The sequence below is a fragment of the Schistocerca americana genome, chromosome 6 (assembly GCF_021461395.2).
Source record: "Schistocerca americana isolate TAMUIC-IGC-003095 chromosome 6, iqSchAmer2.1, whole genome shotgun sequence".
NCBI classification, from domain to species: Eukaryota; Metazoa; Arthropoda; class Insecta; order Orthoptera; family Acrididae; genus Schistocerca; species Schistocerca americana.
The window spans coordinates 253633564-254786996 of NC_060124.1; the positions used below are offsets into that span (position 1 = coordinate 253633564).

Below are 1153433 nucleotides of genomic sequence, written 5' to 3' on the forward strand. Positions count from 1 at the left end.
TCCACATATAATACGGTTTCTCTTCATATTCTTTCTCAATAAGCTATAAATTTTTATCAGAAACGATGTTAATATTGCCACATGGTGATTTGTACACACAAAACACTCTAAAATCCTCTGTCACTATACCAGTAACTTCAAAGTCTTTTTCTCTAGCTATGGGCAAAGTAGCAGCTTCACTGTTTACATTCTTTAGGAGAGTACCTGTTTTAATATATATACAAACACCACTACCCTTATATTTAGATTTGCAGAAGTAACTAGCTAGTTTGTAGTCCTTTATTGCAACATTACCTATTTTGCTTTCAGTTAGTCCATGTTCACTGATGCATAATATGTCTGGTCTTACTTCCTCAGGAGTACTTCTGCTTCTAATCTTTTATTACCAAAGTATTGAATATTTTGATGAAGTGCTTTTATGTAATTATTCTTCTGTTAGTTTAAATGTTGTGAGCTGTATTCTGAGGCAAATTCTTTAGCATCATCTTTTTATGCATGGCACTTATATTTTTCTTTTCCAGCTAGAGTGTATGATTTTTAACCTCCTTCAGGCCACATTAGTTTCCCTTGCTTCTAATGATTTTGCAGACATCTGCAAACATTCTGCTGAATGTTACAGACCTCAGTCTATTTAAATGCAAGCCATCCTTCACTAGTGAGTTTTCACATAGGAATTTGTTTGGATCTATAAAAACTGCCCCAAGACGATCACATTGTCCTTTAAAAGCAATACATTTTTCACTCACTGACCTTCTGTTTATGATTCCACTAAGTATCAGCTGAGATCCTGCATACATATTTCTTGCAGAACGGATCATGTTCTTACATCCTTTTAATCTGTAACTTCAATGTTTGTGTATTTGTATTTCTTTGTGCATATGCAGACGTGTTTTCATGTAGTCTGATTCTTGGGTCTTCTTATATGAAGATAAGTTGTAGGTTATTGGAAACTACAGAAACTAGGGAGGACTTCTGCTATAGAAGTAGATGAATATGGAATGAGGAGAAAAATAGATAGGTCCTCAAATGAGAAGTAAGAAAGTAAGAAAGGAAAAATGTAGATGTGGTTGCTAAGATCAAAGAAGAGAAAGAAGACAGCCCCAAAGACAGGAAACCCTTCCCAACCCCCTTCCCCAGGATCCCTACCTCGCCAGTACTTGAGTGAGAATCATCTCCTACAGAATGGACATTCCCACCTTCACCCTTGAGGTCCACCAAAGAAAATCTTAGCAACCCTATGGAAACGGCAAATGATGAAAAATCAGGCACAATTGTTTGTGAGGGTTGTTTGAAAGGTGTAATGTGTGTTTTGTGTTAGTCATGATTTATCTGTTAGTGTAAATCATGCTTTTACCTACACTATCCACCCCTTTTGACATCGATACAAACCCTCCCGTCTACGTCACATCTCACAAAAGGTATAAAATATTCTGCACCAAGTATAAAATTATATATTCCATTATCACAGTCATTTAATTAGTCACACAAATTAGTCCACAAATATAATGGGTGAGAATGGCTGGCTAGGCAGATTTACTCTATCTTATTTCAGGGATAATATGCGAACCAATTCCCACCTCATGTAGCCATCTAGTAAAGTCAGGATAAGTTGGGATAAGCCGGGACGAGTCATGATGACAGGTACGGGCACCCCTGGAACAGCCAAGGAATACGCAATCAAGATTCATAGTTGTCACAACCATCTAACAACTGAGGATGAACAAAACTCATAGTGGGCACAACCCTCTAACAACCGAGGATGACGCAGTCAAAATTCCTAGTGGGCACAACCCTAAAACAACCGAGGACGATGCAGTCACATACCAGAAGCAATTTTGGGCGATGTAATAATGAATTCTCACAGGTATGGATAAGTGTGGGATGATATAATAGTTTAAGAGTTTGGGGGAATTTGGTGCAGGAAAATTATTACAGAAGAAACACCGAAAACAACTCGGGATCCGATGGTCGTCTCTCCGCCCGTTAACATGAACGTTAATGTCTCTGGAAGATATGTGACTCCACCTGGATTCCATGGATCTGATATTAACTTCACTTGAGCAAGTGCAGAGCAGTACTTCTCATTAAATTTCCTCTAGAAGTCTTCCAAAGAAGGAAAATTCCCAGTATTTACAGTACCCCATTCTGAGGCTTCCCCTAAAAGGTACCCCACAGCATATTCAATTTTCTTAGAATCTTCCCAGTTCCTTGGCAAAGCTTGATTGAATCTTTTCAAAAAATGAGTTGGATATACATCCCTGTCTGTCTTAAACTTAGGGAATTGCCTGAATAATCCTGCATTGGCCCCCCCATTGTAGATCAGTCATCACTTCACTAGTCAATACCACAATGAGAGAAGTCATCTTGTTGTCTACTTTATCCTGGATAAGTTTGAATTCTCTCCATAGGTCATCCATACCTCTCTTGGTATCACTAAGTTCAGAAGATAAAATTGGAGATACATTCCCAGATGTTACTTTCTCAGAAACTTTTCGATTTTTAAGTTCTCCCACCTATTCCTCCAAACTATTTATATTTATAATATTGGAGTTCGCTAGTTTCTCTCTGAAATTTCTTTCCACGGAATCTACTCATGTATTCATGCCTGTATTTTGCGATTGGATAATTGGTATTAACCTCTCTTGCTTATCAATGCTCTCTCTAATAGTGTGTAATCTCTGCTTTACAGCATCGAACTTAACATTACATACATTTTCAAATGATCCTAATTTTTCATCAATCCAGTTTCTACCTTACTACATATTCCTTAATATTAAAGTCTAACCTTGTTGCTAAATCTTGGATTTGATCATTCTGTTTCAGACTAAAATCAGTGAATAGTTGATTTACATGAAGGTTTAAAAAACTCATTAATTCTTTCTTTAAATCTAATTTCAAATTTTCAACTTTACTATTTAGAGTGTCAAATTCAGTCTTTAGTAAACCTATATTTGTTGCTTCACTATTCAAGGTTTCACTCTGGTCATTTAGAACTTCACTTTGAGCATTTAAACTAGAATGTACCAAACCTATTTCTTTCCTTAGAGTTTCATTCTGAGTATTTAATCTAGAATTTAAAGTTTCATTTAATTTCCTTCTTAAAACCGCTGAATCTGCCCTCTGGGCATCTAGTTCTTAACTTAAAGTCGCAATTTGAGCATTTGAAGCTGCACTTTGTGCTTTAATTAAATTTTCTAGCTCAGTCCAGTCTGGCATTTCTCTACTGATTCTCATAGCCATGGCTGGTTCTGAAGTTGCTCCAACTAACTGTATGTTTTCCATGGTTTTACCATTTTTAGATCTAGTAAGCATTTTTAAAAAATCATTCTAAGTATAATAAATACACAAATACAGTCTATTGAACAGTTTCTTCAACTTTATACTCAAACAATTATTGTTTTACACTCACCCAGCGTAGAGTTTTAGGCTGCATCAGTGATCGAGAGTGAAATCAGCACTGGTGAACAGCAACTGGTGCCGGTGTCGTCGGTTGCTGGTTCCCACATTGGCGTCGACATGATGTAGAATCAGCACTGGTGAACAGAAACTGGTGCGGGTGTCATCGGTTGTTGGTTTCCACGTCAGCTTCGCTATGATGTGTGTGAGAGCTGTATACTCCCCACACTGGATCATCTTAGTTGAATTATTCTCATCGTATCTCTTCTTAGTCTAATACGTTGAGGTCTTCTTTCTTTTCTTTTAATGTTATTACTTCCTTGCATCTTTCCCTTTGCTCTATTGACAAATTTTCTGGGCTAAATCAAGTTTCTCATAACGGTTTTCTTGTCTTGTTATACTCGGTTGCTATGGCAACATGCAACATCCACTTTTCTTGTTTTTGTCTCTAATTCCCGTTTTTTTGGGTCCTTCTTCACCGGTCACCACGTTCTAATGCTTTAAATGATAGAACATGTGGAGTAAGTATACAAACTTTATGTTTTCATCAATTAACTATTTATTGGATTATGCAGAACAACATTCCCGCATTTTGCATATAAATATCTCCATCTTCTCATATTTCCCTCATATTTCGAGCTTTAGAAATGCATTAAATTAACATTCATAAGTGAGTTGGTTTAAGAACCACTCATAATTTATGAACATATCTTTCTTAAAAGTCTAATCTCATTTCTTCATTTGCCCTTAACAATCATCACAGTCACTAAACCAGCAAAGAATAGGACAGGCTCTTCTCTACACATACACGAAAACTCTATGGTTCATACAGCAGGTACTTGTCAGCCACCATTTGGCCACTGCGTACACATTTTCCTCATGACTGTCTTTAGACCTGCACACACAAACATGCAATGCACAGTAGGTTGGATTCATCTCTCTCACCCTTCTATTTAAAATATTGTGGATTCAAGATGAAGGAAGGCCAAGTGGTTCTAAATGTACACAGAAATTCTCGAAGCACTACAGTGCGTAAACCTGATACTTGTTATTTATTTGCATAGAATGTGGCAAAGACTGAATTCTATGAGCATTTATATAATATTTACAAGACTGTCATATTACCCCTAATGGTCTCGGTCCTCGGGGTTAATTCCTCCATTTCCTATTCACTGTTTCAGGAAAAATGCAATAACTAAGGTCACTTATGACATTTCTGAGTGGATTTATTTTCACATGCAACAGGACATCTAGTGGCGGCGCGGTTCTTTCAGTCCCTTTATGATGGACCTGCAGCTACCTGTGAACATTGTCTCAGCAGATCATCAGTAGGAAAGCCGAGTGAAACCTACTGTACTTCAACGTGAACCAGGCTCCAATTTAAGTCACTGTTCTACATTTCAGGAGAAACCCGAAATGAAAGTTTGGAAATTTTGTCCTCAATTAATATATTCTGAAACTTAGGTGAACAAGTATCACTGCCAAGCCTGTGCTAGTCTTAACACAGTCACTCACAATCCCTTTCACTCACGTTAGCAAGTTTATGGTGTTGCATTTCCCAAAAACGTAATAGCTACAAAAATACTGATTGTTTTTGATTGATAATGCTCGCCAAATATTAAGTCTGTCAGTACCAAATGCAGTCACAGTTTTTAGCCACCGACCTGCTCAATACGCCACGTGGAATATATGTCTTTTCTCAACATAAAATTCACTTGAAAATTCCGAAATTCCTACATGCCAATCGGAATAATTAAGCCGCCACTTTACCACACTTTTGATGTATGAAACACTGCTAGATCCGGCAGCTTATCATTTCCATCGGAACTACTACTACACACGTCCAAACTGTTTCATGGCTAGTCTCACACTCTTCTTCCCTAGAATACTCTAAGTCTTCTTTACCAGCAGAGAAAGGCGTGCGAAGAATATTGCTTTACCATTGGTCAGTTTACTCAACAGCCAATAGCAAAACAACATTCTCCCACATCAATCCGCGCTTTTCATTAATAACCAATCGCAAAATAGTAAACCTAATGACTGCACTTTTTACCGATGTAATTTTCTAATATTCTGAAGTTTTGCTTATGCTAAAGTTATTTACTATTGTTATTTATACCTGAATTAACATCATTCATACTGCTAAAATACATTTATAACATTTTACATACACAAAAAGAAATAATAAAACTTTATGAAAGTACTAGAACAGTTTATGAAAAACATTCTATTACTTTAGTGCACTCTAGTGGGCACAATCAAACCTAAAATCACAGTCCCCCTATCCAATATTGTCCTCTATTGGCTGATACATAAACTACGTGCGCGTCAAGTCTCGCGTCACCATGTGTCACTATCCAGCTCTGAGACACATCTCCCACTTAACCAACTCCAAGGCAGGATCGTTGTACGGCGCTACACATCACTCCCCCTATGATTATAAAATTTGATTCCAAAAATTTTAAAATTATACTAATATCGATCCTGACTTAAAATTACAAATTATTTCACAAAAATATTCTCATTCTTATAAACAAAAATCACAAACCCCTTACTTCAGACTTTGCAGTCTATAACTTACCTAGTCTAAAATTTAAATGATTAATGGAAAATCTCATATAAAGATGTGAAACAAATACTAACAAAGAGATAGAGGGGCTGGCCAGTACTTACCTCAGCTCAGTACAAACGTATCTGCTCCAGTGATGAATCCCTCAACAATTACACCAATAACCTAACCAGTGCTTTCCTCTCCCGCAACTATCCTGCAGACCTTGTCCACAAACAGATCTCCCGAGCAATACATTCCTCCCCGTCCAACAACAATGTTCCTATCCCCAGACCAAACAGAAGCATCCCCCTTGTCACCCAATATTATCCTGGCCTCAAAAACATCAACAAATTACTCCGCCAGGGATATGACTTTCTCAAGTCAACCCCTGAAATGAGATCATCCCTTGACAAAATTCTCCCCACACCACCCAGAGTTGCATTTCATCGCCCCCCTAACCTCCGCAACATCCTTGTTAAATCCCACAATATTCCCAGACTACCTTCTCTACCCAGCGGTTCCTACCCCTGTAACCGACCCCGCTGCAAAACCTGCCCAATGCATCCCCCAACAACCACCTACTTCAGCCCCGCTACTGGTAAAACATACACAATTCACGGCAGGGCCACATGTGAAACTACACATGTCATTTATCAACTGACATGCCTGCACTGCACAGCCTTTTACATCGGTATGACAACAACTAAACTGGCTGAGCGCATGAACCGACACAGACGAACTGTCTGCCTCGGAGATGTCCAATACCCAGTAGCAGAGCATGCCCTCCAGCATAATTCTAGGGACCTAGGAACCTGCTACACTGTATGTGCCACTTGGCTTCTCCCACCCCACACCAGTCCCTCTGAACTGCGGAGATGGAAACTTGCACTTCAATACATCCTTTCATCCCGCCATCCCCCTGGACTGAACCTACGTTAAACAACCCCACTCCCATTTACTCTTCAGTCTTCTCCTCTTTTCCTTTCCTCTTTAGCCATTCACGCATCTTTTCATCCTACATAGTTGTGTTTATCTTTATACTATATACCTCTTTACTTCTGTATGCATCTTTGGTTTGAAGCTGGCACAGTACTTACAGCAGAATATCTTTGGCTTCCCTCTGACAATCATGCCTCCATCCTTGCTACCCTCCCTGTTTTCCTTTCCCTGTTGCTTCATAACCTGGGTTGTGAGTAACTGAATCTACTTTCCCTTCTTCCCTTTCTTTCCCCTCTCTCCTTCCTGATGAAGGAACATTTGTTCCGAAAGCTAGCAATGTAAATTTTCGGTTCTGTTTTTTGTGTATCTATCGGCTGCACTGAGCTGAGGTAAGTACTGGCCAGTCCCTCTATCTCTTTGTTAGTACTAGTCTAAAGTTTTTAATTTCTTTGATAATAATCCTTTCTTACTTGAAAACATTTTTTGCAAATCTCTCAAAAACATTCCTAACTTTTTTAATAACTTTTTACATTTACTTTTTGAATTTTTTTTTTCAGTCACTGTGGTTGGTGTCATACTATTTAGTAATAGATTTTGTCCTACCTTAAAAAAACTGTACATAACTATCGCCTCTCTATCACCACACATTTTTCCATGAGTCTTGAGTATGGCACCTTGGATTGTAGTGTCCATAACACACCTCCATTCTCCACTTACTGGTCCCTCCATGGTTTACATGCATTGCTGTCCCTGAAACCATACTTCTGTCTAAGCCTACTTCCTTTATATACATCCTAATATACAATTACTTATAGTATAGGAGATTATTTACATTTTTTACTATTTAGTTTAACTTTAATTCAAATGAAAGTAAATTAACACAGTATTGCTTACTCAAATCAGCAAGATCACATCTATTCGAAAATCTTTTCTAAAATGTACTTCCTTGCCAAAAACTTAATGAATTTAAAAGAACTAGTTGCTATTGCAAGCAAAGGTTATATTAATTTTTTTCTGTTTAACTTTCACTCAACTTGAAAATATTTATTTAATGGTAAAAAAACACATTTCCTATAAAGCAATTATTTAAAAACATTTTTATAGAACATAGTTACCACTTTCAAGAATTCTATTTACAAAATATATATATATTCTCCACATTCATTCATACTCCATTCGTAAAAAATTTTCTTCACCTAGATCTCCTTTGCTAACTGCCCTTGTCATGTCTGGTTATTCTCATATTTTTACATGTCACTCAGCCTTCAATCACAAACTGACCCCCATCTCTTTCACCACGAAACTTACTTCATCTTAATCCCATGACTCCATCTTACACCTACAAAGCCGCCTTCCCTGGTAGGGAAAAATATGACAGAAGATAGATTCAGCTCAGAATGATTAGAAGAGGAAGACTGGCAATACGAAAAGAAAATGAAATAGCACTGCCAGTAACTTGAGCACCTGGTGTTTGTCAAACACCTAGCATTGCATAAGCTGCAATGCCCTCTGAGGCCTAATCCCCCATCTTTCTCCATACTCATTGTAGTCCCCCAAATCTTCTGTCCTTCTACAATACCTAACTGGTATACTGGCTACTTCTTCATCGATCACATAGTCTTTTCGGAAAAATGGCACAACCACATCTTTCCCATTTATTTCAAAAATTATTACACTTTATTAAAAATTTAATCTCCCTTTATAATGGTTAAAGAGATCTACACCAATGAACATTTTTATACACAGATCAGGAATTATAAGGAAGTTATGGAATACTTCCACCCCATTTATTTTTACTGACTACAGAACTTCATGTCTAACAGGTTTTTTCACTTTTCCAGTAGCTACAATAATCTGTACCCCCATTACTGGCATAATTACAAGATCATTCTCTTTTTGCAATGATTCTAACCAACCTTTACTCACAGCACATAAATCACTACCGGTATCTGCTTAACACTGTACCTCTTCATCACACACCTGCAGACTAATTATTGGTTGACTCAATACTTTCCTTTCCTTGCTAGTATCAGCACCCTCCTCCAACAAGTCGTTCACAACTTCTCTTCTATCATAACCTTGCCTGTTTCCGGAAATTTCACAGATTTTTGCAGAATCACCTACACCACTTTTCTCCCCCATACTAAGTATTCTGTCCACTAGTGACAACTCAAAACTCCCTTCTGGCGCTTTGCTATTCTCCATTATAGTCTCTCTCCCTTCCCTTTCTCCACTATTAATTAGTCGACCCCCACTTTGGCCACCATCCTCCTGCTTCTCCCTAGTAGCCTCACAAATGTCATCATTTATAGACGCTAATATTTCCTCCACACTGGCATCACTAATTTCCTATAATTCTGCAGCCTCTGTACTTTCTCCTACCTCAGAACATGCCTCGACTTCAGCTTGGTTGCTGACCACTTTCTTGCAGTCGGATTCAGTCACATATTCCACTAATACACCATCCCTCTCATCTGCAATACAGTGCTTATCTTGTTTATGTCTATCCAAAAAATCCTCTAAACCTCCATTAAACATTCAGATTTTTACATAGCTCATTTCGTCTGTTGCTACTACTTTCTCCTGTACCTCCCTTACAGTCCCTGTCTGGTTACTATTAACACATACAAAAGGTTTTGCTAGCAGGCTCAAACTACTACTTCCCGTCTGGTAAATGCTAGCCCTTTCACAGACGGCATTTAGTTTGATGGATTCTGTAGTTCGGTATCCTTTCTTACGTTTACCCCCCTCTGCTGCTGCCTTTGCACAGCATCATTCTCTCACTCTGGAGAATACGATTGATAATTGTGCACCTGTTCCCCATTACTTCGCCTATCATTTGCAGGATAGCGCCACCTCCCGGACCTCTGCCCCTGCCATTTGCTCGGAACACGCCAATTCTGTTAATGTTTACATTATGTCGCGGTCCTGCATCATTTGTTGGTCTGACATTACGATTTGCATATTCCTCCTCATGCAATAACTTCTCAACCCACTCCAAATGACTAATGAACTTACGCACATCATCCCTCGGCGCTGAAGTAAGTTTGTTCCGCCAGTGCATAGGCAGTTTACCTTCGAAACCCATAACAATTTGCTCTGGCTCGATTTTGTTGTTTAAGTATGACAAATTTGTCATCCACTTTAACGCGAACTTTTTTACACTTTCCCTTCTGGGATTAAACTATTCACCCACCCAGAAGCTATTTAATAACTCCATCTGTTTTTGCTTACCCCAATATTCTTTCAAAAATGCCTCTTTAAATTTATCCAAAGTATCGTACTCTTCAGTAGCAATAACCCCCCAAGTTCTGGCCTCTCCTAAGAATTCTGATGTAATAAAACCTATTTTTTGTTTGTCTGGCCAGAAACTAGGTAACACCCCTTCAAAATTATTCCAAAATTCTTTTGGATGCACATTTCCTGTTGGATCAAAATGTAAAAACTGTCTGTTAGTGACATATGAAATTTCAGAAGATTCTACCACAAAATTACACCCACTACTGTTAATTCCATGTTTGAGGTTAGCTTCAACTTGACATTGTCTACTGTCATGCTCATCCAACCTACTTTCCACCTCTTCTACTTGGTTAGTTAGCTGAAGAACATTTTTTTTTTTTCAGACTCATCCACTCGTTCTGACACAGTTTTTACTTCATTCATACATTTATCAGATTAAGAACTGATTTTGCTGGCTAACACTTTGTGATCAGTTTCACATACAGATTCTACAGCTGCTATTTTAACCTGTACTTTTTGTATACCTTCTTTAATTTCATCTACTCTTTGTTTGTTTCCAATAGCAACTCTGTTCAAAGCCTCTGTTAATTCACCTTTTACAATGCTAACAGATCTTTTGCAATTATTCTCAACTCGAGAAATTTTGTCATCTACTTTATTTTCTAATGACTTCAATTCATTTTCCCACATTTCTTTTAAAACAGTAGTCTGCTTTTCAAGTTTTTCATTAAACCTGCTATTAAGTTTACTAATTGTTTCATTAAAATCACTGTCAAGTTTACTAAATTTTTCATTAAAACCACTGTCAAGTTTTTTGAGTTAACTATTAATTTTTTCAGCCAAATTAGTTTGTCCTTGTATAGAGCCCATTAAAGCAGCAAACATTTCTGCATACTTCCTAGTTCCATTTTTGGCATCCCTGTTCTTGTTTATCTTGTTCCACTGGCACTATACCAAATTTGGTATCCACATTTGATACATTTGATTCAGTAATATTCCCAACACTATCACCACACACCTGATCATTACTGAGTTCAAGCTTAATGTCACTTTTTGAGTTAATATTATCCCCACTAGTTACTTTAACAGACATACTTGAATCAGACTCAATTCCACTGTCCATAAATAACATAGAAATATCATCAAAAACATCCCCTTTTATTTTAACATCTACTCCTTCCCTCTGTTCAGGTGTGCTAGTGTGTGAAGCACTCACACTGAATGAACGTTCTTCCTCCTTCACCCTATTCACCAAATCTTTATCACTTGCCATGTTTCTCAGTCTGTCAGCACACACGCACAACAGATGTAACAAAGTTGACTTATCTTTCTTCGAATGCTGCAGCCTTGGCGTGTTGAAACTGTGAGTCCAACCCCCTATGGCTGCCATAGCAGTTTCCGGGCCCCTGTTTGTCGTGTAGGCTGGCCGCGCTGCCCCGTTGTACTGCTCGATGCCACCACTAACGTGCCATCTGCTGTTTCGCTGTGCTCCCGTGGCTACTGCAGCCGTTGTGTATCATCTTCTTTCTTGCAACTCCAGCAACTCGAAACGGATTCCGTTCAAACTTGTGCTAGTACTGGTTCACTAAATTCTTTCACTAATGTTCACTGTTCAGTCCATCAAACTCTTTCTCTCGACCGCGGATGCAAAATGTTACGACTTTAGTGTTTCCTGGCACCGATGCAACGCGTGTGGCGGCGCGGTTCTTTCCGTCCCTTTACGACGGACCTGCACCTACCTGTGAACATTGTCTCAGCAGATGATAAGTAGGAAAGCCGAGTGAAACCTACTGTACTTCGACGTGAACCAGGCTGCAATTTAAGTCACTATTCTATGTTTCGGGAGAAACACGAAATGAAAATTTGGAAATTTTGTCCTCAATTAATATATTCTGAAACTTAGGTGAACAAATATCACTGCCAAGCCCGTGCTAGCCTTAACACAGTCATTCACAATCCCTTTTGCTCATGTTAGCAAGTTTATGGTGTTGCATTTCCCAAAAACGTAATAGCTAAAAAAATACTGATTGTTTTTGATTGATAATGCTCGCCAAATATTAAATCTGTCAGTACCAAATGCAGTCATAGTTTTTAGCCACTGACCTACTCAATATGCCACGTGGAATATATGTCTTTTCTCGTCATAAAATTCACTTAAAAATTCCAAAATTCCTACACACCAATTGGAATAATTATGTCGTCACTTTACCACACTTTTGATGTATGAAACACTTCTAGATCCAGCAACTTATCATTTCCATCGGAACTACTACTAGACATGTCCAAACTGTTTCATGGCTAGTCTCACACTCTTCTTCCCTAGAATACTCTAAGTCTTCTTTACCAGCAGAGAAAGGCGTGCGAAGAATATTGCTTTACCATTGGTCAGTTTACTCAACAGCCAATAGCAAAACAACATTCTCCCACATCAATCCGCGCTTTTCATCAATAACCAATCGCAAAATAGTAAACCTAATGACTGCACTTTTTACCGATGTAATTTTCTAATATTCTGAAGTTTTGCTTATGCTAAAGTTATTTACTATTGTTATTTATACCTGAATTAACATCATTCATACTGCTAAAATACATTTATAACATTTTACATACACAAAAAGAAATAATAAAACTTTATGAAAGTACTAGAACAGTTTATGAAAAACATTTTATTACTTTAGTGCACTCTAGTGGGCACAATCAAAACTAAAATCACAGTCCCCCTATCCAATATTGTCCTCTATCGGCTGATACATAAACTACGTGTGCGTCCAGTCTCGCGTCACCATGTGTCACTATCCAGCTCTGAGACACATCTCCCACTTAACCGCCTCCAAGGCAGGATCATTATATGGCACTACGCCTCAATCTCACTGTGATCTCAAATTACTGATAAGTTTCCTACTTCTTGGTACTTCACACCTTAATGCACAGCATTCCCTTGTTCCTGGATTTAGAAACCATGCCATAGAATGATCTATGCCAGAAAATAGGCCAATTTTTCAGAAATATTTGAGTTGCTGTGCCATTTTTTCACTAAAATTTTATTCTGCAATAGTTGCCTCCTACTGGAACCGACGAAGTTTCACTGTCACAGCAGCTCTCAACACAAAGATGCACTGAACAGTTGGGTCTGGATCAAGCACTTACTAGATCTGCCATATGAGGTTCTGCATTCCTTTACTTTTGTACTTAAGTTGCAGTCAGTGTGGCACTCACTTCATTGAATTTCGACAACAACAGACATCAGTCAAAGGTGGCAGAACATTTCAAACCAGTATGCCATTACGTGGAGGTCACAATGCAGCCAATCTCATCATCTGAACATACCGACTTCAGATGACAACCTGAAATTCATATCAGTTTGTCTTCTTCAGTAGAACTGGCTGACATTCTCATACACAAAACACAGACTGTGAGGGACCGATAAGTTTAGTTTGAGAAAGAAGAAGTTTGTGAAATCCTGAGGATGAAAAAAATGATAATCAGTATATAACTCACAATCTATGGACTGTAATCATAGCTTTAATGGAAAGCACAAATAAGCACAAATCTTTATTGGAAATTTTAGGCTTAAAGTACACCCTCAAAAAACAATTTGTACAAGTGAGAAAGGTAGTGTATCCTTCACTTAAAGTTACTGTAGTGGATCTTTTTTGGTTTGTGGTAGATGATTCAGTGTTACATCCCCAGGTTCTGAAGTATAAGCACAGCAGAAGTTCAATTTATCAGCCTTCCACTAAGCTAAGTATTTGATTTAATCATTCTTGACTGTGTTCAGATTTCTGTCATCCAGTGTTAAGCCACAACTAAATCTTTGAAGTTTTCCAATAAGCAATTAGCAAATTCAAACATTTAGAGACTATCTTAAGTGAGATCACTTTCAATTGTCCTGATAAAAATGTTAACTTCATTGAAAATTGTCAATGATAAAGCCTATGCCTGGAAAATGCAATGCCATAAATAATCTATAGCTGAACTGTCAGATTTTCTTGAATCATCAATCTCAAACAATTTTTAGGTATCCAGACATTAATTAGGACAGGAAAATGATTTTCAGTAAGTTCTTGCAAAACAAATAGGTATTGTATGCTTCTCAAATGCGAAGTCCAACAAAATAATCTTCACTTCTTGCTGACAAGTTCTGATAGACATCAAGCAGCATATTGAAATATAGTCTGATTACATGTTAGTGAATGAACACTGTCATATTTCTTTATTTTTCAATTACAACATTTCTCATAAATCGTTCCTTTGACAGCATAGAACTGCAAGAGTTGTCAGTGGGTTCTTTTCTGCACTGGCTGTCAGTTGGTGTGTGGCAGTGGTTGGCTTTTTATCTCTGGCAGCAATGACAAAGATGATGCCATCGGAAAGTTGCAGCACCCACTTCTGCCTGACATGAAATAAACATTTATGTACAAAAATTATCAGAACAATGTATCTAAACAAGAGAATAAATTCAGAATCCAATAACTTAATAGCTATCATATCTTCTCATGTGCACACACTGGGTAACTGATGTAGCTGCCACCAATTTCTGTTACATTGCAGTGGGGATTAGCTGTCTACAAATAATTAGTACTGCTTACTTGCATTTTTGTGCCAGCAGGTTGGTGATTTTCACTTTTCAGTGCTTTGAGTATTAATAGTAGCTCATTCTAAAATTTATATTGGTTCTTGAAATGTATGCTGAAAGACAGTCACTGAATAAAGAAGCAATTACAAAATATAAAATAAGTTCTATGAAAATATTCCAACTGCACTTGGAAATACAAACAAATCATAGCTCTGATACATATTCTCTGAACCTACCAGTACTTGGTCACCGCATTAATGAATCAACTTATTATATCATTTTCTTCGTACATTAATTATTACTTTCACCAGATGATTCCTTGGTGAAAGTGAAAGAGTTGAGGTGCTATACATCTGTCAGTGTAATTGACAATTTTTTAACAGATCAAGTCAGAAAAAGAGGCCACGAGAGATTTGTCATTTACATTACAAGCTCTATCTCCATGACTATGATATTTATTGTTCTGATGCTACAGTTACCAAACCTGAGGATGCCTCACCTAGCATTGTTTCTATGCATAATGATAGAAAATGTGCCACATCAGTTTTACCTTCCAAGGCCAGATGTTGGACATTACATGCATCTATCTGATATAGATGATTTCACTAACACTGTGCTGCTAGAGGGACACTGAAGACCTTCTGATTATGAGTTCCATTAATGTTTTGTTACCAAAAAAATAGAAAGTCAAAACATATGCTCCAATATCACATTTGGAAAAATTACACTGGCTCATACTGTTAGATGAAGATCAAGGGCTTGTGCTCTTTTCACCATAGGCTCTGGTGGTGACTTTCAGATGAATACTCCTCTAGGCTTTCAGACAAATTCTCCTCTAAAGCCACTGGTCAGAGAACATTTGAAGACCTTTGATAATTTGCCTGAGAAAAAGTAACTCTTTTGACTCATCAGCAGAACACAAATATTACAAAAGGATTGGGAAGATCTTTGCCCTTGATTATTGTCATTCTCAGCTTGATGTGACTAAAGAGGTTTGTTCACAAAGGGTGCTAAAGTTAAAGAGATCCAATAAAGATTGCACCCAATTATCAGCAGCATAATCTTCTGTGACTGTCAAAATATTTCTTTGCATGGCCACAGAGATGATGGGTACTTGTACCAAAGAAGCACTAACACAAAAACTGATGCTCCTGATAATGAGAGAGAAAATGTTGTGATTAGAATGGAGGTCTAAATGCAAAACACCCCAACTGGAACTCACAAATATGTACCTCCAATGGCAAAGAAGCCACGCAAACATGCACTAGGCTGAAACTACATTATACTTGGGCCGGACGTCCCCACATTTGTGCCTACACAGGCCCGACACAGGCCAGATGTGCTAGACATAGTCCTCATCAAGGGCATCATGTGCACACACAACCTTATGGTTGAAAACAATCTGGACTCAGACCACATGCCTGTAATACTGCACATGAACGAAACACTGCATGACACAGAACCACGCAGGATACTGAACTACAAGTGCACGAATTGGACACTGTTCAAAGAAACACTTGATAGTCATATTCCTGACACCCATGAAATTAACAACATGCAACAAATTGGTGAGGCTGTGGGGGCTCTTACTACTGCCATCCAAGATGCAATGACTGACGCCATTCCATGTACAACACCAAAACAACACTCGACCGCCCTGCCCCAGGTGATCCTGGGCCTTATCTCAGTGAGGAACTGCCTCAGGAGATACTGGCAGCATACCAGGCACCTATTCTATAAACTGCACATCAGCAGACTCCAGGGTATAATATGGGACAAAATACAAACATTTAGAAATGAACAATGGGGACAGAAACCCACTGGGCTAGATACCACACATCCTGGTGTGTGGAGCTAGCCAGACACTTCACCGGGGAGAAACATTACAATCCCACTCTACAAGGACCAGACAGCCCGGCTTACTCTGTGATGGAGAAGGCAGAGCTTATGGCCACAACACTTGCAGCGTCTTTCATTTCAAATCTGGCTCCTTCAATTCATACTTGAAATGGACCAGGAGGTTACATGACTTGTAGCCCAGTCCACATGCAATGAAATTATATGCACTAGCACAAATGAAATTACATGGGCTATCAAGCATACCAACGATAGGAAAGTCCCTGGGCCTGGTGGCATTCAAAACCATGTCACGGATAGAACCATAGAATACCTTACACACATAATGAATGCCATCCTAAAACACCAACACTTCCCTGATTTTTGGAAGGCAGCCAGGGTGCTGATATTCAGGAAGCCAGGGAAAGACCACTCCCTCCCACAAAATTATCACCCCATAAGTCTGCTGTGCTCACTCAGCAAGATTGTTGAGAAGGTAATATTAAAATGCATCACTAGGCACTGCATCGCCAATGACACCCTAAGACCAGAGCAATTTGGCTTTAGGAATCACCACTCAACAACACAACAACTCCTCTTCGTAGTCAAACATATAACTCATGGGTACAACGTGAATAAAGCCACAGGGGCTGTGTTCCTGGACATCAAAAAAGCTTTTGATCGTCTTTGGCACAACAGCCTTATATGCAAACTAAGTGAAGCTGGTTTCCTGGACTGACTCGTACATCTCATACACTCATATCTCATGAACAGATGTCTCAACACTGATATGCAGGGTAAACAATCAACACAACATGGTATCCAAGCTGGAGTACCCCAGGGAAGCATTCTAGGACCCATCTTGTTCAACCTGTACAATAATGACTTCCCAGCAACACAAAACATGATGTTAGCCTTTTCCTTTGATGATGCAGCCATCCTTGCACAAGACTGGAAACTGTCGAACATTAATTCATGAATACAGATGGCACTCAGAACTTCTGAGCCTTGGTTGGAGTGATGGTATATTAAAGTAAACGTCTACAAGTGTGAAGCAGTTCTGTTTACGTGCAGACTGAAACTACTGCACAAACATCAACATAGCAGACAGATAACACTACATACATGATCAATTCATTTCCGAGAGAAAGTCAGATATCTTGGTGTCTGGCTGGACCGGAAACTTACATGGGGGACCACTGGGGATATGCAGCGCCTAGACAACTTCGCCGCCTGCAGAACATACAAAACAAAGTGCTGTGAATCATTAGCAACACTCCATGCTACACACGCACTGTGGATCTTCAGAATGAATACCGCCTTGCAACTCTCAATGAAGTATTCAAAAAACACGCCACACGACTACACAGGAACTTGAGACACTCGAAATCCTTTCATCCTTACTCTGGGAAACTGTGATCACAACCATAGGTAGAAGCATAAGCGGCTGAAGACACTGCTAGCTAGGGCAAGATAACACACACCAACAAGCAAAAAAGTCAGCAGGCCCCTGCATATCAGCAACGTTGACTGGAAATACCAGCTGCTACTAAAGCCAACCAACAGGCTACAGCAGGGAAACCAACAAGCTCGCCCAAACAAATCACCCTACACTGTGTATCTGATATATGAGTAACAGCACCACACAATGTCAAAGGTACTGACATGCATGATACCCACTACTAACAAAGCCTACCCTTGCATGACCTGTCGCAGGCAGCAAGACATCTGCTACTGCTCTTACCACCTGACCTAACTATTGCAGGGGTTTTATTCCCTTGGCTCTTGCCTTGGTACTTTTTTTCCCTCTGCCCTTCAAACCACTACCCTTTGTTCGACTTTTGGCCCAATCTGTCTCCAGATGAGCCCGTATTAATTGTTAACCTTAACCAGACATACACAAACATCACAGTACCCACATCCTGTGACACCTCACTTTAGTGAAAACTATCCATTAAGCAGAGACAGCAGTAGACCTTTTGAGTTGGCCATCATGCTGGTATGGGCATGGAGAGGCTCCACCTCATGTGGAAAAAAAAGTGACTAGAAATGAGGGGAATTTCAAAGCTGCTTTTGTTTCAGAGTTTACTTGGGTGATTAAAATCTACATTACCATTTAGAAAATGACTCTTTGAATGCCAGGTCTATAACGAAAACCATCAAAATCAACTCATTGACATACACAAAGAAGAAATTCAAAACAAGATTCTAGCTGCAGTCAGAAAGCCAAGTTTTTTTCAGTATGTTTGATGAAACTACCAATATTTCTCACATTGGACAGCTCAGTTAATCTCTAAGTTCCCTTCACAAAGGAATATGTAGAGGAGATTTTATTACACCTTGTAATGCTTATGAGAAAATCCATACAGAAGATGCAAATGAAGAGCATGATCTAACTGGACTCACTCTTTCTCACACAGTTAACCATTTTTGTAAGAAATTTAATATTGATCTGAAGATGTGTGCTGGAATTGGCAGTGACAGCTACTCAGTTATGGTTTCTGCATCAAAGCATGCCATTCAGGAACTTACGAAGACATTATTTACACAAATCATTGCCCCTCTAGCAATGATTTATTGAACAATTCTCTTGCAAATTCTCTTGCAAAATATGGAAACATAAAAAACACAAGACTTTATATGTCTAATGTGATGGAAACCAACTCTTATTCAAAACTGCTTTCAGTATTCTCAGAATGGGTAAACACCGGTCATGTGTGGTTTGGAGAGGAATCTTATAACATTATTCCTGTAAAGTAGTGTCAAGTTCATGTAACAGTGATAGAGGCAGAGAGAGATCATGAAGCTTCTCTCCAAAGTAAATCACAAAGGCTAAAAAATATTAAGATCTATTGACTGTGGTAGTCAAGGCAAATGTGACAATTCATTCTCATGCTCACAAAACCAGTCCTGGATGATATGAGCTGTGTTAATAGTGGCCCTGTCATCTTGTAACGCAGCATCAGCACTGGGGAACAAACATTTACCATGGGATGGACTTGATCAGTTAAATGGGCACATAATTCTTGGCAGTAATACACTCCTGCAGGGTAACCATGGGACCCAGGGAATACCATGATATGGCTGCCCTAAATCACTGAACACCATAAGTGAGAAACAGCATGAAACGGGACTCATCCAACCTAGTGACTTTCTTCCATTGCTTCATAGTCAAGGTTTTATGGCTTTGGCATCATGTTTTCCTGTTAAAGGCACTGGCATTACTGATGAGCAGTTTTGAAATTCCAGCTCACCCTGCAATTCTCTGCTTATGGAACTCTCTTCCTATTGTTTTGGTGCTGACGGGATTTGTCAGTGCAACATTCAGTTCTACAGTGAGTTTCAGCTGTCATCTTCTTATTTTGTGTCACTATCCTCTTCAGTGAACATCTGTCATGATCACACAACACATACTTTTGTAAGTGTGATGACTTAGTGGATGATCTTCAATAGGGTGTCCCTCGACACATTGAACACTTCAGCTCCCTTGGTTATGTAAGCACCCACCATACGAGCACCAACAATTTGCCTATGATTTACGATACTGTACAACAGTGCAACATCCAGGCTTGACTAGCATCTGCATTTATGCTCAAGCATGCATTTCTCATGGTATTTCCATATTTTTGTCCAACCCAGTGTTGTGCCACGGAGAGGGGAATGGGGGCAGTTGGGCAAATTGTAAGATGTGAGCTTTATCACAAAACAAAATATGATATGTTAGTTCTTGCATATAGTCCACATCATAATGTCCTATGTTAATGTTTTTTCAACAAGTATTATTTTAAGTGTTTGCCTATGGAAGTGGTGGTTGTCCCCACCCTCAAAACAGTGTGTCATGAGATCTCTGACTGGTTGGAGCAGCCTGCTTTTGCTTGTGGTCCAAGTGCAAAACAAATGCTCTCAGTTGCATCACAACCATACTGATGTGTTTCTGTTCAGAAATGTTCACCCCTATGGCTTACATCAGTATTGCAAAGATATCAGAAAAAGATAACTTTTAGATACAATGTACAGGTAAATAATATTTCTGTATTATATGGTTGTGCTTAAGAAAGTTTACTCATAAATTTATTTTTGAATTGTGGGAACAGCAGCTTGTTTATTTTGAACACTAACTTACAATAAAAAGTCTGCTGTTCCCAAAATAGTTTTTAGCAAGATTCAAATATGAATCAGTAGCTACTGAAGTTGATCTTAATCATTGCATATCTGAGAAGGTATCTGAGTTACCCCAAGCAAGCTTTTTTGTTCACAATTCATTGGTTTTTGGAAATGATGGACTACAATTTTTTATATTTGTCCATTGAGATTTCTCAAAGAGACGAAAAAAATTGTAATTTAAAGTAGACTAGGAACAGAAATCTATAGAAATGAGCTATGACAGAAGGAATACCCCAATTTGTCCCCTTAACAATGTTTTCTGGCCACTTACAGGAATTTTTATGCACACCCTGTCCTATTTGCTGTTCCCACCCTCACTTGTACACATGTAATGCCACCTATTGTACCCTTGGTTGCCTTCTTGCCTTCAGTAGCATCACTTTGTCAACCACACTAGTTACCTATCATGTTCACTTATTTGTTGTTTATATCAATTTTTATAAATATTTAATATTTTTTTCATAATTTATCTACTCTACAATGTTTTAAAGAAATGAATCTGGTGCCTGATGCAGGAAAAGATGAGAAACAAAACAGGAACATCTTGCTAAACTAGCTGGAAGTCTTGACTGATTTGTGAAAATTGCCCATAGCACCAGCTCCGCAATTATATAATCCAAGGTTGGTAAGCTGTTCACTCTCCACAGAGGAAACAGAGACAATTGCCCAAAGATGCTTCGATGTCCACACAGAATGTCACTTTCTCACAGCAGATTGATTTGGAGGTTTTCACTGATATTAGTTACTGGTCAGAAAATGTAATGGAGACTTTGAAAAATGATGTTTTTAAGATAAGAACTTGTGAACCATAGATTAAAGACACAGTTAACATTGGTGGTTCATTTTCTAAGGGTTAGTTTTATATGAAGCTAGGAAATTGTGAGAGAGGTTTAAGATCAAAGTTTATAATTCAATCTCCCATCTATTGTCCACATTAAACAACACCCAGTCCAAGTAATTAATATGCAAAGTCTTTTATGAAGATTTGAGAGGAGCAAAGATTAAAATAAACTTTCAAGTTTAGTTAGCTTGTCATGCTGAAATGGCTCCATTTCTTCTTGTCTAGGGGTCTGCTTGAAGCTGAAAATCTAACATCAGGTTCTCATGGTTGGTTTGAACTAAATAAATTGTAAGATTGTTGTTGCAGAATTTTTTACATAAATATATTTTCCACTGATTTTCTCACATTTTATTATATCATATAGTATTTTGATTTTTCACATTAACAAAGCCAAAATTACATTGTTCACACTTCTTATACAAAAATATGCCCCATCACATGAGAGGCAAGCTTACCACTCTCACACTCTGCAGAAATAACAATATTCCAAAGGGTTTACATTTTTTCTTAACAAGTGAATTCCTACAAGTGTTCATTACATTACTAATTTCAATTAATATTTCATGAATGAATCCAGAAATAAAAATAGTAAACAGCACAGGATTGCTCAATTAATCACAGAAATTTTAAGTGTGCAAATAATTTGTAATTTCAAATGTTTCTAAAAAAAATAATTTTAGCTGTACATTCAGTACTAGTACTTATTGATTGTAACGTTGAAACTACAATATTTTATATATCCTCACAGTAATACACACTGCAATTATACGAGGTATGTCCACAAAGTAAGTTCCATTTGGTTATATAAAACAAACATGTACTGATACATAAAAAATATTTATTGTACAAAAATCTACAACTGTTAAACTACTTTTCTACAAAGCTTCCGAAATTTTGTAGGCACTTGTCATAGTGTGGCTCAAGTTTTTGTATGCCTTCTTCATAGAAGGTTGCCGCCTGTGTATTCAACCACGTGGTTACATGTTCTTTCAGCTCATCATCATTGTTGAAGTGTTGACCACCAAGAACAGATTTTAGGTGTAAGAAGAGATGAAAGTCGCTAGGAGTGAGGTCTGGGCTGTACGGAGAATGATCAAACGCATCCCAGTGAAATTCCTGTAAGAGTTGTTTGGTCACATTCACCTTGTGAGGTCGGGCATTATTGTGGAAAAAAACAACACCTTTTGACAGTAATCCTGTTCTGTATTGTGCAGCACAGTTTCTTAATGGTCTCGCAGTAACCATGTGCATTGATTGTTTGACCTCGTGGTACGAAGTCCATCAGCAAAATGCCTTTCCTATCCCAAAAAACGGTGCACATGACTTTTCGATGTGTCAGCATTTGCTTAGGCTTAACCTTTGTTATGAATTATGTGTGCCTCCATTCCTCTGATTGCCGTTTTGTTTTAGGGGTGTCGTACGATACCCAAGTTTCATCCCCCGTGACTATCTGAGAATGAAAACCATCGCCTACTTCATTGTAACGTGTCAAAAACTGAAGTGCACTGCCCATCCATTGTTTTTTATGTTGTTCAGTAAGAATTTTGGGCGCAGAATGTGAACAAAGTTTTCGAAATTTCAGTTTTTCAGTAACAATTTCATGAATTAGTGGTCGTGAGATTTTCAGAACTTCCATAGCAAGGCCACGAAGAGTAAACTTACGGTTGCGCTTAATCTTCTCTTCAATTGTGTGAACCAGTTCATCAGTAACCACAGATGGGCATCTGCTTCATTCTTCATTGAACAGTCTGACCCATCTTCTAACCATCGAATCACTCATAGCACTTTGTCCGTAAGCCTCACAAATTTGACAGTGAATTTCCTTTGGCTTATCTTTCTTTACATTTAGAAAATGAATCACAGATCTGATTTCACATGTGGCAGCGTTTTCAATTGTGGTTGACGTTGTAAAGAAGCACTAAAAAGCACATGTTGGCAGCAGCGATCTGAAAATGGCGTACATGTCTTCTCCTTGAGTCAGAGTAACTGCCGTGCATGCTCGGAACTCTGACTGTAGTGCTGCTGTGGATGGAAATAGAAACGGAACTTACTTTGTGGATGGCCCTCATACATTGTTTGATGTTTAAGTTACAGAAATTACAATTAAAACATAATGCATTCAATTAACTGAATACATTAACAAATTCTGTCTTTTTAACAATTTCTTCTACCACAAAGGTTAGGCCGAATTATTTGTTTAAATAATGAAATTAACAGACATAGCTATATAAACGATACTGTTGACAAACTTAGTAACTATTTTGGGAATAATTAAGGACTGGCTTTACTAATATGTTTTTCGAATAGAGCCAAATAAATACTTTAAGAATCCTAGCAGTTCCTCTTCCAAATGTTGATAATTAGTACACAATTTATATTTGTTCATAAGTCAACAATAGAATCTAAGTCATGAAACAATTACTGATTTCACCTTATAACAAAGGTATTAACTAGGAATGGTCAAAATAAATTAGGAAATTAATTACATACACACTAAGCACAAAATCAGACCTGGTGCTATATTCCTTAAGACGGAGGGCCAACCTTTATCTTTTATGGAAATGCTGATTATACTCATGCATGTTAGTGGTAATTAGGCAAAAATGAAAATAAAATGAATTTAAGGAGACAGATGGCAAAATAAGAGAGGAAGTAAAAAGATCCCAGCTTGCTTCATCACACATTGTCTATTTTCCCCAGCATTGCAATAAGTTCTTGAATGTCTCACCAGAGTGCACTATAGTATGATAATGTAACTATCACCATCTAGTGAGAGTTTCACAAACACAAGGAGAAAAAAGTGTGCAAAATATCTCCCATGCGTGAAATATGTCCCATTACTTTAGTTTGTTTGTTTACTGACAGCAGGTAACATGAGTTATTAACAAGTTTCTTTTTGTGAGTTTTACTATGTTGCAAATAACAGCAGCATACCAATGAGTTCAAAAGCAACACAATACAAATTCAGTGTGCAATTTATCATGTTAAATTTTGGAACAAGCAGTTACGATGAAAGTGAAGGGACTTGTTGCAGCCAGACCTGATGTAAACATGAATCAAGAACAAAACAGTGTAAATCCAGGGAAAGATATAAACACAACTTTAACAGAGCAGTGTACAATACAGCTGAGTGTTGTGCATGCCTTATCGCTTGAAATTCATGTTTTTGTAATACACAAGTATAATTATGACAAATACGGTGTGTAATTACCACGGATGTTGCTTGGGTTGTTCATTTCAGCCAATCACAGTGTAAGATCTGTGACGTCATGGATACATCACTATTTCATCCACAAACTCATAAGTGCCACAGTTTTAGCACAAAAAACACTAAAATTTTGAAGTTTAGAAATGAAAATACCAAAAACATTAAGCACACAGTGAAAATAACATACACTGCATTAATGAGCTCACCAAAATGCGCCTTTTAGTACAATTTGTTGTGGTAAACTGTCGGGAACTGTGACACTGGGGATAAATTATTTTAGATTTTACGTTGGAGTTAGCTTTTAATGTTATTTAGTAGTCGATTATGAGACAGAAAGAAGGTACAGCATGTAAACTTTTGACTAGAGTGTGACATCACTCCCCCCCCCCCCCCTGCCCCCCACCATCCTGAATCCTGAAATCTTATTTGTGGTGACACACTGAACTGTAGTGTAGCCCGAGACCTAGGTTAGTTCCGATTGATAGATGTTGCAGCCTTCCCCAGTATGGAAACCATGAGTCACGCCTGGTGCTATGTACTGCTTTCTTTGCAAGATTTTTTTAACAAATGTTGTTGTTGTTGTGGTCTTCAGTCCAGAGACGTTTGATGCAGCTCTCCATGCTACTCTATCCCATGCAAGCTTCTTCATCTCCCAGTACCTACTGCAACCTACATCCTTCTGAATCTACTTAGTGAATTCATCTCTTGGTCTCCCTCTATGCTGTTTACTCTCCACACTGCCCTCCAATACTAAATTGGTGACCCCTTGGTGCCTCAGAACATGTCCTACCAACCAATCCCTTCTTCTAGTCAAGGTGTGCCTCAAATTCCTCTTCTCCCTAATTCTATTGAATAACTCCTCATTAGTTATGTAATCTACCCATTTAATCTTCAGCATTCTTCTGTAGCATCACATTTCAAAACTTCAATTCTCTTCTTGTCCAAACTACTTATCATCTACGTTTCACTTTCATACATAGCCACACTTCATACAAATGCTTTTAGAAACGACTTCCTGACACTTAAATCTATACTCAATGTTAACAAATTTCTCTTCTTCAGAAACGCTTTCCTTGCCATTGCCAGTCTACATTTTATATCCTCTCTACTTCGACCATCATCAGTTATTTTGCTCCCCAAATAGGAAACTCATTTACTACTTTAAGCATTTCATTTCCTGATGTAATGCCCTCAGCATCACCCAATTTAATTCAACTACATTCCATTATACTCGTTTTGCTTTTGTTGATGTTCATCCTCCTTTCAAGACACATGTTCCATTCAGTTCAAATGGTTCGAATGGCTCTGAGCACTATGGGACTTAACATCTGTGGTCATCAGTCCCCTAGAACTTAGAACTACTTAAACCTAACTAACCTAAGGACATCACACACATCCATGCCTGAGGCAGGATTCGAACCTGCGACCGTAGCAAGTTCCATTCGGCTGCTCTTCCAGGTCCTTTGCTGTCTCTGACAGAATTACAATGTCATTGGCGAACCTCAAAGTTTTTATTTCTTCTCCATGGATTTTAATTCCTATTCCGAATTTTTCTTTTGTTTTCTTTATTGCTTGCTCAATATACAGACTGAATAACATTGGGGACAGGCTATAACCCAGTCTCACTCCCTTCCCAACCACTACTTCCCTTTCATGCCCCTCAATTCTTATAACTGCCATCTGGTTTCTGCACAAATTGTAAATAGTCTTTCGCTCCCTGTATTTTACCCCTGCCACCTTCAGAATTTGAAAGAGAGTATTCCAGTCAACATTGTCAAAAGATTTCTGTAAGTCTACAAATGCTAGAAATGTAGGTTTGCCTTTCCTTAATCTTTCTTGTAAGATAAGTCGTAAGGTTAGTATTGCCTCATGTGTTCCAACATTACTACGGAATCCAGACTGATCTTCTCCGAGGTCGGCTTCTACTAGTTTTTCCATTCGTCTGTAAAGAATTCGTAGTATTTTGCAGCTGTGACTTATTAAACTGATCGTTCGGTAATTTTCACTTCTGTCAACACTTGCTTTCTTTGGGATTGGAATTATTATATTCTTCTTGAAGTCTGAGGGTATTTCGGATCTTTCATACATCTTGCTCACCAGATGGTAGAGTTTTGTCAAGACTGGCTCTCCCAACGCTGTCATTAGTTCTAATGGAATGTTGTCCACTCCCGGGGCCTTGTTTCGGCTTAGGTCTTTCAGTGCTCTGTCAAACTCTTCATGCAGTATCATATCTCCCATTTCATCTTCATCTACATCCTCTTCCATTTCCATAATATTGTCCTCAAGTACATCACCCCTGTATAAGCCCTCTATATAATCCTTCCACCTATCTGCTTTCCCTTCCTTGCTTAGAACTGGTTTTCCATCTGAGCTCTTGATATTCATACAAGTGGTTCTCTTTTCTTCAAAGATCTCTTTAATTTTCCTGTTGGCAGCATCTATATTACCCTTAGTGAGATATGCCTCTACATCCTTACATTTTTCCTCTAGCCATTCCTGCTTAGCCATTTGCACTTCCTGTCGATCTCATTTTTGAGACATTTGTATTCCTTTTTGCCTGCTTCATTTACTGCATTTTTATATTTTCTCCTTTCATCAATTAAATTCAATATTTCTTCTGTTACCCAAGGATTTCTACTAGCCCTCATCTTTTTACCTACTTGGTCCTCTGCTCCCTTCACTATTTCATGCCTCAAAGCTACCCATTCTTCTTGTACTGTATTTCTTTCCCCCATTCCTCTCAATCATTTCCTAATGCTCTCCCTGAATCACTCTACAATCTCTGATTCTGTCAGTTTATCCAGATCCCACCTTTTTGCAGTTTCTTCAGTTTTAATCTACAGTTCATAACCAATTAGTTGTGGTCAGAGTCCATGTCTGCCCCTTACAATTTAAAACCTGGTTCCTAAATCTCTGTCTTACCATTATATAATCTATCTGAAACCTTCGAGTATCTCCAGGCCTCTTCCAAGTATATAACCTTCTTTTATGATTCTTGAACCAAGTGTTAGCTGTAATTAAATTATACTGTGTGCAAAATTCTACCAGACGGCTTCCTCTTTCATTTCTTACCCCCATTCCATATTCACCTACTACGTTTCCTTTTCTTCCTTTACCTATTACTGAATTCCAGACACCAATGACTATTAAATTTTTGTCTCCCTTCACTATCTGAATAATTTCTTTTATCTCATCATACATTTCATCAATCTCTTTGTCATCTGTGGAGCTAGTTGGCATATAAACTTGTACTACTGTGGTGTGCCTGGGCTTCGTGCCTATCTTGGCCACAATAATGTGTTCACTATGCTGTTTGTAGTAGCTTACCCACACTCCTATTTTTTATTCATTATTATACCTATGCCTGCATTACTCTTATTTGATTTTGTATTTATAACCCTGTATTCACCTGACCATAAGTCTTGTTCCTCCTGCCACCGAACTTCACTAATTCCCACTATATCTAATTTAAAAAAATAAAGGGAGAATATCTTTTGTACAGTCACATAGTTTTAAAACATGGGAAAAGCTTAATGCCAGAGTATAGATCATGAAAAAGCTAATATGTTGAAGCTTTTGATAATTGATAAGAGCTTGAACTATGACTGAAGAAATTCGAACAAGAGATGATGCAGTTCAATTAGAACATGATTGATTTCAGCTGTATTAACCCTTTCAATACTGTTGTTTCTGCCTCAGACCACCATTATATTAATTTTTTAAAAGTACCAATGCCTTTTGCATTAAACCACCAATACTGTTTCAAGACAGATATCTTGTGGTACACTGAGGTGCTTTTACGAATGTGTAGCAGTCATTTATAGTGTTAAAAGCAACTGTCAGCATAGTAGTCAGAGCAGAGTTAGTGGTACATGATTGTTGGAGATTGTGATATGTATACTGGCAGTAAGAATTATTGTAACATAAATTCGAGTTTGTGTGCACTTTTAAGAGTTTGTGGGGACACAAGCGCTATTGACTTCTGTCCCCAAGAATATTGCTGCAGAAACAGTATCTTTGGACCTGGGGCAGTGTGTTCTGAGGCACAAAGAGTTTAAGTTGTATCTGTCTGTATAATGCATATAAATAAATATTGTGTATGTGTGGTGTCACCGCCAGACACCACACTTGCTAGGTGGTAGCCTTTAAATCGGCCGCGGTCCGGTAGTATACGTCGGACCCGCGTGTCGCCACTGTCAGTGATTGCAGACCGAGCACCGCCACACGGCAGGTCTAGAGAGACGTCCTAGCACTCACCCCAGTTGTACAGCCAACTTTGCTAGCGATGGTTCACTGACAAATTATGCTCTCATTTGCCGAGACTATAGTTAGCATAGCCTTCAGCTACGTCATTTGCTACGACCTAGCAAGGCGCCTTTATCATTTGCTATTTATCTTGTGATGCATGTACCGTCAAGAGCGATGTTCACCAATTATGGATTAAAGTTAAGTATTCCAGAAGCTACGTACCTTTTTTGCTAGTCTCAAGACATTTTCCTGTTCCAGACCTCACGCCAGTCTGCATGAGCTTAACGCGTGCCTTTCAGCTATCTCATAGTGGCTTGGCTGTCTTGCCAAGTCACAACAGTACGTCAATCAGTAATGTTGACAGTCATTATACATCATGAACATTGTGTTCATTACCCATATCCTACATTGGTGACCCTGAGTTTTTTGACAACCGCGCCACGTTGCTCCACCTCTACCTGACAAGAGAATCCAACACCTTGCCAACGTGGATCCTACACACACCAACAGTCAGTCAGTCACAGTCAATGATAGCAAGCATTGTGAGTGTTTATCTAATGACGTTTCACCACTACAAGATGGAAATTGCAATACTTCTGTGTTTAATACCCACACAACAATGCAACCATTGTCACATCAGTGCACACATCAGGACTACAATATTGAACGTCTATCAACCACAGTGCCTTTAAGGAACACTAAAAATAGTGCTACGAGTGCTTATGTGGACACTAACCTTGTCAGACTACATAACAAAATGACAACAACAATCGACGGTAATGAACAATGGCACTACCCTGTCACTCCCAGCATTCTTGAGTGCAATATTCCAATTTATATACATTCAGCTAGAACTAATGCTATTCACAAGTCTCCCTATCAACTGAGTGACTCTACCATCATTGAGATGACAGGCACTGACAGCCTGATTACGGACACCAGCCACAGTGTCGTAACAAACGACGAAAAATCAGTGACAACAAACAAAAATGCAGGTCATTGTATTTGGTGGTCTCAGGGACAGATAGTGTCAGTCCTTGAACACAATGGCATATTCCCGCAAACCTTTTTCACTCTCACACGTCACAAAGGTGATGTCACGGCAGCCGTGCCACGTACCGTGGTACATTCCAGTGTGACATCATGACTCTGCCAGCCACACCACCCCTTGCCACACCCCATCTCACACCGAGATGTGCTGATGTCCATTGCATGCTGATATGGACACATGACACGACCGTTTTACCGTGACCACACATCAACAGCTACCAGGATGCCACAACAGACACATCAACAGCACTAAGACCAAAAGATGGATATAAGAATTACAACCTGACTGCTACACCAATCGCACTGATGACAAAAGACATCACATTCAAGCCAGACATCACCATCATGCCTACAGTGAACCCCATACCATGTGGGACGACGATCTGCCACAAATTTATCCAGCCGACAATGATTACACAACATGCCGCCAATTGTATGGGCTCATTGCATGGACCTCCCACACCGTGATGGCCTCAGACCAACCGTAACTTTGGCCCACCTACCACAATGAGGGTTACAACTGAGGGGTGCAACACCATTAACACGGACTTACATGCTACACAACCTGTGCCGCATGCTATGTTTCATTACACCGATACCAACACAGCACCCGCGATGGCCACAGTGCTACTAATGGAACTGTGTGCACAGTGGATACATGTACAAATACCCCAAAAATACTGTGATATTCAACAGAACTATATTTCTCCTCAGTCTGCCAATGCCTCTATACTCACACGGGCGATGGCACAGAGATATTAGCTGCGCTGCAACACTCACCACCCCATGGGTATGACATCACCACCTAGCCAGCCACACTGCACACCAGACCACAGCTCCAACCAGAATATCACACTGCACCACGCTGACAGGTACAACAAACAGTGGACATACTTCATCAGTCCATTACAGTCGATCCAAGCAATGCCAGGCAACTATTGCACAGTGACAACCCAGTGGGGCAAACAAAAAACAACCACTACGGGAACCACCCACCATCTATCAAACTCCACCTGCCACCCATTCACACAGACTCACTAGAAGTGTGGTTTGCTTTATGTGAATGTATGATGAGGACAGCAGGGATCGAGGATGACCAGAGCAAGCTGTTAATACCTCTCAACCATCTCAATGAACAAATGGATCTCGTCAGCAATCTACTGCTAAATCCTCCAACTGTGCACAAGTATGAGATGGTGAAGTCACTAATATTGCACACTGGAGCAGCAACTACACCTCACCATAAATGAAATGACACTGGGCAATGACACACCATTGGCATTATGGCACAAACTGCGCCTGAAAATTGATAACAGCCAACTACCAGACCAGGCCCTATCATCATCATGGTCACTCAAGCTTCCAGAGAAAATACATACACCACTATAAGTACATGCGGACACACCACTGGAAATGTGCCTACAACTGGCCAATAGGATGCTGGCACTCTGCTGCCACCAGACACTGATCAGTGCCAGGACACCTATCTAAGACCGCCATGCCAGCGATGGATACGGTGCACAACAGACAAGAACAACAGCAGTGGCAGACACAGCACTAAACACTCCGCGCAGACCCCGGGCAACCTCCTGCCCCCATACCTAGATTCCAGCCACCTTGTAGGCTGTGACCGCTGATGCACAACAACAATCATGGTGCATGGACTCAGCTCCTGCAGGAAATAAACAAACAAGGGAGATGGCCGACGCCCGGGCCGCCACAACACAGCCCAGCCAAAACAAAATGACAAGTGGCTAGTGCTGGTTTCACAAGTGATTCAGTGTTGATGCATGCCACTGCTGACAGCCATGTAGCTACTCAAACTGCACCAGTGGACTGGCTTATGCACACCAGCCCATTTCCCTACAACAAGCCGCCTTTCTACTGGAGATATCAAAGCACATAACATGCCATACACAAGGGATGGGCAGATGGCATGCAACTGTTTGTTTATGACCGCCAGCTACACCAGCACCTGCTGGTCAATATGGGTGCGTGCTATCCCTACATATCACCACATGATGTTACAAGCCCTCAACCATACAACTCCGAATGGCAAATGATTCAGTAATACCAGTAATGGGGAAACCTCCATGACGCTCTGGCTAGATGACCATACACCACATCCATGGACTTTTTCTGTGGCCAGAACAGTGGAATCAGTACTCAGAGCAGACTTCCTCCATCATTACTACCTCATCCCAGATCTCAGCAACGCTCTGTTGTTACAGGCAACAGACTACACCCTATAGGGGACGTCTGCACTGACAGTCTGCCGTCCACCACAGACTCTCCCCCACCACCGATAGACATGGACACCACTGCGGATCTTGCATTACAATATTCAACACTGTGTGACAAACTTCACAAAAAGATTGTGGCCTACAAGAACATCTGCAAAAAGAATGACAAAAAATGTACAGAGAATGAGCAGCTATGCAGCCTCCATCACAAACTGGGCAGCCAACTGCAATGAATCTGTTAGCAACTACAGATGGCCTGGTGCACCCAAGAGCCACAGGATAACTGTAGAGCCACTAGAACAGACATGTAGGTTAGTACAGTGCCTATTATACTTGGTGATGCAGCTCTCACAAGCAGGTTGAACAGGGACAGTGTTTGCGCTCTCGCGAGCAGGTTGAATAGTGACAAAGTTTCTGTCCTCACTAGTGGGTTACCCACCGAATAGGCTACCACCCCTGCAGACAGACCAGACAACAGAATTCTGCCCCCTGGACCACCCTTACCAAACAGAACAGTATAGTTATGGATGGTGCCATCCACAGTATAAATACGATTCTGGGACTGCCCGTATGCCACTGCCCCCACCACCTAGCCGCCCACAAACTCAAGGCGGCCAAGGCACCCATTGAAGAATTTCTCCAGGATGATATAATCAGACCTATGGCCAGTTCATTGGCATCACCTATCACTATGTGGCCAAAGAAAGATGATACATGGTGCCTCAGTGGCTACTATCTGTACCTCAATGCCAGAACGATTACCCGGTCCCAAATATACAAGATTTCATACACGAGTTGGCAGGGGTGACCATCTTTAGTGTACTGGACTGTAAAATCACGTGCTCCCAAATACCTAAGGCCCTGGAGAATGTTCACCAAATGGCCGTTATCACTCCACTGGGTTTATGTGAATTCTTATTTATGCCGTTTGGGTTGAAAAATGCCACACAGACGTGGCAAAAATACATTGATGGGTTGTTTTTCAATGTGCCACACTGTGACTACTATTTAGATGATTTAATTATATTCTCAGAATCCACAGAGGAACATGAATGGCAACTGCATGGAGTATACAACGAGCTGTCACAACTCGGGTTGGAAATTAATACGGACAAATGCCAACTGTGACAGCCTTGAGTCACGTTCGTCGGACACCTAGTCAACACAACAGCTATACACCCACATGGGACAAAATTGAGCACATTACTAAATGGTTCCCTCCCATAAATTACCAAGAACTATGTAAATTTCTTGGCATTGTCAGTTACTACCAACACCAACCCCATGCAGCTGAATCTCTACTTCCCATCACAGAAGCTCTATGGAGGAAAAATACATCAGGGAAGAGGAAGCTAACATGGACAGCTGAGATCCAAACTGCATTTGACAACACTAAAGCTCAACCAGCCCACATCATCATACTCGCACTAGCTACACCAGATGCTCATCTTATCATTACATCAGATGTGAGCGATTGAGCGATAGGTGCTGTATTACAGTAGGAAGTGCCAGGGTTGACACAACCTCTTTGTTTTGTCTCAAGGAAGCTGACAGACTCTCAAAGGAAGTGGTTGACCTTTGGCTGCAAACTACTGGTCATGTATGAAGTGGTGCACTACTTCCGTGGCAATATTGAAGGTCAACCACTTACTATCTATATAGACCATTGACCATTAGCTTAGGCAGTAAAGAATCTGTCTGCAAAGGCCACACCATGGAGGTTTAGGCACTTGGACCACATCTCACAGTTCACAACAGACGTTCGCCACATGCGTGGAGCAGACATTATGGTTGCAGACTACCTGTCCTGCATAGCAGTCGTGACCACTCAACTGGATTTCAATAATCTCATAGATGCACAGGCAACAGATATGGACCTGGAATGATTCTTGTCAGGTGGCAACATGGGACTACAACTACGACAATGTCCAGTGCCTGAAACTGACAAACTAGTTTGGTGCAACATTTCAACAGGGCGGCAATGACTTTCGTTCCTGCCAACTATTGCTGAACAATATTCGACTTGCTCCATAACTTAGCTCAACCCAGAATGCACCCCATGATGAAACTAGTTTTGGAGCATTATGTGTGACCGAATATGAAGAGGTATTGTGCCACTTGGACATGAGTTTGCATTCCATGCCAGAGGACAAAGACAGGACGGCACAATCAGTGGCCATTAGGAAGCTTACCTGTCATAAAGGACCATTTTTGCCATGCACATGTAGATTCATTGGGGCCACTACCTGAATCTAATGGATTTCATTATATCCTATCGTTCATCGACTGAACAACTCGGTGGGTGGACATTTCTCCGCTCAGTGACATATCATAGGAGACAGTGGTGAGATCATTCATTGACCTATGAATAGCAAGATTTGGCTGTCCTGAGTCACTAGCAACTGATCAGGGCAGACAATTCGAATCAACCCTGATTATGGAATTGTGCTGCCTTTGTGGATGCTGCCGATTCTATACCACAGCCTACTGGCCACAGTCAAATGGCCTAATGGAATGGTGGCACCACATGCTGAAAACAGCACTGGTGTGCTGTGATAATGAACGGTCAGAGGCCCTACCCTGGGTGCTGCTGGGTATCAGAACAGCCCAGAAAGATTACCTCGATGTGTCGCTAGTGGAGCGTTTAACATCGCGACAGAAATTTTGTCACACAGACAATAGATGAAGGCAACAGGGACCTCCCAGACCTTGTATGACGAGTCAGAGAATGGATATGCAGCATTAGAGCCTGACCGCTGTCACATCGCACAACACCCACTGGATTTGTGCACAAAAACCTACAGACTTGTGCTCATGTAATGCTACACAATGATGCCATTAAAGCAGCGCTGCACCCAGTGTTCAGTGGACCATATAAAATACTAAGATGAGGACCCGCCACATTCAAAATCATGCTAGCCAGCAAACCCACTACTGTGTCTGTCAAGAGACTGAAGCCTGCGTGGACTTTGGCAGAGACACCAGGGAACAATACTGCCCCTTTTACCTCGTGCCACGACACAACCCCCTTTTCTGTCGCAGTCGAAGTCAAGCACTACCTGCTGGAAGATATCACAGTGTCTCTACATGACAAGACAATCATGGTATCTGCCACATATGAAAACTGACAGGTCAGCAACAGCACCGTGTCACAGTCATTGACCACTCCACACCAATACCATATTACTCGATACAGCTGCTCTGTTATCTATGCTATCCAGGGACAGCATCCGACATGTGTCAGCCACAGACCACAACACAGAAAACCGGACACAGGATCAGCCTACACCCTCACCACAGGATCATGAACAACCACTGACAGATGACCTAACAATGGCAGATGACCTAACAATGGCATCTACTAGGGCAGTACCGATGTCACGAACAGGCAGACTGCTGTGATGAGCAAGATATCTAGACGAGTACAAGCTAGACAGCATCTCCAGAGATGACCTACACACACCACAACACAACTTCAACACTCCATGCCTTTGGGGGATGTGGGGTGGGGGGAGCCCTGTGGGGACACAAGCTCTATGGACCTGGGGCTGTGTGTTCTGAGACACTAAGTGTTTAAGTTGTATTTGTCCGTATAATGTGTATGAATAAATATTCTATATGTGAATTGGTAACATTGGCAGTCATTAAACATCATGAACATCATGTTCATTATCCAAATCCAACAAGTGGTTTCGAAATGAAACCACTGGAGCTGTATGTACTTTTGATATAAATTTCTCAAACAATGGAAACTCCAGGTAGGATATCAACAATGTAGGAAAAGATAGATTGCTACTTACCGTAAAGAAGACACATCAAGTTGCAGCCAGGTATGATTAAAAGACACTCACATGTAGATTTCGGGCACAGCCTTCATCAGTAAAGTCTATGGTAAGTAGCAATCTACCTTTTCCTCCATTATCGATATAAATTTATTAACTTTTAGCACCATTTTTGCTTGATATTTTGGATAATAATTTGTTTTAGGCATTATGAGCTCATGGGAGTTTTGAGATGTGTGACTGTGTCTAGAAAAAACACATATTGCTTTTAAATATATCACATGAAATGATGGGTGGTTGAAAACTGAATGTCCCAGTGGTTCCAAAGAGAAATCACCTCCTTAAAACAAATTATTGTTACCTTTGCCAATTTATTCTTGTATTCGTTGTTTACTGTGATAATAAAAATTAATTTTGTGAACAATTTCAAAACAAGGTTTTTTTCATATTTTAGTGCTCACAGAGTTAACAAGAATTATTGATTATATATTGAATTTGGTAGACAATCCTAACTGCTGTTTGATCACTCAGAAGATATTTATAGAATTGTTAACTGTGGAAATTTCCTTGGCACTTTCGATCTATTTGCCAAATATGATATAGTTACGAATCACCATCAAAAGTACAGCAAACAGACAGCTATGTTGGGTCTTATCTTTCTCCACAAAGCAAAAATGAATTCATCAAACTACTTGGTGATCGTGTCAGAATATAGATATTTAAGAAAATTTCTAAGGCTAATTATTTTTCCATCATATTTGATACTACACCAGATATATTGCATGCTGACAACATCTCAAGTAATTCATTATGTATGTACTGAAGGTTCAGAAATCATAGCAGAAGAATCCTTTATTGATGTCATTACATTACATGGGAAATCAGCAATGAAATTACAGAAAAAATTTGTGACCAGTTCTAAGGAGATGGTCTGAAACTGGAATACTGCTATGGACAAGGATATGATAATGCTGCGACCATGGTTGGAGACTTTAGTGGTGTTCAGAGACACCAACTTAGATAACTGCAGAGTTGACATACTAAACCTTCACCTCTCTGGCCATCTTTTCCAGACAATGGAAATACTGAATATGTACGATTCACAAAGTACATATGAGATGATGGAAATAAGATGTACAAATGAAAAATGTTTAGAAAAGTTGGAGTCTGCACTGCAGTCTGAGACATGGAATGACATATATTGTGCAGAAAATGTTGCAGACAAATGGAATAACTTTTATAACACTTTCTTTGCCGATTTCAATGTAACATATCCAGTTACTTTCAAAAAGAAATATACTCAAACCCGTATAAGACTTCCTTCAGAAGTAAAACAGCTGAAGGAGAAAATGTTTATTATGTGGAAAATATATATAGAGTTCCTGGACACATCAACTAGAAACAACTACCAAACATGTCAAAAAGCCTATAAACAAGCACTGAATTATACACAAAGGAAATTATACAGCAAAAAATTGCTACCTCAAATAACATAAGCAAATCAGTATGGAACCGTGTAAATGAGAGAATCAGCAGAAAACCAAAGCCTAGTGTCAACAATATCCAACTAATGACTGATAAAGTAAATATTTCAGATCCATATATGATCAGCAATGTTTTTAATACCCACTTTATAAATTCAGGTAACGTGTGTGACCTCTGACACTGATGACTGCAGAACTCCTTACCAGGTACAAAAGTCAGTGTGTGAAACAGATACAACTGAAGTAGAGGGAATCATAAATCAAATGCAAAACAAATTCTCTAGGTGATGGGATGAAATCTCCTCCATTACATTAAAATGATGCAAACATTCACTCATACCTGTTCTGATCCACCTCTTTAATGAAAGTTTGAACAAAGGTGTGTTTCCATCTGAATTAAAATATACAATAGTCAAGCCACTGCACAAAAAAGATAATACCAACACAGTCGAAAACTACCAACCCATTACCTTAATTCCAATCCTAACCAAAATACTAGAAAAGATTATTTAACTATGGTTAGAAAACTTTCTTGTCAAAGAAAAAGTGTTACGAGAAACCCAACATGGTTTTAGGAAAGGCTATTCAACATCATCTGCCATATGTGAAGTATTACATACAATACTTATGAAATTAGATAAAAAGAAAGGGTGGCATTTTTGCTCCTAGATTTATCACATGCATTCGACACAGTATCTCATGAGCTGCTACTTGAGGAACTGGAAACTTATGGTATCAGAGGATTTGCCAAAAGTCTCATACAGTCATACCTACAAGACTGATATTAAGTCACACACAAAGTGCGCAACATTGTTAAGAAGTACAGCTCCAGTCCAGCTATAGCAAAGTATGGTGTGCCCTAAGGGTCAGTTCTGGGTCCTTTATTGTTTATACTATATGTTAGTGATTTGCCCACAGAACACAACAGCAAGATACTTAACTATGCATATGACACAACCATTGTTAACTGGGGAACCAACGAGAATGATTTGGCCCAAAACTGTTCTGGTGTCTTATTTGGATTGAGGAATTACTTTCAAAACAACCACTTAAGCTTAAACATCAATAAAACAAATCTAATGGAATTTCAAATACACCACAAACAAGATGAAATGCAATGGTGTGTTGTGTCTGATGATGGTTCAGAAATAAAATTGAAAGATAAAACTTCCTTCCTTGGTGTAATGTTAGACCAGTGCATTTCTTGGGAGCATCATATCAATTTCTTATCCAAGCAAATCAATTTATGCAATGTGGACAATGTCACAATTTCTTAAATATGAGAAAATGAGTATAATCTGCTATGCTTTAGTGTATCCATACCTCACATATGGAATTGAAGTATGGGGATATGCTGCTGCCAAGCATGTAAATAGGGTAGTCATCCTACAAAAAAAGGCAGTTAGGATCATGTGTAAGCTTAGATATAATTAGTCTTGCAAAGCAATTTTCAAAATTAAGAAACTACTAACACTCCCATACTATATATTTATAAAATGGTTCAGCTGATGCTAAAATACAAGCAGTACAATCATCTAAATAGAGTAGTGCACATGTACAATACTAGGAGGGATGGTGATTAGCACCTGGAAAAAAATAATACAAAACGTGGAGACAAGAGTCCCTATTACATGGGGATCAAATTTTATAACAAAGTTCCAAAAAAAAAAAAAAAATTAGAAAGCTTAAGTGGAAGCTGCCTTGAATTGCCTTGAAGGAGTTCCTCAGCAATAAGTGTTTTTATAGTATTAAGGAATTCCTCTCAGAGGAGTAGAATTCTTTCATTTGTATAAATAGTATTTACATGTACCAAAAAAAAGGAACATAATCTATCTGTAGGCCTATTGTATGTAATTGGTTCCCACAATGTTATAAGGGGAAATGATCAACATGTAAACTATCCAAAACAAATCCTTGTATTTGTCCATGGAGAATAAATAAATAAATATTTTGGATAGAAACCCCATAGCGATGTTTGTGTCATGTAACAGTCATTCAGTGTTGCTGGAGAACATTCAGCTACTGTTGGAACAAAATCTGTTACTTTTTTGGCACTGTACAAAGTACGTACACATTTTTCTCATGTTCTATAGATAGTGAGATGTTCTTAAACAACATTAATGTGAAGTGATTGTTTGACCAAATTGAGTTCAGTGCATGAATCTGTACATGTGCTTCCCGAGTACATTGGAAGCATAATAGAAATTTTGGAATTCTTGAGATACGGATCAGAATAAAACATAGAAACCAAAGGAAAGGTAGGCAGTTTGTTGTTTTGCACTATGACCTGTCCTTTCTTAGTATTTCTTTAGTTTTGGAGCCCATTGCTTATTGAAGTTAATAATGCTCAGATGTACCTACAAGAAAGAGGGCTTGAACTTTCACATTGTGTTCAAAAATAAGGACAATATTATGGAAATGGGAGAGGATGTAGATGAAGATCAAATGGGAGATAAGATACAGCGTGAAGAGTTTGACAGAGCACTGAAAGACCTGAGTCGAAACAAGGCCCTGGGAGTAGACAACATTCCATTAGAACTACTGATGGCCTTGGGAGAGCCAGTCATGACAAAACTCTACCATCTGGTCAGCAAGATGTATGAGACAGGCGAAATACCCACAGACTTCAAGAAGAATATAATAATTCCAATCCCAAAGAAAGCAGGTGTTGACAGATGTGAAAATTACCGAACTATCAGTTTAATAAGTCACAGCTGCAAAATACTAACGTGAATTCTTTACAGACGAATGGAAAAACTGGTAGAAGTGGACCTCAGGGAAGATCAGTTTGGATCCCGTAGAAATGTTGGAACACGTGAGGCAATACTAACCTTACGACTTATCTTAGAAGAAAGATTAAGGAAAGGCAAACCTACGTTTCTAGCATTTGTAGACTTAGAGAAAGCTTTTGACAATGTTAACTGGAATACTCTCTTTCAAATTCTGAAGGTGGCAGGGGTAAAATACAGGGAGCGAAAGGCTATTTACAATTTGTACAGAAACAAGATGGCAGTTATAAGAGTTGAGGGACATGAAAGGGAAGCAATGGTTGGGAATGGAGTGTGACAGAGTTGTAGCCTCTCCCTGATGTTGTTCAATCTGTATATTGAGCAAGCAGTAAAGGAAACAAAAGAAAAATTCGGAGTAGGTATTAAAATCCATGGAGAAGAAATAAAAACTTTAAGGTTCGCTGATGACATTGTAATTCTGTCAGAGACATCAAAGGACTTGGAAGAGCAGTTGAACAGAATGGATAGTGTCTTGAAAGGGGGATATAAGATGAACATGAACAAAATCAAAACAAGGATAATGGAATGTAGTCGAATTAAGTTGGGTGATGCTGAGGGAATTAGATTAGGGAATGAGACACTTAAAGTAGTAAAGGTATTTTGCTATTTGGGGAGCAAAATAACTGATGATGGTCGAAGCAGAGAGGATATAAAATGTAGACTGGCAATGGCAAGGAAAGCGTTTCTGAAGAAGAGAAATTTGTTAACATTGAGTATAGATTTAAGTGTCAGGAAGTCATTTCTGAAAGTATTGGTATGGAGTGTAGGCATGTATGGAAGTGAAACATCTACAATAAATAGTTTGGACAAGAAGAGATTAGAAGCTTTTCAAATGTGGTGCTACAGAAGAATGCTGAAGATCAGATGGGTAGATCACATAACTAATGAGGAGGTACTGAATAGGATTGGGGAGAAGAGAAGTTTGTGGCACAACTTGACTAGAAGAAGGGATCGGTTGGTAGGACATGTTTTGAGGCATCAAGGGATCACAAATTTAGCATTGGAGGGCAGCGTGGAGGGTAAAAATCGTAGAGGGAGACCAAGAGATCAATACACTAAGCAGATTCAGAAGGATGTAGGTTGCAGTAGGTACTGGGAGATGAAGAAGCTTGCACAGGATAGAGTAGCATGGAGAGCTGCATCAAACCAGTCTCAGGACTGAAGACCACAACAACAACAGCAACAACAACCTATAAACTATTAAAGTTTCAAAGTAAACTTTAATGACTGTAGAGAATTAACTTGATTTTATAATTATAACTGTTGGTTAAGAAAACAAATAGTTTTAAAACTTGGATTTGTAACACCTTATGTGGGGGCACAATATTTTAAACTGCCCCAAATGTGCAAACTCCATGATACACCACTGGTCCAGCTCACATACATGATAATGTAGTAAAATATTTGATATATCCTATTGCTATTTTATTAATGTTGCTGCAGAATAAGCTGAGTAACGCCATAGTGTGGTGGTTATGATACTAAAGTGTTGCATGGAGGGTCGTGAATTCAAAACTCACCTGGACTGCACAATTTTAATTTCTGTATTTGGTTCAAGTATATTCTAGAAGTATCCACAAATATCAAGAATCATTGTACTGGACACAGGCAGTTCACTCCGTGCTCTTGTATATGCAAGTGCTGAATAAACCTTTGTTAGGTGAAGTTAGTGGTCATCATTCATCTAATAACATCTTCTTCTACGTGACATTATTCTGGTGGAGATGGTGGGTATTGGAACTTGTAATAGCGCACATTATCGACAACACAGTGGCTCCCATCAGGCCATGACAGAGCCGCCGTTTACATGGCGAGAAACCCGAGTTCGAGCCATAGTCAACAGATCACAATTTATTGGAGACAGAAGAAGAAGAGGCCATTATGATGACAGCAACTGTGTGCCACCACATGAGACATCCTTCCGGGTTCTCTGGTGATGATGGCCAACATCCAAACAAATGGCTGAAGGTATATGAGCGTATGGCCAAATTTAACAAATGGGATGATACCGTATGTTTGGCTAACGTATTTTTCTACTTGGAGGGCACTGCCAAGCTATGGTATGAGAATAACAAGGAGAAGTTCACAAACTGGAAGATATTCCAGGCAGAACTGCGCAAGTATTTCGGTGGCACACAATGACAGAAGTGCAAGGCTGAAGATAAATTAAAGTGCAGGCCACAGCATCCAGCAGAAACTACAGCATCCTACATTCAAGATGTCTTGGAGTGTGTAAAATAGTGGATACTAGAATGAAGGAAGAAGATAGGGTTGCACATTTCATGAAGGGTGTTGCTGAGGACATGTAACAAGCCCTACTCCTGAAGGAGGTTTCGACAGCAGATGACTTCATAAAATGGTGCCAGTATTTTGAGACAATGCATCAAAAACGAATTACATGCAAGGGGTTTGAATGGCTTCTAAATCTCGTATCAATTTCTGTGATGGAAAAGCAACTGATTTCACAAGTGTTCTTTGTAAGATAGTGAGAGAGGAAGTTCAGAAGGTACTTGGATTGCATGGCGAGAAAAAAACTGAGACACTTCAAGAGGTCATAAAGGAGGAAGTGGAACAGACATTGAACCCAATCTCTCATCTATTTCCCTTTAAAACAGTGAAAAGTTGAGACCCACACAGACTTACATTCCTACAAAGGCGCATGAGGAACCTATCTGGGCACCAAGGAAGACTGACGTCTGGAGGACCCAGGATAACCAACCACTATGTTTCTACTGTGGATGACCGGGACATGTGGTGTGCTATTGTCAAGAAAGGCAGCTGATATTTGATGACACCCTTGTCAGAAGATAGCAGACCAATCTTAGCCAATGCCAACTCTGGGACGATGAAGAAAGAAAGACCTAAGTCGAAACAAGGCCCCGAGAGTAGACAACATTACATTAGAACTACTGACAGCCTTGGGAGAGCCAGGCCTAATAAAACTCTACCATCTGGTGAGCAAGATGTATGAGACAGTGAAATATCCTTGGACTTCAAGAAGAATACATTACATTGGACAGACAGGTAGACGTATTAAAGTAAGGTATAAAGAACACATGCTAGGTAAAAATGGGGAAAACGTATATAATTCCACGTTTGCTGAACATCTATGGCTCTTACTGCATACACCACGTAAACTGGATGATGTAGAATTGCTTCACAAAGTGAGTAAGGGTTACAAACTGGACCGGCTCAAAGAATTAGAGATTTTCAAGCATCTGTCTCAAAAAGATGGTTTTATTCTTAATGAACAGGTGCAGCTTAGAAGCAAAAAATTTTTATACAGTTTCAAACCCCTCCTTGCTCTAATGTAATATAGTCTGGCTGACTAGAAGTTAATTTTCTTGCCTGTTGATGCTGGTGAGATGCACTTTTCCTGTCTTGTTGGGATTTTACATATTTTAGATGTTTGCTGTTTGTGGCTTTTGATGTGTATGTGTGGTTAAATGACTCTGTTATGTTTTTTATTCACAACGACAGATGGTTTCAGTTTACTTTAACAATTTGGTTGTTTTCACTAGTATGTATTTTACCTTTTAAGTTATGTGAGATTCTCGCGCATAATACTAGTGCCCTCCCTCATTAGATGTTTTCCGTAATGCAAGCTTCATCTGCTTGACACTAGGACACAAGAAAAATTGGTTTCATATTTTCTATTCTACATAGATGTTTTTAAATGGTTCTGATATGTTTTATTTATTAAGACAGAAGGTTTGAATTAGCACAACTTTTAATAATTTTGATGTGTATGTGTATGCATCCATGGGTTTTAACGTGCGCGAGCATCACACGCATACCACAAGTGCCCTCTCTCGGTGAAACTGCCTGTCCTAGAGATTTCATATCCTCTTCACGCTAGTTCAGAGGTGAGATAAAGATGCTATGCTGTGTTCGCATCAACCCTCTGTCCATAATTATGTTGTATAAATGGAGATGATGTTTTACCTACTGACAACGCCTTTGGCACAATTGTTTTATGTATGCCCAGTGCAGGATGGGATTTTAGTAAGTGACTACAAGTTTTTGTGCTTATAATACTCTGGTAATTTTACAGTTACTTAAGCTATAGTGTTTTTTCTTTCTCAGTTCCAATGTAAAGTTTTTCCCAGTGAAGGTGTCTTCCTGTTCAGGTGTATTTTACTTCTGATGAAGGTATATTTAGATATACCAAAACTGTGGTCAAGAATTTTAATAAATCTTTATCCTTCAACTGTTTGGCTGTTATCATTTACTGTGAATGGATTTAAATGTCAGGAAGTCGTTTCTGAAAGTATTTGTATGGAGTGTGGCCGTGTATGGAAGTGAAATGTGGACGATAAATAGTTTAGACAAGAAGAGAATAGAAGCTTTCAAAATGTGGTGCTACAGAAAAATGCTGAAGATTAGATGAGTAGATCACATAACTAATGAGGAGGTATTGAATAGAATTGGGGAGAAGAGCAATTTGTGGCACAACTTGGCTACAAGAAGGGATCTGTTGGTAGGACACATTCTGAGGCATCCAGTGATCACCAATTTAGTGCTGGAGAGAAGCGTGGATGGTAAAAATCGTAGAGGGAGGCCAAGTGATGAATACACTAAGCAGATTCAGAAGGATGTAGGTTGCAGTAGTTACTCGGAGATGAAGAAACTTGCACAGGATAGAGTAGCATGAATAGCTGCATCAAACCAGTCTCTGGACTGAAGACCACAACAACAACAACAACAACATGGAGGGACCACCCATAAGAGACAATGCCCGCTGCCTCAGTTCCAGAAAACTGTGCTACACTAAAACAGCTGACAATGAGCTATTTGACATGGGCATTCTAGCCCATTGGATAGCAGTTGGTCTTCGCCCATGCACCTCATTCAGAAGAAAGACAGTTCACTTTGTCTGTGTGGGGAATACAGGGCAATTATCTGACCCTACATGTTTAGGATTTTGCCTAAATTCTCAGTGGTGCGCAAGTGTTCAGTGTACTTGGTTGCCACAAAGTTTACCAGGAAATTCCCACATTCAAGGACGACATCACCAAAACTACACCTTTTGGACTTTTTAAGTACTGTTTTGTGCCATATAGCTTCAAACTATGCAGCCTAGACTTGACAGTGGTTTATTAATTCTTTACTGTTCAATCTCCTATTTGCTTTATGTAGGTTCTTTAAATGGCCTACACATATAAATAAATATTTGTAATGATTCTGATTCGCACCATCCCCACGTGGCAGAAATATTGTAGGGATGTATGATTATATCAGAGTAAGCTGACAGAAAACTGAAAGCTGTATATCAGTTTTTTTGTGTGTACCTCAGCTGTTTCTTTCACTGATCTCAGTCACTGTTGGTCTTCTGAGCTGGTGTGATAAAGTCATATGTACTTGCACTCTCCCAATATTGTGTTAATTAAAAGTTATAGTATGCAGAAGTTGCAAGTTTCCATACTCCTTCCGAGCTACAACCTAATCTCCACATCCGAGTGCAATGAGGACTTGAATTTTTAAATGGACCTTGTAAAGGGACACCCTCCTCTAACATTACCTTTATTCAACAGAAGTAATCGATACCAAAAATATTTTCAAATCTTGTGTAGGTTAATATTATCTCAGCTGTTTAACTAAAAGTATTTCATATGATTTTGTATACAATGTATTGTATTTCAGGCTAAAATCTAGAAAAAGAAATTATTTTATTACTTTACTACAAATGATATATATTTGCTTTGCATGTACAGTTAAAACTACTTTTCTTTTAGAAACATTTGAAATTATGAAACATCTGGCATACTTAATATTTCTATTATTAATTGCACAATTTAATGCTATTTATTGAATTTGTTTCTGGATTAATTTACAAAATAATGATATGACTTGGAGAAGATTCTTCTTTTATCAAGAAAGTTTGTAAACTCTTTGAAATATTGTTAGTATCGCAGAATGAGTTAGTAGTGGGCATGCCTCTGGTGGAATCAGACGTGTTTTTAATTTTGGCAATAACAATGTAATTTTTGGTTTTATGGAAGTGGAAATTGTAAAAACAGTCTGATATAGAAGAATGTGACATAATAAAAAAAATGCAAAAACAGACATTACGCAGCAGGTTTGCTTCATCGTTACCATGTCATTTGGAACCTACAATGTCAAAAATTTCAGCCTCAAGAATCAACCCTTAACTGTAGCCAACAATGAGAAAAGAAGGTAAGTAAAAAAGTTTATTTGTAAACCTTATTCCCCCCTAAGCTTATGAAATGAGTAATTATAAAGAGAGTGAAAATCAACTGGTGATGTGAGGGAGGGTAAGATTAAAATTGGTGGCATCGTCCAGGATCAATTGACTGATAATGAAGTTTCGTCTATTGCAGAAGATGGGACAGTGATTTGTGTCATTTTCAGTTTATATACAAACAGTTTTCTGACAACTCAAAGAAAGAAGACTGATGACCGCCCAACAAAGTCGAGATACTACCAATAATGAGGGACCGGATTAATCGAAAGGACTTTATGACTATGATGAGGGACATCAGAAAAAGAAAGATAAGGACAAATTATTTGTGAAATTAATTTATTTGTTGACTCATGTGATTGTTAACAAAATGAAGAGAGACAAGGGTAATAGTGACGTAGAAGTGAAAGCTGTAGGACCCAGGCAGGACATGTTTGAACTGAGTGGAACCATAGTCAGCAAAGAAACAGTAAAAACTGATATTTTTCAGTTCATTTTGGAAAAACTAGATGAAATAAAGACAGATAACAATAGCAAATTTAGTGCAGTCAATGATCAGTTAACAGAAATAAGAACTGAAAGCAAATGTAAAATGGACAGGGTATAACAACAAATAGACCAACTTAGTAATCAGGCTTCAGAGCTAACAAATCTACATCTACATCTACATCTACATTTATACTCTGCAAGTCACCCAACAGCGTGTGGTGGAGGGCACTTTACGTGCCACTGTCATTACCTCCCTTTTCTGTTCCAGTCGCGTATGGTTCGCGGGAAGAACGACTGCCGGAAAGCCTCTGTGCACGCTGAAATGTCTCTAATTTTACATTCATGATCTCTTCGGGAGGTATAAGTAGGGGGAAGCAATATATTTGATACCTCATTCAGAAATGCACCCTCTCAAAACCTGGACAGCAAGCTACATTGCGATGCAGAGTGCCTCTCTTGCAGAGTCTGCCACTTGAGTTTGCTAAACATCTCCGTAATACTATCATGCTTGCCAAATAACCCTGTGATGAAACACGCCACTCTTCTTTGGATCTTCTCCATCTCCTTTGTCAACCCGACCTGGTACAGATCCCACACTGATAAGCAATATTGAAGCATAGGTAGAACGAGTGTTTTGTAAGCCACCTCCTTTGTTGATTGACTACATTTTCTAAGGACTCTCCCAATGAACCTCAACCTGACACCTGCCTTACCAACAATTAATTTTATATGATCATTCCATTTCAATTCATTCCATATGCATACTCTCAGATATTTTACAAAAGTAACTGCTACCAGTGTTTGTTCCACTATCATATAAGCATACAATAAAGGATCCCTCTTTCTATGTATTTGCAATAAATTACATTTGTTTATGTTAAGGATCAGTTGCCACTCCCTGCACCAAGTGCCTATCTGCTGCAGATCTTCCTGCATTTTGCTGCAATTTCCTAATGCTGGAACTTCTCTGTATACTACAGCATCATCCACGAAAAGCCACATGGAACTTCCGACACTATCTACTAGGTCATTTATATATATTGTGAAAAGCAATGCTCCCATAATACTCCCATGTGGCACGCCAGAGGTTACTTTAACGTCTGTAGACGTCTCTCCATTGAGAACAACATGCTGTGTTCTGTTTGCTAAAAACTCTTCAATACAGCCACACAGCTGGTCTGTTATTCCGTACGCTCTTACTTTGTTTATCAGGCAACAGTGTGGAACTGTATCGAACACCTTCTGGAAGTCAAGGAAAATGGCATCTACCTGGGAGCCTGTACCTAGTATTTTCTGTGTCTCATGAACAAATAAAGTGACTTGGGTCTCACACGATCGCTGTTTCTGGTATCCATATTGGTTCCTACAGTGTAGATTCTGGGTTTCTAGAAATGGCATGATACGCGAGCAAAAAACATGTTCTAAAATTCTACAACAGATCGATGTCACAGATATAGGCCTGTAGTTTTGCGCATCTGCTCAATGACCCTTCTTGAAAACTGGAACTACCTGTGCTCTTTTCCAATCGTTTGGAACCTTCCGTTCCTCTAGAGACTTGCGGTACGCAGCTGTTAGAAGGGGGACAAGCTATTTTGCATACTCTGTGTAGAATCGAATTGGTATCCCGTCAGGTCCAGTGGACTTTCCTCTGTTGAGTGATTTCAGTTGCTTTTCTATTCCTTGGACACTTATTTTGATGTCAGCCATTTTTTCATTAGAGAAGGAACTGCAGTGCGGTCTTCCTCTGTGAAACAGCTTTGGAAAAAGGTGTTTAGTATTTCAGCTTTATGCGTTTCATTCTCTGTTTCAATGCCATTATCATCTCGGAGTGTGTGGATATGCTGTTTTGATCCACTTATTGATTTAACATAAGACCAGAACTTCCTAGGATTTTCTGTCAAGTCAGTACATAGAATTTTACTTTCAAATTCACTCAACGCTTCATGCATACCCCTCCTTACACTAACTTTGACATCGTTTAGCTTCTGTTTGTCTGAGAGGTTATGGCTGCATTTAAATTTGCAGTGAAGCTCTCTTTGCTTTTGCAGTAGTTTCCTAACTTTGTTGTTGAACCATGGTGGGTTTTTATAGTCCCTCACAATTTTACTCAGCACGTACCTGTCTAAAACACATTTTATGATTGCCTTGAACTTTTTCCATAAACACTCAACATTGTCAGTGTCGGAACAGAAATTTTCATTTTGATCTGTTAGGTAGTCTGAAATCTGCCTCCTATTACTCTTGCTAAACAGATAAACCTTCCTCCCTTTTTTTATATTCCTATTTACTTCCATATTCAGGGATGATGCAATGGCCTTATGATCACTGATTCCCTGTTCTGCACTTACAGAGTCAAAAAGTTCAGGTCTGTTTGTTATCAGTAGGTCCAAGATGTTATCTCCATGAGTCGGTTCTCTGTTTAATTGCTCAAGGCAATTTTAGGATAGTGCACTCAGTATAATGTCACTCGATGCTCTATCCCTACCACCCGTCCTAAACATCTGAGTGTCCCAGTCTACATCCGGTAAATTGAAATCTCCACCTAGAACTATAACATGCTGCGGAAATTTATGTGAAATGTATTCCAGATTTTCTCTCAGTTGTTCTGCCACTAATGCTGCTGAGTCAGGAGGTCGGTAAAAGGAGCCAATTATTAAGCTAGCTCGGTTGTTGTGTACAACCTCCACCCATAATAATTCACAGGAACTATCCACTTCTACTTCACTACAGGATAAACTACTACTAACAGCGACAAACACGCCACCACCAGTTGCATGCCATCTATTCTTTCTAAACACCGTCTGTGCCTTTGTAAAAATTTCGGCAGAATTTATCTGTGGCTTCAGCCAGCTTTCCGTACCTATAATGATTTCAGCTTCAGTGCTTTCCATCAGTGCTTGAAATTCCAGTACTTTACCAATGCTTCGACAGTTTACAGTTACACTACTGGACATTAAAATTGCAACACCATGAAGATGAGGTGATACAGACGTGAAATTTAACTGACAGGAAGAAGTTGCTGTGATAAGCAAATGATCAGCTTTTCAGAGCATTCACACAAGGTTGGTACCAGTGGCGACAACTACAACGTGCTGACATGAGGAAAGTTTCCAACTGATTTCTTACACACAAACAGCAGTTGACCAGTGTTGCCTGGTGAAACATTGTTGTGATGCCTCATGTAAGGAGGAGAAATGCATACCATCACGTTTCCAACTTCGATAAAGGTTGGATTGTAGCCTATCACGATAGCGGTTTATCGTATTGCAATATTGCCGCTTGCGTTGGTCGAGATCCAATGACTGTTAGTGACTGTTAGCAGAATATGGTATCGGTGGGTTCAGCAGGGTAATACGGAACACCGTGCTGGATCCCAACGGCTTTGTATCACTAGCAGTCAAGATGACAGGCACCTTATCCGCATGGCTGTAACGGATCATGCAGCCACGTCTCGATCACTGAGTCAACAGATGGGGACATTTGCAAGGCAACAACCACTTGCATGAACAGTTCGATGATGTTTGCAGCAGCATGGACTATCAGCTCGGAGACCATGGCTGTGGTTACCCTTGATGCTGCATCACAAACAGGAGCGCCTGTGATGGTGTACTCAACGACGAACCTGGGTGCACAAATGGCTAAACGTCATTTTTTCGGATGAATCCAGGTTCTGTTTATAGCATCATGATGGTTGCATCCGTGTTTGGTGACGTTGCGGTGAACGCACATTGGAAGCATGTATTCATCATCGCCATACTGGCACATCACCCGGAGTGATGGTATGGGGTGCCATTGGTTACACGTCTCGGTCACCTCTTGTTCGCACTGACGGCACTTTGAACAGTGGACGTTACATTTCAGATGTTATGACCCATGGCTCTACCCTTCATTCAATCCCTGTGAAACCCTACATTTCAGTAGGATAATGCACGACCGCATGTTGCAGGTCCTGTATGGGCCTTTCTGGATACAGAAAAAGTTCGACTGCTGCCCTGGCCAGCACATTCTCCAGATCTCTCACCAATTGAAAACGTCTGGTCAATGGTGGCTGAGCAACTGGCTCGTCACAATGCGCCAGTCACTACTCTTGATGAACTGTGGTATCATGTTGAAGCTGCATGGGCAGCTGTACTTGTACACGCCATCCAAACTCTGTTTGACTCCATGCCCAGGCGTATCAAGGCCATTATTACGGCCAGAGGTGGTTGTTCTGGGTACTGATTTCTGAGGATCTATGCCCCCAAATTGCGTGAAAATGTAATCACATGTCGGTTCTAGTGTAATATATTAATGAATACCCATTTATCACCTGTATTTCTTCTTGGTGTAGCAATTTTAATGGCTAGTAGTGTACAATACTGATTGCTGCTTGGTCCCCGCACATTGTGACTTTGCCCCATACCCTTTGAGGCTGTTTGCCCTTTCTGTACTTGACCGAGGCCATCTAACCTAAAAAACCGCCCAGTCCACGCCACACAACCCCTGCTACCCGTGTAGCCGCCTGTGTGTGTAGTGGACACCTGACCTATCCAGTGGAACCCAAAACCCCACCACCCTACAGCACAAGTTGAGGAATCAGAGACTCTGTTGTCAGAGGAATTAAAAGGTGTGAATGAAAAACCTGATGTCTTAGAAAATAAATTTATTGTTTTGGAAAATTAGTTAATTGACATATCTGCTAGACAGATGAAGAATCTTAATGACAGCAGAGTTGAACATAAGGCCATAGTGGGAAAAATGGAACAGAACTTTAGTAGTTTAGATCAAAAAATTTTAAATGTTGAAAATAATATGCAAACTAATGTAAATGTTTTAGATCAAAAGATTTCAGCAGTTCAGGAAAATTGTGTGGTCCAACATTCCAATCAAAAGTTTTCCATCAGACAATTTACATCCAGTGGATTTTATGCACCACTGTAGAGACAGTTCTGTGTCAGGCATGAGTGACAGTCAAAAAATCAAAATTTGTTAAAAGATGTCTTGAAGACAAAGCTCTGTCATGGGTAACTTTAAATTCAAGTCAGTGGGAAACATATCAGAATTTCAAGAAAAGTTTTTTAAATAAATTTTCATCGAAAGCTGCACAAGAGATAATCAAAAGTGAATTTTTATATGGTTCTAATTGTAGGAATAGGGACAGTCCTCTGAAAGAATTTTGTGAGAATCAACTTAAGAAATTAACACACCTTCACAAATCATTTGATGAAATGACATTGACTGATGCACTAAAAAGGAGATTACCAGAAAGGTTGCAGTGGGATTTAGTACACGGACATGACAGTTGCTTTGAGCAGTTTTTACAATATGTTGATAGGCTGGATAGGGCAGCAGAAAGAAGTATGTACCTTAATAACTGAAATTCTAGGTATCATAATAGTAATAACTACAGGAACAGAGATAGTGGTAACTTCTATCAGAGTCAAAATGGTAATAGAGACAGAACCATGAGCAATTTAATAGAAGAAACAATCATAGAGGTAACTACTTGGGAAATGGCAGTTCGCCACAATGAAGGTCCACAGTTTTGGGACACGGAAATACAACAAGCACAGAACCCCCAATTTACACTTGTAATTAGACAATAGTAACAGTGTTAATGATATGGCACAGGTATCTGAAGTTGAATAGAAGGAATATCAGATTTCTCATTTATGTTTTGTTCAAAAGTTTTGGGATACTATGTTTAATTATAGTGATGTAGGTGCTAATCACAAACCAGAATGTGAGAGTAATGAGAATTTTGATGTGGTTTGTACTAACGATTTCTTCTATTGGTTAAAAAAACAGTGTTATTGATGTATGTACGAGGGCGGTTCAGAAAGTAACCTCCGATTGGTCACAGTGCGGGTTGTGGGGGGAGTAGCGATGCCATCTGTGCGTTCACGCACTCAACAGGTCAGTCGGCATCAAGCCGTGGTTGAGTGAATGTCGTACCTGCGCTAGTTTAGTTTTTGTGGCAGTTTGAAATGTGTGCTGCAATAGAAAACCCCGCCAAATGTGAAGTGCGTGCTGTCATAAGGTTTTTTACAGCCAAAGGATATTCTGCAGCAGCTATTCATCGTGAGCTTTGTGCCGTGTATGGACCAAGAGTTATGAGTGAAGGAGTTGTCCGTGAATGGGTACGTTTATTTAAAAGTGGATGAGAAAACGTTCATGATGAAGAGTGGAGTGGTAGACCATCATTGGTGACTGACGAACTCGTTCAGACAGTTGATGCAAAAGTTCGTGAAAATCGACGTTTCTCAATGTCGAAGTTGTCTACTGGTTTTCCACAGATTTCTAAGACTCTCTTGTACGAGATAGTGACAGCAAGATTGGGTTACCGTAAGTTCTGTGCACGATGGGTGCCCAAAATTCTTACCGACCACCACAAAACTCAAAGAATGGCCTCTGCATTAGACTTTCTGTCACGTTATGAGGGCGAAGGAGAACCATTGTTAAACAGAATCATGACCGGTGATGAAACCTGGATTAAGTATGTGAACCCTGAGACAAAAGAACAATCAAAGATGTGGGCACATTCAAATTCGCCTACCAAACCAAGAGAAGCCTCGCAAGATTTTTCTGCCAGAAAACTGATGGCAACGGTGTTTTGGGATGCCAAAGGGGTGTTGTTGGTAGAATTCATGGAACGTGGTACGACCATTAATCAAGACGTCTACTGTGAAACAATAAAAAAGTTACGACGGGCTATACAGAACAAACACCGTGGTATGCTGACTTCCGGTATCGTTTTTTTGCACGATAACGCCCGTCCTCACTCTGCTCGCAGAACAACGGCCCTTCTTGAGTCCTTCAAGTGGGACGTTATCAACCGTCCACCTTACAGCCGAGACCTGGCGCCAAGTGATTATCACCTCTTCATGCATTTGAAGAAATGGCTCGGGTCACAGCGGTTTGGTGACGACGAAGAGCTCAAAGATGCGGTCACAGGCTGGCTCCAGGCACAAGCGGGTGATTTTTATGCAGAAGGAATTTCAAAGCTTGTGAAGAGATACTATAAGTGCCTCAATCGCTATGGAGACTATGTAGAAAAATAGTGCAAAGATGTAATTGTAAGATGTATATATTAAAATATTTTTATTTAACTTGGTGTATTTTTTTAAATCAACCGAAGGTTACTTTCTGAACGGCCCTCGTAAAACAGATGATGACTGTATTGGGTCTGAACTAGGTGTTATTTTTGAAGTAGATGTGAATGTGAGCTGTGAAATAACTAAGGTTGGTAAGTCTGAGACTGGCAGCTCATTTCAAGTGAATGGAATTGTTTATGGAGATGAGGCTTGTGTTGTTAATGATGTTGTTGATGAAGTAATTTTGGAAGAATATGATGGTGATGATAGTGATGATGAGTATCAGTTATTTTCGGTGTTTAAGAATAATGAAGTTTCAGGGTTATTTGTGAATACAAGCAAGATAAGGGACATATGTGATGATGTAAATGTGAGTCATGGAATACCAGTCCAGTCAAAGCAGTTTCTCATTAAAGTCTTGCAGAGTAATGATCCAAACAGTAAAGGTGAATTATATGTAAGCCTAGGGAATAAATGTGAAAACTTTTTGAAGTTTATTTGGGACCAGATTGATGATAACATAGATAAATGTGCATTCTGGAATAAGTTAGCTATGGTTAGCCAAAATTTGTATCCAAATTGGTGGAATTAAGTGAAAGAAGATCTAAGTATGAAGTGTAATTTTGACAGCAATATATTTTGTGTTCCTACTGTAATAAGTGATGTTAGCTGTGCTATGGAATCCATTCATTGTGTTCAAGCTATACCTGACAACTTGAGTAATCAAAGTAGTGCTATGATACCAGTAAAGTTGATAAAACCCTGTAAAGACAGTGTGAATGTAGCATTTCATGAAATAGAAAATGATCTTTTGAATGAAGTGTCTAATAGCAGAGACGATGATTCAGATTTTGGGTGTCCTTACATTAGGATTGATCAGTGGGAGGGGAACTGTTTGATCGATACAGGTAGCCCAATTTGTGGTATATATGAACAATTTAGAGACAAGATTAAGTATAGTAAGAATTTTGTGGAAATGCCTGTTGTAGGTGTAAAGATAAGAGGAATTACTGGTAAGCAAAGCAAGTATCTAAAATGTCGAGAAATGTTAACTTTTAATATAGCGGGCAAGACCTATGAACATAGATGCTTAATGATCCCTAATCTAGAAGAAAATATTCACTATGTTTGTAGATTTATAAGACTACATAATTGTGCTTTGTTTGTCATGAATGTAGTATGTAAGATCATGTAATTTCTAAAATTCTATCTTATCCATTGACTGAGTTTAAATCTATTTGCAGATTCACAAGACTATATAATTGTGTTTTGTTTTTCATGAATTTGGTATGAGAGATGATGTGATTTCTCAAGTTCTGTCTTATATGTTAACTGTGTTAAAATCTATGATACACTTTATAATTATGTTTTGTAATGGATTTGTTCTTTAGAGTTTGATACATATATGCCATGAGACTAAATAAGTAGATCCTTTTGCAGTTCTGAAAAGGGACAATGTTCATAATTTATACTGTAAAATTAGGAATAGTATCTTTGTATATCTGGGTGTATCTCCTTGTTAGTTCATTTTTTCCATTGTATTTAACTCTGTTTATTAATGTTTCATATGTGAACACTTTTTAATCTTATCTAGTGAAAATCCTACATAATTGGTTTTGGAATAAATATAGGGAGAGTGTATGCCGTGTGATATGAAGAAGGCATTGAACAGCATATTTAGTACACAAAACAATGTTTCAGGATTAGATGTAAATGCTAGATGGGAAGTTACTTATTCAAAAAAATTAAGTGTCATGTAATATTTTGTGTAATGTAATATCTTGTGTAGTCACCTTTTATTAACCTGACACGTTCCACATCATTATGAAGTGTAATACTTATGATCTATGGAACAAGTACTAATCTAATCTAATATAACCTAATCAGAGTGTGTTATGAGAACTCTAGAGAGGAAACTGGAAGATGTGGGCAGATCCACTCCCAAAACTGCTCTCTGGCTGTACCAGTTGACTTGCAAGAGATCATAGATGCTGGGTAATGTACTCAAGCATCTGTCACCTTCATCAGTGTTGTGACTGAGATTTGTAAATTGTTAGCCAAGACTGCCACAGACAGTGTTATTTCACATAAATGTATGTTTTTTCAAGATGGGGGATTAACTTCCCAATACATTATGTAACTTGAAATCAGTATTTTTTTTCAGTTATAAATGAGTCTTCTAGGGCTTTATGTGTGTAGGTTAGGTTAAGATAAGATAAGATACTTTATTGTGACATAACATGTTTTTAAACAATCATTTGATTGAGAACATTGGTGACTCGTCAGTCTTTAACCCAAGTTGTTTCAGTATTTTATATACTACAGGAAATACGTAATACATACATTGCTTATTATAATAAAAATATAACATTATATTTTAAATCTTTTCGTAACTCATCGAATCATTACCATAGCCTTCACATGCCTATATGAAGTATGTATGTACTGAACGGGATACAAACCGCCATTCAAACTATAATGCTATATATAAACATGAATATACAGTGAACATGTATACTTCGTATCTATATGGCTTCGAAAGTATACCATTTGTACTTGCATCGTTACTCCCTATTCCTATTTATAAATTCTTCTAAACTATAACATTGCTTTTTATTCATTTAGAAATTCTTCTAGACTATAATAACATTTGCTTTTTAGGTATGTGCCAATGGTCTCCAATGTGGATTCCCCAAATATTGACCTTATCTTATTTCTTATCTTCAGAGTCATGTAATATGGAGTATTTTCATATACTGTGAGTCGGTGACAATTTAGCATGTATTTCAATTTATGTCTAGTTTCATAGGCATGTGTGAATGTATTTCCTTCAAACAGATGTGAGTTTTTCTGTTCAAAGAGAAGTATTTCATATATGTTGTTGCTTTTTTTTTTTTTTTTTTTTTTTTTTTTTTGGGAAGATTCGAAGGAGGTGTTATGAAATATGCGTGGTATACAGTTTTCTTCACCATTAAAACTGTTACTTCATGTAGTACCCTCATTGCATAAACTAAACTATTTAATCTCTTCAGTAAACTGTCCACATGGTCGGTCCATTGCAAGTTTTTATTTAAAGTTATCCCAAGAAATTTTACAGAATCAACTGTGGTCAGTTCTTTACCTGAATATTCTATTTGTGATATACATTCAGTAGTTTTTTTGGTCCTGAAGTGTAAGGTTTGGGTTTTTCAAGATTTAATTTCATAGCATTATCTTTTATCCATTTTTCACGTTCTTCTAGAGTTTGTTTCATGGTCCTTACTAATTCATCAGTGTTTTTGCAGCAGACTACAGCAGTGGAGTCACCTGCATGTCATTTATGTAATATAAGAACAGGAGTGGTCCTAATATCGAGCCCTGGGGCACGCCTGCTAGAATTTCTTTCCAGCTAGAGCAAGTTTTCTCTCCCTTTTGATGTATCACCACCCTTTGGTATCTGTTTTTGAGATAAGATGAAAACCATCTTATAGATTTTCCATGGAAGCCATAGGTACCCAATTTTTGGAGCAGTAGCTTATGGTTTACTGTGTCAAACGCCTTTGAGAGGTCACAGAAAATACCAGATACACTTTGTTTGTTGTCAAGGCATTTACTTACTTTAGAGATTAGTTCATTTACAGCTTGTAAAGTGTTTTGTCCCTTCCTAAACCCATATTGGTTATTGAGAATAATAGTAAGAAAAACATCAGAACTTCTTAAGCAATCTTCAGTGGAAGACAGTGTGGTTAAGAATCTTCTCCCACAGGTGCCTAGACCACCTACTGCTTATGGTTTACTGAAGATACACAAGGACGGGACGCCATTTCATCTTATTGTGTCCACAATAGGTTCTCCAACATACAAGCTTGCGAAGTACTTGGCCGAGCTCCTCGCTCCACATGTGGGACACTGCGAACATCATATAAAAAACTCAGCAGAATTATCAGCAGAATCAACCGTCTACACCTTAGTGAGGACGATATTATGGTCAGTTTTGATGTAGTGGCGCTGTTTTCGAATGTGCCTATCATAGATTCTCTGGATCTAATTTCCTAGTACTTTGTAAGTGACATGGTCGAGCTATTTAAGCACACTCTTACGTCATCCTACTTTGTGTACAACGGCCAGTATTACGATCAGACAGACGGCGTAGCAATGGGTAGCCCATTGGCTCCAGCTGTTGCAAACCTCTTCATGGACAATTTTGAGGATATTGCCATAGATACTGCGCCATTGAAGCCTAAGTGTTTCTTTCGATATGTTGATGACACGTTCGTCATTTGGCCACCCGGACGCGAGAAATTCGACGAGTTTTTGGAATACCTCAATGGCATCAACACACCATGGAGGTGGAAAAAGATAATGCATTGAACTTCCTCGATGTCCTTGTCCACCGTAAACGAAATGGGTGCCTTGGCCACAGCGTCTACAGAAAACCCACCCACACAGACCTGTACCTGCATGCTACCAGCCAGCATCATCCAGCACAGAAGCGCACAGTATTGCAAACATTGGTGCATCATGCAAGAATAATATCAGACGATGACAACCAGCCCCACGAACTGAGCCACCTACGCAAGGTTTTCAGGAATAATGGCTACAGCACCCATCAAGTGAAAGAAGTGATTTCTGGGAAATATCAGAATAAGACCAGCGACGAAGAGCAGGAAAAGAAACTTGCTTTGCTGCCATTCTGTGGCTCTGTGTCAGGCAAGATAAGCCACCTGTTGAAAAGACACAAGATCAAATCGATCTTCAGGTCTCCAACAAAAATCCGTCAATTACTGAGACCAGTTAAAGACGCTGTAGGACTCAGAACACCTGGAGTTTACGAAATACCTTGTGAGTGTGGCCAGAAGTACATCGGAAAAACAGTGCACACCATGGAACAATGCAGGAAAGAACATGAGAGGTATTATCGCCTACGCTATCCAGAGAAATCTGCGTTAGCTGAGCATGCGTTAGAAAACGGTCACCACATAAAATTTGACGATACCGCTGTCGTGGCTCGCACTAACAGCTTCTGGGACAGTTTAATACAGGAAGCTATTAAAATAAAAATCACCACAAACACCCTGAATAGAGACAGTGGCTTACAGCTCAGCGCTGCAAGGGATCCAGCGATCGCGCGGTTGAAGAGGGCACATCGAACGCCGGCTCAAAACATGCCCATATATGGCAATGTCACGGGCACCAGTGACACCACAGCCAGCAGCTAACGTATATAAGGGCGCACCAACAGCCCACTGGCAGTCATAACACTTGACAATGGCCAAGGAGTGCTTGGCCGAAAGCTCATGTAGTTTTAACCAATTGACGCGGTTGGAAACCCGAGAACATTTTATTCATAATATTACCTTCCTTATTGTACTTTTCTAATTGGTTACATACTATTTGTCCAACTATTTTAGAGAAAACTGGGAGTATAGACACTAGGTGGAAATTTACTAAATCACCTTGTTTTCCCTTTTTGTAGATTGGACAGACTTCTGTATATTTCAGTCTTTCTGGAAAGCAGCCCTCATCAAATGATTGATTTATTATTTTACAGAGTTGAGGTGCAAGGCTGTCACTTCTTACCTTTATGATATTGGTTGGAATTTCATCCTAGCCCACAGATTTAAGATTTTTTAGGGATTGTGTGATGTTAGCTATTTCATGACATGATACTGCAGTAAATATAAACTCTCTTGATTCCTGCAGTACTGCATCAGGTCTTATTTGTGGAAGTAAGAAGTTATGAATTTTGTTTGTGGCTATGAAGTACTTATTAAATTCTTCACAGATGTGTCGAGTGTTAGTTACAGTATTCCCACCAATTTCTAGTTTGTAATTAAAATGTTTTGTTTCTTCAGTACCTGTTTCTTTTTTGACAACCTGCCATACTGCTTTTGATTTATTTGAGGCATTAGCTATGTATTTACTGTTTGCCAATTATTTTGCTTGTTTAACTACCTGATCAAATATTTTTTGTATTTGATTTTGTATCTAATAAATTCAGCATCACGGTTGGCTTTCGCTTCCTTATGCATTTCCCTCTTTCTAATACTAGAGATCCTGATACCTTCCATAATCAATGTCTTACTTTTATTGTATTTATCACGTGTTGATACATGGGGAAAGCATTCATTGAAAATGTTCTTGAATCCAGATATGAAAGTGTTGTAATTATTGTTTACTGAACACTAGTTGCTGAAGGTCCAGTGGGTTTCCTTTAATTTCAAGATAAATGTGTTTATACTTGGCTGGCTGAAATTTCTGACCAATTTCACAGTGGACCTATATGTTTTGTCCATGTATGGCAATGACATAAAAAGTGCTGAGTTATCAGATATTCCTAAGTCTAATACATGATTTTCTGTATTCCCATAACTTTTGCTCCTCACTATATTATCAATGCTTGTGTCAGAAGTGGCTGTTCCCTGGTGTACTCAGTAAAATTTAGTGTTAAGCCATTTGTAGCCAACAAATCCTTCAGGGTGGTAACAAATCTGTTTTCGTCTCTTATATCTATATTAAAATCAGAACAAATTACAATCTTTTTATATGGTTTCCCTACCTGCAACCTACTTAGCAGAGTTTCAAATTTCTCTAGAAATGCCCTAGTAGCCCAATATTCCAGGACATGATATATGCTTATGATTAGTAAACCATATTCAGACAGCTTTTTTTGATTGATTGATTTCTTTATTAGTCCACATAACAATTTACATTGTGTGGATTTCGTCAGCAAAATCATATACAATACAATATACCTACAATTTATACACATAAAATTAATATTTACACACATTTTTAAGGTATCTTACATTAGTTTTATATCCTTATGTAACTTTCTTATAGTACTGAACAGTTCTGGATGTCATATTATAATTTTTTCCTTGTATGTTACAATGCAGGCTACTTTAATTACACTATGTGTTTTAATTCAGATAGTCCATTACTGTGTAATAACTTTTATTTAATAAAAATTTTTTTAGTTTTGTTTTGAACTTTCCAATTGTGTCAATATCTTTTATATTTTGGGGTGATTTATTATATAATTTAACGGCATTGTACAACAAGCTCTGCTGAGTTTCAACTTTATTTTTCCTCTCTAGATGCAGATTGTATTGGTTTCTAGTTTCATAGCTGTGTACTAAAGAATTTTTAACATAGCAGGCAATAATTTTTTTTTTTTTACATACATAATACTTTGAAAAATGTATTCACATGGGACATTTAGGATTTCCAGCTTTTGGAAATGTTCAAGGCAGTGAGCCCTACTGCCACTCTTGGTTATTATACGAATTGCTCTTTTCTGTAATTTGAAAACTATTTGAATATTTTTACAGTTGAGTCCCCAAAATATTATTCCATAGGTAATAACAGAGTGGATATAAGAAAAATATACATATCTGACACATGTAGTATCACACACTGCAGTCAGAATTCTAAGAGCATAGCATGCATTAGCAATTCTGTTACTAAGTATTTTAATATGTTCTTCCCACTTTAACTGACTGTCAACATGCATACCAAGAAATTTTGTGTCATCTACACATTCTATAGTTTCATCGTTTAACTTAAAGTTGTTATAGTGTGGTTTTTTGCAGACATAGAAGTTAACAGCATTTGTATTTTTAAATTTAGTGTTAGTTTATTATTGGATGCCCACTCACGTACACTGTTTAGTGGTTGTTCAGCTTTTTCTTTCAGTGCATCTGGTGATCTGTCACTGATTAGAACATTAGAGTCGTCTGCAAACAATATTGTTTGTCCATGCTTGATGCTCTGTGGGAACTCATTTATGTAAATGAGAAATAGTATTGGGCCAAGGACACTACCCTGTGGGACACCTATATTTACATAATTTGGGTCTGAAGTATACTTTACAATATAGTTTGAGCAACTTGAAATATGTGAGATTTCAGTTATCTGTCTTCTATTTTTTTAGATATGACTGGAACCACTTTTTCACAAGTCCCCTTGTTCCCAGTTCATCTAACTTATTTAACAATATGTTGTGGTCTACTGTATCAAACGCTTTAGTTAGATCAAGAAATATACCTGTTGTGTAGTTCCCTTTATCTAATGCTTCTAGAATGTGTTTTGTGAGGTGTGCTGTTGCTGATTCTGTGCTTTTCCCTGATCTAAATCCAAACTCTATCTTGGGCCCCTTCTTGTTTATTTGCTGCATGAATGATTTCCCAAAAGTATTAGACACCAGTCATCATATTACTATGTATGCTGATGACACCTCTGAGATTTGCTGGGCACGTAGTAATGATGACCTAAATTCAGTGGTACAGAATTTAATTGAAAAAGCCCAAACACATTTTGAAAAAGAAAACCTGAAGGTCAATATTAACAAAACTAATTTAATTTATTTTAAGACAAGTGGCTCAAATAAAAATACTGTTGCAAATGAGGACATTCAGGAAAATACCTGTTCAGAATGTAAATTTCTGGGGACACATATAGATGACAGACTTTCGTGGAACCAGCAAATAGACTATGTCTGTTTAAATAACATCTAGTCTGTATTTACTAAGGAGATTAGTTCAATATTTAGATATCGAAGCAATAAAAATAGCATATTTTGGGTTGGTGTATCCCCATCTATCTTATGGAATTGTATTGTGGGGTGGGTGTAGCTAATACAATATAAAAAGGGTATTTGTACTGCAGAAAAGAGTAATAAGAACTATGGCAAAAGTAAGACCCAGAACTTCATGTAAAAACCTGTTTATTAAGTTTAATATTATGACTATCTATGCATTATATATGTTTCAATCAATACTATTAGTGAAAAAAGACAAAAAAGTGACAAACAGGAATATGGAAATCCATGATTACAATAAAAGACACAAATCAGACTTTCATATGGTGAGCAGACGATTGAATCTAACAACAAATACCCCATTCATTAAGGGAGCAATATTTTATAATTCTCTGCCAAACAACCTGAAACAGCTTTCTGGTAGAATTTTTAAAAATGAGTTAAAAAATGGCTTATTTTTAAGTGGCCATATAGTATGGTGCTGACATGATCTGACCTCAGGAATGCTATGTTAAATATACTTAAGTCATCTTTTACTTAATAGCATGTAATCTATTTATATTGTGTATCAATAATCTAAATGTAATCATTATAATATTGCCCATGCATGTTAAATACATGTTTCGAGCTGTAAGATAAATAAAAACTGGTCAACAGACAGTAAGTTGTATTTATTTAAATAATTCATTAGCCTATCTTCCATAATAGCTTCTAATATTTTTTCAATGCATGAGAGTAGAGAAATTGGCCTATAATTTTCAATTTTTCCTGCATCACCTTTTTTGAAGATAGGTATAGTAATTTAGCATATTTTAAATAGTCTGGAAAGGAGCCTTGCTTGAAAGATTGATTTATAATATCAACTAAAAGTGGAAGTAGGCTCTTGATACAGTCCTTAATTATGAAAATGGGGACTTCATCCAGACCAGCTGAGTTTTTGTTTTTCAGTTTGCTGACTGCTTTGTAGACTTCTTCTTGTGTTGGGGGAATAACACCATTGAGTGTGATACACCATTATTTGGCTTTTTGACCTGAGGGGCTGTTAGAAAACTTTCCTGTAATTTTATACCTATGCTACTAAAATAATCATTTATATAATTTGCCAAACATATCGGGTCTTTTATTAGAGTCCCTTCCTCTTTGATTTTCAAGTTTGATAGATTCATTTTCCTGGTACCAGTTTCTTGCTTTACAATCTTCCATACCGCCTTATTTTTGTTTTCAGCAGAGAGCACCAGTTTGGAGTTATGGGCTCTTTTTACTACAAGCAATATTTTCCTACATGTTTTCCTATATCTTTTACAAAAGAGTGAGAAAGCAGCATTAGTTTGACTGTGTTTAATGGAGCTCAGGTACTTTAGTGTTTCAGACGATTTTTTGATGCCTTTTGTGGCCCACATGTTTTTTCCTGCTGTTGATAATGGACATAACACTCTAGAAAATGTTTCTTCAAAATTTAATTTAAACAATGTCATGAAATTTTCGAATTTTTCATTTGCATCTACCTCTGAGTATACTGAGTCCCATGTTTGTTCTGCTATCTGTTTGGCAAACTCATATCTACTTTGAAACTTCCTGGCAGATTAAAACTGTGTGCCCGACCGAGACTCGAACTCGGGACCTTTGCCTTTCGCGGGTAAGTGCTCTACCATCTGAGCTACCGAAGCATGACTCACGCCCGGTACTCACAGCTTTACTTCTGCCAGTATCTCGTCTTCTACCTTCCAAACCTTACAGAAGCTCTCCTGTGAACCATGCAGAACTAGCACTCCTGAAAGAAAGGATATTGCGGAGACATGGCATAGCCACGGCCTGGGAGATGTTTCCAGAATGAGATTTTCACTCTGCAGTGGAGTGTGCACTGATATGAAACTTCCTGGCAGATTAAAACTGTGTGCCTGACCAAGACTTGAACTCAGGACCTTTGCCTTTCGCGGGCAAGTGCTCTACCATCTGAGCTACCGAAGCACGACTCACGCCCGGTACTCACAGCTTTACTTCTGCCAGTATCTCGTCTCCTACCTGCCAAACCTTACAGAAGCTCTGTTTACCTGTATTTATGACTCTGTTTACCTGTATTTATCCTGAGTGCTGCAATATTGTAACTGATTGGAACTTGAGTTGTGGGCAAACTCATGCTTAACTCTGTTTTGAGTACCCTAGGCCATCCTGATTATGTGTGTGTATACTCAAGGAGAGCACACAACTATTGATTGAGGGTAGATGCTTCTTACAATTACTCTTTGCATTTGATTGAACTTATTGATGTGATAATGAACTTTATTCATTTTGTTGTGTTGAAACATTTTTTGGTGGTTTGCACCTGGTGTGGTTTTGATTCATGGGTCGGTCTCCACATCGTAAGCTTAGGCCCTAATATTTTTCCATTGTTTTGTCCTTTCATGAATCAACATATCCTCAAATACTCTGGTTTATGTGGGTGATTGATTTTATAGCATATTCCTACTCATGAGTGAATATATCCTCCTGGTCTGTACCCGTCGTCGTGAGTTTTTCGAGTTGGCTCACTCGTCACACACGTAGGCACAAAATTTTTTTTCTAGTCTCTTTTGAAGATTTTGAACGTGTGATTTTATGGATGTAAACTTACAATTTGTAATTGTAGTAATTTACATTGTCTCTTTAATTATTTCTGTAGTTTAGTGTTGCAGTTTTGCAGTTTTGACGTTGTATCAATTGTCTTGTGACAGAATGTTACACAGATCTGAAAATCTGAATGCCACGTCCTGATGTATGTATACATTATGACTTGTATAGTAGATATTTTTCTCATGTTTTCTGTAATATGTTATGTACCAGATACTTCTATACATGTGTATTCTATCTTTTGGCATCGTTTTGTACACCGTTTGGTAAATCTTACAGTCTGTGACAAAATATTGTAAACACAATGTTTCCAAATTTTGTGAGGGGGATATTGACAAGGGACACCCTTCTCTAGCATTACCTTTTTTCAATACAAGTAATCAATACCAAAAATATTTTCGAATCTGTATAGGCTAATATTATCTCAGCTGTTTAACTAAAAGAATTTCATATCATTTTGTATATGATGTATTATATTTCAGGCAAAAATCTAGAAAAAGAAATTATTTTATTACTTTATTGCAAATACATGTATTAACTCTGCATGTACAGATTACTTTTCTTTTAGAAACATTTGAAATTGTGAAATATCTGGCATACTTAAAATTCCTATTAATTGCACAATCTAATAATATTTCTTAAATTTATTTTTGGATTCATTTACAAAATAATGGTATGACTTGATGAAGATTCTTTTTTTGTCAAGAAAGTTTGTAAACTCTTTGGAATATTGTTAGTACTGCGGAATGAATTGGTAGTGGGCATGCCTCTGATGGAATCAAATAAGTTTTTAATTTTGGCAATAACAATGTAATTTTTGGTATTATGGAAGCAGAAATTGTACAGACAATATGATATAGAAGAATGTGATACAATAAAAAATGGTACAAAAACACACATTACGTAGCAGCCTTACTTCATCGTTATCATGGCATTTGGAACCAACGATGTCAAAAATTTTAGCCTCAAGAATCAACCCCTAGATGTGATGAACTGGAGCCAACTGCAAGAAAAGAAGATAAGTAAAAAAGTTTATTTGTAAATCTTACTCCTCTTGAAGCTTATGAAATGAGTCAATTGTAAGGAGAGTGAAAATCACCCAGTGATGTGAGGGAGGGTAAGATTACAACCTTTTCAGAGAAGAAGTCAACATGAAGCACTTACCACTTAGCACAGCTCTGATCAGAAAAATTACCTCTGGCATGAGGGAAGTTGCATGGACAGATGATAAGAGCCAAGCATTCAAGGCTCTCAAGTCTGCCTCACCCATGCCATCACACTGGTACATGCAGTACTTGACACCTGCATCTGTCACTGCTGATGCGAGTGAAACATCAATAGGTGCCGTTCCACAACGACACATTGGCGATACCACCACGTCTCTGAGATTTTTCTCCAAAAAACTTTCGTCTGCACAGCACAAGTGGTCAATGTTCAACCGTGAACTCCTTGTGGTCTATGAATTGGTCAGACACTTCCACAATGATTTCGAAGGGTGTGAGTTTACTATCTTTACTGACCAATGGCCACTTGCAGATTCCTTCCACAAACCTGGAAAAAGTGTTCTTCCCCAATTCCTGTGGCATATGGACATAATAGCCAGTATTCTATGGATGTACACTATATTTACAGTTCTGACAATGTTGTCATTGACTACATATCCTGGGTGAACATTATCTCTGACCAGTTGTGCATCCCCTCTCCGACAAGTTGTATTTACATCTCTGCATATCTCACTCACCCAGCCATCAAGACCACTACAAAACTGATTACCGAACAGTTTATCTGGCTGGGAATTAAGAATGATTGCCACGATTGGGTGGGTGCCTGTATCGCTTACCCCCTCTAGGCCAATTTAGCATCCCCAAAGGATGCCCATGTCGTGTACATATTGACATCACCAGCCCACTCCCTTCCTCCAAGGACTTTCCTTATTTGCTCTCAATCATCGATTGAGTCATGAGGCGGGTCAAAGGTATCCCTCTATTTGATATTATGGCTGGTTCAGTCGCCCATGCTCTTATCATCTCCCAGATTTCTCTTTTTGGTTGCCACTCGTCCGTAACCAGGGATCACGGCTGCTAATTCAAATCCTCTCTATTTGCAAAACTATGCGAGCTGTGTGGTGTTGACAAGGACCACAGCACTGCCTACCACCTGCATAGCAACAGCCTCATGGAGCACTGACATTGCACACTTAAGGTAGTACTCACATGCCGTGGTGGTTCCTGGTTGGAAGCGCTACCATGGATATGCAGCTGCGAATATATGTTGCACATAAAGAGGACCTAGAAGCATCACTTGCTTACCTTCTCTATGGTCAACTGCTCATCCTTCCTGTCAAGTCCGTCAAACACTCTCACTTCCCAAATGATGACAAGCTTCCCACTCTAGTTGATCAATAAGTGAACATATTTCATACATCATTACTTCTCCACCAAAGTTGCATGTGTTACCACAAGTCTTTATTCACAAAGAATTCTCCCTTTGCAGTTATGATCTGCTTTGTGATGACTCTGCTGATGCATCTTGCTAGTCCCCATCCTCATCCCCTCACAAGGACCATGGACAGGAGACATTAGACATACTATTAAACACGAAATGCAAAACAGTCTCAGTGAATAGGGTAAATCCAGTGTGGTCATTAGCAAACAACCTACATCCACCTGCTTCTACAGTTTCACCAGCCACTGTCAACGGCATCTCTCCCCAACTAATGTGTGAAGTGTATTATGGTTTTGTCCCTCCATGTAACACCACCATCTCTTCCCTCTCAACCCCCACCCCCCTCCCCCAAATACAGTGTTTACGAGTCATTAACCCTGATGACCTCTCCTGTGAGATTCAATGTGGCACTGTCTTCATCTTTGTTGTCTTTTTGCCAACACAACATGACACCTCAACAACTGAAATACAAACGCCAAGCAGGACCACATAGCGGCCAAAATGCTGAGTGACAGCATCCTCTCTATTGCCATCCCTCTCCTCCTGTAGCTCATGGATCTCACTTCAGTCAACGAACCTCCCCGCTCCCACCTAAGATGTCACCTTCGTCCACCAATGTGGCTTCCAAATTTCATCGTGGACAGCATCTCCCATTCAGAGTTCCTAGAGTTCCTCCTCTGAGCTCTGCATTATCTCGGGGAAGGGCCATGGGAGGGGGGGAAGGGGGGGTGGCAGACTCTGTGTCAACTATTGACCAGAGTTTTGATTAGCAGACATTTAGCATTTAGCTCTACGTTCTTTGCCAACTTCACACTGCAGAGTGAATAAAGTGTTCTACAGCATATCTCATGTTGGTTATTCCTGTTCCTTCATCACATGACAGAGGGATGGAAAATACCACACAGGGTTATCATACTTCCAAATGAAAATATCAGAGGAAGGGGGAGGCGAGATATTACAAACAGTCTTATGTGAATCACAATGTCTTACTGTTATACAAAAGCATACTTCTCATTTCCTGAAACTTTCTTAATTAACTTATTCTTGGATTTGAAGTTACCATAGTATTGAGAACAACTGAGATCTATATAGTTATAACTGATGATCAACATGTTCTTTACACATTAAACAGGAAATCTATTTCTTCATCAGTACTATTTAAATTTAATACAGCAAAATATTCTTTCCACATCTGCACTGTGGGCTGGGACTGCAAAAAGTGATTGCACAATTTTCCAAAATTCTGAATATTCACTTCCAAAATGATTCTGTATGAAATCACGCAATCTATGATATACTGTTTCCTCTTCTTGTTGTTGTGGTCTTCAGTCCTGAGACTGGTTTGATGCAGCTCTCCATGCTACTCTATCCTGTGCAAGCTTCTTCATCTCCCAGTACCTAATGCAACCTACATCCTTCTGAATCTGCTTAGTGTATTCATCTCTTGGTCTCCCTTTACGATTTTTACCCTCCACACTGCCCTCCAATACTAAATTGGTGATCCCTTGATGCCTCAGAACATGTCCTACCAACCGATCCCTTCTTCTGGTCAAGTTGTGCCACAAACTTCTCTTCTCCCCAATCCTATTCAATACTTCCTCATTAGTTATGTGATCTACCCATCTAATCTTCAGCATTCTTCTGTAGCACCACATTTCAAAAGCTTCTATTTTCTTCTTGTCCAAACTATTTACCATCCATGTTTCACTTCCATACATGGCTACACTCCATACTCATACTTTCAGAAACGACTTCCTGACACTTAAATCTATACTCAATGTCAACAAATTTCTCTTCTTCAGAAACGCTTTCCTTGCCATTGCCAGTCTACATTTTATATCCTTTCTACTTTGACCATCATCAGTTATTTTGCTCCCCAAATAGCAAAACTTCTTTACTACTTTAAGTGTCTCATTTCCTAATCTAATACCCTCAACATCACCCGACTTAATTCGACTACATTCCATTATCCTCATTTTGCTTTTGTTGATGTTCATCTTATATCCTCCCTTCAAGGCACCATCCATTCCGTTCAACTGCTCTTCCAAGTCCTTTGCTGTCTCTGACAGAATTACAATGTCATCAGCGAACCTCAAGGTTTTTATTTCTTCTCCATGAATTTTAGTACCTACTCCAAATTTTTCTTTTGTTTCCTTTACTGCTTGCTCAATATACAGATTGAATAACATCGGGGACAGGCTACAACCCTGTCTTACTCCCTACCCAACCACTGCTTCCCTTTCATGTCCCCCGACTCTTATAACTGCCATCTGGTTTCTGTACAAATTGTAAATAGCCTTTCGCTCCCTGTATTTTACCCCTGCCACCTTTAGAATTTGAAAGAGAGTATTCCAGTCAACATTGTCAAAAGCTTTCTCTAAGTCTACAAATGCTAGAAACGTAGGTTTGCCTTTCCTTAATCTAGCTTCTAAGATAAGTCGTAATGTCAGTATTGCCTCACGTGTTCCAGTATTTCTATGGAATCCAAACTGATCTTCCCTGAGGTCAGCTTCTACAAGTTTTTCCATTCATCTGTAAAGAATTCGTGTTAGTATTTTGCAGCTGTAGCTTATTAAACTGATTGTTCGGTAATTTTCACATCTGTCAACACCTGCTTTCTTTGGGATTGGAATTATTATATTCTTCTTGAAGTCTGAGGGTATTTCGCCTGTTTCATACATCCTGCTCACCAGATGGTAGAGTTTTGTCAGGACTGGCTCTCCCAAGACCGTCAGTAGTTCCAATGGAATGTTGTCTACTCCGGGGGCCTTGTTTCGACCTAGGTCTTTCAGTGCTCTGTCAAACTCTTCACGCAGTATCGTATCTCCCATTTCATCTTCATCTACATCCTCTTCCATTTCCATAATATTGTCCTCAAGTACATCGCCCTTGTATAGACCCTCTATATACTCCTTCCACCTTTCTGCTTTTCCTTCTTTGCTTAGAACTGGGTTTCCATCTGAGCTCTTGATATTCATACAAGTGGTTCTCTTATCTCCAAAGGTCTCTTTAATTTTCCTGTAGGCAGTATCTATCTTACCCCTAGTGAGATAAGCTTCTACATCCTTACATTTGTCCTCTAGCCATCCCTGCTTAGCCATTTTGCACTTCCTGTTGATCTCATTTTTGAGACGTTTGTATTCCTTTTTGCCTGCTTCATTTACTACATTTTTATATTTTCTCCTTTCATCAATTAAATTCAATATTTCTTCTGTTACCCAAGGATTTCTACTAGCCCTCGTCTTTTTACCTACTTGATCCTCTGCTGCCTTCACTACTTCATCCCTCAAAGCTACCCATTCTTCTTCTACTGTATTTCTTTCCCTCATTCCTGTCAATTGTTCCCTTATGCTCTCCCTGAAACTCTGTACAACCTCTGGTTCTTTCAGTTTATCCAGGTCCCATCTCCTTAAATTCCCACCTTTTTGCAGTTTCTTCAGTTTTAATCTACAGGTCATAACCAATAGATTATGGTCAGAGTCCACATCTGCCCCTGGAAATCTCTTACAATTTAAAACCTGGTTCCTAAATCTCTGTCTTGCCATTATATAATCTATCTGATACCTTTTAGTAACTCCAGGGTTCTTCCATGTATACAACCTTCTATCATGATTCTTAAACCAAGTGTTAGCTATGATTAAGTTGTGCTCTGTGCAAAATTCTACCAGGCAGCTTCCTCTTTCATTTCTTAGCCCCAATCCATATTCACCTACTACGTTTCCTTCTCTCCCTTTTCCTACACTCGAATTCCAGTCACCCATGACTATTAAATTTTTGTCACCCTTCACTATCTAAATAATTTCTTTTATTTCATCATACATTTCTTCAATTTCTTTGTCATCTGCAGAGCTAGTTGGCATATAAACTTGTACTACTGTAGCAGGTGTGGGCTTCGTATCTATCTTGGCCACAATAATGCGTTCACTATGCTGTTTGTAGTAGCTTACCCGCATTCCTATTTTCCTATTCATTATTAAACCTGTTTCCTCTAAGAATGTTGATATTGTAGCAGGTTGAGGTATTGTGATACTAGATATTGTGCATCAGTGACAGAGGGGAGCAAAGGTCATTATTTTGTCAGGGATGGTGGGAGGGAAAGCGGCAATTTGTGGGCAGTGGAACGGGTTCTTCCCTCTTCTCAGTGGGTGAGGTGTGAGTGAAACATTGGTGGTTCCAATATCAGTTATTTATTTACACGTAAGACCCTGTAAACAAACAGAGTAATACATTGAATTTTAACTTGCTCAATCCCTTGTGGTAGCACGGCAGCAATGCAGCGTCGTAGCACGCAGATTCTAGTGACCACTGATGCGGTGACAGCTCATGTTGCAGCAAAGTGCCAGGCAGCATATTCTTCCATTCAGTGCTATCCCCATGACCCACTGCAATGGCAGCACTGTCTCCTCTTATGAATTTGCTTGTTTCATTATTAACAAGCGGTTACAGGATGACGTAGTGCACTGTACGAACTCTAATCAGTGTCCCTCATGTTTGTCACCTTAAGGAGGAGTTCACCAAACATTCACAAGTGACCCATTTGGTGAGGCCACAGTCCCTTCATCCTCACCAGCTACTTAGGTAAGTACCACATGAACTACTTTCTGGTAACATCTGGGTTGGCATCTTCTAAGCTGACATATTGGCGCAGTACCGACATCTTCTACTATTGAGCAGCACAGCGATTAAGTCATTGCACCAAATAATGACATCTGCTGACTAACCATCAGTGTGTCTACCCAGGCAACATTTCTTCATCTCTTCTTTCTCCCTTCAAAGGACCACCTGATGCCCTTTTGCCGGAGGTATTTATTTGGTGTTTTCACCACTGTCACAAAAATTCTAGGATGGTGACTGACTCTTTGGTCATTGATCAATGCTTCTCACCTTGGCCAGAAACGTGACCAATGTTGACACACATGCCAGATTTTCTTGTTTTTCCTCTATGATGGCATGGTCGGGCATTTCCCTGTCATCCTTCTCCTCCACATTGGCAGATATGTTACGCACGTGAATGCAGTATGATGACAGTTCCTGGAGCATTGACCACTAATGTGCAGACTGTGCTGGTCATTTGTAGCAGATCCACCTGCTTTATTTATTCATTTGTAGTCCTTGGTGTTGATGTACTGCATTGCTACAGTGGCTGCAAAATGGGGTTTGTAACTTGGACACTGACTACGGTAAATAATGTAGCCAACAGATGCTCAGTTGCATTTCACTGTCTTTTATTTTCATTTTGCACAACTCTCCAATAATACACAGTTACATATGTATGGCCAGTGCACTACTGTTTAAACTTTCCATACCATATGCCTCATTAATAGTTTGCAGGCGAACTTCCACATACTGCTACAATAGTTTCCTGTTGAACATCTATGAGCAGTAAAACCTAACCACAAAGTTCACAGTTCTTGAAGAATAATCAGGTACATATGGAGCAGACACTGTCACTGTTTTTACACATGGCCTAATTGTTTAACACTTATTCCACCGTTAACTCAAAGCATTGTTGTTGTTCTAACCAGCACAGGCTACTTGTCTGAAACTCAGCCATGGACTGACTGTCTCGTGACCAAAAACCGGGCCCTTATATATCATCACAATAATAGGTACTGAAACTTTACATTGTTCAAAGTTAAATTTACAGAAATAAAAATTAGAACTTAACTCATTAAATTAACTGAATACGTCAAAAAATCTGTCTTTTTAACAGTTTCTTCTACTACTAGGGTTAGGCCGAATTATTTGTTTAAATCATGAAATTAACAAATATAGTTACACAAACAATACTTTTGACAAAACTGATAATTATTTTGGAATTGATGAAGGGCTGGTTTTGCTAACTTATTTTCAAATAGAGCCAAATAGTTACTTTAAGAATGCTATTGTTTCATCTCCGAAATGTTTATAATTAGTGCAGGATTTATATTTGTTTATAAGTCAACAACAGAATTTAAGCTACAAAACAATTACTGATTTCACCCTATAATGAAATATACTAACTAAGAATAGTCAAAATAAATTAGAAAATCAATTACATACCTAAAACTAAGCACAAAATTAGATCTGGTGTTATATTCTTTAAAACTAAGAGCCAATCTTTCTCTTTTATGAAAATGCTGATTATATTCACGCGTGTTACATGAAAAAATGAATTTAAGGAGGCAGATGGCAAAACAAGAGGGGAATTAAAATTATCCCGGCTTTCTTCATCAAACATTGTTCACCTTGGAAGCATTGCTCCTCTGCTTGGTTATTGATCTATCGAAGTGCTGACTGCTCTCCACACACTCCACTGGTCATCAGCCTCCTTGTACAACTGCTGCCACTTCTGAATATTGTGGCTTAATGTGTCAAAGTCTCTAAAATGCTTACTTAATCTGTAATAAGTCTTTACATGTTTTTCTGCCAGATCTCTGCTTTGAAAACCTTGAATAACACATAATTATTATACACAACCATAAATAATATATAATTATTATACATGATTATTATACAAGGAGAAGAAGAAGAAGGAAGACTTATTGAGGATTGGGACTTGGAATGTTTTAACCCTTCTCCAAGAAGGGAAATTAGAAAACGCCAAACATGAAATCACAAGAAACAAATTGGATGTACTCGGAATGTGTGAGGGGGATGGGGTGGTTGTGGAGAACAAGAAAGTGACAACGTCTGATTGTACTATTCGGGTGAAGATGAAATGGAATGTATGGGGTTGGAATTTTGATAGGTAAAAAACTGAAGGACAAGGTTATCAAGGTTGAATTGTTAGTGGAAGAATAATGATGGTTAGACTGAAAGGGAGTAAGAAAGACTTAGTTATCATCCAGGTCTGTATGCCAACAAGTAATCATTCAGATGAAGAGGTAGAAGAATGTTATGAGCCGATAGAAAACTTAGCAGAGAGAGAGAGAGAAAAGAAATGCATGTATTGTTATAATGGGTGATTGGAATGTGGTAGTTGGCGAAGGACCAGAAGGAAAAGCTCTGGAAAAATTTCGACTGGGAGAAAGAAATGAGAGAGGTCAAAGATTATTGGAATACTGCAATAAAAATTTCATCATAGTTGGAAATACTCTATTTGATAACCACAAAGGATGACACCATACTTGGATATCTCGAATTGATAACAAAAGATATAAAATTGATTACATAATGATACAACAAAGATACTGTGGCAGAACTGCCAGAAAATATTAATAGCTATGCTTTTTTGTACTTCGTTTTACTTACTTTGGTTGTTGACTAGTTGGTGTGAGACATTCGTCATGACTGTCACCGTGATTGTCGAAAACTATTTCTTTGTGCTTTGATTTATCTTGTGCCAATAAAAATATTACATAGTGAAAGTAAATGGTGTTTTCTGTGTTATAAATATAACACACGCCATACTGGTGACCTCCGATGCGCAACATACGTCTGATTCGACAATGTGGCCGTTTACTTCGACATCTCCACATCGCTCACCTTCCGCTCCTTTCGGACTACAACATGATACTAATGGTGCCTCTACACTGCCTTTCCATGGTTTCCTACGCACAACACCACCAACAACTGGGATAAAATTGGAAGATAAGTACAACGCCGTGGAGATTTCTCGTTCATCAACAATGCCATTGTGGACTTTTTCAACATCGTCAGTGATGTCACCTGCTATGAAATCTTTTTCTACATTTGTCTATAACAAACCAATCATGAGTGCTGTGCCTAAATTTGTGATTCACAGTGCGTCGTATGTACAACCTCCTGTGACATGTAGTGCGCAACAGTGCCCCAACACTATGAACCTCACAGACTTTTCGAGCCCACAGATCACTTGGAGCTCCCCATATATTGCTGATAAATCAGTTTTGGACACATTCTCTCCCCACCCACTACAAGACTCACTACAAAAACAGATGGGTACAAATTTCAGTGACAACAATTACTGGTTGGACAGTCATCCCGCCCCGATAGGTTCCGCAGCCTCGGCTGCACCTGCCGCATCTCCCGTGCCAGCCGTGAACGCCGCGAGTGACAGATTCATAAACACTCTGCCACTCCCGTCCGCTGTGCTATCAAATCTGTTACATCCATAACACAAGAGTGAGAAAATTCTTAAATTACCAAGGTTCACGATGGACAATCCGCATATGTGGTTTATTTTGGCAGAGACTATATTAACCGCCCTAAACATTGCCTTAGACAGTGCTAAATTTATTGCGCTTATTAATGCCCTAGAGGACCACGCTGAGTGGGTACAGGACTTAGTGCTGTCGGCGGCTCCCGCAAATCATTACACACTGACAAAACAACAGATCTGTGAACGTCTAGCTAAGACTACGCATGAGTCTGTTTTATACATACTGCAAGATGTACATCTCAAAGACTCGACTCCCTCACAGCTGTGGTGACGTTAAGAGCAGTCTTTGATAGCAAAACTATGCCAGACGAAACTTTACTTTCTTTCTGGGTTGCAAAGCTGCCGCAAACTATCCAACTGCAGCTCCTATCACACGATCGGGAACCTCTACAAGTGAAATTATTGCTGGCCGACGCTGCATATAAGATAATCAACAGAAGAAAGTTATCTACATGTGCCCCCCTCGATATTACACCTCCCCCGCGTGGCAGAGGCCGACCTTTCCAAAACAACAGACAGAGTACACTGGCTGAGCACCAGATTCCACACCGTCCTTCACCATCACATACCACAGCTTCAAGTGATGTCCTTCACTTCGTAACAACACAGGATCAGCAAGTCTATCCTCTCTGCTGGTATCACTCTGTTTACCGTAATACAGCCAGGAATTGCCACTCACCCTGTGCAATGTGCCCAAACGCGCACGGTGGGCCGCTATAGGCGCACCGGTCCGCACTGTGACATCAAGTCGCCTAACAGATCACAGGCTAGTACTTCCGAATTACTCTCTCGGACGTTTGTATAACCAGCATATAGCTACTCAGAAATGGTTTTTAGTGGACACTGATGCCGATGTGAGCGTCATTCCACGTTCAATGGTCACTTCTGCAATCACGCATTTGCCTCACCAAATCAGAGCAGCCAACAATTCCTCATTAAAGGTTTATGGTGTAACGCAACTTTGCATTTACTTCGATGATACACATAATTATGAATGGACATTTTCGGTAGTAGAAATCGATGAGTCAGTATTAGGATTGGACTTCTTAACTGCTCATAACTTTTCTTTCGACTTAATTACACCTGCCCTCTGCTCAGTGAATTTTAAACAAAAATTTTCGGCAAGATTTTCCCCATCCACGCTGACAGAATGCAGCTTGAATACGTCCTGTCAACAACACAAAGAGACAGTTTCTATTCTATCTGAGGAGGTCAAAGCTGCCATAGTGAACTTAGTTACGCAATGCCTTGAAATCGACCAACTGTCCAAAGACAATGCAAAGCTACTTCAACGTTGTGATGTCCTGACTGATGAATTGCGCAGGTTTAGAGAGGAGATCAAGATTAAAAGTAATAACACACACGAAACTACACGGGACCTGCATACTGCACCGCTGTTTATACGCAGCCACAGCAGTGCCTGCCACAACCTTGACAGCGAAGACGGCAACCTGCCCAGTAATCCCCCACCCTGCGCTTCACCATCCGCCTTTCATCAAAACACAGAGGCGACATCTGTTACAGGTGACACTGCGCATGTGCACGCAATGATTCATTCATGCAGTAACACCATAGTCAATGGAACCCCGCCGGCTGTCGCACAGCGCAGCTCCACGGACAACACTGCAGCTTTTACTAAACTACCGTTCAATGATAACATATTTCAGGTTAGTTCCCTTTCATACTTACCGTGCACCGACGATAACGTCACTCCTTCCTGCGTCCCTCCACGTATTTCGGCCACACCTATTCACAATATCAAGGCCATTACTACGGGTGTCTGTCACAGGCTTAACACAACTGAGGGACCGCCTGTCCGTTCTCGCCCCCAACGCCTCAATGCAAAAAAACTTACCGCTGCCAAAGAATGTATTTATGAACTTTTAAGCTTGGGTATAGTCCACCCCTTGGACAGTGCGTGGTCTTCCCCAATACATGTCGTTTGCGAGTCACTGGGAGTGAAATATGAATTTGTGATTTTATGTCATCTGTGTCCACTGTTACCTTAGCTAAGTGGTAGTATTGCGGTAAGTGTTCCTTGTCTGGGGGGAAGATTAATTGTAGTGACTCTGGTAACCATTTATGGATCTGACTCAATACGATTTTAAAGTTTATTGGTGATAGTAAAATTGGTGATAAATATCCCTGTACTGCACGGTGGATGGCTTCCTTGAGATCCTCTGCTGTTAGCCATGCATCCACTAACTGATCTGTAAGTAACCTCACTACTGAAATCTTCTTATCCGCTATATCTAGTCCGTTATGGTGGTAGGTTGGAGATACTTGTTCAATTTTTGCCGAACATTCCTAATGGCCTTCGTGTTCTTGAGTACTGCTTGTTCTAAGTCATTTAACCTGCTCTAAGTCATTTAACCTTGAGGCATGCCAGGCAATAGGGGCCTTGTTGGCACCTGCTGTAACTGTAATGTCCTGTAATGTATTATTTAACTGTGCGATATCGTTGTCCTCTGCCATGCTGAAAATGGTTTTTAATAATTTACTTTCTGTGTTCATCCACTCTCATTTAAATTGTTTGACTGTATGTGGTACTAATCCTTCTATTTGATGTAAATGGCCTCATAACTGGTCATATGAGTACTGCAGAGTTTTATATTCACTTGCTACCTCCTCAAATATCTCTGCTTTTCTTGCTGTCGAGTTTCTAGCTCTAACTTCCTTAGTTCATTACATATCTGCCATAGATTATATTCCAGTACTATTGTCCACTGCTGATCAGTTACTACCACCATGTCCTGTCTAACAAATATGATGCCACTCCTCAACTGGTGCACTTGTAATCCATATCTCATGTTATTCATAACTGAAAACATGAAAAGTAGTGCTGCAAAGATGTAGGACCCCACTGTGGTAGAAGGCGATAGGTGTAATATGGAAAGCAGTACTGCTAAGTGCATCTTACAGAATTTTGATTTTATGGCAAAAGAAAAATTATTGTGCACTTTGTATGACATAGATAACCTTATCAGTACATTCTACTGAATGACTTATATACCTATTTAAGCACATGGTGTCTAATCATATGTCAGTACTTCCTATTATTTAAAACCCAGAATTCCCCTTCATGTATTTTGCCAATTCCCTTTTCTGTACCTGATTCCATGTTAGTACATTATCGCTAGACTGTAGTATACAAAGCTTATTTATTTTTTCATTAGAGTGTTAGATTTTGTATTGTGGATGCATAATCGACTGTGCGTGGCCGAAGGTTATATTGGGCTGATTGCATGTTCTGTGTTGATGGATCAGCAGTCTTCCATTTCAGAGGTCCTGCACACTTCAGAACAGTATTTACTACCATTGGTGGCATTACATCTGTTACTCCCTTAAAAGGTTTCAACTGATTCACATGAACAATAGTTGTTTTTGTGGGTAACTCTAACTTGATGTTCACTGGTGATGTGATTTCAACAACCTGGTAAGGACTCTGGTAATTTGTCACAATTTTTTTTTCGTCTTTCCTTTAGCAACGTAGGGAATAGAAAAACCCACTGTCCAATTTTGAAATCTGGATACTTAGCATGTACATTACCTAATTTCTCTTGCTATTCTAATGCTGTGGTATATGCTTTCTGTACTTTTTTTCACACATCCTTAATTATTCAAGCAACTTTCTTAACTGCTTCTCCATTCTTTCCTTCTTTGGGCTTAACAACATCAAATGGTGATGGCATCTTCCTCCCATAAATAACTTCATAAGGCAACATGCTCGTTCCTTCATGTGTTTTGGTGTTATACAGTATTGAGTGACAATATTCCAATTGTTGTGTTGGTCATTGATAAAATAACTAAGCATCTTCCCTATAGTGCGGTGGACACTTTCTGTGTATCAGTTTGCCTGTGGGTGTAGTGGGGTGGTGTGTAATTTACATACTTTCAGCAAACAGCAAACTTGTTTCCTGAGGTTGGACATGAAGTTACTACTTTGGTTGGTTATAAGTGCTACTGGTTTGCTGAATTTTAAAATCCAGTTATTGACCATAGCCTGTGCAATGGTGTTTGTCTGTTGATCAGGGAGACTTACCACAGTTAGACATCTTCCAAAATGATCTCTAATCATTAGTATATACAGATTCCCAGCTGGTGGTTTATTAAAGGGACCATAAATATCCATTCTTACTATCTGAAATGGATGTGATGCTTTCGACAGTCTTTTTAATGGTATACATTGAAGGTAATAGTCTGCTCACTGGGCACACAATATGCAATTGCACATGCATTGTGCCGCATCACACTTTCTTGTCTCCCACCATAAACGTTTAGCAACGTGTCTTTCAGTAGTTCTCGGGCTACTGTGACCTGAAATAATGTGATCATGGACCTCTTGAAAGACTTCCTATCAGAAGTGTTTGGGAACTACAATTCTCGGTCTGAATCTAGTTGTTTGACACAGGCCCCCATCCTATAGACAGAACTGTTGTTGTGCCACATATCTTTAGCGAACTGCATCTGAAGTCTGTGATTTTTACCATTCTTCTGCATCACGATCTACTGCTTCCAGTACCGTTACCTTTCTGGTAAGAAAGTCTGCATTGGAATGTCTCTTCCCTGGCTTACAAATGACTTCAAAGTCCATTTCGGAGAGGTGTAGGGAGCAATGTGTCAAATGACATGATGGGTCTTTTAACCCAAGTAATCGCTTGAGAGCACCATGGTCCATGATTATCTTGAGTTTATTTCCATACAGATAGCACCTGAAATATTTTATACCACAGATGACACTCAGTAACTCCTTTTCTGTTGTTCAGTAATTCTTTTCTGCCATATTTAATTGCCTATATGCCAACTACTGGATGTTCTGCACCATTAATGTATTGAGCCAAACCTGTTCTGATAGCATGTCCAAATGCATTGCAGGATATGATGAATCCTTTGCCGAAATCTGGATAGATTTATGTAGGACTATGTGTTAATTTGTATTTCAGTGTGTCAAATGCTGTGGCGCATTCTGTTGTCCAGTGAAATTTTGTATCTTTTTTCAATAACTGCACGATAAGCCATGCTATTTCTACATAGTCTTTTTACAAATTTTTTTATAATAATTTGAGAGGCCTAGAAATTGCTGTACTTCTTTGGTAGATGGTGGTGTTGGAAAATCTTTAACTGTGGTTATTAGCCATCAATTGGTTTTGATTCCATGTTCACTGTTAGCATGTCCTAAATATGTTACTTTCTTTAATGCAAAGTGATACTTTTCCAAATTTAATGTTAATTTAGCATCCCTGAGACGTTGAAAAACTTCTTGTAAGCATATTGCATATGCACCTTGATGTCTTTTGAAAATACAAGTATGTCATCGAGGCATATCATGTATTGTCAAGGTTCAACCCACGTAACACACCATCTAGCAATCTTTGGAATGTTGCGGGGGCATTTTTTAATCTGAAAGGCATCCTTAAGAATTGTCAGTGACCTGAAGGGGTGTTAAAAGCAGTTTTATGTCTGTCCTCTGATGCAACTTCTATTTGATGGTACCCACTCCTTAAGTCAATTGTGGAGAAATATTTACTATTGCCAAGATGGTCCCTGGTATCTATGATATTTGGTAACAGATACACATTGTGAGGGTACTGGTGTGTAGCATCTGTAAGTGGTTGTTCTTTGGAGGGCGACAATGCCCAGTGGCGCAGAGAGTCACAAGCAGAGGCAGTTGTTGAGAGGCTGTGGAAGGTGCAGGCTGCGTGAGCCAAACGCGGTTGCATAGCGAAGGATTGATTTCTATGTTTAATAGTAGTGGCACACAGTTTGAATATAGTGTGTTTATGTTTGTGCAGTGTGATAAAGGAAATAAATTAAATCTTACCAGTTCTTAATGTGTCTCCATCAGTTAGTTAGTACCACACATTGCATTTAACAATGAATGAAGTCTCGATATACACGGTCAACTACAACAAGAGGAATGTAACATAATAATCATTAATTAACCCATATAATCTCAAAGACGCTGGGAGATTATATTTGGCGACGCATGTGTCAGACGTCAATTCCTTCGCAATCTTCGGAGAAGATGGCACAACAAACGGTGAGTGAAGCAGCTAATTGCGACCGCAGCACTTTGTTTCTAATTGTTTTCCATGTTGCACAGGAGAAATTAGGAAAGGACCTCTGACCTATGTTAGAGACTGTGATACTTATAATATGATATTTTAAATTAAGTGTTGGAACTAATTATTAACGGACAGTGATTTTTGTGAACATTGTTAACATGGCGGACACAACGCAAAACAACAGTAAAGTTATTAATGAGGAGGGACAAGTTAATGCTTTATTCAATGTAGAATGCGAGTTTGGACTTGAGAATACCACACTTAGCGTGATGGAAGGTAGCGGTGTAGTTAGTTTCAATCCAACGGAGCCTAGTTCAACACCAGTGAGTAGTCAACTAAGGGGAACAAGTGTTAGCACTAACGATTTGATAGTGCAGATGTTGAAAGAACTCAAACAGGAAAGTAGGAACTCCAATGAAGAAATAAAGAATTTATCACACGCAATGGTTAACTTGCGAACTGAGCTCACTAATTCACTTAATCAGAAACATAAGGAGCTCCAAAAGGAATGTGATACCAAACATGAAGAACTTGAAAACAAAATGCAAGATCTTAACACAAAAGTTAATGAACGAGGAAAACAATCGAGCACGTTAGTTAACAAAGTTCAAGAAACAGTTAAGGCTCAAAACAATGAAATTTTTAAAATTAAGAGTACATGTAAAGGCAACAAAGAAACAATTGTTAAGTTAGTTCAAGGTGTACAGATGCAGTGTACTGAACTGAGTACAGAAGTAGGTGAAATTCGCCAAAAGGTAATGTCATCCGAAAATGGTATGAACAACGTCAATAAAGACCTTATATGTCAGGAAATCAATGCAGTGTTATGCGAAGTTGATAACATGGTTAACGTACCTCAAGTTATTGTAGATAATGGATTGAGCATACACAACTCTCAAGATTACAATCTGAAACAAAGTATCCATGCAGTTGCCTTTATTAAGCAGTTTAAACACACGTTTCCAAGACATTATATGGAATGTGCGAAAATTGATACGTGCATTAGCCACATGAAAGTCAAAGCACATATCTGGGGCATCAGTGTTTCAGAAAATTATTCACAGTACAAAGAATTTGAATCTGGATTCTTGAGTTAATTTTTGGTCACGAGAAAAACTGTGGGATGTAAAATCAAAGATTCTTACACCGCCAAACTACTCAAGATGACAAGGAACAATGCATGAATATATGCAGAAATTTTGGAATGACAATGCCTATCTTGATGATCCGGTCAAGGAAGAGGGACTGATGTTAATTTTGATACAGAAGCTACCTTTTGCAGTACGTGAAAAGTTAGCACTCACTCCAAACTCAACATGGAGCAGACCTGCCTAATGATCAATAGAACTGATGCACTTAACCATGAACGCGAGCAGCGTGAGAGAAATAATGATGATCGTCATTCGCGTAGTAATGGCCCACCGTGACAAGAATTTATGACTAATGGAAGACCAAGCAGATTTGATAGAAGAGGGGACGGAAAACAAAGAAGAAATGATAATGACGCACCGAACAGATTTAATTACAATCAGCACTCAGATCGATCACAGTATGAAGAAACAGAAGACAACAACGATCACCAGAACAAGAAAGGAGCCCAGAGTGTAATCCACAGGAACATGAACCGGTAAACTAAGTCAAGTTTCGAAGACGACCTGTTCCGAAACTCAAGTTACAAGAAATGGGTCGGATGTAGCGATTAATGCAATCAAGTGTGAATGAGTAGATGATATTAAAGACGATTTGTATCGAGAGGATGAAAATAATGATCAAGAAATCTTAATGCCTTTTGTAGAGGTGGAGGTATGTGGAATTATTGTGGACGCATTACTGGACTCAGCGAGCGAAGCGAGTGCAATTTCAGAAAATCTGTTTTCACAATTAAATAATCTGGTGGCATTTCCGACATTCCCCATGAATGGCATATGTATTGTCAGTGCTGTAGGTAATAGAAGCAAACCCATTAAAGGTCAAGCTCTATTGAAGTTTAGAATCAATGAAGATGAGTATGAGCAGAGCGTATTAATTGTCGTATCTCTTAATGTCGTATTAGTTCTTGGAATCGATTGCTTGACTTAAATGAGGTGCAGTATTGAATTTGAAAAGGGTTGTCTGCAGACGAGAATAAATAATGTTGAGAAGAGGATAATGTTTAAAGGATTTATTAATGAAGAAAATAAGGGCGCTGCATGCGTGAAGATGAGGCTAATGCGTTTCCGAGGAGAAGAGGAACTGGCGACTTATGATGATTCTGACGAAGATCCTGCTCTGTGAGAGAAGAATAATGATGAAGATGCTCTGACTGGTATTCGAATCAAGATTCAGACGTCAGTGAAGTTGACGGAAGAAAAAAGAGAGGAATTAATGGAAGTGCTGAGATGCGAAGTTGACCTGTTTGCAAAATTACCTGGATTAATTAAAGGATGTGTTTGCAAAATTAAAGTCAAGGAACATGAACCATTTCACAGCAAATTGTATGCAATACCTTTAGCGAAGAGAGTAGCAGTGAACAAGGAAATCAAAAGGATGTTGGCTAATCAGATAATTGAAAGATCAGACAGTGAATATTTTAACCCAATACACACTGTAGGAAAAAGGGATGGTACAGTACGCATTGATCTTTATGCTCGCGCAATGAACTGCATTATTCTACTGCAACGTGATCAACCTGAAAGTTTAGAATATCTTTTGCAGAAGTTCAAAGGAGTGAAATATTTGAGTAGTCTTGATCTCACTAGTAGTTACTGGCAATTATTGTCAAATGAAGACACTCGAAAGTATACAGCTTTTCTACAGAATGGAAGATCATACCAATTTCAAAGATTGCCTTTCAGTTTGTCGATATCATCGGCAGCTTTTATGCGTGCATTGGATGATGTACTCAGAGAAGAACTGTTGAAGCATGTCACGCTATATGTAGATGATATTCTGATTAGCACTGAATCTTGGGAAGAGCATTTAGAAATTCTACAGCAAGTACTCGAAGCATTTCAACGACCTGGTGTAACAATAAATTCGGATAAATCAGAATTTGCCAAACAACAAATCAAATTTCTTGGCCATATTACTTCTTCTCATGGAATAGAACCCGATCTGTCAAAAATCGAAGCAATAAGGAATTTTCCAGTACCGAGATGCAGAAAACAACCGAAATCTTTATAGGATTTTGCAACTTCTACCGTCTGTTTCTTGCAGGAAGCAGTCTTTCTTCACCTGCACTTACAGATCTGCTAAAGAAAGATACAATATGGAAATCGGGTAAGGCACAACAAGAAGCCTTTGAGTTAATTAAACGGCAGCTGACCTGAGTGAGAAATTTTACCTTGGCACTGATTCAAGTGATTATGCACTTGGTGCAGAATTGTATCAGTTAGTAGAAGTCAACGGAGTCATTGAACATCGTACTGTCGCCTTCACAAGTCATGCTCTCAATAGCTGGGAAAGAAAATATACAGTGACCAAAAAGGAAGCACTTGCAATTGTATAGAGTTTTGAAAAGTTTCGCTTTTACGTGTTCGGAAGACGTACTGTCTCATTACCGATCACAAGGTTCTTTCATTTTTATTAAATTGTAAACTGATGCACAACCGACTAACTCATTGGGCATTAGCTCTTCAAGAATATAGTTTTGAAATTCAGTATGTACCTGGACAGCAGAATATTGTGCCAGACATTCTGTCAAGATTGTCAGAGGGACATGAATCTGTCAATGTTGCTCATCCGAAACAAAAGGATGTTTGAATTCATTTTATGAAAGGTGTGGAAGGTGAACGTTATATCAGAAAAGTGCTGCGTAATATTAGAAGCAAACAGGACGCCGATGAGATCCTCGCAATGATTAAAGAAAAATACGATGACCCGAAGGCAGAAGGTGACAAGATATGGCAGTATTATTTAAAACAGGACAATGTGTTGTACAGAAGGACAAATGTTAACTCAGATAAATGGCGGTTGTGCATTCCTAGACACATAGTGGATGAACTTATTAAGTATATACACATTAGTTATGCTCATGGACCTCGAAAATGTGTGCTGAAGTTGTAAGAAAGTGTAATTTTTGATAACATGGCTCGCAAAGTTCGATCAATTTTGCAATCCTGCGATCTTTGCCAGAAGACGAAAGTGCCTACTGTTCAACATAAAGGATTTATGCGCAGCATTATACCCAAGAAACTCGAAGAAATAACAGCTCTTGATTTATACAGATCTCTGTCTCTTCAAAAGGAAATTTTATGCAAATTCTGGTTGTAATGGATGTCTTTTCAAAATTCGTGCAGTTCTTCCCACTTCAAAAAGCGAACAGCAAAATTATAATAAAGAAACTGAAAGAAGATTACTCTGTCAACACAGTAAAGCCAGAATGCACTTTGTCAGACAACGGCCCACAATTTCGTGCAAACCATTGGAAAGATTTTCAACAGAAAGAAGGAATACGTCATACAGCAATATCATCATACCGACCTGCGTCAAACCCTTCTGAATGCTTCATGTGTGAATTAGGATGATTATTCTGTGCACATTGTGGGAAAGCGCATGAGAAATGGATCGAACGATTAGCAGACTTTGAAACAGTCATTAATAGTTTGAGTCATGATTTGACAGGATTACCACCATGCACTGTTCTGTTGGGTAAAAAACCTAACAGCATTTTCGATGCATATATCAAATTTCCACAGCAGGATGAGCTAACACCAGAAGATATCATCAAATTGGCGCTCGAAACAATGGCAAAGAAAGCAGAAAAAAGGAAGCAAGCCCACGATAAAATAGTGAAACCTATCACGTACAAGGTTGGAGATCTGATCCTAATTTGGACACGCACAAAGTAATCTAGTGTGAATGAGGAGATAAAAAAGTTCAGTCATTATTACAAAGGACCATTCAAGATTAGAAAGCTGGTTCACCCGAATTCGGTGGAGGTAGAAGTGATTAAATCTGGCAAATATCATAGCCTACAACATGTTGAGAACATTAAGTTGTATAAGTGTCCTGAACTATCACAAGGAAGTGTCAATTAGTGAACCCTGTTTAGTTATAAATATGCTACGCTACTGGTGGACAAACGTTTGGACAATAGTCGGTACCTATTTTGAGATGTTGAAGACTGTAGTCGGTAGCTGCAATGAGTGCATTTTATTCTCTGTGTTTGATATCGTGTGACTTTCTCTTATGTCCTGTGACAGACGCAGCAGTGGACAATGGAGCGACGCTTGTAGCATGTGTTTTGGTTTTCAGGAAGCAGGCAACAGTGCACAGCTAAGCACGCAGCGTGTTAACTTTTGTTACCTCACGCTGCCGTAATGTTATTTTATTGTTTTCATGCCTGCCTGCCAATGACCTCCGACACCCGGCGCGCTACAGTTTGGGGGAGGAGGAGGTGGCTGACGTCACGAACAGCTGACTGGTATCCGGCACTTGTCAACATAACTGGAATGTGCTGCTGACGAACCGTACAGCAGAATGCGGTGATTCTTCGTGGGCGTAACAACAGCTCTTAGATCTTCCTATCTCCGGTGGCATCGATGTCACTCTTCCCTTGTATCAAACGTTGTAACTGCGTGTGACGACCAGCTCAACACACAGGACAGTGTAATAAAATGAGAGTAACAAATACTGTGTTACGTAGTGTTGGTGAGTCCTCAGTGGCGATGATGTCACTCCCCCTAGTGAAATTGTGTGAAGTTCTGCTCAGCTTATAGGTAGGGCCCCAAAGCAGAATACCTAATATTTCCTTATGGTGTGGAAAGTGCTCAAGTCAACAAAATGTCTTTTGTTTATAAATGATTCAATCAATGTAACTTGGTTGTAAATGGAAAATATTTCTTTAAAGGTATGTACTGATTTTTGTATAAGTAGTCCATGTGCTGTGTGCCAATTTACAAATTTCAATAGTTAATTGATAAAATGTTTTATGCCTTAGGTTATTTAAAATTAGACTCATTTATTCAGATTCCATTCCTTAGTGTCAATTATGTTCTTTATTGTGATTCATGTGTGTAATTAAGAGTAACCTTTACTACTATGCTTGATATCTCCAACAAAAGGGAAACTGTGTCAGTCACATTATCTTATCTTTTCACACTTTTCTTGCTGATTAACAGACTGTTAGTAAATTATGTGTAAAGTTCTTGCTGTCATTAAATAATTTTCAAATTGCTATATTCATTGATCATGTTTTATGTGCGTGGAGATAAGGTTAATTAACATTAGTTACATTTTGAAAGTCATTTGTTCTCAGGGTCAGATACTTATTGCAACTACTTTGACATGAAGTACGAATTAGTGTAATTTTCAAATTTTGATTTTTTATTGTATAACTTTCGCTAGGACTTCTGAGTCTCCTTAAAAGGTAACCTAACTTTAGTTTTGTTTTGGTGGGGATGTGAGGGTACTGGTGTGTAGTATCTGTAAGTGGTTGTTCTTTGGAGGGCGACAACGTGTTCGAGGTTAGGGACTATGCCCAGGCTACATTTTGTGACCTGAGCAGAGCCTTTGACTGTGTAGAGCATGACACTGTGCTGAAAAAGCTAGTTTACTATGGTTTTGATGACAACAGTATAAATATGTTCAGGTCTTTTCTAGAGAACCGTCAACAAGTTGTTTGCATTGGTAGGGAGAAATCAAATTTGGTTAATTTTAGGTACGGGGTGCCTGAAGCATCCGTGCTTGGACCTTTACTGTTTATACTAATGATTAATGACCTGCCCTTATTCATGAATTCTCATACAATATTGTATGCTGATGACACAACTTTTCTACATAAAAGCTCTGATCTAGGTACACTAACACTGACCAAAAATACCCTTGCTCAGTCCTCATTATGGTTCAAAGCTAATGGCTTCTTGCTAAATGAAAACAAAACCCAGACACTTTACTTTAGCCTCAAAGAGATTCCTAATTACCAGGAATTAGAAACTGTTAAATTTTTAGGTGTCACTATTGACAATAAATTGACATAGGAACCACACATTAAAAATATATTGGCTAGGCTTTCAAGAGTTATTTATCTAATTAGAAATTTAAAAAGACATGTTCCCAATGACTATGTGAGATCAGCATATTTTGCCTTCTTCCAAAGCATCATCCCTTATGGAATTTTACAGTGGGGTAGTAGCTGTCATGTAAATGACATTTTACTTCTACAGAAGAAAGTAATAAGAATAATAACGGATTCTGATAAAACAGAACATTGTAAACCTCTGTTTATTAAATTGCAGTGTCTTACAGTAGTAAACTTATTCATCTACAATGTTTTAAAGTACATTAGAAACAATGTGTCTAATTGTGTGTTGAGATGTGATATTCATAGCCATAATACTAGAAACAGAACATCTGTTGACGTACCATATCATAGATTATCAAAATCGCATAACTCTTACCTAGTTCTTGGACTAAGGATGTTTAGTAGACTAAGTGCTGACTTTAAAGAACTGCCTGTAAATACCTTTAAAGCTAAATTATACAAGCTACTAGTGAACAATCGGTTTTACATCATTGATGAATTCTTTGAAGAAGAAAATACTGTATTCTAACGTGTACCTATTTCTATGTAAACCAATTTACATCGATATAGTAGTTTATGTAGAAATATATGCTCTTGACTTTGTCTATTGCTGTAATCAGCTGAACGACAATAAAATTATTATTATTATTATTAATGCCCAGTGGCGCAGAGAGTAACAAGCGGAGGCAGTTGTTGAGAGGCTGTGGAAGGTGTAGGCTGCGTGAGCCAAAGGCGGTTGCGTAGCGAAGCATTTGTCTCTATGTTTAATAGTAATGGCATACAGTTTGAATAATAGTGTGTTTATGTTTGTGCAGTGTGATAAAGGAAATAAATTAAATCTTAACAGTTCTTAATGTGTCTCCATCAGTTAGTACCACACCATTGCATTTAACAATGAATGAAGTCTCGATATACACGGTCAACTACAACAAGAGGAATGTAACATAATAATCATTAATTAACCCATATAATCTCAAAGACGCTGGGAGATTATAACATCCAGAATTGTTTTGCTATTTAAATGCCTGTAATTGCAACAGAATCTATATTTTTTTGGAATGACAGCAGATTTCTTTGGGACAATTACGACATTTGCTCTGCATGACGAACCCAAATACCCTATTATTCCATCCTTTAATTGCTGATCTATGAATTCAGAAAGTAACAGTTGTAAATGGTGAGGAACTCTGTACGGTCTCCTATGAACTGGAATGTTCGTTCTGGAATCTTGTGTTTCACGACGTCCATTGCTGGTGGCGGTCCCCGTGAACTAAACAGAACCTGAAATTTGTCCAACACTGCTTCTATCATATCCAGTTCATTTCCTTTTAAGTGTGATATCTTCTGACACAATGCAGTTTTGCAGATGGCCGGTTTGTCATTATTGTCTACATCTGACCAATCCAAATCATCTTCCTTTAAGGCATTTACGTTAGCTATTAACATTCCCTTTCGTAACTGCTTGTCTTCTGTCCCAAAATTATCTGTATGCACTGTTACCTTCCGTACTCCATCAATTGTTGTGGAACGAAAAATACTCCTGTGCACAACAATGTTCTGTGTGTAATTCATCATTTTCCTTTAATGGTTTATCACGGTATAAGTATATATGTGTGTGTGTGTGTGTGGGTCAACTTATCAAGGGATAATTCTATATTTTTATTTTTATAATTATATATTTTATGGTTTTGGTTGGGGTGTCTTTAAATATTGTGGGTTAGCATGAGACTTAATTACCTTATATCACGATAGCACTTGTACGGACATCGGCTGCCACGAAGTACATACGATATAATATTTTTTAAACACAATGCATGACTCACCACCTTTTAATAAATAGTTTGCGTGAGCGCTGCTATTTAGAAAAGAAAATGTGCGTATTCTTATGCAAACTGTAATTATTAATATGGATCTCAGGGGCTACTGGTTATTTATGTACCAAACTACATAAAGATTAACTGAGATATTGCTGAGTTTATTGAATGGAATGATTTTCAATATTTCTTGTTCAATATTTGCAAGGCAAAACTGGAGAGAATCTCATCTGCCGTTAGGCGGCCAAAAAGAAAACAAACTGAACTCATTCAGTGCTGTGAATTTTGGTACATGAAATCTGTCACTACTCTTTCTAACTTTGAAATTAATTAAAAATCAAAAATTGAGAAGTCTCTCGCATATACATTTAATAACATGAATCGTCAGCGTAATGGCTGACCAAATGCTGCTAGGGAAGAAGAGCTCCCTGCAACTCGAACTTCTGAAAAAAAAAAAAAACTTGGTTAATGATAATTAATGGTTGCGACCATGAGAGGTGACACCTAAATCAATACACACACTTTCTAATAACAATTTCTATTATATTTTTCAAAAATACGGAGAAAACTTACATTAATTATCATCCAGCACTACAATGGCAGCCTACCTCTAGATGAAACAAAAACAGGAGAGAGTGTTCAATCAAAGCACTGTGTCTGATCTTCATGGCCTATGTTACACAGAGATTATACAAAAACTGTTCTTTAATTACATCGATATTTGTGTTTGTGTAATAACAACTTATGTTCTTTACTATTTGTTATACACTGCACAGATGTACTTAGTCTTTATGTAATTTATGGTTCACATGTCTCATAACAAAAATTTCTTTTCCCTTTCACCAAATATCCATTTATGTGACATACCATCACATGTTCCACTATGTATAGTGTTCTGCATGTAAAGCAGCATTAATTTCCACCCAAAGTAGCTTTCCTGTACCAAACGGTATTTTATCCGCTCATCTATCTTCAAGGACACCGCTCACAGTTTAGTTGTTTCTTCTTTATGGGGAGAGGGATATTGCAGCAGAGCTTCCTTGGCAGCTGCTTCACCAAATCTAAACCTAGGTTAACATCTTATTCATCACTTACCCTTGATATGACTTCCACAACCTCCTGGAATCTTACACCCTCAATGTGAAAGGTTAGTGACATACAGCCTACTGAACGTACATCACCTCCTCCTATACCACTTAACTTATATCTTGTAGTGTCATATCTCCTGATCTCAGTGCACTGTTTACTTATGACTGGCACGTAAGCCCCAGTGTTGACTAATAGTCTGTGTGTTTTACCCTTAATAGTGTCTGGTGTGGGTCTGCTTATCAAGGGATAATTCTATATTTTTATTTTTATAATTATATATTTTATGGTTTTGGTTGGGGTGTCTTTAAATATTGTGGGCTAGCGTGAGACTTTTAATTACCTTATACTGTGATAAGTTCGCATGCACTCTAATACCACAGAATTTTAATGGGAATGCCTGGCAGCAATTCCTGTTCCTGTTTAATGGACCCCTGTTTGCAAAGTTCCCTGTACTGCTATACTCATGGTATGTACAGTTTACCTTTGACAATTTGTGCGCTGTGGCTGGCGACAGTTTTTCATGATGTGTACCTGCCAATTGCATCTGAAACAATGAACCGCTATGGAAAATACATTTGTTCTTTCCTCGTACCTTGTCACGCATCTATTTCCTCTAATGTTGTAGCAATGCTGACTGCATCAGTTAAATTCCTTGGAAATTCTACCCTAACATAACGCAATGTTACGGGTATCAATCCTCGCAAAATAGTATCTAAGGCCCTATTCTTTGCTTCTTGTTGAATGTACTTATTGGCTTCATTACTAGCTGACAATTGGCGAGTATCACTACTAACTTTTCATGTTCTATCCACAAAGCTTTCTGTTGCTTTGTTGTGTCTTTGGAAAATGGTGTTCAACTGCTCTCTATAAAAACAGCAACTGTTCTGCTTTTTAAACCTTTTGAGCAAACCTTGTTTCAATCCTTCGAAAGTTAATGCATTTCGTAGCTCCTTGTGATATAGTATGTGCACCTTAGCTTCCCTGGTTAAGCGTAACTTTGTCATTTGCAACATCCATTCATCTGACCAGGAAGGAAGTTTAGTGACTGCTAACAAATCGGCAAAAAATGTTTCTATATCCAAGCTTGGCTTGCCGGAGAAGGGAGTCACAAAGGTGGCTGCTGATGAATCTATTATGGAAGGGGTTGCACTAGATGTCAGCCTATACTCGGATAATCAATTCAACAATTCATTATTGTCAGACCTAAATTGGGCTATCTGATTAAGTAGGTCCTAAATAGCCACGAGTGGAAACTCCTTGTGTCTTACTGTCTGTCATTATAATGCTTTCCTGTTAAACAAGTGGTTATTCCCACAAATATACTTCCTACATCCATAAGAACATAGACTCAGCTATATAACAAGTAACATTAGAAATGTGTTTACAATTCCAATCGAAACAACAAGAGCATCCAACATCATCCAAAAAGAAATTTTCTAGTGTCATGTTTCTTTGAAAGATTGAGAGTATTACATCGTTTGTTTTTTTACTCCGCAAAAGCGTTACTTGAAAAGCAAAAACATCTGGGACCAATTTGCACTCATCAAAGTTCTGAAATTGGCTGCAGGTTGTCGTCTGCTGTCTGTGGCCCATCACTGGCCATGGTGTCATGAATTCCTTGTAGCACAAATTCCCTACCATGTACACATCAAAACAGAGCCAAGGTTATCTGACCACCAAATGTAGCAGGTCAAGGTTATGTGACACAAGATATTGAGTGTTAGTGACAGAGGGGAGCTAAGGTCATTAATTTGTCAAGGATGGTGGGAGGGAAAGCAACATTTTGTGGGTGGTGGAATGGGTTCTTTTCTTGGCTCAGTGTGTGAGTGAAACACTGATGGTTCCAATGCCAGTTATTTATTGATACACAACAATCTTTAAACAAACAGAGTAACACATTGCGTTTTAACTTGCTCAAGTCCTCATGGCAGCGGTGTGATGCGAAGTCATAGTGTGCAGATTCCAGTGAGTGGAGATGCAAGGACGGCTCTTGTTGCAGCGGAATGCCAGGCTGCATATTCTTCCATTCAGTACTGTACCTGTGACCCACTGCGGTGGCAACACAGTCTTCTCCTTATGAATTGACTTGTTGCATTATTAACAAGAGGTTGTCACATGGCGTGGTGTGCTCCATGAACCAGTGACCCTCAGGTTCAGCAGCTTCTGGTGGAGTTCATCAACCTCTAGGTTCACTGGTGACCCACTTGGTAAGGCCACAGTCCCTTCGTCCTCACCAGCCACCTGGGTAAGTGCTAAATGAACTTTTTTTTGGTAACATCCAAGATGGCATCTTCTGCACTGAATTATTGCCGCGGTACTGACATCCTCATCTGTCGAACAGGATAGCGGCTAAGTCATCGTAGCAAAGTATGACGTCCATCCACGCAATGTTTCTTCATCTCTTCTTTCTCCCCTCAAAGGACCACCATATGCCCATTTGCTGGAGGTATTTATTTGGTGTTTTCACCAATGTTGCGAAGTTTCTAGGGCAGTGACTGACTCTTCGGTCATTGGTCTATGCTTCTCACTTTGGGCACAAATGTGACCAACGTTGACATACATGCCAACTTTCCTTTGTTTTACCTCCATTCTGGCATGGTTGGGCATTGCCCTGTCATCCTCCTCCACATTGCCAGATACATCACACACATGAGTTCAGTATGATGACAATTCCTGGAGCATTGACCACTGATGTGCAAATTCTGCTGGCCATTGTTCTCCTTGGAAGCATTGCGCCTGTGCTCGGTCATTGATCTGTCGAAGTGCTGACTGCTCTGTGCAAACTCCACTGGTCATCGACCTCATTGTTTGGCTGCTGCCGCTGCTTCTGAATATTGGGGCTTACGTCAAAGTCTCTAAAATGTTCACTAAACCTATAATAAGTCTTTACGTATTTTTCTGCCAGATCTCTGCTTTGAACAACCATAAACAACACATAATTATTATACACCTACAATACGGTTTCAGATTTGAACTGTTCACTTGGAAACATTTTTAAGCTATTTAGTTCATCAAATAATTAACTGTCATCAACAAGAAAATTTCTATTTCCCAAGCAGTTTCAATGTTTTCCCATTCAAGTTCTCTGCTAAGAGTTAATCAAACGAACAAAGTTAATTCACCATACTACGTTATCCATTTGCTAATGTTATCAGTACAAGCAGAATAAAAAGCATTCATATCTTTTCTGAACAAATTAATGAGCTATATATTGTCACATTTAGAGATGATACCTCTTACTTTTACTCATACACAATCCTTCCTTCTCATAGAAATCAAAATTTGTAAAGATAACTTTCCCTAAGTCTGCATTTGCAGTTATCTTTAGGCAAATTTGAAATGTTCTCTGCAGTCACAGCAGCTAATATAAGTGACAACATCTTCGGAATAAAATCAAAGTCATAAGAACTTAAGTTGTATTATTGTTCATTTTTGCAGCATCACCTGCAACTAGCTTTGCGAAAGTAGCAGCGGCACTTTCTGCGTAACCCACCCATCATTTTGCACGACAATGCACAGGCGCATACAGTGCAAGCTGTGGCTGCTCTGTTCGGTCGATGAGTCAGGGAAGTACTGTACGATACACCATACTCCCCAGACTTATGTCCTTGTGACTTTTATTTGATTCCAAAGATGAAGGAACCACTTTGTGGCATTCACTTCAGAACTGTTCCAGAGATTCGACAGGCAGTAGACCACTCCATTTGCACCATCAACAGAACAGGGTCTGTTAATGGTATACTACACCTTCCACATCGCTGGTAACACATTCTTCACAACACTGGTGACTACTCTGAAGTACAGTAACAGGAGCAAATATGTAACGCTTTTGTATTTGTTGTGAATAAATAGTTGCCACTGTTTAAGTTCCAACCCTTGTAGTAGTAAGCATGCTTCTGATGTGATCGGATGTATTTTTGTATTTTGGACAAATAACGTAATTTTGGCTTTGTTAATGTGAAAATTAAAAGACAGTGTGATATAGTAAAATGTGAGACAATAAATTATCGCAAAAACAAAAAAATTTGCAAAGACATTCTTCAAAATTATTTAGATCAATTGAACCATGAGAACTGTAAGAATTTCAGCTTCAAGAATCAGACACCTAGACATGAAGAACTGGAGCCAACTGCACAAGAAAAAATAAGTAAAAAGTTTATTATAATCGTGCTCCTCTCGAATCCTCTGAAAAGACTTCACTATCCTGGATAGTAGCAATAACAAGGAGGGAGGGATAGATTACAAGATGCAAACAAAGTTGCAAAATATGTTTAAAGCTCAGTGTAGACGTGACTTTTCCAAACTGAGACCAGGAGATATCTGAATTCTTCTAAGCCAAATAGCAAGTCTTAATCCCACAAAGACTTATGAGATACTAGTAGCTTTTCCTCACACTTCTGCATTTCCATACAGTGTTGCAGAAGAAGATAACATTCTTAAGCAAGCTACAGCACTATGGCCTACAGATGGAATATTAAAAAGGAAAAACAGAAAAAACGACATTATTGGTTTATGATTCACTGACTTTTGTCATATGAAATGAATGTGAGAAGACTAGACTCTCATATATGTAGAATTTATTTCTATGATTGGTAAGTAATCTGTCTGTAGCCGAATAAATTCTGGAGCAAAGGACTCTGATGTCACTAATGTTGGCAACAATTGGAATTCACAGTGGAAATTGAGAGGACTGGGTACCATTGTACTAGCAGCAGTCCAATAGTATTTCAGTGGAATGTAAACCATGGGAACAAATTTTATTACTTCAATTTTTAAAGAATATTCTATAATTTATGTAATATGTATTAAGCACAAACAAGGGAAGCCCACAATGCAATTGATTGATTAGTTAGTTAGTTAGTTTCATGTGCCATGGATCATTTGTATGATTAATTGTACTGATGTGGAATAGCTCATCCATTACATATTAATATGTAATCAAACATTGTTGAGATTAATATGTAAGTATGGCTACATGCTGACCATTTACAAAAATATATATTTTCCATTGTAAAATATATAGCAGAGTTAATAATACAAAATATTCATTATCTCACAGTTGGAGTGTTTGGTACATTGAAGGAGAAGATATTGGTATGTCACTTTAATTCATGAACTAATTGTTTGAAAAACTGTCATTTATAATGTGTCAAAAAGAGAGTTAGGGATTTAAATGTTGGCTGTCACCTGAATTTAATTTTAAACGAAATGTGGACCAGAAATGTCCTAGCTGGAACAACACAGGAACAGCCAAGTTATCACTTTCTTTTGTAGAAACAAACAGAGAACAATAGAAATTGTTAAGTTCCTGATAATTACAAAGTTCAGAAGTAGTAAATGTTGTAACTTTATATTTATTTTATTTTTCAACATGAAAGAAAGACTCCCACAATTACTACAATGGTGAAACAGGGCCTTGAAGGGATGAATTTCTTAAAATTTCATAAAGGCCTACATCCCACAGCTAGCAGCAGGTGTTCGTGAAGTATTTCAATTCTTCCTCAAATTGCCAATTAAGTTTCTCATTGTCACCGTGATTACTTCCAAACACTTTGCCCCCAAATCCGTACCTGATGCTGGTCAATTTGATACACCATATTATCTATGTGACTAGAAAATTCCGACAATAATTTCATTACCCTGATTACGTTCAAAGAATTAAACCCTTAAAGAAAAGTTTGATAGCCCATTTGTCCATTTTGTACTCTTTGTTTTGCTTTTTACAGGACCATCTGGGACTTGTTCACTGTACTACCCCAGTTCCTGGAGATCCATCCACGAATACACATGATACCTTATTCAAGTTTATAGCTGAAGACGATACAAAACTCTAAGAGGAGTAATGTTCATTGATCTTACTGAAGGGACTGAATTACCAGCTTTCATAGCAACAAAGAATTAACTGTTACTTGGATGCAGTTGTAATAAAGTTATTCTAGAAGGATTTGAGATAGACCACACTGTGATATCCACAAAGAACACCACTAGGCATCATGAATGTAAAAATAAGGAGAAGATTTTTCTAATCCAATCATTGCCAGCTCCAAATCACAGCAGAGTTTATACCCAACAGGCGAGTCAAGAGAACCAATAGAACTTTCGGAACAGACCCAGAGAACCAAATACAAGAGAAAAAATTAAGAAAATCGACAGTAAAAGCTGGACAACACTGTCAGAAAAAATTAAGGAACCGATGAAATTGGGACAACCACTGAGAATAATGAAACACAGATGGTGGAACATAAGATGTGACAGAGCCACAGAAGACAGAATACAAGCCTGGAAAAAAGATGAACAGTCACACAACATCCAAAAACTGGGAAGGATTCAACAGGACAGAGAAAACTGCTTTGAAAACAATCTATAGAGACAAAAGGAGTCACAGAAACAACAGACTGAAAGAGACAGTACAGGACTTCAACAAAAACAGCACACAAAATTTTTACAGATCATTCAGAGAAAATACTACAGGATACCGAGTAACGAGCATATGCTTCAAAAGACAAGACAAAACACTGGAGACAAAGCCCCAAAAGAGCTGTGAAATATTAGTGCAATACTTCAACACTCTACTAAACTGTGACAAACGGATGCAGGGTCTACAATTCTAGAAGCCAGAACCTTTTGTATTTTATTTGTCTCATAACATACATTTTATACTGATAATATTGTACAGGAAACTCAATATACATAGTTATATAATTTTCTAGGCCAAATTTTACCAGCACAGCTTTATGTTGAACACAATATTATCATTAATTTTTTTCTCATGCTGGACAAGTACTTAGTATCTATATTTTCCAGACATTATTTTATACATACAATATTATTCAGAACATTTTGATGTTAAATAGTCACACTGTTCAAATGATCATCTCGTCATTCATAAATTCCTCAATTGAGTAGTAGCATTTTTCCACCAGGAGATCATGTATTTTCTGCTTCAGCGAACCTATCTTCATGCTAAGTACATCTCTACCCTTGTGTTTATTGTAGACTTTCATTTCTATTTATCTGGGTGTCTGTTGGTAGAATGCAAACCTCCAACACATGAGGAACTTGTGAAAATACACAATAAAATCATTAAAAAATGTCAGAGCACCTGGAGACGATGGACTGAGTGCAGAAATCTGGAAATAAGACCATGAAACATTACATCCAAAATGCACAGAATCCTCAGAAACAACTGGGAAACAGAAAAGGTACCAGAGGAATGGAAGTCAGCACTAATATATCCCTTCTCACGAAAGGAGACAAAACAGATCCTAATAACTACAGAGAAATTTTACTACTGCCTGTGACATACAAAATTCTGTCCAAAGCCTCAGATAGAGCCACCAATAGGAGAATACCAAGTAGCATACAGAAAGGGAAGATCATGCAGTGAACAGACCTGGTGTCTCAATACAATATTGGCAAGATAGTCCAGGAGCACCACAATAACATTCATCAACTTCAAGAAGGCCTAAGCACACCGATGATGAGGACAATGCAACACCCAGTCCCCGAGCAGACAAAACCTCCAACCCAGCTGGGAATCAAACCCGGGCCCACTTGCATGGGAGGCGAGCACATTACCCCCAGCTCAGCAGGCAGACTCCATAGATAAACACTCTTAAACACACTGGAAGAAAAGACCAGAAAGCTGTCCAGACAACATTAACAAATACAACATCCAAAGTGAAGTTCATGGGAGGTATCTTGGAACAATTTGAAACCGAGACAGGAGAGAGATAGGGATATGGCCTGTCATCCACTCTATTTAACTTCATTTTAGAGAAAATAATCACGACATGGGACAAAGGAGTCAATGGGGTAAAGGTGAGGACACACAAAGATAGAACAGTCAACTTAAAATGTCTGCCCTTTGCTGATGATATAGCCCTCATAACAAGTAACAGAAAAGAAGCCAAAGTAGCTCTAAACACTACACAAAGTCTCAACCAAAACAGGACTACAAAACTCATATGAGAAAATGCAGTACATGGTCACAAAATCCACAGATAGATACCCAATGGTAAAGTAGTATGGAAAGTTAGCACAAGTAGAAGTTTCAAATAATTTGGAGAGTTTATGCAGGAAACAGGGCTTAACTTGACATCCAGTGACGAAAGTATCACAAAACTACAAAAAGCATCCAGACTTGAATGGAACCACTACAACAAAAGAAATATTTCCCTCAATGCCAAATTAAGACACTACAGTACAATAGCCTTGGAAACAACAATAAACAAAGAAAAAATAGAAATTCAGGAGATGGAAAAACAAGAACAGATAAACTTAGAAAGACCTACGGGCCAGTTCAGAAAGAGGCAATCAGCAAAAAGACACAATAAAAGAACTGTACAAACAGACAGAAACGATTACAAAGGACATTAGGAAAAGAAGAGCAAAGTTCTACAGACTAAATACTGTGATGAAAAAAAAAATTAAAATAAACAGATCAAGAAGGTCTTCAACACAGTGTCAACTAATACATTGAAAACCAACTGAGTACAGGAAACCACGTAACACATTAAGAAACTGAACATCTCCACAGAAGACATGACAGGCAGGGAAAAATACAGAGAAAAAAATCAGAACAGAAATTTCAGCAAACACCCAAAGAAAAGAAGACAGCAAAGAAGTGGTCAGAAGTGAAGAAGAAGATACACAGTAAGTATATGGGAGATTTTTGGGAAGGAAAAGGAAAGAGACAGAAAAAAAAGCTGTGAAAATGGTTTTTTTTTTTTTAGCTCTCTCCTTAGCGTGGATAATAATGTTATTATACATGAACAATTATGTGTAAATACATTTTTCCATGACTAGTTTTCTTTGGATTGACATATTTCATTTGAATTGGCAAACAAATAAAAGGATTATCAAGCTACTTTTTACAGGATGATTGAACAAAATGGAGAATTTTGAAAATTAAATAATTTCATGAAAATAATTTTTGTAATCTTTGTTTATGTCATTTAATAGCAAACATAATGCCATTTTACAATACATACAGTACAATTTATTTTTTGAAGCTGACATTTTGCAATGAGCTCCTTCTCTACTTAAACTTTCATGCAGTCTCTTCTACATCTACATCTACATTTATACTCTGCAAGCCACCCAATGGTGTGTGGCGGAGGGCACTTTACGCGCCACTGTCATTACCTCCCTTTCCTGTTCCAGTCGCGTATGGTTCACAGGAAGAACGACTGTCTGAAAGCCTCCGTGCGCGCTCTAATCTCTCTAATTTTACATTCGTGATCTCCTTGGGAGGTATAAGTAGGGGGAAGCAATATATTCGATACCTCATCCAAAAACGCACCCTCTCGAAACCTGGCGAGCAAGCTACACCGCGATGCAGAGTGCCTCTCTTGCAGAGTCTGCCACTTGAGTTTATTAAACATCTCAGTAACGCTATCACGGTTACCAAATAACTCTGTGACGAAACGCGCCGCTCTTCTTTGGATCTTCTCTATCTCCTCCGTCAAACCGATCTGGTACGGATCCCACACTGATGAGCAATACTCAAGTATCGGTCGAACGAGTGTTTTGTAAGCCACCTCCTTTGTTGATGGATTACATTTTCAAAGCACTCTCCCAATGAATCTCAACCTGGTACCCGCCTTACCCACAATTAATTTTATATGATCATTCCACTTCAAATCGTTCCGCACGCATACTCCCAGATATTTTACAGAAGTAACTGCTACCAGTGTTTGTTCCGCTATCATATAATCGTACAATAAAGGATCCTTCTTTCTATGTATTCGCAATACATTACATTTGTCTATGTTAAGGGACAGTTGTCACTCCCTGCACCAAGTGCCTATCCGCTGCAGATCTTCCTGCATTTCGCTACAATTTTCTAATGCTGCAACTTCTCTGTATACTACAGCATCATCCGCGAAAAGCCGCATGGAACTTCCGACACTATGTACTAGGTCATTTATATATATTGTGAAAAGCAATGGTCCCATAACACTCCCCTGTGGCACGCCAGAGGTTACTTTAACGTCTGTAGACGTCTCTCCATTGATAACAACATGCTGTGTTCTATTTGCTAAAAACTCTTCAATCCAGCCATACAGCTGGTCTGATATTCCGTAGGCTCTTACTTTGTTTATCAGGTGACAGTGCGGAACTGTATCGAACTCCTTCCGGAAGTCAAGAAAAATAGCATCTACCTGGGAGCCTGAATCTAATATTTTCTGGGTCTCATGAACAAATAAAGCGAGTTGGGTCTCACACGATCGCTGTTTCCGGAATCCATGTTGATTCCTACATAGTAGATTCTGGGTTTCCAAAAACGACATGATACTCGAGCAAAAAACATGTTCTAAAATTCTACAATAGATCGACGTCAGAGATATAGGTCTATAGTTTTGCGCATCTGCTCGACGACCCTTCTTGAAGACTGGGACTACCTGTGCTCTTTTCCAATCATTTGGAACCCTCTGTTCCTCTAGAGACTTGCGGTACACGGCTGTTAGAAGGGGGGCAAGTTCTTTCGCGTACTCAGTGTAGAATCGAATTGGTATCCCGTCAGGTCCAGTGGACTTTCCTCTATTGAGTGATTCCAGTTGCTTTTCTATTCCTTGGACACTTATTTCGATGTCAGCCATTTTTTTGTTTGTGCGAGGATTTAGAGAAGGAACTGCAGTGCGGTCTTCCTCTGTGAAACAGCTTTGGAAAAAGGTGTTTAGTATTTCAGCTTTACGCGTGTCATCCTCTGTTTCAATGCCATCATCATCCCGGAGTGTCTGGATATGCTGTTTCGAGCCAGTTACTGATTTAACGTAAGACCAGAACTTCCTAGGATTTTCTGTCAAGTCGGTACATAGAATTTTACTTTCGAATTCACTGAACGCTTCACGCATAGCCCTCCTTACGCTAACTTTGACATCGTTTAGCTTCTGTTTGTCTGAGAGGTTTTGGCTGCGTTTAAACTTTGAGTGAAGCTCTCTTTGCTTTCACAGTAGTTTCCTAACTTTGTTGTTGTACCACGGTGGGTTTTTCCCATCCCTCACAGTTTTACTCGGCACGTACCTGTCTAAAACGCATTTTACGATTGCCTTGAACTTTTTCCATAAACACTCAACATTGTCATTTTCATTTTGATCTGTTAGGTAGTCTGAAATCTGCCTTCTATTACTCTTGCTAAACAGATAAACCTTCCTCCCTTTTTTTATATTCCTATTAACTTCCATATTCAGGGATGCTGCAACGGCCTTATGATCACTGATTCCCTGTTCTGTACATACAGAGTCGAAAAGTTCGGGTCTGTTTGTTATCAGTAGGTCCAAGATGTTATCTCCACGAGTCGGTTCTCTGTTTAATTGCTCGAGGTAATTTTCGGATAGTGCACTCAGTATAATGTCACTCGATGCTCTGTCCCTACCACCCGTCCTAAACATCTGAGTGTCCCAGTCTATATCTGGTAAATTGAAATCTCCACCTAAGACTATAACATGCTGAGAAAATTTATGTGAAATGTATTCCAAATTTTCTCTCAGTTGTTCTGCCACTAATGCTGCTGAGTCGGGAGGTCGGTAAAAGGAGCCAATTATTAACCTAGCTCGGTTGTTGAGTGTAACCTCCACCCATAATAATTCACAGGAACTATCCACTTCTACTTCACTACAGGATAAACTACTACTAACAGCGATGAACACTCCACCACCGGTTGCATGCGATCTATCCTTTCTAAACACCCTCTGTACCTTTGTAAAAATTTCGGCAGAATTTATCTCTGGCTTAAGCCAGCTTTCTGTACCTATAACGATTTCAGCTTCAGTGCTTTCTATCAGCGCTTGAAGTTCTGGTACTTTACCAACGCAGCTTCGACAGTTGACAATTACAATACCTATTGCTGCTTGCTCCCCGCATGTCCTGACTTTGCCCCGCACCCGTTGAGGCTGTTGTCCTTTCTGTACTTGCCCAAGGCCATCTAACCTAAAAAACCGCCCAGCCCACGCCACACAACCCCTGCTACCCGTGTAGCCGCTTGTTGCGTGTAGTGGACTCCTGACCTATCCAGCGGAACCCGAAACCCCACCACCCTATGGCGCAAGTCGAGGAATCTGCAGCCCACACGGTCGCAGAACCGTCTCAGCCTCTGATTCAGACCCTCCACTCGGCTCTGTACCAAAGGTCCGCAGTCAGTCCTGTCGACGATGCTGCAGATGGTGAGCTCTGCTTTCATCCCGCTAGCGAGACTGGCAGTCTTCACCAAATCGTATAGCCGCCGGAAGCCAGAGAGGATTTCCTCCGATCCATAGCGACACACATCATTGGTGCAGACATGAGCGACCACCTGCAGATGGGTGCACCCTGTACCTCTTCATTACATTGTTCATGGTTTGACAGGTCGACAGAGAAACACTTTGTTTTTAAGGTGTCCCCACAAAAAGAAATCACAAGCTGACAGATTGAGAGTCTGGGAGGCCACTGAATGTCACCATTTCCCAAAATTACATGTTCCCCGAATGACAGGCATACAGATATTTGGCTGTTATTTGGAAATATATCACGATTTCCGAGGTGGTGGTTAAGAAGGGACACGAGAGGGAACTGCTGAAGATGAAACAAATTACCCACTAACTTCATTTGGGAAGTGCAAGAAATTACAAGCTTGCCATGTGATTAGCTGTTTTTACAAATGTTTAGCTGGTTTTCTGCAAATTGTGACAATTTTCAAGGTGGTGGTTAGGGTGAGACCCAATAGCTCAGCTTAAAATGCCATGTATTTTATTTACAAAGCATACGAAATGATGACCAAACAATGCGAATTACTACGCGCATCCGAAAAATGATTCTTCATGGTCACTTCTTGTTACCAATAGTAGCCGACAACAGAAAAGCCATGGACACCAAAAGTGCACTTTTACCCATATCTACAGTAAAGGATGGCATTTAAGCCAGTTTAATTTTTTTTAAACTGTTGTATATTTTTGTAAACAATTCTTCTTTGTGTTTCTGGTCAAGACCACAAGTGAGAACACACACAAAGATTTATTAATGCCAAATTGGCGTATTGTAGAGAAAAATTTCAAATCATTGCAGATGGTTTGGCAATATTGTCAAAATTGGTTATAATGGTAAATGAAATAAAAAAGCATTTACTCCTAGATGATAGTTGCTGATGATAAAAACAATTGCAGTTCTCATATGACCTTGTCCCCTTGTCTAGAGTTCATAGTGAAGTTATGTACTCTTCTACAAATGTCTGTGACAAGCCTACATAATTCATATATTGTCAAGTTTAGATTATTTGCAAATTCTAAAGAAAATTAAAAACATCCCTTTTAGCCAGTTGTTTTCTGATTATCTAGATTCAAGAACTGATAATTCCTGTTATTTGCCCAACAAGTAGGAGTGACACTTGTGAAGCTACAGGGCAACTAGTAATGTAGCGTTCTTTGAAATATAACTATTTATTTATGCACCTTACAACATTTTACATGTTACTGTTGTAAATACTTACATATCAAACTAAGACAAGGAGTACAAGAAGTTTCATGGTATATACATTAATGATGTAATGTTACATATAATCTCAGAATTACATATGCTGAGACCTTTTAACAGACTATCTGACAGATTATAGTATTTACAAGTATTATTTAGTGTTACAGCTTAATGGACAGTAATTAGACAATTTTCACTTAAACTTGATTCCTCATACACTCTTACTGAATAGTATGTTCTCTTCATAAACCACACTCCTAAAACTACAGAATGGACAGTTTCTGGAAATCTGTGGAAAATTTGAGGCTGAGCTATTTGTGATTTTATGAACCTTAGCTAGCATACTGTAGGACAAATCAATGCTGTCCAATTATTGTGTTGTGTTCTTGTACTGACAATGTAAGATTAAAATTATTAAAATTCTCCTTAATATTCAGGAAGCAGCTATGCATATAGAGGCTAGGGACCATCATGATGTTAAGCTCTTTGAGATGATCTTTTGACAATTCTCTGGCAGTAAGTGTTCCTATAATTTGAAACTTTTTTCTCCCTCTCTAAAAGAGAGCTTTTGAGCCAGGGCAGTTACCCCACAGAAGAATTCCACACATAAGGTGCAAGTGGAAACTGCAAAATATGCATACACTAACAGAGCATTGCATACATTATTCCTCAATTTGTGCAGCAAATAAACTTCTTGACATAGCGTCGAACACAATTTTTCTTTATAACTCAACCAGCTGAGTTTCTTATCTATGTAGAAACCTAATAGCTTAATTATTTTGAAATCATCACTGGTGACAAACTGAAAACAATGCCTCCAGTTTCATTTTCATTAATCTGTAAACAGTTTGGCTGGAACAAAATAGTACATCAGTCCATTGGTGTATTTACATTGTGTCACAGCTCCTCAAGATCATCTACTTGTGTAATTAAAGTTCCATCAACTGCCTACAGTACTGCTTCACATGCCCAGAATGATGGTAGAGTATAAAAAGTGAAAAGGAAATGACCAAGTACCTAACCTTCTGTGACAGGTAAACAGTCTGATCTTTGTTTATAGATACTATGTTCTTTGCTTACGTATGACTGAATAAGGAGAAAAGCATTCTCTATGAACTCTGTATTACTATTACAGCTTTTTGGTAAGGTTACTATGGGAGAGAGTATCAAAAGCTTTTTTTCAAATTTAGAATATGTGCACAGATTGTTTTCTTATTTTCAAAAGACTCAACTGCTATGATTATGGAAGGGTGAAGCCTGCAATCATATTATGATGAGCTTTGTCGGTTATTTTGCTCGAAATGCTGGTTTATCTGTCTGTTCATACAATATTCTTTTATTTTTTATATTCTTGGTATAAGTGAAATCATATGATAGCTATCAAGGGATGCCTTATCACCTTTCTTATGGATAAAAGTAATAAAGAAATTTTAGGCAACCTGGAAAGATTTCTTCATGTGGTATTCAGTTGATTTCCATTAGTGGCAGTAAAATTTCTTTCTTTATATGTTTCGTTATACTTAATTTGAGAGTCCATAGAAATCTTCTGCTATTGAGTTGCTAAGTTTGCAATTGCTTCACTAACTTGTCTGTAAGATACAGAAGATCAGCAGATGATGTCAGGTGGTTTATCATCTAGAGCTCAAAGCATAACTTCAGCTTTGTTTACATCTCCAGTGAGATTTTTGTTTGAGCCAGAACTGGTAAAATGTGCATTTAAGGTGTTTGATTGGACTGGAGTGGTGTTGTGTTCATTCTCAGAGCTTACTTCTGTCTTGATACCTTTCCATACTGCTTCATATTTGTTTGTCATGTTGAGTCAAGTCAGTTAAAGCTGCTTTAATCTGACATGTACATCCTTTTCATTGCTGTGTAACTGACTTGATTCTGATGCATTCCGTCATATTACACCACTCACTTCCTCCCTAAATTTTCTCTGGACTTGAGTGTACCCGTACCTCAGCTTTTGAGGTTGATTACACCAGTTCCACTTTTTATATTTTTTGTAATATTTGGGATAACATGAGTCAAGGTTTTCTATTAATAATTTTAAAAATTTCTATGTTGATTCATTGGTATAAATGTCACTAATGCGTACTATATCCCAATTTATGTAGTTTAAATTCGTTTCTAACTTATTCATTTTATGTTCATCAATTGACCTGATTAACTTTCTTAGTTTAGTTGAAGAACTGTTTTGTTGTTTAGATGGTGTTGATGCCACAGCCCAGCATGTTCTGAAATTCCAAGGTTTACAGTAGCAAATTCAGTTTTATTTAGCTGAAAGGAGCAGATTATATTACCCACAAATGCTCTGAGCCTGGTGGGTTTGTCATTTAGACAGAAAAAGTTTAATGATCTTCATGTATTGTATTGTATTGTTTTATGTAATCAATCATCATCTTCATTTTTGTACATAGATACAAACCTCTGACATCTCCGTTTTCAGTACAGTTCCTTTTTTGGACTCTGTCACTCATCAGCAGTAAGTTCATGACTGATATAACAGCTTTTTTTTCCATCATGTCCTTTCCTCAGCCTACTTTTTATTTAACAGTGAATTATTTGAGCAAACTGACAGTTACCATGGGCAGTCCTCTCTCCCCTCTGGTACCAAACTTCTTTATGGAAGACATTGAGAACAGGGCACTCGATTCACCAGAACTTACACTGAAAGTCTTCTGGTGATATGCAGGTGACACTTTGGCATTGTGGTCCCATGGTGATGAAGAACTGTCATGTTTCTTGGAACATCTGAATTCAATCCACAAGAACATCCAACCTACAATGGAAATAGAGAAGGATGGTTGCTTATCGGTTTTGGATGTTTTGGTTAGTAGGAAAGTGAATGGGTCATTAGGGCCTTCCATCTTCCGTAAACCCACTCATACGGACCTCTATCTGCTAGCATCGAGTGCCGCACCTTCAGAAACTACCAGTGTCCTTAGCACCTTTTATTTTCATCATTTTATAACTTGCTTGTGAAACAGAAACATTACCTATCAATATGTTTATGATGTGTAGTGGATGAGCTCGAAGAATGGTTGCAATGTACAAAACATATTCAGAAATGGATGATTCATGAAGTAAGTACTCCTACAATCAGTAATTACTGATAAATAGTAATAGAGCAAAACTCATATATAGACTTTTTATTTATTTCATACGGTGAGAGTTGTAATATTAGTCTTATGCTATTTTTGTATTTTTCTGCATGTCCAGGTCCAAGTCAAAGTCCTGCCCGTCAATCTCAGATGCCATTCATCTGTTGTTGACTGATTTTGAGAAAGCGCATGTTCCAGAAGCCGAAATTCAATCATCTGGTTCAGACAGCCAGTTACGTAATCAAATTGTAAGACAGCTGCATGTATTAGAAATCAAAGAAATATGATTAAATATTTCTTATCTGTTACAAATCAGTGACAAAGTAGTCAATCATTATTTCAAATGTTTTGTTTTCCAGGGTCCAATGCTAATCTGCAAAACTTTCATATCATAGAGACAGCAGAGGATACACCTGAGACTGAGCAATGTAATGGAAATGTAATATGTTTTTGAACTCATAAGAAAGAGTTTAAAAGGTGGAGTATGAGCCATAAGGTTGTAGAAGAAGGTAACAGGAACCATGCAAAGGAGTATGTTTCAAAGAGAAGCAAACTTGTCAAAGGAAGATCGTGTAAGAAACTAGATGTGTGTAGAATGAAGTGCAGGGACTGTATTCTGATAAACAGCATGAAAATGTCTTGAAAGAATATTAGAATCTGGGAGACTATAACAGAAGCGTTGCCTACATCACCAGTCTTATTACAGGTACTGAGATGGCAAGTGTGAGAAAATCGGTTGCTGATCCTAACAAACAGAAGATACGGTTCTTTAACCCACAAATATCATTTATGAATATCAGATGAATCGGTCTCAGTTGAAAAGCACATTTTTGAAAAACTAATAAGTTTATTACTCTAATCGTCTGTGAATCTCAAATTTCGATTTCAGGCATAACAAGTGAAGATAACAGAGGTCAGCATGAACCAACAAACAGAATACAGCTGTAGCATTAGGACACAGCAAGGCAACCTAAAATGGAATGACTACATAAAACAAATTTCACCAGTAAATATACGCCACTGGGGGATTCATTAGTAAAAACCTAAAGGAATGTGATTCATCCACAAATGAAGTGGCTAACAGAATCTAGTTTGAGCAATTCTTCAGTATTGCTCATCAGTCCAGGTCCCTTACCACACAAATTAACAGAAGGGAAAGAGAAGATCCAATGAAGAGCAGCACGTTTCGTCAAGAACTTGTTTATCTGGGACTAGAACATTATTGAGATGCTCAACAAACTACGGTGGCAGATGCTAAAAAAAAAAAAAATTCCATGTATATGTCTTGTACAATGACAAAGAGAAATCACAGAAATAAAGCTAAAGAACTATTCTCCACCACACCCCGTAAGGTGGACTGCATATTATTGACGTAGACGTTCCAAATGCTGTTTCAGACTGTCCATTAGAGGATGGTAGTATAGGCTTCTGGTGAGGCATTGGCCTATGTTTGCAGTTCAGTCTGTCACAACTTCCATTTAAAAAACAGCAATGGTGACACCACTGGTCAAAGTAGAGGGCAGTCTTCAATACACTAAGGATTTCCACTAGCAGTCTTCAATCACTTAACGTCTACTCTAGACCTGTACATGAGTAGGTCTAGTGAACAACACAATCCAAGCCACCACTCACAAGAATTAAATGACATGTTAACAAACACATAAAGAACATCTATGACTGAAACATACAAACAAAAACATTGTAGATGCAGTCTATATTACATATAACATCACACTTCAAAAAATATTTCAACAGTTCAGGTTGTTCATAAGATTCAAATTCAAAATACTCTGTTCAATATAATTTTTATCCATAATAAAAGTATTATGACGTAGTTCCCCCCACTCTATGGTTTTTTTGTGTGTGTGTGTGTGTGTGGGGGGGGGGGGGGGGGGGGGACAATAAAAGAAGAACTACAGTGATTTCAGAAGTAATAGTTCTAACTAGTGAACTGAGAAAATATTCTAATATGATTTGGCCCATGTGTGTAAATAAACAGATCAGTCATCTTCACAATCATCCACTGGCCATCCTCGCACTGAAATGGAGGACTAACACGGAGAAGACTGAAATAATAAATTCTGCCTTCTGAAACAGTTTCAATGTCCTGTAAATGAAGGAGACAAGGTTTCCCCACACAACCACCTTTCAGGCTAGAAAATTTATAATAATGTCAAGGACTAGGGATTGTTAATGAAACAGACTATCCAACTTAAACCTGGGGAGTCATCTGCTGCTATTATTATTATTATTATTATTATTATTATTATTATTATTATTATCATACCCTCTAATGGATTAACATAACCTTTCGATACCACTTTGCCCATTTACAATCAAAATGTCGCCCTCCAATCTAATTTAGAGCTCAGCCTATGCTACAGCCTTGTCTGTCACCACAACCCTCATTCAAAAAAAGTAATACAAACACATGAGAAATATTTTCAGCAGTCTGTTCTCTGTCTGCACAAATACCACGTCACACCCCACATCATCATACAAGGTGTACAACTTTGCTTCCGCCGTTTGCCGATAGGTGGTGACAACGGTAAGTAGCGGTCAAAAGAAACAGATCGCAGACGTCAGGCAGTTAGCTTGGACCTCAGTCAACATAACCTCATTCAAACATTAGTCAATTTGTCTCTGCATCATAAGTTGTTCTTGATTGAAAATGTCAGTTTACGAGCCTAATTCTCGTCATTTGCGGCAGGTGTTACTTTTGTTTCAATATGAAGAAAACAGCGGCTGAGTCTCAGTGAATGCTTTCAAGTCCATAAGGTAAGGACACTATTAGTAAAAGAATGTGTCGTGAGTGGTTTCAACGCTTCAAGAACGGTGATTTAAACTTCATAGACCGGCTTAGTGGTAGAAGAGAGAATATTTTCGAAGGTGCAGAATTGGAGACATTGCTGAGTGAAGACTCGCATCAAATTCAAGAAGAAATGGCACGATTAATGGGAGTGACACAGCAAGCCATTTCAAAATGTCTCAATGCTATGGGCATGATTCAGAAAGAAGGAACTTTGGTCCCGTGTGAGTTGAAACCAAGAGATGTTGAATGGCATTTGTGTGTTTGTGAACAGTTGCTTCAGAGGCAAAAACGGAAGGGATTTCTGCATTGCATTGTGACCGGGGACGAAAAATGGGTTCATTACAATAACCCTAAACGCAAAAACTCATTGGGATATATCAGCCATGCTTCCACATCGACGGCGAAACCGATTATACACAGCTCCAAGATCATGCTCTGCATTTGGTGGGACCAGCTCGGCGTCGTGTACTATGAGGTGTTAAAACCAAGTGAAGCACTCACAGGTGCTCGTTATCGAACGCAATTAATGCATTTGAGAAGAGCATTAAAAGACAAATGTCCACAATACAGCGAGAGGCGCGATAAAGTGATTTTGCAGCATGACAAGGCTCGACCCCACGTTGCAAAAGAGGTCTAAATGTACTTGGAAACGTTAAAATAGGAAGTCCTACCCCACCTGCCATATTCTCCAGACATTGCTCCCTCTGACTATCGCCTGTTTAGATCAATGACGCATGGCCTGGCTGACCACACTTCCGATCTCATGAAGAAGTCACAAATTGGATCGATTCATGGACTGCTTCAAAAGATGAACAATTTTTCAACAGCTCAGGTTGTTCTTAAGATTCAAATTCAAAATACTCTGTCCCATATAATTTCTATCCATATTAAAAGTATTTTGTCATAGTTCCCCCCACTCTATGGCTTTATGTGTGTGTGTGTGTGTGTGTGTGTGTGTGTGTGTGTGTGTGTGTGTGTGTGTGTGTGTGTGGATGGGGGGGGGGGGGGGGGGGGGGGACACGGGATTTGTACACTGCCCGAAAGGCAGGAAAAGGAGTGGCCAGCGGTGGAAAATACTTTATATGATACATGTGTAACCAATTTGTTTCATTTTCTCATTAAAGCCTCAAATGTTGGGGAAAAAACGGCGGAAGCAAAGTTGTACACCTTGTATTATGGAACAGAGTTGACACTGAGTATCAGCATGTACAGTTGTACAGTTGATGTCTCCGAATCATCATTTAGCTTGGAATCAGGTACTTTGAAAGTATCTTCTGCTGTCTGAGTTATATTACCCTGTTTATCTATTGCTATTTACTTACCATGTACATGACTCCACTTAAAAACTGTGAAAGAATGTCAGTTGTTGCAAGGATATAGGTCTGCTTATAGTGAGCATTGCTATTCCCCAGTCTGCACACAGGAGCCTTAAATCCTCAAATCTACATAATCTTATTTTACGTCTGCTTGTATCTTGTTAAGGCCTCCTTTGCATTAAAATATACTGTTCCGCTCTAAATCCTACACAAAACGAGAAAAGGCTGCTTGCAAATTGTTTTTGTTATCTAGTACGTTATCTACTGACATTGTAATTCTGTCAGAGACAGCAAAGGACTTGGAAGAGTAGTTGAACGGAATGGATAGTGTCTTGAAAGGAGGATATAAGATGAACATCAACAAAAACAAAACGAGGATAATGGATGTCGTCGAATTAAGTCGGGTGATGCTGAGGGAATTAGATTAGGAAATGAGACACTTAACGTAGTAAAGGAGTTTTGCTATTTGGGGAGCAAAATAACTGACGATGGTCGAAGTAGAGAGGATATAAAATGTAGACTGGCAATGGCAAGGAAAGCGTTTCTGAAGAAGAGAAATTTGTTAACATCGAGTATTGGTTTAAGTGCCAGGAAGTCGTTTCTGAAAGTATTTGTATGGAGTGTAGCCATGTATGGAAGTGAAACATGGACAATAAATAGTTTAGACAAGAAGAGAATAGAAGCTTTTGAAATGTGGTGCTACAGAAGAATGCTGAAGATTAGATGGGTAGATCACATAACTAATGAGGAAGTATTGAATAGGATTGAGGAGAAGTTTGTGGCACAACTTGACTAGAAGAAGGGATCGGTTGGTAATGTTCTGAGGCATCAAGGGATCACCAATTTAGTATTGGAGGGCAGCGTGGAGGGTAAAAATCGTAGAGGGAGACCAAGAGATGAATACACCAAGCAGATTCAGAAGGATGTAGGTTGCAGTAGGTACTGGGAGATGAAGAAGCTTACACAGGATAGAGTAGCATGGAGAGCTGCATCAAACCAGTCTCAGGGCTGAAGACCACAACAACAACATCTAGTACTACACTGGTACACATCACAGTTACTCTGAAATTTACTTTCATACCATTTAAGAGCAATTGCAATAGAAGAGTAAGGATAAGGTGATAGGGAGGAGGGATTTTTAAGCAAAGAAATGTATGGTAACTGTACTTCACTTATTTATCTACAGTACTGTTAAGTTTGTTAGCTAGCTCGACATCACGAGAATTTACATGTTGTTTCAAGTAGTGTGTGTCTTTCAAGTACCAGCAGGTAATTTTAGCTGTTCGGCATTGCTTAATGCGAGTCTTCACGATATCAAGACTTAACACTGTTGGTCAATTTAAATTGTCAACCGTGAAATAGCTGTACATTTCTTCAGATGCGTTCACATTGTTTAGCAAAGTGAAGTTTGCGTCCTTGACCAATGTTGTGCCATTGACGAAAATGATCGTTTTTGGACAGTCATGTAAATTCATTGATAGGTCACTTCTGTAGACAAGGAACAAGAATTGAACAAAATCCAAAGCTTGTGGAACACCACATTTTATGTCCCCTATTCCAAGGCTTTTTTTTTTTTTTCACTGTGACACTCTGCTGTTGATTATGATGGTAAGATGTCATACATGCAAGAAAAAAGCCACTACTGTTGTATAACATAATTATGGTCCATGAAATCAAAAGCTCCGGTGAACTACAAAAAAACTCCAACAGATTATTTTTTTCATGTTTATCTCTGCCAGGACTGCAATTTATGGCCTACGATGTCAATGTGTAATTATTTCTGTTACAAATATTGTTTGGAAGCTCAACCTCATTTATCAAATTTTGTTTGTTTCTTGCCACATCATTTCTGCATTATTCATGGTATTAGATCTAATGCTGTACGAGTGAAAATGGAAATCTATTTTCTGGTAGAGAGATAAGAAACATGACAGTAGTTATCGACAAGGCAAACAAATCGAGTGTTAACTCTGTGCAATTAACTGAATCACACAGATAGAAAATAAGTACAATAGTGAAGATGATCTTGGCTACACTCTCAGAACAATGGAACTACCACAGATATTTGAGAATTTTTGGAAGTTACCATTGTCCTCTGCATAATATATGAGTAACTTCTAGTAAATAAGTGTTTATGGTTTAGTTGCTGTAGCAGATATTCTGACAAACATATTGTGTTACATCTGGTTTTCCCTTACACATTAGCAGCCCTATATATTATGAACATTTATCACAAATTAACTCTGTCTTCAAGTTTGCTAACAACTATGATTAACCCCTCCTGTGGATCCTGTCACCTCTGCAGAAAGTAAAGTATCTGTCACTACTTGTCCACTTGACTACAAATGGCATGTCAATGCTAGGTGTAGGTGTCTGTAAAGGGTAGACTGCAACCAAGGAGCACTCACAGTGTTTTAACGATCCCCATAACCAACAAGTCTGAGGTGCTGTCTTTCGCTCAAACTAAACCAGTGGGACTCACTTCACCTGTTTTAGGGAAACCAGTTTCCTTCACTGTCAAGAGGAGGCAAATGCACAAGGGTAGGGGTCTACTAATCATCGGCATTTCTAACGTACAACGAATGATGGTACCCCTTGGAGAAACAGCAACAAGGGACAGGACTGGACAGCAGTGGCACTCAGTGTGTATACCTATGGGCCTCATTCAACATGTTTGAAAGGTTATTCCACCAGCCATTGATGGAACAGGGACAACCAATTGCACATTGTGGTACATGCTGGAGTAAATGATGCTTGTCGTCTGTGCTCTGAGCCCATACTTGCATCATTCTAGCAACCAGATGAGAAGGTTGGAGCTTTGTACATGGAGTTTCAATGAAGTTCACAATTTGCAGCATTGTCCCCAGAACTGATTGTGGCCCTTGATTCCGAGTTGAGTGGAAGATCTGAACCAGAGAGTTTGAAGGCTCCATGACAGGTAGGTTGCGATTTCCTGGACTTTTGCCATTGTGGGAGAACTGTATGGTCCCCCTAAATGAGTTAGGTCTGCACTACACATTAGATGCTGTTCCTAAGGTAGCAGACTGTGTGTGGAGTGCATACTAGGGTTTTTCAGATTAGGCCACTCTTCATCCAATTCAGATAATGATAGCTGTAGGAAACCTAGAAGTAGTTGTGTAAGATTGAAAGAAACTTCTCCTACAGGTGAAGGTATTAAAATCCAAATGCTTATCTGCCAAAGCATTCACAACGAAGTGCCAGAGTTTGAAGCACTCTCGAAAAGCAGCAAAGCTCAAATAATACTAGGTACAGAAAGCTGGTTGAAACCTGAAATTTATAGCAGTGAGATTCTTGGAGAAAATTTATGCTTATATCAAAAGGATAGGCAAATGGGACATAGAGGTGGTGTATTTATTGCAACAGACAAGACACTCAGATTCACTGAGATAGAAGTTGAAGCAGGTGCATGTGAGACTGTTTACTAACAACTAAGTATTATGAGTAGATACAAAATGATAATTTGGTCCTTCTATCGCCCACCAGACTCATCTCTTGATATACCCGAAAACTTTATATGAAAAACCTCTGTTCACTTGTATGTAAGTTCCCCAATCATACTATAACAATTAGTGAAGACTTTAAATCATCCAACAATCAACTGGTAAAATTACAGTTTTGTTAGTGTTGTGTGTGATAAGACATCTGGTGAAACTTTACTAAAAGTGTTCTGTGGAAACTACCTAGAACAGATAGTAAGGAATCCCACTCATGATGTAAATATATTGGATCTAATGGCAACAAATAAACCTGACCTCTTTGAGGATGTCCACATTGAAACTGGTATCAGTGACCACAACACAGTTGTTGGTTGGTTGATTTGGGGGAGGGGACCATACCATAAGGTCATCGGTTCCACTGGATTAGGGATGGATGGGGAAGGAAGTCGGCCATGCCCTTTCAAAGGAACCATCCCAGCATTATTCTGAAGTGATTTAGGGAACTCACGGAAAACCTAAATCAGGATAGCGGGATGTGTGTTTGGACCCCCTGTCCTCTTGAATCCAAGTCCAGTGTGCTAACCAATGCACCACCTTTCTTAGTGACATGGTAGTGCCAACAGTGATTACCAAAGTACGAAGGACAACTGAAACAAGCAAAAAAAAAAAAAAAAAAAAAAAATATATATATATATATATATACACACACACGTGTGTGTGTGTGTGTGTGTGTGTGTGTGTGTGTGCCCAGTAAACTAGACAAAGAAGCAGTAGTGCCATATTTCAGTGGAGAACTAGAACTTTTTAGCTCAGTACAGGAGCGTGTAGAGGAATTATGGTTCACGTTTAAAAGAATAATCTGCCATTCACAGGATAGATATGTACCCTGTAGAACAATTCACAATGGGAAGGACCCTCCATGGAATATAGTCTGAAAAGAAACTTCTAAAGAAACAGAGATCGCTGTGTAATATGTGTAAAACTCAGCATACGGCAATAGATAGATAGATGCTAAATGAAACGCATTTGGCTGTCATGGGAGTAATGCAAGAAACCTTCTATGACTACCATAGTAGAATATTGTCAAATGATCTTTCACAAAACCCAAAGAAATTCTGGTCATATTTAAAGGTTGTTAGTGGCCCCAAAGTTAGTGTCCATTAGTGAATGAGACAGGAACTGAAAGCTGAAATTCTTAACTCCATTTTCAAACGTACCTTTACAAAGGAAAAGCAAGGAGAATTGCCTCAATTTAATCCTTGTACCATTGAAAAGATACATATTAGTATCAGTGGTGTTGAAAAATGACTGAAAACATTACAACTGAAAACAGCTCCAGGGGCCAATGGAACCCCTTAAAGGTTCTATCCCAAATTTAGAACTGAGCTAGCCCCCCTTCTAACAGCCGTGTACCGCAAGTCTCTAGAGGAACGGAAGGTCCCAAATGATTGGAAAAGAGCACAGGTAGTCCCAGTCTTCAAAAAGGGTCGTCAAGCAGATGCGCAAAACTATAGACCTATATCTCTGACGTCGATCTGTTGTAGAATTTTAGAACATGTTTTTTGCTCGAGTATCATGTCGTTTTTGGAAACCCAGAATCTACTATGTAGGAATCAACATGGATTCCGGAAACAGCGATCGTGTGAGACCCAACTCGCTTTATTTGTTCATGAGACCCAGAAAATATTAGATACAGGCTCCCAGGTAGATGCTATTTTTCTTGACTTCCGGAAGGCGTTCGATACAGTTCCGCACTGTCGCCTGATAAACAAAGTAAGAGCCTACGGAATATCAGACCAGCTGTGTGGCTGGATTGAAGAGTTTTTAGCAAACAGAACACAGCATGTTGTTATCAATGGAGAGACGTCTACAGACGTTAAAGTAACCTCTGGCGTGCCACAGGGGAGTGTTATGGGACCATAGCTTTTCACAATATATATAAACGACCTAGTAGATAGTGTCGGAAGTCCCATGCGGCTTTTCGCGGATGATGCTGTAGTATACAGAGAAGTTGCAGCATTAGAAAATTGTAGCGAAATGCAGGAAGATCTGCAACGGATAGGCACTTGGTGCAGCGAGTAGCAACTGACCCTTAACATAGACAAATGTAATGTATTGCGAATACATAGAAAGAAGGATCCTTTATTGTATGATTATATGATAGCGGAACAAACACTGGTAGCAGTTACTTCTGTAAACTATCTGGGAGTATGCGTGCGGAACGATTTGAAGTGGAATGATCATATAAAATTAATTGTTGGTAAGGCGGGTACCAGGTTGAGATTCATTGGGAGAGTGCTTAGAAAATGTAATCCATCAACAAAGGAGGTGGCTTACAAAACACTCGTTCGACCTATACTTGAGTATTGCTCATCAGTGTGGGATCCGTACCAGATCGGTTTGACGGAGGAGATAGAGAAGATCCAAAGAAGAGCGGCGCGTTTCGTCACAGGGTTATTTGGTAACCGTGATAGCATTACGGAGATGTTTAACAAACTCAAGTGGCAGACTCTGCAAGAGAGGCGCTCTGCATCGCGGTGTAGCTTGCTCGCCAGGTTTCGAGAGGGTGCGTTTCTGGATGAGGTATCGAATATATTGCTTCCCCCTACTTATACCTCCCGAGGAGATCACGAATGTAAAATTAGAGAGATTAGAGTGCGCACGGAGGCTTTCAGGCAGTCGTTCTTCCCGCGAACCATACGCGACTGGAACAGGAAAGGGAGGTAATGACAGTGGCACGTAAAGTGCCCTCCGCCTTGGGTGGCTTGCGGAGTATAAATGTAGATGTAGATGTACCATAGATCCCTCGAACAAAAAAACTATACCTAGTTCACGGGGGGGTTACAAAACAAAAAAAACCACACACACACACACACACACACACACACACACACACACACAGGTTACAACCTGGTAGTAGATGGAATCCACAAAACTACCATCAATATCCTTAACACTGATTTGTCATAGAATCTTAATCTTAGAACATACTCTGAGCTCGAACATAATGATGCATCTCGAACAGAGTGACCACCTCAGTGCCAACCAGCATGAATTCCGAAAACATCGTCGATGTGAAACCCAACTTGGACTTTTCCCACATGACGTACTGAAAGCTTTGTCCCCAGGCAGTCAGGCAGATGCAATATTTCCTGATCTCTGAAAAGCATCTGACTCAGTACAACACCTGCACTTCTTGTTAAAATTTCGATCACATGGGATATCAAGTGAAATTTGTGACTAGTTTGAGGACTTTTTAATAGGGAGGATGTTACGAGGATGAATCAAATGAAAACCTTAAATTTGTAATAACAAATCAAAATTTCACGCCATTATCCTGTAAGTTGGAAAGCGTGCTACAAACAGCGTGCAGAATGGCCTGTAGGTGGCAGCATACTGCAGATGCACACATACCGTCACAGTATCAGCATAAAGACGACCGCCCCACTTGCGACTTGCACCAGGGAAGAACAGCGTTCTGTTATTCGGTTTTTGCATAGTGAAGGTGTGAAACCTATTGAAATTCATCGATGAATGAAGGTTCAGTACGGTGACGCACGTTTGTCACAGCAGCAATTGCGCCATTCCTCATCACCAAAACCAAAGAAGTTTCAAACACAACCATCAGCAGGGAAGGTTATGCTGACTCTTTTGGGATGAAAAAGGCATCATTTTGGAGCATTACATGCCTAGAGGGACCACTGTCACCAATGCATCATATGCAGATCTCCTAAAAAAATCATCTGCGGCCTGAAATCAAATGTGGATTGCTGAAGCAGGTGTCGTCCTGCAACATGACAATGCAAGGACCCACACTGCCTGTACAACAGTTGCAACAATCACAGACCTGCATTTTAAGTGTCTTCCTCATCCACCATACTCACCAAACCTTGCCCCAAGTGATATCCATATGTTTGGACCACTCACTCAAAGACGCAATGGGAGGAAAGAAGTTCCGTTCTGATGAAGAGGTACGCCACTCGGTGCATAAGTGGTTGCGCGGACTACCAAAAGAATTTTTTCTAAAGGAATTTATGCACTTTGTAAGCAACGGAGGACTTGCATTGAGTGTGGGGGAGATTATGTTGAAAAGTGATACAGCTTTGTACCATTTCTGCACAATAAATAATATTTAAAAAAATATTTAAGGTTTTCATTTGACTCACCCTCGTATATACTATCTTGGATGGAGAATCATCATCAGATGTAGAAGTAACTTCAGGTGTGCCCCAGGGAAGTGTTTTGGGACACTCACTGTTCATATTGTAGATTAATCACCTGGCAGACAATATTAATAGTAACCTCAGACATTTTGCAGATGAAGCAATTATCTACAATGAAGTACTGTCTGAAAGAAGCCGCATATATATTCAGTCAGGTCTTGATAAGATATCAATGTGGTGCAGAGATTGGCAACATGGTTTAAATGTTCAGAAATGTAAAATTGTGCACTTCATAAAATGAAAAAGACCGCTCGGCTACTCCGCGCGGCTTCAAATATCTTGAAGTAACACTTTGTAGAGATATGAAATAGAATGATCACATAGGCTCAGTTGTCGGTAGATCAGGTGGTAGACTCTGGTTTAAAGGCACAATATTGGGGAAGTGCAATCAGTCTACAAAGGAGATTGCTTACAAAGCACTCATGTGACCGATTCTAGACTATTACTCAAGTATGTGGGACCCTTACCAAATAGGAGTAACAGGGGATATTGAATCTATACAGAAAGGGCAGCATGAATGGTCACAGGTCTGTTTCATCCATGGGAGAATGTCACAAGATACTGAAGGAACTGACCTGGCAGACTCTTAAGGACAGACTTAAACTATACCAAGAAAGTCTTTTAATAAAATTTCAAGAATCAGCTTCAACTTATGACTCTAGGAATATACAACAACCTACTACATATCGCACACATAGAGATCTTGAGGATAAGATTAGAGTAATTACAGTACGTGCAGAGGCATCCAAACAACCATTCTTCCCACGCTCCATACGTGAATGAAATGAGAAGAAACAATAATAACTAGTACAATGGGACGTACCCTCTGCCATGTACTTCACAATGGTTTGCATATTACAGGTAGGAGAGAAATAAAATCAATATACTACAGGCATTTGTAAATGAGTACTTGCCACATTTATTAATACCAACTCAACCTGGTCTAAAATGCAATGAAATTTGGTACTATAAACTAGATGGTTATGGATTGGTAAACAGTTACCGTAGAAAGCAGCATAAGGGTGGTGCTGTGGCCATCTTTATCAGTGAATATATTTAGTTTAAGAAACTTGCACTTTTTGAGCAATATATTGAAAAAAGGAACATTAGAAGTGAGTGGTATTTCAATTCAGTTAAAAGAACATGAAGTTAATGTAGTAAAAGTAATAGGAATATATAGACCACACAGTGCAGATGTAATCCAGTTTCCAACAGTTCACATATCATAATTAGGCAGACTGGTCTCAATGATCTTACTATAGAATAAGCCCTTAACATTGACGCAAATTTCTAAAACATAGCCAACATGAAGGTTCGTTGCTGTTGTCGTCTTTGGTCTGAAGACTGATGCAGCTCTCCATGCTACTCTATTCTGTGCAAGCCTCTTTTTCTCTGAGTAACTACTGCTATATATAAGGGGCATTCAAAAAGAAATGAGGAGGCGGCATAATTATGGAAACCAGTGCCTGTACATACATTAGCAGTATTGACCCTAGCTGTTGAGACACTTGTCCCACTGTGACACAAGGCAGTGACAGGCTGTCCATAAAATTCCAGGGACTGTGATGTTAACCAGTTCCGCACGTACAGCTGGACATTGTCGTCCAAGGTTAACCATTTGCCACTCAGAGTCTTTTTAAGGGGACCAAAAATGGCGTAATCATATGGAGAGAGGTCCAGACTGTATGGAGGGTGGCTGAGAACCTCCCATTTGAATTTCTGCAGGAGTGCTGTGACTTTGTTGGCCATATGAGGCTTCGCATTGTCGTGGAGCAGAATGACCCCCATGGGCGAGATTGCCTTGTCGTTTTGATTTGATCGCTTGGGGAAGGGTGGTCATGGTTTGCGACTAACGCTGGGAATTCACTGTTGTCCCGTGCTGTCACTGTTGTCCCGTGCTGCAGTAAATGAATCACAAAGGGGCATCTTGGCCAAAGAAGAACATCAGCATAACCTTTCCTGCACTCATGTGGACGGCAACATCCAGCTGTACATGCAGAACTGGTTATCATCGCAGCCCTGGGAATTTTATGAGACAGCCATTCACTGCCTTACGTCACAGTGGGACAAGTGTCTTAACAGCCAGGGTCAGTACTTCTAACATACAGGTACTGGTTTCTGTAACTATGCCTCCGGTTCATTTCTTTTTGAATGCCCCTTATACATCCCTCTGAATCTGCTTACTTTATTCATTATTTTTACCTCCCATACTTCTCTCTGGTACTGAAATGGTGACCCCTTGATGTTGCAGAATGTGTCCTACCAATGACTCCATTGTTCTAGTCAGGTTGTGCCACAAATTTCTCTTCTCCCTAATTCTATTCAGTACCTCCTCATTTGTTACATGATCTACCCATCTCGTCTTTAACATTCTTCAATAGCACCATGTTTTGAAAGTGTCTTTTTGTCTAAAATGTTTATCCATACATTGCTACACTCCATACAAGTACTTCCAGGAAAGACTTTCTGACACTTAAATCTATATTCAGTGTCAACAAATTTCTCTTGTTCAGAAACACTTTTCTTGCCATTGCCATTCTACATTTTGTATCTCCTCTACTTCTAGCATCATCAGTTATTTTGCTGCCCAAATAGCAGGACTCATCTACAACTGTAAGTGTCTCATATCCTAACCTAATTCCCTAAGCATCACCTGATTTAATTTGACCACATTCCACTATCCTCATTTTGCTTTTGTTGATGCCTCCATTCAAGACACTGTCCATTCCATTCAACTGTTCTTCCAAGTCCTTTGCTGTCTCCGACAGAATTACAATGTCATTGGAAAACCTCTAAGTTTTTATTCCTTCTCCCTGGACTTTAACTCCTACTCCAAATTTTTCTTTTGTTTCCTTTACTGCTTGCTCAATATACAGACTGAATAACATTTTGGGCTAGGCTACAACCCTGTCTCACTCCCTTCTCAACTGCTGCTTCCCTATCACGCCTCTCGACTTACAACTGCCATATGGTTTCTGTACAACTTGTAAATAGTCTTTCCCTCCCTATATTTACCCCTGCCACCTTTAAAATTTGAAAGAGTGTTTCCCTTTCAACACTCAAAAGCTTTCTGTAAGTCAGGTTTGCCTTTCCTTAACCTATCTTCAATGAGAAGTCGTGGAGTCGGTATTGCATCATGTGTTCCTACATTCCTCCGGAGTCCAAACTGATCTTCCCCGAGGTAGTCATCTACCAGTTTTTCCATTCTTCTATATGAAATTCGTGTTAGTATCTTGCAAATTATGTAACGGTAAAAAAGGGAAATGTACGTGTACAGATGCAAAAAAAGACTGTTGCTAAGCAACATATCCGAACTATATGTAGAATTCGAGGAGAAGTATCATCTTTTTTCAATCTTCGGCCAAAATAGGTCGTGCCTGTAAGTGCAAGGGGCACACACAGTGTTTGTGTATGTGAGACCCATCAAAATGCTAAGCTGATGTCTGCTGCTATAAAGGATTCTGGTCTGGATCACAAAGGTGCAATGAAGCTGCTAGTGTGTGACATAAGTTCCTACCAGTGCATGATACACAGATGTGAAAAGTGTCCTGATAAGGCAAATCTTGCAGAACACATGAATAACAAACTGTATGGCGAACTCCTTATGGATGACGATGAACTTGTTTCTTATAAACAATGGACACACATGGATCGCACAATTCTTGAAACAAAGCAAAGTACAGTGGAAGATTTTGTTGAAATGTGTTGTCAAAAAATGGACAAACTGACCCCACACAGCTTCACAGCAACAGCACAATCGGCTTATCTACAGCTTTGTAGGGATAATTTGAAACTAGATGAAATTATAGTAATACTAGACTTTTCTGAAAATTATGCTTTTATACTTCAAGATGCTATCCAAGGATATCATTGGGACAACAGTCAAGCAACTCTCCACCCATTTGCGATTTACTATAGAGGTGAATCAGGTTATGTGTCTGTCATGAACCTGTGCGTTTTTATTGACTGTTTAATTCATGATGCCATTGCAGTTCATGCCCACATTCGCACTGTCATGGCATATGTGAAAAACAAGCTGCCTCACATACATTTTGCAAAATACTTCAGTGATGGGGCAGCTAGTCAGTACAAAAACTGTAAATACCTAAAAAAATTATGCATGGATTACCATGATTTTCAGATTCATGCAGAATGGAATTTTTTTGCAACAAGTCATGGTAAAAATGTATGTAATGATATTGGTGCTACCATTAAGCGCATGGCATCACAAGCTAGTCTGTAGCATCCTACAGAAGGTCACATTCTAGCACCTCTTCAATTATTTACCAGGGTACAGAAAAATATCTCTGGCAAACAATTATTCGAAGAGTTGCTAAAAAGCAGACTAGAACACGTTAAAATTGTTGCAGGCACAAGGAGCCATCACCACTTCTCTCCAGTGGACTCTGACAGTGTGTGTGTCTCAGGATTCAGAAGCAAAAGCAGTAACATACAACCAGGTTGCTATGTTATTGCTGTTTATGATGACAAATGGTGTTTAGGATGTGTTGCAGAGTGCAGTGAGGCAGAAGGTGATGTATTTATGGACGTCATGGTACCAGCAAGATAATTGCTTTGGCCACGTTTGGCAGATAGGTGTTGGATTCCTTTTTAACATATTCTTATGACAGTTCCAGTTCCTACCACAGTGTCAGGAAGACAGTACAATTTGCCACTCAATGTACAGAGTACAGTAGCTAAATTGGGGGAGAACTTCAGTTCGAAGTACAATCGACTGGTTTTTAGCAGTTAAGGTGCAGTAAACATTAATGATAGGTTGTGTTAATCTGTCTATATGTTGTTGCTTGGTGATTAAACAGTTGTGAGAGAGGATAAGAAGAGGCAGAACAGTTTACGATATGTTTTTACAAAACTGTGTTGTGGAACAATGGCCACATCACCAAATACATCTGTCAACTTCCATTGTACACAAATGTCTTGCAATAACCTGCTGAAATTTTGAGATATATATCATTATGGTCTACTTATGCAGAGTGTGAAATTTGGCTTGGATACCACTTGTCCCTCTTGTGCTACCATACTTCGAAAATCCATGTTCTTCAAGTAATTTTTCAATTTTTTTTATTTTCGTGTGCATGTAACTCAGTTTTTGTGACTGATATGGGCATGATGAGTTCTGTGTGTGTTTAGGCCACATTAAGCTTACCACAAAAAAATTTATACCCTTTTTGAGTGAATTATATTTGGCATAAAAGGCACCTACAATATGTACCTTCTAACGTATTACATTTTTTTAATCACATTTTGGAATTTTTTATTTTCCCTCAGAAATATGTTGTTGGTGTTTTGATTCATGGAGTGTGTTCTCTAAATGAATGTCATTGGGTTGTAAAAATTTCACTGGACTGTGGAATAGTTCAAACGTTATTAAGACCTGAAGTTGGGTCTGTAACTAGATTGCCAGATGCGGGTTGCAATTTCCGGGTCACGCCATCTCCTTTCCCAAGTCATAATTCTGGAACTAATTGGCAGGGAAACTAATACTTTGTACACGAGTGTTCCACACAAGGTAGAATTAGTGTACTGAATTTCTGTCAAATCTGAGAGTATGAGCTGGAGCCCCTGGTTGAACAGACATGGAATGAACCAATAGAAACACAGCATGGCTTTAAGAAAGACTGCAGTGCAACTACTACAGTTATCAAATTTCTCCATTAATGTATACCCTACTAGAGGTAGCCATAAGTACAACAGGTATATTCTTAGATCTTTCTAATGCTTTTGACACACACAGACTACTTATTAAGAAACTGAAGATAAACACTCAAAGATTCATCCATACAATTACTGTCCACATACTTCAAAAATCTCAAGCAGTGCAAATAATGAGGTCACAGAATTCTGGTATTCTACAGATACAGTAATTTATGGGGTGGCACAGGGGTCAATTCTTGATTTTGTGCCCATGGCATGACATCCCTTCGACTCACATTTAGTATTTGAGGCATTATAGTCAGTAGCAACTAACGGTTTAGTCAAACTTACCACATATTTTTTACATAAAGGCCTAAACACCAACAGCAATACACCCCAGCTACTGACATTTAATAAAGTCCATTCCCATCAGTTTATAATGAAGTATATATGTGATATTACACCACTGAACTAATTCTGATTGCGAGAAAATCAGCAGTGGCCTGTATCCGATACGCCGGCTGACAAAAGTAGTTCCAAACCGAAGCTTAGAAATTGTGTACTGTCTAACAATTTATCCACTTTGTTGTTATGGTATTGAGCTGTGGGATTGTGAGGCACACCTACAACTGAATTAAATACTGATTTAACAGGAAAGGGCAATGCGATTAACGCATTGCTAACAGAAACACTAGTCATGTTGTGAATCCTTTATCCAACATAAATACCGATAATATATTCCTTTTAGTTGTATAAACTTCTTGTATTTTAATGCATAATCAAAACAAAGTAAGCAAATCAGTGATACATATGACGGCATAAGGTGAGGTACAGCACAAAATTAAAAATAACCGACAATGGTCCTTATATTAATGTTCAGACACGGTTCAACAAGCTGCCTCATATTTTGAAAACTTGGGAGGCAAAGCTGTTCCACAAGAATTTCAAAACTTTATTAGTGTCTTTGTTCACACAGTGAATTCTATGCTACTGCTGTAACACACTAAAACTATCAACACGAATACATGCACCACTAACATAAGTATAGTTTGTACTTATTAATCAACCAAAGTATGATATTGGCAAATGACATCAGCTTGATGCCTACCGTACAAGAAAAATGTAAATAAACTGCATTCTAAACCCACTTTAATTTCGGTTTTCAGTCGCTGTGATGCTGGTTTCAAACTAGACAATTCAGAGTAACGCAAGGAGGAATTTTAAAAAGGAGAAATTTACTTAACCTATGGCCATTTTTTTATTTCCGTTACGAAAACTGCTGCCTGTTTAATGTACTATTATTAATGAGTACGTAAAGTACCGTTAAAACATCACATCATATGAAAACAATATGTCGTACGACTAAACTATAACTGCTGTCTACACACGACTGTAATCGAGCAAACTGTAGTACTAGATAGACATGAGACTTCTTTTATCACCAAAACACTCCATTTCGATGGCGATATCACAAGTTTCAAAACGACTGTCCACATTTCATTTACTCGAGGTATTATTCTAATTCAATACTGCAGCAGCACTACGTATTTTCTTACGTGAAATATCTTCCGAAACTGCTGTTAAAGGTATACATTTTCAGTATTAGCTATTTACCAAATGCATGCAAATTTCAACTTCACACAACGCCCCAGGTCTATTTGTTGCTAAAATTCTGCCGGTCTAACCCAAAACTACTACGTACAGCCTAGGTTTCAGATGTCTATATTGTCTTGTTTAACTGTGTCGCATCGGAAAATCATTTCCTTTCGCACGCATTAAACAGATCCGCTAGTAAGCTAACTTTAAGAAACTATAGCACCGTACGTTGTATATACACATACTATCTTGCCTAATGACCTCCGAGCTTAACAGCCACTCTACAGCGCCGTAGATGGCCCCACTTATAAGCAAACGAAACAATCGATGCTCCGTACCAATCTGGCATACACTTGCAAAATCTCCTTCAATAAAGTGGGAGCCTGTGACGCGTTATTTACGAACAAACTCTTGCTTTCCTACCTTTCCAAAGAGCTTTCTAATGTTTGTTAGATGCTTTATTTTAAACTGTATTATTCTTTCAGTGAATTTGAGTGACCATTTGTCGTTAGATGTTCACTTAAAAGAGGTGGTGAAGATTGGATACCCGCGAGGAACTTTCCATCGCATATTATATACATTTTTTTTAAAGAATGTCTGCTTTCTGTTAACATTCACCGTTTCTCACCGCCATACCCTACAACCACAATCCACATACAAAAGCAACAGCGGGCCGTCATATTTGGCAACGTTGTCTACTCGGCTGATGAGATGACAACCTGGGAGACTGCGGTATTTACAACTCTCCCGCGGCCGTGAGAGGAGCTGCATCATATGTAAAATACAGTCTATTAGAAAGCTCCGAAACAAGAAAAACAAGCGTTCTGTAGTTCTACGATATCTGTTGGTGTGACGATGAACTTGTCACTTCACAATGAATGAATAGCTTTAATGCATACAAGCAACCTTCGTTTGCAATTTGCAAATTCTTTAAAAACGACCGTTCTTTTCGTCTGCTTAATTTTTGGTCATTAAGCTCTGAAACTCCTAACAGAGGTGTGTAAAGAGTCTACTGGCTATTGTATCCACTATATACAGGAAATTTTAATATAATAAATTATAACAAAATTGCCTTATGGTACCTGTCAGTTTGAAAGAGGTGAACTACACTGAGAATTAATGAATAGTCGTGGAGCATAAAATCTTATACTCTTTATTAAGGTAAATTTAATGAGTAAGATTACTCTGTCAAAAGTTTATTTGCTAATGTAAGAGCCAAGCTACTATCAGGCATGATAAACAGAAAATCCATGCGGTGTTTATCTAGGTGAAACGAATCATTCCTTAAGTACTATGAGCGTTTTGTGTCCTGCGTACGCAGATTTTAAGCAAGTTAACTGTGACGATGTTTCAGGTATCTTTAATGCAAATAATGTCGCTATGTTCATTAAAGGAAGAAGATTACTTCTTCAAGATTCGTGTTATACAGGAAGCCGGTAGCGTCTCTTAGCAGTCCGAAGATGCGTGGGCTGTACGTTTAGCCTGAGGTTAAATGGCATTAACACCTGCTCGTCTTAACATTCGATTACAAACAACGCAGCCGGCTATCGCCCTTAGACAGTCTGCCTCTCTTTAAGATGTGAGAATCTTCTGTCTGCTACACAAGAAAAGTACCGTCAATTATATAAAAAAAAAGTAAAGTTGGCTGCCCGCTACAAGTCGTCGTTTGCTGCTATTTCCAAAAGCGTCCTCTTCAATTGCATTGTGCCTAGTAATGATAGTCGTGTAGTGTTGCGGAATAGGGGGAGGCGGGAAGGGCCAGGGGGGAGAACTTTATTGATTTTTAGGGTGACACTGTCAACCGCCGGTGACTGTGAGTTCACGATGGAAGACATGCGAACGAAAAAATTTGTCAGGTGGATGTAAAGAAAGCTCAACAAAAACGCAAAGTAACAGCTGTCAAGTCACAGAAATTAAGTTTCATTTGGTGACGCCGGTCATCGTCTGCAGAGTGGCTGACTATCGCCGAGGATGTGTGGCACGACAACATGCCCACCGCTGCCTCCCTCAGCCGGTCGCGTCGCGCTGTAAAAATGGCAGCATTCAGTGGCTTCTCGCAGGATAATTTTTGCAGACGGCCCAAGAAGAAAATTAGTTGACACCGCTGCCACGACTTCCCCAACACAAACGGCCCTCGGAAGAGGCAAGAAAGGTGGGCGTTTGCTTAATATTTGAAATGTTACGCTATCTATTTATGTGAGTTTGGAAAAGAAAAATGGTGAATTATATCGGAAGTACTGCCATGCGTTTTAGCGGAGTGTAATTATCTCGCGCCAGTTTTCGGCTTGAAAACCTTCGTAATTTCATATGCTGTGATCTGTATTTAAATCTATAGGTAGAAATAGTGCAACAGTACCGTGGAAGTGACGTCTGACATGCGTTTGTCCATTATTTCGTGTATTAATGTATACTCTATGTTGATTAAAAATCTGTGTTCACAGTGGTCAGTTTATACGTAAATACGCACAAGATTGTGAATAAGGACTGAAATAAAATGCTTAAATATATTACAGTTATTTCGAAGTATACGTATGTGAATAAATAAGTGATATTTTCTACGAGTGGCATAAGAAGATAAACATAAGCTTGACCTTGATGGTGTTTACTTGCTGCGTTTCTTGAGAAGTTATTAGAAAAGACGAAAATCTGACAGACAGAACTGATGTTTGGCAAAATGAAGGAGAAATTTAGACTAAACATGGAAATGCTCCCGTGCGTCGAGTTTGGTCGATTCGTGATATGTAGTACACGATATTTTCTGAAGGTGTGCGTTCGCAGAAGTATGAACTTCGAGTGGTCTTGGTGCTATGCGTCTACTAAGGCAGAGCATAAAAACATACAAAGTTTGTTAATTTCGACACTGACAGAATGAGACAAGGGCGCGGAGGACAGCGGAACAAGAAATGTAAATTAATATTTAATTTTTACTGGTCTGTAGCCCAAGGCTTAACAGAATTATTCTTTATTTATATTAGGAGTTGAAGTAAACATAAAGCTGCCAACTCAGAAAGTTCTTCAGATAAACATTATTTTGTCTTCGTATACATATTCTTTACTTAATATCGAAAATAAAAGTGGCAAAATATTTATAGTGAACCTAGATTTTGTTTATTGTTTTCATTTTGTATGTGTGTGACAGAAAATGTTACTGAAACCTTATAGGAATGGCTACGCGGAATTGATTATTCTATTAGAAACGAAATGCGTATTTGTGCGTAGTTACAGCCAGTGAAACGCTTTTTTTTTTATAATTATTATTCGTTCCCCTACAAGCATACTGACAGTGAAGTGAATGAAATATAAACAGAAAGTAAACCATTTTTTTGTAGAAGTATTTTCTCTTCATTAAATGTTGTATGTACACACAGAAGATGTAAGATAACCTTAATCTATCAAAGTTACATGTTTCTTTCTTGAGTATTGAGGAAAGGGTAAAATTAACTTTTAGCTTAGAGCCAAAACCATATAATAGCAAACTGCCTGTGCTGAAGAGCTAAAGGTTACTGCATTCTTTCAGGCTGTAGAGGTCGTGGTGCACCACCAATCACGCTGCCAGCAACACTGGAGGACCCTGCTGCCACCTGGAAGGGACCGCCACCCGGTTCGGAGCCCCAGAACTTTTCTCAGAACTCTAATCAGAACTTCTCCGGACCGCCGGCGGGCTTCCAGGGGCCATCGCCCTTCCAGGGCCCGCCGGCCGGTGCCGGCTCACCTGCGGGTGCTCCCCCTTACTCAGGAGGACCACCACCTGGTTCAGGAACACCTCAGTACACTGCTTCACCTGCTCCATCTGGTTCATCTACGCCAGGACCGGGACCACCTCAGTCGGCCGGATTCCCTCCACCTCCGAATAATGGTCCACCTTACAACGGACCTGGTCCCGGCCCCGGGCCATTCGGATCGCCGTCTGCCGGTGCTCCTGGTCCCGGACCTGGACCTCAGTTTGTTGGACGGCCTGGATCCTCAGGACCACCGTTTGTGGGCGGACCTCCGGGTGCAGGGAACCCTCACTTTGCCTCACCGGGACAGCCATTTGGAGGCCCTCAGTTTGGTATTCCTCCTGGTTCACCATTTGGACACGGCCCCGGACACCCAATTCCAGGACCTATTCCAGCACACGGCATGATGCCGGGGCAGATACCAGGACCCAATCCCGTCGACAGGATAGACCAGGGGTAAGTGTTAAATCTGTGTATAACACTCCTTCAAACATGTTCACTCACAACGAACTATTTTGAAAAAAAAAAATGTATGATTTCCTTAATCTTTTTCTTGGTTTAAAGTGATGTAAACATGTTTGCTGGTGTGCACCATTTTAACTTATTTGATACATTTAAATTCATTGTTCTTGATATTGGTTGTTTTTCATGAATAGGCTCCTTAATTGAAAGCTGTTTGATATTACATATTCGGATAAGAGGATAATAAACTTGACTGTGTGATTTAAGGCTGTGCATACTTGCTTTGAAGGATAACTTGGTAAACAAGCATTTTCTTACACTACTTCAATCAAACATAGCAGCTTGATTTGTGCAGTCCAATGCTTATGGGCACTGTAGTTTTGTCTGTTAAGCAGTCAACGGAAGAAGCAAAAGGATTTTTCATATCACTTAGTGATGTCTTGACACGCGTTACCTTCTGTGAAATAATATAGTTGTGCATTTGAGTTTATAAACAAAATATTTTGTTATGTGACTTTGATGTTTGTAGTTAGACATGTTATTGTCCATTAATCAATAAAAATTCTGTCTCGAATTCATGGAAGTATAGTCAACTGCTGGTTATTGCTGAATTTCTCCTGCTGATACAGTTTGTTATATGCAATAGAGCTACTCCTTTCACTTGTTTTGTCTTGTCCTGTTCCTAGCTTTTTATTTGATGTGAAAACTCAGTGTGCCTTAGCATACATGAAATACTTACAGATATGCTGTTTGATATAAACTCTTCCAAATTGTGAGAGAATGGTGCCTCATATTTTGCTGTTTCCATCGTATTACTGTGAAGATGAGATGAGCCTTTGCTGGTGTACTTCTCTGTTCATGTGCAAGAGGCATAGTAGGGCTGTTTGTTACGGAATTTCGTGTCTTTTAATGAAATTTGTTAATAAAAAAATTTTCAATTCAGGGCGGACTTCTTTATCACTTGTGATGTGAGGGAAGTTTCAATATATTTTCATTAAGATAGTTGTATGATTGGGAATATGCATGAAGTATTGGACTTTGATCAACATTCTGTTTGTGAGATTTTTTCTTCAGTTTATAATATGTTTTTTTATAACTTTTATGTTCTTTATACTTTTGTGTTGTTCTGTGTGACTTCTTGCTGTGAGAAATATTTTGTTGACATTTTGTTATTTTTGACATTATTAAATGCATGAAAGTTATTTCATCTAAATGGTTTACTGAAATTAAAAGATTATTAAGTTTTTGATGCCTTTCATTTTTTATGTAGGTCCTGTGTAGTATTTATTTCTGTCTTGATTGTTTCATAACACAGTAAGGTATCATTACTACCATTGACATCCTGGATAGTAAAAGTTTGTTTCTTCTTGTTTTCTCTGGCGAATACCTACAAGAGTTTTTATATAGTGTCACATATTTCTGTCAAACAACCATACATATGTAGGTTCGGAATATGTATTTTTAACTACCAGTGATTACTTCTGCCAGCTCTTCACCTACCTCCACCCCTCCCCCCACGGTCCCTACACCTACTGCACTCTCTCTCTCTCTCTCTCTCTCTCTTCCTCAGTGAATGAATAAGCATTAGTTTTTCCCAAGTATCTCAAAAACGTATGTACTGTATGAGAAATCTGGTGGAATGCCATTTATAAGCTATAGTAAGTCAATTTCAATCTTCATCGACGGTGTTTAATGCTAACAAGTACTAAGTACCACATGGGCAAACTATACTATACAACGTTGCTAAGTTTGCTTATGAATCACGCATTGAAATTTTCTGATGTACCTTAAGACTTTAATGGTCACTAGGAATTCATAAATACGGTTATCAAAGCGTGTTTATAGTTATATACAAGACAAATCAATACACATGTTATGGTTTTAATTCTCTTTATTTATATATATATATGTATATGCCTGTTCATAACACTACTTCGCCACTGGGATAAATGGAAAGTGTCTATTTTGATTAACACAATTTCTTTTTTACACGTGTTGAAGTCAATCAAAGATCCTGATATGATGGCTCTGATAAGAACCAGCAGGTTTTTATTGAGTAGCAGAGTAAGCTGTTTCAGAAGTTAATGAAATGAAAGGGTATAAAAACTTCATGGCATATTAAAACTGTTGCCAGGCCTTTTGCGGGCAACTTCTCTATGAGGACAGGTTGTGAGACATGCTCGGGTGTCTCAGTCAGTAGTGCAGTTGCCTGTGAAAGGCAAAGTTCCCGAGTTTGAGTCTTCAGTCTGGCACACAGTTTTAATTTGCCAGGAAATTCCATATCAGCACACACTCTGCTGCAGAGTGAAAGATTCATTCTGAATAAAGGCGTGTCATTTTCAAACCAGCCTTCATGTTGTAGTTTACTTTAATGGCAAAATTTGATTATTATCATATGCTTAATTGTTGCATAGTAACAGTATTATGAAAAGGAAAGTTGCCACTAACCATATAGCGGAGATGCTGAGTCGCAGATAGGCACGACAAAAAGAATGTCACAAAACACACACACACACACACACACGCCTTTGTGTGCAAACGCAACTCACACACACAACTGCAGTCTCAGTTTTTTGTGTGTGTGTGTGTGTGTGTGTGTGTGTGTGTGTGTGTGTGTGTGTGTGTGTGTGTGTTCACGAAGGCCTTACTGGCCGAAAGCTTTATTTGTGAGATTCTTTTTGTTGTTCCTATCTGCGACTCAGCATCTCTGCTCTATGGTGAGTGACAACTTTCCTTTTCATAATATTGTTACAGTCCGTCCTGGATTTTCCATTGTTTAATTTTTGTATAGAGGAGTTGGGAGAACTGCTTAGTTGTTTACTATAAATAGGTTGACAAAAAAAGTTCAGTAGAATAAGACTGCTAATAATGAAAAAGTATTAAAGTGGAAAATTTATTCTAGAATCGAAAGTGAAACACAGCTTGTTTATCTTGAAGGCATTGTTCAAACATATGAAGTGAAATGAGCCCTTACTCTGACCTGAAGAAAAATAAATGTACAGTTTAGCTATGATATTGTGAGGAAGAAACAAAGAAGGTGTTCTGCTGCAAAGTGCTCAGTGCTCATCGTAACACACAATACTTTACTGATTCTGATTAAAAGACAATTTCACGTGCCCATTTGCGTAGTATTCTAAAGCCGATAACTAAGCAAATATGTATTTCATAATATTTTCCATGGATTCTGTAAATTGTGTTAGGTGAATGTCAGAATGTTCGGTTTGTAAAGGATACAGCTGATTTTCTTTCCCAATTTGAGCTTGTGCTCCAAGTCTAATAACCTCTTCAGCAGCAGGACATTAAACTAAATTTTTACTTGCTTCTTTCCTTTTGGCCAAATGCAAAATGACTGTCTCTTGGTAAAATTAGTGTTTTACGATGATGGAAATCCTGTCAAAGAAATGACAAACAAGTATTGAAAACAAACAGCACCCACCCACTCACTTGCAGATGAACAGTGAATAGTGCTTAGGAATACTTAAAATGTTTCAAAATCAGACTGATATTTGTTTCAGGGACAAGTAATAGAGAATATCAAATAGAATAGGTTGCCTGTACCTGCTCGACTATAGTCTGTAAGGGAATCCAACATACCCCTGCACGGGTGAACATACTTATACTTGCCAGGATGATTTGTGTGATCTGAAAAATATAAGTTTGGACAGATAAACTAGGCTTTGTGCTGTGTAGACTTACACAATTTGATAAGTCCAAACATTTAATGTTTGGTGTAAAGGCCAAATCGGGCTTGAACGTGTAAATCACAAGCAGTGAGGTGCTAGTCGTGCAAGAGTTTCTAATGTATTTTCACAGGAATGCTACTAATTCATTTGAGAGTACATAAAAATATTTGTTTTAGACACTTAACGTACAGCGGAAAGCATTTCAGTGTTACCAAAAAAAGAGCACTAGCTGTTTTCCAAGTGACCGAGTATCATCACTCGATTCACGAAGATGTCAAGTGGATACTACTTCATGAAGAATTATACATGTATTTATGTTGTCCATTCTAGGCACTGAACACTGTGATTGTGCTTAAATAATGAATTATTTGTGTGGTGACTGTGGTGCATATCTCTTCGGTGTTTTTAAACTTTTTATTGTGGTGTTAACCAGCTCTAGACCCATTGCTGACCTCTCATGGGTTGGTACATATTTGTAACTACGTGTTATGTACCATGTGTAGCTGGCTGTGAGATTATGGTGCTGTCGTGTTATCCCGGAACTTGTGAATATTGCTCTTTAAAACGTGTTATGTACCATGTGTAGCTGGCTGTGAGATTATGGTGCTGTCGTGTTATCCCGGAACTTGTGAATATTGCTCTTTAAAATGCTGTATTACACTCTAGTGTGAAAAACACAGCACTTAGATGTACATTGTTTAATATACAAACATATGAAAAGGAATAGATTGCTATCATCATATAGAAGTGGCACTGAGTGGCAAACGGGCACATTTTTAATACTATTTAGCTATCTGATCAAGTCCTTCATCCGACATAGAACAAACACACACGCGCACACACACACACACACACACACACACACACACACACACACACACACACACACACTCTCTCTCTCTCTCTCTCTCTCTCTCTCTCTCTCTCTCTCTCTCTCTCTTTCTCTCTAGTCTTTGGTCATACAAACCATGCTATCTCTATGTCAAACCATGTGCATTTCACTGTTGAGTTTTCCATACTGAATATAAGATATCCTTATATTCAAAACTTCTAGACTTTAATGACTTCTCCACAATCTCGGCAACTATAGGTGAGTCATTGTAAGTTGATCCCTGACAATTGCAGTGGGCTGGGTGCAGCAGCTTTGCAGGTCTATCTCATCCAGTAATGTTACACAATTTTGTAAACTTTTCTGTGGAAATGTCTCAGTGTTGTCACAGCTCTGTAGACGGCTGCTGTTTTCACCAGCAGCTGTTAGCGCTTTGCAATTGAAAGCTGGCAACAGCACTATGAACTGGTAGAGTTCTCCTTAAGCTGTTCTGACTGTAGCTGGATATGGTACACAGCACAAAATTGATGTAAATATAAACATTCTGATGTAGGCCTGTGCTGGCTTGGAAGCTGTCTATAAAATATTTAAAGGCTCTATAAAGTGATTGGCCACAGTTCACACTCAAAATATACCCTAATCATCAGTTAGTTGTCAACGGTGCATGTCACAGAAAAATATTGATTATGAGGCAAAATTTCACTATACAGACTTCATTAGTTTTACCGGTTTTCTTGTTACTGAAACTGCTAGAAGCACTAGAACATAGTTTGACAACCATGTAGTGGAGTTCAAGGACTCTATATTGTTAAGCACTAGCTGTTTGGGTTTCTTTAAACCTCAGCTGCGCCATGCCCAACAAAACCAAGAAAAGAGGTATGGCATGACAGGCGTGTCTGGTATGGACGTCAAACAATGCTGCTCCCCACAACAACAAATAAGCTCCATGTAATGTTGGTACATCAAAGGAAATGGTTCATTTGTGCCCAGCATTGTTTGGGATGCGTTTTTTGTTTTCCATTGTTATTGAAACTCATGTACACACTGGAACTTTGCTGCACACCTATGAACACTCTGTGATTTACTGCACTGCTTTACATAGCGAGTACTGAGTGAGGTGATGCAGTGGGTAGCACATTGGGCTCGCATTCGGGAGGACAACAGTTCAAATCCTCGTCCAGCCGTCCTGATTTAGGTTTTCCGTGATTTCCCTAAATTGCTTCAGGAAAATGGTTCCTTTGAAAGAAAACGGCCGATTTCCTTCTCCATACTTCCCTAATGCGAGCTTGTGCTCCACCTCTAATGACCACCTTGTTCACGGGACGTTAAACACTAATCTCCTCCTCCTCCTCCTCCTCCATTGTGAGGCTGTGCATGTCGCATACAATGTGGATGCAGCTTGAGGTAATGTCAGAGTTCAAGAATGTTAACACGTTTTGAAAAATTGTTGCAGTGTCCTGTGTAAAGCAATCATATGCAAGTACACAGTTCTCATTTACCTCTCAGTTTACACAGAGAGTTAAGAAGAAGTTTGAATCTTGTCATGTAAGTATATCATCATGGAACCTGACAAATACCCTTTTTTTTTTTTTTTTCCTCCGTATATTGTTCTGATTTACAGGAAATGTGCAAAACAACTCTTCAGTGCATGTAGGTCACACACTTATTGTCAGTTCAGCAACTAAGTAGTGTTCCATATTTCACTATCACAACCTTAGCATCACAAATTCTTCACCGAAATTATGAGTCAGTGTGTCAAAGGACAGCTCTTACAAAAAACTGAAGCTACATTAAGGTTACAAAAATCACTTAAAGTGTGATACACATTGATGAATGTAGCTATCTCAGTTCGATACTGCACTTTCCCTTGTTTAGTGGCTTAGTGTTATACAGAAAATATTAAAGAGTCTATCGTTTGACCTTTCATGACTTACTAGTCTTAACATCTGCGTTACAGAGAAAATAAACACACAGTTACATGTTTGTAGGTGCCGCCAATTCCTACAGCAAGTACATAAATGTGTTATAACTTCAGGAACTTTTTTGTTTTTACAAGGCATTTCAATGTATAAAATGAATATTTACATATTTCTTTGGTTTGTTGTCATCTACTCCATTAAAGTATCTTACGGGATTTAAATTTTGTAATCAGCTGTGAAGTCTCTTCTTTTTCTCAGTTTGAGCCCAAGAGAACAGGGGGGTTCAAAAACTGCTTGGCAAATCATACTTAAAGCATAGGAATATAATAACTCAGTTACAATGGTAATATCTATGCATTATGTTATTACTATTTTTTTAAAAAAAGAGGGAGATCATCAGTACGTCTCTCTCTCTCTCTCTCTCTCTCTCTCTCTCTCTCTCTCCATCACTGTTTAAAATCTTGTTAGAGAATGAGGCATATAATTCTTTGTGATATCTCTTCTGCCTGAGCTGAGAGTGCCGTTTATGAACTGCATTACTATGCAGAAAGAATTGCTATAACTATGTACCAACAATTCTACCACATTAGTCTGGCACACGAAAGTACTGTGCCTGTATTTGCTGCTAGTTTCAGATGTCGCATGGTGTGTTCAGTCCTCTCACATAAAATTGAATTTGACTTTCTGGTAGATACTTTGTAGGCAATGGGCACCATTCATATGTGAGGCTGAAATTGTTTAATGGGTTTTTAAGAGCAGAAACAATGATAAGTGATCGAATGCCGATATTTGCTTGCTTTTGAAGAAGAGAATTAGTCTTGATCTTTGTTATAGTTCGTTGTACTGATGACGCTGCTGGTGCAGCAACTGCTACAGTTACAACTGTCAAATCCAAATCCTCATTGTAGCGTTCATCAGTAATTTAGCTTGCATGTGACTGATGTATGAAGAAGCAGTTCAGATAGTCCAAACGTAACTGAATTTCTTAACAAACATAACTGAATTTCTTACTTCACAATCTGTAGTAGGTAGACTGTTCCATGATAGCACTTTTTTATTTTTATTATTATTATTACATGGAAGGACCTTTTGTAGACCTTCATGGAAAATTTAAATTCTACCAATTTGAGCCCAGATAATTGTGTTTCTGGACAATACTCATACTAACTAGACAATCAAGGCATTCCTAACAGGCCAGTCCCAATGTTTCAGACTATTGTTATGTCTCTCAGACTTTCAAATTATACAGAGGCCCTTCTGCACACATTTCTGCACTGGGGTCCTGTGGATGAGGATGTATTGAAAAATGGTTTAGGTGTAGCCTAGGTATCCTTTCCGTAACTACTCTTTCACTCTGTTCCAGTGGGTTAGCTACAGTTTAGTTTTGTTAAAACATTATCAATGCTATTCACAGGTAACAAAAATACAGGCATACAGGCTGCAAAAGGCAAATGTAAATAACCAGAAGAAAATGCAAGAATTGGAAACCGAAGGTGTCTTCATCGGCCAATAGAGCAAGAAGGAGTAGAGGAAATGAGAATAAACAGGGATTACATAAGATGAGTCATCCTGGGCTCCCAGTAAGTGTAGGAAATTAACTGTGAAATGCTACCAAAGGGATATGGGAAACTGAGACATTTGAAGTGCTAGGAAAGAACAGTGGAAAAGTCAAGAGATCAGTAGGGGATTTGTTGAAATGGGACCAGATAGACAATAGAAAATACTAACATCAAGGAAACCACACAAGACAAAGTTGTAATGGCTTAATGATCCATAAGGAAGATTATTTGCAAAGCACCATCTCGGTGAAATACAGACGTAGCTGCAAAATAGGGGATGTATTGCAGATTGTAAATTCCTTCATGCTGAAACAGAATTTGATACAAAGGATGTGTAAGAGAGACTAGCAAAAGGCAACTGACATAAGTAATTTGTTTGTTTGACAACTATTTGCTAAATGGAAATTTTTCTGTATAAGTTCGGTTAAATTTTCCATTTTTGTGAACTATTTTTTAATATATCATTAAACATAGCCGTAGGGAGATGCTGTCTACTTAAAAAGAAATAAATTGTGTACCTTGGCTACTGGCTTTCAAAATATGTTATACAGAACAAATGAAGGGCAGATTACCAAAATTTCAGACAATCAAAATTATTGGATTGAACTAAATTGTAGGTAAACATCGTGATGTATCCAGTATTGGGTGAGGAGCATACCGTGGAACTCCAGCAACTATACAACACAATTAAATGAGATATGCTGTAGATTTGGAGTAATCTCCAGAAGTGTAATGTAGTCAAAAGATCTCTTTCAAGAGACCCATGATGAAAAGTTTTGAGAAGTCTGATGCTCCTTTCAATCCATCCCCTGGTTTCACCGTAGCCACTGAAGTGAAAAATTTAATGTAGGTTTCTGTTTGATAATATTCTCAGAATATAATTTTTCATCAGGAGATTTGGAGGATATAGGCAGTAACACGTTGACTGTAACATGCTTACTGGTGGATGTTTTACACCACGCATGTGATGTTAGACATGAGGCTCTGCTGTGACTGCTGATGGCTACACGATGTCAGGCACGCAGTTCTGCTGTGGCCGTTGCTGATCGTAGGTCAGTCAGCATGTTCACAATATTTTCAAAAGAAACATTTATATCCATTAGAGATCGATGATTAGTCATGAGTCCATTCTATGTTTTTCATTTTTTATAGAAATAGGTCTTTGTGGGGTAATTTCTCTGGTGCAAAATTTTGGTGTTTGGTACTCTCAAAGGACAAGAAAGATATTTACCTTCGTAGGGCGCAGATATGTAAACAATAACTAAATTTTGTCATATTGTGCTGTAAAATGTTCCTGTATTTTGATAAACTTGTGTTCATCATTATCAGTTCTGTCTTCTTTAGGTGTGGACAGAACTTTTTGCAAATATTCCTAACACTCCTGATGATGGTAATGATTTGCTGAAATCAACCATGTGAACATTTTTATAATAATTACAGATCATGTCTAAATGAAGAGAGAAATACTGAACAGTATGTGTGTGGTGTTTTCTACTCATCATAGACTGATGGTAAGGTAAAGGACTCCACAACCTGAAGATTGGTTTAAATGCTTTAGAACATTATTAGGCGTGGCCTATTGGATGTTTGATTCTCCAATCTTTGAGCCATCTTACACAGCCAGTTGTAGGGGGGAACTACAGTTTAACATTGACTCCGAACCACAATGCAACTTGGAATTTTTACATTCACAAGTTACTACTAGAGGTAAAAGAATCAATGAACAACAGACAAAGATCCTAGGAGCAAATGTGGATTTGTGGTCTGGCAATTGTCCTCTTAGTCGCCAAATAGGGGTCGTAAATGTTCACATGTAATGGCACAAAATAAAAATTGTATGCAATTTTGTACCTGTATACATTTATACAGGATTCATACTGCATATAACGCACTACAGTGTTTCAGCTCCTTATGGCACATTTATAGAAGTAATTGTTGTATCTCTACATGAAGTAGCAGGAATCTGAGTAGTATTGGCTAGGTGTGAGGAAGAGAAAAATTGTGGGGACTCAGAGAGAAAATAATGTGTTTCGTGCTTCTATGCAGAAAATAATTTATAGAAACTTATTTATTTCTTAATGAGACAACTAAAGGTCAGAGTTATGTGTACTTAATATGCATCAATATTCTCATCAGCGATATCACTTTTATGTAACAAAGGAGTTCTTAATTTACCTTGAAGTTTTAATTAGAGAAGTGTGTTAAATATGGAACGAAAGTTAGCTACAATGGCTTCATACCGCAAAATTAGAAATGGCTGAATCAATCACAAATCAGTGTTCATATGTCACCACAATGACTTGCCTATACATGGAGTAAATGTTGCTAATGGTGAACGTAGACCAAAGGCTACACTACAGATCAGTCCGTTACCCATCATTTACTTGATTTTCACATTCATTTGCTTCACCAAGTCACAACCAGATTGTCCTCATCCAACCTAAATTAGATTTCAGGATACTCTACATGTCTCTCTGTCCCCACCACCGAGATTTGAGATGAGGGGGCAGGGGGAGGAATATTGTACACAAACCACACTGCATTCGTTTTGTGGCAGATGAGTTGCTCCAAATGGTTTGTTGCTCAGTGTGAGTCTGTCTTCAACATACGGTTTTTTGAAGAATACGATCCACATACATTACATATTAAAAGGTCAATAATGATCACTGTGACAATTCCACTGGTTGAAGGTTGCCTCATACTGGATGTGAAAGGAACAGAAGACAAACACACTGTGAAATGAAGGTGTGTTCACTGTCGACTGAATATCAGCACAGTAGGACTTCACTTAACCTGGTACCAAATGATAAAAGTGACTTTATGAGGTATCATCAGTAAAATAGAAAGTTGGAAAATAGTGTAAGAATTAAAGAACTGGGAATGACACGATATATCAACAGCTGATGCAACATTCGTGATTAATTTTCTTGACAAAGTTTGTGTGATAAATTGCTGATAAATCAACTGAATATTTCAATTTGTAGATATTTATTTGCTGGAGAAAATATTTACGTACAAACACTTAGCAAAAAAAAAAAAGATGACAATACATAGAACATTTTCAGTATATCCATTGTGTTTTGTTCAGTTCCTAACTAGCAGATAACATCAAAAACTACTGTATTTTGCTCTGGCAATAGAGTTTATTTTTTCACTTTTAAAGAAGCTTGTTTAATGAAAATTCTTTCATCAGTCTATGTTCTTGATTTGTCAAATAGTAGGCTTTTTTGTTTTCTCAGGTATTTTAAAACCCAAATTAGTTTTCACATTGAGTTAGGGAAAGAACGCTCATAGAAAAACTATCCGGGTTCTCGTGGAACCTTTGCAATATGTCTCGAAAAATTAACGCTAAGACGACACACTATTATCAATGCCACCACCCTGCCCTCCCTCACCACCACTGCCGCCAGTGTCAAAACTTTATTCCCGAGAAACGTAGACATTGACGTCTCGTTTCGTGCCGGCCGTATGAACGCCCCTATTTGAAATTCATTGAGGAATGTTTTGACATTCCGTTCCCTCAAATGTGAATCGACCGTAAGAAACTTAAGACGCAGGAGGTAAAGCCACGCGCTGCCTAATAGCTGAAGTGTAAGCAAGGTTGAGTATCCTGTCTCCTCGGGGTGACTGGTCGGCACGTGTCGGTAGGTAAGGAGGGGTGAGGTGGGAGAGGGTGTTTGCTGCGCAGGCGCTGCAGCAGCTGCACCCAACATCCCCCAGCTGCAGCAGCTGCTACAGACCCGCTGCCTTTGTTAAGTGCTGGGGCCACGTACACGCTCTAATGTCTTCTCTTGGGCCTACATACTTAGTGTTCAAAAACTCTTACTTCATATAAGCCCTTATAGTAATGAAAACTCAAAAACACTGATTGCGTAACGGAAATAAACAATCCTGAACATCATAGTACGAGTGTGCTTATTACGGTAGTTTGCCGGCACAATTCTCTAAACACGAGAGATATTAATATCAACAGAACGGGAGAAGACAGCTTAGTTAAATAAGTAAACATTGTAAACCACTTGGATAGACAGATGTAAACAATGGCTTCTGTGAAGAATAAACAGGGGTGTAAGAGGAAATGAATGCCAAGATTTTAAACACGGCTGAAACAGCGACTGTTGAAATTCTTCGCGGTAAATGAATGCCACCATTTCGTAATAGGTACAATAAGTGACTTGGTGTTACAGTGGCTCGTCTAAGAATCCAAAGGTGCCGGGTTAAACCCCAAGTGAGACCTAGGATTTTTGTCTGTCACTTCTGGCTATGTTTGCTAGTGAAAAAAGTGCCGAGTTTCATGGTTCGGAATTCACATTAAACTGTAGATCTCCTTGTATGAGGACGTGCTGAGGAGTGATTCCTCCGAATATTTATGTGAAAACTCTCATAACTTTTTAAATAAACATTTTTAACGCTCTACATTTTATTCTTCATGGTTACACATTTGCAGTCCTCTGCCGCCAAAGGGCCCCGAATTGTTGCGTGTAACGTGGCGGTGTGTACTGTAAGTACGTCGGTGCGTGAGAAACAGCCTGCTGTAATAAAGTTTCTAACAGCAGGAAACTTCGTCCACACATGGAGAGCACCCTCTTCCTCAGCGTGGCAATTACATGCCACACAGGAGCGCCGCGTCTCTGCAGCAATCCGGCGCCTTGGATTCAATGTCATCGACCATCCTCCGTGCAATCCCAACATGCCACCATCCGATTTTAATCTGTTCCAAAACTTAAGGAACATCTTCGAGGACTTTTTGATAGTGATGAGGCGGTGCAAGTAGAGGCGAGGCTGTGGCTCCGTCTACAACGTGAAACGTTCTACAGTGACGTTATCAACAAACTGGTCTCTCGTTGGGAGGAATGTGCCCGTTGTCAGTGTGTGACTATATTGAGAAATAAATATGTAGACATGAAGAATAAAAATCTAGAATGTTAATAAGGTTTGCTTTATTTAAAGAGTTGTAAGAGCTTTCACATAAAAAAATCGGAGATATTAGCTTTCAGAACGACCTCGTAACTGGCTAACTAAGCCAGTTTAAAGACCAACAGAAGGCGAAATCACATCACTTCCAATAGGACCATACCTAACAAAGCACTGTTGTGTTCAAACCAATCTTCGGGTTGCGGATAGCTCTATCTTTACCTGAAATGTTCGTATCTGAAATATAGTAGTGCGTATCAGATTTGTGCATATTATTTTGCTGTGATGCGGGTAACTTTCAAATACATGCGAATACCGTCTGTACTCACTTTGTAGAAGATTTTTACGTGATTGCCAACAGGAAAGAAATCTGGGTAATTGAAGGTACAATCTCACTATCCAGGGACATCTCGCTCTTTCTTTTGCAAGAAGAAGAGCGAAAACATTTTGAAGTTTCACGACGAATGGCTCTGCGTTCACTTCCTACTTCTCAACACCCATTATACATCCCATGCGAGCCGCCCCGTTAGTCGCGCGTGTTAACGCAACCTTCCCGGGGCGAAAAGGTGTGCTGGTGTGCCAGCCTGGAAGTGCTTTTTAGGCAGTTTCTCACATCTCACAAGTGAATACGTGGCTGGTTCCCATTTTACGCTTTGGATACACGCTACGCAAAAAATTAGAACACTTTCTCACACTTGAACCAGAATTTACTCTATACGCAGATAGATTGTGTACAGTGCTTCCGCCCTCGGGGGTGTGTTGTAGACGGATGACCTTAGCTGTTTGGCCTCCTTAAACATTCAGAATCTGAAAATTCCATCCGAGATAGACTGCAGCGTGGACTGTCTGGGATAGTCCGTTAACACGACGTGTGAGGCATGCTGCTTTTGCTTCTGCGTTCTAATCGAAGCTGTGCTCAGTGCTACAGAAGAGAAAACGTTCCCTGGGTATGTTTTCGTACGGAGTACGCAGTCTTCGTAGGACTTCTTTCTTGAGTTACTTCATAAGAAAACGAAATCTCGTTGTGTCGTGGTTTGCTATAGCCCAGTATTTCGGCTGTCGTTTTGTCGTTGTGGTAACACATCCCGGGATTGTCACCGTAACAGCGCGTGTCCCTCCCCTCCTTCCCCCCCCCCCTCTCTCTCTCTCTCTCTCTCTCTCTCTCTCTCTCTCTCTCTCTCTCGTGTGTGTGTGTGTGTGTGTGTGTGTGTGTGTGTGTGTGTGTGTTAAAATGGTCGGCATGCCTTGAAATAAAAACGTCTTTGATTTGAAGGTATTTACCGTATCATATACGTTTTCATTTCAAGCTATATGGTGACCTATTTGAATTTAATGTACCGCATGTTCTGGTAAGGTAACTAAGTCCTCATTTAGGTTGGACTTTTTTTTCGTCCTAGTTACAGAATCCTACTCGTGTGATGGTACGATATAACGCCTTTCGCCAGGAACATCGGACGACATTACGTGTTGATATATTCCACGCTGCTGGATGGATTATGTTTACAAATTGAAACACGTGACGTAATTCTTTGTGCGATGCTTCTTGTTAATGTGCAAGGGGGCGAAGTTAACTAATCACCCATAAAATAAAGTAAGAGTATTCATATCAAATAAAAAAAACAGCCTCACGTAGGAAAACTATTTATTTCAAGAAATATAATCCTACCCTGGCGCAAAGATCCGCCTGCGATGTTTATCCGATGTCCACGCGTGATGTCATAGACTTGTTTGTTCGTCTGCCCTCCCCACTTTTCTCCATTTTAAGTACCTGAACAATTCTCTTTATCATCCATCCTTACGTTATCGCTTATGACGTAACTGTTCGCGGTTCGAACTAATAATGTTGATTTTTATTCTGTACAACACGTAGACGTAACTTCGTGGTATTATCATGTAATAGTTACAGCTATCCGATTCAGATGCAACTGAGGGAACACTTATGGACGCTATACTAAGTTTTATACAAGGACACCAACTTACAATGTTTTTTTCTTCATTAACTACAGGTAATTCATGCTTTATTGTTAGTAATTTTATGAATCCTACTCACATGCCTTTGATTATCACTTCTTTGTGCACTGTCTCGTAATATTTTTCCTCAATTTTTTCTGTGCCTTGTCGAGCAACTTAATTTATTCTTCAGAATAAAAATAAGTTTCTCATTCCGCAACGCTGCGATGAAAAATCGTTAGAGTTGAAATGTACCATAGTGTTTAAGGGCGATGGTCGTAACCACTGAATTATCCAGACACAAATCGTAATCTATAGGAGATCTTCATTCTGCCAGTGCCTCTCTGCTACTTTCCGAAGAACAGTCTTTCTTGAGTAAAGGCCCGGGTCCAACACACAGCTTTGATCTATCGCAGAAGCTCATTTATCTTCTTTTCCAGGGAAATAGGGAGTTCTGGACGTTGAGAGTTGCGAATGTGACTAACCATCTGTTAATCGTTCAATAACATTTTTGGACATAATTATTAAATTGTATTATTAATAATATTGCTAAACTTACTGGACAAAATATTACCCCGTTACAGAGAGTACGCTTGTTGGTGTATAGACCTGGATTGTCGAACGCGTCTACAGGAAATGGTAGCACACGCGCAGCCCTGTGACACGGCGTAAGAACAGTGGTCGTAAAAATAGCGAAACCTACAGTGAACGGAAACTATTGTCTCACCTTGTCAATAACAATCAGTTTCATTGTTGTCAGCTAAGTACGGTGTGTCTGAACCAGCTTCTGACGGAACATGGCAAGGGATCTTCGTGCAACGAACATTAATTGTAGTAAACTACCTCGCAAAAGACCATTTTCACAGCGGGTCATAAAACTTGCGCGTCTTCAGTGGGCCAAACAATGTTTTGGGGGTGTTAACCCGGGTTCACTCATTCCAGGGTACTGTGAATGTGAGCCAGGATGTTTTATTTCAGCATTCTCGATGACCAAGTTTTGCTCGTTCTTCATTTTCATGGTGAATGTGCTATCTAAAAAAGTTCCGGTTTCCAGGATGACAGCCATTTTTACAGGCCTGTGCGCATACGTTCCGTTCCTGGTTTGACGAACGCTCAGGCACTTTATCGCCCTTTGACTGATGCACGAAATCGCCTGCTCTTTATCCCACAGAAATTGCCTGGGACTAATCTGAAACAGCGTGTGAAATGTAGTAATCAACAACCCCTCATGTTGTCATATCTACGGGATTTAATCGTCAATGAATGGCTTCAGTTGGACATAGCGTACCTGAGGAAACTAGTAGACTCTTTTCCTCGCTGAATTTAGGCTATGGGCGTGATATATCCGGAGGAGGGGGATGGGGTGACTAATTTTACTGTCCGGCTTGCTTATTTGTGTCAGTTTTGATCGCATAATATGGTCAGCGTACTTAAAAGGAGAAAAGGAGGGGTTTAACTTCCCGACGACGGTAGTGACATTTCAGATGGAACACAAGCTCGGATTGTAGTGGGAAGTGGGAGAAAATCAGCGAGAATTTCAGTCGGACAGGGATTCGAAACCTCCTCCCGATGGGCGGGACCAGTTTCATGTCCACAAAGCCACTTCGTTTGCAGACAGAAGCAGTGGATATTACACAAGTAAAATAACACGCCTGCCGTTACGTCACAGGGGATGCATGGCGTCTATCTACGTCTATGCGCGACAAGTCTCCTTTCGGCCAGTGGGGCATAAGAAGAAAGACTTCATAAACCTCCGTATGCCGTATGAGCTCAAACTTCTGATTTTCTCGTCGTGGTCATTTCGCAAGGCATGGAAGTAATATGTTTCCTTCTTCGAATGTACATGTTCGAAATTTCAACCATATACCTCTCAATGATAAGCATCGCATCTCTTGTAGCGTTCGAAACTGTAATTTTGTTGATCTTACTTAGCGATCCCGTGACAGATCACCCCCTTCTCTTCTATTAATATTATCTGGTAAAGACACCAGGCTGACGGCAATACTTAAGAATCTGTCCAACGAGAATTTTGTAAGACACATCTTTCGTAAATGAATTAAATTTCCTTAACGTTCTTGGAATGAAAAGATACGGTATTATGAGAAGCATTTCTGCAAAGCAGTCTTCGCCAGGTAGTGGCGTGCGGAGTAAGCATGCCGATGTAGAAACAAAAATTGTGTTTTTGGAAGTAAAGGCAAGTGAGTGGTAGACTAATTCTGCAGGAGCGGCGTGTAGAGTTTGCATGTGCTGGGAAAGTGTCTAGCGGCACACAGCAAGTGCCGGCTGCGCCCGCCTCGCACGTGTCGCGCAGCGCGCTCTGCTCCGCCCCCTGGCGCCAGTCGGCCAATGGGAGGAGGCCGTTGTCGCGTGGCAGCGGCGTGTGGCGCCCCACATCGATACTCGAAATGCGCCGGCCGCCATCCGGCGCCGGCTCGCACGCTGCTCTCGCTCGTCTGTCGATTCTGCGTGTCGATGTCTCGCACTTCAGCGTCTGCCGCGCCACGCCGTAAAACTTCTCTCGTGTCACATTCTCGAGCCAGTAGGCATGATAATCATTAAGTATTCACATTCACTGTGTAGTACACGGCACACCGTTGAATCTTGTCGAATATTTACATCATTTTCGTTTATAAATTTGCAATCACAGCTTCGAGGTGTTACAATCCTACTCGGAGCAGTTTTCTGCCTGGAGCTGACATGTTTCTGCTGGGAAGTGCACTGAGGTGACGAAAGTCATGGGATAACGATATGGACATATAGAGATGGCGGTAGTATAGCGTACACAACGTATAAAAGGGGAGTGCATCGGTGGCGCTGTCATTTGTTTTCAGGTGATTAATGTGAAAAGGTATCTGACATGATTATATCCGCACGACGGGAATTAACACACTTTGAACCCGGAATGGTAGATGGAACAAAACGCATGGGCTGTTCCATTTCGGAAATCGTTAGGGAATTCAATATTCCGACATCCACAGTGTTAAGAATACCAAATTTCAGGCATTATCTCTCATCATGGACAAAGCAGTGGCCGATGGTCTTGACGGCCGAGAGCAGCAGTCTTTGCGCAGAGTTGTCAGTGTTAACAGACGAGCAACACTGCGTGAAATAACCACACGTATCAATGTGGGACGCACGAAAAACGTATTCATTGGGACAGAGCGCCGAAATCTGTCGTTAATGGGCTATGACAGGAGACGACCTATGCGAGTGCCTTTGCTAACAGCACGACATCGCCTGCAGTGCCACTCCTGGGCTCGTGACCATATCGGTTGAGCTCTAGACGAGTGGTAAACCGTGGCCGGGTCAGATGATTTCGTATTTCAGTTGGTAAGAACAAATGGTAGGGTTCGAGTATGGCGCATACCCCACGAAGCCATGGACCCGAGTTGTCATAAGGTATTGTGCAAGCTGGTGGTGGCTCCATAACAGTGTGGGCTGTGTTTACATGGAATGGACTGGCCCAACTGAACCGATTATTGACTGGAAATGGTTATGTTCGGCTACTTGGAGACCATTCATGAAGTTCGTGTACCCAAAAAAAGTTATGTCACGGAGCTACAGCTGTTCCTCATTGGTTTGAAAAACATTCTGGGCAGTTCGAACGAATGATTTGGCCGCCCAGATTTCCCGACATGAATCCCGTCGAACATTTATGTTGCAATTATGAACGGCTGTATATGCAGCACGGCTCAGTATTTCTGCAGCAGACTTCCAACGACCTGTTGAGCCCCTGCCACGTCGAGATGCTCTAGTACACCCGGCAAGATGAGGTCTGACACGGTATTAGGAACTATCCCAGGAAATTTGTCACCTCAGTGTATCTCGCATCCTTTAGGAAGGAACTAGGCTACGGAGGGTATTGTATTGTATTGTATTGTATGTTAACCGGGGACCTTGAAACGACGGAGAGGCTCCGTCGTCGCCGCAACCGCAGTGGTCCACAACCCCACGACGACTACCGCAGTCCACTTCACCCCTCCGTCGCTCCACACCGAACCCAGGGTGGTTGTGCGGTTCGGCCTCCGGTGAACACCCCCCCCCCCCCCCCCCCCCCCAGGCAACGACTCACACCAGACGAGAGTAACCCCAATGTTTGCGTGGTAGAGCAATGGTGGTGTACACGTACGTGGAGAACTTGTTTGCGCAGCAATCGCCGACATAGTGTAACTGAGGCGCAATAAGGGGAACCAGCCCGCATTCGCCTAAAATCTATCCACAGACTGGGCGGTTCACCGGACCTCGACACAAATCCGCCGGGCGGATTCGTGCCGGGGACCAGGCGATCCTTCCCGTCCGGAAAGCCGTGCGTTGGACCGCACGGCCAACCGGGCGGGCAGGCTACGGAGGGTACTTTGTATACCATTGGTACTTCCCCACTTTTCCGTTCCAGTCGCGAATGGTACGCGGAGAGAACGATTGTTGCTAAGCGTTGGTTTGAGCTTGAATCTAATTTTGCCGTCTAGCCTTTCTGAGAAATGGGCAGGGATAACCAAAACTCCACCGACAAACTTTTAGTGGTTGTTCAGGGATGTGGTCTGAGTAGTTTGAGAAACCCACGGGGCCTGGCGGCTCTTCACAGAGTTACTGCATTTCGTTCCGTTTAATGCCTCAGTTAGCTTTGTATTGCACTGAAAACAGAGCACTATAGTGCAAATATCGACGGTGTACGCTGTGTGCCTTCTTTTTGTTCGCTCGCGGTATCTGTTGATCTTAATACACTACTGGCCATTAAAATTGCTACACCAAGAAGAAATGCAGATGATAAGCGGGTATTCATTGGACAAATATATTATACTAGAACTGACATGTGATTACATTTTCACGCAGTTTGGGCGCATAGACCCTGAGAAATCAGTACCCAGAATAACCACCTTCGGCCGTAATAACGGCCTTGATACGCTTGGGCATTGAGTCAAACAGAGCTTGGATGGCGTGTACAGGTACAGCTGCCCATGCAGCTTCAACACGATACCGCAGTTCATCAAGAGTAGTGACTGGCGTATTGTGACGAGCCAGTTGCTCGGCCACCATTGGCCAGACGTTTTCAGTTGGCGAGAGATGTGGAGAATGTGCGGGCCAGGGCAGCAGTCGAACATTTTCTGTATCCAGAAAGGCCCGTACAGGACCTGCAACATGCGGTCGTGCATTATCCTGCTGAAATATATATAAATGACCTAGTAGATAGTGTCGGAAGTTGCATGCGGCTTTTCGCGGATGATGCTGTAGTATACATAGATGTTGCAGCATTAGAAAATTGTAGCGAAATGCAGGAAGAACTGCAGCGAATAGGCACTTGATGCAGGGAGTGGCAACTGACCCTCAACATAGACAAATGTAATGTGTTTCGAATACATAGAAAGAAGGATCCTTTATTGTATGATTATATGATAGCGGAACAAACACTGGTAGCAGTTACTTCTGTAAAATATCTGGGAGTATGCGTGCGGAACGATTTGAAGTGGAATGATCATATAAAATTAATTGTAGGTAAGGCGGGTACCAGGTGGAGATTCATTCGGAGAGTTCTTAGAAAATGTAGTCCATCAACAAAGGAGGTGGCTTACAAAACACTCGTTCGACCTATACTTAAGTATTGCTCATCAGTGTGGGATCCGTACCAGGTCGGGTTGACGGAGGAGATAGAGAAGATCCAAAGAATAGCGGCGCGTTTCGCCACAAGGTTATTTGGTAAGCGTGATAGCGTTACGGAGATGTTTAGCAACTCAAGTGGCAGGCTCTGCAAGAGAGGCGCTCTGCATCGCGGTGTAGCTTGCTGTCCAGGTTTCGAGAGGGTGCGTTTCTGGATGAGGTATCGAATATATTGCTTCCCCCCTACTTATACCTCGCGAGGCGATCACGAATGTAAAATTAGAGAGATTCGAGCACGCACGGAGGGTTTCCGGCAGTCGTTCTTCCCGCGAACCATACGCGAATGAAACAGGAAAGGGAGGTAATGACAGTGGCACGTAAAGTGCCCTCCGCCACACACCGTTGGGTGGCTTGCGGAGTATAAATGTAGATGTAGACGTAGATGTAGAAATGTTGGATTTCGCAAGGATCGAATGAAAGATGGAGCCACGGGTCGTAACACATCTGAAATGTAACGCCCACTGTTCAAAGTGCCGTCAATGCGAACAAGAGGCGACCGAGACGTGTAACCAATGGCACCCCGTACCATAACGCCGGGTGATACGCCAGTATGGCGATGACGAATAGACGCTTCCAATGTGCGTTCAGCGCGATGTCGCCAAACACGGATGCGACTATCATGATGCTGTAAACAGAACCTGGATTCACCCGAAAAAATGACGTTTTGGCATTCGTGCACCCAGGTTCGTCGTTGAGTACACCATCGCATGCGCTCCTGTCTGTGATGCAGCGTCAAGGGTAAGCGCAGCCGTGGTCTCCGAGCTGATAGTCCATGCTGCTGCAAACGTCGTCGAACTGTTCGAGTAGATGGTTGTTGTCTTGCAAACGTCCCCATCTGTTGACTCAGGGATGGAGACGTGGCTGCACGATCCGTTACGGCCATGCGGATAAGATGCCTGTCATCTCGACTGCTAGTGATACGAGGCCATTAGGATCCAGCACGGCGTTCCATATTACTCTCCTGGACCCACCGATTCCATATTTTGCTAACAGTCATCTGATCTCGACCAACGCAAACACCAATGTCGCGACACGATAAGCCGCAATCGCGATAGGCCACAATCCGACCTTTAAGTCGGAAACGTGATGGTACGCATTTCTCCTACTTACAAGAGGCATCACAACAACGTTTCACCAGGCAACGCCGGTCAACTGCTGTTTGTGTATGAGAAATCGGTTGGAAACTTTCCTCATGTCAGCACGTTGTAGGTGTCGCCACCGGCGCCAACCTTGTGTGAATGCTCTGAAAACCTAATCATTTGTATATCACAGTATCTTCTTCCTATCGGTTAAATTTCGCGTCTGTAGCACGTCATCTTCGTGGTGTAGCAATTTTAATGTCCAGTAGTGTCGTAATGTCCTCCTTACCTAGTTGTCCTCAAGTTTGCATTTAATGCTGCTTGGTTCTGAGTAGGGTTTTGTTTTCCGGCAGTGTCAGTGTGCGTTAACAGTGATACGCAGCAGTACTGCGGTCATACGCACCTCTTCCATGCAATGGAAGAGCGGCACAAGGACTCTGTGCCGAGCGGTTCCCTCACCGACGGTAACCACGTCACAGTACTTTTGCCTCTGTACATAGACGCCTACGAGAAACTGCATTCCTCTTGTTAGAATGGAAAATACGAGCTGACCGATATGGAGGAGAATGCGTTACACGCGATAAGTGAAATTCCTGCCGCTAGTAGTGGGCACATTCTCTAAATACAAGCCAATAAATAGATTTGAGACTCTTTCATGAAGAACAATTGCACCACATATAATCCACTGAAGGCGCAGTGATTGCACCCAGCGGACTTCCCCTTTTCGAGTGGCTTTCGCATACTGGATCCTACAGCACTGCATAGAAAACACCAGTTTTCCTGCGTTCGTATTGTTTTCATAGGGGCCATGTTTACAAGAGAGGGCAACATTAGGAATACCCATGTATGAGATGATGAAAATCCGCACTCACTGGTGTGTCGATCCTATAAACGGAAGTTTGCTGTGAATGTATGGACTCGTACTGACCACGATTTTGTGACTGGATCTTAACTACTTCCTGATAACTGACTGGAGTCGTGTTCGAAACGTTCCTGCAGCGTCTCCTCCCACAGTTCCTAGGATTCGTCACTTTATGTGTTTGCAACACGACGGGGCGCCGGCAAACATTGCACTTGATGTTAGGAACCACGCTGAAGTACAGTTTGGACGACAATGGATTGGTCGCGGTGGTGCTATTCCGTGGCCAGGCCAGTCACCATACGTGACTCCACGTGACTTCTTCCCCTGGGGGCATGTGAAGAGCCTAGTTCACGAGACTCCGGCCGATACTCACATGAACGTGGTTACAAAGATTATCGCAGCCGCGGAAGTAGTCCGACAAACTCCTGGAATTCTGGAGCGTATAACACAGTTGATATTGCATCACTGTACACTGCCGTATTCATGATGGTCGACGTTTTAAACAGCACCTGTAAGGGAACGGTTTTGCGTGTGTTTCACTCTGTACTGAACGCTAACGGGACAGAGTTCAAATGGTTCTGAGCACAATGGGACTTAACTTCTGAGGTCATCAGTCCCCTAGAACTTAGAACTACTTAAACCTAACTAACCTAAGGACATCACACACACCCATGCCCGAGGCAGGATTCGAACCTGCGACCGTAGCGGTCGCGCGGCTCCAGACTGTATCGTCTAGAACCGCTCGGCCACTCCGGCCGGCTCGGAACAGAGTGAACACACCGAGAGAAAAGTGTGCGTGTTTCGTCTGAGGGCTGTTGCATTACGCTTTGTTGTGTCTTGTACGTTTTGGTCATTGCATGTTACAGGCTTCGGCTCTGTTCTGAAGTTATTTCCACAGAATCAAGGTTGACTGCAGTAACAAACCGAGTAAATAATACTTACATTATTACTCCGTTACGAACGACCGGAGACCATGGTCCTTTATACCAAAATACCCACAAGGTATCCCTGAACAATCTCTGAAATTTTGTCGGTGAAGTTCTGGTTCACCATGTGTACAGGACGAAGCAACCCGTTGACTGACTCTTGTGGCTACGTACACTCGCACAATTTTAACATAAAAACCACATCGTCATGCACAACACTTTTCTTGTAGCTTTAGCCGCTGTTTTAGGTGAATGTCTACGTAACGTTTATGTGTTTACTACACGAACCTGTGACGAAAAGTGCTGCCCGTCTATGAATCTTCTTTACTTCCTCTGTCAATCCAATCTGCCAAGAGCCCAAGACTGAATGAAAATGCTGCCCGCTTCATGGGTAGACTACATTTACTAAATATTCTTCCTATTTAAAGAAAGTCATATGTCGTAATTGGCGAGGAGTTCGTCAAAGCGGACGTTCAGCCATCTGGTGCAGGTCTTTTTTAATTGGTAGCCACTCCGGCGACTTGCGAAGTGAATGGATAATCGACTGTTTTCAACAATCGATTGGTCAGTCGATTGTTTTTTCGTTCAGTCGGTTTTTTTCAGCCGAATAAAACAACCGAAGAAACTAATATCTGCGGCCATGTCGGTTATATTAATGTCAGCCTTTTCGGTTATACATGAACCACGACTAGGGTGGACAACGTTTGTTGAGACCAAGTATCCTATTTCAAGGCGAATTGAATGAAAAGTCTATTTGTAAACAAAAGGACATTCAAACGTATGTATTTACTTACTGAAATACGAATTTTCGTACTTGCTGCTTTAAATATCAATTTTTTGTTGCTTTTACAAGTTTAGTATTTGGTGCTGCTCTGTAGATTTATGTATATATAAATGAACAATCACTTTTTTACACGTTTTTATTAGGTCGGTTTCTTGCCCTTTTTTCGGTACAAATTTTGCAATTGATCTTAAACTAGCTTCCTGATAAGCTATAGACTTGAAAATTTCAGCTTAGCTCAAAACTGGATGACAATGCAATATTGACTCGCCTTCTCTTCTGGTGTATGGCGAAGAGTAGCTGCTTGGTGTACCGCTGCTGTTTCCCTGTTTTCTTGCTCCAGTCGTGAATGTTTCGCACTTATGAACGATTGCTGCTCAGCTTCCCTGTGAACTCGATTCTCTGTTATTTGTATATTCGGCGTCTTTTCGCCAGATATGCCTATGAGGAAGCGATATATTGGCTGACTCAGTTGAAGAGGAACTGAAATAAACCTGAAGTTTACAACATGCCTCTGTAATCACATGAAAGTGTTTTAAATCAGTTGAAAAATTTCACACACACAAGACTAAAACGCAGAAAATAACTATTTAAATAGAGAAACTTTTTAATATAAAAAAAGCTTTTAAAACGGACTAATAAATATTAAATAATATCTTCCAGCCCCATACAGAGTCCTGACGTCATAACAGATAGTTCTGAAAATTTGTACCTATGAATTTTTAATGGCTATGACACTACCTGTAAAACTGAAAACATCGGTGCCACGTATGTAGCTGGTGACGTAATTTTCTGTACAAAATATATACCTTGCAAATAAATAAGTTTGCTTTTGTGGACATCATCACGACATCATTACACATTGCGTACAAAACGGAATGCAGACTGTCGCCGAAACGAGGCAAGAGTCCTTTCTTCTACACATATCATTAAGAAAGCCATTGCGCTCATCTTTGCATCCACAATTAAGGCTGCAATACGTCCGGATTTCCCCGGATTGCCGGCCGCGGTGGCCGTGCGGTTCTGGCGCTGCGGTCCGGAACCGCGGGACTGCTACGGTCGCAGGTTCGAATCCTGCCTCGGGCATGGGTGTGTGTGATGTCCTTAGGTTAGTTAGGTTTAAGTAGTTCTAAGTTCTAGGGGACTTATGACCTAAGATGTTGAGTCCCATAGTGCTCAGAGTCATTTTTTTCCCCCGGATTGGTTCAAATGGTTCAAATGGCTCTGAGCACTATGGGACTTAACATCTATGGTCATCAGTCCCCTAGAACTTAGAACTAATTAAACCTAACTAACCTAAGGACAGCACACAATACCCAGCCATCACGAGGCAGAGAAAATCCCTGACCCCGCCGGGAATCGAACCCGGGAACCCGAGCGTGGGAAGCGAGAATGCTACCGCACGACCATGAGATGCGGGCCCCCGGATTGGTCCAAATTTTGAGGGCGTCTAGAGGCCTGCTGAAGGGATTTTTATACAACTGTCCAGGGTGAACCTGGACCTTTTTGGTGTTTTGGAAAATCGGTTGATTGGGAATACATCGTAATAAACCTTAGCTAAAATTCATTAAAGTAGGGCCGAACCGAAGACAGTTTTTTTCCGTTTTAGTCTTTCAAAAATGCAGCGCAAGCACGTTTAGACGCTCTTCTATTCGCATACAGTATGTTCTTAAATGATCTTTACAACTTTGATCATGTATATTTCAGAAATGGGAATGGGTAGAAACCCGCGGTTTACGGCATAATGTTCACGCTCACCAAATGCTGATTTTTCCCATGTTAGTTACTGACTGGCCACACTCCAGCAATTAGCATAATGTGTGGAATGGTTGATACAGACCAGATCTAATACCAAGGTTCTGCGCAACCACATTACATTTTGCTCTTGGGTGGGACTTGCACGATCTGTAAGCTCGCATCAGAGCAGCAATAGCACACTTTAATGAGGACGTCCTAGGCCGGAGATGGATGTGGAATATCGCTTAGATAACCTGTGTGGTACAGAAGGCGCACACATTTGTGTTGACTATCCGTCCCCCCATTTTGCGTGACAGTCACGATTTCCCTAGCTCTGTCACAAATTTTTTCGAAGGTAATTCGGGACACATATTTGTCCTGGATTTAACAATTATGAAACGATTTAACCCCAATTATATGTTAATTTGACCTGTATCGTTCTGCTATTACTGAAAGGATATTTTCGCAAATGAGTTATTTGTGGAACAGTGACAATTTGTCGTAGAAACTACGAAAGCAGAGCTAGTGATTATAGTGAGTTATGATGAAACTTGAGTTGAATGTTTCCATAATGTTGTTGAAGAATGTAACATGCTGAAGAAAGTTTAAAGCACTGATGAATACTGTGTGTCTGCTCGCACTACTTCATCTTAAGAGGGCCTAATAAAATATAAATTACTGTACTTTTTGTAACAAATTAAAGTGGCACTTTACATTTATTACATTCAGTTAGGACCTTTTTTGAAATATCAGATATTTTTAATGTGTCCCGAATTTGGCTCTAGAAAATGTGGGCACCTTGACTCACTGAACTCTGTTAAGCGGCTGTTAGAACCTTAGGTATGTATGAACATTATGAAGCAAACTGCTCTTTTCGATCCACCCGCATTTCTGAAAAATGTGTGATCAAAGTTTGTAAAGACAGTTTTGGAACACCCTGTATTTTCCACACTTCTTTATTGACACAATGAATGCCGCCGGCAATGGGCGATCGCAAACATCGCAACGCCGCCCTGCCCGCCAGAGAACTGAATATCTTAAATGTCATTTGTCCTCTACTCATTGAGCTGTATAAAACTGATTTCATTTACATTTATATTCCTTACTGCAAATTAGTATTACGTCTGAACGTGAACGTCTCTACAATGGGGTTTCACAAATCCTTGTCACTCTCGTGTGTAATTTATATCTGCTGGTCGGGTGGAGGCTTGTGTCCGCTGATATTGTTGTCACTGAAACGCTAGCTAGAAAACACTCCTCGCTCCCCGCGCCATCGACCAACTTATTTGTATCGTCTACAGACTGTCCGTGTCCGCGAAAATAATCCGATTTGACCCAGATGTCCGGGGTTTCCGAAGTTTCTGTCTGGGGTTAGCAATTAAAATGATGACAGGCCTATCCCTGCTGTACGTTAGGTTAATTAGTTACCCGTTAATGGCACCTGGAACAATTTAATCCACAACAATATATCAATCAGTTTTAAATGATGAAAAGAAAAATTACTCCATTCACTACATAATTAAATGAACATTTATACTGCTTGTTTTAACTTTGGCATACCTCTGAGATAAATCTTCACTGAGAGGACCATCCCCGCTCAGTATAATGTAGCACTGCTTTAGTTGAACTAATCAAATCATTGCAGACTGGTTTCACTCAGTAAGCTGAATGGATAGCTCCGTCAGTTTCAGTTAAAAGAATGAACACGTGGTTCAACCGAAAGAAAAATTACTGATTGTTTTCGCTTGAAAAGAAAGAATGAATAATTCAGTCAATATGCAAAGCTACAATGGCGTCGAATCTTTTCATTCGATTGCTATCACTGACTGCTGTCACTCGAAATAATTAATGAATAATAATCCAACCGGCAGGTAAAACTACAGTCGACTGACACGACTGTTTTCATTTGGTTGTTCCCACAGACTTGTTTCATTCAAAAGAATGAATGAGTAGTCGAACCGCCTGAATTGATTGCATTCATTCAGTTGCTCCAGCAGACTAGTTCCACTCAAAAGAATGAATGGATAATTCAACCGATACATGTAATTACAACCGAATGAGTCGACTATTTTCCAGCAATCGATTGTTTTCATTCAATTGTTCCCATTACTAGACTTGTGTGCTTCCAAAACCTGTAATCCTGCTGGGGAACGGGGACGAACAGTTCAACGTGGAATCCGAACCCTTCGTGGAGTATCTTCACATCATTGAGAGATGAATGCTAGGTTAAAGACAGAATGGAAAATTTCAAAGTCTGTTTGGGATTCGACCCCATGACCTTTCACTTTCGCTTCGTGTTCTCTACCACTGAACCACCAAGTCGAAAGACTATCAGTGTGGCATCTGCCTTTCCAAAATGTTTCATATATGGTCGTTCCACTTTAAACTGCTCCCAGATGTTTAATGGATGTGACACATAGCTGCTTTGAGTGACTGATTACATTCGAACCTTACGTCCCCTATATGTACTGTTGTATATTGCGTATTAGAATTGGGAATCAGTACTCCCATAGAATTCATTGTTACCAGCTGAGTGTGAAGCTACGTCACAAGTACATGATCCAGTTACATTAAAGTGGCCACCACCTACGTTCGGTGTCATCGTGCAATAATCACTCATAGATGGTAGGTGGCAGCACAAGCAGTGGAAGCTTTATAAAGGGTGTCGGAGGGTGCGGAAATACTGCAGTCGTTCTTGTGATGTGGAAACGGCGCGATTTGTGTGTTTTCCAAAAGGGCATGGTCATTGGCTTTTGGGCCATGGTTGGAATCAGTTCCGAAACGGCTAATTTTGCGAACTGTTTGTGTCGTTAAAGTAAACCCAGCGTGGCAAAATGGTGCTATCCCCAATAGGTGCCGAGGAGACTAGTGCACCACAGGCCATGGATGACAGAGGTGAATGATGGTTGCGGAGATATGTACGGGCGAATAGACGTGGAACTGGTGAGTAACTGACCGCTCAGATGAACCAAGGGGCTACCAGCAGTGTCTCCTCAACGACCGTTCGGCGAACGCTGTTGCGTATGTGCCTGCACAGCACCCACACTGACTGCTGTTCGTCGGCGACGAAGACTGGAACTTCGACGACAATACCGCAACTTGACATCCACTGTCAACGTAGGTTTGCCATAGCGTTAACGTAGTTAAAGTGCGAGCACAGGCTTCACCAGTGTGTTGCATGAAATCGGCCGAGGCCGTTTATCTAACCTAATGGATACCTAAATCGGTATCATTGGGTGAGAATTTGAAACAGCGTCTCTCGAATTTTATTGCTGCCCGTTCACCATTGCGACACTGAGCATTAAGTAAGGAGCCGGCAATATATTGCCGTACCAATTTGTTCGCTAGCATTAGTTGAACACTTTAGCATTATGTTTGTTACCTTGCTCGTTCCGGAAGTCAAGAAGTACGACTAAAATAATTACGGTCATAACAGAGGCCAGTAATTGTTAAGCAACGTGTTATACTTGTGTTCACGTTAACTTCGATGCCCAAAGCAGAATTAATTACCGTAACCTGCAGTGAATTATTTGGAGACATTCCTTAGAACATGTTCAGTTAAGCTGCGCATTCATTTGTGTTTTGGCAACTGTCCGAAGCTTTCCACTCTCAAATGTACTATCTCCAAAATTGTTCTACATTACGTGTCTCACATCCTCGTAATGTATCTACAGCCTCCCTCGCTTGGTCTTCTACATTACGGTTTATATAACATTTCTCCTTAAACGCCGAACGAAAAGTACGTGCATCGGTGTATCTGCTGTTGCAACATCTCTGTTCTTGATCATAGTACTGACTAAAGTGATGAGTTATTAATGGGCCGAAATCGTCAAATGTACAAGTAATTTAGGGCGTACCACAAGGATGTGTTGCAGGGCCGTTACTGTTTTCAATATCTACAAATAACTTCCTGGATAACATGTATGACGCCATTGTATGTAGGACTGGAAAAGCCGTACAATTGTCCCGAAATGCTGGACAGCTTGCTGAAGATCAAAGTTTGGTCCAGGGACTGGCCGTCGACTCTCAACACAAAAAACAACGTATTTCGCGTAAATAGGCGTTAAGACCGATTAGTGTTCTTGATAACACGATTGGCAGTTAGCAACTGAAAACAAACATCCAGTAAGTATATAGGAATAGGCGACCGAAACAATCAAATAAACGTTGGCCCTTGCATCCTTGACAGCTACCATCCACCCCAAGGTACTACCGCCTTCCAGGTCAGACTTAACGTAATAATTCTACCCCAATAAAAATGTGTATCAAATAATTACTATTACAAACACTCGTTCCTACCCACACGAAGAAGCAGTGTTACAGCGTGAGTTACTGGGTGGTAATGCACTGTTGGTTCGCAACATGGAAATTTTCACTTTCTCTGAAAAAGCAGACATGCGTACCGTGTTTGGTTGGGCAGGGGCACCGCAAGATCTATATGAACAGACGTTTTCAAACGAAGTCCGTCCAGGTCACCGGATCTTCTCGTCTGTGGATGCACGAGATCGGAGCATTCACAGCGAGGGATTAATCCACCGGCGTGCAGTTCAACGGCGGGATAGCACTGGTTTTGGGGAACGCTTCGCTGCGTAACAACTGTGCAAAACATGTGGACTCGCTCGTACAATGAACACGAATCGCCAAAGTTTGTTGAGGCTTCTGCAAGTCATGCAATCGGCCAATTTGCAGCCACGAGTGGATTTTGCGCGCTGGTAGTTACATCGCAACGCAAACTACCCTGGATTTCTCATTGAATTCTGTGCTCAATGAGGCTGTTTTCGCGCATGAAGATAGGTCACCTTTCGTTGAATACCGCACTCAAATAACATTTAAAGGTAACATGCCTGTACTAGACTATACTTTTCAGAGCCCCTTCATTGTCCCACCGTTAATTTTGCGCAAATGCTAATTACATGCCACGTGTTCTGACGTCACCCTATATGGAAGAAATGTACTACCCAAGAACGATATTATTACACTTGACCTACCGTGGTCGTTATCGGAAATACGCGGTACAGTAAATAAATACAGTGGTAACATTGTGAATAACATCAACTCCGTTGTGCATGTACTATCAAGTGTTTCAGCGTGCCCTCGTGAAATATCACTATAAAAACTAACGATAAGCCGACCGAAACACTCTCACTCCCAGATGCAATAACAGTGTGGTCGACTAAATTAAAAGGCAAGGCGGCCAGAATCTATAAGCACGGCCACGCGGGCGTCCCAAGCCAGGCTTCGTCGTTATAACCCGTTACTGGTTGGCCCTGTTCGATTTACTTCGTACTCCTCGGTTTTGTAGCTCAATGCCCGGGCGTTAGTGTCTCACATTTGAAAATTTCAAGATTTCCAAGTGCTGTTAAGATTAAAACATTTGTAACCCATTAATGTAGTTGCTGGTAGCTGAGAGCGTAACGTAATGTCGCTGTTCCTTATCCCGCTGTAAGCATGTCATATTTATTTAAAATCTTTTTCTTATCAGATGGAAATATAGAATTATAATGATTGAATAAGAATAATATCTTTAACTTTTAATTATTGATCGTGTGAAAATGCGGGTATTCACAGTAGCTTAAAATTTGGTTAAAAAATACGAAGCATTAAATAGACAATAACGTACTTCTTCATATCTAGAGATTGAACAGTATTACTGATGTATATATGTTTTTCAGTTAACCATTAGACATTTCACAAGTGTACGTGAAATTTTATTTTTGTACAATTAGAAATTAAAAGTGAAAGATTAACTTTTATAAAAAATTACGATTCTGTATTTGTTATCGACTGTGCAGTTACAAGATTTCTGCGCTATGCACTCAGCTGACAGCGACTGCATTAACGACCTACAAATGTACTGTACATAGCAACGCTTGTAAATTCTTTCATTTTCAAATTGTTTTGAGAATTGCGTCATAATGCTTTAGGAAATAAATGTCAAGCCACTAACCCTCAGATCGTGTAAACATGAAGCAAATCAAAGAAGGCCTGTAGGTTAAGTCCTCTTGGCCATACTATATACGACATAGACACAGGCACAGCTTTAATTATTGTGAATGGAACTGTGTGCGAACTTCCATCAAAAGGACTTAGGAAAACTAGAAATTAACAACAATGGAAGTTGACACTGTGTGTACTTGTCCCGTGTAACGTAGCACACAGAGGAAATTCGTTTTCTCTCAGTATTGAAAGCCTACCTCCTTACTAAGTGTAACAAAGGAGAATGTTACGATGGCCTCGCTCGGCTTTGTTTACACCGCTACAGCCGCAGTAGTGGTCGCTATATGCGAGTATAAACGGCGTGTTGTTCCCCTCCATAGCTGAGTGGTCAGCGCGGCGGAATGGCATGTGAGGGGCCCGCGTTCGAAGATTTTCTCCGCTCTAGTACTAAGTGTTGTGTTGTCATCATCATCAAATCGTCTTCTTTGACAGGCAAGTCGCCGAAGTGGCATCAAATAAAAATAATTCCACAAGCGGCCTGTCTACCCGACGGGAGACCCTAGCCACATGACATTTCACAACGGCAGTGTTCATGACAGACAACTTAGTTCTCCCTTAATGGCATTCTTATGTCGAAAACTGTTCATCTGATAGTTTTCATCATGTTTACCCATGACGCACACTAAGGTTTTCAAATTCACACCATTTAATAGATTTATAGTACTTGATTTTCCGAGCATTGGGTGCCACGGAACGCCTGACTGTCGCTCGGCGATCAGTCCGCAGAACAGCGATGTATTGCGCGTAGCCTGGCGCGCAGGCGCCGTCAGCCAAACAGTCGTAAAACTATTTCGGAACGTCAAGGTAAGACTCAACTAGCAAACGCCACGAGCTGCAACACGTGACGACATCACTGCCTGCAAATAAAATCGCGCCTTGGAATGATTTCGGTGCAGTCGTTTAAGGCACTTGCACTGCGAATGGCTTGATTCTCGTTCTCTCTTGGAGTGTGACGTATAGATTGTCCACGTTAATTATGTCGGCATTATCGTGTGGTAATACTAACAATAATAATAAAATTAAAACAAGGTCATAAATAGAGGGTTCAAATTACTATCACCTTTACAGAAAAAAAGTATTACTAACAAAGCTTAGCCTAGGATTCCGTAAGTAGCGCATCGTACAAGAAGTAAGGTGGTGACAGGAGTTTCACACTGAAGATATTGGCATCATATAGCCTCTTTCGTAGATTTCGCATAGCGATCCCACAAGCTTGATAATTCTTGTGGTCTTGCTTTGTCACTTCACAGTTATTGCTCTGGTGAGGTATTGCATTCGAGACAGCTGCTATGTTGGAGAGAGGACGCGCTACTGTTGTTACAGCGAATGGAATAGTTCGCCGTATCGCGTGACAGGGACGTGGTCAGGCCTTTCATTGGCCGTCGGCATACGGGATGGACAAGACGCGCATCAGTACACGCTACTGCAATTTGATCAAGGATGCCCTCCATACGGCACACCCCACCTCGGAAGTTGCACAGGCAACCGGCTTCTGACGTGTCACCGTTCCAGGCTGTGCCGTGGATACCCTGATTCGCGGAATAGCCTACCACCGGCTCTAGAATGATATTCTTTGGACATGGTAACGACAGGCGCCGCCGCCGACTATAGCGGATTGTAACACCTGGTAGCCAGGTAAAGGTTAACGTAATAATTCGCCAGTTAATTGCTGGACAACAACAGCTAGTGAGTCGTCATGCTATAAGAAATCAGCACCACACACTTACCTCTCCACAAGACACAGATAAGCATGTGACCATGGAGCCCACCATTGGACTTCTAAGTACGGAAAAAAGTCATCTGGACTGACTAGTAACATTCAAACAGACGGTGGAGGTAGACATGTTACGTGGTCTATATGGTATCAAACGATGCCTCTGATACGGCAGCCATCATCTCTCCCCGGCAAACAACACAGAAAACAACTCTCCTACATACTGCATCCTTTTTTTTCGTAGAACAGTCCGCAGGTGATTTTTACCTTCATCGAGACAACGTGGCTCCATTCACTTTCGAATTAAATCAGTTTGCGAATAGTATGGGAAACACTACAAGGAAGTAATTGTGCTCATATAGCAATTCCCCACCCCTCCCAACCTTCCCCTCACTCCGGTCACCAGTCCACAATACCGTTGAGAGCATGTGATATCTAGGACACTATTGAGCGAGATACCTGCCTTGATTCAGTTTCGACTGACTTCAATAATGTGGTATGCAGCGGCAGAGCGAACGTGGATCAGCATGGTTCCCCAATTCTTTCAAGGTCTAGCGTATCAATCGACAAAAACTAAAAGTATTTCTATTCAATTATAATTTATTAATTTCTTGTAATGTGGGTTCACAACTTCTGCATATATATATATATATATATATTTAAAATCACACCATACAGCTTTGACATTTCACAGTTACAATTAAAGTGTACATGACGTCATTTAAAAAAATATAATTTGTTGTTCTTGTATGTTTTGGAAATAGAACGACACATAGTAATGACCACGTTACTTACGTTGATCGTTATGAGGTCCTAATATATTGATTAAAAATAAATGTTATAGGTTAATTAGTCTGCATTACGTTTGTCTTTATTGCTATCTAATAGGTTGTATACATACATGTTGCCATCTGTCTTTGGATGACAAGCCGTTTACGTTTTGGGTGTTGTGGTTGTAAACATAAAATTGGAAAAATCCGAAAAGGAACACAACTTCATTAGTAACTGGCGCAAGTTTTTGACACCAACAAAATAAAACCGTTTATCATGGCGCAATGAAATATTTTCAGCTTAGTTTGAAATTCTGCGATCGTTCAATATAAACGGGACATCAGAGGGCACCGCTATCTGTCAGGTGTAGAGTCGTTTGCAATGAACATGAGCAGCGTTACGTTTTGTTCTGTGTACTGATATGTAGTCGGATGATCTCAGAAGATGACATTTCCCCGTTTAAAAATAGTGCATTTCGCAAGATCAGTTGTTCGTGTAGTACAACACGTGACCCGTTTCATTATTCTGCCAAGTCACGTTTGTCCGTAATTGTCGCAATTTCGTCCATGTTAAACCTTAAAATAGCTTTTGTATAACTTGTACAGAAATCAGACAGTATTCTGACAGTCGAAAAAACTTATCGCGGAGTAAGGTAGGGTTGTATGCGAATAGAGGAAGCGGTAAAGGAAAACAAAAATAAATTTGGAGAAGGAACTAAAATTCAAGGAGATTAAATAAAAACTTTAAGGTTTTCCGATGACGTTGTTATTTTGTCACAGGCGGCAAAGGTCTTGGAAGATTAGCTGGATAATGTATTGAAAATATATTTTAAAAGAAGTACCAACATAAGTAAAGCAAGCGTAAGGAATGTTGTCTAATTAAATCAGACAATGTTGAGGGAATTGCATTACGAAATTTGGCACCAAAAGAAGTAGATGGGTTTTGTTATTTGGGCAGAAAAGTAAGTGGCAGTGGCCAAAGTAGGGTATACAGAATACAGATTGACAATAGCAAGAAAAAATTTTCCAAAAAAGAGGGCTTTGTTAACATTACGGAGGCGTGCCAAAAAGTAAGGCCAGCAAATTTTTTATGTGAAAACTGTTAAAGCTTTTAAAATAAAACAAACGTTATTAAGAATGAAATTTTCACTCCGCAACGGAGTGTGCGCTGATATGAAACTTGCTGGCAGATTAAAACTGTGTGCCGGACCGAGACTCGAACTCGGGACCTTTGCCTTTCGCGGGCAAGTGCTACACCGACAGAGCTACCCAAACACGACTCACGACCCGTCTTCACGGCTTCAATTCCGCCAGTAGAGCACTTTCCCGCGAAAGGCAAAGGTCCCGAGTTGGAGTCTCGGTCCGGCAAACATTTTTAATCTGCCAGGAAGTTTCAAACATAATTAACATTATTAGTTTTCTACGTCTGTGTTCTTCATGTCTACCTATTTGCGGCCCTCTGCCGTTAGAGGGCTCTGGATTGTAGCGTGTAACATGGCTGTGTGTAACGTAAGTATGTCGGTGCGTGGGAAACAACGTACTGTCATCGAGTTTCTAATCATAGAATAATTTGGTCCACACACAAAGCACCTTCAGCATGACAATGCCGGACAACACAGGAGCGTTGTGACATTTCCAACAATCCGACGCGTTGGGTTCACAGTGATCAATCATCCTCCATACAGTCCCGATTTGGCACCATCAGATTTTCGTCTGTTTTCAAATCTTCACACTTACGAAGACTTCACTTTGTTGGTGATGAAGCGGTACAAGCAGAGGTGAGGTTGTGGCTCCGTCAACAAAGTCGAAGATTCTACAGTGACGGTATCAACAAACTGATGTCTCGCTGGGAGAAATGTGTTCGTCGCCAGGATGACTCTATTGAGAAAAATTATGTGGACATGAACAGTAAAGATGTAGTATGTAAATAATTTTTGTTTTATTTAAAAAAATTTAAGAATTTTTTCGGAGGCATTAGTTTTCGACGCGCTCTCGTAATATAAATTTAAGTGTTAAGAAGTATTTTCTGTAGGTATTTGGAATGCAACCTTGTACAGAAGAGAAACGTGAAAGATAAACAGATCATACAGAAGAGAATAGAGATTCGTGAAATGTGGATTAGTAGAAGAATTCTGAATATCATATGGATAGATCGAGTAACTAATGAAGAGGTACTGATTCAAATTGGAGAAAAGAGGAATTTACGCCAGAAAGTAACGAAAAGAAGGGCTCTGTTGGTAGGATACGGTCTGAGGCAACAAAGAATCGTCGGTTTGGTAATCTAAGGAAGTGTGGGGGTAAAAATTGTAGAGGGAGTGCAACGCTTGAATACAGTTAGCAGGTTTAAGTACATGCAGGTTGAGATGAAGAGAGTTGCTCAGGATAGACTAGTGTGAAAAGCAATATCGAATTAGCTTTCAGGCTGAAGACCACGACAACAACAACAACATAGCGTTAACTATAAGTAGTGATAAGTTTTCTGCCCCGGTTGCATTTAATCCTTTTGAACTTGCTTACCTGTAACGGTATTTCCCTCGCCCTGGGCATTGTTCCGAGGTCGTGCAGACTCGCCGCTCTGCTAACTGACCCAGCGGTCAAGGAGACGCCTAGCAGTAGAATGTGGTCCGGCCGCGAGCGGCTGACGCGGGTTCAGAATGCACCAGACCCGTTCGTTGTTACGCGGTCCCTGCCACGCGCGCGTCTGACAGGTTGCTATCCCAGCTAATGTTTCCTTATTGCTACTACCTGGCCGGTTCTGATCCCCGGAGCAAGGGCCTGCGCCACGACTTGGTGCTGTTAAACTTTGGATAGAACGATCATTATCGGGAAAATGATGATTATACATACGAGAGGTATTCATAAAGTATTAATTTTTCACATTCTGGCCTCAGCCAGTGACGTCATTAATGCGGTGTGGACTGTCATGGGATCAGCACAGCGCTCTCCTGGTTGATGTAGGGTTTCTTGACCTTGTAACCGCTACTACTCGATCGGTTAGATCCTCAGTTGGCCTCGCGAGGCTGAGCGCAGCCGGTTGCAGTCCTCCCACCAAAGAAAAATCACTGACAATACAAGGAATCGAAACCGGGTCCTCCACATGGCAGTCAGCTACTCTGTCCACTCAGCTACGGAGGCAGACGACGGATTAATTATCATCTAGAAAGAAATTAAGTTCCAACCATGTAACTGGGTGCTAGACTCTTTCTGCATGTTCCCTCTTAGGGGTTCATTGCGACCCATTTTTTCGACAGTGGGTGATATGGCGGAGATCTTGATTGTAATAGTCTGCATTTTAGCTGTTAAGGAAACGTAACATACCGAGAATCACTTCGCCATCCTTTTGAAATGGCTAGCCACGAAATGGTCTCTTCATCCGCGGAAAGAGGAAGAATACGGGACGAAAGGGTGAGGCAAAAACTGATACCCAAAGAAGTAGCATGTGTGGCTATGATCTGTACAGAATGAGCAGGAATGTCGTCGTGGAGCAAAAACACCCCCTGCTACATTAATACTCCGCAGGCCACATTACGGTGTGTGGAAGAGGGTACTTCTGCTACCACTGTCTGTTCCGCCTCCTATATTCAATCCCCAAACGGCGCATGGGAAGAATGATTGTCGATAAACATTCGTATTAGCTGTAATTTGTCGGATTTCCGTGCTCATTTCGCGAGACGTATTTGGGAGGAACGCACTCTCTCGGAATTTCAGTAGTAAACCTCTCCGCCGGCCGGGGTGGCCGAGCGGTTCTAGGCGCTACAGTCTGGAACCGCGCGACCGCTACGGTCGCAGGTTCGAATCCTGCCTCGGGCATGGATGTGTGTGATGTCCTTAGGTTGGTTAGGTTTAAGTAGTTCTAAGTTCTAGGGGACTGATGACCTCAGCAGTTAAGTCCCATAGTGCTCAGAACCATTTGAACCAAGTAAACCTCTCCGTGCTGCGCAACGCCTGGTTTGTAGGGTCTTCCTCTCCATAACGGTCTCGCGCCGATTAAACGATCCCGAGAAAAAACTCTGTTCGTTGAATCTTTATTAATTCGACCTGGTAAGGGTCTCACACTGATGAACAATCTCGAGTATGGGGCGAACAAGTCTTTTGTAAGCAACTTCTGTCGTGGATGAGTTACATTTCCTTGAGATTCTTCCTATGCTCTCAGTGTGGGACGTGGTTTCCCTACTGTTTGTTTTATGTGGTCGTTCGTAATGGGCAGCTTCTCGAGACGCTTCTTCTTGACAGCTTCCAATAACATCGTCAGGAGATCTCGGTTGTATGCTTCTGAGACGGACTACCCCTTAACGAGCGTGATCCGTTAGAACCACCCCATGGGAGCCCCAAGAAACACTCAGCATCTCCTTGCCCGGTGGCTGTTGTGTTTTGACCTTTTTCAACGAAGGCGAATCCAATGTTTCTACTGCTAGCTTTCTTCCTTCGTCTCGGGGTCATAATAATACAGCCAGCACTCCTCCAACACTTTCGCTGCTCCTTCGGTTCGGCGAGCTTTTTGAATGGTTGTTAGCAGTCGTGGAACGCTACTGGCGCCGACCTTTGTGGTGTTTAAACTGTTGTACAAGTTGTTGGGGGAGTGACCCAAGACCGATTTTCACCTTATCATCTATCTCATTGATTCTCAAAGGCCGGCCTTCGAGCTCTCCTAGGACCTCCATTTCTCTGGTGATTCCCGTTCCGTCACGGAGAAATGGTCTGCCGTTTTGTTGTTAATCACTGAGGCTTGTTGCCCATGCTAGAAGAGGCTGCGGCACCTGGTTATCGTGACATTTGGTGGTGAATTGTTGCCGTATCACTACCACCAACTCAACACGGAGTGTTGCAGCGTTGTTCCTCTTCAAATGCAGAAAATAAATGGCGCACGAGTCTCTACTTTATCAGTGGGCTGTGTCATTTTGCTTTGGCTCATGGAGTAGCGTGCTACGGGTCTGTGGCGCGAGGAATTCAATGTATAACAAAACTGTAGACATGTCTCTGCAAAGAAACAAAAACTTGCACGTAACTTTATGTTTTGGGGGTGACGATGATAACTGTTTGACTCCCTACCTACATACTCTGAAGTCAATGGTTTTCAATCTTTCTGAGACCATTTAACCCCGAGTGCAACCAGATATTAGCTAGTAATCCCCCCACCCGACCCCACTCCTCCCACCATTCACAACATTACCGCCTAACTTTTGAATGAAAAAGAATTTTCGTTGAACACTTTCATTGTTAAAATGACAGAAAATAAATTATATTTAGTTTCTATAGGTCCTTCATTAAACAAAGAATTAGTGATTCAGTGAGACAGTAGTTGTTGTTTACTTACAAGATCGTTTTTTGAAGAGTGATGAAGCGATATTCATTGCATCTCGAGCGTTACCTGTATCTGCTTCTCTGAAAAGAAAGCTAAATATCCACATTGGGGAATGACACTTGTTACAAAACATGCTTCCTAGCGACACTTGCTTGACCCATTCTCTGCACTCTCATGTAAAATCAACCAAAACGAAATGTGTGCTGTTTGTACATCACTTGATTGCTGCTGGACTCCTTACTTCCGAAGTGGCAGAAATTCGAAGACATCAAGCTGCCAAGCTTTCTACTTCACAATTGCCACTGATATTATTATTACAGTGCAGGTCCTACAACAGCTCATTAGCCATTACCTAGTTGCTGTTGCTTTGTGCTCTCTATTGGTTCGTTTATTTATACGAAGGGAATAAAGAAGCAATTTATGGTCTATTGTGGGAACTAACTATAATTCGGACAAGGTATTTTCATTTGATATCTCAGCATATGTGACCTGTACGTCTCAATTTTACTGTCATAGACGCAAGGCACAAAGTATGTATGTAGTGAGTGGGCTGTATAAGGAAGGTGATGATCATACTTTTGCTTCACAAACTGTAATGTATACCACATTGTCTCACACATTAATGCCATTATTTGAAAAAAAATGCAGTTATTGGCAACTTATGTATTCAGTATTCCAGTTTAACAAAATAGTGATAATATTGATTTTAAGAGTAATTTAGTGTCATGAACGAAACACGATACAGCCCTATTGTTTTTACCCCTCAGAAAAGTACATTTTATCCCTCAGGGGGGGGGGGGGGGGATAATTACCTCCAGGTTCTGTATCACTATGCTAAGGGGGTGTTTTGTGACCGTATAACGGTGCTATTGATCGAAACTGATGCCACAGTAAAAAGAATCGCATAGCAGCTGTCTGTTGGTTTTCAGACATGACTTTCAGACAACGTATTTTACCTTTAGGGCGGCAGGGGAACATAATCTTGGCCCCTCAAGTTTCGACACAAACAGTAGTACACAGCTACTGATCATCGAACCATAGCTGATTAGCATCCAATTACAACGTCGCTGATGAGCGACATTTGTCACGCGTAACGAGGTTGTGCCAACGCTGTTCTGACGCTGATTATCCACGAAACGAATTACTCCTGCTGGTTTTTCAGCCGGCGAGTGGAATGGAGAGCCTCGTCGCCCGACTAAATGAAGCGCCAAACATAACTGTTTTATAAAATTTTAATAGGGTTTCAGAAATGGCCGGTTTCGGGCACGTGTTTCCATCTTCAGCTGGCAGTCTTCGTGTGTCGTTTAGAAGAGGGCACGATACGTGGCTTTAGCAACACGTCTGCTGCTCTTGTGCATGGAGGGAGATAATCGTGTAGTCATTATCGATGTTTAAGAATGGCTGAAATGGCTTAGAAGGTGTGAGAGGAGCTGTGGGAAGGTGAGAATAGTTAATGGTGTGGTCAGTATGTGTGTCCTCTTTCCGAGCGAGGTGGCGTATTCGTTAAGGAATTGGACTTGCGTTCTGGAGTATCGGGGTTCATATCGCCGTGCAGCCATTAAGATTTAGGCTCCCCGTTGTTTCCCTTTCTATTCGACCCCGTGTTGCGTCTCTTAATATCTACTACGTCGACGGGGCATTAAACTCTAAAACCTACCTTCTTCCAATCTTCCAGATCTCGTCTTGCAGAGCTCTTGCTGCTGTGCGATTTTTCGTGAAAATACGCACTAGACCAAAACGTAAACCACTGTTATGATTTCCACACGAACTCCTTTTGTGTCTCACATGGGAAAACTTAATATATTATTCTCAAACACAATATCAGGCGTCAGACAGTAGCTCGACAGCAGACAGCATTTTTACAACTAAATGGCTTGTATAGGGCAGAGTGGAAAATAAGTTACGGTCTTACCATCGGTACATACACTGTTAGAAGGCATTTGTCAGCGGAATATATGGAACAACTGCTCTGTGTAAAATACTTAACAATGGTGAACACTGAATCGTTGTGATTTTCACTGTATACAAGCAAGAGCGCATGCTTATAGCAATACGTTACTCTTCATACATGACTAAAAAGCACTTGATTACGCTTGTAGATAGACTACATGATTTATATTTCATATTATACTCGTCCACGTCGAGTTGACCACTTGGAAATATTGGAAATGTTAAAATGACTGTCTGCTCACGGACAGTAATAAGATGAAAATGGATAGAGAACGATCTTTGCTGGACCTTAGATGTAACGCTATTTTTTTTTATTTCTTTTGTGTGTCACACAGAGGTCTGAATATTTCTCATTCGGTTACCGGCCCTGCTACATCCGTCATTGCACAGTAATTTCCGTACTTATGCATCTTGTCTAACGATTACACTCCACGCGTTGGTGGACCAGCTGTTCGTCCCGCAGGTTACTGACGCCGAGATTCCGGGTTCGATTCTCAGTAGTCATTTCAGAGTTACTTGTAGCAGGAGTCTGTGGAACGGTGTAGACTCAGCGGCGTTTAGCTGTTGCGAAGCTGCTAGCATAAATAACTATCCACATTATTAGAGTGACGCCGAAGGATCTTTCCATAGAATTTTCTCGAGGATAAAGGGCAATTCATAAAATTATTCTTTGACAGCGCCGTAGGAAGTGTTTGAGTAGCGAAGCACCGGCTTGTCGGTGCTCTTTGATAGTTTTCTTTGACTACCGTCCCAGCATGCGCTATACACGTACTTTCTATTTAATAAGTATATGCTGTAAGCTGTGTCCGTCTCATGCCGATGTCGAAAAGACGTTGATCATCGCACAAGTTTCACTACCTGACAAGTAAACTACGCATATCAATTACTTGGAAAACTGCAACTAGTGTTCTCTTCTCTGACACTATCTCGGATTAGAAACTGCGCTTTTCGGACCTTCAGCCATCTAGTGGACGCAGTAAGACCATACACAGTGAATAACCTTAATATTCGGACACTAAGAGATTTGTACTTTGCATGCTTCATAACTGTATTCCGAATAAGAGAAGAATATAATGTATCCACGTTTTATATGAAGGTAGATGCCTAGTAAATAACAGTAGGAATGATGTTTACACAACGTATACCACTTGCTAAATAATACGATTGAAATAAAGCGCTCTTCGAGGGTCACGTTACTTTAATATCCGGACAGATGGCAGTGCCGCACTTGTTTTCACCGTTCACACCGGAGTAAATACTTCGAGTCAGAAGGCAAGTGTGTGTTTACAAGCGCGGTCGACTGTCCAGGCGGTACGATGCCACGCAAAGGTAATACTAGTTTTTGAGATGCGACAGCTTGTGATTTTTTCACAACGCGAAAGGTAAATCATGTAGGCAAAGAGCTGCCACGCTCAGCATAAAGAGTACTGTGGCAGATATAGTCAGACGATTTAAAAGTGGGGACCGTATCGACTCTATACTGCAAAAGGGCCAGCCACCGAAGCTGGACGCACGTGACAAGAGGCAGCTAATACGCAAAATAAAGCAGGATCCTACACTCAGTGCACCCAGATTAGCACGTGAGATGCTAAACGAGAGTGGCAAGAAGGTACATCCTCAAACGATTCGCAGAGCATTGAATGAAAGTGGCTGCAATTGAAGAGTGGCCAGGAAGAAACCGTATATGAATGAACAGAATTGAAAGCAGAGAGTGTACGATTCCAGGGAGTTTATTACGAATGATGAAACATGATGGTACGACGTCACTTTTGCCGACGAAAGTAAATTTAGCGTTATTGGATCGGATGGACGAAACATGGTGTGGCGGAAGAAGAACGAAGAATTTACAGTCACAAATATTAAACCGACTGTAAAGCATGGAGGTGGCAGCGTTCTTGTCTGGGGCTGTATATCGATATTTGGACCGGACGAATTGGTGTTCATCGACAGTATTATGGACAAATATGTCTGTTTGAGCATGTTAAAGAGCAATTTACGGAAAACTGCTGAAAGCATGGGGTATGTCAAACGCGTTCAAGTTTTACCAGGACAGTGACCCGAAACAGATGGCTCGCATTGTGCAGGAATATTTGTTGTACAGTTGTCCCAAAGTCTTACAACCACCGCCTCAGTCACTAGATCTCAGCCCCATTGAGAATGTGTGTGGAGAACTGGTGCGACTTATTAGGAAAACACCAGTGTTGTCCAAGGAAACTCTGAAGCGTCGATTAAAAGAAGAATGGGACAGTCTACATGCGGACTACTTAAAAAAGATCGTTTGCAGTATACAGCCCTTGAAAGAAGTGATAGAACAGAATGGCTACCCGACAAGATATTGAAACATTTAATGTTGCACAAAATCTTGCCTTGAAATGATTAGTTCTGCAAAGCGTCCGAATATTAAAGTAACGTGATTATAGGACGGAGTTGTATTTAAATAGTATTATAAAAGAAGTTCTGTACGTTATCTTAATAAACTTTATGCTATTATTTAGAAGACACATCACGGAATATAATAAATACTTGGTTATGTTTTTTTGTTTGTTTTGTCATGAATGAAGTTGTGATGCTACAAGTTTAAAATATCATAGTGTCCGAATATTAAAGTGATTCGCTGCTGGTTTATTCTAAAACTTTGCTACGAAACGTTGCTTTCGGATTTTCTGTTGGTAGTTATGTGACTTAGTTGAAGATGAGCTGACGGTGAAGGGAATTACAGTCGTAAGTGTCGGTTGCAAAAATTTATTATTTTAATTAACGAATTGACGTTTACTTGCAATTATGCTCGTTATCGCGCCTAGCTATTCTGTTCAGTTTGATTTTACTTGTGCGCAATATAAGTAGGGGGCTGATGACGTGAGCGGTTAGTGCGCTCAGGCTGTGAGTGACGTGTCACTTTTTGATAGCCGAGTTACTTCTGCGGTAAACACCGGCAAAGGTTTTGCGTCGGTGTGAGCGCCGCGGGTTGAATGGGGCGCCGGCGGCCGCGGCGGTGGTCAGCCGTTCGTGCCTCTCTCGGCGCGCTAGCGAGCGAGCAGCCTCTCTCTCCGCTCTCCTCTTCTTCTGCTCTCCTCTCCTCCTCTCTCCTCTCCCAGTTATCGGCCATTCTGCCTTTTCCCCCTTCATTGTCCTCGTCCTCTTTGCACCCTGCCGGCTCCCGGCTCTGCCCTAGCTGGTGCGCCTCGGGCTGTGCCGGGCGCTCGCGCAAAGCCAAGGTTTTTCTAATAATTACATCGAGTTGCCATGGCGACGCGCTCGCCAGTCAGCGCCGCCGCCGCCGCCCGCGCCGCTGCGATCGGTACGGTACAGGGGCACCAGCAAGTCGCGCGCTCGGCGCCGCCGTCCGCCCTTTGTCGTCGTCGCCCTCGGCTCCGCCGCGCCGACGCGCTTTCTGGGCCACTCGGTACTGACGCGTCCCGCCATTCCATCTGGCTCCCGTTTTAGGAAAAAGAAAGAAAAAAGCTTCTCCCCTTTTTTGTGTTAGTCGAAAAGTCTTGAATCTATCCGCACTGTTGCACTTAACCGACATTCCCGTCATGCACTGGAATTGTTCTGTGAAATTCGCGACGACGCGTCATGTTTTTATGAATATCAAAACAAAACAAAAAAAAAAAAAACCTGACTGCCCATGGAGAGACAGCGGGTCTTATGGGTTGTGGCCGAAAGCGCAAACGTGTGGTTCTCTTTAAGGATGCGCGACATGCAGGTCATTAGCGCAGTGGTAGCAGAGGTACCAGTTCCTTTTTGTCAGTTTCTTTACTTTACATATTTAATTTTCTTGGTATTTTTTGTTTTGATTTATTAGTTGCCTATTAAATATCAGAAATACCCCACAGACAGAACCTCCGCGGACCATGGATGGTCGCTTCCCGAGAATTGCAAGGTAAGAGGACTGCATGACAGACATTGTTGGCAGAAAAGTTATAGAAACTCGCGTATTATTGAAAATTCAATTATATAATTAGGAAAATGCGATATGTAAAAAGAGCTCGAGTGCAGTATGTTACTGCAGGCGTATGTTACTGTTGTAGTAAATAAATTTAGGACAGTAAAAAAATATTAAAGCCGCTGTTATTTTTGCTATGAATCCAGTAGCATTTAATATGAGTGATCTATCTACAATTCCATGTGCTTAAGACTTACCAAAGGGATGTAAATGAAATCAAAACCGAAAAAAAGTTTGAAAAACATGGGTGGTTCATCATTATATTCTCGGAAGCGCATCGAAATATTCTACTTGTATGTAAAATTTATGTAAGAGAGCAAACACCAAATAAAACATAGAACAATTTAGAAGATTCAACTCACCTTTCCCTAAAGTACATGTTAGGTCACTACCAGGCAAAATTCTATTCTCATTTGTGATTACATGGACCGGCCGGAGTGGCCGAGCGGTTCTAGGCGCTACAGCCTGGTGCCGAGCGACCACTACGGTCGCACGTTCGAATCCTGCCTCGGGCATGGATGTGTGTGATGTCCTTAGGTTAGTTAGGTTTAATTAGTTCCTAGTTCTAGGCGACTGATGACCTCAGAAGTTAAGTCGCTTAGTGCTCAGAGCCATTTGAACCATTTTTGTGATTACATGACGCAGTCACTCAAGACGTTCTGACGTAAGACAAGTACTGTTACCTTCATTATTATAAACTAGTCTAAATGACGATGGAAAAAAATACATTTTGTAGGGAGACAGTGACTGACTCTTTTATAGTGGCTCCCGCCAGCTCACTGTTGCTACTCGGCTCGGCGTACGTAAGATCGCGAATGCGTAACCCACGGCATATAGGGCGAATGTGAGCCTGGATGCGCCTAGGACCGTTTATTTTAGCACTGTCGTAGTATCAAAGGTTCAACGATGGACGTTCCGCTCAAGAACTCGATCTCTGTAAAAACGGGACAAAACAAGTTCGTCGAAATATATCTAGCGGCGTTAAGAACGAAATTCGCTCATAAATTAGTAACATTTCGTCGTGAAAACGTTTTTATCAGCAATACTCCGTGAGATCCACAGCGCCGTAGACAAGACAGGCTGATGCTGCGTTCCTTGACTTCAGTAAGGCATCCGACACCATACCGCCGTTTAGTGAAAAAAATACGAACTTATCGAGTATCGGAGCAGATTTGCGACTGGATTCAAGTCTTCCTCGCAGGCAGAACTCAACACATCGCTCTTAACGGACTGATGTAAAGGTCATTTCCGGAATACCCCAAGGGAATGTGATAGGACCGTTACTGTTTACAGTTTATATAAATGATCTAGTAGAAAGCGTCGGATGCTCTCTGAGCCTGTCCGCAGATGATACGGTTGTTTATAACAAAGTAGCAACGCCAGAAGATGGTAACGTTTGCAGCATGACCTGCAGAGAATTGATGAATGGTGCAGGCTCTGGCGGTTGACCCCGAACGTAAATAAATGTAACATATTGCGCATACATAGGAAAAGAAATCCACTACTGTATAGCTATACTATTGATGACAAGCTGCTGGAAACATTATCTGCCATAAAATATCAAGGAGTAACTATCAAGACCGACATTAAGTGGAATGACCACATAAAACATAGTGGGTGAAGCAGATGCCAGACTCAGATTCATAGGAAGAATCTTTAGCAACTGTAACTCATCTGCGAAGGAAGTGGCTTATAAGGCATTTGTTCGACCGATTTTTGAGTATTGTTAATCTGTCTGGGATCCCTACCGGATAGGACTGATAGATGAGATAGAGAAGAGCCGACGAAGAGCGGCACGTTTCGCCACGGGATCATTTAGTCGTAACGAGAGTGTTACGGAGATGCTAAACAAACTCCATTGGCAGTCGTTACAAGAGAGCTGTTTCGCATCACGGAGAGATTTACTACTGAAATTTCGAGGGAGCACTTGCCGTGAAGTGCCGGACAACATATTACTTCCCCTCCTGCCTCCCCACGTCTCGCGAAATGACCATGAGGAGGAAATTCGAGAAATTTAGCCAAACAAAAGTTTGCCGACAGACGTTCTTCCTAAGTACTATTCATAAGTGGAACAGGGTTGGAGGGCTCAGTTAGTGGTACAGAAAGTACCCTCCGCCTCACACCGTTAGGTGGCTTGCTGAGTATGGTGTAGATGTAGTTTACAGAAGCAGACAGTTTGGTATGTGATCAGAATCCAATTGCTTTGCGTCCTATAAGGATGAGTTAGCATTACAGCTTACGTCTGAGGTAGTTTCTTCCGTCGTTGATTCCCCCTCCCCCCCCCCCCCTCCCCCCTCCCATTCCCCAGTTTCACTTTTATATCATGTGCTCATATGTTCAAATCTTACTCTTATCTTCAAGAGTCGTTTATTTTAAGGTGACTGAAAAGTTTTAGTAGATCGTAATTATTTGTAAATTAGCATAATTAAAACGTCCTATTAGATTTATTGATCGCATTTCGGAGTTTCTGTCCTTGCCTTTTTGTTGCACTACTCCAGTTTCAATCAGGTGACTGTTATTGACAGCGAATGACGATTTAGCGAATGTGATGGACACACCGCCTGCCACGCACAGGTGCCGGCGTGTCACTTTCGTTGCCCACCTGCATTACTGGACTCAGACCTGATGAACAAGTATTGGCAATATGTTGCTGGAGCAGTTGCTAACAGACGTTAGCACTACAAAACCGGGCCAACTTCCACGCAACGGAGTACGGAATAAATACGAAGTAGCAGATAACTGTGCGAATCTCGAAGTCGGGTACACCTTTACCGAATAATGCTGTGTCTAACGTGGAAAATACAGTATTTCTCGAAAACGGGTCATCCAGTACTTACCTTTGTTTGTATTTCGGTCACTAGAGAGTTGAGTAGGGTGCTTATTTGTGATGGGAAAGGTTTTCAGTGTGCGCTGAAAAGTCCCGCGGTCTAGGGCTTCTTGCCACGGTCCGCGCGGCTGCCACTCTCGGAGGTTCGAGCCCTTCCTCCGGCATGGGTGTGTGTGTTGTCCTTAGCGTAAGTTAGTTCAAGTAGCGTAATTAGTGTGCAAGGCTAGGGACCGATGACCTCAGCAGTTTGGTCCCTTAGGAACTTACCACAAATTTCCGCAAAAAAGCAGCTGGTAGGTTGCCCCAAAAAGTCGTATTGCCAACGAGTCACTGGAAGCAGAGTACAAGATGGTAATGAATAATGACTGAGTTCGAAATCAGCAACAGCATTCCGGGAGGAACAATTCATTACCGAAGTCTGTAAGCTGTGCAAGCTACCGCGTGGTGGATGGCGAAGGGTACATCAGATAGTATTATCATTTTCCCCTGTACTCTGTTCCGTTGACGAATGATGCATGGGAAGAGCGACTGTCGAGGAGCCTCCGCATGAGCTTTAATTTCTCCGATTTTCTCGTCGCGTTCGTTGTCCAAGACGTATGACGGAGAACGTAATATGTTGCCCTGGGAGTTTAAACACTGATTCTCCCCGTGGCACAAAACCCCTCTCACGGAGCGACTGCATCTGCAGTTCGTCAGTCGTTTGCATAAATCTCTTTGGCTTACCATACGCAGCAGGCCGCTCTTCGTTACTACTCGAGAATCGTTCGACCGAGTCCTTTGTGAGCGACAGCTTCGTGGATGAATTACGTTTCCTCGAGATTCTTCCATTGATTCTCAGCCTGGTAAGTACTGTTTTGTAACTAGTTTTATGTGATCATTTCCCTTACCCCTAAGTATTTTATTGCCGCAGTGGTAAAGCCGTTTCTCGTCATATGGCCGAAGTTAAGCGCCGTCGGACTTGGCTAGCACCTGGATGGGTCACCGTCCGAGTCTGGCAGCGGGCTACACTCGGCCCTTGTGAGATCAACTGAGGAGTTACTTGACTGAGAATTAGCGGCTCCGGTCACGAAAACTGATAACGGTTGGGAGAGCAGTGTGTTGACCACGTGCCCCTCCATATACGCACCCAGTGACGCCTGTCAGCTGAGGATGACACGGCGCTCGGTGGGTGTCGTTGGGCCTTCCGTGGCCTATTAATACGGGAGTAAGTATTTAACTTTTGTTACAGCTCCCAGGGATTTATCGCCATTAGGGTAATTTCTTCTCCTATTTAAGCTCAATATCTTACATTTATACAGGGTGTTACAAAAAGGTACGGCCAAACTTTCAGGAAACATTCCTCACAAAGAAAGAAAATATGTTATGTGGACAAGTGTCCGGAAACGCTTACTTTCCATGTTAGAGCTCATTTTATTACTTCTCTTCAAATCACATTAATCATGGAATGGAAACACACAGCAACAGAACGTACCAGCGTGACTTCAAACACTTTGTTACAGGAAATGTTCAAAATGTCCTCCGTTAGCGAGGATACATGCATCCACCCTCCGTCGCATGGAATCCCTGATGCGCTGATGCAGCCCTGGAGAATGGCGTATTGTATCACACCCGTCCACAATACGAGCACGAAGAGTCTCTACATTTGGTACCGGGGTTGCGTAGACAAGAGCTTTCAAATGCTCCCATAAATGAAAGTCAAGAGGGTTGAAGTCAGGAGAGCGTGGAAGCCATGGAATTGGTCCGCCTCTACCAATCCATCGGTCACCGAATCTGTTGTTGAGAAGCGTACGAACACTTCTACTGAAATGTGCAGGAGCTCCATCGTGCATGAACCACATGTTGTCCGTGCTTTTAAAGGCACATGTTCTAGCAGCGCAGGTAGAGTATCCCGAATGAAATCATGATAACGTGCTCCATTGAGCGTAGGTGGAAGAACATGGGGCACAATCAAGACATCACCAACAATGCCTGCCCAAACGTTCACAGAAAATCTGTGTTGATGACGCGATTGCACAATTGCGTGCGGATTCTCATCAGCCCACACATGTTGATTGTGAAAATTTACAATTTGATCACGTTGGAATGACGCCTTATCCGTAAAGAGAACATTTGCACTGAAATGAGGATTGACACAATGTTGGATGAACCATTCGGAGAAGTGTACCCGTGGAGGCCAATCAGCTGCTGATAGTGCCTGCACACGCTGTACATGGTACGGAAACGACTGCTTCTCCCATAGCACTCTCCATACAGTGACGTGGTCAACGTTACCTTGTACAGCAGCAACTTCTCTGACGCTGGCATTAGGGTTATCGTCAACTGCACGAAGAATTGCCTCGTCCATTGCAGGTGTCCTCGTCGTTCTAGGTCTTCCCCAGTCACGAGTTATAGGCTGGAATGTTCCGTGCTCCCTAAGACGCCGATCAATTGCTTCGAACGTCTTCCTGTCGGGACACCTTCGTTCTGGAAATCTGTCTCGATACAAACGTACCGCGCCACGGCTATTGCCCCGTGCTAATCCATACATCAAATGGGCATCTGCCAACTCCGCATTTGTAAACATTGCACTGACTGCAAAACCACGTTCGTGATGAACACTAACCTGTTGATGCTACGTACTGATGTGCTTGATGCTAGTACTGTAGAGTAATGAGTCGCATGTCAACACAAGCACCGAAGTCAACATGACCTTCCTTCAATTGGGCCAACTGGCGGTGAATCGATGAAGTACAGTACATACTGGCGAAAGTAAAATGAGCTCTAACATGGAAATTAAGCGTTTCCGGACACATGTCCACATAACATCGTTTCTTTATTTTTGTGTGAGGAATGTTTCCTGAAAGTTTGGCCGTACCTTTTTGTAACATCCTGTATACGTCGAGTGTCATGTGCCACTCCCTGCACCAATCATTTGTCATCTGCTAATGTTACTGCAATTCGGTACAGTCTTCTTGCGTTGCACATTCCTATAGACAACAGCGTAATGTGTAAACCGCCTCACAGAGCTTATGCTTTTATCCAGTAAAATATTTGCGCGTATTCGAAAAACTAAGGGCCCCCTGCGTAATGGTGTGCAAAATTTAAGAAAGAAAGTAACTTTCTCATGCTGTGTTACTGCAAAGCAACATAGGTCGTTGAAACCTAGACCATACGTAGAAAGAAGTACTGCAGTGTAGTATATTACTCAAGTTAACTGGAAGAAATGTGCAATGGGACGAACAAAAATGACTTGTGTTGAAGGACAGTAATTACACTGAAGCCGCCGCGATTTATGATGGTCTACCGGGCATTACAAAATGCGGGACATAGTTCCTAATAAGGCGTATGATCACGACGAAATGTAATGCGTACTCTGCAACGTGATTCCATGGTGGCCGCGAGGGTGGTAGAGAGTTATTGTGGTAGGGCGTTCCATCCGTCCGCCAGCGCGGTTGGCAATGCTGGAGGGTCGTTGTTACACGTGCATGTGCATGTGCTGCAATACGTGTCCCCATCGCATCACACAGGTGCTCGATGGGATTTAAGTTGAGGGATCGGGCAGCACAGTCCATTCGTCGAATGTCCTCCCATTCCGAGAGCTCCTCCAGCTGCGCCCTTCGTTTTGTGTCTGTGCGGTCACGCTTTGCCGCTCGTAAAAATGAAGTCAGGGCCGAACGCACCCTGAAAAGACACAAATGGAGAAGGAATACAGTCTCACATGGACGTTGACCAGTGAGTGTACCTTGTTAAAAGTGTAGGAGGTCAGTGTGTCCATGCAAAACTATGCATCCCTGCAACATAACACCTGGACCGCCAAACCGATCACGTTCGACAATGCTCCTCGGTACGCTGTGTGTGTCCACCTCTCGCCACATTAGGGTACGTCCAACACTCATACGTCCAACACTCGTACGTCCAACACTGTCGGAAATGATCAGTTTGATGGTCCAGGTGTATGTTGTGGGGAGGCATAATGTTCCTTGGATGTACTGGCATCCACATATTTGAAAGCGGTACACTCACCAGTCAGTGTCAATGTGACTCTGTACTGTTGCTGGTTTCAGACTCCTTGAAATTCTCAGTTGTGCCCATCACCAGCAGGCTTGAGGCGGCCGCGTGGTCGTTTTCTGCCGTAGACGCGGAGGCAGGCCTTGCCGGCCGGCCCGGACTCGCGCGTGAGGCCCCACCGGAAGGCGTTCTCCTTGGGCGCCGCGTGGGCAGGTACTGCACCGCAGCTGCGGCGATCCCGTCCGGAGCTTACGTCACACACGTACGGCGACTCTGGGTCCTCAGCGGCCAATAAACCTCGGTAACGCAATTCAGATGAGCGCCGCGGTAAAAAAAACTCGACCCCCCCCCTCCAAGTGATACCACGCTGATACCGTGTAGCTTCTAGCCTCGCTAATGGTCTCTTTTCGGTAGGATGAAAGTCCACCATTTTTTTTCGGGTCTGCCTTATCCAGCTAGAGCCAGTAATTAACGACTAGATCCCATAGATCCACCAGACTATGGGGCTGTTAATTGTACTGTTGCAGCCACTGTTCCGAACAGTTCCAGAAATTTGTGCGGGATTAAGATCGGGTGATATAGCGAGCCAGTCAAGGTGCGATAGTGCGCCTTAGTGTTCGTCAAACTACACTACTGGCCATTAAAACTGCGACACCACGAAGATGACGTGCTACAGACGGGAAATTTAACCGACAGGAAGAAGATGCTGTGATATGCAGATGACTAGCTTTTCAGAGCATTCGCACAAGTTTGGCGCCGGAGGCGACACCTACAACGTGCTGACATGAGGAAAGTTTCCTACCGATTTCTCATACACAAACAGCAGTTGACCGGCGTTGCCTGGTGAAACGTTGTTGTGTTGCCTCGTGTAAGGAGGAGAAATGCGTACCATCACGTTTCCGACTTTGATAAAGGTCGGATTGTAGCCTATCGCGATTGCGGTTTATCGTATCGCGACATTACTGCTTGCGTTGGTCGAGATCCAATGACTGTTAGTAGAATACGGAAAAGGTGGGTACAGGAGGGTAATACGGAACGCCGTGCTGGATCCCAACGGTCTCGTATCACTAGCAGTCGAGATGACAGGCATCTTATCCGCTTGGCTGTAACGGATCGTGCAGCCACGTCTCGATCCCTGAGTCAACAGATGGGGACGTTTGCAGGACAATAACCATCTGCACGAACAGTTCGACGACGTTTGCAGCAGCATGGACTATCAGCTCGGAGACCGTGGCTGCGGTTACCCTTGACGCTGCATCACAGACAGGAGCGCCTACGATGGTATACTCAACGACGAACCTAGGTGCACGAATGGCAGAATGTGATTTTTTCGGATGAATCCAGATTCTGTTTACAGCATCATGATGGTCGCATCCGTGTTTGGCGACATCGCGGTGAACGCACATTGGAAGCGTGTATTCGTCGTCGCCATACTGGCGTATCACCCGGTCTGATGGTATAGGGTGCCATTGGTTACACGTCTCGGTCACCTCTTGTTAGCATTGACGGCACTTTGAACAGCGGACGCTACACTTCAGATGTGTTACGAACTGTGGCTCTACCCTTCATTCGATCCCTGCGAAACCCTACATTTCAGCAGGATAATGCACGACCGCATGTTGCAGGTCCTGTACGGGCCTTTCTGGATACAGAAAATGTTCGACTGCTGCCCTGGCCAGCACATTCTCCAGATCTCTCACCAGCTGAAAACGTCTGGTCAATGGTGGCGGAGCAACCAGCTCGTCACAGTACTCTTGATGAACTGTGGTATCGTGTTGAAGCTGCATGGGCATCTGTACGTGTACACGCCATCCAAGCTCTGTTTGACTCAATGCCCAGGCGTATCAAGTCCGTTATTGCGGCCAGAGGTGGTCGTTCTGGGTACTGATTTCTCAGGATCTATGCACCCAAATTGCGTGAAGATGTAATCACATGTCAGTTCTAGTATAATATATTTGTCCAATGAATACCCGTTTATCATCTGCATTTCTTCTTGGTGTAGCAATTTTAATGGCCAGTAGTGTACGTCTCACGAAATGATGACGACGAGAAATCAGAGTTTATACAACTTTATATTGAAATTCGATCTTCCCAAGCACCATTTGCGAATGGAGTGCAGAAGATGGGAAATAGGGGTACCAGAAGTACCCCTCACCGCACATCGTAAGGCGGGTTGCGGAGTGCAGGAGTGCAGGCGTAGAGTCGAGACGCGGCCCTGTAGCAGCGGTGTGAGGGGACGACCATCTCCCAAGATGCGCACTTTGCGTCGGCGCTGCTCCGTAGTGTGAGCAGCTTTCGCTATGCAGCCGGTGCGCCGTTTAAAAGCACCCTAATGGCACCCTATACCATCAGGCCGGGTGATACGCCAGTATGGCGATGATGAATACACGCTTCCAATGTGCGTTCACCGCGATGTCACCAAACACGGATGCGACCATCATGATGCTGTAGACAGAACCTGGATTCATTCGAAAACATGACGTTTTGCAATTCGTGCACCCAGGTTCGTCGTTGAGTGCACCATCGCAGGCGCCCCTGTCTGTGACGCAGCGTCAAGGGTAACCGCAGGCATGGTCTTCGAGCTGATAGGTCCATGCTGCTGCAAACGTCGTCGAACTGTTCGTGCAGATGGTTATTGTCCTGCAAACGTCCCCATCTGTTGACTCAGCGATCGAGACGTGGCTGCACGATCCGTTACAGCCATGCGGATAAGATGCCTCTCATCTCGACTGCTAGTGATGCGTGGCCGTTGGGATCCAACACGGCGTTCCGTATTATCCTCCTGAACCCACCTTTTCCATATTCTGCTAACAGTCATTGGATCTCGACCAACGCGAGCAGCAATGTCGCGATACGATAAACCGCAATGGCGATAGGCTACAATCCGACCTCTATCAAAGTCTCCTTACACGAGGCGTCACAACAACGTTTCACCAGGCAACGCGGGTCAACTGCTGTTTGTGTATTAGTGATCGATTGGAAACTTTCCTCATGTCAGCACGTTGTAGGTGTCGCCACCGGTGCCAACCTTGTGTGAATACTCTGAAAAGCTAAACATTTGCATATCACAGCATCTTCTTCCTGTCGGTTAAAAGCCGGCCGGAGTGGCCGTGCGGTTCTGGGCGCTGCAGTCTGGAGCCGAGCGACCGCTACGGTCGCAGATTCGAAACCTGCCTCGGGCATGGATGTGTGTGATGTCCCTAGGTTAGTTAGGTTTACTTAGTTCTAAGTTCTAGACGACTGATGACCTCAGAAGTTAAGTCGCATAGTGCTCAGAGCCATTTGAACCATTTTGTCGGTTAAATTTCGCGTCTGTAGCACGTCATCTTCGTGGTGTAGCAATTTTAATGGCGAGTAGAGTATTTGCTAGAATATACACTGACGGAAAAAAATCCCAACAGCAAGAATTCATTCATATAGGGTAATAAAATTTCGTGAACACATCTACCTAGGTAACATTCGTAAGTAATTAACATTGCACGATGACAGGTTAATCCAAGCGCGAGATAAGCCATTGCAAATGTGAAGTGCTGGTATATTAATAGCCGGTGTAACTGCCAGAATGTTGAATGCAAGCATTCAAACGAGCTTGCATTCTCTTGTACAGTTGCCGGATGTCAATTTGTGTTTTCGAGTTCAATGGTAGGCCAATACAGGGACGGATAATGCTGTTTGTGAATGACGCTGGAGTTCAGAATGTTCAAATGTGTGTGAAATCTTATGGGACTTAACTGGTAATGTCATCAGTCCCTAAGCTTACACACTACTTAACTTAAATTATCCTAAGGACAAACACACACACCCATGCCCGAAGGAGGACTCGACCCTCCGCCGGCAGCAGCCGCACAGTCCACGACTGCAGACGCTGGAGTTGTCGTCCGATGATGTCCCATACGTGCTCGATTGGAGACAGACCTGGTGATCGAGCAGGCCGAGGCAACAGGTCGACACTTTGTAGAGCATTTTGGGTTACAACAGCGGTATGTGGGCGACCGTTATCCCGTTGGAAAACATCCTCTGGAATGGAGTTCACGAATGGCAGCACGACAGGTCAAACCACCAGATTGACGTACAGATTTGGAGTGAGGGTGCGTGGGATAACCACGAGAGCGCTCCAGCTGTCATACGAAGTCGCACCCCAGACCACAGCTCCACGTGCCTAGCACACAGTCAGGTTGGTAGCTGCCCTCAACTGACCGCCTTCTAACCGACACACGGCCATCATTAGCACCGAGGCAGAACCAGCTTTCATCAGAAAACACAACACACCTCCACCCGACGGAGCGAGGTGGCGCAGTGGTTAGGACACTGGACTCGCATTCGGGAGGACGACGGTTCAATCCCGTCTCCAGCCATCCTGATTTAGTTTTTCCGTGATTTCCCTAAATCGTTTCAGGCAAATGCCGGGATGGTTCCTTTGAAAGGGCACGGCAGATTTCCTTCCCAGTCCTTCCCTAACCCGAGCTTGCGCTCCGTCTCTAATGACCTCGTTGTCGACGGGACGTTAAACACTAACCACCACCACACCTCCACCCGGCCTTCCAGTGAGCTCTCGCTTGACACCACTGAAGTTTGCTGTCAGCGGAATGCACGCTATAGCTCATGTGGCTCGGAGTTGTTCTTCATGTTACCGATTTGTAACAGTTCGTTGTGTCACCGTGGTAGCAACTGTTGCTCAAATTGCTGCTGCTGATGCAGTACGATGTGCCAGAGCGATACGCCGAAAACGATGATCTTCACTATCGATAATGCCACGTGGCTATGGGGAACCCGGTCTTCCTGCGACCGTACATTCTAGCGACCACCGCTGCCAGCAGCCATGTGCAGTGGCTGCATTCCTGTAATATCGCAGTAGAAACATACAGCTTCTCGTAGCCCTATTACACGACCTCATTCAAACTCCGTGAGGTGTTGATAATGGTGTCTTTGTCGCCTTAAAGACATTCTTGAGTAACATCAAATCACCACGTCCAGTCTCAAAGGTAACTAACGCTCGCGATCATTACAACGTGTATTTAAAGCAAACCTGATTTTCATCCTCATAGTGGCGCTACTAGACCCACTCTTATGCGACTGCCGCGAAATTTGAGTAGGTATAATCCTTCAGATGTAGAGCCACGCTAGCCAACTGTCGTTTAGATCGTACAACTACTTGTTGTCGCTGTGATACATATTTTATTTTTTTCCGTCGGTGTAGTATGTTGACTGATTCTTCAATGGACGGACGCACTCGGTAAGCCAGCAGTAAACATTTCCGTGGTACTCAAGACCTCTCTTGTAACGTCTGACAGTGGAGTTTGTTGAGCATCTCCGTAACGATGTCACTTTCATAAAACGAGCTCGTGACGAAACGCGCCGCTCATCGTTGAATCTTCTCCACCTTTTCTATTAATACAATCAGTTAAGGGCACGAAACTGACGAACATTACTCAATAATCGGTCAAACGAGTGTTTCGTTGGCTACTTCTATCCTGGATCAGTTAAGTTTCCTTTATATTCTTCCGCGCGGCCCCTCCCGCCGGTGGTTCGAGCCCTCCCTCGAGCATGGGTCTGTGTGTTGTTCTTACCATAAGTTAGTTTAAGTAGTGTGTAAGTCTAGGGACCGATGACCTCAGCAGTTTGGTCCCTTAGGAATTCACACAAATTTTAACATATATTCTTCCAATGTATCTCCGTCTGGGATGTGCTTTTCCTATGATTTCTTTTATATCGTCGTTATACTTTAGGGCGCTCCGGACTGTTAATCCTGGATGATTTATAGTTGTTGCTGTTTCAAGTTATTTATCGGCATAGTTGAACAGGAACGAATCTCACCGCCTGTTTAGATACATCATTTTACTTTTATTTACGTCGAGCCATCGACCGTCTGCAGCAGGTCTTCACCCATTTCGCTGCACTCCTCTGTCGTTGCGCTTTACCTGGAGGCAAGAGCATCGTCTTCGAACAGACTTTCGGAGATTCCGACGTTACCAACCATAACATTTGTGTACACTGTGACCCGGTAGCAGCCCAATAACACTGCCTCTGCATACTCTCGAAAATACGTTTACTACATCCGTCGACTTCATTGCGTTAAGGACGACGTGTTACATAGGTCCCAAATTCAAATACAAATTTTTTCCGATACTTGGGCATTCCGAATTTTGTTACTAAACGACTGTATGCAATGCCTTTGGAAATCAAGGAACATGACATTAACCTGAGCCCCGTTGTACGTGGTACACTAGATCTCATGGAGCAATCGAGCGAGCCAAAATTCAGTTTGCTTAGTCCACGTGTTATTTGCGGGCGAGATATTCGTTCTCCAAAATTGTCATATTGCGCGAGAAACAAAATGTATTCATAATTCTACAACAAGTGGACTCAGCGATAAATGTGACCATCTTCCTGACGACCTTTGTTTAACACTCACAGCACCAGGGGGAGGGTTGCGGTACTTAATGCCCACCTTTTGAAAATATTGTAATCTAGCTATGTAGTTTATATTTTAAAATTTTCGTATACTAGATTCGGCAATAATTTTTTAAAAATTTTTTCGGTGAACGTAATCCCAAAACGTAAGTCCTAGTACTGAATGTGGCTTCTCGCAACAAACATATTCGTATTTGCAAGTTCAGAACCTACTTACACCTCTATTTATCTTTAAAGACATCAGAGTATCTTAAAAAACTGTATTGTGAATAAAACTGAACGATAATTAACGAAATTTGTATTTTTTAAAATTTTTTATTGTGGTCATGAAGTACCCGTTCCCTCTGTGTACGCATTACGGAAAATAAGTTGGTATTGCTAAGATTGTGCCAGAAGATATTTTCAGGTTCAGTACAATACTTACGCATCAGTATCTATTTAAAAAGATTTTGTTATTACAAATTAACAACAGTTAACGAAGTACGCGTTATGGAAAATACGCTGGCATTGCCAGGGTTAAAACGCGAATGATTTTGCGCTTATTGTGAATCGCTTGGTACACTTATCTGCTTCAGCAACCTACGATGTTCTGCTGGTAGAAGGGTGCGCGACTTCTTTCTCTTAAGTTATTTAGTTCGTTAGTTACATGTTCTATTGATCATTTGAACGATTTTATATCGACAAGATGTGAAACGAGTCAGTTTCATGCATCCACATTGAAAACCACTTTTTTTCTCTGCATGCTACCAGTTTTTAAATAAAAATTCGTCTATTGAATACAATTAGTTGTCCAGAAGAAATGGTGTTAGGTTAGATTTAAAACTTCGTTTACCGTCTGTCAGAACTTTTTTTAATTGGGCAAATAACCAAAAGATTATGTTAATGAGTCTTGAACTACTTCCTGAGTCCATGGCAGCTGTAGTAATGAGTAATAAAGGTCCTTCTTTTTTCTTCTAGTGCTGTAAGTATGGATGTCACTGCGTTTCTCAAATTACCTGCGACGAATTTCACTAGCGAGAATACACTGGTATGCAAAACTTCGGGACGATGTGTCACTGCCGAGTAAAGTAGCTCGATGAAACTTGAAACGTACGTAGAAACAACTGCAGAAGTAGAGTACAGAAAGTAATTCAGAGAAATACGCAATTAGTCGAACAGAAAATACACATTTATTCAAAGACCATAATCGTACTGAAGTCGCCACGATTCGTGATGGTCTCCTGGACATTACAACAGGCAGGACATCGTTCTTAATAGGTTGACAAGCGCTGGTTGGTCGGTGGTGCATGAGGATGTACTGCAACTCGCGTCTATACCCACACGTGCTCGATCCGATTTAGATCGGGGGAACGGGCGGGCCAGTCAGTTCGTCAAATATCCTTTCGTTCCAAGAGCTCCTCAACCTGGGCTGTACAGTGCGGTCTGTCATTGCACCCTTAAAAGTGAAGTTAGGGCCGAATACTCCCCCGAAAAGGCGCACAAGGGGAAGGGGTACAGAGTCAAAGTAACGTTGACCGGCGAATGTACCGCGTTCAGAGATTTGGAGGTATCTACGCCCACGCATCATTACGCCTCCCCACACAACCAACAACCCTTAGGCCACCAAAGCGATCATGTACGACGATGTTCCTGGATGCCTTACGTGTTCCCGCCTCTCGTAAAATGAGGGTACGGTTTGATGGTCCATGTGTAATGATGTGGGGAATCATAATGTTACATGAGCTTAGAGACCTTCAAATCCATGAATGCTGTACAGTCACCCGTAAACGTTATTGGGACACTACTGTTTCTCCATGTGCGCCTTTTCAGGGGCGCATTCGGCGCCGACTTCATTTTTTGGAGTGAGAGGATATCCGGCGAACGCGTTGGTCTGCCCGTCACCCCGATTTAAATCCCAGTTGCCGACCGCGCCGCTGGAGGAATGGAACGCCCTACTACGAGAACTCCTCACCAATCTTGCGAGGGATCACGTTGCAGAGCATGCATTACCGTCCGTGGCGATCACACGCCCTATTAAAAACAATGTCCCGACTTTCGTAACGTCCAGAGGACTATCATGAATCGCGGTGACTTCATTATAACTACTGTCTTTGAATAGAAGTGCCCCCTCTATCCTTCTCGTACCGTATTTATTTCTGCTAGCTTCTGTTCTATGCTACAACAATTCTTTCCGTGTATGGTCCAAGTTTCATCGAGCTACGTTACTTGGCACTGACACCTCATGCGAACGTTACAGTCGCCCTCAAATTTTGCACAGCAGTGCAGGTATTGTGAAGGTGCAGTTAAAATGCCTAACTCCTCGAAGAGTTACCTACAAGACTACTGTGGGTGAACACCTCATATTATTCTTGCTGCTCGCTTTGTGCAATCAGTACTTCCTTTCTAAGTGATGAGCCCACCTAGAAAAGTATTACCTAATACATTATTTAGTGGAAATGTGCAAAATATTGTTAAGAGATTGATATTCCTTTGTTTCCAGTATTGGCAATCATGAGAAGATCAAAAGTAGCTGAACTTTATTGTTTGAGCAGCTCAGCAATATATTTCGTGTAGTTAAAGTTTTCATCTGTATGTACACCCAAAAATTTGGAGCATCCGACCTTGTTTATTAATTCATGTCCTTCTACCATCAGCTCTGAGCTGTAAATTTACAACTTCAGATCCTTACATGATTACACCAGTCCACACTTCACTTCCAGCTTTCATAATGCTTTTCTCAGAGCCTGAAGACATTGTGGCCGGAGATAATGTCCCATTTATCAACAACTGTTGAAAAGACATGATGATACGATAAGGTTGTCTTATCATTCAACAAAGAAAAAACTATTGGAATATGATGTCCATTAACAAGCCCATGGATCGTAAATTGCTGACAAATAGTCCGCCTCCGTAGTGCAGCGGTAGCGTTACCGCTTACCACGCAAGGGGGCCCGGATTCGATTACCGGCAGGGGACTCGATGTTGTGTGTCCTTCATCATCATTGACAGGCACGTCGCCGAAGTGGCGTCAACTTAAAAGACTTGAAATACGGCGGCCGAACCCCGAAGGGCATATCCCGACCAATAAATACCAAACGATCATTTCATTTTTGCCGACAAATAAACTTTGTGCAATACTTGAAATTTCCATCAACGTAATATATTGTGTCGAACTTCGGAAGTATTTTTGAGGTTTTCAGCGTCACGGAATAGTACAACCTTCTTATCAGTATCATTATGTCACAATAAACCCGCCCCATCTGTAGTTTTCACACTCATTGTGTTCAGAACAACGTGAATCTCCTAGAATACTGGTAGGTAATTTCGGCAGAATTTTCCGCCTAGCTTCGTAAATGGATTTACGAAAGCTGTCAACGTCTTTGATGGTTATCTCTTCCGTTTGTTCTCCTTTCAGTTGATTATATATAAATTTTGATGGTCTGCCACATTTTTCTGTAGCCTTCCTCTTCAGGTCACAAACTGTTTTCTTCCTATACATTTTACCATCATCTATTTCTGCGTGGTTGTGGTCGTTTTGGCTCTGGAGCACATAGATGTCTTCAGTGGAGGCAACTTTTAATAAAACTTTTGCAATTCTTAGTGTTGGACGTACACCGCGCTACACCATCTTTTAACAACTATTGCAGTGCGAAAGCGTAACCTTTCTGCAGTAACATTTTCGTTCCCGTACTAGTCACAGTAACTGCAATAACGCGGGAGGGCATGGTCACTACGAAGCCAAGAGTGGTAGACTGAAACCTGAGCTCGCAAACTAGCACTGTGGGGAGGCACGGAGAACTCAGGTCGACTACCTGCTAGTACTACTTGTTCGGGAGGCTTAGGTCCTGATACCTGCCAAGACTACCTGCTTACGGGAAGCTTGGGTCGTGCTCGCTGTTGTTGAGGACGATCTCAGTGCTCTACGGTACAGGAACGAGGTTCCGCAACGAGAGTGGCACCTATCAGCAGCAGTTTTGCGACAGTTTCACCTTCACGGACGATAACTCGCATACTCATCGTGCTTTACTCGTGTACACGTTCCTTGGAACATGTTGGAATCATCAGAATGGAGTGGCTTGGCTATTCCCCGGACTGAACACAGTCAGACCTGTGTGGGATCGACTGAAACGAACTGTTTTTGGACCTCGACAACGACACGTACTCTGCGCGAATCATGTAGAATCGCCATTGAAGAGGGGGGCATTTGGGCTCAGGGCAGGGTTGATAATCGCGTCGACTGTGTACCACAACGGATTCAAGTCTGCATCCGAGCAAGGGGACGTTTCACCACGTACTGACGCTCCTCGGGGATGCTAGGAAAAGCGTCCACGGGAAACTGACGGTTTTGTCGTTACACAAATGTTTTTGTTTTTATTTTTTTTAATTTGGTGATCCGAGCACATTGCAAACGAATATATACGCATGCCTTAGATCCACTTTCTATTTTCTGTATCATGAATTTCGAAATGAAGTGGTGGTGCGAAACTTCTTATGATCTTCTTCATTTGTGTGACCATATTATCCGTACTTGCTGTACAATTCCTGAGGGTATTTTCGTTCCGTCGTTACAAGGAAATTCGTGTTTTTCTCATCAGACGCCTTTCTTATTATTGAGGTAAAGCATCATCAGTGGTCTGTAATTTTTAAGATCGAAAAACAGTTCGTTAGCAATTGGTTAGCCTTTAATTCTTGATTTTTATCCATTATTTGCAGTGTTTATTCCGTGGCTGTTTTACTATCATAATAATAAAGGACAGTTGCCCTCAGCTACACATCGTTCAAAAATGTTCAAATGCGTCGTGAATTCCTAAGGGACCAAACTGCTGAGGTCATCGGTGCCTAGACTTACACACTTCTTACACTAACTCATGCTAAGAACAGCACACACACACCCATGGCCCACGGAGGACTCGAACTCCGGCGGGAGAGGCCGCGCAACGCGTGACATGGCGCCTCAAACCGCGTGGCCACCCACAAATCGTGATCGTATTAAAATGCACGATGCATTTCGAGCCCTGGGGGCTCATCTTCAGGCGCATTTTAATAAAATTACGATTTGTGGCTGAAGGCGGTTGCTTTTTAATTCTAGGCTTATTGTGTGTGTTTCCTCGTCAATAGCGACGTATTGGTATTGGTAGCAGCGTATGTAGCAACTTTTGCTGCTTCCGAACTGTTTTTGATCTTTACATCTGTGTATTTTGGCTTAAGATCGTTACGTTTACACTGGTTATTAAATGTAGGGATTAAAATGAATCTTCTTTAACTGGCAGTAAAGGCAAACTGGGAAACTTGTGTGGCTATATAGTCCGTAGTTCCAGAATGAGATTTTTACTCTGCAGCGGAGTGTGCGCTGATATGAAACTTCATGGCAAATTAAAACTGCGTGCCGGGCCGAGACTCGAACTCGGGACCTTTGCCTTTCGCGGGCAAGTGCTCTACCAACTGAGCTACGCAAGCACGACTCAGGAGTGTTAGTTCTGCAAGGTTCGCAGGAGAGCTTCTGTAAAGTTTGGAAGATAGGAGACGAGGTACTGGCAGTAGTAAAGCTGTGAGGACTGGGCGTGAGTCGTGCTAGGGTAGCTCAGTTGGTAGAGCACTTTCCCGTGAAAGGCAAAGGTCCCGAGTTCGAGTCTCGGCCCGGCACACAGTTTTAATCTGCCAGGAAGTTTCATATCAGCGCACACTCCGCTGCAGAGTGAAAATCTCATTCTGGAAACATCCCTCAGGCTGTGGCTAAGCCGTGTCTCCGCAATATCCTTTCTTCCAGGAGTGTTAGTTCTGCAAGATTCGCAGGAGAGCTTCTGTAAAGTTTGGAAGATAGGAGACGAGGTACTGGCAGAAGTAAAGCTGTGGGGACGGGGCGTGAGTCGTGCTTGAGTAGCTTAGTTGGTAGAGCACTTGCCTGAGAAAGGCAAAGGTCCCGATTTCGAGTTTCGGCCCAGCGCACACAGTTTCAATCTGCCAGGAAGTTTCATAGTCCATAGATGCTTTACCGTTCCTGAGGGTATTTCGCTCCGTCGTTACAACTACAGGAAAATGCGTGCTATCTCGGTTGTTCAACCCTTCTGGAATACAAGCTGTGATGTGCTAAGTAAAGACCCGTGATTTCCAGTTAAATGTGAGACTACTCGTGAGGACTTTCACGAATATTCTGGAAAAGACGTCAGTAAGAAAACTGATGGGTAATTGTTTAAGTCTGTTCATGTCGTCTTTCGTATGAAGAGGTTTAGCAGCGGCACGGTTTAAAATGTCTGAAAAAATACCGTGTGTCAGTGACCCATTACATGTATCAGTAAGGACATCGCTTACTAACAAGGGAACCTTCCCATCGCACCCCCCTCAGATTTAGTTATAAGTTGGCACAGTGGATAGGCCTTGAAAAACTGAACACAGATCAATCGAGAAAACAGGAAGAAGCTGTGTGGAACTATGAAAACAAATAAGCAAAATATGCAAACTGAGTAGTCCATGCGCAAGATAGGCAACATCAAAGATCGCCGTGGTCCTGTGGTTCAAGTCTTCCCTCGAGTGAAAAGTTTAATTTTTTATTTTCAGACAATTGTCAAAGTTCAGGCACTCGCACATAATCAACTTCACTCTCCAAAATTCCAGGACATGTTCAGATTTGCTTGGACATATGCAGGATTTGACGGGCTACACACGGAAAAATTTGAAAACGATAAAACATGTTTTCACAGAGCACAGGGAAAACTGTGCGACTGTAAAACTTTTGCATTCATTTCTTGCAGTTTATGTGGCAAACTCTTATGTTTTCATCACTTTTTTGGGAGTGATTATCACATCCACGAGAAAACCAAAATGGGGCAAGGTAGAAGAATCTTTTTACCCACTCGCCAAGTGTACAAGTTAGGTGGGTCGACAACATATTCCTGTCATGTGACGCACATGCTGTCACCTATAGAATATATTAGACGTGTTTTCCTGTGGAGGAATCGGTTGACCTATGACCTTGCGATCAAATGTTTTCGGTTCTCATTGGAGAGGCACGTCCTTTCGTCTACTAATCGCACGGTTTTGCGGTGTGGTCGCAAAACACAAGACACTAAACTTATTACAGTGAACAGAGACGTCAACGAACGATCGGACGGATCATAACTTTGCGAAAATAAAGAAAGTAAACTTTTTTACTCGAGGGAAGACTTGAACCAAGGACATCTCATTCCGCAGCTGCTCACGCTAACCACGGAATCACGGCGCTACTGAGCTCAAACTATCCTTGATGTTGCCTATCTTGCTCGTGGACTACTCAGTTTGTATATTTTGCTTATTTTTTTCATAGTTCCACACAACTTCTTCCTGTTTTCTCGATCGATCTGTGTTTAGTTTTTCAAGGCCTATCCTCTGTGCCATCTTATAACTAAATGTGAGGGGGGTGCGATGGCGAGGTTCCCTTGTGAGAAAATCGCAAGATAATTCCGGTCGTCGAATATATATCTGTGCGTGGCCATTTTAACCATTAAGCGGCTGCAGCCGAGTGGTGACAGCACGGTAGCTCAGCGTGTTGGGTCAGCGCGTTAGCTTCCCTTTCTAATAAAGAAACTGAGCGAACGGATGAACGAACAGACTGAAAGGGTGTCATCGGACTCCGCCCTGAACAAATTCAGCGAACAATATAGAACAAAATGTATTTTCGCTCAGTTTTTTTTTTTTTTTTATAAAGGGTAACTAACGCTCTGACCGAACACGCTGAGCTACCGTGCCGGCACCACTCGACTGCAGCCGCTTCATGGTTAAAATGGCCACGCACAGATATATCGGATGATCAAAAAGTCAGTATAAATTTGAAAACTTAATAAACCACGGAATAATGTAGATAGAGAGGTACAAATTTACGCACATGCTTGGAGTGACATGGGAATTTATTAGAACCAAAAATATACAGAAGTTCAAAAAATGTCCGACAGATGGCGCTTCATCTGATCAGAATAGCAATAATTAGCATAACAAAGTAAGACAAAACAAAGATGACGTTCTTTACAGGAAATGCTGAACATGTCCACCACCATTCCTCGACAATAACTGTAGTTGAGGAATAATGATGTGAACAGCACTGTAAAGCATCTCCGGAGTTGTGGTGAGACATTGGCGTCGGATGTTGTCTTTCAGCATCCCTAGAGATGTCGGTCGATCACGGTGCACTTGCGACTTCAGGTAACCCCAAAGCCAATAATCGCACGGACTGAGGTCTGGGGACCTGGGAGGCCAAGCATGACGAAAGTGGCGGCTGAGCACACGATCATCACCAAAGGACGCGCGCAAGAGATCTTTGACGCGTCTAGCAATATGGTGTGGAGCGCCATCCTGCATAAAGATCGTACGTTCCAGCAGGTGTTTATCAACCAGGCTGGGGATGATGCGATTCTGTAACATTACAGCTCCTTTTACACGCGATTCTCATGCGCAGCCACTGACGTTTTGCTGTCCAGCGCCATCTGTCGGACATTTTGTGAACTTTGTGTGTGTGTTTTTTTTTTTTTTTTTTTTTTTTTTTTTTTGTTCTAATAAAACCCCACGTCATTGGAAGGGTATGTGTCAATTTGTACCTCTCTATCTACATTATTCTGTGATTTATTCAGTTTTCAAATTTAATACTGACTTTTTGATCACCCGGTATATTCGACGAGCGAAATTATCTTGCGATTTTCCCAATAACGCTTGAAAAGTACGCGCTACTGCTTACACATTTTGTTGTCCTCACGGAGTACTATGATTGTACAAAGTTTGCAGTAAATCCGCGTTCCAAACGTCGTGGCCTCCGCTTGTAAGAACAACATTCCAGATTCCGTCAACAATGTGCGCAGAATGTTAGCAGTGTGTGAGCAGACGTAGAAGTCTCGTCGCATTTTCCCTGTGCCACTGGAGCCCCTTGTCGAGTGTCGCCCCCGCCGCGCCGCGCCGGCCGTCCTGCGTGCTGCGCGCTCGCCACGCGCTGGCCGCCTGCCGGCCTCCCTGCCCGGGTCACGTGTCGGGATGGCACGGCGCTGCCACGCCACGCCGCGCCCTGCCTCTGCCGCTGCCTCTACCACCACCGCCCGTGCCCGGCCGGCCGTCGCCTTGAGACGCCGCGGAAGGTCAGCCGGCGGAAAACCTGTTCGGGCGGCGGCCGGCCGCCTGGCCTCTCAGCTGCCACACACCGCTCTGGCCCTTTGTTCACTTTCCCTGCCAGCCAGCTCGGCGGGACTTCCAAAACCGCACGTTACACGCCACTTAACCTGCTGCTGCGCACGATTACCACCATCTACGTAAACTAGCTGTCATTCTGTCATAACATTCTGCATATACCGGGCGATCAAAAAGTCAGTATAAATTTGAAAACTTAATAAACCACGAAATAATGTAGATAGTGAGGTAAAAATTGACGCACATGCTTCGAATGACATGGGGTTTTATTAGAAACAAAAAAAAATAAAATAAAAACATATTGACAGACGCGTGAAAGATCTCCCGCGCGCGCGTCGTTTGGTGATGATCGTGTGCTCAGCCGCCACTTTCGTCATGCTTGGCCTCCCAGGTCCCCAGACCTCAGTCCGTGCGATTATTGGCTTTGGGGTTACCTGAAGTCGCAAGTGTATCGTGATCGACCGACATCTCTAGGGATGTTGAAAGACAACATCCGACGCCAATGCCTCACCATAACCTCGGACATGCTTTACAGTGCTGTTCTCAACATTATTCCTCGACTACAGCTATTGTTGAGGAATGGTGGTGGACATATTGAGCATTTCCTTTAAAGAACATCATCTTTGCTTTGTGTTACTTTGTTATGCTAATTATCGCTATTCTGATCAGATGAAGCGCCATCTGTGCGACATTTTTTGAACTTTGTATTTTTTTGGTTGTAATAAAGCCCCATGTCATTCCAAGCATGTGTGTAAATTTGTACCTCTATATCTACGTTATTCCGTGATTTATTCAGTTTTCAAATTTATACTGACTTTTTGATCACCTGGTACATACATATTCCAAAAAACCACCGTACAGTGTATGACGGAGGGTATCCTATAGCACTACTAGTCGTGTCCTTTACCGTTCGCACACAGAGCGAGGGAAAACGACTGTCCATATGCATGTGCACGAGCCCTGATTTCTCGTATCTTATCTTCATGGTCCGTAAGCAAAATGTATGTTAGCGGCAGTAGGATCGTTTCTGCAGTCAGCTTCAGATGCCGGTTCTCAAAATTTTCTCTGTACTGTTCCTCGAAAAGAACGTCGCCTTCCGTCCAGGGATTCCCATTTGAATCCCCGAAGCATCTCCGTAACACTGACATGCTGTTCAAGCCTACCAAGCGGTTCAGATGCCTCTAAGCACTATGGGACTTAATATCTGAGATCACCAGTCCCCTAGAACTTAGAACTACTTAAACCCAACTAACCTAAGGACATCACACACATTTATGCCCAAGGCAGGATTCGAACCTGCGACCGTAGCAGCAGCGCGGTTCCGGACTGAAGCGCCAATAACCGCTCGGCCACAGCGGCCGGATCTAACCTACCGGTAACAAATATAACTGTCCGCCTCTGAATCCCTTCTGTGTATTCCTTAAAAATCCGACCTGGTGCGGATCCCAAACACTCGAGCAGTATTCAACAGTGGGTCGCACAAGCATCCTATATACGGTATTCTTTGCACATGAACCACACTTTCCTAGAATTCTCCCAATAAACCGAAGTCGACCATTCGCCTTTCCTGCTACAATCCTCACATTTCATATTGCTCTGCAACATTACGGGCAGGTATTTAAACGACATGACTGTGTCAAGTAGGGCACTACTAATCTGCCGGCCAGGGTGGCCGAGCGGTTCTAGGCGCTTCAGTCCGGCACCGCGTGACTGCTACGGTCGCAGGTTAGAATCCTGCCTCGGGATGGATGTGTGTGATGTCCTTAGTTTAGTTAGGTTTAAGTAGTTCAAAGTTCTAGGGGACTGATGACCACAGAGTTTAAAAAATGGACTCGCAATATTACAAAATGGTTCAAATGGCTCTGGCGCCTAGAACCACTCGGTCACAGCTGCCGGCTTCGAGTCACTCACTCACCTGCGAATCTATTCCGTATGGCTCGTACCTTTGTCAACAGTCTGCAATGGCGTACCGTGTCAAATGCCTTACGGGAACCTAGGAATATTGAATCTGCCTTTTGCCTTTCAGGCAGGATCGTACATGAGAAAAGGGCAAGCTGAGTTCTAGGGGACTGATGACTACAGATGTTAAGTCCCATAGTGCTCAGAGCCATTTTAACCATTTTGTAATATTGCGAGTCCATTTTTTGTCCTTCATATATACAGGACTCACCTGCGCTTCTTGCTAGTCGCATGGGACTTTGCGCTGCGCGAGACATTCGCGATAAATGCAATCTAAGTAAGAGGCCAGTGCCGTATAGTACTCTTTGTAAAAGCGAATTGGGACTCCATCCGGACCTGTCGATTTTTTTTCTTTTTAACTCTCTCAGTTGTTCCTCTGCGGCAGGGATGCTTACTAACTACGTCGTCCATACGGTACTCTTGTGCGATGGTCAAATGAGAGTATGTTTGTACGATTCTCCTGCGTGAACGATTTCTTAAACGCAGAGGCATTACGGAGCTCTCCGGCGTTAATTAATCTGTACTTTGAGCAAGTAGTAAAGGAAATCAAGGAGGAATTTGGAAACAGAAAGAGAGATCAGAGAGAGAAAAATTAAAAAACTTTGAAGTATGCCGAGGAACACAATAATACTTGCCGCTGGGAGGAGTCGGACCCGTCACCCTTCCAATACGAAGCTGTTTCCTTACCGCTGAGCCAAACACCGCTTCCAAAACTCGTTGCCACAGGGACAATTGATAAGGTTCACATGGTGATAGATCCTTATCAAAACTCCTTTTATTTCCTAAACGCTTGGCCATCTGAAGTTCCCACTTCGGGCACTTTCATGACTCACCACGTCCTACATGTACCACGAATTTGGACGAATTCTGCGACGACGTGTAGGTGTTCTCTCCTTGTAAGAGCCTAGGTTACTGCCCATCCAGCGTTGCAAACAAATGCCCTAAGTGGATGGTCGATGACCTTAGGATTGAGTCTGATAACAAGTGTTCAGACGTCGTGGGGACAGCATATTCAGCGTGAGCTGTTATACGGTACAGAAACATGCTTCAGGTGTTCACATCGACATGTGTCTCTGGAGGCGCACGTATATCTTTCAAAGGTTACCACGAAGGCGCGCTATAGTCACGTCGCAGTTCGCGTTTGTAAACACAGTGGATACTTCGGGCATCGACCGATGTGGTTTCGGCGCCACCTACCGTCTGTCCGCTGCAGGAAGTCGAGAGCGATCGGTCGCGCTTTAATTTTCAGCCGAGATGATTGCCGCTAAGCGGTGGCAGCGACGCCGCGCGCCGCGACGCATAGCCCGGCGCTCGCCAGGGCTGCGCTGGGCTGGGGGAAGGCCCTGCCTGTGTAATGGCCTCCTCCCTCCGGCGTATCAAGGGTCCCTCACATCCTCCTCCCCTCCCCTCCCCAGCCCGCTGCGTCCTCTTCTCTCTCCCTCGGCCGTCCCTTCGCTGTCTCTCCCGCTCCGTCCCTCTCCCAAAATCAATAATCCGGTGCAACATAGTTTAGCGGCGCGCCGGGGAATCAATCACGAAAAACACGTCCGTCGCCGCGAGCAGTCGTGCCAACCTCGCCGGCGGGACACTGTGTCTTAATTACCGGCCCCTGTGCGCTCTGGTGCGTGGGTCGGCCGCCAGGGGCGCTGCTGCTGCTGCCGCCGCGGAGAGGGAGAGGGAGTTCAACTTGCGTTTCAGTTACTTTGCAGCCATCAAGTTTAATGTTGTTTACGCAGCAAACAGGTATAATATCCAAGTTTACACGCGTAAAGTCGCCCCGTGGGCACCGCTGCGCCGCTGGGTATAATCTCGCCTCGGCGAGGATAGTTCTCGTTTTAGCGAGAACGAAGGTCAGGCGCGGAATAAAAACAAAAGATTGAACGAGACTTTTGCAGCAGTCCCACGTGACCTCGGCTGGCTTCTGCGGGCGATAATTTCTGTGTTTATCGCTGTAGTTCGAGCCTTGTCCTGCGGGTTGACATCGTTGTGAAGACTAGAAATCCGCAGGAAGAACAGCAGAGCACCTGCAGCTGGTGCAGGAACTAGCAGTTGGCCCACATCCCAAGTAAATCCTGTATACTGAGCACAGATGGAGGAGAGGTCCATTACTCTTCGATTACACTGTAGGCGGTAAATCACGTGTAAAAGCGCCGGCCGCGGTGGTCTAGCGGTTCTAGGCGCGCAGTCCGGAGCCGCGCGACTGCTACGGTCGCAGGTTCGAATCCTGCCTCGGGCATGGGTGTGTGTGATGTCCTTAGGTTAGTTAGGTTTAAGTAGTTCTAAGTTCTAGGGGACTGATGACCACAGTAGTTAAGTCCCATAGTGCTCAGAGCCATTTGAACCATTTTGTAAAAGCGTAAAACACCTAGGATTAAACTTCAGAGCGATCTAAAGAGTAACGACCACATGGAACTAGGTCTAGGAAAAGCAGATACCTGGCTAATATTCATTCGAAGAATTCCAAGGAAATTTGACTGATCCTTCAAAAAACTGGCTTAAAGAATACCAGTTTGGCCGATTCTTGAGTATCTCTTAACGGTTAGGACTAATAGAAGAAAGAATAAAGCTCCTCGGATTCGATTAATAAGCGCTAGATCGTTACACAGATGCCGAAGAAACTGCAATGGCAGGCGCTACAGGACAGGCGTAATGCGTCACAGATAGGTTTGCTGTTGAAATATCGAGAGTGCCAAAGCAAACTGCATGCTCCCACAGATGTCTCGCGAAATTACCACGACTACGAAGCTAGGGAAATTGGAAGCTTGTTGACACTCGTTCTTCCCATGAACCATTCGAGAATGGAAAAGGAAAATTTAGAAATGGTTAATGACACCACAAGTGCGTCTCGTCACAAACGTTTGTTGGTGTTCGGAGCATAGATGCAGAGGTTAAAATTCACACCAAGGCGTACTCCTGCATGTGAAGGGAGAAGTTGTTTCCTCCGTATACGTTGCAGAGACACTCGGGAAAATATCGTTGGAATTCAGTTCTCGATGCATAGTTTGTTGCTGTTGTGATCGAACAAGGTTCGAAGACACTCCTAGCCATTCAAATTTAGATTTCGCTATTATTTCTATAAATTGTTGAGCGGTTTGCTGATATGTTCAAAACCAAGCCTCGGTCCTTCTCTATGCTTCTCATGGTTGGTTGGATGGTTGATTTGGAGTAAGGGACCAAACAGCGAGGTCATCAGTCCCTCCGGATTAGGGAAGGAAGGGGAGGGAAGTCGGCCGTGACCTTTCAAAGGAACCATCCCGGCACGTGCCTGAAGCGATTTAGGGAAATCACGGAAAACCCAAATCAGGATGGCCGGACGCGGGATTGAACCGTCGTCCTCCCGAATGCGAGTCCAGTGTGCTAACCACTGCGCCACCTCGCTCGGTACTGCTCATGGCCTTATTGTCGACTGGACTCCATCCGTTTTGCGTCACACGACGCAAATCTCATATAAATGACTGTCTTGTCTGTTACTACTATCGCGATTTCGATATGCTTGCCGTTCTGATGTCAAAAATTCACCATGGAATGCGTAAATTATTTATATTCTTTGCTAAGAATGCATCGTCCTCGGTCCACCACATTCTTGTGACTCTGGAGGTGAGATACTTTTGTAAATATGATTGGACCTCAGGACGACGACGTTTTAACTTGAATATCAGTTTACACACGTCATAAGGTGTTGTTATTTCAGAACAAAACACATGCCGAAATCACGCTTGTGAAACAAATGAATAAATCAAGTGACAGTGCAAGCGGTACACGTTATGGTTACATTTTTTCGGCCATGTGATTTCTCGTTCTCCTTATATCTATATTCTCTGAAACGCTGCGTACCAGAGGACTCTTCTCTTTGCATCTCCCGGCAAAATTTTGAAAATTGTTCAAGTGACCATTGGTTTCCGGTGGCTCATTACAGATGATGGGATTTTGTTTCAGTCTCCTACCCAAATTTATCTTTCCATTGTGGTGATAGTATCTGCACAAACCCCAATTTATCTCTCTATTGTGCTGATATTATCTGCATAATATTGCAATGTCATCGGTATGTGCTGTTGAAAACAAAGTTCCGTAACTTTGTCCTGAAAATTTTTCTGCGTTTACCTTTTACTTAGCGTGCGTGGTCTCCTTCGAAATACTCTCCTCCACAATTGACACGTCGCTCCCAACGCCGTTTCCCCTTCCGCAAGCAGTCTTGTCTTGGTACGCCTCTTGCTGGATCGCGCGACGCGCCGTCTGCGAATTTTCTTTTTATTTCATCTGTCGTTGCAAATCTCCGTCCTTTCTACGGGGTTTTCAAATTTGGAAATTAAAAAGAAGCCCACCTTGGCCACGTCTGGAGAATACTGAGGATGAGGCAGCACAGTGATTTCGTTCTTTGTGCAATAGTCACCCACCAACACAGATGAATGTGCGTGTGCATTACCGTTATACAGGAGCCCTGAATTGTCTCGCCACACGCGGGCATCGCAAAACATCCCCCGCTAGTATCATCGCCGGCCGGGGTGGCCGAGCGGTTGTAGGCTGTACGCTACGGTCGCAGGTTCGAATGCTGCCTCGGGCATGGATGTGTGTGATGTCCTTAGGTTAGTTAGGTTTAAGTAGTTCTAAGTTCTAGGGGACTGATGACCTCAGATGTTAAGTCCCATAGTGCTCAGAGCCATTTGAACCATTTGATAGTACCATCGATTAACTGTTTGTCCCTGTGGCACGAATTCATGATGAGCTAAACTTCGAAGTCGAAGAAGACTATCAGCATGGCTTTGACATGTGACCTGACCTGAAGAGCTTTTTTTGGTCTTAGAGAACCTTTCTCGACCCATTTTGAAGAACAAACCTTGGTCTCAACATCATAACCGTAGACCCACCTCTCATCACCAGTTATAATTCTCTTAAGGAACATCTCGTTTTCATTTGCGCTATCCAAAAGCTCTTCACAGATTGCGAGGTGACGGTGTTTCTGGTCTTCACTTATGAGCCGTGGGACGAACTTGGCGTTCCAAGATGCTGTGTTAGGATACATGACTTGATCCAATTAAAATGTTACATTCCTCTCCAATTCTCGGACAGTCAGTCTTCGACTGGCATGCTCAATTCCGTTCACGTTCGTGACATGAGCGTCGTCGGTAGACGTCTAAGGGCGTCCTGAACGAGGGTCGTCTTCAATTTCCGTGCGGCCATTTTTAAACCGTGTAAACCATTCGTAACACCGAGTACGGCTTAAGCACTCACCACCGTAGGCTTCCTGCATCATTTGGTGTGTCTCTGTAAAGGTTTTCTTGAGTTTCACGCAAAATTTAATGCAGACGCGTTGCTCCTCTAACTCTGCCATCTCGAAATTCGCAAACTATGCGACACTGAACAGTAACTAACAGACATACAACAATAAAACTTTCAGCAATTTCACATGAAACACAGGCGTGTGCAGGGATGACAACCGCATTTCGCTCCAGCGCACGATTGGCGCGAAATGTTTCGGAAGTTTTTGAACAGACCTCGTACTTCGTAACAAAAGTTGTTTTTTTTTTTACGCTTGGTACTTGTTGACAGTAGCAATGCGTCCTTTAGCTTGCATGTTTTTTTGTTTTTTTTTTCAAACAGCGTTAGTTATATGTTAACAGTAACATGCAGCAATGTGGACAGGTTGACAGAGGTGAAGTTGGCTGTTACGCGCCTTGTGTGTGGGTTAACTGAAAACAATGGAAGAGCAGCACGACGCTGTGTTAGGAGTGTACCCGTATGTCTTTCGTCTTGAGTTTGTGTTATTCAGTATTTCCTGTCGTAAGCTTGGGTGCTTGCATGTTACGGGCCTTTTCACTGCTGTGACATTTAGTTGCAAGAAATCATACGTAACCGAACAAATCATAATTACACTCTTAGTAGCCAGAGACCAAGAGTCCCATACTCAGAAATACACAGGAAATATCACTCAAAAGTATCCGAAATGTTGTCAGTGGAGTTGAGTTTCACCCCGTATATTAAGGTTCGTTTTCATTTTCTGGATCTTTGAGTAGGTAGTGGGTTTCGTACATGGCTTGAATTATTGGCTTTGACGTGGTGAGAAGTTTCACACTTTCGAGAGCAAGCCCAAGTCTCAAGGCTTAATGTTTCAGTTTATTGCATCTTTGTACTATCTCTATTCGGAGCACATTTTGCAGACAATATCCACATATACCACTGAATGTACCTGCGAAATTATGTCCTTGAACGACGCATTGTTCTGGAGATATGACGTCTGTTGGTCATGGACCACTAACCGAGTGCAACTCGGGCCAGTCTAGTGTTAATCGTGTCTCATGGCTCGAAAGAGGCTGGCGACCATTATTTAGACTATTTCTACATGTGCAGGAGCGCAGAGTGTTATTATGTGACCTCCAAAAAACGTTTCCGATTAAATCTGTGCAGCAGCATGTCGCGTAATTTCTCTCGCGCGCCGCAAATCGACTCCGCGCAACCCCACGGTAGCTCCGAGGCACGGACGAAAGGAACATTTCAACAGTATACTTGTAGTTTCATTTGACATCTATGTGTAAAGGTCACTGTAGAACCTAACGTAAAAAGCTCGCATTTAAAGCTTTAGGGCAGTTGTTTAGTAATTTAGTGCACCATCCGCTGCCGGACAAGTCATTGCTGGTACCATTTATAGAGTTTTTCTCTGGTTGGTTGGTTGGCTCTGAGCACTATGGGACTCAACTGCTGAGGTCATTAGTCCCCTAGAACTTAGAACTAGTTAAACCTAACTAACCTAAGGACAGCACAAACATCCACGCCCGAGGCAGGATTCGAACCTGCGACCGTAGCGGTCTTGCGGTTCCAGACTGCAGCGCCTTTAACCGCACGTCCACTTCGGCCGGCGAGTTTTTCCCTGTTAGTTTCTTTGCGCAAAGTCTGAAACCGTAAAGCTAGCAGAGAAACTTGAATTTTGGCCTGTGTTTACTTCCTGCGGGAGAAGTAAGGCGATAAATCCGAAATTGGAGATCTCTTTCTTTTGCGTTTGATTAGTATAGGTAATAGAATGAACGATGTGGACCTCGCCGCGTAATGCGTGTCCAGCCAAACGAGTTATTTTCTCCATTAAGACTTCAAAAGTTGCGACTGCAGATTGTTCTACGCTTGTACGAGTGACAGCCAGTCGGGCATTGAAAGTTTTCGGCAACTTCGGCAAGTAAAGTAAGATATTAATAGATATTTATCAATTCCACAAAGTTTTCATGGACCTTCGAGTAAACCAGGACTCCAAACTACGTTCTGCATCACAATGAGAAACAGTCCCGTTTTGTTTACAGCGTCGTCTCCTTCGCTCATGGCCGGCCGGGGTGGCCGAGCGGTTCTAGGCTGTACAGTCTGGAACCGCGCGACCGCTACGGTGGCAGGTTCGAATCCTGCCTCGGGCATGGATGTGTGTGATGCCCTTAGGTTAGTTAGGTTTAAGTAGTTCTAAGTTCTAGGGGACTAATGATCTCAGAAGTTAAGTCCCATAGTGCTCAGAGCCTTCGTTCATGACTTATTGAAGCTACGGATATAAAACAGCCAGACACAAATTGATATCGTTGAAAACATTGGTAGATAACGTAATAACAAAGTCCATCTAATTTCTGTTGCAATGGCGTATTTTATTCGGTGACGTAGTTTATTCGCCAGTTTCTGTTTCAAAACGTAGCTTACCCTTCAGGATTCCAGTTGTCTACCGGAGCACCGGCATTCTGACGGCAAAGCAAGACATGAAGCTGAAACAGTGCTTCGCACTGTACATTGCGGAATAAAATACGATACTGAAAATACTGTAGACGCACCCCATTATTAAGTTATCATTTCATTTAATTGTCGCAGTTTTGCGAAGAGTTGGCACTATAGCTATCATAAAGGCATTCATAACGGTAAAGGTTGGTTTCTCGAAATTACTGCAAGGGTTGATGCTCTAAGAACACTTGCTAATGACTGATAGGAAAATTTTCCCGGAAGAGGACAGTCAGTGGGATTTCCTAAACGCCGGCGATCGATATATTTCACTGCTCTCAGATCGCGGTGAGGCTACGTGCATTGTCCTCTAAGGAATTACCCATAATATACGGCCAAGCCCAACGTAATTTAGCTTCTAAGTAAGATAAAAATTTCATCTTTATGGCGGTGAAGGACTCCGCGTTCGTACTTTACTCGCTCTTAGAGCATTCTGTGCGTGACATCATACTGCGCCGAGCGTGGTCCACGGGTTCGTCGTTCCCGACAGAAGAGCCCGTTTAGCCACTTTAGATATTTCGTTACTTCACATTGCATTCTATCCCAGCTGTTTAAGGCCGACGTACCCATTTTACGAGATGCGTCTGAAAAATTCAGTGAATTGTCTCAGAAAATAAGAGGCAAGAGCAACAAGAGATGAGGCCTGGGTGCTACCAATACGATCCACAGCCGAAGCGACAGTCAGTGGCATGTTCTTCATCGTCTTTCCTACCTTCCTCGAGAACAAGTTGATGATGGGTCAAGCCCTTCTTGTCGAAAAGGGCAGCCATCATCATCTTAATGAGGGTTTTTGTGAGCCGACGTTCTTTGGGACGCGGGGAAGACGGTGAATACGATTCCAGTAACACTCGCTTGGTGTCCACTTCGTGCTGGTAGCACCACTTCTCATTTCGTATAATGTCGCGGATATGCAACAAAACACGACGGCGGTGCTTCGAGCCACTACACAAGTAGCGCTTGCTGACAGTTTTCAACGGCTTTACAACCGATGTTAGAAGTCACTTTAAAGACTAGTAAAAGTATATTGCTTGTTGCCTTGACGATTTTATGAGACCATTTACCGTACTTTACAGACACACTGTGTATATCGGTCCCACATACAAACGTTACGTGGCCTACACACCTTCAGTTTAAATCATGAGTACGTATTGTTTGATCGTTGAACTGTACGATTACCGCAGATCAGGAAGGTCGTAGGGCTTTGCGAGGGACTTGTCTTTTGCGACGATAAACTGTGCAGTTTCCTCCGCTAATCGCAAAAAATGGTTCAAATGGCTCTGAGCACTATGGGACTCAACTGCTGAGAACTTAGAACTAGTTAAACCTACTAACCTAAGGTCATCACAGACATCCATGCCCGAGGCAGGATTCGAACCTGCGACTGTAGCGGTCTTGCGGTTCCAGACTGCAGCGCCTTTAACCACTTCGGCCGGCCCGCTAGTCGCATAATTTAAGTGTTCTTATCGTTGCCAGTTACCAGAGAACCAACCTGATACCATCATGACGCCATTAAAGGGCATGGCTTATACTGAAAGCAGTCATAGTCTTCCTGAACGCCGGCCAGTGTGGCCGAGCGGTTCTAGGCGCTTCAGTCTGGAACCGCGCGACCGCTACGGTCGCAGGTTCGAATCCTGCGTCGGGCATGGATGTGTGTACTGTCCTTAGGTTAGTTAGGTTTAAGTAGTTCTAAGGTCTAGGGGACTGATGACCTCAGATGTTAAGTCCCATAGTGCTCAGAACCATTTGAACCATTTTTCTTCCTGAAGTTTCGGATATAGATTGTGCTCCATCCACATTTCGTGTAAAAAAATTTAAAAAAGAGGTACAACTTTAGGGCCTGACGCGATTCATAGGAATTTAGTAAAGAAATTAAACACCCTTCCTTCGATCCGCTTTTTGAGATGAGATAGGCAGTGGCGACTTAGATGTTCCGCTCGTCTCGTATTTTTGGGAACTGATACGACAATACAACAAACTGCGGCTCTCAATTTCTGTCACCCGTCGTCTCGAACATTGCGCGGAATGCCAATAGTGAGTACTGAATTGAGTGAAAAACTGAGTATACTCTATACACCTTCAGTTCTGATTTTAGCGTGGACGGATAACTGCACAGTTGAACTGAAATTGTGTTGTCCCCTTAAACACTGCAGTGTTGAATATTAAACTGAAGCAAGTGCTTCTCGCACAAGAATAATGAAAGTATGACTATTCGAGAGTGACATACCCAGAATGCGACTTCACGTCGCTGCAGCTGAAACTGTGCGATTCATTTCAGTGAAAAATATTCTCACGCACTCCCTTTATCCTATAATTAGTTCTGTGGAAAGACTTTTCTAATCTGTCAAAAAATAAACAAAGCTAAGTCAGGTTTCCGTCTCAATTGTAAATAACAGTTAGGACCTCGAAGAACGAATCTTTTGCCCGGCAGTGTAGTGTATGCTGCTTCGAAACTTCTTGATGGATTGAAACAGTGTGACAGTCCGACACACATTTTTAATCTACTGGGGACTTTCACAACAGTGCACACTCCGCAACAAGGTAAAATATTCATTCTCAAAATAACCTGTAGTCTGTAGATGAGCCATTTCTCCGCGGTATTCTTCCAGGAGTGCTGCTTCCGTAAGACATTCAGGAGAGGGTCTGTGACGTTTGGAGGGTGGCAGACAGGTACTGTTAGAAGTGGAGCTGGTGAGCGCGGTTTGTGGATAGCTCTGTCCATAAGAGCATTACGCGCGAAAGGCGTTTTTGCGGATTTGGGTCTCTGTATGCTACTCAGTTTCAATCTACCAGGCAGCTTCAATTGTTATTAACCATTATACACACATACTTCAGTAGTGATTCGTTGGTCTTATCTTCATTCCAGTAGCTTGTGGTGATGGAGTAATTTGTGGTCAGTAAGCCTTCAGTTACAACTCGCGCTGTGATTCTGGCTTGATACGTCAGAACAGTCGTCTTGTGGCGCCTCGGAAGCAACGCAATTACTCCTGATTAGACAAGGCGATATCGAACGCCAGAGCCGAATTATAAGTGCTTGTAGAATAAACTATGCTTACTGATAGATCCCGAGTTACTTTTTACAAGTTTTACTCCGCTAAGACATTTTTTATGTTACAGACTCGTCACTTAGCATTTAGAGGGGTGCTATAAACTTCCACGAGATGCGAATCTCATACCAGCGACTTTCAGCAATCAGAACAGCTCTTCCTCCTTACAACTCCACCGTCGGTCGCAAGGAAACCGTTTTACAAACAGTACAAAGCCATTGGTAAACTCACTACACCGTGTTGACGAAATCACAACACTTTATTTATCGATATCATCGTTAAAACAACTTAGCTCGAAAAGCCAATATCCCGTCGGACTAGCAAAAATGATTTACGTCCAACTTGTAAACACGATAGTGAAAATGGGTTTACAATATCCGATTTTAGTGTTTCACAAATTGTGTCACAATCAAACAACACAACAATCTCCGCCATCACCACTACCTTTGCCACCGCCACCTCTGACGGCAACCGAGACATACCGAATTCTTGGTATAGTTTCAGTAGCAGCGATATAACCACAGAACAGCCTCTACTCCATTTAGATATGCTCAACTTCTGTGAGTTCATCCAACACGACAACGTTTGCTTTGCTACAATCCGCTTAAACAGCGTACTCTTACATCCACATCTGTATTTCGCAGGGAATACGTAGTGTATTGTCTTCCTATTCCGTCACTGATGGTTCGCGGTAAAAAGGGTGTGCGTACCACTCCATATAATCCCAAATTCGTCTAGCTTTAGCGTCGTGATAATTGGCTCATTTTGAAACTTGAGCTTTCGGAATTTTGTAATACCCGCCGGGATACACAACGCCTTTCTTGTAGCGTCTCCTATTGCAGTTTGTTGAACATTTCCGTGACATAATCGCGGTGACCACACAAGCCCCGGACGTATCGTGCAGCTCTTCTTGGTTTCTTTTCTATCTCTTCCAGTAATTCAACTTGGTGTGGTTCCCAGACTGACGAACGGTACTCAAGAACAACGGTCTTGTAAACTACTTCTTTCGTGAGTGAACTACACTTCCTCAGACTCTTCCAATAAATTAACCCACTTTTACATCGTCGTACTACATTAATTCGATTACACTATTAGCACAAATGTCTAGTAACAATAACTACCGTGAAATAGGTAGGAGCGAGCGTAAATGGAGTGATCACATAAAACCACAATGTAAGAAAAGTAGATGCCAGAGGGAGATTGATTGGGAAAATCTGGAGGAAACGTAATTCATCTACGGAAGGAGTGGCTTACAAAACGCTTATTCGGCCGATTCCTGAGTAATGCTAGTTCGTGTGGCGCCTTTACCAGGTTCGATTAATGGAAGAGATGGGAGACAATCCAACGGGACAGCTCTGTCAGCGCGAGAACGTCCGGGAGTAGCTCAACAAATTCTAGTGGTAATCGATATAAGAGAGACGTTGCACATCGTGGGAAGGTCTTTAAAAAAAAAAGTTTTGAGAGAGCACTCCCCGGGAAAACTTGCCTTATGTATTACTTTCTCCCGCACACCTTTCGCGAAATGACCACAGTGAGAAAATCAGACAAATTTGAGCTATTACGGAGGTTCACCCTCGCGCAATTCATGAATGGAACAGGGAAGGGAGAAGAAACTAGGGGTACCAGAAGTACCCCTCCACCACACACCTAAGGTGGCTTGCGGAATATAGATGGAGAAATCGATTCGGCCATATACTCGTAGATACTTGAAGGTTGTGACTGATTCCAGTGAATGATAGCGTATCTCGTAAACAAACGACTTCGTATCTTTTCGATTATGCATTAGATTACATTTCTTTATATTTAGACAGCTGCCAATGTTTGAACCACTCACTGATCATACGCAACTGTGCATTTCATTTCAGTTTTCTAGCGATGTCATCTCGCTGTGCACAAGTGCGTCTTCTGCGATCATCCTTGTAGGCTACAGACGTTAATCTCTTTCCTAGCGTTTGTAGTCTTGTGCGGTTTCAGCTGCTATTGATTTCGGAATTTTTTATTATTATTACAGCTTCTTGGTCGGATTTACTTGCTGTTGCTATACTCATTCAGTTAACTTAAGAAAGTGTCTACGTTCTACGCCACCTATCTGTGAATCGCGTAAACTTTGCTGTTCATGTTACCATATATTAATTTGGAGAAACTGGAGAGAAACTCTGTCTTATGCAACACACTGTTCGGTTTGTTTCATTTTATCCAAACATGTTGTAGCATTTTCTGTCTGTGATGTTGTACTTACTATTCTTTCTGGAGATTATTTTGACTTTATAACATCTTAAGGACGTCATATGAAATTATATTGAAGCTATTTGCACTTAGAGTGAAGCGATAACGGGCGTTAAATTTTGCGTCAGTTTACCTCCTTTACATGTTATCGTGTCATGATAATTTGCAGGAAGAATAATAAATAAAACCCACCGAAGATAGGAAATGAATTGCTAAAACGTAACCACCTCTCGTGGCCACTAGAAATGGATTCTTCGCTTGCTGTTTCTTAATGGTCGTAATTCCGGTGTGTATCTCTTCACTGCCAATGTCTTCATTTAAAAGAAAGTCTTTGGCTCTCCGCAGTGTCAGATCTGCTTGTCTTGTTTATCAATGCTACAGAATGATGTGTTCGATACGAAAACATGTTTAATAAAGTGTTTATTCGGACTAGAAAGATAGAATGACATTGACCCAGCAGAACTTGAAGACAATACTAGCCATGCCAGCGCTGCTGCCACTGGTCCTTATATATGTTTTAACAATCCAAATATAAATGCACACACTGTTCAGAACACTAGTTTTGAAGTTTACAGTTAAAAGTTCAATGGTGTTTCAAAAAAAGTGACAGAGTTTGGATTTATAACTAGTTATAATGATTTCAGAATAATAAACATAACGAAATATGACAGCCGTCATTGCCAAAATACGTTCAGATACATTTTTATAAGAATATATAGTTTATAAAAGTCAATACTTTTTAAATACAGGTTTGATTTCGATTGTAACATGAGTCATTGATCTTTATATATATCTGAACTGTTATTAAAATGTCATTTTTGTGCACAAATTTTGTAAATACGAGGGTAATCCCAAAGTAAGGTCTCCTATTTTTTTATAATTGCATGGACCTGTTTATTTCTACAGTGGTTTATATCAGTTTACAGCTTGGACATTTAGCTATTTTTCGACATAATCACCATTTCTGTCGGTACATTTTTGTAGACGCTGTGGCAGTTTTTGTATGCCCATGTCATACCAGCTCGCCACCATGCTGTTCAGAAAGTTACGAACCTCTTCTTTCACCTTGTCGTCGGAGCTGAATCGCTGGAACCACAATTAGTGCTGACAGGTACTGTGAGATTCTGAAAAAACTTAAGCGGGCAATTCAGAACAGGCGAAGAGGAATGTTGAGCAAGGGCGTACACATTCTCCGTAACAACGCTTGTCCACACATCGCTCGGCAAACCGTTGCTCTCGTGCAACAATTTCAGTGGAAAATAATCACCCAGCCACCCTATAGTTCTAACTTGGCGCCCAGTGACTATGACTTGTTCCCTAGGTTAAAAGAACGTTTGGCCGGAAAGCAATTCAGCTCCGACGACGAGGTGAAAGAAGAGGTTCATAACTTTCTGAACAGCATGGCGGCGAGCTGGTATGATATGCTCATAGAAAAACTGCCACAGCGTCTACAAAAATGCATGGCCAGAAATGGTGACTATGTCGAAAAATAGCTAAACGTTCAAGCTGTAAGCTGAGGTAAACCATTGCAGAGATAAACAGGTCTGTGTACTTATAAAAAAAATAGGAGACCTTACTTTTGGGATTGCCCTCGTTAGTTTAACATTTGTTGCATTTCGGATGGAAACAACGTTTCATCATAATTTTGCTGTATTCCATTATTATTTAATTGCATATCCCTCAGTTTCATTTATTCAGTCAACAATTATCGTTGCAATATGTGGGCATTAAGTTACGTAAGCCCACATATACATCGAGAGTTAGTATGGGATACTAGTATATGGCCTTCATTACGTATCGTTCCATCTTCTTACTTTACAGTGCTCAAACAAGTTTGGGTAAAAGAAAACTAATCAGATGATGTCTTGCATTTGGCAGAATTCATCTCCATTTTTTCTTAGGAAACATGGAAAGTTAGAAGAACTACAACATCCAAAAGATGTGCTCTACATTTTTATCGTATTTTTCGACCCGGAATTTGGATACCAACCCAGCATTCGCCTAAACAAGTGTGGAAAACCGCCTAAAAACCAGAAGCTGGTGGTTATAGCAGACAGACGGTCGCCAAGATGGCGCGCGGATCTCTTGTCACATCCCTGGCAATAGTAAGCTTGCTTGTTACGCGTTGAGCTACATGATCAGGTCGGCTACAGACTGTAACTACCAGCTCATTTGTACAGGGTGTTCCAGGAGGAATGTTCAATATTGAAGGATATGACAGGACGATCATTCGAAGCGAAGAAGTCTAGTAAACAGGGTCTCTAAATGCATACCTGAAGAGTTGTGAGTAGTCGTTTGCCTTCGAAAGTGTGAAGCACATCTCTTCTACTGAGCAAAAGGTATGCAGTTTAGAGGCCAATTTGCTAGACTTACTTGCTTAAAATGATCGTTCCTGCCATAGGAAATATTGGCCATCCCTCCTGGGACACTCCGCATGACACAGGCCCTTCTGTATTAGTCATTTAACTGACACCCTCTCTAGCCAGTCATCGCTCTCACAAGGGGAGGCCACGACGTTTGGAAAGCGGATTTACTGCAAACTTCGTATACTCGTAGTTCTCCATGAGGACAATAAAATGTGTACGCAGTAGTGCGTACTTCTCAAGCGTTATTGAGAAAATCGCAAGATAATTTCGGTCGTCAAATATATACCTGTGCGTGGCCATTTTTACAATGAAGCGGCGGCAGCCGAGTGGTTAGCGTTCAAGCCCCGTAATCGCTGGATCGATGAATGGAGTCTCGTTCATCAGTTTTTTTTTATTTCTATCACCGTAATTTTCTTTACTATTTATATTACAATTGGTATAATGGGAAAAATATGAATAATCAGACGAACTTTTATTAAATTTACAGTGTTATTTGGCAGTCTACAAATTTTTATTATCACAAATACTATAGTATTCATAACTATCCGCTAGTAAACGACCAAACACATAAAGTGATACTGAAAATGTATGCCTGTCCGTGTCTTCAGAATTGTTCGTATTTAATGAAAAGAGAACGAGAAATTGCTTCTCGCGAAGACGCCATTAAAATGCAGTCGATACTGCATGACCCGGGGTCAGGGATTTTCTCTGCCTCGTGATGACTGGGTGTTGTGTGATGTCCTTAGGTTAGTTAGGTTTAAGTAGTTCTAAGTTCTAGGGGACTGATGACCACAGTAGTTGAGTCCCATAGTGCTCAGAGCCATTTGATCCATTTTGAACTCATGACCATAGATATCATGTCCCATAGTGCTCAGAGCCATTTGAACCATTTTAACTGCATGACCAATTATCAACATGTCCAGATACACTGCAGATGTGATGGTAGCCTCAGCGAAGAAGAATGGCCCGATAATTCGATCGTGCAATAGCGCGCACCAAATATTCACCTTTGGACTGCCTCTGGTGCAGTCCATTACCTCGCCAGGGGGTTGTGAACCCCAAATGCGCACATTACGGCGATTCACTACTCCACTGACAAAAAAGGTCGCTTCGTCGGAAAAGGCAATTCGTCTGAGATAACGATCATCGTCCTCAATATGTGATTGCATTGCGGCTGCAAAGTCATATCGACGTGTACTGTCATTGGGCAACAAGGCTTGAACGATTTCCACTTTCAATGCACGAAACAATAAACGTTTGTGTAAAATGTCATGGAGAGAGCTTTTTGGCATCTATAATTCACGTGAGGCCCTGCGCACCGATTTCTTCGGACTTGGCAGAAAAGATTGCCTTACAGCTTCCACCCTGTCTGCTGAGGTTGTTGGTCGACCAGACCTCGGAAGGTCAGCAACCGATCCTGTGTTCTTGAACTTCTCATACCAGGCTTTAATGCTCTTTACATCAGGTGGATTCCTTCCAAATGTTGTCTGGAAGAGTCTCTGCACTGTGGTTGGAGATCGTGTCTCATGGTATCACATGACACACTGTGCCTTCTCCTGACTGGTTAACATGGCTTCTTGGGCACTGCACCTCGCCCACCACTTACGTACTGCGAACCTAAAACAGAAAAAAAACTTTGATAGTTGCAAACAATTCGACACAAGTTACATATTTGTATCTTACTTCTAGCCTGAGTTCTCAATTTATGTAATCAGGGAAAGTCTTTTCAGACACCCTGTACATTTTTCGAAAGCAGTCTGTGCCGGTTAAATCTTGGAGGTAACAAGTCGTTTAGGGCTCCTTGCAGGTATAAGGGATTTATTTCTCAAATCACGGACAAGCATACATTTTCAGTATCGCTTTATGCGTTTGGTCGTTTACTAGTCGATAGTTATGAATATTATATTATCTGTGATAATAAAAATTTGTAGACTGCCAAATAAAGTTGTAAATTTAATAAAAGTTCATCCGATTACACGTATTTTTCCCATTATATCAATTGCAATATTAATAGTAAAGAAAATTACTGTGTTAGAAATTAAAAAAAAAAATTGACGAGCGGGACTCGATCCATCGATCCAGTGATTACGGGGCTCGAACGCTAACCACTTTTTTAAAATCTCATTTTGTTCGCTTTCGTTCGTTGTATATGCTCGGGGCGGACGTCGCGAGACACCCGTTTCAGTTCGTCGTTGATCAATTAACTCAGTATTTTTATTACAGAGGGGAGCTAACCCGCTGACCGAACACGCTGAGTTACCGTTCCAGCATAAATAAATGCCGTGTGACTAGGGCCTCCCGTTGGGTAGACCGTTCGCCTGGTGCTAGTCTTTCGAATCGACACCACTTCGACGACTTGCGCGTCGATGTGGATGAAATGATGATGATTGGGACAACACAACACCCAGTCTCTGAGCGGAGAAAATCTCCGGCCCAGCCGGGAATCGAACCCGGGCCCTTAGGATTGACATTCTGTCGCGCTGCCACTTTTTTTGTGTAATCTCATTTTGTTGGTTTTCGTTCGTTTCATCTGCTCGTGCGGACGTCGCAAAACACCCGTTTCAGTTCGTTATTGATCGATTAACTCAGTTTTTTTTTTTTTTTATTACAAAGGGCAGCTAACCCTCTGACCGGACACGCTGAGTTACCGTGCCGGCTACCACTCAGCTACCGGGGGCGGACGTCTTTGTGCGTTGGTCTTGAGAGGATTTGTTCGGTATTGTTCGTTGCGTTTGGTCTGGGCGGACGTCCCAAGACTTCCGTTCAAGTTGATTGTTGATTGCTTTACTCAGTTTTTTATTACAGAGGGCGAGCAGCCCTCTGACCGTACACGCTGAGCTACCGTGCCGGCACCACTCGGCTGCCGCCGCTTTACGGTAAAAATGGCCACGCACAAGTATATATTTGACGACCGAAATTATCTTTAGATTTTCTCAATAACGCTTGAGAGGTACGCGCTACTGCCTACACATTTTGTTGTCCTCACGTAGTACTACGAGTGTGCGAAGTTTGCAGTAAATCCGCGTTCCACACGTCGTGGCCTCCCCTTGTCAGTGACTTCACTTCACTTCACTCCTCTCAGACGAAGGGCAATGTTTTTCTTGCAAGAAACACGACCGAAGAGTTTTGAATGATGAGTGCTCTGAGCTCGCTGAGCGAATACGAAACTGTTGATTCGGTTAACTATTGCTGTACAAGCCTTTGATGACGTAAATATTACGCATATTCGGCAGTGTGGACGGCACCAGGGGAGGGGAGTGTGAGTTGGGTCCTGTGTGTGTGTGTGTGTGTGTGTGTGTGTGTTGTTTTTGCGGCAGGGACAGCGCGGAGGTGTAGAGCGCCGCCGCCGCCTGGGTCGATATGTGCCGTGCTGCTTGCCGGTCCACCCCACCCCACTGCAGCCCACCTCCACACCGCCTGCTCGCCCACCCTTCTGCCCCCCTCCCCCCCCCCCCCCCCCCACAGCAACCCACGGTGTGTGGCATCCCCCACCCCGGCCTGGCGCCGCTTAATTGTGATGTACCAATACGGCGGGGCGCAGCGACGCCGGGGCTGACCGCGTCCGCCTTTTTAGTACGCTGCGGCACGGTACTCCACCAGCTGTCTGTCCCTTGTCCCCTGTCCCCTGCCGCTCGTTTGCACGCCACGCGCTATTGTTTGCGCGCCTCGTGTACTTCTTTTTATCCCCTTGGGGACGGCCGTCAACAGGTTTTCTGGTACAGCCCCTGGCGAAACACTCCCGACTGTTGTAAACCAGTTTCCGTCCTTCCGCCCGCCAGACCAAGTTCACGCCGTCGATTGTCACTGTATTAACGCGCGAAATTTATAGCAGGCGATACCAGAGGTTACTCAGGGTGTGGCAGACGCTGACGTATATACTCCGCAAGCAGCTGTACAGTGCGTGGGGAATCGTATATAGTACCACGATTGACGATTTCCTACCCAATTATTCCATCTGCGCTTTGAGCAAGGCAGGGGTGACAAGTCATTGGTATATGAAGTACTCACCGTCACGCATCTTAAAGTGAATTCCACAGTATATATGTAGGTATATAATTATCTCATACATTGGGTTACTTACATTTTGTAGTCGCATGCCGTCCGGAGTGGCCGAGCGGTTCTAGGAGCTAGTCTGGAACCGTACGACCGCTACGGTCGCAGGTTCGAATCCTGCCTCGGGCATGGACGTGTGTGATGTCTTTAGGTTAGTTAGGTTTAAGTAGTTCTAAGTTCTAGGGGACTGATGACCTCAGAAGTTAAGTCGCATAGTGCTCAGAGCCAATGAACCATTTTTTTTTTTTTTTTTTTTTTGGTCGGTCGTCATAATGTTCTGGCCGATCTGTGTATCTACATAACATTGATGCAACCATGTAAAACAGAAACTGTTCGATTTATCTTCAGCACTGCAAATAACTTTTTGTCCAGAGGCAAGATAAAAACTTATTACGCAAATGTTTTTTAACTACCAGAGGGACATTAACCAGCAAGTTTACCCCTGTTGTAACTACGTTCGTCACGAAGGTACGAAGAGCTGTACATCTTTTTTAAGTAGCACTCTACATTTTTTTTCATTAATCCATTTCCTCTCGTCAAGAAGTGTTTAAATTCCTATCATAGTATACCATTCTTGTGAAAGTGATATTATTAAAAACATAAACACGAAACTGATTTTGACTCTCCGCTATTCACACACAATGTAGGTACCTGGGGTAGGTAACACGCCCACTCCCAGAAGATGATGTCCAACAAACAGAAACACAAGAAAACTGCATACCGGTAGTTCAATAAACTGTCTTCAGTTAAAGGTTTGTGTGAGTACAATGTCCACCAACGAAGAGAAGGTAGAAATGCTAGATCATTTAAAAATACTGCTGTGCTGTACTACATGTGTACGTATTGTAAATAAGGAAACGTTATCACATTCTCGGTAAATTAGTAGCATTTCTACCTTCTCTTCGTCGGTATACGTTGTACTCATACAAACCTTCAACTGAAGACGGTTCATTGAATGTGTGCATTTAGGTTGATTTTTCGTTAGTTCACTGCCAACTCCCGTAAAAAACCGACTAAGTACGATGTGTACCCGTACTACATCTACATTTATACTCCGCAAGCCACCCAACGGTGTGTGGCGGAGGGCACTTTACGTGCCACTGTCATTACCTCCCTTTCCTGTTCCAGTCGCGTATGGTTCGCGGGAAGAACGACTGCCGGAAAGCCTCCGTGCGCGCTCGAATCTCTCTGATTTTACATTCGTGATCTCCTCGCGAGGTATAAGTAGGAGGAAGCAATATATTCGATACCTCATCCAGAAACGCACCCTCTCGAAACCTGGACAGCAAGGTACACCGCGATGCAGAGCGCCTCTCTTGCAGAGTCTGCCACTTGAGTTTGCTTAACATCTCCGTAACGCTATCACGCTTACCAAATAACCTTGTGGCGAAACGCGCCGCTCTTCTTTGGATCTTCTCTATCTCCTCTGTCAACCCGACCTGGTACGGATCCCACACTGATGAGCAATACTCAAGTATAGGTCGAAAGAGTGTTTTGTAAGCCACCTCCTTTGTTGATGGACTACATTTTCTAAGGACTCTCCCAATGAATCTCAACCTGGCACCTGCCTTACCAACAACTAATTTTATATGATTATTCCACTTGAAATCGTTCCGCACGCATACTCCCAGATATTTTACAGAAGTAACTGCTACCAGTGTTTGTTCCGCCATCATATAATCATACAATAAAGGATCCTTCTTTCTATGTATTCGCAATACATTACATTTGTCTATGTTAAGGGTCAGTTGCCACTCCCTGCACCAAGTGCCTATTCCGTTGCAGATCTTCCTGCATTTCGGTGCAATTTTCTAATGCTGCAACTTCATGCTGTTACAGGGGAGTCAGTCAGCCGTGTGTTCCGCTTTTAATAACGTCGTACTTCCGTGGATGGTATTCTGTGATACGTTTTTAAACAGGTCTTGAGGACAAGACGTGGACTGCCGAAAAAATGCACGATTTAATAAAGATAAATTGCTGTTCGTATCTTCGTAACGATCAAAGTTAAAAGAAAGGTTGTCATGGCGCTTAATGTCCCCCTGGTATCTCAGCAACATTTGCTTGACACATTTTTATTTTGGTCCTGGACAAAACTTGATTTTGGGTGGTCAAGATAAGTGAAACACGGCTTCAAATGGTTCAAATGGCTCTGAGCACTATGGGACTTAACATCTGAGGTCATCAGTCCCCTAGAACTTAGAACTACTTAAACCTAACTAACCTAAGGACATAACACACATCCACGCCCGAGGCAGGATTCGAACCCGTGACCGCGGCGGTCGTGCGGTTCCAGACTGAAGCGCCTAGAACCGCTGTTCCACAGCGGCTGGCAAACACGGTCTTGTAGCGTCGAAATAAACATTCGTGTATTTTTCAGTGTTCATCTGTAGCTCGCAGTCCGCTGGAACCGCCACCGAATCGTTAGTGGGGACCGTGACAAAGAATCAGCGTTTGACAAATACCTTTTTAGAAGGTAGTGCGTCAGACGCTGTATTGTATTGGTAAACTGCTTTAGACACTGATGCTGTCGAAGTGAACAACAAGAGAGAGACTGGAATACGACAATCGGGCTTTGCTGCGGCGCTTTGTGGAATCCTTTGTAGGGGCGGTCTGAGTGGAGGAGACGCCGCAGGACCGCCCCCGCGGCATATGTTGGACGTGCGGGCGGCGGTGCGGTCATCTGGCTGCCGGCTGGCAGACACCTGTTCCCTTCTGTCCTGCGGAGCCCACCCCTGACGACGACAGCTGGACATCTTATCGGTTCCGTCCACGCAAAATGCGCACGCAGTAGCAGCGATCACTCTGTGTGTGATTCACACGCGGCCGGCCGGGTTGACCGAGCGGTTCTAGGCCTTACAGTCTGGAACCGCGCGACCGCTACGGTCGCACGTTCGAATCCTGCCTCGGGCATGGATGTGTGTGATGTCCTTAGGTTAGTTAGGTTCAAGTAGTTCTAAGTTCTAGGGGACTGATGACCTCAGAAGTTAAGTCTCATAGTGCTCAGAGCCATTTGAACCACTCACACGCGGTTCTTTCCTTCGGTAGGTCACAACGTGTTCGTAGTTCAGGAGGAAGGGGAATGATAGTGAGCCAACACCACCCCTTCTAGAGCGTTTTTGTTGTTGATCAGCTTGCAGGTGACTTTCACTGCAGACCTTTGACCCTGTCACCCAACATCGTCAATTTTAACATGCTACAGATACCTAGTATTTTAATAACAATAAATCTATAAATATTTTACCGTCATAATAATAATAATGAAAAATTAATAATTTGTTTTCGTCAGCGCCTACTAAACTGCTATAGCATAACTTAAAGGACATTGTAAGTCAGGGGAATACGTCATTGCATATGTGCGTCCTACACTTAATTTATCAATCTTAATAGCAAAAAATTGGCCAGGTGCGAACAGGACTCGCGAACTGAGCGTTCCGTACAAACTTAATTATGTAAATAGACATTTGACCCATTCCGGAAACAGAGAATTTCGATCATTTTTACGTGTTGTCAACCCTGTTACTGGCAAGATATCGACCATGGGGATTCCAAGATTTTCGAGGATGTTTCAATTTCAGTAATATAAATGCGAAATAAAGTCATGCAGGGGGCGAGCGACCACCCTTATAATAATCAGTACTTCTCCATTCAGGCTGACTGGGTCGCAATGGTAAAATTCAAATATCAGGCAAGGAATAACTTTATTGCTCATATGACGCGTTTCGGAATGTATCCATTACCAGGTATCCAGGAGCGATTATTGAATGTAGATGTGGCGTTTGAAGTTGTATGTGAAACACCCGCAGACAACTTGGAAGGCCATGTCTACAAGCAAATAACGGCTCCCGGGTATCTGTTGATGGACGAATTCCGAAACGCTTCGTATGAGCAATAAAGTTATTCTTTGCTTGATGTTTGAATTTTACCATTGCGACCCAGTCAGCCTGAATGGAGAAGTACTTTTGCTTTTAATATCAACTCTGACGTCGAATAACAAATGAAAAAAGAAATATTTTTCGTGTGATCTTCTTTCTTCTTCTTCTTCTTCGTCTTCTTCTTCTTCTTTATCGTCGCCTTGTCCCCCGTCACGTAGGGTCGGCGTTGCTCTTCTGGATCCTTCTCCTCCATAGTTCTCTATCCATTGCCTCTTCCTTCTTCCATCCTTTCTCCCTTAGGTCCCCGGATATCTTATCCTTCCACCTCATCTTCGGTGTTCCTCTCCTTCTCGCTCCTTAAATCTTTATATGTTCAACTCTGTTTCCGGTATACTCTTCCCCTTTTCTCTGTAAGTGTCCGTACCACCTTAGTCTGCTCTCTTGTATCTTTTTCCCCATGGGTCCCACTTTCACAGCTCCCCTAACAAATTCATTTCTAATCCTGTCCTTCCTTGCTACCCCACACATCCACCTCAGCATCCTCATTTCCGCCACTTCCATCTTCCTTTCCTGCAGGCCTTACCACCGACTTGTACACTTTTCCCTTCAACCCAGTGCTCACCTTCTTATCACACAGCACTCCACTCAGTTTCCTCCAGTTGTTCCAAACGCAATTTATTCGCTGTTGTATCTCGCTTTCCAGTCCTCCGTCCCTCTGTATGTACGACCCCAGGTATTTAAATTTTTCTTGTGATATAATTAAAAATTTACAGTTTTCAGATTTTTTCCGGTGGGTGTATTGCGAAACCTAACTTCTTGCCAAAATCATGACTGTAGGCCAACGGGAAGTAACCTATAGGTTTTGATGAGTGAGTTTGCTAGTGTCAAAATATGCGATATAAATGGCCGTAGCTGTTGGTTGCATTGACTTAGTCTGTGACATAAATTTCAGCTTGATACCTCTACGTGCTCCTAAGAAAAACGGGTCTTAACAGACAGGCAAAGGGAGAGAAAGTCACATAAGCGATGACAATTTTTTTCATCTGATATAGATAGGAATTTACTGCTTTCGGATTTTTTTCTTTCCTTGTACTGTGAAACCGTCATTTTGCCAAATTTCGTGGTTCTCTGCCAACGGGAAGTACGCTGTAAGTTTTGATGAGTGAGGTCGCGAGAAAAAGGGTATCAACAGTCGGACAGACACACAGAGCGACGGATAGCAAAACGATGCTTTAATATTTCCATTTTTACCCCTTGAGGCAGGGAGCCCTAAAAACCTTCACAGCTTTGACGTCATCATAATTTACGCGATGTAAAATCGAAGTGTGCTCTCAACATTAACAGTATGTCACTTAGCAGTAAGTTTGTGTACTCGTAACTCTCGACTATGGCTTTGGAGACGCGTAAATGGTGAATGGTGCTTGTTTCCTCTTGTTTCTGCGTGCGTTAGGGGGCTGTTTGGCTTATAAATTCACGTTGCCGGTAGATATTTCCCTTGTTGTAGCCGCGTGCCTGAGGTGTAACCCACGTACATACAAATTAATACACGGACGTAACGACGACTGTTGGCTGTCCGAAGGGCACAATATTTCGGCAGTCGATCGTGTCGCCATCATCAGGTGCATGGTGATGGCGATAGAATCAGTCGTCGAAATGTTACACTCTATGTAGGCTCCAGCAGCCGGCAGTACACCTATGGATATTATTTTGCCATAAAATACGCCGGCAGAAGGTAAAGAACCACATAATATATATGAGGTTAGACCTCTAACTTTTCACCCAAATAACTTTTGACTCGGTTAATTATATTTTTAATCTAGTTTTCTTGTAGAGCAATATTTGTATTAGGCAAACGCAGCGATATTTATCTTTCGAAAGTCTGACAGCAAATTACAGAGTAAAAATACATTTAATTGGCGGACTCGCGTGATGTGTTTGAGGTACTTTGAATGGCGCGACATCTGATTCTTCAGTTCACTGTTTACGGAAACTAACGACGCCGAGCCGAGCGATACGCGATGTTCATGAAACTCTCGAGGAAAACCACCGAGAAGAGATGGTTCATCAAGCTGTAAATCAAGCTGAATGATCTTCAGCAATATAATATTATCTTTCGTTCCAAGTGTTTTCAATCATTTTAAAGTCCAATGCTTCGACATGATTTTGCACATCAATTCGGCTGAGTAAGTTTTCAAGGGAATTTGCGTAAATTACCAGGTATCCATCCGGACTCCCGCAGCAACAGCACAAAAATCACAATATTCGAAGGGTTTTTGCTCCGTAACATCTTGTGGCAGATCCACAGGAAAGAGTTTGAATGTCCCTCACACAGATCTGCCATTCTGGCGCAGAAAATACTGCTGTTGCCTTTTTGTAATAATGCCAGTATTACAATTGTTAATGAAGTTACGAAAACGCATTGCTCTTTATTGAATGGTCACTATTTGCCCCGATGGAAAGAGACTGGCAGGCGGGAGTGGCCGAGCGGTTCTAGGCGCTTCAGTCTGGAACCGCGCGACCGCTACGGTCGCAGGTTCGAGTCCTGCGTCGGGTATGGATGTGTGTGATGTCCTTAGGTTAGTTAGGTTTAAGTAGTTCTTAGTTCTAGGGGACTGATGACCTCAGATGTTGAGTCCCATAGTGCTCAGAGCCATTTGAACCATTTCAAAGAGACTGTCTTTTAAGATACTCGAGTTGAAACAGGTAGGCGCCTCACCCGTTATAAGGCGAGGAACAATAGCCGTAACTGCTGGGAGACAATTGTTGCCTGGTGCCTGGTGATAGCACTGAATTTTCCGAAGCTGCTTTAGACGAACACGAAAACAAGAGCCATGGATATGACGTGAGATTTTTCACCGACACTGTTTTTCTGATTATATATAATGTTCATACAGTGAGGTGACAGAAAGCCATGGGATAGCGATATGTACATATACAAATCACGGCAATATCGCGAGCACAAAGTGTAAAAGAGCAGTGCATTGGCGGAGCTGTCGTTTGAACTCAGCTGATTCATGTGAGAAGGTTCCCGACGTAATTATAGTCGCACATCGGGAATTAGCAGACTTTGAACGCGGAATGGAGGCTGCAGCTAGTCGCATGGGACAGTCCATTTCGTAAATCGTTAGGGAATTCAATATTCCGAGATCCACAGTGTCAAGAGTGTGCCGAGAATACCCAATGTCAGGCATTGGCTCTCACCACGGATAACGCAGTAGCCGACGGCCTTCACGTAACGATCGAGAGCAGCAGCGTTTGCGAAGAGTTGTCAGTGCTAACAGAGAAGCAACAGTGCGTGAAATAACCTCAGAAATCAATGTGGGAAGTACGGCGGTCGTATCCGTTAGGACAGCACGGCGAAATCTGACGTTAATTGGCTCTGGCAACAGACGACCGACGCTAGTGCCTTTGCTCCCAGTACGACGTCACCTGCAGCGCCTCTCGTGACCTCCTACTCATATCGGTTGGGCCCTTGACGACTAGAAAACCGTGGCCTGATCAGATGAGCCCCGACGTCAGTTAGTAAGAGCGAATGATAGGGTTCGAGTGTGGCGCAGACCCCACGAAGCCATGGACCCAAGTTGTCAAGAAGGCACTGTGCAATCTGGTGACAGCTCCATAATAGCATGGACACTGTTTACATGGAATGGAGTGTGTACTCTGGATTTTCGGCAAGTGGAAGATCATTTGCAGACATTCATTTAATGCAGAACAATGCGCCATGTCACTGGGCCACAGTTCTACGCGATTGGTTTGAAGAACCTTCTGGACAGTTCAAGCGAATGATTTGGCCACCCAGATCGCCAGATATGAATCCCATCGAACATGTACGGGACATAATCGAAAGTTTTTTTTGTGCGCAAAATCCTGCGCCGGCAACACTTTCAAAGTTACGAGTTTGTGAAATCTTATGGGACTTAACTGCTAAGGTCATCAGTCCCTAAGCTTACACACTACTTAACCTAAATTATCCTAAGGACAAACACACACACACACCCATGCCCGAGGGAGGACTCGAACCTCCACCGGGACCAGCCCCACAGTCCATGACTGCAGCGCCTCAGACCGCACGGTTCGAAGTTACGGACGGCTATAGAGGCAGCATGGCTCAGTATTTCTGCAAGGGACTTCCAACGACTTGTTTAATCTGTGGTGTCACCGCCAGACACCACACTTGCTAGGTGGTAGCGTTTAAATCGGCCGCAGTCCGTTAATATACGTCGGACCCGCGTGTCGCCACTATCAGTGATTGCAGACCGAGCGCCGCCACACGGCAGGTCTAGAGAGACTTACTAGCACTCGCCCCAGTTGTACAGCCGACTTTGCTAGCGATGGTTCACTGTCTACATACGCTCTCATTTGCCGAGACGACAGCTTAGCATAGCCTTCAGCTACGTCATTTGCTACGACCTAGCAAGGCTCCACATTCAGTTACTATGTATCCTGAACAGATAATATTTTGAATCATGTACCGTCAAAAGCGACGTTCATCATTAATGGATTAAAGTTAAGTATCAAACTAATTACGCCCGCTTTCTGAATACTCATTCTTTGTCATGTTCCAGACCTCACGTCAGTATAGTGCTTCCCTCCTCACGCCAGCCTGCGTGAGCTAAAACGCGTGCATTTCGGCCTCCTCTAGTAACACGGCGTTGGCTCTTCAGCCAACACAACATAGTCCATGCCACGTCGAGTTGCTGCACTACACCGGGCAAAAGAAGGTCCTAACAGATTTTAGGAGGTGTGTCATTAGTTTTGTCTCCTCATTGTATAGTTATCTGGGTAATGAGAAAGACGTGAACGAGAAAATTAAAAGTCTCATCCCTTCATTCGTCTGCCAATGTCTTATAACTGATGCATATTAACTGCGTCTCATATCGAGCGATGTGCCGCAGTGGTTAGCATACTGGACTCACTTTCGGGAGGACGCTAGTTCACATCTCCATCCGACCATGAACATTTGTGTTTTCCGTGATTTCACTAAGTCGCTTAAGGCACATGCCGGACGTTCCTTTGGAAGGGCGCGGTCGGTTTCTTTCCTCACCCTTCCCTAACCCGACCTTTTGCTCCGTCTCTAATGACCTCGCAGCCGATTGCACGCTAAACACTAATCGTTCTTGCATTTTCCTTATTGTATTTCATATAACTAGTGTTCACTTAAAGCTGCCGTACTTTGAGGTATCCAGATTGAGTAAAAGATAGTTGTTTTATTTCCTGTAATCTAGCCATGTTTGAGTGATTCGTTAAAAGTAACTACATAAAAGTTTCACAAATTTAAAAAAAAATAGGAAAAACAATAATTTACTTCGTTATCTGTTGATAGTTTACGGCCTTGCCGCAGTGGATACACCGGTTCCCGCGAGATCACAGAAATTAAGCGCTGTCGGGCGTGGTCGGCACTTGGATGGGTGACCCTCCAGGCCGCCATGCGCTGTTCCCATTTTTCGGGGTGAACTCAGCCTCGTGATGCCAATTGAGGAGCTACTCGACCGATTAGTAGCGGCTTCGGTCAAGAATACCACCCTAACGACCGGGCGAGCGGTGTGCTGACCCCACGCCCCTCCTATCCGCATCCTCAATTGAGGATGACACGGCGGTCGGATGATCCCGGTAGGCCACTCGTGGCCTGAAGACGGAGTCTTTTATCTGTTGATAGTTTAGACGCATCCCATCTTTCGCGATAGCGAAAGAATTCTGCTGAGTGGCTGCAAGAATAGTGGAGCGTGTCTGGATCAAGGCTGCTAACATTAAACTATATTTTCTTCGAGCAGTTATTTAAGAACACTTCGTTGTTAGAGAACTATGGTCGCAAAGAGACAGGTTCAAGAAACACGAAAGTCGTGGACCAGTGATCCACTCGTACTTGCATTTTCCTAAACGATAATGGTTTTAGGATTCTGTAACGCAATATCTACTCTAAAACTGTCCGAAAGTACATCTGGGACGATTACACAGTCCGTGCCTCATTTCGTCAAATTGCACCTCAAAAACGTTTTCTCCTCCAACACTCTTTCCTCGTATTATTGCGTTAAGCAGCAGTCCGCGAGTCGTGTAACAGAGACGAGACTTGGGTACCAGTCCAATATTCACCCAGTCAGATGTGGGAAACCGCCTAAATAGCACATACACGTTGGCCGGCATACCGACACCCGTTAATCGGCCGGGCGGATTCGATCCGCAGCCGGCGGGCGCTCCCCCCTGTCGCGGAAGCGGTGCTGAAACGCGCACGGCTCTCCTAGTGGATATTCATAGCGAATTCAGCATTGCTAGATGTGTGGCACATAAGCAGTAAATAATAATAATAATAACGGATGTAGTAATGAGTATATAGTATTTCACAATGTAAGTCTCATTAACATTATCGCGTACCTGTGTATTTTTTTCTTTTTTTCCGAATGAGAGTAGCGACGTTTAATAAACTTAGGGTGCTAGCATCGAAGGAATCAAATCTAGAGAAGAAGTAGAGTAGAGAAGAGTAGGCCAAGAACCAATAGGGTAATTCAGCAGATGAGATGGAGGAAAGAAAACAGAAATAGCTGGTGTTGAAGAAAGCAAGAACAGTGTTGACAGTAGGACAGAAATCGTGGCTCAATTTGGACCGTGGGATGACCAAGGGGATATGAACAGAGAGGGGGGTTGGGGGAGACTCGGTGTCGATGTTGTTATTGTTGTGGTCTTCAGTCCTGAGACTGGTTTGATGAAGCTCTCCATGCTACTCTATCCCGTGCACGCTGCTTCATCTCCCAGTACGTACTGCAGCCTACATCCTTCTGAATCTGCTTAGTGCATTCATCTCTTGGTCTCCCTCTACGATTTTTACCCTCCACGCCGCGCGGGTTTAGCCGAGTGGTCTAGGGCACTGCAGTCATAGACTGTGCGACTGGTCCTGGCGGAGGTTCGAATCCTCCCTCGGTCATGGGTGTGTGTGTTTGTCCTTAGGATAATTTAGGTTAAGTAGTGCGTAAGCTTAGGGACTCATGACCTTAGCAGTTAAGTCCCATAAGATTTCACACACATTTGAACTTTTTTTTTACCCTCCATGCTGCCCTCCAATACTAAATTGGTGATCGCTTGATGCTTCAGAACCTGTCCTACCATCCGATCCGTTCTTCTTGTCAAGTTTTGCCACAAACTCCTCTTCTCCCCAATTCTATTCAATACCTCCTCATTAGTTATGTAATCTACCCATGTCATCTTCAATGATAAGATGTAAAACTTCAATCTCCTCTCGTAAGGGTTTTCCAGTTCCACTGATTAATACAGGTGGTACCCTTCCGCGATTGCGTTACGCGAGTTGAAGGTGTCTGCAGCTGCGCACATGGCGCAAATTGACTAGACAGACACAGTGAGGCAGGTATTGTGCCAAGTACCGAGCGACATGGTTCCGTCGCAGCTGAGTCCGGGGCCGTGTGTCGCCGCAGTATTGACAATGGACTGCCCGGCAGAGTTTGGAATCGCCCGTGCGGTGTAGCTACGCGCGGACAATTGACGCATGTATCAGGCCGTTCGCGCGTTGCAGGCTGGTATGAGCGGGCGAGCGGGTCCCCGTGCACTGCTGCTACTTCGGGAGACGGCTGGAGAGAAAATGCTTTTGCGTGTTTCACCGTCATACTTACACTCTCACAGAATCGTGTGGGGTAGACTAGGCCGGAACAATGGTAAGACACTAGGCTCGCAATGGGGTTGGGGCTCGAATCCCAATATGGCCATCCAGATTAAGAATTTCCGTATCGCAAATGTCGGAACGTGTTTTTTTCTACTCTATGCTTGCCATACCATAGCGTATGCTCCATCTTTAATGACGTCACCGGGACTTCTTCGTTCCTTTGTGATCCATAAAATTACGGGAATTCAGACGTAACGAACCTTTGTTTCCTGCTAATATTTCGGCTGTAAACCGTTTAGCTACCTTCAGAACTCACAGGAAAGACTGTGGCAAAGCGCTCCCGTCCGACAAGCAGCCGAGTGTGTATGAGTATACGGCGAATCGTAGTGCAAGAAATACCATACCGCACGGGCCGCAGAGAGGCGTGCAATAGACCCATATGTGAAGGATGATGTTTCACAAATTCTGGTTGACTGGAGGAGTTAAGAACTGCTCGTATCATCACGATCAATTAAATCAGTGGTCAAACACATATCAGTAGGTTCCCTGAAAATTGAACCCCAGTAGGATGAAGCACATGTTAAAATCTGAACGTTCTCGTAGTCTATAGTGTGGCTTCTCTGTGTATAGTGCTCGACCACGGCAGATTTATCAGGTTCTGGTAGACTGCTATAGCGTCGCTGTTCTCCGCAAAGTTATTGAACTGTGGGTAAATAACGTCCGATATGCGACATACCACACTGACAGCGAACCTTAATACACGGCTGCTTTTCGGGGAATCAGTTCACCCGCCACACAAGCGACGACCACAACTATATTTGGTGCTGACAGAAAAATGACTGTGACTTTATATTTGGAGAGTACACGACCTATTCTAGAAGAATTATTCTCTTCGAACCGTAAGAAGGCCATGCACCAGAAACTTTCCTCTTCAGCTTCTTGAGGTGGGACACCCACCTTCCTTCCTCTTTAGCTTTTTGAGGTGGAACACTTACCTTCGGTTTGAATTGCAAAGCCTAGCAATTAGTTTCAAAAACTCTTTTGAGATGTTCGATTTCTTTCTGCAGATGGCCCTCGCTACCAGTTACACGTGCCTTGTGTACACGTGTATTCATAAAACCACTGGTCTTCGCAGGATGATGACGACAGCTGTCCCCTCACAGGTACAGATCTGTATGAATCGGCCCCAGGATGTCGCCAGTTTTACGATGTACTAGAACATCCAAGAAAGTCAGCCATCCGCGCTTTTCCAGCTGCAAAGCAAACTGGATGTTTTCGCGAAATAAACTCAGATTGTCCAAGAACTGATGGGTCCAACACCTTCTTCTCAAAATCTTTCTTCATTTTCGGCAGGAGCGGTCAAATCAGCTGCATGCTACCCTGCTGTATGTGCACTGTTGTGTTTCAAAATAGTGTAAGATGAGTGTCAGGGTGATCCCACAGTTGCCGTTCATGACTCGCTGCGAGGTGCATGGCAGAGATTGATCTGTACAGGGTGGTCAGAAATTGTCTGAAAAGCTTGTAAGGGTGTTACAAGGTAGGTTGTGCTACGGAATTATTGTTAAGAAAACAGTTTGATACGTTGTACCGTTTGCGAGTTAACTAGCATTGAAGTTAGCCAATCAGACCGTTACGAACGCAAATTCAAGCGACCCCCCAGATACAATTAGCATCAGTAGTTCTCATAGCGTAGACGGTAGCGCACGAGACATCTTAATCTTTGGCTCGCGTTCGCTCCTTAGCTACCGTCCCATGTCCAGCTTTCTATCGCTCTCTTGTTCTGTTTTAGGAAACAAAACAAAGAACGCGTTTGGCGACACCGTCTCTGGCGGGCCGCTTGAATTTGCACGGGAAAAGGCCTGATTGGCTAACTCCAAAGCTAATTAACTTGGAAACAGTGCATCGTATCGAATTACTTTCTTAACAATTATTTCTCAGCACAATTTTACCCCGCAACGCCCTTACTAGCTTGTCAGACTGTTTCTGAACACTCTCCATAAGTCTGCAGGCTTTGATGACCGTTGGCTTTGATGATAAAATCTTCTGAGTCGTTTTGCCGCATCGTATTCCTCTTGAAACTTCTTCACTGCTCGACGTTTTGACCACTTTGCTGAAATGATCTTCAGTATAGCACTGGAGTCCCAGGATGGCTGAACACTGCCGAAAAAAAGTGTCACCTTCACTACATAAAAGACTATTTTTGCCGGAGCTTTTTCGTGGAAGTGCAGTTAATGGATAAATATTTTCCGGGAGGTATTTGTACACTACCGGTCATTGGGTAAATACCGAAAGCAGTGACTGACAAGGGGTGGGGAGGGGAATCCAAAATTGTACTATTGTTGTGCCGCCTCGGTTATTTCTTGGTAGGTGTTAAAGTTCCTCGCCCGCTTGTATATGTTTACATAAAAAAAGTTCAAAGAAGGGCAGCACTTTTAGTATTATCGCGAAATATGGGAAAGAGTGTCACAGAAATGATACACAATTTGGGCTGGACATCATTAAAAGAAGGGCGTTTTTCGTTGCGACGGAATCTTCTCACGAAATTTCGATCACCAAATTTCTCCTCCGAATGCGAAAATATTTTGTTGGCACCGACCTACATGGGGAGAAACGATCACCACGATAAAATACGGGAGATCAGAGCTCATACGGAAAGATTTAGGTGTTCGTTCTTTCCGCGCACCATACGAGATTGGAATAAAAGAGAATTGTGAAGGTGGTTCGATGAACCCACGTGCCAGGCACTTAAATGTGGTTTGTCGAGTATCCATGTAGACGTAGATGTAGAATTCTGTGACAGCAGGTAGCCACGAAAACGGAAGCATGTAGCAGTCACTTCTCTTGAAACTGTACTCATTCTTCTATATTTCGACTGCTTTACGGACCTTATTTCTTAAATATCACTTACACTGGCTAGCACACCCGCTTTTGTTCTTAAATATTATAATCTGATCACAGTCTTCTTTGTGCTCCGCTGCCGCTGATTTTACCTTTTCTCTTAAATGTGCGTGGCGTTCATGCTCTTTAACGCATATTTCTACTGTCGTAGTTTCGCTGATACATGCTTCATGTTGAGTGGATTGCACTCGTCGTCCAAATTTTCAAGTTAGCCGGGGTAAAATACGGGGAGCGACAGGTTATTTACAACGTGTACAGAAACCAGTCGGCAGTTATATAAGTCGAAGCAGTTGTTGAAAAGGGAGTGGTATTATTCAGTCAGTACTTTGAGCAAATAGCAAAGGAAACCAAGTACAAATTTGGAAACAAAATCAAAGTTCAGAGAGAAGAAATATAAACTTTGAGGTTTGGCGATGACGTAATTCTGTCACACACAGCAAAGGACATAGAGGAGCAAATGAACGGAGTGGATGTCTTGAAAGGGGGATATAAGATGAACGCCAACAAAAGCAAAACAAAGTTAATGGAATGCAGTCGAAATAAATCGGGCAGTGCTGAGGGAATTACGTTAAGAAACGAGACCATAAAAGCAGCAGATAAGTTTTGCTATTTGGACAGTAAAGTACCTGCTGGCCACCGAAGTGGAAAGGATACAAAATGTAGACCGGCAACACCAAGAAAAGCATTTCTGACGTAGAGTAATTTGTTAACATTGAATATAGATTTAAGTGGTAGGAAGTCTCTGCTGAAGGTATTTTTCTTGAGTGTAGCCTTGTATGGAAGTGAAACGTGGACGATAAGCAGTTTAGACAAGAAGAAAATAAAAGCTTTTGAAATGCGGTGCTACAGAAGAATGCTGAAGTTTAGTTGGGTAGATCGCGTAAACTAGAATAGAACTGGGGTAAACAGAAAATTGTTACATAATTTTATAATTTTACTAAAGGAAGGGATGATAGGACACATTCTGAGACATCAAGGTATCACCAGTTTAGCATTGGAGGGAAATGTGGGGGTGGGGGTAAAAATTGTAGAAGCACACTAAGAGATGGAAGCAGAAGCAGATTCAAATGGATGTAGGTTGCAGTAGGTATTCGGAGACGATGAGGCTTGCAGAGGATAGATTCGCACGTACAGCTGCGTCAAGCCAGTCTTCTGACTGAAGATAACAACAGCAGCAACACGGCTTCGCCGCAACTGTACCTACACGTCACTTCATGTACTCCAACAGCTTTGAAGCTGTCAGGCACGTCCGTTGTAGTTCCAGAGGGGTCTTTTATTTTGTGTTGACTGAAGAAATAGTCCTTAACCTATTATTGCGAAGGATTCTGCCTACGCGGCCGGTTGCCCTGGGAAGTCTCAAGAGAGGCAACCTGCAACTGGTATCCGTTTCCGGGCTTCCATGCTGATTTCCATTCCAGGCAGATCGTAATGTTTGAACTCAGGATGTGTTGCAATATTTTGCTGCCTTATGTAATACAGGATAGTTGTTACGTGGATAGTACGATAGTACTCCAGGTGCTTTGTTCGACTTCTCTTTCGCTGTTCTGTCAAATTCTTCTCGCTGTGTCATATTTCTCATCGCAGTACTAGCTTGCCGTCCGAGACCTTATGTCAGACCGTTGCTTGTCTCTTTTTTCCAAAGACCGCTTTCGTTTTCTGTCTTTATCCTAGTTATACATTCTTCTACACACATGCATTTTTAGTGTAGCCAATCTTGCTTAGCAATTTTGCGTTTTCTGTTAATTCTCATTTTATAGCAGTTTGTATTCCTTTTCACATGATTCATTTGCTATATTTTTTCGTCAATAAAATTCAATATCTCCAATGGTAACCAGGGATTTCTGCTAGGCCTTGTTTTATTACCTGATCGTCTGCTATTTCATCTCCAAAGACCCATTCGTCTTCTACTGTATTTGCAACCCGTGTTTCAGTCTAACGGTGCCTAATGCTCCTTCTGAAACCCTCTACCACATCTGATTCTTTTAATCCCCTTGATTTCCTACTTTTTAAATTTTTTCAATTTTAATGTGTTGCTCATAATTAATAAATTATGGTCAGAGTCCACATTCGCGCTGGAAAAGTTTGACAGTTTAAAATGCGGCTTTGAAATCTCTATCTAACCATTATATAATCAACCTAAAACCTTGCACTGTTCCCTGGCTTCTTCCATGTATACAGACTTCCTACATAAATAAAATGTTAGCAATGATTAAATTATGCTCTGTGCGAAGTTCTTCCAGTGAGTTCCTCTTTGATTCTCTCTCCCCCCCCCCCCCCCCCCCTTAGTACACATTCTTCCACTATTTTCCCTTCTCTTCGTTTTTCTGCTGTCGAGTTCCAGTCCTCCGTCATAATTAAAATTTTCTCCTCCTTAAATGATAGAAAATTTTCTTTTGTCTCATCATACATTTTTTGAACCACTTCATGATCTGCGGTGCTTGTTAGAATATAAATTTATGCCAGTGTGGTGGGTGTTTTCTTTCTGTCCATCTTGGCTGCGATAATGTGTTCACTGTACTGTTCATATTCTCTTACGCACATTCTTATCTTATTATTCATTGTTAGACCATTCCTTCATTACCAGTATTTGATTTTGTATTTTTAACTCCTTAGTCACGTGACCAGAAGTCCTTTTCCTCCTGCTAGCGCACGTCCCATAACCCATATGAACGGAGATTGCGATGTGCTTCATATTGAGCTGTGTGCGGTAAAGTGCCGTCGTGGAGTGGCTCTAGGGGGATTTAGGATGACTTGGACATAATTTCTGTTTGTAGAATGCATGACAGCTTGCGTTACATATGAGTTAATTCGGATGAGTGGGAGAAAAAAAAAAAGGTTCAAATGGCTCTGAGCACTATGGGACTTAACTTCTAAGGTCATCAGTCCCCTAGAACTTAGAACTACTTAAACCGAACTAACCTGAGGACAGCACACACATCCATGCCCGAGGCAGGATTCGAACCTGCGACCGTAGCGGCCGCGCGGTTCCAGATTGTAGCGCCTGTAACCGCTTGGTCACCACGGCCGGCTAGAGTGGGAGAAACATTCCTGTAATTTTCGAATATAGTATTAGTGGTGTGCTGTATGGCTTAGTCACGTCGATTAAATATCAATGTGTGGCATTGGGAAAGAACGCGAAACGGATCGATCCTGTAAGGTAATTATGGGGAGAGCGGAGGCTGACTACCGCTGCGAATACGTATCACGCATATAAAGAATACGTCGTACAGACGCTTGTGTGACCAGTTGTTGACTGCTGCTCAAGTATTTGGGATTGAAGGGTTGAAGGAAAACATGGAAGCAGTTCAGAGGTGTGCAACTAGATTTGTTATCTGTGTGTTCAATCAATGTAAGACTTCTACAAATGGTCCGTGAGCTTCGATGGAAATTTTGTGGAGTGAAAAACACGATTTTTACGCGAAAACTGTGTTCCTGTTTTCTAAAATGAACGTCCAATAGACGCACACAAATTCAGGCCTACTTCACTAACGTGAGTCTTTTGTAGAATTTTGGAACAATTTTTGTTCCTGCGTGTTAGAAACTTTCTGGAGACCGAAAATCTGCCCTGTATAAGTCACTTGAATTGAACAATCAACGATCATGTGATACTCAGCATGCTCTGTTCATCCATGAGACTCAAAAGGTAATATATACTGAGATGACGAAAGTCATGGGATACGTGCTATATCGTGTCGGACCTCCGTTTGCCCGGCATTGTACAGCAAGTCGACGTGGCATGGACTCAACAAATCGTTGGAAGTCTCCTGCAGAAATATTGAGCCATGCTGTCTCTATAGGCGTCCATAATTGCGAAAGTGTTGCCGGTGCAGGATTTTGTGCGCGAAATGACCTCTCCATTATAGCCCATAAATGTTTGACGTGCGGCCATATCAGTCGCTCGAATTACCCAGAATGTTTTTCAAACCAGTCGCGAACGGTTGTGCACCAGTGATGTAGCACATTGTCATCCATAAAAATTCCATCGGTGTTTGAGAACATGAAGTCCATGAATGGCTGCAAGTGGTCTCCAAGCGGCCGTACACAACCATTTCCAGGCAAGGCCGGTTCAGTTGTACCAGAGGACCGAGTCCATTCCACGTAAACACAGATTACACCATTATGGAGCGACCCCCATCTTGCACAGTGCCTCGTTGATAACTTGGCTCCATGGCTTCGCAGGTTCTGCGCCCCACTCGAACCCTATCATCAACTCTTGCAACTGAAATCGAGACTTATCTGACTAGGCCACGGTTTTTCAGTTTAAGAGTCCAACCGATATAGTCACCAGCCGAGGAGAGGCACTGCAGGCGATGTCGTGTTGCTAGCAAAGACATCCGCGTTGGTCGCTTGCTGCCATAGCCCATTAACGCCAAATTTCGCCGCTCTGTCCCACATTGATTTGTGTGGTTATTGATGGTGTGTTGCTTGTTTGTTAACACTGACAACTCTACGCAAAAGCCGCTCCTCTCGGCCGCCAAGTGAAGGCCGTCGGCCACTGCGTTGTCTCCGGTGAGAGGTAATGCCTGGTATTTGGTATTCTGGGCACATTCTTGACACTGTGAACCTCGGAATATTGGATTCCCTAATGATTTCCGAAATGGAATGTCCCATGCGTCTAGCTCCTACTACCGTTCTGGGTTCGAAGTCTTTTAATTCCCATCGTGCGACCATAATTACGTCGGAAGGCTTGTCACATTAATCACCTGAGTGCAAATGATAGCTTCGCCAATGTACTTCCCTTTTATACCGCCATCTGTATATGTGCAGATCGCTATCCGATGACTTTCGTCACCTGAGTCAGTGTATGGTGTCGTGTACATCAATGCATGCAAGTAATGCTGTGTTCCTTGACTTCCGAAAGGCACTGGACACTGTTCCACACTGCCGCCTAGTGAAAAAACAAACAAACTAGCATATGAATATCACACTATCTGTGTGACTGGTCTGAAGAATTTCAAGCAAGCAGAACACAGTATGTCATTTTCAATGGAGAGAAGTCTCCAGACGTGAATTAACTCCGGGCATACCACAAGGGAATGTTGTAGAACTATCACTGTTCACAGTATATACAAATGACCAGGTGGCTGATGTCAGAAGTTCCATGAGGCAGTTTGCGGATGGTGATGATTGCAGAACAGTCACTGGAAGCACTAACATCCATAAAATATCTAGGAGTATGCGTATGGAGAGAGTGAAAGTGAAACGACGAATTAAAGCTAACCGCAGGTGAGGTAGGTGGCAGACAGGAACCCTTGCCATACATGATTGACAGAGGAAATAGAGACGATCCAAAGAACAGCAGCGCATTTCGTCACAGGTACGTTTAGTGAGCACAAAACATAACACGAGGTGCTCAGAAACTCCAGTGGCAGACATTGCAAAAGAGGCGTTTTGCATCACGTTGCTGTTTACTGTCAAAATTCGTAGAGCGTACATTCCTAGAAGAATGAACTGATATGTTGCTTCATCCTACGTATATGTCTCGTAAAGGTCATGAAGATAAAATTATAGATACTCGAGCTCACAAGGGAAGACCTCAGACACGGCCAACCGATTCAGCTCAAATTTGGCAGGTCGCTTGTGTACAACCTAAAACGAAGGAATCTTAGATATTTTGGGTCAACACCCCCGCAATTTTGAAAAAATCGCCCCTAAAGGTTATGACGAGCAATCGACTCAAAATTGGCGGGATCGATAGATAATTCTAAATAGAGAATTTTTCATCGTCAGGTATAGGGTCCGAAAATGCATACTTTTCCAGAAATCGAGGTAAGAAACTTTTACAACTGCTGCTTCTGTACCCACATGGTAAACGCTTTTCGCCGACAGCACCGATAGCGCAACGGTCAAGGTAACTGGCTGGGACTTGGAGAACCCGGATTCGAATTTCGAAGAAACCTAGGGGATGTTGTTCTTTTCGTTTGTATTTTTCCATATCTCAATTAATAGGGATAGGAGGGTTAATAAGGTGAGTATTATTGTCATTCCTTATTGATTTACTTACCTTATTAACCCTCCTATCCCTATCAATTGAGATATGGAAAAATACGAACGAAAAGAATAACATCCGCTACTTTTCTTCGAGATTCGAACCCATGTTTTCCGATTCCCAGCCAATTACCTTGGCCATTGCGCCATCTGCGCTGTCGGCGAATGGTGTTTACCGTGCGGGTACAGAAGCGGCAGTTGTAAAAGTTTCTTTCCTCGATTTCTGCAAAAATTTTGCATTTGCGGACCCCATACCTGATGATGAAAAATGCTCTATTTACAATTATCTACCGATTCCTCCAGTTCTGAGTCGATTGCTCGTCATAACCTTTAGGGATGATTTTCTCAAAATTGCGGGGGTGTTGACCCAAAATATCTTAGAGTCCTTCGTTTTAGGTTGTACATAAGCGAACTGCCAAATTTGAGCCGAATCGGTTGGCCGTGTCTGAGGCCTTCCCCTTGTCAGACGAAGACCTATCAACACTCGTTCTTTCCGAGCGCCATTTGTGACCGGTACAGGAAAGCGGGGGTGGGGGAGGGGAGGGAGTGACAGTGTTACACAAATTATCCTCCGCCTCTCACCGTAATGTCGTTTGCGGAGTATAGATATAAACGTAGAAACGCGATTGTGGACGTTGAGAGAACCAACATCTGCGACAGAATTTGGAACGATTCTGCTGCCTCCGTCGTTCATCTCGCATAAAGGCCGTGAGAGGACTAAAGAGAAATGAGTGTGTAATTTTTCCTTTAGTCCTTTTGCGAGTCGAACAGGAATCGATGACTAGCAATGTTACGAAGTACCCTCCGCCATGCTCTCTTTAATGGCTTGGGGAGTTTGTGTGTAGAAGTAGATTTGAAGTTAGTGACCCTGCCTGTACTTTTCGGCCGGCCGGTGTGGCCGAGCGGTTCTAGGCGCTTCAGTCTGGAACCGCGCGACCGCTACGGTCGCAGGTTCGAATCCTGCCTCGGGCATGGATGTGTGTGATGTCTTTAGGCTAGTTAGGTTTAAGCAGTTCTAAGTTCTAGGGGACTGATGCCCTGAGATGTTAAGTCCCATAGTCCTCAGATTCATTTGAACCATATAATTTATTTATTTATTTTTTTTCGCTATACACGATATGATTGCCTGCGGAGTACAGGGTTAGACGCCAGTCGGCCCGTCAGGAACTAGCGAGTGCAGTACCGGCGGGAAGTTTCTGTCTGGCAAGAGGCTGCGCAGGGGGCGGAGTGATTGCCACTTACCTGTCGTATCGCGCGGGTTATTGCCGTATTGCCATCGCAGCCGCCTCAGCACCACAAAGGGACGCGCGCCGTTTGTTAATCCGCCTCGCGCTAAACGCAGCGGGCCAACCGCCTTAATTGAACGCGTGGCCGCCATCTCACAGGGGAGCCAGAACTAATCTTCCCTGCCAACAAGTGGTAGTAATTCTAAATATGCGCCCCGCTAATGTACTGCCTCGGGCGGAACTAGCGCAAAGTAGAGGACGAGGACGAGCGGGGGAACGCGCGGTCTCTCATTAAAGATTGTTTTAAAACGGCGGTGTCCGCGCGCCAGGGGCATAAAATTAGCGGCGCCGTTACGGTTATTGCAGGCGGCCGTTTACGCAAAGTGTTTCGCACTTGTTTACGCGCCCGCTCGCGGATTAGCACAATCAGCGCTAATGAAGTACTTCGTTTAGGGATTTATGTCCGCGTCGGGGACCCGACTGAAAACCGATATTTCCCGTGTTCCGTGCTTAGCGCCGCTGCCGCCGTTTGTGCAGCTGCGGCGTGAATCGGCGTTAAGTGACTCCCATCTTTTCCCCTGCAGTTTAGTGCAGTACATGCAGGCCACGGCCTGTGAGGGCTACTGTTTTTGAGGCAGTGGCATTATACCACGTTCATCACGAGAATAAACCTGATGTAAACAGTAGACAATGTATTCTTCCGCGTTTGTTGGAACCTCATAGGATTTCGTGTGATGTGGAGTGGAAGCCAAGCTGTGTCGATTATATACAAGTAGATCATAAGGATACCTTTTATGTTGTGCATTACGGGCACATCGATTCTGTGATAATACGGGACAACAGCATTACCGGTGCATTTAACTTGGACAGCACTGGCCAGCCTGCTGGTCCAACTAACGTACAGTGATGTTAGCAGTTGTAATTAAGACGTAAATAGAGACGAGCACAGAAACTTTATATTTTTAAACAGAATTAAGTAACATACGGCCAAACTCCGGCAGTACGCTTCTTAGGGAACGAGATAGATCACATAACATGCTCTAATTCTTAACTAACAAAGTACTGTAATTAAAACAAGAGTGATGAAAATTCCTAACTCAAACACTGCGTAACGTTTTGTGTCAGCTGTATATGACATAAAGGCAAAGCGTATTGCAGGGATTTCGCCAGCTAGTTAAATACTGAAACCACTGAAGGAAATACTTCATCAGTCGTTTGGTAATCTCTGAACCCCTTCCAAATCCGCTCCGAGGAATACATGTCAGTACTGAACCTGCTGTCACTGCTACACTGATAATGAGCAATGAACAACAGCCGCGCAGTCTGAGGCGTCTTGCCACGTGTAACTAATTACAGGGGAGACTGCAATTGTGGCAAAAATACAACAAAAAATCATTGAAAGATTAGTTGATTAAACGGAGAATTTGAAAAATTTGTTGTTATACTTCTGTTCCAATGACATCAACAACATGTTGTTCAAATGGTTCTGAGCACTATGGGACTTAACATCTGTGGTCATCAGTCCCCTAGAACTTAGAACTACTTAAACCTAACTAACCTAAGGACATCACACACATCCAAACAACATGTTGTCATGGGGGTGTCTTTGTTACTGATCACTATGGCCTGCACCACTCAAAGATAACTTTGGGACAAATACATTTGTTTACTGCTAGAACAGTTTGCAAACATTACACTTTAGTAATTAGTACTGCAGTGACATATAAAGTTTAGTTCATTGCTTATACATATCTTAGTTCAGTGTAACTCAGAGTAATCTGCTTCCTGCTGCCGCTGCTGCTGAAGTCGTCATCCCGGTCCATTTCATCTGGAAACTGGATCTAGTTACGTGAATTCCATGAAGTAATCCAGGTGCCAAGTCGTTTTATACTCTTCGGAGTGTATTTCATTAGGTTATTGACAAAGGAATGTAAAACAAGGGGTTATTTTATTTCACACGGTTCGCGCGGCTTCCCCCGTCGTTGGTTCGAGTCCTCCATCGGGCATATATATATATATATATATATATATATATATATATATATATATATATATATATGTGTGTGTGTGTGTGTGTGTGTGTGTGAGAGAGAGAGAGAGAGAGAGAGAGAGAGAGAGAGTGTGTGAGTGTTGTCCTGTTGTCCTTAGCGTAAGTTAGTTTAAGTTGGATTAAGCAGTGTGTACCCCTAGGAACCGATGATATCAGCAGTTTGGTCCCATAGAAACTTACCACCACAGCAATCAACAACAGAATCCACGAACTCACCCAAGCGCTGAATTTTCTCTTCTTTTATGAAATGCAGTTCTGCATCGCACCAGCATTCGGCAGTGACACGCGACAGAGCTTCGTCTATTAGTTCCGGTACGTCTCTCAGCTTAAATGTGTTGTTATTCCTCGCGACAAACCCCTTTTAACTTGGCTTCGGATCAGCTGTATTGCTGCGTTGAGATCGCAGTGGTACGGCGGCAACTCTAAAAATGCAGTATTTGAATGATGTGTTCGATGCAGGGAAAATTATTGTTTCCCATGTTTCTAGAATGCTTATCACTCTGGCTCCAGTGAGGCGACGTCTGTGGTCTAAGACAGTGGACATAGCCCAAATAATCAGTATTTGTTTTTTCATTTTTGTCTGAAAATATAATTTGTAATGTTTCTTTAATTGAAATAGTCTTTAATGAAATATCGATGATTAAGAATTTATATTTGCAATGAAAACTGCAGTTTTGCGTACGATATGTAATTAAAAACAAGAAGACGTGCATTTTTCATGAAACATGACTAGTTATTTAGTCATTAGCGTATATTTAATGAATTTTAGATTTAAATGATGTAGGGATTCGAACTGAACAAAATAAGTCAAAGTGTGATTCGAACCAGCGACCCATGGAACACCCGACTATCATGTTCCACCTCTACCGATTAGACCTGGCGGCTCGTTACACAACTGCCCCAATTCTAGTACACTCAGTTCTGTGGAAAACTTCTCAGCCAATTTTCTCTGTACACTTGCGCAAAACATTAAGAACAATCTCTCTCTCTCTCTCTCTCTCTCTCTCTCTCTCTCTCTCTCTCTCTCGCCTTTTTTAAAAGTGTTCCACGCGCGTTTCACTACGGAGCAGGAAGCAGCGTCAGACGTTTTTGCAGTACATATTAACAGCACGACAATCGGAGCACTAAAATATCTTAAAAGTAATCATGTACCGTAACATAGCAATGAGAGATCTAATACATAAGTAGGGCCTGCTTTCAAGAGCGTAACAACAACTGTGCACGTGTGCTATGGCTACTGACCAACATCACGTTTATGTTTGTTTACATCGGGTTTCTTCGTATGATGAACGTAGTGTAGTAGACCTGTCTGTGACCCGGATCGCTGATCTAGTGGCGTGCGACGCAGCACCAGCGTAGAGGTTAAAATACAGAACTCGTTTTCGGGAGAAAGCAATTCGAAACCCACGCTATTGCTCAGACGAAGGTATTTTGAGCGTTCCGTATTCACATCCGGTGAAAGTTTTATTTCAGAATGAATTTTCACTTTGTAGTGGAGTGTACGCTGATTTGAAACTTACTAACAGATTAAAACTGTGTGGCGGACTGGGATTCGAACCTGGAACCTTTGCCTTTCGAGGGCAAATGCTCTGCCAAGTTCGCAGGTAGGAGATGAGGTACTGGCGGAAGTAAAGCTATGAGAGCTGGTAGTGTGTCGTGCTTAAATAGCTCTGTCGGTAGAGCACGTGTCTGCGAAACGCAAAGATCGTACGTTCGAGTCCCAGCCCTGCACAGTTTTAATCTGCCAAGGAGTTTCAGACTATGAACCGTTTCTCCAGCAAGACCAGAAGTCATTTCCTCTTTCGTCCTCCGTCGTTGTCCAACCGATAAAGCTCTTGCTCCTTACTGTTTCATCGGCATTAGATTGGTAAACTTTTACCTTACTTCTACGAAGGGACGTCACGGAATAGTGGCGGAATGTTGTTATTTGGAGGGCTAACTTGTTAGAACTCGAACGGCTGCGTACTCATTTTTAGCGTTGTAGACATCGTTTACTAGCACGACTCTTCTTGATAAAGACTGAAGAAAAATGTAATGATAAACATTTGGGTTTCACTTGTATAAAAGTCTTTATCTCCTTTCACCTTCTGTATGTTTCTAGCTGTTTTTCCTTTTTTGTAGAGTGCTCGTATTGAAGGAAAAATTCTGCCGAAAATGTATATTCGGTTGTAAGACTTCGCTAACGAAAATCACAGTTTGCGCATTTGGTGCACTGAATTTTTTATTTCTTTATTGTGTTTGCATTACCAGTGCCGAACAAACCCCAGGAATACCACTGTTGTTCCTGATTGTCCGACGCAAAAATAATGGTAGGGTCGTATGGCATTGTTACCTGACTGACACCGGGGCAGAGGGAGGCGCTATTTACAGCTGCGTTATTGACAAGATTTTTCTTTCTTCGCGCACAATCGCACCTTTCCTACGCGAAGGGCGAAATTCGGGTTCTAATAGTATTTGTTGAGTATAGGTGACAGTAATGAGTGCATGTGAAGTTTTAGTTTGTTTTTTGTGACAATAAGGGAGTGAGTGAAACCCGCTGCTTGCATGTAGTTTACACCAGTCGAAGAGCACAAAGGCGACCGCTAAACATGACGTCCAACCCGCAGACGGGTCACCATCAGTAGTGTATCAAATGGTTCAAATGGCTCTGAGCAGTATGGGACTTAACATCTGTGGTCATCAGTCGCCTAGAACTTAGAACTACTTAAACCTAACTAATCTAAGGACATCACACACATCCATGCCCGAGGCTGGATTCGAACCTGCGACCGTAGCGGTCGCGCGGCTCCAGACTGTGGCGCCTAGAACCGCTCGGCCACTCCGTCCGGATCGGAATTCAAGTTCGCAAAGGAAAGTAAATAGGCCGCGCCTTTTTGAAAGGAAATGTCACGTAATTCGCTTTAAGCAGTTTAAGGAAAAAATGAAAAACCTGAATCCGGATGATCAGATGGGAATTTGACCCATCATCCTCCCAAACACGAGTGCAGTGTCTTACAATGCGCCACCTCGCAGAGGTTTCCAAGACGAACAGTATTTTTATTTCTGTAGCTGGCTGCCCAATCATTGACGCCACCCGCGTGGGATTAGCCGAGCGGTCTAGGGCGCTGCAGTCATGGACTGTGCGGCTAGACCCGGCGGAGGTTCGAGTCCTCCCTCGGGCATGGGTGTGTGTGTTTGTCCTTAGGATAATTTAGGTTAAGTAGTGTGTAAGCTTAGGGCCTGATGACCTTAGTCGTTAAGTCCCGTACGATTTCACACACACACACACACACACACACATTGACGCCGAATGCTGTGAATACAAAAAGAAATCAATATGCTCTACGGTTTTATTGTCAGTTTCCGCTGTGTGTTCATTAGGGAGTATTTGAGTGTTCTTACAACTGACTTTCGAGATGAGTGTTTTCCCCGCCTCGCGGCAGGCAGGCGTGCTTTCGGCCTGTGAGACGCCGCACCGTATCGGCGGTTGTCAGTAGCGGGGCCAGCCAGCTGCTGCCTGCCACAGAGGCGTCGCTCGCGCCAGCACGCGCCGAAACAATACGGCGTCACGTGTCGCGTCACCTCCGCCACCGCATTCACTGGCCGCTCGGCGCCGTTCCAGTTTGCGTCACAGCGTGACGGACAGCTCGGCGGGCCGCGTTTTTGTACGCGTCTTTTTTGTTGTCGACTTTCAACGTCGTTCTGATCCTTACGTCACTTGCGGTCGAGCTCACTGTTACTAGTTGAATAGGTTTTCCTTGAGAACGCGGAGTTTTGGAAACACCTCAATGTGGAATAATTCAGACGATACACGGGATGTTAAATGAAGAGCTCTGTTTAGAAGAGGCATGGGCAACCACTGTTGACCCACGGGCATGATTCACATACTAATTAAACTCGAGGGCCGGGTCGTAACTTCAAACGACAGCAGCGCTCCTAGCTCATAAAGTCAAAACTATAGTGCCCGTAACGTTAATGTTTATGGGATAACGCACCAATATGAATGGCATCCCTTTCCTGAAACGCGATGCCGACAAATTATGCCTCAAAATTCTCGTTTTTGTGAGTACATTCAGTTTATGTTGACCCCAGCTTCAGAAGTTTACATTTATTTAAGTTCCGTGAACATTGTTTCTGTCTTTCCGACGTTTTGCTACAGCTCTATTAATGTCTCCAAATGCAACTAACTAACTAACTAGGTAGTTGCTGCCGACTCGTAGTTCTGTTCACGCCATCTGCCTTCTACAATTTCGCCACATTGTCGGCGCATTGTTGTGCGTGCTTCACCGGTGTGTGGGTTTCTCTCGTTAGGGTGCACAACAGGTGGATAGCAAGGCTCTCAAAATATTTCCTGGTCAAACACGTCCATAGAACAAAAGTACATTTGTAGTACATTAATTTGATTTATTTCCCTTTCATTAAATGTTAACGCATATATACCAATTTCATTTTTTATCGCACACATTATGTTATGTTCCACACTTTGTTTTACTATAACAGCTTTATGACGATAGCCATTTGCACGATGACGGATTGTGACGTGGTGCCATTTTGCATGTTAAATATCCTGCGACAGGGATTGGAGAGGGCAGGTCTCGATGAAATAGCAATAATGAATAAAATGTAAGAGACTGTGTGACGGCTGACGACAAGTTGTGTGTAATGTTGTGCTTCTTGCTGAGAACGATGACACAGAGCAAAGAGAAGGTGACATCCGGAGCCGTCACATGACGTCCAGCTGTTTGCTGGCGCCTAGAGCTCGCCTTTCCGATCGGGCGGACCACAACGACCAGAGGCACACTTCGCAGCCCGTGCAATAATTGCGAGGAGGCTTTTATGATTTACTCGGGATCGGTCTGGAGATGAGGAACTGCCCTCCCACACTGTCCGCGTGACAGCGGCGGTGAACGTTTCTTCCGCCACCGGGATTCGAATCGGATGCCGAGAGCAACCAAATGAACGTCAGACCAACCTAGTTCTAAATGTTTAACTAGGGGCCCTAAGGGACTCTTCGATTTTCTTCATACGTATAGATTGTGAAGGGTAGTGGCCGGACTACAGTGTACTAATCCAGTACGACACGACCGCAAAAAAAAGGTTCGAAAAAGTGACCTTGAAAGGTTAGAAGATTTACGAGTGGAGTTACGCGCGAAACATAATCCAGCAATATGATTCCCCGGTAGCTGACTGTGTAGCGTATCAGCCTTTGTAAACGTGAAGTCCTTCGTTCGATTCTCGGTGGTATCGTTTTTGTTTAATTTATTGCAATGCTGCATTTACTGTTAAATGGAAAAATAAAAAAAGTATTGAATCATATTTTGTAGAGTGAAAGTAACATCTGTTTATTTTTAATTACTAATTGCGTGAAAGTACGAATGTTCTCTGTAAATTAAAATTAGGTACAAAAATGCGAAACATCAAAAACGTAATAGAATACCTTTTTATCTCTGTAGACTGCACAATAGTATCGATGTATTTGTTTGTGTGTATAGTAATTACAAATAAAAGGATGTTTTTTTAAAATTATGTTTTAGTATTCGGTATTTATCATTCTCATTTGACAATAAACATACACTGATGAGCCAAAACATTATGACCATCTGATCGATATCTTGTGTATCCGTCTTTGGAACGAAATACACTATGTGATCAAAAGTGTCGAGACACCTGGCTGAAAATAACTTGCAAGTTCGTGCCGCCCTCCATCGGCAAGGCTGGAATTTAATATGCTGTAGGTCCACCTTTAGCCTTGATGACAGCTTCCACTCTTACAGGCATAGTTCAGTCAGGTGCTGGACGGTTTCTTGGGGAATGGCAGCCCGTTCTTCACGGAGTGCTACACTGAGGAGAGGTATCGATGTCGGTCGGTGAGGCCTGGCCCGAAGTCGGCGTTCCAAAACATCCTAAAGGTGTTCTATAGGATTCAGGTTGGGACTCTGTGCAGGCCAGTCCATTACAGGGATGTTATTGTCGTGTAACCACTCGGCCACAGGTGCTCGATCGTGTTGAAAGTTAAAATCGCCATCCCCGAATTGCCTTCAACAGTAGGAAGCAAGAAAGTGCTTAAAGCATCAATATAGGGCTGTGCTGTGATAGTGGCACCCAAAATAACAAGGGGTGCAAGCCCCCTCCATGAAAAACACGATCACATCGTAACACCACCGTCTCCGAATTTTATTGTTGGCACTACACATGCTGCAGATGACGTTCACCGTACAATCGCCATACCCACACCCCGCCATTGGATCTCCACATCGTGCACCGTGGTTCTTCACTCCACACAACCTTTCTCCACTGTTCAATCGTCCAATGTTTACGCTCCTTACACCATGCGAGGCGTCGTTTGGCATTTTCCGGCGTGATATGTGGCTTATGAGCAGCCACTCGACCATGAAATCCAAGTTTTCTCCCCTCCCGCTTAACTATCGTAGTACTTGGAGTAGACCCTGATGCAGTTTGGAATTCCTGTGTGATGGTCTGGATAAATGTCTGCCTATTACACATTACGACCCTCTTTAACTGTCGGCGGTGTCTGTCAGTCAACAGACGAGGTCGGCCTGTACACTTCGTGCTGTACGTGTCCCTTCACGTTTCCACTTCACTATCACAGCGGAAACAGTGGACCTAGGGATGTTTAGGAGTGTGGAAATCTCGCGTACAGACGTATGACACAAGTGACACCCAATCACCCGACCACGTTCGAAGTCCGTGAGTTCCGCGGACCGCCCCATTCTGCTCTCTCACGCTGTCTAATGACTACTGAAGTCGCTGATGTGGAGGAACTGGCAGTGGGTGCCAGCACAATGCACCTGATACGAAAAACGAATGTTTGTGGGGGACGTCCGTATACTTTTGATCACATAGTGTACATCACTGACTCTGCGTATCAGGGATCAAACAGTTTGTTGGTAGGTTTGAGAAGGTACATGGCATTAGATGTCTATGTACAGGTTATGTAATTAGCGTAATGAATGGGCCGCTGATTTCCGTACGCGGTGATGGCACCCAATAGCGACCCAGGCGGGTTCCACAGGATTTGCATCAGGCGAATTTGGTCGCCGAGACGGAAATTTGAGTTCACTATAATGCTACTGAAGCCACTCTAGCACTGTTCTGACACCGAGACTCGGACAGTTATACTGATGAAAGATAACATCGCCGTCGGGAAAGACAGTAAGCATGAAAGGATGTAGATAGTTCGCAGGTGTCATTGTGTGTTCGATTACTGCCACAGTTCCCATGGAAGGGTAGGAGAATGTCTCCCATAGCGTAATACTGTTCCCATCAGCCTGCATCCGTGGCACTCTGCACGTTTCGAGCCACCGTTCACCTCGATGACGGCGTTTGTGGAGATGACCATCGACGCAGTATAGCAAAAACGTGATTCACCTGAACAGCCGACTCGTTGCCATTCATCGACGTTCGAATCCCGATGATCCTGTGCACACTGCAATCGTAACTGACGATGTCGTTGGGTCGACATGTAACATGTAGGGGCAGTCTGCTGCGGAGCTCCATGTTCAACAATGTACGATGAACGGTGTGCTCCAAAACATTTGCGCGTGCACCAGCATAGTGCTCTTTCGGCAGAGACGCCACGGATCACCATCTGTCCTACTTTACAGAGCAGACAACCCTCCGAACCTCACGTTCTTTGAGGAGTCGTATACAACCAACCATTTTGCGCCTAGTGCTAGTCTCACTGCCCTACCTCTTTCAGTAAAAGCTCACGAAAGTAGCACGTGAACATTCGACCAGCTTCACCGTTTTCGAGATACTCGTTCACAGGCTCTGCGCAATAATACACTACTGGCCATTAAAATTGCTACACCAAGAATAAATGCAGATGCTAAACGGGTATTCAATGGACAAATATATTATACTAGAACTGACATGTGATTACATTTTCACGGAATTTGGGTTCATAGATCCTGAGAAATCGTACCCAGAAAAACCACCTCTGGTCGTAATAACGGCCTTGATACGTCAGGGCATTGAGTTAAACAGAGCTTGGATGGCGTGTACAGGTACAGCTGCCCATGCAGCTTCAACACGATACCAAAGTTCATCAAGAGTAGTGACTGGCGTATTGTCACGAGCCAGTTGCTCGGCCACCATTGACCAGCCATTTTCAATTGGCGAGAGATCTGGAGATTGTGCTGGCCAGGGCAGCAGTCGAACATTTTCTGTATTCACAAAGGCCCGTACAGGACTTGCAACATGCGGTCGTACATTATCCTGCTGAAATGTAGGGTTTCGCAGGGATCGAATGAAGGGTAGAGCCACGGGTCGTAACACTTCTCAAATGTAACGTCCACTGTTCAAAGTGCCGTCAATGCGAACAAGAGATGACCGAGACGTGTAATCAATGGCACCCCATACCATAACGCCGGGTGATACGCCAGTATGGCAATGACGAATACACGCTTCCAATATGCGTTCACCGCGATGTCGCCAAACACGGATGCGACCATCATGATGCTGTAAACAGAACCTGGATTCATCCGAAAAAATGACGTTTTGCCATTCGTGCACCCAGGTTCGTTGTTGAGTACACCATCGCAGGCGCTCCTGTCTGTGATGCAGCGTCAAGGGTAACCGCAGCCATGGTCTCTGAGCTGATAGTCCACGCTGCTGCAAACGTCGTCGAACTGTTCGAGTAGATGGTTGTTGTCTTGCAAACGTCCCTATCTGTTGACTCAGGGATCGAGACGTGGCTGCACGATCCGTTACAGCCATGCGGATAAGACGCCTGTCATCTCGACTGCTAGTGATACGAGGCCGTTGGGATCCAGCACGGCCTTCCGTATTACCCTCCTGAACCCACCGATTCCTTATTCTGCTAACAGTCATTGGATCTCGACCAACGCGAGCAGCAATGTCGCGATACGATAAACCGCAATCGCGATAGGCTACAATCCGACCTTTATCAAAGTCAGAAACGTGATGGTACGCATTTCTCCTCCTTACACGAGACATCACAACAACATTTCACCAGGCAACGCCGGTCAACTGCTTTTTGTGTATGAGAAATCGGTTGGAAACTTTCCTCATGTCAGCACGTTGTAGGTGTCGTCACCGGCGCCAACCTTGTGTGAATGCTCTGAAAAGCTAATCATTTGCATATCACAGCATCTTCTTCCTGTCGGTTAAATTTCGCGTCTGTTCAAAAAATGGCTCTGAGCACTATGGGACTTAACATCTATGGTCATCAGTCCCCTAGAACTTAGAACTACTTAAACCTAACTAACCTAAGGACAGCACACACATCCATGCCCGAGGCAGGATTCGAACCTGCGACCGTAGCAGTCGCGCGGCTCCGGACTGAGCGCCTAGAACCGATCGCGTCTGTAGCACGTCATCTTCGTTGTGTAGCAATTTTAATGGCCAGTAGTGTAATAAACTGACCTTCGTCAACGTCGCTTATCTCAGTGGATTTCCCCCAATTGCAGCCCATATCTTCGCTAGGGTGATCCTCCTTCAATACCAGCTCCGGTTACATGGATTTGATGCAACGTCACGTGGCCGCAACGCCACCAGGCGCCATCCACGTCGTGGTGGGCAGTGGTCATAATGTTTTGCACTATCAGTGTAGGATACAGGGTGGGCGCGAGAGAACCTTACACTTTCAAAAATTCATACGTGTGAAACAGTAGAAATTATTCCTTTCAGTCTTACTGTGTTAGTGGAGAATCTCTGTTAGTCCTTTTCTTCGGATTCTAGGGACTCGAGATGTGCTCTTCGTGTCACATAGCAAACCTCGAGACGATGTCAATCACTTTGTCATTCACATAACCTCATTTAAAATATCAGAAGGAGTTAAGTCTAGTGATCGTGGTGGCCATCTGTAGCTTGAGGAGACTTGAATTTCAAGCCCTGTAAGTATGAAGAGAATCGGAGAACGGCGCTATTCCATACGAAATAACCCAACCGCGCCTCTCGTGCATTGTGGTGTGACACTGTTTCGTTTCGGCCTATAAACTGTTATCGGACGCCAGAGGCCACATTGAGACTGCAGCTTCTGCGCAGTGGGTCACTCACTCACACACACACACACACACACACTCTCTCTCTCTCTCTCTCTCTCACACACACACACACACACACACACACACACACACAAACACACACAGGGACGGGGTCGCTGCCATGAGTGCACCAGGACTGCGCGGACACGCCCGCTAGCGCAGCCATGGAATAATGCATGGCGGCGCCGCGTGGCGTGGCCCAGCCCGCTCCTGATGACGCCCGCTTCTTTGTTTGCAGTTGCGGCCATCTTTTATTCACTGCAGCCGCATGGACCGCGATGAGCGAGTTATCAACTGCTCCACGGTACCTGGCACCGTTCGTTGGCACCTGCCAGTTTTTACGCGCTCGGTGCCTGCCAAACATGCGACACGTTTCGTTCTCAGCCGTTCGCGTAGCATCCACGTATACGGAAGTGTGGAGTGCGAGGTATGGCACTGTAGGAGGTAAAGCAGCCTGTACTTTGTACTAGGCGCGATCCAGTTGTAGGGTGCTCGCCCTTGCCTTCCTCTGACCTTTGACCTGCATGCCCCTATGCATAGTGCGACATTGCATTTTTCACTTGTGCAAAACATTGCCAAAAGTACACGAAGTTGCAAGTCACCGAAAAATTTCTTGGCCTGACTAGGGATTGCATTCCAGAGCATTAATATTGTAGTCTGACATTTACCAATTCAGCCATAGAGTCACATAACTCAGCGTAATTTCTTACCCACTAGAAGTTCCTTTTCTCATCTGAAAGACTCCGATTTGGGCGAATTAACGACGAGGGTAGACAAGCCGGCCAGCCAGGATGTACGTTTCAGGCGGTTTCCCACATCCCGCCAGGTGAATACCTGGCTGTTACCCCAATCCCGCCTCAGTTACGCGATTTGCAAACATTTAGAACACATTCGCTCACGTTCACATGACGCGCAGACTGCTGTGGTACACATATTCTGTCCCAGGGGGCAGGGGGGGGGGAAAGGGGGTAAAGGAACGGTGACAGGAAGGGCATCCGGCCACCCCTCAAAGTAATCCGTTGATAACCTTGCTGAACCTGCGCAGATGGGGACAAAGGCACAAGAAAAAGAAAACAAAACAGTAGCAGTACTCCGATGAGGTACCAGTTGCAGTGCAAGGGCGTTGTTCTAAACCTGGCGCTGACACGCAGATGTCTTACGCAATTTCTCAAGTTCGCTACACTACTGGCAGGAGGTGTGTCTCCATATGATGGACAGTCCCTTGTGTCTCACGGTAGCTTTATACACATCACTGTCTGATACTATCAAGGTCAGTGGCCGTGAATTTTTTTTTTTTTTTTTCTTTGCTCAAGAGCTAATACTGACATTGTGGACGGGCATCTCGTGCCGCATAGGTCTGTGTGCCGATCTTATTATTAAGAGGTAAGCTGTAAAAATTAGTATGTTATGAGCTCCCAGTACACTCGCTGTTGTATGGGGGGCATAAATTGCTCGCCATCCCCCCAACTACTAATTGTTAAAAGTCGACATCATTCGGAAAACTTCGTGATGATTGTCTGTGTTTCAGATTGCTGCTGTCCGCAGCTTGTAACACTGTAATTGCCCGACGAGGTAGTGGTGTGTTGTCTGTGTGAGAGGATGGTTAATTGTTTAGTAATAATAACTGTACTCATACTTAAATGCATTACGCAATAAGAGACACGATCACAAATGTTTACAAAATGTTTTGATTGTCGTCTTCTGCTACTCATTGCGTTCTATTACAACAGGCTTAATTTGACAACAGGCTTAATTTTCTCTCAAATTCTCTGCTACGAATATGCACTGCATATGAAAATGACTGTGTGTCTATAATCCGCATTCACGAATCCATCTTCCTTTCATCTGACATTTACACCACAACAGCTAATCGGTAAGTAACACCCACGTCCATGAGTTGTCAGCACTGGAAGACAAACAATAAAACACTCCCACTCTCATACCATCTAACCCCGAAGTGGCCCCTTTACTTACCCCTCTGTCCCTGAGGGAACTGGCCAAACTTTTCCCAGCTCACCGCCTAATTCACCAACGGCAATTAAAAGCAAGCACATCTTAAAATATTACTGTCTCTGATGGTATTTTTGTTTGTCATTGAAACAAAACCACACCCTTAACGAGCTCCTAGCGTTAGTTAACGTTTTGGGATTCGCCTGTTAGTTGCTGGACGCATATTGTTATAAAATACGGCTAAGAACCGCGGGCCGCACAAATGCTTGATCCCGGTCGCATTTCGTCTGAAACCATCACCATTGGCACCTATCGAAAACTACAGGGCTGCGTCTAGAGATATTGTGCGGTAAAATATAAACGTCAACCTGGGTGGGCATTGTTTATTTCCTTTATATTATTTGACGTAAGGGTTCGGAGTACGAGGCCAACATGTTCGCGCGTGCACACACATACACACACACACACACACACACACACACACACACACACACACACACACACAGAATCATTTTATATTATATTAATCAGCTTTAACATAAGATACAAAACATCACACCATCACATTAAAAAGTTCCCATACTTTAATTAAAAATGAATGTAATAGGGTTGAGAAAAAAACCTCCAATGTCTATCAGATGCTGTTGTAATTAATTTGTACTAGTGTACGAGTGTCACTCCAGAAGATACGCTCAATATTTTTTCCGACACTACTATTTATTTTCCACAACTTTCAGCTGCGTTAGGCCACCGTGGAACCGTATAACTGTATAGCGGAAGTCAGCACCAGGACTATTGAGCCACTGTTTAGCAGCCTTCACAAGGGAGTCGTCATCTTCAAATCTCGTTCCACAAAGGGATTCCGCCAGTTTACCGAAAAGGTGATTGTCAGACGGTGTCTGATCGGAACTGTAGGCTGAATATTTCAGTGTTGTCGACATAAGCTTTGTGGTCTCGGTGACGGTTTTCTCACTGACGTGTGGTCTAGCGTTATTATGCAACAGCAAAAGACCTGTTTTTACCGATACTGTCTAACGCGACACATTCAAGCATGAGCTTCTTTTAAAGGTTCCCTCATACCAGTCAGAACTGAAAGTTATTGCGTGTGACCATGATATACACATGCAACAGTCCTTCTGAATCAACAAACACAGTAGCCATCACTTAACCTGCTGAAAGCTCGCATGATACCATTCCAATTCTTGTAAGGAAGTCATCTCAAGAATTCTCGTACGATTCCGAAAGTTCGCTGCACACTGTCTTCCGTGTTTCTTTGTGGGCATCCAACAAAATTCTCGGAACCCACCAGGCTCAAATCTTTTTCAGCTTCAACAGTCTCAGCATCCTACACACGCTCCCTTCTACTACTCCCACTCGGATTGCCATTTCGTTCTCTGTATGCGTTTGTCAGCCAAAATCAGACTGCGAATACGCTGCACATTGTCGGGAGTTTGTGCAGTGCTCGGTCTGCCGCAACGCCGGAAGTCGCTAGAACTGGCGTCCCGACTTTCACCAGATAATCTGCTTGCCCATCGACTAACTGCGGTCAACAGTGTCGTCCTCATACAACTTCTTCGATCTCTTGTGAATATTTGTCACTGTCTGGTTTTCTCAGCATGGGAACTCTATAACAGCATGTTGCCGCAGACGAACATCAGGCATAGCAGACATGTTGACTAGTGCTGTGAAGTGCGACTTGCGGAAACATGCTGAATTAAATCTGAATACAAGCGAGTAGAATGTTCCTGTGACCTCCGTTAAAAGCAGAGATGTAGCACAAAACTACAGTTTTTGAAAAAAGTGCATTTCTTTTGGAGTGCGCCTGTAGCTGTACAGCTAGCAAAAGAACATGTGGTTGTCACTTTCATCTTATGGCAGATGCGTAATGGGGATGCCTTCAGGCCAGTGTGATGTAGTTGTTTCTTGTAGGAAGTGGCGTAATTTTGGCCTTTGTGTTTGGAGGCTCTTGCCATCGTGCGTTCCACTTCTCTTAGATTACTAGTTTCAGGACGTGTAAACCTCAGCAACTCGTACTCCTATATTTTGCCACTCTCCGTCGTAATTGCCTATTTTGGCTATCTTGTCTGCTGTTTCATTTCCAACAATGCTGCAGTGAGTTGTTACCAACCACCTTCTTGAGAGCTTCGGTAAAATCATTTCGTCATACGCCGGTGGATGACTGTTTCGTCCACTGTAAAGGTAACTCGATAATTCTAGCAATGGTCTTCTGTATGAGTGACGGGTTCTATATTTTAGCAGAACAGTGGACACTAATTCCAAGGCGATCCGTGATAATTTCGGGTTCAGTGTCTTATCCATGTTGTGCTACTTTAAGAAGAAGAAAGAGTAGAGTTAGTATGAATAGGGATGGTGTTGGCAATAACTTGTGAAAGATCGTAGCGTGTAACTACACCCATGCAGGGCGTTAATTGAAAACCCAAATGTTGTTGTTGTTGTTGTGGTCTTCAGTCCTGAGACTGGTTTGATGCAGCTCTCCATGCTACTCTATCCTGTGCAAGCTTCTTAATCTCCCAGTACCTACTGCAACCTACATCCTTCTGAATCTGCTTAGTGTATTCATCTCTTGGTCTCCCTCTACGATTTTTACCCTCCACGCTGCCCTCCAATACTAAATTGGTTATCCCTTGATGCCTCAGAACATGTTCTACCAACCGGTCCCTTCTTCTAGTCAAGTTGTGCCACAAACTCCTCTTCTCCCCAATCCTATTCAATACTTCCTCATTAGTTATGTGATCCACCCATCTAATCTTCAACATTCTTCTGTAGCACATTTCGAAAGCTTCTATTCTCTTCTTGTCCAAATTGTTTATCGTCCATGTTTCACTTCCATACATGGCTAGACTCCATACAAATACTTTCAGAAACGACTTCCTGATTCTTAAATCTATACTCGATGTTAACAAATTTCTCTTCTTCAGAAACGCTTTCCTTGCCATTGCCAGTCTACATTTTATATCCTCTCTACTTCGACCATCATCAGTTATTTTGCTCCCCAAATAGCTAAACTCCTTTACTACTTTAAGAGTCTCATTTCCTAATCTAATTCCCTCAGCATCACCCGACTTAGTTCGACTACATTCCATTATCGCCGTTTTGCTTTTGTTGATGTTCATCTTATATCCTCCTTTCAAGACACCATCCATTCCGTTCAACCGCTCTTCCAAGTCCTTTGCTGTGTCTGACAGAATTACGATGTCATCGGCGAACCTCAAAGTTTTTATTTCTTCTCCATGGATTTTAATACCTACTTCGAATTTTTCTTTTGTTTCCTTCACTGTTTGCTCAATATACAAATTGAATAACATCGGGGAGAGACTACAACCCTGTCTCACTCCCTTCCCAACCACAGCTTCCCTTTCATGTCCCTCGACTCTTATACGAGGGCAGTTCAATAAGTAATGCAACACATTTTTTTTCTCGGCCAATTTTGGTTGAAAAAACCAGAAATTTCTTGTGGAATATTTTCAAACATTCCCGCTTCGTCTCGTATAGTTTCATTGACTTCCGACAGGTGGCAGCGCTGTACGGAGCTGTTAAAATGGCGTCTGTAACGGATGTGCGTTGCAAACAACGGACAGTGATCGAGTTTCTTTTGGTGGAAAACCAAGGCATCTCAGATATTCATAGGCGCTTGCAGAATGTCTACGGTGATCTGGCAGTGGACAAAAGCACGGTGAGTCGTTGGGCAAAGCGTGTGTCATCATCGCCGCAAGGTCAAGCAAGACTGTCTGATCTCCCGCGTGCGGGCCGGCCGTGCACAACTGTGACTCCTGCAATGGCGGAGCGTGCGAACACACTCGTTCGAGATGATCGACGGATCACCATCAAACAACTCAGTGCTCAACTTGACATCTCTGTTGGTAGTTCTGTCACAATTGTTCACCAGTTGGGATATTCAAAGGTTTGTTCCCGCTGGGTCCCTCGTTGTCTAGCCGAACACCATAAAGAGCAAAGGAGAACCATCTGTGCGGAATTGCTTGCTCGTCATGTGGCTGAGGGTGACAATTTCTTGTCAAAGATTGTTACAGGCGATGAAACATGGGTTCATCATTTCGAACCTGAAACAAAACGGCAATCAATGGAGTGGCGCCACACCCACTCCCCTACCAAGAAAAAGTTTAAAGCCATACCCTCAGCCGGTAAAGTCATGGTTACAGTCTTCTGGGACGCTGAAGGGGTTATTCTGTTCGATGTCCTTCCCCATGGTCAAACGATCAACACTGAAGTGTATTGTGCTACTCTTCAGAAATTGAAGAAACGACTTCAGCGTGTTCGTAGGCACAAAAATCTGAACGAACTTCTCCTTCTTCATGACAACGTAAGACCTCACACAAGTCTTCGCACCCGAGAGGAGCTCACAAAACTTCAGTGGACTGTTCTTCCTCATGCATCCTACAGCCCCGATCTCGCACCGTCGGATTTCCATATGTTTGGCCCAATGAAGGACGCAATCCGTGGGAGGCACTACGCAGATGATGAAGAAGTTATTGATGCAGTACGACGTTGGCTCCGACATCGACCAGTGGAATGGTACCGTGCAGGCATACAGGCCCTCATTTCAAGGTGGCGTAAGGCCGTAGCATTGAATGGAGATTACGTTGAAAAATAGTGTTGTGTAGCTAAAAGATTGGGGAATAACCTGGTGTATTTCAATGCTGAATAAAACAACCCCTGTTTCAGAAAAAAAATGTGTTGCATTACTTATTGAACTGCCCTCGTAACTGCCATCTGGTTTCTGTACAAATCGTAAAATGAAAATCGCAAAAGGATGCCTTCTATTCAGTTCCATTAAAACAGAACATTGGCTTTGTTCCGAATCTGTTACTCATCCTCCTCGACGTACAGTTTTCAAGTTATCAGACTCGAATGCAGGTAGAGCACGGTTTACAATAAAAATAAGGCATTAAATTAATATTTGTTTTAAATTCCATAGAGCTTTTCGTGTAGAAAAGGTTTGGCCTTGCGTATCGAATTCCACTCGAATACTCACTCGAGCTGATGTCTTTCCACTTGCTGTTGAAACTCATGGTAACATGTTTTGACAGATTGAGATCTGTTGGCGAAATTTGCCTTTTTCTGCATTCAGTTGGTCGTTTTACCGCATATTTTTTGCTAACATGCTCTCTTCAACTTCAGGTGATACAATACAAATTAAAACAGTTGCTTGCGTCAGTTACATTTTTAATTAAAATTCACGATTCGTTTAGACCATTTGCACACTCCCCCTCAAGTGGATACGGTGGCTCACATAGCGGCTTGTTGCTGCAGTTCACCTACCTTGCCTTTTATTTCGGAACACGAAAATTATATGTCACTTACCATTCACAAAATGTTACCGTTTATAAGAAAATTACTAAGGGTATTCTAGTAAGTGCCTACTGCAAGACATTGTCACACATTGTACACAAAAACAAAAAGCATCTAGAGGTTTTATTGATATGCATAGACAGTGCATTGTAAGTCATAGTATTGCAAACTGTTCAAAGATACAAATAATATGTCAGGAAGCATTACCAACATTACATAACAAATTAAAGATACAGTTGATATGTACATAGATGTTTACGTGTGTGTACAACTCTTGCGTAAACATAGTTTTTTACATAAATCTAAATATTATTTTTTCTCATTTCAATAAATGAAACAATTTATTTACGCTTTCAGAAGTACAATGATAATGACTTACATTGTGCAACTTGTATTTTGGTTGTTTATGACTTAGGAGTAAGCCGGCCGTGGTGGCCGAGCTGTTCTAGGCGCTACAGTCTGGAACCGCGTGACCGCTACGGTCCCAGGTTCGAATCCTGCATCGGGCATGGATGTTTGTGATGTCCTTAGGTTAGTTAGGTTTAAGTAGTTCTAAGTTCTAGGGGACTGATGACCTCAGATGTTAGGTCCCATAGTGCTCAGAGCCATTTTTGAACTTAGGAGTAAATAGCATTTACTAAATGGCAAGTAAACATGTAGTTATTGTACATCAAAATAAAACGTAAAACAGTCCTGCGGCTTAATGGAGCGGTAATACACATGTAAACCACAGTATTCACCTAAGGACGAGGGTGTAAAATAGCCTAGAGATTTTACAAATGCAGACAAACAGTGGCTTGTAAGTCAAATAGTATTGCAAACGCGTCGCCCATGTTAATAAGAATGCTAATTGAAGCAGGTAACTGTTGTACTTTGTCTTGTCTTATAAAAAGCTGCAGATTTTCAATAAACATCCAAACAGGGACGAAAGAAAACTTCAGGTGAATTTTGTATATGTTAGGGCTCGCTATTGCGGTAACACCGTCTGCAGTTCAAGAGGAGCTGCCGTTCGGCGAAGTCCTTGCTACTCTCCTGTCAGTTTCCAGAAAGAGATTAGGACTAGCGCAGTGGCATGCAGGCAACCATTTTGCCCTCATTCCCGCTGTGAATCGAATAAGAAAGGAAATCGCTAGCAGCGGTAGAAAGTACCATCCACTATGCACTGTATAACGGGTTACGGAATTTGTGTATTCAGGTCAGTGTTGTGCCACATAATCTTCCATAATGGGTACACTCAGAAGCTGGGGATTCTGATGTCCCATTCGTTCCTTTCCAGCTCGCCGCGCGTCTGCTACCTGTGTTCCACGTATAGAGATTCGACGTGCGCTGCGACTGCACGAATAAGCCGTCACCGCACTGGTCAGTTCGCCTCCCAGCAGATGTTTTGAAGCTTTTATTCGTGAAACCGTTTTTGCGGCCCTCCCCTTATGTGGTGTTCTTTAAGCTGCGACTGTCTATATTGCTGCCAGAAACTTCCAAGTGCCATATGAGTCAGCATCGTAGTTGATGTTTTGATGGCGAGTACCTCATCGCTTGTTGCATCAGCTTGTTCGAGGACACTGCTCTCTCTCTCTCTCTCCCTGCACGCCTCTTTTCCATTTTAGTGCATCGATTCTGCTACGACGCTGGTGAGATTTTTATAGCCAGAGTGCATGCTTCTTACAGGTAGCGCAAATTTTGCAACAATAAATAAGTATTTGTACAGTCTGGCGTGTCCTTTCCCGCTGTTCCTCTCCGCTCTTTTTTTTGCCCTTCCTTCTTTTCCTTTCCTTTCCTCCTGCGCACTGTGCAGCCGAATCCCTAACGCGACCTCTTTCGCCCCGGACTGTGTTTTCTTGGCGCGCTGCGAGTAACAAGTCGGCAGGTAGGCAGCTTAGCGCATGACGTCATTTTGCGCCATGTGGCGGTAAGATAGCAGAGCCGGCAGCAGCGCAATCCGCCAGCTGCCCAGCTGATAACACGCCAGGTCTGTTTTGCGGAAAATGTTTCTCACTCTACATCGTTCCAGAAAATAACGCACAAGGAGGCCTCGTGTGACGTTTGTATCCAGTGTGATATTTGCTAGGCAAGAAACCAAATATACATCTGTTCTGTAGTCAATACGTAGGTAGGGGGCTATTCGGAAAGTAAGGAACGACACAGTGAAAATCAAAACTTGTTTTATTTGCAACAGTTAGCTGCACCTTCCAGCTACTTCCCTACACAGAAGGCAGCCTTCTGTGCTTTCGGACAATTTTCTGCGCTGGACTACCGCTCGTTGTAAGTGTCATACACAGCCATTCATTTGAACAGAGGTGAAAAACAGAGGGAGCCAGGTCCGTCCTGCGAGAGGTGTGACCAAACACTTCCCACCGAAAACGCTGCGGGAGCCTCGTCATTGCACCTGCAATGTGCGTCCGAAAATTGTCATGAAGAAGGAACTTCAAAAAGTGGCTCTGAGCACTATGGGACTTAACATCTGTGGTCATCAGTCCCCTAGAACTTAGAACTACTTAAACCTAACTAACCTGACATCACACACATCCATGCCCGAGGCAGGATTCGAACCTGCGACCAGAGCGATCACGCGGTTCCAGACTGAAGCACCTAGAACCGCACGGCCAGACGGGTCGGTAAGAAGGAACTGTATGACGGGCAGGGGTTGCATGAAATCAGGCGAAATCTCTTGGAGGCACCCATACTTGGCGGGAGACACTATTTTGTAGGCATCTTTACGCTCTCACTGTGCGCTCAGAACTAACAAGCGCCGGCCGCAGTGGCCGTGCGGTTCTGGGCGCTACAATCTGGAACCGAGCGACCGCTACGGTCGCAGGTTCGAATCCTGCCTCGGGCATGGATGTGTGTGATGTCCTTAGGTTAGTTAGGTTTAATGAGTTCTAAGTTCTAGGCGACTAATCACCTCAGAAGTTAAGTCCCGTAGTGCTCAGAGCCATTTGAACCATTTTGAACTAACAAGTGCGACGTAACGCTGTCTACGGGCATACTAGAGACACTTCCCAACGCATTTGTGCAGAGCTTCATCAGATTTTCATTGTGGTTCTCATTTCGCGACCGATCGGACCGTACTTTCCGAAGAGCCGTCGTAGTTTCCGAAAATAATGAAAATTGGAAATTTGTGATAAGGTCTTACGGGACCAAATTGCTGAGGTTCAAATGGTTCTGAGCACTATGGGACTCAACTGCTGAGGTCATTAGTCCCCTAGAACTTAGAACTAGGTAAACCTAACTAACCTAAGGACATCACAAACATCCATGCCCAAGGCAGGATTCGAACCTGCGACCGTAGCGGTCTTGCGGTTCCAGACTGCAGCGCCTTTAACCGCACGGCCACTTCGGCCGGCAATTGCTGAGGTCATCCATCCCTAAGCTTACGCACTACTTCAGATAATTTACACTAACTTAAGCTAAAGGCAACACACACACCCATGCCCGAGGGAGGACTCGAACCTTCGACGGTGGGAGCCGCGCGGACCGTGACAAGGCGCCTTAGACCAAGCGGCTACCCCGCACAGTAGCATCTAAATATCGCTTCTTTTACTTCTGGCAGCGTGAAACTGTACTCGTCATATACTGGCGTTCGCAGAAATTTTCCCATGGTGAAGGGGAGGGCGGGGGAGGGGGGGGGGGCAAGGTTCTATAATTGAATTTTTTATATAAATGGGTTGGTCAGTTTCGAGACATGTCATACCACAAAATCTCAGTTTTATAGGTGACACAAAACACTTTTTATATCCCAGAGAATTGATGGTTATGCGCTCAATACATGAATAAAAACTCGGGACTCTCGTTTCCAAGGGAGAGTGTGGGTTCAAGTATCCCGCCTTCCCTCCATGCGGACTCCTATGTCCCGTAACTGGCTTACTCACTTCCATGGTCAGAGGAAAGTAAGGACAATCCACTTCCAATGGATCAATGCCCGGTTAAGTAGTGTGGTGTTAAAACCACCCTTCTCTTTGGTTAATGTTTTTCTCTTTAGCCTTCTATGCAGTTGGCAGGTCATGAATTTTTCCAGAAGAGTTTTATTCCGTTGGTCGCCGAATGCGTTGTTGAGTTTCGTCTCAAATGATGGAGAAGGAAATATGCACTGGTTCTTCTACTCACAAACCCACACTGGTGCTCCATACTCTCTCTAATTTGCGTACACAGTATTGGTAACCTTAATTAAGACATCTTGTCACGACGCGCCTATGACGTCACCATTCGTATCTGAACGTTTCTTTTAAATGCGTGCAGTTTTTCTTTCGGTTTCTCCAGTTGTCCCGTTACCAACAAAGCGCGTATGTTGAAAGTCAGTAATATCCTCCATTTTGATTGCAATACAAGCGGCCAAAAGCTGATGCCGCTAGGGGACCATTTCGGTTCCATCCCGATTTTTGACAGTAGTTGTAAGATTTCTTACGGTTCCGTCATTGCCTGATATCTAGACTTCGGGAAGAGCGGGTTCAAATCCGTATCCGACCATCCGGGTTTAAAATTTCCGTGATATCTCGCGGTCGATTAAGGCTCCCTGAATGACTGTTCTGGAAAGAACGCTGCCGAATATCTGAACCGTTTTCTGTACTATCCGAACTTGCGCTTCGTCGCCCGCATACTTCGTTTTTCACAACATTAACAAATAGATACGTTGCTTCACCCTTTTGTGTTAATGCTGTTCCACATAGCTCGAGTCAATAATCCCTCTACTAACATACGTTTCACGTGTGGAATGAGAGGCTGGGTTTTACGAAACGACGTTGATATCGGGTGCAAGTGGCCAACTAAAAGATAAACTGTCTAGGGAAGGTTGTGAGTCCGGGTAAATAAGAAAGGGCAAAGGTGAAAAGCGTTGTTGATCCAGTTGACGGAAAGCAAAGTTTGCGTTGGGTTGCAGCAGCCGACAAAAACTCCACAGAAGTCACAATACAAGCAGGAAGTGCGCAATGTTTCTATAACGGGGGAGGGCAGTACGTAAGCATGCAACTGTCTTTCTTAGGACTCGGTGTTTATTATTCACTGGTTTCTCGTCCTCAGATATTATTGGCAGCAGAACGGAGACTCTTGTCGCTTTTAAAAGTAGCTTCAGTATTTACTTTAGGAATCGAGGAAATGCGGTACTAGCAGTGTATTTTTTTATTTTTTCAAAACGTTGTTCTCGAAATGTGTGCAAGTTCATTTTATTTGAATGTCGTCAGTTCTCTGATGGACTTGTTGCTCTGGGCTCTTATTTTCGGAAAATCGTAGATTTGAGTCTGAAGTGACAACTGTCATTGGATTCCTGCTTACGTGAATGATACAAATCTGTCGGCTAACCATTAGAAGAATAATAATACAACCACTTAACATTTAGGACACAACAAATTTGTTATTGAGCATTATCGTCTGATTTAATTATATACATGTCCTACGTATGTACTAATTTTCGTATGATGAGACTATTCCGTTTTTAAGCCGATACTTTCATAAACGACTTCACGTAAATGCCAGAAGATTGTTTAAGAGCGATGCCTGTTAAATCTCCCATCCTTGTGCGACTTAGTTCTAATCAGTCTCTAATGAGTTTAATGTCCTGAGTGTCAGCCTGCTAAAAATGTCGTACACATGTTGGACGCTCTTTTGTAATGGCATCAGAATTATCTCTTGTGTAAGAGAGAGAATGCTCGTGTCATCACGGTGGACCGAATAGTTCTATGTCTCACGTGACTGGGATATTATCAGATCCTTCATTGGCCGTCGGCGTGACAGTTGAGTGCAAAATAGGAAAGACTCGCCATATCAGCAAATTTGATTGCGACATGATGATGGGTGCTCAGTCCATAAGACACCTCATGTCCAAGGTCTTACAGCTGTTGCGCTTTTCTCGTGTGACCCTCTGAAGCGTGTGCTGTGAGTTTCGTGAATCGGCTTGAACCAGCCCCGCCAAAATCAACTTCCGTGAGCAACAAGATGTTAATGGGAAGGACTACCGTTGACTTTGATAGATTGAAACAGAGGAGAAGTACTAAGGGGCGGTAAATAAATTTTAATTTCACTGCTGGCAAACAACTACTGGTGTGTAGCTATAGTATCGAAAATCCCTCCTGAGTACTGGTTACTGAAGCCACGCGTAAAGATTAGCGTGGATGGACGGACATCGCTATTGGGCATTCGATTACTTATACACCAGGCAAAAAATATATCACTTTTTCGATACCCCGTAATTATCTCCCATTACGACCCATAAGTTTGAAATTTGTCTCAAAGGTGCCGACAACTTTCCTCAGTGATGGTGCAAAAGTGTGGCGCCCTGCCAAGTCACCCTCTGGCTCTTCGACGCTTCGAACACGAATGTGGTCTACACATGCTTTTTTAAAAAAAAAAAAAAAAAAAAAAAGGCGGAAGCTCAGAAATTCACTTGAGGTGAAAGGTGGGTTAATGATGTCACATAGGCATCAAATTTCACCACAATTCTGCCCAACGCCATCGGGGACGTGTCGCACTATGATACGGTCGTCACACCCCCTCTTACCCATATTCCACCCCTTCTTTTGACGCGTCTGTGATGGAAGTCGGAACTGCGAAACCCTGAATTGAAATAACGTAGTTCTCTAGCGAGTGGCCGAGAAAAATATTTCAGATACACTGCCGCTAAGAATGGACTTGAAAACCCCTCATATTGCACCATTTCCATTGCATCATGTGTGAGAATGGGTTCCCTATTGCAGTCAACGCAGGGTGACAGCCTTGCTCTTTAAGGGCTCTCGTATGCCAGTAAAAGGCTGTACTGTCACATCAAAACATTAATTACTTCACATTCAGCACAAGAAGTTTTTAATGTTGAGAACAGTGCTTACAAACATGAAAAAAAACATATGTATGATTCAGAAAATTATTTTTTTCAGTTTTAAGTTTCAGAGGAAACCTAGTGTTTACATCTCTAAAAATCATTTTGTCTTAGTACAAACCGAATCCAATCAAATAAATAGAATTTATGACTCCAAAGCAGTCGAACTGCCCTCCCCCTCCTTCTCTCTCTCTCTCTCTCTCTCTCTCTCTCTCTCTCTGTGTGTGTGTGTGTGTGTGTGTGTGTGTGTGTGTTTGTAACCTATTGTAATCTAGTATTTCTAGAAAGAGTGAATGTGAGGATTTGGAACCATGAATAACGGTGACGCAGAAAAGATTAGTTCAAAATGGTCAAATGGATCTGAGCACTATGGGACTTAACATCTGTGGTCATCAGTTCCTTAGAACTTAGAACTACTTAACCTAACTAACGTAAGGACATCACACACATCCATGCCCAAGGCAGGATTCGAACCTGCGGCCGTAGCACTCGCGCGGTTCCGGACTGAGCGCCTAGAACCGCTCGGCCACCGCGGCCGGCAAAAGATTAATATCTTTATGAAATATGTAGGTGGGCATGGCGGTACTGGAGCCGTTTTCCGGGTATTCTCCAACAGGAAAACGTGTGGGATCTGACGTCTAACGCCACGAACACAACGCAAATCCGTACTGAGACACAACGACGTGCGCAAACGAGATAACAGTGGGAAGTGTTATCAGCGGCTGTTACTGTCGGCTGTGGAAACTGCAGCCCCTACTTCTCCATTAAGCAGTCTTCGGGTGTCCTCTCACAAGTGTAGTTCGCGTCCCAGTAATCCTGTACAGGAAAAATTCGTACAGATTGCGTGCTTATGGAATATTGTCTCAGTTATGTGACTGGATTTGTGATTTCCTGTCAGAGAGGTCACAGTTCGTAGTAATTGACAGAAAGTCATCGAGTAAAACAACAGAAGTGATTTCAGGCGCTCCCCAAGGTAGTGTTATAGGCACTTTGCTGTTCCTTATCTATATAAACGATTTGGGAGACAATCTGAGCAGCCGTCTTCGGTTGTTTGCAGATGAAGCTGTCGTTTATCGACTAATAAAGTCATCAGAAGACCAAAACAAACTGCAGAACGATTTAGAAAAAATATCTGAATGGTGCGAAAAGTGGCAGTTGACCCTAAATAACGAGAAGGGTGAGGTCATCCACATGAGTACTAACACGAACTCGTTAAACTTCGGTTACACGATAAATCAGTCTGATCTAAAAGCCGTAAATTCAACTAAATACCTAGGTATTACAATTACGAACAACTTAAATTGGAAAGGACAAATAGAAAATGTTGTGGAGAAGGCTAACCAAAGGCTGCCTTTTATTGGCAGGACACTTAGAAAATGTAACAGACCTACTAAGGAGACTGCCTGCACTACGCTTGTCCGTCCTCTTTTAGAATACGGCTGCGCGGTGTGGGATCCTTACCAGGTAGGACTGACGGAGTACATCGAAGAAGTTCAAAGAAGGGCAGCACGTTTTGTATTATCGCGAAATATGGGAGAGAGTGTCACAGAAATGATACAGGATTTGGGCTGGAGATCATTAAAAGAAAGGCGTTTTTCGTTGCGACGGAATCTTCTCACGAAATTCCAATCACCAACTTTCTCCTCAGAATGCGAAAATATTTTGTTGACACCGACCTACATAGGGCGGAACCATCACCACGATAAAATAAGGGAAATCAGAGCTCGTACGGAAAGATATAGGTGTTCATTCTTTCCGCGCGCTATACGAGATTGGAATAGAGAATTGTGAAGGTGGTTCGATGAACCCTCTGCCAGGCACTTAAATGTGATTTGCAGAGTATCCATGTAATATGTAGATGTAGATGCCGAGTATCGAACCTGGGCGCTTTACGTGGAATAAGGCTTGGTTACAGCTAAGCTACAAAACTGTGAACGTCTGGATTCTGTTTTTGATTTGACGTTTTCTCAGCACCTGGTCTGCTCTGAAGGGTGTTGTTTTGGTGGGAACGCGGTGTCCGCCATTAATGCTGTGTATGCGGGGCACCTGCCGCTGTGTGGAGGGCGGCGGCTGGCGTTTACCCCGCTCCGCTCCCGCCGCCCATTAGTCTGGCCTCCTTTATTAGCCGCGTCGCCTTTAATTACATGCTAATGCTCCTAATGCGCCTCTCCTCGGCACGGCCCAGTCCGCTGTGAATGCCGACCCGCGGGGCGCACTATTTCTTTATGTTCCCCAGGCTGTGTTTTACCGGCCTGCTTGCGCGACGTCAGCGGAACCTGCAGAAATTTTCTGACCTCTCGGGGGAGTGGAGGGCCCCACTGTTTTCCTTAGAGCAGTGGTTGCAGTTCCTTAACACAATGTTCCCTGTCCTGACCATGTCTCGCACAGTAGCGGCTCAACTATCAAAAAAGGTTTAATAATGTGTCACGAGATTCCTTAGCCTTCGGACAGCACACTATTGAAAGAGTCAGCATCTTTTTTTCTTATAAAGTATGAAACTAACTTAATATAGACTGATGAGAAGAAATTTCGTCTTTGTACGTAGTAAATTTAACTTTTGTGCGCACCTCAGGAGAGTGTCGTTTCAAGCATTTGAAATATAACTACGAGTTCTCCCGCGACGGATTTATTGTATTATATCTTCTCCGTAAACTTGTTGCGACAGCTCTTTACGAAAATCCGAACTTTTGACAGTATCTACCATTATTAAAAACTTGAATAGACACTATTAATGTTACACAATACTATTTATTTAATAGTTCCTTATGAATCGGCTTTCGGCTCCTTAGGCCATCATCAGATAACTTAATACTAACAAGGGAACCTCCCCATCGCACCCCCCTCAGATTTAGTTATAAGTTGGCACAGTGAATAGGCCTTGAAAAACTGAACACAGATCAATCGAGAAAACAGGAAGAAGTTGCGTGGAAATATGAAAAAAATAAGCAAAATATGCAAACTGATTAGTCCTTGCGCAAGATACGCAACATCAAGGATAGTGTGAGCTCAGGAGCGCCGTGGTCCCGTGGTTAGCGTGAGCAGCTGCGGAACGAGAGGTCCTTGGTTCAAGTCTTCCCTCGAGTGAAAAGTTTCTTTATTTTCGCAAAGTTTTTGATCTGTCCGTTCGCTCATTGACGTCTCTGTTCACTGTAATAAGTTCAGTGTCTGTGTTATTAGACGAAAGGACGTGCCTCTCCAATGGGAACCGAAAACATTTGATCACAAGGTCGTAGGTCAACCGATTCCTCCACAGGAGAACACGTCTGATATATTCTATACGACACTGGTGACGGCATGTGCGTCACATGACAGGAATATGTTGTCGACCCACCTAACTTGTACACTTGGCGAATGGGTAAAAAGATTCTTCTACCTTGCCCGATTTAGGTTTTCTTGTCGATGTAATAATCACTCCCAAAAAACGATGAAAACATAAGAGTTTTTCAGATAATAATCGTCTGAAAATAAAAAATTAAAATTTTCACTCGAGGGAAGACTTGAAACAAGGACCTCCAGTTCCACAGTTGCTCACGCAAACCACGAGACCACAGCGCTCCTGAGCTCATACTATCGTTGATGTTGCCTATCTGCGCATGGACTACTCAGTTTGTATATTTTCTTATTTTTTTCATAGTTCCACATAACTTCTTCCTGTTTCCTCGATTGATCTGTGTTCAGTTTTTCAAGGCCTATCCACTGCGCCAACTTACAACTAAATCTGAGGGGGGTGCGATGGGGAGGTTCCCGTGTAAACAGATAGTCCATCAAACTTCAGCGAGAGTTCATAGCTGTACAGAGATCGTTGTACAAAGATATGTGACATTTTATGGCTATATCGATACAAAACACAAGCGTAATGTAATATCAAAACAGATTGTGAACAAATAAAATGAAATGAAATGAGCGTATGGCATTGTTGGCCGGGAGGCCGCATCCAGGGAAGTTCAGCCGCCGAGTCCAATTGTTACTGCAATCGACGCCACATTGGCCCTGCGTGTCGATGATGACGATGAAATGATGATGAGGACAACAGAACACCCAGTCCAACCGAGCGGAGGAAAGCTCCAACCCGGCCGGGAATCGAACCCGGGCCCGCTTGCACGGGAGGCAAGCACGTTACCGCACAGCCAACCAGGCGGACCCTGAACGAATAAATCTTATATTACAGTATATTCAAATATTAAAACGATATAAATGCTTAAGCCATATTTGTTTTAATATCTGAGTATACTGAGTTATAAGATTTATTTGTTCAGAGTTTCTTCGGATATTACATTATGCTTGTGTTTTGTATCGATATAGTCGGAAGATGTCACATGCCTGTGTGCAACCATTTTTGTACAGCTACAAACTCTCGCTGAAGTTGAGCAGATTATTTATTTAGTATTAAGTTTATCTGACGATGGCCTAAAAAGCCGAAAGCTGGTTCATAACGAACAATAAAATGAATGTTATTGTGTAACATTAATATTGTTTATTAAAGTTTTTAATCAACTCAATACGAGCGCAGATTGCTCCACACCATGTCTGCCATACCATTTAGGTATATAGAAAGCAATAGCGATCCTGTCAGGCTTCCCTGGGGCAATGCTGACGGTACACTTATCTCTGATTAACACTCGCCCTCAAAGAGAACATACTGGGTTCTGTAAAGTACACGTGCTGTGCTGTGGGGCGATTGGTGTGGTTGAAAATGGACACTCTTCATACACCGGGATCGCAGTGTACACTCTTTTATTGCTCCAAGATGACTGGTTTCAAATATCTCATCTTCGGGGAGTTTCTGTAAAATTGCCGTATCATGTAATGTAATATGGCAGTTGTATAGCAAGTTCCTGAAGATTAGATGATGGCAGCATAAGAGTCTTGAAACCGGATGTCTTAGAGCAATAAAAGTGTCGTGGCCTGTGGAGTGTCTTCATTTCATACTGGGTTCTGTTACTTAAAAAATATTCGAGCCACTCGCATATCTGGGAACCTATTCCAAATGTTCGTACCTTCGTTAACAGTCTGCAGTAAGGCACCGTGTCAAGTGCTTCGGAACCTACATTCACTGTGGCAGCATTTCCTGTCCCGTTTGGCACAAATTGTGACTGACAGGGCGTGACACACGTTTCGAATCCATGCCGGTTTGGACTGTTTAAACAGCAATGTTCTTACGTCGTGTTAAATTACTGCGATTGGTACACCATTGCTTGTAGAGAAGTTCCACAGCGCTCGTTCATACACGAACGCATCAGGAAACTCCATTTACGGTGTGGTCGTGGGTAAGTCGTTATATCACGTCTCCACACTTCCTGTTGCGCTGATTACGTTCAGCCGACTCCCTCGTACACACCACTTAACTGCCTCGTTTTACGTCAGCAGTGGAGGATCACATGTAAGCCTCGTGCCGGTTCTACACCGTTCCAGCCCTCCAAAGCGACCAGTGTTCTCCTTTTAAGAGCTTGACTACTGTTTTATCCGCCAAGACTGTACCATTCATGTTCTGAAAGGCGCAGTTAAGGGCCTCTCTGTCATCGCACAGCCGGTCTTGTATCTTACTGACAATGAGTGGATGCTTTTTCGCTAGGTACCCCATCATTGCACAAGCAGAAGTCATCAGCCAGGTGGCAGCGCAAAGTAGACGTAGAGTGAGTGGGTGAGGTGTGTACGCGACGAGGGGGAGGGGGAGGGAGGAGGAGACAGCAGCAGCAGCAGCAGCAGGCCGGGTGTTTACAGCGCGAGATGAATGAGACAGGCGGGCGGCAAGAAGCGCGGCTCGCCAGCCTGCGTCGCGGTTTTTGGGCCATCAATAAGGCCGGCTGTCAGACGGAAGCGTACCACCGGCGCTGGGTCCGCACCTGTCAACCCGAGCGCGTCTCCGAGGCTGCCGTTTAATTGTCGACGGAGGAAAGGCGCGGCGTGCGTGACACACATCCCGAGCCGGCCGTGTCGACACCTTACAGCGGCATTACTTGTTCACTTTAACGAGACTCGCGGCACGGTACGGTATGAGGGGAGTAGCTGTTTCGAAAGAATTCAGAAAAGACAAGACTTTGAAACGAAATACTAATTTCCGGTTGCTACAAAGCTTAGCTTTCAGTATTGTGCTCTACCACACTGACATTGTGGCAGCTATGTCGTTTCCGTGTTGACGACGCACTCTGATTATAATCATGTACACTTCATAGTGTTTCAGTTATTTCAGTTTCGCCTTACGAGTTTTTAGACGCACTGACAAGGGGGCTGCGCCTACTTGCCTTCGTCGCTTTCGTCCAAATGTATAGTATATGCAGGGCATGACCAAAAATGAAAGTGACAGAGCCGGGAGCTCCAGATCTCTAAGCGTTTAACAAATTTACCCGTCCCTTTTGCCACGGATATGGCGAGATAGGAGCCTTTCATCGTAGCGTAGTTTCCAGACAGCGAATGGCGCAGCGGAAAGAGAGCAGAACGACAATACGAGGATCGTGGGATCGAGTACTTTGTGAAAACTATTGTAAGTAAAATAAATCGAGATAACGCTCAGTATATTCTATTTATTACACTACTGGCCATTAAAATTGCTACACCAAGACGAAACGCAGATGATAAACGGGTATACAGTGGACAAATATATTATACTAGAACTGACATGTGATTACATTTTCACGCAATTTGAGTGCATAGATCCTGAGAAATCAGCCCTGGGCATTGAGTCAAACAGAACTCGGATGAGGTGTACTGGTACAGATGCCCATGTACAGATGCTCCGTGTAGTCAGGCTTGACACTATCCGATTTTCATCTGTTTCCAAAACTTAAAGATCACCTACGAGGAATTAAGTTTGATAGCGATGAAACAGTGCAAGCAGAGGTAAGGTTGTGACGCCCTCAATAAAGTCGAAGTTTCTGAAGTGGAGGTATCAACGGGAAATGTGTGTAGGTCGCCAAGGTGACTATATGAGAAATAAATATGTAGACATGATAAATAAAACTGTAGAATGCTAATAATATTTGTTTTATTTAAACAGTTTAAGAGTTTTCACATAAAAAATTTGGAGGCTTGCCTTTTCACTTACACATTTGCTTTAAATGTTCATATCCGAGCAAGTTTTAGATGTGATCTTTGGTACTGGTCATCTCTCTTAAAACTTTCGGCTCCATATTGGGTGACGTCAGTAGCTGCATTGTTTTCCGGCCGTAGACCTTCGAGGGTGCGCTAGTCAGGATACACTAATGTGTGTGCCATATTCTGCTCCTCACCACAGTCGCAGAACATGCCGCAGTCATATCGTAGCCCTCACCTTCATAGGTTTGTCTTTACTGGTACAACACTTTTCCGTAATCTGTTGAGGATCCACCAAGTTGCAACTTCAGTTGGGTTCCCCCTTGGCTGAGTTTCTTGTGGTGGGTACCATTCGGGAGTTCTGTGTCCACATTGTTCACGAGCCTTTGTGTGGATTTTAATCTTACTGAAAAACTTGAACTTCTCACGGTACCCTACATATTTTTCATCAAGCTCTCTTTCAACTTTTTCGTGTATTTTATTGATGATCGTCGAATACATGAAGGAATAAATACGGAGTACAATTTCTCAAGAGTTGTAGCGTTCAAACAATCCGTTATTAATCACCATGTTTCGTTCAGGATGAGCTCAACTTTTCCCGTGTGGGCAGATCTAGTCCAGACTGAACAGGCGTACTCCGCAGTGGTAAAGCACAGGGCCTTACCAGTTGTTCTGAGGACAGTAGTTACTTCAAAAGGTTGTTTCTCGCTGTTACCTTCTTAGCAGTTTGAATGCAGTGGTTTCTATAACTCAAAGACCTGTCAAGGAGTACTCCTAGATATTTATGAGTGCCCATGTGTTCCAGATACCGGTCCACCCAATGTATTCTGAGTTTTTTGTGTTTTTAAAGTCTATGCTCTGAACGCATTTTGTTTGTAATACGTTAACGTAGTAGATATGGTCCTGTTACTGGCTTCAAAATTTTTACCGAGTGCAGTAAGAGCAAGAACATTCACGTAGAGAAAATGATTAATGTCCTGAGAAGTGCTTGGTTATTTGCGTACATATTAAATAACATTGGCGCCAGTGCACTTCCCTGTGACAGGCCATTACATTGACTTCGCCATGTATTTTTTTCTTTGTCAAAATATACTTAGAACCTTCTGTTCTCAAGAGTTGATTGAGTAACTTTAAACAAACGAAAATCTTTGAAATTTATGTACAGCTTTTCGAGTAAGAGTCTGTGATTCATCGTGCCGTAAGCAACAGACGTATCTATCAGAGCAAGTCCTGTGATTAATTTATGTTTATATCCCTCCTCAGTGTGCTTTTTAAGGCTTAGAACTTGATTTGTGCCGTTCTTTCCAGGTCTGGAACCTGCTTGGCGAGTTGTAATTTGGGGTTCTGTGAGTTTTCTAGTATTAATGTCTCATATAATTTACATAGATGGCCTTGCAGAAATGTTGACCTATAGCTATTAATTCCATCCGAATATTTTCCTGGTTTCAAGACAGCATTGTCTGTAGATTTTGTCCACATTTTTGCGATAATACATGTATATCTTGAAATAGTAGCCTGTTCCGCACACATTATACAGTGGTCCAACAGTTTGAGTTAGTACTGAATCTGTACGAGAACTAAAGAAAGCATGTCCAGAGTCGGAGACCGTTGTGTTCCAAACCGGTACACCGCCAGACACTTCAGCGACCCCGCGATCCGGCAGACGGCTCCGTTCTGTTTCTATTTCTATTTCACTGAGCCCACATAAGGCTTCTGCGAACTAGGACGTTTACCTCTAGTACATTTGCACTGTCTTTCAAGCGAATCGCATTTAATGTCCCGTCAGAGTGATAATAATGGGCGAATATGCCATGTTCCAGAAAAACACCTGCTCGAAACACACATAGCTAAGTTAAGCAATTCGACAGTGCCTGTTATGCCGTATGACACATTCTTCGGGGTCTCCTTGGGACATGAGGTTGTAAGAGTAAGTACCACGAAAGTTGTGGCCTATGGTAGCCTTATTTAAGACTACTTGCAACCAGCCATGTCTTTCCCAGCTGATATACAATATTACAACAGACCAGTTTTAGATGTATTGGACCTGAATCTTCTTTCGCTGAACATCAACCTCCACGAACAGAGCTGACATCTACGGAGGCAACAGACTGCCTCTACACAATATGCAAGAATCACTTGACTTGTACAGTGAAATTTTCTGTCTTCAGTTTGCAGAATTAGTGCTCGAGGAACTGCACCTGCACTCCATTCCACATGAGGACCAACATGAAGTTTACACGTTGTTTGAAATATGCAACACTTTGAGAAATGTGCACGTTGGTGACGATGGGACTGTTGGACTGTAACATAGTCTGGGTTACACTGAGTGAGAAAAAGAACTACTTAACATTCTGCCTGATTTCCAGACACTCAAATAAAGCTTTTGGAGGAATTTTGAGCCACCTAGTGCGGTATCTCTTTACGCAGTTTCCACAAAGCAGGGACTTGCACTTTATGTGCTAAACTAATGAGACTAATTAGAATGACAGTGGCAGAGGCAAAAGTAAAGGTCCTTAGCAGAACAAGTGAAAGATTTGACTTTAATAAAGGTGTGATGCAAGGTGATAGTCTCTCCACTGTCCTATTCAATGTAGCCCTGCATAGTGTAGTAAATAAAATCAACAAAAGAGGCACCATATTTATGAAAACTAGCCAGATATGTACATACGCTGATGACATTGCTATAGTAGGAATAAATACCAATACATTGCTAGAAACATACCGGGCAATGGAAACAGTAGCCTTAAAAATTGGCCTCTTAGTAAATGAAAACAAAACAAAATATTTGGTAATGTCACAATCTGAGGCCAGAAGAACCCCTAAAAACGTAAACATGAATGGGGAATGCTTCAGAGGAGTGTCCTCTTTTAACTACTTGGGAGCCCTAATAACAAATGATAACAGTATTGGAAAGGCTATAAGGGAAAGGATACAAGCAGAAAACAGAGCTTACTTTGTAAATATGCAACTTTTCAAAAATAGCCTTGTTACAAGAAAAACGAAACTGCTAATATATAATTCCCTAGTCCGCCCAGTTATCACATACGGGTCAGAGGTATGCACTAAGAACCATTGAGCGGAAAATACTACGGAAAATCTATGGGCCAATAACGGAGGAAGAAGGCTTGAGAATACGCTACAATGCCGAATTACAAGAGTTAATACAAGGTAGGGACATAGTAAAATTTGTGAAATAACAGCGAATACGATGCCTAGGACACTTGGAGAGAATGGCAGAAGATAGAATTCCAAAGAATTTGATGAAATGTGTGATCAATTTAGCTAGGCGGAAAGGGAGACCTAGAAGAAGATGGATCGACGAGGTAATAATGGATATCACCAGTATGAGAGTCCGGGGGTGGAAAAGAGCAGCAAATAACCGAGAAGTGTAGAGGAAGATTGTTGAAGAAGTCAAGGCTCACCAAGGGCTGTAGCACTACTGAAGAAGAAGGGACTTGCACTTCTTGACTTTGAGACTTTAAGACTTGATATCATTTCTTCCTTGGAAATGATACGGACCTGAAAGAAAAACATCTCAACGGCTGCAAATTGTCAACCAAAGAGTGTTCCATACAGTATTCGCTTTTAATCAGTATTTTTTAGATCATTCTAAAGTCATGTGCCATTTCATTGCCTTATCTCTTCGTTTGCTAGTCCTTTGTTGTCTGATGTCACCAGCTACTAATAATTTGCCCTTTACATTTCCATCTTTGTTCTGTCATCCGATTGTCGATTCTCATATTTAAACTAGTTGGTCCTGTAAGCATTTAGACTTCAGAATAGTTTTGTTTTTACTTTACAAGGTCTAGTCTCAAACTCATTACTCGTTTTCATTTAGCACCTCTCCTTTCCGCTGTTTATCTGTCACCTCGCATTAATCACTATCGACATTCTGCGGAGAAAGCAAACGCAGTCGGCGACCTCTTGTAATCTCTAGTTCTCTGTGAACAATACAGTACAATTCTTTTTCCCACTGCATGTTTAATTTTAGAATTTGGGGCCGGCCACAGTATTAGCCAGTGGAGAAATAATTCCCTTCTTACTCGTGATGCTCATCAACTACGAAGAGAGGATTAGCCGGAACATGGCAGACTTTGAATTTACGCCCACGACAGCATTCAGCTGCAGGTGGCGCGCTACTGCTTTAAGTGGGAAGACGGCACACATCCCCTGCTTAATTAAGAATATGACACTTCGTGGGTACCAGCTGCTTTATTTCGACACGTATTGATGTGGAAACAGGGGCAATAAAAAAGTACGGACTCGCGCAATCACGCTTTGACTTTACAAAAAAAGGAAGAGTGGAAACTTTTTGCGCGAAAGTACATGTTATTCGCATCGGCGTTAATAAACAACGCGGAACCCGGAACGAAACAGTATTGATTACAGAAGTGCCGCGCAGCCGGTGGGTGGGTGGGTGGGGGGGTAACGCTCGCAGTGAATTTCGGACTACTCTCTCTCTCTCTCTCTCTCTCTCTCTCTCTCTCTCTCTCTCTCTCTCTCTCTTTCTCTCCACTGGTGCGCAGCGAAACAAAAACAGAAAAATAAATATTCAGAGAGCACTGCATAATTGACGAGAAATCAAAACTGGCTGCCGGCCGAGTAGGTGCAGAGCCGAGCCGCCCTGCTCCAGCAGCGACCGAATGCAGATTTTTAATTTCGATCAAGTTATTCAGCCGCACCGCCAGCGGACGATACGTCACTGGGAAACAGATGGCAGCGGAGAGAAGTTGAAAAAAAAAAGAAAAAAAACGAGAGAGCGGGGGATGGGAGAAGAAAGAAACGGTGGGAAACGAGCGGACTGCCGGAAAAAAGGCCAATTGCTGGTAAAATTAATACGGGGCACGCACCTCGGATCCCTGCCTCCTCAGAGATCGGCAGGCGGGCGCGCAAGACGGGCAGCACGTGACGTACACGTGTGCCGGTCGTCCGTGCGGAGCTCGGTGACGACGCCGTTGTCGCCCTTTGACTGCGAGATACAAAACAGCTGTGGCACGGTTTCCACCTGCCCGTGCTGTGTGGCCGAGGACGTTCTTTTCGGGCAGCCTACATAGACATCCACTGAGGACGAGAAAGTCAGCCACTTCAAAGGAGGCGCCCGGTGAAGAAGCAGTTTCACAAACGCGAATATTATCAGCGGAATTAAATGACTGGGGTTGCAATGCTGCTAGTACGGCCACCAGAGTGAATTACTGTCGCCGCGGAGGCCGCGAGACTAGAAAATAAAATAATAAATCTGACCTCAATGTAAACACATAATTGTGAAACCGAGTGCAAAAAAAAACAAAAAAAGAAAAAAAAAAACAAATAATAAAGTCACGCACGTGGGCCCGGAGCCACACCGACGTGAATACCTAACATGGTGGGATGATCAGGTGTGACAGACCGTGTATCGAGGTGAGTCATTTTGTGACGTGACATGTTCAACACATGTCATTCGTTTTTGGGGTATTTCCCGACATATGCAGTCCCACGTACCTTATATTAAATTACTTGTCTCATTGTCATCTACATCGTTTCGGGGTTCTTAAGCGTTAATAAGAATCACTCTGAACAGACGTGAGTTACTAATTGCTAGCTACCACCTTTTAACAAGTTAAAATAATAGCAATTTCTGCATGCCGATTGGTTTCATCATAAGATTTCCCTGAGATTCCCAGATTTTTGCAGGATTAAGTTGTGACAGTTTTACTGGTTTTTACAACCGCAAAGAAAATTTTTTGAGTCACAACATCTTACATTAAGTATTATTCGAAGTACAGCTGCCTTGTCAATATATCTGTAACTTTCAAATTCTTGCCGCGCATGGACATTGCTTCGTCACTGTCTACAGTCACAATTTCGTGGCATGCCTTGTCATAGAGCGATAGCGTAGTGCGTGTAGAGAAATCCTCGCAGAAAAACTCCTCGAACTGTTGGCGTTGAAAAGTAATAGGGATTGTCTTTGATAACGACGACGACACATCATGTTTCAAACCTGACGCTCTTGTCACTTCTTTGACTTGAAGCATAGCACTACGAGAAAGTTGGCAAAGAAAAGGAACCGAAATCTAGATGTTCATTGTTGGCCCAGGGCCGATTTAAAACTGAAGTGAAACATGCGGTCGCCAGACGCTAGTGATGCGACAACCGACTGGTTTTAGTAACCAATTAGCGAGACCATTGTTTTTTCGGTTAGTCAGTTTTTTCAGTCGAATGAAACTAGTCTTTGTGGACTCGTCAGCTATAGTAATGTTATCCAGTCAGTCTGTCAGGATTGAGTGATTTGACTTACATACTTCTTTTCAGCCTTTCGGTTATACACGAACCTTGAGTAGGATTGCCAACTTTTTTAGAGACTAATACCTTATTTTACCTCAAGGAGTGCGGATGAAATAGTATATTTCTGAATATGAAGTATTTTCAAAATTCATGTGTTTAATTACTTAAATAGGTATTTTTCGTACCTACTTTTGGCACTAAATAGGTATGTATAGTTGGTTTTAAAAAATAAATAACTGTTGCTACATTATAAATTTATTTTTAAATACAGTAAAAACAACTGTTTTATTTACATTTATTGGAGCTCTGTCTCCTTGTTCCCGCTGGTTTGAACCTGTCACCAATAATTCTATTTCGGTAAATGCTGAAGTGAAGTGAGCACAAAGCATATAAAACACATTTTTTTAAAATTGTTGGTGACACATTTGCTTTATAATCATATGACATCACTCCTCGGAAGTTTTGTATGTCAGAAAATTGTCTTTGAATTTGCTCGATTAATATAGTTTGATAATATGAATCATCCTTGCATATAGTGTATATTGGATTCAATTTATCTCGAACACTGTTTATCGAGTTATGACTTCTTTCATTTCTGCGCCACATTCTGTTAAGTCTAGGGACCAATGACCTCAGCAGTTTGGTTCCTTAGGTATTCACACACATTTGAACATTTCAACAATAAATGAGCAGTTCATCCGATACGTAAAAGTACAACTGACTAAAAAGATTTCTTTATTCGGTTGATCCCATCACTACCAGGTGCGCCCTTAGTGCATAACTTGTGCACAATTATGATACAAACATTTACAGACATTGGGCCGCGCGGGATTAGCCGAGCGGTCTAAGGCGCTGCAGTTATGGACCGCTGCAGTTATGGACCGCGCGGCTGGTCCCGGCGGAGGTTCGAGTCCTCCCTCGGGCATGAGTGTGTGTGTGTTTTTTGGCGCTGCAGTTGGGGACTGCGCGGCTTATCCCGGCGGAGGTTCGAGTCCTCCCTCAGGCATGGCTGTGTGTGTTTGTCCTTAGTGTGTCTTTGTCCTTAGGATAATTTAGGTTAAGTAGTGTGTAAGCTTTGGGGCTGATGACCTTAGCAGTTAAGTCCAATAAGACTTCACACACATTTGAACATTTTTTTGAACAGACATTGGCTGCGAGTGGGCATTGATGTAAATCAGTAGGGCAAGTTGAAAATTTGTGCTGGACTGGTATTCGAATGTGGGTCTCGTGCTTACTAGGCAGATGCTCTGACCAGTAAGCCATCCGGACGCAGTGGGCCTGGGTTCGAATCCGTGTCTTGCACAAATTTTCAACTTTTCCCATTGATTTACGTTAGTGCCCACTCGCAGCCAATGTCTGTAATTCCTGTCTTAATTCATAATGGCCGCTGGATCAAAAATGGTGTCTGTTCTTTCGGAAATTTCCGAAAGCACTGTCACCACACATATGAATTGCACACAAGTGTCCCACGATTAGTAGCGAAAACAATCTGTTTGGATGCTCACTACACTCGGATTTATTTTTAAAAGTCTTGCCAAGAGCCCAAGAAATGGCAACGAATGTATGTGAGAGGAAGAGAAAAAGGAGTAACTCTTCAAGTCAAACAAAAGTTTTCAGAGTCCAAAAGCGTGTAATACGTATTATTTGTGGAGTAAATTCACGGACGTCTTCTAGAAACTTCTTCAAAGAACTGGGTATACTAACTAGTGCCCCTCAGTATATTTACTCCTTAATGAAATTTGTCCTGATTAATATATCTCTTTTTCCAACAAACAGCTCAGTTCATACGTACAATACCAGGAACAAAAATGATCTGCACAAGGACTTAAAAGCACTTACTTTAGTTCAAAAAGGGGTCCACTACTCAGGAACACTCACCTTCAATAATTTGCCAACAAACATAAAAAATTTTGTTACAAATAAAGATCAGTTTAAAAGGAGCCTGAAAGACTTACTAGTGGCCAACTCCTTCTACTCCACTGACGAATTTTTTAATAGAAACAAATGATGTATATTTTCGTACTATTAATATTGTTATTTCAGCTTAAAAAAATGACATGTTCCACATCCACGAGGATCTCCTCACCACGGATCTATGGAACGAAAAACTAATCTAATCTGATCTAATCTAATCAAGGGGGGCACCAAATAACACATTGTTTATGTGGAGAAATGTGTATGGGTGGCGCCTGGTGATGTCTGTTGTGTAGAACAGGGCTTCCCAACGTGTGGTCCCCGGACCCCGTAGGGGTCCGCCGGCTCTTTCTAGGGGGTCCGCGGCCACCTTTCAGCAGATCGTGTAAAATAATGAGTAAAATTATTGAATAAAAATGTGAAAATCAAATTCATTTTTGTTTCTTTGAAAATTATGTGTATAGCACTCGAAAGTTGGAAATAACATTCGATCTTTGGCAATAATATTTGACAGTCGGCAACAGAAACCAAAACATTGGTGCGGCTCCCGCTGTCGGAGGTTCGAGTCCTCCCTCGGGCATGTGTGTGTGTGTGTGTGTGTGTGTGTGTGTGTGTGTGTGTGTGTGTGTGTGTAGTCCTTAGTGGAAGTTAAACTTAGGTGGGACTGATGACCTCAGCAGTTAAGTCCCATAGACTTTACATACATTTGAACATTTTCTTCGGATTTCACGAAAAACCACACACTCACACACACGCACACACACACACACACACACACACACACACACACACACACGACTGTTACGAAATATGCATGCTCATTACACAACAGCTGCCAGACAGTGGAAGTGAACAGACCACAGGCGGCAGCTTGTCAACAGCGAATAGTTTGGACGTGACGTCGATTGCTCTTGGAGAAGGCAGCTCCAATGCGTGAAATGTCAATTACCAAGTAATATTAATCAGGCTATAGTGTGTTGAACAAAGTGAGTAAATCCATTAGTAAGTGTCTGGATACAGTGGGAATTCAAATTGGACCGTTAATTTCAAGTTGTTTTCATTCATTTCTAAACCAAAGAGTATTGATACTTCCGGGGGGGGGGGGGGGGGGGGGGCTCATTGGGAACTTCTTGCATTAAGAAGCTATCAGTCCCATGGGTTTTGCTCTGAAATTTAAAGTTACTGTGCTCTTGACTGACTAGGGGTCCGCCATGGATTTTCGACTGAAGAAAGGATCCGCCAGCTGAAAAGGTTGGGAGGCCCTGGTGTAGAAAAATGTTCTGGATCGGGTCCTGGGTTGACCTACAAAACATGGGGTGGCAGATTGCTATCCGTCAGCTTGGCCCTGGGACGCCTGCTCGGAAGTCCACCACGAGCAGGGAAACGGGGGAGCAGCCGTCAGGGCCCGGTGTGTGAGCCGAGTGGCCGCACGGCACCGTACCGTATCGACATTTCTTCGGGCGTCCGCGCCGGGGGCGGCGTCGGCGTCGGAGGCGGCTGAGTTGGCGCCGGTCGGTGCAGCACGGCGGCGCATTAATGCCGGCGCATTTGCATAGCCAGATTAAATTCCCCGCGTAACCGCTTCGGAAGGCCGTTAGGCCGCGCGAGTGACTGCCCCGCCCGGCGACCTTGACAGCGTGCGCCTCCGTGGCGGGCGGCTGCAGCGGCGCGGCACCTGCGGGCGGCGAGCGGGCTAGAGGCGTCCCCGACCCGTGCGTGGCGGCCCGGGTGTAGTGATACAACGATGAAAAATAATATTACGACGATGTCAAACCTTATCTTCATGATATTAAGAAGAATTGACGATATTAAAAATGTAATTATAATTTTATTATTTTAATTTTTGTGCTCATCGCATCAAAGACTTTCTAGTGCACGGAATAAAATAGCATTGTTTGTACTACGAAACTATACAGGGTGTTACAAAAAGGTACGGCCAAACTTTCAGGAAACATTCCTCACACACAAATAAAGAAAAGATGTTATATGGACATGTGTCCGGAAACGTTTAATTTCCATGTTAGAGCTCATTTTAGTTCCGTCAGTATGTACTGTACTTCCTGGATTCACCGCCAGTTGGCGCAATTGAAGGAAGGTAATGTTGACTTCGGTGCTTGTGTTGACATGCGACTCATTGCTCTACAGTGCTAGCTAGCATCAAGCACATCAGTACGTAGCATCAACAGGTTAGTGTTCATCACGAATGTGGTTTTGCAGTCAGTGCAATGTTTACAAATTCGGAGTTCGCAGATGCCCATTTGATGTATGGATTAGCACGGGGCAATAGCCGTGGCGCGGTACGTTTGTATCGAGACAGATTTCCAGAACGAAGGTGTCCCGACAGGAAGACGTTCGAAGCAATTGATCGGCGTCTTAGGGAGCACGGAACATTCCAGTCTATGACACGCGACTGGGGAAGACCTAGGACGGCGAGGACACCTGCAATGGACGAGGCAATTCTTTGTGCAGTTGACGATAACCCTAAAGTCAGCGTCAGAGAAGTTACTGCTGTACAAGGTAACGTTGACCACGTCACTGTATGGAGAGTGCTACGGCAGGACCAGCTGTTTCCGTACCATGTACAGCGTGTGCAGGCACTATCAGCAGCTGATTGGCCCCCACGGGTACACTTCTGCGAATGGTTCATCCAACAATGTGTCAATCCTCATTTCAGTGTAAATGTTCTCTTTACGGATGAGGCGTCATTCCAACGTGATCGAATTGTAAATTTTCACAATCAACATGTGTGGGCTGACGAGAATCCGCACGCAATTGTGCAATCACGTCATCAACACAGATTTTCTGTGAACGTTTGGGCAGGCATTGTTGGTGATGTCTTGATTGGGCCCCACGTTCTTCCACCTACGCTCAATGGAACACGCTATCGTGATTTCATACGGGATACTCTACCTGTGCTACTAGAACATGTGCCTTTACAAGTACGACACAACATGTGGTTCATGCACGATGGAGCTCCTGCACATTTCAGTCGAAGTGTTCGTACGCTTCTCAACAACAGATTCGGTGACCGATGGATTGGTAGAGGCGGACCAATTCCATGACCTCCACGCTCTCCTGACCTCAACCCTCTTGACTTTCATTTATGGGGGAATTTGAAAGCTCTTGTCTACGCAACCCCGGTACCAAATGTAGAGACTTCGTGCTCGTATTGTGGACGGCTGTGATACAATATGCCATTCTCCAGGGCTGCATCAGCGCATCAGGGATTCCATGCGACGGAGGGTGGATGCATGTATCCTCGCTAACTGAGGACATTTTGAACATTTCCTGTAACAAAGTGTTTGAAGTCACGCTGGTACGTTCTGTTGCTGTGTGTTTCCATTCCATGATTAATGTGATTTGAAGAGAAGTAATAAAATGAGCTCTAACATGGAGAGTAAGCGTTTCCTGACACATGTCCATATAACATATTTTCTTTCTTTGTGTGTCGTGAAAGTTTGGCCGTACCTTTTTGTAACACCCAGTATACGATTGTTAAGTGAGAACTAATTCCATGCAAGACATTTTGTCTGGGCGGATTTTGTTCTCGCACTGGTCGGTAGAGAAGGAAAAGTTTCTTAATCGATGTATGTAATGTGAATCTGTAAAGGCTATATGTTGTGTACATAGTTCAGCGTAGTCAGCGCGTACACAACTTTCCCACTATAGCGCGCCCCGCTAAGCACAACAGCGCAGGCGCAGCGCTCGTCCGTCTCCGCACTTCGAGATGGCGCTGTCTTAGAGACGGACCCAATTCTGCTTCCGCCGATCCGCGTATTAATATGTAACGCAGGCAATGAGATTGCTGCTAACGTAGAACCTTTTCTCCTCGCGGATCACACTCGCGCGGTGATACCTGAACGCGCGAGGTGTTATAACGAGTGTACAGACCACCGATTAGTCAGTCTGCATTTGTCTGCACCAGTCTGCATTAGTCTGTACCAGTCTATAGTCAAGTTTCAGTCTGCGCCTAATAAGATTACCATATTCCTGTACATAGCCATGAAGATAAATGAATAGACACTTTGTCAAGTATCAGAGATATGTGATAATAAGATTAACGTACCAAGACCAAAGGAACTTCAGATTGTCAATTGTAAATAGCATCCAGAATCAAGTTGAGTAATTTTATGCTTGTTATTATTTTAATAAATGTGTGTGAAAATTAATCAAGTTCTGTTTAAAGTTGGTCACCGTCAGTCTGCTACTCTAAGCGTGCAAGTGGCATTTCTATCGTCTGACCTAACGGCAGAAGATAAACACGCCACGATAAGACCACGAGACATATTGTTGACACTCGCCTACTTCGTTAGAGCGACAGGTCAAATAATCTGATGGTGTGTGTACCGAAGGTCTTAAAGTACGCACACCACACTATAAAAAGGAGAGAGAGAGAGATAATCCTTGCGGACAATCACCATATTGTATAAGAAAAGGTAAATACAAGTTATCCAAAACAAATATCTCTAAAGAGTATCGTCTTGTGATTTCTAAAGACTGAAAATTGCGGTTTTTAATCTAAACCTGTCCTGAATAACAGTGAAGAACATTTATGTCATATATTTTCTTCGTTTGACCACGGTTGTGATTCGCATGTTACTTTTGTTACGCGATGTGTTAGGAATATGTTCATTATACGCGCAAAAGTGCACACAGCTTTAATCAAACCTGCATCTTTCGGAAACGATAACTCTTAATCAGTACAATTACGCGAACACCGTCTAAATCGCAACCGTGATCAGAAAAGTGTTTCCTGGACCTGATTTTTATACACGTGTAGACTCGAAAGCGAACAGCATTGCACCATCGCTGGCTCGCAACAATTGAAAGAAAACACAACAGGGACTGAACAACTTTATTTTAACGCCGTCAGCGTTACGAAATCTGGACGACGTAAGTTAATTAATTAATATTTAACAGGAAGAGAATTACTAAATTTTAAAGATTAAATCATAGCAAGAATTTAAAGCATTTTAGCATCATTACGTTTCTTTGCATTAGTACTTGAGTATCAGATACCATCGTATCTTTTTAAAAGACAGTGCGTAAATAAAATTGCCACCTTTTATAATTATTATTATTATAATACCAATTCAAGGGGTACATTCGTACGCGATGGGTATTTATCCATTAATAATGAACCCTTTTTTTTCTTACTTGCGTGCTTGGTTGAGAAGGCATTAATGACGATTGACAGACGTCCGAAATTAATTCGAAATAAATCAGCTGACTGCGAATGTCTTAGCCTCAGTCGTGTTAGGTATAGACACACTACCTGTTAGTGACATCTGAAAATTTGTTCCGGACAAGGACTTGATATCCAGATTTCCCGCACATCGCGAGCTCTCGCCTTAAACAGTCCGCCTCCGTAGCGTAGCGGTAGCGTTACCGCCTACCACGCAGGGGGCCCGGGTTCGATTCCCGGCAGGGGACTGGATGTTGTGTGTCCTTCGTCATCATCATTATCATCATCACTGACTCGCTAGTCGCCCATGTGGCGTCAACTAAAGAGGACTTGGAATACGGTGATCGAACTCCCCCGCATGGGACCCTCCCGGTCAACAATGTCACACGATCATCTCTCTCTCTCGCCTTAAGAGGGGTAGTACGTCAACGGTCCAACTTGGAGCAGGAGGGGCACCACAGGACATTACAATTTCCACTGTCTATACTTTTACAAATAAATTTATAAAACTTAGGCAGCATGACCAGGAAGGATTCAGAATTCACACTCTTAGCAGTGGAAGTTGGAAAACATAACGAAATAATTTTTTTTTTACATGTGAAATTTCATCATTTTCTTCACTCACTAATGGCAGCATTTGTTGCTATAGGTACACTATTCTTCATAAGTAAGAGAGATTCTTCGATGAATTTTGCACAGCATACAAACCATACTTACAGGTGTATGAAACTCTAGAATTTTCCAAATCTATTAAAAAGTGTGGTAAAAATTGTGGTAATTAACTACAAAATTTGTGTTTTTTCTAAACATGATGTTTAAAATACAACAGCTCATTCGTTTTTTCATAAAGTGAATAAATTCCAGTTCACACTGTCTACAACCCCCTGCGTATCACTTAATGCTCGCACTTTTGCTCTGTATTACCACCACCTGCGAGAAAGAGACTCTGAGCAATCGAGACACGTGATATTATGGTCTTAGGTCGGTCCAGGAGGCGTGGCGAATAGCATACGTGATTAAGGCGACCGTTCGCGTTAAGAGGAAAATTCAGGTTCGAGTCCCGGTCGAACACAAATTTACAAATGTCGCTAATAGCTAGCATATCCATACCTAACACAACTGGCGCCAGCGTACTCTCAGTCAGCGAATGTATATCAAATTAAATTCCTTTTGTTTTTGTTGTAGCCGTGGAACTCCACAGAGTTTTATCCAAGAGAGGGCAAGGTAATAAATTTGTCAAATGTGAGTGAAATCTTACGGGACTTAACTGCTTAGACCATCAGTCCCTAAGCTTACACACTACTTAACCTAAATTATCCTAAGGACAAACACACACACACCCATGCTCGAGGGAGGACTCGAACCTCCGCCGGGACCAGCCGAATAGTCCATGACTGCAGCGCCCAAGTCCGCTCGGCTAATCCCGCGCGGCGGCAAGGTAATAAATTGCAGTTTTTTATTTAACTGATTCAGCGAGTCTGCACTATGTGTCGTGTTGCACGAACTCAGTTCGACATCAAGTACGTCAGACGTATTGTACCCCAGTTGATTGATATATATAACTTAAGTATTTTTAAAGTGTGTTAAACAAATATCAATAGTATATCCAAAGAAGAGCTTTTTATGTTATTAACATTAGTATCGATGCTGTATTTTTAATAAAACGATTTAAAATTACTTCCTCATGTTATTAAATTCATCTACCGAACTGTGAAATAAAGCTAGAAAGCCAAAACATATTCACAAAAGAAATTTACTCGTATTCCAGTAATGCTAGGTTGAAATTGAAAATTAAAAAATATGAAATAGAGAAAAGTAAGACAATTGAGAAAAATCCTGTTGAGTATTTACAAAAGAAAAACACAGAAAATAGCGGAATTTGTCACATTAATACTCCACGAAGTGAGGAAACAGTGAAGAATCATGAAAATCTGGTTATTCAGCTTTGATGCGAACAGTTTATTTACCTGGTTAAGTTCACGTCTGATAATGCTAATAGATCTGTAGCATTACTTAGCGTTGACTGGCATAACTAATGTTCAACAAAATGCCTTTTGAAAGCTACATAAAGTGTCTCTCAGGGCCATTATACGGACAAATGAAGGTGCTAAACCGCGGCAGGCTACTGTAAAATTTGCCGATACAATTCGCTTTCAACACCCTGGTACTGAACCAGGGCATTCCTCGTCTCTTCCTTGTGTCCCATTATCCTGCAGCCATGACAGCACATCTGGACTGCAGGATTCGTAGCTCTGTGACTGCATGTTCCGCTTTGTTGCACTCCTTAAAGTATGAGAAGACCCAAACTCGTGGAGAGGGCACCTTTTCTGACTTGAATTTCACGCTTTTTTAATATCCTATAGCACAGCAAATGATATTTTCATTTTACGACTGATGTATTTGGCTTTCCAGATTGAGGATAACGTGACGACCTTGTTCAGAGTCTACTGTAGTTGATCTGCCGTGTAAAACAAAACGTATTAAACAGCAAGCCAACGCGAGTCCACGGACAGACGATTAATTACTTTCATCATTGTGTTGTGTAGCGAAGCGAGAGGCATCATTTGGAAATTGCGTCGGATGACGGTCACGTATACAGGTGCTATGTTAGTCCAAGCGCGAGGATGTTGGGCAGGTCTCTTTGTGCAACTCTGTACGGAGTGAACGAGAAAGCGACATAACAGTGATTGTGGACTCTTGCCTCGACGATGTTCTGTCATCCACCTCGACTGCAGAACAACACGGAATCCTCAGCTGCACCATGTAATCGGCACAAATTCCCATGAAGAACGTGAAACGTATACAGATGATTGCTAAAATCACAATCATTTCCCGTTGCGCTCGGCAATGTCGGGTGTATTGTTTAGTAGAGTCACAGACATTCATTGCTATAAATGCGTGCGAATTTACATGTGGCAGACTGTGGTAATGAACTTCCAGACCGAGCGAGGTGGCGCAGTGGTTAGACACTGGACTCGCATTCGGGAGGACGACGGTTCAATTCCGCGTCCGGCCATCCTGATTTAGGTTTTCCGTGATTTCCCTAAATCGCTCCAGGCAAATGCCGGGATGGTTCCTTTCAAAGGGCACGGCCGACTTCCTTCCCCGTCCTTCCCTAATCCGATGAGACCGATGACCTCGCTGTCTGGTCTCCTTCCCCAAAACCAACCAACCAACCTGAACTTCGGGAGGGGGCAACTGCCGGACCTCTGTACCCTCCTTGCCATGACTTACGTCATCGATGGAGGATTATGTGCATGAAAGCGACCAGTAAGTCCATTAACCCTTTTACTACCAATTTTATTTTAAAAACATTAATGTATGTCAGTTTTAAAATAACATCTTAGAACTAACAATACGAAAAGAATATTTCCCTCCGTTTCGTTTTCGAAGTAGTTTTTTTTTTTTTGGGGGGGGGGGGGGGGGGGGGTTCTGAAGTCGACTGCGCGAAACCTACAAGACGTACTTAAAACACACACACATCAGTGGACACAGCGTCTGTCAAACTTTGCAACTCGTGCTACAGGTGCTCAATGTGGGCTTCATTTGTGATGTGGCAAGCTTCAATTGCTGGGTGCAGGTCGTTAAAACGATGAGTCGGGGAAGGCGCCAAGGCAGTCCGCTTTGCGAATCTGGTAATTGTGTTGCCTACCCGTTGCCTATCTGCAGGCGCGACCTAATTCGATATGATAATACGGTACGAGGGTTAAAAATGGAATTTGGGGACAGCTCAACTTACAGTTGCATTCCGTAATTATAAGGATTCTGCCACCCATTCGTACCCTTTACCAGTGGGACACTTAGCAATAACATGCAATAAATTCCAGTTGATCCACTGATAACCTATCGTACGACATGCATGTCCCGTTGGTAGTCAAAGGATTAAGGAGCTGACTGGTACCGGGGTAATTGTGTGTTCCGTAGTGACACGTGGATAAGGATTACAGAGGATCCTAAAGAAGCGCAAAATTTCGTTACACAACCACAGTGCTACGGAAATCCGGTGCATGCACGGTGACGCCCAAGTGAGAAGTTCCGTGACATAAATGATACTGTCGGATACTGGCGTTATAATTGAAGATCTACGGCTCTGTCATCTCAGTGCAAAGATGATTTCATCAATGATACAGTAAAGCACTTCGAAATGACAACAACATTCCCGGATGCCATTGGGAGTTTGACGCAACAGGGTGGTTGTGCAATGGAAAATTTTCCGTCAAATCGCGTATATCAGCACAATCGTTTCAACAATTACTAAGCAGGACATGCTTTAGCAATGGGTGATGTCACGGCTTGATAATGATACCAGGGATTGCATCTTTCAGCGGAACCGGCCTCCCTCGCATTGGGCTACGAAGGTTCGGTCACTTTTAAATCATATTTTTGCAATCCGTTTTATCGGTCGTAATGGACATGACAACTCCGTGTTGTGTTCTTAACCACCTACATCTCTTCTTCTGACACCGTTGGATTTCGTCATGGGATTATGCGGAACGCCTTGTGTATGTGCTTCCTGTGCCAGAAACATTTCCTCAACTCAAAATGTGCGTTTCAAATGCGGTTGTTTCACATATGCTTCAGAATGTATGGCATGAAATAGATAATCATGTAGATGTTCTTCATACGACTGAGGGGAGTCATATAGGACACATGTCAAGTATTTTTTTTTTAAATTTGAACTTTCGTTTACATTCTTTGGAAATCTTTTCCATGTATCACTGTGCATTAAATAATAATAGCTGTCTTTACTGCTGTATTCATTTTGAATTACCCTCTGTTTTTTCCAGTGAGTTTACTAGTCTGAGACTCTTTGCTGATAACGATACTGAGCACGGGAAAGTAACGTCGCCGAATGACTTTAGGGGGTACCAGAATGAGTTGGTCAGAAATTCGAGCTGGTCGATGATCGGCACCTTGCTGTAAATACTATTATTGAAAGTTAACGAGGGTGGGAGAAGAAATGTCAAAAAAACGGTTCAAATGGCTCTGAGCACTATGGGACTTAACATCGGAAGTCATCAGTCCCCTAGAACTTAGAACTACTTAAACCTAACTAACCTAAGGACATCACACACATCCATGCCCCAGGCAGGATTCGAACCTGCGACCGTAGCAGTCGCGCGGTTCCGGACGGCGCGCCTAGAACCGCGAGACCACCGCGGCCGGCGAAGAAATGTCCATTTGATGTTCGAACACAGTATTAATGGTATAGTACTTGACTTACGTAGGCGTAACGTTGCGGAACAACATGCAATGGAATGATCGGGCAAGGTTAGTTGTAAAGGCGAAATGGGCGAGTGAGGATTTTAGGAGAGTTCTGGGAAAGTGAACCGTAGCGGGAGGCCAAATACTGAATGTCTGTGCGAGTAGTGTTTCTTGAGTAGTGCTTGACTGGATTCCTCATCCGATCGAATAGAAGAAAGACATGGAAGGAATTCAGAGGCGTGTTGCTAGGTTCGTTGCCGGTCTGTCAGATTAGTGCGTTTTACGCGAACGCTCCGCGAACTTAGATGGGAATGGCTGTTCCAGGTCGAGTGCCGGCCCGCAGCGGTGGGCAAACAACTGAGGAGGCGCGGACACTGAGGCAGCAGGGCTGTAGCATACGCGATCTTACTGCCTTCGCCTCACGCCGGCGAGCAGGGGTGGCAATGTGGTTCGTGCATGCGCGTTAAGTCGTGTAATAGGCGTACCTGTGGGGTAGCCTATACCGACTGCGTCTGTCCGCCGGTATATGCAACAGACTGCAGTACTTCCAATGACCCATCTTGCGTAGCCACAAAATAGGCAGATTACGGCTCGTGCAGAACTATACAGACAGTCATGTTTCCATTGGTGCATTTGTGAGTACAGAGGGAATCCGAATGAGCAGCAGTTCTACTACGTACCCTCCGCCATGCAGTGTACGGTGTCTTCCGGGGTGTGTGTTTATATACGTCTTTGTGAAATACTATAAAGGAAATCAGTTCAAACTAATTTGAATTATTGCGCTTGTAGAGCTGTAAGTGAACATGCTGGGCATGTGTTTGGCAGCGATTTGATGATAGTACTTTCAGGTACTTCTGTATGTAAACTTGGCACGAAGAGCAACCATCCCCTGCTGTAGTATTGGGGTGAATTCTGCGGAGCGTCGATTACGAAGGACCTGTTTAGCTCCTTGGAAAATCGCGGTCACTGCTTCTAGTTGGCAGTTCTCCAGCTGTGCGGCCAATGGGAACTTTGAAGTTTTCTACTGTTACACCCCACACACACACACACTTTCTATAGTGGTAAGGTTAGTGAATGTTGCAGGGAACTGTAAAACTGAAATATCTCGGAGGGCTTGTCTAAATCTGACCACTCCGTCAGCAGAGGCACTATCCACCTGAAACATCTCGAAAGAACAACCGACAATAATTGTATCTTCAGTCAACAAGAAAGATTTATGATTAAATACCATACCTCTCCATACCTTAGTTCCTCGTACAAATGTTTAGCGTAATAACCTCGACGACAGAATTATAGCAGTTCGACCGCTACAGAAGGATAACGGGGTCTTTCCTCCCACGTACCATTATCGCATGGGATAGGAAGGGGGGGGGGGCGGCAAGTGATACAGGTAAACTATGTACTCTGCCACAGATCGTACAGCGACCAGCGGATTACACACGTAGACGAAGGCATAAGAAGTACGAGTTGGCTTGCGTTCGGCAGCGTCTTCACTGGCTGAAGAAATGGTTCAAATGGCTCTGAGCACTACGGGACTTAACTTCTGAGGTCATCAGTCCCCTAGAACTTAGAACTACTTAAACGTAACCAACCTAAGGGCAGCACACACATCCATGCCCGAGGCAGGATTCGAACGCGCGGTTCCAGACTGTAGCGCCTAGAACCGCTCGGCCACCCCGGCCGGCATCCGGCTGAACAGAGAGGACACCTAGAACTTGGTCCATTGGTAATTATTTTGTCCGTAAAGAACGACATCGTGATTACTGCGGCTGCTAATAATATGTATGTGAAATGGTGTTCTGCATCCGTCTATTGTTTGCTCTACCACAACGCATTTCCGTGGTTCACACCTTCATTTACAGATGAAGAACGACATTGTTACTTTTTTGGTATTAGTGCGATCATAGACGCCTTGACCTGCTGCTGTGAAGAGGCCCCCGTGCACTGCACAAAGACCGAGAATGGAACTACGTAATTCTCCATCTGCAGATGATGGTGTGACTCATGGAGAATGACGTAGTAGTACGAGTACAATAAACAAGTGACTGTCAAAGAAAACTTTATGTCGTATTGGTCCTTTGGTACTGGAGAAGGAGGAGGTAACGAGACTTCCGCGAAAGTTAGAACCGACCTAAATGAAACTCTTTATTTACTATTAAAAACAGTCTTGATCACGATTTATTTATTAAGGTGACCGGTTTCGACCACTGCTTCGGCAGTACTGACTCTCAAACAGAAAGAGGTTCCTACTCAATGCTCTGAAGATGACCACAGCAGTGGTCGAAACCGGTCACCTTAATAAATAAATCGAGATCAAGAATGTTTTTAATAGTAAATATTTGTAATACATTGATCACTGTCACTCCCATAACGTATTCAAAAATAATTAAATGAAACTCGTTACTCTGCTTTCCAAATCGAAGGCGATCGAAAGGTGTGGATGGTTTGATTGGTTCAAATGGCTCTGAGCACTATGGGACTTAACTTCTGAGGTCATCAGTCCCCTAGAACTTAGAACTACTTAAACCTAACTGACTTAAGGACATCACACACATCCATGCCCGAGGAAGGATTCGAACCTGCGACCGTAGCGGTCGCGCGGTTCCAGACTGTAGCGCCTAGAAGCGCTCGACCACCCCGGCCGGCTGGCGTGATTATACGGGTGGTTACGATGAACGTGAACTGACGGATGGGAAGCGCGGAAGATGGTACCTGTGGGAGCGGCGACAGCACCACTGAGGGGCGGGGACGGTGGGAGCGGAGTCTGCGGCGTGCTGCCCGGCGGTCAACCTTGGGTGTGCGGTGGCGGCAGCGGCGGCAGCGGCGGCGGTGGTCGATAGACGCCGGCTGAGGCTCGACGGAGGCTGGCTGCCCCTCGCCACAGGCGGCCTGGCGCGGCCGCAGGCGCTCGCAACCCGTCTGTGGGCGCACATGCCGTGCACCGTCTTATTAGACACTGGCGGGCGGAACTCGAGGACCAGAGTAACTTTCTCATGACGTGTCACTATCAAACAACATAGTTCGATGCAGTGCTGTTTTTCTGGGGGAACGCTGGGGGATGCGTACCCCTAAACTTTTTCGTCGACAAAGTAATTTTTTTATGATGTTGAGAACTCGGAAGACTGCCAAAGACTTATTTCACGGACGTAATTTTTTTATTTCATTTTTTCGTGTTGTTGATTGCAATACGAACGATACCAGTGAAGTTTTTGGTGGGAAAAGCGATGTCATTGACTGTTTCAAGCATTTCGAAGCTGCGGCAACTGAATCGCTGCCAGCCAGTTCGACAAGCATGTAATGCCCTCGTCCGCTAATAGTGGGCGATGGTAGTGCTAAACGGATATGCGTAAGCTCAAACGCCGAGGTACCGATAGATGTCTCTACGGTCCCGCTACCATGATGATGTTGATGACGTCATGGCTAAAAGCAGATGAATGGTATCCCATGTTTCAGTTATAAGTAATTTTCGCTGCATTATATCCAATGTCGGAGTACCCTCAAACTTTTTGTTAGAAAAAAAGCACTGGTTCGATTAAACCTGGACCATACGTAGAAAAAAAGTGCTGCAGTATAATACAGAAGGCAGCTCAAGCAAATGTTGTATGAAACGAACAGAAATGACACTTTTATTCGAAGACAGTAATTTCGCTGAAGTCACCGCGATTTACGATGGCCCCCTGGACTTAAGAAAATGCGGGATATTGTTCTTGACAGGGTGCATGCTCTGCAACGTGCTCCCATGCTGACCGAGAGGTTGGCGAGGAGTCCTCGTGGCATGGCGTTCCATTCGTGCACCATCGGGGTGACAAGTGCTGGCTGGTCGCTGTGCATGTGGACGAGCCGCGATACGTCTCTCCGACGCATCCCTCACCCGCTCGATGGGATTTAATTCGGGAGAACGGGCAGGACAGTCCATCCGCAGAATATCCTCTCGCTCCACCTGCGCAGTTCGAAGCAGCCGCACATTGTCATCTATAAAAGTGAATCCTGGGCCGAATGCACCCCTGGAAAGACGCACGTAGATAAGGAGTACAGTGTCACAATAACATCGATCGGTCAGTGTATGGTGTCCAAAGATTTGGAGGTCAGTACGACCATACAGCGTTATGCCTTCCCGCACCATAACACTTGGACCACCAAAACTATCATGTTCGGCAATGTCCCTGGATACATTATGCACCCTCAGATGGCGAGAGGTGGGAACAGTAACACATAGAATGATTTACACTGAAGAGCCAAGGAAACTGGTACACCTGCCTAATATCGTGTGTAGCCCCCGCCCCTCCCCCCCCCCCCCCCCCACCCCCACCCCACACCCCGAGCACGCAGAAGTGCCGCAACACGACGTGGCATTAGTCGAGTACAATGTCTGAAGTAGTGCTGGAGGGAACTTCCGCCATGAGGGCTGTCCAAAAATGCGTATGAGTACGAGGGTGTGGATATCTTTTCTGAACAGCACGTTGCGAGGCATCCCAGGCACTCTCAATAATTTGCATGTTTGGGGAGTTTGGTGGCCAGTGGAAGCGTTTAAACTCAGAAGAGTATTCCTGGAGCCACTCTGTAGCAGTTCTGGACGCGTGGGATTTCGCATTGTCCTGCTGGAATTGCCCAAGACCGTCAGAATGCACTATGGACATGAATAGATGCAAGTGATCAGACAGGATGCTTACAAACGTGTCACCTGTCAATAGTCGTATCTAGACGTGTCAGTGGTCCCGTATCACTCCAACTGCACACGCCTCACACCATTAACAGAGCCTCCAACATCTTGAAGAGTCCTCTGCTGACATGCAGGGTCCATGGATTCATGAGGTTGTCTCCATACCCGTCCATGTCCATCTGCTCGATACAATTTGAAACGAGACTCGTCCGATCAAGCAATATGTTTCCAGTCATCAGCAGTCCAATTTCGCTGTTGACGGACCCAGCCGAGGTGTAAGGCTTTGTGTCGTGCAGTCATCAAGGGTACACGAGTGGGCCTTCGATTCCGAAATCCCATATCGATGATGTTTCGTTGAGTAGTTCCCACGTTGACATTTGTTCATGGCCCAGCATTGAAATCTCCAGCAATTTGCGGAAGGGTTGCTCTTCTGTCACGTTGAACGATTCTCTTCGGACGTCGTTGGTCTCGTTCTTGCAGGATCTTTTTCTGGCCGCAGCGATGTCGGAGATTTGATGTTTTACTGGATTTCTGATATTCACGGTACACGCGTGAAATGGCCGTACGGGAAAATCACCACTTTATCCCTACATCGTAGGTGCTGTGTCCCTCGGCTCGTGCACCGGCTACACCATCACTTTCAAACTCAATTAAATCTTGATAACCTACCATTGTAGCAGCAGTAAGCGATGTAACAACTGCGCCAGGCACTGGCTGTCTTATAGAGGCGTTGCCGACGGCAGCGCCGTATTCTGCCTGTTTACATATCTCTGTATTCGAATACGCTTGCCTATACCAGTTTCTTTGGCGCTTCAGTGTGCCAGGAAAGATTGCTATTATAATTTATAGATATTTCGGACAAAGTGGCTGGCGGCGGGAAAACTATTTCATTGCCTTGTTGATTGGCGACTCCATGGCGTGTTGTGTGCACCACGACCAAATAGTGGATGGAATTGGAAGGAAAATCAGCATTGGCCGTATTTTGTTGTTTTATTGTCAGCAGAATCGATTTTCGGTCACTTTGTGACCATCCTCAGTGCTGTAATATACAATTAAAATAGGTAGGCACTGGTATCAAGATATAACCACAAGCTTAGAGCGACCACATAAACTTTATGTTTCGCAGCTTGGTATCAACTTTCCAATACCCTTGTTATAGAAGGGAGCCGCTTGTGCTTTCCGCCAATTCTCTGCTCTGCCCTGCAGCTCGTTGTCTGTGCCAAAAAGTTGTCTTCATGTCCAGCGGTTCATATGAGCAGAGATGAAATTCAGTCGGAGCCAGTTACGGGCTGTATTGTGGGTGATCAAACACTTCCCATGGAAAACGATGCAGGAAGATCCTCATTGCCGCTGCAGAGTGCGGCGGAGAATAATAATTGTCCTGAAGAAGGAAACACGACACTTACGTTATGCGGGCTGCGTGACATCAGGCGAACTGTCTCACCGTACCTACATACTCGGCGGGAGGCACTATTTCCTAGGTATCTTTAAGGAACGTCCTTTAACTACGTGAGCCCAAAATATGGGGGGAGTGGTCCAGCAAAATCTCACGCCAAAGTTTTAATTCCTACAAGATACGTCCTTATATCTGAAGATATTAAAATGCCCACCAATCTTTGAACTGAACGCTTTACACGTGTCCATACCTGTAATTCCCTAATTGAAACAAGTGCCGCGTAAGTGTCAGCTTTCATTCGGGGAGTTGTCTCCGGCGGCTGTAGAAATCACTGCGTGTCAGTCAGTGAGTCAGTCGAGATATTCTGCAATGCATTTAAAGCCAATGTTATTGTGTTCAACATGAAGTACCGAGCGAGGTGGCGCAGTGGTTAGCACACGGGACTCGCATTCGGGAGGACGACGGTTCAATCCCGTCTCCGGCCATCCTGATTTAGGTTTTCCGTGATTTCCCTAAATCGCTTCAGGCAAATGCCGGGATGGTTCCTTTGAAAGGGCACGGCCGATTTCCTTCCCCATCCTTCCCTCACCCGAGCTTGCGCTCCGTCTCTAATGACCTCGTTGTCGACGGGACGTTAAACACTAATCTCCTCCTCCAACATGAAGTTATATCGAAACTTTTACAATGTCTATGTTAAGCTACACGTCGAAACAAACGTGCCAGCAAGAACTTAAACGTTAGTGGATGGAAGCTAAGGTAAAGGACAGGATCCTCTTCGTGATCATATAAATCAAGAGACTGAAAAGCTACATAATCATACGGACCAAAGGAAGGTACAAACGGTGTTTTCTTTCATCTGAAAAGTAAGTAAAGATTCGACGGCATTTAATGTATTTAATATAACAATAAAAGGTCAGTTTTTCGGGGATCCATCAACTCAGTTAATACTATTTCTGGGGAAATTTTTTTTTCATCTGTCTCTGTTTATGTCTACCGGTCCGCCGTCGTCATACTACTCCGGGTTGGCATGTTTAAAATAGTGTTCAAACATTGTTTACTACATGTATAAAAAGTTCTCGGTTTACTTGCCGCGTCAAATTTGGATAAAATCCTGAGCTTTTGATGACTATCTCCGACATCTTCGTCAGGGGTAAAACTGACCGAGAACTTTTTATACAAGGACTCCGTCGCGAAAGACTTCGTAGTCACCGTTTAGTACAGTTTTTCAATAAAACACGGTTTTATTGAAGTGTTTTAATCACGTGAGGGAGTCCCCACCACATCTTACCAGTTCTCACCAACGGGGGAGGGGGTCCAAATGTTAATATAAGCTCCTCATGTGACTGTGCGCTCAGAACTGGAAAGAGTGACGTGACGTGACGCGATCGATGGACATACTAGAGACACTGACCATCACGTCTGTGCAGTGCTTCGTTGGAATTTGATTGTAGTTTTCACCTCGCGCTCGATAGGACCTTACTTTCCGAAAAGCCGTCGTATGTTGGTTTTTACGCATTTCTATAAATTTATCATTTAGCGTCGTTAAAAACGTCGATGTTCTAGGATCGAATATTAATGCCATCGATGTTTAGGTGTAGATAATACACTACTGGCCATTAAAATTGCTACACCAAATAGAGAGGCATGAACGGGTATTCATTGTACAAATATGTTATACTAGGACTAACATGTGATTACATTTTCACGCAATGTGAGTGCATAGATCCTGAGAAATCAGTACCCAGAACAACCACCTCCGGCCGTAATAACGGTCTTGATACGCCTCGGCATTGAGTCAAACAGGGCTTGGATGGCGTGTACAGGTACAGCTGCCCATTCAAGTTCAACACGATACCACAGTTCATCAAGAGTAGTGACTGACGTATTGTGACAAGCCAGTTGCTCGGCCACCACTGACCAGACTTTTTCAATTGGTGAGAGATCTGGAGAAAGTGCTGGCCAGGACAGCAGTCGAATATTTTCTGTATGGAGAAAGCCCCGTACAGGACTTACAACATGCGGTCGTGCATTATCCTGTTGAAATGTAGGGTTTGGCAGGGATCGAATGAAGGGTAGAGCCACGGGTCGTGTCACATCTGAGATATAACGTCCACTGTTCAAAGTGCCGTCAATGCGAACAAGAGGTGACCGAGACGTGTAACCACGGGCGCCCCATACCGTCACGCCGGGTGATACGCCAGTATGGCGATGACGAATACACGCTTCCAATGTGCGTTCACCGCGATGTCGCCGAACACGGATACGACCATCATGATGCTGTAGACAGAACCTGGATTCATCCGAAAAAATGACGTTTTGCCATTCGTGCACCCAGGTTCGTCGTTGAGAACACCATCGCAGGCGCTCCTGTCTGTGATGCAGCGTCAAGAGTAACCGCAGCCACGGTCTCCGAGCTGATAGTCGATGCTGCTGCAAACGTCGTCGAACTGTTCGTGCAGATGGTTGTTGTCTTGCAAACGTCCCCATCTGTTGACTCAGAGATCGAGACGTGGCTGCACGATCCGTTACAGCCATGCGGATAAGATGCCTGTCATGTCGACTGCTAATGATACGAGGCCGTTGGGATCCAGCACGGCGCTCCGTATTACCCTCCTGTACCCACCGATTCCATATTCTGCTAACAGTCTTTGGATCTCGACCAGCGCGAGCAGCAATGTCGCGATACGATAAACCGCAATCGCGGTAGGCTACAATCCGACCTTTATCAAAGTCGGAAACGTGATAGTAGGCATTTCTCCTCCTTACACGAGGCATCACAACAACGTTTCTTCACGCAACGCCGGTCAACTGCTGTTTGTGGATGAGAAATCGGTTGGAAATTTTCCTGATGTCAGCACGTTGTAGGTGTTGCCACCGGCGCCAACCTTGTGTGAATGCTCTGAAAAGGTAATCATTTGCATTTCACAGCACTTTCTTCATGTCGGTTAAATTTCGCGTCTGTAGCATATCTTCGTGGTGTAGCGTTTTTAATGGCCAGTAGTGTAAGATCTAAATGAGCCTCGATGATGTGCCAATATCGGACGCTCCTAATCGCGACTGGTATGCCGGCTCTGAAATCGGTAGTTCGCAGGATGTGGCCTCTCCTAGTCAGTTTTAAAGTGGTCTCTGTTTCGCTTTTGCGCGAACGGACCAGGCGAGAAGAGACACAGTGGTTCAAATGGCTCTGAGCACTATGGGACTCAACTTCTGAGGTCATTAGTCCCCTAGAACTTAGAACTAGTTAAACCTAACCTAAGGACATCACACACATCCATGCCCGAGGCAGGATTCGAACCTGCGACCGTAGAGACGCAGTGGCTGCCCGGCGTCAGTAGGTGAGAATGTGTTGGGATGGGAGGAGCTAGCCACCTGTGCTTTGCCGTGCTGTGGTGTGCTACTGTAGGCTGCGCCGTGGCGTGCCGGCCAGGCCTCGGTGTGTTCCCGGCGCGCCTCCTCCTCCTCCGCCGCCGCCGCCGACCCGCAGCTGCTGGCCGTGAGCGGCGGGCCGGCCAAGGCCGGGTGGTCGCCGACTCCTCGCGCTGCCGCCGCCGCCGCCCGTGGGTCTCTCGCTGCGCTGCTCCCAGTCGCCGCCGCAGCCACTGAACCAGCCGCCGGCCAGGCCGCCGCCGCCGCCGCCTCCAGGCTTAATACGCCCCCGCCGCGCCGCGCCCCACCCCGCAGCATTTCCCGTGGGAATTCGCCCTGGGCGCGAGCTCTTGCGTAATCTGCGACAGCGCTCTCACCCTTTCTTCGTGCGCCTCTTTCTCCGCGTCTCTCTCTCTCTCTCTCTCTCTCTCTCTCTTTTTCTCCCACCCACGCGTGCTCGCCCTGCACAGGTCTTTGTCCGCGCGACGCCGCGACCTCAGCTGCAAAAAATGACAGGTTTCCTCGGGAACTCTAGACCTCAGACCTCCACCCGAATTATATAAAGTGTCTGCAAACAGTATTTCGCAACAAGTATTACTTGCAATCCATAGCCATATTATCTGTTGTGGCTATTTGTTAAAATCTATACTACTGGCCATTAAAATTGCTACATCAAGAAGAGATGCAGATGATAAATGGATATTCATTGGACAAATATATAATACTAGAACTGACATGTGATTACATTTTCACGTAATTTGGGTGCATAGATCCTGAGAAATCAGTACCCAGAACAACCACCTCTGGCCGTAACAAGGGCCTTGATACACCTGGGCATTGAGTCAAACAGAGCTTGGATGGCGTGTACAGGTACAGTTGCCCATGTAGCTTCAACACGATACCACAATTCATCAAGAGTAGTGACTCGCGTATTGTGACGAGCCAGTTGCTCGGCTACCATTGACCAAACGTTTTCAATTGGAAAGAGATCTGGAGAATGTGCTGGCCAGGGCAGCAGTCGAACATTTTCTGTATCCACAAAGGCCCGTACAGGACTTGCAACATGCGGTCGTGCATTATCCTGCTGAAATGTAGGGTTTCGCAGGGATCGAATGAAGGGTAGAGCCACGGGTAGTAATACATCTGAAATGTAACGTCCAGTGTTTAAATTGCCGTCAGTGCCAACAAGAGGTGACCGAGACGTGTAACCAATGGCACCCCATACCATCACGCCGGGTGATACGCCAGTATTGCGATGACGAATACACGCTTCCAGTGTTCATTCTCTTTCCCCGCAGACTGTCTACAAGACACAACGAGTCTACGGCATTGAGACCTATGTCTATTCATGTCAAATGTTCTTATATTGTCATAGTATAAGTATAGCACGAAACATTTTCGTGAATAAATTGTGTTAACAATCAAAGAGACGTTAATATACTTCAAAATCCATGTTAAACGATGTTGTATTCCCATTTCTGCCTGATAATCTCGTATCTTGAAACATACTGCAATATTAAAATCTCGTTCGTAGCACAGCTCGCAATCGAAAAACCGTTAATGTCACTATCAGTATCCGCCGTTTTCGCCTTTTAGAAGTTCTTTTTTCCTTTACCTGCTTTTGGTTTTCAAAAAATGGTTCAAATGGCTCTGAGCGCTATGGGACTTAACTTCTGAGGTCATCAGTCCCCTATAACTTAGAACTATTTAAACATAACTAACCTAAGGACACGACACACATCCGTGCCCGAGGCAGGATTCGAACCTGCGACCGTTGCGGTCGCGTGGTTCCAGACTGAAGTGCCACACTCCAGTTCACCACCAACTGGATTACATGCATTGACACAAGAGGAAACGCAGCAGCCAAGACGTTTCTGACAGCACATACGAAAATATAACACAGCGTTCAATATGACGTCGTTCGGTACAACAGCACCATGTACACACACTGCAGTGGGCACTATGTTCGAGATCCAGTGGCAGATACGTGTATCAATGGATAGGTTCCGTGTTGTCACCTGAAGGCAATGCAATCAAATACCTACGACTCTGTTTCCTAAGTAACAAGATCTTTGAGGCAGACAGATAATGTGAATGCGACCCCAGACACAGTGCGAAATTATAAACTAATTGCACAATTTAAGCTGCTGTAGAACATATGCAGATTGATGAGTACAAATTAGTCATACGATACAATAAACGACCGCCAGGATAACACAAACACCGTTCAATCTGCTCCAGTCCCCGGGATTGCAGTGGTCAGATGCACAGATGGTACTGACGTCATAGGACCTCATTCTACATTGATGCAGCGCAGTGTTACGTTTGTATCTGAATCGCACCAATTATATGACACTCCACACCAGAGATGATGACTACCATTCTGGCCTCCTGTTTGTTGTCTGGTGAGACCAGGCCGAAGAAGGTGACTGCAGTGGAATTCTGTGCATTGCACGTTATGGTTCGCTCTGACGTGTTCAAGCACCTATGAAACTACCACCAATTATTGCAACGATTCCTGATGGATGTGTATGCAAAATCTAAGACTGTGCCTCCAATACATACACCAGCAGAGCACTATGTATATCTTAAGGATGCACTTGCAGAAGATACAAATGCCCACATTGTTGGTGCAATAGTAATTCTACAGGCTACAGTCAAGGGGAGTGTTCGGCGCTCACGGTGTCGAGGTGGCGCACTGATCAGTCCACTGGACTCGTGTTCGGGAGGACGACAGTTGAAATACCTGTCCGTTCAAATAGATTTAGGTTTCCCATGATTTCCCTAAATCGCTTAAGACAAATGCCGGGATGGCTCCTGTGGAAAGGGCACGGCCGATTTCCTTACCCATCTTGTAACCCGAGCTTGTACTCCTTCTCCAATTTCCTTCACAGTGTCGCCAGCAGCTCCGTCAACCTTTTCTCAACAATCACTCCTTTTGTGGAACTATTGAACAAGCCGATACCGCCCGTTTACTTCGACCCATGAAGACATCAGCACGCAGGATATAAACCACTCATCGAAATCTAATACGCGAAAAACACTTGCCATAACGATAATTACAATTATTTTTATGACATCACATTTGTTGGCCTCACCAACGAACAAGCGGTCTGTCACCTTTCAACTTAACGTAGTCCTCGAGCGACGTTACCGAACAACCTCTCCCTGTAATCTAATTTTCAAAACTTGAGGAAAAATAAATATCGTCAGTCTTATATTCTCCCTAATTTCCCACGTATGACGTCACACGCCACAGCACACTCAGTCACTGGTCAAAACCGATATCCGGTACTTTTTTTTTTGTACTGTAGTCGGAACTGGTTTTACAGTAACACAATGGACGTAGTACTTTTCCTGAAATTCTGTAAGTAACTCACGTGTACTACTTACATCATTTGCGCACGAACCGAAATCTGTAATGAGCGAAACGACTGCGGAAGACCAGCAGAGAGACGCACCCCCATCCACGACGGCTGGAGCGCCAAACCACTGCCGAGACTGCTAATCCGATTAGCGGACTCGATCCGGTTTGGGCGTGGTCGCGTCTTATTCTGCGAGTGATGTTTGTCTGATACAACCCGGTGTCCCGAGGTATCACAGAGAAGGCTCGTGAGCGTAATAGAGAAATTTCCGTGTCAGATTACCGGGTTATGCAAGTACTGGAAATCTGATGGCGGTCTGACATGTGGAGTTTCTGTTTAGCCATTCTTTCCACTACCACATTCGCTCGGGACACAGCTGGAACATATCCTTCCTAAGCCTGTTGACACAAGCATTAGTAGTAACAATTACCAGATTCGGATTTTTAAACTGGACAGGAACTTCATTTCCTTTTTATTCTAATGCCATAGACAGCAACGCCAAGAATGTAGTATCTTCTCTAATAGCGGGTGTTCGGCATAGGTTCCGGTTTGTCTTTCGTCTGGAAACGTGAATATGACGGGATGGCTTTGCCTAATCATCGGAAAGTGTGTTGAAGGGTGAAAGTCGTGGTCGGAGCTTACCAAGCTATTAACAAAATAGCGAGGAGACGTGGCAGGAGCCAATACTTTCGGAGGATTATTGGGAGAAGAGGACGACCAGTGCGAGTGTCCGCGTTGTGCACCTGAAGCTAATTGGCTGAAACGCCGGAATGTATAAGCAAGTTTGGAAATCGCTCGCAGCTCCCGTCTGGGAGTCGATCGGAAATCCTCACGGGAGTAACTTGAAGTTGTGAATCCTCCGGGGCGGAGGTGATATTAAATATAACAATAGTACATTACAACTTTTATTCCATGATCGATTTCGAGACGTCACTTCTCATCTTCGGATCTGCCTTATTGTTCGTCTAATCGACACTACATATTAATTTCATAGCAGGTTGTCAACCGAAAGACAGGTGAACAGCTCTACAGACTTTTGCCCACCGGTGCAGTGCCGCCTTGCATTGTTGAGTACGTAGGATATGTTGACCTGTCTTTCGGTTGACGACCTGCTGTGATCTGGAAAATTAATACCTAACGTCGATTAAATTTGTGTAAGGTACATGCGAAGCCTCGAAATCGATCAAGGAATAAAACTTGTACAGCCATAACTGCGGCCTCAGACTATTTTATTTATTTATTATTATTACTACGTATATGTGGCTGCGTTCCCACCTTCGACTGTGACGGATAATGAATATACGAGGCCTGTCTAAAAAGTATGCGACCTTTGGCCAGAAAAAAATATTTCGAATACGTGACGGGGTTGGGACCCTAATCCTCTTCAAAGTAGGCCCCTTGAGCTTGCACACACTTAGCCCATAGATCCTTCCACCGCTGGAAACACCTCTGGAAGTCTTCTTTTGGAATTGTGTTCAGCTCCGTCGTCGTGTTTCGCATTATCTCTTCTCTAATCTCAAAACGTTTTCCTTTCAGTGGCGTCTACAATTTTGGAAGCAATCAGAAGTCCCAAGGAGCCATGTCTGGAGAGCAGGGAGGTTGGCGAACGGCTGTAATTCCATGTTTGGCCACGAAATTTTGAATCAAGTGCGGGGGTGTTGTCGTCCTGCAGTTGTCATTTTTTCTCCGTCCACATATCTGGTCTTTTACGCCCAACTGCGTCGCGGAGTCGCCGGAGAACATCTTGATAGTACTTCTTTCTCACTGTTTGTCCTTCCGGTGCGTATTTGTGATGCACAATTCAACAACAGCTGCACTCCGAGCAGTTTGGGGCCTGCCACAACCCTGGTCACTCTCCGCTGATGTGCGACCACTCCTTAATTTGTGTTACAGCCATCGCAACTTCTCCAAACACCTGCTGCATCTTACGAACTGTTTCGCTTTCAGAATCACCAAGCTTTTGACAAAATTTGATGCAGTATCTTTGCTGAACACGTTCACTCATCTTGAGAGAATCGGTAATCTGACGAACACGTTGTGTAGCGCCTCACTCTGCGACCGACTGGCAGCGACTGACGCGCTGGAAGGCGGGGTCAAAATTTGCGCAGGGGCATAAAGGTCTCTTCCTATACTGTGTGCAGTGGCGCCGCGCTATCCGCTCTATTTTGTGCGGGATGATCAAAGGTCGGATACTTTTTAGACAATTAGAAGTTCCATATTTTTGAACTCTTGAGCAAGCGATGCACAGTGGTCGATAATGATATTATTATTGCACGGAAAACTAAAACGATCAGTAATTGCGTATCCCGTTTGCGGGCAAGAAGTTCGTATCAGTTTTTTTTCGGTTTCTGTAGCTGAATGTTGCGGGTCAGTGAGTGCGCACGTGGACAAAGACCTTCTGTTAGATTGTGGAGCAATTAGTTAGCTGAAGGCAGTGTTTGGTGGAAGAGATGGAATTGGTGAGGGTTAAATGACTATAGTAGAGTGCTTTGTTTCTTTGGAAACCTAAAGTGTTTTGATACAGGCAGCTAGGCTGACGCAACTGCTCAGCAGCCGGATCAGCAGAGATACTTCCAACGCGGTCCACTCTCCGGCCGCTAGAGGGCTGACAGTCTCACTGCCGGCATGGAATACATAACAACCCGACAAGCGGTGAACCAGAAACACGAAGGAAGCGGGAGATCAGCACTGCGTGCTAGTACGCCACCCTGTGAAGATTCTGCGTATGAGAATTTGAGCTACTGGTAAAAGTAAAGCTGTGAGGACGGGTCGCGAGTCGTACCAGGATCTCTCCGTTGGCAAGAGCATTGTTCGTGAAGGGGGAAGGTTCCGATTCTATGTCCCGGTCCGGCACACAGTATTAATCTGCGAGGAAGATTATCTAGCTGCTGAGCAGCCGGGGTCAACCTCGCTGCCCACATCAAAACATCTCAGGTTTCCAAGGAAACGGTTTTAATCGGAAGCGTTTATTGGCGGATTAATTTTCTGCAGTCTGCATGGGCAAAATGACTCTAAACAACGATCGACAGTTTCACTTTGCGGGGCGAGACGGGGTTAAACTTTTCATCGCTCCAAAGTCAATAATGAAAAGTCCTGTAGCGACCCCACTCCTTACAGTATGATTGTGAGACACGTCCATTGGGCTGCAAGACGTTCACTGTTAACGGTTCAGTACCTCACCTTCGACTGGGAGCTAGTAAGTTCCGCTGATAATCTTCGCAACGGGAACAACACTGTACACATAACGAGGGGCGTTTGAAAAGTCCGTGCAAAGTCCGAGAGATGGCACCACCGGCGCGTATCGAGGTCATGTTTAGTTAGTAGCATCTTTGGAAAGAACGCACACCAAGTTTCAGCCATATTAGTCTATTTCTTTGTGTTTGGCATTCGTGTGAATCAAGGAAGTCGAGTGTTTGTCAAAAAATGGACGAAAAAAATTTCGTGTGGTGATTAAACATTACTTTATTAAAGACAGAACACCTCAGGAAACTAAAGAGAACCTTGATAAACATTACGGTGACTCTGCACCTTCGATTAGAATAGTTTATAAGTGGTTTCAAAATTTTCGGGGTGGCCGAATGGGCACAAGTGATGCTGAACGTTCTGGACGCCCTCTGGAGGTTACGACTCCATAAATCATTGATAAAAGCCATGATATGGTGATGGATGACAGAAGAGTTTAGGTGCGTGAGATTGCTAGTGCTGTGAGCGTCTCGAATGAACGGGTACATAATATTTTGCATAAACATTTGGACATGAAAAATCTATCCGCAAGATGGGTTCCGCGATTGCTAGCGCTTGACCAAAAACGGAATCGTGTGAAGTGTTGCAAGGATGGTTTGCAGCTGTTCAGAAAGGATCCACAGGACTTTAAGCGTCGTTTCGTCACTGTGTATGAAACATGGATACATTATTATACTCCTGAGATCAGAGAACAATCTAAACAATGGGTTACCAAGGGAGAATCTGCACCAAAAAAAGCGAAGACCATATCTTCGGCCGGAAAGGTTATGGCGACTGTCTTTTGGGATTCGCAAGCGATAATCCTCATCGACTATCTGGAAGAGGGTAAAACTATTACAAGTCCATATTATTCATCGTTATTGGACCGTATGAAAACAGAGCTGCTAGAAAAACGCCAGAGACTGGACCGCAAAAAAGTCCTTTCCATCACGACAGTGCACCAGCACACACCTCAGCAGTTGTGGTCGCAAAATTAATGGAAATAGGATTCCAGCTCGTCCCACTTACCCCGTGTTCTCCAGACATGGCTCCCTCGGAGTACTGTTTGTTCCCCAATTTGAAGAAATGGCTGGCGGGACAAAGATTTTATTCAAACGAGGAAGTGATTGCAGCAACTAATAGCTATTTTGCAGACTTGGACAATTCCTATTATTCGGAAGGGATCAACAAATTAGAACAGCGTTGGACGAAGTGTATAAGTCTAAAAGGAGACTATGTCGAAAAATAAAAGAGGTTTACCCCAAACACGAAGTAGTTTTTATTTTCGCACGGACTTTTCAAACGCCCCCGTATTGTACTTGCGACCATCTGACTTTCCTACTGTGCGAACTTCTGTTGTCCGCAGCTCGTGGTCGTGCGGTAGCGCTCTCGCTTCCCGCGCCCGGGTTCCCGGGTTCGATTCCCGGCGGGGTCAGGGATTTTCTCTGTCTCGTGATGACTGGGTGTTGTGTGATGTCCTTAGGTTAGTTACGTTTAAGTAGTTCTAAGTTCTAGGGGACTGATGACCATAGATGTTAAGTCCCATAGTGCTCAGAGCCATTTGAACCATTTTTTTGCACTTCTGTTGTTACTTGTGTACAGCACACTATCACAGACGTCCGGTGACACAGTGTACCACAGTTATTCTGAGTACAAGGACTAACTCAGCAAGCGCTACATGCAAATACGGAGACAGCCAAACTCGTAAACATCGTAGTTTTTGTAAACCTACCCTTACAGATCTTTGTTACAAGCGTCAACTTTACGTTACAAATTACTCTCGACGAACTTAAAATTTACCGTGTAACAAACGGCATTGACTAACTATTTGTTTCTATTTTCAGTTTTGCTAAAAATAGTAACAGGTTTTAATTTTTTTTTTTTAAAAAAAAAAAAGATAAGTATGTGTTGAAAATCAGACTACCGTGCATTTCTCAATGGTCTGGATTAACCATTTACAACAGCCCCTCTCCTCAGTTTCGGTCTGCGGAATTGGTTAATGGCTCAAATGGCTCTGAGCACTATGGGACTTAACATCTATGGTCATCAGTCCCCTAGAACTTAGAGCTAATTAAACCTAACTAACCTAAGGACAGCACACAACACCCAGCCATCACGAGGCAGAGAAAATCCCTGACCCCGCCGGGAATCGAACCCGGGAATTGGTTATTCAGTGTTTGTCGTGGTTCGGGAGGTGTTTCCAGTGGTAATGTTAGGTGACTCACCCTGATTAGGAGGGTTAGGGGAAGACCGACCCATCGTGTTCAGATCGAATACAAACCCCTTTCTCCCCCCTAGCGGTAACTGGTCTAGGCGGCCTCAGTTGCGAACAGGTATAGCACGCATGGGCGGCCAGGAGATTGTAATGCCCGTGGTAATCAGTTATACTCGAATGTGTGAAAAACACCAAGTTTGACGGGGTCCACGTTAAACTGTAGGTTCCGCTGTAAGTGGCGGGGTAAGTCTGTTCGTAGGTCAGAAGAAGTTTCCTCCAATAATACCAAGACTGATAAAGTTCTATGGTGCTGAAACCAAGCTTCGCGTGGAGTGCAGGACTGCTTTTACGTCCGAATCGAGTGCCATCACAGGAGCGAGCGGTGGCGACCACAGCCGGCGGACTAGTGTCCCTTTTTCGTGTATTTAACGACGTTGCTAAAGTTGTTAAACACCACGCCATACAGATGTGCACAATAGACGCAGCAATCTATGCGACGGCACGACAATTCTTCGTTCAGCTAATGAAGTGCAGATCTTCTTTAGATCATTTTGTTCAAGCCACGCCGCCTTAGTAATGATCCCATTATGATTGTTTTAGTGTCATTCAGTCATCGAAAGCTGTTCGTATAGCAATTGGAAATGAAAAATAGCGTGGCGAAGAATTGCCGCACTCAGCTTGTGTTTAGTCGGCGAGAGACGGGCGGCAGAGGTGCCGGCAATCGCGCAGAACTAACCGCGACACGTGCCCACGGGTGACGTTAGCGACAACTTTTTGCCCTGCAGCCGCGGTCGAACTTGACGCGGAAGCAGACAGCTGCGTGCGTGCAACAGACACTGGATTTCGCGTTTGTTTTTCCCACTCACTGACGGATGGAACGTTGGCGTCGTACGTGTCAAACAAATATTGTGTGTCGAGAAATAATATTCGTAATATTAAAATTTACATGTTAAAATAACATCCAGTAAATACATTAAAATGTGAGAACTAAGGAAGCAGAACAAGCGAAGTAACAGAAGAGGAAAATACTGCGCATAAAATGAGACAAGCTTTGATACGTAACTGAGAAGAACTTAGTTGCTTAATAATGTCTTAAAACTGTTGTAATCTCGATCAGTAAGCTACAGAAATCGCATTATTTTTAACGATAATCGGTATTGTCATGCAATAAGATTACATTTACAATTTTCGTATCCTACACCTGATTTCCAGGTGGTGCAGAGCAAACTGCTTATTGAGGTAGCTTATCGTCGTAGCTTAATACGGAGCAGGGTCTTGTAGCTCTTGTCACTGTAACTTTAATTGTTTATTGCATAGTTTCTTTTACTGTTTGCACTAGCTAAAAGTGTTCTGAATTTTCTATTAGTTGCTTCCTTTTCAGGTCATCACATTTATACTTGCAATTGTGTCAGTTCAACACATCTCGGATTGTAAAATTAATGTCCTTTCTCTTGTATCTCACATCTGGTCGCATTGCCCTTCCCACAGGCCTCATGTGGTCAGGCTAGCTTTGACCACAGTGTTCGTAATGTATTGAGAATTCTCGTTTAAAATAAAAAGATCTCCGTACGAACATTGGATGAACTATAGTTATATGATGCCAACCGCAGAGAAAGGGGATCCAACGAGATTTTAGAATTTCTAAGAACTGCTGGGAATTGCAGATTCCATGGGCGGTTCCAGGAAGTCTGGAAAAGACATGTAATACGGGACAGTACGCTTTTGCCAAAAATGATTTCCATATAGAGGGTGACAGTTATTGAACTATATAAAAAAACGTAAAATAGTTACAAACTACGGCGTGCACACACTTTATTCAACATGTAAAGCACTCCGTCTTCAGGTCACATGTGGCCCATCGGGACCATCCGACCGCCGTATCATCCTCAACTGAGGATGCGGATAGGAGGGGCGTGTGGTGAGCACACCGCTTTCCCGGTCGTAATGATGGTTTTCTGTGACCGGAGCCGCTACTGTTCGGTTGAGCAGCTCCTCAATTGGCATCACGAGGCTGAGTTCACCCCAAAAAATGACAACAGCGCATGGCGGCCCGGATGATTCAACATGTAAACGTCACTATAACTATTCGGATTTAGGTTATGATATGTTCGATATGCCTGCCATCCTTGGCGATGATGTGGCGCAGACGAATAGCGAAATTCTGCATGACCCGCTGAAATGTCGGAACATCGATGCTGTCGACGACCTCCTGAACGGCTGTTTTCAGCTCCTCTCAGTGGTTTGTACATCTTGTCTTTAATATAGCCCCACAAAAAGGAGTCGCTCGTGTTCAGATCCGGAGAATGTGGTGGCCAATCGAGGCCCATGCCAGTGGCTTCTGGGTACACCAGAGCGAGAAAGCGGTCCCCAGAGTGCTCATCCAGGACAGCAAACACTCTCCTGCTTCGATGGGGTCGAGCTCCGTCCTGCATGAACCTCATCTTGTCGAAATCAGCGTCACTTTGTATAATGGGGATGAAATCATCTTACAAAACGGTCACGTACCCGTTAGGTAGTCACTTTACCGTCAGCGAATATCGCACCGATTATTCCGTGACTGGACAATGCACACCACACAGTCATCCGTTGAAGGTGAAGAGACTTCTCAATCGCGAAATGCGGATTCTCAACCCCCACCCCCCACCCCCCCATGCGCCAATTTTGCTTATTGACGAACCCATCAAACTGAAAGTGGGATACGTCGCTAAATCAAACCATGCGTGCGCATACTAATTCCCAACAAGCCTCGCGGCCAACCGTGCCGTTTGAACGTCCTAACGGAAACCGTTCAGAAGTTACGATGATTTTCTTTCATATATTTGAATAATTGTCATTCTATACGCAAGAGAAGCCGTCAGAATTACGAAATCCATTCGATTTGGCGGACATGCAACCTGGGATGTGATACCCCTCCATTTTTATATGAATCATTCTCCGAATCAGAGAACTATACAGAAGGACTCACTCCATTAGAATGGGAATCTCCTTCAACTAAGCCGTGAATGCCAGCAAAAGATTCATTTTCAGCAGAAATCAACAAAATGAAAAAAAAATTACCCCGACTTTCACACCTAGATAAAAGAGACAATAGAAATTTGTCAGTCATACTGTAACTTTGCGAACATTCTAAACGGTAGCAATTACGCCCTCATACCATCAGACAATCAGAGCCAGCCTTGGTTCCAAAAACTCAGAGGAATTAGAAGATTCATCACTGCGCTCGACCACCCGACACTTAATCACTATAATCACCCTTTCCATATCTACCGCATCAACTAGGAGGCACTTACTACGAGTATGATAACTTTTGTTTGGGGGCTGTAATCAAAGCACTTCAGTACAGTAAATATGAAAAGGCAGAAGACAGTAATAGATATTTTGTGCTTTAGTTGTACCCTGGGACAGTGGACCTCAGAGCGCAGAACGTGTTCCATTCATGTTATGACTCAAGTAATTCCGCTGGTGTCATGTGTCATTATGTCAAATACAAAAATTATGAAGATGAAAGGCCCGTTCGTCTCGCAGCTACCGTGAAGTATGCTGAATATTCGATAAAGATTATTATTATTATTGTTATTATTACGGGTATATTGTGAGGGCAGATTGTCTTGCTAGGCTGTTAGTGCCTGCAGTAAATTGCGAGTAAGGACTGTGCTGTAAACGGCGCCAGGGAGCTACGCGCCTCGCGGCTGACATTGAGGCGGCGTCCTCTGACGGCAGAACGCGACGCTTGCGCAAACACTGGCCGCTATCGGGAGGCACAGATAACTGCCGGGCGGCAAGGACGCCGACTAGGCTAGACGAGTCTAGTCTATCGTAGAATCGGGTTGTTGGCGATGACGCGGCCTTTGCGCGTTCGACGCGTACTGTGGAAGAAAGCAAATGATCTTCGAGAAACCAACTGCGTGCTGTATGTTAGGTCCTTGCTAAGTTGTCGGAACAGTTGCTACACAGATATTTACCTTGTGGTTTCATATCACAACGGCGCTGGTTACCTACCATACAGTACAGGGTGATTCAAAAAGAATACCACAACTTTAGGAATTTAAGACTCTGCAACGACAAAAGGCAGAGCTAAGCACTATCTGTCGGCGAATTAAGGGAGCTATAAAGTTTCATTTAGTTGTACATTTGTTCGCCATTTCAGCCAATAAAGTTTTTGGTCCCTTTTTCTTCGAAGGTGCTACTGTAACTGGACTACAGTATCTGGAGATGTTAGAGAATTGGCTGTTCCCTCAGCTCGAACAAGAAGCACAATAATTCATATTTCAGTAGGATGGAGCGCCACCACATTGGCACTTATCTGTCCGTAACTACCTGAACGTCAACTACCCGAGGCGATGGATCGGCCGCCAGGCAGCCCGTGACAGAGCACTTCGTCACTGGCCTCCAAGAAGCCCTGATCTTACCCCCTGCGATTTTTTCTTACGGGGGTATGTTAAGGATATGGTGTTTCGGCCACCTCTCCCAGCCACCGTTGATGATTTGAAACGAGAAATAACAGCAGCTATCCAAACTGTTACGCCTGATATGCTACAGAGAGTGTGGAACAAGTTGGAGTATCGGGTTGATATTGCTCGTGTGTCTGGAGGGGGCCATATTGAACATCTCTGAACTTGTTTTTGAGTGAAAAAAAAAACCTTTTTAAATACTCTTTGTAATGATGTGTAACAGAAGGTTATATTATGTTTCTTTCATTAAATACACATTTTTAAAGTTGTGGTATTCTTTTTGAATCACCCTGTATAATTCTGCCTTTAGAAAATACAAATTATTCTTGTTCCAAACATGTTTCTGTGGACCTTTCACCATCGTCAGTCGGTTCATTTATTTTCTGTCGAATAATATGCAAAGAAATTTTGTGTGAGTATATGTATAGTTTTGAGATTATGCTATTTACAGTAATAACATTGTTAACATAAAACCTATAGTCTGACATTTTCAGTACGCCTGATATCTTGCTCCAATTTGTCACCTGCAATGAAACATGATTTCTCAGTATCAAAAACTAAACTCCGCCCGAGCAAGCCATGAAGGCGCAACGGTACCGACGGGCCGCCGTTCATCCTCAGTCCACAGGCCACACTGGTTGCAGATATGCAGGGGCATGTGGTCAGCACACCGCTCTCCCGCCCATACGCAAGTTTACGAGGCCGGAGCCACTACTTTTCAATCTAGTAGCTCCACAGTTTGCCTCAGAAGGGCGGGTGCACCCCGCTTGCCAACAGCGCTCAGCAGACCAGATGATCACCCATCCAAGTGCTAGCCCAGCCCGACAGCGCTGACGGGAACCAGTGTTACTACTGCGGCAAGGCCGTTGGCGATTTATCAGCATTATGTTACATATATTGACCTAAATGTTAGGCCGAAAATGAAAACTATTCCTACAACTATTCCTCCGCAATGCTAATGTTAGTGTATAGTACTGTCATTTTCTTATAGTCTGCTCTCAACATTGATTTTTTATTTTATTCTTTAATAGCGGTCTTTTAAGTTAAAGTAATAGTTTTCGAAATGTTTGGGGATTTGCTATTTTTGAAATGGTCTTTGTAAACTGGTGACTGTCAAGGGGGGACTGGGAGGAGAACTGTGTACATAATTTGTCTGTATTTCCATACCCAGTCCCCCTGCACACCTCCGTCCCCCCATTCACTAACTTACAAAGCCCGTTTCACAAATAACAAATCCATCGAAAACTATTACTTTAACTTAAAAAACTACTATTAAAGAATAAAATAACAAATAAATCACTATCTGCAGTAGAATATAAGATAATGACAATACTTTAATATTAACAAAGCGGAAAAAACAGTTTCATTTTAGGCTTAACATTTAGGTAAGAATATGTAACATAATACTTAGAAATCCGGATTAATTGCAGGTGACAAACACAAGCAAAATGGGAAGTCTCGCTGCTCATGTCAGACAATCAAACATCAACATGTTACACTCATACTGGACTGGTACTAATGTTACGAGTGTAAATACCATTATCTCAAAACTGTATATGTTACCATGCAAAATTTCTGTGCGTATTATGTGACAGAAAATAAATAAACCCAATGACGATCGTAAAACATCGCCGAAACATGTTTGGGTGTTAAAAAAGAACTTCGCCTTTTTCTCAAGATGGCGCTATATTTCCATAATTACATAGTAACTAAGCTTTGTTATAATGAGATCAAACTACAACTGCGTATCTCGTAAGCACAAAGAACATATTTTGTCAGGCCAGTGTAAAAGATCTAGTTTGCTTCAGGCAGGAAATGTACCACTATTTCTTTGTTGTTCGAGGAATAGAGATTTCAGTAAATTAAAAAGATTGAGATCTCCATACATTTATCCAGATTCGCTAAATGAAATGAATGATTGAAGGGATTGAAACCAGTGAAGGTACAACGACATGAAATGATATCAACAAAAGCCTGTCACAAATTCTGAATCTTCAGTGTTGTGAATTTATCGAGAGTAATGAAAATTTGTCAAACTCCAGCCCGGATTTTCCGAGCACACCTCCAAATCTGACTCAAGCTTTCATTGTGAGTGACGTTTCATGTGTGCTTTACGAGTAGTGCCACAAGAGTTTTTGCCTTGGGGCACGTGTGATGTATTACTTACAGAGAAAGCTGGGGTCAGGTGTGAAGGAGTGTTCAGATAGCCTTACCGTTTAGGTGTCTGATCGCGATAAGCACGTAATCCGTACTGGAACGGGGTACTAATAAATAAATGTAACGGTTTACGCGTAACTAGGTGGAAAAATCCAGTGCTGGTGATAGACACTGGAAAGGATGACAGCCCTAAAATATCTAGGGGTAACCACAAGGAACGAACTAAGAGGTGTTTGTTGCCGTCGTCGTCGTCTTCAATCCGGAGACTTCTTTGATGCGGTCCACAATTCCCTCCAATACTAAACTGATGACCCGTTGATGTCTCAGAATGTGTCCTATCAACTGAACCCTTCTTCGAGTCAGGTTGTGCAACAACTTTCTTTTCTCCGCAGTTCTTTTCAGTATCTCCTCATTACCTGCGTGATCTACCGAACTGATTTTCAACATTCTTCTGTAGCACATCATCTCAAAGGCTTCTATTCTCTTCTTGTCTAAACTGCTTATCGTCCATGTTTCACTTCCATACCTGGCTACAAACACTTTCAGAAGAAATTTCGTAACACTTAAATCTATATTCGATACTAACAAATTTCTCTTCTTCAGAAACGCTTTTCTTGCCATTGTGAGTCTACATTATATATTATTTCTACTTCGGCCATCATCAATTATTTTAATGCCCAAATAACGGAACTCATCTACTGCTTTAAGTTTTTCATTCCCTAATCTAATTCCCTCAACAACGCCTGATTTAATTCGACTACATTTCGTTATCCTCCTTGTTTTGCATTTGTGGATGATCATTATATCCTCCTTTAAAGGCACAGTCTATTCCGTTCAACTGCTCATCCAAGTCTTTCGCCTCCTCTGACAGAATTACAATGTCATCGGCAAACATCAAAGTTGTTATTTCTTCTCAATGGACTTAAATTCCCACTCCAAATTTTTCTTTGGTTTCCTGTACTGGTTGCTCAGGGTACAAATTGAATAACATCGGGTATAGGCTACAAACCTGTCTCATTCCATTGTCAACCACCTCTTCCCTTTCACGTCCCTCGAATCCTACAACTGCCGTGTGGTTGCTTAAGAACAAGTAATATGATCCGTAGGAAAATGAAGCACGAGACTAAGATTCATTGCAAGAATTCTAAGGAAACGTAACTCTTCTGCGAATGAACAGAATTACAGAAAGGTCTGGAACCCATCGAGGCAGGATTAAGAGGGGAATCGGAGACAATCCAACGGATTAGCGACGCGGATCGCCGCAGGTTCTTTTAAGAGTTCTCAGCGAACTCCAGCGGCAGACGCTACGACCGGAATGTTTTGCATACGGTGAGATTTAGTGCTATAAATTCGTGCGCAGATTTTCAGAAAAGAGTCGAGCAATATATCACTTCCTTCTACGCAGGACTCAAGAAATGACTGGGACGGGAAAATTAGAAAAATTCGAGCTCACACGGAGGCTTGCTGACAGTCGTTCCTTCCATCCGCTGTTTGCGAATGGAACAGGAAAGGGAGAAAGTGGTAGTGGTACCAGAAATGTGATTTGTGGAGTACCAGGTTTAGATCAGTCATCTAATTTGCGAACCATGATTCAGGCGATGTAAGCGCTGGGCCACTTCATAGTATGGGAACTCTATAGCGTGGTACACAACACAGATCTATGAATTGGTACTTAGTAGTGTTTTCCTCAATCGTTTTAGGTGGTTCCAATGTTTTTTGAAATGCTAAGTTAAGAAATGCTAAGGGTTTCCCTCTATCACATAAGATTTTTTTCATAAAATAATGATGAATGGCATTCCTGACATCATAATGAGGTACTGTGGTATGTTCTTCGGGACTAAACAAAGGCATAAATCATAACCTCTCTTAATTTTCCCCACAAATCTCCATTCCATTTTCTTCTGTGCACTGACTGGGGACACTCCCTGTACAGCATCAGTAGTAGTCAGCATTCATGCTGACATCCCATCGGTCCTGGTACTCCCGTTCCATTTGTTAGATATGATGATGATAATTCCGTTCTCACTGTCCCTCACTCACAGCATCTAGATTACCTAGAAAATAGATGATGCGGGAGTCTAGGAAGTGCAGCTTCAAGCTCACTCTGACAATCAGTGCTTCGAAGCTATTCAGCATGTTTCTTACTCTATTCTTGTAATGCGGTTCTTCGCAGTTGCCAAGAAAGTTCTTGACATCTTGTTTAACGATCTATCTAAATTTCTTTCATTGTATCTTCAGTGTTTCGTCATGCGTTATTTTCCTAACGTCAGAGCTGACGAAAAGCACCAACTTTCATGCCAGCCTCTGACAGGCACGGCAACTTATTTGCCAAATCACTCTAAGACAAATAGAAAGACGATGCCCCGCGAAGGAATTAACCGAATGGTATGTAAATCGGTAGATGCGATGTACATGTACAGACAAATGAGTACAATTTAAAAAAGATAATGAGCAAATCAATAACGCGTTGGTCCACCTGTGGCCCTCATGCAAGCTGTTATCCGCCTGGTCAGTGAGTTAACAGAGTTGTTTGATGTCGCCCTGAGGGATACCGTGCCGAATTCTGTCCAGCTGACGCTTAGGTCGTCAAAATTCCGAGCTGTTTGGAGGACCATGCCCGTAGCGCTCCAAACGTCCTCAATTTGTGAGAGATCCGGCGATCTCGCTGGCCAAGATTTATTTTGGCAAGCACCAAGAGAAGCAGTAGACTCTCTCGCCGTTTGCGGACGGGCATTATCGTGCTTTAATGTAAGACCAGCCACAAAATTTGATGTCACTTTACGGCTTTAGTTACCACCATAGCTTTATGGGGCTAAACGGACACCATTCCGCATATTTCCATCTTAGCTGGTCATTTAACCGAGCAGTGGTCTTCTAACCCAGTAGTGAACTACTCCACCCGCTAGGCCATAGAGTCTGGCATTAAACTGGTTGTGCATTTATGAAGCAGATGGCCGAACTCTTCCTAGTTGTAGAGTTGGTTGATTGGGTGCTAAAATCGGCTGGGCGTTGATAATCTCTTTTTATGTTGCTGTGCCGTACGCCAACAGAATATTTCTTAATATTGTGCTTTCAGGTGTTCAGCTGAGTTGTTCATCTCATTTCTCTGCACGATATTTCCACTACCGACCTACTCATGTTCTGCAGTGGCCGCGAACTGTGTAATGAGTACACTCTACCTGGACTCCAATCAGAATGTGAAGACGAGTGGGTCGATTGTCGAAATGTCGTGCAGAAAAATAGTATCAACAACGAGACTGAGCAACAGAAAGCATTACACGAATCAGTCACACCGAGAAAACAAAATGGTTCAAATGGCTCTGAGCACTATGGGACTTAACATGTGAGGTCATCAGTCCCCTAGAACTTAGAACTACTTAAACCTAACTAACCTAAGGACATCACACACACCCATGCCCGAAGCAGGATTCGAACCTGCGACCGTAGCGGACGCGCGGTTCCAGACTGTAGCGCCCGAGAAAACCTGAAAGCATAATAATATGTGTTGCCTCCTGACATATATTCCCGTCTTCGAAGTGATCCGAGAAGATGGAATGTGCGGTTTTTACAGGTGAAACGGAAACGGCCAGCCAGGTCACACCGACGCGCTGTGCCCGGGAGAACGCTGGGCACTTGTTGGTTCCGTACTGAGCTAGGAAGACGGGGCGTCAGTTTTATTGTTACCGGCCGCGGGCTGTGGAACACATGTGGAGTCGCTGCAGGGAAGCGTCCGTCGGTCCGTTTACTCGTTCGGAAATAGACCGGGGCTATGGTGCGTGGCCTCAGGGCTGCTGGCGTGGCGAGTGGAACCGCTGCGACCGTCTCCAAACACACCGCAGGGCAGCCGTCGGTTACCCACTGCTGCCTGTGCGGTCCGGGTGAGCAGGCGTCCTGGGGTTGCCTGTATCACGGCTTAGTTGTACGTCTACCCACAAGGCCTTATCACGTCAGAAGTGTAAAGGCCGCTGCGCGGATCACCAGTTAGGTGAAGCAGCTGTGGTCGTGTCGTGTAGTACCCAGTAGCACTCCATCCCATCACACCAGATGCAGGAGCAGTATAATGACGACTGTAAAGAAATTGGTTCTCTACTTCTAAAAAAAAACTTTTAAATAATAAAACATGACCTATACAAGGAATCTGATTACCCCTGTTAGTCATGGACGAAAAAGAAAAAAAAAAAATATACAGGGTGTCCCAGCTATCTTGTCCACCCAAAATATCTCTGGAACAATAACAGCTATTGGAAAACGACTTTCACCGGTATCAATGTAGGGCTGGGGCCCATGAATGTACATATTTGGAAACATTCTAAAACGAAAGCATATGTGTTTTTAACACAAATTTACGTTTTTTAAATGGACCTATATTTTTTCTTCAGCAATCCATAGCATGACAAAGCACATACACAATGGTGTTGATTGCATCGCAATATTCCCATTACATCCCGAGATATTGAGACGCGGACGCTTGAAACACCCGACATGCGCTGCTAGCGCACGTCCTGAGGCTCAGGCGTGAACCCCATACCTGCTGGAATGTACGACGTTAATGCAGGATGGCAGCAGACCGTATTATTCGTTTCGGACCTCTTGATAAGTATGGAAGTGTGATTACGCATGTCAATCGCATCGCGATTACGGGCAGCATGGGGTTAACGCCTGAGCCTCAGGACGTGCGCCAGCCGCGCATGTCGGGTGTTTCAAGCGTCAACTTCGCGTCTTAATATCTCGGGATGTAATGGGAATATTGCGATGCAATCAACGCCATTGTATATGTGCTTTGTCATGCTATGGATTGCTGAAGAAAAAATATAGGAGGTCCATTTAAAAAAATATAAGTTTGTGTTAAAAAACACATATGCTTTCGTTTTAGAATGTTCCCAAATATGTACATTCATGGGCCCCAGCCCTACATTGATACCGGTGAAAGTCGTTTTCCAATAGCTGTTAGTGTTCCAGAGATATTTTGGATGGACAAGATAGCTGGGACACCCTGTATATTAGGTAATTCAGTACAATTATTATATAGATGCGATATATCACTTTAACGGGGGGGGGGGGGGAATGAACAATTATAGTCAATATAATTCCAGTAAACCTGCAAAAATAAAAAAAATTATTGTAGGGGCCTACATAGACGATTGCCTTGTGACAAAGTTCGTTCTGCCGAAGTCTCCACACACGGATACGTCCATCGTGATGTTGCACACGGACACGGGACTTTGCCGGAAAGTCGACGATGTGTCCAGTGTTGTCTCCCCACGTATCTTTTATATGAATGCGTGCTGTATGTTCTTTCGGAAATGTCCGAAAGAACACATACCACGCATCCATCTAATTTATTCGCCTCGTTAGGCAACTAATCCAGGTTCTTCAGCGCGGATGCAGAATTACGTCTTACGTCCTGCGAGAATCTCGTAAGTAGCGGGCACGGAGGACATTGCCAGCGCCTGCGGACAGTTGGCGCAGGGTGGGGGTGTGGGCCGGCCTAGAGACGTGCCGGAGTAGTCCGCGCAGTTGCGATAAACACTGTGCCCCGGTGGCGCAGTGGTTAAGGTAACTGCCTAATAAGCAGGAGATCTCGGGTTCGAATCCCGATCCGGCTCACATTTTCGCTCGTCGCCGCGATTCCGCGTTAAGTCCCGATGCAGTTGACATCAGTGACCCTTCCCTTTCCTTTCTCCCCCATCCACCTTCAATTTACATATCACGTATCTTTGCCACAGCAGAGGTCACTGTCCTGACAGTTGTGCTGTCGAGAACATAGTACCACAGTCCGTCTGGGTGCTTGTTTTGATCAAAAGAGTCAGAAGTGCGTGGCGTGTCTGTACGATCCTGCACAACCGGGCGCTAGGAGCGTGTGACCATTCAGGTGGTGCACGGCGCTGAGAATGGCCCTCGTGAACCCATTGATTCCATATTCGCGTGGCAGTCGTGGGATCCGAGTCAACGCAGCAGTGTCGCGGAACGATAAACGACAGTCACGATACGCCACGATCCTGCCTGCTGTCGAATTCCCCAACAGCTCCTGGTATACGTTTCCCCTTTTCACATGATTTTTTCACAAGCAACCAACATTCAAATTCAGTTTCTGACTGAGAGACCCGCTGAGTAAAGTTTCCTTATTTAGAGAATGTAAACAGGGTTATATTCCTACTACAATCCTACCAGTTTGTAAGGTTGCACTGAAATACTAATAACTTGTATATCTAAGCATCTAGTACACTCCATGCCCATTTGGCATGCCGGGTTCATGGTGTTGCAGATTTAATGGCCAGAATTGTATTTTGACGTCGTCCATTTTTACAGTGTGGGACTTTTTAATTTTTTTTTTATTTCTTTATTTTGTTGCCGTACGGATCACAATATTCCGCCGCAGAATGAACCAATCCCCAGTCGAAATACGGCAGGCCGGCCGCTGGTGGTCGAGCTGTTCTAGGCGTTTCATTCTGGAACCGCGCGACCGCTACGGTCGCAGGTTCGAATCCTGCCTCGGGCATGGATGTGTGTGATGTCCTTAGGTTAGTTAGGTTTAAGTAGTTCTAAGTTCTAAAGGACTGATGACCTCCGATGCTAAGTCCCATAGTGCTCAGAGCCATTTCGAAATAGAGAAGCAGCGGAGGATCCCCGCGAGGTGCGTCATAGACGTTGTACGAGGGTTGGAACTTCAATAATAGTGGCAACTATTTATTTACAGCTCGAAAAATATATATGTGTTTCGAAGTTTTACTGATCAAAGTAGTCACCAGCATAGTGTATAACCAGTTGCCAGCGTTGTCGAAGTCGTAGGATACTCTTAACAGTGCCAGTTGTGTTGACAGTTCGAGCGGTGCGGTCTGTTGCCCGACGAATTTGTAGCAGTTCTATAGCGAATGCTGTGAAGTGTTTCCTTCAGTTTAGACATCGAGTTGAACCAAGAGGGCTTAAGGCAGGGGAGTGCAATAGGTGGTATAGCACTTAGCAGTCCCATCAGTCAAACAAATCAGTAACAGCTTGCACTGTACGAGCTTGAGCATGGTCCTGCAAAATGGTGGTCAGGTCCTGCAGAGAGGATCACCACTTCTGTCTTTATGCTGTTCATTTTTGGAACACAACCTACGACCAGCTTAGGCACTGAAGTGATGATACTTTCTGCAGGACCTGACCATCATTTTGTTGGACAGTGCTCAAGCACGCACAGTGCAAGCTGTTACTGATTTGTTTGAAAGATGGGGCTGCTAAGTGCTATGGCCCCTATGCACTCCCGGAAACATTTCACGGCATTCGCTTCGGAACTGCTACAAATTCGTCGGGCAATAGACCGCGCCGCTCGAACTGTCAACGCAACTGGCACTGCTAAGAGTATCCTACGACTTCCACATCGCTGGCAACGGGTTATACACAATGCTGGTAACTACTTTGAAGGCCAGTAAAACTTCGAAACACGTATCTATTTTGTACGAGCTGTAAATAAATAGTTGCCACTATTAAAGTTCCAACCGTCGTATCATGCAGTTTCTCATTGTCAGTTTTGTGCCAATATTTGTTAGGTGTAATTTAGAGGACAGAGTTGTGTCTCGCGTGGTGTATAAAATGAACCACACGATGCCCTTAATTGCCGCCATAATCAGATGTACACAAAGCCCCTATCGGACTAGCTCCGATCCGTATCCCACGTCCTGCGATACACCGAGCGAGGTGGCGCAGCGGTTATCACACTGGACTCGCATTCGCGAGGAAGACGACTCAAATACCAGGCCAGCCATTCATATTTAGGTTTTCTATTGGTTTCCGTAAATCGCTCCACGCAAATGCACGGCCGATTCCCTTCTCCATCCTTTTGCACTCCGAGTTTGGCTCAGTCTGTTAATGACCGCGCTGTCGATGTGATGTTAAACTCCAGTCTTCCTCCGTTTTTCGGACATGTATTAAACTTATCAGACAGCTCAACAAGGTTGCTGACTATCCAGAACTACTACTAATAAAAGCGGGTTTCAGTGACATACAAACGAATATTCTGCACTCAATAATGCTCCGCATAACAGCAGCTGAAAAGCTGAGAACCACTGATTTCGACCCACTAAATGATTGAAGCCGGAAGGCGGAAATGCACCAAACTAACCCAAAAGGAACTTCGCAACACGCCGCGCATTAGAGATAGCCCAGCCGACTTCGAAATACTTGTTGAGATGTGGTCAACTATTAACCCGTTCCTGATCAACCTGATCAACCGTCTTACGTGTACCTTCACTATCTGATCAAAAGTATCCGGACACCCCCAAAAATAAATGTTTTTCATATTAGCTGCAATGTGCTGCCATCTACTGCCGGGTAGTCCATATCAGCGACCTCAGTAGTTATTACACGTCGTGACAGAGCAGAATGATGGGGCGCACCGCGGAACTCACGGACTTCGAATGTGGTCAGGTGATTGGGTGTCACTTGTGTCATACGACTGTACGCGCGATTTCCTCACTCCTATACGTCTCTAGGTCCACAGTTTCCGATGTGATAGTGAAGTGGAAACGTGAAGGGACACGTACAGCACAAAAGCGTACGGGCCGACCTCGTCTGTTGGCTGATCGAGACCGCCGACAATTGAAGAGAGTCGTAATGTGTAATAGGCAGTCATCTATCCAGGCCATTACACAGAAACTCTAAACTGCATCAGGATCCACTGCAAGTGCTATGGCAGTTAGGCGGGAGGCGAGAAAACTTGGTTTCCATGGTTGAGCAGCTGCTCATAAGCCACGCATCACGCTGGTAAATGCCAAACGACGCCCCGCGTGGTGTAAGCAGCCTAAACATGGGACGATTGAGCAGTGGAACAACGTTGTGTGGAGTGACGAATCACGGTACACGATGTGGCGATCCGATGACAGGGTGTGGGTATGGCGAATGGACGATGAACGTCATCTGCCAGCGTGTGTAGTGCCAACAGTAAAGTTCGGAGGCGGTGGTGTTACGATGTGGTCGTGTTTTTCATGGAGGGGACTTGCACCCGTTGTTGAATTGCGTGGCACTATCACAGCACAGGCCTACATTGATGTTTTAAGCACCTTATTGCTTCCCACTGTTGAAGAGCAATTCGGGGATGGCGACTGCATCTTCCAACACGATGGAGCACCTGTTGATAATGCACGGTCTGTGCCGAAGTGGTTACACGTCAATAACACCCCTGTAATGAATGGGCCTGCACAGAGTCGTGACCTGGATCCTACAGAACACCTTTAGGATGTTTTGGAACGCCGACTTCGTGCCCGACCTCACCGACCGACATCGACACTCCGCCTCAGTGCAGCACTCCGTGAAGAATGGGCTGCCGTTCCCCAAGAAACCCAGCACATGATTGAACGCATGCCTGCGAGAGTGGAAGTTGTCATCAAGGCTAAGGGTGGGCCAACACCATATTGAATTCCAGGATTACCGATGGACAGCGCCACGAACTTGTAAGTCATTGCAGCCAAGTGTCCGGATACTTTTGATCACGTAGTGTACATGTGCTTCACGAGTGCGACTGTAGCCCAGATCGGTCCGTCGCATCACGCGGAGTTACAACCTGAGATCGTATTGGAGGATATGCAAATGAGTGACACACAGAGTAATTATTTTTTTGATATTTTCTCTATTACTGTTCGCTGTGGATTACGTTTCTCATGTTTTAGACCGTGTTTTAATGTCATACATGGTTGCAGTGTTGTGTCGTCAATGCTCGCATTTTTGTGATGTATTCAATGTGGTAAGTAAATAAATCAGTGCTATCGAGTGTAAGTGCAATAAACCACTACAGGAAGAACTCCGCTTTGCGTTTGTGGTTATTTATAAGTGCGAATGTTTTCAAAATGGCGTTTGACAGTTGCACTGTCTGTAAAAAGAGTTAGCAGCCTTTTAGTATTCACGGGCCGCATTGTCAAAACCTGAATATGCCTCAGTGTTGTCTACTCAGTATTGTAAAAGTGATCCATAAAAAAAATTTAAATTTCAACAACGGTTTTGTTTTGGTACTAACATTGTTAGAAATTCGTTTGAAATGAAACTTACTAAATGTTTTTAAGAGTAGTTTTAAGACCAAAGCACATAGGTTTTTAAAGCTATTGATAATTTACAACTTAGTATGTTGGCCTTTTAAGAAAAGAAAAACACGAACATAAAATAACTTGTTGAAAAGACATTTTACTCGCATTGTGCATTACATGGCCTTACGATCGCATAATTCCGAAAATATCACCCAAGCACAGCGTGTAACGTATTTCCTGGCCGCGCCTGCCTGCTCGTCCTGTTCCGTATTGTGGGCAGTCGAGCTGGTATCCGAGGGACGGAGGCTTCCGTTCGACCAGGAGATGTTGTGCCTGTGTTCTCTATACGAGGGCGTGCTAAAAAGTAGTGCCTCCGAATTTTTTTATGTGAAAATTCTTAAAGCTTAGAACAAACGTTATTGACACTCTGCATCCTTATTGTTCATGTCTACATAATTATTTCTCAACATACTCCCCCTGGTGACGGAACATATTTCTTCCAACGAGAGACCAGTTTATTGATACGTCACTGTACAATGTTTGACTGTTGACGGAGCCACAACCTCACCTCTGCTTGCACCGCTTCATCTCCTCGAAGGTGTTGTTTAAGTTTTGGAAGCAGATGAAAACCAGGTGGTGCCAAGTCGGGACTGTACGGGAGGATGATCGATAACAGTTAACGTAAGGCGTCGGATTGTTGCAGATGTCGCAGCGCTCGTGTGCGTTTTGGCATTGTCATGCTGAAGGAAAGCTTGCTCCATGTGTAGGCGAATTCTTCTGTCGTAAGAAACTCTATTGCAGCGTACTGTTTCTCACACACAGACATAGTTACACACATTTCACACCGCCATGTTGGACACGTATCAACTCGGAGCACTCTAGCGGCAGACGGTTGCAACTTGAGTCAGCATATGTATGATATGTAATTCCTCAACCGATATTGAGAACACACCAAAGAATTCGAAGGCATCATATGACATTTTGAATTCAATCTTCCAAGTTAGATGCCAATAGTTTTATTATATTTTGTACAATAGGCTATTCCGGCGGTACTGCCGTTGTCAAGTACATCTACCAATATTAAAGTTTGTAAATTTCATTTACTTTTCCGATATTTGTATGTGGAGTTAATTGTACAAGTGCACTTACGTCTAGCTGGGCGAGACGTTCACATTGCAGTACTGATGAATCCTGTTGTCAGTTGTCGCTGTTCTTATGGTGGTAGAAGAAAGTCATGTAGTAATTTGACAGCTGGTTGACCTTTCCCAATGATGCTGTACATTTACAAAGTGGTTATACCTTAGCCAGCGGTGATGTTTTAGTTACAGATAACTTACTTGTTTGTGTGATGTTTGGTTGTTTATTTTTTATGTGTTGTCATGTTACAAAACGTCAACAAAATTTTCTAAGTAATAATTATGTCGTTCTGTTGGTTTAATATGTCTGCAGTTATTCCAGTATCTTCATGGCGCATTCTTTTGGTGTTACGTGTAAGACTTAAAGTGCAGTTTCGGTTTTGTTGACTGTATGAGTTGAGGTTTTTTTTTTATTTTTTTTTTTTATGCATGAAGAGAATCGATTGTTTGCTATCACTACTTCTGGTGTTTTCTGTAAATATGATGTTAAAATGTCGTCCTGTTTGTCCAGTGCAAAATTTCTTACAATTGTCTCATGTTATTTTGTATATGCCTCGATATACATATGAAAATATCGCAGTAAATGAAATTTACAAACTACACAACATCAGCATGTTGAAACGTCCCCTTTGAACAATTATACATGACTGTACTTAAACTGACACACAATATTTTGTTAGCGCAACGCAATGTGACTTTCAAAATTCCCTACAAAAGAATGGCCCTGACTAACATTAAACTATACCTTTCACAAATCACTTACCTCACATAAATCTTCGCTGCTCAAGCTACTGCAATACAGCGAGCGCCACTACTGCCAGCTAAATAAAAGATTCAAACTATGGAAGGCACTAACTACTGATAGGGATAGTTAGCAAATGAAAGATATTAATAGAGAACAAACAATGTATTTACCTTGATATCATCATATAAATATAGCAGTTCATGACAAATTTCAAAACTCCGCCATCTCTCTCCCCACATCCACCACTGCTGGCGGCTCACCTCCAACTGCGCAACGCTACGCGCTGTTCACATCCAGCTGCCCAACACTACAATGGCAGACAACAATGCAAACTAGACACAGACTGCACACAGCACAGCCAGTGATTTTTATACAGAGGTGGCGTTACCAATAAAAAACCTAAACAGCCTACTTACATAGCCCCCATGCTCCCCACAAAAAATTTTACAAATTGGTTTGGGCAGTGGCCAATACAGATTTGAAAAAATTTTCATAATTACAATAACAAATTTCCGCCGAAATAGGCCTCCTGTGCGATATATAATAAAACTCTTAGCAGCAAGCGTGAAAGATGTTTCAAATGGTTCTGAGCACTATGCGACTTAACTTCTGAGGTCATCAGTCGCCTAGAACTTAGAACTAATTAAACCTAACTAACCTAAGGACATCATACACATCCATGCCCGTGGCAGGATTCGAACCTGCGACCGTAGCGGTCGCGTGGTTCCAGACTGTAGCGCCTAGAACCGCACGGCCACTCCGGCCGGCAAGCGTGAAATATTCAGTTCAAAATTTCATATTACGACGTGTTTCATGCTGCAGGCCCTGTTATACAAAAATAATGACAATAGCGTCGGATGCATTACTTTTCAGGACGCCCTCCTATATACTGAATGGTTGTGGTGAAGGGCTGTAAACCTTGTTTAAATGCTTGAGACTCTCCAAGGATGGTATGTACCAGCCACAAACAACACTGTACGGAAGAGTGCGATAAGTGGGACCAGGAAATGGCCAATTGAAATGCCTGTTTCTGTTCCTGAGGCTGACGGGCTGGAAGGGCTAAATGTTAAACATTTTTGAGGAGCCGTTTGGAGCTCGCGAAAGCGATAAGTCGGGCGGTAACCCTCATTAGAGTACGAGGCATGTCGTGTGCCGTCTTGGGCGATGTTTGTGTTTCGAAATGGTTATTGTTTCGGAATCGAGAGTTAGAGATCTTTCGTGATAAACGTCGTTTCTTTTGCAGTATTTGAATCTTATAAATGTTCGAAAACATGTTCTTGTGTGCGGTAATGGAATTCATTTTTCAAGATATACTAATGTGACTTTCTTGACACTTCTGTCTGGTGATCCCTTTTTACTGCTTTTTTTTTACTGTATAATTTGCGATGATTAGATTGCAGTAAGCAACAAAACGCTTTTGCCGCCATCGCCGAGAAAAGTCTGAGAATTAGCTTGTAAGTGTGGCGACAGAGGGCGGCGTGGAGTCTGTAGGTAATCGCTCTTTTTTCCCCCCTGCGAGCTGCGCTCCCGCCAGTACTCGAGGCTAGGGCGCTGTGTGTGAGGCCCTCGCTCGATCCCTGGCTGAGGCCGGCGCTACAGCAGCCGCCCGCACGGCGGTGCCCGTGCAGAGCAGGCACCAGCCCCGCACCATCCCACACCACCACGCCGCACCGCACCACACCACCACTACGCCACGCCACGCCCGTTCCTCCCATGCCCCCCCCCCCTCCCCCCCCCTTCAGAGCAACCGAACAGCCAGCCAGCCAGCCAGCCGGGCCGGCGCCTCTCTGCCTGTCTCTCTCTCCCTACCCTTTGTCTCTCTTCTCTTCGCCTCGCCTCTCGTCCTACCCCTAACGCAGCAGCGGCGGCAGCAGCACGGGCGCAGCGTTTTTCCCGAGTGTAGAGTCCCTCGTTCCTCGCCCTCCCCTCCACCCATTCTTCGCCGCCCGCGCCGGCGGATTCTCAATTTCTTCTCCTCCGGTTCACATCTTCATTTTGCATACGCCGCCTCCGCCGCTGCCGCCGCCTAGCGCTCACCGTCCGTCGCCTCTAGCACTGTACTCGGCCCGGCTCTTCCTGCCCTGCCGCCGCTGCGACCTTCCTTTCTTCTTTTTTTTACCGCTGAAGCAAAAAAAGGAAGAAAAAAAAAGGAAAAAGAAAGACGGGTCGCAGTACGAGCTCGGTGCTGTAATTATTTTGCGTCACGATCTGATCTCATTCCAGAGTCGGGTCGGGTCGGGACTGCATTCACGTCCGAGGTTAACGAATGCGCTTAACCGCCAGTAGGGATTCCTATTGCCACGGAAATGCTTGTTTCCGATCAGGCAGCCTAGGGCCCCGACCCGCCTAGTTAGCTGCTAGGCCTCGGGTGGTCGTAGTATCGTTCAAGGTGCCCGATCATACGGCTAAACGACGCGGTTCGTGCGTCGGCTTGTTCGTTACACATTGACAAGAGGCCACGCAGAGGTGTTGTAACACTAATCCAAAAAAATGGTTTAAATGACTCTGAACACTATGGGACTTAACTTCTGAGGTCATCAGTCCCCTAGAACTTAGAACTAATTAAACCTAACTAACCTAAGGACATCACACACATCCATGCCCGTGGCAGGATTCGAACCTGCGACCGTAGCGGTCGCGCGGTTCCAGACTGTAGCGCCTAGAACCGCTCGGCCACCTCGGCCGGCTAACACTAATCCAGTACCGGCATAGTGTCCTCCACTCTGTATCAAGGCCCACTCATGTTTGGCTTCTAACTATACCAAATAAAACTACGTAGTTCTGTTTCCTTGACCGAGTCCTCCGCCTTGATGCTACGCGCAAGTTAGTATAGATAAAAATCACAAAAAATTTCGACGTCTAATTTACCATAATCAGTGAAAATTTTCCCCTCGTTACGTCATATGCTTTGTATTGTTAATCACGGCTGCAGAAGTAGCTACCTGAACGGTAATAACTAACTTCACTATATTTTTTCTTCTATGAATTCAGTGAATGAATGGTGGTGCTCAATACCCAATCAAAAGGTCATCAACACCTGAATATTATTTCGTTAGTGATGAGCCGATACCGGGCGTTTCTTTTAAAATGTAGAGGCAGCAATTGCTGACGATAGAATCTCAAATTAACTATTTTTTACAACTAGTACCTTCTACGTAGGGACTTCAGGAAGTAAATTACACTTGCCGTCCCATGCTGAGACCATTGCACATCTGGAGTTGCGCCGTGTCCGAAGAGTGTACGTTTTTCGGATTTCCTTCAGACATATTCCTGCTGCGCGACGGACAACAGGTGCTTCACAGTGTGGGAATGAAAGGATACAGTAACTGCACTGTCAAGGTATATTTAAATGTTGCTAGCGATTTGATCAAGGCCGCATAGACGTTGGTGATGCTGATGGGGAAGTCCAGATATTGCCACTTTTGGCAAGTAGAAAGAAGATGTGAGAGGAAAGAGATGTTCGAATGATGAGGACGTTCACAGAGCAGTTTCCGAATGGCTCCGTGACCAAGGAGCGGGTTTCTATCGTCGACGAACTGACACATTGGTAGAACGTACCGGCTGTTGTTTACAGGTATTTGGTGACCAAGTTACAAAACTGTATAATGCATCTGTGTCACCTGGAACTGTAGAGCAGCGTGTAGTAAAAGTTGCCTGGGCAGCTATAATAATGTGTAACTTTCTTTGTGAAGTCTGTTGGTAGATAAATGATACGGCAGATAACGTGTGTATCTTTGAGGCTGTTTGCAGACGATACGTGTGTACATGTGATATCGTCAGGAAATTGTTATGAAATGTAGCAAGTCTTGAAGATAATCGGCACCTCGTGCGAAGTTTGGCAGCTAACTCTCAACATAAATAAATAGTCAGAAGGCAGGCTCGGATTTATTCGAAGAATTTACGTACGCTAGGGGCCGCTTACATAACAATTATTATTGTTGGGCCATTTCGTGAGTATTGTTGAAGGTCTGGGACGTGGTAGGGAAGATACTTCCTCGTGCTCACAGCTCCCGTAGTGACCACGATGTTATAACCAGATACATTCCAGGTGGTAGAAAGAGGTGTCCAACTACACTATGTGGTCAAAAGCATCCGGACACTTATTAGTGGACGTTATGTCCACCCTTCGCCATTATGACGGCTCGCACTTTGCCGTGGACACTTTCAATTGTTTGTCTGTGAGAAATGGCACTCCATTATTTCTCAAGGGCCGAAACCAGAGTAGGTCCACAAAACTCATTATCTCACAGATGTTCCTTTATATCAGGGTACATTATCATGCTGATACAGTCATTGCCCCCCTATTTCCCTCTACTGTATGCAGTACGCAATATTGTATAATGTGTTCTTATATTTGCGCATTTAACGTTTTCTTAAGCGCAATAAGGGGACTACACCTTCACAGCGAGAAACACCGGACACCTCTATACGGCTCCACCCCCTCCTCAACACTTCACTCTTGGCACTACGAATGATGGCAGGGAAATTTCTCCAGGCATTCGTCAAACACAAACCCTACCATCGGACTGCCGAGGATATAGCGTGATTCCTCGGTCCAAATCACTAGTTTCCAGTCATCCACTGTCCAGTGCCGTCGTTGTTTACACTACCTCAAACATTGAAACTTCCTACCAGATTAAAACTGTGTGCCGGACCGAGACTCGAACTGGGGACAAAGGTCCCAAGTCCGAGTCTCGGTCCGCCACACAGTTTTAATCTGCCAGGAAGTTTCATATCAGCGCACACTCCGCTGCAGAGTGAAAATCTCATTCTACCTCAAACATTGCTTAGCGTAGACTTCAGAAACGAGTGGCGTAAGGGAGCTGCTCTGCCGTTGTACACAGCTCTTTGTAACTCCTTACGCTCACTCTTGTAGCTGAACTGCATGCAGCACTTTGGAACTCATGAGTGATTCCTTCTGCCGATTTCATGCGATTTTGTTTTACAACCATCCTCCGCAATACTCACTGTCAGTAAGTGCATGACGTCTGGCTGTTCTTAGTGGTTGTTCCTTCGCGTTTGCAATCCACAATCACGTCACCAATAGTCGATTTGGCCAACTTAAGAATTGTTGAAATGTCCCTGAGGGCTTTGTGGCAGGTGACAATCCATGTTTGAAGTCACTGAGCTCTCTTGGTCGACCTATTCTGCTGTTTCTCCACTGACAAAATAGTAGACTACTCCTCACCTCCTTTCATAATGGCAGGTCTGCCTTTCGTATCATCTAGAGGCCAATTCTACATGGCGTAGAGATGTCTGGATACTTTTAATCCGATATCGTAGATTTCTTCCGGGGTACGAAACTTAGATGAAGTAGTGAAAGCGAAAAGGTGGGGGGGGGGGGGGGGGGTCGTAAGAGAGTAATACCGGCACACAAAACGTTCTACGCTGCACACCATACACTGGCTCTCGAAGTACAAATGTAGATGCAGTTCATGACATGTATTCGCAGTTGCGAATGCGGAAAACCGCCATCTGTATAGCGGGATGACGAGAGTGAAAACTTGCGCCGGACCGGGATTCGAAACCGGATTTCCCGCTCTACACGAGCGTTAGACTTAACCGCTTTGGCCATCGCTGCATGACTCACCAGAGGCTGAACAGTTTACTAGCAGCTAATTGTTAATCCGTCTAACTCTTTTTTAAAAAATCTGCGATTCCAGAATTTCGTGTCATCATTAACAGAGAAAGTCCTTGTCTGATAGAGAATAATGTGACAACTGGTTGTACGGATTTTTTAAGGCAGGTGGACGACTGACAGTGAAATTAAGTCCTTTCCTTCTGGAGAACGTCCAGGGTACCGCTTCACATCGTAACATTTTGAGATACGTGTGCCTTAACCTGTTCTTGTATCTCTAATAAATTCGAAATAAACTAACAATAAGTGCAACTGAGGTCTTTAGTATCTTATGTGTGTAGTGAGACAGTGTTTCATGTAGGATGATATCTGAGAGAAATAATATCCACATTGTCACATAGAACGATGATTTATCCAGTGTGTTTTAATCCATTGGATTAACACATTCAGTCAGCGACGTTCAACAATGCACATGTTAATATGATATCGGCAGTCAGAAATCAATGGACGTTGACTGAAGTGGAGTAACGACGTAAAAAATTGACGGACTATGGTCAAAGACGTGCAGAGAATAACCCGCTACACGTGTAGGCTAAATACGAACGAGGCAACTGATTCGTTTCCTCTCAAATTACTTTGCTGTCGACGCGACATTGATCTATAATAAAAATGGTTTCTTTTATAAAAATCCATCTTATGTTCCTGTGTATAATGGTAGCGAAATTAAACATGTCACAGGCTGCCCACGGCTGTAACACAGGTAATTGCAATTTGGGAACAATAATTCACCAATTGTGTTATCTGTGCAAGTCTGCTGTGTGGTGAAACATTCATTCCTTCAGTGTGTCCTCCTTTTCGGAACTTGATACAGGCCTACTTCAGTTCAAAAATGGTTCAAATGGCTCTGAGCACTATGCGATTTAACATCTGTGGTCATCAGTCGCCTAGAGCTTAGTACTAATTAAACCTAACTAACCTAAGGACATCACACACATCCATGCCCGAGGCAGGATTCGAACCTGCGACCGTAGCGGTCGCTCGGCTCCAGACTGTAGCGCCTAGAACCGCACAGCCACTCCGGCCGGCCCTACTTCAGTTGTCCTAATTTCTCCCGTAGGCGTAATCCTCCGAAAATGGAACATTAAATTTCTTTCCGCATTACGATGTAATCAGAGTACATGTGTGTGAACTGCTCCAAGACGCTTTGCGTGCTTTGAAAGAGGCGGCTCGTGGGTGTCTCGGGCAGCAGGTCGGCACACTCGACGAAACATTGCCAGGTTGCTGCGCGGCGACGGTTCCTTGTTTACTCTGTTTACTCGCCGTATCTGGTTTGCTCAGCGCGCGGCGCGCTATCGGCCCGCGCTATCTCGAGCCGCGCACTGATAGCGTATCGCGCGAATCCCTCGCCCGTGGCCTCCGTACGAATGAATCAGTCGACACACACCTACAGAAACCAATAGCCGCTCTGTGCATACTTTCATATTCCCCTACTTCCCTCACAGCCTGGTACACACGTTGAGAATGCTACAGTTGTATGGAAATCAGTTTGAGTTTGACAGCGAGCTGGTCCCGCTAGCAGTAGATCCGTGGCAAACTGCCATTGTCGACTCCCACCGTGTCGACACTTCCGCTGCGCAAAGCATTTTGCTTGTCAGTTCTCAAGTAATAAAAAGCGTAATTACGGCCCTAATTAAATTTTTTTAGCATCTTAGAGACACTATATAGATCTGTACAAGAAAATGAAACACTTACAGCTGTCTTTATGATCTTATTTATTGTGTAGCAATTGTTTCGGCGCTTCAGTGCGCCATCTTCAGGTCTGAGTTAATGCATAAGCGGTTATTAAAAAAAAAAAAAAAAAACGGTTCAAATGGCTCTAAGCACTATGGGACTGAGGTCATCAGTCCCCTAGAATTAGAATTACTTAAACCTAACTAACCTAAGGACATCACGTACGTCCATGCCCGAGGCAGGATTCGAACCTGCGACCCTGAAGCGGTTATCGCGGTCCATATATACGGTGCATCAGTGGCCAATGTAACTGGTTCACACAAACTATCTACAGAACTGTAACTGTGATGATGTCAGCACTCCAACCATCAACTGCCAGTTGGACTGGTTTGAGCCCTGACATCACAGTTTCGATTGCTTTCTACAGCCATCTTCAGATCCTTGCTTAGAAAGGAGTGATCGGACAAACGCGTAGTTTTGACGTGTGTTGAGGGCTTGTTGGGCATGAGGCAAAAAGCTTTAATTTTCAACTTTTGCACATTTTATGACTATTTTATACGCCATGTTGGACCACTCATTTGTAAGCTGGAATCTAAAGATGGTTGTAGAAAGCGTCGTGCTTTAAAAAAAATGGGTCAAATGGCTCTGAGCACTATGGGACTCAACTGCTGAGGTCATCAGTCCCCTAGAACCTAGAACTAGTTAAACCTAACTAACCTAAGGACATCACAAACATCCATGCCCGAGGCAGGATTCGAACCTGCGACCGTAGCGGTCTTGCGGTTCCAGACTGCAGCGCCTTTAACCGCACGGCCACTTCGGCCGGCATCGTGCTTTAATTGTATCATGAAAATAGCGGTCAGGGCATTAAAAGCTTTTTTTTACATTAAAATATTTTTATTAAGTAAATGATTTTCTATGCCGTGGGGAGCGGGGCGCTGTAGTGGCAGCCCGCGGAGAGTAATTACTACAACCTCGCAACTTGGGACTTCAAACGCCAGATGCCAACTAATTAGGCTATAATTGCCGACGGCAACTAGCCCACTGATTCGGTGTTTTGGAATAATTTGTTAGCCTTTAGTATAGTTCTGGAATGAGAGGTGCACCACTCGTATTTGAAAACCGATCGCCGCAGACTTTATTTGTTTATTTGTGTTGATTTCATTTGCTTCACTACAAGTTCATGTAAGGCAGATCCAAATACACAGTAGAGAATGAAATATTTTATCTGTTAAATTTCAGGAGTGCAGCGGCATAAATTCTATTTCTTCTTATGAATATTTCGACCGTATACTTTTCGGCCGTCTTCAGAGTGAGCCGACAGACTGAAGTTACAGTACTTGCTACTGTACTTATTCCGTCGTTTAAAGCCCAGGTACACAAGTATTAGAAACGTTAAGAACATACACAACAAAGAAAGCTCCGGATTACGAGATTTGTCCTGGCAGAAATTGCCCTCTCTGTTAATCAAATTCTTCGGGAGATGACTTTCATCTGCTTCTTTCACCAAAGAATCTCAAAAATATGAAGTTGTCATTAGAAGTCCGACATTTTAATATCTCTTGCAGTGATTGGCGACGATGTATTGCTCTACCGTAGCCGATTTACTGGGTTGTAGTAGCCGGGTGTGTTTGCGGTGCCCCATACATCTTTCAGGGACTGTATGAGGGGCGGGGGGTGCATCCTGTACCGGTATCATTTTCCCAACTTCCTGTTCCAATCGAGGGTGATAAGCGGGAAGAAAATTTATCGGAATATCTCTGAATAGGCCCGAATTTCTCTCGTTTTAGCGTCGTTGTCATTAGATGAGAGGAATGTTTAGTCGCGTAGCGAACATAGGTGGCGCCCAGGGCATAACACTTCATTGTCCTCTCTGCCGCCCCCCCCCCCCCCCCGCCCCCTCCAGAAAAATTTTGTTTGTCTTGAAGACCATTTGGCGCCCCTCTGCAAGTGGCACTCGACATGAGGGACCCTCTTGGCCCCTGCCTCCTCTTCGCTACGCCATTGCTTATGTTGCATCAGATGCTGTGTTTAGGAAAAGGTCAGAACTTGGGCTCTCGAATTTTGTTAGTAAAGCTCTCTGTGGTGCACGACACCATCCTTGTAGCGTCGTAAACTGGATTCTGTCGAGCATCTATGTGACCCTCGTACTGACAAAACAAACCATTGACGAACTGTGCTGCTCTTCTTTGTATCTTCTCTCTTCTGTCAATCCAGCTTGGTAATTGTCCCAGAATGACGCACAGCATTCGAAAATTGGTTCAACGAGGGTTTTGTAGCGACCACTGTTTGTACACTACTTGCACTTTCATAAGCTTCTCCCAATAAATCTTAGCCAGCCACCTGGACAGTTCTATATTCAGGTGGCGTATGTCTTTCACGAGCAACTCTCTTACCTAGTCAAGTCTCTCACCTGGTCAAGGTGTGAGGTCCCAAGAAGGTGAGGAGTAACTCGCATGTAAATGGAGGTGACTTATGGCGTAAAGTAAGAGGCACTGTTTCAAGCGACGCTGTTTAACAAGAAATTGTTTTTATTCAACACTCCTGTATATACATCTATACTCCGCAGACCACGTTACGGTATGTGGTGGAGGGTATGTGTGGTACCAGTATCTTTTCGCCGCTTGTTGTTCCGTTCACAAATGGCGAGTGGGAAGCGCTGTATACGCTATAATTTCTTGCTGACAAATGGCGACCGTAATGTCACATTAGTATTAAACGAAGGGCCTGCCTTTCGGATCCGACAGCTGTTTACATCTTTCAGAAAGTTCGAACATTCGACCGAGCAATGAAGCTCAGAGGAAGATACGGGATTGTATTCGGGAAGACACCGGTTCATACCTCCGTCCGGCTATCCAGTTTTACATTTTCCATGACTTTCTCTAAATGGCTTAAGGCAAACGCCATGATAGTTCCAGTAAAAGAGCACGACCGATTACCTTCTCCAGTCCAAGCTAGCGCTCCGTCTCTTATTTTCATATGTAACGAGACCTTAAATGCCAAATTTTCTTACCTTTCATTTCTCTTCTGGCATTCAAGTACATTGTTTTCTGTTAGGCACTGCAGCACCTCTGTGCTGTAGCTACTGAGTTGATATTGTGATCTGTACATGCATCATTTATTTATCTCTGATGCTGACGGTAATTTTAATTCGGTTCAGATTCATGTATCTCTCACTCGAAGAGTAACCTCATTAAGCGCTATATCTGCATGTATTCACCCTTCTGTAACATGTCGTGTATAGTCGGCATGCCTCATTCCGTGTAACATCTACCAACGTGGACAGAAAATGTATTCTAGCCTCTCACGCGATGCAGTGATGTAATGCGTGTTCCAAGTCATGCGAAATGTGCTCCCCCTGGTTTTACGTTGTTGACCCCCGCCGCGTTGTTGGATGTGCACACCTGTTCCTGTCTCAGGCAGTGCTTCTGCCGAATGATCGGAAACTGCCAGAAGCGAAAAATCAATAATGAGACTACTGGCTGTTTCGTGTTACTATTTCTCAGTTATGCACACAAACACATTTAATTTATTTGCATTCCAGGAAATTGCTGCTTTTCTTTGTATAAGCAGTCTTATAAAATAATGCTAGTTGTCTGTTTAAGTGTACAGTTGGCAGATTCACTATGTTTTTAATTGTTGAACTGTAAATACACACACCATCATACAGAATAATTTTTGGTTGTTGCTGATCAATGTTTTGATCTTATCACTTTGGATTAACAGAATATACAGAGAGGATACACATAAGATTTTTTTGGGGGGGGGGGGGGGGGCACCGCGGGAATGCTGCAGCAATGTTCAATAAGAAAAATCTCTTGCGTCATACAAACATTTACACTTGAACTCACAATAGTGGAGATTTTTGCGTTAGAAGAGAAACATATTTCTCATAAGAGTTTTTGGGAAAACTAGAGAAATCTGGCAAACATACACGATTGTGCACCGTGTGACCTTTTCTCAATTTCTCGACTAAAATATCTACACGCTTGAACTTGAGTTCAGCGCTAGAAATTTATGTATTAGTCAAGTAAGCAAGTAAGCAATTGCCAGTAATCTCTGTTATAGAGGATCTTGTAGACGCAGAAACTGTGTAGTTATCATTTCCGAGCTCGAAATCTCAGCGTTGCAGCCTTGCAATATTGGATCCACTCCGCAAACCATCTAGGGTGTGTAATGGGGGGGGGGTTACTTCTGGTACCACTAACTAATGCTCTCCCCCCCCCCCCCTTTCGCTGTTTCATAGCACGTGGGAAGAATATGATTGTCGATAAACCTCTGTACTAGCTCTAATTTCTGTCATTTTCCCGTCATTTACCGAGACGTATGTGGGAGGAAGTAATATGTTGTTCAACTCGTCCCGGAAATTATTCTCTCGGAATTTTAATAGTAAACTTCTCCGTGATGCACAACGCCTGTCTTGTACTGTCCGGCACTAGAGTTTGTTGAGCATCTGTGTAAGGCTGTCGCGCCGAATAAACGATCCCGCGAAGAAACGCGCCTGTCTTCCTTGGATCTTCTCCATCTCTTCTATCAGTCCTACCTGCTAAGGGTCACAGATGGATGAATAGTAATCAAGAATCGGTCGAACAAGCGTCGTATATGAGTTACATTTCCGTAAGAATCTTCCAGTGAATCTTTGTCTGGCATCTCCTTTTCCTACTGTTTATTTAGTCATTCCACTGAAGGTCGCTCTGAATAGTTATTCCTAGATATTTCGGTAGATACTGTTGCCAGTAATTTGTCATCAGTAGTGTAGTTGTATGGTAGTGGACTTCTTTTCCTGTGTATGCGCAGAATGTTAGGTTTATTTAATATCGGCAGTTGCTTTGCTACTCTCAAACCAGACTCAGAATTTCGTGTATACTTTTCTCTAAAAATGAATTTGCAGTTGTTATATTGTGATCTGGTAACACAAAATTCAGAACAGGATGATGATATCAGTTTTTGACCGAATTAAGTATGCTTTAGAAGATCACGATTAGAGACGCAATTCACGTGTTTAATGCTTGAGTTATAATCCAACACAAAAAGTTTGACGTAATTTAAAGTGCACTGTGAATACCCCGCCGTCTATGCTTTCTACGCTGGCCGAAGTGGCCGAGCGGTTCTAGGGGCTACAGTCTGGAACCGCGCGACCGCTACGGTCGCAGGTTAGAATCCTGCCTTGGGCATGGGTGTGTGTGATGTCCTTAGGTTAGTTAGGTTTAAGTAGTTCTAAGTTCTAGGGGACTGATGACCTCAGAAGTTAAGTCCTGAAGTCCGTCAACGGTGCAGCTAAACACTGGTCAAATAGACAAAACATTTGCCAGAGATACAAACAGCGATAAAAGTCGTACGATTGACTAAGGCCTTTGGATGTACAGCTTGATACTCACGTACATGGTCAACGAGGTGGTTGCGAGTCCACGTTAAACTGTTGGTCCCCCTACACGTATGCAAACGTTTCATGAAGGCAAAGACATGCAGTCTTCAAAAAATGGTTCAAATGGCTCTGAGCACTATGGGACTCAACTGCTGAGGTCATTAGTCCCCTAGAACTTAGAAGTACTTAAACCTAACTAACCTAAGGAGATCACACACATCCATGCCCGAGGCAGGATTCGAACCTGCGACCGTAGCGGTCTTGCGGTTCCAGACTGCAACGCCTTTAACCGCACGGCCACTTCGGCCGGCATGCAGTCTTCAACAGGGCCATGCAAAACACTGTGTTCGAGCCAGCCTCGAGCTGAGAAAAGCACTCCGTGTTGTTTTATCGTGTAACAAAGGGATAATGTCTGTCTCTTATGTTTACATGAAAACAGAGGGTTCGCATTATAACCAGTAGTTTGTTCAAATTACAATTATTTACATTTTCAGTTGCTCTCACGTTGTTAAATTCTCCGGTAGTTGAGTAATATTAGGTTGGTGGGTAAGTCCGTAGCGTTTTTATCTTGCGTCTTGCTACTCCGGTTGCTGTGGGTTTATTTACCGATTACCTTTTTTCTTTATTTTGTCGTTCATTGTTGCTATTTGAGTTTACGTATTATCATTTTGTCATTTGGAGATAGTGAATGGAGTTGTGAACGCTAGAAAATGGAATGTAAAGTGGAGAAATCGGAACATTTCCGACATGTTCTTGTGTTTGAGTTCAGTAGAGGGGTGACACAAGCGGGGGCAGCCAGAAACATTTGCCCTGTATGTGGGGTAACGCCATTGGACAGAGCGCCGCAAGAAAATGGCTGGGCGTTTTGACATTAACCATTCTCCACGTTCAGGAAGACCTTCGCAGTTTGGAGAAGATCGTTTAAACGCATGAATCCACAATGAACCGCGTCGGTGTGCTGCAGAACTGGCAAATGCGATGAACTGTGCTCACTCCACCGTCGTGCGATATTTCCATGCAGTGGGGAAGGTACAAAAAGCGGGTGTATGGGTTGCGCATTCTCTACGCTGTTGTTGTTGTTGTTGTGGTTTTCAGTCCAGAGACTGGTTTGATGCAGCTCTCCATGGTACTCTATCCTGTGCAAGCTTCATCATCTCCCAGTACCTACTGCAACCTACATCCTTCTGAATCTGCTCAGTGTATTCATCTCTTGGTCTCCCACTACGATTTTTACCCTCCGTGCTGCCCTCCAATACTAAATTGGCGATCCCTTGATGCCTCAGAACATGTCCTACCAACCGATCCCTTCTTCTAGTCAAGGTGTGCCACAAATTACTCTTTTCCCTAATTCTATACAATACCTCCTCATTAGTTATGTGATCTACCCATCTGATCTTCAGCATTCTTCTGTAGCACCACATTTCAAAAGGTTCTATTCTCTCCTTGTCCAAACTATTTATCATCCACGTTTCACTTCCATGCATGGCCACACTCCATACAAATACTTTCACAAACGACTTCCTAACACTTAAATCTATACTCGATGTTAACAAATTTCTCTTCTTCAGAAACGCTTTCCTTGCCATTGCCAGTCTACATTTTATATCCTCTCTACTTCGACCATCATCAGTTATTTTGCTCCCCAAATAGCAAAACTCCTTTACTACTTTAAGTATCTCATTTCCTAATCTAATTCCCTCAGCATCACCCAACTTAATTCGACTACATTCCACTATCCTCGTTTTGCTTTTGTTTATGTTCATCTTATAGCCTCCTTTCAAGACAATGTCCATTTCATTCAACTGCTCTTCCAGGTCCTTTGCTGCCTCTGACAGAATTACAATGTCATCGGCAAACCTCAAAGTTTTTATTTCCTGTCCATGGATTTTAATACCTACTCCGAATTTTTCTTTTGTTTCCTTTACTGCTTGCTCAATATACAGATTGAATAACATCGGGGATAGGCTACAACCCTGTCTCACTCGCTTCCCAACCACTGCTTCCCTTTCATGTCCCTCGGCTCTTATAACTGCCATCTGGTTTCTGTACAAATTGTAAATAGCCTTTCGCTCCCTGTATGTTACCCCTGCCACCTTCAGAATTTGAGAGAGAGTATTCCAGTCAACATTGTCATAAGCTTTCTCTAAGTCTACAAATGCTAGAAACGTATGTTTGCCTTTTATTAATCTAGCTTCTAAGATAAGCCGTAGGGGCAGTATTGCCTCCCGAGTTCCAACATTTCTACGGAATCCAAACTGATCTTCCTCGAGGTCGGCTGCTACCAGTTTTTCCATTCGTCTGTAAAGAATTCGCGTTAGTATTTTGTAGCTGTTACTTATTAAACTGATAGTTCAGTAATTTTCACATCTGTCAGCACCTGCTTTCTTTGGCATCAATCACAAAAATTACATGGCGCGTGAACACTGACCGTTCCTATACCGTATCGCTACTGGTGACAAGAAGTGGTGTCTATATGCTAACATAAGGAAAAGAAAGGAATGGCTGACCCCGAACAATAGCAGCACCTACCCGTACATAGACGTGCGCGCATCCACAAAAGATGCAGCTGGTGGAACAGCGACGGTGTGGTGTACTACTAACTGCTTCGCCGGGGTCTAACCATCACTGCTGACTGCATGAAGTGATGCTACTCCATCATGACGCCCGCCCGCATTGTGCTTGACTGACGAAAAACACTGTACAGGAGCTGAGCTGGGAAGCCGTACTGCAACCACCCTACTCACCTGATCTTGCGCTATAGCTTTTTCGAGCACTCTTCAAGAAACGTCTTTTCTGGATCTTCCACCTTTGTGTAGCTCCGTGATACAAAAGAAACGATTCCAACTGGTTTTTAAATCACACCAATTTGCTGGCTTACGAATGTTATACGCGGATATTTTATAATTTCGAATTATATTCATGTCTGGAAATACGACACTTCAAGGTTTCTCATTCGTTACATTGACAAACTCAGTCACTAAATCCGGCAACGAAAATGAGGAAACCAGATATGTTTGGATGCAGAACAGTCTCAAAATGGTTCAAATGGCTCTGAGCGCTATGGGACTTAACATCTGAGGTCATCAGTCCCCTAGAACTTAGAACTACTTAAGCCTAACTAACCTAGGAACATCACACACATCCATGCCCGAGGCAAGATTCGAACCTGCGACCGTAGCGGTCGCGCGGTTCCAGACTGAAGCGCTTAGGACCGCTCTGCCACACCGGCCCGCCAGAACGGCTTCCCAAGTAACTTGTAAAAGCTGGCAGTTTTGTATGTAAGGGTGAAAACTAGCACGGCGAGTGTGCAAGGATGCTGCAGCGTACAGAAAACTTTATCCTTCGTTAATGTGATGAAGAAAGATACGTTGTAACCTCCCCACAGATAAATAATATGTCTAATAACTTCCCAACAGTAAAAAATATAAGTATATAATTCACATTCTGCGTAACCTTCCAACAGATACACTCCAATACCTCCCAACAGTAAAATTTCGTAACCTCCCAATAATACGGTGTGACTAACTTCTCAATAAAATTGTCGCTCACTTATAACCTTTCAATAATGACTGTGAATTTAAACTGGTGAATTTTGGACGTCAGCAGCGCTGCGTCATGGCCCTGAAAGATCATTCTGAATAAATTGAAAATCCTTACCTCAATAAGGTCGCCGGATAACGCGTACATATCTGCTCCTATAAGAAATTTTTCTGGCACAGCCCAGTGCAATGCTGGACGATAGATTTGTCATGTATAAAAAGAAACAACAGATTTTTCTTTACAATAATCAGGATGACCATGGATTGGAGAAATTAGTAAAATCTTTAAATTGAGTTGAATAATTGTCAAAGGTTAATTTTTATAAGAAAGATTATTATTAAGAGATTTCTTTTTAAAATCATTTACATGGGACTTGATATAACAATACTACATAAGCGCGAGGCTGCTGTTATCTTATACTACAACGCTCAGGCACCGCCATCGCTCCCCCACGACCGCCCCAGCCAACTCCATATACCAGACTGCTAGCTACTACTACTACATCTGCTACACAGTTCCTACTGCTGACAACACTGCTCTCAGGTCTGAGATTCTCTTATAGCTTACATATCGCAGGCAGTGCGTGAGCAGTCCGTCAAAATTACATGTGCTCGAGTGCGCTAGGAACAAATTCTTTAATCATGGACCTCTTACAACGTTCTGTGATCATTATCACGAGAAGAGATGGATAAAATACCAGACGAACTGGATCGTAAACCAGTGGCCTTCCATAACCCTGTCGACTTGCCATTGAAGACCTCTGGCGACCGTATTTTTCGGTTCTCTGAGTTGCCCATCTGTTGCCGGCTTCCTGTTTTACGTCACGTTGCCAAGCTGTTGCTACGGCTGCCGTCCCGTAAGTCACGTTTGGACATTTCTCCCGATACCGTTCCCGCGGCAACGTGCGCAATTCGTCGACTCGGCTCAATAATCGACCCACTGTCGTAAACATGTACAATAGTTACCCGTCTTCGTTTAAAAACTGAGTATCGAACGCACGCAAGTCCAGTTTCCGTTCTACAGTGGCGCGTGTGCCCGTAGCCTTCCAGCTCGTCTGCGCCATCTGTTCACATTACTTAAATGAGCGACATATAGTGCAGACAAATCATTTTACGTGTAATATTTGTAATCTTCTCCTTGCGACTTCTAAGTCGCTCAGTTTTCTTTGGTTGTCGTAGGAGTTAACGCACGGCAGAAAATGATTAGTTACACATGTGCCGACGCGCTGTGATTAAGTAAATAATACGGTAATTCGACTTGTTTTGTGCCCAGGATATAAGCGACTTAAATGTTGGGAGCGATCAGCGCTTCTCCTCCCCGTTGATCTCATTAAATACGAGGCCAACCCGGAAGTTATTGTTATATAAATAAGGTTACAAGAATTTTTTGCAGTGCAAAAATTAATTTATTTTAACAAAGTTTATATGTATTCAGGTATAGATAGGTCTTGCATTATTGTTCCACATAATCGCCATTTACCTCAATACATTTTGTCATCAGTGGGACGAGTTTTTTTATTCTTATATGATAGACGTTTCCCGCCGCTAATTTCAACCACCTCTCCACTTCGATTTTCACCTTGTTGCCGTCGGAAAAGTGTTTTTGAGTTTTGAATCTTTTGGCTGAAGGAGAATGAGTATGGCGTTACTGCATTGATTGTCGTTTGCTCTGTGGAGTGTAGTGATAAGCCCAAATTTCATCTCCTGTCACTATAGAGTTAAGAAAAGCCTCGCCTTCAGTCTCAAAACGGTCAAGAAATTCGCGAGCGGCACGGACTATGTGCGTTTTGTTTGCTTCGGTAAGCATATTGGGCACCCATCGCGCGCACAACTTGCGAGAATTTAGTCGATCAGTTACGATTTCGTGAACGACAGTTGGTGAAATGTTTGGACAAACAACATGCATGTCGTCAATTGCCGAACGGTGATCAGAGAGAAGATGATCTTCAGTTTTTTGCACCACATCATCAGTCACAACAGACGGCCTTCTGCTTCTGTCTTTTTTCCGTCCTTCGAAAATTGAAATTCCGTACCTGTTTCGTCACATGCTGCCTTGACATTACGTCCTCGCCATAAACTGTGACAATTTCGCGATGAATCGCAGCGGCGTTCGTGCTGTTAGCGTTTGGGTAGCGAAGTACAACGCGCAGTTCGCACTTGGCGGTAGCCGGAATGAGAACGCTAATTTCTAACACAGTCACCACGACACCAATCGACGAGCTACTGATTGTTGGGAACGCTCGTTCCTTCCACTGGCTTCTCCCTACACAGCGGTGGTGCCAACTTCCCCCACAGACATCCCATGCTGAAGCTACGTGCTTTGTAACCTTAATTTCCATGTGGTGTTTGCGTTTCTATCGAGATTACTCTTTAACCATGTATTGAGTAACGGGCCTAGTGCTCTATTTTCATATTGCATCATTCCATTTTAGACGATGGGAACTGACGTCAACACAGAAGAAATGTTTCATCATTCTATAATGATCATGAATACATCAGATTTCGTTTAATTCAACTATTAACATGTAATGTATACTATGTACAGATGTGGTCTCATAATCAGCTACCAACTTTACTAATCGACAATGAAAGATTCAACGTTAAACGGTAGTTGATGACATCACTCACCGCCTTATTAAGACGTTACCCACTAAATGGCCACCCTGTGAGGGTCCCCCCCTCTCTTGTTCCCCCTCCCCCTCTTGGTTGCCGGACAGCGTCCTCACAGCTCGCGGGCTGTTGCTGTTTGCTTCTGTCGGGCGATATGCTGTCGCGCCGCATAGCTGCGGAGAGACCACCGAAAACCACAAGTTTACCTATAATATTATGACTTGCGGAATACAAGATTACACCTGGCCGTAATATTATGAATTGCGGAAGACGGGATTACACCTGGCGTAACTAATTTATAAAGCGGATGCCAGGAGTTTCTACCTTTAGCATGTAAATCGGCAAAAGAGCGGTGTTGGCGAACACTGTCTTATTTTCAAGGCGTCAAAACCAAGTAACAAAAATTGAGAGTCTATAGTATTTTCTTTCTTCGGGATAGATGGTTGTAGAATGATTAAATCTGAAGCTTACAGTTCCTGTGCTGTCAGTGCTATGTGCATGTGAAAAAAAAAAACCCAGGGAGTAGCAAGGTTTACATTTTACGCAAAACTAGAACGTCCCACGTCAGGGGAAGGCGAGGGCGTACAATCTCTGATATGAGCATGCATACTACGCGACTGCGTGCTAGTCAGACAGACATTAGGATGAGGTACACAACTACGGACTAGCAAACAGATCTTCACGTGCCTCGTACTTGTCAGTTCTTAAAAATTACGAAGTAAGAACTTCAGTTTTAATGAAGGCGGTATTGTTCGGACATGCATTGTAATGAAACGAACCCAACTGCTGTGAAGACTGTTTCAGAATTAGATTTCGCTTTTCACGTTTAGTCGTTCACATTTTTAATTTCATTTCAAAATGTAGAAGCTATAGAATAACATGTCTCTTTCTTTACAGCGCGGGGTAACCTATAATTAGAATACTGGTTGTGAATACACGACAGTTTCACTGAGTGGATGGTTTTGATCACTGTGAACTAGTTGGTATTGTTGGCAGCAAATCCTGTGACGTTACAAAGCAGACCAGCTGAAATGCTCCTTTATCCTCTTGTGACGTAACTGTGAGAGTTTCTTACAATTACCGAAAATGGTGGGGTCCATTGACAGGATACACTTCCGGCAGTATACCACGTCAATCACTGTGTGTAGTGGCTGAAGACTAAGCCGTAGTTGCTCCGAAATCGAGTGCAAATAAATTAGAAGAAAAAACAGACTCAGTGAAAGGATAAACACGGTGAGTGGAAGAAAAGTAGAAAACGAGAAGCCTTTGTTCTCTATAACGTACCGACCATTGTTCCATTGGCTCACCATTGCGGATAGGAACTAGAAAGGAGGGAAATAATTGTGGTGCAAGTAGTCCTCCCGCCCCTTTTAGATGACGCGAGTTGTGTTATTGAGTACTGTACACATCGTGCTGCTAAAAGTAACTCGCAGACAGTTTGTCGTCTGTGTGTACTCGTGTCCAGAGCTAACGCCACCTCCCCCTCCCCACCCTTGCGTCCACAGAGACCCATCAAATTCCGTAAACAGCGTGATATGCAACGCGCAGTACGCCTTAAAATAGACAGTGGGGATAAAGATTGTGGGAAACTTATCACCAGTTGACTATGTAGGACGACGACGAAAGATTCCTGCGTTAACTTACAGTTTTGTTGAGTACGAGACTGCTTTTAGAAAAAAATACGGTGCCAGCAGCGTTGGAACCCGTGGCTTCTTTGAGTCACAGCGGACACCCTTCTCTCTGTTTATCGGTTGTGCCACAACGTCGCGGTGCGGTCGTCTGAGGTGAATGTGGTTTCTGCATAGCGCAGTAGAGGCACCGCATTACGTAAGACAACACGCGTGACGCCTTTTAATCGCACTTCTGTCGAGGCGACAATTGCTATCTCACCTTGAGAATCTGTGTTCTCAATACAGCACGAGAAACCTTATGTGTCGTATTTCTAATTTTTCAACACCAGTGAAGCGATGTTTATGGATACTTCGATATTTATTGCTGTTGCCAAACTGTAGATCACGGGTGGGCTACCGACAACGGAAGTTTTTAAGACAGCTATTGTAAAACGTCTTTAGTAAAGAAACGATGTTCACCACGCGTAAGTAAATGTAAATATCTGGAGATGAGGTGAACATCAGTTGAATGGACGCTCAAAAACGCTTGTTTTGAGACGTGATATGTTGGCGTGGAGTTTCGAGAAGTGGGTGCCGTTCGTATCGGTACGGTACCCGATAAACATTATCGTCGCGGACGCTATAGTTCTGGCTTCATGCGTTAGAAGCGCTGCTGTCGGGTCACGTGACGAACCGGACCCCGGCCCCGCAAGTGACCAGAGTGCCCATGACTCAAGTAGATGCAGAATCAAATTTTCACTCTGCAGCGGAGTGTGCGCTGATATGAAACTTCCAGGCAGATTAAAACTGTGTGCCGGACCGAGACTCGAACTCGGGACCTTTGCCTTTCGCGGGCAAGTGCTCAACCAACTGAGCCACCCAAGCACGACTCACGCCCCGTCCTTACAGCATTTGGCTATGGCAAAGCCATGTCTCCGCAATATCCTTTCTTCCAGGAGTGCTAGTTCTGCAAGTTTCGCAGGAGAGCTTCTGTGAAGTTTGGAAGGTAGGAGTCGAGGTACTGGCGGAATTAACGCTGTGAGGACCGGGCATGAGTCATGCTTAGGTAGCTCATTTGCTGTCGGCACGGTAGCTCAGCGTGTTCGGTCAGAGAGCTGGTTGGCCCCTGTAATAAAAAAACCGAGTGGAAGGATCAACAAAGGAACTTGAACTGATGTCAGGTGACGTCCGCAACGACCAAAAAAAAAAAAAAAAAAAAAAAAAAAAAAAAAAAAAAAAAAAAAAAAAAAAAAAAAATTGGGAGAGCATGTGCCCGCGAAAGGCAAAGGTCCCGAGTTCGAGTTTCGGTCCGGCACACAGTTTTAATCTGCCAGGAAGTTTCACTGCAGTAGATGTTAAATAGTCTTTTGTAGTTTTAAAGAGCCATTGTATACCGCTGTGCTGTTTAATATAAGATGACATCTTTCAACAATGCTAAACTTGGTATGGAACCTGACAGTCGTTTGAGGGAAAAAATAAAGAGCTGTCTACAATAGTACATTAGATTTCGAAAGTTATGAAATTGGCTTCCATGTTGTAAGAAGAAATGGTCATTACAAACCATGTTTTAAAAGCAAAACTTGAAATTGCTGTCTTCTCAAAGGTTCACTGCAGGTGTTTATTTTATTTAATGTAGTGAGGTGGAACAGCGGTTAAAGCATAGGATTCGGACTTGGGAGAACGGTGGTTCAAATTCCCCTCCGGCCATTCAGATTTAGGTTTTCGGTGGCTTCCCTAAATCGATTTTAAGTGCGTGGATGGTTCCTTTGGAAAACAGTCGAGCGATTTCCTCTCCACTCTTCCCGAATCAGAGCTTCTGCTCTGTCTCTAATGTTGTCGTTATCGACTTTTAATCATAATCTGCAGTTGGGCTGAACTTATTTTATATGGTGTCATTTATGCTGTTTCAGACTGTGATCTGAGTGTGGTGAGAACATCAGTATCTTTGTGTCGTAATGGGTCTCAATAAGCAAACTACATAATGAAGCAGTTGTTGTCCGCAACCTGTAGGTAGATGAAGTTCTGTGTTCAGCTAGGTCTAAGGCGCTGCGTTCAAGGACTGTGCGGCTGATCCCGGCGGAGGTTCGAGTCCTCCCTCGGGCATGTGTGTGTGTGTGTTTGTCCTTAGGATAATTTAGGTTAAGTAGTGTGTAAGCTTAGGGACTGATGACCTTAGCAGTTAAGTCCCATAAGATTTCTCACATATTTTTTCGTCTAGGTCTGCTCCCGGCTTTGGAGCTGTTGAGTTGCAGTATGCAGAGTGTCTCTCTGCTGCTCCTTGTTTTGTATTTGCCCTCCGAAGAGAAGCTTAGTACAGAGAGTGAAAGATTATAGTAAGTGTTCCATCGGCAGCTACACAGCTATGGTTGGTCGACTTGTAGTCCTCAATTATATGACTAGATGGACGACTTTCAATAATATCTGTTTTCATTATTTTCGGTTTATATTGTGCAGTTAAAAATTAGTGTTTCTCACACTTAGACACGCTGTATTAATAATGGAATTGTAATGTTTCAGCTTCGTGTATGTTCAGAAATGTACCTTTTTGTTGCAGATAGTTTGGGTGGGACGGTATGAAATTTACTTTTCTTTGATTATTAAACATAAATTATGTAGTATTCCCTCACAGTTTTCCCTTCTTATGATGCAGTTTGTGTTTTCTTATGTACCCTAAATTGTGTGAAGCAGTTTCTCTTTCCGTGTGTAATGTGTGTCAGTTCCTTTTTGTTTTACGTCGAGGTTGAGCATTTTAGTTTTGTACCGTGTTGTCTGAACACACTTGCTACTGTCTACGTACTGTTCTGTTAGTACGATGTGGAAGGTAGTGGATTAAAAGGTTTTTAGATCTGGTGTGCTGTTTTTACTGCCTGGATTAATGGTTGATTGTATTCCTTTCTGTGTCTTGCCTGTTTCAATTTCGTAATTATTTTCGGAAGGTATTGTTTAATAATGAGGCGTTTTATCCCACGATTAAGTTCAGTCACTACTTTTTGTGTGTGTCATGTGTGACGCACCATTATTAACAACAATAATTAAGCTACTTGTTGCTACCATTTGATTGACACAATGTTGCCGAGACAGTTAAGGCAGTGGTCCTCGAATCTCCAAATTTTGATAATTCATGACAGTCACAACAGTTAGATGCAGCTATAAGAAATTTATTGATTTATTTTCTGAACAGGGAAGTCAATTCGATTTCCTCTTAAAATGTAATTGACGTTTTGTTTTTTGTCATCTGATGATAAACTACAAAGCAAATAAAAATCTTTCTACGTCAGTAGCTCGCGTCTTTACATAGGAAGTGTTTCACACCAAATGAAATTGCTCTGTGTAAAATTTGGGTTCTACTAAGGTTGAGACACGAGGAAACTAGCAGCTTCCTGTCATGTAGAACACACAATGCCACATGTTCTGCGCAAAACATACATTAGCAACAGCAAATCAATTCATAGTCATAAATACAGAATTTAGGGTTGCGCGCAAATTTAAAGGACAATGAAGAATATGTATGGATAATTTGAATTTGATCTGCTTTTCCAGGGAAGCAGCCTTAGATTTCTAATTGTAAAAGCAAATCTATACTATTTTTCAGAATTTCATCAAACGTTTTATAACAGAAATGACAAAGGAGTAGAAATTAGCTTTTGCTTTTTGCGAGACATGAGATCAGCTTTGAATGTAATCTTAGACAAAATGTAAGATCTCTGGAACAAACAGTATAAGAACGATATATTGTGCACGCAACTAGTTTTATTACCGGGATTTTGGCCAGACTTACGGGACAGTGGTAAAAGAATAGTGTGACTGATGTGTAGAGGATGATCCGCGTTACTTCCAAGACACCGTTAGCCGATAACGTAGGTGAAACCACTAAATCTCAGCCAGATGAATGTTTCTTACCTCCCGAACTTGGATTTTATTTTGTTTTGATTATAGATAGAAATAGCTGTTTTTAACGTCAAACAAATACTCCTTCAAACATACTGCATAAACAATGTTGCATTAACTTACCCTAGTTGGGAATTCGGGCTCTCAAGGAACTGTTTCATCTTTCGTTTCTTCCCAAATATTCGCGATGCGACAGGACAAACGACAGACGAGGTTCAGCAAAGACGTTTTACTGCTACGGCGCTAGTGTCGTAGAAGGTGGCAAACAAGCGGTTTGCCCGAAGCCTTCCAGTATGAACTTATTCAGATCTACGGTGCCAAGATAAAAACAACGCGCGCAGATATATTTTTAATTTTGTCAAAAGACATCATGTACAACTAGTTCCGACAGAAATAATAACACATTCCTGTAATATTTGTGTGCCTGTATGTTGAAGGAGTTTCAGAATAAATTAATTAGCGGTTGTTACCCGGACATCAATGTAATTTTAAACATGGGCAGAGAGTGACAAAATTTTCCGTTCTTATACGCAGATGGCCCTGTACAGTATCTGTTGACTTTAGTTACTACATTGTTGATGCCATGCTTCGTCTAATGTTGGATTTTGGCAACACGTGTCTTTCACAAAGACAAAATATTGGTATAGGATTGTTAGTGTTAGTTGTAACGCTCGGTGGCAGATTGGACATTGATATAATTGTAATTTTCTGTTTACCTTTACTCTCCGGGAGCATGACAACCGACGCTAGATTTGGAGACATAGGCAAGTAATTTGCCCATTGATCGCCTGGAGTGAGACACTGTCGATCACTAGGAAATGCTAGTTATTCGGTTAGTATATAGCAATAAATGCCCGATTCTTTAAGGAATCGCCGGCCAGAGTGGCCGAGCGGTTCTAGGCGCTACAGTCTGGAACCGCGCGACCGCTACGGTCGCGGGTTCGAATCCTGCCTCGGCCATGGATGTGTGTGATGTCCTTAGGTTAGTTATTTTTAAGTAGTTCTAAGTTCTAGGGGACTGATGACCTCAGAAGTCCCATAGTGCTCAGAGCCATTTTTTTTTCTTAAGGAATCGTCCTCCGATGTACAAAACACCTTCAGACTTTTTAATTACTTCACAAATGAGCTAAGCATAGAAAAGGTTTCGGATTATGTTTAAAGTTTGTTGGAAGTCACTTAGTGCTCCCATTATCAGACAGTGGATGTGTGCAGTCTGGGTAATTTGAGCTAAAAAAAAACAGTTTTTCATGCATCTCAGTGTTTATGAACTGTCGGTAAAAATCGTTGCGAATAGAGTGGGTAATAAAGAAGCAAAAAATTAAAGCGTCATGCCTGATGCCGAAGTTAGACTGCATGAACAGCGAAAATGTAATAGTCAAGCGGTAAGCTTTTTTTCCTTTAGTCATTTTCTGGGGAGTATCATTGAGAAAAAGCTTTGTAAATGTTTGAACCTGTGTAAATTATGAACTTTTCAGACGCTAAATGCTCTCATTTTCAAATACTGGTTGAATAATGTCCTTAAATTTTGAGCATGCAGCCACGCAAATAAAATTTCTTCCACTGATATTTCGGCCGCGTATCGTCCGGCATCCTCAGACTTGAGTCGCAAGACTTGAATATAGTCCGGGTATTTGCGCACCGTGAGTTATGCTGCCTCAAGACATGTACTTGCCATACAGTATTAAATCTGTAATCTGGGGCTGTACCTGTTAATTACACATTATCATAGAATTTTAATTTAATAAATTCTGTCAGTACTTATAGGAAATATTGAAAATGAAATTTTTGTTGCCCTCAAAGCTGTGAGTTACGAGACCTTGTTCCGGGTTGGTCGCTTTCGTAATACAGATTTGAATGCAACATGGGATTGTCTTATGAATGTGATGCACTGGACAATTGCGAATTAAATTTGTCAAATTCCGACAGTGCTCTTCACCTGAATACCACGTACTCCACGAATACGTTGTAGAGATATGAAACAATTTCCTGTACTCAATTTGAATTATTTAGCACGAAAGGAATTATCGTTATACAAAAATTATTCTTATTGATGTGAGATAGTGTTAATAGCTAAGCTTTTAGACCCTCCCTGGACCAGCGCGTCATTTCAGATTATGTTCTACCGTTGTGGAACGGCCCACTCGCCGTGAGAAAAATCACTTTAGTTTGCTGTTGTTTTATATTCCCGTTCCAAGCTGATTATCGTCACAATAGAATAAATAGGTGTGGCTGAACTAGCTTCATAGGATAATCGTTTTGTGTAATAAATTCGAGGTACGATGTTAAGTACAAGGGAATTTTACTGCTTGAAGCAGGTTATTACGTATAGGAGATTTTATGTCGTAAAGTGAATACCCATAATGTTTCATAAACGGTGTAAGATATCGAAACAAGGTATTCGAGAAGAGACAAATAGTTTAATGTTTGTTAGTAGAGATTTATATCTATCGAAGTGCAACTGTGGCACTTTTTTTGAAATGCAATCGTGTATGAACTGTCGAAAAACGTCTAACTGATGCAACGCTCGTTAATGGGTGCACAGAAGCGTGTTGCTGAAATGGTTGGGAAATGTAGTAAATATAGGAACTAATGTACCCATCCAAGCCTCGTTAAGATATGTTGATGAGGTAGGAGAGACGTAAGTTCTGCGCACGCGGAATACGGTCGACTTCACTTTCGGCATTTCACCCGTGTTATTTGGTGAAATGGGCCAACGACAGCGTTGAAACCAGTAACATCAGTGTATTCCTCTCTTCAGGAGCAGTCGAATACTGTTTATTTTGGTACATAGACTGTTGTTGTTGCGGTGGTGTTCAGTCCCGAGACTGGTTTGATGTAGCTCTCCACGCTGCTGCATCCTATGAAAGTCTCTTCATCTCGAATATCTGCTGCAACATACACCCTTCTGAAATTTGGTGCTGTATTTATTTTTTGGTCTCCCTCTATGATTTTTAGCACCCAGAAAAAAATTTATCTCTATGTTAATAGCATTTGTAGACTTAGAGAAAGCTTATCATAATGTTGACTGGAACACTTTCTTTGAAATTCTGAAGGTAGCGGGAGTAAAATATAGGCAGCAGAAAGCTATTTACGAGGGTTGGACCTTTAATAGTGGCAACTATTTATTTACAGCTCGTACAAAAAAGATACGTGTTTCAAAGTTTTACTGACCAGCATTGTGTATAATCCGTTGCCAGCGATGTGGAAGTTGTATGACACTCTTAGCAGTGCCAGTTGTGTTGAAAGTTATAGCGGCGCGATCTATTGCCCGACGAATTTGTAGCAGTTCTGAAGCGAACGCCGTGAAGTGTTTCCTCCAGTTTAGAAATCGAGTTGAACTTACGAGGGCTTAAGTCAGGGGAGTGCAGTAGATGGTATAGCACTTAGCAGCCTCATCAGTCAAACAAATCAGTAAAAGCTTGCACTGTACGTGCTGGAGCATTGCCTTCAAAATGTTGGTAGGTCCTGCAGAAAGTGTCATCACTTCTGTCCCTATGATGTTCATTTTTGGACCACAATCTACGACCAGGAAACGCCGAGGATTGCTGTCAAAAGGTGTTGTATTGTTGCACGACAATGCCCGTCCGCATACTGCTGCCCACACTGCTGAAATGCTCCAGAAACTCAAATTTGAAATTCTGGATCATTCTCCATACTCGTATTGCCGATCTTGCCACTTCTGGTTTGGTCCACTGAAACAGACATTAAGGGGCCATCGATTTGCGTTGGACGAAGCAGTGAAAGAAGCGGTGCATTCCTCGCTCGGAGCTCTACCGAGAACCTTCTTTTATGAGGGCATCAGGAAGCTTGTACAACGATGGATCAAGTGCGTTGAAACGCAAGGAGACTATGTCGAAAATTGTTCTTGTAAGTTTCCTATTTGATTGCAATAAAATTTTGTAACTACTTTGCGGATAATAATTGACTTACCCTCGTATAATACGACGCAACGATACGGTCACACTGACAACGAAAAATACCAGCTGCCGCGGAATGGTTGTTTACGAATCACGTCGTGCGCTATTAAACCTGCAGCCGCTGCAGCAGTAGGAGTTTTTTTTATAAATGTGCTTACAGGGAGCAGGCACGATGCGAGAGCAGACATAGCGTCTGTCGCCTAGGTGCAATGTTAAAGCCGTCACGGAAGATGCCAGCGAGGCTGATAACAGCGGACTGCTTTGTTGAGTAACGCTTCCATTAGCAGTGTTAACGATCAGCAACCGCAGCCGTTAAATGCTCGGCGGCGGCGCTAGTGCGCTGCATGCTGCCAGGCTGCTCGTTTCCGGGTCATTAGGACGGGCGGCGCAGCACGCGCGCGCTCGCAGCCGATTTTTGTCAATTGTTAAGGAGGCCGGATTACTGTCACGGCCAAGGGGAGGGAGCTGCGAGCCCGCGTGGGGTGGGGTGAGGCGGCATTATTCAGCGGCGCGCTAATTGCTGCGACTGCGACTGCCATTGACTGCTGCCTCCCTCCCACCCTGCCGGTGGCGCGGGCCGTTGCTGCGCTAATTATCTCGTCAAACATTGAGCAACGCTTCAAGTCGCCCACGCCGATACGCCTGTCTGGCGAGACACGCGATTGAGACCGCGCCGCTGACCAGCATTGCGAGCTTCGCTGCGTTGCGTCCACAACCTGTGCGGCAGCGCTACGCGTCGATAATAGTATCAAAGTGCACTCACTTGCGAACGCTGCTTTCCAGCCTAATTATGAATTTATTTTCTTGTATCTCTTCATCATCATCTCATTGTTTGTTTTTATTAAAATCTGAAGTAGATCCGTGCAGAATTGCTGTTAGTGAGCCGAACCCAAACAATGTGGTGAGTTTTTAATTTATTACACAATTTTTCTCGATACATTCTCTCTCTCCCTCTCTCCCTCCCTCTGGTTACTACACTGAAGCGCCGAAGAATCGGTATAGACATGCGTATTGATATACAGAGATAAGTAAACTAGCAGAATACGACTCTGCAGTCGGCAAAGCCTGTTAAAGACAACAAGTGTATGGCGCAGTTGTTATATTGCTTACTGCTGCTACAGTGGTAGGTTAGCAAGATTTGCACGTGGTGTTCCAGTCGGCGCACGAGCGATCTATCTATCTGTCACTTGAGCCTTGTCCCGCAGTTACGCAGGGTCAGCCATTGTTAATCGGATTTGGCATGTTAATGTTTAATGGGGGGGGAGGGGGGGACTGATGCCCTTCCTGCCGCCACACCGTACCCCCTGGGACGGAGTTAGTGTACCCCAACTGTCTGCGTCAAGTGTAATCCATGGAATAGTGCGAATGTGTTCAGATGGCTGTGAGCCGTGTAACTGAGGCGGAACATGGGGACCAGCCTGGTATTCACCTTGCGGGATGTGGAAAACCGCCTAAAAACCACATCCAAGCTGGCCGGCACATCGGCCCTCGTCGGTAATCCGCCGAGCGGATTCGATCCGGGGCCTGCGAGCCTACCCGAGTCCAGGAAGCGGCGCGTTAGCGCTCGCGGCTACCCTGGCGGGTAGTCGGCGCACGAGCGATGGGACACTGTATCACCGAGGTAGCGATGAAGTACGGATCTTCCCATACGACTACTTCACGTGTGTACGGTGAATATCAGGATTTCGGCAAAACATCAAATCTCCGCCATCGCTGCGGCCGGAAAAAGAACCTGAAAGAACTGGACCAAGGACTACTGAAGTGAATCGTTCAACGTGACAGAAGTGCAACCCTACCGCAAATTGCTGCAGATTTCAATGCTGGACCACCAACACGTGTCAACGTGAGAACCACTCAACGAAACATCATCGCTATGGGCTTTCGGAGCCGAAGGCCCACTCGTGTACCCTTGATGATTGCACGACACAAAGCATTCGCTTCGCCTGGGCCCGTCAACATCGACGTTGGAGTGTTGATGACTGGAAACATGTTGCCTGGTCACACGAGTCTCGTTTCAAATTCTATCGAGCGGATGGATGTGTACGGCAATGGTTCAAAAATGATTCAAATGGCTCTGAGCACTATGGAACTCAACTGCTGTGGTCATAAGTCCCCTTGAACTAAACCTAACTAACCTAAGGACATCACACACATCCATGCCCGAGGCAGGATTCGAACCTGCGACCGTAGCGGTCGTGCGGTTCCAGACTGTAGCGCCTTTAACCGCTCGGCCACTCCGGCCGGCTACGGCAATGGACACAACCTCATTAATCCATGGGCCGTGCATGTTAGCAGGAGACCGTCCAAGCTCCTGGAGGCTCTGTAATGATGCGGGGCGTGTGCAGCTGAAGTGATACGGTACCCCTGATACTTCTAGATACAACTCTGACAGGTGACACGTACTTAGGCATCCTGTCTGATCACCTGCAACCATTCATGTCAATTGTGCATTCGGACGGACTTGTGCAATCCCAGCAGGACAGTGCGACACCTCACACATCCAGAATTGCCACAGAGTAGCTCCAGGAACAGCTTTGTGAGTTTAAACACGTCCGCTGGCCACTAAACTTCGCAGATGTGAACGTTATTGAGCATATCAGTGAAGCCTTGCAACGTGCTGTTGGGAAGAGATCTCCACCCCCTCGTACTCTTACGGATTCATAGACATCTCTGTAGGTTTCATGGTGTCAGTTCCCTCCAGCACTACTTAGTCGAGTCAGGTATATTAGTTTCTTTGGCTCTTCAGTGCAAATTAGTTTTGTTCTTGATGTATTGGCAAATGTGCCAACACCTTGTAGATAGAGGAGGCCGAAATGCACGCTATCTAACGCAGACGGGCGTGAATTCTGGAACAGGATAAGCAACTCCTCGAATACTTAACTTTTATTCCTTCATGTGAATACAGCATTCTTGATGAGACATTTCATATGATAACTATCAAACTATGTAAGGCTAATGGCGCCTTGCTAGGTCGTAAAAAAATGGTACAAATGGCTCTGAGCACTATGGGACTCAACTGCTGAGGTCATTAGTCCCCTAGAACTTAGAACTAGTTAAACCTAACTAACCTAAGGACATCACAAACATCCATGCCCGAGGCAGGATTCGAACCTGCGACCGTAGCGGTCTTGCGGTTCCAGACTGCAGCGACCGCACGGCCACTTCGGCCGGCTGCTAGGTCGTAGCCATGGACTTAGCTGAAGGCTATTCTAACCATCTCTCGGCAAATGAGAGAAAGGCTTCGTCAGTGTAGTCGCTAGCAAAGTCGTCAGTACAACTGGGCGAGTGCTAGTCCGTATCTCGAGACCTGCCTTGTCGTGGCGCTCGGTCTGCGATTTCACAGTGGCGACACGCGGGTCCGACATGTACTAAATGGACCGCGGCCGATTTAAGCTACCACCAAAGCAAGTGTGGTGTCTGGCGGTGACACCACAGTTCTCATATCCGATATCTCACCACATATTTATCCCAAGAGTTGGAGAGGTGAAGGTCCCTGTAAACGACAGACAGTGTCAAACAGCACATGTTTGTCAAATTATTTGGCAGTGTCGTGTTTTGTTTGACCTGTTTGTCAAAATTGATAGAGTTTGATGTGTTTGAGAGAAATTTTGACTCACGACCAATTTGAAAAACAAGTTAAATTATTAACGCATGCATTTTTCAGACAAAAGTCAACTGCTTGCCGGACAATTATCTATAACCTTGGGATAACTAGCAACTGAACATAGACATAGAAACTTTAATACTTCGTATGTTGTACACTTATGTGGAAGTCCACTGCGCAACACAGTTAAATGTTCACTTTTTGGAAACCCTGTAATTGTCTCCCATACCGACGCAAAAGTTTTAAAATTTAGTTCTAAGGTGCCTAAATCCTTCCCCCGCAATGGTGCCCCGCAACGCCATCCTCGTGCTCGTCGACGCATTAAACAGTAAGGTGTCGGCACATATGAAAAAACAAAGGCCGGAGCTAAGAAGTTCATGAGAGCTGTAAGGTGGTTAATGATGTCACATTTGTAGCAGATTTCACGACAGTTGGACCAGTGCAACCGTGGACATGTCACACGACCGGCTAATCGTCACAGCCCTCTTTCCCACATCTCATACCATTCCTTGAAGCGCCTGTGATGGAGGCAGAACAGCGACACCCAGCGTAGAAATGCGCATAAACCACGAGGAAAGCATTCCAGACACACTGCCGCTCAGAATCCACGCCAAAAGACTCCAGGAATTTGGAATGTGTAGTAATGTCTTATGGGACCAAACTGCTGAGTCATCGGTCCCTAAGCCTACACACTACTTAATGTAATTTAAAGTAACTTACGCTATGGACAAGACACACACCGAAAGACTTCAGGTGGTGGAGTGAAGGTAGTCAATAAATCAACAGCTTTCTCTTGGGACGTTCATTAACACACATTTCACATTCAAAAACGACAGTTTGCAATGTAATGTGCAACACAATTACATTATTGACAACCTTTGACATGCTGGCAGCCCCTAGAGGCTTCATCTCTTCTCTAAGGAGATCGTGGGGGCTGCAACCCCATCGAACACCATGTGACCCCTCTGGAGTGTAGCGTGACCGCAGTTCTCATTCTGGGATACAGGTCAGAACCACTCAGGACCGTTCAAAACCATTCAACGAAATTTAAACGTGATCAGAAGCAGTAAAGGCTGTTCGTGCTTCAACAGGTCTTGACCGATTCCTAGACGCTTGTACGCAGGCTACCCCTTCGACAGCTCTCAGATACCGCATGTTTGCAAGCAGGCTCTAGAGTAGCAACATAGGGTAAGTACAGAAAGCTGGCTAAAGCCTGAAATAAGTTCTGCAAAAATTTTTACGAAGTCTCAGACGGTGTTCAGGAAAGATAGATTAGGCAGAATTGGTGGTGGAGTGTTTGTGTCTGTCAGTAGTGGTTTATTTTGTAGTGAAGTCGAAGTAGATACTCCGTGCGAATTGGTACGGGTGGAGGTTATACTTAACAGCCGAACTAAGTTAATAATTGCCTCCTCCTACCGACCCCCAGACTCCGAAGATATAGTTGTTGAACAGTTCAGAGAAAATTTGAGTCTCCTAACAAATAAATACCCCACTCATACGGTTATGGTTGGTGGGGACTTCAACCTTCCCTCGATATGTTGGCAAAAATACTTGTTCAAAACCTGTGGTAGGCAGAAAACATCTTCCGAGTTTGTCCTAAATGCTTTCTCCGAAAATTATTTCGAGCAGTTAGTCCACGAACCCACGCGAATTGTAAATGGTTGCGAAAACACACTTGCCCTCTTAGCCACAAACAATCCAGAGCTAATAGAGAGCATCATGACTGATACAGGGATTAGTGATCCCAAGGTCGTTGTAGCTAGGCTCAATACCGTTTCTTCCAAATCCACCAGAAACAAACGCAAAATAATTTTATTTAAAAAAGCGGATAAAGTGTCACTAGAAGCCTTCCTAAGAGACAATCTCCATTCCTTCGGAACTGACTATGCAAATGTAGACGAGATGTGGCTCAAATTCAAAGATATAGTAGCAACAGCAACTGAGAGATTCATACCTCATAAATTGGTAAGAGATGGAACTGATCCCCCATGGTACACAAAACAGGTCCGAATGCTGTTGCAGAGGCAGCGGAAAAAGCATGCAAAGTTCAGAAGAACGCAAAATCCCGAAGATTGGCTAAAATTTACAGACGCGCGAAATTTGGCACGGACTTCAATGCGAGATGCCTTTAATAGGTTCCACAACGAAACATTGTCTCGAAATTTGGTAGAAAATCCGAAGAAATTCTGGGCGTATGTAAAGTACACAAGCGGCAAGACGCAGTCAATACCTTCGCTGCGCAGTGCCGATGGTACTGTTACCGACGACTGTGCCGCTAAAGCGGAGTTATTGAACGCAGTTTTCCGAAATTCCTTCACCAGGGAAGACGAATGGAATATTCCAGAATTTGAAACACGCACAGCTGCTAGCTTGAGTTTCTTAAAAGTAGATACCTTAGGGGTTGCGAAGCAACTCAAATCGTTTGATACGGGCAAGTCTTCAGGTCCAGATTGTATACCGATTAGGTTCCTTTCAGATTACGCTGATGCAGTAGCTCCCTACTTAGCAATCATATACAACCGCTCGCTCACCGATAGATCTGTACCTGCAGATTGGAAAATCGCGCAGGTTGCACCAGTGTTTAAGAAGGGTAGTAGGAGTAATACATCGAACTACAGACCTGTATCATTGACGTCGGTTTGCAATAGGGTTTTGGAGCATATACTGTATTCAAACATTATGAATCACCTCGAAGGGAACGATCTATTGATACGTAATCAGCATGGTTTCAGAAAACATCGTTCTTGTGCAACGCAGCTAGCTCCTCTTTATTCGCACGAAGTAATGGCCGCTATCGACAGGGGATGTCAAGTTGATTCCGTATTTCTAGATTTCCGGAAAGCTTTTGACACCATTCCTCACAAGCGACTTCAAATCAAGCTGCGGGCCTATGGGGTATCGTCTCAGTTGTGCGACTGGATTCGTGATTTCCTGTCAGGAAGGTCGCAGTTCGTACTAATAGACGGCAAATCATCGAGTAAAACTGAAGTGATATCAGGTGTTCCCCAGGGAAGCGTCCTGCGACCTCTGCTGTTCGTGATCAATATAAATGACCTGGGTGACAATCTCAGCAGTTCTCTTAGGTTGTTCGCAGATGATGCTGTAATTTACCGTCTAGTAAGGTCATCCGAAGACCAGTATCAGTTGCAAAGCGATTTAGGAAAGATTGCTGTATGGTGTGGCAGTTGACGCTAAATAACGAAAAGTGTGAGGTGATCCACATGAGTTCCAAAATAAATCCGTTGGAATTCGATTACTCGATAAATAGTACAATTCTCAAGGCTGTCAATTCAACTAAGTACCTGGGTGTAAAAATTACGAACAACTTCAGTTGGAAAGACCATATAGATAATATTGTGGGGAAGGCGAGCCAAAGGTTGCGTTTCATTGGCAGGACACTTAGAAGATGCAACAAGTCCACTAAAGAGACAGCTTACACTACACTCGTTCGTCCTCTGTTAGAATATTGCTGCGCGGTGTGGGATCCTTACCAGGTGGGATTGACGGAGGACATCGAAAGGGTGCAAAAAAGGGCAGCTCGTTTTGTACTATCACGTAATAGGGGAGAGAGTGTGGCAGATATGATACGCGAGTTGGGATGGTAGTCATTAAAGCAAAGACGTTTTTCGTCGCGGCGAGATCTATTTACGAAATTTCAGTCACCAACTTTCTCTTCCGAATGTGAAAATATTTTGTTGAGCCCAACCTACATAGGTAGGAATGACCATCAAAATAAAATAAGAGAAATCAGAGCTCGAACAGAAAGGTGTAGGTGTTCGTTTTTCCCGCGCACTGTTCGGGAGTGGAATGGTAGGGAGATAGTATGATTGTGGTTCGATGAACCCTCTGCCAAGCACTTAAATGTGAATTGCAGAGTAATCATGTAGATGTAGATGTAGATAGCGCCGTTCAGCTGAAGGGTGTCGAAGGGGTTGCCACTCCCGCAGGTACCTAGAAATCGGTAAATAGTTGTCTGTACAGGTACATTTTTAAACTGCTCAACAAAGGTGAGCGGGTGGCATCGAGGGCATTATCGAACTGGGGGATCATAGAGTCCCTTTGCCGTCTTAGTCATGCACGTGTCAGTATCGCATCTGCCCCATCCTCACCCCACAGGAGGGTTGGAAAGCATAAACACACTTTGCTGCTTCGGATCATGTTCAGATTTTGTTGAATGGTTTTGAACGGTCCCTAATAGTTCCATCCTGTATTCCAGCGCAAAAATTGTGGTTGCAACCACTCCACAGGAGTCTGATCATGTTCGGTGGGGTTGTCCTAGCTCGATGTTCTTAGAGAAGGGTTCAACTGTCCAGAGTGTGTCAGTATTGTCAAAGCTTCTCGAGAACTTTGTCCTGTTGCTGACCGGACTGCAAGCTATCGTTTTCGATCGCGTCCCTAGGGAGGAGAGAATTTCATTGACGCCCCTTATGCTATCTTCTGAGGCCTTTTCGTGTCGATTTAGAGCGGTAGTGTGTCTGAGATGTATTTCTCGGTCACCCATAATAAAACCGTGTAATTTAAACGGACATCGCTGTTCTGATTCCATTGCAGGGTTGTGAAATGTGGGTAAGGGAGGCTGGGGTGACTTTCCCGTCGTGTGAGACGTCCACGGTGGCGAAGGGCAGAAATTGGGAGAATATGGTGCCAAGATGACATCATTAACCCAAGTTACTTACATGAGGTTTTGAGCCCTGATCTTTTTTTCGGGTGTGTGATACCTAGCTGTCTGAAGCCTCGCCGAGGGTGTGGTTGACTTCGCAGGGCGCCATGCTTTCGTCTCTTCGCAGAGGAAGGTTGTAGGCACCTTTCAGACAAATTTTTGATCTCTGCGTCTCAATTGAGGAAAATGGCGCTTTTTCAAAATAGTAACAATTTCGTTCTTTTGCGCTGTGTGCTTCGCGACACAATACAAATAGCGTCACAGCTGTTTCGCAAGTGAGGTTAAATTTGACAAAATTGGTCGGTAAGTCTGCGCGCCCGAGCATAACAACAAATTTGAGAAACGAGTTTAATCATTTATAGTGGCGCTTTAAGATCTCGGGACTGCTGCTTCCTGAGGTCTTCACCAGGTCGTCTACAGAAGCATTGGCGTCGATCTGACTGCGACAACCAGAAGCAAGACTTAATGCTGAAAACCACAGACTGTGGCTCAGTGTCCCAATTTGTTCTGGCTCCACACCATGCATGTCTTTGTCGCCTGTAGAACAGTGTCAGCAGTATGTGGTCACGACGGTTCGTGGTGACACCCTGCCTTTAACCTCTGCCTGATTTTGTGCTGCTGTCCGCCGATTCGTCAGAGCCAATCTGAAATCCTATGTTCTTCCCGTGATGTAGTTATTCTGAACCGCCTTGATTCCATCTCATCATCACTCTTTATAGAAGCGTTGCTCTACAGCCAACTAGGAAATCTCTCAATACGATGCTCCCATATCCGTCATGCGAATGATTAGATTATTCTCAAAGTCCGAAATACGGCTATAAGCTGCATGTGCACGTATTCTTGGCACGGTATGTTGCGATCTTCTCCAGGAAAAGTTGTAGCAATGTTAGACACGCCCAGCGACCGTTAGGAACCCACACCAGTCTTCATCAGCAGAAATCGCTTTTTTTCGTACTGGAAAAAAGTTCGCGTAATGAAGATGGTATTTAACTCATCATATTTTATAGTCACTGAAATACTGAGGGATAAGTTTGACAGCGTTCGGTGAGGGCTTTCATGCCGTAACACTTTTACATTTTCGTCTGCGTTTATACAAGTGCATCCCTTTATGCTTGATGTCTTCCCCGACGGCAGTGGAATTTTCTAGCAAGATAATGTCCATGTCACAACGCCAAATTCGTGCTGCAGTACTTTGAGGAGCGTGATAGTGAACTCACATTGATCGTTTGGTCACCAGATTACCCGATCTGAACCGTGTAGGACATACATGCGAAGCTATCGGGTACCACCCCCGTGCCCAGAAACCACGGGTATTTGGAACTCTGCGCCTTGTGCGTGGACATGTGGTGTCCATACCTCCGGAAACCTCGTGGAATGAATCCCAGGCTGAATCGCTGACGTGTTGCGTATCAAAGGCGGACCAACGCGCCATTAAGCATGTGGGCATAACGTTTAGCTCGTCAGTCTCTGCAAGATGTTTTAGAACTAGTACAAGATATAATTTTTTGTTGTAAGGTGCTTCTATATTCTGCAGAATAAATCAATATATTTTTGAATCCTCCTACTCAATAATCAACTGAATTAAGGCATTGTACTTGTTCTAGAGCGTTGGATTTCCAGTTAAGGTTGTGATCTTTAAATGGTCCCAAAAAGGAGTATTCTCGCTCCTGTACTTCATTGCTTGAGTACCTCTTGTACTTCATTACTTGGATAGACCTTTTTATTGGTAGTTGGGTCAATGAGGAGTACTACTCTACGTGAAAATTTGCACCTCTTGTCCGTCTAGAATGGTTTGTTTTAATTTCGCAGCTACATCACTAGTAGCGACTTCTTAAAAAATTGCCACTTTCGCTGTTGTCAGTTTTAAGGTCCTTCACTATGCAACATTGTGTACGCCGTCCCGAAATACAAAGACATAAAACTTCTGTTCCGAACTGGGACTTGATTCTGGACATTGTCGCCCTTTTTATTTATTTATTTATTTTTGAGTCATCAGTCATCTTCCGTGGCAACGTTTTCATCTCAGAGTAACACTTGCAACCTACTTCTGAATTATTTGTTGGGAGTGTTTTAATCTCAACAGCTGCCTCTAGTACAATGAAAATTATTCCCAGATTTCTTAATAGATACCCTATCATCATGTCCCTTCTTGTCAGTGTTTTCCATGTATTCCTTTCCTCGCCGGTTCTGCGGAGACCTTTCTCATTCCTTAGCTTATCAGTCCATGTAATTTTCAACATTCGTCTGTAGCAACACATCTCAGATGCTTCGATTCTCTTCCGTTTCCGTTTTCCCACAGTCCATGTTTCACTACCATACAATGCCGTGCTCTAAACGTACATTATCAGGAATGTCTTCCTCAAGTTAAGACCTGTCTGTGACATTAGTAGACTTCTCTTGGCCAGGAATGCTCTTTTTTCCATAGCTAGTCTGCTTTTGATGTCCTCCTTGCTCCGTCCGTCATTGGTTATTTTGCTGCTAGGAAGTAGAATTCCTTAACTTCATCTACTTCGTGACCGTCAATTCTGGTGTTAAGTCTCTCGCTGTTCTCATTTCTGCTACTTCTCATTACTTCCGGTTTTATTCGATTTGCTGTCAGTCCACATTCTGTATTCGTCAGACTGCTCATTCCATTCAGCATACTGTAATTAGTCTTCGCTTTTGCTGAATATAGCATTATCATCAGTGGATTTTATCATTGATATCTTTTCACCTTGAATGCTAATTCCACTCTAGAACCTCCCTTTTATTTGCGCCTGTACAGGTTGAACAGTAGGAATCGAATACTACATCTCTGTCGAACACCCTTCTTAATTAGAGCACTTCGTTCTTGCTCTTCCGGTCTTATTATTCTCGTTTGGCTCTTGCACATATTATATTTTACCCGTCTATCCCTATAGCTTACCCCTATTTTTCGTAGAATTTCAAAAACCTTGCACCATTTGAGCTCGACAGATCCTAGCAACGTGTCTTGATTTTTCTTTTGTCTTGCTCGCATTATCAACTACAACGTCAGAACTGCCTCTCCGGTGCCTTTACCTTCCCAAAATCCAAACTGATCGTTGTCAACCACATTTCCAATTTTCTTTTCCATTCTTCTGTATATTATTGTTGTCAGCATCTTGGATGCATGAGCTGTTAAACTGATTGTGCGATAATTCTTTCTGTAGAAATGGTACTATTACCTACTGAGCTATTGTCCTTTTTCGTTTTTCTTATGGCGAAAAAGTGTCAGTTCACATTTATGTGATAGTTTAGCTTTTTATCTGTTTTTATCAATTTTAGTACGGTTGCTTGGCTAACCAAACGAAAAGTTAACTTTGCTTGAAATATATTAATCCAAAACAGTTTTTTTCTTTAAGCGACAAAATTTATGCACGTATTTAGAGATCGTAAATAATTAGTTTATTAACAGTTTATAGTTATTCTGGCACACCTATGAAGAGCGTTGTTCTAATTCTCGTTTTCATGTCCAGGTTTAGATTATTCGAGATCTCCCTGAATTACTTAAGCTGAACGTTGTCACGTTAAGCCCTTGCCAGAATGACGTCTGATTCTTTGCCCTCCTAGTTGTCCGTCTAAGTTAATGATGAATCTCTTGATGATGCTGGGATGATAACTTGTGAAAAGGAAAGTGTAGATTTATATTTAATTTTCAAAAGATTCGTGTTATTTGTTACTTTAGTAGCCAGTTAAATGGTTGTCGTGTGGAATAAAGTGACCACTCTCATGTGTCTAATGGTTTCAGTGTAGGAGAAAAAAAAACGGTAATCTCAGGAAGTTTGTCACCTAGTTTCTTTGTCATTAGCTTGTTCATAGCTGGAACCGATTCCTCGGGAAAAAAGAAAGAAAGATAAAGGTTGTGTAGCTTTCTATTAGTTTTAGTTCTCCGTTTCCAGAATGAGATTTTCACTCTGCAGCGGAGTGTGCGCTGATACGAAACTCCTCTGTTTGTTACCGTCGTTCGCTTGTGTGAGTTATTTCTGGGGAATTATTTTGCAATTACTGTAACTGTAATGACTTTAACTACTGAACGGAGAAATAGTATAAAGCACGAAATTAATAGGGTTAGATTTTGAAAGTGGCAGATTAGCTGGTGGATTCGAGTTAATGAACCGTTTTCCCGTCGTCATTCCACTCCACATTGCTTATTATCGTGATCGCAGTAATCTGAGTACTCGTGCTGGTCCGAGTGCCGACTTTTACATTTTGATGGTCAAAAAGCACGCGTGTTCATACTTCATGGGATACACTATGTGATCAAAAGTATCCGGACACCTGGCTGAAAATGACTTAAGTCCATTTACTAGCAATTGCGAAATCTACCTACGGTCAATCAAGATAGCTGACGCATGCATGATTCTTTCCGCATTTCTTTGTTTCCTCTTTTATTAGCATTATTCAGCAATCACTGTGTGACTTTAGCGAACTTAGTTGTTTTCCCAAGTATTGTGTTGCCTCCAACGTACACTATGTGATCAGAAGAATCCGGAAACGTGGCTGAAAATGACTTAAAAGTTCGTGGCGCTCTCCATCGGTAATACTGGAATTCAATACGGTTTTGGCCTACCCTTAACCTTGATGACAGCTTCCACTCTCGCAGGCATACGTTCAATCAGGTGCTGGAAGGTTTCTTGGGGAATGGCAGCCCATTCTTCACGGAGTGATGCACTGAGGAGAGGTATCGATGTCGGTCGGTGAGGCCTGGTACGAAGTCAGCGTTCAAAAACATCCCAAAGGTTTTCTGTAGGAATCAGCTCAGTACTCTGTGCAGGCCAGTCCATTACAGAGATGTTATTGTCGTGTAACCACTCCGCCACAGGCCGTGCATTATGAATAGGTGTTCGATCGTGTTGAAAGATGCAATCGCGATCCCCAAATTGCTCTTCAAAAGTGGGAAGCAAGAAGGTACTTAAAACATCTATGTAGGTCTGTGCTGTGATAGTGCCACGTAAAACAACAAGGGGTGCAAGCCCCCTCCATGAAAAATACTATCACACCATAACACCACCGCCTGCGAATTTTACTGTTGGCACTACACACGCTGGCAGATGACGTTCACCGGGCATTCGACATGCCAACCATCGGATCGCCACATTATGTACCGTGGTTCGTCACTACACTCAACGTTTTTCCACTGTATGTGTGGCTTATGAGCAGCCGCTCGGCCATGAAATCCAAGTTTTGTCACCTCCCGCCTAACTGTCATAGTACTTGCAGTGGATCCTGATGCAGTTTGGAATTCCTGTGTGATGGTCTGGATAAATGTCTGCCTATTACACATTACGACCCTCTTCAGCTGTCGGTGGTCTCTGTCAGTCGAGTTCGGCCTGTATGCTTTTGTGCTGTACGTGTCCCTTCACGTTTCCACTTCATTATCACATCGGAAACAGTGGACTTAGGGATGTTTAGGAGTGTGGAAATCTCGCGTACAGACGTATGACACAAGTGACGCCCAATCACCTGACCACGTTCGAAGTCCGTGACTTCCGCGGAGGACCCCATTCTGCTCGCTCACGATGTTTAATGACTACTGAGGTCGCTATATGGAGTGCCTGGCAGTAGGTGGCATCACGATGCACCTAATATGAAACATGTATGTTTTTGGGGATGTCCGGATACTTCTGATCACATAGTGTATATGTAGACAAATAAATAGCGCGCTTATGATCGAATTGCGAGCCTTTGGAATATCGTCTCAGCCTACGCTACTGGGTTCGCTGTTCCACGTCGAAAAGGTGGCACATTATTTAGAAATTGACGGAAGTCATCGTGTGAAATCGAAGTAATGTCTGATGTTCCTGTTAGATTTTTTGTGGTGATGCCGTCGTCTACCGTCTAGCGAAGTCAACAGTGGATTTAAAAAGATATTAATTAATTTTACAGGAGGTATGTGAACGATTAGATAAGTGGGAAATAGCCCTGAATAATAAAAAGTATGTATTGAATTTCTGTAATATGATAAATGACACTTAACATTTAGAGGTTCTTCTTCAACTTAATATCTGGGGTTTTCTGTTAAGAAGGACATGAATTGAAACGATCCTATTGAAACTGCTGTAGCGGATGCGAAGCAAAGCCTGTGTTTTATTGACACAATGCTTAGAAAAAGCGGTAAATCCGCTAAGAATCTGTTAACGCTACGGTCGTCTGTCCTCTTAGAAAGCATTTCTGTGCAATGTTTGATCCGCAACAGATAGATTTGACAAAATATTTCGAGAACGTTCGAAGCTGCTTGTTTTTTGTGATTGCGAAATAGTGGACAATGTCGCGGATGCAATGAACGTGTTGGAATAGTATTAATTACAAACAAAAGCTTTTCTCGCCACGAAATTACAGTTAAAAACTTTCTCACCGGAATACCAAAAAAATTTGTTGCTTGCCACTTACATGGTGAGGAGTGAATGACCGTCGCGATAAAGTAACAGAAATTAGAGCTTTCACAGAAAGATGTAGGTGTTCATTTTTGTCTCACACTGTTCGAGAGTGGGAGGGCAGATATAGTGTCTGGAAGTGATTTTTTACAACCTCAGCCAAGCAAGTAAGTGTGCTAGAATGAAACCTCCTCTCTGAAGCGGAGTGTGTGGTGTTTTGAAACTTCCTAGGAAATTATACCTATGTGCTGGATCGAGACTTGAGCCTGGTACCTTTGCCTTTCGCAGCCAATGCTCTTACCGAAAGAGTCTGCCAGGGGTGACTCAAGACACACGCTGACAGCTTTACTTCTCCTAGTAGCTCTCTCCTTTCTTCCGAACTTCACAGACTGTATGGCTAAATCGGTTCTACTGAATGTCTTATATTTCAGAAGTGCTAGTCCCACAAGGTAGCCAGGAGAATGTCTGTAAATCTACATCTACATCAGTCTCTGCTAATAACATTTCAGTGCTGGCAGAGGGTTCATCAAACCAACTTCACAATAATTCTGTAGTATTCCAGTCTCGTACAGCGTGCGGAAAAACGAACTCCTATATCTTTCCATGCGAGCTCTAATTTCCCTTATTTTAATATGATGATCGTTTCTCCCTATGTAGGTCGGCGTTCGGAGGAGAAAGTTGGTGATTGAAATATCTGGTAAGGATTCCACACCGCGCAGCAGTATTTTAAAAGAGGACGAACAGGCGTAGTGTGGGCAGTCTCTTTAGTAGATCTGTTACATTTTCTAAGTGTCCTGCCAGTAAAACGCAGTCTTTGGTTTGCCTTTCCCACAACACTTTCTGTGTGTTCCTTCCAGTTTAAGTTGTTCGTAATTGTAATCCCTGGTCTCGGCGGAGGTTCGAGTCCGCCCCTGGGCATGGGTGTGTGTGTTTGTCCTTAGGATAATTTAGGTTAAGTAGTGTGTAAGCTTAGGGACTGATGACCTTAGCAGTTAAGTCCCATATGATTTCACACACATTTGAACATTTTTGTAATCCCTAGGTATTTAGTTGAATTTATGGGCTTTAGATTTGACTGATTTATCGTGTAACCGAAGTTTAACGGATGACTTCACATTTTTTGTTATTTTGTACCCTACAGATATCTTTTGTAAATCTTTTTGCAATTTGTTTTGATCTTCTGATGACTTTACTAGTCGATGAATCAGCAGCAGCATCTGCAAACAACCTAAGATGGCTGCTCAGATTGTCTGTTTATATAGATAAGGAACAGCAAAAGGCCTGTAAAACGACTTTGGGGAATGCAAGAAATCACTTCTGTTTTACTCGATGACTTTCCGTCAATTACTACGAATTGTGACCTCTCGGGCAGGAAATCACGAATCCACTCACATAACTGAGACAATATTCCATAAGCATGCAATTTCACTACAAGCCACTTGTCTGGTTCAGTGTCAAAAGTCTTATGAAAATCTGTAAATACAGAAGCAATTTGAATTCCCTTGTCAATAGTACTCAACACTTCGTGTGTGTAAAGCGCTAGTTGTGTTTCACAAGAATAATGTTTTCTAAATTCGTGTTGCCTGTGTGTCAGTTGACCGTTCTCTTTGAAGTAATTCATATTGTTCGAACACAAATAAGTTCCAAAATCCTGCTGCATATCGACATTTATGATATGGGCTTGTAATTTTGTGGATTACTTCTAATACCTTTCTTGAATATTAGTGTGACCTGTACAGCTTTCCAGTCTTTGCGTACGGATCTTTCGTCGAGCGAACGGTTGTAGATGATTGTTAAGTATCAGCAGAGCTATTGTATCAGCGTACTCTGAAAGGAAACAACCTGGTATGCAGTCTGGACCGGAAGAATTGCTTTTGTTAAGTGATTTAAGTTGCTTCACTACTCCGAGGATATCTACCCTTCCTGAGAAGGGAAGGCTGAAGAAGTGAAGCTGCGAGGGCTGATCGTCGTCTGTGCCTGGATAGCTCAGCTGGGAAGGGCATTGCCCGCGAATGGTTAGGTTGGAAATCGAACTTCGGTTCGGGATGCCGTTTTAATCCGCTTATAAGTTTTACATAAGTGTGAATTGCAGAGCAATCATGTTGATGTAGACGATGAAAAGACAACTTTGACAACGGCAACGGGCTCTCGTATGTTCGTCAATGAGGAAAAAGCCACACTTTTTGAATGAATGATTTATTTCAGCGCAACTAGTTTAGGGTCTATGCCCATCATCGGACGACAATGAGAATGTGGTCCTATAATAGAATAACTATGATTTTGTGCTTTACAGGCGCTTTTACATTATATGTATATCTCTGTGGCTCAGTGATATAGTGTCAGAATGCGGATCTAGAGATCTCAAGTTTCGATCCACAGTTGGTTGTATGATTTCTATACATCACTTAACACTTCTTTTATCTCTGGCAGTGTTTTTTGTTGTGAAACAGTACATGGATGGGTAAGTCATTTCAGAGGTCGGAGAAAGGCAAGGACATACCACCGCCAACAGGACCGTGCTCAGTAAAGCAGTCTGGTGTTCAAATCAAGCTTCGGGGTGATGACAGATTTACCTTTGCAACGTGTATAACTTTTACTTGAAAATTTTTGTTTTATACATTAGAATGTATAGGTCTGCTTTCATTGATGATGTATACTAAATCGTAACCTAGTGTAAAGACGAGATGGTAGACAAATGACGATGGGCGTAGGTGCAAAACTAGTCATGGTGAAATAAATAATCGTTAAAGAAAGTGTGGCTGGCTCCAGTTATTTCTTTAGGAAAACAGTACCCGCCTGGATAGCCGCGCGCATTAGCACGTCGCTCGCGGTCTCGTGGAGGCTCACTGGCTCCGGATCGCATGCGGCCAGTTGATTAACGACGAGAGCTGGTGTACCGGCCAGCCGCGATGTGGTTTTCAGGCGTCTACCCACATCCGATTAGGTGAATAAAGGGCTGATATCCTTGTCCCATCTCAGTTGCACAATTCGCCAACATTCAGAAACGTTCTCACACTTATTGTACGTAGGATACCCTGGGCGCAGATAGTTTGGATACACAGAGTCTGCCCCGGTGCGGAAAGGGTGGGGGAGGGGGCGGGGGAGGCGACAGAAAGAGCATCCGGCCACTCTCGGCTACTAATAATGCCAGATAGAGATTGAAAAGCTGTGTCCATGAAAATAGAGCCATGAAAAAGAAGATGTACGAAAACAGTCGCGGTGCTCTCAAACCATCGTGGATAAAATGAAAGTCATTAGTTTGTTGGAGGTGTGGAATGGCGTGCCGGTTGGAACGTACAGGTGTGTCCAGCAGCCTGTGAGAAGACCAGCTGATGGAAGGTCTGGTGTGGGAGGATGCATCGGGGCGCGAAACGAGCGGTCACCCAGTGTGCCTGGCTGGGCAGGGCCGTTCCGCGAACGCTAAAACCAGACGGGCTTCCCAGAAGTGGCGTGCGCCTAGCTTAGCCGGCACCCACCTGCTCTCCTGCCCTGCCTCCCGCACTCCACGACCAAAGTTAGCGATTCAAGAACTCGTAAATATCGCTTGTACGCTCCAGAGCTATTATTCCAATTCGTAAACGCCGCCGAGGTGGAAGTTCAGCGGTTAAAACACCGAACCCTGGAAAGCGGAATGTCAGGATTTTTCATTTCACAGGGCTACAATCGATTTCCAGCTTAAACAGACTGCGCTCAGCATCTGACTACATCATCTGTAGAAGTACGCTAAATCCTAACTTTCCTTTTCCATTTTATTTATTGTCACAATTTTAACAGCTGTTACATATGCTCTTATAGCAGAGATTTTAAACAAATTAAAGTAATAATTATGAATTACAAGAATAACTGAGTGAAATGGGCGAAATTCCTACTGCTTCAAGTGAAGAAGAATGAGAAGAAGAAGATAGAACATGTGGGTATTAGGTGGATATACTTCTGTGGGAAATGGGAAGATGAGTGAAGAAGGGAATAGACGGCGCCACGAACGCAGCTCACGTAGTGAATATCTCGGAAAGTCACTTCGCTTGATGTAAGTAATACTTCACCTCCGACTTTGACGTCTGTCGTTGCTTGGTATCACCTTTGCTATGACCCTCGAGACAAAAGGAGACCGCTGCGCTTTCGGCACATTCCACACGTTGGTCTGCAGCTCGGCGTCTGTGTCAAACCTCTGTCATAGGCAGTGGCTGGTGTGAGCGAAGAGATAAAAATCAGAGGGGACCAAGACTGTATGATGGGTGATCAAACACTTCCGATCCAAAACGCTGCACGAGCGTCATTGTTGCACCTGCAGTGTGCGGCCGACCATTGTCATGAAGAAAGAAATGCATGACAGTTCACACTCGGCAGAAGACTCCTGTTGTTTTAAGTATCTTTACGTGCTCACTGTGCGCTCAGAACTGAAAAGTGGTACGAGACGCGATTGACGGACATACCAGAGACACTGCACAACGCATTTGCGCAAAGATTCATCCGATTTTCACTGTGAGTTTAATTTCACGAATAACCGGAGGTTGAAAAAAAATGTAAGCCTGATGCATACTATAAAATGTATTTCTTGCTGTGTTTTATGTATAAGCATTACGCGCCCAAGTATCAGAGCTGACGGACATGATCTACATGTAGCATTATCTAGATATTTGATAAGAAATTGGGAGAGTCTGCACAGAATTGCCGAGGAAAGGTATATATGGAAAAGACTACTTAGAAGAAGAGACAACGTAGATATCGGGGAACAATACACTCCATGGCACAGTGAAAATTCATTCTGAAAACAGTCACCTAGGCTGTAACTAAGACATTTCTCCATAGTCTCATGTTTTCCACGAGTGCTAGTCCCGTTGGTACGTAAAAATTCTGTGAAGTGTGGAATCCAGGAGAAAAGGTACTGTCGAAAGTAATGCTGTGAGTGCTGTGGCTGGGTAGCACTTCGGTAGGGAGGGTTCCCGAGAAAGGCCAGATTCCGAAGTTCAAGTCCGTGCCTAGCACATTCTTTTAATCTACTAGGAAGTTTCAGATCAGCGCACACTCTGCTGCACTGTGAAAATTCGTTCCGGAAATAGATCCTTTCTTTCAGTACAGCTCTGCCATAAATGTCTTTTCTCCCAATTCGAGTCAGCCCGTATTAGTAATCATGATTCTTCTCTAGTACCACGTTTCAAAATCTATTCCCTCCTTGTCTGAATTGTTTATAGTCAATGTTTCTCTTCCGTACAAGACTACACTCCAGACAAAAGTCTTCATAATGTTTTAATTAATTTTCGACATTAAAATATTTCTCTTTTTCAAGAAAGCTTTGGTTGTTGTCAGTGTACATCTCAGCTTTGGTTGTTGCCAGTGTACATCTCAGATGCTTTTTATTTTTATCATCGTCAGTTATTCTGCAGCTCAAGTAGCAAAACTCATCAGCTGTTTCAAGCGTCCTATTTCGTACTCTGATGCCGTCAGCATCGGCTGATTTGAGTGATGATCTTGTTTAACTTTTGTTGACGTTCGTGTTATATCTTCTGTCCACGACATTATCAACACAGTACAGCTGACAGTTTACGTCATTTACCGTGTCTGACAGAATTACAGTGTAATCGGGAAACTTTAAGTTCTTATTTCGTTTCTTTGAAAGTTAATTCCCTTTCCTAACTCCTCTTTATTTTCCTTTCTACTTGGTATATATATATATGTTTTCAACAAATGACTTAAGAACGTAGGGTTCAAGTGCTACTGTGAGATTAAGAGCCGGCCGGTGTGGCCGAGCGGTTCTAGGCGCTTCAGTTTGGAACCGCGCGACCGCTACGGTCGCAGGTTCGAATCCTGCCTCGTGCATGGATGTATGTGATGTCCTTAGGTTAGTTAGGGTTAAGTAGTTCTAAGTTCTAGGGGACTGATGACAGCAGATGTTAAGTCCCATAGTGCTCAGAGCCATTTGAACCATTTGAGATTAAGAGGCTGCCACTGAAGAGGAAACTATGACTGGTCCCACCAACAGCCGGAAGACTGTTAAACAAAAAGATACTTGATAAACAGTGTACATTCTGTTGCTCGCCGGCCGGGGTGATCGAGCGGTTCTAGGCGCTACAGTCTGGAACCGCGCGACTTCTACGGTCGCAGGTTCGAATCCTGCCTCGGGCATGGGTGTGTGTGATGTCCTTAGGTTAGTTAGGTTTAAGTAGTTCTAAGTTCTAGGGGACTGATGACCTCAGCAGTTAAGTCTCATAGTGCTCAGAGCCATTTTTCTGTTGCTCGTAGATATTGTATGCTTTATTTGGGGCAATAACATGACATGGTTTATTCTGAGCTTTTCTAGTGGTTGCTTAGCTTACGCCATTCGTTAGAAAGTACTATTCGGCAGGCTTGTATTACTTCGTTCTGGGATCACCGTTACCAGTTGCAGTGTCTTCCGAGTCTCTGTGTCTTGGTAAGTGTGCTGGTACCCTGCTTATTGTGGATTTTGGTTTCACGTTCTTCGTTGTCTGTATGGTCGCGTTTCTTGTTTAATGGTTTAATTGTACCGTGAGACGTATAATTTGTTTTTGTCGAGGTACACTTGTCGCACTGGAATATTTCCTTCCAACCGACGCCATTGTCTGACTGCAAAAAAGAAAAACTGAACCTTGGACACTTAGTCAAGAAAATTCTACACCTCTCTAGTACTCACCATGTTTCAGTGATGAATTTGTGCTCATCTACTATCTACCTCACACGTGAATAAAGAGGACAAGTAGAATTTCGGAGTCAACATTGTGTAATAAGTACTGGCAGATCTGCATATCTGAAGCTCACCTTCACAGCCATTGCCGGTTTTCGTGTGACTGTTGCAGTTGTAAAAGACGCAACAGGTGTCACGGACATTCAGTGGCCACTCAAATCCAGATTACGCATAGCCTGCCCCATCGTATTTTAGTAGGATACATACGGCGCAGTGTCGGATTGATTGGCCTGTTTTGTCTCGAATCACAATTACTGAATCGAGCAGCCTATTGACAGCCGGTTTTTGTAAAAAAAAGTTCTTTAGTTTTAACTTACGATTGAAGTATACGAGAAATATCGTGTTATATGTACCTGTGTATGAAATGTTAGAGCATAACGTAGCGTACTAATATAAGTCGAATTTCATACTTTATTGTCTCAACGTGGTGCTATCATGTATTTTCCCATGGTTTTGTGAACATATCTGTAAATGTATATTTACATCTATATTCTTTAACTACAAACTCCAAAAACATGTAAGGAGAGCTAACGCAAGACTTAACAACCATTTTATTTCGTGAACGGTTGAAGGTATTGAAACAAGCACTTCGGCAAATGATAGTACGCAAAGAGCCACAAGATTATGATACGTGGATAACATATATCAACCGAGATATTGAAGTGAGTTTTTTTCATAGAACGGTACAAATTTATATCGACGTTCGAAAGGCCTTAAAAAGAGGAATAAAGTGCTACAACGCTTGTTATTGTCGTTTCTGAAACTTTCCGCAAAATAATAAGAGAAATGTGCAAAAATTGAGTGCCAAGGCAGCTGTTGTGTTGTAAAGGTCGCGATATAAGGCCCACATGGCGGGCCCCTTCTTTAAATTCAGCTAGAAAATTAGTAGTGTTCAGACCGTCGTAGCAGATTTCGGCCGCTTTTCCAGTCGATACTTTTGTAAAATGTTTCATCGCCATCATTAATAAGCGTTATATCACTGTACTCGTGTTTCTAACGCAATGTGATGAAATTTCATGTGAACATTCTCACATGTCTCCTACGAACATTGCTCAAGTTTAACATTCGTCGAAGCAATGCTGGCCGAGAAGTCACTTATTTGTTTCCATGCGCTACCTCGTGCAGAGCGAGTGTGAGTTTCTGGCGATTCGACCTATTATGTCCCGTGCAATATATTGTTGAGAGAAATGAAATTTTGCCAACTTGTACAGTTTTACGCGTTCTCTTAAGAATAACAATGAAAAGAACTTTACGAGCCGTATTCAGCCTGAAAATTTTAGATGAAGTCGACAGACTCTATAAACACAAAATTTCATTGACGTACTATTTTCCAATAATCTGTAAATTCGTCGGAAAGATGAAGATTTTTGTAAAAGGTGAAAACAGTGTATATTCAACTCTTCTTTTCCGGATACCGTTTTCTGTTAAAGTTTGAAAGCCAGTCTTATCCAAAACAATGTGTTTTAAGCCCCCCAAGAACTGTGGGTAAAATTTCCAACATGGGCTAACAATGCTACATAAATGAAAAAAAAACTAGCCCAACATATCGTACTGGGAATAAAGATTAAATTTTTGGCTTGTATCTCGTCGACTATAGGCAGGGTAAACATGAAACTTTGATCACGACACGTTAGTAACATAATGTTTTCCAATATCAAATATGATTCACGTACTGATTTCTAAATTTCTGCAAAATAAGTTCAAACATGATTTGCGTAAAAATTACAGAAAATTATCACATTAAGTTTGCTTTTAGTAAATCTGTTTTCCATAATTGATGTCAAACTAATCACAGTTGGAAAGAGCATGTTTTCAGGCATTCAAAAATTCACATTGCAGTAACCTGTTGTCCGTGTCTCGCTGCATGTGGTTTTTACTTTTGAATTGACAAGTAATATCTTACTATATTGTTCTGGTGCATGGTAACATTGTCACTACCGATTCAAGAACACGAACCGGCAACCCCATTGCCATAGGAGTCAAGCCCAATAGCTGTGCAAATCGGGTGGATTTCTTCATTCGGGTCCCCAGGCTTGTAATTTGGTTTTATAATGTAAGTCCTAAAGTCTTGGGGTGGTGCCTGTCTGCTTACAAAGCCATTTGCTATGTACCGTATCGCCGATTCTCAAATCTGACGGAGTATCTCTCATAGGCGGCGAGCAAAAGATAGCAGCAGTTTTGATTTTAAACTTCTGAACAGTGTAGCACACGTTTTTTTGAAATTTCTGAGCAGTTTCTGTTGTCCATTTTTTTTAAAGTTGGTACTGTCAACTAGGTGATGATATTGAAGGATCAGAGAGCCTGGAAACGAGGTGATGTTCTGGTGCCCAAAAAGCGCGCTGTCTTTCGAGGCAATAAAATAAATGAGCCGGGCCGTGAGGATCCATAAATTTTGTTAGTTCATCACTTTGTTCCGTTGATATGCCAATCATGGTGATACGTTGGGAAGTCTAAAATCAAAATTGATATTTTTTCTTGCCGCCTATGAGAGGTAGACTACTTCTACAGATTTGAGGGTCGGAGATGACGTACTTAGCAAATGGCTTTGTAAGCAGACAGGAACCACCACAAGACTTTGGAACTTAAATTAAGAAACCAAATTACAGGCTTGCGGACCTGAATGAAGAAACCCACCCGTGGCTGGTATTATACAGCTTTCGGACGTAACCCTTAAGGCGATAGGGTTGCCGGTTCACGTCATTGAGCCGGTGATGACAATGTCACCATGCACCAACGCGATATAGTGAGATATTATTTGCCAATTTAAAAATAAAAATCATATGCAGCGAGACACGGACAACAGGTCGCTGCACTGTAGCCTGATGCCATGGTACATTTCCACAAATTTGTCCGTCATTTTCAGGTACTGTTAGCGCACGTTGAAAATCGAAAGTGATCTTCTGAATGCTTGGAAACGTGCTCTTTCCAGCTATGATTAGTTTGAAATAAATTACGGAAAACAGATTTACCAAAAGCAAACTGAATGTAATATATTTTTGTAATTTTTACGAAAATCAGGCTTGATCTGATATTGTGGAAATTTAGAAAGCAAGTACGTGAGTGATTTTTATATTTTATACTATGTCGCTAAGGTGTCGTGACCAAAGTTTTATGTTTATCACACCAGTTTGAAAAGTTTTAAAGAACGTAATTTTTTGCAAAATCTGGTTGAAAATACCGCATATTTGACCTTTTCATAAAATCTTCAACTTCGCACGTAATTTATTCAGTATTGGAAAGTGGTACATTAATGAAACGTTATACATATTTCAGAACCTTGTGTTGTGTATTACAACGTGCCAAATTTCACGTTCGTCACAAATTTAGTTCTTGATATATGAGAAGACAAACTTAGAAATGTTTTCAGGAGGCGATTTTTTTCTGTCGACTTTGTCTAAATTTTCTGACTGAATACGGCTCGTAAAATTCTTTTCATTACTATTATTATTATTATTGCTATTATTATTATTAAGAGAACGCGTATAGTTGTACAAGGTGGCCAAATTTCATTTCTTTCAACAAAATATTGCCCGAGATATAAGGTAGCGCATGGAGCCAAACAAGTGACTATATCTCGGCCAGTATTGCGTCGACGAATGTTAAACTTTGCCAATGATCGTCGGGGACGTGTGAGAATGTTCAGATAAAATTTCGTCAAAATCTGTGGTGATCGAGCATGTTCCGAAATTAGGCGTTTTGACACGCAATAACTGAACGGCATTCCCAATATGGTTAAAATACTGTATGTACCGTTCTGTTAAAAAAAAGTGTAATTTTTTCATTATATCGGTTGATAGAATTACGAGAGTTAACCGTGTAACAAATTTATGTATGTACTATCATTTGTCGGAAACCTCGTTTCTGTGTCTTGAACCATTCACGAAATGAAAGGGTTGTTACGTGTCACACGACTCGCCCCGTACATTTGAAAAGTGGGAGAGACGTAGAGAGAGAGTGTATAGACACAGCACCATCTAATATTACAACTAAGTTATTTTAGTCTACAGTGGCGGCTCCCTCGTAGTAAAAAATAGAGAGGGATGTTCGCAAACCGAATTTACATCGTTCCCCGCCACACAGTCAGCGTACCAGAAGTTCAGTGTCAGTTTGAAGAAATGTCAGTTTGAAGAAATGATGTGTAATGGAACGTGACTAGTAATAAGAGTACGCAGAGCCATTTGCCGTGAAATTTCAGTACTGTTTCACCGTTCGCCTCTGTTCTCTTTGCAGTGCTCTGGATTCTAAAGTGTTTAAAAAGCTTTGTTTTTTATCGTGTCACCAGCTTGAACAACTATTAAAAATGTCGAAGTAGAAAGTATTCGCGTATATCTGTACGAAACCGGCGTGACAGCAGAATAGTATTTACCACCCCCATACACTAAGTATGTTCGGTAATTAATAAACAGTAATACCATTTACTCCGCTAGCTCAGATCCTGGGTAGGCTGTTGTTACTGTAACTTCAATAAACGTAAACACTTACCAGATGTCTGCTGCATCGGTGACGGAAGACACTGAAGGAGCACTGAGTGCTAGAACGACGCGGTCATGCGATACATGCTTAGACAGTTGTCTATCCCGCTTCGTGCAGGGGCAACCCACCTGCTTATAGCCTTCCACCGAGCACAGTGAAACTAATGGCGCCTATACTTCGTCCATCATAAGAATAAATCTGATGTAAACAAGCACAAACGCGATGACTGCTCAGCAGCCATAGCCCCCGTACACTGGTGAACTGCCGGCCGGAGTGACTGAGCGGTTCTAGGCGCTTCAGTCTGGACCCGCGCGACCGTGTGTGATGTCCTTAGGTTAGTTAGGTTTAAGTGTTCTAAGTTCTAGGGGACTAATGACCTCAGTGTTAAGTCCCATAGTGTTCAGAGCCATTTGAAGCACTGGCGGACGGTTCCATTCTTGTAAGTAGGTCCAACTAGTGTATCAGATATCTTATTACTATGTCACTGCAAATGAAACTTTAAGACATTCTGATGTATTAACAGCCATCACTGTTTCTCATATCATACTTTAATTACGTAATTTTTATTTCAAAAATCGCGTACAGTCACTGTCTCTGTAAACGCCACTTGGGCTTTGGTTCTCTCGCTGTTAATAACGTATGTGAAAATGGGTGACACTGCTTCATAGTGGAAAACGCGAATGGAACACCGTTAATGGCGATAAACAAGTTGTTCTCAATGTTTTTCACACGATTAGAGAGAAAAATCATCTTGTGTAACATAATTGGCAGCGTCGTAGAACGGTACGCAACGGCGTAAATTCTGGGGCGGCGGTTCGAATATCGTTCTACTCTCTAATTTTTTTGTTCGGTTTGAATACGTAAATCATTTAAATATCATCAAATATGTGTTAATTAACTCATGCTTAACAATGATTTTTCAAGAAAAATGCACGTCTTCTTGTTTCTAATTACATATCGCACCTCACAATTCTGGTTTTCATTGAAAATATAAGTTCTTAATTATCGATATTTTATAAAAGAGTGTTTAAGATTGTTGAAGTTAAGAAAACATTACACAATTAAATTTTTTGGTGAGAATGATAAATCACACACTCTTTATTTGAGTATTCCCCATTGTTTTGTAGGATAGATGTAGTCTCTCACGAGCTAGAGTGGAGGAGGAGGGGAGGATATTAGTGTTTAACGTCCCGTCGACAACGAGGTCATTAGAGACGGAGCGCAAGCTCGGGTGAGAGAAGGATGGGGAAGGAAATCGGCCGTGCCCTTTCAAAGGAACCATCCCGGCATTTGCCTGAAGCGATTTTAGGGAAATCACGGAAAACCTAAATCAGGATGGCCGGAGACGGGATTGAACCGTCGTCCTCCCGAATGCGAGTCCGAGCTAGAGTAATAAGCGTCGTAGAAACATGGAAAACAATAATTTTGACGACATCGAGCACACTGTACAAATGCTGCATTTTTACAGTCGTCACCTTACCACGACAATGTGAACCTAGTAGAATTGAACTAAAGTCAAGTTAAGGGATTCGGGGCGAGAAATAATAAGACATTTAAGCTGCGAAAGGTACTGGAATTAACGCACGAAGCTTTGTGACACGTCACTACCGAACGAAGGCGAAATGCAGAACAGCCTGTCATAAAGGAGGAGGACATGAGGATTTTTTGGTCTCTTGGGATTCTGTTGCTGATCGCCTCGTTATCAACGCAGCAGTACTAAAATATATTACTGGGAGTGCCATACGGAAGGGGTTCAGAGATTACCAGACGACTGACTGTAATAGCTTCAGTTGCTTAAATATTTAACTACATGGGAAATCAGTTTGTACACCACACATAGGTCATACAGAAAAATTACCCTTGTTAAAGTCAAAAATTTTCGTCACTTTTGTTTTTCATTACAGTGCTATGTTTGCTAAGATCGAGAGCATGTTAAGTTTTCGTCCGTTCACGTAAGAAACGTATCGCTTGTGTTTTGCCACAAATTATTTCCTTCTGTTTAAAAATTAAGTGGCATTCAAAGCTATATTGCTCTCTGCTCGACTCTTTCTTCGTCTTTACTGCAACTGTAAACATCACTGCAGGTTAGTTGGATCACTTGCCTGGCCAGTGCTGTCCAAATTTAAAGCGCCGGTAAAGCTGTTGCGCCTTATCATCCCTGAGCTTGATGTACGTGTAACGCACAGGATAAAACCTTTCCGCCGGGCGCTGTGACCGAGAGGTTCTAGGCGCTTCAGTCTGGAACCGCGCGATCGCTACGGCCACAGGTTCGAATTCTTCTTCGGGCATGGATGTGTGTGATGTCCTTAGGTTTAAGTAGTTCCAAGTTCTAGGGGACTGATGATCTCAGATGTTAAGTCCTACTGTGCTCAGAGCCATCTGAACCATAAAACGTTTCCTTATTATCATACTTGACTATAGTCGACACAGCTTGGCTTCAGCTCTACGTCAGACGTAATGGAAGAGGTTCCAGCACAAACCCGGAAGAATGCATAGTGCAATGTTTACGTGAGGTTTATTCTTATGATGATGGGAGTATATCATTGGGAGCATCGTGACACGCCAAGTTTGTGAAAATTTGTAATTTTTAAGGAAATATATTATTTGCTGGTTTAAGGAAACTTTTTAGAACTTTCTGTTTCGTGGAACCCGCAGTGAATAACTAAGTGCATGACCAAAAAAAGTGAAGCACCCGGAAGACATGGCCGAGTGTTATTGTAACTTCGACACATACGCACGACTGGCGGGAATGTAAATGATAAGAATTGCAATATGCAAGAGTGTGAGCGGTATTGGATCATGAATGATCACTGTGAAGGATACGCAGATGGCGCGTACAGGTGTGAGATAGCGTTATCAGCTTCTGACAGAGCTTGAAAGGGTATCCCATTTTTGTCTCTATTTAGCCCGATGGTCGAATCATGCAATATTTGTGGGGCATTTGGATGTGACTGTGGCCCGATGTTGGACAGCATGGGAACATGAGGGCTGGCGTATTCGTCAAGTTTCTGGTCGACCAAGTTGGACCACCACAAAAGAAGATCGCCATGTTGTGTAGCAAGCGCTTCGTCCTGCGTTCCGTGTACTGCGTCTCATGCGGCACTCCCGTGGTGCCATTTCTCAGTAGGACAGTGCTCGTCCACAAATGGCACATGTCTCAAAGGCCAGTCCGCGTGGTGTTGAGGTACTCCCTTGGCCAGCAAGATCTCCAGATCTCTCGCCGATAAAACATCAGACCTCAGCTGCGTCCCAGAGCCAGAATCAAAGATATCAAGGACCATTTATAACGTTTATGGACCAGCTTGCCACTGGAAAGGATACACCGGCTTTATGAAAACCTTCCCAAGCGAATCAGTCCCCGATTCAGGCCATGAGGAGTCCAAAGTCATACAAATAAGTGAGCTTGTACAGCGAAGTTCTCTGCAAGTGTGACTCGATTTTGTATTCATTGAAATAACATCACATATCCTCTCAACTCACGTAGTTTCATTTAGTTTCCTCCTCCGCTTCTGGGTGCTTCACTTTTTTTGTCAGAGATTGTAGTAGTCGCCAAACTCGGACAGGGGGCGCTGCAGAGGCTACTCCGGGCAAGGGCAGTTATTCGCCTATCATTAAGAGTACGCACTTAAAAGTTTTCCAGTAGCTACACAACTTAGCTATCTTCAGGGATGAAACGTTTACGTACTTCTGCATCACGTAATCCATTGAACCTGTGATAACGAGAGAATGGATTTACGCTGTATTTTAAACGAAGTAGGATTAAGAGCTGCGATAATTTTAGTCTTCATGTCATTTCTGTTACATCAAATAGACAACACTCTCATTCTGGTAAATAAATTTCCTGTCCGTTGAATTCTGCAGTGTCTTGCTCCTCCATGTGTGATCTTCGTAAATACGGAATACGCAAATAAATGAAATACATCATCCTAAATTCCAGCCCAGTTCAGGGAAGTACAGTCGTTAACGCGCGTGTCGATTGTGCTCCAATGGCCGGCCGGTGTGGCCGTGCGGTTCTAAGCGCGTCAGTTTGGAACCGCGTGACCGCTACGGCCGCAGGTTCGAATCCTGCCTCGGGCATGGGTGTGTGTGATGTCCTTAGGTTAGTTAGATTTAAGTAGTTCTAAGTTCTAGGGGACTGATGACCTCAGTAGTTAAGTCCCATAGTGCTCAGAGCCATTTGAACCATTTTTTTTTTTTTTTTTTTGTGCTCCAATTTTAACCCTCGTCTTCAGCGCCGATACTACAGTATGCCTGCTTTTGACTTTTTAAAATTCACAGTCTATTCCCAGTCTTCACCACTGACGTAGAGGTAATGCAATTACGTCACGTTAATCTGTACTGTTCTTCTATACAGCTTTCACAAATATGTCGTTCCCGACAATTCAATTCTGGGGTAAAATTTTCACAGCGCTCTTGAATTAAATGATTGCCAACTTCAGTCATGAGGGACGTCGGATGCGGGTACGAAGTTAGTTTCGAGCCAAATTCAGCTCAGAAAATCAGTGAAGAGTAAATTTGTATATAAGAAATGAAGTTTTTGTGTACCTGGTGCAACAGAACTGACGTGAGCAATGACACTATCACAGCTCATCTTCCTTCGTTGAATCATACCTTTTTTAAGGTCAGACGCCAGAATCCGTTTCGGACTAAGTGTTATTATTATACAACACCGAAAATAAGGAAATTTTGTTAGTACATATACATATCACGACCGCAGCCCAGAAGTTGCAGAATTAGTGATTTCGATCTGTTGCAGATATGCTTGAGGAGGAAAGATCTCGCTAACATGGGCTACGGCCACGTGGTATAAATCCTTCGTTCAGCTTGCAGTCTACAACGGATCGAATTGGGACGAACACGTAAAGCCATTAGCCTAATAAGGAAGGTGAGTGCAAGATTTAGACTTGTTGGAAGTTTTCTGTGAAAGGGCACTGCATCTGTATAGGAAAACGCGTGCAAGACGCTGGTGCAACCTATACTTCATTATTGTTCCAGCGTTTTAATGCCTTATGAAGTAGGCATGTGAACAAACACCGAACGAATTCAGAGACGCGCTGCTAGGATCGTAACCGCCCATACAAAACTGTAACACAGGTGCTCGGGGAAATTAAGTAGGAATTTAATTGCTCAACAGTTGCACGTCTATTCGCCCATAGGCATCTCTGCAACCGTCGTCGCCGCTGTCATCTATGGCCCGTTTTGCACCACAGTTGCATCGGCGCCGGTTGTGGATGGTGCCATTGAGCTATGTGTGGTATACTTTAACCACGGCGGCAGGCGAACAGTTTACAGCCTTGGTCGTTTCAGAAATGCTCATCCTTGGCCCGAAAGCCATTGATCCTGTCCGTTTGGACATCAGTCAACTTCTGTGAGTGCTTATTGCACTTAGAGTCGAACGTAGGCGGTGGTCACATTGATGCATTGGACCGTGTATCAGAAAGGTTTCGTAAGGGTGAAATCTAAAATGTGTGTGCGATGTATGTGAGGTAGTGTATTTTTGTAAGCTCTTTTTTAGCGTAGTTCTAGAAGGACCTGTAATAGCTTTTCTATCGTTAAATTTATCTTCAGGTAATTATGACTATGTTTGAAGCTTCGGTAGGTTCGTTGCCTCAAATGGTGACATATGTAGTACGATACGTTACAGCGTAAACAAGGGCTTGATCATCGCGAAATGGTGTTAAACTTCATACTACGATTGTGGTTATTAAAGTACTACGCCTTCCGCAGAGTACAATAATTTGCTTTTTATTTTATGGTTTATTCGTACATATATGTTTAGAAACCTATGTGACATCCTCTGTGGGCTTCACTTTGAATTCTGCAAAACCATCGAACCATCTTTTGATAGCCTGCTGTTCCGTACTTAATTTTTAAAGTAGTTGGAAGCAGGATGCTTTTCTTGCTCTATATGTATTTGATTTGTATTAACTTCCCGAGAGTAACAATATATAATTCGCTTACGTGTAAAAAACCACTGACAAGATCTACCGAGTTCAACAAAACATTTACTATATTCTATACTGTAAGCAATTCACGCATTGTTTTGCAAAGATTGCTTATGTAGACCCTTTTCAGTGACTTCAAATAATACGATATTTAACTTATTTAAACACACATTAGTTCTCGTTTTTAAAGCACCAATCCAAGGCAGCGACAGTATTTAGTTGTTTCCTCAGAAATCTCGTCTAACATTTCGGGTGAGAAAATGTATGTGGTTCGAGATTTAGCTTCGATTACATTCGTACAGGGATCAAAAACATTTACAGTGGGTGAACCCAGAGGTAGTAGCGCTTTTTTTGTTTTTTTGTTTTTCATATGTAAGACCCCTGCCTCTACCACTCCTTGCCTCCCTGCCCCTCCCCCCTCCCACCCCCAATTCCCTAATAATCTCATCAGCGTTGACAAGACGTCAATTCTCGGCCTACCTTAAAAAGGACAAGATTAGCAAAATTACTTTTGTACTCCCAAAAACCCTCCGCAAAAGCGTTTTCGAAGTTGTCTTTTAGGTTAACAGAGTAACATAAATTCTAATGGTCTACTTTATCATTTGGACTTCCGTTATTTGTATATTGGAGGTCGTGGAGCTAGTTTACGGGTGCTCGGGACCGAGGCTGACTTGACCTCTATACGCGGAGATGATGCGGAAGCCTTTCGTGAAACTGGCGTGACACGCGAGATGTTCAGCGACGGCAGCCTCCGGCGGGCGACTCGGCGCCGCGCGCCGATGTGCGGCTCGGCTCGGTCGCGCACGCCATCCGGCCCGTGCGTGCGCGCGCGTGCGTGTGCGTGCGCCCGTGCGTGCGCTCGCGCGCGGCCGCGATCACGCGCGTGTCCGCTGCGCTCGACTCCGCTCGGTGCGGCCGCCGGGATTATAGCGCCGCGCGCCAGGGATTCGGGCCGCGCTGGCCGCCGCTGTTGACAAGGGGTGGATTTGGCAACTCTGCATTCCCTCCGGTTGCCATGACTACGCGGTGACGTAAGCATCCCCCTGCCGGCCCCACCGCCCCCGCCGGCTGCAGCGCGCGCTCTACCTGCCGGCAGACGGGCTGGCTGCTCTGGCGGCGCGGCGCTAACCCCAAGGCCGTGTCCGCGCCCGCGCCGCGTAAAAGCAAAAACAAAAAAGAGGAGGGAGAGAGACGGGAAAAGGAGAGGAGAAAAAAAGACGACCGTACCGACCGGACAAGAGAGGAGCGCGGCACCGGTCTCCCTCCCTCTGCCCATCGGGAAAATATGCTATTCCTGCGAGCGGAGCACCGTCATTATCAGCGTTCAGGTGACGCGTCAGTCTTCGACCTGTTTTACCTCACAGCTGTTTCCACCGGAGCAGACTGGCGGCACTGCTTTCACGAGTCTCATCAATAAATATGACAAACAGTTATACATTACCATATTATAATTTTGCTTAAAAGCAGCAATCGATATGAATGAAATCGAAATTTAACGTGGGATCTCATCGTATCTTTGGTCGCTCATATAGTCATATTGCCATACCACAAGTGTGCCTCTGTTTCTTTAGCGCGCTGTGCATTTTTATTGTTTTTCTGTTGTTTACACATATTGTGAAGCTAATCTCCGCCATGTAAAAGCTAAGTACTTTAGTTACATCACGTTTGTATCGAGCATATTCCGATCCACTTCCAGCAAATTTAACTGGACTGTATCGGCATATACGTGCAGAATTTTGCTTAGAGTATAACCGTATGCATAACAGTAAGCTTATAACACTGGTTGTCGATGCCATGTTGGGTTCCGCTACTCTGAACCCGAAGTGCCACATTTGGTGTTTTTCGTATAACACGTTGCGAGCTAAGAAACTGTTACGGTTAGAAGGACGATTAAAAGCGCGTCGTTTTGTTTAAACTTGTAACATAATGCCGAGAAACGCTGCTTAGATGTATGAGCAACTTTCATTATAGAAAATTTCAGATTAAGTTGTTTTTTACTGCAATACGACGCTCTCACTACGCTTGCACACATACAACACTAAGTTATGTAATGCTTAAAGAAAGAACATATGAAAGGAACACAGCTTTAGAAACCGGAGTAGCATTAACATAGGTGTTCTCTTTATTATTATTTGCGTAATTATTCTTCAAATAACTTTTTCTAAAATATATGTCCATCGTCTTGTACGCTATAGGTACTTTATGGTATATGACATGACATGTGTTAGGTAAACTCAGATACGTATCGCCGCGCGGAATTAGCCGAGCTGTCTAAGGCGCTGCAGTCATGGACTGTGCGGCTGATACCGGCGGAGGTTCGAGTCCTCCCTCGGTCATGGGTGTGTGTGTGTGTTTGTCCTTAGGATAATTTAGGTTAAGTAGTGTGTAAGCTTAGGGACTGATGACCTTAGCAGTTAAGTCCCATAAGATTTCACTCACATTCTCAGATATGTATCAATCAGTATTTGACTAATTACATATATAGGCTGCGTCAGAAGGAAAGGTACGTGCTTTTAGGGATGATAGTGATTCTGAACAAAACAGTCATATGAACACATGTCCTGTTATTAACAGCTTCCGAGGAAACTAATGTAAACAATAGGGAACAGGACAAACGCGGATGATAGTAAATAAAACATTGTGATGTAATGCGTTGTTTAATTTGTACATTTTTTCACAAAATATGTTAAAGGATATCAAATTAAACGCCTTTCAGCTGGCAAATTTCCAACCTTATTTTATTTGGCAACCAGTTTCAGCGTTTTACAACGCTATCTTCAGGCCCCTGACCGACTTGTAGGCAGAATCTATCTCGGTTGTGATCGAAACAGGGGCCAGCAATACTGGTATTAGTAGATACTTACTACAGTGATCGCTTCAGCTATCACCTGCCGACAGGAGGTGGATTTTTCTTACTCGTCGATCAGGGGTCTGAACATGGCGCAGTAAAACGCTGAAACTGTTTGCCAAATAAAATAAGGTTGGAAATTAGACGGCTGAAAGGTGTTTAATTTGACATCCTCTATTGAACAGCCGAGTCCCGCAACCATTTCTAAAAAGGCGTCCATACAGAGAAATATGTTTAAGTCTGCAGTCAGCTGCAATACAGTTTGCAACTATAGCAGACAGCTGCCTTGTTGCTGATCATAGCTCATTCGTACCGGTCCTTTACTTGAGCGCACGCTTGTACAATATAAGCGTGAAGTTCCTCCGCTGTGTCCATTATGCGCGTGTAGCCTTCGCATTTATGCCAACCCACAGACAGTAATGTAATGGAGAAAGATCGGGTACCACGGTGATCAAGAAATGACTCCACGGGACCTATCCAACGCCGCGAATACGTCTCACTGAGGTTCTGTGCCACAAAATGTGCAGGAGCTCCTTCGTTCTGAAAGTACATACAATGTTTTATTGCCAAAAGAATGCCTTCCAAGTACTCTGGTGATAAATTTTGAAGTAAATCAAGATACCGAACTCTATTAAGACGGCTATCTAAAACAACTGCACGATTCGTCGGTCCACGATGCGCAAGGGAAGTGCGCTTTGAAACGATCAGTAGAGACAACATTATGTAGCCAAATGATCGCTTTGGCTGTATTGTGTGTGTGTTGGTGGAAGAGGACATGCGACTGACGCCTGTAATTTTCAGACAGCTGTATGTCGGATGCACTAAAAAAAGACTTATGTTCACTTGAGGTTCTTTGTGCAGAATCACCAGTAACTATCACTCCTTAAAGCAGTACCTTTCCTCCTAACACATCCTGTATGTTCCTGGAGCAATCGCTCTAGTCCGATTCTTTTTATTACATAATGCACGGTCTGCTTCTGTTATAAGTATAAACAGTTCTTGTATACTTCAAAGTATTCGAACATCCGAAGTGGACCACTAGTGTACACTGCCGGAAAAAAAAGCTGTCCCAACAAGCACAAGTTCATTTTATTGACAAAAAAATGGCTCTCAGAACTATAGGACTTAACATCTTAGGTCATCAGTCCCCTAGAACTTAGAACTAACCTAAGGACATCATACACATCCATGCCCGAGGCAGAATTCGAACCTGCGACCGTAGCAGTCGCGCGGTTCAGGACTGAAGCGGCTAGAACCGCTCGGCCACCGCGGCCGGCTTTTATTGACAAGTGAAGTGACACTTCACTTGTGTTTCAGACCAAATGAAACACACGTGTGACTGTAAAGGATGGCCAAATAGTCGCATCAACATACAGTGTTCCCAACTCCGGCGGTAACACTTTTCGCGTGAAAATGATCGTCAAAGTGCCGAATAGTATTTTTCAATAGATTGTCCCAAGAATCTTGCGCCTTTTGTTGCAGTTCGGCAGTGGTTCTTGTAGGCCGTGGAGAATGAGTACGCTCCCACGTCACCATGTCCCACACGTGTTAAACTGGAGAGGGATCTGGTGATCTTGTTGGCCAGGCGTCTGCTGTACACTGCGAAGAGCAGCGGCCGAGTGTCCTGCTGAAAAAGCGTATCACTTTCCTACCGAAGGAATGGCAGTACTATGGAGATAAGAGCCTGTGCAATGTAGCGAACGATGGTTACTTTAACCTGCAGAAACTCCAGATGTGACCGTGAGTTGACACTGATGGCCTAAATAGGCAGGTCACCAGGATAAAACCGTACACACGTAAGGCAATCCAGTCGCAAACAGGCAGAATCTACTGCTATCGCTGAAGACAATAGAGCGCCATTCCGCTATGCAGCCAACTCATTCACGATATCAGAGTGGCCATACTTGACGGTGTCCTGATGTTGGTGGTATCCTGGGCAGGCAAGCAGATGGTTCCCAATGGTTCCTGATGGCCCAGAAGGTGCAATATGTGTCCGGGTTTCGTCCCCGGATGATGATCGGTCGGCCACCATTGCTCGCACAATGCATCGATCTTGACGTGAGCCTGTACTGCGCGGACATCCAGAACGTGGTCGACGGCTGTGGGAATGTACCACAGACCGTGGGTGGAAGCAGCGACACATCACCGATGTTCTGTGCCCAGCGTGTCCAGCAGTCCATCGACACGTCCATCCAGCCTGCCGCAGGTCTACAATGCGACCCTGCTCAAATGGTTGAAACAGTTCCACAGGAGCACGTGCTCGTCGGTGGAGCATAGTTATATCTTAGAATGATTGTTGCAAACACATTCAGTCTCTAAACTCAGTACAGACACTGCCTACAGACTCAAAACAGAGGGTGCACAGAGAAGCCTCCTAAGCGCCATCTGACTGTCGATGACCGTGACAAATGAATCACTACCATTGCAGTCCAACAATGTGCACGTGTTATTCCCTGGTGCCACTGAATACAGTCCTTTAAAGTATTCCAATTTTTTCGACAGTATAGAATAAAACATTTTGTTGCAAATAAACTGATAGCTTCAACGGAAAAGAATAATTTCAATAACCGAGTTATGGTACTTATAGACGGAAGCACCATCGTAGGTGTTATACAGAAGCCAAATTTATCTTGCAAACCAACACAAATATCACCTTAATCCTTAAAAAAATCGATTGACCTTTTGGTAATGAGGTAATAAAATCAGAAAGCGAGACGAAATTCTGCGTAATAAATGCTATGTTGGTTACATCTATCTTGCTGATATATGTATTTTAATTCATTTGAAAGTTTCCATTCACCCGAGTCTGTTCTGTCTTCATTTGACGGGAGAACTGTGTAACTGTATACTATAATCTGCTCTGCGTATGCGCTAACTTGGACTCGTTCTGAATGTTACCAACAGCCAGTGCCTAGTTTGATACACTGCACGTACGGTTTCCCGGCGCATGCTCATGACGTTTGGGACTTGTGGTCTAACGGAGCTAATATGACTTGCGGTTACGTGGAAGCCAACAACCAACATCGTAACGTTAAATTATTCACCGTCTGTACCGACCTTAACGCTTTACATTATACTACCAAGGCTGACACAGGTGTACGTATCGTAACTCTGCAACAGTCTGCTTGTAAAAAAAAATAAAAATTAAAATAAAAAAAAATAAAAAAATATATGTATATATAAATAAAAATTGTAAATTTGTGGTAAGATCTTATGGGAACAAACCGCTTGGGTCATCGGTCCCTAAGCTTACACACTACTTAATCTAACTTAAACTAACTTACGATATGGACAACACACACGCCCATGCCCGTGGCAAGACGCCTCAAACCGCACGGCTACCCCACAATCTGCTTGATTCATTTTTATGCTTTCGTTTGAAAATTTTGCAGTTGGTGTTATTTTTCGCCAAAACTGTGCTACCTTACGCAAACGAAACGCGATGCCTTTATCCCTAGTGGTATATTAATTTCGTAAGTATTTTAAGGATCAGTCGTCTCTTCAAAAGTAGCTTTCATGTAGGCCCAAACGGTGGATCATTAACTGCTCGTATTATTATCAACGCAGCATATAAACAATATCGTCAGTCAGGTACAAGTTTCACGTTGTTTACTGTGAATCACTTGATGATTTCGGCGAATGGTGGTGTCGTACTTCTGGTGATATGTCAAATGGTATTTCTATCTAGTATTCATATGTAGTACATGCTCGATTGATAGATCTGTTGAAATTATCTGAATTAGTTCATTTGATTTATTTGAGGAACGCCTCGTGTGCCCCAGTCGATTTTGAGGGGTAGAGTGGAAAGTTTCTGCTGATTTGTCTGTCTGCTTACTTTCTGCCCCAAGATGTGATCGCACTCTCCCGATATAGCATTAATTCTCTGTCACGATATTCATTTAATTTTCTTTGTATCTTCTCAAACAGTATTCTATTAGATTGCGTTGAAGAATTTATTTAATTCAACAAACGATTTCGGTGAAGTTACGTCTCTTTCCCAGTCTCCATAAGCCGCAAACACTACAAGAGGCATCGGCAACCTTTTAATGTCCTCGGGCCGCATATATAAAACCTGATTATCTTGTGGCCGGTACATGTTTCCGGTTTAATATTGTAAAGGTGTTGAGTGAAGAATAAGTTGAAATTGAAACACCTTTTTTATATTCGTTGTAACAGTGTTAGAAATTAATTAAAAATTAAATACATTGTTTGGCAAAAACTGAAACGAATAATCGAACTTCAACCATCTATACTAATGTAATCACTGCTCATCGTAACGACTTAATAATAATAATAATAATAATAATAATAATAATAATGATTAAAACTCTCAGAGTGTTTCCGATTGCTAAAGAGCTGTTGGTGGAAGGGCACTGCTACCCGAAGAATTGACGCTTTTTAAAGGTTCCTACGTGTCGAATCGCTTGTGCTTCGTGACTAACGCGGAATAAAAATCCGTGGTAACTTTGGAGTGGTGTTACTGTTTAGATAACGGCAATACTGATATTCCCGCATTGTCCGGTGGCTGACAGTATAAACGCGGCTTAACTCTGAAACTTGCAGACCGCGTTGGAACTACCGGCTCCCGTTCTTAATTGCTTGTTTTGAGACTTATTTTCTTGTACGAAAAAACATTGTTAATTCTGTTCTTTGTAACACGACCAAATCAGTGATAGGCTGCGGCCGATCGAAGTATTTTGCAGCCTACCACACAATATCGAGGACGAAACGAACGCAGCAGCTATAGCAGAATTTACGTGTTGTCGACGTACGTGGTTTCACGTAATTAAAGTGAAGTGCAGAAAACCCAAATACAGCTCAAGGAACAGTGGACAACAAAAAGCCGAAAAAAGCGAATAGTGAAAGTGAACTCAAGCGCTTTTGGACTGCGACTTCTGTTAGCAACGAGAGGAAAAACCTGTTGTCCTCAACGCCTGTAAAAATTGGCAAAAAACGAGTAACCGGGGTAACTGGCGCCCAGGGCAAACTTCGACTTTGCGCACCAAATCATTCCTCCACTTTGCCAACATTTTCCCGTTTGTTGTCGAATCTTTGTCGCTACTTAGCCTTTTCATTTGTTTTTTGTGATCAGTACGACTTACAGTGAAGTAAAGGGTGCACATTTCAATAATTCTTTTAATATGATACAATTCAATGCAAAGCTGTAGTAAACTAAACAGCAAGCGTAAATTATTGTACTCTAAACTTTCGCTGGGTTAGCTCTCATGGCATAATGATAGTGTTAGGTTTTATGGAACTGTTTCTCAAAGCAGTCCTTTCCGAATCACCTCAAATTTCCCTTTCGTGCATGCCTGTATCCTGCTCATTTTAGTGCCCTCCAATCTATTTCCTTCTTCTTCTTCTTCTTCTTCTTCTTCCCGACCCCGACCCCCACTCCCTATTCCTATTCCTACATTGCCACCGGAAACGGCGTCCAGGATAAGCGCTTCAGCTGCGTTCCACACCCTAGTAGCGGCACTGAGTAAACGCCAGAGCAACGCTTTCTTAATAAACTGAAGCTTGGACGGGCGTAACTTAAATTAGTAGTGAACCTAAGACTGAATGAAATTGTTAAATTACATTGGTTCAAGTTGAAAGTCATCTACCAGTCTTTCAGGTAATCATCATTTTGTTACAATTTTCTAACGATTTCACCTACTTTTACTCATCCACCAACTCAGATCAAACACTGCTGCACTACCGCATACCGCAGTTATTGATTCGACAGAGGTAAATGTACTTGTGCACTGTGCTGAGGAGAGATCGAAGATCGTAATGGATCTCAAGGGTGGGGGTACGACTGGGTGCAGTTTAATGGTAACTGGTTCTACATCTACCTGTATTCTCTATAAGCCACTGTAGAAGTCGGAGGACAAATCTTACAAGTGTTATCGATTTTTATTTCCTAGTCCATTGGCGTACTGAGCGAGGGAAAAAAATACTATCTACGTGCCCCTATAAGCGCTTTTCACGGCAGCCACGGCAGATATATGATGTCGGTGACAGACTGGTCGCGCTGTTTTTCTCAAATACGGGTTATCTAAATTGACGGAATAAGATTTCGACAGAACGCTGTCACTTTTCTTCTGAGGATATCATTTCATTTGCCGCGCGGGGTAGCTGCGCGGTCTAGGGCGTCTTTTCCACGGTTCGCGCGGCTTCCCTCGTCGGAGGTTCGAGTCCTCCCTCGGGCATGTGTGTGTGTGTTGTCCTTAGCGTAAGTTAAAGTTAGAGTAAGTAGTGTGTAAGCCAAGGGACCGATGACCTCAGCAGTTTGGTTCCATAGAACTTGCCACAAATTTCCATTTCATTTCCGCAAGAATTTCTCTTTACACTTTCGCATGGGCTAGACCCAATAAACCGATCTGTTAAGAGCCTAGCGGCGCATTTCTGAATTGTTTCCATGTCTGTTGTCATGCCTATTCGATAACGATTACAAACACTGGAACAGTGCTTTGGAATTGGTCGCACTATTCCTTGTTTGCGATTTCCTTTGCAGATACAGGGCACTTATCGGAATGTTCTGTTGGCTTGCCTTAATACTTATTTTACGTGCTCGTCTAATTTCATGGCGCTTCTGATGGTCTCAAATCTTGTAATCACATGCTGTCGGGATCCTTCTTTTCGCTGTAGGCATTAGCTTACATTTTTCCACGTTTAAACAGATCTGTTATTCAGTGCAGCGAGTGAAATATTGGTGCAAGTCTTCTGCAATTCATTACGATACTTTCCCGTACACAACAGCGCCGTCAGCGAACAATCTTATTGGGTTCCACATCCTATCAGATAAGCTAAACCGTTTGTGTATACTGAGAACATTAGAGATCCTGTTTCGCTTCCTCAGGGCACACCAGGCATTAATTGTGCTTGTGTTGAACATTGTCCGTCCAATACAGTGTATTGTGTTCTGTTAATGAAATATGCCTTGAGACGATTTCATCGGTCCCCACTTTCTTACAAATGGCTGTGAGCACTATGGGACTTAACTGCTGAGGTCATCAGTCCCCTAGAACTTACAACTACTTAAACCTAACTAACCTAAGGACATCACACAGATCCATGCCCGAGGTAGGATTCGAACCTGCGACCGTAGCGGTCGCGCGGTTCCAGACTGTAGCGCCACGAATCGCTCGGCCACTCCAGCCGGCCCACTTTCTTGCAGTATGTCTCCAACAGTAGATCGGTGGAAGATAATGTTTCCATAAGGATTTGTGTATCAACCTGTTAGTCCATTTCCCACGAAAAGATATCCAGGAGCTTATTCCTTCACTTGTGCTCCCTGCAGTAAAGACTCTTGTTCAATGTATGGGCTCCTGCCTCGGGCATGGATGTGTGTTAGGTTTATGTAGTTCTAAGTTCTAGGGGACTGATGACCTCAGCAGTTAAGTCCCATAGTGCTCAGAGCCATTTTTTGTATGGGCTCGCCACTTTTAATAGCTTGAATGCAATATACTCGCACATCTGTGAAAATGGATTTATGTGGTTGGTAATGTGCGTGGGCACTGCATTTGTGACAGCCGCCCGTGCAGCCCTCGTGACAAGGGGCGACCCCTTTCCCTGCCAAGGTATTTTTGAGTCCACGTGACAGCCGGCACGTGCAGGGCAGAGAGGCGTGCAGCGCGGCCCGCGGTTATCAAATAAACAGCGCGGCTCCATTTGCGGCTTCAGGCGCCGGCGGCCTAATTGAGACTGGCACGTGCACCCCGGGTTGCCGTAGCTGGCCGAGGCGCGGTCAGCGCCTGCCGGGGTTATGCTGCTGTGGGGGAGAGGCTCGGGTGTCCGGGGGCAGGCACGAGTGAGGCAGCGGCTGCCGCTCTGCAAGAAGCCGTCTCGCCTGGAGACAGCGCCCTAACCCGAACTCCGCCGACAACATTTTGGTGGTGGTTGATAACCTAGGGCATTTCAGATCAGCGCACACTCAACTGCACAGTGAAAATACACTACTGGCCATCAAAATTGCTACACCACGAAGATGACGCGCTACAGACGCGAAATTTAACCGACAGGAGGAAGATGCTGTGATATGCAAATGATTAGCTTTCCAGAGCATTCACACAAGGTAGGCGCCGGTGGCGACAACTACAACGTGCTGACATGAGGAAAGTTTCCAACCGATTTCTCATACACAAACAGCAGTTGACCGGCGTTGCCTGGTGAAACTTTGTCGTGATGCCTCGTGTAAGGAGGAGAAATGCGTACCATCACGTTTCCGACTTTGATAAAGGTCGGATTCTAGCCTGTCGTGATTGCGGTTTATCGTATCGCGACGTTGCTGCTCCCGTTGGTCCAGATCCAATGACTGTTAGCAGAATATGGAATCGGTGGGTTCAGGAGGGTAATACGGAACGCCGTGCTGGATACCAACGACCTCGTATCAGTAGCAGGCATCTTATCAGCATGGCTGTAACAGATCGTGCAGCCACGTCTCAATCCCTGAGTCAGCAGACGGGGACGTTTGCAAGACAACAACCATCTGCACGAACAGTTCGACGACGTTTGCAGCAGCATGGACTATCACCTCCGAGACCATGGCTGCGGTTACCCTTGACGCTGCATCACAGAAAGGAGCGCCTGTGATGGTGTACTCAACGACGAGCCTGGGTGCACGAATGGCAAAACGTCATTTTTTCGGATGAATCCAGGTTCTGTTTACAGCATCATGATGGTCGCATCCGTGTTTGGCGACATCGCGGTGAACGCACATTGGAAGCGTGTATTCGTCATCGCCACACTGGCGTATCACCCGGCGTGATGGTATGGGGTGCCACTGGTTACACGTCTCGGTAGCCTCTTGTTCGCACTGACGGCACTTTGAACAGTAGACGTTACATTTCAGATGTGTTACGACCCGTGGCTCTACCCTTCATTCGATCCCTGCGAAACCCTACATTTCAGCAGGATAATGCACGACCGCATGTTGCATGTCCTGTACGGCCCTTTCTGGATACAGAAAATGTTCGACTGCTGCCCTGGCCAGCACATTCTCCAGATCTCTCACCAATTGAAAACGTCTGGTCAATGGTGGCCGAACAACTGGCTCGTCACAATACGCCAGTCACTACTCCTGATGAATTGTGGTATCGTGTTGAAGCTGCATGGGCAGCTGCACCTGTACACGCCATCCAAGCTGTTTGACTCAATGCCCAGGCGTATCAAGACCGTTATTACGGCGAGAGATGGTTTGTCCTGGGTACTGATTTCTCAGGATCTATGCACCCAAACTGCGTGAAAATGTAATCACATGTCAGTTCTAGTATAATATATTTGTCCAATGAATACCCGTTTTCATCTGCGTTTCTTTTTGGTGAAGCAATTTTAGTGGCCAGTAGTGTACCTTCTGGAACAATCCCGCAGACTATGGCTAAGCTATTTCTCCTTAGTATCCGTTCTTCCACGAATGGAGTCGTGGAAGGTATACAGGAGAAATTCTGTGACGCCCTGCCGGAAACACCCAAGAGGGCGGTGCGTAAAAGTCGCCCACGATTGTTCACTCTGTAGAATATTTGCCCTCGAAATGCAAAGGTTTCACGTTTGAGTCCAGGACCGACAAATAATTTTGATCATCCAAAAAGGTCCAGAGGAACACACACCTCGCTGCAGAGTAAAAATTTTTTCATAATTACTTCATTACTCTGTGATGAGCCACCAGACATCCTTATACCGAAATATTTAGAAAATATCTCAGAAGAAACTCCGAAATTTTGACGGTGGGATTCGGATTGCCCACATATAAGATATGGCCTTACAATCATATTTCTTAGCAGTTTAACATTTCTCACCCATAACAGCATTCAAAGAACCTCGAGTATTAGATAAGTAGATCAGATAATTAACGCAGAAATTGTAAGCAGAAAAAAAATTATGGCACAATTTGATTTGAGAAGAGATCGGTTGCTAACACACATCCTGAGGCATCAAGGAATAGTCCGTTTGGCAGTGGAAGGAAGTACTTGGGCGGGGGCGTAAAAATCGTTGAGTTGGATTAAGGCTTGACTATCGTAAGCAGGGTCAAGTGAATGTAGGTTGTCGTAGTCAGCCACAGAGCAAGGGGCTTGCACAGGGTAGAAGGAATCAGTCGTCCTTTTCTTTCAGGTTTTATTAGGCAAATCTAGATTTCGGCTAGTGCCTAGCCATTATCATTGCGCTATTTCATCAATGCATGTTCTAGTAAGTCAGTCCCCTGTTGTTCGGGCTTCTGTCACAGTTCGTTCAAGGCTACTCGTCTCCTTAATAGTCTTGAACGAACTGTGACAGAAGCCCGAACAACAGGAGATTGACGTACTAGGACGTGCATTGATACTATTAAATAGCACTATGATAATGGCTAGGCACTAGACGAAATTTAGATTTGCCTAATAAAATCTGAAAGAAAAGGACGACTGATTGCTATGCTCTATCATTTGAAAGTCATATCAGAGTTGTTGTGTGCATCCCATTCCAAATGGAAGGTAACTTGATGGTTTCAAGGCCGGTATCTGCATATTTGGGGTTAATTTTCCACATGGGCATTAGGCTGCATTCGTGAGCATTTTTCTGTGCCTGAAGTTTCATCTCCTAATGCTGAAGACATCATTAGAGGCTATAAAGATTCTGATGGAGTGAAAGCCTCAGAAATTTTGTATTCTGACAGTAGTCCAAAACCAAACACGCTTTGCAAGCCGGAATGTTCATCCTTGCAATGGCAGGGTGTTCATAATCTGTGTCGTTGGCATCCAAACCGTGTGAGGATATTTTGTGGCTGTGGAACGTCACATCGCTGTCATACCATTACTGGCTGTGCCGTCGGATGAAGTGTTATAGTAATTTCTAAATTCCTTCAGTGTACAGAAACCAGTGCCATCTATGACATATGGTCCATCCTGTTAGTCTTTCAATCTCCCCATGCGAATGTCAGCCTCTGCATTTCAAACTCAGCAACCATATTAGCTCAGGAAAGACAACCATTTCCAGCTTAAAAGCTTCATGTTGTTGGCCTTCTCCCTCTGTGAGAAAAAACAGCTGTAGTAGGCTGGTGGAAATCCGGTTGCATGCTTCTCTAATGTGGCATTTCCGCATAAGTCTGTCTCATTTGGAGCCGAGGTATTTCTCCCAAGTAGCACTCAGGCATCTGTATCGTCAGGAAGAAATAGCCGATTATTAGGTTGTCTTCCGGCAGAAGGCATAACTGCTTAATTTTTATTTTCGAAAGACAGATCGCGGAGTAATTGCCTCAGATTGCATCTTAATTCCCATACAGATGTAGTTGATCTTCGGACGACTTTGGAGTTCAAGAGTGTATGTAATTCTTGTAGAGAACAAAGTGACTGAGTTTGTGAAGCTATTTCACTCCTACCTAAGGTAGGCCTTTGGGAGAGGCAGTCCTCTAGAGACGAACAACGTTCTAGTTTTGCGATCGAGATACAGAAGGATTGTCCAGTTAGTAAAGATATTATCGAGAGCGGGACAGACAATCATTTTTAAGTTTCTTGTTTATCTTCCATAGCATGCAAATGAGCCAGCATCAGCTGGTGCAGAGAAATTTGTTTTTCTTCGAATAAGAGTGCATTAAAGGCGATCCTGAATATAAATGCTGAAGGATTTGATTATGGATTTAATAATGTGTTACTTGAATCAATAAGCGATACTTGGTTTTCTTTTGGCATTACATATAACGGTAGAAAATTTCGACACTCATGCTGTACTCTGCTGAAGAACTATTCGGTGTATAGTAGCTGTCCTCCTGTGTTGCAACCAGCGGAAGGTAGGAAATGAAAAGAAAATATTATGAGTGCAATTTTATCGTGTTCTCGGTGCCCTGCTGCATGTCCCTAGACGTGATCCAGATGCCAAACCGTGGAGGAAGTCTTTAAGATCAGACACGCGTTAGTAGCGACTGCTGTAAATATTACCTGGCTGAATTCCCGTAAGTTGTTTGAATACAGTTGTACTAGTTAAAAACTTAATTCTGTATTTTATCATAAATAAAACGTAATGCCTCAGTGTCAGTGGCACATGGAACAGAACCTTTCTTCTTGCTATTTTGTCGAAAACTGACATTTTCGAGATCAAGATTGTGGACAAAAACGAGTTGATTATTGCGAAGAAGAAAATAGCAACTAGCTATTGTTAATAATTAATGCTATTTATATAGAGAAATATTGCTGTTACCGGTTTCGAACGACAAAAAAAAAAAAAAAAAAAGTCTCTGAGCAGTATGGAAGTCAACATCTGAGGTCATCAGTCCCCTAGAACTTAGAACTACTTAAACCTAACTAACCAAAGGACATCACACACATCCATGCCCGAGGCAGGATTCGAACCTGCGACCGTAGCGGTCGCGCAGTTCCAGACTGAAGCGCCTAGAACCGCTCGGCCACACTCGAACGGACAAGTTAATCTTCCGACGGCTGTTCACTTGTATATAACATATGTTGTTAGTTACATTAACAGTAGAAAAAAAAACAGCCAACTCCTAATGTAAACAACATCATATGTATGTGAACTGCCGTCAGGAGATGAAGCCGTGTGTTCGAAACAAGCAACAGCGCTGTGTGCCTAAATAAATAGCTTCGTTAAGAATGCCTGGTTGATGCTTTTTTTTCCTCGTTGCAAGAATCAGCTTGCAAAACCTTGCTTATTGGCGCTTGAGACCGGTCGATTTTCTTGTATGGCGCTTGGCTCTGAGTACTATGGGACTTGAGAACATCTATGGTCATTAGTCCCCTAGAACTTAGAACTACTTAAACCTAACTAACCTAAGGACATCACACACATCCATGCCCGAGGCGGGATTCGAACCTGCGACCGTAGCAGTCGCGCGGTTCCGGACTGAGCGCCTAGAACCGCTAGACCACCGCGGCCGGCACTTGTTTTCTAATTTGACTTATTTCTTGCTGTGATGCAATGAGCAGTATAGTTCTGTGGTAGCTTCTTAATTTATTTTGTTACCAATGTGTGTAAGAGATACTTCTTTTTTCGTTCTTCTCACAAATTTCTTATTTGACACTTAGAACGCCTTCCACTTCAACTCTTCAGTTGTTTCCAGTCGTTCACATGCTGGGTGGTGGCATGCTCTCACAAAAGCTAGTACTGAGTGCTAAGTTTTAAACCCTGGTAATGTCAGTATTGGAGTCGGCAGATAGCTGTGGAAAAAGTAAATATTATATTTATTTTTGTCAGTATTCCAGGGTTTATATCGCTATTAATATATAAATCATTTTCTTTTACAGTTTTGAGTCTGCCTTTAGGCGAGCTGTTTTCCGTAAAAATGCATTTGTCACTTCCCTCCATAGTTTTCGTAAGAGGCCCTGGCGTACTGTGTACACGAGTGGAAGGATGGGAGGCATAGAGCAGCGGCCAGGCGCGGGAGCTCACGCTAGGGAAACTGGTTTGTGGCGCGCGATGGGCCTCGCTGAAGATACGAGCCTGACGTCATATCTGGAGGAATGCAGACGAGGCTGCAGCCGCCGCTGCGGTGAAGAAACCACGCGGAATGCGAGCTGCGCCGCCTCCCCCGCCCTAATACACCGCTGCCGAGGTCCAGCTCCAGGCAGAGGCGCCGGGGAGCGCGTAAGGAAATACGTGCGGTGATACGCACTTTGTGACGGCTATAAAACTGTCGATGGTGGTTGGATTTTCAGAGCTTTTTAAGTTTTTTGTATGTGAAACTGAATTCAACAGTGGGTCCTTGGTCGAGTGCACAAATTCAAATCTGTTGTTGTTGTTGTTGTTGTGGTCTTAAGTCCTGAGATTGGTTCGGTGCAGCTCTCCATGCTACTCTATCCTGTGCAAGCTTCTTCATCTCCCACTACGTACTGCAGCCTACATCTCTCTGAATCTGCTTAGTGTATTCATCTCTTGGTCTCCCTCTTCGATTTTTACCCTCCGCACTGCCCTCCAATACTAAATTGGTGATCCCTTGATGCCTCAGAACATGTCCTACCAACCGATCCCCTCTTCTAGTCAAGTTGTGCCACAATTTCTCTTCTCCCCAATCCTATTCAATACCTCCTCATTAGTTATGTGATCTACCCATCTAATCTTCAGCATTCTTCTGTAGCACCACATTTCGAAAGCTTCTATTCTCTTCTTGTCCAAACTATTTATCGTCCATGTTTCACTTCCATACATGGCTACACTCCATACAAATACTTTCAGAAATGACTTCCTGGCACTTAAATCTATACTCGATGTTACCAAATTTCTCTTCTTCTGAAACGCTTTCCTTGCCATTGCCAGTCTACATTTGATACCCTCTCTACTTCGACCAGCATCAGTTAATTTGCTCCCCAAATAGCAAAACTCCTTTACTACTTTAAGTGTCTCATTTCCTAATCTAATTCCCTCAGCATCACCAGACTTAATTCGACTACATCCCATTATCCTCGTTTTGCTTCTGTTGATGTTCATTTTATATTTGCCTTTCAAGACACTGTCCATTCCGTTCAACTGCTCTTCCAAGTACTTTGCTGTCTCTGACAGAATTACAGTATCATCGGCGAATCTCAGAGTTTTTATTTCTTCTCCATGGATTTTAATGCCTACTCCAAACTTTTCTTTTGTTTCCTTTACGGCTTGCTCAATATACAGATTGAATAACATCGGGGAGAGGCTACAACCCTGTCTCACTCCCTTCCCAACCACTGCTTCCGTTTCGTGCCCCTCGACTCTGATAACTGCCATCTGGTTTCTGAACAAATTGTAGATAGCCTTTCGCTCCCTGTATTTTACCCCTGCCACCTTTAGAACTGGAAAGAGAGTATTCCAGTCAACATTGTCACAAGCTTTCTCTAAGTCTACAGATGCTAGAAACGTAGGTTTGCCTTTCCTTAATCTTTCTTCTAAAAAAATGGTTCAAATGGCTCTGAGCACTATGGGACTCAACTGCTGAGGTCATTAGTCCCCTAGAACTTAGAACTAGTTAAACCTAACTAACCTAAGGACATCACAAACATCCATGCCCGAGGCAGGATTCGAACCTGCGACCGTAGCGGTCTTGCGGTTCCAGACTGCAGCGCCTTTAACCGCACGGCCACTTCGGCCGGCAATCTTTCTTCTAAGTTAAGTCGTAAGGTCAGTATTGCCTCACGTAATTCAAATCTAATGCTGAGATATTAGGAACGTAATGTGTTCGCAGTCTTAGCAGAAGACACCAAAGTTAGAATTAAGGTGCAAGTCTCACATTTTGAAGCAGCAGGTTTCACAGCCACATTCGGTTCACTTCTTGTCTAACTCATAGAGAGCGAAGGGTGTTTCAGGAGATTCAACAATGGGACCGCTCCTTTTCTTCTTACTGTAAATGACTTTCCAACTCATACTAATAAAGCAAAAAATAGTCACATAAAAAAGGATGGACGGGAAATTAGGGTTTAATGTGCAGTCGACTGAATGCCATTAAGGTGGCGAGAGTGTGGAAGGGAATCAGTACTGTACTTTTGAAAGGAACCAGCGCTAAATTTGCTTTAATTGATAAAGAAAAACCACAGAAAAGTAATCGGGATGGCCGAACGGAGATTGCCGCTCACTACTGTGGGATAAAAGTCCATTGCACTAACCACAGTGCTACTTTCCTCCGTGGGGAATGTACACACAAGTGTCCAAGAAGCTGTAAAGGACACTGTCGAAGTGACATTAGGTGTATCAAAGGCTTAGCTGTAAGCAAGTGACACAGATTACACAGATGAGTTGCTGTACTGAAAGCTACAGTGATCCTGTGTACGAGGAATTTACGTCAGAACTCTGATTGTCAGACGACGATGGTCGTCGCCTCTCGAGAGTGCATCTGGACTCGTGGCTAAAAATCACTGTGCAACGATTCAAGGACGATGCAGACATCAACACCGGTCATTCTCAATCAGTTACACTCCGGAGGAACTTTCGTAGCTTGGAAATTTGAGTCAGCATTCCACGCAAGAGATCCGTACTCGTAGCAGCGCTATCAGATTGTTCGCTAACGAAGCAGTTCACGGTTTAGATTATTGTAAGTAGATGCAGGAAGTGTGTGACAAAATTTCAGCTTAGTTTAATGAATGGCAGCTCCGTCTAAATGTAAGTAAGTGTGAGATATTGGCCAAAACGAGAAGGAGAACTCGATAGTATCGGATTTTAAGATTAACGGTCAAATTTTGGAGCCCTTCGCATCGCTTAAACACTCGTATTGAGAGTTAACATTAAGTAGCTACATGAAATGTGTCGAACACACAAAATCTTTTGTGGATAAAAGAAATGGAATACAGATATTTTGTATGAGTTCTATTAAAACGCAATACATCTGCAAAGAAAATCGCTTACAAGACTCTAGTGCGACCAGTTCTAGATTGTTGCTCCAGAGCATGAAGTCCTTATCAGTTAACCGCATCAGGTCGTTACAGCACATATAGAATATAGTATAGATTCTGGGGTGTTGAGTAGGAGCCTGAAGAAGGAAATTGACATTGACCTCGACACACTCGTTTTACATCTGATGTTCGTTGACTACCGTGCGACAATTCTTCTACCACCGGAGTACGTCTCACATGCGTATTAGGGCAATTAGGCGCACGTCAAATCTCATAGACAGTAATTTCTATCCTCTCTCAATACCAAAATCGACTATGATAGAAAATTTGCTGATATTGGTACAGAGTACACTCCGCCAAGCATTTTAAAGTAGCTTACGGTTTGTATGTGTAGATGTAATTGGCATTACTACCATATTACACTGTGGGCCCATATGCGACAGCAGTAAACTATGGAGGACTGAAAACGATACCCGTTTCTGCCTGTATGTAAATGAAGTAATGTATCGTTATCGTGGTAAACCCCAGGAAATCTACCGGCTGTGCACAAATTGGAGGAGGCTCATACGGCTTGTGGCGGTATTCCTTTGTACTTCGGTCGAATTGACATGTACGTGGCATCTGAGAACAGCTGCATAGTGCACTGGCCAACAGGGTTTTGCCACTTACGCGACATTTGAACCATGAGAGATGCAATGCCAACTCTGTCTTACAGTGTGGTGGCTGAAGCTGTGACTAAGACCCGGGACGTTCAGGGAACCCAGTCCCTGCAATTAAAACAAATGGGAATCCTCCGCAACCGGCTGGAAAAACGTACCAAATGTCTGCAGGAACTCTAGATCATGGTACGGCGAATCACTGCTGTTGACAAGGCATCGCGTGGTATTTTACCGCCGTTATTTCGACGATACGGAATGAATGTAGGCGAATTACATCAGGTGATGGCGAAGGGGGAGGGGGAGGGGTAGCTTGGGATATGAGACACTGAAACTAGTAGACTACTTTTGCTGTTCAGGTAGAAAATAACTGATGATGGTGGAAGAAGTATTAAAGACATTAAATTCAGGCTTTCGATAGAAAAGAAACATATCTCAACATATAATGTTGATTTTAATGTTAAGAAATTTTTCTGATAGTATTCGTCTTGAGTGTAGCTTTGAACGGAAGTAAAATGTGGCCAATAAAGTAGATGGTTTTGAAATGTGGTTATGCAGAAGATGCTGATTGCTGTACACAACGGTAGCTCTAATACCCAGTAGCAAGTCCTCTTGCATTGATGCATGCCCGTATTCGTCGTGGCATACTATCCCCAAGTTCATCAACGGCGATTCGGCGTAGATCCCTCGGAGTGGTTGGTGGCTCACGTCGACCATAAACAACCCTTTCCAATCGATCCCAGGCATGTTCGCTATGGTTCATGTCTGGAGGACATGCTGGCCACTGTAGTTGAGCGATGTCGTTATCCTGAAGGAAGTCATTCACAAGATGTGCACAATGGGGGCGCGAATTGTCGTCCACGAAGGCGAATGCCTTGCCAATATGCTTCCGTTAAGGTTGCACTATCGGTGGGAGGAGGGCATTCACATATCGTACAGCCGTTACGGCGCCTTCCATGACCACCAGCGGCATACGTCGGTCCCACATAATGCCACCCCAAAACAGCAGGGACTCTCCACGTTGCTGCACTCGCTCGACAGTGTCTCTAAGGCGTTCAGCCCGATCGGGTTGCCTCCAAACACGTCTCCGACAATTGTCTGGTTGAAGGCACTGACCGGTGAAGAGAGCGTGATACCAATCCTGAGCCATCCATTCGGCATGTTGTTGGGCCCATCTGTACCGCGCCGCATGGTGTCGTGGATGCAAAGATGGACCTCGCCATGGGCGTCGGGACTGAAGTTGCGCATCATGCAGCCTATTGCGCACAGTTTGAGTCTTAACACGATGTCCTGTGGCTGCACGAAAAGCATTATTCAACATGGTGGGCGTTGCTGTCAGGGTTCCTCCGAGTCATAATCCATAGGTAGCGGTCATCCTCTGCAGTAGTAGCCTTTGGGCGGCCTGAGAGAGACATGTCATCGACAGTTCCTGTCTCTCTGTATCTCTCCCATGTTCGAACAACATCACTTTGGTTCACTCCTAGGCGCCTGGTCACTTCCCTTGTTGGGAGCCCTTCCTGGCACAAAGTAACAATGCGGACGCTATCGAACCGCTGTATTGACCGTCTAGGCATGGTTGAACTACAGACAACACGAGCCGTGTACCTCCTTCCTGGTGGAATGACTGGAACCGATCGGCTGTCGGACCTCCTCCATCTAATAGGCGCTGCTCATGCATGGTTGTTTACATCTTTGGGCGGGTTTAGTGACATCTCTGAGCAGTCAGAGGGACTGTGTCTGTGATACAATTTCCACAGTCAATGTCTATCTTCAGGAATTCTGACAGGACGCGTTATGAGACTTGAAGGCATAGTCATTTTGGTAGTGGAAGGAAGTGATGGCGGGGGAGGGGGGTGGAAGGATCTGTAGATGAGACCAAGGTTCAAGTGGATGTAGGCTGAAGTAATTATGCAGAGACGAAAAGGCTTGCACAGGAGATACTAGCTTGGATAGTTTTATCAAACCCGTCTTTGAACTGAGGACCAGACAACATAACATGAGTTTAAAGGTGATATATCTTTCACTCCATCAGAAAAATACTTGCAGCACACTGTAGCTAATGAATGAATGAATGTACTGGAAGAGTGTGAACAGCCAACAGAGCTTGCAGGCTTGTTCAAGCCGCATCTGTCATGATCACCAGTAGATCGTACCCCATTCGCTGTTTAACATTGTGATTGATTTTATCGAATTTTCGTGTATAAAACCGAGGAATGACTGCCCAGTCATCAGCTTCATGGACTTTTTTATCTAAGTGTACGTACTGTACTGTTTCTGCGTAACAGCACCGTAGTAGATAGAGAGCTCAGTATAGAATAGTTGGTCTTCCGCAGCCTCTGAAATAACAGTTAGCGAAACTGGGTTGAGAAGAAGGAAGAGGTCCCGTTAGGGCAGCGTGGGGCTGTCGGCAGGTAGATGCCCGCGGAATGCACTCACTTGTTATCTTGGAGGCAGCCGCCACACGGCAGCATCTCCTGGTAGTGCCACGGGCCGTCCTGTGTGAGCAGGGGGGCTTTTAAGACACAGTACCTGTTTCTCTGCGTCTGCCATGTATAAAGAGCGCGGCAGACTGAACTTTCTACTGGACCACACATTAAAATTTCTTTTCGTGGACGGATTATGTGACAAAAATGTTCTCTGTTAATATGCGAGCTGTGATTTGCCAAATTTTGTCTTTATGCCTACTGTGACAACGATATATAGGAGGCTGAGATATATTCGTGGATTCACTCTAAAATCTATTCATGGAATTTCTAATTAGGATTTTGCGAGATATCTGCCGTGCTCCTTAGTAGTTCTATTTTCTGAGATTCTGCTGAGGTTTTGTTAGTCTCCGGCATGCGTTCAGTCTTGTGATCGTTTTCAGTTACTTTTTCCCCTGTTCGCTCGATATCCTCTGGTAGTGCATATTTATTTTAACCCTACTTCAGCAGCATTTCAGTGTTTTTTTATGTGCGTGACGTGAATTACTTAAAATATCTCTAAATTAAAGGTTAGTTGGTAGTCTTTGCACTAGGTTGATATTTTGTCCAGGGCCGAATGGATGCTCTACAGTTTCAGTTGGTAGCACTTACTCATAGATAGCCCTGTCATCTCCAAAAAAATCTGAGATTGCAATTTATTAATGTACACTATGAATAGTGATGGTCCCAACACAGTATATGCAGCCACCTGAAACGACTTTAATATTTATGGGTGACGAGGTAGGATAATGAACTGATTTTCGTCTGCGAAGAATCCCCGTGCGAATGTATTCTGTTTGATAAATAACGAAGTAATTTTGAATAGTAAGCTTCCAGAATTATTATTAATCGAATTATCTCATCAAATCAGTCCACTGGTGTAGACTATCATGTTTGATGCGCGTCAGTTTGGTTTTGCTACACCTGTGTTTCCGAAGTCCATGCTAGAAAGTAATTTTTTTAAAAATAGGTAATTATGAGCACGAAGAAGTACACATTCGTGCATTATGCGTAATAGTACATCTGTATCCTTAAAATTGGCTTAGTACAGCCTAATAATTAAATAAATGTGTGTAATGGCACTGATTGGTGGGATTCGGTTAATAGCTGAGTTCTTCTCGCAATAGATTCGCTGTTGAATCTGACTTTATGGCTCCATTGATGTGAATTGTTCATATTTCAACTACACTTGTATAATGCCTTTTTTTCGCGGCGTACAGACACAACTGGTATGTAGAATGTAGTTCATCTTTAACGTATGTGCTAAAGAGTATTTATATCGCGTTAGTATTACGCACGACGCCTTTGAGTGGGTCGCAGACTGCAATAAAGATTGCGTAATTCACAATTGCAAAGGTCTTGTGATATTTCGCCGAATTTCTTAAGTCAGATCTATTCCAGATATCGAAAACAACAATCCAAGTAATTACGCTACTGCTCTGCAGCTACTGTATATAAGTGCAGTCCTGTAGATGTGGGTTCCCATGGTACAAATGGCTCTAAGCACTATGGGACTTAACTTCTAAGGTCATCAGTCCCCTAGAACTTAGAACTACTTAAACCTAACTAACTTAAGGACATCACACACATCAATGCCCGAGGCAGGATTCGAACCTGCGACCGTAGCGGTCGCGCGGTTCCAGACTGTAGCGCCTAGAACCGCTCGGCCACTCCGGCCGGCTCCCATCGTACATTATCGAAGTATATGAACTAAAGTAGTGGGACGTAGTACAGAGATATGTTGTACAGATAGCTCCGAGCAAAGTGGATTAGAAACTGACTCTAGACTCCCATTCAGAAGGACCTGGGTTCAAACCCCCACACGGCGTCCCAGTTTAGAATTTTTTCAGTTTACGGTTGATTACTAAAGGTAAATGCCGAGATGGCTCGTTTGTAAAAGGACACTGCTAATTTCCTTCCCTATATTTGCCCTTGCGGAGCTTGTTCTGCGTCCTGCGTCACTAATGTCTTCGTCGTCGGCAGGTAGCTAAACCCCAATCTTCCCTGTTGTGTAGAAGTCAATAGCCCGCAGCCGCAGCTTGCGCAATGGATCAAAATTATGGATCTCTGGAATGATGAAGTGATTGATTACCACTGCTGTAATTAGTGACAGCAAGCTTCGTTCGTCATAAACCTTACGAGTCGCCTGGGGTGGCCGAGCGGTTCTAGGCGCTACAGTCTGGAACCGCGCGACCGCTACGGTTGTAGGTTCGAATCCTGCCTCGGGCATGGGTGTATGTGATGTCCTTAGGTTAGTTAGGTTTAAGTAGTTCTAAGTTGTAGGGGTCTGATGACCTCAGAAGTCAAGTCCCATAGTGCTCAGAGCCATTTTTTGAAACCTTACGATGTCAACTGTTGTTGGTGTAGTGTTGTGAAAACGTTGCGAAACGGTTAGTACTCAGAAGTGACCTATCTAAGTACGCTTTTGACCACATGTTGCATTTAATGTTACAAGTCGGCCGAGTGAATCACATTCGCTGAACTTAACCACTGTCGAGAAAGATACAAGAATCCTAAACTACTCTTGTTGATGTTTCCCACACGTGCGATGTGTGCAAAGCATATATTTTTGATGTTACACTATGTATTTAATTTGTACGCATATGTTTTGTTGTTAATTTATTTTGTATTATTCCATTTTTTGAGATTAACTTATTCTGTTGTTTATGTTTGCCAATCGAGATGTCACTAGTTGGTAATCGCAGGAGGGCTGTGACTCAATTCCCGGTCCAGCCATACTGTTTTCGATTTATATAGCTCATAGAAAACACCTCCTAAAAGCTCAAGATTTTTTGTTTCGTATACAAATGAACATCGAGCTCCTCCTTTTGTATATGCTGGGTCTGACTTAAATAGTTATTCTTCTCCTCATCAATAATTTTTGGTTGACAGTTTACCTTAGTAACACTTACTGTGACAGATGGTAGTAAATGCGACATGGAATGAAACCGACTTGTTAAATTTAACTGAATTTTTTCCAGTTGCTCATAACAAGCATCGCTACTTCTTAGAGTACAGACTGCCTTTCTCCTGCGGCCTTTTGATGGCTGTCCCTACTCCTTCCAAAACGCGTAACTTCTTCGAATGCATTATCTTTCCATCGATCGAAACGTGCACACGTCATACCTGAACTTATATTCGACATGACAGATGTCCAGTTTCTGATGCTGAATGTTTTGTTGGAGGCTCTACTACGTTTTTTAAGTAACTTGAGACTGAGTTTCGCAGCCGGACACATCATTTGTCGTTGTTGAATACATAAATTGCTTCGCCCAGGGGAGAAAGAACGGGCAGCAGAGGATCATTTTACTCTTTATTTTCAGCATGGTTCGGCTTGTAGACGTTCTTCGTCAAATCGTTAAACTCAGCTAAATTCCGATGAATTACTACAGGTTAGTGAAAACAGTATACTTGACCGGGAATCGAATGCACGCCTATGAGAGAGGCTGTCAACAGCCGCTTAGTTCTGCTGCCTCAGCATTGCTGTAAAGTTACTTTTTGTGCCTAACCCAGATAAGTTCAGAGTATGATCTTCGATAGGGACCGATATCCCCGTTTTAAAGACAACGAATGCCGGATGAGTTGCAGATTGAACCTTGTTCCATGTGAAGTGTGATACTTAACAAGGGGAAGCTGATACGCACAGAGCGACGGGAGCATTTCCATTTGTTGACAGCCAGAAAGCTGGAGAGCAGTCCACCACGCTGCTACGCCGAGACTGAATGCTTTGCCAATTAGTCCAATACGGATTTCTTTTCAGCCTGGCGTCTCGTGTAAATGTGGGCGAGGTTTCTGCGGCTGTGCCCGGAGCTATCGCCCAGGCCGGGGTTTCGCCTTGTCTGCACTGCGACTCGCTGACGCAAACATACTGGTATCGCAGCAAGTATGCTCTCATTACTCTTCAGTGTGCTAGGGAGCGCGAACACACTTAACCATTAATCATACCGTAGAGCAGTATAATTAATCACTTAGTCTTACCTCTCACTGCCCTTAGCTTTATACTCTTTAGTTTTTAAAAGACTGACGACAGTCGCACTTAATGTAGACAGCGTGGTTTACGAGGTCCCTGACCTGGTGCCACGTATGCTAATAGTGGAGCACTGGATCTGCAGACTGTCAACAGAGGGAAGACTCTGGTGGTGGTTTACATGTTACTGACACTCGTATGCTCGTCGGAGGACAAGTCAGATCACTCTGTTTGCCTTGGAACGGGGCTTGTTTTTATTTGGTGATAGGGAAGCATGCTAAAGTCGCTTGGATATGGAAGAAAATGCTGAAGATTCGCTATTGATAGTAAAGGACTGTGGCTGGATACTGTTAAACGCACGTGGACTTGCAGATGTCGTGTGGGCAGATCACGTTTGTGGCTTCGACGTAATCATTTCGAATCTGGCCATAAAAATAGTCTCACCTCTTCAATTCTTCCTTCTCTCTTTCCATGCCTCTGTCTCCTTCTTCCACCATTCGCTGCAATTCTCCCGTTAGTGCTTAGTGGCTTACAGATTCTTTCCCTGAATTTATCCATGATCAGAACTACCTTGATTTTGTAATGACTTTGCCACGTTTGTTGTAACGGGTCGTGATCGAGATACCACCGATTTGTTTGTTTCCTGCGTGGGCACAGTAGCAGTAGCATTTAGCTGCTCTTCGTTACACTGTGCGATAGTCTTTCGTGCGACTGCAATTGCCCGTTTCAAAGGCACAAGCTCTGTTCAAAAAGGAACAGTACAATCTCAGCGTTTAAAGATGTAATCCATAAATTTTTCAAGTAATTTCATGTCGGGTCACCATAAGCTTATAGAGACGATTATCAAATCGACATGGTATACAATATGTTAATGAATACATAGAATTTCATAAGCAGTAGACACCGTTGTATTGTAGAATATGTAAAACTGTAAGTGCTGCCTTAATGAGTTCGTACAACAATCATTCACAAGGGAATTTTGATAAAGCTTGCATTCCATACGTAACATGTACATTAGTCAAAGTTTAAACGTGAAGCACAGAATACATCAGCCGACCGTAGCTTATTCAACTTAGAATAAAATATTTTATAATCGCTTTTTTTCCCTAAAGGTAGGTGAAAAGCTGCCATGTGTTCTTACGGAATATTTCTTTCTCGTACTGCCTATCCATCCTTAGCATTAAGCTCGATCTTTTAGCTGGAAGCAGGTGTAACTTCTGAAATTCAGTTAATTAATAAAGGGGTTTGAAATGTTGGGTTGTATGCAGATAGATATCTGTTTGATGGAGAGCAAATAACGGCGCATATTGCTTTCCTCGAGTCACGATTTTTGCTCGTAACGAGGTGACGACCTATACAAAGAGGACTGTCCAATTTATTTTAAAGGAATACACAGTGAAAGTCCGTACGAGATATATAAAAAACAGAGGTATAAACTTTTCATCTACTTGGGGTGTGTTATTAGATAAAGTACTGATACCTGCCTCGATAATAATTAACAAACTTAATTCAGCTCGTGAAAGTGTGCGTGATCTCCAGCATGAAACATAAGGACAAATGCCAGAATTCACTGCTCGCTCTGCTGTGTTAAACAGACTTCAAAATGTGAGCCATTGCTAAAAGCTGACTGAAAAGAATTGAAATTCTTACAGTTCGTGAAACGATATGGAGCACAATCCTAAATAAAAATTATAAGGGTCACTAGATTTTTATATAATTATTTTTCTGTTTAGTAATAGTACTTTTTAAGAAGTGAAGGAGTGTGGCACACACTATTAATGCAGCAAACACATTTAAAAGTTACGTCGGCAGACTAATAAGGTTTTAAGAGTTTTGGTGTTGTCTTGCATTAACGGTACTGTATCACAGGTCGATTAATCCCTCTAAGCAGCTATCATGAGGGCGCCGGGAGGTTGCAAAATAGCTAAATTAATTAACTGTCCAAGTAGCCATCCAGTGACAGAGTCCCATTACCGTTCCCTGAGCTAATGCTGCCAATCGTGTTTAAACGCGACCATATTGTTAACAAGTTCCATAACGAAATGGGGTGTAGTGTAGAAATTCCTAGGCACGTCGACTGTGCCTACATGACTTTCACAACTGACACGGCGATAAGAGCTTTCCAGAACTAAGAATTTCCTTTGTGAATGCGTGCGTACCCAAAAATATAATATGAAAGGACATTAAATATTATCGCTTCACATCGCAAACAGTGGCAATGGAAATTATTCTGATAGTGGAGATAGCAGCTCAAAGTTTCTGCATAAAGTTCTCAGAAAGATATTCGGGCGAAGGAGCTCAGTGTACGGGGTGTAACAAAGCAGAACCGACAAACCTCGAGGGATAGCAGCGGAAAGGTCTTGTATTGGCGTCTGCAGTTGTAACGTCCTTTCGGCAGCAAATCTATTTGTACGCTCTACTCTGCAGTGTAGTGACAGGTGTGGACGTGCTCGACGCGATCTCGTGTCCTGAATGCTCTCAGGCCCAATGGGAAAAGTTCCACTTACACCTTATTACTACATAGGTTTGCTGCGAAAGGTGCGGCCTAGCGGCAGGCGTAGTTTCCTGTAACTCCAACGTTCTGTAGTAAAAAGCAAGGCAAAGTTCCGCGTTCTGACCCAGACTGGCTAATCGGGACCGAGCAACCGTCGTCTCATCATCGGCCAGTTGCGAATTTGGCTGCGGTAAGGAGGAGCGTGGATTCAGCACACCACTCACCTGGCCATTGTGGGCTTGCTAGACCTTGGAGCCCCTACTTCTCACTCAGTAGCTGCTCAGCTGGCTTCACGAGGCCGAGTTCACCCTGTTCCAGTCCTCCTACCAAGGAAAATTCTTTGACAGTATCGGGAACAGAACCCGCGTCCTCCGCATGCAAGACAGACACGCTAATCACAGGGCAAAGTAGCGGCGATGGATAAGGTCTCCGGTCACATGGATCCCTATCCTCAATTGGTTTCTAAAGGCACCCCCTAAAATCCTTCAAATTTTGTTGGTATCCTTTGGTTACTATTCGTATATCCAGTCCTAAAAATTTAGAAAGTTCAACATCAGTAATGATTTGATTATCGTGTGATAACAATTTACTCTTGTACGTGGCTAATGTGTCAGCAACTGTATGTACGAGGGTTGAATCTCCGCTCCGGTGTTTGCAGGATTGGCCGACTAGGTCGTTTCCAGGGGACGCCCAATTGCTTGAATGAAAAGTAATGCCTCCATCTTCGTTAATTGGATTTGGATGGGAGTATTTTAATAAATCAAACGCAGAAATAATCCTTAGACTGTGACCTTTAATTGCCAATATTCACTTTTCCACATAATCTCCAGCCAATTGGATACATTTCTGCAAACGATGAACAAATTTTCTGAAGCCGTCACGGAAGACCGATCGAGGTGGCGCAGTGGTTAGACACTGGACTCGCATTCGGGAGGACGGCGGTTCAATCCCGCGTCCGCCCATCCTGATTTAGGTTTTCGTGATTTCCCTAAGTCGCTCCAGGCAAATGCCGGGATGGTTCCTTTGAAAGGGCACGGCCGACTTCCTTCCCTAATCCGATGAGACCGATGACCTCGCTGTCTGGTCTCCTTCCCCAAACAACCCAACCCAACCCCCGTCACGGAAGAAGTCGACACACTGTTTCCGCAACCACAGTGTCACAGTTCTCTCAACGTCTTCATCAGAAGCATAAAGATATCCCCGCAGATCGTCTTCATTGTCGGGAACAAATGGAAGTCAGACGGTGCTAAATCTGGACTGTATGGAGGGTGCCGTACGATGGTGAGATTAAGTCTCTGAAGTTCTGCTGTGGTGGCACGTGAAGTGTGTGGTTTGGCATGGTCATGCTGCAGGAAAACATTTCCCTTTTCCTTTCGGACCCTTGTTAGTCGTCGTTTCAGAGTTCGCAGCGTTGTGATGTAACGTCCTGAATTTATTGTTTTTCCACGATCAAGGAAATCAACATGGATAACACCATCTGCGTTCCAGAACACAGTGGCCATGATTTTTCCAGGTGAGGGCTGCGTCTTGAATTTCTTTTTCTGGGGCGAGTCTTTGCGTCGATATTCCATAGACTGACGTTTCGTCTCCGGGTCGTGATGGTGTACCCACGTTTCGTCTGCTGTCACAATTGAATGGAGAAAGGCGTCACCTCCATTCTCGTAACGCGAGAGGAGTTCCTGGCAAATTTCGAGTCTGTGCGCTTTCATTCAGGAGTCAGCATCCGGGGTACCCATCGTGCACAGATCTTCCAACAGCCAAGCAAAGCAATAATGTGACCCACACGTTCTTGTGAAATGCTGATTGTGCTTGCAGTTTCTCTCTGAGTGATACGACGATCGTCCTGAATCAATCTATCAACATTTTACTTGTGAAACTCGGTGGTTGCCGCCACAGGACGTCCAACTCCTTGTTTGTCACGCAGGTCAGATGTTCCCGCCTCAACATCTTTAAACTTACTCCCCGACGACGCACAGTACACACATCAACACAATCACCATAAACTGGTTTCATTCTCTGATGAATCCCCTTTGGGGTGACACCTTCTCCTGTCAAGAATTCAATGACTGCACGTTGCTTAAATCGCATTGACCGACCGTCTGCGCAGGGTTATATACGTTACACTGTAGCAACACAACCATTCAATTTCTAAGGCTTCCCGCCAACTGGAACTGTAGAGAAGAGGCTACGGAACAAGCCAGTACCTGCCGCATACCAATACTAGCAACTGTTGAAGAGTTACGAATATGGAGGCATTACTTTTCAGTCAACGCTCGTACTATGAAATTTACTGACGGATTAACACTGTGTTCCAGACGGGGACTGGAACCTGAAAACATTACCTTTCGCGTTCGATGCTCTATCCAGTTGACGTATCCAGGCACGACTCACGACTCATACTAATGGTTTGAGACCTTTTAGCACCAGTCCGCAAGTTTCCAAATTTCACAGTTCTCCTGCGCACCTCGCTGGACTCGAACTTTAGGGATTATGGGTGCACAGAGAATAGGCGTAGACGAACCCTAGGTATCGTTTCCAGATTGAGCTTATCACTCTCCAATGGAGTATGCGGCGATACAAAACTTGCTGACAAATGTGTGCGTGTATGCCGTGCCTGGAATCGAACGCGGATGTTTGCTTGCCTTTCGCTGGCTGCTGAGCGTTGCCTGAGAAGGCGAGGTCCAACTGCGCCCCAAGCCGGCATACACATTTTAATATCTGTCAGCAGCTTTCACAACTGCCCACACTCCGCAGAAGAGTGCATGATTCGTTTTGTATGTGTTGTGTTTCGATGGCATACGATAGTCCGTTTTCAGTAAGACACGTGTCGATGTTCCACTAACCTGTTTCCTACATAGTGCACAGTACATTAGCTTCTCGGAGAAGCTGTTCATCCGAATAACTGGCTGTAGGAGTTGTTTCTCACTTCGGATAAGAGCAAATGCATTCCACCCCCGATAAGACCATCTGTAATGAAGCCTTTGTGTGTTCTATCAACTTGTCGGTTGATCTGAGCGCTCTGACCTAACTGCCGCGAGATCGTCGGCAAACAGCAAATGACGGGGGAGGAAAGTTTAGAAATGTGTTACGTTTAAATGTTGCGCGGCAGCAAAGATCGTTGTGTAAATTGCATTTCAGTATCGATCTTTACGCGTAACTAATCCGAAAAATACAAATACACTGAACACATCAACTTGTTGAAAATAACCAATTGCTTTCTTTCTTTCCCGGAACCGTATGTCCGTGTATCAGTGGTAGCCTTTGCTACTGCCAATTCTTATTTTTAATAGAAGACGCAGAGAAAATTAAAAGAAAGGGAGGGCCTCATTTCGTCACGGTCTATTCAGTAAGCAGGAGATAGTAATGGAATCGCTGATCAAACTGCAGTAGCAGACGTTCCGATTAGAGGCGTTGTGGATCGCGAGAAGGTTTAACGTTAATCTTTCAAGAACATGTTTCAAGAACGGTGAGGCAGTACATTACTCCGTGCCATGTACGTCGACTTACTTATCCAACAGAAAATTTTACTACGCTTTTACGGTATGTGAAGCGCGCAGCTTTACATTTCTCCACATTAACAACAAGTAGCCAGTCTAATATTTCGTTAAGGTCTGACTTACTGCAGTTTTTACTGAATAGAAACTCTTCATAGTTAACTGCGACGTCCGCGGAAAACGTGAGATGATAAGCCATTCATTTATAACAATAACAACACTGTCGCATTACACTCTCCTGATGCACACCAAATGCCACTTCAGTGTCTGCAGACGACTCTCCATCCTGGATAATGTTGGGAGGTTTTTGATCCAGTCGAAAATCTTGTCAGTTACGCCACTGGAACGTATTTTCTTCAGCAAGCGTCGAACTACTGAATCCAAAACTTTTCTGTAGTTATGAAACACCGTGTTATCATGGTTTCGTTCGCCCATAGCAGTTAGGATATGATGTGCAACCAGCGCAAGTTCCGCATGATCTTTGTTTTTTGAAGCAGTGTTCGTTTTCTTGAAGAGGATTACATTTCTCCTGATGGGTAATAACGTTTGGGCTAGTTCATTCTGCTACAAATAGATGTAAGTCATTATAAGGCTACAACTTGAATTCAGCAACCGTACACAAGTATGGTTTGAAAAGTTTATTCACATTTAGCTGTTACCTGTTTCAGATTTTTTTTATGGCTGTTACAAGATTTGTTGCTGAGGCTTCGCTTTGTGGTCGTTAATTGTTTGGCGTTGTGGTGTATGTTCCTCAGCGACACATTAGTCGATTGGCCGCATCTCGTGGTCGTGCGGTAGCGTTCTCGCTTCCCACGCCCGGGTTCCCGGGTTCGATTCCCGGCGGGGTCAGGGATTTTCTCTGCCTCGTGATGGCTGGGTGTTGTGTGATGTCCTTAGGTTAGTTAGGTTTAAGTAGTTCTAAGTTCTAGGGGACTGATGACCATAGATGTTAAGTCCCATAGTGCTCAGAGCCATTTGAACCATTAGTCGATTATTTTTACTGTGCCTTTCCGAATTATGCTGTGTTGCGCATGTATTATGTACGAGGGTTATTCCAAAAGTAAGGTCCGATCGGTCGCGAAATGGAAACGACTATGAAAATCCGATAAAGCTTTGCACAGATGTGTTGGGTAGTGTCTCTAGTATAACCCCAGTTAGCATCACGTCGCTCTTCTCATTTCTGAGCTCGCAGTGAGTGCGTAAAGATGTCTAGAAAATAGTGTCTGCCGCCAAGTACGACATTCTGCAGGGGCAATGAAGATGCTCCTGCATCGTTTTCAAATGGAAATGTTAGATTACCCACAATACAGTCCGCAATTGTCTCCCCCTGAGTTTCATCTCTGGTCACATGAACCGCTGTCTTTGACGATAACATTTTGACACAGACAACGAGGTGTAGGCCAGCGTGGAGAATTGGCGGAAAGCACTGGCGGCTGCCTTCTATGATGAGGCTATTGAAAAGTTGGTACAACGCTATGACAAAAGTCTAAGTCAGAACGGCGACTACGTAGAGAAGTAGCTGAAAGGTGTAGCTAATTGTTACAAGTAAAACATTTCTGATGTTCACTGTGGTTTCAATTTGGCAATCAATCGGACCTTACTTTTGGAATAACCCTCGTATGTACTACACGATGCGCTAATCATCGGTATAATAAGCACCATTAATTTAGGACATTGCACACTATGATCAACATTCAAGGAATGTCGCCTATCTTCACATGGATAGAAAGAATAATTTAAAGCTGAGTCTTGCTTTGTGAATTTTGTTCATAGCGTGTCGTGCCCTAAAACTTCAAATATGCTTGTTAAACCGATGATAAGTGTCACATACCCTAAAACTTCGAATAATGCTTGTTAAATCGATGATAAGTGTCACATAGAGTACATATATAGTGCACGCGCATCTCAGCTGAATTTGGGAAGGTTCCATAAAATAATTTGACGAATGCGTCCAGGAGCATACACCGCAGCACCAATAAGTCATGCGACGCTAAAGCGTGAAAGCTTGAAAAAAGCAATCAGACGAGGGCTTCAATTTTTAGATATAAATGAACTTTTGTACCATCCTTCTGGTAGATTTCCATTTACAAGTCCTACTACAGCAGTGTTTTTCATAAAGTCCGTTTTAAGCATAAGTGATGTAATATAGAATATATACAGCTGGAAAATTATGATGTTATACAGAGGAGCTGTTAAAGGTAAGGGAACAGGAGTGGGCTAGAAAGCCGAAGCAGAGCACTTAGTGAATTGTCTGTGCCGTTGGCAGCTGCCACGCGCTGCCTGGCGTCTAGCAGCGTCGCGTGTGCTCGCCTGTCGGACCTAGGCCACTGCGGGCTGTGGCGCCAGTGTGTGACCCTGTTATTAGGCGCCATTTAATCAAAGCCGAATCCCGGCCTCCGCCCTCTGCCCTCGGTTTCCAAATTATTTCATCGTTTTCCGATAGCGCTATTAATTTGCGATAATAAATAGAAACGGATGGAGCCGCCGCCGGCGCGCGGCTAATTATTATCTAATGAAGATAAATTGGTTTGACATGGGAAGCAACGCGCGGCTCAGCACGACGGAACATTGACCCAGTTTGGAAATCCGTCGCCAAGATCGCTTACTTCCTTAGATGTGGACGCGGTGCTGGTAGCCAGTCGCCGCGTCGTGATGTGCCAGTTTGTGGCGAACTGTCCCAGCGGCAGTTGAAGAGTGAGGCATTACTTGTCTAGATGTGTGTGGTGAGCGGAGTAACAGCTTACCAATTATCGGGCTAGCTTAGCGATTAGATTCAGAACTTCCTTGTAGATAGAACTCGTCATTCTTCAAGGGAAGAAATAGACATGTGTGAAAGTTGCATCGGAAAGTACCCAAGGGAGTATAGTAGGACCGCTGCCGCGTTCAGTATGTTCACAAGATCTAGCGTATTACGTCAGAAGCTTTTTGACGCTGGTGCAGACAGCGTTGTTGTCTATAGACAGGTTTCAACGCCGGGTGACTAACAAAATGTAGGAAGACCTGCAGGGGATCTACGACTGTCGCAAGCATTGGCAGCTAACCCTAAATGCAAATAAATGTAATGTACAACACTGCCTCCTAATAATCGTGCTAGACCTTCTTTTGGCCTACATAGTGCAGCAACTCGACTCAACAAGTCGTTGGAAGGCCCCCCGTAGAAATATTGTGCCATTTTGCATGTGCAGCCGTTCATAATTGTGAAAGTGTTGCAGGTGCAGGGTTTCGAGCACGAACTGTCTACTCGAGTATGTCCCAAAAAAGGTTAGATGGGATTAATGTCGGGCGATCTGGGTGGGCAAATCATTTGCTCGATCTGTCCAGAACGTTCTTCAGACCAGTAGCGAATATCTGTGGCCCAGTAACATGGCACAGTCATCCATAAAAATTCCATCTTTGTTTGGGGGCATGAAGTCCATGAACGCGTACAGATGGTCTCCAAGTAGCCGAACATAGCCGAGAACCCAGTCCATTCCTTGCAAACACAGCCCACACCATTATGGAACCACCACCAGCTTACATACTGCCTTGTTGGCAACTTGAGTCCATGGCTTCGGGGGTCTGCACCACACTTGAACCCTGCCATCATTTCTTACCAACTGAAATCGGGTCTCATCTGACCAGGTCACGGTTTTCCAGTCGTCAAAGGTCCAACCGATATGGTCATAATTCTTCAGTATTAAATGTCTGGCACTCTCTAACCATATGTCAAATTCGAAATTTGCGGTCCCATACGTCTTGCTCAGATATGAGCATCAACCACAGACACAAGGAGAAGTGGGCTCGCAGTCGCCAGACCGACACACATGGTGCTATGCATCACGCTATTGGAAATTTTCATTTCATAAGTAATTTAATACGGATGTAAACCACTGGGCTGTTGTACTGTAGTTTCGTTCACTGTCTAGCCATGTGATACATAGTTAATAGTAATTGTTGGTGCGACTGAATTTTGAAAATTTCGCCGCATTAAGTAACTAACTGTGCTGTGGTAAGAGGGATAGATGGGGCATTTTACATTGTCGTGAGAAGCTGACGAGGCCTAGTAGTAAAAGTGACAAGTACTAATAATGTAAACTGCAGATTCATTTTAATGTCGCAAACCATTTACACATTTGAGGACCACATTGTTATATCAGAAATTAGTAAGCAATAAAAATTATTACTGGGTACTTGGCGATTATCTTAAGTGTCGTAAAGAAGATTTTACAGGGATAACTGCTCATGTTTCACTAAACGTATTACAGATCTCGCGTCTAAAGCGATTCGTACGATAAGACGACTGTGTTAATTATTTATTAATACATTTGTCTGATTATTTGCACAGGCTAAATTATGGTCGCACGTATAACATCTACAGTCTTTCATTTTTCATGAGAAGCCTACATAGTTAGGACATAACAGATGGCAATAAATGAAAGTTCAGCATCGTTTTGATATTGTGAGTAATGCAGGTGCAGAAATAATGAAAAAGAAGAAGAGTTAGTGAAAGAAGCGGTAAAAATGAAATGAAACAAAATGCTTGGAGATATAGGTCAAATGTGCCAAACATTGTAAGGGCTCTTTGAGAATGATGTAGCTTCCGCTGGTTTACGAGTTGCTTACTTTTGCAAATGGAGAAAATTGTTACACTGGAATTTCAGTGTTGTTTTATGAGCGGTTAATGGTCGTATCGCCCAGAAATTTGCAGGTCTGTTTGTTTTATTTTTAACTTGTCGGTAAAGGCAACTAATTCCCAGCAAAGAAATAGAAACAGTGTGCAGAAAAAGAAAGTTTTCCTTGTACATTTTCATTTTTTAGTGAGATGAATTGAAGATCGAAAGAATTCGTAAGAAACGTGTAAGTGATTAGTAATTGCTAACAACGTGGTTGCCAATTTCTTTCGCAAAGTCACACGTATGAATTACAGAAAAACTAAGAATCACGTAAGGTAATGTCCAATGGCTCTTCCTCATAGTGATACACACAAGAATTACTTTCGGTCTGCACATTTTTACAGGACGCGAGGTCAGTGTGAATGAACATTAACATGATCATTGTTACTGTTGTTGTTGTGTACCTCGCCGGTTGTTTTCGTCTCGCCAGCTTCACGTGGGCTCATTAAATTGACTGTTACACTTTATTGTACGTGCAACGTGTTCGAGCGTCAGAAGTTTCCTCAGGTCGTGCGACGTGTGTCTTTATATTGTCGTAGTTTTTGGGGGCAGCCAGCGGAGGGCGCTTAATAAAGGCCGTGTCCAATAATTGTTAGCGCTCCTTTGATCAAAGTGAATAAATTGCTGCCCGTAGTACTTTGATGTTGGCGGGATCCATAAAGCCGTAGCAGCGTCGGTAACACCGCCAACCCTCCGAATCACTTTACGTCTCAGCTGACCTGTAATTCATTGCCTCGCGTCGAGCCGCGCATGAAACTGCCGAACATCGCTTAAATACTGCTGTCGTTTAAATTTATCCAGAGACGTTCGCCATCTCGGTGTTAAGCGGGTGTTCTCAAAAAACTAGATTCTCTAGGCCAGTTCGTACAGTCACAATCATACTATTTCCGTATAATTTGCGTTACGTGTCAGATGCCAAAGCTGACTTCCTACTCCTCTGTTTATAGGTACGTTAACAATTCAGTTGCCGCGCGGAGTGGCCGCGCGGTTCGAGGCGCCATGTCACGGATTGCACGGCCCCTCCCACAGAAGGTTCGAGTCCTCTCTGGGGCATGGGTGTGTGTGTGTGTTGCTCGTAGCATAAGTTAGTTTAAATAGTGTGTCAGTCTAGGGACCGATGACCTCAGCAGTTTGGTCTCTGAACATTTGAACATTAGTTCAGTTGTTCTTTCGGAGGCCTGCTGCTGTTGTTTCATAGTGTTTAAAATACATGTGTACAAATTGTTTGATACGGCGGAGTAAGTTGATAATAGCTTTTTACATCACACTGCGGTAAAATAATGTCGTGCCACCACACTTAACGCCCTGACAAATGTTTCTCGCAGCTTGTCGTACTGATGTAAACTCTGCTGTGTATTACATCTCTACTACAATTATTATATCTATGAAAAGTGCCAGTTGAATTACGTTGTCATGAATTTCACCACCTCAGGTGTCAGATGTATTACAGACGCGGCTTACCGATCGAGGTGGAGCAGTGGTTAAGAGAAGCGTCTCGCATTCTAGACGAGCGACATTTACTATACCTCTCCAGACTTTACGTTTTGCAAAATCTCTTTAAATTATTTGATTCAAACAACAGAATGGTTAGTTAAAGAAGACCAGTGGACTATTTTTTTCCAATCATTGACCATTCCGATATTGTATTCCGTCCCTGCCGGCCGAAGTGGCCGTGCGTTTCTGGCGCTGCAGTCTGGAACCGCGAGACCGCTACGGTCGCAGGTTCGAATACTGCCTCGGGCATGGATGTGTGTGATGTCCTTAGGTTAGTTAGGTTTAAGTATTTCTAAGTTCTAGGGGACTAATGACCTCAGCAGTTGAGTCCCATAGTGCTCAGAGCCATTTGAACCATTTTATTCCGTCCCTGATTATGTCAGGCGGGAGGGTACAGCTTAATCTTCCTACTTTTTGCTTCCTTTCTGTTTTCTTTCCTACAGAAATGGACATTCCAAGCTGTTGCAAAATAGCGATTTGCTCACCAAGATCGAAACAAACTGATGCTGAGGCAGCCTGGGGAAACATTATAGAAAACTTAGTCCACACCACGAGTTGGGCAGCATTTTTATCTATCTGTTAGTAAGATACTGTTTGTCACAAATGTGCGGAAAGGAGAGATGTTGTTGCCATATTCGTTTTATAAATACTGTGGTCAAAATGTAATCATAGGACCTGATTCTAAAGGTACTGGGAGACATCCATATGGGACGTCAGAATAGCCTGCTTAATTTTAAATTAAAACTAAGGAGTATTAGAGAACCACTCTGCCGGAAACAGTGGCGGAGGATGGGATATTTTTATAAGATTCTTTTGTATTAAGCTGTACTACACATGCTTTGTGCCAAGGTCACTTGAGACTTACGTAAGATAAAGGAGTCCATAATTAATCGTAGTCGGTGGCAGGGGGGGGGGGGGGAGGAGGGATACAGCTACATGCGTTTCCCAGTCTAGCCAGCAGTTCTGTGAACAAAAACTCGTAGCAACTGTTCTTTGTGACAATTGGCAGTGTCAGTGCATGTATTATTAAATAATCAGTTGACAGAACTGAAGGCGGAGTTCAGAATCATTCGAACCTTCGCTTCTCTGTTTATGGTTGGCGCGTAATTATTCCGTCACCAGTGTGTACACACTGATTTTTTCGATGGGTGCATTTCGCCAGTCACAAAAAGTTACATGAACCAGGATTAACTGAGAAGTCGAGTAGTACACTCTAAGACAAGACAAAAGAAAAAAGACGCACCACGAAGGAGTTTTTCAATATGGTAACAGGCTGATATTCGTACAGATATCGACGTAAAATATAAAATTGTAAACAATGGCAGCCTATGGATGAATGTGTGACGCTGTAGCGCAGTTTCACCGCGCAGCTGGTAAGAATGGTAAACAGGTTCAAATGGGTGATGTGTGTCTTTCATCATCACTTCACCCTCATTCACTCGCAAGTCGCCGTAGTGGCGTTAAAGAACTTGTGGAGCGGCGGCCGAACCGCCACGAGAGGAGCGGCTACCCGAGTCCAGGAAGCAGCGCGTTAGCGCTCTCGGCTACCCTGGCGGTTGTCTTCAGTGATAAGTCCCGTTTGGAACTGAGCCCCTATGACCAGCGAAGACGTGTTGGAGACGTCCCCGACTGTGGTGGAATACCAATCTGACTGTCGCCCGCGTTGCGGCCCGACAACCAGGAGTGATGTCCCGGGGTGCCATTTCTTTCCGTAGCAGGACCCCTTTGGTTGTCATCCACGACATCCTTACAACACAGCGGTACGTCGACGACTGTATGCGCCCCGTTTTGTTCCCTTCATGGCTTACATTTTAGCAAGAAAATCCCCGCCCGTACACGGGGTGTGTTTCTACGGGTTGGCTTCATGCTTGCGAGAGACTACCTTGGTCAGAAAGGTCACCAGATCTCCCCAGTGGAGAACGTTTGGAGCATTACGGGCAGGGCACTCCAACGAGGTCGGGATTTTGACAATCTAACCCGTCAGTTGGACTGAATTTGGCGCCATAACCCTCAGGAGGAGATCCAACAACTCTGTCAACAATGCCAAGCCAAATAACTTCTTGCGTATGGGGCAGAGGTGGACCAACACGCCATTTACTTGCTCATTTTGTGAAGCTCTTTCTGTTCAATAAATCATCCAATTTTCCTGCAGTTGCCGGCCGCGGTGGCCGTGCGGTTCTAGGCGCTTCAGTCCGGAACCGCGAGACTGCTACGGTCGCAGGTTCGTATCCTGCCTCGGGCATGGATGTTTGTGATGTCCTTAGGTTGGTTAGGTTTAAGTAGTTCTAAGTTCTAGGGGACTGATGACCTCAGATGTTAAGTCCCATAGTGCTCAGAGCCATTTGAACCATTTTTTTTCCTGCAGTTGTAGCCGTTTGTTTGTCTGGACATGTACATCGCACGTACCGATTTCTGTCCCATTCGGATAATTTCGTGGTGCGATTTTTTTTTTTTTTTGTGTGTGTGTGTGTTAGCATGTATGCTTCAGCCTCCTTCCGTTAAAATGGCTCTGAGCACTATGGGACTTAACTTCTAAGGTCATCAGTGCCCTAGAACTTAAAACTACTTAAACCTAAGTAACCTAAGAACATCACACACACCCATGCCCGAGGCAGGATTCGAACCTGCGACCGTAGCGGTCGCACGGTTCCAGACTGCAGCGCCTAGAACCGCTCGGCCATCCCGGCCGGCCCTCCTTCCGTTATCAGAGAATCTTTTTAGAGTTATAATTCTCAGTATTTATAATTATAAAATATTTCAGGTCGTATCACTCGCGTAGTGGCCGCGAAGACGGGAACAGACTAATTGCAGTAGGCACAGAGGCATTTAAGCAACCATTCAAGCAACCATTCTTCCCGCGCTCTGTGTGCGAATGGAACAGGAAGAAGCCTATTAAGCAGTATATTGGGAAGTCCCCTCTGCCGTGCACTTGACATTGGTTTGCAGAGTGCAGCTGCAGATGTACAGCTTACCTTAGCGTCGATCGCTAAACCCTGTGGACTGAGGCATACGATAAGGGACAGAGGTAACGGAGGTTATGTGGCCGCGTCGCCCGAGGCAGCAGCCGTCGCGTTTTTGCGTCGCGCCGTGCCAGGGTTGGTGGCTGCTCGTCGCGTCACGTCACGGCTGACATTTGCCGCGGCGGCGGCGGCTGTGGCTGCGGCTGGTATCGACGCGACGCGACGCGGCCAGCGCCGGCCCGCGGCCAGGACGCCGGCACGCACACACGCACGCGCTCACGCGCGCGACACCCCGCGTCCTGCGCTCACAGGTCAGCGGGCTTCGCGCAGCACCTCCCGTGCAGTGAGCACGTGCCACCTGGACCACTTGGGCCTCCTCTGGAAGGCAAATCGTTTGTCTGTTCTCAGAAATTTACCACATTCGCTACGAAGCTTATACAGGGCGAGTCAAAAGTCCTTGGACACCTTCATAAGTTGGAAGATTAAAGGGAACATTGAAATATGATGGTGGGAAAATAGGTTTGACGTGGGGCCGCAACTTTTGGAGTGAATGTCATTCGTGGCCGCCATCTTGAAATCCGCCATTTTTGATTCAAGTCATTTTTTTTAAATGGGAAGGGGGGTGTATGACACATCAAATAACACCCGCTTTAGCTCTGGAAATGAGTGGTGTAATTTGTTTTTGTCTATCTTGTACAGTTTAGAAGTTATTGATGTTCAAAGTTACCTTGATACCGACTCATGTCTCGGGATGGACAACACGTAGAACATGTGTTGTAGCGGTCGCTATGAAGGTAATTTCTCAAATTTGAACATTAATAACCCCTAAACGGTACAAGATAGACAAAAACAAATTACACCACTCAATTACAGAGCTCAAGCGAGTGTTACCTGATGCGTCATACACCCCCCTTCCCATTAAAAAAAAATGACTTGAATCCAAAATTACGGATTTCAAGATCGCGGCCATGAATGACATTCACTCCCAAAGTTGCGGCCCCACGTCGAACCTATGTTCCCACCATCATATTTCAATTTTTCCTTTAATCTTCCAACTTATGAAGGTGTCCAAGGACTTTTGACTCGCCCTGTATTTACATTTTCCAGGGTGCATCTCCGCGACTGTTACTTTCCGTATGTGGAATACGAGAATAAATCCGCACCAGTCGCTCTATAATTTTTATGTGGGGAAAACGTGCTCTTTTGCCAAATATTTCGGTAAATGTTTGTTTTTGCGACCTAGGTTATGGGTTAATAGTCATTTGTCAAGGAAACTTAACACTGATGATGTGCAAATAGTACAAAAATAAACTGCAAAAAATTTACGACTGTCAGACATATTAAATACTATTACTAATTATTCAAAAGAATACATTCACAATCATATAACGCTACCTTTTAAGATAAATAACGGGTGATCAGTGGAACAGTACAGTAATGCCTACTCAGTCAGGTTTGGCAGTATGAATAAATGGAGAGAAATTTAAGCCTGTCTGCTCATTCAGCAGCTGTTCAGACTGATTGTCATAGTCTCTTTTGATCTCCATTATTGCTAATAGTTACACTTTCTGTCCAGAGTGCAATATTTCTGACATCCACTGTACAGCCGGCCGGAGTGGCCGAGCGGTTCTAGGCGCTTCAGTCTGGAACCCCGCGACCGCTGTGGTCGCAGGTTCGAATCCTGCCTCGGGCATGGATGTGTGTGATGTCCTTAGGTTAGTTAGGTTTAAGTAGTGCTAAGTTCTAGGGGACTGATGACCTGGGAAATTAAGTCCCATAGTGCTCAGAGCCATTTGAACCATCCACTGTACAGAGTGTAAACAATAATTGTTTACAATGTACCGCAGTGCTTCGGGGACGTCGGGGCGAATAATTTTATACAGGACACACGCCGGGAAATAAACTTCAAACTGGCCACCTAAAGCCACCTAAGCTACGACGCCAGCGCTCCCGCGACATTTTGCGCATCATCTTGCCCTCTCGTGCCAGTGGCTTAGCTAGTCTTGATTGTTTGAAGCTCCTTTAGTTTTTTCGGTAAAATCGTCTTTGATTATTAAACACCCACTGTTCTTCTTCTGTGCGATGAGAGTGAACCCTTTATAAGAATAAACAAAGTTTATTTTTCCATAGAAACCTTAGAACACACAAGTAATTGTAAAAATGCGGCGCTTATGACGTGTCAAGATGCCGAGAACATTACTGCCTCTAATGTTTTTACGATGAATATCACCCCAGCAAGTGTAAATTATCAGCTGTAAAATAATTAATAAGCATCTAATTTTATATACAAAGTTTTCGTGTACTCCGTCTAAATTTCCAATCCCAAATTGTCCTTTGCCTTTTCTTTTCGTGTCTTTTATGACAGTATTAATAAATTCAGTGTACTGAACATTATTTCGGATTACTTGCGTAAAAAGTAATGTAAAAATTGACAGTAACAGTATGTTTTCGCGTATGGACTCTAACCTATGATCCTCGGATTACCGTTCTACACTCTTTCCACTGCACCAATCGCTGCCTGGAACCTTTGTTAACAAAAATGGCTGGTGCCTCGTCCGACCCGCGCCAAAAAGCGGTTTTCTCTAAACGCTGGCCACGTGTAGCTCCCACATCAGCCACTTTCCTTTCTGGCCAAGCTCTCAATATGCCATAAATTTGGACAACATCTGTGATGAAGAGTAGCGCGGTTCTCTTAAAAAGCAGCCTCAGTGAAATCCACATAAATCATGATCCTTTTTTTGGCTTTGGGGAACCGATTTTAAGCCTGATCTTGTTTCTGTCATATAGGTTTGCCAAGTAAATGGTTACAATTCGTTTTCCTGCGTATTACATGTCACTTGGTGTCTCCACAGTCATGTTATGAAAACACCGCCCGATATAACGCACTGGGTTCTACTAGCCAACAAAATAGTCGAACTAGTAATATATTTTTGAATATATACCTTATCATTGTATCTCGGTCAACAGTCAGCGATAATGTACAGCAGAAACGTCCTTCGTAAGAATAGAAAGACGGAAAACACCTGTTTACCCGAAACTACTATTTGAAATATATCGTGAGTGAATAACAGTTGCAATATACAATTTATGGTACCAGTGAGAATAATATATGAATAATGATAATTATAAATGATACAGTCGACAGCAGTTTTAGCACAGCGCCGCTTAGACGATTCATCTCGCTTCTTTCTGTCATGATCTTCGCATGTGTAACAGTGGTTCGAATAATTTTTTTACGGTCTTGAGACTCACATCAAGACTGTTACACATCGCGCACAGATACCACAGATGTTAAATTTATGACAAGACTTGTTTAACGCCCCTGTTGTGTAGAACTGTAATCGTGCACGAGAAAAATCTGATGATTTTATTTCGGTGTGGACTGCCGAAACAGTTGGATTTCAACTTTGGTTTTCGACATTATTGTACATGTTTTTCCCAATTCATCTCGCTTCTTAGTACAAACGTTTAAATGCTTAAACGATGTGACATGTTAATCAGCCTCACCACTAATATCATATCGGGTTCTGTCGAGTTCTTAATCCATATTATGCACATTCATCATTTCCGTTGGCCTTTGTCCCACTTCAAGGCGGGGTCGGCCTTGTTACTATGGATTTGGCAATGTTAGTGTCGGAGGGTGGCCGGATGCCGTTCCTGTCGCCACCTCCTACCCCGGGACAGAATTAGTGTACCCCAGTTGCTTGCGTCTAGTGTAAGACATGAAATAGTGCGAACGTCTGCGAGTCGTGTAACTGAGGCGGGACATGGGGACCATCCCATGCGGGTGGGCGGATTCGATCTGGGGCCGGCGCGCCTACCCGAGTCCAAGAGGCAGCGCGTTAGCGCTCTCGGCTAACCTGGCGGGTGCCATATTATACGCATTATCATGCTTTTATTTAAGTTTAGAGAGAATTGTCATTCGTTACACCAAGTGAAATTTTTGTCGCCAAGTCTTTCTGCGTTTCGTTACGGTCTTCCAACGACGATACTTTCCCGTATTCAACAACAGCGTCGCCCGCATCTCGTGGTCGTGCGGTAGCGTTCTCGCTTCCCACGCCCGGGTTCCCGGGTTCGATTCCCAGCGGGGTCAGGGATTTTCTCTGCCTCGTGATGGCTGGTGTTGTGTGCTGTCCTTAGGTTAGTTAGGTTTAAGTACACTCCTGGAAATGGAAAAAAGAACACATTGACACCGGTGTGTCAGACCCACCATACTTGCTCCTGACACTGCGAGAGGGCTGTACAAGCAATGATCACACGCACGGCACAGCGGACACACCAGGAACCGCGGTGATGGCCGTCGAATGGCGCTAGCTGTGCAGCATTTGTGCACCGCCGCCGTCAGTGTCAGCCAGTTTGCCGTGGCATACGGAGCTCCATCGCAGTCTTTAACACTGGTGGCATGCCGCGACAGCGTGGACGTGAACCGTATGTGCAGTTGACGGACTTTGAGCGAGGGCGTATAGTGGGCATGCAGGAGGCCGGGTGGACGTACCGCCGAATTGCTCAACACGTGGTGCGTGAGGTCTCCACAGTACATCGATGTTGTCGCCAGTGGTCGGCGGAAGGTGCACGTGCCCGTCGACCTGGGACCGGACCGCAGCGACGCACGGATGCACGCCAAGACCATAGGATCCTACGCAGTGCCGTAGGGGACCGCACCGCCACTTCCCAGCAAATTAGGGACACTGTTGCTCCTGGGGATCGGTGAGGACCATTCGCAACCGTCTCCATGAAGCTGGGCTACGGTCCCGCACACCGTTAGTCCGTCTTCCGCTCACGCCCCAACATCGTGCAGCCCGCCTCCAGTGGTGTCGCGACAGACGTGAATGGAGGGACGAATGGAGACGTGTCGTCTTCAGCGATGAGAGTCGCTTCTGCCTTGGTGCCAATGATGGTCGTATGCGTGTTTGGCGCCGTGCAGGTGAGCGCCACAATCAGGACTGCATACGACCGAGGCACACAGGGCCAACACCCGGCATCATGGTGTGGGGAGCGATCTCCTACACTGGCCGTACACCACTGGTGATCGCCGAGGGGACACTGAATAGTGCACGGTACATCCAAACCGTCATCGAACCCATCGTTCTACCATTCCTAGACCGGCAAGGGAACCTGCTGTTCCAACAGGACAATGCACGTCCGCATGTATCCCGTGCCACCCAACGTGCTCTAGAAGGTGTAAGTCAACTACCCTGGCCAGCAAGATCTCCGGATCTGTCCCCCATTGAGCATGTTTGGGACTGGATGAAGCGTCGTCTCACGCGGTCTGCACGTCCAGCACGAACGCTGGTCCAACTGAGGTGCCAGGTGGAAATGGCATGGCAGGCCGTTCCACAAGACTACATCCAGCATCTCTACGATCGTCTCCATGGGAGAATAGCAGCCTGCATTGCTGCGAAAGGTGGATATATACTGTACTAGTGCCGACATTTTGCATGCTCTGTTGCCTGTGTCTATGTGCCTGTGGTTCTGTCAGTGTGATCATGTGATGTATCTGACCCCAGGAATGTGTCAATAAAGTTTCCCCTTCCTGGGACAATGAATTCACGGTGTTCTTATTTCAATTTCCAGGAGTGTAGTTCTAAGTTCTAGGTGACTGATGACCATAGATGTTAAGTCCCATAGTGCTCAGAGCCATTTGAACCATTTTTGAACAACAGCGTCAGCGAACAGTAGCCGTGAAACATTACGATACTCGGCATTCTTACGTATCGTTTGGAGAGACGATATATTGAGGTTAAGGTGCGAATTGCTGCGACGCTATTCTAATGTTCGGAGAAACCGAGTACCTCCAACAGAGGTCGGCGGTGACAGACTTGCCGTCTTAGTTGATTAAAGCTGTTGGTGCTCCTTTCTCTCTCTCTCTGCCCTGTGATACTTAACACGTAGTTTCTATTCAGAAGGAATATTTGATTCCGAACCACTATTTTGATTAAATTTGTGTGTTGGTCCATGACTGAGTCTGAACGTTGCCGTCGTTGCCCATTAATATACGTACATATGCGTTACACGGCCAGTCCCACAGCTTCTGTCTGCCAGCAACAGACCCTTACCTTTTTTACTCTCTTTCATATCTTGTTGGACTAGCGGTCCTTGAAGAATAAGAATATTGCGGAGAATTGTTGAAGGATCCCGCACGTCTTTCGGATTGCATCTTATTGTTAGAAGTGACTGTTCAGATTAACTCAAACAGGTGTGGCGCACGCAGACTTTACGATACACACGAGACTTTCAACTTCATTATTTACCATTTACCGAAGAAAAGAGATTGGCAGTAGTAGACTTACAGACTTGTTACTTTCATTTTTCCACCAGTTTTGCGTAAGCAACTGCTTATCTGCTTCTTTGATTGTGGTGCTCAGGAGCATAGCTAGGGTATGGCAGCCAGGGCGCGAACCCTGGGAGCACATTTCTCACTAGCGAAAAATATGGAAAGGGCAAAAGAAAAAAAGGAGGAGAAGGGCAAAGAATGAAGGCGAAGTGGATGGGAAGAAAAAGATGATGTGAATGGATAGGAGAGGACTAAATTGGGAAGGTGGCAGAGATGTGTGAACGGAGACAACGAAGACATTCGGATTTAACTGTGTCAAAGCACAGTTCCTTAAGATGTACCTCTCGTGGTATAGAGATCCCTTACTTCTTGTTCTCGGCTACTAGGTGGCAACATTGATTACGCTCAGTGACTCAACGCAACGAAAGCGTGAAGAGTATGCAGAGTGTTACAAACACGTACGGCCAAACTTTCAGGAAACATTCCTCACACACAAAAAAAGAAAATATGTTATGTGGACATGTGCCCGGAAACGCGTACTTTCCATGTTAGAGCTCATTTTATTAGGTCTCTTCAAATCACATTAATCATGGAATGGAAACACACAGCAACAGAACGTACCAGCGTGACTTCAAACACTTTGTTCCAGGAAATGTTCAAAATGTCCTCCGTTAGCGAGGATACATGCATCCACCCTCCGTCGCATGGAATCCCTGATGCGCTGATGCAGCCCTGGAGAAGATGCAGCCCTGGAGAATGGCGTATTGTATCACAGCCGTCCACAATACGAGCACGAAGAGTCTCTACATTTGGTACCGGGATTGCGTAGACAAGAGCTTTCAAATGCCCCCATAAATGAAAGTCAAGAGGGTTGAGGTCAGGAGAGCGTGTAGGCCATGGAATTGGTCCGCCTCTACCAATCCATCGGTCACCGAATCTGTTGTTGAGAAGCGTAGGATCAGTTTGACTGAAATGTCCAGGAGCTCCATCGTGCATGAACCACATGTTGTGTCGTACTTGTAAAGGCACATGTTCTAGCAGCACAGGTAGAGTATCCCGTATGAAATCACGATAACGTGCTCCATTGAGCGTAGGTGGAAGAACATGGGGCCCAATCAAGACATCACCAACAATGCCTGGCCAAATGTTCACAGAAAATCTGTGCTGATGTGATTGCACAATTGCGTGCGGATTCTCGTCAGCCCACGCATGTTGATTGTCAAAATTTACAATTTGATCACGTTGGAACGAAGCCTCATCCGTAAAGAGAACATTTGCACTGAAGTGAGGATTGACACATTGTTGGATGAACCATTCGCAGAAGTGTACCCGTGGAGGCCAATCAGCTGCTGATAGTGCCTGCACACGCTGCACATGGTACGGAAACAACCGGTTCTCCCGTAGCACTCTTCATACAGTGACGTGGTCAACGTTACCTTGTACAGCAGCAACTTCTCTGACGCTGACATTAGGGTTATCGTCAACTGCACGAAGAATTACCTCGTCCATTGCAGGTGTCCTCGTCGTTCTAGGTCTTCCCCAGTCGCGAGTCATAGGCTGGAATGTTCCGTGCTCCCTAAGAAGCCGATCAATTGCTTCGAACGTCTTCCTGTCGGGACACGGCTATTGCCCCGTGCTAATCCATACATCAAATGGGCATCTGCCAACTCCGCATTTGTAAACATTGCACTGACTGCAAAACCACGTTCGTGATGAATACTAACCTGCTGATGCTACGCACAAATGTGCTTGATGCTAGTACTGTAGGGCAATGAGTCGCATGTCAACACAAGCACCGAAGTCAACATTACCTTCCTTCAATTGGGCCAACTGGCGGTGAATCCAGGAAGTACAGTACATACTGACGAAACTAAAATGAGCTCTAACATGGAAATTAAGCGTTTCCGGACACATGTCCATATAACATCTTTTCTTTATTTGTGTGTGAGGAATGTTTCCTGAAAGTTTGGCCGTACCTTTTTGTAACACCCTGTATTTTGCGTGCCTTGTTTTGTTTGGGACCGTTTTGCATTTATCGACAATGAAACACGAATCGCTATATTACTCCAAAAAAGCGACTTCGTTGTTTCGTGCTTTGAATTGTACGAGGATCATTCAGAAAGCAGTGTTCTCTATTCGTTTTTATTTTTATTTCGCAAGAAAAATTAATGCTATATACATACGATAATAGCTAAAACATTCACGATTAATTTGTCACTTTTAGATATAATCATCTTTGCCCCCAGTTTTTTTTCCATCTTGAGACAAGTGCATCTATACCTGTGTCATCATATATCATGGTCTCGCTTCCTCGGCCACTGGCGCAAAGAATTTTTCAGATTCTGCACATCTTCAGAGTGATGCCCGGGATCATCTTCTTTGAGTGGGCTGAACAGATGTAAGTCTAATTGGATGCAATTGTTTTCTTGCCTCTTTTTTCTGGCCGGTCGACATTTTTGGTACCCAGTGTGCACAAACCTTGGAGTAGCCTAGTTTTTCGATAGTGGCCATCACACCGCCTTTGCAGATGGTTGACAGGAGACACAATTCTTCGGTTACTACCCGGCGATCGTCGCGGATGATTTCATCGACACGCTGGATGTCGTATGAGATCACTGCAATCGCTGGCGGTCTGTCCGCATTGCATCATTTAACATTCGGCTTCTCCACAGCGACGAGCCCATCATGTAACTGTGTTGACGTCCACGTTCTTCAGCCTTTCATGAATGAGTTCGAGGGTTTGAACTTCTGCTGTAAGAAACTCAGCCACAAAACGCTGCCTTACGTGCAGGTCAATGTCGGACATTTTTTGAACTTATGCAGAGCAGCCGTTTGTTGATTTGGGGCGCGAAATGGGGCATAGTGATCAAGGAGGTCCTCATAAGCTGCAAACTTTTTAAGTGAGTGCTAAGCGATGCTTGAGGTGGTCTAAAGAGCAATGCCACTGGACAGTGGATGACTGGAAACGAATGATTTGAAGTAATGTATCATATTGTACCCTGTGGCAATCCGATGGAAATGCAGAGGAGGTGGTGTAATAGTATGCAGGTGGTTTTCGAGGTTGGAGTGAGACTCCCGTATTGCACTTATGTACAACATTGATTACTGTGCATTGATTGTCTTCATATCAGCATGACAGTGCACCCTGTCATAAAGGAGCATCTGCGGTGCCATGATCTGTGGGCAATAACATTCCTGAAATGGACTGGCATGCCCCGAGTCCTGACCCTAATCCAGCGTAACACCATTCGATGAGTTGAAACGTCAACTTCGCTGCAGATTCCAGCGTCAAACTTCACTATCTTCTCTGGTGTCGACTCTTGAGGAAGAATAAACTGCCTACCATTCCTCCACAGACGTTCGGAAACGTCATTGAAAGCGCCCCCAGCAGAGTTCAGGCTGTTACAAGGCGAAGAGTGGACACCCCGTATGTTAATGTTCACTAATAGGTGTCCGGTTACTTTTGATCACATAGTGTACTTCTTCCAAGACCTCCGCTTTATGCGTGGTATGCAATTTTCTTTTTTCTCGGTAAGCTTCTGTTTGCAAACTGTTGCCTTCACGACCATCATGTACGACCACAGCATATTATTCTCCCTGCGCACTTTTTTATAGTTAAAACTTGGATAATATGAATTACCCCAGAATATAACAATATTGTAATACATTACAGAATGAAATCTACTGCGCAAATTGCTGACCATCAAGTATAAGAATATTTTCTTTTCTGTCTGCTTAAATTTGCCTCAGTTTGTTAGACATTGAAGATCACTCAGAATCGTGCACTACGTGTATTATTGATCATATACCGTTCATTTTTTTCTTAAATTACTACATCGTTCACAGAAAATAACTCAGTGAGACTTTTAACGACATTGTGTGCAACTTACTCCGTTATCTTAAGTGTATTTGGATTGATATAAAACACGTATCGTCTGAAAAAAAGCTGAGGATTCTCCCCTGTTAACGTTCGTCACTTTTTGACATTCTGTGGGTTACGCAGCACAACTTCCGCATTATTGAGGACTTTGCATCTGAAAATAATTATTTCTATGTTACCCAACTTTGGAGGTTCTTGCAACATTATGTAGTTAATCCATCCATATTATAAAAGTGTATGTTTGCATGTATGTATATTCCACATCGCTTCGTAAACCATTGGATCGATTTATCGAGCCGGTGTGTGGCCGAGCGGTTCTAGGCGCTACAGTCTGGAACCGCGCGACCGCTACGGTCGCAGGTTCGAATCCTGCCTCGGGCATGGATGTGTGTGATGTCCTTAGGTTAGTTAGGTTTAAGTAGTTCTAAGTTCTAGGGGATAGAGGGCTCACCAGTTCTCAGACGACGTGAGACTCGATATCTAGGCATCATCATTGATGAGAGGTGGTCATTTGGCAGACACATTGAAACCGTAACACAAAGAGGCTTACAAGTACTCAACAACCTCATCTCCATTGGACACAAACGTTTCCGCCTTCCACTACATCTCATCAAACTATATCATAATAGCATACTCACCTCCATAGTGGGTTACGGTTCTGGAGTCTGGGCACACAGGCTCACGAGGGTGGTGCTCGCCATGACAGTGAGAAGAGTGCAGAGGAACATGATTATGAGATCAATGGGGGCTTACAGGACCACACCGGGAGGAGCCCTATTAGTCATAATGGGACTCTGCCCCTTAGATATTAAAATTCGAGAGCAGGCCGCTTGGTACTGGGTAAAAAAGGGGAACTTGGATAAAATAGAGGAAATTCTAGGAAGTAGGATTGAAAATAAAGTTGAGATCAGGTTAAGAGGGGATCAGCTGTGGCAACATTCATGGGAAAGCGAAGAAACAGGGCGCAGAACGTTTGACCTATTACCAGATGTCAGGGAAAGAATGGGAATGACATATTTCGAACCAGCCAGGGGACTGATTCACTTTCTCACTGGACATGGACCCTATCCGACATACTTATGTCGGTTCGGGAAAAAGGCGACACCTACGTGTGACTGTGGTGTTCCGGAGGGTACTCCTGACCATGTAGACTACGAGTGCCCCCTTTTCAATGATGTGGCCTCTGTGTTACGAGACCAACTACCCCACAATGACGCATTCAGACTGTTGAGACAACGCGACACCTTCCAGATTATCAACGAACTGGCTAACGCGGTATCACAGAAAGTCTTAAGGGACTACCTGCGAGAACCAAACTAGAACCTTACAAAGACCCTTTAAACACCGATGAAGTCTAGTACCCTATTCCCAAACCGCCTGAGCGCAGAAAGGCCGACTTCTTGAGTCTAGAATCCGCCGCGCTTCGGGACTAGGGGGAGTGAGGTGCAGTTATACACCGATTTAGACAACGCACCCAATCTTGACCATAGGATAAGTTTAGTTGTAGGACCTAGTTTATAGATTTTATTCATAGGAACCTGCAGCGACTAACACCATGGCCTGCCCAGTGTCAGGGGCGCGCTCATTGGGGTTAGCTCAATGAGCAAGGCCTTATAGTAGGTTTATATTTTCAGCTGACACATTTGTAACGCTGCAGGCTTTAGTGACTAGTCCATAGTTAGTTAGGTTACCACTTAGCACTTAATAACATATTACTTTGCCCATTTTAGTTCCCATATAGTGCTCTTACTAACTAGTTACTAAATCATACGTAGAATAGCTGCAATAAAATGTATAAATGTAGAAGTATTACGGCCCACTAATCACATGAGGTAGTGGGCTACATTGTATAATTAATAAGCTTTTGGAAATAAAGATAAAAAAAAAGTTCTAGGGGACTGATGACCACAGATGTTAAGTCCCAAAGTGCTCAGAGCCATTTGAACCATTTTAGAGGGGAGAGGGAATAGGAAGTGGACAGAGAGAGGGGAAAGAAACACACACACACAGAGAGAGAGAGGGAGAGAGAGGAAATTGGGAGTGGAGGGGATGGCCAGAGAGAGGGAGAACAAGGTGGACTAATGCACTAGTGGAATAAATGGATATGCGGGAAATGCCGGGTACTCAGCTAGTGTTTATATAAAATTTACTGCATTCTCTCACACATCACATTGAAAATCCATGGTAATTCTGATCGATTTGTTAACGACTGTGACTCCTTCGTAATGTAGCTTGTAACACGTCACACCAGTGGGAACTGTCTTAACGTATTCATCTAGATGAGATCACTGACGTCGCTCAGTACTTAGGTATCACCCGATGATATTATCAACAGGTGTCATGACATAAATACTACTTCACGTAACTAATAAAGGCGCTGTGTGATGGTGTCGAAATATTAATCCTGAGTTCTCACCAGGCGAATCCTTGCTCGTCACTCAGACATGTAACACGACAGCAGACACTTTTATGTTAAGCAGACAATAGCTGCTGTGTGCATCTTCATATCTTCTCGGCGCAGTGACTGCTCCATTAAATTACGGGCGTGCAGCCGCATAAATGCCACTTCTTCTAATATTTTGGCCGTATACCATTCAGCCATCTTCAGAGTGAACCGAGTGACTGACGCTACAGCACTCGATCTGCCCTTTTAAATAGGGCGGATCATGAGCAAGCACAAACGGAAGGTGATTTTTCGCCCTTCACCGGAGACAACTGCACCGTTGAGTTCCGTTAAAGATGACTTGATACCCGGGAAGACTGAGGTTTATACGGTACCTTCATAAATTGGACAGACGGCACGTACAACCAATGACGATTCACGAAACACCGTAGGTACACTCGGCCCTTACAGCGTAATAAATCGGCTGTGGCAGAGCACTGTGTTGATACTGGTTAATTTTTGCTGTGCGAAAACACCGAAATTCGAACCTCGACTTCATCTTTTTGGGACTCGGTAGCGAAAGAAGCCGGTAGTAATTCGTTTGGCGACGAATTTAATTAATACAGAGTGCAGTTTCAGCGTGAATAAATCGTGGAATACAGCTCTTTCTTTAACAAACTTAGAAAGACGTCGCCACACTGCAGCTGATGGCGATACATAGAGTTCCAAGCGTGGATGGACCGATTAGCCACAGATTTAATTCGTGCGTGTCTGTAGTACTTTGCTGCCGATCGACGCCTCTGGCGTCTGTGTATCTGTGGCCGCATGCGCATTGGCGAGTTTAAATGCACGGGGCGAGTGCTGTAGCCCGAACCGTCACGACAACCACCAAAGGCCAGGAACAACAAGAACGAACCTAGCCGATGGCAGGAGAAGAACCCACGTGCTAAGACTATCCAACAACGGTGCTAAGATCAATCTGTCGAAGGGAGCCGGCCGGGGTGGCCGAACGGTTCTAGGCGCTACAGTCTGGGACTGCGCGACCGCTACTGTCGCAGGTTCGAATCGTGCCTCGGGCATGGATGTGTGTGATGTCCTTAGGTTGGTTACGTTTAAGTAGTTCTAGGGGACTGATGGCATGGATGTGTGTGATGTCCTTAGGTTGGTTACGTTTAAGTAGTTCTAGGGGACTGATGGCCTCAGAAGTTAAGTCCCATAGTGCTCAGAGCCATTCTTTTGTCGAAGGGAGAGAGAGCGAGCGAGAAACGTCAGTCTTTCGATACACTCTGAAGATGGCCGAACGGTGACCACTGAAATATTGGAAGAGAAGTGGAATTTATGCGGTGACACACTCTAAATTTAATCCCGAGATTAAAGGGAGCAACAGCGACTGTAGTTCTAAAATACGTACACCTGTCACCACGTCCCTTGCTCGTGTCGTCTCCACGTATGGTATCTGTTGCCGCTCTCTTTAAGCGCTGGTTCCTGAATTGCTCGAAACTCTCCTTGTGTAAATATCTGTGTCTTGAGATTATTTTTCTATGGTTGGAACTAACAGAAGCTCATCGGTTTTCTGAAGCATTCGAGTCTACATTGAAGTAACCATTACACACGTGAATCGAAGTTCCCACTTCGTAGTTGAAACTGCGATACCGCCAAGACAGACTGGCAGATTCAGTGTGGATACGGCACCGCTCAGCCAGTAGGACTTGGCTGGAGAGCTCGCGCGCCCTATCCCATCCTCCACGGCTGAGCGTGGATCACCGCCGGCAGGGCGGCAGCATTTAAAGCGCAGTGGTCGGAGGCGGGGGTGGAGGCGGCGGCGGCGGCAGCGGCGGCGGCGGGGGTGGGGATCGATGCGCGTGCAGCCGCGCCAGCCTCTGGCTCTGCCTCAGCGCCCGCGACGTCTGACCTTTTGCCGAATAACCACACCACGCCGTGTCTCCGGCTTCAACATTCTGCTATATTCGATGCTGATAGTGGCTATTATGCGGAAGGGTGCTAACAACAAAATCATTACTCCTGTGCCGTTCCCTTTGAACCAGGATCTTTTTTCTAGCCATAACAAGCTCTTTCGTGGGCTGTGGTGGACTTAAAACATTGGTTCCCAAACTGGAGGGGTTAAAACAAAATTTTCTGAGGATAGAAGCAAAGGGGGTTTGATATGAGTTGTGAGTATTCTTGATCAATAGAAATCGTTAATATTATCACTATTTCGGTAGACTAACGTTTGTTAGATCAACATCATCAGGGGTTCGCCGTTTATGGTGATAAAGGCCTTGTCGCGACTTTCCATCGTTGTGGTTTTCAGCCATACGCAGCGACATCTACTTCTGCAAGATAAGTGTGTGAGGCACGGCGGACCGTACTTCGTTGTATCATTTACAAGGTCCTTTTCACACCCTTTCCTGTATTGGGCGCGAGAACAACGCCTCTGTGCTGTAAATAGTTTGTCTTCTCCGTACTTGATCGATTGATGTGCGGTTGTTGTATATTCCTATGAGGGCAAGAACGAACCCTCCGAATTTTTTAATGCAAGAACTCTTACGGATTTCTAAATAAAACAAACTCTGTTAATATTCTACATCTTAATTCTTCATGTCTGCATATTTATTTCTTAACATCGTCATCCTGACAACGAACAAGTTTCTCCCAACAAGACATCAGTTTGTTAATACCAACACTGTAGAATGTTTGACTTTGTTGACGGAGCCTCACCTGTGCTTGTACCGCTCCATCGCCATCAAATTGAAATCTCGAAGGTTTTCTTTAACTTCTAGACGCACTCCAAGCCCTGTCACAGACGTTGAGGTTAGCACCACCGTTTCCGTTCGCAGCTCGTGGTCTAGTGACTAACGTTGCTGCCTCTGGATCAGGGGGTCCCGGGTTCGATTCCCGGCCGGGTTGGGGATTTTTCCCTACCCGGCGGCTGGATGTTTGTGTTGTCCTCATCATTTCATCCTCCTCATCATCATCATTCGTGACAGTGGCTCGATTGGACTATGTAAAAAAATCTGCACTGTGAAAAAATTGGAACTTTGTACGGGAGCTGATTGCCGCGCAGTTGAGCACCCCACAAAACCAAACATAATCAAACCACCGTTTCCTTCATTTCGAGCCCAACGACCCAACGTCGCACATTATAAACCCACGACAGTACACACTTTTCACTCTTCTATGGATTTCAATTGAATCGATGCTTTGGAAAAGGGATCACGTGTGCTCTTTTTCCAAATTATGTTTACCGGAGATAATTGATCTTTATATCTGTACGGATCGTTGCTTATTAGCGGTCGATGTCCCACCGACAGAAGTGCTCGTCAGAAGGGTGTTGAGTTAGAGACGGGGCAATGCCCCTATAAACAAGGTATAGTGCACCTGTCCCAATAAAGAAGAAATTAGGCAATCTAAAGAAAATTCTATAATAATACCTGCCGATCAGAAATAAGTTTATAACAGTATCTGCCTGTGGCCAACGCGGGATGGACAAGATAAAGATGAAGCATACCCACCATTCTCTGCTTTGTTGTACTTCGCTTGAGGTTGTATTTCGGGTACATTATGGATAAACCTGTATACTCGCCACACACACTCTTTCATTGCTGTAATGAAATAAATAATATAAACCTGCCTAACACAATCCTTCCGTTGCAAACAGATCGCTAGTTGCCTCATCAGTATTATCGGGTTTGAAAATGGTCTCTCCAGTACATTCAAACTCGATTACTGACCATAGTCGATGGGTACAGTATATTTGTGTACAGTGTTTCACCCTGTGGCCAATTGCTACATGTCAACACCTTGCTTAAACCCGCTTGTGTAGTAAAACATTTTTTGTGCCTCCTGAAAGATTTACTGTCTGGGACATGACTCCCTTTCTAACTCACCGACTCGATTGGAGACACGTTTTCTGCGATTGGAAACGCGATTGTAGAACTCTGTTTCTCATGCACCGACGTAGTTACGTCACAGACTGTCATGTTATTCGGTAAAATTGGGAGGCTTCTGGTGGGCGCGAGTTGCAACTTGCCTCAGCGAAGCCGGGTAATCGACCGAGTAATGCGCATGACGTGTAACACCTCAACCGACATTGAGAACAGAATAAAAATTCAGAGGCATTACTTTTAAGCACGCCCTCGTAGATTCCTCATGTGATTTCTGAAACTTTTAAAGTAGATTTTCTCTGGATAGTTGCTTTCGATACTCAGTTATCTCTTAGTTTAGGTTTTTCAGCATATTCGTGGCGCTCTCCCTTGTGTCGAACCAACGTCACGCTATACCTACTACTCTTATGTACTATATACTTCAGTATCGCCTGTTAGTCCAATTTGGCATGTGTACCATACTTGAACAATACACTAGGGGTAGGTGGCATTAGTGTTTAGTCAGTAATCTCCTTTGAAGATTGACTGAATTTTCCCAGTTTCCTACCAATGAATGCAAGTCTGTTACCTGTACTATATGCAGCGTAACTACGTGATCATTCCTTTCATATTCCTACACATATCATACTCAGATGTTTGTGTGAGTTGACTGATTCCCATTGTCGTCATATGATACTATGTTTTTTTTTTTTTTTTTTTTTTTTTTTTTTTTTTTTTTTTTTTTCTCCAAGTGTAGAGTTAAAGCGAGTTGCCAATCTTTGCCAAACTTTGAAATCGTTGCAAGATCTGACTGAATATTTGTCCAGCTTTCTTTAGACAGTATTTCATTATAAATAAGTGCATAATTTGCAAAAATACTGAGGTTACAATTTATATTGTCTGCCAAGTCATGACAAAAAGGATCCCTAACAACATGGAATCTGAAAATATAGGTCATGCGAAACTCGACTCGCCCTCTTCCCACGTGACATCCTGAAAGCCTTAGATCAAGGTACTCGAGTAGAAAGAGTATTTCTTGATTTCCGAAAAGCATTTGACTGAACACCACACCAACGTTTATTAATGAAAGTACGATCGCATACGTTAACAAACGAAATTTATCACTGGATTGAATGAATCTTTGTGAGGAGGACGCAGATTATCTTGGAATAAGAGCCATCAACATATGTAAAAGTAACTTCAGGAGTGCCCAGCGAAATCCACGTTGCTAGTAAGCATTTTCTAATGTCGCCTACCCACTTTCCTTTAGGCCGTTATCTCGCTCTGCTCTTTCTGAATCCAACAAAGGGATCCCTTGCTCCATCTACTGTCCATTCGCCTGAGGACATTTCACGCCCACTTCCAGTTAATTTTGATTAAAGTGTTAATTACATCTTCCACTCTTAGTTTGTTTCGTAATCTATTTGTTTGTTTTTCTGTCGATAATTACCATCAACCATGTCTCCGTTTTTGAATGGCTCTCATAAAACAGAACCGGCAACAATTTTGGCGAAATGTTGGTGACGACTACCGATTTTTGTCGGAAGAAGCCTGAATAATATCAATTCCCTTCAACGAAACTTTCAGGTGTTCAGTGCTTATTCATGTACAAAAAACGAGGAACCGTGTGAAGTCGGAACATGATTTCCAGTATCCGTTGATCGACGCGAATCTGAAAATAAAAATGCTACGTTGTAAATATGCCGTATCATTGACTCATTATCACTTGGTTTAGCAATAGAATGTGTGCAATGTTGTGAAGTTCTTTGTTTGAATGTTAACAATAATTTTGATCACTTTAAAAGTAGGAATGCTAATTTTTCAGAAAATTAATTAATTAGGTGCTAAACCTTGGTGTATGCGTGTGTCTGGGAGGGGGAGGGACAGATTACCAGTATATGATGTCAATAGGAATAACAGTAATAATTGACCTAAAGGAACCCTGTGACAGGTATTGAATGATGCGCTGAACAAGGCAGTAGAGTGAACTCACTCGCGACTTGATAGGGAGCACTTTCCTTTAATGACATAATGTCAGCACTACAGTGGCATAACTGTTTGTATTTTTCGAAGCGGTTCTGCGTTCGGTGCAGAGCAAACATCTACTATTCTGGGACACGGTGTTTTTTTTTTTTCGTACTGCTCGTAACACGTGCGTATCACGTGGGCCGTAAAATTCCATATCACTTGTTTACGCAATCGCCTAGTGACGTGACCTGACCTACATACCTTAAGACTGTGAGTGAAGGTGCAGCTGAGCTGATAGAACGCCAATGCCGGGATACTTTCAGTTTTCTCCGAGCTATACCCTCACGATGACATTAAGTTGGCTGTCGCTGACAGTCAGTAGAGAAACTCAGCAAGTACAATAACTATACAGGGCGTTATGCGATTTGTTGGAAAACCGATATACAAATCTTAATCTGTATTTGGCGTTTATTGTCGTTTTATTATGTATTTAACCTCAGGTCACTCAAATGTTACAATTACCGGTTTCGACTTATTTGCAAATGAGCTGAACACGTTGCATGGTAACTCGTCAGCTAAACAAAAGACGTGAGGCGATACTGCAACAGTCACAGCACAGATACGTTTGCGTTATGAGCGTCTCCCAGAGTCTGTTCATTTCATCTTAAGATGCTAAAACGTGATATCATTAATGATATAATTTGAGTAATCCGAGGCTGGAATACGTAATAAAAATAAATAATAAAACGTTTCAAAGATGGTCGCTGTGTTTCCCTAAGGGTGCATGCCTAGTCTGCTTAAGTTTATTGTTTTGTTACTATTTTCACGTCATATAATATCATTTCAAATCTTCGTTAAGGTCAAGATCCACCCAGCGTTGTTAATTTTGTTTCGAGAAGTCATGGTATCACCACCCACAACCTCCGTTATACGATGTTATTGTCCGTGATAACGTGTACATAAGTTATCGTAAAAGTGTGCAACTAATCGCTAATCGTTAATAAGAGTAGTGAATGTACTGCCCTAATAACGAATTAGTGCACACATACGTAATTATTAAGATGACTTTTGCATAGTTAGTCGACTTTGTCGCTAATGAAAGGAGCTGAAGTTTAGTACAATTTTACTTATATAAAGGAGTAAGCCGGCCGCGGAGGTCTAGCGGTTCTAGGCGCTCAGTCCGGAACCGCGCGACAGCTACGGTCGCAGGTTCGAATCCTGCCTCGGGCATGGATGTGTGTGATGTCCTTAGGTTAGCTAGGTTTAAGTAGTTCTAAGTTCTAGGGGATTGATGACCACAGATGTTAAGTCCCATAGTACTCAGAGCCATTTGAACCATTTTATAAAGGAGTAAGACGGTCGCCATTCCTAAATGGGAAATGTCTTCCTGGAATCAGTTGGAGACGATTGAATTTAAGCTTACCCTGAAGGTTAGTAATACGCTTATGGCCAACAATGGTCATTATTCACGCGGGAGCTAATTTGTATAGGCAAGTGATCACAAAATTAGTCAGTCAAATCCAAGCATAAATTCAAAACTTTTGAGTTACTTGAAGAACCTACAGAAAAATTAAATCTGACTGAGTTATCGCATTACGCGAAACGATAATAATCACGCAGCGTAAACTCGCGGTGATCTCTACTCTTACTGATTTTTATTAAGAAGTCTTCCAAATACTTATATCTCGCTCTTTAGAATGAAACAATGAAATGTTTGACGTCGAAATAGCAACGAAGTTCAAATGGTTCAAATGGCTCTGAGCGCTATGGGACTTAACATCTATGGTCATCAGTCCCCTAGAACTTAGAACTACTTATACCTAACTAACCTAAGGACAGCACACAACACCCAGTCATCACGAGGCAGAAAAAATCCCCGACCCCGCCGGGAAGCGAACCCGGGAACCCGGGCGTGGGAAGCGAGAACGCTACCGCACGACCACGAGCTGCGGACGGCAGCGAAGTACCACGGTAACCATTAAATACTGCAGACTAGACATCGATATATAAATTTATCACAACACATAAAGTAATCAGTGTAGTTGAGAAAAAGGTAAAATTCGGTATGATTTGCCAGATTCAGTTTTTTTCAGTAGATTCAAAAAATTACTTACGATAATTGTAGTTCACAAGTAATGCCTTTGATTAGTTAACAGAAAGTGAACTTTAAATTCAAGCGGAAATGTCACTACACGCCTTGAAAAACATCTTCTTTTTCTATATTCCTTCATTTATGATGTGACTCTCGGAAAAAAGGATAATATGATATAGACCCTGTTTATGTCGACCATGTCTTGGGTTAATGACGAATAAAAAATTCTGCTTAAAGTACACACGAGTTTTATACTCTAAGACACTAATAAATCTTCCACATAACTGGATGTCTGAAATAATCTATCCTACTGTCTACGAAGCGCTGGCGCGACGTGTTAACGTGGCGACAACAATTAGAATAAAGATATCTCATTTTCCTGTTGCAAATATTTCTTAACGCGTGCTCGGGCGAAACAGTACTCTTCTTTTATAATCCTCTTGAAGCCTCCTCATAAATCATCATTAAAGCCAGGATTTCCATGCAAATTCATGATGCGAGCATGCTTTTGCCATTTGGCGTGTAAATGCATATTTCGCAGATTTCGTTATCATAGCTTCCGTATTTCAGTAGGTAAAAACGAAACCTTTGTAGGTTCACTTTATTGTCCGACTGTTAAGACCCTGAGGGTCGGGTCGAGATATCAATTTGAAATTTATGACAAATATTAAGGTCTTCGGTCCATTGGCGGTGTAAATAATTAAAGTCAAAAGATACGGACACATATGTCACGTATTTTCATACTCGCAAACTCACTCACCGAAACGTATAGATGAACCATCTGTAAACTGTCGGGTCTGGTGGTCTACTGGTAAAGTACGCCTCTAGAAACCGAGAGGTCGCGGGATCGAATGCCTGTCGCACTACGGATTTTTCAATCTTCGTTTTAACCTAGCCTCTTAACGATTCGAGGAACCACCAAAAACCCGTGGTTCGGATTCCACATGGAACACGAAGTTGCCTTTTCCCGGTTGGGTGACTGGGGTAGGTCAGGGACACGCAAGTCACCGAAGTGACATCCGGTAGAAATACTTGACCAGGCAATTGAATCATGCGAAGTCCTTACCTATAGTCACTGATGAGCCGCCGCCCACTGTGACCGAGCGGTTCTAGGGGCTTCAGTCTGGAACCGCGCTGGTGCTACCGTCGCAGGTTCGAATCCTGCCTCGGGCATGGATATGTGTGATGTCCTTAGGTTAGTTAGGTTTGAGTAGTTCAAAGTTCTAGGGGACTTATGACCTGAGATGTTAAGACCCATAGTGCTCAGAGCCATTTGAACTGATGAGCCAAAACATTATGACCACCTACTTAATAGCTTGTTTTCCCATATTTCCAACGAAATACATAATTGAGTCTGCGTGTCGGGGATCCGGAAGTTTGTTTGTAGGTTTGTGAAAGCATGTGGCATGCGATGTCTACGCACAGGTCATGTAATTCGCATAAATAACGAGCCGCTGATATGCGTATGCGGTGATGCCATCCGATAACGAGTCAGATGGGTTCCATAGGTCTTACATCAGGCGAATTTGGCCGCCGAGACATCAACGTGAGTTTACTATAACGCTCAAATTGAGTTCACTGTAATGCTTCTCAAACCACTGCAGCATGGTTCTGGCTCCGAGACATGGATAAATATATAGCTGAAAGATGACATCGCCGTCGGGGAAAACATCAAGCCTGAAGGGATACAGTTGGTTCGCAGCTGTCAGCGTGCCTTCCATTACTACCAAAGGTCCCATGCAGTCGCAGGAGAATGTCCCCATAGCATACTGTTCCCACCAGCCTGCGTCCGTGACGCGCTGCACGTTTCGAGCCGCCGTTTCACATCGATGACGGCGTTTGTGGAGCCGACCCTCGACCTAGTCTAGCAAAAATGTGATTCACTCGAAGAGCCGACACATTTCTATTGATCGACTGTTGAATCCCTATGGTCCCGTGCCCACTGCAATCGTAATTGACGATGTCGTTGGGTCAACATGTGAACACGTAAGGGTGGTCTGCTGCGGAGCTCCATGTTCAACGATCTACGATGAACGGAGTGCTGCGAACACTTGAGCTGGCGCCAGCATTGTGCTCTTTCGGCAGAGATGCCTACTTTACAGACCAGACAAGCCCCCAAACCCCGCGTTTTGTAAAGAATCGTGGACGTCCAACCATTCAGCACCTACTGATTGTTTCACTGCCCTACCTCTTTTAGTAGATGCTCACGACTGTAGCACATGATCATTCGACCAACTTCGCCGTTTTCGAGATACTCGTTCACAGGCCCTGCGTAATAATGATCTGCCTTGTGTCAAAATCGCTTATTTCAGTGGATTTCCGCATTTGCAGCCCGTATCTTCGCTAGCGTGATCCGCCATCTGTGTCTGCTCTGCTTATATACTTTCGTTACCGCGTCACGTGCCCGTAGTGTCCGGCTGGCCCGTCTCTCGTGGTATGTAGTGGTCAGTTCCACATTACATACGGGTCACCATATTTTAGTGACCAGATAGTCTGCCTTCTTCGGCGCTGTGCCTAGTAAATCATTGTGGGGCTCAAACTCAGGGTTAAGGATCGCTTTCGTTTAATGAGAATTTCGGGGAGATGACTAGAGCGACTGCGGTGTCTTTATTGAATAAATTAACCGAATTTCACGAGAAGTGATAGATAAGGCTCAAGTAAAAATATTGAGAGTGAGACGTTTAACTTTTTCATCATAGAATACTTTTGACTCGTTAAAGATGTGTGTAATCGTTTTTCACCTACACAAATGGTAACTCGGCCTTCATGAAACAAAGAGCATTGCGACTGAATCTTTCGCTCTGCAATGGAGTGTACGTTTCGTTGAAACGTCTTGCCTGATTCAAATTGTATGTCGGACCAGGACTTCAACCTGGAACCTTGCCCTTGCCATTGAGTTATCTAGGTACGATTCATGACCTGTCCTCTCAGCTTTACTTCCGCCAGTACCTCTCCCTTACTTTCCAGACGTGACAGAGGTGTCATGTATATATTGAGGGACTAGTACTTGCGAAAGAAGGGGAGGGGCCTGCAGAAATGTAGCTGTGACGGTGGGTTGGGCGTCTTACCTAGTTGTTTCAATCAGTAAGAGCTCTGCTCGCGTGTGGAAATGTTCCTGGTCCGGGTTCCGGTTTGGCACATAGTTTACTCTATCAGCGAAGTACGGTGATGGACTTCCTTTATTAAGAGAAACTACGGTATTTTTTGCGCTTGAGTAGTAGATCTGTATGAGACGAATGTAGGCATATAGTTTTTTTGTAGGTATTACAAGAAATTAGGGAGTAAAAATACATCAAGTATGAGCATTTGTACGCAGTTGTCGAGGCCATTTGAATGACGCGACGTCCAAGCGTTAACGCCATTCTCCACGAAAAGTAGCGCCGCCGAGACGTTCATTCACAATATGCCTGCACACTACCGCCCACGCTTTCAAGACAGTTAAGGACTGTAAGTGAGAACCTTTGAAGTTCACCTGTTACTAGCGCTCAGTGGCTAACCTCTCTGCGTACATCCTACGTTCGGCAGATAGTAGAGCACTGAAATTTGAGTTTCGTTACGGTCGAAACCCAGGCCGAAAATATTCCATACATATGGTGTAGTTCCAAGGTGCAAAATGTGCTAGTGGGGAAACGGTGACTCAACAGTGCAGGGACAGTGTGTAGAAATTCCTTAAATTTTTCAGTCTGCATTTATTGTGATCCTTACTTGCGAGACACGTCTCGCAAGTTTTGCTATTTGTAGCACAAAATAGAGGGAACTTATAGAAAAGTGGTAACAGGAAAAAGGCGGAGAAATCGAAAAAATGGTCTTCGGAATGGAAGAACCTTCAACATCGCAGAGTTTATTATGGCGGGTCATGGCCCATCGAACATGGGCCGGGGTGAGGTGGAGCGTACATCATTAAGTAGTGGTTTTGACTTTGTACGTATGTACTGTTTGTGTTTCCTTTTCTTTTTCGTTTATTCAAAAAATGGCTCTGAGCACTATGGGACTTAACTTCTGAGGTCATCAGTCCCCTAGAGCTTAGAACTACTTAAACCTAACTAACCTAAGGACATCACACACATCCATGCCCGAGGCTGGATTCGAACCTGCGACCGTAGCGGTCGCGCGGTTCCAGACTGTAGCGCCTAGAACCGCTCGGTCACTCCGGCCGACTTTTTCATTTATTAATGTATAGCTATGGTGTTCTTTTAATCATTGACAAAGGTCTTCTTAGGCACTTGTGGGTTTTATTGTTGTTCTGAAGAAGGTGGTGTTATCTACGCCGAAACCTGGGTTTAACACGTAACACTAGGTGCTTTTTTCGCAATCGAGGCGGATTTTTAGTTTTTTAATATGTCTTCGGGATGATTCAGCCTACAGGACAGCGAAAATAACTTTGGGGTAATTTTGCAAACAAAGCCGATAATACGAAGAGTGTAAAAGGAATTCCACTTTGTAACGCAGAGGAGAGAGCATTTCTCCGAGCTTTCAATCCATCGCCGAGTTAGACGGTCATATTATGCAAGATTATGCGCACATATTTCTCTTGTTACCAATTCAATCTATTAGTGAGGGAAGCTAGCGGTAATTTGTCGTAGGCTTGACTGATGGGAGATCGACAGTGCTTGTACCAAAAATAAAAAAGTCAGGTGCGATGTCGCGGATGATTTTGCTTCGATATGTAGTGGTCAGCAGCCGCAGTAATTTATATACACGGTGGCGGGCACGCCCACGAGCTCGCGCGCGCGTGCACACGCTCGCCGCTCGCACACGTGTGCGTCGCTGTGGCCGCCGCCGCCGTACTCGCGTTATGACGCCGGAGCCGGCGCTGGAGCGAGTGCGGCCGCCTATATTTGTGTGCTCCTCTGCGCACGCCGTTCGCCGGCACAGCGCACCGCAGCCTAGTTCAGTTCTCGGCGCTCCCTCTGCGCCTCGCCGTTCTCCACTCTCTCTCTGTCCCTCTTCCGTCCGCCCGTTGTTTCCCGGGCTGCTGCAGCAGCGGCGTCGGCGGCGGCGTCGGCAACGCGCGCTCGCCAACGTTGGCGAACGCTCGCCGCCGCGCGGCCGGTTTGAGAGCAGCGGAGCCAGCGCCGGCGCCGGGGGTGGGGAAAGGGACCGGGGTGAGTGGGTAGCGGTCGTGGGATGGGGCAGGGCGGTCGGATGCGGCACGGAGGAGGGGGATCTGCTGTGCTCGTGGTCGCCATGGCAACGCAAGTACGCTCGCGGCGGGTCAAAATAACCCGCGCCGTGCCGGGCTTCGCTCGCCTCTGCGCGAGGTCGCCTCCTGGCGGCTGCCGGCACGTGCCGAACGACAGCCCATTGCGAATGTGCCACGCCGCACTAACTGCACTAGGTGATACTGACAAATATACACTCATTCGCAAAAGTATTCGGACAGTGGGAAGTTTCACAATGAGTACTCGAGAAACACTATGAAACCCAAACTTATTTATTAGCAATATATATGCGTAACGACATTAATTACAAAAGAATTATTGTATTATTTCGTTTTCAAAACATAAATAACAGAAAAATTAACAACAAAAATGAAACAACGTGCACACCCTGCTGCTACAAAAGTATGCTGATACTGTCCAATAAGTGTTCATAAGTTGTACGAAGAAAATGTCAATACCTTGTGGGTCCACCTTTCATTTTCAATACCTCCTCCAATCTACTAGGCATACTTTCCACGAGTTTTATCGTGAGATCTGGGCCTACATTTGCCCATTTTTGGCGCAGTTTCTCTTTCAAGGTCTCCTTCGTATAGATGATGTCCGCGCGGAGGGTCCGTTTCAATTTATCCCACAGATGTTCGGTTGGGGTAAGGTCTGGTGATTGGGGAGGGGGGTGCAATACTTTCGGGCAATTGAAGAGCAACCACATTTGTACAATATGCGCGGTATGCTTGGGATCATTATCCTGATAAAAATGAAAGTTGTTCGCAATGCCTAGATGTCGTGCAATCTGCTTCAAATGTCCTCGCAGTATATTCAAATACACTTCCTTGTTCATCGTATCATCAATGAACACTAAATCACCCACGCCATTGCCGGACATGCATCCCCACACCATGATGCTCCCACCTCCAAACTTTACTGTTGGTTTGAGGTTCCTGGGATTCAGCTCTTCATTGGTCTTTCGCCACACGTTTGCCTTTCCGTCGATTTGCCATAACGTAAATTTACATTCGTCGCAAAATATCACCCGATTCCACCAAGCCTGATCGTATTTGGCGTTTTCCCTCGCAAACTGCATACGTTTCTTCTGGTTCACTGCATTTATTAATGGCTTTCGCCGTGCCACTCGACCATGGTACTGCGATCGTCGTAGAACCCTCCGCACGGTGTCGAGATGGACTTTTATACTAAGGTCTCCCTCCACCTCACTTGCAATTCGTGTGGCAGATTTTTTCGGACTCTGTTGTATTCGCACAATCACACGTTCATCTCTCTGTGAAAATATTCGTGGCCGTCCTGTACTGCAACGGAATTCCAGTCGGTCTTCTTTCTCGAACCGTTTAATAATGTCGTGAACTGAATTTTTTTTCATGTTCACTATTGCGGCAGTTTCCCTGCAGGTTTTCTCCTTCGCGTGTTGATAAACGACAAGTTGCCTTTGCTCTGCGTCCCATCGTCGACCAGCACAGGTTCGCGATACGTATTTACTAACCATCGCTATCGTCTCGCGGAGATGTCGGACACACTGCAGTCGCTTCACCCTCTGTGCGTCTCGGAATGAACTATTCTCTCACGTTGTCCGCCTTTGTCCGAATACTTTTGTTGCACCTTCCCATGCCGTTTTCAGGAAATATTACGTAACAGACACATGTCCAACAACAATTCTTCGTATTTGACGCGTGTTTCACGTTGCGACATCGTACCCAGAGTCACAGATACATTACAAAGTGCAATTTCTGTATTTGTTCATGCGGCAAACTGCAAAATTTTGCGCCGTTACGTGCTGTCCGAATACTTTTGCGACTGACTGTATGTGAATAACAGTCTGTCCCTGCTGTGCGTCGTGGTATTGTCCTTGGGATTCCTCCATACTTCCCCGTCGAGCTCGCTCCAAATATTATTACAAATGATTTGCGCCATTACGATAGTTATTTTGAAAGGTCATTTGGTTGTTTAGGACGCTGAAAACCGCAGTCATCAACACCCATTCACACCTACATTGAAAAATGGGGATTTCGCGGTAATGGAATTTGGGGACGTCATCTACGAGATACTTTGGGTATGGAGAACGAATGTTATTCTCTGCTGTGATAACTATTGGACTGTCTTACAGTCACCATACTAAAGAGTGCTGGGGGTACATTACAGGATACACTTGAGCTGGTATATCACTTTGATCAATGTTCTAAATTACCTGAAGGTAAGCTGTAGTTCCTTCAAAGTCCACAGAAAAAAGCAAGAAACCAGCTGAGTGGAAAACTAGTAAGTGAATAATCTCTGCTCTCAGTATAAAAAAATCGAAAGAAGATAAGGATCAACGCGCAGATACCTGTTTGACAGACGTGACAAGCTCATCCGCAGCCAGCCTGTCTCGAGAAAGCATTCATGAAATTCCAGGAATTATTACTCAGTGAAAAATCTGCAAATACTGTGCCTAGTATCGCCCCGAGAAAGCGCAAATAAAAGTTCGATATCACGAAGCGACTAACACGGTACCAGTGGCAGGTTGCCTGCTTCACGGGTTCCAAGGACAACAAAAATGTTGATGTTCAGTATTTCGCGTAAATTACAGATCTAATTTTTAAAAAAATTATGATGGTGGAATCGTCTACTCATTAAGAGGTATAATTTTATGTTAAAAGTTTATCACAATAATGACTAGTGTTACAGTTAGAAACTATATCTTTGTCTCGAGGCAGCGTAATTGACGGCGCGCAAGTACCCTGAATTTATTCATCCAGTATTTGAGAATGAGACCACTTAGCGAATTCCAGCAAACTTTGCAGATAATTGCAAACTTTTACGAAACTTTTTCTCGCTGACACCCCCACAAAATGATAAAAGCAGAAACTTTTTCTTGTTGACACCCCCACAATATGATAAAAGATAAAACGTGCATCGCCTACTGCATCTTCACTGTTCATGCAGTCAAACTTCAGCATCAAACTCGACGTTGTAGTTTATTTCTTCTTTACTTCTAACTTTATTCGCAACACACTTCGCAGACAATATCCACATGTACCAAAATTAGACCTGCATGAGTGCACAACTCAGGAGATATGACGTCATCAACACTGAGATGCATGAAAAACTAGATTTTGCATAAAACGGAGCGCAGTTACCGATACTACTGTACATTCATCCAGTGTTTCATAATGACAGCACACTGCGACTTCCAACAAACTGGAAGCCTATTTTAAATATTTTCTAAACCACCTCGTTTAAATGCTTGACGTCAGATATTTAAAAGATAAACTCATTTGAAACTGGCCGGCCGGAGTAGCCGTGCGGTTCTAGGCGCTACAGTCTGGAACCGAGCGACCGCTACGGTCGCAGGTTCGAATCCTGCCTCGGGCATGGATGTGTGTGATGTCCTTAGGTTAGTTAGTTTTAAGTAGTTCTAAGTTCTAGGGGACTGATGACCTCAGAAGTTATGTCCCATAGTGCTCAGAGCCAGCCATTTGAAACTGTTTCATGTATGGAAGTTCGATTCTTCAAAGAATTGAGGGTTTGCCGGTAGAGTGGTATCAGCATGCCGTGATACCCATGCTGTAAGCATTTTTTCTCGCTACATTCCAATTGTGAATGGATGCGTGCATAAATGAAATTGAGAAGTTTGTCTTCGAAGTATTTTACGGTGATTTGAAGAGATTTGCCATAGATGAAGGAAAGAAATCTGAAAATCTGTTACAATCGTCAAATAGGGAGCAGAACCGCATGTGTTTCCTCTTAATCGTAGTACCGAAGTCAAAGTGCTCTATCCGATCCGTTCAGTTTTAACGTGATTGTGATCAAATGAAGAGGAATACTTGAATTTGGAAACATAAATTATCTCATTTACATGGTTTTACCCAACCGTAATGTTGAACTGTTGTTGCTGTGACGCAGGACGGGTTGGAAAAACAGCGCTACAATTATGTCGTTCGCCTTGCGTACTGCGTTGTGGTACCCCGTCGTCAATGTCTAGTAAGGGTTCCGCTGACGTAGTAATATTTTTTGTTTAATTCGCTAAGCAAGAATGATTATAACAAATGGTAAATGTACAGTATTATGCTGTTGATTAGTGCTAAATTGTACGTTGGTCTATAGCAAAGACACTGGATCGGGCAGCATAATCGTTAATGCTGCAATTATTTCGTCAAATTATATTGTGATTCAGATTCGACTAGTACTTTCGGAACATGGATGTATTCTGCTGTTCCGAGGATGGAAGCTTTTGCTTTGATCCCGCTGGGCGACGCTTCTTTTTCCCTGTTTGTTTACACAAAAGCTTTTCACGAGGCGTAAAAGAATATCATTCCAAATCCAATGTAGTCACAGGGAATCGAACCCGGTTCCGCGTCGACTGTTAGCGCCGCTACCACGAGCGGAGTTCCCCGAAGTAAAATATGAAGTTAGGTGGCACTTTATGCAGCTAGTCTCCGACGTTTAAGTTTAGTCGCCTAGTTGGGTAAGCTTCCTTAAAAAAAATGGCTCTGAGCACTATGGGACTTAACTTCTGAGGTCATCAGTCCCCTAGAACTTAGAACTACTTAAACCTAACTAACCTAAGGACATCACACACATCCATGGCCGAGGCAGGATTCGAACCTGCGACCGTAGCGGTCGCGCGGTTCCAGACTGTAGCGCCTAGAACAACCGCTCGGCCACCTCTGCCGGCGGGTTAAGCTTCCTCTTTTCACGCATATTTTAACTGTTTCTTCGAGATATATAGGTGTGGTTTAGTTCTGTTTATATATACACCCAGTAAGCAACCACGCACTAAGTGACGGAGGGTACTTTAGTACCAGTCTCAGCGATTTTCAGTTCTATTCAGCGAAGTACGAATGACTGTTTATGTCTCTTTACGCGCCTTAACCTCTCTATATTTTACTCTCATTCTGCTTACGCGAGATTTACTATGACGGCAGTAGAATCGTTGCACAGTCTTCGTCGAATACGTGTTCCCCAAATTTAGCCAACACGGTTTCGCGAGAACATCTCCTCCTAGGAATCCCATTTTATTTTCGCCGAGCAACTCTGTTAACTTCCGTATGGGTTATACCGACCTGTTACGATCCAAACAGCACTTCTCTGAATTCGTTTGATCTTTGCTGTCGTTCCTGCTTGATTAGGACCTCCAAATGCTAGAGCAGTGCTCTAGAACTGGTCGTACTCGTCGCATATACGAAGTCCGATTCACGTAGAGGCATTTTTCCAGAACGCTTCCAACTAATATAAGTCTTGCATTCTCCTTCTCTCCTACAGGTTTCAAAAATGGTTCAAACGGCCCTGAGTACTATGGGACTTAACTTCTGAGGTCATCAGTGCCCTAGAACTTAGAACTACTGAAACCTAACTAATCTAAGGACATCACACACATCCATGCCCGAGGCAGGATTCGAACCTGCGACCGTAACGGTCGCGCGGTTCCAAACTGTAGCACCTAGAACCGCTCGGCCACTCCGGCCGGCTTACAGATTTCTAACATGTTCGTGCCACTTTATATAACCTGTTAGTAATACCCGTAATTTAAAGGATGTCTTGTGTTCCAAATGTTCACCAGTCTTGTGCTATGGTACTATGGAGTTCTTCGTCTTTGTTATGAACATTCGTTGCATTTGTCCGCATATAAATGTGATGACTGCATTCTGTTGCTGTGTACATCTGTTCTTATAAAGAATATAGATAAGCGAGAGGCTAACTCACGGGAGAACTTTGTTCTGTATCTCAGGGCCTTGGTGCACTCCATCTATCGGAATACGTGTACCAAGCCCTCTCGTTCTTTTGCCGAACAAATCCTATTGATCCACAGATATTTTAAAGTCTGCCTCCGTTATCGCTGACCACGGCACTACGGGTGTTCGCATTTCTGATAACAGTATGTGATGTTTCCAATCGATTGTTGGGAATAGAACATTATTGTCTCTTATAGGAGGAACGGAAACTTGTTCTACGGAGAGACACTGCTTTTTGGGATTCACGTGCGAACGCGAAGCACAAAGATTGCAAGATGGCCGCACAGATTATAATTACGATACTAATCAGTGTACTTTGGCGTGTTTTATGTTGCGAGCTTAAAACACATCTCGGTGTGCACAGATGTTTTTCCATAAACTATTCGGAACGTTTATGAAAATATGCGGTAAACACGAGCTCGGCGAATCCCGACTCAGCGAGCACTATACACCCCACTTGTGTTGTGTTACATGACAATAGAAGTAAGAAAGGTAAAGCTGTAGCAGGCAAGTAGCTTTCTGTGCTAAATTTTCGTTTGACCATTGATCTTTTTTATGTGATTCTACTTCCCATTACACTAGTTGTGGGCTGTTGCTATGGTAGTATTTGGTTCAATTTAAAAGCTGTTGTTATGGTAATATTTGGTTCAATTTTAAAAAAGTTTCTTTACAACAATAATACAGTAGGCAAACGAGTCACGCAAGTGCAGAAAATGCCTTGCCCTTTTGTAGTCTATCGCTTCCAGAAAACTTTGTTTCGATATTCTTTATTGAATATAATAGGTGTCGGTGTTGGATGGGACACCTTAAATTACGCAATAACTTCGGCCTTTCGGAGCTTGCTGAACTTTGAGTTATTTGTGAACAAATGCTACGTGAACAATGGATAGCATTTCATTCTGATTACTCCTAAAGCACGAAAAGTAATTTTTCAAAAACACACTACAGCTGCTGTTACGGATTTACGTATTTTGTTTCGATACCAGTTACGGTGTTTGGAAGTGATTATTAGCTGTTAGCTGCAAATCGAAATAGAGAAATTGTAAATAGCAGAGCTGGTGAGTAAGAATTCTGGACTTTCGGACAAAATAAATACCATACTTACATTTCAGATATGATTATCCGTGGTTAGTCACAACAAATATGCGCGATATACCCCGTTTTACAGTATATGCATTTTTAATGTGTCGATCTCAGTTATTTAACAACTGGCGGGAACTGTTGATAACCCATCACATATAGAACCTCTGATGTTGAGTAATATTATCTGAAACTTTGTACGACTGGTAAACTTATGAAATGGTAGGTGCTTCTAAAAACAAGAAACTTGCTTGATAGTAATAATGTCGCATGGCTCAGTGGTCTGGTGCAAATCTTTCGAGTTGGACGCCACCTCGGCGACTAGGACGACCCTTAGCCAACGGTACCCGGTGTTCCTAGGCGGTCAACCATCCAAATGCTAACCCGGCCCCGACGTTGCTAAACTTCGGTGATCGGCCAAGAACTGGTGTAGCCAACTTGACAAGGCCGTTGGCTGTAATTCGTGATAGAGAGCCAAAAGTCGGAGGGTACATCTAACAGAAATTCTCAATGTACAGTTTGCCGCAGTTCCACAGTGTTCACGAGGTAGTGATAAACTGTGGAATGGTCACGGTCTTTTTTACGTGTAGAAACAATTTCGACAGCGTTGAAAAACATTGACAGAACCAAATAGCAACACTATGGGGCAGGTCAACAACCGTAAAATGCAACCAACCTTCGCCTTTGTCTCTCAGTGTTATCTTTTCGTTTCTCTGCCAGACGAAAGGCTCACATATAGCAGTATTTTTTCAGATCTGAGTGTTCATTACTAGAATGTGTGTTATAATTGTTAGGTTGTTTCCGTTTTCCTGTGAATGTTCAACAGTTTTGTTTAATACTTGTGACGGAATATACGTATCTAATGTAGATTTCTTAAAGTTATCTCTTGTTAGACCTCTGCTTTGTCCTGATAAATGTAATGTTGATGTAGAAGTGTATTTGCAGGTATCTTGTGCGTGTGTGAGAAGGTCGCCTAGAGAAATACGAAATATTGTTTTCCTTTGAGAGTGCCAGATAAGAGTTGAGTGAGCGAGACGAAACGCTTGTTCTCGTGTTTTAACTGAGGAGACACGCTAACGATTCTCCGAATCCGCTGTCAGCGTTTGCAGGCCGGAACGATATTTGCGCGGCCGTTCGCTTAAAGCAGAACTGCCATTACGCGGCGGATTCCGCGGTGCCCCCCAAGTTCGGTGGGCAATGTCAGGTTCTGCGAGCGGAACTCTGGGCGCTCTAAAACACACCTGTAAACAACGCCAGGCATCAGCTCTCTACTCTCCAGGATGCGATCATTTCCGTTACTTACTAATCATTTTTGCTATCAAAAAGTTTTATTCTTTCGTGAGGAGTTTTGCCGTATTTCCACTTCGATAAGAAGCGTGAAAATATTATTTACTACTGCGCTGTGACCTCCATTTGTTAACATCTTAACAGTTTTCAGACGTTTTAACCAGTAGAATTGCAAAATATGAGACTTGTTCTCTGTGTGTGAAGATCGAGACTTGGTAGGCGAAGGAGCCGATTCGCTTTTCCGTCATGATGCTGTTTCGTCTACACTTGACATGGTGGTTCAAATGGCTCTGAGCGCTATGGGACTTAACATCTGAGGTCATCAGTCCCCTAGAACTTACAACTACTTAAACCTAACTAACCTAAGGACATCACACACATCCATGCCCGAGGCAGGATTCGACCCTGCGATCGTAGTAGAAGCGCGGTTCCGGACTGAAGCGCCTATAACCGCTCGGCCACAGCGGCTGGTCTTGACATGGTGGGACCGTGGCTTTGTAAAAGTACGGATTAATTTTTAGAGAAAAAGTGAACACAGCAACAGGCACGGTCAATGAAGCTATTTATTAAAGACAAAGACAGCGTCTGAGTCAGCAGTTCACGTTTAAAATTACATTAGGTTATGCTGTACATGGGATATTTGCTGTTTATCGTAGTGGTAACTGATAATCCTGCGTCATTTTAGAGCACTGTTGACTGATTCTGAAGTTCATACTTCGTTGAATAGTAACCAAAATTAATCTCTTCTTCGAACTTTGAAGATGCGGCAATGAATAGCACTATACACACCTTTGAACATTTCGACTTTACGGATGTTTACATACTTTTAACTGTAAACGTGAACAGCCGTCTTAGGATAGACCTGTCGTTTTGATTTTGATAAATTGTTTTATGAACAGCGGGTCGGTGCTATTTTTACTTTTTGTAGTACTTTATTAATATTTACTTTTCCGTCTTATCCTTATTTAGAGGGACATTGTGAATATTATAGCCGGAACCTGTCAAAAGTTTACTGCTTGTCGGTCGCAACATAGAAGTTCAAAATGTCGAATGCAGTAGAAAGCTCATAACTGAAAACATCACATCTGGTTTATACACTGATTTATGTATCATCATTGTGAACTGCGTAAAAATTAATAATTTTGTTTGGAAGCAAAGCCCCTTCTTTTACAGAACTCGAAGTTATGCAGTATTTAGATTAAAGGATTCACGACATTCGTAAGAATGCCGCACTGGCATCACCTTAGGCACACAATATTTATGCCTATGAGATTAAATATCCGAGGCGCACGTGTTTTTTCATCAACTCTTAGTACCAGATACCAACTTTTATTCTAACTGAATAGCTGACTAGTAAGCACCCACCTGTCATCCAGCATGTAATAGATACTAAGAATAATTAAAAGCATAAACTGAACTCATACCTGTGTAAAACGTTCTTAGGTAACGTACTCCATTAAATTCAAATAAAATCCCAAGCTTTCGGTGATAGAGTTGCTGAGTAGTAGTAGTAGAACACAGACTAGATATAAAACATTGTTCCCAAAAAAATAGCTAAGATGGTTATAAAAGATAATCATGTATACGGTTAGCATGTTGCCATATTTTTTACTGCGGGAGTGTATTGTAATTGTAAACTGAATCTTTCCACATCATAATGATAGATGGCATTTGTGATCCACGGAACATACAAACAACTAAAACTGGCAAAGTAACCAAGTGGAGTAGGAAAGAAGAGAGGAAGGTCAATGTGAAACAATTTGTCAGCATCGGGACACTACCGATGAGCAATAACCTGGGATTAGTTTAGATTAGAAAGAAAGAGAATGTGTGCTTTCTACACGACTTTTTTAAAAACAAAGAAAGAAGAAGTTGTAGGGTGGGCTGCGATTGGGCATCTCGTAACGCCGCTCCACGCTAATGTGATAACAGATTCTAAACGCTTTGTCCCGTTGAAATTGTTGAGTCTTTTGAACCAGACAGTGGCACCACAAAGGTCTGCCTTAAGCAGTTAGGAAAACCAACCAAAACGTAAATCGGGATGGCCGGCCTGCGATTTGAACGCCACACGTACGTAATCAAAGTTCAGTATCTTACCTTAAGCAGTGCGTTACCTCGAAAGGGAGAGCAGAAAAGATACCGTCGAGAATTTCTGTAAGTGCAGGTGCTGACTGTGTAACCTGAGATCTATTCAGATTAATATACAGATAAAAGCTGTCTATGATAACCAAATTCTTCGAGGGACGGACGATCCGCAAGAAAATGCTACTAGTAACTGATGAGATGTTATGCATGCAAGCTGGTAAAGTTGTTTTTACTGATACTGTGACTGAGTACTTACTATGCATATCTTGAATTAGTCGATGGCTTTCGCTGTAATCTTGAAGTCGGTTGTGTAGCATTCTGTTTTTAGACCCTTCTTATCTGGACGTTAATCTGTGTAGTCTGAGGGTACACTGCACTCGCACCTTCAGAAATTCTCCACAATCTATTGTACAGCGCATATCCTATTAATAAAAAATGTTTCGAGACTGGATTCATAATATATAGAGAAAAGTGGAGATGGTTTTAATGCTACACGTGTTTTACAGAGTCTGCCCTCACTAGAGTACAACGCACAGAGCTTTCGTACCCACAAAAGTGCTTGTTTAGGATGTTGTTAAACTCGCGCGCCCTGTTAGCTTGAATATCGGCTACGTTCATTGGAATTTTTTCTCTTTGTCTTTTTGTGGTAGGTTCGTATTGATAACACCACGGCTTATCAACTGTGATGATTCTTTCCAGAAAAGAATTGTCCGCTTCTTGCATTTTAATCAAGTTTCGGCAGGTGTCGGCTCGTTGTTTTTGTTTGGGAGTCAATGTATGCGAGACAAACTTTGCACACACTTTCCACTTCTTCAAAACATTTTGGAGAATGTCTGAAACACTTGATTTAGAAATGGTGCTTCACTGCGATTTGTCAACGTTGAGACACTACAGCCGCGAAGGCGAATGCACGTCTGTTTACAAGCTGTTAGTTGGAGCTGCCGCCATAGTTACTGCTTATACGCGAGCAATAAAATCAGTCTCCGAACTTTTTGGATGGACGGCATAGGTTTGTAGCATAACTCGGCCGCCCTTTTCTGTTCTACCGAACGAAGCGAGGCGCTGCTTAAGATACTGAATCCTGATTCTGTAAGCGCGGAGTTAAAATTGCAGTCCTGTCATTCAGATACACGTCTTTGAGGTTTGCCTAATTGCTTAAGGCAGTCTGCTGCGATGCCACTATCTGGTTTTAATAGACTCAGCAATCTCGTGATCCGACCTAAAGGCTCGGGTTCACGTTGGGGAGAGGCGGCGTTATGAGACACCTCCCCACACATAAGAAAAAGGACGCTTAACCTGAATGCTGTCACAGTTCTTTTGGAAAGAACGCAGCTGCTTGCCTTCCCATCCTAATCCAATCTGAGTTCATTGCTCTAGTGTGTTTTGGTTGATCTTAGTATCGGTACGCTGGCGACCAGTATGCTCCAAACCGCCGCACACAAAACCAGGATTTCTCCGGGGCTCATACCTCGGGTACTGTTGGTGATAGGATGGTAGAGTCAAGCGTTTTGGATGGCCCGTGGGCTAGGGGCTATTTTTATACCCAACAGAAGGGACGTCTTACTACAGTACAGGATCAATTTTTTAATATTACGCACTTCCTTCAGCGTAGGCAAATTTAGTAAATCGATTCGTTCTTTTTGCATTAGAAGTGGTCCACGGGTGCGCCTTGAGAGGTTTATGGAGCCAGGGGTGGTACCTGAGAAAACCCGAAAACAGCGTTTCTCACCATTTTGTCTTCGTCCGTAGCTGATATTTAAATAACTAACCGCTGCTAATACTTCAAATTTTAATGGTATATTCTCTAGGCATTGATCTAGAAGTTCCGCCTAACCGTTTTCAAAAACCTTTATCCATTATGAAGAAATACCCCCAAACGTGGTTGAGTACGAGAACCGAACGTCAGATTCCATGACGGCAAATGGCTGTGACTTACAGTATGTTCCTGAGATCCAGATCTCGAATAACCTTGAAAATTTTATTGATATATTTATACGTTTCCTAGATACAATGATCCAAAAGTACCATAGTTGCACACGAAAACACACGGGGAAAATCCGACGTCAGTCGGAAACGTAGTTTAGGAAGTGATGTTGCACGGAGAAACATGCTGTTAAATGTCAGAGGGCTCTCGGAACTCCAGGTTCTAGTACTGAAGCACATGAAAAAATTTTTGGGCGCGTAAAATCCGGTCTGAAGTGTAAGATAAATTTTGCGTTATTTCAATTTCACGTAAGTTAAATATCAAATTTTTTTCATGTGAATGACAGGCCCTGCTCTAGCAGGAAAAAGAAGGGAACCAGCGAAAAAATATTCCTATTGGAGCACAAAAAGGGCGAATATGGTCCTGTTTAAAAGACCCTATCTGAAAACTGAGGTACCAGCTGCCTCATTCTATCTTACTACACTACTGGCCATTAAAATTGCGACACCAAGAAGAAATGCAGATGATAAACGGGTATTCATTGGACAAATATATTATACTAGAACTGACATGTGATTACACTTTCACGCAATATGGGTGCGTAGATCCTGAGAAATCAGTACCCAGAACAACCACCTCTGGCCGTAATAACGGCCTTGATACGCCTGGGCATTGAATCAAACAGAGGTTAGATGGCGTGTACAGGTACAGCTGCCCATGCAGCTTCAACGCGATACCACAGTTCATCAAGAGTAATGACAGGCATATTGTGACGAGCCAGTTCCTCGGCCACCATTAACCAGTCGTTTTCAATTGGTGAGAGATCTGGAGAATGTGCTGGCCGGGGCAGCGCCGAACATTTTCTGTGTCCAGAAAGGCCCGCACAGGACCTGCAACGTGCGGTCGTGCATTATCCTGCTGAAATGTGGGGTTTCGCAGGGATCGAATGAAGGGTAGAGCCACGGGTCGTAACACATCTGAAATGTAACGTCCACTGTTCAAAGTGCCGTCAGTGCGAACAAGAGGTGACCGAGACGTGTAACCAATGGCATCCCGTACCATATATAGAGCAGCTTTTGGAAGTGAGAGGTGAATCGCATGAAAACTGCGAATATTTTCGGAAACAATTTTTTAAGGTGCTGAGGAAGGTTGAACAAGGCAGCTGGTACCCAAATTTTCAGTCAAGAGTCAAAACAGGGGTATACTCGGTTTTTTTGTGCTTCAACAGGAGCATTTTTCTGCTAGTCTGTTGTATACTGCACATGTGGTCAAAGTTGAGGAGTGCAGGGAAAATGTCAGAATGCCGTGTGTGAGGGTAATGTGCAACTTGTGTTCTGGCATATGTTGTACCAAAACACACTGAAGCGCCAAAAAATGGTATAGGAATGCATATTCAAAGACAGAAGTATGTAAACAGGCAGAATACGGCGTTGCGCCTATATAATACAAGTGTTTGGCGCAGTTGTTAAAACGGTTACAACTGCTACAATGGGAGATTATCAAGATTTAAGAGAGTCTGAACGTGATGTTACAGTCGGCGTACGAGCGATAGGACACGGCATCTCCGAGGTAGCGATGAAGCGTGGATATTCCCCTACGCCCATTTCATGAGTGCACCGTGAAGATCAGGACTTTGGTAAAACATTAAATCTCAGGCACCATTTCGACCGGAAAAAGATCCTGCAAGAGCGGGACCAACGATGACTTACGGGAATCGTTCAACGTGACTTAAGTGCAACCCTTCCGCAAATTGCTGCAGATTTGAATGCTGGGATATCAAAAAATGGCAGCGTGCGAACCATTCAACGAAACATCATCGATATGGGCTTTCGGAGCCGAAGGCCCATTGATGTACCCTTGAAGACTGCACGACACAAAGCTTTACGCCTCGCCTGGGTCCATCGACACCGACATTGGACTGTCGATGACTGGAAACATGTTGCCTGGTCGGACGAAAAAAAATGGTTCAAATGGCTCTGAGCACTATGGGACTTAACTTCTAAGGTCATCAGTCCCCTAGAACTTAGAACTACTTAAACCTAACTAACCTAAGGACATCACACACATCCATGCCCGAGACAGGATTCGAACCTGCGGCCGTAGCAGCAGCGCGGTTCCGGACTGAAGCGCACAGAAACGCTCGGCCACAGCGACCGGCTGGTCGGATGAGTCTCGTTTCAAATTGTATCGAGCGGATGGACGTATACTAATATAGAGACAACCTCATGAATCTATGGACCCTACGTGTCAGCAGGGGCTGTTCGAGCTGATGGAGGGTCTTTAATGGTGTGGGGTGTGTGAAGTTTGAGTGATATGGGACCCCTGATATGTCGAGGTACGATTCCGACAGGTGACAAGTACGTGAGCCTCCTGTCTGATCACGTGCATCTATTCATGTTCGTTGTGCATTCCGACGGACATGGGCAATTCCAGCAGGACAATGCATCACCCCAAACGCCCAGAGTTGCTACAGAGTGGCTCCAGGAACACACTTCTCAGTTTAAACACTTCCGCGGCCACCCAACTCCCCTGGCATGAACCACACACCAGCAACACGCAAGGAACACACGGCACGTGGTCAGAGGAACTTCCCTTCGTCAGCGCTGTCTCCCGTGGCAGCGATGTATTTCCGGTCACGTATTCGTAGGACCTTTTTCCCTCCATTTTCAATCTATCCCTTAGTTCGTCTGTTTTATTAATGTTCACCTGTATATGTCGATGTAGAGGTGATGGTGGCAGTACCTGTCAACTATACATCTGCGTACTGTGGAGGCGGCGAGATGGGTGGGTGGTGGTGCGCGCGGTATGAGGCGAGGTGGCCGGCGGCAGCGGCCGCGACTGTACCGGGCCTCGGCTCGGCCGGCTCTTGCGCTGCCGCGGCGCAGCACAGCACAGCACAGCACAGCCGGCAGCGGCGAGAGAACGGCCGGTCGGTCGCCAGCACAGCGCAGCCCGGCTGACCGACCGCCCGGGCCCTGCCATTGTAATTAGAATTATTAGCCCGGCAGCGCGGCAGCAAGGATTTCTCTTTTTCTTTCTGCTTTCTTCATTCCCTCCCTTCCCCTCGCCTCCCTTTCCGCCTCCACTCCGGCCCACGTCACCACGAGGGCTGCTGGCTGCTCGCTCCCTCTCACTCCCTTGCTACCCTCTCGCCCTGCAGACCACTCCACTGGGCTTTCACCGGTCGCAGTCTCCCATTCAAAACGGGAAATCCGTGCGGTTCCGACAAGCAAAGGCGCCGTGGCGCATTGACATCTGCTGCGCAACAGTGCGGCTCGAGTTACCAAACTCTGTGTCGTTTTGAGCAACTTTTCACTACCGAAGACTTGAAATGATTTAAAATAAGAAGTCAGTCACATGTACCCGATTTGAAACAAGGAAATGGTTTTGCTAGAAGCTAGAAAAATGCATCCTTTGTAACCTTGAAGCTTCTCTTCTTTGCCGGCCGCGGTGGTCTAGCGGTTCTGGCGCTGCAGTCCGGAACCGCGGGACTGCTACGGTCGCAGGTTCGAATCCTGCCTCGGGCATGGGTGTGTGTGATGTTCTTAGGTTAGTTAGGTTTAAGTAGTTCTAAGTTCTAGGGGACTTATGACCTAAGATGTTGAGTCCCATAGTGCTCAGAGCCATTTGAACCATCTCTTCTTTTACATAGGCTTCAAGAAAACGAGGTTTCACAGAAGTCATACTACTCCATACACTGTGCGAATGCGGAAAGCTGGCCGGGGTGGCCGAGCGGTTTTAGGGGCTACAGTCAGGAACCGCGCGACCGCTACGGTCGCAGGTTCGAAACCTGCCTCGGGCATGGATGTGTCTGATGTCCTTAGGTTAGTTAGGTTTAAGTAGTTCTAAGTCTAGGGGAGTGATGACCTCAGATATTAAGTCCCATAGTGCGTAGAACCGTTTGATCCATTTGTTTAAAATTTAAAGAACAAAAAAATGGTTCAAAGGCTCTAAGCACTTTCGGACTTAACTTCTGAGGTTATCAGTCTCCTACAACTCAGAACTACTTAAACCTAACTAACCTAAGGACATCACACTCATCCATGCCCAAGGCAGGATTCGAACCTGCGACCGTAGTGGTCGCGCGGTTTCAAATTGAAGTGCCTAGAACCACACCGGCCGGCTGTAAGGAACAGTGCCAGTATTATCGTATAACACTGATCAGTGATAATAATAATTATTATTATTATAACTCGGAATGAATTTTTATTCTGTTACTGAGGGTGCGATTATTTGAAAACTTCTGGCAGATTAAAACTATCTGCCGTGCCGGTAATACAACTAGCTACTTTCGCCTTTCGCAGGGCTCTACCAAGTCAGCTATCCAAGCACAACGCACCCTCACAGCTTGACTTCCGGCAGTGTTCCAGCTGCTACCTCCCAAAACCCACATAAGTTTTTCTGCATATTTTTCGGGACTACCACTCCAGGTAGAAAAGTTATTGCGGAGAAATACCTTACCCACAACTTAGCTAAAATTTTTTTCACACGAGTTCTGACTCTGCAGTGGAGCACTTCCGCTAAAGGACAAGAGTCCCAAGTTCGAGTACCTGTCTGGCACACGCTTTGAATCTGCCAGGAAGTTTCAGATCAGCGCACATCCCGCAGCAGAGTGAAAATTGATTCTGAAAACATTCCCCCTGGCTATGGCTAAGCCATTTCCCCGCAGTATCCTTCCTTCTGGGAATGCAAGTCCCGCAACGTATGAGGTTGCGCGAAGTTTGGAAAGTGATAGAAGGGACACTGGCGGGAGTAAAGCTGTGAGGGTGGGTCGTGAGTCGTGCTTCGATAGCTCACTCTATTGAGCACTTGCCCGCGAAAGGAAAAAGTACCACGTTTGATTTCCGGTCCAGTACACACTTTTAATCTGCCATATAATTGTTTTAAGTTACTGGTGACGGAGTGCCACAGCATTGCCTAGAGTGCAGTGTTGTGGACGGTTATATGCGTTGTTGACTTCTGCAAATACTGAATATGAAAAAAAAACACCTCATCTTTTTAGCTCTCAAACAGTTTCACTTATATTCTCTTTACGTTAAACCAGATTTATGTCCGAGTCAACGCTTTAACATGACTTGACTTTGTGATGAAGTGATGTACTAAATAACTTCTAACATATGTAGTATATGACAACTTGTAACGGTTCTTGATATGGTTTACCAATGTTGCAGAAATGCTCCACAGAAAATTTCATTGACTGTCACATAAGTTTGTGACTTGTCGCGCATGTTAAGAATGTGACAGGCTATTTTGTATTAATACGTGGTAATGGCCCCCGATTCTTAGTTTACTGGACTTAAATTATGGTGATCCAATCAAGCAGACGAAAATTTAGCGCCGGGAGCAGTCTGACCATTCAGAGCTCTGCTGAACGTTTTAGAATAGTTTACAAAATTGTAATTCCGCTTTTCCGCCCAGGCCTCTACCCATAGACCCGGAATTATACTGATGGAGCAGCTTTTTAAATGGCATGATGTATTTGTTTTTGCGGCATTCATCAACTCTTGCAAAGAGGACTATAATTTCAAATTAAATGGCTCCAAGCACTATGGGACTTAACATCAGTCCCCTAGACTTGGAACTGCTTAAACCCAACTAACCTAACGACATCACACACACCCACGCCCGAGGCGGTATTCGAACCTGCGACCGTAGCAGCAACGCGATTCCGGACTGAAGCGCCTAGAACCGCTCGGCCACAGCGGCCGGCGGACTATAATTTACAAGATGTTGAGTTTATGTGAAGGCACTGAAATAGCCCGAAAATTACGCATTTGATCCAAACAGTTTATAGTTAAAATTTGTTCGTCACGTTGGGGGACGTCCAATGATACCAAACTCGACCTCACACCCCAACCAGTGTGCGGCGACGGGGAGGGGGGAGGGGGCAATTTTAAACATAAATGATTTTTTTATTGCAGATTCGGATAAGCTGAAAATACAGAAGATTTTTCTGAAACGTTATTTTCATTTTGCAAGAGATGGCGCTGTAATCGGAAACATCAAAATGGTTAGAAAATCTATGTTTCAACTAAACGCCCACCTCCACGCTGCAAGGGCAGGAAAGGCAATTATTTCGTAACGTTTGATGGGAAACCACATTCTGAGCGTTGTATTCTTCCGACAAAACGAAAAGTGGACTGCTTGATGCGCCATTGTCGCCGTGTAGCGAACTACGACTTACAGTATTATAACAGGCTGTGCAGTCCCATTAAAAGTTATCAAATAGTTGCATGCCCTATCCTCGCGCCTTGGAGGTGGGGGGGGGGGGGGGGATTAATTCAAGTGTCATTGGATAGCATTTTGAAACATACCATTTTCTACCCATTTTGATTTTTACGATTACAGAGCCCGTCTGTCGCGTAACAATAAAAATGTTCCAGACAAAAGTTATGTATTTTTTCCATAGATTCCGAATCTCCAATAAAATATGGAAGTTTCCATTTAATATTTCAAAGTTGGGTCCCCGCCCATACACACACGGCGTGGGAAAATGGCTCTGAGCACTATGGGACTCAACTGCTGAGGTCATTAGTCCCCTAGAACTTAGAACTAGTTAAACCTAACTAACCTAAGGACATCACAAACATCCATGCCCGAGGCAGGATTCGAACCTGCGACCGTAGCGGTCTTGCGGTTCCAGACTGCAGCGCCTTTAACCGCACGGCCACTTCGGCCGGCACGGCGTGGGAAGGGGTTGTTGAGATCGGTATCATTGAATGTCCCCCTCCGAGAGGAGCAAATTTTAATTGTAATTTTTTTGGGTCCAGTGTGTTGTTTTCGAGATATTTCAACGACTTCAGATAAATACACTTCACAACCGAACTTTCGTCAAAAATAGCCCGACTGAGTGGGAACAGATAAGACTGAGACTACGGGGCAAACCGCGGCTTCATCTCCCAAACCAGATAAACGTAGTACAGTGAACCTTAGCGCCTCAGTATCAGCGGGGTTAGAAATCACTAATTGCGTGCTGCCAGACTGTTTTTTTAGATGCATCCTCTGTCCGCCGTTTTCTTACGAGAAACTTATTTAGTTTTTTTATTTCGCCTGTTTGGTGTGACTATATATTAAGAACGTAGGGGTAGTCAGGCACAAACATGTATCGTATAACTGTACTATTCTCTTCAAGAATGATCGAAATCCGTTATGAAAGTACTACATTCCATTTTTTTTAAATGTTCTTCCATAAATCGACGGATAACAAAGTGACAAGAATTAAAACTATAAAATAATAGTCTCCTTGTGTTAGAATTTCACACTGTTTTGAAAATTTCAGCCCTTAACAAAGTTTTACCGTATGCACCTTGTATGAAGAGAGGTGACGTTGTTCTCGAGAAACCCTATTTAGAGAAAACATTACAGGAAGACTGTGACATTTATGCTGGCATGACCGCGCGTCTCGTTTATGGACCACGAAAACGAGATGAGGGAGATTACGGCGAGTACATACGCTTATTTTCCCTCGCTTAATAAGGTCAGGAATGCGCTAATACCGTTACGAAATGGCCTCGCCACGTCTGTACAGTGGCTAGCTTGGTATTTAGTCGTGGAGACGGAACTACGATGAGCTGAGAAATACTGAAATAGTGACATTTCTGCCTCGGTGTTGCTGTGAGCCGGATACTCCTCCGAGAAATTTCATTGTTTCTTTGTATTTCGCTTTGCCTATTTAGTGTGACTGTGAATTAAGGATGTAGAGGTAGCCCTGAGAATGTTTGCGCGCCACATAAGAAGAGCGAAATGGGCAAGACGTGAGGTGTCGGCAGCTGGCCGTCACGGCAGAGTTCCGTCGCCTCGCGACCACCTGTTACAAAACGGCAGCCCAGCTTGCGACAGCGCGTGACGTCTGGAGGCAGCGGCGCGCGTGCGGGCCGGGCAAACAGCGGCGTCGTGTCACCTCCACATCCCCACGGCCGCAACGAATCCCCGCCAATAGCCGCCACGCGCGCGGAATACGGCCGCAGCCCACCGTGCAATTAGCCGGCTCCCCTCCTGCGTTGTTCGTTTCTGCCGCCCGGCGAGTGGATCAGCTGATAGAACGACCACATAAATGTAGTCGACTGATACCTTGCAACTCTCGTAAGAAAGTGTAATTTTTCTACGAAGGAGGTGGAATGCTGAGGTCTCGTTCGTCGAATTCTTGAGTGTCGTTCGTTGCTCTGGAATCCATGCCATTTAGAATCAAGCAGAATAGAGAAGAGCAAGGCGATTTGTTGCATCGCCCCAGAGCGGAGGGAATGGGTTTCGTATATATAGTCTTAATTTGAATTAGTTGGCACCTGACGTTTAAGGCCCGAAGCTGCGACGTTTTCATATCAAGCACTATCGCTGCTCTCCTCGCTTTAAATCCCATGCCTCCAACAGAGATCATGTATAAAATCAGAAATTCACCTGCGGTATAGATGTCTGTAGTGTCTCTAAGCACATCAAAAATCATTATAATTTCTTTTAGAATCGGAGTTATTTAGAAAAAAGCAAATTGCCTCAAACTGCAGTGAAATGATCTTCATTTTTTATACCGAGATCGATTTCAATGCTTCTAACCTCATCTTCACCTGTTCGCAGTAAGATATATACTCGTCAATATAACGAAAAGCAACCTTATTAAACGGGTTGACCCCGAATTGTATTGACGACATTTCGGACGCTGTTCAATGATATTTTATGAGTATCTTAGCAGCAGGGACTGTTGGTGTCCGGTGGTTCACTACAGAGAATATACTTACGATTTTTTCGTTTCTTTGTGCCAGTTAGTTTTGTTTCCGTGAAACTACCTGCTCACAAGTGAAAACGCCGGTAATACTCCTCCATTCACATTAATGTGACCACCTGTCAGAAACCTGAATAACCACCTTTCGCAGCGCGGACCGGTTCTGTGACGTACAGAGGCGAACGTGGATCCATTCGTACTCCAGTGCCGTGTCCAGCTGCGCTAGATTTCTCGGTTGCGGATCCATGGCGCGAACAGCCCAATCGAGGTGGTCCCACTGATTCTCGGTTGGATTTAAATCCGGAGAGTTTGGTGGCCATGAGAATACGGTAAATTCATCCCGGCGCTCTTCGAACCACGCACGTGCACTGGGAGCTATGTGACACGTTGCATTGTCCTGCTGGAAAACGCCGTCGTGCCGAGAAAAAACGGACTGTATGTAGCGGTGGACATAGCCCCAAGGATAGATGCATACTTGTATTGATCCATTGTGGCTTCCAGACTGACGATGTCGTATGGGAAATGCTATGAAAATATTCCCCAGACCACAATGCTCCTTCCTCCGGCTTGGACCCTTCCGATCATTGCTGCAGGGTGTTTGCTTTCAGACGTTTACACCATACACACCAATAGGCGTCTGACATCTGAAAAGGCCACCTTTCGTCACACAGTGGTTACAGCTGCGGCAGTGGCGTGCAAATTCTAGCCTTCGTCGCCTGCTGCGGGGAACTTTCCGTGAGGAGACGCCGTTCGCAGCCCATTGGTTCATCTGGACGGCCCGTCGCTCAACTTTTTCACACCTATTTGCCCGTACTCATCTCCGCAGCCGTCGTTCACCGTTGTTATCTATGGTTCGTGCTGTATCATAGCTGCCTCGACACCGGTTTTGGGTGGCGCCATTTTACCATGCACTGTGTACTTTAACCACGTCGTCACATGAACTGGTACAAATTAGCCGTTTCGTAAATGCCTCCACCTTTGCCTCGAAAGCCAATGATCATGCCCTATTGGACGTCAGATAATTCGCTCGTTTCAGCATTACGACAACGATTGCACTTTTTGTCTTGCCTCCAGACGCGCTTTATACCCCTTCCACTGTTAGTCTGCCACATGCCTTCTGTGAGAGATTGTCGACGTTGTCGTCTAACGTAGGCGATGATCGCATTAATCTCACTGGACCGTGTTTATTGTGCATGACCCAACAAATCTGTTGACTTCCCCAAGTCGTGAGACTTATTGACGGCTTTCACATGAATATCAACTCGTATATAAATTACAAAAGCGTATAGTAACGGACAAGCTACATCTGTACAGTGATGGTATTGAGAATAAAATGGTTTTTGGCTCTTTATTTATACCTTAGCTTAACGAAACTTGTAAACGAGGGTGTCAAAGTAATTGTAGCTCCCGTTCGTATGTTTTTTGCGGCAGCAATCCAACCCGCTCGCTGTAAAATGCCAAATTATTTAAATAAGATTATAATGAGAGTAACGTCGAGGAGTGCGTGGAGGGACGTCGTTCATCGTGATGTCAGGAGTCGGAGGCAAACTGATGGATTATACACACATCAAAAAAAGTTTTGCATCACACCGATTCCCAGAACTCATGAAAATAGACGTTGACTGTGGATATTGTATCACAGACACAGTCCCTTTGACTGTTCAGAGATGTCTCTAAACCCGTCGAAAGATGTAAACAACCATGCATGAGGAGAGCCTATTAGACGGAGAGGGTCCGACAGCCGATCAGTTCCAGTCATTCCGCCAGGATGGAGGTTGTCTGTAGTTCAACCATGCCTAGACGGTCAGTACCGCGTTTCGATCGCGTCCGCATCGTTACTTTGTGCCAGGAAGGACTCTCAACAAGGGAAGTGTCCAGGCGTCTCGGAGTGAACCAAAGCGATGTTGTCTGGACATGGAGGAGATACAGAGAGATAGGAACTGTCGATGACATGCCTCGCTCTGGCCGCCCAAGAGCTACTATTGCGGTGGATGACCGCTACCTACGGGTTATGACTCGGAGGAACCCTGACAGCAACGTCACCATATTGGAGAATGCTTTTCGTCCAGCCGCAGGACGTCGTGTTACGACTCAAACTGTGCGCAACATGCTGCATGATACACAACTTCACTCCCGATGTCCATGGCGAGGTCCATCTTTGCAAACACGACACCATGGAGCGCGGTACAGAAGGGCCCAACACCATGCCGAATGGACCGCGCAGGGTTGGCATCACGTTCTTCTTCACCGATCAGTATCGCTTTTGCCTTCAACCAGACAATCGTCGAAGACTGGTTTGGAGGCAACTCGGTCAGGTTGAACACCTTAGACACACTGTCCAGCGAGGAGGTTCCCTGATCTTTTGGGGTGGCATTATGTGGGGCCGATGTAAGCCGCTGGTGCTCACGGAAGGCGCCGTAACGGCTGTACGACGTGAATGCCCTCCTCCGACCGATAGTGCAACCATATCGGCAGCGTATTGGCGAGGCATTCGTCTTCGTGGACAACAATTCGGGCCCCCATCGTGCACATCTTGTGAATGACTTCCTTCAGGAAAACGACATCGCTCGACTAACGTGGACAGCATGTTCTCCAGACATGAAGCCTATCGAACATGCCTGGGATAGAATGAGATTTTCACTCTGCAGCGGAGTGTGCGCAGATATGAAACTTCCTGGCACACAGTTTTAATCTGCCAGGAAGTTTCATGCCTGGGATAGATTGAAAAGGGCTGTTTATGGACGACGTTACCCACCAACCACTCTGAGGGGTCTACGCCGAATCGCCGTTGAGAAGTGGGAAAATCAGGACCAACCTGATGAACTTGGGGATAGTATGCCACGACGAATACAGGCATGCATCAATGCAAGAGGACGTGCTACTGGGTATTAGAGTGTTCATCCGGATTTATAAGCCGTTGTGTACAGTAGTCTGGAGCACCACCTCTGAAGGTCTGGCTGTATGGTGGTACAAATGCGATGTGTGGTTTTCATGAGCAATAAAAAGAGCGGAAGTGATGTTTATGTTGATCTCTATTCCAATTTTCTGTACAGGTTCCGGAACTCTCGTAACCGAGGTGATGCAAAACATTTTGCGAAGTGTGTAACAACAAAAGAGTAAGACTAAGAAGCTTACATGAATATCGAGCGTGAGATGCTACAGAAAAACGGGGAAATGCGTACTGTTTAAAGTTCCAAGACGCGCGAAAAAGCGTATCAGTGCCTTCCGTACCTTTCTCCTGTAGTGGCCACAGTGGTAAAATTATATCAATTCCGCCTTACATGGGGGAGACGGCGGGGATGCACTAATCGTCCCCGTTCACCATGCCCGTGTGGAGGGAGGAAAAGTGATACTAGCATATCATATTTCATCTACGACACACCTTACAGAAGTTTTGCAGACTATGGATGCATACATAAATCGGATGAGTCTTTCACGTCTTTGTGAATATTACGGCCACCCAAGCACTGTTTTATGTCCCCTTACGTCCATCATATTCAAAGACATAACAGATGGAACACAACTGTAAACATGCCACATTATTCGCCACATGTGAATCGTAATTCTGCATCTGTAGCAACCTCACCCTATGTAGGGTAACTCCGAAGCTAACCGTGTGAAATCATAAAAGATTTTGAATAACAGGAAATAAGAAATCACACATTTCACTAGTTTGCCTCAAAATGAGAAATCTCTGAACTTGTTCTACCACCATTCTATGCTTGAACAGTTTTATTTAAGAAAGAAACCACAAGATTTTGATATTCTGCTCTGTTTATGTGGAACTGATTTCGGACCATCTTCGTTTATGACAATCTGGTTACACGTAAAAAAAATGTAAACTCTGCCACAGCAGGCCATGAAGGCCCAACGGTGCCGACCGACCGCCATGTCACCCTCAGGCCATAGGCGTCACCGGATGCGGATAAGGAGGGGCATGTGGTCGGCACATCGCTCTCCCGGCCGTATGTCAGTTTACGAGACCGGAGCCGCTACTTCTCAATCAGGTAGCTCCTCAGTTGGCCTCACGAGTGCTGAATGGTTCAAATGACTCTGAGCACTGTGGGACTTAACATCTGAGGTCATCAGTCCCCTAGAACTTAGAACTACTTAAACATATCTAACCTAAGGACATCACACGCATCCACGCCCGAGGCAGGATTCGAACCTGCGACTGTAGCGGTCGCGCGGTTCCAGACTGAAGCACCTAGAACCGCTTGTCCACAGTGGCCGGCTCACAAGTGCTGAGTGCACCCAGCTTGCCAACAGCGTTCGGCAGACCGGATGGTCACCCATCCAAGTGCTAGCCCAGCCCGGCAGCGCTTAACTTTTGTGATCTGACGGGAACCCGTGTTGCCACTGCGGCAAAGACGTTGGTTACACGAAAATCAATACTTTTGTAATATTAACAACTTCTCTTCCCCGCTTAAACAAGAAATGAGTATCGTTGTTTCCTTGACAGTATGAACTAATAGCTCCGCACTTTTATATCACATTACTCCTACAAATTAATTTGCGTCAGATTTGAGACGTACATGTTGATAGCCTCATGCGAACCTCGAGTATCGTGTCGGCGCATCACCCTTTACGCAGAAAAGACAAAGGAAGCAGCAAGTCTGAACTCTGCTGCATCTCCCTAATCAAACTGGGATAATCGTTCTGTGAGGCGGTCTGTGCCCACCCGTCGTCGAAGGACAGTGCACAAGCATATACGAACTCTGCTCGTCTATTTGAAAGGAGGGCAGAAAGCGACTTAGTCGTTACACCGGAGCGCTGTTCGTCCGCAAAACGTTCACGAAGGGGCTCGCTGCTGCCAATTAACTCGTTTTTTGTTTTGCGCAGTGGATCGATAATTTTTCGAATTATGCCATTTCAGTGTCACTTCTCTCTGTTACTGCACAACGAGTATGTTTTCACATTTCACTTTTTTTATCAAAATTCCATATCGACAGATTATACGTTATGCCATATGTTTACAAGTGATTTTGTTTCCGGACAGCTACGCCGAAATGTAACGTAAACTCGTAACGGGAATACAGTGGACCCCTTTTCGCATTTGCGCATTTATCGCCTAATTTTCGATCGAACGGCTTATGAAACCGGATGAACGTTCTAATAACTGTTGCAGTCCCGTCAAATAAATGCTTAGCAGAATCTACATGCATAATTTACTCCATACGAATTTGCCAACTGTATGCATTATCCATCAACAGGTGTACTGGTAACAAAGCGGCTAATATATTTCTTGACTCTAAATATGTGGAAATAGCTTTATTTCAGTTTTGCGACTTAGAAAAATCAGTCCTGAAGTAATAATTAACACCATATAACAATACCGTTAAGCTACATGTATTTGAAGGGAACAGATGAATAACGAGCTTGATTATTGATAGTAACAAGTCGATAGGACAAGATGATCTGGTTGATTGGCTGGGTACTCGGAAGCCAGTCTTCAATATAATAAAAAATGAAAAAGGATCGTATTTTCCAGTGGGATGTTGAGTTCGGGCATATTAATGAAAGTATTTTCGTCTCCACTTACTGCGTGGTCAAATGTCGCAGACTGCTAATTGCTTTCACGGAAAATGTCTGAATAAAAGCCACGATGCTGTCTTCCAGACACAAAGAATACATAACCTACATATCCAGAATGATGTCAGCAAAAATGCAGCCAATCAGTTTTGTTACTGAAAATATCTGTTTTAGTGAGGAGCGATTCCTGAGCTAAGCCGGTGCTCATAAGATAACATAAAGTAGTTTATACAATAAGCTAAAAAACTTTAAATGAACTACGAACTATTGTAACATCAAGTTAACCATGTGTTGAGTAAGAGTTCCGTTTTAATACTCGTAAATTACCCCACAGTGCATTGCGCCATGTGGTAGACTCTTTCCCATCTGGCAAAGGGTAGACTCTTTCCCATCTGGCAAAGAACAAAGTTGCATTTAGTTTCAGATAATTTCACATCATGATTCTTTGGAATTTGAAATTGATAACAGATTGTTTGAAATCTTCGTCAAAATATTTTTAATTTTCTAACAAAGCAAATTCAAGGCTCTGTATTTGTTATAAGGAAAGGAATGTCTGTGGTGCAGGATAGGATAATGATCATTCTAGAAGGTAGAACAACTAACACAGCATCCCGTAAACGTTTGACGTTATGCGACACGAAATAGTAACCTGTTTCAAAGTTCTGCAATTTCCACCAAGTTCCTTAAGTGGCAGAACCTTTTTCCAGCATAACAGTGAAATACATGTCAGTATGTACTCTTTGGGAATAGCAGTGAATAAATCTGCTTAGGTTAATATGCATTTTTAGGTCTATCATGATGTATGGGATAGTAAGTAAATATTATTACCAATGAATTAGGAGAGAGTTATACATGGTAATTCCAGTAGTTTACCCAGGGGTATATAGCCTATATTTACCAAAGCACCTTAAAGGGTATATTTTTTCTTTCATATCTCTTGTATTAACCACAGGTTAAGGTGAATACGAAGGATGTCCTGTCAAAGAAAGAAAATAAGAGATGTGCATTTGATTTGAGTCCTGCCAATTTGAAAATAACTCCTGTTCTTCATTGGAGTTACTCTGAACCTACACAGAAACCAATTTTTGCACCTCTAGCGTTTCTGGGCTTACGTTAGGTTCCTCATACCCCAAGAAGATGCCATGAAACTAATTCATGATAAGTCTCACGGAACGTGGAATCCCAAATGTTCCATAATCGATCCACAATGTTGTAACTAAGTTTTCGACAAAATGACCGTAGCGAGAGGGACTATTGTACTGCTGTGTGGGTTGTTGTTGTTGTTGTTGTTGTGGTCTTCAGTCTAAAGACTGGTTTGATGCAGCTGTCCATGCTACTCTATCCTGTGCAAACTTCTTCATCTTTCAGTACCTACTGCAACTTACATCTTTTGATGATTGTACCTCCGAGATAGGGAAGCAACAGTCTTTTAATTAACCAAAACAAGTTTCACGGCACAGTTCGATAGCTTCGAAAAAAATCAATGTAGTGATGTTACGTTTGTTAATGTTTGAAGTTGATTATTTCGCAAAAGCAGATGGGAACTGAGGTGAATGACACGCTGAAAGCTGCCATGGCAAAGCACTCCTCCCTGCCTAGTCGGAAAAACATCAACTGACACGGAAACGACCTTTTCCAGACGGTCTTTGCTTTCATCTTCGGCACTTAATCGACTACTTTAATTGAAAGCATTGAGAGACTCTGTAACATTAGACACATAATTTTAAGAGCACCTGAATGCCTTTGAGAAAAGTGTACCCTAAATAAAAATAAAAATGAAGAGTCTTTCAACGACTCGGTAAGTGGAAGAGTTAAGGTCTTTACTGTCTCTTACTCACCAATGAAGCTTTCGCTCTATTAAATAATGGTGGTGGGATGCCCTATATTCAGCGAGTATCTGAAATACTTTTGCAAAATTTCGAAGCGGACTTGTCGAACCAAACAACAAAACAAACCATGCAAACGTACGTCCGAAAATTGAACTTCGTTTTTGAGCTGGTGCTGGAAGTAATCTTTGAACGCATTTCAGTGTAAACTCCAACAACAGAAGTTTGTAACTAATAATTAAAATTCATTTAGTTAGGTGATCCAGTGTTGTTTTCGACACAAGTGAATCTGCGTTTCACTCGTGCAATCAACAAACTTCAAGCTATCAACACACGACAGGTCGCGGTAGCGTGTGAAGCATCTCATCGTACCACATGGAGGTGAATGGACATTTCATGTAGCCGTATCATCTTCAACACGTCCTTCGCCAAAACGTCACAGGCCATGGTCTGGTGTACAACCTCCTGCTCAGTTAGTACTTTTGTGTACAAGTGAAACAGTATTTGGAAGATGCAGAATAGCACATTTTCGCTTGCAGTTTCCGAACACTATTGCAGCAGTTTCTCTCACGAGAACGTCGTAAGAGAATAGCACCCCTGAGGAAACAAGCTCACAAAGCCGTGGATTACCCTGTCACAAGGGTCACGTTTATATAGCTGGGGATGAAATCAATGACGCAAAAAATTATTATCTGCGGGACCGACTAAAACGAATGGTTACTGAAGTAGGCATTGCTAAGGCAGTGACAATCAACGTGTGAGGAAAGCGTATTGTACTGTCCGGAAGCGTTTTGAATGATGCGACTGTCCATGAAAAATGAAATGATCGTGTGGCATTGTTGGCCGGGAGGCCCCGTCCGGGGAATTCCGGCCGCCGAGTGCCAGTCCTAATTTAGATGACGTCACATTGGGCGACTCGCGCTTTGGTGATGATGAGGACAACACAACACCCAGTCCACGGACGGTGAAAATCTCCAACCCGGCAGGGAATCGAACGGGGCCCGCTGTGAATGGTAGGCAAGCACGTTACCAATCAGCTAACCAGTAGGGAATGTCCATTATCCGGACTACGTGCGTCTGACTAAGCAAGCTGAGGATGTGTTTCCCTGAGAACGTTGTAAAATATTTCGTCACTAATTAACTCTGATGGGTTTTCGGACATAGGTTTTTGTGGACCTTTTACCATCTATTCACTCAGTCTCAAAACTTCGGTTAAAGTATTTCCGAAAAATTCCGTGTAAATAATGATGTACTGCCTATGACTGTTTGCCGACGACATATTGGGGGCGATGGAAAATTTTCGTTCGAAGGCTGTACAGTCCAAAATCTGTATGTCTTTCAGGCAATATCGCCGTGAGCATTGAGACAATCATCCCACCGACACCAGGATGCAGATACATGTTTGGTAAAACTCCGTGTGCTGCTGCGGGAAGAAGTCCGCAATTGCCTGGTACTTCTCTTCGTCCGACAGGAATCGTCAACACTTCAAGGCCTTGTTTAAGGGGCGGAGGTCGTGATAATTGTATGGCGAGAAATCAGGATATAGGGCGGAAGCTCGTCTGCTTCGCACTTGAGTTGTCGTAACTTCTGCGGTACGACGTGTGAGATGTGGGGACGTGTATTGAGCAGCACAACTCTTGTCGCAGTTTTCACGGACGTTGTTTTCCACAGACGTGCTGCCCCAAACACATTCGTCATTCTTGGGTGGTGTCTACCGGTGTGTGTACTTCGGCAGCTATTAAAAGAATAACACGACGTTGGGCGCATTCGGTAAGAAAATCGCCATAGCTTATGTTTCCGCATTTATCGCACGCACGTCGGAAAGACAATGTTGCCACGCTAATCCCATGTCTGCATGTCGGTGGCTATAAACTCGCATCGGAGTCGTGCTACGTTTTATATACGCTGCAGCAACGCCTGAAAACGGAAACTTTTTGCACGCCCTTATAATTATAAACAGAGAAGTAATTGGTATATTATTATTGCAAAATACACGAGGAATTGCAGATAACTTGTCCTTGGCCAAACACTGCCTGCCGAATCTGCATGTAGGAAAATCTAATGTCATGTTCGGAAATGGATGTATGAGCCTGTGTTCATTGAGTGCATATTATGCAGTAAGTGATTCGGGCTAGTGACAGATTTATAGTCTCTATCGTCAGGACGAAATTCGATGAAACGAAAAAGCATATGACTCACTCCAAGAATTATTAGCCGGTGTGACTGAACTAAGGAGGAAATTGTTGAGGAAAGTGCTGTCTGACTCATTCTGTTGTACTGCTACTGTGTTCGGCGCCCTTAGCAAAAAAAGGGGTAAAAAAGTATTCAAAGAAGAGTTTCGCTGTTCGGGATGGTAGATGAAAGGCTCTCCAAACTGCAGTCAGCAACTGCGTCCGAGGCTTTAGTCTAGCTAGCCGACTCGTATGCGAAGTGCGCCGGTTCGAGTAAGTCTTCATACGTGGCTGTGGTTTTTGAAAGTGGCCTTACTTAGTGAATGCCGCAAATGGCAGGAAACAGTGGTAAAGGAACCACTTATGAACTTGTGATAAAAAATCATAGCTGTAATTGTACACAAACCTCTGAAATCAACGCATACAAGATGCGCGCGCCGAGAATAATTTACCAGTTACATCTCCATCTACATAGCTACTCTGCAGTTCATACTTAAGTGCTTCACAGTGGAAAAGTTGAGAAATAGTCTGGAAGTGGTCCGATGGACCATCTTCCGACTATTTCTGTATGTTTTCACTATCGAATTGCAAGTGGGAAAAATGAAAATTTACATCCTTTCGCAGGAGCTCTGAGTTCCCTTATTTTGTTATGATGACCATTTCTTCCTTTGTAGTTGGCGTCAATAAAATATTTTTCGCATTCAGAAAAATTTCGTGAAAAGATCTCACCGCAACGAAAAACGCATTTGTTTTAATTATTTTTGCCATCCCAACTCGTGGATCATGTCCGGAACACTCTCTCCCCTATTTCGCGATAATACAAAACGAGCTACAGCTCTTTGGACTTTTTCGATATCTGCCGTCAGTCCATACCGCTCAGCAGTACTCTAGCAGAGGACGAACAAGCATAGTGCTGGCTGTCTCTTTAGTAGATCTGTTGGATCTTCTGTGTGTTCTGGCAGTAAAACACAGTCTTTGGTTTGCCCTCCCCAGAATATTATCTGTGCGATTATTTCAATTTAAGTTTTTTGTAATTGTGATTCGTTTATGTATTTAATTGAATTGATAGCCTTTAGATTTGTGTGATTTATCTTGTAACTGAAATTTAACAGATTCCTTTTCGTACTCTTGTGGTTGGCAACACACTTTCCCTCATTTAGAGTCAATTGCCACTTTTAGCAACATACAGATATTGTGTAAGTCATTTAATAATTGATTTTGATCTTCTTATGATTTTAGAGATGGTAAATGATAGCGTCATTTGCAAACAGTCTGACAAGAACCCCGTGAGTGCTATGTCGCAAATGTAATCCTTAGGAGGCTCATTTCTAAGTGTTGCGTTAAAGTTATGACAGAAAAAATATTAGGTGCTAATGACTGACCATGTGCATATCTGGAGTGCAACAGAAAGTGAGTGTCCGGGAGGTGCAGAGATCAATCTTCTACTGGATTAGTTATTACAATTCACAAAATGGACATCGTCGACATTTAAGAAAAGTTCAAAACAAACCATTAACTTGCACCATCAAAACCGATTGAAAACTGGCGCGCCACAGGGATCAAAAAAATTCGCACCATCAAGAGCGAAGGCAGACTCCTTGGGAGTTACAAACAGTGCAGGACGTTCAGCTTGGTATCGTCTCTTAAAGAATGCATATGGAATAATATTGGTGTGAAGGGATGATGAGGACTGATGGAATGTGATACTAAACAACTGAATGCGAAACGGTGTGTCATGAAACTTATCGTGAAACTGGCTAACCTTTCAGGCGTAGCTGCAGACGGTGCGATAATATGTTTAATAGGCACGAAGGAAAAAAAAAGCCATTCAAAGGCTGAATTTGTCCAATAGTTCCAGATGGTGTGAATCGCAACGATCACACACTTTTCGGAAAGGATAATTTACTCTAAAGAAGCTTGATTTTTATACGCAGACCAGGAATCAAGCGAAAGCAAGTTATTGGCCAAAAGCAGTGCTCATACCATAGTTGTAGTTCTCTTTATCCCATTTCCTCACTCTTGCCTGCTGTGAAGTAAATATTCCCTGCTGCCCTTGCAAGATGACGCACACGAGAAAGAATTTTAGGGGGCAGGGCTCCCCCAACTTCTCACAACAGAATAAATAACTTTTCAGCGAATGCATCATCCAGATTAACAGTCGACGTAATTGCATACGAATGCGTTGAGGTGTTGATGTTACTTGATCTTGATACAACTCTCTTGGTACCTCTGATTTCCAGGGTTACTTTCATATGCATTTCCTCTTCAAATCCTGATTTGTCCGAGCTGAAAACAAATTCCTTACTGAACGATGGGATAAGTTTGTTTATCTCATCTACAAATTTTCTAACCGATTCCGCAGTTTGCTGTGCATCTTCAAGTTGACGCTTTGTTTGAAATTTCGTTATCTTGGGTCTTCCAATTCTGTAGCACTCTTTGAAGTTGTGTAACCGTCCACTGCTCTCTTGAGATCACTGTAACCTATGTCGCGCGCCTTTTGATATGCATAACGCAGTATGTCACTATCGTGCACATCCTGTAAGTTGTATCGAGCATCACTCAAATGCGCAGACACCAGATTTTGTAACAAATGCGCATTGTCCTTCCTTGAATATCTGTAGTTCTTCATATGCATTACTGGGTCATATTGCTGCGGACTTACTCGAAATCTGTTCATAGTTTATTTATTTATTTTACTATGCTGCAGATGAGCTTCCATGTACGTAATTATGGTTCGTACACGCTCGTTAGACGTTTGTCCTTGACTACGTTCCGCTGGAGAGGAGATTTGTGGCTCTGGATGTGTTAGACGTCCTCCGCCAAGGATGGTGAACTACATGGCTCGACGCCTGTTTCAATATCATCTTCACTTTTTAAGCACGTATCGTGGTCATTGCACTCGACATGTACACTGTCCGCACAGACGAGCGTATACGGCACCACACATTCCACTGACTCACCTTGCAGGAATGTTAATGTTTCATTGGCCACTTCTTTCTCACCCTGCGAAATTCCTTGGGTTTCTTTTATGAGGAAATATCAACTTCGGCAACTGTTGTTGTAGATATAATGCAATGTTTGCTTTGTTTATCATTGCCATTGCTTTGCTTTGTAACAACATCACTAGCACTGTAGCGAGTTACTCGTCCTCGTCGACTAAGCAATTCAACTACTCTACGTAGCCTCAAGGTGTGCTCACCTTTGGATACCTCCAATCCCCCCCACCTGTTGCCACTAGCATCGAATATTCTGCTTGCGTGGTAGACAATATGTGGGGCGTCGAATGCCGTAAACATGATTGTCCTTTTGCTATTTCGCACTCGACGGGTCTCTTATAAAAGTGCTGCACAGATTGTCTCCTTAATCGTGTGTTTAGGAGAACACTAGAAACAGCAGAAAGTCTATAACACTTCTTGGGGAACTCAAAATATCACTTCTGTTTTGCCTCCTAGACGCGCTCTGTAAAAAGACTCTCATCAGGGTGGCTGACGGGAGAAACTTTGAAAGAAATGAAGTGTTGATGACCAGTGTTGGCTGATTTGTGGTCACTACCCACTTGAGCTAGAAGAAAACATTGTGTTTAGTAGGTTTACGGCTACGAAACCAGAAGTGGAAACTGGAGTCAGCGATCGTGGCGATGTTACGTGTAATCATATTTGTTGACTACCAGAACAGTTAGACAGTGGTGTTGCTGGCTAACGTTGGGCTACCGTTAAGGAATGCATACCGGTCAACGGTTCAAAAATGGTTCAAATGGCTCTGAGTACTATGGGACTTAACTTCTGAGGTCATCAGTCCCCTAGAACTTAGAACTACTTAAACCTAACTAACCTAAGGACATCACACACATCCATGCCCGAGGCAGGATTCGAACCTGGTACTGTAGCGGTCGCGCGGTTCCAGACTGTAGCGCCTAGAACCGCTCGGCCACCCCGGCCGGCATACCGGTTAACGGCATTCGTTTTCTTTTTATTGAACTACTCTCCGATAAACCACCTCGCCGAGAGTGTTGATGGAGTGCTCATGTAGTATACACTGTGAACCCAAAGTCCACTGCCTATTCCAGACTTTTCATTGTTCTGAAGTAGTTTTCACAGAACCAGCGGCGATTTGGGTAAGAAACCGAATGAACCATCATTAAGTTACCATTCTGCAACGAGCCAGCAGAGTTCACCTGCCCCTTATAGCAAAAAAAATCAGCAAATATGGCTGAAAAATCACCGAAATTTTGTCGGTAGACTTCGGGTTTCCACCCTGTGACCAAATAACCACGTGCGAGTTAAATGAGAATGTCATAATAGTAACTCCAGTGCGACACACGGAAACGAAGAGTCCGCAACTCGTGGTCGTGCGGTAGCGTTCTCGCTTCCCGCGCCCGGGTTCCCGGGTTCGATTCCCGGCGGGGTCAGGGATTTTCTCTGCCTCGTGATGACTGAGTGTTGTGTGATGTCCTTAGGTTAGTTAGGTTTAAGTAGTTCTAAGTTCTAGGGGACTGATGACCATAGCTGTTAAGTCCCATAGTGCTCAGAGCCATTTGAACCATTTGGAAACGAAGATGATATCAGGAAAAAGATTGCTCTTAGCAAGTTCTGACTATGAGGGCCTACATTTCGAGAAAAACCACGGAAAATATTATTCCTAGCCGTATCGCGTAATGATTAGAAGGGTAGAACGAAATACCGATGTTCATAAACAGGCGTTTAGTCAGCTAGTCAGCTGTTTTCTTGCCCACCGCCCGTAGGCGCGCGCGCGCGCGCGCGTTGTGTGTGTGTGTGTGTGTGTGTGTGTGTGTGTGTGTGTGTGAGAGAGAGAGAGAGAGAGAGAGAGAGAGAGAGAATAACACTGCTGTCAGCCTTCGACCTGGGCCGTGCAGTGCGGCGAGGCCGTGGCGGTAGGCGCGCGCCTCGCTGCCGCAGTGACCCGCGCGACCTGCGGTTGGCCAACGCCGGCGGCGCCTGCCCCGCTGGCTCCGGCCTTAGCATTTGCTGGCTGGCCGCTTGATGCTTTCTTTCCCTCTCTCCGCTGTTGAGCAAGTGGCGGCCGCGTTCACCGACCTGGGTCGCTCGGACAGGGTGCGTGCCGGTAACTGACCGCTTTCCAAATGACCTTTGTTTGCAGTGCGTATTGTACGTTCTGACAACCCCCCCCCCCCCCCCCCCCCGACTCCTCCCCTTCCACAACTACAGAAAAACATACAGCTGTACAGTGCTATTAACTAGGAAAAAAAGTAGCACTTCATGTCACGACTGCAGTTAAAAAAAGGAAAATAAAAAAAGATTAAAATGTGAAGCCTTTGGTGCAAGCCCGCGAGCAGACTGTCGACCTGACTACAGCTACCGCGCAATCTTTCTGTTCGCCGCGGCACTAGGAGGGCGAGGAGTGGCGGGTCCTTCGCCTCGGAAAAGATCCGGACGTCCTGTACGGTGTGGAACGAGGAAAAATCCGCGTCCCTATCACGGATAGAACCCAGACCTCCAGGCCCCGAGTCAAATGCTTTACCCACTACACCATCACGACCACATTACGATAGGAGTAGTATTCGGAATTTTTTAAATTTCAGATACTGCTTTACACAATAAAATCTAAGAGTATTGTCCCAACTTAATTCTCACATCACTGTAAAGATGAGTCAAATAGATATTAGAGTTAATGGTGTTCGAAAATATCAGAAATCGCTAAAATTTAATTGAGCTCCAGGGCTCGATGGGAACCTCCCCATCGCAACCCCCTCAGATTTAGTTATAAGTTGGCACAGTGGATAGGCCTTGAAAAACTGAACACAGATCAATCGAGAAAACAGGTAGAAGTTGTGTGGAACTATGATAAAAATAAGCTAAGTATAAAAATGGTTCAAATGGCTCTGAGCACTATGCGACTTAAGTTCTGAAGTCATCAGTCGCCTATAACTTAGAATTAATTAAACCTAACTAACCTAAGGACATCAGACACATACATGCCCGAGGCAGGATTCGAACCTGCGACCGTAGCGGTCGCTCGGCTCCAGACTGTAGCGCCTAGAACCGCACGGCCACTCCAGCCGGCAGCAAAATATACAAACTGAGTATTCCATGTGCAAGATAGGCAACATCAAGGATAGTGTGAGCTCAGGAGCACCGTGGTTCCCTGGTTAGCGTGAGCAGCTGCGAAACGAGAGGTCCTTGGTTCAAGTCTTCCCTCGAGTGAAAAGTTTACTTTCTTTATTTTCGCAAAGTTATGATCTTCCGTTCGTTCATTGATGTCTCTGTTCACTGTAATAAGTTTAGTGTCTGTGGTTTGCGACCGCACGGCAAAAAAAAAAAAAAAAAAAAAAAAAAAGTCTCTGAACACTATGGGACTTAACATATGTGGTCATCAGTCCCCTAGAACTTAGAACTACTTAAACCTAACTAACCTAAGGACATCACACACATCCATGCCCGAGGCAGGATTCGAACCTGCGACCGTAGCAGTCTCGCGGTTCCGGACTGTGCGTCTAGAACCGCTAGACCACCGCGGCGCACGGCAAAACCCTGCGATTAGTAGACGAAAGGACGTGCCTCTCCAATGTTAACCGAAAACATTTGATCGCAAGGTCATAGGTCAACCGATTCCTCCACACAAAAACACGTCTGATATGTTCTATACGACACTGGTGGTGGCATGTGCGTCACGTGACAGGAATATGTTGTCGACCCACCTAACTTGTACACTTGGCGAATGGGTAAAAAGATTCTTCTACCTTGCCCAATTTAGGTTTTCTTGTGGATGTGATAGTCACTCCCAAAAAAGTGATGAAAACATAAGAGTTTGTCACATAAACTGCAACAAATGAATGCAACAGTTTCACAGTAGCACAGTTTTCCCTGTGCTCTATCAAAACAGATGTTTTTAACATTTTCAAATTTTTCCGTGTGTAGACCGTCAAATCCTGCATATGTCCAAGCAAATCTGAACATGTCCTGGAATTTTGGAGAGCGAAGTTGATTATGTGTGAGTGCCTGAACTTTGATAATTGTCTGAAAATAAAAAATTAAACTTTTCACTTGAGGGAAGACTTGAACCAAGGACCTCTCGTTCCGCAGCTGCTAACGCTAACCACGGGACCACGGTGCTCCTGAGCTGACACTATCCTTGATGTTGCCTATCTTGCGCATGGAGTACTCAGTTTGTATATTTTGCTTATTTTTTTCATAGTTCCACACAACTTCTTCCTATTTTCTCGATTGATCTGTGTTCAGTTTTTCAAGGCCTATTCACTGTGCCAACTTACAACTAAATCTGAGGGGCGTGCGATGGGGAGGTTCCCTTGTGAATATGCAGCTGACTTAGTCTCCTTTTTCAGTCATAATATACCATAGATACCTAGAACAAAAGACTGTGCGAACAGGTTGGAAAGAAGGACAGCCCACACCGCCGTACAAGAAAGATAGCTGAAATCATCCGCAAAACTACCGTCCAACATTCCTGATATCCATTTCTTGTAGACTCGTAGAACAAATTATGAGCTCAGACTTAATGAGCCGTCTCGAAGAGATCTTACACGCGAAACAGCGATGCCAAACATAAGTTATGCGAAGCAAGACACACGTTTTTCTCCGTGACATGTTGAAAGCCATAGACAAAGCTTTCACGCAGATGAAGTATTTCTTGAGTTTCGAAAAGCATTGGACTCAGTGGCACACCAGTACTTTCACTATCTAGTCACATTAATGTGACCACTCTTGTGCAGCACGGACCGCTACGAGACGTGCTGGGCGAGAGTCAGTTTGGCTCTGGAAGACACCTACGGGGATGTGAATTCATACCGCCTCCTGTGTCGCGGCCGGCTGCGCTGGATTTATCGACTGAGGTTCCACGGAGCGAACAGCCCTGTCGAGCCGGTCCCACAGACTGTCGGTTGGGTTTAAATGTTTAAATGGGAAGTTTAATGGCCAGGGAATTACGGTAAACTCATCCTGCTGTTCATCGAACCATGCTATTACACTGTCAGCTGTGCGACGCGTTGCATTGTCCTGCTGGTCGATGCCATCGTGCCGAGAAGAAACAAACTGCATGTAGGGGTGGGCATGGTCCCCAAGGAAAGATACATACTTACGTTGATCCATTGTGCCTTCCAGAATGACGAGATCCCTCAGGCAACATTCCCGAGACCACAACGCTTCCTCCTCCGCCTTGACCCTTCCGACCATTTTTGCAGAATGTTTGCTTCCAGACGTTTCACGCCGTACGCGTCAACGACCATCTATCCGATGGAGCATAAAACCCGATTCATCTGGAAAGGCCATATGTCCAGTTGCTGTACTGGCGTGCCAACTCCATCCCTCATCGCCGCTGAACTGCAGTTCAGCATGGGTGCATGAACCAGGTGCCTGATACGGAGCCCCATATGCTGCAACTTTCGCTGAACGGTCGTTGAGCAGACACTGTTGGTAACCTCTTCGTTCATCTGGGGGGTCAAATGCTCAATAGTTGCTTGTCTGTTCGCCCATACACATCTTTGCAGCCGTCGTTTATCCGCGTCACCTATGGTGCGGGGTATACTACATTTGCCTCGGCGCCCGTTTTTGATAGCGCCATCTTACCATGCACGGTGTACTTTAAGAGTGGCGGCATGCGAACAGTTTATAAACGTAGCTGTATCGGAAATGCTTCCACCCTTGGCACATTTGGACGTCAGATAAATTGCATGACGACAAGGACTGGTATGTTTTTCGGATGTCCCTGACGCGCTTTATATAATCGCACGTTGATGTCGAACGTAGGCAGTGGTCTCATGAGTGTGACTGGACCATGTATTACTGAAGGACGATCATATAGGGTATCAAACGAAGTTTGTGACTAGATTGTCGATTTTTTGGTACGGCCGACGCAGCATGTTATCTTCTGTGGAGAATCATTGACAAATATAGGAGTAACATCAGGCGTGCCCCGGGGAAGTGGATTGGTACCCTTGATATGCAAGCTGTATTTTATTGACCAGGTAGATAAAACTAACAGTAACCTCAGACTTTGGCCGGCCGGTGTGGCCGAGCGGTTCTAGGCGCTACAGTCTGGAACCGCGCGACCGCTACGATTGCAGGTTCGAATGCTGCCTCGGGCGTGGATGTGTGTGGTGTCCTTAGGTTAGTTAGGTTTAAGTAGTTCTAAGTTCTAGGGGACTGATGACCTCAGAAGTTAAGTCCCATAGTGCTCAGAGCCAACCAACCTCAGACTTTTCCCAGATAATGCTGTTACGTATAATGACGTACTGCCTGAATGAAATTGCACAAATATTCAGTCACGTCTTGATAAGATTTTGAAGTGATACAAAGCTTGGCAACATGCTTTAAATGTTCAGAATTGTAAAGTTCTGCATTCCACAATACGAAAAACTTTGCACCCTTTGAGCGCACTATCAACGAATGACGGCTGGAATCTATCAACAAATACCTCAGTGTAACTAATTGTAAGGATATTATGTAGAGCGATCACGTAGACTCAGTCTTAGAGAGTTAATAATAGGATACTAGGAAAATGCGATCATTCTTCGAACGAGACAGCTTAGCAGATACTTACCGACTCATCGTGGAATAATGCTCAAGTGCGTGGGGCCCTTACCAGACAGGTCTAACAGGGTATATAGAACGTATACAAAGGAAGATGATGATGATATTTTCGGTTTGTGGGGCGCATATCTGCGCGGTTATGAGTGCCCGTACAAATTCCCAACCTTCGCTCAGTCCAATCTCGCCACTTGTATGAATGATGATGAAATGTTGAGGACAACACAAACACCCAGTCAGCTCGAGGCAGGTGAAAATCCCTTATCCCACCGGGAATCGAACCCGGGACCCCGTGCTCGGGAAGCGAGAACGCGACCGCGAGACCACGAGCTGCGGACGTACGAAGTTGTGCGGTACTTACAATGGCAGCAGAGAGCGTCACGGAGGTGCTGATTAAACGGAACTGACAAACACTTGAAGATAAAACATCTCATGAAAGCCTACTTACGATGTTTCAAAAACTAGTTTAAAGTCAGGAGTATACTACAACCCCTTTCGTATCGCCCCCGTAGGGATAACGAAGACAAGACACATTAGAGTGGCCACAGAGGCTTACAAGTAATCATTATTGACACGTTCCATATGTGAGTCGATCAGAAAGAAGCCCTTATAAATGGTTCCCTGAGAAGTACCGTTTGCCATGCGCCTCACAGTGGTTTGCTGTGTGGATGTAGATGTAGATATACTCATCTACACAAAACTACTAGTAGCTTCGCGTCTGTATACATTCGTGTACTTTCATAACGTGTCACGTGGCAACTTCGTTTCCTGCTTATGAACGTTGGCTTTCATAGCTATGGTATTTCAGTAAGATTCTTCTGGATTTTTATCGGAGTTATGGTGTAAGAGAACTATTGATATTTGGGGTGCTGTTGCAGGCAGCTTGCATCAGGTTTAGTCTTCCATTTGTCCACATATAGAGACTGCTACCATTTGTTAAACCTTGTAGAAGTTTTGTCATAGTCTTGCAATATTTCTTTACAATCGTCCGACGACGATTATTGGAATCAACCACATCACACTGTCTGATTGTCTGCTGACTCTATCTGAAAAATAATTTATGTACGTTGAAATTTTTAGCGTTCCTATGAAACAGTGCTTTCGCGACGTTTCGGAAATCATTGATTTTCCTTCCATCACCGTCAGAAAATGGAACGAGAGTACACGTCCTCCAAAGTGTCGCCAACTGATACTGCAAGAAACTCTCGAAGATTTTATTTCATTAGCGTTCCTATCACGCTACCTTAGGACGCACACCATGTTACTTTCTTTTCTGTTGAACAATCGCCGCCCAAGGTAACGCACTCAGTTATAGTAGTCAAAAATTTGTCGGGGCGACTGCATATCTGTGAAGATACTTAAATACGATCATATCGTGTTTATTAGTGGACGACATGAGAGCTTGTCGATCTTAGGTATGCCCTACTGTCTTGCTTTGTCACTTTGAGCCCATTTTAGCTCTGAAACAGCTTCGAAGTCTTAGAAAGGGTTCATATTTTTTTAGTCGGTGATGGTTTACTGCCGCACAACTGGCTGCGTGAGCGAACAGGTAGGGCAACGTTTATATCTCTTGCATTTGCAACATGTCTCTGTTAGGAACTGGGAGCTAGCTTCTCTGTGGTGTGAGTCAATACAAAGACTGATGGGGTGTTTCATACGACGTACAGTGTCAACGCCATACGAGGTTTTATTTGTTTCATTTATCGTTTTATATAAAAAAAAACTGTCTCTGTTTCCTACCCTATCGCATCGTAGAGGCTCCACTGTTTTCATGATTTGGCAAATTTACGTTTATTTTAAGTTTCTGGCCGGCTGTCCTTTCGTGACGCCACAGTCGTCAGTTAACCTTAGGGAGGAAGTCGTGTGCGCCATCTGTCTGTAAGTCATGTAAACTTTGTTGTGTTTGTTATCGTATCTTAACTGTATGTGATCTTATTTTCCGAGGCGGACCCTGGCATTTGCCTAAAGAAGCGTGGAAAGCAGCCCAAAACCACACTCAGGTTGATGACCAGTGTACCAGGTCAACGATTTCTGAATGGTCAAACCGTTTTAAACGTCCACAGTATGCTGTCAATTTTCTAAAAACAAATTAACTTTATTGCATCATGTTCTACATTACTTCCAACTTTCGGCACGTGGCCATTTTGAAATACAACTACATTGTTGAAATGTGTTTCACATTTAAAAACTCAGTAGACCAGTATAAAATAAAGGTTGACAACCTACGATGGCCATTTAAAATGGTTGTAGCATTCAGAAATTACGGCAAGACTGTGGACCCACATATGAAAAAACTAAGGCCAACGATTGTGAATTCCACTCACAGACTCGATCCGGATTTGTCTATCAACAAAGCTACGTTTGACGTATAATATATAAAAAAACCCGCAGATGGATCCCAGTTTACGTGACGCAATTTGATTTAAGGATGACGGGAAACACCAGGAACAATCTAATCCTCATTCTCTGTATCCACTGAGTTCGACTTGTGCCACGCCGTGCTTCTTTCACTGTCTCAGTCGCGCGCTGAGTAAGGTGCCAGGCGAACCTGAGGCCTCTCTATCAAATACGCAGGTAAAACAACAGTTTGAACGTATTGTGTTAGTGATAAGTCCCATCGTATGAAACAGCTCGCGGAAAATTTTAATTTGAGCTGACCGTTCATTTATTTCACGTCACAGTCAGCACATAAAGGAAACTGATGACAGTGTCGGTGCGGAGAGCGTGGGCGAGTATAGGCCACGTGCGGGTGCGCCCCTCGCACGCCTGTTGACACGGGCTGACCACTCAGTGTAATAGCGCGCCCGCACCGCCTCCCTGCTTTGCTGGCTCCGTTCCACGGCCGCTCCGCTCCGTTATTAATCGCGAGCGCAGCCCGCATTCTGGTTGCTAAACGTATTGTGCGTCCCTGTCCAGGGTCGTGTCTGTTCATATACACGACCTCACGACAGCGCGCGCGGTGCGGGCTGGCCAAAACTCAGTAAGTCCTTATTGATATGTTTACATCAAGTCACGATAACAGTGTGTGGCGAGGGGTACTTCTGGTACACCTTCCCTGTTCCCCAGTACCTGTTCCATTCGCGAATAGTGTGTGGGAAGAATAATAGTTGATTAGCCTCCGTATAAGCTCTAATATATGGTATAATTAAATATATTAGTTTTGTGTTGGCCACACTGAACTGTTGTATTTGGTCTAATGGGATCGTCTTCTGTCGACACCGCACGCTTGTAACTAGCCGAAAGTAAGAATTTTGTCGTTATACGCGAACCACAAGTATAAACATTCTATAAAGCCATTCCGAAAACCATGTAAAAGTAAGACTCATGCTACGCCACCGCACCATTGCTGTATCGAAGTACATGTAGCCGGCCGTGGTGGCCGAGCGGTTCTACGCGCTTCAGTTTGGAACCGCGCTACCGCTACGGTCGCAGGTTCGAATCCTGCCTCGGGCATGGATGTGTGTGATGTCCTTAGGTTAGTTAGGTTCAAGTAGTTCTAAGTTCTAGGGGCCTGATGACCACAGATGTTAAGTCCCATAGTGCTCAGAGCCATTTGAACCATTTGAATTTGAGCTACATGTAACAGCAGTAGATGATGAACACTTCTGGTAACACAATCATTTACCCACTCTCCTGACCCATTCTCGAACGGTGCATGGAAATAACAACTGTTGGTAAGCCTTCGTAACAGCCGTAATTGCTTTGACTTTTTCGTCATTGTATGTGGGAGAAAGCAGCATCTTGTCCGACTCTGCTTGGAATGTACACTTTCATAATTTTGAAACAGTTAACATCTCTGTGGTAAGTGACGCCTCTATTGTACCGTCTTCTGCTAGAGTTTGACGAGTATCTTCAAAAAAATGGTTCAAATGGCTCTGAGCACTATGTGATTTAACTTCTCGGGTCATCAGTCCCCTATAACTTTGAACAACTTAAACCTAACTAACCTAAGGACATCACACACATCCATGCCCGAGGCAGGATTCGAACCTGCGACCGTAGCGGTCGCTCGGTTCTAGACTGTAGCGCCTAGAACCGCTCTGCCACTCCGGTCGGCGAGTATCTTCGTAACGTTCTTGATATTACCAAACGAACCCGTGACGAAACGCGCAGATCTTCTTCTGTCTCTACTGTTTATCATAGCTACTACGGGCCTCAAATTGGGGATAGTTTTTTGGGCCACTTGTTTCGTGCCTCAATAACACCTCTGTAGGATTTTTCTAATGACTGTTGGCCCTTTATGTGTTTTTCTTACAGTTCGTTTCAGTTCATCATTCCGCTTTATATCACTCCGGACAATTACACAAAGATGATAAAATTGTTGATAAATTCGGGGCCACAACTTGGCGTGTAGTCTTTTGGCACTCGTTTCAGCATCGTCGGACGGCTATCGGTCGATGATCCCGTAACGAGCGACAACAAGCAAGACACTTTCCAGTGATTTATTGCCAAGAGTGTAAGTGTACAGTACGGAATCACCCGTCTGTTTATCTGCGGTGTTGTTCGTTTATTTACATTGAAAGTCAGTTGCCAGTCATTGCGCCAGTCGTTGATCGTATGGCGTCTTCCGATGTTGCAAGCTTCTTGTTGTCAACAGAATCGTCTGTGAACAGCTTCATGAAGCTTTCGACGTTATCCACGGTATACAGGGTCTGCCCGCCCGGCTAGCCGCAACGCGCTGCTTCCCGAGCGGGAAGGCGTGCCGGTCCCTGGCACGAATCCGCCCGGGCGGATTAGTGTCGAGGTCCGGTGTGCCGGCCAGCCTATGGATGGTTTTTAAGGCGGTTTTCCATCTACATCGGCGAATGCGGGCTGGTTCCCCATATTCCGCCACACTTAAACTATGTCGGCTATTGCTGCGCAAACACCGTTTCCACGTACGCGTACACCATAATTACCCCACCACGCAAACATTTGGGGTTACACTCGTGTGGTATGAGACGTTCCCAGGGGGTGGGGGTCCACTGGGGCCCGAACCGCACTATGACCCTGGGTTCGGTGGGGTAGCTGGACTGCTGTGGCTTGTTGTAGGGTTGTGAACCACTGAGGGCTACGGCGGGGACGAAGCCTCTCCGTCGTTTCTAGGTCCCCGGTTTAATACGTACATATATACATAAATACAAAATGGTTCAAATGGCTCTGAGCACTATGCGACTCAACTTCTGAGGTCATCAGTCGCCTAGAACTTAGAACTAATTAAACCTAATTAACCTAAGGACATCACACACATCCATGCCCGAGGCAGGATTCGAACCTGCGACCGTAGCGGTCGCTGGGCTCCAGACTGTAGCGCCTAGAACCGCACGGCCACTCCGGCCGCATAAATACATACAGCGTATCCCTCCTAAGAGTTGTCTGGCGCATTTTCTCTCATGTTTCAGCAGATATCTGCATTTTTGTTTTTGCATTGTGTAGCTGGAGTCAGCCCAGAAAAATAGTGCTCATCAAGTCTTTCATTCGACGCCCAGTGTCAACAGAAAGCGTCGGTTTGTTTCCAATTACAAACAAAATTATTTTTAATGCGAAATCTCACGCGCCCATTTGATAGAGCGCTTCCAAATTAGCCTTATTCGATGTTTGTTTTATCGATATATATTATCAGGGACAATAAAACTCGAATAAAAGCCCGTACTCCAGCAGTGCCCTGGCCTCCGCTGGCTGCTGCCTCCAACCATGCGGTGCTACTGAGACGCGTCTGGAGCACTGGTTATCCTTCGTGTTTTCCTGTCCCAGTTAATATTTATCGATAAATCAAATATCGATCTAGACTAATTCAAGGTCACTCTGTCGACTGGGCGCGTGAAATTCTGATTTAAAAATATTTCTGTTTGTTAATGGGAAACAAACCAACGTTTTCTGTTGGGCGTCGTATCAAAGGCGTTACGAACCGTAACTGTTAGGACACACTCCAGGTGCACAATGAAAAAACGAAACTGCAGATACCTTCCAAGACACCGGAGGAAATTTACCTGACGGCTCTTAGGATAGACACCCGGTATACAGGGTGTATCACAATTGGTTTGGAAAATTGACGATGGAAGCAAAACGTTACGTTACAGTAAACATGGGCTACATCTAGCTTTCAAAAAAATGGTTCAAATTGGCTCTGAGCACTATGGGACTTAACATCTATGGTCATCAGTCCCCTAGAACTTAGAACTACTGAAACCTAACTAATCTAAGGACATCACACAACACCCAGTCATCACGAGGCAGAGAAAATCCCTGACCCCGCCGTGAATCGAACCCGGGAACCCGGGCGCGGGAAGCGAGAACGCTACCGCACGACCACGAGCTGCGGACTCTAGTTTTTAGTCAACAGCAAAATGTGACGGTGCCACGTTACGCATGTACGACATTCCTCAGCCGTAGGCTGTAGATTAAATTTCAACATAATTAGTTGGGTGTTTGAACGATAACTTTACTGTCTAGGACAGTATTTTATACTGAAGTCAGTGGTAGCTCGTAATCACACATAAGAGATTACACTGAAGTGCCAGCGAAACTGGTATAGGCATGCGTATTCAGATACAGAGATATGGGTCAAGCAGAATACGGCGCTGCGGTCGGCATGTCTGGCACAGATGTTAGAACGGTTACTGCTGCTACAATGACAAGTTATCGAGATTTAAATGAGTTTGAACGTGGTGTTATAGTCGGCGCACGAGAGATGCGACTGAGCATCACCGAGGTAGCGATGAAGTGGTGGTTTTCCCGTACGATCATTTTACGAGTGTGCCTTGAATAGCAGGAAAACTCATATCTCCGACATCGCTGCGGCTGGAAAAAGATCCTGCAAGAACGGGATCAACGACGACTGAAAAGAATCGTTCAACGTGAGAGAAGTGCAACCCTTCCGCAAATTGCTGCAGATTTTAGTGTTGGACCACCAGCAAGTGTCAGTGTGCGAACCATTCAATGAAACATGATCGATATGGGCTTTCGGAGCCGAAGGGCCACTCGTGTACCCTTGATGACTGCACGAGACAAAGCTTTACGCCTAGCCTGGACCCTTCATTGGACTATTGGTGATTGAAAACATGTTTTCTGGTCGAACGAGTCTCGTTTAAAATTGTATCGAGCGGATGGATGTGACAACCTCATGAATCCACGGACCCTGCATTCGGCAGGGGACTGTTCAAGCTGGTGGCCTGTGCAGTTGAAGTGATGTGGGTCACGTGATACGTCTAGATACGACTCCGACAGGTGACACGTACGTAATGATCGTGCCTGATCACCTGCATCCATTCATGTCCATTGTGCATTTCGACGGACTTGGGCAGTTCCAGCAGGACAATGCGACAACTCACACGTCCAGAATTGCTACAGAGTGGCTCCAAGTACAGTCTTCTGAGTTTAAGCATTTCCAATGGCCACCAAACTCCCCAGACATGAACATTATTGAGCATATCTGGGATGCCTAGCAACGTGCTGTTCAGGAGAGATTTCCGCCCCCTCGTACGCTTACGGGCTTATGGACAGCCCAGCAGGATTCATGGTGTCCAGCACTACCTCAGACATTAGTCGATTCCATGCCACGTCGTGCTGCAGCAAGTCCGCGTGCTTGCGGTGGCCTTCACGATATTAGATAGGTGTATCAGTTTCTTTGGCTGTTCGGCGTATATCGCAAAAGGCTTGTTTGCGGAACCATGTTTACTGGAATATTTTTGTTTTTGCACTGCCGGAAAAAAGGAGCCTGTAGTGTTGGCAGAAGAGCAAACACTGTTTTTCTAGAGGAGGCCGAAATGCACGCGTTTAATTACACGCTGACTGGCGTGAGGTCTGGAACAGGACAATATCTTGAGAATTGCAAATAAAGTACGTAGATGATGTAATACTTAACTTTAATCCACAATTGTAGAACATCTCTCTTGATGATACATGCTTCACATAATAAATATCAATTGAATACGGCGCCTTGCTAGGTCGTAGCAAATGACGTAGCTGAAGGCTATGCTAACTATCGTCTCGGCAAATGAGAGCTTAGTTGTCAGTGAACCTTTCCTAGCAAAGTCGGCTGCACAACTGGGGCGAGTGCCAGTACGTCTCTCTAGACCTGCCGTGTGGTGGCGCTCAGTCTGCTATCACTGACAGTGGCGACACGCGGGTCCGACGTATACTAACGGACCGCGGCCGATTTAAAGGCTACCACCTAGCAAGTGTGGTGTCTGGCGGTGACGCCACAGAGCCCCCTCAAGGAATTTGTTCAATGGTACAAAGCTATAATCTGTACATACCGACGGGTTGTAGTTTTAGTGATTGATTTCTGGCAGTCATCGGCGATCAGATGGCGCTCTGGAGGCCTGCCTGTGAGGCCTTTGTTTTGATTCTGCAGACAGTACTGTGCTGAGTTCAGAAGTGAACAGTGCCCGCAGTATTCATTCTGGGGTAAAACCATGCCTCTAAGGAGAGTATGTACTCCTCTTGAGCAACTATAGATGTTTGAACCGCGTCGCATTGTTGACCTACGGGAAGGTGGATGGACGTACCGACGGATTGCTGCACATGTTGAGCACAGTGCATCGATGATTTGTAGCTGCTTTCAGCAGTGGTCTCCCACAGATGTATGATAGGTTCTGGACGTCCGCATAATACAGACGCGCGTCAGCATCGATGCATTGTGGGGGCAGTGATGGCCGACTGATGACCATCCAGGGCCGAAATCCGGCCACATATTGTATCTACTGTGTCATGAGGGGCCACTGCGAGCCGCTTGCTTGCGGGAGAATTACGATCACGTGTGCCTCTGTCCAGGCTACCAGTGACACCACGACACCGCCATGCATGTTTACTGTGGTGTCGTTAAAGAGTGGACAGCAGAGTGGATTGGCACTGTGTTGTTTTCAGTGATGTCAGTAGGTTCTGTCTGTATGCGAGTGATGGACTACACGTGTGTGACATTTACTCGGTGAGCTGCCTATTCCAGAGGTCATTCGCTCACGGCGCAATGATCCCATCGCTGGCTAAATGGTGCAGGGGATCATCAGTTACAACTCGCGATCACGTTTGATATTTCTGCAGGGTGTAGTAATCAGTGCCCACTACATTGCACTGACTGGTATCCTCTGGTTACTTTCTTCGAGGGGAAGACGATGAGCTATTCCAGTAGGACAGTGCACGTCCACATACGGCTACTGCGACGCTACGTGTTCTTCGCAATATCACCAGATCTGTCGCAAGATGAACACGTATAGGACATGATGAAATGGGAACTTAGTCGTTCTCCAGGGCCGTAAGACAGCAAAAGGCGCAAGATGATTGGGATAATCTACCGCAGGATGCGGAATAGACACCTGCCTCACCGTCAGAGCTCTGTGTACTGATGACAGTGTTTGGGCTCCGTTTAACGTGACTTGTTTGTTTCATATGGTCTGAATTTATCATTGTGCTCATTATGATGAACTACCTGTTACCTAACTTTTGAGTAAAATGACCTTGTTCTTGATGAGTGTTGCATTTTTTCCGCAGGTCATTCTGCAAATCTTTGCTGTCTTCTGGCGTTACTACTTTGTTATAGACATCACATCGTCTGCGAACAGCCTTACCTCTACCCCCTCAGATTCGACGCTTTCTACTAGATCATTTGTGTATGTTGTAAACAATAACGGGCCTATCACGCTTCCTTTGGGTACACTCGAAAGTACCTTTACATCTGTCGATTTCGTTCCGTTAAGAGCGATGTATATATATCATATATTAGTTATAAGAATGCAACTAGTTCGGGTTTAGAGATCTTGTCATTACCACGGAAGTGAGGTAAGACGTATCTCAGAAGGATTCGTGCAGCGTCCCACCTTTTCTGTTTTGAGTACGTGGGGGAGGATGGTTAATTACGTTTGCAGCAGAAGGCGCAAGCGGGGAAGCGGGTACTTTTCCGCCGTTGGCCGGTGTCCGCGCGCGACTTCCCGGCGTGCGCGCCTGCGAGAACCGGGTCAAAGTAATACAGCGGGCGGCAGCGGCAGTAAAGCTGGCGGCGGTGACCCCTGGAGACAATCGTCGCCCTGCCGTGTTGGGCGGCGCCGGACCGACGCTGGCCCGGCCGTCGCAGGTTTTAAAGCGGCCCCTCCCGGCTCCCCGCGCCGCGCCGCACCGCACAGCGCTATGCCGTGTTATTGATAAATGTTGAGCCGCCTCTCCTCTCCTCCTCCTCCTCCCGCTTCTGCCTCTCTCTGGCACAGCCCGGGGCTCTCTCCCCCTGCCACTGCCCCGCGCTGCTCTCTCCTCTCCTCACACCACGCTACGCGCTCTGCTCCCCCACCCCCTCAGACTCCCTAGCGGCCCGCTGCTGCTGCTGCCGCTGCTGCTCTTGCCATCTCCCCCGGTTCGCCCACCACCACCACCACCACCACTCGCTCGCTCGCTCGCTCGTCCATTCGGCCGCGTGTGTTGGCAGCGAGCGCGCGCGGCAGAGCTCGCCTTACCGACCACCGGACCGGAACCCTCATTATTATTATTTTTTTGCACTACAATAATAAAACCACATGTATTTAATTATACGTGGTACTGTATTTTTATTTGTGGCCGAAAAAATAAATATATTTATTGGTCTTGGTCTCCTAACCGCGGCGCTGCCGTTCCGCATTATCGAAGCTAAATTTTTAATTTCGCTGTAACCTTTTGTGCGGAAAAGAGAGAGAGGGGGATAGGGAAGGGTACGTGCGTGCGCGATGTGGAAATTCTGCGAAACGCGAAGCCGGCATAATTACATGGCTGCTGGGAGCTGCTTTATTAATGGCAGACTTTCTGCGCAGAGTCTGCCCGCCCGAATATTAATATGTATATTCTTCCCGGCGTGGCCGCGCTGATCTGTGGCCAGCAGGCGCTGCACTCGCAACGCAGCACCGGTACAGCCGTACCTGCAGCCTGTGGCACTGCAGCGACACACACCATACGCCACGATCCCAGTGCGCCAGCCAGCCTCTGTATCCGAGCGTTCTAGGCGCTTCAGTTCGGAACCGCGCTGCTGCCACGGTCGCAGGTTCGAATCCTGCCTCGGGCATGGATGTGTGTGATGTCCTTAGGTTAGTTAGGTTTAAGTAGTTGTAAGTTTAGGGGAATGATGACCTCAGATGTTAAGTCCCATAGTGCTTCGAGCCATTTGAACCAATGCGCCTGTCACTTCTTACTATCTCGCGTATAACTGCTGCTGCGAGCTCGTAAGTCCGCTGTAAGGCGATGCGTGAACTATTTCGCGAAGAATCGGAAGTACCTCGTTAGTCCGAGAAGTTTCGGAACTTGATTAATAAAGAAAAAAAAGTTTAAGTTGCTGATTTTAATGCTTCGGATGTTCTACAGAGAGTACAACGCACGAAACGTTGATACGTACATGTGAAACTGTCAGAAGAGGCCTCGTTTAGCATGTTGTTGAACTCGAGGGTCACATTGCCTTGAATGTCGGTTGTGTTAATTTTAATTCCTCTAATTTGTCGTTTTGTGATAGGTTAATGTTGATAACACCAAGTCTTGTCACCTGTGATGATTTTTTCCAGACAAAGTCCGCGTTTATCATTACAGTCAAGTGTCGACAGGCGTAAACGGTCGTTGTTTTTTGTTTGCGAGTCAAGGTGCACTGGACAAACAATGCACACACTTTTCTCTTCTTGAAAACATTCCGCAGAATGTGTTGAACATCTGAGTTAGAGATGCCGCTCCACTGCGACGAGGCCTACGAGGAAGACAGGCCGCGGCGCGTACGTCACGAAGGTAGTCCTGCGCTCGCTCGCTCAAATCAGCAGACAAACTATGTTTCTACACCTGTTAACTCGTAACTGGGCGTGTCCGTACAAATGAAAACTGAATCTTCAACTGGAATCCGCTATTATGGAATCTTACTGTTATTAGTCCTATAATGATGGGTAGTCCATGGGCCTACTTATAATTTGTTACCGCTGTACTGGCGTACAATAAAATCAAATCATGCTAAAATGATTATCAGTTGCATAAGGCACCACTTCCAGCATGTAACGAGTACTGTTAAGCAGAAGAGACTAAATGGTATAACAAGCCGTTATACCATTTATATCGAGTATTGATATTAAATTTTGCTGTTAATTAGTAAGTCTTCATAACAGCAGATTCCAGTGGAAGATGCAATTCTCTTTAATACTTACACGCCCAGCTGCGGGTTAGCAGGTTTAGAAACGTGTTTGTCTGCTGAGCTGAGCGAGCGAGCGAGTTCAGGACTACCTTCGTGACGTACGCGCCGCGGTCTTTCTCGTGGGACTCGCACTGCGATTTGTGACACAACAACGTTGACACAGTACAGTCTCACGTTCACTATTTGACGCTCCATGCTGACAACTGACTGCTCGAATGCACGTCTGTTGTTTGCAGTTGTTAACTCACGCTGCCACCGCTGCTACTGTGCTGACGTCGCTTATACGCCACAAAATAAAAGCAGTCTCAAAAATTTTTGGTGGATAGTGTATAGCAAGAAGTGGCAGTACACATAATTCAAAGATGGAATACCGTACAAAACATATGCTTGATTTTTTTGCAGGTGAAAACTGTTTGCGCTTTGTTCTACTGATATTTGTTTGCCACTGTTTAGTTAGTTAGTTACATGTTCTATGGATCATTTTATACGATAGATCGTAATGATGGGGAACAAGTCATTTTAGATTCAAATCGCAAATGAATTTGTACATACGGTTACATTCTGAATATTTCTTACTATTTTATTTTTGTACTACGAAACGGAAGAAGATGTACAGATGTAAGTTAGTAGCTTCTACGCACCACCAGCCAAACATTCCAGCAACAGAAATTCTGCTACGAAATAGGAGTTGTCAGGGAGAAACTTTCTCTGTTTGTTTTCAAAATTTTACTTTGCTGTCTGTGAGACATTTTATATCACGGGATATGTGATCAAAAATTTTTGTTGCAGCATTGTGCACCCCTTTTTGTGCTAAAGACAACCTTTATGTAGAGTAATGAATGTCATTTTTCCTTCTAGTATTGTAATTAGCTACATCAATGTTCGTTTTGAACTGTAGTGGATTATTTACAACAAATTTCATGAAGGAATAAATATATTTTGAAGTAGTAGTCAGAATGTCCAACTCCTTAAACAGATATCTACAAGATTATTGTGGATGAGCACCACATATTATCCTTACAGCACATTTTTGCACAATGAAGGCTTTCTTCCTTAAATATGAGTTACCCCAGAACATTATTCCATATGACATTAATGAATGAAAATGTGCAAAATATGTCAACTTACTGACTTCCCTCTCCCCAAGATTTGCAACGATTCTAAACGCAAATGTGGCTGAATAAGTTGTTTTAGGAGTTTCAAAATGTGTTTTTTCCGGTTGAAATTCTCATCAGTACGGAATCCTAAGAATTTTAAAGTTTCCACCCTATTCATTATTTCCTGCCCATGTGTCACATCTATCACTGGTGTAGTGCCGCTAGATGTGCAGAACAGAATGTGTTGTGTCTTTTCAGAAATGAATGTTAGGCCATTCGCAGAAAACCAGTCAGGGCTACTTTTAATAACTTTGTTTACCGTTTCTTCTGTTTCTGTACGTATGCTTGGATTGAGTACAATACTAGTGTCATCTGCAAAAAGAACTAATTCTGCTAATTGCGTTTTAGACGGAAGATCGCTTACATATATGAGGAACAGTAGTGGACCTAAGATTGAACCTTCTGGAAACCCATACGTGAACAGTCAGAAATACATCCCTGGACTGTATTGCTTTCCGGATTATTGGGCCATCGCCTCGTATCAACTGAGACTACCATCCAGGAAAACGTTCTAGTTTGCAAGAATCAAGGTCTTGGAAAATTAGAGGTATTAGCAATTAAACATATTCTTTCGTCATGACTTTGCGCAGAAAATGCTATTTCGAGTGCTCATAAGTCTCGTTATGTGTCTAATATGTTAAAATGTACTAAATATGATGTGGTACAACTGTATGACATAAAGAAATTAACTGTAGCTATATAAGATCTGCCAATAATCACAAAATGTGCTACTATACGAAGGACACATTCATGTACAATCTTCACGTGGTTTGCCATTCTGTTTTTTTTTTTTTACAAGGAAAATACAGGTAGCTTATCGCTGTTTGAAGAAACAATACTGTTTAATTAACTCTTAAAATTTTCAGCTTTTCGGTCAGTTAGAATATTTGACTGAGCGCACCTGTTGTTACTGTAGCAGCGAAAAATTTTCAATTCTTTGCAATCAGACTGAAGCTTAAAGAATGCCGCGTGAGTTAGAAAAGATATAAATTCCGTATAACTGTAAAAGAATGAAATATCGCGTAAATGGAGCGTCGGAACTTCAGCGAGACAGTCCACGGACCGTGCTATGGTCTGTAGCGAGATTACAGCACCAAAAAAATTCACCAAACTCCAGTACTACCCCCAGAGGATCGATGATTGATGTAATGGCTGACACAGGTCAGCCACTCTCATAAACAAATCTCCGCTTTTGTACCCAACGTTCAAGCTAGCAACGATTTCTTTCTCGGTCAAGAGAACATTTAGGGAAACGCCGTCCGTATCGACCAACTGAAGCCTTGATTCAACAACTGCTTTCCATTTTTGAGAGATAAGTAGCAAGCTATAACAATATGCTGCTGCTGCTCTCACTTTTGCATTTACGCTAGAATTCAAAACATTCATTGAAGCAGTATTGTCTCTTAAACGACGATGTATATTATGTAGGCTGTTGTTCAACGGCTGTATGTATTATGCATGTTGTTGATAATCTAAAGTCAGTGATAAGGTAAAAGAGTAACAGCTTCAGTATGTACTTGTGGCGTTGAAGTCCTAGATGCTTCTCCATACCAGGAAGATTGGTTGGTTGGTTTGAGGAAGGAGACCAGACAGCGAGGTCATCGGTCTCATCGGTTTAGGGAAGGACGGGGAAGGAAGTCGGCCGTGCCCTTTGAAAGGAACCATCCCGGCATTTGCCTGGAGCGATTTGGGGAAATCACTACCAGGAAGAGGATAAGCATAAAAATTGGCTCGGCTGTCGTGTTCAGCGCAAATGAAAGCAGTCGAATAACAATGGACAGGTACAGGCGAAATAAATATTGTAAAATAACATCGTTTACCTCTCGAATTTGGCAGTACCGGCATGTGTTGAAACGTAGTTTCAAGGACGTTGGTTGGTTGATTTGGGGGAGGGTACCAAACAGAGAAGTCATCCGTCCCATTGGACTAGGGAAGGATGAGGAAGGAAGTCGGCCGTGTACTCGCGAAGGAACCATCCCGGCATTTGCCTGAAGCGACTTAGGGAAATTACGGAAAGCCTAAATTAGGATGGCCGGACGCGAGTTTGAAACGTCGTTCCCCCGAATACGAACCCAGCGTGCTAACCACTGCACCACCTCGATCGGTTTCAAGGTCGTCTCGTGCTAAGTGTTAGTGAGAAGGGTGAACAACTTAAATACCACCCACACAAAGAATTTTATGACGACGCTGGTGTGTATAAGAAGATAACACCAAAGATCAAAGACCTATTTCTGTATCGTGCGTTGAACTGTGTTCTTAGGAAGGAAGGAAGATCACCGTTTAACGTACCGTCGTGATCTTTTGAGAAGAATCATCCTGTTTGCCCTAACAGATATAAGGAAACAACGCAGACTGTATGTTGGTGGCCGAACAAGTATTTCACCCCAGATTCACCTGATAATTGTGTATTTGGTAATTAACTAAAATTCAGTGTGCCAAGGGAATTGTGTTACTTGCTCGTAGACGATAAGAATGCGGAATGTTGAATGTTATATTCAATATGCAACTTTTCGTTTGCTGTAAGTGCATGAGTAATTCTGTATAATTCTCCCTGAAGCACTATACGGAGTAGTGGTGCCTTTATTGTCAACCCCACACTTCACTTTGTGCAGCAGTAGTAGATCATCTTTGAGCTTGATACTGGTTACGTCTTAAGGCGCATTTCAGTTTTCCGATGTAACAGACGAAGAATCTGTACACATGGCATTTAACTGTGTGAAAAACATTGTTTTTCATTTTACGCTAGAAACTTACGACGTATTGCGGACACTACAAACTTTTCGAAAGTTGTATGCTGGGAGATAATAGTCACTCAGTTTCATAAATATCATGCAGAAAATGCTTGGTTCAAATGGGTCTGAGCACTATGGGACTTAACATCTGAGGTCATCAGTCCCCTAGAACTTAGAACTACTTAAACCTAACTAACCTAAGGACATCATACACACCCATGCCTGAGGCAGGATTCGAACCTGCGACCGTTGCGGTCGCGCGGTTCCAGACTGTAGCGCCTAGAACCGCTCGGCCACCCCGGCCGGCTAGAAAATGTTTTATACTGTTTATACCTCACAGGCTTATTGTACGTAGTTCCAGACACTGGACGCGCAAGAGCAGTTTTTAAAGCTCATTGCGTCTTTTTTTTTTTTTTTTTAACTTTCCCAAATCATATGAAGCGAATACTGGGGTCGTAATTTGAGAAAGGCTTGGCCAATGAGTGCACTGCTGGTAGCTAATTACACTTGTGGCGTCTTTGGAGACGACAGTACCTTTAACTAATGACGGGCGCTATCGACAACTTCAAGGAGTAGAGCACTCACTCCTCGAGAACCAAACGGGTTCAAGTCCTCGGATGCCTACGTGGAGTGTTTTTCGTCTATATATTTGGATCCCATGTCATCTGCTGCGTCTCAAAATAAAACAGTTTTATGTAAACGAAAGCCGGCCGCGGTGGCCGAGCGGTTCTAGGCGCTACAGTCTGGAGCCGCGCGACCGCTACGGTCGCAGGTTCGAATCCTGCCTCGGGCATGGATGTGTTTGATGTCCTTAGGTTAGTTAGATTTAAGTAGTTCTAAGTTCTAAGGGACTGATGACCTTAGTGCTCAGAGCCATTTGAACCATTGTAAACGAAGTAAGTCTAGTGATTCTCATTAATATGCAGTATTCAACGTGCGGATTTAAGGAAACCGTAGGACAAAAAAATTATGACGAGTATTTTGGGTTTACCTCACCACTGCTTGATAGTGCACTAGATATCTAATCATTATGGTCATACGTGTCGTAATGGAATTAATGGAACGATGCTTAGCGGAGTTCTTGGGGGTTACGTTTATGTAAATGTAAAATATTTATGATATAATACTTTTTAATACATCTTTCATAGAAACATTCTTTTTTGTATGCGAAGTGAAACTCGTTGCCTGTATTTCCTTAGTAAGAAGGAATTCGAAATTAACGGAAAGGAATATACCTCCGAGAACCGATGACTTACGTTAGAGAACAAAAAGCAATTATTCTCGTTCCGATATTGAGCCAGCCTGAGCCGATCCGCATCGTGAAATGAGAGGTCTTGTTCTCGGGTGCTGTGTTCTGACGTCTGTTCCAGACTTGAAATAGAGAACTTCTCCTATCTCGGATTCTCCAACACAGCCTTTAACCTCCCAGTCTTACTTAGGCTGCCCAGAAAAGTAGTTGACCAAGAAGTTCGTTGGGCCAGACATGTGATTCGGTGGAAATACGGACCCTTTCTCCCTCTTCCTTCCATCTCCTACCCCCCGCCCCACAGACAGTTGGCTCGTCAAGTAGCTACAGGTGTGTATCGGCAGTGTTGCGAGAGCAGGGTTGTTGCACAGTAGCGGCAGTTGTAGGTGACGGTTGAGGAGAGGTGTGGATGTCCAGACGAGGGATTACGGCCACTAAACTGTGTTAGGCCCGCGGCCCGCGCAGTACTTTTGTGCGCCGCGCCGCACCGCACCGCGCCGCGCGGCTTGTAATCTGTTGACCGAAACTTCGGTGCCCAGGGCGGGAGGGGTGGGGTGGGGTGGGGTGGGGGAAGCGCCGGCGCGACTGCGGCCGAAGTTTGCCGAGCGTCTTCCCAGAACTTGGCCGGCCACCCTCGCCTCCCCACACTTTGCTTTGCCGCGGGACCCGCTCCGCTCTGCGCCGCCGCTTGATCCGTTCTCTTTTCAGCGTCGTTTCGGACTACTTATTAACGAGACCGGCAAGTTCCTACTAGTTTTCTCCATAATGTACATTTCAGTCGCAGCAGTCGGCATAAACAGTCTGAGATGTCACACCAGCAGGGAGAATGAGTTGCCCTGTAGCATAGTAAACATCCGGCACTGCTTCGTTCTTACCGCGGAGTCCACTGCTTTTCAAAGAAAGATATTCATACGCTATTAGCTTGTCTATACCTCATGAATAGTAACTAATAAATTAACTTTTTACGATTGTTTGTGGACGAGACAAATTAGATCAGCCTTTGTATGTTGTGGTCTCCCTCAAAGCGCTCGTAGTTACTTTCGTGGTGCCCCGTTACCTATACACGAACGTAGTGATGCACGCTCATTACCAGAAGGGTCGCAATTTTAACAGGAACCTGTTCGTCATTTAAGTTTTCAGTACTCACAATGTACGAGTTGGCCTGCGGTTAGCGCTGGCTTGGCTCAGTCGATTATGAGGGAACCCGAGAAACTGGCCCTCTGTCAAAAATGTACAAATATGTCTGCATCCATTATCTGAAAACTGCTGATAATTGCAAGACGTAGCCTACTTTCCATTGTACCATTTATAAGGCTTCCTTCCCTTTGCATCCCCGTATGGAGTGCAAGACGAACGACTGTCTAAGCACCTCTGTGCGCGTGGTAATGGTTCAAATGGCTCTGAGCACTATGGGACTTAACATCTATGGTCATCAGTCCTAACTAACCTAAGGGCATCACACAACACCCAGCCATCACGAGGCAGAGAAAATCCCTGACCCCGCCGGGAATCGAACCCGGGCGTGGGAAGCGAGAACGCTACCGCACGACCACGAGATGCGGGCGCGCGTGGTAATCACTCTAGTCTAGTCTTCATGGTCCCTACGAGAGCAGTATACATGGGAAGCTAAAGTATATACGTAGATTCTTCACTTAATACTGATTCTAGAACCTCTGTCATAAGGCTTTCGACGAGATTGTTGACTTGTATCCCCAAGCATGTATCAGTTCGGTTTTTCAACATACCCATAACACTATCCCGGGGGCCAAACAAACTTGTGACCATACGTGCTGCCGTTCTTTATATACGCTCAATATCTCGTTATCCGTCAGGTGTGGTATGGGCCTCACTTGAGCACTATTTAGTATGGTTCGCACTAAAAATTTGTGAACAATCTCCTTCATTGACTGGCTGCATCTCCCCAGTATCCTAACTAGTGAACCTAAGTCTATCACCTGATATACATTCGGTTGAGTCTACATGATGATTCCATTTCATATGTCTGCAAATTGTTATATCATGGTACTTGTACGAATTGACTGATTCATGTTGCGACTCGTTAATATATAGACTTTGTTTAATGCTCATATTTCTCTTGACGTACATATACAAATAAAGCAGACATAACTAGATATTCATACGATTCTAAGAATTCACTTTTTATTCTCTGCAATCTAGTCGCCATCCAGATTTCTGTTGGATTAGAAATCCATACAGTGATCTTAGAACTTCCGCGAGCTACATTCCATAGTTCATGATATGTGTAGGAAGTTAATTAATTTTCCGGTGATTGGTGCGTCCTCGACTGGAGTTAATTTAGTTGTGACGCATGACTACGGTAGGATCCAAGGCAGAGCGACAGAGCGATGGACTGTGGTGACTGAGGGCATTATTTCGCATTCGGGAAGAGTAGACCTCAGATTCGCTGTCTGCTTTCTTGACTTGGATTTTCCATATCGTCCGTAAATCATTTTAGGTTACTATAGAGGTGAATCTGTTAACAAAGCCATTACAGAGAGCGCCTGTCACTGTGCACTCGAGTTTGGCTTGTAATGAGTGATGACTTTGGACGTCTGCGTAGGTTAAGAAACTAAAATCTGAAACACTGTGAAAGTCTTAGTTTACTCTATACTGCTTATACGACACAACAGGCAACTTATCCTTTACGGTACTTATAGGAGCTGACCTCTATGTAGTATGTGCTACATCGCTGCTGTCCTTGATACATGTGCTGTCATGTCTTTAACTGCAAAATTCGGGAAACCCCTTCGTTTTTACCATTGTATCATTTGATAAGTGCCTGAACTCTAACCCAGAAGTCTCAGTTGCCATGGATAGTACGAAGCAATCATTTGAAAATGTCTTCTCCGCCATAACAACATAGTAATAAAAACAAACTTTAACCTGTCCAATAGCAGCCAGTGTCTAAATCTACAGTCATACTCTAAAAGCCACCATGAGAGTGCCTCCCGTTATGCGACGTTCGTAGACTAATCACATTTTGCCAGTGTCCTACCAGTAAATTGAAATCTGCCGCCTGCTTCACCTACGGTCACGTGATAATTCAGTTTTTTGTTGGAGGTAACTGATTACAGATGTGATTCATGGAAACAGTAGTCATCAGGTACTACATTTTTTTCATTTTATGAAGTGCAATATTTTACTGCCGTGAACGTTTAAAGCGTGTTGCCCATGTTATCAAAATCAGCTTAGACATTCGTATAACTTTCATTGCGGGAGAAAGCTATCATCCAGACAGTTTGTGGATACTGTGTACTCTGTTCCAACAATACTGTTAAATTGATACGGCAGAAGGTATGTAAACTGGAAACTGACGACGTGTACTGCATTGACCGGAAGGTCCACGAGGTCGTGGTGCATTCGCTGGAGATGTCCAGGTCTGAAAATGATAAGTCTTAATACGCGTGTCCCAGCTCAGGTACCTACACTTCAGAATTATATTCTCATGAGCCGCTAGGGGGAAAACTGATGCATAGAGCTTCACCTGAGCGTTCTGAGTACTGCAGTGCCCGAGACCGCATAGAAAATTAGCAGCAAGTAACAGTGAAGTCCACCCCTTTGTTCTCGCCGGAAAAACCGATAGCAGATGTCTCACGAGCCGCTCAAGAGCAACGCATACATTTTTGAGCAACGTCCTTGAGAGCGACTTGTAAACCGTTCGGCTGGCAGGTGCATATGCAGTTTTGCGCTGGCTAGTAGCTCACAATTTCGAATAGACTACAGTCATGGAGCGGTTGAGTCTAGAGTGAAACCACAAGCACTTCGCGAGGCCAGATAAAACACCGTGGACTGATACTGAACAGCAAGCAGAGGTTGGACACGGTTGTGTGGGAAACGTTTTCTGCCATAATACGCCTATGTGGTAGGCTATCCGCTTAATTATTCACTGAGAGTTTTTTAAGCTACTATAACCGTGTACATTTCCGAGACTTCTGCACCTGTATCTATACCTCGAAAGCCACCCTACGACTTTTATTGGATGTTTGATCTTGCGTATTTTATGGTATATAAAGCAGAACATTGACACTGATACTGATAATGAAGAAGTAACAAGTTTGACTTTGTAGTTAACGCAGCAGATTTCAGTAAGGAAGAAAGTGATGTAGTTTGAAAGTGCCTTCATAGGCTTTCACAAAAGTGTCCTCCTTCGTGGCTGTAATGTCATTTCTCGAAATGCAAGTGAACCGAAAATAAAGAGAGTAAGGAAGAAAGTGATGCGGAGGGAATTAGATTAGGAAATGAGACACTTAAAGTAGTAAAGGAGTTTTGCTATTTGGGGAGCAAAATGACTGGTGATGGTCGAAGTAGAGAGGATATAAAATGTAGACTGGCAATGGCAAGGAAAGCGTTCCTGAAGAAGAGAAATTTGTTAACATCGAGTATAGATTTAAGTGTCAGGATGTCGTTTCTGAAAGTATATGGAGCGTAGCCATGTATGGAAGTGAAACATGGACGATAAATAGTTTGGACAAGAAGAGAATAGAAGCTTTCGAAATGTGGTGCTACAGAAGAAAGCTGAAGATTTGATGGGTAGATCACGTAACTAATGAGGAGGTATTGAATAGAATTGAGGAGTTTGTTGCACAACTTGACAAGAAGAAGGGACCGGTTGGTAGGACATGTTCTGAGACATCAAGGGATTGCAAATTTAGCATTGGAGGGCAGCGTGGAGAGTAAAAATCGTAGAGGGAGACCAAGAGATGAATACACTAAGCAGATTCAGAAGGATGTAGGTTGCAGTAAGTACTGGGAGATGAAGAAGCTTGCACAGGATAGAGTAGCATGGAGAGTTGCATCAAACCAGTCTCAGGACTGAAGACAATAACAACAACTACAATGAAGACTGTTCATTGATTAATTAGGTAAGATGATAAAAATAGCTTGTTGTTCGTGGTAACATTCCGGAGGAAAGCATAGCAGTTATAAAACCGAAGGACAGACAGAAAACACGCTGCAGTATTACGTATAGCCCTACTGGCTCGCTTCAAGTTGTACACCGTGAGTAATTCCAGAACATTTTATCTGTTTGCTTCTCCCACAACGGGGCTAGCGAAGTTCTCGGTACTAAACCTGTGTTTCTGAGAAGCGATGTGGAAGTCCGAATCGAGAACAGAGCGTTCCTGATTCACCCTAATCACTTGTGGCGTATAGTAAGATGGTTCTGCCGGCTGGGAACTAGAACACGTAGACCTATGATATTAACTCCGCATTCGCTTTGCATACTATCTTGCAGCTTTTATGTGTGAAGTAGTGTGTTAATCAGAGGTGGCGCGATGACTTGTACGGTGATAAATCCGTTTACGTTGCCCGTGACGGTGAATGTTCCTGACAGACAAAGGTAACATTCAGTGTGTCCCAGGGAAATTTGATACGACCGCTCCTGTTCTGTGCATACATAGATCATGTTTCGGATGGGATAGGAAAAACATGCGAATACAGTATTAATAGTTTATACTGGTTGACTCAGTCACGCCCATTAACATTGCTTAACGACATGAAATGGAGCAAGCAGATAAGTTGAGATTTAGGGGAAGCATAGTTTTTCTTTAGTAGAATTTTAGGAGCCTAAGGTACCTATGAAGGAGACTGCGCTCAGAACTATTGTGAGACTCATTCTCGAATATTGCTGTAGTGTTTGGGAACCCTACCTGGTCGATTTAAAGGGAGACCTGAAATGATAAGATAGTCGTTTCGCGGAACACAATTTAGAAATTCCGACTTGGCATTTGCGACAGGCTTCAGGTTAGCTCTGCCTGCCGTGAGGTCATGGTAATAGAGGAGACGCCTTGTATAGATGTGTAAAGACAACAATTTTCCCTTCACTCCATTTGCGAGTGAACAGGGAAGGGAATGACTAGCAAGGGCACAAAGTTCTCTCGTCCATGTACTGTACATGGGCTTTCGGAGACTGTAAGTTTAATCGTAGATAACCACTTGTGAAATATACGAGGGCACCATGATCCAGTGCACGTTTGCAAAGCTAGAAGTGGACATATATAACGCACGATAGACTATATGACTGTTGTAGTTTCAGGCACTTTTGGAGACGTGAATCCTTGGACGGGGAACTCTCTGATGCGGTTTAGCGTACCAAGATTTGCGGTAGGCTGCAGACCGATTTCACTGGCTGCAACGTTCATCTCGCTTAAGAACAAAGTAAAATAGATTAAGGCTCATAGCAAAGATATGCTGAACGCAAGGGAAACATGTGTACTGTCGTATTTGCTGCACAAGGAACTCAGTATACTAAACCACAGTAATAACGTTATTGGGGAAAGGACAGTATTATTATGCGGACAAAGCAATTAACTATTCGTGCTGGATACTAACGATTAGGTGTGGGTGCATACAGGTGAGATGCTAAATGAGATTTTTTTTAACAGCGCGAACGCCATCGCCACATACGTGAGTGTAACAGAAAGGGAATGAATAGCAGTAGTTAGATTAGATTAGAACTTGTTCCATAGATCATGAATACGACACTTCGTAATGATGTGGAACGTGTCAGGTTAATAAAAGGTGTCTATACAAGACATTACATTACACAAAATATTACACGACACTTAATATTTTTTAATTTTTTTGTGAGGTTTGGGGGAAATTACCCACTTACTATATCCAAAAATTCATCTAATGAGTAGAAGGAATTGCCATTCAGAAATTCTTTTAATATCCTAAATGCTATATGGCTGTCTGTCAGACTTTTGGTGATACTAGGTAAATGACCAAAGACTTTTGTGGCAGCATAATTTACCTCCTTCTGAGCCAAAGTTAGATTTAACCTTGAGTAGTGAAGATCATCCTTTCTCCTAGTGTTGTATCCATGTACACTGCTATTACTTTTGAATTCGTTCGGATTGTTAATAACAAATTTTATAAGTGAATATATATATTGTGAGGCTACAGTGGAGATCCCTAGCTCTTTAAATAAGTGTCTGCAGGATGATCTTGGATGAGCTCCAGCAATTATTCTGATTACACACTTAGGTGCAATGAACATTCTTTTACTTAATGATGAGTTACCCCAGAATATGATGCCATACGAAAGCAGAGAATGAAAATAGGCGTGGTAAGCTAATTTGCTGAGATGTATATCGCCAAAATTTGCAATGACCCTAATAGCGTAAGTAGCTGAACTCAAACGTTTCAGCAGATCTTCAGTGTGTTTTTTTCCAGTTCAACCCCTCATCTATGCATACACCTAGAAATTTTGAATATTCTACCTTAGCTACCGATCTCTGATAGAAGTCTATGTTTATTAATGGTGTCATTCCATTTACTGTGTGGAACTGTATATACTGTGCTTCGTCAAAGTTTAATGAGAGTCCATTTGCAGAGAACCACTTAATGATTTTCTGAAAAACATCGTTTACAATTTAATCAATTAATTCTTGTCTATTGGGTGTGATAGCCATACTTGTATCATCGGCAAAAAGTACCAGCTTTGCATCTTCGTGAATATAGAGTGGCAAGTCATTAATATATATTAAGAACAGCAGAAGACCCAAGACCGAACCTTGGGGCAACTCATTCTTGATTGTTCCCCAGTTTGAGAAATCACCAGTTTTTTGCATATTATGTGAACTGCTTATTTCAACTTTCTGCACTCTTCCACTTAGGTATGATTTAAACCATTTGAGCGCTGTCCATTCATACCATAGTACTTGAGCTTATCTAGAAGTATCCATGATTTACACAATCAAAAGCCTTTGAGAGATCACAAAAAATCCCAACGGGTGACTTCCGGTTACTCAGAGCATTTAATATTTCATTAGTGAAAGTATATATAGCATTTTACGTTGAAAAACCCTTCTGGAAACCAAATTGACATTTTGTTAAAACATTATTTTTACATAGGTGTGAAGCTACTGTACAATACATTACTTTTTCAAGAACTTTGGATAAGGCAGTCAGAAGAGAGATTGGGCGGTAGTTGTTGACATCAGACGTATCCCATTTTTCATGCAGTGGTATAACAATGACATACTTCAGTCTATCTGGGAAAATACCCTGCTTCAAAGAGCTATTACATACGTGGCTAAGAATCCCACTTATCTCTTGGGAACAAGCTTTTATTATCCTGCTGGAAATGCCATCAATTCCATGTGAGCGTTTATTCTTGAGAGAGTTTATTATCTTCCTAATTTCAGAAGGAGAAGTGGGTGGAATTTCAATTGTATCAAATGGTGTGGGTAAGGCCTCTTCCATTAACTGCCTAGCTTCTTCTAATGAACATTTAGATCCTATTTTCTCTACAACATTTGAAAAATGATTATTCAAAATGTTTTCGACTTCCGGCTTGTTTCCATTGGCTTTGATTGTAATGCCGTCATCCTGTGGTATGAAGTACTCTCTGCCATGCACTTTATATTGGATTGCAGAGTATGAATTTACGTAGATGTTGGGTGCGAGGTGACAACGGTCGTTGAGAGTAGCATTGTAGACGCAGCTCCTTGTTGTGGTAATAGGCAGAGCGCACCAAATCCTGCAGCCGTGAGCTTGTCACCGGTCGAGGCGAGATGCCTGACTATTGCGGCAACTGCTGAGCCCGCCGGCACGGCGATCACACGGCTGCCCCGCGGCGCCGGACCCACCTCGGGGCCATAAATTAGGCCGCGGCTATTCTGGGGCGACCTAGCGGCGGCCGCCGCGCTGAAACGCCAAACCTGTTGGCCGGAACTACAACCTCCTACTGGCCACTTCCGTCTGAAGGCGTCCGTGCTGTTAAAAATCTTTCGTCAAGCTTCTCATCTCTGTGCGATTTACAATGCAGACCTGTTCATTCAGTTAATATGTCTGTATACATTTTCTACTTGAGATCATCTACACAGGCGGAAGAAAACCACAACGCCAAAAATAATATACTGGCCATTAAAATAGCTATACCAAGAAGAAATGCAGATGATAAACAGGTATTCATTGGACAAATATATTGTACTAGACTGACATGTGATTATATTTTAATGCAATTTGGGTACATAGATCCTGAGAAATCGGCACCCAGAACAACCACCTCTGGCCGTAATAACGGCCTTGATACGCCTGGGCATTGAGTCAAACAGAGCTTGGATGGCGTGTACAGGTACAGCTGCCCATGCAGCTTCAACACGATAACACATTTCATCAAGAGTAATGACTGGCGTATTGTGACGAGCCAGTTGCTCGGCCACCATTAACTAGACGTTTTCAACTGGTGAGAGATCAGGAGAATGTGTTGGCCAGGGCAGCAGTCAAACATTTCCTGTATCCAGAAAGGCCCGTACAGAACCTGCAGCATGCGGTCGTGCATTATCCTGCTGAAATGTAGGGTTTCGCAGGGATCGAATGAAGGGTAGAGCCACGGGTCGTAACACATCTGAAATGTAACGTCCACTGTTCAAAGTGCAGTCAGTGCGAACAAGAGGTGACCGAGACGTGTAACCAATGCCACCCATACCATCACGCCAAGTGATACACCAGTATGGCGATGACGGATACACGCTTCCAATGTGCGTTCACCGCGATGTCGCCAAATACGGATCCGACCATCATGATGCTGTAAACAGAACCTGGATTCATCCGAAAAAATGACGTTTTGCCATTCGTGCACCCAGGTTCGTCGTTGAGTAAACCACTGCAGGCGCTTCTGTCTGTGATGCAGCGTCAAGAGTAACCGCAGCCATGTTCTCCGAACTGATAATCCATGCTGCTGCAAACGTCGTGCAACTGTTCGTGCAGATGGTTGTTGTCTTGCAAACGTCCCCATCTGTTGACTCAGGGATCGAGACGTGGCTGCACTATCCGTTACAGCCATGCGGATAAGATGCCTGTCATCTCGAGTGCTAGTGATACGAGGCCGTTTGGATCCAGCACGGCGTTCCGTATTACCCTCCTGAACCCACCGATTCCATATTCTGCTAACAGTCGTTGGATCTCGACCAACGCGAGCAGCAGTGTCACGATACGATAAACCGCAATCGCGATAGGCTACAATCCGACCCTTATCAAAGTCGGAAACGTGATGGTACGCATTTCTCCTCCTTACACGAGGCATCACAACAACGTTTCACCAGGCAACGCCGATCAACTGCTGTTTGTGTGTGAGAAATCGGTTGGAAACTTTCCTCATGTCAGCGCGTTGTAGGTGTCGCCACCGGCGCCAACGTTGTGTGAATGCTCTGAAAAGCTAATCATTAGCATATCACAGCATCTTCTTCCTGTCGGTTAAATTTCGCGTCTGTAGCACGTCATCTTCGTGGTGTAGCAATTTTAATGGCCACTAGTGTAGTTGTGGGACATAAAGGAAACTTTGTAGACATGTGTCTACATTTGAAAGATGATGTTAATTTAAATTTCGCGCCAGTCACAAGGAGGTGACGCTATTAGCGCCACTGTGAGGGTGTAAATCTTTTGTTTAATGCACGATGTAACTAACTGTCGTGGGCGGTAGTTACCTTTGAGATTCGACATGGTGAATTGATGTTATTCAAGAATATCTTTAAGGCGTTAAAGACGCCATTATCAATATCTCACTGACTTTAACGACGTCATGTCATATAGAATACGACCTATTCTTGAGTACTACTCGAGCTTGTGGGATCCCTATCAGGTCGGATTGAGGGAGGACATAGAAGCGATTCAGAGGCGGGCTGCTAGATTTGTTACTGGTAGGTTTGATCATCACGCGAGTGTTACGGAAGTGCTTCAGGAACTCGGGTGGGAGTCTCTAGAGGAAAGAAGGCTTTCTTTTCGTGAATCGCTACTGAGGAAATTTAGAGAACCAGCATTTGAGGCTGACTGCAGTGCAGTTTTACTGCCGCCAACTTACATTTCGCGGAAAGACCACAAAGATGAGATAAGAGAGATTAGGGCCCGTACATAGGCATATAGGCAGTAATTTTTCCCTCGTTCTGTTTGGGAGTGGAACAGGGAGAGAAGATGCTAGTTGTGGTACGAGGTACCCTCCGCCACGCACCGTATGGTGGATTGCGGAGTATGTATGTAGACGTAGATATTGCAGGAAGACTTGACAGACCGTGGCCCGGACGGCCACGTTGTACTACCGAGAGGGAAGACTGTGATGTTAGGCTTGTGGCTTTGGCGCATCGTACTGCATCTGCGGCTGTAATTTGAGCAGAAGATGGCACGACAGTGACAAGAGAGTGGTTGATTGTGACGGGGACCTTGATTAGGCATCAGCGCTTGCTGTCCAGGTTTCGAGAGGGTGCGTTTCTGGATGAGGTATCGAATATATTGCTTCCCCCTACTTATACCTCCCGAGGAGATCACGAATGTAAAATTCGAGAGATTCGAGCGTGCACGGAGGCTTTCTGGCAGTCGTTTATCCCGCGAACCATACGCGACTGGAACAGGAAAGGGAGGTAATGACAGTGGCACGTAAAGTGCCCTCCGACACACACCGTTTGGTGGCTTGCGGAGTATAAATGTAAATGTGGATGTAGATGAACTAACGCTCACGACCGTCACCGTGTATTTAAAGCAAACCTGATTTGCATCCTCATAGTGGCTCTGGTGCCACTCTTACGCGACTAGCACGAAATTTCAGTAGACATCATCTTTCAGATGTAGAAACAGGCGTACCAACTTTTATTTATATCACACAACTGCTCCGTGATGTAGCGATTTTTTTCTTCAGTGTATTTCTTCAGAACTTACACTGTTTTTATTCATTAGTATCATGAAACTCTACTGTTGCACTGTGTGTAACTTTAAACACATATTCAGAGGCGTTTATCTCCACTAAGTTTTTAATCCAATTTGCCAGAAGTGGCAAATTGGCTTTGCTGTGTTCCAGTGAATATCTTGGAATATAAAAAGAAAAATAACAAGAAATTATAGTTTGCTTAGATAAGCGCGGTTTTCGTGAATATCCCGTGTGGTTCATTGGTCCAGTGCCAGAATACCGTTCGAAAGGTCTCGATTCGATCCCTAAACTGGTCCTACGAACTTTCTCTGTATATTTTCACTTATTCTACTGCTGGGAGTCTTTTTTAACGTGCTTGCAACTTGTTTCATAGTTCACGTTAACTTGTAAGGCTCCCCCCCCCCCCCCCCCCCACACACACACAGCCACCACCACCACCCCGCTACCGATAAACTGAGCTGGCGTGGTAAGCCAGTTCGAAGTCCGGGGGAAGGCAATGGCGTGCTACCTCCAATAGGGCCATGTCTAGTAAAAAACGGTGGTGTTCAGACTAATCTTCGGGTCGGTAATAGTTTTTCGTTTTTTTACGTTTCCTTGTGTGTTGTCCGCACATGCTTGTGATTAGCTGGTGTGTTGTTTTTGTTTAGTGTACTCTTTTTCACAATAGGTGAAAAGTTTTTAAAGAGAAAAAAAAGCTACTGTTGCTCTTACTGTGGTTTCAACCATATTGAAGTTGAATACATCTGTTCAGGACTTCTATTAGATGGGAGTTATTGCAAACCTCTTAGTAATGTTGTCCTTTTAAGTCAACGTAACATATTCCCAGATATTCATCATGGGATTATTATGAGTAGCAGCAAACAATCACTTTTTGTATAGATTACGCTAATTGATAAGACGTCAATCAAAAAAGAAAATTAAGACGGCTCGACGCTGGCCCTTGAGAACAGTAACAAGTACTGTTTTGAGTACCATATTCCGGTGGAAGGTGTATGTGCGAGAACCACAACATTTCAGACGACAGGCGGGTGTACGCGTATTTTGTTAAGTGTGTGCAAGACGGTATACGACAAGCTGTGCAGCCATTTTCTTGATTGTCGTTTACACATCCTTAGTACTTGGGAAGTTTCTGCAGAGGTATAGTTGAATAGTTTCCACTTGTATGATCAGCATAGTTAGCTCAAGAGCTGCTTAAACCTATACAGCTCTAAACTGACGAGAAGACCATGTTAGCAGCGGAAAATAATTTTCAAGTTCGCATCTCAGCTAATTCAACACACACGAATCCGCACGAAGTGCGGTCGTACACAATAACGGAAATCTTTCGAAATAGACCCTATGGAATTTCGCTCAAAAGCACAGCCGCACCGTTGTTACACATTGCATCCGAATGACTGAGGCATGATCCGTTCTGGACAGATCCCAATTTCTGTCCAAAAATATCTTGCCTGGCATTTGTGGTGTGACAGTGTGTCTACAGACGTCTCGCCCTTGGGAAATATCTGGCAGTGAGCTGTGCATCCCGTAAACTCTTGCAGCCTAAACGGCAGACGTAAGATTAGCGACAGTCGACTAAGAATTCAGAGGAAAAGTCATTTAACGTGTTGAGACTTCAAGGGAACGTACGAAGTTGCGTCTGTATATCAGATTTAGTTACAATTTCGACTCTTTCGGTGCCTTGTAGCGCGGCAGAGCTGCGTATGTTTGCAGCGGAGACGCGTTATGTGCTAGGAAGAAGTCTGTGGAGGCTGCTGGTCATTTTTTAAAGCTTAACTCTTATCACTTCAGTCGAGAAACTGATAAAAGACGGATAAATATTAGATGGTTTTTTTACGATGTGCTAATTTTTTCCGGGCAGTCATTGAACAGTATCCGACAATGAATGTTGAAGCCGACTGTTCAGTGCGGAGTGAAAGCTAATTAATGGCTCTGAGTACTATGGGACTTAACATCTTAGGTCATCAATCCCCTAGACATAGAACTACTTAAACCTAACTAACCTAAGGACATCACACACATCCATGACCGAGGCAGGATTCAAACCTGCGACCGTAGCAGCAGCGCGGTTCCGGACTGAAGTGCCTAGCACTGCTCGGTCACAGCGGCCGGCTAAGGTAATTAGCTGTGGGTATTTTTCATCCGTCTTTAATTACAAGCGATTTTTTCGTTTTGAATGCTCATCGACGATGGCGTTTCTTGTTCCCATATCTGTAGTTAAGTACAAAGATACTGGATATCTACGTCTACATCTACGTCTACATCCATACTCCGCGAGCCACCTGACGGTGTGTGGCGGAGGGTACCTTGAGTACCTCTATCGGTTCTCCCTTCTATTCCAGTCTCGTATTGTTCATCGAAAGAAAGATTGTCGGTATGCGTCTGTGTAGGCTCTAATCTCTCTGATTTTATCCGCATAGTCTCTTCGCGAAATATACGTAGGAGGGAGCAATATACTCCTTGACTCCTCGGTGAAGGTATGTTCTCGAAACTTCAACAAAAACCCGTACCGACCTACTGAGGGTCTCTCTTGCAGAGTCTTCCACTGGAGTTTATCTATGATTTCCATAACGCTTTCGCGATTACTAAATGATCCTGTAACGAAGCGCGCTGCTCTCCGATGGATCTTTTCTATCTCTTTTATCAACCCTATCTGGTACAGATCCCACACCGCTGAGCAGTATTCGAGCAGTGGGCGAACAAGTGTACTGTAACCCACTTCCTTTGTTTTCGGACTGCATTCCCTTAGGATTCTTCCAATGAAGCTCAGTCTTGCATCTGCTTTATTGACGATTAATTTTATGTGGTCATTCCATTTTAAATCACTGCTAATGCCTATTCCCAGACGATTTATGGAATTAACTGCTTCCAGTTGTACTATCCAGTTGCTAGATCTGGTTTTTGTATAGAAGATATCAGTCAGATACATCCTTCTAGTATTTAGACGGGAGTCAAGCGTTCTGAAACAGTGTGCTGGATGATGGAGAATTTAAAAGGCTCATGTGCCACTCTTACAAAGGAAACTCGCCATCGCATCCCCGTCAAATTTAGTGGTAAGAAAAACTGAACGCAGATCAACCATAAAAAATGGAGAAGGTGTACTAAACTATGAAAAAAAGAAGCAAAATGAAAGAGTGAACTGTCCAAGCTGAAGATGTGCAACATCGAGTGACTGTGACTGAATCGCAACGGCGTCGTGGCTGTGTGGTCACGGTGTTGGACTGCGAAGGGGGGAGATCCGTGTTCCAGTCTCCCTCGTGACCCATAGTATTTTTTTTTTTCACACAAGTATGAACCGTCCGTCTGGTGATTGAAGTGTCTGTTCACTGTATTCAAATTTGCGTATGTGTCGTGGTGTAACGTCAGTTTGCGACAGCGATGTCTAAGGAAGGGACCCTCATGCATACACTACTGGCCATTAAAATTGCTACACCACGAAGATGACGTGCTACAGACGCGAAATTTAACCGACAGGAAGAAGATGCTGTGATATGCTAATGATTAGCTTTTCAGAGCATTCACACAAGGCTGGCGCCGCTGGCGACACCTACAACGCGCTGACATGAGGAAAGTTTCCAACCGATTTCTCATACACAAACAGCAGTTGATCGGCGTTGCCTGATGAAACGTTGTTGTGATGCCTCGTGTAAGGAGGAGAAATGCGTACCATCACGTTTCCGACTTTGATAAGGGTCGGATTGTAGCCTGTCGCGATTGCGGTTCATCGTATCGCGACACTGCTGCTCGCGTTGGTCGAGATCCAACGACTGTTAGCAGAATATGGAATCGTTGGGTTCAGGAGGGTAATAAGGGACGCCGTGCTGGATCAAAACGGCCTCGTATCACTAGCAGTCGAGATGACAGGCATCTTATCCGCATGGCTGTAACGGATAGTGCAGCCACGTCTCGATCCCTGAGTCAACAGATGGGGACGTTTGCAAGACAACAACCATCTGCACGAACAGTTCGACGACGTTTGCAGCAGCATGGACTATGAGCTCGGAGACCATGGCTGCTGTTACCCTTGACGCTGCATCACAGACAGGAGCGCCTGCGATGGTGTACTCAACGACGAACCTGGGTGCACGAATGGCAAAACGTCATTTTTTCGGATGAATCCAGGTTCTGTTTACAGCATCATGGTGGCCGCATCCGTGTTTGACGACATCGCGGTGGACGCACATTGGAAGCGTGTATTCGTCATCGCCATAGTGGCGTGTCACCCGGCGTGATGGTATGGGGTGCCATTGGTTACACGTCTCGGTCACCTCTTGCTCGCATTCACGGCACTTTGAACAGTGGACGTTACATTTCAGATGTGTTACGACCCGTGGCTCTACCATTCATTCAATCCCTGCGAAACCCTACATTTCAGCAGGATAATGCACGCCCGCATGTTGCAGGTCCTGTGCGGGCCTTTCTGGATACAGAAAATGTTTGACTGCTGCCCTGGCCAACACATTCTCCAGATCTCTCACCAATTGAAAACGTCCGGTCAATGGTGGCCGACCAACGGGCTCGTCACAATACGCCAGTCACTACTCTTGATGAACTGTGGTATCGTGTTGAAGCTGCATGGGCAGCTGCACCTGTAAACGCCATCCAAGCTTTGTTTGACTCAATGCCCAGGCGTATCAAGGCCGTTATTACGGCCAGAGGTGGTTGTTCTGGGCACTGATTTCTCAGGATCTATGCATCCAAACTGCGTGAAAATGTAATCATATGTCAGTTCTAGTATATTATATTTGTCCAATGAATACCCGTTTATCATCTGCATTTCTTCTTGGTGTAGCAATTTTAATGGCCAGTAGTTTATGTACCTCCTATTTGTTCTACCCAAGTACCGTATGTTATGACTCTTGCGGAAGTTTGGCTCTTGAATTCCTTTTTTGTGGCGTAGTGTTCAGGCCCGTTTATTTATTTATTTATTTTATTTTTTTTTCGTTCCTGTGAGAGGACTATAAAGCATCTCGCCTGCTCTCGCTATTCATCACATGTACTTGCGACGGTAATATATTTTTACCACACATCCTATAACCACTGTATAGTATGACAACTGCCAAGACTACAGAAGGAGAACAGACACATCTTTGACTGGAAGGAAAGTTCACAATTTTGTGAAAAAAAGTAGGGCACGAGAGAGATTTTAACACAGATGTCTCACTTTGTAGTCCAGCGCCATGAGCACTCAGCCACGAAGTCGCTCGGTGTTGCATATCTTGAGCTTGGACTGTCTACTCTTTCCATGTCGCTTCTGTTTTTCGCAGTTCAGTACAGCTTCTTCCTGGTTTCATGCTTGGTCTGTGGTCAGTTTTTGACAGGCTATCCACTGAGCCATTTTACCACTAAATCTGAGAGGGTGCAATTGAGAGTTTCCGTTGTTAGACTTAATGTATATAGTGATGTACGCCCATAGTCAGTTGATTGGCAGCTACAAGGGCTCTTTACATTCGTTGTGGGTGACGAACTCCAGCTGTGATTTAAATTGGCAGTAAATTTGGATATAGTATGCAGCCAGTTGATTTTTGAATTTCATTCGAATTATTCTACCTTTAACTAGTTTTCGAGCCACTGCAGACTCATAATCAGATGGAATTGTTACGAGAATATATATTAGCAAGTGTCGGACCAGATTTGTTACTGGATTCAAGACTTCCTTGCAGATAAAACTCAACGCGGAACAAAATCGACAGATGTAAAAGTAATTTCTGGAATGTCCCAGGAAAGTATGATAGGACGGTATAAATGATGTAGTGTATAGCGACGATAGCTCAGATGGTCCAAATGGCTCTGAGCACTATGGGACTTAACTTCTGAGGTCATCAGTCCCCTAGAACATAGAACTAGTTTAAATCTAACTAACCTAAGGACATCACACACATCCATGCCCGAGGCAGGATTCGAACCTGCGACCGTAGCGGTCGCGCGGTGCCAAACTGTAGCGGCTAGAACCGCTCGGCCACTGTGGCCGGCGACGAAAGCTCCATGAAGCCGTTTGTCTATAAGAAGGCTGCAACGCCAGAAGACTGTAGCACATTACAGTGACTGATGCAGAGTATTGATGCATGGTACAGGGAGTGGTAGTTGACCACGAACGTAAATAACATATTGCTCGTGCACAGTGTAGGTATCCACTACTGAGCAATTACACTATTGTAAAACACCGGAAAGTAACCAACCAGAACGACCTAAAGTGGAATGACCACATAAAATAAACACAGAGAAAGCAGATTTCGGGCTGAGATTCGTAGGAATAAATTTTAAGGTGATTTAATTCATCCACGAAGGAATATGGTTACGAAACACTTCTTCGTCCGATTCTTGATTATTGCTCATCAGTCTAGGGCCGCCTTTACGCGGCTGGATTAACAGAAGAGTAGGGAAGAACAACTCGTTTCGTCACAGGCGAGTTTATTTGACCCGAGAGCTATACGGAAATGCTCAACAAACTATAGTGGCAGATGCTACGAGAGAGACGTTGTGGATCAAGGAGAGGTTTTCTTTGGAAATTACGTTTTGGAGAGACTTGGGAAACATTATTTCCTCTCACATACGTCTCACGAAATGACCACATCGAGGAAACCCGAGAAATTAGAGCTAATATGGGCGTTTACCGACTGTATATCTTTCCACACGCCTTTTGTGAATGGAACAGGGAACGGGGATAGTACGAGATGTACTCTTCACCACATACCTTCAGATGCCTTTCAGAATATACATGTACATTACTGGAATGAATTTGTCATGGATACCACAAACCAGTGCATTTATCTCGACTCTAGCGTCTAAATGCACTTGGTCCGAAATATAATGTTTCTATATGTATGTATGTATTGAACTTGGTACCTAGAAACGACAGAGAGGCTTCGTTCGTCCCCGCCGTAACCTTCAGTGATACACTACGGCCCACAACAGGCTACAGCAGTCCACTCCACACCACCGTCCCACACCGAACCCAGGGTTATTGTGCGATTCGGTCCCCAGAATGTTGAAGATACGAAACTGTTTTAGGATAAGGAACCATTGGTCGCAAATGACTATATCAGGCGGTTCAAGGTTTGGAACGGACAATACGTGTGAGGTTCATGTTTTTACAATTGCTTATATTTCTGTATCAGCATGTGTGGTGCTGCCTAAAATAATAACACTCGTCCATGATGTAATCGCAGTGGACTTTTTGTAGGGTTTTAAATGAATTCACTGGTGTACGTATCCCAGTAGACAATAGGAAGCGATTGGTGTAACTGTTGTTATCATTAAGCACTGGACAGCAAGCGTACATACACTCCTGGAAATTGAAATAAGAACACCGTGAATTCATTGTCCCAGGAAGGGGAAACTTTATTGACACATTCCTGGGGTCAGATACATCACATGATCATACTGACAGAACCACAGGCACATAGACACAGGCAACAGAGCATGCACAATGTCGGCACTAGTACAGTGTATATCCACCTTTCGCAGCAATGCAGGCTGCTATTCTCCCATGGAGACGATCGTAGAGATGCTGGATGTAGTCCTGTGGAACGGCTTGCCATGCCATTTCCACCTGGCGCCTCAGTTGGACCAGTGTTCGTGCTGGACGTGCAGACCGCGTGAGACGACGCTTCATCCAGTCCCAAACATGCTCAATGGGGGACAGATCCGGAGATCTTGCTGGCCAGGGTAGTTGACTTACACCTTCTAGAGCACGTTGGGTGGCACGGGATACATGCGGACGTGCATTGTCCTGTTGGAACAGCAAGTTCCCTTGCCGGTCTAGGAATGGTAGAACGATGGGTTCGATGACGGTTTGGATGTACCGTGCACTATTCAGCGTCCCCTCGACGATCACCAGTGGTGTACGGCCAGTGTAGGAGATCGCTCCCCACACCATGATGCCGGGTGTTGGCCCTGTGTGCCTCGGTCGTATGCAGTCCTGATTGTGGCGCTCACCTGCACGGCGCCAAACACGCATACGACCATCATTGGCACCAAGGCAGAAGCGACTCTCATCGCTGAAGACGACACGTCTCCATTCGTCCCTCCATTCACGCCTGTCGCGACACCACTGGAGGCGGGCTGCACGATGTTGGGGCGTGAGCGGAAGACGGCCTAACGGTGTGCGGGACCGTAGCCCAGCTTCATGGAGACGGTTGCGAATGGTCCTCGCCGATACCCCAGGAGCAACAGTGTCCCTAATTTTCTGGGAAGTGGCAGTGCGGTCCCCTACGGCACTGCGTAGGATCCTACGGTCTTGGCGTGCATCCGTGCGTCGCTGCGGTCCGGTCCCAGGTCGACGGGCACGTGCACCTTCCGCCGACCACTGGCGACAACATCGATGTACTGTGGAGACCTCACGCCCCACGTGTTGAGCAATTCGGCGGTACGTCCACCCGGCCTCCCGCATGCCCACTATACGCCCTCGCTCAAAGTCCGTCAACTGCACATACGGTTCACGTCCACGCTGTCGCGGCATGCTACCAGTGTTAAAGACTGCGATGGAGCTCCGTATGCCACGGCAAACTGGCTGACACTGACGGCGGCGGTGCACAAATGCTGCGCAGCTAGCGCCATTCGACGGCCAACACCGCGGTTCCTGGTGTGTCCGCTGTGCCGTGCGTGTGATGATTGCTTGTACAGCCCTCTCGCAGTGTCCGGAGCAAGTATGGTGGGTCTGACACACTGGTGTCAATGTGTTCTTTTTTCCATTTCCAGGAGTGTAGTTTAGAGACCGGCAATATTTTAGATGTCACTGTAACGCGTGCAGAAAGATTGGCGGCCATCATATGCAACGTAAATTGTTGCTGCAAATTTAAGCTGCTAAAAAAAGTATTGAATAGAGACCATTAGTTCCTCACATCGTAACACTCAGTTTAGGATCCCTTACCATCTCCATGATTTTGAACCTAAGTACTCCTATGTGAGACACTCTGCATAGGACCGAACGCTTTAAAGGATTTTCGCAGCACTCTTCTTCTAATATTTTCATATGGACACTAAAGACTCAAAACTTTGAACATAGCTGCTAAGGTTCAGTGACCGTGTCAGAATTATATTAGAGCAAATAATCCCTCTGTCAGAAATACTAAGTTAAAAATTGACCAGGTTTCGACGGTATTATGAGCGTCGTCTTCAGAATTAAACTAACTGTTCTAAAACATATTAGGTATATAATACATTAATAAAATTAAAGTTTGTACTGACTGGAAAGAGATGCAGTACTTACAAGTCACATTTCAAAAAATCTAAGCCGGAAAGGCGACGTCATGAATAGTTATAATACGATGGCGAGCCGCTAAGGGCTGCTCGTACTTGAGTGAGCAAGGGTTGCAACAAGACTTGACCTGGTCAATTTTTGACTTAATATTTGTGATCTAGGGATTATTTGTTCTAATATAATACTAAAGATGCGGATTAGGAGCGCCCTAACGGTCTCTACCGTCATCGTTCTGTTTTTGGGATACAGAGATCATGGACATGAGATTACTATATTCCTTGTAGACCTTCTCTGGACTACGTAGTTCTTATTTGTGGCGAGGCTTCCTCGTAGCCCAGTACACTCTCAGCCTGGCGCTGTGTGTGTTTTACGGGCCCTGGATTTATTTCACTCCAGTTTCTGGACGCATTTTTACAGCTGTGTGTGGGAGGAGAGAATCTAATGTTCTGATATCATTCTCTACTGATTTCTATCGTGAATGTCGTTGCGTCAATTTCTAAGGTGCTTGCTGAACGTCTTTGCTAACTACTAATCTTTTTCATTTGGCGACTATCTAGCGACAGCGCTGAAGATTCTTAAATTGAGTCTCTAGTTGCTGATAGTGATTACGTGGTAGCAGAAATTAGCCCCTTCCTTCCCATTGTTGTTGTAATATAGTGTAGATGTTCCAAGTTGAGTTTGACCCTGTATACGCTACCCATGATGAGACCCACGAGGTTTTTCAGTATCGTTGTGGTCTTTATAGTTTCCTGAGTTGCCCCCTTCTGATCATGCTCACGTATTCTGAGGTACATAGCCTGAAGGTCTCGTTAGGGTACTGTAGTATCGGAGTGCTAGATGGTGAATTTTTTGTTTTATTTCACTTTCCCTCCATAACGAACGATGACATTGATGTGTAACAATTCGGATGGGAGCAGCCGTCGCACATGCAGGTTGCAGACCACTGTACTTATGCCGTCGCGTGCTCGGGGCAGGTGCGCTCGGCGCGCCTCGGGGTCAATATGGTTGCCGCACGACGCGTGCTGTAAACAAAGCGAGCCGGCAGCCAGCGGGCAGCGGCCACGCGCAAACACACCGCGCCGTTACGTTATCGCTCACACCTGTAATTAGCCGACACACTGCGCTCTGTTCTTTGCTGCCTCACCCTGTCGTAAGCATCTGAGCAGCTTGTATTTGCCGTCTCCACGGGAAAGCGATTCGTGGCGACTGGCGATGCCACGCTTTCATGGTTGCTTCGATTGAGTTCATTTGTGAGTTATAATTCCTCGACTATTTCCTAAACAACAGCAATTTCCAAAACCTAATTTTCAGGTGCAGTGTACATTTGGGGATTACTTGCCGAAAGAAGTTTGGTACGAATACGATGAGAATGTTTTCGTTAGTGTTTTGACTGGTGGCAACCACCACAGTTTCGTTACCTGTGCCAGTTTCTACATATAAGCACCACGAGAAAAGCATGCTTGATTATAAATGCAGTACTAGTCAGGGCTGGAGATGGCGATGCTGTATTTGACCACGAACGGCCCCTGTGCAGTGTCCTTAATATGTTTCTTGAGTCGTGGTCAACAGGGTTCTCTCTAGTTGTGAGTCCATTATGTGGGAAATAGGTGAATTCGAACGTGGGCAAATAGTTGGTGGTCGTGTGGTGGGTGCTGCCGTAAACGAGATAGCCAGAGTGTTTGACGTTTCTAGAGGCACCGTATCGAAGATTTATTCTGCATACATGGAAAACGGAGAAACATGACGCACGTACGAATACTGTCAGCACCAAAACAACACGAAGGGGATTCGATTAGCAGGTACTACCAGTGCAAGCTGGAATCCCAAAACCGCTCATAAAACCTGGATTACGTACTATGGAGCAATGGAAGAATGCGATTTGGTCGGATGATCCTTGTATTATACTGTTTCCAACGTCTGGCCTAGTTTACGTCCCTAGAATGAAACGTGGCGGGAGTTCCGCGATGATTTGGGAAGTCATATTGTGGTATTCCTTGAGCCCCATGGTTACTCTGCAAGGCAGCATTACTGCCAAGGATTATGTGAACCTTCTGGCCGATCAGGTCCATCCCATTATGCAGTGTTTGTTCTCGCCGGCCGGACTAGACGAGCGGTTCCAGGCGCTTCAGTCTGGAACCGCGCGAGCGCTACGGTCGCAGGTTCGAATCCTGCCTCGGGCATGGATGTGTGTGATGTCCTTAGGTTAGTTAGGCTTAAGTAGTTCTAAGTTCTAGGGGACTGATGACCTCAGATGTTAAGTCCCATAGTGCTCAGAGCCATTTGAACCATTTTTGTTTGTTCTCAAATGGTGACCCTGTGTTCCAAGAATACAGAGCCTCTGTTGACACAGCTCGCATCGTCCAGGACTGGTTTTTTGAGCTCGAGGATCAACTGTCGCATCTGTCCTGGCCACAACAGTTATAGTCCAGTGAAACTGTCAGAAGAAAAGCCTGTACCGTGCAAAAGGTGCGGTAGAAGATTTTATTTTTTTTAACTCGTTCATATTGTTGGAAAGGTTAGAAAACCAAGTTTTGCCAACAAAATTTCTCTTGGGAAAACTTTCTGCAGTCAAAAAACTTCGAAAATTTTGGATTTTCAGTTTTTTCAAAATATCTCAGTTTCATTTGCTTCTATCGCTTTGACGTCTATTTTCTTTTTTAAAGAGCACAAAATTCTCTACAAATTTTATTTTTTTCCATTTTTTCTACTCCCAATATCTAAGGCGGTACAGCGCGTCAAAAAATACCAATTTTTCAAATTTCGAGCAAAGTGGCAAATTACCTAATTTTTGAACACTATTTTTTCAGTTTCTATTTGTGTGGTATAAACATATTACTCATCCCGTTATTCATTGGAATTTACCATCTCACTGTACTGCAGGGCGAGGACAAACAGCATCATATTCAGTGACTACGAACACACTCACGTCGGATTGCGTGAAATTTATTTGTGTTACAATATGTAATACGATTGCATGCAGGTGCCGTACATTTTCTACAGTTCCCAGAATGAGATTTTCACTCTGCAGCGGAGTGTGCGCTGATATGAAACTTCCTGGCAGATTAAAACTGTGTGCCCGACCGAGACTCGAACTCGGGACCTTTGCCTTTCGCGGGCAAGTGCTCTACCATCTGAGCTACCGAAGCACGACTCACGCCCGGCCCTCACAGCTTTACCTCTGCCAGTATCTCGTCTCCTACCTTCCAAACTTTACAGAAGCTCTCCTGCGAACCCTGCAGAACTAGCACTCCTGAAAGATAGTATACTGCCTAGACATGGCTTAGCCACAGCCTGGGGGATGTTTCCAGAATGAGATTTTCACTCTGCAGCGGAGTTAATGATCAGTTATAAGAAAAAGTATGTAGGAATTGTTCTTTAGCGGACAAAAGTGTATTTATTCTTTGGTGGGCGGAAGGCAATTATCTCTAGTGATTGTTCACAGTGCGCTGACAGCTATTAGCACACAACAATAAGGGTCCTACAGTTTGGAGTCGCTTCCATTCAGTATGTGATGTGGTGCTGATAATGAGTATGTCTGACATGAATTTGTGTTTCATTTGCGAAAAAACTGTGGTGAGTGGTGGATGCAATGTGAAAAAGAAAGGACTGAGCACACTTATCGATTGTAGTGCTAAACGCAGGGAGTCTGCTCACACCCGTTTTTTGAAAACCCTCAGTGAAGTGATGGTGCATGAAGCGTGCTACAAGTACATTAATGAGAGAATGATAGCAGCTAGCCTTGGACATCCTCAGGAACCAACAGACGTGCTACGTCGGTCGCAGGAAAAAGGTCAGTTCAAGTTCAAAGAGAAATGCTTCTTATGTGCAAAAGGGAATTCTGATGACTTTTTAACCAAGCAGTTAAGACTGCCATATGCCGAACGAAATTTTGATGGAGGGTACCTTATCCACAAAGTGACTTGGACTCGAAATGTTTGCTTCAAGTCAATAGCCCAAAGCTATGTTTCTTACCTGCGACGTCAATTTGGATCTCAATTTGCTATTGTATTTGATGGGTATCCATGTGAGGGAGACAAATGTAGCACAAAGAGTGCTGAGAGGATTCGTAGGTCCAAAAAACATTCTTCGGTTGACGTTGTGATTGAATCAGAGATGGTGAACCAAGACCCTCAGGACAAGTTCTTGTACAACGAACGAAACAAGATGCGTTTGATCACACTTCTTAAAAAGGAATTTCTGGAGTGTAGCGTTGAAGTGCACCAGGCACAAGAAGATGCTGACGTTATGATTGTAACATCTGTCATTTCAAGAACCAAAGATTTTGGAAGTGTTGTCATTGTAGGAGAAGATGTTGACCTGCTTTGTGCTCATGACCGGTTTTTCTTAAATCCAGGAAGAGGAAATGCAGAAGACAAGTGGTTTTCCACTGCATTTTACAAGTTTGACAGTGAATATATTCTGTTCACTCACGCCTTTAGCGGATGTGATACAACACCCGCTTTTTTTGGTCAAGGAACGCACTGTGTAGTGGAGGTGTCAGCAGTTCCCACACACTAGACCATTTGGGGTACCAGCTATTCGCCAAGCCCTGCCACAAAAAGCAAACTGAATCTTGCACGGTTGCCACGTACACTAGATGCTGCACAACATCATTCGTTGCGGACTTACCAACAAGTTCAAAGTTGGATGGGAAACTGGAAACCTCCTGAGAAATGGGGCTGGAATCCCAGTGACCACCGCAGTGACCGTTATAATGAGCCAAGATCCAGCACCTCAAGCACTTCTTCACATTGTTTCATGCTCATGCAAGCTGAACTGTGGCGGAGCGTGCTCCTGCAGAAAAGCGGGTTTGAAATGTTCTTCGATTTGCAAGAAATGTATTGGGGTCAACTGTGAAAACGTGCCAAAATTTTTATATGAAGACAGTGAAGAAGGTGTTATGGAGGATGTTGAGGAAACCGCTGACGAAATCAACGAACTTGCTGAGGCTGACTCGCTGTTTAAAGAAGAGGTCAATCTGGGATAAACTCTAGGTACAGACCCTGAATCCGTAACTCCAGGTATTTCTGGTGACACTGAGGAACCTGGAAGTGATGCTCATATCTGTTTAAAGTGCGCTATGTGCGATATTACAAGTATTACTCACCCAGAACTGTCAACATTTTTTAGTAACTGACAATGCATTTTAATTGTAATAAAGCTACTTATTTTTAATGTCAACTGTGTGGCTTTTTTATACACAAGAATAATTACCTACCTAATTAGGTTGCCTATTGCAGCTAATAATAGTTCAGTTTCCTGAGACAATTTATTTTGTGTGCGTGTGTATGTGTATGTGTTTGTGTGTGTGTGTGTGTGTGTGTGTGTGTGTGTGTGTATATCTATGTCTCTTAATGATGTATTTTTATATTTGTAGTTTTACAAATACCAAGGCTGAGGTGGCCCATAGTGAACTTCAGGCAGTGATGTAAGAATCACAATAGTTGGGTGCCCAGCAATCCTCATGTTGCATACAGAGAAATTGAATACTTGAAAGTGAGGTGGTAAATTCCAACATATAACATGATGGATAATGTATTTATACTACACAAACAGAAACTGAAAAAATAGTGTTCAAAAATAAGGTATCTTGCCAATATGCTCAAAATTTGAAAAATTAGTATTTTTTGAGGCGCTGAAGCGCCTTAGATATTGGGAGTAGAAAAAAATGGCAAGAATCAAATTTGTAGAGAATTTTGTGCTCTTTAAAAAAGAAAATAGACGTTAAAGCGATAGGAGCAAATGAAACTGAGATATTTTGAAAAAACGGAAAAAAGGCCGAAATTTTCCAAGTTTTTTGACTGCAGAAAGTTTTCCCAAGCGAAATTTTGTTGGCAAAACTCGGTTTTCTAATATTTCCAACCATATGAACGAGTTGAAAAAATAAACTGTTCTACCCCACCTTTTGCAAGGTATTTCTGCAATTTGACTGGACTATTACCAGATCTTAGTATTATTGAGCTCTTGTGGTCTGCTTTGTAAAGAAGGGTTCGTGATCGTTATCCATCTCCATCACAGTTACCTGATCTTGCCACTATTTTGAAGGAAAAACGGTATAAGTTTCCTCCGAAAACAATACAGGATCTGTATTTACCCATTACGAGACAACAGCAAACTGTTTCGTATTCCCTCTGTTTTCCTACATCGTATTAGGCGCGGCAGTGTGTTGTGTTTTTGGTGTTTCGATATTTTTGTCCACCTCCTTGCACGTGCCCCATGGCCTAAATTGTTTTTTACCATATAAACCAAGTTGTGACTTCTCTTCAAATTCTGCACTCTACGGATCCCTCTGGTACGATGGAAATTATTCCTTGATATATTAACACTAGTCCTGTCTTCCTTGGTGTATTCATTTCCTTTCGACTCCCGGAGAATTACTCCTGATTTATTATTATTGTCACGTAGAGGAAGGTGTAAGTAGATGAATGACGAACACCAACTCCATTTGCCGGCCGAAGTGGCCGTGCGGTTCTAGGCGCTTCAGTCTGGAACCGCAAGACCGCTACGGTCGCAGGTTCGAATCCTGCCTCGGGCATGGATGTTTGTGATGTCCTTAGGTTAGCTAGGTTTAACTAGTTCTAAGTTCTAGCGGACTAATGACCTCAGCAGTTGAGTCCCGTAGTGCTCAGAGCCATTTGAACCATTTTGAACTAACTCCACTTAACGAAGGTTGATTCAGCACTTGCACATACAAGAGCGCGGAGCGAACTGCCTCCGGCCAGAACACATCGGTATATACATAGCTACCGAACATTCCAGTACAATGATTCTTGCCATTTGTGGATACTCCTAGAATGTACTCGAACCGAATATAGAAATTAAAATGTTTCAGTTCGGGTGAGTTATGAAATCACGACCCTGCATGCAACAATCTAGTTGCGACTGCGCTACGCGGCTTCTTCTGCGACATTATATCATTACTCAATTTTCAGCATACTTTTGTAGCATGACATCTCAAACGCTTCGATTCTCTTTTTTTCTCTCTACACGTCACCAGTTTGCTATCCCTCAAATGTTTGTAGATTGCCTCCAATAACAAAATTTTATATGAAACAGTTTCAGAATGTAGATGGTATGCTAAGTCAAAAGAAAATTTTATTAACAATAGCCTCTCACGTTGCGGATGACGGGCTGTGTGAGAAAAGCACACCGGTTTATCGAGTAGTGGCATGTGAGGAGTATGGAAAGCAGAACGTACAGTGTTAAAGCAAAAGTCTTATCACCACCATCAGAGCTGAAGACTGCAGTATATAGAAGAACAAGGCGCCATTGGGAAGACAAATACCACTCATCGATCCGCTTTAAAAGGAAATATTATGAACAAATATAGCCGAACATTCCCTGGAAGTCCTGATTCCACACAATTAAGGCGAATGGAAAGCTTGTAAGTTCCACAAATCACATGAGATTTAGTCATAGATCAGTCCGTAGCCATGTTCACCGAATACCAGTTAGAGATAATCCTTATTGTGAATGTAATACACTCCTGGAAATGGAAAAAAGAACACATTGATACCGGTGTGTCAGACCCACCATACTTGCTCCGGACACTGCGAGAGGGCTGTACAAGCAATCATCACACGCACGGCACAGCGGACACACCAGGAACCGCGGTGTTGGCCGTCGAATGACGCTAGCTGCGCAGCATTTGTGCACCGCCGCCGTCAGTGTCAGCCAGTTTGCCGTGGCATACGGAGCTCCATCGCAGTCTTTAACACTGGTAGCATGCCGCGACAGCGTGGACGTGAACCGTATGTGCAGTTGACGGACTTTGAGCGAGGGCGTATAGTGGGCATGCGGGAGGCCGGGTGGACGTACCGCCGAATTGCTCAACACGTGGGGCGTGAGGTCTCCACAGTACATCGATGTTGTCGCCAGTGGTCGGCGGAAGGTGCACGTGCCCGTCGACCTGGGACCGGACCGCAGCGACGCACGGATGCACGCCAAGACCGTAGGATCCTACGCAGTGCCGTAGGGGACCGCACCGCCACTTCCCAGCAAATTAGGAACACTGTTGCTCTTGGGGTATCGGCGAGGACCATTCGCAACCGTCTCCATGAAGCTGGGTTACGGTCCCGCACACCGTTAGGCCGTCTTCCGCTCACGCCCCAACATCGTGCAGCCCGCCTCCAGTGGTGTCGCGACAGGCGTGAATGGAGGGACGAATGGAGACGTGTCGTCTTCAGCGATGAGAGTCGCTTCTGCCTTGGTGCCAATGATGGTCGTATGCGTGTTTGGCGCCGTGCAGGTGAGCGCCACAATCAGGACTGCATACGACCGAGGCACACAGGGCCAACACCCGGCATCATGGTGTGGGGAACGATCTCCTACACTGGCCGTACACCACTGGTGATCGTCGAGGGGACACTGAATAGTGCACGGTACATCCAAACCGTCATCGAACCCATCGTTCTTACCATTCCTAGACCGGCAAGGGAACTTGCTGTTCCAACAGGACAATGCACATCCGCATGTATCTCGTGCCACCCAACGTGCTCTAGAAGGTGTAAGTCAACTACCCTGGCCAGCAAGATCTCCGGATCTGTCCCCCATTGAGCATGTTTGGGACTGGATGAAGCGTCGTCTCACGCGGTCTGCACGTCCAGCACGAACGCTGGTCCAACTGAGGCGCCAGGTGGAAATGGCATGGCAAGCCGTTCCACAGGACTACATCCAGCATCTCTACGATCGTCTCCATGGGAGAATAGCAGCCTGCATTGCTGCGAAAGGTGGATATACACTGTACTAGTGCCGACATTGTGCATGCTCTGTTGCCTGTGTCTTATGTGCCTGTGGTTCTGTCAGTGTGATCATGTGATGTATCTGACCCCAGGAATGTGTCAATAAAGTTTCCCCTTCCTGGGAAATGAATTCACGGTGTTCTTATTTCAATTTCCAGGAGTGTATAATGATAGCAGAAGAGATAAATCACATTTTTTTCGAACGTAAACTGTTTGCAATCCAGTAAGCTGATTTCGTACAACAGTTAACCAGATCTCATCACCCATTGCCAACTGCTGTAGCAACACTCCATCATCAAAATAATATATTAATTTTAAAGTTAATTATAAAATTTTAAATAAATATAACCTTACTCCGTAGAATTCCAAAACACTGAGAGGCGGCTGTACGGCTTTGAGCCCCACAGCCATAAATTATGAAATAAGAAATCCAAAAACCTTGGTATTGATCGCCCTGCTTTGCAAAGTTCTGTATTTCACGTGTCTTGGAGTAAAATTCCAGTGCTGATGACAAAGTTTTGTTGAAGCTAGTTTGGGGAGAAATTCTGTAGACAAGGTTCAATTAGGACACGCTCCGAAGGGTACAATGATTGTGGATCTCTCCTACAACCCAATTCACATGTTTTAGGGAACCAACCCATCCGCTTCGTATCTTTTGGGGGTTTAAATGTATCGCGAAAATTGGGCCAGGCTCCAGCTCTTGCGTCGCTGACGGCTGCAACCAGATGGCAGAGTCTTATGTGGGGTCACTCAAATGAAATAAAACACTGCCTAACTTAAAATGCAAATTGGACAATTACTTCTCCAAACACTCGTTTCTACAGGCTCGGGAGTGATTTGCTACTGCCTGCGTAAATGCCTTACCGTCTCTAACGACCTCGTCGGTGACAGGCCGTTGAAGCCTAACGGTTCTTCCTTCCGTAAAGCCCTTTCAGCCATCCGTGTCTTTTGTGGATCACCCACAGCCCAGATGCCTTTTCTCCACACGGGGATAGGGAGAGGCATCGTGCTTCCTATAGCCGCAACCTGATACACGGGGATTTGTCCTCGGACCGCTGCTGAAGCATTTGGGTAGTGTGCGGTTCACGACCGATACAAAGCGCCGGCATGTCCGTGGCATAGCTGAAGAAAACTTTTTCCTCGGTAATTATCCGAGGGCTGGCGTTATATAGTAGTACAGCGCAAAAATACGCAAGTACCGTGCAAGTTTTGTTTACAGATTTATTCCAAAAACGCATTACAGTAGCACCCATACTACCATAACTCCTCGGCATTCGGGAGGACGACGGTTCAATCCCGCGTCCGGCCATCCTGATTTAGGTTTTCCGTGATTTCACTAAATCGCTCCAGGCAAATGCCGGGATGGTTCCTTTGAAATGGCACGGCCGACTTCCTTCCCTAATCCGATGAGACCGATGACCTCGCTGTTTGGTCTCTTCCCCCCAAACAACCCCAACCATCACTCCTCTGTCGCCCTGAACCGCAATGCTTCAGATATTCCATAGTGCGAGCCCGGACAACAGGGCGCTGCACGGTGCCTGCCCGACGCAGGCTTCTCGGCGCTTCCTGGTGTTCAGGCTTCAGTGCTCAGGCACCCAACGGTTCCAGCTGTTTGCGGGGCACCTTAGTACTATTCAAACACTGTTGTAGAAGGGGTAGCTCTTTGTTTCGTAGACAGTTGCGGAAGAAGCGCCAACATGTACTGCAACGTGCACCACATTTATCTGTCCTTTTTCCCTTACGTTCTTCTAATGATTGGAAGTCTGTTGGCTAGTTTCACTTCGGGTAGTATTATAGAAGATTACCGGGTCTCTCTCCTCAGAGCCGTCAGGCGCATTATCTTTAGTGGTTCAAAAGATATTTGCAGTTTCGTTTTTGCATTGTATAGCAGGAGTCAGCCCATTACAAACAGAATTATTTTTAAATCGTGATTTTACATTAAACAAAGTTCCCTTCCTTATCCTTAATCCTTATCAATTAAAAAAAGTACACAGTGATCTTGCCAAAAGACGTCCTTTATTCGTTTTATCGATGTGTATTAACTGGTACGGAAAAACACGAAGAATATACAGCGATCCAGTGGCGACCTCTTAGCGCTTCATGCCTGACGGTGGCAGTGAGCGCGGGCCAGGACATTGCTGTCACAGCTGGAGTATTAGCTTTTATTCGAGTTTTACTGTCCCTGTTAATACATATCCATAAAACAGATATTGCACTAATCTGGGACCGCTCTATCGAATGGGTAGATACAATTCCGCTTTAAAAATTATTTTGTCTGCGACGGGAAACAAACCGACCCTTTCCGTCGGTACTGGGCGCCGGATGAAAGACTTGGTAACCGCTATTTTTTTGGGCTTACTGCAACTGCACAACGCGAAAAAACAATTACAAATATCTACTGAAACCTCAGAGGAAATGCGTCTGATGAATCTTAGGAGAGACATCCTGTATAAGTCAGAAAAAAAGCCAGCTACCGCAAAAATTGTAAAATTTTTAACTCAGCAGACGGATGTATTTCTTGAAGACGCAAAGAGGTATTGTCTTGCATTGTACTATTGCTACTACTGAACCTGCCACGACTTCGTTGTCTGTTCCAGACCAAATGTTTATACCGCATGAAGCAGTAGAGGAATTTGAAACTTCCTGGCAGATTAAAACTGTGTGCCGGACCGAGACTCGAACTCGGGACCTTTGCCTTTCGCGGGCAAGTGCTCTAGTTCGAATCTCGGTCCGGCACACAGTTTTAATCTGCCAGGAAGTTTCACATCAGCGCGCACTCCGCTGCAGAGTTAAAATCTCATTCTAGTAAAGGAATATATTTGCAAGCATCTGAAACACCACACGAACCATACACGTACACTCGTATACAAGGGCCATAAATTTCCATACGTCGTTCTTCACTCGCCTACATGTGTATTGCCTAGTCAGATAATCACTAGTTACTATATTTTCCGCGATGGAATAGGTACTACGCTGAACTGTTTTCTTCTTGGACATCGCCAGCGTAGTTCCAAGTACAGAACTGTGAATTAAAAGCATCGGAAACGAAGCAGCACCACCTAGAGGTCCATCAGAGACACAAGTAGTAACGATGGAAATCCACGTGACGCCTACTGCCCCTTCCAAATGTGCACAGGAACGCCTCATTTTTGCGGTGTTTGCGCAGTTAACATTCGTCTACATGATAACAAGTTACCAATGACACGGTAGTTACGGAGCGTACCGTGCGAACGCTGCAGTCCGAAAGTAGGACCTCGGGCACTGTCCACCTCCAGACTAAGTAGGGTCGGGCAGTGTGAATACTTGACTCAGGTTGTCGGAAGCCAGCAATCCGTTTTACCCCGACCGCTTAGCCACCAATGCAGCTCAACTGACTGCTTCTGCGCAGGTACCACAGCCTCGATAAATATAAAGAACGACATCGTTGCTGTTTTAAATGAGTACTTTATGCATCACAAGTAGGTATTAAAACGTAATAATTCCAAATTCAAAGAAGGCATGTGCTGACTGGTGTCAATAATATCGAACTATCAGTTTAATAAGTCATGGTTGAAAAATATTAACACGAATTATGTACAGAAGAAGAGAAACTGGCAGAATGCAAGCTAGAGAAAGATCAGTTTGGGTTCCGGTGAAAAGCAGAAACACGAGAGGCAATCGTGACGCTACGACTTACCTCAGAAGAGACACTGAAGAAAGCCAAACCTACTTTTATAGCATTTTTAGATGTAGACCGTAGCGCGGAGTGACCGCGCGGTTAGAGGCGCCGTGTCACGGACTGCGCGGTCCCTCCCGCCGGAGGTTCGAGTCCTCTCTCGGGCATGGGTGTTTGTGTTGTTAGCATAAGTTAGTTTAAGTAGTGTGTAAGTCTTGGGACCGATGACCTCAGCAGTTTGGTCCCTTAAGACTTAACACACACACACACACACACACACACACACACACACACATTTAGACCAATCTTATCACAATGTTGTCTGGAATACACTTTTTTGAAATTCTGTAGTTAGCAAGGATAAAATACCGGGAGCAAAAGGATATCTACAGATTGCACAAAAACAGAGTGCAGTTATGAGAGTCGAAGAACAATATGAGACATTGCAATCTACCCTAGGTGTTACACCAGTATACTGAGCAAGCATTGAAGCAAACCAAGGAAAAATTTGTAAAGGGAATTACACAAGTTCAGGGAGGAGAAACAAAAACTTCGAACTTTTGCCGCGGATATTGTAATTTCGTTAGAGACGGATAAAGGACTACGAAGAACAATTGAACGGACTGGATAGCGTCTTGCAAAGAGGTTATAAGATGAAAACAAAAGTAAAACAAGGGTAATGGAATGTAGTCGAATTAAATCAGGTGATGCTGAGGAAATGTGATCAGGAAGTGGGACAGTAAAAATGGTACTTGAGTTTTGCTATTTTGACAGTAAAGTAACTGATGATGGCCGAAGAAAATGCCGTATGGCAACAGAAAAAAAAGAAATTTGTGAAACTGAATATCAATTTAAGTGTTATGAAGTCTTTTTCTGAAGATATTTGTCTAGAGTGAGCCTTGCAATGAAGTGAAGAATAGAAACTTTTGAAACGTGGCGGTAAATGAGAATGTTGAAGATTAGATGGACAGATCGAAAAACTATTGAGGAAGTATTGAATCTAAATGAAGAAAGTCAATTTATGGCACAACTTGGCTAAAAGAACATATGAAAAATTGTAGAGGGAGACCAAGGCTTGAATACAGTGAACAGGTTCAAGTGAATGTTTGTTGTGGTACTTGTACAGAGACGTAAAGGCTTGCAGGATTAGGTATCCAAAAACCATACATACAGAGCTGTTTGCAGTTTCATCACATGTGCGTATATATAATCACCTCGCTATGTTTGGTTGTATATATCTTTACCGAAGACTTACACAATGACAACCACGCCATACATGACATGTTCTTTCTGTTTTACGCTACTTGCAAGGATGATGTATCCGCATCCATCGTGCACTTAAGAATGAGGACACGCTCGAAACTAGCTGCTAGTTCGTAAAAGTATTCATAAAATAAGAGCCTCGTGGAAGCGATTTCATCCTTCAAATCAGCCAACTATCGAAACGTTCGTTTGCGGTAATCATCCGTATTGTCGGGAAGCCAAGTGATTGTTGCTGGTTCCCATAAATAAAGCCAAGACACTGATACAATTGTATAGCGTGAAAGCAAGTACCTGTTCAAGCACAGTGACTACGTTGAGGAGAAACGAGTAACAGTTATCAAAACCATAATGTCTTCGTTTGCAAATGATTAGGCAATGCCAGAAGACCTGATGAGTAGCGTTTGGTATAGTCAGTGGCAGCGCGATTAAATATGAATGAACGCCAAGGTGATGTCTGTTACAAACAGAAGTAATGTAGTAGTATACAGTTACAAGAATAGTGGCGAACATCTAGAGCACGAACGTGGGAAATTCTAAGAAGCGGCGTGTAATAGAACGACCTCGTAAAATTAGTGCTTCAGAAAGCGAAGGGAATACTGGATTTGTTGAAAAGTTTCTGGGAAAGTCATCCCAAAAGCAATCGCAAACAAGACGCCATTAGGACTAACTCCAGACTTCTGTGCTAGTATTTATTGTCATTACCAAGTAAGCTTTGCAGCAGACATCGAACGAACTCAAAAGACGCGCTTCGAGGTTCGGTATACAGAGTGAACCTGAACTCTACTGGCGAATTTTCGGACTTTGTTCAGCGGCCCTTGAACTGATATATTCAGAAAATGTCACTGAGCAACTTTCGAAATTGTAGGTGGATTTCGAGATCACCAAAGGGTAACGCATGTACTGGAATAGTTAGAGGGAATATTTGGAAGAAAGGCGGCCTTGTTTTCGCGAAACCGAGTTCGGTAAATTCAGAGACTCGGTGTTAGAGGAAAAGTGTGCTACAGCTCTGTTTCCGCCGTCGTACGTTTCGCGTAGGGACCTCGAGAATAAGGCAAAAGAGATGAGGGCGCTTTCAGAGGTATATAGACAGTTAGTTATTTTTGCCCCTGTTCATTGGCTCGCGGAATTAATTGTGACGTAGATGTAGCCGCACTACACCAGTATGAGTGAATGGGGACAAAGATTTTTTTTTTTATTTTTTTACGGAAAGTGTTGTCCTAGATTGTGGGCCGCGACGGGTGCGCGCTGTGCGCTGCCCGTCCCGTGGGAGGGCTGGCAGAGCGCCGATACGTCGGCGCGTGCCGCCGCTACCCCACTCAGCCCCTGGCGCCGCCGGCGTCGGCGTTCGCCTTTAACAGCGCAACCGGCGGTGGCGGCCGGCGGCGTCCGCGTCCCACCCAGCGCAGCCGGGTATCGATTCCGGACCCGCGCGCTCCTCGCCACGCCACGCCGCCCACGTGCTGCTCCGCTTCTTAATTACTGCAGGTCGCGCGAGCGTGCTCGAGCCCGCGAGGCCCTCTTCTGATGGAGCGCTCGCCAGTTACGATTTCTTTCATTCCTGGTCGCTGCATCTCGCACGGCGTGTCGTTAGGGACGGGCGAGGTTAGCGAGTGAACTACAGCGCTGATGTACAAACCATTGGCTCGAACAGTCAAATGGGTGCCACCGGTCACTGATGGCGTTCGTTTTTATTACATACAAATCTTGCTCCGCGGGCTTCATCTGTTGTAATTATACTCTGCATGTCGAAATTACACAGTCGGCAGAGGATCCGCACTGACTGTTTTCATGAATGAGGTCGCTTTCTTCCATGGAGGAGACAAGTGACCTTGATATTTCAGTAAACAGTAGAGTTTGCTGTTTTTGTCACTTTTATTTTATATTGTTTTGCTGGCTTAGATAACGTGTTGTAGTTTCACACGCCATCATATCGTAAGCAGAAAATAACAAAAAGGTAATTACGAATTTTTGAAACGTGACACTATTACACTAGGGTTGGAACTTAAATGGTGGCAACTATTTATTCACAACCGATACAAAAGAGTTACCTGTTTGCACCTGTTACTGTCTTTCAGAGTAGTCACCAGCGTTGTGTAGAACCCGTTGACAGCGATGTGGAAGGTGCAGTATACCGTTAGCAGAGCCTTTTCTGTTGATGGTGCGAATGAAGCGGTCTACTGCCTGTGGAATCTCTGGAACAGTTCTGAAGCGAATGCCACGAAGTGATTCCTTCATCTTCGGAATCAAATCAATGTCCTAGAGTTTGGTGGAGGGAACAGTACTTCCCAGTCCCATCGACCTAACAGGGCAGCCACAGCTTGCGCTGTATGCGCCCGCGCATTGTCGTGCCAAATGATGGGTGGGTTGCGCAGAAAGTGTCGCCGATTCTTTCGCAAAGCTTGCCGCAGGTGATGCTCCAAAAACGAACAGTAATACTGTGCATTGACGGTCTGCCGTGGAGGAACGTAATGCGTTAGGATAACACCGCCGGCCGCTGTGGCCAAGCGCTTCAGTCCGGAACCGCGCTGCTGCTACGGTCGCAGGTTCGAATCCTGCCTCGGGCATGGATGTGTGTGATGTCCTTAGGTTAGTTAGGTGTAAGTAATTCTAAGTTCTAGGGGACTGATGGCCTCAGAAGTTAAGTCCCATAGTGCTCAGAGCCACTTGAACCATTTGAACAGCCTCTCCTTCGCGCTCATAGCGCTCCAAGTGCGTCTGAACAGCGTCGTAACGCATCCCTTTCTGCATTTCCGTCAAGTTTTGTGGAACCCATCGTGATGCATTTTTTCGGATGCCCAGGGGTTCCTTCAGGATGCGAAGCACAGTCGTATGCGCTAATCCTTTCGTGGGGGAGCTCACGAATCGTATGGCGTCGATCACTGTCCACTAACGCGGTAATAGCATGCACTTCTTCTTCAAAGACGCTAGGACGACGTGCCCGATGCATGAATGCCACAGTTTGCCGACCTTCGTTGAAGGCTTTTACCCAACGTGCCACTGTTCTGTACGGGAATGACGATTCCCTGCACGCCTGTTGAAGACCTTGATGGCACTGTCGTGCTGTACGACCTCTGGAACATTCAATCTTGATCCAACTGCGTTGCTTCTGTTTTGAGAACACAGTGACACCGTTACGTTAGACCGCTCGCTCAAAAGTACTGTTTCCCTCGATTGTGCGCACGCCAGTGACGTGGGACAGGCGAGTCCATTTGCTCGGAGGTAAGGCAGGTATGTAAACAACGTATGGTATCAGCGACAATAGTAGATTCCATTGCATGGTGTCTCCACAGTAGTGTTGCCACTATTTAAGTTCCGACCTGCGTATATAAACCGAGAAGCAAGTATTTGTTTTGTAAGGCAGCCGCACAGAAGGCACACGGTCGTTCGCTAAATTGTCTGACACGAGTCATAAATCTTGGAACTGGTGACGGATATTAAAAAGTAAATATTTACTGAAACCGATTCAATGTCATACAGCGTAGTCGTAATGGAGGTTCATACACTGCGTGTTACAGATACTGCTGGTGAAGTAGCATGTCGTGCTTAACGTAACGCTTAGGTGATCTACTCCTTATCTGGGTATCTTCGCCGGTCGGAGTGGCCGTGTGGTTCTAGGCGCTACAGTTTGGAACCGCGTGACAGCTACGGTCGCAGGTTCGAATCCTGCCTCGGGCATGGATGTGTGTGATGTCCTTAGATTAGTTAGGTTTAAGTAGTTCTAAGTTCTAGGGAACTGATGACCACAGCAGTTAAGTCCCATAGTTCTCAGAGCCATTTGAACCATTTTTTTGGGTAACTTCCAATTCGTCTGCTTTGTTGTTAAGACTCTGTGCTCTTACCCGCAAGGAGTGAAGTGCAGAACCCCATTTAGATTTACATTTTCCGTGGTTTACTAGAGTATCGCCTGAAAAATTCCGGGATAGTCCTTTGAAAATACCACTGCTGATTTTGCCCACTACCTTGTCAATTCCAAGTTATGCTCGGTTTGTAATGACTTGAACTTAAATATTTTTTCCTTCGCTCTCTTTCACTGACACACGAGTGTCCATATACGTATCTGTTGCAAATTGCTGACAAATCTAGTAATTCTTGTCACAAGACAGCAATAAAATCGAATGATTTGTACGCAAGTCGACATTTCTAAGAGATGGGGCTTTTCAGTTGGAATATTAGCAATCCGAGCGAGTGGCGCAGTGGTTATCACACTGAACTCGCGTTCGGGAGGACGACGATTCAAACCCACGTCCGGCGATCCTGATTTAGGTTTTCCGTGTTTTCCCTAAAACGCTTCAGACAAATGCTGGGATGTTTCCATTGAAAGGGCACGGCCGACTTCCTTCGCCATCCTTCCGTAATCCGACGGGGCCGATGACCTCGCTGTTTGGTCCCCTCCCCCAAAATCAACCTAATAACCAATTAGTAATTAAATGATTCCGAATCCAGTGCCTGAATTGTTGTACGATTTATTAAGCAGTATATCTAGGACTTACAATGATTTCCTTCTGTGACATTGTCAATGTCAAAAATTGGAAGTGCCATCTTCCATTAGACTGCACGTTAAACTGTGGGTTAGAGGTCAGGGGTCCTAACCTCCACCCAATGTCTGATTTTCGTAAACCTCTCCTGGCTCTGTTTGCGGGAAGGTTTAGTTGGGTAGGCTGCGACTATTTTTTCACGTAACTGTTCAATCGAGGTAGTGTAGTTGGTTAAACGTGTTGCACGGTACCTGTTAAAGGTAGCATTCCGAACGCAGCGGCAGCGACGGGTGACAGAGACAGATGTCTCTCGGCGACAGCGACACTACATGTTTGTATTATTTTGTACGCGAGATCGTACGCAGGGCACGACAAGCGGCGCGCTGCGTGTCATGTCTGTACCTGCTGCTCCCAAACCAGTAGTGTCGCGTGTCGTCGAGCGTAAATATGGATTTTACGCTCGTAGAAGAAGAAAAATTGATCAATTTGGTCTGTGTCACCCCCAGCTACATGGCGTCAAATTGCATAAAAAAATACCCTTGCAAAGGACAGTATATGGAAAGATATAGGGAAGGAGCTCTAAAAAATATTTTTTTACCTACCCACTTTACTTGCCGTTTACTCACATTTATATAGGTAAGTAGAAGCACGATATACAATCAGATTATTTTCGTAAATGCAAAAATATATACATATCTTATTTATATTTATACAGGGTGGTCCATTGATAGTGACCGGGCCAAATATCTCACGAAATAAGCATCAAACAAAAAAACTACGAAGAACGAAACTCGTCTGCCGGCCGCGGTGGTCTAGCGGAACCGCGCGACTGCTACGGTCGCAGGTTCGAATCCTGCCTCGGGCATGGATGTGTGTGATGTCCTTAGGTTAGTTAGGTTTAAGTAGTTCTAAGTTCTAGGGGACTGATGACCACAGTAGTTAAGTCCCATAGTGCTCAGAGCCATTTGAAACTCGACTAGCTTGAAGGGAGAAACCAGATGGCGCTATGCTTGGCTCGCTAGATGGCGCAGCCATAGGTCAAACGGATATCAAGTGCGTTTTTTAAACAGGGACCCTCATTTTTATTACATATTCGTGTAGTACGTAAAGGAATATGAATGATTTTGTTGGACCGCTTTTTTCGCTTTGTGATAGATGGCGCTGTAATAGTCACAAATGTATAAGTACGTGCTGTCACGTAACATTCCGCCAGTGCGGACGGTATTTGCTTCGTGATACATTGACTGTGTTAAAATGGACCGTTTACCAGTTGCGGAAAAGGTCTATATCGCGTTGATGTATGGCTGTTGTGATCAAAATGCCCGACGGGCGTGTGCTATGTATGCTGCTCGGTATCCTGGACGACATCATCCAAGTGTCCGGACCGTTCGCCGGATAGTTACGTTATTTAAGGAAACAGGAAGTGTTCAGCCACATGTGAAACGTGAACCACGACCTGCGACAAATGATGATGCCCAAGTAGGTGTTTTAGCTGCCGTCGCGGCTAATCCGCACATCAGTAGCAGACAAATTGCGCGAGAATCGGGTATCTCAAAAACGTCGGTGTAGAGAATGCTACATCAACATCCATTGCACCCGTACCATATTTCTATGCACCAGGAATTGCATGGCGACGACTTTGAACGTCGTGTACAGTTCTGCCACTGGGCACAAGAGAAATTACGGGACGACGACAGACTTTTTGCACGCGTTCTATTTAGCGACGAAGCGTCATTCACCAACAGCGGTAACGTGAACCGGCGTAATATGCACTATTGGACAACGGAAAATCCACGATGGCTGCGACAAGTGGAACATCAACGACCTTGGCGGGTTAATGTATGGTGCGGCATTGTGGGAGGAAGGATAATTGGCCCCCATTTTATTGATGGCAATCTAAATGGTGCAATGTATGCTGATTTCCTACGTAATGTTCTACCGATGTTACTACAAGATGTTTCACTGCATGACGGAATGGTGATGTACTTCCAACATGATGGATGTCCGGCAAATAGCTCGCGTGCGGTTGAAGCGGTATTGAATAGCATATTTCATGACAGGTGGATTGGTCGTCGAAGCACCATATTATGGCCCGCACGTTCACAGGATCTGACGTCCTCGGATTTCTTTCTGTGAGGAAAGTTGAAGTACATTTGCTATCGTGATCCACCGACAACGCCTGACAACATGCGTCAGCGCATTGTCAATGCATGTGCGAACATTACGGAAGGCTAACTACTCGCTGTTGAGAGGAATGTCATTACACGTATTGCCAAATGCATTGAGGTTGACGGACATCGTCTTGAGCATTTATTGCATTAATGTGGTATTTACAGGTAATCACGCTGTAACAGCATGCGTTCTCAGAAATGATAAGTTCACAAAGGTACAGTTATCACATTGGAACAACCGAAATAAAATGTTCAAACGTACCTACGCTCTGTATTTTAATTTAAAAAACCTACCTGTTACTAACTGTTCGTCTAAAATTGTGAGCCATATGTTTGTGACTATTACAGCGCCATGTATCAGAAAGCGACAAAAGTGGTCCAACTAAAACATTCATATTTCTTTACGTACTACACGAACATGTAATAAAAAATGGGGTTTCCTATTTTTAAAAAACGCAGTTGATATCCGTTTGACCTATGGCAGCGCCATCTAGCGAGCCAACCATAGCGCCATCTGGTTTCCCCCTTCAAGCTGGACAAGTTTCGTTCTTTGTAGTTTTTTCGTTTGACGCTTATTTCGTGAGATATTTGGCCCGGTCAAGATCAATGGACCACCTTGTATATGTATCTTATTGATATTTATGTATAGTGTTCAAATCAACTACATAAGTTCAACGAAGATCAATTACGATTATTTGTAGCATAATCTTGCCATGATACTCCACCAGCTTCTCTGTGATAGACTGGGGGTTACTAATGTTGTTGACTACCGTATTCGTAATGCTATAAATAATCGCAATTGATCTTCGTTGAACTTATGTATCTGAATTTGAATACTATCTACCAGTAAACATAAATAAAGATATTATATATTTTTGTATTTACGAAAATAATTTGATCATATATCATGCTTCTACATACCTATATAAATGCTAGTAAACGGCAAATGAAGTGGGTAGATAAAAAAAATAATACTCACTGTTTTTATAGAGGTCCTTCCCTGTATCTTGTCTCTTCTAAGAGTCGTCGGAGCCGGCCGCGGTGGTCTCGCGGTTCTAGGCGCGCAGTCCGGAACCGCGCGACTGCTACGGTCGCAGGTTCGAATCCTGCCTCGGGCATGGATGTGTGTGATGTCCTTAGGTTGGTTAGGTTTAAGTAGTTCTAAGTTCTAGGGGACTGATGACCACAGCTGTTAAGTCCCATAGTGCTCAGAGCCATTTGAACCATTTTTGAGTCGTCGGACGCTTTTTCTCTGGTGATTGGAGAGATATTTGTAATTTCGCTTTAGCATTGTGTAGTTAGATTCGGCCCAAACAAATGCGACTCCCAGTGTCCATGGAAAGCTTCGATTTGTTTCCCGTTACAAGCAAAATGATTTTTAAAGTGAGATTTCACGTGCCCATTCGATAGAGCGGTCCCAAACTGGCCTAATGCGATATTTGTTGTATCGACATGTACGAAGAGGGACAGTAAATCACGAAGAATAACCAGTGTTTCAGCATCGATAGCACCGTCGTGGTCCGTGCTCACTGCTACCACCACGCAGGAGCGACGCTCAGTCGCTGACGGAGGACTGGGCAGTCTTCGTGCTTTACCGTCCCTGTTTGTGTATATCGATAAAACAAATATCACTCTAGACTAATTCAGAACTGCTCTCTCAAACAGACACGTAAAGATCTAATTTAAATATCATTTTGTGTGTGATGGGAAACAAATCGACGCTTTCCATCGACACTGTGCGTCGTATGAGAGACGTGGTAAGTAATATTTGTTTGGGCTGACTCCTACACGTTGCAGACACGAAATTGCAGAAATCTGCCGAAACACGAGAGAAAATGCGACTGCGGACTCTTAGGAAAGACACTTAATGTGATAAACATATCGTATTTCAGCAACAGTCACCAACCCGCCAAGGTATCCGAGAACGCTAACGCTTTGCTTCCTGGATTCGGGTAAGCGAGCCGGCAACGGATCGAATATGCCCGGCGGATTAACGACGAAGGCCGGTGTGCTGGCGAGTCTGGATGTAGTTTATAGGCGGTTTTCCACATCCCGCTAGGTGAATACGGGGCTGGTCCCCATGTTCCGCCTCCGTTACACGGCTCGCAGACGTCTGAACACATTCGCACTATTCCATGGATTACACTCGATGCAGACAGTTGGGGTACACTTATTCCTCCTGGGGGGTACGGGGTGGCGGCAGGAAGGGCATCCGGCCATCCCTTAAACGTTAACATGCCTGATCCGATTAACGATGGCTGACCCTGCGTAATTGCGGGACAAGGCTCAAGCGATAGATAGAATAGAATTTCAGCAACAGTCACCATTGGAAAACTGGATCGAGTATTGATTTTGTGCGCAAGTCATGCAAACGTAGCGTAATTCCCGTATTTTGGCATGTATTCTAACGATCGTTTTTGTTTAAAGCTTGTTGTAAACAGTTATTTCCTATTTAAAAAAGCTAAATGTATTTAATAACGGCGGATATGGGTAGCATAAAATCCGTGTCAAGAACAATATAAGTTGTTAAAGTTTCACATATTACCACTAAAATATATTGGTCAAAACCGAAAAAATATTTTATAAGTTCAAAGATCAGTGCCTGTTGAGGTATGGGCCATCCTATTAGTCATGAGTAATGTGCATTTTATTTCCAGATTAGGCAGGATTCGCAAGTGATAGCATAGTAAATTACCACGATACGCATGTATGAGAAGATGTAACTCCTCGAGTAATCAAGGAGTCGAGGCATTAGTATCGAGGGATTGGCGGTGACAGACTCATGGCGACATACACTTTGACAAACAGATTAACAGGTGCCGTGTATAACTGATTTCTGCGCGATGAATTAGCAGCGCTATTGGAGAAAGATACCCTTGCGGAAAGATGAAGAGTGTTTTTCGCCCCATTTTGTACGGATCGTGCGACGGCACCTCGCTGCAATGGATTGCACGAGGAGGCCCGGTATTATGGCCTCCCAGACCACCAGACCTCAGTCCGTTTGAATTCTGGCTATGAGGACATTTAAAGTCATCGACAGTGTGCAGACGTGTGACGCAGGTGTATTTGAGAGTGCTTGATCCACTGCGAAGAAGGGCTAAAAGATGTGCCTGGATGCTGGTAACCACATACCACATACCACACTGCCTATAGTGTCTGCTTCAACGAAACAGACAGATAGGAATGGAAGGACAGACTTGACCGTGTCTCAATAGCTACTGGTTTCCGAACGTATCAGTATAGGAACCTTTCTTCTAGTTTTGACCAATGATACTTAGTAGGAATACGTGGCACTTGTTTTTTAAGGAGGCTGCATTTTGTTTGCGGCTACAATATTTGTTCTTTACTGCTTGTAATTGTATTTGATTTTCTACGTTGGTTCACGAAAATGTTGTATAACTTCTATATTTCGTCTTGTAAAAAAGTCCTTTTGTGTTAAAGAAAAGTTTGAAAATGAACAGTCAGTTCCTTGCTGTTCTGCCACCACCGATACCTTCGCTCCAAAATTGTGAATGATATAATATCACATATTTGTACCAATATCAAATGCCGTAGCGCAGATTGTATTGGAACGTTCCCACGTACAGTGCAGGGGTCGTCATATCGCAGTACAATGTTGCGGTTCGATTCGAATCTGCGAACGTTCGCACGTAGTAGCGTGAATTTTTGGAATTTGTTATTGTTTCTTCTCGACAAGCGTGTAGGTCATCAATAGTTCAGACTTCTTTCACGACAAAGCATAAGTTTAAATTAGCTGGCTTTCTGTCTGTGGTCCTTTGTGCTATCTGAACTTAAAGATTACACAGAAAAAGCGTTCTGATTGGGAGGCTTGCTTCAGTGTGTTTCTTTGTTAATTGCGCATGTGGCACGTAGCACTGTTGCAAACGGTAAGCTACATTGTAATCCGTCTTATCAATTTATGCCACTCTGCCAGTATTTGCTCGTTGTGTTACATTGTCGCTGGTAACGACCTACTAGGATATAGAGTGCTGTACGTCTAGAATATTAGTTACCGTCGGTTGTTGTTATCATACATCTGTTGCCTTCTGCGATTTTCCTCGTGTGTTGCATTGCTGCCATTGCCTTTACGGCATCTTTCCCGTTGACGGAGACCGTCGGAACAAAAGGGAAAGAACTGCAGTTCAGAATGAGATCTTGCGGAGTGTGCACTGGTTTGGAACTTCCTGATAGTTTAAAATTGTGTATTACGCCGGTAGTCAAACCCAGTGCTTTACCTTTCGCTGGCAATATTCTTACCGGCTGACCATGACAGGCACGACTCATCCCACACTCACTCACTCCCACCCACCCACCCACCCTCATAGTTTCGGTCCTGCTGTACCTCTCTCGCACTTTCTAAACTTCACAGAAACATGAAAGAATAGAGATGTCATGAGAGATCGTTAGGAATGCTCGGTTGGACTTCCTTAGGAACGGCGTCGTCAGGCAGAGAAACAATAATACAGAAAACTCGCATTCATCGACACGTTGGAAAGAGCACATTTTCAAAGATTACTCACTTTTTACAAATCTTATCACAACGCTATTTTACTGCCGTCTCTGATGCTGGGTGGCATACCAGTCCGTCGTGCCTTACTTTGTACACTGATACAGAAGACCGTAGCTAACTATTATTCAAGCATTTGTGAAGACAACCTGTTAATTTACACGCCAGTAATAAGAAGATAAAATCATTCGCAAAAGACTACGTACAGCTCTCTAGCGTGTCACGGCCTACAGCTGGTATGTGACGATTACTTGTAAACACTGTTAACGAATTAAATAGCGCACAGCAGCTGACAAAAAATAATGTAACTATATCTCACTGGCAGATTAAATCATCGTGTCGAGCCCAGAAGTGGTTGTTTTGCGGGCATGGTTCCAGCAGCTCATTGCTCCTAATTATTGAATCCAGAGTAAGTTCATTAGGTACTTTTCATCGCTGCTTCGCATAGCTGAAATGATTGTGTTCAATACGATATCGCATTGAAATCCACGAAGCTCGAAAATGATAAAGTTGTTATGCTGTCGTTCCTACACTGTGTAACAATTTATTATTCACGAACAAAGTAATATTGATGTGTTCTTCTAACGTTAAGATGTCAGGAGCGAATTATGCATATCTGAAATAAAATGCTGTGGCCTACTTTTTCAGAACAGGTAAGTGCCATATTTGACTACATCAGACTGAACGACACACACGAGAACTCTTCACTTCTTTACAAGTTCAAATGGCTCTGAGCACTATGGGACTTAACTTCTGAGGTCATCAGCCCCCTAGAACCTAGAACTATTTAAACCTAACTATCCTAAGGACATCACACACATCCATGTCCGGCGGTCGCTCGGTTTCAGATTGTAGCGCCTAGAACCGCTTGGCCACTCCGGCCGGCACTTTACAAGTACCGCGCATTTTTTGTAAGTGAAATATACGGTAAAGGGTTCCAGCCTTTTTATGAGTATTGTGGTATCTTCGTATAGAACCGTCTGTTGTTGAAAAGTTATACAGTAGTTGTTGAATGTGCTTCAATTAGCGTGGAAAATTGTTCCACTTTCATGTCGACTACACCCACTTGTTCGATCCTAAGCAACATCTGTGACTTCTACCTATTTCCGCTGTTACGTCTGCTTCGTAGGGACTCCAAATGCTGTAGCAACTTTCTTAAATTTGTTGCAGTATCGTCTTGAATATGATTTCAAGTGTAGGTTTTATGAAAGTGTCCTACGCCGGTGCCTTACTGTACGTAACAACATCGGCAGCGAGTAATCTAAATTCAAATGGTTCAAATGGCTCTGAGCACTATGGGACTTAACTTCTAAGGTCATCAGTCCCCTAGAACTTAGAACTACTTAAACCTAACTAACCTAAGGACATCACACACATCCATGCCCGCGGCAGGATTCGAACCTGCGACCGTAGCGGTCGCGCGGTAGCGAGTAATCTGATGTGTTCCTGATCCTATCTCATAAATTGTTTATATAAGTCCTAAACTCAACAGACAAAATATTACTTAACCCTTAAAAGAGCGCAGTGGTCTCTGTGGAGTTGTGGATGGTGTAAATCTGACCTCTCTGAACTGAAAGTTTTCCACGAGCACATTCCCGAGATTCACTGATTTGAAACAACAGCCACGCAAATGTCAGATTTCGTTCAGGGAGTTCTCTGCCGCACCAGTCGAAATTACTGAGTGTCAGTCAGTGAGTCAGTCGTGATATTCTGGAACACATATAAAGTCGATATGACTCTGTTCAACATAAATTTGTATCAAAACGTTTACAGTGCAAATCTTAAGCGGGACGCCGACAAGACGAAATAAACATGCCAGCAAGAAGTCAATCTTTTGTGGAAGGAAGCTAAACTCAAATTCATCGACAGGAATTCCGTTAGTGAGCATGTAAATCAAGAGAGTGCAAAGCTACTTAAATCACATGGTTCAAAGAGAGGTACATCTGTCTGTCATCTGCAAAGTAAGTAAAGATTCAATGACATTTGACGCGTGTAATATATCAATAAAAGATCAGTTTTCAGGCATCTTCCCAAACGGTTAATACCATTTTCGTGGAGCCTTGTTGTCCGTCCGTCTGTCTGTTTGCCCGTCCGAATATTAGGCAGGGTTGGCGTGAATAAAGTAAAATATTTTCAATCACATGTTAAAAATACAGTTTAATACACTTCCTAAATAAAACATGGTTCAGGTGAAGTGTTTTAATCAATATTTAAAACAAAATGTGGCCGAGCGGTTATAGGCGCTTCAGTCTGGAACCGCGCGACCGCTACGGTCGCAGGTTCGAATCCTCCCTCGGGCATGGATGTGTGTGGTGTCCTTAGGTTAGTTAGGTTTAAGTAGTTCTAAGTTCTAGGGGACTGATGACCTGAGATGTTAAGTCCCATAGTGCTCAGAGCCATTTGAATTTTAAAACAAAATGAATTGGATTTTTACGCGATTGTGGGGTAAACGGCACGTCTGGGGGAGGGGGGGGGGGGGAGGTTCTAACAATACCACCACTTGCAAAGTAGGTTAGAAATCAGATTAATAATGTTGCTCATGCACCATATGTTCGCTTTATCGGGCAACAACGAAGTTATTGACTGTGGATGGTATCGTCAGAATGGAAATAATGAAGTCACTGTAAAAATGTCATTAATTTTGGCACTTATCTTGAATGAAATCCCACGTAGACTTCGTCGAAGTTGTTATAGCTCATCTTGTTGGGTCTAGGGTGATTTCACGTTGACTGCTAGAAGGTCCAGATTTGTATTTTAGCAATATTTGAAGACCTAACAAATGCGTTTTTCAGGAAATTCTTAATGATCAAACAATCCCAGATCAGAACAATGGTATGGTAGAAATAATTTTTGACTTGGTGTTCACGATCCACATTTTATTAAACTTCTTGTAAATTCACATATACTTCTTAATTGTCTTATCATCAAGGAAACAGTTTTGTATCAATCTTCATGTATTTAATTTCCACTTTAACCCAACACAAGACTTGACTGTCCTTCTACAAAGCGAAATAAGAACTCAACTTCTGCAAAGTGAAACAAAGACTGCTCTGTGCGCATTCGCGCCAAAACGGTTACAAGTAAGTCAAAGATTATGACAGTCTCACAGAAATGAATACACACAAGAAGCTTATCACTGTAATATATCGATACATCGGAGTACCTATACATTAATAAAACCAAATGTGAATATTGTCACAAAAGTAGTACGATATTACTGGTATCGAGAACTGGGGTTGGAGTGCCGTAATGGTCGCGTAAATAAAGTACCATTAAAAGGTGTCCAAATGTAAAACGAGAAACCCTCTCATAGTTAATGGACACCCTGGTTAATGAACTCCCCCAAAGAGCTATTGCGTTTGGACGTGCCCATGTCCACACCGTGAATCAAATTGGCTTATTTATTGGTGTATTTAACGCGTCTATAAGGAATGCTGTACACTCGCGGATATCTAACACGGCGTAAGAGCGGTGGTCGCAAAAATATGCTAACCCATAGCCTTGTCGATGACATTCAGTTTAAAGCGCGGCAGGAATTTTGTTATCAGCGATGGAGATCCATTCCAACCAATTTCTGAACGCACATCACGAAGAGAACTGCATATAATGGACATTTGGAGTCGGGTACCTCGCAAAAGCCGGCCGCGGTAGCCAAGCGGTTCTAGCCGCTTCAGACCGGAACCGCGCGACTACTACGGTCGCTGGTTCGAATCCTGCCTCGGGTATGGATGTGTGTGATGTCCTTAGGTTAGTTAGGTTTAAGCAGTTCTAAGTTCTAGGGGACTGATGACCTCAGATGTTAAGTCCCATAGTGCTCAGAACCATTTGAATTTTGAATCTCGCAAAAGGCCAGACAACACAGAAACTGGACAATAAGTAACTGGAGGCTTCTAGCGTTCCGACGCGTGACGATGTTTTCTCTTTTCAAGAAAAACAAAGCTTCGAGTCCTCAAAGGCCCAATTAGGCGCTAAACCTATAACGTTAGAGGGCGTAGTTTAGGTCGAAGGTGATTCTGTGATGTTTTGGGCGTGGTTTTCGTATCACGCCTCGGATCCACTCTTACCGTGTATACGGGCCATGATGTTTTTCAACCAAATACAACCGTTTCTTCTGAATTTCGCGATATAATGGGTAGATCACGTAACTAATGAGGAGGTATTGAATAGAATTGGGGAGAAGAGGAGTTTGTGGCACAACTTGACAAGAAGAAGGGATCGGTTGGTAGGACATGTTCTGGAGGCATCAAGGGATCACAAGTTTAGCATTGGAGGGCAGCGTGGAGGGTAAAAATCGTAGAGGGAGACCAAGAGATGAACACACTAAGCAGATTCAGAAGGATGTAGGTTGCAGTAAGTACTGGAAGATGAAGAAGCTTGCACAGGATAGAGTAGCATGGAGAGCTGCATCAAACCAGTCTCTGGACTGAAGACAACAACAACAACATGCTGGTGAAGATGCAGGGCTGCATGCATACCCTCCCGGGTTGACGAACAGTTAGGCACTGTGTCGTACTTCGACTGGACCACTAACTCACCCGATCTTTATCGCACAGAAAATGACTGAGACTATTTGTAACAGAGGGAAAAACATTAAAATCCATATCAAAAATGGTTCAAATGGATCTGAGCACTATGGGACTTAACTTCTGAGGTCATCAGTCCCCTAGAACTTAGAGCTACGTAAACCTAACTAACCTAAGGACATCACACACATCCATGCCCGAGTCAGGATTCGAACCTGCGACCGGAGCGGTCGCGCGGTTGCATCCACGAAGTTTGTACGAGATACAATCATCAGTGACTGACTTCAGCTCGATGTGGAATACCTGAGGAAACTTGTGGACCCTCACCGATCTGAGGCCATTATCGAGGCGAGAGACGGTGTTACACTGTAATAGTTTGGTATCTCTTGGGAGCAACTAATTTTTTGGTCCGGTGTGCTTATAATGAGACTATTAGAGGTTCTTCTTGGGGAATACCCGATGTTACTTTCGTTTCCGCTGCACATTGACTCTGTTCTGTCAGCCCTTACTGACTACTCCGGAAGGCCAGACGGCGGTCGCGCCGCAGGGCCGACTGGCGGCAGTCCGAGGTTCGAGCCCCGCGCCGGCGCGTCAGCTGCGCGCTGTGGCTGACCGCGGCAGAGAGCTCTGCGCCGCGCCGCGCTGTGCTGAGCGCGCCGCCGGCCGGACGGGTCACGCTAGCCTCGTGGCGGGCCCCGGCGCGGCGCGCCCTGATCAATATCTGCCGTGGCCGCTGAGCGCCGAGCCGAGCAGTCTCCTCTCCCGTAGCGCGGAGCCAGTCGCGCGCCGGCTGTCCCCGCGTGCGCACGGCGGCCGCCACTCCTCTCTCCCAAGCCCCGCTAGGCGCACGGCGAGCTGGAAACCGTGTCACACTCACTATCACGTCTAACACTGACACTCTGAGATCGTGGCTGTGGCTGTGTGCCAGGACAGGTAATTTCTTACTGAAATCACACCACCACTCAGCCACTCTAGTTCCTTGTAACAAAACAAATCCGTCGTCGTCTTCAGTGAAAACCCATGGACTCAGAATCCGTATCCGACGTATAAAACTATTCACTAACGTTTCGTTGCCAACTGCGAGAGACATCCCCAGAGATACACTCAACTGCAACGAAACATTAGTGAAATGTTTAGTCGGTTGTGAGCTCTGCAAGATCCATGAACTATTTTGTATTTACGTGACAAACTCTAATTCTAGGGCTATCTTTCATTTTTGACAAATGGATCCAAGCCGACAATTGTAAAAACGGCGATGGTACATTAGTCCTTACTAATGTAAAATTGCTACCTTCTGAAGAAGACAAATTTATATTTGTCGAAACCTAGGTAAAGAATTTCTTTATCCATTGCAACTGGTCGGCTGGTTATAATTTTATTAGTAAAATGTGTTTTATACATCGACCACGGCCTCTCAGCTCGGAAGTTATAATTGAAATAAACGCCGTGAAGTATTAAATTCTGACTGCACTACACGCCTAATACTTCCACAGTTAATTGTCGATTGTGAAATGAGGCTATATAATTGCATTTCCTTGTAACAATAGTCAAAATTGTGCAGAACGTTAGTACTCTGCACAAAGTAAAGACGTTGGAAACTCCTTCCCCTACCTTAGGATATGAACATTTGAAACATCTCCTTAGAAAAATTATTGATGATTGTGCTTAAACTGAAACACAATATTTTTAGCGCAACGCAATCTGACTTTCAATAATCCCTACAAAAGAATGGCCCTGACTAACAATAACCTACACCTTTCATGAATCACTTACCTCACAAAAATCTTCGTTATTAGAACTACTGCAATACAGCGAGCGCCAATACTGCCAGCTAAATAAAAGATTCAAACTACTGAAGGCACTAATTACTGATAGGCATACTTAGCAAATGAAAGATTTTGATAGAGAACAAACAATGTATTTACCTTAATAGTGTTCAAAAGTCATTATATATCAGTTGATGACATCCAGCCTTACAAATTTACTGTCTCTGATGGACACACGTCCAGATCATCCGCTCTCAAAACTCCGCCATCTCTCTCCCCACGTCCACCATTGTTGGCGGCTCACCTCCAACTGCGCAACGCTACGCGCTGTTAACATCCAGATGCCCAACACTACAATAGCAACAAACATTGCAAACCAGCCACAGACTGCACACAGCACAGCCAGTGATTTTCATACAGAGCGCTACGTGGCGTTACCAATATAAAAACCTAAACAGCCTACTTACACACACACACACACACACACACACACACACACACACACAGAACAATCGACAACAGAATGTAGAAATCGTAAAATATGTACTGCTGTATATTGGCTGGTTGCTTTCTAATTTCAGTAATGAGTTTTCAGGTAAAACATTCTCGTGGGACAGAAACTGTATTACTATTTTGAAGCGTTTGTTTCGATCGCGAGGACCTGAAAATTGTGGTTCAAGGTAGACTACAGGAAAAAATTGTGGCCCCATGTCGGAGAACTGCAAGCTGAACTGTGGAATTTACGCTTTCATGACTGTCAGAAGCATACGGGACGAGTCACCTGAGTTTTAAGCAAAATATTCTCTTCTAAGACAGCATAATGAAGCTTTTGAAAAGTGTGGTAGTACGCACAAATGCAGCTATTGTGTACTGTGGATAACAATTTAAATATTTTATGCGGCTACAAAAATTAGGTAGTAATTTTTGATGCGGAAAGTTATTATTTATTCAAATGATTCAATAGCTCCAGAAATAGGCTAAAACTCTCCTCCCTAGGGTTGTCATCGTTTAATGGACTGACGTAATCGAGACTTTGGAGTCAAATTTAGCTCGTTAAACAGGTAGTCTAACGGTGAATGTTTTTGTCTTTTCAAATACCATCTAGTCCCTTTGTGTAATAGGTAACTTTTTTAAATCCATCTTCCTGCAGTGTCACGATGAATGGAACAGTTACGAGTGTTGGCTTCGCGAAAATCTTGTACTGACAATTTCATCGTTCAGGAGAAATCACATTTACAGCTTAGTTGGTACTTACTACTGTACGAGTATGTTCGTAACACTTTGGAACTTAGTCGGAAAAAACTGACAGCGTGCATTCGCGATTAACATTGTTTGCGATTCAGATACTAGAACTGTGTACAATGTCGTACAAAACTTCAAAATAAAAAAAAATAATTGTTCAAATGGCTTTGAGCACTATGGGACTTAACATGTATGGTCATCAGTCCCCTAGAACTTAGAACTACTTAAACCTGACTAACCTAAGGACATCACACAACATCCAGTCATCACGTGGCGGAGAAAATCCCTGACCCCGCCGGGAATCTAACCCGGGATTCGTACCGGGTTCCCGGGTTCGATTCCCGGCGGGGTCAGGGATTTTCTCCGCCTCGTGATGACTGGATGTTGTGTGATGTCCTTAGGTTAGTTAGGTTTAAGTAGTTAACATCTGTGGTCATCAGTCCCCTAGAACTTAGAACTACTTAAACCTAACTAACCTAAGGACATCACACACATCCATGCTGAGGCAGGATTCGAACCTGCGACCGTAGCAGTCGCGCGGTTCCGGACTGCGCGCCTAGAACCGCTAGACCACCGCGGCCGGCGGGGACTGATGACCATAGATGTAAAGTCCCATAGTGCTCAGAGCCATTTGAACCATTTGAACCCGGTACGAAACTTCCATTTGTACTGCAGTAATTGCGTTGTTGGAGGAAGTGACCAATTGTACAGGAGGACTAGGCAAGACATAAACTTCTTATTCGGGAGACACGAGTACAGCACCGCCGTTCGACGATCGATATTTACGTTTTGTTGTGTTTCACCTAAATTATTTCAGCCGTATGCCGAGACACATCCTTAGAATGAGACAAGACGTGACTTCCTTCCCCATCTGTCCGAACCAGCTTTATACTTCTTTCTCAACAACCTGATCTCGACGGAGCTTTGAAGTCTGGTGAACGTTACTTGAAGCGATCATCCGTGCGGGGCACTGGTGTATCACACGGTCGCCTTTCATTCAAATGGGAGGTAGATAGATCCAATATTTTGCCGTACATGGCTGTATCTTTTGTGCTTGTACGTTCCGTGTGTGCGGAGGAGTCTGCCAAATGGGCTGGAAGACTGCCTAAAAACCACACGCAGTCTTGCTCTTGTACCAGACCACCGAGCCGTAATTCGATTCGAAGAATATGCTTACCTTCGCGCTGGTGATGATATTAACTTTGCGCAGTATAAAAGTAAATGTAATTTGTTCCATCGTATCTGTTACTGGACAGATGTGAATGTGACATATTACTGATGCATGCCTTTGTCTGATATCCCAAGATGTAGATGGCATATGTGTTCTGCGCCAGCAGTGTCCTGGGGTAAATGCAGAGTAAAATGAAACTTTTTAAAAGTCCTTGGGCAAAGGAAATTATTCAACGGTTCAGAAAACGTGCCCACTTGGACCATCAGAAGCCTTTACACATGTCAGCTTCTTCTTCTAAGTGACCATAATTGCTGAAACCTTTATTGTAGCTCATCTCGTCCCAAAGATGTGAGCAAGCAGTATCACCGCACAGTTCGGAAAGTACTTACAATTTAATTCTTCTAATTGCTGGAGACACTATTCCACCTAGAGCAAACAGTTGATATTGGCTACGGAACACCGGGCGTGCTCGCCAGAGCGCAACATCAACACCACACCAGCACTATGTGGCTTTGACGTCGTAGAGACAAGCCTCTCGACATTCGCAAAGAAGCATCTCGAAACATCTGTATAATGGACAAAGAGCGACACAAACGAGACCTTAAAATTGTGTGTACCTCTACTCAGCAGTTTTCACAGCAACCTTAACCCGCCAAAATGTTCCGGCTTATAAATTTTAAAGCGACGATACCTGCCTACGTCTCCAGACTGTTAATACCTTCGAAAATACTTCTAACTGAAAAGAACTAGTTTCCTTACAAAGCAAACATAAAGAAGCATCAGTGGCAAGCGCTGCAAACGATTGGTTCTATGTCATCAGTGATACTGGATGAGGAACGTGCGGTATTTGTTATTTTTTTTTCAATAAATAAACAACGGCCGCACATTTGTCTCTCTTCTACCACGTATGCTATAGTTCACCATTTTCAGAGTACTCTGTTATCCTTTCATTCGTTTCGTCGGTTCGTAAACTGAGTCTCGGCAAAAACATCAGGTACCCAGAAATTTCCGTCTTTTATACACTGCTGTTATTGAAAACGATATAGATCAAAAATTAGATGAAACGTACAGAGCATTCTGTGGAAGATGTGGCATAATGGCATAAAAATTATTGGAGCTAGAGAGAGAGAGAGAGAGAGAGAGAGCATGCATGGACTGAGTAACGCCTTGTGAACGTCCATGTCAGTTGTGTTTACACGCGGTTGTAGAGGACCGTTGGACGTTTTGCATCGTTGTTAGCCAGCGGTAAATAGTCTATATGCCTCGTTGACGCCAAAGGTTAATGTTCCTCGTTGACGAACTTTAACGGGACAGATGGCAGTGGTTCGTAAATGATATGTCAAGTGATGAAATTGCAGACCAAACAGGGCACAGGGTTACCACATTGAAGTGAAGCACGCGAGCGCGCTTGTGTGTGTGTGTGTGTGTGTGTGTGTGTGTGTGTGTGTAGGTAGGTAGGTTGCTGAAGAGATTGTGTTCCCTCACAGTTTACCAAAGGCTGCTACTGTGGGATGTGTCCATTTGTTCCGTTGCGTTGTATCTTCATGCACCGAAACTAGACATATCAGTTCGCAGATTCTAGGTGCCATTTGAACGAGAGTAATGTAGGATGGAAGGGAGATCATGATTTGAGTCTGTCGACGACGAGGTCATTTAGAGACGCAGGGAAAGGAAACGGGCACCATACTTTCCAAAGTAACTATTCCGGCATTAGGAAAACAGTGGAAAATCTAAATCCAGATGTAGTGTGTGGAACAACAACAGCCTTAAAACGAGTCCATTGTGCTATCACTAAGGCACCTTGTACCATAAGACGGTATGGATATATCGCCCTCTCCCACAGTACAATACCCAGATTTATGCCAAATAGCCTGATGGTTTAGGTCACAAGTACTAAGTTCGATCCTGGGATTTCAGGGTTGGGATACTCTCACTGGTGACATCTGCATCGGGAAGTCAGAGAGTCCTTCCCCTCAAGGAATCCTTCCAAGCCTATTTCCACAAAAAAAAAGTGATCTCGCATATGTTGTAAGGCAGTGTGTGTGAAATCTTATGGGACTTAACTGCTAAGGTCATCAGTCCCTAAGCTTACACACTACTTAACCTAAATTATCCTAAGGACAAACACACACACCCATGCCCGAGGGAGGACTCGAACCGCCGCCGGGACCAGCCGCACAGTCCATGACTGCAGCGCCTTAGACCGCTGTAAGGCAGACCAGTGCGGTAACTAAACGTGTATTATTCTGCCGGCTGTGAAAAAGAAACGAGTTATTTTCTCCTCCCTTCGTTACTCAGTCTTAGCTTGTGCTCCGTGTGTAATGATATTGTCGTCGACAGACACTAAACTTAGCGCTTCGCCTCTTCCTATGAAACGAAAAACGTAGGTCTGAAAAAGGAAAACACTATTTAACAGACGTCGGTAATGTTCAGGAACTAGCGGACTGGATTGCCCACTTCCGTGTTTTCACCTGATTATTTTATTGGGTCGCTGGCTGGTCGTTCTTGGTTGGCCATCTTACGCTTTTCTGTTGTTATTGTTTTTAGTGCTCCTGTTTTCGAGTGGTTCGTACCAATTTATCTTCGTTTTGTTTCACCGAGATTGGCGAGCCAATGGTGCCAAAGCCAAGTTTTAAGACAAGTTCTGTTATCCTGAGCTTGAACAGAAGACAGACTGGAGTCATCGTAGAACTAATGACAGGGCATGCGAACTTAAAGAAACACCTACATCCAATGAGTATAGAGAAAGAAGCCCGTAGGTGTAGGCTGTGTGGTGAGGGTTCGAAGCGTTGGAGATCAAAAGACACAGAATATTTGAGTATGAACTCCTGAAGAAATTGTGTCCAATAAAGTACTAGTAAAGGGGCTCCCACTACTTTTTAAGGGTACTGGTTGGCACTACTAGAATCACAAGGAGTGAAACTGCACAATAAAACCGTGTTTCGGTGAGGACAATAGTCGGCTAGGGCAGCTGCTGCTTTTGTGTCCCTATTCAAATAAAATCAAATCAGTTCACTCCCTGTCTACATTTACACCCTGCAAGCCTACTTACGGTGTGTGGCGGAGGGTACCTTGTGTACTGGTGTCACTTCCCCGATTTCCTGTTCCACACGCGAGTGGCTCGCGGAAAGAACGATAGCTGATAAGCGTCCGTGTGAGCTCGAAGCTGTCTTATTTTATCTTCAAGGTCTTTCCGCGAGATACAAGTGGGAGGGGGTGAAATATTGACTGATTCTTCTAGGACTATACGCCGCCGGGACTTTTGATAGTAAACCATGCCATACCGTGATGCGGAACGTCATTGCAGCGCCTGCCACTGTAGTTGACCGGGCATCTTGAAACTGTAACGAGCCACACTGCTCTTCTTTGCATCTTCTCTATTTCCTCTATCAATCCGATTTGGCACAGGTCCTGGACTGCCGAGCAGTACTCATGTATTGATCGAACTAGTATTTTGTAAGCGAGCTCATTTGTGGGTTCACTATATTTTTCGACGATTCTTCCAGTGAATCTCAGTCTGGTATTTGCCTTACCTGCGATTAATTTTATTTGGTCGTTTTATTTTGAAACGCTCTTCACGCTTACTCCTAGATATTTTATAGATATGATTGCATCTAGTGACTGTTCTGCAGTCGTGTAATCATACAATAATCGATATTTGTGTCTGTTTATGCGCAAAGCGTTACATGTTTTATATTCAGGATCATCTGCAAATCCTTGTACCAAACGTCGATTCTCTGCAGTTCTTTCTGCATATCCCTGATTCTCTGTGTACGACAGCATCATCCGACGTTATTCAGTAGGTCATTTACATACATATCGTGAAACAGAATGATCCTGTAACACTCCCTTGGGTATTCGCCCGAAGTTACTTTTACATCGGAAGATTTCTCTCCGTTGAGAATGACATGCTGTGCTCTGATTGTTAGAAACTCTTCAGTCCAATCACAAAGCTGGTGTGATATTTCGTACGCTCGTATTTTGTGCATTAGACCGCAATGCGGAACTGTACCGAACTCCATCCGAAACTCAAGGAATACGGCACCAACCTGGACGCCGAAACCTACGGGTTTGAGGAACTCGTGAACGAACAGAGCAGGCTAGGTTTCTGTTCCTTGTTCATGTAATATTGTCGTAATCGTTTCTTTGCATCAGTATTGATCTTATATGGACTACATATCGTTAACTTGTTGCCATTAGCGATAGCATTGTGCTGTTAGTAAATGCCTGGCTTACAAAGCTGTGCTTGTACACGACTCTTAACTATGTAACAATGTAATAAAGCTTAAAAATAGTGGTACGTTTCCGCTTTCGTTGTAAGTTACGATTGCTGTTCTTATTTCCGCCGGAAGTGGAGTAGTATTGTATTCGATAGCGATACACTTGATGATATCTGAGGTCATTTCGTTTGAGTGTACCCACTCCCTGGATTTTAAATACGTTCAAATAACGTACACGTTTCATCGCATTATACACTATTTTCGAAGGAGAATTCTATTTGAGGCCTGTAACTAATAACGTATTTGTTTTGGAAAACGAAAATTCGCAGATAAAATTATTGTTTTTATAGGGTGAGTCTGGAGGAAAGGTACATGCTTTGAGGCGTGATGGTATTAGCGATTCTGAACAAAAAATTTCATATCGATGTATGCCCTATTCCGAATGGTTTCCGATATACAACAACACTTTTAATATCACTTTTATACGTTTTTCTCGAATAACTCGAAAACCACACCCTCCAGCGAAAACGTGTCGCAGTACAAAATTAAACTACATAAAATTTCGAACGATAAAGGTCCAATTCATTTTTTTCTCTAGAACTAATGGTTTGTGCGAAAATAGCGCGAGAATGTTGAAAAACCCGTTCGACGCGCATGCACTGTAGCTTATGCAGTTTTTTTAGGCCAATTTGAGGTAGTTTCCCGAATTGATAGACCACACGTGTCCCAATATCAAACTGTTCGTCTCAACTTGCTACCTCAAATTGACCTACAAAAACTACGTAAGCTAGAGCGCATGCGCATCGAGGGACTTTTTCAAAATTCTCGCGCTCTCTTCGCACAAACCATTATTTCTAAAGAAAAAAATGAATAGGAACTTTTTTGTACGAAATTTAATATAGTGTAATTTTGTACTGCAACACGTTTTTGCTGGAGGGTGCGGTTTTCGAGTTATTCAAGAAAATACGTACAAAAGTGATATTAAATGTGTTCTATCTCGGAAACCATTCGAAATAGGGCATACGTCCATATGAAGTTTTTTGTTCAGAATCACTAATACTATCACCCCTCAAAGAATATACCTTTCCTCCTGGCCGGCCGAGGTGGCCGAGCGGTTCTAGGCGCTTCAGTCTGGAACCGTGCGACCGCTACGGTCGCAGGTTCGAATCCTTCCTCGGGCGTGGATGTGTGTGATGTCCTTAGGTTAGTTAGGTTTAAGTAGTTCTAAGTTCTAGGGGACTGATGACCACAGATGTTAAGTCCCATAGTGCTCAGAGCCATTTGAACAATTATTTTTTTTATTTCGAAGTTTTGTACGACATTGTACACAGTTCTAGTATCTGAATCGCAAACAATGTTAATCGCGAATGCACGCTGTCATTTTTTTCCGACTAAGTTCCAAAGTATTACGAACATACTCGTACAGTAGTAAGTACCAACTAAGCTGTAAATGTGATTTCTCCTGAACGATGAAATTGTCAGTACAAGATTTTCGCGAAGCCAACACTCGTAACTGTTCCATAGTGCTCAGAGCCACTTCCTCCTGACTCGCCCTGTATATAATTATATATATATATTGCGAATGGTTGAGGGGTCTCAATCTCTCATGATTCCCAATATGGCACGATCTGTGCAACCTCTGTCTGAATACTAGTCAGCACTTGACACCAAGTAGCACGTTGACAGTTTGGGAGGCAGCGTACGCGAGCGCTCGAGAATGTGGTTGCGATTCCGAGGCGAGTGACCAAGAAATTAAATATAAATAAATAAAATACAAAGAGTACGGTATAGCACTGGAATTTCTGTTCTTAAAAAAATGCAGTGTGTGCGCGCTTGAGATAGACGACAACATTTGTTTGTGTATCAGTACCTATTAATGTTTATAACTTTATTTGTCCAACATTGTACACAGGAGCTCAAACATTTTTATGCACGGTGGTACAGTTCAGTGTGGGCACCGTCTGTAGCTCGACAGATATCGAAACAATACACTTCTCGTCACATGTTCATAAGCATGATAGGTGTTACGACCTCTTCTGCGGCGTACATACGTTGTGTCAAATCTGCCAGATTTCGAACCCTTATTCTGCTGTAAATAAACTCCTTAACAAAACTCTTAGGCACTGAAATCCAGCGGAATCATATCGGGCACCGAGGGTGCCAGGCAATAGGACACACCCTCCCCCCTTTCCCGCTCGCCTGGAATGTGGTAACAGAAATGGTTCAAATGGCTCTGAGCACTATGGGACTTAACATCTGAGTTCAGCAGTCCCCTAAACTTAGAACTACTTAAACCTAACTAATCTAAGGACATGACACAGGCAGGATTAGAACCCGCGACCGTACCGGTCACGCGGTTCCAGACTGAAGCGCCTAGAACTGCTCGGCCGCACCGGCCGGCAATGTGGCAACATACCCATGATTCGAGAGGGCGGTGGGACAGGGGGAAAGCGGCACAATCCTGCTGAGAAAAATGACGTTGGGAGTCATCTGTGGAACTGCATAGTTCGCCAACATGTCGAGATAGGTGTGCCCTGTCACTGGAGCTCATACGTCATGCGACTCAGCGCTGTTAAGGAAGTGGCGAGGATAACATCTTGGAGAGTGTCTCTGTCGATTGCGTATTTACCCAAACGCATAAAATGTCGACTTCTTCTTTCATTATAAGGATCTGTGTATGCATACCTGTAGCCCGGACACCCTGTACATGTTTGCAGGTGCATCTCACTGTCTACCTTGAGTGCAGTTGATGTCGTTCACTGTATTTGAGGTGATTTCTTTCGTAGCAACTTCGGTGCGTTGTACCGTGTATTAACATATTGTTTGTCTCTTACGGCCTTGTACAAACTGCATTACAGCTGCGGAGGCAATATTGCACTTTTCTGTCCTACTCAGTTTTGCGCGTGATAATATACTCGTGCTAAGCAGCTACGCTTATAGCCGTCAGCAGTCCTGTCTGTTTATCTATACTAGCCTGCTACAGCGGTTAGGCACGCCAGAATGGAAGAAGCGCATGCCGCCGACGCGCCTCCAGCGGAAGCGACCGCGGAGGGCGAACTGTAGTTTTACTCCCCAGCACGAGGTCCCTGACCGCAAATTGCCGGTGCGGTGCGCTGACCCCGTACTCTGTGCCACTCCAAGCCGCTCGGATACTCGGGAAGAGCGCATCTCTCAGCGCGGTCCGCACTACTTAAATTCGCACCTTCTCATGGATCGGTAATCATCTCCTCCATCCCTGTAGCATACTTAATGTATATTAATAAATAGACACGCTCAGCGTTCTGTTCTGTTCAGTCATTATTCACATACCCAAATAATCACTGGTTTTTTGGCAGATATACACTGACGGAAAAAATTGCAACACAAAAAATAATTAATTTACAGTAATAAAATTTCGGGAGTACATTTGTTTAGGTAACATGTATAAGAGATTAACTTCGCAAGATCAAGGGTTAATGTAAGCGCGAGATAAGCTATTGCAAATGTAAAATCGTGGTACATTAATAAACGTTGTAACAGCCAGAACGTTGAATATGAGCATGCAAACGTGCTTGCATTGTTTGTACAGATGCCGGATATCAGTGTGTGGGATGGAGTTGCATGCCTGTTGCACTTGTGGATGACAGTGGAGTTGTCGGCCGGTGATGTCCCATATGTGCTCGATTGGAGACGGACATGGTGACCGTCGACACACTGTAGAGCATGTTGGGTTACGACAGTGGCCTGCCGGCGAGCGTTATCCTGATGGAAAACACCCCCTGGTGTGCTGTTCATGAACGGCAGCACAACAGGTGAAATCACCAAACTGACGTACAAATTAGCTGTGAGGGTGAGTGGAATAACCACGAAATCACACCTCAGATCATAACTGCAGCTGTAGGTCCAGCGTGTCTAGCAGGCAGACGGTTTGGTTGCAGGCCCTCAGCGGTCATCACTGGCACAGAGGCTTCTGCCACCTTCCATCAGAAAACACAACAGACCAGAAGACTGCTCGGCTTGATGGCGGTGGTTTGGGGCAGTGGAATGCACTCCACATGGCGTCTGGCTCTCAGTTGCCCTTGAATTAACCGATTTCTAACAGTTCGTTGTGTCGTTGTCGTGCCAACTGCAGACGCAGTAGGATGCGACAAAGTTATACACCGAACACCATCGTCTCCCTCTTGATAGTGTAATGTGGCCGTCCGAAGCCTAGTCTCCTTGAGACGTACGTTCCTGTGACCACCACTGCCAGCAATCATGTAAAGTGGCTGCATTCCTGCCAAGTCTTTCTGCAATATCGGAGACGGGATATCCAGATTCTCATAGTCCTATTACGCGGCCTCGTTCAGACTCATTGAGGTGCTGATAATGGCGTCTTTGTCGCCTTAAAGGCATCCTTGACTAACATCATTTCGTCTTATGCCACTGGTACGGAATTCTAATAGATATCATCTTTCAGATGTAGCAACACGCCAGCCAGCTTAGGTTTATGTTGCACAGCTCCTTCTTGGTGTTGTGATTTTTGTTCCGTCTGTGTGTTTAAACCCTGTACTCGAAACGTGCTACTTCTAGCAAGAAGTTTCCATGAATGACATTGTTGTCGACGTAGCGCTGAACCCCTAGTCCTCTTCTGTCATGTCACACTCATCCATAAGAACAGCATCTTGGCGTTACACTTCCCAAACCAATTACATTTTTCTGCATTGTACAGTTATTCTCTTCACGTATCTTCCAAACGAATGCGGCCGGAGTGGCCTAGCGGTTCTAGGCGCTACAGTCTGGAACCGCGCGACCGCTACGGTCGCAGGTTCGAATCCTGTCACGGACATGGATGTGTGTGATGTCCTTGGGTTAGTTAGATTTAAGTAGTTCTAAGTTATAGGGGACTGATGACCTCAGCAGCTAAGTCCCGTAGTGCTCAGAGCCATTTGAACCAAACGAACTTCGAGTGCAATTGTAAACAATTTACACTAACGCTTTATTAATGAAGAATGGCTTTGCTTCTGTACAGATATTCCTATCAGAGTCGCTACACGCGATATGACGTGGCTTTAGACCCAAACGTAGCTGATTCGAATAAGATAAGTGTTTGCATTGGCGGAATTTGAGTGCCAAGACGAAACCGGTGTCCGTGCCGCCTTGGGTACTCCGGATTGTGCACTGACTTTTTTGAGTTTAATTCGAACCCTTTTCTTGATATCCGAAGAAAATTTAGTACTTAAGAAAATAGTGTCGCAAGTAACAAGGCCACGAAACCTTGCAGCTAGGCGTCTTGTACATGGTCTCTTTTTCATTCATTGTTATCCACACTCTTATTCCTCGCCGTTTTCTGAAGGGTGTAGCACAAGGAAGACAGAAAACAAGTTCCACCACGCAGGATAGAGATGCGCGGTACAGACGCGTTCAGTCCCCTGTGTAGTGCTGTCACCAAGAGAAATGGGACCCATAATTTGTGCTAAGGTCTGAGCAACCGACAAGGCTAAACCTGACGTGTGGAGCTAACGAGCATTTAAACGCTCCATCCCATCGAAGCCGAAACTGTTTCTTCCAAGAGCAGTCGTGGGGGCTCTAGCGATACGCCAGGAACGGCGTCACTGGGTACCGTCACATAGTCCTCGAAGAACACCGTGGAGAGCGAAGAACGATATGAAAGCGCAATGTGTCTGTTACTGGGCTACAGTATTAAATTTTTATGCTGAAGGGCTACTGACCAGGAGGCAAAGAAAAAGTGCTCTAGTAGTACTCTCTTTGCAGTCTCTTATTAAACACTCCATGTATTTTGTCATCTGGCGTAACGAAATGACGACGCCTTGCTGCAGCCCAGGCAAGCAGAGCAACAAAGAATTCGTCATTGTGCCTGTTTAGTGCTGGCGAGAGTGCTTCTGAACTTCATTACTTGGTACCTCATGTATGGATCTGTAGATAAGTTTCGACCGTGCGCTGTCGTATATGTATTATATTTCTTGGCTTGGATGTACCGCTCGTAGGCTTCGGAAGTGACAGAACTCTCTCACGGTTCATTTGAAGTACTCATTCTCCACACGTTTACTCTCTAACAGCACTTCCCACAGAACAAATTCCCCCTTCTTTCTATAATAACCATACAAAACTAGAAACCCGCCTCGACTGCGAAAAAAGCACCTAGTGTTAACCTAGTGAGCGACGATTTGTAGCTGCAGTTTATGGCAGGTCATTGCCCATCGAACATAGGCCGGTGTGAGGTGGAGCGTACACCATTAAGTTGAGTAGTGGTCTTGACTTTGTACATATATACTGTTTGTGTTTTCCTTTTTTCGTTTATAAATGTATAGCTGTAGTGTTCTTTTATTCATTGACAAAGGTCTTCTTAGGCACTTGTGGGTTTTATTGTTCTGAAGAAGGTGTAATTACCTACGCCGAAACCTAGGTTAACACTAGCTGCTTTTTTCGCAATCGAGGCTGGTTTCTTCAAAAAATGGTTCAAATGGTTCTGAGCACTATGGGACTTAACATTTGTGGTCATCAGTCCCCTAGAACTTAGAACTACTTAAACCTAACTAACCTAAGGACATCACACACATCCATGCCCGAGGCAGGATCGAACCTGCGACCGTAGCAGTCGCGCGGTTCCGGACTGCGCGCCTAGATCCGCTAGACCACCGCGGCCGGCCGGCTGGTTTCTTGTTTTTTAATATATTAACAAACGATTGCTGACGCGCTGCGATGTTGAAGGTTCTTACATACAATATATCGTTTTTCTTCGCGATAGGATATCAGGGCGATAGTGATTGTCGGTTGTTGTACAGTAACTTCATTCACAGTCGTAATGAAGTACCATTTTTCTGACTACAACTACTGGTCATATTCTGCCTAAATACCTGCATGCATGAATGCATGCAAATTCGAATGAACATTGCATCGTTCTTCTTAACAATACAGGCACTGCAATATAGTATTTATCCGCCGATACCGGTCAGCGACTTTGAATTAAAAGGCCCTCCTCTGTAGAGGAAATTGGAAATTTGTGGTAAGGTCTTATGGTACCCAACAGCTGAGGTCACCGGTCCCTAAGCTTACACATTATTTAATCTAAAAACTAACTTAAGCTAAGGACGACACACGCACACCCATGCCCGAGGAAGGACTCGTCAAACCTTCGACGGGGGAGGGGGGGGGGGGGCCCTAGCGGACCGCGACAACACGTCTTAGACCACGTGGCTACCCCGCGCAGCCCTCTGCACGGGAATTATGTAATATATGTACGACGACATATTGAACTTTGGGTCTGGACGAGTGTCGTTCACGTATAGCATAGCCAAAGCGGATAGCCGACACGGTAGCTCAGCGTGTTCGATCAGAGAGTTAGCTGCTCTCTGTAATAAAAAGACTGAGTGAACTGATCAGCGAAGAACTTGAACAGGTGTCGTCGGACGTACGCCCCGAACAAATGCAACAAACAATAATGAACAAAATGAGATCAGAAAAAAACGGCGGTTGAGGCGACCGCCCCCGTAAAACGAGGCAGGAAATTTAGGTTCGAGTCCCGGTCCAGCACAAAAGTTCATAATCGTCACTTCCTTATACACCTGATTGTTATCCGTATTTGCAATTACGAATACATTTCACGTATTATTAGAAATTTTGTCTAAGTCATATTTTGTTCTCATACAACCACTCAGCTTCGACATCTTCTCGTACACCACAGCATCATCAGCAAGCAACCACTGATTGCTGCACACCCTGTCCGCCAAATCACTTATGTTTATGGAGAATAATAGCAGTCCTATCACACTTCACTTCGGCACTTCTGACGATACCCTTGTCTCTGATGAACACACCCCGCCTAGGCAACGTACTGCGTTCTATTACTTGAAAGTCTTCAAGCAACTTACGTATCTTATAGAATTTGTTCCGTATGCTCGTACCTTCGTTAACAGGCTGCATGAGACACAGTGTCAAATGAATTCTCGGAAATGTAGAAATTTGGGATCTGCCTGTCGTCCATAGTTCGCAGTATATCAAGTGTGAAAAAGGTAAGCTGAGTTTCGCGCTAGTGATGCTTCCTAAAACCGTACTAATTTGTGGACACAAGCTTTTCCATCTCAAGGAAACTTTTGAGATTCGAACTCAGAATTTGTTCACGAATTCTGCAGCAAACCGATGTTAACGATATTAGTCTGTAATTCTGCGTGTCCGTTCCTTTACTATTCTTATACGAAGCGCTCTTTTGCAGTCGCTTGGGACTTCGCGCTGTGCTAGAGATTGGCGATAAATGCTATGTAAATTAACAGTGCCTTAGAGTACTCTTTGTAAAACCGGATTGGGATTCCATCTGGATTTGGCGACTAATTTGTTTTCAACTCTTTCAGTTGTTTCTCTGCGCCAGGGATGCTTATCACTATGTCGTCCATAGTAACTCTGTGCGGTTATTAAACGACAGTATGTTTGTACGTTCCACCTGTGAGACCGATTCCTGAAATTCGACATTTAAAACTTCGGCCCTGTTTTTTTGTCTTTTCTACTGCCACACCAGACCGGTCAACGAGTCAAGTCTGAGACCTGCTTAGCGATTCTACGTAGGACCAGAATTTTCATCGGTTCTTGGCTAGATCTTTTGCTAAGGTATGACGGTGGAGGTGGTTGTATGCTTTGCACTTAGATCTTTTCACAGGCGCGCGAATCTCTACTAATCTTTCCGCGTCTTCTTTTGCGCCTTCTCTTTGGAACCGAGAGTGCAAAAGCCTTTGCTCCCTCAGTATTTTACGTACATCATTGTTAAACCACGGTGGGTATTTTCCGTCGTTAATCCACTTACTAGACACATTTCTGTAGGGCACGATTTACACACTGTTTAAACGTTGCCATAACTCCTCTACGTCTATCATACCGGAACTAAATGGTATCAGTCCACATGTCGGCCGGCCGGAGTGGCCGAGCGGTTCTAGGTGCTACAGTCTGGAGCCGAGCGACCGCTACGGCCGCAGGTTCGAATCCTGCTTCGGGCATGGATGTGTGTGATGTCCTTAGGTTAGTTAGGTTTAAGTAGTTCTAAGTTCTAGGCGACTGATGACCTCAGAAGTTAAGTCGCATAGTGCTCAGAGCCATTTGAGCCAATCCAAATGTCGAAGTGAGATGCTAACAACTACTTATGTACTATTCTAAGCTTCTTAACCGATTTATTAACCTTTGTAACCATAGTCACTATGATATCATGATCACTGATCCTCTTAGACGCCAATCCTCTTTGGACCTACTCTCTCTTTTGTGTAATAGGTCGTGTTTTTAACATACTCTGAAATTCTTACAAGTTTTAATTTCTGATAAGATTGTCTCTCAGCATACCTATTACTCAGATACAGAGATGGATCTAAAGAGGATTGGGATCTAAAGGGATTAGTGATGACGATGTCATGACTACTACGACTAATACTAGTAGTAATAGTCATGACATCTACTACTACTACTACTACTAGTAGTAGTTCAGTGATCACATAATCGAGTCACATTGACGAAGAACTTGACAGTGATAGTCTATTTATCAGTATGACGTTGGACTGCCCACCCCCTCTGACCCTCTGGCCTGGACGCAGGTGCTGATTAGGTGTGTCATACAGCCGTTGTATCCTCTTATGTGGCAAACTGACCGACGACTGTTGTAACCCCGGATACCGGCACCGAGAGACACTGTCAAGATTCGAGCTGGTCCCCCCACACGTATCAGGGGCAGATCTGTGCAACTTCACGCAGACATTTCATAGAGACACGTGCCCAGTATGTATGAGCATTGTCCTGTTGAAGAATGACACCTTGATAGTGTCGCATGAGAGATAACCCCTAAAATTACACCCAACGGCTTACCACACCTGTGCTTCTCCAGAAATATTGGAAGATTGGGAGCTCTTCCGACGTCGCCGCCATGCTCACCGACGATGGTCAACCGGAGTAGTGCCGTACCGCGATTCATGGCTGAACATAATGTGACGTTATTCATCAGTAGTCCATAGTTCCTAGTCACACCACCACTCCAACCGCAGACGATTTTGTCGTGATGTAACGGCAGCCATCATGTGGAACGGTAATTCTCTTGTGCAGCTGCTGCTAGTCTCCGAGCAATGGTGCGGAATGACGCAGAATGTTGCAAGGAATCAGTTAAGAGTCCATTACTTGTTCTCGGATGCGAGGCGCAGATGTGAAGGGATTACGCTGTGCTTGGTGTACAATGTACAGTTTGGTTTTAGAAATGGCTTAACAACTGAAAATGCTATATTCTCTTTTCTCTGTGAGGTTTTGGACGGATTAAATAAAAGGTTGCGAGCGTTAGGTGTTTTCTTTGATTTAATGAAGGCTTTTGACTGTGTTGACCACAAAATATTACTGCAGAAGTTGGACCATTATGGAGTAAGGGGAGTAGCTTACAATTGGTTCGCCTCTTTCTTTAAGAACAGAAAGCAGAAGGTAATTCTCCGCAATATTGAGAGTGGTAGTGTTCAGTCCCAATGGGGCACTGTTAAGTGGGGCGTTCCCCAAGGGTCGGTGCTGGGGCCACTGCTGTTTCTTATTTACATAAATGATATGCCTTCTAGTATTACAGGTGATTCAAAAATACTTCTGTTTGCTGATGACACCAGCTTGGTAGTGAAGGATCTAATGTAGTTCACGAAATAAGTTCGTGGCTTGTGGAAAATAATTTGATGCTAAATCACAGTAAGACTCAGTTTTTACAGTTTCTAACTCACAGTTCAACAAGAACTGATATTTTGATAAGACAGAATGGGCATATTATAAGCGAGACGGAACAGTTCAAGTTCCTAGGCGTTCGGATAGATAGTAAGCTGTTGTGGAAAGCCAATGTTCGGGATCTTGTTCAGAAACTAAATGCCGCTTTATTTACCATTAGAACAGTATCTGAAATAAGTGACATTTCAACACGAAAAGTAGTCTACTTCGCATATTTTCATACGCTTATGTCATATGGTATTATTTTTTGGGATAATTCTTCTGATTCAAAAAGGGGGCTGTTCGAGCTATGTGTGGTGTAAGTTCGAGAACCTCTTGTCGACCGCTATTCAATAGTCTGGGAATTTTGACATTGCCCTCACAGTATATATTTTCTTTAATGTCGTTTGTTGTTAGCAATATTAGCTTATTCCCAAGAGTTAGCAGCTTTCACTCAGTTAATACTAGGCAGAAATCGAATCTGCATGTGGAATGCACTTCCTTGACTCTTGCGCAGAAAGGAGTGCAGTATTCTGCTGCATCCATTTTCAATAAGCTACCACAAGAACTCAAAAATCTTAGCAGTAGCCCAAACACTTTTAAGTCTAAACTGAAGAGTTTCCTCATGGCTCACTCCTTCTATTCTATCGAGAAGCTCCTGGAAGAGCTAAAAAATTAAGCAAATTCCAGTGTTACATTGTTGATTTGCTTTATTTAAACTTACGTCCTGTAGCCTGAATATGTTTCTTATATTCCATTTTATCTGTTTCTACAATCGTGTTATAATTTCATGTATTGACTCGTTCCATGACCATGGAGACTTCTCCTTAATTTGGTCCCGCGGAACAATACATAAATAAATAAATTAAAAAAAATAAATGCAGCAGTGTTCCGTTATGGCTGTCAGACGTTGTCTACCAGAGCCTTTACGACTAGTAGGCCTGTCCTCACATTCCCGTCTAGTCCAACATCGGACCACCGTCACATCCGAATGGTCCACAAATCTGGATACTGCCCTATTCGACCAGCTGGCCAAATGGAGACCAACAGTGAGGCTCCGTACAAACTCTGCCACGTGGTGGTAACACTGTGCCACACGTGACACTGTGGACATCACTAATACCAGGACTGGTGACAACTCTAAACACGGACAAGGCTAAAGCGTTTGGCGGCCGTTCCACCTGTCGCAATGAACTGCAACTCTAATCATTTACATATCCGACGGTGAAACCGGTACGATCTTAAACTGCGACCATGTCTTGTGACTGCTTCACTTTTTTTTTGTCGGGCGATGTATTTATAATGTAGTAGTAACAATATTAGTTGGAAGAATAATATGCATCTAATGCATAATAGTTACAGCAGTGTGTGACACTTTCAGTACGAGAACGTCTGAGGTGATAATTAAAGGATCTATACTATTATTTGCTTTTCAAGAAATCGCGGCACTAGCCATTATTGCCAATCGCTTAAGTAACAAAGTGGTACTGTACCACAATCCATTGTTGTACAAATGACAATCATAAAGCACCTGAAATATGTGCACAGTCAGAAAATTATTGGCGGCAAAAGAAGTAATCTTGTTGTGTGTTGTTCTCAGTTTTTCTCTTCAAATCTAGTTCAAAACTGCAACTGTAAACTTCAGTGCATTTTGCACCTCGAATGTCATCAATCAGAACTGGTGTGCACATTATTCTGTACTATGCATACTAGCATGTACAGCATCATATTGCTATTTGGGTTACGTTGTCACGAAGTAACAGGTTCTTTTCCACTGGGCATTGTGACGTAATTTCGGCACTGAACCCACATTCGGAAGGACGGCGGCTTAAACCTCTGATCAGCAATTCAAATTTAGATTTTTCATAGCCGACATAGTTCTTCATCCTTAACACATCCGAGCTAGAGCTCTGTTTCTAATGACTTTGTCGTAGATCTGACATTAATCTCCAATCTTCCTTCCGTATTTTTTAATCCTTAACCTTCCTTCCGTATTTTGGTCATCGTGTACTTTAATTACGATTGGATCATTTGATCATTCAGTGACTGTTAGTACATGATAAAGAATTCCCATAGTAGCTGGGGAGTCTTCATAACAAGAAAACTTCCTCACTTCGTGGTCTACACATTTCGGGTGCTTGGGAAGTTGTCGAATCCATAGTTCCTGGTGGTTTGCTGTCGAACTCCTTAAAGTCGTGTTGTGAAATGTCGAAAACTGTTCCTGGGTTTCAGTTAATCTTCAGTCCGATTTCTTAATTGAAACCCCAATGCTGCAGCATTCCTCTCTGCACAGGTGATGGGGGTATCAAGTGACCAACAAGGTAAATACAGTCAGTTTAGAACAGCTGTATTTGTTAGAGAAAATAGATTATAACATTTGTGTTTGCTATTTCGTCCCCTTTAGAATGACCCGCTCTTGCTCATCGTAACGTTGTCCCATTCGAGAGGACGACGGTTCAATCCCGCGTCCGGCCATCCTGATTTAGGTTTTCCGTGATTTCCCTAAATCGCTCCAGGCAAATGCTGGGATGGTTTCTTTGAAAGGGCACGGCCGGCTTCCTTCCCCGTCCTTCCCTAATCCGATGAGACCGATGACCTCGCAGTTTGGTCTCTTCCCCCAAACAACCCATTTCAACCGTAACGTTGTCCGTTTCTTCTGAAATGTGTTCTTGTTAATGTGTTTCAGCCTTCATCAGGCAGTTCATGAGAACTAAGGTATGACGCTTTAGCAGTTCTCCCCCGGTAGTGCGATCTGGAGCTGTCCTTTGCAAAATATTTCCAGCGACTTTTCCTGATGTCTTCGTCCGATCGTTCTGGCCGCCCTAAGTTTTCCTCTGTTCCTTGGATTTCTGTGTAGGACCAAGGCTTCTCCTGTCTTTTGGTCATGTGGCCATGTCACTGCAAATTCATTTAAGTTGCCCATTCGAGGATGTCAGTGTCTTCAGGAACACTTCCCTCATTCCGGTCTTTTTTAATTGTTTTTAATTTTGTAAGCCTAGCGTTTCCGTAATTGTGAGTTTTCGTTTCGTTTAGTAATTCGGTATTCACGTCTCTGAGCCATAGGTCAACAATGATCGACTTTTTCTTGTTAGACTTGGTAGCAACTGTGCTCTGAAGATCACTGCATGTTTCCCAAACGCGTAACATTATTGCTGCTTGATACTTCGGAAAGTTTCAGTTCTTACTACAACATTTTATCTACGAGCTGGCCAAGGCGTACTGAAAGTATCCAGAATATTTTGTCAACGCAAGTATTTCCTGACCCATAAATAAAAAGAAGTTGCAAACTACGTCCGTTACATTTTGCACGGAAGACGACTCGTTCTTCCGGGTGAGCGCGTCGCCGGTGTGTGCGGCGTGAACCGCGGCGCGCGCTCAGCCAGTGACCCAAGGCGCTCCGGCTGGCTGTCCGTCACGCATTCTTCCGGCCGCGCCGCGCTCAGCCGCGCAGGTAGGCGGCGGCCGTTCGACGAACTCTGCTGCTCGGCAGGTGGGCGTGGGTGGGGAAGCTCCGGCGAAGGGGCGAGGGGCGGGGAGGGGAGGGGCGGCCCGCCCCTCATTGGCTCGCGCCGCCGCCTCAGTCAGCTGCCTGCTTCCTTCCTCTGCTCCTGCGACGCCGCTCCGCGCCAGCAGTGCTCTCCGCACTTGAACCTCCGTAGCGTTTGCTGCGGGCCTCCGGTGCCACAAAGGAAAAATAATTGCGGAACCGACAAATATAGCTCGCACCCAGCGACTTTAATCCACGCCTTTGTAAACACCGTGTCTCACCAACTATCCTGCAATCGGGGCTCTGAACATGATTTCGATTCTACGCCTTCATCTACAACCGTACTCCGTTACCACCTTTCGGTGTGTGGCGCGGGGTGCTTCTGGTATCAGTATCTGTTCCCCTCTTTCCTGTTCGTTGCATTCACGAAAGGCGCGCGGGAAGAATGATTGTCGGTAAACATCTTTCCGAGCCCTAAGTTCTCTTATCTCTGCCGTCTGGCCATTTTGCGAGACGTATGTAGGAGGAAGTAATACACTGTGTGATCAAAAGTATCCGGACACCCCCAAAAACGTACGTTTTTCATATTAGGTGCATTGTGCTGGCACCTACCGCTAGGTACTCCACATCAGCGACCTCAGTAGTCATTAGATAGCGTGAGAGAGTTAATCAAAGGTAGATTCAACGGAGCCCCAAACGACGCATTAGTATATACATATCAGTCCTTCATCAGACCAGTGCTAGAATACGCAGCACCAGCATGGATAGCAAACGCTTATCAAACCGGTAGGATACTAAGCACAGTTAGGCGCATCCTAAGACTAGCCACAAGATCTGGCCCCTTCACAAAAACAGTGAAGTCTATGACTCTGCTAAGATCACACCACTAAAAAGTTGACTGATCAAACTGACAAGTAAGATTGGCCTGGATAGACTGCACTCCAGCACATTGACAACTGGGCTGCTATTAGAAAATATCATCACTTTTGACTTCCACAAATACCAGTATAAATATCCGGCACATACCGTAATACAATGCATTAGAAACACACAAGAAGACTGACGAAATCGACTTGCAGACAGGACCAGAAAATAACATTAGACACTTGCTAGAAGAAGACTGAACTAAAGATAAAATAAGAAGACTAAATTAAAGAATAGATTAAGAAGACAAAATAAACTGAAACCAATAATCCCAGGTGAGGTTTTAGAGGGGTAAGGCGAATGCCGGGATTATAAAACCACCCCCTCAGAAACAGAAACAAACAGCAGATACAAAAGAAGCAAATGAATAGCAACCAAACCACAAAATAAGAAAGTATGAACCAAATGAATCGATAATAAGACAAGATTAGAATACGAAAATAGATAGAAAATAAAAATGAATCATCTTCCTCTCCCCAAATACAAATAAATGGAGCTCCAACAGCACAAACTTCCCAAGGCTGAAAAGAGCAAATCTCTAGCACCAGCCCGTTCTCTCCCACAAGGAGTAGGAATGAAAAATGAAAAAAAAAAAAAAAGAATGGGGAACTCCGCGGAAATCACGGACATCGAACGTCGTCAGGTAATTGGGTGTCACGTGTGTCATATGTCAGTACGCAAGATTTCCACAGTCTTAAAAATCCCTAGGTCCACTGTGTCCGATGTGGTAGCGAAGTAGAAACGTGAAGGGACAGGAACAGCAAAAAAGCGTACAGACCGACCTCGTCTGTTGACTGACAAGAGACCGCCGACAGTTGAAGAGGGTCGTAATGCGTAATACGCAGACATCTATTCAGACCATCACACAGGAATTCCAAACTGCATCAGGATCCACTGGAAGTGCTATGACAGTTAGGCGGGAGGTGAGAACACTTGGATTTCATGGTCGAGCGGCTGATGATACGACACACATCACGCCGGTAAATGCCGAACGACGCCTGTCTTAGTGTAAGGAGCATAAACATTGGACGATTGAACAGTGGAAAAACGTTGTGTGGAGTGACGAATCACGGTTCACGATGTGGCGATCCGATGGCAGGGTGTGGGTATGGCGAATACCCGGTGAACGTCATCTGCCAGCGTGTGTAGTGCCAACAGTAAAATTCAGAAGCGGTGGTGTTACGGTGCAGTCGTGTTTTTCATGGAGGGAGCTTGCACCCCTTGTTCTTTTGCGTGGCACTATCACAGCACAGCCTACATTGATGTTTTAAGCGCCTTCTTGCTTCCCACTGTTCAAGAGCGGAGATGGTACACGACAATAACATCCCTGTAATGGATTGGCCTACACGAAGTTCTGACCTGAATTCTATAGAACACCTTTGGGATGTTTTGGAAAGCCGACTTCGTGCCAGTCCTCGCCGACCGACATAGATACTTTTTCTCAGTGCAGCAATCCATGAAGAATGGGCTCCAATTTCCCAAGAAACCTCCCAGCTCATGATTGGACGTACGCCTGCGAGAGTGGAAACAGTCATCCAGGCTAAAGCCGTCGGCACACGGACCGTGCATCCGAACGTTGAGCGTGCCGAGTTTCTGACGTCATAGCGTGGAATAGCACGTTCGGGAGTCTTCCCGAACGTGCAGAGCAATATCTGGCAAGTCAGATATTCTGAGCGTGCGTCTGAGCGTTGACCAATGAGATGGCACAACGCCACCAACGTCACACGCACGCCGTCTCTCTTCAATACAGATGTGTGACACGCCATATTGGCATTCATTTCAAGCCTATACATATATATGCCGTTTCTGGGCACCAGCAAATTGAGAATCACTGGAAAACCCGTTGTTAACTGTGTGATTCGTTCCAGTAAAATAATGAGAAACATCATATTCGTGGCAAAATAATTATTGTAACTTGCGTATTATGAGAGTATATTTGAAGGCAGCAACACACTAAAGATCCACCAAAAACGCATTGTTCTTGGTACAATTTGTTATAATTAAATTTCGATTAAGGTTTTCAGCAACGTGTAACATACTGTACTTAGATGCCGGATGTGTGTTGTTGGTGTAGCGTAATGAGTAAAATTACTGTTTTGTAGTGGCTGCTTTCTCGGGACGGTAGTTCGCGTCTTGACACTTTAAAATTTTTCTTCCTAACATTCGCGTTTTTATTAGGTTCTGATACTTTATTATTGGTTTAATATAAGTATATACTATAATATTTGATGTTATGTAAATATAAGTTCACCTTTTTTTGCTTGCGCTACTTGTATAAAATTATTTTGCCCCCTTTTCTTTTACGCTTCGTAATTCACATGTTGCAAAGATTCTGCTACTGGGTAGGAACAGCGATCAAGTAAGACTGACCTAGGGGTTTTGCTTAAAAGTGGGAATGATGAAATAATAAACATTACTTATTATTCTTATGCGGAGAAGTATTCCAAATTTGTACCGCACTGTTTGTAATGGAACTTTTATAAACTTGTGTCCATATTGATTGGACATGGTACTTTCCTTTTCGAGGACGATGGAGGAAATGTGCGTTTTAATAGAGCTAACGTGGTAATTTTACGCGCGCCCGTTGAGTAAACAGTGTGATTTACGGACTAGAAACACCCCCAACTGCCGCTGGAGTGCGTTGCGATCGCGTAAACCACATTGGGGCCCACTTACCATATGCACGAGTCGCATCGTTCCTGAGCTTTCAGCAGCACGTTGAACTTGGCACGCTCAACGTTAACGTTCGACAGCACGGTCCGTGTGCCGACGGCTTAAGGGTGGGCCAATACGATATTGAACTCCAGCATTACCGATGGAGGGCGCCACGAACTTGTATGTCATTTTCAGCTAGGTTTGCGGATACTTTTGATCACATAGCGTGTGTTGCCCAATTCTCCCTAGAGTATACGCTTTAGGGATTTCAACAATAATCCTTTGCGTGAGTCTCGGGTGTTCTGTTGAGCCACTTCTTTCGTGGATGAAATACATTTCTTTAATATTCTTGCAATAAAACTGACCTGAAATCAGCTGTCCCTACAATTCGTTTTATGTGATCATTCCATTTCCTAATCGATGTTCCGGTAATCTACCATTAGTGCATATCTTTATCCGTTTATATGCAATACATTATGTGTAATTATGTTGAGAATCAACTGCGAGACGCTGCACTAATCATCGATCCTCTGCTGGCCTTCCTGCAGTTCGCTACAGTATTTTGGTGTTGCTAGCTTCGTATATACAATAGCATAGCCTGCGAAATACGTCGTGGAGTTTCCGAAGTTATCCACGAGATCATTTATACGTACTGCAAACAATAACGTCCACATCATACTTCCGTGGAGTACGCCTGAAATTACCTTTGCCTCTATTAATATTGTTCGGTTAAGAACATCATGTTAAATTCTGTCTGCAATGAAGCCCTGACTCCAGTGATAGGTCTGGTTCGGTCCACTGCAATCTCTATTCTGTTCACTAAACGACACTGCTGAACTGTATTGGATGCCTCACTGAATTATCACGGAATCAACATGGACACCGTTGTCTGCGGCGCTCTTTATTTCATGGACGAACGGAGCGTGTTTAGTTTCGTCGTAGAATATTTTAGTGAGAGCGGTAACGATTCTACCGTTAGGCGACATACACACACACACACACACACACACACACACACACACACACACATACACACATACACACACATACACAAACACACAGCTGTGATAGGTATCCCGTGATTAAATGAAATCATTTCGGGCAAATACAGGCATGTTCCCACGAAGCCTGGACGGATTTCATCCTTCCTCCTCACAGACTTCAACTAACCGATTTGCCCAGCAAACATTAAGGGGAATTTATTTTAGACATCCACGGATGTCACTTTTTTCTTCCTTACGGATCTGGAGCAAAATGCGGTTACTACTTTGTGTTACTTGTCATAACTGTGGAGACTGTCTAGCTTTTGCATATGGTTGTCCAGTATGTAATAACGTGTGGCTTTTAATTCAAGTGGAGCTACTAATGGAGGTAGATTGTCGGCTGTAATTATCGTATGGCAACGAAACTTGGTATACACTAAGGTGAAAGAAGTCATGGGACTGGGATATTCACGTGTACAGATGGTGATATTATCCCATACAGGATGTATAAAAGAGCAGTGCACTGGCGGAGCTCTCATTTGTACTCAGGTGACTCGTCCGAAAAGATTTCCGACGTGGTTATGAAAGCACTACGAGAATTAAAAGACTTTGAACGCAGAGTGGTAGTTAGAGCTGGGCGCATGGGTCATTACATTTCAGAAAACGGTAGGGAATTCAGTATTCCGAGATAGGCAGTGTCAAGAATGTGTTGGGCATACGGAATTTGGACCATTATCTCTCATCACGACAACGCAGTGGCCGACGGCCTTCACTTAACGACCGAGAGCTGCGGCGTTTGCGTAGAGTTGTCAGTGCTGACAGACAAGCAGCGCTGCGTGAAATAACCGCAGAAAGCAATGTGAGTCGTACGACGAACGTACCGTTGGGCTTTGGCTGCAGACGACCGACGCGAGTACCTTTGCTAACATAACGACATCGCTGGCAGTGCCTCCTCTGGGCTCGTGACCATATCGGTTGGACCCTAGACTACTGGAAAACTGTGGCCTGGCCAGATGGGTCCAAATTTCAATTGGTAAGAGCTGATGGGAGGGTTCGTATATGGCACACACCCGACAAAGCCAAGGACCCAAGTAGTCAACAAGGCACTGTGCAAGCTGGTGGTGACAATAAGGATGTGCGCTTTATTTACGTGGAATGAACTGATCCTCTGGTACAATTTAACCGATCATTGATTGGAAATGATTATGTTCGCCTACTCGGGGACAATTTTAATGTTCCCAAGCAACTATGGAACTTCTGTGAATAAGAGTGCGTCATGTCACTGGACCATAACTGTTCGTTGTTGGTTTGAAGAACATTCTGGACAATTCGAGCAATGATTTGGCCATCCAGATCGCCCGACATGAATCCACCGAACATTTATGAGACATAATCGAGAGGTCAGTTCGTGCGCAAAATCCTGCAGTGGCAGCACGTACGCAGTTATGGACAGCTATTGAGGCAGCATGCCTCAATATTTCTACAGGGACTTCCAACGATTTGTTGAATCCCTGGCACGTCGCGTTGCTGCGCTGCGCTGGCAAAACAAGGTCCGGTACGATATTAGGAGATATTCCATTAATTCTTCATCGTCAGAACATTAAAAATCAGTCCCCCTTCCTCCAAACGAATTTCAGTACGTATACAGTTCAGCTTCATGCACAGGTATATACACTGACAAGGTGACTACCAGATATGTTAACCAAGGTTACTAAACCCCCAGTAAATTCGCGATTGCAGTTGGTACCAATTATCGCTTTCGGCCAACCTCGTATCGTCAGTATAGGCTGTATAACAGGCCATTTTGTACTTATTTTGTCTGTGACGTACCATTGGTGACCTTGTAATTGTACCTAACTAGTGCGTAAATTACAAATTATGATGTCCTTTGAATACAATACGGTGTAGTAAAATTTATAATGGCTTAGTAACAGTGTAATATTTTTCCCACTTTAGTGTTCTAGCATGTCATTCTCAATGGAGAGAAGTCTTCCGAAGTAAGCGTGATTTCAGGCGTGCCGCAGGGGAGTGTCGTAAGACCGTTGCTATTCACGGTATACATAAATGACCTTGTGGATGACATCGGAACTTCACTGAGGCTTTTTGCGGATGATGTTGTGGTGTATCGACAGGTTGTAACAATGGAAAGTTGTACTGAAATGCAGAAGGATATGCAGCGAATTGACGCATCGTGCAGGGAATGGCAATTGAATCTCAATGTAGACAAGTGTAATGTACTGCGAATACATAGAAAGAAAGATCCCATATCATTTAGCTACAATATAGCAGGTCAGCAACTGGAAGCAGTTAATTCCATAAATTATCTGGGAGTACACATTAGGAGTGATTTAAAATGGAATGATCATATAAAGTTGATCGTCGGTAAAGCAGATGCCAGACTGAGATTCATTGGAAGAATCCTAAGGAAATGCAATCCGAAAACAAAGGAAGTAGGTTACAGTACGCTTGTTCGCCCACTGCTTGAATACTGTTCAGCAGTGTGGGGTCCGTACCAGATAGGGTTGATAGAAGAGATAGAGAAGATCCAACGGAGAGCAGCGCGCTTCGTTACAGGATAATGTAGTAATCGCGAAAGTGTTACGGAGATGATAGATAAACTCCAGTGTAAGACTCTGCAGGAGAGACCCTCAGTAACTCGGTATGGGCTTTTGTTGAAGTTTCGAGAACATACCTTCACCGAGGAGTCGAGCAGTGTATTGCTCCCTCCTACGTATATCTCGCGAAGAGACCATGAGGATGAAATCAACGAGATTAGAGCCCACACAGAGGCATACCGACAATCCTTTCCACGAACAATGCGAGACTGGAATAGAAGGGAGAACCGATAGAGGTACTCAAGGTACACTCCGCCACACACTGTCAGGTGGCTTGCGGAGTATGGATGTAGATGTAGATGTAACTAGCAGCTAGCAGCTTTCCATGGGGCGGCTCCCAGTTTACGTTGAAATCGAAGTTGAAGTTACGTGCGTGCTCCATATCCATCCGTAACATTACTCAGTTTTCGACAAAGCGAGCCTAGCTGAAGGTAAAGGTTCATGGCTACCACGTTGACGGTACTGATTCAGATGCTTCTCTTGTACTTGCTTTCTTTCTTTTTCAAAATCATAGTACATAATACCATAAAACTGCTTATGTCACCCAAAGCTATTCAAAAACAGCCATTTTCGCCGTAGTAATTAGCTGCATTATGACTACCAGGACACGCCACCTTGTTACTTCGTGCTGGCCATAATGCTCCATACAGACCTCTTAGCCAGTACACTCCGCTCTCACGGCGCAGCCAATGTTGCCCATGCAGCACCATGTTGATGTTGGGCGATGTGGAGTTACTTGTCTGTTCTTTAATATTATCTTTTACTTACATGCAGCTGTTTTGCTTATCTATTACGGAATTTTAACAGCTACGGAAGGATTCCAGATACAGACGACGGCACTGGTCACTGATTTTGACCTCGATATGCAGTTAATACCGATCAAACCAGTACTAATCGACGTACAATGGTTCTCTTGAGGAACAAGAAGCGAAAACCGATTTGAACAACAGTGGTATTTCCCTCACAGGGCAGTATACTATAACTGCGTCAGGAAAGATAATCTCTTACGTTTCCTTATATAGTCACGAACCACCGGAAAATTGATCGGATTGTTCAAAAAAGGAGTTGGACGAGTTGACTTATAAATTATTAAATCTAATTGTGACCTGCACTAAATCAGGAAAGTTCATGAAAGTGTTGTTCGAAGAGTTTTAAAGTCTGCGATTCCGCTCCGCTATATGTGGAGTGGGGGGGGGGGGGCGGGGGGGGGGCAGACTGGTAAGACGCATCACTCTCAAATCTTTGTGGACGAAAGAAAACCATGCACCTTCAGCGTGAAAACTATCCCATGCAAATGTACTCCACTTTGCCAACCACGTGAGCTTTATTTTTACAGGCAGGTTGAAATTTTCACGAAAAAAGTTATAAATGGTCCTGATTTGCTAAACACTAGTAGAGAAATCGCTTTGAGGGAAGATTCGATAAAAATGCTTTCTTTAATGCGGCATCAATTTGGTGCCGCCACTTTCGCAGGAATGATAGAACACACGTTGATCGAAGAGATAACAGGGATTTCGACTTCTTCTGATGTCTATTCTGAAAAATCTGTGTGCCTGCGAGGCAGTAGCTTCCATTAAATACGCGTGCTGCTTCATGAATTTTTGTTTCGGTTGGTTCTACGACAAATATAATCCGGAAATTTGACGTAGTATAGCAAGCAATGCTAGTGACAGCGACTAAGACGAATCTGTAATCCGTTGTGTAACAAACGGTATACAAATAAGAAGAAAGTTTGCTGTAATGATTGATTTATTAACGAAATTACTACTGCGAAACTGAGTGTTTTCGAATAATTTTGCAACTGATACTATATGTAATGATATTTTGTAGTACGATGAAATTAAAAAAATAAGTAAATAAAACTAGAGTTTTGAGCCTGTTCCGTCATCGTGTTAGCCGTGAACCTCTGCCGCTGTGCTACGCTTGTTTGGTACAAATATGAGTTAACATTGCGGGTATGGCAGGTAGACGTAGAAGTTCATCGTCAATTTTCTCGGAAACAGCAGCCGTCGCAGGATAAGCTGCTAGCCAAGTACTCAGGACTGGTCCCTCTGCAACATACGTAAGGCTCAACAAAATCCCTGGTTAACAGATCTGATGGCTCCCTTAGGAGAGGGCATAGGGAGGGTTGTGTGGCACGAGCCGATGGTCGGCTGCTGCTGAGGCCTACCGTGCAGTCACGGTGGAGATCCCTGCCTCACACCATCTGGCTGCAGCTGGTCGTCGATCGCTCCGTATGGCCCTGCAGAGGCGACGTTTACTTCCTTTCCTCGAACACTTATAGGCCTCCTGTGCGACAGTTTACCAAAGACTACATGACATAAATGCAAGCAGTTTATGGAATACAAGATTATATCTTGAAGGTCAGCTCTCCAAAACCATCCAAAGAGAAAGCGACACTTGGCGTTGACATTGTAATTGAAAGAAGGTTTCATATCCTGTTTAGTTGCGTTTATGGCTTATGTAAAGAACTAGTCTAGTATTTTAAAACAGCTCGCAAATTTTACAGTTTTCATCGTGTAATAACATTAATTTTTCCATTATACGGGGTGGGGCAAATAAAAGTGGCCTAGAGGACAGAGTTACAGGTTACAAAGAAACGCAGCAGAGTAAAGGAAATACAGTACAGCTGACTGTAGCAGATGCTGGAAGTGACCACCATTCGTCTCTTGGTTCTTTTGAGCGCTGGTCAGCAAGTTGCTGAAGGCGGATCGAAGTTGGAGTACTGGAATTGCTGCAAGCTCATCCGAAATGTTACGCTCCAGTTCTTGAAGTCTCTGAGGGTTGTTTCGATACATCTTAAACTTGAGGGCTCTCCAACTAAAGTAATCGCACACTGACACATCATATGACCTGATTGGCCAGCTAGGGCCGCGACCACACTGACCTCTGGAGCCGGCCGTGGTGGTCGAGCGGTTCTAGGCGCTTCAGTCCGGAACCGCGCTGCTGCTACGGTCGCAGGTTCGAATCGTGCCGCGGACATGGATGTGTGCGATGTCCTTAGGGTAGTTAGGTTTAAGTAGTTCTAAGTCTAGAAGACTGATGACCTCAGATTCCATAGTGCTTAGAACTCTTTTTTTTTTCCCCTCTGCGCTCCCACTGGCACAGCCCACACTACGCTCCGAACCGGTGTAGGTCACGTGGTGTGTGCCTCACAGGGTGTGGTTACACGCATATATTCACGTCCAGTCGTATCCACGCATCCGGGCCACTTGTATTTGCCCCACCCTGTAAAAGCATATTCTGTTTGCAGCAAAGAAAAATCAAAGTAATAATAATGAGTTAAAAAGAACATTAAACAACATGGAAACCGTAGATTCGTTAAAGGAAAGTAAAGAAAAACTAAACTCCGCCCGACCAGGCCATGAAGGCCCAAACGGTACTGACCGGCCGCCGTGTCATCCTCAGCCCACAAGCGTCACTGGATGTGGATATGGTGGGGCGTGTGGTCAGCACACTGCTCTTCCAGTCGTATGTCAGTTTACGAGACCGGAGCCGCTACTTCTCAATCGACTAGCCCCTCTGTTCAACCATCCAAGTGCTAGCCCGCCCGACAGCGCCTAACTTCGGTGATGTGACGGCACCGGTGTTACCACTGCGGCAAGGCCGCTGGCAAAGGAAAGAAAAAATGTTAGTAATTTAGGAGAGAATGAAGAAAGATAGAGAACCATAGATAAGATGGTTGCCCACCACTGTCAATAGTCGGAAGAGAAATCCTCGGAATTACATCGAGTCTTTTTGTTTCACTCTGACATGCCAAGTTTCATGTATAACTTGACTGTACATTAAGGGCTACTTTCCTGAATTATTACTCTTTTAAATGGCCCTTAGGCGACATCAGCCGGTCATTGTTTACAGACTGTTATAAAATATACCGGGTGATCAAAAAGCCGGTATAAATTTGAAAACTGAATAAATCACGGAATAATGTGGATAGAGAGGTACAATTTGACACACATGCTTGGAATGACATGGGGTTTTATTAGAACCAAAAAAGTACAAACATTCAAAAAATGTCCGACAGATAGCGCTTCACCTGATCAGAATAGCAATAATTAGCATAACAAAGTAAGACAAAGCAAAGATGATGTTCTTTACAGGAAATGCTCAATATGTCCATCACCATTTCTCAACAATAGCTGTAGTCGAGGAATAATGTTGTGAACAGCACTGTAAAGCATGTCCAGGGTTATGGTGAGGCATTGGCGTCGGATGTTGTCTTTCAGCATCCCTAGAGATGTCGGTAGATCACGATACACTTGCGACTTCAGGTAACCCCAAAGCGAATAATCGCACGGACTGAGGTCTGGAGACCTGGGAGGCCAAGCATGACGAAAGTGGCGGATGAGCACACGATCATCACCAAACGACGCGCGCAAGAGATCTTCCACGCGTCTAGCACTACTTTTTTTTGTTCTAATAAAACCCCATGTCATTCCAAGCATGTGTGTCAATTTTTACCTCTCTATCTACATTATTCCGTGGTTTACTAATGTTCAAATTTATACTGACTTTTTGATCACCCGGTACTTGAAAGACAATTATTACTCTAGTTATTACTGTCAGTACTTTACGGGGCTTTTCAGAAAGACAGATCATGGAATGGGGTCATCGAGTTATGCATTTCTGACCTACATTTTGTTTATTTGTATGTTTCTTTGTATCAGTGCTCGCACGTATTTCTCTCTCTAATTTTATCCTACTTATTTATATGGTTTTGTAGCTACGTTTATGCTATATATTACCTTGCTTAGTGTGTGCGTACTTCATTTTCTGTTCCTGTATGACGGTATGATGTTTCATTTTCGCTATCGTCACTGCCGTTATTAAGTGTGGTGGTTATGTTTGTTCTGGGTGCGTCTCTGCACGGCCTCTATCTTGCGTATTCTTCTTTTACCATTTTTCTTGTACTACTCTTGAAATAGTGTCCACTGTTCTATGTCTGCCTGTTGGTTGGATTCCTGAGGAAGTGGTGTATGTTGTTGTGTGGATCCTTTGTCGTCTCGCCTGTGCACACGCGGTGCAGTGTAGTATCACTTGTTGGGGGAGCCTGTTTCTCCACATGCAGATTCTTGGCTCCGATGGATTTTCGTCCGTTGTGTGTTGTGTAATGACCGCATCCGGTTAGGAAATGTATTCCACGGCTTGGAGCAGTGAGTTTTGTTCCTAATCTTTCCCTTGTGCGCGGGAACAGCTCATGGACTCTCTGGCCCTTTTTCCATTTGAATTTGCGGGTATGCTTCGATGAACTGAAGAGGGAACCCTTGGAGAGAAGACGACGCTCTTTTCGTGAGGCACTATTCCGGAAATTTAGAGAACCGGTTTTTGAGGCCGATTGCGGAACGATTCTACTGCCGCCAATTCCGCGCAAGAACCACGAAAATAAGCCGAGAGAAATTAGCCTCGTACGGAGGATCAGACAGTCGTTTTTCCCTCGCTCTATTTGCTGATGGAACAGGAAAGGAAATTAATAGTAGTGGTACGTGGTACCCTCTGCCAAGTATGTACATGTAGATGTAGATGTTTCACTCTTGTTGCCATGTATTTTCCTGCCACCTTTTTTGTGGGATATATCGGTGATGTCTTCTTCTGTGATTTCACTTATTTTGTTCCTGAAGCCCATCTTCATCTAGTACGTAGCAGCGCGGTATCTAATGGTTATGTCGGTTGGAAAGACGCCTAAGACTACACAAGGGGCTTCCAGAGATGTACTTTTAAAGGCGCCTAATACCCGTGGAAATACACCTCTCTGCATTGAACGGTAGTTATGTTTGTCGCCCGACGGAGTTGAGTGTCCATGTGCTTGTCGCAAAATATATAATGGATTCAAATATTACATTCTGGTATATGCTCATGTGTGTTAGTGGAAGTCTGTAATTTGTAACGTTTATTCTTGTCAATTTTTGTAGCAGGTTTTCGGCCTTGTTTGTATATTTGTTTTGAAGTAGAGTCCTCCTCAGTCTAATTCCCATATATCTCGTCGTCTGTTTTCGCACTATGATTCTGTTTCAAAGTGTCAGCGATGGGTTTTTAATGAATTTTCCTTTAAGTATCAGGTAAAATGTTCTGTTCGAACCAGTCGTCAGTTTACTTTGTGTACATCAGTTGTTCGTTTGTTGTAGTCTGCCACTGGCTTTTCAAGCTGGGACTGTGGCTACAATACTACCAGCAGCTCACCAGTATACGCGACAATCCTGTGGACATCCCTTAATAGTGAGTCTTTGGGCCAGTACAGAGTGGCTTGTCTCGCAGGTCGCCAAGACACGCAGCCGCATGCCACCCGAGGTTGTCAAACGGGCCTCTGTCATTATCACTACTACATATTTCGTATCTGTGTTTTCTGCCACGCTGAAGGCCTGGTTTATCGCGTTGTCAACTGATTTGTTTTTTCGAAATCCATATTAATGCTGGCAAGTCCTGTTAGATCCCTTTGTGACTGTACTCAGTCACACAGAAGGCGTTTCTGAACCTTAGCAAGTGTGTTCCGTAAGCATATTGGTTCTTATGATTTTAGATCTGTTGGGTTTGTGTCCTCGGCTTTCTTGAGGATTCAGTGTTTGCTATTTGCCACGCTGCGGATATTCTTCCCAGACACATGGTCTCGGTTAGAAAGGTGCGATCTGTTGTAGGAGTTCCGTGTGGATGCCATTCGGTGCAGGGCTTATTTTTCCTCTTCAATCTATTAACACTCGCACGAATTACACTCGCGTAAAAAGACAAGGACAGTTTCAGTTGCCGGCCGAAGTGGCCGTGCGGTTAAAGGCGCTGCCGTCTGGAACCGCAAGACCGCTACGGTCGCAGGTTCGAATCCTGCCTCGGGTATGGATGTTTGTGATGTCCTTAGGTTAGTTAGGTTTAACTAGTTCTAAGTTCTAGGGGACTAATGACCTCAGCAGTTGAGTCCCATAGTGCTCAGAGCCATTTTTGAACAGTTTCAGTTCTGTAGTCAGGTTGTAGTTCTGTTCGTATAGGGTGACAGTTATTGAACTATAATAAAAAATATATATAAATTAGTTACAAACTACGGCGTGCACACACTTTATTCAACACGTAAACGTTACTACAGATATTCGGATTTAGGTTATGACATGTTCGATATGCGTGCCATCATTGGCGATGATGTGGAGCAGACGAATTGCGAAATTCTGCATGACCCGCTAAAGTGTCGGTACATCGATGCTGTCGATGACTTCCTGAATGCCTGTTTTCAGCTCAGCAGTGATTTTGGGGTTATTGCTGTACACCTTGTCTTTAATATAGCAGCACGAAAAGGAGTCGCATGTGTTAAGATCTGGAGAATATGGCGGCCAATCGAGGCCCATGCCAGTGGGCTCTGGATACCCCAGAGCCAGAATGCGGTCCCCAAACTGCTTCTACAGAACATCAAACACACTCTTGCATCGATGGGGTCGAGATCCGTCTTGCATGAACCACGTCTTGCCGAAATCAGGGTCACTTTGTATGACGGGTATGAAATCATCTTCCAAAACCTTCACGTACCTTTCGGTAGTCACCGTGCCATCATGGAATATTGCACCGATTATTCCGTGACTGGACAACGCACACCACATAGTCAGCCGTTGAGGGTGAAGAGACTTCTCGATCGCGAAATGCGGATTCTAAGTCCCCTAAAAGCGTCAATTTTGCTTATTGACAAACCCATCCAAATGAAAGTGGCAGACAACAAGAAGGCATGTGCGCATGCGCATACTAATTCCCGTCATGCCCCGCGGCCAACCGTGCAGTTTGAACGACCTAACGGAAACCGTTCAGAAGTTATGACGATTTTGTTTCATAATTATGTAGTTCATTAACCGTCACCCTGTAGGTTGGCGTGTATCTGTACCTCTGTATTTTGATCGTTTTCATGCAGGACTTTCTGTAGTAAGTATTATGCTATGCCTCGCGTGTTCCCGTACCGTCATCTTGCCGCAGGGTTGACAAGACCAGTTAGGTTTTGATTTTTTCCGCTGCAGTTTTGTAAGGTGATTCGGAAATGTCTTCCAGTAATTGTATTTGTTTGAAGTTCTTCCATTGTCGTTTCTTTGTCAGGATAATGACTGTTCTTTATATATTTCTCATTTCTCTGTATATATCCAGTCTTGGTTGTCTTTTAGCGCGTTGTTTGCTCGTTGATAGTATCTTTTAGTTTGTCTACTTAGGTTTTCGAGCTCGTGTGACCACGGGAAACGAGGTATGACACTAGCGATCTGGTGTTTTACTCTTAGCATGGAGTAACATAGTGCAAGTAAGGTCTGTGTAACACAAGATGCTAAAATTTTCGTGTTCGTTAGTAAGCGCGAAATTTCTTTGATAAAATATTATTTGTATTGCATCTGAAACCTTGTAAGAACAGCTTTAAACCAAGTTTCTCTCTCTTTTTGTCTTTACTCCTATCTATGTACAAAAATTGTGAAACGAACTTGATCTTGCATGTTAGACCAGAGTGTTTATGTCCTCTCTCTGTCTCCCAATCGTAAAACGCTGTTGAGTTGATTCTTTACACTTTTCAAATAATGACGCTCCATAATTAATTTATTGTGGCGACTGTTGTGTGTGATGAAAAAGGATTAAGCTTTCCTCTCGACAATTGGATTGTCGATTACCATTTCGTTTCAGAAGGTAGTATTGTATCAGAAGGAGACTTTATAAGGCCAACAGAAGGTGAATGCAAACCTGAAAACCGTCCTTGCGAAATAGTTAATGGTTGCGATATTTCTTCTAGTAAATTAATCGATCACCACGGAGTCAATCACCATTATTGTGGACGAATGTGTTCATGATCAATTTTCTACTCCGTGAAGGGTCCTTTTAGTCTTCGCTTTTTGCAGTCTATCGCTACTTCTTTCAGGTTCATATGAATATATATAGCCTTTCTTTCATTTAAGTGAGACAGATCATATGAATATTAAATAGAAGGCCACAAGCGTCGCCACAAATTAATCATTGGACTTCCAACTTTTCTCCACCGAGATCGGCGTAAACATCGCGTGTCACTTGCTTCGGCGGCGCCAAGTCCCAGTATACGGCATGTTTTTACTCTGTAATTTCCTTTCAGATCTTCAAAAGAATTGTACTTCTAAATTTGCCTCCGACAGATCTGCTATCCTGGAGCAAAAAATATTGTAGTCTAATTTTTTTAATTTTAGTGACTGTTGTGTTACTACTTTTTTTAGCTCTGAGCACTATGGGACTTAACATCTATGGTCATCACTCCCCTAGAACTTAGAACTACTTAAACCTAACTAACCTAAGGACATCACACAGCACCCAGTCATCACGAGGCAGAGAAAATCCCTGACCCCGCCGGGAATCGAACCCGGGAACCCGGGCGTGGGAAGCGAGAACGCTACCGCACGACCACGAGCTGCGGACTACATTTAAAAAAAAAAAAAAATAGAATATGTCATTACGAAATGCAGTCTTAGTTGGGAATATGGACAACCATCAACTGTATAACGGAATGACGACAATGAAAATTTATTCGGAACGGGACTCGAACCCGGATTTCCCACCTATCGCGAGCGGTCGCCTTACCACGACGCTATCCGAGCACAACACACGACCAGACCTAACTTCCATATGTCGTCAACAATGTGTTTACATCCTGTACTCGTACATCGAGTATGTACGGTACGGAGATACATTTTAAGTGAAAGTAGCTTGCCCGGTGTTGGGGGATAAATACAGTATTGCAGTGTCATTCAAGTGATTTTCGGTAGCGTAAGCAGATAGGACTATTGAAGTCAAACAACCTTTGTCTGCACTATTTTCTAGTCACATCAAAATTAATGATAATAAAAGATTTCAAAAAATTGCAGCATGTTTGGTACATTTCCAATTAAATTAAAATGGTGTTTCAGATTATAGCAACTATGATTTTGAATGTTTATTACTAGCCAGTGCATTTCATACCCTGTGCGTCACCTGTCAGTGCGTTTTCTTCTTTTATCTATCTGTTACGTAAATTATGGGAAAACTAATGAAAGAATTGCAAAAGGCAACTTAAGATGAATCCGTATGGTTTGAAATGCATTGTTCAGTAATAAACATTTTCTGAGCGAAGGCACATTCTATGCAACACCACAATGTCATTCATAGTCACGGACGGAAACATTCTGTCCACGGAGAAAATGATATGTTAGATATTACGGGACGTTTCTGTTTCGTTTCCAGCGGTAAATTTGACGTTTTTGTAAATTTATTCAGGTCCTAGGAAAGACTTTCATCCTTAGCTCATTGGACGATGCTGTGTTAAAGCTGGGTATTGTCTTTGACAACAGGTAAAGAACCGAATCTTAGCGTTTGAGATGTGGTGTTATAGAAGGATGCTGACTGCTAATTGAAGTGATAAGATAAAAATTGGGCCGTTGCGAACAGGACTCACGCACTCAGGGTTCCGCACAGAATTATGTATGTAGACAGTACATACATTCAAGAAATCAAGGATCTCGACGATTTTTGCCTGTTATCGACATTGAAGCTGAAAAAGAATATCGGTCCCAGGAATTCCAAGATTTCCGAGAATGTTATTTCAAGTTTGAAGTCGGATAACAGATGACAAAAAAATAGCATTTCATCGAAATAATTACAAAGTAACAATTTTCTAATTTTGTTTTCCTTTACTTGTACTGTGAAACCTTTCTTCTTGCCAAATTGCATGCTACGTCAGGAGGAAGTACCCTATAGACTAAAGTTTTTAATAAGTGAGTTTGCGAGAGCCAAAATATGTGACGTAAAGGACCGTATCTTTTGATTGCATAACATTTTTACACCACCAGAGGACTGTAGATATTAGTAAGTGAATAAATTTAAACTAAATTTCAGCTTGATTCTTCTACACGTTCCTGAGAAAAAGAGATCTTAACAGATGGACGGACAGACACAAATGACAAAAATTTTTTTCCTGTGATGTAATTACAAATTAACAAATTCCGGATTTTTTCCGTTGGTTTGAGTGTGAAGCCTTACTTCTTGACAAATTTCATAATTCTAGGTCAACCGGAAGTACTCTATAGGATTTGATGACCGAGTTTGCCATTATCGAAATTTGTGACATAAATGGTCTATCTTATGATCGCATTGACATAGAAGCTTTTTTTTTTACATCGCCAAGGGACTGTAGATCTTAATATGTGACATAATTTCAACTTGACACATCTACTCTTTCCTGAGAAAAAGGGTTTTGAACAGTCGGACAGACAAAGTGATCTTAGGCTTTCTGTTTTTACCGGTAGAGTTACGGAACCGTAATAAATGAGGAGATTCTCTGCAGAATTGAACAGAAAAGGAGTGTGTGACTTGAAGAAGAGACAGGATGACTGGACATGTGATATCAGAAAATAAGTTTCAGCGTATTAGAGCTAGCCGTAGAGAACGAAAATTGTAGCGGAAGACTATGTGTACCAGCAAATAAGAAGAGAAATTTTATATTTTACTATAAGGTGAAGAGTTTGACAGAGGAGCGGAAATCATGTCGAGCCGCTTTAGATCACATTGAAGACTGACGATAACTGATGTAAATATCAGATAGCAGTTCGGCGCTAGCCAGTCTTTATGTTGTTATTGTGAAGCACTGTACGCATCAGACTTCTTACCTTCGCCGCAGCTCACTTTGTGAAACGTAAGTGCGAGAACAGCTGAGCAGGTCAGGAGAAGAGAAGAAATTGGTGTCCGTGGGGGCCGTGGAGAAAGCTTTCGTTCCTGGGCTCGCCTGTTGATATTGTCTTCCGCGGAGAAAGGTACCCATGCCGCCTGCGCCCGCCGCTGCCGCCGTCGCCTCTCCACGGCGTTCACTCTTCGCTTCCGCCAGACTCGTCCACATTTGCCACGTTATTGGCAGAGAGCATCAACGAGCACATTACATTTAAAAATCAAGTTTATTTCCCTCAAGTTCTCACATAATTTCCTTTACGATTAAACTGTTTCGACTGTTTACTCACTTTCAGTGGCCCGTGAATTATCCTTATCGGTGGCTGATTCGGGGCATGCGAGGTGTCGGCATTTACGCGAGGCTCTTACGAGAGAATTTTTCACACCTAAAACTCCAGCTTTCAAACTTTCAGGTGGCCACCAAACATTATACGTCAATAGAGTGTCATCCAAAACTCCGATGTAGTTCGTACTATGTGCCGTTGTCCAGCAGAACGGGTGGAAACGTTAATTAAAAGCAACACCAGAACTACGGAGCATATCTGGGGCGTAACTGTGAGGGCGTTACACATATTGCTTCCGTGAGGAAGTTGGTAGAGAGCGTTAAATCCTCATACCAAGGGCCCCGGGTTCAAACCCCAAGGACAACAATATTTTTTACTGTATTACGCGTGAAAGTGTTGTATGGGACAACATGTTTTTGACATATAAAAGGGCTGTTTGGAGTTTACAGCAGTATTCTCGTGGCAGTGTGCTTTCGCTTTTTACGAATTAGAGCACATTTGTAGTTCCACAGAATATAGAATCAGAGCAGAAAAACAAAGAAATAATTACATCACACGTGCGGAAGTAATAGCAATAATTAATAATAAACAAAATAATAAAATCAATAACAAGTACATGATGTTCAATTAACGAAGCAAAAGCAGACTGCCAAAAGAACATTACTACAAACTCCAAAAAGTCTTTGTGCATGTCGGAAAAATGTTCTCCCATATGATAGTTTCACGCGTAAAGAGTAAATTGTCACCAGTGGTGTTTGAACGCGGGTTATACAACGGTCACTCACAGATACGCTTTTCGCATGCTCCGTAGCTCTGGTGATACTTTTAATTACAGTTTATGTATGTTCCACTGAACGACAGCACACATCACGAACTAAATCGGAATTTTGGTTGATACTTAATCGACATACAACGTTTGGTACCGATGTGAGTGTCTGACATGTGGAGGTTTGGTTCTAAGCCTAAATCCCGTTTTACACGAGCGCCTTTTTAGTCAAAACGTAGTACTCGAACTGCGTGCGCCTTTCGTCGCTGTGTGTACTTTAGCAACCAACCGCGACGCAAGTCTGTCTATGACGTCAGTCATCCATAGATTGTGCCGAGTGTGGAGAAACGCTGGTCTATAATGGCGTTTGTTAACAATGGGAGTTAACCTACTCTGGCAAAGCTTACTCCTGTTATAGAAATGGATTTTCTGCTTTCGTGTCTTCTTAGTCTTTGTTATGTTGTTTGTTTCCTTTTCGTGACACATTGAAAAGTTATGCAAGGCCTTCGTATTTTTTCCTACTGGTGTCCTACTACAAGAGAGACGAAATACCTCGAATCAAAAAGGTATTTACGTTTTACAGAGAAAATGCCTGCACTGTGCGTAAATAAGAACGTAAATAGATAAATGTGTTTTAATGGTAACTATTTTAACAGTGAAAAAGTCAAAATTATATGGCGAAAACATAATTTTCGAAGTTATTTGGCGCTTACCAGGATAAAAAGATACAAAGGATAACGTAAAGAGGTGCTACGTTCTAGATATTGTTTGAGGAGTTTGTAAGTATATATTTTCTCGAGCAAATAAGTGTGTATGTTCTGAAATGTCTCGGCGACACTTTTCCTATTATTTCATTTCTTACAAGTGTAAAGAATTCACCACGCGACCATTGACAAGAATTTCAACTGTGAATTGTTCTTTGGTTATTAATAAACTATATTCTCATGGCTTGTTCCTACATTTTGTTACTACATTTCAATATTTTCGTGAAAAAAAGGGTACACCCTCATAACGTCAATTTCACCGTTCAGATGCCGAACTACACAGCAGATATCTCTCACAACACACACAGTCTTCGTGCTAACGTGTAAATGGAAATGACCGTTGGAAATAGACGGGACTTAGTACAGGAATAAAACGCCAGGGGCGCTGCAGTAGACTCACTTGTTTCGATTAGCCAGTTGCGATAAGAAAGTCGACCGTGCAAAAGGAGCTTTAACACAGCGACCACTAAAGTGCGCGTCATTTATGTTGGCGGCCGAGTTTAGGTTCGTTCTGCGCATCTGACGTCACAAAACACAGTCAGCCAATGAACAGAGAACGACGTTGCCACATCTCGACTGCAGTGCAGAGCATGGACGAGTGTCTTCAGTTTTAGAAACTTTTAGTCATAAATAAAATAATAGAACAAAAGCAATGTCTTGATAGCAGACATTCTTTTATAGAAAGTTTGGAAAAAGCATTCTTTATACCAATTGCTTCATATTCTATTAATTAATTAAACCAAACAAGCAATAAGACTCCTAACTCAGGCGATAGTAAGGAAAGGTGTTTGTATCACTTTCACGAACCGCTTTTTCGCAATAAAGAACAGCGGTAATTGTTTATTTCCTATTGTACTTCGACGAAGCGTGAGTAATTCGTAGTCATACCAACAGAGTTTGTCAGTATTTTGCGTGACGTGTTATAGTCCTCATGGCATTATGTAGTCAGACTAGGTGCGTTAGCGTAATGGTTGAGGTGTTGGGCTGCTACGCGAAAGGTTATGAGTTCAAACCTTGTGCGTTGCTTATTTTCATTATTTAAAAACAATATCGAATTGCCTTACTTCACGAATTATATTCGTTTGAATGCAATTTTTTGAAATTTCTAGTGCTTTGTCTCTTCATTAACCCGTTCGCTGCTGCAGACAGGTGCTCGCCGCATTGCGCGCTGTGTGCGATTTTGTCATCACTGCACTGCTCGCCTGTGCAGACACATAGTGTTCCCACTGCTTTGACACACTTATCATTCGATTTCACAAAAACTATTTGGCCCAAAAATGTGATTTTTACACGTCTTCTTGACTGATACCTTTCCCCCCCATAAATGACTTAATTTTGTTTCGATGCTCAACGCAGTTATTATGCAGCATTAAATGTAGTAAACCATTGCACGAAATTTTGAAGAGTTTGCAGAGGTAGAAGTCCATAGCTTATACTTTCCGTATGGTCGATTTTAGTTGCCACAATGTTGAGAATGAAACGTGGACAAGATACCTAAATTTCATATAAAATTTACTGTATAACAATATCTCATTTAATTTAAGTACGACATAGGTGTCGTATGTAATATTGAGAAATATTTCGTCTTTCGCGACTGTAATAGAAGTATTATTTACACCGGACGCGTTTGGCTTTATTTTAAAGCACTGCAATCAAGGAAAGGTATGGCACATACACAATGGTACTCATGTTCTCTTTCTTGTTTTTGTTCCACAGTCGCAGTTTTACCAATGGTACTGAAATATATTCCTCTTCTGCAACTGTAATAAGGGGCTTATTTAGACCAGACGCGTTTCTCTCTTTTGAAGCATCTTCAGTGGACAGTATTTTGTCTCCTCCATTGCCAAGTCACCTTTCGTAGTTTTGTGCTGCGGTAACACAATATTCAACGTTTGTGTTGGCAGATCAGTGTTTTAGCAAATAAATGATGTTTGTGTGTGCCACACACAAAAATTGTATTTGACATAGCTCAGAGCACTTCACTGATAGACGGTATATTCAAGTCCTAATGTTTTTGTAAGCCCACAGTTTTGTTTAATGAATTGGGTCTACTTTCTTTTGATTGATTGAAGTGCTTTAAAATAAAGCCAAACGTGCTCAGTGTAAATAAAACTTTTGTTACAGTCGCGAAAGACGGAATATCCAAATGGCTCTGAGCACTATGGGACTTCTAAGGTCATCAGTCCTCTAGAAGCTTAGAACTACTTAAACCTAGCCGGCCGCGGTGGTCTAGCGGTTCTAGGCGCTCAGTCCGGAGCCGCGCGACTGCTACGGTCGCAGGTTCGAATCCTGCCTCGGGCATGGATGTGTGTGATGTCCTTAGGTTAGTTAGGTTTAAGTAGTTCCGCCGGCCGCGGTGGTCTAGCGGTTCAGGCGCTCAGTCCGGAACCGCGCGACTGCTACGGTCGCAGGTTCGAATCCTGCCTCGGGCATGGATGTGTTTGATGTCTTTAGGTTAGTTAGGTTTAAGTAGTTCTAAGTTCTAGAGGACTGATGACCACAGATGTTAAGTCCCATAGTGCTCCGAGCCATTTGAACCATTTTTAAGTAGTTCTAAGTTCTAGGGGACTGATGACCGTAGATGTTAAGTCCCATAGTGCTCAGAGCCATTTGAACTTAAACCTAAAGAACCTAAGGACATCACACACATCCATGCCCGTGGCAGGATTCGAACCTGCGACCGTATCGGTCGCGCGGTTCCAGACTGTAGCGCCTTTCACCGCGTGGCCACCACGGCCGGCGACGGAATATTTCTCAATATTACATACGACACCTATGTGGTACTTAAATGAGCTATTGTTATACAGTAAATTTTATATGAAATTTAGGTATCTTGTCCACATTTCATTCTCAACATTGTGGCAACTAAAATCGACCATACGGAAAGTATGCGCTATGGATTTTTACCTCTGCAAACTCTTCAATGAAAATTTCGTGCAATGGCTTACTATATTTAATGCTGTATAATAACTGCGTTGAACATCGAAACAAAATTAAGTCATTTATGGGGGGAAGGTATCAGTCAAGAATATGTGTAAAAATCTAATTTTTGAGCAAAATAGTTTTTGTGGAATCGATTGATAAGAGTGTCAAAGCAGTCTGAACACGATGTGTCTGCACAGGCGAGCAGTGCAGTGACAAAATCGTGCACAGCGCGGAATGCAGGGAGCACGTCTTTGTAGCAGCGAAAGGGTTAATGCGGCCGTGGTGGCTCTACTTCATAAACTGCGCGCTCCCCCCTAAACGTAAGCTTGCGAACTATGCTATACTACGGCGCTGCTTCTATTGGCGCGTGCGTCGTGTGCAACTGGCAACGCAGCAATCTCCCGCGTCTGGGCGGGCATGCGCGAGCCGCCAAGATAAAAGAATTGAACATAACCTAGCAGCGCTTAAGAGAGGAAACAGATCCTCTCTGAAAAGTCGAAACTTCGCAGTGTGAAAGGAGGGTGAAAATGGGAGGACACCTGTTTTGGCTTAGGTGCCCACACACTATAGTTTACACCCACTTCCTCGCCAGTCGTCCACGTGTGATATCACTCAGATTAGAATACATTATATTAAATTAGCACTTGTTGCATAGATCATGAATACGACACTTCGTAATGATGTGGAACGTGTCAGGTTAATAAAAGAGGGAAATTACCCACTTACTATATCCAAAACTTCATCTAATGAGTAGGAGTTGCCATTAAGAAATTCTTTTAATTTCCTTTTAAATGCTATATGGCTATCTGTCAGACTTTTGATGCACCCTAAGACTGATATACAACGTGCAACGCCATACTCATCGTGCTCACACTTTAATTTATGTGTCTGATGAAATTTGATTGTAAATAATGTTTTGTATTATTGGAAGCTAATATTGTAATATTGTACATTGTAATAATGGTTTGTTCATTTTTATGACAATGATGTGTAATGCCCAATAATTATGTACAAGTATCCTTGTAAACTTACCATTACTTACAGTTTAATTATGAACTAGTTATCGTCAAATCCAAGTTTATCTATTCAACTGTACCTTGACATGTTGTGGAACATTTTGTTATCTCTATGGTAAATGTTTTGCTCCGTTATCTTGATGTTATGTTATTTATACAAAATGTTTAGCCGGCCGGAGTGGCCGAGCGGTTCTAGGCGCTACAGTCTGGAACCGCGCGACCGCTACGGTCGCAGGTTCGAATCCTGTCTCGGGCATGGATGTGTGTGATGTCCTTAGGTTAATTAGGTTTAAGTATTTCTAAGTTCTAGAGGACTGATGACCTCAGAAGTTAAGTCCCATAGTGCTCAGAGCCATTTGAACCATTTGAACAAAATGTTTATGTAATCGGGTGTAAGGACTTCTGGGTCGGAACTAGGACTGTAGATGAAATAGCGATATATCCTCCAGAAAACATCGATGTTTATCAACGGTAGTATATTCCCCGATGTATGTATATGTCGATATCAAAATGCCAGTATCGAGTGCCGGTATTTTTATTTTGCAGTTTATTTTTTCGAAATTTACGGTAAATATTTGAAATTGTAGTAGAACATAGTTTTACTTTCACTTTGTGAAGGAGTCTTACTACTTTGTGAGCTTGCATCACGTTCAGTCTTCCTCTTTGACTGTGTGAGTCAAATATAAGGGACACAAAAGTGGTAGTCAGATTGCACTGGGGGGATGGCGGTGTGACTGAATAACAATATTTTTCATGTGAAGAAATTACACACCAGTTGCGTTAAAAAATAAAATTTTAACGCATCTGGTATGTTACTTCTTCACATCGGCATTCTTCAGAAACAGTTCCTGAAAATGATTAGCAAAAATCCAAATCACAAGATAGGTCTCTGCGGCGGTTAGAGATGTGACGTGGGAAATGGTGACGTAATCGGCGTTTGGCGCTACAAACGGAAACGACTACGTTTAGCTTCACCTCCCAATCTGCCTACATTAGCGTGAAAAAAGGTTTAAATTGACATGTAACAAATGACAACTTAAGAAAATAAGGTATGAGAGGTTAACTGGTATGAAATATTTCATGATAATGCACCATGTACAAAGTTGTTAATTAACAGCACCACAATTGACCAAAAAATATTGTAATACAAATTTTCATCTGCACAAAGTCTCATTGTTAACGTACTAAGTTTCAAATTAATTGTTTTTCTTTCAGTTCTTGCTCTAAGGAGGATAGGCAGGCTGCTAGCTTGTTGATGTACGGAATGTCTAATAATAAATCAATACTTAAATATACAACTCAAAAACCGGCAGTATATTTACAACGTGCAGCTGACATTTTTATCGGGCGATATGTCGATATCTCTTCCATAATTATATCGATACGTTTTGTCGATATATCGTAGGCTAATAATAATAGCTTTCTAAATATCGATATATCGGGTCCTAGTTATTTTTAAAAATATCAACAGTTCTGGTCGGAACCCTACAAATAAAATAAAAAAATCCGCACTAGTGTCCGAGAAAATGACGGTCAGTGTTTCGACGCCGCTGTCTCTGCCTGCTCGCGCTGTGTATATTCAAGTAGGTCTACAGCTGGCGGGAACGAGCTGTTTTTGCCCCTTGACGACGACGACGACGACGACGACGATGGTGATCTGGTAATGCGTGAAAGTTCGAGCCCGGAAACGAAAGGGAGAGAACCGATTAAGTGTAGCATTGTAGTGAACGTTTGAAAAAATTAACATAATAAACAAAATGAGAACTACTTTGACATCTAACCTGTCCAAAATTTGACTTGAGAAATGACCGAGAAAATCATTTGTTAAAATACAGAACAGCAGACTACAACTAAAACATGCGATGCTGATACTACATACACACCGGCAAACGTTGAACGCCTCGAAACGGAACAGTGTGTTCCGACTCTTCAGAAATAAGCGAAGATGAACCCGAAATACATTCCGCTCTGTAAGAGTTGAAGATAAATTTGAAACAATATATTTATAAGTTTAAAAGCAATAAAATCATCAAATACTTTACAAGAAATTATCAAAATTATGATTTCTTTTTACGTACCTATGTTCCTCGTGCCCCGTGTGAGTTATAATAAGAGTTTTATTCTTGACTGCTGTTAAAAGAAGTATGACTGTATGAACTGCATTCAAAGTTGTCATTGAAATCGTTGGCAAAGGAGAGTACGCGCTAGCTCACATGTACAAAACCGCTATCACACCAAGTGATAAGCGGCGGATAAACTCGAGATAAATCTAAAATGATCGATTCGTGGATGTTCTATTCTTTTACAGAGCCAGAAACAATGAAGACCTTGTTATTGCACGACCGCTGCGGCAGCGGACAATGGCAGCAGCAGCCTCATTTCAGTCGAATCTTTTGTCTTCAAAATCCCAAAAATCTAGTGCGAATCTGTCAAGGAGTAACACAGAAATGAGCAGCCTCATGTCACCAAATAACTTACGTCAGGTTCATTACGGACTGACACTTTCTGATAAATGGTTACCAACAGTTTCTGCTTGTCTTCCAGAAGTCAGTGGTTGTCTTCCAGAAGTCAGTGGCAAATTTAGTCCTCGAGTCAGCAAGATATAAACCTATTAATGGAACGGCTTCAGAATATGTACACAACAGTCACAAAACCTGGAAAGCTTACAAAAGAACCTATCATCAGCTTTCGGACAACGTTTTTAAACGTTACGTAGTTTTCTGCTAATAAAGGTGTCTTCCTGTTCCGGTGTATTTTTGCTTTTGATTAAGGTATATTTAGATATAGCGAAACCGTGGTCAAGGATTTCAATAAATGTTTATCCTACAACTGTTTGGCTGTTATCATTTACCGTGAAGATTTTCAACAGTTGCTTCTTGAGCCATACGTGCCCAGGTTTCAAAGGCTGTTTCGAAATACATGGACATCTCATTTAAAATCCCGAAAATAGGTATGACTATTGACTTCACTAAACAGTGTGATAGATGCCATTTGACACCGAATTACGTGAAGGCATATATCAGTGTGAAACAATGCAACAAGGTTCCGTCTACTAAAACAAATTTGCTTATAGTGTTTGTTTTTTCTTCTATCTCAGTTACGTTGCTAAGTTTTTTGCTAATGAAGGCGTCTTCCTGTTTAGGTGTATTTCTGCATCTGATGAAGGTATATTTACATATACCTAAACCGTGGTCAGGGATTTCAATAAATCTTTATCCTGCAACTGTCTGGCTGTTATCATATACCGTGAAGGTAACGTAGAAACTAAGCCGTTTCTCTGTGTTATTGACTAATGGGATGGGCAAAGAAATCCCTTCTTATGCGATGGGCTCTTTGCAGAGAAATTGGAATACCGACGTGTTCATTAAAAGTAATTCCGCCGAAGTTTACGCTGTTTTGTCAACTCTACGACGTATACTGTTACCGACAGATGAGCAATTGTGTTCGGTGCATACAGAATTATCCTATTCTCATATTACAGCAAAAGGAAATCACAAGTAGAAACGATGCAGTTAAAATAATGCCTTGATGCTTCGTCAGTTACAGGCACCAGCTTTCGAGCAAATGCTTCGATATGCCTGGTTTGCCGCGGAATTATCGCGAGGTATTTAGCACCGTTAACGAGATTCCTTTTTCAAATGTTATTCGCACTAAAAATGTGACTGTGGCATATCTACCTCCTCACGTTGCTCGTGGTGCTCCAAATTTTTATGCTTTCGATGTTTTGCTAATAGATATCGACCTGGTGAATGCGCCTCTGCGATTGGTAGTGACATACGTCCACGGGTTAACTCCGATCTGAGACATGTGTTACTACACTACTGGCCACTAAAATTGCTACACCAAGAAGAAATGCAGATGATAAGCGGGTATTCATTGGACAAATATATTATACTAGAACTGACATGTGATTACTTTTCCACGCAATTTGGATGCATAGATCCTGAGAAATCAGTACCCAGAACAACCACCTCTGGCCGTAATAACGGCCTTGATACGCCTGGGCATTGGGTCAAACAAAGCTTGGATGACGTGTACAGGTACAGCTGCCCATGCAGCATCAACACGATACCACAGTTCATCAAGAGTAGTGACTGGCGTATTGTGACGAGCCAGTTGCTCGGCCACCATTGACCAGACGTTTTCAATTCGTGAGAGATCTGGAGGATGTGCTGGCCAGGGCAGCAGTCGAACATTTTCTGTATCCAGAATGGCCCGTACAGGACCTGCAACATGCGGGCGTGCATTATCCTGCTGAAATGTAGGGTTTCGCAGGGATCGGATGAAGGGTAGAGCCACGGGTCGTAACACATCTGAAACGTAACGCCCACTGTTCAAAGTGCCGTCAATGCGAACAAGAGGTGACCGAGACATGTAACCAATGGCACCCCATACCATCACGCCGGGTGATACGCCAGTATGGCGATGACGAGTACTCGCTTCCAATGTGTGTTCACTGCATTGTCGCCAAACACGGATGCGCCCACCATGATGTTGTAAACGGAACCTGGATTCATCCGAAAAAATGACTTTTTGCCATTCGTGCACCCAGGTTCGTCGTTGAGTACACCATCGCAGGCGCTGCTGTCTGTGATGCAGCGTCAAGGGTAACCGTAGCCACAGTCTCCGAGCTTATAGTCCACGCTGCTGCAAACGTCGTCGAACTGTTCGTGCAGATGGTTGTTGTCTTTGAAACGTCCCCATCTGTTGACTCAGGGAAACTTTCCTCATGTCAGCACGTTGTAGGTGTCGCCACCGGCGCCAAATTTGTGTGAATGCTCTGAAAAGCTAATCACTTGCATACCACAGCATCTTCTTCCTGTCGGTTAAATTTCACGTCTGTAGCACGTCATCTTCGTGGTGTATCAATTTTAATGGCCAGTAGTGTAAGATGTCGGTGCTCAATACACGGAGCCGATAGCTTTCAAGCGACAGGCGTGGGAGCGCGGCAAGTGGTGTGTTGAGGTGAGTTGAGTTGGAATGAGGCGGTGGGCGGAGGCGCGCCCTTAAATAGTCTAGTTTAAAATAGCGGGACGGCGCGCTGACAAGTGTAAACAACGCGTGGAATCCTTTCTTCACGGCCGCCGCGCCACGCCGTCCCGGCCCGAAAAACTTTTCGCGCCGGCCGCCGCTGACGAGACGGCCGCCACGTGACCGCGCCTGCGCAGTACGGGCCAATGGGCGCCCCTCCAGGACTGCCAACACTGCGGCTGCGAGCACCGGCGCCTGTCTCGGCGGCCTTCCGAATTGGCCCCGACAGCGGTCCAGTTCGTATCCGCGTAAACAATTCTCGTGTTGGGGGGGATGTCGCCTTTTTCCACATAACGCCACAACTGCTGTAGAGGCACGCAATTTCTTATCGAACTTGCAGAAATATGCTCAAATAGCTGTGACAGATACTTTAAACGCATGCTGTCGCAACTCTATACCTCGATTGCTGTTGATCCGGTTATAAGTAATATAGCTTAAAACATTTCAGCAGCAGCTATGTTTTACACTGCTGAAAGCCCCAGCAAAACCCGTGTTCTCATTCTCAAATTATATGCGAAAATAGTTTGACAAGTTATGGGCATTGTTATTTTTGAATGCATCCCGTCGCACATCTTTGATAGCTTCCAAGTTCGGATAATTACTACAGTGTACGGTGTCGAAAATCCCAATGAAGTATATCTGTGACTCTAGTAGTAGTTAGAAGACATTCAAGCATTCAGAGAGAGAGAGAGAGAGAGAGAGAGAGAGAGAGCGCCATTACGTTTTCGCTGGAGGTCACGGTTTTCGAGTTACTCAAGAAAAACGCTTCAAGTAAAATGTCTTCAATAATTCGTGAACTACGGTCTCTAGCAAAAACGTATCCCACTACAAAATTTAACTACATTAAATTTTCTACAAAATGGTCCTGTTCATTTTTCTATAAAATAGTTTGCGCGCAGCGAGCGAAAGTACACGAAATTCATACGCGTGGTATTTGAAGGCGTTGCGGGTTGCACGAAGCTGACTCGTAGGGGCAGCTGGATTACCCTGCATCCAGCAAGCTGCTTCGTTTTTTCCATGTGTTCATTCCTTTATCTGATCGTTTCTCAGTAGTGTTTCAGCAGCTCAGTTAACGTTAGATTATTATTCATTCACATCACATCATGAGTCATTTGCACATTTTATTCTGACAACACACACGTCCTTTTGATGAACATCCGGACCATGATGAGATTCTTCCCTCTTCCATTCCATTCTGTGCGCACTTACATGTGTGTGCCTGAAAAACTGAATTAGTATCCCACAAATGAAGGAGACGTTTAGCTCGGGAAGATTACGTTACCAGTTTTCATCACAGATCTAGAGCATACAACTTACTGGTAACATGTCTCATACTGTGGAAGTGCATTGTGCAACAATACAAGTGTTTAATTATGTAATTTTTACCAAACTCTATCATTTTTACGCAGCTGTAACTTGTGTTGTTTAAGTAAACCTTTACTGTGTGGTGTATACATAGTGTTTCAAACCTATGCTTTCAAATTAATACATTAGACAGAGAACATCAAAACAACTATATTTCGATAAGGATCATATGGTCTCTGAAATCAACTGGTAACGTTAGGGAACATTTGTTTGTAGTGCTGACGTAAACTGTTGTCTCGATTTTGCTGACTGGGAATGTATACTGACGTTCAAAACTGCTTTGTGTACGGGTGGAAGACTCTGCTTCCTGCTTGGAAACACAGCGTTTCATTCTCAGTCACTACCGCGTCGTAACAACAAAGTGAACATGGAGCGGTTAACGTATACTGAAGTGGCTGACATGCACGGGTCTGTGAAAAGAAATGGACGTGCTGCAGTGAGAGGGTATCGACAGCGTTTCCCCAACCGACAGGTTCCGCAACACCAAACAGCCGAACGTGTGCATGGCCTGTTACGTGAAACAGGAACTTCCCGTATGAATGTGCATGATACAGGTCTGCATCGAACAGTGCGAACTCCCGAAATGGAAGACGAAATACTACGACATGTGGAAGACACTCCATCTACAAGTTCACTACGTACTGCGATGGAACCGATGATATCGCTGTTCGTTCCCATTCCCAGAATCAACCAACCAACCAACATCCTTGGCATCAGACTTAACCTTGCATGGAATGTGTTACATTACCAGCAGATTCATTCTTTCCATTTTCAGCGAGTGGCAGCAGTAGCACCTTAACATTTTCCCCAGTGCATGCATTTCGCACAATGTTTTTTTGCAACATAATACCCTACACCCCTTATTTCCGCCCGAGACCTGTGTACGGACGAGGCTTTGTTTAGTCGTGAATACTGTTTCAGTATCCACAATTCGCATGTTTGGGCATATTTGAAGAATCCACAAGGTACTCGACCTCGTGCTCATAAACAGCGATTCGGTGTTAATGTGCAAACTGTATCCTTGGTGATCCGTTGATTGGACCATACATTCTTCCGTTCCGTATCAACGGACGTAGATGTCACACCTTCGTGGAACGTGTGTTGCCAGAACTGCTGGAGGATGTACCTGTGAATGCTAGACAAATATTGTGCTTCCAGCGCGATGGGGCGCCAGTCCATTTCTGCTGTGAGGAATCGTCTGAGAGCCACCTTCAGGAAAAGATGGCGGGGTAGACCTTGTCCTGGCACCCATGTCAACTGACCCTCACGCGTCTGGATTTCTTCCTCTGAGGGCACATATGAAGCAGCTGGTCTATGAGACCGTTGTGGAAACAGAAGAAGACGTCATCGCTAGGATTGCCGTTGCTGCTGGTGTCAGTGCGGACATGCCAGAAATCTTCGGACGGACACGACAGTCAATCTCCGAAGATGTAGTTCTTGTGTGTAATGGTCACGCATAAAGCAGTTCTAGTGACGGCCATTGCAGTAACTAGCATGCTAAATCACTTTCTGTGTAAATCGTCCTTAGCATCAGAGACTGCCGTCGTAGACCATGTTGTTGTTGTGGTCTTCAGTCCAGAGACTGATTTGATGTAGTTCTCCATGCTACTCTATCCTCGGCAAGCCTCTTCATCTCCGAATAACTACTGCAACCTACATCCTTCTGAATCTGCTTAGTGTATTCATCTCTTGGTCTCCCTGTATGATTTTTACTTACTAAGCTTCCCTCCAATACTAAATTGGTGATCACTTGATGCCTCAGAACGTGTCCTACCAACCGATTCCTTCTTCTAGTCAAGTTGTGCCACAAATTCCTCTTCTCCTCAATTCTGTTCAGTACTTCCTCATTAGTTACGTGATATACCAATCTAAACCTCAGTATTCTTCTGTAACACATTTCGAAAGCTTCTATTCTCTTCTTGTCTACACTGTTCATCGTCCATGTTTCACGTCCATACGCGGCTGCACTCCATACAAACACTTCCAGAAAAGACTTCCTGACGCTTAAATCTGTACTCGATGTTAATAAATTCTCTTCTTCAGAAACGCTTCCCTTGCCATAGCCAATCTACATTTTATATCCCCTCTGCTTCGACCATCATCAGTTATTTTGTTCCCAAAATAGCAAAATTCATTTACTACTTTAAGTGTCTCATTTCCTAATCTAACAGACCATATGCACTGTAATAAAATACATTTGTTTTGATGTTCTCTACCTTCTACATTAATTAGAAAGAAGTGTTAAGGACACCGTATTTATATAGAAGGAATGGTTACACTGCGTTCTTAAACAAATTGGTTTTTGTTATCCTTTCATTTCCTTGAGCAGTTTATTATAGTTTGATTGCCTAGTAGGAAACACTGTTTTAAGTTTTCTCTTAATTTTTCTCTAGGCGTAGAAATTAAATCTGGCTCTTGTTCCACAGTCATGAATGGAGTAATAATTACTAATATTTTGCATAATGTGCATAATGAATTGGTTGATGTATCGAGATAATGCATTTAAAATACGCTTCTGTTGGGTGTCTTCAGTGGTCATTGTTATGGCGACTGCAGGCGAACGTTGCAGCGAGAAGTGCACAACCCAGGGAAAGGCGGAGTGTGGTGACACGCCGTTAGACAAGGCGCAGGCTCTCTCCTCCCCCCCCCCCCCCCCACCCACAGTATTATACTAACAAGACGCATTGCGTGCGCTGTGTGTCCATCTTGTGATGGATCTGTCAGAGGAAATAGCCACAGTACGTCTTCTTACGGGTGTTGGAAACAGCTAGCAATATTCTTTTTATTATAATTGCGTTTGTTTAGAGGTTGGTTGTACTCCAAAGTGGCAATGAAATAGTTGAGGAAGAATTAACACAGTTTTTAATATTTTAATGCATTACAATTCACAAGAGCCCATTTGTTTCGCCCCCAGACTCTTATATCTTTTTCTGATTATGAGTATAAAGGTTTATACATTTTTCGAGGCTAGAAACATCTACAACTGCACTTGTCATGTGTCCAAATGATTATTAACTTTTGTACTTCAGACAAGGTCAGCGCTGAATGGTTTATTTCGCATGTCTTGATCATATACGGCACCATTGCACACAACAGTACGTTGTCAGTGGCAAGCGTTGGTCAAGAACGGAGAATCTTGTAGATCCCAAAGCCTTCCGTTTTATGCTACGGCAAATACATTCCATTTGCATACAAACAAACCTTTTTGCGAAAGAATACACACTAACACATGTAATACTATAAAGTGCACAGACAAAGCAGAACAGTTGTCATCCAGGACAAAAAATTAATTCTATATTAACCGATCAATATGTCTTACCGAAAACAGCGCTTGTTTATAATTGCGGGGTCTTGTAAAAGGCTATTGGTTGGTGTTCGGAGTGTGATGTTGAAATTCATTTGAAATCACAGACACTCAGTTATGTCGCACGGCCCAACAGGACTTCTGCCGTATTCCAAATAGTGTGCGGTTCTGTACCATTCTGGCATTGTAAAACGCACTTTTGAGCTGTAACTCTATGATATGTCTCCAAGAGAACGGCGATCTCTACAGCAGCCGTCATGAATTCGGACGTTGTTTTTCTCAAATCTTGTCCTGGATACGGAAACTGCATTTTGTCCGGAAAGAGGTTGCTTACGAAAGGCAAGCGAAGTAATCAAAATGCTATTCGTATGTATGAGATTCTGGCTAGTAGCATTTTCACTTAACATGTGTGCTCCAGAAACAAGTACACATTGCAGGGCGTTACTCACCACTATTAGCGCTTTTCTGTAATGTTCGATTCTCGTACTGGGCGACGTAAAACGACTATGTGTGTGTGTGTGTGTGTGTGTGTGTGTGTGTACACGTGCGTGCGCCTTGATATCTCGTACCTTATTGTCACTATGCCCATGAGTGATATGTGATGGCACCGTAACTGTTCGACATTATTCTAAAGTTATCCTACAAGGTTTCATTGAAACAACGCCGCCTTGTTTCCAAGGATTTCTACTTAAATTCGATCCCACGTAGATATTTGTTATCTGTCCTTTGAATTGTATCGACCATTTTCGCTCCTAGCAACGCGTCTCGGTACTTTCTAGAATTGATTGCACTAGTTTCTTGTTTTCTACCCATTTCCCAGAACCTTTCCAAGAGATCTGAGTCTTTAATTAATTTCACTAGTACTGATATGACGTGTTCGTTCCCTTTCACATCGCTCCTTTTTAGCGTTAAATATTCTAATAATGTGCTATGCTCGAGACATTGAGACCAGTAATGTTGTAATCGGATACTGTTGGGGTTTTCTCTTTGTCATGGAAATTATCTTGCGTGTATCCACATCTGAAGTGAGTTGTCATTCATTACACCATGTGAAAATTTGGTGCGAATATTTCCAAATATTTGTAGAGTCGTCCAATGATAGGTTTCTGAAGACAACACCATTGCCAGCGAACAAAATTCGCAGTTGGCAGACACTTGAAGAATCAAGTTTAATATGTCTTTAAAGCGTTTTAGAAAGTCCCTAGTACGCTTTTTCTGTTTGAAATAGACAAATAGCTAGAAAGATCAAATTCATGAATATGTTGTGCAACAATTTTCACGGTAGCTGTAGTAAACTATTCTTGGAAAACTCGAAAGAGGTATATCAAGGTGAAACTGTCTCTTCGAATAGCGTTTTTACTTCGCCCACGCACATTTCGAGGCAGGGCTTCAGTTGGTATACGCGATGAGTATTTTCAGATAATAGCTTAAACAATATGTGGAACATAAATACACTATGTCTCAGGAACCGTGATCTAAGTTGCTATGATGAAGTAACAAAACACCGCCTGGATCACTCTTTTAAGAAAAAAATGGTTAGCAATTTCAGTGTGTCCAGTTCATCTTCAGATCTTGAGTTTTGTGAACATTGTAGAAAAATTGGAAGGAGAATGAACATTAGCCGTATTTTTTTGTTTTATTATCCGTAAAATCGATTTTCGGTCACTTAGTGACCATCCTCAGTGCTGTAATATACAATTAAAATTAGTAGGCACTGGTATCAACAAGCTTAGAGCGATCACATTGAGTTTATGTCATCGCTCTAAGCTTGTTGGTACCAGTGCCTACCAATTTTAATTGTATATTACAGCACTGAGGATGGTCACTAAGTGATCGAAAATCGATTTTGCGGATAATAAAACAAAAAAATACGGCCAATCCTGATTCTCCTTCCAACTCTATCCACTATTTGGTCATGGTGCACAGAACAGTCCATGGAGTCGCCAATCAATAAATGTAGGAAAAGATAGATACTAGTTATCGTAAAGATGAAACGTTAAGTTGGAGCCAGGCGCAATTCAAAATATTTACACATAGGCTTTCGGCCACAGACTTCGTCAGGAGAAGGGAAACACATACACCATTCATTCACACAACCAAGCACACCTCATGCACAGATGACTACCAATTCCGGCAGCTACGGTAATCAATCTTTTCCTGCTTTGTTGACACTCCTACCTGGAGTTTCCATTGATTGATTTTGTTTTAAGTGTTACGTCATTTTGCTACGGTCGACAAACTGCAACTTGCGACGTCAGATCTGAAGATCTGCTGGACAGGTAGGAACTGGTAACTGTAAGAAAGAAAAAGTAATCCAGACACTGTGTTTTGTTAACTTATTATGTGGAAATGGCTATATTGCGATGCCATACGTGACAGAAATCAGAAAAATCACAGATGAGGATTTCAGGCGTGTTGACGTCGCCGTCGCAGTTGGAGTATTTTGATGGCAATAGGAGCCCCGATGATGAAGCTACGCTTCGAAATCCATAATGGCGAAGTAAAAACCCTGTTGTAGACGGATTTTACCAATACGTTCTGTAAGAAACGTAGTCGAGAGCAGCGGCGCTAGGAAAGCGCGCGCGCGGGCCGCAGCCGAGCGGCGCAGCCGTTGGCAGCCCTGCGCGTGGCCACAGCATGCAGTTGCCTCCCCTCCGGATCGCCCCCTCCCGGGCCGCGGCCCTCCCCGCTGAGCGGTACGCTCGCTGCCGTGTTGTGCTCGGCTGTTGGCTCCGCTGGCCGTGTTCCGCGCTGTACTCTGCTGCTGGCCGGCCCGTGCTTGGCGCGTCGCGTCGCAGGCTCACGTGGCACGCAGCGTAGCGTAGGCCAGCCCGGCGTTCCCCTGCCACGCCACGCCGCGCCGCGGCCGGCTGCCCGCTACTCGGCACTCAGTCGGTGACGCGGCCGCATCGCGAGCGGTCGAGCAGCAAGCAGCAGCCCGCGTCTTTGTTGTCGCTCACCACGTGACAGCGCAGCGCGAAGCGTTTCTCTAGCCGGCGTGCGCCCGGTCGTCGCCTCGCATTCAGTTCCGTCCCCTACCGTGCAGTGATCCTGCTGCCGCGACGCGACGCATCCACAAAACTGCGAGTGACTACAGTGAAACTAAAATAAAAGTGGTGTCGAGTATCATTTGCTTCTTCTCGCACTGTGCTTTCCGGGATTGTCTCGTCACTGTGTTGTGATACGACTTCAGAATTACGCAGGAAGATCGCGCGTCTTATGTTGACTGACTATCTGCGGCGTTTGTGTGAAGACTTAATACAGACCAGTGGTTGATATACGAAGACAAACGTATTTCAAAATTGATTGTATTAAATCTGCAACCCGATGATGACTGATATGGTGATCTTGTGTTAATTGAAACAGCTCAGCTGCGTGTGATATCCTTTGTCGCTCCCCGCGTCGACCCGAAAAAAAAAGGAAACACGTGCCTGGAAGGAGGCGCGGTATATCTCGTGTTTTTTTTCTCTCGAGTGCTGTGTTCTCTATTTTCAAATAGTGCATTGCTGGACCAAAAGTAATGCATCTACTGTGTTGAGTTACCTGTGAGTATCGGGCCACGCTTCGAAATAGTGCAGTGCGTGTGTGCGCGTGTACCTCCGTTTGGAAGTCCATTATAGTTCATTCGCCCTGCTGTTGTCTCCGGTTGATGTTATATTGCGTCTGAAGAACTGTTTTGACTTCTGAATACAGAAACTTTGTTTTCGCTATTTGGAAGAGGCGATATTTCGCGACAGTTTGTTACGGAAGAAATTAGTCGGCGAAGCTGGACACGCAAAGTACGACATTAGCGACTAGCCGGAACGGTCGCCGAGAGGGCGTCGGTAGCGCGGGGGCGGAGGCACCCACGTGGGCGGAGGAGCTCCGCTGCGGCGGCGGCGGGGGCGGCCGGCGGCGTCGGCAGCTGCGGCGACGTTCCGCCCGGCGGCGGCGGCGGCTGCGTTGACGCCGGAGTACGCGGCGGCCGCGGGGTGCCGGCGGGGGCGGCGCGGCGCGGGGGCGGCGGCGGCGGCGGCTGCTGCGGCGGCGGCAGCGGCAGCAGCGGGGGGCGGCGTCGGCGGGGCATGGTGCGGCGGCGGCGCGGAGGCGGGCCCTGACGCCCTGGAGGCGGGCGCCGATCCGACGGCGGTGCTGGGCGCGGGGCCGGGGCCCGGCGGGCCGGCGCTCGGCCCCTGGAAGGGCGCCGCGGCGCTGCCCCCGGGGGCGGCGGGCGCCATGCCGGTGCGCAGCCGGCCGCAGGGGCCTGGCCCCGGCCCGGGGGCGGAGCACGGCGGGCCCGCGCCGCCGCCCCCGCACGTGCACATGGCCGGCGCCGGGCCCGGGCCAGCGCCGGGGGGGCCCGCGCTCTGCCCCATGCTGCCGCACATGCACGGCGACCCCTTCTACTGCTCGCCCTTCGGCAGCCCCTACTACAGGTTAGTTATATACTGCCACTTGTCACGAACCGTCTCTGTCTCCGAGACGAAGATTTTGTATCGCCGCCGGGTCACGTTGTCCGACTCCTTCAGTATTTCGTCGAGCATTTGCTCGGCATTGTCAGGTGTGGTCACCAGTATTTGCTACTTAACAGCAGTAACTAGCAGCCACTAGCTTACGATTTTTACCAGCCGAGCACGACATCTTTTTTCTTTTTCTGTAACATTTGCTGTACTATTCGTTCGTACAATTTTAACTAGACACAGATTAATATTCTCTTTCGGTATTTTTTAAAGTAATTTACTGCAGTTTCATTTTATGTGATCGTGCATGGGTGCCAAGGTTAGCGTCATTTTATGCGTTATCGCAAATAGCTACAACAAAAAAGAAGGAAAGGAGGAAGGGGTTTAATATCTTGTCGAAGACAACATCATTAGAAACGGAGCACAAACTCCGATCGGAGGTCGGACGGGAATTTTAACCCCCATCCTCCTGAATATGAGTCCAGTGTCTCAGCACAGAACAGAATCTACATCCAATGTCAGTACGAACTATGCTGGATTACTTTACTTATATATGGATTCCCTACCATAATGGATCGACAAGCGACATCTAGCATATACAAAAAAAGCAGTATGATTATGTGGGTCACAGAGATGCGACGAATCTGATTCGGCGAACATTCTAAGCAAGACGTCATCACTGCCCGTAACAGTAAATTAAACAACGTTTTCCGCTGCGTCTTACATATTGTTCCCACATACATAGTATTATACTAACAAGACGCATTGCGTGCGCTGTGTGTCCATCTTGTGATGGATCTGTTAGAGGAAATAGCCACAGTACGTCTTCTTACGGGTGTTGGAAACAGCTAGCAATATTCTTTTTATTACAATTGCGTTTGTTTAGAGGTTGGTTGTACTCCAAAGTGGCAATGAAATAGTTGAGGAAGAATTAACACAGTTTTTAATACATTAATGCATTACAATTCACAAGAGCCCATTTGTTTCGCCCCCAGACTCTTATATCTTTTTCTGATTATGTGTATAAAGGTTTATACATTTTTCGAGGCTAGAAACATCTACAACTGCACTTGTCATGTGTCCAAATGATTGTTACCTTTTTTACTTTAGACGAGGTCAGCGCTGAATTGTTTGTTTCGCATGTCTTGGTCACATACGGCACCGTTGTACACAACAGTACATTGTCAGTGGCAAGCGTTGGTCAAGAACGGAGAATCTTGTAGATCCCAAAGCAAAGGCCTCGAAGAAATGTTGCGGAATTTCCACAACCAGGTACGGCTGCAGAGCCACGTAATGGACAGATACGCCGGGAAAGCCTCAAGAGCAATTGCATAATTTACGTAGCACTGACAGCTCCTCGAGTGTAATCATTCGGGAGTCATCTTGCTGAGTCACATGTTCAACTATTGTACCTTTACGAATTTTGTGTCGTAGCTTCCTTCTCGATCTACGATGTAAATAATCTTTTTCGTTAGACTTATGAGTACCTATTCGTTGTATCGCTTCAGTTGAGCTTCCACGTATTGCACGGCACAAATAAAATAGATATATCCCATCGCGAGGAGTAACAATTTGGATTAAAACCGGTCTCCTCACTGGCAGTCAGCGAACAGAAGAGTGTTGACGGGGCTTGAGTGATGCGGGCGTCTGCTTTCTTCCTCGTGACATCCCATAGAGTCGGTCACACTTATCGTTTTTTCTTTGCTATTTCGTTTAGAAAACATTATGTGCCAAAAAAATCCAAATTTTACGCAAGAAATACACTGAAAATCGAGTTCGAACTATTGATAGAAAATCTTCTTGCTCATTCATCCCAATTCGTGGTTACAATTTTTCCCCTTTGTTATATTCCTGAACAACGACAGAGTATATATATATATATATATATATATATATATATATATATATATATATATATATGTGTGTGTGTGTGTTAAATATTACACATTCCCGGGAGAAAACCTGCGAAGCTAATGTAATTGCGTAATAAGTTAAACGTGGTAGATGTATATGACGTTCAAGACAAATATTTGAAAGGATTCTCGGTGTCTAGTCCTTGAAAATTAACATTGCACGTTATATGCGGTCGTTATTATGCAGTCAGAAATACATAAAAATTCAATTTTCAAGCAATTAATTTAACTTACATCGCAAGACTATGCAACTTCTGTTACTTCACTTACGTATTACCTGCCTGTAGCTATTGTGGAGGAGTCTTACACACTGCAGAGAAAATGCAGAAAAAATTCGGATCAGCACAGGTTAAACAGTGACTCTGGCGAAACCACACGCGTAATTCACTAATCTCACACCGCACTGTTCCGCCCCGAATACGAACCAATAATTAATTTACCTTGCGTTCTTCTGGGTATAACAGTTCCTTCGTCCCGGTGTGCGTACTTAGGACTTGGAATTAGGCTTATAACGAAAGAACACAAGCCGTTATTCAGTGTGTGTCTGAGAATGCGAAAGCAGTACCTCTTGCTGAAAAGCTATGGCTCTTATCTGTGCTGATACGATTGTAACACGCTCTGACCTGTTTAGATAGCGCCTATTCCGAACAAGAACTGCAGGGCGCAATGACCCGCGCAAATTCACCTTCGCTGCCCCATTGTCACAACAAGTAGCTAGTACGCTGGCAGCCGGGGGGGGGGGGATGAAGTACTCATTTATTTCTACATTTAATCTTGATTGTCGAACATTCTGCGCCAAATGAACGTAGCTTTAAATTCTTAACTGTGTCTACATGTAGATGTACCAGCGGACCTGGAAAAAACAAGACTGTTTGAAACCGCCTTCTTCCTTACTCCATGCCATGTGTCATAAACTGATGAACGTGCATTCTTGTGAAAATACTGATGCTTCACCTCCTGTCTACAGCTTATGCTGGTTTTTTTTTCCCTTCTGCCTCGTAGCAATTTACTGTGCCTTGTGCTGAAGCATGCGTTTTGAAGACCCCTTCGTTAGTAGTTATTCTTTCCTTGGTTTCACACTATTGAGGTTTCTTATTTGCATGATTCGCACGAGTTCGCACAGCTGTCGCTTCGTGTCTTTCCATCACAGTCGTTTTTTTTTTTAATAATAATAAAAGAGCTGACATGCCAAGATTCTCGTTTTATCGTTCCGACGTTTATTCCATCAGATACACTGTTATCAACCAGCTATTTCCCAACACTACTCAACTTAGATCATTGCAGGTATTGTTATGGCGAACGGATGCTTTTGCTAAGACAACTCGAAATTCTCAGAGGCTGCAATTGAACCTTCCGAACAAGAACATGAAATACCTATCTACTTTTAAAGTCCTGAAGCGTCTGCACTGCCTGTGGAGCACAAATCTCCGGATAGAGCAAGGCAAGGTTTATGTTTCAACACCATTGTGACATTAAATACGTGCATTGGTTATTTTCTGCAAAGTGCCATTTCTGTGCTGTCCTCTGCGTAACTGATTTCACTGCAAGCGCCAAGAAACTCCATATAAGCGTTCTCTGGCAGGTGCATCGGCTGTGAGGCTGTAAATCGAGCGTCGGCGAAGACGAGAGACAGGTGGGCGTGTCAGCCCTTAAATCCATCAGCCACTTGCAACGAGTCAAGGCTGCCTTTGTACATATTCCAACAGCCTTCTTCTTTCTTCACCGCTGCCGCATCCATTACGCATGTTGGGGGGTCGTGGCAGTGCTTGCGAACGCGTCTGTGTTTCCTCCATAGCAAAGATATGTGACAGATGTTGGATCTTTCCAGTGTGGAATCATACTGTCTAGCCACGGTTCGAAAAACTCTAGAGTTTTCGAGGTTTAGAATATTAATGATTAATCACTGTTAAGGTGAAATGATAAACTGCCAGTTCCATTTTAATTTCGCTCTCGCATTAAGCGTTTAAAATGCTTAATTTCAACGAGTGAAAATGAAAATGTTGGCGTGGACAATGTTCACCCAGATTATTTACATTGCCCATATTACCTATGAACTTCGTTTATTTTGTATGTTGATGTTTCCCCTTCCACCCATCTTTCTCTACATTATTAAATCGACAAAATCCTCGATACCTCAAGATGTGTGCTATCAGCAGATTCCCTCTTTTAGTCAAGTTGTGTCATGCTGCCCTTTTTTCCCTAATTGCATTTAATACCTCTTAATTAGTTATGCAATCTACCCATCTAATCTTCTGCATTCTTCGAAGCACCACCTTTCTAAAGATTTTATTCTTTCAAATGTTTAATCATCTACGTTTCACTCCTCATAAGGCTACACTCCAGACAAGTATTTACAGAAAAGACTTCCTGATACTTACATTCATATTCATTGTCAGTAAACTTTCTGTCTCGGAAGCCCTTTTCTTGGTGTGTCCAGTGTGCTTTTTTATGCTTTCTACTTCGGCCATAGTCAGTTGTCTTGCGGAGCAAATAGCAGAATATACACAGAATCTGATTTCCCTCATCATCGCGTGATTTAAAGTGACGTTTAATGTCTCTTGAAGACAATTACTGACTTGCGAAGAATAGTAAAAAGTGTTTGTAATTTCCCGATTTTCAAAGGGTCAAGTTCTCAGCGTCAAGTATAAGGACGGGGCGAAGCTCATGCGAGAGACCTCTTGCGGGCGTGGACGTTACATAATGTGTAGCATTCCACGTAGCGCTGATTCGTCCGCGTGATTAGAAATCGTGATGGCGCCTTAGCGAGTGCTAACCAGCCGAGTGCGGTACACGCTGCTGCGCTTCGCGACACAGCATTGCCTTGGCGGGATGAGATACTCCTGAAACAAGCCGCCGGGTAAATCCAGAGAAACTTAATACTAGTAGTAGTGATTGAATAGTAAGCTTGTAACTGTTCGTACTATTTCATTCTTTGAGGAATTAAATGGTACGAAGAGTTACAACGCCATCAACAAAACTACAGATATAAGTGACTGTTGCCGCAGTTTGGCTTCACATCACACCAGTATCAGGCGGAACGTGTTAATCTTGATTTCAAAGTTCGTAGAATTTAATAAAATCTCGACAACCGCCTATAAATCCTTGTATACTTTACCTTTACTTTTCTCTTAATATTTCCGTGTTGATCAACAGCTTGACGCAAATCTTTCTACTGGACACCACTTCGGCGACTTACCTTTCCAGAACCTACTGTGGAAAGAGGGTAATTACGGTTTAACGTGGAATCCGAAGACCATGTCGTTCCTAGCAAATTTTCACATAGTTTAGAGGTAAAGGTAGATTAAAAGCACGCTGAAATATTCCGTGGTCCGAATGAGGGATTCGATCTCGCGACCTTACTGTTTCCAGGCACGTGCTCTGCCATTAGGCCACAGGGACCGATTCTTTTATCGTAGTTTTTATCTGCAGAAAAGTGAAAGTAATTATTTTTTGGAACTTATCGCTGCATTTGATTTCAGATTAATTACCTGTATACAAAAGTTTTCAAGTAAACATGCTGGTGTGAGGGAGTCTTAGACGAGTGAAGTGACGTAGAAACTTTGTTCACTACTGGCCATTAAAATTGCTACACCAAGAAGAAATGCAGATGATAAACGGGTATTCATTGCAGAAATACATTGTACTAGAACTGACATGTGATTACATTTTCACGCAATTTGGGTGCATAGATTCTGAGAAATCAGTACCCAGAACAACCACCTCTGGCCGCAATAACGTCCTTGTTACGCCAGGACGTTGAGTCAAACAGAGCTTGGATGCGTGTGCAGGTACAGCTGCCTATGCAGCTTCAACACGATACCACAATTCATCAAGAGTAGTGACTGGCGTATTGTGACGAGCCAGTTGCTCGGCCACCATTGACCAGACGTTTTCAGTTGGTCAGAGATCTGGAGAATGTGCTGGCCAGGGCAGCAGTCGGTCATTTCCTGTATCCAGAAAGGCCCGTACAGGACCTGCAACATGCGGTCGTGCATTATCCTGCTGAAATGTAGGGTTTCGCAAGGATCGAATGAAGGGTAGAGCCACGGGTCGTAACACATTTGAAATGTAACGTCCACTGTTCAAAGTGCGTCAATGCCAACAAGAGGTGACCGAGACATGTAACCAATGGGACCCCATACTATCATGCCGGGTGATTCGCTAGTATGGCAAAGACCAGAACACGCTTCCAATGTGCGTTCACCGCGATGTAGCCAAACACGGATGCGACCAGCATGATGCTGTAAACAGAACCTGGATTCATCCGAAAAAATGATGTTTTGCCATTCGTGCACCCAGGTTCGTCATTGAGTACACCATCGCAGACGCTCCTGTCTGTGATGCAGCGTCAAGGGTAACCGCAGTCATGGTGTCCGAGCGGATGGTCAATGCTGCTGCAAACGTCGTCGAGCTGTTCGTGCAGATGGTTGTTGTCTTGCAAACGTCCCCATCTGTTGACTCAGGGATCGAGATGTGGCTGCACGATCCGTTACAGCTATGCGGATAAGATGCCTGTCATCTCGTCTCCTTGTGATACGAGGCCGTTGGGATCCAGCACGGCGTTCCGTATTACCCTCCTGTACCCACCGATTCCATATTCTGCTGAAAGTCATTGGATCTCGACCAACGCGAGCAGCAATGTCGCGATACATTAAACCGCAATCGCGATAGGCTACAATCGGGCCTTTATCAAAGTCGGAAACGTGATGGTACGCATTTCTCCTCCTTACAAGAGGCATCACAACAACGTTTCACCAGGCAACGCCGGTCAACTGCTGTTTGTGTATGAGAAATCGGTTGGAAACTTTCCTCATGTCAGCACGTCGTAGGTGTCGCCACCGGCGCCAACCTTGTGTGAATGCTCTGAAAAGCTAATCATTTGCATATCACAGCATCTTCTTCCTGTCGGTTAAATTTCGTGTCTGTAGCACGTCATCTTCGTGGTGTAGCAATTTTAACGGCCAGTAGTGTAGTATCAGAAGTCTTTGTAGATAACGCCAGGAAAGTTCGCAGACGCAGGTGGGGAGTGTTGTGCAGAATTTAAAAGTGCGTTAAAGATTTCGTGGCCATAGGACAACAGTTGGCGGAAGTAGTACGACTAACAAGTAAGCAGCCACCGTATCGGACGTGGCGTGGAGTGCTCGCTTCCGATACGAGGCCGCTATCGGCCCTTGGGCGTCACGTGACGTCCGTCCTCTCCACTGGCAGGAGGCGCATTTGCTGTGCGCAGCGGGCTAAGGGGGGTGTGCTTGCAAGGATTATGTGCAAGGAAGTTTCGTTGGTAGTATCTGCTAACATCTGAAGTCCTATCCTCGCGAAGCTCATTTGCATTGTCGTGCCTATTGTTGGTCGTCCCTCATTTACCATCTTTATTTCTAGCGTTCCTTTTCTCAGTGACGATCCGTCATACGTTACAAATGCGAGTATCTTCTAGTATACCCTGTTACTTTGTATCTTTGATATCGTCCCTCCATTTCTGTTACTACGTTTTTTGTGGACTGGTAGATTCGCTTCATTACCTTCATTTCCCTGTTGGTTCCACCGCGGGTCTTTTCCTATAATGTAGAACGGAGAACGGTACGATTCTGCACGTAGGACTGTTTCAACCTCGCTGTCGGCCCGTGCCCATCCTTTCTGCGCAGGTCTGCGATTTCATTATCCCTAACGTACAAGCATGCAGACGTGGCCACCGTGGGTGTAACTTTGTCGCACATGCGAGTAGCGTGCGTTTCAACGACGTTCCTGTGCCTGCGGCGTGTGTCTATACTAACCGGCTTTGCCCCGTGAGAAGCGTCTGCTACAGGTGTCTGCCAAGACGGACAATGGCGGGACTGAAGGCACTGTGCAACACTGGGATCTACTTCGGACCGCTCAACCCCTCCTCCTGTCTCTCGTCTAATAGGCATGCGGTGTCAGCGCATACGTCGCTCCAGTGAGTAGTCAGTCTGCACAGGATTTATCTGAAATAGCTTATAATAGTACTTATGTATAGAATTCCTCACAGAAAAAAGAGCGGGCAAGCGCCGTGGTAGTATTGTGTCCATGTCTTTGGGTGAATGACAATTGAAAACCCCATCCAGCCATCGACATTTGGGTTTTCCGCGACTACCTTGAATAGCTTAAGCTAAACTCCGGGATGGTTCCTTTGATATGGACACGGCTGTTATCCTTCGTCATTCCGAGCATGTACTCCGTATCTAACGATGTCGTCGACAGGACGCTAACCGTAATCTTCCTCGCTACCGCTCTCAAAAAAAAAAAAAAAAAAAAAAAAAAACGTGGTCACATCTGCATAGATATAGAAAAACGCTCGCTGCGGGTACTATCTTATTGGCGAGTGTGTTTAATTTACTTCATGAGAGTTCCTGTTCTTCTATAAAAATTATGGACTTCTTTTTCGGATTACGTCGTCATGCATCACATTCTTTATTGGGGTGCTCTAGCGCGTGGAGCCGGTTCCTTATCCTCCGCACGCACCTCTTTTGTATATGTGGTCGTCTTTATATGTGGTTGTGGAAGGCGATGGTTTATTAATCACTGTTAATGATACAGCGTTACGTGTTGGACGAGCCCACGTTAGTTTGAGAGACGGTAAGCGCCATTCCAGACGTATTTGATCGCTTTCCGAACTCGACAGAAGGCGAGCACTTCGGACATTTTATGTGAACTGTTGCGAATCATTCGTGAAGTGCAGAGGATGATAAATGAAATTAAGAGTTGCTCATAACGAGGTAACATTGTCTTCCGTGATCCACATTGGTATAGGATTTTGTACGAACGATGTGATCTCATTTTGTTGATAAGACTATGCTATCAGGGCACATATGTTTACCATATTTAGCGGACGAGATAGACGTACGTCATCTGACCGTCCCAGTGCATGCAGACAGAAACGGAAAGAAAAACGGGATACTGAGTTTCTGTTAATACTAAGGTATTCCAACATCACCAGCAAAATGCCGCAGCGACTCATATCAGTCCGAGAAGGGCAAAAAGTGAGTGCTCCATCCTGTCGTAAGCCTGCTGCACTGTTCGCGCTTGCGTTTGTATGGAGGGGCACGTGCGCGTGCCGGGCTTTCCATGCTGACCCATATTTTCGCAGTCGTAGAGGTACTGTCTGACTGTGGTGAAGTACCAGACGTACAGCAGTTCGTGTGGAGGAAGCTACACAGATCCCTGAAAGCCAATAAAAGCACAATGCAGAATTTGGACTGCTCAAATTCTCTGCTTTATATTTATAACTGCCATGTGTAATTTTATAATTACTGCCTTGCATATGAAACTAAATAATAATAATAATAATCATTTCGCTAAAACTTCGGGTAACTTACTATATACCTTTTTGTTGTGGTATTACTTTCCACATTATGGGTAGCTTGGCAAAGTACGGGAGTAAAATATTATTATCGGGTGAGATTTATGGTAACTAATTGTGCAATTGCTCTGGTGTTGCGATGTCGTTTCGTATTTACATTCGTACTTGAGCATCACTAATACCGCCACTGTCTTAAAACCGATCGCACTCTGCTGCTATCACACTTGTTTCTGGCACTCGATTTCCATTTTTTAAGTTTGTTTACGAAAGTTCATGTCAGGAGGCTACTGATATCTTTTATCTCGTTCTGCGGAAGATCCTTCTGTTTACTACCGCTTCTTGTACTTTTTTTACATTTTATCATCTCTCTCGTTCTCGTTCTCTCTTGGCAGCATTTATACTTTGATTGACAAAAAAATTATATAATTTGTGAAATTGTAATAATTGTTTCTATGAAGAGGAAAAAAAATAGAGGCTAGGACTGGACAAAGTATATAATAGAAGTTTGTCCTTCCACTACAGCGTCCGGAGCTGATACACTCAGAGTGTTTGGTCGAACCATTGACGTCCGATAGTCTTTCATTTTCAAACGTTAATTTGCCTATTCTAAGGACTGTAACTTAAATGTGTTGGTGTGTTTTGTTCAAAAATGGTTCAAATGGCTCTGAGCACTATGGGACTCAACTGCTGAGGTCATTAGTCCCCTAGAACTTAGAACTAGTTAAACCTAACTAACCTAAGGATATCACAAACAGCCATGTCCGAGGCAGGATTCGAACCTGCGACGTAGCGGTCTTGCGGTTCCAGACTGCAGCGCCTTTAACCGCACGGCCACTTCGGCCGGCGGTGTGTTTAGTTTTAGTATTTACACTGTTGAGTGAACTACGTTAAATTATCAATATCTGAGTCTAATATATACATCTATATGCAGGTTTATGGTGACACACTGCTACAATAACGGGTCACTATACCTGTTACACAGGGTGTTCGTAAAATTTTCATTACAAGCTTGTAGGACTTGTAGAGGGGACTGAGTAAATAATATTTTGAATAAGAACCCATGTCCGGAAACGTGGCCCGACGCTTCTACAAAGCGCCCGAGTTACGGGCACCGGCGCTTGTATATGTGATGTATACAGTGTGGTTCCGTGATGATGTTAGAAACTGTCTACGATAATGGAGACGGATAAATGTATCTATTTGAGGTAAGGGTCCTGGTTCGGAAACGCACGAGTGTAAAGTTACAATCGAAAATCTTTCTGATATCTCTGACAGTGGAATACGTATACGGCTATTGTTGTTGCTAAGAATGGTAGTAAGGATCAATACAAGAAATAACATTTAGTAAACATGGTCTCTGAAATCCATACCTTAAGAGCTATGAGCACTGGTTCACTAGAGGAGATGTCTGTCACAGTAGCGGGAAGATGAAGTAGTGTTCGTAGTTCCTCAGACATGCATTGTAGCGCCCATGTTTACTGGAAGTGTTTTCCTTGTTTTGGTCTGTACTACCACTTCTGAGCGTTGCGTACCCTAGACTTCTCATGACCGATCATTGCATAGATAGACGTGAAGCGGACTCATACAAAAACTTCATTTCCTTTGTTGGCGCTTGAGGTAAAATAACTGGTCACTATGTATACCCACTTTATATATACTTATTTTGTTAGTTGTTGCTTGCTAATCAACAAATCTCTTATGTTAAATGCATCTTCTGCTCTTGCTCGATCGTCAGTCGTTGTACTCATCCGCTCTGTGAAACCTGTCTTCGTGATGCATATTTTGTTGTCCACGGTAAGGTATTCTGCCCAAGTATTCAATGCATAGTGCTTCAGAGATGGTATCACCTAGTGCGTTCAGCATGCTCCGTGCATCTGTTGTACATTACGTTGTGTATGGTGTCTTGTGTCATTGTGTTCCTGCGTTGTCCTGTTTACCCTACGCCACCGAATTGCCATGACTTCTGCGCGCAGTGATCCCAGGGCGCCTCAAAATCCTCCTCAAATCTTGGCCCCCCTCCTACCGTTATTCCGGTGCTGCGTTCTGCACGGCGCTGTCGGGGAGATGCTTATCTGTCACGGCCGATCGCCGCCGCGTGTTTGCGCTGGCTATCGGGGCGCTTTAAAGCGGCGAGCGCCGGTCGCTGCGGCCGCGCGTCTTTATCACTAGCCGGGCCCGGGCCCGGCCTGTTCCATATTTTCCTCCGCCTTCCCACGCACGGCGCCGATAAGCGAGCTGTGTGCGCGCTCTGTGCGGCCCACAAGGCGCGACCTTTACGAGCACCGCGACTGCTCTCCGCTGTTTACCGACGCAGCGGCCGGCTCTGCGGAAGGCTCCCTCTTGTACTACATCGACAATACACAGTAGGTGCAAGATGGCGGAGAAGGACCGCGAGGCGATACTGTAGTCTGTGTTCTAAACAAGCCACTCCTCTTCCTACTAAGCACAAATTTTTCACGACTACGCAGAACTGTATATTTTTCCATTCAGATATAACGCGGCGTAAGTCGGTTTAGGAGGCGCGCTCGAATAGGCGAAATGGTTAAGGCGACAGCTCGCGTAAATGTAGAGACGTCTACAGACGTTAAAGTAACATCTGGCGTGCCACAGGGGAGTGTTATGGGACCATTGCTTTTCACGATATATATAAATGACCTAGTAGATAGTGTCGGAAGTTACATGCGGCTTTTCGCGGATGATGCTGTAGTATACAGAGAAGTTGCAACATTAGAAAACTGCAGCGAAATGCAGGAAGATCTGCAGCGGATAGGCACTTGGTGCAGGGAGTGGCAACTCACCCTTAACATAGACAAATGTAATGTATTGCGAATACATAGAAAGAAGGATCCTTTATTATATGATTGTATGGTTCAAATGGCTCTGAGCACTATAGAACTCAACATCCGAGGTCATCAGTCCCCTAGAACTTAGAACTACTTAAACCGAATTAACCTAAGGACATCACACACGTCCATGCCCGAGGCAGGATTCGAACCTGCGTGCCTAGAACCGCTCGGCCACAGCGGCCGGCAAAGCTAAGACGTTCACAACGTTACCTAATTGACACATCCAGTAAAAAAATCTTCCCATCAGCTCCTATGCATTGGTAATTAATACTTGGTGAATAAATAACGTTTGGAGACCTGATGATGGCAGCATGCGGCCGAAACTCCTCGTGCTAATAAATACTGCAACATAAAAGTGAATGAAGGTGAAAAATTGTTAATTTATAAAGTTGTCTAAAAAGACGATGAATCGGACAGAACAGAATTCGTCGGAGTATTTTGTTCTCCTTTTGTGACTAATACGGCCTAGATCACAGAATAATTTTTTATTTAATGCATTTTGACATATTTCGGCCTCCATCGTCAGATCCTGTAATTAATATCACAGTAATATAAAAATGATTGATCACTAGTAAAATTTCAACCTCCAAACTGAGAACGTTTGAAGAGAAGTGGGAAATATAATTTGCAGGGGGAGAATATTGAAAGCAACGTCTTCCCCACTGGCGCCACCTCCCGGCTAGCACTTGAGCTACTAAACTTTCGAGTCGATATGGCGGCTGCGTCTGCGTGAATTTTATTCCAACAGGCATTAAATTTTCTTCCGTAAGTTCAGAGTATGATGGATGATATTTTACAGCTGTGTACTGGAAATGTATATGTCAGACTTCTCATTATGATGTTACTTTTGACGTTGATTACAAGATCTGATGATGACAGCGGCTGAAACGTATCAATAATTTATAAATAAATTTTATAAAAATACATTAAGCTATCTGAACAATATTTTCGAAAAAGTTAGAATGACTAATTTAAGAAATTTATTTGGTTCATTAGTAAATTTATCTCCAGTGAGTTATCATTAAGCTAATTGCCAGGCGGCGCATCTGCAGATGTTTTTGGTAATGCTGTGCCAAATCAGTTGTTTTCGTCGGCGCCACAACTCCTGCCTCGAACTGCTCGCGGCTTACAAAACATAGTTCCTCAGGACAACTACTGTCTGGTGGCACCTGCAATGGCTCAAAAGATTGCTCTTGAGAGAATACATTATTCCAATAAAATAAATGACGACTATTGTATTGTTTCAGCCGTAATCGTCTCTAAATCTGCTGAACACTATATTCATGCATCTATCTTCACTTACATGAATGTTAGTTGGGCAGCCATTGATGTTTCCCGAAACAGGCCAACAAACTAAAAGACTTTTAAGGAGTGTAGACAGCCCCCACAATCATGATACGTTTTCTTCCTCTTGTCGTGACTGGATTCGTAAAAAGGAAGATCAAGGTTCAACGCTGTATTGGCTACGGGATCGCTAGAAACGAGGAAGAAAAACATGGCGCTTCTACGAAGGAAAGAAGGATGGGGAAGGAAATGAAAAGGAACCGTTCTGGCGTCTGCCTCAAGCAGTTTAGGTTAATCATGGAAAATTTTAAGTCTGGATAACCGGATGGGGCTCTGAACCGGCGCCCTTGCGAATACGAGTCCATTATCTTAACATTACGCCAAGTTGCTCCCCGATGTCAAACAATGGGCAGTGATTGTGCAACGATATTTTTATTCAACTGAAGCAGAGATCTGGTTATAAACATGTATCTGTCATTCATTATCGAGAGAATAGAATGAATAGTGGGTTAACAGCTGTGTTACGGGTAGTGATTTGACGAGAAACTAAGTTTGCCGTAAGGAATGCAGGGACGTGAAACTAAACCCGTAGCTCTTGGGCGTACTTTCTCCGCCGTGTAAGGTGATGCAAATCCTGCGCGGTGCGAGACCACCGCTCAGCCGCCAACGTAGGTGCTTTCACAACACTCGTGAGGCGCTTCGCAGCATTGCATCTGCGGCCCTTTCTAACGTTCCACAGAAGCAATGTTCACGTTTATGCAGCTGACAGCACACTATTTTTTTTTTCGCTAACGATTTTATGGGCAGAAATATGTGAACTTGGAACAGTCCACACTCGGACGTTCCGGCTCAGTCGTATGACGTAAGAAGACAAAGGAGCGATAATTCGCGGAGCGGGTACCTCACCCCGTGACCTCCTTATCTTCGTACCAAGTGTGCAGTCACTGTGGCCGCGTTGTATTCCGCGAGAAATAAAGCTTCCCCACATAGCGTATTCACTTCTTCCAGAGTTGTACCTATTGTTTGCCCCGTCTGTGTTGTTCATGACTATCGACAGAGATGTAGCTGGAGACGGAGCACTAGATCGTGGACAAACGGACGGAGACGGCTTTGATATTCTGAAAGGATCTAACGCAGTATTTGTGTAGAATTTCAGTACTTGAATCTCCCGCCAAAGATTTGAACCACCCTTCCTCCTCCTCCTTCCACCCCCCCGCCCCTCCCGCATGTACTAGTACAGCGTCCGTATGTTAAATCGGTCGACGCCCCTGCCTTGAGGTAGCGAAGCCGAAACGCCACACTGAGTTTTTATCAGCGTTCTCACGAACAACTGTGCTATACTTTTAAGTACTGATGCAGCGTATGACCGAGCAGAATGATGCACTGGGCGATTATTCGGCAGAACCGCATTTGCACCCCTTTCTCTCTCCCCTCCCCTCCCCCCGCCCCTTCGCCACCCCTTCTGCTCATCTTGATTGAAGATTTCACGAAATCATTTGATACGCATACCGAATCATTTCTTTAAGCGTGCACATCATTCTTCTACTGAACAAGGGCACGTTTAAAAATTATCGCGACCTCGACTAGATTTTCTATATAAGTAGTCAAAAATATTTACTGTGAAAATTCTACAGACGGAGAGAATCTTACACTGAATGTTGAGATGAAGAAAGAATGGTCGTAGATCAGTATTTCACGTGGCACGACATACCGAGTGAACAGTGTGTGTGAGGCATGTATTTGTTAGTTATGTTTACTAACAAACCACTGCCTACCGCATCGATATTGATGGTTATGTTTTAAAAACAAATACATAGTCGTGTTCGATGTGTCCACGCTCAGTTAACCAGTGTGCACGGTACAGAAGTGATTGTTTACCAAGACCATTCCACATTACTGGAAAGTGCCGACGCAGCTTCACTGTATAGAGTAGCAAACTGTAGTGTCCGAAAAGCCGAAGGAATATACAGAGGGAAAAAAATAGTTAGCCCAGTAAAATTTGGAAGCCTACTGTTTCTATCTTGCGGGAGAAGGTTAAAGCACTGAGTTTATCATTCTGTGCCGTCTGTGTGATTAAGATCCATAAGGAGTGGGTGCACTTTATATCGGGAAATCTGCAACGCCAGCGGTCTCACTCAAGAGACTGTTTATGTTGCTACTGTAGAGTGATGGGGTATCCTGACACCCTGATTATCAACGAACTTCAGTCTGGGAAGTCATGCCTCCAATCTTTCAGTTATTGCTCATTTGGTGTTACCTTACATTGTCCTTTGTGTCTGCTTTGTTTATCTTTACAACTTTTATTACTGGTAGCCAACCAGTTGCACAACAGGACAGTCTGTGGACAAGCTGCGTCGCCTTGTTAAACCTCTCGCGGAATTTGAGGCACCTGCCATTTAGTCTTTAACTTTTTCTGTGAACGCCGCGACATTGTAATATGTGCACAAGAAAGATACGTAGTGTTACCGCAGACAGTTTATTTCGGTACAAATCTGTGCTATTGTTCACGTAGATTCTTTTTTCCCTTTTCTCCCCTCGCGTGACCTGCCTACACAAGTAGCTGTTTGATACCTGTCTGGAAAGTTGAATGGGCAAGGACAGTCGTACCAAGAGCGCCTTTAGCAAACTATGTCAGGAAACGTTTTTCATATTGCAATATTGACTGACAATTCAGCCGACGACCGAAGTCGGTCAAAGAGGACCGATGTTTTCAGACATGTTCAGTAACACTCCTGCAGTTTGGGTGCGACCGATTTTACCGGCCGACTTAACCGATGTAAAGTGATGGTAACGGCATTCAGATCTGCTTCTTGTCTTCGACCCATTTGGACGATATTCTACTACGGGTTGGGGGGGGGGGGGGGAATTGGAAAAACCACTAGGTGTAAATTTGTTTTTATTCTTAACTGTACGCTAGATGTGTTTCTGGAGTTTATAAATGCATTACGTTAGACATGAGAAATGGAATGTCTCTTTTTCCTCTCTAACGCATTTTTCCCACGTCGCTTTTATTACTCTATTGAAAATAAAAGTACGCTTTAAAAAAAGGGTACAGTTAAGTTTTACGTTCAACAGTAGTGGATCTGTTCTCTCATTCGTCTCGTTTATTTGTAAATTTTGTCCGGTTGCTCGAATGACTGAAGGAAGAGAAATCCGCAGTGCGGGTCAGAACTGTTGAGGCAGCCATTTCGCCACCAACTAAGGAGATCGGACGCGCTGTGACGAAGCAAGTGGCCGAATTCACCGTTAGACTTCTACCAGCAGGGACCCTGTTAGCTCAGCCATACTCTCGTGTTACACGGAGAGAAATTTGCCGTTGGCTTTAGTCGATAGCTCATTCGGGTCTCCAGTTGACTGTTAAGATTGCCTGTCTTGAGGGAGCTGGGTATGTTTTGGGGTGACAGCTCCGGTGTTGTTTTCCTTGTAAGATCCTCTGAACACTACCTGTGCTGGCCAATCAAGAGTCCTTTGGACGAGTGACGTTACAACCTCCGCTTCCAGCGCAGCCACGCTTGCAACTTACCGCGGATACCTTCACAGAGGATTAAAGAGAGTATTATTGTTTTAATAGGAGCGCGTAAGGAGATTCGTGCTTATTTGCTGAGTAAAATCGCGGTTATTGCAACAGAAATCTGCATATTTTATCAGTAAGTATCCTGCCGGCGAGGTTCCATTACGTGACAGCTTCGGCAGGCAGCCTGCTGGTGAACTGCTACGGACGCCATGGAGCAAACTTATGATGAACCTTGCTGCGTGGCTAGAAGGAGCCTGCCGTAAGATACTGCTGCTCGAAAGACGCGACTTGGGGTGGTGGTGGGCGGCTGCTGCTAGGCGAGATGAGGGACTGAGCCGTGGAGCCTGGCGGCTTGTCGGCGTTCCCGTTGCCCGCCCGACTAGCGGTGTCTCTTGGCGCACCGTTACGGGTCGGACCGCCCCTCTAGCCTCGGCGTGCCTTTTGTTTACCAGCCTCGCAGTCGCTCACGACTCGGCGGCCTGCCCGACTCCTCCGCCTCCAAAGCCAGCACAAACCGACACCAGCCAAGCTGTGCTCGTTACCAGCTGATTGCCCCCTACTGAAGGCAAGTCTGAATATCGGAGGAAACTGAAGTTAAAATCTTCTGGGTTATTAGGCCGCCTCATGTTTCTTCTAAAATGTTCGACGTTTCAACCCCTCTGCTGGAATCTTCCTCAGGATCTTTTGGTGTCCACTACTGCTAGAACACTGTCAGAGACTAGTGTCGCGTCCACTCATAAAAGGGGAATTTTCTAGCGTTCGTGCTGGAGAAGTGATAGTATTCGTTAAAATACATGTGGCTACCATTGGTGGGCCATAGTCATAGGCTAATACAGAAGAAGGGGCGTTGGTAGCTCATCTCCTGTGGATACTATTGGTGGTCATCGTCATTGGATAGAAAGGCACTGTTCCACACTTATGCTGGAGAAGGGTTATTGGTTCAAATGCCTGCTACGGCTATTGGTTGGTCGTCATCAGTGGCTAGATTCGAAACGGTCAGAGCAAGAGAGTGGGAATGTTTACCCAAAATATTATTGTCCGCCGAGGTGACTTGCAGCGCGTTGTTTATGCCCCTCACATACCGCGGCCGCGTATTTACTTCCTTGATGGCGGGGAGCCACGATGCCGGAAGCCTATAGCCGTCCTCTCTATTGAAATTAGACGAATTCTTAGAAATTTCAACCTCTTCTCGGGCCTTTCTTCTATAAATGTTTGTTTCTTTAGCCAGTACACGTACATTATTAAAATCGATATCAGAGCCACAGTTCTCGTGATTTTCCGCTACTGCCGATTTTGCACTTTGATTTAGCCGCGTGTGCCGTTCGTGTTCCTTAATGCGTTCCACATTGTGGAGGTAATCAGGTGCATCCGTTTTCCGTCGGAAAAAGTCTTTTATTTTGTTTTGACTAAAGAAAGATGTCTGAATACCATTTTTCCTTAAAATTCTGCTTATGCGGTCAGTGACCCCAGAAACGAACGGTAACCTGTCGGAGTGAGAAGGCGGTTCTCGTCATTCTTAATAGCGGTATAAACATTCCGCCAAAAAGCCCTGTAGATTGAATAACTATCATACCCATTTGCCTTCAATGTCCTCTTTAAAAAATTCAACTCCGATTCTAAGTTGTCGTCATCACTGATACGGAAGGCACGTGAAGACAGAGTGTTGAGTACTGCTTGCTTCTGGATGGAGAGTCACCTACAGGCACAAAAGTAATATCTGGTGTGCCCCAAGGAAGTATCAAAGGGGCGTTGCATTTCAAGTTGTTCATTAGTGACTTAGCGGAAGTAATAGTTTCCTATATACCTCTGTTCGGAGAAAATGTAAAAATGTAAACTGAAGGAAAAAAAAAGAAGAAAAAGGTACGCCTGACTAATATCGTGTAGGCCCCCGCGAGTACGCAGAAGTGCCGCAACACGACGTGTCTTGAACTCGACTAGTGTCTGAAGTAGTGCTGGAGGGAACTGACCCCATGAGTCCTGGAGGGCTGTCCATAAATCCGTAAGAGTGCGAGGCGGTGGCGATCTCTTTTGAACAGCGCGTTGCATGGCATCCCAGATATCTCAATAATGTTCCTGATTGGGAGTTTGATGGCCAGCGGAGGTGTTTAAACTCAGAAGAGTGTTCCTGGAACCACTATGTAGCAATTCCGTACGTTTGATGTGTCGCATTGTCCTGCTGGAATTGCCCAAGTCCGTCTGAATGCACGTTAGACATGAATGGATGCAGGTGATGAGACAGGATGCTTACGTACGTGTCGCCTGTCAGAGTCGTATTTAGACTATCAGGGATTCCATTTCACTCCAACTGCACACGCTCCACACCTTACCTGAGCTCCACCAGCTTGACAGTCCCCTTCCCTATATGCAGGGTCCGTGGATTATGAGGTTGTCTCCATACCCGTACACGTCCATCCGCTCGACACAATTTGAAACAAGACTCGTCCAACCAGACAACATGTTTCCAGTCATGAACAGACCAATATCAGTGTTGACGGGCCTAGGCAAGGGGTAAAGCTTTGTGTTCTGCAGTCATCAAGGGTACACGAATGGGCCTTCAGCTCCAAAAGCGCATATCGATGATGTTTCGTCGAATGGTTCGCACGCTGACACTTGTTAATGGCTCAGCATTGAAATCTGCCGCAATTTGCGGAAGGGTTGCATTTCTGCCACGTTGAACGATTCTCTTCAGTCATCGTTGGTCCCGTTCTTGCGGGATCTTTTTCCGACCGCAGCGATGTCGGAGATTTGATGTTTCACTGGATTCCTGATAGTCACGGTACACTTCATCGCTACCTCGGAGATGCTGTGTCCCATTTGCACCGACTATAACACCACGTTCAAACTCACTCAAATCTTGACAACCTGCCATTGTAGCAGCCGTAAACGATCTAACAACTGCGCCAGACACTTGTTATATACAGGCTTTGCCGACCGCAGCGCCGTATTCTGACTGTTAACTGAGTATCTCTGTTTTTGAATACGCATGCCTATACGAGTTTCTTCGGCGCATCAGTGTAAGTGTAATGGAGGAAATTTAATAATTTCTGTACGATCCAATTGGGTCTCGTGAAAATATCGGCCGGGTGCAAAAAGAAAGTTCTGTTCGGTATGAAAAGAAAAACCACGATAGCCTTCGACCTCCGAATTTATCTGCACCTGTACTCTGCAGCTGCATTACGGTGTAATGTGGAGGCCTTTGTGGTACCACTGTCATTCCCTCTCTCTCTCCTAACGGTGCGTGAGGAGAACTGCCAGTCACGCTTTATTTTTTATAAATACCTGATTACATCTTCCTTATGTGTAATGTAGACCCCACATGTTTGAACAGTATTCAGCAATAGAGGCGTATTTCTTGCTTTTTTTACAATTAATTTATTTCGTAGCAAAATCAGTTGACCATTATCTTACCAAATAGACAAAGTATGCCATTCGCTTTACCAACAACTGGATCTATATAACGTTCCTTTGCAGGTGCAAACTACGGCGAATAACACCGTATACAAACTAGGTATACACTAGAAGCATGACACACTAGAAATTTGCGTCGCAATTCATTGGTCTGTTGGGAGGTATTCTACTATTAACCGCCAAGGTCGTTTCTATCGTCATAAAAAATTAACCGAACTTTAGTATTTAGTGGATATCACCAGACAAAAATAGTACACTCCGAGCGATTTGCATACGCGACAATTAAGCATATGAATGACGCACCGGGCTACGTGAATCTTTCGCGCGCTCGCATTCTTAGTGTGGACGGCACAGCCGCGGCGTCGGCCGTACAGTGAAGTTTGCTTTACTCGATACTTCTGCGATTTAGTGTTCTGTACGTTCCGTTCGACGTACAGGGAAACTTCCAATATTGAACGGTTCTTTATATCGTGACAAATTCGGGGTTACTTCCCATACTTCTCTACTGAACCAAGAAGACGTATCCTCCGTAGACTTGCTCCGTAAAAGTGTAGAGTGACAAGTAGTCGACGTATAGGTCACTTCCAATGTCAGATGGCAAACTCAGTTTCATTTGTTGTCACACATTCGCTACCGCCTGTAGATGTTAAGCTGGGGATAAGAAGGTTTAAACTTGAGAGGAATTCATAAATAAAAGACGTCGCAGTAATAACTGTTTATACGTCAGAGTGGTCTTTAGTTTTCTTGTTCATAGGAGACGGCATAAAAATTTCCGTTGTGTACTACAAAAGACATCAAACTGTGGACCATGACGGTGCTAGTTGGGTAGTAAAACGAGAGATAACGACGTAGCACGGCAGACGTCACTAGCCGGTTAGGAAATTTGATGCCGGGAGAGGTGTATTTGTTGAGACAGTGGAAGATTTGACTGGGGGCTGTGTCACCGCGCGCGACGGAAAATAACTGCCGCTAGGGGCAGAACAGCAGGGGCGGGCGGTCCTCTAAACTCCGTAAACCTCATTATCCGTACTCCCCAAGCCACAGTGCGCTCTGATACATGCTGTCGACCACGATTTCAAGCTGGCGCTATGAATGTGGGATACAAAGACAATTCCTTGTATTTCTCATTCGAACGTGTGTGTATGTAATCGGCGAAACTTAGAATTTTACTCCACTTACAAGGGGCGGCCGCCAATTGTGAAATTCAGATTCGATTCATACTGCGCATAATAAAAGCTCATGGCCAGAGGTGTAATGTGGCAAAACACCAAGATGCACTTCACAGCCGTTGTCGAGAAAATCGACAGTTAAAAGAAACCGTTGCGGTGAAATGCTCTCTACGATTAGTAATTTTCTACAGCGTGGTGGTGCAGCGGTAAGCGCTCGGGTTCGTAATCCGAAGGTCGCCGGATCGAATCTCGCTCCATGCAACTTTTTTTTTTAGTATTTGTTTTTTGTAATTAATATATATATATATATATATATATATATATATATATATATATATATATAATTCCCGGCAATCAGTTGCAACAATTATGCATATAATAAGTTGTTGAAAGTCGTTTGTCGTGGAAAAATTGGCGACTTCGAACATCATTATGTTTTCCGCAAACAAAGTTGTATTTCACAAATGTTATTTATAGTCTTCATAATGTTAACCACGTATAGTTAACGGAAGACGTAGAAACGAATACGTATAGCGCAAGTCAAACGTTCGAATTAGAATAGAGACCCCACGAACACAAACTTGCTGTGGCAGGTATGAAATATAAACTCCGTTACTCGCTCGTTACACTTGAAGGACAGATGTTGAATGGGTCGAAACGAGCCGCCCCATAACAGCATAGTTGCCTGCTAACTTCGAAAGAAGGTAGATGCGGTCCCTAGCGCAACTTACAACATCGTCGAAAATCAGTGCGGACGGGACAGCTTTGGTAAACCCTGTTAAACAAACGGAAAAATGGAGGCGGTACAATTGGAGAGCGATCCGCCTTCACCAACATGCATAAGCAATTCATTAATAGTTGTATATATATATATATATATATATATATATATATATATTGCAAAAAACTAATAAAAAAATATCGCATGGCGCGAGGTTCGATCCGGCGACCTTCGGATTAAGAACCCCAGCGCTTACCGCTGCGCTATGACGCTGCAGAAAATTATTAATCGTAGAGAGTATTTCACCGCAACCGTTTCTTTTAACTGTCGATTTTCTCGACAACGGCTGAGAAGTGCATCTTGGTGCTTTGCCACATTACACCTCTGGCCATGAGCTTTTATTATGCGCAGTATGAATCGAATCTGAATTTCACAATTGGCGGCCTCCCCTTGTTAGTACAGCTTCTTTGTGGCTACTACTGTTATGTGATATAAGAACACCTGCAGTAGCATTAACGTTTTCAGTGACAGCATTCAGAGGACCGAATTTCACAAAATACGTAACGAAACCCAGAGGCGAAAGCAGATTTGTGAATAATGTGATGTAGAATGAGATGTCCTCTGTACTGACAAAAGTCATGGGATAGCGATATGCACATATACAGGTGGCGGTAGCATCGCGTGCACACTGTATAAAAAGGCATGGCGGACATTCGTGCGAAAAGGTTTCCGATGTGATTACGGTCGCACGACAGCAATTAACAGGCTCTGAACGCGGAGCTAGAAGCATGGTACACTAGGAAATTGTGAGGAGGTTCAATATTCCGAGATCGACAGTGTTAGAGAGTGCGCCGAGAATAGCAAATTTCAGCCATTATCTCGCAGCACTGACAACGCAGTGAGAGCAGCGACGTTTGCGTAAAGTTGTCAGTGCTGACAGACGAGCGACACTGCTTGAAATAAATCAGTGTAGGACGAACGACGAACATATCCGTTAGGACAGTGCGGCGAAATTTGGCGTTAATGGGCTGTGGCAGCAGACGAGCGACTCGAGTGCCTTTGCTAACGGCACGAGGTCGCCTGCAGCGCCTCTCCTGGACTCTTGACCATGACCTGGTCAGATGAGTACCGATTTCAGTTGGTAATATACCTGATATTAGGGTTCGACTGTGGCGCAGACCGCACGAAACCATGGACCCAAGTTGTCAACAAGGCATTGGGCAAAGTGTTGGTTACTCCGTAATGGTGTGGGCTATGTTCACATGGAATGGACTGTATCCTCCGATCCATATTAAACGATCTTGACCGAAAAGGGTTATTTTCTGCTGCTTGGAGACCATTTACTGCCGTTCTTGAACTTGATGTTCCCAAACAACGATGGAATATTTATGAATGACAACGCGCCACGTCAGTGGGCCACGATTGTTCGCGATTGGTTCGAATAACGTTCTAGACAGTGCGAGCGAATGTTTTGGCCACCCAGATCGCCTGACATGAATCCCACCGAACATTTATGGGACATAATCGAGGAGTCAGTTCTTGCACGGAATCATGCACCGGCAACAATTTCGCAATTACAGACAGCTATAAAAGCAACATGGCTCAGTATTACTACAGTGCACTTCCAACGAATTATTATGTCCATGCCACGTAGAGTTGCTGCACGACGCCGGTCAAAAGGAGCTCCGGCACGATATTAGGAGGTGTCACATCACTCTTGTCATCTCAGTGTATGTGAATTCGGCACGGCTTCAACTGACTTTGTTTCAGTTAATGGAACGTGATTGTTTCTTCCTACGTTCCGGACGCCTTGCGCGCGTAGCTTATCTGCCATACAAACCGAATGCTACTCAAGTGTATTCCTGTTGCAGTGACTGGCAGCCGATTCAGTCTTATCAAAGCGTAGCACCTGTTAACCAGTGGCGTGATGTCACTCAATGCGACTCATAGAGCGGCGCGTTTTGCATATCAGTCGTAGATCGAGCGCGCGCTCGACCTTTGCCCGTTCGTCTTGCTAGTCGTTACTTGTGATTCGTTATGACATCATTACGTGTACTCCACCCTCCCCCTCTTGCCACACTGGAAGAATGTTTTTACACTCCATGTGCGTTCCGAAAATAGATACGCTGACAGGATTTCCTGTTTAGATGGCTATGTTGCTGAAACTTCCGGATACAGGCTCGGACCAGCAACTCGCAGTGCAAAGAATTTCTGCGGCCCTGTGAAGATCGCACTTTGACAAAAGATAAGTACTGACTTTGTTTCTATGGGTAAAAATTACGACCCTGAAGTACACAGTACGCGTAATGCGATTGTGCAATGTCCAGTAGAAAATATTGTTGGTTAGCGACTCCATGGCCGGCCGGAGTGGCCGTGCGGTTCTAGGCGCTGAAGTCTGGAACCGAGCGACCGCTACGGCCGCAGGTTCGAATCCTGCCTCGGGCATGGATGTGTGTGATGTCCTTAGGTTAGTTAGGTTTAATTAGTTCTAAATTCTAGGCGACTGATGACCTAAGAAGTTAAGTCGCATAGTGTTCAGAGCCAGCCTTAGGTTAGTTAGGTTTAATTAGTTCGAAGTTCTAGGCGACTGATGGCCTCAGAAGTTAAGTCGTCAACCAGTGTCTGAGTTTAATTTGTACAGCACTGAAGATGATCACTATGTGATCGAAAATCGATTCTGCTCTCAATAAAACATCAATATTACTGCCAACGCTCACCTTCCTTTTAATTTAAGAAAATATTGTTATTAAAACAAAGTGTAGTATGACTAGGGCCTCCTGTCGGGTAGACGGGTTCGCCAGGTGCAAGTCTTTCGATTTGACGCCACTTCGGCGACTTGCACGTCGATGGGGATGAAATGATGATGATTAGGACAACACAACGCCCAGTCCCTGACCAGAGAAAATCTCCGACCCGGCCGGGAATCGAACCCCGAGCCCTTAGGATTGACATTCTGTCGCGCCGACCACTTTTTTTTCAGAATGCTTTCTTGTTTCGCAGGCCGCATGGTGATGCGGCGCGTAAAGACAGCACATTGTGGAAATGAGATCAGTCGACAGTCACCTATTGTTCAGCGATAGCCTATACATGCTCGTCTGTTAACTTCGCTAGGTCCACCGACACATTGCACGTAATGAATAAAGTTGATATTTGATGGTTGAGATGCTTTATCAATACATAGTAGTTTGGAATAAGAATCCCCGCTTACTTCCTTGAAGACAGTCAGCCACTGGGAACACAAATGAAGAGTCGCTATTCAGGTACTCTAGATATGAGCACTGCAACGGGGTTAAGCAGGAAGTATGTAACACAGATGAAGTGCGTGGAACGAGATAGTCACTACCGCAAGTGGAAATACGACCACACGCTTAAGGCAGCTTACCCTGTGTGCTTTGTGGGTGCAGGTTTGGCAGCGTCTGATGGGGCTCAGTGAGCGAGCAGTGACGTCACACACTTCCCTTCTCGCACTTCAAGTGTACACCTTTCCTTTCGTAGTGTTCTTCCGCTCAGACTGCAGTAGTGTCGCCCTTTGATTACTCCAAGTCATTTTCATTACCCACCAGTTAGTTCGCTGATGTAGGTGATCATACCTTGAAGCGCCAAAGAAACTGGTATAGGCATTCGTATTCAAGTAAAGGGATACGTAAGCAGTCAGAATACGGTGCTGCGGTCGGCAACGCCTGCATAAGACAACGAGTATCTCCCGCAGTTGTTAGATCGGTTACTGCTGCTACAATGGCAGGATATAAAGATTTAAGTGAGTTTGAAAGTGGTGTTATAGTCGGCGCACGAGCGATGGGACACAGCATCTCCGAGGTAGCGATGAAGTTGGGATTTTCCCGTACGACCATTTCACGAGTGTACCGTGAATATCAGGAATCCGGTGAAACATTCAATCTCCGACATCGCGGCGGCCGGAAAAAGATCCTGGAAGAATGGGACCAACGACGACTGAAGAGAATTGTTCAACGTGACGAAGCGCAATCCTTCCGCAAATTGCAGCAGATTTCAATGCTGGGCCATCAACAAGTGTCAGCGTGGGAACGGTTCAACGAAACGTCATCGATATGCGCTTTCGGAGCAGAAGGCCCACTCGCGTACCCTTGATGACTGTGCGACACAAAGCTTTATGTTTCGCCTGGGCCCGTCAACACCGAAATTGGACGGTTGATGACTGGAAACACGTTCTCTGGTCGCACGAGTGTCGTTTCAAATTGTATCGAGCGGATGGACGTGTACGGGTATGGAGACAACCTCATGAATCCATGGACGTTGCATGTCAGCAGGGGACTGTTCAAGCTGGTGGAGGCTCTGTAATGGTGTGGAGCGTGTGCAGTTGGAGTGATGCGGGACCCCTGATACGTCCAGATAACACTCTGACAGGTGACACGCACGTAAGCATCCTGTCTGATCACCTGCATCCATTCATGTCCATTGTGCATTCCGACGGGCCGGCCGGGGTGGTCGTGCGGTTCTAGGCGCTTCAGTCTGGAACCGCGCGGCCGCTACGGTCGTAGGTTCGAATCCTGCCTCGGGCATGGATGTGTGTGATATCCTTAGGTTAGTTGGGTTTCATTAGTTCTAAGTTCTAGGGGACTGATGACCTCAGCTGTTAAGTCCCATAGTGCTCAGAGCCATTTGAACCATTCCGACGTACTTGGTCAATTGCAGCAGGACAATGCGACACCCCACACGTCCATCCAGAATTGCTGCAGAGTGGCTACAGGAACACTCCTCTTGAGTTCAAACACTCCCCTTGGCCACCTAACTCCCAAGATATGAACATTATTGAGCATCCCTGGGATGACTTGCAACATGCTGTTCAGAAGAGATCTCAAACCCATCGTACTCTTACGTTATGGACGGCGTGTTTCGCGCTTCTGTGTAACACTAACTGTCGGTTTTGCCGGCACGTGGAAGAACAAAAAGGGGTTGCCGTTTAGACGTGGAGACATTTCTGTAAAGTTCCTAGCAGCCTCTGTGACGGTGTTGGAAAATACGCTGGGTTACGTTCTGCTGGCAGTTCGGAGGCAATCTGTTGTTCTAGTTGTGGCATGTGTGCGTGGCTGAGTGGAAATCGTCAGACCGTTGCGCAACCGAGTCACCTGAGAGATAAGCCGCGCTTATCGCTCTCGCAAATGGGGCTCCGCCCTGTGTCTTACCAGACGTACTTACACCTGCTAATGCCGGTCTGTTGTACCAAATATAACCTATGTTCTCAGGGCATCCTCGCCATTTGAACTGCTGCCCTGCATGTCACTGATCCTCTCCTGAAATGTGCTCTTAAATCCACATCCTAGCTTCCTTCTGTAGGTCGTCTCATTTACATAAGTCATATCAAGCCACTTGATCATTTCAGTGAGGGTACTTCCCCTTCGCCTTTGAACACAACCAACTTAATCGCAGCTTTGACATCGTACTGCAAAAAAGCGGTGTTACTGAACTGGTTGACTCATACTGGGCCCACATTCGCGAAGATCGTGGCTCAAATCACCGTCTACCCATCCAGATCTAGGCTGCCCATTGTTTCCCTAAATCACTTAAGCTAAATAACAGGATATTTCCTTTGAGTAATATACGGGCCACTGCCTTCTTTCACCAACCTCGACTTCGAATGGACTTAAACCAAAGTCTTCCTTTTGTGTGTTGGTAGCTGAATGTTGTGAATCTCACTGCCGGAGAGGAAATAAGGTATGTCTTACCACAGAGGTATCTCTCAGTTCCCACATATCACATTGTGCTTTGGCGTACCAAACGACTCTCGTCGTGTATTACAGGTTCAACTGCCAATTTTCCACAGGGCGTCATCACGAAAGAAGCTGCGACGGCAATCGTGCCTCATCAGCGCTACCAGATTCATCTCATAGCGGTTGGGCCCGTGGTAATAGTTTTGACGAGAAATTTGAAGTTATGCAATACTTCATAATTACTGAATGATTTCTTTACCGACGCAGATGAGACCTTCGTAAGTGCCCAGCGTTTTGCCATGACACAAATGTCCCACATTATTATTATTTCGTAAGACATTATTTGCACTAGTAGAAATATTCGTGACAGTATGATCAGTTAATATTCTGACGTTTAAAAAATGTGTTTCCTACCTTTTTCGTGATTTACATGCTCTTCTACATGTGCTGGTTACATTTGTAACCTTATTTTAACAGTATTTTGAAACTGATTGTTATTCATTTGTCTTTATACATAGCCTTCTATCAAAGTTATGGCCAATCCTCGGTCAAGATAATGGATGTTTTCTGTAGAAACAAAGCTTGTAGAGCAGGTACACTACTGTCGTGCTTTCTTCAAGAACTTTAGCACTGAGGGATAGGCTTCGATGATGGAGGCGCGGGCTGCCAATCTTATTCAACCATCCTGATCTGGATTTTTCGCGATTTCCCTAAATTACTGTGAACGAATTCCGGGACTGTTGGCCCAGTAAGCAAGCAGCCTGTTCCTATCCCCACCCCAGCCTATTTCAAGTCTCTACTCCGTCTTCTACTTTTCGACGGGAAGTATCGAGTGAGGTGTCGCAATGGACTCGCATCCGGGAGGCCGACAGTTCCAATTCCTCTCCTGCCACCCAGATTTAGATTTTCCGTGGGTTTCCCAAAATCAGTTAATGCAAATGCCAGAATGGTTCGTCTGAAAGGGCACGGCCGATTTCCTTTGCTAACCCTACCTTATCCGAGTTTGCGCTACGTCTCTAATGACCTCATTGTCGATGGTTCGTTAAACATTAATCTTCATTCCTTGGTTTCTGCGGAACTCTATCCACCCTTCCTTGATTCCCTGCTTCGTGTAGATTGATGGCGACGTCGCTTGCTGTTTTATAGCCTGTAAACGCTTATATGTAAATGGGCCAGTTTGTCATGAAGACTGGATGCGTTGATGCGGTTTACAGCAGGACACATGATACAATTTCGATCGATTTCTGGGAATTTTCTTCAGTTTTTTTGTGTGACACCTACTGTCTTTATAAATAAATATTACTGATGTGTTTGTGCTTTTGGTGTCCGCTAGCTGATTTAAGCTTTCCTAATGAACTGATATCTACAGCATTTTTCCTTCGTTGCTCCTCATTAAAAATCCTGACCGAGCATATTTTTTTGCCAGTGGCACGCACATAACTGGAATTTACAGTAGCTTGTTCTAGTGTTTCATACGAAGCTCCAGTTGACGCTGACGCTAACCCAGGATAGAGTACGGGCAAGGGAGTGGCGATGAGTCCCAAGAAATGCCCACACCTGCAAGGTGTGACCTTGTTTACGCGCCGCTCAGGGAGCGTTACGTCGGCTTACATTTTCTTCGTGTAACGGTGTCAGTCAGGTTAATGCTAAAGGCTGAGAAAGTTCTTAGGTCGCTGCTATATAAAAAAACGAAAAATAGGGAAGGCGAGGTAGTAAAATGAGAGTGGGAGGAATAGCAAATTGTACTAGAGTAGCAAAATTTTAGTAACCAGGGTTTATGCTTTGCTGTAGTAAAAGGCAATTGTTGTATCTCTAAAGCGTTGCAAGTCAGCGTTTTTAGGCAGACCTGAAGCTTGCTGCGTCTTACAGAGCCGTCGTGCAAGTAAGACCATCTCTTAAATTCGCGTAAACTCGTCGCGGCACGCGAGTGAACTCAGCGGGTGAGAATACACTACAGGAAAATTGGACTGACATGTCACACCAAAGTCGGATGTGTATCTGTTTTGTCGATGACGTCCAACAAATTAATAAGCGCTGCCTTCCATAGATTTGCAGCGCACCGCGGGAGAACACAATTCCTCTACCGTCTATAGATCGGATCACGAAACACGCAGATGAATGATGTTCCTCGTCCTGCATTCATTTTGCAACCTTCTTAAGATCGTTTCACTATACTTTCGGTCAAACGATTCCACTGTGCTGGCCGTGGTGGCCGAGCGGTTCTAGGCGCTACAGTCTGGAACCGCGCGACCGCTACGGTCGCAGATTCGAATCCTGCCTCGGGCATGGATGTGTGTGATGTCCTTAGGTTAGTTAGGTTTAAGTAGTTCTAAATTCTAGGGGACTGATGACCTAAGATGTTAAGTCCCGGGTGCTCAGAGCCATTTGAACCATTTTTTGAACCTTGTTTCTCAGTTTTAGCAGTGACAAAGATGTTTAAAAGCCAACATTACAAGCTTCGTATCGCTGTATTCGTTTCTCCAAGACCTCTAGAATGCCGTTAGAAAAGAAACCGTTCCATTTAATAAAATCCAAATTTATTTCAGTATTTTGGTTTACGCAAGAGCTACGAATATTAACAATAAATTGAATTAATTCCCCTTCCCCCCCTCGCATACTATCAATAGTAGGAAATCTGGTTTGGCTAAGTTGAGCTAAGCACAAAGTAAAAGGGGCGTTACTCCCGTCAGCTTTATCACAGACAAGAAGAGAATATAAACTTACGAAATTTGGTGTTGCAAAGTAGAAGAGAATGTAGTGGCACAACTTGACTAATAGATGATATCTGTTGATAAAACACACCCCGAGGCCCACAGGAACTGTTAATTCTGTAACTGAGATAGGCGAGTATGGCTTGACTGCATTAAACAGGTGCACATGGATGTAGGTGCCAGTAGTTGCGCAGAGATGAAGAGACTTGCTCAGGAAAGACTAGCGTGGTGAGCTGCGTAAAGTCAGTTTTCGGATTTAAGATAACAGCAGAACTTGAAGTGTAAACATTTTTGCCGCGTAATACTTCTGTTATAGTACACTTTCATTTAAATCTACAAAGTCAGTTCGAGAACTGTTTCAAAGTTTATGGCAAAATAGATTTTCCGCGGAACAAGACCTCCAAATAGATTGCAACTAACAAGGGGAGGCCGCCAATTGTGAAATTCAGATTCGATTCATACTGTGCATAATAAAAGCTCATGGCCAGAGGTGTAATGTGGCAAAGCATCAAGATGCACTTCTCAGCCGTTGTCGCGAAAATCGACAGTTAAAAGAAACCGTTGCGGTGAAATACTCTCTACGATCAGTAATTTTTCTACAGCGTGGTGGTGCAGTGGTAAGCGCTCGGGTTCGTAATCCGAAGGTCGCCGGATCGAATCTCGCTCCATGCAACATTTTTTTAGTATTTGTTTTTTGTAATTTATATATATATATATATATATAATTCCCGGCAATCAGTTACAACAATTATGCATATAATAAGTTGTTGAAAGTCGTTTGTCGTGGAAAAATTGGCGACTTCGAACATCATTATGTTTTCCGCAAACAAAGTTGTATTTCACAAATGTTATTTATAGTCTTCATAATGTTAACCACGTATAGTTAACGGAAGACGTAGAAACGAATACGTATAGCGCAAGTCAAACGTTCGAATTAGAACAGAGACCCCACGAACACAAACTTGCTGTGGCAGGTATGAAATATGAACTCCGTTACTTGCTCGTTACACTTGAAGGACAGATGTTGAATGGGCCGAAACGAGCCACCCCATAACAGCGTAGTTGCCTGCTAACTTGCAAAGAAGGTAGATGCGGTCCCTAGCGCAACTTATAACATCGTCGAAAATCAGTGCGGACGGGACAGCTTTGGTACACCCTGTTAAACAAACGGAAAAATAGAGGCGGTACAATTGGAGAGCGATCCGCCTTCACCAACATGCATAAGCAATTCATTAATAGTTTATATATATATATATATATGAATTGCAAAAAACTAATTGCATGGCGCGAGATTCGATCCGGTGACCTTCGGATTACGAACCCCAGCGCTATGACGCTGTAGAAAATCATTACTCGTAGAGAGTATTTCACCGCAACGGTTTATTTTAACTGTCGATTTTCTCGACAACGGCTGAGAAGTGCATCTTGGTGCTTTGCCACATTACACCTCTGGCCATGAGCTTTTATTATGCGCAGTATGAATCGTATCTGAATTTCACAATTGGCGGCCTCCCCTTGTAAGAGAGACAGGTGAGTGTAGGTGGAAGCGTGAGTTTTCTTCCGTGCACGTCGCGGAGTGAATGCGTAGGCGTGTGTGGGAACAGAGCATGGTGTGCGGTGTGGCGTTCTTTTTGTGTCGGCGCGGCTGGGGATTGGTAGTGTGTGGGTGTGATTGGGGGGGGGGGGGGGCGACCTGTTCTGCTGCAGCGCCGAGGCTCAAACCTAGCGAGCCCCGCCGACCTGGGACCTTGGCGGCCACGCCGGCAAAAAACGCAGGCGCTCCCGAAAGGAGCTCGCTCAGCACAACTCGCTGACTCGTCAACTAGGCGCAAGGCGGGCGAACGTAAACACGCGAGCTCGTCTCGGAATATGTTTCGCTAGTCGCAGCCATGAGGCTCAGTAGGGCTTTAGGACTTAACACCAATTATACGACGACAGTCGGAAAAATTCCCACGTGGTTATCGTAAATGACCACTTATTAACAGGCATGGGAGACTGGCCATCTCCAAGTTCTGAACAAACACTACTAACCAGAGTGAAGCTACTCTCTGCAGCGGAATGTGTCAGTTTGGCAGATTAGATTCAGTGCCGAGCCGAGACTCGAACCCGGAGAGATACTGGCAGCGGTAAAGCTGTGGGGGCGGACTGTAACTCACGCCTCGATACCATATTCGGTAGAGTGTTTGCCAGTGAAAGGCCAAGATTCCGTGTTCGAGTCCCGGTCCGGCACACACATTTATCTGCAAGGAAGTTCCACATTATGCTGCAGTTGCAAGGCATGGCAAAAATTTCCCGTGATAGAGAACGAAGACACTCTTAAATCCCTCGAAGAATCCAAGACGCGTGTGTTTTCCGCCAGCTTTGGTACATAATACAATGACAAGTGACGTAAACAGTGTACATTACTGAAATTATATTCGCTCCGCTCTGCTCACTGGTTGGCTGAGACCCGAAAAATTCCAGATACTGTTTCTTCTCGTCACTGTGTATAATCTAGTAACGCGCTGCCAGTAACATTTGTGACAGGAGGCACTGTTGTAACTGTCTGCGGACCGATAATGAGACTGTTGTTTACGACAAGATTTTAACTGTTAATATAGTGCGCGGTGCCAGTAACTTCATATTAACCAAAACTCACTATAACTAGTTATTCTACAATTATTAAGCACGATTTATTTCGGATAACTACTTTGATTACCCAACGGCAGTCTTATTTTTTCTGCATATTTGTTTGAGAGGAAGTTTTGCTCGGAAATCTATCTGAAATTTTCTTATTTAAGAACTGGAAGTTTGGTTTTATGAACTGACTACATATAGCACATAACTACATGAATGAAAAGCAGTTCCGTAAAAGCATTGCTACTTCAGTTGATTTAATTTTTCTTGTGGAGCATAAAATGTTGTCACCATAATAATTCAGTAAAAGATTTAGTTTCCAAGTATGATCCTAATTTGACAATAAGTTCGAGGATTTTACTTGAAATTCGAGATAAATCTCCGAAACGGTCATAAGAAACATAAGTGTTAGTGACTGGTTACACTGTTCCTAAAGTATAAGCGCGGACACAAGCTATAGAAATTTGATTAAGTGTTAGGTTTCCATTATGTGTATTTTGTTATTCAGGCCTATATGATGAACCGGATTTTAAGTCAGGCTATTCAAGAAAGTCATCAGATTAACAAGCACCGAATTAAGATTTATTTGTAAACAAGGTCTCCAAAAGCTGTAGGATAAAAATGGTGGAAGCTTACAGAGGACCCTGAACTGTATATTATGAGAAGAAAATAGTCGCTGGAAATTAATATTTCAAGCAATACGAGGTTTTAAGTTCAAATGGTTCAAATGGCTCTGAGCACTATGGGACTCTACTGCTGTGGTCATCAGTCCCCCAGAACTTAGAACTACTTAAACCTAACTAACCTAAGGACAGCACACACATCCATGCCCGAGACAGGATTCGAACCTGCGACCGTAGCAGTCGCACGGTTCCGGACTGCGCGCCTAGAACCGCGAGACCACCGCGGCCGGCTGAGGTTTTAAGTGAGTGATGCATGTACGTGTTTGTATTGCAGCATCTACGTCGGTGATGCTGCCTTGAAAAGCATTACACAACCTTCAGTGATTTAACCACAGTGGAACTTGCTACTGTGACCTGTTACAGGATGTTGCAAACGTGCTTTTAATTTATTGTGAAGCAAGATGTGCACGAAAAGTCGAATGAGTGTAAAGAGAAAAATTTCGCAGCAGGCATCATCATGACTGGTTGTCAGTTTTCTTCGTCAGTAGAAACGTACGAAAAACGGAATCGTTTAAGCCACAGAAAGTTGGACAAAGTTTTTTCACAACGAACTGTGCGCACAGCAGAATTTAAGGTACCGGTTTTGGATCGTGTAGGTAAGAAATGCATCACTTGTCAACTTGCTCGTGAAATGCTGACCTAGAGTAATACAGTGAAGAGTAGCAGCTGCACCTCTCTGATAACCAATTCGCCATGCGGTAAAGCTAAGTGGTCCAGAATGAGATTTCCACTCTGCAGCGGAGTGTGCGCTAATATGAAACTTCCTGGCAGATTAAACCTGTGTGTCGGACCGAGAGTCGAACTCGGGACCTTTGCCCGCGAAAGGCAAAGGTCCCGAGTTCGAGTCTCGGCCCGGCTCACAGTTTTAATCTGCCCGGAAGTTTCAAGACTAAGTGGTGTTCACCGCAAAATTAACTTTTGCCAGTGTGTATTATATTGCAGCGTTCGGACTCCAGGTACTCGCCTTGAACAGTTGTTACGAGTTTCAGTTGGCGCAGTAATGTGTAAGTTGTTTACCTCAGTGATAGACTGAATGTTTGCTTACGATCGTAGCTTCAGATGTCCATTAGTTGAAGATCATGTCCCATCTGTATAATTTTGATCCAAGAAGTTCGGGATACCTTCATAAAATTTGAGGAATATAGAGGATCTGCAAGCGCCCACTTGTTGCTATTGCCGAAAAACGAAATATTACGAACTGCCGGAGTGCGAGCGCGTGTTAGTGGCGACGGGGAAAGAGCATCGTGCTGGTCCGTGGCGTGGCGGCGCGGCTCGGTGCCAATTGGGGAGAGAGTTTGTTGAAAGGAAGGCGGACGGCTGCGGCGGCGGCAGCGATCGTCCTCGTCCCCGTCCCCCAGGCGGGGCTCCGTTGCCAAACTTACCGGGACGGCACGGGCGCTGCCAGGTAAACAAAAACCTGCCTGCATTCCAGACGCCACGCTGCCCCGCGCCGCGCCGAGCTGCGACCGGTAATTTTAGACCGGCCCGCCGCAGACGCCGACGCCAGCGCGAAAGCCTTTCTAGCTACTAGACCGGCCTTCCCTGCCGCGAGCGCTGTTGCTGGACCTCAAGTGAGACGGACTGTTGGCGAGACAACTGACACAAACCGGCGCTACAGCTCGGCAACCCCACGAGTCACTTTCCGAGTGCGTGCCCAGCTAGGTGCAGCGGACGGCAGGAAAAACGTCTTCGCAAACAGAAGTCGCATCGTGCCCCAACACACAGACAGACGTTTCAGTTCAGTATCACTTTAAAGGGAGTCGTAACATGTAGTGGACATAGACTAATATCAAGTGACGCCAGAGCCATCTGTCGTGAAATATCTAAAACTGTTTTGCCAATCACCTACGAAACTAATGTGAGCAATATGAGGCCCCCGCCAAACAATGTATTATGGGTACGCTCTCGTCAGTTTTTTCTTTTCACTCCTCCTGAAAGTGCGACATCTGCCTCACCGTAGAGCTCGGTACTACTTGACAAAATCCCCACCAGCTGGGAGTGCAGCTGACGGATTCACAGGACGAAATATTTAGCAAGGGATTTGGAATGGTTCAAATGGCTCTGAGCACTATGGGACTTAACATCTGAGGTCATCAGTCCCCTAGAACTTAGAACTACTTGAACCTAACTAACCTAAGGACATCACACACATCCATGCCCGAGGCAGGATTCGTACCTGCGACCGTAGCGGTCGCGCGGTTCCACACTGTAGCGCCTAGAACAGCTCGTCCACTTCGGCCGGCTAGGATTTGCAATACCAGCATTTGTATTTAATTTACTCCCGGGACAATAAGTTCCAGACAATAATATGATCGCTTGATGTGTTTTCAGAAGTTCAAAGCCGTTTATAGGAGTGAGTTGGGCTGTTACTTCAACATTTATCATTAATTATTTCTCAAGTCAACATCAATTTTCCTCAACATGCATTAATCGTACAGGGATGAATGACGTATCGCTCCCTTTTCATATTGTTACAAATACCATTTTATTTGTTTTGAAGTACTTTTATTAAAGGGATAGTTTGTGTACAACATTGTCAGGATCATTGCGGTAGTCTATTATCTCTGCTTGTCGTACTTTTTAAACGATTAGATCCGTCAAGATTACCCTACATAAACTTCACCTAAATATAAACACTATTGTCATGTTGACAAGAAACCGGAACACTAAAAAGGCCTTAGTAAGTGGATCACGCATGGCTGTACCAAAACTAGATGAATTTACGATTCTTATACGATGCTTAGCTGACTGACATCGGGAAAACTGTTGTAATACCATCTGACGGGAGCAAGCCCTTTCAGTTAACAAGAAGACAGTTGCCTATTAAAATTGTATTTGCTTTGTGCTTTCACAGTAAACCAGTCGCAGGGACAAACACTTCGGAGAGCAGGATTGTGTTTACCAAATCCCGTCTTTACTCACGGACAATTACATGTAGCCTTTTCAAGGGTTACTAAATTAACTAACGTTTTTGTATCCCTTAAAGAAAATGAAAAAGTACACGAAGACTACATTCTTGTGTCAAATATCTCTTACACCGACCCATTGTAATGCTGTGTGAAGAATTTTGTTCAAAATTATGAGTGTGGAAATGTGTATACAATGATGTATCATAAATTCGAGATTATTATTTCACGTCGTTCAGTTCATTTTTAAAGATATTTTGTCTTCATTCCCACAACAATGCTTATCCTAACGAGTACACTTATTCCAACGACTAACTTATTCCAAATACTGTTATTATTTAAAACTATAAGAGCGCGAAAATTTCGCACGGATCCGCTGGTTGCATTATTTGCCAACTTTCAAATGCAGATTAAAATTGAGGTAAATGTGGTATGGATATCCCACTGGGCAGATTCAGCCCGGAAATGGTGTTCTTCCTATTCGCTGAATAGTCCCTTTCCTTGTGAATAACATATTCATATGTGTCGTATGCGTTTGTGTGGAATGTAGATGAGTGTAATGGCTGCATGTACAGTTGTACTGTTATGATTATGTTATATGTCGTTGTTGTTATTCTTGTTGTTGTTGTTGATGATGATGACGACGACGACGACGACGACGATGATGAAGATGATGACGAGAGAACGGAGAGATTAAAACCCGGTGCCGGAACATAGCCCATTCCTCTCTAACAGAACCAAGGGAACCGCGGGGGTTAACGTCCACATCCACCAGACGGATCATCTTCAACAGAGTCACACTGTAATTTCATGATTTAGTGCGTAGACGTTTGGAATTTAATCCAGGACAGTAGCACGACGATTGGTGGTGAGGAGCCTTACACCACCATGTTTCCTACCTTTCCCGGCCAAAAACCGACAGTGAATATTTTCCACCAGCAGGATTCGAACCAGCTTACTTCCGAGTCGAGCCCCACCGCACAGGTGTGCGTTAGCTACCTCGATTACGAAGGCGAATCTCAAATGTAGATATGCAATGTGTCAGCATAACTGTGTGATAGGGCAGCTAATGCTGACAACATACATTAACGAATTATCAGACGTATGCAGCACCACAATGAGATTTGCCACTGATGGTAATGTTGTGCAAGGGTAGGCTTTCGCTGCTGCTGTGATCTTCAATAAAACATTTCCGGGTACGTGAGCGAGTCGTCATGTTGCTTATAAAACAAACGTTTCTGCAATTATTGCTGGCGGCCTTCATACACATGAGATTGACGAGAGACACATTAATCAGATCCACGAGAGACGCAGTGACGTATGCGGAAAAGTTAGACGATAATGTTGTCTGTAGGAAAATGTTACCACTGAATGATTGTAACAAATTCAGAACACTCGGAACAGCATCTCGGCTCGTTCTAAACAGCTACAGTTCGCTTTAATGGTGGATGAAATCGAGATAATTAATTTCAATAAATAGAGATTAGTGATAAACTTCTGATGTCTGTCATATCGTGGCTAATCATTCAAAAAGATGTGATGTGTGATGAACGTATGAAATCATGTTGTAGGGAAAGGGGCTGGAAGACTTCGACTTGTTAGGAGATTTCTGTGGAATGGCTGATAACGTGTGGGTCGAAAGGAAATAGCATACAAAGCGCGTGTTGACAATGTTTTATTTTAGTCTTATCGGGTAGATAAGACAACAGATGTCGACGAAATTGAGAGATGCTTTGCTAGAATCGTAACATGTCAGCACAACCCATATGAAAGGGAAACGTACCTGTAAAAGAACTTAAATTGGCGTATTAGTATTAAGTATAAGCCATATTCTTTTCGCGAAAATGTGTTGGTTAAATTCAGGGTTTTGGAGACATTCGTAGTACAGTAATTGTCCCTCGCCGTATACGTAGGGAATGACCAATTTCGTTACGCAGTAACCTCTGCCGTACTAGGTGTGAGGTGTAAATGCGCAGATGCAGAACGGTTGATTTAACAGCTACGGCTAGTTTCTTTTCCGAGTCGTTCCATGCGAGACAGTAACCTCGATGTCTTCGCGATGTAAGACGCCAGCGCCACTGATTGACGTGATCCGCAGCTGTGCGTACAGGCAGCTACCCGCAGGCCGGCCGGACAGCTGTCGTTTTCTGGGAGAACCGGTACCGGCAAGTAGTCCGTAGCCAGCCTAGGCGCGCACTTTCTCTCCTGCTCTACATTCGTAGGCTAGTTCTGCCGCACGCCGAGCTCTCTTCTTGCTCTCCTTTCTGATACTGCTACACAACTTCCTATTTAAATACACACGCCGCATTTTGGCGTCGTCATAATGATACGCATGATTTTGCATCTCCGAAGTACATTTCGGTTATAATGAACGCCTAGTGGTAACAGCTATTTAGCAGAGTCGACACTCTGTGATCTTTTGGATACTGTAGGAGAGTGTTCGACAAACTCATCAGTCAACAGAGCAGAATATCAACAGTACAACGATTGAAAATTCTTTTGGGAGCCAAATTTTTTAAACGTAAACGATGTAGGTAGGTACATAGTTGTTCACTCATTTAGGATACTCCTAAGCTGGCCTTTGGTAAATACCTCTTCCAACGCTTCCATCTACACTCATCTTGGGTACTTGTTTCGTCATCTCCTTTCGTTCACCATTTCTGTGTGTACGAACCCCTTCTCAAGGATAAAAACTTTAATTTCTGTTAATAAAGAAGCGAAACGTTAAAAATTTGCTCACATGCGTGAGTTCGAAGCATTATCCGCTCCCTACTTTCGAAGGCATTGTCAAGCAGCAAAAATGGTGCGGGTAACACCGGATGCACGTGATCTGAGTTCCGAGAGAGAATGCAATCATACCTACACCCCCGTCCAATGCCACTTCTTCAAATTAGACTCAGCCAGGCCGAAAACCGATTCTGCATATGGAGCACGAAGTTTAAATCGCACACTATTGCGCACGAACGTCGTAGTTTCTGGAAGAGCCGAAGAGTCGCATGTGAATCGCGAGACGCGGTTTGTCGACCACTGCTATAGGAGATAGACATCAGGTCAATCAGTTATACACTTCATGTGACGGAATGTATTCAGGAGTTACTGAGTGCTAATAATCGGTATGGCTTGGGTAGCACAAGGCAAAGACGTGCGTCTGCATCCCTTCGACAGACATGTTTCCAAAGTCTCTTGCAAAACCTATGTGTCGCCCCCAAACAGATTGTCACCACTCTTCTCACATACGCTGTGTTAGAAACGTTAATGCAGCCCCACATTCGCTGCTTTATGTGGTCGTTTAGCGAACTTCGGATCCAGCGGGTGTTTATTTTGCGGAAATTCACTCTGTTCAGCAGCGAGTCAGAATACTGTAGAAAATTTGAAGATTCCACTTAATCATTGGTTCTTCCATTCATCTATTTCACCGTACATATCTTTCCTCAACATGCACATTTCTCTGCTCTACATCGAATTGTTGCCCTCGTCGTATCAGTGAAACACGAACATGTGGCAATTATGTAAACATACGAAGCTTTTCTTCGCTTCGTCCTCCGAGATGATGTGGTTAAAAAAAAATGGTTCAAATGGCTCTGAGCCCTATGGGACTTAACATCTGAGGTCATCAGTCCCCTAGAAATTAGAACTACTTAAACCTAACTAACCTAAGGACATCACACACATCCATGCCCGAGGCAGGATTCGAACCTGCGACCGTAGCGGTCACGCGGTTCCAGACTGAAGCGCCTAGAACCGCATGGCCACACCGGCCGGCAGATGATGTGGCGTCCAGGAAGTCTTCCACACATCCGCGGCAGAATCCAACTGCCTGTAGCTGAGCGCCTCGCGCGAGCTAAATCAGGGAACGTACTGCACCACCGATTAGGAAGAAAATGTCTATCGGCAGACCCGCACCTAGTCTCGCACTGTTACGCTTGTAAAACAATCCTAGCATGGGCCGACAGCCTCGCCTTGACCGGGGAGACAGTGTCTAAACTGTCACAAATCCAATACCAATGATAAATGCCCTGTAGCAATATAAATGCATTCAGAAAGGTTCCAACATTCGACCATTGGACCAGAGAACGTACTTCGCTAACAATATGTAAAGCGCTTCCAGCTGGTTTCTTGGAGCTTTCACTGATCCACCATGGTGACAAAACAGGTCAACAGTTCAGTGATACAGGTTGACAATTTTTGAAGTATATGAAAAAAGCAAATTAGTTACAAACTACGGCGTGCACACACTTTGCTCAACATGTCACTGTAGATATTCGGATTTAGGTTATGACATGTGCGATATGCTGCCATGATTGGTGATGATGTGGCGCAATCCTGCATGACCCGCTGAAGTGTCGGAACATTGATGCTGTCGATGACTTCCTGAGTGACTGTTTTCAGCTCAGCAATGGTTTTGGGGTTATTGCTGTATACCTTGTCTTTAATATAGCTCCACAAAAAGGAGTCGCATGTATTCAGATCCGGAGAAAATAGCTGCCGATCGTGATTCATCCCAGTGGCCTCTGGGTACCCCAGGGCCAGAATGCGGTCCCCAAAAGTGCTCCTTCAGGACACCAAACGCTATCCTGCTTCGATGAGGTCGATCTCCATCTTGCATGAAGCACATCTTGTCGAAAACAGGGTCACTTTGGATAACGTAGCGTTCGGTAGTCACCGTGCCATCAGGGGGATATCGCAGCGATTATTCTGTGACTGGACATTGCACACCATAGAGTCACCCGTTGAGGGGGAAGAGACTTCTCGATCGCAAAGTGCGGATTCTCAGTTCCCCAAGTGTGTCAGTTGCTTATAGACGAACCCATCCAAATGAAAATGGGCTTCGTCGCTAAACCAAACAAAAATGCCCATACTAATTCCTATCATGCCCTGCGGCCAGCCGACCTAACGCAAACCGTTTAGAAGTTATGGTGACTTTATTTAATTTAGTTCAATAATTGTATATAGTTCTTGCGTTACACCAAAATTAAAACATTTATTGTTTCCACAGAAACAAGTGCAGCTTATTAACATTAATTAAACCTCGCGAAGTCTGCATCTTCCACCAAACAATCTCTCCAGCAGAAACCCTGGTCAAAATTCTGCGCGCTTGAACGCAGTTACAAGTTCTATACGCATTCCGTACTGTACTAATATTTTTGTCAGTCACTACGGATGGCTATGTCGATAAAAAAAGTTACTTGAATTGTTTTTGCGTTTTAGCGATACCGAGTGTTAAGGTCGGGCCGGCCGTTGTGGCCGAGCGTTTCTATGCGCTTCAGTCGGGAACCGCGCTGCTACTACGGTCGCAGGTTCGAATCCTGCCTCGGGCATGGATGTGTGAGATGTCCTTAGGTTAGTTAGGTTTAAGTAGTCCTAAGTTTAGGGGACTGATGAGCTCAGATGTCAAGTCCCATATTGCTCAGAGCCATTTGAACCATTTGTTAAGGTCGAGAACGCGCGTATCTTACTTCTGCGTAAATTGATGCTTTCTGTGTTGTTTGTACCCATATATACTTATCCGACAGGCACTACGACATTGACATCATGCTGTGGAAGTTCCTTGCTTAGGCTGGTGATCTAGCGCTGTTGGTGACTGCTAGCAGTGACTGTTTGTTGTTGGGTGTTTGAGTCGGAGCCGGTAGTCTGGATGCGATATGGGCGATGCTGTACATGTGAAGCTACATAATGTGGTGGACGTAAAGGGGGAACAATGGCCTCATAAAGCGGACCGCTGGGAACGTGCGCGCTATCACGCCGCTATTTAGTGGCGGAGCCTGAAGATCACAGGTCAGGGAACGAGCGAGCCACAGTGGTAAACACACTGGACTCGAATCCGAGGGGAGTCGGTTCATATACCCGATCACCACTCCAGGTTTAGATTTTTTCGCGTCGTCGACGGTTCATAAAAACCCTAATCTTCTTTCACGAGTCAAAGCGCTCTATGTTACGCTCGTTCCTGCCTTGACCATCTAAACGATTTGAGATTGCTGGCGTGAGTCACCAGATGCCAGAAATTAGCTTAGGCTTTCCGATTTTCTAGATACCCGCCCAAAATATTGCGGTAGACGTTGAAATTATGAACAGAGGAAGTTCTCAGAAATGCAGTACTGGCTCAGCTTCCTTCTTATTATATAACTTTTTTCAGTGCTATTTTTGGGTCGAATTTTCTTTAGACAAGTTTAAAATTACTGCCCCTTTGATCTCTATTTACGTACTCCATTTTTTTATTTACTGCATTGTCAGATTAAATATTCTTGTACGGTTTTTCATATTTGCCAAGACTTGTCAGTCCTTCTGTTCCGAATTTACCGTTCATAAACTTCTTTCTCTGTCTGTTCTCCCTAACATCTCTTCATCTCATCACATAATTTCAACCCTTTTCTATAACAGCAATATGTGTTGTGAGAGACTTACGGAGGCTGTACACAGCACATAACACTGGCGCCGGCCGGAGTGGCCGAGCGGTTCTAGGCGCTACAGTCTGGAACCGCGCGACCACTACGGTCGCAGGTTCGAATCCTGCTTCAGGCATGGATGTTTGTGATGTCCTTAGGTTAGTTAGGTTTAAGTTGTTCTAAGTTCTAGGGGACTGATGACCACAGCAGTTTAGTCCCATAGTGCTCAGAGCGATTTGAACCATAACACTGGCGAACTGCTCTGCAACTACAGTGTACTTGAAGATGTGCAGAATTTGAACGAATCCTGTTATCATTGTAAAGACAAGTGTGACAATAGGCTGTAGTAAAAAAATATTATAATAACAATTTAGTTTTCGCCCTTTTGTCTCCACTTGACATTATCTCAAGTTTTCACAAACAAAGATTTCTGTTATACTGATGCCGATGTCACAAAATAAGCATTGTCGTTCGTTCAAACACACACACACACACACACACACACACACACAGAGAGAGAGAGAGAGAGAGAGAGAGAGAGAGAGAGAGAGAGAGAGAGGGGGGAGGGGAGGGCGGGGAACTGACTCACGATCATTATCGCTAAATTTTTCCATTTATGTGTATTCTCTAAATCAAAGTTGTTAACTAGACGAGTGTTAGACACACACAGAATATATACGGATTCGAGTTGCAGAGGATACGAGTTCAGTGTAAATATTTCCGAAGTTTCAGAGTAACAGGGAAACTATGCTGTAGAGTAATTCGAGGCTGGAGTGATCGGCAACATGAGTAAGACCCGAATATGAGGCGGGTAGTAAGAAGGTATGACTGTCGTTCGAGTCGTAGAGAAGGAAGGACTCTGTATCAAGTAGACGTCACAGCAGACATCGTCCTAACAGCGCGTATCGTTTGATAACATATCGCTGTAACCTATACGGAAGTGTAACAGAGGTGCTTGGGGAACTTAATGGCAATCTTTGGAAGAATGGCGACATTGTTCCTGCATAGAACGTTTGGGTAAATTAAGAGAACCGGTATTCGAGGAAAGCTGTACGACACTTCCGCTCTCACCATCGTATATCTCGCTTAGCTTAATGAAAATAAGGAAACATTGTCATCAACACGATAGATTGTGAATTTTTGCCACTATCATACCATTCAAGCTTCATTACGTGCCTTTGACTCAGTATGTTTCTCCCCAGTTTGTGACTCTCCAACTTCATACTCGAGGGATCCCGGTGAGAATTGTTATCATACGACCAACATTTACTGATTTCCGTTAAAATGGATCGAGACACACCTTAACATTACTCAGTATACCACATATCCGCGCACCACAAAAGTATAAGGAAGGCGATCGAAGTATTTTCTGAAGGGCAATGATTCATTTTGGAACAATGGATCCGTATGCCCAGGTTGTTGTTGTTTTTTAGTGATCTAGACACTTACTCTTGAAGAAAAGAAAGCTATACATTATGCTTCCTGGTTTATATGCCTACAAGACACAAATCGTTCCACCTAGTTTCCACTGAAACAGAACATCGCCAGGTAATATATCGTCTTGATCGAGCTATAGACGAAAGTGGAGACCTGTTTCGTTTTTGTATGTGGCTGCGTTATTTGCAGGAGATCACATTGAATGCTGTCGGTTGATACTCGAGTTGGCATATTTTGGAATTCTTAGGCGCTATACAGCGCGATTCCGTGATGATGTTACAAACTTGCAGGGATGATGGAGACGCTAAATTTATCAATTTCAAGTAAAGGATCCTGGTCCGAAAACGACCGAGTCGCGAAACCTGTAAGAAAAAATTGTTCTGATATCTCTGACAATGGAATACATGTTCATACTACTGTTGGAAAAACATGAAAACCAAAGAGCTTGCAACAGAAGAGGCGTGTTTAACAGTATCGAAGGTGAGCAAGTGCTCATAGTTCTTAAGGTATGCCTTTTAGAGCCCATGTTTCGTAGACAATTTTCCTTGCTTTGGTGCATACTACCATCTCTGAACGTTGCTTACTCTGCAATCTTAGCGACAACAATACGGGTACATGTATTCCTACGACAGATACCAGGATTTTCTCTTATAACTTTCGACTCGTTCGTTGCCGCACTAGGGTCCCTTGCCTCAAATTCATGCTTTTATCCTTCTCCATCATCTCTGAAAGGTTGTAACATCATCACGAAATCGCCTTTTTTATTTCCTCCCAGGACTCGGCTGTCCTTTTAGCAGGTTGTATTTGAAACATCACCTTGTGGGTAAAGTAATGTTGTTTACGAGGTCCATGTTACAAACTCGCAATACAGGAGGGCTCTGGTTTCAACACTTCGGTCGCTGCGCCCCAGAATGATAACTTGAATCTGTGTTGTACCTACGTGAAACAGCATAAAACTGTTGTACCAAAGTCTGAAATGCGAATTTATTTGGATGTGTAAGCATTAGAGCTAGAATCAGTTATCGGAATTTAATTCTGCATTCGATGCATAGGCTATGTTCAGTGTCGTCTGGTTTATTAAGATGTCTGTTTTATTGTAATACTTCCGTAAAGCTATTTGTTAAGTTGTTTAACCAGTATATCAAATTACATTTGTTTCATTACGGTCTTGATAACTCCTGGAGCCAGATGCAGGACGTAATTTTCGGTTTTGTTAATGAATTTAATTTTTTCTCATACATACGAATCGCAAATCTGACAAAAAATAGACAGATGCGAACTGGCGACTCCTGTATTTGGAGTGACTACTTTTATCATTGCGAAATGTACACTGTCATCAGTGGTGGTTTTCTTAGTGACAGTCTAATAATAGTAACAATACTGTAATTGTAAATACGTAGAACGATATAAGATGACATGTGTCGTAAATTGTGTGCCGAAATGCGGATAGGCGGTTCAGTGGTGTGGTGCAGAGTACTCGAGCAGAAAAGCCTCGACACTCTTGCTCTGGGTGTGTCAGCACAGGGCAGCAGCCGCGCCTGTCATTCGTGGGGCGGGCTTGATGAAGACTTCCTGTGTTCTTCCTCTCCAGCACGTCTTCGCGAGGGGTCGCTGCTTATACAGCAAGCATGAACACTCCTGCAAGCGCAACGAATCTGGCAAGGAAAATGTGACTGAAATTCATTCTGCTGTTTCTCGGAACATGGTATCGTTTTCCTGGATTCCCGCAATCTGGAAACCCTTTTAAGTAAATTTAGAGAACCGTTACTCTAGGACTGGAATGGAAATGACATCCCATGCATCTTGACAGAGCGTAGGGGAACGATGCGGGAGACCCGCACCGCCGTACTAGGCAAAGTCCTAGTGGAGGTGGTTTGCCGTTGCCTTCCTCCGACCGTAATGGGGATGAATGATGATGATGAAGAAGACAGAACAACACCTAGTCATCTCGACTTGGACGTGAAAATCCCTGACCCCAGCGGGAATCGAACCCAGGACCCCGCGTTCGTGTAGTGAGAACGCTACCGCGAGACCACGAGCTGCGGACACTCTAGGATTACTGTGCGAAAATTCTGCTGGCACCATTGTATGTCTCGCGTAGAGATAATGGATTAAGATAAAGATTATCGTGCGTACGGAGACATATAAGCAGTCGTTTTTTACGCTTGATACGCGACTGGACTACAACAGGAAATTGCTAATTTTGGTACGAAGTATCCTCCGCCACGCACTGTACAGTGACTTGCGGAGCGTATATTTAGAGGTAATAGCTGCGAGGCAGTTGTGTGTGTTATCCCTTTATGACGGTCATCAGGAAACACCCACTGTCCTGTCATAATGTCATGTAAAGACACGTGGTCGTGCTAATGATGGAGCGCTTGTGACATCTTCCATTGGACGAGAGAATATGCGACAACCTCCGCAAATACAGTGCCGAGGAAAAAAAAAAATCAGCTCAAGTGGAAAGACGACGTCGATTTGATACGATGACGGCATACGCCACCTGGGGGATAGTAGATCTACAGATGATGGTTTCAGAGTCGTCCGCTAAGAGATAGAATAGTGGCATAGCTATCAGATTGCCATTTGTGTCTACCCTTTAATGGGGAATGCTCACAGCCAGAAGGTCTAGTGTGGTGCAAACGTGTGAAGCAAGCAGGAAACCATGCCACGGAGACGCCCTCGTGCTTCCTAGCCAGCTGAGCAAGTTTAAAACGGGGCAAATTGTGACTTTCCGAGTGGCGGGACGGGCCTTTCAGAGAACTGCGACGCAAGTTGGACATGCTGGGTCAGCTTGGCAGCGATGCTGCTATCAGTGGTCACGTGAACATACACCTGTAGACGAGGTTGTCGACGTCTACGCAGCACAAACGCTCGCCAAGATCGTCGTATTGTAAGGGCACCAGTGACAGATCGTTAAGCTAACACAGCACAGATAAGAGGGGTCGTGAGCCAGACGTGTCAACACGAACCGTTGCGAACCGGTTATTAGCAGTGGTACTACGGGCACGCTGACCTCTTGTCCTCCTCCTACTCACGCTGCAGCATTGACGTGCACTGCTCGACTGATGGCAGCAGTGTATTACTTGCAAAATTGGAATGGCACGCCCTGGTCTTCAGCGATGAAAGCAGATTCTGTCTGCAAGGAAGTGATGGTCTTTTGCGCATACGAATTGACCAGGTGAGCACTGTCTCGTAAAGTGCATCCGTCCAAGACACACTTGGCCCCACCTCAGACCTAATGTTTGACAAGCTACAGTTCTCGTTTACCTTTGGTGTTTCTAGAGACGACGCTTACCTGCGCTCGGTATGTGCAGAATGTCGTTAGACCCTTTCTCTTGCAGTACTTGCGACAGGAAAGTCATGTGTTGTTTCAGCAGAATAACGCTCGCCCGCGCGCTGCCCGTGAAACTCAACGTGGTCTTCAAGAAGTGCAGCAACTTCCCTGGCCAACATTATCTCCGACTTGTCTCGAATCGAGCACGTGTGGGATATGGTCTGACGAGAACCAACTCGTCAACCAACAACTCTCTACGTGAACAGGTCGAGCAGGCGTGGTATAACGCATCCCAGGACAGTATTCGCCATCTTTACTATCCACTGGATGCCAATGTCAGCGCCTGTATTGCCAACCGTGGAGGCTACACCGCATACTAACATGGGTGTTTCAGCATACGTCGATACCTACCACTGTAAATGTAATCATTCCATGTACCCCATATGCACTGTTGCAACAATAGATCTTGTTTGAATTGGAAACCTTTGAAAGGGCGGACAAATTTTTTTTTTCGGCAGTGTATATAACTTCGTAACCATGTAGAGCAAGTTTCTGAATTAAAGTCAACGCCGGTACTTTTTAGGTCTGTACCTGTTGTCTACCAATCGCTGTCAAGCCCGTAATTTTTATTGCCTTATGCATTATTATTAAGATTATTTCGGGTTCCATCCAGTGGCGAGGCGTGGGGAAAAATGACTGCTACTACGGCTCTGTGCAAGCTGTTATTTTTTCTACTTTTATCAGTGCGATCTGTACGTGATATATTTATATAATTGGTAGCTGAAGGATATTCGTTGTTTCTGCCATGGAAATGATTTGGAAAGTTTTCTGAGCAGATTCACGCGACTTGTACAGGGTCTTTGTTGAAGCAACAGCCATTCAAGATATCTGAACGATTCTGTCAGCGTGTCCCGCCAGTCAAGCAAGCCTGCGACCATTCGCGCCGCCCTTCTTTGTATACATTCGATATCCTTTCTTAGTGATGCCTGACACTGGTCCCATTCACTAGAGAAGCGTTCACACGGGGAGCACACTAGTGTTTTGTGTGCAGTATCTTTTATACACCAATTGCAGTTTCCCAGTATCATACCGATGAGTAGAAACATGTGATTCGCTTTCTGCTACTTCCACTTCATGTTTCTATGCATTGTGACACCCAAATATTTGTTGGACGTGACTAAGTCTAGTTGTGATTCTTCACTCTTGTAGTAAGAGGATACTAGGCTTTAACGTAGCCAGAAATCCAAAACTGGCCCTTTTTATAACGTATGTCTGAGGTGTAAGTCTGTACTTCACGCTAATATTTTGTCAATATCTTTCATTTGGGTTCCCTTTATCCCGTATCTTCGCGTTGTCGGCATGTTAATCTGTGTTTGGCAATGTTACTAGGAGAGGATGCCGATCATGTCTCCTCCCCTTTCCACCCAGACGGAATTTGTGCATCACAACTGCCAGCGTCTAGTGTCATCCGATGTGAAAGTGTGCGAAGGTATTTATCGTGATAATCCATTTTTACGAGCGAGTTGGCTAACACCCAGACTTCCAGATGTCAGACCATCAGATCTGTACTAAACGTTGTATATGGACAGAATATGAACCAAAACGCCGATACAGTTTGTTCTATGCGCTGTCATCCACAAGAAAGTGCGTAAACTGTTCAGTAATAAGTAACACGTGGCCTACGGAGGGCATGAAAAGCATAACTGTTGAACGTCTGTCGTGTGGAGCTCCCGGCAGAAGTCGTTACAGCGGTAGTTCGTCATACCACGGGTGCCCATTTCCACCCCTTGTCGTGCCAGTTCGCGTACTGTAGTACGTGTTAAACTGTTATTTGGGACAACATGCTCTTCCCCACGGGAACTCTACACGACAAACACTCACAGTTACGCTTTTCCTGTGCTCCGTAGGTCGTGTGTTACTTATTACTTACCGTTTACGCACGTTATCCTGGACGACGGCTCATAGCACAAACTGTATCGGAGTTCCGGTTGATATTCTGCCGATATACAACATTTGGTACCGATCTGACTGATTGACATCTGGAGGTTTGGGTGTAAGTGGCAAGGTTCTAGACCCGTATGCGAAAGGGATGCAGCAGCTAACCATCACCCTCAGATCATAAGTATTTACGTATTCCGTGATTTACCTATTTTGCTAAAATCGTACACAGCTGACAATTAAATACCAATGCATATTCTTAGCGAAAACAGTGTCGGTGGTTTAATAGATGCGCAAAACATTTTTCAACATCTGGTCAACACAGCTTTTGACATCCATTCAGGCTGATCTATGAAAACTGTGGCGGATAGCTAAGAATGACTGCCGTAACACGTTTCATGTATTTACTATTGGATTCAATATCACTCGCGTAGTGACATTAACAACGGGCGAGGCGTAATGTGCTGCCTACGATGAGTTTTGGATGAAGAGGCCGTGATGCACTAATGATGTGTGATCGGGGCACCAAATGACAAGAATCTATTGGCGAACAGCATATCAAACTAGATCGCGGGGTGTGATCCTGTCGGGTATTCATTTCCTAAAATAACATCAACGTTTCAGATTACTCTGTCTCTGCACTTCATAAAGACAACAGAAGCGAATGAGATTTACTGGCTGACACACCTTGTAGGATATATCTACATCTACATCCATACTCCGCAAGCCACCTGACGGTGTGTGGCGGAGGGTACCTTGAGTACCTCTATCGGTTCTCCCTTCTATTCCAGTCTCGTATTGTTCGTGGAAAGAAGGATTGTCGGTATGCCTCTGTGTGGGCTCTAATCTCTCTGATTTTATCCTCATGGTCTCTTCGCGAGATGTACGTAGGAGGGAGCAATATACTGCTTGACTCCTCGGCTAAGGTATGTTCTCGAAACTTCAACAAAAGCCCGTACCGAGCTACTGAGCGTTTCTCCTGCAGAGTCTTCCACTGCAGTTTATCTAAATGATCCTCTAACGAAGCGCGCTGCTCTCCGTTGGATCTTCTCTATCTCTTCTATCAACCGTATCTGGTACGGATCCCACACTGCTGAGCAGTATTCAAGCAGTGGGCGAACAAGCGTACTGTAACCTACTTCCTATGTTTTCGGATTGGTACTTTCTGCAGATGATGCGTCAATTCGCTGCAGATCCTCCTGCATGTCAGTACAATTTTCCATTGTTACAACCTCTCGATATACCACAGCATCATCCGCAAAAAGCCTCAGTGAACTTCCGATGTCATCCACAAGGTCATTTATGTATATTGTGAATAGCAACGGTCCTACGACACTCCCCTGTGGCACACCTGAAATCACTCTCTCCATTGAGAATGACATGCTGCGTTCTGTTATCTAGGAACTCTTCAATCCAATCACACATAGTTTGCGATGTGGAGGACCATCATCCCGTCAGACAAAGGGATCAGAAAATTTTTCTTGTAACCGAATGGAATGACTGATGCATACGATATTCTTCCATGGAGACGCGTCCAGTGCTGCGTGGCCGCCGTTGACAACGATTTTCAGCGAGTCCACGTCTCGAGACACACCTGTACTGTGCGCGCGTGATTGCGCCCGTGACGAGTCACTGGAGAGAGTGCGGCACGCGGAATTTAGCGGCTCTGCTGTCGCGGGGGGAGGAGAGCAAAGAAGAGACAAAAAGGCGCGCCCTCGGCAGTTCTCCTTTAATTTCGTTTTCTTACCCTCGCCTCTACCCGGCGCGGCCCGGTGCCCGCCGCCAGCGTTATTGCCCTCCCCCCTGCTCATCGTCCTCTCCTCTTCTCTCTAGTCTCCTCCTCCTCTTTCTTGTGCTCTCTCTCTCCTGTACCCTCCTCACTCTCGGCGTTCTATGCCTCTGTTGCATCGCCACCGAGCACAGAGCGTTCGGTGGCGTGTATAGTCTTTTCTGGTGACAACTGTGCCAGGCAAGAAATGTTGCGATACTACGCAGACAGCAAGAAAGTAACGCCAAATGTAACCAAGATCTATATTCTTTCTTTATATACCGCTAAACATCACTATAAAACTGAAAACGGAGCAATGCAATCAGTGGTTAGAATACCGTGCACAAAATGAAAGTGGCACGGAAATTACGAACGGACACCAATATTAACGTCATGCAAAGGCTGTTTCACGTACTGATGATGAGTGTTCATATGAGTTCACGTACGCGAGTAAGCCGTATCTGAGGAAATGAAAAGCCAAGGTTCCGAATGCTCGCATAACACATCTCTTCTATATCCAAGAAGAAAAAAGAAAAAACGAAAACGTCGAAACCGAACTTGCAGAGGTAGCCTTTAACTCATTCATAACAGAATTTTTTTGTATGAGTGAAGATACAAGACATTTTTGGTAATATTCCAAGACGACGATCTATAATTCTCACTTGATCTGATAACCAATGTTGCTGATTTGTCGAGATTTCAGTCAGGCTATCTTTCACTTGTGCAATCTTTTCTTGTCATTGTACTCGTGCCAAAATGATCTCATTGCTGTTCGTATTAAGTTGACACGAAATACTGCACACACTTTTCAGAATGTTTTTGTTTTGGCAACCTTGCATATTTCGTGCTACTGATCTGATCTTTGTTTGTAACGTAGGTCCTTAAGTAATAATAATTTCGTCGTATTTTTGGTAAAATATACTACTGATCATTAAAATTGCTACACCAAGAAGAGATGCAGACGATAAACGGGTATTCATTGGACAAGTTTATTATAGTAGAACTGACATGTGATAACATTTTCACGCAATTTGGGTGCATAGATCCCGAGAAATCAGTACCCAGAACAACCACCTCTGGCCGTAATAATGGCCTTGATACGCCTGGTTCAAATGGTTCAAATGGCTCTGAGCACTATGGGACTTAACATCTATAGTCATCAGCCCCCTAGAACTTAGAACTACTTAAACCTAACTAACCTAAGGACAGCACACAACACCCAGTCATCACAAGGCAGAGAAAATCCCTGACCCCGCCGGGAATCGAACCCGGGAACCCGCGGATACGCCTGGGCATTGAGTCAAACAGAGCTTGGATGGCGTGTACAGGTACAGCTGCCTATGCAGCTTCAACACGATACCACAGTTAATCAAGAGTAGTGACTGCCGTATTGTGACGAGCCAGTTGCTCGGACACCATTGACCAGACGTTTTCAATTGGTGAGAGATCTGGAGAATGTGCTGGCCAGGCAGCAGTCGGATGCGACCATCATGATGCTGTAAACAGAACCTGGATTCATCCGAAAAAATGAATTTTTGCCATTCGTGCACCCAGGTTCGTCGTTGAGTACACCATCGCAGGCGCTCCTGTCTGTGATGCAGCGTCAAGAGTAACCGCAGTCACTGTCTCCGAGCTGTTAGTCCATGCTGCTGCAGACGTCGTCGAACTGTTCGTGCAGATGGTTGTTGTCGTGCAAACGTCCCCATCTGTTGACTCAGGGATCGAGATGTGGCTGCACGATCCGTTACAGCCATGCGGATAAGATGCCTGCTAGTGATACGAGGCCGTTTGGATCCAGCACGGCGTTCCGTATAACCCCCCTGAACCCACCGATTCCATATTCTGCTAACAGTCATTGGATCTCGACCAACGCGAGCTGCAATGTCGCGATACGATAAACCCATCCGAGACCTGTATTTATCCATTTCGAGACGACCTGAAACTGTTTTGAATGCCAACGGCTTTGCTACATTCTGTTGAGTATGGTAATGTATCGTATTGTGGTATTACCGTGTTTTTGCCCACTTCCTGTAGCTTTACCGTAGTTATCCCATCGAACACGAGGGGAATGCCAGTGTAGTGCCCTGACCTCGAGCCATTCGTCATTCGTTTTTCGGATAGTGGCGCTATTCTTCGCCGTGCTGGATCCCAACGGCCTCGTATCACTAGCAGTCGAGATGACAGGCATCTTATCCGCATGGCTGTAACGGATCGTGCAGCCACATCTCGATCCCTGAGTCAACAGATGGGGACGTTTGCACGACAACAACCATCTGCACGAACAGCTATTCTTCGTAGTTATCCCATCGAACACGAGGGGAATGCCAGTGTAGTGCCCTGACCTCGAGCCATTCGTCATTCGTTTTTCGGATAGTGGCGCTATTCTTCGACCACAGAGCAGGTAATTCGCCTGTACCTGTTCTTCATTTGTGATTCACGAGTAACGTGGTTTTTTCTAAGAACTGCGCTTTGTACTGTAGATTGGACGAGTCGTAGTGCTACTAATTTTTGAGTCTCTGGCCTTTCCCCGGGTGACATTGGGAGACGTACATCCTTCGCTTCATCTCCCGTTTCAGGACATCCTCCTCTTCCGCCTTTGAGACCGTTCGTCGGATTTCACGCTAAGCAAGTGCCCTTAACGAATGTTGCCATCCGGGACCTGACCTTATATAAGATGGTTACTTATTTTCCTCCTACTCCCATCTCTTGTGGAATGGGGTTCGCCACATGGAATCCTCAACTAGTCAGAGTGTGTAACTGCTTCAACTTGAGCTCCATATATGCATAGTTAATTGCTGTGTAGTTGTGTACAGAAAAAAAAAATATTTTTAACATTCTCCACTTTTTCGGCATAAAGAAAAATGCTAACTGTTGCTGCGTTTTTTAAAATTTGATATTAAGACAGATAGTATTGCTGCTCCCGGACACCATCGTCAGATGCTGTTACAGGTACTCGGGACTTTGAAGTCACTCGCAAGACGGCACTCTAGGTATTCCTGCGTGCAGTCGCAGTCAGCCGCAGCCCGCGGGAGTGAAGATCTGCAACATTTTCCCGGATGCGGCCCCGTTGTCCCTCAGGATGGAAGTGCACGTTATCAGCACTCGGCTCTCCCTGTCGTTTTACCAGATTTATACCAGGCCCGTTTGTGCCCCGCCATGTCGCTTCTCTGTTGTCACAAGTAGACCTATATAATAGGCTGAATCGTCCGTCATGTTTTCCGCGGCTCTGAGGACTCAGCAATGTCTGCCTTGTGGGTGGTTAACCTATTCACGCTACTTACCTAAGTATTTCTTATAAAAATATTTGATGTTGGGTGTATAAAGTCTACAGAACATTGATTACTGTGTAAAGAGAGATTTCGAATGCCCCTTTCATGAAACAGAAAAATTGAAATGTAATATAACACTGCTACAGAAATCAAGGCTCAGAACTTGTGTGGTACTTCGTAAATATTAAACGTAATGAGTTAAGAACTTGTCAAAGTGGTGTTTATTTTATAACCATAAGTTGCTACTTTAAGAAATTCTGTATTTTCATTGTTTATGGAGGGGGGAGGGGGGGGGAGGCAGGTAGAGTCTCAAGCTACAACGGAACGAATTTTTATTTACAGTTTTATCTATCATTTAACCGGAGCTCACTCTGTGTACTTCATGATAGGTTTCTTGCCTGTTGAGTTGCGGTAAAAATTTTGTTCTTTGAAGGTTATCTTACTTGTGCAATTTTTCTCACAATGACCAATCAGTTTAAAAAATAACTCAATTACCATTCATCCTATCGTACTGTTATAAGAAACAGGGTTATATAGAATTTGTGAACATGTGTTTACGAAAACGACGTTTAAATTCATCACAAGTATTCCTCTCCACTTCGCCAATTGCGAAAATATCTCGAGAATCGAACAATTTTGAGACGAATTGCTTCAGCACAGTTTTCGACTGGGGGAAGCAACGCAATTGGATACAATTGGTTTCACGTTTATAACTACTTTTGTTAGCGTATATTTACAGTACACAATTCAGCGACAGGTCCTGCTTCCTAGTTGTCTCTCCGGCAGCTTATGGCCCATCTTTTCCTTCGTTTGCAGTCACTTGGAAATCTAAACATGAGAAAACCATTTTTGCAATATTTACTGCAGTTCACAGCTGAGCGGCCATCCATATTTACGACGAATTCTTCAATACAGGTGATTAGAAATCGAGACCTATATATAGACTCATATATAAATAAGTATTAATATCCTGTATTTTGGGGGGCCGGCCGGTGTGGCCGAGCGGTTGTAGGCGCTTTAGTCCGGAACCGCGCGACCGCTACGGTCGCAGGTTCGAATCCTGCTATTTAGGGGGAAACATGTTGGACAGTTCAGGTCAGGTTCTAGGAGTCTCTGTCACGAGCTTGAGTGTGGATCACGGTCCACTCCTCTAGCAAAATTAATATTCGTTAGCAGTTCCGGAAGTTGGACACGATAGCTTCCAGCTACAGAGCCCGGCCATGTAATCACAAGACGGCACGAAGGGAGGAAGGAAGAAAGGAGGGAGCGGTGAAAGATAGACTTTAACGTCCCGTGAACGGGGTTCTCACTGGAGACTGAGGACAGAAACTTTGACTCGACAAGGATAGGAAAAGAAATCGGCAATGTCTTCAGTGAACCAACCTGGCATTTACCATAAGCAACTCAGAAAAACAATGGAAAATCTAACTATGAATGACTGGACAGGAATTTCATCCCAGTTCTTAACTACCACGAAGGCTCGAACAATGTAGTTACACGACTCGATACGTCATCTCACTTAACATTTTCTGTAATTGTATCTGGCGGAATTTAAATTTGTACATTTTTACATGTTAACTAGCTGCACTGAAATTAATTGTTTCCTACAAATTTTGTTTTTATTCTTACGAATTCTTAGTATGAACTGTATGAGATTATTCCGGGTGAGGTGAAACATTTGTGGGATATTATATCATCGAACAACTCTCTGGGGGGACATAACTAGAAAGTTCTACCTTGAATGAACTTGACAGTGTGATTATATTTTGCCCAGACAAAATATTTTATTCGATGGTTCGTCATAGTATGAACTTCATCACAAGTTCCAAGTGCAACTATCTATTTCGGGTAATTACGCTTTGAAACTTATCTACGCGAATTTAAACACCTATGTGAAATGCATTTCTTTTGCTGTTGTTGGAGAGTGATTTACGTTGATCTTATACAAGGTGAACCAGAACTTGACCGATAAACTTTCAGAGGTCGCTCGGGGATACCTTCTGAGTATTTAGGTATAAGGGATCTGGCTGCTCGTATCAGAATAATTCTGTAATTGTGATTATGTGGTTTGTTACCACAGTCAACCTTGTGTGCGTGAAAATACCTTCACAGCGGTAAAGAACCCTGTTACTATGCAGTCACGAAAACGTAAATCACAAAACACAGTGCACTGCAGCAACCCTCAGACAGATGCAGAAATACAGTGATGCGTGGTTACCGTCGCGTCGGTGGGGGAAGAAGTCAGCACAGCGTCGTCGCGCCCTTCCACTGCATTCAGTGAGCCACAGGAGAGGAGCTTACCGGCCAAATCCACGTCAGCATACCCACCCGTGATACACTACTGTTGTTAACGCACAACTAACACTACCGGGAAAAAAGACGCTAGACAGAACCGAGCGATACTAAATGTAAACCTGTGGGCAATTAGTTGAAGAGGGCGTTAATGTTGTCAACAACAGAAGTGATCTGGCCTTCCTCAAGGTAGTGTTATAGGCACTTTGCTGTTCTGTATCTATATAAACGATGTGCGAGACAATATGAGCAGCCGTCTTAGGTTGTTTGCAGATGACGCTGACGTTTATCGACTAATAAAGTCATCAGAAGATAATAACAAATTGCAAAACGCTTTAGAAAAGACATCTTAATGGTGCGAAAATTGGCAGTTGACCCTGAATATCGAAAAGTATGAGGTCATCTACATGAGTGCTAAAAGGAATTCGTTAAAGTTCGATTACACGAGAAATCAGTCAAATCTAGAGGCCGTAAATTCAACTAAATACCTAGGAATTACAATTACGAACAACTTAAATTGGAAGGAACACACAGAAAATGTTGTGGGGAAGGCTATCCAAAGACTGCCGTTTTTTTATTGGCAGGACACTTAGAAAATGTAACAGACCTACTAAGGAGACTGCCTACACTACGCTTGTCCGTCCTGTTTTATAATACTGCTGCCCGAAGTGGGATCCTTACCAGATAGGACTGACGGAGTACATCGAAAAAGTTCAAAGAAAGGCAGCACGTTTTGTATTAACACGAAATATGGGAGAGAGTGCCACAGAAATGATACAGGATTTGGGCTGGGCATCATTAAAATAAAGGCGTTTTTCGTTGTGACGGAATCTTCTCACGAAATTCGAATCACCAACTTTTTCTCCTCAGATTGCGAAAACATTTTGTTTACACCGACCTACATAGGGAGAAACGATCACCGTGATAAAATAAGGGAAATCAGAGCTCATACTGAAATTTATAGTTGTTCGTCCTCTCTGCGCGCTATACGACATTGGAATAACAGAGAATTGTGAAGGTGGTTCGATGAAACTTCTGCTAGGCACTTAAATGTGATTTGCAGAGTATCCATTTAGATATAGAACAGATATCGTGGGCGAATTGAAACAAGACGCACAGCGTATATCGTCGACATATGCATTAATTCGCACTATTTGCAGTGCAGTACACATAAAAAGCTAATGGGGCAAGAAACCAAACGAAATCCGATAAGCCTGTAAGAAGCCGCCGGAGACCGTGGGCCGCTTATACCAAAATACTCAGAAACGCTGAACAATGTCTGAAAGTTTGTCAGTGTTCTAGTTCACCCTGTATACTAGTAGAACACTGCTCACGAATAAACGATATGGCATTAGAGGCCCTTTTGGCCTACACTGTTTTAACTTGTCATAAAATTTACACATAGCAATAATCAACATAAAATGTTAAGTAGCGTGAATAATGATTTGGAATTTAGTGTTACGAAGTATAGTTGGCAACAGAATATAAAATGGGAAAGGAGGAATGTATTGGATATTGTTGCAGAACGTTAGACTAATCAGCTCCTTTGTATAGAAAAGACAGTTATTGGTTTCACATTCGTCGTGGCATTATAACGTGGCGGTGGGCGTTGCTCTTGCTTGACAGTCGAATGTCTGCCATCTTTGTAACAAAACTTCTGCTAGAAGAATAAGGGCTACTATGAGTGAAAATCTGTTATTTTCGTGGTTACCACATTTTGGTGAATGGGTCTTAAAAAATTCGTTTTTCATGAGTTATTGCCGGCCGGGGTGGCCGAGCGGTTCTAGGCGCTACAGTCTGGAACCGCGCAGCCGCTGCGGTCGCAGGTTCGAATCCTGCCTTGGGCATGGATGTGTGTGAAGTCCTTAGGTTAGTTAGGTTTAAGTAGTTCTAAGTTCTAGGGGACTGATGACCCTAGAAGTTAAGTCCTATAGTGCTCAAAGCCATTTGCACCATTTTTTTCATGAGTTATTGCTGAAGTAAAAATGAGGAAATAGAACACAGAATGTTGCGTTTTTGTTTATGTGTGTTTCGTATAGACGTTGTCTTTTCAAGGGCGTTTTCGGATAATAACTAGTTCAGATCAATGCATGTATAACAGCCTTCAATCAGAAAATGACTTTATTTAAATCATACGCTATGCCATTTAGGATCCAATACTCCGATTTGTTTTCATATAGCGACAAGAAGTCCTTTTAAATAGTTTGTCAATTCTGGTTTTAACCAAACTGATGTTATAGGACATCCAAAACATGTTTTCAAGAAATATGTTTATTCTTACAGAAGCATTTCTTACCAATTAGCCTATTATCGTAAAACACGCCATTACACAGCAGACATGTCAAACTTGAGAACGGTAGCAAATGGTCGCGTGTGTATGATGCTCGTATAAATTCGGTTCCCCCTCTACCGGTAAAAGATACTCGAAATGAGCAAATATACAGCGTTCGTTCGTGGTTCTTCTCCTCTAAACCGAACAGGCAGAGGGAAAGCAGTCGAACCACAAACGATTTTTCTGTAACGCTCAGGAAGGAGACGGCGCATCGTCTTTTGTTTATACTGCGTGGAGGAACATGACACATGCAACAGGCAACAGGCCGCGTGTGTTTTTGTCGTTTTTCGGTCGGAGCGGGAGCCGACCGGTTGGGGCGGATTTATGGCTTTTACGGCGTCAGACGCCCAAGTCGTTAGGGACGGAATGCATTTCTGCCCGGTTTCACAAGCGGCACGCTGCGGTTTACACCAGTCTTTGAATTTCAAACGCCAGAAACACTACATTCTGAATTTTTAAACCACTGATTCAAACTTCTATTGAAAATGTAGAAAGAAAACACGATTTGGTATGGGAAAAATATTTCCAAGCTAAAAATATGTGGATATGGCGACCAAATGAATCTGTAACATTTTTTGTGAGAAGTAGTTTAGTCCTTGAGCCTCTTGACAATAGTGGTGTCATTAGAGAGATCTCCAGGACATTCGGACAAGCGCCAAAGAGGAAATGTGCCACGGCGTCGTCGAAGAGACACACCCCTGAATTTATGTAGAAAAATCAAGGGAAACTCAAATGCGGAACTGCTTCTGATCCCTGCGCCTCCTGAATATGAGGCTCTTGTCTTAAGCTTGACACTCGTATGCAAAGTAAGACGGAGATAAACTGTGAGTGCGTTTCTAGTGGGGATGCAATTGAAGTTTTAGTATTTTCTGCACGTTTGCGATTCTACCTCAGTTACTCATTATTAGCGAGCAATTGTACCTTCTGTTCCCAGTATGGTTGTGACTTCGATTATTTCCTATTGCGTTGCTATCCATTGCCTTACAACTGAAGTAGGGAGTAATTACAGTTAATAATCGAGAAACGTTTGCGACAATTTCTGCCGTTCAGTTAACAGATTGGGTGCAGTGTCGTTAGCCGTTCGGCAGTTTGGTGTCAGCCGTTCGTGTGATTTGACAGTCATTGTGCCTCGAGAACACGGCAGCTAATCCCGGCATTCGCGTCACAGCTGGTTAGCGTGTTTATGCGAGCTGGATGATCGCGTCGCTGCGAGGACTGTGCTTGTACGCAGTTTAACGATGCCGGCCGCACATCATGATCGTCAGAACGCCTGCTGGATTGGCGCGTAACTGCCAGCTCCATTGAAGCTCTGCCAGTATTTGCTAGGCCAAATAGTGTGTAAGAGGGTGCTTAGCCTGGCTTCTGATGACGACGTTACGTGCAAACATCGTACTTTCAGAGTGAAAGAAATGTACAATCTCCGTTCCGTACTAAATACTGTACCTGTTCATGTATACGTGACTCTTGTAATACGTAAGCAATATTATGAGGACAGACAACAATTTAATGACAGTCATATTTTCTGATTGAGTAATTATTTATGTAATGATTGACATCACAGTTTTTGTTAACACACAAGTCGTAGAAATGGTGTCTGATGGATTATTTGCACATCAAGAAATATTTCTTCTTCTTCTTCTTTTTCTCTCTTCAAAAATATCCTGTAGGGAAGTAGCAAATCGGAAATTTTACAGTAATGTTACGTTTCTGCTGCAGCGATTCGCTGAACGAAGTCACGGTGAAGTAAATCCATTGGTTTTCGCGGTCTAGTATCAACATGTATAAAATCCTCTTGCGTATGAGGGCGTGTTATTCTATGTAGCATGCATAACCAAAGGTGACGTTTGAACCTGCTAGTAGCAATACTCATCACGACGACAGAATCACTGCTTCTCCGCGAAGAGGACTGCAAGTTAAAAAAAATGGTTCAAATGGCTCTGAGCACTATGGGACTTGACATCTCAGGTCATCAGTCCCCTAGAACTTAAAACTACTTAAACCTAACTGACCTAAGGACGTCACAACACACATCCATGCCCGAGGCAGGATTCGAACCTGCGACCGTAGCGGTCAGACTGTAGCGCCTAGAACCGCACGTCCACTCCGGACGGCTACCGCAAGTCAACGAACAGAAGTATTATACGACCGTCTGTTTCTCATAGTTTTTTTTAATTTAACGAATTGCGTGATCTAATGCTCTAATTGACTTTACAGTATTGTGCTCGATAAGAATGAATTTATCAAATAAACCGTTCACCTGTTTACAAATTGTAGTATATCAAGTGAGGTGGAAGTGTCATAAGTGAACAAAAGTGAGCTCCACAATTTGTGGCCAAAGGTGTCAGGAGAAAGATTGCCGCTCGTTCAATGTTCTGATACACTTGAGCACGATCAGTCTCTTTTTTCTGAGCCACTGTTCTACGAAAGATGTTTCAGGGCATCCACAAGATATTCCTAGAGTGTGGCTAACTGGGATGGGGGAGAGGGGCGAAGTGCGACGCAATGGTTAATGTTTAGTGAGCAGAAGCACGCTTCTACAAAAAGGGCCAGATCCAAACCGCTTCCATCGTGTGAGAAGAATGTCACTGCCGGTAATGTTTCCGCACTCACATGCGTTTAATATGCCTTCGAGCAAAAATATAGTTAGTTCCAATATTATGCTGTAGCAATCGCCGGTCCGTGTTCGCCCATTTCTAAACCTGTCATGTTTAGTTCACCTGCAGTGTTTCTACATTATTATGACATGGACCAGTGTGACTGATCAGATGTAACTCTCACCAATACCCAAATGCTAGACAACCCCAACTTCGGACATCCTCAATTCCCTCCGTTGATATTTTGTGTCTCTCTTCATTTACATCGCCTAATATCCAACTGCCGCACACAGCGTGCGCTATGAGGATTACAGGGACTTTCGCTGCATAGTCTTCAGCGAGGAATGACATTAAGGGCATTGTACTGTATGTTACAGTGTTACTCAGTGGCTAAGTGGCTAAGTATCTGACTGCACATCCAAAGGTTCGGATTCGATTCATAACCGGTTGCAGGGTTTATAGTTTCTTGCACTTTTGCGTGAAGAGAAAACCGCGTAGCACTGTCTTCTAGTTTCTCGTTAAACTGTAGGTAGTCATAAAAGTACATAATTAGGTGAATTCACCGATCGAAGGAAGGCTAAAGTACACAACCTCTACATCTACATGATTACTTTGCATTTCACAATTAAGCCTGGGAGAAAGTTCTTTGAAACACCATCAGACTCTTTCTCTCTCGTTCCACTCTCGAATAGCGCCAGGAAAAACGAGCACTTACATGTTTCCGTGCGAGCTGTGACTTCTGTTATTTTATAGCGATGATCATTTCTCTCTCTGTAGGTGTAGCGATGATCATTTCTCTCTCTGTAGGTGGGAGCCAACAAAATATTTTCGCCTTTTTTAACACAGTTTTTGCAGAGTACCTTGTAGATGATGGTGATGATTGGTTTGTGCGGCGCACAACTGCGCGGTCATCAGCGCTCGTACACAGTCCCATTTTTTTCATAGTCCAATTTTTTTTCCACAGTCCAATCGAGCCACTGTCGCGAATGTCGAGCCACTGTCGCGAATGATGATGATGAAATGATGAGGACAACACAAACACCCAGACCCCGGGCAGAGAAAATCCGCAACCCGGTCGGGAATCGAACCCGTACCCGTGATCCAGAGGCAGCAACGCTAGATAGGATAACTACAGCTATTAGTAAACATCTTGGGTGTTAATAAACTGCTTCAGCTGTATTTAGTCCTCTGTTTATAGAACACTACCTATTTCATGGCTCAAGGAGCCACAGCTTCAGGTGATCATATAACTAAAACATTAAAGCTAAGCGTTTTAGCGGTGTTTGGCTTTGACGGACGACGAACGTTGGGTACGAAGTTCAGAACTCAGCTATGATGCTTTAGTTATATGTTCACCTGAAGATGTGGCTCCTAGTCCCATGAAAACGGTAGTGATCTAAAAATAAAGAACTAAATACAGCTGAAGCGGTTTATTAATACTCAAGGTTACACAGTTTTATTTACTATTGAGTATAACTTAAATAATTATTATTTAATATAAATGATCTTTGTCTTTAACATTTTATCAATTAATACTTTTCCTTGAGACATGGAGAAAAGATTTGACAAATTCTTTAGAGCTCCTCATCCGTTGAAATATGAGGTGCTCTGTGGCGAGCTACGCCCAAAAGTCCTGTTCACTCTTTTCTTCATTTGCAAACCATAATAGACAGTGTGACCTTTTATCCAGTTTACTGCGTTCCTCTCCATTTCCCTTTGAGGAAGCCCGTTGTTGTTATTGCATGGCGTGCATCCGGGGGAGGAAGTTGGCGACTGAAATTTCGCGAATAGATCGTGCCGCAACAAGAAACGCCTTTGCTTGAATGTTTGCCACTCAAACTCGCGTATCATGTCCTCCAACAGGATGACACCGCTATCGAACCAACCTCTGGGTACGAGATTAGTAGTCTAGCGTGTACTACACGGGAAGTGCGTGTCTCGGGAGTAGCGGCTGCTAGCGTGGCCAGGGCGGCGTGAGGCCGCTTTCTCACGGCCTCCCTCCCTCCCACGCGCCTCTTCATGCGCTGCCGGTGCAGCGGCACTGCGTAGGCGGTCGCAGCATCAACGACAGTCTGCCCGACGTCAGGATCGTCCCACGCAAGAAATACAGGCACCGTGCTCTCCTAGTTACGCTGGAAGACGCCGCGGCGAACAGGGAGCAGCTGCCAGCGAACAGGGAGCGCTAGTAAACCGTATCGAGAGCAACGGCTCGCGCTAGCAGTTCATCTGTAGTCCCCGTTACTGAGCAACACGACACACCTGTTAGCAAGCTGGGAAGAGCCGGTCTCACGTCCCTCTCTGACCATCCTGCTATACAGGGTGTTACAAAAAGGTACGGCCAAACTTTCAGGAAACATTCCTCACACACAAAGAAAGAAAATATGTTATGTGGACATGTGTCCGAAGACGCTTACTTTCCATGTTAGAGCTCATTTTATTACTTCTCTTCAAATCACATTAATCATGGAATGGAGACACACAGCAACAGAACGTACCAGCGTGACTTCAAACACTTTGTTACAGGAAATGTTCAAAATGTGCTCCGTTAGCGAGGATACATGCATCCACCCTCCGTCGCATGGAGTCCCTGATGCGCTGATGCAGCCCTGGAGAATGGCGTATTGTATCACAGCCGTCCACAATACGAGCACGAAGAGTCTCTACATTTGGTACCGGGGTTGCGTAGACAAGAGCTTTCAAATTCCCCCATAAATGAAAGTCAAGAGGGTTGAGGTCAGGAGAGCGTGGAGGCCATGGAATTGGTCCGCCTCTACCAATCCATCGGTCACCGAATCTGTTGTTGAGAAGCGTACGAACACTTCGACTGAAATGTGCAGGAGCTCCATCGTGCATGAACCACATGTTGTGTCGTACTTGTAAAGGCACATGTTTTAGCAGCACAGGTAGAGTATCCCGTGTGAAATCATGATAACGTGCTCCATTGAGCGTAGGTGGAAGAACATGGGGCCCAATCAAAACATCACCAACAATGCCTGCCCAAACGTTCACAGAAAATCTGTGTTGATGACGTGATTGCACAATTGCGTGCGGATTCTCGTCAGCCCACACATGTTGATTGTGAATCGAGGAAGTACAGTACATACTGACGAAACTAAAATGAGCTCTAACATGGAAATTAACTGTTTCCGGACTCATGTCTACATAACATCTTTTCTTTATTTGTGTGTGAGGAATGTTTCCTGAAAGTTTGGCCGCACCTTTTTGTAACACCCAGTATATTTTCTGTGCCCCGTCTGAATCAATCGTCGCCCCAACAACACTGTGGTCATACCCTCAACTAAAAGTGCAGAAAATATTCTAGTTCTTCCGTGTCCTGACTGCCAGTATTGAATGCTCTGGCAAAAAGATGATGATCTTTTCAGAGACGTGACTGACGAGCTCTTGTGTGACGAGATAACGAGTATTCGACCAATTTTCGGGACTGAAGTTGGATCGTCGTCATTAAGTGGTCGGGAATAGTCAGGCCATCGTCAAGAAAGATCTGAGACTGACGCCCGAGCACTTTAGGCAGGCCTTTTGTAGTCAGATTATTCATCCAGTAAATAACAATATCCGATTAAGCAATCTCGATGTGCTACGATAAGCGTAAATAATCAAGATGTTACCAATTTTTTATGTGGCAGTTTGAAGTTAACTACGAGACTACAGTCAACTCTATTTTTTTCCCTCAACAGCACTATTCTTTTTATTTTTTCTCTTGGCCTTATCCCGTATCTTCACCGGGTCGGCATATTAATCTGACTTTGGCACTTTTGGTGATAGAGGGTATCTGGATACTCTTCATGTCGTCACCTTTTCACGGACGTTCACTCAAGTGAACGAACGCTGATCGGGCACGAAGAAATTCCTGTTAACTATCCTGTCGGCATCGAGGTCATCAGAAAGGGCACTAGTTTAGTTAGACAACAAAGAGGGGAACTAACTAAAAAAAAAAAAAAAAAAAAAAAAAAAAAAAGAGTTCCAATCGCTCTGAGCTCTATGGGACTTAACGTCTGAGGTCATCAGTCCCCTAGAACTTAGAACTACTTAAACCTAACTAACCTAAGGACATCACACACATCCATGCCCGAGGTAGGATTCGAACCTGCGACCGTAGCAGTCGCGCGGTTCCGGACTGAAGCGACTAGAACCGCTCGGCCATCGCGGCCGGCCGGAACTAACTCTCTTTGACCATGTTGGAGCGATCATCATAACGTTCGTTTACTGAAAAACCTCAATCTAGTAGTCCGTATGTGGGTCTGATTTTGAGGCCAGTAACGAGCCACTGAGTCACACTGAGCGATCTGATTTTTCGTGCTACCAGTATGTGTCTTAATGCTGGCATTCAGATGAGTAATTCCTTGTAATTTCTTGTTCGCAACCGATCTGCATGTGCTATCCCATCATAGTTTACATTGAGCGAGAGGGCGCAGTGGGTTAGGCATTGGACGTGAATTAGGGAGAAGTGTACCTCCAACCATAGTGATTCACGATTTACTTCACTCGTAGTCTTGTTTTTAGCATTTGCTGACTCTCGATCACTTCCGGGCCGGGAATTTTCTCTGCTCGGTGTGTTGTCTTTGTTACCATCATCATCGACGTGCAAGTCACCGAAATGGTTTTAAATGAAAAGATTTTCAACAGGCGTCCAAACTCTCCAGAAGGGGCCTTCCAGCCTAAAATGCCATGCGCACATCTTTTTAGTCTTTATGTGGCTTTTCTGCCCCTAAATGGTTTGATGCAGATTATCATGACCGATTCCGTCTTCAGTACTACGCCGTGTGAGTTCTCCGAACAAACACGGCTCTGAGGAGAGAAAATGTGTATCCCTCGGGAAGGCAAGGTGATCTAAGGGTGCTTTCAGCCAGTTAAATACCTTCGCCCCTTAGCGGCAAATCTACGTGGAGATACCAGTAGCCTCGACAAGTCGCCGGTCGCACGCCAAAAAAAAAAAAAAAAAATGGTTCAAATGGCTCTGAGCACTATGGGACTCAACTGCTGTGGTCATAAGTCCCCTAGAACTTAGAACTACTTAAACCTAACTAACCTAAGGACAGCACACAACACCCAGCCGTCACGAGGCAGAGAAAATCCCTGACCCCGCCGGGAATCGAACCCGGGAACCCGGGCGTGGGAAGCGAGAACGCTACCGCACGACCACGAGATGGTCGCACGCCACAGCGCATTCTCACATCGACGTTTGCCGGCAATATTTCCGTGTCGTTACACGTCCCGTCAGTGGTCAGTACTGCCTGAGGAAAGCGCGTTTGTTGCTGATGTACGTGAAATTGGCGTTTTTGAAAGGTGGAGTGCGTTGGAATTTGTAGCCTTGCTGTTGGCAGCGAGCTCGTTGGTCTAGGGGTTATGATTCCTGATTCCTGTTTAGTGTGCAGGAAGTCCCGTGTTCAAATCCGGAACGAGCCCTTGCGTTTTGTACAGACCTGAGAAGGAAACCATCTTGCACTCATGTATTCGTCCGGAAGACCCAAAGTCAGTGTAATCGAAGTGTGATTTCAGCCAGTTAAGTATCCCCTCCCCTTTACCAGGATCATATTGCCGTTTCACAAATTACGATAATTTCAGTCCGCAGCTCGTGGTATAGTGGCTAGCGTTGCTGCCTCTGGATCATGGGGTTCCGGGTTCGATTCCCGGCAGGGTTATGGAATTTCTCTGCCCGGGGACTGGGTGTTTGTGTTGTCCTCATTGCCGGCCGCGGTGGCCGTGCGGTTCTAGGCGCTCCAGTCCGGAGCCGCGTTGTTGCTACGGTCGCAGGTTCGCATCCTGCCTCGGGCATGGGTGTATGCGATGTCCTTAGGTTAGTTTGGTTTAAGTAGTTCTAAGTTCTAGGGGACTGATGACCACAGCAGTTGAGGCCCATAGTGCTCAGAGCCATTTGAACCATTTTGTTGTCCTCATCATTTCATCATCATCATTCGTGACTGTGGCTAGATTGGAGTCTGAAAAAAATTGGACTGCGAAAATATTGGTATTTTGTACGGGCGCTGATGACTGCGCAGTTGAACGCCCCACAAACCAAACATCATCATCATCATAATCGTAATCATCATGATAATTTCAGACCCAGATTTTGTACCTTGTTAACTGTTGGTAGTCTGTTGATTCTCTCTACATCTGGGTGATCTTAATTATTATATAAAATGACAGATATTTAGAAGAGCAGTACTGTTTCCGACTGCACAAGAATGTTTCCGGCTGCCAAGAGTGTGGAAGAATTTTATCCAAAATATATATTTCATATTTTCGCGACCTCTTCTGATCCTACGCATGTACTCAGTCCGGATAGTCGACAAAAGCAAGTTTCGGATGCGTAGTTCGTGGCCACTTAGCGGCCCTGCGACGTCTTCACCGACGAATCTAATTCCGCCGAAGACGGCATAATAAGGCGCCATTATTTCATCAATGCTTGATGAGCCTATTACGGCGCGACACGCCTCAATTGTTTAACTGGCCACCGTCGCCGCCGCCGCCGCCGCCCCCGCTGCAGGAGCCAGCGGCCGCCCGGCGGAATCGAATCAGCTACGCGCCGAATCGATCCGTGCTCGACGTGTTGTTCGTCTCGCTGCTCTATTTCTTGTCGATATAACTACAGTGCCCAGAAAAAGTTTTGTGCCGCTAGCGAATCAGCGGACGTGTGTGGGTTTGCATTCGAGGAGAGCAGGGAACGAAAAAATAAGCTGTATGAAACAAACAAAAACCGTCATGTACACCAAGAAGCAGAGGGGCAATAATATTATTAGCCAAAATGTCGAAAAGTTCATGATCGATTTATTTCAGATTTGTAATCGATTCTCGAAACAAAAAATAACCTTTTTTAAACAACAATGTAAAGGTTTATTGTCAAAACTGAATGCGAGAAAGAAAAAGTCACGCTTTGCTGTGATGTGAATAAGTGAGATTTCGTTCTCCTTTTTCTCAGTCACTTTTAACTACGATAGTAGAGCATTTAAACTTCTATCTAGAGTGTTTTTCCCATATGATTATATTGTTTCTCTGTGTATATAATTTTAAACAAAACTTAATTTTCACAACAAGGTTCTATTTTGTTTTCATCCACGCAGTCGGTTTTAACAGAAAATCTTCATAAGCCGATGGCTTATTAGCTTATAATTAGACTACTACTACTACTACTACTACTACTACTACTATTCATCCGAAGCTTTGTAACAAGACCCATTTGTAAACTAAAACAACGCGTAATAATATCATCAAAGCTACAGCCTCCACAGCAAGCAGCTAGAAGGGTCTCTCTCTCTCTCATAGCCCGTATACCAATGACGGCAACCGGTTTATCCGATCATTTCAAGCGTATCAAGGTTTCGCTTGCAGTAAGAATAAGGAAGGCTTAAGGTCGGACATTCAGATACGATGGAACTGATTACAATCAATGTGTGTTTACCATGTTCCTCTTTCACTGTGTATTGGTTCAGAAAACGAGTTCATACTCTACAACTCAGTATCCAAAAACTTTATATTCTGAAGTTTTGTAAATGTCTACAGAAAATTTTAAAGAAACAATGAAAACTAAAAACGAAAGGTAAGGAGACATTTTAATTCATATAGTATAAGATTTACTATAATCTCGATTTCCATACCTGGAGAATGTGGCTTGGTGCTAAAGTGCCAGAAAGGTCTCGGGTTCGATCCCTGGTCAATGATAAGATTTTTATCTGCTATTTACGTCTTCTTTCACCTTTGGCAATGTTTACTGATATGAAAAATGTAGAGTTGCGCCATGGTTCGGAACCCACGTTAAGCTGTAGGTCCCCAAAGATAGATGGAAGACAACAGCATACCACCTCCAACAGGACCATGCCTAGTACAGCTCTGTGGTGTTCAAAACAGTCATCGTATGGATCGCTTCTTTACTTTTTCGCCTTCAACGTGGTCGACGTCGCTGCGAGAAACCGAAATTCGTGTACTGACACAGTTCTGAGTGATACCCCAGATTAGGAAGTATATCCAATTCCCATACATATTTAGCAGTTGTGAAACATTGCCGAGTTCGCCAGTTGTCCAATAAAAACAAAACAATGACCTAATTAAAAGTAGTGTGTTAGAGAGTGCAGAACCTGCTCCCCGGTAAGGAGCCAGTGTTCCACCACGGCGTGCAATGTTACACGCCTGTTGTGCACAAGCTGGTCGAGACGTTGGTGCTCAAAGCTGGCGACCCTTCTGATGTTATCCACTGTGAGAGAAGGGCTCCTACGACGACACACCACAAATTGCGACTGGTTGCGAGCAGGTACGGCAGCCCATTCCATTCGGTTGATTTCTGCTTCTTGAAGGGCTATGTGTGTGAGAAGGATGCGGTGTGCCCGTGCAGTATTGAAAGAGGGACGCACGGCCGAAATGTTGGCCGTAGTGTTGGCAGTAAGCTGGAGAATCCTGTCTCCCGATACTGTACAGCCTTCAGAAAGCTGTTGGAGGCGTCCGACATCCGTATGTGGTAGCAGTTGGATGTTCAGTTCGACGGGCAACTTCCGGTGCTCACAAATCGTTTTGCCGAGAACTAACAAAAACAGCGCACGTCATTGTATACATTACATTTGTTGCAATTGGTTGGCTGCTTTGGATTCATTTACAGCTTTAATGTTGTTTAAACACTGCTAGGTGACGCAGTGTTTGTGGCAGTGTTCCCGCATTTGGTCAGTGTGGTATTAAAGTAACGGTTCAGGCTTCCCGATTTGAGGACATCGTCGTATCACTTCAGAAAATGACGACGTGGTTTCCGTGAATATGCCACTTTCGCTTCTTCTTTGTCCATCTGAGATTTTGCTTTCCCCCTTATAAACCATCTCGATTCGAATAGTTGTTATATTTTAGCTGTCGTTACTTAATTTTATTTACAATAATAGACACATTAAATGAAATAAAAAGGGCGGCTGCCTGACACGAACAAAATACAGAATAAAAACTTTTACTTTCTACTTTGTATTATTCTCGTTCAAGGTCTGTTGCCTGTCTGTGAACGAGTCTCGACAGTTGCTTGTCTTGCTTATTTACTTAAGTATTTGCCAGTAGTCTACAGTGTCCAGCTGTTGTTTGTAGAGGCACTGATCTAAACATCATATAACTGTAAATTACGAGAGTCGTCGTGAAGTACGCATGGATTTATGACGACGAGAAAGACAGCGGTAACCCAGGTACTTCATGGGATTTGGGGTGAACTCTTAGGAGGCACCCTAAGTGAACGTTAGTCATATTAGCTGTATATATTAAACATGTAATAGTTTTTCGGTGTAAGTTCGAACCTTTAAACGTGAATCAATAAAGGGGTAAATGATGCCTTCGGTATCAGCCCATTGTTAAGATAGTTACTGTAAGGTAAAAGTTCAAAAACAAATGTGTGTGAAATCTTATGGGACTTAACTGCTAAGGTCATCAGTCCCTAAGCTTACGCACAATGTTGTTGTTGCTGTTGTGGTCTTCAGTCCTGAGACTGGTTTAATGCAGCTCTCGGTGCTGCTCTATCCTGTGCAAGCTTCTTCATCTCCCAGTACCTACTGCAACCTACATCCTTCTGAATCTGCTTAGTGTATTCATCTCTTGGTCTCCCTCTACGATTTTTACCCTCCACGCTGCCCTCCAAACTAAATTGGTGATCCCTTGATGCCTCAGAACATGTCCTACCAACCGATCCCTTCTTCTGGTCAAGTTGTGCCACAAACGTCACTTCTCCCCAATCCTATTCAATAGTTCCTCATTAGTTATGTGATATACCCATCTAATCTTCAGCATTCTTCTATAGCACCACATTTCGAAAGCTTCTATTCTCTTCTTGTCCAAACTACTTATCGTCCATGTTTCACTTCCATACATGGCTACACTCCATACAAATATTTTCAGAAATGACTTCCTAACACTTAAACGTATACTCGATGTTAACAAATTTCTCTTCTTCAGAAACGCTTTCCTTGCCATTGCCAGTCTACATTTTATATCCTCTCTACTTCGACCATCATCAGTTATTTTGCTCCCCAAATAGCAAAACTTATTCACTACTTTAAGTGTCTCATTTCATAATCTAATTCCCTCTGCATCACCCGACTTAATCCGACTACATTCCACTATCCTCGTTTTGCTTTTGTTGATGTTCATCTTATATCCTCCTTTCAAGACACTGTCCATTCCATTCAACTGCTCTTCCAAGTCTTTTGCTGTCTCTGACAGAATTACAATGTCATCGGCGAACCTCAAAATTTTTATTTCTTCTCCATGGATTTTAATACCTACTCCGAATTTGTCTTTTGTTTCCTTTACTGCTTGCTCAATTTACAGATTGAATAACATCGGGGAGAGGCTACAGCCCTGTCTTACTCCCTTCCCAACCACTGCTTCCCTTTCATGCCCCTCGACTCTTATAACTGCCATCTGGTTTCTGTACAAATTGTAAATAACCTTTCGCTCCCTGTATTTTACCGCTGCCATCTTTAGAATTTGAAAGAGAGTATTCCAGTCAACATTGTCAAAAGCTTTCTCTAAGTCTACAAATGCTAGAAACGTAGGTTTGCCTTTCCTTAATCTTTCTTCTAAGATAAGTCGTAAGGTCAGTATTGCCTCAGGTATTCCAGTATTTCTACGGAATCCAAACTGATCTTCCCCGAGGTCGGCTTCTACTAGTTTTTCCATTCGTCTGTACAGAATTCGCGTTAGTATTTTGCAGCTGTGGCTTATTAAACCGATTGTTCGGTAATTTTCACATCTGTCAACACCTGCTTTCTTTGGGATTGGAATTATTATATTCTTCTTGAAGTCTGAGGGTATTTCGCCTGTTTCATACATCTTGCTCACCAGATGGTAGAGTTTTGTCAGGACTGGCTCTCCCACGGCCGTCAGTAGTTCCAATGGAATATTGTCTACTCCGGGGGCCTTGTTTCGACTCAGGTCTTTCAGTGCTCTGTCAAACTCTTCACGCAGTATCGTATCTCCCATTTCATCTTCATCTACATCTTCTTCCATTTCCATAATATTGTCCTCAAGTACATCGCCCTTGTATACACCCTCTATATACTCCCTCCACCTTTCTGCTTTCCCTTCTTTGCTTAGAACTGGGTTTCCATCTGAGCTCTTGATGTTCATACAAGTGGTTCTCTTATCTTCTAGGTCTCTTTAATTTTCCTGTAGGCAGTATCTATCTTACCCCTCGTGAGATAAGCCTCTACATCCTTACATTTGTCCTCTAGCCATCCCTGCTTAGCCATTTTACACTTCCTGTCGATCTCATTTTTGAGACGTTTGTATTCCTTTTTGCCTGCTTCGTTTACTGCATTTTTATATTTTCTCCTTTCATCAATTAAGTTCTATATTTCTTCTGTTACCGAAGGATTTCTACTATCCCTCGTCTTTTTACCTACTTGATCCTCTGCTGCCTTCAGTACTTCATCCCTCAAAGCTACCCATTCTTCTTCTACTGTATTTCTTTCCCCCATTCCTGTCAGTTGTTCCCTTATGCTCTCCCTGAAACTCTGTACAACCTCTGGTTTAGTCAGTTTATGCAGGTTCCATCTCCTTAAATTCCCACCTTTTTACAGTTTCTTCAGTTTTAATCTACAGGTCATAACTAATGGATTGTGGTCAGAGTCCACATCTGCCCCTGGAAATGTCTTACAATTTAAGACCTGGTTCCTAAATCTCTGTCTTACCATTATATAATCTATCTAATTCCTTTTAGTATCTCCAGGGTTCTTCCATGTATACAACCTTCTTTCATGATTCTTAAACCAAGTGTTAGCTATGATTAAGTTGTGCTCTGTGCAAAATTCTACCAGGCGGCTTCCTCTTTCATTTCTTAGCCCCAATCCATATCCACCTACTACGTTTCCGTCTCTCCCTTTTCCTACTACCCAATTCCAGTCACCCATGACTATTAAATTTTCGTCACCCTTCACTATCTGAATAATTTCTTTTATTTCATCATACATTTCTTTAATTTCTTCGTCATCTGCCGAGCTAGTTGGCATATAAACTTGTACTACTGTAGTAGGTGTGGGGTTCGTATCTATCTTGGCCACAATAATGCGTTCACTAAGCTGTTTGTAGTAGCTTACCCGCATCCCTATTTTCCTATTCATTGTTAAACCTACTCCTGCATTACCCCTATTTTATTTTGTGTTTATAACCCTGTAGTCACCTGACCAGAAGTCTTGTTCCTCCTGCCACCGAGCTTCACTAATTTCCACTATATCTAACTTTAACCTATCCATTTCCCTTTTTAAATTTTCTAACCTACCTGCCCGATTAAGTGATCTGACATTCCACGCACTACTTAACCTAAATTATCCTAAGGACAAACACACACACCCATGCCCGAGGGAGGACTCGGACCTCCGCCAGGACCAGCCGCACAATCCATGACTGCAGCGCCCCTGATCGCTCGGCTAATCCCGCGCGGCTAAGGTAAGTGTCCGGAATCCGTGGTTTGGTTTGAATGTCACATTGCTTCAATAGGCATGGTCCTATTGATGTTGGTAGGCCGTTGCCTTCCTCCGACCTTCGCACCGACGTACGTGCCTGTTACTGGGGAACCAGCATTTTCAAGTGCGGAAATAATTTTCAGTGCTGAAGGAAACTATGTGACAAAAACAAAATGGCAAGATACGCTGGGGATGGAATCCCACACGTCTGCATCTTGCAACCATCAACTGACCCACGTTGAAGACAGTACAGGAACCAAAGATTCATGGCTGTAAAGTCCAGTTGTCATCCAGTTTCTGCTTGTGACTAAGAGACGCTCAAAGTTACCGTTCGACAAGACTTGAAGTACGGACCCTCTCGCCTCAGTTTTTCCGGATGCGATACGATTCGGAGGGTGTTGTCGCGACGGAAGACACTAATTTGGCAGGAAGCGGCGCGCGTGTAAGTTATTTAAATCCGGGTTGCGCGGCCCGCGCGGCGGCGTCGCGGGCCAGCCTGCAGCCCGGGTATTACGCCGGCAGACCAGCCGCCGCTATTACTGCTTCGCCGCCCTCACCCCCCGCCCCTGAAATATGCACCCCGGCGCCGCCATTTGCATTTATGAATACGTATAAGTGGCCCGCCCCCGCCCTCCGCCGGCCGGCTTTCCCGTATAAATAAACCGGCGCTGCCGCGGCCGCACGCACCACTCACGGCCACGCAGCTCGCGCGGCTTCGCCATCACCTGGCCACATCCACACACACGCGCGCGCGTCCTAGCGGCCGGCGTTCGGAAGGAATCCTGCGCAAGGCGCCATCAGAGCGCACGAAATTCGAAGGTTCATGCCGCGCAAGAAAAGCAAAACGGTGGAGGCCTTGATATCTGCGGGGAATAGTTATTAAGTTTTGACTATCGCCTAAAATTATCCAATCTGTATATTGAGCAAGCAGTAAAGGAAACAAAAGAAAAATTCGGAGTAGGTATTAAAATCCGTGGAGAAGAAATAAAAACTTTGAGGTTCGCCGATGACATTGTAATTCTGTCAGAGACAGCAAAGGACTTGGAAGAGCAGTTGAACGGAATGGACAGTGTCTTGAAAGGAGGGTATAAGATGAACATCAACAAAAGCAAAACGAGGATAATGGAATGTAGTCGGGTGATGCTGAGGGAATTAGATTAGGATATGAGACGCTTAAAGTACAAAAGGAGTTTTGCTATTTGGGGAGCAAAATAACTGATGATGGTCGAAGTAGACAGGATATAAAATGTAGACTGGCAATAGCAAGGAAAGCGTTTCTGAAGGAGAGAAATTTGTTAACATCGAGTATAGATTTAAGTGTCAGGAAGTCGTATCTGAAAGTATTTGTATGGAGTGTAGCCATGTATAGAAGTGAAACATGGACGATGAATAGTTTGGACAAGAAGAGAATAGAAGCTTTCGAAATGTGGTGCTATAGAAGAATGCTGTAGATTAGATGGGTAGATCACATAACTAATGAGGAGGTACTAAATAGAATTGGGGAGAAGAGTAGTTTGTGGCACAACTTGACCAGAAGAAGGGATCGGTTGGTAGGACATGTTCTGAGGCATCAAGGGATCACAGATTTAGCATTGGAGGGCAGCGTGGAGGGTAAAAATCGTAGAGGTAGACCAAGAGATGAATACACTAAGTAGATTCAGAAGGATGTAGGCTGCAGTAGGCACTGGGAGATGAAGAAGCTTGCACAGGATAGAATAGCATGGAGAGCTGCATCAAACCAGTCTCAGGACTGAAGACCACAAGAACAACATCATCTGAAAAAAAATGTGCCTCGAAAAAAATCTAGACCATCAAATTTGGTAATGTTGTTAGTCCTAAAGATACCTTCACGTGGAGGAGAAGTCTACGAAGTATAACAGACAAGCTGCGTACAAGAATATTTTGTGTTCGATTCTTGAGTACTGCCAGCTAGCAATCAGTGTTCAGCGTGGAGTGACTGTAGACCACTACTCATTAAAATCATTCTAGAGTTGAGTGTTGCGCAGATGCTCCGATCCAATACTAACTACTATTTGTACTTCTTCTTCTTCTTCTTCCATCATGGTCTAGATCATAGACCTGATCCATTTTAAAGTATCCAGCCATCTTTATCTTGGTCTTCTTAGGAATCTTGTACCCGAAAGTTTGTTTTGGTAGTCTTGAATCTGGTATTCTTTGTAGATGTTGTAGCCACTCTTGTCGATTAGTCTTGATCATCTTATTTATAGCATATATCCTAATCTCTGATCTTATGTCTTCGTTTCTACGTCTATCTAATCTTGAACAACCCCTTAACTCTTCCTTCAAATTTCGTATCTGCCGTTTGGATTCTACTTTCTTGGTTTTTAGTAGTTGTCAAAATTTCACTCCCAAATAGCGATGTGGAGGTGGACATTTACCTATAAAACTTAATTGTTGTGTCATTTCGCACCTCATTTTTCTGTGTTCCGTTGATTTTTTTTTGCATATCATTTGATGTTTCTGCAGTTTGTTGTCAATGTCGAGTTCATTCTGGTACCTTATAATATTTCCAAGGCAACTGGACCAACTTGTTCAGTGCTTTTGTTTCCTATCGTGATCGTAGTTCTCAGTGTCTTTGTGGTTTTGAAAGCAACCAGATTTGTTTCTGGAATGGGTGTTTTCATATTCTTTAGAAATCTTTTTCATTCTATCGATGTATCTGTGTAGGGAAGTCTCGCTGTCCTGCACGATTGCAAGGTTTGCGAAAAGCGTCGTATTAAAATATATGTTATGTGGTAATCTGAAACCTGGGCAACACTTTTCTTCGTGTGCCATGAAAAGTCCGTCCCGAACGTTGGCGATCCTTGGTGCCACTAAACCGGAGTTACTAAATATAGTTTTCCGTAATTCCTTCGCGAAAGAAGACGAAGTAAATATTCCAGAATTCGAAACCAGAACAGCTGTTAGCATGAGTGGCATTAAAGTAGATATCTTAGGTGTTGCGAAACAACTCAAATCACTTAAGAAAGGCAAGTTTTCCGGTCCAGATCGTACACCAGTCAGGTTCCTTTCAGAGTATGCAGACACAATAGCGCCTTCCTTAGCAATCATACACAACCGCTTACTTGACGAAAGGTCTGTTCCTAAGGACTGGAAAATAGCACAGGTCACACCAATATTCAAGAAAGCAAATAGGAGTAACCCATATCACTGACCTCAATTTGCAGTAGGGTTTTGGAGCATATACTGTACTCGAACATTATGAATGACCTTGAAGAAAATGACTTATTGATACTTAACCAACACGGATTCAGAAAATATCGTTCTTGTGCAACACTGCTACCTATTTATTCCCATGAAGTAATGAGTGCTGTCGACAAGGGATCTCAGATCGATTCCATATTCCTAGATTTCCATAAGGCTTTTGATACCGTTCCTCACAAGCTACTATTAATCAAATTGCGTGCATATGGAGTATCGTTTCAGCTGCGTGACTGGATTCGTGATTTCCTCTCAGAGAGGTCACAGTTCGTAGTGATAGATGGTAAATCATCGAGTAGAACAGAAGTGATATCTGGCGTTCCAAAAGGTAGTGGCCATATTGCGCATGACGCTGTGATTTACCGTCTAGTAAGATCATCAGACGATCAATTCCAATTACAAAATGATCTAGAGAGATTTTTTGTATGTGCGAGAAGTGGCAATTGGCACTAAACAAAGAAAAGTGCGAGGTCATCCACACGGGTACTAAAAGAAATCCAATAAATTTTGGGTATACGATAAATCGCGGCAAATCTAAGGGCTGTCAATTCGACTAAATACCTAGGAATTACAATTACGAGCAACTTATATTGGAAAGACGGCATAGATAATATTGTGGGAAAGGCGAAACAAAGACAGCGCTTTGTTGGCAGAACACTTAGAAGATGCGACAGACCCACTAAAGAGGCAGCCGACAGTACACTTGACCTTCCTCTGCTGTAATATTGCTGCGCTTTGTGGGATCCTTACCAGGTAAGATTGACGGAGGACATCGAAAAAGTGCAAAGAAGGGCAGCTCGTTTCGTGTTATCGCGTAATAAGGGTGAGTGTGTCACTGATATGATACGCGAGTTGGGGTGGCAGTCACCCAAACAAAGACGGTTTTCTTTGCGGCGAGATCTGTTTACGAAATTTCAATCACCAACTTTCTCTTCCGAATGCGAAAATATTTTGTTGACACGCACCTACGTAGGGAGAAATGATTATTATAATAAAATAAGAGAAATGAGAGCTCGAACGGAAAGATTTAGGTGTTCCTTTTTCCCACGTACCATTCAAGAGTGGAATGGCAGGGAAGTAGTACGAAAATGGTTCAATGAACCCTCTACCAGGAACGTCATGTAGACGTAGATGTACAAGAACAGTGATTTCGGTCGGCGATGTAACGATCTTATATTATCTTCTGCTGCGTACGACACCGTTTATTCCCCTCAGTATTAGCTGCAGCCTGGCACTTTGTGAGAAGGAAAGGACATTTTTTGCGATTTCATATATTGCATATTTAAGGCCTAACATTTTAAAAACAGTTTTACATTTTACTATTTTTCATGTAATAACAATTTGTTCCATGTTATTACAAATATTATTTTCAGCAATAAAAAATCAAATCAGTAATAATGAGTAAGGAAGAAAATTAAATTGCATAAATGAAACGGAGGACGTTAAATAAAAAAATGTTAGTATTTTATAACAAAATAATAGAATAATAGGATATGAAAAGAAAGATACGCGGCTTTTTCTCTTGCTGTTGAAACCAGCTATAAAATATAAATTATATTTATTGGAAATTTGAAACTTAGCAATAATTTATTGAATATGAAGAATGTTTAAAGATTGTAGGAAAAATTGGAGGTGAATCGTAGATTTCCGCCACCAAAGTCAAGCGGTTGTGGGTGAAATTGAACATGTCGGAGAGACACCACTGTTTCGTGTTGTTGCTAAGCTATTTGCCTACTTGTAATTTAAACGAAGCACAGCACAGAGTACGCGATTGTTTGTCATTCAGTTACAGATGAAATTTCACGGCCCTGATTCTCTTTCTCCGAAACTTCAATTCTTATCAATTGAAGACATAGTCATTCTTGCCCATTCAGGTTCACCATCTCAGAAGCATTTTTCGGTAGATCCGCATTTAAAAGATTCCAAGCCTTCCAATGGAGCTGGGATTTACCGTTTCCTGCAGGGTTTTCTCAAAGTCAGAACCATTATGTCCACCGTATGCGCTGCTTATTCTATTAGTACAGGTTAATGTAGTTCCTCAATATATTATTTTCAGCCATAATGGCTGCTTTACAAGCCGCTTTCGGCCTGTGGATACTTTCAGATGCAGATGTGCAGGATACTTTCAAATGCAGATGTGCAGTCGTGATTTGTTTTCCAGCAGGCTAGTCGCTCAGGCCCAGGGGTGAAGACGCATGGAGAGCCCATAAATAAGGTGCTACTAGACAACACTGAAGCCTTAACTAGCGTTGGCAGCAGGATAAGTGCAATCGGTCAGCGATTTACGGATTGGGAACGGAAACTCCTTCTCACACAGGTATTGAATTTCCTTGTGTATAAGTGTGATAACGCAGACTTCGTCTACTAACAGGATCGATCTGTATTAGAATCTGAAAGTGGCTGTTGGTCGAAGCAGGCTAGTAATGCAAAATTAATATGCAGTAAAAGGACAACCTGTCGTCAATAAGTTGAGCGGTGTACGGTGGCCCAAATGGTACTGATTTTCCCAAAAGAGATTGTAACTATGGAAACGAAAAGAATACGTTCTGTACGGCGTAAGAAAACCGAGCAGTAACAAGTTGTTACATTTGTCGAAGTTCGTGATGTCAGGAGTTATAACTCTGTCGAAGCTTGCAAGAAACTTACGTCACATATTGGCGTTGCAAAATTGTGGAATCTTCGTACCTGATAGAAATATTAAAATTTAACTGCCGCGGAAGAAAACTAGGAGAGTGCTACCATTATCATGCCCAGCAGTACTTCGTGAACAAAACGTACTCCGGACAGCTGCGTAGAAATAGCCTACATGAAACTAAAAAGAAAACTATTCAGTGGGAAACATTGAGGACAACTTAAAAACTTTGCATCGAGCGGAAAAAGGAGCCACTATGAATATATTAGAAGAATTAGAAATACACACACACACAAAAACAGCACCCCAGACTATGTCCTTAACAAACAAACAGAGTTAGCTAACACCCCTTTCCTGAAAAATTTCCAAAAATTACTTTCCAACCTCCAAATTAAATAATATTAGTACACCTGTCTGCAGATGAAGTTGCAAATTTGTGTGTTACTATAATTCTCATGATGCTAAATGTAATTAAATAATATACTATTTTGCCTTTTTTATAATTAATTTAACAATATCAACTCAAAACTTCAGTGTCTCTGAACTAGTGTAAAAGGCATTACAGTTGCGTAAATGAATATATGATCTTTTCCAAACATAGGACAACATCGTCAAATGTTATGGTATATCATAGCATCTGTGATACTCATATGTTTGTAAGCTCTTTGTATGTATCAAAACATGTGGTGCGTGGTAGAAATCTTCTGTGACAAATCTAAAGTGTTCAGTGAGAAAAATTTACGTGTGCAGCAATAAGAATGCAGTGGAAATGTATTTACATCTGTTGGACGAATGTTATGAAAACAAACACTCCAAACCACTTTTCACGTAAGTCACATGCAACGAAAATCTGTAACGCAACCATCTGTGTGTGGCGTGTTTATAATTATGTATTATTTGTATTTTAGGACAATTAATCTGTAAAAAACACACCACATGTCATAAAGAAAGCGTGTAAACCGTCTGAGGATGAATCACAATGATTCGAAGCCGGTAACGGTAGCCTTTGAATAAAGGAACTGAAAGTAAATTTGTGGCTGGTTGCTGTCCTAACACCATCAACATTTGTCTTCAAACAACAGCCACGGGATCCATTACGTCATCATATGACAAAATTGCATTAATCGGAAAGAGCATGAAAATGAAGAAACGAAACAGTGGAGAGCGCGGAGGCTGTAAATTGTGATAAAATACGTTAAGTCGATCCGAGACAGCGGGACAAATCAGATTATGTGATGACACTTCGAATGGGATACTGCGGCCATCAGTCAGATTAGTTGCCGCACTCCCTCCTGCAGTGGTATTTTTCATCGACCGGCGATTCCTGTTACTGTGAGTGAAGATTACTCCAGGACACTCCCAGCGAGACGGTTCCGGAAGCTGGCAATATTGCCGTGTAGGTGGGGCAGTGGTGGGGCCGACGCAGTGGTGCGTAAACGGGACACGCGTTGTTAGAGCAGGCGAGGCGTCGGTTTGCGGGTGGCGTCTGGGAGCGGCGCGGCTTGGAACGGTGCCGAGCCGCGGATCGACCGGAGCGGCGCCGCCAGCCAGCCAGCCCTAGCTACCAGTAGTTGTGGCTCCGCTCTGCCGCGGTCCAGCGCTGCGGCCGAGCCGCCCACCTGCCCGGGAGTGGGTACGGCGTCAGAGATCTCACCCGAACCCCTACCTGGTTTGTGCACAATGTCGTGACTAGCCACGGTTGTAAGTAAACCAACTATCAGGTTACAGTTAGTCGCTAGCATACTGGGAAACTGTAGCTTGTCTGCGAAAGAGGTGGCATGTACTTCCCGCATTTAAATACTCATCAAACTTGCGGAGCCTTCACTCTTAAGACAAAAAAAGGACGGATCACGTAGAAAGTATCTGAATGGAACGAAAATCGGTAATGATATGTATGTACAAATTCTGAAGGTGGCAGGGGTAAAATTCAGGGAGCGAAAGGCTATTTACAATTTGTACAGAAACCAGATGGCAGTTATAAGAGTCGAGGGACACGAAAGGGAAGCAGTGGTTGGGAAGGGAGTGAGACAGGGCTGTAGTCTCTCCCCGATGTTATTCAATCTGTATATTGAGCAAGCAGTGAAGGAAACAAAAGAAAAATTCGGAGTAGGTATTAAAATCCATGGAGAAGAAATAAAAACTTTGAGATTCGGCGATGACATTGTAATTCTGTCAGAGACAGCAAAGGACTTGAAAGAGCAGTTGAGTGGAATGAATAGTGTCTTGAAAGGAGGCTATATGATGAACATCAACAAAAGCAAAACGAGGATAATGGAATGTAGTCGAATTAAGTCGGGTGATGCTGAGGGAACTAGATTAGGAAATGAGAACTTAAAGTAGTAAATGAATTTTGCTATTTGGGGAGCAAAATAATTGATGATGGTCGAAGTAGAGAGGATATAAAATGCAGACTGGCAATGGCAAGGAAAGCGTTTCTGAAGAAGAGAAATTTGTTAACATCGAGTATAGATTTAAGTGTCAGGAAGTCATTTCTGAAAGTATTTGTATGTAGCCATGTATGGAAGTGAAACATGGACGATAAATAGTTTGGAAAAGAAGAGAATAGAAGCTTTCGAAATGTGGTGCTACAGAAGAATGCTGCAGATTAGATGTGTATATCACATAACTAATGAGAAAGTATTGAACAGGATTGGGGAGAAGGTAAGTTTGTGGCACAACTTGACTAGAAGAAGGGATCGGTTGGTAGGACATGTGTTGAGGCATCAAGGGATCACAAATTTAGCATTGGAGGGCAGCGAGGAGGGTAAAAATCGTAGAGGGAGACCAAGAGATGAATACACTAAGCAGATTCAGAAGGATGTAGGTTGCAGTAGGTACTGCGAGATGAAGAAGCTTGCACAGGATAGAGTAGCATGGAGAGCTGCATCAAACCAGTCTCAGGACTGAAGACCACAACAACAACAACAACAACAACAACATGTATGTACAGTGATTGCAATTGCAGAAAAAATGGATGATTTATTCAAGAGAAAGAGCTTCAGAAATTGAGCAGGTCAATGAAGCGTTGGTCCACCTCTGGCCCTTATTCAAGCACTCGGCTAGGCGCTGACTGACATGAGTTGGTGGATGCCCTCCTGAGGGATATCGTGCCGAATTCTGTTTAATTGGAACTGGTTGGAGGGTCCTGCCCGCAATGCTCCGAACGTTCTCAACTAGGGAGAAATCCGGCAACCTTGCTGGCCAAGGCAGGGTTTGGCAAGCACGAAGACGAGCAGTAGAAACTCTCGCTGTGTGCGGGCGAGCATTATCTTGCTGCAGTACAAGTCCAGGAAGGCTTGTCGTGAAGGACAACAAAACGTGCCGTAGAATATGGTCAAAGTATCGCCGTGTTTTAAGGGTCTCGTGGATGACAACCAAAGGGGTCTTACTATAAGAAGAAATGCACCCCAAACTCCTGGTTGTCGTGCCGTTTGGCAGGCGACAAGTTGGTACTCCACTGCCTCCTGTACGTCTCTAGGCAAGGACTTTGGCCTAGAATCTGACTGACTGGAGTAGATTTGTCTTCACTGATGAGTGGTGCTTCTAAAAAGTGTTCAAATGTGTGTGAAATCTTATGGGACTTAACTGCTAAGGTCATCAGTCCCTAAGCTTACACACTACTTAACCTAAATTATCCTAAGGACAAACACACACACACACACACACACACACACACACACACACACCCATGCCCGAGGGAGGTCTCGAACCTCCGCCGGAACCAGCCGCACAGTCCAGTCCTAGACCGTTCGGCTAATCCCGCAAGGCAGTGGTGCTTCTAACTGAGCCCAGGAAACCAGATTGCAGATGATGAAGGATGCTACGATTACGCAGGAATGAAGAGGTTAGTTGGTGACAAAAATTGATTACTGGGTCAAACCAACCTTGGGATTAATGATCAAAACAACCGTCTTAATTGGATACAGTTGCCAACGGAATGTTTCCTTTCCACCAGTATGGAGCTAATGCATTGTCGGTTACTTTGACGTCACGGATGATGCGTCTGAGATTATGAAACAGGAAAAGGGACACATGTATCGCGTCTCTTTTAGTTATTAGGGACTATAAATCATAATATAAAAGTCAGTGCCTTTGTAAGAGTCTAGTTTGTTAAAACGGTTCAAATGGCTCTGAGCACTATGGGACTTAACATCTGAGGTCATCAGTCCCCTAGAACTTAGAAGTACTTAAACCTAACTAACCTACGGACATCACACACATCCATGCCCGAGGCAGGATTCGAACCTGCGACCGTAGCGTCGCGCGGTTCCAAACTGAAGCGCCTAGAAACGCTCGACTACAACGGCCAGCCGAGTTTGTTAAAATTTGACGAACTGATAAGAGAATGTAAGAAGCGTTAATTACATACATTCTACTCGAGAGAAGGAATAATTAATATACATATCTGCTCTGCAAGCCGCTGTGCAGTGCATGGTGCAGGGTACTTTGTCCCACTGTAAGGCCGATCGTTGTGGCTGAGCGGTTCTAGGGGCTTCAGTCTGTAACCATGCGACCGCTACGGTCGCAGGTTCCAATCCTGCCTCGGGCATGGATGTGTCTGATGTCCTTAGGTTAGTTAAGTTTAAATAGTTCTAAGTTCTAGGTAACTGATGACCTCAGAAGTTAACTCCCATAGTGCTCAGAGCCATTTGAACCCACTGTCAGCGACTGTCTTCCGTATTCCATCAGAGTATTGCGCAGGGAGAAACTACTGCCTATATGCCTTCATATTCGCTCTAATATCTCTTATGTCATTCCCATGACCCATCTGTGAGGAATACGACGATGTCAGCAGAATTATAGCACTCGTCCTCTGAATCTTCCCGTTAGGGTTTTGCGAGAAGAGCGTCGTTTTTTCCCAGATATTCCAATTTTAAGCCCCCCGAGCATCTCTGTTACACTGTAGTGTGTCTGAATGCGTACGATGTAAGGTGGCATAACTACTTGGTAAGGACCAAGCGCAGGAACAGTTATAATGAATTGATCACATTAGCGGCTTTTACGCGAATACCTTCGTAAACTAAGGGAGGAAAGTCGAGCGCGCCGTCTGTCTGTAAGTCGAGTAAGCTTAGTCGCTTGTTCTATCGTATTTTAACTGTTGATGTATAGTCTTTAAGGCGGGCGCTACGGACCAGCCTAAACAAGCGTGAAAAATCGCATAGAATTCACTGTCTGGCCGGTGTATGTTCATTAATCCGTCGCATAGTGCGTCAACTCGCTTCAAAAGACGGACATAACGGGGAAAGAAAGTTACGAGTTCTGACGTAAGTCCCGCGAAATCTTGTGTAGATCGCATTGGTGCATACTGACCAATGCTGCGGTTTCATTCTAGTATCAAGTCGATTTGATTGGTCCAGGGGCGGTTCGAGCATATTTTTCCACACAAGCAACTTATCATTTGGCGTCCCACCTTCACTCCTTTTCCCTAGTACTCGTTCACCCTGTCAGTTTTCGATACTAATTGTGACACGCACTGTATATAGATATTGCACGGGCTTTCCCGGCGCCCCGCTCAGCTTGTGACATACGGCCTGTATAGAAATCTTGTAGTCTTGGTGTCTTTGGCGCCCTCTTAGCTACGCGCCCCAAGCGCCGACTTGTATCGCTTGTGCCGTACACCAGGTCTTGATACGTGCCGTGACAGTTGGCGGTGAACAGTGAATGTTTTAGGTACTGTATTTTTTGTGTGGCCTCTTTAATATGTGACAGCGATCCTGCCTAGTTGTCAGGATAAAATAACATGGGTAGCACTCCAGAACGTATGTTCATGACATTTTCACAGTGTAATGACCTATGTCGACTTTAAACTACTACATTTATTGTCCGAAATCTTTGGCCTTTTTAAATGGCTCTCCTATTACCTTAATAATACAATTAACGAGTTCAAATGCATTTGCGAGCGCATATTTTCACCCCTTTCATGTTAACAATGTGCGGCAATACCGCAAGGTAAAAATGCGTCCCTCATTATTGCACTCATCTCGTAAACTATTCAAATGGTTCAAATGGCTCTGAGCGCTATGGGACTCAACATCTTAGGTCATAAGTCCCCTAGAACTTAGAACTACTTAAACCTAACTAACCTAAGGACATCACACACACCCATGCCCGAGGCAGGATTCGAACCTGCGACCGTAGCAGTCCCGCGGTTCCGGACTGCAGCGCCAGAACCGCACGGCCACCGCGGCCGGCTCGTAAACTATTGTCTGCGCAAAAAATGTCATTGGTGTTTCCTGTGGAATTCTTGGGGAGCTACTTGGAATTGTGACCATAATATTTGTCGCTAATTGGCAAATAATGTTTTCTTTCTTTTTTCAAAATTAAAATTTCCCCGAATATTTCTTTTCGTGGAATACTACAAAAGTATTCAAATTTTATGTAGAGAATCCTAGACTAAAACATATCTAACAAAAACTCTAGAAAAAAATGTGTATTCCTCGATAGTCAGGCGCCAACTTCGCCGGACTCTCAGTAGTCTGCGATAATGCCCGATGCCGACATAAGTCCAAATAGTTTTGATGCACGGACATCCGATAGTCAAAGCTGCCCCGTTGCCGATTGGTCGGGTATCGGAAGATGCGCAGGACGCTCGGAGCTGAGTATAATGAGACCCGCCGTTACCGAGAACATTTTACAGCAAATATTGCTTTGAGATAACGATGCACGTCGCATTCCATCGAATTCTGTCATCTTCGAGTCGGTCCGTGTCTAGAGTCCATAGAACGAGAACTGAAGAAGGTAAACAGATGCTACGTGAGGTAAAAGATACGCTTCTCGAGCCATCTCTCAGTGAACAACATGACAGCGATCCTTCTGAAAGCAACAATAACGACAGAAGCGAAGAAATTTCGATCGATTTAAGTACAAAATAAATCATTTCAGTACGGATATTCGACTTTGATTCGTTATTAGCGACCTCACAGCACACTATGCCCGAAGTTTTACTGGAATCTTCTAAATTTATAGCCGGCCGGAGTGGCCATGCGGTTCTAGGCGCTCCAGTCTGAAACCGCGCGACCGCTACGTCGCCGGTTTGAATCCTGCCTGAGCATGGATGTGTGTGATGTCCTTAGGTTAGTTAGGTTTAAGTAGTTCTAAGTTCTAGGGGACTGATGGCCTCAGAAGTTAAGTCCCATAGTGCTCAGAGCCAATGAACCATTTTTTGCTGAATTTATAATTTTTGATACGCTAAATTGTATCCGCTATTTTTAATTTTGTAATTCCGACATCGTATTCCTAATCAACGGTCTGAAAAATCTAAATACAACACAGTTGGATTTTATATCCATTTTTCTATTATGTCCACGTTTTGAAGGGAGTCGGCCCACTGTGTGCCACGTTGATAACCCTGCTTCACCTCCCTGTCTCGAAAGCTAACGCGTCTGTGCGTTAAGGTATAGAAGATGGTCTCACGTCTCTTCTCTTTAGTACCGCGCAATAAGCTGTGTGATACACCACACTGAATATGTTCGCCGCTGGTAGCAAAATAAACGACAAGCGAACAATCGACAGTTTAACTTCTGAAAACGTCCTCTATATTCGGTGACTATGTGGCTTTCCACAAGACAGAATGCTCCGTGACAATAATGTTGTGAATATTGGCTACTTTTGTAGTGAGCAGCCTCGCCGTAAACCTGGTCACCTCCGTGCGGACGGCGAAATCTCGGAACGAAGATTTGCACGAAGTAGATGCACCGTCACTAACGCGATGGACAGACAGCACGCTGTGCGCGGTGTGGAACAGTCTGACAAAGTGGGACTCGGTTCGAACCCCGGCCAGAGCCGGCGGGTCGATCGATGCGCGCGCTCTCCACCCCGCCCACGCTCGGGGCGGCCGGCGGCGTCCCTTTGTGTCCGCCCGCCGCATTTCCAGCCACTCCGCAGCCTAGGTGGCCGGGGCCGGACTCTGCCGCATGGCTGCCGGCGCGCACCAACCACCGTAAACATAGCACCGCGAAAATAAACGACTAGGGACCGTGCTACCACGTTTCTATAATCCATTTTCCAGGGCGTCCATAAAATAACCGGACAACAGGTGCATCCAAGCCTTTTGAGTTCATCTACATCTACATACATACTCCGCAATACACCATACGGTGCGTGGCGGAGGGTACCTCGTACCACAACTGGCATCTTCTCTCCCTGTTCCACTCCCAAACAGAACGAGGGAAAAATGACTGCCTATATGCCTCTGTACGAGCCCTAATCTCTCTTATCTTTGTGGTCTTTCCGCGAAATGTAAGTTGGCGGCAGTAAAATTGTACAACAGTCAGCCTCAAATGCTGGTTCTCTAAATTTCCTCAGTAGCGATTCACGAAAAGAACTACTCCTTTCCTCTAGAGACTCCCACCCGAGTTCCTGAAGCATTTCCGTAACACTCGCGTGATGATCAAACCTACCAGTAACAAATCTAGCAGCCCGTCTCTGAATTGCTTCCGTGTCCTCCCTCAATCTGACCTGATAGGGATCCCAAACGTTCGAGCAGTACTCAGGAATAGGTCGTACTAGTGTTTTATAAGCGGTCTCCTTTACAGATGAACCACATCTTCCCAAAATTCTACCAATGAACGGAAGACGACTATCCGCCTTCCCCACAACTGCCATTGCATGCTTGTCCCACTTCATATCGCTCTGCAATGTTACGCCCAAATATTTAATCGACGTGACTGTGTCAAGCGCTACACTACTCATGGAGTATTCAAACATTACGGGATTCTTTTTCCTATTCATCTGCATTAATTTACATTTATCTATATTTAGAGTTAGCTGCCATTCTTTACACCAATCACAAAGCGTGTCCAAGTCATCTTGTATCCTCCTACGGTCACTCAACGACGACACCTTCCCGTATACCACGGCACCATCAGCAAACAGCCGCACATTGCTATCCGCCCTATCCAAAAGATCATTTATGTAGATAGAAAACAACAGCGGATCTACCATACTTCCCTGAGGCACTCCAGATGATACGCTCACCTCCGATGAACACTCACCATCAGGAGTTCCTCCTGAATTTATCACGAATATAATGAAATATTGTTGATATTCAGTAGTATGCACATCGACTTGTGAGAGTCAATGATTTAAGCGTAATTACGTACTATGTCGCTGATAGTAGTCATCAACTCGAATTTTAGTACTTTGAGAGCGATTGGAAACAAATACTTTTCCTGCAGGTGTGCACCTCTCCGATGGGCGCGAAAAGTTAAAGATTCATTAACATAATCGAAATGTGTGAAGCATCGGCGTGCTCCAAGAACAGGCAAGCTGCTATTAAAACGTGTCGTGCTGCCGGCCGAAGTGGCCGAGCGGTTCTAGGCGCTACAGTCTGGAGCCGCGCGACCGCTACGGTCGCAGGTTCGACTCCTGCCTCGGGCATGGATGTGTGTGATGTCCTTATGCTGGTTAGGCTTAAGTAGTTCTAACTTCTAGGGGACTGATGACCTCAGAAGTTAAGTGCCATAGCGCTCAGAGCCATTTGAACCAGTCGTGTCGTGCTAATTTGGTCAGTAAGCAGCCTGAAACACGGAAAATTGTGATGGATTTATTAAATGACGTTATTTTTCCTTAAATAGGCCGTGTTTATCAGTGTATCAGAATCAGCAGATTTCGGCCTCTGTGTGCATTCTGAAGTGGTCGTGTTACACAGAAAGAGAAGTATGACATAGTCCGAGCGTGAGGTAATAAGATTGATCGATTTATGATGCTATTTAGATGTCATACGGCCTGCCATTGAAAACTTCTTAGGGATGTCGGAATGGTCCTTGAGAAGACCAGCACCAATTGCCAGCCTCCTACTGTTGCATCCGAGCTTTCGCTCACTCTATAAGATCTGTTCTGAGCGAGATGGTCCAAAAACGATCAAATGGCTCTGAGCTATATGGGACAACATCTGAGCTCATCAGTCCCCTAAACTTAGAACTTAAACCTAACTAAATTAAGGACATCACACACATCTATGCCCGAGGCTGGATTCGAACCTCCGACCGTAGCAGCAGCGCGGTTCCACACTGAAGCGCTTAGAACAGCTCGGTCACAGAGGCCGACTGAGCGAGATGACTCAGTGTTTAAGACAGTTAACTCGTGTTCGGAAGAATGGCGCTTGGAATTCTCGTCGGAAAATCCATATTTTGGTGGTCCATCATTTCAGTAAATCACCTAAGACAAATGCTGGGAGGGTTCCCTAGAATAGGACAAGGAAAATTTCCTTCCCAATCCTTCCTGACGTCGAGCCTGTGCTCCGTCTTTAATGACGTCGTCGATGAGACATTAAACTCTAATCGGCATCGCTTCTTTCCTTCTAGTAACCTTGCCCAAGTAAAACGACTAATGTTTAAGATGGTCAGTTCGTGTTGTGGGTGAAAAAGAGTTCAAATCGTATGTTAGCCATCCAGATTTGGCATTCCGCCTTTCCCTGAATGACTAGAGACGAATGCTGGTATGGTTCTCCTGAACGGGTCATGGACAACTTCATGCTCCTTCTTTGCCAGTTCACATCTTGGACTTACTTTGTAGTGACATCTATATTAATTGTAAGATCGGTTGTGTGTCTCCTCCCACCCTATCTTTCTAGCGCGAACGCAGTTAGTGTAAGCCAGATAACGAGTGAACGGTCGCCGGTGCATTCATGTTTCTGTGGCAAAGGGTCAGCTACGTGGCCTTATCAGTTCCCAGCTTTGATCCGCGGCTGGATAGTACGAGCCCATCTCCTCCGTTGGTTGCGGCTCGCGGCGCAGAACCGCGTCTCCCCCCTCCCCTTGCGGCCGCCTTGCGCTTCACGGCGCACCCGCAGCCCAGCTTGTGCATCCTGCCGCGACCCCCACGTGGCCTGCACGCCACGCTCCCGTCTCGCTCGCCTGCCGAATGTCACCTTGCAGCTACCACGCTCTCCACGTGTTCGCCAATTTCAGTCGGTTGTAGGAAGCAACGTGGATTCGGTGAACAGCGACCCTTTGAAAGTCTGTTCAGTCTGCTTTTGCCCATGAGATCCATATGGCAGGAGATAGCGACGCCCAGGTCGATGCAGTCTTCTGTAAGTTCCGGCAGGCAGTCGACACAATTTCGCACGGGCGCATAGCGAACACAGGAAGAGGTTCGTAAAATATACTCAGTTCTGTGACTGGATTCAGGATTTCCTCCTGTCGTTGATAGAGGGGCGATGTCGTCAGCCGCGCGCAGTGGTCGCGTGGTTAGAGGCGCTATGTCACGGACTGCGCGGCCCCTCCCGCTGGAGGTTCGAGTCCTCCCTCGGACATGGGTATCGTGTGTAATAGGGACCTTTGCCCTCAGCAGTTTGGTCCATTAGGAATTCACGCATTTTTGAACATTTTTGATATCGTCAGATGAGGAAGTAATTTAAGACGTTCCGCAGAGGAGTATCATACGATCACTATTAAATAATCTGGTAGACAAATTTGAAGTTCTGTGAAATTGTTAGCCGTTCATGGTGTTGTACGTAGGAACGCTGCAACGCCAGAAGATAGCGGCGAGCCGGCCGGAGTGGCCGTGCGTCTCTAGGCGCTATAGTCTGGAACCGAGCGACCGCTACGGTCGCAGGTTCGTATCCTGCCTCGGGCATGGATGTGTGTGGTGTCCTTTGGTTAGTTAGGTTTAATTAGTTCTAAGTTCTAGGGGACTGATGACCACAGCAGTTGAGTCCCATAGTGCTCAGAGCCATTTGAACCATTTTTTGATTCCCAGAGTGGCTCTAAGACTTCGTATGTGGTAGAAACCAATACCTTATCCTCGACGGCGAATGCTCATCGTCAGTAGAACCCCAAGGAAGTATGATAGGACTGCTCTTCTTCCTTGTATACTTGAATATCCTGACGGATAGCGTGAACAGCAACCTGCAACTGTTAGCTGATGACGCTGTAGTGTACTGGAAAGTGTCGTCGTTTAGTGACTGCGGGAGGACAATGTTTATAGTTATGTGATGAACGACAGCTTGCTCTAAATGTAGAAAAATGTTAGTTAATGCAGAGGAGTAGGAAGAAGAATCCTGTAATGTTTGAACACCGTATTAACGGACAGGTGCTTGGCACAGTCACGTCGATTAAATATCTAAGCGTAACGTTTCAGATCGATATGAAATGGGTCGAGGACGTAAGATCGGTAGTAGGGAAGGCTAATGTTCGACTCTGGTTTGTAGGGAGAATTCTAGGAAAGTGTAGCTCATCTACGAAGAGACGGCGTAGAAAACGAGTGTGCGACCCATTTTTGAGTTCCGCTCGAGTGTTTGGGATCGCCACCAAGTCAGAATAAAGGAACACATCGAAGCAATTCAGAGGTGTGCTGGTAGATTTGTTCCCGGTAGTTTCGAACAACGCATAAGTGTTACAGAGATGCATCCTGAACTCAAATGAGAATTCCTGGAGCGAAGGCGACGTTCGTTTCGCGAACATTGTTGAGAAAGTTTAGAGAAGAAGCATTTGCAGTTGACTGCAGAACGACTCGACTGCCGCCGATGTACATTTCGCGACCGCGAGGACAAGACGAGAGAACTCCTGCGCTCGTACAGTCATGTAGTCGTTTTTCCATCGCTCCATTTACGTATAAGAAAGGACTTGTAGTTGCACGTGGGATGCTAAGCCATACACCATGAGGTGGCGTGGGGAGTATGTATGTAAATGTAGACAGTGCCGGAAGCAGCGGCGCTCCCGGAAGAGAGTGTCCGCGGAGGGCGATCACCCGCGCTGCGACTGCGGCCGCATCGTCCACGCTCTGTTTGCTGCTCGCAGCGCTGCCGGGCCCCGGATAACTGCACCTCCCTGCGGCTCAGGGCAACGTCAGTGCGCTGAGAGGAATGCGAGCGACAAGAATGCGGCAGCATGTCCGGTGTGCTTCCCTACCTGCAACAGGACGTGCCGTTCGAAAAACATCGTCAATGCCGCACTGTACCGGTGACTGACTTGATGAGGTTCAAGAGACGTAAATAAAGGATGTCTCACACTTCCTATTGCAGGATTCAAGGGCGGACGAACTTTTTATAAGGAAGTCATTTACAGATATTTACCGTTTGGGTATAAAATAAATTAGAAGATCGTATCACTCTCTTATCTCCCGCTTGACAATACGGGAACGAACTTAATAGAGGACGCCGCAGACAGTCGCTGTTGTGATTACGACTCCACGTGCCATTTATCCAACACCGACTCAAAGGAAGGCCTCGGCGCTTGTTGGTGACGTCACGTCAGCTAGGCACGGCGAACGCCAGGTCTGTTGCAGGCATACTCATAATGGTGGTGTCTCCCTCCCTGACACAGGAAAATGTGAAACTATTGGCGGTAGTTGACCCAACACACATTGTTCTGAGAGATTTCTGCAATCGATTAATTGTGCAACTCATTACACTTCTTAACAAATAGTGTACTCCTGAACTTAAATTTCCACGCCGGCCGGGTGGCCGAGCGGTTCTAGGCGCTACAGTCTGGAACCGCGCGACCGATACGGTCGCAGGTTCGAATCCTTCCTCGGGCATGGATGTGTGTGATGTCCTTAGGTTAGTTAGGTTTAAGTAGTTCTAAGTTCTAGGCGACTGATCACCTCAGAAGTTAAGTCCCATTGTGCTCAGAGCCATTTGAACCATTTTTAAATTTCCACCTGTTTTAAGGATTGACATACAAAAACAACTTCATGGTCCAGCAACAACAGAATTCGTCCTTCTTTACCTTATTTGTAAATCTGAGCAAGTTACGTTTGTACTGGGTTGCTTTTACAAGAAACTGTCATCATACTGGTGCTCTTCTCTGGGTATCTTGGTTGACTATGGGGCGAGGAGCACTGAATCTTAATGAAACATCTTGTGATTGTACACGTTGGGGGAGGGGGTGGGGGACAGAAGAAGAGGCAAAAGAGAGATACTTGTTTCACCAAATAAAATTTTTTTATCTTATAAAGTTTCTCCTTTCAGTTGCAAGAGGGGAATATTTATCTTTTGTAATGTGCATGTTTCAAAAAGTTTAAGCTCAGTAGTATTTTCGATGTATGAAGCTATTTTGTTTCCTGTTTAGAATTCCTTTCGTTAAAAACGACTGTAATGTAAATGTGCAACAGTTGCACATTTACACATGTAAATTAGTTCACACTTCCAGTGACGATGTCAAACGAAAATAAATAAATAAATAAAAGAAACGAGTTCATTGTAAGAGGGTTGGGGTAAGTTTCGATAACAAAATGGATAAAGTAAATATGGTTAATTGAATGTAAAATTTCCGAAGCTTGCAATGGGGCAAAGCGTCTTCTCATATTGATCTACGTTTGTTTCGACAGGATTCAGTAATATAGAACTATGATCTTCATTTGTAGCTTTACGATAGTAAGAAATTCTTTCATCTAAATAAAACTGCAGAATACAAAACAATACCAAACATTTTGTCCAAAAATAAGAGATTTATAGTGATAAGCACGCCCAGGCGTTTCTGCCTGCAACAGACCTGGCGTTCGCCGTGTCTAGCTGACGTGACGTCACCAACAAGCACCGAGGCCTTCCTTTGAGTCGGTGTTGATTTATCCGACTACAACAACGGCTACGAGAAAAAATCTGGGAGGGTTCACTACGGTGTTCCACGGACGCGCCGCTCTCTCAACTTTGAAGGGACGCCATTTGTCGCGTAGAATCGAGCTCAACGACTAATCGAAACACTGCTCATGCCATGGACTCTTGCCTATTGTCTCCGCATTGTGCGTGCCTTGATACGATCTGGAAAGTAACTTTACATTAAAACTGTACGCTTCTGGACATTGGTTCGTTATGAAAACTTTATCTACTAAGGTCCCTTTACAGTCTCTAGAAGGCTGTAACGGGAGTTGTGAGAAACCTTGTCTCTTAAATCGTCTCACGTCTTCGGAGTACCGCTACTTCCAGAATAATATCGGTAACATTTTTCGTTCGTGTCTACATGGTACTAGTAGCAGCCATATAAATTGTTCATTAATACTAATACCGTTGTGCTACAACTGAAATGCCTTTTTCAACACGATATACGTTCTGTTTGTTCAGTTAAAACACTACCAATGGTGGGGCTTTCTCGTCCGTATCTTGGTTATGACAGAGATGTGATATGTGCGTGAACACCTTAAGCAACTTATAGACTTTCAGACTAAGATTTACACTCCAATGTAGAAAATGTAGCAGCTAAGAACGACATATCTTAAAAAATAATAATAATAAAATGTAACATGTGGCGGAAACAGTATCACATTGTTTCGCTATTCTGTTTTGCACTGAACTGATAAAGTTGGCAAAGCCGTAAAGAAGAAGAAAAGTAACCCTGAGGTTGCTCTGAATTCTACGGGCCCGATCCTGTTCCAGGTAATATGCCAGTGCCCTCCTCCGACACTGAACTGATTTATCCAGCATTTGATAGTCTAACTCTCAGTTAAATGTGAACTCTGATCTCTGGGCATCGAATCCCTGGTCTTCCAAATGTGTAATCAGACAACTACCTGCTGAGCCACCGAGAAACGCGATACAAAATTTTCACTCCTTATAAATGTTAAGAATCCCACGAAATTTAGCGCAGACAGGAATCCTTGCAGTCATCAGCTGAACTTCCACATCATTATAGAAACGATATCGATTCAGTTCTGTACTTGCAAATTTAAACTGGACGTTCATTTGAAATAATAGTTGCAGTACATACTCTTACGGCCCCGAGGAAACGTATTAACATCTCAAAAGTACGCACTCTTATGTCAATGAGACTGGAATTTCCTGCGAGTTGCCTGTTTTATAGTCAGTTTCAGAGCCGCTAACTCTTCATTTAGTGAACTCAAGTAAAATTATTCTAACCAACTGTATGCGTAAACCAGAAAGCAAATTACTAAATGGAATTATAATAACAGGAAAAGTAATAAAATAGAACCATAGAGGAAAAACAATCGTGTGCCGTCTTGAACAGCTCAATATTTTCCTCCACGGAAACTCGTGTAACGGCGGAAGCATTAGACAGTAAGTTCAGCACATGAAAAAATCGTCTTCAACGTTGAGGAATTATTTAGTTTAAATGTCTAAGACAAATGTTATCTGCTTCTTGACTACATAATACTCAATATAACTAAAATTCTGATAGGCAGTAACAAACATAATATCCAAATGCATATCGATCAGGTGAAGGGTATGATGGTTGGTTTTACAGCTGAATGTTAGTGAGTAAAGTATCCATTTGGGTATTATTATTTAGTCGTCGCCAACGTTTACATCCACACTATCTGTCCTTGTTCGTACTGATCATTTGGCTCTGTATTGTCTTGTCAAATAATAGGAATATTTGTTGCTCTGTCGTAGTCACGTCTTGATGCCTCTCAAATAATAAGTGAAACAGGATCTGAACACCTTTCGTGACACAATTTCCGTTTGTGATACTTACGGAATGGGTCACACTGAAGACGATTAACAACACAGGACAGTGATAAAGAACAGAGTTTTAGAGTAATACGGGAGAGGTATGTTAGTAAAGACATTATGATTTGTATGGAAAAAGGCTTCACTCGTGGGCAGAACATCTTATATGCTTGTTGTGTTTGCGTAGTCCGTGTGCAGTACTGAAACTTGTTGGACGTGTCGTTCTGTTATAAAATGCTTGGAAATTGAGTGTTTTACAAAGACGCTGTACACAGTAAAATTTTTTTGGAAAACTATCGCTACAACTTGAGATTCCAATTTAGGATACACAATGGAGAGGCTGTAGTCGCAAGTGTACGGAGTGCGGCTTCTGTGACTCATGATAGTAGGGGCTCTAGAGGAATGTGGGGCTTCCGACGACTGTAAGCTGACTCTGATCTGAGAACAGCCTGGTTCATACTCTGTCTACTCATTTATGGACTAACTTTGTGATTAATTGCTGGATGGTAAATCCAGATGAGAAAAACAGTTAGATGAGACTTCCGGAATCGTATATCGTTTAATTAGGTAGCCATTAGACGCACTTTCCATAATTTAATAATTAAATTCAGTCCGCTATTCATTTTATGAAAGCAAAATTTTACAATGTTTGAACGAATTTCTCATTACGCTTGCAGTTGTTCCTGATTTCTACACAACGACTGTAGTGTTATCACCGATCATTACATATGATTTCATCACTTCTAAACGAAACAGAAAGCCACTGAAATCGCTCAAGAAAAAATTTAGCTCATAAGAAAATAGTGTCGGCGTGTTGTAAAGTATAACGATGGTGATTTGAATGCCCGTATGGAAGACGAACTCTTGGGGCTAAGAGGTAGTCATTCTTCAGCATACTCAGTAGTGGTTATGACTGAATGTCTGCAGACGTATCAAGTTGACTGGCCTTGGACAGTCATTTTCCAGTCGGTTTAGCAACAAGACTGAGAGAGAAAGTTGGAAGAACAACAGGGATGTAGGGGTATCTGCTGCGTTACTGTCGACCGGCAACTTAAAGAAACGACAAGGTACAATGATTGAGTTGACGGAAGATACCCTGCGATAGCATCCTATTACACTGGCGAATGATGCTCGTTGGGCATTTACCAACCTTTACCTCTTCCACTGAAACATCATGCGCTATTCCGTATTACGAGAAAGTATCTTCCTAAAGCACCATGGGGCAGTAGGATCCCTCTTCGGCTATGTACGGTGCTGAGGAATATTTACTGTCGTTAAGTCAGGCCTGTAGACGTAACTCTGCTACGGAAGTGAAACGGCGATGGGTGATACTGTCTTCTCAGAATCTCTTCTTCCGTTTAGAACGCCTTTAGCGACCAGATATTGACATTCACATTTTTGTTCTGGACTTTACATTACATTTTCAGTTAGCTGTAGACAAATTTTAACCAGCATGTATTTGCAGGAGCTGACAGCTTTCGCGCTGACATGTTATAAATGGTAACATAATCATCTTTAAAGTCCTGAGGACGTCGCTGTTAGTGCGGGTGCGTTCCCCGCCTTTCTACATCTACATCTACATGATTACTCTGCAATTCACATTTAAGTGCTTGGCAGAGGGTTCACCGAACCACAATCATACTTTCTCTCTACCATTCCACTCCCGAACAGCGCGGGGGAAAAACGAACACCTAAATCTTTCTGTTCTAACTCTGCTTTCTCTTATTTTATTTTGATGATCATTCCTACCTATGTAGGTTGGGCTCAACAAAGTGTTCTCGCATTCGGAAGAGAAAGTTGGTGACTGAAATTTCGTAAATCGATCTCGCCGCGACGAAAAACGTCTTTGCTTTAATGACTTCCATCCCAACTCGCGTATCATATCTGCCACACTCTCTCCCCTATTACGTGATAATACAAGACGAGCTGCCCTTTTTTGCACCCTTTCGATGTCCTCCGTCAATCCCACCTGGTAAGGATCCCACACCGCGCAGCAATATTCTAACAGATGACGAACGAGTGTAGTGTAAGCTGTCTCTTTGGTGGACTTGTTGCATCTTCTAAGTGTCCTGCCAATGAAACGCAACCTTTGGCTCGCCTTCCCCACAGTATTATCTATGTGGTCTTTCCAACTGAAGTTGTTCGTAATTTTAACACCCAGGTACTTAGTTGAATTGACAGCCTTGAGAATTGTACTATTTATCGAGTAATCGAATTCCAACGGATTTCTTTTGGAACTCGTGTGGATCACCTCACACTTTTCGCTATTTAGCGTCAACTGCCACCTGCCGCACCATATAGCAATCTTTTCTAAATCGCTTTGCAACTGATACTGGTCTTCGTATGACCTTACTAGACGGTAAATTACAGCATCATCTGCGAACAACCTAAGAGAACTGCTCAGATTGTCACCCAGGTCATTCATATAGATCAGGAACAGCAGAGGTCCCAGGACGCTTCCCTGGGGAACACCCGATATCACTTCAGTTTTACTCGATGATTTGCCGTCTATTAGTACGAACTGCGACCTTCCTGACAGGAAATCACGAATCCAGTCGCACGACTGAGACGATGCCCCATAGGCCCGCAGCTTGATTAGGAGGAACGGTGTCTAAAGCTTTCCGGAAATCTAGAAATACGGAATCAACTTGAGATCCCCTGTCGATAGCGGCCATTACTTCGTGCGAATAAAGAGCTAGCTGCGTTGCACAAGAACGATGTTTTCTGAAACCATGCTGATTATGTATCAATAGATCATTCCCTTCGAGGTGATTCATAATGTTTGAATACAGTATATGCTTCAAAACCCCACTGCAGACAGTTAATACTCTCAGGTTGCGCCCCGACAGTGGTGGTCAGCTAGTGTATTCCTGATGGTACGCTGCAGACCAGCCAGTTCCGGGCTGTGCGAAATACTGTGACCTCAGAGGACGCACGCGGCGCCGGATGCGGGCAGTCGCCGCAATAATGAAGCGGATATCCGCCACCAAGACAGCGACAGTGCCGCCACAAGCCGCCAACTCGGTGCTTGGCGGACTAACCTCTGGAGGAAGGCTGATAGCGGCCGTTCCGCGTTGGTGGTGGTATTCGCAGTACGGAAGTAAACGGACACAGCCGCCTTCCATTGTTTATACCATTCCGTCGCCTGCGAATGGATATCTTGCTCGACCGAACTCGGCACTCTCTGTTGTTGTGGCTTGGAGAAAACACAGAGGGACTGAAAAGTGGCACACTCTGATTGGCTCAAATGGCTCTGAGCACTGTGGAACTTAAGATATGAGGTCATCAGTCCCCTAGAACTTAGAACTACTTAAACCTAACTAACCTAAGGACACCACACACATCCACGCCCGAGGCAGGATTCGAACCTGCGATCGTAGGCTGCAGCGCCTAGAACCGCACGGCCACTTCGGCCGGCCAACGAAGTTGGTTTGCAGTTGTTTATCTTTATCTTGTGGATGATGCTATGTGAGGTGTGCAGCTGTAATCTGAGAACAGTTCTAGTGATTTGCAGTCGAATTCAGGGCCTTCACGGCTTCATCTTAGGTACTTACCGAAATGAAATACACTCACAGGTATATTTTGCTGCCGTACCACAGCGTTCTCTAATGCTGTAAACGTAAGATTATCCGGTTCATTGAAATAAAGTAAACAACAAACACAGATGAGTGGAGGATTAGTACGAAACTGCCGGCCGCGGTGGTCTAGCGGTTCTGGCGCTGCAGTCCGGAACCGCGGGACTGCTACGGTCACAGGTTCGAATCCTGCCTCGGGCATGGGTGTGTGTGATGTCCTTAGGTTAGTTAGGTTTAAGTAGTTCTAAGTTCTAGGGGACTGATGACCTAAGATGTTAAGTCCCATAGTTCTCAGAGCCATTTTGAATCTTATCGTGTGCAAGTTAGGAAAGATTTGTTACTGGAACACCATGAACCCTCTGCCACACACCGTACCGTAGCGAACGTAAGTGTAGATACGGAACTCACGAGAAACCTACAACTAATTCGGAATATAATACTCAAAACGAGTTCGCTAATGCCGCGGTTGCTTTATTCGTGCCTCCTCCGGAACACGTATTGAGTGAAGACCTGGTGTGACGTGCGTCAGATACGGGGAATATGCGTGGTTATTACGAGTAATACAGTCAGGAGCCCACTAACGGCACATAAATAAAAACAGGTAGAAGTCGTTCCTGAAACAAGAAATTACGGGGCTGTCAGAGCGCTAAATATTGAGAGTGTAGCTGGAAAAGCGAGCAGGCACGCGAATTTGATGCTAATGAGAGCTATTACGTAACAAGAGGGCGATCAATAAACACGGACGGCGTGGCCTCTGGGACGCGGCGTGATCCCGACACGTCACGAGCAGCACGCGGGAAGTTCGCCGTACTCACACTGTGCTACCACTGGCGGTTCCTGAAAGCGGCGACTCTTCATTCCCCCTAGTTACTTTGTCGTAATAATATGTAAATTACCTACGGCCAGAGGAACCAGTCTGATGACGCGTGGTCAGGAAGTTGACAGCTGTTCCACTCGGTGGCTTGTGTGCAAGGGTTTACCCGGCGAGGGGCAGGGGAAAACGAACAATAATCCTGCCCGCGGTGCGTACTCACGTTTCAAAACAGTATTTGCTTGAAGGAAGCCAGAACGCGTTATGGTCATTGACCAGTAGCAAGTGTGCCCATAGCCAGTATATCTTGGGCAGCTCGTAAGTCTTTGAAAGAAAAAAAAACTGCGTATCAGAAACGTAAAGGATTCAAATGGCTCTGAGCACTATGGGACTTAACATCTATGGTCATCAGTCCCCTAGAACTTAGAACTACTTAAACCTAACTAACCTAAGGACAGCACACAACACCCAGCCATCACGAGGCAGAGAAAATCCCTGACCCCGCCGGGAATCGAACCCGGGAACCCGGGCGTGGGAAGCGAGAACGCTACCGAACGACCACGAGATGCGGGCAAACGTAAAGGATTACTGATAAATAAGTATTTATGAACTACCGCTTTCGATCGTCTGCGCATCTTCAAGTATTATAAAATTACTCACGACAGCCTACATGGCTACATTCTTGCTGTGGCATTAAATAAAATAAAAACGATCCTGCTTCACTGCCGTTAGTCATAAAATGATTATATAGTCAACAGAAAATGTACGGTAACAGATAATTCATCTTCTTAACACAGTCATCATCAGATTTAATTTAATCATTCTGTATGGAATACTCTTTGCACGCTCTGATGACTCCACTGTAACAACGGTTTTTCTAAACTACCGGGTGACCAAAAAGTCTATAAATTTGAAAACTGAATAAATCACGGAATAATGTAGATAGAGAGGTACAATTTGACACACATGCTTGGAATGACATGGGGTTTTATTAGAACCAAAAAAATACACAAAATCTCAAAAAATGTCCGACAGATGGCTCTTCATCTGATCAGAATAGCAATAATTAGCATAACAAAGTAAGACAAAGCAAAGATGATGTTCTTTGCAGGAAATGCTCAATATGTTCACCATCATTCCTCAACAATAGCTGTAGTCGAGGAATAATGTTGTGAACAGCACTGTAAAGTATGTCCGAGGTTATGGTGAGGCATTGGCGTCGGATGTTGTCTTTCAGCATCCCTAGAGATGTCGGTCGGTCACGATACACTTGCGACTTCAGGTAACCCCAAAGCCAATAATCGCACGCACTGAGGTCTGGGGACCTGGGAGGCCAAGCATGACGAAAGTGGCGACTGAGCACACGATCTTCACAAAACGACGCGCGCAAGAGATCTTTCACGCGTCTACCAATATTTTTTTAGTGCTAGTAAAACCCCATGTCATTCCAAGCATGTGTGTGAATTTTTACCTCTCTATCTACATTATTCCGTGGTTTATTAAGTTTTCAAATTTATACAGACTTTTTGGTCATCCGGTATTTTATAATGCCACAAGATGATCGAATCAGGTGGATAATAAAGATTTATTTATCAGTAGCTCTGCTGGTGCTGAAATGTGATTTTTTTTCAAGCAGCCACAGCTGTTAGTCGTGAAATCTCAGGACCACTACACCGTTCGCCGCTGTTCTAGCAACTGATAATGTGATAATTCCAGCACTTAAAGCTTCCAATAATGTTGTACCTTCACTTCTTGGTGGTTTTTTTCTCGTGTTATCAGCCGATGACAGAAACCGTTAAAAATGTTAACACAGTACTTGTTCCCATATATCTGAACGTAGTTTAGAGCTATTTTTTTTAACTGATGTGAAGTAGAAAACAATATGACATGGAAATTCCGTATCAGGGCTGTAGACGGGAAGACAAATTGTCGACTTCGGTTTACTGGGAGAATTTTAGGAGAGTGTGGTTCATCTGTAAGGGAGACCGCATGTAGAACACTAGTGCGACCCATTCTTGAGTACTGCTCGGTCTAAAGAGGGAAACATGAACTCAGTTCAGATGCGGGGTGCTAGGTTGCTCATAGGTATGTTCAGTCCACGCGCAAGTATTACGGAGATGCTTCGGGAATTCAAATGGGAATCCCTGCGATGGAAGGAGACGTTCTTTTCGATGAACGCTGTTGATCAAATGAAGAACCGGCATTTGGAGTCGAGTGCAGAACGAACCTACTGCTGCCAAGTATATTTTGCGTACGGAGCACGAACATAAGCTAAGAGAATTTAGCGCTCATACAGAGCATATAGATAGTCGTTTTTCCCTCCATCTGATTGCGAATGGAAGAGGACAACGTACCCTCCGCTACGCGCCGTACTGTGGTTTGTGGAGTATGTATGTATATGAATTGTCCCTGATCTCTCCCCTCTTCCCTATCCGTATCCCCACCATTCGTAAAACTTACGTTAAGCTAGGTCCGTGTAGTCGCACAAATATCTCCAACACATTTACATTTTACATGGACACTGTCTGTAGAATGCAAGAGGCTGCACAAGAAATCACAAGTGATTGTCATGATTTATTTTTTGCTGTACTGCAACGTGTACTTCCGAAATAGAAAACACGAAGCGCGGACAGTGGTTAGCGCAACACAACTCTTTCATTCACGTGGAGCGCGTGTCAGATGCTGTTTGGCCATCCAGATTTTTTGAGCACGGTCAAAGCGAATGCCGGGACGGTTAATTTGAAATAACCACGACCGATTTCTTTAAATTTTCTTGTCTGGTATGAACGTATACTCTTCCCAATGAAATCTTACTCGTCTGGACGTCAGGCATCAAGCAGAGAGCGCTATCCGTCGCATTTGTGGTCTTCGCAGGGTAGACGCGCCGAAGTACACGCTTTCACGCTGGTGACTGTCGGTATGGCCACATTTGTTGCTGAAGGCTCGCAACAACCGCGCTCGCGACGCGAGGTCAGCTGAGCAAGTGGCGGGTGCAGTCGCCGCGGCGTCGCCAGGGCTGACCTTGCGTGCGAACTGCCGAGGTCGGCTAATATTAACGCCGGCCGCGTCGAAATGCCGCTCTCTGCGGAAGCTACCGCTGGCAATTGCGGAATATTGGCTGCAGCCGGCCATTTCTTGTACAGTGGCAAGTTTGTCCGTCTGGACAAGTCAAACTGCCTGGTTCCGCAGGCACTTCACATCTACCAGCCCAGATTCGAGTTGCCACCTTTGCTGTATCTGACGGTCAGAGCATATCGAGAGACGTTGCAGAAGAAGTCGTCGTTTGGAAAGGTTTTTCAGGCTAGCACAGGCATCTTTAGGCAGTACTACACAATGCTTTCTTGGCGGGGAGCGAGGGGGGGGGGGGGGGGGCTGGTTACTTCAGTTTGCTATTTCGTCAATTTGCCATTTTGAAATTGTCGGATGTGTCCTTATCCTAAATGATATCTGCCGCTCAGGTTGATCTCCTCTTTGGGTTACTGCAGAGAATGCTGTTGTAGTGTTGTAATTCTGCTGCTGCGCTCGCAGAACCAGTTGAAACAAGTGGTCTTCTTGGACTGGAGATATGACCCCATAAGTCTACTCGAAACTTAGCGACAAAAGTATTTTCATAAATTTTGTTAAGTATTTCCTTTTCCCCAACGGGAATACTTTGAAGAATACACAGTCAGTCGGTATTCGGGATTTTCGTATTAGACACATTTATAAAAAGCTATATTAATATTGTATAGCTTACTAACTTAGTACAAAGGAAAGAACACGAGATAGCGCGCTCTTGAGATACGGAACGCAAGATCGGATAACGAAAGGGTGGGGAAGGAAATCGCCGGTGCCCTTTCCAAAGGAACAATCCCTGCATTTCTCTGGAGCGACTTAGGGAAGTCACGGAAAAGCTAAAACTGGATAGCCGGACGGGGATTTGAACCGTCACCCTCCCAAATGCGAGTCCAGTGTGCTAACCACAGTGCCTCCTCACCCGGTAGTAACTTAGTATCATAAGGAACAGTCTTTGTGACTCTGTGACACTGGCTCCATTGCGAGTACAGCCAGACACTTTTTCTTGTTGCTAGTTAGGAATCGGCGTCAACTTCTCCCTTCTTAAGATTAATAAAGATCTACATGGAGAAATCGTGGCTTTTTTTATGAAATAGAGATCGTTCCCTTAATAGCACCGTCCAATTGTGCCTGGGCCTACTAATCAAAGATTTGAACCCCATCAGGATAGTTAACTTGACGTGTAAAATGACCACTAGGCGGGCAGACCCTTATAAGAAGCAGCAAACCTAAATTCAAGTACGGTTGCCAAACATACTAACCTGACCCGACGTACCCTACTGGCCATTAAAATTGCTACACCACGAAGATGACGGGCTACAGACGCGAAATTTAACCGACAGGAAGGAGATGCTGTCATATGCAAATGATTAGCTTTTCAGAGCATTCACACAAGGTTGGCGCCGGTGGCGACAACTACAACGTGCTGACATGAGGAAAGTTTCCAACCGATTTCTCATACACAAACAGCAGTTGATCGGCGTTGCCTGGTGACACGTTGTTGTAATGCCTCGTGTATGGAGGAGAAATGCGTACCATCACGTTTCCGACTTTGATAAAGGTCGGATTGTAGCCTATCGGGATTGCGGTTTATCTTATCGCGACATTGCTGCTCGCGTTGGTCGAGATCCAATGACTGTTACCAGAATATGGAATCGGTGGGTTCAGGAGGGTAATACGGAACGCCGTGCTGGCTCGCAACAGCCTCGTATCACTAACAGTCGAGATGACAGGCATCTTATCCGCATGGCTGTAACGGATCGTGCAGTCACGTTTCGACCTTTGAGTCAACATATGGGGACGTTTGCAAGACAAAGAGCATCTGCACGAACAGTTCGACGACGTTTGCACCAGCATGGACTATCAGCTCGGAGACCATGGCTGCGGTTACCCTTGACGCTGCATTACAGACAGGAGCGCCTGCGATGGTGTACTCAACGACAAAGCTAGGTGCACGAATGGCGAAACGTCATTTTTACAGGATAAAGCCGGGTTCTGTTTATAGCATCATGATGGTCGCATCCGTGTTTGGCGACATCGCGGTGAACGCACATTGGCGTATCACCCGGCGTGATGGTGTCGGGTGCCATTGCTTACACGTCTCGGTCACCTCTTGTTCGCATTGACGGCACTTTGAAGAGTGGACGTAACATTTCAGATGTGTTACGACCCGTGGCTCTACCCTTCATTCGATCCCTGCGAAACCCTACATTTCAGCAGGATAATGCACGACCGCATGTTGCAGGTCCTGTACGGGCCTTTCTGAATGCAGAAAATGTTCGACTGCTACCCTGGCCAGCACATTCTCCAGATCTCTCACCAATTGAAAACGTCTGGTCAGTGGTGGCCGAGCAACTGGCTCGTCACAATACGCCGGTCACTACTCTTGATGAACTGTGGTATCGTGTTGAAGCTACATGGGCAGCTGTACCTGTACACGCCATCCAAGCTCTGTTTGACTCGGTGCCCAGGCGTATCAAGGCCGTTATTAGGGCCAGAAGTGGTTGTTCTGGGTACTGATTTCTCAGGATCTGTGCACCCAAATTGCGTGAAAATGTAATGACATGTCAGTTCTAGTATAATATGTTTGTCCAATGAATACCCGTTTATCATCTGCATTTCCTGTTGGTGTAACAATTTTAACGGCCAGTATGTATATGTACTCTCGTTCAGTTGTTTCCTAATGACCTCGTCGTCGACGGTACGTTAAAATCCTAATGTTTCTTCTGCCTGCGCAAACAGAGTTTCCATGATTTTTCGACACATGGAGTAACCTGTGAGAAATAATGCACGCACTCTTTTTTTAAGAATGAAACGTACGCGCAAAACTTTGCCTTTCACAGTATCCTTTGGCCTGCAAGAGACAGACCTATTCGTGATTAACAAGCCGTCAGCCCTGTTCACTAAATTAACTGGTACAAATGTTCCGCGAGCCGTCTCATTATTGGACAAGCAACACGTTCTAGTGAAGGGACTCGTCCGTGAGGGCAAGCCGGCCGCCATCTCCATCACATCGTAGCTGACGTGCACGTCACCTCCCGCCACAGCGCTGTTTGTAGCAAGCTGCCGTTTACTGCACCCATAGCACAGTGTCTTTACGTGGCAGCTTGTCCGGCCTCTGCCGTCTCGCGGGCTGTTTGTTACGATCGCTGAACGCTCACCGGCCTTGGTCAGCTGTGTTAGCGCCAGGACGCGTGGGAGCCAGCGCAGTCTAGATTCCGCGATGTTTCTCTGCCCCGGTGCGAAACAGTTACTCGCTAAAGGTCACGGCTGACTGCTTCTAGCGCAGGAACACCAAACTGGAGACTGCTTCCTGGCCGCGGTGATGGACCTCGCGCTCGGCTTGTCTGGAAGCCCGACGATAGCCACGAAAAATTTATGTTGAAGAAGATACGATTTTCACTCGCGTAAAAAGTGTGTTTTTGCCTCACATTTTGTGAGGGATTAAAAAAAAAAAAAGACTTCGCCTGAAGATGATGGATACGCAATCCATTGAAACGTTCCGACTAGACAACGCCATTCGGCTGATAACCCGTGATGATTTCATAGCTGAAATACGCCGAGAAAGCCTGCTATCGCAGAAAAAAGCTTATTTGTAAACGTTGTTCTCGAAGGAGACTGTTCTAAACAATTCTGTGTTGTATCACGTCCTGTTTCCTTTTTTTCTTGCGGTAGGAACTAGTTTAAAGATGCTCGTGCGGTCACCCGTTTCTACCTTTCCGACGGTCCCCCTTAAGAATGCCTGGACTGCTCCTACGCTAAGTCAGCCCAATTTCCTACCCTGCATTAGCACTCGATGTCAGCTAAACCTTAAACAAACGTAACTTGTGATCGACATACTATTTTCTTCCTTTTTTCATCGTTGGCTTTTGTACCTTCACACTGTATACGCTTCTGTCCTAGCGCACGCCCACGGCATTGTGTGGTCTCGCAGGCCGGTGTGGCCGAGAGGTTCTAGGCGCTACAAAAATGGCTCTGAGCACTATGCGACTTAACTTCTGAGGTCATCAGTCGCCTAGAACTTAGAACTAATTAAACCTACCTAACCTAAGGACATCACACACATCCATGCCCGAGGCAGGATTCGAACCTGCGACCGTAGCGGTCGCTCGGTTCCAGACTGCAGCGCCTAGAACCGCACGGTCACTCCGGCCGGTCCCATAGTGCTTAGAGCCATTTGAACCATTGTGTGGTCAACACGAAGCACTGTCGTGAAGAAAGCAGCAGCGCTTTCATTAGGATTCGACGTTGCATTGATGGGCGAGATAAATTTCAGAGAATGTTGACTGACGCCTGCAGCAGATCGACGTGACATTTTATATTAATTCACTGAATCTGCCTTCGCCCGAGCAATGTGGTACTCAGTTACATAAAGACTTAAAAAGTTATTACTTTTTGTGAAATTAAAGTCTCTATTCGGTTAATGCCACGCTCTTAATATGAAAGACAGCACTGAGTACGACGCCGTCTGTGAGAATATAAGAGCATATGGTTGTTGACAAATCCACTGCTTCCGAAATCTCTTTCTGAAAATTTTCATACCAATCACAACATGCGCAGCGCTTATTTGTCTTTCTTGTCAACCGTTCGAACTTACCTTAGGCTAGCAAACGGTAAAACGAATTGGTTTTCTGCCTCCATTGCTGATGCCTTTCCCAAGCGGTCGTTAATAACTGCTCGCCCGGCCTCAGACGCGGGCTGTATACCGACTCACTCGCGCTGATTTTATATTTCCACTTCCACATCTTAACGAGACGCTGCAAGGAGAACTGCTTAAGTCAGTTTTGCAGCGGCGCTATTTTTGTTACTTTTCTCCTGTAGCCTTGACGCGGACAGGGTGTGCGCCGAATGAAAGGTTGGTCCGTTCGATGCTACGCAGGGAAGGGAGGTCGACCATTTTGGGCCGGTGACTCCTGCGACGTTTTATATTTATAGCATAGTAACATCAAGCGATCGGTAGCAGTTATTGTGATACTGAAGATATGATATGTTCACTGTTACTGGCAGCATGCAAGTAGTAAGTACGTGCTGTACCAGGTATTCCTCTCAGTGCCACTTGCCCGTGATTTCGTTGTGGTTTCTGCTGCTCAATGTTTTACTTGTAATTGTGTTTGTAGAAGACCCTTAACTTGTGCTAGAATGTTGTTCCTGCGAGAGTCTGGGTAAGTTGTTTCATAGTTTTGAACCGTAAAGCTAATATCTTGGCTATTGGAACATGCCACTCACCTCTTAACTACACAAAAGAAATGTAAATTTCGAACTTATATATCGTATACGTGTAGTACACGTTCCTTTGAAGATTTCTCGTATACAGGAGGATTCATCCGCCCCTACCGATGTCGTTTTATGCAACCCCTAGTATTATAGCATGATTTCAAAAACCATAGCGCGAGATTTTCATATTATCTCGATCGCTACGCACAAACTATTAGTGCTACAGAAAAAATGAGCGGAACCTTTTTGCGAGAAATTTAATGTAGTTAAATTTTGTACTGGGCTACGTTTTTGCTGGAGGCCACGATTTTCGAGTTATTGAAGAAAAACGTACAGAAGCGATCTTCAAATGCACCTACACTCCCACACTCGTCCCTGACCAGCCAAAATTTCTAATATGTCGTTCGTGGCACTCCTGCTCCCTCCTACCAATGTACGAAAATTGTCGGTTAGACGAATATTCCCGATATTCGGCCTTCTTTTTTGTCTCTGTTGATGGGGCTGTTACGCCGCCACCATAGTTGGCTTTTTCGTGTACATTATATTCATTTAAACGTACCCGTGAGATTAATGAAAGAAAACTGACTTTTCTAAACATTACGCTCAAAGTAATTACGTTGACATCTCGATCCAAACTTAACCTACAGTGATTTCGTAGACAGAATGTCTGACGAATGCAATGATGTCATTGTGTATTTTAGTCTGTTAAAATTCATGAACTTGTTTAGTAATTTACACAAACGTCAGTTGTACAGTTTGTAAGTGCTCGACTGAGTCTGTGACATAATAAGGCAAGTCGATCAATGAAGACCATAAGCATTTGAATGTGGGCCGGCCGATATGGCCGTGCGGTTCTAGGCGCTTCAGTCTGGAACCGCGTGACCGCTACGGTCGCAGGTTCGAATCCTGCCACGGGCATGGATGTGTGTGATGCCCTTAGGTTAGTTAGGTTTAAGTATTTCTAAGTTCTAGGGGACTGATGACCACAGATGTTAAGTCCCATAGTGCTCAGAGCCATTTGAACCATTTGAATGTGGAAAATAATTTACGCAGTAGCAAACTTTTGTAGAGTGGTAGGAAGGAGTGCCTTGAACAACATACTATGAGAAATCCTGACTGGTGGACGTTGGGTGTGGGGGTAGTGGTGCATTTCGAGGTAACTTTGTCCGTTTTTCTTGAATACTTCGAAAACTACGGTCTCTAGCGAAACACGTCCCAATATAAAATACGATTACATTCAATTTCCTACAAAAAAGGTCCTACACATTTTTTTTTGCAGGACAAATAGTTTGAGCGCAACGAGCGAGAGTATATGATAATCTCGCCAGTGGTTTTTGAAGGCTATATATAAAGTTACGGGTTGCGCAGAAGGGAATAGGTAAGCGCAGCTGAATCATTCTGAATTCTATTTCACTGTAATAGCCTATAATTTCAATTGCTCGTTTGTTTGATTACGCTGTCGTAATATTCTCTGTGTCCCGGTTGACACGACAAAGGATGGTCTAATCAAATACTGAAGTCTCATATGACGTCTTCATATTGCACTGTAAGCACTGAAACACGTTTGGAGTAGTCAATCCTGGGGAGGGGGGATTTGTACTGTTGTCTTAAGGGAAGCATAGACGCCAATTAAGTATTCTGTGCAATCGAATGAAAACAAGACAAATGGAAAAATAAGTAATCCATTTATTAGTCGAGAAGTAATTGCCATAATTGTTAATACATCATCTACGTGTGAGACAAGAGAGTCAGTGCCTTCATGGAAAATGTTTGCGGATGCCTACGGAGCATTGATTGTACACAGACGTCAGAAGCAAACCGACGGTCACCAGTGTCCTTTCTTCAGGTCTCCAACAATATGGAAATCGAATGGGGACTGTATGGAGGATGTGTGAGGGCTTCCTAGTGGAACTTGTGCAGCGTAGTTCAAGAAAAGGCGCATCGGTTCTGTCAATGTCATGACGACCTTTTTCTTTGACTTCAAGGGCAGCTGCTCATTGCTTGTGTGGAACACGACGCCACAGTTGACGCACACCACTACATGGACCCTCGCCAAAATTAAGCATACCATGAGTGAAAACGGCCAGCGATGTTGGAGGATGGCATCATTCTGTTGCACATTGTGTTACCAGGGTTGCTGCTGGGAAGCCCGTTACACGTCCCCCATACAGTCCCGATCTCTGCGATTTTCGTATTTTTGGAGCCCCGAAGAAAGGCATTCGTGGCCGTCGATTTGCTTCCGTCGGAGACGTGCACGCCTGGCTGCCTGGCTACAATCGTGAAGGCAGTGGGATAGACGTGTGAACAGTTATGGCTCAAAAAATGGGTCAAATGGCTGTGAGCACTATGGGACTTAACTTCTGAGGTCATCAGTCCCCTAGAACTTAGAACTACTTAAACCTAACTAACGTAAGGACATCACTCACATCCATGCCCGAGGCAGGATTCGAACCTGCCTAGAACCGCTCGGCCACTCCGGCCGGCTGAACGGTGTTCGCCAGTTCTACGTTCTGTCCTCATTCCTTTTTAACGCCTGTTCTAAAAAGATTTTTCGAGATGCTCTTCATGGAAAGTATCAAGGAGTGGTGGTTAATGGAGTTATTATCAATAACATTAGACATTCTGATATCACTGTATTACTTGCTACCAGGGTGAAAGATCTGCGAGAACATCTAAACTAGAGCTATGCCACGGGGTTACCTTAAACATCAAAAAGACGAAATGAATGGTTGTCAGCAGAAACCGAGATAAAATTCAGAGCACGCTTGTAGTCGGTAATGATGGGATCGAAAGGGTTCCATCATATAAATATTTGGGGTGTCAAATCAACGATAACTGGGACTTCTCTCAAAATATTCGCTGCAAAATTGAACATCCCAAAAGTTATTTCCAGAAAATGAGGGAAGTTCAGACTAGGCTTGGTATAGGTATTACACTTCCTACTCGAGTACTTCGATGCTACGCGTTCATTATCCTACTCTATGGTGTTGAATCATGGCCAATTACCGTTGTTTTCGTTAAGAAATTGCAGGCATTCGAAATTTGACCGTGTCGGAGTCATAGTCGCAAATGTAGCAGTACTGCGGCGTATGAACAAACATTTAGAAGTTTTCAGTACTATCAAGATAAGAAAACACGAATACATTTGCCATATAATGGCAGCGACAAATACAACCTGCTGCTAGTTATGGCGGACGTGATGCAGGACGTAGAAGATTACTCTGGCTAAAGAACATAGCCAGTGGTTCGGATTGAGCACAGAATCGCTGTTAACAAAAGTCTTGGACACACAACGGATTATGCTACTGTTCGCCAGTGTTCTTGGAGGATAGGGTACTTGAAGCAGAAGAAGAAGGAGAAGAAGAACAGTCACGGAGTTGGTATAGTAGGTGAGGTGGACTGTGGTCCCGCGCCACGCCGTGTGGAGGTGGAGGTGTGGGTGTGGGTGTGGGACAGAGCGGGCCTTGTCCGGCGAGCGCCGCAGCTGGGCCGCGGGGCCCAGGAATGTTCTTTGTCCCACAGCGGCCCGTGCCCTCTTCCCTTCTTCTCCCACGCCGATAGCCGCCGCCGCCGCCGCCGCCGCCGCCGCCGGCTAGTTCCGCGCCGCCACCCACGTGTCCAGCGCCTCGCTATCCTCTCCCATCCTTACCTCAGCACCGGGTCATTGCGCTCGCGCCAATTTTGTTCCCACTCTACGCTCTGCCTATTGAAAACACTTAAATCGCAGCAACGTGCGCCGAAGTTGCCACTTATAGACAGATTTGGAGCAGGGAGTCTCGTCTCAGATATGCCCTAATTCTAAAACCTTCCTTCAAGCAGTTGGCTCGTAATAGGATTTGGGCTGGCTCTGAGCACTATGCGACTTAACTTCTGGGGTCATCAGTCGCCTATAACTTAGAACTAATTAAACCTAACTAACCTAAGGACATCACACACATCCATGCCCGAGGCAGGATTCGAACCTGCGACCGTAGCAGTCGCTCGGCTCCAGACTGGCAACGCCTAGAACCGCACGGCCACTCCGGCCGGCTAGGATTTGGGTGTTGTTTTTGTACAGCGATACTGTTTTCGAAGCTGCGTCACTTAATGTTATTCCGGAGACGAAAATCGCTTGTTTGGACACTCCACACTCCACGGGCAACGTAGCTGGTGCTTCTCTTCATTGTCAGCCTATTAGGGACTAGCGATTAGCGCTGCGCCGGCCGGAGTGGCCGAGCGGTTCTAGGCGCTTCAGCCTGGAACCACGCGACCGCTGCGGTCGCAGGTTCGAATCCTGCCTCTGGCATGGATGTGTGTGATGCCCATAGGTTAGTTAGATTTAAGTAGTTCTAAGTTCTAGGGGACTGATGACCACAGATGTTAAGTCCCATTGTGCTCAGAGCCATTTGAACCATTTGATTAGTGCTGCTGACGTAGAAGTCTCAGGCGGAGTAGTCGCTGACTACTTCAGAATGGGAGTCCAATTTATACTCCGATTAAAATTGTTTCGTGATTGACAGATGGAAATGGTGGAGAGCAGAGCTGCCGGCTCGTACACATCATTCCACCCTTGCGATCGATAGTTTCGCTCGCAACAAACAGGAAACAAGCCATTTTCTTACGGACCGTTATAATGTCTTTGTAGCCGGCCGCGGTGGTCGTGCGGTTCTAGACGCTTCAGTCCGGAACCGCCAGACTGCTACGGTCGCAGGTTCGAATCCGGCCTCGGGCGTGGATGTGTGTTATGTCATTAGGTTAGTTAGGTTTTAGTAGTTCTAAGTTCTAGGGGACTGAGGACCTCAGATGTTAAGTCCCATAGTGCTCAGAGCAGTTTGAGCCATTTTTTAATGTCTTTGTAGGTAGTTGGAGGGCAATGATGGCGGCCGCTGCTGTTGCTGTGTGTGGCCATGCGTAAGATACTGTAATCACACGTTATTGGCGAATAACAGCGGTAAGACGATGATTCAGCCACAGACATGCCGCAACCTAATAAATAATCTAAATCAGCGGAGAAATTTGTAAGGGGTGAACACAAACTGAATTTTTGGTAACACGCTATGCCACGAACGGGTGCACGCCAGTTGTATCTGAGTCACTTTTAATATCACCTGTCTAGTCATTAGAACTTCCGAAAAAATTTAAAGAAATGTTACTTTCCACTAGACATTTATCCTCCAGTGCTTTCATTATTACTTCCTTCGTGTGATATCGTTTTGTTATCGAATGAGGTGGCGCAGTAGTTAGCACACTGGACTCGCTTTCGGGGGACGACCGTTTAAATCCGCGTCCGATCATCCTGATTTAGGTTTTCCGTGATTTCTCCAAACCGCTTCACGTAATTGCTGGGATGGTTCCTGTGAAAGGGCATCCCGGACTTCCTTCCCCATCCTTCCCTAATCTGATGGGACTGATGACCTCGCTGTTTGATCCCCTCTCCCGAATCAGCCAACCAGCCAGTCTTTCCACTTCTGCCAGCGTACATTTTTTGTTGTTCCTTGCCACTTAAGCCGTAACTTGAGACAATATGAGTGATATGATGCCAATCTGAGGAGTTTTTCGTCTTTTTTGCGCCAGTTCATCTACAACATATAGAGGTAAAGTTGGTTTATCCTGCGCCCCGAGATACGGTAATTCACTCCTTATATCATCGTCTGGTGTGAGAATTTTTTTTAGTAGCCAGTCTATATTGTCTTGCTTTCCAGAAGTTATTGTAGGCGCCTTATCAAGGACAGTTGAACATACGAGGCGTTCTCCATAAGACCATGATTTGCTCAAGTTTTTGATGGCTCTTTAATATCAACAAGAGCTACAGAACGATTCACAGATTGCAATTGTGCATGCCTTTAGCTGAAACAAACTATCTGTGATGCAATGTTATAAGATGAGAAAGAATCGAAGTTTTTAACCAAATAGTTGGTATATTATCGGGTGATTAAGATCGTGAATCTGACTTTTTTTCAGTATCTTTGTGCAGAAGCTAAAACGTTTACAAAGACTAACTTCAGCAGCAGTTATTCTAGGCGCTTCAGTCTGGAACCGCGTGACGGCTAAGGTCGCAGGTTCGAATCCTTTCTCGGGCATGGATGTGTGTGATGTCCTTAGGTTAGTTACGTTTAAGCAGTTCTAAGTTCTAGGGGGCTGATGACCTCAGATGTTAAGTCCCATAGTGCTCAGAGCCATTTGAACCATTTAGTTGTTCCAATTTGCTTAGTGTCTTATACATAATTTATTTCTGTTTGCGAAACTGCTTAGGAGGAAATAACGTTGAGCCTTTTCTTGTTATTTTTCTTGATGACATAGTATCGAATTTGACGCTTGGGTAAATAGGGACTGAGGTATACCGACAGTGTTTCTTTTCTTACGGTGTAGTCGGACGGCAGAGCCCACAAGTTGGTCCACGTGGGCGCCAAACACAAAGTTCGAAGAGCCGGTCGGAATTGCAGTGCATGTAATTTCTGATTTGCCTGTTCGTTTTCTGTTGGGTATCAATAGCGCCAGCGGAAGTGAATCATTGGATTTCAATTTTTTGTGGCAGCGCGGACGGCGGGTAATTATTGAGTGCCGGCGCTGTTTGTCGGGGCTTGTTCCCCCGTCGCATCGCATCGCGTGGCATGGCGCGCGCGCAGCGCCTGATTGATTGCATCGTGGCTGGGGCAGTGGTGATCGGCGCGAGGAGCGCTCAATTAAAAAGAGGAGAGCGAAAGCTTTAAAATTAGCCGCTATTCGCGAGTTAATTCGGGATCGTTAGGTAATAGCTTCTGGGAACCGGCAATCTCTTCCCTAACTGCTTTAATTAAGAATATGTTAATTCCGCCTTAAAGGAGATGGCACGCTGTTTGGCAGAGCTAACTCAATTAGGTGACTGTAAATTAGCAAGGCGCGTACACCGAAAGTGGGCTGTCTGGCGAGGTGTAGGGTGCGCCTGTCCACTTCACGCCGGGACTGGTGGCAAACGTTAACTTTCCGAGGTTAACCGTGTGCGTAACATATCGCGCGGTGCCTGGATGGTTGCTTCCGAAGGGCACGGCCGACTCCCTTTCCCATCCGTGAAACAATCCGAGCTTGTGCTCCGTCTCTAATGACCTCTATCGCGGGACGTTAAACCCAGTCTTCCTTCCTTCCTTTTTCTCTCGCGCGGCAAAGGAATACAGATTAACTGCCACTTACACACACTGTTCACTATCTCCGTTAAATGACGGGCGAAAGTTGCATATCCATCGCCATCCTGTTCCTGCCCGGTTTCTACACGTCACGGATTATTTGTGTATCCTGCCACTGTCCCTGTCGTCGTGGTGTGGTGATACCATGCTTCATGTATTAGCGAAGCTGACGCACCTGTACATGCGATTATTATTGTAATGTATTATGTGAAAATAAATCATAGCTCTCAGAAGTTGACCACAGGTTCGTGTGGCGTGTGAATGCGTGTCCGTATATCCGTCGTCACACTTGTTTCACAAATCTCTCTCGAGTCCTGAGTGAAGAGATCTGGCAACTTATAAGTTATACTGCAGCTTCTTTTTCGGCAAAGTATTATGTATTAATAATTATAATTATTAATCTTGATAAAATGTCAGATTTGCTTAATTTTGCAATAAAAGAAAAGTACTCGAATATCTCTGAAGAATTTAAAACCGCAAATCTAATTTTCTGTAATATAGAAGGGCGCTGTCAGTTCATTTATTGTACTATAATTGCAGTCAAGCGTCAGTCCATAAACAGAAATATTTATACATACGGTGGTTATCCGGGAATAATTGCGAGAAACCCCAACAGTAAAGGTATTAGAAAAATGTTACACTCTTTGTCCTTTTTTCCATTAACTATATAAACACGAGGATAACTCGAAAATTGGACCGGGGGGGGGGGGGGGGGGGGGGGGCACTACAGTGGTAGAGATTGTTGTTCTTTTTGTTTGTTGTTATTTTGGAAGAGGCGGAGTAATGGTTGTAGGGTAACTGTATAGCGGGAACCGTGTCCTGGGTGGTGGGATGTGAGAGGGAATACTTGGGAACATGTCCATATTTGATGTTATACTGTGTGTTCTATTAATTGCAAAAATAACTAGACTTCCGTAGGGCGCTGCATGCGCGGTTATTTAGAACCCTTGGCGGGGCGCCGTTGAGGGGGTAAGTGTCTTGTATGTCGAATCGTATTGTGGCGTGTAAGGACATGGATTGTTGATATACAGTGTGTCCCAAAAAAATACCGACGATCCTTACGCTAAAACAAGAAAAAAAGTGTAGTAAACATGCGCCCTAAAACGGATAGCAATTGGTTCATCTTCGATACTTTGAAACACATCTATCGTAATTCAAACTCTTTGCTTTCCATGTTTTGGAGGTAGATATTATGGACCAAAACACGAAAAAAAATCCAGTAAACATGGGTTCTAAAACGCGTTACCTTAAGAGGTATGAACACTTTTTCAGTAGACCAGCGAAGATGGACAAGTGCTCAAAGCTCCTAAAGTATACATTTTAGATCCCATGTTTGCTGGGCATTTTTTTTCTTGCTTTGGTCCATACTACCTCCTCCCGAAACGTGGAAAGCAAAGTCCATGCAGTAGAACAGACCAGCTTCGTTGTATCGAATATGAACCAGTGTTCATCGCTCTTTAGGAATAAATTTTAGAACCCATGATTACTGGACATTTTTGCCTCGTTTTGACGTAATAAACCAGCCCCCAAAGTTTGTTGGTGGTTTTTTGGTACACCTGGTATATACAGACTGCACTCTGTACATGTTCCAGTGTACATAAAGAAAACTGGCGAAGAGTTGCACTGTGTTTAATTGCACGAATAAATTCGGAAAAAGGAACCAATAATATCTTTCATAGGTACGGGAACATGTTCAGCTGTTTTGTATTAAGACTTTCAGTAATAGCAGTGACAATTTCAGAAGGAATTCATCACTGACTTTACATTCTTCTTTTGAAGACATCTGCTACTTTTGACAGTACTGGTGGCCGTGAGGGTTTCAAATTTTCATTTTCTGGCGCTGTATAATAGCTCAGATGTTAATGAGAACCACACAGCCAGGTATCCGGGTTCACCTGCATATGGCCCTAAACGATAATAATGAAGTGTACCAGATAATGGAAAAACCACGAGATGCTAAATACTAATTTCGTTTGATTTCGAAAAATTTGAGCTTCAACCAACAAAATGCTACAATTCGCGCTCATACTAGCGTAATAAGCTGCATTTAGTTGTCAGTAAACAGTTCTGGCAAATTTCTTGTAGTACGTAAAAAAAAAAAAAGGTGAACAGTGACTGGCCGTTTGCTCATAAACTTAAATGGGACATTATGTTGGTGACATAATTCAAAGAAAGATTTGTTGTAACCAAAGGCGCGTTAGTTTACCCCCACAAAGGCCGCCGAGGCGGCTTTCAAGTAGTAGGCTACTTAGCTCATAGTAGGCTACTTATGGGATCGTGGGGCCATTGGTTTACAGGTTGATCTTACCATTTATGAGCTGTTCGTTGTCTCATGTAGTGTTTTGTGTATGGGTTGTCTTCTTGTATAACTTGAGAAGATGTTTCTTGTAACGTATCATTATAGTTTCCGTGTCTGTGCTCTTGTAGTAATTTTGTGGTTGTGTTTTTGTGTAAGTATTCAGCAAAAATTGTCCGTGTAAATAGCAGTTTTCGAAACAGACGTGAATGACAAATGAATACACATTGATTTTGCTGAGTGCAAAATAAGCGAAGCACAGCAAAATTCTCTTAAGGCAACTAGTGCGATTTTTTTAAAGTGAAGTGCAGAGAAAGCAAAAGGAGCAACAGGAAAAGCAGTTTCCTAAAGCTGTAAAAACACGGATGTTGAAAGTGAACACAACTTTTTCTACTGCAATCTCTTCTAGCAATGAGGGAGAATCGCGTTGACTTCATAATGTGTAGGATGGAGCAGTAAAAGCCGTAAATAAATTGTACTGTTCTTAATGTGTTTGAATCAAATTCAAGGAACATATTACAAATGCAATATTTTTACAGAACCACCAATGATAATACTTGGTCAATAAAAGCGAAAAGCGTCTGGTATCTTTCTTACCATAAATGCTTAAGAAAAAATAATGTTCCTATTCTTTTATTGTTGGAATAAGGAGTTTTCCAGTGAAAAATCAGCAACGGAGTGCTTGGGGGAGTTTGTGGCGTCTGCCTAGACAGCTGGGACGGGAGGCTCATTAATACCTGTATCTCAGTGTGGCGCCCTTTTCTTCTCTTTGCGAAATAAAGGAGGGAAAGAAAAATTCCTGCTGCCGCTGTTCTTTTTTTGCGCATGTACGGCGTGTGTGAGGGAACAGGTTTGGCGGAGTAGGAGGCGACTCTGCCCGTGACCGGCTGGAGTCTGCCCGGCAAGGCGCACTGTAGAGGCCTCCGCCGTATCTGCGGTACCACTCTGTCGTGAGGCCCTACTGTCCGATAGGGAAGCATTTCTAAAATGTACTTTACAAGGAACTATACGCAAGAAAACGTTCACGGTGTTTACAGTACTCTTCAGCAGAAACCTTGTGTCTGTACTTCATGTGTTATCATTAGTGAGTACAAAGATTGCAACTGTAGCATAACTGTTTTGCTTAAGTCAAACCTAGCTGCTGCAGTTGCCCGATGAGCGAGGTTTATCGAACGTTAACGTTCTTTCCATGCTCAAGTCGTTTCTGTTTTAAATATACTGATAAACACTATAGTAACAATTAGCGACAACTATGCGGGAAACAAGGATTCGTTGCTCTTCAGGTCCTCCACTGCCTTCATTAAGTGCCATGCCAGTGATCCTCTACCGCTGAAATGTAAAAGTCACGTACGGGTTAAAAATTACGTGGTAGGGATCAGCCAAGCTTTAAAAAATGTTTGTCTTCAGATTGGATGTGAAATGAAAATATTTCTTTTTTAAGATATCTTCGCGTCAAATTATTCCTCGCAAGTTTTACTTTCGAAAACTGAAAATATGTGAGTAACAGTTGTTAAGAAGCGCAAGATTTTGTACTTTTGTTTTATATCGGTCATGAATGTAAGTATTTGTTGTTCAGTTCTTAGATCAAGAGGAATCAAAATCCTGTGAGTTTGCCGATTATTTTGCGTTCAAGTTACGGTATTCGCCATCTTTAGATCAAAATTTCTGCGTTTGATGATGTTAGGAAAGAAATCCATAAATGGAAAGTGTGAGCAATAGAAGGCAAGAAACACACACAAGGCAAAATCGTATCTTATAGAATATGTTGATGTAACCATGTTATAAGAAAGGCGCTTATTTGACTTTTTCTGTAAAACAACTATTAAGAGCCGGCCGGGGTGGCTGAGCGGTTCTCGGCGCTACAGTCTGGAACCGCGCGATCGCTACGGCCGCAGGTTCGAATCCTGCCTCGGGCATGGATGTGTGTGATGTCCTTAGGTTAGTTAGGTTTAAGTAGTTCTAAGTTCTAGGCGATTGATGACCTCAGAAGTTAAATCCCATAGTGCTTAGAGCCATTTGAACCATTTTGAATTTATAAGAATTTCCCTGTGAAACCCATCATATGGAAGACATAAATTCTAATTTTGTGGTTTATTTAGCTTTGGTTTGCTGGAAACACACACATTACAGAAAAAAACTTTCACTTCTCAGCGGTTATTGTGCTGTTTTGAAACCAAGTGACAACTTAAAATTGTATGCCGGACCGGAACTCGAACCCGTAACCGTTACTACAGGAGTGCTGACCGACGAGGTATGCAGGGGAACTTCTGTGAAGTTCGCTAAACAGGAGAAAGGTACTGGCAGGACTGGAGCTCTGAGACAGATCTATAGTAGGGCTTGGTTAGCACACGTTTCAGACACACAATCTTTACGATTATTAGCAGCTAAGTATTTAAATGCCCACATCATTCGGCAACGATAACGGTATTTTGCGTCACCGAAAAGGCTGAGAATTCGGAAACACGTAAATGGTGCTTTAAATCTTGCTAGCTACAAGCCGTTGTGTACGGTTATAATTGGGCGATTGAGTTCAGTTTGCAGTTGTGAATTCGACCGTCTGGGGTCTTACGCGGAAAATCTAATTGGTGTCCCTTTCCGAAAGAGCAAAGAGTTCGGCTATCGAGGAAACTTATGCTCGCTAATTTGTTTCGCAAGGAAATGGAGAGCAAGGAAGGGAAGTGCCCTTGAATGAATTTAAGGCCGGGCAGGATGTTGCTAGAAGTGAATCTAACTTATCCGCTTTCAGCTGTAAAACGGAATCACTTGTGGTACTTATCTGCATTTGCGCTCCATCATTTCCAGTCGCTGTGATTCGTTGTTCTGTGTGCGGTACCCTAAGAAATGTTTACTAATTTGTCACCAGCCTGTCATCTCCGTCGTTCCTTCGTAGTGTTCCTTTTTCAGCCTGAACTTCGAAGCATCTTTGCCAGTGTTTTGTGTATATTGCGACGGTGGAGAAGCGTGAGAGAGGGGAAAAAAGCAGCTTAATCAACTGTGAGCTTCGCGTACGACACGATGGTAAGTTTGGTTCAAATGGCTCTGAGCACTATGGGACTTAACTTCTGAGGTCATCAGTCCCCTAGAACGTAGAACTACTTAAACCTAACTAACCTAAGGACATCACACACATCCATGCCCAAGGCAGGATTCGAACCTGCGACCGTAGCGGTCGCGCGGTTCCGGACTGTAGCGCCTAGAACCGCTCGGCCACTCTGGCCAGCGAGCGTAAGTTTCTCTCGTACAACTACCAGAAAGTTTTCGTAACAAGTAGTTAATTACTGTCCCAGATTTCATCGTCTCTTCGTGCTGATCGGCACAGTACGTCTGTGTTTATTTTGCTAGGTTGATTGTGCGAGTTGTTAAGGGTAATTACCGGCTTTTAATTTATGCTGAACCCTGGGATTTTGCTTTGGGTCTTAATTGTCTGTTACCTTTCATGAGCGTAAAAAATTTGTCTCTCACCATCGTTCGGATGTGACACAAAGTTAGGGGTCACCTGTAACTGTCAGATTTGCAGGAAGCCAACAAGGGTCACAAGTGGGACCGTGTCCTCTAGAACACTTTGGTAATGAATGCGATATTAAATTCTTGACTAAACTGTTTATTTGGTTTTACTCTTAAACATGTTCTGCTGTCGTGTAACTTTTTCAGCTGTCACCTTGATTGACAGTCGCGGAGACTGCTGTTTAACGTGTAGGGCCATTTTCAAGTGAAAAATTTCGTGGCTAAACACGTGTCAAAAAATGTAAGCGCCGGCCGCGGTGGTCTAGCGGTTCTAGGCGCTCAGTCCGGAACCGCGGGACTGCTACGGTCGCAGGTTCGAATCCTGCCTCGGGCATGGATGTGTGTGATGTCCTTAGGTTAGTTTAGGTTTAAGTAGTTCTAAGTTCTAGGGGACTGATGACCACAGATGTTAAGTCCTATAGTGCTCAGAGCCATTTGAACCATTTTGAAAAAATGTAAGCAACCTTTGGCGTATGTAAATATTCCATAGAGCAGTCAATATCGTCCATCTCGGACTGTGTGTATGGAATGAAATTTATAGCATTACAGTTCGCAGCCTAGTCGCAAAGGAATTACGTCAGACTACCGCTGTAAATAGGGACGCTTTTTGGGCCTCGCCGTCAGTCGTACTGAGCACAGTGAGCGCGTGCTCATTGGCTGGTGTTCGAACCATTTTCCATGAGGTGTAGGAAACATGTAAATCAATGTGGCTACCCACCACTCCAAATACCTAATGAAAAGGAAGCTTGCAACTTTGTGGCCGTCTCACCAAAAGTGTATACAACTTCCTAGTAGGAATGCATCTAAAGACGATTCACACTGAACATCAGCGGAACGGAACTGACGGCAACTTCAACGCCAAATGCATGTGTGCTGACACTGGACGGAATGTAAAAATAACGTCACGTCGCTCACGTACTGAACGGTGAAAGTAAGGACCGTCCGTCTTACAATGAAATTGGAATATAGAATCGCAATTAAGAAACGACTGAGCTTTTTAATGGGCAGAGAAAAATTCAGGAGGTATATTCTTGACACATGTTCTATGATAAAGTTTCAACATTACTGAGAAATAAAATAATAGGAGAAATGACGTTCAAACAAAAGATCGACATTTACATGAAGGGCTTATTTCAATAGTGGTACAAGTCCATTAGCTCCACTTTTCTGTCTATAATGCTTCTGAAATTAATGAGCCAAACAAACAGAAAGAAAGGCTCGTGTCTAGCAAGAAGCCATATGCTTCAATAGTTCTGGTATCTCAACTGCAGATTTTTCAGCGCTCATTTTGTTGTGGCGTAGCAAGACAGCCACGCCACGGAAGTATCCGAAAGGCACGCGCTAAGCTCACGCAGATGGGCGTGAGGTCTGAAACAGGATACATAATGAATGCTATAAAGAAAAGTACGTAGCTTCTGGAATACTTAACTTTAATCCATACTTGTGGTACATCGCTCTTGACGATACAAGTGAGACTCTGTAGATACATGCAATGTTACTAATGGCGCCTTGCTAGGTCGTAGCCATTGACTTAGCTGAAGGCTATTCTAACTATCTGCTCTGCAAATGAGCGAGGCTTCGTCAGTGTGCATCGCTAGCTACGTCGTCCGTACAACTAGGGCGAGTGCTAGTCCGTATCTCGAGACCTGCCTTGTGGTGGCGCTCGGTCTGCGATCACACAGTGGCGACACGCGGGTCCGACATGTACTAATGGACCGCGGCCGATTTAAAACTACCACCTAGCAAGTGTGGTGTCTGGCGGTGACACCACACATTTAACTTCAGGACTGTGTATCTCAATATGAACAAAAATTGACTTGTACCACTATTGAAATAATCCCTTCATATACACTACAAAATTTAGACATACTGACATCAAAGGACATTTAGAAGGCAATAAAAAGAGACTTTTTGACTTGTCCAATGTATTTTAATAGTTTTCTAAGTACGAAACAACTTCAAAACGTTCCTTATTGACCCCTTCAATTGGGCTCACTTTCTCAGTGTTACATTCTTATTTACGCATAGTATAGGGCTTTTTAACTTTAATATGTTTGATTTTTTTTTTTGTGGAAGAACATTTAGAGGAAAAATATCCAAGTCCTCGGGGAACCTTCGTAGATTGTAACGAAAACAAAGCAGACAATGAAATAAAGATTGTGTGTGTGAAATCTTATGGGACTTAAACTGCTAAGGTCATCAGTCCCTAAGCTTACACCCTACTTAACCTAAATTATCCTAAGGACAAACACACACACACACACACACACACACACACACACACACACACACACACACACACACACCCATGCCCGAGGGAGGACTCGAACATCCCCGGGACCAGCTGAAATAAAGATTAATAAGACATAAAATCACAGAATGAACTGCTGTAACATGAATGAGCGCGGCGATAATAGGTTAATGTTCGGTGGCAGGCAACGCCCCTCTCCCTCTTCCGACGCTAACATCAAAACTTGGTTGCCGAGAATCCTCGACATTGACGTTTCGTTCCGTTCGGTTCGCGGTCCGTGTGGACGGCGCCATTTGAATTGCATTGTGGAATGTTTTGACGTGAAACAACTTTTATTCGGTGACATTCGTGGTCATACGCTTGGGAGACTTAAAAACAGCTGTGACATTTGTTGGCGCAACAGCGAGTAGCTTCGGGTGTTGTCCAGGTAACGTCCCTTGTGGCCGTAGGCTGCAAAGTGTTTCCTCGGCGGTAGCGAGCAGCTAGTGTTGGCGTCGGCTTACGTAACGCCGGGCATCGCTGGCGGCGGGAACAGGTTTGAGTGACGCGCCGGCCCACGCCGCGCATCGCGCTGCCGCTGCCACGCCACCTGTTGTCCGGCGTCGCGCCGCGCCGCGCCACAGCCTGAGCAGACGGGGATCTCAGCAGCGCACTAGCTGATCCCGTGGTCGAGGACGTCTGTATCGGTCGTAACCGCAGTGCGTTGGTTGCAGTGGTGGATCCGAGGGGGGGGGGCAATGGGGGCAATTGCCCTCCCCCCCCCCCCCCTGGTGCGTGACCGATCTTTTTTTCCGACTGCTTTAGGGGCTGATTACGTCGGCCTATCTAGTATGTTTTACTTGAAGTCGAAGATGTAAACAATGGCACGCAGTTTGATGTAACAATTCGAAAAGAGACCTTGAAGCCTCTTCCATTTAGTGAATAAACTACAGAAGAAACAACTATACTTTACGAATAAAATGACAATATTCGCTGAGGCATGAGCGATCTGTGTTCCTTTTTTAGCACTTTCCCTGCAGTGCGTATGTAAGATTTTGTTACTAGTGGCAATTTGCAAAGAGATGGTGTTGATAATGAAGCGATGAACACCGAAGGAATACTTGAAAATATTCTCATTAGTTGCAAATAGTGAGAAGTCCCTTTTATTCTGCAATTGCACGTTTTCGATCTGGATGAACGCTTCTCCCCCATTTTGGCTTTCTTCTCACTTTTGATGCGGAATGCGAACAAACATTAATTAGCCAAATGTAATAATGTACACGAAAGTAACGTCTGTGGATTCATTCACAATCCATTCTCTCACACAGCAAGAATATAAATGTTACGGTCAGCAGATTCAAACAGATACTGACGTAATTAACAATATAAGATGATTTCCTGAACACAGTCAATTACCCTATTATAACTTTTCGTAGTCGTATCGTCATTGCTGCGTACAAACATATGCGCGAATTCGATGGCAACATTCTGTCATATGAAAGCAATTGGTGAACTAATTTCGAAGATTTAAGAATGGAAACGAACATTAGCATTTTTATAGATTATTTTACATTAACAGACAAACACGGAGTTTTTCAAGTGCACGTGTCGTATTTCAAGAATATTTTTTAGGTAATGCAGTAAGTTATTTCATGAAACACACTTAACACATAGCGATACACAATTAAACTAAAAGCAGAATAATATATATATAATGTGTGTGTGCGTGTGCGTGTGCGTGTGCGTGTGCGTGCGTGCGTATATAGAGTATTAATGCTTTTATTTGGAATTAATGTTTTGGAAGGCAGGTACCAAAAAATTTGCCCCCTCCTGACCGAAATCCTGGATCCGCCCCTGGTTGGTTGTCTAATAATTCGAGCTGTATTACCAGCCAAAGCAATCAGGAGATCGGCGCTGTCCCACCCTACGCGTCTACTCGCCGATGCACTGCAGAGCACAACAGTTAAACCACTGATTAGGAAAACTCCCCATCGCGCCCCCCTCAGATTTTGTGGTAAGAGGGTCCAGTGGACAGCCCGTCATAAATTGAACGCAGATCAAGCAGGTAGAACGTGTACTGGACTGTGTAAAAGAAAAAAAAAAGAAAAAATAGAAACTGTGAACGATCCAAGAACAAGAAGTACAATGTACAGCAGGCGGGAAGAAAAATGGGGTCATCGTTAACTGATATGCTGCTGGACTGCCAAGCGGTCGAGTAGTGTGCAAAACTCACTTATGTCTTTTTTTTTTCTCTGTTCGGTTTATTCAAATTTCTGTCTGTGTCGTGGTGTAACGACCTTTGCAACAGTGACTTGTAAGGTAGGGACCTACACTACTGGCCATTAAAATTGCTACACCACGAAGATGACGTGCTACAGACGCGAATTTAACCGACAGGAAGAAAGTGCTGTGATATGCAAATGATTAGCTTTTCAGAGCATTCACACAAGGTTGGCGCCGGTGGCGACACCTACAACGTGCTGACACGAGGAAAGTTTCCAACCGATTTCTCATACACAAACAGCAGGTGACCGGCGTTGCCTGGTGAAACGTTGTTGTGATGCCTCGTGTAAGGAGGAGAAATGCGTACCATCACATTTCCGACTTTGATAAAGGTCGGAATGTAGCCTATCGCGATTGTGGTTTATCGTATCGCGACATTGCTGCTCGCTTTGGTCGAGATCCAATGACTGTTAGCAGAATATGAAATCGATGGGTTCAGGAGGGTAATACGGAACGCCGTGCTGGATCCCAACGGCCTCGTATCACTAGCAGTCGAGATGACAGGCATCTTATCCGCATGGCGGTAACGGATTGTGCAGCCACGTCTCGATTCCTGAGTCAACAGATGGGGACGTCTGCATCGACAACAACCATCTGCACGAACAGCTCGACGACGTTTGCAGCAGCGTGGACTATCAGCTCGGAGACTGTGGCTGCGGTTACCCTTGACGCTGCATCACAGACAGGAGCGCCTGCGATGGTGTACTCAACGACGAACCTGGGTCCACAAATGGCAAAACGTCATTTTTTCGAATGAATCCAGGTTTTGTTTACAGCATCATGATGGTCGCATCCGTGTTTGGCGACATCGCGGCGAACGCACATTGGAAGCGTGTATTCGTCATCGCCATACTGGCGTATCACTCGGCGTGATGGTAGGGGTGCCATTGGTTACACGTCCCGGTCACCTCTTGTTCGCATTAACGGCACTTCGAACAGTGGATGTTACATTTCAGATGTGTTACGACCAGTGGCTCTACCCTTCATTCGATCCCTGCGAAACCCTACATTTCAGCAGGATAATGCACGACCGCATGTTGCAGGTCCTGTACGGGCCTTTCTGGATACAGAAAATGTTCGACTGCTACCCTGGCCAGCACATTCTCCAGATCTCTCACCAATTGAAAACGTATGGTCAATGGTGGCCGAGCAACTGGCTCGTCACAATACGCCAGTCACTACTCTTGAAGCTGTGTTGAAGCTGCATGGGCAGCTGTACCTGTACACGCCATCCAATCTCTGTTTGACTCAATGTCCAGGCGTATGAAGGCCGTTATTACGGCCAGAGGTGGTTGTTCTGGGTACAGATTTCTCAGGATCTATGCACTCTAATTGCGTGAAAATGTAATCACATGTCAGTTCTAGTATAATATATTTGTCCAATGAATACCCGTTTATCATCTGCATTTCTTCTTGGTGTAGCAATTTTAATTTTAAAAATTTTTTTAAAGTCTTATGGGACTTAAATACTAGGGTCATCAGCCCCTAAACTTACACACTACTTAACCTAAATTATCCTAAGGACAAACACACACACACACACTCACACACCCATGCCCGAGGGAGGACTCGAATCTCCGCCGGGACCAGCCGCACAGTCCATGACTGCAGCGCCTAAGACCGTTCGGCTAATCCCGCGCGGCTAGCAATTGTAATGGGCAGTAGTCTATAATGACAGTTGATTCTGCCCAACTACTCTATTAGCAGCCGAAAGGAAGCGCCTCTCGAATAGGAACCGCAAACGTTTGATTGAGAAGGCGACTGGTCAACCGACCTCCACCGGAAAACACGTCTGTTATGACACACGGCACTAGCGACAGTACGTGTGTCGTGTCGTATGATACGAACCTCTTATCGACGCACCTAATTTGTACGACTGGTGAGTTAGTTCCACTGGCCATCCTACCACGAAATCTGTGGGGTGGCTTAGGAGGAGGGGGGGGGGGGGGGTTGCAATGGGGAGGAGGTGCCCTTGTAAGTAGCATTTTCGTTTGTCGTTTGACAGTCCTCCTCGCAAGCGTTGAGTACATTAATTCACAGTGTTGTATGTACGAATCCAAGTTTCATCTAAATAAACCACTACCCGCGTTAATCTGATCTTCATTCTTTCGTAAAATTTGAACGTACCTGCCTTTTTTTCCAACTATAATATATCATATCGATTGAAGACGTAAAGGGTGAAAAAGAGTCTGTGATCATACTGTGGCACTTCATTCTGAACGCCCGTCTTGATCAGACAAACTTCAGTATTATAGGCTCCGGGTACCGCCACCTTCACATCTGTTGCAAATAAAAAGAGTTGTGTAACCAATTAAGTTCAGTTAGTTTAAGCTAAATCTATAACAGGCCTGGCGATACATAAGAAAAATAAAAAGGATTTACGTGATTAACAGCCATGCATACCAGCTGTACATACCATAAACTATTCTGATCTGGGTATCAACGTCAAATTATACATGCAGGTATAAGGTAAGTGCTGGATGCGTCTGGTATTTATATAAATAACAGACCAGCAGAGGGCACTACAGCTATGGTACCTGAATAACCAATATCGCAAATTTATTAATTAAAATGCAGTATCCAAAGCCAGTAATTAAATTACTTCGCATAACAAAATAAGCGTCTGACAATAAAACATGTACCGACAGACAATGTGTGGAATTAGATCCATAGCTAAAATCCACTTAAAAGCTGCAAATAGTAATAATGGGAAGCTCTTAACCTTACAAAGTAGAACACGCTGTTGTGTAAAAGCCGGTATAAAAAGATGAAAAATAAAATCACGTTTATAAATCGAAACTTTCCAGCGTGACAAAACAATTAAACCATAACCTTAAGTGTAAGATAATACTTGAAACAGTGTCTGCTAATTAAAAACTCAACAGTCGTCAGTACATCCAGACTGTGATCTCATTTTCGCCGCCTCGTGTCTACTCAGTATGAAGTTGTTGTTTTGCTGTGGCAGAACTTGCGGAAAGAGGCCCAGTCTCCATGCCGCTGGTGTCCGGCGCACACGACCGCACTCCAAGCTGCTGCGGCGCTCCTTAGACAAGTAGGTTTCCTAGTACATCAAAATAAGGATTCAGGTCAAGCTGATTCTGTTCGTTCGGCAGTAATTCCGATTGCCATTTTCTGTGTACACGAATCTCCATTTCCTCAAATAGTTAACGACGATGTAGAACAATTAAATGTTATTAGAAAAGCAGCCATGTGACACAAGAAGGGGACAATAGATCCAGCGTGCAAGAAGTTTGTTGCTATGTCATGCAGTGGTGCATTGTCCGACAGAATTGCAAAAGCTTTCAGAAAAACGAAAGTGAAGATTGCATTTCAAACGAAAGGTACAAGTGGTGCCAGGCTACGCCTCAAAGTTCCAACAACAGCAACAAATATTTAGAATCTGGTGTCTATAAGATGAGCTGCCAGGACTGTGACAACTTTTATGCCTGTCAGACGCGAAGGAATTTTAAGAGTAATTTTAGAGACATACATATAGCCAAAACAAGAGCGCTTTCGGTACACGTTTGGATAAAGATAAACGTGCAGCAGGAAACGTACAAGATAATATGAAACAGTTGTATAGGGTCCAAAGGGGCATTTTCTGAACCTGCTCGAGGAAATGGAGATTTCTGTACACAGAAAACGGCAACCGGAATTACTGCTGAATGAACAGAATGAGTTTAACCTGGATGCTTATACTGATGTGACCTACTTGTGTGAGGAGCGCCGAGCGCCGCATCAGCCTGGAGTGCGGTAGTGTGCGCCGGCGTGGAGACCGGGCCTTTTCCTGCAAGTTCTTCCACAGGAAAACAACAATTTCATACTGAGAAGACACGAGGCGGCGAAAATAAGATCCCACTCCGGATGTGTTGACGACTGTTGACTTTGTGATTGATATTTGCTGTTTCATTTATTACCTTACACTTACGGTTATGGTTTAGTTGTTATATCATGCTGGAAAGTTTCGATTTATAGACGTGATTTTACTTTTAAACTTTTTATACTAGCTTTTACACAATTGTGTGTTTTACTTTGCCAGGTTAAGAGTTTCCCATTATTACTATCTGCACCTTTTAAGTGGATTTTAATTAGGGATGTAATTCCACGCATTGTATGTCAGTACATGTTTTATTGTCAGACGTTTATTTTGCCATGTGAAGTCATTTTAATTAGTGACTACGCATGCTGCATTTTAACTGTTAAATTTGCGATACTGCTTTCTCATATACCCTAGCTGTAGTGTCCTCTGCTGGCCTCACTTATTCGTAAAGATACCAGACACATTCAGATCATCACCAGCACTTACTATGTACTTACATGTATAATTTCAGGTTGAATCCTAGATCAGAATATATTACGGTATGTGGCTGGTACGCATGGCTGTTAATCATGTAAATACTTTAATTTTTATTATGTATTGCCAGGCCTGTTCAAATGGTTCAAATGGCTGCGAGCACTATGGGACTTAACATCAGAGGTCATCAGTCCCCTAGACTTAGGACTACTTAAACCTAACTGACCTGAAGACATCACACACATCCATGCCCGAGGCAGGATTCGAACCTGCGACCGTAGCGGTCACGCGGTTCCAAACTGAAGCGCCTAGAACCATACGGCCACACCGGCCGGCCAAGCGGGCATAGCGAACTGAAGGGTGCTGTGCTACGTTTGCAGTAGGTTTGATGAAACCGATGCGAAATTTTATCGGAATTGGTGGGGGAGCGTAAACGGAAAAATATTAATGGCTTCGCTAGCGACTAGACTTAGACTAATGAATTTAGTGAAAAACATTTTAGGAGAACACCATGGGCTTCATTTCACTGAAGCACAACCGGCTATGGCCTCCTTGGTTATTATCAAGTACAAAATAAAGGGTAGTTACTTTACAAATGGTCAGGTGAGTTGTATGTTGTCACACATCTGAAAAACTGTCATCGTCCAATTACTTGCAACAGAGTATTGAAGAGCATATGGGCTAGCGATGTTAAACATGTGAAATCTGTCTTCTTCTTCTTTTTCTTCTCCTTTTCCTTTGTCCGACACCTGCGCAGGGTCAGCATGATAACGACTGTATTTGGTATGGTTAATTTAAGGGGTGGCCGAGTGCTCTTCCTGACGCCACCTCTTTACCACCTGGGAAGAAATGTGTGTGCCCCAACTGTCTGCGTATAGTATTATATGTGGGAAAGCGTGCGAACGTTTTGTAAACGTTATCAAATCGTGTAACTGAGGAGGGACATGGGTGCCAGCCCGGCATTCACCTAGTCGGATGTGGGAAACCAAACCCAGGCTGGCCGGCATATTGGCGCTCTTCGCCAACCCGACGGGTGGGTTCGATCCGGGGTCAGCGTGCGTGTCCGAAACGAGAGAGCAGCGTGTTAATCGGCGGGTCAAACTCGAGAAATCTTTCAGCTCAGATAATATTACATAAAACCTTTCATATTCTTATTTTTTTGTTTATCGTACGATATAAGAAGTCTTATGCTGAGGATGTTTCTAATTGACAATCGTATTTCCACGAAGGGTTAGAGATCAGAATCTGTAGTTCCGTCGGTTACCACGAGTACTGTGACTTTACTTTGGACGTGAGCCGGCTGTGGGGCGCATGTCTCTGATTCGGCGTGCCTGTAAGTGTGCAGGGGCTCGTCTGCATCTCTATCGCCGCTGTATGTGCGTGCGCCGGTGGCCGGGGTGGGAGGCGGCGCCAAGTTGCCCGCAAGTTGCGCCGCGCCGCGCGCAAACTTCCTAACTGGCCAACTTGGCCGCCGGCGTGGAGCGGCGGAGATCTGCCGCCATTGTCAACACCAGCCGCGCCCGAGCCCCCGTTTAATTGCGATTGTTGAAATAATGACACCAGAAATACCAAGTAGGTCGCCGCTCCGCAGCCGTCCTCGGGGCCTCTTCCTTACTTGTCCAGCTTCCGAGTGTTCCTTTTTCTACAACCCGGCCACCTCCATCCGACGAACTTCGTAGGCTTTTTACCACTGTACTATCCCATATATACTCCAATGCATGGCGGAGGATAATTCGTACCAGTATTATCACTTTCTTTTCCTATTCCATTCCTATATTGAAAGGGTAATGACCGCCTATGTTGCCCTCATCTTATTTTTAAGACCACTACGTGAGGTACATGGTCGCACATTCATCTTCGAATCCAGGTCCTCCATATATATATCCGACATGTTTTCGCCAGAACCACGTCGCATTTCTGCTCGCAGCTCGTGGTCTAGTGGCTGGCGGCACGGTAGCTCAGCGTGTTCGGTCAGAGAGCTGGTTGGTCTCTGTAATAGAAAAGCTGAGTGAAAGAATCAACAACGAACTTGAACGGATGTTATGTGACGTCCGCAACGACCAAACACAACGATCACCAACGAACAAGAATGCAGAAAGAAAAAAAAAGAAGAAATGTGGCTAGCGTCGCTACCTCTGGATCTCGGGATCCCGGGTTCGATTCCCGGTCGGGTTGATGATTTTCTCTGCGCGGGGACTGGGTGTTTGTGGTGTCTTCATGGTTTCATCATCATCATTTGTGACTGTGGCTGGATTGGATTGTGTAAAAATTGAGACTTTTTACGGGCGCTGATGACGGCGCAGTTGAGCGCCCCCCCCCCCCCCCCCCAAACCAAACATCGTCATCACCATCATCATCATCGCCTTTCTACCAAGAATTCCCATTAAGCTCCCCGAGCATTCCTGTTGCGCTTTCACATATGCCAAACATATCTTTTAATTCGTTCAACCTTTGTTATCACGTCTGTTCGGTAAGGGCTGAATCACTGGAAGTATACTCTAGAAGCCGCACTAGCGTCTTTTATGAGAATTCCTGTACAGCTCCATCGCATTTTTCTAGAAACCCTCCACAAATTTCAAGTCTTCCATACGCCTTTCTTCATACTAATTTTACATTCACATCGCTTCTCAGTATTGCACCCAATACTTACACGATTTGTCGTGAAGAGTTCACTACTCTTCCGGTAATCAGTTACTATTGGATTCTTTTCCTTGTTTATAGGTATTCTTACGTATATCCACATTTAAAGAGAGCTGCTATTCGTTACACCATGTGGAATTTTTTCCCAAGTCTTTCTGCATTTCCTTTTGATGAAACGACGATAGTTTCTGGTAGACAACATCGTAAGGGAAAAATCTTACAATGAGGCTTGTCCTATCTGATAGATCGTTTATGTATATCGCACTGCTCTTTCTTGGTTCAGAATGTTACTTTCGTTTCTCTGAATTATCCGCCGTCCAATATAACGTTCTTGGTTCTGTCGGACAAATATTCCTCGAGCCAGACGTACAGTTGTGAATGTGCTCCATATGGTCGTATGTTGGTTTAGTAGTTGGTAATATGGTAACGATGTCGAACGTCTTTCGGAATTCTAGGAAGATGGAGTTTACATGTACGTAATTACCATATTACTATGTTTCTGAAACATAGTTTCTTCCTTGCATTCTGTGGTGCGGAACATTGATTCCAAATTGCCGCTTACTATTAATTTTAGTACCTATCCTGTCATCGTCCGTCCGAAGTTGTGCTCCTTTCCTAAAGGTCTCACTGTCGAATTAACGTTAAACCCTAATTCTCCTTCCTTTATTTCATTCATAAATGCAACTGTCGTAGTCAAAATTGCAGATTTTAAATTGCATGTTACACAGTTGCTCAATTAAAGCCGACGAAAATTCTGCTGTTAACTTTCAGGTTTCCAAGGGTGTTTATGAACTGATACGATTTCCGTTGTAGTTACTTGTTCTATATTGGTGTATCGGATGAATACATTCCAGATATATTCTAAGTCCGCTTCCTTTTGCACCTATTTGATGATTTGATGATATGTGTACGGCAGACTTCGAGGAGAGCATATTAGATTGTGTTGTGTTGAGAACAACAATTTTCTTGAAAGTACGGGGAGGATAATTTTCTTCTGTGTCCAATGCAAAAGAAACAATTTTTCCAACGCTTCAAATCCATTTACGAGAATATCCATTTCACTGTGGAATTCTGAACGCAGTGTGTGTTGTGTGGGATATGAGGTTGTGCGCATTTACTCATCAAAAAACAATGAAGGTCATAAATATGTCTGCCACTGATCATATTTGGATAATAGAAGACTTCGTCCGCTTTAATCAAGACTGAAGATGATCGTTACGGACCGAAATCGACATTCTCCAACGATAACTTTTTGTGATCATAGACTGACATACCTGCCATTTGACAGTTAAAAGAGGTTGTTGGATACAAGCTGCTAATTTGCTATGGCCTTCGAATGACCAACGAGAGTTTGACTATTGCCTGCCAATCGCTTACCAGAGTGACACAGGCAACACACAGCTAACAATCATCTACTAGAGTTGCCTTCCAATCAGCGACCAGGGTAGTAAAGGCAATAGCGTACCGTACAGTCACTTCTCTATAACAATCTCTTCAAATTGTCCAATGACATCTCAGATACGTGACATCGGTAGCCACCAGATAACCGAAAATGACAGTATACAAAAGAAGACATTCACCAGTCTACCTTAGTGAACCAACCTGAAGAGGACCACAGCAAGTCGGTCGAATCGTAGGCAATTTAGCTAGTTTAGTAGTTACAAAGACATGGCCCAGTACCCAGAATTATTTATCCAGAACACTTACTGGATCCCATTGGGGAAGAAAAGGAATTTGTGGCAGAAAATGACAAAATGAAGGGATGGGCTGTAACGACACATAATTATACAGATAATAATTCTTTTTACGTATTTCTGTCAATAATGACAAAACTTTTGGTTCTTAGACTACCGCTACAGTCTGGAACCGCGCGACCGCTACGGTCGCAGGTTCGAATCCTGCCTCGGGCATGGTTGTGTGTGATGTCCTTAGGTTAGTTATGTTTAAGTAGTTCTAAGTTCTAGGGGACTGATGACCTTAGAAGTTAAGTCCCATAGTGCTCAGAGCCATTTGAACCTTAGAGTACCGGTTTCAGACCTATTTCTATAAAGTGTCGTAAAATAATAAAGCTACAGTGGCACCGGTACAAAACGTACACAAACTTACGTGCGACGTCGCTGAGCTGATTTTGTGTATATTTGGTGACGATGCCACCATGGGTTTTTATTTTAAGTCATATTTTAAAAATTGGTCTGAAGATTGCCACTGCTGATCGAAAAGTGTAGCCCAGAGACAAAAAAACTGCGATCATTAACAGAAATAAAAGAAATTTACTGTACACTTCCTGGACCACTGTTTTAATCCACGACCATGTCGCAGCTGGTGTTTGTGTATATATGTCTGTGGGGGGAGGGGGGGGGGCGAGAAGGCGATATCAAAATAACTGTGGGAGACGAAGACTTCACTACAGTAGGTAGGTGCAGAAGGATGTAGGTTGCAGTAGTCATGAAGAGACTGGAAAAGCGTGTAAAGCTGGGACTAAATACCACTCAACAACCAATTCATTAGACGTGTGCTGTCCCCAATACACGCAGCTGCGACTCGGCTTTGTTGGTATTCATTCTGCAACGCAGAATGAAGGCGCCGAGCAAGCTGTCACCTACGGAGCAGCGTGAGCAGAAAGAACGGGGTGTCGGCCTGCCCGTGCCCCGCATCCCGATGTCGGCGGCAAAAAGGTCGCGGCCGCGCGTGCAGCCTTCCACTTCTTGTGGCCCTCTCTGTTTGGCGCTGCAGTGACAGACCCGTCCAGCTGCCGGCTGCCGGCAGGTGTCGCCTGCATTGCAGTCTTGCACACCAGCGGCTTGGCTGACGCCACTCCCACAGACGATGCACTAATGAGCGCCAATTACACTACTGGCCATTAAAATTGCTACACCACGAAGATGACGTTCTACAGACGCGAAATTTAACCGACAGCAAGAGGATGCAGTGATATGCAAATGTTTAGGTTTTCAGAGCATTCACACAAGGTTGGCGCCGGTGGCGACACATACAACGTGCTGACACGGGGAAAGATTCCAACCGATTTCTTATACACAAACAGCAGTTGACCGGCGTTGCCTGGTGAAACGTTGTTGTGATGCCTCGTGTAAGGAGGAGAAATGCGTGCCATCACGTTTCCGACTTTGATAAAGATCGGATTGTAGCCTATCGCGATTACGGTTTATCGTATCGCGACATTGATGATCGCGTTGGTCGAGATCCAACGACTGTTAGCAGTATATGGAATCGGTGCCTTCAGGAGGGTAATACGGAACGCCGTGCTGGATCCCAACGGCCTCGTATCACTAGCAGTCGAGATGACAGGCATCTTATCAGCATGGCTGTAACGGATCGTGCAGCCACGTCTCGATCCCTGAGTCAACAGATGGGGACGTTTGCAAGCAGGATAATGCTCGACCGCGTGTTGAAGGTCCTGTACGGGCCTTTACGGATACAGGAAATGTTCGACTGCTGCCCTGGCCAGCACATCCTCCAGATCGCTCACCAATTGAAAACGTATGGTCAATGGTGGCCGAGCAACTGGCTCGTCACAATACGCCAGTCACTACTCTTGATGAACCGCCGGCCGCGGTGGCCGTGCGGTTCTGGCGCTGCAGTCCGGAACCGCGGGACTGCTACGGTCGCAGGTTCGAATCCTGCCTCGGGCATGGGTGTGTGTGATGTCCTTAGGTTAGTTAGGTTTAAGTAGTTCTAAGTTCTAGGGAACCTATGACCTAAGATGTTGAGTCCCATAGTGCTCAGAGCCATTTGAACCATCTTGATGAACTGTGGTATCGTGTTGAAGCTGCATGGGCAGCTGTACCTGTACACGCCATCCAAGCTCTGTTTGACTCAATGCCCAGGCGTAGCAAGGCCGTTATTAGGCCCAGAGGTGGTTGTTCTGGATACTGATTTCCTAGAATCTATGCACCCAAATTGCGGGAAAATGTAATCACATGTCAGCTCTAGTATAATATATTTGTCCAATGAATACCCGTTTATCATCTGCATTTCTTCTTGGTGTAGCAATTTTAATGACCAGTAGTGTAGTAAGTGAGTCATTTTGTTACCGCAGTCGGGATGTCGTCGAAGAAATCTTCTCGTGTTACTTTTCGATGTGAGGTCGCATCATGGTTTGCTATTGGTTATGCTTTCCCGGATTCCACCAAAATGCAGACATTACCAGCAGGGCTGGCTGGGGTGGCCGGGCGGTTGTGGGCGCTTCAGTCTGGAACCGCGCGACCGCTACGGTTGCAGGTTCGAATCCTGCCTCGGGGATGGATGTGTGTGATGTCCTTAGGTTAGTTAGGTTTATTTAGTTCGAAGTTCTAGGGGACTGATGACCTCATAAGTTAAGTCCCATAGCGCTCAGAGCCATTTGAGCCATTACCAGGAGTAAATAAACCAACAGCATATGTGATTTATTTCAGAGGCAACTGGTTTCGAATTCCATTATGCCATCTTTGGGTCTTGCATCACAACGTAGTGGCTGAGCTTATATTGCCAGACAAAACATGCAAAAACTAACCAGTATCCACACCAGCGTATGTAACACGGCTATACATTAAAAAACAATCTGAGCGCTCACACTGTTTACCAGTGTATAGCCGTGTTACATACCCTGGTTCGGATGCTGGTTAGTTTTTGCATGATACTTCGTCTGGCTATATAAGCTCAGCCGCTGTGTTAGGGAACAGGTCCTGATGATGGCATAATGGAATTCCGAGACTGGTTGCCTCTGGAATAAATCGAAGATGAAAATACAGCCGTTGGTTTATTTCTTGCTGATTATATACAAGATGTTGCAACTGCCCCAACCATTGTCGTTTTATTCAGTCTGCGATGTGTTAAAGCTGGCCTTCATAAACGAAACGCAATATTTTCATATTCTCTCGCTCGGTACGTGCAAACTATTGACCCTGCAGAAAAAAATAAGCGGGACGTTATAGGATATCAATTTTAGTTAAATTTATACTGGGATACGTTTTCGCTAGAGGCCGCTGTCGTCGAGATACTCAAGAAAAATGTACAAAAGTTACCTTCAAATGCATCCCCACCCCCACATTCAGCCCGCAACTGTCAGACTTCTAGTACGTTCATGGCACTGCCTCCTAGCACTGTACAGACATATGCGACTGCACAAATTATTTCGCACATTAGATCTTTTTTATCTTCGTTGACAACTCTTTCTCGACACAGGGTTAGTCGAGTACTTAAAAATGTAAAACCGATGTTTGTGTAAATTTTGCCTAACAATTGCGTGAATTTTAGCAACATAAAATTATCAATTATGTCATTGTATTCGTTAGGCCTTCTGATTACGAAACTACTGTGGGTTAAGTTTGGATCGAATTTTCAACGTAATTACTTTTAGCATAACGTTTAGAAAAGTGGTTTTACATTCATTACCTTCACGAAAGAGGTATGCGACTATGCTGGTGGGTGTAACACCCCATTCGGTAGAGATCAGAAAAGGTCGAATGTCGGGATTAGTTCGTATAGTCTGAAATTTTTGTGCTGTGATACGAGGGAGTGTCACAAATAACATACTGTAAATCCTGACTCGTGAGGGATTTGTGGGGGTTGAGGTCCATTTGAAGGGTACTTTTTTACGTTTTTCTTGTATATCTCGAAAACCGTGGCCTCTATCGAATACGTATGCAGTTATAAATTTAACAACATTAAATTTCCTACAAAACGATTCCTCTCATTTTTTCTGTGGGAGTTATAGTTTGCGCATAGCGAGCGAGAGAAAATGAAAATATGACGCTGCATAAAGCGACAGCGGTACGAGCAACTGAATCATCCTGTGTACATCGGATTTCGTCCTATCTTTCCTCCTAGCAAGGGTAGACGAAGTGGAAAAACCCAGAGATTGCAACAGTAGGACAGTACATGAAGACTGGCAGACAAATACCGCTAGTGGTTGCCGATAGTCCTGATGGACTACTCAAATTATTCGTGCGTGCGCGTCTATTTGCAGTCGGATTCTAAATTCATGTTCTGCAGCGTTTTATACTTCTTTCCGAGGGAGTTGTCGACGCACTTCAGACACGGGACTCATAGTGTAAAAAGGCCGTTTCAAAACTCCGTATGGCTATCTAAATTACGTCGCCCTTATTTTCCCTAATTGACTCTTGCGAATACCAGTATGGTATCCTCAACAAAAAGAAAAAAAGGAGGATGAGGGTTTAACTCTCCGTTGACGTTGATTACAGGTGGAGCACAAACTCGAGTTGTGAACGATAGAGAATGAAAGCGACCGTATTGTTTTCAAAGGACCATGCGGTAATTTGATGCGAGGAATTTAGGTTTACCACAAAAGACTTTAACTTCCACGGCTAATGGTGCCCCAATCTTCCGAAATGCGAGTTCGTCCATTGTCTTAGTAGTGCTCCATCTCACTCGATGTTTTCTTCAACAGTGGCAGGACTTATTCACAATCAGTGATTTCGAACGTTTTAAATTTCTAGGCAGAATATATAAGTTTTTAAATTTTTTTTAAACCTGTGACGCTCAGCATTTTATGCAGAAACTGAATTCTGCTCAAGACACATTTTGTGTGTATCTACTGCCCCTGACACGCGTATGGCATCACATTCTGGAGTAAAGACGATATCATATGATATTTTTATTGTAGGAAAGGAATGTCAGGCCTGTTTGCGGTATCATTCCGTGTAGGGTACTGTTCAATAAACCAGGAGTTGTAACAGTGCTATCCCAGCATACAGGGTGTATCATCATTAATGGCGTAAACGTATCAGGCTGAAAGTACGTGATACTAGAAGCAAAAGTGTGTAGTAAACATCGGTTGTGAAGTGCATATCGTAAGAGCTATGAGCACTTGTTTGTCTTAGCTACTGTGAAACACATCTCTTCTAATAAAAAAGTGCTCATATTTCACGAGGTATGCATTTTGGGGCCCATGTTTACTAGACTCTTTCGGTACTAGTGTCGCGTACTTGCAGTTGTATGCGTTTACGCCATTGATTATGATACACCCTGTACATTCACTTAATCCAGTATATGATATACTCAATACTGTTAAGTTCCTCTTTTCCCACTAAATCGCATGTTCTCTCTTTCGTAGGTATAACGAAAAGAAGTCTACTAATATCAAACGTAGGTATTGACTAAGAAAGAAGTTTCCAAACACTCTATGGAATTGAGTCACGGAATGCGGGAAGACGGGTCTCGAAGCCCTAGAAATGCGGTGTTACACAAGGATGCTGAAAATTAAGTTTACTGCCAATACAAGATACTCTGCAAATGGAAATCGGTGCCGGCCGGTGTGGGCGTGCGGTTCTAGGCGCTACAGTCTGGAGCCGAGCGACCACTACGGTCGCAGGTTCCAAACCTGCCTCGGGCATGGATGTGTGTGATGTCCTTTGGTTAGTTAGGTTTAATTAGTTCTAAGTTCTAGGCGACTGATGACCTCAGAAGTTAAGCCGCGTAGTGCTCAGAGCCATTTGAACCATTTGGAAATCGGTAATGAGAAGACGGAACAGGATAATGATTATGTTAAGGCACTAGAGGGAGTCGTACATGGCAAAATTGTAGAGAAGACATAGCGTAGAACATATACGACAAATAAGTAAGGGCTTGGGCCGTTCGATGCACGTGATGCTCAGAGCTCGAGAGTAGCACATGAGAGGAAATAGGAGCGGTCTACATAAAACCAATCCGCAAAACCGACGATAGGAAGAACAGGTACCGCTGTTTCCTTATCCTTACTTGCCGCCCATCCTACATGTTTGGGATACGGCTGGTGGGCAGCCTTTCCTGATAGGCTTGCACAACAAACAGTACTTTCGTATACTCGTGTAATTCCCCAAACAAGTATCTAATCCAGTCTGTCTTTTGGGGTTTAAATGCGTTGATCACGGCTTGGGGGTGGGGGAAGGGGGGGGGGGCTGCGGCGGCTTCATACTACATCGAATTTTCGGAGATCATATAAGAATATATTGTTTTTGGTTTTTAGTGTCGAAATCTTCACAAACCTCAGTGGAGATACAAATGACCGTAAAAATCTCTTGCATGTTGCACATTTTTAAATTCGACATCTTTTTATTTAACTCATAAGGAACCAGAAATATAAGTAACTGACGTAACCCTCTGGCTTCAGTGGCTTTGATTTGAACGTGGCATTAAATTACAACCTTCCTTAAGATGTTGCTGATTTTATTGCTGCAACTTTTTGCAGGTCCCTCCTCCAGCCCTGCCGTTTGCGTGAAATACACGGGAAACTCGTTGGGGAGTGTTTGTATTTGGAAATGTACTCTCGTCGAGATATGAGCGTCCTATGTAGGGTATTTAGAATAGATTGGTGAGCTTCCTCAGCGGTAGAAGAGGGAGCCAGCCAGCCTTAGATTCGGCGAGTGCGTGGCGGCACGCATAAATAAACGCCGGCCCCGCGGGGAATCGCGCGCCCGCTCGCAATCGATTGCTCCCCCCACTCTTCCCTCCTTCTCCCCTCCTCCTCCCACCCCACCCCAACCCACCCCACTCCACTCTACCCCACCCCATTCCACCCCACCCCTTCCTCCCGCTGGAATTCGGCTTCCCCACACTCTGCTCTGCTCTGCTCTGCCCCCGAATGAAGGTCGCCACGCTGCTCAAGCAGCCGCTTCTCTCGCGATGACAGAGCCGTACTCGTAATTGATTTCCACGGCGCGCCGACCATTTGGATACTTTCTTGCAGACGTGCAGGTTACGAGTATCTTAATGGATCGGAGACATGTCGTTGCTGACATCGGTGCTTTGGACCGCGATAAAAGCACGCTACCGCTCTGCGAAGCCTTGCCTCTTCGCTGGGTATGAGAGAAGCAGCCCGGCTGCCGGGTGTTACCCTCCTGCGTCCTTTTTTTGCGAGCCGGCGGTCATCGTCCCTTGATAGCTGAGCCAGGTTTATGCAGATTCTAATGTTCTCATCCTCGACTGAACATAAAACTCAAACATTCCTTCCTTTTTTTTTTATCAAGAGATGTTATTGGTTCAAATGGCCCTGAGCACTATGGGACTTAACTTCTGAGGTCATCAGTCCCCTAGAACTTAGAACTAATTAAACCTAACTAACCTAAGGACATCACACACATTCATGTCCGAGGCAGGTTCGAACCTGCGACCGTAGCGGTCGCTCGGCTCCAGACTGTAGCGCCTAGAACCGCACGGCCACTCCGGCCGGCAGAGATATTATTTGGTAATGTGAGCGAGGACTGTCGGATTCATTCTCCTCTTTAGGGCTTTTTCTACGTTAACCTCTATTTAGACTGCTTTATCTTCCACACGTCATATGGAAATTCAATCTAAACCTCTCTAGACCTAAGTTATCGAATCTTCTTTATTGGTGTATAAGCGAAGGTCGTCATTAATGTATCATTTCTAATCTGTTGTTACCAATATCTCACATTATGTTGCGCTGAAGCAGGTATTTTAAGAATTTTCGTCCCACTGATGTTGACGTCATTAGAGACATATCGGGGGTTTTAGTTGGAGCCGGCCGCAGTGGCCATGCGGTTCTAGGCGTTTCAGTCTGGGACCGCGCCACCGCTACGGTCGCAGATTCGAATCCTGCCTCGGGCATGGATGTGTGTGATGTCCTTAGGTTAGTTAGGTTTAAGTAGTTCTAAGTTCTAGGCGACTGATGACCGCACAAGTTAAGTCGGATAGTGCTCAGAGCCATCTGAACCATTTGAGAAGAGAAAGGGCAAACTCCCTGAATAAGGCAACACGCACGACCTGTGTTTGGCCGCATCGTAAATTACTGTACACGCACTCTTAGAAGGTATTCAGCGCTGTAGATGCAGCTGCAGAAATCAACATCGATCGATACTCATAACTTTCTGGTCACTGCTAACATTAGTTAGCGGGCAACATTGTGATTGGTGCGTCTGCGACTGCAGTGGTAGAAGCGAAACGTGGAGTTAACGATCGCTGAGATGTTGAGTGAAATTTTGTTTGAAATGATTTTATTTTTTAAATATGTTTTGCTCACGTTAGCGAATGGAAAACATTAATCGATTCGGCTACCACCACGAGTCACTTCGGCGCGACCCCTCATAAAGTGGGCGTGTTGTAGAATTTATTGGCGGCGAGGCCGCTGCTTGTGCTTGCCGTGGAACAAACTGTGATCCAGTAAGGCGGGCCTCGAGCATTGATTAGCGCTCGCGGGACTGCAGCCACATCGATCGCCCGCCGGACGGGACGCCCAACACCGTGCCGGCTTCCCCAGGCCAGCGGAAATGCTGCGAGGTGTCTGGCCGCTCAAGCACCGAACATGATGCCCCCGCTTTCACCAACTCCGTGCCCACGATTTCACGTCGGAAGTAGGGAATGGTCTAGGACAGTAGCAGACGGACTCGGTGGGGTTGGTAGACGTTCTCGACTGGCTACCAACTTCCGCGGGCGGCTTACGCTGTGCGTAGCTGCAGTACTCAATGCACGGGACGCTGCACAGTAGAACCCCAGCGGGCTCGAGCCCTGCCTTAACCATTGTACTCGTGTTTAAGGCAGGGGATCTGTCTTCCATGGTTTCCCTCTAAATCATTTAAGACGAATAAAAATGCCCCGACCGAATTTCTTCCCCATCATTGTCCAATTGCACTCCGTCTCTAGTGGCCTTGATATCAGTGGGGCGTTAAATTTTTACTATCCCTAGTTTCAAATCACATAAAGCGAGATATTAATAACATTAGATTAGAACAGATGCGATGATTACGACTTTCGATTATACATGCGGTATTTCGAAAACTGAAATCTCCACAAGAGTTTTGAAAGGTATAGAACCTAAACGGCGGCAAATGTCAAAGAACATCTTAAACAGGGGAGTAAATCTGATAGGTATCCTACACATGAACAGTGGCACGGCTCTGGATAAGAGCACATCGATTGTTGGTGGCTAACAAGTTGCAACAGGGGCAGATTGAAAGGTTCAACAAACGTACATTTAATGTTGGTGAGGTTTTTAATAAAGATGTTGGTACTAGAATGAGATTTTCACTCTGCAGTGGACTGTGCGCTGATATGAAACTTCCTGGAAGATTAAAACTGTGTTCCGGACCGAGACTCGAACTCGGGACCTTTGCACACAGTTTTAATCTGCCGGGAAGTTTCAAGATATTGGTACTTCCTGTTTCTACTGCAATATGAGGAATCGTACTCGTCGTAAAGTGGATCAAGATGAAGCTATTTATGTATGGTGTAAAGGGTCGGCAGATCGTGTGTCGTAAGGACAAATATCTCAACCAATTTTCGAAATTATCCTCCTCTGTGCTTTTGTGCTTAACATGGGCATCAAAAGGGGCCGAACCTTCAATTATGTATGTACCGCAGTACTCAGTTGCTAGCTGCTGAATATACAAATGCTGCAGCATTTCTACCTGGTCGTTGTTGTCTGTTGGCCAGTCCCACGCCAGTTTATTTTATCAGTCTAAGCAACAAGAGGATGCTCCATCAAATACTTCACCTTTACAAAATGTAAAAGCAAATGTGTTTCCTTATCATACATATCGGTCACCTGCGTTTGGTCCAGTAGCACTGCCCATATTCGCAACTTGAGTTATAGCTACGCCACTATTCAGTGCCAGTAAACAAGAGAACGCGCTTCCTTTCGACGCTCAGGTCAGCTAGACACAACAAAGATACTATTCTCAGTTTCAGTTACCGCCGTGGACTCGCGGCTTATATTATCGGTCCAGCTACGCTCGTGTCGTAACGAAAGTTCATAGAGGTTAGCTTCCCATCGGACGAGACCAGAGACGTAGCTCAAGCTCGGAATAGTCGAGGATGGGGCTGTCCTCAGCCGCATTGTTTACGAAGGAACCATCCCGGCCTTAAGGGATTTAGGAAAGCCATGGAAACTCCGAATCTGGGTGAGCGGTCGAGGAGTTTGGTTCTGCTCTTCACGAATGGCAGTCTGTTGTCTTCATCATTGCACCACCTACTTAGGAGCTTCTCATATGATTTTCGATGGTTTGCGCAAACGCCAACACCACTTCATTAACTCTCTCTAGATTCGAGTCGGCATGGCATCTCTAAACTATTCGTCGTAGAGTGGGTGTTAATCTGTAACAGAACGGTGTAGAAATATTTGTAGTTAAAATTTATACGAGGATTGGAACTTAAATAGTGGCAATTACTTATTCACAATCGATACAAGAGAGTTACATGTTTGCACCTGTTACTGTCCTTCAGAGTAGTCACCAGCGTTGTGTAGAACCCGTTGCCAGCGATGTGGAAAGCGTAGTATACCGTTTGCATAGCCTGTTCTGTTTATGGTGCGAATGGAGCGATCTACTGCGTGTCGAATCTCTGGAACAGTTCTGAAGCGAATGCCATGAAGCCAAAACTGAAACGGGGTCGCTGCCAAACTCGAAAGTGCCTCAGGGCCCCAGTATGGTGAAAGTTGTGGTGAATATTGTGTACGACTGTGATGGTGTTATCCTAACGCATTACGTTCCTCCACGGCAGACCGTCAGTGCACAGTATTACTGTTTGTTTTTGGAGCATCACCTGCTACCAGCTTTGCGAAAGAAGCGGCGACACGTTATGCGCAACCCACCCATCAATTTGCACGACAATGCGGGGGCGCATACAGCGCCACATGTGGCTGCTCTGTTCGGTCGATGGGACTGGGAAGTACTGTACCATCCACCATACTCCCCGGATTTAAGTCCTTGTGGCTTTGATTTTATACCGAAGATGAAGCTACAGCTTCGTGGCATTCGCTTCAGAAGTGTTCCAGAGATTCGACAGGCAGTCGACCGCTCCATTCGCACCATCAACAGAACGGGCTCTGCTAACGGTATACTACGCCTTCCACATCTCTGGCAACGGGCTCTACCCATTGCTGGCGACTAATTTGGACAGTAACAGGTGCAAACATGTAACTGTTTTGTACCGGTTGTGAATAAATAGTTGCCACTATTTAAGTTCCAACCCTCGTATTTAACGCGTTTCCTCCATATTTCATACTGTCTTGCTTTTTTTAAATGAATACTGGAATGCCATGTTAATAACGACTCAAAGATTGTGCATGTATATACAGTTTTTTCTCGGAGAACATTGCCTTGCATACGTCAGGTGGCGGAGATTGGTAACCGAATATTCCCGCAATGTGACAGCGTAAACCACTGTAGCTACGTACTGCTCGTCGAAAATAGGAGAGTAGTTGGCTGGTCAGTTTTGTGATACTTTGTGTTGCCACGTCGTTCTAGGCTAGCGCCTGCATCTCGTAGTTTCTTATCAAACCTTTTATAGAAGATGAATAAGAAACAACCACGGCGCAGGTAACGTGTACCAAGTAACAAAAAAGGAAATTTCGAGTCTCGCAGTGAGTGTCGATAGTGATGACCATTGGGGCCAATCACAACTGTATGGGGTTGAGATTCGAACCCGCACCTTCGCCCGAAACGGACAAAGCTCTAAGGATCACGCGTCAGGGTCTCTGTCTGCTACCACAGGTCCTTTTACTCCACACTCCACGGAGAGACTTTCTTGGAGAGTGAAGTTTTGAGGAAGACCGCGATGTGACTGAATTTTTCGCTCTTAAAGCACAGCCTATGTAAGAAACATCACCATTCATCAGTGGCAGTACACATAGTTTCAATGTACAAGGTTGACGAATAAGGAGAGTGTAAACGTAAAACCATGAACTATAAACTTTTGACTTAACAAAGACAGGAAAAGCTGCGCAGTGGCGTAGATCTCTTACAGCGTAACAACCACTTCGCTAAGGCGTCACCAGTAGCGCACTGTGGCTCGATCAGAATTTCCCCCGGGACGACTGGGACACTGGGAATGTAAACAAGCCGACTTGTTCGGCTACCGCATACTAACCCAGTTTGTCTGCCATTGTCGCTGTCGCTGGTTGCTCCATGGCCTCTGTTCGCGTAAATACGAAACTGGCAACCCCTTTCCTGAATAACAATGAACTAATAGGCGCCGTGGATGTTCTTCTCATTCCTTTTGCGGTAAGGACGTGTCTGTTGCACACCCCTTCCCTGTCCAACTGGAGAACCATTAATATATTTTTGTGTGAGGCATTTTCTGTTCATTAATTATTTCTTTACCTTTCGGAGTCTCCTGTTCTGTCTTTTTACTAACATTAACAATAACATGCACACCACCAAACTGAACTAAAGTGCTCTCTTTTGATAGGCAGACTTTTGAGACAAGTTTCTGAGGGTTCTGTGTGGATCTTACATAGACTCATAACTGCGTTGCGTTTGGCATTTGCTCTCGGTGCCGGCGACATGCCTTACTTATTACAAGCAGCTGTGTGATCTGTACATAGTTCAGCAGCATCAGGCTTAGAACTATTTGTTAGCGTGGTCGTCAAACAGGAAGCTGTAACTTGCCGGGACGTCACACCGAGTTGAGTCTTGCGGCTACTTTCGCGAGGCACTTCAACAGGTGGCCACTAGAATGTCTTGTTAGTCGTAATCTCTGGAAAATCTTACGTGACAAATCAGCACTTAAAATATGTACAGAAGCCCCATGTCTTACACATTGTTTGTGACAGTTCGGTACGACAGTACTTCGTAATGTTTGCCATTGTATTTGGTACATTAAAATTGATTGATACCGAGTAAGGTTCAAATGGTTCAAATGGCTCTGAGCACTATGGGACTCAACATCTTAGGTCATAAGTCCCCTAGAACTTAGAACTACTTAAACCTAACTAACCTAAGGACATCACACACACCCATGCCCGATGCAGGATTCGAACCTGCGACCGTAGCAGTCCCGCGGTTCCGGACTGCAGCGCCAGAACCGCTAGACCACCGCGGCCGGCCATACCGAGTAAGTCACATATAAGTAAAATCAACAATATGGAGCTCGAAAGAAACAATAGTATCGTAATAATTGCATTACGGACTGAGTTGGTAATAAGCTCCTGTAACTTTACGGTGCGTGCTTCTAGATGTCTCACAAGCGTGTGTAAGGTTCTTGCTGTGTCGCTTCACTCTTGCCGTCGCTAATCAACATGTAAAGATTTCGATGCAAAGATTTTAAACCTAGGTTGGTACACAAAGATACCCACATTCCCTCATATCATCCGCAAATGGAAGGGGAAAAGGGGAAAATTACATCTCCCGCGACGCATCGTACTGAGGCACGCTTAGTACAGATTTAGATTTAGGTATATATATTTGTTGTTTCTCAGTCGCAAGCTGCGTGCATTTACATACGGTAGTTCTAAAAGTGAAACATTCACTGGGGTAGTTTTCAGCGTGTTCAAACGCACGGAAGTGTTGTATGAAAGTTAAGATAGTTATTACTGTAGTAATAGAGGCCTGAAGTTTATCTGTATGTTTATAGCCTGAGTAGCAACAAAAGGGATCGCAGTCTGCTTTCATCGATATCCTTCGTCTTATTCGCGGTTTAACTCGCGCATAAAAGGCGTCAGAGAGTTTCAGCTCGTTATGAAATGATCGCGGAAGACAACTCGGGGGTGCTCATGTCTGATAAAAATTATTCTCACTTCAGAACCGCTTGTATACTCCACATTTTGTAATTGAAGCGTTGCCAACAGGGCTCGGTGAACGTTAAGATGTGTAATGTACATCTATTCTTTGCGAACCAGAGTGAAGTGTGGGAGAGAGGCAGCTGACTCGACAAAAAGGAAATTATCTGTTAATCCGTGGTTGTCAAAAAAAAAAAAAAAAAAAAGAAAGGCTCTGAGCACTATGGGACTCAACATCTGTGGTCATCAGTCCCCTAGAACTTAGAACTACTTAAACCTAACTAACCTAAGGACATCACACACATCCATGCGAGAGGCAGGATTCGAACCTGCGACAGTAGCAGTCGCGCGGTTCCGGACTGCGCGCTTAGAACCGCTAGACCACCGCGGCCGGCGGTTGTCAAAGCGTCTACATCTGTACTCCGCAAGTAAGGATATGCGGCTTTGGGTAGTAGTAATTTTTTCCTCTTCTATTCCATTCTGTGGTACGCAGGAAGAAAAACAGTCGGCGCCTCTTGGTACGGACCGATCTGTCTACGTTAAGAGTCGTTGAAACTGCGCGTAAAGTAGCACCTTTCCTGAGTCGTTTGGGACGCAGCCGCTCTGGATTTTGTGAGCAAGGCTCTCTGTGGTACACGACTTTTGTTCCGCTGTGATTGTTAGCTGACAAGGCTGTCTTTGAATCTTTTGCATCTGTTTCTTTTAATTCAACGTAGCAAGAGTCGGAGACCGAGGAACAAACTGGTCGAAGAAGAATTATTGCGCGTGAATTCCATTTGCGTAGGATTTTTCCAATAAATCTGAGTCTTGCGTCTGTCTTCTCGACGGCATTTATGTGACCGTTCACCTTAAATATCATCGAACGGAAACTAGAAGATTGTGACTGATCTCTGTGACTGATCGCCGATTGCGTAGTCAAACGAAGTTGGACACTTTCGTCTGTTTACGGGGATTATTTATCTTGATGGAAAGTCGTCTACAAGTCTCTCTTAGGATTCTAACGACGTCACTTCATAACTGCATCGTCTACGAACAGCCTCATAGGGCTGCAGGTGTTATCAAATGGTTCTGAGCACTATGGGACTCAACTTCTGAGGTCATCAGTCCCCTAGAACGTAGAACTACTTAAACGTAACTAACCTAAGGACATCACACACATCCATGCCAGAGGCAGGGTTCGAACCTGCGACCGTAGCGGTCTCGCGGTTCCAGACTGTAGCGCCTATAACCGCACGGCGACTCCGGCCGGCGCAGGTGTTATCCACCAGATTAATTGTGTGCGGTATTAACAGCACTTTTTCAAATACGAAAACCTCCTTATGACGTTAGAAAAGGCTTGAAGTAACACAGCAACTTCCGTACCCACCAGGGAGGTATGTCGTAACGTGGGAACCAGATCCATCGCTATGCGTAGCTATTACTGAATCTTTTCCTATTCAAAGTAAAATGGGAGATGTGGCTACGCCAGAGGGCAATGCCACGGGCGTCGGCATGTGCGGCGCGGCCTACTTGGCGGCAGCCGAGCTGTGGACGCCGCCAACGGGAAGTTGCCTGGCCGAACCTGCCAGCCTTAGGAAGTTCCAGCGCGTCTGTGCCAAGCGTCAGCTCGTAGCTCATCTCTCTCTCTCTCTCTCTCTCTCTCCCCTCTCTCTCTCTCTCTCTCTCTCTCTCTCTCTCTCTCTCTCTCTCTCTCTCCCCCCTCTCTCTCTCTCCTTCCCCCCTCTCTCTTCCTCCTTCCCCCTCCCTCCCTCCGCCCCCTCTCTCTCTCTCTCTCTCTCTCTCTCTCTCTCTCTCTCTCTCTCTACCCTTTCTGTTGTTTCTATGGTGCCATTCGTGTAACTCAAATCATGGGCCTATGGCTGTATATGGAAAAACCAGAACGCGTCATTTTTCTTTTCAAGTAGTAGTAGTAGTAGCACCGCGTGCGTGTGAGGCGCGGGCCACATAACAATGTCCGTGAAATACGGTAGGATCGCTTGCAGTTACTGTATATCCAGGACGTTGGCACAGAGTCTATTGGTAACGAACTGCACACTGCTACCTCACTTCCTCTTGCCGGCGAACTGCTGGGGATCTGGGGATGGTAGCGTTTTCACAGCCAGGAGTGGAACTGATTGTCCCCCCCCCCCCCCCCCCGTCAGATGTCATCTTACAAGCGCAAGTTAGTATTGTATTGTATGTTAACCGGGGATCTAGAAACGACGGAGGGGCTCCGTCCCCGGCGCAGCCGCAATGGTCCGCAACCCCACGACGACTACCGCAGGCCACTTCACCCCTCCGCCGCCCCACACCGAACCCAGGGTTATTGTGCGGTTCGGCCCCCGTTGTGTCCCCCGGGAACGTCTCACACCAGACAAGTGTAACCCATATGTTTGCGTGGTAGAGTAATGGTGGTGTACGCGTACGTGGAGAACTTGTTTGCGCAGCAATCGCCGACATAGTGTAGCTGAGACAGAATAAGGGGAACCAGCCCGCATTTGCCGAGGCAGATGGGAAACCGCCTAAAAACCATCCACAGACTGGCCGGTTCACCGGACCTCGACACTAATCCGCCGGGAGGATTCGTGCCGGGGACCAGGCGCTCCTTCCCGCAGTGAAAGCCATGCGTTAGACCGCACGGCCAACCGGGCGGGCAAGTTAGCATTATCAGGTGCGGAGGCAGGTGCAGAAAACGCTTCTGTCCTTGCATGAAGCCCGACGCATAACAGTGTTCGTCGAAATACATGCCTGTAACTGGAGACTGTAATGCGAAGGATATACTTATCTAACAGTCGATGTCAATTGGCTGATAGTGATAAATATGATGATGATGAAAATGACTACAATTGTATTTAGCTGACGTTCTGCTTTGTAACTGCTCGCTTAGTAATTCAGAGAAAATCACGATGACCGTTTAATGAGAAAACAGCGACATAAGGTACGGCCAGTTATGATTGCATTGAATTTGACACCTCAGACGTTGTTTTGTGTTTGGTTTGTTAAACAAACTGAAGTTTGTATACCTTCATAAGCTGAATAATTGAATGAAATAAAATTTTGATGCGGAATTTTAGAGATAAAGCAGCAGCTCTACTCTACAAACGGAGCATCTCGCTGAGGAGTGCAGGCGCTGTTTATCCGTGCCCGGTGTCGCCGGAGAGTATGGCGGAAATCATCGGTATTATCTAAAGGAGCTCTAGAGAACTGCCAGTGTCACAGAAAACCACGGTAACAGCAGTTGTGTGTTAGCGGAATTCTCTTACACAATGAAATTCGTCCCAAAACTCGGAAGAGGAAATGTTAGAGTTTCACAGACAGAAATAGTTGTTTTTCGTACCTTGTTTATCATTTCACAACAGAATGCTGATTTGTTTTGTCCTCTACGTTGCTGATGTTGACCAGTGTACATGAGCACACTTGTTAGAAGTTGGAATGTTAAGTATTATTATGCCAGGGATTTCGCACTGAATGATCTTCAATAATCTTTTGTACCCATATTCCGGCAAACATTTTTCACTGTGAGGCCAACGCCATAGAAGTAACACCATATAAGAAGGAACGAGAGGGATCTTTGCTTGCAGTTCTTTGTTGGTGGGACTAGAAACACGCCTACCGATGGAGAAAGCAAGACGAGAAAATACTGCTCCTGGGGAAAGATATTTAGGGGACAAAATATACGCAGGTTCTCTCGCGGAAAGCGGTGAGGGGCATTATGTAAATAGGTCCCACTGAATATTAGGTGTCTTTCGTCAAGTGTTTGCCATCCGAAATTTACGTTATCTTTGTGATACTCTCGCTGAAAAGGAACTACCTGCGGGCATCTCACCGCCCCCCACTGCGTATGCTCGCCTTTGCTACTCAGATCTGTTGTCCGTCTCATACACTGATCAGCCACAACGTTATGACCACCTACCTAACAGTCGGTATGTTCACCTTCGTCACGGATAACAGCGGTGACGCGTCGTGGCATGTAAGCAATGAGGCCTTGGTCGTGGTATGGTAGCAGTGGTAGGTCGCTGGAGAAAATTGGCACCACATCTGCACGCGCACGAGTCACCTAATTCCCGTGAATTCCGCGGAGGAGACGCCACGTTCACTCACACGCCAGATGTGTTCGATCGGGTTCAGATCTGTCGAGTTGGGGGGCCAGCACATCAATTGGAACCCTCCACTGTGTTCCTCAAACCACTCCATCGCACCCCTGGCCTTGTGACATGGCGGATGTTCCTGCTGAAAAATGGCACTGCTGTCGGGAAACATGAGAGTCAGGAAGGGGTGCACGTGGTCTACAACCGCTGTACGATACTCGTTGGCCGTCATGGTGCCTTGCACTACCTCCACTGGACCAATCGATGCCCACGTAAATGTTCCCCAGAGCATAATGGAGCAGCCGCCACCTTGTCTCCGTCCCGCAGTACACGTGTCAAGGTGCTGTTCTCCTGGAAGGCTACAGATTCGCACCCTTCCAGAAAGTATCGGGAGTCACCAAACCGTGCAACGCTCAGACGCTGCGCCAGCATCCAGTGTCGATGGTCACGTGCCAATTTAAGTTGTAGTTGCCGATGTCGTGGTGTTAACATTGGTATATGCGTGTGTCGTCGTCTGCGGAAGCCCATCGTTACGAGCGTTGTGTGCACTGCGTGTTCAGACACACCTGTGTTGTGCCCAGCATAAATTTTTGATGTTAGTTCCGCAACAGTTCGCCGCCTGTCCTGTTTTCCCAGTCTGCTCAGCCTATAACGTCCGACATCTGTAATGAGGGGGGCTGTCCAGTCCCACGACGTGTGACGTGGTTTCACCTTGGTTTCGCCACGCGATGAAGACACTCACCACAGCTCCTGTTGACACTCGACAAGTCTTGCAGTTTCCTAAATGCTCGTGCCGAGCCTCCGGACCAGCACAATCTGCCCTCGATCAGATCGCGTTCCTTTCCCGTTCTACACACGGGCAGCACGCTCTCTGATACTACATTCACCGTGAGTATGACTAGCGGTCATCCTCGCCATGGGACGCTGCTGTCGCCAGGACGGGTTTGTATTGATAGTAGGTCCGTGGTCAGAATGTTCTGGCTGATCAATGTACACCTCAGCAGTAATCCATTATACAAGATAGCGGAAGGAAGATTAGGGTTTAACGTTCTCATTAGAGACAGAGGACATGTTAGGATTAACATATTGGCCGTGCCCTTTTCAAAGGAAGCATCCAGACATTCGGCTCAAGTGATTTAGGAAAAGCGAGGAAAACGTAATTAGTGATTCCTGGACAGGGACTTGAATTGCTGTCCTCCGTAATTCGAGTCCATTGTGGTAGCCACCACGCCACTTCGTTCGTTAGTATTGCAATACAGGCCGTACATATGTTTTGTTGGCAATCTGCTGTTACATTCTTGTAAACCAAAACGAATGGAAACACAAAATGTAAAGATGCTGCCATACATTTGGCAGCTTTTCTAGGTTAATCACTAGACAGTGACTTGAAAAGCCGAAACTAGTGGGGAAACGAAAGAAAAGTATAATTATATTAACAACCTGAGTGTATAAAAGTGTCGCATTCATTCAGGTAAGTGTATGGCTGCGGTACCCTCACTGAAGACGATCCTGTTTATTAGTTATACGATCTCTACGTGTACTTTTTCATGTAACATTTATTTCGTTTGTCTTTGTGAGTGTAAGGGCGCTGACGAGCTCGCCGTTGACCGCCCATAAGTTCCAAAAACACACACACACACACACACACACACACACACACACACACACACACACACGTCGCATTTAAAAAGCATGTTTCGCTCTTGTCTGTACTGCTTATCGTACGCGTTTCACGTCCATATAAGGCTACACTCCATTCACATACTTTCACAGAAGACTTCCGTGATTCTCTTTTCCACGAAAGCTTCTTTTTTCTATTGCCAGTCTACATCTAACATTCCTCTTACTTCTGCCATCGTCGCTTATTTTTCTGTGAAAATGGCAAAAGTTGTCAGCTACTATCACCGTCTCATTTCCTAATTTAATCCCTTCGTCATAACATGTTTTATCTTTACTGATGTTACAACTTTTTTCCAATACACAGTCCGTTCCGTTCAACTGATCGTCCAAGATCTTTGAAATAACCGATAGAATTATGATGACATCGGTAATCCACCAATTTTTTACTTATTCTCTCTGAAATTTAATTCACTTTCGAACATTCCCCTTAGTTTCCTTTACTGCTTGTTCAGTGTACGGGTTGAATAACGCGTGGGATAGGTTCAAATGGCTCTGAGCACTATGGGACTTAACTTCTGAGGTCATCAGTCCCCTGGACTTAGAACTACTTAAACCTCACTTACCTAAGCACATCACATACACCCATGCCCGAGGCAAGATTCGAACCTGCGACCGTAGCGGTCGCGTGGTTCCAGACTGTAACGCCTAGAACCGCTCGGCCACTTCGGCCGACCGTGGGATAGGCTACAACATCGTTACATTATTTTCTTAACTACTGCCTCGTTTCGAATCCTTCTGTACGGGCCAGTTGTGACTTAGTTAGCCCACAGTCAGTGGTTCCAGAATTTGAGAAAAGTGTTACGCTTCGATGTGTGGCTGCGGATGGGTCTTTTCGGCCTGGTCGCCTCCGCGAGTGACTGGCGCCACTACACCAGGACGCAGGCGGTCGTTTAGCGCGGGCCGCGGGAATGCGTGCTGCGCTGTTTCCAGGCATTCTGTTTGTGTTAGCTGCGTTCTTTGATCAACAGGTAGGCGTGCGGCGGAAAAAAGAGAAAGAAGCGGCGAGCGAAGCAGTTGGAAGTGATTAAGCGCTCGTCACAATGAGGGCCGACGCCGCTTTGTGCCCGCCTAAACGGGCCGTTTATTTGAAATTGAACCCCGCGGGCTTCAATTCTTTATTCCCGTCAATTAGGCGCGATTACAAAGCATCCCGGTGCGTGGACGCCGCCGCAGAGTGGTTATTGCCGCACCTGTTACATCCTCGTCTCGCTACTTACTCTGCTCTTCGCGGCGTTTAAGCTCTGCTGACAATCCAATTTCGGGCGCTAAAGCTCGCCCAAGAATGCACACCTATGCTATGGCGACCTACATGCACGTTTCGAGCACTTCTGCCGTACAACATTCAACATTTATCTATTGCTTATTCACAAATCGATGTTTGCTTCGTTGTTTCTTATGCCATGTATCAGTATATTATAGTCCCGTCCATTGCAAAATGTTTAGTAGCAAATACGTCGTATTTCTTCCAGTTCCTTTTGTGTCTTCAGTTTTGCATTCAGTGATCGGCTGTGAATCGGCATTTTTCGTTTTACGCGTTATGTCCTAAATGCGTCGTCTTTCTGTTGTAAAAGACACGTTAAAACTGCAAGGTGTTTCAGCAAAAAGCACATTGCAAGTTGTTGTATATATACGTTTGATATCATTAGATATCACACACGAATACAAAATAAAAGCAAAAACAGTGCAGAAATCGCAGAAGTATACATCAACAGTGTCATGTAAAAAAGTCGATCATTACTAACTTACACAGTGAATCAGAGAGACAGACAACGCTCATATCCTTAGATCTTTCTCAAGTAAACACACACACATGTATATACGAGTATCATTCAACCTAGTCATTCGATAATGCTTCCGTGTGATGGTTTGGGCATCGGGTTGTGATTCTCATAAATTCATATGAGTAGAAGCAGTAAGAATTATTGTGCACCGTCTCGAATGCTCCTCTTTATCATAGTAAATGGTTCTCAGTCTCTGCTGAGACTTGTCTGACAACAATCACGAATCCAGTCACACATCTGAGACGATACTCCATAGGCACGCAATTTAATTAAAAGTCGCTTGTGAAAAACGTTATCAAAAGCCTTCTCGAAATCTAAAAACCAGTTTCACGACCCTGTCCATAGCACTCATTACTTCGTGAGAATGAAGAGCTAGTTGTGTTTCACGAGAACGATGTTTTCTGTAGCCGTGTTGGTATTTGTCAATAAATTGTTTTCTTCGAGGTGATTCATTACGTTCGAGCACAGTGTATGTTCCAAAATCCTATTGCAAGTCGAAGTTAGTGATATGGATGTGTAATTAAGTGGGTTACTTCTATTTCCTTTCCTGCGTATTGCCGTGACTTGTGCAACTTTCCAGTCTTTGGTTACGGATTTTCCCACGAGCGAGCCGTTGTATATTAAGTATGGAGCTATTGTATCAGCATACTCTGAAAGGAACCTGAGTGCTACAAAAAACTAGACTGGAAGCCTTGTATTTCTTAAGTTAGGTGGTTGGTTGGTTAATTTGAGGGAGAGGTCAAACAGGGAATCACATTCACCTGAAAAACAGGGCATTCTCAGCTAAGACCAAGAACCGGGAAGTGGATAAAGAGGAGAACGTGCCAGGAAAGTCCCTAGCTTTTGTTCACTTTATTGGAAATATTTCGTTCAAAATAGCGAGAATTCTTATAATTTTCCCCCCACCATCTAAGATTTGGACTTTCCAGGATAGGTGAAAAATAATTTGCTATTGAGGAAGGCGGGAATTAACAAAATACCATGCCAGTGTGATATGACCTATACAGGACAAACAACACCCACAGTGGAAGAACATTGCACGGAACATTAACGTTGCAGTCGCCTTCTACAACCCAGCAAGTCTGGAATTACGGAACATCGTATCTCCAACGAACTTTCCATGGAGTATGACAAAACACTAATTTCGGCCACAAAAACATCGTTTTGGGACTCCATTATAAAAGAATCCGTTGAAAAACGCATCGCGGAAAATCTAATGGAACGTGACCAACTGGATAATGCGTGGGAACCCATCATCTCCGAGATTTGCCCCAGACGAAGACGTCAGAGTCCTCCGATGACTTCGGAGAGCGGCAACACCGAAGACAGCGGATCTCTGCAGTTCCACCAGCGAGAGCGCTGCCGCCGGGCGATAACTCTGACGCACGCGCGGCAATACTCTCAAAGTGCTTTATAAGGCGGAGCGGAGAACGTCTCCGTCAGTCTTCGATGGCTCACCTGAAGATGACTGGCAGATGTCCAGTCCAAATAACTTGGAGTGAAGTTTACGACGACAGGCTGCAATCCCGAAATCTCTTCGAACGTTTAATTCGCCGGTAAAATTTTAATTTTCACAAGAGCTGCATGATTTGACAATATTTCGTTGAATCAATGTGGGGTGTCGCAGAGATGTACAACGAACTGGAGTCGGAGGTGTCAAAGTATTTGCATATATGTCACAACTTTTCGAAAGCCGACGTACCAAAATGAGTAAAGAACAACACTGTCTCGTTCTAGCTGTATCTCACTTGACGATTGTAACATCAAAATGAGAAATTCGGTGTCATACATGTGGTATCGAGAGTCTACTTTTCCACGAACCCCGCTGACTGACTGAAAAAGGGCGATGGGAAATGATTGTGATTTGCGGAACGCAAGTGTAGATATGAAAATGCTAATTTCGCATCTGACGTCGCCATCTCTTTGAGCTCGATGTACCATGTTTTGTTTCGCCAAAAAGGGCGTAACTCGTCGTATATTGCGTAACTACTCATTTTGTCACGACTTCTCATTTAGGCACACCAGTTCTCTGAGCGGAGCGCACAGCTATTGAAGCGACTGTGAGCTACACGGGAAACCCCGGATAGGCAGACGGGCACGTGGCTAGCGCACGAGGTTTCGGCGCACGTGTTCTCCACTGGGCGGTCGCCAGCGACCACATCGATCGCTCTCTCCTCCGTGGCTGCCAGCCACCGAGAACCCGCTACTCGCGTCCTTTCACTAAGGTCTAAGTACACTCTATATGATTACGTAAGGTAGAAAGTCTAGAAAAAAAGATCAGTGATCTGTCTAGATCACACTTTCCCAAACTGTCTCGCGGAGCACTGGTGTGAATAAACTATTAATAACATGCCGACTTTTTTTTAGGTATTCTGGATATACTAATTACTTTTTAATTAAACTGAAATGTTTTCATATTTTGAAATTTTACTAACTTTCAAAATAAAGAAAAAGGTTTTCCATCAGAGCATAAGGATTCTCGAAGTGTCCTGTCAGAGGTAAAGTTTGGGAACCCGCTGGTCGTGATCAGTGATTCCTGACCATTCTGGAACCATAAGCCCCTTGAGTAGAGTCAGATATTAGATATCACCCCATCCTCTCCCACTACCATCAGTGTTATCGCCAAACTGAGCTTTAGAATGAAAAATAATTTTCTTCGAAGAGTGTCATTTCTGGAATAACTAGTCGGGCCTGGTGGTCTAGCAGTAAAGTGCGTGACTCGAAACCTCGAGATCGCGGGATCGTAACCCAGTCGGACCGTGTATTTTTCAGTCTGCGTTTTAACCTGGCCTTCGCCTTTCAGTGATATGAGGAGTCACCAGGTGTTTTATTAAACCACGACATAATGAGTTAATGAGATAAGTGGTAGTCCTTGGTTCTAAATTTTTGTTTGTTTATAGGAAGTTGAAGCAATTTTCAGTGCATCGCGAGTGCTGCCTACAACTCCTTCTCAGAAAAGAAGGCTAAAAGACACTTGCTACAAAACATGGTTTTTCTGCAAGACTCATCTCCCTAGCGGCCTGCTACGTGTAAAATCACATTACCGTTGGACTCCTTACTTCTAAACTGAAATAAATGACCACTACCAATAATAATAATAATAATAGTAGTATTGTGTAGGCCCTAAAGTAACAAACACATCGTTACTTTTGTATTCTGCTCTTAATTATTTCGTTTAGTGTTGCAAAGTGAATACTGAAGCAATTTTTACTGTATTGTGGAAACTACCTACAGCTCGAAGAAAGCATTTTAATGAGATGTTTAAGCATATGAGATGTGTACGTCTCATCTTCCACTGCTATAGATGGCCGGCCGAAGTGGCCGTGCGGTTAAAGGCGCTGCAGTCTGGAACCGCAAGACCGCTACGGTCGCAGGTTCGAATCCTGCCTCGGGCATGGATGTTTGTCATGTCCTTAGGTTAGTTAGGTTTAACTAGTTCTAAGTTCTAGGGGACTAATGACCTCAGCAGTTGAGTCCCATAGTGCTCAGAGCCATTTTTGAACTGCTATAGATGGATGTGGTGCACTGTGTAAAGTGGGCGTACTATTTGCGGAAGCTGTTCGCACATATGTTACATGCGCAGTAACTTCGAACACAACGCGTCGAAAAAAAATGTAATTATTGGTGACTTATGCAATCAATTTGTCTTACAAAATAGTGATAATAGTATCAATCTTTTAAAAATTTAGTCTCGTGATCGAGACACAATTGAATCGTCTTATTGTTATCTCTCAGAAAATTATGTTTTACCCCCCAGGGGTTAATTACCCTAGGATGAGAACCACTTGTCTAGGTAGGACTTTTTTTTCCAATTCGCGATTCGCAGACTGCCATCATCAGTTTCAAGAAGAAAGTAATCATCAGTACTGAATATATTGCCATGTTTTATACAGAATAGTACCATGCGGAAGTGCCTGTTCATATTGATATTGATGTTGATGTCGATGTAGGATCCAGGCACATATTTCATGTGCAGCGATATTATTGGTCGTCGTCTAAATGATCCTTACGAAAATAGGTGCGCAATTTTGTACAATAAAAATAGGTAAAACGATAGTATTAAAGTACCATAATTTTTTTTATTCCAGTCTTTGACCACAATATAAAGTCCTTCGACGATTACCAGTTTCAGTCAGTAATGACCATCTTCAGATTTGTTCTACACCATGTCCTAATGTAATAAAACCGTAATGGTGTAGAACAGATTTGAAGATGGTCATTACTGACTGAAACCGATTATCGTCGAAGGACTTTATATTGTGATCAAAGACTGGAATTAAAAAAAAAAAAAATGACAGTACCTGGATCATTGTTTGTATTCGCGACTATGCCTCAGTTGGTAAAGTATCATAAGCTGCTATTGATCTTGATCGTATTATTACAAACGCACAGATGATAATGGTGTGTGTGGTGCTAAATACGGATGGATCACTTTGTCTAAGAGCTATTGACGTGGTAAGTGAAGAGCGAAGGTAGGTTATAGTAGTCAGGAATCTAAGAAGATATGAGACTAGGGCTATAAGTGGTAGGATGAGTAAATTTGGCGCAAAGTTCTGTGTTAGCAAAGAGGGAGCCTGCTGAAGTTTCCTTGGAGATAGGTATGACTAGTGGTGGGAGGGAGGGAGGAGAAAAAGGGGTAGTACATGTAGATATCAGCGGGGCGGCAGACCAGGCATGAAGAGGGTTGTAGGGACAACAGAGATCTGTTTTTCAAGTTTACTGGATGCATACGATTTGCGGACGTGTTAGAGAAATTTGTTGTGAGGGAGAAGTACAATCAACTGGTAGACATTGTAGGAGGATTGCATATCGTTGTAGGACTAGTAAGGAATGGTAAAGTTTGGGGTTGCTAAGATCCAAACTGCCTTAAGGAATGTGGGGATAGGAGGGATAAGCCTTTTGTAAAAAGGATGGGAGGAAAGAAGGAAGGAGGAAAAGAAGATTTGACGAGAAGGAGGTTATTACAGACGGGACGCCTGTTCGGATTGAGGAAGGATGGGGACTGAATTCGGCCCTGTATTTCTCAAAAGGACCTTCCCACCATTTGCGTCAAGCGGTTTAGGAAAATCACTTACAACATAAATTTGCATGGCCTCTCTGCGATTCCGGCGCATACTCGTAACCATCATTAAGCGCCACAGTGAAGAGACTTTAGCAGAGGTCGACTAGAACATCAGCTACAAAGTATCAGAAACAAAAAAGCCACGCGATAAGCAGATAGGATGTAGATAATATTACAGTGGAAGTTGACTGCAATAAAATATAACTAATGGAACCGAGTGTTCAGAATGACTTAACACCCACCTGTACCCATCCTGTTTGTCTAGTATCGTGAGGGGGTGTAATATTTGGTATGATTGACATCGGTGTACTGTTCAGGCAGTATATGTTTCGTGTTCTGTTCGTTCCTGTGCCTTATGTACCAGGTCGTAGCTGTACGTGCTACATACGTGTATGCCGGCGGCAGCTTCCAGTTGGATGCTGCGACCTTGCGTGTGGATCCGTGTCCCGTCGCTCCGCGCAGCGTAACGCGGGCGGCCGGACCGGACCAGAGACGCCGGTCGTCACCGGCGTCGCGGCGCCTTTATTAAACGACCGCCGCTGCTGCCGCCGCCGCCGCCCACGCCGCCACCCCGCTAAGCTAAAACAGGAGCCGCCCCCGCGCCGTGCGTGCGCCGGGCAGCGGGGCTAGAGCCGCTCTCCGCCGCCCCCTTTCGCTCCGTTTATCGCCGTCCGCCTTGCTCCCGCTGTTCGCTGCGCCAGAGCGCTCGCGCTGCGCCCTCCGCCCCCGCCTACTGCCGCTCAAAATAAGGTCACGTCACAGCGCGGCACCGCACGGCACGGCGCGGCGCGCTGCAGTTCGTTCGCTCCCTCGCTTTCCTCCGCGCCGCTCCTCATCGTTGTCGTTCGTTTCTGGCTATCGCCGACGCGCGGAGGGACGCCCACGGTTCCTTCCACACGTTAACTGCTGACTACACTGCAACAGCCTGCCTGTAGTAGATGCTAGAATGTCGAGTGCCTGTCTTTGTTCACAGGCACTACCTTTGTCCTCCCGTGGTTCCGCTGAGGAATCGTTTCTTAGAACAAACTAATCCCACAATAGTCATTACAGCTTTCTTACAAGGGAACCTCCCCATCGCACCCCCCCCCCCCCTCAGATTTAGTTATAAGTTGGCGCAGTGGATAGGCCTTGAAAAATTGAACACAGATCAATCAAGAAAACAGGAAGAAGTTGTGTGGAACTATGAAAAAAACAAGCAAAATATACAAACTGAGCAGTTCATGCGCAAGATAGGCAACATTAAGGATAATGTGTTCTAAGGAGCGCCGTGGTCCCGTGGTTAGCGTGAGCAGCTGCGGAACGAGAGGTCCTAGGTTCAAGTCTACCCCCGAGTGAAGAGTTTATTTTCGCAAAGTTATGATCTGTCCGATCGTTCGTTGACGTCTCTGTTCACTATAATAAGTTTAGTGTCTTGTGTTTTGCGACCACACCGCAAAACCGTGCGATTAGCAGACGAAAGGACGTGCCTCTCCAATGAGAACCAAAAACATTTGATCGCAAGGTCATACGTCAACCGATTCCTCCACAGGAAAACACGTCTGATATGTTCTATACGACACTGGTGACGGCATGTGCGTCACATGACAGGAATATGTTGTCGACCCACCTAACTTGTATACTTGGCGAGTGGGTAAAAAGATTCTTCTGCCTTGCCCGATTTAGGTTTTCTTGTGGATGTGATAATCAATCCCAAAAAAGTGATGAAAACATAAGAGTTTGTCACATAAACTGCAACAAATGAATGCAACAGTTTCACAGTCGCACAGTTTTCCCTGTGCTCTGTCAAAACATATGTTTTTAACGTTTTCAAATTTTTCCGTGTGTAGACCGTCATATCCTGCATATGTCCAAGCAAATCTGAACATGTCCTGGAATTTTGGAGAGGGAAGTTGATTATGTGTGAGTGCCTGAACTTTGGTAATTTTCTGAAAATAAAAAATTGAAGTTTACACTCGAAGGAAGACTTGAACCACGGACCTCTCGTTCCGCAGCCGCTCACGCCAAACTAGGGACCACGGTGCTCCTGAGTTCACACTGTCCTTGATGTTGCCTATCTTGCGCATGGAGTACTCAGTTTGTATATTTTGCTTATTTTTTTCGTAGTTCCACACAACTTCTTCCTGTTTTCTCGATTGATCTGTGTTCAGTTTTTCAAGGCCTATCCACTGTGCCAACTTATAACTAATTCTGAGGGGGGTGTGATGGGGAGGTTCCCTTTTTAGTGGTGAAATAACGAAGCGAAACAATTTCGAAAATACCTACCCTTTATTTTATTTATTTAGCGAATGATACATAACAATCACAATAACACATAAAATACAGTACCACACACATTAAAATACAGTTTAGATCTTTATATCTAAGCCATTGATCCAGTCCACCACTTAGGATGTAACCAGGTTCGAATCTACCAGATTTCCAGGGAAGGCACGGAGGGGGCAGTCCACTGCTATATGCTTCACTGTTTGTGGAACGTCAGCGCAGTCACAGTATGGGGTGTCCACCCAACCCCATTTATGAAGAATCGAACCCTTAGAGTCTGTCCTTAAGACATGATGCACTATAGAGATAGTTGACTCCTGGTAGGTACTTCATAAAAAATGTTCAAATGTGTGTGAAATCTTATGGGACTTAACTGCTAAGGTCATCAGTCCCTAAGCTTACACACTACTTAACCTAAATTATCCTAAGGACAAACACACACACCCATGCCCGAGGGAGGACTCGAACCTCCACCGGGACGAGCCGCACAGTCCATGACTGCAGCGCCCCTGACCGCTCGGCTAATCCCGCGCGGCAAGGTACTTCATACAGTTAAACATTGTCGACTAGTGAAAACAGAGTATGTCATATGGACGTATGCCCTATTCTGAATGGTTTCCGACATAGAAAAAATTTAATATATTGTTCGTACGTTTTTCGTGAAAACCTCATAAAACCGCACCCTCCATCGTAAACGTATCACAGTACAAAATCAAACATTAAATTTCCTACAAAAAAGGTCCTATTCATTTTTTCTCTAGGACTAATAGTTTGCGCGAATATAACGCGAGAACATTGAAAATCTCGCTCGATGCGCGTGCGCTGTGAATTGGGTTGTTTTTGTAGGCCAATTTGAGGTAGTTTAGCAACTTCATAGACTAAAAGTGTCCTGTATCAAATTGCTCGTTTCCAATTCCTCTGCATTACTGTGTGCGTTGTAAACATTGAAAATGTTTGAATCGTACAGGAAATAAATGACAATGTACATGAAATGTGTTCTGTCGCGGAAATCATCGAAATAGGGCATATGTCCGTATGATGCTATTTGTTCAGAATTACTATCACTCCCTAAAAGCCTGTACCTTTCCTCCTGACTCATTCGGTACACTGTTCAGGCAGAACATTATGACCACCTACTTAACAGCCACTACGTCCATCTTTGGAACGAATTGCAGTGATGCTTTGGTAGGTCGCTGCACACACAAGTCACCTAATTTCCGTAAATTGCGGCGAGGGGCTTGTGACATGCGCATGCTCGTGTTGAAAGTAGCCACTGCCATCGGGAAAATGGTCGTCATGAAGGGGTGTACGTGGTCTGCAACCAGCGAAAGATACTCCTTGGCCGTCATGGTGCCTTCAGGAGCTCCACTGGACTCGTGGAAGCCCACGAGAATCTCCCCAGAGCGTAATGAAGCCGCCGCCAGCTTGTCTTCGTCCCGCAATACAGGTGTCGAGAAGCTGTTCCCCTGGAAGACGGCGGATTCGCACCCTCCCATAGGCATGATAAAGATGGTCTCGGGATTCACACTGCTCCAACGTCCAGTGCCGATGGTCACGTGCCCATTTCAGTCGTAGTTACCGACCTCGTAGTGTTAACATTGGCACATGCGTGTGTCGTCGTCTGTGGAGGCCCATCGTTAGGAGTGTTACGTGCACTTGTACCCTGTCCAGCTTAAAGTTTGCTGTTAAGTCCGCCACAATTCGCCTCCTGTCCTGTTTTCCCAGAGTGTCGAGCCTACGACGTGCGACATTTGTAATGAGGGCTTTCCTCCCAACTCCGACTTGTGGACGTGGTTTCACCTTGGTTTCGCCACATGTTGAAAACACTCACCACAGCTCTCCGAAATGCCCGTGGTCGAACTCAGATAGATCGCGCGGGTTCCACATATTACACATGGACAGCACGCTCTGTGTTATTACATGCACCGTACGTGAGTCTGACTAGCAGTTCTTCACCATGGCACGCTGCAATCTCCTGGACTTGTTTACGAGTATATCGATAGAAGGTCGGTGGTCAAAATGTTCTGGCTGATCAGCATATACGAATTTTTTATTTAGTCGTCGGTCTTGTGACTGATATGTACTCAGTTATTTGTTGGACGTGTTCCAATCGCTGTCTATCCCTACAGTTTTTACCCTCCGCAGCTCCCTCCAGTACCATTATTTGCTGACGTCTTAATACATGTCGTATAATCTTGCCACCTTTTCTTGTCAGTGTTTTCCGTATGTTCCTTTTCTCGACGTTCTTCGCACAACTTTCTCATGCCTTATGTTATCAGTCTATCCAATTTTCAGTGTCGTTCTGTAGCACAAAATTTGAAATACTCCGATTTTATTCTTTCCCCGAGCAGTTCTAGGCACTTCAGTCTGGAACCGCGCGACCGCTACGGTCGCAGGTTAGAATCCTGCCTTGGGCATGAATGTGTGTGATGTCCCTAGGTTAGTTAGGTTTAAGTAGTTCTAGGGGACTGATGACCTCAGATGCTAAGTCCCATAGAGCTCAGAGCCATTTTTTATCCCTCCTGAGAGTTGTCCAGGTGTTTCGGTACATAATTGCAATTTGGTTTTTCCAGTGTGTAGCTGGAGTTAACCGAAACAATTATTGCTCATCACGTTCTTCATACGACTCCCAGCGTGCACGGAAAACGTCAATGTGGTTCAAATGGCTCTGAGCACTATGGGACTTAACATCTATGGTCATCAGTCCCCTAGAACTTAAAACTACTTAAACCTAACGAACATAAGGACATCTCACAACACCCAGTCATCACGAGGCAGAGAAAATCCCTGACCCCGCCGGTAATCGAACCCCGGAACGGAAAACGTCGGTTTGTTTTCCGTTACAAGGCAAATCTTTTTTAAAGCGGAATTTTACGTGTCCATACGCTGGATGTTCGTTTTGTTTGTATGTTGTGACAGGTCCACAGGTCTAAAAAAGTAAACGACGACTGTATGAAAGATTCCAACATTGTCCTAGCCAATCGCAAATTCGAACGTTGCTGGAAGCAGCCGTGATTGGACGGCGTCCGCTTCCACCTTGCAGTGAGCTGCGTGGCTCGCCTCCGTTATCCGGGGCCCGCCGTGTCCAGCACGCGTGACGCAGACGCCGGCTGACCAGCCAGGCACGCTTCCTGCGCCGGTGCGACGGCCTCCCAAGCCGTCTGCCATACTGCCGCCTTCCTCCTATTCTGTACACTATGAACGCACACGGCCGCTGCATGTCTGTGTCCTGTAGCTACACTACTGGCCATTAAAATTTCTACACCAAGAAGAAATGCAGATGATAAACGGGTATTCATTGGACAAATATATTATACTAGAACTGACATGTGATTACATTTTCAGGCAATTTGGGTGCATAGATCCTGAGAAGTCAGTACCCAGGACAACCACCTCTGGCCGTAATAACGACCTTGATACACCTGGGCATTGAGTCAAACAGAGCTTGGATGGCGTGTACAGGTATATCTGCCCGTGCAGCTTCAACACGATACCACAGTTCATCAAGAGTAGTGACTCGCGTATTGTGACGAGCCAGTTGCTCGGCCACCATTGACCAGACGTTTTCGATTGGTGAGGGATCTGGAGAATGTGCTGTCCAGGGCAGCAGTCGAACATTTTCTGTATCCAGAAAGGCCCGTACAGGACCTGCAACATGCGGTCGTGCATTATCCTGCTGAAATGTAGGGTTTCGCAGGGATCGGATGAAGGGTAGAGCCACGGGTCGTAATACATCTGAAATGTAACGTCCACTGTTGAAAGTGCCTTCAATGCGGACAAGAGGTGACCGAGACGTGTAACCAATGGCACCCCATACCATCACGCCGGGTGATACACCAGTATGGCGATGACGAATACACACTTCCAATGTGGGTTCACCGTGATCTCGCCAAACACTGATGCGACCATCATGGTGCTGTAAACAGAACCCGGATTCATTCGAAAAAATGACGTTTTGCCATTCGTGCACCCAGGTTCGTCGTTGAGTACACCATCGCAGGCGCTGCTGTCTGTGACGCAGCGTCAAGGGTAACCGCAGCCACGGTCTCCGAGCTTATAGTCCATGCTGCTGCAAACGTCGTCGAGCTGTTCGTGCAGATGGTTGTTGTCTTTGAAACGTCCCCATCTGTTGACTCAGGGATCGAGACGTGGCAGCACGATCCGTTATAGCCATGCGGATAAGATGCCTGTCATCTCGACTGCTAGTGATACGACGCCGTTGGGATGCAGCACAACGATCCGTATTACCCTCCTTAACCTACCGATTCCATATCCTGCTTACAGTCATTGGATCTCGACCAAAGCGAGCAGCAATCTCACGATACGATAAACCGCGATAGGCTACAATCCGACCTTTATCAAAGTTGGAAACGTGATGGTACGCATTGCTCCTCCTTACACGAGGCATCACAACAACGTTTCACCAGGCACCGCCGGTCACCTGCTGTTTGTGTATGGGAAATCGGTTGGAAACTTTCCTCGTGTGAGCACGTTGTAGGTGTCGCCACCGGCGCCAACCTTGTGTGAATGCTCTGAAAAGCTAATCATTTGCATATCACAGCATCTTCTTCCTTTCGGTTAAATTTCGCGTCTGTAGCACGTCACCTTCATGGTGTAACAATTTTAATGGCCAGTAGTGTAGTTTCTGATAGTGTCACTTTCTGCACACAATGGCATCAGTGAAGAGTCTTATTAGATTGTAGGCTTCATCCGCACTATCGTTATTTATATCGCGAGCGGCAGCAGCTCTTCCGCGCCAGACTCCATTAAGAACGCGCACAGCGGCGGACAGAGCGCTTGCAGACGGACGGCAAACCGCAGGCGCGTGGCGGGGCGTCGCGCGACCTAGGTCAGCGCCGCGGTGTGGCGCCCAAATAATGCACGGCTCTCTCTCTCTCTCTCTCTCTCTCTCTCTCTCTCCCTGCCTGCAGTGCGCGGCGTCTCGCGGAATCGATGCGCGCCGCTCAGCGCTGGCCGGCGGGCGCGATTTGCACGCCGCGGTCGCAGTCTGACAACCGGGTGCTGGTTGCGCGCAGCCGTCTACAGCCCTATGCACAATGGGCGTCGGAGAGTGCGCGCCACACACAGCTCCCTCCTGTCTCACACGACTTCTTGTGAACCGCGGATGTAGGCCAACGGGCACATTTCGGGAAAGCGATATGCACTGTACCACACTGTGGACTTAACAAAGGTCCGCATGTACGGAATAGTTTCTCATACATGTGATGGGGTCTAATACTTTTTTTATTGTCCCCGTTGGACACTATCCACTCAGCGAGCCTCCTATACGTGGTATGTTACAATCTAAAAGGTACCAGGTGATCAAAAAGTCAGCATAAATTTGAAAACTTAATAAACCACGGAATAATATAGATAGAGAGGTAAAAATTGACACACATGCTTGGGATGACATGGGGTTTTATTAGAAAAAGAAACGAAGTTCACAAAATGTCCGACAGATGACGCTTATTCTGGTTTTGTAACTGCTACCGTGACGGGTGAGAGGTACGCCGATATGTTACAGAATCGCATCATCCCCAGCCTGGCTGATAAACACCTGCTGGAACGTACGATGTTTATGCAGGATAGCACTCCACCCCATATTGCTAGACACGTGAAAGATCTCTTGCGCGCGTCGTTTGGTGATGATCGTGTGCTCAGCCGCCACTTTCGTCATTCTTGGCCTCCCAGGTCTCCAGACCTCAGTCCGTGCGATTATTGGCTTTGGGGTTAGCTGAAATCGCAAGTGTATCGTGATCGACCGACATCTCTACGGATGCTGAAAGACAACATCCGACGCCAATGCCTCACCATAACTCCGGACATGCTTTACAGTGCTGTTTACAACATTATTCCTCGAGTACAGCTATTGTTGAGGAATGATGGTGGACATATTGAGCATTTCCTGTAAAGAACATCATCCTTGCTTTGTCTTACTTTGTAATGCTAATTATTGGTATTCTGATCAGATGAAGCGCCATCTGTCGGACATTTTTTGAACTTTTGTCTTTTTTTGGTTCTAATAAAACCCCATGTCATTCCAAGCATGTGTGTCAATTTGTACCTCTCTATCTACATTATTCCGTGATTTATTCAGTTTTCAAATTTATACTGACTGACTGATCACCCGGTACATCCAGTCTCATTCATTAGACATACACTGATCAGCCAGAACATTGTGACCACCTACCTAATAGCCGATACGTCCACCTTTGGCACGTATAACAGCGGCTACGTTCCTGGCATGGAAGCAATGAGACCTTGGTAGATCGCGGGAGTAGACACCACAACTGCAACACACAAGTCACCTATTTGACGCCATGTTCAATCAAATCCCGTATGTTCGATCGGGTTCAGATCTCACAAGTTGGGGAGCCAGCACATCAATTGGAACTCGCCACTGTGTTCCTCGAACCACTCCATCGCACTCCTGACCTTGTGACATGGCGCATGATCTTGTTAAACAATACCACTGCCGTCGGGAAACATGATCGTCATGAATGGGTGTACGTGGTCTGCAATCAGTGTACGAGACTCGTTGGCAGTCATGGTGCCAAGTACCATGTAAATGTTACCCAGAGAAAAATGGAGCCACCGCCAGCTTGTCTCCGTTACGCCGTTCAGAGACCAAGGTAACGCCAGGAGAACGCAGCAGGAGTAGTGTGATGGGATCGCTTCTGTTCTCCATGAAAACAAACGATCTTTCGGATTAGATGGGTAGCAATCTGAGACTTCATTTACGACGTTGTTACGTACGGATTACTGGTAGGAGAAATGTTGCTGTAATATTCCAAAAATTTGTGGTACGATGCTTGATGAGCCTGCCGCTGTGAACGAGCGATTCTAGGTGCTTCAGTCCGGAACCGCGCTGCTGCTACGGTCGCAGGATCGAATCCTGCCTCGGGCATGGATGTGTGTGATGTTCTTAGGTTAGTTAGGTTTAAGTAGTTCTAAGTCTAGGGGACTGATGACCTCAGATGTTAAGTCCCATAGTGCTTAGAGCCGTTTTTTTTTATGTTTGATGAGTCAAGTCGAATAAAAATCTAGTCGTAACATTGCGAAACTAAATTATAATGGACTGAGCAGATAAGGCGAGTTGTGGAAAGCGAATGGCCGACATCGGTTTATTTGTAGAGTTCTGGGTAAATCTAACGCACTTATAAAGGAGACCGTACACAGATCGATCTCGAGCACTGCACGAGTATATGCTGCTGTCTACAGCAGGTCGAAGACATCGAGAACTGCTGCTAGATTTGTTACCGATCAGTAGGATCAGTTACGGAAACGTTTCGCAAGCTCACTTGTTGGATAGGAAACATTGTACTTGGAAAGACGTATTTTTACGAAACTATTGAGGGAGTTTGGGAAACCACCATTTGCGACAGAGTGCAGAACTATTACCCGAACTCCAAAGTTCGGTTCACGTAAGGGTAAATATAAGGGAGATTAGGGGTAGTGAGAGGCATAAAGGGAAAAAAAGAATAGTAGTGGTACAAAATACTCCCTGGCAAGCACTGTACATTGGCTAGCAGAGATGTGCGTAGCTGGTTCCCGCCGAGCGATATAGGTACAATGGAGGCAACAGTCTGTTCTCTAAATTTGTCCAACAGGTTTGCAAGAACGACGTCGCCTCTCTTTCAGAAATGTCTTTAAAGTTTCCCGAGCTGTCACGTCATTGTACATTCCGAACATCTCTGAGAGAGAAATTCTGCGGCTTTGTTACATCTGTAATATCACCATTTTATATATGGTACAGTCCCCCAATGTGGCAAAAACAGTTTGGTGTGTGATGATGTTCACTATGCGCATATTTATGCATAGAAAGTGCTGTACGTATTTTTTTAGTATTTCGTGCACACAAGCAGTTAACTGTGCAACATGACAACGCGGGAATTTCGGCGTAAGTAAACTAAAAAAAGTTGTTTGTCTCAGATTTGTTTACATTTTTTCATTCGTTAGTAGGTACAGTTTCAGTTACGTAGGCCATATCTCTCATCGTTTTGCTGCTGTAGGACACCACCACCCCAAGGAACACAAAGCGGAAAAACGATCCGACAGCTAATCTAAACAACAACAAATGCAATCTGAACGTGAACAGCCATGTGAAGATGAATCTGGCGGTTCGAAACCGGTAGTGGCGCTTTTTTTTCTTTTAAATAAATAGCTTTATTAATAGTGTTGGTTGCTGTTTCCTTCTTTGCATTCCATGTTGTTGCCGTACCTTCATGATCAGGACGCTGGAGCAGTATTCAACAGTACGGCGCACTGGCATTTCTTTTACAGATGCACTGCACTCTTCCAGATCCCTTCCAGCTATTCGAAGTCCTATGTTCTCCTTTCCCTCTGTTCTTTTAACATTCTTGTGCTATCGCGTATCGCTTTCATTAGACTCTTTCTCTTTCTTATGGTCATTATCGTGCACCCATTTAAAGAGACCTTTCATTCCTTACGCCGCGTGGAAATTTTTACAAGTCTTCCTTCATTACCTTACCATAGTCCACGACAGTAGTGCCTTAAAGACACTGTTGTCATCAGCCATCAGTGTGATGGTGCTCCTGACCCGATATTATAATTTGCTTTAATACATTCAGAATACTCTCAAGTCGCGTGCACGATCTTCACGTGATTTGTCTCTCAATTTATGAAGAATGACTACTGGGTATGTTTGTCACACTACATGTCTTTTAAAAATAATCTCTCACGTTAGTACGGACACCTTTAATATTTTATTAACTGTTCAAACTGCTGAAAATAGGCTTATGGAGAGTATGCTTTATCGGTAGTTTCTCTTGCAGTTAGTATCTGACACTTCGCCAGGTGATAAATTTTGAAGCGTCTAATATGTTCGTAATGGAACGGTGTTAGTTTCACGACGGTCTTGATGGCAAAACTGTCGCAGAGATTGGAAGTGTGCTATGTATGAAGACCAAGCACTGTTTCATCGGTTTAACCATATGAATATAACGAAACAGCACGTATTACGTAATGTACAATCAATCTTGTCCTTCCAATTTAGCTTTTTTTCTCTCTTTTGTGGGAGTAGCTTAACTACGAACTGTAACAAAGCAATCCGCTAGACTTTGATACGAAGGCTTTCGAAGGGCGCTAAAATGTTGACAAAGTTCCTGTAAACTGACCGAAGCTACTTGTATTACGTACATTAATTGTACTTTCAAGTTCTGTAATTTGTTTCAAATCTTGTATGAATGCAGAGTCTCGCGGCGATAACATTGAACAAAATGTTCCCGTGTTTCCAAACGTATCAATTGCTTAAAACTACACGAGCTTTCGGCCAAGCACTCCTTGGCCATTGTCAAGTGATCACTTGACGAAAGGCAAGCTGTGCTTGGCCGAAAGCTCGCGTAGTTTTTAGCAATTGACGCGGTTGGAAACGCGAGAACATTTTGTTCAATGATTCAAATCTTGTTTCAATGTGTCGATCCTTTTAGATGTAGTGACATTCGCCTTTTGTGGGAGACCATGAATATAAAGTAACACAGCAACTACCGATACAGTGTTGGCGTGTGTCGGTAGATGTATCAAATTCTCCTCGTCTACTGTGTGCTCCACCTGCATCTCGCTCTGTCAGCAAGCGAAGTGACACAGTGGTTAGTGGACTGGACTTGCATGCGGGAGGAGCGCTATTCTAATGGCTGGCGATTCGAGTTGAGGTGAATACGCGTCCTTTACACAAGCCGTGAAACTTGTACGAACTGAGAAATAAGTCATTATAAGAAACACCGGTACAGTTAATCGACGGTGGTTGCATGTGCATTGAAATTAAAAACAAGTAAATCTCAACAAAGTTACTGGTCGCCGTTTCTCTTAATCAACACTACAACAGGTTACGGTTTAGCGGTATCAGTTAATAGCCGTCGTATCTCGAGGCTTACAATTTTCATCTGGCTTACATTTACACCACTGGCCATTAAAATTGCTACACCAAGAGGAAATGCAATGATAAACGGCTATTCATTGGACAAATATATTTTACTAGAACTGACATGTGATTATATTTTCGCGCAATTTGGATGCATAGAGCCTGAGAAATCAGTACCCAGAGCAACCACCTCTGGCCGTAATAACGGCCTTGTTACGCCTGGGCATTGAGTCAAACAGAGCTTGGATGGCGTGTGCAGGTACAGCTGCCCATGCAGCTTCAACACGATACCACAGTTCATCAAGAGTAGTGACTGGCGTATTGTGACGAGCCAGTTGCTCGGCCACCATTGACAAGACGTTTCCAATTGGTGAGAGATCTGGAGAATGTGCTGGCCAGGGCAGCAGTCGAACATTTTCTGTATCCAGAAAGGCCCTTACAGGACCTGCAACATGCGGTCGTGCATTATCCTGCTGAAATGTAGGGTTTCGCAGGGATCGAATGAAGGGTAGAGCCACGGGTCGTAACGCATCTGAAATGTAACGTCCACTGTTCAAAGTGCTGTCAATGCGAACAAGAGGTGGCAGAGACGTGTAACCAATGGCACCCCATACGCGCGGTGATACGCCAGTATGGCCATGACGAATACACGCTTCCAATGTGCGTTCACCGCGATGTCGCCAAACACGGATGTGACTGTCATTATGCTGTAAACAGAACTTGGATTCATCCGGAAAAATGACGTTTTGCCATTCGTGCTCCCAGGTTCGTCGTTGAGTACACCATCGCAGGCGCTCCTGTCTGTGATGCAGCGTCAAGGGTAACCGCAGCCATGGTCTCCGAGCTGATAGTCCATGCTGCTGCAAACGTCGTCGAACTGTTCGTGCAGATGGTTGTTGTCTTGCAAACGTCCCCATCTGTTAACTCAGGGATCGAGACGTGGCTGCACGATCCGTTACAGCCATGCGGATAAGATGCCTGTCATCTCGACTGCTAGTGATACGAGGCCGTTGGGATCCAGGACGGCGATCCGTATTACCCTCCTGAACCCACCGATTCCATATTCTGCTAACAGTCATTGGATCTCGACCAACGCGAGCAGCAATGTCGCGATACGATAAACCACAATCGCGATAGGCTACAATCCCATCTTTATCAAAGTCGGAAACCCTGATGGTATGCATTTCTCCTCTTTACGTGAGGCATCACAACAACGTTTCACCAGGCAACGGCGGTCAACTGCTGTTTGTGTATGAGAAATCGGTTGGAAACTTTCCTCATGTCAGGACGTTGTAGGTGTCACCACCGGCGCCAAGCTTATGTGAATGCTCTGAAAAACTAATCATTTGCATATCACAGCATCTTCTTCTTGTCGGTTAAATTTCACGTCTGTAGCACATCATCTTCTTGGTGTAGCAATTTTAATGGCCTGTAGTGTAATTATTGTCTCGAGACGCCTGGTGTATGCACATAACGCGTTTGGTATCGTTCTACGATTTTTCTGACAACTATAGTAAGAATAGCTTCTGTCGATTCAAAATGTGTCTCTTGAAACTATGTATTAGTGTCTCGTAATCACGTTTTTTGGCCTTGTTGAGCTAGCTTGTTAGAAATCTACCAAATTCAGAATCCTTGTTAATGTAGAATTGATTGTAAGTTTTCAGTTTCTTGAAATGGAATAAGGTTTGCTGCTGCATTACGTTGTGAGTCTTACCGCCCCCTCAGCTAGCTGGCGGCAGAACCAGGAAGAACGGCCCTGTCTGGATGCTGGCGGCTGTCGCGCCTGTGAATGGCTGGATGTCCGGCGCCGGGTTGGGTGTGCGCCGGGCGCCGCGCCGAGCCACGCCGCGCAGCGCTTGCGTCTCTATTCTTAGTTTTATGTTAACGCCGAGGGTCCCCGGCCTAACAGTAGGCTTCTGTTTACTGGCCACGGCTAGGCCCCACCAACACCACCTATCGCCGGCCGCTTCCCTCCCTCCAGTCGCCATACTAAGCTGCGTTGTGTAGTGCTGTCCGTTGTGCTTAATAAGGCTGGTAAATTTGACGTCTTCGACAAGATACGAGCGACAGAGGCAACAAGAATAGGTTAGAAAGGAACGTAACTCTACACGTACTTCTGCACGGGAGTGCACAATGTTTTCCCCCTTCCTGTCCTCTACGGATTGTACGCGAGAAGCCAGGTGTGCTGCCGTCCGTATTTCTCTATATTTAGCGTCGTTGGTCACTGTGCGCTATGTATGGTGGAGGACGTAATGTGTTTCTCGACTTATTTTTGTGCACATCGTCTCTTTTGTTCCGTCTCTCACGGCAGTTTTTTGAACATACCGCGACATTTTTATCTGTCTTGAATGCTACAGCAGTTCTTTGTTCAAAATGTTCAAATGTGTGTGAAATCTTATGTGTCTTAACTGCTAAGGTCATCAGTCTCTAAGCTTACACACTACTTAACCTAAATTATCCTAAGGACAAACATACACACCCATTCCCGACTGAGGACACGAACCTCCGCCGGGACCAGCCGCACAGTCCATGACTGCAGCGCGGCAGACTGCTCGGCTAATCCCGCGCGGCAGGAGTTCTTTGAACGTTCGTATATCTTCTATTGATTAACTTGCTACGGGTCGCATACGGATGAAAAATACTCAAAATTAGACGATCGAGAGGCATGAAAGCGACTTCTCTTGTGCATGAATTATATACTTCCTCAGTAGTCTTCGTATAAAAAAATGGCTCTGAGCACTATGGGACTTAACTTCTAAGGTCATCAGTCCCCTAGAACGTAGAACTAATTAAACCTAACTAACCTAAGGACATCACACACATCCATGCCCGAGGCAGGATTCGAACCTGCGACCGTAGCGGTCGTGCGGTTCCAGACTGTAGCGCTTAGAACCGCTCGACCACCCTGGCCGGCCAATCTTCGTATAAATTTTAGTATAACATCTGCGTGATCCATGACTAGATGTATGTATGTATGAGATCGTTCCTCTGTAACTTACTTTGGCCAGATTGCCCTGTGAGTGACCAACGATCGTGTAGTGAAATACTATCGGATCTTTTCGTGTCAAAAAGTAGTCCCATATTCAGGAAATGACGATAAGGGGGCAGAGGCAGGAATCCTGCGTCTCCATTCTAGGCAAGGTCCTAGTGGATGTGGTCTGCCGTTGCCTTCCTCCAACCTGTTATGAAATGTCAAGTGTGTATCTGTGGCTGCGACTGGCTCTGATGAGTGCCTGCACAGTGTAGCCTCGTGTTTGTATTGTGATGGATGAAGGGAAGGCAAAGCGTGAAACCTGGCGCCAGCTCATAGTCTGCTCCTATCGAAGAGTACTGTGGCGACTCCTTATCTCGTCTCCATCTTTAGCAGCAGACGACGGGCTGTGTAGACCGGAAAACAGACCCACAATGCCCTCGCTGGTCATTTCCACCGGGGGTAGAACTTGCGGAGTCGCTGACCTTAATGTCCCCATCTGACGGATGGATCACCATCAACGGTCTCAGATTGCCTTCAGTTCAAGAGGATTTAATCCATGATACTGGTGCAAGAGATTGATGATCTGAAACCCCCCATTACCGGCCAAATACTGACAGTGAAAATTTGATCCACGACCAGGGTTCCAACCAGCTCTCCTCCGACTAGACCTTTACCGCACAGGGATGCGTTAGCGACCTATACTACAACGCTGATAATCTGCAAGTTTCTCTGCATTTCGTATCAATTTTCTAACAATGTTATCTCGCTGCACCCCACAGCGTCGTCTTGCGAATAACCGCAAGGGCTACAGATTTTATTCCCCAGGCCGTGTGGTACTAGCTTGAGGTACGCCAGATGCTAATATCGCTTCTAACTTTGCCTTTACATAAAGGACGACGTGCTGAGTTCTGTCTGCTAGGAGGTATTTAGTTCAGTTACATCTGAATATCAGGTTATTTGTCACAAAATGTAATAGCGCCTCGGAAATATTGTGAAATCTAATTAACCATTTTAATTTTGCATTTTTCCCGAAATTTCATTTTGGAGATGAAGAAAGTTAATTTTTACTGGCTTAAAAAACGTAATTTTCAGAATAAGATCTAACTGTGCTGCACAGTTGTGAAAGTATGTTTTTAGAATAAGACCTCATAGCCAACATTATTGCTTCTTTATAATGTTAATTATCGTTCGTAATAGTACGGTAATTTTACTGGTTGCAGACCACGTAAACCCCTTCATGACAATCATGTTTCCCGATGGAAGTGGCATTTTTCAGCAAGATAATGCTCCTTGTCACAAGGCCAGGAGAGTGATGGAATGGTTCGAGCAACACATTGGCGAGTTCCCCCCCTCCCCCCGAATTCGCCAGATCTGAACCCAATCGAACACATCTGGGATGTGATTGAACGTGGCGTCAGAGCTCATTCCTTCCATAGCCGGACTTTACGGGAATTAGGTGACTTGTGTGTGCAGATGTGGTTCCAGCTCCTTCCAGCGACCTATCAAGGCCTCACTGCTTCCATGCCACGACGCGTCGCCGCTGTTATCCCTGCCAAAGGTGGGCATACCGGTGATTAGGTAGGTGGTCACAATGTTGTGGCTGATCATTGTAGGAGCGCATAGAAGACGAACAAACAGATATTCGTTTTTGTATATTAAATTTTAGTAGCAAAGACCATAATACTCTCGTTTACTCAAGCATCGACACATTTGCTTTTCTGACCAACAACAAGTACGATAACAAACGAAATTGTTTAGTTGTATGGAATTACACAACACCTCTTGGCAATTATAGTGCAAGCGTAATTCGGGAGTCGCTGTCGGCGGAATATGGAGTAGTGATGGTCTGCCGTTGTCTCGACTCCCACTTGAGAGCCTCAGCGAAGGGGCGCTGGTCGCTGGTACTGCTGGAGGAGCCTCGCCTTCTGGGAAGAGCCGCGGCAGCTGATAAGATTAGCGCCACACACAGCGCGGCCGCGAGCGCTTTTTGTTTGCCAACTGCTGCAGCTGTCCACTAGCCGGCCCTCTAAACTGATCAGTCGCGGCATGGCCTTTCCATCCAATAACGTTCCGACCCCACGATACGCGCAGTTCGCCGTGCCGCGGATGCTACAGCCGTTGGAAACTGTCGAGTTTCCGTAGCTACGAATGGCGTTCAATAAGTAATGCAACACTTTTTTGCTAAAAGCAGGTTGTTATTATTTGGGATTCCAATACACCGTATTATTCCCCACTCTTTTGGCTGCTAAACCCTATTTTTTCAGCATAATCTGCGTTCATTGCGACCGTCTTACGCCACCTTGCTGAGAGGATCTGTATGTCCGCGTTGTACAACTCTACTGGTCGACCTCGGGGCAGCAATAACTTCCCTATCATCCACGTACTGCTTCCCGCGGAGTGCATCCTTCATTTGACAAAACAGATGGAAGTCGGAAGGTGGGAGATCCGGCCTGTATGGTGGATCAGGAAGAATAGTCCAGTGAACACAGGCGCGTCGCCCAACAACTCGCCATGCTTTTGTTCGCTGCCAGGTCTCCGAAGACATTCTGGAAGGCCTGTGAGTATCTGTGATGCTCCGGTTTTCCGCCAAAAGAAACTCAGTGACAGCTGTCTGCTTGGAACGCACCTCTGTTGCGGATGCTGTTTTGAAGGATGCATGTAGCGCCGCCACGTATCAGAACTTCATGAACCTGTAGGGTTCAAATGGCTCTGAGCACTATGGGACTTAACATCTGAGGTCATGAGTCCCTTAGAATTTAGAACTACTTGAACCTAACTAACCTAAGGACAACACACACATTCGTGCCCGAGGCAGGATTCGAACCTGCGACCGTAGCAGCAGCGCGGTTCCGGACTGAAGCGCCTAGAGCTGCTCGGCCACAGCGGCCGGCGAACATTTAGTGGCTGAAGCGGGAATACTCCACGATGTCACACAACAAAATCGGTATTTTTTCAACCGAAATCGCACTGGACGGTTTGGAGCGCTGTAGATGGTATAATATTGATACTAGATCGTCACGTGACTGCTGCTGACGTAAGTCGTGGTTGTGAAGCGGTGTATCTGCGCCAGTCCGTTACAAGGAGCCAGCGCAGTAAGGTAGGTCGATGTGCAGATGTGACGGAATGGCACGCCGTGAATGAAGTTGTCCAGTATGTTGATGTATCAACGCGGGCTGTCCGACGTGCCTGCAAGGTGTGGTGTACCACTCTCAGCAACGGAACACTGGGTAAGAACAGTGGTCTAAAAAGATTCTGACCGACAGAAACCGGACGCAAGTCTCGTGTCATTTCGATGACAATCGGTTTCACACTTGGTGGGAATTGCTGCTGTCAGTGAACGATCTATCTCAATCAATTTCGCGGCTAATTTGACGAATTGAAATGATATTTATTTCGACATTCTGGGTGACCCTGTGTTGCCCAGTGATCTACATCTTTATGGTGAGGATGATGTGGATATTTCGTCTTCCAAGATGACGACAACCTTGTTCGTACGGCTGCATGTAAACGTTCCTGGTTATGACGCAAACACATGTCACTGACTGCGCGGCCCCTCCCGCCGGAGGTTCGAGTCCTACTCGGGCATGGGTGTGTGTGTTGTTCTCAGCATAGGTTAGTTTAAGTAGTGTGTAGTCTAGGGACCGATGACCTCTGCAGTTTGGTCCCTTAAGAACTCACACACCTTTGAACATTTTTTTTTTTACGCAAACACTTGGGCACCGTATCGCACCTTGACTGGCCCACGGCATCCGATCGTAGTCGCATAGGAAATATCTGGGACTATTTGCAACGGTGCGTGAAACGTATCACTCAGTATCCCCGCAGTTTGGTAGCTGTGCTGTATTTAAACGTCAGTGCGCATCTTAAGCCACCGGAAGAAACTTCTGGAGTCGCTGGCCTGAGGAAATTTTCAAAAGTAGATGGATAGTTTTACTCGGTATTGGTGTTATGTCTCTTAGTAGGGTAACTATTTTTTTGTCCACTGGCCGTACATATTCCACACGCTACTGTGGAATCCGTTGTCAAAGTTCCTTTGTGATATTGTCAAAATCTCTTTTCTTCCTCTCGAAGCGAGGAAAAATTGTTATTTGTAAGCCTCCAAGCGAGCCTGGCCTCCCTCATTTTGTCCTTAAGCGAAATGAACGTGAAAGACATTGAATTTGTTGCCTCGTTGCTACGAATGCTGGTTCTCTTTGGTTCCTCAACAGAATTTCGCGAAAAATTCACATTTTTGTCTCCAAGAGTTCCTATCCTTCGTCACACAACTTTTCTCTTAGTAGTCACTTACGATTCAAAACGTCTAGTAACATGCCACTGAATTGCTTCGTTGTCTTAGTTTAAACCGACCTTATGGGGATTCCAAACTCTGTAGCAATGGTTGGTTGGTTGCTTTGGGGAAGGAGACCAGACAGCGTGGTCATCGGTCTCATCGGATTAGGGAAGGATGGGGAAGGAAACTTCCTGGCAGATTAAAACTGTGTGCCCGACCGAGACTCGAACTCGGGACCCGAGTTCGAGTCTCGGTCGGGCACACAGTTTTAATCTGCCAGGAAGTTTCATATCAGCGCACACTCCGCTGCAGAGTGAAAATCTCATTATGGGGAAGGAAGTCGGCCGTGCCCTTTCAGAGGAACCATCCCGGCATTTGCCTGGAGTGATTTAGGGAAATCACGGGAAACCTAAATCAGGATGGCCGGACGCGGGATTGAACCGTCGTCCTCCGGAATACGAGTCCAGTGTCTAACCACTGCGCCACCTCCTGTAGCAATGCTCAAGAATGAATCGCACAACCGTTCTGTTCGCCGCCTTCTTTATAAGTGCGCCCACTCTGCCAGAATTCTCCCAATAAACTGCAGTCATACGATCCCTCCCCTACAAGTGCTTTTTCCATTTCATGTACTTTCGCAAAATTACTTAATCGGCGTATCTGGGTCAAGTAGCGTATGATTAATACTGTGTTCAAACATTACAGGAATGTTTCCACTACCTATCCGCATTAACATACACTTATCCATATTGGCACAAGTCATTCTGATTGCCCCCATCAGTCACTAAGCGAGGACATTTCCTGGTACACAACAGCGTCATCTCCGAAATGTCTCAGTTTGCTGTCTAATATATCTGAAATATCGTTTACGTACATGGGTGGGTGGGGTGGGGGGGGGGGGGGGCAGGACCGATCCAGTCACACTTTTCTGCAGCATTCTCTGGTGAACATCAGCCACTGTGATATAATTTACGTAATCGATTATCGATTATGGGAGCAAAATTGATCGCAATATCTTGCAACAGAATCTTTGACTCTAATCTAACGTGATATTAAGTAAATTATATTTTTGTTATGCACATGATACGTTTGTAGCATCAACACAACATTTCAGACTGCTTGCTGATTCCACAGATATCATACAAAGCTTCTGAAATAAATTTTCATGGCCTTGTGAGAAACCATATTTCGAGTCTTCAAACCACAGCATTTTACAACATGAACCGAGGCTCTACAACAACTAAACATTGTGATAAGATAATAGTTTCATAGGGGATATACTTTTTTGGTTAGTTACAAAACTGTATCACGTATGGACAAAGGATTCCACTGTACAATGTCAAAATCAAATCAGTGGATGTTTTCAAATGTGTAGGTCATTCAGCTAATGTTAGAGGACAAAAGATAATGGTTTACACGTACAACTGGATCTCAGACATATCAAACGAATCAATATTTACAAAATATTTAACATGTTGATCTCAATATTTTGGTATCCCTAACTTGGGAATTATTGCTGTCACGCGAATGTAAGACCAGTTTTGGGACCAGCTCAACGAATGCTTTAAGATGAAACATATTACACAGCATTTTAGTCATTTTAAATTTCGTAAGAATTATAGTTATTTTATCTCTCTAAGATGACAGAACAATTTGTGTGTGGGATAGATGAATCATATATTGTTGTATACTTTCTAACTGATTTAATTTGCAAGTGCCAGTGTTTTTTTTTGTGTTGACGCATAAGAAGGCCGCCATAAAAACAAGTGATCGTAGGACAACTAAACTTTGCGGAAACCTTTGTAAGGACTTGCGGAAGAGAAATAACGAATAAACCATTGCAGGGGAAACATTCCACATGAGAGGGTACCATTTGTTTACTACGTACCATGTTCACGTTCCAGGTTACAAACGTTGCTCGGTGTGACGACCATCTGCATCCACAACAGTCTGAAATCACACCAGAAAGACCATTTCACAAGTGCTCGCAGCACTTTTCGAACGGTGAACCGTGGAATGTTCAGCTGTCGTGACACAGCCCGTGCACTGCATAAAGGTCGCACGTCGCGTCCAGTATTCTTAGTCATGACTACTTCTAACAGTTTGTGGCGTAATTGGCCGTTCGCCTCTCCAAGGACCACTTCCCAAATCGCCAGTTAATTCGCTCTTCCGAACCATGTTCTTCAACGCTGGTGCAGAAAGAGGACCTCTCCAAATTCATTTAATGCATCGATACCCGCGAAGAGCAAGAGCATTACGAGTAAAGCCATGCTCACCTTTTCTAGAGCCATGTCGCCTGTCTGAACAGTGATGTCTGTGTTTTAACCCTGCTTCGCTGTACCGGTAATGGCGTTCAACGGCGAGTCATGAAACTAACACTACTAACACCCCAGATCATGCAGCGCGCAGACTGAACATCATTCCTTTGAAGCTGGGTACCCATACAGAATGTAGTTTTCGGGCTACACTGGCTGAAGTAACGAAAGTTTAATTGTAACCATCCTGTATCATAAATTAAAATATAGCTTGTCACCAGACAGCTTACCTCTACCATGAAGTACGTATGTATACTTTGTCTTCATGACCTCACATCCCCTAATATGGTAAGGAGAGGCATGACTATATGTACCTTTTTGAAAGGCGCCAAAGGCAGTTCATAGTGAGATGTCACTGCGGTAAGTCGTGTGAGTTTCAGTTTGTGTATTTGTGAGATTGTCTGTTAAAATTAAGTTGATAACTTTGAAAATACATGGCCGACGTTTTATTATTGGGAATTTTGTGAATGATACTTCCTGTAAACAGTGTTTACCATTAAACCACGTACTCTGAATTAATGTTCTACTTATTTATTAATATTTGGAACATAGCACCTTCAGCACAAGTGAACCCAGGGACCAATCTCCTGGAATGGTCTTCAGTTAACATTATTCGTCATTGTAATCGATGAAATCCGTTTCATATGGAATTCGTGGCGTTATTTAATTTATGGGGGCTCAGAGTGTTATTAATATTTGACATCCAGCGACAGGTAACGCCACACCATCCAGCACTACTTTTGTCACTTGTGCCTCAAAGAAGTATGATACGACAGCTGTTGTTCTCCCCGTACGTAAAAGAACTGTTGGGTGCGGGAATTCCCTACCAAACGTAGATTTCGCATATTTCCTGTCGATTCCAGGGACTTAAGTAGTGGCACAGACTCACTAGCAGATCGTAATGTTTTTCAAGTGTTGTAGCTGTGCAATGCGTAAGAGCGGAACTAGCTCCGGAACTGAGGCGATTGTATCGCCGTACTCTTTGTTTTGTGTGTGCCCTATATGAGCACGACAGCCAGCCACGTGCGCCAGACGGAGACGCAGACATTGACGGTGTGCAGTCGGAGCGTAACGCGCAGCAGACGGTGCAAATTGCCGCATGGCTGCCGCCAGCGCCGCTAGATGCGATGCGATGCGATGCGAAGCGAGGCCGACTCGCCTGCTCACCTTCAACCACTCTTAAGAGACCACACATTATATCTACGCTGTAACATTTCGTATCCTCGGCGTAGTTCGTAATGCTAGAAACTAATGAAACCTCTAATACTCGGAACTACCCTCCCGGGTCGCGTTATTAGAAGCTATATCAAGTGGGACGACAACGTAAAAGCATTATTAGAGAAGGCGAAAGAAAATTTAGATTTGTTGGAAGAATGCCGGGAAAATTCAGTGCTTTTATAAGGGATATAGTGCTAGTGTGGAAAGTTCTAGAGTATTGTTCAAATGAATGAAAAATTATATTATTTACGGACCATTGTTTACTTACCTCATACAACCTAACTGAGGATCCCCTGGTGTCTGTATAAATCGAACACAAAATGTTTGAGACACACTGTACATCATTCTCGTCAGTGTACGCCACATTACATTCAGAGATTTGCGGTTTTCGGCTCACATTTATTGGACTGACATAATAATACGACTTGCTGACGTATAGCGTGTGCTGCGATGCTACTATGGCTTTTACTTTACAGTCTCTGGATACTAATCTTTGGGAAGAATAGAACGATTACTGGTGTCCCGTGCTCTCGCGAAGCATTGATGCTATCCGTGACTGACATCGTGCTGTAAGAGATACTATACAAGTTGAACCAGAACTCCACCGACAAGCTATCAGAGGTGGTGGCAAGTTCGAAAACAAAGAAGTCTAATAAACATGGGCTTAGGTATTATGCCTTATGAACACTTTTACATCTTAGCTACTGTAAGAAACATCCCATCTACCGAAAAAGTGCTTATATCTCTTAAGGTATGCGTTTTAGAGCCCATGTTTTCTGGACATTTCTTCTTATTTTGGGCCATCCGTGGAAGTTTGTCGGTAGAGTTCTCGTCGACACCGTATAGACAGTGTGTTGCCAATGTTGATATCGTCAATAATTGGCTGAGAGCTCAGGACGCCATGCATTTACTTGTCTTGTGATTTCTCCTGCTAGTGGTGCGCGTGCTTTATTGTGGTATATTGTTTCCGTATAGGCATATCCTATGTTTTGCTCGCTAAATACTCGTGTAGTAAGATGTGCCTGTGGCGGTAATTTGCTGATTAGGTTTTCTTGTAGGTTAACCTTTGACTTCAGGTGTTTTTTGTGATATTAACTAGTAAGACTTGCATAATTGTGAACAATGCAAGGTTCTTCCATTGTTAACTGTAAAAACATAAGTGAAAATGTCTGTAAGAGGCTAGTGTTTCTAGCAAATACAGTATGAACCATTGGACAATGGTGGATACCAATTACGACCATGGATTTTACAAGGAATGTTAAGAAAGGTAGGAAAATATTTTTGCTTCGCAGGATTGACAGTGTACAAATTGCAGATATCTGAGTAGTCTGCATCAAATACATAACGTTGAGGTTGGAGATGTCCAGCACGAACGGGGAGCATCGTTCTATGTGCTTTAGACAAGTAAGTCCCGAGCCATGTCTTAAAGAATGGGAAAGACCCACCCCAGTTTAATAGCCGTGTTACAGAACTGCTACATAAACAAAGAGAGCTTCATCAGAGATTCAAGAGAAGTCAAAACCTAGCTGACAAACGGAAACTGACCGAAGCGAAAGTGAGCGTAAGGAGAGCAACAAGAACAGCGTTCAATGACTCTGAAAATAAAATTTTGTCAGCCGATCTGACAAAAACTGTAAGAAGTTTTGGTCTTAAGAAAAACTAGTTAGTGGTTCTAAATCATCAGTTCAGTCACTCAATGATAATTCAGGCACCGAAACGGAAGATAACAGGAAGAAGGCCGAAATACTAAATTCGGTCTTCCGAAATTGTTTCACCGTGGAAGATCGTGATACGGCCTCTCCTTTCAACCATCGTACGAACGTTGAAATGAGAGATATTGAGACAATGATTCGCGGAAAGTTATAAAAATACAAGCTTACCGAGTATCGGACCGGATTTCCGACTGGATACAAGACTTTCTTACGTGTAGCACTCAACGGAACAAAAACGACAGATGTAATTTCCGGAGTGCCTTAGGAAGTGTGATAGGATCGCTGCTGTATACCGTGTATATAAATGATCTAGTACAGCGCGTCGGAAGCTCTTCACGACTGTTCGCAGGTGATATGGTTGTCTATCAGAAAGTAGCAGCGCTAGAAGACAGTATCGACTTGCAGATTGACATGCAGAGGGGTGATGAATGGTGCAGGCTCTGTCAGTTGACCCCGAAATTAAATAAATGTAACATATTGCATGTACATAGGAAAAGAAACCGACTGTTGTACAGCTACACTATTTTAATTGCTGGGAACAGTATCTACCGTAAAATATCTAGGAGTAACTATCCAGAGCGACCTTAAGTGACATGTCCATATAAAATAAATAGTAGGAAAACGAGATGCGCCGGCGCTAAAGTCTTGAACCGCGTGACCGCTACGGTCGCAGGTTCGAATCCTGCCTCGGGCATGGATGTGTGTGATGTCCTTAGGTTAGTTAGGTTTAAGTATTTCTAAGTTCTAGGGGACTGATGACCTCAGATGTTAAGTCCCATAGTGCTCAGAACTATTTTTGAAAACGAGATTCCAGACGGGCATTCATAGGAATAATCTTAAGTAAGTGCAATCTTAAGTGGCTTATATGACGCTTATTCTACCGGGTATTGAGTATTCTTGATCAGTCCGAAATAATAATATTTCGCAATATGTATTGTTATAAAACTTTTTAGTGTTGCAGTGTATAATTTTTATAATTGTAACAGAACAATAACATAAGTAATAAATTTTCCAAACATTCGTGATACTGAAATATTAGTAACATACAGATTGCTAACATCCTTTCTTGTTTGCTACAGAACACACTGCACCACGTAGAAAATTAATGCTACGTTGCAAAATGATGGTTTATCAGATCTCTCTTCGCAGTTTCTTAGATCTCTCGTTTGACGTAATAACGAATTTTGTTAAATCTGTTACTGATGAAACAACGAATTTTGTTAAATTTGTTACTCATATATTTCCGTTGGTTGTATTGTTTTTGGCGATGCATGCACGTAACACAGAATTTCGTCAAGATTTTTAGCTACTCGGGAGCACTTCACTGCAAGAAGGTGATGTTAGAACCACAGTGGTACATAGACCATACATTATACGGAGATTTTCAAGTCTTTGGAACTACTACCTCCAGTGATGAATATCCAAGCAGGAAAAACTTAAATCGTCTTTCTCTCCCTGAAACAAAACAAATAAAACTTTTTTCTATGCTGTCCTCGTTGTTGCCTTACAATCGAATTGTGCGAGCAATTATTCAGTTAGCCTGCAGCTAATCGGACACGCACTCTTCCTCACGGCAAACTGTTTCATTTGCTCTCACATGTAATACATAGCCGTACAAATGGCTCAAATGGCTCTGAGCACTATGGGACTTAACATCTGAGGTCATCAGTCCCCTAGAACTTAGAACTACTTAAACCGAACTAACCTAAGGACATCACACACAACCATGCCCGAGGCAGGATTCGAACCTGCGACCGTAGCAGTCGCGCGGCATAGCCGTACAGGAATTGCGTTTCCTTAAATCTGTTGTTAAATAATTTATTAGGAAAGTTGCCTTGGTCTTTTGTCAAATACATCTACGTTTACATACATACTCCGCAATCCACCATACGGTGCGTCGCGGGGGGTACCTCGTACCACAACTAGCATCTTCTCTCCCCGTTCCACTCCGAAACAGAATGAAGGAAAAATGACTGCCTATATGCCTCTGTACGAGCCCTAATCTCTCTTATCTTATCTTTGTGGTCTTTCCGCGAAATGTAAGTTGGCGGCAGTAAAATTGTACTGCTGTCAGCCTCAGATGCTGGTTCTCTAAATTTCGTCAATAGCGATTCACGAAAAGAACGCCTCCTTTCCTCTAGAGACTCCCACCCGAGTTCCTGAAGCATTTCCGTAACACTCGCGTGATGATCAAACCTACCAGTAACAAATCTAGCAGCCCGCCTCTGAATTACTTCCGTGTCCTCCCTCAATCCGACCTGATAGGGATCCCAAACGCTCGAGCAGTACTCAAGAATAGGTCGTACTAGTGTTTTATAAGCGGTCTCCTTTACAGATGAACCACGTCTTCCCAAAATTCTACCAATGAACGGAAGACGACTGTCCGCCTTCCCCACAACTGCCATTACATGCTTGTCCCACTTCATATCGCTCTGCAATGTTACTCCCAAATATTTAATCGACGTGACTGTGTCAAGCGCTACACTACTAATGGAGTATTCAAACATTACAGGATTCTTTTTCCTATTCATCTGCATTAATTTACATTTATCTATATTTAGAGTTAGCTGCCATTCTTTACACCAATCACAAATCGTGTCCAAGTCATCTTGTATCCTCCTACAGTCACTCAACGACGACACCTTCCCGTACACCACAGCACCATCAGCAAACAGCCGCACATTGCTATCCACCCTATCCAAAAGATCATTTATGTAGACAGAAAACAACAGCGGACCTACCACACTTCCCTGGGCCACTCCAGATGATACCCTCACCTCCGATGAACACTCACCATCGAGGACAACGTACTGGGTTTTATTACTTAAGAAGTCATAGCGTTTTGCGTTCTGTAATGCTGTAGATTGTGTTAAAGCTTCAGCTACCGATTACCGGGTATATCGTTTGAATGTGTAAGTGTGGTTTATCTCGCCATATTGATGCAAGCCTCTTGCCATTCCATTCTATACAATTTAACATTGACAAACACACTCGTGGAAACCAGGTATGTGGCGCAGTGTGGCGAAAATAAGGCGTCGAAGGAAGGCGACGGTGTAGCGCCTCCAATAGGACCGTGCTCAGCAAAGCTCTGAGGTGTTCGGGCTGATGATAGCTGTAATTTCATTTACGTCGTGGTGCGGAGAACTCCACTGGTTTTTTATGTACGTGTTCAGCTGGGAGCGGTTCGCCCTGGCGGCTGCGCCTGCGGCAGTGTCCACGCCGTAGCGTCCGGGTTGTTGACTAGCGGCCTTGAACTTGCGGCCGAGGCGAGGCTCCTGCAGACTGCCGGCCAGGTGCGCTCCGGCGTGGCCCCGAGCCGCCTCTCGCCGATACGCGCCCGGCGTGCGTAAGCACAGCCCGAATTATCGCCGACGCTCCACTGACACGGCTCGGCTGGGCGCTTTCACTGTCACCAGCGATGCAGGTGACGCGTGCTGGCCACGCTGTTCGGCTGTATCGCGGCCTCCTGTGCCCAGCGAAAGTTCATTTCTGTAGCACGTTACTTTAACGTATCTGCAAAACACCACCTCAGCTGCTGTTAACAAATTTTAATTTCCTTTGCCAGCTACTTTCGCTGAACACTTTGGAATGAATAGCGTTGTAGCTTAACAAAGACGTACGTAAGCAGCTATCGCTGTAACATAAGAACATTAAAAAATTCCTTACGTAACGACACTCAGTTGTCAAGGACCTTGCCTACTGCTTTGGTACACACGACTGCAATAATTTTAGTAGCATACGGTTTTGCCGCCAAGCCTCATACCAACGGGTACAAATGCCATTGTAATGTAATGAGGCAGAGAAAATCCGAAGTGAGCTACAACTACACATCGTAGCCAGAATGAGATTTTCACTCTGCAGCGGAGTGTGCGCTGATACGAAACTTCCTGGCAGATTAAAACTGTGTGCCCGACCGAGACTCGAACTCGGGACCTTTGACTTTCGCGGGAGCTCTCCTGCGAACCTTGCAGAACTAGCACTCCTGGAAGAAAGGATATTGCGGACACATGGCTTAGCCACAGCCTGGGAGAGCTTCTGTGAAGTTTGGAAAGTAGGAGACGAGGTATTGGCGGAAGTAGAGCCGTGAGGAAGGGGCGTGAGTCGTGCTTGGGTAGCTCAGTTGGTAGAGCACTCGCCCGAGAAAGGCAAAGGTCCCGAGTTCGAGTCTCGGTCCGGCACACAGTTTTAATCTACCAGGAAGTTACACATCGTAGTTCCACCGGCAAGTGACGTGTACGTAGCAGAAGACTGAATTGCACTCTGTGTTATTCAGCAAGAAAACAAACAGTATAAATGTCTATTATTCGTCTCATCTTTCACTGTCAAATGCAACCTATCGATATGCCAGCTCTTCTAATGTGCCTGATTCAGCTGAAATTATGAACAGTATGTAAGGAGATAATTCAAAAATAAATTAATGAATCGAATAAAGACAGGGTCGTTGGCATTAAGAAACATCGAGATGTTTCATACTAATGGTAACTAAGCATAGTTGATGAAGCAAGTTACTGGCAAGCTTGAAAGGGACTACGTTATACGTGCCAGAATATATGAAAAGAAATCAGCCGAGCCGGCCGTTGTGGCCGATCGGTTCTAGGCGCTTCAGTCCGGAACCGCGCTGCTGCTACGGTCGCAGGTTCGAATCCTGCCTCGGGCATGGTTGTGCGTGATGTCCTTAGGTTAGTTAGGTTTAAGTAGTTCTAAGTTCTAGGGGACTGATGACGTCAGATGTTAAGTCCCATAGTGCTTTGAAATCAGCCGATACAAACATAAGCGTGTCATAAAATCACATGCTACAGAAATTCTTGCCATGTGTAACAAAACACTCGACGAGGTGCTGGACGCTTACACCTGTGAATATTTTATGTAAGGATTTCGTAAACGTTCTTATCTTACTACGAGAGCAGCTTTTATTAATGTACGTCTCTGTTACATTAGGTCACCTGAGACCGTTCAATGAACGTAACACGTAGCAGAAATTAAACCTTTCCTTAACATCAGCTGAAGTGCTGTTTCACATTTACGTTAAAGTATTAACAGCTAGCTGTGGCGGCACACTGCGAAGGAGAATAAGATTGTTTCTGTAGCACACTCCGCAGGAAGTAGCCGGGGACTTCGCTAACATATCGCACGTCGTCGATCTGCCTCATTAGGCGTCTTTAAACAGCGATCTCAACGTAGCGAATGTATCCCATTAATTGTAATGCGCTTTTAGGCCTGTAATAAGCCTATATTTCACATCTAACGTTTGCTATAACTAGTAAGTGCGTGGTGGGAGGCACTTTTTATTGAATTAGAGTTTGCCACGTAAGCACTCACGCATAGTGCAAGGAAGAAAGTGATAGCCCGGCAGTTGTTATTTGTGTAATTTTATTGTATAGGCAAACGTAATACCTGTGCATTGACGCAGGTGTAGCTGACTATTCGTTTCAGTCACAGTTGCGATTTCATATAGGTGATGTCCAGTCTTCACATCGTTTCAGATTAATAACAATACATCGTGTCAATCTCGTCGCCAAGTACGGTACCCTCAACATTAAAATGATTTTGAGGCAGGCTTACACGGCGTCAAAATTGACGCGTTAATTTGTTACGAATATGAAATCACCTATATGAAATCGCAGTTGTTACTGGGCAATTTTAGCGGACAATCTCTATGGGACAGATGCATAGGAAGTTGAATAATGAAGGATGGCACTTAAAGTTCTCTAAGAAGGATCTCACGAAATGTACAGCCAGTGACAGGCACTAGATATCCTTAAACATCTGTTATATTTTCTCCTCAGTCAAACAAGCCTTTAACTATTCGCACCACATTTATTTTGTATACTTTCTATCTCCCTTTAGTCCGATTTAGTATGGTCCCAGGCACGTAAAAAGTATTAAAATATGTCCCCTACAAGTGTTTTGTAAGCAGTCTTCCTTCCTGCCATTTGATTACACAAAACTTTGCTTATATTATCGTTGCACTTCGTAACTGTACAAACTGTTATTCCTAAGTATATGTGTGACATGGCTGAGTGTAGTTGAAGCAAAACTGTTCTCATCTGGGCTTGAAAACCGCAGTGCTTTTCTAGTCACATAGCTGTTGGAGGTGGTATGCGTTTTCTTTTATCCTCCCGTATGAAATGACTATCCAGCCAGTTATAGGTGGGATTAGGAACGTTACACTCCCCTTGCTGGCGACGAATTTTTTTTTTTCACCGAGAGGATTGTAATCGGTGGTTATATTCGAATCAGTTGCCACCGTACAAGGTGCGCGAGGAGTGTGTCTAAGTATTTACCATAAGAAGCGGTTTGGATACGGGTAAGCTGGGACATCGTATTTTGCAGTAGACGGGTTTCAAAATTCTTCACGAAATAGTAAAACACTTTGTAGTAGTACTGTGGCCTCATATCTAATTACTCTTGATATCATGTTCATGGTTTTTGCTTATTTAAAGTCGTGATCCAGTTTCAGGTCATTGATGCACTGTGTTATTTCTACATAATTTACATAATTTTATTTCTATATCATTTACATAATTTGAAAAATATTATCAATTGAAGTTTTAATTATTAATCACGTCGCTTTTGTCTGGAAGTTAATGTAATTCACGGAGACACTGCGCTTTTGACGTAAAGCGTATCAGAAGTGCTTGGTCTACCAATGGGAGCTGATTATCTTCTCAAAACGAGAAAAAAGTTATGTAAAAATGTCCGAAAGCATTCAGTTTCTGAATCCATAATGTAAGCATGTTGTTGTACGGGACATTACCTATCTCCAAATATTATGTCGTAACAAGTTAGCCGCGCGTGTTAGCCGAGTGGTCTGAGGCGCTGCAGTCATGGACTGTGCGGCTGGTCCCGGCGGAGGTTCGAGTCCTCCATCGGGCATGGGTGTGTGTGTTTGTCCTTAGGATACTTTAGGTTATGTAGTGTGTAAGCTTAGAGACTGATGGCCTTAGCAGTTAAGTCCCGTAAGATTTCACACACATTTATTAACAAGTTATGAATAATACCTTCAACACATACAATCTCATAAAAAAATTAGCAACATGCACCTAGCTACACGCATGTTCGTGTTTAATCGTGGACTCTTGCACCATTTTATAGACCGCTAAATGCCCTCTCTGTCTTTCACGGGTTTGCGTGATGCGTCCGTGAAGCCATCTGTACGTTACGAATATTCGTTGTCATTATACCGTTCTTTTAGATGACGCTCTAAAATACTGAGATTAGGCGAACGTGAAGATCACAGAAATTATTTCCCATCTAATCATGCGTCATATTGATATCGGTCTGTGGCTCCCGAACAAAGTGATTTGAAGAGTTCCATTGTGCACGAACTACACAATTCTTCTAATTGTAGCGTACACATTCTCTAATTGGGTGGTAGTTTGTCAGAAAGTTGTTTTTTATTGTTAACATGACATAAAATATGCGACATGTTGGTAATGGCTAATACTAAACTTGTGTCCAGAAGGAACGACAATTCAAAAGTCCATTACCACATCCAGATTCAAGTTCTCCATAGTTAGTATAAGTAACTACGCTTGCCGGGGCCATATCTTTGTCCCATTATTTTCTTGCATACCATTATCTATCTAAGTTAGAAATCCGTCTCTAATAGAATCAAAAACACAAGTATGCCGGTATCTTTGGGGACCATGTCCATCCGTTCACGCGGTTCGGATCCTCAACCGAGAAACCTAGCGCAGCTCTAGCCACGCTCCTGGAGTCGGCACGGCTCCACAGCCCTCTCGGTATCTTCCAGAACCTCACTGACTGTCTTCCTGCACCTCCCACAGCAGTCGGCGCTGCAAAAGGTGGCTGTTCACATTTCTGAGAGGTGGTTACATTAATGTGACTGGACAATGTAGCTTCATGTCAACGCCGAGGCCTACAACTTTGACACTATTGTATTTCTCGATGTGCACACATTTCGTGCTGCTGACTACATCATTGGGGCACGGTGACTTTAGAACGGGGGACTATCAAAAGACAGCACAGATAATGTAATGAGATTCTGTATAGTGTCTGATGCATGGATGCATAAAGTTTGTCTACTCCATTCCTCCTGGCGTTTTATGCTCCTTGGATACAGTTGTGCTCCTGATCTACTGCATCAAAGAGCTTGCCACGTGAAGAAGTGCGTGATCCTGAAACGTAGTATTAAGACAGTGGTGTCAAATTTAAGTACTGACAAAACAACTGTTAAATCACGATCTTAACTCTCCTAAGTCTTGTTATAATCACAGCTGAACATGTGCAATTACAGAGCTCGAAGCGAAAAGTTTACTTTGGACTTGGAGACGTTAGCGATTGTCAGCTACTGAATAAAAAAATCCAGGAATTGTAATTAGACTGTGTCTGACATTCAGCCTTATTGTTATGAATGTTTGGGGTAAAGCAAGCTGCAATGTTTGGTTTGAAGCAGTGGTTTCATACAGCAAATTTGTTTTGTCTTCATACTTGTGATTCAGTTTACTGTGACTATTGTAAATTATCTTTTCACTAGGTGGCGGGATGTGTCATTACCAAACGAATCCGCAATTTCTGTATAAATTTGATGCTAATGAAGATATAGAAAAGAAATACAGTGCAGTATTGTCACTTTGCAAGAAACGGACGACGTAATTTCAAAGATATTGCAAGTGACAGCCCCAATCGGGGCGACCAAAGTTCGTGCTTTATTCTTGAGTAACTGAGAAAGTTGGTTTGTTTTTGTTTCCTGAGTGTTTCTGACTCGTAGTTTGTGTACAAACACATTTCCACAGAAACAGAGCATAGTTGATCGTTGAATTATTTAGATGTTGAAGGTTTTCATGTTGACTCAATTTTTGGATGAGTGTATCGAGTAAAACGCTGGAGTCTCGCGTGGATGTGATGCTAAACTTATCAAAAATGAAAAAAAAAATCCTCGTATGTTCTGCACAAGTATTCGGAATACTGACTGTCACCAGCAGATATTCGCATACATGTGAATTAAACGAAACAGATATCCCAAGAATCTCTGCAATTAGAAGTGCCTCTTACGTTTCTTACACCGAACATCGTTGCGAATCTTCATTAGTACGTAATTCATAACGAAATTTTGGATTCTGTAAGTAGAGAAACGTTTAGTTATATTTATTGTACGTTAACTTAATTTTTTTGTTATCTTTTTTTATGAAAATAATTGAAGCCTTCAGTGTAATATTCTTTATAATTTTCTGTGTGATGCATATGTGCTTTCTCTGTCGCTCTCATCATATACTGGTCTTCATTTTAACATGCAGTATTTGCTTTCGAATTGTCTCTATATTTTGCATGTTTTCTAAAGAACGATTCTGCTTGTGGTTTTTCTATGTTCTTTTTTAATATGAATTCCTGCTCACGCCCCCATTTGTCCCTCTTTTTAAGAGAGGGAAACTGGTACTAATTCAGTGCTGTTGATGGGATTATTATTTTTCTGTGAAACATTAAAATCATCAATAAACTAAATGGGAAATGATCGATAATTAAAGTTATTAAGACTTGTTTCTCTAATGGGTCCGCAGAGGCAAATTATTTTCTTAGGGCAATGCGAACTTAGAAATTCAGTCACCTTATACTTGATATGTTGGCATGAGGCATTCAGAAAGTTAGCTTGACTCAACAGTTTAGCTACAGCAATAGGGAAATAGTGCAGTATATGATGGATGCAGAGAATCATAAATGTAATCTCTATGTCAAATAATTTACGACTGAAGGAGTAATATAGTTTGAGCATTTATAAATTATGATATCATTTATATGTTTGTATGTCGCCTTGCACCAGTGTGCGTAGCTGACGTCGCCACTCTGAAATTATTTTTCGAGATATAAACAGAGTCGTACTGTTCAGTGCGTCTTATCTTTGCTCGATGGTGATTGACGTGAGAACTACGTACCGTGGTGACGGACTGATCGCACCCTGGTGCAAGCGCCATACATGTTGTCCTGTGCCGTCCTCTGTGTTAATTCCGTGTTTTTCAACTTATTTGGTAGATCTCTTCCTGTTCCCAGGCGTCATACGCCGTACTTCGGCCAGCCTGACTATCGTATTTACGAGCTTAACAAGAGGCTTCAGCAGAGGACAGAGGTGAGTACACAAAGGCTTTTTTACGCTGCGCCAAAGTGTGTGACTGCCCAGGCGTTCGTGTGCGGGCATCCGCTGTATTGATGCAATGTTGTCTATAAACGTATAATTAGTAAAGGTGTGCCACTGAAGTTCTACCTCCACCTTATTTGTTGCTTTATTTGTGTAAGCAGGACATCTCATATAGACTAACGGGAACGGCTGACATGACGTGAGATTCTCGCAGCTGCATCAATTTATAAAAATTTTCTCGTCGTGTCTTGTCTGAAACTCGAGCTTTAAGAATATTCACCATTTTTTGCTCCAGGGCCTGACTGACCTTGACACTGTGGGCACACCAAAAAAAGTATTTTGGACAAAGTTTCTTCTAAGAATTTTTTTCTTTAGACGCATCGTCATGGCATTAGGCGTCTTTGTAGGTGCAGCCAGTACTAAGCACATTTTCAACATTGCACTGTTGACCCATGCGCTGGGATTCTCTAGTTCCGAGGCCTCAGATTAATGGGAAGTATTGTTTGGGAAGAAGGTTGTGTGGCCAGTTCGTTCTCACGCCGAGGTACCCCTATGTATTATATATACTTACTTCCGCGGGGAAAGATGAAAACAGAACAGGAATTAGTTGTGTGAGTACATGTTTACATGTTGTAACGTGTTTTAGATTCACTGAAATGAAATGAACGGATCGTTGAGAAGAAAACAGTGAAGATGCAATAACATGAAATGATACCACAGATAACAAGTCAGAAATTCTGAATCTGCGGTGCCCCTGTTGTTTGCCACGCACGCTGTGGTAGAATCTCTCTTCGTGAAGTTAAGAAGTAATTGAAGGAAAAATAACTGAAAATGAAAATCTGAGTCAAGCCTGGAAGCGAACTCAAATAGCATAGTGGTTAAGGCGACTACCCGCGAAAAGCTGAAAATCGGGTCCCAGCCGACACAAATTTTCACTAGCCTTTGAATGTTCAGTACTTGCAACCTACAAACGAATTCAATGCAATATTCTGTTGCTTTGCAGTCGCAAGAAGAGCTTCCGCAGTGATTAAGAATGTGAACTTTTATTCGAGAGGAGCCTGGTTCAGGTTGCCTTTAGACCATCCTGATTTAGATTTTCTGTAGTCCTTACGAATGACAGCAGGCGAATGGCAGACGGGTAGACCGTTCGCCTGGTGCAAGTCTTTTGAGCTGATGCCACTTAGGCGACTTGCGTGTCGATGGAGATGAGATGTTAATACAACACCCAGTCCCTGAGCGGAGAAAATCTCATACCCAGCCGGGAATCGAACCGGCTCCCTTAGCATGACGCTGACCACTCAGCTTACAGGGCGGACAGCAAAACTTAATAAGACTGAAATTACCATAATACCTGTACTCATTACTGTAACATTTGTTATTATTATTATTATTATTATTGTTGTTGTTGTTCGTCCAAGCCTTGTAATAGGCACATTGCAATGTTAAGTGTAAACACTCTCTCGAAGGACTCCTGGTGATACGTAGGAGAGGACATGAAGGCTTTAATCTTGTCGGGTAAAGGCCAACGCCGCACATGAGCGTCCATCATATAAGTACATAAAACGTTGGAAATTGAAAAGTATTAGTGTTGTTCGCTTAAGTACTTACTGACATTATAGATACAGGTTTTCTGCCTATTTTTTACATTTAAAAGAAACATATTCGAAGACTACTTTTAAAACACACACACACACACACAAACACACACACAGAGAGAGAGAGAGAGAACAGTTGTAACTGGTCTGACAGGCTACTGGAACTAAACTGAACTAATTTCTCAATCACTTTGTTTCAGAGGTGCGTGCTTAACTGTCTAAAAGAGGTTGCACAATGTTTTTCTGTTAATACACCATTTTATGAACTGTATCTAGACAAGTATTAGTGGACATTAAGGTGGTGTGTATCCAGTCTTCGCCTTTATGACGGCTTGGTGTCTGGTGGGGACAATTTCAACGATTTGTCTGAATGCCTGTGGAGGAATGGCAGTCCATTGTTCCTCAGAACTTGAAACCAGAGAAGATTTTGGACCTAGCGACCTGGAGTGTAGTATACGTTCTAACTCATCCCAAAGATGCTCCGTTGGATTCAGATCCGGACTCCAGGCAGACCAGTTCATTTCAGTAATGTTACTGCGCACGTACTATTGCCTTAAAGATTCTGCTTTCTGAAAAGAGTGCGTTGTGATGCGGACATATGCAATAACCGTCACCAGACTGTTACCCTATGGTACGCAGTTCACAAAGTTTAATCATTTCTTCCCTCATATAACTTTTTTTAAAGCGGAATAAGGGGACCACACCATAACCACGAAAAACACCCCATACCGTAACACCATTTCCTTAGTGTGTTACTGTTGGCATTACACATGACTGCAGGTACTGTTTCCCAAGAATTGGTCAAACTCAAACCCTTCCACCGGACTGCCACAGGGTGTAGCGTGAGTGATCGATCCAGATCACCTGTTTCCAGTAGTAGACTGTCCGGTGGCGCCGCTGCTTGCACCATCTCAAGCGTCGCTTAGCACCGACTACAGAAATATTGGCGTATTAGGAGCTGTTCGACTGTTGCACCTCATTCGTTTTAACTCCCTGCGCACGGTCGTTCTGCTAGCTGAATTGAGATAGCACTTTGAAGCTCACGAGTGATTCCTTCCGCTGATTTCATGCGATCTTTTAGAACCACCACTTCCGCACTGCTCGACGATGCCTGTCAGGGGCTTAGATTTTTTTTCTGGGGGGGGGGGGGGGGGTGTTCAGTTCTGTTCAGTTACAAGATGTTCATTAATATCAGTACTGGTATCGCAGAACATCGGCAGCTGAATTTTCATAAACTGTTTCAACATTTAGAATTGGAACACATGTTGCATCTATTGAAAATTCTGACACTATGGTGGTAGATAGGAGTGGTGGTGCTGAGCTGAGAGGCGTGCAACAATATTCAGGAGTCATTTTTATCAATCAAAAAAGTCTTAAATGAAAAATCAAAATCAAGAGACTCGCCCCCCCCCCCCCTGCCCTCACAGTTAACCATACAATACAAAACACTTGTTGTAGTGACCTCAAAACACGGACATTAAAAGGAAGTACAGAACATAATTAGTTATACGGAAACCTAACTGATTGAATTTTCACACTAGCCAGTTGCCAATGCCACAATTAAAATCTATAGAAAGTCTCAGAGCCATGGTGCCATGTACATAAGGAGTGTTATTATTTCAAAAACAGTTAGGTCTTCCCCTCCCTCCTCTCCCCCCCCCCCCCCCCCCCCCGCCAAACAAAATCTTTCTCGAACAGTTATCAACAGAGATTTTAAGAAGTACAGTATAATCAAACTAAGGCCACCCAAAATACTAAATGCAATACATTAGGAATAAGGATGGCTACCAATTATAACAGATGGGCTTAGAAAAAAATCTCAACTACTGTCATTCAAATGGCAATGTAAGTTAACATGCAACTGTCATAATATGAGTAATGAATAGAAAACAGTTGTACAATTAAAGAACACAATCACCTTTAAGCTTGTCAGTAGGGAAGTTTATAGAACTTCCATACCCAAGTCGCCAGCTAGCCAAAAGTACAATACATATGAGCTCCAGTTCAAGTAAGGTAAACTGAGTTTATACCGACCCAAGGTAATGTGCAGGCAGCAGATCTTGTTGGTAAGTGCAGCTAATCGGCAGGTCGAGGCACGGCGCACGCTCAGCTCATGGGCCACCTGTGTGATGACAGACGATCGCTCGACAGAGAAGATCGTGCTCGGAGCTCCCCCTCAGTAGCACGGTGTACGCTTCTCCATTGGCACGTGCAGGGCATGCCAGACGCGTTCGGAGAGTGTTCAGATGGCTCGGTGACATGGCGGAAGTGAACCGTCACAGATGCAAATGAATGGATATGAAAGCACTGTAGTACACAAATTCCGACGCGTATTGATGCTGAGGTAAATTGCGAGCATTTTACGTCTGTAAACTGCATGTCGTGCAACAGTCCTTTCCAAATGCTTTTTCAGTGTAAGTGATCTTGGAAGAAATCACTATAGAAAACTTGCCACACATCTGAATAGAAGAGCAAGTCATGAGTCAGCCAGTGGTTTAGTGTTTCTGAAAAGTTTTTCAGAGCTAAATATCAGAAGTACTGATGACATCCATACCGAGAACACTGTACAGTCACATTAACGTGACCATCTGCAAAAAGCGTGAATAACCACATTTTACAACGAAGCCCGCTGCTAGACGTGCAGGAAGAGATGTTCTGGAAGGTACCGGCAGGCCTGCGCAGCCATGCCGACTGCAGTGCCGTGGCCCCGCTCGAGCTGGTCCCACAATTATCTTTTAGGTTCAAATGCGGGTGTTAGAAATTTGTGTAGGTAACTAGCTATAGCTCTGAGATATTTATGGAAAAGCATTTTTACTTGCTGTCAGCTGTATACCTTAAATTTATTGTTGACCGGTTTCGGTCTTATCACTCACGAATAAATTTAATATACACTGCTGATGGCAAATAAAAATACTTTTCTATAAATCCGAGGAGTTTGGAGACCAGGCGAGTACGTTACACTCATCCTCGTGCTCTGCCAACCACGCAGGTACTTCGCGAGCTGTGTGGCACGTTGCATTGTCCTCTTGGTAGATGCTATCACACCGAGTGAAATCAGAACTGCATGTAGAAGTGGTCATTGTCCCCAAGAATTGATTCATACTTGTGTTGGTCCATTGGGTCCATTGGGCCTTCCAGAACGATGATATCACTCAGGGAATGCCACCAAAACGTTCCCCAGAGCGTAACGCTCCCTCCTGCTGCCTAGACCCTTCCGACGATTATTGCAGGGTGTTTGCTTTCTGTCCGATGCACCATAAAACGTGATTCATCTGTAAAGGCCACCTGTCGTTACTCAGTGGACGTCCAGTTGTGGTACTGGCATGCAAATTCCACCCTTCGTAGCCGATGTACTGCAGACATAATGGGTGCATGAACAGGCGACTGCTGCGAGGGATACGGCGCAACGTTCGCTGAACGGTCGTTGAGGGGACACTGTTTGGTACATCTGGGTGGGTGGTCAGTTGCTCAACAGCTGCGCGTCTATTTACCCGTACACACCTCCGCGGCTGCAGCCTTTCATCTGTGCCCCGTTGTGCACCGCAGTTGCTTCGGCGGTGGTTTTGGATAGCGCCATTTTGCCAGGCACTGTATATTTAAAACACGGCCATACATTCCTTATCTCCTGAAATGGCTCACGTAATTTTGTAAGTAAGGCGCTGGACGATGGACATACTCTCCCTTGTGACGTCTCCTACTCCAGTTCGTTGAGAGATGCTGTAGAACGCTCAAGCTGCCTAAAAACTTTATGACGCGACCTTAGCCCTTCTTAGAATCTTTTCTGTTTCTTCCGCTAATCCAACTTGGTAAGGTTCCCAGACCGATGAACAATACTCCGGAACTGCCCGAATATGTGTTTTGTAAGCGATCTCTTTCGTGCGCGAATTAATTTTGTTAGAGACTCTACCAATAAATCTGACACCTACCTTCGCCTTGGCTAAAATTATGTGGTCGTTTCACCTTAAATCAGTCCGGGTAGAAACTTTTACGTTGTATGTGAATGTAGTTATCGATTCTAGTCATTGATCGCCGGTCGTGTTTTGAAACGATATCGGATATTTTCGCGTATTTGCATGCATTACGTTATCTTTGTATATGTTTAGGGTCTTTTTCCAATCTTTGTACCATTCATTGATTATCTGCAAGTCTCTCCGCATATCGTATACAAGTTGCTAAAGCTAAAACTTTGTCTTCCGCGAATAGCCTCATGGGGCTACAGACTTAATCCTGCAGGTCATTTACGTACAGGGTGAAAAAAGTCCGCGCACTAAGACGTCACAATGTGTTTCCTTGCATGCTAACATTCCAGTATTGGACAGAAAATGAATGTCAAAGAAAGGCAAGTTGGAAACGCTCTAATAACATGTACGAGAAGTATCTTACTATTGTACAGCTTTGCTGCCTAATTAGTGCAACTGAGAGAGTTTGGAATACTCGAGTCGGAGAGTTCGATACCGTACCAAGTTGTGTGGTTATGTTCTAATTGTAGATTGCGTGACGTTTAATCTGGCCTTTTAATCGTATACAACTATTGCAGTAGGTGTTATGTAAAACACGCGCAATTAATTAATGCTAACGTACAAATCAGAGTATAGTCGTCTACATTATTCCACTTTTAAACGTGTATTTTACCTTTAAAATCTTTACTCTGTTCCATGTACTACACCCCTCCATGCTTTCCACTCCATTGTCAACATTGCTTCTCTTTTCTTTAGTTGTAGCCCTTGCCCCAAAATCAAGCAGGCTGCTTCAGTCCTCTCCGTCTTGGTCTGTTTCTGGATCTTTTATCCTAGATAGTTCCCCTGCAACCATGCAAGTCACATAGCGACATCGTCTGTACTGTTTCACACTATTTTATCAAGTTCGTTCGAATTCATTTCTCGGTGTACACTCGTGCCATGACGTAGTCGATTAGTGCCAACTGTCATGTTTTATGTTCGTTAGATTCTTTTAGGACCTCACGTCACCAGAGGTCTACCAACCCGCTTCACAGGTAACTACCGGACTTTGATGCGTGTATTGTACCCTGCCGATGAATGAGGGAGAACTGGTTGCGCACTTCCATGTCGTTCTTGTAACTATGGGTGCAACTATGCCCCGATGAGTTCAGAAAAATATGATCCAGCGAATTGCTAAATGTTTTGAGATGCGGGGTGGTCGCTTTTGAGCAGCTTATCTGAGGACTGGGTAAGTTTCATGAAAGACATTCTTTCACTGAAAGTGTATTCAAAATGTTACAGCTGGCCGCAGTTACTTAATGCAGAATGTACTCGTATGTTTAACGTCCCCACATTGACGAGTTTTGTACTTGTTTCTGTCCTGTGACAGCTAATTTATTTTTAAATGGTTATTACTATTCACGAACGTTTGTGGCCTGCCTGGCCAATAACTGAATAGTTGTTATGTTCAGTGTTAAAAAACTGTAGTTGTACGGTATGTGTCATTTAAGAAACAGTGGACAAATCAAAGTTATAAATAAAAGAAGTAACAAATACTTTCTAACCCTTGTATTCTATCGCAAGGGTCTACCTATTTACATTAAGTGCGCAGGGGGTAGCACAACTATATTGAATAAAGACACTTTCCGCGCATGTGATTACACGGCCTACAAAATGAATACTGGTTAAGTGATAGATGAAACCATTAATAAAAATTCGGTTCACTGTAACATTGAACTGTTCGTTTCCTTCCTCTGCACAATAAAAATGCCAAATCCTTAAAGTAACTACTGATGATTACAAAAAGACCACTTTTACAATTGCCGATATACAGGCAAAAACTAACAGATAGACACAGACAGGTTAGTGCCTAATACCTGTATTTAAGACATTGATCCCGAGTTCGTAACTCATTACATACGAATTACCACGCAAGTTTCTATGGCCCGTCTAATATTACATTTCAGTTTTTCTATTACAGTGAAGAGCCAAAGAAACTGGTACACCTGCCTAATATCTTCTAGGGCCGCCGCGAGCATGCACAAGTACCGCAACACGACGTGGCATGGACTCTACTAATGTCTAAGTGGTGCTGGAGGGAACTGACACCATGAATCCTGTAAGGCTGTCCATAAATCCGTGAGAGTACGACGGGGTGGAGATCTCTTCTGAACAGTACGTTGCAAGGCTTCTCAGATATGCTTAATAGTATTCATATCTGGGGAGTTCGGTGGGCAGCAGAAGTGTTTAAACTCAGAAGAGTGGACCTGGAGCCACTCTGTCGCAATTCTGGACGAGTGAAGTGTTGCATTGTCCTGCTGGAATGGCCCTAGTCCGTCGGAATGCACAATGAACATGAATGAATGCAGGTGATCAGACAGGATGCTTACGTACGTGCCACCTGTCAGACTCGTATCTAGACGTATCAGGGGTCCCATATCACTCCAACTGCGCACGCTCCACACCATTACAGAGCCTCCACCAGCTTGAACAGTCGTCTGTTGTCATGCAGAGTCCACGGATTCACGAGGTTTTCTCCTTACCCGTACACGTCCATCCGCTTGATACAATTTGAAACGAGACTCGTCCGACCAGACAACATGTTTGCAGTCGTCAACAGTCCAGTGTCGGTGTTGACGAACCCTGGCGAGGGGTAAAGCTTTGTGTCGTGCAGTCATCAAGGGTATACGAGAGGGCCGCCGGCCGCAGTGGCCGAGCGGTTCTGGGCGCTTCAGTCTGGAACAAGAATGGTTCAAATGGCTCTGAGCACTATGGGACTTAACATCTGAGATCATCAGTCCCCTAGAACTTAGAACTACTTAAACCTAACTAACCTAAGGACATCACACACATCCATGCCAGGGGCAGGATTCGGACCTGCGACCGTAGCAGTCGCGCGGTTCCGGACTGAAGCTCCTAGAACCGCTCTTCCACCGCGGCCGGCCACTCTGGAACCGCTCGACCGTTACGGTCGCAGGTTCGAATCCTTAGGTTCCTTAGGTTCCTTAGGTTAGTTAGGTCTAAGTAGTTCTAAGTTCAAGGGGACTGAAGACCTCAGATGTTAAGTCCCATAGTGCTCAGAGCCATACGAGAGGGCCTTCGGCTGCGAAAGCCCTTACCGATGATGATTCGATGAATGGTTCGCGCGCTGACACTTGTTGATGGCCCAGCATTGAATTCTGCAGTAATTTGTGGAAGGGTTGCACTTCTGTCACGTTGAACCATTCTCTTCAGTTGTCGTTGGTCCCGTTCTTGCAGGATCTTTTTCCGGCCTCAGCGATGTTGTAGATTTACTGTTCTACCGGATTCCTGATATTCACGGTCCACTCGTGAAATGGTCGTACCGGAAAATTCCTACTTCGTTGCTACCTCGGAGATGCTGTGTCCCATAGCACGTGCACCGACAATAACACCACGTTCAAACTCACTTAAATCCGAATAACCCGGCAATGTAGCAGCAGTAACCGATCTAACAACTGCGCCAGACACCTGTCTTATATAGGCGTTGCCGACCGCAGCGCCGTAGTCTGCCTGTTTAGGTAGCTCTGTATTTGAATACGCATGCCTGTAGCCGTGTCTTTGGCGCTGCAGTGTATATGAAAAGGGATTGTAAATATATCTAAACGGTGAAAAATATTTAAACCGACAAACTCTGGGAGGTTGTAGGGGACATCAAAACAAGTATTTTTCCCTAATGTCATTTTTTCATATGAGGAGTATTTAAAACGTTAGAGGAAGATTTCTCTGGCGGCAAATTAATTAAACCAACAAACACTTTTCCATTTTTTTTTATGGCCAAGAGACAACACATTAACACAACTCAATTTAAATTACAGTAGATTTTCAAAAATTCCTCCATTGACACGTAAACAAAGGTTACACCGTCGGATAATGTACTGTCTGACACAGGAAAAAACACCACGAGTATCCTGAATTGTTCCTGCTGCTACTACTATCCGAGCAACCAGATCCTCTTCTGATGCAACAGGAGTTGCGTAAACAAGGCTGCACATCTCTCCCCACACATAAAAGTCCAGAGGGGACATATCTGGGGATCGAGCAGGCCATGGTACAGAACCACCTCTGCCAATCCACGTTTCTGGGAACCGTCGGTCCAGGAATCGACGCACATGACGACTGAAATGTGCCGGCGCCCCGTCATGTTCGAACCACATGCGTTGTCTTGTAGGGAGCGGCACGTCTTCCCGCAATTCTGGCAATACTCTCGCGAGAAAATTGTGATAGTGCCTGCCATTTAATGGCCTAGGTAGCAGATACGGCCCAATTAAACACTCCCCAACAACACCGACCCACACATTAACGAAGAACCGCAGTTGATGAGCGCTAGTCGCTGTGTCAAATGGGTTATCGTCACTCCAAACATGCGAATTGTGCATGTTGAAGACTCCATCACGCCCGAACGTTGCTTCATCGGTAAACAACACAGAGGATGGAAATGTAGGATGCATTTCACACTGTTCCAGGTACCACTGCGGAAACTGTGCTCTGGGTGGATAATGAAGTGGTTCCAGGTTGTGGACGCGCTGTAAGTGAAATGGACGGAACAATTTCTCGCGAAGGACTGTTCTAACATTCGTCTGATTCGTCCCCATGATACGTGCGATTGGACATGTGCTGATTGAAGGATCCCGCTCCACATGCTGCAAGACAGCTTCCTCAAATTGCAGCGTTCTTACGGTGCGACGGTGTCCCTTTCCAGGCAATCTGCAAAATGACCCGGTCTCACGCAGACTTTGGTACACAGCGGCAAAGGTCGTATCATGCGGGATACGCCGATTAGGATATTGTTGTTGATAAACCCGCTGTGCAGTTCGTCCGTTGTGGTGCGCTACGTAGTACGCACCAACCGTATCAGTGGAGTCACTCCAGGTGTATCGCTACATTAGTAAACAGAGACAATGCACTACTATACTGGTGGACAGCAGTTGCCTACAATTGAAGAGCGTAATACGGCCTCTACCGGTTTTAATAATCCTCATAGGAAAAAATGACATTAGGGAAAAGTATTTGTCTTGATGTCCCCTATAACCTCCCAGAGTTTGTCGGTTTAAATACTTTTCACCCTGCATAAACAGCAATACCAAATATTTTATAAGAGAGATTGCATAAAGTTTGACAGAGCACTGAAAGACCTGAGTCGAAACAAGGCCCCGGGAGTAGATAACATTCCATTAGAACTACTGACAGCCTTGGGAGAGCCAGTGCTGACAAAACTCTACCATCTGGTGAGCAAGATGTATGAGAAGGCGAAATACCCTCAGACTTCAAGAAGAATGTAATAATTCCAATCCCAAAGAAAGCAGGTGTTGACAGATGTGAACATTACCGAACTATCGGTTTAATAAGTCACGGCTGCAAAATACTAACGCGAATTCTTTACAGACGAATGGAAAAACTAGTAGAAGCCGACCTGGGGGAAGATCACTTTGGATTCCGTACAAATATTGGAACACGTGAGGCAATGCTGACCCTATGACTTATCTTGGAAGCTAGATTAACGAAAGGCAAATCTACGTTTCTAGCTTTTGTAGACTTAGAGAAAGCTTTTGACAATGTTGACTGGAATACTCTCTTTCAGATTCTGAAGGTGGCAGGGGTAAAATACAGGGAGAGAAAGACTATTTACAATTTGTACAGAAACCAGATGGCAGTTATAAGAGTCGAGGGACATGAAAGGGAAGCAGTGGTTGGGAAGGGAGTGAGACAGAGTTGTAGCCTCTCACCAATGGTATTCAGTCTGTATATTGAGCAAGCAGTAAAGGAAACAAAAGAAAAATTCGGAGTAGGTATTAAAATCCATGGAGAAGACATAAATTGTAATTCTGTCAGAGACAGCAAAGGTCTTGGAAGAGCAATTGAACGGAATGGACAGTGTCTTGAAAGGAGGATATAAGATGAACATCAACAAAAGCAAAACGGCGATAATGGAATGTAGTCGAACTAAGTCGGGTGATGCTGAGGGAATTAGATTAGGAAATGAGACACTTAAAGTAGTAAAGGAGTTTTGCTATTTGGGGAGCAAAATAACTGATGATGGTCGAAGTAGAGAAGATATAAAATGTAGACTGGCAATGGCAAGGAAAGCGTTTCTGAAGAAGAGAAATTTGTTAACATCGAGTATAGATTTAAGTGTCAGGAAGTCGTTTCTGAAAGTATTTGTATGGAGTGTAGCCATGTATGGAAGTGAAACGTGGACGATAAATAGTTTAGACAAGAAGAGAATAGAAGCTTTCGAAATGTGGTGCTACAGAAGAATGCTGAGGATTAGATGGGTAGATCACATAGCTAATGAGGAGGTATTGAATAGAATTTGGGAGAAAAGGAGTTTGTGGCACAACTTGACAAGAAGAAGGGACCGGTTGGTAGGACATGTTCTGAGGCATCGAGGGATCACCAATTTAGCATTGGAGGCCAGCATGGAGGGTAAAAATCGTAGAGGGAGACCAAGAGATGAATATACTAACCAGATTCAGAAGTATGTAGGTTGCAGTAGGTACTGGGAGGTGAAGAAGCTTGCACAGGATAGAGTAGCATGGAGAGCTGCATCAAACCAGTCTCAGGACTGAAGACCACAACAAGAACAACATTGCAAAAAGCTGCGTAGGTAAAGACTGCCGAATCCCCGGAGTTTGGGAAAACGTAGCGGACGATTCAGCCTATTATATGAGGATTCTAGTGTAGCTGAAGACGTCGTAGGCCGGACTTGCGCGACTCCAGTCCAGGCGACGTGGTTTGCCCCCTCCGCGAGCACTGCGCTGCCGCGGCCGGAGTGCCTTGCCAGAGAGCGCGGCCAGCGCTGCCAGAAAGCCACGCCAGGGCCGCAGCACGCACCCGCGCTGTGCTTTCTTCGTGGCGGCGCTCGAACCAGTCTCCGAAGCAGAAATTACGAACCTTCAGCGGAAACCGTATAGGTTTAGTTGACGAACTTCCGACAGATTAAACATGCGATACAGTTCCGCACTGTCATGTATTGAACAAAATGGTTCAAATGGCTCTGAGCACTATGGGACTTAACTGCTGAGGTCATCAGTCCCCTAGAACTTAGAACTACTTAAACCTAACTAACCTAAGGACATCACACACATCCATGCCCGAGGCAGGATTCGAACCTGCGACCGTAGCGGTCGCGCGGTTCTAGACTGTAGCGCCTAGAACCGCTCGGCTACACAGCCGGCTGTATTGAACAAAATACACTCTTAACAAGGAGATGTTCCCGGCGGTGGGATTGACTTTTTGAAACCATTTATACGGTGACGTAGGTTAAGGTCCAAGGTATCGCACCTTACAGCCATTCAGCCTGCTGGGCCCTCGTTTGCGAGTAATTGACGAAAAACATTTTGGAATTTCGCCTGATGCTCTACAACTTTAAAACATTGTAATTTTTCCCGCTGCGTATCGGGTTATCGTGCAGCCGTCGCACTCGAAAGGATGCGGATTTGAATCTCGTCAACTACTTTAAAATTTTTTATCACAATGTCTTTGTTTATATTTATTCGAGTAACTGGTTTAAATGTAATTTTTTAAATTTGTAATTCTTTCTTTCTTATGTCATATTCATCAGCGTGTTAGCTGTTCCAGTTGCTCTCATTTTTTTCTTCCTATCATTCTCTTTCCCTTTGGATCCTTTGTGCGTGTGAATTTCATTATTTTTATTTATCTATCGCAATATTCAAACATTGGAAAATGCCTGTTTATCGGTTAAAAACAAATGACGAAATAATCTCTTGATATGGACTGTGTAGCGGTGTCACAAATGTATTATTCGATACAAGACGTACAGCTTTTTGAGTGGCAATCGTCCTAGAAACATTTAAAACATACATTCTTATTACAGTATGCACGAAATAAGGAAGATCTGAACGAAATAAAGGATTATAAGTAAAACGCAATTCCATCAAAATTAGGAATAAAAACAACGAATGCAACAACATGGACGAAAATATAAGGTGATGAAAGGGAAGAAATTAAATCTGTATCAATAAATAACAGTAATTAGCATACACAAAGATTCCAAGTGCAAAAAGAACGATAGGGAGAAAACATTAGAACAACTGGAACAGTTAATATGCTGATTAAAATGACGTAACGAGGGTATATAAATAAAAAAAATAACGATCAAAATCATTCCGATAAAGACTAAAAATTTCAAGCCATTGCTGCTGGTCGTCGGGCGTTGTGGCGAACGACAATCGGGTTGGTATCCCACTGCCATCTGGGCGTGTCCAGACACTGGCCTCTATTCCAAGCGAGATTCATACCTGGAGACAGTTCTAATCCAGTCATTGAGACAGAAGGCGGAAGACGGTGGTGGGATACCAGCCTGACTGCCACACAGATCGACAACCAGGAGTGATGGACTACGGCGTCATTTTATTTCATACCAGCACTCTTTGGTTGTCATCCGCGGCAGTCTTACAGCACAGCACAGCACAGCGATTAAGATCTATCGCCAATTTACTGAAGTGTGTGGAGAGTCGTGCATGGATGTCGAAAATGTTCATAAGTGGTGTAGAGAGTTTTCAACTCGTCGGACCGAAATTCACGATGAACAAAGGAGCGGAAGATCATCAATTTCTGAGGAGGCAGTGTTGAAGGTTGAGCAAAGCATGCGTGAAGATCGGCGTATAACCCTGGATGATCCCTGCACGTTGGTTCCCGAGGTTTCCCGAAGCACCACTTACATAAATTTAACGGAAACATTGAACTACCGGAAGGTGTGCGCAAGATGGGTGCCACGCATGCTGACTGAGGACCACATACGGCAACGAGTTGATGCTTCCCGCGCATTTCTTCATCGCCTTGCAGCCGAACAGGAAAACTTTCTGGACTCAATTGTCACGGGTGACGAAACCTGGGCATACCACTTTACACCTGAGACCAAGCAACAATCACGCCAGTAGCGGTATCCTCCTTCGCCAAAGCCTCGGAAATTCAAACAAACCCAGTCGGCCGGTAAAATCATGACAACCGTTTTTTGGGTTCGGTAAGGGGTCGACTTTATGCCCATTGGGACCACAATTAACGCTGACAGGTACTGTGAGACTCTGAAAAAACTCAAACGGGCGATTCAGAAACGGAGAAGAGGAAAGTTGAGCAAAGGCGCACACATTCTCCACGACAACGCTCGCCTACACATCGCTCGGCAAACCTTTGCTCTCCTGCAACAGTTTCAGTGGAACATAATCACCCACCCACCCTATAGTCCTGACCTGGTGCCCAGTGACTATCACATGTTCCCTAGATTAAAGGAACATTTGGCCGGAAAGCGATTCATCTCCGATGACGAGGTGAAAGAAGAGGTTCATAACCTTCTGAACAGCATGGCGGCGAGCTGGCATGACATGGGCGTACAAAAACTGCCACAGCGTCTACAAAAATGCATCTACAGAAATGGTGATTATGTCGAAAAATAGCTAAATGTTCAAACTGTAAACTGATGAAACTGATGTAAACCATTGTAGAAATAAACAGGTCTATGTACTTATGAAAAATAATAGGAGACCTTACTTTTGGGACTAACCTCATAGTAAGCTCGGAAGTGTTACGGAGATGGTCAATAAACACCAGTGGCGGAAACTACAACATAGTTGTCGTACAACACGGTGAAATTTTCTTTTAAAATTTCGAGAGCGTACATTGTGAGAAGATTCGGTTAATATATTACTTTCTTCCACTTATGGCCGAATGATAGTCGTACCAGCAGGGCCCCAACCACCCATCGTAAGGTGCTTTACGAAATATTGATGCCGATGTAGTGTGCCGTACCAGGGTTAGAACCCGAGCAATGCCCTTACCGAATTATATATTCTGGCACTGCGTATGAGGTGGAGAAAAGTTTCTCTCTTTCAGTATGCCCTCCTAGTATGCGAACTCCACCCAAATGATCGAATAATAAGAAGTTCTTTGCCATCCTCAGCCCTTACTTAGCATATATTCTGCACCCACTTTTATTTTTTTCCTCGGAGAATTAAGTTAAACTCGTGGCCGCCTGTACCATATACTTACACTATCTGGTTTCTGTGCATCACTTGTTTCCGTTCCTGTACCTTCCCAGTATATGACAGCATTTGCTTCAAGAAAGCTGTTTGACTCTGTATCAGCACGTCTTCGAGAAATGTAGTTTTCTTTTAGTAATTTTAGACTAAAATGTGTATAGAATATACTGCATTATGCTAATATACGCTGAACTATCGAACAAATAATTTCTTTTTTTTTCCCACAGCAACACAGCGATTTAATATTTTCGGTGTAGCAGTGGGTCTACAATCGGCAACGACCTATACTTTCACATTACGCAGGCTTAGTTTTTCATAATTTTTAGGTATTTGACCTTGAGTTTTTTAATGTTGCACGTTATTCAGTTATTGTCTAGCATATAAAATATTCCCTTTGAACATGTTATCATTCATAAAATCTAAGCTCAGGACTGAGGTGATTCATAATACATAGTGAAATTAAAAATCCGAAAGTAACTCTGTCTGCAACGCTTTCACTACTAAACCGCTGGCTACTTTAGAAAATGTGTAGTAAGAAATATTTACTGATTTGAAGAAAGTTACTTAAATTAGGAAGAATATTTACTCTCCCAAAAACCTATTTACTATTTAACTTTTGAACTTCGTCGTACTCAAGAAAACACTTTTATGCATTGATATGTCTGCGTAATATGATTCAGCGTATTGAATACAATGCTTAAACAATCGCCAATGTGTTTCATCCATACTTCCATACTGGTATTACACTACTGGCCATTAAAATTGCTACACCAAGAAGAAATGCAGATGATAAACAGGTATTCATTGGACAAATATATTATACTAGAACTGACATGTGATTATATTTTCACGCAATTTGGGTGCATAGATCCTGAGAAAGCAGTACCCAGAACATCCACCTCTGGCCGTAATAGCGGCCTTGATACGCCTGGGCATTGAGTCAAACACAGCTTGGATGGCGTGTACAGGTACAGCTGCCCATGCAGCTTCAACACGATACCACAGTTCATCAAGAGTAGTGACTGGCGTATTGTGACGAGCCAGTTGCTCGGCCACCATTGATCAGACGTTTTCATTAGGTGAGAGAGCTGGAGAATGTGCTGGCCAGAGCAGCAGTCGAACATTTTCTGTATCCAGAAAGGCCCGTACAGGACCTGCAACATACGGTCGTGCATTATCCTGCTGAAATGTAGGGTTTCGCAGGGATCGAATGAAGGGTAGAGCCACGGGTCGTAACACATCTGAAATGTAACGTCCACTGTTCAAAGTGCCGTCAGTGCGAACAAGAGGCTACCGAAACGTGTAACCAGTGGCACCCCATACCACCACGCCGGGTGATACACCAGTATGGCGATGACGAATACACGCTTCCAATGTGCATTCACTGCGATGTCACAAAACAGGGATGTGACCATCATGATGCTGTAAACAGAACCTGGATTCATCCGAAGAAATGACGTTTTGCCATCCGTGCACCCAGGTTCGTCGTTGAGTACACCATCGCAGGCGCTCCTGTCTGTGATGCAGCGTCAAGGATAACCGCAGCCATGGTCTCCGAGCTGATAGTCCATGCTGCTACAAACGTTGTCGAACTGTTCGTGCAGGTGCTTGTTGTCTTGCAAACGTCCCCATCTGTTGACTCAGGGATCGAGACGTGGCTGCACGATCCGTTACAGCCATGCGGATAACATGCCTGTCATCTCGACTGCTAGTGATACGAGGCCGTTGGGATCCAGCACGGCGTTCCGTATTACCCTCCTGAACCCACCGATTCCATATTCTGCTAACAGTCATTGGATATCGACCAACGCGAGCAGCAATGTCGCCATACGATAAACCGCAATCGCGATAGGCTACGATCCGACCTTTATCAAAGTCGGAAACGTGATGGTACGCATTTCTCCTCCTTACACGAGGCATCACAACAACGCTTCACCAGGTAACGCCGGTCAACTGCTGTTTGTGTATGAGAAATCGGTTGGAAACTTTCCTCATGACAGCACGTTTTAGGTGTCGCCACCGGCGCCGACCTTGTGTGAATGCTCTGAAAAACTGATCATTTGCATATCACAGCATCTTCTTCCTGTCGGTTAAATTTCGCATCTGTAGCACGTAATCTTCGTGGTGTAGCAATTTTAATGGCCAGTAGTGTATTTAATACATCTGTGAATCGTCAGCAGTGTCTGTTCATTTCGACATGTACCCGTATTTGAAGGCAAAGACATTATACACACATCAAAAAAAGTTTTGCATCATTTCGGTTCCGAGAGTTCCGGAACCTGTAAAGAAAATTGGAATAGAGATCAACATAAGCATCATTTCCGCCCTTTTTATTGCTCATGAAAACCACACATTGCATTTTGTACCACCATACAGCGAGACCTTCAGAGGCGGCGGTCCAGGTTGCTGCACACACCGGTACCTCTAAGACCCAGTAGCACGTCCTCTTGCACTGATGCATGCCTATATGCGTCGTGGCGTACCGTCCACAAGTTCATCAAGGCACTGTTGGTCCAGATTGTCCCACTCGTCAACGGCGATTCGGCGTAGATCCCTCAGAGTGGTTGTTGGGTCGCGTCGTCCATAAACAGCCCTTTTCAATCTATCCCAGGCATGTTCGATAGGGTTCATGTCTGGAGAACATGCTGTCCACTCTAGTCGAGTGATGTCGTTATCCTGAAGGAAGTCATTCACAAGATGTCCACGACGGGCGCGCGAATTGTCGTCCATGAAGACGAATGCCTCCTCAGTATGCTGCCGATATGGTGCACTGTCCGTCGGAGGATGGCATTCACGTATCGTACAGCCGTTATGACGCCTTCTACGACCACCAGCGGCGTACGTCGGCCCCATATAATGCCACCCCAAAACAGCAGGGAACCTCCACCTTGCTGCACTCGCTGAACAGCATGTCTAAGGCGTCCAGCCTAAGCAGGTTGCCTCCAAACACGTCTCCGACTATTGTCTGGAGGAGGGCATATGCGACACTCAGCGGTGAAGAGAACGTGATGCCAATCCTGAGCGCTCCATTCGGCATGTTGGTGGGCCCATCTGTACTGCGCTGCGTGGTGACGTGGTTGCAAAGATGGATTTCGCCATGGACGTCTGGAGTGAAGTTGCGCATCATGCAGCCTATTGCGCAGTTTGAGTCGTAACACGACGTCCTGTGGCTGTACGATAAAAGCATTATTCAACGTGGTGGCATTGCTGTCGGGGTTCCTCAGAGCCATAATCCTTAGGTAGCGGTCATCCTCTGCAGTAGTAGCACTTGGGCGGCCTGAGCGAGGCATGTCATCTACAGTTCCTGTGTATCTGTATCTGTATCTCCTCCATGTCCGAACTACATCGCTTTGGTTCACTCCGAGACGCTTGGACACTTCCCTTGTTGAGAGCCCTTCGTGGCACAAAGTGACAGTGTGGACGCGTTTGAACCGTCTGGGCGTAGTTGAACTACAGACAACACGAGCCGTGTACCTCCTTCCTGGTGGAATGACTGGAACTGATCGGCTGTCGGACCCCCTCCGTCTAATAGGCGTTGCTCATGCATGGTTGTTTACAGCTTTGGGCGGGTTTAGTGACGTCTGTGAACAGTCAAAGGGACCATGTCTGTGATACAATATCAAATGGTTCAAATGGCTCTGAGCACTATGGGACTTAACATCTGAGGTCATCAGTCCCCTAGAACTTAGAACTACTTAAACCTAACTAACCTAAGGACATCACATGACACCCAGTCATCACGAGGCAGAGAAAATCCCTGACCCCGCCGGGAATCGAACCCAGGAAGATAAAATATCGACAGTCAACGTCTATATTCTGAGTTCTGGGGTGGGGGGGGGGGGGGTGCAAAACTGTTTTTGAGATGTACATAATACAGTCACTGAAAAATAAATTTTTCACAAAGACATCCACGCGTACCAAACAAGTTTAATTAAAGGAGTAATCGACAATTATGTACCTACTGAATGACATTAATCACTATATCTATCGGCAAACACCTTGTTCCACAGTGTAATAAAACAATTCAAAACAAAAAATTAAAAGTTTTTGGTACATAATGCTTTTTTTCTTTCTCCGCCATGCGAAATTTTAACTCGGCCGAACAGCCAATTTCCAAACTTATTTTGTCCCTGCTTGTATCAAAATATTTCCAAATCATGTTTTTCGCAATTATGTTGGAAGTAACAAATTATTTACAGTAGTAACCTCAGTAACGAGTGAAATAATAGCTATTCACCACAAATAAAATGGTCAAGGAAGTAAATCAGTCACTGTTGTTCGCTCGCTTCACTGATGGACGACTATGCCCGAATTTACCCGAATCCACACGATAGTCCGCGACTGGCCGCGGGCTCGCTTTACACCGATATTCTCCGTGGCAATGTTCGGCCAAAAATCCGCCCGCCGGATATCTGACTGTCCGGATCACGGGATGTGCAGACATCCAGCCGTTCCCGATATCCTGGGACTGGAGGGATGGAATGGAATCAACCTTTTTAATTTCTGTAAATGGGTTTCAACAATTAAAAATCAAGCTCTCCCGTCGCCCGCTGTATGATGACAGGGGCACTGGATCTTGGCCGACCCCCCAGAGAGACCAGCCGCAAGATCGGGTGGTGAGACTTGAACCCAGGCCAAATGTGCAACATGCTGCGGCAGGGTCCGTGGAACCACAATCACTGCCTTCGTCCTAGAAGTAACGTAGCAGCGGGATTAACAGCTTAAACTTCCAATGAAAATTTAAATTTTGTTTATTGGCCCTTTTGGCTCTAAGGGGCATGGCCCGTGATCGAAGCTCAGCTACTTAGCTCCACAAAAAGTATGAATATCACTAAACAAGAAAGGGCGATAGGTAATTTCAGTACTAGGGTAAAGTTTTAACCATCAAACATATAAATGCCAGGCAAAACATATTCAAACTTTAGCAACAATATTCTTACAACTTAAACATAATAGTGGCGAAGAGCATGATTACTAAATTAAGCTAACAGGGCCCAGATTTACCAACAAGGCGTTTAAAACTTACAACACTAAACTTCGTAGTGGCCAGGCTCAACGGACCACTACATTCGAACAATAACCTACTGTCACCCAGACGCGCTATACAATCACTAAGGGCCACAACTGCAATGCCAAAGCCTAACTAAACGGGGGGTAGGCACGCAAGCGAGGCCGAACACTGGACGGAGTGTAACCGTGCGGACACTAAGGCGCTGCGCAAAGCAATGTTAAATAAGCCCGTGTGACCGTACCCAGCCTATCAGTTGCGGCCAAGCACACTTACTTAAAATTTACCAACTGCGGTGATGCACTACTTCACTATTCTCCAGAAGCGAAGCGTGCTACGTCAAAGAAGACACTCCGCAATACAACCGCTCCAAAGGGCACCATACATATACTTTATAATAAAAACTTCTGAGCCAGTTCAAAAGAACAGTACGATACAAAAGCCTGACCGTACAACGCCGTGCGCTGCCAGGACATTGTGACAACACAGCACAGGGACGTTTCAACTGTTCACAGTCGAAGCTTCAGTTTTTTAAAACACGAAGAACCCACGCGACAGAACACGAGTACCTCCCTCCTTTGTATTACATCAATAACAACAACCAGGCACAGGCGATTCAGAATCGCCACGGCCAAGAGTGGTATCATTGCTGAATGACAAGCCCTTCCGTAAGCCTACTACGACGGGTCCATGTACTAACGCTCCGTTGCAACTAATGAAACTTTTGCCACCAACTTTGTCGCCCGAGGCAATCCGTACAACATTTCACAACGGCCTCACCACACCACAACAAGACAAGGAGAATCCAATGGAGCACCTGCAGAATGGTAGCAGCTACTCTTTTCCATCACTTTACTTCAGTGGACATGCTTTTGTAGTTCTTCCTGGCAATAAGCACAGCTGTTGTCGGAGCGAGTTCTTGCAATGACAGCCGGCCGCTGTGGCCCAGCGGTTCTGGGCGCTTCAGTCCGGAACCACGCGGCTGCTACGGTCGCAGGTTCGAATCCAGCCTCGGGCATGGATGTGTGTGATGTCCTTAAGTTAGTTAGGATTAAGTAGTTCTAGGTCTAGGGGACTGATGACCTCGGATGTTAAGTCCCATAGTGCTCAGAGCCATTGAACCGTGCAATGACTGACAACGGCCGCAGCACGAAACAATGAAATCAACACGTCGCACACAGTTGTAGACTAACGCTAACAATCCGCGATCGTGGCCGGCACTTTAACACGATAGAAAACACCACCAAGAAGCTAAGGAACCAACGTAACTGTCTTAGCCAGATCAACCACCGTGGCAACACCACACAGCTTCTTATCGGCGGCGTGGTCTATGGGCGTTGCCGTCTTAAGGTCAAAAGAAATGTTGCAACGACGCTATTCACTACTTAACAGAATCCGGTCGGCTCAGACGGATAGAGCGTCTGCCATGTATGCAGGACATCCCGGGTTCGAGTCCCGGTCAGGGCACACATTTTCAACTGTCCCCGTTGATATTTATCAACGCCTGTAAGCAGCTTAAGGTCTGGATTTCATTGTAATTTCATTCTTCGAGAGATGCATGCCCGAAAGAACAGATACCAACTTTATATTGATATATTCTTTCTACTTGTCCCAACCAACGTATTTATTAGTCTTTTATTCCTGGCATACTAACTGGTTTGTTATACAACTCTCTTATCTCCTTATTTTTTCTAATTCGCCAAAACCCACTGGCCCGAAGATTTTGCTATGTATCCTCCTTTCCCTTCTCTGCAACAACTCCTCATCATTTTGCGTCTGTCCAAGTCTCCGAATTATACATCACTACAGGTCTCACTACTGTACGTTCACAGTCAGCTTCATGTACTTATAAGGCTTCTTGCTTTAAATACGTTAATCAGTGCAAAGTAAGTCCTGTTACCAGCTGTAATCCTTGCATTTATTTCTTCACTCATATCATTATTCTAAGTTACCAGTGACCCAAGACATTCAAATGGTTCAAATGCCTCTGAGCACTATGGGACTTAACATCTATGGTCATCAGTCCCCTAGAACTTAGAACTACTTAAACCTAACTAACCTAAGGACATTATACTGAGTGCACTATCCGAAAATTACCTCGAGCAATTAAACAGAGAACCGACTCGTGGAGATAACATCTTGGACCTACTGATAACAAACAGACCCGAACTTTTCGACTCTGTATGTACAGAACAGGGAATCAGTGATCATAAGGCCGTTGCAGCATCCCTGAATATGGAAGTTAATAGGAATATAAAAAAAGGGAGGAAGGTTTATCTGTTTAGCAAGAGTAACAGAAGGCAGATTTCAGACTACCTAACAGATCAAAACGAAAATTTCTGTTCCGACACTGACAATGTTGAGTGTTTATGCAAAAAGTTCAAGGCAATCGTAAAATGCGTTTTAGACAGGTACGTGCCGAGTAAAACTGTGAGGGACGGGAAAAACCCACCGTGGTACAACAACAAAGTTAGGAAACTACTGCGAAAGCAAAGAGAGCTCCACTCCAAGTTTAAACGCAGCCAAAACCTCTCAGACAAACAGAAGCTAAACGATGTCAAAGTTAGCGTAAGGAGGACTATGCGTGAAGCGTTCAGTGAATTCGAAAGTAAAATTCTATGTACCGACTTGACAGAAAATCCTAGGAAGTTCTGGTCTTACGTTAAATCAGTAAGTGGCTCGAAACAGCATATCCAGACACTACGGGATGATGATGGCATTGAAACAGAGGATGACACGCGTAAAGCTGAAATACTAAACACCTTTTTCCAAAGCTGTTTCACAGAGGAAGGCCGCACTGCAGTTCCTTCTCTAAATCCTCGCACAAACGAAAAAATGGCTGACATCGAAATAAGTGTCCAAGGAATAGAAAAGCAACTGGAATCACTCAATAGAGGAAAGTCCACTGGACCTGACGGGATACCAATTCGATTCTACACAGAGTACGCGAAAGAACTTGCCCCCCTTCTAACAGCCGTGTACCGCAAGTCTCTAGAGGAACGGAGGGTTCCAAATGATTGGAAAAGAGCACAGATAGTCCCAGTCTTCAAGAAGGGTCGTCGAGCAGATGCGCAAAACTATAGACCTATATCTCTGACGTCGATCTGTTGTAGAATTTTAGAACATGTTTTTTGCTCGAGTGTCATGTCGTTTTTGGAAACCCAGAATCTACTATGTAGGAATCAACATGGATTCCGGAAACAGCGATCGTGTGAGACCCAACTCGCTTTATTTGTTCATGAGACCCAGAAAATATTATATACAGGCTCCCAGGTAGATGCTATTTTTCTTGACTTCCGGAAGGCGTTCGATACAGTTCCGCACTGTCGCCTGATAAACAAAGTAAGAGCCTACGGAATATCAGACCAGCTGTGTGGCTGGATTGAAGAGTTTTTAGCAAATAGAACACAGCATGTTGTTATCAATGGAGAGACGTCTACAGACGTTAAAGTAACCTCTGGCGTGCCACAGGGGAGTGTTATGGGACCATTGCTTTTCACAATATATATAAATGATCTAGTAGATAGTGTCGGAAGTTCCATGCGGCTTTTCGCGGATGATGCTGTAGTATACAGAGAAGTTGCAGCATTAGAAAATTGTAGCGAAATGCAGGAAGATCTGCAGCGGATAGGCACTTGGTGCAGGGAGTGGCAACTGACCCTTAACATAGACAAATGTAATGTATTGCGAATACATAGAAAGAAGGATCCTTTATTGTATGATTATATGATAGCGGAACAAACACTGGTAGCAGTTACTTCTGTAAAATATCTGGGAGTATGCGTGCGGAACGATTTGAAGTGGAATGATCATATAAAATTAGTTGTTGGTAAGGCGGGTACCAGGTTAAGATTCATTGGGAGAGTGCTTAGAAAATGTAGTCCATCAACAAAGGAGGTGGCTTACAGAACACTCGTTCGACCTATACTTGAGTATTGCTCATCAGTGTGGGATCCGTACCAGATCGGTTTGACGAAGGAGATAGAGAAGATCCAAAGAAGAGCGGCGCGTTTCGTCACAGGGTTATTTGGTAACCGTGATAGCGTTACGGAGGTGTTTAATAAACTCAAGTGGCAGACTCTGCAAGAGAGGCGCTCTGCATCGCGGTGTAGCTTGCTCGCCAGGTTTCGAGAGGGTGCGTTTCTGGATGAGGTATCGAATATATTGCTTCCCCCTACTTATACCTCCCGAGGAGATCACGAATGTAAAATTAGAGAGATTAGAGCGCGCACGGAGGCTTTCAGACAGTCGTTCTTCCCGCGAACCATACGCGACTGGAACAGGAAAGGGAGGTAATGACAGTGGCACGTAAAGTGCCCTCCGCCACACACCGTTGGGTGGCTTGCGGAGTATAAATGTAGATGTAGATGTAGATGTAGATGTAGACATCACACACATCCATGCCCGGGGCAGGATTCGAACCAAGACATTCAAAGCTCTCACAGCGTTCATATTGTTTCCCATTCAAAGTCATGCTTTTTTCTTCTTCACTATACCTTTTCCTAGATATTAACATTTACTTGGTCTTTGACTGGTTAGTTGTCAACCCGATCTCCGCTCCATGTCTTTCTAATGTTTCGAGCTTTTCCTCCTGGTCAATTTTCCAACTGGATAACATATCAGTATCATCTGTATATGCAAGGTCCTGAGGCACTCTATTAAACAGTGTTCCCCCATCGTTGTCACTTTATGTCTTTCGCTTTACTCTCTCCAAGGCGACATTAAACAGAATAGTGGAGAGCACATCATGCTGGCGCAATTCTTGGGTAACTTCAAATGCCTTTGATAAAGCGCCCTCAAACTTTACTTTGCATACTGTTCTTCTCAAAGTCATTTGAACCAGTCTTATCAGTTTGTTGGGTACTCCTGCCTCTTGTGTTGCCCTCTAGAGTTGATCGCTTTTTATGCTATCATAAGCTTGTTTGAAATCAATGAACAGCAGGTTGACATCGATGTAATACTCATAACATTTTTCAAGGATCTGTAGTGTATTGTTAGTCTTGAAAGCACATTGGTAGTCTCCTAGATGCTCTTCTACGTATGTTCTGAGTCGCCCAGTCATGATTTTTTCCTAATACTTTACATACTATATAGAGTAGTGCAATTCCTCTATAATTCGCACAATCAGGTTTGTCATGTTTCTTATGTATAGGGTAGAGTATTGCTGTGTTGCACTGTTTCGGCATATTTCCACTATAATCTCATGCAAACCCCTTATTAGTTTTTCTCCGCCATATTTTATCATTCCTGTTGTACTATAGTCTTTAAAAGTCTTGATAGTAGATTTAACTTCTTCCGGTGTAGGTTCCTCAACGGATAGGGGCACTCTTCTTCTCTGTTTACTTCCTCCTCCACCTCTTCTACCATAGGAGCATCAACTTCACCTTAGTTTTCCGATTGTGTATTCAATAGTTCACTAAAATATTCCATCCCTTTTGTCTAAAATCTGATCCTTTCCTCCAATCAGATTTCTCTCCTTACCTTTACAGAAAACTGCTGTGGGTTGGACTCCTTTCTTTATATATTTCACGCTCATATAGAATTTCCTTGTTTCCTGAGCAATCTCTGTCTCTTCTGATTCATCAGTCCACCGTTTTTTAAATTCTCGCTTTTTCCTCCTACATTCCTTATCTGCTTCCTTCTTCTTCTCCTGGTATTCTTCTATAGTAACTCTTGTTCTGTGCAACATTCTTTTTCTTGCCGCATTCGTTACTTCTATCTTCATCCGACAATCTCCATCAAACGAGACCTGCGTTCTCGATTGCTTATTTCTACCCAGTACAGTTTCAGCTGTCTCCTATATTATACCTTATACCGTTTCCCACCTTTCTTCAATACCATCTCCTGCACGATCTTCAGCTTAATGAAGTCTGTTTGTCAAAATAATTTTATACTGTTGTACTGTGTTTTCATCATTTCTTAACTTGGCATCATCAAACCTTGGTAGAGTAGTTTTCTTGGTCTGTCTGTAATTGGCTTCTAACATATCTGAAGCATGTCATCTATCTGTGAGTAAGTGATCAATCTGATTTTTCGTGATCCCATCTGGGGAGCACCATGTAACTTTCATAATGTCCTTCCTTTGCATCCATGTGCTTTTAATGCTCATGTTATTGCCCATGGCAAAATCAGTTAGTCGACCATTATCATTAGAAAATTGATGCAGACTCTTCCTTGACAGCTGCTTTCCTGTATGCAATTTCTCTTCCTACTTTAGCATTGAACTCCTCCATAACAACGTTAACATCATGCTTTACTACTCTTGCTATTTCCTGTTCCAGTTGCTCAAAGAATATATCTTTTTCCATCTTCTGTTGGAGCATGCGTACACATGAAGGATACGTTGAAGAAGAGGGCTTTCATTCGTAATGCACAGATTCTTTCGCCAGCAGGCTTAAAACTCAATATGGCAGCATTACGAGCATTCTCGAACAGAAAAATCCGTGTCTCCATATCCTCTGCCCCCAGACCTGTAGAACAAGGTGTGTTTCTCAGATGCTAATATTCCACTTCCCTTCTATTTCACCTCTTGTATTGCCGCCACCATCACATTATATTTCTTTATTTCCTTTTTTGAGATTCTATAGTCCTCCAGTCTTGTTCAATGTTCTCACATTCCATTTCGCTAAATACCAATTCATAGGCCGTTTCCGTTGCCAAGGCTGTTTATCCGTTAGATCCGTCCAGCTTCCTTTGTCCTTTGATTCCGTAACAACCTCTTTTTTTCTGGGGTAGGGTTGCTTGCCCCTCGCGCAACCCTTATCCTTTATCCAGATTTGGGACTGGCGCTGGCATTTCCATGGTATCTCCCAGTGGCGGAGATGCATCAGCAGCGTGGCGCTCGAGTAACCACTGACATCTAGGTTGGTATACAGGTGTCAGCCCTTGTACCATCTGCCAGCGAAATGTGTGGAACTGCTGTCTCTGAAGTATGAGCCGTAGACTTGATTAAGGTACCCCTACGGTGGTACTTACACTCGAATCCTCATTTACCATTTCCAGGATGTTCTCAACACCCACACCATCCAGTTGAGGCCGACCTAACCGTGACGCACCAGGAATGTCATATTCTCTTAAACGTCTGCCCACAGATGTGGAAGTCTGATCTACATCTACATCTACATGGATACTCTGCAAATCACTTTTAAGTGCCTGGCAGAGGGTTCATCGAACCACCTTCACAATTCTCTATTATTCCAATCTCGTATAGCGCGCGGAAAGCATGAACACCTATATCTTTTCGTACGAGCACTGATTTCCGATATTTTCTCGTGGTGGTCGTTCCTCCTTATGTAGGTCGGTGTCAACAAAATATTTTCGAATTCGCAGGAGAAAGTTGGTGATTGGAATTTCGTGAGATGATTCCGTCGCAACGAAAAACGCCTTTCTTTTAATGATGTCCAGCCCAAATCCTGTATCATTTCTGTGTCACTCTGTCCCATATTTCGCGATAATACAAAAGTGCTGACCTTCTTTGAAGTTTTTCGATGTACTCACTCAGTCCTATCTGATAAGGATCCCACACCGCGCAACAGTATTCTAAAAGAGGACAGATAAGCATAGTGTAGGCAGTCTCCTTGGTAGGTCTGTTACATTTTCTAAGTGTCCTGCCAATAAAACGCAGTCTTTGGTTAGCCTTCCCCAGAACATTTTCTATGAGTTCCTTCCAATTTAAGTTGTTCGTAATTGTAATCCCTAGGTATTTAGTTGAATTTATGGGTTTTAGATTTGACTGATTTATCGTGTAACCGAAGTTTAACGGGTTCCTAACTTCCTTTTAGCATTCATGTGGATGACCTCACACTTTTCGTTATTTAGGGTCAACTGTCACTTTTCGCGCCATTCAGATATCTTTTCTAAATCGTTTTGCAGTTTGTTTTGATCTTCTGGTGACTTTATTAGTCGATAAACGACAGCGTTATCTGTAAGCAACCTAAGTCGACTGCTCAGATTGTCTCCCAAACCGTTTATATAGATAAGGAACAGCAAAGGGCCTATAACACTACCTTGGGGAAGGCCAGAAATCACTTCTGTTTTGCTCGATGACTTTCCGTCAATTACTACGAACTGTGATCTCTCTGACAGGAAATCACAAATCCAGTCACATAACTGAGACGATATTCCGTAAGCACGCTACTTCACTACGAGCCGCTTGTGTGGTACAGTGTCAAAAGCCTTCCGGAAATCCAGAAATACGGAATAGATCTGAAAGCCCTTGTCAATAACACTCAACACTTCATGTGAATAAAGAGCTAGTTGTGTTTCACAGGAACGATGTTTTCTAAACCCATGTTACTGTGTGTCAATAGACCGTTTTCTTCCAGGTAGTTTCATGATGTTCGAACACAATATATGTTCCAAAATTCTGCTGCATATCGACGTTAACGATACGGGCCTGTAGTTCAGTGGATTACTCCTACTACCTTTCTTGGTATGACCTGTGCAACTTTCCAGTCTTTGGGTATGGATCTTTCGTCGAGCGAACGGTTGTATATGATTGTTAAGTATGGAGCTAATGCATCAGCATACTCCGAAAGGAACCTAATTGGTATACAGTCCGGACCAGAAGACTTGCTTTTATTAAGTGATTTAAGTTGCTTCACTAATCCGAGGATATTTACATCTACATCTACATGGTTTGGTACTCTTCTGTTTGGAAACATTTCCATATATCGTCGTCTTGCTGCTCGTGCATTGCCTTCTGCTGCGCCATATAGGTATATATCCGCGTATTTACCGGTTGAGCACGCCATCGTGCCGTACACAACGACTGCAGTCTATGAACTACCAATAAAATGAACGTACGTTAGTACATCTGGTGCTTCTTCACTACAGCAGCGTCATAGAGTACAGCGGACCACACCGAAGTCAAGTAAACAGACATTTCTTGTCAACTGAGCAGTGTAGAGGGATGCACAAAGCAACATCAGTCGATATGCAGGCGAACGCGAGAGACCAAAAGCCTGTACTGGCCCTTGATGTGATGCCTGTCACAAACGACACGCATCGTAACTCGGAAATAAGCAATTTCAGACGAAACTTATTTAACATTTTATTCTTATTTTGATGAATACTTTGCACCCACTAAGTATGTACAGTTACTTTTGAATCGCCCTGTATAAAGATTACAGGTAGTTGCAGGTTTGTGTTGTTCTTTTATTATTATAGAAGGAACAACTCTGTGCAGCGTGAGTTTCGTAAGATTAAACTACTATTCGGTTCTCCTTACGATTTTGTGATCTTATTGTTCCATATGTGTCGCCCTGCAGTTGTACTTAGTTAACCTGCGTACAGCTAGATGTCCCTCTTTCGGCGTTTTCGAAGACATTTCAGTTGAACACTTCACTTTCACTGTGTGTTGGTTCTGTGTGCTTACGTTATACAGTGTTGTCAACTGTCGCTGTGTGTTCTTCGTTGGTATTTCGTGTGTGTGTATTATGTCTGTATGTAGTTTGATGTTTGTGTGTTTATTATGTGTGTACTTGTGTTATTGTATGTTACCGCCTTCCTATGGGATCCCACGATACTCATCGACCACACAGGAAGTGCAATCTTTGATACAATAATCATGAAGAAGGACATAGAATTGTTTACTGGTACAGATTTGTGGACCTTTGTGTAATAGGTGAACCAACAGAGAAAATAAATAAACTTCATGCAGAACGTTAATAGTACACATAAAAATATCCAGTCACCATAGAAAAAGAAGCATAAAATCAAATACACTTCTTGGATATAACAATAGAGAGAGACAGCAATAAGGACAAATTTGACTTCTACAGAAAGCCAACAGTAACAAACTGTATTACACATGTCACAGTAAACTACGCACAAACCCAGAAACTAGCAGCTCACTAACACATGATATACAAACTGAATAAAGTCGTGCGTAGCAGAAAAAACTGAGTATTACAGACTAAGAATTAAAAACAATACATCTCATAGACAAAATAAGGGAAAGAACAGAACAGAAACACTAATGACATGACTAACAAAAAGAAATGGTATGCTTTACAAACACAAATCGACGCACAGAATAGCAAATATAAGAAGAGACAAGAATTAAACATAGCATGAAAAACAAGAAACGCTCTCAGATCACATTCACAAACACCAATAGAAAAACCAGACAAATAGGTGTTCTATATCCCTGACAACAATATTTTGTTTACGTATTTTAATGTCCCATGGTAAATTGGTGTAGAAGCATACACTTTAATATCAGAAATAGAACCCTTGTCGAACAGTGTCATTGTTTTGTCAGTGAAAGAAATAGTTGTGAAGTAATAGGTATGATACACGCTTCCTTTTCAGGCTTCGGTTACGGGGCAATTACCAGTGTCATTAACCTCGTATGGTGAATAAAAGCTTCATTCATAGGCGGCTGTCTAAGTCGAGGAATAATAAGGAATTTCGTATTGTTTAACTAGTGTATCAGTTAGCTGCCTTACATCTTTGCTGTAAGAAGTTATATGGAAATGATGCCGTTCAAGAATGGTAGCCGAAGAATAGACTGCCGGTATTCTGTATGGGCCCAAATTCCTCTAATTGTAGCATCGTTGCCATCACGGAGGTAGCACGTATCTTCAACCATTTCGGAATGTGAACTCCCAGAATATTAGGAATACACTAAGGCTTCCCGCGACGCACGTCACCTCTCATATCAGGTCTCCCCACTGCATTTTGTTGAGCATTTCCGTAACAAACCAGTTTCTAATTTTGCAGCCTTCTTTCAGTTTTTTCAGTCTATTTCGTTACTCCAGGCTGCTCCCAGAATGACGAACAAAACTCTATGAATTAGTCGTACGAGGGTCCTGTAAGTAGTGTACTTCAAAAAAAATGGTTCAAATGGCTCTGAGCACTATGGGACTTAACATCTGTGGTCATCAGTCCCCTAGAACTTAGAACTACTTAAACCTAACTAACCTAAGGACATCACACACATCCATGCCCGAGGCAGGATTCGAACCTGCGACCGTAGCGGTCGTGCGGTTCCAGACTGTAGCGCCTTTAACCGCTCGGCCACTCCGGCCGGCTAGTGTACTTCGTTCGTGAATTAGACCTCATTAGAATTCTTCGAATAAATCTAGCTCTATAAGGTATACCTTCCCCACAGCTAGATTTATTTCGTCGTTTTAGCTTAAAAAATGCGCTGAACATAGATACTTAAAGGATATGATGATATTGTAGTTACTGATCACATCCCTGTGTAAAAATGCGTAGTCTTCCAACACCCTCACAGAGACAAAGATTTATCATATACGTATGTATTCTGTCAAAAAGTTCCGAGACTGATTTTATTCCTGGCGTATGAGCGACGTCAGCGCAGGAACTACGGTGGCAGCTTGAGTTACGACTGTAAATAACAGGTGTGCATTCGACCAGTCAGGTGGGAGCAGGCAGTATTAAGTAGTGGGCGTGCGGCCCTACAGTGTATCAACGTTGTTGTGCCACAAATCGCAGTTCAGCAAAATCGCTAAATCAAGTGTTTAACGCACTCTCAAAAACGTTTTGAAGAAGAAGAGAAAAGTGTGTGCAAACTTTTTCCCGCACATCTTGACTTCAAAAGAAACGCCTCGTGAACGCCTGCCGCAGCGTGCTGGAAATGAAAAGCTCAGACAATTTCTTTCTGAAAAAAATCGTCACGGGTGACGAGACGTGGTGCTTTCAGTATGAACCTACAACGAAACGACAAAATGCAGAACGGGTGTCTGATGTTTCATCAAGCCCGAAGAAGGTACGAATGTGCTGCTCAAGTTGAATAGCATGTCTAAGAGGGACTTTCTGTGCGTTGTGCTCAAGTGGGGAGAGACTTTGTGGAACACCGTAAGCATTAAAACTAGCATCTTAACTTTCCTCTTATTTTTTTATTATACTAGTCTCCAAGCGACTGGAAAAAAGCGCAGGCCATTCAAGAAGGGTCGTAGGGCATATGCACATAATTATCGGCCAATATGGTGACGTCAGTCTGTTGTAGAATTATTTGAAAGGTTTTGTTCTCATATATCATGGCGTTTTTGAAGCACGAAAATCTCGTCTATAAAAATCACCGTGGGTTTGGCAAACAGGTATCTTGCGAAACTCAGCTCTCAGTTCGTCGCTCTTAACGGAACAAAATCGACAGAAGTAAAGGTAATATCGGGAGAACCCCACATAAATGTGATAGTACTGTTACTAGAATGAGATTTTCACTCTGCAGCGGAGTGTGCGCTGATATGAAACTTCCAGGCAGATTAAAACTGTGTGCCTGACCGAGACTCGAATTCGGGACCTTTGCCTTTCGCGGGCAAGTGCTCTACCAACTGAGCTACCGAAGCACGACTCACGCCCGGTACTCACAGCTTTACTTCTGCCAGTACCTCGTCTCCTACCTTCCAAACTTTACAGAAGCTCTCCTGCGAACCTTGCAGAACTAGCACTCCTGAAAGAAAGGAGTCTCGGTCGGGCACACAGTTTTAATCTGCCAGGAAGTTTCAGTACTGTTACTGTTTACAGTGCATGTAAATAATGTAGTAGAGAGCGTGAGAAGCACTTTCATGCTGTTCGCAGATGATGGAATTGTCTGTAAGAAGGTAGCAACGCCAGAAGACATTAACGATTTCCAGAATGACCTGCAGGGGACTGATGTTGGGCCAGGGACAGACATGGTCATCGAAAGCTCGAGTATTTTATTTGAATTGACGCGGCCTGAAAACCGAGAACGTTTTATTCAGGGACAGACAGTTAGTCCTGAACGTAAATTAATGTAAAGTCCTCCGCATGCATGGGAAACGAAATCCACTGGCTTACAACTGCACAATAGATGAAAATTGCTGGAAAAGTGTAACTACTGTAAAATATGTAGGAGTATTTATCTTTAGCGACCTTAACTGGAATGACTACATAAAACAATTAATACGAAAAGTAGATACGGAACTGACATTTATAGGAAGAATGTTAGGGGAAAGCTTCATCCACGCAAGAAGTGGCTTACAAGACGCATGTTCGACCGATTCTTGAGTGTCGTTCACCAAACTGGGACCCTTACGAGATAGGACTGATAGAAGAGATAGAGAAGATCCAACGAAGAGCGGCGCGTTTCTTCACGAGATCGTTCAGTCAAAGTGAAAGCGTTACCCAGATGCTCACCAAACTCCAGCGGCAGACACTACAAGAGAGGCGTTTTGAATCACAGAAAGATTTGCTGTTGAAATTTCGAGTGAGTACTTTCTGGAAAGGATAGGACAACATATTACTTTCTCCTGCATACGTCACGCGAAACGACCGCAACGAGAAGATTCAAGAAATTAGAACTAATGAAGGGGCTTACCGACAGTCATTTTTCCCAAGCATCGTTCACGAAGGGAGCAGGGAAAAGGGGGGGGGGGAGGGGGGAGAATCAGTTAGTGATACGCGAAGTACCTTCCTCCACACACCGTCAGGTGGCTTGAGGAGTGTTGATGTAGATATAGACAATTAGGACTGATTGGGTACGTCATAAATGAAACGAATGTTTGTATAATTTTGCAAAGAGTATAATCAGGAAGACGACCTATTCAGGAGGATTTCAGAGAGATGAGATACTTTGCGGTTACTGCATTGAGACCCTGAAGAAAATATTCCCAGATGCTAAAAACGAGGCATTATTTTAACATTGCACAGCCTTTAACTCAAAACGATATCTCCAAATTCCAAAGCCTTCGACTCCTTTCGTCACAGAGAAACTGACTTTAGAAACAGAGCATTTCATAAATAGTAGACATTGCTGTCCATAGTCCTACGCGATTGGTCGTTATCTGCTTATCCAATATTGCAGTCTTAATTCTGTAGTAACAGAATCTGATCTCGCCTTTTCTAGCGCAGTTACCAAATGCACGGCATTGCATAGTCGGAAACCGACCATGAAATAATTTAAAAAAATAAAATAAAAACGAAAAAGATTCTTCGCGGTGTGAGAGCACCGTGGTTGCGTTTCACGGCCATTTTATTTTCGATGCACAATGTTACGAACAATTGTATTGTCAATACTGTTCTCTCGAACAGTTCAGAGAAATTACAACTAAAGTTATCAAAGGACCAACTTCATCCGAAGGTTAATGGGCGCTCATAAGGGCGCAACAAACCGTTTCTTGCGCATGACTAATTACAGAGCGTTGCCTTTTAAAAACGATAAGTCTTTTTTGGAGACCAGATTGGTGTCGTTTAGAAGCATTAGCCACAAGAAGAATGTAAGAGGCGATTAGAAAGTCTCAGTTTGACTGTGTGACGTGTATCCAACGCAGAGCGACTATGATTCGTCTAAGCTCCGACGTGCAGGCAAGGGATTAGTGTTGCATTCGTGTCTTTTCGAAGTGCGTGCGGTAAATGTGGAATCGTGGACTATGGCGAGGTACTACCAAATACATTCAAAGAGCATTGCGCATTCCTTGGCTTGCCGGCGGAGAAGCACCGATAGACATCCATCGGAGAATGAAGAATGTGTGCGGGGCAGCATGTCTGTCGAAACCACCTTTGTGGAATGCAACAGGGGGTGCCGGTGATTAATGATAACGTACTGCATCGTATCGCAAATGTCGTAACGCAGAAGTTACGCCAACTGGAGTGGGAAACACTTGAACACCCACCTTATAGTTCTTGACCTCTCCTCACCCGATTATCACGCCTTCGGTGCCTTAAGAAAAGGTCGACGATTCCTTTCGGGCAAGGATGTATAGCAAGCAGTTACGGACTTCTGTCGCAGCTGGATATCTGCAACCTGCTGCCTCGGTGGGATAATTGCCTCAATGCTCACGACGATTCTGCCTGATTGGCATACGGTTGTGAACTGTACGGTCTTTGCGCGGAAACTTTTGATCGCCCCTTATACGTGAATGCAGAGTTTCCGTGCTTTATCGAGAATGTTCGTATTGTGTAATTTCTGTGCAGTCTTTTATCAGATGTTGCGTAAAGCTGAGTATTTCCGCATGATTGACTCACTGTAAAACCGCACGAATTTGAGTAAGGAAGCGAAGCTGTGCTGCTACATTGCCCCATCATGCGTAGTTGACACCTTCTTCACTCACAGGATCTCGAGGATATCTTCATCGACTTAAGCTTTGGAGAGGTAACGATCATCATTAGATGCATGCATGGGACTAACAGTGTGTGTATCAATAAACAAAGTGGTATCCAGCGGTGTGAAACTTGAAAGTGAATCGTGCGGTCGACAGACAATAGCAGAATCAACACCAGTGACATTTCGTGTGCTACAGTCTGTAATTCGTGACGCTTAACAGTTAGGAGTTTGTTTGTTCTACAGTCGTTCAGTTCCTCGACGGTAGAAATCCGTTCCTTGGCCACGGAGCCATTCGACAACCATTGTCTCAACGTCGTCATGGTCGGACAATATCTTTCGTCCCAAATGCTCTTTCAGCTTTCCGAAAATGTGGAACTGGCTTGGTGCAAGATCTGGTCTGTACTGCGAATCAGCATCGCCCACGTCTGTGCGGCCTTGGTCGAATTGTTGGCACCATTTCACTACTGCTGAACTCGACATTTAGCACCACATTTTCACAATAAACCTATATGAAATTTAGACGTTTGGCTCACAAGAATCGTACTATTTCGCGTACTTTAGCTATGGAGCACATTTCCAGCTGCCGCGCCTTGTACCTCTCACACTATGATACACCTGTTATCCGTACCGTAGCAGGTCTGTATGTGCAAGGCTCTCTTCTGATATTGCGGGATACGTGTTGCGTAATGGTATTAGTGTGGGACCACATGTGTAAGTTATGTTCTGAAGTTCCCACTTAATAATTCTTCGTCCAAAAGTCTGCCGAAAAGTTATTATTACTATTGTTATTATTATTATTATTAATATTATCAACATCATTATTCAGAACAAAACTGAAACTCAAATACGCGTTGATAAGTGGCGTGACCACAGACTTTCAAATTTCTATAAAAATTGCATTATTGCATCACCATTACAGTTTTTTGTCAATGATAGATGTAAAGACTAAATGGTACGTATTTCGACGATAGAAAAAGGTCGACTGCGTCAAGCTGAAGTTGAACTACATATGCCCCCCCCCCCCCCCCCCCCCACACACACACCTTACTATTACATTCGTTGATGGTATTCGGGAAGAACGATTGCCAGTACAAGTTTTAGCTGGGATTCACAGTCATATAAAACTTTTTGAAGGACATCATCTTTATCCCAGTGACTGTTGTAGGTTTTTTATTACACTATTGCAATTTCGGCCTTAGGCCATTATCAAGTGCTTGCTGATAGTATGGCTTTAAGCCATGTCAACGTAATGTAAGCTGACACATTTGTATGTCGTCGTCAATCCTGTTAAATACATTCTTGTCGCTGTTACATAGTGCGAGCACAAGTATTCAGACATCGTAAAATAACATAATCTGTGATTGATGACCTCAGAAGTTAAGTCCCACAGTGCTCAGAGCCATAACATAATCTGTAAATACACATAATCTTAACACATCACTAGTTATACATGCATTAGACCACAGCTACAGACTACTGTTTGCAGGCTACTCAATTACATTACGTTGACATGGCTTAAAGCCATACTATCAGGACTTGATAATGCCCTAAGGTCGAAATTGCAATAGTGTAATAAAAAACCTATAACAGTCACTGGCGTAAAGATGATGTCCTTCAAAAAGATTGTCAGTACGCTTCTGTTAGAGTCTGAATTTCTCTAATTGTAGCATCGTGGTCACTACGCGAGGTACTTGTGGGAGGAAGACTCCTTCTGGAAAGTAGGTGTGATACTCTCACACTGACTAAACAAATCGCTGACGAATCGTGCAACCCTTCTTTGAATATTTTCCATTTCGAGTTCCATAGGAGTCCCAGACCGAAGAACAACACTCAGGAAATGGTTTGTGAAGCGACCTCTTTTGTGCGAAAATTACACGTCCTCTCTCTCCTCCCAATAAACACGAATCCGGCACGTGCCGTCACTGTGGCTTGTTGTATTATATGATCGTTCCCCTTAATTCACTCTAAATACTTGAAGTTTGTGACCGAGTTAAGTATTTGATTGCCGATAGGCTCTCTCAGACTAACTAGAAATTCTTCGCTTCTGACGATGCCTCTCTCTAAAGCACAACATGCTGAGTTTTGCTCGCTAGAAAGTCTTCAAACGAATCGCATACCTGTCCGGATATTCCGTATTTTATTTGCTAGGTTTTGCGGCAGTCAAGAAACACGGCATCACCTTCACTATCTACGGCCTCATGAATAAATACAGCGAGCTGGATATCACATGGTGGGTGGTTCTCAAAATCATAAGAAACCCGGATAAAATTAGACACAGCACTTATCTTGATTGCACAAGGATAGCTCTGTATGTTGGCCGTGCCCTTATCAGTGGAACTATCCCGTCCTTTACCTCAAGTAATTTGTGGAAACCAAAGAAACCCTTAATCAAGATGGCTGGACGGTGTTTCGAGCCGCATGCTTCACAGTTGATAACCCAGCACCTTTACTGCGCCACAGCGCAATGTAATAGTCCAGCGGTGTCACCTCTTTACTGATTTGCTTAAAATCTAAAATCAGATGACACGTAGGCAAACAAGAACATTTGGTACCCACTCAAGACAGCTCGGCCACGTTACAATCTGCACAACCTTTCTGAAATGATGTCATTTATGAGAATGTTTCTTGTTCTTTGTCCATGGTGTGATTCTAACAACGATGGAAAAGAGAAGATATAACTATATCTGGACTACACAAGGTAGTTGATGACATTCGATTCAGTGCAAAAAAATTTGTGGTAAGATCTTATGGGATCAAACTGCTTAGGTCATCGGTCCGTAAGCTTACACACTACTTAATCTAACTTCAACTAACTTACGCCACGGACAACACACACACCCATGCCCGAGGGAGGAATCGAACTTCCGACGGGGGAGATTCAGTGCATTTCTCCAATTCCAGAAACGTACTACGAACAGCAATACGCATTGTAGGTGTATGCTGGATACACGGTAATTCCAAGCATGATATAGCTCCCGCCCTTACAAGCCGCAGTTGCGTTCACATCATGACTGACCCGGTTCCCGAGCTCTGTGCCAGGATCTAAATGAATATCGTGGGTATATGAACGTACAACAAGTCTCCCGATTTCAGTTGCGGCTTGCGTGTCCATTTCATTGCTCGTTAGTTCAAATAGCGTGTCATTTGGCCTCAAGAGCCTTAATCGGGAGATAGTAGCGCCTAATATCTTTGTGTTCTGCACGACCCATTCCCATTTATGTGGCCAAGTCAAAGGGCTGAATAACCACGTTTTGCAGCGCAGACGTGTCAGTGAGGTCCAGGAAGGTGCTGACAGGGATGTGGGAGCCATGCTGACTCCAGTGCCTTGTCCAGCTGTGCTAGGTTTCTCGATTGAGAATCTACGACGCGAACAGCCCGATGCCGCAAAGACATTAACGGGTCCATAACGTTCCCTCCTTCGGCCTCGGCCCTTCAAACGATTGTTGCAGGGCGTGCGCGCCAGAGACCAGCTGTCCGATGCAGCATGAAACGTGATTCATCTGGAAAGGCCACCTGTCGCACACTGAGTGGACATCCGGTTGCGGTGTTGTTGTTGTGGTCTTCAGTCCTGAGACTGGTTTGATGCAGCTCTCCATGCTACTCTATCCTGAGCAAGCTTCTTTGCAACCTACATCCTTCTGAATCTGTTTAGTGTATTCATCTCTTGGTCTCCCTCTACGATTTTTACCCTCCACGCTGCCCTCCAGTACTAAATTGGTGATCCCTTGATGCCGCAGAACATGTCCTACCAACCGATCTCTTCTTCTAGTCAAGTTGTGCCACAAACCTCTCTTTTCCCCAATCCTATTCAGTACCTCCTCATTAGTTATGTGATCTACCCATCTAATCTTCAGCATTCTTCTGTAGCACTACATTTCGAAAGCTTCTATTCTCTTCTTGTCCAAACTAGTTATCGTCCATCTTTCACTTCCATACATGGCTACGCTCCATACAAATACTTTCAGTAACGACTTCCTGACACTTAAATCTATACTCAATGTTAACAAATTTCTCTTCTTCAGAAAGGCTTTCCTTGCCATTGCCAGTCTACATTTTATGTCATCTCTACTTCGACCATCATCATTTATTTTGCTCCCCAAATAGCAAAACTCCTTTACTACTTTAAGTGTGTCATTTCCTAATCTAATTCCCTCAGCATCACCCGACTTAATTCGACTACAGTCCATTATCCTCGTTTTGCTTTTGTTGATGTTCATCTTATATACTCCTTTCATGACACTGTCCATTCCGTTCAATTGCTCTTCCAAGTCCTTTGCTGTCTCTGACAGAATTACAATGTCATCAGCAAACCTCAAAGTTTTTATTTCTTCTCCATGGATTTTAATACCTACTCCGAATTTTTCTTTTGTTTCCTTCACTGCTTGCTCAATATACAGATTGAATAACATCGGGGAGAGGCTACAACCCTGTCTCACTCCCTTTCCAACCACTGCTTCCCTTTCATGTCCCTCGACTCTGCCATCTGGTTTCTGTACAAATTGTAAATAGCCTTTCGCTCCCTGTATTTTACCCCTGCCACCTTCAGAATTTGAAAGAGAGTATTCCAGTCAGCATTGTCAAAAGCTTTCTCTAAGTCTACAAATGCTAGAAACGTAGGTTTGCCTTTCCTTAATCTTTCTTCTAAGATAAGTCGTAGGGTCAGTATTGCCTCACGTGTTCCAATATTTCTACGAAATCCAAACTGATCTTCCCCTAGGTCAGCTTCTACCAGTTTTTCCATTCGTCAATAAAGAATTCGCGTTAGTATTTTGCAGCTGTGACTTATTAAACTGATAGTTCGGTAATTTTCACATCTGTCAACACCTGCTTTCTCGGTAATTTTCACATCTGTCAACACCTGCTTTCTTTGAGATTGGAATTATTATATTCTTCTTGAAGTCTGAGGGTATTTCGCCCGTCTCATACATCTTGCTCACCAGATGGTACAGTTTTGTCAGGACTGGCTCTCCCAAGGCCGTCAGTAGTTCCAATGGAATGTTGTCTACTCCCGGGGCCTTGTTTCGACTCAGGTCTATTGGCGTGCAATTCCAGTGATAAATGATGACTAACTGACAACCTCAGCTGCCGACAGGTGTTGTTGATATACCTCGATGTGGACAGCTGAAAAAGTGTGCCCCGACCGGGACTCGAACCCGGGATCTCCTGCTTACATGGCAGACGGTCTATCCATCTGAGCCACCGAGGACACAGATGAATAGCGCGACTGCAGGGACTTATCCCTTGCACGCGTCCCGTGAGACTCACATTCCCAACTGTTCACAATTCTACATATGTATTGTACCTTATAGACATTTGCCCACCCACTCATTACTGTCGCAAGCTTTGTGCGATTCCCGTAAGAGTTTAGGCAACCTGTGCGCATTCGCACAGACGAAGGTCAATGGCTGGGTAGCCTTTAACTATATATACGAAGACAGTAACTTGTTGTCGAAAGAACAGTAACTGTTGATGACCGTGCAGCTTTTCCCTGGAATAAATGATGACTAACTGACAACCTCAGCTGCCGACAGGTGTTGTTGATATACCTCGATGTGGACAGCTGAAAATGTGTGCCCCGACCGGGACTCGAACCCGGGATCGAGGTATATCAACAACACCTGTCGGCAGCTGAGGTTTTCAGTTAGTCATCATTTATTCCAGGGAAAAGCTGCGCGGTCATCAACAGTTACTGTTCTTTCGAGAACAAGTTACTGTCTTCGTATATAATTCCAGTGATGGTCGCCGACGAACAGCAGTCAGCATGGGTATATGAATCAGCCACCTGCTGCAAAGGGCCTTGCGAGTTAACGTTCGCTGAACGGCCATTGAGGAGACGCTGTTCGTAACCCCTCTGTTCATCTGAGCAGTTAGTTGCTCAACAGTTGCACGTCTGTTAGCCCGTATACACCTCCACACCCGTCGTTCACCACTGTCATATATGGCCCGTGGTGTACCACAGTTGCCTCGCCGTCGCTTTTGGATAGCGACATTTTGCCATACGTGGTTTACTTTAACCACGACGGCGCGCGAACTCATCACAGACCTAGCCGTTTCGGAGGTGCTTCTAGCCTTGGCCTGAAAACCGATGATCATACCATTTTCTACGTCACGTAGCTCGCTCTGTTTCTGCATAACGACTGCACTGTTGGCTGATGGGCGCTACAGTCTGGAACCGCACGACCACTATGGTCGCAGGTTCGAATCCTGCCTCGGGCATGGATGTGTGTGATGTCCTTAGGTTAGTTAGGTTTAAGTAGTTCTAAGTTCTAGGGGACTTATGACCACAGCAGTTGAGTCCCATAGTGCTTAGAGCCATTTGAACCATTTTTTTTATCTGCCGCGACCACGCGCAAACCGCTCCACACTGTCCAAGTCTCTCTCGCAACCGTGCGTCCGTCCCGCCGTCGCGTCGAGCACCTCTCCGTGCCCTGTGCCGTACTGTTTACAACTTCCCCTTCATTCACTTCCGTAGTCGCCTCCCTTAGTAACGAGCGCTGTGACTGGCGATAGCGCTCCCGTCATCTCTCCAAACCAACGCACACTCACAAACATTTTGAAACACATTCGTAATACTGGACTTACATTTAAAGAACTTGAAATTAAAAAAAATATTCCCACAGCCGGACCATAAACACGCTCTAACACTCATTATTAAATACATAAACAAATCAAGGAATAGGAAGTAAAAGTAGGCCAGTAGCCTAATGTTTCTGTGCTTTCTAAAACACAGTAAATATTTGACCAATTTCTTCATGAATAGTATATGTTGTTGTTGTTGTGGTCTTCAGTCCTGAGACTGGTTTGATGCTACTCTCCATGCTACTCTATCCTGTGCAAGCCTCTTCCTCTCCCAGTACCTACTGCAGCCTACATCCTTCTGAATCCGCTTAGTGTACAAACCTCTTGGTCTCCCTTTACCATTTTTAGCCTCCACGCTGTCGTCCAGTACTAAATTGGTGATCCCTTGATGCCTCAGAACATGTCCTACCAACCGATCCCTTCTTCTACTCAAGTTGTGCCACAAACTCCCCTTCTCCCCAATTCTACTCAATACCTCGTCATTAGTTATGTGATCTACCCATCTAATCTTCCAATACCTCGTCATTAGTTATGTGATCTACCCATCTAATCTTCAGCATTCTTCTGTAGTACCACATTTCGAAAGCTTCTATTCTCTTCTTGTCTAAACTATTTATCGTCCACGTTTCACTTCCATACATGGCTACACTCCATGCAAATACTTTCAGAAACAACTTCCTGATACTTAAATCTATACTCGATGTTAACAAATTTCTCTTCTTCAGAAACGCTTTCCTTGCCATTGCCAGTCTACATTTTACATATGTATTTTTATATAGTATATATCAGATATAAAGACATAGGCGAATAAATAATTTTATAAGCATGCTGCTACCGTTTATTCGTGTGACTGTGAAGTACTTATGGCCTGACGCGATCGGTAGTAATTAGCCACTTTGACCTCCAATAACTCATGTACTATTGGAGTTAAGTGCCTGTAATTTATACCAATTTAGGTTTACACTAATAGCTTACTAAAGACACTTCGATTGACAAAATCAGATGAACCATTTAGATTTTGGAAATTCGTTGCTGGGTGTTACTTGCATAATTTACAGTCAGATACTAAACTTTTAACTAATAAAGATATTGAAAAACTGATTACACCATCAGATTCGTCGTGCAAATAATGGTAACGTACATGTTTCTTTTTGGAGTATCATGATTCATCTGGCTACTATTAATATCTATACGAACTGTGAAATGCCTGCCATTAAGGTTTCACGAAGTCCGCCATCTTTGGCGCTCCCGGCAAGTCTCCTTCATCGACATAGCGTCACCATGGAATTCCCAGCCACGTGGTCCCTGGACCCCGGCTACCGTTCGGCACCACGTGTCAGCCGACGAACCGCGCCCCGCCGAGAGGCCCCAGCGCGACCACGCCAATTCCGAACTTAGAATATTTCCAGGGCGCCATAACTTGCCCGCTATATCACAATGGACATATCAAGCGCAGTTGTTCTCTTTGTGGAACGTTAATATGTACTTTCTGTGTCTTGTAGTTCAAATGATTTTATTGCTTTTCAGGATAGTCCCCTTTAAATTCAATAAATTTTTGCATGCGTTGAAACCGGCTCTTACAGCAACGACGCCACTCTTGCTGAGGCACTTCAGCTGATGACAAAAAAGGTGATTCCAGTAGCAAGGTGCTAGGCCAGGGATCTGTTGTGGTTCTGACCTTTTGCGCATCCAGATAGTTAGTTTTTTATCTACGACGATGATTCGTGCGGGTGTAAAATCATTTTTCCTTTTCGGTGTTTTCCACGATTTTTTTCAGATATTTGCGGCAAACGGTCGTTTGTGTACCAGCTGGCCTTAACGGTACGTGTATCTTCTAATGCTACAGTAGTAACATGACCCACTTTTAAGGAAAAACCATCTTCGTACCAGCACTGTGAATTCGACGGACTTTTGTATGCCTAGGTTCGTTCCGAAAGATCTATTGAGCCGACTGACCTTTCTTTTGGGGACCATAACAATAAATTCAAGATTCGTCCATCACCAGTAACGTTAGCCCAAAACAAATTTGAAGTGCCACCTTGAAAATTGTTCAGAGTATTTCTGGGGTAGTCAGTACGTTGTTGTTTTTTATAAGAAGTCACGTTACGTGGACTCAATGAACAACAGAGTTGTCTTATGCCTGACAGTTGATGTAAAATACCGGGTGATCAAAAAGTCGGTATAAATTTGAAAACTTAATAAACCACGGATTAATGTTGATAGAGAGGTAAAAATTGACACACATGCTTGGAATGACTTTGGATTTTATTAGAACAAAAAAAAAAAAACAAAAAAAAAACAATGTATTGCTAGACGCGTGAAAGATCTCTTGCGCGCGTCGTTTGGTGATGATCGTGTGCTCAGCCGCCACTTTCGTCATGCTTGGCCTCCCAGGTCTCCAGACCTCAGTCCGTGCGATTATTGGCTTTGGGGTTACCTGAAGTCGCAAGTGTATCGTCATCGACCGACATCTCTACGGATGCTGAAAGACAACATCCGACGCCAATGCCTCATCATATCTCTGGACATGCTTTACAGTGTTATGCTAATTATTGCTATTCTGATCAGGTGAAGCGCCATCTGTCGGACATTTTTTGAACTTTGTATTTTTTTGTTTCTAATAAAGCCCCATGTCATCCCAAGCATGTGTGTCCATTTGTACCTCTCTATCTACATTATTCCGTGATTTATTCAGTTTTCAAATTTATACTGACTTTTTGATCTCCCGGTATTTTAACAGTGCTCAGTGTCGCCCGAATAAATTCGTAAGATATGCGTAGATTTTCTTCAAGTATTGTTCAAACAGCGACAATATTTTCATCAGTAACAGCCGGCCAGAAGATCTTCTGAGTTGTCACACTTTTTCCTCCTTAAAGCTGTACTGATCTGATGTGGAGAATATTCATTATCTTTGAACAAGGGTCGTCGGTGTACCACTTCTTCGCGAGGCAGTCCTCTCTCCCTTCTGGCAGCAAACTTTCTTGAGGAAGACTCAGAAGAGATTCGATTCGGCGGAACTTACACCAGAAGTCTTGTGGCGGTATGTTGTTGATACTTTGGCACTGTGACCCCATAGTGAAGAAAAGCTATCAGGATGTTTGCAGCATCTGAATTAGGTCCACGAGGATATCCAGTTTACTATGGAAGTAGAGAAGGGCGACTGTGTGTCGTTTCAGGACGCCTTGATCAGTTGAAAGGTGGATTGGTCTTTGGGACCTTCCGTTTTCGAAAGCCCACGCATATGGACCTGCACTTACAGGCGTCTAGCTGCCACCAACCTTCACGAACTATAGGCATCCTTCGAACGTTGGTGTACCGGGCACATGTTGTGTCCGATAGACAGCCGTGCAAAAGAGTCGGAACACCTATAGTCTGTGTTCAAAGGTAGTGGATATTTGTCCACATCAGATCAGCAGACCTTTGAGGTGGGAGAAACGTGACCACTTACAAGATCAAGAGCTGTTAAAGTCCAGAGCATTCATACCATATGCCATGTTTCTTAGAAAGTAGGGAGAATCCTGAGGAAAGTAATCTTCCTGCCACCTGCAAAGACCCAAGCTCTTCTCGGTTCGGTAAAGGGTGATCTCGGTTTGCAGAAAACTGAATTCTACAGAATACCATGCCACTGTGGTAAAGCCTACGTTTGTAGGATTACGCACACAATATGTGAAAGTTTCGGTAAATGTGGTCATCATTCTCTCCTTTCGCAGCCTAGTCTATAAGTTAGCTATAGCCGAGCATTGTAGCTCCACAGGACATTCTATGGATTATTCTGCCCCGGAAATGCGAGATCTCTGTGGGATTCAATTGTTAAGGAGTCTGCAAAAGTACATTTGGCCGAAGATCTTATTAATGTTGATGGCGGTTTTCAGCTGAATAAGGTGAGGGACCCAGTGATTCCTTTAATATTTTCAGGAAGAAAACGGTTTGTGGCTAAAAGCTCGTCTAGCGACAGTTAATTTTATTAATGTGGCATATGAATTTTAAGCCCACTGACTTGTTTTCCGACATGCTGCGTGCATATAGTATCACTATTAGGCACGCACCCGCGCGTCTCAGATGGAGCAATATTTGAGGAGTGCATGGGGGTGGAAAGAACCGATCGGTTAAAACAGACACCGGTATTTTAGCTCTAAATAACCGACATTTTTCAGTTATAGAGGTGTTTCTTTAATTTCTACTAACGACCGAGTAAAGAAACTGAAATATCAGCCATAGCAGCAGTGCTGAAATATTTCTTTTTGTAAACAAACCTTTTTTAAAAAGAAAAGAGTAGTTTTATTCGCGGAATTTGCATTGGTGTGAAATACTGAGTTATTGTAGAAAATGAGAAAGCGATCAGTGTTATTGTAATAACAATGCCGAGGGAAACGAGCAAGAGGCATGTAGCATAATAATCGGTACAGCATTGCTGAGACAATAATGTGCGTGGTGCCATTTGTCGTGGTTTAAGGTACACGTGAATGTGCACTATGCGAGATTTGCCCCCACCTGGTCTACACGGTAGTTTCTCGCTGTCGTCGCCAGACATCGGTTTCATAGCAGAACAGCACCAAGCCTAGTCTGGAAAGTGCCAAGTGACTTAGCAAGAAAATACAATGCTTCATTTGCTTTAAAAGATTAAATAGTTGTCTGTCATTCGTATTAAATAATAAAAGGGTAAGAAAATTATGATAACAGTAATAAAAACTTAACAAAAATTTATTCATAGTATATAATAAAAATAGAAAGTCACTGATCTGCTGCCCTTACCTGCTTGTAGTCCTTGGAAAGGGACAAATTAACACATAAAAGAGTTCTACGACCTCAATTTTCATCCTATAGCACTGAATTATTGTAATGCCCAAGCAGTGGTATGACCACCGATTGCAGTATGATTTCTGGTGAACTGTGGTGTCGTGTTGAAGCTGCATGGGCAGCTGTACCTGTACACGCCATCCAAGCTCTGTTTGACTCAATGCCCAGGCGTATAAAGGCCGTTATTACGGTCAGAGGTGGTTGTTCTGGGTACTGATTTGTCAGGATCTATGCACCCAAATTGCCTGAAAATGTAATCACTTGTCAGTTCTAGTATAATATATTTGTCCAATGAATACCCGTTTATCATCTGCATTTCTTCTTGGTCTAGCAATTTTAATGGCCAGTACTCTATGATAATTGGTGACGGGCCTTCACCTGCGAAGCAAACTTGTGAGTAACGTAAGTGAATATTTTTCTTGAAACGCGTTTTTTCTGTTGACGACTCGCTGAGTAACGTATGAATGTTATAACCAGTAATTTCTAAGTATAGTAGCGAAATAAGTTTTTAGATTAGCTGTAGCTGTGGAAACGCTGGTCGTATTAGAGAGTCCTGATAACCAGTGACTCCTGTTGAGTATCTTTATTCCTTTGTGGAACACCGCGACTAATGTGAACAGTGTAACAGAATGCCACTACGCCATGCTTACCGTCTGTCGGAGAGTCGCCACAGTTAGCATCATTTTCAACGGCAACGTTTTTCCCACCGCAACCAGTGACAGCCCATCTTTTAGGGTGAAGCAAGTCACCCTTTCTCCAAGAAATGTACCTGTTTGCAAACCGCTCGCTGTCGGATGTGCGTCTACTCTGCTCTCGTAAATAAGCAAGCCACCGCGTGGCCGCTAGCTGTCATCCTGCTGTCATATTGCTTATGTACGAGTATATCGACACGCCGTCTGGCGAGGATTTCACCTAGTTTTGGTAGTACAAATTCTTATCCCGGCCTCTTCGAGCAGATCAGCTGTGGTTCCCGGTGGGAGGTAGAGGAGAAAGCTGCGATGTTTGCGTCTCTCGCCTGTACATCTCCCCGTCGCCTCGATCATTAATATGCTGGCGCAGCCGGTCAGTAAATTCAGCTTATTACTGTTGCAGGTATAGGGACTTCGTGTTAAGTTTAAGGGTAGTTCACGATCAGTTGAGGTTCAGTGAGAACAATATAGTCCTTAATGGTCAGAGTTGTTGTTGTTGGCCTCTATCCAGTTGCAGCGGTAGTTACGTTTCGGCCTCCTTCTACAATTTGTCTCCCCCTCACACCCCCCCCCCCCACCCCCTCTCTCACTCTCTCTCTCTCTCTCATACACACACAAACAAACCAACCTCACTACACTACTACCAGAGTGACTGTTCCTTGATCTCTCACGATGTATCCTATCAACCAACGAATTCTTTTATTCAAGTTGTTCCATAAATTTCTTTTCTCTCGAGCCACAATCCAAACAACATAAGCCTTTGAGACAGATAATCCTCCCGCCATGTGGCAACAAACGAGGGGTGCTGTTTTCGTAGTCTGATAAGTGATTAATTTTGACCGTGAACTGTAGCAGCCACGTTGCCATGTTGTCCTCAGTGAACAACACAACTGCCGTGGGAAAGTACGCGTGCTTTAGTTGCAAGAGTTTCCGCCATCTATCAGTTATACAACGCGCGCGATAACAGCCGCTTGATTTCGTAATTCCCCAGTTGCGCACTTAGCACTCACTCTGTGTTTCTTGAGGACTGTCTACTTCGGCTGTGGGGTGGAACGTGTAAACGTACTGTATCTCCCGGCGCCAAACTCTTTGTCAGACAGACATACAGAGGTTGACCAAAAATATAGAAACACAACGAGAAGTATATGCTCGAATATAAATGCGTATGCTTGCGGAACCTAAAGGATGCGCTGTTGTATTTGACCACGAATGGCTCCTATGCAGTGTCATCAATACGTAGCAAGTGTCGGCCATGGTCAGAACAGTGTTCTGTGTAGTTACGTCAGAGCTAAGTGAATTTGAACATGGGTAAATTGTTGCAGCTTCTATGGCGGGTGATACCGTAACCAAGCTAGCCGAAGATTTTGGTGTTTCAGGAGGTACAATGTACAAGATTTGCACTGCATACAAGGAACGGGGGAAAACATAATCCGCTAAGTCACAACACGGACGAAAGCAGCCAGCCGCGGTGGCCAAGCGGTTCTAGGCGCTTCAGTCCGGAACTGCGCGACTGCTACGGTAGCAGGTTCGAATCCTCCCTCGGGCATGGTTGAGTGTGATGTCCTTAGGTTAGTTAGGTTTAAGTAGTTCTACGTTCTAGGGGACTGATGACTTCAGATGTTAAGTCCCATAGTGCTCAGAGCCATTTGAACCATTTGATGTGGACGAAAGCATGTGCTCAGTGTGAGCACCAAAAAAGACACGAAGGGAGCTCCATAAGGGGGGAATTTCAGGGCGAGCTGGAATTCAAAACCACTCATCGTTACTGCAGATGTCCGTAATAGGAAAACGTGATACCGAAGGCATGAAATATGGACTGTGAACATTGGAAGACAATCATTTTCTCGGATGGGTCTTGCTTCACACCATTTCCAACTTTTCGCCAAATGTGAAATGTGACGGGGGTTGAATGATACTTTTGTGAACCATATCGTGGTTTTCTGTGAGCACATGGTTTAGCTGGGAGATCAAGAACGAGTTACTGCCAAGGATTATGTGGCCTTTTTGGCTGATCAGATCCGTCCCTTAGTGTTCGGTGATGATGCTGCGTTCCAAGACGATAGAGCCGCTGTCCACACAGCTCGAATCGTCTAGCACTGGTATCGAGAGCGCAGGATGAACTGTCGCGTCTCCCTTGTCACCACAGTCACCAGATATCAGAATTATTGAGCCTTTATGTTCTGCTCCTGAGAGAAGGGTGCAGGATCACTGTCCAACTGCATCACCGTTACTTCAGCTTGCCACTATTTTACAAGAACAGTGATCAAAGTTTATCTTGAAAACCATACAGCACCCGCGTTTATCGATTCCGAGACGAATGGTGGATGTTTTGAGTGCCAAATGTTTTCCTACACCGTATTAGGTATGAGAATGTGTCGTGTTTTTGCTGTTTCAATATTTTTGTCCACCTCCTGAGGATTGGTTGTTATTCAGGACTAAGATTTTCATTCGAGGGCATGTGCGTTTTCATGTATTGTGAGTGTCGCTGAAGTGTAGTGGAGATTGTCAGAATTTTAAACAACGGTTTTACGTAGAATATTAATGAATATAAATTGTGAGACAAACGTACAGGATAAGTAAGTAGGGAAACGTGATAAAGGGAAATATTATCTTCGAATACAGAGGAAAACATGGGAATGAGGGGTCACTAAGGAAGTATCGTTCGAGTTTAAAATGACTAGCAGTAATTGTCACAATGTTCGTGGTTGTCATGGTGAAAATTCAAGAAAGACAATGACTGTAATGAAAATGACATGTAACAGTAGTGGCGCGTGCGGGTGCGAACTGAGACCCTTAGTAATCCCGGATTTTAACCTTTCCGTGTTAATTTCTATATGAGTTCTAGACAACCCTCCCTCCCTTCCCCTAAGCTAAAGCATTTTCCGACTGCCTTTATTAAATTTGCGACCGCTAGCGACCATGAAACACAAGACGCAGTGGGGTGGAAGCTTACAGTTGTACTTGTCACGCAGTCTTTAATAATTGCAGATCTAGATAGGTGCTTCCCAAGAGTGTGTTTTGTGTACTAGATGACGAACGGAGAGGGTTCCGAACGCATTTTAAAAAATTCAGACATGCGGCATAGGACTTCGTGGCCCGATCGATGTTAGTCGTGAAACACGGCACTCCCTCATTTTAAATAACGCTGTACTCTGTCATTTTAAATAACGACTCGCTCTTGTGGTGACCATTGCTGACGTCAAACTGATCGAGTATTTCACGGAAATTTCCTGGAGCTTTATAGGTAAAAGCGGGCAGAATGATGTCGTCCCCTTCCCGTATTACTTTCTTTAACTGTATATTAACTTCAGGACGACGCCGTGTTCACAAACAAGAAGTTAGAAGAGGTGATTGGGTGGGACGTCGCTATGTATATTGTCCCTGTATCGAGAATGAAGTTTAACAGTGTGCGTCGTAGCACCTTCTCACTGTATATATAGACATCGTCTTCACTTTCATAGCCGGCCGCTGTGGCCGAGCGGTTCTAGGTGCTTCAGCCTGGAACCGCGCGACCACTGCGGTCGCAAGCTCGAATCCTGCCTCGGGCATGGATGTGTGTGATGTCCTTAGATTAATTAGGTTCAAGTAGTTCTAAGTTCTAGGAGACTGATGACCTCAGTTGTTAAGTCCCATAGTGCTCAGAGCCATTTGAATTTTTCATTTTCATACGGTCTGGGCGGGCGTTGTTATGTGGGACGTAACAGTGCGATCCGCGGCCACGTATACTTATATGATAAAGTTTGGACTAGGCACACCAAATTCAGTTGTATCATACATGGCAGTTACCCTGGGAGCACGGCACGGGCGCTTAAGAAGTTCGGAAGGCTTTCTTTACGCTCAGTATTGAAATATTTGCATGTTGACCGTTCACGCGCGGACGAAAATGAGTCTCATATCGAGTCACCAACAGCGTAATACATTTCCTCTTTTCAGAAGCGAGTGATAAAAATCATTTTGTTGACAAAGAGTCCTTAGCTTTGAGTCTTTGTTGTCTTTTAAAATGTTCAAATTATTTCTCCAATGTTCATGGCGTCCTTTGTACAATGTATAGCGCGCGAACGTTTATGTTTAACTTGAGGGTTATACATGGTAGACTAGCGTGGAGTGCTGCTGCAACAAAATTTTCTGACCGAAGACTGCAACAAAGACTTGTTTTTAGTTCCGCAATATCAATGCTCTTCGTTGCGGAAGAGGTAATTCTGTAGTTTTGAGCTGTGTAACACACAGTTGTACAGTGGTCTTCAGTGCCACGCGGTGTAGCCACGCGGTCTAGGGCGCCTCCTCCAGTCGGAGGTTCGAGTCCTCCCTCGGGCATAGGTGTGTGTGTGTTGTCCTTAGCGTAAGTTATTTTAAGTTAGATTAAGTAGTGTGTAAGCCTAGGAACCGATGGCCTCAGTAGTTTGGTCCCATAGTCCTTACCACAAATTACCAAATTATCTTCAGTGCCCCATCTCTCAGCCGGCCGAAGTAGTCGAGCGGCTCTATGCGCTTCAGTCTGCAGCCGCGCGACCGCTACGCTCGCAGATTCAAATCCTGCCTCGGGCATGGATTTGTGTGATGTCCTTAGGTTAGTTAGGTTTAAGTAGTTCTAAGTTCTAGGGGACTGATGACCACAGCAGTTAAGTCCCATAGTGCTCAGAGCCATTTGAACCACTTTGAACCCATCTCTCATCTCCTCGTTTCATCATGAGTTGCGTTCTCGCTATTGCTGGTCATTGTTCAGGGATGCTTTTGCTATTGTTATGGAGGCAAATTCACTGTTCTTATTCTGTTTCCTTATGCAATTAACGGAGTATGTGACTCCTGTCAACTTTCATTACGGAGTTTCATGGCTAGAATACTACCTCAGCAATCCTTGTTAAGGATTTATATTCCGTCAATTCAAATTACCGGAGGCGTATGAGATGATGATTCCCTGAAAGGTTATTAGCCTGTGTGATGCTGGACATGTATAGACATTGTTTCTCATCCTGTCTTTAATTGTGTCCTGCTGCTGTTTTCTGCGCATTGGCTGTCAGTGTATTAGCTTCAGTAATGTCACCTCTGACCTGCTCGTATTGCGTTACACGCAGGGTGCTAGTTTGCGAGACAGGGAGATGAGCCAGACCCGGATCGAAGCCAAGCGGTAATTAACAATCGTTGATCTGTTACACCGATGAGCTTGGGTGCGGTTTTTAGCTGGTTTTCGACGCTCTTAGGAGAATGCTGTGCTGTTCGCAATCTTCGCCTCAGAATATAAGATAAATAAATAGTTAAAATATGACTACACGGAGAACAAAGTTTTCACGATTTGCAGACTAATGGCTCACATGACTTCCCTCCCTTAGGTTAATTGACGGCCGCGGGTAACTGCTCAGGAGATAAGTACGTGGTTAAGTGCCTCATTCCGTGTTCTGAGCCGGCCGGAGTGGCCGTGCGTTTCTAGGCGCTACAGTCTGGAACCGCGCGACCGCTACGGTCGCAGGTTCGAATCCTGCCTCGGGCATGGATGTGTGTGATGTCCTTAGGTTAGTTAGGTTCAAGTAGTTCTAAGTTCTAGAGGACTGATTACCTAAGAAGTTAAGTCCCATAGTGCTCAGAGCCATTTGTACCTTATTCTGAGGGAGCTAAATCCAAATCCGCGACAATTGTTTTGCCCTGATGACTTCAGCGTCGCGTCGTGTCACGGACTGCCCGAGACACTGGAAACGTTCACAAGCCACAGCGCTTAATCGGAGCTCCCATTTCTCAGAGCTGCATTCAAGGCGAATGATGGCGTTCCATATGTGGTCAACAGCACTGAGAACAGGTAGCCTGGATTGCCTTTCCGGCATATTCGAAGACGTGCTTTAGACCACTCTGACAGTTCGGAAGCAGTAGGATGATGCATTGTCTTGATGAAGGTAAAGATTCACCTGCACTGTGCCTTAGGAGATTAAACGGATGCACATTATTGGACATCGTTAGCCGGTGAGAAACGATGGTATAATGTCCTATTCGTATCCTCCGTGCGAGAATGCCTCCACCACCTGCGTGACTGGGTGGTACCATATTGACAAAGGATATGCATTGCTTAATGTGAGTTTCGTCGTACTCGCGCCCTGCCATAAGTGTGCCGTGATTCACCAGGCCTGGGAAAATTTGTCTATGCTTTCGAGCGACCAGTGGCGTTATTGACACGCGCTTGCTAGTCTTTTTGCCATGAAATGATCGGGTGGAATTGTTGGCCGGAAGGTCCCAACCGGGGAAGGTAGGCTGCCGGGTTGCGAGTCTTATTTCAGTCGACGCCACATTGGTCGACTTGGGCGTCGGTGCTGATAATGAAAGGATGATGAGGACCCCACGAGCGGAGAAAATATCCAACCCGCCAGGGAATCGTACGCGGTTCCGCTGCGTGGTAGGCAAACACGTTACAAATCAGCTAAGCAGGCGGACTTTGTGCCATGTGGCGCGTGGTAAGCAGAGAAACATATGTTGCGCTTGTTAAGTCCCGTAGCAAGGTGCTTCTATAGCTGCTGACTGCTTGTTATCAGCATTGAATTGCCCTATTATTTCCTTAAGTGTTAGCTGTTTATCTGCGATGGTCGACTGCGATACCTTTCGTTATCATGTTGTTGCTGTACTCCAGGAGCTCCGGTTTTTTCCGAATCTGTGACCTCACGACACAGCATGCCCAGTGCTGGCGCGACTTTAAAAGATGGAGTGCCCCGTATGCTAGACTCCCGCGATCCACGCGCAGTCACGTGTCTGGAGTGGCGCGTGTCGCTCAACCTGCAGCCGACCTTCACGGCCACGGCCAGTTTAAAGATCACGCCATACCTGTCAAGCGAAGCAACGCGACGACAGGAGACAGCCCTGTCGACTCGATTGCAGAGATTTTTTTATTTATATTTGACTTTGTGAATAGAAAGAAGATATTGCATGTTATAATACGGCTTTGAGTGCAGATAATGATTGACACAACAGATCTCGTTGAAACAGATAACTCTTGTCTCGTACACACAGTTTCTGGAAATGCATATTGAAAAGGTCAGGCGATGTCAACATATCAAGTAGTATATTACTGTTTTTTGACCATTGGAACCAGAGCATCTTGTTTTCGTTATCAAAACGATTGAGCTCTCTCGGTCTTATTGCTTCTTGCATAATACTGGGATATTGCGATTTATACATGTCGCGGAATCAGAAAGAGTTTGCGTGCCATCGTGTTTGTGTCTCGAAATAAATAAATAAAAAATATAGTGTGTCTATATACTCCGTTGCCGCTGTCTACATTTGTATCTGCAAACGGCTATTCGCTGTTCATTGAATAGGCTCTCAGGCTGATGAACAAAACTCAAGAATCGGTCGAACAAGTGTTTTGTAAGCCATATTTTTCTTGGTTGATTACATTTCCGCAAAATTCTCCCAATAAATCTGAACGATTGGCTCTCTCAGTTAGTCTTATTGCTTCTTGCATAATACTGGGCCGGCCGGAGTGGCCGAGCGGTTCTAGGCGCTACAGTCTGGAACCGCGTGACCGCTGCGGTCGCAGGTTCGAATCCTGCCTCGCGCATGGATGTGTTTGATGGCCTTAGGTTAGGTAGGTTTAAGTAGTTCTAAGTTCTAGGGAACTGATGACCTCAGAAGTTAAGTCCCATAGTGCTCAGAGCCATTTGAACCATAATACTGGATATTGCGATTTATGCATGTCGCCGAATCAGGAAGTGTTTGCGTGCCATCGTGTTTTTGTCTCGGAAAAAAAAAGAAATACAGTGTGTCTATATACTCCGTTGGCGCTGTCTACATTTGTATCTGCAAACGGCTATTCACTGTTCATTGAATGGGTTCTCAGGCTGATGAACAAAACTCAAGAGCTGCATCAAACCAGTCTCTGGACTGAAGACCACAACAACAACAAATCTGAACATGGCCTCTGCTTTCTTATTATTGTTTTGTGTGTTCATTCCACTTTAAGTCGCTCTATATGGCTACTGAGAGATGTATTACGTTTGTTAGCGTGCACTGATTTATCGCCAACATTGTGACCGAACAGCGGTGGATCTCTTCAACTATTTACGTTCAGAATCAACTGGCAATCCCTGCACCAATCGTTTCCTGCATTTCGCCGCAGTCTTCTGGCGTCACAAACTTATTATAGACAACAACTTCGTCCGCGCGTAGCCTCACGGAGTCTCCAACGTTATGTACTAGACCATTGACATATACGACGAACAGCAAACGGTCGTGCAACACTTCCGTGGAGTAGCTCACTACTCGGCAGGTCATTATAGATACCACTCAATTTCGGATTGAGGAAAAATGGACAAAGGGATAAGACCATGTCTTTGTGAAGTGAACCAGTTGCGCATTGGCCCGAAGCTGTTTTGTGAAGCCTCAAGAAACCTAAATCTGGATGGAGATCAGAACCAGTGTTTTCGGATGCAAGTTCAGTGTCTCACCACTGCGCACGTTTTGGTGTTCTCGAGTCCGAACTGTGTCGTCGTGAGGATCTCTGCGCGTCGAATCCCAACTCAGCTTCCTGAAGCCGCAACGAGCGGGCAAGATATTACTCGCGCCAAAGTGACGGCGTGTGGGTTGGTAAGTGCGCGTGTAATACGCGGTATATTTCCATTTTGGAATAAAGAGGTAAGCCAGGTGTAATCAATACACCCTTTGCACGCGGCGCGCGCCCGGCTCTCGGCTGGTGCGCCTCGCATCCTCTTCCTTGCGCGGCGCGGCGTCCTCTGCGCCCTGCTCTTCGCTCGTCTCTCTCTCTCTCTCTCTCTCTCTCTCTCTGCCGGCTCCGTTATTCGGCCCTCCTTCACGTCCGCTTCCGCCTACGCCCGCTGGTCTTCCCTTCCCGTCCCACGGTCCGCCACCCCGGCAACGCCTCTGGGTTCTGTTTCAGTCTATCGATTAGTTCTGTTGTCCCGTCACCCGTGCCCTTCTCTTGTCAATACCTTTCCCGACCTCAAATTTGGAGTGTCTGATGATATGTTAACGACGCAGGCTCGACATAATGATGGACAATAGCCATCATGCCGTGATAGACCTTCATAGGCAATAGGGACAGTCTCGGCTCCCTACATTGGGACACATTCGATGTTGGAAAGTCCAATTTCGGCGACGCCCTGAAGGCTCCTGTATGATAGTATGCGCAGGTCCTGCAGGGCGCTCACATGCGCTGCCGTTTCCTACATTCAAAATGCAGGAAAATTGCGAGATTAGGTCGGCTGAGTGTAGTGCCAGCGATTGATACATGTAATTCGGTCGGCAAAACGTCTTCGAGGAAGCCAAAAGTAATTTTGAGTCATCAGCCTTCCGTCAGGTCTAATGCTGCTCGCCCTATGCGAACATATTCGTAACACAGTAGCACTTGCACCCAACGTTGTCAATATCGTATCGTGTACATTCCAGTCTCAATCATCTCTTACAATATGTACCCTCAGCAGTTCCCTCTTGGCCGTGGAAGTTATTATCTCGTATCGTAACTCGCTTCCTGTCGACCTGCGCCTTCATCTACTCAGTGTTTCTGTCATGTCTGTTGGTTATCAGTAGCTATGTTTGTTCATTCATTACAAAAATTTTGACGATTATTGTCTTTCAAAAGTCTTATATTTGTCTTTTAGTAACTAGGGTGATTTCATTAGTACATCTTCCCCCGGCTTCTTTTGTCTCATTCCTTACTTTTCTTCGTCGTCCCCACTGCATCGTCGTCTGTTCAGGAAATTACAGGCATGACGATCTTACATCTTAATCCACTTTCTACATATATATCATTACTCCGTAAGCCACCTGACGGTGTGTGTCGAAGGGTATTTGTGATATCACGAACTGATCCCCTCTTCCCTGTTCCACTCGCGAATGGCGCGTGGAAAGAGTGATCGTCGCAAGCGCCTGTGTTTCTGCGATTTTCTAGTCGCCGTCATTTCGCGAGATGTGTAAGGAAGTAATATGTTGTCTGACACTTTCCGGAAACTACTCTGTCAAAATTTCAATAGTAAACCTCTCCGTGGTACACAACGCCTCTCTATTGTAGCGTCTGCCTCTGAAGTTTGTTGGGCACCTCTGTAACGCTCTAGCGCCAACTAAACGATCTTGTGACGAAACGCGCCGCTCCTCGTTGGATCTTATCTATCTCTTCTGTTCGTCCTACCTGGTAAAGATCCCATATTGACGTACAATACTCGAACAAGCACCTTGTAAGCCACCTCCTTCGTGGATGACTTACGTTACATGAAGATTCTTCCTACGAATCTCGCAAGGGGAAGGCCTCAGACACGGCCAACCGATTCGGCTCAAATTTGGCAGGTAGCTTGTGTACAACCTAAAACGAAGGACTCTAAGATATTTTGGGTCAACACCCCCGCAATTTTGAGAGAATCACCCCTAAAGTTTATGACGAGCAATCGACTCAAAATTGGAGGGATCGATAGATAATTGTAAATACAGCATTTTTCATCATCATTATGGGGTACGCAAACGCAAACTTTTCCAGAAATCGAGGGAAGAAACGTTTACAACTGCCGCTTCTGTACCTACATGGTAAACGTTTTTCACCGACAGCGCCGATAGCGCAACGGGCAAGGTAACCGGCTGGGAACCGGATAACGCGGTTTCGAAGAAACCTAGCGGATGTTATTCTTTTCGTTTGCATTTTTCGATATCTCAAATGATAGGGATAGGAGGGTTAATAAAGTAAGTAAATCAATAACGAATGATAATAATAAGGTAGGCAAACTAGTTTCCTAAACGCCGTGAGTTAGTAAAGTATTAAACTTTTAAGCCTTGTCACATGAAAACAACTCCGATTAAGAGTATTGCGAATTCCTCACGAGGGATCACAGATAGCCATCCGTGCGACGCTTGTTTACAGCGAGGCACGGGACAGAATGCACGCGGGGAGTTGTCCCGGTTGCCTCTTCGTCATATCATAGTTGTGAACCTGGAAGAGGGATCACAGATAGCCATCCGTGCGACGCTTGTTTACAGCGAGGCACGGGACAGAATGCACGCGGGGAGTTGTCCCGGTTGCCTCTTCGTCATATCATAGTTGTGAACCTGGAAGAGTGAAGGTGTCCAGGACGAACCTTATAGAAGTCAAACGGAAGTAGTTGTTTTCCGTCATTACGCTGCCGCGAACCTCGCGGATACATGTAGTGACTTTTCCATCGTTAATGGGCCGAATGAAATACGTTTTGTGAATGAATACAGTGTTCTTCCATAAGTAACATATGACGAGTACTGTATGTTGTTTGTAGTAATTAACTTGTCTGTTTATGCCGTAGTAACTAGTTTTCGTTTGTTGTGTCGTATCTTTCAGGTGCATAATATGAATAATGGAGGATGTACACCCTTCGACTAGCACTGTATTATATAGTTGGGAGACTGTCACAGACGATGGCAAGCGGGAAGTTACCAACGCTGTGTTTTGGTTTGTAAAAGTGTTGCAAGACAGATGCATTGACGTTACAGATTTATAGGGGCGGCTATCGTCGAGCGATTTTTGGAGCTGACGAACGAAATGACTTTTGTAGATACTGAAGTACTACACCATGAAGACGAAGCAGGTGATTCAGTGGAAGATATCCCGACTGGTGAATCGCAAAATGATCATAACACTTTGGAAATCTCCACGTCACTGGAAATATGTGCTTCATCTGTTCCCGATGAGTATTATAAAGCGGTTACTAAACGATTGAACTATGGCGCTATACCCCTTGAAGTAAAAGTAAAGTATGCGTTTTCGGACCCCATACCTGATGATGAAAAATGCTCTATTTACAATTACCTATAGATCCCGCCAATTTTGAGTCGATTGCTCGTCATAAACTTTAGGGTGATTTTCTCAAAATTGCGGAGAAGTTGACACAAAATATCTTAGATTCCTTCGTTTTAGGCTGTACAAAAGCGGCCTGCCAAATTTTAGCCGAATCGGTTGGCCGTGTCTGAGGCCTTCCCCTTGCCAGTCTGAAATCTGCTTTTCCCACTGTTTGTTCCATATGTTCATACCACTTAAGGTCGCTCTGGATTGTTACTCCTAGATGTTTTGCGATAGATAATGTTTCCAGCAATTTGTCATCAACAGTGCAGTTGTACGGTAGTGAAATTCTTTTCCTATGTATGCGCAATATGTTACATTTATTTACGTTCAGGGTCAACTGCTAGAGTCTGCACCATTCATCAATTCTCTGCAGGTCATTCTGAAAATCGATACTGTCTTCTGGCGTTGCTACTTTCTTATAGCCAACCGCCGCATCTGCGAACAGCCTTAAAGAGCTTCCGACGCCATCTACTAGATAATCTACATACAATGTAAACAGTAACGGTCCTATAACACTTCATTCGGGTACTTATGGTACTTGCATTTACATGTGTCGATTTTGTTCCGTTAAGAGCGACGAGTTGAATTCTGTCTGCAAGGAAAACTTGAATCCAGTCGCAAATCTGGTCCGATACTAGCAAAGCTCGTATTGTTTTTTTGTGTTTTTTTTTTTCGCTAAATGGTAGTGCGGGACGGTGTCCGATGCTTCCTGAAGGCAAGGAACACGGCATCAACCTAAGCGCCGTCGTCTACAGTGCTATGGATCTCATGGAGGTACAGAGCGAGCTGAGTTCGCAAGATCTCTGTTTGCGGAATCATGTTGATTTTTGCAGAGTAGATTTAAGTTGTCGAAGACATCATAATTCTTGAACATGAAACGTGTTCTATTATTCTACAACAAATTGACGTCAACGATATTATGTGCATCTGTCCTACGACCCTTCTTGGAAAACAGGAAAGACTTGCGCTTTTTTCCAGTCGTTAAGTACCCTTCGTTGGTTCACCGACCTACGATAAACTTCTGCTATAAGGGGAAAAAGTTCTTTGGCATAATCTTTCCTGATGCCATTCCACTATTAAGCGACTTAGTTGCTTTCCTATTCCGCAATCGGTTATCTCAGTAACTGTCATTTCGACGTTCGTATGATGATTGAAAGGAGAGTCCGTGTTACAATCTTCCACGGTGAAACAATTTCGAAAGACCGAATTCAGTATTTCGGCCTTCTCTCTGTTATCTCCCGTTTCGGTGCCTATATGATCACTGCGTAACTGAGGCGATGATTTCGAAACGCTTAATGATTTTACGTAATACTAGAACCTCTTAGGGTTTTTTGTCAGATCGGTTTACAAAATTTTGCTTTCAAAGTCATTGAACGCTTCTCTCAGTGTTCTCCTTACCCGCCTTTGCGCTTCGTTTAGCTTTTGTTTGTCTACTAGGTTGTGACTTCTCACGAATCCGTGATGAATCTCTAGTTGTTTACATAGCAGTTTTCTAACACGGCTATTAGACTACGGTGGGTCTTTCCTGTCCCTTAAGACCTTGCTCGGAACATACATGTCTAAGGCATATTGAAACTGCTTTTGAATTTTTTTAAAAACTGTGCTTCACATCTTCGTCTCCAGTACTGAATATTTGATGTTGACTACTGAGGTACTCGGTAATTTGTATCCTGTCACTTTTGCTAAGCAAAAATATTTCCCTTCTTTCTTAACATTACAAGTAATACCGTTAGCCATAGCTGCTACACAGCATTATGATCACTGATACCTTCCTCTACGTTAACTGATTCGATAAGTTCAGGTCTGTTTGTTGCTAGGGGGTCCAAGACTTTATCTTTCCGAGGTTGTTTTTGATGGGATGACTTTCCCAATCCATGCCGGGCAAGTTGAAGTCACGCCCTATTACAACGGCATAATCAGAAAAGTTATTAACGATATTCTGCAAGCCCTCGTTGAAGCTCTCCACTACCACAGCTCCTGACCCAAGTGGTCTATAAAAGCACCCGATTACCATTGTTTTGATCGACCTCTGGTGCTTAACTTCACCCAGATTAACTTCCCTTCCGATTCCGCGATAACCTCGCGAGACATTGTCGAATTCTTTACTGCAATAAATACGCCACCACCATTGGCAACTAGCCTATCCTTATGATAAATATTCCAATCTGAACTTAGGATTTCATTGCTGTTCACTTGGGGTTTCAACCAACTTTCTCTTCTTAATACTATCTGGGCATTATAACTTTCAATAAGCGATACTAATTCTGGGACGTTTATTTGGATGCTCCTGCCGTTTACTAGTATCATATTAATCTCTTCTGTGTCTTATCTTGTGGTAGATGTATATTCGGTTTTGGCAGTCTATTAGTCTCTGATCCAGAGGGCGTGGGCGCCTCTAACATTTAAAAAATATGTGAAAAAGTGTCTGTGCTACTCGTACCCCACAACCTTAGTTACCGCTTCCTGCCTACTCGACACCGTCGCAGAATCGTCTGAGCCTCTCGTTTAGAACCTCCACTCTGCTCCAAACCAGAGGACGGCGATCGATCCTACAAATAGTGACCCTGCGTGCGATGGTAGTTGCCTTCACCAAATCAGCCATCCATCGTTAGAAACTGAGGATGAGCACAGAACCCAAGCTGGAGGCTTCGTTCGTTCCAACATGTGCCACTATTTGCATCCGGTTGTACCAAGTGCGTTCGATAGGGACCGCCTCGACGTTTCGGACAAGGACCCCCCCCCACCCCCCACATCATCCCCCTCCCCGGCAAAGATGTCAAGTGTACAGTGGTGTTGTTTCCTGCCCTGCCTGCTGTTCCCCGGAGGAGCTCCGTTACCGGAATATCGTTGGAGCTCCCAGTGACTAGCATACCCGACCTCTGCACTTGTCAGGACTGGGCGGGAAAATCGACCGCTGGCTCAGTATTATAAACACTTTGTACCTGTTGCTAGGGCGTAAGGCGCCAGGCATGTCGCCCATTCCCTCTTCTGGTTTCCTTTCATTGATGGGCGAACCCACCACTATCTGCCATTCACTCTTGATTGGAGACGGCCCAGCCAGATGTTGCGTATCTGAAGACGAAGCAACGACCAGGTAACCAGGGGATCCCAGTGGCACCAAAGGCGTCACAGATCTTGTCACGAACGCCCCGATCTCGACTCAGCTTTGAGCAGTAGGCAGAAGCCTGCCAGCTATTGACTACGCAACTTCCAGCTGTTTACAGACTGCAACCAATTCTCCTTGTCCGCTTACAACAAGCACAGTCCCAAGCTATGTCGTACTGTGGAAAAAGAGTGAATAAAGTTTCAAAAAATACAATCAAAGCTGTTAGGAGTAACTGAGAAAGTAGGTATAGACATCCTCAAAGGAGAAAATAACCTATCTGTGGCGCTACTGAGGCAGCAATGTACGCAAGATTACAGCTGAATAAACAACTACTAAAATCTGCTCTTTAGCATTTTCGCTATAGCTTAAGATGGGAAGATCCGCAAGCTCTTAAATCAGAAATAATTTTCCCTACTGACACTGGATGTGTCAACAGTTACTAGTTACTAGACACTTTGTTAACACCAAATCTAGTGCAGGAAATAAATACGTGAACTCTAAAGCACTGATCTAAACTATACGCTGTGTACTAATACGAGATTTAAATGGAGTCACGTGACGTGGCGCTTCCGGTGACAGGAAGGTACCCGAGAATGTCGCCTGATATAAAGATATGCACTAACATTCATGCAACAAACTTAGAGTAAGTTATAAACACTAGTCTACTCAGAAGTAAGCTAAAGTACCACTAAACTGAACTACACTATGAAGTAAACTCACTCAACACAAACGATCGAAAAATTTGCTAGTTCTTACGACAAGAATAAATGTTGTTGTTGTGGTCTTAAGTCCTGAGACTCGTTAGATGCAGCTCTCCATGCTACTCTATCCTGTGCAATCTTCTTCTTCTCCCAGTACCTACTGCAACCTACATCCTTCTGAATCTGCTTAGTGTATTCATCTCTTGGTCTCCCTCTGCGATTTTTACCCTCCACGCTGCCCTCCAATACTAAATTGGTGATCCCTTGATGCCTCAGGACATGTCCTACCAACCGATCCCTTCTTCTAGTCAAGTTGTACCATAAACTCCTCTTCTCCCCAATTCTATTCAATACCTCCTCATTAGTTATGGCGTTCGGCCATCCTGATTTAGGTTTTCCGTGATTTTCCTAAATCGCTCCAGGCAAATGCCGGGATGGTTCCTTTGAAAGGGCACGGCCGACTTCCTTCCCTAATCCGAGGAGACCGATGACCTCGCTGTCTGGTCTCCTTCCCCAAAACCAACCAACCAACCAACCATTAGTTATGTGATCTACCCATTTAATCTTCAGAAGTCTTCTGTAGCACCACATTTCGAAAGCTTCTATTCTCTTCTTGTCCTGTAGCACCACATTTCGAAAGCTTCTATTCTCTTCTTGTCCAAACTATTTATCGTCCATGTTTCAAAAAAAAAATGGTTCAAATGGCTCTGAGCACTATGGGACTCAACTGCTGAGGTCATTAGTCCCCTAGAACTTAGAACTAGTTAAACCTAACTAACGTAAGGACATCACACACATCCATGCCCGAGGCAGTATTCGAACCTGCGACCGTAGCGGTCTCGCGGTTCCAGACTGCAGCGCCAGAACCGCGCGGCCACTTCGGCCAGCGTCCATGTTTCACTTCCATACATAGCTACATTACTAAAAACAGCTAAGTAATCAGCTACTGTTCACTTCTGCTTAGAAGAGGCACTAGCCGAAATCTGGAGTTGCCAAGTAAAACCTGCAAAAAAAAAAAAAAAAAAAAAAAAAAAGGACGGCTGATTGCTGCGCTCTATAATTTATAAATCATATCACAGTCGATGAGTGCACCCACTTTCCTAATGGGAGGTAACCTGACGTATATTTTTCATTTTAATCAGCAGTCACAGTCTTCACAACACAGTACGAACTTGATGAAACAGGTAGCTGAGTGTTGATTCGTGCCGCTCTTGTCGTAACTGTTGACAGAAGATTTCGTCACGCGCGACGAGTGTTCCAGAAGGTCGCTGCTATGTAGCCAGGCAGAGTACAAACCAAGTGATGATGATACCATTCTCGCTCGTCAACATTTTTTTGTGTTCGAAGGGGCCCCTTAGACAGAACGCCAGTGTTTGTTGGCTATTCACAGCTTGCAATATTGAGAGTTAATAGTTAAAGTCAACGAATATTTTGCAGAGTTTGACAAGAGGTATTTTTCTGAGTGGATGAAAATGCTGGAGGATCACTAGACTAAGTGTTTAACTTTCAGAAAACACTATTTCGAGAAGTAAGGTGAGATTTTTACGAAACAAACACGTCTCCTTGCTTTTTTTTCACCAGAGTTATCAGACAACTGACATTGATGAAAGTGTATTACTGACATGCCGGCAGTGGTGTAGCCGCCTATGCTTTCTGTTGCATGGAGTATAATGTCAATTTACTGAGAGAAGTAGTGCATTGGTTAAGGCAATGGGCTCTCGTTCGCGAACAGAGGCTGAATGCCCCAACCAGTCATCCAGATTTGAGTTTTCCGTGGTTTACCTATAGCTGTTAAGGCGAGCGGCGGCATGGTTCTTTTCAAAATGACACCGCTAATTTCATTCCTCATAACGATCCATTCCGAGCTGTGCTTTACCTCACATTAAAGGAACGCTAAAAACGTTCTTGCATCATCGAGAACCTTTACCATCGGTAGCACAACAGCACACTTCCAGAGCTCGTTAATGCTGGTCTGTGTAACACTTCCTACTGGCTTCCGACTTCGCTAGCGAATTAAAAAAAAAAAAAAAAAAAAAAAAAGGCCTAAGTTCAATTAGTGACCGTGGCTAATAGACGAAGGAGATCGGTTCTGAAAGGGAGATCTTGACAACGGTATTCCAGGGCTACACACCAATGTTAAGGTGAGTTAAGGCTGCGTTTTAGTCATAGTCGCTATTGAATTTTAACATAGACAAATGTATTCTTTTTTTAACATAATGGGGCAGTATAGTATAACTGATGACATATATATCGAACAATGCAGTCCAAAATACACAGCAGTCCGAGGTTACCCAATGTGGTAGGGCCTAACACTGCCGTAATGTTCACTCATAATATCCACAAAACCCTAAAAACTCTCCTTTTGAAACTACTCACAATAAAAAATATTTTCTCGCTAATCGTTGCGAATACGCGATTGTTTAGGTACTGACCGCTAAGTCTGCACGCGCAACCTGCACGTACTCGTGCGAATAAACAATCAATTACGGTAATTAAGGGATCGTAGAGCCTTTTCAGCTTATAGAACATTCTGGGCGTTTAGCGTTTCTTCACCAACGCTGTGATTGTAAGGTACCAACGACAATCAGGGTTGCCACGTTTCCGGACTTAGACGGGATTATCTTGTTTTTAGTGTGAAAAAGGCAACACCCGACTAAACTTGTGGAAAACAGTCAATTTTCCTCATAATCTATTCATTGTGCTAGTGCCTAAATTAAGATACACTGTTGTAAACATACCTGAAATTGAAAATTCAGATTGAAGAGAGCTAAGTTGACAAACCACAGTCAAGAGCCGTTACGTCGAACTCTTATTCAGTTGCGAGTCATAAGTTGATTTTACAGTTTGTGAAGCAGGCCCTAAACGGTCAAAAATGGTTCAAATGGCTCTGAGCACGATGGGACTCAACTGCTGAGGTCATTAGTCCCCTAGAACTTAGAACTAGTTAAACCTAACTAACCTAAGGACATCACAAACATCCATGCCCGAGGCAGGATTCGAACCTGCGACCGTAGCGGTCTTGCGGTTCCAGACTGCAGCGCCTTTAACCGCACGGCCACTTCGGCCGGCTAGACGGTCAATAATACTGAAAACGTTTCCCCATATGCACATTAATGTTGCGCATCTGGGAGTGAGATTGAGAGGTTGCGCAGTAATGTTGAGACCATCAAAAACTTTGGGAATATATTGCACTGTGTGTAAATATTGTGCCGTCTGTGGACAGTATTGAGAATATCCTTGGCAGTCTCTGGCATGTTTCGCGCACTAAGGATGTTAGATTCAGTTAGGTTTGTTGTTGTCAGTGTCAAACGTTACAGTCGCGTCACACCGTCTCATTTTTGTTACTCCCAGCGATAGCAGCGTCCCAAGCGGACAGCAAGCGACACTTCTGAATAAGATATCGGATGAGTGCGAATACTAACGTTTATTCTGATTTTTAACCAGGTTTTTTTTTTTTTTTTTTTTTTTTTTTTTTTTACTGGGGATTGTATGAAGTGCCTTAAAAATCGACAATAACAATCACTATATTTGTGATTATTTAGTTTCCTTTAGATCCTGGGAGATATGCAACGGTGCATTACAGGACAGTTAATATACGATTCCCATGTAAAGCCTCGTTTACACGACATTGGGTTGCGCCACTCGTTGCGTGGAATGAGTTGTACGCAAATGGTTTAATATTTGACTGTCGACACGGCAAAACCAGTATACACTTCAGTTTCAGTTTCGTCGTTTTGTGGGTTCCTGAGTCGTGTCTGAAATGAAAGTTTTGGCAGCTGCACGTCGCACGAGTTGTGATGGAGTTAAAGCTTTTTGCGTGGAATCTCTGCATAAGAAAAATATAAGAAACGTGTTTCGATTCGTGACTGGATGAAGGAAAGACGTCAGCTCGGTTGCTCAGCATTCTTGCTGAAATAATTTGTGATGGAAGACCCAAGAAGTTCTTTTAATTATCTTAGATTGTCACCAGAACTGTTCACGTTTCTTTTAGAGCTAATTTTGCGATAAGGGATAAAGATACTGTAATACATGAAGTACTTCGCCAGAAATGAAATTACACATCACATTGCGTGCATTACAATCGAGAACACTCGGCATGCTATAAGATGAGGATTTAGTTGGTGATGACACTTTTTCATTAACACTAATAATTATTAACATTAACAGCAGTAATTATTCGAAAAGGTCGCATTAAGAAGAGACTGGTTTGCAGACTCCTCTCTTGAAGATAGATCTGTACAGTGGCAATACTTCAAAATTCAAACACATGTGAATGGAGAGCACTACTGCAACGTTTTAAATAGATGAATACCAAATAAAGAATGCAGCTGCTTGATTTGCGTAACTTTCCCTCCTGTCAACAATATTCCTTAAAAAAAAAAAAAAGTACCAACTCGAACGATGGGATTTTAGTCTTGTAGTCGAATGAATATGCAAAGCTAGAATTACATTTGTTTGTATTTTTCTCAATTCAGTTGTATATGTGCTTCTAATTCAATCTATTTTGCCCGGAGCTCAGATATTGTCAAACTTTCTGTGTTCTGATCGCACGTACAGGTCTCAGAGCAACAATATATTGCTTATTTTTGTAATCAGCATCACTGAAATCCCACAAACACCTATGCAAAGCATAGATATCCAAAAAGGGAACATTATTCGCCGTTCCTCGCTGCATATTTCAATTTGTCTACACTCTACGAACACACATAACCTCAAAACTCATGCCAATGTTGGAACATGCCGAAAGTGTTTAGTTTACCGTTGAGTTGCGCAAACGCGCGGCGCGTATGCGCTGTGGCTGGTAGCGCAGTTGCCTGCAACCTAGTGTCGTTGTGTAAACTAGGCTTAACGTGCAGGATTTCCTGTATTATGTCGCTATCTTTTAACAATAAGTTGCTAGTAAACGGCAGAATACCTGACCTTTTACACAAAGACGTCATAAAGCTATCCAACAAAACAGGGTTTTGTTCGCTACACTTTCAGCCAAACCAGTGACTGTGGAACGTAGGAAATCCACATGGAGTGTAAGACATGCATTATTTAACGTATGAAATAAGCGACCACAATTGTAGCTTAAGAGAAAACCACACAGAGATGATAATAAATCGGCAAAAGCAATAAAACTTTTCCAACACAGCGGAAACCAGTTCCACAATTGTTGCTATATCTGAGAGACACCCGGCAAGAACCTTCAACACATTCGCTTTTGAAGCAAAAGTACTTACATTCAAAGAATCATTCGTGTATTAGAAAGTGTAAGAAAGGGCGAATCATTGAACTTCATAAAAAAATGTACGTCAAGGAAAGTGACTCTGGTGACAGCGACACAAACAACAGAAATATATGCTTCTCATGCATGAAATGTGTTTATAATCTCTTCCTTTCAGTGGAATAAGCTGCAAATATAGGCATATTTGAAAGTGTGTATTGAACCGGGAACCTAGAAACGGCTTCTTCACCGCCCAACACCGATCCCAGGGGTATTGTGCAGTTCGGCCCCCAGTGGGCCGCCTGACGGAGGCCGCCGAGGACCCGATCGCCTTCCCGCTCGGGAAGCAGCACGTTAGACCGCGCGGTTAGCCGGGCGGGCATATTCGAAAGTATTTCTTCGTGAATGAGTTGTAGCTTACTTCACTGAATCAGTGTGATCGGTTGTTTTTACATGTGTTACACAGTAATCTGTGTCTCTTGGTAATTTACTAACGCATGCAACGCAAAGATAACATCTATTCCCGTAATTAAATAGAAACTAATTAAAAACAGACATTATCCTTACGGTGCATATGACTGCTTTCTCGCCGCTCGGAGCGCTAGTATCGCTCAAGCTGTCAAACGGTAACAACTTTCACACCAGAGTGTCGTGACTGTACTCATTATACTGCGGTGGTTGTTATGTGGAAAATTGGTAATTTCAAGAAGAGTTGCATATCGAAGTAGCAGTCTGCATCCGAGTATTATATATCGAAAGTGCGACTCTAGAGGCGGCAAATCTGAATTCTGATTACAGCGTTGACATGAGCAACTAAAACTGACGAGCGTTTCGTAACAAAGTTATTTACGAAAGGAACTACTAATTTCACTTACTTTACTCGTCAGCCACATTTTCGGCGTGGATAATTTCGTGGATGGTATAGGCAGCTGGGAGCAGTCCTCTTTTCATTTCCATGGCCAGGATGCACTCTTGATATGCCTCTCACAAATTTCGGCAGTGTCACAAGGAACAGTTTTGCCAGACATCCGTAAATTGTGAAAGTTTAGGTACTGGAGGATACATTGTTCGTGTTGTCTCCCGGTTGGCCCTCTCTCTTAACTGAGCATTTCAGAGAGTTCTACAACCGCTCACTATTCTTGATTTGGACCATCGAATTGTCGCAAGAGAGATATTCAATGGAATAATTCGTAAATTCTTGATCTATGCCTTCCTTTTTCAAAGTTTTCTAAGGCTTCCAGCCGTAATTTATAACTTTCCGGCAGAATGAAGTGTTTTTTAAGGGTCACTAAAATTTTCTTACCGATAGGGACCGTGCCATTCGTGACAATATCGTTGCATACCTCACGAGAAAAACTGACTCTTCAGTTTCTGACGCAGTGGTTCTTTAGCCAGCACAACACTTTAACGATACTCCTCTCGTTGGTAAACTACGAAACCATGTGTTTTCCTTGATGGAAGTTCTTTTCTTGCATTTTGTACGGCGCAACTGAAAGAGGAACTCCACATCGGCGGTCTTCTTAGAGAGTCGCACTCCATTGACAGTCGACGCATCTCCTCAGATCCTGGTTTGCCATCAACCCATACTCCCAACGAAACTGTAAACAATTGTCTGCGCTACGCAGTAGAGGGAATTAACTTTTGCCGCGTAAGACAATTCGAACTTGATACTACATCGGTTGCTATAAACACGTAAACAGCGTTAATATGACGTTCCGTTGTCAACGCCGAAAACGATATCCGTATTTGCACCTATGAGAGTCGACCGGAGTGAGGCCGCGACCTCTACATGCAATGCTTCTTGGAAATTACCGGAAAATTAGTTCAAAACAGGACGATAGAGCATTATGAGTAGAAAGCATCGAAATGTATAAATCATTGCCAGCACTGTGGGATGTTACGGTAGATGATTACAAAAACAGAAGTGTTAAGAATAATGAATCCTATGATTTGTTGCTCGGAAAATATAGGGAATGGCCACGGAGGAAGATATATTTTTTTTAAAAATTACCGGCCGCGGTAGTCTCGCGGTTCTAGGCGCGCAGTCCGGAACCGTGCGACTGCTACGGTCGCAGGTTCGAATCCTGCCTCGGGCGTGGATGTGCATGATGTCCTTAGGTTTAAGTAGTTCTAAGTTCTAGGGGACTGATGACCACAGCAGTTGAGTCCCATAGTGCTCAGAGCCATTTGAACCAATTTAAAAAATTGATGAATGCAAAGTTACAAACATAAGGATACATAGATATTTATCCTTATGTGTACATTATTTAACCGAACATAATCCTTTAGTGCACGTATTATTGCATGACACATTTCGACAGCTATATCTCAAATACTGCTAGGTGAAACTGCGCTTATAAATTTCAAGTCTTTGAAAGAATTGCCAGTAGCAAGATATAGCCAATACATAAGCGCTGACTTGATGCGTCTCTTATCGTATTATTGTTTTTTTTGCTGACTGGCATATGGTGTCTGCAGATATCTATCCGTGGAGGAGGGAGGGGGGGTGGTGGTAAGTACCTGTTTATGAGGACGCCACCGTCATGGGAGAACTGTTTCCAGTAACGTACCAAATGTTGGACTACCAACCCCAACCCATAAGAAGTCATGACAGTTTGGTGTTTTTTTTTTTTTTTTTTCAAGCTCAAATCTCCTAACATGTTTCCGTCTTGGACACTCCTTGAAACAGTTTTTCATCGGCCTTTCTTTGTGCTTGCGATAACGTAGAGCAATTATTACGGGAGCAGCACGTTTTTTGTCCAACATTCCGCTTATTGCATAATATTATTGAGCAGTCCAGGGAGAACGTTAATAATACTGCTCAATATTATTGTGCAATACTATTGGCCTCGTAGGGGCCGCCGGAAGCAGTCTTACACGTGGATTCATCGTCAGACAGCGAAATTTATGAAGTGCCGTTGCTGAAAAAGAAGGTAAATTTGAAATTCACTGCAAAGTCTAATAATGATTAATGTAACAACAAAGGTTTACACATCGTGCCGCGTACAATGAGGTGACACGTCATAGGATAGCGATATGAACGTATACAGATTACGGTAGTGTCCTGTAGACAAGGTGTAAAAGGGTAGTGCACTGACGGCCTTCCCTTAACGACCGAGAGCAGGGGCGTCTGCGTAGTTTGTCAGTGCTAACAGACTAGAAGCACTGCGTGAAATAACCGTAGAAGTCAGTGTGGACATACGAGTAATGTATCCATTAAGACAATGCGGCGAAATTTGGCGTTAATGGGCTATGGTAACAAGCGACCGACGCGAGTGCCTTTGCTAACTGCACGACATCGCCTGTAGCGCCACTCTTGGGTGCGTGGCCATATCGGTTGGACCCTAGACGACTGGAAAACCTTAGCCTGGGCAGATGAGTCTCGATTTCAGTTGGAAAAAGCTGATGGTAGGGTTCGAGTGTAGCGCGACTCCACGGAGCCATTGAAGCTAGTCATGAAGATACTATGCATGCTGGTGGTGGCTCTAATTGTGTGGGCTGTGTCTACATTGGAATAGAAAGGGTCCTCTGGTCCAACTAAACCGACCATTGACTGGAAGTTGTTATGTTCGGCTATTTGGAGATCATTTGCAGTCATTCATGGACGTAATGTTATGGATGACAATGCGCCATGTCGCCAGGCTACAATTGTCCACGATTTGTTTCAGGAATATTTTTTACATTTCGCGCGAATGATTTGGCCACCGTATCGCCTGACATGAATCCCATCGAACATTTATTGGTCATAATTGAGAGGTCAGTTGATGCACGACATCCTGCACCGCCAACACTGCCGCAATAATGGACTGGACGACTGTAGAGGCAGCATGGCTCACTATGTCTATAGGGGACATCCAGCGATTTGCTGAGTCCATGCCATGTAGAGTTTCTATGCTACTCCAGGCAAGAGGACGTCTGAGTTTCATCAACTCAGTGCATATTTTAGTGCATCCCACGAAGCTGAAAATGACGTTATAAACTGAAAAGTTAGAGTTCACAAAGAGAGTAACCCTGCCGACCATGGTTTGATCGGCCGGCCGGTGTGCCCGTGCGGTTCTAAGCGCTTCAGTTTGGAACCGCGTGACCGCTACGGTCGCAGGTTTGAATCCTGCCTCGGGCATGGATGTGTGTGATGTCCTTAGGTTAGTTAGGTTTAAGTAGTTCTAAGTTCTAGGGGACTGATGACCTCAGTATTTAAGTCCCATAGTGCGCAGAGCCATGTGAACCATGGTTTGATCGAATTCTGCTCGGGCTCTGCTGGAGAATGGTGACGAATAAAGTGGGAATGCGTCACACAATGAATATGAAAGTTGGCGGTAAAGGGATGCGTGAGTATAAACTTTCTCGTGGGCGACAAGTGCTTGAATACAGCAGGCAGGGTCAGGTGGATGGAGGCTGCAGTCGGAATGCCCTTGTGCGAGAAGATTTGTGCAAGGTAGTTTGCTGTTAAACCAATCTTCGGATTGCAGACAACAGCAGCAGTGATAATGAAAAAAGGAACACTTCCTTGATGTTCTTCAACTATTGTGTTTTTACCTTAGGACCAGTTTTCAGCTTCTTAGGCCATCAACAGATGACCACTTTATCATTCTCTTAAGCACATTAAGTGATTTAGGCACAGTTGACACAGTGTTGTCGAATTTGTGCAAGTTTCTTTAATCACCAGTACACCAATGTTATTGCTTGTTATTTGGATACTTTAGGAATAACTTTATGATGGGAAAAAATCAGCTGTTAGTGTGATGAATGATGAAATAAATAAATATTCATTTAAAAATATTGTAAGTTGCTGAAAGTGGAAAATCGTTTTAACCCACAAAATGTTTCATATACACTTGGAGGTAGTAACGTGGTGAGAAAATGCATCATACCAGTTTGCACTATAATGAAAGAGTGAGTGATCCAGAAGATAAAGCACATCCTTAGCAAAATATTATTACAGTCAGCAGCAGAAGATTGTCCTCTCTATTCCAACTGGACATAAATGCAGTACTTCCCACTATGACTTATACTGTACTTTGTGGACAAGTGTGTATTGTGTTAACTGCATGGGACTAAAGAGACACACTATAAGGCACACACAGTGAGCCAATGGGAGTGGTTATTGTGTATGATGTAGTTAGGACTACTTCATAAGGGAATGCACGATACATCTTCGTTGTCACTGTAACTTTGCATTTGCGCTAAGACAATGTCCCACTCCTCCTGAAGTGGGAATGCACTTGCAGGGAGACAACAAATCTAGCTATCATACACATTCTGTAAAGCAGTGATTGGAATAGCACTTCAGAGTTGCAATAAACTCACCATATTTTTGTGTTGTGGATCATCGTTGGGACTTTGTGGTACTACCCAGTTCATTGCCCAGTGTTGGTCATACTATATGACCGGTCCAAGAAAACACAGTAACAGGGAACTGAAGTGATTTGCCTACATTTCAAGAAAATGTCTCTATTGACTTTTGACTCAGGCTGGATGAAGTACTTCTCCAAGCTTTGCAAGGAAATAGGATGGAAATGGTGGGATAGCTTACTCTTAAGCCACGACCATAACTCCATCAAATGTTTCTGGAAATAACTAGAGAATTTGCTGCATGCAGAATTACTTCGTCACAATTATTACCCATGTTTGAAGAACAGTATTTTCAAGTTCCATTTTCAGAACTAGCTGTCATGAATGTTTGGAACTGATACCTTGGCATTTTGTTCTGAGACAAGAATTACTCTTGTTTGTCATGAAATGCTGGGAGTATCCTGTCTCATAGATTCGAGCAAGCTGCACGAAAAATTAAGTTAATGGTAGAGTCACGTTGCTATAACTATGTTCTTGATGCAGTGTGACACATATTGGTGAAGTTGTTCCATGACAGGACTGAAGAGTTGCCTATATACCTTTCATTCACTACTCTGTCAAGTAAAACAAGTGAGTTATCAGAGTTGCAAAGTAGAGAAGGAGATCAACTTTCGGGAAAAAGTTGGGGGGGGGACTGTATTTCCAAAACGTTGAAATTCGTGACTTGTTTTGCTGCATTGTGAGCAGGAGAATGGCCTCATTATTTTGTTTTTATGAAGGAGCAAAGATCCCCATGCTGTTGATGTAAGACTGTGCCTGATTGTCAACACAAAGGCAACGTTCTGCAGCTGTTGTTTGAATAACATGAGGTAGTGGTGATAGTGTTTTTGTTTTCTCAGGTGACAGAGACTGCTGTTCTTTAAGTGTAAACCATAGTTTTATCACAGAAGAGAATGTGATATATTTTAAATAACAGTTCCCAGTGGCCACAGAGGCTGAGGTGACAATGCTGACTAAAGACTGTGCCAGGCAATACTTCGGCATATATTAGTTACACCTACATATGCATGCTGTAACACAGTGACACCCCTTCTGGCCTGTGACCAGATCATTCTGGCAGACTGCACAGCATTCATTCACAGTGATGCCTGTGAGCTACACAGTGCCACAAGACTGTTGGTGACACACTGACTGGAGGTTTGCAGTAGAGGTAATGCTCAACCATCTCCCACAGTGTCTCACAAGATGCAGGGAGATAAATCTGTGTTGCTGACATAAGTATTCCAGTATGAGTGTAGCGCAAGCCAAGAGCCTCAACATAGTGCAGATGGGGTCATCTCAGAACCTGGGTCTGCATTCGTTATGTGCCGACTTTGTGTGCACTCTGTGCACCTTGTTTCCTGTGGTTTTCACTGCTGGCTGAAAGTGATCATCTTTATAAGGTTCACCCTTCCAGCAAGGTGAATTTTGTTGTTAGGGAGCTGGAGATATGTATCACCGGACTTGATGACTAAAAAACTGATGGATCACCAATTGACAGAAGAGCGTAGTTTGACTACAGACTATTAGTAGGTTCACCTTTCCAACAGGGCGAATTTTGTTGTTGGGGAGCTGGCGATATGTAATACCAGACTTGACAACTAACAAACTGATGGATCACCAGTTGACGAAAGATCGTAGTTTGACTAAAGACTATTAGTTTCTAGATAGAAGTTGGAACAAAGCAAGGCCTTCACATAGTGTTAGGATTGCCTACATGTGACCTAACTGAAACAGTAGTACTGAGATGATGACTATTCACTCAGTTCAGTGAGGTAAGTTATACTGGTTTTTTTCCCCAGAGACTGGGATGTGAAACACATTAGAAAAACTAAAATATGTAATAATTTTACACAAGAATTGATATGCTAATATTTCTTCAATAGATCCTAAGTGACACAGTTCTGCAGGATAACTACATAACTATCTCATCGTTTTGCCTTTTGTACATACAAAAATTTATCTGACACCGACTGACTGCACAGTGTTAAAGGTACCTCCAGTTCTTAACTTGTTATGTAGCTGGTTTGAATATTTTTGATATATACCCACAAGTTCTTCAATTGGAAACAGTGGCTTCCTTGCAGAATTGATTGGGACCTAGGAAATTATTAATCTGTCCTTGCTGTTACATTGTGTACGTAAGAACCAGCATGCAAAATTTTTGAAATGAAGAAAAGTTAAGATTTAGCATCCTGTCAACATGAAGAGTATATTGATTTTTATCTATTTGTGGATATTTTTTAAGATACTGTTATTCCCAAGAGTGTTGTCAACAGATGCTGCATATATCATGTTGTTTAATTTTATGTAAAAATATAATTATGAAGCTACTACAATTTCATGTAAACCTGCTGCCGGGAGATTTGTCAAGTACCAGTAGGATAATATGTGTCGTCATTTACGCGTCATAAGTGTGATGCAGTGCAACAGAAATTTGACATATACCAGTTGCAGTGTGATGACTCTGATTTTCCTGTTGAGGTTTCTTTGTTACCTGACTCTTACAATTGTAATCTTCTTCCTTCAACAAAAGACAGAAAGATCATGTCATTACTGTTCACATGGATGTAAAAAATACTGTTTTTACCACAGTGTGAAAGATGATGCACCAGTGGAGTGCAAAACATCAGTTATAAGCTAAATGGCATTACTTTCACTTGTATCATTCCCGGCAAATATAAGAACGGTTCCTTCAAGAGGGAACTGTGCTAAATGTGGTTGGATGTCCAGTCCCATGTAAATTTTATGTTAGTCAAATTTTCAGTTGTTGACTGGAAAACAACTAGACTGAAGAATGTATAAGAAATCTTTACAAAGGTGTAAAATGCTAATATATTTTGTATATGAAATATTAACATTTATGAAACTTTCCTGACTTGTATCTTGCTTCCTCCACGGCCATTCTAATAATTTCCTTTGTGGCTGGCACACTTAAATGTAGATTTGTAGTTATTATCTAACTGATAGAGGAATTTGCACAGTACTGCCACATTTACATTGTTTGATGTAAGTTATGGGTATTAATGTAGTTTCTTTTCTTCTTCTCAACAGGAGAGTGATAATCTCTGGTGGGATGCCTTTGCCACTGAGTTTTTTGAAGACGATGCCACGCTCACGCTAACATTTTGTTTAGAGGATGGGCCCAAGAGATACAGTAAGTATATCTACAGTAGGATTTGTGGGATGTCAAAAAAAGTACAAAAATATACTAGCACATAGAACTTGTTCATGTTCTCGTATATCATTTCATGACTATGAAAAATACTGCATGTTATGTTAGACTCTTAATGATTTCATATGCAGGAAGAAGTTGATAGATATTGTTATTGATGTCATTGTATTTATTCATTGCCAGTAAGATTACACACTGTGACTTGAAGGTTTTTTTCACGGGTGCCTATGAGTTACTTACAGCTAACTGAAAGTAAACTTTGTGTTTCAGCTATAGGTAGGACACTTATACCAAGATACTTTCGGAGTATCTTTGAAGGTGGTGTGACAGAGCTGTATTATAATTTGAAACATCCTAAGGAGTCCTTCCACAATACAAGTATTACTCTGGACTGCGATCAGTGCACAATGGTGACGCACCATGGGAAACCAATGTTCACAAAGGTACATTATTAGATATGTGATACATATATACTGATTTTGATGCCTGGCTAGTAAAGATTTTATGTTGTTTTTTCTGTAATATTAGAGAGAATCATTTGCTGAAACTCAAGTGTAGCAGTATATGATATGAGAAAATTTTTGAAAACTGTTTTTAAATATGGAAATGTTATTCAGGTTTAGGTAATGACAGACAGTCTCTGATATTTTAATGAAATTATTTGTTGATAGCATTTAAGATTTGTGAGGGTCTTTTTACTTTCAAAAGCAGGTGTAATTACCCTCCTGTTGGCTTGCTAAGCCTTAATGCTGCGGAGGCATTTCTGTAAGGCTTCATACCCTTAGCCTTTATTAGTCTCCCAAGACAAGCACCATATAAGAGCCCTAGACAAGCAAAGATGGAAGGGACTGTTCACACTCAGGCATATGGGTATGGTTAAAAGATGATGATGACTGTTGCTTGTTGATTGCGTATGCCATCAACAGTTTCTGCTTTGAGCTCGAAGGTTTAAGAAGTGTCAAAAATATTTGTTAACACTTAATTTCTACTCCTACATACCCTGTGTATTGCAGCACCATATCTACAGTCTCCAAAAGAAATGTAATCTCATCGTGAAGCTCTTCCTTATTTGCACTTGCAAAATAATCTTTTAGTATCAGTTCATCACTCTACAACCTCTACATCAGCGTTAATGAATATGCTGTGATGGGTAAAAAATTCCGTAATTACTGCTAGTATTTTCACATAATTTGTGAAGTTTCACAATCTTTTTTCTTAATTAACTTGGGAAAATGAAGCATTTAACAAAAAAAAAAAAATGGCTCTGAGCACTATGGGACTTAACATCTATGGTCATCAGTCCCCTAGAACTTAGAACTACTTAAACCTAACTAACCTAAGGACAGCACACAACACCCAGCTATCACGAGGCAGAGAAAATCCCTGACCCCACCGGGAATCGAACCCGGGAACCCGGGCGTGGGAAGCGAGAACGCTACCGCACGACCATGAGATGCGGGCGAAGCATTTAACAATTGTTCCCTGAAATGTACCAGGCGATACTGACATTTTTTATGAAGGGCATGAGGTGGCATTGGAGAAAAAATAGTCGGTGAATCAGGGGATCATTACATGCATTCAAAAGAGCAGAATATTGATTTTAAAAAAGAAGAAATAGAAAAAAAGACATGCCAAAATATGAAAATAAACAAGGAAAAAAGAGCTGTAAGATGTGAAGAGTATGAGGAAGTAGGGGGGGGGGAGATATTGGAAGATGTGGCAGAGGCTTAGTATGCAGGGGAGGGGGGGGGGAGAATCATTGAAGGGTGAGTTCCCACCTTTAGAATTGTGAACTCCCAGTTATTGGACAGCAGTGAAGCAAGTTTCTGTGCAGCAAGGTCTCCAGCTGAAAACTGCTTGTTGCCAGAATGTTTTTACTGTCTGTGACCACTCAGTTTTACAGACTTCATGGCAGGTAATCAATAAAGAGAAAACAGAAAGCATGCACATGTGCTCTGATATACTGTAAGACATAATTTCTAACCCGATGGATATGGTGTGAAGGCATAGAATGGAAGATAAATGAACAAATTATGTTGTAGAATTAGTGATAATGATGGTAGTGTTGTAATGGTAAAGACAGATGATTAGTCTCTTCAGTTGATGCTACATGCTAGATGATGTAGACACTGAAATAGAAACCTGAAGGCCTTACTGCATCACACCTCCCTCTCACCTCCACATAAATATTGCTTCTAGGAAATAAATGGAGTAGATTTCAATTTTTCATGTTGTAGAAGTACATTGGTGTAATGTGTGCTAAACACTGAGTAATAGGTGAGTGTTGTAACTAAGATTCTGTCCAGTTCATTTAGTTTCTGACTATTAAGCTTTTTTTGTTGGCCACCAGACAGTTGTAGTCACAGTAACAGACAGTCCATAATGAACAGCATCTGTATTCACTTATGCACTTCAGACTTTTTTTTTACTTGAAACATACCTTTTTGATGTGACATCTTCATTTGCAACAAGCTGTGAGCTAATATCTGTAGATAATCTTAAAGTTCACACAGTATTTTGTTACAGACAAGGGCATAACAACTATTGACAGTACATCAGGATTTTTAAATTCAAATAAACTGCACCATATTAAATCATGCAGGCTTTCATGGTTATTGTTTGTAGAATTCACCTGACAGTTGATTCTCGGGCATATTGGCCTTTCACCACTAGCCATTCACTACATCTAGGTGAATTCTATAATTGTACCAGGTTGAATCACATTGGTTGAAGGCTTTCTGCTGCCAATATGATGTGGAGCATTCCATTGATGGCAGGTAATTTATTGTTGAGTAGGCACCGGTTGCTGTACAGGTGTGCACGGAAGGCAGACTCATCCTGGAGTTCACGTTTGACGACTTGATGCGCATCAAGTCGTGGCATTTCGCTGTACGGACACATCGTGAATTGGTGCCTCGAACTGTAGTTGGAATGCACTCCCAGCAGGACCCGGGAATGCTGGACCAGCTATCGAAGAACATCACACGGCAGGGCATCACAAATTCAACGCTCAACTACCTCAGGGTAAGTATATAAATACTATTGGTTGCATAGATTTAAATGGTTTTCTGTCTCTGTGTGACTGTAACTACTTAAGATTTGTAACCTCTTCATATTATTCTCCAGAATGACAGTGATTTTATTCAGAATGAACGTACACTGCAGTGATCTATTCTGATCCGCAAGTCTGATGTAATCATTGGCACACTGATAATATATTGTATTTGTTCCACTGCTGCATTATAAATAAAGTAAATTGTGGATTAATCTTTACTCTACTTAACAGCAGTAGTAATAATAATAATAATAATCTCTTAGCACTGTTAAAGCGAACAACAGATGCTTTACATTCTTGGAGATAATGTATCTGTTGAAGTAATGTTGCCAGATGAGACATGCAGGTATCATGGAAATACCCAAATATAATGCATCATTCTCATTCAAAAGAAGAAAAGACTAGGTGGACAAAGCACAAGGCATGTTTCTGAGGTTTGTGAAGAGTGAATATAATTCAAAAAATTTAACGAAGGTAACATTGCCTTACAGTTTTGCAATTCATTTACTTAAAGTTCTAGAAGATGAAGGATAAGAAGGAAAACAAGAACCAAGAGCAGAAAGATAATAACTGTGTAGTTGTAGTACTGTTCTGTGTTTAGTTTGCTGAAACCTTAGATGTTGAAAAGATTTTGGATAGACTGTCTCTGTGTGCATCTTAAGGGCAAAAATATTACTTTTTCTTGTTTTCATATTAGTTTAACACTGTGTGAAAAATAATTAATTTGTAAGAGAATTTTGCCACACTGCTTCATTTCTGATTTGTTTTGCTCAGCAAGCAAAAGTATGTTAATTGTGGAAATGTCAAAGTATGCCCAAGACGTGTTCCTCGGCCAGTTGTTATGATGAACTTCATTTTTTTTGTTAGATATCAGCTGTGTAATATATTTTATGTATCGTAACACATAATGATAGAATTGTGCAAGGATTAAAGCCCCATAGGCACATGTACACAGTAATTTGTATGTGTTGCAGCTATGTGTGATCTTGGAGCCCATGCAGGAGCTGATGTCGCGGCACAAAGCTTATGCGCTCAGTCCGCGAGACTGTCTCAAGACCACACTCTTCCAGAAGTGGCAGAGGATGGTTGCCCCGCCGGGTAAGAGAGGTAGATTCATCTTGGCTGGTTTCTCTGAGGGTGCAACATCAGCTGTGTTGTGCAGTTAACAACACAGAGGTGTCTGGTCAATGGATGTCACAAGGCACTTATTTTAAGTCGTGTGTAACATAAACCTCTGATACAGATTAAACAATGGAAAGTCCAGTCTGGAATATGAAAAGGATAGATTGCTACTCATGTTGAGTTGCAGATAGGCACAACAAGAAGTCTGTTACACACTAAACTGTAGGCCAAAGCCTTCCTCAGGAAAGGAAGCACAAACACATTCACACAAGCAGGCACATTCTGCATTCTGGCCATAGTGGGTAGAGATAGCAGTTATGTGTGGGTGAGGTATGCAGGCTTGTGTGAAAGTGTGTGTTTGTTTTCTTTTCTGAAGAAGGCTTTGGCTAAAAGCTTAGTGTGTATCTTCTTCTTCTTTTTTTTTCCTGTCTGCAACTGAACGTGTCATCCTTTCCGTAGTTGTTGTGATACAAATTATGTAGAGTGAAGTATTGGTACTTCATTTCTTGATATGTTGATGGTATATTATGAAGACAGAGCAAAGAAATATGGGGAAAAATGAAAATTATTTTATATTTCATATTTCCTACTTCCAGTGCTTGCCTGTGCTCTCACAACATACTCTGTGACTTTCTCAAAGTGTGCTGTATGAACTTGACACATGTAAGCATAAAGTTTTATGTGATTATTTCACAGCTTTCTCTTCAAGTGGGTACTCTGTGTGTAAAATCTGAACTTAGTTGTCATTACTTACTTTCGTCAAAAGTAAGTTTTTCCTTGTGATTTTCATCTGTACCTGTTATGTATTCTAACTTTCTCATCAGCAATGTCGTGCATAAAAGTAAACAAGTCTCATAAGGTTAAATGAAAGGTTCTGTTATAATCAACCACCCAGGTTTCTGGACTGTGAACTAACACACACACACACACACACACACACACACACACACACACAAACAAACAAACACAAAGAATTTTATTTGTGGGAAGATACAAATCTGATAACATTCATCTGCTGAGATTCTCATTTGTTTTTTTTCTTTTTAATTGATTTGCAATGGACAGTATGTAGTTACTATATCAACTTGTATTAAGAATTAGAAAATTTAAAGATATACGTACCTCATTAAATTAGCTTCAAAGCTCTCTTTAGAAAATAATGTAAGGAGTAGAAAAAAATGATACTGAGCACTCTGCATCAGCAGTTCATTTTCCAGATCTGAAAAAGAAGATAATGTAGATCTAAAAGACAGTAAAGAGCAAATCAACCAGTCCAGACTCATCTGTTAAACTCCAGTTGTTGTTGCTTGTTGTCCATATTTGTGTTTGTTGCATTTTATGCCCCAAGTCCTTTTTAAAAATGTATTTCGAAATTTTTGTGGCTTTCAGTCATTTCTCTACTTTTGTGGGAAAGTGGCACCTTTCTTTGGTGGTTTTAGATTCTGTCAGTTTTCTCTTAATCAGCGGCTTTTTGTCAGTTACTGTAAGCTATTACCTTTCTGGCAGGAATTCACGAATTGAGTTGTTGAACAGAGACAGTACTCCTTAGGCATGCAATTTGATTAGAAGCTGCTTGTGAGGAAGGAGGGAACAGCAATCTGTAACTATCAGTAATCTTTTCCTTGGCCTGTGCTCATTAGCATATGCTGCTGTCACTGTGATATTTCTAAGTAGCTATAAATAAGGAGCATCATGAAGAAATAGTGATTACCAATCAATGTGTCAGCACTGCACTTAGTTTACACACTTGTCATCTGCACAGTTCATTGATTTCCAATAGTGGAGCTAAGGCTGTTACTTCACAATGATGTATCTTTGTAATTATGCTATTCACACTAGCATTAGCTACTTTTCTAGCCATAGTACACTCATTCACGCACGCAGCCACACAGTCACCCAAACGAACATTCCTTTAGGCACGGCAAGACTCAAGTCATGTGGATTTGGGTGTCTGTGTGGTTGTGTGTGTGAATGTTTGTGAGTGTGAATGTTTGTACTTGGGCTAGAAAGATAGCTGTTACTTGAAAGCTAGTGTGAAAGCTGTTTTCTGTTACGTGTTTCTGTGTTCCACACTTCAGTCTGCTACAGGTGAATTATTGCCTTTCCTTATTTAACATGATGCATCCTCCAGGAATTTCCATCATTGTTGTTATTTGTTACACCACTACTTACGAAAGACTGAAATTGGGGCTTTCAAACTCCGGCAAGATATTTTACATTTGCCAGAGTATTTTGTTTTCTTGCACACACTTACAAAGTAAGAAACTGCCATATTCCTGCTCACAGGTGTGCTAGTTCTTCGTATTCAGGATGATAGCCTCACTGGAGTTTTGTAGGTCAAATCTCGATTCTTGAGGCAGGTATCTCAGTTGATGGTCCACTAACCTATGAATGCCAGATATCAGTGGTCTATCAATACATCACTTAACGGTTAAAACTTCTCAGAAAAGTTCAGTGGGAAATTTCACCTTACTTTATTTCTCGCCTTCTTTATGCAATCTGTTTCCTCTGCGCTCCTCTTAAGCTTTCCACCTTCTCTTTCATTTTGTGATATTTTCACTCTGCTATCTCCATGGATGTATAATCCTAGAGTTTATGCTTTAGTTATGATATGTTTCTCCAAAGATTAAGTCACATTGTGCTCAAATGGTTCAGTTGGCTTTACAGAACTGAAGAAAAATGTTGTTTCCTTGTCTGATCTGTGACCCCTGTTAAAAAAAAAAGGGTTATCTAAACAACTTTCCTGTGATGTCTGTAGATTATCTAAGGTAATGAGTGAGTGGCTGAGGAAATTGTTGCATTGCTGTTTGTCCAGCTCCATCTCTAACTAGCTCTCTGTCAATATTATGTTAAACTGCAACCTTATCTTTTCCAGTATATCAAAGCACAGCAGTAAAAGAAGTCTTTCTGCCATTGAACTGCAACCGTGCATATAGCACCATCTACAAATAGTCTTCCCTCAAAACAATCTGATCTGAACTGTGTCAACCTTTAGTTCACAAATGGAGATTCTCGTAATACGTTTGATTTAAATTTCAGTTCATATTCAACACCAACTAGTTTCTTGTTATTTTTGAGGGAACATGGTTCTGAGTTAATTTGTTTTTTCAGTGTTTAACCCATCTTCAGCCATTACATGAGAACTGTCTGATTGCAATCCTCATTCATATTGCCAAGTAAAATATAATACATGATTATCATATGTATTTTCAAATTCGAATACTTATTAACATTTTCCTTGCACGCAGAGTCACAGCGACCAGCAAACAAGAGGCGGAAACGGAAAGGTTCCCAATCTGGCGGTGCTGCCAACAATGCTCCTCCTGCGCCCAACAAGAAACGCTCGCCTGGACCAAATTTCTCTTTAGCATCACAGGTGAGCATTCTAGAAAAGCAAAAGATTAGGATGATGTGAAAATGGTATATTACAGGGTGTTTCAAAAGGAATATACATTTTTTGAATGCATATATTTAATAAATTGTAAGACGTACAATTGTGAAACTTGGGACACATATTTACAGGTCCCTAAAGTTAGATTAGTGATGTTAATATGTCCTCCAACAGTGACTTGATCAATATAGCATTGATACTCGAATTCTTCCCATACTTGGGCAAGAATGTCCATTATCACTGATGTTATGGCAGTATGGATCCGGTTCTTCAGCTATTCTAGATTTTGTGGTAGTATTGGTGCATCAATATTGTTCTTACTGAAGTGCCACAAGAAGAAGTCAGAGGGCATTAAATCTGGTGAACTTGGAGGCCAGCTGAGAAGTGCTAAGTCACTGCCTGTCTGACAACTAATCCAGCTGCTAGGTAGAGTATCGTTCAGATATTCACGCAGTTGGTGACTCCAGTGAGGGGGTGCCCCATCTTGTTGAAAAATGAAATTGTCCTCATTCAGCCTTGCTAACAACCAATTTTGTAACATACTAAGACACTGGTGAATGGTAACCATGTTTCCATTAAAGGAGAATGGGCTGTAAACAGGCGAATGGGGTACTGGGCAAACCACATTGACTTCGGGTGAACCTTGTACGTGTTCAGTGTGTGCACATGGGTTCTGTGGGCCCCAGATTTGTACACTATATTTGTTTTTTTCTCTCTAATGTGGGAAGGTGCTTGATCACTGAAAACTATGCATTGAGTAAAAGTTTTATTACCGTCAGTAGCATTCTGAAGCTTGTCGGCCATATGTTTGTGTTTGTTGTTTGATGTAGAGAGTGTAAAAGCTATAATTTTTACAACTTTATAACTAACTGACATCTTAAAATGCACCAAATTGTTTTTGTAGAACTCTCCATTTGAATTTGTGCAATTTTTTGTTGTAAACATGGGTGGCAAGGGTTCTTTCGTTTACATTCACATCCTGTGTCTATAAAGTATTGATACCATGTGTGAATGTTCCATCCATTTGGAGGATCAGTTTGGTACCACAAGTATGTCAACCTGAGAAAACTTGAGAACACAGAATGATTTGTGCTGAGTAGTAGCCATTTTGCAACATGTGACAACAGTCAAGAAACTGTCATCTAGGATTGATGAATATAAACTTGGCAGTGTATTCATTCATCCAATAACTCAGCCATGGGGCAGTGTTTGATAGTTTTGTCAACATAATACTCTGTAATGTGTATGTTCTTTTTGAAACTATCTGTATTTTGTTGCATAGGTTTGATGTTGAAATGTGAGTTTATTCTGGTCTTATGTAAAATTGGTAAGCGGGATGAAGGCTTCCATCCAGTCACTCACTGATCAGTCTGGCCTGGCAATGGAAGACAGCAAAACGAAAGCTGAAATTTTAAATTTAGCATTCGAGAAATCTGTCAAGCAGGAGGATCGTACAAACATACCGCCGTTTGAATCTCGTTCAGATTTCCATATGGGGGACATAGTGATAGACATCCCTGGGGTTGTGAAGCAGCTGAATGGGCTGAAAATAAATAAATCACCAGGTCCTGATGGGATTCCAATTCGGTTTTACAGAGAGTACTCTACTGCATTGACTCCTTACTTAGCTTGCATTTATCGCGAATCTCTTGCCCAACGTAAAGTCCCGAGTGACTGGGATGCCTGTATATAAGAAGGGTAGAAGGATGGATCCTCCAAATTACAGACCAATATCCTTAACATCGGTTTGTTGCAGGATTCTCGAACATATTCTCAGTTCGAATGTAATGAATTTCCTTGAGACAGAGAAGTTGCTGTCCATGCATCAGCATTGCTTTAGAAAGCATCGCTCCTGCGAAATGCAACTCGCCCTTTTTTCACATGATATCTTGTGAACCATGGATGAGGGGTATCAGACGGATGCCATATTCCTTGACTTCCGGAAAGCGTTTGACTTGGTGCCCCACTGCAGACTCCTAACTAAGGTACGAGCATATGAGATTGGTTCCCAAATATGTGAGTGAGTCGAAGACTTCTTAAGTAATAGAACCCAGTACGTTGCCCTCGACGGTGAGTGTTCATCGGAGGTGAGGTTATCATCTGGAGTGCCCCAGGGAAGGCTGGTAGGTCCGCTATTGTTTTCTATCTACATAAATGATTTTTTCTTTCTTCTACGACTTATCTTAGAAGAAAGATTAAGGAAAGACAAACCTACGTTTCTAGCATTTGCAGACTTAGAGAAAGCTTTTGACAATGTTGATTGGAATACTCTCTTTAAAATTCTGAAGGTGGCAGGGGTAAAATACAGAGATTGAAAGGCTACTTACAATTTGTACAGAAACCAGATGGCAGTTATAAGAGTCGAGGGGTATGAAAGGGAAGCAGCGGTTAGGAAGGGAGTGAGACAGGGTTGTAGTCTATCCCCGATGTTATTCAATCTGTATATTGAGCAAGCAATAAAGGAAACAAAAGAAAAGTTCGGAGTAGGTATTAAAATCCATGGAGAAGAAATAAAAACTTTGAGGTTCGCCGATGACATTGTAATTCTGTCAGAGACAGCAAAGGACTTGGAAGAGCAGTTGAATGGAATGGACAGTGTCTTGAAAGGATGGTATAAGATGAACATCAACAAAAGCAAAACGAGGATAATGGAATGTAGTCGAATTAAGTCGGGTGATGCTGAGGGAATTAGATTAGGAAATGACACACTTGAAGTAGTAAAGGAGTTTTGCTATTTGGGGAGCAAAATAACTAACGATGGTCAAAGTAGAGAGGATATAAAATGTAGACTGGCAATGGCAAGGGAAGCGTTTCTTAAGAAGAGAAAATTGTTAACATCGAGTATTTATTTAAGTGTCAGGGAGTCGTTTCTCAAAGTATTTGTATGGAGTGTAGCCATGTATGGAAGTGAAACATGGACAATAAATAGCTTAGACAAGAAGACAATAGAAGCTTTTGAAATGTGGTGCTACAGAAGAATGCTGAAGATTAGATGGGTAGATCACATAACTAATGAGGAGGTATTGAATAGAATTGGGGAGAAGAGGAGCTTGTGGCACAACTTGACTAGAAGAAGGGATCGGTTGGTAGGACATGTTCTGAGACATCGAGGGATCACCAATTTAGTACTGGAGGGCAGCGTGGAGGGTAAAAATCGTAGAGGGAGACCAAGAGATGAATACACTAAGCAGATTCAGAAGGATGTAGGTTGCAGTAGGTACTGGGAGATGAAGAAGCTTGCACAGGATAGAGTAGCATGGAGAGCTGCATCAAACCAGTCTCAGGACTGAAGACCACAACAACAACAACAAATGATTTTTTTGATAGAGTGGATAGCAATGTGCTGCTGTTTGCTGATGATGCTGTGGTGTACGGGAAGGTGTCATCGTTGAGTGACTGTAGGAGGATACAAGATGACTTGGACAGGATTTGTGATTGGTCTAAAGAATGGCAGCTAACTCTAAATATAGATAAATGTAAATTAATGCAGATGAATAGGAAAAAGAATCCCGTAATGTTTGAATACTCCATTAGTAGTGAAGCGCTTGACGCAGTCACGTCGATTAAATATTTGGGTATAACATTGCATCGCGATATGAAGTGGGACAAGCATGTAATGGCAGTTGTGTGGAAGGCGGATAGTCATCTTCGGTTCATTGGTACAATTTTGGGACGATGTGGTTCATCTGTAAAGGAGACCGCTTATAAAACACTAATACGACCTATTCTTGAGTACTGCTTGAGCATTTGGGATCCCTATCAGGTTGGATTGAGGAAGGACATAGAATCAATTCAGAGGTGGGCTGCTATTTTTGTTACTGGTAGGTTTGATCATCACGCGAGTGTTACGGAAATGCTTCAGGAACTTGGGTGGGAGTCTCTGGAGGAAAGGATGTGTTCTTTTCATGAATCGCTACTGAGAAAATTTAGAGAACCAGCATTTGAGGCTGACTGCAGTACAATTTTACTGCCGCCAACTTATATATCACGGAAAGACCACAAAGATAAGATAAAGAGATTAGGGCTCATCAGAGGCATATAGGCAGTCATTTTTCCCTCATTCTGTTTGGGAGTGGAACAGGGAGAGAAGATGCTAGTTGTGGTACGAGGTACCCTGTGCCATGCACCGTATGGTGGATTGCGGAGTATGTATGTAGATGTAGAACAGGGGAACTGTGAAGTCTGCATGCAGGTAGATTGGTGGAATTATATGGGAACAAGAGAGAGACATAGAGACATAAACTAGCTTAAAGGGGATCTTAAGGACTTCTCTGCCCTCTTCAATTTCCTTCATACATATGGGATTTGAAGGTTAATGTTCAGGCATCAGTTTCTTAAAGCAGTATGATGCAGCCCCCCCCCCCCCCCCCCTCAAAAAATGGTGAGAAACCCCATTGCAGATAAATATTTCTGAGCATTGTTAAGTACAAACATTTCTAACTGATTACCATAATTGCTGGTACCTCATTACATAAAACAAGTCTCGTAATTGTAATGTTGATGGTTTGAATGTCACTATGAATAACAGTTACGTTTTTATTTGTATTCCATATTCATTAACAAATACAGATGTGAATTAACATATAATGAATCATAATATTTTATGCTTTCCATTACAGAAATTTTAGAACTGTGACTGTATATTGAATGTAAATAAATTATACAGAGTTGCAACCAGTCACTTTTTTGAATAATTATGTTTTATTCCATGAACTGGCTTTCGAACCTTTTCAGGTCCGCCTTCAGGTGGTTTCAGGAAGTTACATCATTACTGCTAGCGTAATGCTGTCACAGGCCAGCACCCGGCATTATGCTAGCAGTAATGATGTAACTTCCTGAAACCATCTGAAGATGAACCTGAAAAGGTTCGAAAACCGATTCATGGAATAAAACATAATTATTCAAAAACGTGACTGGTTGCAGTTCTGTGTAACTTATTTACATAATATTTTAATAAAATATCATACTTTTGTTTTTAATTGCTGATTATAAGAAAATGAGAATATTCACAATAAATGGAAATGTGGTACAAAAATGCAAAATATAAAATAGAAGATGAAATACTTTTTATATTTCTAGAGACTGAACAATAATGTTAATGTAAGTAATATTTTTCATTTCTACTCGCTGCCACATCTCTTGACTGTTTTTGCACTGTGTCCAATGTTACATAATTCAGTCGTCGTTTGTAAAGACTGAAAAACTCTCCATTAAAAAATGTTTTCAAATTCTTAAGATCACATGATGTCTCTGTGCTGTATTAAGGAAATTTGTATTGAAGCTCAAGCAATAATTTATTTCATTTCTCTACATATACATCTACATCTACATCTACGTGATTACTCTGCTATTCACAATAAAGTGCCTGGCAGAGGGTTCAGTGAACCACCTTCAAGCTGTCTCTCTACCGTTCCACTCTCAAAAAGCATGCGGGAAAAACGAGCACTTCAGTTTTTCTGTGTGAGCCCTGATTTCTCTTATTTTGTCGTGATGACCATATCTACCTATGTAGGTGGGTGCCAACAGAATGTTTTCGCAATCAGAGGAGAAAACTGGTGATTGAAATTTCATGAGAAGATGATCCCGTCGCAACTAAAAATGCCTTTGTTTTAATGATTGCCACTCCAATTCACGTATCATGTCTGTGACACTGTCTTCCCTATTTCGCGATAATACAAAATGAGCTGCCCTTCTTTGTACTTTCTCGATGTCATCTGTCAGTCCCACCTGATGCAGATCCCATACAGCACAGCAATACTCCAGAATAGGGCGGACAACATGGTGTAAGCAATCTCTTTAGTAGACCTGTTCCACTTTCTAAGTGTTCTTCCAATGAATCGCAGTCTTTGATTTGCTCTACCCACAATATTATCTATGTGATCGTTCCATTTTAGGTTATTTGTAATTGTAATCCCTAAGTATTTAGTTGAATTTACAGCCTTCAAATTTATGTGACTTTTGCGTAATCGAAAGATAGCTGATTTCTTTTAGTACTCATGTGAATAACTTCACACTTTTCCTTATTCAGGATCAATTGCCACTTTTCGCACCATACAGGTATCTTATCTAAATCATTTTGCAAGTAGTTTTGATCATCTGATGACTTTACAAGACGGTAAATGACAGCATCATCTGCAAACAAACAATCTAAGACGGCTACTCAGATTGTCACCTTTGTCGTTAACATAGATCAGGAACAATAGAGGGCCTATAACACTTCCTTGGGGATCGCCGGATATTACTTCTGTTTTACTCGATGACTTTCTGTCTATTACTATGAACTGTGACCTTTCTGACAGGAAATCATGAATCCAGTCGCACAACTGAGGCGATACTCCGTAGGCATGCAGTTTGGTCAGAAGACGCTTATGAGGAACGATGTTGAAAGCCTTCTGGAAATCTCAAAATATGGAATCAATTTGACATCCCCTGTCGATAGCACATATTACTTCATGAGTGTAAAGAGCTAATTGTGTTTCACACGAATCATATTTTCTGAAACCGTGCTAACTATGTGTCAATAAATCGTTTTCTTTGAGGTACTTCATAATGTTCCAAAACCCTACTTAAAATCGAAGTTAGTGATACAGGCCCGTAATTCAGTGGATTACTCCTACTTCCCTTTTTGGGTATTGGTGTGACTTGAGCAATTTTCCAGTTTTTAGGTATTAACCATGGACCTTGCCGTTGGTGAGGAGGCTTGCATGCCTCAGCGATACAGATGGCCGTACCGTAGGTGCAACCACAACGGAGGGGTATCTGTTGAGAGGCCAGACAAACGTGTGGTTCCTGAAGAGGGGCAGCAGCCTTTTCAGTAGTTGCAGGGGCAACAATCTGGATGATTGACTGATCTGACCTTGTAACATTAACGAAAACGGCCTTGCTGTGCTGGTACTGCGAACGGCTGAAAGCAAGGGGAAACTACAGCCGTAATTTTCTCCGAGGGCATGCAGCTATACTGTATGATTAAATGATGATGGCGTCCTCTTGGGTAAAATATTCCGGAGGTAAAGTAGTCCCCCATTCGGATCCCCGGGTGGGGACTACTCAAAAGGACGTCGTTATCAGGAGAAAGAAAACTGGCATTCTACGGATCGGAGCGTGGAATGTCAGATCCCTTAATCAGGCCCGTAGGTTTGAAAATTTAAAAAGGGAAATGGGTAGGTTAAAGTTAGATATAGTGGGAATTAGTGAAGTTCGGTGGCAGGAGGAACAAGACTTTTGGTCAGGTGAATACAGGGTTATAAATACAAAATCAAATAGGGGTAATGCAGGAGTAGGTTTAATAATGAATAAAAAAAATAGGAGTGTGGGTAAGCTACTACAAACAGCATAGTGAACGCGTTATTGTGGCCAAGATAGACACAAAGCCCACACCTACTACAGTAGTACAAGTTTATATGCCAACTAGCTCTGCAGACGATGAAGAAATTGATGAAATGTATGATGAGATAAAGGAAATTATTCAGGTAGTGAAGGGAGATGAAAATTTAATAGTCATGGGTGACTGGAATTCGTCAGTAAGAAAAGGGAGAGAAGGAAACATAGTAGGTGAATATGGATTGGGGGGAAGAAATGAAAGAGGAAGCCGACTGGTAGAATTTTGCACAGAGCATAACTTAATCATAGCTAACACTTGGTTCATGAATCATAAAAGAAGGTTGTATACATGGAAGAATCCTGGAGATACTAAAAGGAATCAGATAGATTATATAATGGTAAGACAGAGATTTAGGAACCAGGTCTTAAATTGTAAGACATTTCCAGGGGCAGATGTGGACTCTGACCACAATCTATTGGTTATGAACTGTAGATTAAAACTGAAGAAACTACAAAAAGGTGCTAATTTAAGGAGATGGGACCTGGATAAACTAACTAAACCAGAGGTTGTAGAGAGTTTCAGGGAGAGCATAAGGGAACAATTGACAGGAATGGGGGAAAGAAATACAGTAGAAGAAGAATGGGTAGCTCTGAGGGATGAAGTAGTGAAGGCAGCAGACGATCAAGTAGGTAAAAAGACGAGGGCTAATAGAAATCCTTGGGTAACAGAAGAAATATTGAATTTAATTGATGAAAGGAGAAAATATAAAAATGCAGTAAATGAAGCAGACAAAAAGGAATACAAACGTCTCAAAAATGAGATCGACAGGAAGTGCAAAATGGCTAAGCAGGGATGGCTAGAGGACAAATGTAAGGATGTAGAGGCTTATCTCACGAGGGGTAAGATAGATACTGCCTACAGGAAAATTAAAGAGACCTTTGGAGAGAAGAGGACCACTTGTATGAATATCAAGAGCTCAGATGGAAACCCAGTTCTAAGCAAATAAGGGAAGGCAGAAAGGTGGAAGGAATATATAGAGGGTTTATACAAGGGCGATGTACTTGAGGACATTATTATGGAAATGGAAGAGGATGTAGATGAAGACGAAATGGGAGATACGATACTGTGTAAAGAGTTTGACAGAGCACTGAAAGACCTGAGTCGAAACAAGGCCCCGGGAGTAGATAACATTCCATTAGAACTACTGACAACCATGGGAGAGCCATTCCTGACAAAACTCTACCATCTGATGAACAAGATGTATGAGACAGGCGAAATACCCTGTGTCTTCAAGAAGAATATAATAATTCCAATCCCAAAGAAAGCAGGTGTTGACAGATGTGAAAATTACCGAACTATTAGATTAATATGTCACAGCTGCAAAATACTATTTCTGATTCTTTACAGACGAATGGAAAAACTGGTAGAAGCCGACCTCGGGGAAGATCGGTTTATATTCCGTAGAAATGTTGGCACACGTGAGGCAATACTGACCCTACGACTTATCTTAGAAGAAAGATTAAGGAAAGGCAAACCTACGTTTCTAGCATTTGTAGACAAAGCTTTTGACAATGTTGACTGGAATACTCTCTTTCAAATTCTAAAGGTAGCAGGGGTAAAATACAGGGAGCGAAAGGCTATTTACAATTTGTACAGAAACCAGATGGCAGTTATAAGAGTCGAGGGGCATGAAAGGGAGGCAGTGGTTGGGAAGGGAGTGAGACAGGGTTGTAGCCTCTCCCCGATGCTATTCAATCTGTATATTGAGCAAGCAGCAAAGGAAATGAAAGAAAAGTTCAGAGTAGGTATTAAAATCCATGGAGAAGAAATAAAAACTTTGAGGTTCACCGATGACATTGTAATTCTGTCAGAGGCAGCAAAGGACTTGGAAGAGCAGTTGAACGGAATGGACAGTGTCTTGAAGGGAGGATATAAGATGAACATCAACAAAAGCAAAACGAAGACAACGGAATGTAGTCAAATTAAATTGGGTGATGCTGAGGGAATTAGATTAGGAAATGATACACTTAAAGTAGTAAATGAGTTTTGCTATTTAGGGATTAAAATAACTGATGATGGTCGAAGTAGAGAGCATATAAAATGTAGACTGGCAATGGCAAGGAAATCGTTTCTGAAGAAGAGAAATTTGTTAACATCGAGTATAGATTTAAGTGTCAGGAAGTCGTTTCTGAAAGAATTTGTATGGAGTGTAGCCATGTATGGAAGTGAAAGATGTACGATAAATAGTTTGGACAAGAAGAGAATAGAAGCTTTCGAAATGTGGTGCTACAGAAGAATGCTGAAGATTAGATGGGTAGATCACATAACTAATGAGGAGGTATTGAATAGAATTGGGGAGAAGAGGAGTTTGTGGCACAACTTGACTAAAAGAAGGGACCGGTTGGTAGGACATGTTTTGAGGCATCAAGGGATCACAAATTTAGCATTGGAGGGCAGTGTGGAGGGTAAAAATCATAGAGGGAGACCAAGAGATGAATACTCTAAGCAGATTCAGTAGGATGTAGGTTGCAGTAAGTACTGGGAGATGAAGAAGCTTGCACAGTCTCAGGACTGAAGACCGCAACAACAACAACAACAACAACAGCAACATGTATGGAGGTATGGATCTTTCTGTGAGTGAATGGTTGTATGTAATTCCTAAATATGGAGCTATTTTATCAGCGTACTCTGAGAGGAACCTGACTGGTATACAATCTGGACCGGAGGCCTTGCCTTTATTAAGTGATTGAAGCTGTTTCATTACTCCGAGGACATTTACTTCTATGTTTCTCATCTTGGCAGTTGTTCTTGACTGAAATTCAGGAATATATACTTCATCTCCTTTGATGAAGGAGTTTCGGAAAACCATGTTTAATAACTCTGCCTTTGTGGCACTGTCATCAGTGACTTCACTGTTGTTATTGCGCAGTGAAGGTATTGATTGCGTCTTGGCACTGGTGTGCTTTATGTATGACCAGAGTCTCTTTGGAATTTCTGCCAGATTTCGAGACAGAATTTTGTTGTGGAAATTTTTAAAAGCATCGCACATTGAAGTACGTGCCATATTTCGAACTTCTGTAAAAAATAGCAGACTGTGTCTCTCCATGTATGTTCTAATCTTTCTCATCTTATTCTTGTGGGTTTGTAAATGAGATGGATACAGCAGAATTTTTCAGTTGTTCATCAAAAGCCAGTTCTATAAGTTTAACCAACAACGTTTCATAAGAACAACATTGGCTTTCCCTCAAAGACTCCCATTTAAGTTCCGTGAGTACCTCCATTATTATGTAATTTGCCCTGTACTGACTTGTTATGATCCTAAAAGCTATAACATACTTTTATTGGAACTTGACTTTCTTCTAAAAATATGTAGTGTGGCTAATACTAGGTGATTGCTACCCCTCTCTTATGAACACAAAAGGATATGAATGAATAGTGAATAATTTAGCCGAGATGACTTTTTTGAACTCTGCAGTTTTTATAGTTATTTTCGTTTTATAAATGTTTGTTTATGATTATTATTTGCAAAATATTCTCTGTGGTTATAAATATGTCTGCTTCACTCAATATGAGATAAAGAAGTGCCCCATTCAAATTTTTATCATTTAAGGAAGCCAGTGACAGCAATTTCTCTGAATAAAAATTAAACATACGACTAACTGGTTGAACCTAGCTCGTAACAATAACTAAATAAATTATACTAAAATGAAGAAGCTGAAAGCAAGGTATATAATATAGGAGTAGAAATATAAATGAGATAGAGTGGATCAGTGACAGAAAAAAAGAAAGTAGAAGCAAATAGGGCAGAAAGCATAAAAAAGGAACAAAAATACAAGGAAGATAGAAACTGTAGCAAAAGAGGCAAAAATGGAAACTTTTAACTAACCATAATAGAACTGGAAGGTAATGGCAGGATCTAGTGGAGGAGGGAGTTGGTGGAAGAAAATGTATTAGGCAGTATCAGATGAAGTAACATAGATTCATGCCAGGTGAATAACTGGTTTTCACTAACAAAGGCCCAAGGTGCTGAAGTCGGGGAAATGATCCAGATAGTATCCATACTGAATCACATCACAAGATAGTGGGTGTTATATTGTGGGACCACCATACACAATCCATCTTGTAATTATTTGTTTTAAATGCCAATGTAGTGGTTATTGTGCAAACATGCATATCAACTGTGGTGTTGGGCATCTCACAAGTGGCTTTTTTTTTCTGATGAAGTAGGTTTTGTTAATAGTAAGGCTAGAGTCAAGAATGGTAGGAGGGTGTGTCACACATTTTTGCATATAATGTATTGTGTATGTACCATAGTCTGGATCTCATTCCACCTTTGCTAGTGTTGAACTCTGCTTGTGCCTGAATCTTGTTCATGGAAAAATTGTTGTGCATAAGAAAGATAAGGGGTTACCTGTCACAAACACAGAGAATAGGAATGACTTTGTTCTGCAGTTACTACCTTTTCTCACAACTGAGATGCTTTTGTATTTCATTTCAGGATGTAATGGTTGTTGGCGAACCATCACTGATGGGTGGCGAGTTCGGGGATGAGGACGAGAGGCTCATAACACGGTTGGAGAACACACAGTATGATGCGGCCAACTCCCTGGACCACGACAACCACGGCTTCTCGGACTCGCCTATGACGGGGGGCCCTAATTCGTGGGGGGGAGGAGGGCCAGTAGGTGGGCCTGGAGTGGGCGGACCTGTGGCCGATAGGGGACCCGGTGTCCCACCTCAGGGCAACACGCCGTCCAGCCAGGACTCGGACAAGAAATCTCCAGCTGTGAGTCAGTGATAGTGCGCACTGTGAGGTGAGGCAAGGGGAGGCCGAAGTAAGAGTGTTCGTGTAACACTGAGGCACTCCTAAAGCTGTGTGTGCCATTCTTGTTGAAGTGTCGTTTCTTTCTGACAGGTGGCCAACACATTATTTAAAATAAATTTTAATGTGGACATAAAAATAAAGTATTCAGATAAATTTCTATTTCAAGGTGTTCATAGTCTGTGCATGACTATGTAGAAATTGTAATATTGACACTACTTTATTATAGATTAGTTTGGAGAAATTGTGCAATGCAAATAGACTCCTCCAAGGAAAGAGGTATGTTGGTGTTCAGTTCTGGTAGTGTTCATTATTGGATAAGGGTTTTCTGAACACGATCTCCAACACCATTGGAATAATCTGAAAATCATTGATTTTAGATATTCAGATTTTCATATGTAATAAATAACATAGTTGTAGTTGTCTTATTCAGTAAAAAAAAAAGCTCTTCATGCTATTCATTTATAAATGAATTGTGTTTTAATTACACAGGACGAATACTCAACAGAGTAGGCTTTCTCATACCTGTTACATAAAATTGTAATTTATTTTAAATTATTGTACATTATTTATGTAGTTTAAATTAGTGCTTGCTCAATATTTTATGAAATGTAAAGATAGTTACAAATATTTCAGTTTTGTGCTAAAAGCCAAGGTGTGTGAATAAAGTTAGATGAAACTCTTTTGAAATCCATAAATTTAGTTTCGTTACAGTCACATCTTGCATTGCTTTCACAGTCAGCACTAGTTTAAATTACTGCTTTTGTTCTCTCCATTATTATCCGCAAGATGCATAAAGAATTTGTGATATCTCTTCCTGAAACTATTTTTTTTTATCTTTTTGATTATCTATTCATTATTTGACCAGCATATTTGTGAAGAAGTAAAGTTTTGCATCTCTACAGGGAATGGATTTTATCATCTGTTAGTGCACCTCACTTTTACAAAATCATAATATCGTTTTGAAGTTGTTCATTGTACTGGTAAGAAAGAATTGTCTTCAAGCTTCAAATTGTATATTTAATTTTGAGCCGTTTGTTCTAACAATCTTTTGTTTCTGAGGAGCTGCAGTCAGTGGAATGCCATGCTGCATATGAAAAATACTTTTAATAACAACTTCAGTATTATACAGTCTGTTGGAAACATAATTTAAAAGCATTTAGGAAACTTATTTGTTGGATATTTTTCAGTAGCATCTCATTTCTGTGTAACGTGAGGTTTACTTCCCACATGTTGTCAGTGCATGGTACAGCACATTATTGTATACACATTCAGTGATACAGAAAAGTGTTCCCAAGCATTGATTTGATGATGGTAGTAGCAGCCTTAACTGTTTGTAAATGGGAAGTCAAAACTACATTAGTGTGTCTGATCTTATCACAATTATTTTGTGTAACAAATAAGAGAGTGGCAATGTTGTTATAGTGTGACTGCTGAGCTGCTTGTAATCACTGAATTAAAAAAAAAAAATATTTGTTTGATCCTGTCTTGGGTGATTCAGACAGTTCATACATTTCCGTTTCCCAAAATAAAATTATTGAGGATGAGGCATCAGCTGCTGTGATATTGTTGTTCCAGCAGTAACCAATTTTAATTTTTTCTTTTTGTCCAATGTTGGTTGTTGTTTGTTTCCTGGTGCTCTAAAGTGGAAAAGTGAAAGAGAAATACGTGATGTCTTTTTGATGTATGCTGTGCATTCAATGGAAACAATAGTCTTATCTAATTTCTATGTTTTTTGATGTATTTTAAATTACAAACGTAAGACATTAGATATTACCTTCACTGAATATTTTGGAGGCAAGTACTTCTACATTGGTTTCTGCCAGAAGAATGCTTACAAAGCTGTCTGTCTTATTGTATTGTACACATGAAGTATGAAACTTTCTTTTGTCTGGAATAATACATATTGTTTACCTATGTATTGGACACTTCAGGAATAATTGCAGTTCCTAATTTAATATTTTTGTGTGTTGTACAAAAATGTATTCATGGAATGAAACTTGACTGTTTTGTGAAGTGCTATAAATGTGTATTTATAAAATCTTCAACCACTTGCAGATAACTCTGCAACATTACAAGAAGAACAGCCTTTGAAGTACAATTTTTGATAGCAAAAAAATATAAAGACAGCAACTTAATGATACAAGTAGCACAGTGTTATTTCTTATTTTATACACATAGCGTTTTATACAACTTGATTTTGATGTCTCATTTATGCAGGTAAAAATGGTGTGTTGCTTGCAAAGTACATAACCAGTAATGCAGTTGATCTCAATATCTTTTTGTTTGATCTTGAGAAACAGCCTACAATTTTTAAATACTATTTGATCAAGTAGCTGCACTGTAACAAGAATCTTCTTAATTTGAAAAACAAAACAAAAAAGCAAAAACAAAACAGACATTTAAGGAACAATTAGAAGTAATTTGACTGGCAAATCCGTGACTCTACACAGTCTTCCAAGTAATTCGTTCTTTCTTTCTTAATGACATATACATGTCACTCAACAGATAATCCCCATGAATCTGATGAAATTTGTGTGTCAACTGATCTTATTACATTAGCATAGTCTTCCTTTACTTCAACATGTTTCTTTAATTTCATTAACATTGGTATAGTTTCACTGGGACACATGTAAATGCCTTATTCTATTACTGGTTCATTATGATAATCTTTGGATTAAATGTAAAGGTATATGATGAACATTTATCATACTTCAAAATGTACTATAGTCCAGATTTGGACTCAAAAGTATGTGTTACGTTTTACAAACATTTGTCCCTGGTTAACCTTCAGCTGTTAAGTGAGCTGGAGATGCAGAAAGTCTGTCAGGCATTTCTTGTATTCACATCTAATTTAATTTGATCTTTTATTATTAGCCACTTGCACTAGGCTTCTAATTTCTGATCATCAGGTGAGTAGTTCTAAAATAGATATTCATGGAAATTTGAAGTAGTTACTTGTTTCAGACCAATACTCTAATACAAGCTCATATCTTATAAAATATTAACAATTTCTGAAAATAAATTTAACTTCGGTTCAAGAATGACTCACTTTTCCACTTTCCAGCATTTGTCAGCACACTCTGTATTCAAGTATTAACAGTTTTTGAACCTTGAGGAAACTAAAATAGGAAGGTGGCATAAATAGTGCTGAAGTAAACAGTGCGTCACTATTACTACTGGTCTAACACTAAAGCCCACTATGAGGAAAACTGAATGTCTTGACATGCTTCCCACATCCAACCCACGAAGGCCTTCTCTCTCTTTTAATTGCTATCCATGAAACAGTATAAATACATTAAACTGTGTGACTCTTTGAGTGACCTTTTCAAGTACACCATTATCTGAAACAAGGTAGGTATGGAGGAATAATTTTATTGAAGCAGTTATTCTCTAAATATTGTGTTTTGGTGTCTTCTGAATAGTATTTCTCCTTATATTAGTACTTTGATTGCTACATTGTTTTGCTAAATATTGGATTGTGCAATCAGTGCCAGTCTTAAAAAATACCTGATGAACCCAGTTACTCCTTTCTTTTCGTTTCATCTTTGAGATTGATTGAAGATGTATACCTATAGTCTACAGTCCTGATAAGTATGGCATTACTAATCCTGTTTTTTGTTTAGGTGCAGGTTAAATGACAACACGTAAAACAGTTTCATTTCCTACTTAACTGTTGGCTTTTCAAGGCCCTGGCAGTTTTAAATTGTCACTTCAAGAGGAGTTGTGAAATATTATGGTGGAATTTTTTTGGAAGTCCTACAAAAGAAATTTAGGAGCAGAATTAATTACGTATCAATGCTCTTGATACAAGACCCAGATTGCACAAATGCTGGGAGTATTTCTAAGGAGAATACCAGTTACCATCTCACTCCCTTCTTTGCATTAAAATAGCTAGTGCCCAAGTTTAAGAACAAGAATTAAGAGCACTTCTGTACTACTGTTAAATGCATCACTTGAAGTGAATAGGTAACTTGCTGTTCAGAAAACTATAGTGACACATTTTGGGTACAGCACATTTTGAGAATGTCTGCCAAATCAAATATAAAGTCATAAGCACAAGCATAATGTACAAAAGTCATTAACAGTAATGATAGCTAAGGTTTTAAAAAAAATTCAAAATAAAGTAATCATACCAAACAAGTTGCCTTCATAGAAATTTGGAATCACAGGCATACATCCTCACCATCAGTGATGATGGAGTGTTGCTATTACAAAACATGCCACCAGGTATTGTGGGTGTATGGGTTCAGTGATGTTAATTGCATCCACAGAGATAAACAAACAATTTGATAACAAAATATTATATGAAAATTTTACAGAAATAAGAGTGAAACTATCAGTTTACAACACAAAATAAAATAGATATATAAGAAAAATAAAGCACACAATTATTAACCACTGTTAAATACTTGATAGAAACTGAACTATGGGATGATTATGTGAATCATTAAACATGATGTTATTGGGATGCAGACAGGTATACACAGGAAGCCAGTTATAAATATGGTGACACAAGTCAGAAATTATGTTTTCTGTTAGTATATTTGATGCCCCAGCTGTAAGAATTGTCAGTGAAGCCTGAAACTTTCATGTGGTTGCCCTTTGCTTCCATGTGTCTTCCACTTTTATCTTCATTTTTGTGACTCTGTTTCTTCCTTCTGTCTGAGAGTCTCTAGTTCCTGTTTCAGCTGATTGTATCAAACAGTCATCGTAAGTTATGTCACTAAAGCAATTACTGCATGGCTGCCATTCAACTTTTCCTTTATGAAGAGACTCCTTCCTCCAGCATCCAAAGTTGTAGAAATGTTTTATTTTTAGTTTCTTCAATTATAAGTTCATCAATTTTTTGTTTAAATTCTGTTTTCACTTAGTTTATAAAACAGCTATGTAGTTTGGAGGTGACAGCTGGATTTCTTCCCATAAGTTTTCCGTAGCAGTATTGCATCACTCCATCATCAATATTCCTGCAGATTGCTTTAACACATTGACTGCCATGTGGCCACTGGCGGCACTACAGGCAACTCTGCTGCACCACCGGTGGGCTTGTGCCAGTCAATGTGGTAAAGATGCTTTCCATGGTTCTTAAATAATAATAATAATAATTTCATACACTTGGGTCCCATATCACCAGCATTTAACATACTACTTATATCCATCATAACATTATTCAAAACCTCCACAGTTTGAGCAAAGACCTCCCTTTATCCCACTACTTGCTTGGGATGGGTATATATTTGATCGAGTAGTTAAGATGATTTTGTGATTTATGGATTTTGGTTCTTTCAGTGCTTGTTAAACTTTCCAATGTTTTGTTATCATGTTGCTCATTTATGTCTGTGTATGCTAGTAATGCCATTGTAGCCTTAAAACCATGCCATGTGGTGGCATATTTTGTAAGAGTGATCCTCATCAGTTAAGCACTGATAGTGAGGACATATGCATGTGATACCATACTTTGTGTGGAGGCAGTTTGTTTGGAATGATTACTTTAGTTTTGTGAAACCTTCAGTATTGTTATTCTTAATGGCTTTTGTATGCTGTGCTTGTGCTGATTATTTTGTATTTTGTTTAGCAGACATTCTGAAGATGGACTGTGCTCAAAATGCATCAGTATATTTTTTTTGGGCAGCAAGTGACCTTTTTATTTCTAGTGAGCTATTTAGAAGTAGTATACAAGTGCACTCAATTAACATCATGGTTGCAGGCCTACTGTATGTCACAAACTAAGAAAAAGAAATTTTGATACCTTTTTATTGTGGCTACTTTCTCCCATGTGCTGTTTCTGTAATCGTGAGAATGATTATTTCCTTTAAATTTGGGTCAGCGTTTCAGTTGCAGTGGCATAAAAAAGATCCTGTGTCAATTGTTGTAGATGAATGGATACACAACCACACAGAAGTAGATATTATTATTTACTTTTGTGTCTGTCAACTTCATAAAGTATTGGGTGATGGTGGTATGGTTGCATCTTCTGATTTTATGCAGTATTGCAAATGGTGAGCACTGTATTTCTTGTAAATTAAGGCAAAATAAGGGAGTTGGGGTGATGAGATGTGATAGATTTTTGACATCTTCTGTCGGTATAAAGCATGTATCATCTAAATTATAAAGTATTATCATTACTCTTTTGATTCTACTTCCATCTTTTGGAAAGGCACAGTGGCTTTGGTAAATATAAAGTGAGTAATGCAATTTTTTGCAGAGATTATGAATGTTGTAGAAACTGTTGCCATTATATGTAATCCTATATATTCAGAATTTAGCAGATGCTGATTATGTAACATTTTATCACACATCGTTCTACATGAAAACCAATCCATTACATCCACTGGTGGACATATGCTATGATCTTTATTAAATATTTAATAATAATTTATAAAAAGTTCTAAGTAATATCTCTGAATATCTTTCTTGGTAACTTACACTGAGTTCTGAAAGTCTTTATAAATTACATGGGGAGGAGCTATGATGAGATGAGAAGGTTTAGTCAATATTTTGACATTTTATCCAGTTGCTGACATTTTCCTTTTTCCTTTCCTTTTCACCTACAGCATTCAAAGAATCTTTAAGTGAAATGTGGGAGTGTGTTCCTTAAGGAGTCATGAAACCTTGTATTATTGTGTTCCTGTCTGTGTTATTTCCTGTGTATGTGCTTTGGCTTTAAGTAAATTGTTTGCAGTGTTTGCACATTTTCTTTGCTGACTAAAATTAGTATTTATGTATTGTCACCTACACATATTGTGACATTACCTTTGTTCATTGCATATTACTTTGTATTAGAATCAGCTCACCAGGTGAGTAAGTGTGCTCATGGGAGTAGGAAATGATTTTACATATAACTTTTTTGCTTGAGTAATTTGGCATTTTTTGTTCATAGCAACAGTCTCGTTGCATAACAGTTTGCAGTTTAAAAGTAAGTCACTCTTTGGGTTGCCACTGGCTATATACATTTTGCTTTATAAACGTCATGCCGGAAACAGTTGTGCTTGGTATTTTGCACTGAAATGTAATGCATGGCATCCAGAAATAAACATGTGAATTTATATGCCTTGTCTAAGAAGTGTCATGGTGAGCAGCATTAAATTGAAATTATTTAAAACAATATATTCCACAAAACAATGCTGATAAGGGGAGGGGGGAGTTAATACAATTTATAAAACAAAAATATTGTTACAAGACTAGACAGTTTATCACTTTGTTCTGATACAGAGTATTTTGGAGTATAAGTAATGAAATTATTTATTGTCTGACAAAGTATTCCTCACTTTCTGTTTTACTCATAAATGTTGCCTCTCCCCAACTGACTTAAGGAATATTTAATTCTTGATGGCCCTTATGTTAATCTACCAGTACTATAACAAATTATTACTTTTCTTTGTAGACACATGACATTTCCATGACAGGTTGAGCAGTCAGTGGACCTGGAGAAAAATCTTTAATTTCACTATTTATGTTTGTCTTTAACTTTAAATGCTGGAGACTGTGTATGAGATGGTGAACTGCACCAATATACTCTGTTCTGTATACTCAGTGATTCATCCTTCTAATTTTTTATTTTGCTACTGATGACCAGGCATTTATGTCCTTTAAAACTTCAGAAAGTTTATGTGAATGATGCATATATCTGTAATTTACAGCTGTGTGGCAAGTAGGAAATGCCTGACATAGTTTTCTGGTGCTTGTGGTATATTCAACAAATATTCCCATTTCTGAAGTCCTGTTGTGATGAGAATAGTGGCTGCACATTCAGCTGTCAAAACAGTGTATCATTATTGTTTCTGCCCTAATGTGGTAGTGAATTTAGTTCCCTTATTTAATTTATCTCAAAAGAAGCTCCATTGTAAAGGAATCTTCCAATTATTAAAGTTGTCATGTCGATGTCTTTCTTTCCTTCATTTTGATCTTAGCCTATCTGTTATTTTTGAAGTTTCTATGCATGTTTTCTGCCTCTTCTATACATATTTTCTGCCTCTTCTGCCTCTATACATGTTTTATGCCTCTTGCACTCCTTATTATTCATTTTATGACAGACATAGTTTTTGTAATTTTTATTTATTGATTTTTTGTCAATGAAGTTTGGTCATACTGTGTAAATCTGGGTGCATTTTGACATACATTCATTTTTCAGTGACACTATTTACTGAAGTGAATAATTTTGTTTTGTGTTTGCTGTTCATGTTGTGACCTCATTTTTCCCCCTCTTACTTCTAGAAATGGCAGTACCATCATGTATGAATTTCGTATATGCAGCTAACTGCAGTTACATATGAGTGTGAAGGACTCTTCTGTCACTGATGTTGGTGCTTGGGTTTTTTCTGTAATGTTGTGATATAATACAACTACAGGGGCCAAGTAGTATATCGGTAGGAGGGCAATAAAAGTTGTTACAAATTTTTATTGTTACTTGTGGAAATTATTCTTCAAAAAACTTTTTGAATTGGTTTGTGTTGAGTATATATTTTTAAAAATGGATTTTACAGTTGTCTTGGTGTTTGCCACATAAATTCTTCCCAAAACAATGTAGTGAACTGGCATTTGATTTACTGTGACAAAGAATTTTTAATGTCTTTAAATCAAATGGACAGTCCATCAGTTTCATATTGTAAACTGCAGTTTCCCTTGATATTTTATTAGAATGAATATTAGAATTTGCCTGGATTCCTGGCATGTTTACATATTTCACAAGCATTCGCTGGATTGGAGTATTAAATAGCAATGTTAAGCAAGATTTATGTGAGCTTTTTGTGAATTTTGTTATTTTTGTTTTCTTTCTGTGCACAAAATTGTATAGTGTGCAATATCTTTCAGTACAATGCACCAGAAAGATTCTGTAATAGCTGTGAGATGTCCCAAAAATTATTTCATCACTGCAACTTCATAAATACTACTTAAATACTGACAGGCAGCTTAATTTTGCAAATAATAAGTTCTACCAGAACATTTTCTTCCTTGGAAGCATACAAAAAATGTATTTATTGTTAAATATAACAAAAGATGTGATAGGAAGAGATGAGGGCGACACATACATTTTGAGTCATATGAATTTGATAGGATAGTGGTAGTAGTCAAGTACAATATTATTGTCATAGATAATTTTGTAAGAGCAAACATGGCTGTGAAAAGTTTCTAAAGCCAACTAAGCATTTTAAAATTTTTAGCCCAAGAGCTGTTGTTGTCTCTCTCTCTCTCTCTCTCTCTCTCTCTCTCTCTCTCTTTGTGTAAAAGTGGAAAAAGTTAATTTCTTTGATTGCAACAGTAAATTCTTGAATTTGAAGTATATTGCTGTCTTGAGTATTTGCATGACCGTTATATGCCTGCTGTAATTTAACATTGTGAAGTTCCACAAAATGCTGTTGGCATTGTTATCATATTCCTACTTTTTTTTAAATTGCAGTTATTGTTTGGTTGCTTTTGTGAACATCTTCAAAATTTTGTATTTGATTTAAATGCAGTTAGTTATAAAAAACAGATATTAAATGATTAAGAATAGCAAAACTGTACCTGCTGCCACAAACTTGAAGATCAAAGTACTTAATTGTGAAATGTGTTGGCCACCTGTATTGTGACACTTTCAACATAATACAAACTGAATGAAGCATTGAACTCATATCATGCTGTGGGTACTTAGAGGTACTTTTTAACGTAAAAAGTACAAAGTGACATTTATATTATCTTTTGGTATCCTATAAATGCACCTGTGAAGAAAAACATTGCACAGCATTGAATGTAATGTCGTTGACTTCAACTGAAATGTGAGGAGTGAATGTTTATGTAACTGGATTCCAAATATGAATTTTCTGTTTGTTTGAAGATGAACTTTAGGATGTAATATAAAGGACAGCATAACTGTTGTAATAAGGTGTGTGTGTTTTTAAATTTAATAAGAAATGGAATCTTTTAGACTGCCCCTTTTAGAATTTAAGGACAGGATCCTGCTACAGTTTGTCGGGAAAAAAATGAGTGACCAAATACTACAAGATATCATTTTTTATTGCAGACCATACATTCTTAACTGTTTTTGAACTGTGTATCATTTGCATAATAGTAAGCAGGAAAACAATTCCAAGTCATGAATTCCATTATTTCAAAAGTGGAACCAATTGTTCTATAGTAAAAGATTTTAGATTATTCATGAGTGATGTCCACCTAAAACATTATTAACTGTTCCATATATATATAATTTATGCAATTTACATATGTACTGAATGGACAGAAAGTGTGTAAAGTGTAAGTTGAATGAGAGGTTGCGTGACTGAAATATTTTTGTTTTTGAATTGTTGTAAGTGCACATAATGTGTGAGAGCAATTTTGTGTTGGTGTTGGAATGAAAGATATAATACACAGAAACTTGTACTGTCATTTGTACTACAGCATTTTTAATGCTCTTATTTCCAAACATGTGCATCAATTTTTACTAGATTTTGGTCAGTAGAACTACTTGATACATTGCTCGGGCCATGTTGGTTGGTTCAGTTCTATGTGCGGTACATTCTTGGTGCTGTCATGCTGCTGTCTGCTGTCCAATTCCAGGATTTCCACACATTTTTAACCAGCTGATATTGTCACCAGAAAGCACCCAAAAAGTACAAACCAATAAATCGATATGTTGTTTAAAACTGATGATTGAAAAATAAGCTTTTCAGTTTTCTTCCTTTTTTAAGATGGAAATCACGTGACAAAAACATACTGATAGGGAACAGGGCAGAAACAAGTAGATAAAAAGAAATAGTGGCTAACAGTATGGTATAGTCTCTTACAGTTACAAAAGAGATTACTGTTTTAATTTCTGAACTATTGAGATTTGCTTAGTTAGGCCTGCATACTATGTGTCAGTTCTTGTTGAGTTATAACAAGTATGTGTCCTTTTGTTTTCTATTATCAGTATCTTGAAAATTTTACAAAATAGCCCTTTCTGTTAATGTATTTTTGAACCCTTGAGAAATATTTGAGCTGTGTCAAAGACATATTAAACCCAGATATTTTCCTTTGATGAGTATTGCTTCATCATTAACTGACTCAGATTTGAACTATCAGTACCCTTCTACTATGTTATCAAACACTTGAGATGCTCTCCTGCATACATTGACGGAATGGTATTCATGGAAGAAAGTGCGTAGTATAGAAGGAATGTCATTCATGGAAGAAAGTGTGTAGTTTAGAATAAGTTTTTGCATCTTTGGTTACATAACCAATAATTTTGTGAAAAATATATTCATCATCTAACTGGGCTGTATTTATTGACAAATGTGCATTTGGTTACCTATTACTGGTCAATTTTGGGGCTTTAGACCATTAATAACACAACTGGAGAATAGGAGTTGGGCAAATTGAGCAAACAATTTCAATGTGCGAGCAACATTCATTTGGTGCACCTCCTACCACAGAGTGAAAGTCTGATTTTGTAGACAAGCATTAGGATATAAAAATCTCAATTTTGTATCTTTTCTGCTACTTCACAAAATGTGGAGGAAGGTTGCTGTTGAATTTGAAGCTACTGCCAGTTGAAGCTTATAGTTTATCCATGAGACGTATCAGGATATTGAAAATTAACTGCAAAATCAAAAGATCTGGATTTGAGTTTCATTTTAACACACAGCTTAGTCTAAGAGGAATTTTGACCTCAATGAATACTTCTGTTTAGAGATAAAGTTTCATGCTACACATGTCTCGAAAATTATCCAAGTACTCTCAGATGTCTTGTCTACTCTAAGATAGATCATTGGCTCATTCCATGCCTCCCATTTTGGCGGGTAGAAAAGTGCATGTAGATGCGATTTGAGAGAAGGGAGGAAGTCCATTGTTCACAATCTGCATTATATAATAGAGGAAGACATTAAGTGATCAAATCTGAAATAGGTACTTCAGTTAGGTGAAAGTACATAAGTTTAAAGTATTTTATCTGCCATGTGTTGGATATCTGTAGTAACTGAACAATGTGTCATACACAAAATGCACCATAAGGGGTAGTGTTATTCAGTAAATCATGTGTGATATTTCCTTTAGGTATTGAACATTATTGTGTTTCACGTTTTTGTTAGTTATTTATTAATGTTGTCTTTAAATTATGTAACAAAGGCAGCACAGCTATGATCTGAACACCTAACTTGCAGAAAAATCTGATGTTAGTTGTAATTTCCATTTCATGTCCCTATACAGTGGTTTTTTTTTTCCCTTTCTTTTTTTTTTTTTTTTTTTTTCTTCTGAACACACTTATTTTTTCCTTTGTGAAGTGTAATCTTGATGAGGTCAGTAGTATTTACAAAGCAAGTGCATTATTATTTAAGTGATAAATGGTGGGTTCAGCCATGAAAATGAATGAATTACACTTTCTAAATGAAAGGGCTTTATCATAGAGTTACATAAGTATGAAGTATGTATTACATGGTGAAGAATGAGTGACCTTTTTTTATGATGTCCTTTAAAAAAATTTTTGACTGTGAATCCCAGCTACAAAAAGTGTAATGAGTGACTAGTCTACAGCTTAATACCATACCTAGCATGCCAATTGGCTGATAGATCCTCTGGAAAATGTGTACTTACTCAACAATTTGCACACGAGGGATAGTGTCTGGATAAACCCTAGCTGATTGTACATTGGTTTATTTGTTATATAATACAGGCTTAGCGGAAACTGACATCATCAGTGAGGAATGACAGCAGTGTAAGACACTTTGTTTTCTGTTACCTTGGGATCAGTGTAAGACTTTTTTCTTGCTACCCTGCGATACCAAAAAGAAAGCAGGTTTATTTCCTTTATCATTGCCTGTCTTGTTGCACTTTGAATGATTTACTATATCAGTATCCTAAATGCAAAGTCTTCTGTAGCTAAGCCCAGTCTGAATAAAACTTATTTGGACATTAGGCCATATGGTATGCAAAACAATGGTACTTATAAAATGAAAGCCAACATTGTAACCAGTTTCCAACTGTCCACTTCAGGACAATGAAACTGTTGGTTTCTGAAGGCGGTCTTCACTATTTATTGCCTGTTGACTTGGGACAGTCCAGTGAGATGTCACATGGCAACTGAAACAGGATGCAATATACACTGAAGGCTGTCTTCAGAATCAAACAGTTGTTTTTATCCCCTTAGAAATGTTAATTTTTTGTAGTTCCTGTTTAGTATTCAAATTTGTAAGGGTAATTAAAAACCCTGTTATTAACTGCTAGAGGCAGAAATTGTGCAACATATGCGTTTATAATTACAACTGTCCGCCCCTGATAGCTGAGTGGTCAGCACGACGGAATGTCATACCAAATGGCCCAGGTTCGACTCCTGGTTGGGGTGGAGATTTTCTCAGCTCAGGGACTGGGTGTTGTGTTGTCCTTATCATTATTTCATCCCCATCAACATGCAAGTCGCCGACGTGGCGTCAACTCGAAAGATTCACACCAGGCAAATGGTCTGCCCGACAGGAGGCCCTAGCCACACGGCATTTACATTGCAACTGATTGTATACTGTGCATTGTAGGGTATAAGAGGCAATGTGCAACTCTGTGGTATCTAAGTATTATCAATATGAATTCTTACAAATGACAGTTGTTTATGAAATTCACATTCTACATTTTTCTAAATGTTTAAAATGAGCTTACATTCTCGACGTGTGTTTACACATTTTGTTTCATTTGCCGTAGTCCTCAATGAAATTTCACCACATGACAATTTCAATAGAATGTTATATAATTTATATTCAGTATCATATTACTAGGACTAATATATCAATGAAACTCATCAGTTTTTGAAACTGTAATGTAATTACATAGATTAAAAAAAAATCTACTCGCCAGGCAGTGGCAGCAGAACACACTTACAAAGGTATTAGAGTTTGCAAGCTTTCTGAGCCAGTGGCTCATTCTTCTGGCAGAGCTGATGAAGGGAAACAAAGGAGACTGAAGGAAAAGGACAGGTGAGGTGTAGGAAAAATGGATAGTGTTCAGAAAAGTGGCCCAGAACTCTATTTTTCTACTGTATTTGTGATGAACAAAGCCCTTTGTTAGTAATTTTTGGTTATGTTTTATCAGGATTTTTCATTCTTATCCATTTCTTGTTGACTTTCTTTCACATTACTCTCTATATGTCCACTCAACAAAAGAGAGATGATTTCATGATCACCACCAACACTCCAAAATAGGCAGAAGCATACAGACCGAAACAAAGGTTCTTTCTCAGTTTTCTATGCTAGACACTTTATTTTCTCTTACTGCTTGCTTTTCTTGTTCATCTACTACTACTTCTACTACTGTCACTGTTACTACTTCTGCCGATACTTCTGACTTGCCAGCCTTAAGTTGGAACAGCCTAAGTATGGCAGTTACATTACACCGTTGTTTTTCTCCCCACAGATCTTACAGAAGAATGGTAATGAAGAATGCACTATGTGGCTGTTGTCTACGGAATTTGCAACATGCATTCCCATTTGATTTTGTCTGTTGTGTTTTTATTATCAATTTTATTTGTTTCACTGCAACTTCTTCTTATACTAAGCATTTTCTTCTTCTACTCTGTCCCCCCCCCCCCCCCTCCCCCTTCCTCCCTGCCATCCCATTCTCATCAGTTTTTTTTATCTTGGTGTCCAAGAGTGTAGTCTAGATAACTGTGTAAACATTGGCACTGCCTTATAGTATTTCAGTTGAGCCTTATTCTTTACTATTACTCCCTGGTAGTTCTTGCTATCATGTCGCATTTCTTTTGTTAGACATTAGGTTTGCTACTTATGTGTTTGTTATCACTTTAACTTAAATCACATAAAATAGTGGAAATGTGATATTTGCTCCAACGCTGTGTCAAGCAATTAGTGCTATTGGTGAAAGATGAATGCCCTGCATCTCTAGAACCTTTGGCTAAGAGAGAGAACCTACAGAGATTGAAGCAAGGAGGCAGACCTCATCTTATCCAAACAAGAGGTCGGTACCCTCTTGTGGGGACCTCTACACAAACATCCTTGAAATTTGGATATTGCTGTTAAAAGGGGGAGTTCTATCATTACAGATGTGTTAGATGATTAGCAAAAATAAATTATTGTTGTGTAAATATGAATTCCAAAGTGATATGTCAAGGAACAAAAAAATTATTTAATGTAAACTAATTTCATGCATACCAAATTTTACACTCATATTTACTTGCTCCAAGCAAAATTATTTTGTACACCTAGTGTGTGGAAATGTGCAGTTGGCTAGATTATTGTATATTTTCTCTTGTTTATGTACTCAAGTTATGTTTCATATTGCATTCAGAGAAACAGTTCAATTTTTCAAGTAATGCTTTATGATTACTGAATGTTTTATTCAACAACAACAACAGCAACAACAATAACAACAACAACAATAATAATAATAATAATAATAACAATAAAAATTCATCTTCCTGATGTATTGCTAATTAAGTGTATAAATATAAAAATATGCTCGTAAATACTTTGCTTCACCAAGCACACCTCCCACAATAGCCAGTAAAAACCCCAAAAATAAATGACAGCTCCCCCCCCCCCCCCCCCTCCCCCTCCTCCATCATTCAGAATCACAAGTTTGTTCCTCCTGGAGGAAAGATGAGTTGGTTGGTGGTGGTGGTGATGGTGGTGGTGAGCAGGAAGATAATCATCAGGTTGCTCAGATCGCTGGTGAGGAGGGCGGAAGGCAAGGGTGAATCAAAACGGATTGGGTGTTGGAGTTGGTAATAAGGTTAATGTATTATGCATGTATATAGCTCCTTTTCACTGAGACCTTTGAGACCCTGAGTTTTACCGCAGAGAGAGGTGGGATATTTTCCTACAATGCTGTCTACTTGAGTATGGATGTATCGTTAAAGTATAACTAAAACATCATTCTGATTTTATCACTCTTCCGTAATGTTCAAAGTCATGTTGAGAACTTGCTTTATAATGCGATCTACACATGAAAATGCATTTTTTGTTATTATTGTTAATACCTGCTTTAATCACACATATCTTTAACAGTTTACATGGAAAACAATCTAAGAAAATGTCATGCTTCAGTAAATATTGTTTGGCTGTCCTCCTTGATTAGATCATCAGTCTACACAGAGGACATTTGAAATTGCAGTATATGTCCACAGAATATGAGCCAGAAAAAAAATGTTCTGGCGTTAGTTTCTTTCGAGTGATCAAGTTTGTCTAGTATTAATGCATGAGTACACTGATGACGTTTCACTACCATTAAACAGCTGCTTGCTAAGGTTCCATAATATCTCTTAACACTGTGCACTTTTATTTCCGCAATTATACAGGACAGACACGATGATAAGGGAATGTGGAGATATTTTGGTTGGTTGGTTGGTTGGTTTGGTTTAGAGATGAAAGGGACCAAACTGCAGAGGTCATCGGTCCCGGAGATATTTTGTATTTCATTTCAAGCAACTGAAATTATCTTTTAGAATTCTTCAAAATTTTTACAATAAGACACATTTTCCATGAAGAAGATGCCCAGAGAAGTAAGGCAAGACAAGTGGTTTCTTCAGTTGTACTACAGTGTTGTAGAGGTCCCAGGTGATTTCCACACCTTGTACTTTGTATCTAATCCTCCATTCTTTCCACACCAGGACTGTACACACCCTAGTGATGTGTGTGTGGCTTTTTTTTTGGTCAGCATCAGTTTTCAAAAGCTCAAGAAACAAAAACTTTTTATATGTGTGGATGATAAGCAGTCAGCAGATGGGTCCATAGAAAAAATAAATATTGAGCCTCTTTCAGTTGCTTTGAGGGAACTAGAATAGTTTCATAAATAAGAGCAGCAAGCAATACTCTTTGTGACATGCTTTTGACAGTACAAGAAGTGCAATTATGACTGTTGCCATTAAATTAAGCATCACTGAAAGTTCCAAACTGAGCAGTTTTATGTGACCTGCCACATTTGTATATATGTAAATTATTTATATAGTTATAATAAAAGTCTTTTGTCCCTCTGTGTCATGTTATTCTTAAGATTTACACACTACCAAGTTCATTCCACTACTTTGATTGGATTAAATGTATTTTGTTGTAACAGATGACAGAGAATTTGCTGCCATATATGAACCTAGACCTGTAAACAACTGTAACATCAGAGGGCTGTGACAAAATAATATGAATGTTGTGTGTAAACAACACGCTTCTGTGCTAACAACATCAGAGAGACATTTCCTTGTGAGCTCCCTCATGTTATAACAACTTGGAAGTGTAATATCTTTACAAACTAAACCCTTGTGTTGGACTGTGTCTCAAATCTGGACCCTTGTATTTCATAAACAATGCGCGTACCTACTGAGTTATCTAAGCACGACTCACAACCTGACTCCACTGTTCAGACAAGGCTCCACATAGAGGTCTCATTCTGGCAAACAGTTTAAATCTGCCAGGATGTTTCACAACAGCTCACACGCTACTTGAAAGTGAAATATTCATTCTGAAAACAACACCCTAGGATGCAGCACAGCCTTTCTTCCACAATATCTTTTCTTCCAGGGTTGCTTGTCCAACAAGGTATGCAAGAGAGTTTCTGTGAAATTTGGAGAGTAGGAGGGAAGTACTGGCAAAAATTAAGGTGAGTGTTGGCTCATTCCTGGGCAGCTTCTTAAGTAAGAACATTGTGTGCAAAAGATGATTATCTGAATTTGAATCTCAGTCCAGCACAATCTATATATCACTATGGAAGTTTTCCAACAGCATCCCCTCCATTGCAGATTGAAACATTCGTTGTGATCTCTTTAACTGCTCATATTATTCTTATGTGGCGTTGAACTGCTGTCATATTGGGCCTGATATGCTTTCAGCAAGGGGAAACTGTGAATGTCATTACGTTTGGCTTGTCTAGGATAACAGCTGGAAATGTACTTAGGATGCCTAAAGTTGCTGCAGCCAATGCAGTGACAGCAAGCAGAGTACATGAGAGAACTGTGTGAACGAAACTCAGTTGTGGAGGAACATCTAAATTCAATGATAGTCAGAGATGCAGTAAAGAAGATTGTTATTTCTTGTAAGAAGACCACTGCCATGAAAGTGAAATCTGATTTCAATTCATGTACTGAGAACTCATTATAAGGAAAACAGATAATGAACAAAACATTTGGTATAAAATAGGTGTCACCAAACTTCATGTAGAGTGGAGTACAGAGGAGAGGTTCAGTGGTCTGCACAGCTCTGGATGACTGATGAATGGAAGCTAGTAATTTGGTCTGATACAAAAACTGTCATCCTATTTCCTAACACTGGATAGAGAGTTTAAATAAGGAGAAGACCTGAGGCAGTGTTCAGTGAAGTAAGGTGTCAATTGTGCATTAGTCGTGATGCTAATATTGTGGTGGTTGATTGCAGTCTTTGATTACATCTAATATAAAATTAGGTGTTATCATATATGAAATGATTTGAGGAAGCTGTTTTCATTCAGTGATGCAAAAATTGTTCCCAGCAAGGGACTGAACATCCCAAGACAATGATGTCACCACTCAAACAGTTGTAAACGTCTAAAACTATTTCTTATTTAATGGTCTGGGCATATGAATATTGTTCATATGTACTGTTCATGACAAAGGATTTCATGAATAATAAAGCCACAGTCAAAGGAATTTTGCCTTTTATTGACAGCTAACATTTATTAATTGTGACATGCACTTAGCTGGATGATTGTCCAAAACTTAACACAGTGAAACAATTATAGTTAACACAAAAATATTAATCTGCAGCTATGTGGTTTTTACAGAGTTCTTCCTGGAAACATCACAAGCCACAAAAATTACAGTTCACTAAGTGGCAAATACTATTAACTCTTGAAGACACAACACATGCATTACATACTGTATTTCTTCTTCTACACTCGACAAATGACTAATCTTTGACTCTCCTTTGCCTTGTTCCTTGGTTCTATATAAAATCTGAAGTGAATTGTGTTTATGCTAACATGTCACAATTTACTGAATTCATGCAATTTATATTTACATAATTATGGTAACTAATATAGTATAATTAACACTTATTTCCTTGATCTCTGAGTAATTCATTGTGCCTTATGCAAGATGCTGTTTGATTAGGTTTGTTTTACCAAAATGTGTTTTAGCACTTTCTGTGTCTTCAGTGGTTTTTATTTATTTTCTTCATCACAAAAGATGAAGATAGCACAGAAAGTGCTGAAACACATTTGCATAAAACACATCTGACCAAACAATGTCTTGCCTAAGATGGAATTTCTTTCCAGTTTTTCCTAACAAGCATGGAAATGAAAAGTAACTACAGCACCCAAGGATCACTATTATTCATGTCTCTTTCTACACAAAAATTTATCAGATCCTATGTGCAGTTAAGCATTGTTTATGACATGGTCAAACAAAACGTAACAACGGTTTTAGAAACAAGCCTAAGGGTACATGGAATGGCTAGGCAAGGTTCAGAGAAAACATCTTTTACCCTTTTGTATACGCACTTTATTTAAACAAGACCCAAGATTTTTCAATTAAAAAAATTCCCAGTGTTTTAAGAAATATAATGTAAATAAAAACACGTAGCATAACCCACAGCCCAACTCAAGTGTTGGAGGAAGGTTCTCAGTTAACCAAACCTTAAGAAAAATGTTAACCATCAAAATTTACACTTTTCTGTCAGGTTAAAAAATTTTGACCATTTAAGAAAACAATCATTTAAAGGACACAACCAACATACTTTTAAGGCAAGCTCTGAATTATGTGTGATTGCTTTAAATTACTAAATTCTACATGATTCCACAATACTTAATAAAATCTTACAATTTCTTTAATTTAAGAAACAACAAGAAAACTCTTTAAAGTATCAATGATTTGAGAAAAGAGAGAGAAACATTTGAGACCCCCCCCTCACACAAGGCACACCTTCACGGCAAGGTTTCAATTATGTAAATTATGTATAGTTGCTTTATGTAACTCTTGATTCAGTGAGCCGCTGTATCTTGGTTATCGCAGATCTGGGTGTCCTTTCACCTCATCAGACCAGGTGGCAAAACTAAAACACACTAAGGCATGTGTTAATGGTCAGTTCCATTCCACTAGTTGAGACGTAGTTTCAGTAAACAGACAAGGGAGAGAAATGTAAGTCTGGTATGAAATAACACAGTGCCTTTATAAGAGCACAGTCAAAGTGGAAATGCTGAGCTACCAGGGATTCAAAGTCCAATGGGCAGAAACCAAGGCCCATAACTCCACAGAGAGATGTTATGATACCCAGAACAAGTCAAGAGATGGCCTTCAGGTGCAAATGTTAAAGCAAACAGCTGCCCAACTTAGGTCAGCTCAGAGGTGGCAGCAATTTGCTCAGTTCATGGGCTGAGTTAATGATACATAGCCATTACCCCAAAGATGTTGGAAGAATCGCAAATAGAGCACTGGGTAGGCCTCCAGATTAACTGGATAAATATAACACAATCACCAGCAAGGCAACACTATCCATGCTCATTCTTTCAGAATTCACCTAAGCAAACAGCTAAGCCATAAATCAGAGTTCATAACTAGGATCAAAGTTCGTATTTAGGCTCACAGCACTACACCCGTCCACCAGATCACTCATTCTGAAAAACAACGGGGCCATCTCCTGTCTGTTCAGGCAATTGCATCCTAACTGCTACTTCCACTTCCATCTGCCCGGTGCGTCTCCATTCAACTTCCCTGCAACGATCACTCCAACTGCCATACTGCCAATCGCACCTTCTCACGGCCACTGTCGCTGAAACCAAACTGCTGCTGCATGGTGAGAGACTCCGCCAGAACAAGAACATCTCAGAAATGAACAAACATAGAACGGATGGAACCCAGGAATTTTAAGGAAGCAAGCTGCACGGGTTAACCTCCACTGCCAAACCCACAGAAATGCCCTCCCCTTTTTTGATGTGTTGAGTGTTGAGAGAGGAGACTAGTCCTCCTCAACCTGAGAGACATGAACCCTGGACAGCTTACCCGATTCAGGATTGCATAGAAGCAAGTTGACCAGAACCAATACTCGGACAATCTCAAAGGGACCCAAAAACTGGATTACTAGTTTACTATAACAACCCTTTTCCCTCTCTGGTTAACATTGGGGTTGTAGACAAAAACTCAATCAACTGCGTTGTCCCTTAATGCTCTACACCCCTTAGTATAATGATCGGCCAGCCTCTGATGGGCCTGCTGAATATTTTGACACACCTTCCTCCAATTCTGCTGCATTACCTTAGTGGCTCTATGCTCAGGGAGCAAATCATTAACTGACCACAAGTTGGCCAGAGGTGAGTTAACTTCATAGCCCAACACAAGAAAATCAGGGGCAGCCTTCAATGACTTGTTTTGGGCCGTATTAAAGACAAAATTAAGTCACCCAATGGAGTGGTCCCATTTGGTCTGCAATTACTATGGAAGGCCATAAGAGCCCCTTTCAAGTTGCAGTTAACACGTTCCATAAAAGATGGTTGAGGATAATAGGGGGTAATTGCAATGTGGTGGATAGCCTGCTCGAAACAAAATCTCGTAAAGTCCATATATTTAAAAGCTGGAGCATTATTGCTGGCCAAACACCTCAGTTGTCCAAAGGTGGAAATTATCCCTAAGAGATGTCAAATAGTAGTAGGGGCTATAACTCTGTGACTAGGGATTAAGCAACAGGAGTGTGAGAAGGCAACCATTACCACAAACACACACCAGTTACCATTGCAAGTGCATGGCAAAGGATCAATATAATCAATGTACTACTTATCCATGGGATAAGTTTCCCTAGTGGATTGCAGAAGATGTTTACTGGGGGTAGAATTAGGTTTTGCTCTTTCACAGACTTCACACTTACTTACCATCTGCCAAACATCTTTGTATAAGGAAGACCAAGACACATGGTGCCTAATGTTAGTATAGTTTTGTGGGCACCTAGATGCCCTCCAACCACCTTATACTTAATGGCCTTAATCCTGGTTCACTCTCCTGTCTTTGAGATCCCAAAAAAGTTCTGAGACTTCAGATAGTATCCTGCCTACACAATCCTCCAGACCGGAATACTTCTCTGACTGCTGAACTCCAACCTCAAACATCCGACTCAAGGCATTGGCCACCTGATTGTCAGTGCCACAGACATGCTTCACCTTGGATTGGAAAGCTGAAGTTCGGACGTCCCAGCTGCTATAGACCCATCTTATGTGGGCGCGACAACACTCAACTGAGGGCTTGATTATGAGTTTCAAGCAAGAATTCACAGTGCTCAAGGTAAAACATACACTGTTCTAAAGTAAAAAGCACCACTAGAACCTCTCATTTGTAGACAGAATACTTAAGCTCTGTCAAGGTAACCTTCTAGATGCATAGGCCACTGGTGTACATACTCCTCCCTGCTCTTGGAGGAGGACTGCCACTACCCCACAAGTAGAGGCTTCGGTTTGGGCCACAAAGGGCAACTCGAAGTTTGGTATAGTCAAGACAGAGGGGTTACTAAGAGTATGCTTAACAACTTCAAAGGATGCCTGGTGCTTTTGTTCTCAGTGGAAATTAACTTCTTCCCTGGATAATTCATTAAGAGGGGCAGCCATTTTGTCTGAAGTTAGGCACATATTTGCGGAAACAGTTGGCCGTCCGATGAATCTGGCAATCCCCTTTTTATTTACATAAGGGAGAAATTTTTGGAGATCTTTCATATGCTCCTTATCTATCCTAACCACCTCAACAAGGATTAAATGACCTAGAATGGAAATCTGCTGGTGTGCTTAGGTGATCTTAGAAGGGTTCACAGTCAATCCTGCCTCCCTAACCTCGCTAACACTGCTACCAAATGCCACAAATATTCCTCAAAGGTGGGAATATGGATAACAACATTGTCCCAATAGTTGTATACATACATAAATTGTAAGTCACCGAGCACCTAATCCAGTAACCTAGATAAAACAGCCACTTCTGTCAACAAACCAAATGGAACTCTGTTAAATTTGAAGAGATCCCAATCAGTACAGAATGTGGTAATGTGCTTGGAATCATCTGACAGTGGAATTTGCGAATAGGCTGGGTTCAGATTCAAAATGGTGAAATACTTTACTCCAGAGAACCTTGTGAAACGATGACAAATATCAAGTAAAGGCACAGACTCCAAGGTACCTTTCCATTCACCAACCTGTAATGAACTACTCGTTGGAACTCCCTGTTATTACCGTTAAGAACCAAGAACATAGGTGACATGCAGGGGGAAGTAGGAGGTCTTATGACCACTTCACGCAACATACCATCATCAAGGCATGCAGGCTCTTTGTCTTGGGTGGGGGGTTGGATAACCTGTAGGGTGATTGGTGATCTGAACATCATCAGTCAACCTGATTTTTTTGTTAGTCATGCCAAGCCTGTTGGCGAGGACTTCCAGAAACTTATCGAGCACTTGTGTCAATTAATCCAGTCACTGTGGCTCAAATGACTCCGTTCATAACACCCAGGGCCAGCCAGTGTGGCCGAGCGGTTCTATGCGCTACAGTCTGGGACCGCGCGACCGCTACGGTCGCAGGTTCGAATCCTGCCTCGGGCATGGATGTGTGTGATGTCCTTAGTTTAGTTAGGTTTAAGTAGTTCTAAGTTCTAGGGGACTGATGACCTCAGCAGTTAAGTTCCATAGTGCTGAGAGCCATTTGAACCATAACACCCAGTAGCAGGCAAAAAAGAAACACACTGGAAATGAGATATTACACAAACATAAATTGATTCATTCCCCAAGATAAAATTTAAAAGAAATAGTGCATTGCTGGCCATCCAACATTAATCTCACACAGTATATAAAATCACAGCCTGGGATCAAGTTAACAGACAAATTCTTAACCACTAACAACTTAAATGGTCAGGAAAACTTTGCAATACTAAATGTAACCACAAACTCATCGACTGAAAGCAGCTGATGGCCACTGACAAATCAATTCTTCTGAGAAGAAGTTAGTAAGGGAGCAAACTTACATTAAGATTGATACTCCAAGTACCAATGATAGTCCAGCAGTGATACTGAGCTCCTAGAATCGAGAAGGGCGCAGACTGGCTCATAATTCAACTGAACACATATAAAGGGTAAAGGCTCATACACTACACACCCAATTCAATGACAACACCTAGGAAAGGAAGGCATGAACTCCTTTCCTGACTTCCAATGCTAGCAGCTATCTATCTCCCCTTTTTGGAACTGGACACTGACAATATGACCCACCTGTTGGCAACAAAAACAAGTCTTCGGATCATTGGCGCAGGACACTGTCAAATTCAGGGTGTACCAAATAGCCATTAGCTCCCAAACATTTAAAAAACCTGCTGATTTTCAGCGTAACTAAGCCCCTCAATGTTGGAAACCAAAGTGGGTTGATCAAAGGTGGAAGTTTTACTAGCAAAGGTGATGTGAGATCGATCCTCCCTTCCAATATGTTATCGACAATTTTACCCTCAGGAACTTGCAATTCTAAGGCCAAAACTGTGCTTTGGATATGCTCAATATATTTACTCAGTGTCTTATTACTTGATTCTGCCTGTTAGTAATGCTTACACCACAACTCACTGTTCAAATTTGGTGACAGTTTGAAACTGATCACCCATTGACGTAACTCCTTCAACACCTTTCCCTTGCCAAAATATCAGCAGATATTTGACTCAATGTCCCACTAGTTAATGCATACAATAACTGGAGAACCTGATCATGAGGCAAATTCAATGAATCAGCATGGTGCTCAAATTTAACCGAAAGCCATAAAACCACCTTGCCCTGCTCATGGACTCAATGGACAACTTATACAATTTCCCTCAATAAAATTCTGATAAAATGTGCTAGTTTGCTGAAATTACTCATAGCAAAACACTGAGGCAAAGTTAGCACCTGATCAGGATTATTCAAACCAGTTTGAGTATAGAAACCTTGACCCCACTTGAACTTGGTACAGCCTCTAAAGCAAACTTATTTCCTGGAATGATAATAAAATTGATACCCTAGCTGTAAACAGGCATTGATATACATCACTGGGGACTTGTTGAAAATGTGTGCCCTGGCCGGGACTCGAACCAGGGATCCCCTGCTTACATGGCAGAGACTATATCCATTTGAGCCACTGAGGGCACAGAGGATAGTGCGTCTGCAGGGACTTATCCCTTGCATGCTCTTCATGAGCCCCACATTCCCAACATGTCCACATGACTACATTCGTAGTGCGCCTAATAGATGTTTGCCTATCACACTCATTACTCATGGCAGATTAATCTGCCAAGTCTCGTACGAGTTAACTATATATGAAAGGTAGTGTCTGTTCCTGAAAGAACAGATACCATTGATGACCGTGCAGCTTCTCTAGAATGAAATGATAATTAAATCGACACTGTAGCTGCAAACAGGCTTTGATATACATCATTGCGGACATGCTGAAAATGTGTGCCCCAACCAGGAATCGATTTAATTATCATTTCATTCTGTAGAAGCTGCATGGTCATCAGTGGTATCTGTTCTTTCGGGAACAGATACTACATTTCATATGTAGTTAAAATATGGCTACCTGGCCATTGACCTTCTTCTGCGAATGCACATGCTATGCCCCAACTTGTACGGGACTTGGTAGATTAATCTGCCACGAGTAATGAGTGTGATGGGCAAACATCTATTAGGCACTCTATGAATGTAGTGGTGTGGACATGTTTGGAATGTGGGTCTCACAGGGATTGTGCAAGGGATAAGTCCCTGCGGGTGCACTATCCTCTGTGCTCTCGGTGGCTCAAATGGATAGAGCATCTGCCATGTAAGCAGGAGATCCTGGGTTTGAGTCACGGTCGGGGCACACATTTTCAACATGTCCCCAATGATGTATATCAATGCCTTTTTGCAGCTAGGGTCTTGATTTAATTATCATTTCATTCTTGAAAAGCTGCATGGTCATTAATGATATCTGTTCTTTCGGGAACAGATACTACCTTTCATATATGATTTCCTGGAATTTAGCAAAATGGCCCTGCAGTTGTTGAATAACTTGCACTTGTTCAGCATCAGGCTTAAGATGGTCAAGATCACTAGCCTGATTTCCCCAATGCAATAGTTCTGCATGAAGGTGAGGAAGTTGATTATGAGTGGGAGGAGTGCCATCAACAAAATCACAATGTTCTGCCCTAAACTGGCCTCCACAGCAGTATAATGTGGCAGTGTGTCACATATCTCACCAACAGTTCCTGTGATGATGACAAGGGGCTTATCCAACACCACCCTCATTTGTGCAATAAGGTCAGCAATGCTTTCCTCACCAACTTGAGAGTGAATCTTAGCTTTGTAGGTGATCTGCTGTTTCTTTAATAAGTTGAGCCCTGGGTAACACTACACCTCCATGGTGAACTATGGCCTGAAAATCACAAATGTATAAGGAGCAATAATTTACCTTCACTATTACATCACTAAATAAACAGTCAAGGTGAAAGATGCTACTACATGTCTCCTCCTCCTCCCCCCCCCCCCCCATCCCCCAGTTGGCCAAACAAAACATAATAATAGTTTTAGAAAGAAGGTCAAGGGAATATGGAGTGGCTAGGAAAGGTTCAGGGGAAACACCTTTCACCCTTTAGTTTTCACATGTAATTTAAACAAGAACTAAAAAATTAGCAGTGCTTCAAGAAATATAATTCAAATAAAAACACGTAGCATAACCCACAGCTGAACTCAAGCACTTGAGGAAGGTACAAAATTACCCATTTCTCAAGAAAAATATTAACCATCCAAATTTACACATTTCTGACAGTTAACAGCAACAATCTTTTCTTTTAAAAAAAGCTTTTAACCATTCAAGAAAACAAACATTTAAGAGACACTGCCAACATACTTTCAAGGCAAGCTACATATTATGTATGGTTGCTTTAAAATACTAAATTCTACATGATTCCACCATACTTAATAAAATCTTAAAATTTCTTTCAGTTAGGGAACAAAAAGAGAACTCTTAAAGTGATTCAAGAAAAGAGAAGAAAAACATTTGAGAATATGTTCCCAAGGTACACCTTCAAGGCAAGATTTCAGTTATGCATAGTTGCTGTATGTAACTCTTGATTCAGTGAGCCATCTGCTGAGCCACTGTCCCTTGGTCATCACAGGTCCAAGTGTCCTTCTACCTCGTCAGACTGGCATCATCTCCTACAAGATGTGGCCCTCGTCCTGGCAAAACTACAACACCAGAACACACTAAGGCGTGTGTTAACTCCTGGTCGAGAAGTAGTTTCAATAAACACACGGGAGAGAAATGTAAGTCCAGTGTGAAATAACATAGTGCCTATGTAAAACCACAGTCAGAATGGAAATGCTGAGCTAACAGGGACTCGAAATGCAACAGGCAGAAACCAAGGCCTGCAAGACCACATTGCTGTGCCAAACCAAAACACCAGAGAGATGTTACAGAGACCCAGAACAACACAAGAGGTGGCTGACAGATGGAAAGATTAAAGCTAACAGTTGCCCAGCTAAGGTCAACCCGGAGGGGGCACAAACTTGCACCTTTCATAGGATGAATTAATGATACACACCCACTGGCCTAAAGATGTTGGAAGAACCCAGAATATAACACTGGGTAGGCCTTCACATTAATTGGATTAATATAATACAACTGACAGCAAGGCGACACTATTCAGGCTCATTCTTTCAGGAATTCAGGTAAGAAAACAGCTAAGCCATAAGTCAGAGCTTGCAGCTAGGGTCAACTAGGTGTCCAGGCTACAACACTACAGTCAGTCCACCAGAAGATCACTAAGTAGCGGAAAAATGACCAGGGCAGGAAATGATCCCCTTCAACTGGATGCAAACACCAATAGACCTCTCATTCTGAAAATCGATGGTGCCGTCTCCTGTCTGTTCTGGTGGTCACATCCTAACTGCTGCTGCCACTTCCGTCTGGTCAGAGCCGCTCCACCTGACTGCCCTGCATCAATCGCTCCACCAGCTGTACTACCAATTGCACCCACTCATGGCCACCATCACTGAAATTGAGCTGCTGCCATGAGGCGAGCACCTCCACCAGAACAAGAACATCTCAGAAATGAATAAACAAATAACAGACAGACCCTGGGAATTTGAAGGAAGCTGAGCCCCACAGCTCAGTTTATTATTAAGTTTTTATACAAAAAAGAAAAGTTTAAATTAAAATAACTTACAAGTTACTGTATATCGGGTAAAATGAAACCCATATCTTTAATTGAAAAACTTAGTACTTAAAATCATTGTAGGTCAATGTTCCAGCAAATGTTTTTAGACAGAGAATCATGAGGAGTGGAAATCAGTGTAAGGAATATCAATTTTATTTTCATTTGTAAAACAACTAATGGAAGAAATGATAGTGACCATTTCTGAAGATGTTGTGGTTGCTACTGTTGGTACATGGTGTTACAAAAAGAGCAGTTAATCTTGAAACTTTGATCTAATTTGACTGCAGCATGAGAAGAATTAGCACAGTTATGAGCTCCAGTTTGCAGTGCTTATGTTATGGCTATGCCAAAAGACTGGATTACAGGCAAGTTTCCAAGTCAGTTTAACGATCCAGGAAATGCTACAAGTCTTATATCTGCAGTCTAGATACCTCCAATAGCTTCATTAATTTGGGTACTATTGACAAAAGCATATACAACCCACTAAGTTCAGAAGCAGTCTGCCTGTAAGGGCATAATGTGCAAGCTGAGGCCAGAGAGGAAAGTGTAAAGAAGATGTAAAGGTCTTATTGCTGGATAGTAGTCACACAAGGAGAAGCTCAACTGGCACAGAACTGTTTGGGTAATGATCACCAGGTAACAAGTATCTTTAAGCTAAATGCAGGCCTCATTGATGTGAATGGTGATTTAGGCTCATTGAGGAAGGGTCTTGTAAAAGAAGGTCGTGTGAAAATAGCATTGGGTGCAGCGTAAAGCTTGGACTGCAGACTCATTTATTTCATTGAGAATTACATTAGGCATGTGTTTGAAGATCATGTTAATCTTTAAGTATTAAGCTAAGCCCTAAAGAAAGTAGTATGTAGTAGTAATTCAGAGCTTCAAAAATAGTTGAAAAGAGAGGGGCTTCACACACAGATGTGACTGACTCATTGCCTTCACTTAACCACACCAAAAATTACACAGTTTGCATCTCTGAAAAATCAGGCTACTTGTTAATTACCACAGATTTCCAGTCTCCCTAAAACAGTATCCATCATATTCCAATGACTTCTAATGTCTCCCCAAGACCTTTTTTTAAGAGGAATTCACCAGAAAGATAGAACTGCAGATTAAATTTAGTTGCATTTGAAACAACTACTAGCAATAGAAAATACTACTGCTTGGACAAGGCCACAGATACTGAAGAACATTCGTTTAGTATCTTCCATCAAAACATCAGAAGCCTCATCAGCACTAAGAAAGAACTTCTAATAGTCATACAAGAAAATGAAGGGGCAGGTATAGAATATCAGCAGATGTAGTGTGCATGTGAGAACATCATACAGGGATCACTCTCTCACTCACTCATCTGTCATGTTCTGTCAATCTCATCATGAAGGACAAGCCTTCATGGATGTGGAACAAGTCAATTACACATTAACACACAGAAGCAGCAACTGTAGGTTGTGTCTGTAAATTATACTACCAACAAATTCCAAGTATAGTAAATCTACTCGCACTAAATATAAGGGAGACACTTCCATATTACTTTATTTATGTGTAATTGGAGAAAACAGCAACTTCAGAAAAAGCCACTGCTCTTTCTTTTATACTTTTTAGCTGCTGTTTTTATGTAATATTTAAAATAAAATATTTACTTTACAAAGGCTACTTATCAGCTGTCTAAATACTGACAAAGAAAGGTCTATTTAACACAAACATTATAACTGTGTGGAATTTACAGCCCACAGCACAAAGAGTCACATAAATTGTAGGAGGAATGGCTAACATATTTTTTTACTTTTTTAATATTTCAGGGGTTTTAGTTCCATACATAACTCCTGCTAGCATTTGCAACAGATTATAAAACTCTATTCTGAACATTAGGAAGAGATGGATAATCTATATGGAAATTAGTCTTTGTGTTGTAGTTGAGAGTTGTTATTAACCACAGATACTATTCAGGACATATGCATTGGTACATGAGTGTAAGAATCCTCAGGCTCGTGAAAGTACTTTGCAAGCTAATGAGTTGTAGACATTACACAACATTCTTATTCCTTCCTAATGTGGAATAAATATTTTTCAGTTTAGTTGCATTATAGACAGTATTCTGTTACCATTAAGAGGAAAGAGTAATGGAACACACACAAAAACATGGTTAAGTAGCAGGCCCTTCAGGATGATGAGTATCATGTTGAGCAGTTTTATGAATGCTGTGCCACAATTTTGGATCAGGAAACATAAGTTTTCAGTGTTGACATTTTATAGGCCACCAGCAAAAAGTATCTTAAGCTTCATGAGAAGCCAGGGACAGTTTTCATGAAGTTACGCAGAATTAAATGAAAAATAATTGTTTCTGGAAGTTGTAATGTCTACTTTTTTCATACTGTACAGATCGAGAACATCTGGAATTGTTAACATCCAGCTTTAGATAATTTGAAACAGCAAAATTCCATATGAAGGCTGAAGGACATAGTGTAAGAGCCACTGACTGTTTTTAGACACAACAGCCTCCTGTGATTTAGCTGTGAAACCAATAATTAATGGTTTATATGTCCATGCTGGTCAAATGTCAAAAATAAACAATATTGACTAGTTAGGTACAGATCATAGAAGAAAAGTATTGTGTCAGACGATAATGAACAATCACCTGATCACATTGTTTAGAAAGAAATTTATAATGCATTAAAGATGGAAATTTTAACTACAGCATTTTCAGTTTAAAACAAACAGGATGAGGAATGGATAACTCACAAGGTTAAAGTATTTTGTGCCAGGAAGAGAAACCTCTATCTAATTCAGGGGACAAGATGTAGTCAAGAGTTCAAACTCCATTACCATCATTATTATAAAATCCTTTAGTCTGTTATATATAAAAAAAGGACTCTTATGCACAATTCCCAAGATATAGAACACATCAAATGTTCCAAGAGTCAGCCAAAAACAATAAAGAAAATGAAAGTAAGTACCCAGAAAATAGCTCTGCCTGAAATTTTCTACTTTCAAATCATTGGCTGCTAAATTTGACAGTGGCAGAAAACACTGAACCTGCTAATAAGTAACCAAATTCAGATGCGTTGGATTTATTTATGCAGATACTAGTTCCAAAAATACAACACCTAAGGAGATTACAAATGCTAACATCAATTAACAAATAGTAAGTCTATTGACTATGATGGCATTTCTAGCAGAATATTAAAATCTTGTTTTGTCTTTATATGATTACCCTTAAGCTATCTTTCTAATCAGTTGACAATTCAGGGCATATTTCCTGACAATGTGTAATTAAAGACCTATTTCACTCCTTCCAGTCATTTCAAAAGTATTTGAGAAAGGGGGCTATTGTAGAATACTAATGTAGTAACTGAGCAAGACTTGTTAACTGCCCCTCTGTTTGGATTTTGTAAAGAATTCCCTATTCCCCACACAAAAAGCAAACCTTGAAAATGAAGTCCCGATGGAGCTAAACAAGAAAACTTGTCTTGTGGGGACTGCAGACTGCAGAGTAGTCAAAACATTACAAATGTACATGCTGTGACAAATTTACCCTCTCTGACATCCACCTGAGGTGGGTTACCACAGACATTCTTTGCTTCCAGCAGGCTAGTTCTTACTGTTGAATTGTAAATATGTGCTTTTAGCTGGTGCAGTGTTATTAGATAAAACGAATCTTTTGTGAACCATCATTATGTATTCACATACTTTTATTAACTTTCCTATGGCACTAACTGCAGTGGTGATCCTGGAGTACAAAAAAGTTTGTTAAGTTTTACTTCTATGAAGTGCATACAAGAATGCTTCACTATGCCCTAAATGCAGCAACCACAAGGACAACAGAACATTGTACAAATAATGTAAAATAGCGATCTTCAGTGCAATCTGCAAAACATTTTCATGGACTCAGATCCAAGACTAAAAAGTGAAAGTACAACTCCAATGTGGCATGTGACCAACAATGTCAATGATATTAGTGGATGGGAACAACACCCACAACAACAAGAGTTACTCAGTGATTTTTATGCCATAAAATCTATATCTACATCTACATCTACACTCTGCAAACCACTATGAGGTGCATGGCAGAGGGTATGTCCCATTGTACCAGTTATTAGGGTTTCTTTATGTTCCATTCATCCCTGGAGCTTGGGAAGAATGATTGTCTGAATGCATCTGTGCATGCAGTAATTGTTCTAATCTTATCCTCACAATCCCTATGTAAGCAATACATAGGGGATTGTAGTATATGCCTAGAGTAATCCTTTAGAGCCAATTCTTGGAACTTTATTAAAAGACTTTCATGGGATAGTTTATGTCTATCTTCAAGAGTCTTTCAGTTCAGTTCCCTAAGTATCTCTGTGACACTCTCCCATGTGTTAAATAAACCTTTGCATTCATGCTATCCTTCTCTGTATATGTTCAATATTCACTGTTAGCCCTATATGGTACAGGTCCCACACTCTTAAGCAATGTTCTAGAACCAGTCACATGAGTGATTTGTAAGCAATCTCCTTTGTAGACTGATTGCACTTCCCCAGTTACCAATAAACCGAAGTCTACCATCTGCTTTACCCACAACTGAACCTATGTGATTATTCCAGTTCATATCCCTAAAAAGTGTTACACCCAGGTGTTGTGTTGCCGCCAAAACACGTTAAAGGGTGGAGAAATTCGGGAAAATTTCGAAAAAATTTTACATTTCTAAACATTTAGAGCAAGTTACCAATTTCTGCACCATGTTGAAACTTTATCAAGATCTGACTGAATATTTATGCAGCTTCTTTCAAGTAGTAATTCATTGTTGATGGATGGATCATCTGCAAAAAGCCTGATTATACTATTAGTATTGTCTGCAATGTCATAAATACACAACATGAACTACAAGGGTACCAACACATTTGCCTGGGGCACACGCGAAGTTACTTCTACATCTGATGATGACTCTCCATCCAAGATAACACTCTGTGTCCTCCCTATCAAAAAGTCCACAATTAAGTCACAAATTTCACTGAATACCCCACATAATCACTATTTTGAGCATAGCTGTGGTACTGAGTCAAATTCTTTTTGGGAATCAAGAAAAAACTGCATCTACCTGGTTGCTTTGATCCAAGGCTTTCAGTATGTTCTGTGAGAAAAGCGGAAGCTGGATTTCACATGATTGGTGTTTTTGAAATCCATGTTGGTTGGCATTGAAGAGGTCATTCTGTTCAAGATACCTCATTATATTTGAGCTCAGAATATGTTCTAAGATTCTATAACAAATCAGTCAAGGATATCGGAGGGTAGTTCTGTGGATCACTTCTATACTCTTCTTGTAAACGGGTGCCTTTTTCCAAGAAGTAGGCACAGTTTTTTATTCAAGCAATCTGTGATAGATTATAGTTAGAGAGTCCGACAGTGATTCCATTGTGACCTGGAGCTTTGTTCAGTTTTAAAGACTTCAGCTGTTTCTCAACACCACTGACACAAATACTTATTTCATTCATCTTTTCAGTGGTGTGGGGATTAAATTGGTTGATTCTCCTGAGTTTTCCTTTGTAAAGGAACATTTGGAAACAGAGTTAAGAATTTCAGCTTTTGCTTCGCTACCATCAATTTCAGTTCCTGTCTCATTCACTAGAGACTGGTGTAACATGCAACAAGCTGTCTAGACCATGTATATTCTCAAATTTATGATATTATCCTTTTTTATCTTATTTGAAATGTTTTAAACTCCAACTGTATCATAGTATGTGTTGAGCTAACACAATTAACCACTGTGATATAAAAAACAAATTTCATAAAATTACTGTACTACAAAAAAATTTTTTGTTTATGTGAATATATATTATTGTAATTGTTCTATTGTGCTGTTGAGTGAATTTCATTTTCTGAAAATTATTTTTGATTTAATGTTCTATGTTTCAATTTTAGTATGACTGTGGTGGGAAGGAAGGAAGGAAGGGAGGAAGGAAGGAAGGAGGGATGTAAAGTTTTTCTGTTGTGCTCAGTTATTGGAAGGAGACCCTCAAAAACCAAGATGAATACTTTTTCTTTAAAACTACCACTAGACCCGACCAATATTTCTTACTCCATGAACATTTATTACAATTAACAGTCATCCAGTTGTGCATAACAAAGGAGGTCATTAAACTGGATGCTAATTTTGGTGCTACTAACAGCCTTTACATATGACCAGAATTTCTTTTGGTTTTGTGAAAGATAATTTGACAACATTCTGCTAGTTTTATACAGTTTACTGAACATTCATATCTTTCTGCTTCTTTTAGTTGTCCTTGTTGCCACAGCCATGTCATGGTCACTGATACCAGTTTCAATATGGACATCCTCAAAGAGGTCAGGTTTATTTGTTGCCATTATATCCAATACATTTTCATCATGAGTGGGGTTTCTAACTAACTGTTCTAAGTAGTTTTCAGAGAAGCCATTTAGTAAAGTTTCAGATGATGTCTTATCAGGCCCACCACAACAAAACTGTAATTTTCCCAATTGATTGTTGGATGATTTAAGTCTCCACCTATGATTACAGTATCATTGGTGAACTTATGTACAAATGACTGAGGTTTTCTCTAAAGTTTTTGGCTACACCAGGAGATGTGCCTGGTGGGCAACAGAAGGATCCAATTATTACTTTATACCCATCCCTGATACTGAATCTTCCCCAAACAATCTCACATGCAGCTTCAGTTTCTATCTGAGCACATTTGAGTTTCTTGACTACTGCAACACACCACCTCCATTTTCCATTTTCCTATTCACTTGATATGCAGTTAAATTTTCCCCAAAAATCTCACTGTTATCAGTTTCAGGTCTCAACCAGCTTTCTGTATCTAGTATTATGTGAGCTTCACTGCTTTTCATGAGTGCCTCCAACTCTGGCACTTTTCTGCAAGTGCTTTGGCAGCACGCTATGTAAGAGCAACAAGGCTTTATTCCTGCAGTGTACATGGTTTCTTATGACATACACTTGTATGCATTACTGGTCACTGGATATGCTAAGCCATTTGCTGTTAATTATGGAGAGCAACAGGTTGGGCACAAAATGTGAACTGTGACTCCTACCATACTGTGGCACTTCATGAGCTTTTGTTAGCCTGGACTTGTGCCCATTCAACAGTGATGTAATAACTGGGCAGGTTAGTTCAGATATGGACCAATCCCCAAACTTTCACTTTTCCAACCTGACCTTGTGGTCATATGGACATCATTGATATTAAGCTAAATTTCACAAACAAACTTTTTGCAATCCAGCAGAGAGAACACTAAGAAATTTCAAGCACAACAAGTCATGGATTTCTAACCAGCCGCCCTGCTGTGACAGTCGTGACTGCACTTTGACACAGGGCACCAAACCAGCATGAGCACCACCGACAATGACTGACTGCAGGACACCAACTCACAGACACATGCAACCTCCCTCCCACTGTAAGCAACAGCAGTGTGACAGCTGATGCCTGGACATGGCCTCATCTTTACTGGTTCCACACATGCTCCTTGAATGTTGTCGAATTCCACTGGTAGCCCATGATAGGCACACTGGACTACCCAATGAAATCAAGACCCCTACACAATGAGATTAAATGCCAAACCAGTTGGGCTATTGCTACACCAGACACCTGACTCCATGTCATTCACTGCATGTCAAAGAAGCAGTTCTTGGTGGATATAGCATCAGCAGTGACTGCCATCCCAGGCAGAGCACCATCATTGACAGCACAATCTTCACACACACAGCTGGAAGCAACTAATGACATATGGGTGCAACAGTTAGGAATTGTCACATTAATGGCAGCTGGAATCAAAGTGCATGTGGCAGTTCATAATAGCAGACGTGTTGAACCAGTCTCCTTCCACAGGCAAACAGAACTGTGTACTGTTGGATGTGATCATGAGCTATGAAGCATTCAGGCAAGAAAGAATTAAACTATCAGAGGAGCATGCAGTGCTTAAAACTTTTGTACAGGTAGCAGAAGAAGAATTAAACAAGATGAAAGCAGAGCTCACAAAACTACATTGTGAATAGCAACAGCAGCACACACTTCAGCATCAGCAGCAACATCATACATCACTGCAGCCACTTCAGTTGTCACATTACAAAATACCATACTGAGCATGACAGCCACAGACCTCACATAATGGTTAAGTCACTCAGTGCAGTATTCAAAGTGTGCAAGTGCCCTCATCATATGACACGTATATCAAACAATTGCTATGCAGAAAGAGTCTACAGCGAGGAGTCAGATATGGTGCTGTGCATTCTACACACACCACATGTTGGCCACCAGTGCATATTAGAGCATGGCACCTAGCACCAGATAAATTGTATGCAGCAAAAACTGTGGTAGATGAGCCATGGTGTGGAAATAATGCAGTCATTCAACAGTTCAGGAGCTTCACCTGTACATTTAGTATCAAAAAAGGACAGGCTTTGTGGAGACTATCAGGCTCTGAATGCAAGGACAGTACCTGACAAGTATCCAATGCTGAATACCCAAGAATTTTCCAACATGTTGGCATGTCCCACCATTTTCAGCTTATTAGACTGCAAGAAAGCATATTTGCAGATTCCTGTGGCAAGTGAATAAATTCCCAAAATGGCTGTCATCACCCCATTCTGACTCTATGAGTTTTGTTTATACCATATGGCTTCCAGTTGCCAAAGTGATGCTACAGAGCTGCAGAATTACAAATGACACACCAGTATTTTCCACATTACTGAGCAGCATCTCCAAGCACGTGTATTTGATCTGTGACATCATAAGTGCACTGCACATTGCCAGTGGATTTGAGGCAGCTAAAATGCTAAAGTGTTTTGCTAAACCAGTGGAACAATGACTACCCAAAGTTTTGTATGAAAATAAAATTAGCCCACAAACACCTTCACAATTGAAAGATGCTGCAAAAACCTGGCAGTATTTTATTGACAAGTTATTACTCCAGTTTCCACTTTGGTTTTCTTATCTAGAATTACATCCCAGTTTTCTTGGCTTTCCTGGATGAACACCATGTCATGGTAATAAATCAGGTAAATGCCTGGTTCAAACAACCTGAAGTTGTTTTCCTAGACCGTCTAGTAAATTAGGCAGGTGTCAGCCCCATGCAGGAACATACAGAACTTTTCAAATTACCAGGAACTGAGGAAATTTTTAGGGGCAGTGAATTACTAAAGTCCTCATTTACCTCAACAGCAGCACTATTAGTAGCATTCGCTGATGCCCTCACAGGAAAAAACAAATAGGGCAAACAACCACTAAAATGGACCCAAGCAATGCAACATGCATGTGATGTCATCAAGCTATGCTTAAACGGGTATTCACATTAGCACACCCCTTACTTCACCCTCATTTCTCCATCACAGTTGAAGTGAGTGATACAGCCAACAGTGCAGTTTTGCAGCAGTTCATAGGTGCACAGGAGCTTATACATTCACAATGACAATAGTCACCATTTGAGCATCAGTTCTTAACAGTATGTGAAGCAGTACAACACTTTAAGGCTGAAGTGGAATGCATTTAGTTTACTATCTTTACAAACCACTGCCCACTAACAGAAGTAATAAGAAACACAGGCAATGATTTGTTCACCAGGCAGATTTTGACATCTTGACTATGTCAATCAGATCACAACTTATGTACAGCACACCAGAGAAGCCAAAAATGTTGTGGCTATCTGTTGCAAATGAATGACTTGTCCATGAGCAGAGATTATGAGGAGCTCACAGTACCATAGGAACAAGACTCACAAATTCAAGAGCTCAAGAAAAGCCTCAAGTCCAAATGTCATTTGCTCCCTGGTTCAGAGGAGTAGATTTAGTGCAACATTTTGCTGGTCATGCCTTGCCCATTGGTTCCTTTGACTATGTGAAAATATGTCTTTCACTGTTTGTACTGATTGTCTTGCATTGGGGTATGACCCTTGATGAAATTGGTAACAGACCATTTTGTGTGGCCAGAAAAACATAAAAAAGAACTGTAAACATTGGAAACAAATATGCGAAGCATGTCAGTGGAGCAGAACAGGATATGATGCCATCCTGGTCTTACGCCAATTCGACATCCCTACAGGGGGACTACAACATGCTCACTTAGACTTGGTCAGGCGCCTTGGTTATAAATATATATAAATATATATGGTTATAAATATATTCTCTTAGTGATTGATTGTGTGACACACTGGATGGATGCAGCACCAGTGGCAGACAGTGCCACAGAATCAACAGCTAAAGCATTCAAATAGTTGTGGATTTCTAGTCTGGTTGCCAGGGTGTGATAATCATTGATCACGGCCTGTCCACAGAACTATGCAGCCTATGTGGCATGAGGTTCCTTCACACCACTGTCTACCACCTCCACTGCAATGAATTGGTAGAATTGTGGCATTGCACTCTTAAGGCAGCTTCAGTGTGCCATGGAGGACAATGATCCGACACCCTTCCTTAGGCAATGTTGGGCATGCACACTTCCTTGAAAGAGGACTTGCAGGCATCACTAGTGGATGTCTCGTATGGTGAACCTTTACATTTCCTGGCAGAATTTGTTGAACCTGCCGAATCATTGAATGTGTTGGAGTTACTGGAACTGATTAGCAAAGTATGAAAACACATCTCAAAGATCCACACACCACTGCCAAAACCACACAACACAGCAAAAGTTTTCATGCATAAGGCCTTCACATATTGTGACTATGCAATGTTAAGGGATGACACAGTGTGACCGGCACTTCAGCCCCCTTATTTGGAGCGATGAAAAGTTCTTCAAAAGGGCAATAACACATTTATCATTTTACTACATGACAAACCCACAACAGTTTCCATTCATCATTTGAAGTTAGCTTCAATCCCCAAGGCCACTCACACACTGGCCAGACACTCCAGTGTACATGCTGGAGGAGCTCCAGCACCACTCACCACACCACATCAAATAACAATAATTGCCTCCAGCTCCACCCACGCCCATGTGTCCAGACAACAAACAGCTCTCCTGTTTCGGCTGCCCCTGCAGTCCACCATGGGATTTATGTGTTTACATTTGACACTGAGTGAAGGCAACATGCTTTCCCCCTCTACATCTACATCTACATGATTACTATGCAATTCACATTTAAGTGCTTGGCAGAGGGTTCATCGAACCCCATTCATACTATCTCTCTACCATTCCACTCCTGAACAGCACGCGGGAAAAACGAACACCTAAACCTTTCTGTTCGAGCTCTGATTTCTCTTATTTTATTTTGATGATCATTCCTACCTATGTAGGTTGGGCTCAACAAAATATTTTCGCATTCGGAAGAGAAAGTTGGTGACTGAAATTTTGTAAATAGATCTCGCCGCGCCGAAAAACGTCTTTGCCTTAATGACTTCCATCCCAACTCGCGTATCATATCTGCCACACTCTCTCCCCTATTATGTGATAATACAAAACGAGCTGCCCTTTTTTTGCACCCTTTCGATGTCCTCCGCCAATCCCACCTGGTGAGGATCCCACACCGCGCAGCAATATTCTAACAGAGGACGAAGGAGTGTAGTGTAAGCTGTCTCTTTAGTGGACTTGTTGCATCTTCTAAGTGTCCTGCGAATGAAATGCAACCTTTGGCTCATCTTCCCCACAATATTATCTATGTGGTGTTTCCAACTGAAGTTGTTTGTAATTTTAACACCCAGGTACTTAGTTGAATTGACAGCCTTGAGAATTGTACTGTTTATCGAGTAATCGAATTCCAACAGATTTCTTTTGGAACTCATGTGGATCACCTCACACTTTTCGTTATTTAGCGTCAACTGCCACCTGCCACACCATACAGCAATCTTTTCTAAATCGCTTTGCAACTGATACTAGTCTTCGGATGACCTTACTAGACGGTAAATTACAGCTTCATCTGTAAACAACCTAAGAAAACTGCTCAGATTGTCACCCAGGTCATTTATATAGATCAGGAACAGCAGAGGCCCCAGGACGCTTCCCTGGGGAACACCTGATATCACTTCAGTTTTATTCGATGATTTGCCGTCTATTACTATGAACTGCGACCTTCCTGACAGGAAATCACGAATCCAGTCGCACAACTGAGAGGATACCCCATAGGCCCGCAGCTTGATTAGAAGTCACTTGTGAGGAACGGTGTCAAAAGCTTTCCGGAAATCTAGAAATACGGAATCAACTTGAGATCTCCTGTTGATAGCGGCCATTACTTCGTGCGAATAAAGAGCTAGCTGCGTTGCACAAGAACGATGTTTTCTGAAACCATGCTGATTATGTATCAATAGATCATTCCCTTCGAGGTGATTCATAATGTTTGAATACAGTATATGTTCCAAAACCCTACTACAAACCGATGGATTACTCCTACTATCCTTCTTAAACACTGGTGCGACCTGCGCAATTTTCCAATCTGTAGGTACAGATCTATTGGTGAGCGAGCAGTTGTATATGATTGCTAAGTAGGAAGCTATTGTATCAGTGTAATCTGAAAGGAACCTAATCGGTATACAATCTGGACCTGGAGACTTGCCCGTATCAAGCGATTTGAGTTGCTTCGCAACCCATAAGGTATCTACTTCTAAGAAACTCATGCTAGCAGCTGTTCGTGTTTCAAATTCTGGAATATTCCATTCATCTTCCCTGGTGAAGGAATTTCAGAAAACTGCGTTCAATAACTCCGCTTTAGTGGCACAGTCGTCGGTAACAGTACCATCGGCACTGTGCAGCGAAGGTATTGACTGGGTCTTGCCGCTTGTGTACTTTACATACAACCAGAATTTCTTTGGATTTTATACCAAATTTCAAGACAATGTTTTGTTGTGGAACCTATTAAAGGCATCTCACATTGAAGTCCATGCCAAATTTTGTGCGTAAGTAAATTTTAGCCAATCTTCGGGATTTCGCGTTCTTCTGAACTTCGCATGCTTTTTCCGTTGCCTCTGCAACAGCGTTCGGACCTGTTTTATGTACCATGGGGGATCAGTTCCATCTCTTACCAATTTATGAGGTATGAATCTCTCAATTGCTGTTGCTACTATATCTTTGAATTTGAGCAACATCTCATCTACATTTGCATAGTCAGTTCAGAAGGAATGGAGATTGTCTCTTAGGAAGGCTTCTAGTGACACTTTATCCGCTTTTTTAAATAAAATTATTTTGCGTTTGTTTCTGGTGGATTTGGAAGAAACGGTATTGAGCCTAGCTACAACGACCTTGTGATCACTAACCCCTGTATCTGTCATGATGCTCCCTATTAGCTCTGGATTGTTTGTGGCTAAGGGGTCAAGTGTGTTTTTGCAACCATTTACAATTCGCGTGGGTTTGTGGACTAACTGCTCGAAATAATTTTCAGAGAAAGCATCTAGGACAATCTCGGAAGATGTTTTCTGCCTACCACCAGTTTTGAACAAGCATTTTTGCCAACATATCAAGGGAAGGTTGAAGTCCGCACCAACTATAACCATATGAGTGCGGTATTTATTTGTTACGAGACTCAAATATTCTCTGAACTGTTCAGCAACTATATCATCGGAGTCTGGGGGTCAGTAGAAGGAGCCAATTATTAACTTAGTTCAGCTGCTAAGTATAATCTCCACCCATACCAATTCACACGGAGTATCTACTTCGACTTCACTACAAGATAAACCACTACTGACAGACGCAAACACTCCACCACCAATTCTGCCTATCTATCTTTCCTGAACACCGTCTGAGACTTCGTAAAAATTTCTGCAGAACTTATTTCAGGCTTTAGCCAGCTTTCTGTACCTATAAAGATTTCAGCTTCTGTGCTTTCTATCAGTGCTTGAAGCTCAGGGACTTTCCCAGCACAACTACAACAATTTAAAACTACAATTCCAACTGTTCCTTGATCCAAGCACGTCCTGTATTTGCCATGCACCCTTTGAGATTGCAGCCCACCCCGTACTTTCCTGAGGCCTTCTAACCTAAAAAACTGCCCAGTCCATGCCACACAGCCTCTGCTACCCGTATAGCCACCAGCTGAGTGTAGTGAACTCCTGACCTATTCAGCGGAACCCGAAACCCCACCACCCAATGGTGCAAGTCAAGGAATCTGCAGCCAACACGGTCACAAAACCATCTGAGCCTCTGATTCAGACCCTCCACCTGGCTCTGCACCAAAGGTCCACAGTCGGTTCTGTCAACGATGCTGCAGATCCAAAGCGACACACGTCATTAGTGCCGACATGCGCCACCACCTGCAGCTGGCTGCACCCTGTGCTCTTCATGGCATCCGGAAGGACCCTTTCCACATAAAAAATGACTCCACCCGGAATGCACACAGAGTGCACACTGGATTTCTTCCCCTCCTTAGCCACCATATCCCTAAGGGGCCCCATTACATGCCTAACATTGGAGCTCACAATTACCAATAAGCCCACCCTCTGCGATTGCCCGGACCTTGAAGGCTGAGAATCATCCTCTGAAATAGGGCAGGCAGCAGCATCTGGCTCAGCCAGAGACAGTACCTGAAAGCTGTTTGTCAGATGCACTAGGGAGGCTTTCTGATCTGCCTCTGGGAACGTCTTTCACTGCCTGCCACACCTTGGAACGACCTGCCAATCAACCACAGGAAAGGGCTCAGCCCCACTGCGGGCAGCAACCGGGGCAACCACAGTGGCAGACCGATCTGGGGACAGATGGGACGAGGTTGACATACCCGTGATACCCAAGTCCGGCTCCCCACAGTGGTGCCCATTGGCAACAGCCTCAAGCTGCGCGACAAAAGTCAGTGCCACCTGCAGATGTGAGCGAAGGGATGCCAACTCAGCCCTCATCGGAACACAGCAATCACAGTCCCTGCCCATTCTAATCAATGTTGAACAACAGTTACTGAAACACGAGTCCGTGCCTAGATAACGAAAGGGAAACACTCAAAGAATGTATGAACTAACCTGTACAAATGACTAACGACTGCGCTACAATCTGCCTGAATTTACGATTACAGTAACTAAAACTCGAAATTACACCTCCTATACGAAACTCACATGCAATTTAAGTAAGAATCTACAAAGTAAACACAGAAAAGAAGCTATATACGTATCTTTATGCACTGTCGATGTGCACCAACTGGGAGCTCAGGCCACACTGGTCTCTGAGAGCCTACTAGACAGACAAGTGCCACTAACATACCAAAACAAAACAAATGCCTAACGACTGCGCTACAACCTGCCTGAATTTATGATTACAGTAACTACCTATACGAAACTCACACGCAATTTAAGTAAGAATCTATGAAGTAAACACAGAAAAGAAGCTATATACGTATCTTTCTGCACTGTCGATTGCACCAACTGGGAGCCCAGGCCACACTCTACGGGGACTGCAGACTACAACGCAGTCAAAAACATTACAAATGTACAAACTGTGACAAATTTAACCTCTCTGACATCCACCTGTGATGGGTTAACATAGAAATTCTTTGCCTCCAGCAGTCTGGCTCTGACTATTGAATTGTAAACATGTGCTTTTAGCTGATGTAGTGTTATTAACAATAAAGTGTCTTTTCTTAACCATCATTATAGGTTTGTGTACTTCTGTTAACTTCTCTGCAGCAATAACAACAATCATGTTTGTGACCCCACCCAATTAAAGTGTTATGGAATCAGTCACATCTTTTTTGCATGGGTGGAGATTTACATCCATATCAGAAAGCATCTATATAAATGGTCTCCCCACAGATTTAAAGTGCAGTTAAAACACTGCAGTGTTTGTTGATGAAAAGCATACTAATGGAGTGTCCAAAATCAACCTTCTCTGATGCAGCTCAGATGACAGGTGTAGAGATGTACAAGCAGCTAACAGTTTAAGTCTTAGTCCCAGAAACCTCATATTATGCAATTTCAGATAAACAAAATTGATCTGTTGGCTGCAGAAGTAGATATTAATGATCATACTCAAAATGAAACACCCTATTTAAAATTCCTTTGAGTACAGTTTGCTAACAAGTTAAAATAAAGTCACCACATGGATAAACTAATCAAGGAGATCAGCCCAACATTTTCTGCCCTCAGAAGCATCTCTCATTGTGTTAACCCAAAGAGAAGAGTATTAGCAGATTTAGCATATTTTCAGTCCTTGGTCTCTTATGGAATTATCTTTTGGAGGTTTCATGTGCCTTAGCCAGGAGAATCAAAGACTGTCTGGCAACCAGTGTTGTCAGCTCTTTAGTGTTATCCAGGATGAGTCATGACCTTCACAGAAGCACGCTTTCATAAAAATATAAAAACATCAACTGCATTAACTCTTAGTGGCTTACAACATAATCTGGGAAGACGATCTTCTCTACAAACACATTTCAATAATACCATGCAGGACAACAGTCCAACTTATTACTAACATGCTTGCCAGGAGGTCATTTGGGCCATATTGGGCAGTGGGATAAGATCTTCAAAGACACCAAATGACAGACTACCTCAGGGATCTGCTCACCCCACTGTTGTTTAATTTGTACATCTCTGATATGCCTGAAACTGGATCTCTTAAGCCTGAATATGCTGATGAATGTATGCTGGCAGTGGAACACCAACATTTTGAAGAAGCAGAAGCTATCTCAACATCTGACCTGGCAATAATGGTAACATACTTTCAGAGATGGAGACTGAAACTAAACACCACCAAGATAGAGATGGTTTGCTTTCATTTGTGCAATAGAGCAGTGAACAGACAGCTCCAAGTCTATTTTGGTGGCAGACTACTTCATCATAATCAGCACCTGAATTATCTAGGGGTTACATTGGACCTGATGCTGCCCTACAAGAAGCATCTGGAGAGCACTGTAGCAAAGACATAAACTATGAACAACATCCTACATGAACTGTACATAACAATAAGGGGCTCCACTGGTAAAACTCTGTACCCTTTAGCACTTGGACTAGTCTACTGCACTGCGTAATACAGTCCTCCTGTATAGCTCAATAGCACATACACACAAATGCTTGATGCACAACTGAAAAAACAATGAGAATTATCAATGGTACATTAAGATCAACTTCCATCAAATGGCTGCCCATAATGAGCTACATTCTACCCCCTGGCCTCCAATGAAAAGCAGCTCTTCTCTACGAAAATGCATACAAGGCAGTCTGCATTTCATTATCCCTCAAGATCCGGCGATCCTAGAAAAAAAAAAAAAAAAACTGGCTTAAGTCAACAAAACCACCCATGAAAACAACCATGGAACCAAACACATCTCAGTTCAACTTAAGTGACTCATGGAAATGAGACTGAACAGAAGCTTGCGCTAACTGCATAAGAAAGAAACCCCCTGCCTCCTTCTGTGTCTATATCTACATGATTACTCTGCAGTTCACAACTGAGTGCCTGGCAGAGGGTTCAATGAACCACTTTCAAGTTATTTCTCTACTGTTATTTTATTATGATGATCATTTCTCCCTATGCAGGTGGGTGCAACAAAATATGTTCAGAAGCAGAGGAGAAAGTTGGTGAAGGAAATTCATGAGAAGATCTTGCCACAACAAAAAACACCCCTGTTTTAATGATCACCACCCCAATTCACACGTCACATCCATGACACTCTATCCTCTATTTTGCAATAATACAAAACAAACTGTCCTTCTTTGAACTTTTTTGATGTCCTCCATCAATCCCATATGGTGTGCATTCTACACCACATAGCAATACTTCATAAGAGGGAGGACAAGCTGTTGTACCTGTTGTACTTTGTAAGTGTTCGGCCAATAAACTGCAGTCTTTGGTTTGCTTTCCCCACAACATTATCTACGTGACAATTCCAGTTTAAGTTATTCATAATTATAATCCCTAAGTGTTTAGTAGAATTTATGGCCTTCACATTTGTGTGATTCATCATGTAACCAAAATTTTTGTGGATTTCTTTTAGCACTCATGTGGATGAGCTCATATTTTTCTTTATTTACAGTCAATTGTACTTTTCACTCTAATCATGCAAAATATGGTGAACAATTAATATAATATGCACCAATTAAGGCAGAAGTGTGATATCTCTCTACAGATGGGGTAAGGCTTCATCTTGAAAATGCAAATGCAGAGCATGTAGATAAATAGTTCACTACACTGTTATGGAACATCCCATCTGTGTATATTATCAAGCTTGCAATGATTTCCTGATGGCAGTGAATGACACAATTGATTATACTAAAATTTTAAATGTCTGCTTACATGTATTACTGTTGGTGTTTTCGTTTAATACCAGCTGTGCCAGGCCTTACTTCGCTGTGGTTCAGTTTGCTTAAATTGAAAAGAAAGAAAGGAGAAAGCATAGGTTTATAATATGCATGGGAAGCAGATATATGTCCTAATCTCCTTCTCTCCCCTGTCTCTATTCATCTCCCCCTCCCCATTCTTTGTCCACCTCCTTGTCCTTTCCCCTCTCTCTGTCCATCACCTCCTCTCCTCTCTCTGTCCATCTTCGCCTCCCCCCCCCCCCCCCCCCCCCGCCCCCTCTCCATCTTCCTCTGTCCCATTTTCTCTCCCTCTCTCTGAGTCCATCAACTTCTCTCCTCATTCTCTATCCATCTTCTCCATCTCCCCCCCCCCCCTTCCCAAAAAATCTCTTTCCAACTTGCCCTGCATCCTCTCTCTATCCATCTCCTCCTTCCCATTATCAATGTCCATTTCCTCCCACCCCTCTGTCCATCTCCTCTTCCCTTTCTCTCTGATCTTGAGCCTTGTTTACTGTTGTAATTAAAAACGGTTGTCATACCATTTTACAAAAAGGGTGACAAGTCCTGTGTCAATAATTATAGACCAATTTCACTTGTGCCTATTCTCTCTCTAGTATCTTCAAACAAAAAAAGATTACTGCACAGATTGGCCAAACAACTCACTTCACCAGAATTTGACTCTTATTACAAAACCTATAAAAAGATATTCTAAAATGTTGTCAAACAAGCAAAAATAATTCAAATGACACATACATAAAAAATTCCACCAATAAGATGAAAGCCATATGGAATATTGTCAGGAAAGAAACCGCAGCAGAACAGATAGACTTCCATAACATTAACTGCCTAATGGAGAACTCAACTGTGATAACTGAACCTACAAAAATTGCAAATAAATTTAATTCCAACTTTACACAGATAGCTCAACATCTCATAAATCAAAATTTACAGTGTACTTCTATAAATCAATCCAAGTGTACTATAAATAACAAATCTATTTTTCTATACCCCGCCAATGAAAAGGAAATACTTAATATAATCAAAGAACTGAAGCCCAAATTCTCTTTTGGTACTGACAATATCCCTGACTATATTTTGAAGAAATGTGCTCCCCTCATAGCCAGGCCACTTGTCAACATCTGTAACTGATTTCTGTCAGAAGGGGTGTTCCCAGAAAAATTGAAGATAGCAAAAGCAAAACCCCTGTACAAGAAAGGGATAAAAACAGAAGTATCAAACTACAGGCCAATCTCACTATTATCTGGTTTTTCCAAAATAATTGAAAAAATCTATTATAAAAGACTAATCAATTTCATAGAAAAAATAATTATTTCTCAAATACTCAACACAGACTCCGAAAATCTAAATCTACTGAGACAGCTACCTTTGCATTCCTAAATGAAGCCTTAAATGCAATAGACAATAGAGAACATATCTCAGCCATATTTCTAGATCTCTCTAAAGCATTCAATGTCATCAATCACAACATCTTGCCTCAGAAACTTGATCTGTAGGTATTAGGGGCCCAGCCTATGAATGGATAAAATCATATCTCCAAAACAGAGAGCAATTAGTTGAGCTTACTATCCAAGAAGGGAACAAAATAAAGTCCTACTGCTCAGAAAAGCAGAGCATCAAGTATGGTGTACCACAAGGCTCCATTCTAGGACCAGTTCTGTTTCTACTCTTTGTAAATGACTTGGAACCAACTAGCCCAGGCCATAATTACATAAAATTTGGGGATGACACAAATGTGATAATAAAAGGAAGGACCAAAGAAGAATTACTACATGAGATTAAAAATTGGACCACCCACATTACTGACTGGTTTTCTGGTAACAAGTTAGTAATAAACACAGAAAAAACAGTTACTATGCATATACACACAGTGCAAAATAAATGTCCACTAGCACCAGACATATAGCTGTTTACTAGAACCCTCAGATATGTAAGCTCTACAAAATTTCTTGGGATATGGATACAAGAAAATCTAAGATGGGTCCAACATACAAAATACATTACAAATAAATTAAATACCATTTGCTATACTATCAAAATTCTTTCTGATTGCACATTGAAAGAGACACTAAAAGATGTATACTTCGCCTAGGCTGAATCCTTGCTGTGATACGGCATAATCTTTTGGGGAAACACATCTGCTAGCAAAAGTTGTTTTATATGCCAAAAGAGAATTATAAGAGCAATAGAAAATGCTGCATCAAGAAGCTCATGCAAGCCCTTATTCCGAAACTACATATCCTTCCACTACCATGTCTGTACATTTTACAAGTAATCGTATTTGTAAGGAAAATCTTAGAAAATAGCAACAATCTTGTGTCAACCAACCAGAGTATCCATCCCTATAACACAAGGAGAAAGCAGGACATAAATGTTCAACATGCACACACAACACTAAAACAGAATGGACCACTGCAAACAGGAAACAGACTATACAATAAGCTACCTACAAACATTAAAACAGTAAAAGACACTTCAAAATTTAAAACTGCTGTCCGTAAATATTTATTGCAAAAATGTTATTATAGTATAGATGAATATCTCGAAATATAAAAATGTATTGCCAAGGTTAAATATAGTGTATGGAAGCTGAACCTTCAGTTGTGATAATATTAGGCCTAAATCAATGTAAATATTCTAGTATGATTTAAAAACATGTACTGTAAGTCACAATGACTTGTCCAATATCATATTGTATACCTTGTACAACAAATGATCAAAAGGACCAATAAAAATCTAATGTAATGTAAAAATAATAGAATATTGCATACTGCAGCAAATATGCATACACTTATCAGACAATAATATATTAAATGATTCTCAGTATGGATTTAGGTCAAACTTATCAACAGTCAAAGCAGTTGAAAACCTTATCTCTTTTGTACTAATATCATGTGAGTCAGAATTATATGCTGAAGTGATTCTAATTGACTTGAATAAGGGTTTTGACTCAGTTAACCACAAATTATTATTAGATAAACTGTGTTGCTATGGAATCAAACACTTGGAACTCTCACTAATTGAATCATACCTCTGCAATAGAAAACAAATTGTAAAGCATAATGGCCGAAAGTCACAGACTCTAAGTATAAAACGAGGTGTTCCTCAGGGCTGAGTGCTTGGTCCTTTACTATTTATATTATTTGTAAATGACTTTCTGAGAACTTACCCTGTAAATCTATCCTCTATGTTGATGACAAAACATTAGCTAATTCCAGAAAGGATATAAACATATTGAAGGAGGAAAGTGAAGAATGTCTCAAAATATCTAATATCTGGTTTAAAGCTAATGAGTTAACTATGAACCATGAAAAGACTGTCAAGATAATCAGTCTATCAAGCAGTAAGACTGACTTATCATCTGTTAAACTACTAGGAATACATGTTGACTCAACGTTAACGTCTGACACACATACAGATTACGTATGTTGAAAGTTATCACAAGTTATCTACCTACTAGCCAAACTACACACATGTGTTACACAAGATTTATTACTTCATTCATACTACACCTTCTTTCACTGCCATGTACAGTATGGCATTCTTTTATGGGGTACCTCCCCAGGAGAAAAAAAATTCACTTGGCAGAAAAAAGCAATTAGACTTCTTTATGGAATCACTGACAACAAGACCTCATGTAGACCTTATTTTAAAGACTTAAAAATTCTCACAGTCCAATCTCTTTACATTTACTGTTGTCTATTAAACATAAAAGTAAACTTAAACACTATAAGGAAATCTGTTCATCAACACAATACTCGACAAACAAATATGATTGATATACGCACAACCAGGCTTAAGAAAACCCAATCTAGCTATGAATACACAGGCATAAAATTATTCAACACTTTACCTGTACAGGCTCAGTTGGTTTCACTGGACATTTTCAAAACTAAAACCAAAATTTGGATGAAGGAAAATACTTTCTATAGTAGAGAAGAATTTCAGAATAGTTGTAAAGATGACCTAATTTATTGATAAATTAAGGCTTACTGTTGTAGGTAGATATGGGTGTAGAGGCAACTATAAGCTAATAGGGTACAACACTGCTATATTTTTTTACCATGTAATATTTTTTTAATTTGAAACACAATGTACAAATAGCTGTAGTTCTTTTGACACCATCGAATGCATGTTAATGCTGATAAAATTAAGGTTTAATGTTATATATACACTCCTGGAAATGGAAAAAAGAACACATTGACACCGGTGTGTCAGACCCACCATACTTGCTCCGGACACTGCGAGAGGGCTGTACAAGCAATGATCACACGCACGGCACAGCGGACACACCAGGAACCGCGGTGTTGGCCGTCGAATGGCGCTAGCTGCGCAGCATTTGTGCACCGCCGCCGTCAGTGTCAGCCAGTTTGCCGTGGCATACGGAGCTCCATCGCAGTCTTTAACACTGGTAGCATGCCGCGACAGCGTGGACGTGAACCGTATGTGCAGTTGACGGACTTTGAGCGAGGGCGTATAGTGGGCATGCGGGAGGCCGGGTGGACGTACCGCCGAATTGCTCAACACGTGGGGCATGAGGTCTCCACAGTACATCGATGTTGTCGCCAGTGGTCGGCGGAAGGTGCATGTGCCCGTCGACCTGGGACCGGACCGCAGCGACGCACGGATGCATGCCAAGACCGTAGGATCCTACGCAGTGCCGTAGGGGACCGCACCGCCACTTCCCAGCAAATTAGGGACACTGTTGCTCCTGGGGTATCGGCGAGGACCATTCGCAACCGTCTCCATGAAGCTGGGCTACGGTCCCGCACACCGTTAGGCCATCTTCCGCTCACGCCCCAACATCGTGCAGCCCGCCTCCAGTGGTGTCACGACAGGCGTGAATGGAGGGACGAATGGAGACGTGTCGTCTTCAGCGATGAGAGTCGCTTCTGCCTTGGTGCCAATGATGGTCGTATGCGTGTTTGGCGCCGTGCAGTTGAGCGCCACAATCAGGACTGCATACGACCGAGGCACACAGGGCCAACACCCGGCATCATGGTGTGGGGAGCGATCTCCTACACTGGCCGTACACCACTGGTGATCGTCGAGGGGACACTGAATAGTGCACGGTACACCCAAACCGTCATCGAACCCATCGTTCTACCATTCCTAGACTGGCAAGGGAACTTGCTGTTCCAACAGGACAATGCACGTCCGCATGTATCTCGTGCCACCCAACGTGCTCTAGAAGGTGTAAGTCAACTACCCTGGCCAGCAAGATCTCCGGATCTGTCCCCCATTGAGCATGTTTGGGACTGGATGAAGCGTCGTCTCACGCGGTCTGCACGTCCAGCACGAACGCTGGTCCAACTGAGGCGCCAGGTGGAAATGGCATGGCAAGCCATTCCACAGGACTACATCCAGCATCTCTACGATCGTCTCCATGGGAGAATAGCATCCTGCATTGCTGCGAAAGGAGGATATACACTGTACTAGTGCCGACATTGTGCATGCTGTGTTGCCTGTGTCTATGTGCCTGTGGTTCTGTCAGTGTGATCATGTGATGTATCTGACCCCAGGAATGTGTCAATAAAGTTTCCCCTTCCTGGGACAATGAATTCACGGTGTTCTTATTTCAATTTCCAGGAGTGTAGATACGTGTGTAGAGGCAGTTATAAGCTAATAGGGAACAACACTGCTATATTTTTACCATGTAATATTTTTTTATGTAAAACATAATGTATAAATAGCTGTAATTCCTCTGATGACATCGATTGCATGCTAATGCTAAAAGATGGATAAAATAAATAAGTAAATAAATAATTGCAAATTCAGATTTTGTAGTAGTAGTCTAATCATAAACCAGTAAGCCACAAATAAAGACAGATTTCTTGTTTGCCAACAATGTTTCACTGAATCTGGAACTCCCTTCTGTGATATTGCAGAAAGTCTTGGCAGAAATGTAGCCACTGTACATGACTGCTGGCAGCAATGGTCACAAGAGTGTACCGTTGCTAGAAGACCCAACTTCAGATGGCCAAGTGGTGATACTGAGAAAGAAAACCATCATATTCAGCATATGGCTTTGGCACACCATACAGCAGCTGCAGCAGCAATATAAGCAGCAGTCGGCATCATAGTGACAAAACGAACTGTTACAGATTGGTTATTTCAAGGGCAGTCTCAAGCCAAACACCCTAGAGAGAGAGAAAGAGAAAGAGAGAGAGAGACAGAGAGAGAAAGAGAGAGAGAGAGAGAGATAGGTACACACAAACATGTCCATATTGGTATGCAACTATAATTAACCTCAAAATGTTTTAGAAAACTAGTAGTTTTTAGTACAAGTTTTTGTGTTGTCTTAATAGAAGTCTTGTTTTGTGTATTTGCTATACTGAAGAAGATTGATTAGTGATTATTTTGTATGTTGCCCTTCACTTGCAACACATCTGTGTCATTGCCAATGTTAAGTATTGTATCTTTTCTTATTGTAAAAAAACTCATTAATATGAATTGTTTGATTGTTTGTCTAGTGAACTGAGTATGCAAGCTTCCTAGACACTACAGAAACAGAAACTGAGCCAGTGGGACTCAGTTAATCTGTTTTGGGGAAACCTGTTTTGTCCGGTATCAGGAGGAGAGAATGCAAAAGAATAGGGGACTATTAATCATCTGCAGTTCAAATGTATGGCGCATGATGGTACCCGGTAGCAAAGTGGCAGCAAGGGACAGGAAAGGACACTTAAAGTAGCAAAGGAGTTGTGCTATTTGGGGAGCAAAATAACTGATGATGGTCAAAGTAGAGAGGATATAAAATGTATACTGGCAATGACAAGGAAAGCGTTTCTGAAGAAGAGAAATTTGTTAACATCAAGTATAGATTTAAGTGTCAGGAAGTCATTTCTGAAAATATTTGTATGGAGTGTAGTCATGTATGGAAGTGAAACATGGATGATAAATAGTTTAGACAAGAAGAGGATAGAAACTTCCTGGCAGATTAAAACTGTGTGCTGGACTGAGACTCAAACTCGGGACCTTTGCCTTTTGTGGGCAAGTGCTCTACCATCTGAGCTACCCAAGCACGACTCATGCCCCATCCTCACAGCTTTACTTCTGCCAGTACCTTGTCTCCTACCTTCCATACAAGCTGTGAGGATGGGGTGTGAGTCGTGCTTGGGTAGCTCAGATGGTAGAGCACTTGCCCACGAAAGGCAAATGTCACAAGTTTGAGTCTCGGTCTGGCACACAGTTTTAACCTGCCAGGAAGTTTCATATCAGTGCACACTCTGCTGCAGAATGAAAATCTCATTCTGGAAACATTCCCCAGGCTGTGGCTAAGCCATGTCTTCGCAATATCCTTTCTTTCAGGAGTGCTAGTTCTACAAGGTTCGCAGGAGAGCTTCTGTAAAGTTTGGACAGTAGGAGATGAGGTACTGGCAGAAATAAAGCTGTGAGTTCAGGGTGACAACTAAGAAGGGAGGGGTAGATTACAAATGTGGGTGTTGTCCTGGATTAATTGACTAATAATGAAGTTTTGTCTGTTGTAGAAAAGAAAGTGATTTATTTTATTTACAATTTACGTAAACCCAAAAGCTGCCAAACAAAGCAAATTGTACCAACAGTAATGATGTACTACCAATAATGACAGACTGGATCAAATGAAAGAGGACTTCACAACTACAACCAAGGGCATGAAAAAGGAAAGATAAGTACAAACTATTTTTGAAGCTACATTTGTTTGTGGACTTGTTTTCTTGTTAATAAAATGAGCAAGGTCAAGGGTAGGAGTGAAATAGAAATGAAAGCTGTAGGATCCAGTCAGGATATGTCTGAGCCGAGTGAAATCGTAGTCAACAAAGAAACAGTAAAAACTGATGTTAGTTTTGGCAAAACTAGAGGAAATGAAGACAGATAACAATAGCAAATTTAGTGCATTTAAGGATCACTTAACTGAAATAAGAACTTGTGGCATCGATAGGTTATATCGACCACACAAATTACAATCTATGGAACATTAACTGCTCTCATGAGCCACCATGTTTATTTCAGTCTGCCTTTGTACTTCATGCAGTGTTCATGTGTATCAGTCTTTATGGTAAAATACATGTGTATACAGAAAACTTGGGAACTGTTTATTACGTATATTATGATCTGTATCCAGAATCCCATATTGATGAACACAGAAAAAAAGTTCTATGTCTTCCGGGACTTCTGCGCCGGTTGTATAGAATCAATAGGTTTCACATATGATGCCATGGCTACATAACCAAACATTCTTTATGAAGATTTGGAGGCCCAGCTCTTACAACCAGGCCAACACAACCTTCCACCGTCAGTTATTTTGCAGCTAATGGAAAATGATCTACGATCTTCGATGAGGATAACCTCTACTTTAGCAACTCCACAATGAGCGAGTGTTACACAGTTACCTCAAACAATGGACTCAGGTTTTGTTTTACCAGATTATGCACAACAACAAGTGAAAAGTGAAGTGGATGATCTAATTAATAGTGTGATGATCGTTCGCTTGTACAAAGTTCAAAGGGACTGAAATTTGCACATGTGCTTTGATCCTCTACATGCCACAATGTCGATTACAGTAGTGCCATGTGCAATGCTGCCATTTGTGCAAAACGCACATGCAGTCAACTATTACCAAGCTACGCTAGCCTCACCTTCCTCACAAATCAGTAAGGGACATTTTTATGCCTCCAGTTCGCCAGAACAAACCACCAGATCAGCGGCCCAGTTTTATGACCACATGGGTACAAGTGCACTCAACATAGCCTCTTCACCCAGCAATGTTGTACTACGGCAGTGCGACCACCAACAGGTTTCAACAGTGTTTAATGGTCCTACCATGAAGGGTGCATGGCCAGTGTGCACGGAAAACTCTTGTTGTTGCCACTTTAAGCTCCAGGCCCCCCCCCCCCCCCCCCCACTCTATTACCCATGGGGGCCCTTGATTCCCACCATACAACCACTCGCTCCTTCCGCAGTACCATCTGCATCTGCCACACCGGCCTTCCACGTCATTTCCGAGCTGGACAATGTCAGTGCTATTCCTGCAATTTCCAGTCCAGTTTACAGGCCCTCATTACATGCTGCTCGCCTATTCGCTCCCACGGTACTGACCGTGCCTGCCGCATCGTGTTTTTGGGCATCTTCAGAGACATTAACACCAGCCGTTGTTCTGAACGTGTGTGCTAGTAACATTTCCGCTCCGGTGACACCAGATCCCAGCATGAACTCTTGTACAGCAGGACCGCAGGCCTTCCAAGACACGCCAAAGCCACCTTCATCTCCACCTCCAGGCCGCCTACCCAAACTACCTCCCCTATATGAGGACAATCCAGTTTCATGGTTCACACTGGTGGAGCATCTCTTTGAGCTGCATCAAGTGACTGATGACAACTCCAAGTTCCTATGTTTGGTCACACACCTTCATGACCACTCGGATTTAATTTGTGATCTCCTACTTTCACCTCCACCACCACCAAAGTACAAGTTCACCAAGAAAACGATATTGGACCGATTTGCCAGCTCGCCACAGGAATTGATAATCAAGATTCTGTACGAGGAGCACCTGGGCTATCACACTCCATCACAACTTTGGCGCCACCTCAGGTTACTCGTGAGTGAACACACGATGCCAGACGTCACCCTATGGGTGGTATGGTCTGCCAAGTTACCTACCGACCTACAGATACACCTATTGCCACACTCTTTCAGTCTATTGGTTCTTGCCTAAGCATCGCAGATCAGCTGTATGCGCTCCTGTGCTAGAAACACCCAGCTCATCCGTCATCGCTGTGTGACACTACACCTCCTGTTTACCAGCCGTCTGCAGACAGGGGCAGGGCCTGTTCTGCTTCCACACCTTCTATGCTGCCGGGCAGTACTTGTTTTCTCTCTTGTCTTTCTGAGCACTCAAGAATTGCCCATGCTCCATACGTACCAGTTTACATCCCAGAACAGATCAACAAGAACAAGCCTCCCCCGCTATCACAGTCACCGCCACCACCACATCTGGCTCATCCGTACTGTTGGTACCACAAGATTTTTGGGGCTGAGGCCAAGAAGTGCAGGTTACCTTGCCAACACCCAAATGCCGACCGCAGGAACCAAGTGACACTGAGTCCTGCAGGGAACTTCACAGGCATCCCCTAATGTTGCACTCTGTCCACTCATCCCCTCAGCTGAGTAGTCGTTTATACGTGACAGACATTTCATAACAGTTTGTCTACCTAATTGACAATGGTGCTGACGGTTCTGTCATACCTCAATTGTTGGCTCCTACCAACTTTTCACTGACGAAGTCTCTCCTATGAGCTGTCAACGCATCAACGTTACAAACTGTCGGCTCTGTGAAAGTGATGGTGCACCTATCCCCTTCTCTTCATTTCCCGTGGACCTTCTACGTCACTGACATCGATGAACCTATTCTCAGTATGGATTTTTTGTCCCATTACAAGCTGACCCCAAATGTAGTCCAGTGTTCAGTGTTACACCACCTGTCTAACACTCAGATACCATGCTATGGCACCCATTCTCCTCGTTCCGTTTCTGCCTCAACATGGGATTTAGTTCGCGAGTGTTCCACCCTCACAGGTGAGATTGTGACATGTGTCACTAACCTACTTCCAGAATATGACTCAGCAGTGCACATCCACAGGGAGAATGACAAGCTGAAAAAACGCATTGCTCACACTTACAATGAGCTCGCTGCGGCCCACACCTCACTGTTGAAACTGCAATCTGCAGTTCCTTCATCAGATCAAACTTCATCGCCAAGCATCAGTTCAAACACTCATCATGTTAGTTCAAAAACATTCATTGCGTGTGACAATTTGTGTTCAGTGACCTCTGCACCGCCCAAGCCCCCACTACGCGCAGTGCCTCATGTTTCAAACAGTGTCTCTAATAACAGTCGCTTGTGCTGCATGACCACACCCACTACACAGCAGCCACTCCACTTGTTGATAAACATTCCCCCTCTCCCGCGTGCCAGCCAAGCAACTCGGTGGCCATCGCTGTCCCTCACGCGACGCCAATGCCTCTCTCACCCACACCGGTTGCCCAAGGCAAAATTAACAACAGACAGTCGCTGCGTGCCCCACTCCACTCCATGCTGCGCATGCAACTGACCTCTACAAAGAAGCGCACATAGTGCTCGTGTAATAGGCATTTGACTTTCGTGCTGCCTTTTCCCACTCACACTAACGGCTATGTCTCATCGTGCCCCACTCGTCCCAAAACTCCACGTCAGAATGTTACTCAGCGTCATGTTCAGTTCTCAGTCTCTTCTGTCACTGACAGAATGACACACAAGATAATTACCACTGCTGGCCCTCCTATTAGACACAAGACTAGATGCCTCAACCCCATTAAGCTGCGCGTGGCCCGGCAGCAAATTAACGAACTTCTGGAGACAGCCGTCCTACAGCCATCAGACAGCAATTGGTGTTCACCAATTCACCTCATCACCAAACACGATGGTTCTTTTCAAATGTGTGGTGATTACAGACGTTTAAATGCTCGCACTTTCATGGAAAATTACCCCATGCCAAACATAAACAATTTCATTCATATGTTATCGGGCGCCACAATCTTCAGTGTGATTGACTGCAAACATGCTTATCACCAGATTCCCGTGGCACCAGAAGACATTCCAAAGACTGTGATCATCATGCTGCTTGGTTTGTTCCTGTACAACTTCATGCCATTTGGTTTAAAGAATGCAGCACAAACATGGCAATGTTTTATTGACTCAATCTTATGACGATTCGAGTTCTGCTTCGCATACCTGGACAACATACTCATTTTCAGCAAATCGACTGAAGACCATGAAGATAATTTATCCTAGGTCCTCCAGGCTTTGTCATACAATGGGGTCGAGACGCCCCGCCCCCCCCAATAAAAAAAAAAAAAAAAAAAAAAAAAAAAAAAAAAAAAAAAAAAAAAAAAAAAAAAAAATATCCAATTGCATCAGTCTTCTGTGACATTTTTGGGTTGCACTGTTTCTGCAGACGGAATACAGCCTCCCAAATCCCGCGTGCAGGCTATCACGTCATTGCCACCCCCAGGTACATAGAAAGAACTCAGACATTTCCTAGGTACTGTATATTACTACCGCCATCATCTACCTTCTGCCGCTGCCGTGCAGGCCCCGCTGACGGACTCACTCTCTGGTAAACAAACTTCGGGCCTTAAACCAGTCTGTTGGACTGAACCCATGCTAGAGGCTATCAGGGCTCTTAAAACAGCTTTAGCTCATGCCGTCGTACTAGCCCAGCCTGATCCGTCTGCCAATTTGTTCATCACTATGGACACCAGCGACATCGTGGTTGGGGCAGTATTACAACAGAGCAAATGCGACACAGTTTCACCATTTCATTTCTTCCCCAAAAAACTGTCTACAGCACAGAAGAAATATTCCAGTTTTGATAGAGAGCTTCTGGTGGTGTACGAGGATGTCAAACATTTCCACACTGACATCGAGGGCTGTCCTTTCTTCATTCTTACTGAACACAAACCGCTGCACCCTTGTTGGTCCACTTGGGTTACAGGAGATCATAGGTGCCGGGTAATGTGCTCAAGCACCTGTCAACTGTATCAATGTTGTGACTGAAATTTGTAAATTTTTAGCCAAGAAATTATACTATATGAAGAGTTCATGGAACTATTTATTTAGAAAAGTTGTCGCTGTCATGGACAGTGTTATTCCACATAAATGTATGTTTTTTCAAGTAGGGGGATTAACTTCCCAATCCATTATGTGCTTACTTTTTTATCAATTGTAAATGAATCTTCTAGGCTTCCATGTGTGTAGGTTAGTTTGTATGAACAATTAGCAAATAGCGTGGAAGACATTTACGGGTATAGACAGTATAACAAGATGTATACATTTTTGATTTCGCACACTGATTTTGGTCCTCAAGCGATTAAATTATGTCATCATTCAAAGTTATTTATGACTCTCATTACCTGTATTTATCCTGGGTATTGCATTATTGTATCTCATTGGAGCTTGAGTTTTGGGCAAACGCATGCTTAACTCTGTTTTTGGTACCCCTGATCATCACGACTGTATGTTTGTGCTCAAGGAGAGTGTGCAATTATTGATTGAGGTTAGATACTTGCTACAATTACTCTTTACATATGACTGAACTTATTAAAATATGATTATGAACTTTATTCATTTTGTTGTGTCGAAACATTTTTTGCTGCTGTGCACCCGGTGTGGTTTGGATTCATGGGTTGGTCCCCACATCATGAGCATAGGCCCTAACATCTTTTCATTATTTTCTCTTCTCATGATTCAACATATCCTTACATTCTCTGGTTTATATGGATGATTGATTTTGTGTTATATCTCTATTTATGATTGAATATATTCTTCTGGTCTGCACCCGTTGTTGTGAGTTTTCGGAGTTGGCTCACTTGTCATACACTTACTGCGTTGGCCACACAAATCAGAGTCAGTCTTTGGCCTCACCAATCAGCCTCCTCCAGCGTCCTTGGTCCTTGTATTCTTCTTCGGACAGCCCCAGCGTGCTCATATCCTCTCTGACCTGATCAATCCATCAGAGTTGTGGTCTTCCCCGTGGTCTTTTGCCTCTAATATCTTCCTCCACCACCTCCCTGATGATATGGCCTTCTTGATGCATTATGTGTCCATACCACTTCAGTCTTCTTTCTTCGATCACTGTCATGATGTCTATCGACTTGTATAGCTCCTGCAATTCACAGTTCTTTCTTTCCTTCCATGCATCTCCATCCTTTACTGGCATAAAAATCTGTCTGAGGATGGCATTTTTGAATGTCAGAAGTTTTCTTTCCACCTTTTGGGTGATGGTCCAGGTCTCTGCTCCATATAAGACTACAGGTTGTATTATTTTTGTTTGTAGATCTTGGTCTTTGAGGATCTTGATAGAAGCTGGGACTTTAACAGCTTTCCCAGAGCAAACCTTGACCTGTTTCCTGCTTGTATTCGTGTGGTAATTTCCTGATCTGTCTCGTTCCTTTCATTGAGTATAGCCCCAAGATACCCTTTCAAAGTCTTTGTCCTCCACCTTAAGGGGTCTGTCACTATTTTCTCTGCTAACTAAGAGGTATTTTGTCTTATCCATATTCACAACTTCAGGCCTTCTCCCATTGCCTCTTCCATAATGTTTTTGTCACCTCAATCAGGTCTTGCTCTTTCTCTGCTATTAAAACTACATTATCCACATAGGCTAGGGTGTTGATCCTTCTTCCCAGCTGTATTCCTGTCTCTAGGCTTGCTACCTTTCTCAGGGCTCTCTCCAGTACCAGGTTAAACAGAAGAGAGGAGAGGCAGTCTTCTTGTTGCACTCCAGTCCTCACCTTGAACTTCTTTGATATGTTTGCATTTACTTTCACCATGCATGTTGTCTCCTGGGTGCATATCTGTGTTAGTTTTATGAGTTTGCTGGGAACTTGAGCCCTTTCAAGTTCTTGCCATATTGCTTGTCTATTGACACTATCATATGCTTTTTGGAAGTCCACAAAAAGGCAGTGAACATTTTTGCAGAATATCCAGCTCTTTGCTATGGTCTACAGTTGCCTTTCCCTTTCTGAAACCTGCTTGTTGGAATCCCAGTACTTTCTCGACATGTGGTGTTAGTCATTTCAGTAACAACATGCTCAAGTTCTTATAAGCTGTACATAGTAATGTGATTCCTCTATACTTGCTACATCTGATTGGGTCTCCTTTCTTTAGTATAGGGCAGATGACAGACTCCTTCCATTCTTCTGGGATCCTTTCCTTCTTCCAGATTAAGCAGATTAGGTAGTATAGTCTCGCTTGGAGAGTAGCTCTTCCTTCCTTCAGCATCTCTGCATCTATGCCATCTGTTCCTGGTGCCTTCCCCCACTTCAGCAGTTTTATGGTTGCTCTTACTTCTTCCATGCTTGGTAGTTCATACTCTCCCAATGGTACAGTATCTCTGTCTTCCCTGTATGTTTCTTCTTCTTCATTTTCTGTTGTACCACTCATGGTGTTTATATGCACATTCTGAAGTAGTTTTTCCATTCCTCCATAGCTTTCATTTCATCTGTGATTATCTGTCCTTCTTGACCTCTGATCACGTCAGTCCTTGGATTGTATCCATTCTTGAAGAACCTCACTGTCCTGTAAAAGTCTCTTGTATTTCCTACAATCCAGTCTTCTTCTGCCAGTTTTATTTTACTGTTTATGAACTCTTGCTTTTCTGTTCAAAGGACTTGTCTTGCTTCTCTATCTGCTTCCATGTAGCCCAACATTGTTCTTTCATCCTGTTCATTTGTCAGCCAAAACAGTTTCGCTGCTTTTCTCTTGGTCACTGCATCTCCACACCTATCATTAAACCATCCTCTGCTCTTCCTCCTTTTCTCCATTGGTTTCAGCACCTCTCTTGCTACATATTTTAAACGTGTCTTGATTTTCGACCAAAACTTTTCAATATCATCTTTGTCTTCTTCTTCTATGGAAGCAAACCTGTTTCCAGTTTCAAGTGAATATCTTTCCTTAACGTGGTCCTCTTTCAGTAGGTCTGCATTTATTTCTCATCTGCTTCTCTACACCTACTGTTATGGCTTTCTATCCTCTCCTGTATGGTTGTCACCTCAAGGTAATGGTCTGATCCTATTTCTGCACCTCTTTGAGATTTTACATTCCGGATAGCACTTCTGTGTTTGGCATCCACAAGTATGTGATCTATTTGGTTCTGAGTCTCTTGGTCAGGTGACTTCCATGTTAGGCTCCAAATTTTTTTTCTCTTCTCTTTTGAAGATTTTGAAGGTGTGACTTTATAGATGTAAACCTGCAATTTGTAATTCTAGTAATTTACATTGTCTCTGCACTAAAACTATAGTTTATTGTTGTCATGTTGTAGTGTTAATTTTGTATCATTTGCCTTGTGACAGAGTGTTCCACAGATCTGAAAATCTGAATGCCATGTCCTCATATATGTATAAATTACGACTTGTAGAGTAGATATTTTTCTTATGTTTTCCATAGTAAGTTATGTATCAGATACTTCTATACATCTGTGTTCTGTCTTTTGGCATCATTTTGTACACCACTTGGCAAACCTTATAGTAGGTCACAAAATATTGTAAACACCTTGTCTCCAAATTTTGTCAGGGGGATTGTAAAGAGACATCCTTCTCTAGCGGTACTTTTCCTCAACAGAAGTAGTCGATAGCAGAAATATTTTTCGAATTTTGGACAGGTCAGTATTATCTCAGATGTTTTCCTGAAAAGTTTCATATGATTTTGTACTCAATACGTTATATTTCAAGCTAAAATTTATGAAAAGGGATTACTTTATTTTCATTGTTACAATCAGTATGTACTAGCTCTGAATGTACAATTAAATTTTTTTAAAAATATTTGAAATTACAAAATATTTCACAAACTTAAAACTTCTATTATTAATTACACAATCTAGTACTGTTTATTATATTTACTTCTGGAGTCATTTATAAACTAATAATCTAAACTAATAGAAATTTACTTGTCAAGAAAAACTGTGTACCCTTTGGAATATTGTTATTACCACAGAATGAAGTAGTAGTAAGCATGCCTCTGATGTGATTGGTCATATTTTTGTATTTTGAATGAACAATGTAATTTCAGCTTTGTTAATGTGATACAGAAAATCAACATTGTAAAAACAGAAAATTCTGCCAAGACATTCTTCATAATTATTTAGATTAATTGAATGATAAAACCTGAAGTGTGAGAATTTCAGCTTCAAGAATCAGACCCCTAGACATGAAGAACTGGAACCAACTGTGTGAGAAAACATAAGTAAAAAGTTTATTGTAAATTTTAGTCCTCTTGAATCTTCTGAAAAGACTTCACCTTTGTAGACAGTAGCAACAACTAAGAAGAAAGGAGTAGATTACAGGTGTCATTCTAGTGAATGGTGGAGAAGGTCGAGAAGACCAGCATTGTGCATGGAGTTTCGATTAAACTCACAATTTGCAACATTGTCTTCAGAACTGATCGTGGCTCTTCTTTGCTTCTGAGTTGAGTGGAAGGACTGAACCAGAGATTTCAGAAGTTCTGTGACAAGTTAGGCTGTAAGTACTGTACTTGCGTCATAGGGCTGAGAACTGTAGGGTCCCCCTAAATTGGTCAGGTGTGCACTACACATCACAACTCTCCATCCAGTTCAGATAATGATGGCTATAGGAGACCCAGAAGTATCAGTGTAAGTTCAAAAAAATGCCTCCCACAAGTGAGAGTATTAAAATCCTAATGGTAAACTGATGAAGTATTCACAAGAGAGCCAGAGATTGAAGCGCTCATGAAAAGCAGTGATTATCACATAATACTATGTACAGAAAGCTAGTAAAAACTGAAATTGATTGCAGCAGTGAGATTTTCAGGGAAAATTTAAGTCCATATCAAAAGGATAGGCAAATGTGAAATGGAGGTTGTGTATTTGTCACAGTAGACAAGAAACTTAGATCGACTGAGATAGAAACTGAAGCTGCATGTGAGACTGTTTGGGCAAGACTTGGTATCTGGAGTAGGCATAAAGTGATAGTTGGATGCTTCTATCACCCATCAGACTCTCTCCTGATGTAACCAAAAACTTTAGAGAAAACCTCAGTTCTCTTGTATGCAAGTTCCACAGCCATACTGTACTCATCAATGGAGACTTTAATCATCCAACAATCATATTGGGAAAATTATGATTTTGTTAGTGGTGGGCATGATAAGACATCCTGTGAAACTTTACTAAATGCCTTCTTTGAAAACTACCTAGAACAGATAGTTAGGAACTCCACTCATGATGAAAATATGTTGTGTCTAAAGGCAACAAGTAGCAACCATGTTTGGTTATGGCAACAATGATTACCAAAGTACAAAGGACAGCTAAAACAATCAGAAAGATATGTATAGTCAGTAAACTAGACAAAAAATAAGTAGTGTCATATCTCAATGAGGCACTTGAAACTTTTAGCACAGGACAGGAGTACATAGAAGAACTCTGGCTCAAGTCTAAAAGAATAGTTGACCATGCGCTGGATACATATTTACCCAGTAATTTTGGGTTATCTTGGATGGAGTGTCATTGTCAGATGTAGAAGTAGCTTCGCGTATGCTCCTGGGAAGTGTGTCTGGACCCTTGTTGTTCATGTTTTATATTATTGACCTCGCACACAACATTAATAGTAAAACCAGGCTTTTTGCAGATGATGCAGTTATCTATAAAGAACTACTTTCTGAAAGAATCTGTATAAATAATCAATCAGAACTCGATAAAGTTTCAACATGGTGTAGAGATTGACAACTTGCTCTAAATGTTCAAAAGTGTACAAATTTGCGTTTAAAAAAAATGAAAAAATGTAGTATCCTATGACTATAATATCAATCAGCCAACTAAAAAAAAAAGTGGGTGTAACACTTTATGGAGATATGAAATGGAATGATCCCAAAGATCAGTTGTAGGTAAAGCAGTTGGTAGACTTGGATTTATCAATAGAAATTGGGGAAGTTCAATCAATCTACAAAGTCAATTCCTTAAACATCATTTGTGTGACTGGTTCTAGAATCTTGCTCAAATGTGTGGGAACCATGCCAGATAGGACTGACAGACAATACTGAACATATGCAGCTCACATATGGATTGTGAAGACAAGATTAGAATAATTACTGCATGCACAGAGGCTTCTCCACTCCACATGTGAATGAAAGGGAAGAAACACTAATAAGTGGTACAATGGGAAGTACCCTGTGCCATGCACCTCATAGAGGTTTGCAGAGTATGGACAGAGATGTGGTAAAATCAAAGCAGCTGGTCAAGAACTTTTGGAGGTATATGATTTTGTACAAATAAACATTTACATTTTTATTTATATAGATCATGCTTAAAACCATGTAATATATAAATGAATAAATCTTTTGTGGCACTGAGAGTTCAGAGTGGAGTTATCTACTCAGGTATGAAGATATACAACAAGCCCAATAAAACATAAAGCAAGAAATTAGGAATCCAAAGCAGTTCAGCAGAAAATTGAAAAAGTACCTCATCAGCCACTATTTGTACAAATTATATGAATATCTATATTCAGAGATTGTAAATGTTCTGTTAGCTACACGGCATGTAGCAGTGTTCATTCTGCTGCAGCTGTATGACAAATAGTAATGTACTGTAAACAGATTTCAGTATTTACAGGTGTAGGTAACTGATATCTCTGTTAAATACCAGTGTAACCTGGTAAAGTTAAGCTACCAACTGGAGATAAATCAGCATCTACATATTGGGAGTCATTAAATTTCTTTATGATTTAGATTATTAAATTGTAATGCAATGTACATGAATAGTGTTAAACAGTATAGTTGTATTCTGTACCTAATCTACATTAATGTACAGGGTGGTCCATCAATCATGACCAGGCCAGATATCTCATGAAAAACTACAATGAATGAAACTTGTCTAGCTTGAAGGAGGAAACCAGATGGCGCTATGGTTGGCCCCTAGATGGTGATGCCATAGGTCAAACAGATCTCAACTGCATTTTCTTAAATAGGAACCCCCTTTTTTTTTACTACATATTTGAGTAGTACGTAAAGAAATATGAATGTTTTAGTTGGACCACTTTTTTCGCTTTGTGATAGATGGCACTGTAGTAGTCACAAACATATTGCTCACAATTTTAGATGAACAGATGGTAACAGGTAGGTTTTTTAAATTAAAATACAGAACATAGGTACATTTGAACATTTTATTTCAGTTGTTCCAATGTGATACATGTGCCTTTGTGAACTTATCATTTCTGAGAATGCATGCTGTTACAGCGTGATTATCTGTGAATACCACATTAATGCAATAAATGCTCAAAATGATGTCCATCAACCTCAATGTATTTGGCAATGTGTGTAACGACATTCCTCTCAACAGCAAGTATTTCGCCTTCTGTAATGTTCGCACATGTATTGACAATGCACTGACGCATGTTGTCAGGCATTGTCGGTGGATCACAATAGCAAATATCCTTCAACTTTCCCCACAGAAAGAAATCCGGGGACATCAGATCCGGTGAATGTGTGGGCCATGGTATGGTGCTTCAATGACTAATCACCCGTCATGAAATATGCTATTCAATACCGCTTCAACTGCATGTGAGCTATGTGCCGGATGTCCATCATGTTGGAAGTACATGGCCATTATGTCATACAGTGAAACATCTTGTAGTAACATCGATAGAACATTACATAGGAAATCAGCATACATTGCACCATTTAGATTGCCATCGATAAAATGAGGGCCAATTATCCTTCCTCCCATAATGCCGCACCATACATTAACCCACTGAGGTCACTGATGTTCCATTTGTTGCAGCCATTGTGGATTTTCCATTACCCAATAGTGCATATTATGCTGGTTTATGTTACCACTGTTGGTCAATGATGCTTCGTCGCTAAATAGAACGCATGCAAAAAAATCTGTCATCGTCCCATAATTTCTCTTGTGCCCAGTGGCAGAACTGTACATGACATTCAAAGTCATCACCATGCAATTCCTGGTGCATAGAAATATGGTACGGGTGCAATCAATGTTGATGTAGCATTCTCAACATCGACGTTTTTGAGATTCCTGATTCTTCCACAATTTGTCTCCTACTGATGTGCGGATTAGCCGCAACAGTAGCTAAAACACCTACTTGGGCATATTGATTTGTTGCAGGTCATGGTTGATGTTTCACATGTGGCTGAACACTTCCTGTTTCCTTAAATAATGTAACTATCTGGCGAACGGTCAGGACACTTGGATGATGTCATCGAGGATACCAAGCGGCATACACAGCACATGCTCCTTGGGCATTTTGATTGCAATAGCCATACATAAACATATTATCGACCTTTTCTGCAATTGGTAAACAGTCCATTTTAACACGGGTAATGTATCACAAAGTAAATACCATCCGCACTGGTGGAATATTACGTGATACCACATACGTATACTTTTGTGACTATTACAGCGCCATCTATCACAAAGCGAAAAAAGTGGTCCAGCTAAAACATTCATATTTCTTTACGTACTACATGAATATGTAATAAAAATGGGGTTCCTATTTTAAAAAACGCAGTTGATATCCATTTGACCTATGGTAGCGCCATCTAGCGGGCCAACCATAGCGCCATCTGGTTTCCCCCTTCAAGCTAGATGAGTTTCTTTCTTTGTAGTTTTTTCATTTGATGCTTATTTCATGAGATATTTGGCCTGGTCACTATCAATGGACCACCCTCTATAAATGGAAAGCATTATGATCAAAAATATTGAAAAGTTCTTGACTGATTTACCCTACAATTGTGTAAAAATACTCTAATAGAAATGCAGACAGACAGAGACTATATATTAGAGACTAAATATTATTTTCAGTCTGAATCATCTGAAACTTTGTATTGCTACTCATCTGCAGCAATGCAAAATAATGTCATTGCAGCTGCTATACTCACAGGTGCAGCCACTGGACTAGTCTCTAGGATACCCTATATACCAATGATGCCAACCAACTTACCCATTCAATTTAAGCAAATCATTGTTTCATTTGTAGCAACAATAAAGAAAGCTCAGGGTTGAACATTCAAATGCATTGTAATTCATTTACCATCAGAATGTTGATACCATGTACCCTTTCACTTACTCTTGTCACACAGTATCTAAGAAACTGAAACTAGGATATATATACTAGAGAGCCAAAGAAACTAGTACACCTGACTAATATTGTGTACGGCCCTCGCAAGCAAGCAGAAGTGCTGCGACATGATGTGGTGTGGACTCAACTAATGTCTAAAGTGGTGCTGGAGGGAACTGACACTGTGAATCCTGCAGGGCTCTCCATAAATCCATGAGAGCGCGAGGGGGTGGAGATCTCTTGCGAACAGCATGTTATAAGCCATCCCAGATCATCATCATCATCTCAGCCTTTTCCCATGTCATGTGGGGTTGGCATTGCTTTGCTGGATCCTTCTCTTCCGTAAATGGTTATCCAGTGCTTCTTCTCTGAACCATCCTTTCTTCCATAGTTCCCCTGCTGCCTTGTATTTCCATCTAAATTTTGGTCTTCCTCTTCTCCTTGATCCTTCGATTTCTAGGTCTTCAACTCTTCTCCCCACATAGTACTCCCCTCTTCTCTGCACATGTCCATACCATCTTAGCCTACTTTCTCAGATCTTCTTCCCTGTGGGCCTCACTTTCACTGTCCCCTGCTGTACTCATTCCTTAGTCTGTCCTTTTGTGTCACCCCTCTCATCCACCTTAACATTCTCATTTCTGCGACTTCCATCTTTTTCTCTTGGACTTCTGTAGTTGGCCAAGTTTCTGCACTATACAGCATCACATGCCTCACCACTGACTTGTAAAGCTTTCCTTTCATTCTGCAGCTAACCTTCTTATCACATAGTACTCCACTCAGTTTGCTCCAGTTCACCCATACACTATTTATCCTGTACTGTATTTTGGCCTCCAGTCCTCCATCATTATGCATGTGTGGGAGTTTGGGTCCATATTGTTATAAATAACAACCCATTGATTCACTTCTTAAAACAATGAGCATATTTATTGTCACACTTCAGTTATATGTCATTACACATTGAAAGTATCACATAGACAGAACATAATGGCCACCTTGGCCCAAAGAGTTTTTGCGTACCAGAGATGTTACAGCATGTCAGTGTTGCCACAGAGATCCCCCCCCCCCCCCCCTCCTGCAGTGCGGAGCACAAGGCTGGCTGTTGTTGGGGGAGGGTGTAGGTGTCATGCTGTCTTCATCCAGGTGGGGTGGGGCCGGGGTTCGAGCCCTTCTGGATGGAGAAATGTAATCACGGTGCCACACCAGTGGGAGTATGTGGCAACCGGTTCATGAGGGGAATAAATGGAGACATGGGGTACAGCACATACAGTATCCCCGTGGCGTCAATGAAAGATTGAATGAGGGAAGGATCTAAGGAATTGGGGATCGGTGAGGAGTGGAGAACAGAAAGTTGGAAGGTGTAATCGTCGGCAGAGCAGGGGGGAGCATGGATGACTAAGGGAGAATCATTTGTGGTAGTTGTACAGATGTCAGATGGTGAAAAGTGTGAGATGTCGATGGAGACGGCAGTGGGTTGTTGAATGTCAGGTGAGAAGTGTGTGACGGGTGTAGCAGGAGAGGGTGGGGTGAAGGGCATGGACCCCAGACTCTGCCCAGTGAGGGTTCCCAGCACTGGGGAAGGAGGCATGGTCGACGTGTCGCCCCTTGAGGAGGCGGCAGTGTGGAGGTCGTCATATGTCATGGACGGTGGCGTCGGGTCGCTGAAGGTGTTGTCGTCTGCCGTGACCCATGCCCGCTTGAGTCAAGACACTGACACTGTTGAGGGTTTGCCTTTGATACAGATGTTTAATGTATTCAACAAGCACCTAAGTACCCTGTAAGGGCCTGTGTATGGGGGTTGCAGGGCGGCGTGCAGTGTATCGTCCTTAAGCATCACAGCTTCACACTTGTCTAACCACTGGTGCACGAATGTTTTAGGTGGAGTGTGTGCTTTTGGAGCAGATGCTCTCTGCGCTCATATCGTCTGTCGTATGTTCTCGATTAGCACGGGGTATTCGATGGTATCTTGGAGTGATGAAGGCTCGACAAACTCGGTTGGTAGGGTCAACAGCTTGCCATAGAGCAGTTTGGCCACCGAGCACTGCAGGTCATCTTTATATACAGAATGGAGGCCTAGCAGTACCCATTGGAGGACGTGTAACCACCGTTCCTCATGGCAGATTAGCGCAGTCTTTAACATGTGGTGCTATCGTTCCACTAAGCCGTTTGATTGGGGGTGGTAGGCTGTCGTGTGAATGCGGCCGACGCCAAAGAGCTCACCCATTTTTGTGAAGAGGACAGCCTCGAATTGATGGCCTTGGTGTGTAGTAATGGTTTCGGGGCAGCCGAAACGTGTGACCCATGTGGAGAGGACAGCGTTGGCGACTGTTTTGGCCGAAATATCAGCTAGAGGGGTTGCCTCGACCCATCTAGTTGTTCTGTTGATAAAAGTAAGCAAGTATCGGTAACCATCCACCTGGAGAAGGGGGCCGATGATGTCGATGTGGATGTGGCGGAGTCTGCCAGAAGGAGAGCGGAAGATGCCTGAGGGGGCGTGCAGTGACATCTGACTTTGGACCGCTGGCACGAAAAACAAGTGCAACACTAGTCGCGACAGTCTTTGCGAAGCGAAGGCCATACAAAACGCTCTGCAATGATGCGCGTAGTTGCGCAAATGCTTGGGTGGGCGAGACTGTGCAGTGCGTCAAACACCAAGCAATGCAAAGAGGAGGGGACGAGGGGGCGTGGCGCCAGTGGAAGTGTCACACTATCACTCCGAGCGTGTGCCGGGGATCATCTGCGTGCCAGGTGCAGAGAGTGATTATTGTCAGATAAAAGGCTCGCCAAGGAGTCATCATTTGTTTGCACTCGAGCAAGAGCATATGCCCGAGATCCGGGAAAAATAATCAGCGGCTATGTTGTCGGATCCTTGAATGTATTGTACATTAGTTGTGTATTGTGAAATGAGGTTGAAATAATGGAACCTCCTGGGAGGTGGGTCGGCTGGAGGGTTTGTGAGTGCTTGGGCGAGAGGTTTGTGGTTTGTAAAGATCATGAGGGGGCATCCCTCGACGTCTTCACGGAAATATCTAATGGCTTCGTAAACAGCTAAGAGCTCTCTGTCAAAAGCGGACCATTTGCACTGAGAGGGAGCAAGTTTTTTTGAAAAGAACTTAAGAGGTTGCACCACCTCTCCTCTGTGTTGTTGAAGTACTGCACCAATAGATATTTCGCTAGAGTCCTTGGTGAGTGAAAGTGTTGCATCCAGGTGTGGATGGGCAAGCGTGATGGCTTCCGTGAGTGTGGTTTTGAGTTTTTTGAAAGACGCATGCATGACCTCTGTCCACAGCATGCGCCTGTCGCCTGATGTTTGTGGCCCACGCAGTGCGTCTGTGAGGGGGACCTGTAGTTTGGCGGCTCTTGGAATGTGGCAGCGGAAAAAATTGATCATTCCTAAGAACCAGCGTAGTTCATGGTATGTTTCTGGTATTGGCAGCTGTTTGGTAATGTCTATTTTCTCTTGTGTGGGCTGGGTACCATCAGCTGAATCTACATGTCCCAGAAAAACGATAGAATCCTGTCTCAGTTCGCATTTGTCTTTGTTGATGATCACACCGTGGGATTGTAATGTGTCAAACAGCGCCTGGATGTGAAGCTCATGTTCCTCCTGAGAGGAAGAAAAGATCAAAATGTCGTCCAGGTACACGTAGCAGAAAGATAGGGGTCATAACACTGTATCTAAGAACCTCTGTCAGGTTCGGGCAGGGTTTTTCAATCCGTAAGGCATGTAAACGTATTCAAAGAGGCCAAAGGGTGTGGTGATGGCGATTTTAGGGATATCTTGTTCGTACATTGGTATTTGGTGATACACTTTCTCGCAGTCTACCACACTGAAAATTTTAGCGCCTGCCAACTGAGAAGTGAAGTCCTGAATGTTCGGTACTGGATAATTGTCCATGATTGTGCGGTCATTGAGACGTCTATAGTTGCCACAGAGTCTGTAGGAACCATCCTTCTTCGGTGTGAGATGAATCAGTGACAAACAGTCACTGGAGGATGGGCGTACAATGCCTGCTTTTAATAGGCCCGAGATGATTGCTTTCGCCGCTTTGAGTTTGTGTGGATTCAGGCGTCATGGTTGGTGTCTGACCAGAGGGCCCTCAGTCGTATTGAGTTTGTGACAAGCGCCGCTCGTGATTGATAACATGCTACGCATGCGGGGTGCATCGTTAGCGTTAAAACACTCATGCAATGAGTCAATGATTTGAGTGTACGTCGGTTTGTATGAAGAGCGAATACCTCAAAGTGAGGCAAGTTCAGATTTCATGCTCTGTAATGTCTGTTAGGTACGCTCGATAACGGAGGTGAGCTTGGCCTGCATTTGCTTGAGTTCACTGATTTCTTGTCATTGTTGTAGCACGTCACAACTTTTACTAGTTAACTTGGCCACAAGAAGAACACGTTTGGTCTGCAATAGTGAAATGTCAATGTTTGTTGACCGAATGGGTGATACAGATGCAGTGGCCGTAAGGGTGATAGTCTTTTGTGAAGGTTGATGGACTAATGTATTTCGCGGAGTGTCTAGTGAAAATTTGTGGTGTCACAGAAAGTCAATGCCTAAGACCGGACAAGTCACCTGTGCCACATGAAAAGTCCACGAAAACGTCAAGGCTTTTGACAGTTTGAGTGTTAAAGGCGCCGTACCTACCACTTTGATATGAGAGTCATTAGCCACGCGTAACAGTCTGGGCAAGGAAGTTAACACAGTAGGTGTGAGAGCTGGGGGTATTACACTCATATCGGCACCACTGTCAATGAGGAATTTAGTTCCTGAGATGAGGTCATGAGCGAATAGACAACTGTCGGCGCTTACCGTGTAAGATGCTGTTGCTACTGTAAGGCGTCTTTTTTCCTGTGTGCAAGATGCTGCGCCTATGCCGCCTCACGAACTGCGTTTCCCACCGTGCAATGGCTGCGACATTTTCTGGCCATGTTGCTGAAGTTGGTGTGGAACCATCACAGCGGCCAGGCGGCGTTAGGCGGAGGTGATGTAGAGCTCCTGGTGTCAGCTGTGTCCGTTGTGGAGCGCTGCAGTGCAGTGTCGGTTGTCATGGCGGATGTCGTGGAGGCTGTATCTGGTTCCCGGCAATGGCGAGCAGATGTCACCACTGTCGTCACATGAGCAAGCTCACCTGATTCCGGGGGAGGGGGGGGGGGAAGGGCGGCGGGGTGGCATGCTGTTGAGATCACTACCCCCACTCTTCATGCTGTGCACTCACCTGTTAATAATCCTGAAAGCTCGATCCGTGGCAGAAAGCTTCTCTTCCAAGGTGCTGTTGGTGAGCAGCAGGAGCTGTAGTTGTAATGCTTCCAGCATTTTGACAAGCCACATCAACCATAATGCTGTATCGGGTAGCAAATCCACAGGTGCGAGGGTGCGGAGTCGTCGCCGTAGTCCTGATGGGGTGAGGTTGTGCAGGTGTTCATCATGAATGATATGATGAATAATCTCATCCGGAGGTCAAGAAAGTCTTTCACAAATGAGTCTTTTCACGTTCGTATATTTTGGTGAAGACAGCAGGCTGATCACAGTGTCGGTAATCAAATCCAAATGGTCATGCAAATGTCCCACCAAACACACGATGCATGATTCTTCTGAGCCAATGCCTGTGGCAGTGAAAATAGAGTCGACTAACGCGAACCATGTGTTGGGCTGTATTTTTGCAAAAGTTGGCAGTTTAGGTAACTTGGTTGGTTTGGACTCCTTGACCACTGGGTGTGTCAGAGCCACAGGTGTGGGAGCAGTCAATATGGCATCTGCCGGGGGGTGTTGTGGTACTGCAATCCACTCGAAGGTCGGAGGGCCTCAAAATGTTCGATGTATAGAGTCCATGCGTAGTGCAGGTGGGTGGCCTGGTCAGATTCTGACTGTAGAAATCATATGGCGGTACACCTTACTGCGCAAGCCACATGACGATACAGGCAGTTCACTCGTACACACACAATTGTTATTGCTATTGAACTCACGTAGAACACAGGAAGAGCGTCTCAAACTGTCGTCGGGGTCACCAATGTGGGAGTTTGGATCCTTATCGTTATAAATAAAAACACGTTGATCCACTTGTTAAAACAACGAGCACATTTATTGTCACACTTCAGATATACGTCACTACACATCAAAAGTATCACATAGACAGAACATAATGGCCACCTTGGCCCGAAGAGTTTTTACGCACCAGAGATGTTATGCCACGTCAGTGTTGGCACACATGTAAGAGCCTGGGTATTAAAATTTCTTGACCAGCGTCAGTTGTTCTGCTTGCAGGTTAATACATAGATCTTTGGCATCCTTTGTACACATATACACTGTTTTCACCCTGCTAATCCTTGTCCCCCTTTCCTCTAGAGCTTTTCTTCACTGTTCAAGCTTGTCTTGAAGTGCCTCCTGGGTGGGTTCACAAGTTACAACATCATCGGCAAACATTATGCTCCAAGGTGCCTCTTTTTTCACATCTTTGACTAGTATATCCATGACAAGGTCAAAGAGACATGGGCTGAGAGCAGATCCCTGATGTAGTCCTACTCTCACTGGAAATGCCTTTGTTGCACCTGCACTGCTCCAGACTTGTGTCATACATGTCTTCTACCACCCTGATATAGTTTTCTGGCATGCATTTACTTCTTAGATATCTCCATATCTCTTGCCTTGGCATCCTGTCATATGCCTTCTCAAGATTGATAAAGGTGATATGCAGTTTGGCTTGTACTTCTCTGTGCCTCTCCATTATTTACCTTAATGCAAATATTGCATTGGTTGTTCCTCTTCCTGGCATAAATACAAACTGTTCTTCACATTGTGACCAAGCAGGCTGGGATAATTTTACTTCCCCTCTTGTTTTGCCATCTGCCTACTTAAATTCGTTTTTTCAAATTTTAACTAATTACCATTAACATATGTGAATATAATCTGCATTTTCATTAAAGAGAAATGCTGACCCTCAGTTTTAAAGAATATAACACCAGATCTAATTTTATGCTTAGCTTTACGTATGTAATTGCTTTTCTAACTTATTTCAACTATTACTAGTTAGTATCTTTTGTTATAGGGTGAAATCAGTAATTGTTTCATAACTTAAATTCTATTGTTGATGAATAAACAAATGTAAATTCTGTACTAACTATAAACATTTTGGAGACGAAACAATAGCATTCTTAAAGTAACTATTTGGCTCTATTTGAAAACATGTTAGTAAAGCCAGCACTTAATTAATTTCAAAGTAATTAACAGTTTCATCAAAAGTATTGTTTGCGTAATGATATTTGTTAATTTCATGATTTAAACAAATAATTCAGCCTAACTCTTGCAGTAGAAGAAACTGTTAAAAAGAACCAATGTTTTGATGCATTCAGTTAATTTAATGAGTTAAGTTTTAATTGTAGTTTCTGTAAATTTAACTTTGAACAATGTGTAGTTTTGGTACCTATTATTGTAAGGATATATAAGGGCTCAGTTTTTGGTTGTGAGACAGTCAGTCCATGGCCAAGTTTCAGACAAGGAACCTGTGTTGGTTAGAATGGCAACAATGGATCAACTTAACAGTGTAATAAGTGGTACACAATTAGGCCATGTGTTGAAACAGTGACAGTATCTGCACCATACATACCTTTCTATTCTACAAGAACTGTGGACTTTGTGGTTAGGCTTTTACTGCTCGTAGGTGTTCAACGGTAAACTATTGTGACAGTATGTGGATTTTCGCCTGCAAACTATTAATGAGGCTTATGGGAAGTTATAACAACAGTGCACTGGCCATTTATAAATGTGTATTATTGGGGTTTGTGAAAAGTGAATGTAAAAGACTGCGAAATGCTAATGTGCATCGGTTGGATACATCATTTACAGTAGACAGTACTGCATGCCCACCCCCTATTTTTTCAGCCAGTACATTGACACCAAGGACAACAAACGAAGGAACAAAGTAGGCGTACCATTACAACATACTTCAGTTTCGAGAGAGAGAGCCTCTTCTCAGTTATCCTTCCCTAGATCTTCATTGTGTGGGACATCAGTTTTATCCCTCTATAATTGCTGCAGTTTTGGATATCTCCTTTCCCCTTATATATGGGTACCAGTGTACTGCTTCTTCATGCATGCGGCATTCTCTCTCATTTCTAGATTTTGTGCATTACATCCCAGAGAATATCAGTTCCCTGTTCTCCCAGACTTTTCCATGCTTATATAGGGATTTGGTCTGCCCCTAGGGCCTTCCCATTTTTCATTTTCTTCATCGTGTGTTCAACTTCTTCCATACTTACACTTCGGATCATTCCTTCATTTATATCTCCATCCTCATACTTCTCTCACACATTTTCCTTATTCAATAGCCTTTCAAAGTACTCCCACCACCTATTCAGGATTTTCTCAAGGTCATGTAGTACTACACCTGATTCTTCCTTTATCAGCCTCATTGATGTCATGTCCTTGGTCACCTTATCTCTTGCTTTAGCAATCCATAGGAGTTGCCTGCCATCCTGTCTTCTTTTCAACTCTTCATATGCATCTTCTATTACCTCAGCCTTTGCTTTTGCCACTGCTCTTTTTGCCATCTTTTTTGCAGTCTTGTAGGCTTCCCTATCCTCCTGTCTTCCTGTTAAGTCCCATTGTTTTTTGCATATTTCTTCTCTTTTATTGCTTTCTGAACCTTCTCATTCCACCACCATGCCTTCTTATCTTCTGTTGTTACACCCAGCACATCTTTTCCAGCTTTTGTAATTACATGGCTATTATAACTCCACCACTCCTGTACATCCTCTCATAATTTCACTTCTCTTAATACTGTTTCCTTGAATTATTCTCACAACACCTCTTCTTTCAGTTTCCATCACTTTATTCTTTGTTCTCTTCGCTTGATACATTTATGTCTTTTCCTCACTATCATTTCATAATCGGCCACTACGAGTTTGTGTTGCGCCACCACACTTTCACTGTATATAACCTTGGCATTCTTTATTTCCTTTTTGTGTTTCCTTTTGGACAACAAGTAGTCTAACTGACTTTTATGGTCTCTGCTCCTGTACGTTGTAAGCAAGCCATCCCAAATATGCTCAATAATGTTCATGTCTGGGGAGTTTGATGGCCAGCAGAATTGTTCAAACTCAGAAGAGTGTTCCTGGAGCTACTCTGTAGCAATTCTGGATGTGTGGAATGTTGCATTTTCCTGCTGGAATTGCCCAAGTCCGTCAGAATGCACAGTGGACAGGAATGGATGTAGGTGATCAGATAGGATACTTATCAGACTCAGATCGAAACATATCACATGGGTCCCATATGACTTCAACTGCACATTCCCCACACCATTACACACCTTCCACCAGCTAGGACAGTTCGTGCTGACATGCACTGTCCATGGATACATGAGTTTGCCTCCACAGCTGTACATGTCTATCTACTCGATACAATTTAAAATGAGACTCATTTGACCAGGCAACATGTCTCCAGTCATCAACAGTCAAATGTCAGAGTTGACAAACACAGGTGAGGCATAAAGCTTTGTTTCATGCAATTATCAAGGGTATATGAGTGGGCCTTTGGCTCCAAAACCCCATATCAGTGATGTTTCATTGAATGCTTAATACGATGACACTTGTTGATGGCCCAGCATTGAAATCTGCAGCAATTTGAAGAAGGGCTGCATGTCTGTCACATTGAACAATTCTCTTCAGTCATCTCTGGCCCCTTTCTTGCAGTATATTTTTCTGGCCGCAGTGGTGTCAGAGATTTGATGTTTTACCAGATTCCTGATATTCACAGGTGAAATGGTCATAAAGGAAAATCCCCACTTCATCGCTACCTCTTAGATGCTGTGTCCTGTCACTCATGTGCTGACTATAAGACCATGTTCAAACTGACTTAAATCTTGATAACCTGCCATTGTGGCAGCAGTAACCAATTTAACAACTGTAATCCCATTACTGATGTCCAGGCAGAGCTTCAAGGAATCTTCAGAACCTTAGGCCCCCTACAAAACCTTTCACCTGACTCCATCAACCTCCTGACCCCACCGACACCCCGCACCCCTACCTTCTACCTTCTAAAATTCACAAACCCAATCATCCCGGCTGCTCCATTGTAGCTGGTTACCAAGCCCCCACAGAACGTATCTCTGCTTACGTGGATCAACACCTTCAACCCATTACAAGCAGTCTCCCATCCTTCATCAAAGACACCAACCACTTTCTCGAATGCCTGGAATCCTTACCCAATCTGTTACCCCCGGAAACCATCCTTGTAGCCATTGATGCCACTTCCATATACACAAATATTCTGCATGTCCAGGGCTTCGCTGCAATGGAGCACTTCCTTTCACGCCGATCACCTGCCACCCTACCTAAAACCTCTTTCCTCATTACCTTAGCCAGCTTCATCCTGACCCACAACTTCTTCACTTTCGAAGGCCAGACATACCAACAATTAAAGGGAACAGCCATGGGTACCAGGATGGCCCCCTCGTACGCCAACCTATTCATGGGTTGCGTCCAGGGCTTCGCTGCAATGGTGCACTTCCTTTCACGCCGATCACCTGCCACCCTACCTAAAACCTCTTTCCTCATTACCTTAGCCAGCTTCATCCTGACCCACAACTTCTTCACTTTCGAAGGCCAGACATACCAACAATTAAAGGGAACAGCCATGGGTACCAGGATGGCCCCCTCGTACGCCAACCTATTCATGGGTTGCTTAGAGGAAGCCTTCTTGGTTACCCAGGCCTGCCAACCCAAAGTTTGGTACAGATATATTGATGACATCTTCATGATCTGGACTCACAGTGAAGAAGAACTCCAGAATTTCCTCTCCAACCTCAACTCCTTTGGTTCCATCAGATTCATCTGGTCCTACTCTAAATCCCATGCCAATTTCCTTGACGTTGACCTCCACCTGTCCAATGGCCAGCTTCACACGTCCGTCCACATCAAACCCACCAACAAGCAACAGTACCTCCATTATGGCAGCTGCCACCCATTCCACATCAAACGGTCCCTTCCCTACAGCCTAGGTCTTCGTGGCAAACGAATCTGCTCCAGTCCGGAATCCCTGAACCATTACACCAACAACCTGTAAACAGCTTTCACATCCCGCAACTACCCTCCCGACCTGGTACAGAAGCAAATAGCCAGAGCCACTTCCTCATCCCTTCAAACCCAGTACCTCCCACAGAAGAACCCCAAAAGTGCCCCACTTGTGACAGGATGCTTTCCGGGACTAGTTCAGACTCTGTATGTGGCTCTCCAGTAGGGATACAACTTCCTCAAATCCTGCCCTGAAATGAGATCCATCCTTCATGAAATCCTCCCCACTCCACCAAGAGTGTCTTTCCGCCATCCACCTAACCTTCGTAACCTCTTAGTTCATCACTATGAAATCCCCAAACCACCTTCCCTACCCTCTAGCTCCTACCCTTGTAACCGCCCCCGGTGTAAAACCTGTCCCATGCACCCTCCCACCACCACCTACTCCAGTCCTGTAACCCGGAAGGTGTACACTGTTGTGAATTGGCAGGAGCCAATTCACGGGGTTTGGAGGAAGCCGAAAGGCATGCGTTTAACTCACACAGGCTGGCGTGAGGTCTGGAACAGGTAAAGTAATTATACTATCAAGAAAAGTACGTAGCTGCTGGAATACTTAACTTTAATCCATAATTGGTGAACATTGGTCTGACGGTACATGCATCACAATATAAATAGCAATTGATAATGGTGCCTTGCTAGGTCGTAGCAAATGACGTAGCTGAAGGCTATGCTAACTATCGTCTCGGCAAATGAGAGCGTAATTTGTCAGTGAACCATCTCTAGCAAAGTCGGCTGTACAACTGGGGCGAGTGCTAGGAACTCTCTAGACCTGCCGTGTGGCGGCGCTTGGTCTGCAATCACTGACAGTAGCGACACGCGGGTCCGACGTATACTAACGGACCGCGGTCAATTTAAAGGCTACCACCTAGCAAGTGTGGTGTCTGGCAGTGACACCACATACACGATCAAAGGCAGAGCCACATGTGAAAGCACCCACGTGATTTACCAACTGACCTGCCTACACTGTGAAGCTTTCTATGTGGGAATGACCAGCAACAAACTGTCCATTCACATGAATGGACACAGGCAGACAGTGTTTGTTGGTAATGAGGATCACCCTGTGGCTAAACATGCCTTGGTGCACGGCCAGCACATCTTGGCACAGTGTTACACTGTCCGGGTTATCTGGATACTTCCCACTAACACCAACCTGTCAGAACTCCAGAGATGGGAACTTGCCCTTCAGTATATCCTCTCTTCTCGTTATACGCCAGGCCTCAACCTCCGCTAATTTCAAGTTGCCACTGCTCATACCTCACCTGTCTTTCAACAACATCTTTGCCTCTGTACTTCTGCCTCGACTGACATCTCTGCCCAAACTCTTTGCCTTTACAAATGTCTGCTTGTGTCTGTGTATGTGCAGATGGACGTGTGTGTGTGTGTGTGTGCGAGTGTAAACCCCCTCTTTCCCCCTAAGGTAAGTCTTTCCGCTCCCGGGGTTGGAATGACTCCTTACCCTCGCCCTTAAAACCCACATCCTTTCGTCTTTCCCTCTCCTTCCCTCTTTCCTGATGAGGCAACAGTTTGTTGCGAAAGCTTGAATTTCATGTGTCTGTTTGTGTTTCTTTGTGTGTCTATCGACCTGCCAGCACTTTCGTTCGGTAAGTCACATAATCTGTGTTTATATATATAATAGAGGGAAACATTCCACGCGGGAAAAATATATTTAAAAACAAAGATGATGTGACTTACCATACGAAAGCGCTGGCAGGTTGATAGAAACACAAACAGACACATACATACACACAAAATTCAAGCTTTTGCAACAAACTGTTGCCTCATCAGGAAAGAGGGAAGGAGAGGGAAAGACAAAAGGATGTGGGTTTTAAGGGAGAGGGTAAGGAGTCTTTAAATATGTCTGCTTGTGTCTGTATATGTGTGGATGGATATGTGTATGTGTGCGAGTGTATACCCGTCCTTTTTTCCCCCTAAGGTAAGTCTCTCCACTCCCGGGTCTTTAAATATGTCTGCTTGTGTCTGTATATGTGTGGATGGATATGTGTGTGTGTGCGAGTGTATACCCATCCTTTTTTCCCCCTAAGGTAAGTCTTTCCACTCCCGGGATTGGAATGACTCCTTACCCTCTCCCTTAAAACCCACTTCCTTTCGTCTTTCCCTCTCCTTCCCTCTTTCCTGATGAGGCAACAGTTTGTTGCGAAAGCTTGAATTTTGTGTGTATGTATGTGTCTGTTTGTGTTTCTATCGACCTGCCAGTGCTTTCATATGGTAAGTCACATCATCTTTGTTTTTAAATATATATATAAAAATAAAGATGATGTGACTTACCAAACGAAAGCACTGGCAGGAGGTCGATAGACACACAAACAAACACAAACATACACACAAAATTCAAGGTTTCGCAACCAACAGTTGCTCCATCAGGAAAGAGGGAAGGAGAGGGAAAGACGAAAGGATGTGGGTTTTAAGGGAGAGGGTAAGGAGTCATTCCAATCCCGGGAGCGGAAAGACTTACCTTAGGGGGAAAAAAGGACAGGTATACACTCGCACACACACACACACACATATCCAACCGCACATACACAGACACTATATATATATTACCACACAGTATCTAAAAAAGTGAAACTAGGATATACCAAACAATGGAAAATCCAGGATATATACTGTTTGATATATCCTAGTTTCCCTTTTTTAGATACTGTGTGGTAAAAGTAAGTGAACACATATAAATGGAGAGTAAGTGAATATATATAAATGCAATAATTGTACACACATCTGTTTAAAGACAAAAAAAGTATTTGAAATTTGTGGTTTAAGCAGCTCAGTATTATGCCTCCTGCAGCTCTAGTTTTTACATGGTCAATTGTGTTTCCCTTCAATGAACTGTTAGTTCAGAAAGCCAGTTAATAATCTTACCAAATAGTATAAATATACAAAAAATGTCACATGTTATGATGTTTAGTAACTGTATTCAGCAAAATAACTTACAAAAAGGCTTAAAAACAATAAAAAACCAAAAACAAAAAGAGTTTTTTTCATTAGTATTCCATATTATTTACAAATAGGAGCCGAAATTTTCATCCTGACACAATTTCCAGGGACACCCCCAGGTCAGGCCATTTATCCAGTTTCCAGACATATTTAATAGTAGAGAAATGTTGCCAGGTTCATTAGTACTGTATACGGATTAAGTTTCTACAGTTTGTTTGTCTTTTGTTAATGTGTACAGTGACTTGTTCTGCATCCCTGAAGGTTCTCCTTCTTGGTGGGTTTTACAAACACAATAAATGAATGAGACACAGTTAACATGTCCTTGTTAGTTAAATGAGATGGTATTCTATAATATGGCACTTTCTCTATAAAAATAAAAAAAAAATTGGAAGGAAAGAAACAGGTTTGTAAATTATAGGATGTCCAGCAATTAAGTGTCAGTTTCGTTGAAATAATTATTGTATTCTTATTATCTATTTGGCATATGCTTATCGTATTTTACATTCTACATGACTGTCATTTACATCCTGATACAATTCCCATTTGCTGGCTGTAGCACAAAAGACATCCCAGAGCATTTGTGGTGTTATAGCTGCAGCAGTCTCTGCCAAAACACACATCCCTTGGTAAATCCCCAGACAAACAAGTCCATGCACGTGAGATTCAGAGAAAATGCCACACAAATCATTGGTGTGTGGCATCTGTTAACACAGCCATGGATGGCAGCACAGCAAGTGCAGACGACACAGCCAACAGCCTGACATTTGCCTGTATGCACCCCCAAGTAGAAGTACCATTAGGACAAAGCTTGGTAATGACTTGGCACCCACAGTGGCCTGAGGTCCAAAGAGACACCAGTGTGACCTAGCAGCTGATACCTCATGGACATCTAAACCATTCTTCATCCTCATGAGCTGGAGTCCACGTGGGCTGAGCACAATGCATGTTCTCCACTGTCACGTACACAAACCGGTCAGCTGACACACATTCGCATGCCTCCAAATTAAATGGTATCCCATGCTCAGCCAGTGACGCATTCATTGTCCTTCTGCCTCCACAAGACTGCACTTTGTGCTCAATCACTGAGAAGTACGTAGCCCCTGGGATCAGTGGTTGAGCCCTTCACTATGTTGTGCAATCATTCTTGTGAATATTTTGAGTGTGATTATTATGAGTTTTTTGGTGTTTAGATGTTATTGTTACAAGGGTAATCCCAAAAGTAAGGTCTCCTATTTCCTTATAAGTACATAGACCTGCTTATTTCTACAATGGTCTACATCAGTTTACAGCTTGAACATTCAGCTGTTTTCCAACATAATCACCATTTCTGTCAATGCATTTTTGTAGACGCTGTGGCAGTTTTTGTATGCCGGTGTCATACCAGCTCACCACCATGCTGTTCAGAAAGTTATGAACCTCTTCTTTCACCTTGTCGTCGGAGCTGAATCGCTGTGACCACAATTAACGCTGACAGGTACTGTGAGACTCTGAAAAAACTCAAATGGGCAATTCAGAACCGGAGAAGAGGAATGTTGAGCAAGGGTGTACACATTCTCAATGACAGTGCTCGCCCACACATTGCTCGGCAAACAGTTGCTCTCCTGCAACAGTTTCAGTGGAACATAATCAACCACCCACCCTATAGTCCTGACTTGGTGCCCAGTGACTATCACCTGTTCCCTCGGTTAAACGAGCATATGGCCAGTAAACGATTCAGCTCCAATGATGAGGTGAAAGAAGAGGTTGATAACTTTCTGAACAGCATGGCGGCGAGCTGGTATGACATGGGCATACAAAAACTGCCACAGCATCTACAAAAATGCTTCAACAGGAATGGTGATTATGTCAAAAAATAACTAAATATTCATGCTGTAAACTGATGTAAACCATTGTAGAAATAAACAGGTCTATGTACTTATAAGAAAAAATAGGAGACCTTACTTTTGGGATTACCCTCGTAATAAATGAGTTTTGCATAACCATGTGTATTCAATTTCCGTCACCTGTGCCTACAACTCAGACTTAGTGCGTGGGTGTGGCAGTAGGCCAGCTCACAGTATGACAGTTTTGAAAATGGTGAAAACCACTTATTGCATGCCTTAGTGGTGACCCCAGTATGATTTTTGGTGAGCAAAAAGACACGGGGTGACAGACTTGATCAGTGTGAGTGACATGGAATTGTGGGTGGACTCACTTTCAAACATTTCTGTGCTTGCCCTTAGTCTCACGTGGACAACATTTGGGCCTTGAACATTTATTCCTTTTGTGTGTATTTTCTTTGCATGTGTCTCAGTACTAGTAGTGTGCCCCTTTTGCATGAGATCTTAGTGCAATAGGACTATGGCAATTATGGAGGATTTCCAAAGGCAGCAAGAAGAGCTGTTGGCACATAATTGGTTCCTGAAAAGTAACCTGCAGGCATGGCACAGGTGCACAGACTCTACCCATCCAGAGCCAGCCCATAGAAATTCACACACAGAAAACAGCGCCACAATGCTGCCCTCCACTGCCACTGGAGTGACAACCAGTGCTAGGCATGTATTGTTTAGGCTGCCCCTCTTTTGACCCTGAGACCTATTCATGGGATTGTTGTTAACTAGCTGGACCAGAACTACACAGCCAAAGTACAGGGCACAGTACCTGCCCCACTAATGCAGTTCTCCAACAAATGGCTTAATGAAGAACTGATACGCCAGATTTCATTGTCCGAGGAGCAGTGAGTACCGAAACTGCTGTGCCAAGAAGAATGTGGTGACCAGAGGCCTTTGCAGTTCCTGCACCACCTGCAGTTGGACATGGTTCCAGATTTGCTGGGTGTGCAGCTTCTCCACTCAGGTACCATCAGTCTTAAGTGTACAGACCGACATGCAACTGGATGCCATAGTGGACTTGGCAGACAGAGTGTGTGATGTGCTGGCAATGGTGGCAAGCATGGCGTCGGCAGCCACATACAACCCCTTACCCCCACCAACCACCTTCACTCTGCCTCCTCCAGCCCTGGAAATAGACTATGACCTATAACACCTCATGCAGAACTTGTCTGATCACATGGCAGCACTTAGCACACAGGTTGACCGGCTGGCAACCTCACAGCAAGAGGGCTGCAGGATTGCAGCAGCAGCAGACCAGGTGACAGGCAGCAAAGCTTGCACAATTGGCAATGCAGCAGCAGCCACTCTCATGTACCTGTACCCTGCTGATGTTAGAGCAGGCTGCAAGCAGCATCTGCTGGTATCACACCCATTTCAGCAACGAAGTGCTGCACCCCTTGCTCGAACCCAAATGCCGACTGTGACTGGGCCTAGATGCAGCTGGCTGCACTACTATATTGAAGTATCTGTTTGTGGCAGAATGGGGTGGGTGCACGAAGTACCTTGTTGACACTGGGTCAGAGTTATCGGTTTTTCCAAGAATCATGCTAAGAGATTCCAGGGAGACTGAAAACTTTGTTTCATGGCAGCAATCAATTTTGCCATAAAAACATATGGGATGCAGAATTGGAATTTTGATCTTGGACTGTTTCGCATATTCACATGGAGAGTCACTGTGGCCAATGTCAACAAGCCAATCCTGAGTGCATATTTCCACAGACATTACAAGTCATTTGCAGATATCGCAAACACCCAGTTGCCTGACTCTATGATGAGTCTGGAGATAGCAGGACAGTGACAGCAGGCTGCTTTCTTCACCATTAAATATGTGTACGCTCCAGACCATTCGCAGACAATCTAAACAAATTTCTGAGCCTAACTCGCCCATCTGGAGCACTGCAGGACGTCAGGCAATCAGTACTCCACCATATTATTATCACCCCTGGTCCTCCCACCTCATGCTGCCCTTGTCGCCTTGCACCTCATAGATTACTGTAACAAAAGCAGAGATCAAGGCAATATTGTGACAAGTCATCACCCAACTATCGAGCAGCCCGTGGTCTTCCACCTTACATTGGTTCCTAATAAAAAAAATTCATGGCACCCATGTGGGGTCTCCACACGCCAAATTCAATGACAGTGCCAGTCAGACATCCAGTGCCACACCTGCTGGACTTTGGCCATGTCTTGGCATGGCCGACAATATATCGCAAAACTGATTGCATCAAGGCATGCACTCAGGTCCCCTGTGGTACCTGAAGACATAGAAAAAACATGATTACCACCACCCTCAGACTCTTTGAGAGCATGTTTACGAGTTTGGTCTTAGGAATGCTGCCCAGACTTGGCAGCTTTTTGTGGTTAGTGTCTTGTGAGTTTTAACATGCTGCTTCACATACCTTGACATCATCCTCATTTACTCAAAGATGCTTGAGCTTCACCACAGCCCCCTAACGTTCCAGCATGGACGGCATTGTGATCAACCCATTGAAATGTGTATTCGAGGTCAGTGAGATCGAATTTCTCAGACACCTTGTCACTCTTACTGGATCCACACCTCTGCTGGACAAAAAGTACAGGTGATCAAGAACATGCTGCACCCACAAACTCACAAAGCTAAACATCATTATCTTGGGATGGTAAACTTCTATCAGCACCATCTGTGTGATGCTGCCATGGTGCTTCAGGTCCTGACTGCAACGCAATACAGCCCCACTGTAAAAGGAAGGGCTTCCCTTATCTGGACTGACTCTAATTGGTGCATGGTCAAAGTGACACCACCCTCCCATTCAATATATGATGTGGAGTTAGCCATCGTTGTGGACACCAGCCCGACCATTAACGGCACGGCACTTCAACAACACGTTGACGGCAGCTGGATGCCACATGGCATCTTCTTGCAGAAGTTATCAGCATCACAATGCTCTTGGTATGCATATGACCTCAAGCTGCTGTGTATTGGGCAGAGAAACACTTCATTATCTTCACCAACCATAAACCAATAGCACATGCTTTCTGGATCAGCAGCAGTCATCTCCACTCCGGTGAACTTAACAAGAGGTCATAAGAGAACAGGAGGGTATTGGAGAACTGAACAGCTTCCAACACAATACCTCTATAGGCCTACAACTAGAACTGGTGCCATCCCTGGCTCCTCCCAGAAGGTTTGGTGTGACCTTACGACAGGCACACTTCACCCGTTTCTCCTGAGAAATTCCAGTATAGCGCTTTTGACTGCGCCCACAGGTTACGACATACTGGTGCAAACACTGTGGTATCACTCATGGCTGCATGTTCCATCTTCCCCAGTCTACTTCATAAAGACTGCCATGAGTGGGCATGTGCCTCGTCAGCATGCCAGAATCCCAAAATTGGTAGACACACCCATGCACCTTTGCTGACATTACATGCCACTTCAGGCATGTTGACACAGATGTTGTAGGCCATTTCCTCCACCCCTCCTTACATTGGTGGACTGTTTTACCTGCTGGCTGAAGGCAACACCCGTAGCAGACATCTCCACTGAGACAGTTGCTACTGACTTTGTTGACACCTGGGTGACATGCTTTGGCAGTAACCTGTTGAAGCACACCTGCTGAAACACATCACCTGAGTCAGTGGCATGCAGCTACATCTCCACTGAGGTAGTTGCTACTGACTTCATTGACACCTGGGTGGCATGCTTTGGCAGTCACCTGTTGAAACACGTCACCTGAGTCAGTGGCATGCAGCTACACATCACAACAAGCTACCACCCAGTGTCTAAGGGCACAGTCGAGTGGCTCCATCAGATGCTGAAGGCATTCCTGACATGCCATGACACTGCCTGATGGAGGCACTCCTGCTCATACTCCTTGGCCTGCAAGCGACCTCAAAGGAAGACATTGGTGTCTCACCTGCAAATCTCATCTATGGCCAGTTGCTCTCCACTCCTGGAGAATTCATGGAGGGAGTACCACCACAACACAATGCCTCAGCCCTATCACTAGCAGAATTCCTGCACAGTCACATGGATGGCCTCTTACTGCAGTCACTGAGTGGCACAGCACTGGCAAAACCTTTGTCCATGCAGACCTACAGTGCTGCACGCATAGTCATAGTACAGCCACCACATTGATCGCACTATTCAGGAATATGTCTTGTGATAACCTGAGATGGGAAGATATTGGAGATTGAGTCAAACTGACTTATGTCTTGACAGAGCCACCTGCCGCTCATTTCTTTGACCCGACAGAGGGCTTGCCAATGGACGACAAGGCAGAGTCCATTCCTGCAGCTGCCAGCAATTCACTCACGCTGCCAGCTGTCACTCAGCAGCCACATGTGCCCAGCCTACCCCCACCCCCTCCCTAACAGCTGCTTGGACTGTGCCCCACACAGGTGCACCAGCCAGCCCCTCCACAGAGGCCAGCAGACTAATCATGCACGCTAGCCACCATGTCCACTTCAAAGATCCGTGCTGCTGATAATGATGTCATACAACATACAGAACCACATGCAGAACAGAAGCTGTGAAATGCCCATGTGTGTCATAATGATGTCATGCCACTTCCAGAAACCCACATGATGCACCAGCTGTGCATGACATCACAGAGCACTACCACCACACTCACTCTGCCGTCACCAAAAGTTTGTGAGACACAAACATGTGCTAGCTGCAGATGGAATATTTTCACTTCTTGTGACTACCAAGCTTCACTCCAGAAGTGAAGATCTGTGTAACACCTATTGCCGTAGCTGTGGATGGAAGCATAGCAAGTGCTGATGACACAGGCAACAGCTGATGTTCACCACAAAGTGGTGCATGGGGATGCAGGACACAGAGAGAGACAGCAGTGTGATCTAGCAGCTGATATCTCACATCTATGCCCTTCTGTCTGGTGAGCCACAGTCCACACGTCTTGAACACAATGTGCACTCCCCACCATCGCATATGCAAAACAGACAGCTGTCACATGTTTGCCACATTTCTCATGTCTGCGAATTATATGGTATCCATGAGACAGGAGACCATTCACATGTTTGGCTGGTCATGTGTCCATTGCCCTTCCATGGCAGTGAGGCTGCACTGCACGCTTGATCACTGAGGACTGTGTACCCCCTGGGATCAATGGTTGAGATGTTCACCATTGTTGTACAATCACCCTTGTGGACATTTTGAGTGTGACTATTATGCATTTTTTGGTGTTTATAAATATTATTGTCAATAGATGAGTTGTTGTGGAACCATGTGTATTCAATTACCATCACTTATGCCTACAACTTGGACTTAGGTCATGGACATGGCAGTAATCTGGCTCACAGAACAAGAGGTTTGAAAGTGTCAAAAACAATTTGTTACCAGGCACATTGCCCCATTGTTGGAGTTTTTGTCAAAGAAGAAAGGATTGTGATTTTGTCAATGGATATTCCCATCTGCACATTAACTCTGGATGAATCTTACTGGAATTTCGAGTGCTTCACTGGTCACGCATCAGCCCAAATGATGCAGCTGCCAGCTGCCTTGTTGCTGAACAGGATCTGGTTGAGGATGTTGCAAATTTGATTCTCCTTCAAGCAAACCCTGGCACATGTCCATATGCTCTGTCAGATCCTTGTCATGTAATCATTGGAGAAACTGCAGATTGTTCAATGTTCTCTTCAGTGTGTGTTGCAGTACTTCATGTACTGCCAAGTGTGGAACATCCAGTTCCAATGACAATTGTCACACTGATTTTGGACTGCATTCAGTGGATGTTTTAATGTATTCAATTTGGTCAGCAGGGGTTTATGGATGGCATTGTCTGGGCTTATTCTTAATGGTATAAGTGCACTTAAACTGTTCATTAATTGTTGAATTGTCTTATCAGTAGTTCCGGGTTTATGGAATCAGTGATCAAATCTCATCCAAATTTCACCACTCGAAAATCTCGGCAACCTCCACATCACAGTGACTATCTTCTCCTGCACAGTTAACATCATTCTTGTTCAGGTACCTATAACAGCAGAACACATATTTAATGGTACCATGAAGATTATCCATCATTTTCAACAACATCTACAATTCACTAGCATATACATCTTACCCCTACATTACCTTTCTCTACAAAATCTATGTTTAATATCTGGACACCCTATACAGGTGGTTTCATTATCACCAGTTTTTTTAGACTGGTGGTAAAACAGCACATTTAAATCTGTCAGGAATACCTTGTAATCTTACCCTCCCGCACATCACCATAAAATTTATCTTAGTGTCTTCATTAGTTTCAAAAGCTTTGAGAAGTATAAGATATACAAAAGAAAAACTTTTTACTTATTTTCATTTTCTCTTGTTGTTGGCTCCAAGCCTTGCATCTAGGGGCACATTCTTGCAGCTGAAATTTTGATTTAACATTGTGGGTTCCTGATGGCTAAATAACTGATGAAGATTTGCCTCTATATTTCTTGAATTTTATTCTTTGTCACATTATTAAATATCACACCATTTTTACAAATTCCACTTGATATTCCAAATTACATTGTTAGTGTAGATCGTATAAATATTATGTCTCCATTAGAGGCATGCACACTACTAACACATTCTGCAGTACTCACTATATCCCAAAGAGTTTACAAAGCAACAGCGGCTACATACTTTCTTGACAAAAGAAGAATCATTACTAAGTTACGTCATTATTTTATAAATGATACCAGAATTAAATTTTTTAACTAGCATTAGACTGGGTTAATAACATGAGTTTTAAGTATGCCAGAATTTCTAATTTCAAATATGTCTAAAACATGAATAATTTTTAACCATTAGTACGTATTGATTGTAACAAATTCTTCTTCTTCTTTCCCTTCAGTGTTTGTCCTGCAAACCATGTTGTGCCAACTGGTCACTCCATTCTTGAGTTAGGCTCTGCAGATCAAGCTTGTTTTCTGCTGCCAGCATCACATCGTCAGCATAAAGTAGGGTCCATGGTAATGGCCGGTGCAGATCAGCTATCACAGTGGCCATTGTTAGATTGAACAGAAGTGGTGATAATACAGAACCTTGATGGATGCCGACTGTACTGTGGAAGTCCTTGGATAATCCTGAGGTTGTATGGACATACCTTCTTGGCTGCGCATAAAGTAACTGCACCCAGTTAATAAGCTGCTCCGGCACATCATGCTGTCAAAGTGCTAGTCAGATGAGACTGTGTGGCACCCGATCAAAGGCCTTCTTGAGATCCAGGAATGCTAAATGCAGTGACTTGGCTTTCTCATGATGTTTCTCAACTAAGTGTCTTGCAGCATGAATCACATCAGTTGTGGTGCAGTTCTTCACAAATCCAGATTTATGGAAGTGTTGAAACTGAATTTATTGTAACACATTAATTTCTTTTTATACAATTTAGCCTGAAATATAATACATCATGTACAAAATCAAATGAAATTATTTCAGTGAAACATCTGAAAATGTTCACCTTTACAAGAATCGATAGTGTACATGATATCGGTTATTTCTATAAAAAAAAGGTAATGTTAGAGGAGGGTGTTCCATTACAACCTTGAGTTGGTGACTGATTAAATACAAAGATGGCTTAAGTGTAACTGTATTAAGTCAGTACAAGATTTTAATATTCAGCTAGAAATGCCATAATGCCAACAGAATTACTGTTTTTAGTGAGCTGAGAATTCCTTAAATTCTTGGGTATTATATTTTCAAAAATAGTGTCTTTTGGTAGTAAATTGTCAGTTCCCCAAGCTTAAGTGTATTCTGATCCACTATCATGGCACAGCAACTATAGAACTGCTCAAATTCATAAACTTGATAGACCTTTCACTTGACTCCATTTTTTGGATATATTTCCACTCTCCTTTCATATTAATGACCTTGCAGTAGTTAGTTTTTAACTTAAATCCATCAGGATGAATCTGTTAAATCTTGGTAATAACTGTGTGATGTTCTGATGTGTACAACACTTCTGCTGACATTTTGCATGTGTTTTTATTTTCTTGTATGGAAAAAAATCGTTGAAAAATCATGAAATGGGCGGCGTCTTGCTGTATTTTTCTGCTGCATATGTACTATAATTGTAAAACTGACTCATTCCATATCACAACTATAGTTCAATATTATGATCCAAGGAACTTGCAAACAACTGAGAAATAAATAAATGAGAAGTTTATACTTTTTATTATTGAAGCTTCTGATTTTACGATGGGCACTAAATGCATTTTCTTTAATATTTGTGTTTTTGTCAAAGCTGCAATATTTTGTTTTGCTAATAGCAGTTTCAGCTATAACTATATAGGAAAAGATAGATTGCTACTTACAATAAAGTTGACAGGGCCTCAAGCTGCCAGTCCTGTGTGCATAAGGTGTGCTTGCTTGTGCGAATGAATGGTATGTGCTTCTCATTTGCTGTTGAAGACTGCAGCCAAAGGCTTTGTGTAAGTGTCTTTTAATTGTCCTGTCCATGACTTAACATGTAACCTCTATGGTAAGTAGCAATCTATCTTTTCTCGAATTGTTGATATTCCTACCTGGAGATTAACTGTATTTATGCTGCAGCCTTGCCTTTCAAATGAATTTCCCCTACAAAAGACACATTGAACACTTTGAAATCACTAGCCTTCGTTGCATACTGGTTTCATCAGACTGGGTGCTGCTAGGAATTATTCATGCAAATAGCCTATTACTGAAAACAATAAGATGAAAACCTTGTCATGTGAGGAGTGATGCATCAGTCACTCTCATGTCTGAACATCCCTCTCCCAAACTAAGCCTAAACACGTTCTACAGAACACTTCATTCAGGGTTTATCAGATCACTTGAAAAGTGATGAAATATTCATATTAGTTTGAGAAGCATTCTTAGCAATGTGATTAATATCATCTTCAGTGTTGTAATTATGTCCCCTACTGAGAACAAGTGAAGATCACTGAATGATTAGGAGAGACAAGGCCCATTGGTGCTATCTCATTATCAGCAGAAGGCCATGCCTCAAACCAAGGGCACCATATGGTCCATATGGTAAGCTGTAGGAGAGGGGGAGGCAAATGAGGGGTGGGAGAGGGGGGTGTGAAATATTTTTAATATTTTGGAAGATGAATGGTGAATTGTAAGTAGCCATAAAAAAAGTTCCAGTTCTGAGCTTGTTAAAAATCTACATAATACTGACCTTTAAATCATTTACAAACTTTCAGAAATGAATACAATAGCTGTGAGGCAGCAACTCCTGTTAATCAGTACAATGAAACACCAGCCCAATTCACTTTTTTTCACTTTTTTTATTCACTCAATGACAAGTTTTGGACTGGGACCCATTTTCAAATCATTGTAACATAGTCAAAAATGCTATTTCTGAAAATGCAAAAGCATGTCCAAAATGTGCAAACAAACAGTTACAGTGCAAACAGAATTCTGTGCTGTAACTGTTCATTTGCATATTTTTGGCATGTTTTTGCATTTTTGGAAATACCATTTTTGACTATGTTACAATGATTTCAAACTTGTAATTGAGTGAATGAAAAAAGTGAAATTTGCAACTTTGGTCTGGTTTTGCATTGTACTTTTATACTTTTAAATCGTTTTCATGAAGAAAAAACATCTTGAGAAAACCATATTTTTCCTTTCCCTGAGAAGTAGGGGGAGGGTGCATAGCTCCCCCCTTGCCCCCAGGTATAGCCTCCCTTGCGTCAAACCTATTTGTGAGAAGTACGGTGCTTGCTTTTCTGCCATTAGTCGCATACACCCTTCCTGGTGAATCATCCCAAAATCTGGACATGACCCATCAGACACCATCAGGTGACCTTGTGGTACTAGACGTTGACTGTCTGTGGACCACTTTGGTGACAAGCGCAGTTGGCCACCTCCGCATTGTCTTTACAGTGAAAGACCATCATCAGTGCAATTCAAATGGCCATATGAAGCTGGTTTACAGTGACCAATATAGCCTCCAGTACCAATCAGCAACCATCTTATTCTTTATGATCTTGCAATGACCACAGTCCCTAGCCATACCTAGTTTCTTCAAAGACAGAAAGAAATAGTGCTTAAAAAAAGCTTTAATAGTTGGTTGCTTGTTCAGACTGAGCTAAGTGGCAGTGATGTTAATGGCAGCTTTTAGATATAAGAGTCTCACCAAAACTGACAGCAAACCAAAGCCAACAACAATAGTTTGGGTACATATGCCAACACCACAAGCAGAAGATGCAAGACATTAGAAAGGTAATGTAGTATGTGAAAGGGAGATGAAAAGCTAATACTCATGGGGGACTGGAACACTGCAGTAGGGGAGGAAATAGGTGACCATGAGGTCAGAGAATAAAGGAATTCTGTTACCTTGGTAGCAAAATAATGCTTGGTGGATGAAGCAAGGAGGACATGAAAACAGGTTAGCACAGGTGAAGAGAGCATTCCTGGCCAAGAGAAACCTGCTAGCATCAAACATTGGTGTCAATTTGAGGTAGAAATTTATGATGCTGTACAACTGGAGCACAGTACTGCATGGAAGTGAATCGTGGACTGTGGGAAAAGCAGAAAAGAGGAGAAACAATGTGTGTGAGATGTGGTGCTATAGCAGGGTGTTGAATATTAGGTGGACTGATAAGATCAGAAATCAGGAAATCAGGAGGTTCTCCACAGAATTGGCAAGGAAAGGAACATACGGAAAACACTGACAAGAAGAAGGGATGGGATGATACGACATGTGTTAACTTCTAGCGTACTAGACAGAGCTGTACAGGGTGAAAACTGTGAGGGAAGACAGAGATTGGGATATATCCAGCAAATAAACAAGCCAGAGGACTGTTAGAGAACAGGTCAAATACGTGGAAGCCTAGCTGTGGTAAACACTAGTATAGAACTTGAAAAGCACTACACACACACACACACACACACACACACACACACACACACACACACACACGCACACACACGCACATACAGACTACTTGCTGCATAAGAAAAAGGAAACTCAGTGCTGATGCCACAAATATGAAACATTATTGCCAAAGTCATAACATGGGCTACCCATATTAAATATCTCTGCTTTTCATATTTACATTCAGAAGTTAATGAACAACAGCTCTAAAACTTCTTGGTAAGTGTGGGCCAGGGACGTTCTTTCTCTTCTACCACAACTATGCTATGTAGTTCCTGATGACCTTGTGACAAAGCAAGTTGGGATATTTTTACTTCCCCTCTTGTTTTGCTATCTGACTCCTTAAAATTCAATTTTTATTTCTAAACTAATTAGCATTAACATACATGAATATGATCTACATTTTATCAAAAGGAACAGAGCTTACAATAACAATCACAGATCATATTAATTGATTACATAGTCTTTTCAGGTTTTCTGCGATAACATTTACTTCATTACGATGTCAATTTTTTTTAATTTGAGAATTCTTCAATATTATTTTTTCACATTATGTGCCATACTGCCACAACTTTACTAAGAAATGTTTATCTTCTGTGTGCCTTAATTCTGTGTTGAAGCAGTAAACACAGCATGCAGACATCTGTGATGTTGAAGAGTTTCTTAATGTTTGGCTAGGAGGAAATGTTATGGCTCTGAGCACTATATCTATGGTCATCAGTCCCCTAGAACTTAGAACTACTTAAACCTAAATAACCTAAGGACATCACACAACACCCAGTCATCACGAGGCAGAGAAAATCCCTGACCCCGCCGGGAATTGAACCCGGGAACCCGGGCGTGGGAAGCGAGAACACTACCGCACGACCACAAGCTGCGGACCAGGAAATGTTATGTTGAGTATTCCCATAATGGCCCTGAGATGCAACATGATGGGTAGTTCCTCTGGTATGCAAGGAAAATTATCATTGAATTTAAGTTATGCTTTTTCCAAACCTGATCTCAAAATTTATGGTACATTCCAATTGCTGTTTGAGGTTTTTTGGACTTTGTTTATTTTGTTTTATTTGATTTTTTTATTTTTTTATTCCAAGACAACTAATATATTTCAAAACCTTTGTCTGCAATAGAATCAAATTTCGTCTTTCTATGTATGTAAACAAGATAGCTTACCTTAAATAAGATAAGGACTGAAAAAATGCATTCATTTTTATTACCATTGTTCAAACATTAAAAGAAGTATGAAAATAAACATGAACACTCTCATTTCAGTGGATTATAAGAGTAATTAAGGGCAATTATGCTGCAAAATACTGACACGAATTCTTTACAGATGAATGGAAAAACTGGTAGAAGCCACCTCGGGGAAGATCAGTTTGGATTCCATAGAAAAGTTGGTACACATGAGGCAATACTGACCCTATGACTTATATTAGAAAATAGATTAAGGAAAGGCAAACCTATGTTTCTAGCATTTGTAGACTTGGAGAAAGCTTTTGACAATGTTGACTGGAATACCCTCTTTCAAATTCTGAAGGTGGCAGGGGTAAAATACAGGGAGCAAAAGGCTATTTACAATTTGTACAAAAACCAGATGGCAGTTATGAGTTGAGGGACATGAAAGGGAAGCAGTGGTTAGGAAGGGAGTGAGACAGGGTTGTAGCCTATTCCCGATGTTATTCAATCTGTATATTGAGGAAGCAGTAAAGGAAACAAAAGAAAATTTCGGAGTAGGAATTAAAATCCATGGAGAATAAATAAAAATTTTGAGGTTCGCCGATGACATAGTAATTCTGTCAGAGACAGCAAAGGACCTGGAAGAGCAGCTGAACAGAATGGACAGTGACTTGAAAGGAGGATACAAGATGAATATCAACAAAAGCAAAACAAGGATAATGTAATGTAGGTGAATTAAATCGGGTGATGCTGAGGGTATTAGATTAGGAAATGAGACGCTTAAAGTAGTAAATGAGTTTTGCTATTTGGGGAGCAAAATAACTGATGATGGTTGAAGTAGAGAGGATATAAAATGTAGACTGGCAATGGCAAGGAAAGTGTTTCTGAAGAAGAGAAATTTGTTAACATCGAGTGTAGATTTAAGTGTCAGGAAGTCGTTTCTGAAAGTATTTGTATGGAGTGTGGCTATGTATGGAAGTGAAACGTGGATGATAAATAGTTTGGACAAGAAGAGAATAGAAGCTTTCAAAATGTGGTGCTACAGAAGAATGCTGAAGATTAAGTGGGTAGATCACATAACTAATGATGAGGTATTGAATAGAATTAGGGAGAAGAGAAATTTGTGGCACACCTTGATTAGAAGAAGGGATTGGTTGGTAGGACATATTAGATTAATACTAGCAAATTTTCCAATACATGACATAATTAAGTTAATTTAACAACATAATTAAGTTAATATAACAACTTTTTTATTTGTTCTTTTTTTTTAAATTTTTTTCGGTTGATAGGACATGTTCTGAGGCATCAAGGGATCACCAGTCTAGTATTGGAGGGCAATGTGGAGGATAAAAATCATAGAAGGAGACCAAGAGATGAATACACTAAGCAGATTCAGAAGGATGTAGGTTGCAGTAGGTACTGGGAGATGAAGAAGCTTGTACAGGATAGAGTAGCATGGAGAGATGCATCAAACCAGTCTCAGGACTGAAGACCACAACAAGAACAAGGACAATTTCAGGAAAATCTGATTAGGACTGCTTAGGCACCTTGATCATCTAACATGAAATGACCCAGATTCCTAAAAATGTAAAAGCTAGTACCTGGTAACTATCCCAGATGGAACTATCTGGCGTATTTTGGGGCTGATAAGTAGAATATACCTTCTGTCTGTCAAAATTCATAGAATATTCTCCTTCATCATTATAGCAGAGTCTTAAGAGTGAAAAAGGCACTTTATTGTCCATGAGTCTAAAAGTGGTTTGAGCGCAGGGGGAATTCATCGGCTCACTGATTTCTGCAGTACTCCATCTCGTGGCTGCAAGTGAGCAATATGTGATGATGTACTTACGGGTAAGTGTGAAGGCAGAGATGAGCAGCAATGCAGCCCATGTAAGAGCATAATACTAAAGGAGAGAAATTTGGGCTCTCTTGTGTGGATGGTATTAGTTATTCTTCACACACTCAACCTGTGCATAAAATTAGGTGATAAATTATGCTGCTCTGTTGGATGCCCTCTTACATGACTATGTGGTGTGTACAGAAGGTGAAAATTATGTGGATAAAATGAGGCAAATAGGTGCCTAGCAAAAATTAACAAATTCCTAGAACTTAAAAGTTAATGTGATGTAATAGCTGCAACATCGCCACACAGATATGACTTAATGCATCACTCATATGTGAATACAGAAATACAGAAAACAAACATTAAAATAAAACAGACGTGTTCTTTGTCTGGAAGATACAGTGTCCTAGGTATAGTCAAGCTGGACATGTGCCAACCTAACAGGCACAGAATGCACCTGAATTATGACAAAAAGACATTGTATGTAAAAATGTAACTGAAATGATTGTAAACAGAGTGAAAATGAACAGCATAATTCCAGGTGTGGGAGCAACATAATCAGCAGCAAAAACAGTAGCACCACCAGTATCATCTACATCTACATCTACATCTACATCCATACTCCGCAAGCCACCTGGCGGTGTATGGCGGAGGGTACCCTGAGTACCTCTATCGGTTCTCCCTTCTATTACAGTCTTGTATTGTTCATGGAAAGAAGGATTGTCAGTGTGCTTCTGTGTGGGGTCTAATCTCTCTGATTTTATCCTCATGGTCTCTTCGCGAGATATACGTAGGAGGGAGCAATATACTGCTTGACTCCTCGGTGAAGGTATGTTCTCGAAACTTTAACAAAAGCCCATACCGAGCTACTGAGCATCTTTCCTGCAGAGTCTTCCACTGGAGTTTATCTATCATCTCCGTAATGCTTTTGCAATTACTAAATGATCCTGTAACGAAGTGCGCTGCTCTACGTTGGATCTTCTCTATCTCTTCTATCAACCCAATCTGGTACGGATCCCACACTGCTGAGCAGTATTCAAGCAGTGGGCGAACAAGCGTACTGTAACCTACTTCCTTTGTTTTTGGATTGCATTTCCTTAGGATTCTTCCAATGAATCTGTCTGGCATCTGCTTTATCGACGATCAACTTTCTATGATCATTCCATTTTAAATCACTCCTAATGTGTACTCCCAGATAATTTATGGAATTAACTGCTTCCAGTTGCTGACCTGCTATTTTGTAGCTAAATGATAAGGGATCTTTCTGTCTATGTATTCGCAGCACATTACACTTGTCTACATTGAGATTCAATTGCCATTCCCTGCACCATGCGTCAATTTGCTGCAGATCCTCCTGCATTGCAGTACAATTTTCCATTGTTACAACCTCTTGATATACCACAGCGTCATCTGCAAGAAGCCTCAGTGAACTTCCGATGTCATCCACAAGGTCATTTATGTATATTGTGAATAGCAACGGTCCTATGACACTCCCCTGCTACACACCTGAAATCACTCTTACTTCAGAAGACTTCTCTCCATTGAGAATGACATGCTGCGTTCTGTTATCTAGGAACTCTTCAATCCAATCACACAATTGATCTGATAGTCCATATGCTCTTACTTTGTTCATTAAATGACTGTGGGGAACTGTATCGAACGCCTTGCGGAAGTCAAGAAACACGGCATCTACCTGTGAACCCGTGTCTATGGCCCTCTGAGTCTCGTGGACGAATAGCGCGAGCTGGGTTTCACACGACCGTCTTTTTCGAAACCCATGCTGATTCCTACAGAGTAGATTTCTAGTCTCCAGAAGAGTCATTATACTCGAACATAACACGTGTTCCAAAATTCTACAACTGATCAACGTTAGAGATATAGGTCTATAGTTCTGCACATCTGTTCGACGTCCCTTCTTGAAAACAGGGATGACCTGTGCCCGTTTCCAATCCTTTGGAATGCTACGCTCTTCTAGAGACCTATGGTACACCACTGCAAGAAGGGGGCAAGTTCCTTCATGTACTCTGTGTAAAATCGAACTGGTATCCCATCAGGTCCAGCGGCCTTTCTTCTTTTGAGCGATTTTAATTGTTTTCTATCCCTCTGTCATCTATTTTGATATCTACCATTTTGTCATCTGTGCAACAATATAGAGAAGGAACGACAGTGCAGTCTTCCTCTGTGAAACAGCTTTGGAAAAAGACATTTAGTATTTCAGCCTTTAATCTGTCATCCTCTGTTTGAGTATCATTTTGGTCACAGAGTGTCTGGACATTTTGTTTTGATCCACCTACCACTTTGACATAAGACCAAAATTTCTTAGGATTTTCTGCCAAGTCAGTACATAGAACTTTACATTCAAATTCATTGAATGCCTCTCGCATAGCCCTCCTCACACTACATTTTGCTTCACGTAATTATTGTTTGTCTGTAAGGCTTTGGCTATGTTTATGTTTGCTGTGAAGTTCCCTTTGCTTCCGCAGCAGTTTTCTAACTCTGTTGTTGTACCATGGTGGCTCTTTTCCATCTCTTATGATCTTGCTTGGCACATACTCATCTAACGCATATTGTACGATGGTTTTGAACTTTGTCCACTGATCCTCAACACTATCTGTACTTGAAACAAAACTTTTGTGTTGAGCCATCAGGTACTCTCTAATCTGCTTTTTGTCACTTTTGCTAAACAGAAAAATCTTCCTACCTTTCTTAATATTTCTATTTATGGCTGAAATCATCGATTCAGTAACTGCTTTATGATTGCTAATTCCCTGCTCTGCGTTAACTGTTTCAAATAGTTCGGGTCTGTTTGTCACCAGAAGGTCTAATATGTTATCGCCACAAGTCGGTTCTCTGTCTAACTGCTCAAGGTAGTTTTCAGATAAAGCACTTAAAAAAATTTCACTGGATTCTTTGTCCCTGCCACCCGTTATGAACGTTTGAGTCTCCCAGTCTATATCCGGCAAATTAAAATCTCCACCCAGAACTATAACATGGTGGGGAAATCTACTCGAAATATTTTCCAAATTATCCTTCAGGTGCTCAGCCACAACAGCTGCTGAGCCAGGGGGCCTATAGAGACATCCAATTACCATGTCTGAGCCTGCTTTAACCATGACCTTCGTAAAAAACTACAGTGCTGTCAGTACTAGAACCAGCAGCTAAGACATAACTGTGTGCAGCAGAACCAGTAGCTAATTCCATACACAACAGAAAAGAGACTTAGAATTTTTTATGATGAGTCACATAAAAGAAAAGCATTCCAAGCCATGTGAAACATATTTTTTGTGTATTCAAAATAAGCCACCAGTGTCCAAAGCAGAACAAACAACTTACATACTGAGATAAAATATGTTAATGCAAAGGTGAACAAGATTAAAACTTTGTCTGTATTTCATCAAAATATAAGAGGGCTGATGAGCAAAAATAAGCCAACAGGAAATGAGACTGAAAGATCAGGAACATGGAAATGAACCTGATATACTATGTTTCTCCAAAGACCAGATGACAAACAGAAGCCTTATGTTACAGATTAAAACTTTTGTTTAATTTATCATTATTGTAGGTCTAGTGTGAGAAAAAGTGGAGTTCGCAGCTTTTATTAGAAGTGATGTAGAGTGTAAATCTCTAGATTTAGGCAAATACCATCTGAGCAGAACTTTGAGGTACATGGCAGTGAGATAACATTAGATATTAGATATTACCATTAGTGTGCTATCAGTTAATAGGGCACCTGCTGAAATGTTGTTCTTAGACACACTGAACCACTCTTCTTACACCTTGTAGCAGTTCTGCCTGCTTTATTTATCTTTATTATGTTGTCCTCAGTGTCAACGTACTGCGTTGCTACACTGGCTGAAAAATGGGTTTTGTAATTTGGACACTGACTACAATAAATAATGTAGCCGACAGATGCTCAGGTATGTTTCACTGTCTTTTATTTTCACTTTTCACAACCCCCAATATACACATTTAATATGGCCAGTGCACTATTGTTTAAACTTTCCATAAGCCTCATTAATAGTTAGCAGGCAAACCTTCACATACCTCTACAATAGTTTCCTGTTGAACATCTACAAGCAGTAAAACCTAATCACAAAGTTCACAGTTTTTGAAGAATAATCAGGTACATATGGAGCAGACATTGTCTTTGTTTTTACACACAGCCTAATTGCTTAACACTTATTCTGCAGTTAAGTTGAAGCATTGTTGTTCTAACCATCACAGGTTTCTCATCTGAAACTCGGCCGTGGAATGACTGTCTCGTGACCAAAAATCAGGCCCTTATATATCATTACAATAATAGGTGCTGAAACTACTCATTGTTTAAAGTTAATTTACAGAAATGAAAATTAAAACTTAACTCATTAAATTAACTGAATACATCAGAAAATTCATTCCTTTTAACAGTTTCTTCTACTGCAAGAGTTAGGCCAAATTATTTGTTTAAATCATGAAATTAACAAATATCATTATGCAAACAATACTTTTGACAAAACTGTTAATTGCTTTGGAATTAATGAAGGGCTGGTTTTGCTAACATGTTTCCAACTATAGCCAAATACACTCCTGGAAATTGAAATAAGAACACCGTGAATTCATTGTCCCAGGAAGGGGAAACTTTATTGACACATTCCTGGGGTCAGATACATCACATGATCACACTGACAGAACCACAGGCACATAGACACAGGCAACAGAGCATGCACAATGTCAGCACTAGTACAGTGTATATCCACCTTTCGCAGCAATGCAGGCTGCTATTCTCCCATGGAGACGATCGTAGAGTTGCTGGATGTAGTCCTGTGGAACGGCTTGCCATGCCATTTCCACCTGGCGCCTCAGTTGGACCAGCGTTCGTGCTGGACGTGCAGACCGCGTGAGACGACGCTTCATCCAGTCCGAAACATGCTCAATGGGGGACAGATCCGGAGGTCTTGCTGGCCAGGGTAGTTGACTTACACCTTCTAGAGCACGTTGGGTGGCACGGGATACATGCGGACGTGCATTGTCCTGTTGGAACAGCAAGTTCCCTTGCCGGTCTAGGAATGGTAGAACGATGGGTTCGATGACGGTTTGGATGTACCGTGCACTATTCAGTGTCCCCTCGACGATCACCAGTGGTGTACGGCCAGTGTAGGAGATCGCTCCCCACACCATGATGCCGGGTGTTGGCCCTGTGTGTCTCGGTCGTATGCAGTCCTGATTGTGGCGCTCACCTGCACGGCGCCAAACACGCATACGACCATCATTGGCACCAAGGCAGAAGCGACTCTCATCGCTGAAGACGACACGTCTCCATTCGTCCCTCCATTCACGCCTGTCGCGACACCACTGGAGGCGGGCTGCACGATGTTGGGGCGTGAGCGGAAGACGGCCTAACGGTGTGCGGGACCGTAGCCCAGCTTCATAGAGACGGTTGCGAATGGTCCTCGCCGATACCCCAGGAGCAACAGTGTCCCTAATTTGCTGGGAAGTGGCGGTGCGGTCCCCTACGGCACTGCGTAGGATCCTACGGTCTTGGCGTGCATCCGTGCGTCGCTGCGGTCCGGTCCCAGGTCGACGGGCACGTGCACCTTCCGCCGACCACTGGCGACAACATCGATGTACTGTGGAGACCTCACGCCCCACGTGTTGAGCAATTCGCCGGTACGTCCACCCGGCCTCCCGCATGCCCACTATAGGCCCTCGCTCAAAGTCCGTCAACTGCACATACGGTTCACCTCCATGCTGTCGCGGCATGCTACCAGTGTTAAAGACTTCGATGGAGCTCCGTATGCCACGGCAAACTGGCTGACACTGACGGCGGTGGTGCACAAATGCTGCGCAGCTAGCGCCATTCGACGGCCAACACCGCGGTTTCTGGTGTGTCTGCTGTGCCGTGCGTGTGATCATTGCTTGTACAGCCCTCTCGCAGTGTCCGGAGCAAGTATGGTGGGTCTGACACACTGGTGTCAATGTGTTCTTTTTTCCATTTCCAGGAGTGTAGATACTTTAATATTACTAGCATCTCATCTTCCAAATGTTTGTAATTAGTACAGAATTTATATTTGTTCAATAGAATTTAAATTATGAAACAATTACTGATTTCATCTTATACTGAAAGATACTAACGAGTAATAGTCAAAATAAATTAGAAAATCAATTGCACACATAAAAGTGAGCACTAAATTAGATCTGGTGTTATATTCTTTAAAACTGATGGCCAATCTTTCTCTTTTATGAATATACAGGTTATATTCATGTATGCTAATGGTAAATAGTTACAAGTGAAAAAATGAATTTTAAGGAGGCAGTTGGCAAAACAAGAGGGGAGGAAAACTTATCCCAGCTTGCTTCATCACAACCTGGCTAGGTGAATTAATCCAGTCATTGTAATAGATGACTTCAAAGTATATGTCTTAACAGATAATGGAAACAGAACAGATCTTGAACATCTGATGTGCTTTGTGAATTTAATATCAGTAATCATAAAATGCAGGCTTTTGTGGCCCATATTTTTTTATACAGCTGTATTATGGGCATTAGGCTGTGGTCTGAGGCACATCTCTCCGTCTAATATTTCATCTTCTGATGCTGGAGACATCATCATAGGCTGTGGAAATGGAAATTATCATCTGGCATTGTTGGCTGGGAGGCTCCATTCGGCGGAGTTCGGCCACCATATTGCAAGTCCTTTTTAGATGACGCCACATCGGCATCTTGTGAGTCAATGATCATGAAAATGATGATGGACACGCAACACCCAGTCCCCTGCCAGGAATCGAACCTGGGCCTCCTGCGTGGTAGGCAGTAATGCAACCGCTATGCTATGGAGGCATACATAGGCTGTAATGACTCAGGAAATAGTTGCAGTCTCAAATAAGTGCAGTATGCCAGAGTATTCATATGTATCCACACAATGGACAGTTGGTGAGGTCATTGGTCTGCTATCTAAGATTGTGCAGTCACACCAACATACGCTTTTGAGCTTATTGGGGAAGAGTTGGTGCTGTTTATTTTATTTAGCACTAAGGGCCACAACTTTTTCAGTTTCAATCCTTATTTTCTATGTTACTACACTAGGATGTACAGAGATGCCACAGAAGTACAAAAGCACAAAAACAACTCCAACAGAAAAGAAGGAACTGAAATTAGACAAGTTGTGGAACTTAGTGCTACATAAAAGAAACAGCACCAACTCTTCCCCACAAAAAGCTCCATGGCATAAGTCAGCACAACTCTGTGAGCTTGTGCAGCAGTCTGATGATGTCACCAACTGATCATTGCATGGATACATATAAACAGTTTGGCTTCTGAGCTTTTGTGAGTCTGTAACTCCTTTCTGAGTTGTTAAAGCTTTTGGTGAAGTCTCTAGCATCAGAAGGTGCAACATTAGGTGAAGAGTTATGCTTTGGAACACAGCCTAATTCCCATAATACAAATATTAGTATCAGTAGTAGATGCTTCAACTAGAGTAACAGCCAGTTCTAATACTGTAATAAATAAACTGTTTATAGGAGAATACAGATAATAATTTAACAGTCAGTCTGACCCCATTGCTGAGTGGTCATCATGGCAGAATGCCATGTGTGGGGTCCAGGTTCAATTCTTGGCTGGGTCAGAGATTTTCTCCACTCATCAACTGTATGTTGTGTTGTCATTATTTTCATTTCACCCTCACTGATTGGCAAGTCACTGAAGTGATTCCAAATAAAAAGACTTGCACCAGGCAGCCAGGCTCCCCACAGGTGGGGCTCCTGGCCTAGCCACATGCATTATCATTATAACAACAGTCAAAAATATTATAAATGGCCTCTCTTACCATGATGAACAGTTCCTCACCATAATCCAAATAAATGTACAGGGAAAGCACATTTTATTTGGAAAAACATGAGGATTATAAACAAACTCAACATGGTGAGGAGAAAGTTCGGGTTGGTTTCACCAAACAACACTCCCATTTTACAGTAGTTCATTTATTCACCTCTTTACACAAGCAAGTCTTACACAGAACTAACATGGTGGCACTGCACAAAGATAATGTTTAGCTTAGTTCAAAGACGATACTCAGATTGATTCTGGTGTCGACCTCATCAGCCCCCCTCTCCCGCAGTACGGAGCACTCTTGAGAGGCCAGGGGGGTGGGGGTGACTATGGCGTCAGCAGGAGTGTTCCACGGGAGCCGGACCACGGTCAGCTTGACAGCGTCATCGGGGAGCTGTGTCGGTACATGTCATGAAGGAAGGTTCGGCCACCGAACCTGGAAGTCGTAGAAGTGCATCGGGCATCGTACTGGGTGTGCTGGTCGTGCGGTGACAGGTGGGCCGGCAGTTTGCGGGTGGTATGGAGCAACGACGACGATGTCTCCGGAGGGCGTGGCGAACACACGAAGCATGTCCAGGTCAATGTCGGGCGAGAGGGGAACACATTTCACCAGGTGGCAGGGAATGGCAGAGGTTATGTCATCACCACCGGATGAAGGGAAACACACGGCAAACAGTGTATCATCGTGTAGTGTTATAGAGATGTCATGGATGATGTCCAGGGGAACAGGCACAAACACCTCAAACGAGGGCATGTTCAAGATAGGGGGGCGTGAGAAACCTCGACAGGGCAAGGCAGGCGACGAGGGAGAGGTCGAAGGGACTGGCGAAGGGCCCAGCGGTGAGGGCGTGATCGTAGGTAAGCTCGACGTGGGGAGCATGTGGTCACTCAACAGAGTGCGTGAGACTGGACTAGAGGGCGAGGTTAGAGAAGAGCTCGACGATTGGAGATGGAAGTCACTCGACTGAGTGTGTAAGTCCGATGTGGAGGGAGTGGTCGGAGCGTCGTGAGCCATGACAGTGAGTGGTGTGGTCGTGGCCTGAAGGGGGGTACTAGCGGGCTCGACATGAGCAGGCTTAAGTCTGTTGAGAGAGACTGTAACAGCTGAATCTTTTATCTGGATGTCATAGGTGTTGGCTGAGCACCGGAGAACTCGGTATGAGCCGGTATATCGAGGTTGGAGGGGAGCACGGTCAGTGTCATCTCGGAGCATGACGTACTCGCAATTGTCCAGAGATTTCGGGATGTGAACCTTAAGGCGAGAATGGCTGGCAGGCAGAGGGATGTGGAGGTTGATGAAGTGGCATCTGATGCGGTCTGCGAAGGAAGGTAAGTCAGATTGAGGAGAGAAGCAGAAGGGCTCACAAGTTCCCCAGGGAGAACAATGTTCTGGCCGTATACGAACTTGGCTATTGTGCCTTTGAGGTCTTCCTTATAGATCGCATGAATGCTGAGTAACACAAGGGGAAGGGCCTCTGTCCATAGAGAGTCATGGCATCGAAGAGCCGCCTTGAAAGTGCAGTGCCAGAGCTCAACTAGCCCGGTACTTTGTGGGTGATATGCTGTGGCATGGATGCGGCAGATGCCACAAATGTTACAAATGTCATTGAACAGGGCCAACTCAAATTGTCTGCCCTGGTCAGTCGTGATGATAGCTGGACATCCAAAACGTGATACCCATGACTCGACGAAAGCTCAAGCAACAGTTTCTGCCATGATACTGGGGAGGGGGACAGCCTTGACCCAGTGAGTTGTTCGATTGATAGACGAGAGAACATAATGAAAGCCATTAGGGGGGGGAGAGGGCCAACAATGTCAATATGAATATGCTGGAAAAGCCCAGGAGGGATCGAAAAGGCACCGAGGGAGGTGAAGTGTGCTTGTGTACTTTGCAGCATTGGCACGCGATGCAGGAGCGTGCCCATTGCTGGCAGTCCTTGTTGACATTTCTCCACACAAAGCGCTCCGCTACAAGGTGGGCGGATGCATGAACACCAGGGTGGGCTAAATTATGCAGTGTGTTAAAGACAACTCAACGGAGCATGGTTGGGATGAGGGGGCGTAACGTGCCCATACTGTTGTCGCACCAGATCTCACCAGAAATGCCAGGAAAGGTGGTGCGGACGAAGTGTAGTGAAGAGGTAGAGTCTGAAATCAGGTTTTTTGTGTGTCTTCGTCAGCGGGTTGGAGGTTAGGCAGTTCAGAGAGGTCTAACAGCGAATGAACGGCATTGACTTGTGAAAGGAATTCAGCAACTATATTGTCAACACCCTTTATGTGTCTGATATTGGTGGTGAACTGAGATATGAAGTCCATGTATCTGAAGCGGTGAGGAGGCGGGTCAGCTGGAGGGTTTGTAATGGCCGCAGCCAGGGGTATGTGGTCTGTTAAAACATAGAAAGGGCGTCCCTCAACGTCAGTCTTAAAATGCTTGATCACTTCATAGACTGCGAGCAACTCCCTGTCAAACACAGAATATTTGCGTTGTGCATCGGTGAGCTTGCACGAGAAGAATTGCAGAGGCGAAGTTTGGCCGTCGACTGTCTGGCTAAGGACAGCGCCGATGGCAGTATCACTTGCGTCTGTGGCGATGAAAAGCTGCGCATTGGGATGAGGATGTGCGATGCTGCAGGCCTCGGCAAGAAGATTTTTGACGGCAGTGTAAAGAGTCAGTCATAGCAGGGGTCCATGGAATGGGCTGAGATCCAGAAGTCTTGGTGCCTGCCAATGCATCCATCAGTGGAGCCTGAATCTCCGCAGCCTGAGGTAGATGATGGCGATAATAATTAACTGTCCCCAGAAAGTGCTGGAGCTCTTTGAATGACGAAGGTCTGGGTAGGTTTAGTATTGTTTGTACTTTCCCAGGGGGCAGTGAAATGCCATCGGCAGAGACCTGAAAACCAAGAAAAGTGACAGCGGGTTGATGTAGCTGCAATTTTTCCTGGTTGGTCTTGATGCCTGCTGCCACGAGAGTGTTCATAACAGTTTGCAAATGTCGAATGTTGTCCTCAACGGAGGAGCTGAACACAAGAATGTCATCAAGATATGCAAAACAGAATTTTAGTTCGAATAGCACTTTGTTGATGAAACATTGCCAGGTCTGGGTTGCATTTTTCAGACCGAAGGGCATGAATCGAAACTGAAATAACCTGATTGGGGTGGTGATTGCTGACTTCTCGATGTCTTCAGGAGCCATGGGGATCTGGTGGTAGGCCCGTTTGCAATCAATGACAGAGAACGTGGTCGCACCTGCGAGGGAACTGGTAAAGTCGGCAATATTGGGTATGGGGTAGGTGTCCATAATTGTTCATGCTTTTAGTCGATGGTAGCCTCCGCGCATGTGCCAGGACCCGTCTTTGTTGGGTGCCATATAAATGGGCGTAGACCAGCTACTGGCAGAGGGTTCAATGACGCCGGAGCTTAGAAGTTCAGAAATCTGCTCTTTAAGGTCGGAGAGGCACTCGGGACAAAGTCGACATGGTTTACTGGAGATTGAGGGGCCTGGCATGAGGCGAAGCTTGTGAACCATGTCATTGGTGATGATGGAATGTTGCCAGCGTCACGGGAGGTGGTTTGTTTACAATGTGTGTCGGGCGGGCAGGCGAGGTGTGGTCGTGGTCGTGGTGTTCGGAGCCACTAGGCAGATCCGACGGGAGCCGAGGTGGCGAAGTGTCCCAGGAGTCAATGTGACAAGATGGCCGCCAGCCCAAAGCAGTGGCATCGTGGTCGGGTGAGCTCGGTAGAGCTCGTGAAGCATTAGTGAGTCCATTGTCTGAGGGCGCGGCCTGTGGCAGCACAGTTGCTGGTGAAACGCTTGGTGCGAGTGCACTGTTTGTGTTGTCAGTGGTGGTGGCATGGCGGTGTGCAGGAGCCAAAGTTGCATAGTTTGAGGTGCTGTCCACGAGGGGCGGGCTGGTGCTGTCAGTTCGGGAACACGTGACACTTGTCGCTAATGCACACTTGTGTCTGGCCGAGTGTCAAACGTGACACTCATTGCGCATGCGCACTTGTATCTGGCTGAGTGTCAAACACTGCCGTGATAGGAGGGTGTGGCCTTGCGGAACTGTCAGTACACATTATGGCAGTCTTGATAGCACAGTTGCGAGGGGTAGGAGGAGGTAAACACACAGAAGCTCGATTGCTGGGATTGCAAGCAGATTCGGCGCACTTTCTGACCTTGCTTTCTCCTTGCTGTAGTGTCTGTAATTCCTTTGCTGCATCGGAGGGCTGCAGCTGTGTTTCATGGAGCCAGAGGGAGAGCTCGAAGTTTTCCTTGCGTAAGCGAGCGACGAGTTCAAGCTCGACAAGGCACTTATGCGTGGTTTCTTGTAACGTCGCTGACAGAGACTAACATGTATGGATGGGATGAGCCCGGACCGATGTGTCAGGGGTGTGTTGCTCAATGGAGCACAGGGGAAGTGAGTCCTGGATGGATGATGAAACACAGTGTTTCACACTAGGTCCTGTGAAAGTTTGTGGTGTCGCAAGAAGTCAATGCCTAGTATAGGTTCGTCCATTTTGCACACTAAAAAAGTCCACTCAAGTTTGCAGTTTGTGGAGAGTGAGACGACGTGTGAGGTTGAACCCGAGCATTGTAGTTTAGTGGAATTCATGGCGTGCAGTGAAGTATGATGAGGGCAGATGTTTGACGATGCTAAGGACATGGGCAGCAGTGAAACATTGGCGCCTGTGTCCACTAGGAAAAGGTGTCCCAACGAAATGTCTTGAATGTAAAGTCGTCCACAATTATCCGGTTATTCCCAGTCAGAATGGAGTACTGGGGGGTGCCTGCCATGTTGTGCGCAGGAGGTGGCACCCGAACCACTTGCTGTATTGCTGCCTCAGTTGAGCGTGCAAGCTGACGAAGAACTGTCTCTTTGGCTAGAGTGTACCGGGTAGATGAGCGCGGGGTGTCGAACAGGTCAGCAATCAAGTCCTCCTGGTCATGCAGGTGGGTGATGAGGCACAGAAACCTGGTTGACTCGTCAAGTTTGTAATGGTCGAACACTTCGTCCGCAATTTTGAACCAGGTTGTAGCTATGTCAGGATTAAACGGCGGCAGCGTCGGTAAGCGTTGTAGAATGTTCAGAAGAACAGGTTGAGTTGAGTTCGTCGGAGCACTGCTTGAAATGAGCTGTTGTTGCTGTAGTATTCCAGGAGAGTGCGCCTTCAGGGGATGTGGCAACGACAGCTGTTCGGGAGGCAGTGTGAAGGTGACATGTTGTGGTTGAGTGCAATCTGTTGGGACATTTTTTCCATATTTGACATTCCTCTTAATTTCTGCTCTGAAATCATCACTTTTAGGCTTTTGTTCAAACAATGGAAAATCCAGGATGGAATAAAGACTGTATTATGAAAAGGATAGTTGCTACTCACCATATAGTGGACACACTGTGTCGAAGATAGGTGCAACAAAAAACTGTCAAACAAGTAAGCTTTCAGGCAAAAAGGCCTTCATTGAAATTGAACAAAACACAGACACACACATACACACACACATGTTACAGTCTCTGGCTGCCAACGCCAGGCTCAAGTCTGGCCTCAGCAGCCATAGACTACGGTCATTTGTGTGTGAGTTGTGTTTGCATGATAGTGTGTATGTATGTTGTCTAATTCTGATGAAGGCCTTTTTGCCTGAAAGCTTACATCTTTGACAGTCTTTTTGTTGTGCCTATTGGTGACCTAGTGTTTTGTTCTTCACATGCAAACTAAATAAATGAAAAGAAAATAAGAAAAAACTACTTAAATTCAGGTTTTTGTCTATGCTCTCATTGTTGGTCAGGCTAATTCCTTTATTGCCCATCATAATTATCACCCACCACTTCTAATTGTGAAGTGAGTGATTATCCACCTATAATTTCACTGGTGCCACTTTTCATGTATGTTCACAAATAATTCCTCCATCTTGATTTTTGAAATATTTGTGGGAACACCAACACAAATAATGCCTCTGACCAGAGAACACGTGTAGCTGAATGCAATATCTGGGCAGTCTCCAGAGGTGTTAGTTTGGTTTAGAACCTTGTACTGTGTGGATGTTTTGTATGTCAGCTTATGAACAATGAAACAGTTGTGTCATATTAATGTGTCATCTCCAATATTGGTATCATCCCTGCATATAATAGGGAAAGTTACCACATTGGTGACCTGCAACAACGTTTCCTTCCATATCGAGATAATAAACAGTAACAGTGCAGCCATCATGCACGGGTTGTGTGCCATCACCAGCTCCTAGAGCCCATGCCCCAAGGATTATGGGGAGTGATATGTATCATCAGTACAAAACAATGCTCAGATACAAACTAAATATTACTATGTGTGCTGCTTCTCAGAATGATGCATGTTCCGGCACCCCACAATAATGGCTGCCACTGAACGATCTACTGTTGGATTTTTTACAAGATTTAGCATCAAGTGCATCAGTTCATAATTCAGTAGGACTGGTCAGACTAAATATGAACAGTAACATGACTCCTGTGCCTAACATGTCAGCCAAGTCATGAATGCTATTAGAAAATATGAGCACCGTGTATGATGGAGTGCAGCAGGTCATTGCAGTACTCAGACATGGTTACTGATCTGCAACCACACTGCAAATGCTCAATGATACTTTGTCAGTTACACTTTTGGAATGACAACATCAGTGCAACCACAGCTCAGTCATATTTCAGCACAGTGCTGAGCCTCCTTCTCATCTCAACGATTTTTTATGTGTGGGCCTTTAGAAAAAGAAGGGACAACAGTAGGCAGTGTCAGGTGTCTCCTCCCTCCTGTCTCAAGACAGACTCCTGTGGATTCTCAGTCAGGTAACAGCAGCACTAATAGAATGAAAAAGCAAGAGGAAGGCATCTCTTTCTCTCATCAAAATATAAGGGGCCTCTTAAACAAAACAGATCAACTTCTTATTAACACTAATGACAAGGACAGTATAAATAATGCTCAGATTTTGTGCTTAACTGAGCACCATGTTAATGATAAATGCGTCTTGCCATCTATAGTAAGTGATAGTTTAGTAACATACTACTGTAGGGAAAGTAAAGACAAAGATGGAGTAGCAATTTATGTTAAGGTTGGTGTAGCATACAAAGCTAAAGATATTAAGAAATATTGTGTCGCACAGCAATTTGAGGCATGTGCAACAGAAATAATAACTAAATTCTACACAATAATAGTGTTGGCTGTCTACAGGGCTCCGTCAGGTGACATAAAAGCTTTTCTACATTTAATAGAACTCCTTCTGTCAGGGTTACTTTCAAAAGCAAAGGATATTGTAGTTTTAAGTGATTTCAAAAGAAACTTTATGACAGAAAATAAGAATAAAATTGATTTTGAGATTGTGATGACCTGATATCAGTAATAAACTTCCCAACAAGAGTTACATCCGAGTCCCCAAATGATAGACAACATTTTTTTAGATGTAAGTAGACATCAGAATCATAGTGTCAGGCAGGTAATAAGTGGGCTCTCAGATCATGATGGACAAATTCTCACTCTTTATGATGTTAATCTATTCAAAAAACAATTTCCTCAATGGAAATTCATAAGAGTAATGAATGAAGAGGCAAAGGAAGCTTTCAACCATAGGTTGCAGCAAATGGATTGGTCTTTAGTTCATAGCCATGATAATGTTGATACTAAATTTAACTGTTTTATAAATGAATTCTGTGCTCTTTTTGAAGAAATATTTCCCAAGAAATGGGTCAGAAACAGTGCTTCACATTCTGTAAGTAAGCCTTGGATTACAAAAGGTATAAAACAGTCATGTAAAACCAAAAGGGAAACTTATGCTGCAATAAGATTATGTAAAGGTGTAGAAAAATGGGAACACTATAGACTATACTGTAAAATTTTAAAGAAACTAATGGAGAAATCAAAGCCCTTTATTATGAGAAGAAAATTGATAATTCTAATAATAAAAGAAAAACAATTTGGATCATTGCAAAAAAAGAAACAGGAAGAGATACAACAAGCAAAGAAGATGTAAATAACATCAGATATGAAGGTACCCTAGTAGATAACCCCAAAAGTGTGGCTGAGATTTTTAATAAACACTTCTTATGAGTAACTCAACAGATTGGTTCCAAGCCCAATGTTGGTGAAGTGTAACTCTTTGTCAAGCAGTATATTCTAACACAATTCCAGAAATGCACCTTAATCCTGTCACTGTAGAAGAAATTCAAAAAATCATCATGTATCTAAAAAGTAAGAGCTCTGCAGGGGTAGATAATATATCTAGTAATTTATTGAAATTTTCTTATGTGTGGATAAGGGACATTTTCTGTCATATTTTCAATGCTTCCCTTCAGAAAGGTGTTGTTCCCAGTAGACATAAGTATGCCATTGTGAAGCCCCTGTACAAAAGGGGTGATAAAACTGAACCAACTAACTATCAACCTATCTCTTTGCTGACAGCTTTCTCCAAAATTCTAGAAAAGCTAATATACACAAGATTTACTGATCATCTCATGAAGAATGGAGTTCTTAGCCAGAGCCAATTTGGCTTTCAAAAGGGCCATTCAACAGAAGACGCAGTCTATGCACTTTCAAATGAAGTCCTAGAAACCCTTAATGAGAAAATGATAGTGCTTGGTGTCTTCTGTGATTTATTCAAAGTGTTTGACTGTGTTGATCACCAGATCCTCTTGCAAAAAGCAAAATTAGTAGGAATGAGTGGTGTTGCAGACAATTGGCTACAGTCGTACCTCCAAGGCAGAAAACAAAAAGTTGTCTTGAATAGTTCAGGTGGAGTATGTGACGTTTCCTCACATTCTGAATGGAGTTCCATTACATGTGGAGTGCCTCAGGGCACAATTCTTGGGCCACTATTATTCCTGATTTTTGTAAATGATCTACAATCATGTACAAGCCTGCCATGTAAACTTACATTATTTGCTGATGATAAAACAAGTTTTATGAGCAGTAGAACAGATAGTAATCTTGAGGAACTCATTAATCACATACTCTCGGATGTGGTTAATTGGTACAAGGTGAATGGTTTCTCATTAAATTCCAGTAAGACCAGCTTTATTCAGTTCTGTACAGAAACAGAAAAAGAGAGAGAGAGATAAGTGTGACATGTGGTAGTCAGCCAATAGAAAGAATGGAAACAACAAAATTTCTTGGAGTGCACATTGACATGAAAATGAACTGGTCTTCACATATTATAGATCTCTGTAAGAGGCTTAGCTCTGCTACATATGCTTTACAGGTTGTCACTACATGTGTTGAACCTAGCAATGGAAAAGTGGCATACTATGGCTATTTTCACTCACTCGTTGAATACAGCATTATTTTTTGGGGCAACCAGCCATTAGGAAGGAAAGTGTTCACTGCACAGAAGTGGGCATTAAGAATTATATGTGGATTGAGCCTAAGAGACTCGTGTAGAAATAGCTTTCGAAAACTTAAAATATACACAACTACATGCCGATATATTTTTTCTCTCATGTGTTTTATTTGTAAAAATATAGTGATATTTCAACCAAACAGTAATTATCATGAGCATAACACATGCAGGAAGAATGACATACACAGCGAGCATAGAAATTTGAGCTTGGCGCAAAAGGGTGTCCACTAAACTGGAACAAAACTCTTCAATGCTCTTCCTCCTGAAATAAAGACAGAGATTCATAACAAGAGTAAGTTTAGGAAAGCACTAAAAATATTACTGCTAGAAAAAGCTTTTTACAGTCTAGATGAATTTTTAACTAAATAAACTGTAAAATTTTAATATTATATAATACAAGTTGACATAATGCCACTAAGAATGTTAGTTAACTTGTGTTCTGTATCTATGTGTGCTCTGTATCTGTTTTCTGTAGTACTTTAATGGTTCTAAGAAAATATGTATTTTCTTTTTTCTGTATTGCTGCTCAAAGAATTTACTTTATAAATTTTTATATAATTATGTAATCAAATGTCTGTATATGCTATAAGATTATCATATTGTATTTGTAAAAAACTGACTTGTTCCACGTCCTCATGAACCCAACAGAGTTGGACCTATGGAACACGAAATAAAATGAAATCAAATTAATCAAATCAAATCACATAGACTCAGCACACAACCCAAGCTGCTACCATTCCAGGTAAAACAATAGGCACTTTGGCTTGCAGTAGTAAAATGTATGTTTACTTCATTAGGAATTTTGAATGAAAACTGTCGATTTGTGACATTAATTTTCCACTTAGCAGAGAAAGCTGACATTATCAACGATGTCATAATCCTGCTGCTTGAGTGAAACAAGTATAAAGTGGCAAAATTTGCCTTGCTCCAGTGCTTGTCATACACCCCAGAACGGGAGAAAACAGGCAAAATGTCACCCTAGATGTGATTGTGGCCATGGTACTACTAGACATGAATACCATGCCAGATGCTGCATTATGGAATCTGTGGATTATTGAGCTTCCACCGCTGCTACAACTCCCCATGACTGCTCATGGGGCAGAGCCTCTAGAGAAGAAGACATACCTTGCATACAGAATTTCACTGTGCTACAGCATAGACAGTGCATCAATGCTGCGTACAATAACATGCCACACAGTGCTAGATCTTAGTTGAATGCCCTCCCCCCCCCCCCCACACACACACACATGCACACATGTATCACTCTCCTAGCTGCAATGATGTGCCAAGCACTGCCACCACCCCATGCCCAGTTTGGTGACACCACACCTAACTGCCGGCATCCCTGCAGCTACCCAAACTCCAAACAAAGGCTGCAGTTGGCACACCAGCTGGTGCCAACATATCAAGCTGCCAACACCCACAATGAAAGGACAAACATACTCTGTGTCACTTCCACTGTTGCGTGAAAGGCTCTATGAGTTTAACTGGAGCAAGCTTAAATACTTCCTTTTCAATTCAGGGCCAGACATCGGTATGGTACTGAAGGCCACAAATGCAATATCATCTGGAACAAAATCGTTATAATTCCATGCCACAAATGACTTACTTATCACTGTAAACAGAATCACTAACTGTAACTTGGGTACCAGTGCTCTTCACCTCAATGCCTTCCTGTCCATCGGAAACTATCTTATGCGCCACTGGGCATTAGCATGATGATGATGCATGCTCTAACACACTAGAGGAGTGTGTTACAATGATGGAGAAGCTAATGATGACACACAAGCTTTATGTGAACACCGGCAAAGCATCAGGTACACTCCGCGCTGAGCACTTAGTGCTACATCAATGCATACAGGATGTGTCTGCTGCACTTGCACACATGCACGAGCATTGTCAGATCCTTTCACTCAAGCATCACACAGCAACACTGGCACTACCTCTGCCACACCCACAATGGTAGTTCACATCTCACTAGCACTAACACCCACAGCTACACAGTCAATGACCCCATGCACACCACATTGAGCACAAGCCAGTACATGTTACGTGAACGCATGGTGTCTGTTCTTTCAGACATATCTGAAATAATTCACCACACACTCATATAATTGAGTTGCCTCAATGAGCTATGAATCCATCACCTTCATTGTAAATGCATAATTACATTCAACTTCCTGTGGGAAAATCAAAGCAGGCATGGAGGATGTGGACAGGGACTGCAGATAGGTGGCACTAGGTGAGAATGTGGGTCAGCTGAGGGGCATACAGAGATAGACCGTGCAGCTGTGATAAACACTTTGTGTGTATGGTGCAGTACTTCATGCAGCTCCCTAGTAAGCAGGAGGTCCTTCGTTCAAATCCTGGTCTGGCACACATTTTCACTCAGTGCTGCTGACTCTGCATAAAATACCAATGCAGTTGACATCGAGAGTTCCTTCCTTTTCCTTTCCTTTCCTTTCTCCCATCTCCACCTTCAGTGTACATAACAGAGCAGTAGGGCACACTCTGCCTCATCTCTCAGTGCACTGAATGAGTGTACCATACCCCCACCCAACCAGGCATGAGTGAAAGTTAAACAATGTCCCATCCTTCATGGTATGATGCACTGAATTCTCAAGTCTGACAGTCTGCCACAAAACACACTGGATGGCACCATCACACTTATGAGCTGCAAAATCAGTGGTTGTTGAAATATTACAGTCAGGGACAGTCCAACCGTTGAACAGCCTGTGGGATTCCTCAATAAAACTTGTACCCAAAAATTATGGTTCCATAAGACTCTGCAGTGATTACATAGCTCTCAATGCTCGAATGATAAATGATAGTCATCTAATTCCAAATATTCCAGACTTAACACAATCTCCAGCACCATTGGTTACAGGAATGCTTACCTCCAAATACCTATGAGCACTGACAATATTATGAAAAGGAAAGTTGATACTCACCATAGAGCAGAGATGTTGAATTGCAGATAGGCACAACAAAAAGACTGTCACAGTATAATCTTTCGGCCAACAAGGCCTTTGCTGAAGAAAGATGACACACACACACACACACACACACACACACACACACACACACACACACATGCTCAAATGCAACTCACACAGACATGAGTGCAGCCTCTGGCAGCTGAAGCCACATTGCGAGCAACAGCAGCAGTGCATGATGGGAGTGGCAACTGGGTGAGGCCCCATTGTGGCTGGTTACTGTGCCCCCACTGAGAGAATCTCTGCTCTCATAGACCAACACTTTCAGCCATTACTTGGAACCTAACCTCCTATCTAAAAGTTACCAAACATCTCCTCCACCGACCCTCAACAGTTCCTGTCCCTTGACCACATGGTGCCCTACTGTCACTATTCATGCCACCCCCCTTTACACTAACATCCCTAATGACCAGGGCTTTACTGTGGTTGAACACTACCTTTCCCAGTGTCCAATGGATTCCAAACCAACAACCTCCTTCCTAGTCACCAAGACCAACTATATCGTCATGCACAATTACTTCTCTTTTGAAGGCATTACCTACAACCAAATCTGGGGTGCAGCTATGGTCACCCATATGACACCATCCTATGTCAACCTATTAATGGGCCATCTAAAGGAATCCTTCCTAAGCACCCAGAAACCTAAACCTCTCGTCTGGTTCAGTTTCATTGATACCATCTTTGTGATCTGGATTGAGGGTGAGGACACCCTACCCACATTATGACAAGCTAGCACAAGAGTAGACCCATGATGTGGCCATTATGGACTTACTTAATAATGATTCCATCAACCTCCACATAAAATCCTGGTGAAACCCTGTTGTTAATGTCCAAATACTATGTGATGTGTCTCAGAACAATAGTCAAGGAAAACCTACATGAATCACTAGCAGAAATATTGTACAAAAAATCACTCTCACTTCTGGCAGAGTTCATTGTACTCACTCTGTCCCTAGATCCAGCAGAGTTCCCAGCAGTGATCCAGTCGGTGAAGAGCCATATCAACCATATGAGGATGTCACCAACTTTCGAACTGCGAATTCATATGCTACAGAATGGTATTTTCACTCTGCAGTGGAGTGTGCGCTGATATGAAACTTCCTGGCAGATTAAAACTGTGTGCTGGACCGAGACTCGAACTCGAGACCTTTGCCTTTCGCGGGAAAGTGCTCTACCAACTGAGCTACCCAAGCACGACTCACGCCCCGTTCTCACAGCTTTACTTCTGCCAGTACCTCGTCTCCTACTTTCCAAACTTTACAGAAGCTCTCCTGCGAACCTTGCAGAACTAGCACTCCTGAAAGAAAGGATATTGTGGAGACATGGCTTAGCCACAGCCTGGGGAATGTTTCCAGAATAAGATTTTCACTCTGCAGCGGAGTGTGCGCTGATATGAAACTTCCTGGCAGATTAAAACTGTGTGCTGCACACAGTTTTAATCTGCCAGGAAGTTTCGTATGCTACAGGATGACGTGATCTGGCCAGCTTTACAGCCATTGTGCAATTTGTGCACCTCAACTGGCTGGATAAACCACTGGGTCAACCATTGTATCCTTTACATAATTATTATGCTCTCCGCCACCGCTTTTCAGTTTTAATGGAGCGTTACTGTTGGCTATTGAAGAACAGGCACCCAGTGTTATGATCTCATTGGCATTATGCTGGAAGTTCATTGACCTTCTCTATCTGGACCAGTGTGCTGTTTCTTGTATGAAATTGCTGGCCCATCACCACATGTTTGGTTAGGTATTGACAGTCAGATCAAATGTGTTCTGTCAGCCTGCTCACAGTGTGCCACCCAATAAGCGGCACCTGCGTTCTCTCTTTCCCCGTGGCACCCCCCTTCCCCCCTTCCTTCCCAACCATTGCCCATGGGAGTGTATTCAAGCTGATTTTGCAGGTCCCCTCCTTAACTCCTTTTGGTTTGTTGTAGTCGATGCGTTCTCAAAATTTTGTTATGTGGTTCATTGCCTGTCCACATCCACAGTGGCTATGGTCACAGCCCTCACAAAGACTCTTTCCTTGGAAGGATTACCACATATGTTTGTGATGGACAACAGCCTACAATTGGGATTTAGGATTTTTAAGACTTTTGCACAAAGAGAAGCATATTTTGGTCCCTCCATTTCATCCCCAGTCAAATTGTGAGGCAGAGCGGCTGATACGTACTTTCAAAAGTCAGACAAGAAATACATCATGTAATCTTCTCCCAATTAAGCCTTCAATAGTTCTTGAACACATATAGCATCCTGCAGTTGGCAACCACAGCCCGGTGGAACTGCTTCCAGGCTACCAGCCACATATGCTGCTTCATCTGATCCAGCTGTCATCCGGCCACCCACCTCACAGCAGTTCCATCTGGGCTCTGCCACCTGGGCCTGCAGCTTTGGCCGGCACCCTAAGTGAATAACATCAGTTGTTGATCTTTTCTGAGAGCTGCAGCCTTTGTGCTGTGCGCACCTCAAATGGCTTGGTTTCATAACACTACAACAAGTCCTGCCCACACTTGACTGACCACGCGGAGACCCCACCACCCCCACAGCCACCTCCATCATCTGCACCATGGTCCACATGCCCTTTGGCTCCTGCACTGTTTTTGTTCTGGGTGCTGCTGCCATGAGGTCGAATAGTTAGTAATGGACTGCCTCCATCTCCACAGCCCTGTTGCTACTGCTGCTGTGTTTGTCTTCTCTGCGGCCTCTGTCATTGAGTGCCTGCCCAGATGTGACATGGATATGGCATGTCCATCACTGGTGCTGCCTTATGGTCTCTTGCATGGGCATGGGTGCCACACCTGCCCATCCTGAGCCATTTCAGAGTGTATTCTGCTGTGACAGCATGACACCTGCTCCAGCAGTCATCCTCTTCTGATGATGACATGGACATCTCCCCTGTGAACAGTCTTCTCCAAGGGGATAGGAGTGTTGTAACCCTATACAGTGAGTGTGAATAATTAAACAGTGCATGCCTCCATGGCTGGCCTAAAGAGGCCACCTCACATCACTGCCAATGGTGCAGCAAGTGCTGCACCATGCCCTCAGCCACTCTAAAATTTATGTGACTAATGTATGCTTCACTGTAAGACTGTGCCATGATGTAGTCTATGATTTCATTCATTTATTTATTTATTTACACATCAAGTTCCATAGGAACAAATTGAGGAGCAAATCTACAAGGTCATGGAACGTGTCAGTACATGAAATTACAACATAAAAGTAATAATAGGTAAAAATAAATGTTTATGAACTTGAAGAAAGTCAGTCCATAAGTTTAAGTAAACACAATCAACAATATAACAAGAATCAGCTAAATTTTTCAAGGAGCTCCTCGACATAATAGAAGGAGTGACCCATGAGGAAACTCTTCAGTTTCGATTTGAAAGTGTGTGGATTACTGGTACGATTTTTGAATTTGAGTGGTAGCTTATTGAAAATGGATGCAGCAGTATACTGCACACCATTCTGCACAAGAGTTAAGAAAGTATGATCCAAATGCAGGTTTGATTTCTGCCAAGTATTAACTGAGTGAAAGCTGTTTATTCTTGGGAATAAGCTAATATTGTTAATTAGAAATGACAGTAAGGAATATATATATTGAGAGGCCAATGTCAAACTTCCCAGACTCATGACCAGGGGTTGACAAGAGGTTCGTGAACTTACACCACTTATTGCCCGAACTGCCTGTTTCTGAGCCAAAAATATCCTTTTAGAATGGGAAGAGCTACCCCAAAATATAATACCATATGACGTAAGCAAATGAAAATAAGCAAAGTAGACTAATTCTCATGTTGAATGATCACTCACTTCAGATCCTGTTCAAATAGTAAAAATGGGTGCATTAAGTCTTTGAACAAGATCCTAAACGTGGGCTTTCCACGACAGCTTACTATCTATTTGAACACCTAGAAATTTGAACTGTTCAGTTTTACTAATCATATGCTCATTCTGAGAAATTAAAATGTCAGGATTTGTTGAATTGTGTGTTATAAACCACAAAAACTGAGTCTTATTGTGATTTACCATTAGTTTATTTTCTACAATCTATGAACTTAGGTCATGAACTGCAGTATTTGAGACCAAGCCAATGTTGCACACAACATCCTTTGCTACCAAGCTAGTGTCATCAGCAAACCGAAATATTTTAGACTTACCAATAACACTAGAGGGCGTATCATTTATATAAATCATGAACAGGAGTGGCCCCAACACTGCTCCCTGGGTCACTCCCCACTTGACTGTACCCCACTCAGACCCCACATCACAGCCATTCTCAACATTGTGAATAATGACCCTTTGCTGTCTGTCGCTAAAGTAAGAGGTGAACCAGTTGTGAGCGACTCCCGTATTCTGTAAGGGTCCAACGTCTAGAGCAATACTTTGTGACCAACACAATCAAATGCCTCAGTTAAAAAAAAAAAAAAAAAAAAAAAAAAAAAAAAAAATGCCTCGCATTCAAAACCTTTTGTTTAACCCATCCTGTACCTCACAAAGAAAAGAAAATATAGCATTTAAATTGTTAAACAACTTCTAAATCTGAACTGTACATTTTATAGCGAATCGTGTGATATAAAATGATCGATTATCCTTACATACAAAGCCTTTTCAATAACTTTTGCAAACACTGATGGCATAGAAATAGATCTAAAATTATCTACATTACCCCTTTCTCCCTTTTTATAAAGTGGCTTTACTACTGAGTATTTTACTGACCATTCCTAAAGGAAAAATTACAAATATGGCCAAATATAGGGCTAACATGTGCAGCACAGAACTTTAATATTCTGCTAGGCACTCCATCATTACCGTGAGAGTCCTTAGCCTTCAATGATTTAATTATTGACTTAATCTCCCTCTTATCTGTATCACAGAGGAATGCTTCAGACGTCAATCTCAGAAAGGCTTTTTGCCAAGGAAGTTATATGATTCACTGTAGAAACTAAATTTTTATTTAATTCACGAGCAATGCTCAGAAAATGATTGTTAAATACTGTACATGTATCTGGTTTATCAGAAATATTTTTACTGTGAACTGACTTTATATTGTTGATCTTGTGCTGCTGACCAGACACTTCTTTCACTACTGACCATACGGTTTTAATTTTATCCTATGAATTAGCTATTCTATTTGCATACCACTTACTCTTTGCCTTCCTAGTAACATTTTTAAGCACCTTACAATACTGTTTGTAATGGGATACTGTAGCTTGATTGTGACTACTTCTAACATTTTGATATAATTCTCGCTGTGTTCTACAAGATATCCTTATCCCACTAATCAGCCACCCGGGTTGCCTATTCTACATCTACATGTACATCCATACTCCGCAAGCCACCTGATGGTGTGTGGCGGAGGGTACCCTGAGTACCTCTATCAGTTCTCCCTTCTATTCCAGTCTCGTAATGTTCGTGGAAAGAAGGATTGTCGGTATGCTTCTGTATGGGCTCTAATCTCTCTGATTTTATCCTCATGGTCTCTTCGTGAGACATACGTAGGAGGGAGCAATATACTGCTTGACTCTTCGGTGAAGGTATGTTCTCGAAACTTTAACAAAAGCCCGTACTGAGCTACTGAGCGTCTCTCCTGCAGAGTCTTCCACTGGAGTTCATCTATCATCTCCATAACACTTTTGTGATTACTAAATGATCCTGTAACGAATCACGCTGCTCTCCATTGGATCTTCTCTATCTCTTCTATCAACCCTATCTAGTACAGATCCCACACTGCTGCAGAGTATTCAAGCAGTGGGCGAACAAGCATACTGTAACCTACTTCCTTTGTTTTCAGATTGCATTTCCTTAGGATTCTTCCAATGAATCTCAGTCTGGCATCTGCTTTGCCGACGATCAACTTTATATGATCATTCCATTTGAAAATCACTCCTAATGCATACTCCCAGATAATTTATGGAATTAACTGCTTCCAGTTGCTGACCTGCTATTTTGTAGCTAAATGATAAGGGATCTATCTTTCTATGTATTCGCAGCACGTTACACTTGTCTACATTGAGATTCAATTGCCATTCCCTGCACCATGCGTCAATTCGCTGCAGATCCTCCTGCATTTCAGTACATTCTAATGGAAAGCATCTCTCAAAGAGCATGAGAAATGTGTTAAGGAAAGCATTATATTTACCATCTATGTTATCGGCACTATAAACATCGTGCCATTCTTGTTCATTGATAAGGTTTAAAAAACTCTCTATTGCTGTTGGATTAACTTTCCTACATAGTTTGTAATTAAATATGACATTTGTTGGAGTACTAAAGCCCTTTAGTGTTAAAATTTGTGCATCTCGGTCTGAAAGGCCATTCACCCTTTTACTAACAGAATGCCCATCTAGTAACGAAGAATGAATAAAAATATTGTCTATGGTGGTGCTATTGTTCCCCTGCACCCTAGTTGAGAGAAAAAAAAAAGAACAGTCTGCATCAGATCATATGAAATCATGAGATCTACCAACATCCTTTTTCTTGCACCCTCATATACAAAATTTATACTGAAGTCACCACATGTATCTAATTTCTGGTACTTCCTACAAAGTGAATCAAGAACCCTCTCTAGCTTGAGCAGAAATTCTCTGAAGTCAGAGTCAGGGGGCCTATAAACAACAACAATTAGAAGTTTAGTTTCACTAAATTCAACTGCCACTGCACAACATTCAAATATTTGTTCAGTGCAGTGCTGTGATACATGTATGGACTCAAATGGAATACTGTTTTTTATGTACATAGCCACTTCCCCACCTCGCAAGGAGCTCATTGAAAAACAACCAGCTGATCTGTACCCTGGTAAAGAAAGCCTCTGAATTGTCAAATTATTTGAATGGTGGTCCGATATACCAATAATTTCAGAGTCAACATAGTAAGCAGTTCACTAACTTTATCTCTAATACCTCTTATATTTTGATGAAATATGCTAATGCCTTTTCTACTTGGAAACATTACATCCTCAGAAGGTGAGCCCTTAGTTAGAGGGACTTCCTTTAAGCACATGTACCTATCCGCTGACTTCAATCTAAAAAAGATGCAGCTTAAACACTAACTACTACAGGAATTTTTCCATGAGTGAGCCCACCACCGTCCGCTACACTGTCACCTATCAGTTTTGCCAGCCTCCCCTTCCCATACCTATTGAGGTGCAGGCCATGCTTAGTGAATCTACTTATAGACCCAACTGGCACCACTCAGATGCGACCCATGCCCTCTGCCATCAGTGCTCTCCTCAGCCCCATGTTAGTGCACCTAAAAGCCACATTAAGATGAGGCCGATCATGATGCTGAAACGGTTGCACAAAATGCACATTAGTGCCACCAGTTTGAGTAGCTCTCTTTACCAGGTCACCACCTACATCATATTACCTGTCCCTGTCAAGACTGTTCCCTGCTTCACCCACTATCACTACCTAATCGTCCTTCATAAAATTCCTACATAACTCCCCTATGCTGTCAGTCATTGAGCCAACCTTGCACTAGGCTTCACAATGCTGGTGACCTGGTACTCACTCCCCAACACTTCCTGCAACTGCTAGCCTACACCTCTACTGTGCAAACTACCTAGCAGCAGAACCTTCTTCTTTCTGTTAGACTTTGCAACTGACCTCGGCTTCCTAACTGCTGAGGACTGCTGCATGTTCCCTACATCTACAGCTACATGAGGCTCCTCTCCACTCATGTCTGACAGTTGGTCAAATCTATTGCATATATGCAAAGTAAAACTGTCTGAATACTTCCTCTTCTTAGCTGCCTTCTTGCTAGCTGCCAGTTCCCATTCCCCACTACCATTCACCCTCCTCAACCTACCTAGTTCCTCCTTTGCACATTGTAACTGCACCTGAAGGGCACAGATATTATGCTTCTGCTTCTCTATCAACTTATTTCTATTACAGATTCTGCATTTCCAGGAGAGGATCTTGCTAAAATGCCCACTGGCTTCCCCACTGCATTCTCTCCAATGAAAACACTTTGAACAGATTCCACACAGTAACACACTACTCACAAACCTACAACAGGGCCCACACTTCTCACTCATGGTAAAATTTCACAGTTACTGAAAAAAACTATACATCTACATTACCGAAGTTCAGTTACACCAGTAGAACTATTCATAGAACTAACAACAGCAGTCTCGAAATTATCTGTCTACTAAGAAAGTAACTATTTGTATTAATACTACTACACCACAGCTAATACCAATACCAACAAAACTTCACAAAATTATTAGCTAAAACAAAAAATTCAAATGACCACAGGAACACTCAATGAAGTTCAAGCACTGAATGAAAATTTTACTGAAATATTTTACGAGAAACAATAAAAAAATGTCAGCTGAAAACTAATGCACAGGAAACTCTGAAAAACACAGTGAGTGAATGTTTACAAAAGTTTATTAAACCGTTATTTTGCCACAAACAGCACGAAACACCGCTGAAAACTATTAAATTTAATAACTGTATAACAGTACACAAATAAGTTTGTCAGCACTTAGCTTTATAACCGCTACAGCTGCAGTGCACGCCGCCAAATGTAAAAACACTACTGAGGCATGAGGCTTAGACGAATGATGTAAGCACACTCGAGTCAATAACACAGGAAGAAAGACTGAGATTAATGAAAATCCAAGTTACTTTTACAGCAAATATTAACACAAATAAACTTTAAAATATGTAACTGAAGACTAAAACTCTATAAAATATTGACGAGCAATTGCAACAGCTGTCCAGCACACATGATGTCATTCAACTGGGAACTAGTTACATGTGGGGTTACAAAAACTTCCATCTTATGAATATTGATGACCTTTAATCTGTATCATTAACACCTAGTTTGTTTTATTTACAGATGAAGCAAACATTGAAATGCACAGCAAATCAGTTATAGTGTTGGAAATATTAGTTAATGGAATTTTCATGGACATTAATAAATAATTCCTAACCAATTCTTTGTCACCAAACTTCAGTACAAACATGTGTTTGTACTGACTGCTATGTCATTCAGTTTCTAAGTATTTTCCCTTATGTGAAAGCAAATTAAAAGTTGGTTGGTTGGAATTCTGACATTGTGTTTGTGCAATGTTAGAATTCATTTCATAACTGTTACTGAAAAGATGGGTACTAGCAGGTTCAGTAGATGCTACCATGAAGTGTTTCAGATCAGTCATTGCAAATAACTTCAGTAATATGAATATAACCCTCACGGCACCAGTGGATGTAATATCCACCATAAAATTTCTAAAATCAAATAATTCTAGTAGTCATGTTAAAAATATCAACAAAGTTAATTACAGAGTGTGATTCTCAGTTTAGTAACTCATTAAGATATCTGTGTAACCAGTCATTTATCAGTGGAACTTTTCCCGAGTGGCTGAAATATGCCGAAGACCTTTTTTTAAGAAACAAGGTAAAGAAATACTGTAAAATTTCCATACAGTTGCACTTTTGTCAGCATTCTCAAAAATTTTAGTAAGGCAATACACAGTCAACCTCTTAACCATCTGACAGCAAATAATATATGGTCAGAGTCACAGTTTGGTTTTCTAAAGGAGTCTGATACTGAGAAAATATCTACACACACACTGAGAATGTACTTTATTTATTAGACAGCTAATTGCAGGGTACTAGTATATATTGTAATCTGTCAAATGTATTGGACTGTGTAAATCACAATATCCTTTTAGGTAGGTTAGAATATTATTGTGTAACAGTAAATGCTGAAAACTGGTTCAAATCTTATATCTCTAACAGGAAATAAAGTATTTTGTTAGGGAAGAAACATGTATTAAGCTATCGGGCATCATCTAACTGGGAACTAATTACATGTGGGATTACACAAACTTCCATCTTATGAACATCAATGACCTTTAATCTGTGTCATTAACACCTAGTTTGTTTTATTTACAGATGCAACAAACATTGAAACACATAGCAAATCAGTTATAGTGTTGTAAAGATTAGTTAATGGAATTTTCATGGACATTAATAAATAGTTCCTAACCAATTCTTTGTCACTAAACTACAGAACTTGTAAGAGGTTTCCCATTAGTGTGTGCCTAAAACATGATAACAAACAGGTATAAGAAGTTGGCAGTGTTAAATTCTTGGGATTACAGAGCTTGATAATAAATTCAGCTTGGGGGAGCACATCATTGAACTGCTGAAGAACATAAACAAACATCCATTTGTAATGTGAATGTTGTCAGGTATAGTTGATATGAAAATAAAAAGGCTGGCATACTATAATTACTTTCATTCTATATCACAAGGATTACTTTTCAGGATGACTTATCAAATTAAGCTAAAGTTTTCTGGATCCAAAACTGTGTAGTCAGAATTACGTGTAGTGTGAAGTCAAGAACATCCTACAGAGTCCTATTTAGGAAACCAGGGATATTAACTACTGCTTTTCAGTATATTTACTCCTTGATGAGGTTTGTCATTAAAATATATATCTCTTTCTCAAACCAATGGCTCAGTTCATGGAATAAATACTATAAATAAGAATAATCTTCACAATGATTTAGTCACTTACATTGGTCTGTGGCAGTTTGATACGTCGATCCATGTGCTCTCTCTTTATGATGATCTTTGAACTGACTTGGTGTCTAGTTTTGTTCTGTGTTGTTGTGGTTGGTGATCACGAAGTGAATAAAGTATACCGTTGTGATAAACTGGTGTTACATGTTATTATTTTGCCGCAATATCAATACTCACCTATTGCTAGCAGATGACACATATAAAATCTTCAGACGTCGACAACTCACCGAACCGCAGAGTTCTTCGCTGACAGTTGGCAATACTGCACACATTCCAGCACGTACTTTCACGCGAGACCGCACAAGGTCACTCCAGTCACCAACCTCAGTCAAAGTGCTACCTGATGGCCGTAGCAGTAAACCGCCACTCCCTCCATGCCTCCTCACCCATGTCCTCCTCCACTTAAACCAATTCCGGCGCTGCAACTACGGATGTCGCACACAGTCTGCAGCCACACCCCTTATATATGCTGTGTTCGCACCATGCCCATCATGGAGATGTGGCTCAGAAGTGCCACCCACTGTGTGCCCTGCACCCAAACTTCTGTCGTGAGATGAGTTAAGTGCATCATCTCACAGGTATTTGACAGTGCACCTGCAGCAACACAAATCTTCAAACAACTACCTCCGAGCAGACTGTACGTATGTGACCTCATCAGAGACACGTTCTTCCTGGTTGACACCGATGCAGATACCAGCGTCATACCTCCAGTGTTGTCAGTTCGCCACCAACACTTCCGCCATGACACTGCAACCAGCAAACAGTTTGTCTGTCACCGTCTATGGCTGCACACACCTTTGCCTCAAACTTAAACTGAAATTTTGTTTTGAATGGACATTCAATGTGGCTGACATTGATGAGCCAGTGTTGGGTACTGATTTTCTATGACACTATGGCCTCTTTCCAGATTTATCATTGAGAACGCTGCCCCATCACTCTTCTGACACAAGCATCGAGGGCTCCTTCATCACAGCACCCACACATTCACGAGCAACAATGGCTGCCCCTTCGCGCCTGTCATCTGAACTCACACGCCTCACTTCAGACCTGGTGGATTCACTGTGCAAGCGACTCAACCAACGACATGACATTGCAGCTCTACATGCAGCCATCACATCGCTGCAGGCACTGATCAACAACACTTCTGTGGACCTGGCATGTGCATGAACGACCATTGCAGCACTTTCGGTAGCTACCACCACTACAATGCCAGACACTGCTCCAGTCTTGCTCTCTATGGACATTGTACGATGCGAACTGTCTTCTTTCTCCCATTGTGGCAATCCGCCTCCTCTGTGTTGGCATACTACACTCACTCTACAGCTGTCAAACCAATGAGCTACGCAGCCACTACCATCGATGCCATCGCGCATGCTCTTCTCAAGCCCAGACACCCTCGTGCCACCTCACCCACTGCCAATGCAGATGCCCCTCTAGATGTGCTGACACCACACACAGCAGCTGGCTCAGACTCCACACCTGCAGCTGCTGACGCAGTATCTAATGGCAGAGAATCTCCACCACCTATTGTACAGGTCAGTTCTCAGTTTCACAGTGCTGTGTGTGATGTCATTCCCTGCCGTGGAATGCCTTCTGCTTGTGTAGGCCCACTGAGGTTCTCCTTTAAAGTTATTATGAATGGTACATGTCATAGGCTACATACTATGGAAGGACCCACTGTCCACACAAAGCCACTCCATCAATCGGGTATGAAACTTCGCACTGCAAAGGAATGCATTCAGGAACTTTTATGACTAGTAATTGTACGTCCTTCTGATAGTAACTGGTCATCACCTATTCATCTTGTCCTGTAAAAGGACTCAACCTTCGTACTTTGTGGATACTACTGTAGACTCAATACCCACACCATTTTAGACAATTACCCCATCCTCCACATTCAAGATTATGTGTTGCTACTACATGGCACTCAGCAATTTAGTGTCATTGATTATCATAAGGCATATCATCAGATTCCGATGCACAAAGATGACATTCCTAAGACAGCTGTTATAAACCCCTTTGGCTTGAATATTGCTACAGTCCTTACAGACTTAAAAATATAGCTCAGACGTGGCAACATTTTGTAGACTCATTATTTCATCAGTTCCCATTTTGTTATGCTTACGTTGATGACATTTTAGTTTTCTCTGCCTCTGCTAATGAACATGAGCAACATAATTCTCAAGTACTCCACGTGCTCTCAGATAATGGTGTGGAGATAAACAAAGACAAGCACCAGCTAGAAGTTATACTCCTGGGCCACATAGTGAACTCTGAAGGCATACGCCCCACATCCAAACATGTCATTCACATTATGATCTTATCACCATCTATCACTTTTTGTGACCTATGTTGCTTCTTGGGCATGATAAATTTGTTCAGGTGCCACATCCATCATGCTGCCTCCCTGCAGTCATGTCTAACTGATGCTTTGCAAGAGAAACATACTTCAGGTGATTACAAGGTTATGCGGACCAGAACATGACTTGCACCTTCAGTGACATAAGAACAGCCCTAGCTAATGCAGTGACACTAGTCCATCACAGGGCCAATGCACCTATCTCAATCACTATAGACGCTAGTGACACTGCGATCAGTGCTGCGTTGCAGCAACACATTCACAAAGACTCTCAACCACTACATTTCTTTTCAAAAAACTATCCTCCCTCTCAACATAAATGATCAGCATTTGACAGGGCGCCACTGGCCATTTATGAAGCCATACGCTATTTCTGAGAGGATATTGAGGCACGTGGTGTCACCGTTTACATGGATCATCATCCCCTGGTTGACGCACTGAATAACCCTGCTATGATCTCTCTCCAAATCACTTCAGGCATGTGGATTTCATCAGCTAATATACAATGGACATACGTTTTATCAGAGGCACAGATAAAATTGTAGCAGTCTACATGTCACACATTGAGGCTATTACAAGTCTGTTTGATCCCACAGAGCTTGCACAGCTACAAACTACTGACTACAGTCAGTAGCTACTAACAACTCCACCTCTCTCCACATTCAACTATGCCCTTTCCCTGGCATCACACAACTGCCTCTTTGTGATACTTTGACTAACATACCACGACCACCCGTACCCCATCCCCTTTGACAGGACATTTTCTCTTCACTGCTTGGTCTAGCTCATCCGAGCATCAGAGTGATGGTACACCTAATAACTGAACATTTTATTTGGCCACACATCAAGGAAGACTGACAGGAGTAGGCACAAGCCTGCATATCTTGCCTACATGCCAAAGTTGGTCGACATGCACATCCCCCTGGCTGACACTTTGAAATACTGAAGGGATGCTTCAAACACGTTCATATGGACCTTGTTGGCCCCCTACCCCCTTCTAACTGCCACTGTTACATTTTGTCAATCATTGACCATGTGACACGGTAGGTAGAGGCGGTTTCTCTAAACAATATCTCGGCGGATACTGTGGCTCCAGCATTCATTACCTGCTGGCTCTCCAGTTTCAGCTGCCCTGCATCCATCACCACAGATCAGGGCAGGAAATTTGGGTCTCTACTCTTCAAATGATTGTGTGTCCTATGTGGTACCAAGCATTTCCATACAACAGTCTACCATCCACAGAGTAATGAGTCAGTGGAGTGTTGGCACTGCACACTAAAGGCAGCATTAAAGTTCCATTCTGACTTTTGGTCAGATGCACTTTCATGGGTACTGCTACACATTTGCATGGCATATAAACATGATTTAAAGGGCTCTCTGACAGAGATCCTTTATAAGAAACCCTTGTTGCTCTCAGCAGAATTTTTCAAGGACGCTACTTCTCTTCATGAAGAGAGGCTACCCTCCTTAGTTGAGCAAGTTCACTCATATCTTGTGTATGTGGATACGGCAGCCACGAGGACATACTCACCCACCAGTCTTTTTATACAAGGAACTTGCAGACTGCAACTTTATTATGTTGCAAGATGACACCGTTCATCCAGTTCTTACTGCACCCTATTCAGAACCTCAGCGGGTTCCCAACCATGCTGCAAACAGTATGACCATCCTGATAAATGGTATACCACAGACGGTGTCTCTACATAAGAGTTTAGCTGCAGTCCTCAATGAATATGTCTCAAACGATGAGGCCTCAGAGCTTCCTCCAACTGCCAACACAACAAATGAACCAGTTTCCAGTGAGTGTTCAGCAGGCACTTCCCTCCCACCCTCCTTTGCATCTTGTGAAGCCAGTGTTAGTGATCGTGTCTCCCTCAGTAACAGTGATGTGTGTGACAAACTTCCTGTACCCTTCTTCTCACTGCCAACACCATGCTCAACTATGACCACATTTACTGTTGACATTTCCAGTGGATGACATCTCAGTGCAATGTCACAACGACTATTTGTTTGTTTTTTGTGCACCTTCTCACATATGTAAACATAAGGATGTTAACCTCATGCTCATCCAAGCTATTTACTTACCTGAAGATTATGTCAACGGCTCCCTTCAAGCTTTTATTGATGAGGATGGCATACTGTCAATTGTCATTATACGTGACCGTCCACAGCCCCTTCCTTCTCCTCCTATTGAGATTCTGCCCTCCTGCAAAGGTTGTCCCCTATATCAACCAACGTGGTTGATATTTTGTGTTGTGTCTTCCCTGATGGCCTCCCCAATAATTCCTTTCTCCTTTTGCTCCTGCATCGCGCTCTGCACATCCTGGGGGGGGGGGGGGGGGGGGTTCTGTAGTGGTTCAATACGTTCATCCGTGTGATCTCCCTTTATGATGATCTTTGAACTCACTTGATGTCCATTTTTGCTCTGTGTTGTAATGTTTTGTGATCAAAAAGTGAATAAAGTATATAATTACAATAAAGTGGTATTAAATGTTATTATTTTGCCTTAATATCATCACTCACCACAGTCCAAAAACATGTTCATTATTGAGCAACACACATTTTCAATACGTTACCAGCAGCTGTAAATATGTTATATACAAGTAAAATTCAGTTTAAGAAGAGCCTGAAGGATTTATGAGTATTAGCACAATATTACTTCTGTACAAATTCATTGCAGTAATGCGATCATTGTAAATAAATGCAGATACTCTTCTCTGGTTTGGCATAAGATCATATTGTGCAAATCCCAGCATATTTCATCAGTATGGCTTTTCAATATCTTCAAGTTACAGTAGCTATTGGTGTCACTGCTACATGGGTCAACTGATGATAGGTGGTCAGACCAAGAGCTGGCAAGACATGTGTTTGCAGCTGGAGGAAAGCAGTGCTCTCGGTGACCCTGCTGATCACTCCTATGGTTAAAAGCTGAATTAAGTGTTAGCAGCGCCCTACATCAGGTCATGAATTGGAAGTTCTTGTGTTTTCTGTTTTGATTTAATGGCAGCCATTGCTGGATTCCAGGTGGTGCTTAATTGAAAACTTGTATCCCTGTTGATAAGTCTGTCCACCATAGGGATACGTATGACCTTAAAAACACAGTCCCAGAAAGATGACACTGAGGATTAAACTTCAGTCTTCTCATAAAATATGTGATGCTCCATGTTCAGGCAATGCTCCGTTACTGCTGATTTATCAGGTTAGCCCAGGTGTGTATGATAATTGTGTTCAGCACAATGTTCTTGCAAGGTTTGGCATGTCTGCCCAATATAAGATTTCCCCCAGTGGCATGGGATCTTTTATACACCATATTTCCTAATGCCAAGACTGTCTGTGTTCAAGCACAGCAAATTCTTCAATTTTGCTGTTCAAAGCAGAGATGTAAATGAAGATGTGGAGGCAACCACTGCAATGGTATTCCTGCCACATTTTGGTAGCATGTCTTCAAGAATAGAAAGGATCCCGAAGATACATGATGTCAAATGTGTTCTTTGACCACCAGCAAAATTGAGGAATTTGTAGTGCTTGGTCAAAGATGAGCTTGGTCTTAGAAAACAGGGTGTATAAAAGATCCCATGCCAGTGTGGGAAATGTTATATTGGGCAGACATGCTGAACCATACAAGAATGTTGTGTTAAACACAATAGTCATAAGTGCCTTGGCTAACCTGATAAATCAGCAGCAGCAAAGTATTGCCTGGACATGGGGCATCACATGTTTTAAGAGAAGACTGAAGTTTTATCCTCAGCATCATCTTTCTGGGGCTGTGTTTTTAAGCAGGCAGTGGACGATCTTATCAACAGGGATGCAGTTTTTCAATTAAGCGCTGCTGAGAATCCAGCACTAGCTGCCATTATATCAGAACAGATGTTACAAGAACTTCCAATTCATGACCCGATGCAGTGCACTCCTGAGATCTAATTCAGCTCTTAACTACAGGAGTGTCCTGCAGCACAGTCATTGCCCACAGTGCACAGGTAAAAAGCCTTTCTGTGGCTCCTGGCAGAGGACACTATGGGTGCTACTTTCCTCCGACTGTGAGCATCTTCCTGCACATGCGTACTGCCTGATCCAGGCCTGACAAATTTTGATGCCACCACATGCCTATCTTCAGTCACACTGCGTAAGAATGACAACAGCAGCTATCATGACCTGAAAATGTCGAACAGTTGTATCGACAAATTATGGTAGGATTTGTGAAATTATTTGATGGCAAAGATGAGAAGAGTATTTGCAACAGATCCATTGGGAAAGCCTGAACAGTCATATTGTAAATAAGTGTTGTAAAACAAATTTTCTGTTTGATGATTATCAAAGGCATCTGAATGCATTGTACATTTACACTGAGGTGACAGAAGTCAAGCAATAGGGATATGCGCACATACAGATGGCAGTAGTATCGTATACAGAAGGTACAAAAGGGCAGTGCATTGGCGGAGCTGTCATTTGGAGTCAGATGATTCACATGAAAAGGTTTGGAATGGGATTATGACTACATGACAAGAATTTACAGACTTTGAACATAGAATGGTTACTGGAGCTAGATGCATGGGACATTCCATTTCAGAAATTGTTTGTGAATTCAATATTCCAAGGTAAAAAGTGTCATGAGTGTGCTGAAAATACCAAATTTCAGGCATTACCTCTCACCATGGACAGCACAGTAGACAATGGCCTTCACTTAATGACAAGAGCAACAGTGTTCATGTAGAGTTGTCAGTGCTAACAGACTAGCAACACTGCATGAAATAACAGCACAAATAAATATGGGATGTGTGACGAACATATCTGTTAGGACAGTGCAACAAAAATGTGGCATTAATGGGCTATGGCAGCAGACGACCAACCGGAGTGCTTTTGCTAACAGTATGTCACCTGCAGTGATCCTCCTTGGCTCGTGACCATATCGGTTGGATACTAGATGACTGGAAGACCATGGCTTGCTCAGATGAGGCCTTATTTCAGTTGGTAAGACCTGATGGTAGTGTTTGAGTGTCACACATACAACACAAAGCCATGGACCCAGGTTGTCAACAAGGCACTGTGCAAGCTGGTGCTGGTTCTATAATGATGTGGGGTGTGTTTACATAGAATGGACTGATTGTTGAGTGTAAATCATCATGTTTGGCTTCTTGTAAACCATTTGATACATTCATGGACTTAATGTTGCTAAATAATGATGGAATTGTTATGGATGACAATGTGCCACGTCACCGAGCCATAATTCTTTATGACTTGTTTGGAGAACATTCTGGACAATTCAAGTGAAAGATTTGGCCAACCAGATTGCCCAATATGAAGGCCATTGAACATTTACGGGACATAATTGAGAGGTCAGTTCATGCACAAAATCCTGCATGGGCAACACTTATGGCTCAATATTTCTGCAAGGGACTTCCAACAACTTATTGAGTCCATGCTGCTTTCACAGCCACTAGAGGCTACACAGCCTGCTAATATGACAGCAGTTCTGTGCGCAGCCTCTGGCTCCACCCCATGTTAGAACTAATTACTTTATAGACTGGAGTGCAAGGCTGTGCTTGGGCACTTGAGTATCATTCGTTGTATTGCACTTTGCCTTATATATGTGTAAACAGTTCAAGAAATAAATTACAATCTTCTTGAGGTTGGAACATGTGCCATGTTGAGTCGCTGGTCTACATTGGGCAAAAGTAGATCTGACATGATATTGGGACGTATTCCATGACTTTTGTGGCTTCATTATATGGGTTTTGTGCCAAGTTTTTTTACCTTTTACATGAATATGTTGTATAAGATTTTTTTACTTATTGCACAGACATGACAACCATATCACGTGGGATCTGTGGAAGGTATCTTAGCAAATTTGTTTTTCTTTGTAGATATTTATTGTATAATCTTGTTTTTCTAACATGTTCATCATCCCGGAGGATCCCCTGATTATGCATCTATTGGAACCAAAAGTGCATCAAATATAACCTGATCTTACTGTGATGATGATCTTCCTTATTTCAGGTGGGGATGTGAGATGAATTTTTAATGCACTAAATTACCTTTGTATTGCATCTTCAGTGTTGTACTATTCTGTTTCCTCTTATGAGCTATGTGCACCAATTTTCTCAACCATTTTTAAGGAGTAATTATTAAAAATAATGATATTCTCTCACTATGAAACTTTTCTTTGACTATGACGGTACCAAATCTTCATCCATAAAAAATTAGATTTCAGCCAGAAGAGGAAACTGCTAACTTTGCTGTGATAAACTGCACTAGTACATTATCATGCTTGGTGACACTATTGAACTGCTTTGTTTGAAATGTAGCATTTCTGAGAGAACTGGTATTTCATCTGTGAGTATATATCACACATTATTTGTATTTGTAAATCTTCCAGATGTGATTTTATCATTTAAGCACAATGTCAGCTCTGTATGTTAGTCTGCATTTCCACACATGCTGTGAGCGAAGTACACATTCATCCCTTCATGACAGAGTGGAGCTACCACCTTCATCTACTTCATGTTGTATTGGTAAGATGGTATGTCTCATTCCACTCACACTTCTGTGACGGCAACAAAGAAAAAGTGCACAAATGGCAAAAATTATTTCCTTCTTACAGAATAATTTTAAGAAAACATTTTTATTCATTACTGCATAATTTTTTGTTGTTTTGTATCCAAATCCAAATATTTATTTTATTTACAAAAAGCTCACATATTTTAATGAGAAAATGCAACAATATTTATGAAAAGTGTAAAAACTGTACAAAATGTATTGTTTTGATGGCATATCAAACAACAGGAAATATTTTCATTGTTTCTTTCATATGGAATACAGACAAGTACACACACTGCAACATTAAATACATCACATCAATTACACAAAACACTTCATTGTAAACAGAATGAAGTACAGTATTTACACAAAAATCATTCATTCCGAATGGTAAAAAATAATGTGAAACTTATGAAGAACATAAAATATCAGGGCCTTAACATTCCAGATTGTAAAATTTATTTTTATACAACAGAAATACTTTTGTTTAACAGTTTTCACTTCCCACTTTCAGTTATTCAGACAATTTATAGTCAACATATCAATTTATTTTTCGTTCTTGTTCACTTGATTGACAGAAAGTAATAATTGATATTGCTTCTTCTTTAAGAATATTTTCCTCACTTTCTCCTAATACTATCCAGAAGGAATATATGGAGTCACTAAAGTATTCATTCCATTTCAAAGGCCTGTAACATCAAAATTTTAATGATGTTTGAAGAATCTGCCCTCAATTCAGAAGAGGGAACTGTTAGTTTTAGTTTGATCAGTAAGCGACAACAGTATAGCTTACAGAACTGGAGTGATGCAGCATCATTCTAGATGGTGAGTCAACAGCACGAAGTAATTTGTTTTCTTTGTTTCATAAACAGTATGAAACTGATAGTTCTGTTAAGACTGGTTACCCTGTGACTACCAGAAATGATCCAAAGGTGGGTGACATTGTTTGAAACTAGTAGTTTTGAGATAATAAAAATAGCAGTCAGTGGTGGATAGATGCAAAATACGTATGTCCAATTTTGAAAATTTCACATTATTCCCATACATATTAGGATTAAAATGAGCAAACTTCATAATCCCTCATAATCTATAAATACAACAAGAGCAAATAGCTGAAAATGATTATACGCATCACTTTGGATGAAAATATAGAAGATTATGAAAAGCTGCCATATGATGTTGTTATTTAATGAGACAATGTTCATTTGTTTCAACAATAAATAAATAAAATGAAGGGGCATCTTGTTAAAATTTGAGTACAATTGTTACTTGTTGTCATGGAACATTTGAATTTTTCCCTACAGTTAATGCAAACAGAACAGTCATGGGGGGGGGGGGGGGGGGGGAGGGGGAGAGACTAAGGGTCTATAGGCCATCTTCCTACACCTCCCAACTTGCAAACATTTACAGCACTGACAGATGGCATTAAGGGAATTACTGGAGCAACAGATTCCCTCACAGCTTAGCTAGATGTAATGAGTCTCAAGATTTCACATTTCATAATTGGCTGCGTCATCCTCTTTGTATCATGGTATGCCATTTTCTTTTAGGGGGGCAGGGGTGTCACAAGAATCTCAATGCATGGGTCTCTCCCATGAAACATGTTGTATAAACTGAAGGAAAAGATTACAACAATCCTGCAATGCCACATGTGCTGCATAAGATGTAGAAATAATTCAGCTATTGGCTTGACACTTAATTGAAATTTTTTCCAATTATTCTGGATATTGAGAGAAAAGAAATTAAATTTTCTTACAGTAAAGTGGATGAAGACTTTAGAGACACATTGTATTCAAATTCTGTCTCTACAATTATTGGCAACCTACACAGTATTCCTTTCCTTCATATGGGATTCACTTTAGTGTGAAACTACACTCCTGGAAATTGAAATAAGAACACATTGACACCGGTGTGTCAGACCCACCATACTTGCTCCGGACACTGCGAGAGGGCTGTACAAGCAATGATCACACGCACGGCACAGCGGACACACCAGGAACCGCGGTGTTGGCCGTCGAATGGCGCTAGCTGCGCAGCATTTGTGCACCGCCGCCGTCAGTGTCAGCCAGTTTGCCGTGGCATACGGAGCTCCATCGCAGTCTTTAACACTGGTAGCATGCCGCGACAGCGTGGACGTGAACCGTATGTGCAGTTGACGGACTTTGAGCGAGGGCGTATAGTGGGCATGCGGGAGGCCGGGTGGGCGTACTGCCGAATTGCTCAACATGTGGGGCGTGAGGTCTCCACAGTACATCGATGTTGTCGCCAGTGGTCGGCGGAAGGTGCACGTGCCCGTCGACCTGGGACCGGACCGCAGCGACGCACGGATGCACGCCAAGACCATAGGGTCCTACGCAGTGCCGTAGGGGACCGCACCGCCACTTCCCAGCAAATTAGGGACACTGTTGCTCCTGGGGTATCGGCGAGGACCATTCGCAACCATCTCCATGAAGCTGGGCTACGGTCCCGCACACCGTTAGGCCGTCTTCCGCTCACGCCCCAACATCGTGCAGCCCGCCTCCAGTGGTGTCGCGACAGGCGTGAATGGAGGGACGAATGGAGACGTGTCGTCTTCAGCGATGAGAGTCGCTTCTGCCTTGGTGCCAATGATGGTCGTATGCGTGTTTGGTGCCGTGCAGGTGAGCGCCACAATCAGGACTGCATTCGACCGAGGCACACAGGGCCAACACCCGGCATCATGGTGTGGGGAGCGATCTCCTACACTGGCCGTACACCACTGGTGATAGTCGAGGGGACACAGAATAGTGCACGGTACATCCAAACCGTCATCGAACCCATCGTTCTACCATTCCTAGACCGGCAAGGGAACTTGCTGTTCCAACAGGGCAATGCACGTCCGCATGTATCCCGTGCCACCCAACGTGCTCTAGAAGGTGTAAGTCAACTACCCTGGCCAGCAAGATCTCCGGATCTGTCCCCCATTGAGCATGTTTGGGACTGGATGAAGTGTCGTCTCACGCGTGCTGCACGTCCAGCACGAACGCTGGTCCAACTGAGGCGCCAAGTGGAAATGGCATGGCAAGCCGTTCCACAGGACTACATCCAGCATCTCTACGATCGTCTCCATGGGAGAATAGCAGCCTGCATTGCTGCGAAAGGTGGATATACACTGTACTAGTGCCGACATTGTGCATGCTCTGTTGCCTGTGTCTATGTGCCTGTGGTTCTGTCAGTGTGATCATGTGATGTATCTGACCCCAGGAATGTGTCAGTAAAGTTTCCCCTTCCTGGGACAATGAATTCACGGTGTTCTTATTTCAATTTCCAGGAGTGTATATTAGCAACCTGCAGTTACACAGTTCTTGTGTAAACAGAATTTAATGACTTAAGCTGACATTATAAATAACATCTTCATTTTTTTAGTATGTTCACTATCAGTTTCTGATTTCTCCCCAATATCCATCATACTATTCAAAATTGGTTTAAAAGCTAAGTACCACACACAAAATTTATTTCTTTATTAAAAATACCCATTTCCAACACTACCTCAATAACAAATAGATCAAATAAATTTTAGGCACTTCAAAAATGTATGTCCCTGCTTCCAAAGCATACACATACACAATCACAGTAAAAAGTTGATGTTCAGTAACAGTCAGTTACTAAGTTTTAAATAACTAATATCTCAGTAACAATAAAATGGCTGTAGTTGTTCAGTTAGGTCATATTATACCTTTGCAAGGTTTTTAACTGAAACACCTGAGAAACAGCCAAAGGTACAGTTCACGTCATTTGCATTGTCTTCTGTAAATGATGAACAACACAATACGAGAAATATTTGGGAATTTGTAATTACAAAATACATTCATTTCAGTTATTTTGTGATCTGCAGTCACATAACACAACACTTAGGTCTGTACGTAATTATTGTGACAGAAATCTTTCACAGCCATATGTGTGAGAACTATGTACTCACTGGAAACATAGTTAATTGCTTCATGTATTTGTATCAGCAATCTTACTGATTAACAGTGGTATTTGAGTTTATTCCTGTGCTGCCTCTTCCTCTGTTGTTTCCTCCTTATTATACATACATGCAAGTCTGCTAAATTTTGCTCCTAATGCATAGAGATGGCTGTAATCTTGCTCCTTGTCATCTGAACCTATGAAAGAAATAATGACAATACATTTAACTTCATTACAAAGAGCTGCAAGCCCCCTCACCCTGTGTGTGTGTGTGTGTGTGTGTGTGTGTGTGTGTGTGTGTGTGTGTAAAAGTAATACTTTAATTCATTTTATACACATACAGCAAAACTGGTCACACAGCTTCAGAACTAAGGGAAAATACCAAACAAATTTTCACTCTGCAGTTGGGTGTGTGATAATTTGAAACTTTCTGGCAGATTAAATTGTTGCTAGCCTGGGACTCGAACATGTACTTTACTTATACACAACAGATTTATTTAAAAGTGCTAAGATGATGAATCCCAAAGGCTTACTAAGATACAAATTTGAATTTAAATAAAGATAGACAAATGTTGCCATTAATGCCACAAGTACGAAGTATAGAATATTTTGAAATATGGTTTATCTCTAAAATAAAGGAAAGGGATAAGGGAGAAAGGTATGTTCACTGATAAAATCTTCTCAGGTTGACAGCGCAGTCAATGCATCTTTACCTAGTAATGTTTCAGCAAATTTCTTACTTGCCATCTTCAGGTGAAGTGTCAGGTTCATGTATTGTATGGATATTTATAGCTGCTGGACCACAGGCTCCACATCCTTGGTGCGAATGGAATTGGTGTGGTGACATGTAGGGGGAGGGGGTGGGGGGTGGGGCGGAAGGGGGGGGGGAGAAGGGAGAGATCTGTGAGCGTGGGTCCCTGTGTCTCATCTTGGTGTGGCTTTTTTATTCCATCTGCTGCCACTGTCCTGCCTCCATTGGTGCGCTCTCATCATATTCTTGCTAATGGTGTGTCCCACGTGATGCAGAGCTGGAAGCAACTGTCCTGGTTGACCAGGTCATCATTGACTTATATCTCCACTGTCTCTTTGATAATGGAGACCCAGAAACCTTTTGCTCTACACAGTATCTTGGTTTGTTCAAACTGAAATGTGTGTTCTTCACTGAGGCTGTGCTCCACTACTGCAGATTTTTCCTTTCTGAGGTGAATGCTTCTCACATGTACAGAGATGTGTTGTGTGATGCAATGCTGTGTCTGTCTGATATATTGTTTTCCACATTCACAGGAAATGTTGTAGACACCAGGTGTTCTTAGACTCAAGTTATCCTTCATTGAGCCCAACATATTTCTGATTTCTGCTGGAGGATGGAAGATGGTTTTTATCTTGTTCTTCTCCAGTATCCTGGCAACCTTTACCATGGCCGGCCCCGCATACAGAAGGATGCCAAGGCCTTGTAGTCCTCTTATTCCTGAAGGTCCTCCTTCTTCTTCTTCTTGCTCATCTTGAGAGGGCATCTAATCTCCATTTCAGTGCAACCACTCTTCTGGAAAGTTTTCTTCAGGTACTGCATCTTAGTAGGTAGATTGTCCTTGTTGCGTAAGTCATGAGCTCTGAAGACAAGGGTAGTGATCACAGATTTCCGTTGTGCTGGATGATGGCTGCTGTTGATGTTGAGGTACACATCTGTGTATGTTTTCTTTTGGTAGAGTGAGTGTCCTCGTGTGACGCACATTTTCTTCTTTGTTAGGATATTGAGGAAGGGTAGGCACCCATTTCCTTCTAATTCCATTGTGAACTTGATATTCTCATATATGCTGTTCAGATGGTTGAGAAATTCCATTCGGGTGTCCTTGAAGTGCTTCCAGACCAAGAAAGTATTGTCCACATACAGATAAAGGACTTTGGGTTTAAGGCATGCTGTTTCCAAGGTGATATCCTTGAAGTATTGCATGTACAGATTGGTGATACGTAGTGCCAGTGGGGACCCCATAGTGACACCATCCACCTGTTTGTAAAACTTTTCCCCACACTGGAAATACGTGATTCTGATTGCATGGTGGGATAATTCCACTGTGTCTTTGATGAAATGATTCTCAAGTAGCTTCAAGGAGCCCTCTAACAGTACCCTCTTGAAGAGGGATGTGATGTCAAAGCTGACCATCATATCATTTCTGTCAAGATGCTACTCCTTGAGTGTCTCAACAAACTCTGTGGAATTCTTGATGTGGTGGGGACATTTACCCATGAGATACTAGAGTAACTGAGCCAGGTGGCTGGCCAGGTAGGAGAATTTATCATGTCTACTATGGGGTGTAGTGGTACCTCCCTCTTGTGTATTTTGAGGAGCCTGTATAAACATGGTGGAACCGGAGCTCTGAAGTGAAGCCTATTTACCAGCTCCTGGCTCTGACCTGAGTTGTCGAGAAGACCAATGGTTTTTCTAGTCACAGCTGTTGTAGGGTCCTCCTCCATTTCCTTGCAGGCCTGGTCCTGCAGCACCGAATTAATCTTGTCCCAATAGTCAGTCGCTCTTAGCAGCACCGTCATGTTCCCTTTGTCTGCTGGCGGAACGACAGTATCCTTATCTTCTCCGAGGTTGCATAACACCCTCCATTCTGATGCCAAGATGTTGGTTTTAGGCATTTTCTCTTTGTCTAGGATTCTGCAGCTTTCCTTTCTCACCTCTTCAGTGGCTTCAGAAGGCAGCCCACACATGGCCTGCTCAACACTTCTGATGATCTCTAGTTTTCGTAATGTGCTCAGAACTGGTGCAAAGTTTAATCCTTTGGCCAGCATGGATGTTGTTGCCTCATCCAGTTCATTGCCCATCAGGTTGACAACGGTCCTAGAATCCTCAGAGTCAGTCCTTTACATTTGTGCCACTGGTAGTCACTGGAATTTGTTTTGTTGTTTTGTGGTGGCCTTCCACTCGCAAAGTTCACTGGATGTGAAGGTATTGCCATCTACCCACTTCCATGTGAAAGGCAAGACTGTCGAGACCAGTTTCAGGTGGCATGCGAGTAAGGCACACTCAATTTTTTTGAGTTCAGACCTTGTGATGCATATGTGCTCCCTCAGCAGTACTGATCTGGCATGTTGCAGGATGTGTTTTGTTCTTGCCTTATGGATAGGATGTCACAGGTGTGTGAACTGTCGCAGTAGATTTGTCCTGACGATGTTGCAAGATGTGAGTCTGCTGAGTGAACTTGCCTTCTTGACCTGAAGTTTTTGCAGCAACTTGATGATGAAATGAACATCCTCCCCATAGAGATGCATTATATGGGAATGCAGGCTTTCTCGGCAAATCACGATGATAAAATCTTCTCGGGTCAACAGTTGAGTTAATGTGTCATTCTCCGGCAACATTTAGCAAGTTTCTTACTTGCCATCTTCAGATCATCCAGATCTTTATGATCGCTGGACCACAGACTTCACTGTATCCTTGGTGCCGGTCAAACCAATCAGGTAAGAGTGGAAATGACGTGGTGGTACATGGAGGGGGGGAGGCGGGAGGAGGGGGGAGGGGGCGAGGGGGGGGGGGAGCGGGGGGAGGGATAGGGAGCCGTGTGTGCCAGACCCAGCACCTCGTGTCGGAGTGGCCTGTTTATTCCATCCGCTGCCACCGTCCTGCCACCATTGGGTGTGCTCCCATCACATCCTTGCTAATATGATAAGAGCACACTGGCGGAGGCAGCACAGTGGCAGCAGACGGAATAAAGAGGCAGCACCGAGATGAGACATTGAGGCCTGGTGCCTGTGGCTCCCCCCACCACACACTGCTGTGCCCATTCTGCTTCCACCTGATGGCCCAATGGGCACTGAGGATGCAGAGAAACCCATGGTCCAACAGCTACAAAGATCCGAACGACACTTCACCTGAAAATGGCAAGTAAGAAACTTGCTGAAACATTGCCGGAAAATGACGTATTGACTCGGCTGTCAGCCTGAGAAGATTTTATCACTGAGATTCACTGAGAATGCCTGCATTCTCATATAATGCTTCTCTACAACGAAACAAGTTCCAATAACTACCAGGGGCACAAAGGCAGAAGGATTTGAGGACCATTGCCAACCTCATGACAATGAACTGAATGAGGTGACAACATCTGTGCTACACAAAGGATTAAACTATGCACCAGTTCCAAGAACACTACCAAACTAGAGATCATCATCAGCGTTGAGCAGGCCATAAGCAGGCTGCCATCTGAAGCTGCTGACGAGATGAGAAGGAAGACCTGCAGAATCGTAGACAAAAAGAGAATGCCTAAGACCAAAATCTCAGCAGTGGAACACTGGGCAATATACGCAGCCTCAGAGAAGATGAGGATACTGTCACTCTACTAGCAGACAAGGGAGTGTGATGGTGCTGCTGAGAGCGGCTGACTACAGGGACAAGATTAATTTGCTGCTGCAGGACCAGGCCTACAAACAAGTGGAGAAGGACCTTACAGCAGCTGTGACTAAAAAGACCATTGGTCTTCTCAACAACTTAGGTCTGGACCAGGACCTGGTAAAAAGGCTTTAAAAGCTCTGGTTCCACCACGGGTATATGGGCTCCCCAAGAGACCCAACAGGGAGGCACCACTATTCCCATAGTAGACATGATAAATTCTTCTACCTGTGGTATAGCCAAACACCTGGCACAACTACTCAAGCCTCTCAAGGGTAAATGTCCCCACCACATCAAGAATTCCACAGAGTTTGTTAAGACACTTAAAGAGTGGGATCTCAACAGAAATGATATTATCAACTCTGACATCACATCCTCTTCATGAGGATACCGCTAGAGGGCTTCTTGAAGCAACTTGAGAATCATTTCAATGAAGACGCAGTGGAGTTATTATGTCATGCACTCACAACCACATATTTCCAGTGTGGGGGTGAGTTTTACAAACAGGTGGATGGAGTTGCTATGGGATCCTCATTGGCACCATGTATCGCCAATCTGTACATGTAATACTTCGAGGATATCACCTTGGAAACAGCATTCCGTAAACCCAAGGTCCTTTATCAGTACGTGAACAATACTTTCACAGTCTGGCAGCACTGCAAGGACACCTGAATGGAATTTCTCAACCATCTGAACAGCATATACGAGAATATCAAGTTCACAATGGAATTAGAAGGAAATGGGTGCCTATCTTTCCTCGATATTCTAACAAAGAAGAAAATGTGTGGCACACTGGTACAATTGGTCTACCAAAAGAAAAAACACACAGACCTGTACCTCAACATCAACAGCTGCCATCATTCAGCACAATGGAAATCTGTGATCACTACCCTTGTCTGCAGAACTCATGACTTGTGCAACAAGGACAGTCTACCTACTGAGATGCAGCACCCGAAGAAATCCTTCCAGAAGAATGGCTACAATGAAATGGAGGTTAGATGCCCTCTCAAGATGAGGAAGAAGAAGAAGAAGGACCTTCAGGAAGAAGAGTACTACAAGAGCCTGGCATTCTTCCTGTATGAGGGCTGCCCATGGCAAAGGCTGCCTGGATACTGGAGAAGAGCAAGATAAAAATCATCTTCCATCCTCCAGCAAAAATCAAAAATATGCTGGGCTCAATGAATTATAACTTGGGTCTCAGAACACCAGGTGTCTACAGTGTTCACTGTGAATGTGGAAAACAATATATTGGACAGACACAGCATTGCATCACACAACACGTCTCTGAAGATGTGAGAAGCGTTTGCATCAGACAAAAGGAAAAATCCGCGGTAGCAGAGCACAGCCTCAGTGAAGAACACACATTTCATTTTGAACAAACCAAGGTATTGTGTAGAGAAATAGGTTTCTGGGACTCCATTATCGAAGAGGAAGTGGAGATGTAAGTCAATGATAACCTGGTCAACCAGGACAGTGGCTTCCAACTCTGCATCACGAGGGACACAACATTAGCAAGAATATGATGAGAGCGCTCCAATGGAGGCAGGACAGTGGCAGTGGATGGAATAAACAAACAGCACTGGATGAGTTGCCAGGACCTGGCACCCATGGCTCTTCCCCCACCACATGCTGATATGCTGATTCCGCTCCCGTTCAATTGGTCTGACTGGCACCAAGGACGAGAGGAGCCCATTATCCAGCAGCTATAAAAGCCTTAAGGCTTAAACCCCAATTCATAATTATCATCTTCTTATGCCACTAAGAATCTAATGAAGGTTAAAAACATGATTCCACCTGGGCTGTAAACTTTTGTCAAAATTATAAACTTATTGCTTTGGGTTTTTAGCCATTGTCAAAGGATACTTGCATATAAATGTGTGTCAATGAATTCTCTGCACTTTCCACATTTTCAATTCGCCACATGTATGTCAATGTAAATGTTAGCATATTGACATAAATGGAAATATGCAGTGAGAGACAATTTCCAGTTTGACAATCTAAAACTTTATCAACCATATGCATTATGAAAAACTTGAGATATTAATTATGAAAAGGACAGGTTCAGATAGATGTCAACACAATTACAGATCTATTTCACGGTACTCTGCAGCAACTTCAAAGATTTTGAGGAATCTTTTCTAGCTTCTATGCTGTCCATACTCAATTCTAGAGAGTACTATGTCATACATGTATAGTTACATGGGCTCTTTCATCTCAGTGATTAGCTCTTCTGAAAGCCATTTCACCTGGAAGAATTAAAATGTTTGATAGTCTTTCTCCATCCACAAAAAGCACTCATTGCTAATCCTTTGGGATAATTTGCTGCTCATAGATATGGCACTAGCCTCATTTCTTTTTCTCGTTTAGCTCAATTTTTAATTACATAGATTGAGCCTCAATGTCAATAAAAGTTGAAAAGTACATAAAAATTGATAACTGTGTGTTTGATGGGGACTCAAACACACCTTGCCTTTTGCCTCTTACTGACTGAGCTAGCTAGCCATTACTCATGACACACCCTCACAACTTTACTTGCACCATTATCTTTCTCCCACCCTCTAAACTTCACAGAAACTCTCCTGCCTACCTTGGTAATCCAACAAACCTTCAACCAAGGAAGTTTAAAAATAGTGCACACTCTGCTGCACAGTGAAAGGTTCATTCCATTCAAAACATTATATTACAGTAATAAAATATGTGTCATTTAAGCACCACAATCATATTTTTATAAGAGTAAAGCAGCAGGTACATAAGAGTTCAAGTTTGCACAAACCATTCAAGTGTGCCAACTTACCAACAGTTCTATCTTGACCCTTTGTTTCAAAGTGTTGTAATCCAATTGACACTGGATGGTGAAGTCAGGTTGGTTGCAGTGAAAACAACAATGCCAAGCACAGGCAGAGCATTGGCATGGGAATAAGAGGTGTCAGTAGCCACTGATGGGAATTTACAAGACAGATTACAGACAGCAACACTCAGTGCCACTCTGGGCTTGACCACTTGGTTTCCAGCCACGGTGTGGCCTCAATATGTGCACGCTGGCCAGGGTCACAAAACAACAACAACACAACTTGAAGGCCACTCAACAGCTATGCAAACTTTATACTATTTAACATACCGTGCTGTAGCATCAACAACAACCCTTCCCACTGTCAGTCGTATTGTCTTCCAAATCAAATCCAAGCCCAAGGACTCATTAAAATCTACTATCAAGTCCTCACAAACACACTTAGCATGTGTGCCCATATCAATGGGATGGGAGTCATTATTGCCATACAGGACATTGCATATGTTAGCGAGCACCTGGAAATAAGACTTGGGCTGAGATGTACACAACAAAATCACTCAGGAACAAGGTGCCTGAGTTCCTGCAAGAATCACTAAATGATATAGCTTAAAAATTAAATCAAAAGTCATAAATTATCAAGTGGAAACAGATACTCCAGTATCCTTAGATAAGCAGGCTACTGTTATACAGCTGATGTCAACAACATCTTCTACATCTACATCTACATACATACTCTGCAATCCACCATACTGTGTGTGGCAGAGGGTACCTCGTACCACAACTAGCATCTTCTCTCCCTGTTGCATTCCCAAACAGAACGAGGGAAAATGACTGCTTATATGCCTCTGTACGAGCCCTAATCTCTCTTATCTTACCTTTGTGGTCTTTCCACGAAATGTAAGTTGATGGCAGTAAAATTGTACTGCAGTCAGCCTCAAATGCTGGTTCTCTAAATTTCCTCCGTAGTGATTCATGAAAAGAACACCTCCTTTCCTCTAGAGACTCCCACCCGAGTTCCTGAAGCAGTTCCGTAACACTCGCGTGATGATCAAACCTACCAGTAACAAATCTAGCAGCCCGCCTCTGAATTGCTTCTATGTCCTCCCTAAATCCGACCTGATAGGGATCCCAAACGCTCAATCAGTACTCAAGAATAGGTTGTATTAGTGTTTTATAAGTGGTCTCCTTTACAGATGAACCACATCTTCCCAAAATTCTACCAATGAACCGAAGACGACTATCCGCCTTCCCCACAACTGCAATTATATTGGCCCACTTCAAGTCGCTCTGCAATGTTATGCCCAAATATTTAATCGATGTGACTGTGTCAAGGGCTACGCTACTAATTGAGTATTCAGACATTACAGGATTCTTTTTCCTATTCATCTGCATTAATTTACACTTATCTATATTTAGAGTTAGCTGCCATTATTTACAGCAATCACAAATCCTGTCCAAGTCATCTTGTATCCTCCTACAATCACTCAACGATGACACCTTCCCATACACCACAGCATCATCGGCAACCAGCCACACATTGCTATCCACCCTATCCAAAAGATCATTTATGTAGATAGAAAACAACAGCGGACCTACCACATGTCCCTGGGGCACTACAGATGATACCCTCACCTCCGATGAACATTCACCATCGAGGACAATGTACTGGGTTCTATTACTTAAGAAGTCTTTTCTGCTACAGAGCAAAGTTTTGAATTATAATGATCAATGAGTCCTTAATATGTGCAGCCTACAATGAGGTCAAACACAGAAAAGTCACTGTGAGTTTGAACATGTTGGTAGAGGTTTCTGAAATAATGATGATATCTTTGTCAACTACAAATGGCATGACACATGCTACTCCAATCTCAATGAAAGAAGACTCATTCAAAAAGGCTGCACTGCAAGCCAAGCTCTCTCCAGGGCTTGCTGTCTTCCTATGCACTGCGCTAAGGATGCTGCCAGAGGACGTCATTTTCATTTCAGCTAATGCAAATGTAATCTTCTGCAGGTCTCATTAAGATGCCACACACTGAGCTGTGCCCCAGATTTCAGGAGACTCACAGTGAGAATAGAAGGGCATAGCGAGATGCACTAATATTGTAAAAGGTAGCAATTATTTGTATATTGTAAAAGCTAGCAATTATTTGAATATTGTAAAAGCTAGCAATTGTTTGTTTATTGAATCAGAGACGGTGTGGAACAGAGAAATGCTTGACCAAAATATTTGTATTTAATTCTTTATCCCATATATAGTGTAAATAAATATGATGTTTTATTCATTCACTAACATTTGTAGTGTTCTACAACACCTTATGCAGTTATGGACACAACCGTTTCACCTTTAGCAGAGAACATTTTTGGCCTCAGTGCATTTATAACTTCTGTATTTTCAGTTCAAGACAATGTAAATCCGGTATTTGACGTTATTCTCCCTTCTGGGCATTGTAATAATTACGCCTTGAATTTGAAGAATTATTTACTCGTGGGTTTGGTACAGAAAATAAGAAGTAGCTGATGCTTTTACATCATCTGCATTGATATGACTAGAGGAAGAAACAGAAATGGCAATGGACATTGTAATACATATGAAACAACAGCACTCAGCATCACTTGCCTCTTTCCCACTGCTTTACACACCACAAAGTGTTGTTCTACCTTTTTATGCAAAGTTATAATTTAAAATCAATGTTTAGCCATACTATAATCAGTAAATGAACAAGAAATTCTCTTACCAGACACAATGGAAGAGAGAGAAGAAGTTACACTATTGCCTCCTTCGTCAGTGTAACTGCGCAGATCGTCAAATGATAGACAGCCAACTTCTTCATCTGCTTGCTTCATGTATTTTTGCACTAAAGCATCAACATCTTTACTTGTTTGTACAGGCAATGCTGAAACACAAAAGAAATTAAGATTTGATCCTAGAGTTCCTATTTTGGTAAGATGAATGTGAAACTGGGAAAAGAAAGGAAGGAATATTACAGCATACAAGTCATTAGACACTGAGAACTAATTCCATTGCACAAAGAAGGGATTAATAATTGGCCATTCTGTTGGCAAAAGAATTATCCCAACATTTATTTAAAGAGATTTATGAAACAGCTAATAGCATGGATAATGAATATATCTTCAGCACTTTAACCATTGTGTAATTTATTTTTGTCTTACTCTGGAGTTAATTTACAATGATCATATGGTTTTGTGGCTTAGTCGGTAACTTTTAGATTGCAAATCCATAGAGATAGATATGATCTTCAGTTAGACCAATAAGTTTCTTCCTTACTGTTACTTCCATCTCTGACAGTGCTTTCTGTGGATGAAACATCCCCAGCTGCACCATAATGTGGCTGTAGTGAATCCCACTATATACATTCCTTGGTACAATGTTGTAGACTGTACAAGATTTCCACAGTTCTGTGCCACATCTTGTATATCCTTTGTTTTTGATTATATAGTTTTCCCTCATTTTGTCTTGTAAACACTGAATGTCTTGCAGACCACATACTTCTGTGTAATTAATTTATATGTGGCACTAAATCTTTTCACTAGTTAACCACATATAATTGGCGACCCCAACATGATGCAAACAAGAAGGCCAATGCCTTCATGGAAAAATATTTCCAGTTGTTGTCAGAACCATGATTGTATGCCGGTGTGTACCTCCTTGCCTGAAGCAAATGGATGGCTGTGAACATCCATCTTCAGGGCTCTACAAATATGGAAATTGCACGGGGAGAAATCAGGACTATATGGAGATTGTGTAATGGCTTTCCAGCAAAACTTCTGCAATGTACTCAAAATAATCTTGGCAACATTTTAATCTATAAATACAAAGTAATATTTATATTAAATTTTTACTTTTCATACAGCTTTATAACAAACACTGTTAAATGCTATGCAGCTAACAGAAATTTTCAATCTGAATCTAGGTATTCAGATAATTTGTAGAAATAGTGGCTGATAAGGTATGCTCTTAATTTCCTTCTGATTTGGTAGGGATTCACAATTTCTTGCTGTACATCAAATGGAATCTTGTTGGATATGTTACTACCAGAGTATGTAACTCTATTCTAAACTCTGGACAAGTAGGCAAAGTCTACATGAAAGTTATTTTTGTGAATTGTATTGTAACTGTGTGTATTGCAGTCCAGTTGAAACTGATTTTTACCATCAGCAAAAAGAAACATTTAGGAGTAAATGTATTGGGAACTTTACACAATATTCTCCCTGTGAGAACTCTAACTCTCTTGGTTTATTAGCTGTATGTAATATGATATTTTGACAACATATCTTGACATTACCTTCAGGTAACACCTGTAGAATTATCATCTTGTTACACTGCACCTTATTTATACTTTTATCACTCCACACCTCTTCCCTCATTACCTGGTCACACACGGCATTTTAAGGAGTGGTGGTTAGTTGCGATCTCCGAGTGTGTGAACTCTCATCCCTCAGGGCTCCTGTTGCACCCATCAGGTGTGGAAGTTGCTCTTGGCCACCACTGTGACTTCAGTTGACTGAGAACTGGAACCCACACTTTACTTAGAGCGAAACCACGGTCTCTATTGATCAGGCCATCACTCATTTTTATAGCCCCCTATAGAACACAGTCCTCAAAAACATCATTTTTCAGCCAACTGAAGTCACAACATCACCCGACTGCGACTTCCACATCAGACAAAGGTGGCAGAAGCAAAGAGGTATATAAGTTCACAACCAGCATTCGATGATGGTATACCCCCACCACTCCACATGACATGGCTTATGACGGAGTAGTGAGGGAAGGAGGGAGAGTATCAAGGAAGTGCAGTGTAGTAAATACATTCATTCTACAGGTAAAACCTGAAGGTTATGGCAAGGTATGCTATCAGAATATCTTGTTCTGTAAATGACTGCACCTGGCTGGACACCCATACTTGCAAGCAATATTCTGTCTGCTCATTTCTACTAAACAAACATTTTATTTACTATGGGTCACTGCCCCAGAAGAGAATTCTATAAGACAACAGTGAATGAAAAGAAGCTACATAACCAACAATCTTGTCTTTAGGTAAACTCAATGGCAAATGTGTCTAAGGGCATAACATGCTGAACTGAGTTGCTTGATTAGTTCATCCATGATGACGATGATGTTTGGTTTGTGGGGTGCTCAACTGTGTGGTCATCAGTGCCCGTACAAAGTCCCAAGTTTTTGTGCAGTCCAGTTTTTTACTCAGTCCAATCTAGCCACTGTCGCAAATGATGATGATAATGAATGATAAGGACAACACAAACACCCAGTCCCCAGGGAGAGAAAATCCCCAACCCGACTGGGAATTGAACCTGGGACCCTGTGATCCAGAAGCAGCAACACTAGCCACTAGACTATGAGCTGCAGATGTTTATCCATGAGTTGACCCCATTTTAACTCACTATCCAGCACAACCATGAGGAATTCTGCACATTGTACTTCATTCACTAATGTTTACTTATGGCGCTAAAAGGTCATTATTGCTTACTAATTAACTCCCAATTGCTAAATATATATAGGAATTGGATATGTCCTAGTCTCCTTCTTCTTCCACTCTCTATCAATCTCTTTTTCCCTCATCTCTTTGTCCATCTCCTTTTCCCCCTCTCTCACAATTACATATAAGGAGAAAGAATATGTATGAGAGAAATAGTTTGTCAAATGCTCTGTGACTGTAGTTAAAACTGACTGCAGGAAAGAAAATGTAGCATACTATGTCTGTCCACATTAGAGTATCATGTAACAATTTGAAGTAAATTGGTCAACAACTTTTTGAGATTTTTTCTGATAATATTTACCCTTTACATAGTAGATATTTATTTATACACCATATACATTAACAAAATATGTAGCGTATGTTTGAACATTTATTAGAGTATCACGTGAAAGTCTGAAGTAAATCACATAAGAACTTCACAAGATTGGTAAAAATGACATGCGTTCGTATAGTAGTACAGATAAGAAATTGCTTAATATGAGTCCTTGTGAGCTTTAGACTGAAACTGCTCACTGTGAACCACTTGGCGGCCTATTCAGCTGTCAACTGAGCTGTGTCAGGTAGGTTTGATTCTGGACCCTTGATTAGTATGCTCTGTCATCAGCAAACATTACAGTTTTTAACTTTTTTTTAATGCCATAGGAAGATAATTTATGTAGGTCATAAACAAGAGTGGGTTCAGTACTGATCTCTGTGGCACTCCATGTGTTATGTTCCCCCATTCTGACTTCAAGCCACAGATACAGTCTGTCAATCCACAAAGGGGGCAGGCCATCAATATCACAACACTTTAGTTTGCTAAGTAGGCTTTTGCGATCCACACAACTTAATGCTTTGACCAGGTCAAAGAATTATCAGCAGCATATTTTTCTTGTTTAGCTCTGACAGAAACTAGTTTATGAAGTCTTATATTGCTTCATATGTGGAGAATGCTTTACAAAAACCAAACTGAGAGGCATTTAACAAGTTTGGCTCAGTTAAAAGGGTTCCTGTTCTGCCATAGGTCACTTTCTCAAATACTTTTGAATAATCTGAAAGGAGAGATGTATAACTGTTATTTATAAGAGGTAGTTTGTTTGTCTCCAGTTTCATATCTGAGTGTTACTACAGCATATACAAGACTGTCTTCAGGTAAGCCCCAAACCAATGATTGATTAAAAGATAGCTGAAAGGAAATCCCATCAAGTCATGCAAAGTTTTTAATTTTCTGCTGGAAACTTGATCATAGCTAGCAGAATTATTACTTTTTACAAAGGTGCTACTACTTAAGTTGCAAACAAGTGCCTCAGCAAAAATTCAACCCACTAGCAACTCTTCTTCACCCAACTTCATTTAAACTTGAGATAAATTCTTAAAGATCTCTAAATATGCATAGATGTTTCTGATAATGTAAAATCCACTTAAGGCAAATAAGATATAACCTTATGTTTATTCTTTACTCTCCTTTGCTAAGTATACATCTGACACTCACTTATACATTCCAGATTTTTGCTGTACTGCAGGTACCAATACAATAGAGGAAAATTTGTTTAGAGCACAGATAAACATCTCATTCATGAAGAGGTACAGTGTGACAGTCTGGATAATTGACTGATCTGGCCTTGTAATAATAACCAACATGACCTTACAATGCTGATAATTCTGATGGCTGAGAACAAAGAGAAACTACAGCTCTTACATTTTTGAGAGGATCAGCTCTATTGTGTGGTTGAATGTTGATTGCAACATTTTGGGAAAATATTCTGGAGATAAAATTGTCCTGTTCAGATCTCAGGACAAGGTCTACTCAGGAGGACTTTGTCATCATGAAAAAACTGGCATTGTTCAAGTTGGCGTGTGGATATTACGCCCCTTAATGGGCAGGTAGCCTAGAGAATTTTAAAAGGGAAATGGACAGGTTGAAATTAGATACAGCGGGAATTAGTGAAGTGTGGTGGCAGGAAGAACAGTACTTCTGGTCAGGTGAGTAGTGGGCTACAAATACAAAATCAATTAGGAGTAATGCAAGAGTAGGTCTAATAATGAATAAGAAAATAAGAATGTGGGTAAGCTTCTATGAAGAGCTTAGTGAATGCATTATCATAGCCAAGATAGACATAAAGACAACACCCACAACAACAGCACAAATTTATATGACAATTAGTTCTGCAGATGATGAAAAAAATTGAAAGAATACATGATTAGACAAAAGAAATTACTCAGATAGTTAGGGAAATAGCAGGAAAATGAGAAGAAGAAAAATTAAGTCAAAGAAGATGGACTGTGGTAAAGGAATGACAGAGAAAAATACTTGGCAGAATTTAGCACAGAGTATAAGTTAATTATCGCAAAAATCATGAAATAAGGTAGAATATGTGAAAGAGACCTGGGGGGACAGGAAGGTATCAAACAGATTACATAATGGTAAGAAAGAGATTTTTGAAACCAAATTTTAAACTGAAAAACATTCACAGAGGCAGATGTGGACTCTGATTTTAATTTATTGATTGTGAACTGAAGATTAAATCAGAAGTGACTGCAAAAAGGTAGGAAATTAAGCAGAAGGGACCTGAACAAATTAAAAGGACTAGGGGTAGCTGAGAGTTTCAGAAGGAGCATTAGGCAATGATTTACTGAAACATGCAGAAGAAGTACAATAGAAGATGAATGAGTAGCTTTGAAACATGAAATAGTGTAGGCAGCAGAAAACCAATAAGGTAAAACAACAAAACTCCGTAGAGATCCTTGGATAATTCTAAGATATATAACTGATAAAAGCAGAAAACCCACAGCAGATGACGCTGGCAGAGGGAAATGAAGATGTCTAATTAACATGACTGATAGGAAATACAAAGTGGCAAAGCAAGAATGGCTGGACAAGAAATGTGAGGATACAGAATTATGTACAGCTAGGGGAAAGACAGATGCAGCCTGTGGGAAAATTAAAGAGACCTCTGGAGAAAAGAGAAGCAACTATTTCAATATGAAGAGCTCAGATGGCAAACCAGTATCAAGCAAAGAAGGGAAGACTGAAAGTGGAAGGAATATACAGAAGGGCTATACAGTGGAAACGAACTTAGGCAATATTATAGGAAACAGAAGAAGAAATAGATGAAGATGAGCTAGGAGATACAATACTGTGAGAATAATTCAACAGAACACTGGAAGACTGAAGTCAAAACAAGGCTGCTGCAGAAGATGATTTTCCCTCAGAATTATTGAAGATCTTAAGCGAGCCTGCCACACATTCTATGTGGTGTGTAAGATTTATGAGACAGGAGAAATACCCACATATTTCAAGATGAACGTAATAATCCCAATTTCAAAGAAGGAAGCTGCTGACAGGTGTGAATATTACTGAACAATCAACTTAATAAATTATACTTGCAACATACTGATGTGAATTATTTACAGAAGCATGGAAAAACTGGCACAACCATCTCACTGAATATCAGTTTGTATTCTTGAGGACTACAGGGACATGAGAGGCAATACTGACCCTATCACTTAACCTTGAGTTTTGCTGATAAAACTGTAATTCTGTTAGAGACAGCAAAAGACTAGGAATAGCAGCTGAATGGAGTGGGTAGTCTCTTGAGAGAAGGTTACAAGATGAACACCAACAAAAATAACATAAGGGTAATTAAATGTAGTTGAAATAAATCAGGTAATGCTGAAGGTATTAGATAGGAAAATGAGGCCTTTAAAGTAGTAGATAAGTTTTTCTATTTGGGCAGCATAATATCTAACAAGGGTTGAAGTAGAGAGGATATAAAACATACAGAGGCTATAGTGTGCACAAGTGTAAGTGTTTGTCTTTGGCGCTGACCAGTATCTGCAGCCCGTAGGCACAGTACCGCCGTGGTGGAGCATATAAGGCCGCACTTGGCATATTGCTATCAGTCTTGTGACTCACTCTGAGGATGGCCGGATGATACGCAGCCGAAATATCAGTGGAGGAAATTTTATTTGCGAGGCTGCATGGACTAGCACGAAATATGTTTGAAAAAAAGGAATTTGTAAACATCTAATATATAAAAAACAATGTTTGTTCATTTGAATTTTATGCACTGCCATACCATTCATGTGATCAAAATAAAACTTTGTGAACTTATTGCTTGCACTTACATGAAGGGTATAGGCATAGGGCACTTAACTTACAGTAGGTGACACGCATGTCATACCAGCAAATGTATTTGAAAGAGTGTGGAAGTAGTGAGATTTTTTAATATGACAGAAATAAACAGATCAGCATTTTACTGTCTCTTACTCATTTTGACAATAGACCAATATACAGTGTGAATTGAGAGAGAATGTTCACAAGCTACTCAATCTCGACAAACAGTAAATGTTGATTTGATTCTTGCTACATTTCAATTATATGTTAACTGAGATTACAGTTTGCATCCCAGTGTAAATATTGGCAAATTGGATAAGGTGTGTGGGCACTGGAGTTTACTTAAGTTCAACAATGAAACAACAGTAATGTGCTGCACGAATAGCAAAGTTAAACTGCTGACAATGCATCCACCACCCGATCCATTGTGATCATTGCTTTTGGGTGACTCACCTGATTTGAAATACTTTACGCAGAACATTCACAAATATAATTCAGAATATCAAATGACATCTTTTGGAACCAGTGAAGGTACCTACATACCCACTTTCAAAACTCAAAGACAAATATTTCACTGTGTTGGTTCACTTCTACTTGTTTCTGACACTGAGCATAAATTTCTGCAAATCTACTTTATGGGTGACTATGATGCACATGTTGACCAACACTGTGATGCAATTCCAGATACCAAATGTTGCATTATATCCTATTTGCAAAATCGTTTCCACCAATGCATCACAATGACAAAATTATTCAAAACTTTGATTGACAAATTACCAGCGGATAATTATGCAATTCAAATATGAGCTGACAAAACTCCATTTGGTCAGCATGCTGGACACTGTAACACACCTACCATCAATGAAGTTGTGACTGTCACAGTTGGTGAAGAATGTGATACACATGACATAATTCTTCAGTGACGGAATAATACAATTCAACATCTTGCTGACAAACAGTGATCATATAATGCACTGCAGTATCCAATAATTTTTATCTTTCAGTTTATCAAATGAAAATATTATTTTCTTTTTAACTTTCAAACATTTATAAGCGAAATTTTCATTTTTCTTCTCTTTTTCTTTTATTCTTACGGGTGAACAACTCAATAAAACAGCATCAGCAATGAATTATTAGCCATACCACATAATCATATCTCAGAGTGGAACAAATCATATTCTGCAGTGCCATCAACTATTTCATCAATACGTGTGAGACACATGCTAAAGCTGAATCCAAACATTTGTTATATATTCACTTAAATCAAACACCATTGCTTTCAGAAGAATACATTCATTTACAAGATGCAATTGCAAATGATGGAAATGTTTCCACATTGGCAAAATTGTCATACTTCCAGCAACATTCAATGGCAGCACATGGTGTGTACAAGAACATGCACAAGATGCCATGACATGTGTGACTCTGACTTTTTCGTCACATTTACATGCAATCCAGCACAGGACAAGATAAAAGAGCTTCTACAGCCTGATCAGCATCCATCCAAATGACGTTCTTTGACTGCATAAATATTCAAGCAAAAACTCACTGCTGGATGTATGTGACTGAAAAGCAGAAGAGAGGACTTCCATGTGCTCATGTTCTCATGCAGCTCGTATTGATGATATCATTTGTGCAGATATTCCTAATCCCCAAGATGATCCACTGATGTTCAATATTGTGATGAAAAAGATGGTGCATTGGAACCTGTGGAGCTATGATCTACAATCTCCTTACATGGCAGAGAAGAAATGGAAGAAAAAGTATCCCACAGACTTAGTTCATGAAACATATGCACTGGTGATGACAGATATCCACAATGCAGGTGCTGAAAAACAGAAGATGGAGGTCATTCAACAACAATCAGAATGAGAAATGCTGAGTTTGAAACCAACAACAGATGGACTGTGCCATATTCTCCTTGATTAATGAAAACATTTAAAGCTCACATCAATGTCAAATATTGTCATTCCATCAGATCGATCAAATATGTATCCAAACACATCAACAAAGACAGCGATATGGCAGTGGTCAGTATTCATAGACCTGATGTGTGCAATGATGACGTGAGTCAATTTCAAACAGGTCAGTATATCAGCAGTAACAAGACTGCTTGGCGTATTTTGAGTTTCCCAATTCACAGTCGCTAGCCCAATGATGCTCATTTCAATGTTCATCTTGAAAATGGACAAAGAGTCTATTTCACAACAAACATTGCATGAAATATTGTTGCTGAACCAGTGCACACAACATTTACAGAATTTTTTGCACTGTGTGAAGAAGATGTATTTGCCAAGACATTATTGTATGCAGAAGTTCCATAGTACTATACATGATATGCTACATCAGAGCTATCAAAAACTGTATTTACACAGTATATCCAAATAATTCCGAGTGTTACTGTCTTGGAATGCTGTTGATTAATGTCAAAAGTCATAGAGTGCCAGATGTACAGAGAAGCTTGCCATAAGGCCTTCATCAACAATAGATAGACTCTCTCTCTCTCTCACACACACACACACACACACACACACACACACACACACACACACGACAGCAGTCTCAGGCAACTGAAACCACACTGAGCAGTAGCAGCAGTACATGATGGGAGTGGCGACTGGGTGGGAGTAAGGAGGAGGCTGGAGTGGGGAGGGGGTGGCACACAGCAAAGTGCTGCATGTTAGACTGAGAGGAGCAGGGGTGAGGTGAGGAGGGAGGAGGGGGGGAGGAGAAAAGTAGCAGAAAAGGAGAGAAATAAAAAGACTGGGTGTAGTAGTGGAATGACAGCTGTGCAGTGCTGGAATGGGACCAGGGAAGGGGCTGGATGGGTGAGGATAGTGACTAATGAAGGTTGAGGCCAGGAGGGTTATGGGAACGTAAGATGTATTGCAGGGAAAGTTCCCACCTGTGCAATTCAGAAAAGCTAGTGTTGTTGGGAAGGATCCATATGGAATAGGCTGCGAAGCAGTCATTGAAATGAAGGATATCATGTTTGGCAGCGTGTTCAGCAACAGGGTGGTTCACTTGTTTCTTGGCCACAGTTTGTCGGTGGCCATTCATGCGTACAGACAGCTTGTTGGTTGTCTTGTCTACATAGAATGCAGTACAGTGGTTGGAGCTTAGCTTGTAGACCACATGACTGGTATCACAGGTAGTCCTGCATTTGATGGGATAGTTGATGTTAGTGACAGGACAGGATTAGTTGGTGGTGGGAGGATGTATGGGATAGGTCTTGCATCTAGGTCTATTACAGGGGTATGAGCCATGAGGTAATGGACTGGGAGCATGGGTTGTGTAGGGATGGACGAGTATATTGTGTAGGTTTGGTGGACAGCGGAATACCACAGTGGGAGGGGGGTGGGGGTGGGGGGAGGATAGTGGGCAGGACATTTCTCATTTCAGGGCACAATGAGAGGTATTTGAAACCCTGGCAGAGAATGTAATTCAGATGCTCCAGTTCTGGGTGGTACTGAGTTACAAGAGGAATGCTTCTCTGTGGCTGAACAATGAGACTTTGGGAGGTGGTGGGAAACTGGAAAGATAAGGTATGGGAAATTTGTGTTTGTACAAGGTTGGGAGGATAATTACGGTCAGTGAAGACTTCAGTGAGACCCTCCGTATATTTTGAGAGGGACTGCTCGTCACTACAGGTGTGATGACCATGGGTGGCTAGGCCATATGGAAAGAACTTCTTGGTATGGAACAGGTGGCAGCTGTCGAATGGAAGTATTGCTGGTGGTTAACAGGTTTCATATGGACAGAGGTACTGATGTAGCCATCGTTAAGGAGGAGGTCAACATGTAGGAAAGTGACTTGTTGTGTTGAGTAGGACCAAATGAAGAAAATGGGGGAGAAGTTGTTGATGTTCTGGAGGAATGTCGATAGGGTGTCCTCACCTTCGATCCAAATAGCAAAGATGTCATCACTGAATCTGAGCCAGGTGAGGAATTTAGGATTCTGGATTTTTATGAAGGATTCCTCTAGATGGCCCATGAATAGGCTGGCATAGGGTGGTGCCATGCGAGTGTTCATAGCTGTCCCTAGATTTGTTTTTAAGTAATGCCTTCAAAGGAGAAGTAATTGTGGGTGAGGATATAATTGGTCATGGCGACCAGGAAGGAGGTTGTTGGTTTGGAATCCATCAAGCATTGGGAAAGGTAATGTTCAAAAGTGGTAAGGCCATGGGCATTATGGATGTTAGCGTACAGGGAGGTAGCATCAATAGTGACGAGCAGGGCACCGTGTGGTACAGGGACAGGAACTGTGAAGAGTCGTTGGAGGAAATGGTTGGTATCTTTTATATAGGAGTGTAGATTCCAGGTAATAGGTTGAAGATGTTGGTCTGCAAGAGCAGAGATTCTCTCAGTGGGGGCACAGTAACTGGTCACAATGGGGCATCCTGGCTGGTTAGGTTTATGGACCTTATGAAGCATGTAGAAGGTAGGAGTGCAGGGAGTGGTGGGGATGAGCAGAGAGATGGACTCTGGGGAGAGGTTCTGGGATGGGGCTAAGGATTTGAGTAGTGACTAGAGATCCTGATGGATTACTGGAATGGGGTCACTGTGGCAAGGTTTGGTAGCTGGCGGAGTCCTTCTGCCAGGTAATCCTTGTGGTTCAAAACAACAGTGGTAGAGCCTCTAATAATATTGTTACATTCCATCCTGGATTTTCCATTGTTTAATGTGAAGCAACATTCACAGCTGCATGTTCCAGCTGTCATCCATAACAAATTTGAACATTGTTCACCATAATTTTCACCACATGTTCATTATCTAACCCAAAACTTTTGTGGGATAAATTCAGAGAGGATGTGAGTGAAGACATTCTGCACCATGTTCATACTATTAGAAATGACAGTTACATCAATTTTTGGACATATGCTTAACCATCAACAACAAAGAACTCATTCATCTTAGCATGATTGCACCAGGATGTTCTGCACTTGACCTTCATGATCATGATTTAGTGAGAGAACAGCAATATAATGCTAATGATCTGCATGCATCTGATGAAGTAAATGAATAAATTTTGCTTGAAGGACAAAAACTGGCCTACAGCACAATTACAAATACCATTTAATACCATTTCAAATGGCAGACGTTCTCTGTTCTTCTTTACTGCACCTGGTGACACTGGAAAAAAGTTGCTTGCTACTGGCTCACATTCGATCTCAAAATGGAATTGCTCTGCCCCTTGCTTCATCAGGTATTACAGCTATATTAGTAGATGGTAGATGAACAGTGCATTCGGTGCTCAAATTGCCATTGGATATGCATTTCTTGGGAGCTCCAAAATGTAATATTTCAAAGGGATCTGATGTGGCTAAAGTTATGAAACTTTGCAAGGTCATTGTCTGGGACAAATCCACAATAGCTCATAAGAAACTGCACTTGATTGAGCTCTTAATGATCTACAGTCAAATGCATAACCATTCTTGTTTTATTATCTGGTGACTTTTAAACAAACTCTTCCAGTGATACCTACATCAACACCAGCTGATGAGCTCAGTGCTTGCCTCAAAGCATTGCATCTTTGGAGACATGTGAAAACTCACAGTAAAGATGAATATGCATGTACATGTGCAATGTGATACCTGAGCAGCCTCATTTTCAAACAGCTATTGCACACTGGTGAAGGAAAAGTACCAGCTGATGCTATCACAACATGTATTTAATTTCCACTGAACTCTTGTGTTCTCATGCCATCCATTGAACAATTCATTCAGAAAGTTTTTTCATAAATTGTTATCAATTATAAAAATCAAAAATGCTTTTTGAACATGCTATTTTGGCAGCAAAAGACACCAGCACCAATGCAATCAATAACACCGTTCAAGAACAAATTGCAGGCAATTCTGTTCCCAAAAAATTGACTGATAGCATCATGAATGCAGATTGTAGATGAAGTTGTCAACTATCCAATTGAATTTTTAAATTTGTTGGATCTTCTTGGTGTGGCACTGCACAAATTGACACTCAAAGTCAGCATGTCAATTATTCTCTTCTGGAACATAAATCCACCCCAATCCTGTAAAGGAACAAGACTCTGTTCTTAATGGAAAGTCAAGTGGAGAAGATGTGTTCAATCCACACATTCACATCCTTCCCACTGAGATGCCATCTAATTTCAAACGACTGCAGTTCCCCATTTGACTTGAATTCTATGACCATCAACAAGGCACAAGGTCAGTCACTTCAAGTGTGTGGACTGAATCCAGAAAATCCATGTTTCTCATATGGCCAGTTGTATGTTGCATGCTAATGTATCAGAAAGCAAGAAATTTAATTGTTTTTGCTGAAGGCAGGAAAACAAAAAATATTGTCTACCCTAAAACACTTCAATAATAAAGTCAACAAAATAAAATGAATATGATCTATAATTCTCCATCATATATAATTTAATTTCAATAAATGTAGTCATTATTGACAGAAAAACAAATATCATTCCCGATCAAACAAGACAGTTCTTCCCAGTTTCAGACAATGTTTCCACAATTGTTTCTTCTATGGCAGCAACGTGCTGGGTACCTACTAGTCTAATAGCAACTTAAATGTTGGGAAGTATATTCTGGTGTTTGTATGGAGTGTAGCCTCGTACAGAAGTGAATAGTGGATGATAAGCAATTCAGACAAGAAGAGAATACAAGCTTCTGAAATGTGGTGCTGCAGAAGATTGCTGGAGATTAGATGGGCAGATCGAGTAACTAATGGGGAGGTATTGAATCACGTATGGAAAAAAGAAGGGTTCGTTGATTAATTAAGGACTCATCAGTTTGCTAATGGAGGTAAGTGTGGCATAAAAATTGTAGAGGGAGACCAAGGGATGAATAGAGTAAACAAATTTGAATGGATATCGATTGCAGTAGACATCTGGAGATGAAGAGGTTGCAACAGGATTGAGTAGCACGGAGAGCTGCCATCAAACCAGTCTTCAGGTTGAAGATGACAATGACAGCAACAAGTGGCCTGATGAATTTTGTAATTTCCTTAGGGGTTGTATTTCTGAAACTAATGACTGCCGGTAATGGATGCAGTGTGTGCACAAGTAATCTAATGCAACTGTATTTGGTTGTTTATTATTAGATGCACTGGTTTACTCCCACTGTGAGGAAGAAATCATTGAATTTGGTGGCCAGTGAGTGGAAAGAGTCATCACATTTGCCAGGGCTATTTTCTGATTGATTGATTGATTTATTGAGCACCCGTTTTACCATGTACAATGATATGGGATTTGTCATATGTTACATACAGAAAAAATATGAATAACAACATATTATGTAAAAAAATATCAGTGAACAATCTGAATTAAATATATGGGCAAAAACAATTATAGCTTACATGATATAAATTTGTAACAATATAGGACACAAATAAGTTACATATATTCTGTGTATAATGGACAGCAACAAGAAACAATGATTATAGCACTCTATATTGACAAATTAATTAATTTTTGTGTGTACATAAAAGAGTCTACCCCACGACACAAGTTTGTATATGAGTGACTTATAAGATAGGTGAAGGCATGCTATATTTCTGAAGAATTCATGTATTCACTAATACTGTAAAAGCTATTACTAATTAACATTCTTTTGAGTTCACTTTTAAAACTGCTCAGCTTCTGAATCTTTTTAATTTTTAAGGGAAGAGCACTATAGAGAATTTTCGGGTGGTATATTGCATTCTTGTTGTACTGGGCTTTCTCATGCACTTCTCTGTGAAAGTCATTACTCTGTCTTGTTGTATAGTCATGGAACTCACTGTTTAAAGAAGAAAACTGGGGGTGACACTTCAGAAAGCATATACTTTTATAGATGTAAATGGATGGAAGAGTCATGATTTTATATTCCTTGAAAAATTCCCTGCATGGATCTCTAGGTGCAGCTCCTTTTATGATCCTTATCGCTCATTTTTGAATAATGAAAGAGGGTTTTGCCTCACTTGAATTGCCCCAAAATATGACACCATATCGTAAAAGACTATGCATAAATGCATAATATGTACACAGTACTGTTTGATCACTGCAGCAATTTTTGAGCATTCTAAATACATAGCAACATTTACTTAATTTTTAATTGAGCACATCTATATGCTTGTCCCACTTTAGATGCTCATCTAACCAAATTCCGAAGAATTTTGTATTTGGTGTTTGTAGTATATTCTGTTGGCCTAGCTTCACAGTTATATTGGGCTTCACATTATTTGAAACATGTCTGTAATTCATCTATAATGTTTTTTTCTAATTCACAAATAAACTGTTGTCCCTGAACCATTCAACTGTTGTTGTTGTTTCAATTTTCCTGTTAAGGTCAGTCTCATTCTGAGCTTTAATAAAGAGACTTGTATCATCAGCAAAAAGTACACAATCAGCTTGTGTCAAATAGTTTGGCAAGTCATTTATAAAGATCAAGAACAACAGGGGTCCCAACACCGAACCTTGGAGCACCCCATAACTAACTTCCTTATAACCAGAAAAGTATGACTTTCCATCATGAACTATTTCTACTTTCTGGCATCTGCCAGATAAGTATGACTTAAACCATGCATGAGCAGTACCACGGACTCCATAGCAACTAAGTTTTTCGAGCAGTAGTTTACGATCAATAACGTCAAAGGCCTTTGATAAATCTAAAAAGACCCCACAATTTACTTCGTTATTATCAATGGAATTTAGGACAAGTTTTAGAAAGTTGTATATAGCTGTTTCAGTTGATCTGTTCTTTCAAAAGCCATTTTGTTCATTGACCAATATTCCACTTATTTTTACGAAAGTAGACAGTCTTCCATACATTACTCTTTCTATAATTTTTGAAAAACAAGATAACATTGACAAAGGCCTGTAGTTTTTTACATCATAACGATCCCCATTTTTGTATAATGGTTTTATAATCGACTGTTTCAGCTTTCTAGGGAAAGTGCCAGTACTGAAAGATGCATTAATTATATCTACAAGATGAGGAGTAATATATCTGCTGTGTTTCTACATCTACATCTACATCTATACTCCGCGAGCCACCTTACGGTGTGTGGCGGAGGGTACTTATTGTACCACTATCTGATCCCCCCTTCCCTGTTCCATTCACGAATTGTGCGTGGGAAGAACGACTGCTTGCAAGTCTCCGTATTTGCTCTAATTTCTCGGATCTTTTCGTTGTGATCATTACGCGAGATATATGTGGGCGGTAGTAATATGTTGCCCATCTCTTCCCGGAATGTGCTCTCTCGTAATTTCGATAATAAACCTCTCCGTATTGCGTAACGCCTTTCTTGAAGTGTCCGCCACTGGAGCTTGTTCAGCATCTCCGTAACGCTCTTGCGCTGACTAAATGTCCCCATGACGAATCGCGCTGCTTTTCGCTGGATCATGTCTATCTCTTCTATTAATCCAACCTGGTAAGGGTCCCATACTGATGAGCAATACTCAAGAATCGGACGAACAAGCGTTTTGTAAGCTACTTCTTTCGTCGATGAGTCACATTTTCTTAGAATTCTTCCTATGAATCTCAACCTGGCGCCTGCTTTTCCCACTATTTGTTTTATGTGATCATTCCACTTCAGATCGCTCCGGATAGTAACTCCTAAGTATTTTACGGTCGTTACCGCTTCCAATGATTTACCACCTATGGCATAATCGTACTGGAATGGCTTTCTGCCCCTATGTATGCGCATTATATTACATTTATCTACGTTTAGGGAAAGCTGCCAGCTGTCGCACCATGCATTAATCCTCTGCAGGTCCTCCTGTAGTACGTACGAGTCTTCTGATGTTGCTACTTTCTTGTAGACAACCGTGTCTTCTGCAAATAGCCTCACGGAGCTACCGATGTTGTCAACTAAGTCATTTATGTATATTGTAAACAATAAAGGTCCTATCACGCTTCCCTGCGGTACTCCCGAAATTACCTCTACATCTGCAGATTTTGAACCGTTAAGAATGACATGTTGTGTTCTTTCTTCTAGGAAATCCTGAATCCAATCACAAACCTGGTCCGATATTCCGTAAGCTCGTATTTTTTTCACTAAACGTAAGTGCGGAACCGTATCAAATGCCTTCCTGAAGTCCAGGAATACGGCATCCATCTGCTCGCCAGTGTCTACGGCACTGTGAATTTCTTGGGCAAATAGGGCGAGGCCACAGGATAATTTATTTTTTAGTTTGCTCATGGCATTCTCTACCTCATGTACTGTTACAGGATACAAAAACATAGTTTTGGGATTCAATGTGATGTTATGACTGATGTCTGTACTACTTTGGGTTCGTATGAGGTTTTGAACTACACTTGTAAAATGACAGTTGAATATATTGGCAATATGTAATGGATCATTTATAGTTTTGTCCTCAGTTTTAATAACAATGTTGTTTCTTACTTTGCTTCTTCCTAAGTTGCTATTGATCACTTTCCAAACTGATTTCATTTTCTTGTTGCCATTATTTCTACTGATATATGAATCATTATTTAACTTTTCTGCTGCAGTAATTACTTTCTTGTATAATTTCCTATAACACTTAACACGTTGTTTCAAAGCAGGCTTTTGCCTTGCTGATTTACTTAAGATTCTGAGTTGCTCTCCAGATTTTCTTATGCCCTGTGTTATCCATGTGTTAATTTTACCTTTTACTTTCATTTTCTTAAGGGGAAAAGCAATTTCAAAGTTATGTTTGTAATCAGCTAGAAATGACTCAAACTTCATGTGTATACTATCATGTTTATCTAGATCCCAACTTGTATTTTTCAACAAGGAATTAAAAATCCTAATGTTGTCCTCGTTAATACATCTCCTGTGGATGTGTTTCTCACTTGGCCTAGAGTTTTTACAGAGTGCATTATTTATACTAAGTTTTAGTGCTTTATGATCAGAGAATCCAGTGTCAATCACTTCTACAACATTGTCTAATTTAAGTCAAGAAGTATTTGGTCTATTATTGTTTCAGAGTTCTTTCCATGTCTAGTGTATTCAGATAGTTGGTGCTAAATTATGCGAGCAAAAGACATTGGTCAGTTTTGTAACATTTAAACAGTTGATTTTAAAGTTGACATTGAAATCTCCAAGTACAATAATGCTTTTTGCAGGGTCAATTACTTTTGCATTACTGGTTTTGTTTGTTTCTCATTTAATAATGTTCCAAATAATTTTTAAATTACTTTTGGAAAGTTTTATTAATTGAACATAGTGCATGAGTGTTGCTCTTTTAATAACAGAGTGTAGTATTCAGCAATAATGATGGTAATGGTGTTTCAAATCATGCCAACTGCATGTTATCTGACTTACGTAGAGCTCTCTCTACCTAGCATAAGATGATTTACTTCCACTATCCTTGATTCTGTTCATTTTGCTCTTATTTGTTTTACGGTAAAACAAGACTCAAAGTGATGTAAGAGATAAATTTTCAATATACACTGTCTGCTTTATAGATTTCTTTTCACCGTTCTTCCTGTTGTTTCTCTCTAAACCTGGTGATCAAGCCATTGCTTGTGAGCCTATGAGGCAATACTATTTTTCTATAATTTGTTAAGTAAATTTTATTGTTAACATTTGACCATAATGTTCAAGTAAGTCAAAAAACTGTTCAACACAATTATTCATTAAGTGGCTGGGACATAATTCAATTTTTTGCATACATAGCCAGACCTCCTTTCATTTTATTGGCTCTATAGTAGCATGATATTTGCTTGTACCCATCAAGATGAATCTGTTCAATTTCAGTGATTTCCATGTGATATTCTGATATGCACAATAAGTCTGCTGAAATTTGATCTACTGTTTATTTTCCTGAATTGATAAGAGAAGTTCACCTTTTTTATTTATAAGGCATCTGATATTTTGATGGAAGACTCTATATGCATTTTCTTCAATATCCTTGGCTTTGTCTAAGCTGCAGTGCTTTGTTGTACTAATAGCTGTATCAACTGTAAGAATATGTATTCTGCAGCTCTGTCTTCTGGAGGAACTTACTAGAAAAAAAGGCCTTGTGAGCACACTGGAAATCACTGGAATGGAATGAATACTTTTATGGTCACACTAGATGCTTCTGGCAATTAGCCATGTAAGTAACCTTTTACCAGAAGCATTCAGATGCTGAGAATGACATATATGACATGATCGATTCACACCCATGTGTGAACATCCCTCTCCTGTGAGTGATTTCCCAAGATCTACATCAACACATTCCTTAGAACACTTTATCCAGGACTTATCATATCACCCAAAGAATAATACCATATTCCCACCAGAGTGAAGAGCATTCCCTGCAATTAGCCCGGTGCCATCCTCAGTTTGTATAATCGTGGTTACATTGCAAACTGTTACCTGCTCTCTCTATTGTTATTACATTCTTTTTCCAAGATTCTCCCCAAAGTGCCTAGCTCACAGATGACACCACTGAGCCCTGCACTTTGTTTAAAAAAATTAATTACTTCCCAACAAATTGTAAACCCATTGTAACATTCCTAGGAGCCTACACAGGCTGAACACTACTGAGCAGTAAGACATTTTTGGTCATCTACGAATTTTTCTTCCCACGCTTCACTTGTACATTATGCCCTATACTGTCAAACTGCATCAAAACTTCTTGGGATGTACGGATGCTTTTGTGGAGAGACTGAAACATAGATAGGCACAACAAAAAGATTCTCAGAAAGTGAGCTTCCAGCCAATCTGGCTTCAGCAGCCAGAGACTGTGTTCATACATGTGTGAGTTGAGAGAGTATGTGTGTGCAGGTTCTCATTTTTGATGAAGGCCTTGTTGGCTGAAAGCTCACTTTCTGACAGGCTTTTTGTTGGCCTATCTGTAACTCACCTTCTCTGCTGTATGGTAAGTAGCAGCTACCCTTTTCATAATATTGTTGAAATTATTTATGAAATATTGCATTCAGTCAATCAGTAATCTAATGTGTTGTGTGGTGAAGATTTTGTAATGGGTGCAAATGTTTACTGCCATAGAAATGAGGTTAGGTTAGACCACAACCACTACACAATCAGCATAAATCGTAATAACTTTCTACTACATAGTATGCAAGTAATAGCTTTGGGAAATACTGCAATTACACAAAACTAATATCTACATAAAGTTACTAATATTTTTGTAAAACTAGATGATATAACTTAACTTTGACATACAATGGGGTTGAGATACATTATCCCACTATAGTACATATTATCTTATACACTGAAGAGCCAAAGAAACTGGTACACCTGCCTGATATCATGCAGGGCCCCTGTAAGCAAGCAGAAGTGCCACAACATGATGTGGAATGGGCTAGACTAATGTCTGAAGTAGTGCTGTAGGGAACTGACACCATGAATCCTGCAGGGCTCTCAATAAATCCATAAGAGTATGAGAGGTGGAGATCTCTTCTGAACAGTGTGTTGCAAGGCATCCCAGATATGCTCAGTAATGTTGATGTCTGGGGAGTTTGGTGGCCAGTGGAAGTGTTTAAATTCAAGAGTGTTCCTGGAGCCACTCTGTAGCAATTCTGGATTTGTGTGGCATTGCATTGTCCAGCTGGAATTGCCCAAGTCCTTTGGAATGCACAATGGACATGAATGGATGAAGTTGATCAGACAGGATGTTTATGTACATGCCAACTGTCAGAGTCATATCTAGATGTATCAGGGGTCCCATATCACTCTACAACTTCATATGCTCCACACCATCACAGAGCCTCCACCAGCTTGAACAGACCCTGCTGACATGCATGGACCATGGATTCATGAGGTTGTCTCCATACCCGTACTTGTCCATTCGCTTGATACAATTTGAAATGAGACTTGTCTGAATGGGGCAACATGTTTCCAGTTATCAACAGTCCAATTTCAGTGTTGACGGGTATGGGCGAGGCATAAAGCTTTTTGTCGTTTAGTTATCGAGGGTACACGAGTGGGTCTGCGGCTCTGAAAGCCCATATCAATGATGTTTCCTTGAATGGTTCACACACTGACACTTGTTGACGGCCCAGCATTGGTCACTGCAGCACCATATTCTGACTGCTTACATATCTCTGTATTTGAATACACATGCTGATACCAGTTTCTTTTGTGCTTCAGTGTAAAAACAAGCGTGTTAAAAATAAACTATTCATTTCAGGCAAACAGCAGGTTTAATCTTCTTTACTAATAACAGTAAATGTAGTTTCTATCTATTAATACATAGTAGCTATTTTAGTTAAGGTTGGAGCACAAAAACAAAGAATTTTGATATTTACGCTTCATTTCCACTGTCTCAACTACTGCCAATGTTGGTACTGGAACTTTACGGGGTTTAACATCAGATGCTGTCATGTCATCCTCACCACCTCCTTCATCATCATAAATAATGATATTTTCACGAATGTCTTCTTTTGGTCCTGGGACTTTACACTTCCTTGCTTGTTTCCATTTGCATACCACAAGAAATACCACTAAAGCTGAAAAAATATTGGTTAATTATTTGCTCAGGAGACAAAGCCTCAGTAAATTCAGTATCAGAAATCACAGTCAGATGAAGTTAAAGACAACATAAGATAGTTTCCATAACTGTTTATTAATCAAAGTAGCTTACCAAGAACACTTATGAAGGATGTTACAACTACTAGCAGAGCACCAAAGCTAAGTTTCACAGACTGTTCTTGAACCATGTGCTCACACTGTTGACCCCAAAAATCCTTGGGGCATACACACTGGTAACTGCTGTAGGGGTACTGACTGACGCATGTTCCACCATTCAGACATGACTCTTCATAACAGTCATTTTTCTCAATACAGATGCCTTCATCAGCATCAAATACTTTGTTGGAGCCACAACTGAAAAGATTGTCAGCATTACAAGTGCTTCTTACACCACAGTTAGACATGAAGCACCAATGGTACTGAAAAATATTTGCTAAAAATAATGAAACAGCTTTAACCCAAAAAATGTGATGACTACACATCTTCATCAACTTTTACATACACCATACTTATATATGGTTCTGCTTTTCTGGGGTCTGCATTACCTACCTTTCCTTTTAATTTTCCTAACCTATCCTTCTCTACTCCCTGAGGAAGAAACTGTTTGTTCTAAAAGCTAAGGGATGTATCACTATTGCTTTTAAGTTTGCGTTGGCAGGATAACCTATTCAGGATATGGTGGACAACTTGACCAATTTTCATTGGAAGATATAAAGATATGGAAAGAATTTGAATTTGTTTTTATGAACACCATATAACAAAGATATGGAAAATCATAATGCATATTTAGGAAGATGTAATATGGATAGAGGAGGATTTGTTGCATATTAAAAATATAAGTTCAAAAAATGATATGAGAAATTCCTGAGTGGAGTGCAAGTAATGGATGGAGGAAGAGTAACCACACACTGTTGTTGTTGTGGTCTTCAGTCCTGAGACTGGTTTGATGCAGCTCTCCATGCTACTCTATCCTGTGCAAGCTTCTTCATCTCCCAGTACCTACTGCAGCCTACATCCTTCTGATTCTGCTTAGTGTATTCATCTCTTGGTCTTCCTCTACGATTTTTACCCTCCACACTACCTTCCGATACTAAATTGGTGATCCCTTGATGTCTCAGAACATGTCCTACCAACCGATCCTTTCTTCTAGTCAAGTTGTGCCACAAGCTCCTCTTCTCCCCAATTCTATTCAATATCTCCTCATTAGTTATGTGATCAAACTATCTAATCTTCAGCATTATTTTGTAGCACCACATTTCGAAAGCTTCTATTCTCTTCTTGTCTAAACTATTTTTCGTCTATGTTTCACATCCATACATAGCTACACTCAATACAAATACTTTAAGAAATGACTTCCTGACATTTAAATCTGTACTCGATGTTAACAAATTTTTCTTCTTCAGAAACGCTTTCCTTGCCATTGCCAGTCTACACTTTATATCCTCTCTACTTTGACCATCATCAGTTATTTTGCTCCCCAAATAGCAAAACTCCTTTACTGCTTTAAGTGTCTCATTTCCTAATCTAATTCCCTCAGCATCACCCGACTTAATGCAACTACATTCCATTATCCTTGTTTTCCTTTTGTTGATGTTCATCTTATACCCTCCTCTCAAGACACTGTCCAATCCGTTCAACTGATCTTCCAAGTCCTTTGCTGTCTCTGACAGAATTACAATGTGATCGGCGAACCTCAAAGTTTTTATTTCTTCTCCATGGATTTTTAATACCTACTCCAAACTTTTCTCTTGTTACCATTATTGCTTGCTCAATATACAGATTGAATAACATCGGGGATAGGCTACAACCCTGTCTCACTCCTTTCCCAACCACTGCTTCCCTTTCATACCCCTCGACTCTTATAACTGCCATCTGGTTTCTGTACAGATTGTAAATAGCCTTTCGCTCTCTGTATTTTACCCCTGCCACCTTCAGAATCTGAAAGAGAGTATTCCAGTCAACATTGTCAAAAGCTTTCTCTAAGTCTACAAATGCTCGAAACATAGGTTTGACTTTCCTTAATCTTTCTTATAAGATAAGTTGTAGGGTCAGTATTGCCTCACGTGTTCCAACATTTCTACGGAATCCAAACTGATCTTCCCCGAGGTTGGCTTCTATCAGTTTTTCCATTCGTTTGTAAAGAATTCGCATTAGTATTTTGCAGCTGTGGCTTATTAAACGGATAGTTCGGTAATTTTCACATCTGTCAACACCTCCTTTCTTTGCGATTGGGATTATTATATTCTTCTTGAAGTCTGAGGGTATTTCGCCTGTCTCATACATCTTGCTCACCAGATGGTAGAGTTTTGTCAGGAATGGCTCTCCCAAGGCTGTCAGTAGTTCCAATGGAATGTTGTCTACTCTGGGGGCCTTGTTTCGACTCAGGTCTTTCAGTGCTCTGTCAAACTCTTCGCGCAATGTCATATCTCCCATTTCATCTTCATCTACATCCTCTTCCATTTCCATAATATTGTCCTCAAGTACATCACCCTTGTATAGGCCCTCTATATACTCCTTCCACCTTTCTGCTTTCCCTTCTTTGCTTAGAACTGGGTTTCCATCAGAGCTCTTGATATTCATGCAAGTGGTTCTCCTTTCTCCAAAGGTCTCTTTAATTTTCCTGTAGGCAGTATCTATCTTACCCCTAGTGAGATAAGCCTCTACATCCTTACATTTGTCCTCTAGCCATCCCTGCTTAGCCATTTTGCACTTCCAGTCGATATCATTTTTGAGACGTTTGTATTCCTTTTTGCCTGCTTCATTTACTGCATTTTTATATTTTCTCCTTTCATCAATTAAAATCAATATTTCTTCTGTTACCCAAGGGTTTCTACTAGCCGTCGTCTTTTTACCTATTTGATCCTCTGCTGCCTTCACTATTTCATCCCTCAAAGCTACCCATTCTTCTTCTACTGTATTTGTTTCCCCCATTCTTGTCAATTGTTCCCTTATACTCTCCCTGAAACTCTGCACAACCTCTGGTTTAGTCAGTTTATTCAGGTCCCATCTCCTTAAATTCCCACCTTTTTGCAGTTTCTTCAGTTTTAATCTACAGGTCATGACCAATAGATTGTGGTCAGAGTCCACATCTGCCCCTGGAAATGTCTTACAATTTACACCCTGGTTCCTAAATCTCTGTCTAACCATTATACAATCTATCTGATACCTTTTAGTATCTCTAGGGTTCTTCCATGTATGCAACCTTCTGTTATGATTCTTAAACCAAGTATTAGCTATGATTAAGTTATTGTCTGCACAGAATTCTACCAGGCGGCTTCCTCTTTCATTTCTTCCCCTCAATCCATATTCACCTACTATGTTTCCTTCTCTCCCTTTTCTTACTGACGAATTCCAGTCACCCATGACTATTCAATTTTCGTCTCCCTTCACTACCTGAATAATTTCTTTTATCTCATCATACATTTCATCAATTTCTTTGTCATCTGCAGAGCTAATTGGTATATAAACTTGTACTACTGTAGTAGGTGTGGGCTTCGTGTCTATCTTGGCCACAATAATGCGTTCACTATGCTGTTTGTAGTAGCTTACCCGTACACCCATTTTTTATTCATTATTAAACCCACTCCTGAATTACCCCTATTTGATTTTGTATTTATAACCCTGTATTCAAGTGACCAGAAGTCTTGTTCCTCCTGCCACTGAACTTCACTAATTCCCACTCTATCTAACTTTAACCTATCCATTTCCCTTTTTAAATTTTCTAACCTACCTGCCCAATTAAGTGATCTGACATTCCACGCTCCGATCCGTAGAATGCCAGTTTTCTTTCTCCTGATAACGACGCCTTCCTGAGTAGTCCCCGCCCGGAGATCCGAATGGGGGACTATTTTACCTCTGGAATATTTTACCCAAGAGGACGCCATCATCATTTAATTATACACTAAAGCTGCATGCCCTCAGGAAAAATTACGGCTGTAGTTTCCCCTTGCTTTCAGCCGTTCACAGTACCAGAACAGGAAGGCCATTTTGCTTAATGTTACAAGGCCAGATCAGTCAATCATCCAGACTGTTGCCGCTGCAACTACTGAAAAGGCTGCTGCCCCTCTTCAGGAACCACACGTTTGTCTGGCCCCTCAACAGATACCCCTCCGTTGTGGTTGCACCTACGGTATGGCTATCTGTATCGTTGAGGCACACAAGCCTCCCCACCAACGGCAAGGTCCATGGTTCATGGGGGGGACCACACACTGTATAGTTTAAGTATTAAATGGTTAAAACTAATGTAAACAAGACTGAAAATATTGCTGAGCTTTCAGACAATGCCCTCCATAAGAGCTAACAAAAAGCACATAGCCATGTGCATATTCACATTGCTACATTGTCCCAGCTGACTACAGTCTCAGTGCAGCAACAAACTCAGATGCAGCATGGGGACAGTGTAGTTAGCCAGGACAATGAAGCCATGTATGTCTTTGTGTGTTTTTAGAAAGACATTGTCCAAATTGTAATTTGCATATGTTAATATTCATTGCTGGATGGTGGCCATATGTGCAGGAGATTGTGTGTCTGGCAAGTCAGTGAGGAAGTGGAAAGTCCATTTTTGTCAAGGCCAGGAGTGTTTTAGTGATGACCCGAGACCAAGCCAGGCAAACTCTGTGATCATGGCTGAATTCATCAACAAGGTGAATGATCTCATGAGAAGTGATCAACATTTCACAATGCGAATGTTGGCAGTGATGGTGTGGGCCATTGTTGGAACAGTGTGGGCAACTGTACATGTTGGGTGACTAGAAGGTGTGCATGCAGTGGTTTCTGAAGTTGTTCAGTGAACCACGAAAGGAACTTTGTGTGGGTCTAGCACTGAAACACCTGTTTCAGTGTCATAAAGACCCTGCTTTCCTAGAGTGGCTCATCACTGGTGACAAGAGCTGATGCCATCACTTAGTGCCAGAAACAAAGCAGGACGGCCTGCATTAAAAATTTCATAGCTGTACCCTCAGCAGACAAGGTGATGCTCACTGTTTTTTTCAATGTCTGGGTACCAAGACTTATTGAATTCCACAAGCATGGCAAAACCATTCACAGTGACATGTACTGTGAGACACTTTGTAGACCAATGAAGGCCCATCAAGAGCAAATGATCTGGGCAGCTATTGGAGGGAGTGATTTTGCTCCCTGATAACATTCATCCATATGTCTCCAAGGTCATACAAAGTGTAATGGACAAGTTCAAGTGGGAGAAGCTTGAGCATATGACCTACAGCCTGGGCATGTTGCCCTGCAACTCCCATGTATTTGGTCCAGAAAACAAGGCATTTCAAAGGGAAGCACTTCAATTCAGACAAAAAAGTGGACACAGTGAAGGATTGGCTCCTGCCATAGCCACAGAAGTTCTGGGAACATGGAATCCTTGGTCTCATGAAACAGTGGGATAGTTGTACTTAGGACTCAGGTGATTACCTTTAAATAAAAACTTCAGTTATATCTACTATGTTATTTTGTACCTTTTCTTTTGAACAATCCTCATAAGATAGTACCTTGAGGAAACAGCAGAGTAAGACAGAAATCTTTCAGACTGCACAAACAATTACATCAATGTTAGAAGTAGATAAAAGAATGTCATACAGTCAACTACTTAGAGAAAATCAATTTCTAGAACTTTTTTGTATGTACATATTAGAAAATTTAATAATTACAAAAGCAAAAAATGAACAATAGTGATCCTTGTATCTCCTGTAGCAAATCTGTGCATAGCTGCTATAAAAGACAAACAAATGATGCACATGATCAGCAGAAAACTACATCAATATTCCAAAAAGGTTTGTGCCATGTTAGTATCACATTATATAATGCACTTCTGAGATACTTTATGTAAAAATAACAGAGAAGTATAAATTAAAATCATCATTAAATGATAACTAGATTTAGCACCACTTCTTTCTACATGGGAGTACCCGGAAAAAAATTGTACCATCCTTTGATGCTACACTACTGGCCATTAAAATTGCTACACTATGAAGATGGTGTGCTACAGACACGAAATTTAACCGACAGGAAGAAGATGCTGTGATATGCAAATGATTAACTTTTCAGAGCATTTACACAAGGTTGGCGCCAGTGGCGACACCTACAACGTGCTGACATGAGGAAAGTTTCCAACCGATTTCTCATACACAAACAGCAGTTGACCAGCTTTGCCTGGTGAAACGTTGTTGTGATGCTTCGTGTAAGGAGGAGAAATGAGTTCCATCACGTTTCCGACTTTGATAAAGGTCGGATTGTAGCCTATCGTGATTGCAGTTTATCGTATCGTGACATTGCTGCTCCTGTTGGTCAAGATCCAATGACTGTTAGCAGAATATGGAATCAGTGGGTTCAGGAGGGTAATACGGAACGCTGTGCTGGATCCCAATGGCCGAGTATCACTAGCAGTTGAGATGACAGGCATCTTATCTGCATGGCTGTAACTGATCGTGCAGCCACGTCTCGATCCTTGTGTCAACAGATGGGGACATTTGCAAGACAACAACCATCTCCACGAACAGTTCGATGACATTTGCAGTAGCATGGACTATCAGCTTGGAAACCACGGCCGCGGTTGCCCTTGACACTGCATCACAGACAGGAACGCCTGCGATGGTGTACTCAATGATGAACCTGGGTGCACAAATGGCAAAAAGTCATTTTTTTGGATGAATCCAGGTTCTGTTTACAGGATCATGATGGCCACATCCGTATTTGGTGACAGCATGGTGAACGCACATTGGAAGCGTGTATTCGTCCTTGCCATACTGGCGTATCACGCGGCGTGATGGTATGGGGTGCCATTGGTTACACGTCTCAGTCACCTCTTGTTCGCATTGACGGCACATTACAGATGGGTTACCACTCGTGGCTCTACCCTTCATTCGATCCCTGCGAAACCCTATACATTTCAGCAGGATAATGCACGACCATGTGTTGCAGGTCCTGTATGGGCCTTTCTGGATACAGAAAATGTTTGACTGCTGCCCTGGTCAGCACATTCTCCAGATCTCTCACCAACTGAAAACGTCTGGTCAATGGTAGCCAAGCAACTGGATCGTCACAATACACCAGTCACTACTCTTGATGAACTGTGGTATTGTGTTGAAGCTGCATGGGCAGCTGTACCTGTACACGCCATCCAAGCTGTGTTTGACTCAATGCCCAGGTGTATCAAGGCCATTATTACGGCCAGAGGTGGTTGTTCTGGGTACTGATTTCTCAGGATCTATGCAGCCAAATTGCGTGAAAATGTAATCACATGTCAGTTCTAGTATGATATATTTGTACAATGAATACCCGTCTATCATCTGCATTTCTTCTTGGTGTAGCAATTTTAATGGCCAGTAGTGTATATTTGTAATAGGTCCTCAGTAACACAATATCATTTCTAGCAATGGAAACTCCGGCATGGAATAATGACAGTATTATGAAAAGGATAGACTGCTACTCACTGTACAGCAGAGATGCTGAGTCACAGAAAGGCACAACAAAAAGACTACTACATATGTAAGATTTTTGCCAGAAAGCCTCCTCGCAAAAATAGAAAACATACACACACACATTTACACAGATGCAGCTCACACACACAAGACCACTTGGGAATTTTTTCACACATACATCTATGTTACATACGTATTTTTACATGTTTTATCCTCCACCAGAGATCCTTGCTCCTTCCATCTGTGCCAAAACAGTTTCCTTATCATTAGCCAGAACCTAGTCCCACATACTGTTCCTTCATTGTTGCTTGGCTCATGGAATTCCCCCAAATGATTGAATTACCCATCTCTGGCAGCAGTCCCTACTTCCACAATGACGTCCATCTGTTCAGATTCTGCCAGTCCTTAATGCTCACCAACATAATCGTCCCACAAAACCATGTGAAACAGGCCCAAACATCCTTAAAGTACCTCCTCTCCACTGATAAAATTCTCCTACTACCAGAACCTAAACAGACCCAAAATACAGTCATGAACCTTTCCTCCAAAAGCCTTAGCCTCACAGAATAATCAGTCCTTTCCAAAGACCTTACCATTTTCCCCACTCCCAAATTCAGTCATGCTGGAGTTGTTAAATACCTTCTCTCCTTCTCCTGGCGCTACAGTGGAAACACTTTTTTGCCACCAGCCCTACCAATTAGACTCAACTTTAAGGCCAATGTCAGGCCCTGCCTGACTCAGTTCACTCCTCCTTCAAACTGTGATCCAAATCAACCCCTGTTAACTTTCCAGAATTTCTTAACCTCAAACCTTGTCTCACCATCATACCCCAAATCCCTCAACATGCAAGCTAGCTTTAATCTATAGAAAGAACTGCAATCCACCACCTAAAATCTGATCCTGACCTTATTATCCTACCAGCTGACAAAGACTCCACCACTGTTGTTTTGAACTGCAAGGTTTACCTGGTGAAGTACTTCACCAGCTGTCAGATTTGTCAACGTACAAACTCTGCCACAGGGACCCCATTCCAGAAATCCAGCAGGATCTCCAGTCTCTCCTCACATCCTTAGTCCCATCCAGATCCTCACTCTCCTCACACCTAGCACTCCCTGCACTCCTACCTTCTACATGCTTCCTAACATACACAAATCCAACCACCCAGAACATACCATTGTGGCCAGTTAGTGTGCCCCCACTCAGGGAATCTCTGCTCTTGTAGACCAACACCTTCAGCCTGTCACCTGCAACTGATCCTCCTATATAAGATATACCAACCATTTCTTCCACTGACTCTCCACAGTTCCTTTACCACATGATGGTGCACTGCTTGGCACTATAGAAGCAACCTCTCTTTTAACTAACATCCCTAAGGCCCATGGCCTAGCCCCTATTGAACAGTGCCTTTCCCAATGTCCTATGGATTCCAAACCAACAACCTCCTTCCTGGTCACCATGACTAACTGCATCCTCACCCACAATTACTTCTCCTGTGAAAGCATCACCTACAAACAAGTCCTGGGTATGCCAATGGGCACCCATAAGGCACCATCCTATGCCACCCTATTCATGGGCCATCTAGAGGAATCCTTCCTAACCACCCAGAATCCCAGACCCCTCACCGGGTTCGGATTCATCGATGACATCTTTGTGATCTGGATTGAGGGTGAGGACACCCTATCCACATTCCTCGAGAACCTCAATATCTTCTTCTCCATTAGCTTCTTCTTGTCTTCCTTAACCCAACAAGCCAACTTCCTCAGTGTTGAACTCAACCTCAAAGATCGCCATGTCAGTACCTCCGTCCATATCAAACCTACCAACTACTAGTCATACCTTCACTTGACCTATGTCACCAACTCCATACAATGAAGCCCCTTCCACACAGCAAGCCACCCATGGCTGTTGCATCTGTAGTGATGAACAGTTCCTCTCAAAATATACCAAGAGCCGCACTGAATCATTCACAGGCTGTAATTTCCCTCCTAAACTTGTACAGAAGCAGATCTCCTGTGACTTATCTCTCCAGTCACTCACCACTTCCCAAAGTCCCATCTTCTGGTCACAGAGGAGCATTTCCCTCACGACTCAGTACCACCCAGGACTGGAGCAATTGAATCACATTCTCCACCAGGGTTTTGACTACCTCTCATAATTCACTGAAATTAGGAACGTTCTGCCCACTATCCTCCCCCCCCCCCCCTCCCAACACCAGCTTTTCTGAATTGTGCAGATGGGAACCTCCCTGCAATATATACTATGTTCTCATAATCCTCCTGGCCTCAACATTTGTTAGTCATTGTCTTTCAGCCATCTATCCCATTTACTGTTCTGACTCCACAGCTTTCTACTTCTCAAACACACTCACAGTCTTCACCTCCTCATTCCCCCCTTTCACACCCATATCATCTAACCTCCTGACTGTCCTAGCTGCCCTACCCTTTCTCCACCTAGTCCCAGTATGTTCCCACAAACAGCATTTTACCATCCCCCACCATAACCCTCCTTCCCCCTCCCCTCACCACCCTCGCCTCCTCCTTACCCCCACCACCCAGATTGGTTTTCCTTTCTCCTACCATGCACAGCTGCTTGCAGTCTGGCCCCAGCAGCCAGAGACAAAGTCACATGTGTGTGAGTTGCTTTTTTGTGAGTGAGTGTATGTATGTTGTCTATTTGGAAGAAGGACTTCTGGCTGTAAGCTTGTGTAGTAGTCTTCTTGTTGTGCTAGTCTGTGACTCACCATCTCTACTGCATGGTGAGTAGCAATCAATCCTTTTTACAATGTCATTTCTAGATGAGAAATAATTGTATTTTACTCTAAGAAAAGTTTGTGGCACTTAAGGACCATCCAGTGTCTATTGTACACAGTGTGACACTAGATTTACCAGACTATTAAATAAATAATAATTTTAGTATAAATAGCAGTTAACATTTACTTGCACTCATGTTTGTTCCATATGTCATGACATGTGAGAGGTTCTTGGCAAACAACTTCATCACAGGATATGTTAGATAAGCAATTTCTTTCCACATTTTGAGCTAGAACAGCTTGTGCCCACTGAGTACCATTCACTGACGGTGGAAGAGGAAGATTTTTGCCATCAAAACGTATATCGTCAATGCACCCTGAACACACAAACAGATCAACAGTTAAAAATGTATTAAATGCACATGTATGGTACAAAATCTACACACTAAAGTTTCAGTTATAATAAGGTTGCACTGTAAAAAGTGTATAAATGAATAATCAGTACATTGGTATGTAAGAAGGAATTGATTTTCCTGAAAGATCATCTGATAGAAATTAAAAATCTTGATAAATCTTTTATCAGCTTTTCTATCTCAAAGTTGTTCAGAAACTAACAGATATATTACACAGACAGCAAATACTGTGAGGGACATATGAAACTTACTAGACAATGGGTTAGTGCAGTTTTTCAAATGAGAGCTATTCTTCATCTGTTTACATTGTTGTAGTGCAGGAAATGACCATACTGTAGTGCCGGTAGCACAAATTAAATAAATATTGTGTGTATTTTATACTTTACACATATCAACACATATCACATTGTTTCATGCCTGTGTGAGTGTGTGTGTGTGTGTGTGTGTGTGAGAGAGAGAGAGAGAGAGAGAGAGAGAGAGAGAGAGAGACTCTATTTTTCAAAGTTTGAAACTAGCCCATATGTCCAAAATAGCCAGTTAGTAACTTTTACAAAAACATCATTTACTGTTTTCCTGTTTCTGCTCCTTTGCTCAGCTTCATACAAAATCCTTGTATAATTTGCAAATAGGGCAAATTCTGCCTCAGGACTCCCACAAAAATGTATATAATTAACATAAAGCAAGACAGATAGTGAGATAATGATTGAACCCTATGGGATTCCAACTGTATTTTCTCCACATGCATATGTGGTATCATCCATCTTTGTATTACACAAACAGCTTAGGATACCTCACTGTATTCTGTTTATTATATAAGAGCTACACCAGGTATGTGCTGAACTACTTATACTATAACAACTTCTCTAATAGAAAAGAATCAAACAATTAAAATCTGGACTGGACTAAAAATAATATCAAAAAGACAAGATTGCTACTCCCCACATATAGGAGGTTTCGAGTGACAGATAGAACCATTGGAAAAAGACTGCTAGATATTATTAGCTATCAGACTCAGTCCTTCACCAAATGTAGACAAAACACACAAACAGTCACACTTGCATAAAACACACACACACATACGTGACCACTGTAATCTCTCGGTTTAATCAGGTGGCTGTGAGTGTGTTGTGTGTGTGTGTGTGTGGGGGGGGGGGGGGGGGGGGGAGGGGAAGGAAAGAGTTGAGAAAAGGGGAGAGAAGGGAGAGAAGAGAAGTAGAGACTGGGAAAGAACAACCCAGGTGGTGCACTGGTAGGATGGAAGGTGTGTGTAAGGCTAGAGAGAGTCTGGAAGTGGCTAGAAGCAGGTGGAGAACAGAGCCTAGTGAAGCTTGAGGCCTTTTAGTTCCAAGAATGTGTAGTTTAGGAAAGCTGGTGTTGGTGGGAAGATTCCCGGTGGCACAGGCTATGAAACAGTTGCTGGAATGAAGCACATTGTGTTGGAAGGTACACTCATTAACTGAGTGTGCGGCTCTTTCTTGGTTCACAGAGTGCTGGTGGCCGTTCATGTGGGCTGACAGTGATTGGTGGTCATGCTCATATAGAATGCTGATGGTTGCAGCTAGTTGGTGGATCACACAGCTGCTTTCACTGGTGAGCCTCCCTTTGATAGTGTAGGAGACATCTGTGACAGGACTGGAGTAGGTGCTAGTGGGAGGTTGTATGGGTCAGGTCTTGCGTCTTGCATCTAGGTCTACTGCAGGCATGTTGACTATGGGACAAGGGTTTGGGAGCAATGGTGAAATAGGGATGACAAGGACATCATGCAGGTTGGGTGGGCAGCAGAGTACCACTGTGGGAGGGATGAAATGAAATGATTGTATGGCATTATTACCCAGAAGATCCAATCTAGAGTTATTCAGCTGCCTAGTGCAAGTCTTTATTTGATGCCACTTTGGTGACATGTGTATTGATGATGATGAAAACAACAAACCACATAGTCAATGAGTGGATAAAATCTCCAATCTAGCCAGGAATTGAACCCAAGCCTCCTGAATGGGAGTCAGCTCTGCTGGCCAGTCAGGTATGCAGGTGGAGGGATAGCAGGACAGTTCTCATTTCAGGGCACAATGAGGGGTAATAGAAGCCCTGGCAGAGAAAGTAATTCATTTGCTCCAGTCCTGAGCAACACTGAGTCCCAAGTGGGATGCTCCATTGTGAATGGTCAGTGGTTATGGGGGTATGGTTGGTGTGGAGAAAGGGGTCTGTTTCTGGAGAGGGTGGGGTTGGGTAATTTCAGTCTGTGAAGGCCCCATTGAGACATTTGGCATATTTGGAGAGGGAATGCTCATCATTACAGATGAAATGCACATGAGTGGCTAGGTTGTGTGGAAGACACTTCTTGATGTGGAATTGGTGGCAGTTTCAAAGTGGATGTATTGTTGGGTGTCAGTAGGCTTGATGTGGATGGAGATACTGATACAGCGACTGGTGCAGGTTTTCTGTATTTGCGTACGAATGCATGCTGAATGGTTGTAATGACAAACATTTCATGTATTTTAAGACACAAAAACTCTTCTCCTGCATTGCTACCATCTTGTACAGTGCTGTCACAGGTCTGCTGTCTAGCATGCACTTGAGCAGCAAGGTGGCTTTTCCTAACTTGATGAGTGTATCTATCTTTTCATGAAAAGAATGATCCATCTTTGTATGTTGTGTACTTGTCAATAAACAGTGCTTTGAAACATGATGAATCAGTTGGGCTAATCCTGTATACTACTATGCATATCCCATTTCATGTTCTGTTGCATCCAAATGCTTTGAAATGCTGTACTGGTACTCTCTGTTCTGCCAAAGGTTTGTCTAGTCCAATATGGGAATTAGCTGCCTGATAAATGACAAAGTTAAATTTGAAAGCAAACTAAAAATGTTCCTTCTGGGCTATTCCTCTTCTTCCATAGCAGAGATCTTATTCAGGAAGTTTAGCTAACTTAATGCAAAACTGTTACTTTGGGTTAATCAAGTAAATATTTTTTTCTGTTACATGAACTCATATATGGGAACTACAAATTAAGTTAATAAACTGTAAACTGACATACTCCATATTATTAGATAATATCATGCAAGTGACACATGGAACACATAATTTACTAACATAGAAAAATTAATGAAAAGCTCAAGACTACACTTTCTGTCACAGAACAAAATAAAAGATATAACTAAAAACAAACTCCTTCAATTGACAGCTAAATCATATAAATATTGGACAGCATGTACTATTCAGTCCAGGGTTATTTAGGTAACATAGAGTTGGGGTGGATAAACACTTAACATAAATTAATGATAAAACCTGTCTGCCATGTTACAATACACTTTCTCAATATAAAACATGTTACTGGAAAGATTAGGCCCAAGATCATTGTTTTGCAAATTCCCTTATATTTTTCTGAGCTCAATATTTAATTTGGTATGAAGGATACTCACTTCATTTTTTCAAACACACAAATGAGAAAACATGGACATAATATGTAGTATAAACATATCGATATCTGTGTCAACTGAACAGTGTGTGTGTGGTTTTGTTTCTATTTATGTTTCTGTCTTGTTCCATGTCCTAGTAATTCTAATGCTATTGGGATCAACAGATATTGTTATAAAACTAAAAATAATAATAAAAAACAGTTGTCCTTTGCATAACACATCTCACAATACTTACCATTCTGGAAATCACCAAAAACTTGAAGCATATTTTTACTTCCAGTTTCTGTAAATCCACCAGCGTATAATTCATTTTGTACACTAATAAAATTCCACTGATCGCTTTCATTATAATATCGGCCTTCCCCGACATCAAGTTTTAGAATGGCTGTAAAGCCATACTGTGAAACCTGTGGGATTTTTTCAAAAGTCTCAATTACTTACAACATTACAGATAATGAATTTGTGATGGAAATGGAGTTAAAATGTTAAGAAATTGCAAATTGCAGATCCAAACAACTAAACAAAATGAATAACATTCATCTGAAATGTGTCACACTCCTGTTTAATGGAAAACTCTATTCACACAGCTGTTAAATTCACAATGAGACAGTAGTCTCACCTGTACTTACCTTCATGAGGCATAAATCCCAGGCTCAGTCCTTCCTCCCCAAACAATATGGTTTCCTCTCAGCATGACTTCTGAATGATCTATGACCACTTCTCCCTCCTCCCCCCTTCCTGCTCTTCTGCCATTATAAACACTCATCCATCTATCCCACCTGAGACCAGTTTAACAGAAACATGGAATGGTGGAAACAGGCATGCAGGAATACTGGTCTGGGTTCTGATGAAATGTAGGAACTCAAAAACCAAGACTGGCTCTATGTCTTGTCTTAGAAGAGAGTCTGAAGGAAGGCAAACTAGAATTTATAGCATTTGCATATTAATAAATATCTTTTAACAATGTTGACATGGATACAATGTTTGGAATTCTGCATTTATCAGTGGTATAATATAGGGAGTGAAAGGTTATCTACCAGATGTACAAAAACCTGATTGCAGTTATAAGAGTAGGAAGACATGAAAGAGAGACAGAGTTGATGCCTACTGTCCATGTTATTCAGTCTATACCTAGAGAAACAAGTAAATGACACTAGGGAGAAATCTGGAGAGGGAATTGTAATTCAGAGAGGAGAAATAGAAATTTTAAGGTTTGACAATGACATTATAATTCTGTCAGAGTTTGCAATGTGCCTAGAAAACCAGCCGAATGAAACTGATAGTAATAAAATGAAACACTTGCAACCATTATATTTATGTTATTATATTGCAATCAGTTTTGGTGACTCAATACACCATCTTCAGGCATTAACTGACACTGAGAGGGTGACCTCCAATCGTATACATAATCCCATCAGTGGCCAACATATACAAACTGGTTTCTGCAGATCATGTATATGATTGGAGGTCACCCCCTCAGTGTCAGTTCTGTAGGAGGAAGCCCGTGTACATTAGCCACTTATGGGATCATCTATACAATTGGAGGTCACCCCCTCAGTGTCAGTTAAGGTCTGAAGATGGTGTAATGAGACACAAAAACTGGTTGCAATACAATAAAATAACATCAAAACGATGGCTACAGGTGTTCACTTTATTATGTAAGGGAACAGCTGAAGTCCGACAGACCATCGACCACAAGGTTTGACATACAAAAATGAAACAGGTAGTGTCCTGAAAATAGTTTGTATGGACACAAATAAAAGTAAAATATGGGTAACAAAATGTAACTGATTTGTCAGGTATGTCTGAAGGAATTAGATTAGCAAATGAGACACTGTTAATAGCAGATGAGTTTTGCTATTCTGATAGCAGAATATCTGTTTATGGCAGAATGTGGTGTTATACCTTGCCTGGCCACTGCTTCTGGTAATAAATGGCATTCAATGAAGGTGATGCTGTACCTTTTTGCCTTGGAAGCACCTGACTCAATCTTACTTGCAGGTGTGTACCAAGCAGTCATTTTGCAGGTGGATTAATTGAAATTAATCATGGAGATGTAGGTGAACAGAATGGATAGGCCACAATCATAACAAAAGGAAGAGCACAAATTTGACTCATAATTGAGAAATATTCAGCATTCCAGATTAACAAGATAACATGAAAAAAGTATTAAACACTCAAATTGTGAGAAAAGAGTCTTCGGTATCAAGCAAAAGTATTCAATATCAAGTTCAAAGGTTATTGAGCATCAGTTAGAACCAGAGCTACAAAACTGCAATTACTGAAACACCTACAAGGGTGAAACAAGTGAGAGACAGGAACATTAACAGTGAGGAGCAACTGTGGAGCATGATGGCTTGTTGCCTACCCTGCAGGCTATAGCATCTTGCTGGGATGTGCTGATGGTCACTGGCAGTCACCCTTCAGGTCCTCTGTGATGGACCTGGACGCTATGTGCTGACTACTCCAGAACACTGACAGAAGTGTGGTTGAGTGAACCCGCTGGGTCCTATTTAACAACTTTGTCCCAGCAAGGAAACTACAGCAGAACCTTGCTAATCCTACTCCTACAGGACAGTGAGCCCGAGGGGGGGGGGGGGGGGAGGAGGGGGGGGGGGGAAGGAGGAGGATGAGGAGGAGGAGGACGAGGAGGATTACAGTACAGTACAGTACAACTTCAATTTTCGACTGTGAATATTGTCTGAAATACTGGTCCATGTTAAAATAGTAGCAAAGCAAAAAGAAAATGTTGAAACGCTAAGAAATCTTACCCAAAAGTGTAATGTTCAGTAGTGCCTGTACAGTAAAATACGTCTTTATATAATGGTAAGATATTGTTACAATGAACGTAACTTTAATACCTGTACATACCTTGTCACAGTACTGCATTGACACACAACTGACTTGCACCCAACTGTTTAAAATATGACAAATCACACAGTAAAAAACGTTCTATTCATAAGCAGTATGAAAAAATTCTGTTATGCTTTTTTGCTTAGTAGACATCAACCTTGATATTGCCCCAATGTTTCACCATTTCCTAATCCACAAAATGTCTATTGGGGTAGACACAGAGTTTTGTTCAATGTATTGAATGGGTGTATCAAATGCATTTTTAGTGTCTAATGTGATAGATTCATTGTCTTTGTTGCTGTCATCATCTTTTTCATTCTTATCAGTTGTTTGAGTTACAGTGTCAATGATATGGTCATCAGTTAATTTTGCTTCCATTGTGCATTCAATGTCAGCTGTACTGATCCAGTCACTCACATCCCTGGGATCACCTCTGATTGTAAAGACAGTGTCACATATTTTCACATAATTGGTGCTATAATTAAGTTTTACAAACTCTAATATGTAAGAAGTACACAGTGACTAATTTATAAAACAAATGCAGCACAGTAATAGTTATTGATTGAGCTAGAAACAAGTTATTTCATACTAAATCTGATCAAACTATCACACCTATCAATGTTCGACTGCCTACTGATCCATATCTTAGATAATTAGTCATTGACAAGTCTAGACCTGACTGTAATGTTGGCTGTGTATGTAAAAATGCACCAGAAATGAGATAGTTGGACTGAGGTGGGTGTCAGACCATCTAAGGTCAGATCAGTGCGGTTCTGTAGGGTAGGCACTATTTTCTATTGCCACCTTAAATGGGCATTTCTGCAAAAAATTATGTATCTTTTCAGTGAGTTCTGAGGGAATTCACCAGATCTGTGATGTTGCCATTGCCTGGCTGGTTGTAACTGCCAACTACATCCCATGAATGTATTCATCCAATCCTGGTGTCCTTCAAACGAAGGAGTCTCTCTAATGGTCACCACCATCATGCTGACCACCAGTAACTATAGTTGAAAAGTGTTGCCTTAAAATTTAATCTGGTCCAAAATTAATCCTGTAGAGAGGGTATATAGTTAGGTAATTTCCATCTCTATCTCTCTCTTCTCCCAGATTCACAGAAAACTGGAAAGCAGGGCTTTCACTTCTTTTAATTTATATGTTAAAAATGGTTCAAATGGCTCTGAGCACTATGGCACTTAACATCTGAAGTCATCAGCCCCCTAGAATTTAGAACTACTAAAAACCTAACTAACCTAAGAACATCACACACATCCATGCCTAAGGCAGGATTCGAACCTGCGACCGCAGCAGTTGTGTGGTTCCAGACTGAAGTGCCTAGAACCGCTCGGCCAGTAATTTATATGTTAAATCACTTTTAAGAAGTAAAGACAGTAATAAATGCAAATTGGTAACAACAACAAAAATGTTTCTCTCAAAAGAGAGATATTGTTGCAACTAATATTAATTTAAGTGTTGGCAAACATTTTCTGAGAGTATTTGGAATGTAGCCCACCTATGTAAGTTAAGTATGCATGATGAACAGTACAGACAAGAAGCAAATAAAAACTTTAAAAATGTGGTGTTGCAGTAGAATGCTGAAAATTAGGTGGGTGGGATGGCCAGCTAATGAGGAGGTACTGAATCAAATTTAAGAGAAAATAGATTTATAGCACAACTTACCTAAAATAAGGGATAAATGATAGGGAACATCATAAAGCATAAAGGAATAGTTAATTTTCAATAGAGAAAAGTATGGAAGCTAAAAACTGTAGGGGGAGGCCAGAGTGTGACTTAACAAAGTAAGTGGACGTATACAGCGGTAGTTATGCAAAGATGAAGAGATTTGCACAGGATAGGCTAGCAAAGAGAGCTGCATGAAACCTGCCTTTGCACTGAAGAGCACAACACCAGGTGTACTGGAAGTTCGGCCTCCCAAAGGTATGTACTAACCAGTCCACCTGTCTCTTTCTTGGTTTAATAATATTTCATACTGTACAGAAGAACCATATAACTTGCTTTGTTTGGTTCACTTGCGTACCTCAACAATACAGATAGCCACACTGTAGATGCAACTAAATTAGACAGGTATCTGTTAGAGGCCACACAAACATATGGCTCTTGAAGAGGAGCAGCAGCCTTTTCAGTATTTACAGGATATTAGTCTGGATGACTGACTGATCTGGTCAAGTAACATTAGCCAACAATGCCTGCAAATGCCTGAAAGCTGTTATTTTCCCAACAACCTTGGATGACCTGTTCTGGAGGTAAAATAGTACCCTATTTGGATTTCCAGGCAGGGGCTACTCAGAGGGATACTGTCACATGAGGGGAAGAATATCTGGTGCTGGTGAGGAATGTTAGATCCCTTAATCCGACAGACAGTTTAAATAATTTGAAAATGGAAAACTGCAGCTTAGCCTGGCCTTAGAATATGGACATAAATGGAAATCTAAGGACTATATATTACAACATAATTTTAACTGTAAAATCAGTTTACCAGGAGCGATTAAGCTTTAAAAACATTGAATAAATATAACTAAATGAAATGCTTTTTATACTTGTCAGACTGAAATTAAATATGTTGCAGCTGTATCCATTATAATATGCATGTGAGGATAGATACTGCTCACTGAAGGAGTGGACAAGTACACAGAAAGGACAAAACAGCTGCCTGGCTTTCAGACACATACATATCCTCTGTTGCCATCTGTCTGGCTTTACGTTTTTCTTACAATTATTGCCTGGGCTTCCTGTTTAATAGCCCCTCCTGCTACATTACTTACCTTAACTGTATGCCACTGACCATCATCCACAGCAACAGAATCCAGGCTGATTACTCTCTCTGTATTGGAACCATCAATTATCTTGTGGCAGAATTGTAGATGATGGTTCTTAATCTGTAGAACAGAGGATAACAATGGAAAACACTGATACAATTTGTGTGCATATAAAAGATTGATTTTAGTTTTTTTGTCATACCTACTTCATCACACTGTTATCAGCCATATGACAATAATTGAAACAACAAACAAAAATGTAGAAAGGCCGTCTCTCACCTGAAACTGACTGATGTATTGTGTACACATACTTGACATGATAATCTATCTCTCTCTCTCTCTCTCTCTCTCTCTCTCTCTCTCCCACACATATGCACAATTTAAATATTAAATACATACCACCATGGCTGCAATGACACAAACATTTTACAAGCAGAAGCTGGTAGCTGGTTGAGGGGGGATTCTGCCTACTGAGGGCAAGACACATCTAGTAAGGGTTGGGCAGGGACAAGAGATGCTGTTGGGTGTCAGGAGTGAAGGAATCAGGTAGCTTCCAAGTTTCAAAAGGAAGATGATTTGATAATCACAAAACAAAATGGGGGTGTGAATAATGAGAGAAGAGGTGAGCAGGGTAGTGTCTGACTGTAAAGAGTCTTACAAGGGGTATCTGTATACTTCATTTGCTACTGCTTTGTGCTGCTGATGAAATGCCCATGGGTGACAAAGCTTTGGGGGAGAGACTTTTTGGTGTAGATTGGGTGACAGCTATAACTATTCCACATCAAAAAGTCACTCTCCTATGCCATTATTACTCTCAACCCTGTAATCTATCCCACATCTTTCAACTGTATGGAAAACTTCTCACACCTATCCCCTCACACTCTTGTATTGTAGACTTGTCACAAAACTCCTATATTTGCTATCTGATTGTGAGCCAGGCTGTGAGTCATAGCAGCCATGAAAGCTATTATTTATGATGCAACTACTAAGCATGGTAACTCATCAGTTGTGTTCCTTCTTGCATGAAAGGGCAGTAAGAAACTGAAAACAGTGGCAAACTGTGGTTAAACATAAATGTCACCATGTGTCTGCTGAAAATACAGCCCAATAAAACACTGATGATTTCATCAGCCTTTTTAGTGCTTGTGCTGCTTGGATTCTATCTCTCAGCAGCAGTTCCTTTTGAGCGTATGGAAGGGGCCAATCTATCCTGCATGCATGTGATCCCCCAGCCTAAAGCTCAATGAATACCCATCCCTGGCCTCCCCTTTTCAATTCCCTTGTTCTCACACTGTTCTCATTAAATTTGGGTCTCTTATAACTTTAGGTCTGACTAATTGGTCACTCCTTCCCAAAGCTGACCTTACATCCCTGAGTAAGGAACTAACAGTTCCAAAAGCTAGGAACAGTTTCTTTCATTTTAAATGTTCATATTGGAAGTGCTGGTATTTTGCTTTTATGTACTGGTCAATAATTCAGTTTTTCATGTAATTTATTCTAAATATACCAAGAGGCCTCTAAATGAGTACAACAAATACATAAGAGTCTTCGTACTAAACTGTCACATTCAATCTGAATTTGCTAGACACATTTACAAATCCATTTATCTCTACTATATTAATGGAAGTATATGAGGGGCAGTCAACTGAAATCAGAACACCCGTCACAACGGGACCATGGAATGGTTCCATCCAGAAGTAAACACCATGCATGTTAAGACATTTATCCCACTCGGAGATGAGATGAACAATTCCTGTTTTTAAAAAAAAGAGGATTCAAAACTGCAACCATTCTTGCACTTCCCTGTCCAACTGAAACTGACATCCACAAGTATCTTTCTTCAGGTCTCCAAAGATGTGAAAATCATATGGTGAATGATTTAGGCGGTACAGAGGGTGTTGCACTGTTTCACAATCAAATCATTGCAGTGTAATCTTCGCTCGAGTGGCAGTGTGGGGTTGAGCATGATTGTGCTACAGGATGATTTTGTCCAACAGTTTTCCTGGGCATTTTGACTTTTCACAGTTTCTGTGAAGTATCTTCATAGTGCTGTAGATTGATTATGGAACTCAATAAACAGAGGGCCTCTGTAGTTGAAGAAGATCATTATATGCTAACAGTTTTGGATTTTTGTTGTTGTGGGAGATGTGGGATGTTTCCACAATTGGTTTTGCCATTTGCCCTTACGATCAAAGTAATGGTACCATGTTTCATCTCCTAGGATGATAAGGGACAGAAATGCATGCCCTTCCTTGCGGTACCACAGCAGATGTCTCAGACTTTATGCCATTCTGTCCATCTTTTGACCATCCGTCAGCTGAGGTGGCCCCTCTGTTCACTAATTTTGTGGTAATGCAAGTGGTCTTTGATGATGGCACGCATGGAGCCATCACTAATGCTGACCTGAACATGAATTTCACCCTCCATGATTTGTCAATCACTCTGGGTAAGGCCATCAATCCACCTTGTCATCTAAGGCCTAATGGTTCGACTGGCCTGTCCTGGCACAGGTCATCTTGCAGTGATGTGTGCCCTACCTACAATCTACTCTGCTACTCGTGCAGACAAACGAGAGACTTAAACAAAAGAACAAATGCCATAAAATGAAACTGTGTGAAAAGCTTGAAACATGCTGTACAAAAATTTTTTATGTAAAATACACCAAATGATGAGGGTATGCCCTCAAACATGTAGTGCCTAGCAAAATAGTCAAGATAAAAATAGTGACTGACATATCAAAACCATCAGTGTGTGACTCAATATACGATTATCGATTTCACAGTCGCTGTACACATAATGTAAAAGATAACAGTGGCATCTCCTGATTTCACACTGGACCTTGTTCAAACGTCAGTTGATCATATACATAGCTAATGAGGGCAACATCACAAAACCAGGGACATTATCTATTGAGGGGGGTCAGATTGGAGAGGGAGGACCAATATTGCTTTCCCCTCAATCCTGAGACATCCACTATCAGCCAGATTTTGGTTAAAACAGACAGGGAGGTTTCATTCTCCTTGCGATATAGATACCACAGCAGGTTGTACTGCCTTGAGTACAGCAGGCTGTACGGCTTTGAGTAATGTCTAACAGTAGGCATCTAAGAGAATACAAGAACTGGCTCTCACATGCAGAAAGAGTGGATTTATTCCTTGGTAATAGCAATTTTCTCTACTGAGAAATGACATGAAATGACACAGTGGTTAATACACTAAACTCACATCTAGGAGGAGCAGAGCCAAAATCCTTGTCTAGCCATCTATATTTATGACTTCTCAATTTCCATAAATCACTTTAGATAGATCCCAGGGTGGCTCCTTTGATAAGATCACAGCTAATTTAATACCAACTCGCTGTCCTTGCAAGCACCATATGTTATGGTCTTATTATTGCTATCCCAAATCAAACTTCCCTTGCCACCTCAGTGGCTTTCTTTAAGGAATTGCTCTATCTGGTATGTAGACCAGATGCAAAAATGTTTACATAAAAATGGAAGACATAGGCATTTGTGTTTGAACAATGTCTGCAATGGCACAATATCAGAACAAGAGAACAATAATGGAAAAGATTTCAAAGCAGAAGAATAGTTTATGTTAGCACTTTCACTGAGAAGGCACAGCTTCTTTGAAAACATGAGACTCTTATGGACTTGACCCCAGTGGCAGGCAGATAAAGAGCTCCATAACAAATTATGGTGAAAATCTCCTACAAGCAGGAATAGCACACACAGTTGTATTGAGAGATTTGTGAGTGTTTCTGTTTACAGCTTATTGATAAGACAAATACGAGAGTCATTTTTAAAGTAAGAGCTGATAGTGCATCATGTTTGTGCATCTTGTCACATGATGTCTGTTCACAATTGGCCACTCTTAGCCAGTCTCTCACTATGCTGCCATGATGTTTCACATCTCTGCAGGTGTTGGCAGTCCAGTTATACTTCTTCATTTGTCGCCATGTCAATCAGTAATTCTGCTGATAGTGAAATGAGCTTAGTTATTCTGTTCTTGAATGTAAAAGAAGTTTGCCCTGCTGGATTTCACTGGCAGCTTGTTGAAGTTTATGGTACAGGTACAATGAATGATAGAAATGCGGATAAATGGTGCAGGCTCTTTGATGAAGGAAGAACACATGTTCATGATTAAGAACAATCTAGATGGTCCACTATCATGAATGAAGACTTGACACAAAAAGTTGATGAAGCAGTTTGCCAAAATAGGCAATTTACTACTGATGAATTCCGCTTCTCGTGGTCTCACGGTAGCGTTCTCGCTCCCTGAGCATGGGGTCCTGTGTTTGATTCCCGGCGGGGTCAGGGATTTTTCCTGCCTCAAGATGACTGGGTGTTGCCGTGTCGTCTTCATCATCATCATTCATCCCCATTATGGTCGGAGGAAGGCAATGGTGAACCACCTCCACTAGGACCTTGGCTAGTGCAGTGGTGCGGGTCTCCCGCATCGTTCCCCTACACTCCGTCACGGAGTATGGGACTTCATCATCATCACTATTGACGATCTGCATCAGAAATTTCCAAAAGTTTTAAGATCAGTAGTTTTTCACACTATTACTGAAAAACTTCACTATGAATAAATGTGAGTGAGATGGGTGCTGAAAATGTAGACAGAAGGATGAAAATTGAATGGTACATTCTTGGTCCATTTTGGAGTGCTATCATGAGAATGGCAATGGGTTCTTGAATCACACTGAGATCAGTGGTGAAATGTGGATTGTGTGCTACACTCCAAAGTAGTGAGTGGCATCGTTCAAACCCCCCGACAAAACCACAAAAATTCTAACAAGAACCTTCAACATGGAAAGTCATAGCCACAGTTTTTTGGGACGAGAAAGGCATTCTTATGTTAGACTTTTTGCCAAGAGGTAGAGGGAAACATTATTATAGTGTAGGCATACTATTCAAAATCACCAGTGGGGACTGCTCTCTAACGGCATCATTCTGCTTCACGACAATACTCACCCAATGGCAAGAACAAAGATGCAATTGGACAAGTTCCATGGGAATTACTGGATCATCCACCATACAGCACTAAATTAGCAGACTTCCATCTGTTTCCTAAACTGAAGGAATTTTTGGTGGAAAGCACTTGAAAAATGATGACATGTTGACAGGAACTGTTACTAGCTGGTTTAATGGTCAGGCAGCATAGTTCTTTGATGCTGGGATCCAAAAGCTGCTGCCGTAACTCGAGAAATGTTTAAATGCTCATATTGACTATGTTGTAAAACCAAAGAAATGTGCATATTGTGGTTTGTGATACAATTTAAGTTCATAAATAAAGTTTCTCTTACTTCATTACGATCGGTTCTTACTTTAAAAATGACGCTCCTAAATGGAAAAGAGAATCTCTACTTTTAAAACAAGTACTTGAATTTGTGGTTTTCTAGTGACAGAACCATTTGTCATTTACATAGAAAGCCACACCTGGCCATATGCCATTAGACCATCCTTTTTGGTGGAAGTCTGACATTTGATACCCAGGGGAGACAAGAAAGTGACATTTCTGTGAACTTCCAGTTCGACTACACATTTTCTGAACCTGTGGTAATTCTCTCATTCTAATTATATTTCTTCTTTGAGATGAAAAACACACTCATGAAAAGGTGAAGTGACAAACTAGCCAGATTAAACAAACCTCAGTAACCCTGGACAATGTGCAAATAGGAGATACAGGTGAATCAAAATGTGTAACATCACCCGTATCTGGTGAGGGCACCTGTGCCAGGAAAGCCACTGATATCAGAGGCTAGTTGTTTGAAATTTTATAGCTGACAAGAATAAGACTGCTTGGAGATGGATTCATGCTCAGTTGCTGTTACCCAACTTTGACTCTAGAAGAACCTGTGCTTAATATTATAATTTCTATATGTGTGCATCCCCACCATGAACCATGGACCTTGCCATTGGTGGGAAGGCTTGTGTGTCTCAGTGATACAGATAGTCATACCACAGGCGCAACCACAAGGGAGGGGTAACTGTTCAGAGGCCAGACAAATGTATGGTTCCTGAAGGGGGGAAGCAGCCTTTTCAGTAGTTACAGGGGCAACAGTTTGGATGAATGACTGATCTGGCATTGTAACATCAACCAAAACAGCCATGCTATGCTGATGCTGCGAACAGCTGAAAGCAAGGGGAAACTTCAGCTGTAATTTTTCCTGAGGGCATGCAGCTTTACTGCATGGTTAAATGTTGATGGTGTACTCTTGGATAAAACATTCTGGAGATAAAATAGTCCCCCATTTGGATCTCCAGGCAAGGACTACTCAGGAGGATGTCATTATCAGGAGAGACAGGAGAGAGAAAACTGGTGTTCTACGAATCAGAGCATGGAAAGTCAGATCCCTTAATCGGACAGGTAGGTTAAAAAGTTTAAAAAGGGAAATGGTTAGGATAAAGTTAGATATAGTGGGAATTAGTGAAGTTCGGTGGCAGGAAGAACAAGACTTCTGGTCAGGTGAATACAGGATTATAAATACAAAGTCAAATAATGGTAATGCAGGAGTAGGTTTAATGGTGAATAAAAAAAATAGGAATACAGATAAGCTACTATGAACAGCATAGTGAACGCATTATTGTAGCCAAGGTAGACATGAAGCCCACATTTACCACAGTAGTATCTATAAAGTTTATATGTCAACTAGCTCTACAGGTGATGAAGAGATTGAAGAAATGTATGATGCAATAAAAGAAATTATTCAGATAGTTAAGGGACCCAAAAATTTAATAGTCATGAGGGACTGGAATTTGATAGTAGGAAAAGGAAGGGAAGGAAAAGTAGTGGGTGAATATGAACTGAGGCTAAGTAATGAAAGAGGAACCCACCAGGTAGAATTCTGCAGATAACTTAATCATAGCTATCGCTTGGTTTAAGAATCATGAGGCTGTATACATGGAAGAGGCCTGGAGACACTGGAGGATTTCAGACAGATTATATAATGATAAGACAGAGATTTAGGAACCAGGTTTTAAATTGTATGACATTTCCAGGGGCAGATGTGGACTCTGACCACAAATATATCTTTTGTCTTTGCCTTATATAAATTTTTGTAACATTATAAATACATGAAATATGTCCTTGAACTTAATATAAGACTTATATATGTCATAACAATTGGAAAGGGAACTTATATATCATTTGGCTGAAATTCCAGTAACTTTAATTTTATATCTCAGACCTGCCTCCTGCTTAATTTTGAAAGTGTAACAAAAATTTCTTTTGTCATTATCACACTTGACTCTGTGGTGTTTAGCAAATATATTGATGCATATGAAAGTACTTCACATAATATGAACACTGTAACACTTGGATGATCTGCCCAATGAGACAGTTGACTTTGTTTATTTTTTGATATGAGATATGTTGTAATTCGATGCATTTGGCTACCTTATTTCTTCTACATTTTCATATTTATATGATAATTTATATTTGCACACTAACAGATATCAGAGAAACACAGTAGTTCTGTACCATGATTTAGTATTTTCATATTTATGTCTCAGATATGTCTCATTTCATTATTATTAGCACTTACTGTGAAGGGAAAAGCAACAACTGTGTTGCGTAAATATTCCTGAAAAAATACGTTAATTAATGTTTGAGTGATTGTAAAGGTGGGGAAGTGGCATTGGAAGTGTCTTGACAAATGAAAAATGGAAAGATTGGACACTGGTCAGACATTTCATTCTATATATGTAGGGTGAATTATGTTAACTGCTGAGGAACTATACTCCAAGAATTTACTTGTACTATATTATACTAATATATTTGTTATTCAATACTATATGTAAATGTCAATATAAATTGCAGAGAATAGTGCTGTAGTACTTAAAAATTTTGCACTAATATGATTTTAGTGATATGTTATCAAAGAACAAGTTAAAATTACAATATGAGATTTAAGACAGGAAATGTTTTAAGTATGAACAATTGGAATTTTGCTGAATTGAACTATTCTATTCAAAGCAATCAATTACACAACATATATGATGGTCATAAGGAGTGGAGTATGAGCCACATTTCAGGTTTTTGCAACGGAGACCTTCCGACGAGCAGAGATCTACAGTGTACTTCAGTTTAGTGCTCTTCATTGCACATAGAGGAGACTGAACACTTTGTTATATTATGGTCTAATACTAGGTGTACTTGCCAAAGATTGGCTAAATACAAACTAATATGGATTTTGAATATTGTAGTATTCGATACTAACGCTCATTCCACAATGAATCGCCGATACTAACGCTCATTCCACAATGAATCGCCAATATTGAGAAAGAGTTATACACACCAGTGTCTCCATTGCACTCAGGAGAACCTGGAGGATCTAATGACAGACATAAATATACAGAAACAAGACCAATTCAGCTAACTTTCAATAGACAATTTTCTGATTGAAATAGATTTACCTCATATTAATGTTGTAATAGAAGCTACAGACAAATTCTGCAAATTAACTTGTTCTTTCTTTGTGCGTTTAATTAATATTTTGTTTAATCTAGTTGAATCTGATACAAAATAATTTATGATAATTTTACATATTTGGTTGTACATATATTTTGCAAATTGTTTGTTCATCCAATTGATTGTAAAATGAGGACTGTTAATGTAGATCTTTCAGAAAAAGGTTTTGTTCAACTTTCAGTTGCACAAATCCTTTTGGGGGTTGAAACTTCCTGGCAGATTAAAACTGTGTGCCCGACCGAGACTCGAACTCGGGACCTTTGCATTTCGCGGGCAAGTGCTCTACCAACTGAGCTACCGAAGCACGAGTCACGCCCGGTACTCACAGCTTTACTTCTGCCAGTACCTCGTCTCCTACCTTCCAAACTTTACAGAAGCTCTCCTGCGAACCATGCAGAACTAGCACTCCTGAAAGAAAGGATATTGTGGAGACATGGCTTAGCCACAGCCTGGGGGATGTCTCCAGAATGAGATTTTCACTCTGCAGCGGAGTGTGCGCTGATATGAAACTTCCTGGCAGATTAAAACTGTGTGCCCGACCGAGACTCGAACTCGGGACCTTTGCATTTCGTGGGCAAGTGCTCTACCAACTGAGCTACCGAAGCAGTCTAATTAAAACCTATTTAAATATATACATTTTAACCATAAACAGTAATTTCTGACATAGAGGTGTATGGAAATATGTGCTTGTGTAAAAGTTATGAAGAAAATAATTACGGAGTCTTAATTACACTAATGCGTAGAAGTCCATTAATTGGTAGGAACATTTTATATGATATGAATCTTCTGTAATTTGTAAATATAACAAGTGTATTGTTAACATTTGATACCTAAGCATTTAGACATGCTTCAATTTATATAGAGACTAGAATTCACTTGTGTTTAATATATATGAGTCAAGATAGTCATTGAAGTATATCATTTGTTTTAGGATGAGAGTTTTAATTGTTGATTAATCAAAATATGTTTCTAAACAATACCGAGGATTGTTTGGGATTGTTAAGAAAGTATAAGTAGTTATAGCCATGTTGGCAATAGAGGTCAGTACTTTGTGTGATGTCAGACAGAAAGCATGTAGCTTGTTGATTTATTTCATTATTGTAAGTATGTTGCAACTTATTTCAGATTTGTCAAGATGCTTTTAATTAATTTGAGGTTATAATAAATGTTCAGTGGAAACAAAACACAAGATTAATTACTTAAAAAAAAAATAACTCTATAGTTATTTTTTTTACAGTGACTGAGAATCTAGGACTTCTGCTGTGACAGATTGCCAGCTACGGTGAGTAAAAACAACCCTTAGAATGTTATACCCTTCAGTGATCAAAAGAATGCCATCTGGCATTTCTTAAATTAACAGGCTCTCCAATCAGCACACTGTCTTGTGACTTACCAGCCCAAATTGCCACTGGTGTTGGCAACGGATATAGCCTCACAAAGCATGGGGTTGTTCTCCCTCATGAATTAGATGATGGTACAGAGATGCCAATTAGATTAATTTAAAGATGGTTACTCCAGCTCAGCAGTGTTATTCTCAGACTGGAAAGGAAGTGTTGACCATTGTTTCTGGTGATCTTAAATAATGTACTTTTTATGGACACATATTTGATATTATCACTGAATATAAACCATTCGTGTCACACTTTTGACCCAAGGTTAAATTGTCAGTGTGTACAGTTCTCTATTTGATGAATTTCCAATATTCCATTTATTACGCATTTTCATTCAGAATTCTAATGTGAATGTACTATCTGGCCTTCCAGCACATCCAGATACTGAATTTGATCACCAGGAAAAAGTTTGTTTTCACTTATATGGCCAACTGGAGTAATTACTTATCAAGTTTCCTGTCAATTCCCAGGAAATTACAACAATGTCTCAGCACAACTTGGTTCTTTAACTACTTCTGTAGTATGTCCAGGCACTCTAAGGCACAGAGCCACCTTGGCTTTGCACATCTCAAAGCCATTAGTAGTAATTGTGTTCTCAGATGTAGTAATAATTTCAGTAGTACGAGGGTATTGGTTGAAATTAATTTCGCTGAATAAAAATCAGCCATGGCTGCATAATTTTGCTTTGTGTATAAGTAATGGTGTTGACAAATAAAAGTTCAATTATGCAGCCATGGCCAATTTTCATGTATCACAATTAATTTCAACAAATATGTCTCTGATGTTGTGCACTGTTTGTGTAAAACTTTTCACGTGCAGATTTGTTTGTTTTCAGGATTCATCATTATTTCAAACTCTAAGCCCAAATCTGCTGGTTGACTAAAATTTGCTTCAAGTCTGTGATTCAAAATTGCAATGTAACAGAAATATGGGCAGAATAAAAACATAGCGCATCTATTTTTTGTCTTAAATATCTGTAAAACAGGAAGAATTGTATGAGTGATTTCATACATTCCACATAGAAATGAGAAGCTCACTCCCTGAACTTTTTGAATGTCTGCATGTAGCTGTGCACATTAACTAAGTGAAGATCCATGTAGATCACACTACCCCAGTGGAATCACAGGACATTTTATTAGGTCAGCTGGATGGTAAATAATGTGTGTTTTTTAAAATATACATACCCCAAGTATAGCATATTCCTTGCTGTCCTGATTTGTAACACGAAACAGCTCTCCATTTGCTTCTCTTGTTCGAAACATGAGCTGAATTAGTGTCCACAGTTTGTTTGGTTCAAATGACAATGAAAACTTCACAAAGCTGTGAGAGCCAAATCGTGTAGGTACAGTTGGTGTAAGGCAGCTGTGTCCTGACCATCCAGAATCACAGGTGCAGTGAACATCAGAAGTGTCAGCATTGCAAGAACCATGGGCACCACAATCAGTAGTGGAGCATAGCTGCTCTGTCACTGGGCAGCCTCTTCTACTGTTTTCTGACAAAGCCGGATCAGAAAGATCATACAGCTGTAAGCCAAGGCAAAAAGGTCTTACCCAATATTCTAATGGAAATAAAAATTTATTGTGATAAATGCTTAAAACATAGCTATAAATGTTCTACACCATATAAAGGCAATTGAAAGCTCAACCTAGTAATTAATTATTCATTAAAGCCAAAACTACCACATAACAATCTATTTAAAATGATATTCTACACACACACACACACACACACACACACACACACACACACACACACACACACACACAAACAAATAAGTGCAGTCTTTGAAATTTGTGTGTTCTTGAGACCTTGCATTATATTCTAAAATACAGTGTGTCCATAAAGTTCCTTTACAACTCTAAAAGTTTATTACAATGGCAGTTGTTGAAATATTGTAACAAAATTTCTGTTTACTAAAGTTTTTATACATACTAAAATTTTGTGTTTCAGATACTCTGATGATGGAAGGAACTTAACCTGTATAAAATGGCAACTCCTCAAGAGAAAGCACAATGTGTGTCCTGGTTTATTGAGACAAAATCAGTTGTTCAGACTCAATGAAACTTCAGAACGAAGTATGGAAGAGCTCCACCATCACACCCTTCAGTCCATGCATGTCACAACAAATTAATGGAGATAGGGACAGTGTTGGATAAAGGGAGGAGCAGGTGAACAAGAACATCCAGGGAAAACATCAATCGCATTTTAAATGTCTACACTCATTCACCTACGAAGTCCATCCACTCTGCTGCCACATAGTTGCAACTACCACATTCAACTGTGCATAAGGTCCTCCACAAGAACTTATGGTTGTTTGGTTACAAAGTGCAACTGTTACAGACACTTGAGCCAAATGACAAGCAAAAACGGACAGAGTTTGCATTCAACATGCTGGAACGCATTTCAGAGGATGAAGCATTCCTGACGCGAGTTTGTTTCAGTGATGAGGCAACTTTTCATGTTCTGGTACATTAAACAGACACAATGTGAGAATCTGGGGATCTGAACACCCCCTTGTGACTAGGGACTTCACTGGGATAGTCCAAAAGCGAATGTGTGATGTGGAATCATGTGCAACCAAATAATTGGTCCATTTTTCTTCAACGATACAAATTACTGCAGATGTTTACCTCAACCTTCTGACCCAATATGTCGCACCACAATTGATTAACTTACAACAAACTATCATTTTCCAGCAAGATGGTGCACCACCACATTGGGGACTGCATGTTTGTCGGTCCTCAATGAAACATTTCCAGGCAGATAGATTGGGAGCGATGGGCCAATTCCTTGGCCACCATGTTTGCCAGATATCACTCCCTTGGACTTTTTTATGGGGGTATGTAAAAGATATTGTGGATCAAACATGGATACGTGACACTGCTGATTTGAAGCAAAGGATTCATAGTGCCATTGCCACCATTGATGACGCTATGCTACAGAGCACATGGCAAGAAATTGAGTACCATCTTGATGTGCTTTGTGCAACTAAAGGTGCCCATATAGCGGTCTATTAAACACTGTCAAAAAACTTTTATAAACACTGATTACAATAAAAGTAATGTTGTTAAAATATTTCAACAACTGCAGTTGCAATAAAATTTTGAAGTTGCAAAGGGACTTTATGGACACCCTGTATATCTACACATGCTTTTCAGTAATAATTTTAAAAATATAAATCTTTTTGTCATTTAGGACTATATCTTACCTGGCCATTGTAAAACAGGTTTCTGATGCAACCAGAAAACCCAGTCATGTTAGGCATCAAATTCCATTTATACTTTCCCAATGGGAATGGCCGAGTGTAGATGCCACCAATTTGAAGAGGCGAATTGACATTCAAGTATTCACTGAAAAATGGAATTTTTCTTTGGGCTTGGCAGCTGCTGTCATCGAACCTTGCAGGTGTACCATCTTCAGTATCATCCATGACAGCAGATTTACAGAAGTCCACTACAAGATGAATATTCTATTTAAGCAAAAGAAAGAACTTCTATCGATTTATGTTATGCATTTTAGCTTCATATTACCTTTCCATATAAACAAGAACATATCAAACAATACAACCAGAATGTAAAGTACAGCATATTTATTATTTTTTCAGAAGTAAAATAAATAAGACAGATACAGATATTAAAACTGGATCCTGTGAGTCAGTATTTATGAAGGGAAACATATCTTCCTGTTTTTAGCTTTCTCATCAATTGATCGTAGTAAAATGGGAAGAAAGTACAACAAAACATATAAAATGTACATTTTTTTAGGAATGAATTGTGTTGTTGTGGTTTAACAATTTGAGGAGGGATGGAAAAAAAAGAAGAAGAAACATGACATCCAACATCCAAGTTAGTTACTTAGGATTGAATTGTGTTTTTGTGGTTTAGCCATTTAGTAATACTTTAATGGAGCAATAAGAATTTAGACTAATAAAATGTATGACAAATATGCCTCTCAAACATCAGTTAGTTTCACCAACAAGGAGCGGAATATATTTCCTGTTGTGCTAGGGAATGATTTGGATATAATAACTATACAGAACTTTCTGTGAGGGTTATGTAGATCTACAGAGGTGAAAAAAAGTTCATACCAGTGCATTTTATCATCAGCATTATGACAGTGAAATTTATGTCAAATCATAGCTTGCAGAGTTCATTGTGTGCCATCACTTCAGCCTGACATGGGAAACCAATGGCACACTGAGCTAAATGTCTAGAAATCTACTGGAGCCAGCTGGCCTCAGTAAAATATTTCAGTTATTCAGTAATGTATATTGAAGGTTTTGACAGTCATCACCACATCTGAGCATATGAGGAAGAAGACCATAATGGAGCTTCTCTCAAAAGTGGTTATAAATGGATGGTTTATACACCAATCACAATGCTAAGGATCCAAGCAAATTTTGGTCGGTAGGTGGCAAAAATCTTATTCTTCTGATATTTGTAGTATATCTAAATAATCTCCTAAAAGTAATTAAATTACACAGATTGCTTCTGCTTTTCCCTCAGCCAGTGCAGATCATCTGCTTCAGTTGAAGAATTTAGAGAATATCTAAGTTGAAGATGAGACTCAATTGGACAAGAGGCTGATAATATGGAACAGTGGATTACTCTCACTCCACTTAACTACATGAAAGTTGATAGTGATGGGGAAGCTAAAAGTATCTCTGACATGTGAGTCCATACATGCATGGTCACCAAAACATGAGGAGTGCTATGACAAACATCATTATCACAATGAAGCAAACAACACCTGATGACTCAATATAAAACAGAAGATGGGAATAACAGCAGGAGGAAACTTCACAACTCAGGCAAGAAAGGCTGGAATATGAAAGCAATTTCATCTTTTGTTGTGTAAGAGTACATGAGGGAATTCCAGTGGTGTCGCTTCCAGGTGAGTGAAAGTTTTAATGGTTACATTAGACAAATGATGCATATGAATAGTGGAAGAAAAAGGAGAAAAAGAAAGGGGGAGGTAGAGAGAGAGAGAGAGAGAGAGAGAGAGAGAGAGAGAGAGAGATGGGAGTTTAAATAAAACAACATGTCTCACAACTTTGACATGGAGGAACTTGACTTAACCCTAGCCAACATGACGTCAAAAGAAATTGTTTCTTTTGATGGAGTTATTGAAAATATTACATCTTTCAATGAAGCAATGGCTTCTTGTATTTTTTAATTTGGATCATCATATAACATTTTTTGTACATGTTGAAGTACCTCCCATTTTCTAAGGGGCAGTCATATGAAAAGAGACAGATGGAAAAAAGTAAATAAACTATTTATTATTTCAAAAGTATTCACTATCACTGTTAATAAATTGATACCACTGTGAGACAAGACTGTCAATGCCTTCACGGAAAAATGTTAGCGGCTGCCTACACAACCATGACTGTTGCCAGGCTTGCATCTCCTTTCCAAAGCCAATTGATAGTCATGAATGTCTTTCTCCAGGGCTCCAAAACTGTCAAAATTTTATAGGGAGAGACTGGGACTGTATGAAGGCTGTGCAAAGGCTTCCCAGTGAAACTTCTGCAGTGTAGTTGAAACAATCTGCCAAGAAAATGCCCACCAACATGTTACCAAGGTTGTTTTGACTAGGCTGCGTAACTTTCAATGGAAAGCCCTTCCACATCCTTGTTGTGAACATTTGTCAGCAGACTATTTCTCTACTAAATAATATTCTTTCAGACCAGGATTACTGTGGTATCCAGAACAGAAAAATGTAGATACATATCTTGAATAATGTCTTGCCACAGAAATAAAATCTGATATTTGTATTGTATAACATTTGTGCAGTACTACATTTTTAGTGGTCCTGTTGTGCACAAAATCAGTTTTTGAGTAAGACATTGGACAAGTCAGTTTATATACATAAAGGTCAAAGCAATTTCTATGAATAAATATCTGAAATTACAAATAATGCTCTTCATAGATTTAAATATTTATATAATACACTTCATACATTTAAATAATCTGCAATGTTGTAAAAGCAGTGATGCTGATTAAAGATTTTCTAAAGGCTTTAACCCCAGTATTTGCCTTTATGGTTTTGAAAATTTGTTATAAATTTTAACTCCCATGTGGAAAACACCTTGCTGGCACAGAAATGTATTGATTTGGGGCAAATGCAAGTTTTTGGTTTGGCTGATATAATGGTCATAAATATCAAACAATGGAAAATTCAGTATCAAATAATGACAATAAAATGAAAAGAAAAGAGTGAAAGAGCCACCAGCAAACTGTGGCCAAGAAATAGGTGGCTTGCCCAGTTTATGAGTATGTTGCCCATTCAATTTTCTATACTTCAATGACTGCTTTACAGGTTGTGTCATGTGGATCCTACCTACTTGCAGCAGCTTCTCTGAACTGTGCAGGTGGGAATTCTCCTTGCCATTAATCCCATGTTCCCGTAAGCTCCTGGCCCCAACCATCGTTAGTCCCTGTCCACCCACCTAGCCCCATCCCTCTCAAATCTCCTGACTACACCTAGCAGCCCTACCCTGTCCCCACCACATCTCTACATGCTTCCACAAGCAGCACTCTGCCTTCCCCGACCCCTAACCTGATGTTCCTCAATCTTCCGGCCCCAGACCCCTCTTTACTTGCACCACCCATTTGCTTCTCCCACAAGGCGCAGTTGCTCATAGTCCAACCTCAGTGCCAGAGAAATGGTCATGTGTGTGAGCTGTGCTTTCATGAATGTGTGTATGTTATCTACTCATGTAAAGGCCCCTTGTCTGAAATCTTAGCATGTAAAGCAGTCTTTTTGTTGTGTCTTCCTGTGACTCAACACCTCCTGTATATGGTGAGTAGCAATCTTTCATGATCATCAATATCAGTTTTTTTGCAGGCTGCTGTCCTTCCTATTACATTTATTTTAGTGAATGTAAAAGTATCCATACAGTTTTCAAAATGGTGTCTGCTCCAAGCAAAGAGCTGTCATTGAGTTACATTTGGAGAGAAACCAGAGCATCACAGATAATCATAGGTTCCTGCAGAATGTCTATGGAGACCTGTCCTTGAACACAAGTGGAGTAAGATATTCAGCAAGGCATCTGTCATCATTGCAACCACATCTCGCAAACCTGTCTGAATTCCCATTTTCCAGATGGCCACACACAGCTGTGGCTCCTGCACTGTTGGAAATGCCTGCACTGTTGGAGCATGTGGACACTCTCATTCAAGATGACTGACGGATCACAATTAAACACATTATTGCACAACTGGGCATCTCTTTTGGTAGTGCTGACACACTCACCTACCAGTTGGGGTACTCAAAAGTAAGTACCCACTAGCTTTCTTGCTGCCTAGCTGATGACAAAAAACTGCCTTCAGAAAAAAAGTGTTACATTACTCAATGATGTGACAGTACAAACCCCCGTTACTAGATGAATAGGTCTAGTATGCAAGGATTGCTTTGTAGAGAGTAAGCGCACTACATGGTGCGTGATTTGCAGAAGCGCGTGGCGTGCCAGCGCTAGATTTGCAATGGTCGGTGGAACGCCTCTGTCGCCACGTGGCCCGCAGCTTGGGGCATTGTTTGGTTTTTCATGCATTACACGAAAACTATGTAACTTACAGTGAAGAGCAATGTGGCAGTGGATTGCAGTCAGCAATATGCACCTTCTGAAAGATCGATCTTTATTTCAAGTCATGAGATGCAAAAGATATTGTTGTTGTTGTTGTGGTCTTCAATCCTGAGACTGGTTTGATGCAGCTCTCCATGCTACTCTATCCTGTGCAAGCTTCTTCATCTCCCAGTACCTACTGCAGCCTACATCCTTCTGAATCTGCTTAGTGTATTCATCTCTTGGTCTCCCTCTACGATTTTTACCCTCCACTCTACCTTCCAATACTAAATTGGTGATCCCTTGATGTCTCAGAACATGTCCTACCAACCGATACCTTCTTCTAGTCAAGTTGTGCCACAAGCTCCTCTTCTCCCCAATTCAATTCAATATCTCCTCATTAGTTATGTGATTTACCCATCTAATCTTCAGCATTCTTTTGTAACACCACATTTCGAAAGCTTCTACTCTCTTCTTGTCTAAACTGTTTATCGTCTATGTTTCACATCCATACATGCCTACACTCAATACAAATACTTTAAGAAATGACTTCCTGACATTTAAATCTATACTCGATGTTAACAAATTTTTCTTCTTCAGAAACGCTTTCCTTGCCATTGTCAGTCTACACTTTATATCCTCTCTACTTCGACCATCATCAGTTATTTTGCTCCCCAAATAGCAAAACTCCTTTACTGCTTTAAGTGTCTCATTTCCTAATCTAATTCCCTCAGCATCACCTGACTTAATGTGACTACATTCCATTATCCTCGTTTTGCTTTTGTTGATGTTCATCTTATACCCTCCTTTCAAGACACTGTCCATTCCGTTCAACTGCTCTTCCAAGTTCTTTGCTGTCTCTGACAGAATTACAAAGTCATCGGCGAACCTCAAAGTTTTTATTTCTTCTCCATGGATTTTAATACCTACTCCAAACTTTTCTTTTGTTACCATAATTGCTTGCTCAATACACAGATTGAATAACATCGGAGATAGGCTACAACCCTGTCTCACTCCCTTCACAACCACTGCTTCCCTTTCATGCCCCTCGACTCTTATAACTGCCATCTGGTTTCTGTACAAATTGTAAATAGCCTTTCGCTAACTGTATTTTACCCCTGCCACCTTCAGAATTTGAAAGAGAGTATTCCAATCAATATTGTCAAAAGCTTTCTCTATGTCTGCAAATGCTAGAAATGTACGTTTGCCTTTCCTTAATCTATTTTCTAAGATAAGTTGTAGGGTCAGTATTGCCTCACGTGTTCCAACATTTCTATGGAATCCAAACTGATCTTCCCCGGGGTCGGCTTCTATCAGTTTTTCCATTTATCTGTAAAGAATTCGCGTTACTATATTGCAGTTGTCACTTATTAAACTGATAGTTCGGTAATTTTCACATCTGTCAACACCTGCTTTCTTTGGGATTGGAATTAATATTTTCTTCTTGAAGACAGAGGGTCTTTCACATGTCTCATACATCTTGCTCACCAGATGGTAGAGTTTTGTTAGGCCTGGCTCTCCCAAGGCTGTCAGTAGTTCTAATGGAATGTTGTTTACTCCAGCGGCCTAGTTTCGACTCAGGTCTTTCAGTGCTCTGTCAAACTCCTCTTGCAGTATCATATCTCCCATTTCATCTTCATCTACATTCTCTTCCATTTCTATAATATTGTCCTCAAGTAGATCATCCTTGTATAGACCCTCTATATACTCCTTCCACCTTTCTGCTTTCCCTTCTTTGCTTAGAACTGGGTTTCCATCAGAGCTCTTGATATTCATGCAAGTGGTTCTCCTTTCTCCAAAGATCTCTTTAATTTCCCTGTAGGCAGTATCTATCTTACCCCTAGTGAGATAAGCCTCTACGTCCTTACATTTGTCCTCTAGCCATCCCTGCTTAGCCATTTTGCACTTCCTGTCGATATTGTTTTTGAGACGTTTGTATTCCTTTCTGCCTGCTTCATTTACTGAATTTTTATATTTTCTCCTTTCATCAATTAAATTCAATATTTCTTCTGTTACCTGAGGGTTTCTATTAGCCCTTGTCTTTTTACCTATTTCATCCTCTGCTGCCTTCACTATTTCATCCCTCAAAGCTACCCATTCTTCTTCTACTGTATTTCTTTCCCACATTCATGTCAATTGTTCTCTTATGCTCTCCCAGAAAGTCTGTACAACCTCTGGTTCTTTCAGTTTATCCAGGTCCCATCTCCTTAAATTCCCACCTTTTTGCAGTTTCTTCAGTTTTAATCTACAGTTCGTAACCAATAGATTGTGGTCAGAGTCCACATCTGCCCCTGGAAATGTCTTACAATTTAAATCCTGGTTCCTAAATCTCTGTCTTACCATTATACAATCTATCTGATACCTTTTAGTATCTCCAGGGTTCTTCCATGTATACAGCCTTCTTTCATGATTCTTGAACCAAGTGTTAGCTATGATTAAGTTATGCTCTGCGCAAAATTCTACCAGGCGGCTTCCTCTTTCATTTCTTAGCCCCAAACCATATTCACCTATTATGTTTCCTTCTCTCCCTTTTCCTACTCTCGAATTCCAGTCACCCATGACTATTCAATTTTCGTCTCCCTTCACTGCCTGAATAATTTCTTTTATCTCATCATACATTTCATCAATTTCTTTGTCATCTGCAGAGCTAGTTGGTATATAAAGTTGTACTACTGTAGTAGGTGTGGGCTTCGTGTCTACCTTTGCCACAATAATGGGTTCACTATGCTGTTTGTAGTACCTTACCTGTACTCCTATTTTTTTATTCATTATTAAACCTACTCCAGCATTACCCCTATTTGATTTTGTATTTATAAACCTGTATTCACCTGACCAAAAGTCTTGTTCCTCCTGCCACCGAACTTCACTAATTCCCACTCTATCTAACTTTAACCTATTCATTTCCCTTTTTAAATTTTCTAACCTACCTGCCCGATTAAGGGATCTGACATTCCACACTCCGATCCATAGAACGCCAGTTTTCTTTCTCCTGGTTACGACGTCCTCTTGAGTAGTCCCCGCCCAGAGATCCGAATGCGGGACTATTTTACCTCCAGAATATTTTACCCAAGAGGACGCCATCATCATTTAATCATACAGTAAAGCTGCATGCCCTCGGGAAAAATTACGGCTGTAGTTTCCCCTTGCTTTCAGCTGTTCACAGTACCAGAACAGCAAGGCCATTTTGGTTAGTGTACAAGGCCAGATCAGTCAATCATCCAGACTGTTGCCCCTGCAACTACTGAAAAGGCTGCTGCCCCTCTTCAGGAACCACACATTTGTCTGGCCTCTCAACAGATACCCCTCCGTTGTGGTTGCACCTACGGTACGGCTATCTGTATCGTTGAGGCACATAATCCTCCCCACCAGCGGCAAGGTCCATGTGTCATTGGGCAAAAGTTATAGTAACCTCAAAATCAGTTAATATCACGAATACTGAAAGATTAATAAAAATAGTAAATAACAACTTACAGGGATGAGCTAGCACTCATTAAAAACATTTCGTCATAGCAAATCGAGTGCCATAGTCATATGTTAAGATTCATAAATAATTAAGCCTGTAAAGTGCAATAAACAAAGTTTGAGGGAAAATTGTTTATAAAATTCTATAGAAAATTCATGACGTAAAGAACAGCACTATATAATATTTTGGGTGCCATCACATGTATTTTAAAGAAGTTGAGTTATACTATGCACTTAACTTGCAATAGTTTTCATTGTTTGCAAATTATTATTAACATTTATCACCCATAATTAATTCATTATTATAGATATGAAGATTTTGAGCAGCACAAGGTGTAGATCGCTACAGATTACGTCTAAAACGGTGCTGTATGCAGTTCTATGTTAAAACTTTGCAGCACAGATGTCAACAAACAAATTTGCACTAAGCGGCGAAATTTTGCAAAAACTAAAACTTGATTTATGGGCGATAGAATAATCTGAAAAATTAGTGTAACAAGGTAAATAAGATGTACTTTTTAGCGTGGTTCCGATGGTGTACTTATTTCTGTCGAGGGACGTATGTTTCAAAATTTGTAACCTTAACTGGTGAGAATGGTATTTGCATAACCAGGGGATTGACATCCAAGCCTATATAAGCGAGTGGCCATATTGGCTAGAGGTCAGTCGTTTTGGAGGGTGGGTGGCAAGCAAGCCCCACCTGAGGGTGGCCCATGTGGTTGTTTGAGAATTCTTTTTCGCGCTGATTTATTTCGACAAAGAGTATTGGTTAAGAGTGCGAATGCGCAAGCATATATTTGATGAACTGGAAGTGCTATAATTATTTGTGTGAGTATGATTTACGAGGTATACCTCGTCGTAAGTGAACATGTGGCGAACTGTGATTTCACGCCAAAACTGTTAGAACAAAAAGGACAGTGGGACTTGTTCTGTTTGAATTGATTGAGTAATTTTAGTTTATAGCAGCCTAAATTACTGCTATTTGGGGGCTAGGAGTCAAATTATTATTAAAGAAAAATTGTAAACTGTCTCACCAGTGCTAATTTCATTGTGTGAAAGAAAAGAACAACGCCAATAAATAGTGATTGAACTGCGTCGTGAAAAACTGATTTTAGTATAATCATTGCCTAATTCTTGTTCCCTAGCATAAACTGTACTTATGTCTGAGTGAATAATTAATTCAAAAACTATAACAAATGTGCGGGTGTGAAAGTGTACTAATGCACCAAGTGTGGAAATCATCCCCTGAGACTTATATGAGAGTAAAAAATTTGCAATAACATTTTTTAACCAACATTTTGTATATGCACATTCGTGTGAACATTCGCAACCGCTTCTTCTTTATTTACCGCCCCATCACAATAAACACTTCTTGTGGATAAATGGTAAAGGTGGAATACCCAAGATCTTAAACAGCACTTTATATGATTCACTAGGTTGGTATCCAAATATAATTGTAATCGTCATTTTTTGCTGTCTGAAAGTAGTAATAGCTGCTTTAGAGTTACCCCAAAATGTGACCCATATTTAAGGTGAAAATAAAGGAGTCATGATACACAGTCTGTGCTGTTTTGTCACTACAGCAGGATTTTAATGAGCAAAGGAGGCAGCAGGCCTTGCTCAATTTTGCACTAAGATATTCTATGTGCTTATAATAGTTTTGATTGCTTTACAGCCATAACTGTAAGAATTTGGTTCCTGTACTATTATCAACTACTTCATCACTGATAAAGATGAATGGGATGTACATGTCCTTGTTTAGAGAACTATGAAATTTTGCTGCTGTATTGTTTTTTACTATTTATTAATAGCTGATTATTCTGAAGACAGTTGCTACATTGGTCTCTGAGAGAGTATACTGATTGCTGTAATTCTACTTTTCTCTTTGAACTGAACTGTGGTGTCACCTGCAAATATGATTGTTTTAGAGCAATTTTTGACAACTATGGTGTATCACTGTATGCAAAACTCTAATTTGGGTGCGACAAATTGATATTGTGGTGAATGGAACATACTGACTGCGAGAATTGGATGTTCCATGCTACGAATGCATCTCTGAGTCTTACTGAATGGAAGATTTTGTTTTAGGGACTATTTGTGAAGAAAATGGGGAGATCAGACGAGTGAGAGGAGGTGAGAGTTAGTACTGTTGTGAGATGCCATTACGGTACATAGCAAATGTTCAAATAGTTCAAAATAAAATACAATAACTAACATAAAGTATTCAAGGTGTGTATATCTCCATACAAAAATAAGTTAATTACCACGGTACTGATATTATGAGGCGTAGAGCACTGGGAGGTGAAGTTTGGAATGATAGTGCGAACCTGCATTTTCCACGGTCATCATTCGTCGAGAGAGTATCTCCAAATTAATAATCTTTAACTTGCTAAATTGTTGGACTTATCATCCAGACTCATAAAACAATATAGCACACAGTTGTGCTGAACAATTTGCATAGCGAGTAAAGGTTTTAGAGATTTCAGGTGGAGCAGATAATTACGAGGAATTTCCACAAGATCATTGCTGCGGTATTAATCTCTTGCTCTCCTGTGGTATTTAAAATAAACTATTTATATTTTACAGGGTTTCAGAGGAGTAAAGATAAAATGAAACAAGCAACTAAGCTAAACCAACTAAAACCATTAACTAAACCAATAATTAAAACAAAAGCACACATAAAGAATATTTGTAATTAACTAACAACCAATAATATTATAGTAAACAATGTTTACTGATTGTTGTAACACTTCCTTATTTTCCCCTTTAAATAAAAGTGTGGAGTCATCTGCAAATATAATCATTTTATAAGCAATCTTGTTTAAGCTTTAATTGTCAGTGTACAAATAGAACAGATGTGGTCCTGTTACTGAATTTCGGTGTACATCATATTTAATTAGATTATACTCTGATTAGTGTTCAGAAATAGTTTTAAAGTTGACGTTAGTGTGTTTGATTCTGACTGCTTGCTTATGATTGCTCAGGTAGGAAATGATCCAGTTGTTGCATAGACCTCAAATACCATACTTTTCAAGCTTTGAAAGCAGAATCTTATGATCAATCCACTATGTCTAAAGGATGTGATGGATAAATCAATACTCCTGTTGATTCTCTTTTGTTGTCCATCAGGCTAAGTACACACGTAGTGCATTCATAAACAGCATTTGTTGTTGACCTTTTATTTCTGAATCCATGTTGTTTGTTACATAGTATTATGTTCTTATTTACAAATTCTGTAAGTCTGTCACACACATGTTTTTCTAATGTTTTTTGAAATGCAAGAGAAAAATGTGCAGGGCCTGTAGTTAATTACATTTTCTCTTCTACCTCTTTATTTGTTGGAATATACTTACCACCAGCACACCAAACTCCAATTTGTGGATGACCTAAAATTAGTATGTAAAAGCAGTGGCCTTCCAAAATGTGAAAGCACACTGACAATGAAGCCCAGAGCATGGGGTGACTATTTATAATAACTGTAAAACTCCATTAAAATGGAGTTTACAGCATTTAAACAGCTCATTACTGAAGTATAAAGGAACACATTTTTTTAAGAAGAAGAAAACAGAGTCGTGTGTGTCAAAGTTAAGCGACACAGGATACAAAATAAGCTCCTAGGTTCAGCCAGCTGGAAAGAATGAAATAACACAGAGCTTTGAACATATATTATAATTTATATGAAATTTAATAGTTAATAAGGCACAGAAATCTTAGTTGTGCATGAGAACAATTTGTAAACTTTTGCTTTTTCAGACCCCCCCTCCCCCCCCATACACACATAAACTGTGAACTCTCCTGAAAACATTGATTCTCAACATATAACAAACATCAAACATACTCACAGGGGGAAAAAAAGAGGTAGCTTGTCCTCCAGAAAAATCACATTTTTAACTCAGAAGGAAATTTCAGATGGTTTAATATAAACAACTTCAGAGAATACATGTGAATGAAAAATACACACACATACACACACACACACACACACACACACACACACACACACACACACACAACTGAGTAGCCTTCCTCATCCATATGTGTTTGATACTACAATGTTATTCCAGAACAAAGGAAGACCATAATAAACTTGCTATTTCAAGTCAAAGTGTATTTTTCAGTTATTAGAGATGTTGTTGTTGTTGTGATCTTCAGTCGAGAGACTGGTTTGATGCAGCTCTCCATGCTACTCTATCCTGTGCAAGGTTCTCCATCTCTCAGTACCTACTGCAACCTACATACTTCAGAATCTGTTTAGTGTATTCACCTCTTGGTCTCCCTCTACAATTTTTACCCTCCACACTTCCCTCCAATACTAAATTGGTTATCTCTTGATGCATCAGAATAAGCCCTACCAACCGATCCCTTCTACTAGTCAAGTTGTGTCACAAATTTCTCTTCTCTCCAGTTCTATTCAGTGCCTCCTCATTAGTTATGTGATCTACCCATCTAATCTTCAGCATTCTTCTGTAGCACCACATTTCAAAAGCTTCTTTTCTCTTCTTGTCTAAACTATTTATTGTCCACATTTCACTTCCATACATGGCTACACTCCATACAAATACTTTCAGAAACAACTTCCTGACACTTAAATCTATACTCTAAGTTAACAAATTTCTCTTCTTCAGAATGCTTTCGTTGCTACTTCCAGTCTACATTTTATATCCTCTCTACTTCGACCATCATCAGTTATTTTGCTCACCAAATAGCAAAACTCATCTACTACTTTAAGCATCTCATTTCCTAATCTAATTTCTGCAGCATCGCCCAATTTGATTACATTCCATTATCCTCATTTTGCTTTTGTTGATGTTCATCTTTTATCTTTCTTTCAAGACACTGTCCATTCCATTCAACTGCTCTTCCAGTTCATTTGCTGTCTCTGACAGAATTATAATATCATCGGTGCAAAGTTTTTATTTCTTCTCCATGAATTTTAATACCTACTCTGAATTTTTCTCTTGTTTCCTTTACTGCTTGCTCAATATACAGATTGAATAACATGGGGGATAGGCTACAACCCTGTCTCACTCCCTTCCCAACCACTGCTTCCCTTTCATGCCCCTCAACTCTTATAACAACCATCTGGTTTCTGTACAAATTGTAAATAGCCATTCACTCCCTGTATTTTACCCCTGCCACCTTCAAAATTTGAAAGAGATTATTCCAGTCAACACTGTCAAAAGCTTTCTCTACGTCTACAAATGCTAGAAATGTAGGTTTGCCTTTACTTAATCTATTTTCTAAGATAAGTCGCAGGGTCAGTATTGCCTCACGTGTTCCAACATTTCTACGGAATCCAAACTGATCTTTCCTGAGATCAGCTTCTACATGTTTTTCCATTCGTCTGTAAAGAATTCGTGTTACTATTTTGCAGCCGTGGCTTATTAAACTGATAGTTTGGTAATTTTCACAACTGTCAACACCTGCTTTCTTTGGGATTGGAATTATTATATTCTTCTTGAAGGCAGAGGGTCTTTCACATGTCTCATACATCTTGCTCACCAGATGGTAGAGTTTTGTTAGGCCTGGCTCTCCCAAGGCTGTCAGTAGTTCTAATGGAATGTTGTTTACTCCAGCGGCCTAGTTTCGACTCAGGTCTTTCAGTGCTCTGTCAAACTCCTCTTGCAGTATCATATCTCCCATTTCATCTTCATCTACATTCTCTTCCATTTCTATAATATTGTCCTCAAGTAGATCATCCTTGTATAGACCCTCTATATACTCCTTCCACTTTCCTGCTTTCCCTTCTTTGCTTAGAACTGGGTTTCCATCAGAGCTCTTGATATTCATGCAAGTGGTTCTCCTTTCTCCAAAGGTCTCTTTAATTTCCCTGTAGGCAGTATCTATCTTACCCCTAGTGAGATAAGCCTCTACATCCTTACATTTGTCCTCTAGCCATCCCTGCTTAGCCATTTTGCACTTCCTGTCGATATTATTTTTGAGACGTTTGTATTCCTTTTTGCCTGCTTCATTTACTGAATTTTTATATTTTCTCCTTTCATCAATTAAATTCAATATTTCTTCTGTTACCCAAGGGTTTCTACTAGCCCTCGTCTTTTTACCTATTTGATCCTCTGCTGCCTTCACTATTTCATCCCTCAAAGCTACCCATTCTTCTTCTACTGTATTTCTTTCCCACATTCATGTCAATTGTTCCCTTATGCTCTCCCTGAAGCTCTCTACAACCTCTGGTTCTTTCAGTTTATCCAGGTCCCATCTCCTCAAATTCCCACCTTTTTGCAGTTTCTTCAGTTTTAATCTATAGTTCATAACCAATAATTGTGGTCAGAGCCCATATCTGCCCCTGGATATGTCTTACAATTTAAAAGCTGGTTCCTGAATCTCTGTCTTACCATTATATAATCTATCTGAGACCTTCCAGTATCTCCAGGCTTCTCTTTTATGATTCTGAACCAAGTGTGAACTAGGATTCAGTTATGCTCTGTGCAAAATTCTACCAGGCAGCTTCCTCTTTCATTTCTTAGCCCCATTCCATATTCACCTACAATGTTTCCTTCTCTTCCGTTTCCTACTATCGAGTTCCAGTCACCCATGACTATTAAATTTTTGTCTCCCTTCACTATCTGAATAATTTCTTTTATCTCATCATACATTTCATCAATCTCTTCATCATCTGCAGAGCTAGTTGGCATATAAACTTGTACTACTGTGGTAGGTGTGGGATTCATATCTATCTTGGCCACAATAATGCATTCACTATGCTGTTTGTAGTAGCTTACCTGCATACCTATTTTCCTGTTCATTATTAAACCTACTCCTGCATTACCCCTATTTGATATTGTATTTATAACCCTGTATTCACCTGACCAGAAGTCTTGTTCCTCCTGCCACCGAACTTCACTAATTCCCACTATATCTAACTTTAACCTATCCATTTCCCTTTTTAAATTTTCTAACCTACTTGCCTGATTAAGGGATCTGACATTCCACACTCTGATCCATAGAATGCCAGTTTTCTTTCTCCTGATAACAACGTCCTCCTGAGTAGTCCCAGCCCGGAGATCCAAATGGGGGACTATTTTACCTCCGGAATAATTCACGGAAGAGGACGCCATCATCATTTAAACACAATAAAGCTACATGCCCCTGGGAAATATTATGGCTGTAGTTTCCCCTTGCTTTCAGCTGTTTGCGGTACCAGCACAGTAAGGCCGTTTTGGTTAGTGTTAAAAGGCCAGATCAGCCAATCATTCAGACTGTTGCCCCTGCAACTACTGAAAAGGCTGCTGCCCCACTTCAGGAAGCAAATGTTTGTTTGTCTGGCCTCTCAACAGATGCCCCTCCATTGTGGTTGCGCCTACAGTTCGGCTATCTGTATCACTGAGGTCCGCAAGCCTTCCCACCAAAGGCAAGGTCCATGATTCATTGGGGGGGGATTTGAGATAGTTATCTTAATATGTGCACACAACTATCTTATGGAAAGTTGTTACTCACCATATAGAGCCTATGAATTTTTTCAAATCTCCAGTGAACACAGTTTCCATATAGACACTTACAAACTGAAAGTTCAATCTTCTTTTTGGCAACAACTGTAAGCCTAATGATCTTACCCTACAGTATTGGATGCCTCCTTAACCACGAGGCAATTTTCTAGTATGGCCTTCGGCTGTGTGTCTGAGGAATGACTTTTGAGTTTTTATATTATAGAAGCTCTAATATGTATACCACAGAAGCCTGTAGCAACTCTGCCTAAAATCATAATAACTGTTAGCACACCTTATACCATTATGCATGAAAACATATTCTCGGTACGCTTCCCTAAATTGAGGTAACAATTGCTCCAAATTGGGTCTGTAATAACCAGAACTCTTCTAAAACAATAACAGCTGCTGAAGTATTTATTTTATTTTCGTAAAATGTCCTTTCAAGTTTGTCAATTCGAGTGTCAGAATCAGGAACCAGGACAGCAGGCTAGAGACTATCAGGATAATGTCGGATGTGTTCCCAATTTTTGTAAAAAAATAATAACGCTGACATGAGCTGAAACAATACGCCTTTATTTAAAATGTTATATTGCCTTTCCTTTTACAAAAAGTTTGTGTTACAATATTCTTCAGCATCATAGAAACATATTTAACTTCAGACTCAACATTATCATCAGCTTTAGGTCCACTACCACTTACAAGAAGTCGCGATAGGCGTCCACCGAACCTACACAATATACTCGTCCATCCTTACACAACCCCTGCTCCCAGTCCCTTACCTCATGGCTCATACCCCTGTAATAGACCTAGATGCAAGACCTGTCCATACATCCTCCTACCAACACCTACTCCAGTCCGGTCACTAACATCACCTATCCCATCAAAGGCAGAGCTACCTGTGAAACCAGTCATGTGATTAACAAGGTAAGCTGCAACCACTGTGCTGCTTTCTATGTAGGCATGACAACCAACAAGCTGTCTGTCCGCATGAATGGCCACTGACACACTGTGGCTACAAAGCAAGTGGACCACCCTCTTGCTGGACACGCTGCCAAACATGATAACCCTCATCTCAATGAATGCTTCACAGCCTGTGCCATATGGATCCTTCCCACCAACACCAGCTTTTCTGAACTGCGCAGGTGGGAACTTTCCCTGCAATACATCCTTCGTTACCATAACCCTCCAGGCCTCAACCTTCATTAGTCACTGTCCTCATCCATCCAGCCCTCTCCCTGTTCCCATTCCAGCACTACACAGCCGTCATTTCACCGCCATACTCAGTCTTTTAATTTCTTTTATTTCTCTCCTTTCCACTACTTACCCCCCACCCCTCTCTGCACCTTCTCTCCTGCCCTCCATCTAAACTGCAACACTTCACTGTCCGCCACTCCCACCATGCTATCCCTCCCCCTCCCTGCCCCTGCCTGCTCCTTACCCCCACCCAGTTGCCACTCACATCATGCACTGGTGCTGCTGCTCACAGTGTGGTTTCAGCTCTCTGAGACTACAGACGTGTGTGCAAGTTGCGTTTGTGTGTGTGTGTGTGTGTGTGTGTGTGTGTGTGTGTGTCTACTGCTGACAAAGGCCTTAATGGCCAAAAGCTATAATTGTGTGAATCTTTTTGTTGTGCCTATCGCGACTCAGCATCTCCGCTACATGGCGAGTAGCAACTTTCCTTGTCTGGTATCGTTACATTCCATCCTGGATTTTCCATTGATTGATTTCAACTCTCATATGCAACAGATATGATGTATTGTACATGAAAAATAATATGATGACAGATATTTCAAGATGTAATCCACAAGCAAAAATGAGGAAACACAAATGCTAGTTTGGGTTCTGAGGCGATCCTCAGTTCGTACAGGTGGCTGGCAGATTTGGTGAAGACTGCTGGCCTCGCACGTGGGGTGCAAGCAGAGCTCTCTATTTGCAGCATCGTTCCCAGAGCAGATCAGGGTCCTTTGGTTTGGAGCCGAGTGGAGGGTCTCAACCAGAGGCTTCGTCGACTCTGTGACGGTCTTGGCTGCAGATTTCTAGACTTGTGGTATTGGGTGGGGAATTGTAGGACGCCCCTTGATAAGTTAGGGGTGCACTACACAAAGGAAGCGGCTACTCGGGTAGCAGAGTCCTTGTAGTGTGCACATGGTTTTTTTTTAGGCTAGGCAGTAGTGCGAGGTGTCCTGATGAACACTCACCAGTCTATGTGCAGGCAGGGAAATCAGGATGTGCTCAGTGTAAAGACACTTCAGCTATCAAGATATTAGCAGTAAATTTTCAGAGTGTACGGAATAAAGTTCCTGAATTTACTGCCCTCCAGGAAGCGTGTGGCGCGCAAATTATTCTCGGGACTGAGACCTGGCTGAACCCTGCAATAGGAAGTTCTGAAATATTTAGTGAGGGTTGGAACGTGTATTGGAAAGACAGATTAGACACCGTAGGAGGTGGTGTCTTCATTGCAGTTGACAAAAATATTGTGTCTACTGAGGTCAAAATAGAGTGTGGTTGTGAAGTTATCTGGGGATGTTTAACAGGGCTAGGGGAAATAAAATTAATTGTGGGGTGTTATTACCGGCCACCAGGTTGCACCGTGGCAGTTCTAGAATCATTGAAAGGGAGTCTTCATTCTGTATCGCAGAAGTACCCAGATCATGCTATATTAGTTGGAGGCGACTTCAACCTACCTAGTATAGACTGGGATGTCTATGGATTCATTACAGGTGGTACAGACAAGCCATCGTGTGAATTACTTTTGAACACATTATCCGAAAACTGTCTTGAGCAGCTAAATCAACAGCCAACGCGTAATGGAAATATTTTAGATCTGGTAGCCATGAACAGACCAGACCTCATCGACGGTGTCAGTGTTGAGACAGGTATTAGTGATCATGATGCTGTCATTACGACTATGGTTACGAAAGTTAAAAAGTCGGTCAAGAAGGCTAGGAGAGTATTCTTACTAGAAAGAGCAGATAAGCAGTTATTAGCATCCCACTTAGTAAATGAATCGACTTCATTTACTTCCGGTATGATGGACATGGAAGAATTATGGGCAAATTTTAAACACAATGGAAATTGCGCATTGGACAAGTATGTGCTGAAAAAGTGGATTATGGATGGAAAAGACCCACCGTGGTTTAATGGTGCAATTTGGAGAATGCTCAGGAAGAAAAGGCAGTTGCACTCACGGTACAAGAAAGACCGGGAGAATGAGGACAGGCAAAAGTGAGTAGAGATTCGTGCTGCTGTAAAAAGAGCAATGCGCAAAGCGTTCAGCCACTACCACCGTCATACCTTAGCAAACGATCTTGCTGAGAACCCAAGGAAATTCTGGTCTTACGTAAAATCAGTAAGCGGGTCAAAGACTCCCATCCAGTCACTCACTGATCAGTCTGGCCTGGCAATGGAAGACAGCAAAACGAAAGCTGAAATTTTAAATTTAGCATTTGAGAAATCTTTCACGCAGGAGGATCGTACAAACATACTGCCGTTTGAGTCTCGTACAGATTCCCGTATGGAGGACATAGTGATAGACATCCCTGGGGTGGTGAAGCAGCTGAATGGGTTGAAAATAAATAAATCGCCAGGTCCTGATGGGATTCCAATTCGGTTTTACAGAGAGTATTCTACTGCGTTGGCTCCTTACTTACCTTGCATTTATCATGAATCCCTTGCCCAACGTAAAGTCCCGAGCGACTGGAAAAAAGTGCAGGTGATGCCTGTATATAAGAAGGGTAGAAGGACGGATCCTCAAAATTACAGACCAATATCCTTAACATCGGTTTGTTGCAGAATTCTCGAACATATTCTCAGTATGAATACAATGAATTTCCTTGAGACAGAGAAGTTGCTGTCCATGCATCAGCATGGCTTTAGAAAGCATTGCTCCTGCGAAACACAACTTGCCCTTTTTTCACATGATATCTTGCGAACCATGGATGAAGGGTATCAGACGGATGCCATATTCCTTGACTTCCGGAAAGCGTTTGACTCGGTGCCCCACTGCAGATTCCTAACTAAGGTACAAGCATACGGAATTGGTTCCCAAGTATGTGAGGGGCTTGAAGACTTCTTAAGTAATAGAATCCAGTATGTTGTCCTCGATGGTGAGTGTTCATCGGAGGTGAGGGTATCATCTGGAGTGTCACAGGGAAGTGTGGTAGGTCTGCCGTTGTTTCCTATCTACATAAATGATCTTTTGGATAGGGTGGATAGCAATGTGCGGCTGTTTGCTGATGATGCTGTGGTGTACGGGAAGGTGTTGTTGTTGAGTGACTGTAGGAGGATACAAGATGACTTGGACAGAATTTGTGATTGGTGTAAAGAATGGCAGCTAACTCTAAATATAGATAAATGTAAATTAATGCAGATGAATTGGAAAAGAATCCTGTAATGTTTGAATGCTCCAATAGTAGTGTAGTGCGTGACACAGTCACGGCGATTAAATATTTGGCCGTAACATTGCAGAGCATGTAATGGCATTTGTGGGGAAGGCGGATAGTCGTCTTCGGTTCATTGGTAGAATTTTGGGAAGATGTGGTTCATCTGTAAAGGAGACCGCTTATAAAACACTAATACGACCTATTCTTGAGTACTGCTTGAGCGTTTGGGATCCCTGTCAGGTCGGATTGAGGGAGGACATAGAAGCAATTCAGAGGCGGGCTGCTAGATTTGTTACTGGTAGGTTTGATCATCAAGCGAGTGTTACAGAAATGCTTCAGGAACTCGGGTGGGAGTCTCTAGAGGAAAGGAGACATTCTTTTCGTGAATCACTAATGAAGAAATTTAGAGAACCAGCATTTGAGGCTGACTGCGGTACAATTTTACTGCCGCCAACTTACATTTCGCAGAAAGACCACAAAGATAAGATAAAGAGATTAGGGCTCATACAGAGGCATACAGGCAGTCATTTTTCCCTCGTTCTGTTTGGGAGTGGAACAGGGAGAGAAGATACTAGTTGTGGTACGAGGTACCCTCCGCCACGCACCGTATGGTGGTTTGCGGAGTATGTATGCACATGTAGATGTAGTTGAGTGACGGATGGCATATAGAGACATTCTTCAAGTGTAGGTACACACTCTCATCAGCACACAGAGACAAAAGCTAGTGTAATTTTCTTAATTGTTGCTTGTGCTTGCAAGCTAGCCATAAACGTTTTTGCATGAGTGATTGCCCTTCCACATTTTTTTTTTTTTTGTTACAGGAAAACTAAAATGTAGAATGTAACCAATGAACCATGGACTTTACCAAGATTGTGTGGCTTGCTAGATTCAGTGGTAGAGACAGCTGTACTGTATGTGCACATCACAATGCACGGATATTTGTAGATAGACCACACAGAGTTGTAGTTCCTGAAGAGGGGCAACAGCCTTTTCAGTAGTTGCAGTGACTGATCTGGCCATGTAACATTATCTACCATGGCCTTGTGAACAAGGGAAACTACAGCTGTTATTTATCCTGGGGGCAGACAGCTCTAGCGTATGGCTTAATGATGATAACATCTTGGATCAAATATTCCAGAGATAAACTAGTCCCTCTTTTGGATCTCTTTGTGGGGAATACTCAGGAACATTTTTCGGAGTATTCCCCACACAGAGAGTGAGCCAAACTAGCGTTCTACATGTCAGAGCATGTAATGTTCAATTCCTTAATTAGATATGCAGGTTAGAGAGTTTAAAAAGGGAAACAGTAGTCTGAAGTTAGATGTAGTGGGAACTGGTAAAGTGTGGTGACAGGAAGAACAGGACTACAGTTCAGGCAAGTACAAGTTTATAAAGACAAAATCACATAGGGGTAATGCGGGAGTAGATCTAATACTGAACAAGAGAATACAAAAACGAAAAAGCTACTGTGAACAGCATAATGCATTGTAACCAAGACAGACAAGCAGCCAGGTTACAGTAATACAGGTTTACATGCCCACTAACTCTGTAGATTATGAAGAAATTATGATGAAATAAAAGAAATAATTCAGACAGTTAAGGGAGATGACAATTTAATTGGGATGGGAGAATGGAATTCAATAACAGGAAAAGGAAGAATAGTAGGACCATATGGACTGGGGTAAAGGGAAAGCCACCTACTAGAGTTTTGGACAGAGTATAACGTAATCATTGCTAATACTTGGTTTCCACTCACCTCCCTAGACAGGGTTGGTAATGCACACTTTAATAGTGGTGGCTGGTTCAAATCCTGGTGGTGAAAAATTTTCTTTGCCAATATTTAGCCAAAAAAGAGAGGAGTGGTGGTGGTAGAGAGTTCCTGATCACCAATCTTTGCACCAACATCCTTGATTAAATGGCAAACTTCTCAACTGGAGCCGAGGTCATGTGACAGTGCTGATGGTGATCGTCCATCAGATGGATACGTTAAAGCTTAGTGCCACTCTTCTACATCTACATCTATACTCCACAAGCCACCTTATAGTGTGTAGTGGAGAGTACTTTGCATACCACTGTTACAGTCCCTCTTTCCCTGTTCCAGTCGCAAAGGGTTTGAGGGAAGGATGACAGCTGGTAAGCCTGTGTGTGGGCTCACATCCCTCTAGTTTATCTTCATTATCTTTTCATGAGATATATGTACAAGGAAGCAACATATTGGCTGACACTTCCAGGTATGTACACTCTTGGAACTTTAAAAGTAGACCATAACATGACGCAGAATGCCTCTCTTGCAGCATCTGCCAAAGCAGTTACCTGAATGTCTCCATGATGCTTTCATACTTAGTAAATGAACCTGTAATGAAGCACGCTGCTCTTCTTTGGAGCTGTTCTATTTTCTCTATCAATCCTATCTGGAACAGATTCCAGACTGATGATGAACAATATCTAAGTGCTGGTCAATTGACAGTTTTGTAAGATATCATCATTGTTGATGGATTATGTTTCCTGAGGATTCTTCCAATGAATCCTTATAGCATGTGCCTTACATGCAATTAATTTTATGTGGTCATTACACTTTAAACTGCTCTGCATGCATACTCATAGATATTTTATGGAAGTAACTGCTTCCAGTGACCATTCTGCAATCATGTAATCATACAATAATGGGTCTTTCTGTCTACCTATATGAAATACATTACATTTGTTTACGTGGAGGGACACTTGCCACAATCTGCACAAAGTGTCAGTCCCCTGCAGATATTCCTGCATTTTGCTACAGTTTTCTAGCATTGTGACTTCCCTTTATACAACAACATTATTCTCTAAAAGTCTCATGGAACTTCTGACATTATCTATTGTAAAAGTAAGATCATTGGGAAAACCTAGATTTAACTGGTGAAACCTAAGACTTAACATCACGGCTTGGTAAAAGTAAAAAATTTCTTATTACATGCATAGACTTTGAACTTTTAACAAGAGACGTTGGTAAATCTTAGGATGTACCCATACCAACTGGTAAAACTGTATTCATTAAGAAAATCAGCTTAGCGGTTTATTGAAATAGTTTGAATTTACTGTAAATTTATGTATTTTAAACATTCTTGCATTCCAGTGTGATTATAATGAGTAATATTCAATACAAGTAAAAATTTTGTAAAAGAATTTTATATTTTGAACGTTAATTTTTGTTACAAGGCTGACTATTGTGGCATTTCAAATTACATAATATGGAAGAGATTTACACAAGAATTTTATAGTGAAACACTTTTTTAAGCAACTGCACTTTTTGAGCCGTTGTCCTTCAACGAAAGATTGTTTAGCAACCAATTCCTGTAGACTAATTTCTTCTCTTGCTACTTCTTCAACACTGATAAAATTTCCCTTCAGAATGTAAATTGGTTCCAGTGTACAATAACTTCAGTTTACCAGCTTTGGTACCAAGTTGATAAAATTTGTCATCCTGAATATTTATCACTACTGCTACTATAGATTTTCATCAATTTTTGCCCTGTCTACATCCAGTACTTTAATTCTCACATTCTGTTCAGCTGAAGGTTTTGGAATTTTGTTACATGAGGCTGCTTCCATTTCCTTTGCCTGCAATTGAAGACCTTCTTTGGCAGCTTCTAGGATCCGTTTCACTTTGTTAACACTGTTGGAAGTTGTCAATGTCAAGTCACAACCATCAGCTGCTGCTGGTGTCTCATTGTTAACTGTCATAAAATCCTGTGTCTCTGGTGCTTCCTCACCTGCTACAGCTGCACTTTCTACCTCTGTTCCTTCTTTTCCAATACTTTATTCACCGGCATCAATTCTTTGGCCGTCATTTTCAATTTCCTGTGAGTCAGTGGAAGTAGTGTTTAACATTATTTTCCGGTCCCCTTCAGTGTTTATATTTATTATTAAATCACATGGAACAACTGAGGTTGCAAATGTCCATTTTGTTGGAACCCCAAACATGAATTCATATGGTGAACATCTGATCCCTTCATGACAAGCCCTATTTTTCATTGCTTGCATGAACCTCAGCCCAGCAGACCATTCTGAAGTTTCATTTGTTTCCATCCAAATTGATAACATATTTTCAGTATCTTGGCTTGTTCTTTCGACTGATCCCTGAGATTGACTGTGCCTCAGCTTCCGTGGACTATCTTTATATCACTCCACAACCCACATAAAATTTGAATGACTTGGTTACAAAACTCTCTACTGTTATCAGAATGAAGGCTACTTGGGACACCAAAGGTGGTAAAAATGTCCAAGAGATGATATGCTACTTTATCATCCCTTTTTGAAGTTAGTGCATGGAGGCTAACAAATTTTGTCAAATGATCTTGGTATACATGTATGAACTTCGACTTACTGTCTGGGTTTGTCTGCATGTCGATTAAGTCAATTTGGCATCATGGATTCATTTCACTGTGTATGATAGGTTTCACTACAACACGTCTTTTCAATGTGTTTTGCTTTTTCTGATATGGTTCACATAATCTAAAATAAGTAATGATTGGTTCAGCAGTCACATTCTTGTACTTACGATTCAGTTCCACAATCATTGAGTTTGGCTGCTTTGGCCTATAGCAATGTGGGTCTCATGTAGCACGTTAAACAGTTCATTAAAACAAACATAATAATGAATTTCTTCTTTTCCAGCAGGCACTGGTGCTATGAGTTTCTCTTCACCTCCGACGTTGTGAACATCATATTGCTTAAAACGTCTGCAGTGAACAGATTTTTTATCGGAAATGATTTTTGCATTTTTCACTTCTTTTAACAGAATATTATATTGCTCAGCAGTTACATAAAATTGTTGTCCTTCTTCTTATTCATTGATTCACTTAAAAGTTCATAAAATCTGTTACGCATAACATCACTCATACTGATGCAAAGCTGCAGAAGAAACACCACTAAAAGAAGTCACAAAGAGGAATGTACTCATGATGCTCAACACTGACTGAAACTATGCAGCAGTGAATGGACTGAGAACTTGTAATTGCCAACAAAGAAACTTATATGAACACAAAATTGGCGACAATAATATTTTTCTGAACCTGCGCGAGGGAGGCAGGAGTCTTCAATCCAGCTTTTACCAGTCTGCATTGATAAAACCAAAGATTTACCAATGTCTCTTGGTAAAAATTAAATGCATGTAATGAGAAGACAAATTTCGGACTTTTACCACACCGTGATGGTAAATCTTAGGTTTCACCAGTTAATTCTAGGATTTACCAGTTATCTTACTTTTACAGCAATATATATATATATAATAGAGGGAAACATTCCACGTGGGAAAAATTACATATAAAAACAAAGATGAGGTGACTTACCGAACGAAAGCGCTGGCAGGTCGATACACACAAACAAACACAAACATACACACAAAATTCAAGCTTTCGCAACAAACTGTTGCCTCATCAGGAAAGAGGGAAGGTGAGGGGAAGACGAAAGGAAGTGGGTTTTAAGGGAGAGGGTAAGGAGTCATTCCAATCCCGGGAGCGGAAAGACTTACCTTGGGGGGAAAAAAGGACAGGTATACACTCGCACACACGCACATATCCATCCACACATACAGACACAAGCAGACATATTTAAAGACAAAGAGTTTGGGCAGAGATGTCAGTCGAGGCAGAAGTGTAGAGGCAAAGAAGTTGTTAAAAGACAGGTGAGGTATGAGTGGCGGCAACTTGAAATTAGCGGAGATTGAGGCCTGGCGGATGACGAGAAGAGAGGATATACTGAAGGGCAAGTTCCCATCTCCGGAGTTCGGATAGGTTGGTGTTGGTGGGAAGTATCCAGATAACCCGGACGGTGTAACACTGTGCCAAGATGTGCTGGCTGTGCACCAAGGCATGTTTAGCCACAGGGTGATCCTCATTACCAACAAACACTGTCTGCCTGTGTCCATTCATGCGAATATATATATAGACACACACACAAGCAAACAACAACATAAACCCAACACTATACTGAACAACCACTCATCACAGTCCATCTACATGACAAACATACACATTTTCTCTCCTTTTCCACCACTTCTGCCCCCGCCCCCCTCCATCCCCACCTCTCTCCTGCCCTCTGTCTTACCTGCAGCACTTCACTGTCTGCCACCCCCACCATATTATCCCTCTCCTTCCCCACCACGGCCTCCTCCTTACCCCCACCCAGTCGCCACTCCCATCATGCACTGGTGCTGCTGCTCGCAGAGTGGTTTCAGTTGCCTGAGACTGCAGTCGTGTGCTTGAGTTGTTTTTGCATGAGTTTGTGAGTATGCGTACATGTGTCTACTGTTGATGAAGGCCTTAATGGCTGAAAGCTTTAATTGTGAGAGTCTTTTTGCTGTGCCTATTTGCGACTCAGCATCTCCACTATATGGTGAGTAACAACTTCCCTTCAAATAATATTGTTACAGATACACATTTGGCATTTTGTAACAGGTCAGAGGAAGGCAATGGCAAACTAACTACACTAGACCTTACCTAGAATGGCAATGCAAGACTCATGCATCTGCTACTTCTACACTCATTTTCTGAAGGCAGGACTACTTTGACTTGGAACACTTGGTTCAAGAACTGTGAAAGAAGTTTGTACACCTGGAAGAGGTCTGGAGACACTGGAATGTTTCAGATATGCAATTTTTTAGCTAGACCAGGTTGGAGATCGTGGCTGTTATATAAATTGTTGATAGTGAACAGCAACCAGCCACAAATTATTTTGCATTACTTTATTCAAAAAGTACCATTATTAGTTTTGAATCTTTTACAATTCCCCATCAGACAGTTTTTTCATGCTTTCATATCAATACAGATTGTACACTGGTTTCCTGTGATATGCCCTAGGATAAGCAATAATTTATAAATCACAAATGTGTAACCAAAATCATCACATAATCAGCTTAACAGCCCATGCATCCTAGTTACTTACAAGAATAATATACAGAAGGATGGAAAAGAAAATTGAGGATGCGCTAGATGATGATCAGTTTGGCTTTAGGAAAGGTAAAGGCATGGGAGAGGCAATTCTGATGTTGTAGTTAATACTGGAAGCAAGACTAAAGAAAAATCAAGACATGTTCATAGGATTTGTCGACCTGGCAAAAGCGTTCGACAATATAAAATGGTGCAAGATGTTCAAAATTCTGAAAAAAGTATGGGTTAGCTATAGGGAGAGGCAGGTAATATACAGCATGTACAAGAGCCAAGAGGGAACAATGGGAGTGGATGACCAAGAATGAAGTGCTTGTATTAAAAAGGGTGTAACACAAGGATGTAGCCTTTCACTCCTACTGTTCAATCTGTACATCGAGGAAGCAATGATGGAAATAAAAGAAACGTTCAGGAGTGGAATTAAAATTCAACGTGAAAGGATACCAATGATACGATTCGCTGATGACAATGCTATCTTCAGTGAATGTGAAGAAGAATTACATGATCTGCTGAATGGAATGAACAGCTAATGAGTCAGCGTATGGATTGAGAGTATATCGAAGAAAGACGAAGACAATGAGAAGTAGTAGGAATGAGAACATTGAGAAAATTAACATAAGGTTTCATGGTCATGAAGTAGATAAGGTTAAGGAATTTTGCTACCTAGATAGTAAAATAACCAGTGACAGATGGAGCAAGGAGGACATCAAAAGCAGGCTAGCAATGGCAAAAAGGGCGTTCCTGGCCAAGAGAAGTCTACCAATATCAAATATCAGCCTTAATTTGCGGAAGAAATTTCTAAGAATGTATGTCTGGAGTACAGCATTGTATGGTAGTGAAACATGGACTGTGGGAAAACCAGTACAGAAGAGAATTGAAGCATTTTAGATGTGGTGCTAAGATAAATGTTGAAAATTAGGTGGACTGATAAGGTAAGGAATGAGGAAAGGAACATGTGGAAAACACTGATAAGGAGAAGGGACAGGATGATAGGACATCTGTTACAACATGAGGAAATGACTTCCATGGTACTAGAGGGAGCTGTAGAGGGCAAAAACTGTAGAGGAACACAGAGATTGGAAAACATGCAGTAAATAATTGAGGATGTAGTTTGCAAGTGCTACTCTGAGATGAAGAGGTTAGCACAGGAGAGGAATTCATGGCAGGCCGCATCAAACCAGTCAGAAGACAGATGGGGGAAGGGGGGGGAAAGAAAAAAAAAAGTTGTGCTACTTATCAGTGTTGGAATGTTAACATAAATGTGCCAGATGAATATTTCACGTAAGTTGCATTACAGCACAGATACGTAGCACAACCATTTTGGTTACACATTTGTAATTTATAAATTACTGTTTATCCTAGGGCAGCTCACAGAATACCAGTATATAATCCATATTGCTGGAAAAAAAAAAAAAAAAAAAAAAAATAAATCAGATAATGAACTGTAAAAAATTCGAAACTGGTAATGGTACTTTTTGAATTAAGTAATGCAAAACTAATTTGAGACTGGTTACTGTTCATAAGGCTGGTTACTGTTCACCATCAACAATTTATGTTTCAGATAGATTGTATGAGGTACAAGAAAGATTTCAAAATCAATTTTCCAGAGACAAATGTGGTCACTGACCATAATTTATTGATTATGACCTGCAAAGTAAAACAGAGGGAACTGCAGATAGGTAGGGAATTAAGGAGATGGGACTTAGATAAGCTAAAAGAACCAGAGGTTGCTGGGAGTTTCAAAGGGAGTATCATGCAATGATTAACTGAAATAGATTGAAAGAATAAGTAATTAAGTACGAGTGTCTCTATGAGAAATGAAGTAGCGAAGGCAGCAGAGGACCAAGTAGATAAAAGGACAAGCCACAGAAGAAATCCTTGGATATTGAATTTACTTGATGAAAGGAGAAAATTAAAAAAAAAAAAAATTACGGTAAATGAAGTAGGCCATGGAGAATACAGGTGTTTAAAAATGAGATTTACAGGAAGTCCAAAATGACTAGAAGCATGTATGACTACGTGTAAGATAGGTGCCAAAAAATTACAGACTTTTGGATAAAAGAGAGGCACCTGTTTGAAAATCAGATGGAAAGCCAGTATTAACCAAAGAAGGAAAAGCTGAAATGTGGAAAGAATATGTGGTACATCTATACAAGAGAACTGAATTTGAAGGCAGTGTTATACAAAGGGAAGAGGAAGTGAGTGAAAATGAAATGGGAGTTGTGTACTATGAGAAGTATGACTTAAGCTGAAACTAGGCTCCTGGAGTAGATGACATTACATGGAATGATTAAAATCTGTGTGACAGTTAAAACTATTCCACCTCTGGGTCA

The 1153433-nt window shown here is 42.9% G+C and overlaps 2 protein-coding genes, 1 long non-coding RNA gene and 1 other non-coding gene across 9 annotated transcripts; 3 read left to right on the top strand and 1 right to left on the bottom strand.

The window, feature by feature from the left end:
- The first annotated feature begins 129721 nt into the window (after positions 1–129721).
- On the top strand, positions 129722–929897 carry LOC124619301 (LIM domain-binding protein 2). Of its 6 annotated transcripts, none has more exons than XM_047145589.1 (10): positions 129722–130295; positions 130908–131565; positions 416871–416993; positions 822759–822852; positions 899704–899806; positions 900095–900267; positions 902621–902848; positions 903854–903986; positions 907250–907377; positions 919212–929897. In XM_047145589.1, exons 1-10 carry the CDS (start codon positions 130259–130261, stop codon positions 919509–919511), a joined length of 1977 nt encoding a protein of 658 aa, XP_047001545.1. In that variant the 5' UTR covers positions 129722–130258; the 3' UTR covers positions 919512–929897. The 6 variants fall into 6 exon arrangements, with proteins under 6 accessions (XP_047001545.1, XP_047001549.1, XP_047001551.1 ...); XM_047145593.1 differs by having other exon boundaries at positions 822777–822852; XM_047145595.1 differs by having other exon boundaries at positions 416871–416981; positions 822777–822852.
- Positions 739918–740001, top strand: Trnas-gga. Its single transcript is given in 2 exon segments — positions 739918–739957; positions 739967–740001. It is a non-coding gene; the product is annotated as a tRNA-Ser (tRNA).
- Positions 929898–931796: 1899 nt separating the features above from the next.
- LOC124619356 lies at positions 931797–936458 on the top strand. The gene is made up of 2 exons (XR_006980073.1): positions 931797–935139; positions 935285–936458. It is a non-coding gene; the product is annotated as an uncharacterized LOC124619356 (long non-coding RNA).
- A 124230-nt stretch (positions 936459–1060688) lies between these two features.
- On the bottom strand, positions 1060689–1124577 carry LOC124620078 (putative neural-cadherin 2). Its single transcript, XM_047146745.1, has 9 exons — positions 1124530–1124577; positions 1122506–1122844; positions 1111463–1111576; positions 1106065–1106236; positions 1102187–1102376; positions 1091936–1092177; positions 1091601–1091801; positions 1070524–1070682; positions 1060689–1060807 (listed from the first exon to the last, which is right to left on the bottom strand). Exons 1-9 carry the CDS (start codon positions 1124575–1124577, stop codon positions 1060689–1060691), a joined length of 1584 nt encoding a protein of 527 aa, XP_047002701.1.
- Between the last annotated feature and the right edge of the window lie 28856 nt (positions 1124578–1153433).

Coding starts and splice junctions, on each gene's coding strand:
- LOC124620078 (XM_047146745.1), bottom strand. CDS start 1,124,577: ATGACTGGGTTTTCTGGTTGCATCAGAAACCTGTTTTACAATGGCCAG. Junction 1,106,237..1,111,462: donor GTCAGTGGCATACAGTTAAG/GTAAGTAATGTA, acceptor AAAATCCCACAG/GTTTCACAGTATGGCTTTAC. Junction 1,070,683..1,091,600: donor TGAGACAGTGGAAATGAAGC/GTAAATATCAAA, acceptor TTTGTGTTTCAG/CATTGCCTGTACAAACAAGT.
- LOC124619301 (XM_047145589.1), top strand. CDS start 130,259: ATGAGACAAGGGCGCGGAGGACAGCGGAACAAGAAAT. Junction 822,853..899,703: donor GGCTTCAGCAGAGGACAGAG/GTGAGTACACAA, acceptor TCTTCTCAACAG/GAGAGTGATAATCTCTGGTG. Junction 907,378..919,211: donor ATTTCTCTTTAGCATCACAG/GTGAGCATTCTA, acceptor ATTTCATTTCAG/GATGTAATGGTTGTTGGCGA.